The sequence below is a fragment of the Rhinolophus sinicus genome, linkage group LG07 (genome assembly GCF_036562045.2).
Source record: "Rhinolophus sinicus isolate RSC01 linkage group LG07, ASM3656204v1, whole genome shotgun sequence".
NCBI lineage: Eukaryota > Metazoa > Chordata > Mammalia > Chiroptera > Rhinolophidae > Rhinolophus > Rhinolophus sinicus.
In genome coordinates, this window is record NC_133757.1 from 69,938,396 (window position 1) to 70,943,005 (window position 1,004,610).

Below are 1,004,610 nucleotides of genomic sequence, written 5' to 3' on the forward strand. Positions count from 1 at the left end.
TCTCCTTGGTATGTGCATGGTGGCCTCCCCGTGTGCCCATCTCTGTCCAGATTTCCCCTTTTTACAAGGACACCAGTCATATCGGATCAGGGCCCACCCCGATGACCTCATTTTTAGCTTGCTCACCTCTGTAAAAATCCCATCTCCAAATACACTCACATTCTGAGGTCTTGGGGGTCAGGGCTTCACTATAGGAATTTGGCTCATGACACCCTATTATAAACGTAGATGGTTCTTTCTCGTTGCTGTATAATATTCCATCTTATGAATGTACCTCTTTTTTTTTCGTCTGTTCTGGTACTGATGGGAATTTAGGTTGTTTCTAGTTTGAGGTGTTTATAAATGAAGCTGCTGTAAACGTTCCTGTGCCTGCCTTCTGGTGGACAGATGTGGCCTTTCTGTTGGGTGTGTACCTATCTGTGTCAGCTAGTAGTGACAGACTGCACTCAGAGCAGCTGCCACAGTACCTCTCTTACACACAGACACACATACACACTCACACACGCTCCCAGGTCCTCACATCTCTGCACCCCTTGGCATCATCTGTCTTTCTCATTTTTGCCTCTCTGATAGGTATGCGGTGATACCTGACTGTTGTGCTAATTTGCAGTGCTTGGGGAGCCCAGCATTTCTTCTTGAGCTTGGTGGTCTGTAGGCTTCCATCCTGTGAAAGTTGCCTGTTCATTCACATTGTCCACTTTGCTCTAAGGGTGCCATCTTTTTGCAGTAGTTTTGAGGAGCAGGATCACCATACTGCACACCTCCAGGGAAAGCATTCTCAGCGGGACTTCATGAAACTCAGTTAGACTAGAGTGAGAATGACTCCCCTCTAATATGCAGTACAGCAACCCTGGATAAGAGTTCCTTGTATACTCCAGCTATCAGCCCTGCCATTTCTTCTCCTATCTTGTCATCTCTCTGTTCATAGCTCCCCTCACTGGGCAGAAATCTTTAATTTGAATGTCACCAAATTTACACATCTTTTGCCTTCTGGCTTGGGATTTGGGAGTTTTGTTTCGGAAGTCCTTATTTGCCCCCAGGTCATAAAGCTCTTCTCCTACATTTTCCTCTATTTTCATTCTCATTTGACCTTTCACATTTAGGTCTTTAATCCAGGTGGCAACCACCTGTACAGGCAGAGTCAGTCAGGGTACCAGTTTGGGTTTTCTCAGGTTGCGAGCCACTTGCCCCTAGGCTGTCGACTGAACCACCGGCTTTTCTCCATCTGTTTTGGTGTCGCCTGCATCATCCTCATTCAAGGATGCATCTCTGGGCTCTGGAATCTCTCCAGTTGATCTAGTTGATTATTGCAAACATATGGCCACATTGGATGCTGTGTGTGAGGTCAGGATTCTTATACTCTCCATTTGACAGGTGGAGGAACCGAGGCTCAGGGAAAGGAAGAGTGCTCCCAAGTCATACTGGGAGAAGTTGACATATGTTAAGTGGCTGGTTGGTGCCCGGCACACAGTAGGCCCACAGAGCGGCTAAAGGGTATGAGCAGTGGTGGGAATCGGGCAACTGCCTGTATGAGAAGATGGAGAAATAAAATGGAGGGAACAGAAGACTGATGGTTGAAAGGGCCCAGGAAGCCATGTCCTGCTTGGCAAGTCCCTGGGCGTAGAAACCCCTCTGGCCCACTCTCGTTTCCACTCTCCCTGGGACTGTGCCAGGCACGAGGGAAAGGAGTCCCCAGAAGAAGCTGCCAGGTGGATTCAGTTACTATCTGAGGGGGTGGGGTCTGAAGGCTGGGGACAGACAGGTGGCTAAAATGGGACCGACTGGGGTGGACCACACAGAGGCTACCTGTGGGACAGTCTGAGGCATCTCGGGCCAGGGAGCTTCCACTGCTTCCAGGGACACCAGACACCTGCAAGAGGCCATGGTGGCTAGGCCAGGGGGTGCAAGGGGGGGAATTCTAGCCACTCCCTTGTTCAGTCCAGCTGCTGTTGCTGGCTGAGGCCATGACCTTTCTCCAAGATCCTGGAGCTGAGTAATCGTTACCAGAAAAATAATTCAGCCAGCTGAGTGGCTTCATCCTCCTGTGTGGGGGAAGGGTCGGGCATGGTCCCCAGCCTGGCCACTGGAGAAGAGGGTGCCATGGCCACCAAAGTGTTACAAGGCCAAGGTTCCTCCTTGGCTGCCCCACATATTTCCTTGGGTATTGGTCCCGGAGAACCAAGTGTGTCCAGGACAAACAAAGTAGCAATTTGGTCAGGAGCCTTGACATCAAGGAGGGCTGGGTTGGAATCTCAGCTCTGCTTTTTTGTAGGGTGACCTTGAGAAGGTGACCCGCCCTTTCTGAGCCTCAGTTTCCTCCTCTGGGAAATGGGAGCGATGACCCCCCCCTTCCTGTTTTTGTGAGGCTCACATGTGATACTGACACTCCGAGCACAGAGCATGGTCCTGAACAGCTATGCAGTACACACAAACAGCTCATCCTCCTATTCCTAGAACACGTGCAGGGCACCTCCTGGGTGCCAGGTCCCGTTTTAGATGCCAGTGATCCAGTAGTCAACAAAACAAAGATACCCATCTTTGTAGAGCTGGCCTTCCAGGGAGAGAGACAGACAGCAAGTGAAAAACGTGTCGAGGAATGCTGAGTGCCATAAAGAAAACTGAAACGATCGTTAGATTTTATTATTGTTGTGGTTACTGTTGTTGACACACCACCCACAGTGTGGATAGCCCACTCTCCAGCTTCCGAAGCCTTCCAAGGTGTGCGACTATTTAATGCTGACTGTGTACCATGCTCCAAATGTATAACCTTGCCAGCCCATTTCCCAGAGGAAAAAGCGAGGTATCTAGTTTGTCCAAGGTTGAAAGCCGGTTGTGCAGGCAGGGCCTGGGAGCGGATCTGCCAGGTGGCATGCTTCCTGGACCCCACCCCCACCCCACCCCACCCCTGGGCAGAGCTGGCATCCTCCCAGCAACAACCGCCACTGCCCTTCACTCCAGCCTTCCACAAGCAGGGGTCGAGGAAAGCTGGGCCTCAGGAGGTAGGTGGCCAGGGTGGGCACTGGGGCAGGGCAGAGCGGGGTGCCCACTCCCCACCCCCAGGGCTGCCTGGGAAATGCCAGCGCCTAATCCTGGCTCTAGAGGACACGTTGTCCTGGAGATTATATAAACCATCCTCTCCCTGTGTTTGTTTAATTCTTGCAGGCTTCCCCCTCATCTGTCACTAGTTAATCGCTCCGTTAACAGAGCTGGAGGTGGGGGACTTGGGGACAGGCCTCTTCAAGGATGGGGTGTCTGTATCCTAACCCTCCCTAACCCCTGTGTCTCCACCACTTCTCCAGTGGGGCCTCTGCCCACCCCCCCAAATCCAGGTCCAGCTGATGGAAGGGGCGTGGGGCTGGGCACGGCTGATGGAGCGTATCTGAGAGATGGGAGTGTAAGTCCCAGAGCAAGGGCACCGAAGTCAGGCTCTGGTCCTGCTCTGACCCCAGGCATGTCACCTCTCCACTCTGCACCTCAGTTTCGTCCTCCAAAAAATGGGGGCCTTGATAATCCCAACTTCCAGATTATTTAGAAGTCCACACAAGGAATGAGCATGGCATATAGCAAGTACTCAGTTAACGTGGGTTGCTTGCTGGTAAGGTGACCCTCAGAGGTGGTGCCCACCATCCCCCCACACACACACGGGGCACCTGGGTGCAGGTTAACCCCAGGACTGGCCGTGGGACACCACATCCCTGGTGGCCCTCACTGAGACTCGGGAGGACAGCACACCTTCCCCTTTGTCTAAACCTTAGGGCAGCCCCCTCGGAGAGGCCTGGGTTCAAATCCCAGCTCCTCCTCTATCAACTATGTCTTCCCAGGCACTTTGCTGTTCTGTGCCTCAGTTGCCCTGTCTGTAAAGTGGGGATCATACTTGTGTCCCCTCCTTCTGCTGTGTCCCTGAAAAGGTTAAACACATTCATTCATATAAAGTGTTTAGAATGGGTGCTGGCACAGTGTCTGCTAAATAAGAGAAAGTTAGAGCTAAAAAAGAAGTAAATGAATAAACCAGGCCCACTGCCGAGATGGGCAAATTGAGGCTGGGCTTCATGTGGCGTGTCAGGGGCAGGGCTGGGAGTTGAGAAAACAAATCGGCTGCCTCCCACCCCTCCACCCCCATGTTGCCCAGTGGAGGGGAGTCAGGGACAGATGGAGAAATGAGGTAAGGGTGTCTAGTCCCAATGGGCCCAGATTCAAATCCCAGCCTGGTGGCCTCAAGTGAGTGGCCACCCTGCTCTGAACCTCCATTTCCCTCCTCAGTCAGGTAGGACCATGGTGGGCAGCAATGTCAGCGTGCCTGCTCTCCCCACCCTGCCACTCTGCCCCTTTGCATAACCCAGCAGCACAGCCGGAAATCACAGTGCCAACGACTCTCTCCCTCTGTAACCGACTTCCTGCCGTTACCCACCCACCTTGGGTGCCAGCCACCCGCTCCCTGCCCCCCACCCTGAGCCCACAGGGGCACAGGGGTCCAATCCCTCACCCTGAGGCTCTCACCCCAAGGAAGCCACCTCCCACCCATGGCACATCTTCCTGGCTGGGTCTGTGGGCTGCTGGTGGCCATGACCAGGCTCCCTTCTGCCACTTGGCTGGCAGATTGCTTGCTGCATGACCTCTGCTCACAGCTGGAGGTGAGAGTGCAAAGGGCAAAGGCCAACGAACCCCTTTTTCAGATGGAGAGAAGCAGTAGTTGCCCCCAAATGTGTGGAAGGGAAACAAACCTCCAATTTAGCAGGACTTTTCACAGCAGCTGGCAGGGGCAGGGGCTGTCCTCATGCAAAGAGATGACCCCAACCCTGGCCTGGAAGGGAATGTGGGGAAGGTCTCTAAGAACACTCCTCCAGCTGGCATCACAGTTGGCAAATAATTATAGCCACAGTCATCATAGGACTATGCCCATTTTATAGATGGGGAAACTGAGGTATAGAGCCAGGAGGCCACCTGCCCAAGGCCACATGGTCTGTAAGTGGCAGAGCTGGGGTTTGAATCTCCAACAGCCTGGCTGCCATAACCTTGGGGGCGTCAGTGAAGGAGGCCTGGGTGGGCTCTGTGGGGTGAAATCACAATGCTGACCATCCCCGGTTCTGTTTCTGCACTGAATTAGATTATCTACTCTTCCCTGCGGTGACCCCTGCCAGGCATGTTAGTGAGTTCGTGTGGGACAGATGGGGAAACTGAGGCCCAGACAACAGAAGCAATGTGTCCGAGTTCCTGCCCAACTCAGGTGCTTCCCAGACCGAGCAGGAAACACACCGTCTGGGAAGCACCTGCGTTGGACAGTAATGTGAGACATGTAGGCGATGTCCCCACATCCTGTATCTTTCAGCAGCTCTCAGTACCCTTGGGCCTCAGTTTCTCCATCTGAAGGGAGAGACTCCAGAGAGATGAGAGCGGGACTTGGGAGGCTGGGCCCGGGGCCCTGCGTGTGTGGACAGGCTCCTTAGTTCCAGGTGGGGCCCGAGACCACACCCAGATGCCCGTGCCAGGCCCGCCGGCAAGGGGCTGGGCGGAGGCCTCCCCAACACGCCCCCAAAGCCTGAGCTTGACTCTGGCCACCACACTCCATGGCTTCATTGTCCCCAGAGGTTCTAAGCTCCGTCTCACTTCCAGACCTCTGCCCAAAGTCACACAGCAAGTAACAAAACCAGGATTCCATCCAAGCTCAAGCCCAGCTCCAAAGTCATGACATCTGGAGAATTTCAAAGAATTCAAAGGCACCAGCTCCCGGGTCAACCTGGAGTCCTACTGCCCACGGGCAAGTGGTTAGAGCTACTCAAACTGCAGTCACCCTGTCTTCTCCAAAAGGGTCATCACTCACCTGCTCTTGGCTCAGGTTCACTTTTCAAGGTGTGAAATGTGTCTACAGGGGGAGAAAAACTGGGTACATTTCCTGTTCCACAGATCTCCAAACCCAGGAAGTGCTTCCAGGTGTCTAGCCCAAGTCTCTCTTGCTGCTTTGCTTCTCCTCTCAGCTGTTTGGAGGACCATGGGGAGGACCCCAGAGAAGCCCTGAGCATGTCAACAGTAGTACATCCCCCCTTCCAGGAGGGTTTGGGTGAGGGGCTAGGGAGGCCCAGCTCAGTGGAAACATAGGCAGTGGCCTCTAAGCGTGGAACTGGATCCCACGAAGGTGCTCGGATGCAAGTCTGAGGTGACCTGGCAATCTACAGGGCCACGGAACCCTGGAAGAGATGTGTACCTCTCTGTGCCTCAGTTTCCCCATCTGTAAAATGGGAGCAATATCCCCCTCAAAGGCAGCTTTGAGAGTCCATGCTAAGAGTGTGTAAAGGATTTAGCACAGGGTCTGGTGCCCAGCAGGCTCTTGTCGATATTATAATACCAGTGAGTCTGTCTGCACTGCATACAGGGGTGCTATCCAAAGCATTTAACCACCACCAGAGCTTGTGCTGACTATGAGAATAGATCCCTGTTGTGGATACTGGGAACAGCTTATGGGTGGGTGAACAGGTGCTCTCCGTCCTAGGCACATGTTGGGGGGCTGGACACCAGGAGCACCTACTATGCATTCTTGTCAAACCAGGGCAGACTATGGAGGTGGATACAGTGGTCAGTGGGCAGAGGACAGAGAGCCCGGGGCAGGGCCAGACATTGGCATGGAGGGAGCCTGAGTTGGCCTTGGGCTCAGAGTTTGACCAGGGGCAGGTGCCTCAGTTTGCACATCTGTGAAATGGGGCAAGGAGAGACGGCTACATGTGGGCGAGGGATGTGAGATGGACTCACATGCAGAAGAGGCGCAGGTGGTGCCTGGCATACAGTAGGTGCAAAATAAACTTGCTCTGCTTTCATTGTTGCCACCTCCCAAAGCTGTCATGAGGATAAATGAAGCTTACCCTAGAAGGGCCGGGCCCACGGCAGCGGGCCGATAAACGCTTGTTGAGTAAATAATCATAACCGGGTAGCCCCTTTCATACACATAGTCTTCTCCAGTTTCCAGAACATCTAGACCTCTATGCAGAGTCCCTCCCCCCTGGGCACTGCTGACATTGGGGCTGGGTTGTTCTCTGTGGGGTGTCCTGGACACTGTGGGGGCTTGAGCAGCATCCCTGGCCCCACCCACCCACTCCATGCCAGGAGCACCCCCAGTGTGAAAACCACAGATGTCCCCAGCTATCACCCATTGTGTCCCCTGGGGGGAAGAACCACCCCCCTCAGGACCCCTGATTTATGGCCTCATTAGCATATGGTCAAAGTTCTCCTTTAGCAGAGGAGAGAATTAAGGCTCAGAGGAGCACTGACTTGCCTCCTGTACACAGCACATTGGGTGGAGTGGGCCCCTGTGCCCTGGGCTCCTGCGCTGCTTATGACTTTAGGCCCACGTGGGGAGGGGTGGGCAGTCGATACCCCCGGCCATGCCAGGGTTCCAGGAACTGGCAGAAGGAGCCCAGGGCATTCCAAAGTTGCAACATCTGAGGGCGGCATACTGGCATGCCTGGGCAGTGCCACCACCTCAGCCCTGCAGGCACCGCCAGGAAAGAGAAAGCAACTCAGAACTGGGCACCAGGACAAATGGTGGAACCCCACGCCTCGGGGTGCCCCTGGAAGCAGGGCCCAGTTAGAGACAGTGTCTTACTGTGTGGCCTATCAGGACATGGCTGGGCATGTCCTGACCATTGAGAAGGCCCCAACTAGTCAGGCCACACCCCCAGGTGAAACCCATTGACCCAATAAAAGGGTTAGGGGCAGGTCCCTTAAAGTCTCCCAAATCCAACGCTCTTTGTCCCTTACAGAGGATCCCCTGTTAAGTGCTTCCTAATATGGGGGCTCCAAAGGTTAGTTTGATGGAGCTCCCCACTCAGATATGTGCTCCTGAGCTGTTACCACCTTATTGGAGCTAGAATTATGCTTAAAATTTCAGTAAGTCATTCACTAAACATTTATTGAGGATGTGAAGATGAGCAAGGCAGAGCTAAGGAAAAGCCACATTAGAGGGAGAGCATTCAGGCAACGGTGCAGCCTGTGCAAAAGCCCTGGGGCAGGACCATGCCTGGTTCATTAGAGGAACAGTAAGGAGAGGGCCATGTGGCTGGAGCAGAGTGACTGAGGGGGGGAGAGGGGAAGGTGAGGGCAGGCAGGGGAAACGGCAGGTCAAGCAGATTCCCTGCCAGGTCCTTGTGTGACTCATGGAGGAGAGTGGATTACATCAAAGGCAATGGGGAGCCCTGGAGGGCTTTAGACAGTGAGAAGATGTGATGTGCGTAAAGTTTGTAGGCTGTGAGGCAAGTTCCTTTTCCTCTCTGGGCTATAATCTCATCCATCAAAGGGGGGAGTGATAATACCTACTTGGGAAGCTGATGTGAAGGTAAAGAAAGGGTCCAGTGAAGTGGTTGGCATATAGTAGGTGCACAGCCTTCATTTGATCCAGGCCCTATTATCGCCAACCTGGACATATCACCCACCAGTACCCCCAGTCCTGGTCCCCCAGCTCATGCTTTTGTTCCTTACAGTCTGTCCCCTCCACAGTGGCCAGAGGGCACCTGTGAGCACCTGAGTCAGGTCCCACCCCTCCTCTGCCCACAGCCCTCCTGGGCTCCCACCTCCCTCAGGGTAAAAGCCCAAATCTTCCTCCAGGCCCACAAGACCCTGCACAACCTGCCCTGTCCCCTCCCTGCCCTCACCGCCTCCCGGTCTCCTCCTCGCTCACTCTGCTCCAGGCACATGGGTCTCCTCCCTCTTCCTCCAACATGCCAGGCCTGGTCCTGCCTCAAGGCCTTTGCACATGCTGGTTCCCTCTGGAACACTCTCCCCTCGGAGAACCACATGGGTCCTCCTTCACCTCCTTCAGGTCTCAGCTCCTTAAAATTGCACCCCTCCAAGCCTGACCCTCACTTCCGCTCCCCCTCTCTTCCTAACTTTATTTTTCTCAGTCATACTCACATCGAGCAGCCCTCAGCCTCCTCGTCATGCTGATAGCCACTTATATGTCCACTAGATTTGCATTCTGAGTTAGAAGCAGAGTAAACGAGCTGGTGGCTGTGTTTGTGTTCATGGGAAGCTTCCATGGCCTGGCCAGGCCTTGCTAAGCAGTTGGCCGGGCCTTAGTTCTGGCCTGCGTCTGAAGGTGTTCGCCTGGTTCCTTCGTGTGCAGATGTGTGTAGGGGTCTTCACCTCCCACCCAGCCCAGAAGCCCAGCTTGGACCATCACAGGGCACTGAGGCCCAGGCCAGCTCTTTCTTCCTCCATTTCAGGCCCAGGGGCCCGGCCGTTAGCTCCAGAATCTCTCTGCCAATGTAACCCCAGTGCTGAGGTTTTCCATGAGGAACAAACAGATGGTCTCAGGCTGGGGAGGGATGTGGGGTGCTGAACTGACCCCTGGAGCAGCCCTGCTGCCCTCCCAGAAGGGAAACTGAGGCAAGGAGCTCCTCCGTGCCTCTGTGCTCAGGGTGGGGGTGCCACCCTCACAAGGTCCCCCAGTTTGGCCACGTAGTGCTTGGCAGAGGACAACGTGGGGGAGGGCGGAGACCTGGGCCTTCTGCCATGTCAAATTCCTCCCAGCAGTGGTGGAAGCAGGGGGAGAGGTTTTTTGTTGTGTTTTTTTTTCTTTTCTTTTTTCCAACAGAATCAAAAGGAGAGAGAGAGAGAGAACTGTTGGCAGGACGAAGGTATTGGAGCCAAGCCTAGGCGGGCTCACTTCTGGCCTCGAGCTCGGCAGCTGGGGGTGGGGTGGGGTGTCAGGGAGGGACAATGGAGAGGTTCATCTTCCACCCGCATCCTCCTCGCATTTTGCAGAAAAGGGGTAGCCTCCTCAAAGGACACCAGATGCAGCCTTCAAGGGCCTCTGGGCAGCGGCTGCAGCCTCCTCTCCCACCAGCAGGCTTCACTGCTCTAGACATTTGCTTAGACTGTTCCCTCTGCCTGGGATGCCCTTCCCATCCATCTCAGGCCACCCTGGATCTGGTGGATTCTGTCTCCCTGGATCTACAGGGCTAATGGGCACCAGTGTGGAGCCTGAGGCAAAAAAAGAAAAATAGTAATACTGATCCTGTATTTATTTAAACATGATATTGCGTTCACTGTGGATTTTCTGCATTCATTTGGATTCATTTTAAAAGATGCGTTATGGGGATGTAAGGTACAGCACAGGGAATATAGTCAATAATATCGTAATAACTATGTAGGGAGCCAGGTGGGTACCACTTCGTAAATTATACAAATGTCTGACCACTACACTGTATACCTGAAGCTAATATAAAATAATATTGAATGTCAAATGTGATTGAAAAAAAAGATATGTTAAAAGATTAGTTATCTTGATGACTGAATTTTCGGCACCCCCCTCCCTCAAATGTTGTGCTCGCTACAATAAGTGCCTCACTTGCCTCATGCTCATTTTGGCCCTGGAGCTATAGTTTGTGCCAGGGCCCATCAAAAGCCCAGGGGAGGGGAGGGATATCAGGCAAGGAATAAGAAGATGGAAATCTGGCCCCCACTCCTGGAGACAGACCCGTGGGGACATGATTTCAGCAGACCTGGTCACACCAACTTATCCACTGTGTGACCCTGGGCGAGTCATTTCCACTTCTGGGCCTGAGCCGATTCCTCATCTATCAAGCGTTCCCCTGCCTGCCTCGAGGGCTGTGTGTCTGTCAAATGGGATAATAGCCCTAAACAGCTGCCGACACAATGTAAGCTGTCATTAGGGCTTCATGGCCACCCATGGGCCTCAATTTCCTCATCTATAAAATGGGTGTAATGATACCTGCTGCTGCTAACTTCCCAGAGCTCCAGAGAATTCAAGGGGTAGTGATGATGTTTTGCAGAAGGGACATCTGATGGCTGAGACAGTTCTACAAAGATAGGGACAGTGGCTTCTGTTGCGAAGTCTGGACCCCTCATCCCCTGCCCCAATTTATAATAACACCTCCTACAGAAACATTGAAAAGGCAAAAAAATCAGCCAACACCATTGTTGCAATTTTGACCTCTTTCCTCCTAGTCCATCCCTCCCCAACACCTTTTTTTTCCTTCCCCCTACCCCCGGCCCTTTTTTACAGCAAAGAGCTAGAAGGTTAGGAAGATGGGCCTTGTGAGCCAGGCTGCCCCAGTTCAAATCCCAGGATTACCATGTACTGGCTGTGTGACCTTGGGCAACTCCTTCAACCTCTCTGTGCCTCAGCTTCCTTGTCTGTAAATGGGAATGATGACAGTACTTTTCATGTGGAGCTGTGGCAATAATTTAACTCAGGGATCAGCAAACTAGAGACTGGATTTGTTTAGCACTTGAGCTAAGAATTGTTTTTACATTTTTAAATGGTTGGAAGAAATCAAAAGAATAATATTTTGTGGCATGTGAAAATTATGTGAAATTCACATTTCAGTGTTTGATAATAAAGTTTTATTGGCTCACGGCCCATTAGTTGACATGCCATCCTTGGTGGCTTTTGGCTCTCAAGTTATAAGGGAAGAGCTAAGTAGGTGTGACAGAGACCATCTGGCCGGCAAAGCTGAAAATATTTACTCTCTGGCTCTTTACAGAAAAAGTTTACGACCCCTGAGTTACTTTGAACAGCACTGGGCACAAAATGGGCTTGGTTTAGGCATGGTTGCTATTGTTAAATGTGAGGTTTGTACAAAAGTCACAGCTATTTCTTCCCCTGTAAATGTCGCATTTCTCCCACACCACTGACGATTCTTGGAAGCCTGCCTTACTCCATCCTGTGAAATCTTCACAATCCCCTACTGTTGGGCACTTTGGTTGTTCCTAGTGGCCAAGGCAGAGCTTCAGTGAACAACCTCATTTCTCCAGCTGGATTTGTTTTTTATGTAACAAACATATCTCTGTCATTCACTGGCTGCTAGGCCCTGTTCTAGGCACTGTGCAAATAATTTATTTAATCTTTGCTATGATTACCATGATCCCCCCATTTTACAGATGGGCAAACTGAGGCTCAGAGAATTAAGGTGACTTGCCCAGGGTCACACTGTCAGGATTTGAACCCAGGCTGGCTGGCTCCTGTCTGTGCCTTGAGCCACTCTCTTCATTCCTTGAGGTAGAGACCCAGAAACCAAATTCTTGTATCAAATGAGGACAAAGATTCAGGACTCCGACCATTGGCAAACTGCCCCCACTGGACATCTATGGAGATCACTTAGGGCCAACCTGGGGTTTGATGCTCTTGACCCAACTACGGTCTCCCAAGGGAAAGCCCTGGGCTCAGAGTTGCCAAGAGAATTGGCCATCCTGGTTAGAATCCAACAACTCCTGGTTAGAATCCAGGTGTGGTGGCCCTGTCCCAAACCTGTAGCTGCTCCTGTCCCCTGGGCCTGGGGAGTATGGCCAGCAAGGCTCTGCGTAATCCAGCCACTGCTGGATTTATCCCTCACCTGGCTCACTCCCTCACCGCCGCTGCCATCTGATTGGCACTCTTCCCATCACTCACCCAAACGGCACATCTGTGCCTGTGTTCCTTCTCTGCCATGAGATGTGGGGCAGCTGGAACTCCCAGTCTTTGTTGGTGGGCATGTCAAATAGTGCAACCACTTTGGAAAACAGTCTGGCAGGTTCTTAAAAAGTTAAACACACACACTAACCACCAGGGGATCCAGCCTTTCACTCCTAGGTCTTTACCCGAGAGGAATGAAAGGCTATGGCCATGCAAAGACTTGCACATCAATGTACTTAGTGTATGGCCTATTCCACTCTTGGACAGTCACCTGGGAGGAATAAAAGCAACTGTCTTATGAAGGCTTGTGCACAGAGGCTCAGAGACGCTTTGGCTGTAACAGTCCAGACCTGGAAACAACGCAGGTGTCCATTAGCAGGTGAATGGATAAACAAATGGTAACATATTCAGACAATGGCTTACTAGCATAAAAAGGCATGCACTATTGGTACACGTGACAATGTGTATGAACTGCAAAATAATTATGCCCAGTGTAAGAAGCCAGACCAGAAAGCATGTGATGGACACAGTCACACACATTACTTTACTGTCTATGTATGCTTTTGTGCTACAAAGGCAGAGTGGGATAGTAAGAAACTTCAGGTAGCTAGTAAGTAACCCTGGGCCTCAGTTCCTTCATCTGCAAAATGGGACTAGGTATCTGCCGCTTTGTACTGTGTGGCTTTGTTTGTGTTCTTCTTATACAAGTGTTGGAAGCATGTCTTTATCATTCAATGATTTGGGTTTTCTTTTTTCCCCTCCATAACAAGGCACCTTGAAGATTAGCTCATATCAGTGCTGTGTTTGAGGAAGCTGTGTGTGTGTGTGTGTGATTCTTTTAAATATGTGTATTTACATATTTAATAACAGGGGTGCCCCAAAATGTATGCTAGTGGACACTTTGGTCAACATTGCTCAAGCAGTAGTTTGCCGTAATCAGAAGTGTCTGGACGCTGATGGTCACCACTTTGAGCACCTCCTGTAATTGCAGAAGTCAAATGTGACTTGTATTCATCTTCTGTTATTGGTATTTATTGAGTATTACAACTTTAATACAGTTTTCCATTCGTAAAATGGGTATACATTTTGTTGGCACCCTCTGTATATTTAATATTCATATTAAATATATATACATATATTATATAATATATAATTACATATGTATATAGTGCATATTGAATATCTAATCTGTATACATATATACACAATACATATTTAATAATACACATTTTATATATAATACATTTTATATATGTAATATGTATTATACTTAATACATATACATTTTATATAATACATTTTTATATGTGTATACTATATAACACATAATACATATATTTAATACATGTATTAATACAGCATATATACCCTTTCTCAATATGCATATATATGATTCTTTTTTTATTAGTTCCAGGTGTACAAAATAATGCAATAGTTAGACAATTCACCCCTCACAAAGTGATAAAAAAAATATGGAACGCTTCACGAATTTGCGTGTCATCCTTGCAAGGGGTCATGCTAAACTTCTCTGTATCATTCCAATTTTAGTATATGTGCTGCCGAAGTGAGCACTATATGATTCTTTTTTTTTTTTAATTGGGGAAGGGGTACAGGGCTTTATTGGGGAACAGTGTGTACTTCCAGGACTTTTTTCCAAGTCAAGTTGTTGTCCTTTCAGTCTTAGTTGTGGAGGGTGCTGTTCAGCTCCAGGTCCAGTTGCCATTGCTAGTTGCAGGGGGCGCAGCCCACCATCCCTTGCGGGAGTTGAACTGGCAACCTTGTGGTTGAGAGGATGTGCTCCAACCAACTGAGCCATCCCGGAGCTAAGCTGCAGCTCAGCTCAAGGTGCTGTGTTCAATCTTAGTTACAGGGGGCGCTGCCCACTATCCCTTGTGGGAGTCGAGGAATTGAACTGGCAACCTTGTGGTTGAGAGCCCACTGGCCCATGTGGGAATTGAACCGGCAGCCTTCGGAGTTAGGAGCACGGAGCTCTAACCACCTGAGCCACCGGGCCTGCCCCTATATGATTCTTTTTAAAATGGAATTTAAAAGGCCTTCGGTCCCTCTGAGACTTTCATTCATTCCACAAATATTTATTGAGCATTTACTATGTGCCAAGCACTGTTTTCAGTGTCAGGGATTCAGCTGTGAACAAGACAGACTCTCCCCAACCCCCCAACATGGAGCTGACAGTCTATTCTCAGCACATTCTAATTTTGAGTTAGTGATTTAGCTATTTATCTGGGCTTTAGATGCTGGAATGCGTTTAATCCCGGTCTGACTCACAACTTGCTTTCATCATTGTTGCATTTATTAGTAAATGTAAAAGTTTGCTAATAGAGTAAATGCCTCAAAATTCAACAACACCAAGATAAGCAGAACTTTAGCACTAACCCACACCCCAAAATAATTCTCCTTCATCCATTCTCTCCCCAAAGTTAACTACACTTCTGAATCTGGAATTTATCCTTTTCTTGCTTGAAAATAATTGTATCTCAATTGTATTCCCCCCAAAATATTTCACTTTAGTTACTATAACATCATAAAGAGAGTATCATGCTGTGTATAATATTTGGGAGCATCTTGTTCCACTGGATGTTATGTTGCTAAATCTATCCATACTGTTTGTGTGTGGCTGGAACACCACTGTGGCTGCTGATTAGTAGACCTTGGGTGAATTTTCTCCATTCACTCAGCGATGGGCATTCAGGTTTTGTCTGGGTTTTCACCTTCTTCACATTGCAATGAGGAACATTCTGGGGCATGTTTCTGGGGCAACAAACAAAGGTTTCTTGTGGCAATGTATCTGGGAGAGGAAAGGCTATGTTATGTGGCACATGAATGTTCGGTGTTGTGATTAATGTTAGTTTGTTTTCCGAAGTGGTTGCAATGTGGAAGAGCCCTGTGTATTCATAGCCTCGCTGACATTTAGCGTTCTTGGACATTTTAAATTTGGGGCAATGATATAGGGGTAACATGGGGTTTCATTGTGGCCTTGTCATGCATTTCTTGATCCCTAAAGAGATTGGACATCTCTCCATGCACTGGTTGCCCACCCACATTTCATCATTCACAATATGCCTGTTCATGCTTTTTGCACATTTTCCTCTTGAGTAGTTGTCTTTTTCTTACTGCAACTTCATTCTTTTTAAAGGACTGTATCACATTGCATCAGAAGACTATGCCATTATTTATATTTATAGCATACATTATCAACTTGGGCAAAAATTGATTCTTGGGGTTGTGAAAAAAATCTTACTCTTTCAATGTACAAAACACACACACACACACATATATATATATATATATATATATATATATATATATATATATATATACACACACACACACACAGTACATAAACAAATATGCAGTATATCTATGGTATTAAAATTTCATTGGGGTGGATGATTAAGTAAAAATGTCTAAAACAGCTCTAGGGGGAGCAATAATGGAAAAAGGCTGAGAAACACTGAGTTATAGCAATTTTCACAAGTATATAGCAATGAACATTTTAAACAGCATATATACCCTTTCTCAAGTTCAGGATAGACTCCTGGAAGATGGACCATATGGTCTGAACTTGTCTTAGACCTCTGCCATACTTATCAAACTGCTTTCCCAATTCATACACAAATTTACCTCCAAGCAATTTATGAAAATGCCTGTTTCACCACATCCTTACCAGCACTGGGTTTTATCAATTTAAAAATCTTTACCCACTTTGATGAGTACCAGATCATGGTATGCTCTTATTTTTTGTTACCCTTTCTTTGGTCTCTGTAAAGCAGACATTTTTTAAATGTTTGCTTATCAAGGCCAATGTATATGGAGGAAAGGAGATCCTTATTATAGAGGGGCAGAAACATAGCTGAGTTGTGTCCTACAGTTAAACAGAAAGCAGAACTTGTAAGTAACTGATGAACTTGGATATTTAGCAGAGAGGGATTTCCTGGTTTCTTCTTGTTGCTCACAGTAAAACGTGAAAGGAAAGCGAAAGATGGAGGGAAGGACGGGTAAGCAAAAAGAAAGCAGGATTTGATGATTTGAGAGATTCTCAGTCTATTCAGATGGCAAAAGAAGCTAAAATTAGATCCATTGTCAGGAAAGCAGCCTATGGACCATCATCACTTACCAGCAGGGTGACCTTGGGCAAGTGTCTAACCTCTGTGAGCCTCAGTTTCCTCACCTGTGAAATGGGGTTGGAGGTAACAGCACCCATCTCATAGGGGTGTGAGGGGTAAATGAGTAGGCTCAGGTAAAGCACTTAACACTACCTCTGCAGGTCAAGGGGTGGCCTCCGGAAGAAAATGATGGGTGGGGAGCTGCTGCTGTGCCTCCGCTTAGTGCCCTCTGGACCCCAATCCCTGCTTGGCTGCTCTCAACTCACCCCTCCAGTCTTCCCCTCCCAGGTACCTAATTCCCTGAGGCCAGGGAGGGACTGAGGATTCCAGCTGGGGATTAACAGAGGCAGATTAGAGATGCACTGGGCAAGGAATGGGGGTGGGGGGGGTGTCTCTATCTTCTTAACCCTTTCCTCTCCAGAGTTAGAGTTCTCACCCTGCTTCCTTTGGCTTCAGGTTTGGGAGAGGGGAGGCACCTCCAGAACCTCCCTCACCCCCACCAGCGGAGGACCCTAAATAAGGAATTATGATCAGGTTCCTTGGGCTTCTGACATGCTGGTTGACCTGGGGAAGATGAGTTCCCTTCTCTGGGCCTCACTTTTCTCCTCTGAATAACCAGGAGAAAAAATGTGCAGACGAAACAGAAAACCTCAGCGTCCCAGAGTGAATGCTCTTGGGTGGTTGCGATTGGCTACACGGAGTGGATACTTGCTGAGCATCTACTGTGTAGGCAGGGCTGTTGTCACCACCATTTGCCCAAGATTTCCCAGGCCTCTCCCTCCGGGGGGGGGGGGGGGACAGCATCGCAAATAGAACCAGAGGATCAACTTCCAGAAGACCCCAGAGTCAGCCATAGCTCCAGAAGGGCGGTCCAGGGCCTGATTCTCTCCACTTGGGGTGCTGCCTGCCCCCACCCTAAACCCTGGCGTCCTCCCTGGGGGAGTAGGGAACCACTTCCCCAAAGGGGTCCCTGAATTCCTGAAGGGAACTGGGGTCGCAGGCTGGGGCAAACCCAAACAGAAGGATTGTAACGGAATCTTCACCCCACCAGGCTGGGAAAGCCCCCCTTTCATTGTCCCCAGCTAGGCTAGACGCAGAGCCTGGGAGGGGGAAAAAGGGGAGGTGCCTACTCTGCGGCTGCCAGAGGAGGGGGGACTGCGGGAGAGCGCTTGGGGGTGGGGAAGCGCTGCGGCACCGCATCCCAGCCCTCAGCTGCCGGCGCGGCAGGGGCGGGGGCGCTGACCCTCCTCGTCCCGGCCCCCACCCCCGCTGCAGGGACAGCGTCTTTAATCCTGACCCGGGGAGGGGCCGCCCGCTCCCCTCTCCACCTATGGAGCTGCCACGAGCTCCCCACCCCTGCCCCGCAGGAAGCCCCTGCGGGACCCCCAGGGGACCCCCACCCCCCAGGTCTGTCGCCCTCGGTGTCCAAGTCTCTTGTCTATTCCCATCTGTCCCATCTCCCCTCTGTGCGTGTTTGTGACTGTGTATCCGGGACACCTGCACTCACGGGCCAGGGTGGCTGGCAGGATGGCCTGGGACAGGGGTCCTGAGGATGGTGTGTGGGTCAGTCCTAGGTCTGGGGTGTCTTTCTATGACTGTCAATGTGCGTGTCTGGGTGACGTCCTGCAGGCTGTGAGTCCGTATGTGGCAGCGTGGAAGCTCTGGGTGCCTAGGTGACACCCCTCAGGCTGTGAGCATGTGGGTCCCCGTGTCTGTCTGGGTGACACCCGCAGGCTGTCTGTGTTGATGGCATCCTGCAGGAGGTGTGCGTCCACGACACCCTATCGGCTGTACGCGTGGGTCCCTGTGTGTCTGGGTGACACCCGCAGGCTACGTGTGTCTGTAACACGCTGCAGGAGCCCAGTGTGCGGGTCTGCGCGCGTCGGTGTATGTGGTGACTGTGTTGGAGCCGAGGCGGCCCGGGCCGCGAGTGTCCCCAGCCGTCTGCGTGCGTGTGTGTGTGAGCGCGCGCGCGCCGCGGCGAAGGTGGATCCGCTCAGTAAGCCGCGAGCCCGACCCGAGACCCACGACCCGTCGCCGCCGCCGCTCTCCTGGCCTCCCCTTGAGCGGGCCGGGCCGGGGATGGAGCTGCGGCAGCCTGGGCCGGGGCGCCCAGCGGCCTGAGGCGCGGGCGGAGAGCGGGGCCGGGGGAGGCGGGCCGAGGGGAGGGTCCTGCGGGCTGGGGGGGCGGGCGCGGCGCGCCCCCTCCCTCGCGCGTTCTCTCCCTCCCCCGCGCGCCCTCCCTCGCCGCCTCCTCCCGCCGCCTCCGGCCCCCCCTCTACGGGGACCGAGCGCGCTCGCTCCGGCGCCGGCCTCGCCTCCTCGCAGCAGCGCCATGGTACGTCGCCGCCCCCACTTTCGTTTTCGCCCGGGGAGTTTTTGGGGTGGTGCGTGGGCTCCCGGCGAAAGTTGCTAGGTCTGGGGGGACCGTCTGGGGGAGGGGCTCGATGCGTGGACACCCCCCCCCCGCCCGCCACATCAGGACCCCAGTCAGCCGATGCCCCCTCCCCGCGGCTGGGGGCGGAGTTGGCGGGCGGGGCGCAGCGGGGGACCCCAAGTGGGGGGCCCCTCGTGGGCTCCGCGGAGTTAGCGGGAAGGGCGGGGCTCCGGGAGAGGGTCCCCCCAACCAGGCCGGGCCCCCGCCCCCTCTCTGGCGGGGCTGGAGGCGGGTGGGCGCGGCCGGGGGCGAACGACCCCCGAGCGTGCAGCCCGCGAGGGAGCGGGAACCGGGAGTGGACACCCGGCGGTACGGGGTGGGGCGGAGGTCGCGGCGGCCGCCGGGGATACCCTGGCCCGGGCGAACGCGGCGCGCCAGCTAGCGGAAAATGGCCGCTGCGGAGAGGGGCGGAGAGCGCGCCGCGGCCGCCGCCGGGCGCCTTGAACTTGGAGCCAAGCGGTCGGCAGTGCTCGGCGCCGCGCCGGGACAGCCCCCGGGCCTGCCCTAGCGCCGCCTGAGGCCCGCCCCCAGGCCGACCCCGGCCCTGCCGTGGCGCACGCCGGGTCTCCGCCGGCGGGGGTGGTGGTGGGGGGGATCACCAGGTCTCGGTGCCGCGCGTCCCAGGCCCGCGAGCATCGGTGGCTGCACTTGAGGGTTCCGGTGTCCGGTCCGCTGGCGTCGGTGGCATCCGCATTCGAGGGGTGCGTTTGGGTGCTCCAGTGCTCCCAAACGGTCAGCATGGGAATTGGGGATGCGTTCGCGGGTCTGTGCGGCTGGGTCGTCCCGTTCCTGTCCGAGGGTCTGTGGGTCCCAAAGGCGTCGGGTCCTCTCCTTTATGCGTCTGTGTATGTCTGCGCATCCACGTGGCTGGGTGTGTTGTGTTGCGTATGTTAGAGCATTGTGCGGCCCTGGGACAGTGTATCTTTGGGTAACTGGGCAACTGTGCTGTGCGTCCCTGTGGAATGGTGTTGTGAAGCTGTGTGGCTGCGTTGTGTGTCCCCGGGGGCCGTGATGTCCCTCGGTGAGTGTGTGGGGTGGCCCGTGTGAGTGTGTGGCGGTTACGGGGTTGCCGGTGAATGGGAAATAGTGTCGTGTGGATGCGTCCCCGGGGACAGTTGGGTGTCTCTGTCTGACTGGCGCTGAGTGACTATCTTGGGGATGGGTCTACATTCTCCCTCTCCCCGTCCCCCGCGTCCCCCAGTTCTTGTTTTTCTTTTCTGCAACTGGGCTGCTAGGTGGGGGGTGGGTGCTTCCGCTACTATGCCAAAACCCTGTCTCCTCATCTCATCCCCCACCCTGTCCCCTCCCTCCACTTCGCCCTGCCTCGGGTCCCTAATGGGCGCGGCCCCAGGTAGTCTGGCCTGAGGTTCTGGCGCGTGGTGGCGCCGGGACCCGACCACTCGGTGGCGGCGATGTCTCCCTCCAGGGGCGGCGCGTGCACGCGCGGGGATCTGCCCCGAGGGAGGACGGAATCGGCGGGGTACCCCCCACCCGCTGCGGATGAGGTACTGAAGGAGGGGTGATTACAGAAGCCCAGGGGTTAGGTCGGGCCCAGCGGGGGTGGCCAAGGAGACCTCCTCACTCCACAGCCTGAGGGCAATCCCCCCAGTCCTGCCTCCTAGCACTTGTCCGAGACTAGGCCACACAGGGTGGGGGAACGGGGGCAACAAAGTGTTCTTTTCTGCCCTCGAGGGAATCCTTTTTGCGCCCACCCCCACCCCAGGGCCTTTATATAATTTTTAAAATATGAAAGCCTCAAGGCCAGGCCAAGTTTCTGCTTTCTACCTTAAACCTGCATCCCATTTTAAGGGGCTGTTTGGGAAGAGAAAAAGGGGTTCAGTGGCACAGGTACATACGCATCGATCAGGGTCCCATACTTTCATCAGTTCCCCCACCCTCAGACTCCTCCAGTCTTACCCTGCCTCACCTCCACCGCCTGACAGCACTCAGACAATCGTCTCCCACCACACTCCTGTGTAGTCACACACACCTGGCCTGCCCCACACCATGCTCGCTTCCATTCCCACTTGTCACCAGGTGCTCAGGGGGACACATTCATGTGTGCACCTTCATGAGCATACACCTATGACATACCCTTGCAGGGTGCCCAGGGTCCCAGCCACATGTGTACATAACTGCGCACACACAGGTGCGCACAACCACACAGATCTACACTGACATACAGGCACAAATACACACACACATTCACAGACAGGCACCTGCATTTGTGGGAGGCGGAGGACCCCAGCTGTGGGGGGAGTTGATAAGGATGCCAAGGGGAGGAGCAGGGATGTGGTGTGCCATGTGTCATTGCATGTGAGTGCACATGTGCCTGTGTGTGAATACTGGAAGGGGTTCTGTTGTGGGCGTGTGTGCTTATAAGATGTCATTGTGTTTGGGTGTGAGTGATTGTGGATGAGTGTATGTGTATTGTGTTTGAGGTTGTGTGTGCACTTGTGTGGGTCTGTGTGTGTGTCTGCAGGGCTGTCTTCATGTGAATCTCTGTGTCACTGTGTATGTGTCAGTGTGTTACTGTGTGTGGTCATGTTGGATCTGTCTGTATCTGAGTCTGTGTGTGTGAAAATCTGGGCCTGTGTAGCATGTTTGTGTATGTCTGTGTGAATCTGACTCTGTGGTGTGTTGTGTGTGTCTGTATCTGTGCCAGCCCTAGAGTCACATCCCACCTTTACTTCTCATGACCGAGGACCTGAACATGCCCTTCTAGAGCCTCAGTTTCTCATCTGCAAAATGGGAACACACAGGACCCCCTTTGAGGGCTGAGGAGAAATGGCACCATCAGGACCAAGTATTCACAAGGCCTGGCCCCAGGCCTGTCCTCTGTTCTCTGGGTGTGGCAGCTGTGGCGTTACCACGCAGGCTCCTGTCATCCCTACCTGAGCTGCTCCGTGAATTCCACTCTTTCAAAGTTTACTTTTTAACTACACAAGCCACCCCTACCCCGGTGGAACCCCAATCCAGAGAGGTCCTGTGTCCTGCAGCTTTGAACAACTGAAGGTGGAACAGATGCACATTCTTGTAAAGGATACATACATATTCTTGTAAAAGATACGTGTGTGTCTTTTTTTTTTTATTAAATTTATTGGGGTGACAATTGTTAGTAAAATTACATAGATTTCAGGTGTACAATTCTGTATTACATCATCTATAAATCCCATTGGTGTGTGTCTTTATAAAGGATATGTGTATATTCTTATAAAGGATACGCATATATTCTTGTAAAGGGTACATGTATATTTTTAAAAATTCCAAATGAGATCTTGTGCTACAGCAGGGTTTCTCAACTGGATGTGGTTCTGCCCCCAAGGGACACTGGGCGATGTCTGGGGACATTTGTGGTTGTCATGACGGGGGGGGGGGGTGTGTGCTCCTGGCATCAAGTGGGAGGAAGAATCTGGTCCAGACCTCGCTTTCCCCAGCATGTGTCTTGGAGACGTCTCCATGTGGGAGCCCCTTGTTCTTTTAAGAAACTGCGTAGTATTCCAACCTGTGCCCACGCTGGCACTACCAAACTGGCCTCCCACAGAGGGACATGATGGCTGGTTCCAAGTTGTTGGCATTAGTGTTACAGGGAGGCAGTCAACACTCCTGTGCATCTGTATCTGGGACAAGTCACAGAGAAGCCTAAGAGGGAATTCTAGGGAGTGTGCACTTCTACTTTTTAACGAATGAGCTAAACTGTGCTCCAAAATGCCAGGAACTATACCCCCTTCCTGGCCCTCACACATAGGTCTGCATCCACCGGTTGCTTTGCTAAGAAACCGCTGCATTCAGGCACTGTTCTAAGCTGGTTTATCCACAATCTGGTTCACAGAGGAGGAAGCTGAGGCACAGGGATGTTAAGCTGCTGGTTGGAGAAGATACAGACCTAGGCTACAACTGTGCACCACAACTGCCCTGCTGCGGACCTACTGTGTGCACTGCAGGGGTCTCTCCTGCCTGAACTGTGGGAGATTTTACACACACACACACACACACACACACACACACACACACACACCTGTTAGTGAACTTGCAGAAGGTCTGCCATGACTAATGATATTAACAGTCCTCACACACATTGTCTCAAGTTCTCCGATTTCCCCAGTCTTCCAAGATGCGTCCTAATGTTGCTGTTTCACAGATGTGGAAACTGAGGTTCCAAGAGGAGCAGTCTGTGGTCTCCAAACTTTACCTTGGAAAGGAACCTCAACTGCCCCGTGAAGGTTGCAGGCAGGGCGGGGATGGGGGGCCAGTCTGAGGGGGATTCTCGGAAATCCACTTTAATTTTTAAATGTCTGTGAATTGAGGATGTGCCCTCTGTGTTCATGGCATTTTAAAAATAAAATACTGCTTTATGTTGGTATTTGGGTTCCTAGCACTTGCCTCCCCGTTTATCCTGGGATTTGAAGTGCCCACTGCAGCCGCTCAATGGGGTTTTTTTAAACCATCTGTGAAGTGCGCATGATGTGCTAAGCGCTGTCTGAATAACCATCAGCCACATGCAGTGAGGAGCGCGAGGACCTGGGAGTACGTGCTGTGTATGAATCCTGCTCCCTCCTAGTCCGGCCCTGGGACCCTGGGCTAGTGGCCTCCATTCTCTGGGCTTCAGTTTCCTTCCCTGTAACACAGGAGAATATCAGCGTTGCTGGCATCTTCCATACCCCTGGACATGGGGCAGCTGCCCCAAGTTGCTAACAGGGTGTCATTGGCCTCAGGATACCCAGAGAGACTAGTCAAAATGGCCAAGTTTTCTAAGAATGCCTCCGTGTACATTTGGTAGAAAGTCAAGACCCTGCTAAGTGACTTTATCCTTATGCCAACTGACCCCACATGGGTGGGCACTTTACAGAGCAGGACACCAAGGGACAGAAGCGAGGGTCCAGGTCACCCTAGTTTGTGAGGTGGGAAGGAGAGCTGCGGCAGCCTCTGAGCCCGGATAGGAGGATTCAGGGAGTAAACCGGGTGAGGATTTATTTGGTCATGATCATCAGATGTCCTGGGGGCTCAGACTGGGGGAGGGCAGGTCTGTGTTTAGTTATTCTACACAGAGAACAATGGCGCTTGAATTTGTGCTGCAGGGGCTGATGGCCTGGCTCCTAGCTATTCACTGTGCCTGTTTCCAGATCTGTGAAATGGGCACAAGGCTGGGGTGGGTAGGAATCACTGGACACCTGGAAACAGGTTTATCTGGCCAGCCTGAGGTTCTGTCTGGTCATCTTCCTGCTGGGGTAAGGGGGAGACATAGGGGAGGCCAAAGCCACCCCTCAATTCCCTTTCGGTGCTGGTGGAGGAGGAAGGAGCCGATTCCTGGAGGTTCCTGGGTTAGCTGGGGTCCGTCTGGCCAACGGGGGTACAGTTATAGCCAAGCCCCTCAGCCCAGGCACTGCAGCCCCTATCTGACCCTCGGAGGAGCAGGGGAAAAGAGTGTGGGGGACCCTCCTCTCCTGCACCCCGGGATGTACATCTTTAAGGGGAAAGCCGCGCGCTCGGGCCGGGCCTCTGCACACGTCACTGCTTCATTCTTTCCCTCCCCCCCCCCCCATCCCCTTGGCTCGTTTCTCCAACTTCCCGGCCAGCTCGGGGTGGGTTGGGGGGGAGTCTTAAAAATCCACCTCCGGCCCCCAAATGTCCGCGCCTCCTCCCCACTTGACTTGGGCGGGAGGTCTTGGAGGAACCTCTGGGGTCCGGGCGCTCGAGGCCGCGGGCCCCTATCGGTTGGCCAGGACCTGGGCGGCTTAAAATTCGTAGTAATAGCAATAATGGGGTTCGTGAGGCCTGGCGGGGAGCGGCTCTCCTTCCTCGCTCGCGCTCTTTTTTTCCCTCGTTTCTTTGAAAGTTGGATGTTGTGAAGTGGGAGGTTCGAGTGGGAGGGGAGAGAAATTGGGGGGAGAGGGGGGAGGTTGCCAGAGGGAGGAGAGACAGAGACTCAGAGACGGAGGAGGGGAGAGGGAAAGAGGAGGTGGGGGGGACAGGAAAGGAAGGAAGGGAGAGGGGGAGAGAGAGAGAGAGAGAGAGAGAGAGAGAGAGAGAAGAGAGGGAGGGAGAGAGCGGGAGGGAGGAGGGAGGGAGACCAAGGGAGGAGGCGGCGAGGAGCGCGCGCCGGCCGCGGCCGCGGGGGGGGGGGGGGTTGGAAAAATGACTCAGTAAGTTCAGCGCGCCCGCTCCGGCCGGCCCTGCGCCTCCCGCCGCGCCCGGGATGTATTCGTCCCCGCTCTGCCTGACTCAGGTACGCCCCCCGTCTGCGCCCCCCACGCCACGGCCCCGCGCCCCCCGCATCCCGGCCGGGGAGTTTGGAAGCCCGAGGAGGCGGGACGAAAAAGGCGCGCGTCCCTCCCGCCCAGCTGGCCGGGATGCCCCAATACTGGCCAGGGGCGGGTAGGGGGTGGGCTGGGCCCGGAGACCCTCCCTTACACCTGGGACCCTCACCCGGGACTCCTGCTCAGCGGCCCCCGCCAAGGGACGCCCAGGACCTCTCCCCTTCCCGGACGTGGGGCTCTGACTGCAGGTTCGCCACCCCCATGCAGGACGCGCTCCCCCGCTCACCCAGGAAGGTCTGGGGGGTGCTCCCAAAGACAGGGCTCTGCGTGAACCGTGTGCCTGGACCCGGGCCTCCCTCTAAGAGTAATTGCGGGGGTCCTGGCTCCCTGGGCTCCCCAGCACTCTTGAGGAGGGCACCCCTCCGATGTAGTCCCCGGACCCCCCAAACCAAGGTTGCGTCCTACCATGCCAGCCCAGGCCGCCTTCCCCCCATTATTGGCCCACGTGTGCGTGGAGGGGGAGGGGGCGCGCGAACTTGGAGGCGCCAGCGGTGGGGGGAGGGGGTGCTCGACGTCCCGGCTTGGTCTCCCTCACCACGCCAACCCCCCACCGCCCCGATGTTTTCGCCGCATCGATTTGGGGATTATTGAGTCGCCGGCAGCCGGGAGGAGCCGGGAGGCCGGCGCTCCGGGGTCTGGCGGGCACTGCGGCGCTGCGCACGCCCTAGCCCGCCGGCACCTGCCCCTGCCCCCTCCCGTAGCCTCTCACCCCTGGCCGCGCTCCCAGGCTACCCCGCTGAGTTCTGATGCAATGACCTGAGAGGGGTGGGTGGACCCTCCCCCAGACTGCACGGCACTCCGGGGACTCTCCAGCTCCCTCCCGGACCACCCCCCAGGTCTTCTTGTTCTATCGTCCAGCCCTGCCCTCCCACCCCACGTCCTTGTGTGTCTAGGTCAGTGGAGTACCAGCCTCAGTCTGCTCTGAGATGATATGAGACTAAGGCAGGTTCTGGAGAGAGGGGCAGCATGGCCTACAAAGTACAGTCCTGGGTGTCCCGAGGAGCACTGAGTGGGGAGTATCAGGGACTGCCAGTCTCCGCTTTTTGTCATTGGCCTCCTCCGGCCCTGCTGGGGAGTTCCTGTCTTCCAGCAGACACAGTGAGGGCTGGTGCTTGGCGGGGTGTGTGTGTGTGTGTGTGTGTGTGTGTGTGTGTGTGTGTGTGTGTGTGTGTGTGTGTCTAAGGATTCTCCTACCCATGATCTCCTGGGTGACCTTGGACAAGTCCCTGCCCCTCTCCAGGCCTCCGTTTCCCCCTCTGAGCAACTTTTGGGGAGTCTCAAAGCATTATTGCTGGCCTACTTCTGTCTCCCAGTTGCCCTGAAGCTCCCCAATAACAACTAGGGTTCTAGTCCAGTTGCCGCGTGACCTTGGACCTCCCAGTCTCTGGGCTTAGGGGGGTGGGTGGCCTGGGTGGCTCTGGGTGCCCCCACCCCCTCCGCCCTTCCCGCGCTCTCTAGCTCCAAGAGCCACATGGGGGGTCAGGCAGAGGAAGGCTATTCCAGGCAAGCAGATTGGAAGGCCGCCTTTTGTCACTGCGCCCTGGAATTCCCCCATCAGGACGCCTCAGGAGACAGGCCTCCATCCACGTTGCCGAGAGGGGGTGGCAGGGAGAACCAGAGCCCTGGAGTTGCCAGTGAACTTGGACACTCACTGGGCCTGGCTTTCCCCATGAGCAGGGCAAGGATCAGCTGGGCGGCTCTCGGTGAGAAACATAAAATCACAAAAATCAGAGGTTGCTGGGTACAAGGGATGTGGGGACAAGGAGACAGAGACAAGCAGAGAGATCCAAGCACTCCTCCTGGGGTGGGAAGGGAGCGGCCCAAACGAAGGGGCTCCTCCTCCTCTGTTTATTCCACACATGGCCCCCACCATGGAGGAGAGCCCCTGAACCCCTCTCAGGCTGCCTCCCCCTGTAACCTCAGTGTAGTCCTCACAGCCCCAGCGTGGTCTGGGGTCTCCAGTGGGGGATCTGGGAGCACCCTGATTGCCCCTGCAGGACCCCCACCCCTGGCTGGCTGGCTCAGTCTCCCTAATCTGTCCCCACCCCATTTCTCTATCTTCATCTCTGTCTCTATCTCTTCATCTCTGTCTTTTCCTCTCTCTCTGCCTCTCTGTCACTTAGTCTATCCCTTCTGTCTCTGTTTCTCTCTTTCCAGATCTCTCCATCTCCGTTTCTCACTGTCTTTCCCCCCTCTCTTTGTCTCAGTGTGTCTCTCTCCTTACCCCACCTGTCTCTCCCTGTGTCTCTGTCTCTGGGCCTCCATCTCCCCCTTTGACCCGACTAATTTTACAACCTGAGTCCAGCCTAAAATAGCTCCCTTTTAGCTGATCTGACCCCGATCTTTCTAGGAGCTGAGACCAGCTAGGGGAAGAAGGGGCCCAGTGGCTCTGGTGCCAACCCACCCTGTACCCCCCCACCCACCCACCCCGGCCCTGTCCACCGAAGGGGGGCAGCAGCGGCTGGGGCAGCAGCGGCTGGGGCAGCCCTGGAGGATTCTGGGAGCCCTGTCCCTGTTTCAATGGTGGTGACTCAAGCGCTTTTTCACTTTTACTCTTAAGAGGAACTGTGTGGAGCAGCCGTTACTTCCATAAATCCTGCAGGCGGGAAGGCCAGCCTCCCTGCGCTTGCCCCGCTCTGGGCCTCCCTCCTTGTCTCCCTCCCGCCCGCCACCACCGCCACGTTAGTTATTCCGGGTTTGGGGCCAAATCCCTCTTGGCTGCAGTGCCCAGGATTCCCTGAGGCCATGGCCAGCCCTGCCGCCAGGGCCCCCTCCCTCATTCATTCATTCTTTCCTTCATTCCTTCATCTCGATCCTTCTCAGGGAGGCACTCTTTTTACTGCCATTTCTCCAGGGGGGAGACTAAGATTGGGAGAGGGCCCCCGACTTTTATTTAATAGATTTTATTAAGCACCTTCTATGGGCCAGGTGTAGGGGGGAGGCCAAAAGCAGTGAAGTCTAGGTCTGGTGTGGGTTCTGCGGGTCAGGGTTCCCCCAGCACCTCTGGGCTGGGAGAGGGGCCAGTACAGCATGACTAGTGAGGCTGAGGGTTGGGTCATTTCCCACCTGACTGGTTGGCCAGGCCTGGGCAGGTGGGCACTCCCTGTGTGCCCCTTACCTGGGGTCTGATTGCCTCCGATTGGATCTTGTAAAAGGCACAACCATGTCTCTCCCTGTCTCTCTCCGCGTCTGTGTCTCTCTGTCTCTTCCCCCCTCCCTTTTCTGCGGTGGAGGTGCCTCAGCGCCAGGACCCGGCGCCTTGTAAATCACGAAGCTGGGATTCTGGCCGAGTCAGCGTTCTCTCTCTCTCTCTCTCTCTCTCTCTCTCTCTCTCTCTCTCTCTCTTGCTCCCCCCCCTTCCCTCTCTCTCTGTCTCTCTCTCCCTCTTCTTATGTCTCTTTCTCTCGTTCTGCCTGAGCTTCCCTCCCTGTCTCACGAGAAATGGATGGGAAATACCGCCATGTCCAGTGCCTTCTGCCCCATGCAGCCCCTGCCCATTTTAATGCACCTGGGTGCCTGTGAACCAGAGGTCTGCAGTGCAGGGGCTCCCACAGGCCTGAACTGCACACCACCCGTGTATGTACGCTCCCTGACACCATACCTATGAGGACACAGCCCCACCCCGCCTTGGATGTGCCCTAAGGGGGAGGGGACACAGACCTGCATGCAAATCTTGTTTAGGAGGCGCAGAATGGAGTTCTCCTCTTTCCAGTTTTGTGACTCTGGGTGGGTGACCTAGGCCTCCCGTGCCCCTTTCTCATCCCGTGAAATGACGTAAATGGTAACCCTCAGCTCAGGCTGCCTGAGGATTCAGGGGGGCAGGCAGCTCCCAGGTGCAGGACGTAGGGCCTGGCACACAGTCAGTGCTCATAAATGTTTTTTGCATGAATGGACAGATGGGTGGTTCTGCCAGCTGAGAGAAGGCGCGGGAGTCTCTCTGAGCCTCAGTCTCTCCCCTTCGGTCCCGCAATGCAAATACAATTGTGCCTTCCTCTGATGCTTCACCTTTAGCACAGTACCTGGTATACAGTAGGTGCCAAGTAACAGTGGATAGCAGTGACCCCCACAGAAAATGGAGCTTTGACCCTCAAGGGTTTTTCTGTTGGCCTTTCCTTGAGGCCCATCCCTGTCGAGGGTCTCCCTGAGTTTGGCCAGACCCACGTGGCTACCAGCAGCCTTTGTCAGTTGGGGTGCATGAATGGGGGCAACAGGCAGAGGATGAGGTTGTTCCTTCATTGATCTGGATTCTGGGGACACAGTGGTGAACAAAACAGATCAAATCTGTCTCCTTAGGGGGCTGCAGTCCAGGCGAGGGGAGGGGCAGGCACAAGGTGACAGGGCAGGACCAGGCTGCTGGTTTGGCTGGCATGGACCTCTTCAGGAGAAGATGGTGTATTGCCTGGAACTGAGCAGAAGGAAGGAACCACACGGAATTCAGAGAGAGCATGCAGGGTGCAGAGTGGGCATAGTTGGGGAGCCCCAAGAATGGAGCCAGACCTTGTGCTCAAGGGGCCCAGCAGAGGGGTTAAGGAGTCAGGGCGTCCATGGTCATAGGGACCTGGGTTCAGGTCCCAGCTCTGCTCCTCCTGGCTGCATGGACGGTGGCTTCAACGCTCAGTGCCTCAGTGTCTTCCCTCTGGACAGTGAGCACAATAAATGCTCAGCCTCTAAAAGCATGATCTCCTCCTTGTCTCTCTCTAACACCGTGGCCCTCTGGCTCAGCCCCCATCCTCTTCCTGGGACACCAAGGCACAGAGAAGGAAGTCAGGAGATCCAGGGCTCAGACTCACTGGTCAGTTTAGCAGGGGTTTTTCACTCTCTGGCCTCAGTTTACCCAAATTCTTCCCCAAGGTCCATCAGGCTCTGCAGAACCAGCGTCCCCTCCCCTCCCTGCCTTCACCTCCACTCTCCCTCTCGTTCACTCTGCGGCAGCTCCACCAGCCTCCTCCCTGTTCCCATATAATATTAGGCACAGTCCTGCCTCCAAACCTCTGCACGTGTTGTTTTCTCTACTTGGAAAGCTCCTACTCCGATTATAATCTTTCAGGTCAAGAGAAATCTTCCCTGACCACTTGCCACTAAAAGACAACCCCCAAGGGATGTCCTACCCCCCTCAAAGTCCTTTAAATTTCTTCAAACCACTTTGTTCCGTCTGACGTTTTATTGCATCCTTGTTGGCTTGTTTAATGTCCATTGTGCCCCAGATCAGGATCCAGGTGAGGGCTGAGCCCAGGTCACTGCTGGGTCCCCAGGACTGTGCATGCACCTGGCACACGGTAGACAGTAAATGTTTATTGAACAACTGAACGACTCTTTCCCTTATTAGATAAGAGCTGTTCATAAGCTCTGATGCTCTGAGCTTGCGGGGGAGGAGTGACGCTAGGTTAGGACCCTAAGACTGGTACCAGATGGGTCTGTGTTCACATATGAGCTCTGCTGTTTGCCATTTAACCTGGAGGAGACGACATTGCAGCCAGGGCTTTGAAGGATGCGTAGGAGTTTTGGATAAGTTCTTGAGAGGTAGATAAGAAAGACCCGCAATGTTTGTTAAATCGGTTAGTGAAGGAAGGAGAGAGAATCCTTCCCAGAACACTTTTGGGGTGAGAAATGGAGTTTCATGTCCTGATTTGCTGTCCTGGACTGTCAGAGTGGGAGGGCCACAGGGAAGTCCAGTGCGGGGCACAGCCCAGTGCACAACTGTCCAATCCATAGGGCTCACCAAGGACTTGGACCCAACTGCTGCTGCCCTTTTTGGCTACAAAGTCTTAGTGAGCGAAGTGGGGTTTCTGGGAAAGGCCTGGCCTTGCTCCCCCTCCCACCACAATTTGTATCTCTGGTTACCAGGGCAATAGACAAGCCTGCAACCCCCAACAGGCTGCAATGTCACTTCCTGCCCATTATATAGAATGAGAAACTGTAGCCCAAAGTGGAGCAGTTATTTGTTCCTGGGTCATACAAAAGGTGAAAATGGAGGCTGATATCACCCAGCCTCATTCCCTCACAAGGTCTGCTTGGCAATGAGTACCTCAGCTCTGGGCCTCAGGGTTGGGGAAGGAGTGAGAGCTGCTGTGGTCCAGGCTAGGTCTAGGAGAACCCTGAGGCGAGCAGGAAAGGCTGCCTGAAGGAATACTGGTGATAGGGCTTTGAGGGATGTGTAGGAGTTCAGGAGGATTCTCTGCATCTGGCTTTCCTTGGCTGTCTCCTTTGCCCAGTCAACCAGTAAGGGCATTGGGCAGTGCCTGGGGAAGAGGCCTTGGTTGTTACAGGTCTTCTGGGACAAAGAGAGTGACAGACCTGCCTTTCACCTGGCCTGACCTCCCTGGGAGGATGAGGGAGGACAGAGCAGCAGGTCCATGACCCAGTTACGGACTGTTTGTCTTCCTTTCTCCAGGACCAGCTTGGGGTCACTGGTGACGTGGGCTCCCACCCCTGCCCGCCTCCCTGGCATCTTTCTCCAGAGAGGGCCCAGAGAAGGGGTAGAGATCAGAGGGGGAGGGGGGCTCAGATAGGGGAGGAGCTGGAAGAGGGGTGGAGGCTCACAGAGGAAGAGCCCAGACCAAGAAAAGGAATTGAGGGAGAGGAGCTCAGAAGTGGGGAGGTACTCAGAGAGGAAGGGGTTCAAGGAGAGGAGGAATCGGGGGGTGGTCGCCCGCCCCTGCTGGCTGACACCCCAGCTGCCCCTTCCTAATTTCCTCTTATCAAGGGCCCCAGTAATCACCAGAACTTGGGTGGCAGCCACGGCCCAACATCCACACCATTGTCCTGGCCTCTGGCCACTCTGGCATCCCCTCCATGGGGGCAGCAACCTGTGCCTCTATTGATTCCCTGACCCAGGCTTTTCCAGCCAGACTACCTGGGCTCTGGTCCCAATTCTGCTGACCGGCTGTGTGACCCTGGGCGAGTGGTTCTCCATCTCTGGGGCTGGCATGTCAAGTGCCACAGGACAGGCAACTCTGAGGTGGACAGGGACTGGCAGGGAATGGGCCCCCTCCGTTCTCCCTCTGCCTCAGCAGTTCACCGGGGTGGGGGGGGGGCAGCGGAAAAGGGCCCCAAGGTCCAGTGCGTGCCACAGCTGTTCCAGTGACTCACGCTTCGGGGGACATTGGAGTGAGGAGTTGGGCGCACAAGCTGAGCCCTGTCCCACCCCACCCTGGCGAGGACGGGAGGCTATTTTCAGAGCCTCAGTAATAGGTGAAATCTGAGGTCGTCCCCCTCCCCCCAGCACCCCATGGCCAGAGGTGGCCCAAGGGGAGATGGAGCACAGAGCAGGGAGGGTGCACGGGTGGTGGGTACTGTGAGTGTCCAGGCCTGGAGGTAGGATCCAGCCCAGCCACATCCATCTAGAAAGCAAACCAAGGGTCCAGAGCAGCTGTTTTATCTCTGTCCCAGAGACCTCAGCCTTGTGGAGAGCAGGCTGCTCTGAGAGAGGGGCTCAGTGGCCTTCGTGGAGGTGGCGTCCTGGGTTCTTATCCTTACACAGGCCCTTACACAGGCTTTGGGCCTTTTCCTGCCCCCTGGAAGATTGCAGGCAACCAAAATAATCATAACATCAGTAACAATAGTAATAGCGTAATCCAGCCTTTTGAGAGCTGGGCGGATAATGGGGTTCATAAGCCAGGAAGAGATGTCACCTTATTCAAGAAGTGCAGCCCAGCCCAGACAGGAGTGGGCCGATGGGACTGATGGTGTTCTTCTGGCTCCCTTTCTCCTTGAATGTCTTGCTCTTTGAGGTTGAGAAACCAGGTCCCAGATGTTCTGCAGTTTCCCTTGCTGGAAAATGGAGAGAATGACATAACCCTCCCACCCCCATGGAAGGGGATGGGGGTCTCCCATGTGGCTTGCCGAGGGGCCCGACTGGAGCTGCTGCTTTCATGAGGGAAGTCAGATGGGTGTGGGGTCCAGTTCCAGCCCCTCATGACTGGGTCCACTCTTGGGGCCTCAGTTTTCTTGTCTATAAAATGAATGTTGTGGGCCCAGCAATACCAATTAGGCCTGATGGGAGGGGGATGTTGAAGTCACAGCTCTAGCCAGGTCTCAATCTCCCCAGGCCTCAGTCTTCCACAGGCCAACTGTGGAATGGGTCTGTGAGGGACAGGATAGGGTGAACTGGCCCCCATGTACCAGCTCTGAACCTCCATGGTTGAACTCCCCTGTCTCTAGTGCATTCTGACCTCATGTCTCCTTGGGCCTCAGTTTTCCTGGCCCCTGCAGTGGGTCTGTGCAGGAGACTCCACCCTTCCATCAGCCCCTGACGTCCAGGTGTCCCTAGCCTTGGCCTGTGGGCCTCAGCCAGTCCTGTCTGTACATGTGGTCTTTAGTAATGGTCCCTTGTCCTCATTTTTTCCATCAATGTCAAGGGCCAGTAGAAGCAGCCCTGGATGCCCCCCCCCCCATCTGGTATCAGCTTCCTCTGTGGAGCAGTGGGTCTGAGGAAGGAGCCTGGTTTCTCCTGCAGTTATTGAGCATCCATTGTGTATTCAGCTCTGCTCTAAACGTTAGAGCTCACACTACAGCCAGGAGCCCAATGCCCACCATCTGTTTCTGTCAATAAAGTTTTATTGGAATACCGCCGTGCCTGTCCTTCGCATCTCAGCTATGGTGAATGTTGCACTACAGGATAGAGTGGCAACAGAGACTAAAGTATTCACTATCTGGTTCTTTATGGTACTTTCAAAGTGGGATTTGCTTCTAGAAGGCAAAGAATGGATCCAGGACATCCTATTATCCCAACTTCACTTTTCCCATCTGTGCGGTGGGTCCCCATCAGCCTCCACCTGGAACCCTCAGCTTGTCTTGTCTTTACATTGGGGTTCAAGATGGTCCTCAATGCTTGGACTAGTCCCACCTAGTTCAAGCCTGTTTCCCCATCTGGGCAATGGGTTCTTTACTGTTCTCTGTGAACTTCTGCTGGGTCCCTTCAGTTGTCCCCAGTAGGTGGAGGGGTCTGCAGTGGCTCCCTGCCCACATTTACTTGGCCCTCCCCGCTTAGTGGGTTTACCTGGAGATCCCCAGGTGTCAAGTCTTCTGGGCCGGACAGTGGGTTCCTGGCTCCCAGCGCCTCCTGACCTAGGGCCTCTCCCACCCACAGGATGAGTTCCACCCGTTCATCGAGGCGCTGCTGCCTCACGTGCGCGCCTTCGCCTACACCTGGTTCAACCTGCAGGCGCGGAAGCGTAAGTACTTCAAGAAGCACGAGAAGCGGATGTCCAAGGACGAGGAGCGGGCAGTGAAGGACGAGCTTCTGGGTGAGAAGGCTGAGGTGAAGCAGAAGTGGGCGTCGCGGCTGCTGGCCAAGCTGCGCAAGGACATCCGGCCCGAGTGCCGCGAGGACTTCGTGCTGGCCATCACCGGCAAGAAGGCGCCTGGCTGCGTGCTCTCCAACCCCGACCAGAAGGGCAAGATGCGCCGCATCGACTGCCTGCGCCAGGCCGACAAGGTGTGGAGGCTGGACCTGGTCATGGTCATCCTCTTCAAGGGCATCCCGCTGGAGAGCACCGATGGCGAGCGCCTGGTGAAGGCCGCGCAGTGCGGCCACCCTGTGCTCTGCGTGCAGCCGCACCACATTGGCGTGGCCGTCAAGGAGCTAGACCTCTACCTGGCCTACTTCGTGCGAGAACGAGGTGAGCTGGCTCTGCGTGGACCAGGGCCCAAGGGGGAGATGGGGGGGGGCGGCACTCGTCTCCGAAGGTGGGCGGGGACCCATGAGAGGTGCCGGGGGTTGGCGGGCTAACCCAGGCGAGGTCTGAAGGAGGAGGCAGCCCACACGCCCTAAAGAGGGAGGCAGATGCAATGGGAAGGTCTGAAGGGTGAATGAGCTTACACTGAGGTCCAAGTGGCCAGGCTCATGCTGTGTGAAGGTCTAAGGGAAAGAGATATGGTTCAAGGAGAGTCTGAGGGGGGAAGCAGGTGTGTTCTGGGGGTCTGAAGGTAGAGGCAGGCGCTGATCTTAATGTCTGAGGGGGGCTGGCAGGCTCTTGAGGTCTCAGGAGATGAGACCCTATCCCAGAAGGTCTGAGGGGCAAGATACAGCCTTGTCAGGAGCAGGGATGAAGACAAAAGAGTGACTGATGGGAGACAGACAGTCTGATGTTTTCAGAAAAAGTTGGGAGAGTGCTGGGGTTGTGTGCTGTGAACGCTGGTTGATTGACTCTCAGAGCTCCAGCAGAGTCCTGACGGGGCAAACATTTGTGCCACAAGTGGAAAGCTGGGGTGCTGTGTGACTTTGGTTAGGTCACCACCTTCTCTGATCCCCAGCGTCCCCCTGCTCTAGCCCTTCCAGCTGGGTGTTTCCTGGTTCTGTGGTCAAATGCCTAAGGTTGAAACTTGCAGGGTTTATGAGAGTGGGGAATTCTATGGCAGCTTCCTGGAAGAGGAGGTGTGGCTGAGCTAAGCTCTGCAGGATGGCTGGGTAGTGAGTGGAGTGGGGTATGCCAGGTGGTCAGAAGCTTAGGTGGAGATGTGGAGGCTGGATGAGTGGTCTAGCCTCTCGAGGTCACGGGTGCTGGTGGTCAAGGGGCCACTGCTTCCTGTCGGTGTGTCTGTGTTCCATATGCATCTCCTGTGTGACTTTGGACATATCACTGTTCTGTGCCTCAGTTTCCCCCTCTGTACAATAGGGATAACAACCGTGCGGACTCCTAGGTATGGGGTATAAGGATTAGATGAGGCCGTGGAGCTCCATGTCTTCAGGATGTGTGGGAAGGAAAGCCAGGCAGTTTCCCAGTCTTGACCTTGATTTTTTGACCTTGACCCAGTCTGCCCCTTCCCCTGCCCCCACCAATTAGCAACAAGGACACTGGGGCCTGCAGTGAAGCCGTGTTCAGGGGGCATGGAGTCAGAGGGGTGGACCAGGTGACAGTCTCAGGCAGGGGACAGGGGGCAGGGGCAGTCTTGGCTCATTACCATGCAGGTCCAGGTCTCCCCCTCCACAGCCATCCTCCATGCCCAACCCTGCCCCCACCTCCTCCGCACAGAGATGATAAAATTTTGAAGCGAGTTTTCTGCTGGCATCAGCACAATCTCCAGGCGCCTCCCCTCCCCCAGCCAGCCCCCTTCCCCCCTGGGCTCAGCAGGCAGGCCAGGCCTCCAGCCTCCCTAGACACCTTCAAGCCTGGCTGCTATGCCTTTGCCGGCCAGTCTGGTCAGCCTCCTTGAATGAGGGCCAGGGAAGGTCAACGCTGCACCCTCCCCTGCTTCTAGCCGGCTCCTTCATCCCAGGGGAATCCCTGCTCACACTGGCCGCAGCTGACCCAGCCCCAGCTGGCTGGGAGTGAGGGTCGGGTGTGGGGCGATTCCAGCCCCAGTTTAGCTGCCTGCTGCTGGGTGATCTGGGGCAAGTCACTTACCCTCTCTGCTTTGTTTCCTTGTCTATAAAATAGGAAGCTCAAAATTAGCTGCCTGTTGGAGCGTTGGGTACTCGTGGTCAGTGCTCAACAAACAACCTTTATGGGATTGAAGACAAGTGCCAAGCACAGGGTTAGGACTCCATGGATGGTTATGGTACATCCTCATTCTGATTATGATTTCCCACCTCCAGGCCTTTGCTCATGCTGTTCCCTCTGCCTGTGATGCCTTTCCTATATGGAAAACTCCTCCTTATACTTCAATTCCCCCAACTCCTAGCTCTGCTTTCTCTCTGACAGGCATTTTTTCCTGAGGGCTTAGCAGTTCCTTTCCATTCTTACAGCAGCCCTATGAGGCAGGAATCATTGTTGTAGCCATTTCACAGATGAGGAAACAGAGGCCCAAAGAAGGAACCTGTCCTGTGCAGCTAAGAGAGGGCAGAAATGGGATTTGGATGTAGGCAGCTTCTGTCACTAACATTGCCCCCTTCCCTAGCCTTCCATGCTCAATGGTGGAAAGGGATGGAGGGAAATCACGGTTTGCAATGTGGGCAGCCAGGCATCATGGCTTGACCACCTCCAGGCTGGGTCTGTGTTCTAGGCTTCCACCAGTCAAAGTCTCATCCAGGGTCCCAGGCCGAGGCCACCCTCCAGGATCCCCCTACTGAGCCCCAGTGCCCCGACATTTATCCCAGGACCTCATTCTGGGCCAGAGTTAAGTCTGTTCTTGGCCAGGCAGGTATCAGTTTAATGGCAGAGAACACTGGCCACCACTTCCCTGCTCCCACCCTGTGGGTCCCAGGGCTGGATGGGGTCCCAACCTAGGCCAGAGCACAGCATCCACTTTACTCAGCCCTGCAGGGAGGCCATGGAATTGATGGGTGGATGGGGATGGGCGTCAGCTGACCTCGAGGGGCACAGGGTAGGTATTGGGGGGCACCCACCATCCAGCTAAAAGGAAGTACCACCTCCAATGTCAGGAGTGGGGCCTCGTAGCAATGAAAGGACACACACACACACACACACACACACACACACACGCAGACAGAAACACAGAAAGACTCATAGGCACCGCACATGCCTGCCCTGTCTCACTCAGTCTTTCCTTGACCTTGGACAAGGCCTGCTCCCCCCTCTCCCCAGCCTCCCCACCTCTCCTAAGGGGTGTCAGGTGGACTGGTGGGGCTGTGCCCCAAAGGGGAATCCCAAGCCTCCTTGGGTTTATTTTGGGGAATGTAGGGGTGGGGACAAACCATGAGAATGTCTCTTCAGCACTGGGGCTGTTAGAGCCCAGAGCACCTCCTGGGGCCTAATCTGGCTGCCCCACGTGTCCATCTGGTGCCACTGTGGCCATAGGAGCCTGGTTCCTGCACTGAACGCAGTGTGTTCCCTGGGGCCAGGCTAGGGGACAGCTGGGGTGATTGTAATGAGGGGGTGATGTGAGCCTCCCCTTGGGACATTGAAGGCTGCCTGCTAAATGCATGTACTTTGGGGCGGGAAAATGGTGGCCATGTGTACCTGAGCAGGGGATGGGGAAGCTGACAATTCACAGTTAAATTAATAACATGATGTCAGGGCAACAAAGCAGGGGAGGGGTATGGAGAGGGGCAGGAGGCATTCTAGACAGGGAGGATGAGGCCTGCAGGAGATGGAGGAAGCCTGGAGGGATTGAATGAGAGTGCAGCAGGCAGGTCACATCCACTGCAAAGGCCCTGGGCATGGAATGGCCAAGAGGCTGTCGGAGAGGGAGGTGGTGAGGGTGATGGGGAGGCCAGGAGCCGGTGAATCTGGCATTCCTCAACCTGCCTTGCATTTGGGAAGGAGCAGGGTGGAAACAGGGCCCAGAGAGGGAAGCCGACTGCCCAGCCCCGGAGCCCAGCCAGACCTCCCCGCCCCCTCTGACGGCCTAAGAAACCTGAGGCTGGTGGGCTCAGTGCCAGGGGCAGGCGGGGGAGGGGCTATCAGGCCTGCCCGCTCCAGGCAGCTGCCAGCCCTCCCCAGCCGCCAGCCCAGCTGGTGCCCATTTGCTGATGCTGCCGTGGGCTGGCCTCCTGTTCCCGCCTTGCGCGGTGCCAACCTCCTGGGACAGCGCTGTGGACAGGGACCAGCTTGGGAAGCTTGCATCGGAGATGAGCTGCCCAGGGTGCCCCAGGGAAGGGGGCAGTTGAAAATGAGGGGTCCCTAACCCCTTCTGGATGAAACTGGGAAGCAATAATGACAGAGATACTAGTAATTGTCAACACATATTGAGTGCTTGCTGTGTGGCCAGTTCTGAGCCCATCCCACATCTCAAGTGGTTTAATTCTTTCCACCACCCTGGGAGGGAGGGACCGCCCATGTTTCTGATAAGGAAACAGAGGCCCAGAGACAGTCAGGCACTTGCCCAAGGTCACACAGCTCCTAAGAGGCAGAATAGATTTAGAACCCACGGATCCTGAGTCCTGAAAACCCCTGAAAGGAAAACAACTAAAAACCACTTTTGAGGTTATCAGGCGGGACCCCACACACTCCCAGTTGTACAGATGATAATAAGGGCAGGCCCTGAGTACACAGTGAATAAATGAATGAAGAGGGGTGAAACATACGAGGTCAGAAAATTAAGTTCCTGAACTCATCCTGGAAAAAGTGTTACGTACCTCATTGCTGAATATCACTACGGTCACCTTCCAAGTACTCCTCTTGGGAAGTTATGCACCAATGCCACCCTTCAGAGCAATTTTGGAACTCTTTTTCTGGAATGGCCACCAGAGCTGTCATCGTATTACCCTTGATGTCCTGAATGTCATCAAAATGTCTTCCTTTCAATATTGCCTTTATCTTCGGGTAAAGAAAGAAATCATTGGGGGCCAGATCAGATGAGTAGGGAGGGTGTTTCAATACAGTTACTTGTTTACAGGCTAAAAACTCCCTCACAGACGGTGCCGTGTGAACTGGTGCATTGTTGTGATGCAAGAGCCATGAATTGTCGGTGAAAAGTTCATGTTGTCTAACTTTTTCATGCAGCCTTTTCAGCACTTCCAAATAGTGAACTTGGTTAACTGTCCAGTTGGTACAAATTCATAATGAATAATCCCCCTGATACCAACAAAAGGTTAGCAACAAAGTTCACGCACTTAATTCCCAGACCTCGTATTAAAGTGCCTGCTGTGCCCAAGCCTGGGTGCCATGGTCTCCATAAAGGGCATCTTGGGCTCAGGTGACAGGGGAAGGGCCTCTGCCTGGAGCGAGAGGGCCTGGGTCAGCCACAGCTCTGCCCCTGACTTGCTGTGTGACTTAGGGCAAAGTCTTGCCCTCTCTGATCTAGGGTTGGGGGGAGGCTGAAGGCAGCAAGGTGGGGCCTTGTGGGCCACAGAAAGAAGCAGGTTGGGCCCTCACTGAGGGTCTTCTGGTCCCCCATTAATCTTCGTCCCAGCAGTGGGTGCTGTGCTGGGGAGACAAAGGGTAGACGGGAGGGTACATGAGGGTGCCTGTTTCTTTGTATAACGGGCACGATTCGTGTTCATGCTTGCTGCATACTATGTGAGGTACATCCCCCTTTCTGAGCTTCAGTTTTCCCGCCTGTAAATGTGGTGAATACGAACTGCGTCCACTGCACTGAGGGATCAGAGTCAGTGATCCCGAAAAAGCATATAGGAGGCACTGAATAAGTGCTCGGCCCCTTTCTGGAACCTCTGCCCAGCCGCCTGAGGCAATGGGGAGAACTCAGTTTTGCTCTGAGACCCTGAGCCTCATTCTGCCCACCCAGTGAACCCACAGGGGCACCTATGACCCAGGATGGGCTCCTGCTGGAAGCCGGACCACGTCTCCTCTCCAGATGTCTGCGTGGTGGAGGTGTGAGGGGCTCCTGGCAGCCTGGATTTTCCCAGGGCCAGGCATCCAGGTGTGCCAGCTGTCTGTCTGCAGGGAAGGTGGCTGCACAGTTTGAGGCCCAGATGCCAGCTGACGGTGTATTTATAGTGATGGTGGGAGGCCTCTGGGCTCACAGTTAGTGGCAAAGGAGGACTAACAGGTGAAGGTACTGCTAACACATCAGGCCCGGAGCCCATGAGGGGAGCGGTGCAGTGTCGGGAAGTTAGGGGCATAGGAGTGGGCTTATTGCCGCTGAACTGTGCACTTAAAAATGCTTAAAATGGTCAATTTTATGTTACTGTTATTGAACCACAATTTGAAATGTTATTTGTTGTTGTATATAATAATTAATAAGTAGTGATGCTTTCCATAGGCATAAATGTAATAATAAGTAATTAATAAATATAATATCAGTGATGGTAATATAATAGTAATTATTATCACGACCATTATCATCATCATTACTGTGGTTTTAGGCCCAGCTCTGCCCTCTGGCCCGCTGGGCAGCCTTTGACAAGTTAGTACCCATCTCTGTGCTTGTATTCTGCATTTGCAAAATCAGCATAGGGAGTCTCCAGCGATGGGAATTCAGATAGCATCTATGAGAAAGAAGGCTTGCAGCACATGGCGAGTGCTCAGACATGGGAGCTCTTGGTAAGCAAGTCCTCCCCTCTGCGGACGCCCCTGCATGTGCGTCTGGGTGACATGTCCGCACATGCCAGTGCCAGGGTGCCGAGGCAGCCCGTGAGGATGCCCTTCTCCACACAGGCATGGCCCAGCCCTCTGAGGAGCCCTCAGAAGTGGAAGGCATCACATTGCACCTGTGGTGGCCACCCTCTGTGGCAGGGCTACAGTTGGCACCCTGGCCCCTGGCCCAGGAGCTAAGGGGTGGCTGAGGGCAATTAGGGACATCTCTGGGCCCCCCTTCCCAGCCAGCTGTCAGGTCAGCCCCTCTCCCTTCAGCTGGGTGTGGGCAGGAAGTCACAGATGGTCAGAGATGGTGAGGGATGAGGGAGGGAGCACTTGGGGACACAGATGTCTTGTCCACATGGGAAACTGAGGCCCAGAGAGGGGTGTGGCACTGTCTGGGGTCGCCCAGTAAGGGCCCTTCCTCTGGTCCATTCTGACCCATCTTCTGTTCCAGGCCAATTTGTGGGTTGCCAGGGCAGGGAAAGCGAGGACCCTCATATCCTGGAGTAAAGGAGTTGCAAGTTGGGAAGGGGTTGCACAGGTCAAATGGGGGGCACTGTAGGATGCCAGAGCTGAGGTGGTTTTCAGGGCATCCAGGGGGCAAGTTCTGCAAGTCCCAGAGTTGGGGTCTTCACCTTCTAGGCGATTCTAGAATTTTTCTAGGTGAGTTCTAGAACAGCACAGTCCAAGAAATACAGTGTGAGCTACATAATTTAACATTTTTCCGGTATCCACACTTACAAATGGGAACCTACAGAGGAAATTAATTTTAGCAACCTATGCTATTTAACCCAAGATATCCAAAATAGTGTCATTTTGACACAATATCAACATGAAAAAGTTACTGAGACGTTTTACATTCTTTTTTTTTTTTTTTTGTCCTAAGTCTGTGAAATTCAGCATGTGTTTTACACTCAAATCTCGATTCCAACTGACGGCATTTCAGGTGCTCAGTGTCACGTGTGGCCCAGTTGGGCAGCTTAGCTCTAGAACATCTGAGTTCTAGAGTATTCTGAGGTAGGTCTCAAGTCTCCCAAAGCGGGTTATAAGAATGCAAGGAGTGGGTTCTAGAAGGTGTCAGCTTGGGGCTTTTGAATACAGAAAGACAGGGTCTCCCCTGCATTACAGCTGACACTGGAGCCAGGACATTTCTGTAGGGGGCCGTCCTGGGCACTGTGGGGTGTTAAGCAGCACACCTGGTCCCCACCCACTTGATGTCAGGAACACCCCCCAAATGTGACAACCAAAAATATCTCTAGATATCATCCAGCATCCTTAGGGAGCAGAATCACTCCCGTGAGAACCAGTGTATTAAGGGAAGCCTTACAATTTTTTGAAGTTAGGTTACTTGCCACCCAAGAAATGGTTCTAGAATCCCACAAGTGGGGCCTTGATCTAGAATTCCTCAAGTCTATTCTTTACCATCCAGGAGCAGGATCAAGAATTTCCTGAGTTGGGTTTCTGAGTGTCCAGAAGCAAGGCCCCAAATTTTTTTACATTGGGTGTTTGCTTACCCAAGGACAAGCTCCTGAATTCTGTGAGTTGGGTTCTAAAATACCCTGGGGTGGGTTCTAGCATTCTTCGAGGCGAGTTTTTACAGTCTGGAAACAGCTCTCAAATCTCCCAAGCAGGGTTCTCAAGAATGTGAGGCTAGATTCTAAATCCTCCAAATTTATCATCAATTATCTAATCTAGTATTGGTTTTACTGATATTCAAGAAACCCTTAAGTGTATTCTGGACCATTGATGGCAGGTTCCAGAATTCCTTATGCTAGGTTTTTCCATGCCCAATGACAGGCTTTTGAATTGTTTTGAGCTGGGTTCTAGAACATCCGGGGGTGGGGGGAGGCATGTTCTAGAAATCTCAGAGTCAAGGACCCAGAAAGTTCAGGTCAGAGTCCAGTAAGCCTGTCCTCAGACAACAGTGACTGAGAAGAATATTCCAGAAAAGATGCCTACAGAGGGGGAAAGAAGTACATTTTAGTTTCTCTGGGGCTCTGTCCACACTGGCTGCCGTTTTGGGGGCAACTGGCTGGATGAAGGTCCCCATGTGGAGTGAGGTGTTTGGGAGCAGCTGGTGGGGGTACATGGCTGTGAGAACCTGGGACCAGATAGTCCCAGGAATGAGTCAAAACTTTATTTAATCCCTATTTAATTTGTTTATTGGATGTGGGACATGGAACCCAGGCTGTGTTTGCAGAGGCTATTGTGAGGCCGTGGGTGCTTAGTATATCCTCAGTCGAAGGCAGCGGCTACAATAGGTGATGGTGACATCTGGCGGGAGGCAGGGTTTGCCTGCCTGTGTGTTTGGGGTACTGGGGGTGCTTACAGGAGAACTGCAGATGTATTGAGAGTTTACACAGTTAAACCTTCAGTATATGTCAGGAAGTATTAGTACTGTTTCATTTTACCATAAGCCCACTGAGGTAGGGATTATCATTAATTGCGTTTAACAGATGGGCAAATTGAGGCCCAGAGAGGCAAAGCCACTAGTTCAAGGTTGCACACCTAAGAGGCAGAGTCAGGATTCAGACCCTGGTCTGGTAGTTCACAGGGGCTCACAATAGTCCCCTGAGAAGGGGCTGTTTGGGGTGTGTCAGGGACTTCCCCAGAATGTCCCTGGAGGTCGGTCCCCTTTGGGCCCAGAGGACTTTGGCACTGGTGTGCCAGGTTCAGCTGGATCAAGAAGCAGCTTTGGAGGCTGCAGCCTGGCTGGGGGGATAGGCGAGCCTCAGACCCTCAAGGGCGGGGGAAGGGGGAACCAGGGAGGTAGAGGCGCAGCGGAGGCCAGCTGGTCCCTTTCTGTCTCTCTGTCTCTGGGTCTCTCTGTCTCTTTCTCTCTCTCCTAGTCCTTCTCTGCTTTGCCTACCCCTAGTCTCGGCCCTGCCTTTGCCAGTTTCCTCCCCACCTCCCACCCCAGGCCAACCTGTGGGCTGCCCGGAGGCAGCAGTGGCAGCAGCTGAATGGGCCCCTTGTTCCCGACCACACCCGCCCCTTGGGGTCACCCCAGGACAAGCCCTAGCAGCCTGCTGCCTTAAAGGGCCAGCATCCAGAGGGAAGGGGGAGGAGAGAGACTGCCTTCGCTCCCAAGCCACACCCCCCCCAAAGATGGAACTGATATGCATGGTGGGGCAGGAGGACACCATACTCAGACACCCCCAAATCCACGTGGTCAGAGGGGTGGACCCAGAGGCCTGCCTGCCTGGGGGAGGAGACAGTGCATGCCTGGTAGGGCTTGGGTTTGACCTTGGACATATCCCTTCTTTCTATGCCTTGGTTTCCCCATCTGTGTCTGGGGCTCTTTGTGCTCACCCCCAAGGGTTTTGGGGAAGATGGAATAGTACCTGGGCCAAGATTCAGTATAGTCGGCACTCTTCCTGTGCCTATTGTGCGATTATACAGCACCTGCCACCCGGGCATCTCATGAGTGGGCATTCACCCACCATGTGGACAGGGCAATTCTCTGTCTTTCTCCATGCCTCAGTTTCTTCAAATGTAGAATGAGTTCTACTGGTAAGTGTTAAGCCAGTTAATAGAATTAACAGGGGTTTGGAACAGGGCCCACCACCAAGTTTAAGGCTGCATTTATTGAGCACCGACTACACACCAGGCCTTGCAGAGAAAGGTCCTATTTTGCAATTCCATCTCGGAGGGAGGAACTGAGAGATTAAGGCTTGAGCTGAGGCTACACAGCCCAGATTTCACCCCAGTCTGCCACCTTCGCCCTCTGCTCCAGGCTGTACAGCTCCAGACTGCTTGCTTGCCTTCTCTGGGCCTCAGTTTCACCTTCAGAGCAATGGGAACAACCCTTGTTCACTTGTGCAGTAGAAGCCTTTCACTCCCCCCACCCCCACACTCAGAGGCTGCTGTGTCTGGGAGTTGGGGTGTCCCCTGGGCTGGAGCTGCACCTACTGGCCACTCTGGGCTGCCTCAGCGCTCCTGTGCCCCAGGCTGGCCCCATAGACAGCCTGGGACAGGTTGCTGCTGGATGGACAAGCCTGTTCCCTGCTTTCTTATGTAATCAGGTTATGCAAGGGCAGCTGGCCTGCTTACATAAGGGGAGGCGGGCCAGAGCCCAGCTGGGGAGGGGGAGGCTCTTAAAGGAGCCCATGTCCCCTAAGTCTCCCCTTCAGGGCCCTGCAGGAACCCATGGAGGGGCACCTTATGAACCCTGGTCAATTCTGCACTTATGGATACAATAACTGCCATCATTATTGTCATTGTCACTGATGTTGTTTATTGTCACCCTATTCTTTCCCAATGACAGTGGGTCAGTTGGGCAAGGCACAAAGCCCTGGCTTGGCCCATTGTGCTTCAGATACTCGGTTAGTCACGTGTCTCCCTGAGCCTCAGTTTTCCCATCTGGGCAATGGGGATGTCAGTGAAGGAAAGCAGTGGGGTATAATGGGGGTCTTGCCCCTGCCACCTGCTCACCATGTGACCTTAGGCAAGTGGTGTCCCTCTCTGGGCCTCAGTTTCCCCATCTATAAAATCTGCCTCCCTCAAGGGGCTGCTGAGGGAGACATGAGTGAAACCACAAAAAGGGTTAGAACAGCATTGCGCACACATGCTCAGCACTCAGCCAAAAGAACTACTTTGTTGTCAGTAAATATTTATTAAGCACTTACTGTGTGCCAAGCACTTGTCTAGGTCCTGGGGACACCACAGTGAACAAGACAGACAAAACCCAATCTTCGTGGGGCTCACAGTCTGTTGGGGGAAACGGACAAAGAGCAAGAAATTAACATCAGTTCATGATAAGGGCTATCGAGAAAAATTAAAAAAAAGGGAATACAGAGTGATGGACTATTTGGGGGAGGTCTATCTGAGGACTTGACATGTGAGCTGAGACCTGAGGGGTGAGGAGGAACCAGTTGTGTGAAGAACTAGGGGAAGGGCATTCTAGGCAGAGGGCACAGCCCGTGCAAAGGCCCTGGGGCAGGGCCAGGCTTGGCGTGTTAGAGGAACAGCGAGGAGGCCTGTGTGGCTGGAGCAGAGTGAGCGAGGGGTAAAGAGGGAGGAGGTGAGGGCAGGGAGGGGATGGAGCCTGGCAGGACTTGGGCTTTTACTCAGAGGGAGGTGGGAGTCCTGGAGGGCTATGGGCAGAGGAGGGATGGTACCTGACTTGGGCTCAGGAGCCTTGTGGCAATGGTGGAGAGGACAGACTGGGGGGCCAGGGTGGGAGTTGAGAGATCCAAGCTGAGGCCCCTGCACTGGTTCAGGTGAGCGATAATGGGAGCCCACCAGGCAGAGGCAGATTCCAGAAGTGTGAGAATTCGGTGGCGATTGTCAGCCTGGACAGTGCAGGTTGGTCACCAAGATCACATCGCTCCTTCTGAGGCTGGCAGTGGCCTTCTTGTGCCCTACCTGTAGCAGCACCTGCCTGGGAATATGCAAGGAAGGGAGGGGCAAGGTGAGGGCATGGCGCCTCAGACACACCCAGGGACACTCCTGAAATCAGGATGTTGTTAGCGGGCAAGCTGGGATGTGGCTCTAGTGCCCTGGCGGCCCGCAGGGCTCTGGGTGGGCCGGGCGGGTAACTGCCGGCTGCCCAGCCCCACTTTGGGTGTTCCACCTGCACAGTCAGTATTATTCCAGGTTTTATTCCCAGTCTCACCAGGTAAGCTTGGGCCAGCACCTGTGTGCCCACCCAGCCCCTGCTATAGCCAGACACATTTAGCGAGGTAGCAGGTGATGCAGCTGTCTCAGCATGGGTTCGAATCCTGACTGCGGGCACTCAGACCAGTTGCCTAACCTTCTGGGGCCTCATCTGCACCTCTCTCTAAGTCTATTTGTAGCTCCTGGGATTGTATCAAACTCCTGGCATATAAGCACTCAAAAAAATGCAAGTTGTAATTTCCCCCCCATACATTATTCTCTTTCCCCACAAGCCCATTATGTGCCTGGCAAACTCCTACTCATACATCAATGTGCCAGCTCAAATGTCCCCTCCTCCAGGAAGCCCTCCTGGCCCCCCAGGCCACTTTCCTGTTACTTCCTTGGGCTTCTTTTACCACAGGTCCTTCCCTCTGATATCCAGGACCTGGAGCAGTTGGTGGGGGGAACGAGCTTCTCGAAATAGATTTCTCCTGATCCTCAAAGGACCAAGGGGACCTAGATGGGCAGTGCTTGGGTGACATTTCACACCCTGCCCTGGGCCTATTGTCAGAAAACCCTTGTGTCACCATTGGTTGGAGTCTATATCCCCCTAAACATGTTCTTTCCCTCTGAATATCCCCCAGTTATCCCAGCATTCCTCAGATTCTTTTGTCTGACAAGCATTTATTTTGCACTTGTGTATGCCATCCCTATCAGGAGAATCCCAATTATTCATTCATTAAGCATGTATTGGATGCCTACTGTATGCCAGGCTCTGCTGGAATAATCACACTCACTTGTCTGCAAGCATCTATTGAGTGCCAACTATGTGCAAGAATTTATTAAGCACCAACTATATGCCAGGCTCCAGGAAGAGAGGCCACAGGAAGAAGGGGGTTGAGAAGGGACAAGAAACATCTCCTGTAACCACTCCCTTCAGGCTTGGGCCCTCTAGTTTCCAATCTCCTCCTGCGTTGGAAGTAGTGGGTTAAAAATGTGGGCGCTGGAACCACAGCAGCTGGGCTCCAATCCACTTATCCACGTACTGCCCATGAGACGTGGGGCAAGCCTCTTCTATCCCTGACCCTCAACTTCCCCCTCTCTAAAATGGAGCACCCAGCAATCTGACGTGTGTGCAGTTCAACGCCTATTTTCTGCAGAAAGGGAAACTGAGGCACGGAACGGGGCCACAACATATCTGTTAGTCTGACCTCCTCAAGCAAAACTGGATGGGACTCGTTCTACTGACCCCCACTCCAAGGTCAGGGTGCGCCCCACTGAGGCCCAGAGAGGGACAGGGTTTGCCTGAAGCCACACAGTCCGGGGCTGACTCTGCCCTGTTTCTTGAATGCTCTCCTTGGTGCCTGCCTCCCGCGGCCAGGCTGCCAGCCTCCAGCCTCCCGATTCCCCTGGGGCTGCTGGGTCAGTGATGCGGCCCCAGAAGCACCAGAAGGACTGGGAAGCGGGGAAGGGCCCCCCCCCATCCTTGGCAGATGGTGTGCTGTGGTGCGTCCTCCCAGCTCTGTCCACCATGTGGCCACAAATGGCTTCCAGGGCTGGCCCGTCCCCCTCCTGTGGGCCTGCACATGTGTGTTGAGTCCATGGGCACATGTGGCTCCGGGAGTCCCTCCATCCTCTCCACCCCCACCCCCCCTTGCCCCATCTCCCCACAGCAGCCGCTGAACCAGGCAGGCCTGCCAGGGAGGCGGGAGGAGGCCTTGACTTGGCTGCTGGAGAAGCCAAGAATTTGCTCCAAATGTAAACAGCGAGTTATTTTAAGTTGCCCCCCCCCCTTCCCGGGGGGTGTTGACACATTTGACATTGGAGGGGACCAGGAGAGGGGGGCGAGGGTGCGTGTGTGGGTATTTTTAACCTTGTTTTTCACATCCTTGGTGCCACCCGGAGTTTGGTTTGTGCCAATGGCAATGATGGGGGGCCACGGTGGCGCAGAGACCTGTGCAGAGGTGCCGGGAGCTCCAGGCTGGCAGCGGGCATGCGCCACCAGGCTGCCTGGCATGGCCACCGCCCTGTTGGCACATGTGTGTTTAACCCCCTGGAGGCTGCAGAGGAAGCCGGAGGAGGGGGAGGCAGGACAGAGTCCGGTGGTGTGCAGGGAGGTCCCCCCATTCACCCCACCCAGGAGGGGAGGGTCCGGCACTCCAATCCTGTGCCAGCCCGCTCCTTCTGCATGCACAAAATGGCCGCTGAGGCCAGGAGAAGCATCTGGAACCTGGGAGAGGGAGAGTTGAGAAAATGGCCGCCAGAGCGATGATGTCATAAGGTGGTGTGGTGGCCAAAAGCATCCCGGGATGGGATGAGTCCCTGCTTGCAGGCCTCAAAGTGAGCCCTGTGGCCTACCGGGGCCTCCCCACCGGATTCTCAGGCTGGACACCCCAAAACAATCCTTGCAAAGCTCCCTTTGGAGCCCTCCCCCACCTTCCAAGTCTAGCCCAAGGCCGCCAGCTGGCACAACACAGGCCCAGCACTTGGGGACTCTGGGGTGGTGGACAGCCATTACCCTGACCCACTGGCCCGAGGTGTCCACGAGCGCCTGGCGGGGCCCAGAGCCAGGCCATGGAGAAGGCGGGGGCGAGAGCGGCTGAGTGGGAAGAAAAAAGAAACTTCTTTGAAAGTGATTCTGAAGCAGGTTGGCTCTGGCCCAGGCGGCCAGCAGCGGGGGGAGAGGGAGATGGAAAGTGTGGTCCAGACTTGAGGAACGCAGTGGGTCAGGAAGGACAAGGCAGGGGAGGCCCTGGCGGAGGTCAGTGTCTAGGAGGTGACCGTGGCCATGCCCTTTTGCCTCTTGGGTCCCCCACTTCTTGTCCAGATTTCCCAGACCACTCCCTAGGGGCCGATTGGTACTATGAGCGTCTAGAATCTGGCTTCTTTCCTTTGATTTGTCCAAACAGCCCCTGGAAAAGGGCTGGGCCAGGGTTTGCGATCCTGTGTGCTAAAATGTTCAGGCTCAGAGAGGGAAAGGACTTTTGCTGGGGTCACACAGCATTGGCATTACTGATAGCCGTTTTTCACTGTTGTTGGTCTTGGGGACAGGAAGGGGTATCTCCAGGGAATTCCTTGAAGACCAGGGAAATTTTGGTTCTGGTCCTTCTGCCACACTACCAGGGAAGTCAAGTTCAGTTTAGCCCAAGGCCTTCAGGCAGTGGCTCAACTCCTGGCCCTCCTCAGGATGGTTGGGAGAAAGCCCATGACTGTGAACCTCACAGGGCAGGTCTTTGTCTGTTTTGTTCATTGTTGTGCCCCTGGAGCCTAGGACAGGGCCTGGTATACGATACACACTCAATACATATGTCAAGTGAAAGAATCACCGTTTCCCCTTATACTTGTGTTTGCGCAGTATGAGGTGGAGGTGGAGGCCAGGGACACAAAGCAGGTTGTAGCATAACTGCATACACATGGAACCTGTTGTCACACTTGGGAGGGTCACGAGGAGGTAAGTTCCCAAACTTCCCCAACATCAAGCCCAGATTCAGTGCCTGGTCCTGAGGACACATAAACCACATTTGAGCAGAGACCTGAATAAGTGAGGGAGTGAGCCAGGTAGGCATTTGCAGGAAAGGCATTCCAGGTAGCAGGAACAGCATGTACAAAGGCCCTGGGGCAGGATCATGCCTAGTATGTTCAAGGAGACCCGAGTGGCTGGAGCAGAGTAAGCGGAGGCGGAGGAAAAGGAGGTGAGGGCAGGGAAGGGACGGGGGCAGGTCATGCAGGGCCTTGTGGGCCATGGGGATGGGTTTGGACTTTTGTATATTTATAGACCCAGACTCAGTCCAGTGTGATGGAGGCTAGGACAAAGGTTTGGACAGAGAGCCAGGGGAGGGTGTTCCAGAAAAGAAGGTGTTAAAGCTGACCTGGGAAAGGTGGCTAGAGTTTGCCTGAGAGGGGGAGGGTCAGGGAAGGTGCCTGGCAGGAGTTGGTAGGGAATGAAGGCCGGGGTCGTGTGTTTGGCACAGCTTTCCAGGATAAAGAAGTCAAAACTTAGCTGCTAATATTTAAAAATGGCTGGTGACACGTGGAAGCTGGGGATTCCAGGGCCTGGCTTTGGTTCTCTCTCTAGCTGGCTGGTGTTGGGAGGCGGACGTGGCACCCGGCAAAGCCAGCTACATTTGGAAGGCCGCTAAGGTTGGAAATTAAACCAGGAGAGCTCACAGTGGCAGCCGATGCTGGCCCAGCAGACAAGCCACTGGGCCCTAGTGGGAATGCTAGGCTCTCCTATATCCTGCCAGGTTTTAAATAAGTGTAATTATGGTTTCAGCAAGTCCTGTCCTTTCTGCATCCCAAAGATTAATTAAATATGACCTGTCTGTCCATCCCTAGGCCACCACCCTGGGCCAGGCTGTTATGCCTGCCGGGACGCCTGCCCACACCTCCCACACCTCCACTCTGCCCTCCCAGCACCCAAGGTCCACAGTTCACTCAGCAGCCAGAGACTGTGTGTGTGTGTGTATGTAGGTAAAATATATATGACAAAAATTCACCCCCTTAACCACTTTTAAGCACACAGTTCAGTGGCATTAAGTACACTCACATTGTGCAGCCGTCCCCACCATCATCTCTAGACCTTCCCATCTTCCCAAACTGAAACTCTGTCCCCATTAAACACTCACTCCCCTCCCCTCCCCCATCCCCTGGCCCCCACTGTCTACTCTCTGTCTCTATGAATCTGACTCCTCTGGGGACCTCCTGTGAGTGGGATCATATAGTGTTTATCCTTTTGTGACTGGCTTATGTCACTGAACATAATCTCCTCAAGGTTCATTCATATGGCAACAGGTGTCAGAGTGTCCTTACTTTTTAAGGCTGAACAATATTCCATTGTTTGGATGGACCACTGTGTTTATCCATTCACCCGTCGATGAGCATGTCCATCCGTCGATGGGCCCCTGGGTTGTTTCCACTTCGGGCTGTTGTGAGTGCTGCTGTCAACATGGGGGTGCAAATATCTGTTTGAGTCCCTGCTCTCAATTCTTTCGGGTACGTATGTAGGAGCAGGATAGCTGGGTCATAGGGAAATTCTATGTTTAACTGTTTGAGCAACCTCCAAGCCGATTTCTACAGTGGCTGCACCATTTTACATTCCCACCAATGGTGCACGAGGATTCTAATTTCTCCACATCCTCGTAGCCGGGCATTTTTAAATATAACGTCAGTCGAGTCATCACTCCTTATCGTGCTTGAGAATAACACCCAAGCTTTTCACGGTGGCCCACATTGCCCTGAGTAGTCCAGCTTGTCTCCCTTTCAGTTCTCTTTGTTCACCATGTTTGAGCCACGTGGTCTGCCTCCATTCCTCAAACATCCCATGTTTATTCCCGCCCCAGAACCTTTGCACTTGCTGTGCCATCTGCCCCAGCTCTCCCAATGGCTGGCTCCTTTCCCTTCTTAGGTCCTCAATGCTGTTACCACCTCAGAGAGGTTCTGCTTCACTTCTCTGTCAAAATCACCCCCAAAGCCACTCTCTGTCCCCTCACCCAGTTTTATTGCCTTAGTGAAACTTAGAACCATGTGAAATGATCTCAGCCTTCTTCTGTTTGCTCGTTTCCTGTCTGTCTCTCCTCCCTTGGCTTTCTGCCATTTCTCCGATGCCTGGCAAGTAGTAGGTGATCAGTAAACATCTGTGACATGAGTGCCGGGTGATGCATTGATCTTCCAGTTATGAACACTAGAGGTTTTAGCCACCGGAATAGAGGGAGTTGTTGGGTGCAAAGGGAGTGGGTGCTCCGGGGCGGGAAGGGCGGCACCGGCCATGGCGGCGCCTTTGTCATGAGCTGGGACAGACCAAATTTGGGCTCATGGCCACGGATAGGAAAGAACAGTTTGTACACTCTGTCAACGGGATCCAGGTTACATTTCTGTTGTTGCTATGATCATGTGTTTGTTTGAGCAAAAGGCTGTAGGGGGTGATGACGTTCCAGCTGCACATGAACACCCGCGGACCTAGGAAGTCGAGAGAACTGGTCCCCAGCCCAACGAGGGTGTCACTTGAAATACAGCTGCTGTCAAGGGCCAGAGTCTCACTCATACTAGCATGAGTGTGGTTAGCTATGCTTCATGCATAGTTCTAAAGAGCCTTGTGTGTCTCTCTGAGAAGATCTTTGAGGAAGGCCCTGGAATAAGGGGACCGTGCCAGCCGTGTAGATTCTGAGGGAATAGAGCGCCACGCAGCGGGCACAGCCTATACAAAGGCCCTGGGGCAGCCCTGTGCCTAGCATGTTGGAGGAACAGCGAGGAGGCTGGAGCAGTGAGCGAGGAGGAGAGGGAGGAGGTGAAATCAGGTTGTGAAGGGCCTTGTGGGCCAAAGGGAGGACTTGGGCTTTTACCCTGAGGGAGGTGGGAGCCCTGGAGGCTGTGAGCAGAGAAGGGGCAAAGTTCATTTAACTTCTGAGTTTGGCAAAATGCTGTCACCAAAACAGTATTTATCCCCTTATCTGTGATTTGCTCTTTCCCGCCCTGAGCTCAAAAAACCTCACACCTGTAAAGTCAGGCAACAATTGAGAATTTCCACTTTACAGATGGGGAAAACCAAGGCTTGGAGGGGAGAGAGACAAGAGTAGTCCAAGGTCATACACCAGGTTGTGCCAGGGCTGGGAAAACGCAGGTTTTGGGGCATGGCTGTAGCTTCCAGAAGATGCCTCAAGTTCAGAGGAGTTTGGGACCCGCCACGAGTTTGGGACCCGCCACCTCTTCTTCAAGACCCCAGCACATTTTAAAGGCTCTCAAAGCCCCACACTTGCCCTGAGAACTCCAAAGCGATGCCTCTGATCACGGACCCCCATGCTCTGAGAAAGTGTATTCATATCTCGAGGCACACCGGGAGGACATCCCCAGCTTGGCCGCTGACAGCATAAACTCTGGTTCACTGGCTTCCACAGTTCTGCTTAGGTTTTACAGTGTGTCCATCCACGTTTTCCTTGTATGATTGAGAAGGTATACTGAGCATCACCAAGGGCCAAATTGAATACCTGGTCTGAGTTGGACGGCAGAAAATAGATTTGGGCCAAAGGGGCAGGGTTGATGAGGTCAGGAAAAAACGCACACAAGCAAACCTTTTAAAGCTGGTGATCTATATTATGTAAAATTCAATAAGATATTCATTTATATGTTTTCAAAGAGGACAAATAAAACCAGGTCAGTATATCCATTTTCTTTGCTGTGTGGCCTTGGGTAACTTATTTATCCTCTCTGGGTCACCTGGGGTTGTGAGCCTCAGTCAAGGACTGCTGCAGGGAGTTGGGTGAGAGGATATCAAATGCATCAGTTTCCCCATCTAGGAAATGGGTTTGATAATCAAATGTCTGTCCTGGGGGAGTTTCGAAGATTAAATGAGTCAATGGAAGTGAAACTTGCAGCCCCATATAGTCAAAAGAATGACTCACTAAGTGTTAACCATAGGATGTACTGTCCCAAATGGGAGAGACCTCGTCAACCCTCCCAAGAGTCCAGCCGCAACCCTCACTCACCAGGCACTGCTACTCACATCTCCAGGTTTGTGTGGCCTCGCCTGCACTTGGCATGGCCTGAAATTCTCCTCCTGATTTATTTGATTACTTATTCATTACCTGTTGCTCCCCTCATTAGGACGTCAGTGCCACAAGGGCAGGGATTTTTGTCTATCTTGGTCACCATTGTGTCCCCCAAGCCTTTGGCACCCAGTAGGATCTAAGTGATCAAAGGAAGTAAATGGCAGTGCAGTTCAGCTCCAGTTAATGGGTGAGGAAACGGAGCCTCAGAGGTGTCAAAGACCTTGCCCAGGAACACACAGTGAAGGGCCACATAGACAATATTTTAGACCTGGCAGGTCACATACGGTTTCTGTCATGTATTCTTTTCTCTTTTTACAACACTTTAAAAATGTACAAGACCCCTTGTTTTTTTATTATTGCCTCTCCCTAAATAACCTTTTTAGACATTTTCCCCCTAATCACTCCACCTGCATGAAATTTTAATTTCACAAGTATATCATATTTATATCTACATATCTATATTTTATACATAAAAAGAGGAAAACTCTAGCTCCTCCATGCCTCCTGCCCCAAGAACCAGTTTTCAAGAATGGATAGATCTAGACCAGGGTCTCTCCCCCTTGGCACTGCTGCTAGGAGCAGGGTCATTCTCTGGTGGGAGGGCCGTCCTTGGCACTGTGGGATGTTGAGCTTCATCCCTGGTCCCCCACCCCATCGATGCCAAGAGCACCTCCAGTGTGACAAACACAGATGACCGCAGACATCGTCCTTGGGGGCAGAATGGCACCAGTTAAGAACCCCTACGCTAGGCAGACGACTTCTAATTTACATCAACTTTGAGAAATAGACTGTCTGAGCTGGGCCTCGGTTTTCTAACCTCATCAATTGGGCGGATTTAATCAAATGGTTCCATGAAGCTCTTAACACAGTAAGCTCAGCAACTGAAAGCTGCCCCCTTGGGGGCTGGGACGTCTTGGGGCACTGGCCTTGAGGCATTAGCTGGCCTTTAGACATTACCTACCTGTGGGTACATCTGTTCAGACTGAAGGAAGGTCTGTTTTAGGGCTGGATGTATAAGTACAATGGAGGAGGAAGAGGAATTATCTGTGTTCTCTCTTTCTTTTCCTGATTTTTCACGGAACACCCAGAGCTGCTTGGCCCAGTAGAACTTTCCGTGTTGATGGCGATGTTTGGCACCGTCCAGTTTGGTCTCCACCAGCCACGTGTGTCTCTTGAGTACTGAAAGGTGACCAGTCCCACTGAAGTTCTGACCATTTAATTTAATTTCAATTTAGCTCATTTCAATGCAAAGTCACATGTGGCTAGTGGAGCCATACTAGACAGCTCTAGAAGCTGGGGAGTTTTCAGGAGCCACATGATAGGCAAGTGATCAGCAGGTGGATGAGAAATATTTTGAGGTTTCAGAGATGATTAAAAATAAGATGGCGTAATAAAAAGGAAGGACATCCTGACACCTGCTATAACATGGATTGAACTGAGGACATGATGCTCAGTGAAATAAGCCAGACACAGAAGGACAGGCATTGTGTGATTGCACTCACAGGAGATCCCCAGAGGAGTCAAATCGATAGAGACAGAGAGTAGATGGTGGGGGCCAGGGGCTGGGGGATGAGAGGGGAGGGAGTGTTTAATGGGGACAGAGTGTCAGTTTGGGGAGATGGAAAGTTTGGGAGATGGATGGTGGGGATGGCTGCACAACAGTGTGAAATGTGCTTAATGCCACCGAGCTGTGCACTTAAAAATGGTTCTGATGGTAAATTTTATGTTATGTATTCAACCACAATATAAAAATTAAATTTAAAAAATTTCAATGCAATGGCATATAAGTACAGCATCATATTATTTAGAAACTACACTTATTTAAATAAAGAAACAGACTTCCCTGAACTGTGGAAAAGGTTAAGAACTTCTCCAACACAACAAGGGATCTATAGAAACCCACAACTAACATCATAGTGGTGAGAGATGAATGACTTCCCCTAAGATCAGAAGCGAGACAAGGACACATGCTCTCCCCACTTTTACTTAACATGGCATTGGATGTCCCAACCAACGCAATAAGGCAAGAAAAGGAAATCAGAGGCGTACAGACTGGAAAGGAAGAAATAAAATTGTTCCTATTTGCAAATGACATGATGGTCTACATAGAAAATCCCAAGGAATCTAAACAAAAAAGGCTCTTAGAGCTCAAAAATGAGTTCAGCAAGGTTGCTGAATACAAGATTAACATACAAAACCCAATCGCATTTCTGAATGCTAGCTATGAACAATTAGAAACAAAAATTAAGTTAAAAACCCAGTATCATTTATAATCTCTCCCCAATGCTGCTGTGTATTATTGTCAAATTGATGGCAACCCTTTTACACTTACTAGCTGACTTGGCAACCCAACAAACCCTGGAGGGTGGGGTTTATTATCTCCCCCATTTTACAGAGGAAGAAAGTGAAGCTCAGAGAGGTGGGGAGCTGGCCTGAGGTCATCGAGTGAATGAACAGTGAGACAGAGGCTCCCACTGGAGCCAGCCATAGTCTAGCACCATAGCTTTTAATGGATACAGAGTAACTGAGGCACAGACAGCAACAGAAATGGTAATACTAGTAGTAAGGCCCCTCCAGTTGATGAAGCACTTCCTACTTCCTATGGATGGAGAACCACTGTTTGGAGCACTTTATTGCATGCATTGTCACCTTTTCCCTGACAAGCAGCCTCTGAGGGAGGTGTGGTGGTTGTGCCTGTTTCACAGATGAGAGTGAGGCACAGAGAGAGATGAGGCATTGCATCTGAGGCCCACAACTAGGTCTGCCTGGTGCCAAAGCACAAGCACAGAGGTGATGCTCAAGAAACATCTCCCCTTCTTGGGGGAGTGCCCAAGTGCCAACCAGGCACTGCTGCCTGCAGAGTCCATGTGGGCACAGTTCCTGAAGAGGGTCCTGTGCCCAAGGCCCGGAGCCCAACGGATGGCTGCCCGGGCTGGGCACTTCCCAACCGAGTGGCCACCTGTGACCAGCCTTGGGGCCATCCAAGCAGGACTGGCCAGCTCTGAGGGGCCGCTGGCTGCCCAGCCCAGCAGTGGCCACAGGGCTCAGGGCCGAGCCGGGCACACTCCCCTCGGCCGCTGCCCAGCCATGCTCAGCCCAGGCAGCCATGACTGGGGCTGCAAATACAGGTCAAGGAGGGGCTGCTCCTGGATGTGAAACTGAGACACGGCCTTGCACAAGCCCCGCTCCTGTGCTGTTTATGGCACCCTCAATCTTAGCAGCCAGTAGGTGTGCAAAACACAGTGTGTGCAAAGCCACTAGCACAGTGCCAGACAAACAGCAAGGGCTCATGACTGTTTTAGGAAGTATCATTATTATTATTATCCCCATGACAACCCTGAAGGAACTGAGGCCCCCAGAGAGGAAGTGACCTCCCCTTGACCACACCTCCTCTGAGGCTCCCAGACAGATGGGAACTCAGGCATCTGATCCCAGAAGCCAGCCGGCTCACGCACACACAGGGCATTGGAGGTCTGGCTGCCCACACAAACCAAGGAACGAAATACAGCTGACCCTTTAACAGCATGGATTTGAACTGTGTGGGTCCACTTACACGTGGGGTTTTTTTCAGTAAATACTGTAAATGTATTTTCTCTTATGATTTACCAAATAACCTTTTTTCCTCTTGTTTATTGTAAGAATACAGTATATAATTCGTGTAACATACAAAATATATATGAATTGACTATTTACATTATCAATAAGGCTTCCGGTCAAGGCTTCCAGTAAGCTATTAGTTAAGTTTTTGGGGAGTCAAATTATACAAGGATTTTTGACTGCACAGGGGATCGGTGCTGCTAATCCCCGTATTGTTCAAGAGTCACCTGTGACCTTCATAACAGAGCACAAGTGGCTTGGGGTGGGGAACATTTCATTTTCTAACTCGTTTTCCTTGCCTATAAAATAGGTACAATAATAATGCCAGCTTTGTAGCTATCTTAAGGATTTAAGGGAACATACAAAATGGGAACAATAAAGTGCCATATTTGCGATCTTCTTAGAGATCTAAAAAACTTAGTAATTGTCACAATAGGAATAATAATGTGACTGACGTTACCATGTATGCCCTGAACACTTCATATGGATTATGTCCTTACTGCCTCCTGCAGGGTCTGGGCAATGCTCACACCCATTTGAAAGGGGAGAAAACTGGCTCAGAACAGTTAAGTGACTTGCCTGAGGGGGCACACACACACACACACACACACACACACACACACACACACAGAGTTACTCCCAGCTTTGCGGTGTGGCAGGTGGAGCGCCCTGATTCTTTCTCTGGTATTTGATGGTGATTTCCACCACCTTCCTGTTTGACCTGAGAGACAGATGAGTGAGTCCGGGGATCCCTGTCTGGCTGGGCTCAGCCATGTGCCCCCTGCAGCCCCGGTCCTGAATGGATGTGGGGACTATGGAGCGAGCTGGCGTGATCACCTTCCATCCAGGCCACCGGAGCCGATAAAGCTGAGCTCAGCGTCTGTCTGCTATGCCCGTCTGCCAAGGAGCCTGATTATTTTTAGATAAGATGGAGGGGCAGACGCCGGGGCGGGAGGGAGCCCCCATGCCAGGCAGGTGGGTGGGGGCATTGCAGCTACAGAGGGACGCCCTTCTGTCCCATCTTTGGGGGCCCTGAGTGGCCCCCCAAGACCAAGGGCTGAACCCTTAGGACTTCAAGGCTGAGGGGAGGGAGCCCGAGGGCTCAAGGACTTCTTACTGGTCCTCAGTTTCCCCATGCCAGTAAGATAGGGATGATAGCTCCTACCTACTAGGTTTAAGGCTGGATTAAACGAACTACCCTATTTCACAGATGAGGAAACTGAGGCTCAGAGTGGGAAGAGTTCTAACCCACAGCAGAGCCAGCCCCTGCACATACATTCTTGTACTGTGCGTGAGGCCACATTCCAGCACGTGGGGACCTGCGCTGGGGTTTGCAGGTGCCCTGCCAGACATCCGTGATCTTCTGGGACAGCAGCCAAGGGAGGGGGCCAAGAAGAGACCCTGGATCCTCTCATGTTCAGGGGCCATCCTCTCCTCTTGCGGTGGGGGTCCCTGCAGTGTCACCAACTCCTCCTCCCTTTCTTTGCAGATGCAGAACAGAGTGGCAGTCCCCGGGCAGGGATGGGCTCTGACCAGGAAGACAGCAAGCCCATCACGCTGGGTGAGTCTGGGGAAGGCGAGGGGTGGAGAGCACAGCCCCATTCCCATCTTTTATTTGGGTATCATTTTCTGAGCATCCCCATGTACTCTGTGTGGCTCTGGGTGCATGCTTTACACATACGAGTATGAACGGTTCATTTCTCACAGCGATGCTGTGGGGTAGGTGCTGTGTTGTTCCATTTTGCAGATGAGGAAACTGAGGCTCAGAGAGGTTAAGGGGCCTGCCCAGGGCCACCCAGTGCTTTGAACCCACAACTCTGAGCTCCCAGTGCCTGGGATCCAAGGTACTCATCCCACTAGAGGGGCCCTGGAGGGCCCTGCAGTCCCATGGGACATTTAACAATGAGTAGGATAACTCAGTTCTGTGTTGGGGGATGGAAAGTGGGAGAGTTTGCCAGAGGCAGGGCTGGGAGCAGAGCCCCAAAGGACAGAAAGGATTCGGAAGCTGATTCTGCCCTGATCCCCCCAGGATCCCAACCTCCACAGTCTGTCCTCCCCGAAGTGGCCAGAAGGTGCCACAGGTCCCACCCCTCCTCTACCCACAGCCCTCCAGGGGTCCTGTCTCTTCTGGGTAAAAAGCTCAAGTCCTCCCTGCAGCCCCCAAGGCCCTGAACGAACGACCTGCCCTGTTCCCTCCCTGCCCTTGCCTCTGCCTTCTCTCCCCCTCGCTCACTCCGCTCCAGCCACAAGTACCTCTTTACTGTTCCTCCAGCATGCCAGGCACAGTTCTACCCCAGGACCTTTGCACATGTGCTGTCTGCTCTCCCTCTCCAGATTTCCCAGGTCTCAGCTCAGACGCCCCCCTCTTAGAGAGATCTTCCCTGAGTCCCTGAGCTCAAGCAGCCTAAGCCTCTCTTGATTGATCACCGCCCTCTATTTTATTTTTTCAGAGAAAGTTAGTAATTGCCTATGTATTTGCTTATCTGTCCTAATGGAACATCACCTCTTCAAGGGCAGAGGTTTTTGTCTGTCTTGATCGCTATTGTGCACTCAGTGCCTAGAACAGGACCTGGTACACAGTAGGTGCTCAATAAATATTTGTAGAGAAAGGAGGGAGGAATGAAGCAGAGAGAAAGAGAAACTAGAGAGATGGTGTATCAGGGACGAGTAAGAAGGAGAGATAAAAAGAAAGGAAGGAAGGAACAACCAGTGTGTGAGGGCATCCGGTTGGATGGACCGGCACAGCCATGCCCAGGGAAGCCAGCTGGTTCCAGGAGGTTCACAGCCCCCGCCCCAGACCGCTGCTCACTGGCCGTCTGTGACCCTGAGTCCTCCATGGCCTCCCGAAATCCCCAGGCACCTCCGTCCAAGCCAGATGTTCAAGGCCGGCTGGGGCAGCAGCGCTTGGCCTGGCCCCCTGGGGAGCTCCAGCGTCTGGCGGAGGAAATCACTTCCTCCCTGCTCGCCAGGGAGTCCCCTGGAGATGGAGCTGGGCAAGCGCTGCACAAACAGGAAACCCCGGTGGGGGAGGGCGGAGGGGCGTGCTGACACCAGCTGGGTCAGCAGGAAGCAGCCATGGCCACTTCCCCTGGACACTGGGGGACCACCGCCCTGTCCTCCCCAGGATGTTGTGGCCCTGAGCATGCCAGCATGAGCCTGGGAAGATAGTAAGTGCTCAATAAATGGTGTGCACAAAGCTTGTAACCAGGGAGGCTGGGGTTCCCGGACCATCCAGGGTCTCCGACAGCTTGGGAACTGAGCTCCGTGGTAAGCTCCCTGTGGCCCATGCTGCCCCCTGGGGGCCTGGAGAAGAACTGCTCCCAGCACATACTGCCCCCCATGCTGAGATGCCTGCCTGCCTGTCCTACCTTCTCTCTGACCACTCTCCCTGGTTCCTTCCGCGCCAGCCCTGTTAGCCTCCAGCTCACCAAGTGTGTTCCAACCCCAAGGTCTTTTGCACAGGCCGTTTGCACCACCAGGAACTTTATGGCCCCTGGGGAAGAGGCAAAACATCACATTTAAGATCACCCTATTAAGAATAGCCAATACTGCCAGGTGTTGTTCTTGGCAGTATCCAAATTTTAACTCATGTATTCCTATTATCCACCAGTACCCTGTGGTCTTGGTAAAATGTTACCTCTCAGCGAGGCCTTCTCTGAGTCCTTTGGGTAAGATAGGTCTCCTTCCCTGCAGGCTCCCCAACCCTGCCTGCCTTACCCCTACCTGACACACCTTATGTTGGACTTACTATTTATTTTTAAAAAAATTTATTGGGGAACAGTGTGTTTCTCCAGGGCCCATCAGCTCCAAGTCATTGTCCTTCAATCTAGTTGTGGAGAGCACAGCTCAGCTCCAAGTCCAGTCACCGTTTTCAATCTTAGTTGCAGGGTTGCAGGAGGCTGCCATGCGGGAACTGAACTGTGAGAGCTCTCTCTCCAACCAGCCGAGCCATCTGGTTGCCCCTTTGGAAGCTTAGCGGCAGCTCACTGTCTTCAATCTAGTTGTGGAAGGCGCAGCTCACTGACCCATGAGGGAATTGAACTGGCAACCCCATTGTTCAGAGCCTGTGCTCCAACCAACTGAGCCATCCGGCTGCCCCAGACTTAATGATATATTTTTTTTAATTTTGTATTATAGGGGGCAGCTGGTTAGCTCCGTTGGTTAGAGCAAGATGCTCATGACACCAGGGTTGCCGGTTCGATCCTCACATGGGCCAGTGTAAGCTGAGTCCTCCACTACTAGATTGAAACAACTACTTGACTTGGAGCTGGTGGGTCCTAGAAAAACGCACTTAAAATAAATAAAAGCTTTTTAAAAAATGTATTACAAAATACACATAAGATAAAATGTGTCATTTTAACCATATTACAATGTAAAATCCAGTGACATTTAGTACATTCACAATATTGTGCAACTACCACTACTAATTCCGGAACATTTCATCACCCCAAAAGAAACCCTGTTCCCATCCCCCTCCTCCAGCCCCTAGCAACCACTAACCACTTTCTGTCTCTGTGGATTTGCTTGTTCTGGACATTTCACATAAATGGAATCACACACTGTGTGGCCTTGAGTGTCCGGCTTCTCTCACTGAGTCCCGTGTGTTCAAGGTCCATCCACGTTGTAGCGAGTGTCAGCACCTCCCTCCTTTTCATGGCCGAGTAATATTCCAGTGTTGGGATGGGCCACGTTGTGTTGATCCATTCATCCACTGATGGACAGTTGGGTTGTTTCCAGTTTTGGTTAATGTGGTCATGCTGTTGTGATCATTCGTGTATAAACCACACCAAGCCCGGAGAGGAGGGTCCTCTTCCTTTGACATTGGGAAGGAGCAGTTCTGGGGACACAGGATTTTAACTGCTACCCGTGGGCCCTCCATTCAACTTGTCGTTCTGAGCCCATTTGAGAGGCTCTAGTCTAGGCACTGGGGACACGGCTGGGCCTGGGCAGAGACATCCCTGCCTTTGTGGAGCTCCCAGTCTGGAGGGAGAAGGATATGAAATGGCAGTGTTGCCTGGGATGATGAGTGATGCAAGGAGAGCAAGCCCACCCCTCCTATATAGTTTGCTTCATATGTCACAGCTGCCCTGATGACAGGGTGTGTGGACCCCATTTTCGTGATTAGGGATCATCAAGACTCAGGGAGGGGAAGGGATTTGCACCAGATCACAGCCAAGTGGGTAGCCGAGCCAAGATTTGAACCCAGGTCCAGCCTCTGCTTGCAGCCTAAAGACGAGGCTGGATATGAGGCCCACCTGGGGCCTCCCCAGAGAAGGGGAGACTGGCTGAGGATACTAAGAAAAGAATGTATGCTCCAGCTCTGTGAGAGCTGAGGCACTCAATCAAACCAGCGAGGCTTAGCTGGCTAGCTCCCCACTGCAGGACTGCAGGGGGTGACGGGGTGACCGCCCACACTGGGTCCAGCCCCTGGAGACTGGGCAGCCCCAAGGTGTCGAGGAGGGAAACAGACCTGCTGACCCCCTTTCTCTCCCTATTCCAGACACGACTGACTTCCAGGAGAGCTTCATCACTTCCGGTGTGTTCAGTGTCACCGAGCTCATCCAAGTGTCCCGGAGTGAGTGTTCCCACCCACCCTGCGCTGGGACCTAGTGAGGGGAGGGGCTCATACAGGGCAAGTGGTGTTGAAAGAGAAGTGACCTTGGGATGGAGACTAAGAGGATCTCAGGGAGAGGGGACGGGCTCAGGGAGCAGGAAGGAACCCACCCCTGCCTTACCCCTCGTCTTCTCCAGCCACCCCATCACCACCAAGCCAAGGTTCCTAGGAAGGGCAGTATCCTAGGAAGAGCCCAAGATCAAGGTGACACGCTCCTCCCCAAGAAATAGACTTCAGATGCTGGAAGAGCTAAAGAACCTTCTGCCCAGCATCCTTCCTTCCTGGGGCCTCCCCTACTCTGTCCCAGGAGGAGACCCCAGAAGGCTCTACCTCCCCTACCCGCTTTGCTTCCTGTCCTCGTCTTCCCTATGAAAACACTGGTGACCCATTCCACTCCCTCAGACACCCCCGTTTGAATCCCACCTCAACGTTCTGCTTAACTGTGACCATCACCCTCCCATCCAGATCAGCAGAGCCTGGCCTCTGGGAGTGCTGGGAAGCTTGGCCTCCAGCTCTGGCTATGCCTCTGCCTCACAATGCTACCTTAGCCTATCCTGATGGCCTTGGTCTTCTGATCCATAGAATAACTCCAGTTTCAGCCAAATTAGGAATCAGGCCAATTTGGGAAGGGGTTCTCATTCTGACCACCTGCCCCCAGATGGCTCTCCCCACTCCTCTAGGGCCAACTGCAGTCCTGGACCTTGTTCCCTCCCTCATTCACCTCTCTGTCACTTTCTGCAGCACCTGTGGTGACAGGAACAGGACCCAACTTCTCCCTGGGGGAGCTGCAGGGGCATCTGGCATACGACCTGAATCCAGCCAGCACTGGCATGAGAAGAACGCTACCCAGCACTTCCTCCAGTGGGTACGTGACCGGGTCCCCACCTCTGGGCATTTCACGACCTCTCACCCACCTCCATCTGGCCCCAGCTGACTCATTCCTGTCCCTGCAATGCCTGTTTTCATGGTCCACTTGGGAAACTCCTTCTCATCCTTCAAAACCCAGCCCTGAGTGCCTCTTTCCCCAGCCCTGACACCCCACTCTAGGCTTGAGTCCTATAGGCCCAGCCCTTGAGAGACTCCATGGGAATCAAGCCACTGGCTCTTGATGACATATGATGTGTGACCATGAGCTGGTCACATTGTGTTTGTTTTGGTTTCCTCATCTGTAAAATGGGATCATAATCCTAGTGGGTTGTTCTAGGGATTCCAGTAGACCAAGTGACTGGCCTTCAGTCTGCACCTTGCTAGCTTGCTGTGAGTCCCTCCCTGCCTCTGGCCCCGGGTGTGCCATCTAAGCAACCGCAGGTTGAAACAGGTGTTGATAAAACTGGCTGAAAGTCCGCGGTTCCATGATGTCTCGCGAGAGCACTCCTCTCGCCCCACCCCTGAGAACCGGAAGTTTGCAAAGCCCGCCGCCTCCGCCTGCGTCTCTGTGGTAACCAGCCTGCGCTCTGCTTCCCTCACCCTTTAGGAGCAAGCGGCACAAATCAGGCTCCATGGAGGAAGATGTGGACACGAGCCCCGGCGGTGATTACTACACCTCACCCAGCTCTCCAACGAGTAGCAGCCGAAACTGGACAGAGGACATGGAAGGAGGTGGGGCTGGCTGCGGGGGTGGAGCCGGCCTTCCGGTTGGGGTTACGGCGGCGGGGACAACGTATTCCGGCCGGCACTGCGTGGGCGCCAGGGAGCGAGTTGGTGCCTAGAACCGCTCGGCCTCCTGGGATTTGTAGTCACGCGAGCTGCGCTCTGTTAGAAGTGAAGTTCGGGCTCAGGTTCCCGGCGCCTTTTTGATTCGGCTCAGGCCGGGGAGGGCGAAGTCTTTTCCTTTCCCTACTTTCCTGCCCACACAGGGGCCCATCTCTGTGCGGTTCTTGATATACAGAATTGACTCAATAGGGATTCTGATCAACAGGGTGCTTCTTTCAGGGACTTGCCATAGACCTCATCTAGAAGGCCCCAGCTCCAGGGTCCTGAGATGTAGGAACCCTTATTGAGGTCCAACATGGATTTCCTATATTTACGATATTACCATGGGATCTTATCCTGTGTGATTCTAGTTTTGTAGGAGCCCCGTCTCTTTTCTCATAGGGTCCTTTTCTAGGGAGATTTTGTTCTGTTACTGTTTTGTCTTCACAGGGTTCTCTGCAGACTGTCGTGGGGTTCCTATTCCGTAGTGTCAGCAGTTCCATAGGGTCTCTTTTCTATTGAGCGCTAGCTCCTGGGGATTCTTTGTTTACATATCGTGTCCCCAATGGCTTTCTCCAAAGATTTCCCTTCTTTGGGGTTCCCATCTCTACCGCGGTTCTCATTTTCATCTCTTTCAAGGTTCTGCTTTCTATCTGGCCGCATCTGTGACTGTCCGGAAATGGTGTGCAAAGTGGCCCACAGGTTTGCGTTACACTGGAAGGGCGTCCCTGTCATTCCTCATGTTTTCTGTAGGGTCTTGCCCCCAAATTTCAGAAGCACCACCGCTGTATCTAATCCTTTGTGCCTTATTAAGGGTTCACCCCATGGGATAGCCTAGTGCTTACGAATGTGGACTGGAGTCCACCAGCCCTTACAGCTTCCTGGTGACCCCACCACTCTGAGCCTCAGTTTCCTCATCTCCAAAATGGGAGTGATGAGATCATTCATTTTTCAGAAAGTCAGAAGGAGGAAATGGTAAAATGTGCATAAAGCAACGGTCTGGCACCTGATGAGTGCCCAGGAAACAGGAGAGTTTATTGTTGCTCCTGTCTATAAAATTCCCATCTCTTTGAATCGGTCTCTAACACATCTGGTTTTGACAGTTGAGGTCCCAAGCGTCCTCCATCTTTCATGGTGTGAGCTCCCAGAGCAGGTACCTAACTCTGGGAGGACCTGTCCCTGTATTTGTTAGGCTCTAATTTGGGTCAAAGTGTCTCTTTGGTTCTATTTGTGGGTTCCCCGTCTCTGTCAGGTTTGTCTCTATAAAGATTCTGTATTCAATAAGCTTTAAGTTTGATTGTGAGAAACAGAAAACCCAAAAGAACAGTACATTTCTCTCACAAGTAAATGGCCAGCCATCAGCAGCCCTGGGCAAGTGTGATATAAGGGACTTAGGCTCCTGCCTTGTGCTCCACTGAAGGTGGTTTTCGTTCCCACCTCGTGGTCCAAGAAACTGCTGGAGCTCCAGCCATCATGTCTGCATTCTAGCTAGCAGGAAAAAAGAAGGATCAAGTCTGGGCATGTCATCTTCCTTTAAGAATAATTCTCAAAAGATGCACTTACCTCCTCTGCTTGTCTCTGTGCCCCTGAATTAGTCATGTGACCGTACTCTGCTACAGAGGGACACTGGGAACTGTAGTCTTATTTTGGGCAATTATGTGCCCATCCCAAATTTGAGGATTCTGTTACTACAGAAGAAGGGTAGAAGACATATTGGGAGACTTCTGCCCTATCATTTACTGACTGGGAACTCAAAAGCATTTCTCATGAACTCTGTGATTGAAGAGGCTGTCTGCATATAAAATGTCTACTGTTTAGAACTGAAAGACAGTCTCCGTGATGTAAGCAGCAGCATCCCTGAGAGGGAAAATTATAGCATAAGTCTATTGATTAGGAAAAGAGTAAGGTTGGAAATAAAGAATCTAGTTTTCTATTTAGGAAGTTCAAAAAAGAAAAAGTTTTAAAAAGAAGGAAATGTTAGAGTGAGTCACTGGGGCTTCGTCTGACCTTCCTGCCCCTTGAGAATGGCAGCAATGGGAGTGACAGCAATAAGAGAGGACAAGGAGGAAACCTGTACCAGCATCTGGTGTGTGATGAGGAATCATGGAGCTGGAAGGGAATGTCACAGGGGGCCTGTCCCCCTCTAGTTTCCATTGGTTGCCTCTGGTGATGGCAAACTTACTCCCTCCTTTGACAGCCTCAGTAAAATCCCCGACTGTATGTCTGTCCCTGCCCTGCAAGTGCTCACAGCCTAGTGGGGGAGATGGATTTGTGTCTCTTCCTCTCCCTCCTCCCCCGTACACCTCCTCTTTCTCCTCCTCCTGGCTTCCTCCAGCTTCCTGTCTAGACAGCCCCCAATTAGCTGCTCATTAAGGGGGTTAAACTAATTAGATCATTCTCCCTTCCTCTGCTGTGGCTACTGTGAGCAGCTAATGCCGCACCCCCAACAGCCACACTCTGGTTCTTGGGAGGGGCAGAGGTCTGGGGGGGTATCATGCCAGCCCCACCCAGGCAAGACCCTGGAGCCACATCGCTGAGGCCTGATGAGCCAGTCTCGAGGCCTTTGCCCCCTCCATGCCCTTTTCCTCCTGGCCACCACCTCTTGAGGCCTTCTCTGATTACCCATCCAAGCAAGGCAGAAAGAGGGCACCCTCTGCTCAGCTCCCAGGGTGCTTTGTTTTTGCTGCTTCTGCAGCCCAACTGCAGGGGGCGTAGGCCCCACAGATGGGCGGTTATTATATAGGTGAAGCAGGCAATCCCCCACCCCTCCCAGGGCTCTCCTATCTCTGTTTGAACTTGAAGGGCAAAAGGGGGTAGCAGATCATGGTCTGTGGAGTTAGAGTTAGGTTTGAATCTCAGCTCCACCACTTATTGACTCTGGCCTTGGGCAAGTGACTTCTCCCTTCAGGCCTCTGTCTCCACATCTGTGACACGGGGGTGACTCCTATAAGCCATGCATGGGTAGTTGTGAGGATGACATCAGAGCAGGCTCAGAGTGCTCTACGCAAGACCTTGAAAAGGGTCTTTACTGGGTTGGTTCTGCTCCCAGGGGACACTGGGAGGTGTCTGGGGACATCTGTTGGTGTGACTGAGGATGGTCCTGGCATCGAGTGGGAGGGGGCAGGGATACTGCTGAGCAGCCCGCAGGGCCCAGGACGGCCACACAGAGAGTCAGCCAGCCCCAATTCCTGCAGTGCCAGGGGAGAGAGGCGTTATACCTAGCAAACACTCACTGAATGGTGGCTTGTCTCACCAGAACTAAGCACTCCATCCATTTACCACACACTCTCACTGACCCTGTGTTCTGGGGCCCTGGAGACCCAGCGGTCAGCTAGAGTGGACCCCTTCCCCAGTAGAGCTGGTATTCTAGTGTGGATGGCCTGGTTTGTGATGCAAACGGATGGATACTGAGATGAGAGCCATACAGGCCTGCTTGTTCATTGCAGAGTGTGTGCTTCAGTGGGGACAGACAGGCATGCATGTTCATTAAGGCACATGTCTTCAATGGGGGCATACAGGAGGCTCAGATGGGGACCTATAGATGAGTGTGTTGAGAGAAAGATGGCCGCTCAGATGGGGGGAATATTACAGGTTAAATGGAGAGCCAGGGGCTTAGATGGGGGACATAAAGGCATTGTGTTACTGGACGGCAGTGTCTCAAATTTGGGCATTACAGGCCTTTTTGCTGAACAAACGGGATGCCCAGATGTGGGGGTGCACTCTCAGGGCCCTCTGGAGCCTGCCCAGGAGCAGGAAGGGTTATTCTTGCAGCGCCCGCCAGGTTCCCGCCTGCCCTGGCTCCTACAGGCTCCATCTCAGGAAACTCTTGGGGGCAGGGCTGCGCCAGACTATTTCCATCCAGGACAGGCTGTTCTAGGAAATCCTCCTAAGTGAGCATCTGACAGCCCTAACCTCGTTCTGCTGCAGCCCGCCACCCATCCTGCTTAGCGTGCGCATGCGTGAACACACACACACACACACACACACACACACACACACACACACACAGCCTACAGGACCAGCCTCCTCTCCTGCCCACAGCCCTGGGTCCCACCAGCTCCTCCTGTTTCCTGGGAAGGCATGGGCCCTGACTCCCTCCCCCCTGCCAACCCACGTGCCCGGACATGCGCACTCACACAGCATGGTGCGTCCTCAGGGCCATCAAGAACTGTGGGGTTTGTAACAGCAAAAGCAGTTAACTGCCTGAGTAGCCGTCAGGGCGCCTGGTTCTCAGATCTGGTTCACCCCAAGCTCTGCTGTCAGAAAGGACAGGAAGCTCCCTATTTGGAAACGCCGCCAGGGGAAGGGTGCAGCAGCACGCTGGGGGCCATGTGCAGAAGCCCACCCACAGAGCTGTCAGAGGAGACCCCAGAAACAATGACAACATGCCTCCGAGGAGGGCAAGGGGTTCTAACTGGGGTGACTCCTCCTGCAGGGGATACTGGACATCTGTGGTTGTCACATGGGGGCAGCTCCTGGCACCGAGTGGGTGGGGCCCAGAGGTTGCTCAGCACCCAGTGCCCAGGATGGCCGTGACGTCAGCAGTGCTGAGGGACAGACCCTGGAGCAGGGACCAGGTGCTGGGTGGCAGGAAAGTCAAACCCCTCACCATGGCCTCACCCTAAAAGAAATTTTAAAAATAGTTTCCAAACATATACTTTCTGGGCCCCACTTCCCTGAGAAACCAATTCCAGGAATGGGACCAGGCCCAGGCCCCTGCATTTTGGGGAGCACACCACCATCCTTAGCTCTCATATCCAGAGGATGGCAAAGGTGGGGTGCAGGGAGAAAGACAAGGGGCACTCATGTTTCTTCAGGGCTGACGTGTGCCTAGCACTGGTGTGGTACATCTTCTGTATCATGAGCCAGTGTTCGGTCTGTGCCGGGGTCTCCATGAGTGCCTATGTTATACCATTCATTCATTCATTCATTCATTCATTCATTCAGGAAGGTACAAGGGGCTGAGCTGTCAGGGTTCCCCAGGGCCAGGGCAGGGGAGGTAGTAAGGACCCCGTCTTCGGAGGAATGACAATTAGCAAGTAATTCCAGCGAGAGGGTGTGCTCCAGGCTCTGGTCTAATAGCTTCACATGTTGTATCTCAGTTAATCCTCGCAATGACCCTGAAAGGAAGGTTCTCTTCCTTCCCCTAGTAAGATTGAGGGAATGTGAGCACAGCTGCTCAGAGGCTTGTCTGTGTTCTCTCAGCTCGCCAGGGCCCTCCCCTCCCCTCTGCTCACCCTGCTGCCTTCTCCAGGGTTCTGGCATCCCCTGGGGGGACTTATCTCTGGAAGGAGAGGACGTGTGAAGCCAGGTTGTGACATCGGGGGCCCATGTTGGCATCAAGGCCATGGACCCCAGGCAGCTACCTTCACTGCTCTGAGCCTCAGTTTGCTCTGTCTGTAAAATGGGCCCCCATGCCCATGCCCACAGGCTGCTGGAATAAAGGGGCAGGGCCCCCGCAGGGAAGCTAGGGGTGCCCACAGCCCTGTGACCCTCAGGCCCTTTCCCACACAGGCATCTCATCCCCGGTGAAGAAAACAGAGATGGACAAGTCACCTTTCAACAGCCCATCTCCCCAGGACTCACCGCGCCTCTCCAGCTTCACCCAGCACCACCGGCCCGTCATCGCTGTGCACAGTGGTGAGCACCACGGGCCCAGGCAGGGAGGGGCAGCCCGGCCCTCTGATCAGGCCCCTCACGGCCAAGAAGTCCCATTGCTATAGCCACCCTGCTGGGCTAGGAAGCCTGGAAATGCCACGGTGGAGAGCACCCGGGCCTGACTTGTCTCTTTGGATCTCAGTTTCCCCTTTTGCATGAGGAGGAGGTGCACACGCCTGTGGCTCAGCCCTCAACCTGCTTCCCTATGTCACACTTGAGCAACCCTCAAACAGACAATGGTTTCAGGTGGTCCCAGAAGGAGGTAGGCCACGCAGGGGATACAGGGATGCTACAGGCACGTGGACAGGAAGCGTCACACTCACAGCAGAGGGAGACAGGCTCCAGCAACCACAGGGTGTGAGCTGAGCCAGTCACTCTGCACCTGGCCCTCCCTGTGCTCACCTGTCAGTTGGGGCCCCCCCTCCCAGGGCTGTCATTAGGACAGAATGAGAAGTCGTGGCAAGCTCTCGATTGCCTGTTACCCCATTGTTAACGATGATAATGATTTAGGTCCATACAGGGACCTAAATCAACATAGCACAGTAGTTTAGGCTAGTGGGTAGCCAACCATGGCCCATGGCGTGTGTTCTTATAAATAAAGTTTGATTGACCCATGGCCACACCCATTAATTTACATATAGTCTGTGGCTGCTTTCAGGCTATGATGGCAGAGTTGAGTAATTGCAACAGGGACCATATGGCCCAAAAAGCCAAAAATATTTCCTATCTGCCCAGAGGCTAGAGAGAGAGAGAGAGTGACTGCAAGTGGGCACAGGGCTCCTTTTTGGGGTGATGAGAATGTCCTGGAATTAGAGAATAAATATAATTTTTTAAAAAATCACTGAATTGTTCAGCAAAAGAAAAAAAGCAAATACCACAATGAAATGTTATTTGGTCATGAAAAGGAGGGAGGCGCTGACACTCACCACAACGTGGATGGACCTTGAACACACGGTGCTCATGAGAGAAGCCGGACACACAAGGCCACACAGTGTGTGATTCCACTTATGGGAAATGTCCAGAACAGGTGCATCCAGAGATAAGACGTGGGTTAGCGGTTGCCAGGGGCTGGGGTGGGGGGTGGGGGCTTGTTTTCGGGATGATGAAAATTTTCTAAAAGATTACAGTGATAGTTGAATGTGCTAAGAAAATTATATGCTTTAAAAAGGTGAATTTTATAGTATGCAAATTACATCTCAAGTTTCAAAAAGTACTGACCACTTGGCCCTTTACAGAACGAGCCATGGGGCCAGACAGCCTGGGCTTGAACCCTGGGTTGGCTACCTGCTTGCTGTGTGGCCTGGGGCAGGGATATAACCTCTGAAAGCCACCATGTCATTCTCTGTTTGAAAAAAAAAGCAGGGGTGACAGCAGAACCCAAAGGTTTTCCCTGAAAGTCAGCATGTTTGGGCGTGTGAATGACAACATGGCCTGGCCTGTGGCAGGCACTGCTAGGTCCCACAGCTGTCATTATTAAATGCACTGCGAAGTGGGCATGACCCACGAACATCACAGGGCAGAGGGAACTGGCCAGAGCCCCCATGACTGCCCCCTCCCTGTCTCTGCAGGGATCGCCCGGAGCCCTCATCCATCCTCAGCCCTGCACTTCCCCACGACCTCCATCCTGCCCCAGACGGCCTCCACCTACTTCCCACATACGGCTATCCGCTATCCACCTCACCTCAATCCCCAGGACCCGCTCAAAGATCTCGTCTCACTGGCTTGTGACCCAGCCAGCCAGCAACCTGGACCGGTGAGTTTGGGGGGCGCAGACCTCCCCTCTGCTCCACACTTGGCTCCAGGCGACCTCCCTGGGGCCTGGGGCTGCCTTGGGTGGCTCTCTGATGTGGAGCCCCTATTTCAAAGGGTTTTGTGCAAGGCGGGGATCCACTTAGGCTTTTTCAGATGTTAGAATTGACAGTATATATTTTATGAGATGCTTTGAAATCAAACACGGTCATATAGCTGCAGCTCAGGCTGGCTTTTGCCAAACTTCCACAAAAAACTTCCAGTGTTCAGAGCTTTGCGGATTTGGAAATGTGGATGCGGCGGTGGACGTAGATCCTGGTAATGCGGAAAAGCACAAAGACCACCCATGAGGTGGACTCATGTTGTTTAGGGTGAGGAGGCATCACGTGGAAGGAAAGTGTGGGGGTCTAAAGTGGCTTAAGGAGGAGACGAAGGCAGTGTGGTCCCAGGATGCTAAAGGCCTGCGGGGCCCACGGTACCCACCAAACTCGTCTGGACACGCCAGCCTTGTCCCCCAGGCAGGCCGAGGATGGCAGCCCGAGGTGAGGGGGCGCCACCGCCTTAACCACCTGTCTCTCTGTTCCCCCCAGTTAAATGGAAGTGGTCAGCTCAAAATGTCCAGTCACTGCCTTTCTGCTCAGATGCTGGCACCCCCGCCCCCCGGGCTGCCGCGGCTGGCGCTCCCCCCTGCCACCAAACCCACCTCCGAGGGAGGAAGCACGTCGCCGACCTCGCCCTGTAAGCACTCGGGAAGCGGTGCCCGTGGCAGGGCGGGCGTCCCTGAGGGGCCCCCTCCACTCCCTTCCCCGACTGCTGGGGTTGGGGGCTCAGGCCTGGCCTGGTGGGTACTGGCGAGTTTGGTGGGTCCCCAGATAGAGGCCTGGGTGGGGGCCGCAGGGTTGGGCCCACGTGGGGCCAGGGCAGACTTAGGAGATGGCAGGAGCAAGTCTGCAGTCTACCCTGATTGGCCAAGTGGCGCGGGGTCCCCATTGCCCACTCTGCGCCCCTGAGCCCTCCTCCATATCAAGAAGCAGCTGGCAGTAGATGAAGGTCTCCAACTGGTGGGCTGAGGGCCTCACCCAGCCCCCAGATGCCCTTCAGTTGTGAAAAATGAGACTCTGTTGTGTTCAAATCAGGACATTTCACATAAAAACGCGAGAATTCTAAATTCTTGAGGGAGGCACGGGAATGGCCACAGTAGGCCCTGTTCTTGCCAGTGACCTGGGCTGAGCCACACCTGTAGATGGGACATTCCCCACCTGCCTACTTGACCCTGGAAGACCCTGATTGAGCCACCTGGTCTTCTGGAATTTCCCACTCTCTTGGTGTGGTTTCAGGGGGTAGGTACCCTGGTTGAAAGCCCTAGGTTGGTATCCTCACCTTCTAGAACCTTCCACTCTCTAGTCATGGTTCCAGGTGGTAGCCTGCTGGAAGGCCCTGGGTTGGTCTCTTCACCTTCTAGAAGTTCCCACCCTTTGGATGTGGCTCCAGATTACAGCTCACCAGCCCACAGGGCACTCCCCCCATCCAGGGCTCCTCCAGGCTGAGAAGCTGCTCCCAGATTCCCCATACTGGGGTCTACCCTGTCAACGGGGGCTCTATACCCAGCCTCTTCCTGGACACCAGAGCAGGCTAGGGTGGGCCGCCCATGCTTTACCAGGCTGCTTCGCTTGGGGCCACCTACCTCAGCACCCAGAGCCTCATCCTGCCTCCTCTCAGGCCTATCCTCTCCAATCAGGGGCCCTGGGCAGACAGTCTCAGAGCCCCCAGACTTCTCCCACCATCTCATTCTACCCCTTACCTCCTTTTTGAGTGTCTCTCTCCCTCGTTCCCCAAATGAAATTCCTCACCCCACCTGAGCAGGAGGGGCCAGCAGTACCATCTGGGCCCCGTTGGCCCCCTTCCCTGCATGCGGCACCCCCTGCCCCCAGCATTCCTTCCCCTCCCCTCACCACATCTACTGCCTGCCAAGATCCAGGGCAGCTTCCGTTACAGAGGGGCTGTGTCTGAACATCAAATGCAGTGCTGGACATTGGGTTTGAATCCAGCCTCTGCAGCTCTTCCTGTGTGACCTTGGGCAAATGTCCTCCCCTCTCTGAGCCTCAGTTTCTCAGCCAAAAAATGGGACAGTCACAGTACCGGATTCAGAGAGGTGTGGTACAAGTCGGTGAAATAGATCAGGGAGAACATTTAGTGCGATGTCAGGTACAGAGTAGAGTCAATATGTGGTGCTGGTGACCACTGACTATCTACTTTCTCATCTGTGAAATGGGGATAATTATGTTGGCTTCATTGAGGCCCTTGAGTGTTAAATGGGATTAGGCCCAGTGTCTGGCATACAATAGATACTTAATAGATGCAGAATAAACAGATTCCCTCTCCTCCTCTACACTGGGTTCTTAACTGCAAGTCCAGCCTGCTTCTCCCCATAGCCCCGGATCCTCACTGCCTCCCACTTAACCCCACCCCGGCTGAGACTCTGTGGGGACCCTCTCACCATCCCAGTCCCAACCTGTCTGAGGCCCCTGAGCCCCAGTGGCACCTAACTGTGAATTCACTGGCCGACAAAATGTAATCGGTGAGACTAAAATATACATGTGTGTGTGTGGATGCAAGCACCCAGCCTTCCCCATACCTCTCCAGGAGGAAAATTAATAAATAAAGCGCCCTCAATAATTGATGGTGCCCTGCATGGGATTCAGGCCGCAGTCGCAGGGTGTGCCAGGTAGTGGAACACCCTGAATAATTGACAGGCGGTTTCTGAATTATGACTCTTTCATCCTGCACCTTTGCTTCCAGCAGGTGCCTCTCCCTTGTAACCCCAATCCCAGGGGCCTGTGACTGGGTTTTTCTGGGTGCCCGGATTGGCCTGGGGGGGCGGGGCGCTGGGTTCTTTGTGACCCTGGGCAGCGGCCACCCTCTCTGGGTGCTCCCGCGCAGCCCCCTTCTCTAACGGGCTCTCGGTCTCTCTCCTCCCCGCAGCCTACTCTACGCCCGGCACGTCCCCTGCAAACCGTTCCTTTGTGGGATTAGGACCAAGGGATCCAGCGGGCATTTATCAGGCACAGGTAGGGGCCGAGAGGCCGGCTGGTGGGGGGGAGGGAGGTCCAGGGCAGAGGGGTTGGCCTGGGCGCACAGGGAGAGGCCGGCCTGCTGGGTCCCGTGCCACCCCCTCCCCCCGCCAAGCCCCCAGCACAGTGGCCGTTAAATGTGGCAGGGGGACCAGCCTCCCATACCTTTCCAGAGCCTCAAGTATAGCCGTACCCCAAAACCCTGCCTACAACTTCCTACTGGGAGACCTTCATGGGCTATCGCCACCCCAGGCCCATTTGTACAGATGGGGAGACTGAGTCCCATAGAGGCAATGGGATTTGCCCAGGATCACACAGCACATCAGCCTAAGCTTTCAATCCCCCAGCCCTCATCCCTTTCCATGCCGCCGGCCAGCGGGACCATGGGGGAAGAGGGCCAGGGGTGGCAGAGGACTCCAGAATGCCAGGGGCAGGTGGGGAACCTAAGGCAGCCTGTGGCAGCAGGTGGCGGGGGGGTCACCCAGTAGAGCATGCGTACTCCCACCCCAGACTCCAGCCTGCGAGGTGGGGCGAGGCGGCAGAGGCCGAGTTGGTATTACTGCAGCTGAGTGTTTACCAGGGTTGGGGGAGGGGGGGGGAGGAAGGCCATCTGAAGACAAGACCAGGAGGCTCAGAGAGGAGGAGCAAGTTGCCTGAGGCTGCACAGCAGTGGAGGATAGCCCTGATGGGTCCAGAACTAAGACTGGCTCCCAGCTTCTGGTGGAGTGGGAGGTGGCCTCAACCTGCTGCCTGTGTGTCCTGACACCTGACCTCACGTCAGAGTCCGAATCTGTGCTCTGTGCAGGCCGGGAATATGTTGGCAATCAGTGTCCGAGGGTGATGGCTGGTCCCTAGAGTATCCACTTCTCAGTGTGTGTGGGGGTGGGGCTTGCAGAATATAAAATAGCCCAAGGGCCGCACCAGCCCCTACAGGCCGTCTGAGGCCCAGGCACAGAGAAAACCTGTGCGGGGCTCCCCAGCAGCCTCTAATCGCCAGAACCACAGAGCGTGGGGATTTGTGGGGCCCCAGGGGCCATATTTAGACCCTTTGGCCACTGTGGGAGGGTCCCTTGCATCAGAGTCCACAGGCAGGGGTGGGGAGGAGGTGAAGAGGTATCCATATCTCCCATCCTCAGCTAAGACCAAAATCAGCCATTCTGACCAGGCCCAAGGAACAGCCTGGCCTCCTGGGGACCCTCCAAGGCTGGCCTTGTTACAGCTCAAGATATATAAAGTGTGGGGAGAGGACCCAGCCATCCTCCTCCCTCCTTGCCCAGGTCTCAAACCCAGCCCTGCTTTAACTACTCTGAACCTCTGTCTCTTCTTCTGGCCTTGGGCACCTCCCAGGGATTCTTTGAAGGGTCTGGAGTGTTAGGGGACCAGTTTCGTCCAGAAAGGGCACTGAAAGGCCAGGACCACTCTACACACCCTCCCGTGTCCCAAATATTGAGCATCTTGCCTTTCAGAGCTCCAGCTGGAATCCAGAGATTTCACTTGGTCAGGGTCACCCAGCAAGCTGAGGCAGCCCTAGGACTCCCCACTTTGTGTTTTGGGCCACCCACAGCCACCCTTTTTAAGTCCTGGAGGTATGGACGCCTCCGCCCCTCCAGTGCTCAAGGAACCAGGCGTTTCCTTCCCCCCCACGGCCCCCACCCCACATGCCTCCCCATAGGAGGCTGGGAAGGTCCTGATTGTTTCAGAAACCAAAGCTAATAAAAACGACAGGGAGGGCCCTGCCTGCTTAACCCTTCCCCAGCCTCCTCTACCTCATCTCCATTCTCAACCTCTGCAAGGTTGATCAGCCCCAAGCAGACAACTTGGAAGGGGAGGGAAACTGAGGCAGGCAAGGACAGCGCCTTTGCTTCCACATGTTTCACGTCGCCCCTCTTGGACAGGGGGTTGGTTGCTGGGGACCCAGAGAGAGTGGGACAAGGCTAGTGAAGCTCCGAGGTGGGGAGCCTCCAGGGTGCTGCCTGGGTGGGGAGAGGTTGGATCTCAGTGGCAAAGGCTGGCCAGGCAGAGAAGGATGAGGGTGCCCAGGCATGGGCTTGGCACTGACAAAGGCTGGAGGTGATGGAGAAATAGCTGGAATGTGGAAAACCTCAAACTCAGGTTTTGGCCAGGGACCATGGGAGCCATGGAAGGGTTTAGAGTGAGGGATACAACCAGGTCTGAGAACGGGAAAGAACTTTCTGGGACTGGTGTTGGGAGGGGCATGGAAGGGAGGTGACAGATTAACGAGACTCCCAAGGGAGCCTGGGTTATGGGGGAGGAGAGGCCCCCAATATGGGTGAACAGGGAGGGCAGGTCTGGGGGGAACCCCATCGGCACTGTCTAGGCTGGACCCCGGGTCACTGGACTAAGGTCACCTTAGTCCCTGGGTCGGGTCAGCCCCCCACCCTGCAGAAGGGAGGAGGAGGAAGCCATGAGTGGGGCCCATCTCCCCCCTCTCAAAGCCCCTGCACACAGGCCTCAGAGCTTAGGGGCCTCTCATTTCTGGCCCAGTCAGCACTTCTGCCTCTGTCTTCACTATTCCTGGCAGGTTTGCTTTCCTCTGCCTCTCCTTGCCCCCACGTCTGCCCCCAGCCTGCAGGGGCTTCTCTCCGTCTCGTGCCTTCCCCCGTATCAGTATTCCCCTCCCCCTGGTTAATGTCCTTTGAGGTCCCCTGTTCAATTGCCCTTCTACGCCATAACCCCCCACTTTCCATCTTTCACCATCAATCCCACCAGTCCTGAGCCATCCATCACTTTGGCCCCCAGAGGGGGTTCCGGGGACTCTGACACCCTGCCCCTCTTATGTGTGACGGGATCTCCCTGGCTGAGCATTTTGCTACACCAGATGCTTTCTGCCCAAGAGCCCATCATGCCTGTTCAGCAGATGAGTAAACTGAGGGCCAGAAGGATTAAGTCACCATGTGCCCAAAACCACATTGGTGGCTCCATCCAGGCCAGGGGGTTGCCAGAGCCTGGGACTCACCCCTTGTACTGCGCTGATTCAGTTTCCCCCTCAGATGAGGGGGAAGATAATTGAGTTGAGGGTGCCCCCCACCAAACACGGGGGGCCAGAGCCTGGCAGCGGGCCTGGGAAGGGAGGAAGGAGGGAGGAAGGGCCGAGGGGAGGCCCGCCACCACTAGGGAGGGCCACGCCCAGTGTCTGTCTGGTTGCCAACGGAAACCAGACATGAGGTAATGGCCAACATGAACTTGAACTTGGCTGGAGATGGGGGGCTCGGAGCCAGAGCGCCAGTGCTATGTGATGGTCCAGCGACTGCAGGGCAACCTGGTTGGAGGGGGTACAGTTGATTTACAGCAGGGGTGGGGGGCATCACGTGGTCCCCGTGCCCACCCAAGACGAGCAGGTTGGATGCATTTCCAGGGGAAGGGTCTGTACAGCAGCTTCCCTGTGGAGACCAAGGCCTTCTGAGAGCTGTCCCGTGCAGTCCTGACCTCCCAACTGGGAGCTTCCATCTCCCCCTCTGCAAGGTGGGGGTCGTGACGCCCTGGAGGTCCAGGCTAAGGGGTCAGCCCTGGGCAGGGGGGAAAGCAAGGACCGGAGGCTCTCAGGCCTGAGTACACATTCTGGCTCTGCTTCGCCCATGATGGTGACCTCAGGCAAATTACTTGACTTCTCCGAGCCCAGTTTTCTCCACCACGAAACAGGGTGATCCCTCCTTCACAAGGGTGCTGGGGGGATCATTAAATGGGAGAATGTTTGTTTAACAAGGAAAGGAAACAGTCCTGGGCACAGTGCCTCCATAAGATTCACTTGGAGGCAGAGTGAGACTACATATGCCCCCAGCCCATTTTACACTCAAAGCAAGAGGCTCAGAGTTCACGTTGCCAGATTCAGCAAACAAAACTACAAGATGCTCAGATAGATTTGAATTCCAGATAAATAAAGGATTAATTTTTTTGTCTTTTTTAGTGTAAGTGTATCCCAAAAGTTGCACAGCATATACTTATACTAAAATGTTTATGGGAAATTCAGATTTCACTGGGCATCCTGTGTTTTATCTAGCAGCCCCGCTCAGGGGTGAAGTCACTTGCCTAGGGTCACCAAGCAGGTGATGACAGGTCTGGGATGCGGGAAACAGGTAACTAGGAGGTGGGTGGGGCTGATGTGGGTGTGGGCAGTGGCAGACCTGACCCTCGTTTCTCTCTTTCTCTCTTTCTCTGTGTATCCATGTTGGGCCGGCCAGTCCTGGTATCTGGGATAAGAAAGATTTCTTCCCACGCCTTGCTCCTTCGTCCCGGGGTGGGGGTCACACAGCCGGCCCCCGGCCCATGTTTTCGGTGGAAAGTTAGAGCAAGCAAGAACACCCCACCGACTCCCAGCCGAAAAGACAAAACACATAGACACATACACACAGGAAGAAAAAAAGAAAAAAAAAAAGGCCAAAAAAAAGACAAATGAGAAAAAAAATCATAAAAATAAACCCACCCAAGCAAGAAGACAAAAGGTAAAGACGGCAATGCTTCAGACTCTCGGGACGCCACGGCTGGACCTGCCACCCCTCGGGAGAGGGCCTGACAAAGTGACTACGTGGTGTGACAGTGCTGCGACAGGGGTCTCCCTAAGTTATTCATCTCGCTGCTGCTCTGGAAGGGCTGGCACCCGCTCCCGCCTCCACCCAGGACCAGGTGAGCGCAGCCTGGTGCCTGCGCCCAGGCCCCATGGGACAGGAAGGACACCCAGCAAGGCCACCTCTCCCTGCATCCCCACCGTCACCCACAGCCTGGATGTCGGCTGGGCTTTCCACGCTGGTGTTTCCAAGCCGGTAGGCAGGCCCTGGAGGCCAGGGCGGGCAGGGACGTGACAAGGGCAGAAGAGGGTTGTGGGAGACGCCAGGCATCACCAGGGCACAAGGACACGTGGCAGATTCTTTCTCAGGAGTGTCCTGCTGTCGGTTGTGGGACCTCCACACGCCCCAAAGTGTGCGGTGCTGGGCTGGTTCGGGACTCTGTCTTTCAGCCCCATGCCTGCCTGTTTGGGAGGAGAAGTCTCTATGCAATTGCCCCCCAGCCCCACCCTGCGGCATAGGAGGCCACCCCCCACTGCACCCTGCCTGCTGGCTCCACACCCCGGGGAGGGATCCATGTTGCACACACTGTAAGAAATGCACTTTTGGAGGAAGGGGCTGGGGGAGGCGGAGCGGAGAGACCCAGAGCTCCCCAAGAAAGGGTGTGGTCTGGGGTGTCCATCCACCGAACCCTAGGAGGGGAGGACTCCCCCCACCCCACTTAGCCAGTGGAGGTGGGAGGTGAGAGTGAGTGGATTAAAGTGCCTGATTCCCACCGCCTGCCCCCTTTGTCCAGCTGAGCCACAAGTGGCTGTGGGCATCCCCATCCCCTCCCCCACAGCCTGGCCACCTCCAGTCGCTGACCCCTCATTGCTGTGCTCCCCTCAGAGCTAGAGAGATGGGACCCCCCAGGGGCCCAAGGGGCAAAGCTGGGTGTCTCCCAAGCATCCTGCTGTGCTGGGGCACAGGGGCACGGTCTGGGGAAGCCGGTGTGCGCCCCACGCCTCCTCTGCCAGTGCCTTACATCCTGGAGCGACACCCCCTCCCTGGTGCCTCTCAGCCCAAAGGGGGACCATGGTTTGCACTTTTATCTCACCCCCCAAGTGGGGCGCAGCCAGGGAGGTGCATCACAGCTGGGCCTCCAGAAGGAGTAGAGTCCTCACGATCCCGGATCACCAGGTCGAGGGTTCTTTCTGGTGGGAGGGGGGTTCCAGCACCTTTGGGACCCTTGCGGCTGCGTGGGGGACCTCCCATCTGCTAAGCGTTTTCCGTTGAGCCGCTCCAAAAACACTAAGCTGGGGATACCGGGTGCCCCCCTACCCGGGCTCCCCAACCCCATCCCTGCCCTCCCCCCGGGATGGCCATCTTAGGTGGGGGGCCTGAGAAAGGGTGTTAGGTGTTCTAGGGTCACCAAGCCCAAACACAGGGACCCTTCCTGGCCCATACATCTGAGCCCCCACTGGCCGCCTCCATGCCTGGCACTGGGGAATATCTCCCCTACCACGACCCCACCGTGGGCCTCGGCCAAAGCCATTGCCCTGGGCAGGGCCTCCGCCTCATCTCCCAGCCTGGCCCTCTGCTCCCTCTTGGTACCCCTAGGCCTGGCCAGCCTCCCCCCACCTCCAGAAACCGGACTTTCCTCCCAAACCAGCCCAAGGGGCTTGGCAGACCCACTCAATCATAAACAGAAAGACCCAAGACCCTTCCCCACTGATCCCCCTCCCGTTGTCCAGAGGGGTTCAAGGACCCCTGGTCCTTCTGTCTGTCCCCAGGGTCCCTCCACCAGGTGTCCTTTGGGGACCAAAGCATGGGCCGCTCTCTGGGAGGGCAGGAGGGGTGGGTTGTGCAGCTGGGGTATCCAGAAGCTTCTCAGCCGGGAACCTTAGGGTACAGGTAGGCGGGGTAGGGGAGGGGGCTCCTGGCAGCCCCCAGCGACCTAACTTTGCATGGTGCTTAGTCGAGGACTCCTGTGACCTGGCTCCTGCTGTCAGCTCGCAGAGCCTGACACTGCATGGCAAATTATACCTGGCTCTAGCTCCCGTCCCCAGCCCCCACCACTCCCCCTCCTCTTTAAAAAAAAAAAAAAGATAAAAAAAAAACCTTTAAAAAAGTCCATGTTTCCTAATTTGCACGAAATTTTCTACCACATGATGTGCCTTGCCTTCCGAAAATAAGTATTACCTTTAAACAATATCAGCGCAAAGGTAGCTGCATGCCCTGCTCGTGTAGTTAAAAAGACAAAACAGTGACATGAAATAAAAAGTAAAAATGGAAAAGGGATGTATTTCTATTTGTAAAAAAAAAAAGTTTTTAAACAAAAATCCCATGCTAAAAAAAGCAATCCACAAAGCAATTGCCCCGTGACCTGCCCCCACGGCCTGCGCCCCACCCTCCCTGGGCTCTGTCGCCATGGCTCTGCTGCATTGGGGGTTTTCCCTGGTGCTCCACCACCCCCAGCCCCACCCCTGGGCTCCAAGGGGTCATTTCTGAAGCCCCCGCCCATAGCAGCAGACAGACCTCAGGGGTGTGCCCTGGCCCCTGGGCCACAGGTCAGCCCCCCCCCAGACGCCACACATGCATGCAAGACCCGGGGCAGCCCCCCCATGGGGTGGCCACCTTGCCGACAGCCAAACTCCCCCCATCTCATACAAGCTGGCGTCCCTCTGGCTCAGGGTCAAATTGCTTCCCCAGCCCCACCCTCAAAGATGTCAACTCTTCTGTGCAGCCCTCTCCTTCTTGCCAAAGGACCCACTTGTCCCCCATCCTCAGAGACCTGCCTTGGGTGGCAGTTCTCTCCTGCCCTCTCCTTGCCTCCAACACCCAGTTCTATGTCTTCCAGTTCTGACTATGGAGGGTATCGGGTATGAAACAAAAAGCCAAACTCGATATATGCAATATCTGTTTGTCTGAACCTGTAGGTGTAGCTCAGCCATCGGAGGCCTGGTTAGGGAGGCCAGCAAGGGGGCACCCTGTCATAGGCCTCTGCCCTGGTGGCTGGCCATGCTGTTGTCTTGTTTTTTGTTTTCTTTTTCCTGTTTTTTTTTTTTTTTAATTCTGATTTCCTCTGCCTTCAACTCAACCAAAGGTGAGATAATAGCAGACAGTGTGGTATCTGGGTGGGGAGGACCAAAGGGCTAGTGGGTTTTCCAACCTCAGGCCACTACCACCTCCGGCCCCCACCTTGACCCCCCCAGCATCTCCTGAGGGAACGCACCAGGCAGAGGATAGTCCCCATTCATTCGCCTGCCTGCTGTCCCCTCCCCAGACTTTAGAATTGTCTCCAGAGCAGGGTGGGGCTTTGCCAAAAGGTCCCAGCTTTCATCCACCATCTTATGCTCACCCATATTTTCTTCCCAAAAGACCTCAGCAAGCCCCAGGAGATAGACGGAGAGCCCAGGCCTCGGCCTCAGCTGGCCATGACGCGTAACTGTCCCTTGGCCAGAGAGCCCAAGGCCATGTGTGTCAGTTTTCATGTGGCTGATACTTGGTTCTTATTCTCCCTGCCCCCCAGGGAAGTGGGGAGCAGCAGGTAGCAGAGGGCTTCCCTACCGGGACCCCTTTCCAAGGGCTTTGCTGGGACCCTCTTGTCCCTCCATGACCTGTACCCCACCTTGCCACCCTCCCTTGCCCCAGCTGTGTGATCTCACTCATCAGTAGTGCTGTGTGCACATCCTTCCCAGCCAGTGCGTTATCCCTGGGTTCTTCCCATTTCTCAGAAAAGCAGCAGGAGCCCCGTTAGGCAAAATTCCCAGGCTCCTCACTACAGGCAGAATAAGGCAGAAAGACCAGGAACCAGATCCCTGACCCACCTCTGTAGTGGGGGTTCATGCCCCGAGGTGGGGATGGGGGACAGGGTGTTGGGTTTGTGTTTTTGTGTTTTGTTTTGTTTTTACATATATGAAACTGACATCTCAAACCCCATCCCCACCCAAGCCTGCCGTCACCCACCACTCATCGTCCATCCCCTCCCATACAAAGCCCCCCAGCCTGACCCTGGGGGCCAGCTCATGCTGTGGAAAAGAATAGAGAGGCCTCCCAAATATATACAGATTGCCCCCATCCCTTTCTTGGATGAGAGCACTAGATATCGACCAGGGTGAAGAGAGAGGTGCGAAGAGACCCAGCCCTATCTGACTGGGAACGGGTATCCGGGGTTCCCCATGCCCAAGTCTGGAATCCTTCTGGCCCAGTTCAGAGTTGCACCCTGAGCTAGACAATCAGACCCAAAAAGAACCCCAAAGGAGACTCGGGGGGCTGTGGCAGCTCCCCAAGCAGCAGACAATTCCAGCCTGAGCCCCATGCATCCCCCTCCCTGCTCCAGAACCTTCTGTCTGTCCCCAGAGACAGTAGTTCCAGGGGCAGGCAGACTTGACTGGACAGTGGCCAGTTAGGACCCCAGGGCCAGGAGCAACCATGCAGCCCCCCCCAAGAGACAGCACACGGACCCCCGCCCCACTCCGCTTCTCCAATGGTACTTTGACATCCAGTGTAGGGCTATACTATACATATATATATATATATATATATATATATATATATATATATATATATATAATTTTGGAATTTTTTTCCTTGTAATACAGATTATACAGTGGCTACTTTTTTATTTTGGCCTGGATTCTCTCTGAGACCCAGATTTTTACTTGCTTTCTGGAGGGTGTTGAGAGAGAGGTCCCAGAGATCCATCCTCAAATCCAGCTTCCTCCGCTCCTGTGTCTCCCCATTTCTGCGCCTTTGGACACTTCCTGAGAGTCCCACCTCCAAAAGACACAGCCTCCCCCATCCATCCATCCATCCCTAAACATTTCAGAATGTGTGGGGTCCGAGCTGGCCCCGAGGCCCCCCGCCCCCTGCCCCCAGGCAGGGACACAAACCCAAAGCGATACCAGCAGGACTTGTTGCCAGTGATACCAAAACAGACTTCCCAAGCAGTGCCTCACATGTCTGCTGGTGTGGTTTTGGGGTTCTCCTCCCCTGCTCCCCGGGGGGGCCCTAGGCCTCAGGAAAGAGAAGGTGGGATCCAACAGGAATAAGGGCTGGGGGAGGGGAAAGAAGTCATACCCCCCAAGCTATCACCCTCCCAACAGCCCTCTATTCACTGGCTAGAAGAGGACCCACTGGAAAAGGGAGGGGAGCTTCCCAGTCCCCCTCCAGTTGGGAATCCTCAAAGCCCACTCCCAAGATGCTTTGACACTTCTGTTGATCCTCCCATCTTGGGTGCCAGCCAGCCCCCCCCCCCCGAAACCAAAGCCCCATTCAAGTCCAGGGGTCCTGACCCCTGCCCCTAGATTTCTACCCTCCCCCTCCCCCGAGGACCCCACATTGGGGAAAGATAAGCAATGTCCACAGGACAGAGCACATAGTGTAGGGGGACAATGGAGGAGGGAGAGAGAACCATTTTCCTCTGAACTTCCTTCTTTCCTTCCTTTCTTCCTTCCTATTTTTGGTGGTGTTGCTGTTCATTTTCTTTTCCCTCTGAGATATTTTTTGAGGTTTTTCTCATTTTGTATTTTACTGATATTACCAGGATAGTTTACTCTATTTCTCGCTTTCTGCTTGCCTCACACACCGGGTAACACAGACACACACACCCCATGCTCATGAACCCAAGCCTGGAAAAGGTTCAGGCTGGGTCTGCCTCCCACCTCGTCCTTCTCCTCCTCCTCCTCCTCCCCGTGTGGGGACAGGATGGGGGTAAGGGGACATCTGGGTAGATCTGGACCCAACCTTCTCCCTTTCCAGCTCACCCACCCTGCTCCCGCACTTCATACTCCCATCATAACCTGTATATTACGCAGTCATTTCGGTTTCCGTGGACACGCCTAAGTACCATTTACAGAAAGTGACTCTGGCTGTTATTATTTTGTTTGTTTCCCTATGCAAAAAAAAAAAAAGAAAAAAAGAAAAAGGGGGGGGTTCCATAAAAGATTAATAAATAAAAGGCAAAAAAAAAAAGAAAATGTATAAAAATTAAACAAGCTATGCTTCGACTCTTTCTGGCTGTCTTGAGTCCTCCTCTTTGTGTTCAGTGCCGGCTGTTCTGTGTTCTGTGCCAAAGTGAAGGGAAGAAGCTGGAGGGGCAGGTGGCCACAGGAAACAGGCTGACCCCAATACTCTGGCTGAGCTGGCAGGTGTTCTGAGACCTTTAGCTCAAATGACCCCAGGGGACATTCCACAATGTCTGGGGACATCTGTGGTGGTTTTATGACTGGGGAAAGCTACTGGTACCGTGTGTGTGGGGGGGAATTGATGCTGCTCGTCAACCCCCAGTGCCCAGGACGGCCCCACACAGAGAACAAATGTCTAACCCCAAATGTCAGCAATGCTGAGCGGGAGACACCGGCTTTATTTTATTTTCTTATTGGGGAATATTGGGGAACAGTGTGTTTTTCCAGGACCCATAAGCTCCAAGTCGTTTTCAATCTAGTTGTGGAGGGTGCAGCTCACTGGCCCATGTGGGAATCGAACCCACAACCTGGGTGTTACGAGCACTGCGCTCTAACCAACTGAGCCAACTGGCCGCCAGAGACACGTGCTTTAGATGGTGACTTTGGGTGAGCTCTGGGTCCAGGCCCTTACCCCCTCCCGCCGCCCCCCCCCCCCAAGGCCCCTGATGATTCCAACCCTTCCCACTCCTAGGATGGGCCCTCGCTCTTTCCCGCAGCCTCTATGTTCTGGCGCCCCCTTGTGGGAAGACGGGGTACCTGGACCCAGAAACCAGGTTCTGGGCGGAGAGGTGAGCTGGTGGCCCCCACCCGCCTCCGCTCGCAAGCCCACGGTCCCGACCCTCACTGTAGCCAGAATGGGGGACACTCGTAGGAGCTGCCTTTGCGGAGTGAGGGGCTCAGCTGGGGTCAGGTGTTCAGCCGAAGAAGGCTTAGGAGTGGTTTGGGGGAGGGCTCAGTGGGGTCGGAGCTAAGTCCGGTTGGGGTAAGCAATCTGGCCTTTGATCTCAAGGAAAGCCTCAGTGTTTTTCAGCCATTGGCCCCTAGGATGAAGCAATTCTTTGCTTTGAGGTGCTGCCCCAGCACTGCAGGGTGTTTGCCATCCCTGGGTCCCCACTAAATGCCATAAAAGGGGGCTTGCTTGCGACAACCCAAAAGACGCCCCCCTAAATTTCCCAGACGCCCCCTAGCGGGGAAGTGCCGCCCGAACAGCCCCTTCTCCCTTCCCTCCTCTCCCCAGCACCCCACCCACCGGGAACCCCTAGACTGGGCACAGAAGAGAGGAGGCAGGAAATTCCTGCACTCCCAGAGCTGCGATCTAAGAACACACCCCCTAACCTTCAGAATCTCCCTAGTCTGAGGGGGGGAGGTTCATTCGCCCTGCCCAATCTTCATTTCAGCATAACAAAAAGCTGACACTTATTAATGCTTTTTGGGTTCTGTGCTCAGGATTTTTGTAGACATCATTGCATTTAATCCTCATGAAGACTTCTGAAAGAATAGTTATTTTCCTCCCTTTTTACAGAACAAGACACTTAAGCACAGAGAGGTTAAGTTATTTGTCCCAAGTCACACAGCAAGAAAGTTGGGATTCCAATTCATTCTCCGCGGAGCCACCACCAGGAATGGAGGACAGGAAGAGTGGGGTGATGATGCTGTGCACCCCACATCCAGCTCCTGGGTGTTATAACGTTCCAGGACAGGGCCCTGAAACTCAGCATATAGTGGGAGGGGCTCTCATCTCCCAGGGAACAGCCTGGTGCTGAGCCTGCTCAAAGTTCAAGTTCACGAGCAGCAAAAGGGAGATTGCACGAGGAGTGTTGGCTCTGCCCCGAGTCCTGCAGTCTGGCAGAACTATTTGCACGGTTTCTCCCCACCTTCCCTCTTGCCAGTGAAAAGGAGGGCTTGAGCAAGATGTGGTGGGGATTCCCCCAGCTTCCATGTGGCAGAGACACATACTGAGGCCAGGAAAGGGGCTGGCCTATGGACTCGTTGGAGCAGGACCTTGAAAGATTTTGGAGATAGGAGAGCAGGAGAAGAACTGGATTCTATGGTGAATTCCAAAGGACAGCAGAAAGGTGGGAAAAGAAATCAGGCAGTGGGTTAAGAAGATGGCTGCAGCGCAGATTGGGTAGAGATATAAGATGGTGGGGGTGTCGGGGATGTGATGAGCTCCTCATCCAGGGGTGCCTGCCCGCTGAGCTTGAGAATTACCAGATGGAGACCAAGCTTGGGAAGGGGGTGTGTAATGCCTAGGAAACATGCAAACAGCCCTCTAGGAGGGACTTGGGGTTTGTCCTGGGCCTTCTTCATTCAGGGACACTCCACCCTGGTGGAGTCATTTCACACCCCAGGATCAGGTCTTTGCTTCTAGGGTGCAGAGCAGGTATTGGTGCATCCCCTGGGTGCTGCCTGGAGAAGGTGAGCGGGAAGCCTTCATGAGGAGCTCATCACTCTTGCGTGGTTTGGAGGCTCCTCTTTCTCCTCCAGCTCCAGCCCCCAGTCACCCTCTCCTTCCTTTTCCTCCTTTCTCACAGTCTCTTCTTCCTTCTCTTTATTACTGTGGAGACAAGAAGGGCCCAGATAACCCAATTTAGTAAGGACTTAGAATGTTCCAGAACCTCTAAGTTCTGCACCCTTGTTGTTCCCATTGTTCAGAAAGGGATACTGAGACTCAGGTGAGGACACTTGCCCAATTTGAACAGGAAGGAAGTGCTGGAGCCCAGGTTTGAGTTACATGAGCCCAAACCATGCTCTTAACATCTGGTCTCTCTGGCTTCCCAGGTCTCAAAACTGGGGGCAAGTAGATGGGCAGAGAGATGGGTGCACAGGTAAATGAGTGGATGGGTGGACAGATGAACAGATGGACTGTGAATAAATGGTGGGAAGGTGGATGGATGGGTGGATGGACAGACAGAGGGATGGATGATGGAGGGATGGAGGAGGGAGAGAGGAAGAGAGGGACGATGGATGGCTGGAAGGAGAGAGGGTTGGATGGGTGGATGGATAAATGGATGGATAAGTGGATGTGAATGAAAGGGGAGGTGGTAAAGGCTACAGATCCCATATGAAGCACATACAAGTGTAGGGGTGGGGTTCTCTGTGAGAAAGCCACCTCATTTGGTAAGTAGGTAGTCAGGAGGGAGTCAGCAAGATTATGAGGCCCCCTTGATTCTGAATCAAAGAATGAATTACCCCCTCCTCACCTTACTCAGAGGACTCTGAGAGGACAGGGACTTACGAGAGGGTAGGGACCAGTGGAGAGAGGGCCTCTGAGAGGGGCGGAGCTCAGAGGGGAGAGGAAGAGGCTCAGAGAGAATGAGGCCCACCTGTGCCGAGACTCACTGCACCAGATGGCGTAGACCACCGTGAGGATGAAGATGAGGACGAGGAAAGCCAGAACGGCCCCCAGCCCCACCAGCCACTGCTTCCTCTGGACCACTGCAGGCGGGAGCAGAGCGGGGTCAGCAGCCTGGCCACCAGGTTGGGGATCCCCCCTCTTCCTGCCTCCCTGCCCCCTCCCCTAGGCCTTACAGGGGTGGGCCTGAACTGGCCACAGGACCAGAGCTGCCAGAAGGGAGAGTCGGCCAGGGGTCATCCAGAATCTGTCCATCCTAGTCCGTCTGTCCTAGCCCCTGCCCAATGGGTTCTGGGCTGCAGCCAGGCTGGAGGAGGAAGTGGACTGTACCCAGTGCAGGGTGTGGCCAGCGCCACCACAGGAAGTGGGGGGTGGGGTGGGGCTCCCTTCCGTGGGTTCCAGGCTCCCTGGGGAGGGGCCCAGGGTTCCAAGCATCCCAGCACCCTGTCTCCCTGAAGCTTACCCTGACCTCCTCACTCCTGACAGCCAGAGCCCTGAAAGGGGGAGGCTCAGGAAAGGTGGGGAACTCATGTCCTGAGTACGTACAATGTGCCAGGTCTTGCAATCGCTCTTGAGCCGCCATGCCTCCTTCAAGCCTCACACTAGTGGTTGGAACTCTTGTTTTCCCTTTGCAGAAGGGCCAGCTCAAGACTCAGAGGTCAGGTCACCTCCTGGGGTGGCCACACAGCACTGCAGAGAAGCACAGTTCTCCCGGGTGGGAACCATGCTAAGGAAAGAATACCCTTCACCTCAACCTCCCTCACCATCCTAGGACCTGAACCTCCAAATTTGACCATAGCCACAGCCTGCAAAGGCTCCCATATTTTGGGCAAATTGAACGTCCCTCCCAGCTCTGCCAACAACAGCCAGGGAGGCCTGGCCAGTGGCTTTCCTCTTTCTAACCCGCAGTATTTTCAGCCCGAAATTTGGACTAGGTAGGTGCTGATGGAGACTGAGAGGATAAACATGCGAGGTGTTCAGTGGGCGCATCTATTAGGGTGTTTATTGTGTGTGTTCTATGTGTATGTATGGTTTTTTCGTCCCCTGGTGGACGATCCTGGAAGTGTTCTCAGAAGGCTTTTGGGCAGGATCCTACCACCCCCACCCCCACCCCAGCTACGGGCCCCAGAACAACGCCCCAAATGCCATACTTTGTCAACGTCCTCATTAAGCATATTCAACTTGTTAAGAAATACGTAACGTCCAGGGCAAGGTCCAGGATCCAGAGAAAGTGAGGAAATGGGGGAGGCTGGAAACAGGAGAAAATGTTTGTTTCTTCCCAAGAAAATGCAGGGACCCTGGGCCCCCCACACTCCAAGACCCAGTTCTCAGAAACAGAGTCAAGTGACCCAAAACACCGGGGAGGAGGGAACAAGGATTTCCCAGGAGATGGCCCTTGGGGCTCAAAGTCCAGCAAAATCAAGATTGCAGGGGTTGCATTTACTCTGCCCAGAGCAGATCTTCCGTACCTGCCCGGGCATTGCCCCCCAAACCCAAAGCTGCTGCCCCCAGGGGGAAACAGTCCCAAGAGAAGACAGGAGCCCTTCTGAAGGGCTCTGGTCAATTTTTTAATGCAGATCCCCAAGAGGTAGCCCCTGGCTCATAGTGGTCCTGAGGCTTTGTTTCTGGTCAAGAGATACCAGGCAGAGGGAAAAGAAAGTAGGCAGTGGGTAGAAGCAGGGGGAGCCATGAGATTGTGGGGGCTTGGGAGTTTCTCCACAACCAAGGGCAAGAAGAATCACCAGGCAGGACAACTAGGGAAGGAGGGTACATAGAGACCATGTAAGGTGCAAAGAAGGGGCAGGGCAGGCTTGCCCTGTATTCCAACCCCAGGTGGAGTCACTCGGTGCCTTTAAGTCCCAGTCATTGAATCTAGAGTGTGGAAAGGGCATCTCTGGGGGGTCTGCCTGGAGGAGGTGGCAGACAGTGTTCACATGGCTGTGTCCTTGGCTTTCTCCTGGTCTGTGGGCTCCTCTTTCTCCTCGAGCTCCAGCCCCAAGTTGCTCTCTCCTTCCTTCTTGGCCTTTTCTTCCTTCTCTTCATTCTTCTCCCTCTTGCCTTCTTTACTGTAGGGACACAAAAGCCCCAGACCAGAATAAGAAACAGAGACACTCCCATTTAATGGACACTTACTGTGCCAGGCCTTGTGACAAGTGTTTTACAGAAAGTATCTTCATTGAATTCTCAAAACAGCCCTAACGAGGCAGCCTTGTTTCCATTTCACAAAGACAGAAACTGAAGTTCAATTGTCCCGTGCACAGACAGGTGGATGAGTAGGGGGGAAGGATGGATGGATAGATGGATGGAAATGTAAGTGGGTGGGTAAGTGGGTGGTAGGTGGATAGGTGGGTGGGTGGATGGATAGGTGGATAGATGAGTAGTTAGGTGAAGGGAAAGTTGCATGGACGAATGAATAGATAAATTAATGGGTAGGTGAACAGATTAATTGGAGGAAGGAGAGAGTGGTGGGTCAATGATGGATGGATGGGAATGTAGATGGGTAGAAGCATGGATAGATTGGTGGGCTGATGGGTGGGTGAGCAGGTGAATGTGTAGGTGACAGAATGGGTGAGTGGATGGATGGATGGATGATGGGTAGAAAAGTAGTTAGGTTAATGGATAGCTGCATGGAAGGATGAGTAAATGAATGGGAAGGTGAGTGAATGAACAGGAGGAAGAAGAGAATGATAGATCAATAGATGGCAGTGTAAATGGGTAGATGGACTAATAGGCAGGTGGATTGACGGATGAATGATGGATGTTGGAGGGTGAAGACTTGGTAGGCAGACGGAGGGCAGGAGGGAGGGATGAAAAGGGAAGAAACTACTAATGTAGAATCACGTGGGCCTTGGAACCCCCCGCACATCCTGGGAGTAGGAGCCACGTTTCACTGGGGCTGAGCTGGGCCTTGTACAAAGCAGCCAGGTCCACACCTCTCCATCAGGCACGTCTTGGGCTCAGCTGAGAATCTTTCAGCCAGGCTGGTCTCCTCCCAGCTCTGCACTCCTGCCCCCAAGCCTTTGCTCCCCCAATCCTGAGCACATGGCTGTGGGACACAGTGTCAGGAAGGCTGGTGGTCAGGGTGGAAACTGTGAGGAGGAAACTGAAATCCCTGTGAGCCAGGACTGAAGGAGAAGGAGCGAGCCAGAAGATACAGGAAAAGGTGTTCCAATCAGAGCCAGCAATAAGTGCAAAGGTCCTGGGGCAGGAATGTGCTTGAGGTGTTCAGGGACAGAAAGAGGTCACCTGTGCACATCCACCCAGCCCCCGTGACCTCCATACATGTCTACACATGCTCACACAGGCAGTACCTCAGGTCCCTGTCTTGGTATGGGCTGATCTCCATTCTGAACATGGATTCCTCACCCTCGGCTCTGTAGGAGAAATGGAGATGCGGTGAGGGTGGGTGAAAGGCCGGAGGTGGCATGATAGCCTCACTGCCTCTGGGGGTCATGAATTCTGAGAAGCAAGGAGGCTGTGATCTGCATAGCTGTCTTGGTCTGTGGGATGGGGGTCCAAAGAGCAGCAGGGAACTGGGGAGGGAGGAGACAGGACCAGAGAGGGTCAGGAAGTGGGAGGGGGTGCCCAGCACTTTGGGGAGGTGGAGGGATAGGGAAGGGGGCACAGGGATGGGCAGCCTCGGGGTGGGGAGAGGGGCTCCCACCTCCCTTTGGAGCACCAGATGCGGTTGGCCAGCATGAGGAGGAAGACTATGAACAGGAAGCCCACCACAGCAGCAAGGCCCACCAGCCACGGCTTCAGGCGCAGGTGTTCTGTGGCTGTTGAAAGGGGAGGGGAGGGGGGATTCAGAGAAGGGAGGGGAGGGCCCCCCAAAGTGAGAGGAAGAAGGGAGCCAGGGTTGCTCAGATAGATGGGGGGTCTTGGAAAGGGGCTGGGTTGTTTTTTTTTTTTTAATGATTTTATTGGGGAAGGGGAACAGGACTTTATTGGGGAACAGTGTGCACTTCCAGGACTTTTTTCTTTTCCAAATCAAGTTGTTGTCCTTTCAATCTTAATTGTGGAGGGTGCCATTCAGCTTCAAGTTGTTGTCCTTTCAGTTTTAGTTGTGGAGGGCACAGCTCAGCTCCAGGTCCAGTTACCGTTGCTAGTTGCAGGGGGCGCAGCCCACCATCCCTTGCGGGAATCAAACCGGCAACCTTGTGGTTGAGAGGACGCGCTCCAACCAACTGAGCCATCCGGGAGCTCAGTGGCAGCTCAGCTCAAGGTGCCGTGTTCAATCTTAGTTGCAGGAGGCGCTGCCCACCATCCCTTGCGGGACTCGAGGAATTGAACTGGGAACCTTGTGGTTGAGAGCCCACTGGCCCATGTGGGAATCGAACCGGCAGCCTTCGGAGTTAGGAGCACGGAGCTCTAACCACCTGAGCCACCGGGCCGGCCCCAAGGGGCTGGGTTTTAGTGCAGGAGAAGGAGCTCAGCTTGGGGTGCGGGGCTCCCTTTCCTCTTCTGCTTGCACCCTCTCTGAATCCTGGGTTTCTCATTATTGAAAATCAGGAGATGGTGAGCCCCTCCCCACCCCACCACCCCAGAGGTGGGAGCCCTACCTTGCTGGGCCTCGGCAGGCAAGAGGAACAGGGTGCTGAATACGAAAAGGGTCTCCACAGTCCCCATGGCTACGGAGGAGCCAGCAGCGGGAGAGCACAGTCCAGGCGGGTGCTGTCCTCTTTGGCTGGGCGAGGCCCTGCCCAGACCCTGATAAGGCGCAGGTGGGTCTGGGGCAGGGGCAGGCCCTCCCTTCACCCCACCTGGTTGGCAGCCCCTGCTTCCCCAAGGAGGGAAGACTCTGGACCTGGTATAATGATTAACCTGGGGAGTGCGGCCCCTGTGCCTGCCCAGGACCTCCTGCCCTGAGGTCACCCAGGCTCCCTGCCACAGGGCCTGGGCTGAGATGGCCCTGAACAGGTTACGTTTCTTCTCTGAATACCCCACAAAATTTGCCACCTCCATTTCACAGAAGCTCAGTGAGGCCAGAAGCCCCAAGGTCATACAGAAATAGGCAGAGCTGGGTTTGACGCTGGGTCTCCCTCACCACCAGCTTATGCTGCCTCTTCCTGGCTCCCCTACCCCTGGGGACCCACAGCTACTGAGGGGTAAACACAGAGATTGAAAGAAATAGATCACGTGCCCACCAGCTATCTCCAAACTCAGCCGCTCCCACACAGGACACCCCAGCAGCTGATGACTCAGGCTCCAGGCTCTCCTGCCCGTCTACCTTGGTCCCTGGGTTGATTAGATAGGGGGCCCTGCCCGGGCAAAGGTGGATCCCACCCCAGCTGCCACAGGACAGCCACGGCCCAGGCATATGGCAGGAAGTCCAGGATCGGAGAGCCTGGTCCTCCAGGCCTGTGAGACCTCCGCAGGGTCCCCTGGGGGCTGGGGAAATGCCAGCATCATTGAACACACATTTATGAAGTGCCTTCTGTATGCCCTGTCCTGTGCAAAGCTTGGAAGGGAAGGAAGCCTCAGGCGTTGTCCCCCCGGAATTCTCAAGCTACTTGGGAAGTCAGGACCCCCAGAGAGACAGATCCAGCAGCCAAGCAGCAGAGCTAGGAATAAGGTGGGAGGTGGGAGGTGGAGAAGCTTTGGAAGTGGGGAGCGCACTTACTTGGCACAATAGCAGGTACATACTAAGCATTAGGTAAAGGCTGGCTGTTATTTTTTTAAATCTTCTTGGTGTACTTCGTTTACAGACTGCCAACAGCTTGATGGAGGCTGAGTGGGGTTAGGCTCTGGGAGTTGGGGGAGCAGGAGTGCAGCAACAGCCAGTGTCCAACCACCAGAACCTGCCCGCCAAGAGAAACGTTCTCCAGCACGACAGGCACGTCAGTGGAGAAAGGGCTCTGAGCACAGGTCCAGTCTAGAGAACGCCAAAGGGGTTGGTGTCTGGCTCAGTGCAGCCTCCAGAAAGAGCTTCGGACGGGTGGGTCCTTGAAGGCAATGGAGGGGCGGTGGGGGTCCCCAGTGGGGGCTACTGCAAGGACGCCCTCACTCTCCGCACCAGCAGCCTCATCGCCCCACCATGCCAGGGCCAGCTGGAGGTCCAGCTGCTCCAGATCCTCGCCCTCCAGGTTCGGGCGCAGCTCCCTGGGCGTGTCCTCCTGGTCCGGCTTCAGGCCGAAGGCCCAGTCTGTGGCAGGAGACTGGTGAGGAGCCTCCCGGGGCCCTGTCCACCCTCTGTCCCCTGAACTGACCCCATAGAGGCCCTTGGCCTCCCCAGGTTCTCTGTCCACCCTCCTACCCTCCTGACTGGGAGGCGTCCTCGGACCCCCCCCAGTGGCCCTGCACGCTCCCAAGGCTCATGGTGGGTTGGGGCTCACCAGCCAGGTCATGGGCGAGGTCCTTGATGAGATGCCCGACAATGGCATAGGCCACGACCACCACTAGGAGAGCAGCCAGGAGCAGGTACAGCACGTATCTGGGCAGGCGGATGGTATCCAGTGGTGGTGGGCGGTACTCTTCATACAGTGGTGGGGTCTGGCTCCACACCTGGGTCCCCTCCGCGTCCACCAGCTCTGGCATTGCGGCCGCCTAGAGAAGGAGCGGCCCGGACATGACCCGTGCAGTGGAAGTATTAAGGGGCTTTGGATAAGAAGATTAGGGTTCCCCCATGACCACCATCTGCCTGCGTGAATCATATAGCAAATCACATTTGCCCACTGGCCCTGGCCCTGGCTTGACTCCAGGCACACCAGCTGCCCCCCTGCATGTCCATCCCCACCTCAGGGTCTTTGCACTGGCTGTTCCCTCTCCTGGGAAAATCCCTACCCTCATGTAGCTGACATTCAAAGTGGGGAGAGGGACTGAGTAAAACAGAACCTTAGAGTAAATGCCATATTGGGTTAGAAAGTGAAGAATGGTATGGGGCAAGAGGGGGTGGGCAGAGACATGGTCTAAGGCAGGGGTGTTAAAACTGTGGCCCATGGGCCAACTGCGGTCCGCAATCCATTGTTAATTGGCCTGCAGCAAATTCCAAAAATATATTTAGTTTATTTAAAGAAACCAGGTGAGGCAATACATACTTCACCTCGAGTGAGTGGCCCGGCTATTTGTGTATTTTACCGCATATGGCCCTTGGTAAAAAACGTTGAAAAACGTTTGGACACCCCTGGTCTAAGGGGATGGCACTGCTTGAAGGGGAGTTAAAGTTTAAAATGGGGTAGCCAAGTCCACACCAAACGACACTTGAGCAGAGACCCAGAGGAGGAAGGGAACCAGCTATGGCGGTACCAAGGGGAAGAGTGTTCCAAGCGGAGGAAACAAACAGGCTGTACAAAAGCCCTGAGGCAGGACCGTGCCTGGCATGTTGGAGAAACAGTGAGGAGGCCCGTGTGGCTGGAGCAGTGATAAGGGGGAGAGAGGGAGGAGGTGAGGGCAGGGCGGGCACGGGGCAGGTCGTGCAGGGCCCTGGGGGCCCCCCAGGAGGGCTTAGGCTTTTACCCCAGGGAGGTGGGTGGGAGCCCTGGAGGGCTGTGTGCAGAGGTGGGCTGGGACCTGATTTGGGTGCTCATGGGTGCCCTCTGGTGGCTGCTGGGGGAGGACAGACCATGGGGGACTAGGGCAGAGGGGACCTGAGCTGGTCAGGAAGGGAGAGAAGTGGGAGGATCTGGGGTAGATTTTAAACTGGTCATACCTGACTGTTTGTAAGCTGCACCTGGAATGATGGAGTTTCCATTTCCTGTGGGAGGAGCAACTTCGGAGGTAACAGGAGGAATTGTAAGGACATATTGGGTTTGGGGTGCCTTATCAATAACAAAATGGAGATGTTGAGAGGCGGCTGGACCCAGAGTGTGGAGCTCAGGGGAGAAGACAGGACTGTGGGTGTCATCATGGCGTAGGCGGGGTTGGAGCCCCGAGTGGAACAGGTCGCCTGGAGGGGTGCAGTTTGGGGAAAGAAGAGACCACAGGATCCAGCCCTGAGCAACGAGGGAGAGGGGAACTGAGGGGTCCCAGAAAGGTGGGAGGGAAGCCAGGCGAGCACTGGGTCCCTGAGGAGTTCCCAGGAGGAAGGGGGGCTAGCTGGGTCAGATGCTGGTGGGGGGGGGACAGAGACTGAAATGTGACCATCAGATTGGACACCGGGAGGTCACCTGCGGACAAAAACAATTCTGGGGACAGGAGAGACAGAGCCTGGTTGGGACCAGTCTCAGAGAGAGAAGGGAGTGACCTGGGAGCTGGTGTGGGTTCGACGGGTCTTCCTTCCCTGGGCTTTCACTGTCAAGAGCAGAGAAGAATGGGGGCGAGAGCTGAATGACAGTGGGGGAAGGAGGGGTTCTGGGTTTTTCCCCTTGTTTTTAAGATACGACTGCCTGTCTGTGCTGATGGGTGGAGAGGGAAAACAGATGAGAATGGAGAATGGCTGAAGCGATAGCTGAATTAGCAACAGGGACTGGGGGGTCTGGTGCATAAATGGAGGGGCTCAGGCAGCCGGCGCCAGAAGGATGCCTGTGACACTGAGATAAGACATATGTTTGGTCTTCGTCCAGCTTCCTGGAGCCAAGCTCCTAAAACCCTGTCATTTTCTGAGTGATGAGGGTGAAAGGGCCCCTTTGTGCTTCTTAATTCGCCTCTCACCACACCTGAGCAAATGCTAATGAGGATTGGGCTGTGGGCGGAGCGCCTACCGCGGGGGAGAGGGACCTTGCCGCTGCACCCGAGGCCGCCTGCAGGGCGGATCACCTACAAGTGGTGACTTAATCCACGTGCTTCCGTAAAATCCCTGAATGAAAAGGCTTGGGGAGCTTCGTGTGCTAGGAAGAAGGCTGCCCCAGTTCCATGGGGACAGATGCTCCTGCGCTGGGGACCTCTGCAGACCCTGCCTCATGTGCCTCTTCATCTGTGTTCTTGACAAGAAATAGGTAAGTGCTTTCCTGAGTCGTTAAGCCATTCTAACAAATCCTCAAATGTGGGGGTGGTGGAACCCCAGTCGGTCAAAAGTATGGGACGGCTAGCTGGGCTTGGGACCTGTCTGAAGTGGGGGTGGTCCTGGGGAGTTGCGCCCTGAACCTGTGGGGTCTGATAATTCCGGGTGTTAGTGTCAGGACTGATTTGCAGGACACCCAGCTGGTGTCTGCAGAGAAATGGGAGAACTGCTTGCTGTGGAAAACCCATGCATTTGGTGTCAGAAGGGTTGTGAGCAGAAGCGATTGTAGTAAAAACAGGTAGTCGTGGTGCCTGAGGACCCCCTGGCACCTGTGCCCTCATGGAATCCCCTCCATCTCCAGGAAGGTTGTTGTTGACTCATAGAAAGCAGCAGAAACGAGGATGTGCCACATGTGAAATTAGGCTGTTGTTAGGCTGGTTTCATAGAGCCATAAATGGTGTGGGGACAGAGCCAGGAGTGGTTTTCAGGCTCTTGGCCTCACATGGAAAGGTGCTGGCTCAGGTAGTAAATGGCCATCAACTGTGATTGGATGGCCATCAGCTGTGGCTAGTTGGCCGTCAGCGGTAACCAGTGAGCCACTGGCCACTAATATAACTGCTGTAGCTACGCTAGCAAAAAATGGGGGCTAGCAAGAAGATGGTGGCTGAGCTAGCAAGAGTGGATTGCCGCCAGCGAGAATATAATGGTATGACTCCCCTATCTATGGCTCCATGGGTGTTCCTGTTTGGACTCACCATGTCCTGCGTTCTTATTTGGGGAGCGGGAGCTGAGACCCTGTATGACAAATGGTGCAGCGAGCAGGTCTCCAGCACAAACGGGCTGCTCAAGGCTGCACCGGGAGGAAGGGGTGAGTTGGGATGGGAACGCATAGCCCAGGCTCTTAGCCATACCACCAAACCCTTTCCTCTATGCCCCCATGAGGGTCTGGGGAGGGCCAGGCTCGAGGGCCCCTGACCCCCTGGGAGGGGGTCTGACTGGACAGATATTCCCCCCGGGAAAGGTGGTGAAACAGGAACAGAGGCTTTTGTCGGTCACATGTTGTCTGGCACAGGGCAGGCAGATCACAGAGCTGAGCTCTGCAAACCACCCCCCTCACTCACTGAAGACACGTTCCTTGCGAGTAGCCAACCGCCGCCCTGCAGCCCCCACACACTGAGTCATCGCTTGGCAAACATAATTTAATGTTCCACGTAAGCAATGACCAGGGGCCTGCTCATCCCTCTCCAGGCTGAGTCCCTAGCCCAGCCCACCGAGGGACCACCTCGCCACCCTGCCCAGGCCCCCGGGACAGGTGCCCCCACAGTGCCTTTCCCTGCAGCCCCTCACTCCAGAAGCTCCCCAGAGCACAGCCCCTCCCCTGCATGCCCTCCCTCCCACACTGACATCCCGCCCCATGCACTGCAGCCCTCTGCTAGGCCCCTTGATGGAGGGACAGCAGAGACCTCAGCCTGGCCCCGGGGGGACTCAAGATGCAAAAGTGGCTGTGATCCCACCAAGCAGACAGGTCCAGTGAGCCGGGAAAGTGAGATCCGATTCACACCCACACGATTCATGGTTCATGTGCCCAGTCCCGCAGGGGAGAGGCCTGGGCTAGGCTGTCAGTGGCTCTAGGAGAGGGATGGCCGCAGCTGCTCCAGCCCATTGGCATACTGGAAGGCCGGCCCCGTCTCATACTCATACATGTCCAAGGCCACCTCGCAGCTCTCCCGCACCACGCGCTCAGGGTCGGCCACATGGGCCCGCAGGGCGGCCAGACAGGCGGGCCGGGCGATCGCTCCCAGGGCCTCGGCGCACTCATGTCGCACCATGGGGCTCTCGGTTCGCTGGGCCAGGGCAGCCACCAGCTGGGGCACTGCCGCCTCATGCTGCAGCTGGCCCAGGACATAGCCGATCTCATGGCGGAAGAGGGCGCTGCCACAGCGCAGGCCTGTAGGAGGGAGGGGGGAGAGCGGTCACTGGCTGGGCGGTACCATCAGGGCAGTTGGGATACTCAGGGACACGGGGCTGGGCATTCGAGGGGCAGAGACAAGTAATAACAGGAAGTGGGGCAAGGATGCTGGAGTCAGGCTGCCGAGGGTCAAATCCCAACTCTGCTGATTGTTGACAGGCTGTGTGACCTCAGGCAAGTCTCTGCCTCTCTGGGCTTCAGGTACCCCCATGGAGAATGGGAGGAATAAGAGTGCCCACACTGCTCTGCGGATGGCTTAATTTGCGCTCAGCCCGTGAGGAACTGCTAGAAGCTGAGCTCAGGGAGCATGTCCCCTGGGACGAGTTTCTCCATGTCACAGACATGGCCACTGAGCCTTGCCCAGGGGCCCCCTCCTCACCCTCAGCCAGCGCCAGGGCAGCCTCCTCACTACCCGCATCACGCAGGGCGAACATGGCTCGGTATCGGTCGAAAAGCGGCCGGGCCTCGTCCAGCAGTGCCTCCCTCAGCCGCCCCACATCGTGCTCCTCGGCTGGTGGGGCTGGGTCCACCGAGAGGTAGGGCCCAGCTGCTGCCGGCTCCCCACTGAGCTGCTGCAGCCACTCCAGCCGCCGGAGGGCCAGCTGGCACGTCTCAGCCACCTGCAGGGAGAGGGGTGACAGGCAACCACTGGGGACATGGTGGTGGGCCTGACAGGACCCCATCCCCATCCTCCAGGGGTGATTAGGGAGTGATGAGGGAGACAGAGGGCCAGGGAGGGGCTCGATGTGGAGGTGATGTTGGGACCAAGTGAGAGAATGAGTCAGGTGGCAACAGCCAGTGCAAAGCCAGAAGCAGGCCCTGCCGGACCCATCAGGGGAGAGCCAATAATAGGCTGAGGGGAAGCTAGGCACGGCTGGTCAGGCATTAGGACAGACTACTTAGGACCTATGGGCCACAGTGTGGACTTGGGATTTTGTCCTAAAGGTGGTAAGAAGCCATGAAAGGGATGGACAGAGAAGTTAGGATGGCTCCTCCGTGGTTCGAGGTGTGAGACAGGCTGGCCAAGCGGGGCAGATTTTGGTGGGACTGAAGTGTTCAGTTTTGCCCAGTGGGGCAGCGGCTTGTACCTCCTGATTGCCACCTCTCTCTTGAATCCCTGGCCAAGCAGTTGCCCTGGCAACCAGACCCAGGGTCAGAGGTTGGTACAGGCCGGGGCAGGGAAAGGAGGGCCTGGCCACGTTACCTCTACGACAGGGTCGGTGGAGTACTGCTTCAGGATCTCCAGAACTTCCAGGTCCCCGATAGCCCCCAGGGCCTCCCCTGAGAAGAACAAGACAGAGCTCTTGTTGATTGGTTGGCTGGAAAAGGCCCTGGCCACCTCAGGGGACGCACACAACAGGTGCTCAAAAAAAACATTTGCCCAATGAATGAAACGAATGGATGAAACAGACATCAGGGGTTCCATCAGGGGTTGTCAGTCTATAGCACACCACCTGTTTTTTTTATGAGTGAAGAATGGTTTTTATGGTTTAGAAAATATGTTTTTTAATCAAGGGGATAATATTTCACGACACGTGAAAATTGTATGAAACTCAAATCTCAGCGTCCATAAAGTTTTACTGGCACACGACCACACCCATCTTTTGACTGGTTTATGGTAGCTTTTCTGCTGTGATGGCAGAGTTGAGTTGTAGCAACAGACTGTCTGGCTGGCAGGACTGAAAATCTTGCCTACCTGCCCTTTACGGAGCCCATTTGCTGAGCCCTGGTTTGGGCCATGTGTGAGTGAACATGCCCTCACTCCTGCCACTCACCTGCCTCATGGCGCACCATGGGCTCCTGGCAGGTGTCACGCAGCACATCCACCAGCACAGGGATGGCCCGGCGATCCTGCATCTGGCCCAGGCAGTAGGCCAGCTCGTGCTTGAGCAGGGCGGAGTCATCACTGAAGGCCTGGCTGATCCAGGTGATGGCGGCTGGGCCACCCAGGCCTCTAAGTGTGAAGAGCGCCCGGAAGCGGGCCTGCAGGGGCTGCTGGGGGTCTACCAGCGTCTGCCCAATGGCCTCCACCTCCTGTTCCGTTACCATGGCACCTGCCTGTTTCCTTCCACAGCCTCTCTCCAGCACAAGAACCTAGGGCGGAAACCAAACGGCCAAGTTAGAGGCATCCTTCTCCTGCTCACTGACTTGTTCATTTAAGTTAGGACCTGGTGGGGTGGCTTCCTACCCGCTACCCAGCCTGGGCATCTAGGTTGACAGTCTGGCTCTAGCCCCGCCTACTTGCTGTATGGCCCTACCTAAGTTACTTTCCCTTTCTGGGCCTTTGGCCTATACATCAGCAATGACCTCCACTGTTCTGCTCTCCACACAGCAGCCAGAGGGACTGTGGTAACTGGTGCGCAAGATGGCCCCCAATGGCCCCCACCTCTTGGTATCAATGCTCTGTAAGGCCCCCTCCCACAATGAATAGGCTAACCTGTGTGAACAATAGGATATGGAAAAAATAACAGTGTGACTTCTGAGGGTAGATCACAAGAAACACTGTAATTTGTTACACAGCACAGGTAACTGATACAGGAATCCTTTAAGCATATAGACCAGACAATGTGACTCCCTTGCAAAATGCTATGGTACCTCATTACTCTAAAATCCTTGACAGTCTCAAAAGCCCTGTGTGACCTGCCCCTGTCCCCTCTACACCTTCACTTCCTCCCTCTCTCCCCCTTGTTCATTCCACTCCACCAAACAGGCCTCCTCAATATTCCTCCAACACACCAGGCACAGTCCTGCCCCAGGGCCTTTGCATGAGCTGTTGTCGCCTTCAGGAACACTCTCCCCCAAATGCCCCCATGCTCACTCTCTCACTTCTATGAGTCTCAAATGTCACCTCCTCAGGAAAGCCTTTCCTGATCACAATCTTCAGCGTTGCTCCTCCATCTCTTTTCTTTGTTCTGCTTTATCTTTCTTCAAAGTGCTTACCACCACTACATACCATAGTGGATATTTACAAGGACGATAACCCTAACAGTAACAGCAGCTGACATTTACCTACAGAGCATGTGCTATGTGCCAGGCACCTCTTCTTATCCCTTTACAGTCATGAATTCATTTAATCCTCACCACAACTTGATGAGACAGACACTAGGATTGTCACCATTTTACAGGAAAGGAAACACAAGCACAGAGATTAATGACTTGCTTAGAAACATTGTGAAGTTATGAATCCAGAAGGCTGGCCTCCAGAATCGAGCTCTAAACCACAGCCGCTGTGTTGAATGGATGAAATAAGATGAAATGACACAGCTGGGAGGAGGGTCCCCCTCTCCGTCTTCTAGACCAATGAGGACCCGGTGGCCGCTTCACAAACATGATAAGCAGGCTGCAGCATACCAGCAGCCCTCTGGCTCCCAGCAGCATCAGCAGGGTCACCCGGGGTTTAATGGGGTTTAATAAGGGAGGTGCAGCTGTTTGAGCACAGGCAACCATCAAAAGAGAGGTCACCTGAAAGAGGGATCCTCAGAATCCACAGAAGCCAGGAGTGAGCCACAGCTAGTCAAGGGCAGATGAGACTCAGGACTCCTGACAGGTCCTTGATAAGTATGTGTCGAGGAATCGAACATCTACTGCCTGCCAGGCACGCCTCTAAGCACTCCGTACACAGTATAAATCCGTATCATCCGTAAAATGGGCTGAAGGGGACACAGGGACCTCACAGAGTTACTGTGATGAAGTTATGGTCATACACAGAATGCCGAGCACAACCGGTGCCACCCAGTACCCACTTAATAAACCTGAGCTAGTATTTTTGCAGGGAGCCTGACACCTGCCTCTGTGCTCCCAAGACAACGGAGGGTACACCAACCACCTCAAAGCCCGCAGCTCACACCTGAGGCCCATTTTTCAGTGGGATGGGGGACCAGGGTGTGGGTGTGGGGTTGAGGGAGTCAGTCCTTAACCAACGCAGAATGTGGGAATCCGTTCATACCTGTGAAGGTCTCAGAGACAGACACGATGAATTAGTAAAGGATGGAAGAAGAGACCCAGATCCTGGAAATCCCTCCCCTTCCTAGAGACCTCTTAAACCAAGAATTTCCAACAAAAAGATCTCCGGTAACTAGACTCCCTACCCCCCAGAGGAGTTGCCCCACACGGGATCCTTTAGGGCTGCTCGCCGGATCCCTTTCCTTGGAAGACACTCCTAGGAACCGGATGCCTCAAGATCTACCTACGCAGATCTACCTACTGCCGGATCCCTCACAAATTGGTTCTCTCTAAACTCCGATAAAGGAGTTTTCCGACATGGGACCCCACAGACACATGAGCTGGGTCCCCAGCTAAGGGATTCCCGGAGAATGGTCCCAGAACCCGGGGAAGAGCTTGCCGGGACTCGAGACCCCTCAGGAGGAGACCCCTCAAACCGCCAGCGAATACATCCCAGAGCCAGGTTCCCCCAACGAGGCGTCTATCCTATGCCTGCCCTCCAGGTCCGGGTCCCGCACCGTGCTCCCCGCCGCCGGAACGCCTGAACGAACTCGCGAAACGCAGGACCGGCCAGGATATGTCGCCGCCGCCGCTTCACCAGCCGCGACGCTCGCGATGAACTCTGGGGGCTGCCATCTTGCTGACCACGTGAGCTGGCCGGACTGCACCAACGCAGCGCTCAGGGGGGAAGTGCCATCAAAGGTTCCTCAGCGGGAGGAGGCCCAGGAACGCCAGTCGGCACCGGTACCATAGCTCACACTTCCACACCAGGGTAAGTCTAAGGGCATTCCTCAGGAAAGGGAGAAGGCACTAGAACAGATTCTCTGCGGCCCCCCCCACTCGATACTACAGGTGGAAATGGTTTGTGCCGATTCAACCCCGAGAGGGCGGGGCTAGCGACGGAGGACGCGCAGCATCCCAGGAGCACGTCCAAACCTAGGGCGTGGCCAATTGGCGTAGCTTGACGCGAGACGGAAGGAAGGGGTTAAAAGAAAAAAAAGATACTGTTCATTTATTTATTCATTTACCGGGTGGTAAATGGGCGCTGAAGACGAGACAGCCTGCTGGCTTTACCTTTGAGAAGATGCTGGCGTGTCGTAATCGGGGAAACGACATGCCCGGACTTAGGTATTATGAAGATCATTCAGGCTGGTGGGTAGAAAACAGACAATAGGATTCTGGGTTAATTTTGAATGTGGAGAAACCAGGAATTGCGGATGGATTGGAAATGGAATTTGGGAGAAAGAGTCTTATCTTGTCAAGCATAAATACAAGGTTGTTGACATGAGTAAGTGGAGGGATGGAGTGGCCATTAAGCATCAGCCTCTCTATCCAGTCCATCCACAGTCCTGTTGATTCTACCTCTGAAAGAGTCGCAATCAGTCGCGTCGCTCATCTTTTACCGCCCCCGTGAGAGTCCAAGCCACCACTGTCTGTCACCAGGATGCTGTCCACACAAGAAAAAGGGAGTTTTTAAGTGACTATGTCAAATCAGTGTGGTGGTTCCTCAAAAAGTTAAACATAAAACTCCCATAGGTATACACCCAGGGGATGAAAGCAGGGACTCAAACAATTGTCCACCGATGTTCATAGCATTATTCACAGTGGCCACAGACCCTGTTAACTTCTATTATATTTCTTCTCTATGAATTTGATTTCTCTAGGGACCTCATAAAGTGGAACCGTTTGTCCTTTTGTGTCTGGCTTATTTTGTTGAGCATAATGACCTTAGGGCTCATCCACGTTGTAGCATGTATCAGAATTTCCTTCTTTTTCTAAGTTGAATAATATTCTATTGGTTTGAATGGACTACATTTTTGTTTATTCATCTGTTGATGGACATAGGTTTTTCTCACCTTTTGGCTACTGTGAATTGTGTTGTTGTGAACATGGGTGTGCAAGTATTTTTGATTCCCTATTTTCAAATTTGGGGGATGGATGCCTAGGAGTGGAATTATTAGATCATATGGTTACTCTATGTTTAACTTTTGAAAAAATCCCCATACTATTTTCCATAGTGGCTGCACCATTTTACATTCCCACCAACAGTGCACAAGTGTTCTAATTTCTGCATATTCTCGCCAACACTTGTTATTTTCCACTTTTTGATAGTAGACATCCTAATAAGTGTGCAACTTATTTTGAGATGCATAAAAAATTTGATGTATAGGGCCGGCCTGGTGGTTCAGGCGTTTGGAGCTCCATGCTCCTAACTCCTAAGGCTGCCGGTTCGATTCCCACATGGGCCAGTGGGCTCTCAACCATAAGGCTGCCCGTTCAACTCCTCGAGTCCCGCAAGGGATGGTGGGCTGCACACCCTGCAACTAAGATTGAACATGGCACCTTGAGCTGAGCTGCCGCTGAGCTCCCGGATGGCTCAGTTGGTTGGAGCGCATCATCTCAACAACAAAGGTTGCCGGTTAGACTCCCGCAAGGGATGGTGGGCTGCGCCCTCTGCAACTAGGAAAGGCAACTAACTGGACCTGGAGCTGAGCTGCGCTCCCCACAACTAAGACTGAAAGGACAACAACTTGACTTGGAAAAAAAAAAAGTCCTAGAAGTACACACTGTTCCCCAATAAAGTCCTGTTCCCTTTCCCCAATAAAAAAAAATATTTAAAAAAAAAATTGATGTATTGATTAGTGGATAGAAGGATGCATAGATCGATAATAGAGAAAATATAGCAAAATAGTAACTGGAGAAAGTGGACAGTGGGCATATGACAATTCACTGTAAAATTCTTTAAACTTTTCTATACATTTGAAAATTTTCATAATAAACCACTGGAAAAATAGGTGGCAGGAAAAGGAGGGCTACTTCTATTCTCAGTTTGAGTATTTCCAAGTTAAACATTTGAAAAGTGTTTTAACTTTTAAATGTGGAATCTTTGAGTCTACCAATCTATTGTGACGAATTTATCTGACAGCAGTGTAAAAAAAAATTGAAAATGAAGCACTCATTGCAACATTATTTGAAACGGCAAAAAGAAACAGGAAAAACACTAACAGCCCTGCCTCTGCCTCTGGGATCCAGCCCCCATGATCATTTACCTGGACCAGTGCAGTCCCCTCCACCCTGGACCACTGGATCTCACCCTCCTCCCCCTCAGTTTGTACACCCCACAGCAGTCGCGACAGGGTGCCCGTGAGCACCCAAGTCTGTCCTGTCTCTCCTCTGTCCACAGCCCTCCAGGGCTCCTACTTCCTTGGGGTAAAAGCCCAAGTCCTCCTCGCAGCCCACAAGGCCCTGCACGACCTGTCCTTGTTTCCTCCCCACACTCACCTCTTCCCTCTCTCCCCCTCACTCACTCTTCTCCAGTCACCAGGGCCTTTTCACTGTTCCTCAACACGCCAGGCACAGTCCTGCCCCAGGGCCTTTGCACACAGTGTTCACTCCACCTGGAACATTTTTTTCTTCCACATATCTCTGTTTACTCCCTTGCCGAAACGTTTGCTCTTTTGCTCAAATGTTACCTCCTCAATGAAGCCTTCCCTGAGCACATTAATTAAAATTATAACCTCACCCCCAGCATTCCTTTATCCAGCTCCCTGCTTTATTTTCCCCCATAGCATCTATATTTTACTGTATGCTTTTCTACTTTTTTTGTTTACTGCCTGTCTTCTGAACTAGAATATAAACACCATGAAAGCAGGGATTTTTGTTACTTTGTACTCCATGAGATTATACAGTCTGTCTGGAAAATAAAAATAGAGCCCTGATTTTTAGTGTTTGCCTGTTCCTGTGGTGGAAACAGTCCCAGCATAATCCACTTTCCTGACAGTGACTCTTGTGAGTCAATACACATGGGCCCCAGCACATCATTAATTGGACCCCCAGCACCTATTACATACCTGGCACAGTAGGTGCTGAATAAACATTTGAGGGAGTAATAAATGAACCATTCATCAATAGGGGGATTGATTAAATAAATAATGGATTAAAACTGCCATGCATAGCAACAAACTCACTTTGATAGGCTAAGTAAGGGTTTAAGATATTTGGTCATTCTTTCACAAATATTTGTTGAGCATCTACTATGTGGCAAGCACTGTCCCAGGCATGGAGGACATAAAATAAACAGTCTCTGGCCTCATGGAGCTCAAGTGATTAGTATTATTTTATTGTCTTCTTATATGTTCAAATGCTGACCCCGAATAACTGGCTTTGCCGCAGACCTTGGCTGGCTTGCAAGGACACCCTCTCGACCACGTTTTTGTTACTCAGGCTAATGTTCTGGGGGGGGAGGGGCTTCCTGTGGGCCAGGTGCTGTGTTTATTCTGGAAGGATACAGGGCAACAGGCCAGGTGTGATCAGTCCCAAGGCTGCTCTGGGGGAAAGAGATAGGCCCAGGGCTGCAGGAAGCAGATATGGAAGCCACACCCAAAAGCAAGGCTTGTGTCAGTCAGGGAACTTGGACTCCTCAACTGCAGACCTGTAAGAACCTCATAGCAGGAGAGAAGCCTGCACCTTCTGTTCTAGGCCTCCTCTATGCTTGAGCAAGGCCATGGAGGTGAGGAGTCCAAACTCAAGGAGCCATAGGGCTGCGCTCCCTCCGAAGGCTCTAGGGGAAGGCCTTTCCTGCTTGTAGTGGCCTGTAGTCCTTGGCTTGTAGACGCATCACTCCAGTGTCTGCCCTGCCTTCCCATGGCCGTCTGGGTGTGCATCAAGGTCTGTCTGAAATGAAAGGGGGAAGTATTACGGATTGTGACCGTTTTTCATCACCATCAGATGTTTTAAAAAAGATATAGTGCATCCGAATCATTTTGTTTAGTTCTATGTGTCATGTTTTAGCTGGAATGTTGATAATCCGAGTTTGGGGTGAGTCAGTAAATATTAGGTACATGTTTATTGAGTCAGGTACTGGGCCTAAGAAAAGAGATAAATCAGACCTAATCTGGAGGGGCAGATATTCAGGAAGTTTCTTCATTCGACATTTATTGATCTCCTAATCTGTGCTGGGCACAGCCCTGGACCTTCTTTGTCCAACAGAATTTTCTACGATAGACACATTCTGTATCTGCACCATCCAATCTGGTAGCTAATATCCAGGTGTGGCTATGGAGCATTTGAAATGTGGCCACTACAGAACTGAATTTTTAACTTGTAAAAATTTAAGTAATTTAAATGGAAAGGGAAAAATCTGATACTCAATTCACTTATTGGAAAACTCTTAAGCATGTTTGGAACTGCTGGCATCTCTGGATCTACTTTTTCCATTGTAAAATTTTATAAAATATAAACAGAAATGTGGGGCAGCTGGATGGCTTATTTGGTTAGAGCACGAGCTCTGAACAACAGGGTTGCCGGTTTGATTCCCACACGGGCCAGTGAGCTGCGCCTTCCACAACTAGATTGAAGGACAATGACTTGGAGCTGACGGGCCTTGGAGAAACACACTGTTCCCAATATTCCCCAATAAAATTAAAAAATAAACATAAATAAACTGAGGTGTGTTCAAGCTAGAGAATATTGTGTAGCAATTCCAAAATGTACAGGATCCCTTTGAAACAACCTGGAGAGATCTCTAAGAGATGTCATTGATTGATAACTGCAGAGCGATAAGTATAGTACATCATTTATAAAATATTTATATATATATATAAATATATATACACATATATATACACACACACACAGAAATCAAGTATTTCCAGTGAAAATTGGCACCCAAATCGAGATGGGCTGTAAGTATACCATTCACACTGGATTTTAAAACTTACTTATGAAAAGTAACATGAGGGCAGCCACTTGGCTCAGTTGGTTAGAGCGTAGTGCTCATAACACCAAGGTCGCTGGTTCAATTCCCACATGGGCCAGTGAGCTGTGCTCTCCACAACTAGACTGAAAACAACGACTTGTCTTGGAGCTGATGTGTCCTGGAAAAACACACTGTTCCCCAATATTCCCCAATAAAAATTTTTAAAAAAAATTTATTTAAAAAATTGAAAAAGTAACAAACTATCTCATTGGTAATTGTTGATTTTGATTACATGTTGAAATGTAAATAATTTTGACATATCGAGTTGATAAAATAGATGATTAAAATGAATTACATTGGTTTAGTTTTAATGTGGTGACTAGAAAATTTAAAATTACTTACATGTCTCATGTTTCTATTGGATAGTATTGCTATACATCCTATGGTCGTTGCAGAGTTCACTGAAATCAGATCAACGTGTATTTATATGCTATAATTTCATACCAAATGATTGAATGCGCAGAAGTCATGTACTGTTGCACGTTTTCTTTCATATCTTTGCCCAAATGTCATCCTTGCAGTGATACCTCTCCTGATCACTGTATTTGAGACTGTAGCCCCTTGCTTTCCACTTTCCTTTTTTTTTTTTTTTTTTTTTTTTTTGTTATTCTCCATAATTCAGCTCCAGGAAGACAGAAAAGTTTATAACCGCTACATTGAGATATAATTCACATGCTGTAAAATTCACTCATTTAAAATGTATACTTCAGTGGGGTTTCGTATATTTTGAGTTGCGCAACCATCACATCAATTTTAGAATATTTTCATCACATCAGTAAGTCCCTAGAAATTACTCCCCACTCCTTCCTTCTCTAAGCCCCTGGCAACCACGAACCCACTTCCTGTCTCTCTGGATGTGCGTGTTGTGGACATTTCACATACATGGAATCACACACTATATGGCATTGTGTGGCTGGCTTCTGTCACTGAGCGTTGTATTTTCAAGTTTCATCCACGTTGTTGTGTCAGTGCTTCACTCCTTTTTACTGCCAAACAGTATGCCATGATATGGATATAATACATTGTTTACCTATCCATCCACTGATGGGTTGTTTGCAGTTTGGGGCTATTATGTATAATGCTGCTATGAACATTCGTGTACAAATATTTATGTGGATACGTCTTTAATTCTCATGGGTATATACCTAAGAGTGGAATTGCTGGGTCATATGCTCACTCTATGTTTAACTTTTCCACAGTGGCTGCAACAACTTTCCATTCCAACCAGCTTGAGGGTTACAGTTGCTTCACATCTTGGCCAATACTTGTTATACACTGGGTTGGGGGAGGGTGTCCTTTGGTTTTTGTTTTTTATCATTTCCATCTTAGTATGCAGGGCTTGGTACCACACAGTGATTCTGATTTGCATTGCATTTCCCTAATGACTAATGATGGTGAGCATCTTTTCATGTACTTCTTGGCCATTCATTTATTTTCTTTGGAGAATTGTCTGTCAGGATCCTTTGCCCATTTTTGGAGAAAATGGCACCTGTTTTGTTCCATGCTCGGCGGGCAAGGAGGAGCACTCGGTAGGAGCATTAAATGTTTGAAGAATGAATGATGAATGAAAGTCAGCAAGCAGTGGTGTTTACATGTATTGCACATGCACCTATTATTTGGGTCCCATCCCCCGGGGTGGGGGGGCTCTCACTGCCTCACTGCTCTGTGGGTCCGGCTTCCGTCCACCCAATTGCGGGTCTGCCCTTAGGCGCCCCTTTCTGCGGCCGTCCTCTACTAAGAACCACACTCTAAACTGAGCAGCCGTTTTCCAATATTCCAGGGAGCTGCCTCCCCAGCCGCCAGTCCTCTTCCGGCCTTGGTTGCCCTTGGCAACGCGTGGCGGCGTGCCTCCTGTATTGATTCGAATAGCAAGCTACGTCAGGTTCTCCCGAGATGCCCCACTGCGCGCAGGCGCAGCCCTGTGGGATGGGCGGGGCTCGGGCATGAGGCCTGGCGCGCGGGGGCGTGGTGGCGGCACGCAGCGCGCCAGCGCGGGGGCGTGGCCGGCCGCGGGAGCGCGCGCGGTGGAGGAGGGCGCCGGAGGCCGTGTAGCCGCGATCGCCGCCATATTAAGGATCGCGGAGCCCGGAATCCCGTCAGCGGCGGCCCGGGTCGGACCCGGCGGGGCTGCGGGAAGCAGAGGCCGCGTAGTGCAGCGCCGGAAGAGGCGGGGCTGGCGGAACCAGCGGGTGACGAGAGCGAGCCAGGTGAGGTGGCTGGGGTCTGGGGACCCGCCCCCCGGGCCCGAGCCTCGACCCCTGAGTCGGGCCTGGAGGCGGTGCGGATCAACCCAAAGGCCCCTGGGACCGAGCCGACTGGCCGGGCTGCGATCCCCAAGCCAGAGCCCTTCCAGGAACCGGCCGGACCCCCGAACGCCGCCCCCGTAGCCGAGTGAGGCCCGGGGTGACCTCAGCATCCTATTACCATTTTAACCCCTAAATCCGAGTTATCCCCCAAACCCGGCTCTGCGTGACCTCCCCAACCTGGTCCACCTGCGTCCCGCGACCTCCTCTCTCAGTCATCGTCCCCAACCTGCTTTTAAGCGTGGAGCCGAGCTTTGTCCCCCCAAACCGGGGGACCGCCCCCCACTCCCAGAACACCCAGATCCAGGCGCTAACCTGTGCTGTTCATCTCTGTCTTGTCAAACCTGGGTCTTCCAAGTTCAGATCATCCCAGTGCAGGCCCTGCCCAAATTTAAACCGCCCTCCATAGTTGTCAAGACTCCCCCAGGCTCAAACCATCCCCTGCCCCAATAAAAGACAATCCGAGCCTTGTGGACCCTAAATCAAGTAGGCTGAGGTGTGGAGACCCTGTCTTTCTGGGCTCCCCATTGTATTCATGCCACACACACCGTACCCCTCCACCCCCAGCTCCAGACACACAACATTTAGGCAACTTGGTTTGAATGCATGAATGCTCTCATCTCCCCCAGCTCCTCTGCTTTTTGCTCCTCCACCCTCCCAGCTTGACCCATTCCAGCCACCAGCCACCCAGAATCAAGTTCTCCTATTTGGTGCTGACCCCTCCAAAATCTGAGACAGCCTGTGTGTGCTCTGAGATCCAGGACCTTTCTGTCTCTTCCTGAAAGCCCAAGCACCCCCAACCGGTACCTCCCCGGGGGCCCGTCTCCCCTTGTCAGAGCCTTTTTCTCCTACTATTAACAAAAACTGTGCCTCCTATCCCCACATTAGTCCTGCACAGCCTAGACCTACCCCTAACCCAAAGCCTGAGACCTGCCACTGAGCAGATGTCCAGCCTAAACCTGGTTTTCCCTGTTCGTTCGCCCCCAAAAATCATCCCCTTGTTCATCGTGCCTCTCAGGCTGGGAACTAGATACCCTCACTCCCACCCACCAAGCAATGACCTCATGTCTCACTGGTGAGGCTGTACCCACCTTCCACCTCCCCCCATCTTGTCATACTTTTTTTTTCCAATTATAGTTGACGCACAATATTAGTTTCAGGTGTACAACATAGTGTTTAGACATTTATATACCTTACAAAGTTATCACCCCCAAATCCAAGCCTCCCCCAAACCTGGCCCTGCGTGATCTTTCCAACCTGAGCCACCAGCAGCCAGCGACCCCTCCCCCCTCAGTCAACGTCCACAATCCTTTGTACGCAGCAGGCTGAACTCTGCCCTTCAAAACCAGGGGGCACCCCCCCATCCCTCCCCCAGAACAGCAGCATCAGGCCCTAATCTGTGCTTTTAGGAGCCAGCCAATTGTCGTACCCACGTGATGCCATCCATAGTTACAATATTACTGTGTTTCCCCGAAAATAAGACCTAGCCAGACAATCAGCTCTAATGCGTCTTTTGGAGCAAAAATTAATGTAAGACCTGGTCTTATGTTAGATAAGACCCAATCTTATAGTAAAATAAGACCGGGTCTTATATTAATTTTTGCTCCAAAAGACGCATTAGAGCCGATTGTCTGGCTAGGTCTTATTTTCAGGGAAACATGGTATTGACTATATTCCTTATTGTGTACAATTACATCCCCGTGACTATTTTTATAACTGGCAATTTGTACTTCTTAACTGCTTCGCCTTACCACACTTTAAATGAGGACCATTTACCCAAAGAAAAACCGTCCACCCACAGCTTGTATAGACTACCTCCTTGGATTGGAGACAGGTGGGAAGAACTTTGAAATGAAGGAGGTTGGGTGGTCTACCCTGGAGGTTGGGGGCGGGATTTGCACACCGGAAGCTGATGAGATCCTCTGGGGACAGTCCCCAGAGTGGTGCATTGTCCCATAGAACGCATCCTAGGCTGTTTTATTGGGCAGAATTCCTCGTGGGCCGGCTTGGCCTTTGATGTCGAGGGCCCCTTCTGTTTTGGCCATAATGGACTGGTGATTTCTTCTGAACTCAGAGCGGAAGCAGGTGTGCTGGCCGCCGCCCGGGCTTTGTGTAACAAGCAAGGTTGGACTGCTCCGGGAAGGTTTTGTTAGGGATGCAGGCCCTCCCTCTGCAAAAACCAGGGCTCTGATCCTTAGACAGCTCTTGGGTCAAAGGACTGTTGCTTTGCTGTGGTGGGGACAGTGTCTCTGGTGACTGCGCTGGCCAGCTTGCTCCATGACTGTTTCCCAGGAAAAATCTCAGAATCTGTGTGCTGGCTGGTGGTGGTGGCAGTTTGGGGCTGACAGGTGGAGGGGTGGGTATCTGGAAGCAAACAGGAAAACCTGATGAGTCTTCAGAAGTAAGTCTGCATTGATTTCTCACTGGCTCCTCTGGTTCAGCAGAAATCATCCACTGATGTTACTTACTGGGGCCTCTGGCCAGGCTTTTGTATACTTCGGACTCCTGAGTTTGGGGAGGTCTGGAATGGGGTTGGTTGTGGGATCTTTTGCTAGGTGTCACCAAGAGGGACAAGGACCCAAAGTCATTCTGTCTGGAGGGTCCATTCGGAGACTTGTGGTTGGCGTCGAGATCAAGAGACTTGGTCTTTTAGGAACTAGCCAAATTGTAGTCCCTTGTCATTTTCCTCTTCACGAGCAGAGGTTCTCAGCCGAGGACATCTGTGGTTGTCACAGTGGGGGTGCTCTTAGAATTGAGTGTGTGGGGGCCAGGGATGCTGCTCAGCACCCCACAGTGCCTGGGATGTCCCCCCCCCAGAGAATGACCCCACCTCAATGTCAGCAGTGCTGGGGGGGGGGGCGGGGGGTCCCTGGACTAGAGTCCAGATTGTGAGCCCTGTGAGGATGGACTCTGTCCCCAGAGCCTTCACAGTGCCCTGCCCAGGCTGGACCTGGAGCACGCTGGCTGGAGTAGGTGCTGAGGGTGCTTGGGGGTTGGCACAGGGAGCCCGTAGAGCTGGGAAAGGAGTGTGGCCAGCTCTCTCTGTCCTGACAGCTCCTTGTAGTCTGGTTTCTGCCCCATCACAAACCCCAAAGACCTCCTCCCTATCAACTCCATAGGTCACTGCCCCGCCTACCCATCACTCGGTCTCTCCGAGGCTTAGGCCACTGCGTGGCCTGCGCTTGCTTACAGACAGGAGCCCGGCGAGCCCCACAGCTGCTCCCCTCAGCGTACAGGTATCTGTTGAGCTCTGGGACTCAGAACACAACCAGAGGCCCCCTTATGTGGTACTCTGGCCGGGACATTCATGCCCCTGGCCACCATGCATCCTGTGTCCTTGGGGAGTGACTACTTTCTCTTGCCTCAGTTTCCTCACTTGTGAATAAAATGACAGAACACACTGGGCGTTCTACCCAGCCTAGCTTTATTTAGTCATTTGACCATTATGCATAATAAATGGTGCCCCTTCCCAAATAAAAAAGTAGAATGTAGAGTCCACCCTCTTCTGGCTTCCTGTGTGTTCCTGTCTCCTTCACTGGCCCTCCTTTTTATCTTAATTTTTGTTGGTAACAGCTTTATTCAGTTATAATTCTCATGCCGTACAATCCACCCATTTAAAGTGTACAATTCAGTGGTTTTCAGTATATTCACAAGCTTGTGCATCCATCACCACTATCCAGTTCCAGAACATTCTCATCACCCGAAAAAGAAACCCTGTCCCCATCAACAGTCAGTCCCCACCCCAGCCCCTGGCAACCATGAACCCACTTCCTGTCTCTGTGGACTTTCCTGTTCTAGACACTTCACATAAATGGAATCACACACTGTGTGGCCTTGTGTGTCTGGCTTCTTTCACTGAGCATCACGTTTTCAAGGTTGTAACGTGTGTCAGTGCTTTGTTCTTGTTCGTGGCAAAATAATACTCCAGTGTGTGGATGTGGCACATTTTGTTCGTCCGTTCGCCTCTTGGTGGACACTTGAGCTGTTTCTACCTCTTGCCTGTCATGAGTAGAGCTGCTTCGATCAGGTAGGAACAGGTTCTTGTGTGGTGGCCCTCCTTATCAATCCTGACTCGGATGCCTCTTCCATCCTGTGCATGTGCTCCTTGGTGGCCTGCCTGTGGCCCTTAACTTCCTGTCCTCGTTTGCTCCTGGTGCCCAAAGCTAACTCCTGAACTCCAGGCCCATTCAGCCAGCCACATCGTCTCTCCTGGGTGGCCTGTCCATGTCTCCTGTGCACCTCCGGTTGAGTGTGTCTAGAAGACGTCATTCTTTCCACAAACCCAACCCCACTCCCTTATCCCACCCCCGTTTCTGACTCTCACCTCTCGCACCACAGAGCACCCAGATTGTGAGCCCTGTGAGGGGCCCCTCCTCTCCATCCCCCACCCCCTTCTCAGGACCGCCTACTTTCTCACCTGGACAGGCGGGCCCCTTCTCCCTGCTCCCCACCTCTGCCTCCACTCTACACCCCTGTCAGCCTATAAACCTATATCTGATCGTGCCACTCTGCTCCCGGTCCCTTCCCCATCTCCCTGCCACCAGCCACAGGAGACTGCCCTTCTGGCCTTGCCACCTGTCCCTCTTCCTGCCCCCAGCATGCTCCTTCTACCGAGCCTCCCCAGACTGCTGCAGGCCGTTGCTTCTGGATCCCATGGATTTTTGCACATACTCCTCCCAGATCAGATTGGACCCAGGAACCACAGCTTTGTGATTCTCGGGGAAGATCTTGTCCCTACAGATCATGACAGCTGCTGCAGAAAGGGCCAGGCTGCACTTGTGCTGTCTCCCACAATAAGTAGAGGCCTGCTGGGTGGACGGTAGAAGGATGGTGGGAACAGGGAGGGGCAGACAGCTGGGTGGAGGGTATCTGTCTGTCTGTCTGTACTTTTGGAAGGGCTGAGCAAGTAAGAGGTTAGTGCTGGTCTGTGGAGCCTGGGGGAAGCAACTGTTTCCCTAAGGATTCCCCTAAATTGGGAGTCTCCACTGGGGGCAATGTCTGGGGACGTGTGCGGTTGTCACGATGGGGGAGGTACTCCTGGCATCGAGTGGGTGGGGGGCAGGGATGCTGCTCAACATCCCACAGTGCCCAGGATACCCCACAGAGAATGACCTGTCCCTGATGTCAGCAGTGCTGGGGGAGGGGGAGAAGAAGGGGAGATACCCTGCCCTAAACATACTAGGTTTTTCCTTCTACCCCCCCTCCACCTTGGATCCGTGGGTGAGAACAGCAGTGAGACAGACCGAGGAAGCACTTCCTGACGTTCAGGCTGTTAGGGGGTGAGCTCCCTGTCCCTGTAGGTATGCAAGCAGACGCAGAGTTGTGAGGGCTCCGGAAATCTGATGGGACTTAATGTGATCCCCTTTACGGTCCCTTGTAGCCTGGAGAGTCGGCTCTCTGGCATCAGTCACAGTAATCATGTAAGTGATTCTAAATCATTTGAGTGTGGTACCCAAGTTGACTTTCCTTCATGTTGGGTTTGTGTCCTTTGGGCTATCAGACCCCAATGGCCTTTTGGTCTGAACGGAGGAGTGGTGCTCTGTGGTGCGAGAGGTGAGAGACAGAAATGTTCACCGCCCTTTGGGCATTATTTCCGGGACTTAGAGCAGCAGTTCTCACTTGGGGTGGGTGCTGCCCCTGCGCCAGCTGTGTCACCTGGGGTCCCCAGAGTAGGTGTTGATGGAATTCTCAGTCTCTGACCTGTGAGCCCTAGGGGACAGCAACACCAAGTCTCTGCTTCCCAGCTCCTTGAGCAGCTCCTGGGCTGCGTGCACTGCTACATGGGACCAAGCGTCAGCTGAGTGAATGCATGCATGCATGCTGGGACGTGCTCTTCAGGGGCCCCCGCCAGAGGCCTCCCCGGAATAACTTGTCTTGTGGTGTTTCACATCAGCACCCAGGAAAGGTGTGCTGTCTTTCCGCTGCGTGCCGTTTGCTTTCGTTGGAGGTAAGGGACCACTAGCTGATGTTCCCCCTGCAGAGTGGGAACACTCCCCTCAAAGATCCCAGTCTGTGTCTTGTTTGTCATGAGGCCAAGCGAGGGATTCCGGTCCAGAGTCCACGTGTGTAAGACCACAGCCAGCCCTCCTGCCAGGCAGCCCTGTTCCTTCTATGTCTTTGACTGAGGAGAGACTCGGGGAAGTCTGTCCTTTTCACCTGCTTGGGCAGCATGGGAGGAGATGGAGCCCTGCCTGGCCGCCTGGTCTCTGCAGCTATGGCCAGCAGGTCGTTGGAGCAGCAGCCATGGCCGCCAAGTCACCTCCCATGCCACACAGCCCAGGCGTACTGTGTGATGAAGGAGCAGGAATCAGGCATGTCTGGGACCTGTAGTGCACCTGTCCCTGGGCCCTTGGGAACAACCACCACTTCTACGTGTCATCTTCTTTGAGTCAGACATTCTGCTAGCTGCCTCGAAGAAGCCATGCCCAGTTTCATAGCAACATAGGCAGCGTTAGCCCTTTATCCCCACTTTCTAGATGAACAGACAGAGGTTTAAAGAGGAGAAGTTGCTTGCCCCAAACTATGCAGCCATTAAGGCTTGGAGGCAGGACTCAAAGCCAGGTTTGTCCTGCAAAGCCCTCCTTTTCTCCGTTATATGCTGCATAACTGGCTGTATGGTATTTTGTTTGCTGTGGAAGGAGGAGGGAACCTTGAGGGCTGGTCACCGGCTTCCTGAGCTGAGGCAAAGAGCAAAGCCAGAGACTCCTCTCTTAGCCTCCCACACCCGACGTGAGTGGAAAATTGGACGACTCCCCCTATTTCTGGTTGGGTCTTCCTCATATGGGACTACTCCCCCAAAATGGCTGGGAATACATGAATGGCCCCTGGGCCCCTGGTGTGATACCCCCTGCACCTTTCCCAAGAGGATGGGGCTGGTTCAAGGCCCACAGGTAGTGTGGGGGCACCTAGTGCCACATCCGGTCCTCCTGCTTCCTCTGCCTGTATTCTGGAGGTTTCGGGGTCCTGTGAAAGGCTGTGGCCCGAAATGACAGTTCCCAGGGAGCCCCCAGCCCTCTAACTGGATGGTTCCCAGAAAGTGCTTGGTAGAGATTTACATGTGGTGTAAGGAGCCATCCATCCAGTGCAGGTCTTGGAAGTTTAGCCTGCTGGCTACCTCTCTGCTGAGCTTGGGGACCCTCACCTATGGGAATGTCGTGACCTGAGTGGTAGTGACAGGCAGAGTTCCAATCCCAGCTCCGCCACCCACCAGCTACCCGTGCGCCCAGTTCCTCATTTGTGAAATGGAGATAGATAGGATCGTGTCTGGGGACAAAATTAAATAAAGCATGTTGAGTGCTTTGAGTTGTGCTGGCTCTTGGAGAGGGGCAGATGCAATTTGCCACTGTCATTGTCATTTGTGTTCTCATTATTTCTCCACGGGGCCAGGAGCAGTGTCCCGTTCACCCAGGACCCCGGTGCCTACACAGGACACGGCCAGGTGGGTGATGACAGGCTCCTGCTAGCGGACTTTACCCCCACCCCCACCTTCTCCATACCCCTCATGGGTAGCAAGTGCCACCTGAGCCCTCTAACCGTTGGCTGGTGCGACTGCCCCCCTTCCCCCAGAGGCTGGAGTTGCCCCCACCTGGGGCATTTCTGCTCCCAGGGGACACTGCGATGTATGAGACATTTGTGGTTGTCACAGTGTTGGGGGAAGGTTACTCCTGGCATCAAGTGCTCAACCCCCCACAGTGTCCAGGATGGCCCCCCCGTGGAGAATGACTGGGCCCCCCCAGTACCAGCAGTGCCAAAGGGGAAACCCCAGTGTAAGCCATTTCGTAGATACTAGTACATTTAGACTAGTCAGTGTCAAAACACTGAGTCATGGAAGACATGTCGTGGGGATGTTTCATTTCCTTTGGCTCCTTTTAGAGCCTTACAAAATATAAAACCAGTGGGGGCCAGTTTTTCGAGATAAGCAAGGCCTTGAAACTTGGCTGCTGCAAGCAGAGTGCTGTGATCCTGGGGCGTCAGGCCAGCTGTGAACTCGAGGCCGTGTGCCTGATAGGAGGAGGCCCTGCGTGCGTGTGACTGCTCGCCGTGGCCGCGCCCCCACGGAGGAAGCCTGGAAAACAGTCTTGAGGAGCTGCATGCTCTGTCATCTGTGCTGCCCAAACAGGCTCCTCCACCTCATTTCCTCATATGTGAGGTGAGGTGGTTCCTGCCCACACTTGGGGGCCAGTGGGTGACTGGGCGGGGTTAAAGCTCGTTCACCGTTTTGTTCCTCACATGGAACCCTAGCCCACCGCTGGCTTCAGCTGCGAGAGGGAGTCACAGGGGTGGGCACAGGATTGTCTTCAGGCCCCTTTGGCCCTGCTAAGCCCAGGGCCAGCCCACATGTGTCATCATCTCACCCAGCTGGTGGCCTGGCCCTACACCAGGTCTCAGCACTGCTGACACCGGAGCTGGGTCACTCTCTGCAGGCCGTGCTGGGCGCTGCAGGGGGTTGAGCAGCCTCCCTGGCCCCACCCACTCGATGCCAGAGCACTCCCCGTCACTGCCCACAGGTGTCTCCAGATGTTCGCCAGTGTCCCATGGGGGCAGAGTCACCCCGCGAGAACTGCTGGGTTATCTGTCCTTCGAGCCATGTTTGCTCAGTGTCTGATGAGTGGGAACCATGTGAGCCCTACAGGACCTGTGAGGTGGGAGTTACCAGCAGAAGGGAAGCCTCCTCGAGGATGCAGTGGGCCGCTGGGCAGCCAGGCTGAAAGCAAGGGCCCTGCTCCCTGGGGCCGGAGTCTGCTCACTCTCAGAGAGGGCCTGGCTGGATTGTGCACACGGAGTGACGGGCAGTGCAGCCCCCACATGTCTGGGTGATACTGGCACGCTGGCGCTAGTAGTGTGGGGACCTCATCACTGTCCTTTCAAGTGACTGGCATTGTGCTCATTTCCCAGACAAGTAGGTTGAAGCTTATCTGAGGCAGTGGCAGAAGGTGGGCTTCCTCGTTTTTCATTCTGGGGGGTCACAGGGGAAAGACAACTGGCTTGGCAGATGAGTGAGCCCTTCAGTGACAGTTCCCTGCAGGACAGTGGCAGTGGGAAGCCGGGCAGCCAGGGCCCTGGCCACCTCAGCAGACCACAGACATCAGCCTGCAGGAGGTGCCCCTGGATGAGCAGGGCGAGCACCTCCCCAGGGCCAGAGTTCTCGCCCCCACCTCGCAAGGCCCGTGCATGGCTTCCTGCCCAGCTCTGCCGTCAGCATCAGCCCGATCTTAGAGCCTGGGGGAGCCTTTCCAGTAGGGCCTTGCAGATTGTCTGTGCTCAGTGACTACTCGTTAACAGAAATCACTGCTTTCTCTGACATTTTATTAGGAAACTTCAGACATACAGCAAAGGCGGCAGAATGTTCTGTTACACAGCCAGCTGTGTCCCCACCACCGAGACTCTTGCTGTCATGTCCAGGGTTTATGTGGTCCCATCTTTCCCTGGTCAGTTTATTCCTGTGAATAGCGAACATGTTCCTGATTCAGAATTCGAGAAGTACAAAATTATGTGTCAGGGGAAACAAGGCTTCCTCCCTCTCTTAATCCTTGTTCTCTAGTTCCTCTCCCCAGAGTGACCTCTGCTATGAGTTTCTTCAGCCTTCCAGAAATCACTCGTCTGCATGGTGCTGGTCTCATGGGCAGCAGGTCCCCAAGACCCTCCAGCCTGCCTTTTTTTTTTCAGTGTCTCCTGGAGGGGAAGAAGCCCCACCCGTTAGGTCATGTCCTGCTCTCATAAGCTGTCTGCACAGAATATCTTTGTACACAGGGTTTTACACACAGGCCCCCAGAGTTGCTAAGGCAAATTCTTAGAAGTAGAAACACGGTATGGAAAGGGATGTGCATTTTTGGATTTTGAAAGCAATTGCCAAATTGTCTTCCTTAGAAGTTGTACCAGTTTCAGTTCCTGCCAGCAGTGTGGGCGAGTGTCAGCTGGCAAGGGCGTGTCACCTGCTCAGAATCGTGCCAGGCTGGCAGGTAGAAGCCGCCTTCTCTGACTGCTAGTGAGGTCGGGCATCTTTTCCCAGGAGCAGTTGTTCATGTCCTGTGCCACTTTGGTTTATCTTCAGGGTGGCAGATATTTTTCTCCATCGTCATCTTTTAAAAAAAATGTGGTGTGTTTCAGACACTTTTCATTTCTCCGGTGGTGAATTGACCAGCCTTTTCTCTTATGGTGTTGGCATCTTTTGTTCTTCCTGCGGTGGAGCAAGCAGCGATCTTAGAGGAGGGGCGTGGGACTGAGGTACCAAGCTGGCACTGAGGTACGGGTGCTTCCTGAGGTCCCCATCCTGGGACCAAGAGCCTTTGCTCTGGAATGGGTCGGTCTGCAAGCTGGCCAAGCTCCAGGCCTCAGTTCTGAGTTTGGCTGGAGCAGGGTCTCCAGGCTGCTGAGCAGGCCTTGCCACGTGATTCTGTTCCCCAGGGTCATGCATTTGGGTGTGAGTTTGCAGCCGGTCAGACCTGCTAGTTGTCGCTCTCCTTCTGAGATCTTGGTCTCTGCACATAGAGTCTGTCTCCCTCCACCTCTGGTGGTGAGGGTGGGATTCCTGAGGGGTAAGGCTCACTCCTGTCGGGGCCATTACCTACTTTACCAGGTCAGAGTCTGGGAAGAGTTAGTTCTGGAGCCCATCTGCCATGGCTGCACCCCCATGGGTCCCTCTGAGGGTATCTGGTCTTAGAGAGACCATCTCAGCTTGGGTGCTAGGATCCAGTGGCCCCTCGGCCCATACCCCCTCCACCTTGCCCATACTCGAACAGCTAGGATGTTGAAGCCACTTTTTCAGTGTGCTTCCTGGTAGTAGATGTTGCCACCCAAAATGGTTCTACATCTAGTTCCATGTGTCTGGCCTGCCACCCCCGATAGGTAGGGAGCTTGGGAGGGGTGGACCGTGACCGTCTCCTTGCCTGCTCTACCCCAGTGCCTGCCCTGGGTCTGCAAGCAGGCACTCAGCAAAATGAGCGGAATGAAGTTGGCAGAATAAAGGCCCACTTCCGATAGACGCAAGGATCTCAGAAGTCGGGTGGGGGAGGGGTCATGGAGAGAGAAGTGAGAAGAAGGGTTGTTGGCCATCGACAGTGAGTCCCATGGGACTGGGCAGAGAGAAGGCCTCTGAGGCCCTGTGTTGAGCCAAGGATCTCAGGAAGCTGCCCAGCAGCCGCCGCCCCCAGAAAGACCAGTGAAGGAAGATTGCAGTGTGGTCACCACTGTCCTCTGTCCTGGTGTTTGTCCTGAAGCTGCTATAACAAGTCACCACAAATTCGATGGCCTAAAACAACAAATTCTCACAGTCCTGGAGGTCAGGAGTCCGACCCAGTCTCACAGGGCTAAACCTAGGTGTGAGCAGGGCCAGTCCTTCCAGAGGCCCCGGGAGAACCGTTTCCGGCTTCTAGAGGCACCGTGTCCCTGGCTCGTGGCCCCTCCTCCATCGTCACAGCCAGCAGTGCAGCCTCTTCCATGTCTCTGACTCTGAGCCTCCTGCCTCCCTCTTATGAGGACCCGGTGATGACACTGGGCCCCCTGGAATCCAGGGTCGTCCCCATCTCGGGGGCCCTGACTTAATCCCACCTACAGAGTCCCTTGGCCACATGAGGTGACAAATCCACAGGTCCCAGGAACGAGGACCCTATACACGTGGGCAGTTCAGAACCTGTGTCTCTCAGCAGCCATGTCTGTAAATGGTGAGACACCACCCCCTGCACGGGCTTCTTTCTAGAAGCGGCCTTGTCAGGATGCTTAGCCGGCAGAGGGCAGCTGACCTGGTAACAGGAGGGCGTGCTCTGCTGGATGCATTGTCTGGGCTCAAATTCAGCACACGGCCGGCTGTATGGCACTTAGCTTCATAACTCACCCTGGGAAAGCAGACTCCCACTCTGTCTGTGAGATGACCAGCGTTTTGGGCTCTGCTTACTGTATTTTGCCGTGTATAATGCGCTCCCATGTATAATGCACACCCATGTTTTTGGCCCACACTTTCAGGGGAAAAAATCTTTCATCTTAATTTTTTAATTCAAATTTTTATTTGTTTACATGTAGGTACTTGTTTTTTTGTATTATAAATAACTTTAGCATTTATTTTTCAACAATGGTACAAGAAATTTTATGTAACAAATAATTACGAAACACAAGAACAGATACAAGGTACAAGAAAGTTTAGCTTTTTCTGCAGGAGGCCTATATGCTGTCGCTGGGGCTGCTGTCATGTCTTTAGTGACCCCTGAGAAGTTCCAGCACATTTTGCGAGTACTCAGCACCAATATCAATGGGCAGCGGAAAACTGCCTTCGCCATCACTGCAGTTGAGGGTTTCGGGTGCAGATACACTCCTGTGGTGTCGAGGAAAGCAGACATTGACCTCGCTGAGAGGGCAGGAGGGCGCCCTGAGTGTGAGGTGGAACGTGTGATCACCGTTACGCAGAAGTTGCGCCACTGCAGGAGTCCAGACTGATTCTTGAACAGACAGAAGGACGTGACGGACAGAAAATACAGCCAGGTCCTGGCCAGGGTCTGGACAACAAGCTCCGTGAAGACCTGGAGCAACTGGAGGAAATTTGGGCCCACAGAGGGCTGCGCCACCTCTGGGGACTTGGTGCTCAAGGCCCACACACCGAGACCCTGGCCGCGGGCTGCACTGTGGGTGTGTCGAAGAAGAAGTAGATCCGTAGGCCTTGTCTGTTAATAAATAGTTTATATGCCTGGGAAAAAAAGAAATGTACTGGTAACAAATTTATGATATTTACCCATCATAGAAGGCCAAGAACTCTTCGTCATTGCAAGTTCGCTGTAAGTTCAACAAAACCGATTACCATATTCCAGGGTATTATTTTGCATACAGATATCGTTATTGATTTCTAGAGTTACACTTTTAACTCATAAGCATAAATAAAAGAATTGAAAACATTTATATAGATGCAGAATTAGTACTACCCATGTATAACGCGCATCCTTATTTTCCCCTCACAAATTTGGGCAAAAAATGTGCACATTATACCAGGCAAAATAACGGTAATTTCTGGAGCATGGAGGGAGTCACGTGGGGCCTGCTGTCATGAAACAGCCCAGCCCTGCCGGCCTCCCAGTGTGGTGGCATTGCCCTGTGAAGGAGGTGGTTTCCATAGGAAATGTGCACATCTGGCCCAGAGGTTTGGAGCACTGTCCACAGCGTGACCGGTCCCCACAATGAAGCCCCAGAGGGCCTTTCCTGTGGCGAGCTCTCCTTCCCCCAGAGCCTACCAGTCTTAAGTCTCCCAGCCTAGGGAGAGCGAGCTGCTGACTTGGTTTGGAAAAGTTCACTTGCAGCAGTGGTGCCCGGAGGGCCTGCAGTGCTTTTGGGAGCCGTGGAGAAGTGACCACTGAGCACAGGGAGCGGGCACGGCCTTCACCCCATCTCCCAAGGGCTCACTGCCCAGTGGCTGGCAAGCGAAGTCCCAGGCACTGGTACTGGCAGGAATAAGTTAGCCAGCCTTTCTGAGCCTTGTTTCCTTGTCTGCAAAGCAGGGGGACAACCAACTGACCCACTTCTGGTAAAGCACCCACGGACGGTCAGAACTTACTAGAATGAAGCCATTACTGCTTCTCTGTGTCCAGCTCCCTATGAACCCCACTTAGGATGCTTGCTCAAGGTCTGGTTTGCACGGAACCGGGCACTGTGTTCACTGAGATGATTGGGCCTGACTGTGGGAAACTATCCTTTGAACGGGTATCTCCACCTGGGACTGACGCTCAGACAGGCATCTTCATGTCCCAAGTATAGCCGTGCTGTCCCAGGAGTGGTTAGGTGTGGTGAGGGCACACAGAGGCTCTGGGCATGGCCTAGGCTTTTGGGGGGACCTGGCAGGGTGGAAGAAGGATGCAGATGAATCCTGGGGCAAGGCATGGGTGCACTTTGAGCAAGGTGGGGCCAGACTGGGCCGGCAGGGGAGGAGGAGGTTGGTGAAGTGACCCCGGCCCAAGAGAGGTGAGGAAGGAGACAGCGTCAGCCCCTTCAGCAACTGTCCTGTGGCCACAATGGACCGAAATGTGTCTGAGGACCTCTGCTGGGGCAGGGTAGGTGGAGGGGCAGGAAGCCTGTAGCCAGGAGGGGGGCGGCTGCTCCCAGAGATTTACCCAGGACGGAGGGGAGCTACGTATTGCAGCCCCACTTTTCTCACCAAAGCAGGAGGCCTGCTGTCTGCCAAGGTGGGGGATGGTGGGGCTTGGGGCTCCAGGCGGGCATGGGCTCAGAGGAGCCCTAGGCCATGGAGGGAGGCCAGTGGGCATGCTGGGGGTGTTGCTGCCACTTGGTCTTCACGCCTTCGTCTGCACAGGTGTGGGTGGGGTGGGTGGGGTGGGCTCCCAGCTCATGATGCCGTGCAGGGGGAACACGAGCTAAAACATGCAAGCCCGCTAACGTGGCATGTGGTGGGAGCACCATGGTGGCAGCTGGCTGCGTCCTGCTCTTTGGCCAGACGTCCAGCGTCTGGCCTGGGCCACATCAAAGCAGCCCCATGTGTCCCATAAGGCAGGTGAGGCTCAAGGACGTGGCAGGCTCACGCTCGTGCTTCAGCTGCACGGTGTGTGTGGTCTCCGTGATGGGCCAGGGATTTCTCAGAGGCCGTTGGGGGATGTGAACACAGAACTTAGGCAAACTTGCCTAATATGTCAGTGTGGTCTCACACGAAGGGACGTGCGTGATGTCAGCTCAGATTGGTTCCCTGCCTGGTGATGCTGAGCTAGGACTTTCCTCAGATGCCTTTTGTAAAAGGGGCAGTTGATCCTCTAGTCTGCTCTGTCTCTATGAATCTGACTCCCCTGGGGACCTCCTATGAATGGAATCACACAGTGTTTGTCCTTCTGTGTCTGGCTTATCTCACTGAGCATAATGTCCTCCAGGTTCATCCATGTTGTAGCAGGTGTCAGAACTTCCATGTTATGACTGAGTAATATTCCACTGTATGGATGGACCATAGTTTGTGTATTTATTCATCTTTCAATGGGCACTTGGGTTGTTTCTCTTTTTGGTGATTGTGAATATTGCTGATAAGAACATTCGAGTGCTAGTTTCCATGTGGGTCTGTTTCCTTTCTTCTGCATGCAAGCCTCGGTGTTGAATTGCTGGGCCATGTGGCTGTGTATGTGACTTCTGGAGGAGCTAATGGGGGTCGGGGCGGGATGGGGAGTTAGGGGTCAAAGTTTCAGTTTGGGAAGATGAGAAAGTTCTGGAGGTGGATGGTGGTGACAGTTGTAGAGCAGTGTGAGTCCACTTAATGCCACTGATCTGTGCACTTAAAATGGTTAGGATGGTGATTTTATGTTTATGTATTTTCCCATAGCTTTTTTCAGGCAAGTGCTGACTTCACCAGGGTGCTACACCCAGGAATTCATAAGCTTTGAGATTTTGGCCTTTACCTTAGGCTTCCTGATGCTTGGTCTGTTGTCGGTCCAGGCACCCACGTGGAGACTCGCGGAACTGTCACGGCGCTGCTGTGCATTGGGGGCTTTGACTCCAGCCAGACGAGCTGAGGGACAGTGACTGGGGGGTCGGGGGCAGGTGTAGAGCAGGCCCACAGCAAGGAGCTGCAGTCTGCTGAGCCCTCTGTGCCTGGCTCTGTCCTAGAAACTTGCTTCACCTTCCATACTCTGCGGTGCCTCCACCGGAGGCAGGACTGGCAAACGTTTTCTTCTGAGAGCAGCCAGAGATACAGCTGTGGGCCTGGTTTGTCCCTGGGCCCTGGTTGCCATCCCCGCTGGAAAGAGCATCCCTTCTCTCTGAGGCTGCCCTTCACATCTGCCCTTCGCTCTCTAGAATGTTCTTCTCCAGCCTTCTCACTGGCGTACTCTCCTCTTCCTCGGAGAGGCTTCCCCGTCATGGGTATGCACTGGACGCTGACATCCCTGGGCCACGACCTGGTCGGCCTGGCCCTGGAGCCTAAGTGCTGGCATGGGGTCTGGTGCCCGGTCAGCCCTGGCAGACTCCCATGGAGCATACTGATACCCCCCATGGTGTAACTCGGGACACACAGGCCGCCCTGCTGAGAAGAAGGAATCCTTGCTGGGACCACCCCAATCCTTGTCCAGCCCCCTGCTTCCCTTTTGGGGCCAAGGAGCAGGGACATGGTCTCGTGGATGGCTTGTGGTCTCATAGGGTCTAAAGCAGGAAGGCAATGAGTGGAGGGCCTGGGGCAAGCCCTGGGGTCAGGGATGGAGGGAATCTTGCCCTAGCCAAGACAGAGGCGAGGGGGCCTGGAGGAAGGTCCCCACAGTGGAGTTGGACGGGAGTCCCATTTGTCCCATCACATCTCCCTCTGACTTCCAGGGCCTGTGGGGTGCCACTGAGCCCATGCTCTGGGCTCCTGGGATGGAGGGCCCCATCATGTGGTGCGGGGACTTGCTGTTCCCTGTGGTCACCAGGTAGTGGTGGGGGCCGCTGCCCACTGGAGCTGACCTCTCCTGCCCTTCCTGCCCCAGGCTGACCTTGGCTGGCTGACCTTGGCCGGCAGGCCGTGCCTGCCCTGTGTCACCATGGACCAGGACTACGAGCGGCGCCTCCTCCGGCAGATTGTCATCCAAAATGAGAACACGATGCCATGTGTGAGTACCTGACGGCGCCCCTGCAGCACTGGCCGGGCGCGGTGGAGTTGGTCGGGAGATGGTGGGGTGCAGTTGGCCACTGGGCTTCAGCCCTCAGCAAACAAATGTGCTGGGCAGATGAGAAACACGTCCTCCCCATGGCTCTCCCTTGGCCATGTCACTGCCACACCCCAGGTGTGAGTCCCGACACATGCTTCCGTGCACCCCCCCTTCCAACTGCTGAGGCCCCTTATTCTCATAGGGCCTGGGGCCTGTGCTTCCCGGTCTGCAGGGCATGCCGGCCCTTCCCATGGGGACTTAGGACTGACTGGTGATGAGGGAATGAGAGCTGCCTTCCCATTGGGGTGGTGAAGGACCAAGCATAGCAGAGCTGGGGTTCAGCCCCAACCCCAAACCGTGCAGGGGAGCTGGCTTGTGGGGCTGGGCTGCCATGGGAGGGGGTCAGGGTGCTGGGACACGGGAGCCTATGATGCAGGGCTGACAGGACAGACAGGCCCCGGGAGGGTCCTTCCTGCCCTTCCAGCTTCTGATGCTACTGGCGGTCCTTGGCATATAGACCCATCACTCTGGTCTCCACCTCATGTTCACGTCCCCTTCTCTGTCAGTGTCTCTGTCTCTTATACGGACACCGGACATTCAATTTAGGGCTCAGTCTACTCCAGTGTGACCTCATCTTAACTTGATTCCATCTGCAGACCCTGTTTCCAAATAAGGTCACATTGCGGGTACCAAGGGTTAGGACTTCAGCCTATGCTTTTGGGGGACACAGTTCAACCCACAGCAGATCCCTTACAGGTTAAGGACATTCCCGGGACAGTCGAGTGGGGTTGGAGGTTCACTGGGAGTGACGCACTGCCTTCCTTCCCGTCCTGATTTGGGTGGGTAGGTCGTGGTTCCGTGGGAGAATATCCTCATGTGCGGGAAATGGGGATGATGGGGTAGCAGCCTCTGCGCTCAGGAAATAAACGTTTTCTTCCCATACTTACACCTTTCTGTCTGTCCTCATTGCTTAGAAGTAAAGCCACCTTGCAGGGTTCAAGTTTCTCGAGCTCTGTAGCTCCCTGGCCTCTTCCTGCCTCACGGAGCCCCCAGCAGGGTTTAGCACGTGAGGAACTTCCCCAAATGTTTTACTTCTACCCCTCGGGTTCCCAAGATCAGGCTCCTCTTTCAACGACCAGAGGCCAAATACAGCAGGCAAGGCGGGCTAGGCTGAGCTTGGCGTGCTCTCTGATGCACCCAGCCCCTCACTGCTTATCTTTCCAGGTCACGGAGATGCGGCGGACCCTGACACCTGCCAACTCCCCCGTGTCCTCCCCCAGCAAGCATGGGGACCGCTTCATCCCCTCAAGAGCCGGTGCCAACTGGAGTGTGAATTTCCACAGGATCAATGTGAGGGCCCCGGAGGGCAGAGGGCGGGGAGGGTTGGGGAGAAGGACCACTAACCGCGCAGCCGTGGGCCGGGCCAGGCCGCTCCAGCTCACTCCCATCCTCTCCCTCCCTCTGCCGCAGGAAAATGAGAAGTCTCCCAGCCAGAACCGGAAAGCCAAGGATGCCACCTCAGACAATGGCAAAGGTCGGGAGTCAGGGCCCCAGACACCCCTTTCATCCCCCACCCTGCCCCTCACCCCACCCCGGCCCAGCCTCTTACCGTGCTTGGTGCCCACAGATGGCCTGGCCTACTCAGCCCTGCTGAAGAATGAGCTGCTGGGAGCTGGCATCGAGAAGGTACAGGACCCGCAGACGGAGGACCGCAGGCTGCAGCCATCCACACCCGAGAAGAAGGGCCTCTTCACGGTGAGCCTGCCGGCCGTGCCCACACGGCTGCTCCCGCTGGGCAGACACTCCTGTCCCCAGGACTGTGCCAGGCTCGACCTCGGCTCCGCCTCCTGCACTGTGTGGCCGTTCCTCCAGGCCCCCAGCATCGGCCTTCCTGAGAGGCTCCCCCATGTCCCAGCCCTGCTGGGGCCCTGAACCCCAGAGAGAATGGGGGTACCTGCCTGAGGAAGGCAGGGCCAGGCTCCTTTACTCTGAAGTTTGCCCCGGGCCTGTCACCCTCCTGGGAACCTGCTGAGAAAAAGGTGACCCTGGGGCAGGTGCTCGGACAACTGACAGGCAGCCAGGTGCAGGGTGAAGGGGCAGCAACCTTGGCAGAGCCGCCCCACAGAGCATGTCCGTGCCATCCTGGGTCATGGGGGCCCCTGGCAGTGTCAGAAAGAGCCTGGCTTGGGTCCCACAGGGTGGCTGAGGGGCTGTTGGCCGCAAGGGGCGCGGGAGCATGTTGGCAGGCACTGCCGGGAGGGTGCAAGAGGAGGCCTGGTTTGCTTCTTTGAGTTCCCAGAACCCAAGATACCCCCATTCAGAGCTGCTCCTGGTTTGGGCCCCCACTCTCCCGCCCAATCGCCAGGAGCTCAGGGCACCCAAGCTTTGGGTCTGAGGTTCCCAAGCTCTGGGGCCACGGTGTCCATTCAGCCGGTGTGCATCCCCCCTTCCTAGTATTCCCTCAGCACCAAGCGCTCGAGCCCTGACGATGGCAACGACGTGTCTCCCTATTCCTTATCCCCCGTCAGCAACAAAAGGTGAGTCCGGGCCTGCAACAGCGGGACAGGGAAGGCGACAGCGGGGCAGAGAGCTCGGTGGGCGTTGGGACAGGGCAAAGCGGGTGTTGGGGCAGGGAAGGTGGGCGGCAGGGCAGGGATGGTGGGCGGCAGGACAGGGCAAGGTGGGCGGTGGGTCAGGGAAGGCAGGCGGCGGGACGGTGCATGGGAGGGGCAGTTAGTCCTAGGACAGTGCGCAATATGCAGAGGGTCTTGGGGACACCTCACCCAGGGCACTGTCGGCCTAAAGGCCTTGACCCCAAAATGGGGACGGGGAGTCAGGAAGGGCTCTCCGGAGGAGGTGCTGGGCAGAGGGGGCAGCATGGCACTTGAGCCTCAGGGTGCAAACACCCGAGAGCAAAGGGCCTCGTGTCCATGGGGTACCCACAGTTTGGGGTCATGTGGGCAGAGGGGAAGGACGAGTGGGAAGAGAGTCGCCAAGGCACCAGGAGGTAACGTTAGCCGAGGAGAACTGATAACTACGTGGCTGCTTGGCACCAAATCACCAACTCAGGCTCTCCCCACAGTCAGAAGTTACTGCGATCGCCACGGAAACCCACCCGCAAGATCTCCAAGATTCCCTTCAAGGTCCTGGATGCACCCGAGCTGCAGGACGACTTCTACCTGAACCTGGTGGACTGGTCCTCTCTCAATGTGCTCAGTGTTGGGCTGGGCACCTGTGTGTACCTGTGGAGTGCCTGCACCAGCCAGGTGGGTACCCCAGCACCTGCTCACGCACGTCTGCCTGTGTGTGTGCAATGGGGAGTGGGACGGCTTCTCCCAGTAGCTGAGCACAGTCGGGCCTGTATAAAGGGTGCTCCAGGGCCCGGGGCAGCACCCGGTTGCCTCTCTCAGCACTGGGGCCTACCCTCTGTGCAGACGAGGACCCAGCATCAGTCAGCAGGGGTGAGCAGAGGCCCAGTGCCCCTCCCGCTGTGAGCTGGCTCCCGTGACCAGGGGCATCCTTGCTGCCGACCTGAGTGTGGCCTTTGCCTGTGTCTGCAGAGGAGAGGTGACAGGTGTCTGGCCTGGCTGAGCCTGGGGGCTGCCCCACTCCTCCCCCAGCAGTACCTCTCTGAGCGGCTGCCAGGCCCATTGTGGACTCAGGCGCTGCCCCCGCCAGGGTAGGAGGTTTTCAGAGATAAAACCAAATGCAAATGGGTTCAGAAGAAGGTGAGCGAAGCCTCCCCAGAGAGGGCTATACCTGCTGGGAGTACCCCCTCTGTGTGATGCCCTCATCACCTGAGTGTCCCGCCTAGCTCTGCAGTCACTCATCCCTGTGCTGGCATGGGTCCCCTTGCAGCCTGCAGCCTCCAGGGCAGCCCAGCTTCATTCTCCTGGGTCCCAGCACTGACACCAGTGCCCAGAAGCCTGAGGTGTGACTTAGTGAGTGAATGAACAGATGGATGAAGGGATGGATGATCGGTTAGGCCTTGAATGACCAGCAGGCAGCATGTCACCTCACATCGATCACTCCCTCTTTCCTCCAGGTGACCCGACTCTGTGACCTCTCAGTGGAAGGGGACTCGGTGACCTCCGTGGGCTGGTCTGAGCGGGTCAGTACACAGGGCTTGTCCTCTGGTTGGGAGGTCTGACTGTGCCTCGCTGGCAGGAGCCCTCGTGGTGTTTGGGGGCCAGGGAGATCCAGAGGAGCAGAACCCAGCCTGTTGGTCTTGCCCAAGTCCCAGGGCGATGTCTGCACCCCACTTGTCCCCAGCCTGGTAGAGAGGGTTACAGTAACGGGCTCCTGACAGGGCTTCTCCCCAGGGACACAGGGTTGGTGGTGGCCCCCAGAGAGCCCTGCCCCCATGGAGCCTGGGCTCCACCCACCAAGTGGGTCCACATGTTGAAGTTCATGGCCTTAACTGCGTGTTGACTGGATTTTGACAAACCCGTGTGTTGTGTAACCATCCCCCCAGGAAGTTCCAAGGGTGGCTGTCACATTGATCCAAAGGGACATGCATTAAAGATTTGAGAGAAATGGCCCCAAGGTCCTGTAGTGAGGAGATGGAGGGGAGAGCCCAGGGAGGACGGGTCCCCACACCGGGGCCTGATGCCCGCTCTTGCCTGCATCCTTGATCCTAGGGGAACCTGGTGGCCGTGGGCACGCACAAAGGCTTCGTGCAGATCTGGGACGCAGCTGCGGGGAAGAAGCTGTCCATGCTAGAAGGGCACACGGCACGTGTCGGTGAGTGATCCAGGGTGCTGTTGGGTGGGGGTGATGCCCAGCACACACGCCCATTCCCGAGAGGCCAGGCCTTGGCCTCACCCCGCCCTCCACCTGGCCTCCAGGGGCGCTGGCCTGGAACGCCGACCAGCTCTCATCTGGGAGCCGGGACCGCATGATCCTACAGAGGGACATCCGCACCCCACCTCTGCAGTCGGAGCGGCGGCTGCAGGGCCACCGGCAGGAGGTGTGTGGGCTCAAGTGGTCCACGGACCACCAGCTCCTCGCCTCTGGGGGCAACGACAACAAGGTAGGCGCCTGGGCCCCTCGCCATCTCAGCCGAGGGATTCTCATTCCCACCTGTCTAGAGCAGGGGTGACGAGGCTGTCCCCCATGGAGGACATGGCAGGCTGGGGTGAGGCCATCCATCTTCCCTGGGGGAGCCAGCCGGCCTCGGCCGCAGCCCACCAGCTGGGAGCCTCACAGTTGCTGCTCCCACAGCTGCTGGTCTGGAACCACTCGAGCCTGAGCCCTGTGCAGCAGTACACAGAGCACTTGGCGGCCGTGAAGGCCATCGCCTGGTCCCCGCACCAGCATGGGCTGCTGGCATCCGGCGGTGGGACAGCTGACCGCTGCATCCGCTTCTGGAACACACTCACGGGGCAGCCACTGCAGTGCATCGACACGGGCTCCCAGGTGTGCAACCTGGCCTGGTCCAAGCACGCCAACGAGCTGGTGAGTGTAGCGCAGAGCTCAGGCGTGTGGGAGCCCTGGGCCCAGGGGCCTCCCCTGCAGTCTTGGGGGGAAGCCAGGCCCCTGCCGCCCAGGTCACACAAGCTCAGTCTGGAAGTGCCCATCCGTGCCCACTGACCACGAGTAGAGACTGGCAGAACTCTGGGTGTAATGTGGTTCCCTGCCACCCTCCAGTCATCTACCAGAGGTGGGGGTGGGCAGTGGCCGGGCGGGCCCAGGATGTGGGGGAATCGACAGCTTGTCTCTGAGCCCTGGGGCTGTCGGAGGGGAGCCCCAGGTTCCGACAGCATCCTCTCCACCCCCCAGGTGAGCACACATGGCTACTCGCAGAACCAGATCCTGGTCTGGAAGTACCCATCCCTGACCCAGGTGGCCAAGCTGACCGGACACTCCTACCGGGTCCTGTACCTGGTGAGTCTGCGCTGGCAGGTCCTGGACCTGGCGTCCACAACCCTGGGAAGGCAGGGTGCAGATCCGGAGCGCAGCCTCCCACCTGGGCCTGTGGAGGCTTCCCCCGGCCAGCCCCCTTCTCTGGCCTGAAGAGCAGGGAGGGTTGGTTCTGCTTTCAAATGTTACCTGTGTCATCACTTTGGATCTATTATACTTTCCTGAACTCCCCAGCGCTTGGGAAGCTCTGCCCTCCCAAGAACTTCCACACATTTATCTTTACCAAAAAATTACATATATGTATGTACGTGAAGAAGCCGAAACTAACCCACATCCAACCACTCAGAAAATCTCTGAGGACGGTTCACCAGATACCCGTTTGCATGTGCCTGGGGACAGGGGCCCTGCCCCAAACGCACTCCTTCTTCAAGCATTTTTGTTGCTTTCTAGAAATAATGTTTTGTGCTTGAACCATTGTATCCTTTGCTTCGAGTGCACAGAATACACCGACCCTCGTGGGTGGCGGTGGGATGTCCTGTGTTTTTGGCTTTCGTGGGGACCCCCCCCACCGCACCCTACGCCCATCATCAGCTCCATCCATGTGGCCAGCTGCGGGGCTACAAGGATAATGGGGCTCCTCCCTCCTGCAGGCCATGTCCCCTGATGGAGAGGCCATTGTTACTGGTGCTGGAGATGAAACCCTGAGGTTCTGGAATGTCTTTAGCAAAACCCGTTCAACAAAGGTAAAGTGGGTCGGTATCAGCACCAGATGTTCCCCATGTGCGTCCCCTCAGCCTGTCTTGGGGGCCGTCCTCCACTGCTGCCTGAGCAGCCCCCTTCACCAAACTGCTGTAACTTCACCCTGGGACCCCCGCAGCCCCGCTCTGCTCCTGTATCACAATACACCCCAGCCAGGGCGTTCAGGGTGCCGCAGCCTGTACACGTCAGGTCGCTGGGGACAAGCAGTGCCCACTCCGGCCCCCCTCCAGCCCGAAGCCTTGGCCCCCCTCCCCACTGTGGACTCAGCAGCCCTCTCATGTGCCCTGCAGGAGTCCGTGTCTGTCCTCAACCTCTTCACCAGGATCCGGTAAACCTCGGGCAGCGCCATCCAGGGCCGAGGAGCGCCGCCTGTCATCATGTGCATGGACCCGCCTTCCCCTCTCGTTCCCAGAAGCAGCAGCCGGGTGGGCGGGGAGCCGGGCCTGGAGAGACCCTGAAGATTCTCATTAAAGCCTGATTGCCAACCCTGTCAGCGATGTTTGGGGCGGGGACGTGGTCGGGCAGCCGCTGGCACGGGCTCCAGCTCCTTCCACACGGTGGCCCCGTGGCGCCAGCTCCGACTGTCTGCACTCTGAGCGGGACGGACGCGTCCCTGGACCCCCGCCTGCTTCCCTTGTGCTCATCTGCCTCACTGGGCTGCATGCTCTTCCCAGAAGCACATGCTCGCCGTTGTCACCGCCCGCGCCTGTGACCGGACACAGCTGGACACCAGGCCGCCCAGCCAGGGGAGCTCCCAACAGGAGGATGGTTCAGGTCAGCCCATGGATGTAAGGGACATTCCTGCCTGATAGGTCCCTTTTCGGCCATCTCTGCTGTCCCTGTGCCGGCAGCCATCCTGGGGACTTTTCCAGGGGCCAGGCGTTGGGAGCAGGCCCCAGGCAGTCTGTGCACCGGAGGAGGTCATCTCGAGATGGACTTGTGCAAGGAAAACTGAAGTTGGGTCCACTTGCTGTCATGTGCTTGCCCTGACCCTGCACTGTCCTTGTCACTGACTGTGTCACAGCCAAGCTCTGTCCCCAAGCGGGACTCTGGTTCTTGGGGCTTGCTGGGCCAATAGGTCCAGGTAACCTGAGGGTTGTGCCTCACCCTCCTCTCCAGCCCCTTCCCCACCAGGCTATCCCTGTGTCCTGTCCATCTGCACCTATGGCCACGGGGAAGCCAGGGAGGAGAACGAGTGGAGGGGTGCCCCTTGATCCCCCCAGTGGCTTCCTGAGCGTCCCTGGACCCTGGCCCTGAGCTGCATCTGGATACCACCCTCTCTGGCCTCATGTCAGTCAAGACCTGGAGAAGTCAGAGAGAGGGAGGTGGGCCCAGGTGTGGCCAGGGGCCCAAGCAGCCCTCAGCCTCTTCCCCCTCAGAACAGAGGTCAATGACAGGAAGTCGCCTGGGCTGAGCAGGCCTCCGTGGGGTGGAGGGTCACCCCAGCTCCTCCAGTGTCCCCACCACGGTCAGCCCCATGTATGCACGTGTATATATGTATTTGTGACTTTGAGTTTGTTTTGTGTTTTTGTAGATGGGTCCCAGAAATGTTTGAGGCTAGCTGGGGAGACGGGGCCATAGCTTTTAACGCCCTCATTTGAGAGGGGTGATGAGCTGAACGTGCTTGGACTTGGGGAAGGGTGGGGCCCTGCCTCCCCAGCCCCATCTCGGCATCTGCCTGCCGCAGGGACGGGCAAGGACAGTGTACATAGACGGATTTATTTTGATTGGTCAAGAACTTATTTTTGTTTGTTTGAGTTTTTAATAAGAAAACAATCCATTTCTACTGCACCCTCACCCTGTTCGGCTGCCAAAGACCCTAGGAGCTGGCTCTGGGCGTGTGGGACCCATGCCAGGGAGTCTGACAACAAAGGGGGTGCAAAATGTGTGCCCTAGCCTGCGAGTCTGGTGGGCTGGGTGCAGGGAGGGTACCCGATGCAGAGCCAGCCTGTTTCTCATGTAACACAATGTCATTGTCATTAAACCAGCTGTGGGTTCATGCACTGCTAGGGCTGGCTGTCCATCTGTCTGTCTGGTCCCCAGCTAGGGTGGCTGACAGCTGAAGTCGGCACATGCCCAGGGCCCCAGACCAGCCTGAATGTCACAAAAGGTGGTGAGCAGTCGTCTTTGAGGGACGACAGTGTCCCTGGATTCCTGGTCTACTGGGGGTGAGGACGACATGCATTACACCAGTTCTTGAGGCCCAGCTGGGGAAGAGGTGTCCACAGGACCAGGGAGCTGGGGGCAGGAGAGGTCCTCTCAGGGCAGGCGCTGCCGTCACCTCCACCTGACACGGGGTGACCGAGGCCAGCAGCAGGGTGAAGGCCCGGGTGGGCTGAGGCAAGGTCTGTTGGGTTTCTGGTGGTCATCAAGTGTAGCTTTTTCAGTAAAGGGGGAAAAAAGTGAAGGGTGAGGCAGAAGCCAGTACAGCAGTGAGGCCGGGAGAACCCAGGGGACCTCGCTGCTGCCCATGACAGGTGGAGCACCCTAGGCCCTTCCCTCCAGCTGAAGATCCGCAGTCTGGGCACTGGGGACAACAAAACAGACCAGCTCCCAAGACCTGCTCTCATGGAGCTTCTGTTGAATGGTATGTGAGAGGGACATACGTGCTATGTCATGGGTAGGAGGCTTTGGGAGTGGCCAGCTTTGAATCCGGGACTTGCTACAAACCCGACTTTTGAGCAAGGGCCCAAAGAAAAGCAGGAGACACCGGGGCCAAGGACTTTCCAGGCAGTGGGCACTGCCAGTGCAAAGGCCCTAAGGCAGGACAGTGCCTGGCGTGTTGGAGGAACAGCGAGGAGGCCCGTGTGGCTGGAGAAGAGTGAGCGAGGGGAAGACGGAAGGGACGGGGGCAGGTCATGCAGGGCCTGTGGCCACGGGAGGACTTGGGCTTCTGTCCCGAGGGAGGGAGGTGCCTAGTGTGTGCTGAATTGAGAAGGGACGAGACTGCTGTGTGGAGACCTGACAACAGTGGTGCAGAGGCCACCGAGGAGGGTCTGCCAGGCAGGTGAGGACGTGACTGGCCAGGACCAGGCAGAGGTGGTGAAAGGGGCAAATTCTGCATTTTATGTTACTTTTTAAAATTATGGTAAAATATACGTAACTTCCAGTTTATCACCTCAAAGTGAACAATTCAGTGGCATTTGGTACATTCACCATGTTGTGCAACCACCACCTATGTGTAACTCCAAAATATTTCCATCACCCCAAAAAGAAACCCCTCCCCATTAGCTGTCATCCCCAGCCCCTGGCAACCATGATCCCACATCCTGTTTGTGAACTTGCCTGTTCTGGATGTTTCACATACATGGAATCACACTGTGTAGCCGGCTTCTCATGAGCACCGTGTGTTCAAGGTCCATCCATGCTGTGCGAGTGGCAGCGCCTCCCTCCTTTTCACGGCCGACTAATAGTCCAGTGTGTGGACGGGTCACGCTTATCCAATTGATGGGCATTTGGGTTGTTTGCACTTTCTGATAGTTGTGAATCATGCTGCTTTGTGAACATGTGTGTGCAGGTTTTTGCTCTGATGTAAACAGATGAAGGGCTGGATGGGGGTGAGAAGGGAAGCATTGGGAAGGGGGGGCGGGGCGCGGTCCCAGCCTGAGCACCTGGAAAGGTGGAGCTGAGGATGCGGGAGTGAAATTCAGCTGTTTGGCACAGAGACCCTGGAGGGGGACCATGGGGAGGAGGCCAGAGAAGCGGTGGTGGGATCGCTGGGCCCGAGCCTCCCAGGCACGGCCCTACTTCCTTCAGCCCCTCTACTGGGGCAGGAGGGAATGGTCAGGACTGTTGCCAGGACACCACAGGACGGCCTTTGTTGCTGTCAACAATGGCCCCACAGGCCTTCTAGGCAGGAGCACCCAGCAACCAGAGGCAGACATGCAGACTCTGAGGCAGGAGGCTGCCAGGCCCTACGTCCCCCAGGGGAGCCTCGAAGTGGCCTTCCCGGCACCTTGCTACAGGTGAGTGCCCACCATGCTGGAGCATGGCCTGTCTGGTTCTTGGGTGTGATTGGATTTGGTTTGGCTTCTCCTGACTGTCACTACTTCATAAAAGGCACGTTGGCACTGCACCCTCCCCTGGCTGATCCCTGCGTCTTCCCACCCACCTGCACCGGGGTCCCCTCCTCCCCACCAGAGGTGAGAGCAGGGCAGGGGCATGTGTAGGTCACACCTGCTCACTCACTGTGTGCACAAGTCGCATGCCCACACAGAAACTGAGAAGACAGGTGTCTAGGACTTGCCTGGGACTGTGTAACAACACAGACGAGGCAGCTGACAAACCAGATTTATTCTCTTCCAGTCGGGAGGTCAGAAGTCCGAGATCAAGGTGTCGGCAGGGCTGGCTCCTTCTGAGGCTGAGGGAGTATCTGTTCCATGCTCTCCCAGCTTCTGGTGGTTTGCTGGCAGTCCTTGGCGCTCCTTGGCTTGTGGGCGCACCACCCCATCTGTGCCTCCGTCATCACGTGACCTTATCTGTCCAGATCCCCTCTCCTTACAAGGACACTGGGGCCCGCTCTAACCCACCATGACCTCATCTTAACGAATTCTGTTACAACCCTGTTTCCAAATAAGGTCACATTCTGAGGTTCTAGGTGGACGTGAATTTGGGGGGACACTCAACCCAGTAGAGTATCCATTAATAAGTGACTGTTTCAGTACATTACAATGATTACTCTGCAGCTATAAAATAAAAAGAACAGAGGAGTAAGCACCCTTTGTGCCACTCCATTGCCAAGAAAATTAAACATGATGTGAAACTGCAGCAGGTTCCCACATTTCTGTACTATAAGGGCCACACCCATACACTGCCCACTTCTGGAAGAAGGCAGAAGAAGGTAGAGCAGCAGCCCAGGTCCGGCCTGGGGTAAGTGAACAATCACTTGTCATTGCATGTTGCTTTAGAGTGCGAAGCACCATAGGTGGTCCTGAACCATCTCTGGGTGCAAACCCAGGCTGCGTCAGGCTCCTGAGGCTGATGTTCTAGAAACGACCAGGCTTGTCCCACCTTTTATGAGACCTGTGCGTTTCTAGTTTTGATGCTCTGATCGGATCCACTGGAGTAAGAACTCTGAGCTGGGCTCCGCACAGGGCAGAGATGAAAGCGTTTTGTCAGTGGCCTGCTGAGGCCATCTTGGGGTAGCCAGCCTCATTCTTCAGGTGATTTCCCAGGATCGAACTCACCAGGTCAGAGCACACGCACAGCTGTCTCTGGGGCAGTGGTGCTACTAGCATGTGTTCTGGAAGGAATTAGCATTTGAGGAGTCTGCTTAAGCAAGTTTCACTAGTTTGGGGTTTTTTCACTTTTCCTTAATTTTAGTTTTAATGGTACCTCATTGAGGTTTGATTTTTGCCATCATTAGCATAGTTCCACTAACCTCTCTGCACTGCAGCCTCTCTGTTCCTTAAACTGTCCTCTGCTGCCCTGGGGCCTTTGCACATGTCACTCCATCCACTTGGAGTGGGCCGCCTCCTCTGGGAAGCCCTCCTGCTGCTCTCAGCCTAGGACAGGCTCTGGCATTAGGGGCCCTCTGGAACAGGCACGAATATGTAGCTACAAAGCTTATCCTTTAACTGTGAACTTGTCTTCACTCAGTTGGTCCCTGATGACTAGGTGGATGACGATGACATAACTTCTCTGAGGGTTGTCTCAGGAATCTGGACGGCTCAGCCAAGACCACCTCCCCTGGTGTGCCTGCAGGCCGGGGGACTTCCTGGAGGAAGTGGACTGCGGGTCTGGGAGGCTGGAAAAGGACTTAGGACCCTGGGAGTGGCCAGAGCTTTTGTATCCTCCTCCCTGGTGTCCCTGGGGAGCATGTGGCAGAGAAGGGGGAAGCCTCCCTCTCCTCTGCCAGCCTGGGCGTGGGTGTCCAGTTCTGAAGGACACGTGGCCGAGTGGAGATGGAAAAAGAAGGCCACGCAGCATGGGCCAGGCCTTTGCACCCTTAATGCCACAACATGTGGCAGAGGATAAAAGGCCCATTCTAGAGACGGGCAAGATGTGGCTCAGGGAGGGGCAGGGGACAGCCGCAGGCTCAGCCTCTGTCCCCTCCCTGGCCCTTAGTGATGACTACCTGTCCCTGGAGGGGCCCCACTGGATGCCGGCCATCAAGCAGGCAACATGCTGGAAGTACACGCCCATGGGACGAGACACGGCCGGCCAGCTGTGGTATACTGGCCTAACCAACTCAGACTCCCGCGAAGCCTGGTACATGCTCCCACGGGCCCTGGACAACCCCTACCGCGAGGCTTACTCCCACTGGCACGGATGCTACAGCCACCGGGAGCGGGGCATGCCCTCGGGTGAGTGCCCAGCCTGCCTGCCCTGACCCAGGTCAGCCCCGAGGGGAGGGCGAGGGCCAGAGATGATTTCCCCCACTCACTGTCCCAGCAGCCTACACCCAGCACCTTCGGGAGACCGCCTGGTACGACCCCATCATGCCTGCCCAGCACAAGGCCCCCAGCACGCGGTGGGGGACCATGCTATGGAAAGACAGACCCATCTGGGGCAAGGAATACGGTGAGGCCAGGGTCACGGAGGCCACGGGATGGGGCGGGAACAAGGCCACCTAGGCCGGGGGTGACACTGCCTGGGGCCAGGAGGTAACCCAGGTTCTGCCCCACAGTGGTCGACAGGCACCGACGCGGGGTGGAGCCGCGGGGGCAGGTGTCCAACCACGTGCCCTACCTGTCGGCGCAGCAGCGTCCACGCTACACGGCCCAAAACTACCGGCAGTGGGACCTGGAACCCTACTGCCCATCCACTGGCCAGCAGCCCCCACCTGTCCACACTCCCACTCTCTGATAAAGACCGTCCCCCTGCGGGGACACTGCGCCTCTCCCCGAGCATCTGTCCACATCTGGGGATCAGGGCATTGGGCAGTCTGGTAAAGGGAGTTAGTTACTAGCCACATCCCCAGGCAGACAGCTGAGGCCACTCGTCACCGTGAATGGCTCTTTATTCACTGTCAACAGCGTTCTGGGTGCAGGGAGCTGGACATGGACCCCCAGGCTGGGGATCCAGGAAGGCTAAGTGACAACGCCATCCTTGGGGGGGCCTAGCAGCACCCATGAGATCCCAGCCAGGCCAGGGATGATGTGGAGCTCAGTGCAGCCCCAGGACCTTCACATCCTGCCCTCGTGCAACACACAGGGCACCCTGACTCATCCTTTAGAGTTAGACTCGGGCACCCCCAAACCCATGGGCCCCTGGATACCAGAGGGCCTAGCTAGTTGTCTCACCCCAGCTGGGGTACTGCCCTCACCACCCACTGACCCCACAGCCAGGCAAGGAAGGAGGGGTGGAACCCGGAAGAGCAGGGCATAGAATGTGCACAGTCGCAGCTCATTTGCATAGGACAGGAGGCCATGGGGGAATGTCAGGGCTGGGCTCCGGGGTCCCCTGCAAGAGAGGGGTGGGGTTAGTGAGCATGGGGCCTGTCTCTGCCCCGGGCTGCCCACTCATGGCCAGGTTGGGTGTTTAGGGGGATGGAGGGGGGTCCACAACTCACAGCTCCGCAGGTGGAGGGGCCAGATGAGAAGACTGCACAGAGACAGGGTGGCAGCCATGCCCACGCCACCTGTCACGGCCACCATCACCCAGTGGTAGAAGCCCACACAGGCCTTGCAGCAGAGCTCTGAGCTGGGGTAGGGGAGGACAGCGTAGGTGAGTGGACACTCGTGGGGACCCTCCAGCCTGGACCTCCCATTCCTCCCACCTCAGCCAGCAGTCAGGCTAGAACCTGGGGGTCGCCCTCCTCCCCCCACTCTCCTCCCACATCTGATACTTCAGCCAACACTGTTGGCTCTGCCTTCAGAATCTATCCCAGATCTGCCCACTTGCTCCCGCCCATCACCACCCACCTGGACCAATGCACACTTCTGCCCTGGTCCCCAGGTTCCAGCCCTCACCTTCCAGACTGTCCTCCCCACAGCAGGCACCAGAGAGCACCTGTGAGCACCCAAGTGAGGCCCCACACTCCTGCCCACCTCCCTCTGAGTGAAAGCCGAAGTCCTCCACACGGCCCTGCAACCTGCCCCCGCCCCCTCCCTGCCCTCCCCTCTCCCCTCCTCCCTCTCTTCCCCTCACTCTGCTCCAGCCACTTGGGTCGCCTCACTGTTTGTCCAAGTCAGGTACGGTCCTGCCCCAGGGTCTTTGCACTGGCTATTCTCCCCATTTGCCTAGAACTCCCTGGTTTCTACCGGGGCTCTGGACCATGTCACCTCCTCCAAGAAATCTTCCTTGACCTCCTGTCCCAATCAGGCCTCCTATGTGGTGTTCTTCACACCACTCGTCGACCACACGTTTATGTGTGTGGTTTACATGATTGCTGTTGCCCCCAGCTCCATAAGGACAGAGGACCAGGCCAGCTCTGCTTCCCAGATCCTGGGCTTCTGCAACGTGAGAACCATTGGGTCTGGAACCCCAGGTTCCGAATATCTGAGTGACACAGATTCTGGCTCTCCCGTAGTCCTGCCCACTCACATCCAATACCTCAGCACACACAGCAGACTCAGGGTTTGTTGAATGAATAAACAAAGTGCCCGAGCTCAGAAACAACCAGGTCTCCCAGGCCTATGAACCCCACTCCAAATCCCCTGACCTGGAGCAGTGCCTGGCACACAGCATACTCGGTAGACTCTGGTTAAATGACTGCATGAGTCGCACTCACGCGCAAGGGTACAGGCTCTGGATGACCATGACTGCCAGCCCATTGGCCACCTTATCCGAGAAGCTCATGGCGCCGTACACAAAGGCTCCACTGTGCTGGGGGGACATAGGCAGGAAGGCGGTCAGCACCCGTGGCCAGGCCCCGGGCCCCAAGACCCGCCTACCTGGCCCTGCCCACCAGCCCTACCGTGTGCGGGCCGATGAGGTCAGCTGTCATGGCCAGCGAGGTGACGAGGATGGTGGCACAGCCCGTGCCTAACAGCACAGCCGCTGCATACACAGCCACGCCCAGCTCCTCTGCCAGCGCCACCCAGGCTGCGAAGGCCAGGATAACCAGGAGGCCCACGAAATAGGTCATCTGCAGCAGAGACCAGTATCAGGCCTGCCTCACGGGCTTGCCCTCTCTGGTCTTCAATCCACCCCCCCCCAGCCCCCAGCCCCAAGCCCAGAGAGTGAGGGGGTCAAGTTGGACTGTCCCCAAAGAGCCCCCAGCTCTGACCAGAGAGCTGACATTCTAGAGACAGGTGGCTTTACATCTAAGTGCATATCAATTAAAATTAGGTAAAATGGAGCATTCAGTTCCTCAGTCATGCCAGCCACATTTCAGGTACTCATAGCCACCCTGGCTAGCACACCGGTCAGAAAGTTCTAGAGCTCTGTAGCTCCAAGAGTCTCAGAAGCCAGGGCCTAGAGACTCAGGTTCCAGACGAGGTGTGAATGCTGTGGTCTGAAATCACCCGGGCTGCACGCGTCTGAATTTCAGGGTCCTCATCGGGCATCTCCCCACTGCCCCCAACGGCCCTGGGCGCACTCACATTCCTTCCGATCCACTTGTTGACTGGCTTCATGAGGAAGGAGGAGAAGAAACCGCTGAGGTACATCACCAGTGGGATGGTGGCGATGAACTTCTGCGGGGCAGAGTGGGTGGGCATGGGTGTGTCAGGTGAGGCGGCTTGGGCTTGAGGCCCATGGCCCTGGCCCGCCCCCGCCCTGCCCAGCTCACCTTGGGCAGATTGAGGGAATAGGTGAGGTACATGGCCATGTACGTCTGGGACAAGTTCACAATGAGCCTCGTGCTCATGTATAGGAAGCCCACCTGTGGGCAGACGGAGGGTTCAGGGGTCAGGCAGGGCCCTTCTCCACTCCCATCTGCAGGGAGCGCCAGGGGCCTAGCTACAGCTAGCATCTGATCCACGAGTAGTGACTGCCTAGCTGGTCCGGGCAGAGAAGAGAGCAATGAGTGCCGAGCAATGTCTGCCCTGGGTGGGGAATGGACAGTGGATGTGTTTGCTCCTCTCTTGGCTATCCCTGACTGCAGCCCCGCAGAGGTCAGGGCCTAGGAGGAGAGCGGTAGCCACTGCAGCCCGCTCTGCTCCCCACAACATACCTGGTAAAAGGCCGGCTCCCGAAGCCAGTGTTTCCAGAGCAGCAAGGGCCGGGCAGTGGCAGGCGCCAACAGGGGGCTGTGTTCGTCCGGCTCCTCCACCTGTCGCCCCTCCCTGGTGCCCAGGTGGAACAGCAGTGAGAAGACAGCTCCAATGCCCACCACTAACAGGGAGAGGTTCTGGGGACCAGGCAGGAAACGGGTCAGCAGTAGCTCTCGAGGCCCGAGCCCCGTGATCAGGACCTGGGGGGTTGTCCTATTTGCCCAGGAGCAGCCTTGCCCCCATCCCCACTCCGGCCCCAGCTCACCCGAAACACTGGCACATCCTGGACCCCCAGCTGGTCACTGGCATCCTGCATGGGCCCTATGTGTGCAGAGGCCTGCAGGTGGAACATGAGCCAGGCAGTGCCGTAGACGGTGATGTTGGCCACCACTGTGAAGGCGTACCTGGCAGGGCAGGGAAGGCCTCAGCATGGCAGCCCAGGAAGCCACACAGCCACTTCTTCCCCAGGCAGCCGCAGTCAGAGCTACTTGTGGCGTCCGGGGAACCTTGTGACGGGTGATTTCAGCCGCCAAACCTTGGGTGGTCCCAAAGAAGCCCCTGCTGGCCTCAGTTACCCCAGTCTGTACCTTATCTGATGATTTACAACTCTGACCCACGACCACGGTGATGGGGGTGGGGGAGGAGCTGGGGTTCAGAGCAGGGCCCAGTCAGAGCTGCAACCCAAGTCTGAAAATCCGCGATGCTCAGAAGCCAGAATTCTGGAATTTTTGGTACCCTGATCCTGGGCTTCAACAGGGCAAGGTCTCCATAGTCTAGAATCATCGGGGTCTGCTCCTGCCTGTAGCCCTAGAGCAATGTCCCTTCAGGGGCTGGGTGGGCAGGGGAGGCGGGCCTCTGGATCTCAGCAGGACTCAGTCTCCCTTTATGAAAGTGAGATCAAGACTATCCCCGAGGTCACAGTGAAGATGACACAAGGATGGCAATAAAGCACTTGCAGGTGGAAAGTACCCCAGAATGTGGGCGTGGCCCAGCCCAGCCTGTCCCATCAGCTGGGGCCCTTGGGGGCCCAGTCATTGAGCATCCCCTGTTGCTAGCGCCTGTAGCTCTTGGTCATAATGAGGAACTCAAAGGCAGGGGTGGAGAGGAAGCCAGACTGGGCCAAACAGGCTGAGGTGGAGACAGACGGGACCCTCAACAAAGAGGCTATCCTAACAAGAATAACACACTTACCGAGCGCCAGCTGTGAGCCAGGCCTTTCTCTGAGCTCCAGCCATACTGGCCACCCTCACATGTGCTGTCCCTTCTGGCTGGAACTGTCATCTCCTGTACCTTTTTCCTACTGCACACGTCCCATAGGTACCTTGCTCTGTCTGGCCTTGGGCACATGATAGCCTGGGCTTGCCATGAGGATTAAAGAAGATAATTCATGTGAAGGGCCTAGAACTGTGTCTGGCATACAGCAAGCACTCCATAAATGCTCCTATGATCATGAAATCCAGAATAACCTCCTTTAGCACCTCAAGCAAGTGAACAAATAAGCCAGGCACTGACTATATCCACGTGCAGCAGGCAGGATACTAAGATGGCCCCAGAAATCCCCAAGCCCTGGCCCTGCCCTGTCGAACCCTTTCCCCTTGAGGATGGAACCTATGACTATGATGGGATGCCACTCCCATGTGGAGGTAACTTTCTGTGGCACAGGTGAAGGGATTTTGCAGATGTAATTAAAGGAGATTATCCTGGGTGGGCCTGACCTAATAAGGCGATTCTTAGAGAAGGGGCTGAAGCCGTCCCTGAGATCTGATGCATGTCTCCAAGCACCGCAAGCCACCATGAGCTCTACATCTGCAAGAAAATGAATTCTGCCACCAAGTACCTGAGCAGGGTAGAGGGACCCCAAGCCTCAGGTGAGAAACCAGCCCTAGACAACACCTTGATTGAAGCCTCAAGACGGATACTGAAGCAGAAAACCCAGCTAAGCCGAGAGAGACTCTTAACCCACAGAAACCATGACATTAACCGTGTGCTGTTTGAAGCTGCTTTGTGGCCATTTGTTCCGCAAGCAGCAGCAGCTGACTGATAACACCTTCCCAGATGTACAAGCGGCTGCTGAGAGTCCCGGAGCCGCACCACCAGGCAGCGCCCACACAAACAGGGTGGCCCTGGGTCCCCCGGCCTCACCTGCTCTGCGTGTGCCATCCCTGCCCTGCCCTGCGAGGTGATACCTGAGAGCTGTGAGCTCCACCTTCTCATGGTCATTGGTGACGAGCTCGGGGATGAGGCTGAGGTGGGCAATCTGTGTAGCAGCCCAGCCAAACTGGAAGATGACAATGAAGGGCCCGTAGTAGAAGAGGGCAACCCACTCGGGCGTGGTCTCCCCGCAGCCCAGGCAGGGACTGAAGATGAAGGGGAAGGAGAGCAGGACGCAGAAGGTGCCTGTGGATGGGGCAGAGCGGGAGGTCACATCACCTGGCCTTCCCACAGGGGCCCAGGGCTCCCTGGGGTGTGACCAGGTGGGGATCAAATAGACATAGAAAGGCGAGAGACCCTCCCAAAGACACACAGTGGGGTATGTGGCATCAGCAGGCCAGCGCGCCCCAGGCTTATGGCCCCTGAGACAAATGGGGAAACTGAGGCAGAGATCTGGGGTCCCCCAGAGGTCACATAGCAGGTTGAAAGAGCGCTGTGGGGAGCCCTGGAGAACTGCCCACCAGAGACGCACCCTTTACACCCACAACTTTCCCTTCCTGTCTCACCCAAGAAATGGGGCTTTTCCGCCCCCAGCTCCTATCAAGGATCCTGTGGGGCCATCAGGAGTCAGGAGATCAAGTGATGCTGAACTCCGCCCTCTCTGAGCCCCAGGGTCCCCATCAGCCCATAGGAGGATCTCTCCCTGGAAAACATTCCAGTAGCTCAGGACATTCAAGTCCTCCCCTGGCCCACCAGCCCTGCTCGACCTGCCCCGTCCCCTCCCCTGACCTCACCTCCCTCCCGCCCTCACTCACTGCTCCAGCCACACAGGGCTCCTTGCTGTTCCAATACACCAGCCCTAGAGGATGATCTTTGCATGTGCTGTGCCCTCTGCCTCAAATGCTCTTCCCCTAACATCTTAGCAAGGCTGGCTCCTATTCATCCCTCAGGATTCAACTCAAATGCTACCTCCTCAAAGAAGTCCTTCCTGACCAGCTCCGTCACCAGCAGTCCCCTACCCACCCCGACACACTCTATGTGGACTTTGCTTTCTTTTCTTCACATCCCTCAGCACATGCAGGAATTCTTTTGTCTGTCTCTTTGCTTGTTTCCTGCCTGCCTCTGCCACCAGACTATGGGCTCTGTGGGGGTGGGTACCTGATCGCTCTAAGTCACTTCTATGTCCCTGGCATCCAGCACAGAGCCTGGCACATCAATATCTTTTGACGGAGTGAATAACAGTGCCTCTATTTACAGCCCAAAGGGGTGAATGTGTGTTATACTGGTGTTATTATTATCATCCCCATTTTCCAGATGAGGAAACTGAGGTCCATTGAGTGAGCCACAGAGCTGAAAATCCAGCCTGCTGAACTCAGTCTTGCTCCTTCCCTCCAGTCCTGCAGCCTTCTCCCATCCCTGCACCTAGAAGGAGACTAGCAGCTGGACTTTCCTCCTCCCCCAGGCTCCAGATGTGACCTAATCCCCAGACTCTGGGCCTAACCAGCAGTCCTGGGATGAGGAAATGAAAACAAAACCAGCCTGGCTCTTTCTCTGGAACTGGGAGGGGCATCCTGGGCAGATGCCTGAGGACTTGAGGCCACCCGGGGGCCAGGGGCCAACTGCAGACTCTAGTCAGAAGAATGTGCTGCCCTGGATGGACTCTACCCTGCTGCTGCCCAGGCCAGGTTAACCATTGTTGGAGCTAGGCTGCCTGGCTGTGGGTCTCGGGCATGTGACTTTGCCTCTCTGGGCCTCAGTTTCCAGAAAATGGAGATAATGGAAATATCTGCTTCCTGAGGTAGATGTGAAAATTGAGAGTTAATGTGTGAAAGCAGGAGATCCAACTACTCTGAGCCACTTCTTGCCTCAGCAGCTTCAAAGCCATGATATTTCACACCTTTACACAAGCCCTTTCAACAACTTGGAATGTCCCCCACATACAAATACACATACTCCTATTCATCTTTCAAAACCCCAAAGCCAATGTTCCATCCTCCAGAGTTCTACTTCTTTCTTATGAAGCCCAGTCCACACCTGCCCCAGCCTGGACCCCACAGGAGTGTCCACGTTTGGCTCTGAAGGTCCTCTCTGGGCTCGATGGGGAAGCCACGAGGGCCTATTAAGGGGAAGAACAAGTTAATCACCACCCCCCAGACTCAGGGGCAAACAGAGAAGTGGGCACTGTTGCCAGGGTGACCTTTGCTCAAATCACCTTATCAGGCACCCAGCTTCCTTTCCCCACAGATCATCCACCCAGAAAATGGAAGGGGTGCAGGTAGAGGCCTTGGTGTCTCGTAAGAGCACCCATCTCCCAGGCCTGTTTTGCATAAACACAAAGCCTCAGTCCTTTATTTACAAAAATGCCTCCAGGCCCCTCCCCACCCCGCTTCTGCAAGGGGACTCAGGTTCTTCCTGAGGTCAGGTGGGACCCTCACTGAATCCCAGGCCCCCCACCTATGAAAGCAGAGTCAGGCTTGGAGTCTCTGAGATGGTAACAGGTCCCACCTCTGGGCCTTTGCACATGCACTGCCCACTGCCAGGGCTACCTTCTCATGCTGGCTCCATCTCCCTGGATGGGGTCTCCCCTGACCCTCCCCCAAAAAAATAGCCCTTCCCCCCCCCATTACCCCACTCATCTCTCTGGCATAAGAACTACCTGTACCTTGTTTGTGTGTCAATGAGTTGACACTATTATTATTTTTAAAAAGCCTGCCTTTGAGACCCGGGGGTCAGCTCTGCAAGCAAACCCAACATCAGCCCAAAGAGGGACACCTCGAATGCCCGCTTTCAGGTGATGCAGTCACTGGTCTGAGTCTCCTGCAGACTAAAGTGGCCCAAACACAGCCTAGGCATCCTCAGCACCTGACAAACCTGAAATCCAGTCCCAGGCTGAGGTGGCAGTGATGCTAGCTACCCTCAGGTCACGTGGCGATCTGCGGCACCTCACAAAAATGTCATCTATGAGGGCCGGAGGCCAATCACTGCCTCCCAGGTCACTGTTTCCAAGAGCAAGAATACACCAGTTAGCCCCTCCTGCCTTCTAGAAAGCTGCCGCCCAGAATTCCCCAAGTGGCAGGATTCCTGGCCTTGCTTCCTGAAATGCCCAGTGAGCCCCCATTGCTAGGATGCAGCAGACACCCCTGCCAGGGGAGGAACAGCAGGGAAAGTGGCCTGGGCTAATCTCAAAGCCCAGAACGCCGGTGGGCAGAGAAGGGATGCCCGGACACAGGCCTTATCATTGGTGTGCACAGGGCAGGGTGCCCAGCCCCCTGGGATCCGCCTCCTCCCCTCCCCAACAGCCCTCTGGGTCCGCAACATCCCCAGGCCAGAGGGCAACACCATTATCTGCCCTTCAGACCCCATCCCGGTCAGCCAATCACAGATCCCTGACCCTTCTAATTGACCCACCACCAACTCTCAGCTGCCAGGGCAGCTCCTCCCAAATGCCCAAGTGACAGTTCACCAGAGATGGGGGAGGAGATGGACAGAGAGCGCTGGGGGAAAGAACAGAGGGGTCTCTAGGCAGCTTGACCCTCACTCAGACCAAGCTGTCCTGGTGGTCACCCTGATAGACAGATGGGGAGATCAAGCCTGACCAGACAGATGGACAGAGGCAGCACTGGGCAGTCAGACCCAACCTAAAGCGAGTTCAGGGAGCCACCAGGGGTCAGACAGACGAAGGGAAGTGACACTGGAGGGTCACACCAACAGTCAAATAGAGGGGGCTTCACAGGTCAGACGGGAGCCATACAGCGGACAGAGGTGGGGGACTCAGGCCACGGGACAGACAAAGGGGGGGGTTCAGGACATGTGGCAGAGACAGAAGGGGGCCTGGGCAGTTAAGCAGACAGATAGGGAGGCCCCTGGGTCAGGCAGATAGAGGTGCTAAGTAGTCAGACAGAGGGCTCAGGCCCTGGGGCGGACAGAAGCGGGGGAGGCTCAGGCCAGTGAGGGCACTGGGCTGGCAAGTCGGATGGGGCGGCTCGGCTGCGACTTACCGACCAGGTGCCAGGACTTGCGCGGCCCACAGCGACCGCAGCGGCCCGCGGCGCGGTCGGCCTCGTAGCCCACCAGGGGCGTGCAGAGCCCGTCAGCCACCTGGCCGAGCAGCAGCAGCAGCCCGGCGCCGCGCGAGCTGTAGGCGCGCACCGAGTGCAGGTAAAGCAGCAGGTAGGTGAACCACATGGACGCGCACAGGTCGTTGAGGAAGTGGCCCACGGCGTAGCTCAGGCGCGCCGTCAGGGACAGCGGCCGCGGGGGCGCGCCCGCTCCAGCCGCGGGGGGTCCGGGGCCCATGGCGGCGCTCCGGGCTCGGGCGGGGACGTCCGGCGCTTCGCAAACTGGACCCTGGCTCTGGCCCTGCGCGTCCCGCACTCCCCGCCGCTGCTCGCGTCCGCCCTGCCCCCCCCGCCCGGCTCGGCGCGCCAGTGACCGCAAAGCCGCTGAGTCCAAGACAGCAGCCCGGGTGGGGCGGGGCATCGTGGGAGCAGCGGCTGCCTCCACCAATCGGGGCCGTGCGCCGGTGCCCGAGAGCCAGTAATCGGGGAGATAGGCGTGGCCTCTGGGTTAGCCCGGCGCCCACGGAGCCGCGTGGTCCTAGGGACCGACCGTAGCTTTGGTTTGTGGGACCCTCCGCACGGAAGTTGGGGGCGACGCAAGGAGATTTCCCCTCAGACTCCCGTCGCCAGGCCCGCGCCACCCTAGCCTGCCCGCTGCTTTACAAGGCCTAATGTGGCCCGGGGAGAACGGGGTGGGCTGGGGTGTGGGTTGGGGGGAGGTCTCGCCTCCTTTGGGGTCCGGTAACTTCCCGGCCTGGAGAGACACGGTCGGATGCGGAGAGGACGTATTACTTCTAATTAATTAGTTTTAAGGATAATAATGAGGATAATCATCATAATAACACCAGCTGGCATTTAATGAGCGCCAACTGTGCCAAGCGCCCCACGTGGATTTCCTCATCCCAGCTGGGAGAGGCGGAACAAGTCTCCCAATTCCAGGCCAGAAACACGCCCAAAGAGGGAGAAGGTGCTCTGAGCGCTCTGGGCGCACAGTGCTCACCTGACACAGTGAGTCAGGTGCATGCAGTTCGTAGGCCAGTGCTCTCGACCCCTCCCCAGCTTCCTCCAACCGCCCTCCCTCGACTGGGTCACCACACAAGCGGTTTCAAGTTCCTCCAAGCGTTGGTTGCGGTTCCTCCTTCCCCCACCCCGGCCTCCAGGCCTCTTCCAGGAATGGTTTTAAACCTGCGTGGCCAGAGTCACGGCGTCCAGACCAGCCCCACCCCTCTAGCTGTTCCAGCTGGGACAAGTCCCTTAACTTCGTGGGGCTCAGTCTCCCCAGTTCTAGAATGGGTATAATGTATGTTAAAAGTGATGGACGTGGTGGGGAGGGCGGTGGTAGATGAGGGTAAAGGGAATCAAATATATGGTGATGGAAGTGATGGAAATGTTAGTTCTTAATATTCTCAGCCAGAAAGCGTTCTCAGTGAGCCCTTGTCCCCTGTCAGTTATTACTCTGGGTTCCCACCGTGCCCTGGACTTCCCCCATCACAAGCCTGATATCTGCTTCCTACCCTTAGCTGTAACCATCTTGTCTGTCCTCACTGGACTATGATCCTGATGGAGGCCGGGACCAGGGCGGTCTCAGTCACTGCATTGTCCAGCAATGCCTGGCACATAGTAAGAGCTCAAGAAATATCTGTGGAGACAACAGAATGGTGGTTCCCGGGGGGTGGGGGGGGAGAGGGGGGAAGGAGGACGAAGAAGGTAAAGGGGTCAAATACATGGTGACAGAAGGAGACTAGACTTTGGATGGTGAACACACAATGGAGTACACATATGTTGCATTATAAATTGTACACCTGATATTTATATAATGTTACTAACTGATGTTACCCCTCCAATACATTTAATTAAAATAAAAAATAAATATGGCAAATAACTGAATGGTGGACATACAGGCAGAGAATCAGAAATGGCGATAGAAACTGGGAAATAGACAGGAACCCACTTATAAACTTGAGGCTCTGGCAGCCCAAAGGGTGTCCAGCCCAGCCCCCACCTAATGCAGACCACCACCACAACATATACTCTTTTATCAAAAGGAGCCTGAAAAACCGGTGTGAGTGGGATCGTGGATGCTCAAAGAGAACCTAGCAGGGGAAGAGGAGATATTAGGATAGACCGCTTTGGAGGAGATAAAGGGATAAGGAAAGATAAGAACCTCAATTCTTTCCTTCCTGCAGGCCAAGCTCTCTTTAGATTTCTCCAAGAAAAATTAAAGACTTTTAAAAATACTAGCCTAAACTTTTTATTTCCATTCCTTGCCTCCTTTCTTCCCATGATACCCCTAAGAGATTTTATACCACTTCACGTCCATTTTCCAGATAAGAAAACTAAGGTTCAGACTGACATCCCTTGTTGAGCAACATGTGACCTCTAATATCTTTGAGTTCTTTATTCCCTGACAGGGGAGGGTCCACCTGAATAGGACAAAGTGGCTCACTCTTCACTGTTCTATCAGCTTCCTGTGAGGAGGCAGGAACCCAGGGAATTATTCTGCAGACCCAGCACAGGCAGGAGGGGGACGCCCCAACACACCTCTGGGTTCCGATCCTATTGGAGCTGGCTATTTCCTGGCCTTAACTGTAGGGAAGGCAGGAAAAAGGCTGCCCTTGACCCTGGGGTCCAGCCAGGGAGCTGTCCCTGCGTCATGTCATTCATGAACTCATTCATTCAGTGATCTGGGCTCATGCTGGGCAATGCTGGAGCCCAGAAGATTTGAAGCCCCTAGTCTGAGGGAGGAGGACAGAGCTGGACCCTCCAAGCCCCCATGGTCAGGGCTGTCGCTGAAGAAATGAGACTCAGAGGGTGACTGAATGACAGATAAGGAGTAAGGACCCCCAGGTCAACGAGGAGTTAAGGTAGGGATCAGAGAAAGGGTGGGAGGGTTAGATAAAAAGTCCTATGGGGGTGGAGGTGGGGCGGTTTATTCCAACACAGACCTCAGCTGCAGGTTGGGCAACCAGTGGAGAGCACATGTGCCCTGAATAAGAAGGGGTCCGATTTGGGAACAGGACAGACTGATAGGCGTGGGGTCGGGAGTGATCCGGACAGCTTTTGATATCCCCAGAGCAGCGTCCTCAGCTGCCTGTCTGACGCCAAACCTGCGTCCCCCCTTCCCTGGCCAGAGATCGGATGTCCTGGTGGCCCCGGACCGGACCGGGGGAAGGGATGTGGGGGAGGAAGGGGAGTGGGGGTGTTTCCTTTCATCTTCTCTCTGACCCAGGCCCAGGATGACCAGGAGTGGAGGGTGGAGGAGGGGGTGGGGGAGGAAAGGGGAGGGATGGTTTCCAGGCTCCTTAGAAAGGCCCTTAGGTCACAAGGTGACTGGAGTCGGGGGCCTGTGGCACCAGATCATTCTTTGTGGTGGGCAGCTGTGCCTGTGCATTGCAACATCCCTGGCCTCCACCCACTCAATGCCCAGAGCATCCCTCCCACCCAGTCGTGACAACCAAAAAAAACATCTCTAGACATCACCCAGTGTCCCCTGGAGGGCTGAATGGCCCCTGGGTGGAACCCCAGCACTAGAAAATTCTCTGCAACAGGGGTTTCATTCTTGGTGGACAAGAGTAGTATTAGCTACTCTTGTGTAGCACAGACTGGCTAGGCCTGGTTCTGAGTGCCAAGCGTCAATTAAACTCAGTAAATCCTTTCAACGATAATTACTATCCCACTTCACAGAGGGGTAAACTAAGACACAGAGTTTTGGTGAGTTGCTCAAGTCACACAGCTGGGGTTCAGTGCCACCTCCCTGAGCATCTGAGGGTCTAGCAGTAGCGGGGGTTCCCTTCCTCAGAAGCCTGAGACCTCTGTCCCCACACCCCTTCATTCCAGCAGCTGCTACCCCTGTGCTTCCCTTTCACATTCTCAGCCTTTCAACACTGGTTAAAGTGATCCCTTTTGTTAAATTTGCTCTGTGAAAAAGCGCCTAGAGGGCTGGGATATCCTGGGAGTACCACCCGCACCCTGATTTCTCCTCGGGGTGGAGAAGAAAGAGTTGAACCACCCCATGTTGGCAAATAAGCATTAAAAATTTTAAATGGGAAGGGCCACAACCCATCAATTTCATGACTTCGTACCTACCCTAGAAAAGCAGTCCATGGGCCTCAGACAGTAGGTTGGGGATGTTTGTGGCCCGGGGCTGTGATACTGGGAAGGACCCTAAGTAGCATCAGCCAGGACTTGCTAAACAGGCGGTGGTCCAGTCCTACTGTACAATGTTACCCAGCATCAGAGAGCCTGAGGTACTGCTGTATGCCTAACATATAACGGCACTGGGAGAAATGTTACAGCATGAAAGCAGCAGATTGCAGATTGATGTTTACAGCAAGAGGGCAGTGTGATCACAATAGCAAGATCTGACTTCATATTTTTTATAGGAATACAAACACATATTTAAGTTACATGTGTATGCATGTGTTCTGCTTTGCATTGTGTCCCCCAAAAACTTAATAAGAGAAAGCCTGACCCCCAGGATCTCAGAATATGACCTTATTTGGAAACAGTGTGGTTGCAGATGTAATTAGTTGAGTCACCAGCACTATGACTGGTGTCCTTATACAAAGGGGAAATTTGGACACGGACTCACACACACAAGAAGAATATCATGTGACGACGGAGGGAGAAATGGGGTGACGCTTCTGTAAGCCAGGGGAGGCCAGGGGTTGCTAGCAAACCACTGGAAGCTGGGAGAGAGCATGGAACAATTTCTCCCTTACAACTCTCAGGAGGAACCAATCCTGGCCAAGTCATTGATCTTGGAATTCTGGCCCCCAGAACTGTGAGACAATAAATTTCTGTTGTTTAAGCCACCCACTTTGTGGTGCTTTGTTCATGCAGCCCGAGGACACTAACAGCCTCTGTGTGTGTGTGTGTGCGTGTGTGTGTGTGTGTGTGTAAAGTTTTAGTAAGAAATGTAACAAGTCAAATATATGATGATGGAAGAACTGACTCTGGGTGGTGAACACAAAATGTGATCTATAGATGATGTAATACAGAATTGTACACCTAAAATCTGTGTAATTTTACTAACAATGGTCACCTCAATAAATTTGAATTAAAAAAGAAATGTAACAAGCTGATAATGGGGAGTTATGGTGGCCTTAATACACTACTTTAATTTTGTACAAATGGATCTCCTGTTTCTAGGAGTACAAACTGGGATGCTCCTCCTGCCTTCATACTACAAACATTTCCAAATGAAGCACGAAAATGAATGCAAAGAAACTAACATGAAAGTACACCTTCAGACAGCCATGGTTAAATGGCTGTACTGAGAGCTGAGGATAGAGAGAGCTTCATGTTGCCAAGAAAAACTGGTTTATAATTTTGAGGCAAAAAGGATATGCTTTTAGATAAATGTGTGAAGTCAAATAGCATAAATGCTGCTTGGTGGTGGGGTGGGGTGTGTATATAGATCTCATAAATTGAACTGAATACCACCTTTATTTTTTCTAGAAAATATCCTTGTAGCAAGGCATTTTTCTTGATGCCAAAGAGCTACAAAGTACTTTCAAAATCAACCTGAAAATGCTTCATTTCTTTTTGATGTGCAGGAAAAGCCCTGAATTCCTTGGGTGGTACCTGGAATGGAAAAAACGGTTTTTAGGGCAACACCAGACCTGTCAATCAAATAAAAGAGGCGGGGCTCAGAGAGCGGATCGTCCCCTTTCTTGCAGCTTGCAAGGCTCCCCTTGATTGTTTTCAACCCAGCAGAGAGAGGCAAGGGAGACGTGGGAGATCACACAGCCCAAGAAGCAACAGAGCAGGATCTGGAATCTGGGTCTGTCAAGATTCCCGGACATGTTTATCCTCTTAGCCAGATTTAATTCGCACACCATATAACGCACCCATTTGAAGTGTGTAATTCCATAGTTTTTAGCATATTTACAGAGTTATGCAAGCATCACTGCAGTCTAATTTTAGAATATTTTGATCACCCAAAAAGAAACCTCACCCTGTTTACAGTCACTGCCCATCCTCCTCCCCACTAGTTATTTATGTCCAGGCAACCAGGAATCCACTTTCTGTCTGTGGATTTGCCTGTTCTGGATATTTTATATAAATGGAATCACACACTTATGTGGCCTTTTGTGACTGGCATCTTTTACTAAGCATCATGTTGCAAGGTTCAACTCTGTGGTAGCATGAATCAGCAATTTATTTCTTTTTATGGCCAATAATATTATATTGTTCTACATAATATTCTTTTGGACCACATTTTCTTTATTTGTTAATCGATTGGTGGACATCTGGGTTGTTTCTTCTTTTTGGCTATTGTGAATCCTGCTGCTGTGAACATTCTTGCACACGTTTCTGTGTGAATGAGTGTTTTCAATTATCTTGGGTGGATACTTAGAAGTGGAATTGTGGATCGCATGGTAACTCCATGTTTATTTAACCTTCTGAGGAGCTGTCACACTGTTTTACAAAGCCGCTGCATCTGCCTGTTTAGAAATGTACAGGATTCATTCATTCATTTGATGAATGAATGATACATACATTCTACATCATTCGATACATAATGAATATGTATCGAGCGTTCCTATGGGCACTATTCTAGGTGCTGGGAATACAGCAAGAAAACATAAGACGGGGTGTATGAGGTGGGGTACAAGCCTGGGAAAGCCTCACTCAGAGGTGATATTTGAGCAAGATTTAAAGGAGGTCAAGCAGTGAGCTAGAAAGATAATCTGGGGAAAGAACACACGGGGTGGAGGGAACAGAGAGTGCAAAGGCTCAGAGGTGGGAATGAATGAAATGAACATATTTTAGGAACACAGGGTGTGGAGTAAAGAGGGGGAGAGTGGAGGGAGATGAGGACAGAAAGTGATGTCGGCAGATTATTTAGGATCTAATGGGCTATCGTGAGCCCTTAATGACCGCTCCTGGCATTCTGGAAGTAGATGCAACCCCAGGCCAGGCAATGGAAAAACCAGGCTGCTGCCTGGGGCACCCAAGATCACACGGTAGAGCCTCCTGCCCCTCCAACTTCGTAAGGTCCTACCAGCCTTCCTGTCTCACCACCTTTTTCCAAATTATTCCAGTCTGGCTTCTGGTCTCAGCTTCACAGTATCCCAGCGTCCTGGTCCTGGACTACGTGCAATGCAATGTCCCCATTGCACAGGAGGGAGTACAGCTCCTGCGTCCAGAAGCCCCTGCTCAGAGCAGGGCCAGGCATAGCGGGGCGTCGGGGGTCGTAAGTCCCGTCAATAAACGGGAAACTTCCCCGCCAAATTTTCAGGAAGTTAAGAACCGGTTCCACCTTGCCCTGGTGCAGGGGGGTACCCCGAAGGTCCTTAACCCTTTCCGTAGCAACCTGCCGCCATCCCCATGGCAACTGGGGCGGGGCCAAACCAGCCCTACAGGTTCCGGACTCGCAGCAGCCGGAGTCTCGCCTTCGGAGGGAGTCCGCGCCGCGCCTACTGGCCCTTTAAGAGACTCCGCCTGTTTGGCTTCAAAACGCTTTGATTGGTTCCGAGAGCAGCCGAGCACAGCCGAACTTGACGCACCGCCCGCAGCCTTCCTTGTCCACCTCCCACGCGGCTCAGCGGCCGCACCAGCCAATCGCTGACCGGCGCGCCGACCCTCATCTACATGGTCAAGTCCCAGTGAACACGCGCACCCAATCCGACCGCTCGCTGAGGCCATCATTAGCATGCCGGGGGCGGAGTGGGGCGGGGCGGTCGGCAGGGGAGGGCTCGAGGCGGTTGGTTGGAGCGTCGCGGCACCGGAGAGGTCCGGGAAAGTTTCTTTGGAGGTGAAAACAACAGGGGAACTCGGGGCCCTGCGAGGGGGCGGGAGCACTGGGGTCCCGAGGCCGGGTGGGGGACCGTCCCAGGCCAGGGAGGCAGGACCAGGGCCTGCCGGCGCCCGCTCGCCCAACAAAGGATCCCTGAGGTGCCCGCCCTGGAGGCCCTCCCAGCCCCCGGATCCGGCCCCCCCGAAGCGCTCCGGGCCCGGCATTCCGAGGCTCCCCAGCCGGGCCCCGCGGTCGGCGGCTCGGGCGCCCCTCACTCGGCTACACGTCTGCGTTCCAGGTGCGGCCGGGAGCCGCCATGTCCCACGGCTCCAAGCAGCCCGGCGCGGCGGCCGCGTGAGTGCGACATCCCCTCCCCTCATCCCACTCGAGGCTGCAGCTAAGCCCCCGTCCACCCCATCGGAACTCCTCGACCCGTCCCCCAGGGTTTTGACTCCCCGCCACCCACCCGGGCAGGTCTTCCCCTAGAGCCCCCACGGGCTTCTAACCCCACCCTGGCTCAAGGCCTTCCCCGGGGTCCCTACTGGCCCTAGTAACGCTCCAGCCCCGACCCGTCCCCTCAGGACTCAGGCCCCCACGCTGCTGCCAGATCCGCCGTCAGAGTGGGGGGTGGAAGTGACCCTGGCGTCCCATGGCTCCAGGCCGGCGGGTGGCAAGGCTCCTGGACAGCATGGGGGCTTCGTGGTCTCTGTCAAGCAAGAGCGCGGCGAGGGCCCGCGGGCCGGCGAGAAGGGCTCCCAGGAAGAGGAGGTGAGAGTCCCCGCATTGTGGTGGGAGAGGCCCTGGGTCTCGCACCACAGCCTTGAAGCCCCGCCTTGAACTAGATTTGAATTTGCTGTGGCTCCGCCCACAGCCCAGATTTCTCTCTGGAAACTGAGACCCCACCTCTGCTAGGTGCCACGCCCCCAAAGGCCACTGCCACTCTAGTTCAGGCCCTGCTCTCTACCGAATACCAGTTCCTCCCACTGCTCGCCTTCCCGGGGAAGGCAACTTCCGCAGGTCCGGTGGGCCCTTTATACAGAGCAAGCCACGCCTATATTACAGAGGCCACACCCACAACAAGTCAGCCCCGAACCCGTGTCCCCAGTACCTCTGATCGTCTCACCCCCGTCCAGGGTACCTCTAAATCCCCTCATAATCCTAGCCACACCTTCAGGCCTTCCGGGTTCTACCTCCTAGCTAGGCCCCGCCCACGTCTTCCAAAGCCCCGCCCCAGACCCCTTCCAATGGGGCGGCCCGGTTCTGCAGCCGGTGAAGAAGCGTGGCTGGCCCAAGGGCAAGAAGCGGAAGAAGATCCTGCCGAACGGTCCCAAAGCACCGGTCACCGGCTACGTGCGCTTCCTGAATGAGCGGCGCGAGCAGATCCGCTCGCGCCACCCGGACCTGCCCTTTCCCGAGATCACCAAGATGCTGGGCGCCGAGTGGAGCAAACTGCAGCCGGCTGAGAAGCAGGTGGACGGCAGGGGGCGGCGGATGGGGCCGACACGGTATCACTGACCTCCCCCCATCCATTCGGACAAACCCCGCAGCCACAGCCCCCAAAGGGTGTGGAGGGTCCTTCCTTCCACCTAGAGAACTGACCACCCATGAAGCCTCCCCAGCTTGTTGTGGGAGGGTAGCAGTAGGTGAGAGTAGACGTGAAACTTCACCAGTGTGGTAACCCAGTGTCTAAAGACGTAGTGCTGGGGGCTGGATTTTTATGTAAAACCTTCTGATTTTCAAATCCTGGTAATTTAAAAATTGCAAAAACAGAAGGGAAAGGTAACAAAAACCACCACGTGTTTGCACCCTCATAATTGGGATTTTAACAGGCAAAATGGATGCAGGAGGGCAGCCTGGAGGTGGGGCGTGCAGTCACTCAAACCGGTGATTTATAAAGGCTGGTGTTGGGGTGAGGAGCTAGGAGGTGCCATGAGCAACAGGCTGAAGGGCGGGGTTTTGTCTGAAGGGTAGTAGGGAGTTCTGGGAAGGTGCAGCACAGTAAACTGAGTGATGGAGATGGGGGCCTGGCCTTGGAGGCCTCCCCTGCCCTTAGGCTGGGCCAAGCTTTCTCATGCTACCTGCCAGCGGTACCTGGACGAGGCTGAGCGGGAGAAGCAGCAGTACATGAAGGAGCTTCGGGCATACCAGCAGTCGGAAGCCTACAAGATGTGCACCGAGAAGATCCAGGAAAAGAAGATCAAGAAAGGTGGGAGGGCCCCAGCTCCCAAGCAGCTGAGTGCCTGCTCTGAGATAGATGACCCTGGCAGATCAACCTGTCCCCCTCCAAGGGGTTCATATGGGGGAGGGGAAAGAGGGTGTTCCAGGCAGGGGGAACAGCGCATGTAAAGCAAAGCAGGGTCAGAGGAGACCTGGGAGGCTGACCCTGCCCTCCTCCCTCCCCCCCACCAGAGGACTCTGGCTCCGGGCTCATGAATACTCTCTTGAATGGACACAAGGTAAGTGCCCCTCCTCCAAGGAGAGCACCTGGGTGAGAGGTCTGGAGGTTAGGCCCTCGGGATGAACCAGACCTACACTCATGGGAGGAAGTGAGCGCCCTTGTTCATACTGTGCAAGTAGAGGCCCTGGGAATGTTGAACGGACTTGAACCTAAGTGGTTCGAGGAGATACCCCCCCCCCCAAGCTTGGGGGCCGCCCCCTTAAAAATATATTGCCACCTGTCTTGTCCCAGGGTGGGGACTGCGATGGCTTCTCCACCTTCGACGTCCCCATTTTCACTGAAGAGTTCTTGGACCAAAACAAAGGTGAGCGCCAACTAGGGGTTCTTGGGGAAGCAGGTGTTAGGAGAGAGGATGGGCCAAAAGAGGGCTGGCTCCAAGGCCAGAGACAGTGGGTGGGGGGAACTTACCCCTAAAAGCCGAGCCCTCTTCCTCCCCCAGCCCCGAGGCAGAGCAGAGACAGTAGGCCTGGCAGGGGTCACAGCTAGGGCAAAGGCCCGGCAGAGGGAAGGGGAGGAAACCCCAGGCTGACCCAGCTCCTCGCTGCAGCGCGGGAGGCGGAGCTGCGGCGCTTGCGGAAGATGAACGTGGCCTTCGAGGAGCAGAATGCGGTGCTGCAGAGGCACACGCAGAACATGAGCAGCGCGCGCGAGCGCCTGGAGCAGGAGCTGGCGTTGGAAGAGCGGCGGATGCTGGCGCTGCAGCAGCAGCTCCAGGCCGTGCGCCAGGCGCTCACTGCCAGCTTCGCCTCGCTGCCAGTGCCGGGTGCGGAAGCCCCGCCCCCGCCCGCCGAGTCCCGCCCCCACTGCGCCCGTAACTACCTGGAGCTCGGCTCCGACTCACCGGGAGAATCTTGCCCTAGCTGACTCCGCCTACCCTGCCCTATGACCTAGCGAGTTATCTCTATGACCCTGCCCCACGAGTCCCTACCCACAGACCCGGCCTCCCTCCATAAACCCCTGCTTCTCCCCAGACCACCCCGCTAACCCCACCTCTGACCACCCGAGCCCAGTTCCCTATGACCCCTTAACGACCCAGAGTCTGGCTTGCGCCTACCTGGTGGTTGCCCCGCCCCCGGCCGCTCCCCTAACCCCTCCTAGCTCTAAGCGCGGCTGCCCCGCCCTCCTTGACCCCTGCCAGCGCCAGGCCCGCCCTCACTTTCGGGCCCCGCCTGCTGCAATCCCCTCCGACCCTGCCTTTCACAAGTGTCTAAAGTTGACCTTGGCTAACTCCTCCCCCAGTAAATCCCGTACCCCCCACCAGGACCTCGCCTCCGCCAACTAACACCTTACCCCCACCCACAGCTGACGTTCATTTTTTCCAGTTCAGATGCCCTGACCACCCGGCCCCCTCGACAAGTGCCAAGAGCCCCCTCCCCAGGACCCTGCCCTTACCCTCAGACCTCTGTTCCTGTAGAGTCCAAACCGCGGTGCCTCCCGCGCTGGGCTCGTCTGACCGGTCCCCTGCAATCTCCAGGCACGGGCGAGACGCCCACTCTCAGCACGGTGGATTTCTACATGGCCCGGCTGCACGGTGCCATCGAGCGTGACCCTGCCCAGCATGAGAAGCTCATCGTTCGTATCAAGGAGATCCTAGCCCAGGTCCCCAGGTGTGTGCACAGGCTGGTCTGCCCGGCCCACTCAGCCTAGGTGGGGTGACCCTGCATGGGGGACAGCCTCAGGTTAGACCTGCCTTGGCGGGCCTCTGCGGAAATGCCTGCATTTCGCCCTCCCGTGGGGTTCCCGGGTCTGTGGGCACAGCGGGGTGGGATCCAGCAGCTAGATCGTGTTTCAAGGGTCCTGCCCATGCGAGATTTACCAGGTGGGACTTATTTGACACATACGTGGGTGATGGTGGGACCACTGGGCGGGTGCTGATCAGGTCTTGAATTGTGTTAACACTACCAGTCCGCCTTAACCAGTGAGAGCCACTCCCTTTGACTAAAACTTCCCCAAAGCTTCTTGGTGGGTTATTCTGGGTAACTTCTGGCTGTCGAGGTTTGATGGGATCAACTTTGGTCCCCACATCGTCACATCTGTGTGAAGGAACTGAGGATGGGTGGCTCTCCCAGGATGGGAGTGGGGGCTGAGAGATGATGGGGTCCCCCATCAGAACTCCCCTTTGTCCTGTCGCAGTGAGCACCTATGAGGGCATTGGCCACCCTGAGGATCCAGAGAAGACCAAGCTCTGGTCATGGTCCCTCCCTCACCCCCACCCATTGGAGGAGGGGTGGGGGTCTACCCTTTGGGGCCAGGCCTGATCCTGCACCTTGGGGGCTCCAGCCCCCCTAAAATTAAATTTCTGTAGCATCCCTTTAGCTTTCAGCCTCCCCAGTACCTGGAACCCAGAGAAGTCACCCGCCATGCACCACGAACATAGAACCCCACGACCTCACAGGGTACATCACGGTCCAGGGACACGGGAACACCACCCGTGAGCAGCATAACCCAGGACACAGGGACTCAGCAGCTCACACACCTGGTGTGGGGAGGGTGACACAGGCTACACCAGCTCTCCAAGACCCGCCCCAGGACACAGGACAGCAAACCCACACTTGACACACTGGGCGGGACTCCCTGAAGGTGCTGACCACAAGTGCCCCACACAGGCAGGCACTCTGCGGGACACACTCTCAAACTTGGTCAGGGCCCTCTGCTTGTCACTCTCAAATTCCTGCACCCCAGGATGGGGGTGCTGGTACTGACCATCCTGTCCAGCCGAGGGACGCTTGTGGAGGCAGCCCCTTTGCCACCACTTAATCTGACGTTTTAAATTAAAAAAAAAAGTTGAATTTGAACTTAACGCTTGTGACTATGCTTTTTGTTGGGGAATGGACCAGAAGATGTGCCCAGGGCCCCCAAGATGCCCCTGCTGGGGATCCCAGACCTACCCTCTCCCAGCCCCAGGCAACTACGAATCCATTTCCTGTCTGTGTGGATATGCCTGTTCTGGACATTTCACATACATGGAATCACACACTGAGGCCTTGTGTGTCCAGCTTCTCTCATTGAGTACCCTGTGTTCAAAGTCCGTCCATGTTGTCCGTCCACTAGTGTCATGTTTTGCAGGGTTTTAACTTGACATAAGTTTTCTTACATCAGCCAAAGCCTGCAACTTGCCTTTTTCCATCAATGTCTGGTTTCTGAGATTCTTCCAAGGTTGGAGACCCCTCTTTTACACTGCTTTATGGCATTCCACTGTTGTTGATTGAGCCAACATTCCTGATGCCTAGTGTTGTATTCCAAGGGGATTCTTGCAGACGCCTCCTGATGCCAGAGCGTCTTTCTTCATTTGTAACCTGGGGATCTATTCCTTCACCAAAGATGTCCTGAGCACCCCCTGTGTGCCAGGCACTGAGCAGCGGGGGTCAGGGGGGAGACCAGAACCCCTGCCCTCCAGGAGCGGACATTCCAATTGGGGAGACAGATGGGACACGAAATTAGTAAAATACCTGATATGTCGGGTGATGCTCAATGCTAGGGAGAAAAAGAAAGCTGGGAAGAGAGACGAGGTGGTGAGAGGAGGTGACATTTGAACAAAGAGCTGAGGGAAGTGAGGGAAGGAACCACATAGAGAACTGAGAGGTGTTCCAGGCAAAGGACACAGCAGGTGCAAAGGCCCTGGGACAGGACCATGTCTGGCATGTTGGAACAGAGAGGAGCTCTCCTGTGGCTGGAGCAGAGTGAGCCAGGAAGAGACTGAGGAAGTGAGGGCAGGGAGGGGACAGGGTAGGTCCTGCAGGGTAGTGTAGGCTGTGGGGAGGATTTGAGCTTTCATTCTGAGGGAGGTGGGAGACTTGCAGCGCTGTGGGCAGAGATGGGACAGGATGTGGTTTAGGATATACTAGGATGACCCTCCTCCCACCTCCTTGGGCCGTTGCAGGATTAAATTAGCGCGCCTTGCAGAGAGTGAGCGCTCTGGCGCGCTCAGCTGTCCCAGTCCTTATTTGTGATCCGTGTTTTTCCTGGGCCGCTACTCAGGCCCCTGCGGACCGCCCGGCGTCCCCCGGGAGCGTGCAGCTGGCTCTGGCAGGGCCCGAACAGCTGGGGCCCAGCTCCCCCTCTACACCCCACGGTGTCGCCTTCCTGGGCGGCTCGTGTTCCCGGATCCCCTTACACCGGCGGCTCGGCTGTCGCGCCCTGGGCCGGGGGAGGGGAGGCTGCAGGAAACAGTGGATCCAGCGGCGGCGGAGGAGGTGGCCCTGGTGGCCGAGCTCCTCCGGCCATGGAGAGCGCGGCGGCCCGCGAGGCCCGGGGGGCCGAGGCCCCGCGCCCGCCTGCGCCCCCGCCCTCGCCCTCGGAGCCCCCGGCCGCGCCCCGCGCCCGGCCGCGCCTCGTCTTCCGCACGCAGCTGGCGCACGGCAGCCCCACCGGCAAGATCGAGGGCTTCACCAACGTCCGCGAGCTCTATGCCAAGATCGCTGAAGCATTTGGGATCGCGCCCACCGAGGTGAGGGCCCTGGACCCCCAGCGACCGACTGGGCTGACCAGGGGTAGGGGTGGAGCTTGGACCCCTGATCTGTGGGCCTCGGATCCCCCATTCCTGGATGGAGGGAACCCGATCTCCGGATCTCAGAGACCTGCTTCTCAGATCCAGAGGTGCCCATACCCTGGGGATGAACCCTTTGCACAAAAGATGAGCAGGTTTTAAGCTTAGTGGGTCCCTAAATGTTCTGGAACTCACTCCACCCACCCAGCTAGGGTGGATCCCAGCCCTCAGGTAAACGCCTCTGTGGTTCCTGGGCGCGGCTGGGGCCTAGTATTCCAGGCAGCCCCCCTCCAGACGAGACGCGGGAGGCTGTCGGGGTCAGGAGCTGGGCTGCAGAGCGGTGCGCTTCGCAGCCCCCAGGGGGCGCCAGCACATACAGAAAGGCCTGAAAAAAGATGGTCTGGGGGTCACCTCACCAAAGGGTTAAAATTGGAAACCTGCGGGGCTGGAGAGAGGGGGTCTCTTCCTGCCCAAAGACTCCTCACCCTGCTCCCCATTCTAGGGGCCCCAATCTCTTTCTCTCCCCTCATCCCATTCTGAGGGTCCCATGGGTGGGATCCTGGTGGCCAGGTGACTGGGCCAGTTTTATGCCTCTTTGTGTCTCGGTTTCCCTATCAGGACACTGAGCCCATTGGCTGGTGGTCCTGCGCAGACAGTGGGGGATGAGCGCTGTCATTAATACTAGACTCCCCCTCCCCTCGGGACAGATCTTATTCTGCACCCTAAATAGCCACAAAGTGGACATGCAGAAACTCCTGGGAGGCCAGATAGGGCTGGAGGACTTTATCTTTGCGCATGTGCGCGGTGAGACCAAGGAGGTGGAGGTAACGAAGACGGAGGACGCCCTGGGGCTGACCATCACGGACAACGGGGCCGGCTACGCCTTCATCAAGGTGCCTGCGGGGGTGGGAGGAGGGGACTCCCCGACTGCTCGGTGAACTGGTTTAAGTGGGCTCTGGAGACCAGGGAAGGGGTTGTCCCGCAAGTGACTTTGAGTCCCTGCAGAGGATCAAGGAGGGCAGCATCATCAACAGAATTGAGGCTGTGTGCGTGGGTGATAGCATCGAAGCCATCAACGACCACTCCATCGTCGGCTGCCGCCACTACGAAGTCGCCAAGATGCTCCGTGAGCTGCCCAAGTCCCAGCCCTTCACCCTGCGCCTGGTGCAGCCCAAGAGAGCCTTTGGTGAGGGCCACCTGTCTGGTGGGGGGCGCTCATCCGGGAATGGGTTATCTGCATGTCCAGGAAGGGTGAGGGTGGGAAGATGGGATGGGACAGAAGGTTCTAGATGCCTCTGATGAGCTTCTGGCACTGTGTCAGTGTGTCTGGGGTGGAGGGACATAGGGGGAAGTTTGGGAAGATCAGGAAAGAGGAGGTGTCCAGATCTATTTTGTCACCTGGCTGGGAGATCTTAAAGGACTGCTTTGAGGCTACAGTGAGTTCCAGAGAATGGTTTTCTTTTCTTTTTTTTCCTTCTTCCGCCTCCCCCACCCCCACCCCCACCCCCACCCCAACCCTCCCAACTCCGATTCAAGCTGTTGTTTCGCAGTCTAGTTGTATAGGACACAGCTCCCCGGCCCATGCTGGCGTTATGAGCCTTGCGCTCCCCCTGGCTGAGGCAGCTCACCGCAGCCCAGCTCCAGGGGGAGCTGTTGTTCACAATCTTAGCTGTAGGGGGCGCAGCTCATTGGCCCATGTGAGAATAAACCCGGCAACCTCGGCGTTGTTAGGAGACCGGCGCTCCAGCCACCTGAAGAATGGTTTCAAAGTGAGTTCTAGAATGGTGCTTTTCAAAGAGAAGTCTGCAGTTGGTCCATGGATGAGATAAGGAGCTTGCCCTAGAAGTGGGCTTCTTAACCTCAGTACTATTGACGTTGGGGGGCCAGATCACTGTGGTGGGCACATCTTGGGCACTGTAGGGTGTTAAGCAGCACCTCTGGCTTTGACCCAACAGATGTCAGTGGCTCCCCCAAGTTGTGACAACCAAAAATGCCTCAGATATTGTCAATGTCCCCTTAAGGACAATCACGCCTCTGCTACCACCGGCTTGAGAACCCCCGGTCTAGAGCGGTGATTACCCTGGTTTGTTGAGCAGACTTTTTTTCATGGCTAGACCTACTCAAGAAAGGATGGTGTATGTTCATTCCATTCTGGCACAGCCTTCTTCTCTCATCGTGGACTGACACTTTGAGCAGCACTGTTCTAGAACAAGAAGTTCTAGAAGTGCCCTGGTATATCTGGAGAAAGACCCCAAGGAGAGTGGGACAGGATGGGATTCTAGATATACTCTGTTTCATGGCAATGAACTCTGAAGGCCATTCCTAAAAGTTAGGAACAACCAGTCGTAGGGCAACCTTCTGGCCACAGGAGGGTCTCAAGTCCCTTCTAGAGAGTCACTTTAAGACGAGGAGGGAAATTTGGGGGAAGATAGGATTTCAAGCAAAGTCTCTAAAGATATACCCATAGACATAAGGAGGCCTTTGAAGGATAAGAAGGTTCTGGAAAGTCTCAGCTGGTGGCTTCCCAGTATTTACAAAGAGTGGATCCACCCAGAACACATGCCCCTCCCCCACACTGTCCCCTCCAGATATGATTGGCCAGAGGAGCCGGAGCAGCAAATGCCCCGTGGAAGCAAAAGTGACCAGCGGGCGGGAGACCCTACGACTTCGTTCTGGGGGGGCCGCCACAGTAGAGGAAGTGGTGAGTGAAGGGCAAGGGGGTCTTCAGGGGCTCTTGCACCTAGAGCTCTGCTGCTAAGTCACTGTGACCTTAGGTAAGACCTTCTCCTTCACCCAGCTTCAATTTCTCCATCTGCAAAATGGGTCTCCGTGGTGAGGCAGGGCAATAGTGGTTGTACAGAAGCATTGACACGTGAGGTCTCAGCCTGCTCTCACCCAGGGGGTGGGCCCAGGAAGGGGATGGGCTGGAGGACAGCCGAGATTCTGACCCTCTGCTTTGTCCCCCTACACACCCAGCCCAGTGAATTTGAGGAGGAGGCATCTCGGAGGGTGGATGACCTGCTAGAGAGTTACATGGGCATTCGGGACCCAGAGCTGGGTAAGGGGCCAGGGTAAGCCGGGTGGACCCTGGGGGGAGGCAAGCCCACAGGGAGGAGGTAGGGAGTCCCAAGGGGAAGATGGGGCCCCAAGAGCACCCTTACCCACTTCCCCTCCCGCTCTGGCAGCATCCACCATGGTGGAGACATCCAAGAAGACGACGAGCGTTCAGGAGTTTGCGCGCCACTTAGACTCCGTCTTGGGCGAGTTCGCCTTTCCGGACGAGTTTGTGGTGGAGGTGTGGGCCGCCATCGGCGAGGCCAGGGAGGCCTGTGGCTAGTCTGTCCTGGGGCCGAGCGCAGCCCCAGCCCGGAGGCCAGTCCCCTTCCCCAGCCCTGCCGGCCGGTTCCCGAAGCCCAGCCCTGCTCCAGAGCCCAGCCCAGATCTGAGACCCAGCCCTCCTCTAGAGCCCAGGCCGGCTCTGAGACCCAGGTCATCTCTAGAACCTATACCAGTTCTGAGACCAAGCCCAGCTCTGAGACCAAGCCCTACTCTAGACTCCAAGCCAGCTCTGAGGCCAAGTTCATCTCTAGAACCTCACCTGGTTCTGAGACCCAACCCAGCTCTAGAACCCAGGCTAGCTCTGAAACCAAATTCACCTCTAGAATCCATACCAGTTCCGAGACCAAGCCCAGCTCTGAGACAAAGCCCTGTTCTAGAACCAAGCTCAGTTCTGAGACCAAGCCCTGTTCTAGACCCCAGACCAGCTCTGAGACTAAGTTCATCTCTAGAACCTCGTCTGGTTCTGAGACCCAACCCAGCTCCAGAGCTCAGCCGAGTTCCAAAACCCAGCCCTCCTCTAGAACCCAGGACAGCTCTGAGGCCAAGCCAAGCTCTGGCACCAAGTTCAGTTCTGGAACCCAGACAAGTTTTAAGACCCAGCCCAGCTTAGAGATCAATCCCAGTTCTGGAAGCCAGCCCAGCTCTATGAACAAACCCGGCCATAAAACTCGACCTGACTCTGGAACTCAAGACAGCTCCATTGCACAGCCATACCTGGACACCCGGTCTAGCTCAGGAACACCAGTTAGTTGTGAAACCCAGGTGAGACTCAAGAAGCAGCCCAGCTACAAAAGCCATGTCAGCTCAGGATTCAAAGACGGCTCCCAAACTCAACCCTATTTACAAACCCAGACCAGCTCAGGAACCCAGATGTATGCAGCACCTCAGTCCAGATCCAGAACCCAACCGTACTCTAAATCCCCGCTGCACTCAAGTATCCACCCCCATTCTGGGGCCCAATCCAGCTCCAGTGAGGAGTCCAGCTCAGAGACTGACCCCAGATCTAGATCCCAGCCTTCTGCTACAACCAGACCCATCTCCAGAATCCAGACAAGCTCTGAAACACCACCCATCTCTGAGGCTAGGCCTGCCTCCAGAGCTCAGCTTGACACTGAGTCCCGCTCTCACTGCAGTAAGCAGACCAGCTTTACAATGCCATCTGACTCTAAGACCCAGACCAACTTCAAGGCTTGGCCAATTTCCAGACCTCAGTCCAGCTCAGGCACCCTACCCAGGCCCAGAATTCAGCTCAGTTCTGGAGCACAGACTGGCTCTGAAATCCCATCCAGCTCCAAAACCCAGTCAGTTGCTGAGACCCAGTTGAGTTCCAGAATCCAGTTAAACTCTGGAATCCAATCTAGTCCTGGGATCCAAACCAATGTAACAACAGACCTAAGCACCACAACACTGTCTCACTCCAAGAGCAGGCCCAGCTCCACAACCCATCCCTGCATAGCTCAATCAATCTCTGGGACTCAGCTCATCTCTGAAACCCTGCCAAGCTCTAGAGACCAGCTCCAGGCCACAACCCAAGGCAGCTCTGGTACTGAGCCAGACTTTGGGAAGCAGACTAGCTCTGGAACTCAGCTCACCTCTAGAGCCCAGCTCAGCTCCAGGATTCGGTTCAACTCTGAGACTCAACCCAACTCTGAAATCCAGACCAGTTCAAGAATACAGCCCAGCTCTGGAAACCACCTTAGTTCTAGAACCCAGCCTGTTTCTGGAACCCAACCCAACTTCAGAACCCAGTCCAGTTCTGGAACCCAGCTCCGTTCTGAGACCCAGCCCAGCTCTGGGATCCAGAACAGTGCAAGAATTCAACCCAGCTCTGGACCCCAGTTCAGCTCCAGAACCCTGTTTAGTACCAGGATTCAGTTCAGCTCTGAGACCCAGCCCAGCTCTGGGACTCAAGCCAGTTCAAGAATGCAGTCTAGTTCCAGAACCCAGCCTATTTCTAGAACCCAAACCAGTTTCAGAACCCAGACCAGTTTTGGAACCCAGTTTGTCTCTGAGACCCATCCCAGCTCTGGAGCCCAGCCCCCCTCTGAGACCCATCCCAGCTCTGGAGCCCAGCCCAGCTCTGAGATCCAGCCCAGCTCTGGAACCCAGGCCAGTTCAAGAATTCAGCCCAGCTCTGGAGCCCAACTCAGCTCTGAAACCCAGCCCAGTTCTGAATTCCAGAGCAGTTCAAGAACTCAGCCCAGCTCTGGAGTCCACTGTAGTTCCAGAACCCAGCCTGTTTCTGAACCCCAATCCAGCTCCAGAAACCAAACCAGCTCAAGAATCCAGCTTAGCTTTAGAAATGGGCTTCGCCCACAGACCCCCGGCCTTGATCCTAGAACCCGGCCTGATTCCACTCCCCAAGCCCGACCTCAGCCCCCAGGCCCACCACCCAGAGCCCTGACTCCAGTTCCTAGCAAAGTACCTCAGCCCCAGCCCCAGCCCCATGATCTGGTACATGGAACCCAGGCCAACATTGGCCTGGGCCGAGGCTCACCAACTTCCCACCTGGCCCCACAGCCACAGGTGCCTTCAGCTCCCCAGAAACCAGCCCTTTTCCCCAAGCCCCAGATGGGGCCCTGTAAGTCCACCCCACCCTCCATATCTGTCATCCCTAGTTCTGCCTCCAGGGTGGCCCTCCTGCAGCCCCAGCCCCCGGAACCTCCAGCTCAGGGGCCTGCCACCTCCCCCATGCTCAGGGAGTTGGGGACTGCTCCATGAGTATCAGAGCCCCTCCCCCATCATGGGGGGTTGTAGCTTGGGAGTGACATAGTTTTGGCCCCTGTGGACCCCATTCCCTTTCCTGCCCTGCTCAGCCCAGGTCCTCCAGAAGCAGCAGGTGACCTCATTCCCCTACAGGCAGGGGGAGGAAGAGTGGAAACAGGGGCTTCAGTTTCACTGGACCAGGCTCTGGGAGGTGTAAGCAGATCCCATGTCTGTGGAGGGGAAAGAGGGGGGTCAGGGGATGGTTTGTTCTTCATGTACCTCGAGGGCTCGTGGGGAATAAAGGCACCTCCCACCCCTGCAGCCAGGTGTGTTGTTTTGGGGGCAGTTTGGGGAAGAGCAGAGGAAGGGCCTGGGAGGCTATGACAACGCTGGCTTCTTAAGTCCCTACTGTGTGCCAGGTGCTTTGTAAGTACTCACTGTGCATGTGATCATGTACTTGAATATACATAGCGCGCCTCAAAAGCTCAGTCGTTCGTCCATTCAGTGGATCTTTATTGAGCACCGACTATTGGCCTGGTGCTGTTTGTTCAAGGCATTGGGAGTCTGACTGTTGAGCAGATGAATGGCTGAATAAGCTTATGAGAGAGTGACTCATCTGGAGCGGACGAAGCAGGTGTTACTCTGTGGTTTTGTGTGTGTCTCTCCTTCTTTTCCTCATCTGGGTTTAATACCAGAACACTCTGTAGGGGCTGTAGGGAGGATTCCAGGAGATCTGACCTGTAAAGTGCTTGGTAAAGACTCAGTAAAGGAGGTGGGGAGAGGAGCCAGAAGCCCGCCTTGTCCTCTCTGCCCTTCCCCCACAGCCCCACCTGCTCTCACTCTCAGCTGCCACACCATTGATAGCAATCTGATGCACCAAACTTCAATGACTGATGACGACGCCAAAGGAAAATAAAGCCAGGTGGAGATATGTCTTGGCAAGAGACGGGGTGTCCTTTGTGTTCACATTCAATCTTTTCTAGACAGAGCCTTCTCAGGTTAGGGTGTCAAAGGGGATCAACTGTACCCCAGAGAGTCAGTCATATTCAGGGGTCAGAATCCTCCATTTCCTGAGGACTTCTGGAAGGGAGGCTTACAAGTCTAATTGCTGTCAGACACTCTCCCTACATGCCCACTCCCCCTTCCTGGGGTTGGGAGGGGGGCTGAGAGAGGACAGGCCTTGGAAAGGGGATCAGGAAAGAGTTGGGGGTGGTCCCCAGGGTTGATGGAAGACAGATCATGGTTCTGCCACTCAAACTCTGTGTCTATCCGCCACTCCCGGCTCCTGGACTTCAGAATGGGTCGATATGACCATCAGGGAGGACCGAGGTTGAATGGGGGACACGCGGGCAGGATGTTCTGTCTGGCTGTCCTTTCAGAGCCACACCAATCAATGTCCACCTCTGGCCCTATGCCATGGTGGGCCTCCGGGTGAGCTGGGGCTGCAGGGAGAGCGACCTGGGCCGTGTGCTTAGGCGAGGGTGGAGACGCCGGATCACGGCTCGGCGGAACAAGATGTACACCCACGGGTCCAGGATCTGGTTCCATGTGGCCACGCGCAGGTAAATGAGCAGCTCTTGCTCGGTGGCTCGGGACAGCTGCCCAGAGGGGCTCATGGCTGGCGGGCTCCGCAGCACCGTCTGGGCGATGAAGACCTGCAGAGAGCCAGAGTGGTTAGCCAGGAGTCAGGCCGGCTGCCAGCCCAGCCCCTCTACCAACTCCCGGGGTCCCTGAGATCAAGTGCCAATTCTGTCACTGCTTTGCTGTGTGACCTTGGGAGAGCTGCCAGACCTTTCTGCGCTTTAGTTGATGTGGCTGCAAAACAGCAGACTTTTCCTGCTCCTCTCCTGAGTACGATTAAACATGGTGGAAAAGAATACTTGCAGGTGCAAACAGAATTACTGTTAAGGCCAGAGTTGTTATTCTATTAAGCATCTTATATCTTATAAACATTTTATAATATAATACAACTATAGTATAAATTGTATATGAAATAATTTTTATATTTCATTTTAAAGGATTGTATGTTGTATTAAAATTTATGTTATATAACATATTTATGACAAATAGTTGTATATTAAATAATTTTTCTATTAAATTCTAGAATAAATTATTTTCATATAGTTTACTAAGTATTGGATTCTATATTTAATATTACATAACATGTGATATAATATTTACAAAATGATTATATAACAGAATATAATTATCTAAAAATTAATATATTGTTAATTATAATAGTTATATATTATGTAGCATTTAACAGTTATATATAACATGTAATTATATATTACATAGTAATTGATAAAATTATTAATTATAATGCAACACAATTATAATATGTATTATATTTTATAATTAAAAACTATATTATGTAAAATATAATTATAACTCATATTGTAGTAAATGTATTAGATTAAAACAAATTATTATATTAAAATTCTATTAAAATGACTTCCTGAGTCCTACTGTGTGCTGGGCGAGGCTTTGGACCTGCAATGGACAAGGCAGACCCAGTCTCGCCCCCAGTTTCGGGGTTTTCTGCATCTTGCTCACGAGCTCCTCAAGGAAGAGAACACTTGAACAGTGGGATGTGTGCCCACATTTTCTTGGGTAGGTGAGACCTGAGGCTTTAAATCCATTCTGAATGAACCAAGGCCTGGTCACCAAGGGTGGCAGGAACCTCCGGCAGACCCTGTACCCGCCACTCACCAGCAGTGGCATCCAGCAGACGCTGGCCACCACCATGATGCCCATGAGCTGAGCCATCATCTCGACCTCGCAGTCCCGTGGGCGTTGCTGGGCGGCCTCCTGCCCGTGGTAGACATGGCACAGAGTGGCCACGCTGATCGTGTTGAGCAGGAAGGACAAACCCACCGAGAAGCTGCCGAGGAGCGAGAACAGCAGGCCAAAGGCCACGTCCCCGGGCTCGGGGCCCAGCGTGAGGAAGCACCAGGAGCCCGGGTACTGCATGGTGTAGCGGCCCACGCCCAGCAGAGGCAGCAGGCCCAGTGCCAGTGCGGTGGCCCATACCAGCCCCACGGTGGCCCAGGCACGGCGCTGTGAGGTGGACGCCGGGCGCGAGAAGGGCCGCGTGATGCCCAGGTAGCGTTCTGAGGCCATGGCGGCTCCCAGCAGCAGTGGGCACAGGCCGAAGAAGACCATGACGACGCCGAAGAAGCGGCAGAGACGGCAGCTGGGGTCCACGGCACGCCAGTCGAAGAGGACAGCGTGCTGGGACACCACAATGGCACCCGTGATCAGCAGCCCCATGAAGTCGGTGAGGACCAGGCCGCAGAGGAAGGTGAGGAAGGAAGAGCGCGAGTGCGAGCTGCCCTGCCTGGCCCTTGCCAGCACGCTCAGGGCCAGCAGGTTGGAGGCCAGGCCCACCAGGCAAAAGGAGGCCGCGAACCAGGGAGAGGCGATCAGGCGCCGATCCTCCAGCGTAATGTTTGTTGGCCGGAAACAGGGCCGCAGAGAGCTGCCATTGTGCCACATGGCGCTAGAGTGCGGTGGGAAGGGTCAGCACCTCATTGGGCTGAGACTGTAGGTGGGGTGGGCTGGCACTGGCTCAGGCACACCTGGCAGGAGTGAAGAGAAAAATTTTCTGATGATTAGTTCTGCATTTTAATCTGAATGGCCCTGGTGAACTCCTATACAACCTTCAATGCCCCAACTCAAATACTCCCTTCTTAAGGAAGCCTTTCCTGACTTATCTCACTCTGCAGTCATAAGTTTTACTATTATTACTGCCTCCAGCTCTGTCCTGCCCCAAACTCAGTGACCCTCACGGGTGAGGACCAGTGCTGTCTCCTATGGGACCCTTGGAGGACACCAGTTAGTATCTGCTGGGTCACAGAGATGGGCTGAGAAGCCCTAGCTTTGAACTCCAGCCCTGGCTTTGAACTCCAGCCCTGGCTCCCACTGCGCGACCCCAGACAAGCAATTTTTTCTTTCTGAGCTTCTGTTTCTGGGCTGGTCTCCTATTCAAGCCTTTGGCGGGACCACAGCATCCAGGACAGATTGCAGCTGCTGTAAGACAGGATGTGTCCAGGGTGGGGAGGACAGCTGGCTGTTGGCCAGAGGTCGTTGGCTTTTGCACTGGCCCTGAGGTCAGCCTCATAGGTCACAATTTCTCTTTAAAAGCATGAGGACAAGTCCCAGCCATTGGTGTTTTAGGGAGATTCTTCCTCACACATTTTAAAGTCATGTGGATTCTTTTCCCCCTCATTTTCATGGCATCGCTTTTATAATAAGAAATAAACCCAGAGATCCAGTCATTCTGGGAACAAAAAACAGCTCATTTGGAGCAACAGGTTCCCCCAGTACAGACTATAACCAGCACCAGGAGGACCCGTCACCCCACGTGGGGCTGGTGGAGAAAACCAGACAAACATCTGGGCCTGGGTGACACAAGTGTGGACAAATTGGCCAGATATGCGGATGTCAAATAGCAATAAAATGAGATCATTCAAAAAGCAGCTATCAGGGGTGGCCGGTTAGCTCAGCTGGTTAGAGCTCAGGTGCTTTTAGCAACAAGGTTGCCAGTTCGATCCCCACATGGGCCACTGTGAGCTGCGCCCTCCACAACTAAATTGAAACAACTGCTTGACTTGGAGCTGATGGGTCCTGGAAAAACACACTTAAAAATAAACAAAAGTTAAAAAATAAAATATAAAAAGCAGCTCTCAGATCTCAAAAAGGACACACCAGAGAGGACAAAAGATTGCCCGGGGAGACGGGGCTAGCACCTGGGTACCAGCCTTCTGCCCTGGGCACACACCACAAGTCATGCTTGTGTTGGCAGTGAGGGTGTACCTGGTGGAGGGATCAGAGTGGGCAAAGTTGGGGAGGCGGGACTGTGGGAGGGATGGAGGAACCAGGTGCAAACTGTGGCACAGAGAGGTTAACTAACTTGTCCAAGGTCATGCAGCCTGGCCAGAGCTGATCTGAGGTTTAAACTCCAGTCTCATTACATATACATGTGTGTAAGTGATTCAAAAGTCTGCTCATCAGACAGAAGCTGATGCCAGGTGGGTGTGGGCATTTGCAATCATTGGAATTTTCTTTAAGGAGGGATAGAATTTTCTTTTTTCTTTAAAAAAAAAAGTTTTTTATTGGGGAATATTGGGGAACAGTGCGTTTTTCTAGGACCTATTAGCTCTATGTCAAGTCGTTTTTTTTTTCAACCTAGTTGTGGGGGTGGTGGGCACAGCTCACTGGCCCATGTGGGAATTGAACCAGCGACCTTGGTGTTATGAGCACTGTACTCTAACCACTGAGCAAACTGGCCGCCTGGGATAGAATTTTCTAAAAAGTTGGTCAGACCAGATTCAAATACTGGATTTGCATGTATCCTCTCACTGCTATTGGGCTCCTCATATCCCCACTCCGAGCCTCAGTTTCCCTTCTTGTAAAATGGGGCTCATGGTGGGAATGAGTTCATCTGGGTACAGGACTTAGGACATTGTGGGTGCTCAGTTCGTGCAAATGTGTCCAGCGGGTAGCTGCCAGCCCTCATTCCCCATCTCCATAATTGGCGCCTTGGCCTGGCCCCTTGGCTCCACAACTCCTTATCTAGTCTCATAAATTATCCAGCTCCTGACAGCTGCCCTGAGCTTCCCTCCCAGGCTCAGGGCCAAAGCCACCACCACTTTGGTGGGAACGGGGCCTCCAGTGGAGAAACAGAGGCCCAGGAAGGTGGGGTGGGTGGACGGGCTGCTTTCCACAGTGACTGGTGACCTTAGACCTCCACTGCGGGCTAGGGGCGTCCTCCTTGCCATCTCAGATTTGGCCTGCACTTGAATTTCTCCTGAGAAATGGCGCTCCCTCCCTCGAGAGCTGGTATGCGCCGTTTCTGAACATTCTTGGGGACTTAGGCTGCGCCTGCAGCCACTGCCCTGGCCTCTGCATCGAGTGACCGTCAGCCCCTCCTGGGTCTTAGTTCCTTGGTCCCCACCCTCCTGCAGGAGCTCCTACACCACTCACGCACCCGGGTACACACATCCCTGAGACTACCTCACGCTCCCCAAGTCTGGGAACAAACTTGTGACCCCGAGCCTATGGTCTGGGGGAGGCTGGAAACTGGCACAACTCCCTCTGGCCACAGCCTGTGGTTTCCAGTACCTCCGCCCCACCCCCCACCCCACGGGTTCAGGTGATAGTGGCCATCTCAAGTTCCCCAGGCAAGCGGGCCAGTAGGGGCACCTGGCAAGTCCTCCCCTTCCCTTCCGACATTGGCCAGGGGGGCTGGCAGGCCTCCTACCCTGCAAGGAACCATTGAAGTGGTGCTGTGTGGCCACTGGGGGAATCCATCTCCCTCTCTGTTCCTCATGGGAGGCATGGACTCCAGGTTCTCACCCCAGATTTGCTGGACAAACCCAGGATTCCATGACCCAAGAGTGGAAGTTTTGGACTTTGAAGGTCCAGGCTTCTGGAATTTGAATGAGTTCCCAGTTCTGGAAACTGGAAAGCCTCCAGAGTCTAGAATTCCAAGGGGCTGAGGTTCCAGAACTTTGATAGGAGGTTGGCTGGGTCCTGGGTTCCAGAAATCTCTGTCTCAGCAACTGGCTCCTTATTGGAGCCTGGACAATTGGTTTTCTCTCATCTCACGTCGCTGAGGCTGGTGGGGTTTCCATCCATCCCTGTGTTTGGGGCCTGGGCACTGGCATCAGCCAGGCCCCCAGTGGAATGTGATTCTTTGGTTCCCAAGCTCCAGGCCCCTCCTCTGACTGATCGTCCATCATCGACTACCCCACTTTCCTCCTCCCCGCCCCAGCAAGCCATCCGCTTCTCAACTATTCCCTCTCCCACTCTACACCCCACCTCACCCCCTGGCCTGCCAAGCCTGCCTGTCCCCATGCCTGGGACCCACCCAGCCTTCCCCAGGGGTGATGCTGACCTCAGACAAGCTCCCTGATCTGCCACTGCCAAGCTGGGGGCTCAACCTTGCCGAGCCTCAGTTTCCCCACTCTGTGAAATGGCAGGAACACCGACTCTCCTGCTGGCATTCTGGCTAGTCTTCCCAGGCCTGACTTACTCCTGCCAGGAGCCTTTGCCTCAGCTGTGCCCCCTGCCTGGTATGCCCTTTCTGCTCCTGGCTGTGTTCACAGTGTATCTCGTGGCCAGGTGTGGGGGGGTAGGGGGCAGCCAGGCAGGAGCCCTGATATCCTGCCTGACCTAGCCCAGCCCTGCCTCTCAGCGTGTTTCCAACATTTCCTGTCCTCTAACTGCAGACAGTCCAGGAGTCCCAAGACGCCCTTTGGCATGCAAGTGCAGAGCCCAGGTCCATCCCTGCAGCAGTCAGTCCCGGTCAAGGCCTGATGTACGCTGGTACCTCCGTGGGGACCGCCTCTACTCTTGTGTGTGCACATTCATGCGTGCGCGACACACACAGACACACACAGACACACACAGACACACAGACACACACACACACACACACACACACACACACCACACACACACACACACACACACACCACATCAGCCCCAGCCCAGGCCTGATGTGTTCTCCCACATCCAAGGCGACTGCCTCCGCGCCCGTGCGCCCCCCCCACCCCCGTGCGCACGCGCACATGGACTCTCAGTCCCCAGGCCCGCCACGCCTCCCCTCACCACAATGCTCAGTTTCCGGGACCTTTTCCTGTTTGTGACACTAACCAGGCCCCCACCCCGGAGGGTGCAGAGCAGGGGCTCCACAGGCAGCCTGGTTAGGTTGGAGCCGAGCCTCATATGGTCCCTCTGAGCCTCAGTTTCCTTATCTGTTCAATGGGCGTCCTCCCAATGCTCTCCAGTTGAGGCTGCCAGGAGGGCCACACGAGAAGGTGGGTGTGAGGAGGGGCTGGGACCCAGGCCATGGCTGGTGGTTAATGATGGACACAAGAATTACAGTGATCATAAGGACCCACCCGTCATTGTGCACATACACATGTGCACGTGTGCATGTGCACGCGCACACACACACACTTGCCCCAGCCACACCCAGCGCTTTGGCACCCTACGAGCACCACAGCACCCTGAGTGGCCTCGCACAGACACAGGGAAACCCACATACAAACTTTCTCAGCTACACTGGGGTACCGCCACACATGACCACACACGACCCAGGCAGGCAGCAGAGCGCAATGCCACATCCTAGGCACAGACCCGGTCTCACCAATGTCCCAGGACACCCAGCACCTGGCTGCTGTCACTGCCCAGGGAGACATACCCACAGCAGGGCAGGTGACCGCAGGAAACACCCCAGCAACACCTGCCCACTCTCAGACCCCGCCCCTAACCTGGCCAGCTGTGTCTTCACCTGGCGATGATGAAGATGATGATGAATGGATGGGCTGTTCTAGTCCTGGCCGGAAAGCAGGCGGAGCAGGGCGACCCAGACTCCTGGACTCCTGGGTAAACTGAGTCACGGCGGGGGCGGGCCCACGGAGGACCCTGGGGCTGCCAAGTCGCCAGCGGCACAGGACACCCCAGTGTGCGGGGTCCTGGGCAGGAGGGTTGAGGTTACTTCCGGGCTTGGAGGATTCGCGGGGGCTAAAAATAGCTGGGGTAGGGGCACCGCCTTACAGCCCGCGCCCTGTTGGTCTCTATCCGCGTCTCGATGTCTTTCAGTGGGTCTCTCCCTCATAAGCCCCTCCCCCCTGCGCTGGCCACGCCTCAGTCCCTGGCCTGATTGATGGGGATCAGCGGTAGCCCCCCAGCCCGGTGCGGGCACCGCGTAGCCTCTGGGGCACTCGAGGGACCCCACGCCGCAGGGTCATGGATGCGGTAACTAGGGTGGCCAGAGCCTTCCGGGAGGCCCCCCTCCCCCAGCATTTGCCCGCTGTTCCAGCCAGCCCCACTCCAGGCGCTCCTGCCGCATTATTCACTGTCTGGGAAGCACCCGAGGCCGGGATGGGGCGGGGCAGGGTCTGGGCAAGGCAGGGTCAGCTCCCTGGGGTGCCCAGGGGCCCAGGGCTGTGAGCGAGTGAACCCAGTAGGGTTGGTTCTGGCACACAGTAGGTGCCTAATTACTGTAAGGTCGGGTTGAGGCTCCTGCTAGGGCTGGAGGGTTGGGGTGCAGGGTGTTTAGAAGGGAGGGGCGACCAGACTCTCCAGCCAGATGAGTGGGCAGCCTACTGAGAGGGGCCCTCCTGCAGCATGCGAGCTGAGAGGGCTGTGGGTGACCGGTGATGTGAAGGCACTTCCAGGGAGGATCTAGTGAGACAAAGGCTGGGAGTGGGCCTTGGGGCCAGGAGTGGGAAAGCCTCTAGCAGAGCTGCCTGAGTGGGGGTGGGGAGGTTGGTTCCCCCCCCCCCCCCCCCCGCCCCTCTACCCCCCAGTGTAGGGTGAGGAAGAAGGCCTGGAGCCTGTCACTGCAGGAATGATCAGAGGAGGCAGGCAGCAGGAACAGGACTCTGAAATGCGCTCCCCAGGCAGGGTCCGCTTCCTTGAAAGCCCCCAGACATAGTCGGGGCTCTTTGCCAGGGTCTCATCAGCCCAAAGCAGTGAACTCAGGGTGACCAGGCTAGAGCAAAGGCACAGAGGACGGAGGGTTCTACAGGAAAGTGAGAAACTTGAAAGCCCTTCCTGCCCACAGTCCTGGGACCTCAGGTAGGGAGAGGGTCCACAGGCCTGGGCATTGAGGGGTGAACTTGGGCCTTCTTGGCCCAGAATTAAGGCCTAGAGTGGGCTAGGACTAGCTTAGCTGGCTTGGCCTTGACTTCACCCTGCTCAGTCCTTGGGGCCTGGCAGGGGCACATGAGGGTAGGCTCTGAGTGAAGGACTCCAGCCCTGGACTCCCCTAGGCTGGTGGGAAAGCCTCTTCTCTGGCTTCCCCACCCACCATCCTTGGGGCCTCCAGGCCTTTGCTCACACCCACCAACCTTCCAGATGGACCCTCCCTGTTTCATCCTATTATCTGAGTCCTGAGCCATTTAACCCTAACTTTTCTTGGCAAGGAGTCTTCCTAACTCCTGAGCATCTGGCAGAGCTCTGGCTCCAAGGACCCCTCCTCTGTAAAGCCTTCATCTCCCATGCAGTCTTGCTCCCCTCTAACTCCTCCTCAAGGGCAACTCTGTGTACGGCCCATGTGGTGGGACAATTCTGAGCCTAGGTAGTACTGGAAACCAGACCTGCTTTCAAGGACACCCCAGGCTGCAGAAAGAGCTGGACACAGACAGTCCCAGCCCCCTGCAGTCAGAGGAAGTGACAGGGCATAGGGGGACCCAGAAGGGGAGTCAGGAAGGCATCCTGGGGGGAGAAGGCATGAGAACTGGGGCTTTGTGGGATGAGTAGGAGTTCCCCAGGTCAAAGAGACATGGCAGAAATCACATGTTCAAAACTTTGGAGGCAAGAGAGAGCATAAGACTTTGGGGAGGGGCCGGCCCAGTGGCTCAGGCAGTTGGAGCTCCGTGCTTCTAACGCTGATGCCGGTTCAATTCCCACATGGGCCAGTGGGCTCTCAACCACAAGGTTACCGGTTCGATTCCTAGACTCCTGCAAAGGATGGTGGGCTCTGGATGGCTCAGTTGGTTGGAGCGCGGGCTCTCAACCACAAGGTTGCCAGTTCGACTCCCTCAAGGGATGGTGGGCTGCGCCCCCTGCAACTAACAACAGCAACTGGACCTGGAGCTGAGCTGTGCCCTCCACAACTGAAAGGACAACAACTTGACTTGGAGAAAGTACTGGAAGTACACACTGTTCCCCAATAAAGTCCTTTCCCCTTCCCCAATAAAATCTTTAAAAAAAAAAAAAAAAAAAAAGACTTTGGGGACCTGCAGATGTGGTGGGAAGAGGATGTGGGGCTCCAGATGGCAGGGGAAGAGATGGAGGGAGATTGTTCTGTTCCTACTTCCTCTGTCCTGAGATAAGGAGGACACTGCTCCTTCTGGCAAACAGCCAGGGCAGGGGTCAGAGCAGCTCACTTGACTTGAATTTAGTCTGGGTGTCACCACAGCTCTGCAAGGCAGGGGGTAAAGATGTTCATTTTACAGATGGGGAAACTGAGGCCCAGAAGGAGGAAATGATATGGCCAAGGCCATGTGGATGGGATTTGAAGTTGAGCTCTGGGCTTCCTCCTACTCCTGGCATCTGTTGGCCCCTACTCAGTTCCATGGGCACACAAGAGGCTTGGGAGACTTTGAGATGGCCTGGGGGGGCCAGATGGTGGGAACAGAGGGACAGGCTCAGGACATGCCTCCCGTGGCTGTGGTTTCCGGTGGGGGCCAGGCAGGGAGCATCTATTCTTAGCTTTGGACACAGCTACCGGCAGGAAGAGGCTGGGGTGGGAGGTGGGGGCAGTTTAAGGGACACCCGGTGGACCTTGGGCCAGCGTGGGGGTGATTGGGCAGCTGGGTGGGTGCAGTACCTCCAGTCTGCCTGAGGGCTCTCCTTGACACCCAGCTCGTGGCCCTGCACAGCTCACTCACTCACGCTGTATGACTCCCCAGTGCCTCGGGTGGAGTCCAGCTCCTAGGCTTGCATTCAGCCCTGCTGAGCCCCCAGCACTGGGTGTACCATCTGCCTTTTCCCCTGCAAGGTAGGACCCACCCTCCTTTTCTGCCCAGCAGCCTTGCTGGAGGAAGCCTTCAGTGTCCCTTCTGGGGTCCTCTAGACCCAGTGCCTTCTCCCCACCCCAGCCTGATTTCTTGGGCTGCTGGTGTCTGAGCCTAACTCTCTCTCCTCCAGACTAAGGGCTCCTGGCTAAATACAACCAACAAGTTGTGGGGCATGATCACCTTGTAACCCCTGCCTAGTACAGCTGCCTCCCTGGAGCTGGGAGGATTCCTCTGGGGAAACAGGCTGGGACATAAGCGGTGGCCTGGGGGGTGGGGTCCTCCAAGTTGGAGAAACCAGGTTTGAACTCTTGACTGCCACTTTCTAGGTTTGAAAATGTGGGCCCCCGTTTCCCCAAATGGATATAAATCCTGTCTTGTAGGGTTGGTATGAGGTCCGGGGGTGTGGGAGGGGCTGCAACAGCCACACACAGCCCATGCTGAGAACAGAATGGGCCTTACCACCTCCTGTCCAAGCCCCATGCTGGACACAGAAGTGCCTCCTGAGTCTGCCCCAGACTCAACCTGCTCCCAGAGGCCTGCCCTGCACCAGGTGGCGGCTGCCAGCTGCTTGGAGGATGCCCAGAGGCTTCTAATGTTGCTCTGGCAATTAGTGATTGATTAGTTATGTCTGCCAAGGGTTCCGAGGGGGACCATGGGGGCGGCAATTGTCAGTGTGCTGCCATATGGGGTATTCTTCATCCTGGACCAGGTTGGCTGGGCGAGCCAGGGTCTGCAATGTGAGAGGGTGCCCCTTGGCCAGACATACTTCCCTGAGTCATCCCCTGACCTAGGTGAGCAGCTACTCACCTCCCGGCATCCATGGTCGAGTCGAATGTTTGTGATGGCACCCTCCTTGTGGGAGGAGAGGCTGTGGGCCGGAGGCAGAGACGGAAGAAGCCTGCCAACTACAAGAAACTTCCTAAGGAACAATTGTTGACTATTTTTAGGTGTCTGGTTGTTTTTTTGAAAGATTGTCTTAGTTGGGTTTCATGCCTTCATTGTGACAAATGTGCTATGCTTATGTGCGAAGGTAACAATGGGGGCAGCTGGGGGTGGGGGTGGGTGCAGACTCTCTGGACGATCTTTCTAGCGTTTCTGAAAATCTAAAATTATTCTAAAATAAAGTGTTTATTAAAAAAGCATGCACCCTCATGAGCAGACAAACTACATGAAAATAAGCAGGATTTCTCCCCCACCTAAAAAAGTCTTTTTAGAGAAACCACCTGAAATATTTCCACATGAAGTTGGTATTGGGCAGGACTGACCGAGGAGCTGGGTGGTGGCACTTCAAGGTCTGGTGTAGGTTCTTCCCACGTCAGGCTGCAAATGTCTCTGTAATAAATCGCTAAAAGAAATGTTTCTGGGGTCAGTCTGCCTGGTGCACTGTTGACAGTGACTGTGGGTGACTGTCCCTGTCGGACTCACAGGAACAAGGAGGATGGGCAGCTTTGCGATGGCGGGGACGTGGCCTGTGTCACTCCTGTCCCAAGGTGAGAGGAACACCCAGGCCAGACGGGGGCACTGCAGCTGCACCCACAGAGGCGGGGCTCCTGGGAGCGCCTGTCATCAGTGGCTGAGGAAGGACGTCTCAGTGACCTGTGGTTCCTGGACCTGATGGTGGACAATAACACGTCCTTCATGCCCACCTGGGGGGAAACTGACCCCACTGCCAGCATCGGGGGCAAGGTGGGGGGACTACAGAACGTGGCTGTCCCTCAGATGGTCTCTCCTGGAACACGCACAGCAAGGCTCCGGGATCCACTGCTACAGGCTCCGAGGGAGGCAGCTGGGAAAGGGCCCGGAGTGTGGGCCCTGCGGCTGCTGGCTGTGTCCGAGGGCCCATCAACGCTTTGGACTTGGGTTTCCTGCCCCTCAAAAGCCTGACACCCCAGGTCCTGGCTCCACGCAGCCCCCAGCTCAGGGCACACACTGCCAGGCTTGGGCCCGTCTGCCATGTGGACAGTGAGGTTGGTCGATACCAGCTGCGTTCCCTGGGCTCTGAGAACGCACCAGGGGCCCCTCCTGCGTGTCAGAATCCTGGGCCGACCTGGCCTGCTCATCCCCACCATTTTCCAAGGCAGTTCCTGTGACCTGCTGTTCACACAGGCAAAGTGAGGGAGGCAAGGGGAAGGACCAGCCTGAGGTGGGCTGTGAACCGGCTGGGGGTGGTGGCCAGCTTCACCACCGCCATCAAGTGGTCCTGGAGAAACGTGAGGCCGTCACCGCCGGTAGCGGTAGCGCTTGAAGTGGAACCAGAGCTGGAATATGCCATTGGCAAACTGGCAGCGGAAGCCATGGCGGTGCGAGTACTCCCACTCGCGGTTGACGATCTTGAAGGCGATGTCCTCGTAGGGCGGCCCGGCGTGGAAGCGCAGGGTGGCGAAGTCCTTGTTGTCGGGACAGGCCTCCAGGAAGTACTCGGGCGTGGAGCGCTTGTCGATGAGGTCAGGGTAGAAGATGTTGAACTTGTAGCCCTGCACGATCTTGGGCGGCGGGTTGTCGAAGTCATAGTGCGTCTGGTTGTACTTGTTCCACTCGAAGCCCGTGTGCACGCGGTTGAAGAAGCGTGGCTTGCGTGGCCGGTACTTGTCGGCCCACAGGTAGGCCTTGCCAGTCAGTGGCATCTCCACGCTGAACTGCGCCTCGTCCTGACCCATGCCCTCCTTGGCCCGCCGGAAGAAGATGTCCTCTGCGCTCTCACTCGCGTCACCTGTGAGTGGCACGGCTGTTACCCAGGACTGAGGAACCACTGAGCCTTGGTTTCCCCCCATTACCAGCCACCTCGCTCCCAGTGTGGTGTGGAGGGCAGCCTGGCCGCCCCATCCCACCAGGCCTCTCACAGAAGACCTGAGACTCAGGCTGAAGGCACAAGGAGTAGCAGGCCCAGGCCTGCAACGTGCCCCGCTGCCCTGTACCCCCATCCTTGGCCATCTCTGCCCCAGGGCAGACACCAAACACCATGTGTCCACTGCCAAGTGGCCAGAGAGCCTAGGGATTAGATCCACAGGGGGCACCCCAGGTAGGGGCCTTTTTGAGGCTGTTTCTCTTCTGTATGCAGGGCGATGGTGGCCCAGAGAGGCCAAGATGCTCCCCAGCGAAGAGCATAAGGAGCTCAAAGCAGAGCTGGGCACAGGAAGTAAAAAACACCATTCCTCTGTCCTTGGGGCCACCTGGTCACTGTGCCCCAATGAATGAATGAGCGAGTGATGAGTGGATATTCAGCCAGGGAGGAAGGGGGACAGACAGGTCTGCTATCAAGGCCCTGCTGGCTGGCCCCACCCCTCGCCCCGCCCCTCCGCCCAGCTCTGCGGCCGGGCCGCAGCGCGCACCTGTGACCTGCAGCTGCTGCCGAGACAGCTGCAGGCGCTGCAGGTCTTCGTCCGGCTCCAGCACGTGGGCGTCCAGCGGCAGCTCGTGGGCCGTGAGCAGCCGGGGGCTGTACTTGCCGGCGTCATAGTCGTCCAGGCTCTGCTGGATCAGGTCCTCCTCCATAAGCACGGCCTCCCCCTCCGGCTCCCCCTCCACCTGCGCAGCCCCCTCCGCCTCAGGCTCTGCGGAGCCGCCCTCTGAGGAGGGCCCAGGGGGTGTTGAGGCCGGGTTTTCAGGCTCCAGGCTGCGAGAAGAGAGGGCTGGGTGGGTAGGGGGTGGGTGAGGGGTGGGCGGGCCCCCGGATGGGGAAGGGGTACTTCCGGGCCCGGCCTACCTGTGACCGGGGGACTGGGGCTCCTGCTTGAGGATGGGGAACAGAGGCTCACTTTCCACGCCCTGCTCCTGCTTCAGCTTGTAGAGCTTCTGCCGCAGCACGTCCTGGTGCCGCTCCCGGAGCCTGGAACATGGGCTGGGTGGTCACCCCGACTGGGAGGAAAGGGGCCCTGCTCCCCCTCAGGCTTTCTCATGACCCCACCCCCTTTTTGCTGCAAGGACAGATGTTGACAGGGCACTAAGTGGGTACGATACAGTCTGGGACGCCAGCCCAGTGTGGTCAGTCTAAGGTCAAAGCTTTGGCCTCGACCTTGGAGTAAATGGAGAACTTGGGGCCACAGACCCTGGAGAACTGTCCCATGGCCAGGAGGGGTGGAACTGGTCGTGGAGCAGGCAGGGAGGAGGGCAAATTTAGAGGCGAGCACACAGCGGCAGACAGGCTGTGTTTACACAGCGGTGCCAAGCATGCTGAGAATTTGTACACAGGGTGCAGGGCCGGAGGAAGGTGGGGACAGGCAGCCTGGGGGCTTCCTGTGATGCCTGCTGACCCCGTGGGAAGCAAAGGCCAGCCAGGTGCTCAGTAAGGGCTGGAAGGCAGGTTGCTGCAGGAGGCCCTGCCTGACTCCAGGTGTGGGGCAGGAGAGCACTGTGGGGGCCTTGGCCCCCAAGGTTAGTTACTTAAGGGCCAGCCCCATCCACTGTGCCTGGTGGAGGTGGCTTCTGTCCCGCAGGCGAGATCCTGAGAAGAATGAGACCCACCTTGGGCAGCACCTAACTAAGGGGCCTGAGGCCCCACTGCCTGCTCACCTGGCACGTGCCATGTGGGCGCGCAGCTGCTGCAGCAGGCTCTCCCAATAGCCCATGTCCAGATTGGGGCCCCCAGCCCGGATCTTGCCCTCGATGCCTTGGAAGATGACCTGCAGCTGGCTGTACGTCTTCCCCTTGAAGACTGACTGCACATCGGAGCTGACTGACGCATTGACGCCCTCTCGCCTCTCACCTGCAGTGGGGGTGGGGGTGCTCAGAACAGGGCCAGGACCACCAACCTTGCCCACACTGCCTTTCCTGCACCATATGGAGGAGCCAAAAGGTCTGCCTGGCAGCCAGACTGTCTGGAACACATCCCAGCTGTGTGACCTTGGGCAGGTGTCTTACTCTCTCTGGGCCTGTTTTCCCCTCTGTGAAGCCCAACGAGACCATGCATGTGAACGCTGGCCTGTGCCTGGCCTGGACGCTCCACCACAACAAGGAGAGATGCTCGTTCGCCAAGTGCTGTGGGAAGTCCTGATACTACCCTGAGGTAAACAGGCCCCACTATCCTTCAGGGGAGTCTGTCCCAGCATCCTTCACAAGCTGGGGACCCAGGTACGTGCCCTTTCCCCTCTAAACTGAGAGGTCCCCAAGTTCAAGGCTGGTGCCTGACCCTATGTACGTGCTTTGGCATGCCAGTCTTGTTGCTCATCAAAGATGCCAAGCCCCGCCCCATCCTTTGCACATGTGCTACTTTCTGTCAGCAACAACCATCCTCAGCGCTCAGCGAGACCGTCCTTTCTATCAGGAAGCCTCCTCCAACGCCTGGCCTGCACACCTGCTATGTGGCTTCCTGAAGGCAGGGACCTCCCAGGGCTTCCGGCTGCTGTTTCCCCAGCCCTGGGCTGGGCCCACGGTGAGGTCCCAAGGTAGCTGCTGGGTGAATGAGGGGGTGGGCGACCAGCCCGTGCTCCCTGCTAGAAAACAGGCTTCAGGAACCCCTGCCACTGGACACACGGTCACAGATGACCAGACAGGCTCAAGAAGGACCTGAGTCCCTGTAGCCAACCAACCTGGGACCCTGGAATCAGCACCTAGAGCCTCAGACACTTTGCTGGGCACCCCAGCAGCCCCGGGCGGCACTGGACGCAGTGGCCAACCCACGGGCCAGCAGCCCTGTGACAGGCGCAGAAACATTGCGGGACCAAATTCAGCGACAACACCAGGCCTGTGCTCTCACTCAAATGGAAGGAGCCTCCGGTGAAAACTTATAACCCAAACAGAAGCCCCGCTGGCACCACTGCCACAGAAGCCAAGCGCTACTAAGTCATGTTTAAAGGAAGCCAGGTCCCAGGCCTGGACACCATCTGCATGTCCGGCAGGGCCTGCTACTCCCATGAGGGGGACGGGGGCTGTCACGTCGACTGGGACACTGAGGCAGAAGGCAGCACCTGGGGGTAGGGGAGGCTCCTCCTCAGAGACCCTCTCTGGGAGGACCCGCAGAAAATGGTAATGGGGGGGCCACTGGGGACCCACTTTCTATTGCACCTGCTACGTGCTTAGAATTTTCCAGTTATGGGGAGGGGGGGAGGGAAAAGAGCCCAACTGAATTTAAAGACAGCTCTGTGGGTGCCCAGGAATGGTGGAGTCAAGACCTCTCAGCTCCCTTCTTCTCTTGGAAATCACGCCAAAACTAAAGCTCATCTTTGAAAGCACCTATAGCCACCCGGGATGCCAGCTGTAACACGTGAGAAGGAAAAGCAGACAGAGGGGTGACTGAAGTAGTAGAGAGAGAAGGGACACGTCACAGAAGGGACCACCTGAGAAGCCTGTGGGGCTTTGGAAGCAGGCAGACATGTGGCGAAGGGTATTCTTATTCTGCATCCGAAGGAAACACGCAGCCCAGAGAGTGTAGCCAGCCTCGCTGCCACCAGCCAGAGGGAGAGAAGCATTTCCCAACACTCAGGATGTCAAAGAGTTTCCTGCCTTTCTCCGGAAGTTATGGCAGGACAGGCTCCACCAAGATGAGGGCACAAACCACAGAAGGGACATGCAAGGTCCCAGAAAGTGGGGCTCCCTTACTGGAGTCTAGGGAGCCCAGGAGGGTGGCAGGGGCCAACCTACCTGGGTGGGGTGGGGGTGGGGGTGGCAGAGAAAGGGCCCGGGAACAAGGAAAGGCGGCCTGATTGGCTCTCGAAGTATCTGAGCACCTCAGCTGGAAGGCTGGGGTGGTAGTGGACAGTCAGTGTCACGAGCAGATGCTGTTTCGAGTATCTGACACTATTTACTCTTCTCTTCATGCAGTCCTCCTGGAGGAGTTTTATCATCCCCATGTGATAAAAGGGACAACCAGCTTCCAGAAAACAGCCAGCCAGTCAAGGTCGCTGAGTTGTTTGGTGGCATGGATTTGTACTCAGAGCTACGCTCATAATTGTCACTCTGTAGCTGGGCCCTACATGCCCTTTCAAACAGTTCTATACCCAGCCCCACTGACCCCAAAGGAGACTTCCTGGACTCATTTCTGATGACAAAGAGTTTCCCTTCCTTTCTCCGGAAGTTACTACAGGATGTGACCTGCTAAGAGGACAAGAAAAACAAAACTCCATTTATAAAAATAAAGGATATTCGTCCTTTTCCTGAGAGAAAGGAAACCATCCCAACCCACATCTGAGCAGCAAATGATATTTACACACGCCAGGGGAAGGGGAGGGCAGGCGTCTCTGGCCACCAGAAGCAGGCGATGAAGGATGGAGCTTAGCGACAGGGACAGGAGGAGGCCCCAGGAACTGGAATTGTTACAGTCATTGGCTTTAGTGGGAGGGCCTGCTGGGGTTGGGCATGAGCTTTTAGAGCAGTGGTGATTCTGCCACCAGGACACTGGATTGTCTGGGGACACCTGCAGGTGTCACACTGGGTGTGCTCCTGACGCTGAATGGGCGGGGGCAGGGCACTGCTCAGCACCCCCAGTGCCCAGGACGGCCCCACAGTGACCCAGCCCGTGTCAGCAGTGCCAAGCAGAAATCCTGCTTCAGAGCTCATTTCCTTTGCGATTATTAGATGTCATCACTTTGAAAGGAAAATGCAAAGCGAGTTATAAAAGAACACCAGGTTGACCAGATCGGGGCTGCATTGGGTTCCCAGCCAAGTGGAGTCGGGTCCTGCTCTCACTTAAACTGACTGAGCCTCTGGAGAAAACTTGAAACCCAAACAAAAAGGCTCTGCGGGCGCAGCTCCCAGGAAAGCCCAGCGATGCAGAGTGATCATTTAAGGAAGGCCTGCTCCCAGGACGCCGGCTCCTGCTGCCCGGTGCTGCCCCCTGGTGGCTCATAGAGGCCTCCCCGATGGGGCCACAGGTCCGCAGAGCGCCTGAGGCTTCCCATGGAACCATAGGGCCCCCAGCAGCTCCCACCAACCCACATATGCATGGCCAAGAGCACACCCTGGCGCCTTCCTGGTCACCTGGCTTGGAGTCGGCGCTCGCCTATATTACCTGGGCCCTTGCCCGAGGCCTCCAGCTTGCGGAGCTTGGAGATCTCGTCCTCTGTGATGATGGTCATGTCCCGCCAGAAGTCCACGTTCTTGCCCTGCTCAAGTTCCATGTACACCTGGAGGCGGAGGCACAGAAGGGAGGGGTGAAGGCACGTCCTGGGGGGCCAGGGTGTAGGTGGCAGGGCCTGGCAGCGGGGCCGGGCCGTACTTGGATGTCCTCCAGCAGGTCCTCCATGTCGGCGACTGTGAGGCCGTTGAGGAAGGTGTAAGGCTCATGCATCTCCACAGCCAGGTCGTCGTCCTCCGCGCTGATGTACTTGGCCAACAGGTCAATGGGCTTGGCCCGCCCGTCCCGGATACGGATCTTGGAGCTGCAGGAAGTGTTGGGGGGGGGGGTGTCAGAACCAAGGGTGTGCATGCCCTCCCTCCTGAAGACCCTGCCCACAGGGGTGACAGTGTGGAAGCCAGGGGAGGAGCTGGCCTGCAGGGGGTGGTGGTAAGGGAAGGCTTTCTGCAAGAGGAGGCGTCAGGTGGAAGAGGAAGATGGGTCAGCCAGGATGCACAGAACAGGAAAGGGGCAGGGGCAGGAACGAGCATGGGGTCTGAAGAGAAGTGGGTGGGAGTGGACCAGAGGGGCAGAGAGGCCCGCCTCCCAGTGATGGGCTGCCCAAGCTGGGCGATCCAGAGCCTCGACGCTGTGCCCTCGGGGACACGTGCTAGAGAGTTCGTCTAACCTGAGGGAGCCCCTTGACCAGGCAGGTGTAAGACCCTGGCCATGGCTCGGCTGGTGGGCAGAGGGCGAGAAGGGGGCGGGAGGTGGCCAGAGCATACACGACAGGACTGGCACTGATACCCGTGTGGCCGTGAATTCATGACCCCCAGGAGCCTCGTTTTCCTTGTCTGTAAACAGAGCTGATAACCCTGTGGGCTGCGAGCGGAGGGACTAGCGCAGTCCCTGCGGCCCCGCATCCAGCACACTACTTCGCGCGTGTACCTCGGCCACATGGCACAGGTAGATTCAGGTGTCTCCTCCACACCCAGCCCAACGGGTGAGACAGGACACACCAGCAACAGGTGTGCACACAAAGCAGGGGCTGGTGCCAGAAAGGGGGCCGGGGAGGGCCTCCCAAGGAGGCAATAGGCAGAAACCCAAAGGGTGAAGGGGAGCAGCTCGGGCCATGGGTTCCAAGCAGCGTGAACGAGTGCACAGGCCCTGGGGCAAGCACGGGCTCCGTGTGTTTGGGCCCCGGAGCTGGGAATGAGGGAGAGGACACAGCATGGCGGGCAGACCCCGCGCCCCCCGCGCCCCCGCACCGCAGCTTGGCCTGCTGGAGGTGGAAATTATCCTCCTGTTCCTCCCAGGTCTTGAAGTGCTCTGCCTCCTTCTCCCGCTGCAGCATCTCCAGCTCTTGTTCCCGCATAGCCTTCTCCCGCTCTCGCTCCAGCCGTAGCTGCTTCACCTGAAGGCACATGGGGAGGATGAGGGTGGGACACCTGGACAATGGGAGTCTCGTGGGGCCTGCCTGTCCTGCGAGCTCTTAGGCCATGGGGTTCCCTGGGGTCAGGGGTAGGATTGTAACCCGGGCCTGGCTCTAACCCACCAGCCCTGGATAGAGATTGGTCCACGGACACCTGAGGTTTCAGACAGACCCTGGTGCAGAAGGGGCCCTCTTTCCACTGGAGACACAGCAGCTTGGAGCTAGTGGGGCCATTTTAGCCACCCTGAGGGGAGCATCTGAAAGTAAAGCCCAGAGGCCAGCAGAGCCAAGCTGGACAGAAACAGCTCATGGGAGACATTGCCTCAACCCCTGGATCCCGCTGTGCGTGAAGCCATGTTTCCCTGGACTTCTCATGTAAGCCAATCAGGTCTCATCTGACTTAAGACAGAGTGAACCAGCCTAGGCGCCCCAATGGTGGAAGGCCTCCTGACCCCATGTGGGCAGGCCAAGGGCACCCCGACCTTCTGTAGCTCTAGCCGATTGTCCTCCTGGATCCTTTTGTTCCGCTCCTTCAGCTCCTTCTCCTCCAGGTGGCTGATCCCCTTCTTCTCCAGGGCCTGGAAGGGTCAGTCACATGCCTGTTGAGCAGAGTTGCCTCCCCCCCACCCGGCACCCCCACCAGGGAGCTTCGATGCACTGGTGAACAGGCCGGGACGCCTGGGCCGCAGCATCTGCTCTGCAGGCGAGGACAGTGGGGCTGAGAAAAGTGAGCCGCCCCGGCCCCACCTTGCTGTGTCTGCTAGAAGACACGCCCCTCAATGCCTAGAGAACCGATTCCATATGGTCCAACCTTTCGGAGCCCCCTCTACTGTGAGGGAGACGTGTGCTAAGACACACAGGAGGCAGTCTGGCGCCCCATGGGGCTCGCGGAGTCTCACTTGGAATGGGACCTGCTGACTCCTCACACAGAAGCCTAGCTGCACCGGCCGTGTGGCGTCCTTACCCGCAGCAGCTCAGACCCCAGCTGCCTGTCGGGAGAGGCAGGAACAGCGACTGAATGAGAGGGAGACCCTGAAAGCAGGCTTGTCCAGGGTCACAGAACCTTAGGGCACCACGAACTCAGTCAGAGGTTCTTCCCTGTATCATCGCCTGGGCTTGGGACGGCTCAAACCCTCTGACATCACCCCACATTTCTGGCCTGAGCTGGGCACCGAGCCCCACACTTCCAGACAATCAGCCTCCCCACCACTGGCTCCGAGGTGCATTCAAGGATCCCCCTTTACCTGGAAAAACACACCTCCAGGGGACATAGGGCTGCCGGGCTCAGGGCCACTCACCCCTCGATGCCCGTGCCACTCCTTGGTTTCCCCAGCCACATGATTTCCCGTCTCTATGGCTACACAGAACAACAGGTACAGACCCAGATGGGGAGCCGGTTCAAATCCCAGCTCTGCCATTCCAGAGCGGGGTGACCTTGGGCAAGCAGCTCAGTGGCCTGACGCGGATGAGGCTGCAGCAAGACGAGCCCTTTGAACAACGCCTGGTGCACAGTGTGTGTGAATGTTCAGCATGACTGCCCAGCCTGCCAGCCCAGTGGCCCCAAGAACAGGGGGACAAGATGTGTGACACCGCCCAACTGCCGGCCTATCTGTCTAGCACCCTCCCTGGCCTAGACAGGCCTCAGTGGCTGAGCTGGGGTCAACCCTTCATGTGCTTATCACGGGGGGGCGGGGGGGCCGGGGGGGGGCAGGGGACTGATGAAGCCCTCCTGTGGGGTGAGCTCCCCGAGGCTGGGCAGGGATCCAAGAAAGCTCGTTGGGGAAATGCCTGAGCACGCATGTGCACACACCACACCGAGCTACAGCAAGCTTGTTCATTCACACTTATTGAGCGCGTACTGTGTGCCAGGCTCTGGGGACAGAGCTTGCCCTGTGGCGCTCAGTCTGGTAGGAAGTACACGTTATTAATTAGGATGTGTATTTAGATGTCACGTTTGCAGTGCGACCTTTCTGGACCAGCTTATGAAACGGCAGCCACCACCCCACCCTGCTCTCTCCTATTCATACTTTGCCAACTTACTCATTTACAGTCGCCTCCCACAAAGACTGCTGGCCCCACAGGGACAGGGATTTTTGTCTCGCTCATCGTGGATGTGTGCCCAGGACCTACATCGTCTCTACCACCCCCAGGCGCACGATACACATTTGTCAGTAAAGTGCTAGGAAGGGAGAGGCAGTGTCACAATAAAGAATACGGGGTGGGGGGTGGGGGGGGCAGGGGAGGACCTTAGGGACCAAGGGGGCAGGAGGGCCTCTCAGAAGAGGGACCATGTCAACCAAGGTCTGAAGGACGAGAAAGAACCAGCCAGGGGAAAAGGCGGGGAGTGTTCCAAGGCAGAGGAATGGCAAGAGCACGGGCCCTGAGGTGGAATGGGCTCGGTGTGTTCAAGACAATGGCAAGAAACCATTCCCTGGAGTGTGTGTGACGAGCGGGAGACACCCTGGCCTCTGGCTGTGCCCACCTGCTCACCTTCCCCACCACCGACGGGCACTGTCAGGTTGAACTATGTCTCCCAAAAGTTATGTCCATGTCCCAACACCCAGACCCTGTGACTGTGACCTTATTTGGAAATAGGGTCTCTGCAGGTGGAATTAGTTAGGATGAGGTCATACTGGATGAGGCTGGGCCCTAATCCAATGACTGGCGTCCTTATAGGGAAAGGGAAATTTAGACCCAGATACAGAGATGACGCCCCATGTGAAGACAGAGGGAAGATGGCCGTATGACAGCAGAGGCAGAGACTGGAGCGATGCGTCTACAAGCCACGGGTTGCCAGCAACCACCAGAAGCTGGACGAGGCAGGGAGGACCCTCCCCCAGGCCCTCCAGACGGAGCATGGCCCTACTGACACCCTGATTTCAGACTTCTGGCCTCCAGAACTGAGAGAAATTCTGTTATTTTCGACCATGTACCCAAGGCCATGGGTGTAGGGAAGAGATCGGGTGTAGTTTGCGACTCAAGAATCAGCGGACAGCAGTCTCTAACTGTGGAATCCCATCTTGGGCGCGTGACGCTAAGAACCAGTTCTCTAGTCACACTGAGGTCAGGCTGGTTTGGGGGGCAAAGTGCACCTGAAATGTTACCCTGCAATGGACAGTTAACGGAGTGAAGGCTGGCAGAACCGGTGTGTGTGCGCGCACGTGTGTGTGTAAGATAAACTCTGCAAGGCATAGTCTGGGAACATGTGCTACGAGCGCTACAAACGTCTCTTGAAACAGAAGTTGTAAAAAGTATGCAAAGCAGAAACAATCAGAAAGGCAGGAAGAATGTGCGATCGGTGCCAACAGAACCGCCTGCCAGGCGTGGCGTGCGGCTCAGACGGGCTCACCTTGTTCCAGATGAAGGTGCCCAGGAGGTTGTTGTCGCCGAAGGGGTTGTCGGTGTTGGTGTAGCCCATGTACTCCTCGCCCCAGCCCATCTTCTCCCGCTTCTTCCTCTCCTTGGCCTCCTTCTTGGCCAGGCGCCGGGCCCGCTTCTCCTCAGGCGTCTCGAAGGCCTTCATCAGCTCCTCCTGCTGCTTCCGCTCCTCACGCAGCCGCAGCCGCTCCTGCAGGCTCTGCTGCTGGCTCAGGGCCTCGGCTGCCTCCCGTGAGCTCTGGGACAGGTCTGGTGATGCTGAGCTGGACACGGAGGAGCCCGGAGACCAAGAGCGCGTCCACCGCCTGCGGGCCCAGTGGCCCCGCTGCCGCCGCCGCTCACTGCCTGAATCAGACTGAGAGGACCAGTCCTTTGAGCGCCATCGAGGGGTTCTGGGGCTCCGGCTCTGTCTCCCTCGCCGCTGCCACTGGTCCTCCTCTGAATCCGACCTGCAGACAGAATCACAAAGGTCTGCTTACTGCCCGCTGGTCACTCATTTGGTCGACAGATGTTTAGTGAGCGCCTGCTGTGCGTCAGGTGCTGTTCTAAGTTCTGGGGACCCAGCAGGGACCAAAACATTGATGGCCCCTGCCTTCATGGGGCTCACACTGACAAGTAAACACGGTGTGATACTGTGCTTTGAGCCACAAAGAATGATATAACATCAGGATAGAAGGTCACAGAGAGTCTCCCTGTGGAGGTTACTCTGGAAGCAGTGGGGGAGGGCGCTATGGGGAGATCTGGGGAGAGGATGATCCAGGCAGAAGGCAAAACAGAAGCAAAGGCCCTGGGGCAGGAATTTACTCGGCATATTCAAGGAATAGCGAGGAGGCCCCTGTGGCTGGAGCAGAGTAAGTGAGCGGGAGAGGAAGAGGGTGAGGGCAGGATGGTGTAGAAACTCTACGTGTATGGACCAGAGAATCTGATCTGTCCAAGGTATCAAGTGAGGGCTTCCAGGAGAAGGTGCGCTTAAACTGGTCCTACAGAATGGGCAGGAGTGAACTAGAATAAAACTGTCAGCAATAAAGAGCCAGGGAAGGGCACTGGGAGGAGGGAAGGGAATGGGCACACCCCTAAGGATAGATTCATTAGTGTTTCGAGGCCTTTGAACATGGAGAGTAACATCCAAGTGTGTATTTAGTTTGTTAAACAGTCCACCTAGTAAGCTCACTGAACTACGGAAACATAGTTCAGGAAAAATCCTGAACTATGAAAACCAATTATTTTGCAGTCCTTGAACATGGACTATAAAATTGATAAAAGTTTCATAAACATTAATTACATATTTAGGGTTGGCTGATTCTTGTGAACAATTCAAATACTAGAAAACAGTAGATGGAAAAATACAAAGATGGTAATAACAAGATTTATTGCTACATGTCAGGCAATGCTAAAATATCACCACCGGAGCCTTAATCCAGGGTCAGCAAACTTTTTCTGCAAAAAAGCAGCTCTGCCGTTGTAGTGCAAAAACAGTGTGGACAGAGGCAGCCGGATGGCTCAGTTGGTTGGAGCACGGGCTCTGAACAACAGGGTTGCTGGTTCAATTCCCACATGGGCCAGTGAGCTGCGCCCTCCACAACTAGATTGAAGGAAAATGACTTGGAGCTGATGAGCCTTAGAGAAACACACTATTCCCCAATATTCCCCAATAAAAAAAATTAAATAAAAAATGCAATAATTGCTACAGATTGAAATGTAAAAAACAAAAAAAAAACCCCAAAACAGTGTGGATGGTATGTAAACAAATGGGCATGGCTATATTCAAATAAAATTTTAGTCTGGACACCAAAATTTGAATTTCATATAATTCTCACATCTTCCTTTCTATTTCAAAATGTAAAAATTCTTCTTGGTCACAGACTACTGTTGGCCAAACCCCCGGTCAACCCACCTCTTCATTATTTCTGTTCTGCTATTTATATCTTCCTGGAATTCTTGGGTGGCAATGATCTTATGAGACTGAAAAGAAAAAGCCACCTCCTCAGCCTCGAGGACGATCACAGTGCCTGACTATAGCCACTCTGGCGATGGAGTGGGGAACAGGCTGGAAGGATGGGAGACAAGGCATTGTCTGGAGAGGCCCCCACGGAAATCTTGAAGACACAGTGCGGCAGAGACTGGCCTGGGTATCACAGCCTGTTAGGGGCTGAGTCAGCACTGGGACCCAGGTCTGGGAGTCAGTTCCCATCACTGGTTCCTTTGTGCTAGAACAGACTCAAGCCAAGACTGGCCAGTTGCCCCACTCCAGAAGAAAAGGACTGTGACCCATGGGGAAGCTGAGACCCAGGTCCTAGTAGGAATCACCTGAGTCCTGCCACCTGTCATCAACAGTTCTTCCCTCTTACACCCACCTCCATTAGCAAATGTCACCTCTACTTCTGAAATCCCACTCAAATCTACCCACTTTCCCACCGGTGCCTCCCACACCCTCCTTCTTATGAAGGCCACCATCCTCTGTTGCCTTGGTCACAGGCTGCAGTTGGCTAAACCCTGGCTTAAAGCATCTCTCCATTATTTCTGTTCTGTTACTTATATCTTCGTGGAATTCCTGGCTGGCAACGACCTTATAAGACTCAAAAGGAAAAGCCACCTTCTCAGCCTCGAGGGCAATCAGCTGTGCCTAATTACAGCCACTATGGCGATGGATGGTGACACCTGTATCATCCTCCTCTCCCCTGGTGTCACTCTTGCCTACCCCCTCAGCCAGTCCCTTTCCACGCGAAAACCACAGGGAGTTCTGCAATAGTAAGTCATACCACATGACTCCCTACTTCCCTCCAAATAATGGCTAAACCCTTTGCCACGGTACAGAAGATTCTGCACAGTCTGGTCTTGTAACCGCACATGAACTTCATTTCTTTAGTATGCATTCTGCTTGAATCCAAGCTGGCTTTGTTCAGCCTCACAGAACCACAACACCCTTCCATTCTTTCCGCCAGATCTTTCTACCTGTCCGTATACCGTATGCCTGCTCCATTTTTATCATTAAGCCCTTAGAACATTAGGTTCTGGTGAACATCAAATTCATTTAAGAATAAAGCTTCAGTTCTATCAACCATGACTAGGATATAATAATTAAACCTCAAGCTAGAATAATGTTTTAATAAAACAAGAATAAGAGCTTGGCCTCAGTTATGTTTCAGCTCGTCTTATGAAAGCCGAACGGCCCCACGGACGCATTCCTTGAAAACGTGACCGAATAGTACCGTGACACCAGGACCTGAAGCCATGATCAACTGCTCCTGGTCTCAGCCCTGACCAATCAGTAGAGCCCCCAGCCCCAACTCCCATAGCAACCACGATTAATGACTTTTTTCATATATAACCTGGCCACTAGAGGCCATCGGGGAGCCAGGTTTTTGAAAGCAATAGCTCACCTGAGTCTCCGGACGTGGCGCCAACTCCTCAAATAAACCTTTACTTTCTTTGCGGCAAATTCTTGCTCGTGTTTACTTTTGGCTTGGATGAGCACAGGCAAGCGGACCCTTTTGAGTCCATGGTAACAGTCTGCCGTTACCCTTCTCACCTCATCTCCTACTTCCCCCCGCCGCGCTCACTGCGCTCCTTGCTGTCCTTGTCACCACCAGGTGCCCTGCCTGGAATGCCACTCGCCTTCCTTTCGCTGTCTGACGTCTCGTTTTCCAGAAAGCCTCCCCAACTAACTCAGGGGGTCTTCTAGCTCCCCGAGGGCAGAAGCCTGATTCCCCTACGCTGCTCACGTAGCAACCCCACCTGCGCTCACGGCTCCGCCGCCTCCGCCTGCTCCGCCGCCTCCGCCTGTGCCGCCCCTCGTCGTCCCGGTGCCGCCGGTTTCGCCCATGGCTCCCGCTCCGACTTCGGCTCCGACTCCGCTGCCTTTGGCCTCTACGACCAGCCGACCGCGAGCGGGAGCGTGTGTCCCGACCCATCGGGGGGGACGGTAGCGGCAGCGCTGACACAAATATCCGGGGCCTGCGCCAGGGGCCTTCCTCGGCCGTGGCGCGCGCCGGTCTGTCCCGTCCGCGCCTGAGCCGGGAGATAAGAACCCATCCTGCCACCCCATCCCGCGGGGACTCGGACGCCCTGTAACCTCCCACCTCCTGCAAACATTGTACGCGTGATGGACTCCAGCCGGACTGTGGCTTCCAGAGTCGGGGTCTCGCCCTTCAGGTAGTGCTAGGGGCAGCCCCATGTGGGTCCTCGTGCTTTAGGATTACGCGAGGTGCTGTGGGCGGTGCAAGGACGAACCAGGAACTGAGTGGTGCGGGTCTAGGGGGGAGGTACCAAGAAGAGGCGGGTCCAGGGAAGAAGCAGAGCTGGTGTGGGCGGGGCCTAGGAGGAGGGCATCAAGAGAACGTAGCCTGGGGCAGAGCCAGGGAGGTGGGGCCAAGTAGAGGCCTGTTTGGGGAGTGAGGTCCCTTGGCCCTCAGAGCCCATGTATTTCAGGGGTTGTTTTATTTTTTTATTTTTATACTTGAATTTCAACTCCGAGTTCCCCATCAACCCATTTTATATATGGCGAAACTGAGGCTCAGAGAGTCATTTTAACACCTCCCCTCCCCTGACCCCAAAGAGGAAGCGTGGAGCTGCAATTTTAACTTGGTGGTCAGCTTCGTTCTGTGAGTGCTAGGGAGCCGAGGGAGGGATGAACGGGGTACTGGCTGTTGGAGGAGTCCCCGTGGGGCTAGTGGAGAAGATGGACCATAGGGAACAGAACTGGAGGCCAGGAAATGTGGAGGACCCAGAAGTCCTGCTCCTAGCTCCCCCAGCCCACCCCAGAGAATGGTACTTAATATTTTAAGGTAATTCTTTAAATGTTTATTTTAAAATATAGCTTCATAACACCACCCTAAATGCTGGCATTGCATGCTCTGCTTCTGTTTGGTACCCAGGTGTGGGGTGGGTGTGGTGGCACAGAGGGAGCCTTCTAAAGGAAACATTGAAGGCCATCTCCCACCACCCTGATAGTCATGGGATGTGGGTGGTCCCGGTGATGGGATGGCCCAAAATGGGAGGGGGCCTGGCCCCATGAGCTTCAAAATGCAGATGCGTCTGTGAGAGTATTTGCGTACTAATCTTTGAACATAAGGAAAGCACATCCCAGATCATCTGCGTGTCTGGTTTTCAAATGAGCTATGCCATTCTACATCTCCATCTATGATCACAACTGGGTTTCCCAGGGCTCACTCACAGACCAGACCTTTCAACGCAATGTTTCTTAAATTGGGAGTCTGGAGGAAATAGTTTCTCCTTAAAAGGGGTCCATGCATTACTCAATTTGACCCACTCTGGCAGAAGGAATACAAACTTTGGGGAGTGTTTGTTCCTTTGAGCTAGGCTGCACTGATATCAGAAGCTTTTAAGTTTTTCAAGCTGAACTGAAACCCAAAAGAGGCCACCCTTATTAAGGAATTTGCATTTTGTTATTTTAAATCTCACGAGGGTTTTCAAAGCCAGTCCTCAAACTCCCAACCAGACACCACGGGAACAAATGCACAGAGAAGCAAAGAGGCAAAGAGACGACAGAGCTTCTTACCCGATTTATTAGATCTCTTCAACGTAAAAAGGGGCAGGGATGGGGCCCAGGGCTGCATATGAGTGTTATGGGGCCAGCAGTGGCTGCACGGTCAGAGGCGCCCACAGGAGGCCGTGCTCTGGATTGTCGCACACCAGATCTTGGGCTGAGGACACAGGACCCCTGGTGAAAATTAAGACACACAAGGTTTGCAGTTTCGTTGTGTTTCAACATCAGGTCAGCCATAAAAACGAGGTTGGGGTGGAGACCGAGGGCCTGCAAGGAAGAGTACCATGGCAAGGGACCCCACCGGGGACGGGAGTATTGCACTGAGCCAGGTGGTAGGAGGGGATAGTGAGAGGAGGCTGGCAGGGGACTCACAGAAAGTTCCACTTGTCAGTCTCAAGAAATGCCTTTCCTTTTTACAGTACATCAAGTCAGATGCTGCCCACATTCTCAGCGACAGCAGCCATGGAGGGAGGGGCATGACTCAGGAGGGAAACTGGCCAATTTACAGATTTCCATCCTGGAGGGGGCGGGGCAACAGCTGGGTGGGTCCAGGAACTTCCTGGCAGGCGGTCTGGCGAAGGCCAGGAGTTCACTACATATTATAAATAAGGTCTTGCCTCCCCCCACCCCCAAAAAGAATAAAAAAATGCCTCACATTCGAACAGTCCTGGGACCACTTTAACATTGAGGTTACCAATCTCTGAAGTGGGACAAAGAATGCAACACAAAATGGGTCTCCTAAGGGATCTTCGTGACTTAACATGAAAATAGAAATGTCATGATATCCAGTTTTGCAAATTTCTCCTACAAGTCAGCATCTGACTATGCACTTGTTCCGTGATCCACTCAGGAGAACCTGAGGGGCCCAGCAGGGACCGGGGACCTGACGGCCACGCGGGTGGCTCCCCTCCTCACTCATAGCTCCAGGAGGCTGAGGTGGCCTTGGATACAGCGCCCACTGCTTAAGGACTGTGGCTGCTGCTCTGGGTATCCCCACCTGAACTCACGATGTCTCTGGGAGCCTGGGTGGGGATGCCCACGTCGGCATTTGGATGATACAGCTGTCCCGGTTCATCCTCGAGGTCCAAGATGTACCTTCAGAGCTCTGCCCGCTCAGCCTGCCTGCCCGCTTGGTGGGACGAGTCATGGACAGACTGAGGACTTGTGGCACGTGGCCTGCATGTCTGCACTGCTCTGAAATCCAGGTGAGGGCGCTCCCAGGATCTGGACAAATCCTCCATAGGTAGGAAGGAGAGGAGGCCGTTTTGCTTCTAGTCTGGGCCACCCACCAGCTTGTTCTGACAGGTCCTCTGGGTGGCACCTTCCCCAGGCTACGCAGTGTCCCTGGCAACCCTGCTCAGAGCCGGGTGCTGCCCCAGGGGCAACAAGGGGTGAACCCCCAGGGCACAGTCTGGTTCTCCGGGGAGGAGCTGACGGCAGCCAGGCCAACATGTTCCCTCCAGCAGGCTGTGCAAGGGGGACAAGAGGCAGTAGTGTATACAGCTTGCAACAGACTCAAAAAATCAGACTCCTAGATTGGTGGGTTCTCTAGCTGTCTCAGGCTCTCCCAGGGAGGCACGGACTGGTCACAAATTCTTCCAGGTGCAGCTTCCACTCTGAGCTGGCTCCCAGCTCCTCCCATGTGGAGCTGAGTGGGGGTCTGCAGAGCGGGCAGGAGGCAGCCATCACTGACATTCCACCTCTCAGGAGGTGGGAGTGAATCTGCTTAGCGGCAGGAGAGACCCTGCAAAGCTGTTGGCTCCAGCAGCCCCCTCCGCACACAGCAGGGTACCCTGGCAGCCACCCTATGGGACTCTGGGCCCAGGAGTGGCTGTCCTGAAGATGACAAACCAAAGAAAAAAATTATTTTTCATGAAGAATTTCTTCCCCTTTTAATTGTCACAGATGTCACTATCATTTAAAAATGAGAAAGCCTGCCCACCCAAGTCTGGGGGGAACTTTTGCTGGAGAGGGTCTGTCCCTCTAGGCCGTGTGGTCTGCCCATGGGGAGGGCCCCTGCTCCAGGACATAAGCTCTCCGGAAGTCCTGTGGCAGAGGGCCTGGCCGTATCCTCTCAGAGTTGGACGTGTGGGGGTAAATCCTGCTTTAAAAGGATGTCTCTCATCACTTGGGCCCTGTCCTCCCAACACTGAGCTGTGCATGTGAAGGAGAGAGACAGCCACAGCCCTGAGCTCCATTGAGAGGGGGCGGCCATGTGTCCGAATTTCAGTTGCTGCCCGGTGATTCCTGCTCCCAGGTCATCTGGGGTGGGGGTGGTGGTGGAGAAACAGACGCTGAGAGTTGGAGGGGTCAGTAGGATGGAGAGCCACCCCCAGGCCACCAGTCAGCCTCCCCCAAAGATGGATGTCCAGCCCGCAGCCCGCAAACCTGAGTTGAGAGTGGCTGCTGGGTGCGGGTGGGGGGCCTCGAGAGGTGCCCTGGGGACCAGTAGGGACCCGATGGCCCTTCCCTTCTAGGAGCTCCATCCAAGATGGAGAGAGGCGGAGCAGGGCGGCGCTGGCTGAGACTCAGAGCATAGATTTTCAGTCAGGGTGACCAGGCCACTGGGGTGCAGGTCCCCAAAGCCAATGGGCTTTGTTCCCTCAGCAAGACACATGCAAGCACAGCAAAGAACGAAAAAAGTGCATGGAATGGAGTCTCTTTTTCCGTTGTTTTTCTTCTTTCTTTTTTTTAAAAAAAGCACATATGTGCCGCCATCTCTGTGCAAAGAGTAAGGACCCAAAATAAATATGTGATTGGAAATTCAGAAAGGTTCACAGTATCAAAGGCATAGGTAGTTGACGGAGCCTGGGCCGTCACTCTGCAGCTTCGAGCATTGGCGACCGTCGCAGAGGGGAGGACGTGGGCGAGCAAAGTCCAGCGGTGGCCAGGAGGCATGTCCCGCGCTCTGGGCTGAACTGGGTGGGTAGCGCTTCCAGGAAGCAACCAGGGTGGCAGTGGGCGCTCTGCTCCGGGTCGGTGACTACATAGAGATTACTGTAGAAGGCAAGAGGGGAGGGTGAGGGCGCAATGGGCGGGGGCCAGACCCCCACCCGCCGGGCCTCCCACGGTGGTGCCTGGCCCCAGTGCTGACATATTGGGCATGAAGGCCAGACATAGGCCCAAATACTTACCCCATGGGCCAGCTCGCAGTAAGAGACCAGGCCTGCCCCTCCCACCCAAGACCTGTCTCCCCATCTGTTCTTAGGGTGTCTGGGGGGGTCATGGTGCCAAATGGGCAAGGCTGGTGGGTCGGGTGCACTTACTGTGTCGCTCTCGCCGTCGGAGGCTGGGTGGGCCTGCGTGCTATAGTGGAGTGGGGAGTAAACCCAGCTCCTGTCATCGGTGGGCTGGAGAGTGGGCGGGCGGCACGTGCAAGAAGGGCGCAGAAGAGCAGGGTGTGAGGAGGCACAAGAGAGGTGAGAGGGAGGAAGGAAGAAACAGAAATAAAAGAGGCGGACCCTCAATGCGGGACAAGTGGGTAGCTCAGCCCCCGGCTGCCCTCTCCCTTGGGACCTGCCCCCAACCTGGATGGCCCTTGGGCGACGCAGGATTGGGGGCCAGGCCTCTGGGGCTGAGTGGCTGGGGCAGGCAGGATGGGCAGCAGGAAGTGCTGAGTGCAGTCAGGGCAGGCCGGGCACAGCAGGAGGAGGAGGAAGGGTGGCGGGGCTTGGTGTGCTCTGCTGTCCTCTCCCCATGGCACTCCAACCTCAGATCCTGCCTGCCATGTGGGCTCCAGGGGCTGTTGGCCCACAGGGTGGTGGTGGTGGTGGGTGGCTGGTCTTCCAGCTGTGTCTAGGGAGGGTCCCCCATTCTGTGTCAGATGGGGTGGGTGCACGTCCTTGCCAGGTCTGCTCCCACCTAAAGAACCTCCCTAGGCCCTGGAGGCCTCCTCAGGGCTCCTGCAGTCTGCTTTCTCCTCCTTTCTCTCCTGTCTCCCAAAAGCTCCCACCCCTGGCTTTCAATGCCAAGAGACCCCTGCTTGGCCTCTGAGGGGAGCACCTGCCCTGACCATGTCCACCTGGGTGTCCCAGGGCCCCTATACCCACCACAGCCACACCAAGCAGCCCTCAGACCTGCCCCTTCTATCCCACCTGCTGCCTCTCTCCATCTGTGTGCCTGCTCTACCCCACCCTCCTGTAGTTTTTGCCTCAACACCTGCCCTCACAGGCCAGACTCCCAGGCTTGCGTGGGCCACGCAGGCCGATCACTGAGGACGCGGTGCCTGGCCCAGCACCCTGGGAGGCCCTGTGGACTGGCACAAAGGCACGGGGGGCAGCAGAGTGAGACCCCAGCATAGGCTCTACCTGTTCCTTTAGACAGTCACGGAACAATAAAAACCCCTGACCACTGGTGGCAGCTTGATCTGCCTCCCCCACCCACCTGGGAGCCTGGTGGCTGGGGCTGGGCCATCTGGGTGCCGACTGTGCCCAGTGCCCAACACAGGGTGGCTGCTGGGGCAGCTGCCCTGCTGGGGCTCAGAACGTGGGACAAGGTTCCCCACTGGAACCCTGTAGAGAGCTGAGCCTGGGGGAGGGAGGCATCTAGAAAGTGGTGGTGATCTCACTAAAATCAGGCCATGGGCATGTCCTCCCTGCTTGCCTGAGGGTTCCTCCCACCGCTCGTCCAGCTGTCCTCCCGTCCAGCCCGCACGCTTCTGTTTCTGCTTTGTCACCTGCCAAGACGCCCTTTCCTCTTCCTCTCCACACCCCAGGTATCTGTTTCAAAATCCGGGTCAACCCCCTCCAGGCAAAATGCTCCCCCGGGGAGCCCTTGAGGGCTGCTGTATGTCCTAAGCCATTGAATCACGGAGCATCACTGGGAGGGAGCATCCCATTTCAGGAGGACAGAGTGTAGCGAGAGGCACTGGGGAAGGGGTGGCTCGGCAGCACCCAACACCCAGGGACTTGCAGAGGAGTTTGCTTTGGGGCTGGGGTGTGAGCCTCTGAGGGTCTGCCTCTCGAGAACAGACATTCTTGCTTCAGTTCTTCACCCTGTTCTGCCAGTTCACGCTGTGCGGATCTAGGCCCCTCATTTATTGCTCATGACGACAATAACAAGACAAGGCCATCGCTGCATGACAACCACATAGCGTCCCAAGCATGCTGGGTAGACAAGCGTCTACTACACACAGGGGCTGCTTGGGGTCTGCACCCAGATTTTGACTAAACCGTGTGCTCTCATGGGCTTCCTGGGGAACCAAAGCCTCTGTTTTTCCATCTGTGAAACGGGTATGGAGATACCATCTCCACTCTCCTGCACCTAAGAAACCAGCTTTACAGTCCCTCACTGACCTATGTGATAGTCCCCATCAGAGGGGGACATGGCCCTTGGGGAGCTGTCAGCATCAAGGTCCAAACAAGTGAGACATGTCTGCCCCACACGTCCCTGGCTTGGGAGGCTGGGATGAGGGGCAGAGATGGCCTATGGCTGGGGGTCAGATGCAGACCCCTGGGCCCCCGCAGTGCACCTGCCAGTTGCTCATGCCCACTTCGCAGGGGATTAAGCAACATCACTGCGGGACGCACTCAGCACAGCGACCCGCACAACTGCCCTCGGCTGTGTGATTCTTTTCCCCAGGTCCCTTCTCAGAGGAAATGGGATGGCCAGGCCCTGAGGCTCCCGACTATTCCGGGCAGCGGGGCTCCCTGAAGGCCTGCTGTGGTCACTTACAGTCCCTGAGGAGCTCAGCGTCATGGCCCGCAGTCGGCGATGCCGGGGAGAGTAAATCCAGTACCTCCCATCCATGAACTGGGCGGGCAGGGTGGGCGGAGGAGGCAAAGAGAGGACAGGATGAGGTGACAGGAATCTGGTGGCAGTCAGGCAAAAGGTCAGGCAGAGCGGGTGCTGGGTGGGGGCAGGTGAGCTGAGGGCCAAGCAGGAGGAGGGTTTCAGGGTGGCGAGGTCACACTGGCCACTAACCTTCTCTGCTACACACAGGGCCCGGCCACCCACTCACAGGACATAGTCCAGCCACCTCACACACTGATCCAGAGAACAGGACACTGACCAACCCCCAGGGATGGGGAGACAATGCCGGGAGGCAGCACACATGGTTCGCCAGCTACTGCTCCAGGCCTGGCAGGCACCTCACGACCTGGCAGCACTGGCTCGGACAGCAGGATGGTGGTAGTTACGGAGCAGTGAAAGGAGGGCTGGGCTCACCCAAACTGTCCCAAGGCCCTGCGGCTTGGAGGCCGGGTACCAGGGCAGTGGGGAGTCCCCAGCTCACCTTCCATTGGGGGCAGAGATGAGAACGAAGGTCTGGGAAGACGGTGGGCACCTGGGCTGCAGTGTCTGGCCCTCCTGTTACAACTGGGGACATCTGATCCCTGACTCACTGTCAGGGGCTACTGGACTAGACTTGGGGCCTTAGTGGCCCAGCATCTACCTCACCCAGGCTCCTGGCTCATCTAACCTGTCTGCCTGTGGGAGATACAAGGGCAGGGGAGGTGACCCCGGCTCTGGGAGAGGGAGGCCCTGGTGCCCAGGACAGGGACCCTTCCCACTCTCAGGGACCTTGCCTTGTCCAGGAGCAGCCGCGTGTCCTTGGCCAGTGACGCTGACAGCGTGAGGCCCACCTGCCCCTCACCAGTCCCCCTTCAGGAGCCCACCTGGCCGCACCCACCATCCAGCAGGAGGAGATCCATGGCATTTCCAGTCCACCTCAGCTAGCCCGGCGCTGCCCAATGACCCAGGGGCCCGGCAGGGCTGAGAACATGAGGACTCTGATGTTTCCCAGGGGGGTGGGGGGGACACAGCCGGGGCCTTGGCTCGCACCAGGCAGATGGTCACAAGGTTGGGGAGGAGAGGAGGCGGCAGTTCCTGGACCTTGGAATGGCCCAGCCTGGGTGGCCGGGCGCAGTGGTCACACATATGCATGTGTTCGAGAGCATGCCAGTGTCTGTGAGCGTGCAAGCGCACACTGTGAGTGTGCCAATGGGTGTGCAAGAGCATGTGCATGTTGAGAGGCGAGCACGTGTGTGCCCGAGTGCGTGAGTGCATGTGCACGTGTGTGTGTACCTTTCAAGTGAGTGTGATGTGTCTGTGAGCACCTTGCGAGTATGTCCATGTCAGTGTGACCGTGTGCAAATGTGGGAGTGTGTGTACATGAGGACGTGTGTGTGCATGCATACAAGCTCATGTGTGCAGGTGTGGCTGCGTGTGCAACGTGTGCCAATATGGGTGCATGGGTAAGCATGTGTCTGGTTGAGAAGCTGGTGACAGGAGAGCCCCGGGGACTTACAAAGTAGATGTCAGTGGCAGGTGCGTCCTCCTCGTCCGAAGCCTGGCTGGCGGGCTCTGAGGCCTGGCTGGTGGTTTCTACTTCTACAACAGCAGCAGAGGCACAGGCTGGGGAAGCCTCCACCCTGGGGACAGGGAAAGACACCGGAGTCCTGAAGCGGGGCTCTCAACAACACCACATCCTCCTGCCCCCTCCCTCCCTCATCAGTGTGTCACCACAGAGACAAAAGTCTCAGGAAGCCAAATTAAACCAAACACCCACCAGTACTGCTGCGGCCCAGGTAATGACTGGCCTGCATAGACCGCTCCCCAGCTTGGGCACACGCACCGACCTTACCCCACCACTCTCTCGCTGTGCAATCCTGGAGCTTACTTTCCTTCTCTGAGCCTCAGTTTCCTCATCTGTAAAGTGGGGGCAAACGGCACTGAGCACTTGTTACTATGAGCCTGCTCAAGAGCCTTGTGTGAATGAACCTACTGACTCTCCCTCAGGGAGAGGGTGCTGCTGTCCCGTGTCACAGACGAGGAGACTGAGGCTCAGAGAGGTGAGGAGCGTGCCCAGGCCTGGCTGGTGGCTATGTGATCGCTCTGTGATTTTCGTCTCACGAAGAAAATGACAAGCTCTGAGGTGACAGAGTGTCTCTAACTGTGGAGAAGTTGTTCCCCGGTCATGTGTGAGGTCAAATTTTGTCTGGACAAAGGCTGAATGACACATTACACTGTAAGAATTCAGTTAACAGCAAAAAAGCAGACACTGTCAGAGACTGTGTGTGTGTGTGTGTGTGTGTGTGTGTAATAAACTCTTAATGGCAAAACGCAGCCTGGGACGATGTACTGTGAGCACTAAGTAAGGTCTCTTAAATTAGAACAGAAATGCTAAATTATAGTATTAAATAAACTAAACAGACGAGAAACAAGTAAGAGCATAAACTGAATGCCAGCAATCAATACGTTGGACGGAACAGGCTTACAGAGTACTTTCCACACCCCCAACAGAGAATACACATTTCTCCCATATGTCCATGGATATTAGAAAACAAAAACAAACAAACAAACAAACAAAAATGAATGTTGTACTTGACCATAAAGACTGTAATATGTAAAAAAAAAAAAATAGCACCGATTTTTTTTTTAAGGCCACTTTCTTCAATTCCAAATCTAGTAAAATTAGAAGTACTAAAAGGTTAAAAAAAAAATCCTGAAGTACCCAGAAGTGAAGAGACACTCCTAAATAAACCTTAGTTCAAGGTGTCTCCTCCTGGGCCCTGTTGACGTCAGCGCCAGGTCATTCTCTGTGGGAGGCCATCCTGAACACTGTGGGTGTTGAGAAACACCATGGCACCCACCCACTCAATGCCAGAAGCACCCCTAGTTGTGATAACCACAGATGTCCCCAGATATGACCCAGTGTCCCCTGGGGGCAGAACTACCCCAGGTGGTTGAAATTCACTGCCTTGGATCAAAGAGGATATTAAAAGAAAAATCACTATCCATATATGATCCAATGTAAAAAGAAACTGCTTCATGTCAAAACTCATGGGATATAGCAAAAGCAGTACTCAGAGGAAAATGTATAGCCTTAAGCACCTTGTTATTAAAGAGAAAAAGGGAACTTAAGTACTCAACCTATATTGGAGAAAAACAAACGAGAGAAAACAAACTAGAATTTAGAAGGAAGAAATTATCGATGAGTTAAAGTACATGAAATAAGAACAAAACAAGATGGGAGAAAGGGTGACTAAGTCCAAAAGTGGTTCTTTGAAGAAACTGGTCAGTTATCCTCTGGCAAGTGCAGGCAAGACTAAGAGCAAGGGCGGAAAGGGGAAAAGGAGCTGAAGATCATGATGAGGAACAATCTTAGGACTGAAGCATTACCTGCAGCTCTGCAAGTTAATCTGAGGTCCCCAACACCCCAGTGCCTGAACCCCATTCCCAGCCTCTGCTCCCTGGAACGCAGACTACATTTTCCAGCCTGCCTTGTTGCTGGTGGGTCACATGACCACACTCGGCCAATGAGATAGGAGCAAAAGTCGAGGAACCAGACAACTGGAAAACATGGATTGAGTGGCCACTTACCCCTCGTCCTCCTCCTTGGGGACCACGATCTCCACGCTGCAAGTGGGCTCCACCTGCACCGTAATCTGCTGCACATCCTCTTCCACATGCGCCTCCTCCTGTGGCCTGGAGGCAATGGGAAGCTAGGCCTCAATTGCCCTCCTCACCCTCCCTGGGCCTCAGGAGCATCCACCAAGCTCCTCTAGGCTGGTGCTGATTTCAGTCCCAGTGGGATGGTGAGGTGCCATCTCCAGGTGCCACGTGACCAGCGCCCTGAGCAGGTCCAGCCAATTCCTGGTCCCTCTGGCTGCCACACCCACCTGGCGGGTGCAAGGGGGCAGTGACTGACTGTCCACCTGGGGTCGTCCTGTTACTCTGGCACCAGCAGGTACATAATGAGTGGCGACCTGGATCCTTACTCCACTCCTGGGGTGGCTGGGCACCTGCCTGGGGCCTCGACTAGGGATGGGGAGAATTCTGGAGAACCCAGAAACCAAGGCCCCTGATGTAGGTGGGTCAGAACCTTCCGGGAACCAGGCACAAAGGCCAGTAATGTCAGAGCAGGCAGCTGGACAGGAGACACACTTTCCACCAAATGTGCTTTGTACCATGACTTCTTCTACCTCACAGGAATTATCCCCCAAAAAACTAATTGTGGAAAGGAACCCCTATTCACTGCAGTAGTGTGACAAGATCAAACAACTGAGAGCAACCCAAGTGTCCCCTGAGGACAAACAGCCCATCAAAGGTTCCAGATGCTCACAGGGACACCTTCATCTGGAAAAGTGACAAAGCAAGGGGTAGTGGGGGCAGAGCCACTGCTTGTGTCAAAAAAAAAAAAAAAAAAGGGAGAACAGGCATATTTGCTCGTATATTCTCCAGAAAGAGACAAAAATATCTCCAGAAAGAGACAAAAAGCCCTATCCAGGGGGTGCTCCCAGGGAGGGGACCTGCCTAGGGCAGGGGCAGGCCTTTCACATGCTCCCTTTCGTATCTCTCAAAAGAAAAAAGAAAAAACAAAGATCAACAGACGTGGGGGAGGGGGTGTCCTCTGGGCCCCCAGTTGGAAGAGAAACACAAAGTCACTCCAGATTCTGTGCAGTTCTAGGGTCTGACGATTGATCAATTGCCAACTTAAATCTGTTCCCAGGAAAGAGGGACTCTGGGTAGAACTGCAGAGGTAGAGCTATGCAGGGGGGAAGGGAAGGGAGGAAGAGTAGGGGGAGATGGGGGGCCGTGCAAGGGAGGAGCTGGGGAGACTGTTGGGAAAGGAGACGAGATGGGGGAAAGGGGCTAGGGTCTCATCTCACCGGCCATCCTGTCCGGAGGACTGTGTGCGCCGCCTGAAGAGAGAAGACGAACAGGTGCAACAGGTGTGGCAAGTCTCCCTACCTGGCCCGCCTCCCAGGATGCAGACCCAACAGAGACCCCAGAGGAAGATGCCCGCTTCCGCTCACCTGTACCGTGGCTGCTCTGATGTCTCCGAAGGGGACCGCTCTGGGATGGAGAGGGATGTGGAGGACAGGGTTGTGGCTATGGAGGCGGTGGTGGCCTCCTCAAAAGAAGGCGGCGTGCAAGGCAGGAGGTCGGGCCGGCCTGTGGGGATGAGGCAGTGGGCACCGTCAGGAGCTAGGCCCCCAGGGCTGCCCTGAGGGCCTCCGGGCTCTACCGTAGTTCCCACTGGTCACCCGCACTCTGTTCTCTTCACAACATGGGATTCAGTAGCTTTCTGCTGCTCTCAAACTAAAATCCAAACCGCCTCCCAGCGGTCGTGCCTGACCTGCTCTGTCACCTCCCTGCCCTCACCTCCTCCCTCTCTCCCCCTCGCTCACTCTGTCCCAGCCGCAAGGGCCTCTTTGTTGTTCCTCCAACACGCCAGGCACAGTCCTGCCCCAGGACCTTTCTACAGTCAGCACCTCCCTTCCTTAATGCTATTCCCCCAGCCCCTTCCTGCCTGAAATCTTTACCCCTGGATGCTGGGAGGGACCTTCCAAACACCTGGCCCAAACTCACTGAGTGCGTCATCCCTCTAGGTCTCTGTACACCTCTGGTGACGTGAAGGGAGGCTGTCATCTCCCTGGGTGGCGCCTTCTATCAGTTCTCCCTGCAGCTCTTCCCAAGGCCCAGTCCCAGGGGCTCCGCACTCCCCAGGGGGCTACAAATCTTGGACTGGAAGCTGGGGACTGTGACTTAGGGCCCTTCCATCCAGGTTTGGCTCAACTTCAGGGGATCCCTTCCTTGTACTGCGTTGCTGCTTTGCTCCCTGCGCCCCTCCAAACCTCCAGGGACAGTAACTTTCCTCAGCGGCCCCTTCATCTGTCCCGTCACAAATGCACCCACTCCCGCTGCCTGGTCACCTTCATCCTCCAGCGTGGGGTAGCTGCGGGCCCCCCGCAGGTCATACTGTGTGTCCTCCCGCTCGCTGGGGATCTGGCTGGCTGAGAAGGCGGCTGTAGGCCCCAGGGGCTTAACGGCCAGCAAGGCACTGCGGCCCTTCTTGGACGGTGACGACTTCAGGGCTGTGGAGGGAGGGCAGTTGGTGTGCTTGGGGCAGCAACACCGAGGCAGGGCCCCACAGACCCCCAGCCCTCTTTTGCACAGAAATGTGGTGGGCACCAAGAGGCCTGCCACCTGCACACATGACCCCTCCCCACCGCCTCCATCCAGCCTGCCCCTCAAGCCTGGGCAAAAGCAACGCCCTTCCCTGAGAATGCCCTGCCCTGTGTTCCGTCTGGCTCTGCCCACTGCCACAGATGGAACCCAGCACCCCCACCCTGGGGCCTCCGGAAACAGCAAACTGAATCAGCAGCTGCCAATGTTTATTGAGTCTCATCCCCTTTGTCGCAGCCCACTCCACCTGTGGCCCAACGTTCAGATAAGGACATGGAAGGCAGTGGGCAGTGCAGGGCTCGATACCCAGGGCCCGTGTCCCCGTCTGCAATACCAGGGTCAAGCGAGGCAGGTGAAGCCGTAACGCCCTCTGCTCCAGGTCCATCAGCACCCATCACCATCCTCTCCTTACTCCTTGTGACCTCTGCCCCAGGGTGGCCAGCACAGCTCCCGGCACACAGTAGGTGCTCAGTTTTCCCTGTGCACAGCCATCCAGTCCCCAGTGGCCAGCAGAATCCTCTGGACCACCTCAAGAAGGTTCCAGGAAGTGCTGTGCTAGTGAAGTTAACAACCAGCTCTCTGGAGACAAAGCTGGGCTGTGGTGTTTGCTGAATTCTATGGTATAACTGTTCCTGCCACAGTGAGTCTCAAGCTACTGACTAGATGTCACAGAATGTAGAGCAGTCTTGACTCTACGAGCCAGCGCTAGGCAACAAGGGCTGGCTAGCGGCCCACAAAGGGCTGGCTTGGGCTGGGAGAGAGGCCCTGCATGTGGAGCGCCCCATGGGGATGGAGGCCTGGGGAGTACAGTGCACACAGATACTTAATGAGCTCCTACTGTGTGCTAGGCCCCAGGCTGGACACTGGTGAAACAGTGACCAAGGCCAACAAGCACCTTGACTTTTGGGGGCAGAGGGCCAGGGGAGCAGATGACAGACAGACATGTGGGGAGAAAGACCATTTTAGTGGCACGTGGGACCCCAGCGTGGGGTGTGCACCAGAGTCCACGACTCTCAAGGCCCAGCACAGATGTGGGACCTCCTGAGACCACCCACCTGAGACAGGGCAGAAGCCGCCACTGCTCACCCTGTGCTCTCCCTCACAATGGCCTGTTAGGCCAATGACCAGCCACCTCGGTGCCCACCCAGGCCATGTGTCCTTGGTGATGGCACGAGGCTGTGGGTAGCCCCACTGAATGCTGGTGCTGGGCCAAGCCCATCTGTCAAGTGTGTAAAAACATGTCTCCCTCACAGCTCTGTACAGATAGGGAAACTGAAACCCTTGACTGCCACTGGCTCGGTCGGTCACACAGCAGGACAAGATGGAGCCAGGACTCAAACGAGGACAGCAGGCGCCAGGCCCTGTGCTGTCCTGCCAGGGGGCTGCCTGACTGCCGTTCTCAGGACCAAGTCCCTGACCGAGGCCCAAGGCTGACCAAATGGCAGGACGAGGCACCTGGGGTCTCCCTGCTCTCTCCACACCCCGGGTCCCTCCCTCCCAAAGGGCCAGGGCGACTCACAGGAGTTCTTCCGAAAGACCGTGTTGCTCATGAACTTGAAGAAGCGCTCAGCGTAGAAGCTGGGCCGGTGGACGGAGACGGTGTCCTGTGAAGAGAAGTGGGAGCTCGAGGGCCAGCAGGGGCGTGAGCGCCATCACTCCCCATGTCCCACAGGACAGACTGCTGTGGGGGCGGGGTGCCACCGTCTCTGTGGAGGGGGAGATGGGGCCACGGCATGGGGCTTGCTGGAGGGGACCCAGGGATCAGGTAACGGTGGCAGGGAGGGAGCACGAGGGAGATTTTTTACATTATATACCCATTTGTATTTTTAATTTTTTGAGCCACGTGAATAAGATAGGTATTCAAAGTAAACAAATAAATATCAAAATAAAGGAACCAGAGGAATTCTCTAAAGCCAGGGTTGGCAGAGCACGACCCAACACCTGTTTTATAAGGAAAGTTTTATTGGTACACGGCCATGCCCACTCCAAGGGCAGAGCTGATCAGCCGTGACAGGTGGAAGCTGGCGTTACTAGTGCTGGGCAGACCCGACTGTCCCAATGCTCCCCATCAGGGTGACCCTGCGCAGTGCACACTGCCCCTTGTGGATGCTGTTTCCTTTTTTGTGCAAAAGGGAGACTGGATACCCTACGCTCACCAGGATTTACATAAGGCAGGGAGCCCAGCACATAGTTGGTGCTCAGTACACGTCAGGCCCCTAAGGCAGAAACTCCTTATTGCTCCCCAGGATACAGTCTCTTCACCTTCTATGGTATGGCCCCCCCACCTTAACATGATTGACACTGGGGCCGGATCACTCTGCGGGGGCCGTCTTGGGCACCGTGGGGTGTTGAGCAGCATCCCTGGACCCCACCCACTTGATGCCAGGAGCACCCCCAGTGTGACAACCACAGATGTCCCCAGACATGGGCCAGTGTCCTCCCCCTGCTGTAACATAACAGAACCTGTCTAGACACGCAGACTCCCAGAATAAAAACTACATTACCCATCCCTTCCTGTGCTGAGGTGTGGCCATGTGACCATATTCTGGCCAATGGAGTGTGAGTCAAGACAGTGAGTCTCTCTGCTCTTAGAGGAAAGGGCGACCCGCCTATGCTCCTCTGCACCTCCTCTGGTTGGAGCGTGAGGTGGAGCCAGTCACCTGGGCCAGGGGCCAAGGGCAACACCAGGGGGTGTGCAGTGACACATGACGCCAACACCATAGGGTCACTCACCCTGCCAGACTGCTCACAGCTGGATGGTTACTGTGGTCAACTTTTGGGGCCTCTTTGGTCTGACCCAAAACCTATCTGAGAGGTTACAGCCAGCCTCATCAGGACAGCTCTCCTGTCCGCTGTGGGTTTGTGACACTGCGAAAGAGCCTCCTGCCAGCTGAACACCACCCGGACCTTCTTGATGCACATTCTGGAAACTCCCACCTGGACCCTCCAAACACTCTGAGGGGCGTGGGGGATTGCGGGGATCTTGGATTTTACAGACTACAGGCACATGGACGCCTTAGCACTTTAGTTAGAACTGGTCTGAAGGGAGCTGTGAGAGGAGGCTCCTGCCGGGCTGGCTGTTGGCACAGCTGGACCAGGGCTGCAAGGGCTGCCTGGAGCCCGCAGGTGGGTTCTGTTTGGCCCCCACTGGTTGGTCCTCACAGTCTGTCATGTTTAGAAATAATCCGCTGCCAGCGTTTATGTGTTGGCAGCACTCAGAAAAAAGTGCACTACAAGCTTTCCTCAACTAAGACGTCCTGCCCAAGTGGGCCACATGCCCACGTGGCAACAGGGGCCAGAGTTATGCGGCCTCCTGGCTAAGACCCCCTCCACAGTCATGTTTCCAGATTTTTCTTTGCCTTGCTGGGCCCTGACTTTCCCAGTCAGCCTGTCCTTCGGAAGCCTTCCAACTCAGCTTGCGAGTCCCCTCCTTCAGGAAGCCTTCCTGTGCCCCTCATGATGGCTCCCTGACCCCTTGGCCTGTGACTGTCTGGTCACAGGGATACCCCACGAGACAGCGACTCCAGGAAGGGGGACATGTCTCTTGGCTCTTTAGCACCTGTGCCCAGGAAGATGATCACTACATTTGTGGCCTGACAGACGGAACAAACGAATGAGTGAATGAATAAACGACGCTCACCCCATCGTGGACAAGAGCCTTCCAGGTGTGCTCCAGCTTCTTGATAAACCTGCAGAGAAAACACCCAGAACGTTAGCCAAACCTTCAGGTCCAGGGGTTCTCTACCAGGGCAATTTTGTCCCCAGGGGACACCAGGCGACATCTGGGGACACTGGTGGTCATCACAACTGCAGGTGCTCCTGGCATCGAACAGGTGGAGAAGTCCAGGTATAGAGAAAATAGGCTGTCTGTTGCATCAGCCAGGTGCCACCCCCCCACTTCCTGTCCCTCCTTGCCCCGTCCCTGAATGTTGGCGGCTCCCACTACTGCTGCTCTGGGGAAGAAAGTGAAAAGGCCCTGGAGAACAGCCAGCCAGCGTCTCCTGGAGCCTGCCCTTCCTCTCTGCTGGAGTTAGCGCCCTGTGCTGTGGCTCCCAGCAAGACCCCCACACCACACCTGGGCTGGGAATAATGTTGCCTCCCCCAGGCAGCCTTTCTGGATGCCCCGCCTCAGGTCTTCAGAGGAAAGGATCCCCTCTTTAGCACACAAGCCTTTACAACACCCCTATCCCTACTTGCCTGCCTGCCACGTGCCACCTGCCCTCTCAGACCCACCTGGGGCCTGGGCAGAGACTCTGGCTGGTTACTTGGAAAGCTGCCTAACTGCTCCAAACTGACTGGGAGATCCCTGTAGGAGACGAGGGAGGTCAGCCCCTCAGGTGGGGGAAAAACAGGCAGTGAAACATCAATGGGCAGGAGCCTGTTTTTATTAATATAGGGTAAGTCCTCACTTACTGTGGGCAGGTTCTGCAACTTTAAGTGAAACAATGTATGATGAAACCAGCTTCACCAGAAGCTGATACAAACTAGAGTCCTGTTCCTAGGCTTCTCAGCAACATTGTAACTAAACGACATTGAACAAAGCCACTTAGTCAAGGACCTGCTGTATTTAAAAAAGAGAAAAACACATAAAGAAATCACCCAATGCCAAGCAGGTTTTGGGGAACGGTGTGGAGGTATGGCTGGGAAACAGGGACTGCCACGTTCACAACCTGCCCTCTATGGTGTTTGGATTATGTGTAATGAATATGTTACTCTTACAATGAAAAACAATTAAATCAACAATTAAAAAAGTATTCACTGCAGAAGTCTCACAGAGGATAAGGCACAGATAACGGGGTTGCCTCTCATCCCCGCTTTAAGCTCTGGGTAAAGCTTCAGGTGCCCGTTTCTTCAGGTGTTGCCATGCACATGGCATGTGGCACTGGCACATGTATTTCTTCCTGTTGTAGGAACTTTTCAGAGACGCATGCTTCAGACATGTGGCATTTCTGTCTTGCTCTTGTTCGCTCAGCACTTGGCACACAGTTGGTGCTCGGCAGACAAGGCTGGATGGAAGATCGGCCGGCAATGCTCTACCCACCCTCATGTCTCATGCCAGCGTTGACCTGCCTGTGACATCACAGAGTCCCTAAGACGAATCCCGGAGGTGGAACTGCTGCGTCCAGGACCAAATGCCTCCCTTCAGGGCTTGGGAGGAGGGTGGCGAAGCCGGGGCCTTCCAGAAGGCACGGCGCCCAGCTTCTGTGGGCGAGTGTGTCGGGCGGCACCCACCTGTAGGACTGCAGGATGTCAATGATCCCGATGTGCAGCAGCAGACGCTCCCCGCGGCCGTTCACTGCAGGGATCCCGCCCATCCTGCAGAGAGAGGCCCAGAGTGCTGTCAGCGCCCCGCAGCTGACGGGGGACGGGGGCTGGACCCGCCTGCTACGAGCCTGCGCTGGAGGCGGCTGGGACTCGGCACTGGGGGATGGAGGGAGGAGCAGTCAGGATGGAAGGGCCCTGGGCTTGAGAGTCTGCCCGTGCCCTGTGGGAGGCAGCTTGGCTGGGCCTTCAGAGGCGGTCCCAGCACCTGCGAACCCATCCTGCTGTGGAATCCAGCAGCTCTCCCAGCCAGCTCACAAATTCAAAGTGGGAAGCCCGAGGCTACCCAGGGGTCCCAGCCATGAGACCCAGGTGCACACACATGCACACACTCACATTCGCATGCACACATGCAACCTATACACACACGCACACACAGGCACACTTGCAGTGCACTCATGCACGCACATGCACACACACTTGCACACACATCCATACATATGCACACGCATACTCCCAGACAGGGCCTCAAGGGCTCTTGGGTACAATCTGGGGGGTGGATCACCTCACACAGCCCCAGACCTGCACATGCCTGGCCCAAAGTGGTTAGTGAGGTCACACGAAGCAGCAGCTGTCCCAAAGCCACCATGACCCCAGACCCACCAGGCCCAGGCTCTGCTCCCTGCACTCCATGCACTGCTGAGCTCACCTGTGCGGCCTGCCATCCCTCCAGGCCCTGTGCAGACCCTACAAATACCAGGAGGGTCTGAGGTCAGGGCCAGCTGCGCAGGCCTTTGCATATGCCCCTGCCCTGCACCTCACTAGTCACAGTCCTGCACCTGGCTCCTTGTCTGTCCTCCGCAGCTGGTGACCTAGTGCAGTGGCCAGGCTGGGGTTAAGCCTTAGCCCCACCACCAGCTGGCTGTGCACTCAGGACAGCGGTCTCCACCCCATCTCTGAGCTTGTTTCCCCAGCTGAAGATGGGGGGACACCACCCTCCTCCTCCAGGGCCCACGTAACAACAGAACAGGGCAACAGAAGTGGGGAGTCCAGCTGGTTCCTGGTGTGGTCAGTGCGTGATGACAAGGGCAAATCTTGACCCGTCTATAGCAGTGGTTCTCACCCAGGGTGACTCCTCCCCCAGGGGACACTGGGACATGTCTGGGGACATCTGTGGTTGCTATGACTGGGGTGCTCCTGCATCGAGTTGGTGGGGGCCAGGGGTGCTGCTCAGCCCCCACAGTGCCCAGGATGGCCCTCCTCAGAGAACGCCAGCCCCAGTGTCTCCAGTGCCAACGAGGGGGGCATGCTATAAGTCTGTCTCCCCAACTAAAGCCTGAGACTCCAGGGCAGGACCAGGCTGGGCGGCGGAGGCTGAATGGGTGCGGTCGGGGGACAGACTCCTCTCTAAACTCTATGACCTTGTCATCTGGTGTGGCCGCCACTCATCTTTGGGGGGAGCCACGCTCTCAATCCTGCTCGTTGGCGGATTCTGGGTTAGGGATCTTGCTATAAATGGGCGCCTCATCCCCGGCTGTCTCCACCTTCTCCTGTGACGTCTTTCAACACCTGTCAGGTTGTGCTCAGACAGTGCGGTCCAGCAGGAGGGAGGAGACATCTGTGTTTCCCACGTGGCCTCAGTCCACTGATTACTCCGCAACACTGCGGTCTAAACACCTGGGCTGCAGCTATGGGTCATCTGTCTGCCCTCATGGGGCCTGGCAGACACGGCTATCCCTGTGTACAAGCCAGAAACTGGCCACAGACAGGCTTCCCTTGCTTTGTAATTTCTTGCCTTTCATGCCGACTCGTCCTGCCCATGATCACGCCTGGCAAGAGAGTATAGGCAGAGACAATAACTGGAAGCCCCACCACCTACGTGTCGTCCGTCTCGATAGCCTCCCCACGCGCAGCCCCGCCCTGGATGGATTCCATGGCCGTGGAGTAGAGCGCCTTCTGGCCCAGTGGCCGCTTCTCGTCGGCCGTGCTCTGGGCGCCCTCAGCCTGCCGCTCCCGCTCCTGCTGGTCGATGTTGTGCACACCCAGGAGCAGGCTGTAGTCCATGATCTTGAAGCTCTCCAGCACCTGCCAGGCGTGGGGGAGGGGTCAGGAGGGCACATGCCGCCCGTCCCCCTGCCCCCGACCCCGGTGGGGACCCCAAGCTGCACACCCTGCGTCTGTGTCCACTCAGTCCCCAGTCATGTGGGGAGATCTTGTCCCCATCCCCATTTCATAGAGCAGGAGGCTGAGCGAGGGGTGGAAGGACAGGCCATGCAGAGGGTAGATGGAGGCAGAGCCGGGACTGGCCAGAGCCAGAGCAGCCAGCTCTGCGCTCCCACTGCCCTGACACCGGATGAGGAGCCTGGGTGCTGCACACGTGACACCTGCTCCCGGCCCCACGGTGCAGCCCAGGCACGCGGACACCTAGGCTCTGGGGATGGGCTCCTAGAAGCGCCAGGCCTTGAGACATTGGGGCAATTTTCTGGTAACTTTGTGTCAAATTTTCAAAGGGGTTTGGGAGCAGGAGGCAGTGAGGTAAGGGGGTGGGTATGCAGAGCAGAGGACCACACAGGACCCAGCCCGGCCCTGATGGGCTGGGCCCCTCACCACGCCTGTTTCCGCATCTCTAGAGAGGTGAGTGGCCTGCCTTTTCAGGCTGGGAGGGGTGAGCTGAAACTGTAAAGGCTCATGAAGAGCCCAGTAGGGCATTCTTTTTCCCTAAAGAGCACCTAACTATGGAAGAGGGCCACAAGGAACCAGCGTGTGCTTCGTGGTGGGGTGTGTCTGGAAATGAGGCACCCTTTAAGGGACATGAGAACGTAGGGGCTGCTTCAAGGTGTGGGGACAGACAGAGGGAGCCTGGCATGGAGCTCACGCTGCACTAGCTTCCACCAGCATCCCGGAGGCTCAGAGAGGGGAGCAACACGCTCAAGGCCACATGGGGGCGTCCCCACCCTTAACCACCTGCACCACCAGGGCAAGAGCGCCTCTCTGGCCCCGGGCTCCTCCTCAGCAGGGGGGGTCAGGGACACAGGCTCACCAGGCAGTCCCGCTGCAGGGTCTTGACGAGTGCGGAGAAGGTGTCAGCATCAAGCAGGAGACCCTCGGGCATGTCCTGGATGAAGTCCAGGTCCTTGTAGGTGGGGATGCTCTTCTCCCTTTCCTTCTTGCTGGCCCGCCGCTTGTACGTGGAGCCCTTGAGGTCGAACTTGAGGTGCATCTTGACCACACGTGGCAGAATATTGTTCATGACCACCACGCGGATGTTCTTGCCCCCTGACTGCACACAATACAGCCCGTAGAACTTGGGCAGCAACGTCCGAGGGTTCTGGTTGAGGTTCTGGGGGGAGAAGGGAAAGGGTGGACGGATAGTGGCTGGGGTGCCACGCCATTCCTCAGAGCCACCCTGTATCCCATAGCCGCTCAGCAGGGAGCTGTCCCCACCCAGCCACCACTTGCCCCTCAGATCTCAGGCCAGAGATCCCTCCCCAGCATGCCAGCTTTACGCAGGTCACACCAGCCAGTTTAATTCTCCATCTCCCCACCCAACAAGAAGCACCAGGAGGGTGTTTCCACAGAGCCAGGCCCGGCGAGATGGCCTTCGATAAAGAACCCCATGGGACGACATCAAGGTGTCCAGGCACAGTTCCCACCAGGTGAGACCAGGTGTCCCTCTTCCCATCCCACCCTGGTGGGACATGGGGGGCACAGCCTCCAGGTATGTACAGGGCAGGGGTTGGCAAACTCTGGTCCAAGGGCCAAATCCTTCCAGCTGTTCTTTCTTGTAAGAATGGTTTTATATTAGGAAAGAGTTAGGAAAAAACAAACAAACAGGAAGAATAGCATTTTGTAACATGTGAAAATTACATAAAATTCACATTTCAATATCCATAAATCAAGTTTTATTAGCATTCGGCCCTCCCGCCCGCTCAGGTGCTGTCAATGGTGGCTTGGTCCCAATGGGATCAAGCATTACGGCCAGTCTCAGGATGTCCCCAGTATCCACTCTCCCTTCCTTGATTAGCAACAGAACCCGTAATGTTGGCTGGGCACATGGTCACCTGGAAGAAGACCACTGGCCAGCCTGTACTAATGGCAGAGCTGAGCTGTGGGGATAGGCTGTTGGCTCACAAAGCTGAGAACATTTACTGTCTGGCTCTTCAGAGAAAGTTTGCCAACCCCCGACCTAGGGGAGCCAGGAGTCCCACCAAGATCACACACAGTGATGAAGGACACTGTAAGGGGAGATGGTCACAACCTGTGCAGAGCACTCAGAGGGACCTGTCCCCACGCCTGCCAGGTTGGGCCCAGCAGGGTGGTCAGCACTCAGGTACAGCCCACTTGAGTATCAGGACCCCTGCTCCCACTCTATCCAGGGGCCTGATGTGCCATTTCGGGTCCTAAGCCACACCTGAGCAGCTGGTCCTTTATGAGGCGCCAGCTGGCAGCCTCTGAGTCACTGCATGCTGAGATTTGCAGCTCCTGAGCCACTATTTCTATACCCAAGATTAACGGTGTGAGTGGGGTAGGGCATGGGGAGACATGAGGGGCTGGTACCCACCCCCCACCCTTCTGGGGATGGCCACCAGGGCCTAAATGGCAATGCCTGCCCATAAATGTCAGGGGACCGCCTGAGGCATTCCCGAGGGTGAGGCTCAGTGACACAGGAAGGCCATCCATGGCCACCCAGAGGGTGTGTGGTGCCCTGGGGATATTAGGAACCCATCTGCCAGGGCGTTGAAGCCCTTTGCTCCTGCACTTCTGCGGAAAGGAGCTGGGGGCAGAGTGGAAGTGCTGCACATGCTGGAGGGAAGAGGAGCATGAGGCTGGGAGAGGCAGACAGGGGCTAGAGGGAAACCCAGCGCTCTGCCACCCTCCCTAAATCTTTCGGGAGCCCTACCATGTAGTAGCCAGGCAGCAGCTTCTGCAGGAACTCGGCCTCCTTATGCATCACCGTCTTGATGATGAACTCGTCATCACTGGTGACGTAGAAGAGGGAGCCACTGGCACCAGGGTTGGACAGCTCGATCAGCGGCTCGTTGCACAGCGAGTACTGGAAGGGGAGGTGGTGAGTGGGTGGGGAGTCCTGTGATGAGCTCACAGGAGATGGCTAACATCTGCTTTGCTGGCAGGCTCCCTCTCTCCCCTGTGGAAGGAACAGAAGCCCCCGCCCACTGCCAGCAAGGAACTTCCCAATGATGACATTGAACTTGGCAGCAGACCCCCAGGCTAGTCTTACATGAGACCCCAGCCTCTGCCCACCCCTTAATTACAACCCTGAGCAAAGAACCCAACTGAACTGCACCCAATTCTTAACCCACAAAAACTGTGAGGTAACAGCCCGGTGGTGTTTTCAGTCACTCAGTCGGTGCTAACTTATTACACTGCAACAGCTGATTAACACGCTTACCAAGTAATCATCTGGCCGGATCCCGAAGAGTTCCCGGAAGTAGCGGAAGGCAACGGGCGCATAGGTCTTGAACCTGAAGTCCTGGAAGTGGTGGGCGGGGGTGAGGTTGCTGCCTTCACTGCAGAGGAAGGAGGGAGGGAAGCCTGTGAAGAATAGTGCCTCTAGCTACTGAGCTCAATGGCCTCCCCTCAGTGGCCTATCCAAAAGGCAGCTCGGGGCTCCCAATGGGACCAAGCATTACGGCCCAGGATTCACTCTCCCTTCCTTGATTAGCAACAGAAGCCATAACGTTGGCTGGGCACATGGTCACCTGGAAGAAGACCACTGGCCAGCCTCTCATGCAGCTAGGCCTGGTTATATGACTGTGGTCAGCCAATGAGCTGAAGCAGAAATGATGTGTGTCATTTCCTAGTCGTGCCCTTAAAGGAAAGGGGCTTGTGCTCCCCTTCCCCTTCTCCTCCTTCCTGCTATTGGAATGGCAGACGTGACGGCAGGAGCTTGGGTAGCCACCGGGGACCGCTCATTAGGGAAGATGGATATTGAAGAAGGCAGAGCAACAAGAGGGAACCTGGGGCCCACCTGACCAGCCCTGGATTGTCTGTCAGTTCTGTTTGTGTGTGTGTGTGTGTGTGTGTGTGTGTGTGATGTGTATGTATGTGAGACAGACAGAGAACAAACTTCTATCTTTTTTGTCCCTATTTTTTTTTTATAAAAAACACTTATATTGGCTCCCTCCGATTCAAAAGCAAACTAATATCCTAATGGATTCCGAGCTGGACCTCAAAGCCAAGCAGATGCCAGGAGAGGCCAGTGCTATTTGCAGCAGAACAGGGAGCTCAGAGAATAGAGGCTGTTTCGTATGACAACAGTGTGTGTCTGCGGGGCGAGCTGTCAGAGGTGCAGGAGCCGGGCCTACCTGGGGAAGAAGATGCTCTCCACGACGTAGAAGTCCTGCATGAGCACGTCACGCTCTGGCTTAGAGCTCAGGTTGCCCACGGTGTAGCCGATGCCCAGCTGGATGGCCCCCTTCAGAGTGGAAGATGTGGTCTGCAGGGAAATGCAGCCACATCAAGACCCCAGGTCGGCCCTTGCCCCGCCCTTGGACCCCAGGGCACCTAAGGAGCACCCGTCACAGAGGCCCACCAGCCTCAGGCCAGTTACTCAGCCCACACAACCACCCAGCAAGGAAGTGCCCTGGCCGAGACTCCAACACTGCCTCATGTGGCCCTAAGGCCCATTTTTAATCAAGGTTCTAGAACATTCCCACATCTCAAAACTGCCCTGACTGAGCAAGGGTCTATCCACCATCAGGATTTTTTTTTTTTTTTTTTGGGGGGGGGAACACAATTTACAGAGTGACACCCAAACTTCACTGCCATAGACCTGGGTTCCTTCTATCCACTTTCAAGGTGATTTATGTTGTCATGACCAGGGAGAGACATTGCCTCTCCATGCCTTGGTTTTCCCACCCATAGTAGGGGATGGCGGTGACAGTGCGTTAGATCATGTGAGTGGCCTGGGCCAAAGGCTGCCCACAACTGAGAAGCATTCGCTGTCTGAACTTTTCTTATCAGCATGGTTTAAAGGATTGTCACTGTGTAGTCTAAGCAGCGTGTGTAACACTGAGGAAAGGTCCCCAGCACTCGTCTCAGGTACAAGTGGCAGGGAGGGCGGGCAGGAGTTAGTTTTTGCCTCTGAGCAAGCCCATCCTCCTGTGCGAGGACTACACGGCCTTCAGATGCCTCTCCTGACCCCGTCGCCGGGAGGGCCTGTCCTGCCCCCTGAGCTCACCTTCCTCGAGGTGCCATTGACTGAACATTTTCCTAGCAGAGATACACAAATGGCCAACACGCACAGGAGAAGGTCCTCAACACCATTAGCCATCAGGAAAATGCAAATCAAAACCACAGTGAGACACCCCTTCACACCCCCTAGGATATGTGTGAGCAGAAGGCAGGCAAGTACAGGTGAAGACGAGGAGAAACGGGAATCCCTGTGCACAGGTGCTGGGAATGGAGAATGGGGCAGCTGCTGTGGAAACAGTTCCTCAAATGGTTAAATAGTTTCCATATGACCCAGCAATTCCACTGCTAGGTATGTGCCTCAAAGACATGAAAGCACATGTCCATACAAAAATATGTCCATGAATGTTCACAGCAGCATGATTCCTAATAGCCCCAAAGTGGAAACAACCCAAATGTCCATTCATGGGTGGATGGATAAACACAACACACGGGATTATTACTCGGCCATGAAAAGGAGGACGCACTGACACTCCCTCCCTACAACATGGACAGACCTTGAAAACATGATGCTCAATGAGAAAAGCCAGACACACAAGGCCATACAGTGTGTGATTCCATCTATGTGAAATGTCCAGAACAGGCACATCCACAGACAGAAAAGTGGGGTCGTGGTTGTCAGGGGCTGGGGTGGGGGATGGGGGTGACTGCTGATGGGGACAGGGTGTCTTTTTGAGGAGATGGAAATGTTCTAAAATTGACTATGGTCATAGTTGCACAACTCTGAATACTCTAGAAACTAATTGTACACTTCAAAAGGGGGAAATCACATGGTGCGTGCACTCTCAGCAAAGCTATCCTATCTATTAGGAAGTGTAACTGAGGCACATGGAACTACTGGCAGTGGGGGCTGGGCCTGGCTCAGAGCTTCCCATCGCAGCCTCATCTCAGCCTCATTTTCTGAGGAAATAGGAGGGGAAGAGAGGGGAGCTGCAATTTCCTCCCTCTCTAGATGAGCCAGCAGAGCTGGGAGCTGAGGGTTCAACCAAGGTCAGGCGATTGCCAAGTCTGTACTGCCTGCCTGGCTGTTGGGACCTTGCCAGGACTGAGGGTCCTATAGGAGGGGCCTGGGCCAAGAGCTTGGCCATGGCACACACCCAAGCTTCAGTGGACCCTTTGTGTGCAATGGGGGCAGACGGGCCCTCAGAACCACTGGGAGCCCCCTTTTTACCCCATCCCAGCCAGCTAAGGGCAGAGGAGGAACCTTTTTGTAAGTGGTTTCACCGGATGCATCCACACCCCTATGGCCCAGCTTCCTCCCATGGCCAGGGCCTGGCTGTCCAGTCATTAACGGGGCCTAGAGAAGAGGAAACAGGAAGCATTAAAAGTCAGCAAGGAGGCAACGCCAGGGCCAGAATACTCTAGAAATCCTTGGGAGAGGGGGATTTATCATTGCGCCCAGCTGCAGCCCAAGACGGGGCCACGTGGGATGTGCATGGGGCAGGAAGCTGTGCAGGCGGAATGCACACCCCGTGGGTAACGTCTCGCATCCAGAAGGGCCCAGGCTCCTCAAAAAAAGCTGGAAGCCAGCAGTCCCGGCCACCCGGCTGTGGGGAAGAGGAGCCCTAATTGCAGGGTCTCCCCTCAGTGCTGCGGACACGGAGTCAGGTCGTTCTCTGTGGGGGGCCGTCCTGGGCACTGTGGGGGGCTGAGCAGCACCCTAGTCCCCATCCACTCAATGCCAGGAGCACCCCCAGTATGACCACAGATGCCACCAAATGTCACACAGCGTCCCTTATGCACAGACTTGCCCATGATGCGATATGCCCTCCCTAAGGGACAGGGTCCTGCTGGCCTAGGAGGAGGCCCAGCTCCTATGAGCTCTAGGCGACAGCTGTGGCAGGCATGACATGGCCATCCCAGCAAACTTGTGTGGAAGCCCTGGCCCTCATGTGTGACGTCATAGGGGGAGGATGGTGGAAGGGGCCACGGGGGCCTGGAGGGACACAAGCCAACTCAAAGCAGGGGTCTGAGGCCAGCCAGCAGACAGAACTGGGTGTCCCTTTGGTGGCTCTGTCACTGACATTTAGGAAGCACCACTGTGTACCTGCCATCATTAGAAGAGCCCACACAGCCCTCCTGGCCACCAGCCTGACCCGCACTGCCCCAACACCAGTTCCAGGGAGCCCTGGAATGCCCCCCACCTGCCACTGCTCTCAGCTTGGCTTCCGCATGTTCCACACACTGGCCACCAGGGGGCAGGCTCCCCTCAGAAATTGTTGCAGCCCCTACTCCACACCCCTCACTGGTTCCCCACTACCCTCAGAGCACTGGGCCTGCCCCCCTCCCTTCTACTGCCCTGTGGCAGGTGGACAAAGCCCTCCTTAGGACCCACATGGCAGCTGGCATCCTGGGAGAGACCTGGCTCCAAGGCAACACGGGACGCCCAGGCAGGACTCCTGCTATCGCAGACGTCAGCATGCCACAGCTGGGCTGCTCCTTCTGGAAAATTCAGGAGCGATGGGAAACCAGAGACAGTGCTGACCCTGCCTGTACCTGGCGGACAGGCAGCAGGGGAGCCAATGGGGTGGTAGAGGCATGTGTGCATGACAGCAATCATCATGAGGGAAAGCTCTCTAGGAACACAGCTGGAAGATGGTAAACGCGGGCGTGGAGAACCAAAGGGACCCTGTGCTCTTGTCTGGGTTGCCAGGGGACATTATGCTAAAGGCGCAGCTAGTCAGGCATCAGGCACCGCCCTCCTGGCAAGACCACGCCTCCACAGGGACCACGCCCCCACCCTGCCTCCTGCACTCCCAGGGCTGCCCAATCACTTCTCCTGTACCCTGCGGCCTCTCCGGCCTCCCCCACCCTCATTGGACCAGGGCTAGGTCCTCGAGCCTCGTCCTTCCCCCACGCGCACCCCTCCCTGAAACTCAAAAGGCTGGCAGCTGAGATGGGATTTTCACCCATCTGACACTGGCCAGTACTTGGAGCCCAGAGACAGGCAGTGAGTTGCCCGAGGCCACAGAGCAGGACTGGGTACTTCCTCATCTGTCTTCTGGGGGGAGGCAGGTCAGGGTGGGGCCGACAGGACACTCACCTCCATCGGGGCCATCTTTTTCTGGGCCAAACCTGAGGAAGAGAAGGGAGAGACTTCAGAATGGCAGCAGGGAGCCCAGGCTGCAGGACCCCGCCGCTGTCATCATGCTCCACCCAGGGCTCAGAGAGGTCAGTGGTGGGCCTGAAGCCTTCCCTCGGGGGCTGGCACCTACAACCTCACTCGGCACCCTGTGTCGCTGAGGAGGGTTGCACGGACCCCTCGTGGGACACGGGGGCATTGAGACAGGATGGGCCAAGATGGCAGGAGGACTGGACGCTGGGTGACCCCCAGGCGGGAGCAGCAGGGAGCGACCACACCCCGACTGTGACCCAAAATTTACCCACAATATATCAGGTACTTGGTAGCAAAGGACTGAGTAACTCTGAATTGAAAAAGTGCTATCTTCCTCTGCTGGTAGGAGCAGGGCTTAACCAGATGCTTGGGTCACAGAGAAATCAGGTGACCCAGAGGGGAGAGGTTGGGGTGGTGTCACGGGGAGGGCCTGGGCCTGGGGGGCTGTGGTCAGTGGGCAGTGGTCGGGGACCCAGGCTGAAGCAATGGCGCCAGCTCTCCCTGCCCTCTTTCCAGGGAGCCGGCCCTGGAAAGCCAGCCAAGGATGTGGCTCCAGGCACCAGCTCCTGGGAGAGCTTACCCTGCAGAAGGAAGCTCCCAGGAGGAAGGCACCATTCCCTCCAACCCTGGCCAGCCCCCGAGGGGAGGCTTCAGGCCCACCCACCACTGACCTCTCTGAGCCCTGGTAGCCTCACCCACAAAGTGGCTTCTGCTGAGGATTAGCTGTTCAATAAGGGCGGCCCGCAGATATGCTATGCTCCCCCCACCCAAAGATGTCCACGTCCTGATCCCAAAACAGGCTTTGCAGACGTAACTGAGTTAAGGCCCCTGAGAGGGGGGCATGACCCTGGATTCCCCGGGGGGGCCCAGTGTCATCACCGGGTCCTCATAAGAGGGAGGCAGGAGGCTCAGAGTCAGAGACATGGAAGAGGCTGCGCTGCTGGCTGTGATGATGGAGGAGGGGCCACGAGCCAGGCTCTGCGCCTCTAGAAGCTGGAAAACACTAGAAATGGAAATGATTCTCCCGTGGGGCCTATGGAAGGACAGCCCATCCACATTGAGGTTTAGCCCCGTGAGACCCGGGTTGGACTCCTGACCCCTGAACTGTTAGAGAATCAACGTGGGGTTTTACACCAAGTTTGCAGTGATTTGTTTCAGCTGCAACAGGAAGCTCATTCATTGGATGTCAATCAGGTATCAGCCTGAGAGGAAGCAAGTGGTGACCAGGACAAACCCGGCCCCTGCCCTCAAGGGCTCACAGTGGGAAGCAGAGAAGGGCCTGGACAGGCCGGTGAGTGCCATGAGGATGACTCAGGGTGACAGGGTATGGGGTGCAGATCAGCAATAGCGGTCTTCGGCTTTTACCTTGAGGAAGGTGGGAGCCCTGGAAGGTTGTGGGCAGAGAGGGGACAAGACCTGACTTGGGTGCTCACATGCGCCCTCTGGTGGCTGCTTCAGGGATGGCAGATTGTGGGGGGCTAAGGGCACAAACTGGGGACCAGGGAAAGAAGTCTGCCTGGTTCAGGTGGGCACTAATGGGGTGGGTGAGGTGGGGGTGGGGGTTCAGGAGCGGGGAGAAGTCTGGATTCTGGAAAGATCTAAAGTTAGGACAGACAGGCTGTGCTCATGGAGGTGAAGAACAGCAAGGAGTCAGGAATGACTAAGGATTTTGACTGGAGCAATTAACAGAAGTTCGGACAAAGCTGCTGCAGCTGAGGTGGAGACCAGGCAGTAGCAGGTTTGGGGGATGGTCTGGCACAGCACAGCATGTGGAGTGTGAGAGCCCCACGAGCCTTCTACATGGAGATGTCAAGGGGCAGCCGCACCCTGAGTCTGGAGCTCAGAAGTGGCCCCACTAGAGACAGGACTGTGGGCGTCATCAGGGCGCAGATGACGTTGGAGCCCCATGAGTGGACCAGGTTGCCTGGAAAGGGTGTAGGCTGGGGAGGGAGACAGAGCCCCTCCCCAGCAGAGTGGCAGGCCCAGGTGAAGGGTCAGAGGTCAATCTCACGCTTCCCCCATCACCCCCCCTGAAAAGGAGGGACCTGCTCTGTTCAAATCAGTGGTGACAGTTGCACATTGTGAAGATATGATAAATGCTGAACTGTATGCTTAAAAGTGTGAATTTTATGGTATACGAATTATCTCTCGATAAAAAAGTATAAAACAAACCCAAGACGCCATTGAGCCACAGGCATGGCCGGGCCAGCAGGGTGGGGACTCCTGTCCTCTTTGAGCTGTGACCACCAGCCCAGCCACCACATCAAGCGCCCACCTGTGCATGCGCCAGGTGCTGAGACCCCTAAGAGATGGTTCAGATAGGGAAACTGAGGCTGGGTGGGAGGCAGGTGGTCAAGACAAAGGTCACGGCTACAGGGCACACCAGAGGGGACCCTGGCTTCCAGGACAAAGCCAACAGAGTAAGGCTGAGTCTCCAGCCCAGGGTCCCAGAAGGCCGCTGACAACAGCCAGACCAGGACACACCATCCATGTGGGGGTCACACTGGGCCCAGTGAGACATGCAAGGACTCCCCTCCTGGGTGTCCTGGCCTCAAGGACAAACCTGGGCTTTGGCACATCCCAAGGCCCAGACGATGGCAAGCGGGGGCCAAAAGGTACTGGAAAGCTGACATAATATTTTTGTTGGCCGCCCAACAGCAGAACAATTCATGGTTTTGCGTTTGGGATGTGGGGGAAGGAAGAGGAGAGAGGGCAGGAAGCTGGCAGTGAACCAGGGTGGAATATTCTAGACCTTGTGTAGGGGCCCCTGAAGTCCCCCTTCTTAGCCTCCCTGGGGCCCCTGGGCCCAGAGCCCACCCAGAGGTGCCCACCTTTGTCCTCCACAGCTCCTGGCCCATTATCCCAGGGCTTCTGCCCGAGCAGGTCCAACACCAAGGTCCTGGCCGCCCTTCCTGTGTCCTCCTGCTCCCCCGTAAAGTGTCTGAATTCTTGTGGGACTGTGTGGGGCATCCTACTGCCCAGGCCAGTCCAACACCATCATCCAACAGGAAGTCCTGGCCAGGCTGCCCTGCCCAGGGAAACGGCTGTGACCTTCTCGACACTCAGCGGCACTGACCACACCAGACACCTCAGGAGGCCAGCAGGAAGGCCATTTGCTGGCCCAGGGTCACAGGGCAGGGGGTAGCAGGGGCAGGGTTTACTATGGGGTGTGTGGCTGGAGCAGAGCACATGGAAGGAGGTGAGGGCCAGGCAGGCTGGGGGCCACTGGGACGAGTTCACAGCAGAGCAGCGAATGGACACACGCACACCTCAGAGCCTTGGCACATGCCGCTGCCTCTGCTCAGAACACCCTCCCCCAGAGCTCCCCGTGGCCTTCAGGTGTCAGCCCAGCCTCTCCTCAGAGGGGCCTCCCTGGTCACCAACCTGTTCTGTCACTCAGGCCACATCCCCCACCCACTCTCTGAAATTCCTTTTTCTAACTTCGTCTTCTCCACCACAGCGTGATGCCTGTGAAGGCAGCGACCTGTCACTCTCACCAAACCTTGGTGCCTGGACCTCACAGGGTCTTCAGAGGAGGGGCAACCCGCTCAGGGCTGAGTCCGTTGTACGAGGTCACGCAGCTGCAGTGGGTGGCGGGCACCCGCAGGACCAGGCTGGGAAAGACAGAGACCACACCAACATATCGCCAAGATGTGGAGCTCCTCCCAGCCCAAGATGTGACCAATTATCTTCTGAATGAGCCACCCGGTTTTTGAGGAAATTCAGTTTTAAAAATAGCCGAGGGGAGGGGAAGAGCCTGACATGCAGTGGGGGGAGAGCAGGCCCCACTCAGCCCTCATCTCCAGGCCAAGACCCACCCAGGACACAGCTGTGCCTACCAGGCTGGCCCTGCTCTTGGCAGACACCTGGGAACATTTGTTGACTGACTGACCAATGGAAGGACAGACATAGTCCTCTCCCCTCTGCACACATACAAGTCTCAGCAGGAGCTGCTTGCTTCTCCACATTTGTTTGATGTGGAAACTGAGACAGGGAATGCTCCCAAAGGACTGGGGGTCCCCCAGGAACCAGGGAAGAGGCCTTAACATATGTCCTTCAGCAAAAGCACTGGGCTCTACCTTTAGTCTGTCCAGAATCTGTCACTGCTCCCCGCTCCTCAGCTGCGTCACTGCCCACCTGGACCAGCAGTCCCCTCTGCCCTAGCCACTCCCAGCTTGTCCTCCCCGCAGCAGCCACCAGAGAGCGCCAGTGAGCACCGAGCCAGGTCCTGTCCCTGACCTGCCCCATTGCCCTCCCAGGCGAGACCTCCCTCAGGATAAAACCCCAAGACCTCCCTCTGGACCAGCCCGTCCTCTCCCTGCCCTCACCTCTTCCCTCTCTCCCCCTCGCTCACTCTGCTCCAGCCACAAGGACCTCCTCACATGTCCAGCCTCCATGGTCCTGCCCCAGGGCCTCTGCAAAGGCTTTGTATCCTTAGGCTGCTGTGTCCCAAGGGCCTAGAATAAAACCTGGCCCATAGGAGACACTCAAGAAACCGGGGATGAATGAATGAACAAATGAATGATTAAACTGGCCCCAGATACGATGTCAGAGGGGCAACAGATTGAGGGAGGGGGTTATCACTTTGTGAGGGGTGAAATGTCTAACTTCTGCATTGTTTTGTACACCTGAAACTAATTTAAAAAAATAAAATACAAAGAAAAATAAACCCAATATATACACACACACACAAAAAGCCCCATTGCTTTTGGCCTCTTACAGTCTTTGGCAATTGTTTTCTTGAAAAAAAAAGGAAAAGAAATTAGCCCCAGCCACCCCAACTCCAGTGCACGACAGACCTCTGCTGAAGGCAAGGCCAGTGTGGACTCCACAATCAGGCCAAAAATAAGAATGAGGAAGAAAAGCTGTAGACTGACGAAAAAAATAAAGAAAAAAGTTTTTTAATGTAGCGAGGAAACAGAAAACTCTGGCTGGGTTGATGGGACTGGGGCTCTGCCTGTCAAAGGCCTAGTGAGGCAAAAATGGGGGTGTGTAAAGCTGGCACCGTGCCCCACCCTCAGGGAGAAAGCAGCCCCTCTCCTGCAGTGAGTGCCCACTGGGTGCCAAGACATCAGGTGGAGGGCTGGGTGGGACGGGGCCCCGCGGGGCCTTCTCACCTGCGACCCTGACAGGGTTTGGGGGCCTGACCCAGCATGGTGAGCACGGTCTGGATGGCTTCTCAAGGAAAAGAAAATAGCTGCCTCGGCTCAGAGTGCGAAAGGCCAAGTCCCGAGGGTTAGGGAGGAGGAAGTCACCGTGAAAGGCTGTTCTGAGAACAGCAATGAGCGCCCACAAGGCCCAGATGAGGCAGCACAGGAGCCTGCGGGGACCGGGAGCCTCGGCTGGCAAGGCCAAGTGGGAGGCACGCCCATCGGTGATAGGGTCTCACTCAGCCTCACTATGACCCTTCAGGGCAATAATCATGTCCTTTTACATCAGGAGACCCCATAGCGACTGTGTCACCTGCCCACCCACCCCGCTGCGCTTCCACCACCTCCCTCTCTCCCCCTCGCTCACTCTGCTCCAGCCACATGGGCCTCCTTGATGTTCCTCCAACAAGCCAGGCCCAGTCCTGACCCAGGACCTTTGCACTGGCTGTCCCCCCAAAACTGAATCCTTGCAGGGTTTGATCCCTTGCTTCATCTAAGACCTGGCTCAAATGTCATCCCCTGAGAGAGGTTATCCCCCAACCACCATGCCCAAAACAGTCCCTCCGAGGTCCCCCTACCCACCTCCCCAGCTTTCTCAGTCTTCCTGGCACTCAGGACCACAAGGTACTTGTGTATTGTGCCTCTCCCATGACAGGTGGACTGGGTCTGCTTTGTCACGCACAGCACAGAGAGGGGAGTCACCGCTGTAAAGGGGCGGCAGGGGAACATGAAGCCTGTTGGATCTGTGCAGGGACTGTGTCCCAGGGCGGATGGAGCCACAGTCCGGAGTCGACCACCTGGTGCCCAGGATGGAGCCTGCAACCCTGCAAAGCCAGGAGGCAGCCAGCTACGGGCCCACCTCCATGATTAGCTGGAACGATCTGCCTGACCTTTGAGCCTCCCACTGTGCAGGCCTCCCTAGGAGGACAGCCTAGGAGAGCCTAGGGGAGGCCACCACTCCCTGGGCACAGCAGGGAGCTGAGCTGGGAGCCCCAGAGTGCCTGAGCCAGACACCACCTGACTTAATGCTCTCATTTCACTATCGCATTTTACAGGCAGGGAAACAGTTTCCCAAAGTCAAAGGTGAAAAATCCTATGATCACACCTCAGAATCCAGAAAAGCATTCAGTAAAATTCAACATAAATTTTATGTCCAAAAACCTAGAAAGAAAGAAAAAAGCAGAGGTTGCAGGGAGAACTGCCTTTACTAGAAAGTAAGTACAAAGCAAAACCTCATGACAAACTGGTTAATATCCACCACAGGACAAGGAAGGCAGCAGAGATCTTCCACTGTGTGTGTGTGGGGGTGGTGGTGGTGGTGGTGGGGTGGAGTGTACTCACCAACACAATAAGGCAAGAAAAAAGAAAAACAATGAAGATTGGAAAGAAAAAGACAAAATTTTACAGAATCCAAGAGAACCAAATGACCAACCATTAGAACTAAATGGGGGGCAAGGTGGCCAGTGACTTACCCAAGTTCATGCTGCAGCTACACGAAGAGAGGAGGGAGGCAGGGGTTTCTGCCCTTTGTACCCACTGCCTGCTCTTTACTGGCTGCCTTTCCATGGTTTCGGGCTAGGGTTAATTTTTATCTGAGAAATGTAGATGCCCTCTGATTAAGACGCCTGTGCTAAGGCCCAAGCAGCTGCTAACCCTTCCTCACCAGGTTCACACCAGGTGTGACACTAAGTAGGTGTGACACCGAGTAGGTGTGAATCTCAGGGTCAACACTATGCCATAGCAGATACAAAGAACTTTCATATTCTGCAGTATCTCACACTTTTACCACCAGTACTAGGATGGGAAAGGCTAAGAATTCTAGAGTTAATATCTGATCAGAGTAGTTCACACTGTAAAAAAGAACATGTTGAAATACATCAAACTCTAATTAATGATACACACACTGACGTGTTTACAGGTGGAGAGTGCTGATGTCTGCAACTTTGAAGTGCATCCAAAACATTAGATGGAAGGGGGGTGGATGGATGAGGGAAAGAGGGGAGATGGGGAGGGATGGGTGAAGTAAACAGCCAAATGTCAGTTGTAGGCTCCAAGTGGTAAGTAGTGAGTTTCCATTGTCCAATTCCTTCAACTATTGAATACAGTTGAAAATTTACTCAATAAAATCATTTTAAAATTTGATCTTTGATGCCAGGTGTTTTCAAGCTTTGGAGAAACACATTTTTTTAGTGGATTCTGCCCAAGAAATGGGAGTGATCACACGGGTAGTAGTGGGCACTACTAAGCACCAGTGTGCCAGGTGCTGTGCCACAGGTGTCACACGCATGGGCTCATCACGTTCCTACCCAGGGCCTTTGCACTGGCCGTGCCCTCTGCCTAGAATGTGCTATTCCTACATCTCTGCATGGCTGGCTCCCGCCCTCCATCACTCAGATCTCAGACATTCATGTATCACCTCCTAGAGAGACCTTTCCTGACCACACACTCATTCATTTCTTTATTCCAAACGCAATGAGGGTCTCCTGGGTGCTGGGCCCTCTTTTGAGGATAAAATGTATGGCGGGGGACTGGCTCTCGGTCTAAATGTTTAAGAAGAAAAGATTTTAAGCATCCAGAAAAGCACAGAATACTCTAAAAGACACCAGTATATTGCTAGGTAGGTTAGACAAATCATTTTTGGGGTATCTCTTAAGTCAGGGGTGGGCAAACATTTCCTGTGAGGGCCAGAGTCCTGGCGGAGGGTAAGACAGGCATCCAGGTCGGAAAGGGGTGATCTGTAGGTGGTTCTCAACTGGTGTGATCCTGCCCCCAAGGGACACTGGGACATGTCTGGGGACGTCTGTGGTGGTCATGACTGGGGGTGCTCCTGGCACAGAGTGGGTGGGGGCCAGGGACGCTACTCAACACCCCACAGTGCCCAGTGACCGGCCTGGTGTCAGCAGTGCCCAGGGGGAGCCCTGGAGCAAATGCAGCAGCATAAAGATGCATAGGGAAAGGGAAAGGCAGTGTGTGGGTGTTCGTTACATTATTCTCTGGGTATCTAAAATATTTCACGACAAAAATATATTTAATTGTACTATCCTGTCTATGTTTGTCTTTTGTTTGAAGTTGCATGTAATAAAATGCCACAACACAACCACCCCGCACATAGGCTGGCGCCCTACAAGCCACATCTCCAACCCTCCCAATTCTCCCAGGAGTAATCGTCCTTGGACCCATGTTATGGCTGGGGAGACTGAGATGCAGACCTGGGCAAGTTCAAGGCTGCGGAGCTGCAGGGGGCCCGGAGCTCCCGTGTACACCCTGGGCCCCTACAGCCTGAGCTGGCCCATCCTCACTAGCGACCAGATGCTCCCTCCTGAAGCACTTCCACGGCTCGCTCTGAAACCCCAGGTGGAGCTGCAGCCCCCCAGTGTGCTCCCAGGCACCTGGCCTGGTGTCCTGCAGCCTGATCACCTGTCCCCATCTTAAGTGAGCTCAAGAACAGAGTCCCTGCCAGGCCCAGCACCGGCCTGGCACAGAGCGCCGACCCACCCATGCTTGTTGACAGACGTTTCCTCTGCCCTGGGCACAGACTCGCCTGGTTGTGCACTATCTCTGAGCCTGGGCAACCTTCTGAAGAGCACCTGCCATGCACCCCCAGCAGTCACTGACCTGCCCGATTGCCCCCAGGCGCTCACAACCTGCCCCCAGCACCACCTGCCCGCCCCCCACCCAGGCGCCCCCCTCCTGCTCACTGTACTCCAGTCTGATTCTCCCTCAGGTCCTCCACCGTCCAGGTTCCCTCACACCCCTGAACCCTGGGCGCTGTGCTGCCTGTACCGCCTCCTCCCCACCTCCCTCCCTCGCCTCCTCCCCACCTCCCTCCCTCGGCTTGATGAACGCTTCCCTGTGCCTGTCCTGGGGCCTAGGTGTTCTGGGTTCAACCCTTTCCTAGCCACCTGGGCATCTCCCTCTGACACACCACGCTGCCATCCTGCCTTCAGTGGTCTCCCTGCTCCCCTGAGAGCTCCGTGGGGCAGGCCCCCTCTCCTTGTCCCTCTCCGTGACTCCACAGTAGCCCAGTGTTGGGCACAGAGCAGACCTTAGTGAGCATCTGCTGAGTGAGACACCTGGAGGACTGCATGGAGGAAGCTACACATGAGCATCACCAGAGCAGTGGGAACGGAGCTCACGCACTCATCCAGCACATGTTCCCTTGAGCCAAACGTTCAACCAAGAGCTGAATGCCCAGCAAGGCCACAGCGGAGCTTCTGGCCTGTCCCGTCCCAAGCAATGCCCATCTCCACTCTTCTAGGGACAAGGGTGTGGGAAAAGGGGCGACTGAGGCTCAGAGAAGTGGTATTAGGATGTTTTGTTGAACAGAAGCTTAACTCACGCTGTTTGTAAAAAAAGGTGTATAGGGAAGGTATCTGTTAACATAATTCAGGCCAGCAAACTGCCCTGCGAATCAAACCTGCCCACACCTGTTTTTATAAATAAAGTTTTATTGGCACACAGCCACACCACTTGTGTACGAATCTCTACAAGGGCAGAATTGAATAGGTGCAATAGGTACCTGCTGGCCCTTCATGGAAAAGCTCACCAACCCCCAACATAACCTAAGATGTGATGGGCTTCAAGCCTGGCTGGACCGGGGGGCACCGAGGACTTGTCTCCCCACCTCTCCACACTGTGTCCTCCCTGCTGACACCACAGCCAGGTGCCTGACTGTCCCTCACAAGTCCCAGGGAAGGGCTCCACAGGTCACGTGCCAAGGCATATACACCTCTGACCGCCAGGCCTGGGTGCTCCCATCCCAGGAGCCAACCGCACTCTGCCTTGGTGTGGAGGACAGGCCCTCCCCACGGGGACCCCAGGTCCCATTGCTGGATATGCAGCCGCAGACCTCCAGTGGGGAAGGGCCCAGCAGCCTTGAGCTAGATCCCAGGACATCCGTACAGGGTGCACTGGGAGAAGGCTCCCCCCGCAGGTGCCTGGCGAGGGTCACGCGCTGTCTCAGGACCCACTTGTGAGGTTTCGTGGCCCAGTTTTCCTTCCAGATGTATTTTTACTCTTCAGCAGCCGAGCTGGGCCGCAGACACTTCACCTGGATTCTAGAATATAGAGAGCTGTTGCGGCCACTCAACTGGAGCCCCCCTGGGCTTGGCTCTTGTAGCTCAGGGGATGGATGCCCACAGGTCAGGCCAACGGTAGGAGCATGGAGCCGGGCATTCTCTCAACACTCCAGTCCTTCACACAATTTCCCAGTGGCAGTGGGTCTAGGCCTCTAGAATCCTAGGGGCAGGAGCTGGCTCTGTATTACATGGAGGCTAAGGGGTGGGGGTCGGGGGCAGCATTTGCCTGAAGCCCCACAGCAAGTTGGTGACTGAGCCAGGCTGGATCCAGGCTCCGAGCATGCGCCTAAGCTCTGGGCTTATTACAGGAGCTCCTGTATACATCAAGGGTCCCTCTGTGCCAGGCATGTGCTGACTACTCAACTCACTCCTCAATCCGTCCTATGAGGCGAGGGTACAACCACCCCATTTTACAGATGAAGAGAGGGAGGCTCTGGAGCCAAACAAGCTGCCTGATGTGCTGGCCAGCCTCCAGGATGGCCCCGGGATCCACATCGTCCCACAATGGCAGGGGGGCATGGACAACAGAATACGGTTGAAGTGACAGAACGTGACTCCTGACGCAGGGTCATAAAAAAACACCGCGGTGTCCACCTTGCTCTTGGATCGCTCACCGGGGGGAAGCCGCCACCATGCTGGGAGCACACTCAGTGACCTGTGTAACTGAGGCTGCTGCCCACAGCCATGTGGGGGCGCCAGCTCGGGAGCAGTTCCTCCAGCCCCAGATGAACCTTCGCATGAAGCAACCCAGGCCAACAGCTCAACTGCAACCTCGTGAGATACCCTGAGCCAGAACCACACAGCTCTGGTACCCTTGGATTTCTGACCCACAGAAACTGAGATAACAATTGTTTATTATTGCTTAAAGCCACTACCTTTGGGGGTAATCTGTTTTGCAGCAATCACTAACTGATATACCTGGGGTTTCAACTTGGCATCATCCATCTACATGCCACTCCATCTGCTGTCCTTTGTGCCCTCAGGGTGAAGCCCTGGGCCACCTAGTGCTGAATGACCACCACCCAGCCTCACCTGCGCTCCTTCCAGGCGCCACCACCTACACTCATCCCTCCAGGCCTGGCACACAGTAGGTGCTCAATAAAGAGCTGACGAGCAAACTAAATGCATGGCTGGCAGGCATACAATGGAATATTATACAGCTGTTTAAAAGGATATGGCGGCTCCAATCTACAGACCAAGAACCGAGCCAGACTTAATGTATTAAAAGGCAAAATGTACAACAGAGGTAGAAGACTCACATTTCCCATTTCAAAATTGACCACAAAGCTCCATGACTAAGACAGCATGGAAGGTACTGGCACAAAGACAGGCAGAGGTTGACGCAACAGCCCAGAATAGACCCACTGAGATTCCAGAACTGAGCCTGCACATTTAGTGGACTGATTTCGACAAGCGCACCACAACTCAGCAGGGAACAAACTAGTGTCCCAAAGTGGTGCTGGGACACCTGGATCTCCACACAGGGAATGGAGCTGGACCCCACCTCACGCCACACACAACACTGACTCAAAGCACATCGTGTGGAAACTAGACTTTTGGTGGTGAGCACGCTGGAGTGTATGTAAATATTCAGATGTAATTCTGTATGCCTGAAACATACATTAACCAACGTTACCTCACTTAAAAAAACACATCAAAAATTTCTAAACGAATATAAGAGCTGAAACTATAAAACTCTCGTAAGAGAACAGGGGTAATTCTTCATTACCTTGGGTCAAGCAGTGCTTTCTCAGATATGACAACTAACTCACAAGCAACCAGACAAATAAATAAGATAAGCTGGATGCCACTGAAATTAAAAACACTTGTGCATCAAAGGACATCATCAAAAAAGTAAAGAGACACCCACAGAATGGAAGAAAATATCTGTGAATCACATATCTGGTAAGAGTCTTGTATAAAGAATGTTACAATTCAATAATAAAAAGAAAAATAGTCCCAGTTGAAAAACAAGCAAAGGTCCTGAACAGACATTTCTCCAGAGAATCACACATGGCCAATACGCCCATGAAAAGGTGCTCCACACCTCTGATCGTCAAGACCACAGTGAGCTACCACCTCCCACTACCAGGACGGCTAGGATGAAAAAGATGGACGATACCCTGTTTCCCCAAAATAAGACCTAGCCAGACAATCAGCTCTAATGCGTGTTTTGGAGCAAAAATTAATGTAAGACTCGGTCTTATATCATGTAAGACGTGGCATTATATTATATTATTATTATATTATACCTGGTCTTATAGTAAAATAAAACTGGATCTTATATTAATTTTTGCTCCAAAAGACACAATAGAGTTGATTGTCCGGCAAGGTCTTATTTTTGGGAAACACGGTAAGAGAGCTAGCTAGGACATGGAGAAATCAGAGCCCTTACGCCTGGCTGGTGGGCATGTGCAACAGTGCAGCCACCATGAAAAAAGCTGGCAGGTCCTCAAAAGGTTAAACAGAGAGTTTCCATCTGACCCAGCAGTTCTGCTCCTGGGTATCCACCCAAGAGAAGTGAAAACATCAGTCCACACAAAAAGCTGCACTCATATGGTCATGGCAGCATATTCACAACAGCCCAAAGGTGGGAACAAACCAAGTGTCCATCCACAGATGATGGATAGACAGTGTGGCCCACCCACACTGGAATATTACCCGGCCATGAAAAGGAGGGAGGCACTGACGCCACAACCTGGACGGACCTTGAACACACGGTGCTCATGAGAGAAGCCAGACACACAGTGTGTGATTCCATTTACGTGAAATGTCCAGAACAGGCACATCCACAAAGACAGAAAGTGGTTAGTGGTTTCCAGGGATTGGAGTGGTGACTATTATGACTGCTGATGGGGACAGGGCGTATTTTGGGGGTGCTTAATAAGCCAGACACTAAAGGATAAATACTGTGTATTCCACTCATAGGAGGTCGCCCAGGAGTCAGATTCACAGAGACAGAGAGTAGATGGTGGGGTTGGGGACTGGGGGAGGGGACGGGAGTAACGCTAATAGGGACAGGACTTTCTTTTGGGTGGGTAGGAATGTCTTAAAACTGGTGATAGACGCACAACACTGAATGTAGTAAAAACCAATGCATTGTACGCTTTAGATGAAATGTGGTGTGTGAATTATACCTCAATAAAGTGTTACCCAAAAAAATGTTTACAAAAAATGTCAACATGCAGAATAAGGTATATTTTACAAACATGATGGGAAGAGGTGTATGACCAGGGTGCTTGTAGATGGCTGAGTGCCACACAAGGAGAGAGAGAAGCTGGCAACGGAGATGCCTGGGGGCAGGGCAAGGCCTGCATTTTGTCATGAACACCTGACATCTTTCCAAAGGAGGGAAAAGAAAAATCACAAGAGAGCACTGAATTCTACACGGGGGGCAGGGGAGCCCTGCACAAGCAAGAGCCCTGGCGTGACAAGACAGGACAGGACGCTTTCCAGTAACAGCAAAGAAAAGGCTTGGTATGACTGGAGGGGAGGGTGCAGCTGGGGGCCAGGGGGCAAGAACAGAGCAGGGGGCAGCTGGGCAGAGCTCTGACAGCTGCCCTTCTTCCCCCACATAGAAATCTGCCCTCATTCTTTCTGCCCCTCTGCTCCCCACCTCCCTTGATCTCTTCAACAGTGGATGCGTTTCCAGAGTGGTAAACAGGAAGCCCTGTAGAGGACGTGGGGGGGCGGCGGGGGGGTGAGGCGAGGAGGATTAACCCAGAACTCCACAAGCCCTAAGCCACTGGACAGCCCAGTATTCAAGAAAAAGAGAAAGAAGGTTCCAGAACCTTCACCTCTCATGCCACAAAGACAACCGCACATCTGTCTGCCCAGCACAGGCCCTGCCACCAAAGTCCGGGGCCGAGATGCTGGGCAAAGTCCCATGATGCTGCAGGAAGGGCTAAGTGAGGGGGCTTTGGCCGAGGGAATAAGGCTGGCTTCCTGGATGAGGAGGGAGAGGACCAGGGCTTTGCGGGATGGGGGGTGGAAGAAGGACGAGGTAGGGAGAGTGGCTCATTCTCAACGGGTCCACAGGTAGAAAGAAGGATTCTGACAGCCGGGGCAAGGTCCACGGAACCATCAGCCCGGGGAAGCAAGTTTGTCCAGTCTCAGGCCTCGGGTGACCCTGCTGTTCCCCGGTCTCCACGTGCTGTGTGATCCCGGACTGAATCCTAGAGAGGGAGCAGGCCCAACACAGGACAACTGTGGATCCATCGATGAAACTGTGAAGCCTGACTATGGACCATACCACGTTAAATCCCCTAAACTCCACCCCTGCCCCCAACTGAGAGAGTATCTTTGCTTATAAGGTACACACAGTCCGTGCTTGGTTTGGTATCCATAGCTGCAAATTCACCTACTGGCTAAAATTTATTTGTAATCCCACATCCATCCTCGTGGGGCTTTCACAGTAATTCGCAGACACACGCAGGGTAGTGAAAAATGTGAGTCACCCCCACACGTGCCCAGCTGGGGTCAAACCAGGCCACACTCTGCCTTCTCGTTTCAGCTCTTGCACTGTAGATGTAAGTGTCCTTTTCATGGCCTAGCAAGTGCCACTTCTTTTTGCATTTTTGTGCTTATTTTGGTGATTTTGCTGCTTAAAATGTCCCCCAAGCGAAGAGCTGAAATGCCATCTAGGGTTCTGAGCGCAAAAAGGCTGAGGTGTGTCTTTCAGGGAGGAGAGGAGAAGCTCGGTGCCGGCGTGAGGTACAGGCTGCAGCCTGGGAGCGCAGTGCTAATGAGGCAACAGTGTATATGAAATAGGCTGTCTTTAAACAGAACACGCACAACACAAGGTTGCTTACTGATCGGTTGACTAAAATGCTGTGAATAGAGGCTGGCAGGACTCTACCCCTGCATTTCCCCAGGAGCAGGGGCTCAGTGTTCCTGGCAACTTTACAGAACAGAACTGCTGCGAGTAACGAGAATCGACTGTACTTACGTATTAGGGACAAAGGGGCATCATGCCTGCAACTGACTCTCCAATGTCCCAGCAAAATAACACACACACACACACACACACACACACACCCCACTCCCCCCCCCCCCCGCAATGAAGCAAAATATGAATAACTGGGGAATCTCAGTAAAGGGCACATAGCTATTCACCTTAGTACTCTTGCAAGTTTTTCTGCAGGCTTGAAAGTTTTCAAAATGTTAAAAAAAAAATTAAAAAAAAAAAGAATCTATATGGAGACCGGTATGTACGGGCACAGAAACAACATCTGGAATGACTGGTCGTTATCTCCATAGAAACGGAGAGGGAGAGACAGAAATATTCATTTTCTACTGACTGTGGGTCTGGTCATTGCTTTTTCACAGGAATCGTGTTATTACTTGTAGTTTAAGACATGCCTGCTGTATGAGACACAGGCAGACAAATGGGACAAAATAGAAAGTCCAGAAATAGACCAGCCACATACAGGAATCTGGTATATAACCAAGGTGGCACCTCAAATGGGTGAGGAAAAGAGACTATCCAGAAAGTGTGGGCTGAGACAACTCTGAGCCACCTGGAAAAGCTTGGAGCAACTCAACCCTCATACACCTTATGCCAGGATAAATTCCAAATATGGTAAGAATTTAAATATTTTTTAAAAAAGTGAAATTACAGAAGTACTAGAAGAATTTAATTACAACCTCAGAACAAGAAAAGACTTTTCTGCCTATGACACCAAACTGGAAAACCATAAAAGGAGAGACTGATAAATCTGACCACATGAAAACAAAAATACCTGCCTGGCGTTAATAAGCATCGTAAGAGAAGATGGGGAAAAAACTACTTGCACTTGTGTAACAGATTCAAACAAAAAAACTTCCACAATATATAAAGAGTACCTACAAATCAGTAAGAAATGGAATATGAGAAAGACACAATTATATGGTTCCCAGAAAACGAAGTAAGAGTTTTCAGATGTGTGTGATTAAATGTAGGAACACGGGTGGGTGAGAAAAGAGTGGTCTGTGAGTGTGGAACCAAGACAGATGGGAAGAGGAGCCACAGAGCTCGCCTGAGCAAAGGCAACAAAGGGCCTCTGCGATGGCCCTGACGCCCTAGTGGGTGCCGCTCCATTTTCTAGCTCTGACAAAAATACGGGATACTGTTGGGGTGAGAGGGCAGGCGAGAGCCCCCCTACCAGTCCTGCCACCATCCCTGTGTGATCTGGATGGGCAAGTCACTGTATCTTAGGCTTGTCTCTGCTCCCTTTGCTTGAAAGTATTTTTAATAAAACAACGATGAAACATTAAAAGGAAAAGCTATACAAAGAGCTTTCACTCCTATTCATGAGATTAATCCAAATTGCAGCTATGCCGAGATGTCACTTTGTACCCATAAGATTGACAAAGAAAGGGACCAGACAGAGGTGCCCCCACCCACTGCCAGAGGGAACTCAGAATGGTCCATCTGGTCCTGGGTTAGTCATGTATTTTTCCTCTATTTTCTGATGCTCGGACACCTCAGGGGCCTTGCAGACCTGGGGGACTGTCCCTCCTAGTGTTGGCCAGCTCAGAGACCACAAACAACTGTGAGTGCACCCTTGATGTGCAAACCAAGCAACCCACGACCGGCACCCCCAACTTCTGTCTGCCTCACACCCAAGCCCACCTTTACCTGCCCTGGTCACCCCAGGGCCAGGTACTCACTACCCCTATCGTGCAGAGCCCACTGAAAATTTTCAAACTAGCCAATTGTAAGCTTACTCAGCGTAGTACCCCACTTCGTCCATTCTGTCCTAATGAAACCCCAGTAAAGGCCCACGCTTTCCCCTCACCCCCTCTGCATCCTGGTGCGAGCCCTGTGCCCCACGTGGCCCCTCCTCTTGGGACATGAGTAACAAACTCTCTTTCTGATGGCGATCATCTCCTGATCAGTGGGCCTCACCACACATCCCAGGTACATTTCAGTACAGGAAGCACCTTTCTAAATTACAGGCACAGAGCCTTTACCCCGGCAGTTCTGCCTCCAGGGATTCAGCCAATAGAGATGGCCCTGCAGGTGACGCTTTGCAGTATCATTAGAGCATGAGACTGGCCACCACCAAATGTCAACAGTTGCCTCAGAATTTATCATCCAAGACGGGGCTCCTCTGATCATGACATAGGAACCATGGCTGTGGGCTGGGATTTGCATATGCACCTCTGCCAGGTAACTGGGCACATTCAATGTGACAGCAGGCCTGTCTCCTGGGTCTCTGGGTGATTATAATGAGCACAACTTCCCTTTTGACCCGCCAGGGATACTAGGCACAAGAGAGAAATGAGCCTCTGGGACAGACCACTGAGATATGGGGATGTTTGTCACACAGCAGGTCCTAAACCGTGCTGACTGATACAGGCCAGGGTCTCCCCTGACAGAGACGTGGCCCGGCCACGCAGCTGGGACCAGGGCCACATGGGCTCACACTGGGCCAGCAGGCCAAGGGGCCCGGGAGGCAGCCTGCCCAGACTCTAAGCTGACTGCTGCCCTGCACAGCTTCCCAGCTGCCCTACCAAGTTTGGGGCACAAAGCCCTGTCCCAGGCTGCCCAGCCCAAGCTGCTTGCCTTTGCTCCCCATTTCCTGAGCATCTGCACATGCTGGGCCTTTCATGGGTGCTGACTCACCTAATCCTCACGTGAACCAGAGGAAAGCACGTCTGTGATCCTGCTGTGCAAATGAGGAAACTGAGGCATAGAGCCGCTGAACAACTTGCTCCCGTGGCTGCTGGGACCTCACTTCCCGCATCTCTTCTCTTCTCCATCTATGCCCACCCCCTTGGTTCCTTCACCTGGTCACACGCTGTAAGTACCATCTCCTGCCAAGAGCTCCCAAAGTGCCTCCAGCTAAGATGGCTCCCCAGACGGGGACACACGAAGGTCTGTTATAGCTCCACATGAGGGGATGCCGCCCACAGAACACGACCAAATCCACACTTCCCTGAAACCTTCAACAGAACCCCACATCTCCACCTAAGATAAAGGTCACAAAATGTGTGCATGACACATGTGCGAGAGGAGACGACTGTGACAAGATGTTGGGGCTCCTTTCTTCAATCAAGGCCAGAAGTCAGGTCCCCAAAATTTTTCCACAGGCTCAGGCACTTGGGGCCCCTCAGGTGGACCCCACACCCTCTGGTGCAGCCTGGTGGGTGAGGAGGCAAAGGGCCCCACAGCTAATCCCCTGTCAGTAATCTCCCCACAGGGATAGGCCCCCCCTCAGGCTGCGAGTCCAGCTGGCAGCAGCAGGGAAATCTCCAGCAGGGTCTCAACCTGCCTTGTCACGCATGGTGACACGTGTCTTGGTCACGGTGGCAGGATTTGGGAGCAGGAAGGCCTGGGGACCCAAGACCCCCTTAGAGCACACACATCAGTGCAAGCTTACCAAAGCTCAGCCCTCCCAGACCTGCTCCTTCTTGGGCCCTCCCCAACCAGCCACCAAATCCAGGGTGCAGGCCAAACCCTCCTGGGTTCCTGGTCTTCCTCACCTCCTTTCACCCCACCCCATCCTACCCCCATCCAAGGCCCCTGCAGCCCCTTTCCACCAAGCAGCCAGAGAGCGATCTGCAGAACAGACTCAGTACTCACTGCCCTATTTCAACCTGCCAGCTCCACCAACTGGACTCAGAACAAAACCAAGGCGAGGCCAGGGCCTCCTAGGCCCCACGCGGCTGGCCCTGCTTATCTTAGCCCCCCCCACACACACACACTAACACAGTCACCTCTGTGGCTCCAACAAATCAGCCTCAGAGCCTTTGCATGTTCCCTCTGCCTGAAAGCTCCATCTCACTCAGGTCACCTCCTTCCCTGACCACCTACATCAGGCCCTGGTCACTTGTATCGCCAGGATGCCTGTTTCATTCCCTCTGCATACTCATCACTGTTTTATTCAGGGGTCAGCTAACATTTTCTGCAAAGGACCAGACAGTGAATATTTTCCACTTTCCATGAGGTCTCTGTCCCAAGACTCAGCTCTGCCACTGTTGTGTGAAAACAGCCATGGACACCATGTGAGCGAGTGGGCGTCGCCATGTGCCAATAAAACTTTATTTACAAAAAACAGCGGTAGACAGCACTGGGAGGGGGGAGTACAGACTGCTGCCCCCTGGTGCTATCTATTGAGTTGTTCCCATCTGCTTCCTGACCTCCCACCAATCTGAGCACCATGAGGGCAGCAAGAGAGGCCCCCAGTCGCTGACGTGACCTGGGTACCCAGAACCCCACAGCTGGTGCTTGATGAATGGTCAATAAGCATTATCCAAGGACTAAGAGGCAACTGCACATCCTCATGTGTCCTGAGTCCCACGGCACCCACTTTGTGCCAGATTCTGCGGGAGTTCACGACAACGCGGGTGCAGACCCGACACGGAAAACCCCAGCGCTCGCATGGAGTCGGCTCTGTGCCAGGTGGCCTTAAGGGTTCTGCACGTCAACTAGCTCATTCCTGCCCTATGAGCGAGACACAGTCAACACGCCCATTTTACAGACAGAGACACTGAGGCAGTGTGTCCCCGGCTGGTAAAGGTGGTCCAGCTCCCAAGGCCTCTCCACGGAACGGATGGAGGCTGCCAGTCCAAGTGTCTGATGTTGCATCACTAGAAAGCGGCCAGGGCAGAATTCAAACTGGAAGTTTTCTGTCTCCTCAGGCGACTCGCAAAGAGGGGACAAGGGATATTACAGCACCCAATTACCATTCACCCACAGCTGTGATGACATCGTAGCCCAGCCACACTGACCCCTGCTGTGCTCTTAGCGTACCAGGCCTTTGCCTGGGCTGGGCTGTCTTCCGGCCCCTCTTTCAGGCCTCCCTCAATGTCAGGGGAAGCCTCACTGAGGACAGATTTCAGCAAAAACTCAGAAGAGCTAAGAAAGCAAACGACATAGATATGGACGAGTGTTCTAGGCAGAGGACACAGCCCGTGCAAAGGCCCTGGGACAGAATCAAGCGTGGCATGTTGGAGAAATAATGATGAGGCCTGGTGGTGGGAGCAGAGTAAGCAAGGGGTGAGGGCAAGGAGGGGACGGGGGCAGGTCACGCAGGGCCTTGTGGGCTGTAAGGAGCACTGGGGCTTTTATCCCAGGGAGGTGGGAGCCCTGGAGGGATGTGAGCAGAGGAGGGGTGGGATCTGAGTCAGTTTTTAATGGAGCTTTCTGGAATGAACTGTAGGAAGCATGGGAAGGGATGGGGGACCAGGCCAGCGATAAATGATGGGGCTGGACCAGGAGGAGGAAGAGGAGGGATAGAAGTGGGAAGGCTCTGGGTCCATTTAAAGGCAAAGCTGACACAATTTGCCCCTCAGATTAGATGTGGGAGGGGCTGGAGGGTCGCGGCAAAGGCCAGCTGCTCTGAGGTATCACAGAAGCAGGAAGGACAGGAGGGATATGGCTCAGAAACAGCAGACTACAGCTCAGGCCAGAAGCCCACAAGCAGCTCATGGGCCTCGCAGTTGTCCCCGTGAATGTGTCCAAGTCCCTGAGAATCAGACACCCCACACAGTCCCCAAAAGCCAACGGAGAACCCCATCAGGCCTTCTCTGGACTGGGCCTTGGGAGCTCAGGCTTTTAAAGTAACCAGATTCTAAACACCAACAAGATGCATTTCACCTCCCATCAGATTGGCCAAAATGACCGAGGCTGATAACATCAGGAGCTGGCAACACTATGAGGAGACAGATAGTCTCTTTCAGCCCCTGCCCGACCTTCCTGAAAAGCCATCAAGTGTCTGAGAGTCATTTTTCAATCTGCTTGCCCCTGACCCAGCCATCCCAAGGCGGGACTCCAAATGTTAGGAATCGAAGCACCCAGTTACAGGCCCATGTTCAAAGACAAGCTGTTTACTGTTTTAACAGCAAAAGGCGACTCCAGAAACAACTTGAATGTTCCTCAGCAGGAGGCTGGTGAATCAGCAATGGCTCGTGCCTCCAGCAGCTGTCGCTAATGTTTACTAAGCACTCTCACCTCATTTTACAGATGGAAACACTGAGATATCAGAGAGGTCAAGGCATTTGCCCTCCAAGGTCACACAGCAACTGAGTGGAACTCAGGCAGTGTAACTCTGGGGTTCCCACCCTCTTAACCATTGCACCGCTTTCTCTCTCTCTCTGAAAAAAAATAACTGATACCAACGTGAGGGGAAAAAATCCAGATTATTACAGATAAAAAGCAAGCAAGTTTCAGAATAACAGGTATAGTACAATGGCTTGCCCCCAGGGTGACTGTGTCTCCAGGGGATACTGGGCCATGTCTGGGACATCTGTAGTTGTCACAACTGGGGGGGAGATGTTCTGGCACTGAGTGGATGGGGGCCAGGGATGCTGCTCAACACCCCCTGGTGCCCAGTGCCCTCCAAAACAAAGAATTTTCTGGTCCAAAACATCAACAGTGCTGAGGGGGAGACCCTGTTGTAACAGGAATCATCCTGGAGAAGCAGGAACCAACCTGGAGCAGAACATGCAGAACCGTTTATGTGTTTACATATTTGTACAGGAATAGGAAAGCATGGGCAGCTATTACCCAAACTTCACAGACCTCAGGTCAAGAGAAGTGGGTTTGGAAGGGGAGAGGCAGGTCTTAACCTTAAAGTGAGTAAAATACATGATTAGCTGAAGGGCTGGAGGAGGTAGATTTCTGCAGATTTTGGTTACAAGCAGGGAGAACTGGCCTCTTATCTTCTAGGTCCCAGGCTCATACCCAGCTGGGGCCTGGGATTTTATGTCCCCATCAGCTCACCCAGCCGGATAAGACAAATGTTTGCTCTGCAGCTTTCCCGTGGTCACCGAATCTGGGGTTATTTTGTTTCTGACCACCCCAGACCAGAGGGCTGATGGCAGAGGTTAGGGGGCTGAGAAAGGACCTTGCTGGGGCTTTCAGCCATGTGTGGTGCTGGCCATATCAGGGCACCTACCACTGGCAAAGAACAAGGGCAGGCAACTGGATGGTCAGAAGGAACCGGGTCATCTACCAGGTGGTTCCAGATGGCAATGAGAAAGGAAGCAGTGGGAGTCTTTCAGAGCCCAGGGATGCTCGTTCTGGCTTGCATTTTCTCTCCAGACACTTCTCCCAACTCCCAGGCAGCAGAGCATCTCCCTGACTGCCAAGGAAGCTTCGGGAGGCCCGGGGGAGAAGGAGGGCGGATGCCCATGTGGGTGTCTACAGGGCTCTGCCTGCCAGGGCTGCCTGGGGGGAGCAGAGTGCCGCGGCTCAGGAAACTTCCTATTTGGGAGCTTGTGACCTCCTCGACCAGAGAAGGAACCGTTCCTCCAGGACAGTGGCTGGTCTCTGCACACCACCCCAGGGAAAGGCAGGCTGGGAGCCCACAGGCCTGGGCGAGGCTCCCTGTCCCCAACACCTACTCTGCTGGAGGGCAAGGGAGGTAGGCCAAGGAGAGGGGCTGGAGGAAGCAATTGCCGTCCATGGCTACAGCGGCCCCCCACAGTCCAGGGAGAAGGCTTGGGAGGGGGCTCCTCCTCCCCCCGTTTGCTTACAGAGACCTAGCACTAAAGGTGCCTGAAGATGTCAGGCCCTTAGCTCCCTCCTGTGATAGGGAGGTAAACTGAGGCCCACAAAGGGAAGAAATGGCCAGTGCACCGGAACCTGGGTCTGGTAACTTCCATGAAGAGAAATGAGCTAAGAGGTTGACCCTCCCTCCTCCACCCCCCAGCTACCCCTGCCTTCGGGACCAACAAGATGTGCCCATAGTGGTGACTGCTTGTTGGGGGAGGAATGAGGCCCAGATGCTGATACCAGCAAGGTGGACGGCCCAGAGGAGTAGGTCGAGGCAGGAGAGCATATGTGGGGCAGTGTCAACCTCCTGCCATGTCCCGCCTTGGAGACAGGGCCCCACCCTGAACGGGAGTACTCCACCATTCCACACAGGCAGAACAGCCCCCCAAGAAGACTGGGAGGATGTCGTTCCCGAGCATCCTCAGTAGGAGGCGGTGCACTCACCCACCACGCGTCCAACATGGGGGTCTCACCACCCCCAGAAATGAAGACCCGTCTTCTCCGCATGCCTCCAAAAAGGGCTACTCCACCCACGGCCTCTCAGAATAAAGCCCCGCACCCACCCCCGGCCCCAGCCCGGCGGCCCCCCTCATCCCCACGGGACCCCCGGAATGGGCGGCGCCACTCCGAGCCTTTCAGGCGGGGCGTTCCATCCTCCCTCGGGCCCGGCGGCGCGTCCCCGGGCCCGGGTGTGGGGCGTTCCATCCCCCCGCGAGCGCCCCCGAGTGGAACGTTCCAGCCTCCCCGCAGTGGGTCCCGGCGCCCCTCCGGCGCTCGGACGGGTCCACTAGGCTCCAGCGGGGGGGAGAGGGGGCCGGCGGGTCCATTCGGGCATCAGGGAGGAATGCGAGGTCCGGAACCGTTACCTGCCGCCGCGCCGCTCTCCGCGGCCCAGGCCGCCTCCGAGGTCACGGCCCCCGCCTCGGCGCTCTCCGCCTCGTCCGGCACCTCAAGCTCCATGGCCGCGCGCACGGACCAGCCGGCGGACGGACGAGCTGCCGGAGGCTGCGACCCGAGCGGCGGGCGCCGCCGCTGAACAACAACCGCCACCGGCTGGAGGGCGGAGGGAGGGGGCCAGGCCTGGGAAGCAGGGGGCGGGACCGAGGGCGGGGCTAGGCGCTGCGCCATCGCGCACCGCGCGCGCCGCCAATAGAGGTTCCGAGGAGGGGCCTGCGTGCGTCCCCGGCCCCGGGGGCGCCTCGAGCGCCCCCTCACGTCCACGGTGTGAAGGGCAGCGCCATTCCTGTCAATTTCGCAGCTAGTAGTAATGTTATATACCATAATAAACATAAATAAGGTTTATAATTAACAAATACTTATCACAACATTAACATAACACTTATGTTATATACTTTAACATAAGTAGTAATTATAATACAGTAAAGTTTGATTTTATGCACATTATACAAATTATATGTAACAGTACACATATTGTTATTACTAAATAAAAATTAATGCATTATAATATAAATAACATTAACATGTAATGTACAGACATAATATGTGACATTACTTATAATAGGATGATAAATAAGTTATGCATAATAATAATATTATTAAATTTTAGGCTTGATGCTAAAGCCTTTGTATGCAATATCTCAGGGGCCTGTTTTTTGTTTCCTTTTTTTTTATTGCTAATACGTATATTCCCAGTACCTAACAGAACCTTACACCTAGAAGTCAATAAATATTTGATAGTATTGATCAACCAATAGATGAAAACTATTATCAGCCCCATTTTACACATGAGAAAACGAGACCTCAGAGAGCTGAAGCCACTTGCTCTGAATCACAAAGAATCATGCTGTGAATCATTGTATTTCTGTATTAAGAATAACTGTATTAATATTCTTATTAAAGTCTAATGGTGAACTTATTCGTGATATGGCTAGATGGTAATTAATTGTGAAGTCATGATTTAGGAGTAATAAATGTTGTTATTGTTTTTATTCATTACTAATAATTTCTGCTGGGAGATGCAGGGGAGAGTCCGGGCGCCCCTCTAGTGAGGGACAGAGCTGGGATGTTATCCCCAGGCCTGTCTGACTCCAGAGACAAAGTCGTTCATCACTGTCTGGGGTGTTGGAGAGGCCAGCGGGAGGCCAACGAGCCTGGGTTTTGGGGTGCTTGGCAATGGGGTGATAGAAGATCAGGAAGATGGAGCAGGTCACAGTCGGACCTAGGGATTAGGAAACTGCTCACAAAATATTCTCCTTCAAAACAAGGAAGCAGATCAAGAAAAGGGAAGATGTAATGAACAGGACCCAGGATGCGGCGAAGGGAACCCCCAGGTTTGCTCTGTTAGAAATGAGCTGAGCCAGAGTGGAGGAGTTAAAAGGCTCCAGGTAATCGACAGATGATGGATGAACACAATTGGTCCACCCAGACAGTGAAATATTATTCAGCCTTAAAAAAGAAGGACATCCTGACACCTGCTACAAAGTGGATGAATCCTGAGGACATTATGCTCAGTGAAATACGCCAGACACACAGGACAAGTACTATATGATCCACTCACAGGAGGTCTCCAGAGGAGTCAGATTCATAGAGACAGGAAGTAGATGGGGGGTAGGGGAGGGGAGTGAGTGTTTAATGGGGACAGAGTGTCAGTTTGGAAAAGTGAGAAAGTTCTGGAGATGGATGTGGGGATTGTTGCTCAATAATGTACTTAATGTCACTGAACCATACACTTAAAAATGGTAGAGATGGAAATTTTGTCATGTGTATTTTACCACCATGGAAAGCAAAACATAAGGCTCCAAGAAGAGTTCTTTGGACGTGTGCCATAAATAGAACTGATTCATCTTGAATCTGTCTTGGGAGAAGATTTAGACCAGCAGTTCTCAAAGCGTGGTCCCTGGACCAGCAGGGTCACCCAGGCATTTGATAGAAATGCAGAATCTCAGGCTTCATCCTAGCCCTCCTGTAACAGAAACTCAGGGGTGTGACCCATAATCTGGGTTTCAATGAGCCCACTGAGGCGATCTGAATGCCCCAGAGTTTGAGAAGCATTGGCTCAGACAAGCGGAGAAGGGCTGGGGGTTGGATCAGTGATAAGGATCATGAAAACGAAGCAAATTTTTTAAAAAACCGGCAACTTCAGGGTTGATTCTGAACCTCTCCTGGCTGGAAGTCAATACTAAAACTGAAAAATCAGGAAGTGGCAAAACAGGCATTAGTTAGAGACGCGGAAGTGAATAGCAACATGAAAAGTTAAAAGAAGCTAAAGGGACAGCGCCTTTGGGAAGAGAGAAATTGTGGGGTGGCAATGTCACTCTGCTAATTTTAACAAACCTGAATGAGAATTCGACTCTTTAAAGTGCATGCATGTATAAACTTTAATTAAAAATGAAAACCAAACTGGTGCCTGAGTTGGGGGGCAGTGAGGATAGGTAGGGAATAAAGGGGAGGAGCCGGGACCCGGGTGGGGCAGCAGCTCCTGGTACTCTTGATTCATCCTTCCACATCCCTGCTCCCTCCATCCCATTTTACAGGCTGGAAAACTGAGGCTGCCCAGCTGGGGGCCGTTGTCTTGTTTCTGGCGCCCCCTTGCGACCATAATGGCTATTACCATCAGTACTACATACCGGGTAGGAGGGACCCATACATCATCTGTACCCCAACCCACATTCCCTTCCTCCTTTCCTTCCTTCCTTCCTTCCTTCCTTCCTTCCTAACTTCCTCATGCCTCAAATATTTATTGGGCACCTACTGTGTACCAGGCTCTGTTCTAGGCTACGGGGACACAGGAATGAGCAAGAAAAAACCTCTGACCTCAAATTAAGGAGACATTCTAGAATAGACAGACAAATAAGCACAAGACAGAAGGTAGTTTCTGCTGCTAACAAACACTTTGAAAGGCCGGCCCAGTGGCTCAGGTGGTTGGAGCGCGGGCTCCTACCGCCGAGGTCGCTGGTTCGATTCCCACATGGGTCAGTGAGCTGCTCCCTGTACAGCTAAGATTGTGAACAACAGCTTTCCCTGGAGCAGCCCGAGTTCAGCATGAACTGCTGTGGGCTGCTGTGGGCTGCTGAGGGCTGCCATGAGCAGCCTGTGGCCAGCGTGAGCGGCTGGCAGCCAGATAGAGCTGCCATGAGCTGCTGGGAGCCGCCGACCGACAGCCTCAGCTGCGGGAAGCACCAGCATGGGCCAGGGAGCTGTGTCCTACACAACTAGACTGAGAAACAAGGATTGAACCAAAACGGGTAGGGAAAGGCGGGGGAAGGGTGAAAAAAATGAGCACTTTGAAAATAACACAGGTGTGATGCAACAGCAATAGAATGTGATCAGAAAAGACAGGCTCAATAGTTAATATGCATAAAGTGCCCATGCCAGCACTGTCTAAGAGAATTACAAAGCAAGCTAATCTAAATTTAAAATCTTAAACGTTATTTAATTTTTTTTTGGTAACCACAATTGAAAAAGTAAAAAAGAAATAGGTGAGATTAATTTAAAAATATATTTTTCATTTAACAAAAACATCCAAAATATTAAGTTGGTGCAAAAGTAATTGTGGTTCTTGCAATTATTTTTAAGCTTTTAAACCGCAATTACTTTTGCACCAACCTAATATCATTTCAACATGGAATCAATATTAAAAATAATGAGATATTTTACATTCTTTTTTTTTTTGGGGGGGGGGTTACCACGTCTTCCAAATCCAGTGTGTATTTTACACTTAACGGTATCTCATTCATTCAGGCCAGCAACTGTATTTCCCGGAAAATACGACTTACCCCGAAAATAAACCCCAGTTAAGATCGTCAGCCAGATGGACACATTTCGTACATTATGACGATTTTCCAGTAGAAGACGACATGACTGTATTTGAATAAATGTAGATTGTTGTACATGAAAAAATGAGACAGCCCCGGAAAATATGCCCTAATGTGTCTTTTGGAGCAAAAATTAATATAAGAGCCAGTCTTATTTTCAGGGAAACACGGTACCTGTGGGTAGTGGCTAGAAGGTGCGAACCTACTGTGAGCTGATCCGGTTCTAAGCACTTTATAGACATTCATTCATTTAGTCACCCTTTGAAACTCCCCCAGGAAGTAGATACTGGTGTTTTTCCATTTTTTAGATAAGGAAACCAAGGAGATCCAAAGCTACCCAGCTGGGAAATAACTGAAGACTCTTGGCACAGGAAGCTGGCAGTCCCTCTGTAGTACAGAAGCTCTCAGATCTGTAGGGTGGGAAGGAGCCAGCCCTGCCACAATTTACAGGATGGCACACTTGGTGGAAGGTACACAAGTGCAAAAGCGAGGCAGTTCCAGCTGCAAAGGGAGTGGAGGGGAAAAGGGGGAGCCAGGAGGAGTTTCATTCATTCATTCCTTAATTTGGTCAACACACATTTCCTGAGGACCTGCCTGTCTGTACTGGTCCCAGTGCTGAGTGGTGTCAAGGGTTCAGCAGTGAAGCACATATGCAGGCAGGACTCAGCACCCCTGGGCTCTGGGCGAGCAGGGGTTAAGGCCAGCTGCTCCCACGTGAGAGCACCTTACGACAGAGCCACACACCCAACCAGCCTCCCAGTCTCTCTCACACTGCCGTCCGCCTGCCTGTGCATGTTGCATGTCACCGCGCTGGTTCCACTTGGCACAGGACCTGCTAGCCTGTTGCCGCCACAAGAGAAGAAAAGTTGGGCAAACAGGTGGGGAGACCAGAGCTCAAACCTCAGGTTCCCTCCCCACCCTCATGCCAGGCGGGCACTCAGGCCCTGGCTCCTGCTGCCTGCCCAGAGGCCACCAAGCCTCCTAGACAGGTAAGTCCCTGCTCTGTCCGCCATCCCGAGGCCATTGCCGGGACCAGAGTCCCCCACATGGGGTCCTGGGACCCCAGATCACCTCCCCCCAGCTACCCAGAAAGCAAGAAACTGACACTCCTGTGTGGGCATTTGACATAGTTTCTAAAGGATTATCTGGCTGGCAGTTACTGCTGCTGGCAGCCAGCCCAGGACGCCAGAGGCAGAGATCTAAAAGGGTCATTGTTGGTCCAGGTAGTGGCAGGGGGCCACAAGGGCACAGCTTGGTCTCTCTGACCCCCCAAACGGAGGCTGGGAGGCTGGGCCGGGAGATGGCAGGTGGGTCAGCCTGGCACCTGGTGAGTGTTGGAGCCTCCTGGAACTTCTGAAGCGGCCCCTGAGGTTTCTGATAATTGCATGGGCCTCCCCACACTGCAACCTGCAGGAGCTGGGGGAGCAGCTCCTGGGGTCGCCTTACCTCACGCCTCTTGATTCCTTCTCTGCGCAAAATCTCCTAGTGGAAAAATGCAGGAGGGGTGGGGGCAGGCAGACGGTTGTCACAACACTCTCCAGAGCCGACTGAGGGCAAGGATCTGGGCTGGTCTCTGGGCAAAGGAAACCTAGAACCTGGAGAGGAGAGGGGTCAGGTGGCAAGAGTTTTTTCTGGGTCATTTGCTCCCAAAAGTGCAGGACAAAAGGAGCTTCCTGGGGAGCCAAGTATCCAATTGCACCTCAAGTCTCTTTGTCTAAGACCAAGTGGGTCCCCTGAGGTTGAGGAGGCATGGGTGTCTGAGATTCAGAGCATATAGCAAGCCTGGCATTTGGGGTCACCCTGGGGTAGCGTGGCCACAGAGCTCTGAGGGAGCAGGGAGACTTGAGATTTGGGGGGCCATGCGGTTGGGGGTAAATGTCTCAACTGAGATGGCCTCCAGCTGCTTCTCCTGTCTGAATCTGTAAAGTGGGTATAAGAGTCACCATGTCGCAGAGCTGCTGTGAGCAGCACACACTAGGGCAGGTCATAGGCCTCGGTCATGCAGGGGTTGAAGGATAAGGTGTCCCACCCAAAATCAGATCTTGGAATGCTGAGCCAGTCACCATGTTCCATCTGTCTTCCTGTTTTACAGAGGTTGAATCCCTGCTCAGAGAGTGGCAGCCATTTTCCCAGGACTGCACAGTAAAGTAGGGCTGTTAGGCAGGACAGCCAGCTAGGAGTCAAAATGCAGAGAGCAGGGAGGTCTGGGAGCTGCCCACGTCCCCCTACCGATGCCCCAGGCTCAGCATCTTGTAAAAGTCCTGCCTCCCTGGTTCAGTTCTTCCGCGAGGCGCTGAGTTCTGGGGAAAGTCCACAGTAGGGAGTGTGGGTTCCTGTTCTTCCTCCTTGGCCTGGCCCAGCGCCAGGGAGCAGTGTTTGCTCAGGGTGGAGCCTGACACCCTTTGGAATGGGTTGAGGTTAGTGGGAGACATGACTGGGAGGAGGGACTGTTTAGGGAGTGAACCTGCATTTATGGAGCACCTACTGTGTGCCGGGTGCTGTTCTGGGCTTTGGGGATTCAGCAAAGGTTCCTGCTCTTGTGGGCTTGTATTTGATGGAGGAAGACAGAGAGAAAAAAGAGAGGTAATAAAGAAGTAAATTGTATCCTGGGTTAGAGGGTGGTCAGCCTCACAGGAAAAAAAGAAGTGAAAGTGGTACAAAAGACAGGAATGAAACAGGTGGGAAGGTGTTTAACAATCTTAAATAAAGATCAGACAGAGATCATTGAGAAGGCAACATTTGAGCAGACTTGAAGGAAGTGAGTACTTGAGGCATTCAGGCAGAGGAAACAGTATGTGCAAAGGCTCTGGGGCAGGATCATGCCTGCTGGGTGGAGGAATAGCGAGGTGGCTGAGTGGCTGGAGCAGAGTGAGTGAGGGGGGAAAGAGGAGGAGGTGAAGGCAGGGAAGTGCACGGCCGTGTGGTCTCAAGGAGGACTTGAGCTTTTACCCAGAAGGAGGTGGGAGCCCTGGAGGGCTGTGGGCCGAGGAGACACGGGACCTGACTCAGGAGCTCAGAGGCGCCCTCTCGTGGCTGCTGCAGGGAAGACAGACCGTGAGAGGAGAGGGCAAGACCCCGACGACCAGGGCTGAGTTGACTGCGCAGGTCCAGGTGGGCGATAATCGGACTGGACCAGGTGGAGGCAGAGTAGAGGGAAGAAGTGGGCAGATTCTGGAAAGATTTTGGTAGAACCAGCAGCATTTGCTCATGTATGACAGACAGATTGGGGTTCAGGATGATGAGGAAGAAAAGTGGGAAGAATGTTCTGGGGCTTGACGTTTGTAATAGGTGAGTGAGACAGGTAACTGGGAGGTAGGTAGAAATCTGAGGGAAGAGGCTTTGATGCTGGTTTGAAGCTTTTTTATATTATGGTGTTAAAGGATTTTTTTTTCAAATAGGTAAAAGCATGATTCATACTAATATAAAACAAATGGGTGCTTTATGAGTTTACTTAACTCATTAATTAATGTGGGAACCAGTAAGATTTTACAGTCTGTTCAAGGAAGAGTGTAAAGAAATAACACACACACACACACACACACACACACACACACACACACACACACGGGCATCAGGAATGCTGAAATGAATTTACAAATAAATGCAAAAGTGGTCAATAGCCATAGCGCGAGCGCCCACTTGCCAGGCTGCTTGGAGGGTTTGTCGCCGGGGGTGGGAGGGTCATCTGGAGCGGAGGGGTCCGCGGAGTCCGCGGGGTGGGCGGGGAATAAAAAAAAATAGCCAGAGGGCAATAATCTGTGGTCTCCACAGGACAAAATTCATTTGCATTTCTATGGACAAGAGTCATTTGCAATACCACCAGTTTCCAATCACTTACAGGGCTGTAAAATAGTTCAGAGGTGATGAGCAGCACAAGTGACTTGGGAGGGTGCGCCAGAGCCTGGCATTGATCAGATGCTCAATAAATGTGCCTTGAGCGAATGCTTGGGAGTTATTGAATGTTCTTGAGCTAAAGCCACAGCTCACTCCTTATATCGTCATTGGTCGGACTATTTATTGAATGTCTGCTCTCCTTGCTGGTCTGTAAGTTCTACCACAGCTAGTATCCCCAATATCTAGAGCAGTGCCTGGTATGTAGTAGGCACTAAATAAATGAATAAATAGCTCGTGGGCAGCAAGCTAAGATTCTGAAAGAGTAGAAAGGCCAGTGCTGTGTATTCTAGAAGGACAGGTTCCGGGTGTGGCAGGCTCAGCCACAAAGCAGACAGGGACTGTCAATGTGGGGGTCATGAGGGACCCCCATGGGAGTAGTTGGGGGGGGCTGGCCTGGGGCACAGGTTCGGAGGCCAGACTGAAAACAGGGACTGTAAGGAAGGCGTCAGGGGCCGGGTGGCAGGGCCCCTGCTGCTGCACAGGACAGAACATTGATATAGACAGTTTCAGGGGGAGGGGTCCTCCTCCAGCCTGGAGACACCATATACAGTTTTGTTTTTTCCCACTGGGGCTTGTCTCCCTGCTCTTGGCCCAGAGCGGAAAAGGAAGCAGAGGAGCACTCAGGCAAAACTTCCTGCGTGCCTGCTACGTGCCTGTCGCATAAACTTGTGAAACTTCTTAAGGCCACTCCTCAAAATAGTAACTGGGCCCCCAATTATACAGATGGGGAAACAGAGGTGAGATGGAATTCATGCCCCCCCACACACAGATTCCTTCTAGAGAGCCAGCTTCCTCCCACCTGGGTGGGAGCACCCTCCCTGAGCCCCCTCCCTCCAGCTGCATCCCACACTCCAAGCTTCTAGAAGGCTCTAACGCCCCTCACTTTCCCTTTCCATCTATATCAAAGTGCTGTCACTAAATTGCTCCAGGATCCCACGTTGCCAACCCCTGGGACATTCCTCAGTCCTCACGTGCTGTTGGGGAGCCTGCCACACCCAGAATATGCCGTTTCTCAACCCCCAGCGCCTTTCTTCTCTTCTACACCCTTTCCTCAAACCCATGACCCAGTCCAGTTATGAGGAAAGCATCAGACAAACCCAACTGGGGGCATTCTACAGTACCCCCGACTGGTCTCCAGAAGGCGAAGGTCATGGAACAGGGGAGTAGAACCTAAGGAGACATGCTATGCTGACCAAACGCACTGGGGGATCCTGGGGCAAAAAAGGGACATTAGTAGAATCTGATTACAACCTGGAGGTTACTTAATGGTGACGTAGCGATGTTGGTTTCTTAGTTTTGACAAATATACCAAAGTCATGTACAATGTTAATATTAGGGAAAACCAGGTGAGGAGCTTATGGGGACTCTCCGAATTCTGTCTACAACTTTTCTGTAAATTTTAAATGATTCCAAAATAAAACGTTTATTTTTTTTTAAAGGGACAACATCTTGCAAGGCCTCCAGTTTTCGCCTCCCTGGTCCACTTCCCATCCTCACCCCTCTCACTCTGTCCTCCCCCAGCAGCCACAAGAGGGCGCCTGTGAGCGCCTGAATGAGTTCCTACCTTGGCGCCCCACAATCTGTCTTCCCGGAAGCAGCCACCAGAGGGTGTCTGTGGTCACCTGAATCAGGTCCCTCTTCTGCCTGCAACCCTCGAGGACTCCCATCTTCCTCAGGGTAAAAGCCCAAGTCCTCCTCGCGGTCCGCACATCCCTGCAGGACCTGTCCCCGTCCCCTCCCTGCCATCCCTGCCCTCACCTCCAACCTCTCTCCTCCTTGCTCACTCTGCTCCAGCCCCACGGGCCTCTTCTCTGTTCCTCCAACACGCTAAGCACAGCCCTGCCCAAGGGCCTTTGCAAGTGCTGTTCACGCCACCTAGAACACTTTCTCATAGATCTCCCCTTGGCTCCTCCCTCACCTCCTTCAAGTCTAATTGTTTCTCTGCCCTGGTCCCTCTCACCTAGGTCACTCCTACTAAACTCAGTTTTCATTTCGAGTGCCACCTCCTCAGAGAAGCCCTGCTTGAGCCCCCAGCCCAGGTCATGTCTCCCTGGCGATTTTCTCAGAAGTCTACCGTGTTTCCCCGAAAATAAGACCTAGCTGGACAATCAGCTCTAATGCATCTTTTGGAGCAAAAAATAATATAAGACACGATCTTATTTTACTGTAAGACTGAGTCTTTAATACAATATAATATAATATAATTATAATATAATATAATATATAATATATAATATATAAGACCCGGTCTTATATTAATTTTTGCTCCAAAAGACGCGTTAGAGCTGATTGGCTAGGTCTTATTTTCAGGGAAACACGGTAGGTTGTACTTTTAAACTTGTTTTGTTATGATTCCATTATTGTCTATCTTCCCCTGAGGATTCTGGGCTTCCTTTAGTGCAGGGACCACGTCTCTCGTCAATCCTGTGTGTACATAGTGGGCGTCCAACAGATGCTGGTGATTGAGCCAGAGTCCCGACAGGCTGCAGAGCTGCTTCAGGACATTCTTGGGTTCCAGTTCAACCTGTTAGGCCACAGATGACCTCAGCCTCCTTAAGCACAGCAAAGCAACCTTCACCAGGGAGACCCCAACCCTGGGAGTGAAGCCCCCACACTTCCACCCATGCTGGCGCTGACACTCTGGGGGACCTCAGCCCAGTCTCTGACCTCTCTGGGCCTCAGTTTCCCCATAGGCGCTCAGAAGGTGCCAAACAGGTTCACCCTGCAAACTTCCAGGATGTCACTTTCCCCTGCATTCTTCCCCCACCCCTATGCCACACCAACACTGCCCTCTCCTGGTTGAAGTTGGCACTGCACTTTCAGGTGGGAAGTAGGTCCCCATTATTTCTCCTTCATGCACTTAGTGCGTAGTAGGGGCTTGAAACGTTTTTGTTGAATGAATGACTGAATGGGAAAATGAAGGCATGCATGAAGTGGAGTGATGAAAAGCAGATTTTTAATTCCTTAAAGTGATCTGGAAGTCAGAGGTGGGGAAAATGGGGGGCGCTCAAGGACAGTGCCCTTCTCCAAAGCCTGGGATTTGAGTACAGGGTCATCTTATGGGTGCTAGAAAGCCATTGAGTGTTTTGAGCAGAGCATAAAAATGTGGCGATCAGAGTGGTGGGTGGCTGGACAGAAGACCATGTGTCCTGGGCAGTTGCCCCCTTTCCAAGAGGGGTTTAGAGTGGGGTTTCTCTACCCCAGTGCTATTGACATTTGGGGTTGGTTCATTCTCTGTGTGGGGCTGTTCTTAGCACTGTACGGTGTGCAGCAGAATTCCTGGCCCCCACCCATTCAATGCCAGAAGCACCTCCAGTCGAAACAACCACAGATGTCCCCAGACATTGCCCTGTGTCCCCTGGAGGCAGAATCCCTCTACAGTGAGAAGTACTGATAGTGGAGGGTGTGGGGTCAAATAGCCAAATCCAGCTCTTTCTGGTTAGGTTTCCACTTGACCCATCTGGCCTCAATTTTCTCAGCTGCAAACTGGGCACCTGACTATCACGTGTAACAGTGGCTAGACTGAAGCAAACAATAAATGTGAGCCAGCAGCCTCATTACCACAGAGTCAACCCATTCATTCTATAGATAATGGTATTGAGATCAGGGGGTGTTGAGTGCAGAAATTCAGGATGTTCCCCCAGCTTCAGTCACCTGCAGGCCACCTGTTTGCCAAACTTGTGTCCCAATCAGTAGGTTCTCCCACAAACCCCTGTGTGTGTGCCAGTGGGGAACTTATGTTTTTCCTATGATCCATTAAAAGAAACATACAGCTATTTTTAAAATGTTGGACCTTGTTCTACCTAAAATCATTTTGTGTGTCACCTGCAGATAGCTGAACATCACATTGGGAAAGGCTGAGCTGTCCTCTCCAGCCCTGAGGTTCCAAGTAGGTCCTTAGAAGAGGCTCTTGCAAAGGTTTATTGCCTTGGTGGCCTTTGGGGACCCTTGAGGGGCCAATTCTGGCTGACTGGGGTCTCCAGATTAGTGTTTTGGGAAGGAGTGAGAAGTCAGCTTTGGGGGCCTCAAAGACTTTGATTATATTGTCTTTTTCATTTGTCAAATTCTTATCCAACCTTCAAAACCCCAGCTGCAATGCTGCAATGCCTCCTCTTCCAGGAAGCCTTCCCTGATCTCCCAGTTTCCTCTCTGCCTCCATTCTTCCCACAGCCTGGGGTTTCTCTCTGCATAGTCTTGACTGGATGAGACTGGGAAGGGGTGTCTATGTCCACATCTGCCACTTCAGCCTTGTGGTGAGGTGGAGCACAAAAACAGCTGGGTGTTAGGGAGCTTTTGTTTTCTCTTTCTTTCTTTCTTTCTTTCTTTCTTTCTTTCTTTCTTTCTTTCTTTCTTTCTTTCTTTCTTTCTTTCCTTCCTTCCTTCCTTCTTTCCTTTCTCTCTCTCTCTCTCTCTCTCTCTCTCTCTGAAAGGAATGTGGATGGAGCCACTGTCAGCTCCACCCATCCAGGTGATTTCCTCACTCACCCCCAGGTAGAGGGTTTCCTGCCCTGGTGTGTCTTTCCTAGGTCTTACCTTAGGAACCTGGGCTTCTGAGGTTGAGGCAAGGCTGGGTGATGACAAGGAAGCCTGACCTTTACTCCCAGGAACCTGAGGAATTTCCTCTTGCCCTGCCCTCCTCTGTTGGAGGCCCAGCCCAGCGCTGGGTGTGAAGTCAGAGCCAGGCCCCAGACAGCTGTGCATGTTCTGAAAGTCCATGCTGATGGCCTCCCTGGGCCTCAGTTTCTCCTATGTGAAATGGGATAAACCCTCCGGACATGGGGTGACTGGAGAACAACCTATGCTCCAGAGGTCTCTGGCTCTCAACTAACTTCTGATCTGTTAGGTCTCCCAACTGAACCTCAAAATGTGCTCGTTTCACGGGTAGAATATCTGCCGAATCGCAGCTCCGTTCCGAAAGCGGCCTCTATTCCTGCCGGGTCTTTCTTGCAGCCTTGCCTGGCCAGTCTCCAGCCTCGGCCGCTGGCTAGTGCTCGGCTAGATGGAAAACCCGTTTCGGAGTTCACACCCAGGGCCTGGATTTTGTGATGTTGGGGGCGAAGACGGCCTCTACCGCGTCCCGAAGGCGTGTCGGGGCGAGGGCGGGGCCGATAGGGGACGCGGAGGAGGAAGGCCAGCAGGTGCAGCCCGGAGCGGAGGAGCGGGAGGGAGGAGGACGAGAGCCGGGCGCTCACTCAGCCGCGACCCTCCCAGCCTCCTCCCTCACCCCAGGGTGGGGACCGATTGACTGTTTCCAGGTCCCCCTGAGTAGGGGCGCTGGGGAGCACCCGGGTGGACCATGGCGGTGAGATTCCAGGCGAGTAAACCCGCCGAAGGCGGAAGGGGGAGGGAATCGAGCTGGGGTGGGGCTGGGACCTGGACCCAGGACCCCTGATCGCTCTTTGCCCATATAACAGATGGGGAAACTGAGGCCCAGAGGAACCCGGTGGCTATCCTGAAGCTGTACTGCGACACGCGTCCGCGCCTCTTGGCCCCAAAAGCTGCCTCCTTTACCCGGTTGACCTGGGTTCAAATCCCGACTTTTCTGTGTAACTTCGGGCCAGTAAGCCAATTCCTCTCCGTACCTCATCAATAAAATGGGTGATCTTCATTTTAAAGAAGGGTGGAGGGAAGATTCTAAGAGGAAAATGTGTTTTAAGCGCCTGGCATGTAGTAGGTGCTCAGTAAAATGTTTACAGCTGGTTTCCAGGGCTATTCGGCCCAGTTAAACTTGAGCATTAATGGTGAAACTGTTGGCAGTGACTTCATGTGTGGGCTGGGTGGCTTTGGTAAACGCTGCGAGGCTGCTGGAAAGGAAACCACAATTTATTGGGTGTCCACTGTATATAGAGCCCTTAACTTGCGTGACCCGGCAGAGATAGGGTTCGAGAGCCCCTTTTACACTCGAATAAATTGGCCGGGTTGGGGTGACGGGATCCCAGTGTCTTTATTTGGGGGGACTTCATCCTCTGAGGTGGAGTTTGAACTGACTCACACGCACTGTAACTGGGTTTCTGGGTTTCAGATCGGGCCTGGAGGGGTAAACTGAGGCCGTAGGGTATACGTGACTCACACCAGGCTACACTGCCCAAGACTTTAGGGCCGGGCTGTTCAGGTTCCCGCCACCTTCTTCCAGGCTTCAGGAACAGCTGCCAGAATCCCTTCCCCAACTCGAGTATTTGTGCTACCAGCCTCCACCCCGCCATTGTTTCCGGAGATAGGGGCGGGAATGTGGAGACAGGACCACAACCTGGGAGCCACGTGCCTGGGGCTGTTTGACTGGGTACAACCTGTCCCTCTGGACTCCTCTCCAGTGTTTGCATACAGCGTGTGGCAGGGGGCGGGGCCAATGACCCGGCCCCGCCCCCTGGGAGCTCACCTTGGCGGGGGCGGGGCTGAGGGGGCTAAGAACTCTGGACACACCTGGTTGGGTTCCTGGCAGAACATGCGTTTTATTCCACCATTCACCCATTCCTCAAACTCTCCAGTGCCTGGACTTATGGGGACAAGGCTGGGGTCCCAGGGTCCCCATTTCTGCCCACCAAGAGTCCCCAGACTGGAGGGGTGTAGGGGAGACAGGTCGATTGGGACATCCCAAGTTCCAATAATCAGGGATGTATGTATGGGGGCATTGAGGACTCATTTTCTGGAGGAAGAGACAGTGGCACTTGGGCTGTGAAGGATGAATAGGAGTTTGCCAGGTAGCACAGCATGTGCAAAGGCCTGGAAAGTAGGGCCCAGGTGCTGTGGATGGCCATGACCAGAGTACCCAGAGAGACAGCCCAGGAGGAAAGATCAGACACTCTCAAACTGATGATTGAACAGGATAATTTAAGGTGTTTTGGGATGCTGTGATTAAAACATAATAAATAAAACAGGGAGGAGTGAAAGGGTATCAGGGAAGATCTGCTGACCAGGAAGGCCCCCTGAGGAGGTGGCATTTGATCTGAGACTCAAGTGGCAGGGACCAATCCTGGGAGTGTGTCCCAGGCATAAGGGATAGACAGGGCAAAGGTTTTGGAGGTGAACTGAGCTGAGGTGGGCTGGGGGGCTGGGTTTGACTCCAGGGCTGTGGGGGAGCCCTGAAGGCCTCCAGTATCCTTGAAAGTGAACCTACACAACCTGGGACAGGCCTGGGTCACGTGCACCTATTTCTCTGGGGGCTCTTGTTCCCTGGGGGCTGTTTCTTATAGTAAGGCCAAGAAATCAAAATTCTGGGGGGACATTTAACAACGCGAAGTATAAAATCAAAACATGGAAAAAGATCGGGGACTCGAAGCAACAGAGACTCTCTCAGAAGTTTGTCACCATGAGTTCCACAGCCACAGGACATGAATTCTGTCAACAACCATGTGAGCTTAGACGGGACCTGAGCCTCAGATGAGACCTCAGCCCCAAAAGATCCTTGGTTTTAGCCCGTGAGACCCTGAGCAGAGAATCCAGCTAAGCCATGCCTAGACCTCTGACACAAGGAAACTGGGAGATAATAAATGGGTGTTGTTTAAAAAAAAAAAAGTAAAAAGATTCTGTTTTGAAAAACAAGTTCAGAATTAAAAAAAAGAAGGATGCTGTGTCCCAGGAGTTAAGAGCTAGGGTGTGGGACAGGCTGCCCAGGTTACTGCTGTTCTCTGTGACCTCAGGCACGTTGCTGAACTCTGGGCCTCCCTTTCCTTCCTTGTCAGGTAGGAAGAATAGCGATACCACTTTCTAAGGTCACTCAGGATGAAATGAATGGTACACTGACGGCACTCGCTGGCACCCAGCACTGAATAGTATTGCTCATTAAAACGATGCAGAGAAAGGCCATTATTATGACTTCTCACAACACCTGCCACTTCATGAGGCCCGAGGCTCACTCTGACTCCATGCCCTATTCCCACACCTCAGCCCTGCGTGATGGAGGCAGGGGTGGGGGTACCCATTTTGCAGATAAGGAAGCTGAGGCTGGGAGAGCCAGCAGTACAGCTAGCAAAGGGCAAAATGGGGTTTGAGCCTTGTTGTGAGCACTGACCTGCTCCCTGCTAACTGCAGGGCCAGAGTGAGGCACTGCCCTGGCCCTGCCCTAGTCTTTGTTTCTCTCTCCTCCCCCCCCTCCCCCACCTGGGAGCCTGGAAGACTGATCTCCTGGGAACCTATAAGAAAAGGCACTGGAATGTGCCCGTGAAGGGGTCTTAGGCCAAGAAGATCATCCCTACTGCTCTTTGCCAATCTGGGGAAACAGGCTGGGGAGAGGAGCCATTTTTACAAGGCCCCAGGGAGCAGGCCAGCCTAGCAGAACGTAAGGGATGTGTGGAGGCTTGCTTCCGGGTGGACTCCATGACCCTCCTTCTCCCAGGGTGTCCTGGTCTGGGGCCTCGCACTCCTAGATCCGTGTTCTCATCTATAGCATATGCATGAAAATAACAGAATCCATACCCCGCATCCCCACCCTCCCTTAGCTCTGTTGTCTTGGCATGTGATTTTTTTTTTTTATTTAAGATTTTATTGGGGAAGGGGAACAGGGCTTTATTGGGGAACAGTGTGCACTTCCAGGACTTTTTTCCAAGTCAAGTTGTTGTCCTTTCAATCTTAATTGTGGAGGGTGCCATTCAGCTTCAAGTTGTTGTCCTTTCAGTCTGTGTTGTGGAGGGCACAGCTCAGCTCCAGGTCCAGTTGCCATTGCTAGTTGCAGGGGGCACAGCCCACCATCCCTTATGGGAGTCAAACCCGCAACCTTGTGGTTGAGTGGATGCGCTCCAACCAACTGAGCCATCCGGGAGGCAGCTCAGCTCAAGGTGCCGTGTTCAATCTTAGTTGCAGGGGGCGGAGCCCACCATCCCTTTCAGGACTCGAGGAATTGAACTGGCAACCTTGTGGTTGAGAGCCCACTGGCCCATGTGGAGATCGAACCGGCAGCCTTCGGAGTTAGGAGCACGGAGCTCTAACCGCCTGAGACACAGGGCCCACCCCTTGGCATGTGATTTTAACCTCTCTGTGACTCGGTTTCCCCATCTGTAATATAGGATAATAGAATGCTCCCTTCAATGAGTGGATTAAATGAGATGGTAAAGTGCCAGGCACAAAGGAAGCACTTCATTCATTCATTCCTTCATTCAGTAAATAGCTATTGAATTTCTGCTGTGATCCAGGCATTCAGGACTTCACTGTGAACAAGACAAAAATCTCTGCTCTCTGGAGCTGATATTCTCTAGACGGGGAGATGGGACAGTGAACAGATAAAAATAAATCTAGGGCCTGTCAAGGAGTTACAAGTTCTATGAAATAGGATAGTGTATCAGGGAAAGGCATAGAACGTCATCTTTTGTGGGGCAGTAGGAGTTACAGTTCTAAACAGAGTAGTTGGGAGGCCTCACCAAGGAGGTGACATTTAAGCTGAGATCTCAAGGAGATGAGGGAAGGAGTGAGGTGGACATTTGTAAGAAGACAGCTCTAGGTGGTGGGAACAGCATGTGCAATGGCTCTGGGACAGGACCGTGCCTGGAGTTGTTGGAAGAACCACAAAGAGGCCCCTGTGGCTGGAGCAGAGTGAGCTCCCTCTGCCTGGCATGCCTGGTTAGACACCCTTCACCCCCACCAGGGACTGAGCCAGACCTTCCAGAGGGAAAGGAACCAAGACCTCACCTTTACTCTACTCCCAATATAATTTGATTCACTTAACCGGGGGTTTCTCAGCTTTGGCGCTATCAACATTTGAGGCTGGACCATTCTCCATGGGGGGGCCATCCTGGGCTCTACAGGGGTGTTGAGCAGCATCCTTGGTCGTCATATATTCTATGCCAGGAGTATCCCCAGTTGTGACAACCACTAATGTCTCCAGACATTGCTGAATATTCTTTGAAGAGAAGAATCATTTCCAGTTGAAAACCAGACTTAAATCCATTTTGCAGATGAAAACACTGAGGTCTCAAGAGTGGCAGCAACTTGCCCACAGACTTAAACCATGAGAGTATCAGAATGGGGTTCCCCACCAGGGATGGGGATGCCCAAATTCTCCGATGGATGTGCCGTGATCTCACACCCACCTTTCCTGTTCCCCTCCTGCTAGGTGTTGGACATGGAGGAGCTGACCATCTGGGAACAGCACACAGCCACCCTCTGCAAGGTGAGGCCCCCCACCTTCTGAGTGGGTGCCGAAAGGAATGGCAGTTTGGTCCCATGGGAGAACCTGCATCCCGGAGGGAAGCAAAAGTTCATCCTGTCTCTGATCCCCCTTCAGGACCCCCGTCGGGGCTTCGGCATTGCAATCTCTGGCGGCCGAGACCGGCCCAGCGGTTCTGTGGTTGTGTCTGATGTGGTGCCTGGAGGGCCGGCTGAGGGCAGGTTGCAGTGAGTATCAAGGCAGCCATGGTTCGGAAACAGGGAGGGCACGTCAAGAGGAGGGATCTGTGTGGGCCAAAGCTAGGAGGCTGAAAAGTGCCTGGCGCCTCCCACTCTGTCAACACAAGCCTTGGAGCTGGCAGCAGGAGAGTCAGCGATTTGGCCCTCACTCTCCCTGAGGCACTTCCTGGTCCTGGCTGCAGTTCCGGGATCCTAGTGACCCCAGGGCACTCCTGGACTGAAAAGTCCTGGAAACCTCTTTTTGGCCAGAGGGAAGGAGGACCAGTGTTCTGAGTCCATGAGGGGTGGTGGGGAGGCTCCTGGGAGATATGTGGAAAAGTGGTTCCAGGATTCAAGTGGCTGATGGGGAATATGGCTTAGCCCAGGATAGAGGACCAGTTTCAGAGAGAGAAAGAGTATGAAACATGGATGGGGAGAGAGAGGGGGAGAAAAGCGTGAAGGGGTGGAGCTGAGAGAAAAAAGTAGGAGGTATAGACACGCCAGTTGTAATCACAGCTTCCCTTCTATGTTGCATTATGTTATTATAGTGGGTCCTACGAGCAGCCTCATTTTGCAGATGAGGAAACTGAGGCCCAGAAGGATAAATGTCTTCATGAGCCTGGGGTCACCAGTGAATTAGACCAGGGGGTGCCTGTCCCGAAGGTGGGTGCTGGGGAGGTGCCAGCGGTCCTCACGGCAGGCCTGAAGAGAGGGGCTCCCGGTCAAGGCCTCCCTGAGACCTGGCCTCCTGCCTCAGGACAGGGGACCAGATCGTCATGGTGAATGGGGTGTCCATGGAGAACGTCAATTCCACCTTCGCCATTCAGATCCTGAAGACCTGCGCCAAGATGGCCAACATTGTGAGTGGGGGCTGGGTGGGAGGGCAACTTCTGCCCCCGGCTGAGACCCACTGGTCCTGCGGCCCACAAGTGGTATGAGTGCAAGCAAGAGGGTTCTTGTTCCCATGTCACAGCTTGGACAGTTAGGCCACCGGAGGGACTGGGGTCCCCCAGGGCCACCCAGTGGATGGGAGAGAACCTTGAGCTGGTCGCCCCTCCATCCCCCAACAGACAGTGAAACGTCCCCGAAAAATCCAGCTGCCTGCCACCAAGGCCAGCCCCCATGGCCCAGGACACCAAGACTCAGATGAGGAGGATGGGCCCTGGAGGCTCGAGGAGGCTGACCACGGCCGGGGCTATGAGGGTGACACATCCAGTGGCTCCGGCCACTCCTTGAGCGAGCGCTCTCACCGGCCTAGGGCAGGCCGCCGGAGCTGGGCCAGCAGCCATGGGCGCAGGAGCCCGGGTGGCAGCTCCCAGGCCAACGGGCTGGCCCTGGTGTCCGGCTTCAAGCGGCTGCCACAGCAGGACGTGCACATGAGGCCAACTAAGTCGGTGCTGGTACGGAGGAGGGAGAGTGAAGGTGAGGCCGCCAGCGGGCGTGTGGTGGCCGCGGGACTTGGGGTCCCCACAAAGGGGCAGTGGTGGATGCCCTGACATGTGGTCCCATATGGTGTGTGGTCGGCAGGATAATGGCCCCAAAGACGTCCCCATCCTAGTCCCAGGACCTGTGGACATGTCAGATCATGTGGCAAAGGGGACTTTGCAGGTGGATTAAGTTAAAGAAATGAGATGGGGACGACCCTGGATTCCCCCGGGGGCCCAGTGTCATCACCGAGTCCTCATAAGAAGGAAGGAGGAGGCTCAGAGTCAGAGACGTGGAAGAGGCTGCGCTGCTGGCTCTGACGATGGAGGAGGGGCCACAAACCAGGGACGCGGTGCCTCTAGAAGCTGGAACAGGCCGGAAACGGTTCTCCCTGGAGCCTCCATGCACTGACATCAGAATCCCTTGGTGACAGTGTGTGTCCTATCAGGCTGTCAGTGTGACTGGGAGGGAGCCAAGCCTGACCCCTCCCTCTCTCTGTGGGGCAGTGACTCTGATAGCAGCAGGGGCAAGGGCAGGTGAGAAGGCTAAACTCCAAGAGGATCTGGCAGCCCAGACCCCAGGCCCTGCCTCAGTTTCACTCATCTTCCCGCAGAGTTCGGGGTCAAACTGGGCAGTCAGATCTTCATCAAGCACATCACAGATTCAGGCCTCGCTGCCCGGAACCGGGGGCTACAGGAAGGAGACCTCATCCTACAGGTGAGCTGAGACTTCCTGTCAGGGGCAGGACAGGAAGACTGAGGCCAAAGGAGGTCAGTGTGATCAAGTTATAGGTCAAAGTCAGCAGAGCTGGTGCTGAACCATTTGTCTTCTGCATGGTTGCCAATTCCCAAAAGTTTGGAAATAGCTTTCCCCTTTTTCCCTCCATCTGCTGCTAATTTACTGCCAAATGTCGGTTTCTAGTATCCCCTTTGGGTTGTCTGTTTCTAATGTCAGAATCACGCGGCCAGCTGGCTACAGCTCTGATTCCCAGACCTGCCCTAGGTGGTTGTGGTTGGTGCTAATGGGAGTCCAGGTTTAGAGGAGCAGGTCTGCCTTAAGAGCTGGTTTCTTTCTAGACTCCGCTGCGGAAAATCTGTTTCTAGTTATTCCTAGTGTTTGATTTCCAAACCATCTCCAGTTGACTGCTTCTAGAGTCTCCTCAGAGTTATCTGTTTCTAGTGACCCAGAGGAATTGTCTGTTTCTAGTGGCTTCGGGCCGACACTAGAAACATGGTTTGGTGAGGGACTAGAACTCACAATCCCCAGGTTTACTGAAAACAGACACTCCCGAGCGCGAATGTTAGAAAGGAAAAGGGATTCCTGGTGTGAGTGGAGATGACGTAAATTATTCCCAGGAATTGTTTCTAATCCACCTCTAGAGTCTGTTTCTAGTATCTTTAAGTATCTCTCCCTCTCTTCCAATCTCCCTCTCTTCCAATTAGACTCATTTCTTTTCTTTTCTTTTTTTTTTTTTTTTACAGGACTTTATTGGGGAACAGTGTGTACTTCCAGGCCTTTTTTTCCAAATCAAGTTGTTGTCCTTTCAATCTTAGTTGTGGAGGGTGCCATTCAGCTTCAAGTTGTTGTCCTTTCAGTCTGTGTTGTGGAGGGCACAGCTCAGCTCCAGGTCCAGTTGCCGTTGCTAGTTGCAGGGGGCACAGCCCACCATCCCTTATGGGAGTCAAACCCGCAACCTTGTGGTTGAGAGGACGCGCTCCAACCAACTGAGCCATCCGGGAGGCAGCTCAGCTCAAGGTGCCGTGTTCAATCTGAGTTGCAGGGGGCGGAGCCCACCATCCCTTGTGGGACTAGAGTTGAGCCGGCAACCTTGTGGTTGAGAGCCCAGTGGCCCATGTGGGAGTTGAACCGGCAGCCTTCGGAGTTAGGAGCACAGAGCTCCAACTGCCTGAGCCACCGGGCCGGCCTAATTAGACTCATTTCTAATACCATGTTTCCCCGAAAATAAGACCGGGTCTTATATGAATTTTTGCTCCAAAAGACGCATTAGGGCTTATGTTCAGGGGATGTCATCCTGAAAAATCATGCTAGGGCTTGTCTTCCGGTTAGGTCTTATTTTCGGGGAAACATGGTATTTGTTCCTAGTGTCTCATGAGAAATTTCTAGGAGATGTGCGAGTCAGCCTGTTTCTAATTTTCCCTTAGTGTTCCCTCCTTAGAAAATTGCCTATTTCTAGAATTCTTGTGGAAGTCAATTCTTAGTGTAGTTTCCTCTCCTAGCAGGAATCCAGTTCTATCATTTTCTCTTGGGAATGTCTGTTTTCAGTAACCCCTGGGGATTGTGTTTCTAGCCCCCAACCAAACTGTCCAGTATCCCCTATCTCTCATTAACGCACGTCCTCTCTTTCTTCTTGGTCTCTTAGATCAACGGGGTATCTAGCAAGGATCTGTCGCTGAGCGACACGCGGCAGCTGATCGAGAAGTCGGAAGGGAAGCTGACTCTGCTCGTGCTCAGGGACCGCAGGCAGTTCCTGGTGAACATCCCGCCGGCCGTCAGCGACAGCGACAGCTCCCTCCTGGAGGGTGAGGAGCGGCTGGCAGGCCCTGGGGGGTGGTGAGTGGAGAGCAGGGAGGCGGTGAGTACGAGGCAGGGCCAAGCAGGAATTGGTGAGCCGGTCCCTAAGAGGCTCAGAGAGGGACAGAAATGTGCTTGAGGCCACATAGCAAGTCAGGGCTAGAGTTACTTGTCTGAGCCTGAAGCTGTTCTAGGCCTCTTTGCTTAAAGGGGCCTTGATGTTCTCTGTGAAATGGGTCCAATCTGGAAGGTGTAACCATGGCTGATGGGATGCCCTCTCCCCTGCAGACATCTCAGACCTCGGCTCAGAGCTGTCTCAGGCACCACCATCCCATGTCCCACCACCACCCCGGCACAGGCAGCAGAGTCCTGATGACAGCCGCACCAACTCTCCTGCGTATGTAACCCTGTTGGCCAGAATGGTTGAGCAGAAGGGGAAAATGGGCATACCTTTTCTACTTGGGGGTAGGCTTGAGGGTGCAGTCCTGGCAGCCTGCCTGGAAGAGGCCAACCCTATCCACATAGTCTTTCTTGACCCCGGTATGTGGCTTTCAGTTCTGGGGTACTGGGAGAACCAGATATAGATCAACTTAAAGCAGAAGGGATGGAATTTTATAATGCATCCTATTAATAGAAGACTTCAAAATGCATAAACCCTTTGACTCAGCAAGGCCCTTTTAGGGACTTCTCTTGGGGGCAAAATAGCCATGGATGTATGTGGGGACTGGAAGATGTTGGTTCATTATAATGATGTTTATAAAAGGGAAAAATGGGCAACTACCTTGTATTGGTCTCTTGTGGCTGCTGTAACAAAGTGCCACAAACTGGGTGGCTTAGGACAACAGAAATTCATTCTCTCAGTTTTGGAGGCCGGAAATTCCAAATCAGGATGTGTGGCAGGACTGTGCTCCCTCTGAAAGCTCCAGAGAAGAATCTGTTCCATGCCTCTCTCCTAGCTTTCGGTGGCCTCCGGCATTCCTTGGCTCCTAGCCGGCTGTCTCTTCCCTATGTGTCTTCACACTGTGTGCGTCTGTGTGTCCCAAACTTCCTGTTTTATAAGGACACCAGTCATGTTGGGTTAGGGGCCCCAGTGTGACCTCTTCTTGACTAATTACATTTACAACAACCCTATTTCCAAACGCCAGCACATTCTGAAATACTGGAGGTTAGGACTTCAACAGATAAATTTTTGAGGGGACACAATTCAGTGCCTAAAAAACATAAACGTTTAATACTTGGGGTTTATTTAGATGATGGGCACCTCACTTCAGCTTTCAGCACCCTGTGAAGTGTGTGTGTGGGGGTTGTATCTATTACCTATATCTGCGTAACAAATCACACCCAAATCTGGAAGCTCAAAACAACAGTAAATACTTATTATCCCCCAACATTTCTGAGAGTCAGGAATCAGGGGGCGGCTTAGCTGAGTGGTTCTGATTCGCAATCTCATGAAGTCACAGTCAAGGTCACAGCCAGGACATTGTCTAGGGCTGTAGGCTTTGGGGGGTGGGTAATCCCGTTCCAAGCTCACCCCCCTGGCTTTGGCAGGAGGACTCAGCTCGTCAGCAGGTGGGCCTGTCCTTACGGCTCCCCAGAGTGAATGATCTAAGAGCACATGCAGGTGAGGGGTGATCTGAGATGGAAGCCACAGTCTTTTTCACCATCTAATCTCAGACGTGTCAAACTTTCAGGCCCACTGGATTCCTTTGGTCACACAGGCCAACCCTGGTTCATCGTGGAAGGGGTACTACAGAGGGCCATAACTACCAGGAGGTGGGGGTCACTGAGGGCCATCTCAGAGGCCAGAGGAGGGCCCACCCAGGGCCCCAACTCTTAGTCCACTGTTGCCTCATTAGGGTGCTAATTAACAAAGACAAAAGGAGACGATGCATGCGTGTGCTTAGCCCATCGCGAATGTTCACTAAGTGAGTTTCTCTTCTACTAATAACTATGATCGTTACACTATATCCTTGCTTGGGAATACTAGACAGCCACGAAAAAGGATGTCTTGGAGCGTATATTTGAAAGACCAGGGAAAAATGCATTTGGCATCATGTGGGGTGAATGAACCAGATGGTAGAATGACACAGGGTGGCATTTCTCAAAGGGTTTTGAGGGACTTTTGCACGATCTTACTGGGCATTGCATTTGCATAAAGAAGGGTCTCTGGACAGAGGGATCCAAGTAGCTTGCCGGGTTTCTCTGATGCGTATTCCTTACTCTGCTTATCTGTTCCAAGAGGCATGGGGTGGGGAATATGGTATTTTCCCATGTCTTTCCCCACCTCCCGCACACTCAGCACTGGGGTTTCACAGGATGAATGTCGGAAACGCTAACATATGGCCCATCTAGATTTAAGTACATATTTCCCTACACGTTTATTTGAAAGCACAGGCTGCTTTGCAGGGGGCTTTCTTTTCTTCATGTTGTTTACCTCTTAGCTTTGGCTGCTATAACAGTACCACAGACTGGGGAGCTGACACACAATTATTTCTCACAGTCTGCAGGCTGGGAGTCCACATCAGGGTGCCAGCATGGTCAGGTTCTGGTGAGGTTCTGTTTGGGAAACTGAGGCCCAGAGGAGGTGGCGGGGGGGTCTCCCAGGGACTCCCAGTTTCCTCTCTGCCCATTCTGGCCCGACCGTCCTCTGCGTCCCCTGCCAGGTTCTTCCTGGCCTGCAGATGCAGATGGCTCTCTTCTAGCTGTGCCCTCACCTGGTGGAGAGAGTGATCTCTGGTGTGTCCTTATGAGGACACTAAGCCCATCAGGGGACCCCACCCTCGTGACCTCATCTAAATCGAGTCACCTCCCAAAGGCCCCACCTCCTAACACTATTCCATTGTGGGTTAGGGCTTCTGCATATGAGTTTGCAGGGGACGTAAACATTCAGTCCATAGCAATCTCTAAAACTTTTCACTAATATTCAAACAATAAAATGACTATTTGTCCCAGGCTCATTTACTTCATCTTGACCTAGCCTTCACTGAAGCCTTGACTAGACTCAGCCACGCCCAGGGCGAAGAGGGGGAAACTGAGGCTTGGAGGGGGAGAGCAATGAGCTTGTGATCACACGGCTACAGAAGGACAGAACCAAGATTTGAATCTGAGTCCAGATAAATGAAAATTCTAAAAATCATACCTCAACATCCACCCCCCATCTCACCCCAAACCTGTCCCCTGGCAGGGAGAGCCCTCAGCTTCGGCGGGAAAGTTCAGTGGATTCCAGAACTGTCTCGGAACCAGGTGAGCAGAGGGTGGGTGGGTGGCGAGTCTGAGCACCCCTCCTCCGATTGTTCTGATTCCAGCTAGTGAGATTTTGCCAGGCAGAGTAGGAGAGGTTGAACTGGTCCTAAAAAGTCAGGGATGGTTCCCTGGGAGGGAATGAGGGCTGGGTGACGGCATTTCATGGGACAGGGACACTCTATAGCAAAGGTTTGCAGGCTGGACCAGCCAGTGTGCTTGGGAAATGGACTAGTTGTTCCCTTTCAGACACCCCCAGGCAAAGCAGCTATGACATCTACAGGGTACCCAGCAGTCAGAGCATGGAGGACCGTGGGTATGTGCCCCAGAAAAAATCCTACCAACTCGAGACTCCCACATCCCTTCCCAGTCACCATATTCCCTCCTTCCCGCACCAGTTTGTTGATGGGACAGCCACAGGTCCCATGGGGGTGTTTGGAAACCTGAGGCCCAGAGAGGGTGGGGCTCTCCCAAAGATACCCATTCCCCTCTCCACCCACTCCGACCTGAACTGCCTCCACCTCCCCTGCAGATACAGCCCTGACTCACGGGTTGTCCGCTTCTGTAAGAGCACCACCAGCATTGGGCTGCGGCTAGCCGGAGGCAATGACGTGGGCATCTTTGTGTCAGGGGTACAGGCGGGCAGCCCAGCTGAGGAACAGGGCATCCAGGAGGGAGATCAGATTCTGCAGGTGACACGGAGGTGTCTGTTGGTGGGCATGTTGGCGTGCTGGGTGACACTCAGTCTGTTACAGCTTGTGTAGTTCTCCCCTGGGTCCGCTGGGAGTGGGTGTGACCCACTGTCTGTGTCCATATATTGTTGTCCCTGTCATGACCCTGAGAGCAGGTGTCTGTGACCCACTGTCTGTATCTGTATATTGTTGACCTTGTCATGACCTTGAGAGCAAGTGTTGTCTGTGACCCACTGTCCATGTCTATATGTCATTGTCCTTGTCACAACCCTGTGACTACGTCTTGACTCTGGAGTGTGACAAAATTCGCACCAGTGTCATGATCTTGTCACTGCTGTGACCCCCATTTGCATGCCTTGATGCTGACAACCCACTGTGCCTTGGTTATTCGTGTACTGATCACAGTTCCCATGGCCCAGGTTCTGGATCAGGACCTTAATGTGTTTGTGATGCCCGGGCTGGTCCTCCAGTCAGAAAGCTGTCCCCAATTGCTGGGATCCTTGGCAGCAGCTCTGGCAGCAGTTGGGGGTGGGACGTCCAGAGGGAGAGCTGGGGTCTCATGCCCGGAACTTTGTCCATCTCACACACCCTTCCTTGCAGGTGAACAACATGCCCTTCCGGAACCTGACTCGCGAGGAGGCTGTGCAGGTCCTCCTGGGGCTGCCACTGGGCAAGGACGTGGAGCTGGTGACGCAGCGAAAGCAGGACAGTGAGTGTGGGGGGAGTGGGCTGTGTGTGGCCCGGTGCTGAGGCTCACTCCCAGCAGCCTCATGGAGCCTCCACCTGTCCACAGTCTTCCGGAAAATGGTGCAGTCCCGCGTGGGTGACTCCTTCTACATCCGCACACACTTTGAGCTGGAGCCCAGCCCACCCTACGGCCTGGGCTTCACCCGCGGCGACGTCTTCCATGTTCTGGACACGCTGTACCCAGGCCCAGGGCAGAGCCAAGCCCGTGAAGGCCACTGGCTGGCGGTGCGCATGGGTCGTGACCTCCGGAAGCAGGAGCGCGGCATCATTCCCAACCAGAGGAGGTGGGACCTCTCCCCACCCTCAGCCTCGCCGCCCCCCTCAGTATCAGTTTCCCCGCAATGTTACTTCCTAACAGTGTTGATGGTTCAACCCGAGAAGACATGTGAAAAGCTCGGGGCATTATAGTCAGCACTGGTATGGGTTTCCCGGGGCACCTTAAGTCACCACAAACTTAGTGGCTTCACACCACACACATTTATTTTCTCATATTCTGGAGGTCAGAAGTCCAAAATGAACCTTCTGGGGCTAAACCCAGATGTGGACAGAGCCAGTCCTTCCAGAGGCCCCGGGAGAACTGTTTCCGGCTTCTAGAGGTACCGCGTCCCTGGCTCGTGGCCCCTCCTCCATCGCCACAGCCAGCAGTGCAGCCTCTTCCATGTCTCTGACTCTGAGCCTCCTGCCTCCCTCTTATGAGGACCCTGTGATGACACTGGGCCCCCCGGGGAATCCAGGGTCATCCCCATCTCAGGGGCCTCGACTTAATCCCACCTGCAAAGCCCCTTTACCATGTGAAGTGACATGTCCACAGGTCCCGGGATGAGGACGGGATGCCTTTGGGGCTGTTATTGTGCTGATCCCAGCACTCAGTAATCTCCCTTCTCCCCAGGGCGGAGCAGCTGGCCAGTCTGGAGGCTGCCCAGCGGGCCGTGGGGGCTGGGCCTGGCGCCTCAGCGGGCTCCAGCCGGCGGGCTGAGTTCTGGCGGCTGCGGGGTCTTCGTCAGGGAGCCAAGAAGACCACTCATCGGAGCCGTGAGGACCTGTCGGATCTGACCAGGCAGGGTCACTACCCGCCGTATGAACGCGTGGTGCTGCGAGAAGGTGGGACCCAGGCTGGAGGGGCCGCGGAGCCTCAAATAAGAGTATTAGGAAATTGTAGTGCAGCCATCAGAAGCCACAATGCTCACCTCTCTCCTTCCACCAAAAATACGCACTTTTGGTTATTTTAGGGCACTGGAAAGGGCTTCATTCCTTAAAAACTAATTGCTATTTCCAATAGAAATAGATGAGCCACATATATACAATTTGTAAGAAGAAATGGTTGAAAATAATTTTAATAATTTAGTTTTAACATGCTATATCCAAAATATTATTTCAAGAAATAATCTATAAAAAAATTTTCATATAAAAATTATTAATGAGCTATTTCAAATCTTTTCTTTTGTACTAAGTCTTAGAGATCTGGTGTGCGTTTTGGCTCAGCACATCTCGGTTTAGACGAGCCACACGTGGCCAGCGGCTACCGCACTAGACAGCACAGCAATAGGGGTTACTCAGTTAGTGGGTGCTGCTGCTTTGAGGCTGTCTGCTTGAGGTAAACTGATGCTCTTAAAAATACATGCCTGCTGTGAACAGGTGTTCAGACCTAAACGTGTCCCTGTATGTTCACAGCAGCATATTTGTAACAGCCAAAAGGTGGGAACAACCCAAGTGTCCATCAGCTGGTGAATAGATAAACACAATGTGGTCCATCCATACAATGGGCTGTCACTCAGCCATAAAAGGAGGGAGGCGCTGACAGTCGCTACACGTGGATGGACCTTGAACACACGGTGCTCAGTGAGAGAAGCCGGACACACAAGGCCACACAGTGTGTGATTCCATTTACATAAAATGTCCAGAACAGGCACGTCCACAGAGACAGGCAGTGGGTTGGTTGTTGTTGGGGGCTGGGTGGGGAGTAACTACTCATGGGCATGGGGTTTATTTTTGGAGAGATGAGAATGTTCTGGAACTAGATGGCGGTGGAGGTTGTACAACATTGTGAATGTACCAAGTGCCACTGAATTATACACTTTACAATGTACAGGTTAAAGTAAATGTCATGTTACCTGTATTTTACCACAATTTGAATTTCACGTTATCTCTATTTTACCGCAATTAAAAAATACATACACACACACAAAACCAGCACATAGAGCCTTTCCCTACTTGAGAAGGGTGGTGGGGAAACAGCCTCATCCAGATTTCAGGAAGGGAAGAGATTAAGCTTCTGCCCACAGCCTCAGGTGTGAAGGGATTAAAACCAGGGGCAGAGGCCTTTAGAAAAAAATACTGCAGGAGGATGGGAAGAGCTAGTCACCCAGGATGCGGCAGGATTGAGCTGCTCTTCAGCTGCTGCACCAATGTCCAGAAGAAAAACTTAAAATCAAAGTCCATGTACTTAATTTCTACCCCCAGCCAATGAAAGTTTAGAAATCTGAATGAATTGAGCTTTTAAGAGAGATAGGTCTAGGAGAGGAGAAAAAGAGAATGTACAAGAGAGGGCTGGCTACTTTCTTCACAGCAAGATGATTTTTGCACCTGTTTCCTCATTGATGAAAATATGTCAAGTTAGTCTAGAGGTCGGCAAACTCTTCCTGCAAAGAGCCGGACAGTAACTGTTTTAGGCTTTGTGAGCCTGATGGTTTCTTTCAAAATTATTCTTCAGGAAGGCAGTCAGAGACAGAACATAAACAAATGGACATGACTGTGTGCCAATAAAACTTTATTTACACAAACAAGCACTAGGCCAGATGTGGCCCTCAAGTTGTAGTTTGCTGACCACTGAGTTGGCTAGGTTCAACTGCTGTAGTGACAGCTGCATTACAAAAGTTTCTTTTTCAAGTAACAGAACCAGTGTAAATAATTTAATGTGGTCTGGCTGCTTCACAGTTTCAGGGACCCAGGCTACTTGTCTTGTTTTTCTGCCTTACTGTGTGGTCCAAGATGGCATGTCCATACCCACATTCAAGCCAGCAGGAAGGGGAAAGAGGGCGGGGAGGGCCCACCCCTTTCCTTGAAGTATGCAACCCAAAATTGGACACAATTCTGCTTGTACCCCATTGGCCAGAACTTAGTTACATGGCCATCCCTAGCTGCAAGAGAGGCTGGGAGATGTAGTCTTCAGCTGGGCAGCCATGGGCCTGGCTCGATATACTACTACTGTAGAGGAAGTGGAGGGTAGTTGTGCAAGAACCTGCCTCAAATGGGATCCTGATTTCTATCATTTCTCTGCTCCTCAGCCAATTTCAAGCGCCCAGTGGTGATCCTGGGACCAGTGGCAGACATTGCTATGCAGAAGCTGAGTGCTGAGATGCCTGACCAGTTTGAAATTGCAGGTGAGAAACCAGGTCCCTTGGCAACCTTGTTGGTGAATTATGTCACAACCCTTTCCCAGCCCTTGAGGCTGAGGCAGCTTGAGAGGGGCTGCTAATGACACTGTTTGGGGGTAAGAGGTAGAACATGAACCACCAGCACCCCTTCCAATGCCTGGGCCAGACATCCTCAAGCAATCATGGCACTCTGGCTGGATAGAGCCTCAGAGTCCTTAAGACAGTTCACCAGGCAGCCACTGCCAATTGAGCCAATGTACCAGCTGTTCCTTGGTTCGAAATTTGTCTATTGAGCTATGGACACAGCATGGAACAAAATACACAAGGCCCAGCAAGGAGACCAAAAATTAACAACTACAGAAATAAACTAAAGTAGGGGTCAGCAAATTACAGCTCCCAGGCCAAATCTGGTCCACCAGCTATTTTTACACAGCTTGCTAACTAAGAATGCTATTTACATATTTTAAATGGTTGAAAGAAGTTAAAAATAATTTCCTTGTGACACATGAAAAGAACTGAAAGCTGCAATTTGAACATGAAGTTTCACAGCAGCCTTATTCACAACAGCCAAGAGGTGGAAACAACCCAAGTGTCCATGGACGGATGATGGTTAAACACAGTGTGGTCCATCCAGACAACGGAATATCATTCAGCCTTAAAAAGGAAGTTCTGAGGCCAGCCCGGTGGCTCCGTTGGGTGGAGCACCATGCTCCTAACGCTGAGGTCACTGGTTCGATTCTCACATGGGCCAGTGAGCTGCGCCCTCTACAGCTAAGATTGTGAACAACAGCTCTCCCTGGAGCTGGGCTGCTGTGAGCAGCCAGAGGCTGGCGTGAGCAGCCGGAGGTTGGGGAAAGCTGCCATGGGCTCCCATGTGCTGCTATGAATGGCCGGTGGCCAGCGTGAGTGGCCGGCAGCAGGCCAGCAGCTGGCTAGAGCTGCCGTGAGCTGCTGTGAGTGGCTGACCGGGGGGAGCGCAAGGCTCATAACACCAGCATGGGCCAGGGAGCTGTGTCCTACACAACTAGACTGAGAAACAACGGCTTGAACCCGAGTGGGGAGGTGGGAGGCAGAAGAAAGAGGGGAATGAAAAAAAAGGAAGTTCTGACACCTGCTATTACACAACATGGATGAACTCGGAGGACATGATGCTCAGTGATATAAGCCAGACACTGTGTGATCCCACTCACAGGAGGTCCCCAGAGGAGTCAGATTCATAGAGACGGAGAGTAGATGGTGGTGCCAGGGGATGGGGGAGGGGAGGACAGTGAGTGTTTAATGGGGACAGAGTGTCAGTTTGGGAAGATGGGAAGTTCTGGAGATGATGGTGGGGATGGCAGCACAATGTGAGTGTAATTAATGCCACTGAGCTGTATACTTAAAAGGAGCTTCTTTTGGGTCACAGCTCAAGCAAAGGCCTGGAGTTGGGACCAAGCCTGGGAGAATGAGTGTCTGGAGCACAGGCTCTGCATCAGGCTCCTGACTTTGCGACTCATTGGCTCTGTGACCGTGAGCTGGTGACCTTATGTTCCTGAGGCTGTTTCCCCATCTGCCAGATGGGCCAGTAACAGCCACCCCTTCTCAGGAGGAGTTGAGGACTGAGGTCAGAAGGGAAACAGATCAGCTGCTGCTGCTGTTAGGATTCCTCTAAAGGGCAGTGGGGAGCCGTGGTGGGTTCTTGAGCAGGGCAGAGGCCAGTAGACATGAATTTGAGGGGTTAGGGGACCACCCTCCTGAAGCTGCTGATTGCCTCTTCCCTCCACAGAGAGCGTGTTGAGGAATGACAGCCCCTCCAAGATCATCAAACTGGACACCGTGCGGGTGATCGCGGAGAAAGTAAGCACGGCTGTGTGTGAGTCCCATTTCATGTGTGGGGAAACTGAGGCCCAGGCATCCAACCTTTTCTCACCCCACAGCCCACAAGTATGTTGTCCCATGGATTCCCCCTTTTGGAGGCTTTGTGATGTGGGGGGCTTGAGGGGATAGAAGCTGCCCAGTCACACAGCAGCAAGTCCTGGAAAAAGGCAGAGAAACTCAAACTGGAGCTCTGGTGCTCAATTTGCTGTGGCCTGGGTTATCACCAACCCCCACCCACAACATGCTGGCCTGTGTATGCACTATGCTGGGGTCCATTCTGATCTCAGACTCTTCATCTCCGATTCTTCACCTGTCTTTTTGGCCTGTCTCTGGGTGTGTTTCTTTTTCCACTCTTTCCCTCCCCCACCATGGCCCCCGCCTAGGACAAGCACGCGCTCCTAGATGTGACACCCTCGGCAGTTGAGCGCCTCAACTACGTGCAGTACTACCCCATTGTAATCTTCTGCACTCCCGAGAGCCGCAAGAGCCTCAAGGCCCTGCGCCAATGGCTGGCTCCTGCCTCCCACCGCAGCACCCGCCGCCTCTATGCTCAAGCCCAGAAGCTGTGGAAGCACAGCGACCACCTTTTCACAGGTAGGGAGGGAGCAGGGGACCCAGGGTAGGCAGTGAGTCTCTTGGCCGCACTGATGCCCCCTCCCCACAGCCACCATCCATCTGCATGGCATGAATGACAGCTGGTACCAGGAGCTCAAGGCCATCATCCGTGAGCAGCAGACACGGCCCATCTGGACAGCTGAGGACCAGGTACCAGGCCAGGGTTTCGGGCCTCTGTCTTGATTTAGGGCAAGGTCAGGGGTTGGGTGTGGCCAAGGCCAAGATTTGACCTCAGATTAGGGTCTGGACCTGGTAACACTGGGGGTGAGATGGGATTAGAGGACTCAGTTTGGGGGCTGGGGCTGGTGTCAAGGGTTGGGGCTCAGCCTTGAGTCAAGCGAAAAGTCAGTGGTCAGAACTCACCCTGGGGTCAAGGGTTAAGCCTCAACTTGAAGATCAAGGGTCTTACCTGGAGTGTGAAGGTGGTGTCCTGGGTTGGGGTTTGGTCGGCGGTCCAGGAAGGCCTGGGCTAGGCGTCTCAGCTCAGTCAGGCCATGCCCACCCCACAGCTGGATGGTTCCTTGGAGGACAACCTGGACCTCCGTCACCACGGCCTGGCTGACAGCTCCGCTGAACTGAGCTGTGATAGCCGCGTCAACAGCGACTATGAGACGGACGGTGAGGGCTACACGGACGGTGAGGGTGGGGCCCACACAGAAGTGGACGAGGGGCCCCTGATGCCAGCCCTGGCCAGGTCCTCCGAGCCTGTGATGGCAGACGAGACCCAAAGCCAGAGGGATCATCATGGAAGATCCTCAGGTCACCAAGGGGCCCAGGTGAGCAGGGCGTGGGGGTGGCCCCAGCAAGGGTCTGGGGACAGGGCAGAGACACATGGGGACCCTATTTTCTGCCAGGAAGTAATCAGATCAGTATCTGGACCCAGACTTAGGCTATCTATAGACTTAGACACTGAGGCACTTATAGCAAATATTTTCATTTCTGTGCACGAAGCTTCCTCATCTGGGCCACGGGGACAGATGCGAAAAGTCTTGACATCACAGGTGGTTCTTTGAAGTCAACACACTTAGCCCAGTTCTGGCCACAGTAGCTGGATATTGAACAGTAACAAATACTTAGTTCTTGTGGGGCTGCCTCAGCCCCTATAGTGCCTGACTAGGTTAAATGTAAAAACGTACCAATCTGTGACGCCTCTGGTTAGAGTGGTCCTCCCAGGGGTTGTACAGTGCCTGACCTGCTCAACTGTCCATGGAGGCCGACTTATAGGGCAGGCACTGTGTAAGCGTTTTACATATGCAAACTCATTTATGAATTGCTGACAATATCGCTCTGAGAAATTTTACTGATGGAAAACCCAATTCCCCCTTTGTTGACAGGCTAAATCTCAGCCAAGGCCTTCCCCTGTCCCAGCCTGTTTTCTCATTTAAAATTGGAGATGAGATGCAGACTTGGGGGGTGCTGGCAAGGAGAAAGCCTGTGGGCAGCATTGCCTGGGTAAAGCTGGGAAAGGGAGGGATTTATCATACTTTTGGGGGAAGTGTTAACCTCCTTTCTCCCTTCAAGGAGGAGAGCCGCCACCCACAGGGTCAGTGGCGACAAGACAGCATGCGGTAAGAGTCCCTGTACTCCAGACTGGGCCCCTCAACCTTTTCCCTGGGACTCAGGGTTTGAGTAGAGGTGAAGAAGAAACCTAGAACCAAGCTATGCCTTCATGGTGCTCCTAGCCTGGTGGGCAGCACAGACAGACAGAGCCATTCTAAGCCCCATGTAGCCAGGGCCATGGATGTAGGAATCCTCTTCCTGGGAGCAGAGACTTCCTGAAGGAGGGGGCACTGGAGCCAGGGCTTTGAAGGCTGTGTAGGAGCTCATTAATAAGGCTCAACCCCCAAATGCCCAGCCTTGCTCATCTCTGCCCACACCCACTGTGCCTAGCAGTCAGCTTCAGGTGATGGTAGTTAAGTCCACGCCCTTCCCACCCACAGCCTCTATTCTATTTTCTGATGTCCAGGACATATGAGCGAGAAGCTCTGAGGAAAAAGTTTACACGAGCCAGAGACGTGGAGTCCTCTGATGAAGATGGCTATGACTGGGGCCCAGCAACTGACCTGTGATCCCCTCCCACGTGGCCAGCTGGGCCGTCCTCCCTTTTCTTCCTTGGAGCTGGGACTCAGTTTCCCATATAGAACCTCAAACCCTGCCTCCTTCCACCTGGTCTTTAATAAATATTTTCACAGTACTGGCTTCTAGTGGCTTCCAGGAAGGACATGGAGCCGGAGTCCTGTCTTTCCTCTCTCAACCCCACACACCCTAGTCCGAGACCTCACCCATTTGATAAGCTTTTAATTTTTTTACATCAGAAAATAATATAGAGCCAAGACTCCTCCGGGGCCCTGGCCAGCCAAGGAGGCGCTGCGGATGTAGTTCCAGGGCTGGTGGGGCTAAGGCACAGTGGTGGGGGTGGTGGCCAGTCACAGGTACACCGGCTGCTCCTGGCCCGTGAGCAGGCGGTAGGTGGCAGCTGGCATGGTCTTGATGTGGACCTGGGGGGAGAGGAGGTGGTGGCTGGAGGCAGGCCTGGGCTGGTGGAAGGGCACCCCGATCCCACCCACTGCCCGCACACCTCAGTGTGGGCCTCCGTGAGCAGCTCAATGACGCGGGCGTGCGGCGTGGCCACCACACTTTGCCCATTGATCTCAATGATACGGTGCCCCACACGGACGCCCCCGCGCTCGGCAATGCCCCCACGGAGCAGACTGCAAATCTGGCAGGGGACAGGAATGGGCCATGCTGCTCAGGGGGCCACGCTGGGGACTGCCCCCCAACCCGGTGCCCTGGGCTGGGGCCTCACGATGCCATCCTCCACGCAGAAGCCCAGCTGCTCTCGGGCATGGGGTCGGCGGATGATGGCCGTGGTTACTGGCGGGCAGTGGACGATGCTGAGGGTCACCAACGTCTGCGACTTCACCTCCTGTGCAGGACGGGGGACGTTGGCCCAGCTGGGCCGCTGGGGGCTAATGGACCTCTTGGCAAGCTGCAGCCCCCTCTGGGCCTCAGTTTACCCACCCATAAAATGGAGATCTGGAGTCAAGGCTCTAGGAGACCTTCTAGATCCTAGAAGAGCCCTTGAGAAGCAGTTAAGAACAGAGACGGGAGCTGGGTGGTGTCAGCATTGGAGCTGTGTGGCCTCTCACCTCCCTGACTCCCCAGACCTCAGTTTCTGCATAGTCAAAAGCAAGTTTCTAGCAGTGTCTACCACATAGTCAAAAGCAAGGTTCTAGCAGGGGGACATGCTATGTGAACCATGTCAGACATGCCCTTCTGACCTGAGGTCCTTCCAGACCTGACCAGAGAGGTCTTTCCTCTCTGGGCCTCAGTTTCCCCAAGTGGGCAACAAAGGTCAAGACTCAAGAACACACAGGCTGCCTCACAGAAGACAGGAAAAGCCGCTGGCTCTGCCACGAGCCGCCTACACTCCAATCCCATTCCCACACCGGTGAGGTCTCCCTGGATGGGCAACACCCCCTCTCCCAGCCTGTTTCCTTAAGTACACAGGAGCCAGTAGGACTTTTAAGTTCTACCTGATACCTCTGGGCTGACACCTGTCCAAAGAAGGTAACTCTGTGGCCTTGGGCATAGATACATGGCCCTTCCCAGATACATGGGGTGAGCCTGCCATCGGGGGACCCTTGGGCCAGACCCTCTGGCTCCTGCGACCCCAGGAGAACTCACACGGATGGCAGCCTGGACAGTGGCCAGGGGCAGCCCCACTAGGCTGGTCCCATTGATGGCAGTAAGGCGGTCCCCGATGCTAAGGGCCCCCGAGCGCTCAGCGGGGCCCCTGTGCAGCAGGTTGGCGATGACAGCTGTGGGCAGCAAGGAGCCCCAGCCCGACTCCACCAGGGCCACTCCCAGGCCCTCACCCTTGTGCTTCTCGATGACCACCTGGGAGGGGACACAGGTGGGTATGAGAGCCACTCAGTGGGGGACTGGTAGGAGGTCTCCCGCCCACTTGCTCACCTCCCTGCAGTTCTCGCTGTTGGAAAAGTGGTCGAGGTCCCCGTTGTGGAGGTGGCCAGGGCCCGTGGCCCCTTGGTTCTGCTGGGTGCCCACCTGGCTGGGGTCAATGCCGCTTTCTCGCAGGAACTGGCTGTAGGCCACAGCGAAGGCCTGGCCAATGGCCTGAGCAATGAGCTGGGCCTGTGGTGGATGGGCAGCGTCTCTCTGGGAGTGTCCTGCCCTCCCCCTCCTAGGCCCCCAAAACCTCTGACAAACTTAGGGCCCAGCCTTCCCGCCCTACCCGGGAAAAGATTCCCATGAGACAGCCTGGGCAGCTTTCAGGAAAATAGCTTCTGTCTTGGGGAATACATTGGGAATGGGAGGACAGACAAGCCTGGGGCAGGGAAGGTTTCGGGAGTCAGCCACCAGGCTGAAAGTCTTATGTACAAACTGGAACATGTGTAACCTATGGGAGGGGTGGAAGACAGCGGGCAGTGCTGAGGACCAATGAAAAGATGCGGGGGTGAGAGTATCACCAGATGGGCTCTGGAGGAGGGCGAGGGCTGCCTTGAGTCTTTCTCTCCCCCAGGATACCCAGAGCCCAGCTGCTCACGTCCTCTGAGTGGAAAACATGGCAGATCATCTTGTAGAGCTGGTGGCCATGGGCCTGGGGTGCCGGCCGCCGGGGCAGCCGCCGGCGAGCCATGATCACCAGCACGCTGCCGATGTCGGCGATATAGGAGATGGTCTGCAAGGTGTGGTCCATCAGGGCCTCCTGGGGAGGGGCAGGGCAGGCGTGGGTGGGCAGCAGGTGCCTCGGTGCAGCTCCCCACGCCCGAGGCCAGGCCTGGGCCCTGTACCTGGGAGTCAGCCATCAGAACCTTGACCCTCTTGGTGGAGATGAAGAGGTCCACCTCTGTCATGGGCTGGGTCTCCCCATCGGGGGCCTGTAGGGGGTGGGGTGGGAGGCAGAGGACCCCAAAGACCCAGCCTGCAGCCCCCCGACCCGCCCACTGGCCCTTGGCTTCACCTTGACGCGATCCATGGCCTCCTGGGCTTGTGCCATGCGCGTGCTAGGGGGCGGGTTCCGCTCGGACACCAGCTGGGTGGAGCCCAGGTATTTGGCCCCAAATATGACACCGTCAAGGAGATCTTCATGGTCACAGGGACCAGAAACTGAGGGCAAGAGCGGAGGCATCAGCCCTCAAGAGTCCCCCCAGGCTCGTGGACCCCCATGGGCTTGGCCCAGGGTCTCTGCTGCCTGAATAGTCTGAAAGCACAGATAAATCTACCCTCTTACAACGTAGTACTGTTGAGGTACACGGGTCCACCCGCGCGGACATCCCATCAGCCAGAGACAAAGCGCGGCAGCTCGGCCCTTGCAAATCTAGGGCTATTCAAGTAGTCCAGAGCCAGCTCTGTCCATGGCTCAAGGACTCCCAGTCAAAGGATTCAGTTTCTAGGGGCTTCTGTGAGTCCTGAACCACGGCTAATCCAAAACAGCACTAGTGCGCACAGATACCTCCACCCCGCATTTCTAGAATTCCATGATCTAGATGGTCCCACTCCATTCCTAAAACCTGAAACATCATAGAACGGTATCAACTCTACTCAATGGTTCAGGAATTCATCATCAATCTCAAGGCAGTTAACTCTGCCCATTGTTCTAGAATTCTCCCCTATCGCTCCAGGACCGTAGACAACTCTACTTCATGGTCGTAGAACTGCCCAGAGAGAAACTATCCACATGTCTAAAACTCTCAAGAGTGTCAAGAAACCCACATGGCTCTGATCTATGTCTCCAGAACTCCCCAAAAGGTTTCAAACCACAGAATTCTGTCAGGGATTCTAGAAACCTACACCACTCTAGAATCAGACTTTTCCACTTCATGATTCCATGATTTCTTAATTATGGTAGCATCTGGTAGCTCTTCCTACGGTTCTAGAATCCCCTCAATAATTCACGACTACAGAGAAACCCAGTGATCCTGAGAATTAGCTGAACACCCAGACACAAACAACTCTGCTCATGGTTCTAGAATTCCCCCAAACAAGCCCAGAACCATGTAACGCTTTGCCCCCATGGCTCCAGAATCCCAAGCAACATAGAACCAGACAGATCTGCCAGCAGCAGTTCTACAATGTTCTAGCCAACAGTTACTGCTTTTTGGTTTGGAATTATAGATATAGGTCCCAGTGAATTAAGGCACATTCCTATGAACTTAAACCACACGCAAGCTGTGCTCGCTCTCCATCATGATCTAAGCATTCTGGAACAATAGACAACTCTGCTCTGGGGTTCCAGGACTGTACCATCCAATATGGCAGCCACCAGCACATGCAAGTATTATGCACTTGAAATGTGGCTGGTCTAGATTGAGGTGTGTTATAAATACAAAATGCACACTGGATCTTGAAGCTCTAATACAAACAAAAAAATCAAATAATTGTGAAACGCTAATTACGTGTTGAAATATTATTTTAAATATATTTGGTTGTGTTATTAATATTACCTTTTTAAAAATGTGGATAACTAGAAAATTTTGAGTCACACACGGCTCACATTATATTCCTATTGTATGGCACCACTCTAGAACTTTCTGATGACTCTAGAATGATAGCTCTGCCCAGCTCTAGAACACCTCCTACTGGTCTAGAACCAGAGGTAAGTTCTATTCACTCTGTGGTTCTAAAACTCCCTCCCCAGTCTGAGTAGCCCCAGATAGCTCTGTTCGTCATTCCAGAACACTCTCATCAGCCCAGGTTCCTTCAATCTAGAAATACAGGCAAAATGCCAAGTTCTAGAACTGCCTAGGTGAGTCATAGCTCCACCTGTGACTCTAGAACCTTCTTAGAACTACAGGTCCAAACCAGCTCCTCTTCTCACAATCACAGACTTTGCTCTTTGATATGTAGCCTCAGATAATTTGGGGAGAAAGTCTAGAATATTCCAGGTGGCCATTGGTTCTTCCCATGATTTCAGGGCAGAGGTTGGTACTTTCCTGCAAAGTGCCAAACACTAAATATTTGTTATTTTGTGGGCCAAATGGTCTCTGTTGCAACTCAACCTGGCCATTGTAACACAAAAGCCACCGCAGATCATATGTAAATGAATGGGCACGACTGTGTCCCAATAAAATTTTATTTGTGGACACTGAAATTTGAATTGCATATTATTTTCATGTGTCAAGAAATATTATTCTTCTTTTGATTTTTTCCAACCATTTCCAAATGCAAAAACCATCATCATAGCTCACAAGACATACCCGAACAGGTGGTGGGCCGGAGTTGGTCCACAGATGGTAATTTGCCACCCCTGCTCTACAATGGAGTGCTACAAATATCCAAGCCTGCCCTATCAACCTCTATTCCTTTTAGAACATTTTCAAGTCTGTCTCTCTTCTCTCAGGCCGCCTGAAATCAAAACCAACCTCAGAGCCTCTCTAGAAGCACCTCCGTACTGGCAAACTTTGTGCCAGATTTCAGGAACCTGATTCAGGCTGTTCTGAAACCCCTAGGTCCCTGGGGCCAGGGTGGGCGGGACACTCACCCTCCTGGAGGGCAGGGTATGAAGCCGCAGTCTTGGGGCTCTAGAAGAAGACAGAAGAGGGGCAGGACTAAGTCCCCCCAGCTTGGCTCCTGGCAGCAGAGGAGGCCTGGGGGGTGGGGCAGGCACTACCTCAGTATTGGCAGGCTGCTCTTTAGGAGTAATCAGAGGGACCGTCTCCAACCAGGGTTCCGTGGAGCTGCTTGAACTTCTGCTGCCACGTCGCTCGGCAGAGGCTCCCTCTGCCCATTCCTGGGGGCCAGTATCCCCATCTGGGTCCTCAGGGGGCTGCAACAGGCGAGGAACAGGGTCTGGAGGCTCCTTGGGACAAGACTGGGAAGGAGGGGACTCCTCGAGGTGCAAAAGGTTCAGCAGGTCATCCCGGCCAGCCTCAGCAGACAAGAGCCCATGGGCATCAGCCTGGTCCTGGGGGGCCAGGCCGTGGCCGGTGGCAATGTGCAGGGGGCAAGGGGATCCATCTGGGGCCAGACCCACCAGATCACCTGGCAGAGCCTCAAACTGTTGTACAAGGTCCTGAATATTTGGCCCGTCGAGCTCCATCTGATTGAGGCTGCTGGGCCCTCCTGGCACCAGGTCCCACTGGGAGTCAGAGGTGAGGTCCTGTGAGGGCACAAGCGTGTCCCTGGGCTCCTCCAAGTCCATGGCTGGAGACCCTGGAGGGGGCCCGGGGGTTGTCAGGAATTCCATGCCCCAGGCTAGGGCCAGTATCTAAAAGAGATTCAAAGATTAGATTGTCTGAGTACCACCTTGGTGCCAGGCTCTAACCGTTTATACAGGACACATAATTTAATCTCCACCATACCCTGCAAGGAAGGGACGGCTACGCACCCCATTTTACAGTTGAGGAAACTGAAGCATAGAATGGGCTGTTGTAAAGCAGTGGCATCTTGGGCTCCAAACCCAGGGGGGATGGGGAGGAGTCCTCTATACCTGTTACCCAAGACCTCTGCCCACCCGGGGATCCTGTTCACCCAACCCTTACTCTTCCAAGTCTTCCTTCCCCGCGACGTGGAATCCAAGTTTGAAATACACCCTGACTATACAAACCCAACAGGGGCAGGTCCCCGAGACCCCGGACGTAAGACCCCAGCCCAAGACTTTAGACCCAGGACCCCAGACACAGACCCGGACCTCAAACCCAGTCTGAAGACACATCTCGAACCTAAAGCTACGAGTTAAGACCCCAGTCCTTATGCAGACCCCAGACTCAAGACTTCAGTCCCCGTGACCTCAGGCACTGGCCCCAGGCCCTGCTCTGCCCCGCCGGAACACTCACTTCCAAACCGAGGTGGCCTCACCCCGCGCGGCCCCCCAGTACCCCACATCCGGGGTCCATTCGGTGTGCCTAGCCCCCACCGCTCGCCATTCCCGGCCAGGGCGCCGGCCGATTAATCCGCGCAGGGCTCCCGGCCAACTGGGCATGCGCATCCTTTCGGGCATGCTGGGAAATGTAGTTCTCCCAGTCAGCATCGCCGCGCGGGGGTGCTAGTTTCGGACCCTCAGGTTCGAATCCCGGGTTTCCATTCATGCAGCGTGGGAACCCGGGTTGTCCTCTGGGCCTGTTTCCTCAACTGCAAAATGGGGTCAGTAACCACTGCCTGCCTCCTACGTTTGTGGTCATTATTCCAAGGGATGGTAGATGGGAAGATACGGGACTGGAAAATACTAAAGGAGAATGAAAGGTGGTCTCTTTCAACTACGGGGACAGGAAGCAGCGCGGGGAGCCTATTGCAAACAGACTTACGGTTGTTTGGCTCACAGTAGGGGGACAGACTGGCGCGTCTTGGCTTAGGAGAGAGGGAGAACTTTTTCTCCCTGAGTCTCGGTTTCCTCAATTATAAACTGGGGATAATACCTCGTAATTGTGAGGATTAAACGAGATCAAGCCGGTTAAGGACTTACCAATTGGTCCGAAATGTAGAGTCTAATAAGTGTTAGCTTTTTAATGACTTTTAGGCTTTAAGTAATTGCTCATTGGATAGAATCAGGAATATATAAGGCGCTATTTACAGTAAATAAGTAACCGAAGAAGGGCAATAAGTCAATGAAACATCCTTTGAAAAATTTCCTCATACAGTAACTGGGGTATCTATAAAAGTTTAAAGAAGTCAGTGAATGTATGCCTAAGGCTGGCATACATTTCCCAAGAATCTCTAGTAGGAGCTTCTCACTCCCAAGCACCCTTTGGCCGCTGACGTCTCCGGAAACACGCACTGACAGGCAGCCGGTATACGTCATGGCGGCTAGACGGGTATTCGGGGCTACCCGGACCTGGGCTGGCTTCCGGGCTCGGGAGCTCCCGGACCCTGCCGCTCCTGGAAGACTCCTTGTACGGGATTATGCCAAGAAACCGGGTAAATTGAGTTAAGAGGAACCAACATGGGGACGGTGGGGACATCGGGTAGAGTTAAGAGGAACCAACGTGGGACTGCGCAGGCGCTGTTTGGGGAGGTTCTTAGAATCCACACGCAAGCATAAAGAGCAGATGGCTAGGTTTTAGGCGCAAGCGCAGTTTGAGGGGTGTAGAGCGCGATAGGAGTCAGGATTCACTGCGCAGGCGCCAGCCTGAAGCTGAGCGGGCAGTGACCCGGCTGTTACTTGATCAAACGCGCTTCACTGCGCAAGCGTGGGTTTGGTTCTTTTTGGGTAGTGGGTGGTTGGGAGGAAGTTAGGAACTGGAGTCCCATTCCTGTTTCTGCCCCGAGGTCACTGTGACCTTTGGCAAGTCATTGCCAGAAATTCGAGGATGCCATGAGACCCATCTCAGTATTAACCACGTAAGCAAAAACAAAACAAGGTTGCAGTATTTGAATTTTAACTGGATATAGCCTTGCCTGATTTCCTTTTTGAGAGAAGGAAATTGGCAAGTTAATGTTAGGCCTTAAAGAGACATAGCAGCACTTTCTCCCTGAGATAAACAGTAAGGATCAAAATAGAATTTAAAAGGAATGACTTGGTCATTCTGAGCATCTGTTATTTAATGCAGTATCCGTGTCCAACTTAAAATCATTTTGAGTGCAGCAGACACGCTGCAGCCAAGGCCAGGGGTCACCCAGAGAGACAGGGAGCAGGAAAGGAAGGCTGACCCGAGCGCAGAGCTGGGCTGAACTGACTCCCCCCCACCCCAGTCATTAAGGGTGGCAAAGGCAGCAAAGCCGGTGTGGGCAGTGATAGCCTGAAGGACCCAGAGGTGTGCACAGACCCCAACCGCCTCACCACACACGCCATGGGTGTCAACATCTACAAGGAGGGCCAGGATGTGGTCCTGAAGCCCGATGCTGAGTACCCCGAGTGGTGAGTGGGCCAGGCTGGAGAGCGGGGAGAACGGGTGATAGGGTGAGGAGGAACCTGGCTGATCGTATCAGAGGTTTCTGGGAGGGCTTCCCTGGGGAGGTGATGCATGAGTCTAGACCTGAGTGGGTGGAAGGAGATTCAAAGGTGGAAGGAACAGCCAGTGCAAAGGCTCTGGGGCAGAACCACCAGGTTTACAAGTGGGACAGCAGGGACGTCACAGAGCCCAGTCCTGGCAGGGCCTGGGGGCTGCAGGGAGGATTTGGATTTTACTCTTGGCCCTGAGAACAGTGGCAGGACATGGAAGCCATTGACATGTGTTGATCCTTAAAGCTGGGGAAGGTTCAGAAAGATGGGTGGGAGGGAAGGCATTACAGGCAGGCAGGACCGCAGAAGGCTTGGCATATGCCTACCTCAGATAGTGCTTTTGGGATGGGGGTGCCCCCTTGTTCCACAGCCAGGAACCCAGTTCAGAGAGGGGGAGGAACCACCCTGAGATCATGCAGCCCCCAGACCCAATCCTGCCACTGCCTCTGCACTGCCTCTTTCCAAGGTGCCTGGGGCCTGGGAGTTGGGGGGGGTTTGCTGGGCAGCCCTGATTCCTGCCCATACTCCATCAGGCTGTTCCAGATGAATGTGGGTCCCCCCAAGAAGCTGGAGGAGCTGGACCCTGAGACCCGGGAGTACTGGCGGCTGCTGCGGAAACACAACATCTGGCGCCACAACCGGCTAAGCAAGAACCGAAAGTTCTAGAGGGGAAGGAACTGAGCACAGTGACCCACCAAAGGACCTTGATAGGCCCAAAAGGAGGACCCCAGAGGGGTACAACATCTTCCCCATCCTGCCTCACAGAAGAGTTTTTATTTTCCTGGAGAAAACAGACTTTTCCTTACTTGTGTTCCTGTGTGGCCCCCACTTCAAGGCTGGATCAGGGTCCTGGGGACCAATAAAGACCTCTTGGGGATGTCATTGGCAGACCCTGGATGCTGCCGAGTGTTGTCTGATGTGCCGGAGGGAAGTGGGGTGGGTGGGAGGGAGGTGGCACCTCCTCAGACACAGTGGTTCCATGGCCCCAGCCTCCACTCCTGGTGATCGGCTGGGTTTCTGCAGGTCCATCTTCACCTCCAGACCTCACCCCGATTCCTGGAATTCCTAGCACTGCCCAAGAGGCCCAAACCCCACTCCTCAAGCGGGAGGTTTTTCTAGCAAAGCCTCTCTTGGTTGCAAAGGACTCAAACCCGACTTAAGCCGCGTGAAGCAGAACAGAGTTTACAAGCTTCTGGAACTGAAATGTCCAGGGATAGGGTTCGCTTCAGGCATAGCTGGATCCAGATGCTTCAGTATTCAGCTTTGTGGCTCCCTCCATCTCTGGGTCCCTTTGACACCCACTTGGTAGTTTTGTAGGACAGGGTGGCTCCACGGCTTCTAGAGCCCACCCACCCACCCAGTTCAGTAAGCGCAGCCGGATGGAAAAGACTTCCCTTTACTTCCTGCCAGGATCACAGGTTATCTTTATGGGCCAACCACTTGAGCCTAGGAACATGGGCCTACCAACTGTCCTGTCCGCTCCAACTAGTGCCTAGCTCTCACTGTCACCCCCCTCACCAGGAAATGCGTCCTGGAGCATGTAGGAGGCACCCTGAACCTCATCCACAGCCCTAATGCGCATCCCAGCTCTGGGCAGTCCTAACTCGTGCCCTGTGTGGCTGTGAGGAAGGGGTCTCAAGGACAGTGGCCCAGGCACAAGGCCGGAACCCACCCGATTGGAGGAGGCTGGGGTGGGGACCCACCCCTTGCTATGGCCCCACTCTCTCCAACAGGCATCTGTGTGTGTGGGTGGGTGCCTTCCTCCATGCCCCAGAGTCCACACTGGAGGGGCAGGGCAGGGTTCCCACAGCTAATTCTGCCTGGTCCCAGGAAGATGAGAGCCCTTATCCGCTTAGGAGGACTTGAGGGGAGCACCAGGAACATCCTCTCCCTGGAGGCCTGCCCTGGGCAGATGGAGCATCCCAACTCTCCCAGGATCTCAGGGGAAAAACCAAGTTGTAATTGCAACATGGCCCTGCCTGACCTGCCCTGTCACCTCCTTGCCCTCACCTCTCCCCCCCTCACTCACTGCTCCATGTGACACATGGGCTCCTTGCTGTTCCTCCAACTCACGCGGCTGGGCTGTGCCCCAGGGCCTTTGCACCTATGAGCCGCCTGGGTTGCTTTTCTCCTGCGGTCCCCATGGCTCCCTCCTTCACTTCCTCCAGGTCTCTGCGCTCAGGTCACTGTGAAGCCTACCCTAACCACCATACTCAACTGCAGCACCTGCCATGCACTTCCATTCGCCCTTCCTAGCTTTATTTTTCTCCCTTGTATTTACCACCAGCTGGCGTTTTATGTTTTAGTTATTTTTTAATCATGCATCTTGTCTCTTCCACTGGAATGATAGCTCCATTAGGGTAGGGATTTTGTTTTGTTTACTGTTGTGTCCCCATCACTTATTGGACGGACGGACGGACGGACACATAGGGTTGAACAGAACAAATGCTGGCTTTGCCCCCAGGGCCCCCTCCCAGCCTGGCTGGGCTAGGAGATGTGATGGGATCTGTGGTCAGTGGGGACATAAGCCGCACATTGAAACATGGAGTGAGCAGGGATGGACAATATTCTCCCATCATCCCCCATTAGCCCTGGCCTGGGTCCCACCTGGGTGCCACTGCTTCCCACGCTAGTAAGGACCCAGTGTACACCTGGGGCAACAGAGTCAGGCATGAGTTTGAAAAACAGCTGCACCCCCTACTGGCTGTGTGGCTTCAGTAAACTGGCTTCCCAACTCTGGGCCTTAGTTACCACCCTGTACAATGGGGCTGAGGGCTGTGCCGCCTCATACAGAAGCACGCTGTGAAAGGAAGCCTCTGGACAGGAGCTGCTCTGCTGTTACTAGTTATTTCTCGGAGAGAGAGGCCCTGAGAGCCAGGCTGAAAGATTAGGAGGGATTTAGAGTCATCGACTCGCAGAATTAAGGTCCTGGTGGCTCCCGATTACAGCCTTACCGTCCCAGGGCCTCCAAATCCATCCACCACCCCCCATTTGACAGATGGGGGCACTGAAGCCCCAAGAGGGGTAGAGACTCCCCCCTCAGGCCACCCATGGCCCTACCCTGGAAACCCTGTGGCCACCTTCTTCCCAAGATGGTAGCAGTCTCCCTGAAAGGCAGGGTGAGGTCCGCATAGGTGGCCATGGACAGGGAGGGTAGGGATGGCAGGGGTCTCAAGTCTTGCTCTTCAGTGATGGCCTGGCCTGCTGGTTGGGTTGCTCTGTGACCTTGCCCAGATCTGTCACCCAGCACGTCCCAGGCCCTCGGGACAGGTGGAGGAGGGAGGGCTGGGTGGGCACCTGGCTAAGCCGATGGCCAGGCCCTGTCCAGAGCCTGTGCGTGCTCCTTGGCCAGCAGCCGCAAGGATGTCTCCTCCAGGGTGAAGCCATCCGCAAAGGCTGAACCAAAGGCATGGGGCCCGAAGGACGCCTGCAGCCCTGGGCCAGGGCCCAGGAGGCGAGGGAGGGCGGGCAATGTGGGGGGCCTGGGGCCCAGCCAGGGATCCAGGGGCAGTGGCATGGCCGGAGGGCGGGCAAACGGCAGTGCTGGGGCCTCAGGGAGCCTCGAGGCTGCCATGGCCCCTGAGCCCGACTCCAGACGCTCCTGGCGCCGCCACTTGGCCCGGCGGTTCTGGAACCACACCTGGAGGCAGCGAGAGGGTGCTCCCAGCCCAGAGCTGGTGGGAAGGACAGCCCACTCCCCCCCCCAATCCATAGCACCCCTCTCTGGACTTCCCAGTCTGCTGTGGTACCAACAGGTTTTGTTATTCTGCCTCAAGGCTGTACTGAGAGAAGGAGCCCTGCTTCGTGGCACCCATTGCATTGCCCCGAAATCTAATCCCTCCTCGCCATTCTCTTTGCCCAGGGCCTCAGGCTCCTCAGCCTCCTCCCTTATCTCTTCTGGCCCTTGATCATGAAGTCCAAGCCGCTCAGCTCAGCACTCAAGAACCTTCAAAGGTTTTTCTCAGCTCCATTTTCTGCTTCCCCTTCCACCTAACTGACACCTAGCTCAATGGAAACGCCTCTGACTTAACCCTTGCACATCCTCGTACACGCTGTTTGGATTTCTAGAAAAACGCCCTTTCTCCTTTCTATCTGGCAAACTCCTACTCAGATGTCACAGCCCCAGTCCCACACACCCCTCCTCCGGGAGGCCTTCCCAGTTTCTCTTCCACCCACGCACTGGGAGGGTGCCTATCTGGATACAGCTCCCTCCCTGGGTCCTTGGGGGTGCCCTCACCTGCACGCGCACCTCTGGCAGGTACACCTGGGCTGCCAGCTCCTCGCGGCTGTAAATGTCTGGGTAGTGGGAGTCCTCGAATGCCCGCTCCAGCTGGTGCAGCTGGTACGTGGTGAAGGTGGTGCGGTTCCTCCGGTGTTTCTTCTTGGGGGCCTCCTCGCAGGGTGCTGGCCCCCCCACCTCAGCCACTGGACCCTCACCAGGACTCAGGAACATGGCTCCTCCTTACCTCCACCTGGCGGGACAGCAGCAGGACAGTTAGCAGTGAGACTGCAGGCTGGGGAGGGCAGGGGAGCTCCCAGCACGGACTGGGTCTGGGATAAGATGTGGAGGGGCTTTTCCCTCCATGGGGTCCTGCATTCGTTCTGCCTTCCCAGTCTGTCTCTGTCAGTCTCAGATTATCTCACTCTGTCTCTGTTTCCACTTCCTTCTCTGATTCTTTTTCTGTGTGCGTTTCTCTGTCTCTGTCCCCCACCTTGATTTTCTCTTTCCCTCTCCAGCTCTCCCTGGCCACCTCTTTCTCCTTACATCTCTGTCTTTCTGTCTGGCTGTCTCTGTATCTAGGACTTCCCAGGAGGGAGGTTGGGACACTGCCCCCTGGAATGCTTCCTTACCCCCAAGTCCTCTGCCCTGGGGGACTCTGCACCTCTAGCTTCCCCCGCATGCCCACCTTGGCCCCCCTGCCCAGTGCTCACCACCCCCAACAGCCCTTGTCAGCCAGGTAGCCACAGGGCTTCTGCCCCAGCAGGCTCAGCGCCTTCTCTGCTGCTGGCCTGCCCCAGCCAGACCCGAGGGGGTGGGGTCGAGTGGGGGAGGATTAGCACAAGGTGATTAATTGAGATGGCCCCTCCTGCCCAGCACTAGCTGCCCTGAGCTACAAGGGAGAGCCCGGCAGGTGGAGGGCTGGGGGTAGAGGGGACTGCCCGCCTTGGTCCACCTCCCCTCGCAGCAGGACACCAAAGGTCTCCCTGTCTCTGGGCTTGTTTTCCTGGATGTAAAACGGGCGGCACCAGGACCTACCCCATAGGGCTCTCACGGGACTCAATGAGGTGATGAAAGAGCATCGCACAGTGATTGGCTTGCAGTGACTACTCAGTGAATGTCTGCTGTTACTGTTTTTATCAGCGAGGCCAGAAAAAGGCCCTCTTAGACTCATGGATGTCAACAGAGCTGGGGAAGCAGAGGTTCTGAGAGGTGAAGGCAATTTTAGTTTGCTCTTCTGGTTACTGAACAGGGCATGGCATAAGGGGCATTTTAGCTGGGTTTTGAAGTATGAATAGAAGTTCACTCTTCGCATACTCAAACATTTATTGAGCACTTGCTGTATACCAGTGAACAAAACAGACACAAGTCTTGGAGCTGACATCCTACCATGTTCCATGTTTCCCTGAAAATAAGACATAGCCGGACCATCAGCTCTAATATGTCTTTTGGAGCAAAAATTAATATAAGACACGGTCTTATTTTAATATAATATAAGACTAGATCTTGTATAATATAATATCATATATAATATAATAAAGTCTTATATTATGTTATATAAGACTGGGTCTTATATTAATTTTTGCTCCAAAAGATGCATTAGAGCTGATGGTCTGGCTACGTCTTATTTTCCGGGGAAACACAGTAGTTGAGACAATCAGCAACTATGTAAGTAAAATATAGTATGTCAGTTGGTCTGAGGTTTAGTGAGAAAACTCCAACAGGGAGGAAAGGGGGTAGGTTGGGTTGTTCTTTTAAGGAAAGTAATCAGAATGGAAGATGGAAGGCAAGGCTGCAAATTCTGGACAAGATTGGATGTGAAGGAGAGGGTACTGGGGAGCCATGGGAGGTGTAGAGCAGGGAAAGGACACAGTCAGATGGTAGTTGGGATGAGTATCTATTGTAGGCAAGATGGGAAGCCAGGAGGAGGCTAGAGGCAAGAGCAAAGGTCATGGGGATGGTGAGGAGTGGGGGGATGGGGAACAGGAGAGCAATTCTGTGGGGAGAAAGTTTGGGGAACAGAAAGGGAGGGAGACATTGGGGACAGGTGGATGATGGGATTGTCACAGAGACGACGGTCTGAGAGCTGGAGCAGGATCCAGGGGTAGCCCCTGAGACTGGTTTGACAACCCTCCCAATTCAAGAAGCCTGGGGCTGTGGGCTGGGGGTACCCTGAAAACCGAGAGGAAGGGGCTGGGGATGAGGGGCCAAGGTGAGGCCTGAAAACAGACTGCTGGATTTAATGGAGGGCGGTGGTCTCCCTGGAGGAGACCCAGGCACTTGGAAGGACCATGGAGTATGAGAGAAATTAGAGATAGATCCTTCTGGAATGTTGGCTTTGCAGGGAGAGAGACACACATGGAGAGATAGACACAGTAAGGCATAGGTACATGCACACCCAGAAAAGGGGTGACCAGGCCCTGGAGGAGTTAGGGCCAATTTCAGGGCCAAGCAGCCTTAGACAAGGAGCCAGCTGTGGCTCCCATTGTCCCAGGAGGGAGGGCTGACGTAGGGAGGCAAAGGGAGGCCCCAGGTGCCCTGAGCGCAGGCCAGAGGGGCAGCTAGTGCTTCCTGGGGCCCTTCCAGGCCTCAGCTGCCCCATCTGTAAGGTGAGATATGTGGCCAGGGAGGGCCAGGCCTGTGGGGTGGGCAGATGATTCCCTTAATTGCTCCATCACTTTAAAACACTAACGAGTGACTCTGGTCTCAGGCCCCAGTTAGCTCATCGGCAGGGTGGGTGAAGAGGCTGCAGCAGGGCTCCAGCATCAGGTGCAGGGGCTTTCGGAGAGTTAGCGGGATGTGGCTGACAGTGCAGACACTGAGTCAGCTTAGAGGCCGGATTGGGGGGGGGGGGGGGAGCAGGGACAGGTGGTGCCCTTTAGCTGAATTAGGCAGGGACAGGACAGGCCACTCTGCCCCCTGGCCTCCCACCCTTCACTTCTCCCCTAGGAAGAATCACTAAACCCCTTCAGGTGCTGGTGAGGAAACTGAGGCTAGGAGGTGGGCCGGGCTTCACTGGGCACCTCAGGAGGTCAGCATGACCTGGGAGTATTTCTTAGCCAGGCTCAACTCAGGAAGGGGTGGGTCGGCTGAGGTGGGAATGTATGCTCGGGCCTGGTGTCCCTTCCCCCACTTGGGGAGTCCTGGAGTAGGACGGAGCCCAGACTGGCCCAAGACCCCTTCCAGGCAGCCTAGAGGCTGTCTGGATGGGAACGTCAACTGAGATTGGGTGGTTGACACAGCAATAACAGCACCAACTGTGTATGCTCAGCCCTTCACTGATATGAGCCCTCAAGGTCCTTATACCCCCAAAAGATGCCAACCCTCCAGTTTGTCTGGGACTGCACTGGGGTTACACAGCTAGGGGTAAGTCGGGATTTGACCCAGGGAAGGAAGCCTGGAGATCGACCCCTCCCCAGAATGAACAAGAGGGGCAGGGCTTCGGGACAGGCTGCTCAGTCAGTTTTTCTTGAGTCTTCCCTGAAGTCACTGGGTTAGGCTGTTGGATTGTGACAGGTGGAGGATGTGGGTGGCCCCACAGGAGCATCCCCAGGTAGGGACACAGCCGCAGTGGCAGACCCTCCCTGGGCTCCTGTATGCCTGCTGCAGCTCTGAGGGGCAAGTCTCCCATGATCCCATGAGCCCAGAACTCAGAGGATTGGGCACCGACCCAAGGGTTGGGACTTCGAGGGTTGAATATGGCACCCACAGATGGACCACAGTGGGGACCTATGGGTGATGGCAAGTGGTTCCATGGAGTGGCTCCATCCCAGAGGTCTGTATTCCCACAGTGGCTGTCAGTGGGTCCCAGCTGGGCACACCCCTCAGTGGGCAGATGACTGGCAGGTGGATCACTCCAGGCTGAGTGATCGGGGGTGGGGGGTGGGGGGGGTGGTACGAATGCCCTGGGCTGAGGGGACGCCGGGGGACGCAGAGAGACTTAGACGGCCACAGTCCTTGGAACCAGTCTTTATCCAGGCACCAATCCTTCTCTTCCCTGGGTCCGTGGTATCCAGGGGCTGCCCCAAGCACCCATGTGGGCCTGCGTCTGTGCTCTGAGCCAGGTGGGCAGCTTGCTTGCCCTGACCTTCCACAGGCCTGGCCCATGCCCCACCCACCCGGAGCCCCCCCCCCTCGGTTCTCTGGGGCCTACAGCCCCGCTGGGTAGTGTCAGGGGTCCTGGCCACAGGGCAAGGTGGGGCCATCAGCGTCCTGTCCGTCAACAGGGCCAGTGGCTCCCACACTGCGCAGCTCCCGGGCCAGCTTCTCAGCCAGTTTTCGAAAGGGTGGCCGGCGGGCGGGCTCCGCCTCCCAGCAGCTGCCCATGAGGGTGTGGACAGGGCCTGGGCAGCCCTCAGGGGGCTCCATGCGGTACCCCTTCTCCACGGCCTCTGTCACCTCCTTCAGCGACTGTGGGAGAGGACACACCGATGTGGGCTGGAGGTCAGGGCCACAGCCCCAGACCTGCATGGAACCCAGTACCTCCGCACCCCCAGACCATGCTCACCATCTTGGGGTATGGAGCCCGGCCATATGAGAAGACCTCCCACAGCAGTACCCCGAAACTCCAGACATCGGACTTGCTGGAGAATTTCTGTGGGCCCAAGACTAGGGTGAGGGAGGACCCCTCAGGGTGTCTGCTCCAGCCCATGCTTCCTCAAAAAAGTCCCCCTAGATTGATTTTTACTCTCCGGTTTTTTCCTCCCTGAGTTCCCCCACCCTCAACCAAGTGGAGGTCAGAGTCAGTGCAGGAAGGAGGTTGACTATTCGTGCCCTCAGCACTGAGCCCAGAAATGGGGAAACTGAGGCCCAGACAGGGTCACACACAGGAGAGGCCACATAGGGGCTAAAAAAAACAACTAAGGGCAAGTGTTCACTGGGGAGGCAGAGCCATTTCCCTTGGAGGTTCAGAGAGATCAAGACACCTGCCCAGGGTCACACAGTGGAGCTGGGGCTCCAAGGGACCCGGAGACAGAGGAGCGCTCACCCCGTGTTTGAGTGCCTCAGGTGCCGTCCACTTGACGGGCAGCCGGCTGGAGTCCAGTCCCTTTCGCTCAGCTTTGGCCAGGCCGAAGTCACTGACCTTGGCCACGAGGTCTTCAGAGACAAGGATGTTGCGGGCGGCGAGGTCTCGGTGCACCAGCTTCTTGCTCTCCAGGTATTCCATGCCCTCGGCCACATGCCTGGGGAAGAGCAGGGGCACCGGGGCTGGGGCTCCTCCCTCTCTGTGCCTCGCTTTCCCCTTGACCTTGAAGAGCCTCCTCCCTGTCCCCCAGGGGTCCCCACTCACAGGGAAAACTGCAGGAGCTGAGGGGTGTTCACAAGGGCCCGGCCCCGAGTCCGTAGAAAGTTCACCAGGTTGCCCTGTGGGGAGGACGGGGGGTTGGGTTCCAGGCCTCTTGGCTCCCCCACCCCCCGCCCTGCTGCACCTGGGCCCCACTGCACCTTGCTCACGTGCTCCATGACGATATAGAGCCCCTGGTGCAGAATCACGCCCAGCAGACGCACTAGGTTCTTATGCTGCATTTTCCTGGGGGTAGGATGTGGTGGGGCGGTGGGCCTGGGGTGAGAGTGCAGCCAGAACCCCCAGCCCAGGTGCCTGAGCCCCAGCTGGGACTCACGTCATGACCGCCGTCTCATCCAGGAAGGCCTGGGCCGTCACGTCACACTTGATGTTCTTCACGGCCACTTTCTGGCCCAGGTACTCACCCTGCAGGACGGCTGGCAGGTGGGACAGAGATCAGGACCCACAGAGGTGGGGACAGACACGGGACACACCACTCCCATTGACCCCCACGTACACCCACAGAGCCTCGGGTCCCCAGGACTGGAAAACCCCTCCCCCTACAAGCTCCACACCTCCTGCTCAAGGAGAATCATCTAAGCCAGGAGTCAGCAAAACCCAAAATCCCTTGAGCCAAATCCAGTCCCGTCATGTTTTTGCAAGGCCCACAATCTCAGAGTGGTTTTTACATTCTTACAACGGTTTAAAAAAACCGAAAGAATGCTTTTTTGTGACATGTGAAAATTATACAAAATTCAAAATTCAGTGTCCATAAATAAAGTTTTATTGGCACATGGTCAGGCCCATCGGTTTACCTGTCATCTGGGGCTGCTTTCCTGCTACAAACGCAGAGCTGAGCAGATGTGACAGGGACCATCTGGCCCACAAAATATTTGCACTCTGGCCCTTTCCAGAGAAGGTCTGCAGACCCCTGACCTAAGCCACAGAGCCTTCCAGAATAATCATTTCAGGGAATGGCATTCCGAGTAGAGGGACGAGCGTGTGCAAGAGCCTAGAGGTGTGAGGGACTCATTTACGTTCCCTGGGTACCTGCCTGAGTTAATTTACTCCTCACGACAGCTGTTGTCAACCCCCTTTCATAGAGGGGGAAACTGAGGCATAGAGAGGTGTGGTTTGTCTTTAGACACCCAGCAAGTAGGTATTAAATATGGATGTGAATCATCTCTGTGACCCCAAAACCTGAACATGCCCCTCAGGCCACACCCCCACTCACCTCCAAACTCCCCCTCTCCAATCTGCGCTCCCAGAGTCAAATGCTGCAGGTTTAGTAACCAGCCGGCTGTGGGATGAAGACCTGGTCAGAGGGGTAACAAGCTCCCCAAGTCCCTCCCCTCGGGGGTACTACCTGGTGAGACACACCCGGGCACACATTCAGGTGGCCGCTTTTCCCAGCAATGGTCCAAGGGCATGTCTGATGTACCCACTCCTGGTACCATTTTATCATGTGGTTGAAGGCAACAGAGCCTCCGATTCAGGGCTGCCTATCTCTCTTCTACCTGGAGACTGTGTCCCTCCAAATACCCCAAATGCTCTTCACCTTATCGTCCTTTACCTCTGGCCACCCAGGAATATACACAGAGCAAAAAAACACAACAGACAGGGAGACCAGCAAAGCTTCTAGACCCTTCCAGTGCTGTACGTCATGGTCTGTGCTCGCCTCCCTGACCCTTGTCACAAGCAGGCCAGTGTCCTCCCCGCCTCCCCCCCTAGCAGCTTCTGTGGGCGTCCCCCCCGCACCCCGTCCAAACCAGGAGCCCCTTAGGTACATCAGGAATGGTGACACCGCCTCCACGCCGTGCCATCCCCAAGGCGGCCAGATCTCCCCAGGAGATACTCGTGTTTTCAAGGAGACAGCCACGGGTGTCAGGTTCCACAGACTGTAGGGGTGGCTGTGGTTGGGGGCATTTGCTTTGGGCCTTGAATATTGATGATTTCACTACACAGAGGCTGAAAAAGCATTTCGGATGAAGGTAACAGAACGCACAACAGCACAGAGGCATGAGAGGAAATGAGTCACAGCCGGGGGGGGGGGAGCTTGTGAATGGAGGAAGGGTCCTGTAGATGAGGCAGGAAAGAAGGCTCAGCCACAAGAGAATGTTCTAGAAGGCGGAAGAGCTGCAGGGCCTCCCTCCTTTAAGCAGGGGAGCAATGTGGGTGGGCTATCATGGTAGAAAGCTGCCTCTGGGGGTACAAACGTAAGAGTTGGGAGTAAGGGGGACTGCCCACCTGGAAGAATGTGGTCTGATGGAAAGGTGTGAGGTCAGGCAGGGTGTTAAGTGATGTTAGAACCTGACCATGAAGGGGATGTGGGAGGGTCGGTGGGTTGAGATTTCGGGCCAAGTTTCCAGCTCAGATGACAGAGCGTGATAAGGACATGGGTGTGGGAAGCAGCAGGTGTGGGAACCCGCTCAATCTTGAGATGATCAGTGTCTGTGAGTGCCCTTTGCCCAACCCCGGGGCAGCCCAGGCCTTCCACCCGCAGTGCCAGGCACGGCGCCATACTCAAGTGCTGTGGCATTGGCCCCATGCCAGGCCCCAGGGCCCTGACTCCCCAGGGGGGAGAATGTGGGTGGAGAGGGCGCAGACACCTACCCTTGGCCAGCTCCTCCTCCGCAGATTTGGCCCCCGGCTTCCTCTTGGGTTTCACGAGTTTTGTGCAAATGGCCCCCTTGTCCCTGCTGTAATGCTGCAGGGCAGGACAGGGCAGAGGTGGTCGTGAGTCCAACCCTGGGGTGTGGGGAACCCCTGCATCCTGTCCCCTTCCTGAGGGGTGGTCTGGATGGGGTGGGCAGGAGCTGATGAGAAGGAGAGGGGTTTGGGTCTCACAGGATGTGTTGGGCTGGTTTGCATGGAAACAGAAAAGGATGGAGGCTAGGGGGGAAACAGGGAAGATGGGGAGGTCTCTGGATTGGTGTCAACTTGGAGGTTCCTGAAGGTCCCCGAAGGAGCCACCCCAGTCCTTGGAGGTGGGACCTAGAGGACTTAGACCCCCTAGAGAGTTGGTGGTCCATGGGGACCAGCTGCTTCTCTGCACTGGGGAGCATGTGGCTCTGGGGTGTGGGGCGCACCTCCACCATATCCATGAGGTTGCAGAAGCAGACGGCCTCGTCAATGGTCAGGTGGCCATCGCGGTGCAGCACGCGATAGTGGATGACATCTCGGCCGAAGCTCACACATAGCACGTAGTCACCTGGATGTCGCACTGACTCACGCACCAGGAACAGCCCGTCCTCAGGCGGCTGCAGCAGCTGCACCGCCTCCTGGCCTGAGATCTTCCCATGGAACCACCTGTGGGGGCAGAAGGGCAGGCTGGACTGGGCTGGCCAGGCCCTCCTGGCCCCCCATGCCAGGACGCCCCACAACTCACGGCATGAGGCTGAGCTTGGGGTCAGTGGAGAGGGCCTCACGCTCCCGTAGTGCGCCGGCTGCCAGCAGCCCCTCCTGCCCGCTGCTGTGGTGCTTGGCGCGGTACCAGCTCTTGCTCTGCCAGGGAGGGAGCCAGGGGTCCGTATGTGTGTGTTTGTGGGTCCTGTCCCCAAACACACCCAGGCCCTCCAGCTACTGCTCACCTCACAAGCCTCCAGGATGGTGACCACGTCACCCTTGCGAAAGGCCAGCTCTCCAGGCTTGGGGCGCATGTGCTCACACTTGGTGATGCATTGGGTACCTGGGGCCCAGCGCCTCTGGGTGAGGGGGTGAGGGAGAGGGGCAAAGGGGAGATGAGGGAGATGCCCCGGAGAGAGAAAGATTGGATCGAGACAGAGAAAACAGAAAGAAAGAGCGAGAGGAGGAGAAAGGACAAGGGAGCTGCCAACAGAGATTTATTAGCGTCCCAAACACCAGGTGCTCAGCACAGGTCAGGAAGAAAAGCTGAAAGAAATGCAACACCAAACAACAGAAAGCCTGGGAGACAGCAGCTACAGGGACGCAGGTCAGAGTATAGTCCTCCTCCCTGTGGAGCTCAGGTCCTGTGGGCATGGACTGAGCTGAGGAAGGGCCGAGGCCACAGGCACCCAGGTCGAGGGTACTCACCGTGGGCATCCTGGCTAAGATGGGTAGAGGAGTGCTAGGCACAGAGGAAGCGAGGGCTCACCTGGGGAGGAAGCAAAGACCAGCTGGAGAGCCCAGATTCAACCCATCACTACCACTTCCAGCCCAAGCCAGGTCGGAAGGACAGCCGGGGGCAGGGGGCTCAGGTATGGGTTCCCGAAGGCCCTTTGGGAAGGTGGCCTTTACCCAGGGGAGTTCCTTAGCAGAGTCACAGCCATGAAACACCAGCAAGGAAACCGTGGCACCACGTCCCACCATGGTTCCCGAAGGGAAACAGGCACAAGGTGGGCACAGAGCTAGTGGCCACGGGCTGGGGAGGGGACAGGTGCCTAGCTCAGGCCCCAGCAGCCCACACAGCACATGGGGAGCTTGGTGCCACCTAATCGACCCTGGTTCTTCCTCTTTTCTTGTGAGTGGGCAGGAACAGGGCAGGCAAATACAGAATGATTCAAGGTCATTCCTAAGAAACTCTGACCCGGAGGTGGGGCGGAGGCTGTGCAGCCCTGCTGGGCTCCTCTGGCCACCAGCCGAACCTCTCTGACTGCCCCACCCCAACCCAGGACTGACACACACACTCCTTCATTGCTGCTTGGTTGGGGACTTTTCCACCCCTTGCCACCCCCATCTACCCTACCGCAACTGGCTGGACAGTGGGGCAAGTTGGGGGGTGAATCTTGGTTCCTCCAATGTGCACCCCCATAAATCTTCACCCTATGTGTACTCACACCTATACTGATCCATGTACACACGAGCATACACAGAAACACACAGGGCTTGGACACAGGTGGACACAGGTACCCACAGGCACCCAGGTGTGTAAGCAAAGGCATGCCCCCCAGAGACAGGTGTGCACACGCCTCTACATGTGTGTACACATGCACAGGTGCTGGGACATCTGGAAACGTGTGTATCTGCCCACCCACTAACACACACAGACCCACACTTGAACAGCTGGGCGCCAAACGCTGGGCCACCCAGGCACGCAGAGCCACACATAGGGCCGCGCACACGCATCTCCGCCACACGCGCACATGCCTCCACGTGGACGCGCTGATACACACACCTGGGGACTCGCAGACGCGCACACCCCCACCCAGAATACTCCCCACCCCACGCTTGATCGCCTCTAACCACCCCCACCTCAGCAGCGTACCCGTCGCGCGTCCCGGACGTGCACACTCGAGCGCACACCGGCCCCTCCCGCGAACGCCCGGGCCCCCATGGAGCCCTCTGGTTCGCTTCCACTGCCCTTGCGGTGTCTACCCCCAATCCCGTCGCCGCGCTCACCTGCTCAGGGGGCGTCCCCGGGACGCGCCCCGCCCCCGCCCCCAGGAGGGCCCCCGCGTGCCAGCTGCGCACCCCCAAGGCGGGCCCCGCTGCACAACTTGGAGCAAGTTCCTCCGTTTCCTCATTTTTGGGGTGGCGGAGAGGTAGGGTGGCGGCGAAGCGGGAGGTGCCGCGGCCAGGGAGGATCCCGCGGGTCCTAGCGCCGGCTGCACTGCGGTCTGCTCTGCGCGCCGCCGCGGGTCCCTCCCCGCCCTGCCTCCGCGGTCCCCGGCACCTCCCGCGCGACGCGGGGGGCGCTGGAGGCTCTCACCGGCTCCACGCCTCTCCCTGGCCTGGTGCTGCGGGGCGCGTACCCGAGCTCATCCGGAGAAGCGGAGGCCTTGGAGTGTGGAGCAGGTGCCACACCGCGCGCGCGCGCGCGGAGTGGAGTGAATGAGCTGCCGGTCGGGTAGATAAGCAGGCGGCAGAGCCCAGACGACAAAGTGGGCCCTTCGGACTCTGCCATTCCAACGTCCTGTCACCTCCTCTGCCAACGGGAGCTCATTTAATTACCTGTTGCTGTAGAGGGCTGTTGGTGCCTGGCACAAAGAAAACACCCCCAAAATGTCAACCGCTGCCAGTATCGTCATCATTATCATTAAGGGAAAATTGGGGCCACAAGGGAAAAAATCGTGTGGAACTGGAAGCCTCCTGGCGGAGCAGCCCTCCTTTGGAGAATAATGGTGGGTCCTGAGGCGGGAGCCAACCCAGCTGTGCCAGAATCAGTACTGCCCCACTCTTGACCTCCGTTTCCTCCTTTGAAGGGCTGGGCAACACGGGCCTCGCCACAGAGGACAGCTGGATGAGCACTGAATGGCCACGCACTGGGCCTGGACCCCAGCCATGACTCCACTGCTTCTAATGGCAGAGTCCGCGCAGACAAGGATGAAGTGACCTTGGAGGGCTATGAATCAAGATGCCCAGAGAGCCCTGCTTCCCAGCCACTGGGCACTGCTTTGGTCCTAGGGTTGGGACCCTGCAGCCAGCATTCAGACAGGGTGATGGGGGCCTACCATATATAGCAAACCATCATCACTTTACAGAAATAGAAACCCAGAGTGAAAATAGCCACAGAGGAAACCCACAGACAGCACCATTAAATGCTCAGCAGGGATTGCTATGGCCCCAGGCCCCACAGTGGAGACCTGTCTTCTCTTTGTTCAGCAAGGGCAGGAGCCCATGTCTAAGAGGTTGAGATGCCCTAGCACCCTGTGGAGACGTTCTCCTTGATGTAGTCAGAGAGAAGGGAAGAGGGTCAGAAGGGGCTGGCTTTCTCCCTCTGGGAATAGGTACTTAGGGTCTGAGTAACACCTACATCCTCCCCAGGACTCCTAGGGGTCCATGTCCCACACTCTGGAAGGCCCTACCTCTGAGTGATCAGAGGAAGCAAAGGTGTTGAGACTGAGGACTGACAGACTTAAGGAGAAGGTGTTAAGTGCCCGAATCTCCAAGGGTTGGCCTGGGGAACAGAGAGCCCTCCCCACATGGGTGTGGGCATTGGGCATTGAGCTGTGCATGATCTGAGTCCATGGTTTATTTGGGTCAGAGCTACAGAAGGGGTGAGCTCCCCATTCCTAGAGGCATCCAATAATTGGCCACTTTGTTGGTGTGTTTTTTTTGTTGTTGTTGTTTTGTTGTTGTTTTTTTTTGTTTTGTTTTCTAAGGGGAACAGGACTTTATTGGGGAACAGTGTGTACTTCCAGGACTTTTTTTCCAAGTCAAGTTGTTGTCCTTTCAATCTTAGTTGTGGAGGGTTTTGTTCAGCTTCAAGTTGTTGTCCTTTCAGTCTTAGTTGTGGAGGGCGCAGCTCAGCTCCAGGTCCAGTTGCTGTTGCTAGTTGCAGGGGGCACAGCCCACCATCCCTTGCGGGAGTCGAACCGGCAACCTTGTGGTTGAGAGGATGCGCTCCAACCAACTGAGCCATCCGGGAGCTCAGCGGCAGCTCAGCTCAAGGTGCCGTGTTCAATCTTAGTTGCAGGGGGCACTGCCCACCATCCCTTGCAGGACTCGAGGAATTGAACTGGGAACCTTGTGGTTGAGAGCCCACTGGCCCATGTGGGAATCGAACTGGCAGCCTTCGGAGTTAGGAGCATGGAGCTCTAACCGCCTGAGCCACCGGGCTGACCCTAATTGGCCACTTTGAATCACAAAGACTCAATGGGTCGTCCAGTCCCCAGCGGTGGCAGCACACATTTTCCTGCCTCCCGCTAGGAGCTGAAGGACTTGCCTCTCCCTTCTACCTGCCTGAAGCCAGTTGGTAGCCACACCATCTGGTCGGATACCAGAATTCCCCAGTCCTGGGCTCTTCACCCTCCACATTTCAGTCCTGTCAACTTGGTTCTGGAAATTCTTTGACCCACCCACCCCCAACCCCTGGACACCCGTCTGGCGCAGGCTGGTGACACAGCAGCCCCCTTTCTGGTCTCCCAACTGCCTCCAGTTTTTCTCCTTGTTACCATTCACCTTCCACTGCATCACCAAGGGATGAAAATGTGACTGTGGCCCTCTCCTGCTCTAAATCCTGCTATAGCTCCCACTGCCTGCAGGACAGAGCCTAAAACACTCAGTCTGGCATTCAGGGCTCTTCATGTCTGGCCTCCAACTACCTCCCTGGCTTAATTTGCTTCTGCTCCCACCAAGCACCCAATAGTTTGGCAACTCTGAACTGCAGGAGTTAGTTAGCATGCTTTCGCATGGGCTGTCCCCTCTGCCGGAATGCGCTTCTCCCATCCAGATGGCATCTCCAGCTCATCTTTCATGCCCAGCTCAACCGACATCATTTTTATGAAGCCTTCTTCAGACACCCTTACCCTTCTCAGAGCAAGTCTAACTTCTATGCCCTGAAAGGACCCCTCGCTAGAGACACTAGCCATCTCATTTCACTGATGGGCATGGATCTTGCCTTGGGAACTGAGACCATTAGCCTGCCTGAGAAAAAGCCAGCCCAGAGGAAGCAGAGCCAGGAAACAGAGAGACTGAATACCACAGGAAGAATTCAAATAGTTGGATTAGCCATGCCTGGAGGTCACGCTATGCCTAGCATTGGAAGCAGGTCTTTGCTTTTTGGTTGCTTTCAGGAGGTTACTGCCACTTGTAACCAAAAGAATTCCTAATACTGAAAATGGGACCAGAGTGGGGTGCTGAAATGAAATCACTATGATGTGGAATTGGTGAGTCAGATTAAGTTGCCCTAAACCCAGCTAAGAAGAGGGATCTCTTCCCTTTCATGCCCTGGATCAGGTGGTGCTGGCTTCTGTCACTTGCAACAGAGAAACCCTGATGAACCCACCTTGTCCCCTGCCTGAATGCCTTTCGTTTTTGTTCATCCGAATCTCACTGTTCTTCACATCTCACCGTTCTCCTATTTTGACTGTTGCGATTTACATAACCTTCTGTTCTTCAAACTCCTGGAGATTTTGGGGGCCCATCCTCTCATTTTAGAATTGGAGCAGCTGAGACCCAGAGAGGCAAGGCTACTTGCCCATGGTCACACTGGGGCTAGAAGTCAGGCCTGCAGACACACCCAATGGAGTTGTAGACTTTTCAAAGGCAGGATATATTTCTTATTCTTTACGAATATGGACAAAAATCATTATAGGCGATAAACAAAATAAGTCATGTGACAGGCACTTTATATAATGCATCAGTTAAAATTAGGATTGGCTGTGGGGGATGGAAGACCCCAAGTGTTAGAGGCTTGAATTACTAGGTAGAAATTAATGCTCTTCGAGGGAGGAAATCCTGTGTATGTCAGGGGCCCAGGCTCCTGCTATCTTGTTGCTCTGCCTTTGTCCACACTCAAACTTCCTTCTCTTGATCTAAGATGACTGCTTGAACTCGAGCCCTCTCACCTATTGCATTCCAGTCAATAGGAAGCAGGAAGTTGGCAGAAACGGGTACATTTCTTCATTTAAGGACTCTTCCAGTGAAACCTCAGGAGCAGAGGAAGCTGGGAAATGTAGTCTTTACCCCAGTTCATCCTCCATGTCCATCAAAACTGGCACCATTTTTATGAAACCTTCTCAGACATCCATAACCTCCTCAGAGCAAGACCCCACTCCTATGCCCTGAAAGGATCCAAAAGGGCCAAGAGGGGGAGGCAGGAGCACTGGCATCCTCTTTCTCAAAGCTCCCAGGCTTGCTCCCACCTCATGGCCTTTGCATTAGCTGTGCCTTCTGCCTGGGACACTTCCCTAGACATAACCAACATTATAGCAACCCTACAGAATATTTCAACCTTCTGACACATTACATTCTCATTCTCTCTCCTGTAGCTCTGTGGAGCTACCATGGTCTAACTGACCATATATTTTACTTGTTTATCTTGTTTACTGGCTGTGTCCTTTCTAGAACATCAACTCCCCAGGACAGGGACTTTGGACAGTGTCGTTCACAGCTGTGGTCAGTTCCTGGCACACAGTAGGTATTCAGAAAGTATTTTTGTAAGCCAGTGAATTTTGGGGAGGGGAGAGGGAATGAGTAGTGCCTGTCCCCTGTGAAGCAAATACTCTCATTGTACCCATTTCACAGATGGAAAAGCTGAGGCTCAGAAAGTGCTGAAGCCTACCCTATGACACAGGAAGTGGTGGGCTGGGCTTTGAACCCAGGCCCATCCAGCTCCAGGGCCCACATGCTGGTGCACGGCATAGTGGTGGGCACATGATAGACCACCAGAGAATGTGCCCATAATTGAAATTTCTGGATCTGGAGGGCAGGCAAGGCAGGGCAGCTGCAGCCAGATGTGGGGATGGCTGCGCTGGCACCATGGCCCCAGCGGATCCAGTGGCCAGATCAGACTGCCCCAATTAGCACACCTTTAAATTTAGCTTTCTCTTCCCTGCCAGGGGACTCAGGGATTCAGCGGAGGAACACTCTGCTCTTTCGAGGAAAAATGCTGCATCGCTCATCTTGCAACCAGAGCTGTGGTCAGCTGCATCATTCTTGACTTGGGGAACAAGGGCTCCTCCAAGCGACCTGCTTTGGGGTGCCAGGGGTGATCTGCCGTTAATGGGGGAGGCTGTCTGCTCTCCCCCCACATCCCTCGCCTGGTCTTTCTTGTACTGCAGGTAGAGCCAGGCATATCATTTCCCTGCCACGCTTGCAGGTTCACTGTGTGTAAACTGGGCCTGTGTCCCTTCCTAGCTTACAACCTTCCCATGGCGCTGGTTGTGCTGGGGTTGAAACCCAAGCTCCTCACTGTGGCCCACCACTGGCTTGTCCACTGTGGCTGCTGTCACCTCTCTACTCTCAGCTCTCTCCACTTCCCCTAGCGTGGCTCTCTCATGTTCCTCAAATGCTCCAGGCATGATCCAGCCTCAGGGCCTTTGCATGTGCTCTTTTCTCCTCTTATTACGTCCTTCCCTCAGCTCCTCTCAAAGATGACTCCTTCTCAGCATTTCTGGCTCCTTCAAGAGTCCCTTCCTGAACACCCATAGTGACCACCCACCATCCAAGCCCAAAACACTGCCTGTTACCCTGTCTTACTTGTCCTTGTCCATAGCCCTCCTGCCCCGCCTCGCTTGACAGAATGTATGCTCTGTTAGTGAGGGCAGGGACTGCTCTGGCTTGGGCAATCACTTGTCTCTGGAGCCTAGTGCACAGTAGGCCCTCACAGAACACATGAATAGAATCATATAAAGAGTGAAGACAGAAGGAGAGCGGGGGATCCACAAGGCAAAGCGTGTCTGTCAGAAGACTTGCCCCCAAGCCTCTGCTCCAGGGGTCCTCCCCATCCCGTCCTGTGGGGAGCCATGGTTACAGGAAACTCTGAGCTTTGCAGAATGGCTCGGTTTATGCTACCTGTTTCCTCCCCCTGAGGCAATTGTCTCTGCCTGCACCTGAGGGGAGCTTGAGCTTGTAAGCTGCTGAGGAATTTGGTGGGAGCAGCCAGTTCCCAGACACAGAAGGCTGATGCCTATCAGGGCAATTGATAAGATAATTACTTGTGAGTTTCGGTGAATTTTGTATCCTCTATGTGAAAGCTAAAGAGTTTACATTTGTTATGTTAATACATACTTGCACGTGCTCAAACTGCTTATATGGGAGCAGTAAAATAAACTTAGTGTCTTCAGGATCACTGAAGTCCGCGATCGCCATCATATGTGAGAGTGTCTTTTATTCATTCCCACTCCCCCATTCGGGAACCCACCGACTCGTGACGGCTGGCCCGTCACACCGTCCCCAGACCCTCATCCTCTAACTCAAGAGTTGGTCAACTTTCTCTGAAAAGGACCAGATGATCTCTGTCTAGATTACTCAACTCTGCTTTTGTAGTGCGAAAGCCACCATAGATGACATGAACGTGAACGGACATGGCTGCGTTCCAATAAAACTTTATTTATGGACACTGAAATCTGGACTTCATATACTTTTCACATGTCATGCCATAGTAAGACTTTTGATTTTTTCAGCCACTTAAAAATGTGAAGAGACATTTTTAGCTCGTGGGATGCATAAAAACAGACGGTGGGTAAGTGGGCTGTAGATTTCTGACCTCTGATCGCTTTCAGTTTTTAATTTCTTAAAATAGGCACATTTTAAAATCTATTTGACCTGTAGGTGCACTTTTCAATCTAAATGGGTTGATATTCATGATATGTAGCAAGCTCTCAAGTGCTCTCCTAACTATAAAAAGCTCCCCGACTCAGCAATGAGCCCCTCAAAGTTATATGTTTTCTTCTTATCAAAATTAATAGTAGCGGTGTTTTGTAGTGTTTTGCTGTGTGCTGAAGACTGTGCTAAGCTTAAGAAACGGCTGTAAACAAAGCAATGTACGTCCCACTCCCCAACGGTTGCCACTGCTCTTTCTATTGGCTTTTTCTCTGGTATTGGCTTTCATATTTCAAAATCATGTTTTCCACATCTCTTGATCACTGCCCATTGATTTCCTGCTCCTGAAGAGAGAGACTCAGCTCTCTTAGGCATACTGCTCTCCCAATAGTTTCATCACCATTTTTGGTTAAATGAATATTTGGTGCTTATGTTGCTGTATGTTAAGCATTGTTCAGTGGAGCGACGTACACCAAGGAACACTTTTATTTGCTCGGCCTGGTTTCATGATTCTCCCAGAGTTAGTGATCACCTTGGTGTGTGTCTGTGACTCTCTCCCCCAGCCTCTTCCAAGGAACTAACTTGTCGCCTCAGGGCGTGGCCACTGCCCCGCCGCGGTCCCGGCCCCTCCCTTCTTCAGTACTGGGGAGTCGTGGGCGCAGCCTCTGTTTCTTGGGTCCAGGTCTCCATTTCTTGGTTTGTGCACTTGTTTTGGGAATGTGCGCTCCCTGGGCATTGTCAGATAAAGCATTTCCTTCCAATCTCCTGTGAGATTGGTGGTTTGGCTGACGACAGCGTTCTGGGTGGTGGATAATTTCCTTCACTTCACAGCTTCCAGGTTCTGGTCTTGGGGAGTTGAAAAATCTGAACTGCCCTGCTTCCTCATGCTCTTGTCACATGTTTATGTGTTGTTGTTGTTTTCTCTCTCTCTCTGGAAACTTGTAGAATCTTCTCCTTATTCTCCACATGCTGCATGTCCACAGTGTGTGTTGGGTAGTGATCTATTTTCACGTGTTAGGCTGGACAGTCAATGGGCTCTGTCATGTCTTCCATTCCTGGTGAACTTTCTTGAAGGATATCACTGGTGATTTCTTCCACTTTGGTTTCTTTCTTCCCTCTTTGTGAAACTCTCCTTTGTCCTATATTGGAATTGATCTTATTTTCTTGCTTACATTTTTTTCTTTCTGTCTTCTCATTCTACTTTTTCTTCCAGCCCTTCTGTCAACATTTTGAATCTCAGGTTTTTAATTTCTAAGGCTATTTGAATGTTCCTTTTCAAAAGGCGACTTAAATTTTGTTCCCTGGCTTCTGTGTCTTCTATAAGCTCTCTGAGGATAATATACATAAGGGCTTTTCTAGAACTTTTTTCTGTTCTCTTTATCTCTTTCCTCCAAGTTATTTTCTCTCTCTCTCTTTGGGTTTTAGTCTCTTCATTGGCTAACATTTATAAGGGGAATGCTAGAGCAGACAGGGAGCGCCTAACCATGGTGGGGGGTGATGATGGGGGTGCCAGCCACTGTAGGGGAGCCCCAAACATCAGCGGCATCTACAAGGCTTTTCTCATAGCCAGGCAGCCTATGTTCTAGAAAGTGAGACGGGGAAGGCATCTGGGGTCACTGTTCCCTGTGTGATTTTCATTTTGATCACTGGTTTTCACCTTCTCACCTGCCTCCACTGTGCCCATTTCCCTGAGGCTGAACCTTTCTGTGTAGTGTTAAAAAATGCATTTTATTGCTGAGTTTTCCCCACAACTCTTCAAGGTTGGTGCTACTTGTTCTAATCCAATTTTACAGAGGCTCAGGGAGGTGACGTGAGCTGTCCTGACACCCCACAGCTAATATATGAAAGGGCCGAGCTGGGACTAGGGCCCAGAGTCGCCCTCACTGCATCACGTGACAACACCTGGTTCATCACTGGTTTCTCCCAAGGAAGGTGGTGAGTGTTTGCTGAGTGAATATTCAATAAATCTCAACATTCTCAGTGGTGGACATCAGGAAGACACGTGAGTGACAACCCATGGCAATTAATAGGTGTTCAATAAACAGGTGTAGAATGAGAAAATGAAAGAACAGCTGAGGAAATAAGATGTTGCAGAAGGAACCCTGTTAAGCTTATATCCATGTGCAGAAAAGTATTTTTTAAAATGAGATGGCACAGTCCTGACTTGGGGGTGGGGAATGGGGTTTCTTCGTTTACAACGAGAAGGAAACTGGCAAAGGTCTGAGGGAACATAACCTTTCACACGCAAGTTCAAATGCCTTACGATGTCATGCCCTTCAACCGAGAAATTCCATTCTTGGGCATCTATGGGACGAACAGAATCGCAACTGTTCAGGAACAATTCACTGTATTATAATTTGAAAACAATGTAAATGTCCAAGAGGGGAATGGTTAAGCAAACCAGGGTATGATTTTCGGTGGCATATTACGCAGCTATTAAAACTTACATCTCTTTATAATAGCCCAAATAAGTCTGGCTTATGTCACGGAACGTAATGTTCTCCAGGTTCATCCATGTTGTAGCAGGTGTCAGAGTGTCCTATTTGAAGGCTGAATAATATCCATTGTCTGGATGGACCACATTTTATTTATCCGTTCATCCATCCATGGACATGTGTTGTTTTCAGCTCTAAACTATTGTGAAGAGTGTTGCTTCCCTGTTTTCCCGAAAATAAGACCTACTCGGACCATCAGCTCGAATGCGTCTTTTGGAGCAAAAATTAATATAAGACCCGTCCAAAAGACGCATTCGAGCTGATGGTCCGAGTAGGTCTTATTTTCGGGGAAACAGGGTATGAACATGAGTGAACAAGTATCTATTTCCCAGCACATTTTATTTCTCTGAACTTGGGCAGACAAACAGGGTGCGACTCCCCCCAACCTGCACCCCACTGCCTTTTGCACCTTAAGGAGAAACGTGGGTCCTCTGGCTTGTCCGCTCAGCAGAGCCTTAATCTACTTACCGGAAACATCTCAGCCTCCAGAAGCCACAGTAACAGGGGACCAGGGAGAAGATGGAGCCAGCATTTCTCCAAAGAAGCTGGCCAATACTTGGAGATGCTCCCTCTACCCCTGGGTGTGACTTATTTCGGACAAGGGTTGCAGGGCATTTTCGTGGCTATATTTCTGTGTTATCAGTGGCTTTGCAGATGGAAGTGACGGATCTGCCCTTCCATTTTTGTCTTCCTTGGACTGCCTTACAGGTTCCGCTCCAGCCCTACTGACAGGCCCCACGTCATCTCTCCCACTCACCGCCGTCTCCTAGCAACCAGGCTCACAGGCCAGCATCCTGAAGCCTTAGGTCCCCAGCAGTAGCTGCCTCAGGGTGCTACTTCCCCTCACAGAAGTCAGGCTTCTCTAGTGCCTGGTCCTGTATCTTCCCATCAGCCTGCTCTGGGGTCCCCTGCCCAGTGGGAAGAAGGATGGAGAGGAAAGATCAGAATCAACTGCTCTTCTTCAGGCTTTGAGCGAGCTTGATCACCCAGACGGTTCATCCATCTGGACCGAGTGCATCGCTGACTGCTTCATTTTGCTGTCGCATTGCCTGAACTTGGTTTCTTGGAGTTGCCAGGGGAGCTGATTTAACTCTCTGTCAACAGGATTAGTTTTAAACCGCCTTGTGGCAAAGATAGTATCTGTCTTCCCCGGGGAACTGGGGATGGGGCCAGTGATTGTGAGTGATGTGGTTTCCAAGAGCTATGCCTGGCAGGACGTGAGGGTGGAAGTTGGTGTGCAAATACTGTGAGCGGTTCACAGCAGCAGGACACGGGGCTTTCCACACAGGTGCAGCTGTGACTGTCACACCTGCCTCATCCTGATCTTGAAGGCAGATCCATTCTCCCTTTCCTTCATCATGCTGCCACTGCCCTCGTAAAGCCTCTCGCCCCAGCTGTTACAATAATCTCCTGGGACAAGACAGAAACAAATGGTATCTTCCTAACTGCTAGGAGGCAAATTCCTCTTATGGAGACTCGTGTTGGGTATCAGAGTGTGGCTTCAAGCCTTTAACAGTTGTATTTAGCTACTACTATATGTACGTGGTCTGTTCTAGACCTTGGGATATCATGGTGAGTAAGGTAAACATATTTCCTATCCACGGAGAATTCACATCCTGGGGTGAAGGCAGGTAACAGGTGATCTGGCTAAGTGATGTGTGGTATAGAGAAAATTAATAGGGTTATGTGGCAAGTTGGGGTGATCAAGGAGGCCTCTCTGAGGAAGTGACATCTGAGCTGAGACCTGAAGGAGGGGCAGAGTCACTGGCCATACAGGTCAGGGGAAGAGCTTACTATACAGCAGAACAGCATGTGCAAAGGCCCTGGGGCAGCAACAAGATTGGTTGGTTTGACACAAGCAGGATCCAAAGTGGAATTATTGAGGGAGAGGGTGGCAGATGGGTTCTTGTGGGGCTTCACTGGGATTTGGGGTTTTATCTTGAGTGCAATCATGAGTTTTATCCAGAGCTCTTGCTGATAGAGTTGAAAAAGCAGAGTGCCAGTGTGGATAGAGAGCAGTAGGAGCGGGACTGACAGGATTTCTTGATGGGTTGGCCGCGATCACAGAGGAATCCAGGAGGACCCCCCCCCCCCAAAGGGGGTTGTCAGCCTGGGCAGCTGCGTGAATGGCAGAGTCGCCAGCCAAGATGCAGAGGGCGGGACAGTGTGTGTGGGGTGAAGCCCCCCGTGTGAGGTGGGGATTCTGGACCCAGCCCCTGTGCCCTGTCTGTGGCTGGGACCGGGACCAGCGGAGGGGCTGGCTCTGCTTCCCAGGTATTGACGGGGTGCCTGTAAGAGGCAGGGGGCCCCACTTCCTCAGGATGGGGCCTGAGGCAGAGGAGGCAAAAGCAAGTAGTAGCCTGCCCTCCCAGGGAGGCAGGGGAGGCAGGAGTAGCCAGACAACCGGCTGGCCGGCCACCTTCCTGTTTCTGGTAGGTAATGCGCCTGCTAGAACCAGGCTAGGCCCTGCCTACCCAAGGGACCAACACTCCCTTGTCCCGGCTCTGAGAACAGGGTCCTGGCTGTCTCCCAGCTTGTGCTCTGTGTACAGTGATAGGTGCCACTTCTGTGGGGGCCATCACCACCTTGCAACACTGTCTTGGGATGCCATGGGGGCTTGAAGCTGTCAGAAGCTAAGCTGCTGACCAGGTCTCTGCATCTGAGCTCCCCCTACACCCCATGAGGTTTGTCATGAGGATTTGGGGAAATTGCAGGGAACTCTTATTGGGGGGCCAGCAAGTGGAGAGTCACCCCCTCAACTTAGCTTGGCCAGATCCCTCCTCCAGGAAGCCTCCCAGGTTCCCCACTTCCTGTTGATGGCCCCACTGTGTGTCTCCTGCACCAGGCCAGGGTGGGCCCCTTGGTGGCCTGGGACATGTGTGAAATGAGCACTTCTTGAGCTGGGTCCTGTGAGTGGGTGGGATCTGCAGGGCCAGCTTTTTGGCACCCCCAGAGGACCCTGGTGTGGGGCCAGCCTGAGGGTGACCACACCTGAGAAGCAGCCCCTGGACAGCAGCAGCCCCTCCAATGTCTTCCCCATCCCTACCTGTCCTCCCCATCCACACTCGTGGCCTCAGTCTTGGGGAGAAATGCTAGCAAGTGTCCCCCTGAGAGGAGAGCGGGAGAGCCCACCGCGAAGAAGGGCTGGTGTGGTCCACACAAAAAGATAAGCATAGGTCGTTTATTCCCCCCACCAGACTTCCAGGTAGCTCTACAAAGAACTAGATATGAAGCCACGCAGAGGCTGTCCCTTAAACATAGACATGAAATCAAAGGAACCAAGTGACTGTAACTGCATTGGCACAAAGATGGACTTTCTCCTTCAAGGCCATTGGGCAGCCGGCCAAAAAATCTGGTTGCCGAAAAGGAAGGTTTGAACAATCAGGGCAGGGGCTGGTCAGGGAGTGCCCCTATGCCCGTCAGAACCAGGAGGAGCCCGGCCCTGAGTCCTGCAGCAGGGGGGGAGCCCTGGACCCAGGGAGGCCAGACCTCTGCAGGGGGGATGGGAGAAAGACACTGGGCAAACTCAGCCCTAAATGGGACGTTACAGAGCAGCCCCTCTGTAAGCAGAAGGCACTCAGTGGTTGGGGGGGTTGGGGGGCTCTGGGTCAGGGTGGACTGTAGGCTCATAGATGTTTGTGGGGGACCAGAGGAGCATGCTCACCACCCCTGGCCCTGTCGCCCTCCCCAAGGGAGGCTGGCGAGGGGGGGGCGGGGGGGGGAGCCCAGCTCAGGCCCTGCAGAGCTCTGGCTGAGGCGCCATCTCTAGGCTGTGTTTGGAGCAGGCTGAGCCCAGCTGCGCCCTTGGGCTTGGGCGACCCTCCAGCTCTCCCTGGCCTGCCTCCCAGACAAGGGTCCCCAGACGGGCCTGCCCCAGTGATTTCAAGTCCACACACAGCTGGGGTTTCTACAGGAAGCAATGTAGAGCCCACACCCTTAGTATCCACGGGTTGAGTTTAAAGCTAACAGAAGTGCCAGGGTTCCAAGCTGTTGTGCCACACTTTCCACCCAGCACTGGGGGCACGTCAGGGTGCAGGGTGCTGCCCCCCCCCCCACCGGCGGTTCTCATCCCTGGATCATGCAATTTCATTGGTGATGTAAGCACAAGTGTTTTTACGGACACACACAGGACGTTACTGGAAAGGAGAACACGACTGTCCGGTGTCAGGGATGAAGTGGCCACGGGATGTCAGGTCCTGGTGGGGAGGTAAGGCCACTCACACTGTCCCTCTCCAACCCACGAGCCTGCTTCCTCGGGCCCTTGCCGTCCTGGGCCTGGCCCGCCTCCCTGGACCTCTTCCGGAAGCGTGGCCCGGGCCTGCTGTTGGGCGGTGGCAGAGGGTCCACGCCCAGGATCTTGTGGATTTGCCGGAACGCCAACAAGCGCAGGGCGTGCTGGAGGCAGACAGCCCGTCAGCACCCCTCACCTGGCCCCCTGGCCTGGGGCAGACACAGGGGCTCACCAGCTCCCTGTCCTCGGCAGCACCCTTCTAGTAACTGCCACGCTCACCCACCCACAGGCATGAAGAACTATCCTGGGAGTCGCTCAGGCCGGCTGATGGCATGACTTTGCCAGGGCGCCCCTTGGAACAGCAGTGCTTCCCGCCTCACTACAGGCACCCCGAGTCCTGCATCTCCCACTTCGGCTCTGATCATGAGCAATTTGATTCTTTCCATTAAAGGCAGTTCCTAAATGTCAGGCCCAGTGTGATTTTTGTATCACGGGGAGACTTTCCTACAAACATACAAAGGGAAGCAAACCACACACAGGGAGTGTGCTTGGTGCTTGAGGCTGGGGGGGCCCCAAACTGGGTGTTCACAGAGCACGAGGCGGGTGGTGGGGGGAACCCAGGACGGTCTCAACCAGCAAGGTCTGCGCCTCCTCACGGTGGTGGTGGCTTCAGCTCTGAGCCAGGCTGGCTCTTTCCCCAGAAGCAGTCCTGCCACCCACAGGCCACCCATCTCTGCAGGGGGAGGGAAGGGGAACCCCACTCCACCTCCTGGGATGCTGCATAGCTGCAAACAGAGGCTGGACTGGGGTGCCACCCACAGCCGAGTTGAGCTGGCCCAGGCAGGGAGCTGCAGGGACCGGCTGTCCTACCTGGGCGCTGGCTGTGATGTCTTCCCGCTCCTGGAGGGTCATGGAACCAATCACATCCCTCTGGTCTTTCTCGCAGGGATCCTGGAGCCCGGGCCCATCTTTGTGAGGGGAGGTGGGGGTGGCAAAGAAGGAGAGAGCACCCTCGTGAAAGACTGCCACCGCGGGGGCCTGAGACGGTTGAGCACGGGGTCTGCAACTGCACCCCTCGGCGTCCATGGGCCACATGGGCCAGCACAGGGTCTCCTCTGGGGGCGTCTCTCCTGGGGCAGCCCTCCCTGCCCCCACACACACACTCAGCAGAGCTCCTTCCAGCTGCTGTGTGTGTGCACACGTGTGTGCATGAGAACATGATTACGTTACAGGCTCACACCACGGGCCCGGTGCATGCATTTCCTCTTCTTTCACTTAATGTATCATCCCGTGTCACTAAAATAACTGGAAAACCCCATTTTTGTATCTGACATGTCACGAATGCACGGGATGCTTCTTTTCCCGCCTGCTACTGTAAGCCACACCGTGGGGAGCATGGGACACAACCCGTTCTCTGAGTGTCTGGTTATTTCTTTGGGGAATATTCCCACCAAGGCCACCCCCAGGGGGGCGACAGGCAGAGCTCCCTCGCCTGCTCCATCTACGAGGCCCTTCGCCCGTGTTTGCAGGTGAGCGCATTCTGCACTTGCTCTCTGGGGGATGCATGCGCGTGTCTGGGTCCCTCCTCCTGTCTGGGATGAACGTTGTTTTCCAGTGTTAGTAGGAGGCTCCTTCTGTCCCCAGCTATGACCTGCAGTCTCGGCCACGTGCCCCAGTGTTCTAGGCCTCCCAGGTGACAGGAACTGACCTTCCAGGAGCGTCCCTGAGGCCACACACTCCAGGACCCTTCGTACGGCGGCCCCAGGGCTCAAGGGCCACTCCGCAGTGCTCAGAGCCTTCTCCACCAGCAGCTCCATGGCCTGGGCAGGGCAGCGACAGAAAAGGAGACACTGGCCTTTGAGGAGAGTGCCTGGGCCAGCTCACCTCCCCCTGGAGGAGCTCTGTGGGGCTTGGCTGGGGGATCTCCAGGGGACCCCAGGATAGGAGGCCCCTCCTAGCTCTTTCCCGCACTCCCACCCACCCTTCAATTTCTACGGAGGAGGGTGGTCACAGAGGCTTTGCCACTCCTGGCATGGCCATGGGCAGGTTTCTTCACTTTCTAATCCTCAGTTTCCCCATCAGCAAAATGCCATCAGTTGTAACATTGCAAACTAGCATTGCAAGTGTTAAAAGAAACTCGTTCTCAGTGGCCTGCAGTACATTTAGCCAGGGCCCGTGCTCCCTCCTCCAAGGAGCCACCCAGGGGAGGCAGGAAAGGGCAACAGCAGCAGGCGAGGTCCTCGCAGCCACCAGAACCGCTGGGTTCAGAGATGGCCCTCGTCAGTAAGGCCAGTGGTGGCCCAGGCCGGCGTGGGCAGGGCCTGTTTGTTGGGCGTGGGAGGAGATGAACTGGCCGCAGAAGGCTGCACATAGAACGCAAATGTCCCTCAGAGCTCAGGGGCCTTGGGCCCCTTCCCAAGAATAATATGAAAGACTTCAAAACCCATAGGTCATCCCACCCATCACTGGGGGTCGGTGAGAGAGGGACACTCAGAGACTGACCCATGGAGGGACAAGACACAATTCCACAGAAAAATGGGGTGGGGGACCCCAGAGAGAATGGGAGCTGGGGTCTCACAACTTGGCAGTTTGGGGATTTGGGGGTCATGCAGGCCCTTGCACTCTCTCTTCTCTGCTCTACCCCCACCATGGGCTCTGGTGCCTACTGGCCAGAGGTGTCAGAGCTGCAGGGGGATCCTCTCTGGAGGAGGTGGGAGTGCACCAGGCACCCCCAGAGGCCAGCATGGAGCCAGGATGGGCACCCAGGTCCCAGCCCTCGCCAGGCCCTCTGTGCTGATGCTGCACGTTCCCTGGTGCCCTTGCATTGGCATGCTACCTGGCGCTGCCTGTGAGGTCATGGGTTAAGAGAATACAGCCAAGTGAGGCTGTGCTCCAGAGCAGTCCTCTTCCTGGTGCCAAGGGACCCATGAGAAACCGCTGCTGTGATCTACCTCTCCCGGGTACTCAGGCTGACACCGACTTCTTCTGGGAAAAGCTGGGAGGGGCAACGTCTATCTAGGAGGAAGCAAGGCCTTTTGGGGCTGCGGAGGCCCTCGGTTGGCTTCCTAGAGCAGGGCCAGTCGCCTGGTGCTGCCTTACCCAGTCTGGCAGGGCCCCCCAGGTGGGCACACGCTGGCAGAGGTCCCGAAAAACCCTGATGACAATCACACAGTTCTGCAGGCCGCTGGCTCGTGCCTTTGGGGGAAGAAACACACTGTGAGCTCCGGAAGCCACATGCACGTGTCCGTAAGGGGGCGTGTGTGAAGCTGAGGGGACAATGGCTGACCCTGGGGGTGGCGAGCAGGTCCAAGGGTCCTGTCCTGGCATCGTGGCCGTGGAGGCCAGGGAGGGCCTCCAGGAGCATGGCTGGCTGGCCTGGAGGGTGGTGGCTCGGAGCAGAGCCCACTCCCAAATGGGTGCAGGACAACAGAACCAGCCCTGCTCTGGTCTGAACCATCAGGTTCGTGCTGGGCAAGGAGACATGGGCCGAGCTGCTAGCCAAGGAGATGGCTGAAGGCGCAGCTGGCAGGACAGACAGATTCTTCCCCCTCCCACCCCTGCCCCCTGACCTGGAACCACTTTGCATGGCGGAGGGCAGCCAGTGACTGGAGACACTTTTCTGGGCTCAAGATATCCTCTGGGTCGGGTGGAGGAGCTTCCATTCCTTCTAGAAGAAAAGAACTCATGGGCAAGGCGCCCCTTCCCACTCCACCCCCTCCCTGGGCCACATGGGGGCCCTGCCCCTCAATTATCTGGGTCTCATGTTATTTATCTTCTGGGCCTCGTTTTATTTGTCTGGAAGATCTGTACTCCCCCCGGATTGTCTTTTCTCCAGGACACTGCAGGGAGCAGAGAAATAATTTCGGTGAAATGCTATCTCCTCTGAGGTTCGTGCCCACAAGCGAAGAGTTTAATGCTCATTACTGAGCCATTTCAGGGCTGACTTCCTCAGTTAGCAAATCACAGGACAGATGGAAAACCATGAATACAGCCAGATTTCCAGAAACTTCCAAATGCATAATTAAAAGGGAGAAAGTGGGTCAGTTTGAACACATCCCACCATCTACGACAAAGGTTCCCGTGTCTGAGAAAAATTCAGGTCCATTTTTTCCTTTCTTATTATTACTGCTTCAAGAATATTATCTCATTCTAGGAGACCCTAGTTTATTTAGGTCACACGATGGAGTACAGGTTGCACGACTGCCCATAAATATCCCCAGGAGTCTTGTGCCTGTCGCCTGCCTGTCACAGGGCTGAGATGGAAGTGGCAGGGGTGTGTCTGCAAGGAGGGTTAGAAGCTACCCCCCCAGCAACAGGCAGACTGGTGTGGGTCCCTGCATGGGGAGAAGACTGACAGGCTGACAGGTTCCTGCTGCTCACAGAACGTCTGCCACAGAGGGGTTCCCGCTTCTCTTAATCCTTCCGGCCAGCCTCCATCGAGTGGCCACGGAGCTTTATACTTTCTAACATTCGCAATCTTCCCCTTGTACGTGTGTCTGAGCAAACCCTAGCAGGGCCTTCAGCTAGAATTCAATAGTGCTGCTCCCCCCACCCCTGTATTTATTTTTAGATGACTCTCCATTTATGACAACTGGTAATGGCTTTCCCCTCACTGTCAAAGGATCTCCTCTTTAAATATTTGAGTGTCGAAAATGAATTGATTTAAAGAAAAAAAACGTTAGCAGTTGGTGGCCCTCAGCTATGACAAAACAACAATCGCAAAGGGGGTTCAAGAATGACTGGATTGGAAAACGGTCCTGGGGCTGTTCCAGAAGGTTCCACAGCTGGATGAGCCAGGAGGTGCATCCCTGTGGGCCGGCCTCTGCCATGCAGTGGTGACTCTTGCTGCCCTCTGGCCTCGCCCGGCAACCCCCCACTCTCTCTCAGGCAATGCCCATCTACTTCAAGCTCCCCAGAGCCCCTGGGTCCCACATGCGTGGTGTGGGAGCAGGAGGACGCTGTGGCCTCTGCTATGGACAGATGGACAATCTGAGCTCCCAGCATCGCTGGTCTCCCCCGGGCTGGGTGCCGGTACCTGCACCAGCCTGGACGTCAGGGAGGAGTGTGCCCAGCCCCAGGCCGCTGCTGAGCCTCTGACAGCTGGTCACCAGCTCATTTCCTCCGCTGTCCCAAGGCCCAGTTCTTATCTGACCAGTGGCCTCCAGCACTGACAGAAGTGGCAGAAGGCTACACCCTCATCACCTCACCCCCGCCCAGAGCAGAGTCACACGCTGCCCTAGGCCACCTGGATGTGTGGGGCAGGGGGCTGGACAGAAGGCTCCCATCGAAGCTTTGTCTGTGGAGGGGTTCTCCCGCATCAGGGGCGAGGTGACACACACAGTGAGACGCATCCTGGGCTCCTCACAGGACGAGATGACGATGTCAGCTTCGGGGTCAGAGGAGACCTGGTACTTGTCCTCTGTCACCATCTACAAGGTGCAAACACAACACAAGGCTGCATCACTCCAGCTGAGAGGCAGGTGCAAACAGCAAGGATGTGGCCAGGTGGCAAGCCCCATACGGGGCCCCTGGAGCCTCCACAGGGCTGAGACACAGCCCTGCCCTCCAGGAGTGCACACATGTAGAAATGCATATAGACAACGGACACTGCATATAAGACCCTGCATATAAGGTGCCTTCATATGTAAAAAACTCCCTTAACTCAATAACAAGAAGAGCAATCCAAAACAAAAACAAAACAAAAACAAAAAACCTGACGAGTGATATAACAGATAGTTGGCAGAAAACAGAAGTTTCCCTTCTTACACAATGACACAGATTATCGCCATAGTAAGAGAGAACAAATTGAAACTATAATGAGGTGCCATCATCACCTGTGAGAAGGCAAAACTCCAAAAGTTGGAGGAGCAGCTGGGCTGGCAGATCTGTGCAGCTATAAATTGCTGGTGGAGGCTGACCTGGAAACACTTTCCAGGAGCACCAGGCTCATGCCTTTGACCCAGTGACTCTGCCCTAGGATGCCCTGCCATATGTGTGGAGCAGCGTGTGTACAAGGCTTTTTATTTTGTGCAGGCTCTCTGGTAATACAGAACACTGAAAACAACTGAAAGGTCCTCTGCCAGGACACACCTTCCACTGTCCTGTTGGACGTGGCCCCTGCCTCCCCAGGTGCACTCTACCTGGCATGAGGCTTTAATTTCCTCACAGGAAACAAAGCGAAGTTAGCCGGCTATTGTTTGTTTATCTGCTCCTGAGAGAGGGCTGGGGTCTGCGGGTCCCCACGCTCACGAAGCGCATCACAGGAGCCACGCCGAATCTCATAGGAACAGCACCAGACACATCAGGAAGACGCTGCCCTGGAACTGATTTTTTTTAACCTAAGATGATCAGTGTAAATCATGATGGGATCTCACTCTTCCCCCAGTTATCACTGCGGGTGAGCAATGTCCTATGGAACAACACAGGAAGTGCTCCAGCGGAGAAAATCCAGCCAGCCTCCCACAGGCCTCAAAACGGCTTCCATCTTGCCTCTGCCTTCCTGGTCCTGAGGCTGTGAAATCTCAGTCAACCTCACAGCCGTTTTCATCACCATGTAGCCTTTTATTTGAAGAGAAGGTAAAGGATTTTTAAAAGCGATGGTTAGATACCGTGAAGTAGGTGGTAATGCCTTAACCATATGCATGCTGTCAGGCCAAGGGTCTCCTCCACCCTTGTCAAGGGGAGGGCTAACTTCCCTCCTTTATGCAACACATTATACAACACACAATGTATCCTTTTAAATGGCTGCTTAAGGCTCTGTAGGAAGGATGTAACATAAGTTGCCATCCTCATGGGGGGACATTTACATGGTTTCCGAGTTTTACCAGGGACTCACTTTATAAAGGAACCCTCAAGTTGCCACCAATCTCTCTCCTTGCAACTGTTTATAAAAACAAACTGGTTTATATGTAATAACCACAACCTCTTGTTTCTTAAAATCCTGTGGAAGCAAAGTCACCCCCCCACCCCCCGCCACTGGGAGCCTGAGGGGCTCCTGAGAGAGGGCTGGCAGTGCCCTGCCAGGTGACCCACCCTTACCTGGAGCTGCTGGGGCAGCTGCTCGGCGACCCTGCGCAGCAGGGCACGGGTGGGCTTCTGGGAGCAGAGCAGGATCAGCTGCACGGTCCTGTCTCCCCGCAGGAGGAGGCCTTTCGCCAGGAGCCCAACCCGCATCACGCCCTTCAGGATCCGAGCAGAGGGGCTGATGCTGCAACGAAGACGAACCCGCAAAAGCACGTTCGTGGAGAAGAGGGGTCGGGGAGAAAGGGAGCATGTGGTCCCACCCCGGTCCCTTACGAGCTCCTGGGATGCCAACAGCTTGCTGAGCCCTCTGTGCCTCAGCTTTCTTATCTATGAAATGGGCACTTTCCGAGACCCACTTTTCAGAGTGCACTTGACGAAAAGGAGACATGAAAAGACGTATCTGAGAAAAGCGTTGGGAATGCGACTGGTAAATGATACGTGCTCACTAAGGGCTGGCAGTTGTCACTATCCCCTGATAAATTACATTCTGAAAAAGGCCAACGATGGCATCCCCAGTGGCCCCTGGTCCTCAGCCAGCTGGCGCCACCTTGGTCAGCCCCTGGGATTAGGCACCTTCTGAGCCGTTACTAGGATCACTTCACCCCCACCTGGACCCTCTGCGAGCAGGTCCATCCAGGTGCTCAGGCCAGCGTCCTAAGGGAGTCCCTGCTCCAGCCTCACCTCCCTGCAGCCCAGAGCCACCTTTCTGCAGTGTGTACCTGATCACTGCGTCTGCCCGACACCTACCCTCCCAGCGCTGGCCCTCGGTTGGCAGAAGAGCGACACCCAAGCTTCTTCCCTGGCCTGGCCCAGGCCCCCAGCCTGACCCCGGGCCTCCTTGCCGCCACCCTCTGCCCCCACTCTCCCCCGACTCCCTCTAGGCCTTATGCTCTAACCCAAGCCCCTTCCTATATCCCCCAGCCCCACAGGGCTTGCTCCTTTGCTCTGGTCCCCAGGACTGGTGCCTGCGGCGCCCTCACTTGCCAGATCTTTAAACAAATGTCGCCTGTTCCACTCCAGAAGCTGCCATCTCCTGCGACTTTCTAATCACCACTTTTACTTTGTGACACTTCTAGGGACAGAAGTTTTCTTTCTTAAGAAAACAAACAAACACATTTACGTATTCTTATCCATTTGGGGACCACAGAGCTCTGGGCCCAACAAGTCCTGATGGGACGTGGCGCAGGAGGCTGCCAGCAAAATCCAGACCAGGGACATCTGGATTAGGGGACAAGGCCCAGACTCTGCCACTGAAACTCCTAAGGGAAGAGAAAGCAGAAAGCAGGGGAGTGGGGACCTGCAGATACAGAGACTTAGAGGTTTGTCAACCAATTTGAACCCCAATTCACACAAGCTGTAAAACGAGAAAAAACACACACCCTAAAACACCAACAAAACACATTGTGATTGTCCATGGGACAGCTGGAAATTTCAGCACTGACTGGATGTTAAAGAATGATTGTTCATTTGAAAGAATGGTAATGGCGTCGTGGTTTTGTTAAATAGAGTCCTTACTCTTTAGAGATAGGTACTAAATACTGAAGGAACATATGACGCTATGCGTGAGATAGGCTCTCCTTTTAACCTGTACCAGAGGGGCAGGGAGGAGGGGCTGGGGAGCCCGTGAAATCGTGTGAGCTGGTCATGGCTCAGTAATAGTCACATGGTGTTTGTCACATTTTACTGTCCCTCAGCTTCTGTGTATGTTAGAGAATTTCAGTAATGAAAGTTGAAAGAATCCAACACTAACTTGCTCTTTGCAACAGATAAATAAATAATGGAACATCCACAGGATGGTTTATTATGTTCCCATTAGAAAACACATTTCTGCGCTTTTGAAAAATATGTAAGGACGTGTAATGTGATGTAAATGTTACAGGGAAGCTTTTAAAATGCAATCAGTTTTGTTTTCAAAGCACACAGCAGTTGCTGGTTGAGGGAGGGGAAGCACGGAGGTGTAAAGACTGCTTTTTTGTGTTGACAGAAGGTTCTGGGTCCTGACTGGTGGGTGACGGGTATTTATGCAGGTGAAGCGATGCCCTGAATTGTACAGGATGGCATCTGAGAAGCAGAGCGCGTGCTGACACAGGGAGATCCAAGGAAGGCCTGCAGCTCTCTGCCGAGCCCATGTTGACTTCCGGCCTTGCCTCGTGCTAAGCCTCCACACTGCGGGAGGCTGTGGGAAGCGTCCCAGGATCTCTCTGTACTATTTCGTTACAAGTCCATAATTATTTCAAAATAAAAAGTTTAAAGAACAAAAAGAAGACCAAAACAAGTGTATAGGGGGGGGAAAATTGCAAGTAACTTCAAAGCATTACGTGAGGGGTGATTTTTTGTTTTTGTTCAGCAAACAAGAGTGGAGATTTAGACGAGGAGACACCCTTTCTGTCTGCAGTAGCAGCCACCTCTGGGCAGCTTCCACGTTCCCTGCCTTCTCACCTCACATGCTCTGCATGTCTGCTGTGTCACGTCTCATGGCCAGACCATCGTTTCCTGACTGTGAGCAAGCTCCGAGCCCCAGGCAAACCTCAGAGCTGGGATGGCTGCATCCTTCAAAGACTTCCCCCATCAGGCTTTGCTGTCTTGTGTTTTGGTTTCACTAAGTCATGGAGTGGAGGGGGGAATGAAAGAAATGTCTTCTTTGCACCCTTGTTTTCCCTACCAGATGGGTGAAGAAGGTTCACTCTCCCAAGTAGATGCACCCTATCGGGGAAGTTCTCATGTTTAAACTGAGGGATGAGTTCATTTTATCTGATACTTTGTAACTCACAAGTGGCACATGTTCTTTTCTAGGAAACAAACACCAGGATGAAAAGAAACCTACGTGGCATTGGCCAAAGGACAAATACTGCATGTACAGGAAGTGAAATGGTGGTGCCTGGGGCTGGGATGGGGGTGGGGAATTTAACCAGGCAGATTTCTGTTTAGGATGATGAAAAAGTTCTGAAAATAGATAGTGGTGGGTGATGATGGTTGCACAACTTTGAGAATGTACTTAATGCCGTTGCAGTGTACCCGTAATAATGGCTACAATGGTAAATTTCATGCTATGAGTATTTTACAATAAAAAAACATTAAAATAGAAAAAGGAGATGAAGACACCAAGAGAGAAAGGACCTGGAAACACTAACTGCCTCTCGGATTGTTTAAATCGTGTAGCAACTCATTACAAGGCACAGGGATTTTTCTGTCTCCTGAAAATCACAGGGCCTGGAACGATGACTCAGGTGGGCGTGAAGTGGCTGCTGCCGCTCCGTGGGGTGGAGCGATCAGGGCAGAATCACACTTATCTCCATTTCGCAGATGAGCAAAGAGAGGTAGTTCATGTTTTGTGAACTATGTTTCTAGATGCCCCTTTGGTTGGAAAAGTAAATTCTGTTGTTAAAACAACAGCTCTCATCTATTGGGACTAAAACTCCATTTGAACCTTGGGGCTCTGGCCCTGAGACTCACCTAGTGAATTTTCCACCCACAGGCTGGAAAGCCCCCGCCACTGCAGAGACCCAACGCCAATCAGAGGAGGACGAGCCTCTGCCCCCACCCCAGCCACTTCCTGTGAGAACCTCCACAATCACCCCAGAGAGCAGACCCCCCACCTCCTCCAAGTCGCCTGGGCCTGAGCCTGGGGAAACCCATGGTGATCGCCCTTACCTGCACTCACCACCCTCTTGCTCTGGGCTTCCAGAGTTCTCCTCTGCCAGCGTGTCGGACACCAGCTTGAGGGCGCGTTCCGAGTGGGACACGGCCTTCTGGACAGCCAGGAGCTCCTCCTCTGTGGGGTAGATGGCACCATGCTTGCACATGACGTGCCGGTCATCACTGGACTCGGGCCGCCGTGAGAGCTGTGGAGAAAGGTGTGCACGTCACCGGTGGACTGAGAGGTCCCAGGTGGGCAGGGGACACGATGCATGTCAGCCTGGCAGAAGTATAGCACATGCAGCTGGAAGTTCTGGGGAGCGGAGGGGGAAGCCATGCTGAGGAATGATGGGGACTCATCGGGTGGTGACCCAGTGAGGACCCCAGAGCCTCCCAATGGCTGCGGGAAGTTCCGGGCTGAGGGGGGCCAGTGGGCTCCCCTGTGATGTTCTTCCATTTCCCAGACAGAGTCTTTTCAGCCAACTCAGTGGGCCTGCACCCTCAGCAAGGTGCAAATCTAAGGTTCCCATCCAACCACGGCCTGCTCAGACAGACAGACTCCTAAGGACCCCTGAGGGATGTGACAACTGAGGCCTTGGGAAGCTAAAAGGACCACTGTGGCGGGGGATGGGACCGGGGTGTGGAGCCCCGTTGGTGACCAGCGAGGGGAGTGGGCACCCCTACAGGGTTTGGTACAAAGTCCTGCTCCTCACTCCTGGAAGATTCAGGTCCTAGTGAGGATGTGGCAGGCATTTCTGCGCACGACCCCCACCCACCTGAGGTGTGGCCGTGGGCACACCCGGCCTGCTCGTGTGGGGCATGAGGGGCGGGGGGTGCTGGTCGGTCGGTGAGCCAGACAGGTGCTTGTCCTGGGCCTGCAGCTTCTCCTCCAGCCGCCTCTTGCACAGGTCGTAGCACCTGTTGGGAAGCAAGAAGGCAAGCCGCGGTCAGCAGCTGCAGGACCCCGGGCTTGTCATGTCGGAGCCGGCAGTGTATAGAAGCTATATGTCGCGGCTGCCCCGTCCTTGGTCCTCGGCTGAGCAAGTCTGGGGCTGCAGGACCACTAAGGAGATGCAGCAGCTAAACGGGACCCCGAAGGAGCCCATAAATGCCCACCATATGCCAGGAAGACTGAGGCCCCAAGGGCTAGGAGGACACAAACCACGGGAAACTGCTGTGGAGGAAGGAGCCGGCCTGAGCAGCTGCAGCCCCCGAGTCTATCCTGGACCTCATTCCCCAGCTCAGATGCTGCCACAGATCTTCTGTGAATTGGATATTGTGTCACGAAATGCTTTGGAATTGCTCTGGAGGGTGGAGGAGGATGGTGACAAATGTGAGGGTAGTCAGGAGACAACGGGTCAGGAGTCACAGGACACAAGATGTCAGGGGAATGGCAGGGGTCAGAGGGATCCTAAGGGTCAGGGGACACAGGGACACAGGAAGTCAGGGGGATACCTGGGTGACCTTATGAATCGGGCAATAGAGTGCCAGCCTCGTGGTTGCCAGGACCACGCCGTCCCTTGTTTGTTAGGTGACCCTTCGAGTGACCTGTCCACAGGGCGGGCTAGCTCCAAAACCCTCCACATCTGGATAAGTGCTGTGTCCCCTGCCCACCCCACAGGTCATGAGTATCTGGGTCCTCAGGCCTGGAAGCGACAGCAGATGTCCCCACAACTCAAGCAAGCGAGTAAATGGATGTTTGGCTCTCAAAGCTGCCCCGGGCCAAGGGGGAGAGGGGAGGACGCCATACCTCATCTCTGCGTGCCAGCGCCGCAGCTCTTCCAGCCGCTTCCTGGTCAGCTGCTTCTGCTGCTGCTGCTTCTCCTTCAGGAGCTTCCGGACTCTGTTGCTGGGCCTGATCGCGATGGGAAGGTCAGGGTTCACTTTTTTCTGGAAAGGAAAGGAAGGGCTGTAAGACCACAGACCATCACTTAGGTGAGAATGCTGGGATGTCTCGGGGACCCAGTGAGAGAACCCGTGACTGACACCCTTGTGCGGGATTCAGACAACAGCTGGGTTTCAAACCCCCCCAGTCTTAACACTCCTTTTCCCCAAAAGCACTGGCAGGAAAGAGAATTAGCGCAGGGGACAAACATGACTGACATGCAGCGTAACAGATACGACGTCTGCCAACAGTGAGAGCCAAACCACGTCTACGTATCTGATAGAGGAGCCAAAGGTGCTGCGACACCACTGGCAAGTAACCACCGGCAATCACTGAAGTCACTGAAAGTTCAACGGAAAAAGCTCACTTCCAGTCAAAATAATTCAGGGCAAACACCATTTGCGTGAAATCCCGCCATGTATATTTCACATAGCATTGCTAATTCATTCGCTGAACTTTGATTTTATCACTTGATTTCATCATTCAGAAGGTGTAGTGTTGTCTAGGATTACTCATTGGCGGAAACAACCCAACAGGTGAATGGATACACACGATGTGGTCCCTCCACACACTGGAATATTACTCGGCTGTGAAAAGGAGGGAGGCGCTGACACTCGCCACGTGGATGGACCCTGAACACACGGTGCTCATGAGAGAAGCCGGACACACAGTGTGTGATTCCACTTATGGGAAATGTCCGGAACAGGCACGTCCACAGACAGGACGTGGGTTAGTGGTTTTTAAAAAGGGCTTGGTGCAGAACTGGGGAGTGACTGCTAATGGGGGTGGGGCTCTTTGGAGTAATGAGGATGTTCTGGAATCAGAGAGAAGTGGTGGTTGCACAGCCTGAGGACGGTGACGGCCATCACACGGTGCCCTGTGTGTGGTGACCCGTGGTCTGTGAGTGACATGGCAATGCAGCTGCTACAAAAAGAGGAACTACCCGGAAAGCACTGTGCAGCCCCCCAGGAGAGGTATGTGTGTGCTGTGCACAAGCACACTCAAGCCTGACAGGCAGGCGTGCCCAGGGGCCCACAGGAGCTCCTGGCCGCACAAAGCCACCCGTGTGGGCTGCTGGCGCTGGGAGCCCTCGGCATGGAGGTGCCAGGCTCCCCGAGGATGGCTCAGCCTGGCCCACGCCGCTCTGCCGCAGTGCCCCCCCCCGTCGGTCCCCTCAGCACCAGGACCCCGGCATCTCCTGAGCTCACAGACTCAGCCTGCACTGTGCTGCGTGCTTTCCCGTGGGGACTCAGTTCAGACGGGCACAGCGCTCCCCATCTCAGCCAGCACACGCCAGCTTGGGACACGGGCGAGGCCCAAGAAAAGAAACACAGCACATGTCACGTAGGAATGAACCGACGCTGAGTCGGGAAAAGGAGGCGACATCTGAGTCCTGTTTTGTGGGCACAAGATGATCTGACCGTGAGCTTGAGGACTCCCCTGGGGAACAAGTGGGTACAGAGTTTTAAAAGTAAACATTCATCTGCAAGAGAGGAAATCAACTGGCAAATACAACGGCCTGCTTTCTGCTCTGGTCGGCCAGGCAGCGGGAAATGCAGGCCTGGCCTCTGCTGCAGAGGCCCTCCGGGCATGGAGCTACTGTCGAGGACGAATGCCACGTTTTGAGGCAGGGACGGAGATGTGGGAAGCATGGCCGGTCACCCCCTCCCCGCAGCTAAGCAGACCCCTGCAGGGCACACCTTGTACTGCAGCCGGTGGCGCCGCCCCCTCACGTGCAGCTCTCTGGCATTGTGGTCGTTGAAGCTGCACTCACACAGCTGGCAGTGGAACCGGATCACTTTGCCCTCGTCGTTGCACACCTGACACACAAAGCTCAGCTGAGGGGCACCTCCCTCCGCCCTCCGAGGGTGCTACGCCTTCCTGAGCTGCCCAGAGAAGTTGACAGTACAGCTTCCTATCTGCCGAGTTGTTTCAAAGAGTGACTTTCAGAGGAGCCAACACGCCCTCCTAGGGGGGCTTGCCGTTGCCACCGTCAGGTCCCACCTCCTCCCCTGGGCTCAGCCACCTCCCACCGATGGCCTGCCCTGTGCTGCTCCCATCTTTGCCCTGTCACAATTTCTGCCCATGAGGGCCAGAGTGCTCTTCTGTTTGCTGCAGCCTTTATGGATCTCATCTCCTTAACTATTAAATGACAGGGTCTCCGGCACAGGAGTCCTATCTAGTGTGATTGTTTGGCACGGGACAACACAGAAGATGCTGCACTGGCTGAACAAAACCACGAAAAAGAAAAAGGAGGGATGTTAGCACTCTCACTTGCCAGCCACACCGTCTTCAGCAGTACTCGGGGAGGATGGGAACTACGGAAGCATCCAGGAGGAGCTTCAGGATTTGACTTCTAGAAGGTTAAGACAAACCCGCGGGGCTACTGCTTGGGCTCTGGGCACGTCTGGGCAATGGTTGTGCAGGGCGCACGCTGTTCCTAATGCCCCTAGAATCATGTGTCTTGGGGTGATGCGGTCACCTCGGTTTCTAGGACATGGCTTCCTCTTCCCACCTTCCTCCCCACAGGAAAAGGGGCTGCCCAGCAAGAAATACCCCTGCCTGCCTCAGGCCTTCCTTCTAAGATCTGAAACCCAGTGCCCGGGCCTCCTAGCAAGTTCTGCACAACTCACTGAGGTCTGCCTGGGGATGGGTATGTAACTGTCAGAGGGAGAACTGGCTTGAGGGCCTGAAGCCCGACCCCAGCAAGGCCCTTCTTCACCAGAGCCCGGAAGTGGAGCAGGGCACACACTGATGGCCAAAGGGCGAGAGTCACAGGCAGAGTTACCTCCTCCACATAGCCTGGGCCCACTGGCTCTGAGTCATTGCAGTTTCCAGAAGATTCTGCAGAGCCTCCTCGGGTGGGCAGTTCTCCGGGCCCCTCTGATTTCCGGTGTGCCAGTTTCCATTCTGGGGGTCTGCGGCCCGCTGCCTTTGGCTCAGGAGGCCCTGGAAAGAAGAGCTGTGTCCCTTATAACTTGGTCCGGCCAGAAACCACGGCCAGCTTCTGATCCACTGGTGTGAGGGGCAGAGCACAGTGCAGCCCCTCTCACCCCCACAAGACCCCTCTCATGCCAGCTTGGGTCACAGCTGAGACAGCTGTGCTCTCTCAGCTGTGGCCCACACAGTGCTGAGTGCCAGTCTGAATCTGTCCAAAGCGTGGCCCTAACTGAGGAACCACCACGGCAGCCCCTGCAGCCCTTAGTTAATTGACGGTAAGACATCAAGTGGAAGGAGGGTCCTAGGCAAGCCAGCCCCACAAGACAAATCCACTGAGCCCCGGGAGGGAGCATTTCTTTGTTATCCAAAGCACCTTGTGATTTTATTTTCAATGTCATGTAATTATTCAAAAAACAGTGCTGCTGAGGCTAAAAATAAGCCCCTCCCCCTCCCACACAAAGCATGGAAGTGAAAAGCAGAGAGGGTGGGAGACCTGGGTCTAAATCCTGCCTTCACCGCTTATGGGGTGGCTGGGTTAGGAACTTTCCCTCCCCTCACCTCAGTTTTTCCATCTGCAAATTGGGACTAATGACAAAATCTAAAGACTTGTGGAGGGCACACCAGGCAATGCATGTGGAGCGATTGTGGATTGAGTGCCAGGCATCTAATCCTGGTTATGTGTCATGAGGCAGCCATTACTTCCCTGGGCTCTCTGCCAGATACGTCCCACCCCGGAAGGAAGGCAGGGCCGGAGGTGGGGCTCTGAGGAGCCCGCCTTAGTCTCCAGTGCCCACGTAATGGTCAGAGACCAGTGTGTCCACCGTGAGCATCAGGCTGTGAAGGGACTGTTCCCAGTGCCTGGGAGGTAGCACCAGGTTGGAGCTGCAGAGTAGTGCCAGCACCTGGGCAGTCCCCAAGCTCCATGGGAAGAAATGATGCTGCCATCCCATTCTGCCAAGGCTTCTGGGAAATGGTCTCACACAAAGGTTCATAGGGTGTGGACCAGAGCACGTCCTGCCTGGCAGAAACACGGGAGAGAGGCACGCCCCCTCCCCAGCCCCATTCATAGCTTAGTCCCTCCCCAGATGTGACGGCTTGCACACACACACAAGTTAACTGGGCAAGCACTTCTCTGAACCTCAGGCTCGTTGAGTCAGGAAGTGGGTGGGAAGGCTGTGAACTGTAGAGACACGTACTCACGCATGCGGCCTTCCAGGCCGCTGGTCTCTTGGCCAGCTCTGGCCTGCTTGGGGTGCGCACACCGTGGCCAGTGTGGGCACCAGGCTTGGCTGAGGCCACAGCGGGGCTCTCTGTGGTGAGGGGGACCAGCTTGCTGGTGCAGGTAGTCTGGGATGAGCTCGATTTCCTGGGTTCCGGTTCTATGGTGGGTATGGGTTTCCCCAATCTGGTGTGCAGCTTATAGACCTGGAACAGATGTCCCTGCTAAGGCCATCTGCTGGCCTGATCCACCTTCCTCAAGAGGAAGGAAGAGCAGCACGGTGGGCATGGCAGGCTGGCAACCTGTGAAAGTGAGGGAGGGTGGTCCCATCCCAGTCCCAGGGACCCTGCCTACTCCCCAGCTCTGGTTACATGCCTTCTGCTCTCGCGAGCATCACTCCCCCTGGAAGGGCCTTTCTGAACCATCTCCTGCTTCTAGGCCCCCAACAGTCATGCACATGTGGGCCCTATAATACTCGCCACCCAGTGCTGGCTAACACCGACTTCCTTCCTCCGAGTTTGGGCTGAAAGGCAGAGCCATTCTCTGCTTCCCAAGCACCAACCTGGTGCCCACCCCTGATGGGTACCCAGTATGTGTGGATGAAGGCGTGGATAGGGGCTGCCTGCTAAGAGGTATGCATGTACACATCCACGGACACACGTCTACATTCTGTGGGAACACATGTACACATCTGTGGACACACATCTACGTTCTGTGGGAACATGTGTACATGTCCTTGGATGCACATCTATGTTCTGTGGGAACACATGTACATGTCCGTGGACACGTCTATGTTCTGTGGGAACATGTGTACATGTCTGTGGATGCATGTCTACGTTCTGTGGGAAGACGTGTACATGTCTGTGGACACGTCTACGTTCTGTGGGAACATGTGTACATGTCTGTGGACACGTCTACGTTCTGTGGGAAGACGTGTACACGTCCTTGGATGTACATCTACGTTCTGTGGGAAGACGTGTACACATCCTTGGATGTACATCTACGTTCTGTGGGAAGACGTGTACACATCCTTGGATGTACATCTATGTTCTGTGGGAAGACGTGTACACGTCCGTGGATACACATCTACGTTCTGTGGGAACACGTGTACACGTCCGTGGACACACGTCTATGTTCTGTGGGAACATGTGTATATGTCTGTGGACACGTCTACGTTCTGTGGGAAGACGTGTACACATCCTTGGATGTACATCTACGTTCTGTGGGAAGACGTGTACACATCCTTGGATGTACATCTACGTTCTGTGGGAAGATGTGTACACGTCCTTGGATGTACATCTACGTTCTGTGGGAAGACGTGTCTACGTTCTGTGGGAAGACGTGTACACGTCCTTGGATGTACATCTACGTTCTGTGGGAAGACCTGTACACGTCCGTGGATACACGTCTACGTTCTGTGGGAACACGTGTACACGTCCGTGGACACACGTCTATGTTCTGTGGGAACATGTGTATATGTCTGTGGACACGTCTACGTTCTGTGGGAAGACGTGTACACATCCTTGGATGTACATCTACGTTCTGTGGGAAGACGTGTACACATCCTTGGATGTACATCTACGTTCTGTGGGAAGATGTGTACACGTCCTTGGATGTACATCTACGTTCTGTGGGAAGACGTGTACACATCCTTGGATGTATATCTACGTTCTGTGGAAAGACGTGTACACGTCCGTGGATGCACAAGCACCCAGGAATCAGTCACACCACATCCTTGATATCCTTAACATTAAAACTATTTTAATTTTATTTGTTTTTAAAAAGCAATACCCCAAATGGAATATACTGTTTGATCTCATCAATATTCAAACTCTCGTTCGTGTAAGCATGTAAACATGCCTAATACTGAGAACGGTTTCTCAGGGCCTGGATACGAGCCCTGCACTGCTTTATGCCTTTGTCTAGGAGCTGGTAGGACTTTTATAACTGAGAGAAGGTGTTTGGCCTCTGAGGAAGGAAGGCACATGTGCCCGACAGGGAAAGCTCCCTCTAATCAGTGGCTGCCCCTTCTGATGTCACTGGAACCCTCTGGGGCCCGAGTGTAGAGGCTGGGGCTGCTCCCAGGGAAGCCCTGCATGGGCCCGTGGGGGGCTCCTACCTTCTGGTGCTTGGCCCCCCGGAGGTGGGCGGTGTAGGCCTCTGCCCCGGTGCAGGACACGGCACACAGGTCACAGTGCAGCTTCGCCTGCACTCCATATGGGCTGCCGTTGGGCTGCACGCCCGTCTTCTGAGCCGCCTCTTTCTTTTTGTGCTTCTGCCCTCCCAGGTGCTCACGGTAGGTCTGTGGACAGTGAGCGACAGTGAGAGCAGCCTGAGGGGGTACGTGCCCACTGGGCACCGCACTGTCCCCTGCAGTTCACTGGCAGGACATGGGTGAACACGAGGGGCAAACACAGGCCTGCGGTCCCCACTCCTCCATTTGCTGGCCTTTGAGAGGCTCGGGCACTGCTTTATTAGGCTTGGTTCACAGACGCAGGTGCTTGGCCTGAAAGACATCAGCTTTCTTTCTTTTTCTTTTCCTTCTTTTTTTGTTTTCCTAAAAAAATCAATGAGTTTTGAATATGCATGTGCTTCAAGTGGGAAAACTTGAAAATTTCACAATCCTTACTTCCCTGTTTGAGAGGCTGGTTAAATAGGTTATGTGTGGATATGTGTGGATGTGTGTGTGTGTGTGTGTGTGTGTGTGTGTGTGTGTGTGAGAGAGAGAGAGAGAGAGAGAGAGAGAGAGAGATGTATTTATTACATTATTTTGAAAGAGTAATACTCTGTTATGTGCATATATTTTAGGTACAGCCAAACTGGATGTTTCCATTTAGCAAGGAAGGCAGGATTTCTGAAACTCAGGCCTTAACCAGTAGGTTGGAAGACAGGATCAATTGAAGCTTTATGAAATGTGTGTTTTTGTTGCTTCTGTTATTTGTCTTGGGTTATCTGTCTCATTGGTTAGTGATTTTAAAATTTTTGTGCTTGGGGCGGCTGGATGGCTCAGTTGGTTAGAGCGCAAGCTCTTAACAATAGGGTTGCCAGTTCAATTCCCGCATGGGCCAGTGAGAGACAATGACTTGACTTGGAGCTGAGCTGCAGCCCCCACAACTAGATTAAAAAAACAACGTTGGCCCAGTGGCTCAGGTGGTAGAGTGCTGAGCTCCTAACATTGAAAGCCGCAGTTTCAACTCCCACATGGACCAGTGAGCTGCGCCCTCTACAGCTAAGATTGTGAACAACGGCTCTCCCTGGAGCAGGGCTGCTGTGAGCAGCCAGAGGTTGGCGGGTGCTGCCGCGGGCAACCATGTGCCACCATGAGTGGCGGGTGGCCAGTGTGAGTGGCCTGCAGCCGGTGAGAGCTGCCGTGAGCTGTTGTGAGCGGCCGACCAATGACCGGTGACCGACTGCCCCAGCCGGGGGAGCGCAGGGTTCATAATAGCAGCATGGGCCAGGGAGCTGTGTCCTACACAACTAGACTGAGAAACAATGGCTTGAACCAGAGGGGAGGGGGAGGCAGAAGAAGGGGGGAAAAACACAACAACTTGACATCCTGGAAAAACACAGTTCCCCAATATTCCCCAATTTTAAAAAAAAAATTGTGCTTAAAAGTTTATTTTGCTTAATTATGAAGTAGTTGTGCATTTTACATTTATGTAAAATATTTGCTGTGTAAAGTGGTTTTTTTTTGGTTGTTTATTTATTCTCTTAAAAGATGACTGTACTTAAGGAAAAATGAAGGTCAGCAATAAAAATAAAAAAAATAAATCAATGAGTTTCTTAAGCCTGCATCCTTAAAGGATCACACACTTAATTTTGGGGGCTGCTGTGAAAGAAAATTTTGGATTTTCAGAATCAGACTTCAGAAACCAAGCAAGGACACATTATGCTTTCTTGTGAGAACACCGCTGATAAACCGAGCGGCTTGACACGAGAGGGGTTACTGTGGGTCATAGGCCTACACGTCCTGCGCCAATGGGGCCCCAAACGTCTGAATGCATCTGACAAATGACCAAGCTCTTATGTGGTTCCAGACTCCTCTCTGGAATCCTGAAGACAAGGCAAGCTACAGCAAACACACATAAAGGAGGCCTGCGAAACCAGTGCACTCTGACTGTGCCAAGAGTTAAATTTGTGGAATAAAAATACCTCTGGAAAATACACAAGGGACTGACAACACCAGCTGGTTCTGGGGGCGGATTGGAGGCAGGGGCAGGGGTGGAGGGCTATTCGTTGGGATGTGGGCATCTTATGAATGTTTTACCTAAGCAACGGAGTAATTAGAGGCAGTTCACGCCTGCTTCTTTGCACACGCGGTCGTAGTAACCACACAGCTTCTACAAACCTCAAAACATCTGCTTTCTATCTTCATCCCTAAAACTATTCTGAGTTCCTCAGGCTACTGACCCTCTCTGAGCCCCAGGCTTTCACCTGCCACATGGAGATGGTAACCATGCAGTTAGAGGCGTGAAATAAGCTACAGAAATGCTTTGCAGAGCGTTCAGAGTAAGAGCAAATGTTGCAATTTTTGTCATCTTCACACCTGGCTCCCAGGGTAAATACACGGCATTAAGTGTGTAGTGAGAGAACCAGGGAGGAGTGTTAGAAAGAGGCCACCTAGTGCTCCTGCATTGTCAAGGGCTCCCGCTGCAGCTCGAGGCCGCCCTCCTGCTTGTGGCCCCCATCCTGTCAGCTGTGCTGGCCTTGACTTGGAGAGCTGCTTAGATGGACACCCAGAGAAAATGCAGAGCATTGCCAGCCAGGCCACAGGGCGGCTGCGCTGACACAAATCCCTTCCAGATACAGACGGAGACCCCGTGTGGCTGTTTCAACATTCACAGGATGTGAGACGGCGTTGGGGGTGAGGTGGCCGGGTGGGGGACGGGTAGCAAAGGGCAGCAAGATCGACCCTGTGGTGCTGGAAACATTCAGGATCTTGGTGGTGGTAGCGGACTCACAAGCCTGCCAGATGGTAAGTTCACACAGAACACAACACACACGCACGCACACGTGTGTACCAATGAGCACACTAAAGCTGGGGACATCTGAATAAGGACACACCGTGTCAATGTCAATACCCTGGCTACAATTTGCAAAATGTTAGCATTGGGGGAAGCTGGGGGAAGGGTACACGGGACCTCTCTGTGTTGTTACCCGTGAACCGACAACTATCTCGATAAAAACGCCAACTTAGGAAGGTGAGGGGATTAGAAAACAGTCAGTAACCACAAGATGGCCATGGGGTTTTGAAAATTAATTTTGGGAACGTAATCAATAATGTTGTAAACACTTTGTAGGGTATCCGATGGACACGTGTCTCATTAGGGAGACCACCTCAGGGATGACGTAGATGCCTGATCTCTGCACTGTACACCTGAAGCTGAACAATAATGAATGCCAACTATAATTTTATGTATATATGTATATAGTTACAAGAAGCGGAGTACAGCATTAGGAATAGAAACAGTGGAAATGTAATGGCTCTGTGCGATGTCAGAGGGATAGTGGATGGGGAGAGGGGGGTTCACACAGTGTGAGGGATATAAATGATAAACGTCTAAGTATTACTTTGTCTTGTGCACCTGAAACTAATAAAAAACAAAACAAAAACAAAAAACATCAACTTAAAAAGTGCTATTGGGGCCGGCCTGGTGGCTCAGGCGGTTAGAGCTCCATGTTCCTAACTCCGAAGGCTGCCGGTTCAATTCCCATACGGACCAGTGGGCTCCCAACCACAAGGTTGCCAGTTCAATTCCTCGAGTCCCGGAAGGGATGGTGGGCTCTGCCCCCTGCAACTAAGATTGAACTCGGCACCTTGAGCTGAGCTGCCGCTGAGCTCCCGGATGGCTCAGTTGGTTGGAGCACATCCTCTCAACCACAAGGTTGCTGGTTCGACTCCCGCAAGGGATGGTGGGCTGTGCCCCCTGCAACTAGCAACGGCAACTGGACCTGGAGCTGAGCTGCGCCCTCCACAACTAAGACTGAAAGGACAACAACTTGAAGTTGAACAGAACCCTCCACAACTAAGATTGAAAGGACAACAACTTGACTTGGAAAAAAGTCCTGAAGAACACACTGTTCCCCCAATAAAGTCCTGTTCCCCTTCCCCAATAAAATCTTTAAAAAAAAAAAAAGTGCTATTAACGTTAGCAAAACTGGGAATAAGAGGAATTGATGTTTCTGAGGCACATCGAGTACGTGCCAGTTGCTATGCTGAGTGGTGACACGCGGCAAACCCTGTCCCACGGGAGGCTCAGAGAGGCTGTGACACCTGCTTGGGTGATAGCGTGGGGGGCGGGCTGCGAGCCCACACTCCATCCACTCAGACAACATGCAGACACGCTCACTCGTGCGCCCGGGCCTGCAAAGGCACATCACAACTAGCCACGTGTGCCTGGGCCCTCGCTGCTGGAGGAGGGGCACTGACTGCCTCTCCTACGCCTACTCAAGAGAATGCCCTTCAGCCTGGGTTCGAGGGCGCGCTTCTGCAGCCAACAGTCAGCACTGCGCTGAGCTCGTTCCTTCCTCTCAAACCCCAGCAGGTCACTCTTAAGGCAGTTCTGACGCACACCTGACATCGCAAGTTAACAGGCCTCTTTTGGGCAGGCCACGAGCCGAACCTCCGGTTGGCCACAGGGAACAAGGGGCTCTACCGGCCAGTGGGGGGCCTGCCCAACATAGGGCACGGGCACTGACCTGGGGACCAGCACAGCTGATCTTGCAGATGTCGCAGTAGTGAAATGGGGGCTGCCTGGGACCGCCCTTGGGTTTGGTGGGAACCGGTGGCTTCCTGGAGAAGCTGCCAGCAGAACTGGCACTGGGGCTGCTCCCTGAGCCATCCCACGGGGACGAGTCCACGGGCTTTGGGAGCGGCGGGGGCAGGGGCGGGGGCGGCATCTGTGGGGGGAGCAGTGGAGGATAGTGAGGACCGGCTCCTGAGTACAGCGACGCGTCATAGCTCGAGTACCTTGGTCCTAAGAAGCAGAGAGAATAAGACAGGGAGATGGGTTGGTTTTGAGGGCAATGTTTATTTCAGCTGCAGACAGCATAACAGGATTTGCCCACATGCCTGCTCAAGGAAACCGCCGGCTTACCTGTGTTCAAGGTGGAGGCGGAGCTGTAGGAAGATGAGGATGGGGTATAGGAAGGCAGGGTGGACAGGGAGGCTGCAGGCTGGATGCTGGTTGCTGGGACGTAGGTGTAACTGGAGGATGGGGCGCTGGCTGGCTGTACCACCCCTGTAGAGGGTGCCGGTTGTGAAGACTGCCCTTGGCTATACCCAACGCTGAGCTGACAGTAAGCTCTTTTCGTCCCTGGAAAGCAATCAGAGCCACAATTCACCACCATCCCTGGGGAGTGGAGAGCGAGAGCCACGCTGCCTGTGACCACAACCAGCGTCCCCGGCTGCCGGAGACAACTTGGGCCCCCACTTGTGGATAGGCCCCAGGCGTGACTGGCCATGGGCCCCCTGGATGTCTAAGCCTCAGCTGGAGGCCGGAGCCCCGGGCCGCTGGTCCAGAGCTCTGATCCCAGCCGGTGACCTATGCCCACCACTCCTTTCTAGGCTCTTCTTCCTCCTCTGTCATACGTGTAAAGGGGTGTATGTGTATCCAGTGTGTTCCTTCCTTACCTCTTTCATTTCTTTTTTTTTTTTTTAATTAAATTTATTGGGGTGACAATTGTTAGTAAAATTACATAGATTTCAGGTGTACAATTCTGTATTACATCATCTATAAATCCCATTGTGTGGTCATCACCCAGAGTTAGTTCTCCTTCCATCACCAAATATTTGATCCCCCTTACTTTCACCCCACCTCTTTCATTTCTAAGACCCAAGTCCTCAGCAGAACATATCCCCTTCCACCCTGGGAAAGCTTCCTCGGAAAACACTATCAGCTCCATTTTCGTTCTCTCTCTGTGTCTGTCTCTCTATGTGCGTCTGTCCGTCTCTCTCACACAGGCCCACCACCTAGCTGAGATGTCAGCCTGATCCGAGACGACAGCCCTGCCAGTTACATTACTCCCGGATCTCCCGGACTCTGGAATGTTTACATGTGCCTTTCACGCAGTGACTTCCATGCCCTTGCACCCGCCCTCTGACTCTGCAGAGACCTACCTGGCTGGCAGAGTGTGGCCATGGCAGGGAGCTGAGATTGGCCCACAGCAGGCGCGGGATACTCTTTGTTCTCGTAGGTACTGGCAGCTGTCGAGGGTCTGGGGCCATAACTGTCCTGCGACAGGGTTTCCGCAGGAGAGACACAGAGAGCAAGAGGGAGGGTGAGGTGCGTCCAGGGTGCTCCCAAGGGTCTGGCTTCTGTGCCAAGGGCAATGGGGAGCGTGGCTAGATTTCAGCTCACAGGGGGATTTGGGCTGTTGGGTGGATCAGGGGCTACCTGGAGCCCAAGACAAAAACACTGAGGCCAGGAGGTGGCCCTGGGAGAGGGCGGGGGGTGGGAGGACGGGTTTGGAGGGAGGAGTAGGAAGCCTTGGGGAAGCAATGGTGAGGAAGGGAGGGAGGGAGGGGGCGGAGCCAACTGGTGGAGCTTGGCAAACCCGGTGGCCTGTGGTGCCATTTACTGACCCACCCGGGGCCAACCTGTGGGTAGCAGAAGCTGGGGGAAGACCACATGCAGCGTGGGGTGCCTTGGCGATTCCAAGAGGAAATGCAGCGACAGATATGTGGCCCAGAGCTCCAAGGTGGGGAAAGTAGCATCATCCATACCAAAAGGGCCTATAAGGATGAGCCTGTCCCCAGTCACCAATAGGGGCAGGGACGAGAGCACGAGGAGGGTGGGGATGTGTCCTGGCCTGTGTGCTAGTACAGGCTGCCCACCACACTCTTCCACTCAACACCATCCATGTTTTCAAGGAGGGAAAGGTGCTGGCAGAGAAAGGCTGGCTGATACCTGGTAGGAGGGAGCAGTGGTAGGCGTGGGGGCGGGCTCCGGGGGTCCACTGCCATAATCAAAGTCCTGGATGGAGTGGGGCTGGTACTCGCCATACCCTGCTGGGCCGCTGGGCCTGGGTGGCTGGGTGGTCATGGGGGGAAACGGCGGGGTCACGGTGGGGATCATTCCAGGTGTAGTTTGTGCGGCAAAGCTGGCTCCAGCAGCAGGGAGGGGAAAAGCCATGGAAAGCTGGGTGCTAGAACCACAACAAACACAAAAGCCCGGCTGCATTAGATGGAGCTCTACGTAGAACCTGAGACAAGCACGTCAATCCCAGCAGACACCGCCGTCAGCTGCATCAGCTGCCTATTCATACAGTACTTCCTGTAACTGCTAACACTTGCTGAGACCTTCCGATGAGCACAGGCACAGTTCTAAGTGCTCTTCATGAATGAACGCAATCTCCCAACAACACTGTGAAGTAGGGACCATCCTTGTGCCCGTTTTATGGAAGAGGAAACTGAGGCACAGTGAGTGGCAAAGTCAGGCCTGAACCCATTCAAAGACTTCTTAGCTCACCCACATGGGTGGCACTCCTTTTCTTGACACCAAGATTCCACAAAGAAAGTTGGACTTTAATGGCATTTTTAAACCGAAGAACAAGTGGGCCCACCCGATTATTAAAATACGGAAGATTAGTTACCACTAAACTAAAAACTCTTTACTAACGAGAACCAGCTTCTACTGATGGCTCACTCTGTAGAAAGCACAGCTCTGAGGCCTCCATCTACATCCCCTCATTCATGCCTTACCCCCGTAGAGAAGATGCCAGTGCCATCCGTCCATCTACCCATCCATCTGTCCCCTGAGGATCAGTGACACGTCTGGTGCTTGGGAGCTTTCTGACCGCAGTGCCCCAACGCTCTGCTAAATATCAGCCACCCGCAGATAGTCCTCGAATTTAAAAGCCTATTTGTCGGGAAGGTATCATCAAAGATTTTAGCCCAATGCCAATAAGGATCATATAAGAAAGTTCTGGAACATATGCCTCTCGGATAAGAGGAGCCTACTGTTAAAATATTTAGACACGGGTTATTGCAGATTCTCATTTGTACTCTTGCCCTGAGCCTCCCAAACTTAAAGGCTGATTATTTACTTGCTTGAATGTATCACAAGTGATTCATCTGGTGCCTGTTGGTAGACATTTATATATTAGTTATCTACTGCTGAGTTAAAAATGATCCCCAATGATGTGGCTTCAATCAATAATAACCATTTATCATCTTCACAGCTTCTGTTGGTCAGAGATTCAGGAGCGGCGCAGCTGGGCTCTGGCTCAGGGCCTTTCTGAGGCTGCATCATCCGAAGGCTCAACTGGGGTGGTGGGATCTGCTTCCAGGACGTTCCCTCACTTGGTTGGCAAGTTGGTGCTGGCTGTTAGCGGGAGGCCCACTTCCTCCCCAAGTGGGCTGTCGTGTGGGAGACCCTGCTCGCTGCGCCATTTTTCAGGCGAGGCGGCCTGCGGGGGTCTCTGCTCCCGCTCCCCACACAAGAACGCAGGATATGGTGAGGCCAAAAAGGAACACCCACGGAGCCATAGGTAGGGGAGTCATACCACTATGGTCTCACTGGAGGCTGGGCCCACCGGACGCGTGACCTGCCGTCCGCCTTTTCACCAGCTGACCGACCGACGACTCTCCTCCACTCTCCTCGACTCTGTTCCTCTACTCTCTTCCATTCTGCTCGGCTCCTCGGCAGTCCTCAGCTCTCCTCCGTAGCCGCAGCAGTTATACCAGCGGCCAATCGGCTAACCGGCCACAGCCGACGGCCAATCAGCCACAGCCGACGGCCATCCACCACCCGAGCCAGCACCCCTCCACGTGAGGCCGAGAGCCTGTAAACTACTTTCTGGGGCTCTGTCCCCACACTCCACCCCTACAGGGTCTCGCCTCACAATCTACGCGACAAGCGTCTTCCGCGAGGGTCCCTGTGCCGTATTAGCCTACTGACACCTACAGACAAAAAGAAACGGTAGTCTTAGGAACCAACAATGGCAAATCCCTTCCATCTGGGAGGATACATGCTAGCTTTTTGTCCTGGGAAAGGAGGGTCGCTGCCACTGGCACCTTTCCCTGTTTGTGGTACCAGACCTTTATGGCAGTACTTGGGGTCCCTTGCATAGTTTCAACATGTAATAGAACAGGGGACCCCATAATAGGCCATAGTGAGAGCACATAGTTTCCTCGCAAAATCATCCCGGTATCGGGACCTCTGTATACTACAGTCACTTGCGGTGGCCACTCAGCCACCACCCCTGGCGTCACTTGCAAATCATGAGTCAAACCGGCCCCCCATGGGGCTATCAGACCCAACCACCGACAGTGGGGGCTTTTGACCTGCCAGGGCCAAGTCCACTACATAGTGATATGTCCCCAGGCGGACAGTCAGACGATCCATTAAATCATGAATTGAGGGCACTGCAGCGTGCAAGGGTGGCGTCACCTTATTTAACTCCCTATAGTCCACAGTCATTCGCCAGGTCCCATCTGGCTTCTTGACAGGCCATACTGGGGAGTTAAAGGGACTGTGCGTTGTCCTCACAATATGTGCCTTTTCCAATTCCAATATTGTACGACCAACCTCCTCCTGTCCTCCTGGCAGGCGGTACTGCCACACTGTAACCACGCGCCAGGGCTGTGGCAACACTTGAGGAGGGTGGTGAGCATGCCCGCATGTCACCGCTTTCACCACCCGGATCCGGAGACGGAACTCTCCTACCGACGTCTGTAAGCTGAGGCCATGTAGCACGTCTGCCCCTAGAATATACTCCAGAACGGGGGAGACATAAACCTTGTAGGTACGAGGAGGAAGCCTTCCTATACCCAGTGGTAAGGAAACGGCTTTCACAGTCACAGTTTTTCCCCCGTAGCCATCAATGCAGACTGCTGGTCCCAGGAACAGTTCTGGTTTCCCATAAACGAGACTGCAGTTGGCGCCAGTGTCAACTAGAGCCAAAACCCTCTGTACATTCGAAGGGGACCAATGTATGGACAGTCCCACGTGGGGCCTCCGGTCCCTGCTCGTCCCCTCTGACCGGGTACCTTGGCCCCATCCCTAATCAAGCTGCAAGGGGTCAGCCTCAAGCGGCTGCATGAAGTCCTGGAGGGACACGGGTCGCGCTTTCCCAGACTTCTCCTTTAGGCTTCTCCGGAATTGTTGTTCCGGACGCAACTGTTTCCAAAGTTCCAGCAGGAGTGCATTGGGTTGTCGGTCTATTTTCTTCCTATCGACCCCTGCTGCCACGAGATCACACCACATCTGTGCACGTGTTACTCTCTGAGGCCCGTGACCTCGCCCTATTACCTTTGGTTTGGGCTTCCAGGTCTCAACTGTGCGGACCTCCTGTCTTAACTTCCTTCGCCTCCGGCTTTCAACATCCCCTAGGGTGGCCATGGCAGTTGTAACTTCATGGATCCGTCGCCCTACATACGGTGTAAGAATAGCAACCAAGGATCCAAAAGCACTCGCAGGTGCAGTATCCAAAACCAGATCTCTCATGCTGGCAGTAAAAAGCTCGTCATCTGGGCCCTGCATGTTGAGGTTAAAAATAGCATGTCTCATACCCATTTCACGGATTATTTGCGTAAGTTCTGTATACGACTGCCATTGACTCACAGTGTCTGGCAGCTCGCCAGCCTGTCCCCATACTGTGCGTACCGCAGCCGTGAGCCACGCCATTAGAGAATGGTTGCCCTGGTTGTTGGCCAACCTATGGCAGTTTTGTAACCTTTGTCACAGGGATGGATGCACTGTCACGAAGGCTAGCTTTTCCATCTCACCTGGGGAGCAGAGAATGCTGTCTGCTCCCTCATCCCATAAACGTAATAGCCATGCCGAGACTGGCTCTCCAGGGCGCTGTCTGTACCGCTTCCCCAGGTCCTGCAGCTCAGTGGGAGTGTATGGGGTGTAGGTTGTGAACTCAGTCACAGCTGGGTTGCCGGCAGCAAGGCCCCTGGGGCCCAAAGATTGCTCACGTTTTACCCTTTGCTTCAAGATTGGCTGGGCTTGGGGGTTGGGAGCTACATTGTCTCCACTCGCTTCCTCCGCCTCTGCCTCAGAGTCTCCACGTTGGGGCCTCTGTTCTAACAGGCAGACCTGGGCTTCCAGTGCTTCCAACCGGGACACCTGGTCCTGTACCTGGGCCACTTCATTAAGCGCATTTTCCGAGTTGAGACTCAAGGCCGTGAGGAACATCCAGCCCACGCGGCCGGCTGTAGCCTTCTCCTCCTCCGGCAACTGCTCATCCAGAGCCTGCAGGGCCCTCTCCACACTGGCCGGAGAGCTGTCCATGTCCTCCCACCCCTCCTTGGGGGTCCAACTCCTAAGAACAGTGGCCACCGAACACCATACACTGCGTGGGGGCCACACGTCCTCCTGCCCAGAGTCAGACTCCATTCCTACCTGGTCGGAATCTTGCTCACCGTGCCAGGTGTCTGAGTGGGTGGAGGCCTCCTTGTAAGATGTCCACCACCCTCGGATCCTAAGGCCGCAGCAGATCAACAAAAGGAGGACAACGCCTTCTATGGCCAAGAAGGTGGTGTGCCAGCTGGAGGCTCGAGTCTCCCAGGCAGACCGCGCCTCCCGTTCCCGGTGTCGCTCCTCATGGGCCTCCTGAGACTGCGTTTTCACACGCACAAACTCCTCCACCATCCTTCGGAGAGTTTTGGCCGGCGCCATACCCTGCTCGCTGCGCCATTTGTCGTGCGCGGAGGCCTGCTCGCCGCGCCATTTTTCAGGCAGGGCGGCCTGCGGGGTCTCTGCTCCCATCCCCACACAAGAACGCAGGATATGGTGAGGCCAAAAAGGAACACCCACGGAGCCATAGGTAGGGGAGTCATACCACTATGGTCTCACTGGAGGCTGGGCCCACCGGACGCGCGACCTGCCGTCCGCCTTTCCGCCAACCGACCGACCGACGACTCTCCTCCACTCTCTCGACTCTGTTCCCCTCCTCTCTTCTGCTCTCCTCAGCTCTGCTCGGCTCCTCAGCAGTCCTCGGCTCTCCTCCGTAGCCGCAGCAGTTATACCAGCGGCCAATCGGCTAACTGGCCACAGCCAACAGCCAATCAGCCACAGCCGAGCCAGCACCCTTCCACGTGAGGCCGAGAGCCTGTAAACTACTCTCTGGGGCTCTGTCCCCACACTATGGCTCCGTGGGTGTTCCTTTTTGGCCTCACCACATCCTGCGTTCTTATGTGGGGAGCGGGACCAGAGACCCCACATGCCATCCCGCACAACATATGGCGCAGCGAGCAGGGTCTCCCTGCACGACAAATGGCGCAGCAAGCAGGGTATGGTGCCAGCCAAAGCTCCCCAAAAGGCGGTGAAGCAGTGTGTGTGTATGAACACTCAGTCTCAGGAAGACCAGGAGGAGCAGCTGCTGGAGAGCTGGATCCCCGTGGAGGGGTGGGAGGACGTGGACAGTTCTCCCACCAGCACAGGAAAAGCCATGCAGCTGCTGGAGAGATGGAGCCCCGTGGAGAGGTGGAAAGATGTGGACGGTTCCCCAACCAGCACAGGCCGGAGAAAGCAAAGGTCGTTGCAGCCCTGTGGGCCGGGAAGTTCCTGCTCAGGCAGCCCGGATGCGGGACTTGTCCCAGGAGGAAAGGCTTGCTGAGTCCTCCATGGGAGATGAGGGTGAGGTCAACGTTGTCCCTCACCCCCAGGACAGCCCTGGCGAATGACTATGGACTATGGGGAATTGCCTTCCATCCCTAATTTAATGGACCGCTTGACTGTTTGCTTGGGAACTGTTGTTAGTGGAACTGGGGGATATTTGCTTTTGTGTCTTGACTGGCCGCCATCGAGACTATGTTAAGCACCTTGATTGTGAGTCGCTGTTGTTCCAGCAGGGTACCCTGAGAGGCCCAGAGAGAGTGGCAGTGCCCTGAGAGCCCTGGCTGAGTCCAGGAAGTCTGGCTGTGCCCAGAGAGAGTGGCAGTGCCCTGAGAGCCCTGGATGATTCCAGAAAGTCTGGCTGAGCCCTGAGATGCCCTGGCTGTGCCCAGGAAGTCGGGCTGTTCCCAGAGAGAGTGGCAGTGCCCTGAGAGCCCTGGCTGAGTCCAGGAAGTCTGGCCGTGCCCAGAAGCACTGGTGGTGCCCTGAGAAACCCTGGCTGTGCCCAGAGAGCCTGGCTGTGTCCAGGATATTGCATTCACCTCCAGGCTCCTTGCACAGGGCCCCTCGCGGAAGATGCTTGTCGCGTAGATTGTGAGGCGAGAGTCTGTAGGGGTGGAGTGTGGGAGCAGAGCCCCAGAAAGTAGTTTCCAGGCTCTCGGCCTCACATAGACAGGTGCTGGCTCAGGTAGTAAATGGCCATCAACTGTGACTGCATGGCCATCAGCTGTGGCTAGTTGGCCGTCAGCTGTAACCAGTGAGCCATTGGCCACTAATATAACTGCTGTGGCTAGGCCAGCAGAAAAAATAGGGGCTACCAAGAAGATGGTGGCTGAGCTGGCAGTTAGGATGGCGGTTTGCAGACAGTGTGGATCCAGCCTCCAGTGAGACTATAGTGCCGCCAGCAAGAATATAACAGTATGACTCCCCTACCTGTGGCTCCGTGGGTGTTCCTTTTTGGCCTCACTACATCCTGCGTTCTTATGTGGGGAGCGGGACCAGAGACCCCACATGCCATCCCGCACGACAGATGGCTATTGGGAGGACAACAGGCCATGCCGTTGCAGCCACCTGGAAGGTTCGACAAGCGGGTCTGATGTGCCCAAATTGCAAAGGCAAGGTCACTCAGCCCAAGTGTAAGCGCAGACCTGGAGCTCTCTGGACTGAGACCTGCTGCTGCTGCTGCTGCTGTCAGAGGCTGCCAGCACCGCAATGACGCTGAGCAGCTCTGTGGGGGCCCCTCTCTGCCCTGGCTGCCTCACACGCTGACGGCCTCCACCTCCAGCAGGGTCTCCTCCCACTGGTCCTGAAGCCCTGGCCCATGGTACCAACTGAGGGCACAGAGGCGAGTGTCCCTCAGGGCGGAAGGGCGTCTCACCCTTCACCTGATGAGAGCCTGGAGGAAGTACAGATAACCTCGCAGCTTTCTCCACCTGCTCCTGCGGCGACCGACTCAGGTCAAAAGCATTGTCTCCATCTGGTGGGGGCCCCACCTACGGCAACCAGTGGAGGCAGATGGTTGTAGACCTTGTTCCACGCCAGGAGGGATGCACGTCGCCTATTTAGTCCAGGGCAGCGTTTCTTGGTGCAGGCACTGCTGACACTGTGCTGGATCACTCTCTGGGTGGCGACGTCCTGGGCACTGTGGGGTGTTGGGCCCCACCCACACGATTCCAGGAGCACCCCCATTCGTGACAACCACAGATGTCCCCACTGTCCATTTGAGAACGGCTGGCCTAGGACAACCTCAGGCCCAGGGCACCAGCTGGGCAGCGTCATAGGCGGGTCTATGCCTGGTCCAGACCCTAATCCAGAAGATCACCAGGATATTGTGGGGGGCCTCTGACAGAACATTTGCAAGTGTACATTTAAAAGGACATGTTGTATATGACCCTGAATGGTGATGTTACGCGCACTGACGTTTGAAGAACCACTGAGCCAGACTAAAAGGGAGGGACCAAAGGAGCCTATATGCAGATGGCTGGGCATCCAAGGCCGAAGCCTTGATGTAATTCAGAGGCTGCAGTGAAAGGTCTTGGGTGCGCTGCATGCCTGCAGGGCAGCTCCCCTGGGTGTTGTTATGAAATGTCACAGCTGTAAGCAGACTGGTTGGCTGTGAGGGTACGAGCTCAAGGTTAACATCGGCTTTCAGTTCAATGTGGGACAGTGAAACACCCCTGACCCCATCAGAGGTCACCCCCCCACACACCTGCAGGAGGGGAGAGCCTCTCCTATGCAAACAGCTGAGATGTTGGGAGAGGGGCAGGGGGGACCACGACAGGACAACTAAAGGAAGGATGGACGTGCTGACAACCCAGCAGGTAACAGGAGGAGCCATACGATCCAGGCTAGAAGGGTGACTAGAATTTCAGAGGGTAAGGGCTCGGACTAGGCCGACAGGAGGGCCTGGCACAGATGCTGGAATGGGAGACAGGCACGAGGCTGGCAGAAAAACAGCCTGTGCTGAGGGACACAGGACCTGTGGATGCCAGGAGGCGGGACAGTGGGCTTGGGGCTCTCGGATGCTGGGCAGAACCCGGGTTTTATCTAGCAAGCAACAGGGAGTCGCCAGGGCGTCTCTTGCCAAGATCTAACCTGTTTCAGGACGCTAAGGTGCTACGGGCTTAATCGTATCTTCCTCCTCCCAAATCATGCGGAAGCCCGAGTCCCCAACGTTACTGCATTTGAAGACAGGGCCTCTAAGGAGGTAATTACAGTGAAATGAGGTGATACGCGAGGGCCCTAATCCTGTGAGAGGGGTGCCCTTATTAGAGACACCAAGGATTGCACACAGAGAGACCATGTGAGGATGCAGGGAGAAGGCACCCACCTGCCGGCCAAGGAGAGAGGCCTCAAGAAAACCAACCCCTCCAGAACCTTCACTGCCAGCGTCCAGAACTAGGAGAAATAAAATTGTTTAAGCTGTCCAGTCTCTGGTATTGTTTTATGGTGGCCCAAACTGACCAATACAGTTGGTGATGGCTACAGAGGGGAGAATCAGGGGAAAGGACTGCTGGAAGACACAAGACGTGCAGGGGCCTCAACCAAAGCGGTAGAAATGGGATAAGAATGCCTGACACATCCTGTTACCTGTGAAGTTTGGCTAAAGCTTGCTCCTGGCAATCTGGGGCTTTACAAACACCTGAAACAGGGCTTTGCAGAGCAGTCAGGTGTAGTGAATGTTTGATGACAATGATCAAAGTGCTGGTCATGACCCAAAGGGGAACACTCGATCTCACTTACTCTAATTGCTCATGACGCCACAAAGCCACCGACATACAACTGTGTGTGGCTGGGAAGATAAAGTGTCACCTCACTATTATTTAGCTCAGCAAGCTGAGGAAGTGGAGCATGGAGTATTCCTCAGATCTGGGGAGTGTATGTCCTGTGGGTCTCTTCCTCAGCATGGAGGAGCCCAGGTGGAATGGATAAAGGGAGAAATTGTTCTGAAACAGGGCTCGGCAAAGTATGGCCACATACTTTGTCTTCTCTCATTGTGTCCTCATGTGGCAAAGGACAAGGGAGCTCTCTTAAAAGGGGACTACTCCCTTTCATGGGGGCGCCCCCCTCATAACCTAATCACCCCCAAGGTTCCACCTCCTAATACCATCGCATTGGGATTATACTTCAACATAGGAATTTTGTGGGACACAAACCTTTGATCTATGGTAGCGTCACTTCCACTGCAGTCTATCTGCTGAGGTGAGGCAGAAGGGAGCCCAGATTCAAGGGCCAGAGAAATCAACGCCAGTTTTAGCTGGGAAGACCTACAACGTCTCAGCAGTAAGGGGTGGACATAATGAATAAAGGACAGAGACATTTTGGGAACCAATCTACCACATCCGGATTTTAGGAGTGGAGGTAGCCACAAAAATGACTCATGGAAAAGACTTTCCACAGGCACAGCCCCCATGGTTGTCAAAACCTAGGTAATCTAGACCAGGGATTCTCACCGGAGGTGGTTCTGCCCCCCAGGGGACACTGGGAGGAGTCTGGGGACATCTGTGGTTGTCACTACGGGGGATGTTTCTGGCATGGAGTGGGTGGGGTCAGGGATGCTTTTCAACACCCGCCAGTGCCTAGGGCAGATGCCCACAGAGCTTGTCAGCAGTGCTGCCGGACCAGGACGGGTTTGGAGTGCCTGGGGCTGGGGATCTAGCTTCTGGGGGCAAAAGCAGCTGAGTGGGCAGCAGAAAGACTTGCTCCGGCCCAGGCTCCCTGCCCCAGGTCTGAAGGAAGAGTGCCTCACACAAGTCATATCACCTTCTCTCAACTTCTCCTTGCCTATTCTGAGTCCTTTCAAGAATCAGATGAAAGTTGTGACTTCCTGCCCTCTCTGTTTCCCACAAACAGTTTTGCTTGTAACCTTGGGCTTCACAGGCCCCCTGCAGGAATGGGGACATCAAGAAGTAATCACTGAGGTTAAATGGCAAATTTTGTGTGGCCTGGCCTGGCGTGGTGAGGCCTAGGCCCTTCTCTCGGGAAACGTAATAAATTCTTCTTCCAATGGCACTGACTTCTCCATGTCATCACTTAGGCGCTCCCACAGGTTAAAATCCCAGGGCCCACATGACACATTCCCTAAGAGCAAGAAGGTGGAGAACAGAAGTGGAGGATGTCAGGGTTCTGCATGAGAACTGGGTTCGAGTTCTCAGGGGTTTCAAGCTTAGTACCTGGGTAGGGAGCCACGGCCCATCTGGCTTCCAATCCTGGCTCTGCTCACTGTGAGGCCTTGGGTGAGTCACTTATTCTTTCCTTGCCTCAGTTTACTCACCTGTAAAATGGGAACACCTACCTCTTGGGATGGCGTGACAAACAAGAACTGACGTGCTGCTGTGCCTCGCACACGGCAGGAGCTCACAATGCGACCCACATCTTCTGACTTTCTAGCGATGCTAGAAATTAGGATTTTTGTAAAGTCTCCCAATTTTGAAATGCTGGTAACTCATTCAAATAAAGCGAGCAAAACACCCTCCGCATAGGCCAAAGAAAGCTGATGTAAGAATCAAACATGGTCTTCAGGCTGCCTATTTTCAACCTGTGACCAAGACCGAGCAGCTGGGAGTGGTGGTCGAGGAAGAGAAATCGAGTCACAGGTTTACTCTTGGTAAAGCCTCCCCTTAAGCAGTGAGCTCTTCACCTACTTGTCAGTCTTCTTCCTAACACTCCCTCCGGTGGTGTAAACTAAGCGAGACTGAGATCAAATCGGAGCGCTGATCAGTTACAAATCTCAACATCACAGATCCCCTATCCTGCCGCGCTGAGAGAAAAGCTCTGCTCCAGCATCCTGACCTGGGTTTTCCAGGAGCCTCTGAGACTCACAGGGTGGGGTAGCATCCAGAGCTTGGATGGTGCACTGTAAAGTGCAATACGCACTGCTAATAGGGTCACTAAAGACATCCATCAGGGAGGATGTTTTCAAATCCATTTTATTGGCAATAAGATCACATTTAATTACTTTATGTTACACACATACATACACACCCAGTGATCATTTCATTTGACACTTTGGTTCACAAGGGTTTTATAGTCAAAATATTTACATATTATACATTCAAACCCGTAACAATTCTGATTTTTTTTAAAGCAGAATTTTATTTTCTTAACCACGAAAGCCCATGTGCTTTCTCCACCATGAAATACCAATTTCAAATACAGATGTCCGGAAAACATCCCGATGTACTGGAAAGGTGTTCGATGACATAAATCCTTGGGCTCTTGAAAAGATGACAGGATTTGTGCCCCCGCCCCCATATGCAACCTTCTTTAAAATGTAGGCAGGAGTCCCTGGCCCCAAATCAGGGCTGCTTGGCTCCCAGAGATAGTCACTCGGCTGCTTGGCATTCCTGAGGCAGGGATTCCAGACTGGTGACAGGGGTTTCCCGAGCCTCAAGGGTGAGCCAGATTCTGCTTGGCAGGGGAACTCCTGGAATTCTCTTCCATCCTTCTGATCAGGAATATGGTACCCACACAGAGGACAGCTACATGGTTTGCCCCACCTGTCAGTTGCTTAAGAAGTCTGTCTTGATGACATTGTGCTGGTTAAGCTAAAGAGAAAGTATTATGTACAAGCACTCCTAGAAGCAGTGAAAGAATTTCCAACCACGAACAACACAGCCGTGGCTTTTTAATGCTGTGAAAAACTGGTGAGAGGCCAATGTTTCGGGAACAGTGAGGGGTAATCTATGGTTCCAGCCCTCTCCTGCTGCTTTAAAGGGCAGAAAAACCACCACAGCCACGTCTACACGGGTCTAGCATGTGCCTCTCTGGTGTCAACAAGGGGAAGCAGGGCTAGACAGCCAATCTGAGGTTCTCATGAGCAAATACAACAGACATCGAACCACCAACCATGGATTCAACCAATGACATTCAGTATGGTTTAAAAAGCCACCGCCTTTAATAACATTCATTTCAAGGGTCTTAGATGTTATAGCTTATTCTGCTCCCAGAGAGCAAACCTCATCAAGGAGTTATCCTCAGTCAATGGAACTGACTTTCCAAAATACAAAAATGCTACAGAATCAAAGTGAAGCAATTCTCGATTTTTAGTCAACAGTGACAAGTAAGTGACTTGGATTGTTAATTTAAAAAGGCAAATGGGGGGCCGGCTCGGTGGCTCAGGCGGTGGAGCTCCGTGTTCCTAATGCCGAAGGCTGCTGGTTCGATTCCCACATGGTCCAGTGGACTCTCAACCACAAGGTTGCCGGTTCGATTCTTCAACTCCCGCAAAGAATGGTGGGCTCCGTCCCCTGCAACTAAGATTGAACACAGCACCTCCCAGAGGGCTCAGTTGTTTGGAACGTGTCCTCTCAACCACAAGGTTGTCGGTTTGACTCCTACAAGGGATGGTAGGCTGTGCCCCCTGCAACTAGCAGCGGCAACTGGACCTGGAGCTAAGCTGCGCCCTCCACAACTAAGACTGAAAGGAAAACAACTTGACTTGGAAAAAGTCCTGGAAGTACACACTGTTTCCCAATAAAGTCCTGTTCCTCTTCCCCAATAATATCTTAAATAAATAAATAACACAAAGGCCAATGGACAGTGATGTACCACACATGTAACTTACCTTTAGGGGGAAAAAATCTGCCAAAGTAAAATATCTACCAAAAAAGATATCTCATTGCCCAAAATATTTACAAATGAACTTTCCAGCTAAAAGAAACTGGCAACCTTAAAATTATCATATAACACAAGTATAAGAGAAAAGAACAGACAGAGAATTTCAGTTTCAGTTTGTGGCAGATACCTTGGTACAAGGGACAGAAAAAGGGAACAATTACCAAAGAATTAGACGTTGGGTGGTGTCCAAACCACCCAACTACCAAGATTAGAAACTACCAAGATTCTAAAGAATATGAGTAAACAGCACACCTCAGATTTAAGGCAGGACAGACAGAGAAAACGACATGCAAAAAAAAAAAAGAAAGAAAGAAAGAATAAAAAAAGAAACAAGCAAAAACTCTCTGTGATTTGTCAAAGCCTCCTAATTTTGTTCGGAATTAAACAGCATTACTTGGCTTTGATGAATAAGCTATCTGAACAACTTAGAGCTGTGATGAAAACAAAAATTGGTACTGACACAATAAACCCCCACCCCGAATCGTCTTAGTTGACTAAAACCAGTCGAAATGGAGGGCTCCTCCAACTAGTTCAGAATGTACTGTACCTTTTTATTATGAACTGTAGCTACAATATCTTCTACAGTATCATGTTTAAACTTTTAAAAATATAAAGCAGATGTCATAAAGTGGAGGTAGGTATCATTTGTCCCACATAGCCTGAATTTGGTGCTGGTATTTAAAACTTGCATGATTTCACATAGAAAGGGACTGCAGGTTCTCTGGGGACATGGGAAGAAGACTCCCCACGCTGGGTTTGGTTGACAACAGGTGGTGTGTGTGTGTATGTGTGTGTATGGAGGGGTGCAAGCTCTGTCTTTGTTCCCCCCACCCCATACACTCTCTACCCTCTTAGACTCGATTCATTTATGTACATGTCTGGCCCATACAGGGCTGTCTGCAATCCCTGATCTGAAGTTACACAAACTTTCAATTACTAATATAAGATAAAAGGAGAATGAATACAGGTTTACAAATGATGCCTGCACATTTTCCTTATTTTTCCAGGACTACCAGTTATTCATCCAGATCAATGGTCTTTGTCCCCTTACCTCTATAACCACACAAAACGACACCAATTACACTCATGTGAAAAAAGTTTTTAAAAAGTCATTTGAAAATGCTTTTAAATTTGATGTATTGTTCTGATAATTCTCAATATACACAAATTAGATCCAGACAAAAGACAAAATGTAACAAAACTATTAAAAATTCAGAAACAGAATATGTTTAGGGGGGAAAAAACCTCTATTAGAATTTACTTATGCTCCATTGTTGATGAGTTGATTTTTGGTTCTAAAACAGAAAAAATGAAAATTCAAAATCCACACTTCAAAAATTTGAAATGTACCAAATGTGTTTGTAATAGGATCTAAGACATTATGGTTCTGTCATCTGAAAATTTTTCCTTAAAATACACTTAAGCCAACATTTTATTGGCAGTCCAGAGCTGACACTCAAAATTATATCCCAAGGAATTCCTTCAATCAATCCCTAACATGTATGTTAGTCTTACTGAGATGGACCTTTAAAAAAGACAACAGCAACTACATTCTAACAGGAAGACTCGTGTGACTTGCTATTCCAAGGTCGACTTCCTGTCAGTTCCACCGGGGAATAAATGGGTGTTGCGTAGGTGCTCACTTATCAGGACTGCTTCAAACTCAGCTAGAGGTTCCCACAGGCCCGACCTTCCTGGGTGTCTAAAGCAACGCTGCTTTTAGGTGAGGTGGTAGGAGTCCATTTAGAGGTGTGCACCCTGGCCGGCAAGGCAGGACCACCAGATTCTCCCGCGCAGCCTGTGCTCCTTGCACCTAAGCTTAGGGGACAGATGGGCCTTGGCAGGTAAGGTTCGCTCTGGAAGGGTCTGGAGACATGTGGGTGGGCAGGCAGTGGAGGCTGGCCTGGGTGCAGCCATACATGACAGAGCAGGGAGCTCCTAACCAGGGGTGTTAACAGGCAATCTTCTGTCTGCCGGCACTTCCCATGGTCAGTTTGGGCTCTAGCACCTTTCCCAAGGTATCCATTGCCTCTGGGAGAGATTTTTGATTTATGGATTATAATATAAGGAATATTACTATCAAGGGTGGCCAGTTAGTTCAGTTAGTTAGAGTGTGGTGCTAATAACACCAAGGCTGCTGGTTCGATCCCAGCATAGGCCACTGTGAGCTGCATCCACCTTATAAAAAAAAAAAAAAAATTCCAGTAAAAAAAAAGAAATATTCCTACCCAGTGCCACGGTGGTCAGTTTTAAAAGCCAAGAAAACCTACTCAAAATTCCTCTAAGAAACAAACTCTTGTCTTTGCTTTGGCAATTCATGAAACAGTCTTTGTAAATACTGTTGTCCAAATGCCACCATGAAGTTGGTACTCACAAAACCTGTTATCTAATCAGCTTTTCCATGGCACATTATATGAGAAATGTGTACTTTAAAAGCAGGTGAAGGTTCCAAGCAAAAACCATTTCCCCCAGAAGAGAATATCTGGTTAACTTAAAATCATTCTGATAATGCAGATTATCTTGTTTAAATATTTTGTGAGACTGAAATTTATTTTGGTGTGATTCATTTTAGTTTTAGTTAAAACTTCTCTTTTCTCAAAGAATAACGCATGCGCTCAGAGACAAGTCTTAAGCCAGACAGTTCTGACATTGGGTTCATGGTGGTTTCACACCCTTGGTTACATGTGTGTATGTTGTATCACCTACATCATCAGAATACAGACAACAGCTGTGCTAAAACATGGAAGCACAGTAAGTCAAACAAATGACAGAAACAGCTACCGGCAGCTATAGGCATACCTTTTATTGTGCTTCACATGTCACATTTTACAAACTGAAGGCTTGTCACCACCCTGCATCAAGCAAGTCTCAGTGCCATTTTAGCGTTTTTTAGCAACAAAGTATTTTTTAATTAAGGCATGTACATTTTTTAGACACAATGCTGCTGTATACTTGATAGGTTACAGCAGAGTGTAAATAACTTTTTTATGCACTGGGAAACCAAAAATTTCATGTGACTCGCTTTATTGTGCTCTTTGCTTTATTGTGGCAGTGTGAAACCAAACCCACAATATCTCCAAAGTATGCCTGTCTATCTATTTTAACAGTGTAAACACTCAATTTCTCCTCTGGAAGGTAATCTTAATACAAAGCATAATATTAAAGTGATTTTCCAGTTCTGACTGAAGAATGCATTGGAGAAAGAGAAAGAAAAGAGAAAAGCTAGCAAGCAGAGAAGAGTGGAGCGTTTCTAGAAATTCACGGTCTCAAACAGACTACAAGACTAGCAGAGTCCTGTTTCTTTAAACATTGGCCATCAATACTACCAAGGATGATGGAAACAAGGTGGGATAAAATAAAAACCTAACAGTCTGTTCCAGAAAACAGCAGGCTATGCATTCCTTCCCTGATAGAAAATCCATTACCAGCCAAACATTACACCTTAGAGACCACACCGAGTGCAGAAAACATTAAGAACGCTCCCAATGGCTACAACCTTTGTTTCCTTCCAAGCCTTGGTCTGGTTTCCCATGTCCCATAGGAAAGAACATGGCAGGATCACAACAACCAGGTTGAGGGGATGGCACTCACTTTCCACTGGCCTCATCTATTTGCAACGTATGAACAACATGTGCAGCAAAGGGCCCTAGTGCAGCAGAGACTTGTCTCTCAAGTTGCAAAAGGGGCGGCTGGCACCTGTGGTTGGCTCCTCAGACTCTGTGAGAAAACAGGCCCAAGAGGTTCTGCCAGGCTACCAGGTAGAAACTGACACAAGGGTGATAAATGAAAATGATGGGGGAGGGGGCACTTCCCCTCAGGGATGCCAGCCCTGCACCCCTACCTGGGATTTGATCTTGAAAGCTGAAGGAGACAGCAGAGATGCTCCAAGAAGAACTGGTGTGAGAGGGAGTGGGGGGAAGAAGGGGCAGGGGCCTGGTGGGAGTGTTTGTACATTTGAGGTACAAAAATACCCCATGTATCTACCCATAGAACCATCCTTCCCCTGGCTGCTTCCTATCCCTGCCACCACTCCCCCCACACACACACACACACCAATCTCTTCTCTAGGCTCCTTTGTCTCCCTCACGCCCAAACGCCTGGATTCTGGTCCTTTTCTAGATCTTACATATCCAAACGCCTACTCCACTGAGGTTCAAGATCCCAGGTCTCTCTACCCTCCTAACTGTCCCGGCTGTACCCTTCCTAACTGTTCTGCCTCCCCTGGAAGCCCCAGGTGCTCACCTTCCTATTGGGTCTCAGGACTTCCCCCATGTCAAGTCGGCTACCCCCTCCCCAAGTCTCTGCTCAGCCCCCCAAACAAGCCTCAACCCTCCTCCCCATGTCTCTGCATCTCCCTCTGGTACCCTCCCAGGTCTGGGTTTTCTCACACCCTACACCCCCACCTTCAGGGGTCAGCACCTCCAAACCCCACATCCCCCTGCCTGGCCAGGTACCCTCCCAGGTAGGTCATAACTCCCAATCGGGGGCCAGGTCAACACCCGCACTCCCCGCCCTACCACCCCAAGGTATCTGCCAGGCCAGGTAATCTCCCGGTCTCCTCCGCCTCCTTTCCAGAGGTCGTGGCGTTCCCGCCCTCCATCCTCTGCTCCTCCCCGCCCCGCCCGGCCAGATACCCTCCTCGGTCCGCCTTCCTCGCCCTCCTCCGGTGGCGGCTCCCTCCTCAAGACAGTCCCCTCCCCCGTCAGATCTCGGCGGCCCCCTCAGGTACGGGTCCCCTACGCAGCACGGCTCAGTGTCCATCCCCGCAACAGGCCCAGGGCCCCCTCCCACGTCAGGAACCCCTCCCCTTGACAGACACAACGCGGGGCTGCGGACGCCCAGGCTCCGCGGCCATCTTAACCAAAACGGGACCCATAGCACGTGTCCCACCCAATTCTGACCAAGACGCGGACCCGCGGGTACTCGCGGCGCGACTTCCCCGGGGCGGGCAGCGCGGGGCCGTTACCTGTACTGCGGGCCGGCGCCCTGCGCAAAGCCGTAATAGCTCCCCGCCGCCATCTTAGCGTCTCCACAGCGCGCGAGTCGACCCCCGGCGCGAAGGGGCGGGGTCCCCGGCGCGTGACGTCACCTGGGCCTCGTGCCGCTCGCGCCCCAGGCGCCGCCCCCCGCGCGGCTCCCTCCTCGCTTCCTGCTTCGCGACTAAGGCGTTGATTCTGCCTCGAGCCTCGCCCCCGCCACAAGCCCCGCCTCTTACCCGTAGCCCCGTCTGCCGTTTAACTACCCAAATGTGTGGGGGGGTGATCTGTGCCCAAGTCCCGCCCTTTGCTGCAAGTCCCGCCCCTTCTCCGAGCCCCGCTTTCTCTTTAACCACTCAGCTTTGCCGGAGCATCACGTCCCCGACTCCCGACCCCGTACCCCAAGCCCAGCCCTGGATGCGAACCTAGAAGTGTGTTTTACTTTACGTCCCACTTGAGTGGGTTTAAGAGCCCCACCGACCGCTTCTGGCTGAGTGGATGTGGCCCTTTTGATACAGCCAAGCCCTGGTTGTCCCTTCAGCAACATCCTGGATGCCAGCATTTTTGGGGGGCCTTCTAAGAGCCCATTCAGCACCTCAAATTCGGTAGCTCTAAATTAGTGGTTGTCAACTGGAGTGATTTGCCCCCAGGGGACACTGGGCAGTGTCTGGGGCCATCTATGGTTGTCATGACTGGGGGTGCTCCTGGCATGGTGCTCCTGGCATGGAGGGGGTGGGTGCCAGGGATGCTATTTAACACCCCACAGTGTCCAGAGCGGCCCCCTACAACGGAGAATGATCCAGTGTCAAATGTCACTAGTACTGAGGTGGAGAAACCCTACTCTAAGTGTAATTCATCTTGAGAAAGATAGCTTGACCCATCTATTACAGAGCCAGGCCATCTGGGGGGATGCAGCAGTAAGCAAAACTGACATTGTACCAGTCCTTGGGAACTTAGAATCAGGGAAGCAGATAATAACCAAACTATTAATTACAAGTATGGTACTTTTTTTGGTTAATAACAGCTTTATCGAGATAGAATTCACATACCATACAATTCACCCATTTAAGGTATGCGATTCAGTGGTTTTTAGTACCTTCACAGAGTTGTGCAGCCATCACCACTAACTCCAGAACACTTTCACCATCCCAGGGAGAAACCCTGTCCCCATTACCAATCACTCCCCAGCCACCCCCACCCCAACCCCTGGCAACCACTAGTTTGCTTTCTATTTCAATGGATCTGCCTGTTCTACACATTTTGTATCAGTGGAATAGTACTCAGCAATAAAAAGCAATAAACTCTTGATACATACAACCACTTGGATGAAGTTCTAGAGAATTATGCTGAGTGGGAAAAGCCAATGCCAAAGACGACATACTCTTACATAAAATTATTGAAAGGTCAAAACTATAAAAATGGAGAACATGTTTGTGGCTTCCTGGGGTTAAGGACATGGGGACGGGAGAATGAGAAGTGGAAGTGGCTAAAAAACGGCAACATGAGGGAACCTGGAGTGATAGAAATGTTTTGAATCTTTACTGTATCAAAAGCTATAGTAGTATTGTACTATAATTTTGTGAGATGTCACAATTGGGTAACACGGGGGAAAGGGTACATGGGATGTCTGTTATTTCTTACAACCTCATGTGATTCTAAAATTATTTCAAACTTTAAAAAATTAATTTAAAAAAGGTCCAAAAAAGTACATTTACTGACTGGTGGGGTGGTGTTATTTTGCCCCTTAATTTAAACAGAGGGCTAGTTAATTCTTGGACAGAAACCATGCGAGCCCAGGGTGCCAGGGAAAGCCATATGGGTGATTTAGTGAATGGCATGTTTCCATTTGTGTCTTTATGACCATGTGTGGCCTCGAGGAACGATCGACTGGGTCTGGAGAACACAGTTCTCCCACCATGCACTGGCTACAGTCCAGCATGGTAATTACACACAGCCTCCCTCCAATTCTCTGCAGCTCTAAATAATGAAGGCTGCATGCATTATACAAATGCAGGTCTGTTTTAATGGGATTTTTTTTCCAGATTACATAATATGTTTTTTCCTGTTATTGACTATAAGCATTGTGCTAAATGCTTTACATGAACAATCTTACCTAGTCCTCATAGTAGCCCTCGGAAGTAGATACAGTCAATTCTCATTATTAGCAGCAGTTCTGTTCTATAAAGTTGCTGCAAACACGGAACAGTGAACACTGAGCCCCTGCTCATGGGGAAATACAGGGTTAGGTTCCTGTGAGCAACATTGTCATCCACTGATCAATACATACCCTTATTTTATGTGTGTGTTTTGCTGAAAGACACCTTATTTAATATGCATGGTCAATTCCTCAACATTGAACTCACAGCACTACAACTCATGCTGGAATTAAGCTTATCTAATGTGCGTATCTTCTTCATAAGGCGTGTCCCAGCCTTCTTGTGCTTAGAAACACTAGATAGCACTTCAGTGCCATGCGTGGGAGCCATGATAAACAGCCAAATAACCAACAACGAGCACAAAAATGCAAAAGCATGGCACTAAATAGACCCCGAAAAAGAAAGGTGTTTACAGCCTGTGCTGGAATAAGAAGACAGAGCATCACCTTGCCCTACCGCAGGTGGGAACATGCACTCAAATTTTTCACAGTTCTGCACCGCCTGCAAACGACCCTTCAGGCACTGCAAGTATTGATTTGGGGGTTACAAATGTTACAAATAAATTTCAGCCAAATTCACAAATATGGAAACAAGAAATGAGGGTTGAATGTACTTTTATTAATCCCCTTTGCAAATCAGGAAAATGAGACTTGAGGAGGTTTAACAATTTCCATGTCTTAAACTACTGAGAACTGACTGTTTCAGGCATTCTTCTAGGGCAAGTTTCTCAGCCCTGGCCCCATTGATACTTGGGGCCAGATAATTCTCTATTGTGGAGGACTGTCCTGTGCATTGTATGGTGTTGAGCAGCATCTCTGATCTCTGGGCACTCGATGTCAATGTCATTCGCATGCCTGAGTCGTGATAACATACAATGTCTCCAGATATCACCAACTGTCCGCTGGGATGAGGGCGTCAGAATTGCTTTCCGGTGAGAACCACTGGTCTGGGGATTAGAGAGTCAACAATGAGCTTACATTATGAGGGACTGGAGAAATGGGATGGGGAGTTATTGTTTATCGGAGACAGTTTCAGTTTGGGCAGATGAAAAAGTTCTGGAGATGATAGAGGTGATGGTTGCACCTTGTGAATGTAATTAATGCCGCTGAACCTCACACTTGAAATTATCAGAATGGTAAATTTTATGTTATGCATATTTTAACCCCAATTAAAAATACACCAAACTCCTCCCCCCCAAAAAAAAACAAAAAACACACAAACACACACATAAAACAAACCACACACCAGAAAAGCGCCAAGCTTGGGTCACGCGCTTGGCTCCCCAGCGATGGCTGCAGCACCACGGACAGCTCCCCAGTGCACTCTTGTAGATAAGGGGATGCTGATTTTCAAACGGCCCTCTGTCCACGGTGACTTTTCTCTCCCTTCTCCATCCATTCTACTCATGAAGGAAGCAGCCACGTGAGTAGAATGTTGTCTGGTATCCACGATGGGAACCAGCATTCACACATTCTACCTGCGTTTCCTTTGTGCCAGGTGCACCCACCCTCTGTGGAAGACATTGCAGTGAACAAGACCAACAAAGTCTCATTTCTCTTGAAATTTATATTCAGATAAGGGGGTCAAGAGAATAAACCAAGAAACAAGTAAATCATTTCAAATAGTGGTAAATGCTGTGGGGGGAAAAACCATCAGGTTTCTCAGTAAGTCCGTGTACACCCATGTTGATAGCAGCATTATTCACAATACCCAAAAATAGTAGAAACAGCCCAAATGTCCATCCACTTGGATAAACAAAATGTGGCCCACACATACAATGGAATATACTACTCAGCATAAGAAGGAGTGAGGCGCTGACACACTACATTGGGATGATCCTTGTAAAACATACTCAGTGAGAGAAGCCAGACACAGACCACACAGTGTGTGATTCCATGTATGTGAAATGTCCAGAACAGGCACATCCCCACAGACAGGACGTGGGTTCATGGTGGCCAGGGGTTGAGGGAGGGGGATTGAGGGAGTGCTTAATGGGGGTGGGATTTCATTTAGGGAGATGAGGAAGTTCTGGAACTAGATAGTGGTGATGGTTGCACAACATCGTGAATGTCCTTAATGGCACTGAACTGTGCACTTGCAAATGGCTAAAATGGTAAATTTTATGTTATGCATATTTTACTACCATTTAAAAAATATATACTAAAAACATCAGATATGGGCTATGGGTTGCAGGGTGATGAGGGAAAGCCTTTCTGAGATTATGTCAGAGTTGACACCCGAGCAATGTGAACATCTGGGGGAGGAGCATTCCTGGCAGAGGCAACTGCACATGAACTTCATGTGCTCCCAGAACAAAAGCCACCGCAGTGACTGAGAGGGCCAGGAGATAAGAATAGGCGTCAGTTCCTACTTGGGCTCATGTATTGGTTTCTTGTGGTTGGCGTAACAAAGTACCACAAACTAGGTGGCTCAAAACCATAGAAATTTATTCTCTCACAATTCTGGAGCCTAGAAGTCTGAAATCAAATGTGTCAAAAGGTCTGGCTTCTTCTGGAGGCTGGGAGGGGGAATCCACTCCAGGCCTCTCTCCCAGCTTCTGGTGGTGGTCAGCACCTCTTGGCGTTCTTTGGCTTGTACCTGCATCACCCCTCAACCTCTGTTGTCACATGGTGTTCCCCTCTCATAGGTCTTCTCCCCTTCTCTTTTATAAAGACACCTGCCATCGGATTTAGGGCTTATCCTAAATCTAGGATGATCTCATCTGGAGATCCTTAATTCCATCTGCAATGACTTTTTCCAAATGAGGTCACATTCACAAGTTCCTGGGGTTAGGACATGGCCATATCTTTTTTTTTGGGGGGGGCACCATTCAACCTGCTGCAGGTCTAAAAATAAAAACAGTAAGCAAGAAACATGTACAGAGCCTTTCTCAAGCTCCGGCACCGTGCTAAGCGCTCTCGGTGCATTATCTCATTAAATGCAGAAACACCAGTACCATGTTTCCATTTCAAAGATGAGGAAACTGAGACCCAGAAAGTTAAGATCACTTACCCTGCCTGGTCCCCCAGCTAGTGACTGGCAGAGCCAGGGTTCAAACCCACTTCTGGTCTGATTTCAGAGGCCTCAGTGTTAACTATACCATTCTACTGTCCTGAAATCCTCCGGAGCAGGGCCACAGCAGCACACACTGCAGGGGGCGCCTTTTCCGCGGTGGTCTGCAGCAAGTGTGCCTGAGAAGATTCCGTCTCCGCATCCCGCTCCTTGGCACACGGCTCAATCAATAGTCAGTGGCCGCCTGAGGGACCCATGAAATGGGGTCCTGAGGATATCGCTCCCCTCCGTCCCTCTTAATTGGAGGAATGAGGCCATCGCCACCATTTATTTATTTTTATTTATTTATTTATTTATTTATTTATTTATTTATTTATTTATTCCTTGTTTTGTTTTTAAATCTGTAATGCGCCACCAGTAACTCATTTCCGCTTCTGCAGCTGGTGAGGCTCTTGGAAATGCTCCCCTCCCAGCCAATGGAGATCCCCGGATTCTGGCAGGGGGCTGTGCTTTCTGGCCAGCCCTGCCCCCACCCACCCACCCCGCACACAAAAGCACTGTAATTAACCATCTTAAGAAAGCCGAGCCTCTACCAGCTGCGAGCTGGAAAGAAGAAAAATACCTTAGAGGCACGAGCTGCGACGATGACAGGAGACGCAGCCGCCGCCGAGCGAGGGGGAGCCGACTGTTAGCTGCAAGCCGCTCCCCACCCTTGGACAAAAGCGCCCCTCTGCGCCGGCCACATTGCTCTGGGTGACCTTGCTTGGATGCAAAGTCCGCCCCTGCGCGCATCTTCCTTGGATACTCTGAAGGCCTGGGGACCGCGCTCGGAAGACCAGGGATGCCGGGCGGCACCCGCGCTGGGCTCGCCTTTGTCTGAGCATAACCAGAAGAAGCCGCGGAGGTAACCGGCATTCACCGCCGAGGTGAGTCCACCTTCCTTTTCCCCGGCCCTGCCCTGGAAGGTCGGCCCAGGCATCTGCTGCTGCAAACCCCCTTCTGGCCGATGGGGAGGGTGGGAGCAGAGAACCACGGTCCTGTGACTGTTTGGGTGGGAACCCATCCATTTTTCCATCCGCCGGCACACACCCCCAAGCCGCCTTCCATGCCCACCGCTCACCGGGGCAGAAGATCGCTCCATTTTCAGGACGTGTTTGTAAATTAGGCAGATAAAACCCTCAGCCGCTCTCTGGGACGCTTCCTAAGAGACCGAAATGCCCATGTCCCATCTCGGTGCCTTTCCTATTTATAACACTTTGAGCGGATCTGAGAAGAGGCTTTGAGAAATGTGTACATAAAGGGTTGCCTGTGGGATGGGGAGGAGGGCGATGGTTGAAGACAGATTCCTCCTTCTCCATCTGAACTTGAATGTGATGTGCTAATAATTCAGCACCACAGCGCAAAGGAACACTTCTCAGCTGTCACTCCCTTTGCGTCACCTCCCATCCTTAAATGTGAAGTCAGGATGGGAGAGCCAGAGTGGACCGGGCCCCTCATGGGCCCACCCACACCCACATTTAGAGGACTGTGGGGCCCACGACATGTATGGCTCCAGGGTCTCTGCTGTGTGTGGGGGGGGAGGGGTTCTTCCTGGGGGCTGAAATCACACACAGCTCAGGATAAGAAAAACTGATGCAAAGACCACTCCCTTTAGGTAGGCAATGAATTTCCATTGACGTGAACTTTCACTTGCAGTAAGGTTCTGGATTGTGGTGGTTGCCTATAACGTCAGAAAGATTTTTTTTTTTTTTTTTTGGTGTACTGCGTCTCACTGTCCCTCCTCCATGAATGAATGACGACATTGAGGACAATGACAAAAATCGAGTGAGAAACTCTCACCAAAGTGTGTGCAGGGGGGGGGCGTCTAACTGTAGCCAACCCCTCCCTCAGGGCCTGGCCCTCATCTGCCTCAGGCTCCTCCTCTCTGAGCCACATCCCAAATGCAGACCCACCCTCTCCAGGGGCTGAGACCCAGTGCGGGTCTTCGGATGCCACACTCGAACTGTTAGCCATGTACCAGCTCTACAGCGGGGCAGCGGGGCATCAGGGAAGGGGAGGGGCTGGAGGTGGGGGACCTTAGATGCTGGCAAGTGAGGATAACAACACGAGCTGTTTGGAGGATGAGAGGAGGTGATGTGATGACACAGGAGTCCCTCTATAATGACAGGCAAACCCATGCCTGAAGTCCTTTCACAAACCTGCCGATTAAAACAGCGTTCTCAATCTCAGGTCTCTGGACGTTTGGGGCCAGATCACGTCCTGGACAAGGGGCTGTTGAGCTGCATCCCTGGCCACCATCCTTTCAATGCCAGGAGCACTCCTCCCCCAGTTGTAACAACCACAGTTGCCTCCAAACATTGTCAAGTGTCCCTGAGGTCAGGGAGAGTAGAATCACCCTCAATGGAGAACCAGTGGTTTAAAAGCACAGAACCTGTGGTGTCAGTTGAGTCATAAGATCCTGGAATGTTACACCCAAAAGATATCATAGAGATGATTTCTAGCCAACTCTTTCATTTACAGATAGGGAAACTGAGGTTCAAAGAGGTGAATAGCCTGAGAGTCTGCATACTCCAGAATATACCCAAATTCAGTCTCACTCAGCAGCTGACTCTGCTCCCAGACAGCCCAGCACTTAAGCCACCATCCGAGTGCTGCATTGACCCAGCCCCTGCCCCCAGTCAGCTCCTAGAACAATAGAAATAAAACTGGCATTTGGTGGTTGATAATACTTATGATCCTGACTTCCAACCTCAGTCTCTGCACACTGCTATTGTTGGCCCTTGGGTCAGCAGGTTATCAGGACTTGCTTCTTTGTGGGGGGCACAGGAGCAGGGCAGGTGGCTTCGAGCAGATAGGGATGGGTTGGTGTTTACCAGGTCCTATATGAAAGTGTCAATCCCAGCAAAGAAGCTTAAGTATATCAGTCATCAACACTTTAGTATAAGTGACTTTAATTTGTTTATGGCTTCCCAGTTGAAGTCCAAGATAAGGGTGGATTTCCGAGCGTCAAAGGGAGGGGGGGCTTGTAGCTGAAGTCTCAGCCTCTCACTTGTGTTCAAACTCCAGATCCACGTGGGTGTTTTCAGTTCGCTATGCTTCTGTTTTCTCACCTGTGAAATGGGGAAGCCTCATAGAGCTGGGCAATGATTCAGTAAGATGATGGATACAAGAGCCCTTTGCAGATGGATGTGAGGTGCTGCACATGGGTGGGGGGTTGTTATTACGATGATTGTTCAGTAAAACCTCCACCCATGGCTCTCCTTCAGAAATCATCCCTGCTTCAAGCTAGTGCCTCTTCCCGGCTCCCATGGGGACCACAGAAGCCACACTCCGGATGGAAAACGTGGATGTGAAGGAAGAATGGCAGGATGAAGGTCTTCCCAGGTACAGCTCCCAGGTCTCCATGTCAGCTGTGGAGGGAGAGTGCCTGGTGCTTCTCCGAGGTGGGGTGCAGGAGGCATCGCCAGCTGACCAGGCCAGACCCATAATGGATATCTGCTGCATTATTTAAGATTGAGTCCCGCCCCACCTCCTCCCCCACCAAAGTGCCAAAAAAGCTCCTGCTTCCACGCTATTTTAAGAATTCTAAACATTCTTGTAAACCCATCTCATGGACTATTACAATAGTCTTACCTGGGCTTCCATGAATCCAGGTAATAGCGTATTTTTGCCTGAAGCAGCCAAAGGGACCGTATCACACCCCTGCTTAAACTCCTGGGGCAAATGCCCATCCCGGGAGAACCCAGCATTCAGCCTCCGCCTGCTTCTTTGCGCTCACTCCCATCACTCTCCATCCCCTTCATGCCCCTCTAGCCCCATAGCTTCCTTCCAGGTCCTTTACTGTGCCCAGCTGCCTCTGACTTTCAGACTTCACACTGACTGTTCCCTCTGCTTAGAATGCTCTTCCTCAGACACCTAGGCCTCCCTCACCTCCTTCAGGTCTCTGCCCACAGGCCACCTGCTCAGAGAGGACGTCTGGACCCCTTTATTACCCCCTCCAAGTTCCTGAATTACAGCCCCCAGAGATGTTCTTCCTCACCCCTGGAACCTGAGAACGTTCCTTGACATAGCAAAAGGCAATTTGCAAACCTGATTAAGTTAAAGATTTTAAAATGGGGAGATGATCTTGCATTTTCCAGGGGGTCCTCGTGTCATCACAGGGGTCCTCATAAGAGGGAGGTAGAGGGAGATTTGACTGCAGAAGTAGGAGCCACGATGATGGAAGTAACAGACTGGAGTCATAGGAAGAGGGGACCATGAGCCAAGGGATCCAGGCACCCCAACTTGAAAAAGCAGGAAACAGACTCTCCCCTGGAGCTTCCAGAAGGCACGAGCCCTGGTCACACCTCGCCTTTAGCCCAGTGAAACTGATTTCAGACTTACTTCTGGCCTCTAGAATCATAAGAGAATACATTTGTGTTGTTCCAAGCCACTGAGTTTGTGGTGATTTGTTACAGCAGCTGTAGGAGTCTCACACTATCTACTACGCTAAATATTTTACATATTTATCTTGTTTAGAGTCTATTTTCCCCCAAATAGAACCCCACGAGAGCAGAGGCCTTTGGTTTGATCATTGCTGTATGCCAGTACAAGGACAGAACCTAACACATACTCAGCACTCAATAGATATTGGGTGAATGGGTAACAGTCACCAGTAGGAATAAAAACTTACATAGGAGGGAAACCGTGTGCCTCCACTGCTGATATCCATGAGCCACCAGACCTCTGTCTCTCTGTCTCTGTCTCTCTGTCTCTGACTCTGTCTCTCTCTCTCTCTCTCTCTCTGTCTCTCTCTCTCTGTCTCTCTGTCTCTCTGTCTCTCTCTCTCTCTCTCATGAGGCATTGGATAAGAGAAAACATCCTTCAGCACAGGCTGCCTTCATTCGTTGGCTGGATACAACCACTCGTCTCTCTTCCCCTTTCATGCAAGGACTTTACCCCCAGGAGACGATAACCAAGAGTTAGTTACATAACCACCTGGGAAGGAATAGTCAAAGAGACTGAGTGTGTTCACACTGGAAAAGAGACTTCACAGAGCATCTCCAGCTGGCGAGGCTGCCAAGGTTCAGAACTAGGCTGGTGCACAACAGACATGAAAGGGACACAGGTTTGAGTCCAGTATAGGACATACTGGACTCAAATGGTCTGATATATACTGTTCAAAAGCGCATTGGGCTGGTGGGGGAGTTCTTGACTTCCCTGTGATTGTGTCCTAGTAGAAGCTGTGACGTGGAAGGTGTCACCTTTTATTTGAATTTGAACTTAGCCCTCTCCCAAATCTAGTAATTTTCAATCTCAACATTTTGCACATGTACTTCTGAGAGCACTTGTGGGAGTTGCCGGTTCTCAGAAGAGCTGAGAATCTCCTGTCTGCCCCGTACTGTGGTCTGTAGGCGTTTGTCTCCAGGAATACAAGTATTTGGGGAAAGATGGTGACCGTATTGGGGCCGACCTCCTGTTCTTTCACCTTTGGAATGTTCTTTCCTTTCCATATTCCCTCGTATAAGTCTTTCTCTTCAGCTCTGTAAGATGAGTGCTAATGCCTGGATATGTAGAAAGGGGTCTCATGACACCCAGACTTGGCAGTTTGGGCAAATGAAGGATCGATTTTTTTAAGCAAGGAACCCCTGGTGTAGTTAGGAATGCTCTGAAATGGACAAGAACTGGCTTTGAGAACAGTCACTTGCTCCTGACATGGGGGTCTGTTTCTTCCCATATAACAGGTGGAATCATGTGGGGTGATCTCGGTGGGCTGCTTCCAGCATCAAATACTCAGGTTTTGGAGGGGTCTCCAGCCACGCTTAGCACCATTTACCCTCCAGTCCCACCAACTCTGGCCCCTGCTGAGACCAAAGCATACCTGGGTCTGGACTTGGAGAACCTTCTCATTCAAACCCCAACAGGCTTGCTTGGCCACCTTGGGCAATTCTTCAAGCATCTTTGTGCCTCTGTTTTCCTATCTATAAAATAGGGATGATTATGCCTCGCTCACAAAGTTGTCGTGAGAATTCAGTGAGACATGTGGAACAGAACTGCTAAGATGGGCTGTCTAACTGAGGAAGGCTGCCCGAAGTAATTGTCACCCTCAGTATTGTTCCTACGAACTTGTATTTTGTTCACCCCAGTTCCTTTTTCCACACTCCCTTCCCCCATTTTTTAAAAGATAGCTCCTCTCCCAAGCCTTCTGGAGACAAAAATGGGGCTGACTGCAGCTGCAAATGTGAATTTCAAGTGAGTTTCCTCCAGCTGCAGAGAATCCCTCTCTCTATTCAGTAGGTCAGTGTTTGCAGGATAGTGGCCTCACTGTGCAGTCCCGGGTCGTGAGCCGTGCCTTTGCCAAGGCTTCTGTCTTCCTCGTTCTGGAAGAAATGAGTACAGCTTCTTGATGCTGTGTCCAGCTGCATCTCAACATAAGCATCTCTGTCTGGTGCCAGACAACCCAGAATTCTATTCCTTCCAGCTCAGTGAGCCCTTCTCTGTGGCGTCTTCGAGCTTCGCTGGGGGTGTCGGAAGCCTCACCCTGTGCCCACAAGCCCCTCCTGCTGCCATTATCTTGCAGTATCTTCCTTCACTTCCTGCCCTCCTGCAGATTCCTGTGGAGCCTGGGCTGAGGGCAACCTGGAGATTATTTATCTCACTGCCTCATTTTCTCCATTCATTCATTCTAATGATCGGCACCAACTGTATGCCAGGCCCTGGGCAAAATGCTGGGGACACATGGAGAACAAGACAGCCACCCTCATGGGGCGCTCACAGTCTGGGGCAGAGACAGGCCGTTTTCTTGAACCTCAGAACCCAATGTGAAATTGCAGGTGGGTTCTTGGCACTTGAAGAATGCCAGGGTGGGGTCTGACTGGGTTGGGGGAGGTACTGACCCTGGGCTGTGAAGGATGAAGAAGGATGAACAGGGGAAGGAGGCTTGTGGTAGGGGTTGAATATTCCATGCATAGAGAGCAGTATATGCAAAGGCCCTGAGGCCACCAGGAGCAGATTGAGGGACTGAAGGAAGATTGAGTGGGGAAACTGAGAACAATGACACAGAAGGGGTTGGCCAGGGTCTCATAACTATGAAAAGACAGGTGCAGGATTAGATGTCTAACTGATACATCAGGCAGCTCTTCCTTTCACAATTGAGTGGCTGTGGGTTTTGTCTCCTTGTTTGTAATTTTTTATTCTGCTATAGTCCCAAACTTAACAAAATATCTAAAAGCAGGAAGCAGTGTTCTAGGCAGAGGAGATGAAATGTGCACAGAAGACCTTGGCATGGTAGGGACTGCAGTACGAGAACCCAGCTAGATCACAGGTATGAGGTTGGAGGGTTCACAGATGCCACATCCTGAAGGATGCCCAGGCAAGAGTTTTGGATTTCACGCTGAAAGGATGTATGAGTTTCCAAGAGCTGCCATAGCAAAGTACCACAAACTGGGTGGCTTGAAACAACAGAAATGTATTCTTTCACAGTTCTGGAGGCTAGAAGTCCAAAATCAAGGTGTCACCAGGGCCATACCCTCTCCAGAGGCTCTAGGGGAAAATCCTACCCACCTCTTCTGGCTTGGCAATCTTTGGTGTCCCTCGGCTTATAGATGCATTACTGCAATTTCTGCCTCCATCTTCACATGGCCTTTTGTTCTAAGCATCTCTGTCCAAGTTGCCATCTTCTTATAAGCACACTACTCATTGGATTCAGTGTCTCATCTTAACTAATTATATCTGCAAAGACCCTGTTTTCAAATAGGTCCCATTCCCAGGCACTGGGGTTAGGATCTGAACTATCTTTTGGGGCAAACACAATTCAACCCACTACAAAAAGATAAAGCCACACTGTACGCTTTGCATATTAAGGGGAGCCCCACTTTTTCCATGGGTTGCACATTGCTGAGAGCAAGCTCTACAGAGAGCCACCTGGATCCACCTCAGGTCCATGAGGGGGTTCAGCTCTGCATAATTGGAAGTTTTCCTGGGACTTGGGGAAATAACAAGGTCTCGCCTGGCCTTGAAAGCTGCAGCCCTGCAGACTGACAGGGTGGGTATTTGCTTGGCCTTTTCAGGAAGCTGTGGGCTTTCCTCCAAGGAGCCTAGAGTCCTGCTGAGTCAGCTTCTCCAGTTCTCCAGCATAATATAAAACATTTATTGAACATCCATTGTATTCTGGGGGCTGTGCCAGGTGCCTCAGCTTCGTGACCTCCTCCCACCCCCACAATAGCACCTCCCCTGACCCTGCCACCTTCCCCACCCACATTCTCCATCCACACCCCCTCCCCCATTTCTGTCTTTGCTCCTAGCACCTTGGTCCGCTTTCTGACCTGTTCCTAGAACTCACCAAGCTTATTTGGCCTCAGGGCCTTTGTGCCTGCTGTGACTTCCATCTCTAATGCCCTTCCCCCAGTCTTCCCATGATGCTAACCTCTTACTTTCAAGTCTCCACTCAAAAGTCACCTCCTCAAAGAGGCCTTCCCTGACTACCCCGTAATTGCATCCTCACCCTCTTTCTCTTTTATCTTGCTTATTTTCTTTGTTTGCAAGTATCACCATCTGCCTTCTTCATCTATTTGTTTACTTGATTATTACTTTCCTTTCCTTATATAAGTCATGGTTCTTCAAAGACACAGAATTACTTGGTTTTCATTATAATAATACAAATATATACATATATAATACGTATATTATAATAATACAAATATATATATATATAATGAAAACCAAATAATTCTGTGTCTTTGAAGAACCCTGACATGAGGAAAGAAAGGTAATAATCAAGTAAACAAATAGAAAGAAGGCATTGTATTTCATTGTATATAATATTATTAATTAATATATAGCATTATATTTATTTATATTATGTGTATACAATTATACATACAATTGTGTACATTTTGTATATAATATAGATATGTTTTAATCTATAATTTTGTATATATGACTGTATATTTTAGGTATATTATATAGATATGATTTATCCCAAGGAATTGGCTTACCCAATTATAGGAACAGTCAAGTCTAAGATCCGTAGAGCAGGCTGGAAACTCAGGCTGGGGTTGATGCCGCAGTCTGGGGACAGAAGTCTTTCTTCCTCAGAAAAAACTTGAGGCCTTTCTGTTGCATGAGGTTCACCAGATTGGCGAAGATTATCTTTTTTATTTAATGTTCACGGCTTGTTATGTGAACTACATCTACCCCATATGTTCCCAGCAACACCTAGACTAGTGTTTGATTGAACAACAGGGTGCTAGAGCCTGGCCACTTTGGCAGAAAGCTGCCCAGAACCCCCTCCAAACTGTATGTAACCATCTGTCTCATTCAGCCCCAGACGTTTCCCAGAACCCAGACACCTAATGTATTAGTGAAATGAATGAAAAGTAGGTACTGGCTCTGTTCCCATTTTACTGATGAGGAAGACTGAGGCTCAGAGAAGGTAAGGCACCACCCAGACACCTAGAACTGGAGAGCGCAGAGTGATGTTTGCTCCCAGAGTCCCTCAGACACCACCCTGTTTTACTCACGTTCCTTGGTTTCCCAGTCTGTGCCGCTGAGCCATTAGATACTTTCCCCACCTCGACGTTTGGACAGCAGCGAGCAACAGTCTCTGGATTAGCAGCAGCCATTGTAGGATCTATATGGACCTTCCAAGATTGGGAGGCTGAATCACATCCTGATGAAAACCGAAGACAACTCTGGCTGCACAACTGCACAGTTTGCCTTCAGCAGGGGGAGCTGGTGGTGAGACAGGACACCCAGGGTGCTTCCCTGGGAAGCAAAGAGAGGTGCTTCCCAGGCCAGCGGGTTTCTTCCCTGTTGTCCTCACCAGGGTAGGTGTATGTGTACTAACGAGGCACAAGGGGGCAGTAGAGAGCAATGACGAATCAGCTCTGCCACCTTGGTCATTTCAACCCTGGGATGGTCCTCTAGCCCAGCCTCAGTTTCCTCTGTGAAATGGGCTTCTGCCTGCCTTATAGGCCTACTGTGAGGAGCAAATGAGGTCATGCTGTGGACATTCCAACCTGGCACACAGTGAGTGCCCCATCCCTGGGGTAAGTTATGATTCTAGTTGATTCTAGAACAGGAATTGCAGCCATTGAAGGGTGCCAAGCAGACAGGGTACATGAGAGAAGGAGCTAGAAGGAAATTCTGACACCCAGGTGAACAGAAGTGGTGGACAGTCAGTTCCTGGTGGTGGTTACCTCACGTGAAGGACCAATCTGATTCAAGAAGAGACAGAAAGCTAGACTTCTGATGTCACATCTCTGGCTTTAAAGCAAATTAAAAAAAAAATTTAATTGGGGAATATTGGGGAACGGTGTGTTTCTCCAGGGCCCATCAGCTCCAAGACTTTTCCTTTAATCTAGTTGTGGAGGGCGCAGCTCAGATCCAAGTCCAGTTGCCGTCATCAATCTTAGTTGCAGGGGGCACAGCCCACCATCCCATGCGGGAATTGAACCAGCAACCTTGTTGTTGAGAGCTCGCTCTAACCAACTGAGCCATCTGGACACCCCAAAAATGTTTTTAAGTGCTGTGTGGGCAGGACAGAAGTAGGGGTAGTGCCTCAGCCATCAGTCTATAATTTGGGATAACCTTGCACACAGGTGTTGTACCTCTTGTACTCTAGGACACTGGACTTAATATGAGTCATCAGCCTTGCCCCCCATGTTGGGAGCAGGGGTGGCAGCTATAGACAAGAGGGACAGAGCAGTGTAAATGTGAAATGGGCATGTGAGTTGACTCCTCAGCACCCTCTGCCTCTGTAAAACTTTCTTCTGATTTTATTTGAGGCTTACCTTTTTGTAAAAGCATTGAGGTGAAATTCACGTACCATAAAATTAACCATTTTAAATGCACGATTCAGTGGCATTTGGTGCACTCATGTGTGCAATCATCACCTCTATCTAATTCCAGAAGATTCCATCACACCAAAAAGAAACCCTGTCCCCCTTAACAGTCACCTCCCATCCTCCACCCCCAGCCTCTGGCAACCACTAACCCACTTCCTGTCTGTGGATGTGCCTGTTCTGGACATTTCACGTAAATGGAATCACACACTGTGTGGCCTGTGTGTCTGGCTTGTCTCCCTCAGCATCATTTTTTTTTTTTTTAAGATTTTATTGGGGATGGGGAACAGGACTTTATTGGGGAATAGTGTGTACTTCCAGGACTTTTTCTTTTTCCAAGTCAAGTTGTTGTCCTTTCAATCTTAGTTGTGGAGGGCGCAGCTCAGCTCCAGGTCCAGTTGCCCGTTGCTAGTTACAGGGGGCGCTACCCACCATCCCTTGCGGGAGTCGAGGAATCGAACTGGCAACCTTGTGGTTGAGAGGATGTGCTCCAACCAACTGAACCATCTGGGACCTCAGCGGCAGCTCAGCTCAAGGTGCCGTGTTCAATCTTAGTTGTAGGGGGCGGAGCCCACCACCCCTTGCAGGACTTGAGGAGTTGAACCGGCAACCTTGTGGTTGAGAGCCCACTGGCCCACGTGGGAATTGAACTGGCAGCCTTCGGAGTTAGGAGCACGGAGCTCTAACCGCCTGAGCCAAGGGGCCGGCCTCAGCATCGTGTTTTTGAGGTCCATCCACATTGTAGCGAGTGTCAGTGCCTCACTCCTTTTCGTGGCTGAGTAATATTCCATTGTGTGTGGGGGCCACACTTTGTTTATCCATTCATCCATTAATATATATCTGGATGTTCCCACTTTTTGGCTATTGTGAATCATGCTGCTGTGAACATTCAAGTATGAGTTCTTGTGTGGACATACGTCTTCATTTCCTTTAGGCCTCTGCTCTATTTTGGCCTCCATGAGAGCAAGGCAATATCCGATTCATCCTGTATCTTCAAGACCCACCAAAGCACCTGGAAGGGAGTGGTTACTCCAAGAATATTCAATTCCTGATGACTGGGAGAAAGGTGGGAGGGAGGCAAAGGAAGAAACATAGTAGGTTCCACCTTGCAAAGGGAGCCAGTGCGACCTCCATGAGGAACAGAGGTGAGGGAATAAAGCATTTTTGAAAAGAAAAGAACACATCCTACTGTCCTTCCCAGTCTAAACAGCTCCCCTTTCAGCTGAGCCTGCACTGTTGAGCTGCAGAAATGAATTAACCTGTAGCAAGCACTTCCCTGAGTCATCACCCCGCACAGCCCTGCAAAACCTTCCTCCGGGAATTGAGCATCTCCCTGGGGAGCAAAAGCAACCAGAGCATGTGGGTCAAACTCAGGCAGCGGGAGCTGTGGCTCCAAAAAGCGGGTCTTATTCTGCAAATTTGTGCTCAACCAACATTAAAGGGGCACAAATGCATAGTTGGCAGCATTAAAAAAAACACTATTTTTTAGAAGTTTTTGTATTTACAGAAAAGTTGCAAGAATATTACAGAAAGCTTCCATACACCACACACCCAGTTTCTCCTATGATTAACATCTTATATTAGGCTGGTACATTTGTTACAATTAATGGACCAATATTGATACCTTATCATTAACTAAAGTCCACAATTTATTCAGATTTCCATAGCCCTTTTCTCCTAATATAATTTTTCTGCCCCAGGACCCCATCCAGGATCCCATACGACATTTAGTCATCACGTCTCCTTAGGCTCCCCTGGGTTGTGACAGTTTCTCATACTTTCCTTGTTTGGGGTTACCTTGAAGTTTTCAGGAGGATTGGTCAGGGATTTTGTAGAATGTCCCTAAGTTGGCATTTGTCTAGTCTGTTTCTCGTGGTTAGACCAGGGTGATGGGTTCTGAGAGGAAGACCTCAGAGTGCAGCGCCCTTCTCATCGCATCATATCCAGGGTCATGTGTCACCGTGACCTGTCACCATTGATGTTGACCTTGATCCCCTGGCTGAGTGTGTTCGTCAGGTTTCTCCATTGTAAAGTCACTCTCTCCTCCTTTCCATGCTGTCCTATTTGGGAGGAAGTCACTCTGTCCAGCCCACATTGAGGAGTAGGGAGTTATTCTCCATCTCCTGAGTTCAGAGTATCTACATATGTGATTTGGAATTCTTCTGTGCAGGAAAGTGGTCTCCTCCTCTTTTATTTATTCAGTCATTTATTTACACCCATATGGACTCACGGACATTTTATTTTACACTTTGGCTTACAATCCAATACTCTTCATTTTTGTTGTTGTTGTTGCTCAAACTGTCCCAGTGATGGCTGGTTCAGATGACTGTGGTGGCCATGGGATAAATTCTTGCTGCATATAATAACCACAACTCATCAGAGACCAAATATGTCTAACTATTATATTGTTTTGTACACCTGAAACTAATAATAATAATTTTTAAAAAAGAATGCTGTTTATATCCCAGAATATGTGCAACTGTGTGACACTGGAGGAGACCCTCTCCCTCTCTCGGCTTCGGCTTTCCCCAACCATAAGCAAACAAACATAAAAGACAACATTCATTAGGTGATCTGCAGGGAGCCCTCCAGCACTGGTATTCTATGATTTTCTGTGCTAATGAACAGATATATTTTGTCCCAACGATTCCCCAGAACTAAAGGGGTTTTGTTGTTGTTGCTGTGTCTGAACTCCATGCTCCGGTGGCTGGATTTGCCGTGCCCCGTTGTTGATGTCCACCCCCGGCTGGATCCACAGGCCACTCCCGGAAGAGACTGGGATGGACTCGCTTGGCAGCCCCGCAGAAGATATGTCTTGTAAGTTTCCATGCGTGCAGAAACAGGCTCGCTGTTTTCAGGTCTGGGTTCTTCCTGGGACTGTCACCGTAGAAACGTCAGAGGCTGTGCCTCCTAGGTGGAATGTCAGGGAAGGGGGTTGGTCTGCTCTGAGGCCTGGAAGGAAAGTGGCCGTGGTAGGCAAGAGCTATGTGGGCACCTTCATGAAGTCAGGTGTTGCTGTGTGTCCTTGAGCTGGTTGCTCAGCCTCTCTGTGCCTCCAATTTCTCATCTAAATATAGTTAGTGAGGTGCAGCTCCCACCACGTTAGGAAGCAGAGAGGAAGGAAAGGAAAGAAAAAGCACCTGATTTTGTTTTGTTTTGTGGTTTTCCTGTTTCCCCACAGCCCCTCCCAACACGTTGAACTTCAATGGAGCTCACCGTAAACGAAAGACACTGATTGCTCCGGAGATCAACATTTCCCTGGATCAGAGTGAGGGCTCCCTGCTGTCCGATGACTTCTTGGACACACCTGATGACCTGGACATCAACGTGGACGACATCGAGACTCCCGATGAGACAGACTCTCTGGAGTTCCTGGGAAACGGCAACGAGCTGGAGTGGGAAGGTGAGCTCCAGGCTCGCTCCCAACACCTGCCCCGCCCCATGTCAGACTCAGGGCTCCAATTGGCTTCCCCAGCCAGCTTGCTGGAACCATCCCTCCATCCTCACAGGCTCAGGTGGGCAGGTGTCCTAACCCGGGGCTCACAGAACAGGCCCGGGAGGGTCCACCTGCTCCTGCAAGTCCGTGCACATTTTTCTTGTAAACTTGTGAATTTTTCGGGGGGAACATGGCTTCCGTCAGATTCTCGAAGGTGACTGAGAGCAAAAGGAAGCGCCTCCAACTGACTCCACAGTGTTTGTTGGGAACAGGTCTTGATCGAGATGTGGGGATATGGAAGGAAAATGTTAGGAATAGATGGTGCCCCCCCGCATGCATGGTGGTCAGAGACAAAGGCGACATAATGAAACACATCTCATCTGCCCGAGATCATTGCAGCTGGTCATTGTGCTGTGAGGTGATGACATAGGGCAGGGGGGTCTCACCTGAGGGGGGGTTCTGCCCCCCAGGAGATAGTTGGCCACGTCTAGGGACATCTGTGGTTATCACGACTGAAGGTAGAGGGCAGGCATGCTGCTCAACACCCCACGGTGTCCAGGACAGCCTCCCACAGAGAATGATCAGAAATGCTCAGAAATGCTCAGAGTGAAACACCTTGAATGGTGGTAACTGAGGGGCAGCGGGTTCCTTTCGAAGGGTGGTCAGGACAGGCTTCACTGAGTGGATATTATGTGAGCTGACTTCCTAAGGCAAGAACACAGGTCAGGAAGGTCATGATGGTGGTGGCCATGGGGATGAAAGCAGAGCCACAGCATCTGCTGGAAGGATGGGGAATGTAAAGGTAAGGAGTTGACGATGATGGCTGGGTTTGGGGTCTGAGCTGCTGGGAATACAGCCAAGCCATTTCTTGAGGCGGGAAGACTGCAGGATGAGAGGTGGAAAAGAGGTGGCTATTTTAAGAGAGGTTAAGAACCTTGAGAGGCCCAGAGAGGGAAGGAATTGGTGCAAGGTCACACAGTAAGTCATTCATAGAAAGGAGCTCTACCCAGGTTGAGCTTCCTGACATGCACCCCAAACACTTTCATCTGTTCCACGGCTTGAAAAAAGAAATTATTTGGGTGTGACTCCTTGACTCCTAGGTCCCCCATTTTCCCCAGCAGCCCCAAGCTAACACTGTCAGTCAATGAAGTGGTTTTGCCTGTGGCCTGGGGAGAGAGGTGCAGGCTCCATGGACACAGGCAGCAAAGGGAGTCGGGAGAGAGAGACTGGGACGAGATGTCTGGACTCAGGAGTCCTTCTGCTCACCCCTGGCCTGCTTCCAGATGACACCCCTGTGGCCGCCGCCAAGAACATGCCTGGGGACAGTGCGGATCTATTTGGGGATGGTGCAGCCGAGGATGGCAGTGCTGCCAACGGGCGCCTGTGGCGGACGGTGATCATTGGAGAACAAGAACACCGAATTGACCTGCACATGATCCGGCCTTACATGAGGGTGGTGACCCATGGAGGTGAGACCGTACTCCTCAGGCCTCATCAGTGGCCCTCTCTGAACCTCAGTCTCTTCATCTGAGCCACAAGGATGTTAAACCCTTGTCTCCCAGTGAAACTTGCAGGGGGGTGAGGTTAGGATGTGTGGGGTGCACACAGGGGGTGCCTGCCTACGAGGGTGGCTGGCGTTCCCTAGGAACATGGGGAGGCTCAGAGTTCAGAGCTCAGAGAGGGCTCTGCATCTCTGCCTGGGGCCACTCACTGGCTGCCTCTCCCAGGGTACTACGGCGAAGGTCTCAACGCCATCATTGTCTTTGCCGCCTGCTTCCTCCCGGACAGCAGCTCCCCCGACTACCACTACATCATGGAGCACCTCTTCCTGTAAGTGCCCCCCCTTTCCTCCCCCCTGCTGCTCCGTCCCAGCTGCTGACAGTTCCGAGAGTCCCCGCCAATGGGCTGGACCAGGCTGCAAGAACCACATTGGGTGGGGGCTCTGTCTGGCACCAAGGAGAGCCTTGGCTGCCAGCAGACCTGGGTCTGAGTTCCCTGCTTTCCATTGGTGCAATCATCTCCATCGTCACTATCATCTATGAGCATTTCTTATGTGGCAGCCATGAGGCTAAGTGCTTTGTAGATGATAACGCATTCCACCCTCACCACAATGAGAGGCACCCTCCCCTCTCATTCTACAGGTGCAGAGCTTAAGGCACAGGGAGGTTAAGTCACTTGCCCAAGGACATGCAGGTATCCACAGGACACAGATAATACATATAAAGCACCTAGCAGATGACAGTAAGATCTCAGTAAATCATGATTATTCATTATCATTATTATGTAGATTTCCTTCTTATACAGTGGGGCTTGGGTACTAGGTGGACTAGAGGAGGAGGAAGTACCCATGGAAGGTCACAACGGGGAGTGGCCTGAGATACCAGGGAGCCCAGTCTCCCCAATTACAGAGGGGTAGAGGCTGAGAGAGGAAAGGATTGTTCTGAAACCATTCAAGGAGAGATGGAGCCTGGATGGACCCCAGGTCCCTAACATCCAGTGCAGTATACCGTCTGCGGGTGCCTGTTCCCCAGCTATACCTGGGGCTCTTGAGACCCATCTCCCAGGATTAGTGGAGATATTAAATGAGGTCATGTGTTAAAATACTTGGCACATAGTAAGTGCTCAATTAAAGAGTAACTACTCTGATCACTATACTCACGGACAAAATTCAGGGTGGGCTGGGTCATTCATACCCACCTTACCTTGAGGGTGCCGGGACAGCCAATAACACCTGAAAAGGGATGGCTGGTAAAGCTGGGGCAGGAGAAAGCAAAGGGTGCAGGTGCCATAGGTGTTCAGTCCTAGGACCTGGGGCTTCCTAACTCGGGGCATCCTCTCACGGGATCCCCTGTCCTCTGTGCCCCGTGACCAGGTATGTCATCAGCAGTTTGGAACTCTTGGTGGCGGAGGATTACATGATCGTGTACCTGAATGGTGCCACCCCCCGGCGGAGGATGCCTGGCATCGGCTGGCTGAAGAAGTGCTACCAGATGATCGATAGGAGGTGAGTAGGCGTGGCTGAGCGCCGCCTCGGGCTGCAAGGGCCCGAGCTGAGGTGTCAGCGGGTCGGTTCCTTTTGAGGGAGAGTCTGTTCCACGTCTTCCCAGCTGGTGGTCACTGGCAGTGCTTGGCATCCCTTGGCTTGTAGATGCATTGCCCCAATCTCTGCCTTTATCACCACATGGCACCTCCCTGTGCGTATCTGTGTCCCAATTTCCGCTCTTTATAAGGACATCACTCATCTTGGATTACAGACCCACCCTGCTTCATTGTGACTTCACCTTAACTCACTACATCTGCAATGACCCTGTTTTCCAAATAATGTCCCATTCTGAGATCCTGGAGGTAGGACTTCAACATATGAATTTTGGGGGATGCAATTCAACATGACCACACAGGTGGTGAGAATCAGGGTGCCCCAGAAAATCTTTCAGGAATGGGAGATGGTGTAGCCACGCAGTCAAAAGCTCAGACTCCAGTTTAAGAGAGAGCCAGGACTAGACAGCTCTGATGCTGCAAACTCTGCCAAGCGGCTTAGCTTTACAGACTCCGCCTCCTCCCTTTAAAACCACGGCACCTACAGGGAGTACAAAGGTGGCGACACCTGCTAGGTCCTCCTTCGCCAGGGTGTTGCCCGGGAACCCATTTTGCTTCCTCTGTCTTCCCACGCAGACTGCGGAAGAACCTGAAATCCTTAATCATCGTCCACCCGTCCTGGTTCATTCGCACCGTCCTGGCCATCTCCCGCCCTTTCATCAGGTGAGATTGAAATCTGTGTCCGGATACCCACGTGGGTGGTTGTCAGGCTTTTTTCTTTTAATCTGCATTTTCTAGCTTCTCCGTGCTGAGACATATTATTGCTTCAAATAGTTTTCAATCATAGGGTCTGTTATTAAGTGACAAACATGCGAAAAATAATAACAATCATCTCTCCCATGTTGAATGTTGGATACCTTTTAACATTTATAACCACAACCCTGGGGTGGCTGGTGTGATTGCACCCATTTCGTGGATGAGGAAACTGAGGCTCAGAAAAGTCAAGGAAATCCTCACTCAGAGTCACACAGCAAGTTCACTAGCCCTCACACTCCCCCGGTAGGGAGCCCAGCCCCATTCACTCCTGAATCTGTGTGGCGGTGGGGATTAGGATGCCAAGAAAGTCTGATCTCCTCCCAGCCAATAATTCAATGATCCAACACATGAACTCACTCTCAGGTTCGATGATTCGCTAAAAAGAATTCACAGAACTCAGAAAAGCGGTTACGCTCATGGTAACAGTTTATTACAGTGAAAGGACGAAGATTACAATCGTCCAAAAGGAAAAGGCTCCTGGAGCCCGGAAGACACCACGAGAGAGCTTCCAGTTGTCCCCTTCCAAAAGCCCTAAATTCTCCCAGCAAGGACATGTGACATGTGCAAGTATTGCCAAGCAGGAAGGTCACCTTGGTGCAGGGTTTTCACTGGGGCTTAGCCACACCGGGATGGAGCACCGTGTAGCTGACCTTAGTTACTCAGTCTCCAGCCACTCGGGAGGTCAAACTGATAGGACATGGCCCAAGAACCCCACCATAAATGACATTGTTAGCATAGACTACGTGACCAGGCTCAAGGCCCCAGGTAACCCTAGACTCTCTCTTACTAGGCAAGACGATTCTCAGTTTCCAGGTGACCTCCCACGAGTATTCACAGCCAGTTCTTTCTTTGCCACATACAGGGTTTGGGCATCCAAGCCTGCTGAGCTCACCCTTTACTGCACAATATAGAAGCATCCGGAGAAACAGAGCAAGGAAAACAAAACCAGGCACTAACTGCCCTAGTCAATCACATAAAAATGGAATGTACATTTAATTTAAGGTCACTCCAAATATTGAATTGAATGGAGATCCCAGTTAAGAATCTGTGAGGAGTTTAAGAGACGGGGCCACACTTTGCTTTAAGAGACACTTACTCAAATATATGGTGATGGAAGGAGAACTGACTCTGGGTGGTGAACACACAATGGGATTTATAGATGATGTAATACAGAATTGTACACCTGAAATCTATGTAATTTTACTAACAATTGTCACCCCAACAAATTTAAAAAAAAAGAGAGACACAGTGTGAACGATTTGAAAGGAGGCAACTTCAGGTGATCTGTGCGCAAGGTTTCCTAAGACTAGCGAAATCAGGTAAATAATACACTAATTATGGCTCATTTGTCTAATGATGACCAGGCAAAACCGTGAGCGCGCGCGCAGGCCTCACAGAATTGCACTGTCTTCAATGTCCCATCATTCGAGGCAGATGCTTCTCTCACTTGTGGTTGCTTTTCACATGGCAAATTTTGAGGGTCTCGCTTTGAGCTTTCAAAGAAAAGGGGGAGAAGGGAGAGAAATGAGTGTCTCCATTTAAAAGCCAAGGAAAGTAGAGATGGATTCTGAGCTGCCATCCAGCCCTGAGAGTCTGTGATTGCAATTCCAGGGAAATCCCGGTGTGTCCCACGCTGATCTAAACGTTGGGAATGTGCCTCGCCCTGGACTGGAGTTCTCCCTCCGGACACCCCCACCCCCCAACAGGAAACAGAAAGCTGGGCCCACAGGCAGACAAAGCCTGGTCGCAGCAGAGATTCGGGGATCATTTCCAACAATGGGCGTGGAGGGTGTGATCACATCATCTGCATGATGTGACTTTCACCGGTATTTGTAGAGCAGTGCTCAGAGCAGAAGGTGTTGGCTCTGGGCACCACAGAAAACCTTCCTAACAAATCTGGTTGGTCCACCCAGAGTCCTCTGGACCCGGACATATTCAGGTACAGAGTGGACAACCAAGATGAGACAGGCGGGGTACAATTCCTGCCCGTTTGTCTGATATTCACACCCTGTCTGTTCTCCCTTTACCCTTCTGTCATGCCAACTGGAGGGAGACCCCGTGCTCTGAGAATAAATTTTTCATAAAAAAGTAAATTTGAACTGCATGAAAGCAATTGGAATTGTTTATTCCGGTCCACATGGCCACTTGGTGCCTCTCCTTGGGAAAAGTCTGTCATCCCCTAATCAGTTACCATTGGCCTCTGCTGAGTAACTGCTTTATTTTTCCATTTATAGACACTGTAAGCTGAGCATCATGTGTCTCCTTTTGCACTGGATGCCGGAAAGCTTGAGCCGAATTTTCATCTAATCTCTAAAAATAGATATAAAACTTCTTGACACACTCTTGTAGATGTTTTGCTCTATCTTACCTTTTTTTTACTGCTATGTGATTGTTTTCTTATTCATTGGACTATTATATTCTCTTGGCCTTACATTTTTCATTGTTAAGAAATTTTATTTTCCCTTGAAAAAAGCTTATTTTACATATCACCAAAATTAGGTTTGAGTTAATTTTTTTTTTTTTTTTAATAACCGTGAGTTCAAAGCAACATGCTGGTGACAAAGCACCATGTGTTATCAGACAACCTGAATACGGGTTTATACAGGAATAAGCCATTCATCCCAAAAGAATGGAGAGTGAATCAGAGTGCCACGTGTGCCTTTCTTGTGCCCAAATGACTGCTGGTGTTGTCCCAGGCAGTGACAAGAGTGCCAGGGAAGCATTCTAGGGGAAATTAATGCAGAGAGTGAGGATGGAGAGACGGCCTAGAGTCTAGCAGAATCTCTTACCTCTCTGTCTCCTTAAAACAAGTGCATCAGCTTAGCAGGGATCAGGGTCGGACCCCGGGCTCTGCTCTGTCCACCCCACTAGGGGCAGAGGGTGGAGGCTGGGATTGGGTGGGGAGGGAGCTTTGAGCAAAGGTGCTCGTGGCATCCTGGAATTGGGTTATGTGTGTGCAGCCCTATCTGCCATTGCTCCTTCTGGTCCTGGGCAACCTCCCCTCCTTCTCCTACCAGCGTCAAGTTCATCAACAAGATCCAGTATGTGCACAGCTTAGAAGATCTGGAGCAGCTCATCCCCATGGAACACGTGCAGATCCCAGACTGCGTGCTACAGTAAGTGTCCCGGGCCCTGCAAGCACGCCCACCTAATCCTCAAAGCCGCCAGGGCTCCTCAACTACACATTCAGCTGAACAAGGCCCAGGAACCAGACATTGAGTGGCAGAGCAGCAGAACAGAGGGAAACACAGTGAAACAAGCACAGGTGACATTAGAGAATACAGTCAGCTGGGCACCTACCGTAGTACAGGGCAGGGACCAGCAAGCCATGGCCCACGGCTTGTTTTTATAAATAAAGTTTTATTGGCACACAGCCACACCCATCTATGGGTGGGTCATCTACGGCTGCTTTCAAGCTACAACTGAATTGAGTTGGTGTGACCAACACCGGCCTGCAAAGCTGAAAATATTTCCTCTCTGGCCCTTTATAGAAACACTTTGCCCTGATGGAGGGATGTGTAGAACAACCCATGTCAATGAGCGTGTTGCTTCAAAATGGCACTGTTCAATCTCTGAATCAGACAAAAAATATCTAGTGAGTCACTGGAATACACCAACAGAACAGATATTTCCTGCCCTGGGCTGGGGGGCGGGGGTGGGGACTTGCAAAGCAGCAGGAGACATGAAAAGGCCAGCAGACTGTCAGCTCCGACTGTACTTTCTGCTCTAAAGCCTGGCATGTATTCAGAGATGACAGCGAGATTGTTTCTCTGTTCCCAAAAGGAAGGGAATTCCCAGGACAGTGTACCTACGGGGAAAGGAGGGCTGTGTCTGACATGCTCTTCCTTCTTGTTTCCAGGTACGAAGAGGAAAGGCTCAAGGTCAGAAGAGAAAGGTGGGTGCAGAGTGGCTGTGGGGTGGGGGACATACGTAGGGGGCAGCCGGGGACTTCGCCTCAGCAAGGACCAATGTCATGCTCACACATGGCTCAAGGGCTTGGAATCAGACCATGGTTCGAATCCAGGTTCCCCCACTTAGTCACAGAATGATATTAGGCAAATAGAAAGTTTACAATGACCTTGGGGGTTATTGTGAAAAATCAGAAACAGTGTAGCCCACTTGGCAAAAAGGTGGGCTCATGGTAATCATGATAATATTAAGTTCTCCCTTTACAGAGGGAACAAAAGCTCCATACTCGACTCGACACACCCAGACTCACCCCTCTAATACGTTCTTGGCTCATTTTTCATTAGTGTCGTAACCCCAAGCAGCACTCACAGACCTTCAGGACTATTCTTGTCCCACCTAGTTATGATGTCCTTATCCCAGTGCCTGGATACTTTCACATCCCCCACAAGAGCTAGGCAGGCCCAGGATCCCTAACAGCATCTCACAGCCCAGGAACCTGGGGCTCAGAGAGGGCAAGACACCTGCCCAAGGCCACACAGCAAATCTGTGAGAGAGTGGAGGCTTTCAGTGGGTTGAAAGCATGTATCATTGCCTGGCCCTGTGCTAGAACCAGGGACACAGAGGCGACTAAGAGTCCTGGTCCAGAGGGTTCTTTAAATGGTAAAGGAGAGGGACACCTACCCAGTGAGGAAAGCGGGTCTTGGGGATAGGGTGAGGTCATGTCAGCAGATGAAAAATATAATGAGCAAAAGTCCAGTGGCTTCACACACTGTCATTTAATGATGACAAAGGGCGGCATGGTGAGAGGTGAGGCTGGAGGGCAGGCAGGGTTCACCATCTGTGCCATTAGGGGATTTTTCCTCACTCCGCCTAGCTCTTCTCTCTGTCCTTTCTCCTTCTTTCCTTTCTCCCTCCCTCCCTATCCTCTTTCCTTCCATCCTATCTTTTTTTTTTTAAATTTTCACTTGTAGTAAAATTCTCATAATGTAATGTGTACCATCTTAACCACTTCTAAGTGCACAGCTCAGTGGCATTAAGCACATTCACACTGTCGTGCGACCATCCCACCATCATCTCCAGAACCTCTCATCTTCCCAAACTGACATTGTCCTCATTAATTAAACACTCACTGCCCTCCCCTCCCCCCAGCCCCTGGCCCCACCATCTACTTCCTGTCGTTATGAATCTGCCTCCTCTGGAGACCTCCTATGAGTAGGACCATTTTCCCACAGCGGCTGCACCATTTTCCATTCCCACCAGCAATGCACAAGAATTCTAATTGCTCCACAACCTTGTCATTATTTGTTACTTGCTGTTTAATGGTTATAGCCATCCCAATGAGTATGAAGAGCAGTGTCTGTCTTTCCTTTTCTGTCCCTCCTTCCTTCCTTCCCTCCATACCCGCTTTCTCACTCTCGTTATACTCCTTCCACCTCCCAAGTCTTAGCTATGAACAGGAATAGAGACATAAACAACACAAGCAGGGTGCCCACCTTCTGGAATCATAGCACAGAGGGCGACAGCGTCCACGGAGCATGTGCGAAAATGCCTCTCCAGTGATGAGCTGAGATAAATGCTCCCAAGGAATGGTTCAGGGTCTTTCCCCATCCCGTCACCATTCATGCCCCCTTTCTCACAGCGGCCTCATCTTCATGAACCCCTGGGGGATCATTTCTTCCCACTTCCGGGGCCCAGCACTTCCTGGGGGCAGCTAAAGCCTCTGCAAACTGCCCTCAGGCCACAGTGGAGCCAGACCAGGGAGCCCAGAGCCCCTTGGTCCACAGCAGCTTGTCATCCCTCATCACCTCTCTCTGTCCCCAGTGCGAGGCCGCAGCCGGAGTTCGTCCTGCCCAGGTCAGAAGAGAAGCCCGAGGCGGCACTGGTGGAGGACAGGTAAATACACAGGTGACCACAGGCGAGAGCTGACACCCACCGGGGGCTGCCGAGCCCACTGGAATGTCTCATAAAAGGGATCACAGCGTTATCGTGTTCTCATGATCCTGATGTGATCAGGATGAAATGCAAACACCAGTATGGACCAGCCAGCATGAAGACTACTCCATCACAAATGCTCGATATCGGGGTCCTTCTTCCCTCCACCCTGAGCTGTCCCACACGGGGTGCACTTGTAGAGGCCGCTGTTTAAACTTACATGGATGAACAGTAACGGTCGCACTTGCCACATTCCGGGGCTCAGTGCTGCTGTCCTGAATGATATGGACATAGAACCCGCCAATCATCGGTTAAAGGTCTGTGGACAGCGCGCCTCCAGGCCCTTCCCTTCTTCTGGGTTTTCCTCACTCATTTTTTTTTTTTTTAACTGAGGTGAAATTCACATACCATGCAATGAACCATCTTAAAGTGCATGATTCAGTGGCATTGAATGCATTCGCCATGTCAGCCCCTCTGTCTGGTTCTAGAACATCCCATTAGCCCAGAAGGAGCCCCCGTGCCCTTTAAGCAGTTACTCCCATTCCCTCCCTCCCCATCCTTTTTTTTTTCTTTTAAACCCAGCAAATATCTACTTAAAATCTTCTAGAGCTTCGCCCTGGGATGTGTGTAGACAAGCACAGTGTGGCTCTGGGCCTCTCCCTTACCTCTGGAAGGCCCTCCCAATTTTCCTGTCTGTCGGGTCTGCCTCCTGCATTTGACCTTTGTTGTACCCTCCTTCTCTACCCCTGAACTTCCAAGTGCAGTGGCTCCATCTCGGGACTGCCCCCTCTGCTTCCCTGTATGTAGCACAGGCCAAGCACAGGAACCACGGCAGCTAATGCCACTGAGAGACCAAAGTTTGCCCTCAGATGAAGGTCCTTGCTGGTGACCTTTGTGCAAGTCCCCAGGGGTGGGTTTGGCCTCCCGGACCTGGTAGACCCCAAGCAACATTAGTGGCTTCATTTTGCATTAGTGAAGGGCCTCAGCCTATCTCCTTATGACTGCCTGTCTGGCTCATTTGTTACGCAGCAGATACACACTGATACTTGCATTGTACCAGATGAAGATGAAGCTGTGTCAGCCCTCATGGGACTCAGAGCCAAATGCCAAGGCTCCCAACAATAGACAAATAATGCCAAGACCCCTTCTCTCTTCCATAGGTCTGCTCCAGTCACAGAAGATCAGGAAACAAGGTGGGTAGGAAACAGTGCGATCTTGGAGCCTTTACTTTGAGATGTTCTAAGTGGAGTCACCCTGAGACAAATGCCCCATGATTTATTGTTGTTGGTAGGGGTGTGGGGGGAACTGCACTAGGGAGTCTGGGAGTCAGCGGTTACCATGACAATAGGGTCTCTGCTGTGGCCAGGCATCCTGTCCTTGCACAACTCCAGGGATTGTCATTGGCATGAAGCCCCAGAGCTGAGCAACATGGTAGCTGTGACTCAGATGTCCACCTGGAGCCAGGCCCCCGGAAGCCCAGCATATAGCTCAGCCAAGGGCACACCGTCAGCCCACAGCCTGTCTCGGTGTTTCTGCCTGGTTCTGGATGCCAGGAAAAGCCTCATGTATTGGGGTTCAGTGGTTTGCTGTAAGGACTCACAGACTCAGCAAAGCTGCTATGGTCATGGTTATGGTTTATGATAGTGGAAGGATGGATACAGGTGAAAATCAGCAATAAGACAGCCCTTAATTCTCCCAGCAACAATGTGGGCAACACACAGGAAGTGTTGCCAACCAGGGACGCTCAGTTGAGACTTGGTGTCCAGGTATTTACTGGGGTCAGTCGCATGTGCACCACTGATTGCCTACATGGCTGACCTTAGTCTCCAGCCCCTCCAGAAGTCAAACTGATACCGCCTCACTCTAAATCACATTGTTAGCATAGACTATCTGACAGAATCCAAGGTCCCAGGGAAACAGAGACACTCGTACCAGGCAGTATATTCCCAGGGCTCAGAAGTGGCCGCCCAGGAGCTGGGCAAGAGCCAGACCTTTCTTTGGAATGTGCAAGGCTAACTTTTGACCACACACTCTCTTACAGATCCAGAACATGGCCTGGCCCCATGCCCTGATACTACCCATGTGACCTAGGAAGCCCCAAGCTGAGAAATAAACATCAGAAATGGTCTTATGGCCAGGCCTGCCCTGGGGACACTAAATGGAAGCAAGTTCTCGATGCATTTTTAAAAAGACCATTTCAATCCATGCTTTCTGCAGAAAGGTTCACATCCACAGACATAAAACACAAAAGGAAATCATCCACATGAGAAAAAGTCAGCAGATGCAACAATCAACAGAATTAGACCCCCTCCTGGAGATCCTCAGATAGAAATGATAAAATAACATGTTTAAAATGATTAAAGACACACAAAAAGGAATTGTACGGAGTGACAGATAGATGGATGGACAAATGGATGGTTAGATAGATGGGTATGTGGGTGGGTGGATGGATGGATGGAGAGATAGATAAATGGAGGGATTCATGGATGGATAGGGGCGTGGTGGGGTGGGTAGATGGAGAATGGATGGATTCATGGATGGGTTGGTGGGTGGGGGGATGAATGGATGGATGGATGGAGGGAGGGAGGGATTCATAGATAGATGGGGGGGTGGATGGGTTGGAGCTACCCTCCAGTCTGATTGAGGGCATCAGTGCCCAGGTCTGTTCTGCTGGGGCACCAAGAGAGAGGTCGCCTTCAGAACCACACCTGGAAGGTGGATAGCAAGGGGTAGACCTTAACAGGCAGGTGCTCCTCTTGCTACTGAGGGTGCACCAAAGCCGGATTCGATCATTCTTTTGGATACCACGCATAGGGAACATTTTCCACTTTCTATAAAAACAATACTAATAACTTGTCCTGTGTTTCTCCCTCTCCAGCATGTCCTAAAGTGATGAGAAGAAGTACAGAGAAGAACATGAAAGAAAATTCCACATGCCAAGAAACCTCTGTCAGATACCCGCTAGCCCTGGATCTCATCCCCACCTCATCCCAAACCCCAGTCTTCGGAGAGTGCCTGTTTTCTCCACCCATCTCTGAAACCCAGCATCCTTTTTAGCTGCTTGAAAACATTTTTTTAAACGATGCTGTAGTAGTGCATTCTGGAAAAGGACCCAGTTCTCAGCCCTGCACTCATGAGCTCACAGCCAAGAAGGGAGAGAAGCACAGGGCGTGGCCTATGTGTCCTTGGTGGCCTCAGAGGAGCCTCCCACTGCACAAAGTCCTGGTTCAAGACCCTTCTCTTGCTTGTCACCTGACCCAGGTTGGAGCCACAGATGCCCACTGGCTCGTTGGCTGGGTCTGGAATTCATTCTTGTGCCTTTCCTGCCAGAATGGCCCCCACAACCCTGGACACCTAGCCGGGAGGCTCGGCCCCCCCCCAGCGGGGCCATGCCCTGGGCATCTTCAACCTCATGGCTTTTCATTTGACTGGCCCCCTTCATCTCTTACGACACCCACCTCCTGTGGGAGCACTGGAGCCCACAGCACAAGTTGAGAGCCGCCACTAAACATCCTTGCCTCCAGTCCCCCTCAATCTAGAACATTCTCAAGCCCCTTGAACGCGGATGCCATGCCACAGGGCAATCTGATCAATACCTCCTACTAAGGGAGTGAGCTGCTCCCACTTTTCTGATCCCCCCATCGAAGGGTTGGGATGTGCCCCTCGGACTCCCACCAAGAGCAGAGACTGAGAAGGCAGCTCTGAAATAGGCTTATCCTGGAAATAGACAAGAAAAAGGAAGATACAGGGTACTGGGTATTCATTTTAGTGTTTCAAAGGTCACCTGGGAAAATACATCCCATAGACTGGACACAACAGCCACCTGCATTCAAAGGAGGCAAATTTCACTTGATAAAAGACAGACTTTTCTAATGTGGCCCAAACACCAGTCAGGTGGTCTCTAGAAGCAGTGAGTTCCCCGTCTCCAGAGGTATTTAAGAAAAGGCTGGATGGTGCTTGCAGAAAGTGGTCTCTGTGTCCCCTCCAATCCTAAGAGTTTCTATTTCTATGAAAATGAACAAAAGTTGAGTGGGTACATTCTCCAGGCCTCTCTTCCTGGCTCTGTGGCTGGCTTCTTCACAAGGTTCAGTTGACCCACGCTTCAATTTGCAAGTATGAGGTTCTTGGCCTCAGCGGAAATGTCAAATGATTCTTGATCTGGGATGGCAAGGGAGTGCATTTGGAGCTATCCCAACAACAGGAGGGAGCTAAGGTGTTTAGTGCTGAGAAAAGGGATGCCCATCGCTTTACCAAATGAGAGCGGGTCCTGCACCTGGAGGGAACGCCCCAGCCCCAGCGGCTCCCACCTTGAAACATGCCAGGCTTCTGAGTGGCTTTGGACCGGCATCTTCTGGGACTCAGCACTGCCCGTGAGGCCTGAACCTTCGGAGGCCTGCTGGGTTTTTTTTAATCTGTGGTTCTGGTGTTTCTCAAATGTCAAATAAGGGACAGGGATCTTGTTCCAGGCCAAGGGGAATCACCTAGAGCCTGAGGCAGCAGAGATTGGTGGGTGGGCTTCTCCAGGCTGCCTTCCAAAAGGCCCCTCCATCCCGGGCCCAAAATTCCAGGTGCAGGTGCCGGCGCTGCTCACCTGAGACCAACATGTGGTCCCAAAAGCCCCCAACTCTCCCCCCCACCAGGAAATGCAATAGCTTCTGGAAGGCTGGTGCCTCATTACAAGAAAAAGAGGAACCAGGCATAGGAACCGATTCATTCTACCCAATCAGACAATTACTGAGTGCCTGCATACAGAGGTGACAGACAAATGGGCAGACCCCATCCAGCTCTCAAGGACTTTGAAGACTAAAGATTCTGGGCACACAAGAAATTCCAGCAGGTTCACCGTGGCCCACCGCCACCCCTCTGGACCACCAGCACCACAGGCAATGGGCAAGCGGAGCCCAGGACCCCAACTCAGCCACAGCAGCCCTTCGAAAACAAAGAGAGACCCCTGTGGAGACTGTCTCCAGGCCGGCCACCTGTCACCGGTTTGTCGGTCCACTGCAAGTCTCCATCCAAACGGGGCCATGGTGTCCAGGACTGCTGCTACCCACACCCTCTGAAATAGGCTTTGTGAAAGAATTGTACCTGTGGGGCAGTTTTGGCCAAAATGGAAAGGACCCCCAACTTGGGGTTTTCTCTTGTGACACACGAGGAGTTATCAGTCCTGCCCCAAAGTCAGTTCACGGGCTCATCCTTCCGACAGCAAGTTTTGCGATTTTTAAAGACAAAAACAACTCATTATGATTACTGTTGTGATGTGAAGACATCATTTCCATAAACTTTGGGGGATTTTTATGTGAAATAAACTATAACTGAGAACAGAGGTTTGTTACTTTTGTCCATTTTCAAGGGCTGTAGTGCTCGCCAGTCTTGGGCACAGTTCAGAGGAAAGAGCTTTAACGGGGCGAGAGGGGGCACAGCTCAATGTCTTGGGTGACCTTGGGCCACCACCTGTCTTTTGCTTCCATCTCCCATCTGTAGAATGGGGGGCCCTCTGGGTTATTCCCAAGGCCCCTTTCGACTCTGCCTTTATGTGCCTCAAGTCCATTTCCTGCCCCAACCCTTTTTGGAATCAAACCCAGTCAGCAGTTAATAATAATATTATTAATTATTATATTATTATATATTTACATAATTGTATATTACTTTAATCATTATGGTATTGTTATAAAGTAATACTTTAAATATATTATCATCATTATTATTATTACTATTGAAAGAGAAAGTTCTATTTACTCTCTACACTCACACCAACACTTCTGACACCAAATGTGGGGGGCTTTGCCCCACACCAAGCAATTCTCCACTTCTCGGCAGACGCCAGCTGGTGTCCTACAATTTAACTCAATTCTGACACACTATCCCTGGAGTTAGCACAGACCCCACAGGTTAAGGGCTCAGCCCCACAAGATTATCCCCACATCAGACACCAGTTGAAAGTAGTGGTTCCCCAGGATACCCACAATTTTGTCCCACTTGGCAACACATCGGGGCTTCCTACATCCCCACACACACATTTCACTTTTGATAATTTGCTACCGCAGCTCACAGAACTCAGGAAAACAGTTTACTTACTAGATTACCAGTTTATCATAGACGTTGTAACTCAGGAACAGCCAGATGGAAGAGATGCAGAGGTGCGTAGGGCATGGTGTGGGGAAGGTGCCCAGAGCTTCCATGCCCCCTCCCCCCCGGCACCTCCCTCCCAGCATGTGGACACTCTCGCTCACCCAGAAGCAATCCAAACCCCTTCATTTAGGGATTGTTGGCCTTTGGTGACTGACCTAAGCCCCACTCATCTGAAAGCTCCGTCCTCTCACCCCACTCTGGTTCCCTTGGCCACCAGCGCCCATCCTGTGGTTAGAGGGACTTTCCAAAGTCACCCCACTAGTATAAATTCAAGTGTGGTTCAAAGGGCTTCTTATAAATAGCAAAAGACATTTATTTCATCTTAAGTGCTTTGGAGATTCCAGGAACCAAATATTATGACAAAAGATACTCCCTTGTACCACTTAGGAAATGGTTTTAGGAGGTGTGTGCTGGGAGCTAGGACTAAGACCAAATATATATTTGTTATAAATCACAATATCACAGTTATAATAACAATAATAACAGCCTGTGCCCAACCATACAGTCCCCATGTTACCGAGGGAAGACTGAGCACAGAGATGTCACATGACTCAGCCGAGGTCACACAGGACTGTCGAGGGGCTGTTCCCCTCGTATAGATGGGTGGAGCCTCCAGTCCAGATGTGTGTCCCAGCCCTGTCAGGAAGTGGCTATTTGAATTTGGGTGACTGCGTCCCTCACCTTCCCGGGGCACCAGACCAGGGGCCACCAGCATAGTCATACCCCACCCCAGGCCGCTGAGGGGCACGATGCCAAACCTGGTGACTCCTTCAGGCCTCACGTGGGCAGTCGGTGAACAGCCCCCGGTGTCACGCTGAGAGTTTCTGGCAGGGCCTAGGTCATCAGAGTACAGCTATCTTGGCACTCACCGTTCGGGACTTTAATTCCATCTTGGCTGCAGCCCCCTTGAAAAGGGAAGTTCCCCCGTGGTGGGTAGGGGCTGGTACTGCTACTCGTGTGTGATGGGGCAGGCAGTGAGTTCCGTTTCCTCAGCACCATCAGAACCAGTCTTAATGTCAGGGTCAGGCCAGGGGACACACTGGGCATGATATTTTTAGGGAGGGAAGATGTGTGGTGCCATCTGCCCTGTGGGCAGTCTGGATAGGAGAGGGGAGGAGGAGGAGGGAAGAGGCAGCTGGGGTGACATCTACCCGTACCCCCCCCCATCCTGCTGGCCCGTGACTAATTTAGGCAAAAGGCAACGTGGAGCTATTTCCATCTGATGGAAATGTGCCCCCACCCTGGGGGCTGCGCTGCCCATAGGCTGAGGGCCGCCTCCCCTGGGGTGGCCTCCGGGCTGCCAGGGTCTATAAAAGTGCCAGGTTTTCTCAATGAAGCTGGGACGCAGCTCACTGAGGGGTGAGACCCAGCGGGGTGCCTGGGAGTAGGCAGGCCCAGTGCAGCCCCTGCCAGCCCTCCACGCAGAGATGAAGTACATCGTGGGCATCGGAGGGTGAGTGGCCCCACGGGGACAAAGGCACAGGGGAGCATCCAGAAGAGGCCACGGAATGAATGGAGGGTTTCCTGGTGCCTGGGGTGGCAGGGCCCACCACCTACAGCTTGAGTCTGGGGAGGGGTCTCTGCTGGACTCCCGCAGCGGGGACAGCGGGCTGGGCGCGGGGGTCCAATTTTAAATTTCCAAATGGAAATCACTTTTCCCCACTATACTCCACGTAAAGCCAAAAATCAGTGGGGACGGAAGACTTTATAGAGCTCAGGCAGATTCTCCTAACAGGCTGGGGCCAGTCCTAGAGGGCAGGGAACACCCTACCCTGAGGCAGACACGTGGGTGGGTAGGGTGGCGACCCCCAGAATCGCATTCTGTGCGCCTGTGGTAGCACCTGCCCAACAGGGGCCTCCCTCCTCCCGGGATTCAATCTCCATTTTATTACCAATAGCCAGGTCTTTTAAGATAATGCTGGGAAATGTCTAACCATTACATTGTTTTGTGCACCTAAAACTAATATTTAAAAAAATGGAAAGAAAAAAAAAGAAAGGTAATGCTGGGGAAGCCTTTCACCTATGCAGGGCAGGCTTGGGAGCACGGATGTCCCACCCAGGCTGTTGCCCTAGACCCTTCCTGTGTTTGGTTTAATGCTCTGCTGGCACCCATTTGAAATTCTTAATAAATTTGAAGGAGGGCTCCAACCTTTCCTTATGTACAGGGCCCTGCAAATTCCATAGCCACGCTGAGCATAAGATGTGCCTTTTAGTGAAAACCCAAATTAATGTCAGGGTCTTCTAACCTGCTCCCCCTCAATGTAGGGGTGTCCCCTTTCCCGTGGGCCCTTTAAATCGGCTGCAGCTTTCCCCTGTTCCACACCCAGCTTTCTGCCCCGGGTTGCTGGAACAGGGACAAGGTCAAAGGGCACTCACTTCCAGAAAGGTCTGACCTGCTGTGTCCTTCCTCTGCTCCAGGAGTCCAGAGTGTTGTTCCCTCTGCCCCAGGCCAACCACCCGTCCTGGTTTTCTTGGCACTGAAGGGTCCCTGACATTTGGGACTTCTGGTGCTAAAAGCAGAGATATCCTCAGCAAACCAGGGCAAGTTGGTCAATTGCTTTTTGCCAGTTGCTTTTCTTTCCCGTTTCCTTTTTTTTTTTTCCGGTCTTTTCTTGGTGACAACCATTTCATAGACTCGAGTGCCTCTTTCAGTTTAAAAACCAACTGCTGGTTTCCCTATTGCAAAATTTTTTCTCCCCCAGTTTGCACTTGTTTTACCATTTTGGCCTTAAAAAAAAAAGCCCTACGACAGCTAAATCATGCTTGGGTCTCACTTTCCTGGTCTGTAAACCTGGGTTTTGCAGACGCAGCTCCTAGGTTTGCGGTGACAGTAAAATGATTCTAAGTCTAGGGTGGCCTGTGCAGCCCGAGAGCCTATGTGAGCCGCTTCTGTCTATTTTCATACTTTCTGCCCCTTGTCTCTGCTTAGAAAGCCTTCTCTGACCCTAGGCCAATAACAATATCCTCTTAGCTCTCTGGTTGATGGTTCTGTGTTTTGTATTTGAGTCTGATTCCAGGGGCCCCTTAGGCCCCTCAGGCCTAGCCAGGCAGCCTCACGCGTGCACTGTCTCCACAGCGTGACCAACGGTGGCAAGACCACACTGACCAATAGCCTGCTCCAGGTGCTGCCCAACTGCTGCGTGATCCACCAGGATGACTTTTTCAAGGTGACCACCCTCGCCTGGGGATGGGGGACCGGCCCAGGCCACCCTGCCCTCTGCTGCCCACAGCCCACACAGGCCAGGCAGCGGCCCCTCCCAGGTCGCCCTGGGCATTCTCATGTACTAAGCACCTGGCACATTCTCACTGGACACCTGTTCCCCATTGGGCTGATGGGGACACCGGTTCCCAGAGTGGGGGTGCCACCAGGCCAGCACCACTGTGGCCTCCTGGGCCCTTTCTCCCTCTGTACCTCCACTTTCCCATCTGCAAACTGGGCTCTGAGTCAGCCCTCCATGCTTTGTAGCGGGTAATGGGTGTGAAGTCCTGTGGCAAGAGTCACAGGGCAGGGGACAGGAGTGTTCCAGTGCCCACTTGAAGCCCCCACAGTGCCTGGCACCTTGGAACCTATAAGCATCAACTGCAGAGGGATGGGGCAGGACCCCAGGCCCCTCACTGTGGGGTCTCCAGCTACCTAGGGGTCCACCAAGGGTCTGTCACTCCAGGGTGGCAGTGAGGTGGGAAGGCGGGCACTGAGCCCAGGGTTCGGGCTCCTCTGTTTCAGCCCCAAGACCAAATCGCAGTCGGGGAGGACGGCTTCAAGCAATGGGATGGTAAGGACGGCCAGCGGCCCCACGCCCCCTGCCCACTCTGCCCCCCTCCCACGGCCTTGCTGATGCCCACTCTCCCCACCCCCAGTGCTGGAGTCCCTGGACATGGAGGCCATGCTGAGCACCGTGAAGGCCTGGGTGAGCAGCCCCCAGAAGTTCGCACATGCCCATGGGGTCAGCGTCCAGCTGGATACCTCAGACACCCACATCCTCCTTCTGGAAGGCTTCCTGCTATACAGCTACAAGTGAGCAGCTGTGGTTTGCATCCCAGACAATCTGGGCCCTCCCAGGGGTCACTGAGTCTCTATTTAGAAGTCAGGGGCAGAGCTGGACTCAGCTCAAGGGTCTGGGGCAAACACTCCTGCTTCTTGGGGAAACTGAGTCCTCCTTCCAGAACCTCATCCTCCCTCAGGCAAAGTAGGAGGCTGGACTGGACCCCTGACCCCACTGTGTGACCCTGGACAAGATATCCTACCCCTCTGGGCCCGTCCAAACTGGGGGCTGCTGTGGGGATGTTTGTGGGCATAGCGGAGACTGACCGACGCTGGTCCCCGCCCTGACCCTTAAACCAGCTGGCCCAGCCCCTCCCACTCCAGCCCTCACAGCCCTGGAACGAGGCTGGAGGCCAGGGCCGTGGGGCTGTGCCCTCTGACTAGTGAAAGCAGGCCCATGGCACTAACCTTGTCCCCCATCCCCGCCAGGCCCCTGGTGGATTTGTACAGCCGACGGTACTTCTTGACTGTTCCCTACGGAGAGTGCAAGTGGAGGAGGAGGTGAGCCTAGAGGCTTTGTCTGGATTACCAGATGGAAAGCGATGATGCCCATGGGACACAGGCCACACAGAAGCCACAGGCTGGCAGCCAGAAGACACTGTTCCAGAAGCCCCAACCTGGGGCCTAGAGGCATGGCCCACCCATGCCCTGCCCTGGGCATCTCCCAGGCCCATGGAGTGAAAATGCCAGAAGCTAGGGAGGGAACCCAGACCCCAGCCTGGAGGCCCTGACTCAGTGAGGTCCCCTTTCTCACTGGTGCTATCCCTGACTGAGTTCAGGTCCCCAAGGCTCTGCTCATGGCACCACCCGTGAGCGACATGGGTATCACTCATTCTTGTCTATCTCTCTCCCCAGTACTCGAAGCTATGAGGTGCCCGACCCACCAGGCCTCTTTGATGGTCACGTGTGGCCCATGTACCAGAAGTATAAGCAAGAGATGGAGGCCAATGGCGTGGAAGTGGGTAAGCCTCTGAGTAGGATGAGGCCTGGCCCAGGGGACTCTGAGCCCAGCCTCTCCACATCGGGACCATTTGGGGAACCCAGAAGTCCCTCCTCGAATCATACTACCATTCCCGCTTGCTTTTGGCCCCAGAGGCTGTTCTATTCCAGTAGCCTGACTCTGTAGGTCCATTTCCTCCTGACCCAGCAGTCTGCCTGTCTCCCTGTGACTTGGCTGGCTGCCTCCTGGTAGCCCAGCCATTTCACCCTTGACCATGGCCTTTCTGATTTCAGTGTACCTGGATGGCATGAAGTCCCGTGAGGAGATCTTCCACCAGGTCCTGGAAGACATTCAGAACTCGCTCCTGAACCGCTCCTAGGCGTGGCTGGGGGAGGAGGGGCCCAGCCCGGCACTGCAGGGACCCACATACGATTTTGGCCACAGTATGACCAGGCTGGTAGTGTGACCATTTCTCTTTGGAAACATCTGTACATGCAAAAGTGGGGGCCCCATTCACAGCTCAGCATCTCGGGGCCCCGGGATCCGCCCCAGGAAGCCTCTGTAACCTCACAGCAGCTTAAGTATTAAACTCAGTCCTGTTTTGTTTTTTTAACCACTGGCGTCCAGCCTGTTGTGTTTGAGGAGCTGAAAGGGACCCTTCTATCCCCTCTCCTTGGATCATTGGTGGCCTCAGGGTTTCACTAAGAGCTCTGGGCAGTTAGTCTCCACCTGTTGGACCCATGCAGACATGACCCCAGGGGCTGCTTGGGGGTCCTTGGGGTCTCAGTTTCTCCAGAGAGGAAATTTCCTGCTAACTTTCAACAGATGGCCCACAGCAGGGGCTGGGAAGTCAGCAGCCTGAGGGCACCCAGCTGTTGGCTGAGCCCTGATCCCAGCATGTCCCTTCTCTGTGGTTGGAGCTGATACCTACTTGGTGGGGTTATTGGGAAGTTTTCATGACCCAGTATGCTTGTAAAGGACACACTTCCTGTCCCAGGAACCACATTTCCCTGTTCCCTCCCCAAAGCATCCATAAAAAGTTTTTTCACACCCAGTTCGAAGAGAGGGAGACTCGGGCTCAGCAATGGCCGGTGGCTTAGCAGAGCTGGCACTAGAACCTGGGTCTCCCTAGACCCTGTTCTCTTTTCCCAAAGGAGTCTGGAAGGTCCGGTGAGACCAGATCCCTGGGAGTTGGGGGCAGGGCAGGTTCCCCTTGCCCTGAGGTAATGCCGCACGGCCAGCTGTGGAGCCGTTGCTCCCCACCCTGCTCAGGCCACAACAGAACGAAAGCCCGTAGTCCAGTCAGGTTTGGACAAAGACAGTGAGCATTCACAAGTCATGGAGAAAAAATAAAAGAAAGAACCAATTGCCATATAACCCAGCAATTCCACTCTTAGGAATATCCCCAACGAACTGAAAACGGGTGTCCACACAAAAACTTGTACAAGAACGTTCACAGCAGCAGGATTCACAACAGCCAAGATGTGGACACAGCCCCAGTGTCTATGGACGGATGATGGACACACACAGCGTGGCCCGTCCACACACGGGAGTGTCACTCGACTGTGAAAAGGAGGGAGGCGCTGCCACTCGCCACAACGTGGATGGACCTTGAACACACAGTGCTCATAAGAGAAACCGGGACACACAGGCCACACAGTGTGTGATTCCATGTATGTGAAATGTCCAGGACAGGCACATCCACAGACAGGAAGTGGGTTAGTGGTTGTCAGGGGCTGGAGGTGGGGGGAGTGATAGCTGATGGGGATGGGGCTTCTTCTTTTGGGGTGATGAGAATGTTCTAGAATTGGATAGAAGTGGTGGTTGCACAACATTGTGAATGCACTAAATGCTACTGAGCTGTTGACTTAAAAATGGTTAATTTTATGTTATGTGAAGTTCACCTCAAGAAAAAGAAAAGGAAGGAGTGGGGAGGGAGGGACGGAAAGAAGGAGGGAGGGAGAGGTCAGGTCTGGGCACTGGCATGATTCTGGGAAGGAGCCTCAGTCACAGGCCAGCATTTGCAGGGGACGCACAGGGCATAGGTGAAGTGAGGGCCCCACAGGCTTTCTTGCCGTATTTGCAGTCATCAGGAAAAGGCAATAGGGCAAGGAGTGTGGGTGTCCAGAGCCCTCACTCACCCCACAGTCCAGACAGCCCCCCTACCCTCTAAGTTTTCTGCAGGGGGGCCTATGGAGTGGGGCTCTGTGCTTGAAGGCCCCCAGCCCTCTGCCACAGAACAGGCTGGGCAATGAGTCCATCCTACAAGCTCTGCTGCACCCAGGTTTGGGGTACCAGTCTGCTGCTCACTTCTTATGCCCCAGCCCAGGAGCCTCCCGATTGGCCGGTCCACTGGGTAGCTGCCCTTTCTGAACACAGCCTCCCTGTGAGCAGAAAGCAACCAGCTGCAGTCACCGTGGCCCTTCTCCACTCCTGTGGCCTCAGGACCCAGCACAGAGCAAGACAGAGGGACGAGCGCTAAGCGGATGGACAGGTGGGTAGACGGGACAGACAGATGGATGGCAGCAGAGCCGGGAGGACCCACACGCTCTGGGCCTGGGGCTCATCCCGGGTATTTATTTCAGTAAGGGCCTCTCGCGCTCTTTCGACCGCCCTGAAGACCCCGTCTGGGCCACTAGTAGGGTGACCACCTTGTCCTGATGCGCAGGGGATGTTCCCAGCTTTAACACTGACAGTCCTGAATCTCTGGAAACCCTCAGAACCAGGCATCCCAGCAAGGTTTAAGCCAGGGTGACGTGCCTGGGAACCCGGGCTGTTCACTGTGCATCCCTCAGAGGTCCCTTCTGAAGCCATTCCTTCTGCCCTCATGAGGCGGTGGGGCGCCGGGTCCGAAGACGCCCCCCCCCCCATGATTGCATTTATTAGCTTTCCTTACAAATCTCACTTATTTTATTGATGTTAACTAAATTCGTTTGAAGAGAAAACTTTATGGCACTGGTGCCGAAAGGAAAACCTCAATTTCCTGATATGCATTGGAATGAAGCACATAGCTACTGAAGTTAGAATGCCTGCCCACTTATCACCTAAAACCGGCCCCAGGGACACCTAGCGCTCAGCACCCCACCTTCCCGAAAACTTCAAGGCCAAAAACAACCTCAGGGAAGGGGTTCTCAAGGGGGTGACCCTGCCACCGGGAACATCTGTGCTCGCCACCACTGGCAACACCACACAATGCATAGGATGGCCCCCCACAGAGAATGACCCGGCCCCAGTGTCCAACTGCAGAGGGGACACCCTGTCCTGAGGACAGAGAATTGGCTTGAACCCCCATCCCCTGGAGGAGCTCCGAGTGGGACTCACTGTGCAGGGAAGGCCCCGGGAAGGGGCTGAGGGCCCAGGACAGGGACAGACACTGACACACCCCCATGTGCCCGCCGTCCTGTGGCTGACACCCTCCTGGGCTAAGTCATCCCGCACCATGAGGAACTTGGCCAGGCCAGGCCTGCCCGAGGCCCCCCCCTTTCTTGGTCCCTGCAGGGCCCTGTTGTGCCAGGGATGCCACCCCATGGCGGAGGGGGTGTGGTGCCTCTGCCTCAGGGTTGCTGGGGGCTGAGGTGGGTGGACGGGACCCTGATGGGCCCCTCACTGGAACCTGGCCCCTCTGCGGTTCCCTCAGTGACAAAGCCAATCTGAAGCCCCAAACCTGCTGGGGAGAACTTACCCCCCCGCCCAGCACACCGCAAACAGACATACAGACAGGTGACCTTTTATGCAAAGGGCCCCACCAGCACTCCCTGGCCCCAGGACTCTCACCCCACCAGCACTCTGTCCTGGTCCCTGCCCCAAACGTCCTTACAGCCATGGGGGGAGAGACACTGAAATCTACAGCACCAATGGAGGTAGACGCCCTGTGGGGGTCAGGCTGTAGCACCCGTCTCCCCGCCTCCTCGTTTTTACTCTATTTCAGGACCAGCCCCCCCACACACACCCCAAGCATTTGCCACTCACATTAAGTAGCACTCAGCCAGCCCTCTTAATCAGCAGTTACTCTGCTGGCACCCCCACCCCCACACATGTCCCAATAGGGCCAGAGCGGTCACCGCTGAAGGCTGCCTGACCTCGGGCTCCCGTCCTCCCGGCCGCCAGGCCCCTGAGGGAATGTCCTTGGGGACACCTAGGGCAGTTGTCCCCAGTGCCTGGGGGAGGACTGGGCTGATGGCCTCAGTCTGCCATATGCCCTCCACTGCCACCCAGAAGCCCTCCCAAATTCACCCAGCACATTCTGGTGGGGATCTAGGGGGGACCCAAGAATGGTCCCATCTCCTCATTGTTCCCTTGAAGCTTCTCTGGCATTCAACAAAGTCACCAAACAACTGAGTTTCAGGGAGGGGAGGAAGCGGCAGGGGTCAGGCAGCTGCCAGAGCAGAGGTGTCTTAGAGTTTAGTCAGTGCAAACAGGACTCATTCCAGATAGGCCTATAAGTACCCCAGAAGAGGACTTTCAAAATCTAAAACCCCAGGGGGCAGAGGATACCAGGGGGTCTGGAGACAGGGGTGGGAGCAGGGTAGTGAGGTAGCCCCAACCTAATTCCCCACCGTTTACTCCCCAGGGAGCCAGCGCTATGGCCACATCACCGCAAAACACACATGCATTCTGGGGTAGCCTGGCCCAGGGCGGGGTGTCCCAGCTCTCTCCCCTCTAAGACAAAGAGAATTGAGGAAGACCCAGCTGCTTCCTGTTCCTCTTCCTCATTCTTCTTCTTCCTCCTCTCTGCCCTCTTCCCCGCTGGGACAGGCCCCCAAACCGCCTGGGACAGTTAAGTGCCACCAAGGCTGTGTTTCAGACGTCCTTTGCGTGGGGTATGTCATTTCACCACTGTTCTGTGTCTCACTTTTCAGGCCACCAAGTGGGGCCGGGCGGAGGGATGGGGGAGATGGTTTTGGTACTTACTTTTCTTTTTCTCTCACAACAGGGGGGCTAAAAGTCTCAGGGGCTGAAGGAGCCGTTGGGAGCTGGTGGGCCTGGCTTTATAGGAGCTGCGGGCCCTCCCTACCCCAGGACCTGGGCAGGCACAGCCTGGTTATTAATAGCGGCCGCAGCTTTTTGCCCAAGTATGGTCTGGAGTGCAGCAGCTGTGGGCTTGGCTGGCACCTGCTCTTGGCCACCAGGCCCAAGGAAGATGGCACAGGGACTGTCTTCTGACCTACAAGAGATGGGAACGCTCTGCTCCACCCAGAGTGTGATGGTGCTTCCCACACCGCAGCCTCCCAAATCTAACAAGACTCATGCTTGGGGGGTGCGCTGTATGTGCTGGACCCCGACACACCCTTTCCTTCCATCCTCTGTGCTACCCTAGGAGGCAGACGGAACCCTCCTCCCTGGGGGAGGGTAAGACTGGGCAGAGAGGGGGTGTGTTTGCCAAGAGCGCAGCCCAATCAGGCTGCGTTCAAACCCAGGACCCTCTGGCTCATCTCGAAGGTGCTATGTGACAACCCAAGCTGTGGTGTAAGGCCTAAAATTAGGGCTCCATCTTACGTGCTGGTAAAAGCAGGAGGCCCCCAGTGGCCTCCACACTGCACCTCCGCTGGCCCCACCCCCTCCTGACCTAGGGACTGACACAGCAGCTGCTGATCCTCGCGTAGCAGGTTTCACTTCAGTGCCACCTGGCCAACCATCCACACACGTGATCGCTGCGATCACTGCGCCCGCCCCTCCCACCATCGTCCCCTACAGCTGGTGTCCGTGTGGAGAGCTTGACCTCCCCGGAACACCTGCTTTGGTGTTCTCTGAGCCTTGTCCAGCTCTAAGACCCTGGTTTGATTAGTTGTACCACCAACATGTATGCAGCGTTGATGATTATAAACCCCTGTGCAGCAACTACTTAATCCTCCTGGTGTCACAGTCAGGGAAAGGAGCAATTACCTCCATTTTGCAGTTGGGACCATGGGGCCAGGAGAGGGCAATGTGCCTGAGGTCACGCTGCAATTTAGAAGCAGGACAAGCAGAAGCCCTGCCTCCCTTGGCCTCCCTCACTCGCCATGCTGTGTGTGAGTTCTCCTTCCATATAAACACAGGTTTTAACCCCCTTTCTTCCAAAGCGCAGCACACATGGCAGCCAAACCCTGAGCTGACCTACGGGCAGGTCTGACCTGACGCCCAACAGCTGGAGGGATGGAATTCATGGCTCCCATAGTTCCTGCCTCCCACCCATCTCAAGAAGCAGGCAGAAGACATTCCCACTTTGCATAAGGCAAAACCAGGCAGCAGAGAGTCCTGACTGCAAATTTGCTGAGTGGTCCATCTCCCCAGAAGAGAAGGACGACAATGGCCCAGCGCTAACACGCAACCCCAATCACACTCTCAGAAAGAAAAGAATGAAGGCACAGCAAATAGACAAGGTGCTAAAAGAGGGGAAACAGAAGTTGAATAGTTCAGTAAGCCGGCAAGTGGTTGCAGTGTGCCTGTATCAGTGTATTAGTCAGCTACTGCTGAACAAATCACCAGAAACTTACTAGCTTAAAACAACACAGGTGTCATCTGATAGTTTACATAGATCAGGAATCTGGGCATGGCTTACCTGGGCCTTCTGCCCAGTCTCTCAAGAGGCTGCAATCCAGGTGTCAGCCAGGACTGGGTTTTATCTGAAGGCTCGACTGGGGAAGGATCCGCCTCTAAGACTGCTCATGTGGTTGGCGGGCTTCATTCCTCGCTAGCTGTACCTTGCCATGTGGGACTCTGCAACATGGGAGCTGGCTTCATCAAAGCCAGCATCAAGGGAAAGGGGGTGCCAGGAAGATGGAAGTCACCATCGATGTAGCCTAATCATGGAAGTGACCTCCATCACCTCTGCTGTTCTGTTGGTTAGAACCCACCATGAGGCCAGGCCACTGTCAAGGGAGTGAACGGTAGGAGGCAGAGGTCCTTGGGAGCACCTCAGAGTCTGCCTGCTGCAGTCACAATGAATTACAGCACACTAGTCCAGCAGGCTCTATGAAAGGGCAGTGCTGTTTGCTAAGTGCTTGCGTGGGCCAGACATTCTGGAGAGGTGCTTTATGACCCCAGGGTGGTTCTCTGTGCCCTCAACTGACAGAATGAGTCAACTAAGTCTGCGCTGAGCTGAGCCACTGAAGATAACCCAGGTCAGGAGGCTGGGGCAGAGATCATCTCCAGAACAATGACGCTTGGCCGTTACCCTGAAAAACACTGAGGAGTTAGCCCTGCAGTGTGGCGGACCCTGCATACTGAAAGGGTAGGTGTGAATCCAAGTGCATTTAAGATTCTACGCAGCCTTAATTTGAAATGCAGGATAGCTAAGTACCCCTCACCCAACCCCATCAAGACAGACATAGTGTCAAACTCCCACTGATGTCTTTCAGCACCTGACATACTCAGAATGCAGTGGGACTTGGTAAACTGGCTGGGTGAACACTGCTCACCAGTCCCGTGGACACTGCCAGGCAGCCTCTGTGTAACCACCCCCCTTGGGATCTGGAGAACCTCTAGCACTGCATAAAAGTTCTTCCTTTTCCATAGGAGGCAGGTAGCACCAGCAGACAATGGCCTTATTGATTTTACAGAAATTACACACCCCTGGGCAGAAATTATACCCACCAGGAGCTGACTGCACTTTGCAACGTAAAATCTGGGAATTTGCTGCACAGAGCCCGGTCTGTAAGCCCTAAGGGTCCTAAAAGCCAGGTGCCATATGCAGGCCAGACCAGGACCTGGCCTGGACAAGGCGGCTGTAAAAGACAGTCATAGACTGACCGCAGAAACCTGAGTAGGTCTGAACATTCGATGAACTGAAATTTACTAGAATTTCAAAAGTGAAAGTTGTTTACCACACTCAATTTTAAAAAAAGTTAAAAAGGAAAAAAACAAGGAGAAACATGCCCGTTGGTGTATGGAAATGAAGCGACATTAGAATGACGGAGAGCTGCCAAAGGCTCAGAACTTCAGCTCCTGGGAAGGACTTGAGTCAGAAGGTCAATCGTTGGAGCCACATTCCAGACCCAGAGGCGGTGCTGAGCAGCAATGACGCCACCACCTTCCTGCTGTGCAGACAGGAGGGCTGGCCTGTGCTGGAGCCCATGCACCGGGGCGCAGAGCACGGCAGGGGAACCCTCAGGAGGTGCCAAGGGACCCCTCTGAGTCCGCTCTGGCTGCTTTTTCATTCCAACGTTGCAAGCTTCCATTTCATTGCAATAAAAATAACCAGAGTCCAGCTGAGCCCCAAGATTGAGGCAGCCCCCGATGTCACACCCCAGGTTTGCCCTCTTTGTCCTGAGGAGCACAGGGGCAGGCAGTGGACGGATGGAAAAAGACAGAGCCTGGCGACCATGGCGCCAAGTGACCCAAGGCTGGCTGCCCCGCCGGGCGCAGGTACAGACAACTGCTGGGTGTTGGAATCCAGGCTTTATTTCCTTTGGGCTCGCACATGCTTGCAGAGGCGTGCATACATGATGGCCTGGAGTTCATGGAGGCGCATACAAGGAGACCCACCACAGACCAGAGACGGGCATGACAGGACCCCACAGCCAGGTCCCAAGGCCCTGCCTGAGCCCCAGGCCAGTGGCCTCAGCAGGAATAGTCCCAGTCCTGCCTGCCTGGTTCCTGCCTCCATTCAGCTAGACTGGAGGGCGGGAGGAGTGTCTGCACAGGTGTCCCTCACTTAACCCAACCTGCAGCAGACAACTCCAGGTTCTGAGTGGCCACCAGCTAGAGACCTGTTTCATGAAGCACCAACCTTAGGGCACAGACCCTCCTCGAGGGCGGCACCTAGTGGCGCATGATGGCACTGCAACCCCCTTCTCAACCGCTCAGGTCCAGGGAAGTGCTCCTGGGAGGAGTTCTAGCCAGATGCTAGCAGAAAACACCAGCAGAAGCAGAGTCAAAGGGCTTCTCCCCACAGGGCAGCACAGAGCCTAGGGGCTGGGGTGGTAAGGAGCCCTGAAGCTCTCCAGGGAGGGGGATGCTGGGCCCACCAGCCTTTTGGGACTACTCCACCGGGTCCCCACCAAGGGGTGCGGAGCAGGGGCAGGTGGGGCAGGGGCAGAGCCAGGGACCGAGACGGGGTGGGGCCCCAACTGGGGCTTTGGCGCATCAGGGACTGTGTCATGGAAAGCCTGCACCTGGCATTATGAGGGGATGGCTCCACAGCCTGCCCCACTGGGGACGGCTGCCAGATGGATGATGGCTCTTTACTTCTGTCCCCAGGACCCTGGCCCAGGGACCTGCCTCACCCAGTGCCCAGGGAATCCCTGGGCCTCAGGGAGGGAACAGAGACAGCTTTTGCAGATGTTTCCTTTACTGTGTCCAGGTAACGTGCTTAGCAACATGCTCCCCCCAATACTACCTCCTTGAGGGCTGGGTCAACTCCTCAGCTCTGACCCTAGTCCGCGGTCCAGGGCCAGGGGTGCCCCAGCAAGGGGCTGGAGTATGGGGAGAGCCGGGGTCAGAGGCCGCCTCCATCCCTGACCATGGAGGGGTCACCTCCTATCTGGAGAAGAGGAGAGGATGGGTTGCCCAGCAGAGGCCCCTCCGATTCCGAATCTTGGGGCACACAAGGGCCCTCACAAACCATCCCCGAGGCTGCGTGCACTTGCATCAGCATAGAGGGCCTAAAGGTGCTGACCAGGCTCTGCTGTGTGACCCAACTGCCCTACAGCCCCCTGACCTGGGACCCAGACTGACCCCACCACCCAGCCAGGCTGAGGCATCTGGTCCACTGTGGCCACTTCTCCTGGAGGTATGACCTCGCAGAGACCACATTCCGGAGGTGATGCTGCCCCACAAACACCCCCACCCTGAGTCCCCAGTGTTGCAGGAGAGGGGCTAAGGCAGAGGGAGGCACGCTGTGCAGAGGAGGCCAGATCAGCCTTGGCTCCCTGGGACACAGCTGGCCGAGCCCCTCCCCTCAGCCTTCCATTCCTGGCCAGCCCAGGGACTCTCCAGGCCCAACACGGGTGACAGAGGGGCCTGGCCCAGGGCTACGGAGGGGACACCTGCCTCCCGTGGCCCTAGCGGAGGCCACACTCCACGCCCTGCAGCTTCTCCTGCTCCATGGCGCGCACCAGATCCTGCACAAAGCGCATCTCGGAGGCCACCTGCTTGGCCAGGGCCTCGTAGCGGTTCTCCAGGCGGCTGAAGCGGCGCTTGAGCCCGCTGGCCCCCAGCAGGGCGCCCTTGGCCTCCTCCTGGGCCTGCCGCTGGAGCGCCTCGGTCTTGTGCAGCTCCTGGCGCAGCCGCCGCAGGTCCTGGCCGATGCTCTCGTTCTCCTCCCTGTACCAGGCCTCCTTCTCCTCGTAGATGGCCGTCAGCGCCTCGATGTCCTCGTGGAAGAGCCGCCGGCTATGCTCCAGGCTGCGCAGGCCCTCCTCAGCTGCCGCCACCTCCTCCAGCACCTTGGAGAAGCGCTCAAAGTTGATGTAGGTGTTGTTGGGGGGCATGCTCGAGTGCGACTTAATGGTGTACTCCTTGAGGCGGGCGGTCTTCAGGCGTCTCCGCTCCGGCTTCCGGCCACTCTCCTCCCGCCGCACATTCCGCCGCCGGATGGCCTGAGGGGGAGGGAGAGTACAGTCTGGAGCAGGGGCCAGGTGGAGGACCACTGAGGGCCACATCTGGCCCTCTGCTTGCTTTCGTAAATCAAGTTTTATTGGCACACAGCTGTGCCCATGTGCATATGGTCCTGGCACGTTTTCTTGCTATGAAGACAGAGCTGAGTATTGATGGCACGCTATGCAGTCACGCCAGGGACCAGAGAGATGGAAAAACTGATGCTCTGGCCCTTTATGGAACAATGCTCTTTCGGGGAAGCTTCTGCAGGAGGGAGCCCTGCTCCCTGCACAGAGTGGCCCAGGACTCCAGGTGAGTGTCTCAGTGAGAAGGCTCCAACGCCATCTCAGAGCACCCCATCCCTCCACGGCCCGGGCCCACCGCTCTGGGGACCCTCCCTGGATTTTGAGGGCTTGTCATGCCCGCCATCCCTCAGTGGGAGCAGTCCCCCGCCTCACCTTGATCCAGGAATGCTCCAGGCTCTGGGCTATGGTCATTCTTCTCCTGGAAGAGCACCCCCAAGCCCTGTTTAGTCACACAAGTACCATCTGCACCATCCTCCCCACACCAAGCAGACAGCAGGGCAGGAGTTTTCCAGGCTCTCCCTGCTGCAGCCCTGCTCTCAGCACTCCGCCAAGGTCTGATGCTGACACCTGCCTCTGGAGGCCCCCAACCCCTAAAGTCACCCTCCAGCCCGGCAGCAAGTCCCTGAAATGACCTGAAGCTGCACAGTCCTGAGCTCCCACTCTGCTGGGCCAGCCACAAGGAGCCCATCGAGGGGCCCTTTGGGTTGCAGGCTCTGGGGCCTCCATGTGCCCTGAGGAGTTTCGTTAACAGATCACGACCTAATGCTGTGGTCAAACAACTCAGGCACCCACAGGAGGGACCAGGCGGGTGACAAGAATGGGCAGCACATATGCCAGGGGAGGGCTGCGGCCAAAAGGAGCACTTTCTCGTGAATGAGGGCTCTATGCTGCCAGAAGTTTTAGATATTTTTCTAGAAAAAGAAAAGACTCTGGAATTTTATGTGAAACCTTGATTTTTAAATTTGGCAATGAATTAAAAAGCTTCTTTTTTTTTTAAGGAGGCGCAGCTCACAGTGGCCCATGCGGGGATTGAACCGGCGGCCTTGGTGTTATCAGCACCACGCTCCAAACGAGCTAACCAGCCGCCCCTAAAAAGCTTCTTAAGACACAGTGTGGGCCACCCTACACCATGCATTACTATCCCCAGCCCAAGCGGAAGCCAGTTATGAGGAGGTGGTGGCTTGGAGGGGTGTCCTTGGCCACACCGGCCACAGGCGCTGAGCCTCCCCTGCCCCAATCCTCTGCCCGGCCTGTGCTCACTTGGGGTCCTTGACGAGCAGCCGGCGGATGAAGTCCTTGGCCAGCTCGCTGGTGTTGCTGAAATACTCCTCGTCGAAGTCGTAGTTCACGGCTGAGATGTTGGTCAGGGTCTCCTGCTTGGTCTCACCCAGGAACGGGGACGCGCCGCTCAAGCTAGAAGATGGACATGAGGCTCAGTGGCCCCTGCACTGGCTTCGTGACCAAGCCGCTGTCTGAGCTGCCACCAATCTGCGCGGTGTCCACGAAGGGGCCAGATGTGGAGGGAGAGGGACACTGGGCCCCGACCATCCCATGCACACATTCCTCCGGTACGTTCCCCCAGCCAGCCCCTGGCCACCAACCAGAAGGCAGTAAGAAGTCATTGCCCAGCCAGACGAGGCACGAAAACCCATGGGTAAAGGTCCCTGTGGAAACTCAAAGTACCTACACAGACACACAGTGTCAAAGCATCTGCCCCAGAATGTTTAGTGATTCCAGAGGAATCCTGGCTGATGCCACCCAGCATGCAGAGTGTGCCTCACTGGTGGTGACACACTGGTATTGCCTGCCTTCCTGATACGCTGCATTGAGGGGGCTCCGGGCACCTGATACTGTGACTCATGGTAAGAAATACATATGTGGTCTTTATCCCTGTCCTTGGGCACACGGCTCCCAAAACCCTGGGAATTTCCTAAAACTTAAGAGCTACGAAGGTGGGAGCATCTTTTGTTGTAATATTCAATCCTTGTCCTTAGTTCCTGAAATGGCTTGAGAATAAAGATGAAAAAAGTGTTTGTTATTCATAACAAGCCCCTTCCAACCTCTCAGTTTACACTAATGAGGTGACTTTTGGAAAGCCTGGGGAACCAGCAGTGGGACGGGAAGGTTGGAACCTTCACCCTCACCCTAGCTCCACATCTTTCTCTCCTGCACAAATTCATTCACTCACTCATTCATTCATCTATCCACCCACCCAGAGTTTGCTGGCACTTCGACAGGTCAGAGAGCTAGGCAGCCCACGCTTGAGGTCACTGTCCCCACACAAAAGTCCCCTGACCCTCCTCAGCCACGGCAGGGCCCCAAGAGGGGCAGAAGGATGCCAGCCAGGTACTCACAGGATGTAGGTGATGACGCCGATGCTCCTGGAAGAGAACACAAGAAAAACACAGCTCAGCTGTAGGGTCGCAAAACCTTGACTCCAGTTTCTACAGGGCCCCCAAGGGTAAGCCACAAGCCCAAGGCTCTCGGGCCAGGGGCCAGGAGGGCAGGTCTATCAGCTCCCAGGGCTTCAGGGGTCACGCCTGCCTGCCTCCTCCCCTCCTCCTGCCCTGGGGTCTAATGATTGGGCCACACTTTCCTATCAAAGCTCAAAGGGACTAGAGGTGGGGGTGGGGCAGACAGCACAATGGCCCCCACAGACCCCGTGGATATGGCACCATCTAGAGACCTGCTGAGGCCTAAAGGCAGGGCTGGCACTGCTTCTATAGAGGGTCAGACACCGAGTATTTCAGGCTTTGTGGGCCAATTAACAGTCTGTCACATAATTGTCTGCTTTGTTTTTAACACCTTTCTGAAAAACAAGAACAATGTTCCCAGTCCCTGAGCCTGCTCTGGCCCCAGGGCTGCAGTTTGCCGACCCTCATCCTAAGGCAAAGGTCTGTGCTGCCCACGCCCCCAGCACTGAGAGCACAGGATGGGCTCTGCCCCAGCCTGCAGCAGCTGGGGACAAGCAGGGGTCATTCCCCGAGGAGCGGTCCCATGTGTGCGCGCTGGGTTCAGCCCAGGGCAGCCCTGGGCCCCCAAAGCTCCCACTGACTCACCACATGTCCGCCTCCAGACCCAGGGGTTCGTAGTTGACGATCTCGGGAGCTTTGGGATAGGGAGACAGAAAGTGCAGGGTCAGGAGCTGGTTGCATCTAAGGCTGTAATGGGGACTTGGTCAAGGGCAACACAGCACCCCTGCAGGTGGCTGGTTGCTCAGGGGGGCACACATACGTGTGCACACACAGGCAGAGCCAGCTGTAGGGCAGAAAGGCTGGGATGGTGATGGCACCGGCCCGAGGCCGTAAGCTTCCCCATGCCTGATGCCAGGGCACCTGAGGGCAAAGGGCCAGGCATCCAAAGCACCCAAGGGCCGGGCCTACAGCTCCTTACACACCGGAAGTCTTCAAGTGCCCCCTCCCCGAGTCCCAGCCCGATGCACCAGGCGGGCCTCACCCACAAACTCCGGGGTGCCAAAGATGTTCTTGAACTCGTTCCCAGCTTCAATCTTGTGGGCGATGCCAAAGTCAATGAGCTTGATCCGCGGGTTGGGCACGTTCTTGTCCAGGAGCATGATGTTTTCCGGCTGGAGTGGGGGAGCGGGATGGTGGGGGGGGACCTGCTGCTTCTGCCGGCCTGGCGTCTCCGGGAACAGCACCTGGAATTTTCCTGGGCACCCCCACTCCCAGCCCACGGGGTATGGGCAGGCTGATGTCACCTCATGGATCCAGGGCTGCGCTGGCCTGTCTCCTTGACCCCTGGAGCACTGACAGACCCAGGGGTGTGCAGACCCGCTCTCGGGCTCCCACCCTCACCTGCCAGCCATGCTTGGCGGGTCCTGTTCCGTCCCGAGTTCCCAGCAGGGCTCACCTTGAGATCGAAGTGGGCGATGCGCTTGGAGTGCAGGTAGTGGACGCCATCCAGGATCTGCTTGAGGAACTGCGTGGCCTCGTCCTCCGTCAGCGACTCCTTCTCGGCCAGGAAGTCAAAGAGCTCCCCACCCGAGACCAGCTCCAGGATGAGCACCACGTCGGTCTTGTTCTCAAAGATGTCGTGCAGCGTGATGATGTTGGGGTGCCGGATCTCCCGCAGGATGTTCACCTCCCGCTCGATTTCCTCCCGGCTCACCCCCCGCCGGCTGGACGACAGGCGGCGCTTCTTGATGAACTTGGCTGCGTACTCCTTCCCAGTGCCCTTCTGCCGGCACTTCCGCACAATTGCAAACTGGCCACTGTGGGAGCGGAGGGGGAGAAGAGGGGAGGTGAGCGGGACACTGAGAGGGCCCAGGCTGCCACTACCTGCTCAGGCAGCACTGTCCCAGCCCCCGATGCCATGCGGATACACTGTCCCCACCACCTCCGAGATGCACCCGGTGGGTATGCTATGTGAGTGCAGGACAGCATGGCACACAACGGCTACCTGGCATTTTCGCAACAGAGAGAACAAGAACAGCTCAAAGTTTATCAGGAGGGAACTAGAATCCATGGTGGTAGTAAGTCCAGTGGAATCCTACACCATCATGTGAAAGAATGGAGGTGATTCTCTGAGTGCTGACAAGATATCCACAAGGACCTCACAGTGAAAAAAGCTGCAGAATGACACACAAAATGAGTTCTTTTGTTTAAAAAAGGCATACACTGTACTCACATGCACAGATATATTTATTGACGCATGTATACGTAGGAAGAAAGGTATGAAGGACACATGCCAACCTGTTAACAATAGCTATCTCTGAGGAGTGGCACTGAGGAAATGGGGGCAGCAAGTAGAGGTTCTTATTCTCTATTTGAAACAATTTTATACTGATTCAACTTTCTGCAGTGTATTTCATCATTTTCTAAAGAGCTAAGAAAAAAGAAAGGAAGCCACTGACTTCAAAAGAGCTTCTTATTTAATAGCAGAGTGAGAGAAAGGCGCCTATTTTTAAAACGAGAGGCGAGTGAGGACGTGGAGAAATCAGAAGCTGCACACATAGCTGGTGGGAATGCAAAATGGGGGAGCCACTGTGGAAAACAATCTGGTGGTTCCTTAAATGGTAAATACAGAATTACGACAAAATCCAGCAATTCCACTCCTAGATATATATCCAAGAGAAATGAAGATGTGTCCACACGGAAACCTGTACAAATGTTCACAGCAGCATGATTCCCAACAGCCGAAAGGTAGAAACAACCCAAGTGTCCATCCATCAACACATGAACAGACACACAAGATGTGGGCCATCCACATAGGGGAACATAATGTGACCATAAGGAGTGATACTGACACTCGCCACAACGTTAAACACATGGTGCTCATGAGAGAAGCCAGACACACGAGGCCACACAGTGTGTGATTCCATGTATGTGAAATGTCCAGAATAACCACATCCACAGACAGGAAGTGGGTTCATGGTTGTCAGGGGCCGGGGGGGAGAAGGGGGAATAAGGGTGACTGCTAATGGGGATGGGGTTTCTTTTGGGGTGCTGAGAATGCTCTGGAAATAGATGGTGGTGATGGCTGCAGACTGCTGTGGATACACTAAAGATCATGAAATTGTACACTTTAAGCGAGTGAACTGTATGTGAATTATATCTCAAGACAGTTGTTATTTAAAAGACAGAGAAATTCTACATACTGCACTCCAGGGAGCTGTCCAATGTCCAAAGTCTTCTGCTGTCTAGGAACTGTTATACTAATTTGCTTTGACTCAGAAGTTGACTGAAAAGGCCAGAAAAGGCCAGACGGTAAATATTTTAAGCTGTATAGGCCATGTGGTCTGTCACAATACTTGTGTGTTCTTGCAACCCTTTAAAAAAGTAAGAAACCATTCCAGGCTCGTGGACAGTCCACACTACACTGGGCTACTTCAAGAGATTATATGGATGTTGATAAGCGCAGCAGCTTGCCAGCGCGCCAGCTGCAGGTGGAAAGACAAAGTCCAAGACCGAAGGCACAAATGCCAGACAGGAAACTTCAATAAGGCCCTGCCAAGGGTCAAGAACACACAGCCATCTTGGTGACATGGCGGAAGAGTGCGTAGAGAAAGTGACTGCGGAGACAGGTCTTGGGGACAAGAGGGCTCTCTGCAGTCTATGGTGGCATAGGGATGGCAGGCCAGGCAGAACGAGGGACAGACAGACGAGTGAGGGTGTCTCTGCCAAGCCAGTGGGGCTTTTAGAAAAGCTGGGGGGGGGGGGGTGATAGAGCAGCCGGATGGATGGCTCAGTTGGTTAGAGCGCGAGCTCTCAACAAGGCTGCCGATTCAATTCCCGCAGGGGATGGTGGGCTGTGCCGCCTGCAACTAGATTGTAAAACGGTGACTGGACTTGCAGCTGATGGGTCCTGGAAAAACACACTGGTCCTCAGTATTCCCCGCTAAAAATTAAAAAAAAAAAAAAAAAAAAAGACAAGCTGGGGAAACCCACGTGGGTTTGCCCGAGTAGGTGGACCTACCTGTAGTACCCAGGACCACCTGCAGCTGACACGCTGGCAAGCTGCTGCCCTCATCAACATCAGGAAACGGAAGCACCCACAGCAGGCCATCACAGACATGCTCTGCACATACTCGGGTGGTCAGATGGTGGGTGAAAGTCCAGGTGGGCAGGTGGGGGCTGCAAAATTATTACTAATCATGGTAATCTAAATAATGGCCCCTCCAAAGACATCCACGTCTGAATCCCCAGAACCTGTGAATGTGTCCCTTCATATGGCAAAAGGGACTCTGCAGGTGGAGTTAAGTCGAGGCCCCTAAGATGGGGATGACCTTGGATTACAGGGGGCACCGTGTCATCACAGGGTCCTCATAAGAGGGAGGCAGGAGGCTCAGAGTCAGAGATGGAAGAGGCTGCGCTGCTGGCTGTGACGATGGAGGAGGGGCCACGAGCCCGGATGTGGCGCCTCTAGAAGCTGGAAAAGGCTGGAAAACCTTCTTTCCCAGGGCCCACTGAAGGACCAGCCCTGCAGATCCATTTCTACTCCCGATTCCCAGACCTTTAAGATAATTAACATGTGTTCTTATAAGCCACTCAATTATGGTAATTTGTTACAGCAGCAACAGGAAATTCAATCTAAAAGCTAAGGGCACAGGTCAGACAAAACAGGCAAAGCATCCCTGATTAGGTCCCTGAATCCAGCACAACAGTCCCCCGGGTACATGATGCTCCTGCCCCCCACCTGAAATGCCTCTCCCCCGCCCCTCTGCCCACATCCAAGCTAATTGTTCCAGGCCTACCTCCCATCCCATGACGACTCCCTGATGGAATGACAGCGAATGCCAAACATGCCAGAACACTGTGCTAAGTACTGAACATGTGGCCTCATTTTCATATACCAGGATTTTTCTCCTTTAGTTTTATTCCAAGCTGAACTAACTAATAAGGATAACTAACACAGAGGGAATAGGTAAAAACATGTTATGGGCTGACTGGTGACCCCCCAAAATCCATGTGTTGAAGCCCTAATACCCAGGACCTCAGAATATGACTTTTTGGAGATGGGTCCTTTAAAGAGGTAGTAAGTTAAAATGAGGTCATTGGGGTGGGTCCTAATCCAATATGGCTGGTGTCCTTATTAAGAAGAGATTAGGACACAGATACACAAAGGGACGACCATGTGAGGACACAGGGAGGAGACAGCATCTGCCAGACAGGATGACAGGCCTCAGAGGGAAACAACCCTGTGAGATGATAAATCTGTTGTTTCAGTTGCACAGTCTGTGGCACTTTGCAATGGCAGCCTGAGTGGACTAATAACAGATGCACATACAATTCCATGATGTGAAAGGTAGAGTAGAAGTCCACAGACTCATCAACCCATATATTAGCTTATTTCCCAAGATTGTCGATGTGAACTTGAATTGGGAAGAACCCCCGCCCCCGCCCCCGCCCCACCCCCACACACATACACACAAGAAACTCGCTCACAGTTCATTCAGCCCTGACTCGTAGGACAGGAAAACGTAGGCCTGCTTTACTTGAGGTCCCTGTCACCACAGTGATTCCTCACAGCTAATTCCCCAAAGACAGTCAATAACTAGACTCGGGAAAGACAGTTCTGCTTGAAACTAAATTCCAGTTCAATCTTGCCTGTGAAATGCAGAGCTTATCCTGGTGGCCAACTTCACAGGCGCAGTGAACTGAAATAAAATAGTGTTTGGGGCATAAGGACACACTAACTTCCCAACACGCAGGGCTTATCTTTGTCTGGACATCTAACGGGCCCGTTACCAGGATATGGGGGCAGAGCAGGCTGGCAGGCAGGTGGAAGCCAAATGCCTACCTCTGGTTCCAGCACGCCTGGGCTTTGGAGCCAGCAGGGTTTGGTCCCAAGATCTGAATCCTGCTTGGCCACTGACAGGCTGCGTGGCCTTGGGTAAGCCGCCGCCCTTCACTCAGCCTCAATTTCTTTATCTAAAATGAGGATAATGGCACCTGCCTTGTAGGTCCTTCGGTAGATGAATGGAAGTAACATAAAGACAGCCTAGAAGTCAGATGTCCAAACGACATCTACAATTTACACAAATTGCAACACAGTGTGCACAGTGTTCTAGGCCATTGATCCTTCACTTCATGTATCTCTGAGAATGTTTCCAACCATTACACAGAGCAGTGCTGTCCAAGGTAGCAGCCACTGGCCACAAGGCACTGTCAAGCCCGTCCAAATTGAGATGTTCTGTGCGCCAACAATACACACCGCATTTCAAAGGCTTCATATCAAAAAGAGGTGCTAGGGGCAGCCGGATGGCTCAGTTGGTTGAGTGCGAGCTCTGAACAACAAGGTTGCCGGTTCAATTCCCGCATGGGATGGTGGGCTGCGCCCCCTGCAACTAAGATTGAAAATAGCAACTGGACTTGGAGCTGAGCTGCGCCCTCCACAACTAGATTGAAGGACAATGACTTAGAGCTAATGGGCCCTGGAGAAACACACTATTCCCCAAAATCTCTCAATTAAAAAAAATAATAATTGTACTAAAAAAAAAATAACATCAAAAAAAAAAGAGGCGATAGGGGTGGCCAGTTAGCTCAGTTGGTTAGAGCGCAGTGCTCTTAACAAGGCTGCCGGTTCAATTCCCACATGGGATGGTGGGCTGCGCCCCCTGCAACTAAGATTGAAAATAGCAACTGGACTTGGAGCTGAGCTGCGCCCTCCACAACTAGATTGAAGGACAATGACTTAGAGCTAATGGGCCCTGGAGAAACACACTATTCCCCAAAATCTCTCAATTAAAAAAAATAATAATTGTACTAAAAAAAAAATAACATCAAAAAAAAAAGAGGCGATAGGGGTGGCCAGTTAGCTCAGTTGGTTAGAGCGCAGTGCTCTTAACAAGGCTGCCGGTTCAATTCCCACATGGGATGGTGGGCTGCGCCCCCTGCAACTAGATTGAGACTGGCGACTGGGCTTGGAGCTGAGCTGCGCCCTCCACAACTAGATTGAGGACAACTTGAGCAGAGCTGCCACTGAGTTGCCGAGGGGCAGCCGGATGGCTCAGTTGGTTAGTATGTACTCTTAACAAGGTTGCCGGTTCAATCCCCACATGGCCCACTGTGTACTACGCCCTCCACAACTAGATTGCAACAACTACTTGACTTGGAGCTGATGGGTCCTGAAAAAACACACTTAAAATTTAAAAAAAAAAAAAAAAAAGGCTAAAAAGAAAAAAATCTTCAAAGTGCATAAAATTAGGCAGTTCTTGCCACCTTTTTTTTTTTTTTTTAAGCAGGTCTTGATCCATCTGCAGTAACGGCCCCTGTACATTTCTAATATTCACCATTACTTTTGTTTTCTCTATTCTTTTTTTTTTTTAAAAGATTTTATTGGGGAAGGGGAACAGGACTTTATTGCGGAACAGTGTGTATTTCCAGGACTTTTTATTGGGGAACGAACAGTAGTGTGTTTTTCCCAGGACTCATCAGCTCCATCCAAGTCAAGTTGTTGTCCTTTCAATCTTAATTGTGGAAGACGCAGCTCAGCTCCAGGTCCAGTTGCCATTGTTAGTTGCAGAGGGCGCAGCCCACCATCCCTTGCGGGAGTCGAACCAGCAGCCTTGTGGTTGAGAGCCCATGCTCCAACCAACTGAGCCATCCGGGAGCTCAGCGGCAGTTCATTGACTTCATTCTAGTTGCAAAGGGCGCAGCGCGCTGGCCCATGTGGGTATCAAACCAGCAGTCCTGTTGCCCAAAGCTTGCGCTCTAACCAACTGAGCCACCCGTCCGCCCCCTTGCCACCCACTCTCGTATTCTCTCTTTCGCTAGCCAAATTGTCCTTGAATCTCGCTTTTCCACATTTTTGGAGGGTTATTTGAAATTTTTTGTTATATTTTTAAAATGTTTTTTGGAAGAGCTGATAATTTTATTTCAAAAAAACAAAGGTGTAAAAATATGCCTCCTTTTTAAGAAGAACCCCTCCCTCCAGGACATTTAATGCAGCATCACAGTGCACAGGCTCAGGCTTGAAGGGAGCGTTTCGGTACAGACGTGCTTTCTTTCCAGTGGCTGTAAAAAGTTTGTATTTATTATGTATAAAATGTTAATAAAAAAACGGAATAAAAAAAGGTGGTAACATATTTCACTAATAATTGTTATACTGATTACATGATGATTACAAAACGATAAGGGGGCGGCTGGTTAGCTCAGTTAGTGGGCCACTGTGAGCTGCGCCCTCCACAACTAGACTGAAAGAAACTCCTACTTGACTTGGAGCTGATGGGTCCTAGAAAAACACACTTAAATAAAAGTTTATAAAAAAGCAAAATGATAATAGTTTGATCAGGTTAAATAAAATATATCATTAAAATTATTAAAACTGACACAGCTTTTAAATTTTCAATTAAATTTCAATCAATTTCTTCTGTGGCTCACATTACACAAGGATCCTGGCTCTTTTAATGGCTGCATAATGTTCCATCTATGGATGCGGGGGTGCTGTGATGGCTGCTGAAGATGCTTCCCGTCTTTTGCTCATATAAAATCTTTATAGCAACTATCCCTGTTCCTAGGTCATTGGGTCCATGTATGTATATATTCACACTGAATTAATTCCTAGCAGTGGAATCTGTGAGTTAAAGGGAATACACATATGACATTTTGCTGAATTTTGCCAAACTATTCTCAGCAGGCTATCCTAATACATTTTCAACAATAAAGTATGAGATTTGGGGTGAGGGGTGCTGCATTCACTACCACTCTAAAGGGGAAATTCCTAAAGGAGAGACTTCAGAATCCCAAATGAGCCTGAAACACTCTCTCAGCAAAGGCCTGAAGCAGGGCTCAGTTATTTACATTCCCTTCTGGTGACATCATGGGACCAGCCAGCAGCAAACTCACCAAATAAGGTTTGAGGCTCCACCAAAAACAAAAAAGGATAGTGCCTGGCTGATCTGGGGTGGCGGGGGGTCAGCTCCCAGGGGAGGCTATAAGGCCCGGCCAGGCAGGAAATCAGCTGCCTGGCTGGCACAGAAAGCCTCCCCTGTCTCCCACAAGAATGCTACACAACTGGCAGGGTTGTGGGTCCAGACCAGAGGCCTTCCCTGGAAAGGTCAAGAGCTGGGAAGACTCAAGTACCACCCCTAAGAGAGGATTAAGAGAGGGACAGACCTTTATCTACAAAAGCTGCTAACACCTACTGCTCTCACGCCATACGCCAGGCACTGTGTCATACCATATGTGCTCAATTACGTTTCTCCCCAAAGGAAAATGCAGAGAGGATGTCAGAGTAAGAACTCTCAGCCAGGGTGTCTGGTTCCAAAGCCCAAACTTGTTTCACCGGCACATGACCCTGACTCATTCCTTTTAGGAGAGTAGGATAAAGGACAGGAGAGGAAAAACTATCCAGAAAACCCCTCAGTGCCTCTCCCACCCTGGAGCCTCGTCAAAGGGGTCACTCACCTGCCCAGCTCCTCCCCCATCTCATAGTGGTCTTCCACATCTTCCTGCCTGAATGTGGACATGGTGGTCGGTCTGCCTTCCAGCACCTTCTGTTCCAGTGAAAGCCCAGTCACCGCAGCCTGGGGACAGGACCTCGGGAAGTCCCCTAGCCGTGATTCTGGAGGAGACAGGGAAATAGGGAAGGAGTGAGATGTCAGCCATTACTCATAGTAAACGAAGCAACCTGCTCACCAAAAATAGGTTTCACATCACTCCACGCTGAAGTTCCACGCTCCCTGGGAAGGACACTTGCATTTGGCAGCCCAGGTACTTTCGTGTGTCATCTCACTTAAGACACTAAACCGGCCAAAAGGCCGCCATTAGCCCCACAGTGCCACCGTGCCCCCATAACTCCCACCAGGCACATACCTCTGGTTCCTCACACACTGCCCCAGCCTTTCTCTGCTTCTTCCCTCCTAGGCTTCTCCCACCTACTCATCCAGAGCCCCCACACATTCCTGCAAGTTCCCCCACTCTGCACACTCCCAAGCCCCAGAACTCCCTCACTCCCTGCCCAACTTCCCGGTTCTAGTCCCAACACTCCCATCTCCCTGCCCATCAGCAATCTCAAGTCCTCTTCATCCTCACCCATGCAATCCACATACTCCCCCTCCTCAGTCGTCTCTTAAGGCCCTCCTCAGCGGTATGCTCCCCCCAATACTGAATTCTCCAGGAACTGGACAATAGCTTCCAAGCTCCTGCAAGCTCCCTACCCATTCTGGCCTACCCTTGAACTCCACCATCCTATCAAGACTCCTCTTCCCTCTCCTCAAAGGCATCCCTCCAGGTAAAGGCCCCCACCTCCGTCTCCTTCACTCCAAATGCCCCCCGCAAAGAGCCACATCTGAGAGTCTCCTCCATTGTCCTTCGCCCCCAACCTTCCCTCAAACTCCATGGCAGACCCGGAAATCCCCCTTCATAAACCCTTCCAAGGGTCCCCAACCAGTAACGTCTCTGCTCACGCGCCCCCGAGGCCGCCACGCCACTCACAGGCTCCGGGCCTGACCCTTCTCCGGCTCGGTCATCCCAGGAGTCCACAAACGTGCCGCAGGTCCCCCAAGGGTTCACACACAGACACACACACACACACAGAGACAGACACACACACTCAACAGCCTCGAATAAAGCCCACTTCTCACCCTCCACAGCCCCGCTGCCGCAGCCCACCCCGCCGCGCTGGCCGCCTCTACGCGCTGACCTGCAGCTACGTCACCGCATTGGCCCGTGCTTTCCTCTGGGAGGCGGAGTCCCATTGGTCAGCGCCCCTGTCGATCGTGACGCCCCGCCCCATGCTTCCTGCTAGGCCCAGGTTCGGTCCTCCGCACCCGGATGCCGCATCGCCATTGGTCGACAGGCTGTCCTTTATGCAGCTGATTGGCTATAATGGAAGCCAGTCAAGCTTACGGAAGTCAGAAGATCGACTTTCGGCCCCTGGGTCGCCCCGCCCTCTCTTCTCTGACCTGGGTCCTGAAGCTGGAAGATGCATGCGGAAGTCCTGCATCCCTCTTCCTGCCTTTCTTAGTCACAAGATATAGGAACCCAGGGCCCAGCTCCGGCATGGCAGTTCCTGGGCTGCTTTAGTCCCTGAGTAGCTGTAAAATGTTACCCACATTCCAAATCCGTAAATAAAAATACACATGAGGAGTTGAGTTAGGTGTTGCCTTTCCCTCTTGAGGATCCTTCTATGACTCCTGTCTGTCTCAAGATACATGATAAAAAAATGAAACAAAACAAAAAAACCTTAGAAGGTAAATTATATTATTTCGCCCATTCTACAAATGGGAAACTGAGACACAGAGAGGTTAAATAACCCACCCAAAATCACACAGCCAGTAAATGACACAGCTGAGATTGATTCCCAGATAGGCCTGAACCCAAATTAATGCTTAACCACCTCAGACACTAGACTCTGTCTTTTGGCTTTTGCTGACCACCCTAACATCGTGCCATTCTCCTCTTGTTCACTCTACTTCAACCCCACTTGCCTTCCTTCTGACTTCAAACATTTCATTCCTAACCCAAGTGTTGGCACAAGCTGTTTCTTCTGCCTGGAGATCACCTTCTTCCAGTCTTGTCTAAGAACTATACACACATCAGTTCACAAATAAATCAGCACCTTCTTCCGTACCCAGTTTCACCCTATTGTTATGTCTTCCATTAGTATAGTACATGTCTTACAATTGAAGAAATCAGCGGTGATACATTTTTATTAACCAAAGTCCCTACTTTTGTTCAGATTCCTGAGTTTCCCGGTCCTTACTCTGTCCCAGGATCCCATCCAGGATCCCATATGACATTTAGTAATCATAGCTTAGGCTCCTCTTGGCTATGACAGTTTTCTCTTTCCTGTTTTTAGTGACTGACAGTTTTGAGGGTTGGTCAGGTATTGTGTATTATTGCAAAAACCGCAATTACTTTAGTACCAACCTAATAGAATTTCCCTCAATTGAGGTATCTAATGTTTTTCTCATGGTTAGACTGGGGTGATGGGTAATGTATTACATAGTAAAGTGCCATTTTCATCACATCATATCCAGGGTCCATACTATCAACATGACTTATCACTGTTGATGTTGACCTTGGTCACCTCACTCTAGGTTAGTTTGACAGGTTTCTCCACTATAAAGTTACTTCTTTTCTCTCCCCTTCCATACTGTTTGCTTTGGAATTACTTCTGCGCAGCCCACACTTAATGAGTTGAAACATCATTTTTACTTCCAAAAAAACTGACAAACTATAATAATTCAGACTTGTGTTTTTTCAGACAGGCATTTTCTCAAAAATGAACAAATTGAAACTGTCAATTCAAGGATAACAGTTGACAGTAATGGTTGCCAATGGCAAAATTTTAAGCAAAAAATTAAATTTTCAAAAACTGCTTGACAGTTTCCCAATACTTCCACACTTTCCTGATGAAATTGATATTGACAAATTTGATTTTTCAAGTGTTTAATGAAATATGTCAACATCTCAAATAGCTGCAAACTTGGTTTACCAATATTGCCAAACAACCACCACTTGATGTGATAAAATCATGCCTGGGAAAAAGACCCATTTAAAGTGCAAGACAGACCAATAGATTTTAATATAACGGTACAAAAAGTTCATTAATGTGGTTTCAGATGCATTGTAATTTCTATTTAAGAAACCAACACTTGGGACCAGCCCAGTGGCTCTGGTGGTTGGAGTGTCCAGCTCCTAATGCCGAGGTCGATTGGCATTAGGTCCGATTCCCACATGGGCCAGTGAGCTGCGCCCTCTGCAGCTAAGATTGTGAACAACAGCACTTCCCGGAGCTAGGCGGCCATGAGAACCCGGAGGTTGGCGTGAGTTGCCATGGGCAGCGTGCTGCTGAATGGTGCCGTGGGCGACCGTGTGCAGCCGGTGAGAGCTGCTGTGAATGGCCGACTGACGACCGGCTGCCTCAACCGGGGGGAGCGCAAGGCTCATAACACCAGCATGGGCCAGGGAGCTGTGTCCTACACAACTAGACTGAGAGACAACGGCTTGAACCGGAGTGGGGGGCGGGGAGTGGAAGAAAGGGGGGGGGGAATTTAAAACAAAAAACTACTTGTTGAGTTTTGATTTTGCATCAAATATCCACAATTATCTGAAAAAAGGTATTAAAATGCTTCTCTCTTTTCCAAGTTGGGATGAGTGAGGGTAGGTTCTCTCCCTATAATTCAACCAAAACAACGTATTGAAACATTTAATACAGAAGCAAACATGAGACTCCAACTGTCTTCTATTACGCCGGAGATTGCAGACTTGCAAAAATGTAGAATAATCCCACTCTCCTGTTTTGTTTCGGAAAAGAGAACTTTTCACCTAAAAATAGGTTATTTATGTTAAAATGTAATGGGTTTATTGCTATTTTAAAATCAGTAACTTTTTAAATTTTAATTTTAATTTTTAAATACGGTATATGTCAGTAGATATACCCATTTAAACTCTGGGACCCTCAGTGTTTGAGTGTACAGCGGTCCTGACACCAAAACAATTGAGAAAAATAACAAATCAAAAGGCAACAAATGTAAGTAGAGTAATACACGGGTACAAATATACACACACTTGTAACATACTAATAATGTTCAAGTCTCGTGACCTTAGGACTGAAGGTATCAGTCAGCCCCTATAAACGCAATCACTGTGAATGTGACAACTATAAAAGCACATACAAGTGGCACTACCACCAGTTAATTTAGAACTGGTGAAAAATTCTTGAAATTAAACCAAATGCAGTTCAATTTTCTCAGTTTATATACTCATCTCTGGCGCAATTAGTTGGTATTAAAATTGTGCAAAATCCTACTCGGCCATAAAAAATGAAATCTTACTTTTTGCAACGATATGGATGGACCTAGAGAACTTTAAGCTGAGTGAAATAAATCAGACAGAGAAAGACAAATACCATATGATCTCACATGTGGAATCTGAAGAATAGAATAAATGAGCAAACCAATCAGAAAGTCTCACAGATATAGGGAAAAACTGAGGGTTGCTAGATGGAAGGGTGGGGTGGGGTGAGGAAGGTGAGGTGATTAGAAAGCATAATGGGTAACCACAAGATTGCTACGGACATACGAGACAGTTTGGGGAATATAATCAATCATGTAAAGATTTTGTAGGGTATTTGATAGACACTTGTCTTATTAGGGAGACCAGTTCAGGGACAGTGTAGATGCCTGACCACTGCACTGTACACCCGAAGCTGAACCTGAGTAACAATGAACGTCAACTATAATTTAACATACATATATGGTCACACGATGTCGGAGTAGGGAATAGTCAATAGAATTGTGTAACAGCTATATACGACGTCAGAGGGGTAGTAGACTGGGGGAGGGGAGTTATCACTTGGTGAGGGGTGTAAATGTCCAACTAGTACATCGCTTTGTACACCTGAAACTAATTTTTAAAAAATGTGGAAAATGAAATGCAATGTGGTATCCTGGATTGGATCCTGAGAGAACAAGACATTAGTGGAAAACCAAATAAACTGTTAACAGTAATGTTGTTTCTGAGGTTTGACATAGTGGTTACATAGGATGTTAACATCTTTGTAATAACATCTTTGCAACTTTTCTGCATGAAATCAGTGGTGTCAAACATCGCAGATGACAAAAAATTACCAACACGAAACATTTGGTGGGACTGTTGGAGGGTGCTAGGGGTCTGGACAGACTGCACAGGACAATTCTTGGATGGGCAGGGATTCCACATATTTGGGACATCCAACCGCTTTTTTTTTTTTTAACTTTTGTTTTTCCAGGACCCATCTGCTTCAACTCTATAGTTGTTCCAGTGTAATTGTGGAGTGTGGAGAGTACAGGCCAGTGGCCCATGTGGGGATCGAACTGACAACCTTGTTAGAGAACTGTGCTCTAACCAACTGAGCTAACCGGCCACCTTGTTCCTACTTTCTAAATGCCGATGGGGACTCTCCTGAGAATTCAAAATGGCCCCCAAGGGGCACTGTCATTGTTTCAGCTGTCTCAGGGATGCATTTGTGATGCTTATCAAAGATGAAAAAAAAGATCTTGGTCCCACATTACTTGGTCTAGAATTTGTCAATAACCTCTCTGGTTTGGCAAGAGAACGTGTATGTGCGTGGTTATTTGTGGTTTGCCCTCATAATACCATGAACTTTGAGAGCAGGGACAATTTAGTTGCCCAAGCCTGCGCTGACCAATAAGGCAGCCCCAGTGCCATGAGACTATAGAAATTTATAGAGTCAAAGAATTCAGTTCCTTGGCTTTGCAGGTCTCATTTCAAGTGCTCTTGTAGCCACATGGGGCCAGTGGCTGACCCTCTGCACAGCACCTGTGTAGGTCAGTTCCATTGGATGGAAGGGCTGCTCAACTACCTTGGATCATGTATCTGAGCCCAGGCCTGACATTTAAAATGACAATTTGAGGTTACACTGAGTTTTCTGTATCAGTGTCACAGATGCCATGTGTGCTGGCATGGGGCAAACCCACCCCAGCCTGAGTGGACTGAAGAGGAAGTTGCGTGGACACACACGGTCACCACCATAATCAAATTTATTATTCCAATGGCACTAATACAGCTGGAGGTGCTCATGGTGACACTGCACAATTATCTCCTGCCTTCTAGCTTCTGTCCAAAGAGAAATGTCTACCGCTTGTTCCCTCCCCCTTTCTGGGGGAAAATCCACTAGGGGCCATTTTACCCAAATAAACCTCTTAATGCATTTACTTAAATTTTTTTGACATGAATTTCCCTCTGAAATGGAAAAAAAAAAAAAGTGTTGGGTTTCCCATCCCGCCTCCCCACCAGCCAAATAAGTCCCTGCGGCTAGGGCATGTCTGTTGCCTCTGAAATCTTGAAATAAATATCGAAAGAGACGGCATCAAGTGGTCATGTTGAACGATGGCACAGAGTGGCCCCAGAACCTGCCGGGCACGCGGCACTAGGTCTGGACAGTCTCGAGGTGTCATGAGAATGTGAGGGCTTGCTGTTGTGGTCGATCGTGGGCTGGTGAGGGGCTGTGCCCGGCTGGCAGCCTGCAGGAAGGGCAGTCTACAATTTGTCCAGGAAGTTGTCCAGGGCAGGGATGCCTTCCTTTAGGCCTTTGCGCTTGCGCGTCTCGGCCACCACCTGGCTGGGGCGACTGGTGCTGTCGAAAGGGTCTCCAGGCAGGATCTGCCAGTGGTCAAACACGCACTGTGGGAAGGCCTGGCCACCCGTGTTGGACCTCAGGTCAGCGGTGAAGCCTGCAGGAAGGGGCAGGGACAGGGCTCACTGGGCAGCCCAGACTTGGTGCCTGCCAGCTCCCTGGCCAAGCCCCAGAGGTGGGGACACTTGGGTACACATCAGAGATCACCAGGTCTAGATAACCCAGGTCGGGTCAGACATTAAACCCTTAAGCCTGCTCCTTCCCGGAGCCGTGCTCAAAGACCACTCCTTACTTCACAAGTGAGGCAGTGCTGGCTGACTGACCTGGGCCGCCATCTGCTTGTCCTCAGCATGAGGCTGAGCTACATACACAGCTGCTTTTGCTGGCCTTGACCTTAAGATCTTACTGAGTTACGCACCCAAGGGACTTCTGCACCCAATTCAGCAATTCAGGGGGCCCACAAGAGTGGGCTACCTCCTCCTTCACAACTATGCTGTCCCCACTTTCTCAAATTGACGAGGGAGAGCACAGCAGTCTGCAGATCACATGATAGCTCCCATCAAGCCCACTCTGGGTCTGTCCTGTACCAGGCTGGCTGCGGGCCCGTGGTGTCTGAAGGCCACCCTAGGCAGGCACTTACCAAAGGACTCATTGACGGGCAGGTAAGCCTTCACAACAAACATGGGGGTGCCGGCCACCTGGGACTCCTCGAAGACATGGCCCCGCTTCCTGTTCAGGACACCGTAGATGCCACCAACCACTTGTTCTGGACACTGTCAGGCAATGAAAGGCTATTAGCAACTATTGGACAGGACAGAATAGAGACAGACGAAGGACCAGGTCTCCCTACCTGAATCTCCACAAGGTAGATGGGCTCCATAAGCCGGGGCTGGGCGGTCAGCACGCTGGCATAGAGGCAGCGCCGGGCCGTGGGGATGATCTGGCCACCCCCGCGGTGGATGGCGTCAGCATGCAGCGTTACGTCATGGACATCGAAGCGCACAGCCCGCATGTTCTCCTCACACAGTGCCCCCTGCAAAGGGAGGGGCCAAGTGCACCGTCAAGCTCCTACAGGGACCTCGCAGCCTCACCCTGCTGGGGCCCTTCCCAGGAGAAAGCACCATTGGCTCTACCTCGCTAACACGGAACTGGACAGGTAACCCTGAGCTCTCCCACAGGGGTGCACAGGCGTGGCCGGTGGGCCTGCGCCAGGACCCACCTCTTTCGTGGCCCACTGGAAGCCGGCCACCACGCTGTCCTTGATCTCGTTGAGGTACTGCACACCCTTGGTGATGTCCGTGAGGATGTTGGGCCCGGTGCCATCGGGCCCAAAGCACCAGATCTTGCGGGCCTCGGCCACGTCCCACTCGTACTTCTCAGCCAGGTAACGGGCCCGCTGCTTGAGCTCCTGGCGGGCGGACACCTCGCCCTTGTCGATGTCCTCGGCCAGGCCATCGGGGAAGGGCCGTGCCTTCATGTACAGTCGGTTGTGCTTGTTGGGGGACTTGGACAGGCAGAGCACGTTTGACTCCTCACTGACTGTCTCTCGGTAGGAGACGACCGGGTCCGATTTCTGCAAAAGGAGCATGAGGGTCAGGCCTGCCCTCAGGAGGCAGTGACCGCACAGAAAAGGCATCTCCTAATAAGGCTCAGGAAACAGCCTGGCAGTGGGCACTGGTTTGGTGGCACAGAACCATGCACACCTCACTTCTGAGTAAGTAGAAAGCTGTGCAGCTCTCCCCCTGTAGGAGGCTGCCCGTGACAATAGCACTGGCTGTAAAAATCACTTGTCTTACGAAATTCTACACAGTATTAACCGGAAAAAAGCAACGTGCAAACGGTAGGCACTGGCCTGCTCCCATTTTAGTAATTATGCAAGATTTTTTTTACATGGGAGACGACATAGAAAAGCAGATTATTAACTAACTAAAAAAAGAACAAACTTGGGGCGGCCGGATGGCTCAGGTGATTAGAGCGCGAGCTCAGAACAGGGTTGCTGGTTCGATTCCCACATTGACCAGTGAGCTGCGCCCTCAACTAGACTGAAGACAATGAGCTGCTACTGCTGAGCTTCCGGAGGGGCAGCCAGGTGGCTCAACTGGTTAGAGTGTGAGGTCAACAACGAGGGAGCCAGTTCAATTCTGGCATGAGGTGGTAGGCTATGCCCCCTGCAGCTAAAGATTGAAAACGGCGACTAGATTTGGAGCTGAGCTGCGCCTTCCACAACTAGTTTGATAACAACTTGACTTGGAGCTGATGGGCCCTGGAAAAAACTACTCACTGTTCCCCAATATAAAAACTGAAAAAAACACAAAAAAAACATTGTGTTTCTATGAGAAAAATAAAAACCTTATGGGGCTTAACAAAGAGAAAAGCACATAATAAAGCCCCAAAGATCTAAGACCATTCAGATCTGAGCTCAGTTCTGTGAAACGGCAGAAAACGAAAGCCAGCACGCGGGCAGCAGGGCCTGAGGGGGCTGCTAGTCTGAGCTCTTCACAAGCTCGTATTTAGATGGGAAAGCAGACTCCTCCCGCTCCAACCTCCAAGCCTGAGGATGTATGAACAGTGAAATCACCTCATCTGGCAGAGGTGGATGGGAGGAAGGAGGGGATCCTCAGAGCCCTGCCTGGACCCAGGCCCTGCCATCTCCACACTGCCCTCCCTTTGCACTGGGGACAGCGGGCCTCACCTTAATGGGAATGCAGGCGTGGTCCTCCTCCAGGTCCTTCAGGCAGATCTCCAAGTGCAGCTCCCCAGCCCCAGCAATGATGTGCTCCCCCGACTCCTCAATGATGCACTGGAAAGGGGCAGCATGTTAGCCACTGGGGACCAAACCTGGACAACTGCTCAGGGAACCGAAGGGATTTGGGGGTGGTATTGGGGAGCAGGGCTCCAAGCTTCCCTCCAGCTGGAGGTCTGTAGGGAGTTGTCAGGGCCGATAAGAGGCAGCAAGGAGCCCCCTGAACCTTTGCTAGTTCTCAGCATTAACCTAAAGCCCTAGTCTACAACCGGCCTGTAGAGATCCAAGCCCTGGTTAAACGGCAGCAGCTCTGCCAGGGAAGGTGTGTATCCCACACACACCTGACTTTCCAAACTGGCAAGCCTGCTTTTATGAGAAGTCACCCCATCTTTCGAACTCAAGTACCAAAAAATGAGCCCACGGGGTGGTGCCTCCTGCCAGGATGCCTACCCACCTGCACCATGGGGTCCGACTTGGCCAGCCGCTTCAGACCCTCCACCAGCTTGGGCAGGTCGGCTGGATTCTTGGCCTCCACAGCGACCCTGACGACGGGGCTCACGCTGAACTTCATCACCCGCATGTTGTGGGCGTGCTCGAAGGTGGTGATGGTGCCAGTCTTCACCAGGAACTGGTCCACACCCACCAGTCCCACGATGTTCCCACAAGGCACGTCTTCGATGGGCTCCACGTAACGGCCCATCATCAGGATTGTTCTGGGAGGCACAAAAGGCGTCAATGCACTAACATTACAGCGCCAGGTCCTCAAATAACAAAACAAGCCTTCCTTCTAGAGCCTGTGGCCATTCCGCCTGCCTGGAGTGGCAGGGCCAAGCCTCCAAGGCCTCAAACCTTGGCTCTACTGTAACCCAGGTGACCTCAGTGACAACCCTGGCTACTATGGCCCAAGACAGAGCACCACTTGCCTTTCCCACACCCCCCATGCAGCACTCCACACCTGACCGAGGGCTGAGGTGTGGGTACCCAATAATCCCTGAACAGTTGGGACCCTGAGGAGCTGGAGGGGATGTGAGTTCCGTTTTCCCAGGACCCATGCCTAGAGCGGGGGTAAGGACTACCAGACACATCTCTGGGGTCAGTAGCTATTCTCTGGGTACTTGACAATAAATAAACTGTGCTGCCACCACCCTGAGATCACAAACATCTGCATCCAACTCAGAGCTGGGACTTTAGCCCGAGCATCACTATGTGGGAGACCATGCCCCCACTGCTTCCTCACGTGCCTCATCCCGAATAGCCCTTTACCTTTCCTATTGAGTCGACACATCCTACCCAAGTTGTCAGCACAAAGAGGTGGCCAAAAGGCTCAGCACTACATCCTGGTAGCACTTCACATGCTACCCTGAACTCCAACCCCTCCTACTATCTGGAGCAGGGAGGGAGGGCTGGGATCAGCCTTGGGTCACAGGTGACCAGCCAAGCACCTCACCTCTGGATGGGCTTCAGGTATAGGTCCTCCTTCTTCCCAGGTGTGTAGTTGGGCCCCATGATCCTGACCTTCAGGCCAGTGGATACCAGCCCCGAGAAGACCCGGCCGAAGGCGTAGAACCGACCTTTGTCAGAGGTCGGCACCATTTTGGAAATGTACATCATAAGGGGCCCTTTGGGATCACAGCTTTTAATGCCTGAGGGGTGAGAAGAATCCCCCAAAGGGGAAAGCGTGATGCCCTTGCAACTCAGCCTTCCAGAATCCTGCTCAGCAATAAGCAGCCTTCAACCACAGCCACTGGCTGCTCTGGGGCCCCCACCCAGCATCCAGGTGCACCCCATGTACCCATGGCTGCCTCATCATCAGGGGGCCCCTCATACAGGAGCTCGCAGCGGTACTTCTGGGCCGTCACGGGGGAGGGCAGGTGGATGGTGATCATCTGCAGCAGGGCATCCCCAGCGGGCAGCCAGCGACGCATCACAGCCTACAGGAGGGGACGTGAGGTTCAGGACAGAGTCCGGGGGAAGTCCACGACCCTCGGCATCCCATGCTCAGCAAGGTGATCGAGATGTGTGGTTCCTTGCAGAAGGGTCGTGCAAACGCCTGAGGTCTTCCAACTACCCCCACTGGTGAGGGCATTAAAGCAGGCATGGCTTCCAACAGCAGGGCCAGGGCCCCAAGCCTGCAGCCCTGACGGGGACTCGAGAAATACTGTGAGCTCACCTTCAGAAGCGGTTTGCCTTCTTTGTCCTTATCTTCACTGTCCAACTTAATGTCCAGTTTCTCAATCAGTTTTGCTGTCTCCTCTTTCTTGAAACTCATGATTGCGTCAAACACCTAACGTGGGGGAGAGAGGAATGCGTGGTAAAGTGGGTTTGGGAACGTACTGGGTAGCCTGTAGCTGCTTCCTGCTGAGAAAACTAATGCCACCGACAGAGAAGGGGCAGGGCTGCAAAAATCCTCGCCTTTCCACAGAAGACCTCACGCCGACTGAGCATATCTTGGGGAAACCCTCCAGTATTCGGGAGACCCATCACCCCCATTGTGTGGTCTTGCCTAGCTTGTCAGGGTGGAGCCCCGGGGACCAATCCCTCACTGTGGTGTTGCCTCACCCTCTTGTTGGCAGCCACCTTGAACCTGGCCCTGCACAGCCCCAATGCATCTTGCCACGGACCACAGTGAGTGAGATAATGGGTCTTCCAGGAGCCGCAGGACCAAGGGCAGCCACAGGGATGTACATCCATCACGCATACGCAGCAACTCACCTTGAAGATGGGGTCCAGGATAAGCTGGCAGAATGTCCGCGGCAGCTTCTTGCCATCAGGACTAGTGGCGGACTTGCTGAATTTGCCGTTGGCTGGATCAAAATACCTGGCAGGAAAGGCCCAACCAGGTTAGGGGGCTCCCGGGTAGAATCAGTTGGGCAGGATTCCAGGTATGTGGTCCCAAGCCCCATCACCACCACCGGCTCCCTGCCACCCTGCAGGTCTGTGGCCAAGCACCCTGCTCTCCCCCGACTGCACTCACCGGTCGCCCCACAGCTTCTTCATCATGTCCTCTACTTTCTTGGCCCGCTCAGCAGGCCCCAGCTGGCCCTCGCCCTTGGCTGCAAACTTGGCCACGTACATCTCTGCAAACTGCTTAAGGGTGAAGGCCCAGCCGTGGAGACCAGAACCAAAGCCGACAGTGCCAAGGACAGGATCAATCTGAGAGGACAAAAAAAAGCTGTGAATGGGGACAGATGAACAGAAACCACAGCTACCAAGTCCGTGGGCACCGTGGGCCTCAGACATCAGATTTTCTTCAGTAGCCATCAGGTCAAAGTGAAGAAATTTTAGTCATCATGTACTGGGTGCCCAACTCTGCTTCCCTTTCCTCCACCAGTGAGGCAGGAATGGTAAGCAGTAACCCGAAGGGCACTGCTCCACAAGCCTGTGCCAGCAGACAGGGTACCTCCACCCCCAGCCTCCCCAATTAATTGCGGCTCCTCCTTTGTCACCACAACATTCCTAGAAACTCCACTAAGGCCCAGGGAGCCAGACTCACAACAATGGTTCCTCCAGACAACCCTCAGTGGAGAGGATGTGGGTAATACAGCGGGGGAGACAACCTTGCCAAGGGACCCTGACTTTGGCAGGCAGGCAACCTACCATGATGTTGCCCATGGGGCCACTCTCGCCCTCCCCATAGGTGGAGATGATGACGTTGACATTCTCCACGATGCGCTGGAAGGTCTGATAGAGCTCCTCAGGCTCCAGCTGCAGCTCCAGCAGAGCCCGGTCCATCTTGTTCATCATGAGCACAGGCTTGATGCGCTCGGCGATGGCCTGCCTCAGCACGGTCTCTGTCTGCACGCACACACCTAGGGACAGGCGAGGAACAGGGTGTCTCAGTCAGCCAAGGGGGGGGGGGACGACAGCCCCGGGTTCCAAGCCATGAGGAAATCTGCTGCTTACCAGATACACAGTCCACTACCACCAAGGCACCATCGGTGACACGGAGGGCAGCTGTCACCTCTGAGGAGAAGTCCACATGCCCAGGGGAGTCAATGAGGTTGATAAGGAAACCGGAGCCATCCTTGCTTTGCTTGATGAAGTTCAAATCATTCTCTGAGAGCTCATAGAAGAGGGAGATGGCCCTAAGGAGATTGACACAGGTTGGCTGGATGGAAGGCGTATCTCAGCCTAGCTCTCAACTGTCTTCCCCAGGATACCCAGGCTTGGCCTGAGGCTCCTGCCCAAAGAGAGTCATGGCAGATGCCTTTAATCCCTCAGTGAGGCTGCGATGCAGTAAAAAGCCAAGCCCACAGCTGAGTGGACACTGCAGTGTCTTCTCTCCCGGCATTCCTCATCCCTAGGAACAGACCTCTGATTTCCCAAGAACCATCCCACCTAGGGGACTCTGCCCACCTCCCAAATACCAACTGCAAAGACCAGCTCCTCAGGGTCTACCCAACCAGCCTCCTAGGCTCAACACATCTGATTCCAAATAGCAACTCATGACCAGGCAAGACCCAGCATTCCCGAAGACTACTTTACACCCTTCCCTCCCTCCCCAGCCCTACTGAGTCAGAGCATATGACTGAAGAGCTCACAAATTCCCAACAAAGATAGTTAGCAATTTCCCTTTGCTTTGGTTTCCCACCCCACCGACATCTGGGATCGAGAAACTATAGTGGGGGTGGGAGAACCACGTGCAGGTTTAGTAGTAGCCTTAGATGCCAGTGGAATCCTCCCAGAGGCCTGGAAACATTGCCAAGAGCCCCTTTGCCCCAGGAAGGGGGAATCGCTGGGTTAAGCCTAATACCTCCCGTCACTGTGCCTCTCCCACTGGCTGCAGAGCTTCCTGTCTCACTAGGTTAAACCTTACTCTCTCTCACAGTTCAAAAATCCAGCCCTAGAGCACCGACTGTACCCCAGAAGCCTCTCAGGAAACTGATGGTGTCTGCTGTGTCTCCACACCCAGCCCCAGCAGAGCACCCCCTTCCCCAGTCCAGGGGGCACCCGAGCTTGCTCACGTTGACTTGATGGTGATGCAGCGCTCCTGCTCATCCTTCCGGGTGTCAGTGAAGCGGGTCTCTCCAGCACGAGCGGAGGCAATGATACCAGCCTTACACACCAGGGAGTCTGTCAGCGTGGACTTGCCATGGTCCACGTGGGCAATGACAGACATGTTCCGGATGTTGGCCTTCTTGTCCATGATGGCCCGGATCTGATCTACTGTGAAGTTCACCTGAGCCAGGGGAAGGGGGAGGCTTAGGCCGGTCCAGGATTCCAGGAACCCGGCTTGGCACCAGACGTCAATCAATAGACTGCCAGGCACACAGCCAGGGGTGGGCTAATCCTGGGCAGTCCCAACTCCCACCTATCGCCCACCCCCACTTTGCGGATACCCTTTTAGAAATGCCACTCACCCTATCTTAAAATACCCAGATTCTAGCTGTCATTTAGAAGTGACAACACAGAATTTAGAACTGGGGAGTATGCCTCCGAAAATGACAACCAATTTCCTTTAGCTTGTACGTGTCATGGGTATCCAATTCAAGGATGTTACTGTGAAGCTCCCCCCCCTCCATACTGCCACTGGGATACCCCACCCCCACCCCCGGCTTTTCCCAACCAGCCAGCCTCTTTAAAACCCAAGGTCATCTCTCTGCCCGAAGGGTCTGACAGGGCTACCCACTTTGAGATTCCTAAATATGCTACAACCGGTCTGATGGGGAGCTTGCGCACTACAAGCCTCCACACCTCGTGGTTCCAAAAATCGGCTTTTCACTCATAATCGGGAGGTACAGCAAAGATAAGAGGCCAGGCCAAGGTTGCACAGCATTAGAAACAGGTGGGGATGCTTTCTGGGTCTGGTTTTCCTCATTTTGCTATTTCCCTGCCGCCCACGGCCCCCGACAGAAAATCGAACCCAAAGTCCCGGGTCGCGGGTTACATAAGACAGCTCCCCGGCTCCCCGCTGCCATCGCGGCGCCCGCCATTACAGCATCTGCCACATCATCATACCCCCCCCCGCCCCTCCTTCGCTCAAGCCAGGCTCCGGGTTCCGCGAGGTGGCGGCGCCCCCGGAAGCGGAGAAGGAGCTCGGCAGGGCTGCACGGCGCAGACATGGCGGCCGCCGCTTTCCCAGGCCCGCCAGCCTCGCCGCCATAGTTCCTCCCTGTCCAGGTGGCCCCAACACTCCAGGTTCCGCAGCGCCGGCCGCGCAGAGGCCCCGCTACCGTTCCAGGCAGCCAGTCAGACGATGTTGCTCACCATGGTGGCGGATGGCGACGGATTCTCCCAAGCAGATCCGAGCGAAGCAGGTCGCGCCGAGGATGGCGGCGACAAGGGCGGAAGAGATCGCTGACGTCAACACCCAACTTTTTATAGGGCGACGCCGGTTGGGCGGATCAGCTGACCCAGTTGCAGAGGTGGGGCCAAGCAACACCGCGCGCAGGCGCGTGGACGCGCTCTCTCGGTTAACCCATTAGGTGCCGGCGCAACTGCTCTAGGATACAAGTTCTGCGCCTGATTTCCCAGGGGCGGTGGTCAGCCCGGAGCTGGGTGCACGCCTCCGAGATTCAATACTCGGGTGCACAAACCGAGGAGCGCCGTTTTAACCGAGAATATTAATCATAGCAACTATATTAGCTGGAAGAATGCCAAATACCTCCATTAAAGGAACATTACAAGGTGGATTGTACCAATTTTCTGGGTTTGATATTATGACGATACCACTGGGAGAAGCCGGGGGAAGAGTACTCGGGATCTCTCTTTACTATTTTTGAAACTACCTGTCTAGAATTACTCCAAATAAAAAGCGTTTTTAAAAGCAGGTATTCATCACTTATTTCCACAAAGACAGAGCGTCCACTGTGTACCAGGATATTGGTGCATACATACCTCTGTTGTAGGTGGATATATCAGTGAACAAAACATGTTAGTAGTTCCGCCACTTTATGTGTTCTTACACTAGTTACTCGGATTTACCTGTGCCTCAGTTTCCTCATCTGCACAATGGGGATACAGTAATCAGTACTACTTCACTCAGGGAGACTAAAATTAAATCCATATAAAGGGATTAGTGCCATGCCTGATACAGTGCTCAATACAGCTATTTTAATTAAGTATCATTGCTATTAATAAGACATTTATTTCAGAGGTTGGTTGGTTTACCATGTCTCAGGCACCGGGCTAAGCGCTTCTTTTCCGGCGCGACCTCACTTTCTATTTCATTTCCTCCCCAGGAGGAGGCGCAGGAAGACTATTTTGCATTTGTGTCCTAATCTGACCCTAAGAAACAGTTGTAGTTTAGATCTTTGGCTGCAGGGAACCAATTGGTGTTCAACTCAGTTGTCTATATTCTTTATAAAGAGCCCAGCTCAACTCCTGGTAGGCGCTCCTTAAGTATTTCTTACATTAATTAATGATATTCTCATTATCTCAAGTGAACCCCCTTGGGTGAATCTTACCCAAAATTCACCCTGTCAAAAGGAGAGGAATTGCAGTACTTTTCCTGAGCTGGGAAAAGTGAACACCTGCAACATACGATGTAAACTTGAGTATGGACCCTAAAATAAACCAGTGCATTCCTTCCACTCCCCCACCCTCCATAAATGTTTTGCGCATTTTGTAAAGTGCTGTTCTTACACTAGTTACTCGGATTTACCTGTGCCCTGATTTCGTTTAATCAGATTGCTATCACCATCCCGCGTTCAAACAAGGGGGAAACCAAAACAGGCAGGAGCTGCTCAATAAACATCTATTTTTTGAGGCTCAGAGAGGCAGAGGCATTGACAGGCAGCAGATGTCAGTTCCACAGTCTCAATGGGGGATGGGGGGAAGCGGTCTTCAAACACCTACACCTGTGTTAATTTTACAAGGCAAGCACATGCGCCATTTGAAAGACGATTTTTCAGCAGATAAATATCCAGTTTTCCATTCTTAATAAATTTCCCTTTAATCTTAATTTTTAAAAAGTCTCTGAATGCACTGAGCACCTACTGTGTGGTGGGCTCCGTACTGGGCACATCACAGCACTTCCTTGCAAAGGCGGGTATTTCAGAGAAGAAAATCAAAGGCTTCCATTAAGAATAGGTTGAATTTGCTCTCAAGTGAATAGATTGCTTATTCAGAAAATTTAATTTAGTGTTAGTTGAAGAAACGGGAGAAAGTTTAAGGGGAATAGGGAAATTTAAGTCCTGCGCGCCCTCCTTCCCCTTCCCCTTCATGGAGGGGTGTTCAGCCCCACAGCTGAAGGGATGTGGCAGGTGTTACCTGGGAATCTCTCCCCATCGCCATCCCCAGACATACATTTAGCAGAAGCCTGAGGAAAGAGCGGGGCTTCAGCCCAGAGCAAAAGCACACACAGCTAGGTTCAGGGTCTGCAGTAATAAATACAAGCAGAGAGGAAAACACCGGAAAGAACCAATAGAAAAAGTGACCTCTGCAGGGAGGCGCCGCTGCGCATGCGCCCGCTGCGGGCGCAGGGAGGGCGCAGAAACGGCTATAGCGGCCCCTGCTGACATACAGCCGCCACTGCAGCCCCTTGGATCTGCCGTTTGATGATTCTTTTTAAAAAAAAAGATTTTTTATTGGGGAAGGGGAACAGGACTTCACTGGGGAACAGCGTGTACTTCCAGGATTTTTTCCAAGTCAAGTTGTTGTTCTTTCAATCTTAGTTGTGGAAGGCGCAGCTCGGCTCCAGATCCAGTTGCCGTTGTTAGTTGCAGGGGGCGCAGCCCACCATCCCTTGCAGGAGTTGAGGAATCGAACCGGCAACCTTGTTGATGATTCTTGAGAGCTTTTTAGAAGCCGCCAAATGCTTTAAATTAATTAATTCACTTAATCCTTCCTACACAGTTGGCTTTGGGTGGGCTTGTTTATGCAGGAGCAAACTGAGGCTCAGAGAAGTTAAGTAATTTACCCAAGGTCACCCAGCTAATAAGAGGTGGAAACCAGTGACTCAAAAAGGCCTGGTTTAGAGGTATATACATACAATGGGATGTTATTAAGTCTTAAAAGGTAAGGAAAGTCTGACACATTATAACAGGGAATAACCTGGACATTGTGCTCAGTGAAATAAGCCAGTCACAGGAGGATGGATATTATATGATTCCATTTAGAGGTCCCTAGAAGAGCCAAATTCAGAGACAAAGTAGAATGGTGGGAGTCGGGGGAGGGGGAATGGAAAATTAGTCTTTAATGGGGACAAAGTTTCAGTTTGGGAAGATGAGAAAGTTCTGAAGATGAATAGTGGACATGGTTGCACAAAAATGTACTTAACACACTAAAATGTGAATGTACTTAACACACTAAAACTGTACACTTAAAAATGGAAAAGTTTATGTTATATATATTTTACCACAATTTTAAAAAGGTATGGTTTAATCAAGGAGCAACTCTTCCCCGCTATTTCCTAGGTTTATTTCTGATTTGGTTGACCCAAGCCAGACATCCTGAGTTTAAATTCTAGTTCTGCCCTCACTGGCTGTGTGTCTTTGGGCAAGTTATATAACATTTCTGAGCCTCAGATTCTATATGTCGAATGTTAAAGAGAAAATCACAGGCCCAAAATGACGTCACTCATACTAAAAGCCCATGATACCAAACCTAAATTTAACACTTGATCTGAGTTTCAACCTCTCCCAGAAATGTAATCTTAATCAACCAGTCTGGAACATTTTGGTCAAGCACCAGTAAGGTAATCTGCCATATGGGCCCTCTCCTCCCTCATAGAAAGAAGAGGCAATCTGTGGTTTAAAAAAAAAGAATGCTTTCCCTTCTGTTCCCAAAAGCAAAGATGTCCCAGGCCAAAAATAATCCTCTTTTCTTTGGTCAATATCCCTTGCTCCAACCTTCTTATCAAAACCTTCCATTTTGTACATCCCCTCAAAACACTCTTCTTCTTGCTCGATGGGATTCTACGTGATTCATGAATCGCTTGATAAAGCCAATTAGATCTTCAAATTTACTCAGTTGAACTTTTTAAACAAAAATATTGAATATTTCCCCCTGTGTATATGGGAGCATGTGACTAGAGACCCCAATGAGATGAACCCCTGATTCATCCTGCTGTAAGCCTTGCCCTACATCACTGGATCACAGCTGGGAGCAATTCTGCCCCCAGGGGACACTGGGTGATGTCTGGGGAAATCTGTGGTTGCCACCACCGGGGTGTTCCTGGCATGGAGTGGGTGGAGAAGACCAGGGACGCTGCTCAGCATCCCATGGTGCCCAGAACGACAACCCCCCCCAGAGAATGATCCTGCCCTGAATGTCCACAGTGCTGAGGTTGAGAAAAACCCCGTAGGTGATTCTCTTTAAAAATAATATGCTCTAAACTTTTAGAGTTCGGATGGTATTCATTCATCCATACATATTTGGTGAGCACCGCCTGTCTTCCAGACATTGACTGAGGCCCTGGGGACACAGGACAAGCATCTCTATCCTGGTGGGGCAGATAATAAGGAAATGAGTAAAATACATATGGTATGTCAGATGGTGAGGAGTGCTGTAGAGGGAAACGAAATAGCATTACGGGGATGAGACTACTGGGGTCAGATGGTAGTACATTTTATACATGTATAAGGAGATATCAGAGCAGAGACTTGAAGCTGGCCAGGGAGGAGCAATGTGGGCGTCCAGGGGAAGGCATTCCAGGTGGGAGGGACAGCATGGCATAGGGCCATGCCTGGAGTGTTAGAGGAACAGGAAGGAAGCCCCTGTGGTTGCAATAGAGTGTTGGGGGTGGGTGGCGGGCAGAAACGGGGACAGGTCTTGCAGGACCCTATGTGCCTCGGGGAGGACTTAGGCTTTTACCCAGAGGGAGGTGGGTGCCCTGGAGGGCTGTGGGCAGAGGGATGGGATCCGACTCAGGTGCTCACAGGCGCCCTCTGGTGGCCATTTATAGGAGGACAGCCTGCAGGGGGCAAGAGCAGAGGGGACTGTGCTAGTCCAGGCAGGAGAGATGATGGGGGCTGGACCCAGGTGGCCCTCATGGAGGGCGTGAGAAGTGGGCAGATTTAGACGACGGAGCTGTTTTGATTGACATTTTGAATGTGAAAGATGAGAGGAGACGAGTCCAGGCTGACTTCAGATTTTGGCCCAGCGAAGTGGCAGGATGGCGCTTCCATCAGCTGAGAAGGGAGGTGGCAAAAGGAGTAGATTGGGTGGGGAAATGGAAAGTTTAGCGTGGGCATGGTGTGTGTGAGACATCGTGAGATCCCACGTGCAGACTCAAGGGTAGCTGGTCACTGAGTCCAGAGCTCAGGGGTAGGCAGGAGGCTGGAAGTGTTGATTTCTCAGTCACATTAGGGTTGCAGGAGATAGAACACATGTTGCAAAATTCCATTTATATGAAATGTGCAGAACAGGCAAATCCGTAGAGAGAGTGGACTCATGGTTGCCAGGGGCTGGGGGAGGGGGTTAGTGAGTGACTGATAACGGGGAAAGGGGTTTCTTTCTGGGGTGAAATGTTTTAAAATTAAAATGTGGTGATATCAAAACTCTTTATGTATTGTACACTTAAACTTCTTGGTTCTGTCCATTTCTCTCCATTCCCTCTGCCCTCCACCCCTTCAACCAGGTCCAGGACCCTATCATCACTTGCCTGGGTTACACAAATCCTATCTTACCATGTGTGCTGGTTAATTATATGTTTTCACTTGGCTGGACCATGGTGCCAGATATTTAGTCAAACATCATACTGGATGTTTCTGCAAAGATTTTTTTTTTTCATGAGATTGATATTTAAATCAGTGGACTGTTAAGTAAAACAGATTGCTCTCCATAATGTGGGTGGGCCTCATCCAATCAGTTGAAGGCCTTGACAGAACAAAAAGCCTGACTGACTTCTTTGAGCAAGAAGGAATTCTGTCAGCGGATGGCCTTCGGACTTGAACTGCAACTTCAGCTCTTCTCTGGGTCTGCATATTCAAGTGCTTATCTGTTTATACACTTGTGTCCTTGTAAAGTCACTTAACCACTCAGACCTCACTTATCTCATTGGTAAATTGGAACGTATAATAGTACTTATTTCATGGGATTGGCTGGCATGAGGGTGAAATAGCACATTAAGTGCTTAAAACAGTGCTTGACACTTAGTATTAGCTAGTATTATCACCATTATTGTTATTTCCTAGGGAAGTGGAATTGGTGGGCTAAAGGTTAATTGACATTCTTTTTCTAGAAGGCAATCAACCCAGCCATTTTCCACAATGGCTCCTTTAAATGGTCTCAGCTTCTCCTTTTCATTATTTAAAAAAGGAAAACTAATCACCTGGAACGGGTAGAAAGTTTGAGTTTCGCTGCCGGCGGGCACTGGGGAGCCACGGAAAGCTCTAAAGCTGGGGGAGGTCCCAGTTAGTGCAGATTCCAAAGGTTTCTTGGGGATGAGGAGGCGGGACTAGCGGGGGGGGGGGTCACCCGCAGAAGTGAGGAATAGTGGAGTTCCAGGGACTGGGGGAGAGAGTCCAGCACTTCACCGCCCGAAGCCAGACAGTGGGTGCAGATCCCGCTCCCCCTATGTCGCGCCAGGACCCGGATGTGCAGAGCGCGGAGCTCTCGGGCCGCTGAGGCTGCACCGCGCTGCGCTACAAGGCGCCGCATTGCACGTACTGGCGGCCACTGCTCTGGGGTAATCGTCTCTTCCCCAACACCGCCCATGGACCGCGTCCTTGCACGCACCTGTAGGCCTCCTTACATGGGAGGCCTTGGCACCTGGCTGCGTTGTGCTCACCATCTCCTAACCTTTCCTCCCGAGACAGGACCCAGCAACCACCCCAACTTGTGCGGGGCTCGTGCCCCTTTAAGAAGCCAGACGCCGCCAGGGCTGGGAATGGTTGCCGCGAGCGGGGAGGAGGGACGGGGCGGGGACGGGGGGGGGGGGGAAGGAGAGGGGCGGTGCCGGGTCGCCGATTGGCCGAGGCCCGGGCGGCGGCCACGCGCGCCTGCGCAGCGCGCAGCAGCGCGCGACGTCTGGCGGGGTGGGCGCGTGGGTGCTAATTGGCCGCGGCGGCGGCCCCGCCTACGAGTGGCGGGCGGTCACGTGACGCGACGGCTGGGGGCTCCCGGCGCGGGGGACGCTGGTGGCCAAGATGGCGGCGGAGCTGGTGGAGGCCAAAGTGAGTGAGCCGCGGCGGCGCCGGCCGGGGCGGGCGGGCGAGGGGGCGGGGGCCAGGCGGCCGGTCGAGGTCTGCGCCTTCCGCCCGGGGACCCACAGCGCAGCCCGCCCGCGGTTCGCCGCCCGGTCCCCTCGCCTGCCCCCGGGGCTCCGAGTGCGGGCGGGGGGCGGGGGGCGGGGAGGCCGGGGGCGGGGTCCTCAAACCTCACCCCAGTCTTTGCTCCGGAGATCGGCTCATGGAGTTGAGGCGGGGTTCCCCCACCAGCCTGAGCAGTTAGGGTCTGGATCTCCCTAAACACGGGCCGAGCCTCCCAGCTTGAGGCATAGTCCTCTCGGACAGTATGATGGGCTGGACGGTCGTCTCCTCCTCCCGAGCCGGGGTCTGTGCTCTTTGACCCGGGGGAGTGTCTTCGCCTCCCTGCCCACCATGGCTCAGAGAGCTGGCATCTGAGTCTCAGCCTCTCCGCCAGCAGGCCAGGCTGGGGTTGGCGACTCCCTGCTCAGAAGGGTTCCCTAACCCTTCTGCCACCGCTTCCACAATCCGGGGTGATGAACCAGGATCCTGAACCGCCCCCAAACATAGCGTGTCCTGTTGGGGTGTGTACCTCAGGCTGGAGTTAGGGGCCCCAGTTGGGCTCCCACGTTGGTCCCAGAGCCCCGCCCCCCCAGACGCCCTCTCTCTCCCCGAGTGAGCGCGATGTTAATTGAGCTTGCTCTGCTCCCTAGGATGGCGCCCTGACCCCTGTTCTCGGTCCACAGCCTTCCTAACTCCTTTCTCTCCGTATTGACCCCCTCAGGACAGCATCTGTGAGGCTTTGGACTCTGCTACTGGGGGCTCTAAACTCTACCCTTGCAGTTATCAGCCCTATTTCCCAACCTTAGCGGCTCCCCTATACTTCCAGTATAGCATGAGAAATCTAATTCTCAGATAAGGTGCCTACCCACACAGCCCCCAGAACCCCTACTTTAGGTCCATTTATGCACCCAGTTCTGGCTACTGAACCCGCACGCCCCTTCTGCTCTTCTCCTTTGTTGATCTTGGGAGGGTCCCAAGTGGTTCCAGGGTAGGTCTCTTTTTGTAGGGTAGCTCCTGTTGCTTCTCCCTATATTCCAGTTTGGGGTCCAGGTTCCACATCCCATAGATGCCATCCCCTCTCTTAGCTTGGGGCCCCTTTAACTCTCTTGGGACTGAGCTGGAGCATTCCCATCCCAGGGAGGTACCTTCTCACAGATACCTCCCAGGTCAGACTCCAGAACCCTTGCTTAGGCTAGACTAGGGTTCCCCCCTTCCTGCCTAAGAGGTTTACTTAAAGCCGATGATCCCAGGGAAGTGGGGACGTGGTTCTTTACAGAACCGGGGCACTGTCCCCTTCCCCGCTTCTGGTCTCTGCTCCCCAAGGTTCTGACCTGTAAATGTTTTCTTTCTCTGGCTCCTCCCTCTTCTTATGTCTCCCTTCCCTTACCGCTGGGACCTAAAATGCAGCCTTCTAGGTTCTGTGGTTATAGGACATTACCCTCCCTTCGCTCCAGAGTGCTCCCCCTGCCCCATACCTATACAACACACACTCGTGCCTTTCTCCAGGGTTTGGAGAAATTGAGACTTGCCTTAGAGATGTGGAAGTCTGGATTCTGCAAGCCCAAGGTGGCAGCCTGCAGGCCTAAAGTCCCTGGAGCCCTGAAATTTAAGCTCTTCCTGGGGCCATCAATGTGATTCTGGGTCCCCACCCCCACCCCTGCCAGAGGGTAGGGTCTGAAGTTTTTTTTATACCTTCCAGGGCCTTGAAATATGATCTGATGAACTCTACTTGACCCTCCGTTGGCTGCCCCCCTTACCCCCATTAAATAAAATGGACCCTTTTTCTTTTTTCAAATTCTCTAAAACGGGAGCCAAACTTCCTTTTAGGAGAGCTTGAGACTTAGCACCACTTGCTCCATCCCAGGGAGCCTTCTTTTTCCTTCAGTCTCTTGCTGTCACCACGGAGTGCTTGCCATGTAATTGAAATGTTCCTCTCTTTTAGGCGCTTTCCCACCCTCTCATATTAACAGCTGGAGATTTTCCTTTTGGGGTGCAAAGTGGCCTGATCTGGGGGGAAAATGAGGGGGGCTTGTTGATAAACCTGGAAAACTGAGACCCTTCACCGGAGGCCCCTGAGAAGGGTTGGGGAGGAGGGGTTGGCCGGTCAACTCCTGAGACACTGTGTAGCATTTGTAGCATCTCCTATTTCCTGGAGAGAGGGGCCTTAACTTTTCTCTGTGCTCATGCTGGAGGGAGGTTAATTAAGCTAAACTAAGCTCAGCTTCTCTATCCAAGTTGCTGCTTCTCGATCCCGGCTGATGTCTCTCCACTGGGCTCCCCACAAGCCTGGAGTTGCAGACTGTGGAAGCCGTTGGGGCCTGGTGCTGTTTATAAACACAGATCTGAGGGGTAGGCGGGTCAGGATGAAGCCTCGCAGCAGGAAGTGATCTGCCGAGCAAGTGCTTGGGGTTTCTTCCTGAGTGCTTGTGCCCCCCTCACCCCCCTTCCCCAGTGTCAAGGGCAGGCTCCTCGGTGGTGGCAGCTGCTGAGAAATCTGAGTCGTGAGCATATGGCAGCTTGAGGGGTGTGCCCCAGGATGCGGGTGTAGCAGCTTGGGCTGTCCAGCCTGGTGGACAGGTCTGGGCCTGGCAGGAGCAGGAGGCTCCCAGGGAGAGGATGATGTGTCGTGGTCAGACTCGGAAAGGCCAAGCCCACCTGCCTGTGTCTCCATGGCATGTAGTCAGCTTCCACATGACAGCGCCTCTCCCCTCACAGGCCTTGGGCCTCTTCCAGAAGAAACATCTTGTCTGCAAGCTTTTTTTCTCTGCTCAAGGTGGGAAGTCAGGCCGAGGGAGGTGAAGACTCCCTGTTTTTAAAGCATTCCAGACTCTCTGAGGGCTAGCACACTGCTTAGGTCCCTAGGCAGGGGGTGTGCTGGGGAGTGAGAGCCCTCCGGGCTCCCAGGCAGCTGGATGTGAGTGGAAGGAAATGCCCTTAGGAGCCCGATGGACCTGGGTCCAAATGCCAGCCCTGCTACTGACACACAGGTCGGCCTTGAGCCAGCCATTTCCCTCTCAGAGCCTCAGTTTTCTCACCTGCATAATGGGCACGGGTGTTTGTGAGATTGGTGACTGTGAAATGCCCTTGTGGTACTTGGCACATGGTAGACACTGCATGTCTGTAGTGCAGGAGTGGGAGGAAGTCCCTGCAGCTGGAAAAGGCTCCCCCTTGGGGTTTTGCAGGCAGTACTGGACAGTCCCTTCTGCCATCTACAGGAGCCTGGTGTTGCACAGCTAGAAGGAATCGTAGAGAGTATCCACCTTGCTCCCAAAATGCAGAGAGGCCTCACAGCGGGCCCGGGGTCATCTGGGACACCAGGGCAGAATTTGGATTTGAACCCAGGTCCTCCTGAGTCACAGGGCCGCTGTCAGACTCCACACCTCACCCTTAAACAGCCAGGAAACGGGAAACACCAGAACCTCCTGGCATTAAGGCTGCTACGTAAACCCTGGCAGGGTTCCCACCCACCTCCGACTGTCAGACTTTCTCAAGCTGAGTTGAAGTGATTTATTGGTTTCGTTGGGTGCTGTCCTGACCCACACTCGCCAGCTTTCCATTGCCACTCTTGTCACTTGCACTGTTTGTCCCCCATTTCCCCTGGAAGTGTCTTTCCCACCACATTTCATTCATCCCAGGCCAGCTCAGGGCTCAGCGTGGGTGGCCCCGAAACCCTGCTGGCCCATCCTTCAAGGATAACTTTGCTTATGAAGCACATTGGGGAGCCCTCACTCCCCTTGGTGTCCCAGAGTTTCACGGAAGGCAGGCCACCGCCAGTCAGCCCCAAAGAAAACACCGGGATCAACTGAGCTCTTGTGTGTGGTTTGATTTAGGTGGAGGGACCCTGCCAGACCTCATTCATCACTTTGCCACAGCTCAATTAACAGCCTCTCCAGCTGTCGGATTCCCAGAGCCTTCCCTTCAGACCCATGGTTCTTAATTGGGGCTGATCCTGTCCCCAGGGGGCATGGGGGGATGTCTGGGTGATGTTTGTGATTTTCACGACTGCGGTTTTGGGGTGCTCCTGACATCAGTGGGTGGGGGCCAGGGATGCTGCTCAGCCCCCCACAGTGCCCCAGACAGCCGCACAAAGGCTAATCCAGCCCCCATGTCCACAGTGCCCAGGTAGAGAAAGTCTGCTGGAATGGTCAGCGGGCATTTTGATGGCCTCCACAGTGCACAGCTCTAGGTCGATGCCAAGGGCGGTGTAGTAAAGAGGAACCACCCGGCGTCAGATGCAGCCTGGGTTTAAACGTTGGCTGTAACGTGGAGCTCACACCACCCAGACAGGCGTGTTTTAAGGGTCAGTTAAGTATATAATCACACGTCCAGCTCAGTTCCCGGCAGGTGATTTGTATTAAGTAAGTTGTGGCTACCATCTAGACCAGGGGTGTCCAAACTGTGGCCCGCGGGCCAACTGCGGTCCGCAATCCATTGTTAATTGGCCCGCAGCAAATTCCAAAAATATATTAAGTTTACTTAAATAAACCAGGTGAGGCAATACGTACTTCACCTCGAGTGAGTGGCCCGGCTGTTTGTGTATTTTACTGCATATGGCTGTTGTTAAAAAACGTTGAAAAAAGTTTGGATACCCCTGCTCTAGACCGAAGGGAAAACATGTCTGTGGCTGGCGTTGGTTGAGCACTCACTCTGCTTTACATGAGTTACTTCATCTGGTTCTTCCCATGTCCCGATGAGGTAGATCCTGTTATCCTCCCCGATGAAGAGACTGAGGGTCAGAGAGGCCATCGGTGTCCTCTGTTAGGGAGTGGCTGAAGTTGTGCATGGGTAAAGCAAGATTTCCAGTTCCTGCTCTGGGGATGCTTTCAGGCTTGAAGATGGGAAAATAGAACCTAAAATAGAAGGTGGGTGTGGGGGGGAGGTAGTCAGAGGAACTTTTGCTACGTTGGCGATGCGGAGGAAGGTTGCAGAAGGAGGAGGAGGAGGGCAGCCTGGCTGAGCTGGGAGGGGATTTCACACAAAAGGCGAGCCGGAAGTGGAGGTGGCACCAATCCCGGGCCAATGGGACTGGTGCTGAAGCTACATTCTCCTGGATTCCCCCCCCACCCCCACCCGCCAGCCAGAATGAAGCGGGCTTCAGGGTGGGACTGGGTGGTGGCTGATGGGGCCTCATTTCACTGTCCCCCCAGTCTGGGTCCAGGAAGCTTTAGGAAAGCTCCACACCCCATTGGCCACCTCTCCCTCTGAGCCCATGTGTCTGCGGTTGCTCTTCACAGAACATGGTGATGAGTTTCCGAGTCTCCGATCTTCAGATGCTCTTGGGTTTCGTTGGCCGAAGTAAGAGCGGACTTAAACACGAACTTGTCACCCGGGCCCTCCAGCTGGTCCAATTTGACTGTAGCCCTGAGCTGTTCAAGAAGATCAAGGAGCTCTACGAGACGCGTTACGCCAAGAAGAGCTCGGAGCCTGTCCCCCAGCCCCACCGGCCCCTGGACCCCCTGACTATGCACTCGACCTATGACCGGGCCGGCACGGTGCCCAGGACTCCTCTCACTGGCCCCAACATTGATTACCCCGTGCTCTATGGAAAGTACTTAAATGGACTTGGACGGTTGCCCGCCAAGACCCTCAAGCCGGAAGTGCGCCTCGTGAAGCTGCCCTTCTTTAACATGCTGGATGAGCTGCTGAAGCCCACTGAGCTGGGTGAGTGCCGCCTTCCCCAGGGCCCCACCTTCCACGTTTTCCTCCTGCCTACGGCTGGCCATGCGACTGACCCGGAGCACTTTCTGGGGAGCAGCAAGGTCCCAGGGGTAGCAGAGGTCTTATCCCCCCCAGAAACGACAGGGGCTACCTTTGGGTCTTTAGCTTAATGACCTGGTGCCGTGTAATAAATTGCCCCCAATTCCAGCAGCTTAAAGCAACCGAGGGGCTCAGTTTCCAAGGATTACAACTCTGGAATGGCCTAGCTGGGTGGTTGTGACTCAGGCTCCTTCATAAGGTCATAGTCAAGGTGTCAGCCGGGGCTCATCTGAAGTCTGGACTGGGGCTGGAGGGGCTATTTACGCATGTGGTTGCTGGCTGTTGGCCAGAAACCCCAGTTCTTACCACGTGGGCCCCATAGACTACTTGAGTGTTCTCAGTGTGGCAGCCTGGCTCACTTCCCCTGGAACCAGTGACTCGGGTGGGGTGGAAGCCTTGGGCCTTTTTATAACCTGAGCTTGGAAGTGGCATATCTTTGCTTCCGCCATAATCCACTGGTTACACAGACCATCTTTGGCACAGTGTGGCTGGACCACCAGGAAAGGGGTTTACGGGGGGGCTACCTGAGAGGCTGGCTATTATGCTCACTCCCTGGGACAAAGGCCTAGAAGTTGGATCTCACCTTCCCTCATCCCCGCACCCCCCACCCTCCGCCAAAAGGCTCTCTTTCTAGTCGGCGGCCCTCAAGAGTAACCTTCGGCAGCGGGTTCCGGCCAGTCCACATGGGCCACTGGACAGGGCTGGAGGGGATAATGCCAGGGCCCTGTGGCTCCTCTCTGTGCTCGTTGTTCTGTCCCCCATGTTGAGGGAGTGCCTGCTGTGTGACGGGCCTGTGTAGTCCTTGGGTCCTCCCGGAAGCCTTGATGACGGGGCTGGGGGTGGGTGGCGGCCTGGTGGCAGCCTCAGATGGTGCCCAAGCTCAGGCTAGGGAAGGCTGAGCAGCCCCGGCTTCCTGGGCCTCCAGGGCTCTAAGTGGAAGGCCACAGGCCTCTTGTCCCTGAGCTCCTGGAGACCCCTCCCGTTGTCTCCCTGTCACTTAAATCTCCCTTCCGCCATTCATTCATTCAGTTTATTCTTTCACTCACTCACTCGCTCACTCATTTCACAGTATGTATTCGAGCACCTGCTGGGTGGGAGCCCCAGACCCCAGGACCCAGCAGAGAGCAGCCAAAGCCCCGCACCGCCCTGTGGAGGTTTCCTTCTCAGGGTGCCCAGCCACCTGCATCCCATCATCCGCATCTCCTGCTCAACGCCCCCCCAACCCCCCTCCCCCGACACACACACATTTTTACCCAGCCCCTGCTGCACACTGGGCTCAGGCCCTGGTCAGGAATTGGTCCCTGCGTGCTGTGGCAGATGTCACGGTCCCTCCACACCCCCGCCCATCATGCCCCTGGCTGCGCTGTTCACTCCCTCCCATCCTGCTGACCCGCGTCCTGCCTTGCTCAGCCAGGGGGCCCCTCTCTGCATGCAGACTTCAGCTTGTGCCTCGTGCCAGCCACCCCCCTTTGTCCTGCCTTAGGTGGGGGAAGAAGAGTGGGGATACAGCTGCCTCTCTCCTTCTACCTATAGCCCTTGGGCTTTGTGAAGTCGGGCCGGAGGGGCTGTGATTCTAGGGGAGGCTGCAGGAGATGAGGAAGGAGTCGCTAGCGCCAGGCCTGACTCCCCATGGCACGAGCAGTTGTTTCTTGCCGGCCCCCAGGTGGGGAGCGCGTTGGCCCAGCAGCAGTCGTGGGGTTGACCTGGCAGTACTGGAGACCCTAGGCCCCTTCCTGAGTTCCTCCAGGATGACTTCCTGTCTCTGCTCCCCCAACCTCTTTCCAGATACTGGAACCCATCTCCCCCCACACCACTGGGTTCTCCAGGAGGCTTTGGGTGGGAGGGGCCCCAGGACTGGCTGGCTCACTGGTTCTGAAGGTCAAGCTGATGTTTCAGAGTCCAGAATGATCTTCGTAATAGGGAGGCCAAGTTTTCACTGGGAAGCCACAGGGCAGGCTTGTCACTGGGCGGGGGACAGGGCTGGAGGTGACTTTGAACTCAGATCCGGCGGGTGGCCTCCCCTCCCCTGCCTGGACCATGGGTTTCCTTCCTGCATGGTGAGTGTGCAGTCGCTTCCACCCCACAATGCATCGCTTTGCCCAGAGCCCCCAGGGACCCCGGTCACCTGATCTCCGGGAGTCTGCTCCCCTGTCTACACCAGGAATTACTCTGCTGGCGGCTTAAAACAAAGAGGCCAACCCCGCCCTGCCCCCGCTCCCATCCACTTGTCACCCTTGTTCCAGGGTGTACCCCTTCTCTGGGACTCCTATTCTTTTGGGGACCCCTGAGGGCTGCCCGGCTTTCTAGGGAAAGGCCTTACCAAACACAGGCCCTGACCCTGAAGCTGTCTGGGCCGCTGTGTTCCAGGACCAGCAGTTCTGTCTGCCTACCTTGAACCCTGGGTGCCTTCTCATGTGAATTCTGTGAATTCTGCCACCCTGGCCTTGCCCAAGAGCCACGTCAGGAGGCTGTGGCTTGGCCAGCTTCCCTTTCCCCCTTGCCATGACCGGCCGACCATACCGAGGCCCAGACACTCTGGTCTGTTCCCCCAGAAGAGCTGCCGGCTGGCTCTGGGATGGAGCCTGCTCCAGGAGGACAGGAGACATAAATCACACGGAGTGGAGTGTCGGGTGGGGGAGGGGAGGGGAATAATAGAGCCACAGACCAGAGCTGGAAGGACCCTAGGAGACAGATGATCTGCTCTGGCGGCGTGGGGGCTGCCACCCAGAAAGGTCAGAAAACTGGCCCAAGGTCATACAGAATCCCGAGGAAGAGGCTCCGGGGCCCCATGCCCAGCCACCTTCCCAATGCTGAACTCTCCCTGCACCGTGGGTGCCTGTACCCCTGCGGGGAGACACCTGTTCTCAACCACACAAAGGTTCTGGGCCCCAGGCCTCCTTTCTGCGTGAGGAACCTGGCCATGCTTCCCTTCCCAGCCAGGATGGGGGCTGGCAGTCAGGCATGCCCGGACCAGGGGCACTGGCTTCCAGACTGCAGCAGAGTTCAGTGGGGCCAGGAATATGAGCCTGGGACAGGCTGCTTGAGCTTGGGGCTCACTGGGCATCTTATGGCCTGATGGTCCTCCAGCTCAGCCACGTGGGGTGTCAGTGGCCAGAGTCCGACTAGGGAGGCCCAGGCCTCCTCGTCAGTGTTGGAGGAGTGGCCATCATGAGACTTGTGGGCGGAAGGAAGGAAACAGGTTGACCTGGTGCAGGGCTGCTTCGAGAGGCTTCCCAGCATCCTGTGGTCAGTGCCTTGTGGTGTGGGGTCACTCAGCCTGCCCCCACTGCTGCCCTGGGTCTTGACAACTCCAGAAACCTCCCCCCCCACACACACTTCTCCACATGCTTCCTAGAGGTGGTCAGCTCCGAGGGGGTTGAGAGCTGCTGGTCTAGTGCCTGCCACGTTGTTCAGGGCACACAGATGTCCTTCATTCAGTCTCTGAACGCTTTGGCTGGCATTGCCTGAGCAACAAGCAAGGTAGTAGGATCCCTGGCCTGGCACATTTTGCCAGGAAGCTGCACTGGAGGTGATTAAACAGTGCCAGGTGAGGAATACTCTGATCGGAGAATGCAGGTTTTTAGGGAGGCTTGTCAGTACCAGGAACCCCTTATTATGCATTTGTGGGGAGGTTGCAGTCAGGAAAGCTTCTTGGAGGCGGCATTCCCATCCAGACCTGAGGGGTGAGAAGCAATAAACTGGACAAAGAAGAGGGAGAGAGGGAGTGTGTTCTAGCCAGAGGCTGAGCAGTGAGAGAGGACTTGTGAATGGAGGCCATTGTAACCAGAGTGTGGTGTGGCATGGGGGAGGGAGGGAGGGAGGGAGGGAGGGAGGGAGAGCAGAGGCCAGAAAATATGGGAAGATTGAGTGGGGACTGACTGGACTGTCCTGAGGCTTTGGAGCAGCTGAAGGTCCATGAGCTTTTCCAGGTCTTGTTTTCTCAAGTGTGTTCTGAGGCAGGTGTGATCCCTCAGGTACAGTAGCCTGCTGTTGCCCCGCCAGGTGTGGTACATACCCCGGCCCATCCCGTGCCCTGGGAGCCCAGATAGTCATAGGGCATCCCGAGTCTCAGGCTGCCAGCAGACAGGCTCAGGCCAGGGGGAAGGGAGAGCAGTCCCATCCAATGGACTTTTTCATAGTAACGTTTCTTTTCATTTAAACCGTTGTAAAATCACGTGTTCATCATAGAAGACATAGGGTAATAGCTGAGAAACCAGCTGTGCCCGCCTCTCCCCACGGCCCCGCCAGCAGTTTGGGCTTGTTGTTTCCGCCTTTGTTTTCTGGTGGTGCCATCCTACAGAGACGGGGCTGTACCTGACTGCTGTTTTATCATCCCCTCCTCCCCAGCTTCTTGTGAGCACCTGCTCAGGTCCTTAAACGTTCTTTGCTGGTGGCAGTTTGCAAGGTTGCCTGGCAGCTCGGGATGGAGATGGGTATGCAGGCCCTGTTTGTCGGGCAGTGTCTCTGATCTAGCTCGGACTGGTCCCCAGAATTCCCGCTCCCTGGAGGACCCTGGAGCAGGGGCTTCCCTGCCTTTAGTCCCGAGGGGCTTGGAGGCTCAGGTGTGGATGGGTGTACACGGGGGCTGGGAGAGCCGTGCATCCATGGGCCACCCAGCTTACAGCATTGCAGGTGACAACAGAAGTACTTTTTGGTTATGTTGGTGTCTGTAACAACCTAAAAACACCGGGACATTGCATTGATTCTTAGGAGGTAAAGTTTTGGAAAAGAAATGGAATAGGAAAAGAGGTGGGGAGCATCAGAATTGCTGGGGTGGGGGGAATAGTTTTTAAATAAAGATGCTCAGGGAAGGCTTATCATTTTGATGGCATTGGCACAGGCTTAAAAGATACCAGGGCGGTAGAGTTCCTTGGGGGAGGAATGTTCCGGAAGAGGGGGTGGCACATGCAAAGGCCCCAAAGCAGGATGCACTTGGTAGGTGGAGAGCATGATGTGGAGGCCAGGATGGCTGCTGTGGAATGAAGGCCACAGGAATGGGGACAGAGCGTCCCCTGAGGCTGGATTCGGCAGACGGTGAGCCCTGGGAGCCTAGAGACCAGCAGATCTGTGTACTGACCACATGGGCTGTGGGAGAGGGGACGGCATTAGGTGCCAACAGAATTGGCCAAGGGCAAATATACGGTGATAGAAGGAGAACTGGCTGGGTGGTGAGCACATAGTGTGAGATACAGATAACGTATTACAGAATTGTACACCTGAAACGTGTGTAACTTTACTAACAATTATCACCCCAATAAACTTTAATTAAAAAAAAAAAAAGAGTTGGCCTGTGGAGTGGATAGAGGTGGGTTCCACAAGAGTCATGGATGCTGCTCACGTCCCAGCCCTGAACAGCTGAAGGTGGAACTGGCGAAGGCCCAGGTGTAGGAGACCCCCACCCCCAATGGTATGGGTGTGCCTTTTCCCAGCTGAGGTGGCAGCTCGCCTCCCGGCCACCTGGCTTCCTGGAGGACCCGTCAGCTCCCCTGGGCCGATGCCAGCGGAGGATGGCAATGGGAAGTGCATCTCCTCCCCGCGGCTGCCTTGCCTAGAAAGAGGAGCCCTCCAGGGGACGGACCCTCGCTTTTGGGCCCACACCTGCTTGCCTGCCTTTCTAGCACTGTTTCTGCTGGCAGTGGGAAGCTCTGGAGCAACCTGCTGCAGTCCCTTCCCCTGCTGCCCGGAGGACAATGTGGGGTGGGGGGGCTGGTATCTTTGACCTCCCACCCAGCTGATACCGTGAGGCCCCTTCTCCCCATAAATAATTGTTCCCAGGCTCTTTGGGCAGGTCTGGGTGTGTCTGCAGGTGGCCTGTGAGCCTTCCTGTCCCCAGTTAGGTGGCCCTCCTCAGGGGCCCAGCCAGGACTCTGCAGGGACTGACGAGCTGGGTCCTCAGCAAACAAGCATGAATCGGCAGTAGCGAGGCGATCACAGCAGCCACCTTACTGAGCACCAGCAACAGACCTGGCTGCACACCCCAAAAAGTGGGTTCTGTGCACAGAAGGCACCCAGGCTTGGGCCAGGATGAGGGTACGTGGGCCCTCAAAGCTGGGGTACAAACCCAGGCAGTCTTGCTTCTGAGCCAGAAGTGGTTTTGAATTCAAGTCTCATTTTCTTATTAAATAGGTTAGCTGTTGTGGAGGTTTGAAATTCAGAAGGTTCTAAGGCAGGGGTTGGCCAACTTGGGTGGGGACCAACCCCCACTGACGGCCTGTTCTAAACTAAGTTTTACTGGTGTGTGGCCACACCCATCTGCGCACTTACCGTCTCTGATATAAGGCAGAGGTCCCATCAAGGCAGAGACCATGTCTCCCAACCACTCTGAGGCTGCGACTGTGGCCAATTCTCGCACCCCGTCCCGCAGAGTCCTTTGTACAGATAAGCAAAAGTGCACTTGCACAGACCCCCTCTCTCCACTTAGTTGCACAAGTAGCAGCGTGTTAAACACACTAGTCTGCACCTGCTGTTTTCACTTAACCAAAACAGCTTGCAAATCACTCCTTATCAGAACACAAGGAGCTTTTCGTTCTTAATGATCTGTTTCCACAGTTACATAGTATTCTTTTGTGCAGGGTCCTGGAGCATATCTTAACCAGACTACAGTGGTGGGCATTAGGTGGTAACGGTCTTTCTGCTGATCGAAAGCGTTCTGAGTAGAATATGCTCATGGGCGTTCGTCAGCCTGTATGTGTGCGCATGTCTGCACTGATGGGCACATACTCACCGGATGCCCCAGAACAGCTGTGCGAGGTGGGGACGGAGTTCTGGCTGGTGTGTTACAGACCTGGAGAAGGCAGGCTAGCCTGAGGGCATGCAGCCTCCCTGTGCTGCATCCTCCCCGCCCAGTACAGCTCCTCTCCCCTGGCTGAGCAGTTCTGTCTTCCTGAATCAACACCTGAACCACACAGGAATGAGAAGGCTACTGCTCTAAGAGTTGCCCTCAGTGCGGGGGCGGGGGGGTGGTATTGGGGGGGGGTGAGTGGTTAGTGTTCCCTGAACCACAGGCTCAGAAGGGGCGGTTCCTCTCTTACTCTCATCCCTGGTGGCTCCACCTGGGTGGCACTCAGCCTCCCATTTTCTGCTTCCCAACCTGTAGAGGGCTGGCTGGGCAGTTAAAATGACCATGACCATGGTCAGTGCCCTCGCCGGGAAGCAGACGTGACCCTGACCCCATGTTTGTCTTCAGTTCCACAGAATAACGAGAAGCTTCAGGAGAGCCCGTGCATCTTTGCGTTGACGCCCAGACAGGTGGAGCTGATCCGGAACTCCAGGTGCGCTGGGTGCCACCCTCTGCTGACCTCCATGGCCAGGCGGTGGGTGGGTGCGGGGCCAACCGCCTAGGAGAGCCTTCAGCCAGATCCAGTGCAGACCCCGCACTTGGCAGTGGCACCCCCACCTCTACCCCGCACAGTCTGAGCACTCACCACTTTTGACCTGCAGCCCCGAGAGGGGGCCGTGTTCCCCTTTAACAGGGTCTGTGCGCCTTAGCACTGTAGACATCAGGGCTGGGCCATTCTTTGTGGGAGGCTGTCCTGGGCACTGGGGGGTGTTGGGCAGTATTCCTGGTCCCCAACCTCTCAGTGCCAGGAGCACCCCTAGTTGTGACAAGTACAGATGTCCCCAGACGTGGCTAGTGTCCCCTGGGGCAGAGTCGCCAGGGTGGGGACACTGGGCTGTGCCCAGGTCTCTGACTCTACTCTCTGAGGCCCTCCATGTCTGGGTGAAACAGCAGTTAACCCCTGGAGCAGCCGCTTATTGTGGCACTTGGCACATGCCAGCCCTGCACCTATCAGCTCACTTAATGTCCACACCAAACCCCCACTGTCCGCAGAAGGGAGGTCATTGGCCCCAGCCACCAAGTAAATGGCAGGAGAGAATGTTCTTGGTGGCACCTAGTGGCCTTCGGTTGCCGAGCAAGGTAGCAGGTTCGGCTGGCTGGCCGGCCCCGGACCAGAGAGACGAGTGTCACCCTGGCTGAAGCGTCTGCGTGGCGTGCTGGGTGCGCTTTTTCCACCGCATTGATATCCCTTCCTTTCCTTCCCCGTGGTTCCCTTGGCGCACAGAGAACTGCAGCCTGGGGTGAAGGCCGTGCAGGTTGTGCTAAGGTAAGCCCAGGTGTGCCTGGACCCCATGGGGCTCTTTGGCTCCTCCTCCCACCCTGAGTGGCTATAGCCCTGCCATACCCCACCCCAAGGGCGTCACAGGCCCCTCCCTTCTGACAGCCCCTCTCAGGTTCCCAGCTATAGGTGGACTGCCCCCCCCCTTCTTTTTGCTGGCTGTCTTTGGCTGTGGACGTACTATGTCCATCCCCACTAGGGCCAGACACCAGGTCCCTGAGGCCCCCATGTACAGCCCAGCATTGGCCAGAAATGACCAGAAATGGCCTTGGTCTGTCCTCCCTGGCCCGCCCAGGGGCTCCTCTACTGCCTGTGGCCCACGGTCCCCATTGTCATTGCAGAATCTGCTACTCAGACACCAGCGGCCCTCAGGAGGACCAGTACCCACCCAACATCGCTGTGAAGGTCAACCACAGCTACTGTTCGGTCCCGGTGAGCAGGGTTCCCAGGCAGCTCTGGACCTGCTTTGGGGGGGGGTGCGGTTCCAGTGAGCAGGGTCCCCAGGCAGCTCTGCATCTGCTTGGGGGGTGCGGTCCCGGTGAGCAGGGTCCCTAGGCAGCTCTGCATCTGCTTGGGGGGTGCGGTCCCGGTGAGCAGGGTCCCTGGGCAGCTCTGCATCTGCTTGGGGGGTGCGGACCCGGTGAGCAGGGTCCCTGGGCAGCTCTGCATCTGCTTGGGGGGTGCGGACCCGGTGAGCAGGGTCCCTAGGCAGCTCTGCATCTGCTTGGGGGGTGCGGACCCGGTGAGCAGGGTCCCCGGGCAGCTCTGCATCTGCTTGGGGTGGTGTGGGACGTGGAGGGAGGAGCAGAGACACGGCTCAGCTGCAGTGGCTGAGCCGCTCTCTGCTCCCAGGGTTACTACCCCTCGAATAAGCCTGGAGTGGAGCCCAAGAGGCCCTGCCGCCCCATCAACCTCACCCACCTCATGTACCTGTCCTCGGCCACCAACCGCATCACTGTCACCTGGGGGAACTATGGCAAGGTGAGTGGGGCGGTGCTGCCTGCTTGCCCGCCGTGCTCGCCATGCTGCCCGCTCCCCAGCTCTGCTCACCCTGCCCAGCCCCTGCCGGGCCCTGACACCTCTCCGCCCCCTCTGCCCCCAGAGTTACTCGGTGGCCTTGTACTTGGTGCGGCAGCTGACCTCCTCAGAGCTGCTGCAGAGGTTGAAAACCATCGGGGTCAAGCATCCGGAGCTGTGCAAGGCGCTGGGTGAGCACTGTGGGGCCTTCCCTGGACTTCCAGGGTCGGTGCCGGTTCTCACTGCTGAGCCGCCTCTGCTGGGGGCTTGTCGCCTGTGGGGGGACACCCACACGGAGCCTGGCAGCTTGAGGCACTCTCTAGGGGATGCTAATGGAGCGGGGAGCCAGAGGCGGGGCGCTCGAGGTGCGCTCACAGACCTGAGCGTGCTGCGAGTCCGGCAGGGGGTGCTGAGCATGTGGGGCTTGTTTGGAGCCTCGTAGAGGCTGCTCGGAGGGGAAGACCCCAGGTGATGGATGAGTGTTCTAGGCAGAGGCTTCTGGCTGCTGTGCAGGGAATGGGACAGGGGCACGGAGTGTGGGAGCAGAGGGCAGATTCATGGTTGGAGGCTCGTGGGTGATGGATGACAACGGTCTGACCAGAAATGGTGAGGCGGTTCATTTTTTTTTATATATATACTTTTTAACAGTCAAAAAAGGGAGAGGGGGGACATAGAGCATTAAAACACACCACCAAGACTGGCAGGCAGAGCCAGTCGTCTCTTCCTGTGTCCTCGCACCAGGGCCATGCAGCTGTTGCTCAGGAATTCCTCTACTTGGCTGCTGTGTGGCCTTGGGCAAGTCGATGGCTCTCTCTGGTCATTGGGAGGCTCTCATGGGGTGACTGCTACCTCTGTGTGACTAGTGGGACACCGAGTGGCCGAGTTAGGGCTCTGGTGACCGAAGGGCCTCGGCCTGTGTGCCGCGCCCCACTGCCTCTCTTCTTCTTCAAAGAGCCCTTTCTTCACCACCACCACTCCCCCCCCGCCCCCCCGCCACCTGCCTGTCTCCCTGTAGAGACAATGGCCAACTTGACCAGAGTGTTTGTTGACCAGGGCCAGGGCTCATCCAGGCACCAGCAGCCCACAGGGTGGGGGCAGGGCACGTGGAGGCCTGGCCTGACCCCTCAGTGGTGAGCCAGGGGCCCTGCAGTACTGTGAGCTACAGGGGTGTATGTGCCAGCCAGGGCCCCTGCTGGGGCAGGTGGCCAGGTTTCCTCTCTGAAGGGAGCCCCTGCCTTCCTTTCCCCAGCCAGCCCCCGGTTGGGCAGCGTGACCACTGGGACTTCTGGTGACAACCTGAAAGTCCTGTTCTTTGTCTCACTGGAACCCCTCCTGTTGCACACGCCTTGTTTCTGTTGGGAGGAGCCAGGTCTTGCTTCAAAACCCAGTGCACACCACATCCATTCTTTTTGATGGGCCATGGCTTCTGAGTCCTTCATTAGCACTTGTTAGCTAGAGAGGGGAGCCATGGGGTGGAAATTCATACTAAGAAGTGAATGGCTAGGGTGGGGACAAACCTGCATGCTTACCCTCAACGCCAGCCCATTGGGAAAAGAAAGGAGGCTTCCTGGAGGAAGGGATGCAGGAGTCATGGGGGGGGCAGTTCCGGCTCCAAGCAGGGTGGCCTCCACTCTGCAGGGCCCAGGGTCAGTTTCTCCTGAGGGGTTTAACTGCCTGAACCCCTGAGCTGTGTCTGCCAGTCTCCCTGCCTTCAACAAAACAATGTATGGGAACCCGGAAGGAGGGAGAGTGAGCGCCCCCTGCAGGCCGTCCCAGGGCTGCGCTGGGTGCATTTCCTTCCAGACTTTCTTCCAGCGTTGCGTTCAGTTGAGAAGGAAGCCTTGCGTGTTGTGAGCAAGTTCCCATGTTGCAGGTGGCTTTGTGGTAGGCACCTGCCGCCTTATCTTTATTAAGAAGTAACACTTGATTGTGTAAGGGGAGCCATACTGGTGGGTTTGCTCCTTCCCTTGCAGGGTTTGTGGTGGGAGTGTTGGTGCTTCCTCGTGGGGACTGTCTCAGAGCAGGGCTTTGCCTCACTCCCCGCCGAAGCTTTGGGGTAGTTTTCATCAGAATTAACGGCACATTGACTAGCCCTGTTGGCAGCCGTGTGTTTCCTGGATGTTTCCAAAAAGTCCTGTGGGTTGGGAAAAGCCCCTGCAGGATGGGCTTTTTGGGGGGTTGGCCCGCCTACTGGGTGTGTCCAGGTTATTGTCAGAAATGCCTGTGGCCACTGCCCAGGGCTTTCTCCCAGGCGGGTGGTGAAGAAAACCCGCCTCAGTGCAGCCCTGCAGCACCTCTCTTCTCCCCACTTCTCCACAGTCAAAGAGAAGCTGCGCCTGGACCCCGACAGTGAGATTGCCACCACCGGCGTGCGGGTCTCCCTCATCTGCCCAGTGAGTTGGTGTGCCAGCCCCCCCTCACTTTCGCAGTAGTGGGGTCCCCCTGGGGTGGGCAGCACCGGGCCAGAGGCCTGCTCACACCCTCTCCCCCGCAGCTGGTGAAGATGCGGCTGTCGGTGCCCTGCCGGGCGGAGACCTGTGCCCACCTGCAGTGCTTCGACGCCGTCTTCTACCTCCAGATGAATGAGAAGAAGCCCACCTGGCTGTGCCCGGTGTGCGACAAGCCAGCCCCATACGACCAGCTGATCATTGATGGGTGAGTGGCCGGGACACGGGGACCGCACTGCCTTCCGGGCTGCGCTGGGCTCCGCCTCTCACCTCTCTTGGCCTCTGTGGGATGAGCAGCAGAGCCATGCAACTTCCAGGCCTCTGTGCCTGTGGCAGCTCTGAAAATCCAGGTGACAACCAGGCAGATGTCTCTGTAGGACTTCTCAGGGCCTTTGCTGTGTGGGCGGCCTAGGAAGGTCACTGCTCCTGTGTTACCTTATGTTCTTAGTCTGTTCTTTCCCACATAACACGGGGACCTGAGAACCCCCAGCCTCGAGGCCGTTGCACAATTCAGGGTGTTACTTCCTCAGTAGCATTCAGCACAACCTTAATGATGCCCTCCGTGTGGAAAGGTGAAAAGTACACAGGTGTCCCCCAAATTCTGCTCATGTCCCACTTCTCCCTTTCTAGGTGGCACTGATGTGTGGCCAGGCTGTCCTCTGGCCTAACCAGCAGGCCCTCCCCACGCCCCGGGACAAGGGGAAAAAGGCCGTTCTCCCCAAAAGGGAAACTTTGCTCAGGTCTTAGGTTTCCAGAAACCGAGCCCAGCACCTGACTGAGCAGCTCCTGCCAGGCGCCAGCCACACCCACTTGTGTCCCCAGAGCTGGGCGGGGGCAGGGAGAGGCAGTGGCCCAGGCAGGAGCTGGTGTGCAGGTGGCCACCTCTGGACCCCCCAGCCCTTGAAGGCCGAGTCGCGCAGCCTGGGGGGGGGGGTGCACGGTGAGGACAGGAACGGCCCCCGGCCTACAGGCTGGGTGCAGATTTGTTCCCACGCTCCAGTGAGCGTCTCTGGTCACCGTGCTCAGGGTCTTGCCAAGCCCTCCCTCCCCACTGTATCAGGAGGTGGGCCTTGATTGTCCCCACCTAACAGATGAGGAAACTGAGGCTCAGAGAGGACAGCTGCCTGCCCTGGGACCTTCCCTCCAATCCCTCAGGTAGCCAGGCCAGGACTTAAACCCAGGTCTGGCCAACTTTGAACCTGGGTGCCCTCCCTGGAGGGGCCGAGCCACAGCCCCCTACGCTTTCCAGCCTCGGGGTGGCGTGAAGAGGCCCCTGGGGCTGGGCATGAGGGCTGGGCCTGAATGGCCGCTCTGTTCCCAGCCTGGCAGCTGTGCTGCCCAGCGCCAGCCTCCCCTCACCCCTCCCCACCCCAATAGGCCTAGAGTGGGTCACTCAGTCTCAAGTGGTGGTAACTCTGAGAGCGCCAGGGACAAATGGGGATGGGGACGGGGACGGTGGCTCTACCCCACACAGACCACGATCCCAGCAAACCCATGGGGCCTGGATGTAGCGAGGCAGACTTGCTGGAGGAAGTGTGCTTTGATTTGTACATTTATTTCTCAAGGCTCTGCCACCTTGTCCCAGGCCCTGAGCTGGGTCATCCACAGATCTGTAAAAGGACTGTGTCCCAGACCATACCTTCAGGGAACTCCCACCTGAACATGATGGGGGAGGGGGACTGAGCCAGACCCATATATTCTATTGCTCAGGCTCCACCTGGAGGAGGAAGAGGAGCTGTAAAGTGGGGCTTTGGAGGGTGAGTAGGAGTTTCCAGATAGAGACATGCATTGCAGTCAAAGCTGTGTTCACACCAGGGTGACCCTGGGGTGGTGGGCTGTGAGCATGGCAATGGAGGGGAGGCCTTAGGGTGAGGGCCCATCAGCCCCAGAAGGTGTCTTGGGCAAGACAGCCTCCGTTCTGTGTGACTGTGACCAAAGTGGTCAAAGTGACCTGCAGGCAGGTCCAGCTTTGACACTGAACAAATGCTGAGGGCCATGGTGGCCCCATCGCTACTGCAGCATGTGTGTTCCCTATACCAGGCGTGGCCTGGCCTGGGCATTAGTTGTTCCTCAGGTCTTCCCAGCTGCTGGAGATGGTGGGTGCTGTGCCACCTCATCCTACAATGGGGAGACCGAGGCCCGTGGTCAGGAAGTGGCAGGGGGCAGGACTGGAACCCAGGCCTGCTACTGCCTGGCCTTGTGGCCTCAGGGAGCTCACTCCACCTCCCTGAGCTCAATTCTTCCATTTCTAAAATGGGCCTGGCTGGCAGTACCTCAGTAGAATGGTGCCAGGGCCAGAACACGCCTCATGGGGCCTGGCTTGCCACAGGCGTGCTCTGGGAGATGCTGTTGTCTGTATGGGAGTTAGCAGGCCCCACTTCTCCCTATTCTACCCCAGAGCCTTTTGGGGGCTTTGAGCAGCATGCACCTGCCCTTGAGCCTCAGTTTCCTCATCTGTAAAAATGGGGGCAGCACAGAATCGGGCTGGATAGGCAGGACTGTCTTTCGGCCCCCCAAGACCTGTGCTCTCGAGCCGTTGGAGGGAGGGCTGTCACTGTGCCATGAGTGGGCAAGTGCAGGTCCTCACAGCAACTTGGCAGACCCTCCTGGGGGCCATGTGTGCAGGCCGCATACAGCAGAGACCGGGCCACCCCCTTCCAGGTCCTCAGGTCACCAGGCCCTGGCTGGTGCTGTCCTGAAGCCACTTTTACCAAGAAGGGAGTGACTTAGTGATCATCCTGTTGGAGTCCAAGGGAGCAGGGAGGGGAGCTTGCCTAGGAATCAGCCCCCCTGCTCCCCCCACCCCAGGCTCCTCTCCAAGATCCTGAGTGAGTGTGAGGACGCCGATGAGATTGAGTACCTGGTGGATGGCTCGTGGTGCCCGATCCGTGCCGAGAAGGAGCGCAGCTGCAGCCCCCAGTGCCCTATCCTCGTGCTTGGTGAGTCCCCACCCAGGCCCCCAACTGCCCCATGGTTTGCCCCAATCCGTTCTGGCAGCTTGGCAATTTCTGAGTTTGACTCTGTCCTGCTGTGTGGCATTATTATCTGAAACACAGCCATCCCGGCGGAGCCGATCCGCCCCCCCCCCCCCCAGTGGGGTAGGCTGGGCCTCAAGACTGCGCTAGAGGCAGCATGTAGTTATTGAGTGCCTGCTGTGTGCAGGGCCCTGCATAGGATGCCCCCCAGCATCAGGGGGCCTATGCACTACCAGGCAGACGTGACGTCTCCGGGTTGCCCCTGCCACCTCGATTTACCCCCTCTGGGCCAGCAGCCTTCCTGAGCATCTGTCCCTGTCACCCTCAGGTACCTCAGACACCAATGGGCTCCTATCCACCCCTAATGTCAATGGCGGCAGTAGCAGTGTGCTTGGGGGCTCCGGCGGCGGGGGCGGCACGGTGGGCAGTGTTGAAAATGGGAAGCCAGGAGCTGACGTGGTGGACCTCACGCTGGACAGCTCTTCATCGTCGGAAGAAGAGGATGAGGAGGAGGAAGACGAAGAGGATGAGGATGACGAGGGCCCCCGGCCCAAGCGCCGCTGCCCCTTCCAAAAGGGCCTGGTGTCGGCCTGCTGACCACTTGCTGCCACCCACCGGCCAGACACTCGACTTTCCTGGTGCTCACCACGCGGAGGGGCGCAGGCGGGCCTAGGGGTGCAGAGGGAGGAGTGATTTTTCTTTTTGTTTTTATTGTTCATATGGTTTTTCCACCCCTTTTCCTGGCTCCTGGCACCTGTACCTCTGGACTCTCCTATCGGAGGATTAAAAAGTAAAATGACAAAAAAAAAAAAAAGGGTACAAAAAAAGAAAATTGAAACAAACAAAAAATCAGACTCAAAAAAAAGCGAGGCAAGCCACCCACCCACACAGCTGCTTCTCCCGCCAGAGTCGAAGCCCTGAAGAGGGGTGGGCGCGACCCAGGACACTGCCCCCTCCCCGACGCCCCGCCTCTTCCGATGACCATTCCAGCTGGTGCAGAGGGACCTGGGGTTGGTGGGGGTGGCAGGGAGGACTGACCCACAGGCTCCCTGGTGGCAGCCATGACTTGGACATTCGTCTGTTCTTTTGCTTTTCTTCTCTTTTGCGAACGTGTCCTCTCGCCCAGAGACCCTGGAGCGTGCCGCTGAGCAGCGAGCATTTTAGCCAAGAAGCCATGGAGTGGGTTGGGGCAGGGAGGGGGGCGGTGGGGGGGGGGCGCAGCAGTCGGTCTGGGTGTGGGCGGGCTGGGGCGGGTTTAGCCACAGATGTGTTGTATTTTTTGAAAGTGCAATAACTTGGTATTTTGAAGACCCAGCATGTGGCCAGGACCCCCAGCGGCAGGTGGGGTCCCAGGGTGCTGCACCGTGTGGCGTGGGGGCGTTCTCAGTTTTCTAGCCAGCTACCTCGGTAACTCCAATTCAGGTTAACTTCCCTACGGAACAGCGCAGATGTCCACAGGTGCCACCACCACTGGGAGGGCGGCCACCTCCGAGGGGCAGCAGGGATTTCACCCCCTCCTCTTGATTTGAGGTGGTTCCTTCTCCCTCTTCTTGCTCTTGGGTTTCCCGACGGGTACGAGGCCTGCCCGGCACCCCTCCCCTGGGAGCCTCACTCTCGTCTTCCAACAGGACTGGGCTGGGGACAGCCCTTAAGCTGCCCCCTTGGCCTCGGAGGTCCAGCAGCCATGGAGGCTCCACAGCCACCCCAGATGCCTCCAGGGACTCGCAGCTGGGTGCCCAGCCCTCCAGAGGCCACGCTTGCTTCTCCAGACCACCTCTGCCCGCCGTTCTGTCTTGCTTTTTTTCTTCCCCGTCCTTCCCCCCCCCCTCCCCACAGCTCCAGAATAATTTTCCTTTGTATAAACAGAACTCTCGTTAGTCAGGAAGCAATATCGTTTCAGGTCTAAAGACTAAAGGGACATAAATCTGGTTGAGGGCAAATTCAGTTTTACTGTATAAACTTGGTTGCGCAGTCCGGCACCCCTCCATCTGCACTGGCAGCTGAGGGCCGCTGTTTTCTAATATTTGTATTCTAATTTAATTGTTTTTAAAAAACGCAAATAAAATGGTCAAGGTGAAGCCACTAAGGCGTCAGCTTCTCTGTATGTCAGGGTGTCAGCTGGAGGTGAGGGGACCAAAGGACCAGTACTTTGCCCTATCCACAGTTCTCTTTCCCTTTTGTTGTGTGACATTCAGGATTCAAAAGTTGCTGCATTTAGTCAAATGAGGAAGATTTAACTTTAAACTGCCGGGCCCAGTGTCCATCTGCTGGGCTACACGAGGCCTTCATTTCCTAAAAAGATGCTCAATACCAGGTCACCATGGAAATGCAAATCACCACCACTAGGAGGGCTAGAATCCAAGACAGTGAGTGACAGGGGCTGGCAAGGGTGGGGAGAAGCTGGGACCCTCCTGCACACCGGGTGGGAATGGAAGATGGGCAGCTGCTGTGGAAGCAGTCTGGCAGTTTCAAACAGTTAAGCATGGAGTTACCACGTGACCCGCAATTCCACTCTAGGTATCTCCCCCGAGGGAAATGAAAACCTACGTTCACATGAAATATTCATGTACAAATATTCACAGCAGTGTTACAATAGCCAAAGTGGGAACAGGCCCAGTGTCCATCAACTGAAGAATGTATAGAACGAGGTTCATCCATGCACCGGAATATTACTCCACCGTGAAAAGGAATGAAGCACCGACACTCGCTACGTGGGTGGACCTTGAACTCAGTGAAAGAAGCCAGGCACACAAGGCCACACGGTGTGATTCCATTTATATGAAATATCCAGAACAGGCAAATCCACAGAGATACAAAGGGTATTTGTGGTGTCAGGCTAGGAGAGAGAGATGGGGAATGACTACTGATTGGGATGGGGCTTCTTTTTGGGGTGATGGAATATTCTGGAAATAGTGATGACAGCTGCACAGCTCTTCCAATATGCTAACACCATTGGTTTTGCAAAGGTGAATTCTGTATGAATGATAATCTGAAAAACCAAAGCCTCTCCCTCATTTGAGGACGTGGGTGCGTGAGCTGAGAGGCTGCCGAACCTGGTTCCATCGCTGTCCTGATCAGAAACCTCTGGTCTCCCTTGTGGCTGGTTCAGGTTCCCTTGGTGTCTGGCTGTGGAACTGCTGGCCCCCATCGTCCACCCAGCCTGAATTGGAGGCCTGGGTTCCCATGTCCGCAGCCATGTGACGACATGAGCACAGACAGGTGAGTGACCTTGCCGCTTAGGGAGGACGCCCAGAGCTGTCACCCCAAATCCCCCACTTGGTGGTGTTTTCTGCCAGGGGCTGGGCCAGGCCCAATTCCCTGTGGCTGCTAAGAGCCCACTTCACAGAGCCCGCCTGTCCTCTCCCAGGCTGTGACCATTGGCCATCCTTGGTGCCCCTCTATCACCCACCCCTATTCCGGGCCCTGCTGACTCGACTCCAAATGGAGGACCGGAGGGAGGACTCTCCCCAGGTTCCTGGAAGTGTTTGTTTGGTGACCAGAGATGGGGGCTGCAGCCCACGAGCCCCTCCCCAGTGAGTGGGCCCCAGCCTGACGTCCTGGGGATGAGGGGAGTAGCCAGCTCAGATCCTTGATCATGTCACTGGAGCCCAATGTCGGGCTGCACCTTAGGGGCCTCTGGCAGATTTGGGGTTCCCTGGCACAGGACACCCCACAGGGCCTCCAGAAACCTTGTAGTTGGAGGTGACCGAGGAGACCAAGGAGCCTGCCTGGCAGGTTCTGCCTGCCTGCCCCCACCATCGCTTGGGCCCCTTCCTGGAGCCACTGGCCCGAGCCTGGGGGTGTCACCTCCTCTTTAAGGGCCTAGGCCCTGGCACTGCCAGCGACACCCACCCCACCCTGGAGCCAAAGGCAGGGTCTCTGCGTCCAAGCCCCTGCCTCTCCTACTCCACCTCCCAGGCCTGGCAGGAAGGGTAAGGCTGAGCCTGGGGTCCTCTGGCTGGAACCCAAGTTGGGGACTCCTAAGTGGTGTGGGTGAGGGGCCCAACCCACGGGGAAGGGGCCCACCAAACCCTCCATCCCCACTTCCCAGCCTCCCCCAACAAAACACAAAGAACATCAAAATCAGGCAAATGAGGCGGCAGCGGTCGTAACAGGCTGCGTTTAGTGGTTTTTTTATGTACAAGAAAAATGATTTTTTTGTCCGGTTTTTCATCATCTTTTGTCTTTTTGCTTTTGTTTTTATTACTTTTAAAGCTTCTCCCCCCACCCCCAAAAAGTGCATTTTTATCAATTGACTTTTTTAAATCTCCCACATTTTATAAAGACTCTCAAATACAGTCTATGGAATGTCTGTGCTCTGTGCCCCCAGGGGCACCGCCCCTGACCCCCCATTCACCAGACCTGGCCCCCCAAAGTCCAAGGCACCTTGTGTCTGGGCCTGGGAGGAGTTGGGGGGCATCTGGGCATCAGGACCCCTGGCCGTGGCCTCCAGGCAACCCCGGCCGTGAGATGGGGGTCTCCCTAGCCCCCTCATCTCCTGGCCCTTCTCCCCAACCCCCATGTAAATCTATATATTTAGTGCGAGCTAGTCTTAACTCTGAGGTTATGACTCCTGGGCGCTCGAGCCCCCAGGCCCTGACCCGTCCTGCACCAGCCAACACCCCCATTTCAGGAAGGCTGCTTCCTCAGCTTAAATAACGTTTTAAAATAAAACTGCAAATATAAATATCTTTCTTTCTCAAAAAATAGGATTTTTGCTTTTTTTTGTTGGTTTTTAATTTTTTTTTTTTCCTTTCACTCTGTCTCGCCTCCTACAATCCTGGCTGCCTGGATGGCCTCGGTCCTAGGGGGGCCCTGGCCCATGTGCGACGTGGCCACTCCTGTCACGGCAGATGGGTCTCAGTAGTGCAGACTCCCCAGAAGACCCGGGAGGGGGCTGGGGGACACTCCCCTCCACCCAAGACCCCCCTCAAAAGGAAGCAAAGGGACAGCCCTGTATAAACAGGGTGACAAGACGGGATGGCCACATAGAGTCTCCTGGGTGGGCCACCCGAGGGGGCAGACTTTGGTATGGCCCACTGGAGCCCATCTGGGCACAGACCCACACCGTGCCAGGCTGGGCCTGGTCCGGCACTTTACATTCACTGGTTTTTAAATTTTTTTTTTTTGCCTTTTTTTTTTTTTTCTCTTAATCTCAAAAGGCAGGGTTGGGGTTGGGGTGGGGGGCTAGGCAGGGAGCAGCAGCAAGGGTGTTAATCTCTCTCTCCCAGTCCCCAAGGCTGGAGACCACTCCAGGTAGGGGCTCCAAGCCCCCCATCCCGCCAGGCCCACTGCCCCCGGCCCAGAGCCCCTGCCTGAAGTCCCCAGCCTGGACCTCACTCTCACACACACACACGCATACACACATCCACGCAACTTCACCAAGATGATGGAAATAACAATTTCGCTTTGTCTTTTTTCTTGTTTTTTTTTTTTTTTTTTTTTGTACCAGGCAGTTAAAAAAAAAAAAACACCCCAAAAAAAGAAAACACAAAAAAAACCCCAAACAACCAAACAAAAAAACTTTTTGCTGTGTCCTTTCCAACCAGTCAGCACGTTCCCCCTCAAATATTTTTTGTTTCCTGAAACGCGAGAATTCAGCAGTATCTTTGGCAACACTTTATCACGACCTTAATTTAAAGAATAAAAATAAAATTGATCCACGTCTATATACAGTATGTGACTGCGCGGAGTTGGGGGTGCTGGGCTGGGTGGGCAGGAGTCCCGGCTCTGGGCCCATGCAAACGCTGTGGCCCCCGGGAAAGGCTGGCGGGCAAAAGAGGGGTTAAGGCGGAGTAGGTGGGCAGGGCTGGCGAAAGCTGGGCGCAGAGCTGGGACAGGGGTTTAGTGCAATTCCCAAGGAGCTTTGTGTTAAAGTGTGCTCGGCGAGGTTCAGCCCTTACCCCCGCCGTAGTCCCAGAGGCCTCGATTCCCCCAAGTCCAGTCGCCCCTACTGGCCAGGACGACAGCTGTAATTTTTCAGTTGGTTTTATTGCAAGGAGGTGTGTGGGTAGAGGGAGAGGGTTGTCCCCTCAGGGAACCTCTCTGGGAGCTGGGGCAGGGTGAGGGGTGGGGGTCCCTGGCCTGGGTGCTCGAACTCTCTGCTCGGCCTCCACAGGTGGTTCTCTGAAAGAGCTCTCCACATGACTCGGGTGTGAATGAGGCCACCGGCCCTGGGCTCCCCTGCCACCCCCCCAGGAGGGGGTGTCCTGAGACATTTGGGGGGCTGACGGGCTGGGGGGGAACCAGGAGATGAAAACTATCCTATAGAAACAATGATGAAAGTTGCTTTCTGAAAAAGTTTCCCTTTAAAAAAAAGAAAATGAAAAAGATGAGAAGACGGGGTTTGTCACAGAGCAAAGGGGTACCAGGAGATGGGCCAGCAGCAGGATGGGGGAGCAGGGGCATCCCCTACCTTGGGCTATGACAAGGAAAGAACTCAGCTCAGCAGTGTTTATATACAGGGTCCCACACTAGGCATTGCATATGCAAGAGGGAGTTGGGGTGAGGGTGCCCTGGCCTCTGGCAACATGGTCTCCCCTGCCCTGGCCTGTCCGTGGCCTGTGGCTCGGTCAACACTGGGCCTTTGGGGAGCCAGAGGCTGGGGGAGGCTGGTGCCAGCCCCCAGATGACAGTCAGTGCCTTTGAGTAAAAAGAGGGGTGCCTGGGGGGTGTAAGGCCCTCAAGGTGGGGCCCCCTGTCACCCACCTCAACAGGGATGGCATATCCAAGATGGCAGCTCCTCAGTGGCCACAAGGAAGGGTGGCCATGTTGGAGGGCAGGAAGCCCTGAAATGGGCAAGGGTGGGGGTGACAGGATAGGGGATCAGGTTGGGGGGACTGGATTGCTCTGGCTGGTTGGAAGGCCAGCCCTCTCTTGGGCCCATCCCTGAGCTGGGGAGTCAGTAAAGAGGGTCCCCACAGACATGGGTGGCCATTGTATGGCTAGTGGGTGATGAGACATCTCTAAATCAGAATTAAAAAAGGGACAGAATGGGAGTGGGGGACATGGCAGAAACACAAAAATCCCACAGTCCTGTCTGCCAGGCAAAGCCCCAGTGGTGAAGCACAAATTCCCTCAGAAGACCCTGCCCTCACCCGTGGCCTTCCTGACCCCCTTCTCACCTCCGGGAACAGAAGTGGATTCTACGTCTGGTGGTGGGTTTTTTTTTTTATTATTTTGTACAAAAATAAATCGGCTTTTAGGAATTTCTTTTTGCTCTCTCTCTCTCTCGCTCGCTCTCGCTCGCTCTCTCGCTCTTTTATTTTTTTTTTGTCTTTTCGACTTTTCATAGAAGTTGCAACTTGTAAACATGTTTTTAAATTAAGATAAAGTATAGTACCCGTTCTGTTACAAAGTGCCAAGACTTCTATTTGTGGTTGGTTGTCTTTTTTTTCCTTTCCTTTTGTAAAATCTTGTTTTTATTGCTTTTGTGACACTGGAATTTCTGGACTCCTCTCCCCCTCATCCCTGCCACCATGAGACCCTGGGTTCCCTCTGCCCTTGGCCATTTCACCCCACACTATTGTCTGCTCCTCTGAGGAAAAATATTTTCTGTATATATATATATATTTTTGTTTTTAAGGAGGGAAAAACAATCTAAAAAGTGCTTTAAAAAATTGGGACAGGGCTAAGGGGAGAGGTGAAGAGAGAGGGTGAAGACAAGTTTTGAATCTCCAAATGTCTCATAGGGGTCTGGGTGGCCTGAGTCAACGGACACAGACTGGAGTGGCGGGGATGCTCTGAGCAGTGGCCCTTGGGTGCCCCGCCAGGTTGTTTAAGTGCCATGAAGGAAGGCAGAGGGAACCCCTGGGAGTCATCCTGGTCCCCCTCTTCCCCTGTCTTCTCCCCTTTCTCCACACCTGGAAATAAACAGATTTGTGTAGCAATGGCCAGGAGATACAGGGGACCACAGGCAGGGACGGGAGGCGGGAGGCCATTGGGGAGATCGAGTGGGGGGGAGACCCCCACTTAATAAGTGCCCTGAGGAAGGAGGGTGGGGGTGGGGATGGGGGCCATTTTAATGTCCACTCACGGTGGACAGAAATCATTTAAGGTCTTATCTAAAAGACTCATAGAAACCAGCGAGGGGAGGAAAACTAAAGCCCACCCCAGTCCCGAGTCCCCCTTAGCCGCCCTCACCCCTGCCTGGGGTCTGGGGCCCTAACCAGGCCTTGGATGGGACCCCAGACCCCATGCCGGGATCACCTGGGGGGGGCTCAGAATCCTTGTGTCCCGCAAAAATCCCAAACAAGGCCCCGAAACCCATCAACGGGGTGTGGGGAAGGGGAGCTGGACGGGGGCGTTGCGAGGGTCCCTGTGGAGGGAGAGAACATCATGAAAGAGAAAAATCTGAGAAAAGCACTATCCTAGATTCTGTGACACTTCATATATATATATATATATATATATATATATATATATATATCTGTATATATATATATCGATATAGATATCTGTATATAGATAGATTTTCTTTTTTTTGTGTTTTTTGGGGGGTGGTGGGTGATTTTTTCTCTCTCTTTCTCTCGGGTTTCTGTTTTCTCTGTTTGGTTTTCAGGCGAGTCCGGCCGCGAAGCTGCCGTCAGCGGGGGCCCCAGTGGCCCCATCGCCACCCCCTCCGCCAGCACCCGCTACATTCAACCTGCTCAGGCCATCGGGGCTGGTTTCCTCCTCGTCCTCATCCTCGTCCTTAAAGTGCTTCTCCTGGCCATTACGCCGGGCCTCAGGGGAGCCGGGCGGGGCAGGGGTGCAGGGCGGCGCAGTGGCCCCGGGGCCGGGGTCAGGTCCCCCGAGCCCCCCGCCCCGGACACGGGGTTTGCGGCCACGGCGCGAGGGGACGCCGTTGCAGCCGTCCTTCTTGAGGTGTCTGTGCAGGTGGTCAGAGCGGACGAAGGTCTTGCAGCAGCTGTCGCACTGGTAGGGCCGCAGGCCAGTATGCACACGCATGTGGTTTTTCAGGTCGTAGTTATGGGCGAAGGCCGCCCCGCACTGCTGGCACAGGTACGGCTTCTCACCTGTGTGCTTCCTCATGTGCACCTTGAGCTTGTCCTGCCTGTGGATGGGGCGAGGGTCAGTTGGCGCTGGGCCAGGCCCCCTCCTGGGACAGCCCTCAGACCCCTGCTGGCCTTAAGGTTGAAACCTTAACAATTTCAGAAAGGCGGGCTGTGGCTAGGCACGGTCCTAGGCAAAACGGGAAAAGGGGGTGCGCCAAGGGCTCCAAAAGTCTGAAAAGGGCCTTGGACCCCGCTTACGGTATGGCCTTGGGCAAACAGCTGAACCTCTCTGAATCCCCTTCTTATCCATAGAAGGAGGAGGATAACAGGCTCTGCCAAGTCTCCCAGTTGCCCTGCCCAGGTTCCTGCACAGGGCCGCGTCACAGATGGGATAGCAGGGACTCAGATTGTTCTAGCACTATATAAAGATTTCCCCAGCTGAGGCTCAGAGGCTCAGAGAGGGGAAGTGACTTGCACGGAGTTGCACAGTGGGTCGGGGGCTACGCTGAGGTGGGGTGGGGGTGGAGGCAGCTCCGGTTTCGTCACCCCAAGCCCAGGCCTGGGTAATTATAGCCCCAGCAGCCACAGGCCCCGCTTACTCAACTCTCTAGTGTGACTCAGAGGGGCCCCTGGGCTCCTGGGCCTGGAGGGAGGAGGTGGGGGCTGGGGCCCTGGGTCAGGGACAGAGAAGAGCCAGGTGGGCACGTGAAGGGAAGAGGGCCTGGCGTAGTGCCCCTCTCTGTGCCTCAATTTCCCTAACTAGCAAAGAGGATCAGCCCTGGGCTGGGATGGCTAAGAGAACTCCAGGACAGAATGAAACTGAGCCTCAGGCGTGTGGTTAGGGTCACAGGTCATCATGGCCAGACCCTGGCTTGCTGGGGCCTCACTAAGTTGCTCCCTCCCCGGGCCCAGAGAACCCTTAGGGCAGGGCCCACAGCCATCTCCACGCCGTCTGGAGGATGAGGGAGCCCCCAAGACTACCAGCACCACAATCACACCAAAGGTGGGGGGCAGGCCACCAATCAGACTGCCCGCCTCTCCCACAGTGTCCTTTGCCCCCTGCCTGGCACTCCTGGGCCCTGGAGTCCAGGCCACACCCGTCTCTCCTGGCCTGCTGGGGAGGGGACCAGGGGTTAGCCCCCAGGTCCTATCCCAATGGGACAGGTCTGGGAAGCTGGGACAATGGCTTCTTTCTTCAGCCTGGTGGGTGTGGCTGGGGGAACCCCAGGGCGGGTGGGGGTAGGGGCAGTGCTGAGTCACCCAGCCTGGCCAGGGCCCTGCACACCAGCCCCCTGCCTCCACCAGGCTGCCCCACAAAGCCCAGCCAGCTACCTCTGGACTCTTAAGACCGAATCACAAATTTCCCCCAGCCCAGTCTCAAACTCCTGTCCAGGGACTAAGCCCAGAGGCTCCCCTGCCAATATCCCTCCAACGACTGTAGTGATGTAGTGATCCTCCAAGCTGAACTGGCCTCAGGGCCTTTGCACTGGCTATTCCTTCTGCCTTTCCCTTTCCCCACTACTCCCTCCCTCACCTCCTTCAGGTCTCAGCTCTCTGTTTAATGCAGCACCAATAGCCATTCCCTACCTCACACCTTGTTCTCTGCTCTCTTTTCCTCCCTAGCGTGTTCCACCAACTAGTGTTATCAATTCTGTGGTTTTATCTCATACATGCTCCATGGCCCCCATGAGGATTTTGGCCACTTTTGCATCCCCAGTGCCTAGAACAGGGCCTGGCACCCAGCAGGAGCTCCATAAATGCTGGTGGAATTAATCAAGTTCCTCAGGCTCATGGGAGACTCAAAGTGGCTCATCAACCAGAGCTCCCTGCTCCCTGCAGGGCTGTTGGCCTCTCCCAAGGCAAAAATTCTCCTCCAGTCCAGAGAACCATCCCTGAGAAAAAGAAGAGCAACTCAGGGCACTCTTCCTGCCAGCCTCCCCGAGCACGCTTTATATTCTATGTCGTTATCTGGTTTAGTGCCTACACTCCCCACCCGAAGGCTGCTATCAAGGGGTACACGGGGGTACGCCAAAACAGAAAAGGCACCATTCCAAGCAGGGTAGCACTGCCACTGCCCATGGAGGCGGCGTGTGTGTGTGTGTGTGTGTGTGTGTGTGTGTGTGTAGGGGAGGGGGTCCGAGTGTGGCTGTTTGGGTATAGGCTCCAGGAAGCCCCCTGCCACAGCGGTGCTGGCTTACCTGGTGAATCGGACCTTGCAGATGTTGCATTCGTAGGGCTTCTCGCCAGTATGGGTCCGGATGTGCCGTGGTAGCTTGCCAGCGCCCTGAATGACTTTCTCACAGATGGGACACTTCTGGAAGGCCTTGGCCCGGATCTTCTTCTCCACCTTCTGTGACCAGGCTGGGTAGAAGTCGCCGTCATGGGTGCTGCTGAAGTACTTCAGGTAGTAGTCCACGACGCCCTTGTCGTCCGCCCGCGACTCCTCGTCGCTGTCCCCCGCTGCTGCCGCCCCTGCCCGGCCCACTGACGACATCATCTGTTGGAGCAGCGTGCTGGCTGCCAGTCCATCGGCATCAGTGCCGTCCGCGTCCTCACCCTCAGCTGTGCCTGACAGGAAGCCCGGAGAGTCGCCTGGCTCCGGGGCTGCCTCTGACAGTGAGGCCACCTCCTCCTCCCCACCCCGACCATAGTGGCCATTCTGTGTGGTGGCAGCCGATGAGGCCACAGGGGGTGGAAAGAGGCCCCCCGCAGGGGCATCCTCGTCCCGCTCTGGCCATAGGCCCGGGTTGCTGTCGCCCTCGTCCCCATCCCCAGCTGAGGGCCGCTCAGCTGGAGGGCCTGGCCCATAGAAGTCCAAGCCATTGCAGTCGCCTGCGGCCACGGCAGCCACAGCAGCAGCCACTGCCTCCTTGGTGGCGTCCAGGTCATCCTCAGATGTGCCAAAGGCGGACCACGGGAAATTGGCGGCAGCGGCAGCGGCGGCCGCAGGGGGCAAGCTATTCATGGGGTTGCTCTGGAAGAATTCGAGGTACTCCTTGGCGCGGAGAAGGTTTCGCTGATCAATTTGATCTACGAGGTCCAGCTGTCCGGCATCGGCGCCCGCGTCGGCTGCCAGGATCTGCCGGTCAAGGAGGTCGGCGCAGACATGGCTCACGGCGGGGATCTCAAGTAGACGGGCGGCACTGAGGATGTCGCCCACGTTGGCCGTGCTGACAGTGAGTGTGGCTGTGTAGGCGAAGTCCATGAGGGCCGTGAGCGCCTCAGCACTGACAAAGTCGATCTCGTACACGTTCTGCTGGTCCACCACGGCGCCCGACGTGAACAGCTTCTTGAAGTACTGGCTGCAGGCCGCCAGCACCGAGCGGTGCGTAGGGAACTCGCGGCCCTCCACCAGGATCACCACGTCGCACAGCAGGCCTTGCGTCCGCTGCTCATTGAGCCCGCTCAGGATGTCACTACTGTGGTCAGGGAATGGGATCCCGATGGGGCCGTCCACGCCGCCGGCCATCTTCCGCGCCGAGACCTGCAATGCCAGGGAGGAAGGCATGGTTGTGAGGATGGGGTGGAGCAGGCCCACCGACCAGGGCTTGAGACCCTCAAAAGGTAGTGCCGCACCCTGCCCTCCCAGACTCATTTTCCCCAGCTGTGTACCAGAGTGGTCCATGTCTGGTTCTACATTAGACTGCAGAACATGAGATTATGCTCGCAAAACCCACACTGGGTGCTTGAGAGACAAAAACTGGCACCTGCCCCTCCATTAGAGGGCTCACAGGAGTGCCCGGCCAAGGGATAATCTGAGATGGTATGGGAGCACACAGTAGGTGCTTAATAAATGCTCCCATACAAGGTGTTTCCCGATGAATGTGAGTACAAGCTTCTGCCCACACCCTCTCTAGGAGGCCACAGTGGTGACACTCATAAGGCTCCCACTATGCACTGCCTTGCCCAAGATCCTGGCAGTCCCACAGGCAGCACCGTCTCCACTGCAGAGGCCAGAAGACAGGGCTCAGGGAGAGGAGGCCATGTGCTCCAACTCAAACCTGGGGCATTGGACCCGAGAGCCAATATTCAACTGGCCTGGCCATCCGTCCCTGTTAGGCCCCTTGGCCTCCCCAACCCTAATTCCTGCCTCTTGGGAGGCCCAGTTCTTTTGGAGTGGGGGCTCTGAGTCACCAGGAAAGGGCAAGGCCGAGACCCAAGGACCCAGCCAAGGTCACTGGGGCCATGTGCATGCCCTGGTGGGGTAATGTGAGTCTGTAGGACAAACCCCTTCCTGCCCCATGGAGTCCACAGGACTCAGCTCGGCCCTAGCAATGAGTAATGGGGGAAACCGGGCCACTGCCTGACACTCTTTTCCCTGCTGCCCTGGGCAATCCCACCAAGGAGGAGTAAGGGGCCAGGGTCTCTTGTCCGCCTCCTGCCTGCCCAGGCCCTCTCCAACTTTCAGCTCCCCGTCTGCACTATGCAGCTGGGACAAGCCCTGCCACTTTCTAGGCCTCAACCTCCCCATCTGTCAAATGGGCAGAGGCCTTCGGGACAGCCAAGCCGTTGAGAGGACTCATCCCACCTCTCTTCCCACCCCTCCTTTTTTCCGCCCTCCCCTGGGCTGTGACTCATCCACCCACTCGGGCGCTTGTGCAACCCGCTGGCTCCTGTCCCCACCCCTCCACCCTCTCTGGGGAGCCCCCAGCTGCCCCAAGCCACCCAACACAATCCACATTCCTCCAGGCCTGGCCAGGCAGCTCTTGGGCCAGAGCCCCTGGACAGCAGGGAGAGGGCCAAGCTGGGCCTTCCTCAGCCTCCTAAGGACCCTGGGACACCCGGCCCCCACTGCTGTGCTGTGAGTGGGACACAGGCAGCTGGCCCGGCAAGGGTGCCCGGGGTTGGTCCGTCTGGACTCAAGGCCAGGATGGGACTGTCCCCACCCAGGGCCACACTGGGATCGGGGTTCAGGCCTCAAGACTGACACAGAGGCCTTTGTGTGGCACTCAGGCAGGCACTACACTTCCCAGGACGCCTCTCTCCGTGGCCCGCCCTCTTTCCCTCCAACTACACCAGCTGCTCAGCTACCTCCTCTGTTCTGTCAGCCCGTGGTGGTGGGGGAAGGCTCAGATGTGGCTGCTACGCGCAGGAGGATGGGTGGGGGACGACCCCATCTGAGGCTCAGCCATGGGAAGCTTCGGAGGAACCCCTGTGGCGGCTTCCACCATCTGCCGTCTGGCCCCGGGCCCCAGGGAGTGAGTGGGCAGATGGGGCTCAGGATCAGAATGGCCACGGCCCCTCCTCGTCTTTCCCCTTTCAGGCCACCAAAGCCTCAATGTGGCCACCCTGGCCCAGCTTGTTGTCCACCTGGTACCCTAGGGTCCCTTTGGACCTCGAGGTGTCTCCAGGGGCCTCTAGGTCGAGACCTGAAATAGGCCAGGTGACTCACCTTTACCCATGGTTGCTCCAACCCCGCTCCCAACAGGCACTGAGCCCGCCGGGTCAGGGGGCTGGCACAGCCCTACTTCAAGTGTTAAGATGCCCAGGCTCCCCTTTTGCTGGAAGCCACCTGGCTGGGAAGGAGCAAGCTTGGGCTGTGAACGTGGCCTAAAGAGCTGGTCTCTACTGCTGGATGAGTAGCGCCACATGCAAAGGGCCTGAGTGTCCATGTCCCTGTTTTCTCCTAGCTGGGGCCTCTATTTCCTCAGATAATCACCAGAGACCCTCCCCTCAAAGGTTGGGGTCTGGGGAGGTGCCAGCCAAGGAAAGCCCCCATGAGTAGCATGATCCCCATTTTACAGATGGGGAAACTAAGGCTCACAAACTTATAGAATCATGGCCAAGCGTGCCTAGTATGGCTGATCCATAGGGCCTGGAGTCTAGGAGCTGATGGAAGTGAGAGGCTGGCCTCTGACTTCCCAACCACCCCCCTACAAACACACACTCAACACTCTATTGCCTCCTCCCTCGCCCTGAAAACTAAACTGGCTCTGCAGACACCTGACCCACACCCTCTCTCCAGGAACACATGCCACCTGCCTGCCACGCCCAGGGCCACTGCCCCCACCTGGGCCTCTCAGGGCCCTTTCTCTAATAAAGAGGAGGAAGACCCTGTGAAATGGGAGAGGAAGACCGACCGAGACCCCCTCTGGGTCAGGTGGGGCCTGGCAGTAAAATACCCACTATGTGCCTCAGTATCTTCTCACCAGGAGCTTGTTTCCCTTTGATCTCAGAGGCCCGCCTGGCACCTGAAAACCTAGTAGGTAGCCCCCACATGTGGTGGCTTCCTCGGTGGTGGTAATGACCCAGTGAAACTTCTCTCCTCCAGGAAGCCCTACCCCCACGCTGGCCAGGTCCCCACCCTCAATGGCCAGGGCCAGGGTCCCCAGAGCTCAGGCCCACACCCACCCGGGGTGCCTTTCATCACAGCTCCACCCCCATGCTCGCCTGCCTCCATGGGATTTCCGGGCCTTGGTGCTGACTCGGCGGTGGAGGAGCAGGCCTCAGCAGGCTCCTCCTGGGCTGGAGGTGGGGTGCCCTCCTCCCTCTGGCTGCTCCCAGGCCCCTGTGCTGGGGCACTCCTTGGGGCGGCACACAGTAGGGACACAGCATTCAACTAGATGAACCAAAGGCCAAACAGCTATGGGCTCAAGAAAGCCCACACCCAGCCCCACCCACTCGGCAGTCGGGCACACCCAGGACCAGGGGATGGTGCTGGTCCCACCTCCCATCTAACCTAGGATCACTTGCTACAGCTTCTTTTGAAGGCAGCAGGACCCAGATCTGGTTTTAGCTGTCCTTAGGGGGCCGCCTCTGTGCCTCAGGACTTTCAGGAACTAACCAGGCACCTTCATTTCATCCTCTCCACTGTAAAGCCCTGGGCTTTACAGATGACGAGAGGCTCAGGGAGACAAGACCAGTGTGAGGTAGCACAGCAGATCAGCCACCACTCAACCGCTGAGACAAGCACGGGGTGAGGTCAGGAAAGTCCTGACCTGGTCCCAGGAGCAGCAGGTGTCACCCAGGAAGGACCCCAAGATTGTAGGAAGGGTGTTCTGGGCATGGGAAACAGCAGAGGCAAAGGCCTGGACATGGCTGCTTAGGAGAGGGGACCAGGGAAGGAGGTGGCTGGGTTACCAGGAGGCTTCCCAAGGTCAGGCACAATGTGAGGGTTGGGGTCAGGCCTCCTCCTCCGACCCACACTCCTCAGAAAGGAGAGGGGGTGGCCAGCAGAGGGGTGGGCAGGTAATCACCACCCAAGGCCTTCCTGTAGGAGTGTCTGGGGTGGGTGGCAGCTTCGTGAAGGATCAAGGTCCCTACACCCCCCATGGAGAATATGAAAGGAAACCAGAGAAAGGACATTTAATACCTACTATGTGCCACGCACGGTAGCCATGATCCAAATCCTAGCTCCTCCACTTTTAAGCTAGGTGACCTTGGGCAAGAGGCAGCACCCCTCTGTGCCTGTTTCCTCAGGGGTTGTGACAGTGGCAAGGGGACTGGGAGTCCTCTAGGTCCAGAGTCCCACCCTCGTCCATTCAGTTGCCCAAGGACCTACTGTGCGCCAGCACCAGTACCCAAAGGCCCAATGAAACTGTTCACTGCCATGTGGATGAGGAGCTTTTTGAACTTCAGTTCTGAATGTTATCCCAGCCCCCTCCACACCTACTATATGCCAAAGAAACAGGTCGTGGTGCCCAAGGAAGAAGCCAGGGGAGTGAAACCAGGCCCAGAGAGGGTAGGCGCCGGTCCAAGGTCACACAGCAAGTCTAGTGCCCAGGTGCGGCTGCCAGGCCCACGCCCAGGCACCCCACCCCCTCCCAGGCAGGCAGCTTGTGTTGCAAGGTTGGTCCCGACGGGTTACCCCGCCCTGACCTGGTGCCAATCCCTGCCTGGCCCAGCCCCTGGCTGGGGTTTAATGGGACAGGAATTTATTGTCCTGATGTGGTGGTGGGGGGCACCAAAGGCCCAGGGTGGCTGCCCACTGCCACCCCACCCCTGCTCTGACAGGCCTCCCTCCGGCTAGTCACCAGCAAACAGGCCCTCGGCCATTTTATGTGTCCATTTATTGCCCTAAATGGGGAGGGGCTTCCTGCCCGGGCCTTAAAGGGCCAGAGGCAGGAAGGCTGCAGGCCCAGTGGGAAATGTATGTGTGTGGGAGGGGTGAGAGTGGGGGGATGAAGAGGTCATGGGGATCCCATCTAACCCCCAGCTCATGGGTGGGGCTCAGGCCCACCCTGTTCCCACGCTCTGAGTGCTGTCATGGGCCAGGAAGTATAGCCCTGACACTAAGAGTGGGTTCCAAGAGGAAGCTCCGGGAAGACAACTATTCACAGTGATGTGGAAGGAATGAGCTTCCCGTCACCGGGGTAAGCAAAGCCAGGCTTTGCAGAATGGCATCACTGTCTACCCCACCCTCGCTCACGCTGCATCTGCTTATCCAAGATGCCCAGGAGAGGCAAGGTGACCTCTAGGAGCCCTGCTCTTCTCTGCCTCCAGACCTCTCCCTCCCTCCCCTGAGGGCCTGTTCGTCACCTGGAGGCACCTGCACAGGCACAACCCCCACCCCAACCTCCAGCCTGAGCAGGTGGACAGCTCAGACTGAAAGCTCCAGACAAAGGGACACTTACTTAGCCTGTTGGGGCCCTAGTGTTCTGTGCCCACAAATAAGGCCAGTTCCCTCCCACCAAACACATCCTAATAGGAGGTGGGACCGGCCTTGTTTTCCAGTTAAACCAGAAAGGCGTGGGTGGGAGCACTTCCACCAAGTGGCCGTCCACAGCCTGCTGGGGGGACAGATGGAGGGGCTGGCCCTTTGGCCACACTCCTCAGGTGTGCCAGATTCTCCACGGGGTACCTTCTGTGCTTTGGTGCTCCAAACTTGGGCCTCAGGACCCAAGGGCAGTGGCTGCCCCTCAATGGGGCTGAGAGGGAAGTCAGGCCTGGTCTTGATCATCTCAACATCCATTCGCAGCTCTGCAAACTGAAGCTCAGAGACAGAGCAACTTGCCCAGGTTCACACAGCAGAGCTGAATTTGAATACAGGCCACCTGGCTCCAGCCTGCCTAACTAGTCCTCCCAGGGCTTCTTTGCCCTCCCCACACACACTGCCCCAGGTACCAGCAGGTGACTTAATCCCCCACCCTGGGGGCCTTGGGGAGAAGGATGGCTTATTCTCACGCCTCCTCAGAGCTGCCTTATGATGGCCCAGAAAAAGGAGAGGCTTGCCAGAGGTCACACAGGGCAACTGGGGTAGGGCTGGAGTCCAGCTGACATCTGTGAACCTAGGGCAGGGGCCCTGACCCCACAGGTCATCAACAAAGGCATGCAGGAGGGGCTTCCCCAGTCCTTGATACTACATAGCAGTCGCTCAACAAATATTCCTGGGCAATCACTCAACAAATCCTCACGATGACACTTGGGCTGAAGGTAATCTCCCCATTGTACTGATGGGAAAAGTGAGGCTGGCAGATGGAAGTGACCTCCCTTAGTGGACCACAGGATTGGACCACACTAGCCCCCACTCAAGCCTGTTCCTCTGGTCCCCACTGTTCAGGGCTGTTGCAGAGCAGTTTATGGTCTCTCAGATGCCTGGAGCACAAGGTGACAGGTAGGGGTGTTGCTGAGTGTGTCAGTCTCAGGCATCCAGCTGGTGCAAACTCCAGTAGAATCCTTGCTATGCCCCAAGCTGACCCGGGTGCTTCCTCCAAGAGGGAGGGAAGAAAAGAAAACACAGGTCTGCAAGGACCACTTGGGGGGACCCTACAACAACTCTGTGTTACAGGGGGGGATGTTCAGGGTCTGAGAGGCCAAGAGTCATGTCCCAAGGTCACAGAACAAGTGCACTGGCACTGGAAGTCCCAGCAGAACCCCTCCTTGGGCAGGCTCTGCATCAGAGGGGCTGGCCCTGAGTCTTAGCTCTTGTGAGGTGACCGCCTCGGGTGTAATGGGTCGTAAAACCCAGAGCCCTGCCCATGTCCGGGGGCCAAGGTGCCAAGGTGCGGGCTGTGGCTCGGAAGGAGCAGGAAAGGGCCTTGCAAACCTTAAAATTGCCTACCAGGGAAGGCTGGGAAGCAGGAGGGCTGGGACTCATGCTGTGTAACCTTGGACACCTCAGGCCCTCTCTGAGCTTCACTAGCCTCTTTGGACAAAGAGTTTAATAAGCCCTGGGGAGGCTCCATTTGGCCAACAGGTACCTGCTGTCAACCTCCTGGCCCTCTGGAAGACAGGGGGGCAGATGCCCCTCAGCTGTGACACAGGGAAGACTTTGGATAAATCCCGAGCCGGAAGGCAGACTACAGGGGTCAGACTCAGCTTTGGCTGGGTGACCTTGGGCTGCTCTCTGCTTCCCTCTGGGCCTCAGTCTCCCCTACGCAACACAGCACCCGTTCTGAGACTTGCTCTAAGTCCCCGGGTTCCCACACTCATGTTTGGCTTCCCTTCTGGGCCTCAGTTTCCTCATATGTTGATGGGGACTGCCACCAGCCAGACCCAGCTGTGGGTCATAGGGCCCCAAGGAAAAGAAAGGAAGTAAAAAAGCAAACACGGGACTTGCTACTGCCCTAGAACCTTCCCTGCTGGGCAAAGGCTGAGCTCTGCCAAGCCTCAGTCTCCCTCACAGAGAAAGGGGCACGTCAGCTCCCTGTAGCCACCCAGGCAGCTTTTCCAAGGGCCTCTGCTGAGAGTTGCAGTGGCTCTAGGCCTGGCCAGGGTGCTGAATGGCCACCCCGCAGCCAATCAGAACTGAATAATAAATACCCCCCCAAAGCGACCCACGAATTAAAATTTCAGTGTCCCCGATGGCTCCTCTTTCTTCATTAGGCATGCGGATCCCAGGGCTTCGCTCTTCCAGCCACTGGCTCCTGTCCTCCCTCCCCCCCGCCCCAGGCTCTGGTCTCCACAGCAATGGCTGGCGGTAAACAGAGCCCCGAGCCCAGCTGATAAGTGCCAGGCCCAGCGTGATCTAGGGGCCCCACCAGGGGTGGTCCTAGGGGAAAATGTCCCCAACCTGGAGCCCTCCGGTCCAGGCAGCATCAGGGCCCAGTCTGGACTCCTCAGACCTCTCCCAAGACCAGCTCTGCCAATAGGAAGTGATCGCCTGGTCCTGGGGAGGGCCCCCTCAATGTGGGAGCGGCACACTCAGGGTTACGCCCTAGCCTTGTTGGGGGGGGGGTGACATGGAATCCCGGACGCCCTCTCCGGCCAGCCCTGCTCCCGGAGGCAGCTGGCATAAGGGGGGGAACAAACCAGGACTGCCACCCATGGGTGAGCCAGGTGGGCACGCCCGGGAAAGGGGCACCAACACCTCTCTCACTTCCGCTGCCTGGCTGGGGGAGAGGAGTTGCCTGCCCACCCCTGCCACTCTGCCAACTGCTGGCTGTGTTCCCCAAACATTTGGTGGGCGTCCACTGGGTGCCCCGGCCTGGCTGGACACCAGTCTATAGCTGCGGTGCACCGAGCTTCCCCCAGCCAGCACCGGCAGTGTCTCCCAGAACCCGCAAAGGCCTGAGCTCTGGGGTGCACAGGCACCAGAACTCCGCTCAGGCTCCTGCTTGGTTCCCAGGCCCCGCGGTGGGTGAGGAGGCCGGTTCCAGGCCCGGAAAGTAGGTAGAGCGAGGGAGGGAGCCGGATCCCACCAGCTCACCCCCTCCCCTCTGCCTGGCTCAGGGTTCGCACGTGGTGGTGGCGTCAAGGGGAAGGAGGGGGGTCCGGGCCAAAGGAGACGGGGTCACGCGCTTGGGGGCACGGGCGGGGGAGAGGGGTGCTCTCTGTCCCCTCCCCGGGAGAGGGGGCCGGCAGGCCGCGCGGCCAGAGCAAGGGGCCAGACGGGTCCCCCCACCCAGGGCTGAGTCAGGCCCGGGCGGGGGCAGGAAGCGGCCCCCTCCTCCGCACCAGCCGCAGCGCACAGCCCCCGCCCCGGCCCGCCGGGCCCCGCCGCACAACCCGCGCAAGGGGTTCCTACCTCCTTCCCGGGGCAGCGGCAAGGGGGCCCGGCCCCGGCGGCGGCGGTGGCGGCGGCGGCTGCGGCTGGGCAGGCTCCCTCCGAGGGGCCGGGAGGCGGCAGTGAGCCTGGCCCCGCGCCACCCCCCGCCGCCGGCGGCCAATCCCCACCCGGGCTGGGGGGAGGGCGATGCAAATTACCCCGGATCTGGGTCCGCCCGCCCGCCTCCCCCACGCCCGGGCCCGGCCTGCACTAGGCCGTGCATCCCCGGGCTCGCTTGTGCTGCTAGGCCGTCCCCGCCGCCGCCCTTCCCGGGGAGCACCCGGAGGGTGACCCCCCCCGGGCAGGGGGCCACGGAGAGGGGGGGCTGGGGACGGTTACACAACCAGGCGGGGAGGGGCCCCGGGGCGGGGAGGGGGCCGGCCCGCGGGCCGCACAGCCGGAAGCTGGGGACCGCCACCGGCCCCCGGCAAGGGGAGCCTAGCTTTAGGCTCCGCCTCTGGGCCGACTGGGCTCGCCCCCGCGCCGCGCCGCGCGATCATCCCGCGTCCATTGGCTCCCAGGCCCGCCGCTCACCGCCCCTCCTCCGCACCGCCCCTAACCGCGGGCCGCAGCGAACCGCTGGCGCGGAGCACTGTGGGACTTGTAGTTCGAACCGCCTGCCACCCGCCAGTCTCAAGCTGCGGGAGGACTACGAGACCCAGCGGCCCCAGCGGCCGCGGCCGCCCACCCGGACACTCCACCCCTTCCCCTCCTTTGCAAAGCCCCCCTCCCTGTTTTTTCAGCCCCCTCCCCCCCATCCCCCATGGAGCTCAATCCTGGCCAACTCCAACGTATACACGCAGCACCGAATAGGCCCCCGGGGGGCGAGAGCGCCCCCAGTACCCCGCTGCAAACTTAGCACGCGACGCGCCCCCCTAGCTCCCCACGCCGGCTCCCCCCACTCTCAATGCAGCCCCGCTTCCCCTCCCCCGCTACCCGCGCGCCTGGGAGCCCCGAAAAGCCATGCACCCGGGGGGTTGGGGGGGGCTGGCGCACAAGCCCCTGCACTTCGCCCCCAACCCCCCATCCCGAGCGGCGCCCCGTGCCCGCGCTCGGGATCCAGGGAGCCTCCAGCCTCCTGGCAGCTGCCAACCACCCCCTCCTCTGAAACTTGCGGAACGTCCCTGGCTCCCCGGATCTCCCCTTTCCGAGAGCGCAGGGGTGGATGCAGCACCCCCGGCCCGTCCCCGCCCTGCACCCTGTGCTGGGGGCCGCGCCGGGCGCTGACTTACCTCGTGGGGCCGGGCCAGAGCCGGGCCGGTCCGTGGCGCGCGGGGCCGGGGCCCGGAGTTGGAACTGGGCTCCTCGGCCGCTTGCCTCCGGGGTCCGCGTCTCGTTCACCCCCTCGCTCCCTCTCCCCTCGCAGCTCCCTCGCTCCGGCGGCGGCGGCGTCACTGCCCCTACAGTAACTGTACAGTACAGCCAAAGCCCCGTATGATGCTCGCGACTCCCTTCCTGGTTTCTCCGAGGGCAAGAGGGGTCCTCCCTTGTCTTAAAGGTGCCGCAGCCGCCGTCCCCCCCCACGCCCAGCCCGCCCCCCCCACCCCGGCCTCGGAGGCCAGAACAGGCTCGGCAGGTCCCCTCTTGCCACGTCTCTGCCCTCCCGTGGGGCTTCGCCCGCTGCGCCGGGGAGACCGGGCTGTTATTAGGTTTTGTCAAGTTGGGGGGGGTCCAGCCCGCCCCCGGCGCGCCCCCCCTCCTCTGACCTCTCCGCCCCGCTGCGCGGCGCCGTGCCAGCTTGCCAGCTTATCTGGCCCCAGAGCTCCCCGGGGCGCGGGGGGAGCGGGCCCCCCGGGGTGGAGGGGGGGTGGGGGCCTCCAGATAAACAGGCCCCCAGCCTCTGCGCAGGGGCGGGTGCGGGGGGGCGCGGGCTTTGCCCCCGACGCCTGGGGCGTGGCAGGATGGCAGCGGGGGCGGGGAGGGCTGTGCGCACTGCGAGGACCGACGCGGGCGTGGGTCGCGGCTGCCCGGGCAGCTAGAGGTGGGTGGGAGCCACGGGTTGGGGCCCCCGGGCCAGCCGTCGGTCCTCCCGGGGCCTCAGTTTGCCCAGCCGCAGAAGGGACTCGGGGGCGGGCTTTCGGGTGCCTGCGCGGGTCCGCTGGGCTTCTGGGTCCCTAAATGAAACAGCCAACCTGCCCGCCCGCGATTATATAAAGGAGTCGCCTCCGCCCGCAGCGCCAGGGGCGTAGCGGGGGAAGGGGTTGGCGAGGGGCGGGCTGGGCGGTTGTTTTCCCGGCTTTCCGAGTTCCCCCACCCAACTGCGGGCCTCTGGGCGGGACGGGGACCCGGCCCCGGACTCCTGGGTCCTGCGGGCCGCTCCTGCAAAGATCTGCGTGGCTGCAGAGGGGTGGAGGTGGGGAGTGGGGAGGCGTTGGCTCAGCCCAACTTTTTTTCCCCTGTCCATTTCTCCCACTTCCTCCCTGGTCGTGGGAGAGGTCCGGCGGGGGACGGGGGAGGGGAAGGAGGGGACAGCGGTGAGAACAGCCTGGCCCGGCCCGGTCCGCTGCCCGCTGCACACAGTAGGCGCCCAGGGAAGCGATGGCTGGTGCAGTCAGCTGCCTGGGGGGCTTCGGGCGTCAGTTTCCCCTTCCTCATTCCTTTGGACGAGGAGGGTTGGCACCTGCTTTATAGCTGCGGTTTACTGAGCGCTTCTCGAGTGTCTGGCTCTGTCCGGGGTCCTGTTTACCTCCATTCTAATATCTAACACAGTATTAGTATTAGGAGGAGGAGGAGGAGTAGTATCACCATTACTTTACAGGCAGGAAACTTCCACTGCCATAGGTGAAATGGACCCAGTCTGTCCTTCTCTGACTTCAAAGCTTTCCTCTCCGCCACCCCCGCACTTTATTGCCTTTTCACCCAAAATATTAAAAGTGCCTGCAACTCCCAAACAGATTGAATTGGCTTTGTAATAATAATTTGGCTTCAAGGGGAAACCTGGGAGGCCCCCAAAGGGGAAGTGACAGCCCAGGACTTGCAGCCTAAACCCAGCCCCAATTAAGTGGGAAGGGACTGAGGGAGGGGCCAGTGGGTACAAGGCAAGGGTGGAATTCGGGGACTTTGCTCTAACGACCCTGCCTGACATATAAATCCTGCTTCCTTCCTTAAACCACCCTCCTATCAGCCTTGGGACTACAAGTGCCAAGTAGAAACACCATTTGCAGGTCTCAGGATTGTGCTTGGACTCCTGCAGATAACCCAAGCTCAGGCCTTAGTCCCATGGTCTTACTCCTACCACCAAGCTCCCAGGGGTGACTGGGTTTCCCTACCACCACCATCCTGCCTCAAATGTCCTGCATTGTTTCTCCACAATTGATAACCTGACTCAGAAGTCTCAGGGAACTCCTATGTGAAATTGGCTTTGAATCAGATCCTGATTACACCGTGGGACAAAGCAGGGTTTCTGTGATTTCCACCTTACATTTGAGGAAACTGAGGCCCAGAAAGGGACCATGAGCAAGGATGTTGAATCCAGCATTCACCTGGCTCTGGACCCTGCCAGAGGGGCTATGGGTGGATCTTTCAGGGAATGCCAGGATGGCATACCCTTGCCCCATATGCACTTCTGACCCTGAAGTGAAGACAGAATGAGGGAGGGAGGGAGGCAAAGATTTGTCCTGACCCCCACACCTCAGCCCCTACTCCTTTCCCCTCCCCCACAAAAATACTCAAGTAGATATTATTTTAAAACCTACTGAAATAAATAATTTATTTACTATGTGACCTTGGGCAGGCTACTTAATCTCTCTGATTCTCAGAGTCCTTTGGAGAGAAAAATGGTAGAGACTCCCTAGGGTTGTGACAAGGAAGAAACAAGGTGGTACATGTAACATGCTTAAACAGCACAGTTCCTGCAGCCTGCGGGAGAGAAGTCCTCAATGCATAATAGATGTGATCATGTTGTTGTTATTGTATCATCATCATCATCTGTGCAGGGATAAAACCCACATTTCCACAGGTGAGAGAGAAATTCACACACACTCAAGACATTTTTTACCTTATCAGCAGACCCCATGAGATGCTTGGCTAAAGAGTTCTTGGACTGTATCAGGACCAGCTCCATCTTAGCCATAAAGTGATACAAAAAATGACAAATGCTTGACACTTGTCTCCAAACAGATTTTTTTCCAGGGTGAATAGTAACTCCAGCTCTTATGTGCAGAGTTCCACTTTTGTGTGTAATTTGAGTCCATCTGTGTAGCAGGGGTTATCATCCCTCATCCCTGATGTACGAAGACACAGAGACTCAGAAAGGATAAGTAACTTGCCAAAGACACATAACATGCAAGTGGAAGGACTTGAATTCGAGTTATGTTGGCTAGGCTGCAAAATTATATAATATTTTAAACAGGTAATTCTTGTCACCATAAACAGGCATTGCTTCTGGGTTAGGGAAAAGGACGTATGGGAGCAGGGAGAGAAAGAGTCTGTTCACCCTCTACTCTTTGAGCTTTTGAATTCTGTATTACGCATACATTACTTATGATAAATTTTTTAAAATCTTTAAAGTAGCATTCCTTAACTTTTGTGCTTCAAAGGACACCATTGAGAAAAATGAAAGAAAAACCTACAGAATGGAAGAAAATATTTGCAAATCATAGAACTGATGAGGGTCTACTACCTAGAATATACAAAGAAACGGTAAACTCAACAATAAAAACACGGCCACATTATTTAAATAGGCAAAGAATTTGAACAGACATTTCTTCCAAAAAAGATACACAAATGGCCAATAAAGCTCATGAAAAGTTGCCCAGCATTCCTAGTCATTAGGGAAATGCGAATCAAAACCACAAGGAAACACTTCAGCCCTGCTAAGACGGCAAGAATAAAAAAGATAGACACTACCAACTGTTGGTGAGAACAGCCCTAATGTACGGCTGGTGAGAGTGGAAAATAGTGCCGCTGCTGTGGAAAACAGTCTGGTGGTCCCTCCAAAGGTGAAAACACATAGAGTGACTATTTGACCCCACTATTCCATTACTAGGTATCTACCCAAGAGAAATGAAAACATCTGTCTGCACCGACACCTTGTATATGACGATGTATCCATAACAGCACTATTTACATAGCCAAAAATTAGAAACAGTGCAAATGTCTGTCTATGAATGGATGAATGGATAAACAAAATGTGATCCATCCACACAGTGGAATATTATGCAGATATAAAAAGGAGGGAGGTGCTGACACTCGCCACAACGTGGATGGACCTTGAACTCATGATGTTCACAAAGAGAAGCCAGACACACAGGCCACACTATGTGTGATTCCACTTATGGGAAATATCAGAATAGACACACCCATAGAGACAGAAAGTTGATTAATGGTTTCCTGAAAGCTGGGAGGTGTTGGGGTTGGGGGGGAAATGGGACTGACTGCTATTGGTCATAAAGTTTCTTTTTGGGGTGATGAAAATGTTCTGGAATTAGTGGTGATGGTTGCACAATCTTGTGAATACACTACACCACTAAATTATATACTTTTAAAGGGTGAATTGTATAGCACGTGAATACTATCTCAACTAAAATTTATATATAAATATTGTTACTTTTTTTTTTTTTAAGAAGGGTACAGCTCACAGTGGCACAGGTGGGGATCAAACCGGCAACCTTGGTGCTATTAGCACCACGCTCTAACCAACTGAGCTAACTGGCTACCCCCTAAACATCATTACTTTTTGATTGGGCAAGATTTTGCAACTTACAAAACTCTTCTATCTTCATTGCCTCATTTAATCTTCAAAATACCTAAGCTATTTTAAGAGGTTGTATCTCAGTTGCTACAGAATATCATATAGGTGCTCAGTGACGAAGGCAGGACTGGAACCCAGGTCTCCTGAGTTTGGTGTGTTCACTATGCATGATTCTCCCCACCCCACCCCACCCCCACATACCACAGAGTCCTGCCTCTATCACCTGCCCACCTCAGATCCCAGAGGATGGGGTGAATTTGAAAGGTTTCAAGCTTCTTGGAGGATCAGGTTGACTTCCTGAGAGTTCCCTCCCTCTCGGGATGAGCAGGGAAGAGAATCTCAGTAAGTTCTGGGCATGAGGGAACCCACATTTCTCCAGACCTGAGACTCCCAGCTGAGTTTGCAAGGGGTACCCTGCCACTCTCCATCCCAGACCCCAGCTCCCCCACAACCTGTAGGGGCAGCTTTCTGAACTCTGAATGCTCGCACGCATGAAGCTGGTGTTTCTTAAAACCAACCTTTTTGTTCTAATCCTGCAGCTCAGGTTACCCTCTGGTTCTAGGCCTCAGTTTACCAATGGCAGCGAGTGCCATATCTCTTTTGCATGCTTAAGAAGCAGTCACAGAACAAGGGTGAAGTGTCCTTGGGCGCTTGGATCCAATGTCTTTAGGTTTTTCAATGAGTATTGACTGTTCTCTCAACCACGACCAGAGAGGAGATAAGGGGTTTCTTCTGGCTGCTGTGGATCAATTTGGGACTGCAGGTCCAGGAGGTTCACAGCTCAAGGTGTTAAAAGCGCACACGGACGTTGGGAATTCTGGCTTATTGGTATTCCTGGAGGAAGTTTTGAGAAAGGTAGCTGGGGGGTAGGTGTTCCAGTTTTGAAAAAGGGAGGGATGCAGGCAGAGACACAGGTAAGTTCTAGAACCCAGGGGTCACTGAGCTTGATGTGGACCCCATGAACATTCTGTTCAGCAGTTGATCTGCCTAGAAATCCACATAACCAGCCCTGGATGCCTCCCATGGGCCATGTCCCTGATCTCCAGCTTACATTCTAGTGGAGGATAAAGATAATAAGCAAATAGACAAATAAATAAAAGAATTTCAGACAATTATCAGTTCCTCTGGCACTTAACCAGAGGAATTGAACAGACAGTGATCAGGACCTGGAGGCTTTTTTTTTTTTTTTAATGAAAATGTATCAACAGATTTCATTTCACTCATTGATTAACAAAGGAACCAGTAAGATATTACAAGGGGTTCAGAGGAAAATTCTAGGAACATTCATATATAGGCAAATAAGAAATGCTGAAATGAATTTACAAACAGAAGCAAAATGTGACTGTGCACAGTTAATTCGTATTTCTATGGACAAGAATCATGGCCATAGCAAAGGAAAGTCCAAGATGGTGGAATAGCAAATTTAGTAAATGCGTATCATGGCCAACTACTATTTTTAGGTTTTTATTTTTTCTGTTAACTTCACTGCACCTAAAATGGGAATAAGTATAACACTGACACCAAATAAATTATTATTCTTTGCTTGCCAAAAAAATAAAATAAAATAAAATAAATAATCATGCCCATTATTATCAGTTTTCTACAGGTTACACAGTTGTAAAATAGCTCAAAGACAGAAAAAGATTCAGGACCCCATATAATCAGACATCTAGTTTTGTCTGGGGGCTAGTTCTTTTTTTTTTAATGGTCATCAGGGAGAATTCTTCAAGAAGGTGGTATTTGAGCAGAGACCTGAATGGGAATCTGGAGACAGGTTCACAGGTGTGAGGAACTGGGAAGGTAAAGGCCTGGAGGTGGGACTGAGCTTAGTGATGGAAAATCAGCCCGGAGAGAGTGTGGCCGGAGCAGAGCACTTACAGGGCAGTGAATGGGCACCTGTAGGTCAGACAAGTCTTTTGGACTTTATTTGAAGTGTCATGGATTCAGCCATAAAAAGGACATTCTGACATCAGCTACAACATGGACGAACCTGGAGGACATGATGCTCAGTGACATCAGCCAGTCACAGAAGGACAAACACTGTGTGATCCCACTCACAGGAGGTCCCCAGAGGAGTCAGATTCATAGAGACAGGAAGTAGGTGATGGGGCCAGGGGCTGGGGGAGGAGGAAGGGAGTGAGTATTTAATGGAAACAGAGTTTCAGTTTGGGGAGATGGAAAGTTCTGGAGATGGATGGTGGGGACGGCTGCACAGCAGTGTGAATGTGCTTAGTGTGGTAACGTGCACTTAAAACTGGTTCAGATGGCCAATTTCATGCATGTTTTACCACAATAAAAAATAAATCAGGGTTCTGATTGTCTTTTTAAAAAGACTGAAAAAAAGAAAAGAAACTATATTGGGGTCTAATTTAAGAGGGGCCAGCCTTTTTTACTTGGCAAGTGAAGACTTTAGGAAGAAAGGAACATGCAAACTACCACCTGCAGTTACAGAAACAAGTGGCTATCAACTCGGCTTCGGGCATCAGACCCTTGAAATCCTGCTTTGACCACTTGTAGGCACATCGCTGATTTGTGGGCAGAGTCTATGCAGGCGGTAGGTGCCTAATAAACAAGGAATTCGTGCACAGGTACAAAGGAGGCCAGGTTAGTTGCCAGAAGCCCCTCTGATTTTCCTTTTCTTAGAAATCTCCTCCCATTCAGACCCCTCCCAGGTCCTGGGGCCCCTCCCAAACAGTGCTCGTAGGCAGAGCTAACATTTAACCAGCACACCCCAGGGTGGCCAAACCAGGTGTGCAAGTATTGAAATACTTCAGTACTCCTTGGCAAATCGCTGCCGCATAGAGCACTGGAGTGCCCCCCTGAGCCCTCTCCTGGGACAGCCCCTGAGTATCCCAGGAGAAATATTCTCTGAGCTGCAGACACTTCCTGCAGCCTCTGAACTCATAACATTGGGTAGATGGCTGGTCTATTTGCACTTGAGGGCTGGTGCACCTCACTTCAGGGGTTACTTAGACTGAGTCCCGAAGTGGAAGAAAGCGGAGTTACCCTGCTGCTGCTGCTGCTGCTGCTGCTGCTGCTGCTGCTGCTGCTGCTGCTGCTGCTGCTGCTGCTGCTGCTGCCGCTGCCCCTGACTCCACCCACAGTTCAGTATTCCCACCTGTGCAATGGGCCCTTCCAGCCTGAAGCTCCCAGTTTCCATCTATTTCCGATCCCTCTCTTCACCTTCAAGCTGGTCTCCTAGATGCCCCCTCACTTCCAGGCTGGACCACAGTTCCCAGGGGCCTTTCAGAACCTCGGTGGAGTGCTCCAAAGCTGGGGGACCAGCCTGCCTACCTTTGGGGCCTGGTCAGAGCTTTGTCTCTGCCACTTTCTTTATGGCCTGGCCCCACACTATGGGAATTTGTTTAGGGCAGAGGTTTTGTCACGACGGGGTGCTCCTGGCATTGAGTGGATGGAGGTCAGGGATGCTGCTCAATACCCCACAGTGTCCAGGATGCTCCCCCCGACCCCACCTCCCAGAGCATGAGCCGTTCCAAATGTCTACAGTGCTAAGAGGGAGAAACTCTGGTCTGGCCTGGGTCTATTTTTCTTTTTCTTTAAATTAAAGTTTATTGGGGTGACAATTGTTAGTAAAGTTGCATAGATTTCAGGTGTACAATTCTGTAATACATTATCTGTATCTCACATTGTGTGTTCACCACCCAGAGTCAGTTCTCTTTCCATCACCATATCTTAGTACCTGGGTCTAATTTTAATCCTGCCTGCTGCAATCCTTGCCTACTTGCTTCTCCCTGTCTGTGCTCCGCTGGCCTCCGGACAACTCAGCACTTGAGCCATCCCGCTGCCCTCCACTCCCACCCCTCAGTAGCCTGTCTCCACTCTCAGGGGGCCTTGGCTTTCCATCTGTGCAATGGGCCCTTCCAGCCTGAAGCTGGGTAACCAGCAGAGATGGCTCCTGGGTCAGCTTCACCCAGAGAGACCCCTAGTGAACAAGGCCAGTCCTGTCCCTGTCCCCCCATTGCCATACACAAGATGGCACCTCTCGGGGCACTCAGAGCAGTGGGTACCCACAACCAGGGAACGTGGTGGGTGGGAGTGGAAGGGAGAACGTGGCAGCATTTCTGGTCGGCCAGATCTCCCATCGGTTCTTTCTTTTTTTAAAATCACCGCAATTTATAAAACGACTCCTCCCTCCCTTCATCCCACTGTCTGCCACGTGGGCTGGCCAAAGGAATCCCCCCTCTCCTTCGCTCTCCCCCTCGTCAGGGGCAGGATTGGCTGCCAGGCAGTAGCTTCAGTTTCACTTTGGTGTCACTGGTTTCACTTTCGGAGAGGGAGAGGGAGAGGGAGAGGGAGAGGGAGAGGGAGAGGGAGAGGGAGAGGGAGAGGGAGAGGGAGAGGGAGAGGGAGAGAGGGAGAGGGAGAGGGAGAGGGAGAGGGAGAGGAGGGAGAGGGAGAGGGAGAGGGAGAGAGGGAGAGGGAGAGGGAGAGGGAGAGGGAGAGGGAGAGGGAGAGGGAGAGGGAGAGGGAGAGGGAGAGGGAGAGGGGGAGGGAGAGGGAGAGGGAGAGGGAGAGGGAGAGGGAGAGGGAGAGGGAGAGGGAGAGGGAGAGGGAGAGGGAGAGGGAGAGGGAGAGGGAGAGGGAGAGGGAGAGGGAGAGGGAGAGGGAGAGGGAGAGGGAGAGGGAGAGGGGGAGGGAGAGAGAGGGAGAGGGAGAGGGAGAGGGAGAGGGAGAGGGAGAGGGAGAGGGAGAGGGAGAGGGAGAGGGAGAGGGAGAGGGAGAGGGAGAGGGAGAGGGAGAGGGAGAGGGAGAGGAGAGGGAGAGGGAGAGGGAGGGAGAGGAGAGGGAGAGGGAGAGGGAGAGGAGAGGGAGAGGGAGAGGGAGAGGGAGAGGAGAGGGAGAGGGAGAGGGAGAGGGAGAGGGAGAGGAGAGGGAGAGGGAGAGGGAGAGGGAGAGGGAGAGGGAGAGGGAGAGGGAGAGGGAGAGGGAGAGGGAGAGGGAGAGGGAGAGGGAGAGGGAGAGGGAGAGGGAGAGGGAGAGGGAGAGGGAGAGGGAGAGGGAGAGGGAGAGGGAGAGAGGGAGAGGGAGAGGGAGAGGGAGAGGGAGAGGGAGAGGGAGAGGGAGAGGGAGAGGGAGAGGGAGAGGGAGAGGGAGAATCAGGTGCAGCCTCTGCCCCAGTCCCCTCAGGGCCACTCACTCCTTTACCTGACCTTCTTCTGGCCTGGGAATTCTTGGAGTCAAGGTCAAGGGGTCAAGGTCAATGTCAAGTTCTCTCAGTGTGCCCTTGGGCAGAGCAAGTAACTTCTTCGCTCTGGGCTCCTTTCCCTGAGCTCCCTGCCCCTTGTGAAAGTGGGGCTGAGAATCACATCCACCCCACAGAAATCCCACTGACCAGGGCCAGCTAATGTCAAGGACAGTCCCACAATGTCCCCAGTGGAAGGGGGTGGGGCAAGGTCCAAGGCAGAACAGGATGTCGGTTGCCTTTACCCAGGGAGGGACTCTTGGCCCAGAAACCACTAGGAAGGAGGCTTTGTGTAGCCTGAGTCTGGGGCCCAGGTGCTGGTGACAGTGTCCCCAGGGGCTGCCTGCGGTGGCTTGAGGCTCTGTGGTCTGGCAAACCAGGGCTGGAAGTCCAGTTGCTCTACTTGCTTTCCAGCTTGCCTGCCTGTCTCTGGCACTTGAGTGTTTTCATCTGTGAAACGGATGGGCCTTGTTCCTCTGTCCCACCCCACCCGGGTCCCTGGCAGACAGATCACCTCCCACCTAAGCTGCCTGAGAGCCACTTAAGGGCAGGAACCAGGCCCATTGACCTCTCTCCCCAGCACCCCACTCAGGGCCTGGTTAAGGACTCGCTAGACAGGACAGGGGAGTCACCCTGGGCATGTCAATAACATTGCTCCTGCAAGACAGTGGCTATGTGTACACACGCGAGAGGGCAGTTTGTTTTTTTTAATAACAGCTTTATTGAGATATCATTCACGTATCATACAGTTCACCCACTTAATTTCACTGCGCTGTTCGACTTTTGTGGATTTTTAACACATTTAGGAGAAAAAACTTGAAATCAATTAACGCATTGAAAGGGTTAAAGTGTGCAATTCAGTGGCATTTAGTACATTCACAATATTGTGTAACCTTCACCTCTAGTGCCAGAACATTCTCATCACCCCAAAAGAAGAAGCCCCATCCCCATCAGCTGTCACTCCTCATCCTCCTCCCCAGCCCCTGGCAACCTGCGAACCTACTTCCTGTCTCTGTGGATGTGCCTGTTCTGGACATTTCACATACATGGAATCACACACTGTGTGGCCTGTGTGTCCGGCTTCTCTCATGAGCCCCATGTGTTCAGGGTCCATCCACGTTGTGGCGAGTGGCAGCGCCTCCCTCCTTTTCACGGCTGAGTAATAATTCATTGTACATTTATCCATTCACCAGTTGGTGGACATTTGGGTTTCCACTTTTGGCTGCAGTGAATCATGCTGCCGTGGAGGCGGGTGTTAAGGCAACCAAAACAGGTGTAGATCAGCGCACGTGCACCCACAGTAAATAATGTATGGGGACCCTGCGTTTTCTGGGGGCAAGAAGCACACCCTAAAATGCACAAGAGAAGGAGCACCCAGCAGAGGCAGCTGGGCACCAGGCTCTCTGGGTCTCTACTGGGCTCTGGGGAAACCCTGTCCCCACTTCCACCCAGGTTGGCCCGATTGTGAACCCGGGACTTCCAAACATAAGGCTCTGAGAGGCTTCCAGAACCTCACAAGCGGAAGGGCCAGGCGGGCTGGGAAGTCAGCCCTGGAAAATGGCCCCTCCCCTTTAAAGAGGAGGATCGTTGGGTTGGGGGTGAACACGCCAAAGGGAGAGGAGGGGAGGGGAGAGGAAAGGGAAGGAGAAAGGAGCGGAGAGATGGAGAAATAGGGGAGGGGAGAAGAGAGGCAGGGAGGGGCTTCCGCAACGTCGCAGGTGGACAGGCGGCTTCTCCGCACCTGTGCCTCGCCTCCCCCCTCCCCTTGGGCAGGGGAAGAGGAGGGGGAGTCACACAGGATCCGATTCCTGTCACCCCAGAGCCACTTCCTGCTCTTTAATGTGGGGTGAAGACAAGAGACAGCGCACCTCCGGGTTTAGGCGTCCCCCCCCCCCCCCGCCCGTGGGAGGTGGGGCCACCCCAGCTCCACTCCACCCCGCCTCCAGCGCTTCTCCCACCCCCCCTAACCTGGGACCTCAGGTCACATCCTCGCTAACTCACCTCCCTGTCCCAGGGCGCTGAGCATCCCGGCGGAGTCCCCTCCTCTTTGGGGGCCTGCCAGGCCCCAGGACTTCTGATCCCAATCGCCCCATCCCCCAGCCAAGCTGCAGGTGCCGGTCCAGCCCTTGGGGAGACTAAGTCCGGTGACTCCCCCTGTGCTCACTGGCCACTTGTGCGTCGTCTTTTGGGAGATGTCCATTTACATCCATTGCCGGCTTTTTAATTAGGGAGATTGTCTCTTGATTGCCTGGTTCTAAGGATTCTTTATATATTCTGGCACCAGACTTGTCTCACATATAGGATTTCCAAGTATTTTTCTCCCACTCTGTGGGGTGTCTTTTCACTTTCTTGTTGCATCCAAGTTTTAAATTTTGACCAGTTCAAGTTCACCTATTTTTTCTTTCGCTGCCTGGGCGTATGTGTCATGTTGAAGAACCACTGCCAAGTCCAACGCCGGGAGACTAAGGCTGGGTGGCGGGTGGGGTTAAAGCAGCAGCTGTGCTGAGGTTTACTGTGGAGGTCTGGCAGAGCCCTTGGCAGTCCACGGGGAAGGATGTTTGTCCTAAGCCTGACGTTTGAGCAGGAGTTAGGGTTGGGGATGGAAGAGTGGAACTTCCAAAACGGGGAACAGCAGGTGCAAAGACAAGGACGAGGCAAGAGTAAGTGAAAGACATGTACCTCCCCTTCTCTCCTGCTCCGCTACAACTCCTGGGCAGCCCCTACCCAAGTACTTTGGGGTGGGGTGGGGTGGGGGGTACTGAGTAAGCGGGGAAGTCATTCCTGGGGGTACAGGGGTACGTGAGACAGCAGCCACCTCCTTTAGTCTGTGATGACCCCCTTTGCAGACAAGGGAACTAAGGCCCCCAGGGGCGTACTTTCCCTGAGGCTGCAGAGCCTGGGGTGGCTGCGATGACAGTCCAGGCAGTAAAGCTCCTGCTACGACAGGGTGGGTGATACCGGGGAGGAGACAGGACTCGTGGCCTGAGTCCCTCCTTCACCTGAGGCCTCTGATTCTCCAGGTGCTTCTCTGTGGGCCTCCCTCCGTCCCCTGGGAATCCGAAGCAGAAATCGGAGACTGGAGCCTCGGGCCTCACTTCAGGCTGCCGTGGGGCCCAGACCTCTCCCTCCCGCTCTCTTTCCCCCTGGAGAGCCACCCCATCGTTGCCAGGGGGCCTGCAGAATAGGCAGGTCCTCCACCCACCTGGCCTGCCGTTCAAGGTGCGGCCTCCAGCCTTGGGGCGGCCTGCCTAGGGCTCACACACCTGGTCAGCTCAGAGCCCCCAGAGGAGTGGGTGGGGCTTGGAGGCCCTGGTTGTTTCATTTTAAGCGAGGTCTCTTCCCCTTCCTCACCTCCACTTCACCTCGGACCCAGCTTTCTGGGAAACCCTACAGCAGCTTCCTCTGAACTCTGCTAACCCAGAGTCCATGGCAGGAGAGGGAGGCTTCCTGCCCTGTGAGGCACACCCTCTGTCCCTGGTGACTTCTCTAGATTGCCCACCTTCCAGAAAATTCTGGACCCTCCCTGCCACACTACATCCCAGGTTCTAGATACAGAAGCCTCATGGCTTCAAGAAGGGCAGCCCCAAGACATAGACAAGTCGGGGTCTGACCTCTGCTGCTGGGTGACAGCATCCAATTCGGGGAGGGGTATGGGCTACATCAGGCTTTCTCCCCTATGTGTCATGGACGTTGGGGCCAGGTCATTCTCTGTGGGGCCATCCTGGGCACTGTGGGATACTGAGCAGCATCCTGGCCCCCACCCACTCGATGCCAGGAGCACTCGCAGTTGTGACCATCACAGATGTCCCCAGACATCACCCAGAGTCCCTGGATTGAGGGTATGATAGGATTGTCCCCACTGAGACCTAGTGGGTTAATGACAGCTGGGAGAGGACAGAGTGCAGGAAGGATTTAGACGTGGCCACGTGTGTGTGCCATCCATCACCTGAGATATAGTGGGTCTGAATTGAAATGTGCTTTGAGGGCAAAAGATCCCATATTATGAAGATGTCATACAAAGGGGGGAAAAAAGAATGTAAAACACAATACTGATTTTTCATATTGATTACAAGGTGGAAATGGTAATATCTGGGCTCTACTGGGTTAAACAAAACATACCATCAAATTACCTTTACCTGTTTTTTTCCCTATTGTAAATGCAGCTGCTAGAAAATTGAAAATTTGGTGCATCCCTTTTCCTGCCATTTCCCCCACTGCCCCACCCTGGAACATTTGTTATGCTCACAGAAGGGAATGCGACCTAGTCTGAGGAGAATGCCACGGATGAAGGGGGCGGGCTTAATAAATTATTTGGACAGATCTGGCCCCATCACATCTGATGCAGTTGGGTGATCACTTTTTCTGTGGGTTACCCGCTGGGCTGTTGGGTGAGCTGCTCAGGGCTCCAAGGCACAAATGCCATGGAAAGGAAACAGGAGAGGACACAAGGGACAGCACACGTGGTCATGTAAAGTGCTGTTTATTATGATGAAACCATTGAGCTGAAAAAACTTGCACTGACAAGATGCTCAATATTTTCTTCTTGCAAACCAAGCACCAAAAAAAAAAAAAAAAAAGAAAGGAAAAAAAGGGCAAAGAAAACGCAAAAATAAAGATTACCCATCGTGCAAGATTCTAAAGATCTCCAATTTGTTTCCTGATTGATTTTTTGGACAGAGAGGTCAGAGGGGTGTTAGGGGTCACAGGCATTGCCATGTTCACGCCCCCCTCCCCCCAACACAGTGGCTGTGTCACCTCATGTACTTGGCCCTCTGGGGTATTTAAAGAACAGCCATGAGAAACCTTGACACACGAGTACAAAACCCTCGTTCTCTCCTCAGAACCAGGGGAGAGGCATGACATCACTTTCTGCCTGGACCTCCACATGTCTGGGGACCCCCAAACCAAGGGCTGTTATGTGTTTCACACAGAAGAGCCTGCTCCTTTGCAACAGAAAACCTATAACCAGGTCACTGGGATGGGAAGTAAGTCCCCAGGTCTGTGGCTACCTTAGGCCAGGCCTTGGGAGCAGCTAGGGACCTGCAGTGACTGGGGTGTCGGATCAGAGGGTGCCAAGGCTGGGGATGTTCGCAAGGAATGGGGAGCAGAGAAGGGAGCCACCAGGAAACAAGGCTGTCAGCAGTTCAGACCTTTCACCACCCATCTCCAAGGCTCTGGTGTGCTTCCCGTTTACTAGGAGCCTGGCTCTGACGCAGAGTGGGAAGAGAAAGAGCCAGTTTCTCTCTAGACCTTCCCAGATTTGAGGGACCCTGGCAAAAGCAACAGAGCAGAGCATGCAGAGGGGCCTGTGCTGACGGCCTTAGGGGCGGTACCTAGACCTCGCAAAACCTGTGGAGGCACCCAGCTTCCCAATCCTCCATCACCCCCTCACCAAGCCTAAATTCACCCCCAGCAGCCCCATCAATGTGCCCTTTTATTCCTTACAGATGATGGCTGGTTCCACACGAACAGTTGACTGGGGTCTGGGGCCCTGATGTGACTGCTAGCGCCAGGTATCCTCGAGCCAAGATGCTGAATCACCTTCCCCCTCTGAGGAAGCTGGGATACCCACATAGCAACACCTTCATAATTTTTGGTTATCTCTTTTATTCTTTTCTAAACCAGGGGAAACTATGGAGTGGCTGAAACCTGGCAAGCCGGTTGAAGGAGCCACCAACTTGTCTTCTCTTTGGTGTCCACAGGACAAAAAACAAAACAAAACAAAAAAACCACGGGAGACTAGAAGGGTCTCCCTAAGAAAAGAATTCAGCAGTTCCCACAGGGCCACAAGCCGCTACCTTCTACTGTACCTTCTCTGGAAACCCAGGGCCAGCTTGGCTTGCACCAGGCTGCATCCCTTTCAGAGAACCATTCCTCTGCAACTTGCCATAGATAAGTATCAGCTTGTTCAAACCATCAGGAAGTATTGAGGGGGGCAGCTGACAGCTTCATCTTCAAAGCTCAGAGGGGAACGTTAGAAGCAGTCCTGGCCTCCCCCACTTCCTACTGTCTGACGGCAGAGGCAGAACCTTCTCTGAACCTTGAAGGCAGACAGGCTGGCCTTGGGTCTCAGAGGGCCTGGCTGGACACCCCGACAGACACAGGAACTAGGACAAGCTCCCCGCCGATGTTTCATTTCCAACCAGCTGTGGCTGAATGGTTTGAGGGCCCAAAAGAGTGACATGCCAGGGCAGTCACTTCTGATTCGCTGGGCTAGCAGAGGTGACAGAGGGTGCCACCCGCCCACATCTGCAGGCGCCAGGGGAGTACAGGCCTTATCGAAGGGATCTGCTGGGGGTTTCAACCACACTGATGGTTTGGAAACCCAACACTTCCTTTCTGCTGAGTCGAGTGTCAGCACAGCTGCCATGAAGAGTCAGAAGTGTCTGCTCCTGAGGCACAGGCGAGAACTAGAAGGTCCCTCCAAGGGACAGGTCACGCTCTGCTGAGGACAGGCAGGGTTGACTGTCCCAGGCTGCATGACAAGAGGCAGCAGTGGCCAGGAAGAAGTGGACCCCATGACAAGCAACAGGTTGACTGCTTTTGGGACAGCTTGAGGGGTACCTCCAAGGGGGCAGGTGTCAGGTGAGGGGATGACACACAGAAACATATCTTTTGGAGAAAGATGCCAACGTCTACAATCTATGGGTTCCCTCTGAGGCTTCATCCCTTGAAAAAAGAGCGCAGCCAGTTCCTGATGCCACTCCCACCCCAATTTCTCTGTGGCCTAGTCCGCTAGGGGCCGGGGCTGCCCTCAAGGGACACTGACCTCCTGGGGTTGGACCAGAGGCTGACACCCAAAGAACAAATGGAACAAGAAGTACAATGGGCTCGGTTTGCTTTTTCTTTCCCTGTTTTGTTTTGGTTTTTTTAAAACCTAAGTAAGCAGATTCTCAGACGACAACATGAGCAGCATCACCCTTCCCCAGAGACTAGAGGACCCGCCGGCTGCAACAGGTGGGAGAGGAAGTGAATGTTCCGCCGTGTGCATGTCTTCTCCACGGCAGCGGCGCGGCAGGAGAGGGGGGAGGAACTGGTCTGTCCTGGGTGGGAAGGGCGGGTGGACAGGACGCAGACAAGTCACCAGCCGACCCGTCACACGGCGGTGCGTGTAGGCGTGCTGGGCTGGTTCAGACGCAGCGTTTTACACAACCAACCGGCAAAATCCACTTCTTCCACCTCGGACCGTTTGATGAAGGCGTGGTTCTGCAAGGGAATAAGAGGTGCCGTGAACAGCCAGGTATCTGCGGGGAAGAGGAAGGCACCAGCTTTCCACTCGGGTCCAGCAGGCCATCCGGAACGAAAACCCGAAAAACTGAAAGAGAACAGACCCCTAGCCACAGGAAGACACACTCGGGACGGGGAGAGAAACCAAACCCAGAGCAGGGAGGTGCCCCGCCTGGGGCCTTGAACACCTGGGGCAGGGTCTCAGGGGAGGGGGAGGCTGCTGTGAGCTCCCTGGAGCCCAGGTCTCCCCTTTAGCACTGGGGGCGCTGGGGCCAGGTCATTCCCTGCGGGGAGCCATCCTGGGCACCCCTGGCCCCCACCCACTCTACGCCAGGAGCACCCCCAGTTGTGACCACCACAGATGTCCCCAATATCCCCTGCAGGCAGAGTCGCCGTGGGTTAAGAATACCTGATCTGGAAGACAACACCCTGTGAGTCCTACCCAGTATGACAGCACAGGCTAAAGGAGGCTCCTGGGCCCTTGAAATAAGACGTGAGGCTAAAGAACAGACTTGTGCGTTCCTTCTCGTTTCAAGTAATTTAGAGAGACACCCATGGCTGGCGGCTCCCATAGGGACAGTAGAGTGCTAGAGCTTCCTGATTCTGGCCTAGGTGGGGTGAGCGGATGCCTTCCTGACCAGGGCACGCAGGGAGGGGCAGCCCAGGGCAGGAGGGCGGGGCCTGGAGTCCATGGAGTGTTCTAGTCTCCCCACATGACAGCAAGGGCCTGACTGCCGCCTCTTGTGCGAGCTGGGGGCAGGGGAGACCACCCTCATCTTGCTGAAGGTGAAGGCTTGGGTGACAAACCAAAGAAGGTAACAGGACTCCTGTGGCCCAGGGCGACAGGAGGGGAGGTTGCAACGTTAGCCCCAAACAGCAGACAGTTTTACTCGGGCAAAGAGAGACCTGGGAGTTTCTTGCACAGTGTGAATGGGAGAGCCGGGGCGGGGAGCACACCACAGGCGGTTTCAACGTAAATGTGTTTCTCTATTTCATGTATTTGTATATTTTACAATGAACACGTATTTTTTTCTTTTTTAAGGAGGGCGCAGCTCACAGTGGCCCATGTGGGGATCGAAGCAGCAACCTTGATGTTATTAGCACCGCGCTCTAACCAACTGAGCTGACTGGCCACCCCCAGAACACGTATTTTTTATGTCATGCATTTAGCACATGGTACTGGAAAACCTATGTCAGACACCAGAAGAAATTTCTAGAAAGAATCAAGCAGACGCAGATCCCCTTCCCATAGGGCGCTCAAAGCTAGGTTTTCTAGTGTGACCACAGCAAACGGTGACTACAACCGAGACACAGCCTGTCGCCACAACTGCTAGTGGGGTGGGATTAGACAAGGTGCCGGGGACTTTCTCAGAGGGAGTGCTGACGCTGAGACTCACATATGGGGAGTAGCCAGCCTTGAGAAGAACAGGACGTGTCCCCTAGGCAGAAGGACTGTCCTGTGCAAAGGTTCTGAGGGGAGGGCGAATTTTGGCGGCCACCTTGGTTTCCAAGGACATTAAATGGTGTGGGTTTACGAAAAGACACCAACCCTGTAGCCTCCCCGACGTGCGGGGGGGCTTGACAAGCCCGAGGCAGGCACAGCTCAGAAGCCTCAAGGCCCATCATTCTCCAGGAACACCCCCACCCGGGCCCTTCTGTTCCCCTACGAGCTGAGAGGCTGTTCTGGGTCATTTCTGCTCAAGGACCAGGAGACCCAAAGGAGTTCTCCAGCTCAACAGGCCCCCTCGACAAGAGCCAGCTTGGGGCAAGAAGGGCCTGATGGGGTCTCCCTCTCCCTGAGGAGGAAGAAGGGGCCCTGCGTGGCAGTCTGTACCCCGGTGACCCCAGAATCCCCAGCATCACTCACCATGAGCATCTTCAGATCCGCTCGCTCGGCTGGGTTCTTGATTAGGCTGAGGGTTCCGTGGGGCGGGCCAAGGACACAGGGTAGGGAGACAAGACAGGGCAGTTAGTCGGTGGCCGTGGGGACTTGTGTCTTGAGCTGTGGCTGGGCAGCCGGTGCTGACCCGTCCCCATGCCCACGAACCTGGCCAGGAAGAGAACCTGCTCTGCTGTCACTCTGCTGCCTGGTCCCAGTGGGTGAGGGCCCCAGCGCTACCCTGTGGTGTAAGGGCATGACACCCTAGGGAGGGAATGGTGAGGGTCTGAGCCCAGGACAATAGGGAAAAGGAGAGAAGGTGGGAACCCCCCAGCTGCTGCTCAATCAGAGGCCCACCAGCAACCGTAGCTCCGTTTCTAATAAAAACCCCAAGTTTGAGAGTTTGAGTGTCAAAACAGAACTTTTTCTTTCAGAAAAGCAGAACTGCCTAAAGGCAGCTACTCAAAGCAGCTTGGGGTTGAATGACAGTTCTTCAAACACAGAGAAAACTTTACATGGATATAAAAACATTTACACGGATAATGGACACATGGATTTGTGCCCCACCGCGCCGTCCAGAGGTTGTGCAAAGGGCCAGTGGCACCTTCACCACCAGGAGCAGGAATGCTGCTGTGAGTCATACAGTCACAAGGTGGCAGGGGGTTGGCAGTGTCTGCTCATCCTGACATGTATGATGGCTCTAAAGGTAAGTAGGGTGGCCCTGGCCCCTCCCCACTGGTCCCCAGCCCACTTGCCCCAGCCCATCTCCAGAGGGCAGGAGTGTCCAGAATAGCTGACCACCTCCCAGAATCCTGCTGGGAAGGCTTATTTGGAAACTGGGGGGTTGCAGGGCTCAAGGGATTAGGATACTGGGGGACCCGCTGGCAGAAGGCAAGGTGGCAACAGCATTATTTCCAATGTGCCTGAAAACCTGGTTTGTTGTGTTTTGGGGATAAACTGGGGATGGCAGCCAGACACTGTGACTCAGACGCCTTGGAAAGGGACTCTGGTTTCTAAGGTGAGCACAGGTGGCCCACTGGATACTGCAGACTGCCCAGTATTCCAGACCCGCAGGCTCGGCAGATGGGCCTGGGCAGGGGCGAAGAAGGAAGAACGCATCTAGGCTGATGGCTGGGAGCGATGGCGGCCCATCCCAGGAGGCAGGCAGGGCTTCTGAGGGCCTGGCACACAGCCCCGCCCACCCAAGACCGAGCTGGAGGCTGTGGCACCTTACCATTTATTCACAAACTCCTGGAAGTCCTGGGTGAAAACACCACTAGGCAGCTTGGGAGGAGGCTGTGGGAGAGAACAGAAGGGTGGGAGTCAGATGCTCACAGATGGTTCTGGAATCACAAAGGGGAAGGCGCTTTCCAGCCCTGCACACACAAGGATGCCCCTCTCCTGGCCTCACCCCTGCACCCTGCTGGAGGCCAGCAGCTACCCCTCTCCCTGCAGGCACTGCTGTCCACCCTGCCAGCCCAGTTGGGCTCTTCCAGGGTTTCCTTTCAAAAGCTATGGTTTGGGGATCACACTGGATCTACAAGGAAGGAGAGCAGGGCTCACCCTAATTATATGGACAAAGGTGGTCACTCTTGACTGTGGGTCAACCTGTCTGGGCCACCCACCTCTGTGGGTGTCTTGAATGAGCTGTGGGTCTAGACCATAGGAGGCAGCTAGTTCCAGGGTTTTGGGACTGAAAGAAGCCTGGGCTGGCACGCATGTCCCAGGGCGGGGACTGCCACGTGCAGGGCCGGGCCCCTGTCAGGGAAGCGGGGGGCAGGGCCTCCTCCTCGGCTCTCTCCACCTCCTCAGGCCTGGGACCCAGCCTTTCTGCTCAGAGTGGGAGGTGGTGGTGTCCTCACTGGGAGGACATGCTAGCTGGGCCTGGCGGCACTGCCAGGTGCAGGGAGAGCTGTGTACACCAGAGCCATCCCGCCCTGTTCTGTCGCCACCGACCGCTCACCTTGATGCTCAGCCCTGGGCCAAACCCCACACTGCAGGCAGCCCTGCCGCCCTGCCCTGGTTCTCTGACCTGCCTCCAAAGGGTCATCTAAAACACATCAGCCCCCAGAGGCCTTGTGTGAGTGTGTGTGTGTGTGTGTGTGTGTGTGTGTGTGTGTGAGAAACTGTACCAAGATGGAGGCTTCAGGGTCAGGTCCTGCTTCACCCCTCCCCAGCTTCAGGCCTCTACGGAGGTGGCTCCCATCCTTAGGCCTCAGTTTACTTGTCTGTAACTGGGAATATTCATGCTACCCTTCTAGGCACTCTGTGTCTCCTTCCAGAGAGGAGAGGACACCTGGACTTTCCCTGAGGAAGTGAGACGCTTTATGACTTCAAGCACATTAACTCCATGATGCTGAGAGAGAGAGAGAGAGAGAGAGAGAGAGAGAGAGAGGCTAGGTGACAGAGCTCTGAGAATGGCCTGGTTCCTTGGCCCAAGTACCTGGTTACTGGCCTTGGAGGGAGGCAACTGCGGTGGGAATTCTGGGTTCATCTTTATAAACACAAATAAAAAAAATGTCCCTTGGGGAGGGGTGGGCTTCTGCAGCATGGCTGGAAGTAAGGCCACAGTGATTTTATACTTGATAACCTCTGTCTCTTCCCCTCGCCCCCCAACAAAATCCAGTCTATGTGTTGAATTCCCTTCTTTTTGGTAATGTATTCCCATAGGAATAGCTTAATTCTGCAGGCATGAAGATGTGCCAAAGGGCCTTCAGGTATGTACCTCGTTGACAATGTAGTCCAGCAGCTCGAAGATAGCCATAGCTGGCCGGCTGTCCATCCCGTGACCTGCACGGGGAGAAAGCAAAACGAGTGAGATGGGAGGCAGCTGCTGCGTTTCTGTTGGGCATCAAAGTCTGAGTGTACTGCGTACAGCCCGGCACTTCTCCCCACACTGGCCGAGTGGCCTGGCTACTGAATTCACTTCCTAGGAACAGAACTTTACTCCCGAGTCTCCGGTGAATTAAAAAAACAAAATAAAACACCCAAATGAACAGAAGCACTTTTTGAGACGTCACAACCCCCTGCTTTGTGGGGTAGAGGCGGAGTGTGGTAGGAGAGGGTGTGGCTTGCAGACCACAATTAAGGACAGTAGCGTGACACTGCATGGAGCCACACGCAGAGACAGCAGCAGGACCCAAATACAGCTCAGGACAGGTGGCCGGCTGACCTGTCCTAGACCCAGCTGGCCAGGTCTGGGTTTGGCAGTTGGACTTTCCCCTTTTGTCCTGTCCTGAAATGGGCGCTCAGGCTGGGGCTGGGGGAGGTGCTAGAGGGCTGAAGTGGCCTGGCATGACCCACTGCTCCTCCCGGCTGGGAGGGGGTCACAGCAGCACATGTGGAGGCCATCTGGAAGTCGGACTGGGAGGGCAGGGCCAGGGCCTGAGGATACAGATGGGGGCAGGATTCTCCCCTTAGAGGAAACCAAGACACCCCAGCAGTCTGGGTGTGGTTCCAGGAAACAGGAAGGTCTAGGCTTGAAAACACCATGAAAATCACCATCTGACAGCCCAAGTGTCCATCCATGGTGAGCAGATACATAAAAACGTGGGCAACCCACACACTGGAATATTATTTGGCCACAAAAAGGAGTGAAGGAAGCACTGACACTCGCTACAACATGGAAGAGCTTTGAACACACGGTGCTCAGTGAGAGAAGCCAGACACACAAGGCCACAGTGTGTGATTCCATGTATGTGAAATGTCCAAACAGGCACGTCCACAGAGACAGGAAGTGAGTTTGTGGGTGTCAGGGGCTGAGGCTGGGGTTTCCTTTTGGGGTGATGGAATTAGGTAGAGGTGATGGTTGGATAACGTGAGAATACCAAAATCCACACTATTATATGCCTCAAATGAGTGAATCGTATGGTACTCAAATTCTATCTCAATAAAACTGTCATGAAACCAACCAACCACAGTCCACTGCATGTTCCCTTGGACTCTGATTTAACTCGACTCTCTTTCTGTTACTTGACTTTAAATAAAAAGAAATCACAGAGTCCTAAGTGCTGCTTCCAGGTTAGGCCACTTCAGCAGCAACCCTCCCTACCTCACCATCCCCCAAAGTGGTGGAAGTGTCAGCCCGAGCCTCTCTGGCATCGGGGAGCCCCCACCTCACAGGCGGCCACTCTAAGCACTAGGAATTGTCTGGGAGCCCAGCTGCATTCTGGCCTCCTGTCCCCTCCCACGCTGTGCTGCCTGTGTGTCCAACAAGCCACCCAAGGAAATTCTGAGTCAAGTTCGTTTCAATTTGGGGGCTTCCTGGAAGGCCTGGCCCAAACGCAGCACAATGTCCTGCGCCGCGTCTCAGTGGTGGGCATATGGGCATTCGTGGGCAAGCCTTTCCGCTTTTCTGTACATTTGGACATTTTCAGGATAAAGTGTTGGAAAAACTAACCAACTAACTAGTGGCTTGGCCGAGGGGTTGGTTTCTAGATCCCACCAGCTGGTGACACCAGGTGCAGCTGTCCTGAATGGGACAAGTCGGGGGAGCTTCTTCCAGCCCCATCCCCAGAAGGCTCAGGACCATCTGAGGACTGCTGACCGCAGTTAGCACAACCAGGGGGACAGGTGGTGCCGAGAGGGGCCAGAACGGAGGCAGCTGCCATCCCAGGCATGGCATTCGCCGTTTGGATCACTGCCCATCCAAACCAGAAGTGCCAGATGCAGGCCATACCACTTATGGGGCGTCCAGGGGGTCTTGGCCGCGGTGAGATGCTGTGAGGCTCTCCTTCCGCCCCATCGACCATGGGCCGGCCAAATATGGCCTCCAGCTCCTTAGCATCCGGTGGGGGGATGGGGTACCTTCCGATGGACAGTTCCACCAGGGACAGGCCCATGCTCCAGATGTCCGACTGCACCGAGTAGTGAGTGCCTTGCAATCGCTCTGGCTGTCGGGCGAGACAGAGGAAAGAAAGGCCCACAGGGAGACGGATGGATACTGGAATCCAGAGGAGCTCATGGGATTGGGGGTGGCATCTGAATGCCTCTCCATTGCCCCCCCACGGCCCCATCCTGACTGTTGCCACCCTCTATAGACCAAAGTGATTCTGTCTCCTTCCACCTGCCTCAGGAGAGAGAAGCTTCCAGCGAGTGCTGACAGCAGCTCTTTAAAGACCTAAATCCTTGGTGCTTTTGTAAAAGGATGAGTAGCCCAAGAAAGACAATGGAATGCTGCCTTTTTCACACAATCCCAAGACTAACTTCCCAGAATCTGCTCCATTTATCACCCACATCTTCCCTAAATACCTGAGGGCTAGTTTCTTGGCTCAGAAATTAACTGACTACTCTCCTTGATTGGGTTTTTACTACCAGTGGGAAGGAAACAGCAGGCATTCCCAGAGACAAACCTGAGCGAGAACATGATAGAAATTAGAATTTCGAAGGACAGGAGAAATCCAGCAAATAAAAAAGGCATTTAGAAAAGCTTCGGGAAAATGGGGAAGTGCTGATGGGGTGGTGGTGGCGGCAAGGGGTAGGCTATGGCACGTGATGTTAAAACGCCTCTTGAGGGACTTACAGACATGTAGGATCGAGTTCCCACGAAAGAGTTGGCCATGGAGTCAATGAGCTGCCCGCTCACCCCAAAGTCACACAGCTTGATCTCCCCTCTGGAGTTGACGAGGATGTTGGACGGTTTCACATCTGTGAGCAGAGCCGGTGGGTGAAGTGTGGTTCAGGCCCGCTCGCCAGCCCTGGTGGCCTGGGAGGGAGACCCCACGCGTCTTACCTCGGTGCATGATCTGGTGCTTCTCCCGGAGATATGCCAGGCCCCGGAGAACCTGCAGGCAGCCATGGGGAGGGGGGGGTCAACAGGGCAGCGCCATGTGGGGACTCTCCACTGGACAGGTCTTCGGGACAGAATGGAGTGGCCAGGGTGTGAGACCAGCTTGGGAACCAGCTTTCAGGTGGGGGTGAGGGAGAGGAGAAGTGACGGCAGTGACCCCCTGCACTGGTGGGTACAGATGCCTAACTCACTGATTCTCACACGACCGCCCACCTGCCCACCCAGCCCCCAGCAGCAGACACTGCCATCCCTTCTGTCTCAGAGGAGGAGCTGAGGCACATGGGAGCTGAGACAAGGCCCGAGGCCCTGCTATGCTAGCAGGGCTGTGAGTGCCTGGCTGGCTAGCCTGCCTCGGAGGTGGCATCATCCAACGGGCATCATCTGCTGAGTGCTTTGGTGCTGGGCTGTGCTAAGGAACCCGCCCCCCTTGACTGATGGAGGGATTGGTGCAGTGGCTATGTCACCAAGTCAGAGAGGAAACATCACAATATGGCACTGGGGGACCCTGTGTGCCTGGGACCATGCCACCAGGTCCCATGCAACCCCGACACCTGTGTGGGGCAGGAAAGCATTACCCCTATTATATGGGCAAAGGGACGCCACGGCTTTTCCTGCAGCAAGTGGAGACTGGCCTCGGCACTCTCCTTCCTGCAGGGGCTGCACTGACGCGACCACTGCACACGTGGAGGGGGCAGGAGTAAATGTAAACCGGGCTAGGAGCACGTGCATGCGCCCACTGCTGTGACGGCGGGGGGAGCAGTGCCTGCACACTCACCGCGATGCTGACCTTCCCCAGGATCTCTTCTGGAATTCTCTTGGCTTCTTTCAACACCTGGTCCAGAGAGCCACCGTCCTGGGGGCGGCACAGGAGAGAGAAAGCAAGCGCTCTGAGCAGGCAGCCAGATGGGGCTGCTGCAGACATGGACCTGAGGGACGCCGGAGTGGCAGGTATAAAAACGCAGCATTTCCCTGGTGCCCCATTTCCTCCACAGGAACCAGAGGCCAGCCACAGCCAAAGGCAAGCCTGGGCCTCAGGACGGCACATCCAGTGCAGAAGGGGAAGGGTGCCCATGCGCGCCTCATGACTCAGCCCTCCTGAGTTGCCAGGGCAGCAGCTGGCAGAACAGAGCCACAGAGGTGGGCCCTGCTTATGGCCAACTAGGCTCAGCCCCCAGGCTTGCAACCAGAGCAACCTCGGGTGCCCAGGCTAGACCTGTCCACTTCTGGGGCCTGAGAGCAGAGGCGATTCCCAGGAAGCGCCCAGTGCAGGCGACAGGCAGCCAAGCAGACTGGTCTCTCCACTGCCCTCGGCCTGAGCCCAATCGCCCTCAGCCTTGTTAGAAAGAGTCCTGCCGCCCGAGGGACAGAGGATGGCCAGGGTTGATGACAGCTCTGCCCTTTTCCTTAGGTCTTGTCATGTACTTGCCAGCATGTACACAGGAACATCCTGACAAAGGACCTGACACAGGTCACAGTGGATCCCCCACCCACCCTGGGCGTGGCCCCAAATCCACCTGACAATGAGGAAACAACAGAAATCAAGCGTCTTGTGCAAGGTCACCTGGCAACAAACCTGGAGACCAAAACCCAGGGTGTTGCCAGCTCTGGGGAGGGTGCCTCTTCAGGGGTGGGGCTCTGCTGACATGCCCAATGGGCCCCCTTAGATATTAGGTGGACACTGCCAAGTTCCAACCATGGGCCAGAGCCTGCCTGGGTCTCCTCTGCACTCCAAAGAGGAAAGCAGAACCGAGGCTGAGGGGTGAAATGGGGCCAGAATCTGAAGTGGCGGCCAGGTGGCCCCAGAGTCAGCAAATGTGCTACTGTACGAATCCCACAGGCGCCCCTTCCTAGGGACACTTTCTGCTTCACCTGGGGGGAGGGGTCAACCTCCGAGATGCCTAGGTCTCCCCTCTCTGGCCATGCTTGGTGAGAAAGGCCGTGCTGGAGAGTTCTAGAAAACCCAATGCATTTTGAAGCTTAGGGAACCTGTGCGTGACTGCGGCTAGAGAGGGACGGGCACACATGTAGAGGGTGGGTGTGGCCAAGGAGAAACCCGGCGTTCCGGCGAGCCTGGTCTGGCCAGGGCACCTTGCCTGCCCCACTCCGCCTGTAGGGTGAGATGGGAATCCCTCTATTCTTCTCGGTTTTTTGTTTTTATCAATCAACCTTAAAAGAATTAAAAAAAAAATTTTTTTTTTAACTGTAATCCCTGCTCCCTAACACAGGTCCTTTCACTCTGAACTCTTCATAGAGTTGCAAGTTAACTTAAAACACCTCCACGACAGATACTACTGCCCTCTCCATAGCAGGGTCTCCCCCTTGGCACTGGGGACACTAGGGCTGACATTCTCTGTGGGGGCCATCCTGGGGGGTGTTGAGCAGCCGCCCTGGGCCCCACCAGTATTTCCCTAGTTGTGATAATGTCCCCAGACATTGCCCAGTGTCTTCAGGGGACAGAACCACCTCTGGGTGAGATCCCCTGGCCCACAGCTAAGAAGAGGGTAAGTCATTTGTTCAAGTCACATGCACAGGATGTGGTGCAAATGTCACAACTAGGTCTTTTTGACCCCAAATCTCTCGTTATGCATGACCATACACTTTCATTTTGTGTGTATGTGTTCTAAATGTTCTTAAAAGCCTACTTTTATTAAGCAGGTAGTACACGAATACACGTACCTTATAAAAATTTCAATGCAGATAAATAACACTCTGATCCCCCAGCAATTCCACTTGCCGCCCCTGAAGTGTGACTTATGTTCTTCTAGATCCTTCTGTGCATTTGCATACACATCCATATGCATAGGGAACTACAGAATTTTAAAAATATATATAAGTGGGCTCCTATCATGTGTATCTTCCTCCTCAGGAATTTTCTCATTCGGGTCACAGGCTGATTTCATTCCTCACTGCAGAGTGGCATGGTGTTATTGCTTCTCTGTCCCTGACTGACAGGTGTGCCTGATTTTTCATTATCACACAACAAGGGAATACATTCTTCAGATTTGACTAGAGCCCAAGAAAGACCAAGAGGTGCCTCTGAGCAGTAAGTGGCTCCCCAGTCACTGCTGTCCTGAGATCCCCACTGTCCACTCGGTCCATGCCCGAGTTTTCCCCATCACAGGCTTAGGCCACTGGGAAACCGCCGGCCCCGCTGACCCGAAGCCCGGGACACCAACACGCTCTGGACAAGTAAGGTTTAACCTTCCATGCTGAAATAAGGGATTTGTCGTCAGTTAGGGGTCTTTTCTCGAAAGCTAGAGTTGGAACCTCCCCGATGGGAAAACAAGGGCCAATTTGCACATGACCCTATGTAGAGATGACAAATCGCCCTCCATCAGGGAACAGTTCTGCAGCGTGGGACATCGACTAGGTGGGATGTCACGATGATGAAAATAGAAATGAAGGTGACAGAGAAATACGGGGAACAGCCCGAGCAACAATAATGGCTGATATTCACTCAATGCCCTGCGTGTCCTGGGCCCTCCTCCACACATAGCATCCTTACCTGGGCCTGGAGGGCAGCCACTACCCCTCTTTGGCTTGACAGGCAAGAAGGGGTGAGAATCTCGTTCTGAGTCACGTGGTGAGAGGTAGGCAGTGGGGCTGAGGCCCAAATCCAGGGTGCCATCTCCACCGCCATGCAGGGCGCCCCCCAGTAATGGCACATGAACGAGCAAAGGAGAAGTGTCCCACAAACAGAAAAAAACCGGTGCACATGCGGATCAATTCTGGGGGACCATAAGGAGTGGTGACAGCAAAGCCCTTTGGTTGCTTCAATGTCATTTTGTTCTCCTCATGCCTTCCTCACTGAGTCCCCCTCCCAAACTTCTACCTCATGCTGGAAACCAATGCTTTACATTCATCAAGAACAGAAAGGGGAGTGAAGAGGGGGCAGACTGTGCCCCTCCCCCTTTTCTGCAAGGGAAAGAGGTGCCTTCACCCTCCCATGATGTTCAGGGAGAACAGGGAGGGTGGCTGCAAGCCCTAGAGAGGAGAGAGGAAGGAGGAGGGAGGAGGGAGGAGGGAGGAGGGAGGAGGGAGGAGGGAGGAGGCAGGAGGCAGGTCCTACAGTACAGAGGCTCCCCTCAGACCACAAAGTTCCTTCTGTCCTCCCGTGACCCTTTGATTCTTCTCTGCACTGTGACTGCCTGGCGGGAAGGCAGATATGATCTCCCTCTCCCAGGTGAGGAAAGGGGCTCCTCCAGTGCACGGCCTGGCGGGATCGCTTGGCTGGGTAGGGGCAAGGAGGGCAGGCAGCACCTTTTCTGGGGCACTGCCTCCGAGCTGTTACCCCACACAGCCGGCTCACGATGCATTCCTTGCAGGCGCTTGCTCAAATTTGTTTCCTGCCTTTGTTACAAAACGATCAGGGGAACAGCAAGTTTGCGAGCCATAACCGAAAGCCATGGTGCCTAAAGTCACGTCGCATCCTGGTTTTGCAAGGGCCCCGCCGGGCCTGAGCCCACGCGGCCTGGCGGCAGGCAGTCGGGTACCTGCCCAGCTGGACTCAGCAGAGGGTCGGCAGCATTTCCCCCCAGGGCCTTCAGCTCTGACCACTTCTGCTTTCGTTTCGCCCGATCCCACCCATTTCTGAGCTTCAAGACCAGAGTTTCTTAATCAGGGAGGCGGGGCACAGCCGATTCCACAGCGGTGGTTTAAAAAAAAGAAGGGTGCTCATGCTCCACCCCACAGCTTCTGATTCCACAGATCTGAGCTGGGTGCAGATGTGGGTCTGCCTTTAAAACAGCTCCGCAGACCGCTGCACTCTTTAGAAATATGCACCAAATTTTCAATCCCGTGTACCCCTAGGCCCTGCAATTTCACTGGCAGTACTTTACCCCTCAGGGATGCTTCCTTCCAGGCAAGGACATTCAAGGCAGCATCATTCAAAATGGGGCCTGGATCGGAAGCGACCTCAGTGCCCACCAACGAGAGAATTTACTGATTTACCTCACAGGTATATGTGGCCGCCGGGATACTAGACAGTAGGGAAAAAGATGGAGGCAGCTCTCTATATGGTGACAGGAAATGATTTCCACCTTGTACCAGTGAAAGAGCAAAGCTGGGAGGGAGGAGGTGTCTGGTGTTTACAAACAAAGGAGTCTATACACACATCCTTGCACAGGCATCAACTATTACCAGAAGGATCCCCTTGGAAACAGGTATATGTGGACTCAGAGGACGGGACCCTGAGGGGCGTAGGCAGGGGGAACCTCTTTTTCACCAGCCACCCTCTCATTCTATGTGAACCCTTTGTCCTGTCACATCTCCCCAGCTGCAAGCCTGGATGGCTCTGGGGACGCTGGCTCGGCGCCCCTCGGACCCCACGCACTCACCATGTGCTCCATGCAGATGCTGATCTCGCCGTCGCTGTAGAAGGCCCCATAGAAGCCCACGATGTACGGCGAGTTGCACTCGTGCAGCACTTGCAGCTCGCGGATGATCTGGTTCCGGATGGCTGGCTTGATCTCCAGGTGAATCAGCTGAAAGGGGACAGGGATCAAATTCAAGAGCAGTGCCAGGAAGGGGCGGGGCTTCAGTTGTCTGCCCTTGAGGTGCTCACAGCAGCGTTCGAGACCAGCAGCAATCCACTCCTGAATATACACATCCACGCACACACCTGCACCCACATAACCACAGCAGCATGATCCACAACTACTCATACGTAGAAGCAATCCGAGTATCCAACAACTGCCAAATGGGCAAACACAATGTGCCCATTCATACAAAGATGTATTACTCAGCCACGAAAAGGAGGGAGGCAGTGACATTTGCCACAGCGTGGATGGACCTTAAACACACGGTGTTCATGAGAGAAGCCGGACACACAAGGTCACATACTGTGTGATTCCATTTATGTGAAATGTCCAGAACAGGCTAATCTAGAGAGAAAGTGGATTCGTGGTTGTCAGAGGTTGGGGATGGGGCTTCTTTTTGGGATGATGAAAATGTTCTAAAATTGATGTTGGTGATGGACGTACAACTCTGTGAATATACTAAAAACCACTGAAGAGGTAAATTGTCTGGTTTGTGAATTACATCTCAATAAAGCTGTTAAAAAAACCCGAAAACCCATGAACACAGCTAACATTTTTCACTTGGTTACAGGGGGAGTTAAGAGCTTTTTTCACACCAAATCATACGAAGTGCCAGCCTTTCCCAGGACCCAGCCCAAGGAATGGCCAGGCAGAAGGGTCGCTTACATCACCTCTGCCCACCTCCTCAGTCAGGGCTGGGTTTCTCTGGAGCCCTTCTCACCTCCAGGCTACAAACGAGGCACAGAGAGCTTCTGGTCAGCACCCGAGGATCTCAGCCGCCCTTTCACTCCACTAGAGTTCAGGTCAGCAGCTGGGATTGTCACCAAACTTATTACAACATTTCAAAGCAAAAGATCGTCTAGAGACATGCAGAAAAGACAGCTGACAAAACACCAAAAGCAATGCGTAGCTACAAACCCTAAGCAAACCAGGAGCCATAGCCCAGCGAGAAAGAGCGAAGGTCATGGATCCACACCTTGGCTACTCAGAATCCTAGATGCTCTGGTCATTGTGATAAGACAAGAAATAGGTGTGGTTTCTATCCCTTTGGCAGAGAGGCAGAGCCAGATCACAGGTATCTAAAAATGACTGCCATCAACTCAACAGACATTTTTGTAGAGTCAGTTACAGCCGGGACCAGTGATGGGGAGAAAGGCAGGAAAGATGACCCTGCTCAAAGGAGACGTGTCATCGGGAGGAAAGAGAAGCAGGTAAAACCACCCTGGTATGGTAGAGGAACCCCAGTGGAGGAATCAGGGAGAGGGGATCCAGGGCTGATACGGACCAGCCTTGGAGGATGGGTAGGAGCTAGCCAGATGGACAGGTTGGGGAGGGCATTCCAGGAAGAGGGACAAAGAGCTGCCTTTTTGCGGGCACCAAGGCATGAAGGGTGTATGGAGTTAGGGGAGGGGGACACAGTGTAAGTGTGAAGAGCTCACAGGCCCATGTCGATGACCCTTGTGACCTTGAGAACTGGGGCAGGTCCCGGCAGCACAGCGCCATGCGCCTCTGAGTATGGCCCCTCAGGTACTCACATCTCCACCCATGCCAGCCTTCAGAGCCAAGCCCTGGCCATGCTCCCAAGACGCTGTATGCCCCTGTGGCCACCCCCAGGACGCTCTCTCGTTTGGTGGGACTGCACCTGTGAGGAGATGCCCAATACGTACATGTGTACGTGCTTTGAAGGCGTGAGATGCTGAGTCTGAAAGTGAAGCCCTGACCTTTGTGTGGAGGGTGGGAGGCCGAGGGCGGGCGGTGCAGGGTGATGGCGCCCAGGGCTGTCCAACAGAAATATACTGTGAGCCACATACGTTAAATTTAGAGTCCTTTACTGCCACATTATAAAGTAAAAAGGTGAAATGAGTTTTTCAGGTATTCTGTTTAATTCAATGTAACATATCAAAAAATTATCGTTCAACATGTGATCGATGTAAAAACATTAATGAGATTTTTTTTCACAAGGAGCTCTTAAAATGCGGCACGTGTTTTTTTGCACATATAGCACCCCTCAGTTTGGACTGACCTCATTTCAAGGGCTCTACAGCTGGGTATAACCAGGGGCAGCTCTCAACCAAGAACTTGAAAGGGACCACAGATGAATGAGTAGTGGGGGAGAGAGAGTCCACCAGGCTTTAGAGAAGAGGGAGGGGTGGACAAAACTGGGCAGAACTGGATGGAACCCAGAGGCCCTGGGAGCCTGGAGTCGGGTGAATGTGAAACAAGGCCCCAGGAAGCGAGAGGCTTTTGGGAAAGATGTGGTAAAGAGCGGACATAGGAGTTGCTGCTACGTGATCTCAGTTTTAACGGGTCCGTTATATGTGGAGCTTGTAAAGTGAGTCTTCCGGACTGACCAGTAGCCAGCACCAAGGGAGAGCAGAGAAAGCAGGAACTGGGAGGCGTGTGTGCTCACAATATGCCCTGATGACAACCCTGGGTGGGGGGGACGGGGTAACTGCCCCTACTGCACTCATCAGCAAGTGTAGCTCCTAGGGCGTTAAATCATGTTCCCAGGGGCACACAGCGGCTGTGAGAGCAGGTCAGGGTTGGGGCCGGGCTCACGGAACGCCAGAACCCATGCTATTTCATGTCTCTACTCTGGGGACGCATGAGCTACGATCACTGATTAAACCAGGAAGGTACTGGGAGTTCAAACCAAACACCAAGACTGTCTCGGTAGGAGTTTAAGGCCGTTTATACTGCAGCATGAGGGGTCTGAGCTAGGAACGGGCGTAGGGGGTCCAAACTAGGGAAAGAGGGGCATGGATTCTGGAGGCAAAGCCCTGACAGCTTCCACAGGGTCAGGGTCAACCACAAAGGTTCAAACCCAACTCAGACGAGACCTAACCTAGCCTCAGTTTTCTCATCTGTTAAAATGTAGCTGCCATTCCATTCAAATAAGAACACACATGAAGGTTTTAGAACTGGCTTTGACATAGGGCAATCACCTGAAAGATGGCAGCTAGTTATTTTGTGGCCTTCAACAGGTGACACGACCTCTATTCTCACTCAGAGTAGAAGGTCAAGGAAGTGCCGTGCGTATAACAAACACACTAAACTCTTCACAGGTCTCCCCTGGCCCGAGTCATGCAGAAGTTTTGTTCCTAGGACCTCCAGAAGGATGCAGGAGGAGAGTCATGCTGAGTCAAGAAAACATTTACGAACAAGCGTGACTGTACAACTCAAAACCGGTTTTCTGGGGCCTATGGAACCGGTCTTGCTGCTCCCTCAGCACGTCCTACTGGTTAGGATGCTCAGGGCCAATCCCAGGGACCCACAGAGCAGGAGCCTCACCCAGCCCTCACTCTCACACCTGCGGGCAGGCTGCCTTGGATAAGCTTACACACTGGGAATGCATGGAATTCACATTGAGCTTCCCGGGGAATTTTAAATTCCACCCAGGGTAATGGAGAAAGGACCGAGGCCACTGTTTCTTAAAAACCACTTTGTCTCATTAATTGTCCCATCTGTGCCCTCAGCTAAATAAAAGCAACAGGCCTCCAGGGTGGAATGGCATTCCAGATGGACTAAAAGAGGCTCCTGACCCCCACAAACCCCTGCAGGGTTTCTGGCCCTCAGGTCCCAGTACACGTGACCCCCAGGGGACAGACTTCTCATTCGGTGTGTTCGCCACATGTTTGTGGGCGCCTGCGCTGTTCCCACACTCTGCTGGGAAGAGGTTATCATCGACACCCCTATTTTCTGGAACTATTTTACAAAACACTTTTATTTTGAAAGAATTACAGAAGCACAGGGAAGTTGCAAAAACAGCAGCGAGTTCGGCATGCCCTTCACTAAGCTTCCCCCAACAGTGACATCGTCCATGAGTGAAGGACCGTATCAGGAAACTGACACGAGCACAGCACCACTAACTTGACTACAGAACTTAGCTGTCCCCCGTTTTAAACTGCTATGTCTTACTTCAGGTTTTCAAAAAGCTGTAGGCAAACTCTGGGATTCACGTTTATATAAGGCACGTTGGGACCACCCAGAAGATGCCTTGGTGGGCCCAAGAGAACCCAAATCTTTGACACAAACTCTGACCAGCTCTGTTCTCAAGTTCCCCAGTCGCTGTCTGAAGCTCACATCTACCTTTTCATTCCCAGTGCTTTGGGCAATGGCAGACCAGATATGGCTGTGGTCGCTCTGGTTTTGAAAAGGCTGCCTGCGGTAAGGGGACAGAAATAGGCTTCAGCAAAAAGGGCGCTGCTCTAGAGACAGGAGAACTAGCTACAGAGCCAAATCCCAAGGGAAATCAAGCCCATTGTTCCCAGCAAAGGCAGGATCTGCATCCATTCACTGGGCATGGGGTGGTCGGGTTTCCAAGAATACACTTTGGGAATGACACGATGGTGGGCTTTCAGAAAGAGGATGCTTTCTACGTCTGAAAGAGCATGATACCGTGTTTCCCTGAAAATAAGACCGGGTCTTACATTAATTTTTGTTCCAAAAGATGCATTAGGACTTATGTTCAGGGGATGTCATCCTGAAAAATCATGCTAGGGCTTATTTTCAGGTTAGGTCTTATTTTCGGGGAAACACGATAGTATGAGCTAAACAATTTGTCAACATGAAGTCCCCCCCCACCCCATGTTTAGGAGCCACTGTCCCCAGATGGTCACATAGCTCTCTTCCCCACTCCCTACATCTCCCAGGGGTTACCCTGCACGTTTAGCAGGAGGCTGCATTGTGACACAGGAGCCCAAATGAAGGAGGCTTGGGACTTCTCAGAGCCAGGGTTTGCATGGAAGGGGAGGTGATGGTTGATTTAATGTGTCCACTTGGCTAGGCTGTGGTACCCAGCTGTCTGATCAAACACCGGTCTAGATGTCACCGTGAAGGTACTTTTTAGATGTGATTTAACATGGAAATCATCCCACTTTCAGAAAAGCAGATGACCCTCCATGAGTTGAAAGCCCTAAAAGATGGAGGTCCCCCAAAGAGGGAATTCTAACTCCAGACACCCTTTGGACTTCAGCTACCACATCAACTTCCATGGGTCCCCAGCCTGCTGGCCTGCCTGCAAACCTCAGACTTCCCGTGAGTGCATGGGCCAATTGCTTAAATACCTCTATCTACCTGCCCGCCACCCTGCCCCTCCCCACACACACCCTAGTGGTTCTGCTTCTCTGGAAAACTTGGACTAATACAGCAAGTTTGTTTATCCCATTGCCAAGGGACCTCCCTCAGTGTGACCATCGCAGCGGAAGCCCTGTCTTGGGTCTGTAGTGCTTTCTCCTGGTTGTGAAGTCAGGGTGCTGCTGGCTCTAAGGGCACTCAAATCTCTTCCTTTCTTCCCCAAAGCTCCACTCACTTTCTGGGAATCTGAATTGAAGCCGTCCCCAAAGGCAGAACTTAGTAATGGAAGAAGCTGCATGAGGCAAGCCAGCCTTGCCACATTGTAACCAGAAGCCGGGCTCTTTCCCAGGACCAAGAACCCATGGCTGACAGAAGGGCGTCTGAGTCCCGGAGCCAGTCAGAAGGCAGAGGCCAGAACCTTTCAAACTTCTCTTCCGTTTCCAAGGGGACCTGCCCACACCACAGCACAGGGACAGAACTCCTACCCTGCACTACCCGCCGCTCACCTTTCTCGCCATGATGAGGCCCGAAGGTCTGTGCTGGACCTTGGTGACCACCCCGCCATTCCCGGCTCCCAGCTCCGAGATCCTTTCAAAGTCATCGTCCTTGAGCTCCCCAACCTTGGCTTTCTGGGTAAGGAAGGCTTCCAGCCGCTTCTTCTGCTGCTCGTCAAGCTCTAGCTCCTCTAGCTTCTTCTGGAGGTCCACCAAATTTGCTCTGCAGAGACCCCAAGGGCAAGGATTAGTGAAGAGTGTGCAAGCTGCTGAAATGACTCAACCTAAGCCAAGGGTACCCTGTGGCTACTACACACCAGGTCCCGGGTTTGCAGCCAGAAGGATGCAGAGAGGAATCAGACCTGATTCTTGGGTGGAGGGGCCTATGATCTAGCAGGAAAGAAAAGACTTCCTGCAGACACACAACTGACCAGAAGAGAAGGCCAGCTCCCTAAGAACTGAGGCCACTGCCTCTGCCCCCACTCACCAAGGTTAGGAGACCTCAGGACCCACAGGACCCGCTTTGGGTCAAGGGCCCTGGTCTCAGACCCAGGAGCCCTCCTTACTGATGCAAGGGCTCCAGACCACACGGGAACCAAGGCCAGGACTGGGGATCAGGCAAATGAAGGCCCAGGCCAGGGCACTTGTCTTCACAAGGACAGAGGAGCAAACTCATTTTGAGTGGCCTCAGAGCAAAGAGCAAGAACCAACAGGCAGAAGACAGAAGTTGTAATTTACATGAATTACACATGGGCTCTGGAGGGGAGAAGGAGTGGGGCCTAATTTAAATAGTGCAGACAATCCCAGGGCATTCCACTCAACCAGCATGCTTGTATTATATCCCGAGCACCACTATAAACATTAGGCATTTATACACACACGTTCCTGGACCCAGTTATTTAAAAGCCACTACGTACATTGCACTTTATTGGGCGATTCAAGGAATCTTCAAAGGAAATTGTGACAATCAGCTATTCTCACTAATGTCTTGACTTTGAGTCAAATCCTGGAGTAAAAGCAGCTCCCTGTGACAGGCCAGCAGACTCTAGCTTGATGCACACAAGAGCTAACCCAGGGCTGTCCAAGGCAGAATGTAAGCAACATGTGCAATTTAAACTTTTCTAGCCACGTTAAAAAAAATAAATAAATTAATTAATTAAATAAATAAATATATATATATATCAAGTGAAATTAATTTTAATGTATTGGTTTAACCCATCAAAAATGTAATTTTCAATGTGTAATCAATATAAACAAATTGACGAATATTTATTTTACTTTTTCAGATTAAGTCTTTGAAATCTGGAATGCATGTTGTACTTACAGTTCCCCTGAATTTGGCCAAGACACGTTTCAAGTGCTACTTGACAGTGAGGGCAGCTCTGAGAACTAAGTCTCTATAAGAGAATGGTCCATTTCGGGCGGTGCTCAGTCACCAGTTACTGAGGGCAGTTAAGCCAAGGTTCACTGCCCACCTGGGTGAGACCTCATAGAGGGGACCAGAATCCCCTGCTAGAGCAGGCGATGAAGGGGAGCCTGGATATTTTCTCAGGAACCTTCCAATCCCCAAGTGACCATGACTCGCCTACTACAATTTAAAGAGGTATAAGCAAAGGGGCACACAGGCCAGGAGTGAGATGGCCTGCCACTAGGCAATGTCACCTGAGATGGTACTGCAAAGAGGTAACTCGAAGGCAGGGGGTGGATGTCATTTCCTGAGCAAGTACCAGAGCTTTACAAACACCATCACACCATCTTGTTTAATTCTCACAATCCTCCTGGGAGGCAGGTACTTGTAGACCCAGCCCACAAAGGAGAGAACAGGTCCAGAGGTTAAGTAATTAGCCCAAGGGTCACAATGAAAGGAAGTGGCAGTGCCTGGAATCAAACCTGCGTCCTTCCTGATTGCACAGCCTGCGCTCATGGTCCCTGCTCTTCACAGTGTCCCCTTGAACCAGGATGGGGGCCTAGTAGGCGTTCACTGATTGCCTGGTGCACCAAGACCTGGATGAACAAGGAATGAGGACTCTGATGGATGGAAGAGGGAAGGCAGAGGAGTGAATGGATGTGACACGGTTCCTTCACTGTAGTTGAGAGGTAGCTTTTGAGGCCAGACTCTGGAGGTCTCCAGCACTGCCCTACGACATCTAAAATGCATTCTGGAGTCAGCTGATTAATCCATTTTAAATTTAATGGCAACTCAACTGTGGTTATAAAAAACTCTGGAATCTCAATGGCTGGCTTCCTCTACTGGGGGAATTTTTGAAGGGATGGAAATCAGATACCACATAAAAGAAAAGAAAGAGAATACGAAGAAAGAGCTGTCTTGTAAGAAAATGAGTGGATTTTTGAGTATAAGGAACACATATGTCCCCACATTGAGCTATGCACTTGGAGACAGAGAAAGATGTTAACTAGTACACATAAATATCAAGAGTCCTCCTTCATCTGGGTCGCAGAAGGCCAAGTCCCCTGAGAGGCACCAAATATGCAATTCATCCATTACACCTGGTTCTCATGGGGTCACACCACCAGTACAGGAAAGGGACCCCGGACAGAGGCCTCTGGGACTGTCCTGCTCTGCTGCACCATGCAGAACAGGAGTGGGGAGGCCATAGGAACTTCTGGGGCCAAGCAGTCAACCTGGCCTGACCTCACAAGCATGCTTTCCTTCACATAATAAGATTCTACCATTGAGTAACGCCACCACCCTGGACGCTCCTTTCTCTGTCCCCTTTCCCACAAGTCCGCCTGTCTCACTCAATCATCTCAAATCCTCAAACTGCCAGCATTTCTCCAGCTCCTGGAGGCTTTGCTAATACATTTGATTCAGAATCTCTGCTCATCTGCTGTCAGGGGTCCCAGCAGGCGCCCCCACTTCTTTCTTCTATGGCTCTTGTTTTCCCCCCACATCCACTGTTCCAAATCCTCCTCACTCCCAGCTTCCTCAGCCTCCTGCCTCCTCACCACTCTCCCCAGCTTCAGGGGCTCCACCTCACCCCCCCCACTAGCAGGATCTCCACAGGCTCCCTACCCCAAAATTCCCTCAGAGAGCCTCTATCCCACCACTCAGGGATCCCTCCCTCATCCTTATCTATCAGGTAACCCTTCCCCTTTTCCTGGTATTGCACAAAATTCCTCACCCCGTCCTCACCCCAGGGTTCACCCTGTTCTGGAAATGCAAGGACCCCTTCCCTCCACCTCATTACTCAGGGAATCCCCCACATTTGATTTCACTACCAGAGACCTCTCCTCTCCCCCCAGGAACCCTCCCTCCAACCATCACCCTGAATTCACTACTCAGGGACTCCCCCCTAATTTCCATCTCACTACTCAGTGGCCCCACACCCCATCTATTTCCTGCAGGGACCTCACTTCACTCTGATTCACTACTCGGGGACCCCCTTACCACAGTTTCACTATTTAGGGCTCCACACCTCGTTTTTCCAGGCAGGGACCTCCCCTAGCCCCGACCTCACTACTAGGACCCCCTCCCCACCGACTTCACTGGTCGAGGGACGGGGTCCCCATCCTCTCCTCTCAGGACCCCGTCCCCCGACCTTGCTACTCAAGTCCCTCTCACCCCATCCCCTCGTCGCAGGGACCCCTCCTCCCAATCTCCCTACTTAGGGACTCCCCCCGCCCCCGTCCTCACCCCAGCCCTGGGGGGGCCCACTCACTCGGAGGCGCCCTCGGTGGTGGGGGACGGACCCTCGGCGATGGCGGGGTTGATGGTGAGCGCCGGCAACACCGGCTTCCTCCGGGCCAGCATCGGGGCTCCGCGGGCCGGCGGCAACGGCGTCTCTAGCCGGGGCCCATAGGGGGCGGGCCGGGAGCGGACAGCGCCGACGCGATCCCGGAGCTGCGGCCGCGGCCTAGGCCAGCGCCGGGGCAGCAAGGGTGGGCGGTGCTGCGGGCCGGGGCCGATGGACGCCAAGGGGCGCCGGGGCTGAGGCCGTCGAGCCTCTGCAGCCACCGAGGCCCGAAGGAGGCTGACGCTGCAGCCGGAGCCAGGGAGGCAGAGGGCGGGGAAGGGAGCGAAAAGATCGCGGGCCGGCCTCTCGCGAGAGCCAGTTTTGGGAGCCCGCACAGCCCCGCCCCGCCCCTCGCCACGGCGCGTGTGCACCAGCGCGAGACCGCCTCCGTCGAGAAAAGGGGCGGAGACTAACCGAGGCGGTGTCCCGAGCGTGCGCATTCTCTCGGGTCCGGCCGCGCCTGTGCGGTTATGCCTGTGCGGTTATGCCTGGGTTGCTGGGCGGGGCGCAAGTGGAAGCAAGGTGAGGAGGAGGCAGCGGTGGGTGGGGGTAGAGAGACTGAGCAGGTGAGTGAGGGGAGAGATCCGACCCTCCGAGCCTTGTGGGGTACCAGACTGGGACAACCGGAGACACTAAAATCCCCAAAAGTGGTGGGAGACAGGCCAGAGTCAACGAAATCTTTTTGCCAGTTAGGGACACAGACACACAGACACACACACACACACACACACACACACACACACACACACACACACGCAGCCCCTAGCACCCACGATTATCCCCATTCGTTCATGAAAGAAAGGTGTTTTTATAACACTTTTTTTGTTGTAAATCTATGTAACAAAATTTACCATTTTTAAGTGTACAGTTTGGTGGCATTGAGTACATTCACATTGTTGTGCAACCATCATCACCATCCATTTCCAGAAGTTTTCCATCTTCCCAAACTGAAACTCTGTGCCAATTAAGCATTAACCTCCCACTCTTCTCCCCCAGCCCCCGACACCCACCGTGTACTTGTCTCTATGAATTTGACTCCCCTAGGGAACTCATATAACTAGAATCATATGGTATTTGTTCTTTTATGTCCAGCTTATTTCACTCAGCATAATGTCTTCATAGTTCATCCATGTTGTAGCAGGTGTCAGAATTTCCTTCCTTTTAAGGCATTTTATGGATGGACCACTTTCTGCCGATCCATTCATCCGTTGGTAGACATTTGGGTGTTTCCACCTTTTGGCTATTGTGAAGAATGCTGCTGTGCACATGGCTGTACAAATATCTGTTCAAGTCCTTGCTCTCAATTCCTTTAGGTAGCTACCCCGAAATGGAATTTCTGGATCCTATGGTAATTCTATGTTTCATTTTCTGAGGAACCACCATACTGTTTTTCCATAGTGGCTGCACCATTTTATGAGTAAGTTCATTTTAACACCAATTAAAAAAAAGAATGGAAGTACGTGGTGCAAAATAAAGGACTGTCATTTAAATGGGAATGAAAAATGAAAAATTCACCACATTGCGTTTCGTTTTGTCACATCTCCCAACAGCCATGTACATTTCATGGTGGAATTTACCTTTCAGAACCATGTGGGAAGAAACAGGGAAAGGCTCAGTCAACACTCTTTTCAGGGTTCAGCCCAGGTCCCTTTGTCTCCCTGACTCAGTCCAGCCCACCTCCTGTCCAGCTGCCCCTGTCATTCTTTTAAGGGTTAATTTGAAATGCCATTTATGTGCTAGATACTGTGCTGGGCACCAGAGATACAATGTTTAAAAAATAGATACACAATATACATATACATAGTTGCAAAATGTGACAATGCTTAAAAATGCAAAGATGTGACTATAGCCCATCTCTGATTAAAACTGCCCCCCAGACATGCCAGTTCCTCAGCTTCTACAATATGGGCCTTTTGAATGCTGCCTCTCACTGCTCACACTCACCCAGAATTCAGGAGAATGTTCAGCTGGCTTCAGATAATGCCATGACCTTTCCCATTCCTGGGCATTTGCCTCTTCCTTTTGTTTTGCAAGGGATCTCTCCGTCATGTTATTTTATTTTAGGCTATCTATACATATAGTCTTTTTATTGAACTATAACTTACATATAATAAACGCACAGTTCTTGAGTGCATTTAAAAGCTTAATTCCTTGAGCTTTCACAATTGTGTGCAGCCATGTGACCATCCAGAGGTTCCTCAGTGCCCTATTCAGTTAATGCCCCTTGCCCCGCCTAGCTGTGGCATGCTGGTAAATGTTTAACAGTGGGTTTTTGAAATTGGGGGGGGAGAGAGAGAGTTGTAATTTGTAGCATTTGCCCACTTTTGTGGTGTAAATATTTACACTATGGCTGATTTCCAGCTACCATGAAGTTGGAAAGAATGTTAACAACAGGCTGGTAGGAGCCAGGACAAGTGGCTGCACATCACTACTCAGAGGCACCCTAGATTCTGATTTCAACCCCCACAGATGTGTTTTGCATATTCTAGAGCCTCACAGAAATGGAATTATATGGTATGAGCTCATTTGTGTCCCCACTTTTTTTGCTCTGAACAGTATTTTTGAGATTTGCCCATGTGGTTGAATCTAATAGGAATTTGTTCTTTTTCCTTGCTATATGATAATCCATGGTGCATAGAGGGGGATGGCCCTTCCCAGAGAACAGTAAATTAGTTTATCTTGAGGAGGTTAAAGAGATCGAAGCTTTTCTAATAATCAGAATTTGCAGTTTTCCTCAGTTCTAATTTGGGGGGGGTCTCAGCTCACATTCTACCTTTTCTATAAAGTCTGATTCTCCTGCGTCCTGCTAGTTCCCTACTTTTTGGCATTCCCAGTGCACCCTATTTATTTCTGGTTGATGGCTCGTGCTGCATTCTGATTCACATCTCTGCTCTTTCATTATGCCTTCCCTACTCGTTATGAATGTTTTGTTTTGTTTTTAAAGATTTTATTGGGGAAGGGGAACAGGACTTTATTGGGGAAAAGTGTGTACTTCCAGGACTTTTTCCCAAGTCAAGTTGTCCTTTCAATCTTAGTTGTGGAGGGTGCCGTTCAGCTTCAAGTTGTCCTTTCAGCCTTAGTTGTGGAGGGCGCAGCTCAGCTCCAGGTCCAGTTGCCGTTGCTAGTTGCAGGGGGCGCTGCCCACCATCCCTTGTGGAACTTGAGGAATCGAACTGGCAACCTTGTAGTTGAGAGCCCGCACTCCAACCAACTGAGCCATCCGGGAGGCAGCTCACTCAAGGTGCCGTGTTCAATCTTAGTTGCAGGGGGCGGAGCCCACCATCCGTTGCGGGACTTTGAACCGGCAACCTGTGGTTGAGAGCCCACTGGCCCATGTGGGAATCGAACCGGCAGCCTTCGGAGTTAGGAGCACGGAGCTCCAACTGCCTGAGCCACCGGGCCGGCCCTCGTTATGAATGTTTTGAGGGCAGGAAGATGTTGGATTTGTCTCTTTCCCTCTCTATCCTTGGATACAGTTGAAGCTTCACCTATACGTGGTGTGATCAAAAAATATAGTGAGGGGCCGGCCCAGTGGCTCGGACGGTTGGAGCTCCGTGCTCCTAACTCCGAAGGCTGCCGGTTCGATTCCCACATGGGCCAGTGGGCTCTCAACCACAAGGTTGCCAGTTCGTTTGAGTCCCACAAGGGATGGTGGGCAGCGCCCCCTGCAACTAAGATTGAACATAGCACCTTGAGCTGAGCTGCCACTTAGCTCCCAGATGGCTCCGTTGGTTGGAATGCGTCCTCTCAACCAGAAGGTTGCCAGTTTGACTCCCGCAAGGGATGGTGGGCTGTGCCCCCTGCAACTAGCAACGGCAACTGGACCTGGAGCTGAACTGCGCCCTCCACAACTAAGACTGAAAGGACAACAACTTGAAGCTGAACAGCACCCTCCACAACTAAGATTGAAAGGACAATAACTTGACTTGGAAAAAAAAAAAAAGTCCTGGAATTACTCACTGTACCCCAATAAAGTCCTGTTCCCCTTCCCCAATAAAATATATATATATATATATATATATATATATATACATACACATATATATGTATATATATATGTGTGTGTGTATGTATATGTATTATGTATACATATTTTATATATATATATATATATATATATATATATATATATATATATATATATATATATATATATAGAGTGAATGCTGCTGCCAAGTGCCATCCAGTGGAAAGGCAGGAATCTTCAATATAGGAAGTGGCGTCGAACCTTAGTAACAGTGTGTGACAAGTTTCAACTTGTTTGGTAGAGTCATTCGGGTGTGAGCTACGGTTGAGAGAAGGTGTGTTTTAAAGTGTGCTGTAAATCATGGATCACCGACAATGCATTAACATGAAATGGGCTAACGGTTTCATCCTCCAGCATGACAATGCTCCATGTCACACATTGCTTCTGGTATGGCAATTACTGTCAAATAAAAACATTACAGTGTGTCCTCATCCACCTTATTCAGCAGCTTTCGCACCGTGTGACTTCTGGCTCTTCCCCAAAGTCAAAATGACCATGAAAGGTAAACGTGTTGAATCGATTTAGGGCATCGAGGCAGCTACGACAGCGCAACTAAAGACACTCATGAAAGAGGACTTCCAGAAATGCTTCAGAAAATGGCAAGAATGATGGGATAAGTATATTTGAAGCAAGGGGAAGTATTTTGAGGCAGATTAATGGCAATGGGTCTTTTACTGTAATAAATTTTTTATTTGACCATTCACCATATTTTTTTATCACACCTCATACAGTAGGACCTTGGTTTTCGAGCGTCTCCATTGACGAGCATTTCGGTTTACGAACGCCATAAATTTTATGGATTTGTGGTATCATTAGATAGTAAAATTCATGCTAAATTTTCAGTTTTAGGGTTTGATTTTAAAGGTCTGGAACAGATTAATCCATTTTGCATTACTTTCTATGGGGAAACCGTGCCTCGGTTTTCGAACGTTTCAGAACTCAAACGGACTTCCAGAGTAGATTACAATTGAAAACCGAAGTACCACTGTATATGCTACTTGAATGAATGAAATGGGTATTCCTATCCTTGGGGAGATGTGTTTCCTACTAGTCACCTGATTCTCAGTGCTTGTTATAGAGCATAAGGTTTTATTATTGAGGTTACAGTACAGACGCATGCCCTCTCACCCCTCCTCTATCTTTATTAGCGAGTGCATTTTGCTCTGCAACCTCTCCCTGTTACATATCTCTCAACTTATCATTGCTTCCAATCACATCTTTCTTAGTACATGTGTTCCCTGGTCCCAGAGACTCGGGTGTCTCTAAATCGCTCCCCAAAGCTAATAAATTTCTAATAGTTTTGTTGATAGATGCAATCCAAGATGACGTTTACCTTATTTAGGCACAATCTAGTGTTAATATCACATGTGTACATGCTTCCTATCTCGAAATGCACCCTGAGCTTTATCTCTCTCACCTTTGCTGTGGATTAACTAAAAGAACGACTGATCTGACCCCTTTGGGAAGCAATTTAACACTATCTTGAATACCCTATGACCTAGGAATTCTTTTTTTTTTTTTTTTAGAAGGTGTGGGTTTTTGTTTGTTTGTTTTTTTAAAGATTTTATTGGGGAAGGGGAACAGGACTTTATTGGGGAACAGTGTGTACTTCTAGGCCTTTTTTCCAGGTCAGGTTGTTGTCATTTCAGTCTTAGTTGTGGAGGGCACAGCTCAGCTCCAGGTCCAGTTGCCATTGCTAGTTGCAGGAGGCACAGCCCACCATCCCTTGCGGGAGTCGAACCAGCAACCTTGTGGTTGAGAGGACGCGCTCCAACCAACTGAGCCACCCGGCAGCTCAGAGGCAGCTCAGCTCAAGGTGCCGTGTTCAAGGTGCCGTGTTCAATCTTAGTCGCAGGGGGCGGAGCCCACCATCCCTTGCAGGACTCGAGGAGTTGAACCAGCAACCTTGTGGTTGAGAGCCCATGTGGGAATCGAACCGGCAGCCTTCGGAGTTAGGAGCATGGAGCTCTAACCGCCTGAGGCTCCGGGCCGGCCCTGACCCGGGAATTCTACTTCTAGGTATGTTACCTAAGAAACTCTTGCTCTTGTATGAGCAGGAGACATACTAATGTTCTCGATGGCAAAATCTGGAAACGATGCAAATGTCCATTGATGGAAGAATGGAAAAATATATTGGTATAGTCCCACAAACACATATTAAGCAGCAGAAACTCACAAATGACAACAACATAAAAAAGTCTTAGGAACATAAAGTGATAGAAGACTCTCACACCATTGGTATAAAATGAAAATGGCTCAGCATCATTAGCGAGTGGGGAAGTACAAATTAGAAAATGCTAAAATAAAGAAAGCTGACAATACCAAGTGCTAGTGAGGATGCTGAACAGCCAGACTCTCATATGTTGCTGGTGAGGGTACAAAAGTGGTACAGACCCTCTGGAAAATGGTTTGGCCGTTTCTCTGAAAATGAAACACACACTTACCATATGACCGAGCAATCCCACTCCTGTATGTTTGCCCAAGAGAAAGGAACACTTAGGTTCACCCAAAATCCTGAACATGAATGTGCATAAAAGCTTTATTTGTAATAGACCCCAAATTGGAAACAACCCAAATGTCCTTCAATGGGTGAATTGATATATTGTGGATTAATTCCATGCAGTGGAATACTACCGTGTTTCCCCGAAAATAAGACTGGGTCTTATATTAAGCTTTGCTCCAAAAGGCGCATTAGGACTTATGTTCAGGGGATGTCATCCTGAAAAATCATACTAGGGCTTATTTTCTGGTTAGGTCTTGTTTTGGGGGAAACACGGTACTAAGTAATAGAAAGGAACAAGCTATGGATAGATACATGCACCAACTTGGTGAAGTTCAAAGTCATCATGCTGACTGAAAGAAGGCCGTCTTAAAGACTTACATGGGGTGTGGTTCCATTGGCATGACTGACATTCTTTTAATGAGAAAATTATAGTGGCGGTGAACAGAGCAGGGATTGCTAGGGGTCAGGATTTGGGGAAGGTGATGACTATGAGGAACTGTGTGTGTGTGTGTGTGTGTGTGTGTGTGTGTGTGTGGTGACGGAAATATTCTGTATGCTGGTGGTGATGGTGGTGACATGAATCTCAACGTGGGACACATTTTCGTAGAGCCATACACATACTAAAAGAGTACATGCAAAAGCTGGTGAAATCAGAATAATGTCTATTGTAACAATGTGAATTCCCCAGTTTGGGTATTTTTCTGTGGTGATGTATTATAGAATGTTATCTTTAAGAAAAGCTACATGAAGGGTAGAGGGGAACTCTCTACTGTTTTTTATAACTTTTATATGAGCCTAGAACTATTTCAAAATAAACGAGTAAAACAAAACCAAAACCAAGGACAGTATAGAGGTTCCTCAAAGTTAAACAGAACTACCAGCAATTCCATTTCTGAGTAGATACCCAAGAGAACTGAAAGCAGGCCCTCTAACAGATACTTACATGCTCATATTCACAGCAGCATTATTCACAGTAGCCAAAGGTGGAAACAACCCGAGTGCCCATCAACTGATGATGGATAAACAATGTGGTCCATTCAGACAATGGAATAATTTTCAGCTTTAACACAGAAGGACATCCTGACACCTGCTGCAACATGGATGCACCTGGAGGACATGGTGGTCAGTGAAATAAGCCAGACACCGAAGTACCATTAGTATGATTCCCCTTATAGGCGGTCCCTAGAAGTGTGAAATCCATAGCAACACAAAGTAGATGGTGGTGCCACGGACCAGGAGATAGGGAACAGGGAACAATTTACTTAATGGGTCCTGGGTTTCCTTTTGGGGTCATGACAATGTTTGAAACCAGATAGAACTGATGGTCAAAAAACATTGCGAATGTAGTAAATGCAAGTGAAATTTTCATTTTGAAACCATTAATTTTGTGTTACGTGAATCTCACCTCAGTTTTTTAAAAAAAGTGTTAAATACTCAAAACATTACTTCCTAATTATCTTACATTTTGGCATTATGTATGCTTTTAATTTAATTTAATTTTCATTTATTTTTGTTACTGTATCTGTTTGATAGAAACAGTATATGATGGTGAGCTATTTACTGCGTATCTTTTCAACTTTGTGTCGACATCACAACATCAGGTTGGCAGCTTGAAATGGGCCACGGTGGAGGTATTTATACCATGGAAACTAGCAAATGCCACAAATGAGGGCTTGATTTATTGTGTTTTTGGTTGTCTAGATTAAGGGTCAAAAACATTTTTTGTTAAAAATTAGATAGTGAAGACTTTCTGCTTTGTGGGCCCTATAGTCTCTCTTGTGTCTACTCAACACTGAGGATGTAGTGAGAAAGCCACCCTAGACCATACTAACCAAATGGACATGGCCGTGTGCCAATAAAACTTTATTTTCATAAACAGGTGGAGGGCCATAGCATGCCAGCCCCTGGATTAGGCTTAAAAAGTGATGCAGAAAAGTTAATAATACAGATTAAACTTCAAAATGTGTCATATCTACAGTTGTTAGATCACGGACAGCACAGAAAAATGAGGAAATATTTTTTCTAGTACTCAAAAACTATGATCTGATTCATCAAAGAAGACATTCACATTATCCATGAACAAGTGAAATTCCAACATATCTTCACATTTATGTTACTTACTAACGTAAAGGAAAATATTACGAACATTCATGTCAGAACTACACTTGTGCTGTGTTTTGCAACCATAGGTTGGCTATAGATATAAGAATGTGACAAAAATCAACAAAACCATATTTTGAGATGCAAGTGCCTATGTGGAATTTACAATAGAGTATTGTATATTTTCTTATTATTTGTAAATTGCATGCTATGCATTCATGTCAGTAACATTTATAACAAATTTATATATAGGTTACATAATGCATATATTATATCATGCAATATATACAATGTAGTAGACATAGTCATGTAGAGAGCTATATAAATTCCCCTCCCCAGAGAGCCGGTTGTCAAATATGACCAGCATACCACAGCCTGTATATACTGGAGAGTTGAGATATTTATTTGTCAACATGGTGTGCATTCATTCAACTAAAATTTATTGAGTGCCTACTCTCTGCCAGGCAGAGACACAGCCTAGGAGCTATGGATATGGGTATGGATATCCTCTCCTGCCTCTACATAGGTCTGGGAGCTTAGCTAGACAGAGAGAGGAAGGGGTGTGGGATGGGGAGAGAATGTGCGAGAATGTGGGATGGGGGTGCCATTTAGAGTTTCTTTCTTCTTACCTGCTTTTATTTTTTATTGAGATCTAATTGACATCATTTTCAGGTGTACAGCATAATTTGATTTATGTACCGTGTTTCCCCCCAAAAAAAGACCTAGCCAGACAATCAGCTCTAATGCGTCTTTTGGAGCAAAAAATAATGTAAGACCCGGTCTTATTTTGCTATAATATAAAACCGGGTCTTATATAAGACCGGGTCCTATTTTACTATAAGACCAGGTCTTTAATATAATATAACATTATAATATAATATAATATAATATAATATAATATAATATAATATAATACCTGGTCTTATATTAATTTTTGCTCCAAAAGACGCATTAGAGCTGATTGTCTGGCTAGGTCTTATTTTCGGGGAAACATGGTATTATATTGCGAAATGACCACCACAATAAGTCTAGTTAACATCCATCACTCACATAGTTACAAAATATTTTTTTCTTGGGATGAAAACTTTTTAAACTTTTTAATTTATTTTAAATGTGTTTTTCCAGGACCCATCAGCTCCAAGTCAAGTAGTTTCAATCTGGTTGTGGAGGGTGCAGCTCACTGGCCCATGTGGGGATCGAACTGGCAACCTTGTTGTTAAGAGCACTGCGCTCTAACCAACTGAGCTAACTGGTCACTTCCATTGGGATGAAAACTTTTAAGATCCACTCTTTTAGCAATTTTCAAGTACACAGTGCACTATTATTACCTATAGTCACCATGCTGTACGTGACATCCCCACGACTTATTTATTTTATAACTTGAAGTTTATAGCGTTTGTCCCCCTTCACCCGTTTCTCCCACTCCCCACCCCTAGAGATTTTTTAAAATGATTTTGTGCCATTTCCTGACCAATGGATGGCCAAGATACTATCTGTTTTACAGCTGTGCGAAAAGGAGCCGTGCAGATGAACAAGAACCAGGAGAGAATGTGGAAAATGAAAGGAATGTGACTAGGGGAGGGGAGGGTAATAGGTGAAATTTATTTTTTTGCTTTCCCATTATTTATTTCACAGCATCATTATTTAGCAATAAACAGATAGGTGTTGTCTTGTTAAATTTATTTTTATTGAAACAAAGTGTACGTAATGTAAAATCCACCCTTTCAAAGTACACAATTCAGTAGTTTTTAGTGTATTCACTGGGTTGCGCAACCATCACCACTGTCTAGTTCCAGAACATTCCGTCACTCCAGAAAGAAGCCCCATCCCCATTAGCAGTCAGTCCCAATTCCCCCCACCCCTAACTCCTGGCAACCACGAATCTGCTTTTTGTCTCCATGGATGAGTGTTGGCTTTTGCCACCAACTTCTGACTGTGCCAATAAAATGCCTCCCAAAGGAATGAAGTCAAAATGGGGCCTCAATGCGATGTTGTAATCACTCCGATCAAAGTCCCAAACTCAAGGTTTAGAAAGAACATGACTTTCTCTTTTTTTTTTTTCCTTTTTACAGGGGCAATTAAAAATCTCCTGGGCTTGGCAAGATCAGATGGGTGTGTGCAGATTTCTTCCTCAAGGTCTATACCCCAGGTGACCTTTAGCATATGGAGGCCTTTGTCAGTGTGTTTGCTGCATTTCCTCTGAAGCACTGGAGATACTGTGTGAATAATTTGGCAAAGGAGGAGCCCCTCAGAAACGTGGAGCTTTAAAAACTTCATTTCGACCCTCTGGGCCTCAGTTTCCCCTTTGGCAAAGTGATTTTCTCTTCTGACATTAGAGCAGAGCTCGGCACACTTTTCTCTGTAAAAGACCAGATAGTAAATAGTTTTGGCTTTGAGGGCCAGACGGTCTCTGTCGTAACTACTCACCTCTGCCTTTGTAGCAGAAAAGCAGCCACAGTCACTGTATAGAGCAATGCGTGCTAACATGTGCCAATAAAACTGTATTTTTGGACATTGAAATTTGAATTTCATATCATATTCAATGTCAGAATATATTCTTAATTTTTTTTCAACCAGTTAAAAAATGTAAAATTCATTCTTAACTTGCCAGCTGTACAAAAACAGGTGTGAGCTGGGTTTGGCCAATGGGCTGTCTCTTGCCAACCCCTGATCTAGGGTATCCTTTATGCTGGGAGGTATTTGGGGTACAAAACATGCCCATGGAGAAATGCAAATCAAAACCACCATGAGATACCACCTCTCCTGTCATGAATAAATCAATAAACACCAGTGTTGGCGAGGATATGGAGAAAAGGGAACCCTCGTGCACTATTGGTGGGATTGTAAATTGGTGCAGCCACTATGGAAATCAGTATGGAGGTTCCTCAAAATACTAAACATAGAGTACCATGTGACCTAGCAATTCCACTTCTGGGTATTAATCCAAAGAAAACAAAAACGCTAATTCAAAAAGATGTCTGCACCCCTGTGTTCACGGCAGTGCTATTTACAACAGCCAAGATACGGAAGCAGCCTAAGTGGCCATCAGTAGATGATTGGATAAAAAGATGTGGTACATATTTATACAATGAAATATTAACCATAAAAAAGAATGAACCATTTGTGACAATGTGGATGGACCTAGAGGGTATCATGCTAAGCGAAATAAATCAGACAGAGAAAGACCAATACCATATGATTTCACTTATATGTGGAATCTAAAAAACAAATGAACAAGCAAAACAGAAACAGACTCATAGATACAGAGGACAAACTTGGTTGTCAGAGGGGAGGGATGCAGGGACAGGAGAAATAGGTGAGGGGGATTAAGAAGTACAAACTTCCACGTATAAAATAAGTAAGTCACGGGGATATAATGTACAGCATCGGGCCTTTAGTTAATATTGTAATAACTTTTTAGGGTGACAGATGGTAACTGGACTTATCGTGGTGATCATTTTGTAATATATAAAAATACCGAATTACTATGTTGTATGTTAATAAAATATTGTATGTCAATTACAATTTCATTGAAAAAAAAACATGCCCATGTATCAAACTAAGGTAAATACTTTCTCTCAAGATTCAGTCATTCAACAGATCGTTACTGAACCCCTATTGTACACCAAGCATTGATCTATTCACAAAGTGAATTAGACACAGTGCCTCCTCTCTTGGAGGCTATGGTCTGGTGGGGAGAAACAGGCCACAAACATGTAAAATAAACATATTTCCTATATTGGTAAGTGCCATGGAGAAAAAGCGTAGAAGAGGAGGAGCACAGAAGGTGGGAATAGGAGAAAGGTAAGGTTGCAGTTATAAATGGGATGTCAGGGACAGTCACTGAGAAGGTGACATTTGTGCAAAAGCATAATAAGTTGGGAGTGTGTCCCCTGGTGTCCGGGGGAAGGGTTTTGAGGCAGATGAAACAGCCCGTGCAAAGGCCCTGGGGCAGGACTGCAGCGGGGCTGTTGGATGAACAGTGAGGAGGCCCATGTGACTGGAGCATAGGGAATGAGCCAAAGTTGACAAGACGGCTGCTGGGTATAGGGTGGGAGAGAAAGAGAAAAGTCAAGGACAGTCCAACTTTTTTTTTTTTTTTTTTAAGATTTTTTTATTGGGGGAAGGGGAACAGGACTTTATTGGGGAACAGTGTGTACTTCCAGGACTTTTTTTTTTCCCCCAAGTCAAGTTGTTGTCCTTTCTTTTTTTTTTAAGATTTTTTTTTTTTTTTTATTGGGGAAGGGGAACAGGACTTTATTGGGGAACAGTGTGTACTTCCAGGCCTTTTTTCCAAGTCAAGTTGTTGTCCTTTCAATCTTAGATGTGGAGGGTGCCGTTCAGCTTCAAGTTGTTGTCCTTTCAGTCTTAGCTGTGTGGGGCGCAGCTCAGCTCCAGGTCCAGTTGCCATTTCTAGTTGCAGGGGGCATAGCCCACCATCCCTTGCGGGAGTCGAGGAGTTGAACTGGCAACCTTGTGGTTAAGAGCTGGTGCTCCAACCAACTGAGCTATTAGGGAGCTCAGCAGCAGCTCAGCTCAAGGTGCTGTGTTCAATCTTAGTCGCAGAGGGCGCTGACCACCATCCCTTGCGGAACTCGAGGAATTGAACTGACAACTTTGTGGTTGAGAGCTGGTGCTCCAACCAACTGAGCCATCCGGGAGGCAGCTCAGCTCAAGGTGCCGTGTTCAATCTTAGTTGCAGGGGGTGGAGCCCACCATCCCTTGCAGGACTCGAGGAGTTGAACCCGCAACCTTGTTGAGAGCCCACTGGCCCATGTGGGAATCGAACCGGCAGCCTTCGGAGTTAGGAGCATGGAGCTCTAACCGCCTGAGCCACCGGGTCGGCCCGACAGTCCAACTTTTTGACCTGAGCACCTGGGAGGACGAAGCTTCCATTTAGTAATACGGGAACAGCAGGCGGAGGAGCAGGTTTGGGGGAAGAGCAGGAGCTCCGTTGGCCGTGTTGAGTTTGAGATGCTTGTGAGACCCCCACATAGAGACATAGAAAAGGTAATAGGATATACAAGCCATGTTCCAACCATCAACAGTTAACTCTGAAAACAAGGTCAGACTTCTAGAAATGATGGATGTATCAGGAGAACTCGCATTTGCAGTAGGAACTGAGATAGTTCATTTTGAATCTAATTTCTCACATCTGATGTCTTGGAGAGGTAGTACTGGACTTACAAATCACCGCTTTTTTTTTTGCAGGGAGGAAGGTCTAAGCACTATTCTAATAACTGAGAAGGAATCAATAAAGACTTATTACATTAGGTGTTCAATAAATATTTGGTGGGGGAAGTGAATGAATGAATGATGAATGAGTGAACGAATGATTGAATGCCCTGAAGAGGAGTGATTTATCTTCCAATAAGTCCCTGGCAGAGCCAGTATGGTGGCTTCTCCCAGGAGAACTGCTGTGTTCTGGATGCTCTGCTAACATCCCATAAAGCAATGGCCACCCCCTCCATCATTTGATCCATACAGGATATATTGTTTCTGTTTTATAGACAAACAAACAACCCCAAAAAACAAAAACTGCGGCCACGAAAGGCCGCATGAAGTTATCCAGTGCTAGGCTTGATCCCAGCTCTGCTGATAGGGCCACACTGTTCTAACAAGAGAAACCCTGCTCAGATGCCGTGCAGAAGCCAGAGGGGTGGATGGAACCTGCAGAATCAGATTGGATCAAGGAAGCCTGAGTCGGCTGAGTGGGCTGGTTAATGTGTAACAAGAAGCACTCCCAAGGAGGGAAACCCCTAATTTACAGCATTTGCCAATTCCTGTGGTGTAAATACCCACGTTGTGGCCAATTTCAAGCTACCCACCTGCTGACTTTAGAGCTGTGCATCGTTGAATCTCACCAGCCAGAGCAGGCCAGCTCCAGCGTGTCACTGTACTTGAGTATTTTTCTTCCGTTCTGGGCCCCAATATTCTGTTAGCCCAAGCATACATATCACTTACCTTCTGTCTTATTTCTTTACTGTGAAATACCTGCCAGTCCCTGCAGGTGTCCAATGAAATGATGCGGGTTGAAACACTTTGAGGGAACATAGAGTGACATGCAATACAAATACAAGACATACATACAGATAAGAAGCACAAATTAAGAGGTCGTAGGTATATACTCGTATACAAAGCGGCTTTGGAGAGCAACAACGCTGTTCAAGTGTGTTGGCATCTTTGACACTAGCTGAGTGTGATTTAATTCATTGAGAACCCTTCAAGTGTGTAAAGCGTGTGGATAGTGGGAGCGTGGCCCCAGGATGGGGAAGCCCTGGAGGCACTGGCAGGGGGCAGGGGGCAGGGGGCAGAATCAGGGCAAGTAGCGGGCACAAAGATAACCTCCCGCTTTCTAGGAGACCATGGAGGGAGGTCGTCAGGGAAGCAGGTTGAGCAGGCAGTTGCTCATGGTGTCCACTGGAGGGCGCCAGGGACTAGGAAGCCGACCTCTGTCTCCCGCATCCACAAGCTAGGCGTGACTAGGAAGGGGAGGGGCCCACCGGCTAGCAGAGGGTGTGTGGGGGGGGTCTATGTCTTTGAACCTGAAACCCCCTTATTATGCTTCCAGAGTTGGAGGTGTGGAAGAGAGGGGTTGACAAATTAGGGCAGGTGTCTGCAAACGTTGTTTTTAAAGGGCCACTTAGTAAATAGTTTAACCACACTTTCTCTGTCACAGCAAGTCAACCCTGCCCTTCTAGTTCTAAAACAGCCACACGTCCGTCCACCAATGCCTCTGGCTATGTGCCCATGACATTTTATTTTCGGAGGCTGAAATTTGAATTTCATGTAAATTTCCTGTGTCCCAAAATAATTTTTCTGTATATTTTTAACCACTTAAAGAAATGCAAAAACTGTTCTTTGCTCTCAAACGTAGCTCGTCAATGGAGTATCAATGACAGTAAATATTAATATTTATTTGACACTTACTAGGTACCAGGTATTAAATCAAGTGCTTCAGTGTAGTGGCTTATATAGTGCATTTAATACACAGAGTAGCTCTTGTTTTAACACCCACTCCTCTGTAACACAAAAAGTTGAAGTAACAATTATGAAAAGCAATAAATAACATTGTTGCCAGAAAAGAAATAGAGTGAAAATTTTCTTTTATTGAACATCATATATATAATCATGACAGTAACATACATAAAATAAATCTCACAGTCCAATCAAGGGAAAAAGTAATGAATGAATACCATTTAATTCCATCAATTAATTTTTTAAAGGAAAACTTATCTTTACATACTGGCCTGTCACAGGAATGAATAAGAACATTACAGTTTAATAACAAGTAAATAATCAAATAATAACAGTTTAAAGAAAGAAGACATTTCCGTTGAAAATATGTGGCTCAAATTCAGCAAAGATATTCCGTGTTTGCATTAAGATTTGAGCTAACCAAACAAAAATAATATAATTTGCAGTTCGGCACGCTAATGTTTAAAATTTTGAATACAGATACAACCTTCAAGTGGTCAGATAGAATACAGGAAGTGAAGTTGCTCAAACTCGATTTCTTCGTGTTTAAAATCATGGGGTGATCGTTGTTTATTTAGAATCTCCTGCCTAAACACAAGGATGTGTGACCCCACAAGGGGTGACAACGTGAGCTGTGTCCAGAGAGAACGCCGAAAGATTTAGAATGGTCAAGAATTCACTCTCAACATGAACGTGTGTAGCCACTGTGTGTCCACATGGTTAACATGTAGCTCTTTCCACGTTCACTTCCTTGTAGAATATGGTGTTTATTAAAGGATAAATCATAAAAAGGTGTGAATTCAAAGCTTCCAATTGTTACTAAACATCAACAGTAACCAAGAGTTTATGACCCGTGACTTGCCAGCCAAATCCAGCTCAATGTCTATTTTTGTAGGAGCTAAGCATGGTTTTTTAACTGGTTAGGGAAAAATTCAAAAGTATATAGGATTTGAATTTCAGCATCCATAACTCAACGTTGCTGGCCGACAGCCACACTCTTTCATTTGTGAATTGTCTATGGTGGCTCTAGCGCTGGGATTGCAAGCTGCGTAGTCGCTATCTGGCCCACAGAGCTGAAAATATTTACTATCTGTCTCTTTACAGGAAGAGTTTGTTGACCCCTCGTTTAGACCAATAATAGATTTCTTAGGGGGAGAGTATTTTATCACTGACATGTTCAGAGTTGCCTATACATGGCAATAATGAAAAAGCAACTAATAAAATAAGGTTTATTATCATGTTTTGAATTTTCAAAAGACAATGCGCCCCTTCATCGACAGCACTTGGGGTGGGCTGCTCCCCTCACCCCATCCTTGGTATGCCACTGCTTGCATATAGGCGCTCACTGGAATTTTACCATTATCCCCATTTTGGAGGGGAGGAAGCTGAAGCACAGAGAGGCCAAGTAACTTGCCCAAGGTCACACAGCTGCAAGAGGAGGGACTGGGATTGAACCCAGAGAGCTGTAACTATGATGACCCCTCTGTGCTCAGCTCCGTGACATGGCAGGGCCCAGATCCTCCTTCCCGACATTGCCTGAGCACTGCCACCCAGGGGCAGCTCTGGCCTTGCATCACTGCCTGGAATTTCAGTACCACCGCTTACAACCTTGGGCAAGAGGTATCCCTTCCCTGAGCCTCAGTCTCCTCATCTGTAAAATGGTTATGACCAAATCCCCCACTCATTGGGGTTTTTGGAGGCTTGAGTTTATGTACGTATTTAGCACAGTGCCTGAGTGATCAATAAACACTAGCTGTGGTTTTGATTAGATTAGGTGCTTATACGTGGAGCTGGGCCTAGGCGCAGTGGCACTGTTCTTCTCAGAAAAGGACGGTCTAAGAGAAAGGAGTGTTAAGAGGATTCATTGTACGGAATGAATGCTTACATGCAAATTGCCTATAAAAAAAACTAATGAAAGGTGAGAAATGACTTTCTCATCAATTCTCTTTTAAGCCTTCTGATTAAATCAAGAAGGCCTCACTTGGGTGCTGCTGTGTCTTTCACACCTATTTGCTAATCTTCTTTTTAAGAGTCACCTAATCTAGAACCTTCCACAGGCAACAGTAGCTGCCTAGAATTTAATGACATTGTTTCCTTTCCTTTGCCTCTGTTTTGGGCCCCTGATACTGTTTTTATTTACCGTGGTGTTACAATGTTTCCTTTTAAGATAACTTTGTTGAAGAAAAAAAGTGTAGTATGATTTTTAGCATTATTGTCAACTTTGCCTTTTTCTTCCATAAATTTTAGAAAGTCACTTTATAACATGATGGTAAATTGACATTAGTATCCGATGCCCCAAAGGGAAGGTAACTACAAAAAAAGAAATGCAACGTAAAACTAAATGTTATTAAATTCTGCTGAAGGTTGTCCTACACCAGGCATCCTCTAACCTGCAGATTCTGTTGGAGATCTGCGAGTTCCAAGGTGTTCTGTCCAGAAGGACGGAAATTCTGGGCTTAGCCACATTCCCAGTGGGAAGAATCGAGACACAGAGCTTTCTTAGCTCATTCTCAGCTCGGCAGCCTCAGTCACGTGTGGCCGGGAGACCTCTTCACATACGTACATGACTTGGCTCACAACTCCGTCAGACATCATTCCTGATCAGGCTTCCCCTGGGGTCCAACATTAATCCGATGTTTGGCCTGTCAGGGCCTGTCTTAAACCTTTAGATCAAGTATCACATTTTACAGATTGGAAAACAGTTCCAGAGGGGCGACGTGACTTTGGGGTGTCACAGCCAGTTAGTTGCTGAGCTGGGGGTAAGACGTGGGTCTCTTGGCACCCAGTCCAGAGAATAATCCTACACAAGACGGGATTGATTAGAGACGAGGCTGATGTTTCAACTCTGCCGCAAGCAGGCCTATTTCTATTGGCATCCACGGTGCACACTGGGTATGGGGTTCATTTCACAAATATATTTCAACCACTTTGATGGTATGGGACCATTCTCGGGGCTGGGGACACATCAATGACTGAAATAGACAGGCCCCTGCTTCCTGGTGTAAATAGATAACATAGATAAATAAACAGAGCCCCCAAACAGTGTTATGCTAGAGTGATTGGGGTAGGGGTGACTTTGGTTGGGGTGATTAGGGCGGCTTTCTGGGGAAGTGACCACTGAGCTGAGACCACCAGGCTTGGGTTTCCTAACAGCTTTGAAAAGGTGTCATGGGTCGAATTGTGTCATTTCCCCCAACCCATTTCCCCCAAATTCATATGTTGAAGTCTTAACCCCCACGATCTCAGAATGTGACTGTATTTGGAGATAACGTCTCAACAGACATGATCAAGTTAAAATGAAGTTGTTAGGGTGGGACCTGACCCATGTGACTGCTGTCCTTATAAGCAGGGGAAGTTGGGACACAGAGAAACAGGGAGAAGACGGCTTCTACAAGCCAAGGAGAGAGGCCTCAGAGGGAACCAATACTGCCCACACTTTGATCCTTACGAGGAATCAACCCTGCCTACACCTTCATCTTGGACTTCCAGCCTCCAGAGCTAGGAGATAATAAATTTCTGTCACTTCAGCCCCTCAGTCTGTGGCACTCTGTTTCAGGAGCCAGGATGAATTCAGTACCTGGAGACTCAGAGAAGCCTCCCCACCTCCCTGTGGGCTCCTTCCCAGAACCCGCTATGTGGAGCTGGAGGAGACACCCCCTTGGTCTTCTCCCCCACAACAGGAAGGAAGCTGAGATGACCACACCCACAGCCAGTGGAGGCCTCCTTTTCCTGGTGAAAGGTCCACTGCAAACCTTGGACCCACCAGCCATAAAGCAATCTCCAGGATGCGATGGTGGCGAGACATGGAGGGAGGGGTGGGGATGGGCGATGAGATGGGGGCGGCCACATTTGCTGGTCGAAGCTCAAGCTCTTCATGGGGCACTGAGCCAGGGGCTGCCCATGCTCCTGAAGCTGGAGAACCACCTTCTGGGCAGCTAAGAGTGAGCCCCAGACACCAGACTTGGAGAACAGTGTCCATGACACCCAGGCCTCTTAGCCCTGTCCATGCACATGTCCTACCCAGCCCCTTCTAGAAGCTTCTAGAGCCATCACAGGACTGACCATCAGCCTTCTTACCCAGGAACAAGGCCGTTGGTCCCCTCCCTCCCTCGTCCCCCCGTTGCTGACTCTGCTCCAGCCCCAGGCACCTCCTTGCTGTTCCTCCTACCTCAGGCCCTTTACACTGGCTGTTCTCTCTGCTCCCAACACTCTTCCCACATTCCCACCTGACCAACTTATCCAAAATTACAAGTCACCCCCACACTCCCCATCTCTCCTTCCTGCTTTATTTCTCGATACACGGTCTCTTCATGTTATTTTCTCGCTTGTGCACAAATGATTCTATTTAGCATCTGTCTCCCCCTCCATCGGGTCAGGGAGTGGGGGACAATGTGTTATGTTCTCTGCTGTGTCCCCAATACCTGGCATATAGTAGGTGCTCAGTAAAGAGTGCTCAGAGGAATGAATGAATGAATGAATTCTCATCCTCGTTCTTTAGGAAGGGCAGAGGGAGCCCACCCCCCACCAGGCTCTCCTCCCTCATGGTTTTTGGAGCCCTTGGTTCAAACCTTGCCTTCATCCATCCCCAAGAGCCCAGAACTTCCTGGACGTACCACAGCGCATGAAGTAAGAGGACAGAAAGCTGGACGGCCTTGAGAATTAGGTGCTAATCAGCTGGCACTGCCCAAGAGGTGATCAGAGTCCCCGTGTCCCCCAGTTCCTGGCCTGCCCCTGCCACACCCATGTCACAAGGGTTTTACTCACCGCCTGGCCCGGCCATATCCCAAGGGAGGGTCCCAGATGAGGATGGGGGGAGGGGGGCAGGGGGGGAGTTGGTCAAGGACAGGCTGCTCCTGGAACCCCTCGCCTCTTCCTCCTAAAACTGACCTTAAAGGGAATTATAGAGAGAAGCCAAAAGAAATGGAGAGGTGACATGGTGACAAGAGGCAAGTCCCCATCTGGAGCAGGGGACCTGGGCGTTGTCTCAACTGTGGCTGACTCATGGAGTGTCCACGGTGAGTCATAATCCCTTATTAGACCCTCTGTCCTGTGCAAAATGGGGACTGTCATTACGACCAGACTTGTGCTGAGGCCAAAGGCTGAGGCCAGCAGAGAGTGGTGGGTGGGCATCTGCCAAGCGTCTCAGGATGAGCACAACATATTTCTTACAGAGACACATATTCATAATAATAGTAACAGCCATGAAGATGGCCAGATTTTCAGCCCTGAGCGTGTGGAGGTCCCTTCTAATTATTTGACATTTTAATTTATCGAATTTTCCCAACGACCCAGTGAAGCAGGTCCTTTATCCCCCATTTTGTAGCTAAAGAAACTGAGGCAGGAAGAAGCACAGTCACACAAGGGCCAGTGGCCGAGCTAGGATTCGAACTCAGGCCCTGCTCTACCCCAGCACTCTGAGAAGAATGTCATGTATCACTTTAAATTTTCTAGTAGCCACATTAAAAAAGCACAAAGTAAAATTGTTTCATTTTAACAATATATTTAATCTAAATGATTGGATTAAAAAATCCAAACTATTATCCTGTTAACTGTGGTCAGTATCAAAATTGTGAATATGACGTTTCACTTTTCTTCATGCTAATCTTGGATATCCAGTGTGTATTTCACATATACAACGTGTCTCAATTTGGACACTAAAATTTCATCGGGAAACCTTGATCTGCGCTTAAAGGGTTCAGAAAATTTACAGTAAAAAAATGTCGATTCACGGACCCATGTTGTTCCATGTGTACTCAAAACTTGCTCATTAACTGATTTGAGTATCGGATTTAAGATTTAAATTCATAAAAATGAAATAAAATTTGAAATCCAGTTCTTCAGTCACACTCTTTGTACTTCAAGTGCTCCGTAGCCACAGTGGCCTGTGGCTCCTGTATTGGGCAGAGCAGGTCTAATCCACTTACCGGTGGAAAACTTTTCCTAAAAAATGACCAGACAGTAAATATTTTCAGCTTTGTAGGCAACAGGGTCTCTGTTGCAACTGCTCAAGTCTGCCATTGTAGTGTGACAGCAACACATAAACAAATAGGCGTGGTTGTGTGCCAATAAAGCTTTATTTATAAAAACAAGCAAAGGGCTGGGATTGGCTTACAGGCTGTAGCTTGTCAATCATACAGTAAACTCAGTGATTATATATACTCTTATACATGTTTGGTTGTTCTTTCTACAAGTATTGATTGGGTAGCTACTGTGTACCAAGTACAGTGCCAGGCACTGAGGATATTGCTCACAGTAGGTCTTGTAATGACTGTCTCTGTTTTGCAGATGAATTTTAGCTGGAGATTTTCTAGCTCTGCATTTCACACACTTTCCTCTCTCCGACTAGCTAAGCTCCTGGACCAGTGTTGAGGTTGGGAAGGAACAAAAGACATTTTTGTTGAATAAAATAATGAATATTCATATCTCCTAGGATATGTCTCTGCCTGGCACAGAATAGAAACTCAATTAATGTTTGTTGAGTGAATGCACACCATGATAAAGAAATAAAATATATGGCGTGTCAATATGTTCAGTGTTGTCCCATATCAGTACATACAGATAATCCTCACTCATTTTTCACAGTTACATAATAGTCCATTAGGTGACTACATCAGACTCTATTAATCAATGACCTATTGATGGATATTTTGGTTGTTTCTAATGTTTTACAAAGTGTTTTATGTATGTGGTTGTTCATTATATATTTTGTAGACTGTTAAGTCCTATAGTAAATACATGTTTAACTTTATAAGAGATTGCCCAATTTTCCAAAGTTTCCCAAAGTGGCTGGACCATTTTGATTTTCGCCAATAGTAGGTGAGAGTTCCAGTTGCTCCATTCTTTCAATGTTTTCATATGTCAGAAATCGTTCAGAATAAATCAAGTAAAAATTAAAAACAAAACTCACACCTACACAATTATGTTTGGGAAATACTACAAACTGTTCCCTCTGAGAATGTTACAGAGCATTGTAAAGGCTCTGATAAGTTCTGCAAAGCTATTTATTACTTCAGTGTTCCTCAGTCTTGTGTGACCACAGCATCCTTTTGGGTCATGTTTCACACTTAAACACATTGGTGGAATGTATTATGGGAATTTTACTTTAGATTCCAATGTAGGATTGCTTTGAAGTATGTGGTCGTATTCAGTCAATGGGACAGTGTGATGTCAAGGGCATCAAACAGTCCTCCTATCCCTCACATGCTTATGTTTATCCTACGTGTTTATATATCTCTTCATGGGGCTGTAAAAGCCTTCTAAAGTCCATAATTATAAAAATTTAAAGAAATAAAACTATCCTGGGAAGGGGCACGAGGAGGGTCTTCCTCCACATGAAGGTGTGAGTGAGTAGCACCAGATCCTTCTTCGGGCAGGTTTTCATAAGGAGAGGAGGAAGAGTTCTATCTCAAGGGCACCGGGGCTCCTGAGAGTCATAAACGGGGGTGAGAGGGAGGCAGAGAGAAGTCCAGAAGTCAAACTTCACCTATTGGGTACGCCTGCCGTGACTGCCCTGGCGTAATGCCTCCACAGCAAAGGCTGAGTAAATATTATGACTGGATCACTAAAGACAAGCCAAATCAAACAAACCTCTAAAAAATCTACCCCAGCGGGGTTAATGAGGAAATAAGAAAGATCTGTGGGCCAAGGAGGAGATGATCCAGCATCCAGAGGGACAGTTACTGTAATGCAGGGTCTCCCCCCCGTGGGACTGCTGACATTGGAGCCACATGGTTCTCGGGGGGCCATCATGTGCACTCTGGGACGTGAACAGCATCCCCGATCCCCACCCACTCGATGTCAGGATCACTCCAGTTGTGACAACCACAGAAGTCTTCAGATATTGCCCAGCGACCCCCCCGGGAGGGCAACTGCTATAGTGTAAGCTATTGTTGGATAAAAGAAACACATCAGGCATGGCGTATAGTAGGTCCTCATCACATTTTGGTTGCATGGATAAATAATGACTGGTCCATTGAGAAGTATACACCAGGATGTGAATTTCTTGGGAACAAGAAGGGTGTTTTAGTTACTGCTATAAACCTAGCACTTAGCATCATGCCTGGCATCCAGAAGGCTTGATGTAGCCATTTATTCACTAAGCTCCCAGCAGCGTCTTGCTATATTTAGTACATGCCAAACTCCTTGCCACAGCTCACAGAGACGTGCACGACCTGCCCGTCCCTTCCTGCCCTCACCTCCTCCCTCGTTCATGCTCCTCCAGCACCACCAGCATCCTTGTTCTTCCCATTTGCCAGGCACAGTCCTACCCCAGGGCCTTTGCATGTGCTGTTTCTGTGGCCTGAAACATCCTTCCCCTAAACTTCCCCATGGCTGTACTTAAACAATCACCTTCTAAAAGGGGCCCTTTCCAGCCACAGTTGCCCTTCACCATGGTTACATTTAGTTTCTCAGTAGCACTAGTCCCTGTATCTGTTTACTGGTTTATACATTTGTGGTCTAGCTTGTTCACTGCCTTATCCCTAGTGCCTAAAACAGTGGGTGGCACATAGGAAGTGCTCAGTGAGTAAGAGTTGATTGAGCACCTACTTGTGCTAGGCTTTTCCTGGACACTGGAGACCCAGTAGAGAACAAAGAGACTCTATTCTAGCCCCTAAGGCTCTCCCATCCTGGGTGGAGCAGAGAGGGGAGAACTGAAGGAAGACAACGTATAATAGAAGTAAATAAATCACACTTTAAATAATGAGAGGTTCAGTGAAAGCAAGGATGTGATAAAGAAGTGGGGGGAGGGGGCTCCTCTCTGCTGGGATCAGACTCAGCCTCTCAGCCATTTGGGCTGATTCACAAATATTGAACATTTATGACTAAGTGGACACAGTGACAGAGTCAGGGGTAAAGAGAAGAGTTCCAGACAGAGAGAACAGCAAGTACAAAGGCCCTGATGGTGGGAACAACTTTGGTTCAACAGATAGTTGTTGAATACATGAAAGATAGAAAATTCTAGAAGGAATCGATTGCATGGGTTCAGCCATGGAGGGCTTGGAGGGTGGGTAGGTGGTTGCCAGCTCCAATTAGGGAAGGGAGCTCCTGGCAGAGGGAACAGCTTCAGCGAAGGCCTGGGGTGGTCCTTCTGGGTTTCTTCTGTCTTGGGAGTGGACAGAGCCCGGCCAGGGGCCCTGGGCTTCCGTGGATCCCGACGTCCAGGACTCTGATGAGAAACAGTCCACGAAAGTAGGGGAAAGTTGATGGCAGAGCAGAGGCACCCCAGACTTTGGCCTTTGCCCCCTGCCGGCTCGAAAGCACAAAATATCAAGATAACGGGTCTTCTCTCCCCTCCCCCAGCCTGCCCTGGTGTCACTGGCCCTAAATCCTGTCCATCTTGCCTGTCTCCCAATCAGCAGGCGGTGGTGGGCTGGGAGCTCCCCAGGACTATTTCAGCATCTTTTAGGGGTGGAGACAGAGCCACAGAGACGAACAAGCCTTGGGGTGAGCCTCCAGCTCGAAGCAGAGACACAGAAAGTGGCTGGAGGTACAGCTGGCAAGGCTCATGAATGGGGATTCAGCAGCTGGAAAGGTGAGCCCTGCCGGGGTCCATGGGGAGAGGGAGAGTCTATGCCAGGAAACCCTCTCCAAGCTCCCAGAGTTGGAAGGAACCCCCACCCCCACTGTACAAATGGGAAGATTGAGGCCCAGAGAGAATGCAGTGACCAAAAGCATGCCTCCATTCCAGGGCTGCTCGCATCCTTCTGCCAGGTCCCCCCACCCCCATCCTGCCTTGCTTCCCAGGAAGGGGAGTGTGGGCAGGCTAGGAATGAAAGAGCGGGCCAGTTCCATCAGCCTCAAGGGCGTAACAGGCTGGTTATCCCCACGCGTGCATCTGTCTAGCGTTTTTTAAAGAAATGGGCTCTCATGTCCCAGGCATCCTTGGGTCAGCCCCTCAGTACATATTTGGAGGTAGAGGCTGGACCTGGTGTCCGGGCGGGGATTGAACTTGATCTGGACAGACCTTGGGTTGTGTGCAGACGGGAGATGGGGAGGAGAGGGCCTGTGTGACCCTCACACCTGTCCCTTCCTCGCCCTAGATGGCTTCCTCCACCTATTCCATCGGCCCCATTGGCAGTCTGGAGCTCCTGGATCTCCTGTTCGACCAGCAAGAAGGAATCCTGAGACACGTAGATCTGGGCGAGGACTGGGGCCATGTCGGGGACCAGGTAAGGCCCCCCTGCAGACAGAAGTCCACTCAGCTCAGTAGCATTTGTGGCTCATGGTGTGTGACTTTCGCAAAGCACGTTGTTGTATTGAACCTCTCAGCTACGTCACGGGTCAGGCAGCATCGGCTCCTTAGAGGTGATGACACTGAAGCACCATGAGGGGGGTGATTTGTCCAGGGTCACACAGCAGTTTGGAGCTGGGTCCAAACGCAAACTCAGGGCTCGTGCCTTGATGCGGCTGGATGGTATTCGCATGCCACATGATGGCATTCAAGCCCCACAAACCTTTCATCTTGCAGAAAGGACAAGTAAGGTCCAGAGAGTGTCAGCGGCTTGCCCAGAGTCACACAGCAATCCAGAGCAAAGCACAGACCTCCTCATTCCCACCCTACTCTTCATGTCACCAGGCCCTGCCATGCCCAGACTCTGAGGATTTCCTCAACTGTATCTTGGGTTCCGGAGACTCAGTGCCCAGCTCTCCGCTCTGGTCTCCTGCAGCCAGTGACAGCGGCATCTCCGAAGATCTGCCCTCCGACCCGCAGGATACCCCTCCACACAGTGGTCCGGCTGCCACTCCAGCCAGCTGCCATACTGCAGAGTCTGGCAAGGGCCCCGGCCCCTGCTACTGTCCTGTCCCCCCTGGCCCCACCAGGCCTCCTGGCCCAGTGCCCCAAGTGCTCGAGGCCTCCGTAGCCATAGACCTGGGTGAGTACTGTGTCTTCTCTCACTGCCCTCACCTTGTTACGCACATACCCACCCTTTGAGATGGATGCTATTGTGGGCCTATTTTCCAGATGGTGAAACTGAGTCCCCATGAGGTTAAAGCCACAGAGCTGGGATGTACCCCTGACAGGCTGGCTGGGCACCAAGTGTCACACTGGCAACCTCATCTTTGTCCCTCCCATGCCTGGGTCATAGTAGATACTCCATGATAGTATGTGAGATCATGGATCCCAGCCCTCGGGGTGCTCCTCCTGGACCTGGGGAGAAGGCCTTATGCAGAAGACACCTCCAGCAGGGTGTCCTTTGTCCCTTTAGCCTTGTAGTGGGGTGGGAGCTCTTATGAGTCCCATCGGAGAATTGAAGCAACTGAGGCTCAGAGAAGTTAAGTCATTTACCCAAAGTCACACAGCTCTGCCCAGGCAGGATTAGAACCCAGAGCTATCTGATTTCGAAGTTTGTGCTCTGAAGAGCAGCTCACCTACAGAGGGCCAAGTACAAGGTGGGAGGGAACCAGAGGTGAATCAGACTTGGTCCCTGCCCCAAGGGGAGATAAGGGCCAGCTGGCTACAAATCTATAATCCTGGGCAATAAGAGCCGCTCCCTCCTGGGTTGGCAGTGGGTCCCTCGACATTGTCCTGATGAATTTGGGTTTCTATATTATAGCAGACGGTTTACTGAAGCACTAGCCAGGGCTGTCCCCTTCAACCCAGGCCTTGGGGTCCCAAGCTGTACCCAAAGTCCTTAGCATGTTGGGGTCAATCCTGAAAGCCTTGCTGGAAGAGGCAGGTAGAAGCTGGGAGGTCAGGGCCCCCGCCTGACACCCTCCTGTCTCTGCCCCCATCTGCCCTGGTCAGAAATGTGGAACCCGGGCCTCTATCCTGAGGAGCAGGCTGAGCTGACAGACTCGCCCCCACGCTGCAACCTCACGGTGAAAGACCTTCTCCTCTCTGGCAGTGGTGGGGACCTGGTGAGCAGCCCCCACCCCACCTCCAGAGCATCAGAACTGGGAGGGCCGCTGGGGTTCATGGAGCCCCAATACCCTCATTTCAGAGACTGGAAAATTGAGTCACAGACAAAGGCTAGGATTTGTCCAGGGTCACACCCAGAGCAAGTCTGTGGGTTCCAGTCCTGAGTTCTCTATCCCCTGAGCTGGGGCACCTTCTACTGTAGTGATGGTTTAAAAAAAAAAAAAAAAAAGCTAAAACTTACTAAGCACCTACTATGGTCCAGGCACTCTTCTAAATGCTTTAAATGTATCATCTTTTAATTCACAACAATCCTGAAGATTGGGGCTCTTATTATCTTAATTTTACATATGAAGAAATGGGCACAGAGAAAGAGGTTCGGTAATTTGCCCTAAACCCCAGAGCGGCTTCAGGCTCCATCCCTAGGCTGGCCAGTTGGGCCTATCTCACCCATTGCATTCTGATTGAGAGCTGTCTATCTTGCCAAAGGCTTTGAGTACTCAGCAACCAGAACTGACAACCCAGTTAATGCCCCCATTCCTCAGATGAAAAAGTCAAGGCTCAGGGAAGTTAAGCCACACACCCAAAGTCACACAGCAAGCAAGTGGTCCAATCAGAATTTGATCCCCAGTTTGTCTGATGCCAAAAGTCATCCTGACAACCTCTAGGCAAGGCCAGAATGCCCCTCCCAACTTGAGAGCTGAGCACCAGCTGTGTGCTCAGCCTCCAGGGACCTCATGGTCAAGATGGGGAAACTGACTGTTCATGGAAGTGTACTGATGAGGGAGAGAGGCTGGAGGATCATTGCAGGTCCCGGAGGGTTTCTTAGAGGAGGTAGAACTCTAGCAGGCCTTGACGGATGGGAAAGGAGAATGACTGTTTTGGAAATGCTAACTGGCTTTTGTAAATGCATCATGTTTGGTATCATTGTTCTACGTGTCAACAACCTTGGGATGTGGGAGACCTTATCCCCAGTTTATGGATGAACACACTGAGGCTTGGACCCTGGAGAGAAAATGGTTGGGCTGATCAATGACCTGGAATTCTAGGTAGTGGAGTTTGATACAAAGAATGACAGACTGCCCCAATCTCCACCTTTATTCCTGAGTCTCCTATTCCATGGTGTAGCATTTCTAAGACTGACATTCTGATGACAAGATTCTTTCATTTTTAATGTTTATCTTTCGAGTTTAAAATTAATTATAAAATTTTTTGAATAAGGAAATGCATCCACCACAAGGAAATGGGTCCACACAATCCAAGTCCCACTTGGTACTGAATAGATTGGGGAAACCACCCTCTCACCCCAGTTGCCCTAACACCCTGGTCCCCACATGGGTTCCAATATATATATTTTTAATTTTATTGGGTAACAGTGTGTTTTTTCCAGGACCCATCAGCTCCAAGTCAAGTCGTTGTCCTTCAGTCTAGTTGTGGAGGGCGCCGCCCACTATCCCATTGTGGGAATTGAACCAGCAACCTTGTTGTTAAGAGCTCACACTGTAACCAACTGAGCCATCCAGCCACCCCTCCTGCAGCTCAGCAGCAGCTTGTTGTCTTCAATCTGGTTGTGGAGGGGGAAGCTCACCGGCCCATGTGGGAATTGAACCGGCAACCCTGTTGTTAAGAGCTCACACTCTAACCAAGTGAGCCATCCAGCCGCCCCGGGGGTTCCAATATTTCCATCCAAAGAAATGCCTTCTTTTTATTTTTAAGTTTAACAGAAAAAGTAGCACAGCACATGTAACAATGTTTTGTCCTGTTATATATTTTTTAACTTGACAGTTTCTCACGGTGATTGCTCCGTATCATGATATGGAAAACAGCTTTTTCACCGCTATGTAGTCCTCCATTGTACCAACGGGGCATGCCTTATTTAACCTGTCTCCTCTTTGCTGCGTATTTTCATTGTTTCCAATCCTTTGCTATTTTAGTGCTGCAATGAATGTTCAGAGCCCAGAATGGTGCCTGGCATGTAGTAGGTGCTCAGTAAATACCTGTCAAATTACTGTTTGTGAGATGAATGAAAAACCTGTATGTCCATCCTTTTGCACATGTCTGAGGGTGTCTATAGGATCAGTTCCTGGAAGTGGAATTGCTGTGTCAAAGGGCTGCGTGCTGGACTCTTGAGCCCTAGTGCCAGTGGGGACTCTACAGCAGATGGATTGATAGTTTCTCAGATTTGATGATGCCTCTTTCATTTCCCAGAGGCTGCCACTCTCCCTGCCTCCAATGCAATTCTCCTTGTTTTTCCATAGCAACAGCATCACCTGGCAGCCCCCCACCTGCTGCGACCTGGGACTGGGCACTGCCAGGAGCTGGTGCTGACTGAGGACGAGAAGAAGCTGCTGGCCAAAGAAGGCATCACCCTGCCCACCCAGCTGCCCCTCACCAAGGTGAGTCGGTGGGACCTTTGGCTGAAAGTCTCTCCCCCTTCCTGCAAATACCTGCCCTTGAGTCTCACTTTTAGACTTCCTGCATCAGAATGTTAGGACGTGTCGGTCACAAGAGCCAAAAAAAAAAGAGAAATCTTCCAAAAGCCAACTCGGCGGGGCTCTCTAGCTCCCCGCATTCCCTCCCCACGTCCCGGCTTCAGCCTGTTCACCTAATATCAACACCTGAGTTTGCCATTCCAGTTGGAAGTCATTTCTGTGTTGAGATCAACTAGCCCCATGAAAAGCGCTGTTCCCAGAGACGCCAGCAGGTGGCGCAATTGCATCACGCACAAAGTTTGGCAGCCCATTACTAACGGGCCGTGGGAGCCGGGAAGATTACCGCGACCCAGGACACTCCTCGAATCTGCAGGAGTGTGGGGGCAAGAAAGTTGGTCTTCAAGTCATCAGGAGTCTACCCCAGGTTCCTGGGTCTGGGATGGTTCCCATGGGGACAGAATGGAGTGAAGCTATGGGGTCCAGACAACAGATTGGACCCTCCAGCCTGACTCAGCCTCCTCCCTATGTCACTTGGCAGTATGAGGAGAGAGTGCTGAAAAAAATCCGCCGGAAAATCCGGAACAAACAGTCAGCCCAAGAAAGCCGGAAAAAGAAGAAGGAATATATTGATGGCTTGGAAACTCGGTAAGGCTGGGTCCTGGGAATGCACACACTCAGGGAGGAAACTGAGGTGTGTGTGTGTGTGTGTGTGTGTGTGTGTGTGTGTGTGTGAGAGAGAGAGAGAGAGAGAGAGAGAGAGAGAGAGAGAGAGATACGCAGTGGGGCTAAGGTCACAGTTTTTAGGGCCTGACAAAATTAGAGTTGTCTTCTCTCTCTGGGAGAGTCCATTTTTCATGTGAACTGCAGGGATTCCCAAGGATGCCTAGGGATTGCACAGGGCAAGGGTTTTAGGGTCTGTTTAGCCCCTAGAATATGTGGTGCCAAGAAAGGAGACGGTATTACCCATCTTGCTCTTGCTCTCTGCCTGAGGATGGGAGGGGTGCTTACTTCCCTGTCTGAGATCACTAGTCCCCAGAGCTGTTGTGACTTTACCAAAAGTGACATTTATGGAATGTTACAGGTCTATTTGTGTTTTCTGTTTCTCCCTGAGTCAGTTTTGGATGTTATATTTTTCTGGGAAGTTGCCCATTTCAAATGTATTGACATGAAATAGTTCATAGTGCTCTCCTATTATTTTTTAAAGCTCTGAGCCATCTACATTATGCCCTTTTAATAATTCATGTTGTTTATTTGTGCCTCCTCTTTCTCTTTTATCTTCTTGATCAATCTTGCCAAAGGTTATTTTATTATTCTCTTCAAAGAATGGATTTCTGGCTTTTCCTCCCACCCAGTTGTACCAATTGTATTTTTTTCTAGTTCTTTCATTTCTACTCTCAGCTTTGTTATGTCCTTCCTAGATTTTTTTTTTTTTTTGGTGTGGGGGAGTTTATTCTATTGTTCTTTCGCTAGTTTTTAAATGTGCATGTTCAGCTCCTTGAGCTGAATTAAGGCTATAAATTTCCCTCTCAGCACCACCTTAGCTGCATCTCACACATTTTCACTTTCCCTATTGTCATCGCCACATGGTCCTCAGGTCTTCCCTAACTTAATTCTTCTTTATCTTATGAGTTATTTAGAAGGAGAGCCTTTCATTGAGGGAATTTCTTCTCTTCCCTGGTTGCAATATGAGAACCAACCCATCCTCATGCCATGGTTTGAGTATTTCAAATCCAGATCTGAGTCATCTATGTCAATACCACATTCCCAGATGGATGCAAATGGGAAAGGTGGGGTTCCCAGCCCGGACCCCAGGACTCTATAGGGGATGTTCCCCTACTGTCTTGTTCCTCAAATGCACTCTGCTAAGCCCCTAGTCACCTTTACTTCATGCCATTCTCCCAACCACTATCATGAGATAAATGTAACCCCATTTTACACATGAGGGGACTGAGTTCAGAGAGCTGAGTGGCTCAAAGTCACCGGGAGGGTGAGGATTGCAACCCAGGTCTCCTTGGACTTTCAGCCACCCTGACATTCCATCTTCTGGAAGTATCACTGCCTGAGTTTGGGGGCTCAGACTGGAATGAAGTCCCTGGGACCTCGGAGCCAAGAAGACTTGGGTTCAAATCCTGGCCCTGTCACAGACTTGCTAGGGTGACTGAGTGACTTCCCCTCTTTGGCCTTGGGTTCTCCACCTGTAAGTGGGGCCTCACAGGAAGATGTGATTGGGACAGGCATAATCTAGATGTCACTGTGACTTTGTCCTGCAGGATGTCAGCCTACACTGCCCAGAACCAGGAGCTTCAGAGGAAAGTCTTGCATCTTGAGAAGCAGAACCTGTAAGTCTTGGTCCAGCCAAGTCATAGGACATGGGGAGCTGGCTCCCAGAATCCCTTGCAGAAGAGGTGGACAAATGGGGGGCAGCCTCTGTGATGGCAGTGCAGAGGAGGAAGTAAGCGTTCCACCTAAAAAGGGGACAGGCTACACAGAGGAGGGGATTTGGATTTCGGGCCTTGAGGATGTATAAGAGCTCACTAGGGGGAAGCTGTCCCTGGTGGAGGAAATGACACACGAATGGTCAGAGGCTAGGAGCATGTTGGGGAACTACACGTAATTCCATCTAAGGGATGCATTCATTTACTCAATTTTTATTTAGCATCTACTCTGCATCAGGCATAGTTCTGGGTACTGGGATCACAACAGTGAACAAAACAGACACAGTCCCTCCACTTAAAGGACTCACGGTCTAGGGGGAGACATACTCAGGACGAACAAAAAAATCACTCACATAGTGATAACTGCTGGGAAGAAAAATGAAGCAGGGCGAAGGGTTGTTTTAGACAGGAAGGTCAGATAAAGTGACAAGTGAGATGAGACCTAATGGATGAGCAAGAACCAGCTACAAAAAGACCTTAGAGGGAACAGCCTGTGCAAAGGTTCTGTAGCAGGAATGTGTCTGATGTGTTGGAGGAACACTGAGGAGACCTATGTGGCTGGAGCAGAGTGAGCAAGGGGGAGAGAGGGAGGAGATGACAGCAGGGACTGGACAGGGGCAGGTCATGCAAGGCTTTGTGGGCCACAGGAGGACTTGGGCTTTTACTCTGAGGGAGGTGGGAGCCCTGAGAGTGTTGGGAGAAGACAGTTCACATGTGAAAAGTGCCCCCTGGCTGCGGTGTGAAGCATGAACCCTAAGGAGTGCAGGAGAGGTCAGTGGGGAGACCAGAGAGGAAACTGGGGCTGGTGTCCAGGTGAGCAATCATGGAAGCCTGGATGGGGGAGGGGAGGTGGCAGAGAAGTGAGTAGGATGTCAGTGGAGATTTATGGATGCAAAGGGGGAGGGTCTGGGACCCTGAGGGATGGACAGAATTCAGACATCAGAGAGGCTGGGGACCCCAGAAATGGATGGGGAGCCAGACTAAGGCCCTGTAGGGCTCAGCCAAGGCTGCCCATTTCCACTAAGGTCCCTCTTGGAGCAGCTGAAGAAACTCCAGGCCATTGTGGTCCAGTCCACCAGCAAGTCAGCCCAGGCCGGTACCTGTATAGCGGTGAGTCCTACCCCCGGCTCTGGTGGTCCCCAGGATAAAGGGGGTCCCCAGCCTTGGCAGAAAAGCCTGCGGGAGGTGGGAGAGGGTGAGTGTGAATAGCATGGCTGGCATGATCCAGTCTTCTGGGCCTCAGTTTCCCCACCTATGACATGGGTGTGCTCATAGGGACAGGGGAAGGATGGGGTGACCCCGCCCCCATCTCTGGCAGGTCCTGCTGCTCTCTTTTGCCCTCATCGTCCTCCCCTCCATCAGCCCTTTTGCCCCCAACAAAGCCGAGAGCCCCGGAGACTTCACACCTGTGCGAGGTAGGTGAGCCAGGGTCACTGGGACTTCAAAACCCCTCTGGGCTGTGCCATGAGCACAAGACCCATGGCTCCCCAAGTCCCAACACTGGACCTTTGGGGGAGGGGGAAGGGACCCCTGCAACTGCTCCCTGAGGTTGGGAGGGGAGGAAAGAAGGGACACGACCCCCCACCCCATCCCTCATGCACCCCCAACCCTCGTTTAGTTTTCTCCAGAACTTTGCACAACGACGCTGCTTCCCGTGTGGCCGCCGACGCTACGCCAGGTCCCGAGGCCCCAGGACCCCAGCCCGCGGCTGGCGCACCCCAGAAAGGGTCTCCAGGAAGCCCCAAGGTGGACTGGGAATCCCAGGACATGCTGGCTCTGGACAACTCGACAGAGGAGCTGGAGAACTCTCCCCTAGTTCCGGGCAGCTTGACGGAGGAGCTGAGCCGGGCTACCCTCTTGGACTGGGCCTCGCCTGAGCCCGCACGCAGCCCAGGGCGCCTGGGGCTGGAGGCTGTGGGGGAGGAGCTGTGAGCAGCACCCGGGTCTGCCCGCAGGCCCATCTGCTCAGGTGCTTCAGTGGTCAGCGACAGGTGCAGGATCCGAGGTGAGGCAGAACCTCTGCAGAGATGCCAGGATGGAGATGCACAAACTCACACCTCCACACACCCAGGGACCCAGACACACGTGCAGAAACTGACGCTCAGGCACAGAGCAACCATAGGGCCACAAAGCCTGAGAAATACACACACAGACCGCCACACAGAAGGAAACAGGCAGACATACAGAGTGATCCACAGACCTAGACAGACAGACACACAACATGCCTCAACTGCCCTGCCTGGGGTCTCCTCCCTGTTCCCTCATACACAAGGAGGGGGAAACGGCCAAGACCGCAGGGATCTTGGCCTCTGAGCACGCGTTGAGCTCCGAACTTCAGGGGGACCATGGCCCACAGCCACCACCACCCCTTTTCTAAGACTGCAGTGATCCTTAATAAAATATTTTGACAGAACACGGCTGGCACGGAGGTGGAGTAGCGTGGGGGCTAAATTTGAGTCTGGGGCTTCCCAACCCCCAGAAGGAGGGGCTGGGGTAGCCCGGGATGGGTGAGTGAAGTGGGGGGACCATGGACACCCAGGCTGGAAAACTGGTCAGCAAGGTACTAGGCGCATCTTCAGCACCTTGGAGAGCGGTGCGTGGGGTGCAGTGCTCAGCGCGCGCCTGGAGCGCGAGGTCCTGGCGGCTCTGGGATCCCTGGATGCAGAGGGATTGGGCAGCGGCTTCCTGGAGGGCTGGGCTGCCCACCCTGCTCCTTTACCTACGAGGAGACTGAGGAGTCGGAGGTGAAGCGACCCGCCCGAGGTCCCAGCTGGGGAGGGATCTTACCTTTACGCGTCCCACCACCCAGGGCAAATTTTTTAAAACCATGTGAACAAGTATATAATTACAAACTGAGGGCTTAAAGAATTTCAGCTACTTGTATGGCCGTCCTTCACCCCCAAGCCTGGACTGCATGGAAGCCCAGGCGTACCTCCCAGGAAACACGTACTCCTGCCCGCAGGCGCAATGCTTGTAGACGTTAAACACAGACTCAGATGTGAGAAATTCTGCTTTTATTGCATTGAAGACTTTTCCAGAAGCCTGGAGGGAGCCCGGTGGACCACCTTCTCCCTCCAGCCCCAAAGGCAGTGCAAGCCTCTTGCCTGTCCCTCCATGAAGTTTGGCTCCTCAATGGCGGCTCTGCCTCCCCTCCCTCCTGGAGGGACTGTGAAGGCAGTTGGGGGAGGCAGGGGTTGGGGGTGCAAGGGTCTAGGGGCAAAGGAAGTTAATTCCTCTTTAGGCCAGAAATTTAGGGAGGGTCTGGCCACCCCCACCCCCCAACCCCCTAAGTGGGGGGCTGGGGCCAGGGGGAGAAGCAGGTGCCTGCCGTGTCAGCTCTAAGCTCCAAGTCTAAGGTGGAAATACTCCTCCCCCGGTCACCACCAGAGGCCCCTAGAGCCAGAGGGAGCACCAACGGAGGGCGAGTGTGCCCCAGGACCTGGAGCACAGCTCTCAGCACCCTAGGTCTCCCTCCCAGGACAGAGACAAGTACTGGTAACAAAGAAAGACCCGTAAGAAACAAAACGAATCCACGGTTTCTACAGAAAGCCCCACCCTCCCCAGTTCCCCTGGTCAGCTGGGAATCACCTCCACCTTTACTCTTTTGGGGATCCTGCCGGGGACAGGACTGTCTAGCAGCTCCCTTTTGGGGCTGGCAGGCCTGGAGCCATTGTGCTGGGTGGGTGGCTCAGCTGTGGGCTCCTGCTTGGGGCTGATGGGCTCTGCGCCTTTGAGCTGGGCGGGAGGCTCTTCCTTGGGCTCCAGCTTGGGAACAGGCGGACGGGGCAGGGGTGGCAGCGCCTTCTCCAGCACGCGGGGGCCGTCCCAGGGGGGGATCTCCAGGCCCAGGTGCTTCATGAGCCGGGTCATGACCTCATCTACATAGCCGTGGATACGCAGGTTAGCGTGGCGGTCCTGTGGGGGCGGGCACAGGTCAGGCGGAGGCAAAAGGCTTCCAGGGGTCTGGGGTGGGGTGGGGTGTCGGGTGGGTTCCGCACATACGTGCTTGGTGGGCTGAAGGTTGATGATGACCAGCTGGCCCCCACGGCGCTTGGTGGCAAGGGGCAGGTTACCACTGGGCCGGATTTGCAGGGATGTGCCCAGCGTGATGGACAAGTCCGCGTTCCTGGGACCAGGAGTTGGGTTGGGCTGAGCACCTCAGCAAGGGTCTCTGCAGCCCTCCTCCTGCCTCCAACCCTCCCATCTGAAACCCTGGGAAGCCAAGCTGCCCTGAATCCTGTCCCTGCTGCTTCCCTTCTGCCAGAGCCACCTCTTCACCCTGCTGGGAGAAGTTGATGTGGGTGGTTAGACTCCTGGCTCTGCCACTTCCTGGCTGGGCAGCAGTGGACAGAGGAGTCACCTTGCTAAACCCTCAGTTTCCTTGCCTGTAAAACGGGCCCAGTGCAGCATCCATTGTGGGCCATGGTGAGAACCCCAGAGCCAAGGGTCTGAGAGTGCTCAGTACATGGCCACCACCATTACTACAGAGAAAGCAAGGCCCAGAGAGGGTGCAGGACACCTCCTCCAGGAAGCCTTTCCTGACTCAACCTCTGAGCTGGAGTCCTGCCCTGTGCTGGAACTGCCTGTGCTCCGTCCCTTTCCCCGCACACAACCCCCCCCCCCCCACTGGGATCATCTGGGGTTGAGACCTGCTGGCTTCGTCGGCGAGGGTGAGGTCCCGGTCGGGCAGGGCGTCCTCCCAATCCAGGATGGTGTCTCTCAGCTCCCCCCTGCATGGACGAGGACGGGGTCAGCATGGAGACCCGCTGCCTCCCCCAGGGTCCAGGGCACGGGGGGCTCACTCACCTGCAGGCCCGTAGCCCCCTTGCCTTGGCCACAGTGCAGAGCCGACCTGTGGCCTTGAGGCCCATGCTGCCCACGACGGTGTCCCGGACATACTGCCTGTGTCGGGCAGGAAGAGGGGAAGGGGTCAGCCCACCACCTGCCCCCCTATGGCCCCACCTGAGCGGGGAAGCTGTCTCCCCAGGGAAGTTCGGGCCACACAACTAGAATCTAAGCAGAAGAATACATCTGACAAACCCAGAATGGGGTGAAGGGGGTGGTGCTTTCATGAAAGAGCTGGCCTGGTTGCTTCACAATGTCAACAGCATAGAAAAGAGAGAAAGGCTGAGAACTGTTCCAGATATAGAACACTAAGGAGACGCGACAGTGACATGTGAAGCATGACCCTGGCTTGGATCCTGACCAGGGAAAAAATAGCAACAATGGGAGCACTGGGGACTGAATCATCGCGTTGTTTTGTTTTTACATTTCCTGGCTTCAATAACTGCACTGTGGCTGTGGAAGAAAACACTGAAGCTCCAAGATGGAGGGAGATAAAAGACTTAAGGGCTTCAGAGCAAAGGATGAAGTGCGCCCCTTACTCTTGCACATCACAGCACATACTGACAACACACAGAGAGAAGGGAAAACAAATTATGGCAAAATGGTAACATTACTGAATCTAGGTCAGGGGTCAACAAACTATGGCCCTGAGGATCAAATCCAACCCTCCACTTATGTTTTTGTAAATAAAGTTTTATTGGCGCACGGCCATGCCCATCCCTTTACCCATTGTCTATGATGGCAGAGCTGACCGATGGTCATGGCAGACAGTCTGGCCCACAAAGCTGAAAGTATCTACCATCGTGGCCCTTTACAGGAAAATCTGTTGACTGCTGGGCTAGGTTAAGTATGAGTTCATTGAACGGTTCTTGCAAGTTTTCCACAGGTTTGAATTTTTTCAAAATAAATTTGGAGAAAAAATTCTTTTATAACAAGTGAGGGTGGGGGCCCACTTGTGCTCTGATCTCAGAGATTCCACCTGCAGGGGAGGAGCCCTAACATCCCCCACCTTATTCACACCTGAGGCTGCTTGCTCCCCAGCAGGGGGAGACACACCGGGAGCAGGGGTCAACACCGCCACACCCTGTTAAGGGTTGAATTGCATGACCCAAAAAGATATGTTGGAATCCTAACACATGCCCTCCTGCTCCCAAGAACTTTAGAACTTGACCTTATTTGGAAAGAGGGTCGTTGCAGATGTAATGAGTTAAGATGAGGTCACACTGGAGTAGGGTGGCCCTGGTCCAACATAATTGGTGTCCTGATAAGAAAAGGAGATGCAGACAGAGGAGATGACCATGTGACAACAGAGGCAGGGGTTGAAGTGATGCGCCTACAGCCATGGGACACCAAGGAGCACTGGAAACCACCGGAAGCTGGAATTGGCAGGAGGGAGCCCCCCTCCAGTTTTTGGAGGGAGTGCGGCCCTGCCAACACCTTGCTTTTGGTCTTCTAGCTTCCAGAACTATGAGGCCATACATTCTGTTGTTTTAAGCCACTTGGTTTGTGGTGATTTGTTGCGGCTGCCACAAGAAATGAATGTACCTTCCCAGGAGGAAGTCGTACCCCCGGCCCCCCTGGAAGGGTCTCACCCTAATCCTGTCCCCCACCCTGGGTCTCTGGGAACACCAGATTCAACTCACAAGGCCCTTTTGCAGAGCCCGACCTGGGATGTGACAGAAAACAGGCTGGGGGCCTGGTCGCCACACCTCGTTCACTCCCACCCCCACATGGCACTCACGTCTTACACTTGACACATTCTTCTACAAACATGTTCCCGTGAAGCTCCGCCAACTTGTCCCTGTGGGAGGAGAAGAGGCTTGGTGGTGCAGTGGACTCCCTGGATCCTGAGACTTCAGACAGGACGCAAGCCTCCTCCTCCAGGAAGCCTTCCCTAACACCTTATCCACAGGATCCATGGACACTCTCTTTCTGGTTCCTCCAGCTGTGCAACCCTGAGCAGATGACTCAACCTCTCTGAGCCTGAGGGATCATTACACCCCCACAGTTGACCGCACTTTCACACACGGGCAGCCTATTCCATTCACAAAATCCACCTATAAGCACAGTAGACTCTCTTGATGTTGCCAGGTCTGCCAGAGAGGAATGCTAATCACCAGTTTGCAAAGGATGAAACTGAGGCCAAGGGTGGCTCTGGAGCATGGGCTATGGAGGCAGAGGAATGTGAGATCAACTCCTGGCACTGTCGCTTCCCTGCTGTGTGACCTTGGGCAGGTCATTTAACCTCTGTGCCTCAGTCCCCATCTGTGAAACGGGATACCAGTGTCCAACTCTTGAGATGTTTGGAAGAACAATTATCAAGTCTGGAAGGCTCTTCCCATGGCTCCGTCACCTCCTTCATGTCCCTGCTCAAATGTCACCCTCACCTCCATGTTAAAAGCTGCAACTCCCCACACGCCCTCCCTGCCCACCTCTCCCCTTTCCTTCCAATGAGCGCCATCTGACAAAATGTAATTTGCTTATTTATCTTGTTTTCTGCCTGTTTCCTACCCATTAGAGTGTATGCCAGGAGGGCAGGGCTTACTATCTGACTGGTGCGCTGTGTCCCACATATAGAACAGTGTGTGGCATGCAGTAGGCACTATAGAGTGTGGTCCATTTTGCTCCTGTCTGCCTTCAGGGGGTACTGGGCGTAGGCGGGGGAGCTGGCACGAAAACCAGCAGTCAGGAAATCGGAGGCACTGAAATCCTCAAATACACAGCTGCCTCCCACCCCCAGCGACTCCCCTCCATCCCTGGGGGGCTTTAGCCCACTCCTAGTCCTAGTCTGCCTACACACCCCGATGTGACCTGGTCCAGGTGTGTCGGGAAGCAGACTTCCCTGGGTTTCTCCGTGTTCCTATAAAAAGCCCTAACCTCCTGTGCCACGGAAACGCGTTCGCTATACAGTGAGAAAATGTTTGCTTTCATTTCTAGGAACATCCACACAGGCCATAAGGTCTTCAGTCAGCTGTCTAGTGAACTATTCTGATTGGAAGGATAATAGGTGCCCAGTGGGTACAGCCCAGAACAGGGCCCGAGGGTCACCCAGCCAGGGAGGCTGGGGTCTCACTTTCTCAGGTATTTACTTATTGAAAAGGATGAAGGCCCAGAACATGGTGACATCTCTAGGTCAGCAGAGCTGCCTGACTCCTGGAGAAATTTTATTTCTGTGCCAAAGGGCTGGAGTTAGGACTCAGGCTCATTTTAAAAGAGCACAGCCTCATTCTCCTTTATAAACAGAGACAAGTCCTTTCCCTCGTCCCTTGCCTGTGGAGGGTCCAGCTACTTGTACAAACAACTAGCTAGGCTCTCATCTGTCTCCAAGGATAAGATCGGAGGGCAGCACCCTTGGTATTAAGCACTCAGTCTTTCTGCCCAAATCCTGTGTTCACATTCAGTATAAAAGTTATAAAAAGTGGGCGGCCCGTTTGCTCAGTGGTTAGAGTGCAGTGCTCATAACACCAAAGTCACCGGTTCGATTCCCACATGGGCCAGTGAGAAACAACGGCTTGAGCTTGGAGCGGAGCCACCTGTGGGCTACTGGTTTGCTCAGTGGTTAGAGCGCAGTGCTCATAACACCAAGGTCGCCAGTTCAATTCCCACATGGGCCAATGAGCTGCACCCTCCACAACTGGACTGAAAGCAATGACTTGACTCGGAGCTGGTAGGTCCTGGAAAAACACACTGCTCCCCAATATTCCCCAATAAAATAAAATAAAATAAATATAAAAAGGAATACTAAAATGCGACTGCAAGTTCTAGACCCTGACCACCCTCCTCCTGCTCCCAATTTCTTCTCCTCCCCACCTCAAGAGAGATTTTGCAGCCACCCTGGGGCCAGAAAAAGAGGATCCCAATTCTTGAGAGGTGCCCAGGGGTCACTGATAATGACAGCTCTGGATTGAGAAGTCCTATTAAATGCCAAACACTTTTCCCAGCCACCTCACTGCATCATCATATTACTCTCTTAAGCTGCAATCGACTCCCATTTTATAAATGAGAAAAACAAGACCCAGAGAAAGGGGCGGCCCGCCTATGGCTGAGCAGGGCTGGCAGCTGGGTGTTACCTGGGGAAACCGGAGCGCACGTGCAGCCCGTCCACATTCTGGCTGACCAGGAAGTGCAGAAGGCCCACACGCTCCAGCTGGACCAGTGCCATGTGGGTCTGCGTGGGCCGTGCGCTCTCAAAGGTGGTGTCAAACTTGGGGGCCAGGCCCTGCTCCTCCATCGTCCAGACGCCATGGGGGCCCCTGAAGGCGGCAGGTAGGGAGAGATGCAGGGAGAGAGATTTTAGGGATTAGGGAGAGAGGGGGACAGAAAAAGAGACAGAGAAACAGAAACACAGGGAGAGAGAAATACCAGGGGGAAGAGAGAGAGAGCGAGAATGAAAACGATTGAGAGAGGCAGGGAGGGAAGGGAGGAGAGAGAACATGGTACACAAAGGCAAAAATTAATTATTCAGTTCAACCAGCACTGCTGCTGCACTGAGCCTGGCTCTGTGCCGGGTGTTGCTGGGCCCTAGTGGACCCAGGCCCTCCCTCCAGGAGTCCTTGTCTTGCCAGGGGAGACAGGTGGACACAGACCCTTCCGCCCTGTGGGCTGGGATGGCCCAATGGAGGCTGTGAGGGCTCTGTGTAGGGTCTGTGGGAAAGCTTCCTGGGAGGCTGAGCTGTCTCTTGAACTGTGAGAGGGAATGGCACGGAAGTTCAGGCATGAGGGGTAAGCAAAAGTCTGGGGGGCTAGCAATAGCCTGTCAGTTGGGGAAATGCAAGTCCGGGGGCTGCAGCAGGAGCAAGAGGGGCTGAGGTTGGAGAGATGACCCAGGGCTGGATCAGGTAAGGCTTGGAACTCTCCTGTGTGGCAATGGGGAGCCCTGGCAGGTTATGGAGGAGGGGTGGGGAGAGTCAAGCCTTAGAATTCTAACATTCCTCTAAGGAATCTGCTCTCTTTCTGTGGGAGCCTGGGCTGGGGGCCCAAGAGGCCTTGGAAAGAGAGTATAAATGCAACAGGTTTGTCCTTTGTGGCAGGGTTGCAAACTCAGCACCTGCAGGGGCCACCCAGGGGCCACCAGTTTGAAACCCCTGCTTTTCAGCTGTAAGACTCTTGTCACACAGGTTGCCTGAAGCAGAGAGGGGTTTAGATATTAACTGGTTTCATACCCTCATTTATGGGTGAGGAAACAGGTTCAGAGGATTAAGCCACCAGGTCTGATAGAAAAATATTTTCAAGTGAGTATGGGGCTAATGGTCCCTGATATTGATTCTCCCCATCTTCTAGGGTAATAGTACCCCAATATTTAGACATTCACAGTGTGCCTAGATGAAAACTACATTTTCCAGCATCCCTTGTAGCTAGGTATGATCAGGTGACCAAGTTTTGGCCAATGGGGTGAGTGGGATGTTGGCTGAGATTTAAAGGAACAAGTCTAAAAGGGAGGGGTCTTTCCTATTCTCAACACCCAGGGAAGGAAAGATTATTCAAGATTCACTGAGGGGAAGGCAGCAGGATGTGTTCTGATGCCCGGGCAACTGTGGCTCACAGGGAAGCCCTTGGAAGTTAACAGGTCCTGCTTCAACTTCCCCTCCACACTCACAGACCTGAAGTCGGGGATGCCCGCGGCGGTGCTGATGCCGGCACCCGTGTGGACCACCACGTTGGAGGACTGCCAGACCAGCTTTGCCAGCTCCCACACCTTCCGTTCCAGCTCCTCGGGGGGATCAAAGATCTGTTGTGTGAGAGAGCAGAGGGGAGCGGTCAAAACTTGTCCCTTAGTGGCAAGGCCACTGGCCACAGAAGAGCTGCCCCCACCTTGCCCAAGGGAGGAGAGTGGATCTGAAAAGGAGGTTTATTGTCATGTCCCTCCTCTGCCCACAGCCCTCCAGGGCTCCTACTTTCTCAGGGTAAAAGCCCAAATCCTCCCCGCAGCCTGCCTAAAACACTTTCCTCAGACTCCCTCCCCTCACCTCCTTTAGGTCTTGGCTCAAAAGTCACCTCATTCGTACACCCAGGTTCAGAGCAGCATTATTTACAATGGCTAAAACATGGAGGCAACCCAACTCCATCAATGGACGGATAAACACAATGTGGTCCATCCATACGTTGGGATATTACTCAACTTTAAGAAGGAAGGAAATCCTGACACCTGCTACAATGTGGATGAACCTTGAGAACATTATGCTGAGTGAAATAAGCCAGACACAAAAGGACAAATATTGTGTGATCCCACTTATATGAGGTCCCTAGAGTAGTCAGATCCATAAAGGCAGAAAGTAGAATGGGGGTGCCAGGGGCTGGGGAAGAGAGAATTAAAGTTTAAATGGGACAGAGTTTCAGTTTGGGAAGATGACAACGTTCTGGATGGTGGGGATGGTTGCACACTCTTATTAATATACTTGATACCACTGAATATACGCTTAAAAATGGTTACGAAGTTAAATTTCATGAAAGATGTATTTTACCACAATAGAAAACATTGAATAAAGCCATCTCAGTGATGTGTCCCTGGCCACCTGGTTTCAATGCAGCCCCCAACTCTCCTCATCGCTGCCAGCTTTACTTTTCTCCCTAGCTCCCATCTCACTTATATTTATTTGCTGCTGTCTGTCTCCCCACTGGAATGAGGGGTTTTTGCCTATTTTGTTTCCTGCTGTGGTCCCAGGATCTAGAAAGTGCCTGGTGGTACAGCAGGTGCTCAATAAATGTTTGTGGAATAATGCGAATACAGGCAAGAGAGTGCGTTTTCAGGAGGTTTCACACCATCTGAGAACTCCTCAACTTCCTGACTCAGGATGAACGGACTAACTTTTATGGGATGGGGGCAACCTTCCCCCAGCTTACAGAAGGGGAGAAGAGACGCAGAAGGGAAGTGACAAGCCCAAAGTCTCAGTGTATGGAGGGGACTTCCTCTCGGAATAGCTGGAAGGGTCTTTCTGACACATATTTACATCCATCCAAGTTCCTTCTCAGCTCAAAACCTGTTTCCATCACCCTCGGATAAAGTGTCAATTTCCCAGGCTGGCATTTGGGGCCGGTCCTGAACGGGACTCTGGAAACCTCTCTGGCCTAATCTGTTCCCCCAAGTGTGTTTATTCCCACCTATCTCCCTGCCTTTGCCCCTCCAGGGCCCCCTCCGCCTAGAACTACATCCCCTCCTTCCCTATCGGAACTTCAGGACTTCCTCACGACGGTCCTTCACTCTGTGCAAGCCTCGTGGACCCGGAGCCGGGCGTCTTCGCGTCCCCGGGTATGCTGGGGGCGTCACTTCCCGCCCCCTCCTCACTGGGAAGTCCCTCCCATTGTCTAGCCTCAGTGCCTCCTGATATTCCCACAATGCCCCGCTGCCGCCCGGCCCCGCCCGGTCCACCACCCTAGAGGGGGCGGCTTTCCGGTCCTCCCGCCGCGCTCACCTCGGGGAGGCCGCACTTGCCCTTGTCCGCATACGGCGACAACCCCGCTGCGTAATTCACCGACATTCTCACCGCTCCAACGGGAACAATAAAGTTTCCCTTGTTGAGGCCACTTCCGCCGGAAACAGGGCTTCACGGGGAGGAACTAGGAGTCGCCGGTTCTCTCCCACCAAGGCGCATGCGCCTCACGTTGACGCCGCAGGCGCCATCTTAAGTGCTGGTTAAAGAAGCCGGCTTACTTCTGAAAGTTCGCGTGAGACGGGGAAGGGGCTGTGACCCGGCCGAGAAGCTGGGGCAGCTGTGTACGTGAGAGTTCTTCAGTCGCCTCTGAAAGGAGGAACACAATCCATTTTCCCTTTTTACAAATTAGTAAAGTGATGCTCCACTTCCACTCCTCCATGAGGATAGAATCAGAGAGAAGGGACCCAGGACTGGCACTTCCAGTCCTAGGTTCTTTCCGTTGCACCTTTCAGAAATTTATAGTTACAAGATAAGTTATAAAGTTCAGGATACCTGTGGCACGGAGCAACTTGGGGCCTCATTAGGGAAGGTCTTGGACACCACTCTAAGTTATTTGAATATTATTCAGGTGGATGGTAATCTCCACTCAGTAGGACAGGTCCAGACCACCAAGAGACTAGAGAAACTGCTCAAGGTCATTGGGGCTGGTGGCCTTTAGGACTCATTTAGGAAACACGTGTTGAATACCTACTGTGTGCTGAGGAGGCACTGGAAAACAAAGGTGGCACCTTGTGGCTAATTATGGACACAACACAGTGACTGGGCTGTCGTGACTTAGTGTCATTGGGGTGCAGTGAGGGCGCCAGGGAAATGAGGGAGCTCAGAGGAGGCACCTGACCCAGCCTGGGGCAATTCGGAAAGGCTTTCTGGAGGAGAGGATGTAGCAAAGATCTGAAGAGTGAGTAGGAGTGAGATGCGGAGAATGAGCAAGTTGGGGGTGACATGGGGTCCAGAAAGAGTGTTCCTGGAAGAGGGAACAGCAAGTGCAAAGGCTGAGAGGAGAGAAAGACGGTGGCTCATTCCAGAAACTGAAATCAGTCCAGTGAGGATAGGGAAGAACCTGTGTCTTCCCGCCAGAGCCGGCTGGCCAACAGGCAGCCCCGCTGCCAACCTGTCTCCTCCCTCGGCTCATCCCCGGCCCCCTGGGGCAGCTGCCCGCTCAGAAGTGATCGGGTGTCGGAGCTGAGCGCACAGAGCTGCTGGTACGAGCTGGTGGCCCAGCTGGGAGCAGGTAACCGGAGCCAGCAGTGAACACGGTGGCCTGGTGCTGGAGTCACTGGAGCTGCAGGAGGTAGGAGAGGAAGGAAGGGAGGGAGGCCTGGGCTGGGGGCTCCCCTTAGGGTCTTGGGCTCCTTGTCCCTGAGCCCTGGTATGTGGGAGAAAGGAGAAGCCCGTGTGTGTCCCAGCCACGCTGAGGAGCCTCTTAGGCGCCCTGACACACACACATAGTGGTTCATGCACGCACTTCCCACTTCCCAGCCTTGGCCTTGCCTAGGGTATGGACCCTCTTTTCCTGCTGCTGCTCACTATCCTGCCTGGCCTTCAGGCCCTGCTTATATATCATCACCTCTTCCAGGAAGCAGCTCCCTGGATGAGGGCACTTCCCCCTCCCCCAAGCTCACAGATTCCCTCCTGCCCAGGCAACCTGTGGACTCCTCTCTTGGGTGTCTTATTACACTCTGCTCTGGGTGTGATTGAGTCCTTTAGACAGGGGCAAAGACAGGTGGGAAGGGTGGTGAGCAAAGCAGTACATTGAGTGAATGGAGTGAATTAAAGGGTGAATGAATGGATGGGGAGTAGATGGATGAGTGGGTAGATAGAGTGAATGGATGGATGGGAAGGTGAATGCATGGTAAGTCGATAAGTCAGTGGAGGGTGGATGAGGATGGATGAGTGAATAGATGAGTGGGTGGGTGTTAGATATGTGGGTGAGCATATAGGTGGATGTGTAGGTGGATGGATTGATGGGCAGGTAGATAGGTGGATGGATGGGTGGTTAGGGGGATGGATGGATGGATGGATGGATGGATGGATGGATGGATAGGTGGGTGGTGGGTGGATGGTGGGTGGTGAATGAAGCATAGTTGAAGGGTGCATGAAGGACCATGAGAAAAATGAGTTGGGCAGGTGAGTTGGTGGGTAGGGTATAAGTGCTTGGATAGGAAGGTGGATGTACAAATGAGTAGATAGGTAGGTAGAAAGAAGGAAGGATGGCTTGGAGAAGTCACGGGCAGGTGGACAGGTGAAATCCTGTTCAGACATAGGAAGGAATCCCTACCCACACACCTAACAAGACATCCCTTCAAGACATCCCTGCCTGATCTCCATACCCACATGTGCAGGGAACACAGAACAGGCCAAGGTCATAGACGTGCACGCACACACACACCTCATGCTTGTGTGTGTGCATGTACATGCATACATCCATCGCCCCAGACCTCCACCTGCCTTGGGTGACTTGTCTCTCACTCCCACAGAAGTCAGGCTGGTGTAAGGGACGTAGCTGCAAGGATGTTCTCTCTGACGATCCAAGGAACATACCTCTGTGCTAAGAGCCTCAGCTCTGGGCTTGGCCCCAAGGACCCCCTAAGTATTCAGAAAGACTGAACCAGCCCAGGTACTTTGAGCTTGTGGAGCTGTGACTGGGGCAGAAAAAGGGACCCAGCCAGGGCTGGGGGAACCCAATTTGGGGGGTTAGAGCTCTGCCTGCTGGTGAGAGACAAAGCTGATCAGAACACAGGGTTTTGGAACTAGGCTGTGTAGGATGAATAGGAGTTCACCAGAGAAGGAAAAAAGAAAGGCAGGTAGAAATTTCTAGGTAGAAATAACTGCACAGATGAAAGCTTGGAGACCAGAAAATGCTTGATCTGCTTGGGCCACAGGGAATACTAGTGAGGTAAATTATTGAGGACCTACTGTTTGCTGGGCCTGTGGTAGGGACCTTATGGAAAACTGACCACGAGATGGTCAAGAGGGGATTGCCTTCCTCATTTTAAGGATAAGGGATGTGAAACTTAGAGGTGGCAAGTGACCTGCTGAAGGGCACACAGCAGTTAGGAGATGCAGCAGGTAGGTCTCTGTCCTGCTGTAGGTGCCAGGATGGCCCAGCAAGGGGGTAGAGTCCTTTTGAGGAGGGGGAGGCAGCCGACCCTCCCGCTCACCAGCGCTGATGTCCCTCACCCCCTGCCCTTTCCCAGGTGGCCTGGGTTGCAGAGAAACACCAGACACTGGCCATGAAGACTCTCCGGGCACGATTTAAGAAGACAGAGGTGAGTCTGAGGCCACTGAGATGCCTGATGTCCCGCAACCTCAGGTTCCTGTCCTCCAGGGCCTGAATGAAGACCCACAGGCCCTGTGGGCTGTTGTCCCCCACCCATCAGATTCTTTTAGCAGCTTCCACATGACCCTCCCTGCTCAACACTCTTCCATAGTTTCTCACCACTCACAGGTTCAAGTTTACCCCTTTAGCCTCTGGCCACCTCTCCTTCCCTTTCTCTCTACTGCCCCCTGCTGCCCCAATGTCCCCACTGCTTCCTGTTCAAGCTTTCCGGCCAGCATACCTTTTCCCAGGCTGCTCCCTCTACCTGGAATGCCCTGTCCCCATATTGCTGCCTGTCATACCCTCCCCATCCCTACCAAGTTGGCTCCAATAACACTTCTTTCAGAAGATCTCTGCTCTCCCCAGCTACAGTGACCACTTGCATTTCTGAGGACTCACTTTTTGGGGGACTCTGATCTCTTGCTTTTTTCTATTTATTCAGCACACATTTGTATCAGGCACTGTTCTAGGTATAGAATAGACATCAATGAATAGGGCAGACAGAAATCTCTGCCCTCTAGAGCTGAAAGCCTGGTGGGGGAGATGGACGCTAAACAAGATGGATAAGAGAAAGTCATATTTCGTGTCACGGAGACAAAGAAAGCAAAGAAAGGAAATTGGAGTGTCCAGGGCAGGGGAGAGCATTGCAATTTCAAAGCGGCTTCTCAGCAGAGTCCTCACCAGGAAACTGATCTTATAGCAAAGATCGTAAGGGAAAGAGAGGGCTTCGTGTGCTTATTTGAAGGAGTTGAATTCCAGGGGTAGGGAACAGCCAGTGCGAAGGCCCTGAGGTGGGATCGAGCTGACTTCCCTTGCAGCTATATCTTGGAGTGTGCACCTCTGGAGGGAAATGCTTCTTCCTCAGGCACCCCTACTCCTTCCTGCCCACCTCCAGTCCCTGCCTGTGTAGGGGCTGGTTCAGGGCACAGATTAAGAGACCTAAGTGAGGATTTGCATCTAGAGTCAGGGTGGCCTTCTGTACTGGGCTTGGTCAGGCTTAACTTCACATTCACGGCACAAAGAAACCGAGGTCCAGAGAGGTTCACATACCATTCCCGGTCACAAAGCAAAGTGGCAACAGTGAGATGCAAACCTATGCATGCCTGACTTCAGAGCTCTTAGTCTCTCCACTGCGTGATAGGGCCTCCCATTCAGCAGGCATAGCCCAGAGCAATCACAGAGGTTACCTGGAGGATACAGCGCTGGAGAGGAGCCTGGAAGGACCAGGAAGATTTAGACAAGTGAAGACACGCAGAAGGAGCAAGGAGACCAGTGTGGTCAAAGGTTCGGAGTCTGGACCGGGCCTGGTTGATTCAGGGGCACTATAGGATAACGAGCGGCTTTTTCTGGCTGGAGCAAAGAACGTGAAAGGGAGTTGAGGGCAGAGAGATCCCAGCCCAAGGAGTCCTTGAAAGCCAGAAAGAAGGGGTAGGTCCACAGCCTGGTTTTAAACTCAGGTGGCTCTGGGTGCAAATCTTGTCCCCAACAAGCTGGGTGACGTTGGGTCTGATGCCACCTGTTCTGTGGCCTCTCTCAGTTTTCCCAGCTTACTATTCTATTTCTTTTTATTATTGATTTTAACATTCCTTTTCATTTTTAATTTGAGTTTTTAAATTTTAAAATTGAATGTCATTGAATTAATTTTTAAGTATTTCATTTTATTTTTGTTTTTATTTATTTGTATTCAGATACCATAAATAGCTTACCATGTGTTTTGCAGATGCTAGTATGATTAATTTTCTTAACAATCTGTGAGGTAATAGCTTTTATTAACCCCTACTTTATAGATGAGGAATGGAGGACCAGTGAGGTTAAGGAATTTGCCCAAGGTCACACAGCTTGGATGTTAGACACCAGACTTCCCCTGTTACTATGAACATGATTTGGGCTTTTGGAGCAGTGGGTGAGAAGTGCATTGAGTGAAGAGAAAAAAGGGAGAGAGAGAGAGAGAAGGGGAGAAAGAGGAGAAATGGAGAGAGAGAAAAGAATAAATGACTCATTAACCTCCTACAAAATGTGACATATGTTCAGCGTCATTCACTGTGGAATGACCACAGAATTTTTCCTCCAGTTTGGAATCAATTCCTAACTTAGATTTTTCCCATTAGTCCCAATAATTTCTGAAAAATTGTACCCAGTGGTAAACCAAACCAAGTTATTGTTGAATTTCAGGAAAAGAATTGTATTGAAGTCAAATCTTTCAAAAGGTTTTGTGCAACTGAAAAAAAAAAAAGGCACCTAATTCGGAGCGTGGGTGTTTTGATAGCTACAAGGCACAAAGTCAAGGGGGGAAGGAGGGGAGACTGACCAGTGTTAAAATGTCAAACTGGGTGTAGGGTCTCTGGGAATGCCGGGGTGGGGGTGGGGGTGGGGGTGGGGGACAGTGTTTCCTCTGAGTGAGAAGGAGATTGGGCTGGTCCAGCAGGACTGGAGCCTAGTAGCAGCTGGAAGGCCTGGAGGAGGAAGTGGGGGAGAGCTTGTCCTCTATCCCCTCCAACACACACTGGGCATCTGCCATTGTCCCTCCCTCTACCTGCCCGTCTCCAGTTTCTAGCAGGCTGCCGGAGTCAGGTTCAGCTTTTGTTCAGCTCCCCGAGGGAAGAAAGCAAACACCCGTGACTACAGAGGTCTCACCTCATGTCTCTGCAGAGCTTTTATTCCCCTCTTCTTAGCACACATGGTCCAGCCCCCACACTTTTGCTGCAGTCGCTCCCTGCTGCCTGCTGTGCCCTGCCCTCTCCATTCTGCTTCTCTAATACTGGCCTTGTCTTGTCTTCACGGCCCTAACAGATCTGATGCTTGCTCTGGGCCTTTCAGGGCCCTCTTTGACCCTCAGTGTTTCCATCCATCAAATGGGAGTTAACTGGAGCCGTGAGCCTAGACTCTCACCGACCTCCTGCCCTTATTTCAGGTTTTAGAAAAACACCACAAGAAAGAAGGTTGGGTTTTTTAGAAATTCGTAGACTCCCAGTGCCTCAACACTTCCTGGCAAAGCTCTTTCTCTCTCTTTCCCTCCCTCTCTCCTTCTCTCCCTGCCCCCCTCTCATATTTATTTTCCAGAGTGAACCATTTCTTTCATTCATTCAACAGACATTTATTGAGCACCTACTGTATGCCAGGCCCTGTTGTAGGTGCTTGTTTGGTTTAATGCTCTGTTCTTGTCGTCTTGAAATTTTTCTTCTTTTTTTTTTTTTAAAGATTTTATTGGGGAAGGGGAACAGGACTTTATTTGGGAACAGTGTGTACTTCCAGGACTTTATTTCCAAGTCAAGTTGTTGTCCTTTCAGTCTTAGTTATGGAGGGCGCAGCTCAGCTCCAGGTCCAGTTGCCATTGCTAGTTGCAGGGGGCACAGCCCACCATCCCTTGCGGGAGTCGAACCAACAACCTTGTGGTTGAGAGGACACGCTCCAACCAACTGAGCCATCTGGGAGCTCAGGGGCAGCTCAGCTCAAGGTGCCGTGTTCAATCTTAGTTGCAGGGGGCGGAGCCCACTATCCCTTGCGGGAGTCGAGGAGTTGAACCGGCAACCTTGTGGCTAGAGCCCACTGGCCCATGTGGGAATCGAACCAGCAGCCTTCGGAGTTAGGAGCCCAGAGCTCCAACCACCTGAGCCACCGGGCCAGCCCTCACATGATTTTCTTGTGTCACGAAATAGTATTCTTTGATTTTTTACCCCCAACCACTTCTAAGTGTAAAAATCATCCTGAGCTCTTGGGCCGGACAAAACCAGGCAGGGGTTTGGCCCGGGACCACAGTTTGCAGATCCTCAGCTATAGAACTTCCTGCATTTTATGCTGAATGAGGTCGCTGGAGGCTTTTGAGCAGGAGAGAGAGAGGATCTGATGCAGGCTTTAGGAAGCTGGTGGACAAGCGACAAAGGGGATGAGGACAGAAGCCAGGAGACCAGAGAAGAGGTGTCCCCCAGATGGAGCCCTCGGTGATGGGGCTGGACCATGGGCGAAAAGGGGTGAACCTGGACATAGTTTACAGTCGGTAGGGTTGGCTGGTGGATTGGGTTTGGGGTGAGAAAGAGGGGTCCGATGATGCCAGAACTTGGCTTTAGCCCCTGCGGGGATGGCAGTGTCCATGGCACACTGCGGCGGGCTTTTGTCTGAGGTTGTACAGCATCCAGGACAGGCCCAGAGCAGTTGGAAATCCGAGGCCTGAGCCCAGAGATCCATTTCAGTCTCCCCTCTGGACAAGCCAACCCCTTGGAGTTAGAGCCAAAGGCTGTGTCCTCTCCGTCTTTCAGTGATTTAACTAAGCACCTATTATGTCCTGCATCCCCAGGAGTCAGCATTAGATATGCACATGGGCCCAACCACATCTTTCTTTGATGAATGAATTCACATTTATGGCTCACTTGTGCCAGCCACTGTGCTGAGTTCTTCCTGTGTAGTATCTCCTGTGCTCCTTCAGTAACCCTCTGTGGGAGATACTGTTTATTTCCTGGATGGCGAAAGTGAAGTCCAGAGCAGGTAAGTGTCTTGGCTGAGTCACAGAGGTGGCACATGCAGGGGATACAGAGGGCAGGTGCCTGGATTCAAATTCAGGTTTGTCAGACTACAGAGCCCCACTGGCTGTTGAGTGAATGAATGAATGAGGGATGAATGAGTGAATGAACAAATGAGGGAGTTTATGAATGAATGGGTGAGTGAGAGGGATGGCAGAGCAGCAGTGGGAGGCTGTCTGTCCAGGGCGCAGGTCAGGAGTCACCTGTGATCCCCCCACCCCCACCTGCCAGCTAGGCCAGCTGGGAGGAGGTGGAGACCATGCAGGTAGGCGGGTCCTTAGAGATCCAGTGGGCAGCCTGCCGGGGTGAGTGAGTCAGGCCCTCCTCTTGCCACATCCTCCTCATAGCAACCAGGACGGTGCCCCTCCCCCAGAGCCCAGACCCCTCCCTGGCTCTCCCCCCAGGATGGGGGAGGGGCCACCGGGAGGGGGGCACGTGGTGGAGGGGGCAGTGCCGGGTTTGGCACACCGCGCCGGCCCCTCAGACCCTTCCGGCTCCTCTGGTCTGATCGCCTCCCAGAGCCCGGCTGACAGTGCCCTGGACGCCATGAAGCAGCTGTGTCTGTGCGCTGCCACCTCCTTCACGGTAGGGCCAGGGGAAGGGGCGCGGGAATGGGTGGGACTCAGGTTCTAACTTTCCTCTCCCCGCCCGCCCCTTCCCAACCCCTGACCACGCTGGGCCTAGACACCCCCTCCCCCAAACCCTGAAGGATGAGTGGGGAGGGGGCAGATGGGGGTGTATGGATGGGGCGTTTGGGGAGACAGATGGGGGGACTTTGAGGATAGATGGGGACACTTAGTAGGATTGAGAGGGCATTTGGAGGATAGTTTAGGGGAACAGTTTTGGGTAGAGTCATTTGGGGGGCAATTTTGATACTACTTTGGGGGACTGTTTTTGGTAAAATGTACTGACATTTGGAGAACAATTTCAGAGGACATTTGAGAAATTTTTGGGGAGGACATTTTTGGGACAGACGTTGGGGTCACTTAGGGGGATGATTTTGGAGAACACATCAAGAAGTTGGGGGAGACATTTTGGAGTGCATTTCAGGCTACAGTTTTGGGGGGAACATCTTTGAGGACATTTGGGGGACAGTTGTGGCATTTCAGAGGCTGTGGTAGAAGGATAGATGGCAGAGAATGGTTCTGAGGGACATTTAAAGGGACATTTGCAGGGGTTCCTATTGGAAGACTACTGAGGATAGTTTGGAAAGACGTGTGGATCAGTTTGATGGGGTGATGGAAAGGTGACTGTTCACTAAGAGATGGGCTGGGGGTCTAGGTGTGGGGAACAAGTTTTGGAAAGATGCTGAGGGCTGATCTGGGATGGTTTAATGGGAGGACGCTGGCATGGGGTGTTTGAGGCTATGGGCCTCGGGGCAGATGTTGAGGGACACAGGCTTGGGGGACACTCTCTTAGGCCCCCTCCCCCTACAGTTGCGGCTCAGCCCCACTGACCTCGGCTCCTGCCCGCCCTGCGGCCCCTGCCCCATCCCGAAGCCTGCAGCCAGAGGCAGGCGCCAGGCAAGTGCCCAGGGGCGGGGGTGAGAGCCCGGAGCCCCTGCCATGGGTAGTGGGGAGAGGTCAGCGGCTGCCCAGCCCCATGGTCTTCTGGGTGTGCCCCCGCAGAGCCAGGACTGGGGCAAAAGTGACGAGCGGCTGCTGCAGGCTGTGGAGAACAATGACGCCACACGGGTGGCCTCCCTCATCATTCGCAAGGGGCTGGTGCCCACAAAGCTGGACTCCGAGGGCAAGTCCGCGTGAGTGCCCACCGCCTGGGGGGTAATGGCTGAGGGGCGGCTACTCTGGGCTGACTCCTCACCTTTGACCTCTAGATTCCACCTGGCGGCCATGAGGGGTGCAGCCAGCTGTCTGGAGGTGATGCTGGCACACGGCGCCAACGTCATGAGCACAGACGGGGCAGGTACTGCCCACTGGGCCCCAGGGTAGGGAGGAGGAACTCAGACCAGGTGCCTAGCCTGAGGGTCCAGCCAGGCCCTGCTTCATGACCCCAGTTCCTGCTGAAAAAGAGGGTTCCCTTTAGTGCCCCCAGGGACTGTGGCTCGCCAAGCAAGGTGAGTCAACTTGTGGATGAGGAATAGCTGGGACTCAGGTAGTTTTTGAGTCAGAGGAAATAGTTGGAATGGAAGAGTATGTGAGTTTGGGAAGTAACTGGGGGCATGAGAATAAGTAGAGTTTGGGGGAAGTAGCTGAAGTATGTGGAGTTCAGAGGGAGCGGGAGCTCTGGGAGTAGCTGGGACAAAAGGTGAATGTGGGTCCATGACTTCACTAGATACCTGAGGGAATAGCTGAGATAGAATGCATGGCCAAAGGAAGTACGTAGTTGGGGCTCAGGGAGTAAGTAGGGATGGGGCATAGCCATGTCTGAAGCTTAGGCAACAGGCATAGTGGCCAGGATGGATGGAGTAGCTGGGGATTCCTAGAGTATAGAGACAGGGACAGCTGGCACATGGAATAGCAAGGTTACGTGGATTAGCTGGGACACATAGAACAACTGTGGATTCTGAGGGGCACAGCTGGTGCTTCAGTGTAGCTGAACACAGAGTAGCTAGGGATATGGGGAGTTGCTGGGGCGTAGGGCTCGAAGAGTGGGTGGGTGTGGAATGTAGCTGAGATTAGGTTGTCGGGGACACAGACTAGCGGGGGTTGGAGAGTCTCTAACCACACAGAGTGGCCTGGTTTTGAGAAGTCCCTGGGTTGGGGGACTTTCTAGACACAGGAAAACAGAGTCATCACAAATAGTTGACACAGGTTGGGGAGCAGCCGGAGACCCTTGAGCAGTGGGGCCCTAGTAAACTGTCTCTCCCTTTCAGGTTACAGTGCCCTCCATCTGGCGGCCAAGTACGGGCAACCACAGTGCTTAAAGCAACTGCTGCAGGTCATTTTCGTTACTGTCTCAGATACTCCCCTGCCCTAACTACTCCTGAAATCTAGCAATTCCCTGAACCCCCCGGATACTCCCTGGATCCTAGGTATTCCTTGGCCCCTTTTACTCCTGAGCAGCAGCTATTCCTTGGACAACCAGGTGTTCCCCGAGTGTGCAGATACTTCCCGCACACAAGACATACTCCCAATACCAGGTATTTCCTGAGCCCCAGCTTCTCCCAAACCCTAGGAACTCTCTAACCACAGGCACTCCCGGGGCTCCCATCTCCTCCCCAAACCCCCAGCTGCTTCTGAGCCCCTAGCTATTCCCTTTTCCTCACCAACTTTCATAAAAACAAAGTTACTTGGCCCTAGAGTGAGCTCCGCAGACAGGTAGGTGGGAAGGGAGGAAGGGGTGAGGCAAGGTGCCTGAAATATAGCAGAGCCAAGGAGGGGCAGTTCCTAGAGAAACCAGCAGTGAAGAGAGATGGCTGTGCTTCAAGTGACCTGTCGTCCTGTCCCCAGGCGTCCTGCGTGGTGGATACTGTGGACAGCAGTGGGTGGACGGCCCTGCATCACGCAGGTGGGTGCAGCCAGCCTCGCCCTGCCCACCATGGCCCAGAGGGTGTTAGACTTGGGGGTCAGTCTACCCGGGGCCCTGGGGACCTGCTGAGAACCTTCCGCCTTCCTTCGCCTTATTCCTCACTGAGCACCTACCGTGTGCCAGGCTTTGGGCCTCGGCGACCCTTTGAGCCACAGACGATCCCATTGGATAGACAAGGTCATTGAGGTTCACCCACGAGAAAGTAGGGAGGACCGAGGCCATTTAACCCCAAAGCACAGCCTACTGTATGCCAGGCCTGGGGGAGGACGATAGGGGTTGACCAGAGTGTAATCTCCTTGGAGGAACTCCTGGGGAATCTCAGGAGGGCCAAAGGTCCAGGCAGCCGCGACGTATGCTCATCAAATCCAAATTCCTCCCCCACTCACTTGAGCCAGAACCCAGCACATTGTCCACCATGCCTATGAGATTCTGGAATGGCTTTCACTGATGATTCCAGAGACATGTGTCCTCCTGGGAACACAGACTAAATTGGTGTCTGCTTTAGAGTTTTATTGTTTTCAAATTCCCTGCAGTTGGAGTACACTGCCACCTAGTGGTAGTAATGCCGTTGGTCACGCTGTGGAAGCTCATTGGTGTTTTCCATTCAGTACCTATTTCTTGAGAACCTGCCATGCGCCAGGCTCTGTTCTAAGCGTTGGGATTACAGCAGTAAACAAAATCTCATACTCCCTCGGGCACCCAGCAGCTGTCAAATAGAGTGTGTTGACTTTTCCAGCAACACCTCTCAGCACGAAGCCCTCCCTGCCCTTTTGGAGGCTGCGGACGTCTATACCACCTCCCCGTCCTTGACCTTACCAAGCTCTTTGCTCATGCAGTAACCTCTCCCTCCCCCTTCCCCTCCAAAACTCAGAGCTCAGAGAGTCCTGAGACGCCTGCCACACCCCGGCTGAGTTCTGATCCCGCTGGTAAATGTTAGCACTTTCTGTGTGAGGGTGTGGTACTCAGTGGGTGCACAATAAATGCTGGGCAAATCAACAAGGGAGATACGTGAACATCAGCCCAAAGTTCCACCTTAAGAGGGAACCAAGTGGAATGTGGAAAGTGCTCAGGACTCTCTCTGCCCCCGACCCCATTGGGTGACCATGGACCTGGTTGGGCCTTAATTTCCTCATCTGTAAAATGGGATTCATACTTTTGTTATTTATCTTCCAGGGGAGGTGGGGATTTCTCATGAAATAAAAGGTAAGAATCACACCCAGGCATAAGGCCCCCAGAAAATGTCTACCACCTACCCTTTTCTCTTTTCCCAGCGGCTGGTGGCTGCGTCTCCTGCTCGGAAATGCTCTGCTCCTTCAAGGCAACTCTGAATCCCCGAGATCGGGTGAGCTTCTGGCATTTTTGGGGAAAGATAATGTACTTGATGTTTGCTGCCACCAAGTGCCAACATCCCAGGCACAGTTTGAAAAGTGTAGAAAAGTTTGAGGCGAAGCCCAAGGGCAGTCATGTAGGCTTCCCCACCTCACAGGGTCTCACGTCTCATTTCATCCCTTTCCCAATCCCCACCAGTTGGGCACAACACCCCTCATCATAGCGGCTCAGATGTGTCACACAGACCTGTGCCGCCTCCTCCTGCAGCAGGGGGCTGCCGTGAATGACCAGGACCTGCAGGGCAGGTGAGCATTTCTCCTCCCAGCCAGTCCATCGTGTTCTGTGTGACCTCGTGCAAGCCTCTTAACCTCTCTGGTTGGGGGAATCTCCTTGGCCTCCTCCCCAACCCAGGCTGGGTGTTGAGGAGGGCATGGGGGTTTGAGGATGTCCTCACCCCCTCAGTAGCCCCCTCTTCTGGTAGGACGGCCCTGATGCTGGCCTGTGAGGGGGCCAGCCCCGAAACTGTGGAGGTGCTGCTGCAGGGCGGGGCCCAGACAGGGATCACCGATGCGCTGGGCCAGGATGCAGCTCACTACGGTTCCCTGGCGGGGGACAAACTCATCCTGCAACTCCTGCAGGAGGCAGCTCAGCGCCCCTCACCACCCAGCGGTATGCAAGCCCCACCTGTCAGCAGGCACCCTCCTCCATCTCCTTCCAGGCAGTTTTTGTTCCCCCTTTCCCTCTCTACTGTGGATAGTTTCAAGGTACCCCTGTTTACTGCCTTATGGGACGTTTCATGGCTACCCTGCTCCGACTCAGGACACTTTCAAGGAGACCCAGAGCTTTTAGAATAGTCTAGGAGTCCGCTCTACTTTGTTCGGTGATCCTTATTCTTAGATCTTTGACTTTCCTTAGAATTGACAGCCCACTCAACCCATCCTGGAGATGCCACTGTCCTCTTTCTTTTTAGAGTTTCAAGGGCCCTCCTATCAGCATTTTGCCAAAGTGGTTGATTCCTACCTTGAAAGTTTTGGTTCTTGGGGAATCAGGAAGCCCCCTGTAAGTTCCCTGGGCTCTCCAGTGCCCTTCCTAGGGCAGGGAATGGAGTCCCTAGAACATAGAGCCTGACCCTGCTTTCCTCTCTCCCCTGCCCTCCCAGAGGATGACTCAGGAGAGGCGTCTTCTCAGGTATGCATATCTAAGCAGCGAATGAGTCCTCTGCCAGTGCACACACTACCTTCTCCTTGCCGCAAGCCCTGCGGGAAGAGAAGGAAGAGAGTGACCCCTGCCCCATGGTTATGACTTGGGAGAACTTGTTTGGGAGGAATGTGACCTTCAGGGTACACTGCCACCAAGTAGCAGCATCACCCACTGCATAACTCCCAGAACTGGGTGAAAACACTGGGGGGATAGGGCCAAATCATGGGGTTCGGGTGGGGTGATGAGGGGTCTGAGATTAGTGAGGGCTGTTGTAGTCAGGGAAGGAGGCAAGTTTGGCCTCTCTCCCACTCCCAGCTTCATACCTTCTCAGCTCTACAAGGAAAGGAAACTTGTAGACATCTGGTCCGGTTGGGGAAAGTCCCAAGGCATGGAGAGGGGCAGAGAGTAAAGCATAAGATCTGGAACTCTCAGGGGATGTAGTCTCATCACCTTTTATGCTGGGGTAAGTGAGGACCAGAGAGAAGCAGGGCCTTGCTCAGGATCACGCAGGAAGTGAGGGCGGAATTGAGGCTGGAGACAGATAGGAGGCTGGCTGGGTTGATTCATTTGGGTGGGAGGCTGGCATGGCCTCCATGTGCCCCTTCACCCCCTCCCACCCAGAACTCTGTATCCAGCCATGAAAAGCAAGGGGCTCCTAAGAAGCGAAAGGCACCTCAGCCCCCAGCCAGTGTCCCTGTGCCGGTGAGAGATGCCCTGGCCATGGGGGCGGGGATGGGGAGGGAGAGGCACTGGCTCAGATGTGGGACGGGACAGCCCTTGAGCCTCCTGTAAAAGTGGTGGGTCGTGGGGTGGGTGCGACAGGATGATCACGAGGCCTATGAGGAGATTGTGCGGCTGCGACAGGAGAGGGGCCGCCTGCTTCAGAAGATCCGGGGCCTAGAGCAGCACCAGGAACGGAAAAAGCTGGAGGTGAGGGGTAGCAGGGACACAGGCCTGGGCTGGGAGCAGTTCTGGGGGGAAGACTCCTACCTCGCCATGCTCACCTCCTCCCTCTCGCCCCCTCGCTCACTCTGCTCCGGCCACACGGGCCTCCTCACTGTCCCTCCAACACCCCAGGCCCTGTCCTGCCTCAGGGCCTTTGCATGTGCTGTTCCTTCTGCCTGGAACACTTCCCCCAGATGTTCCTATAGCTCCCTCCGTCACCTCCTTCAGGTCTTTGCTCAAAGACACTTTCCCTGCCTACCTTATTTAAAATTGTAACACTGCTCACTCACTTCCCAGTTCCCTTTATTTTTATGCAAAGCACTTAGCTTTCAGAGTTACCACATATTTTATTCATGTTCACCCATTGACTGTAGGCCCACAGGGGCAGGCATGGTGGATGGTTGCCTGGCTCATGGTAGATGCTTGATAAGTACTTACAGGATGAACAAATATTTAAGTGAGTGCGTGGAGTCTGGCACAAAGTCAGCACCCCCTGTAGTAGGTGCACAGCAGACATCTGTGGTTGGGATGGAGGGTTACTAAACAGGAGGTGGGCTGGGGAGGCCCCCAGCCTAGGTCCAAGCCCTGTCCCCTCTTCTTTTATAAGCTGCCAGAGGCGGAGGCCAGCTCCCTTCACAGCCTGGAGAGACAGGTAGGGGGAAGGTGAGGGAGAGCCGCCCCCCAGTTGCCTAGCATTTCTTCCTGGAGACTGGCTGAGCGTCCACTGCCCTCCTCCAGGTGCAAGAGCTACAGCAGCTGCTGGCAGAGAAGCAGGAGGAGAAGGAGAGCCTGGGACGGGAGGTGGAAAGTTTGCAGAGCCGACTGTCCCTGCTGGAGGTGGGCTGGGTGGAGAGTGGGGGACCGGGCCTCCAGCGGGCGGGGCCTCAAAGCAGTTTCACAACAACCACACTAATATACATACAGTCTCACACATGCAAACACACCAGACGTACAATCACACACAGATAACACACATAATAGAGACTTCTCAAAACAGATCTCACACATACACACGAGACAGACAACCACCCTCATATACATGTGGTCTTACACATATAATAGGTAGACACACCAGTGAAAGCAGTCACACACAAACATCACAAATATATACACAAGCAAACACTTATCATTCAATCATACGCATAGATGACACACCCACAAATGCGTGTATACATATATTTCTCCAAATACACAATTACACAAGCACAAACACTCAGAATGCAACCATGCACACACAATGGACGAAAGCACAAGTGCAGAATCACACGCAGTCACAGGAACTCACACAGGAGAGGCGAGGGCCACTGCACAGAGGCACACACTCACGTATACACGTGCTCACTGCAGACCCACAAACCCCAAACCACACACATGCACCCCACCATCCGTCTCGCAGTCCTGTGCACCCAGGCTGCACACAGAACCTCAGTCACTGGGGTTATGTGACACACTCGGGCAGCGACTGAGCTGTTTACTGATCTTCCTCAGAGCCCCGCAGAGTCCTGGGCACGCAATATTTGTGGGCCAAACACAGCCAGTCCAATGCTTGTGGGGAGTCAAACAGACAGTGAAGACCTCTGTCTACTGTAGATTCCTGGGGGGAAGGGCCGTGGGGATGGAGGGGGACAGGACCCCAAGCTGGATGTTGCCCCCTCCCCCAGAACGAGCGGGAAAACACCAGCTATGACGTGGCCACCCTGCAGGATGAGGAGGGTGAGCTGCCTGACGTCCCAGGTGAGCCCTGCCCCTCCCACCCACGCCCCGACCCCATCCTCTCCCCACGCAGCCCCACTCGCCCAGTCCTTGGGGTCCCAGGAGACAGAGTCAACCCACAGGCATGGAGAGAGTCTGAAGCTGGGAGGAAGGTTGGCCCTCACTTGTAATTCACTCCCCGGGGGCCCCAACCCACCACTCCAGACTCCCAGCTGCGTGGGACCCCAGGGTCTGACTCTGCGCCCCTACCAGGGGCCGAGGTGCTGCTCTCCAAGCTGCTCTCCAAGCGGCTAAGCCCATCGGTCCAGGAGCTCTTGACCTCGCTGCAGGAACAGGTGGCCGCCCTTACCAGACAGAACGAGGAGCTGATAGAGAAGGTCCAGGTGGGGAAACTGAGGCCCGGGAGACTGGACTGCGGACTGATTTTAGGGATAATTCCCCGAGCGAGTTGGGGTGAACACATGGTTAAGTGTGGGCAGGGAAGGTGGCAAGACCAACCTGTGCCCCTATGGCCACTTCAACTCCCGGTGACTACTCCCTCCCCACCCCACCCCACCCCCAGATCCTAGAGAGCTTTGAGAAGGATGAGATGGAGGCAAATGGTGCAGCCGAGGTCATCCCTCTGGCCCTCTACAACTCTCTCCGGGCTGAGTTGAACCAGCTGCGCAGGCAGCACGCTGAGGCCATGCAGGGCCTGGAGCAGCAGGAGGTAGAGGGGACCCCTGGAGAAGAGAAGGCAGCCCCTGGGGAGTGCAACGACACAAGAGACATGACCACCAGAAATGGGCCAACAGAAATGGAGCTTGATGGCACCGTGGCTCCGGAAATCAAGATGAATGGAGTGGAGACCACAGACGATGAGGAGGCTGCAGGCGTTGAAACTGCAGAAGACAGGACTTCGGAAGTAGCTTTCCCGGGGGCCGAGGCCACGGAAACAAAACCCATGGACACCGAGGCCACAGAAACTGAGGGTGCAGGAGCTGGAGCCTTGGAAACTGAGGCCACAGATGCTCCAGAAGAAGAAGGAAGCCTGGAGACAGAGGCCTTGGGAGCAGAGGCCACAGATATGAAAGCAGAGGAACCAGAACTGAAGGTCAATGGACTGGGTGTTGTGGAGGGAGAACTCGCAGGCACAGAGACCACAAACGAGGAGGCCACCTCCCCGAGTATCCCCAATGGCCCTGTCCTATATCCTGGTGCTGCCGAGGCCTCGGAAAAACTGCAGACCGAGCTGGAGACCAGGATTCGTGGCTTGGAGGAGGTGCTCCGGCAGCGGGAGCAGGAGGCAGCCACGGAACTGGAGGCAGCCCGTGGCAAGTTCGAGGTGGAGGGCAGCAGGGCTGGTGGGGGAGGCAGCGGTGACACGGTCCAGCTGCGGGCTGCCCTGGAGCAGGCCCGGGAGGACCTGCGAGACCGGGACTCTCGCCTCCGGGAGTTGGAGGCCACCTCGGCCTGGCTGAATGAGGCCCGAGCCAGCCGGCTGCTGGCTGAGGAGGAGGCCCGGGGCCTGCGGGCAGAGCTGGCTCGGCGGGAGGAGGTGCGGTTGGAGCAGATTCGAGAGCTGGAGGTGCTACGGGAGCAGCTGGCCACCGCCATGGCCACCGGTGAACAGCAGCAGGCAGCAGCCGCTGAGCTGTGCCAAGCACGGGACAAGGCTGAGGCCCGAGCCGCTGAGCTGGCCGCGGCGTGCGAGGAAGCTCGACAGGGCCTGGCAGAGCTGCGCGAGGCCTCCGAGGCGCTCCGCCACTCGGCAGTACCGGCCTCCGAGCATCACCGGTTGCAGGAGGAAGCCCTTGAGTTGCGAGGCCGGGCAGCCAGCCTGGAACAGGAGGTGGTGGCCATAGGCAAGGAGGCGGCCCGACTGCGGGCAGAGCTGGAGCGAGAGCGTGTGGGCAGCGTGGCCCGCTTGGAGCACGAGCGTATAGTGGGTGTATTGAAGGCCGATGTGGCCCGGCTGGAGGGGCAGCTGGAGGAGCTAGGACGCCGCCATGAGAAGACCAGCGCTGAGGTCTTCCAGGTGAGCATGGCTGGGCCCCCAGCAGCCACGTGGTCATCTGTTTTGACCCTGCAACCTTGGGATATTTCCATCACATAGGTTTCAGTCCTACAGACACTTGAGCTTACCAGTGTTTCCTGGTGGACCTATGACCCTGCAGCCATTCTGACCTCCTGGATGTTTAAACTTGTGTTTTCTTTAAAACCTTTTGGCCATTTCGACCACATCATTTTTTGTAGTGGTTAGCACTTTTTGCGATCTGTTTGTAAAACCTGTGTATATCCGAAAGTCATGGAGAAATTCTCATATGTTTTCTTTATTGTTTTAGTTTCACAATCATTTTGATGCTTTGGCTCTAATTGTGTGTATGGTGTGAGGTAGGTATCAACATTCACTCAGTTATTTGCAAGCAGTTTTTTTTGGCCTGATGTTTTTACCTAATGTTCATTTTCTCTGCTGGTCAAAATGACTGTTTTTTCCCCAGCTGGCTCTTTTGAAATTGTCTTTTTATCTTATCATTTTGATGTTTTGTAGAATGACATTATGCATTCTCATAATTTTTTATCTCACTTTGAACCCAGTAGATTTTGATGCTGAGGTGTTTTTTTTTTTCAATCCAGGGAATATTTATTTTGTCCCTGATGGTGGACCTTTTGACTCCATCTTTTTCCTTAAATTAAAAAAAACAAAACAAAACAAAAAACTGGTAACTGTTTCAACAAATATAAGAATAAGAAACTACGTTCGTTACTCCTCAGGAAAGCATTTTTCGCTCTGAGTTTCTCTTTACTCACCCATACAATGGATATAATATATCCTAATCCTCACATGGAAATTAAGTGGTTCAATTTACATTAGTTACTTAGGAAAGTGATGGTATAAATGATTTTTAAAATGACAGCCAGAATTTTTTCCCGAAGAACACCCTCTTTTAAACCAGTTAAACCCTTGATCTTCTTCCTAGAATTCACAGCCCAACCTAAGTATGGCCGTCTTCCTGGATATCTTCTAAATTTTACCTGCCTCATGATCACTTCCTTCTCGGTTAAATTTTACAAGTCTGATTTGATTTATCAATTAGTTTAGTTTTCTTTTCATTGTTAATGTGTAGCCAATCTATACTAATTGGAACACCTAATTGTTATCCATTTTCCCCTGGATCTGTTATTTCTGTAAAGGCCAGTTTTCCTCCCAGGACCAATTTTTACAATTCTAACATTGCTCCAATCTTGATATTTCTGTGAAAATGCAGTCATCATTTTTTGGACATCTATTTGTTTTTCATCCAAATTCTTCTCTTTTTCTTTCATTTTGTAAGACATCTACAAGTCTTCAACCACTGACAGAGCAAAGGACATTAGCAATGATGATGATGATACCACCAACTCAAATATAGGACTTACTGTATGCCAGGCATTGCTATAAGCGTAATCCATGTATATGCTCATTTTATCCTCTCAACTACCCTATGAAGTTGGGGCTATGATTATCCTCATTTTACATAAGAGGAGACTGAGGCACAGAGAGGTTAAGTCATTTACCTGAGGCCACACAGCCAGCAGATCAGAGTTGCTTGGCTGGGTCAGAATGTTCATAGTGCCCAGGGGAATCCAGAACTTCTCTGAGTCAAACTCTTTGAGGTCAAAATGGGCTTGAATGTCCTCAGGCCAAAATAAAGGGTCAGAGGAACTCTGGGGTCCAGGCATATTTGGAGTCCAAGTGTCCTCAGGGTCATGTATGGGCTTGGGCCACAGGTGCAGCGGGAAGCACTGTTCATGAAGAGTGAACGACACGCAGCCGAGGCCCAGCTGGCCACAGCAGAGCAGCAGCTGCGGGGGCTACGTACCGAGGCCGAGCGGGCACGCCAGGCCCAGAGCCGCGCCCAGGAGGCCCTGGACAGGGCCAAAGAGAAGGACAGGAAGGTGAGTCCTCTTTTCCTGTGCTCAAACGGGGGCCTCCACTCAACAGAGATCGGAGGGAACCTAAGAATGGCCCAGCTAAAAGCGTTCTGGGAATCCGTTTTCCAGATGGGAGACTGAGGTGCAGAGAAGGAAAGGGACAGCTCCGACCCACAGGCTACTATTCCAACTACTAATTATAACCACAATAAAAATTACTGAGTGCTTATTGTATGGTAGGTTCTGTGCTGTGCATGTAACACAGATTAACGCAGTTAATCCTCTCATCAAGTTCCAAAAAGATTGGTGCTTTTATGATCCCCATTTGAGGAAACTGAAGCACAGAGAAATGAAGCCATTTGCCCAAGGTCACACATCCATGCATTGGCTTCACCAGGGTTCACACCCAAGTTCCCAAGTTCTTTTATTAAATAATAAGGATAATGATAACAGGCCTCTGGTGATTGAGTTTGGTGTTTTTCATACACCATCACTTTTAATCTTATAATCCTAAGAGCTAGAAAGCATTTTTTTTTTCAGGAAGCATTTTGTCTTCATTTTCCAGATAAGCAAACTGAGGCTGAGAGGCAAATTGAGTGGCTCAAAGTCACACAGCATGTCAGTGGACAATGGGTGTGACCTGCAGAGCCCCAGGTGCTTTAGCACAAAGAGTCACCCAGCCCCAACTTGCTGTGTGACCTTGGACAAGTCACTTGACCTCTCTGAGCCCGTTTCCACGTTTGCAAAATGATAAAATTGTAGTGGATTGTAGTAGATTGTGGTTTATTTGTAGCAGGGTTCCTCCCCCTCAGCACTAGTGACACTCAGGACCCAGTCACTTTCTGTGGGGGGGCCGTCCTGGGTACTGCGGCGTGTTGAGCAGCATCCCCAGCCCCACCCACTCAATGCCAGGAGTACCCCCAGATATTGCCCAGTGTCCCCTGAGAGCAGAATGGCCCCTGGTGCATTTATTGCATGTCTGCTGTTTGCCAGGCACAGTTTAAACTTAATCACTGTTTAGAAGCACATCACCGTAACTGGTGAAAATCATGATTCTCCTTATTTTACAGATGAGGAAATTGAGGCTCAGAGGGGTTAAGTCATCTTCCCAAGATCTCCTCTGAGAAAGGGGTAGAGAACAACCCAAACCCAGGGCTGTCTGACCCAGCCCCACCAGGCTTTCTGCCTTCCTAGTCTCTCAACCTCTCCTTTCTGGAGACTCCAAGAGGGGGTGTGACAGGATTGGCAAATGTTTGCTGTAAAGTGCCCAATAGGCAATGTTTTTGGCTCAGCTCTGCCATCGAAGCATAAGACTTAGGTGACATGAACACAAATGGGTGTGGCCGTGCACCAATAAAATTTTATGTATGAATATGGAAATGTGAATTTGTTCTAATTTTCACATGTCATAAAATACTTTCTTTTTTTGACTTTTTACCCCACCCCCAACAATTTAAAAATGTGCAAACCATTCTTAGCCTGATGGATGGAGTTTGGTAGCCTTTAGGATGTGACCTCCCCTTACATGCCTCTGTCCCACCTCTCATCACTGCTGCCCCCAGTTCTGGGCTCAGGGTGACCACTGACTCCCCCCCCCCCCCAGATCACAGAGCTCTCCAAGGAGGTCTTCAGCCTTAAGGAGGCGCTGAAGGACCAGCCGGCTGCCCCAGGCAGCCCTGAGGTGGAGGCCCTCCGTGGCCAGGTGAAGGCTCTCCAGGGGCAGCTGGAGGTAAGAGCTGCCCATGCAGGGACCCTGGGAGAGGGCTTCAGGGTGGGGTGCGTGGGGTGGTGGCAGGAGCCTGGGGTACACGTGCCAGGCAATGGAGGAAAACATTTCAATATTTCAGCAACCGGCACCATCACACTGGTGCATGCCATCAAAATAGGGGCTCGGGTGCAAAGGCGGTGGTTTGGCATGTCCTGGGGGGGGGGGTCTTGCTTGTCTGAGCACCCCTCCCCCATATTCACAGGAGGCTGCCAGGGAACACAGTGCAGTGGTGGCCTTGTATAGGAGCCACCTCCTATATGCCATTCAGGTGAGTCAGCCCTGGCTTTGGCCATGCCACTGGCTGCTCTCCGGGCCTCAGTTTCCACATCTGTACAGTGGCAGGGGCACCCAGGGCTCTCCCTGTGCTCCTCCCACCCCAGGGCCAGATGGATGAAGACGTGCAACGGATTCTGAGCCAGATCCTACAGATGCAAAGGCTGCAGGTTCAGGGCCGCTGAGCCTCAGGACATGGACCCTCTGCCCACCAGGCCCCGCACAGGGGTGCCAGGGCTCTCGACTGACTGACCGTCTACACTAGGAGAACAACCTGCCCACCCCCTTACTGTCTCTGGATGTCTGACCATCACTCTGGCCCTGACTGTGCCCCCCAGCCCCCACCGGAGAGTCTGTGAGTCCCTTTCTCCCATCTCATCGCCAGACACCACCCCAGGAATAAAAGCTCATGGAACAGAGGACAAAAGCGTGTGGCCTGATTGCTGGGCTCCCACTGCAAGGAGGGGAGGGGGTGGCCCAGAGCCAGGCTTAGGGATAAGGGGAAGGAGAGTGAGGCAGTCACCACTCACACCAAAATCTCAGTCCCCAAGATGGACACTATGTGAACGCAATATTTTAGAAAGTTAAAGTGGGCAAGCACCAAAAAGTTCATGATGAACAAAATATCCAAATGTTAAGTGAAGACAGGAGCTGGGCCTGCACTTACCTCACTTTCCTTACCCTAAACCCGGCCTCTGGGAAGGATTGTCCCACCCCCAACCTCCTGCCCCTGGGCAATTTGCCCGAAATCCCCTGGGGGTTCTCAGCTCTTTCCAGCTAAGGGAGGGGAGGTGAGTGTGGCTGTAAACCCCCCAGTGTCCAACCTGTCCCTGGGTGTCCCCATGGCTTGGAGAATGTTCGTGGGGGTGGGGAGCTGCGTCCCAGGGTCTGCATTTCTGTCTTTCTGTGGCCTGGGCCGTGGAGTGCGGCTGGTAGGTGTGGGACCCCATCCCTGGGTCTGAGTGAATGGGCATCTCCTGTGTGGGTACCTGGGCCTCCCTGTGTCCCTGTATTTCTCCCTAGGTCTTTGTCTCTGTCTCTGACTCTAATCCTGTTCCCTCCTCTCAGTCTCCTCGCTCATCTGTGTGTGTGTGTCTGTTTTCATCTTTCTCTGTCTCTGCTCTTGTCTGTCTCTCCCTCTGGGTCTCGCTCTCCCTGTCTGTCTCTGTCTCTGTCTTTCTCCATGTCATCATCCCCCTCCTGGGGTTTCCCCAACCCCTCCTCGCTGCAGCCGGAAGGAAGGGACTGACTGAGGCTGTGCTGGGAAAGGCCACGGAGGCTCCACTTCTCCCTTTCGTGGCCTCTGCTCCCTGCCCGCACCCTCAGAACCTTCCACACCCTCGTCTTGGACTGGGGGCTCCTCTGCCATCCCTGCTCAACTGTGTGGCCCCACAAACCAGCCAGTGAGCCAGACCCCGGGAAGGGGAAGTGGTTTCCCGCAGGGGGCTGGTTTCCCCCAGTGGATCTGAGTACCCTGCCTCCCTAAGGGTGTTCCCCACCCCAGCTCCGAAAGCAGGGCCCACCGGAACCATGATCCCAAGACTTATCCTGACCCTCGCCCTCTGGGCCAGCTGCTCACCCTGCAGTGGGAGAGAAGGTATGTGAGACCCCTGTGGGGTTCGGGGGCCAGGGCAGAGGGACATCATCTGGGGACTGGACTTTGCCGTGGAATATTCTGGGGTTGGGTGGGAGCTCACACACCTACTGCATGCCCCCTGGTGGGAGGGGGTTACCATCCCATTGCACAGATGGCAAAACTGAGGCACAAAGAGGCTGAGTCCTACCCCAAAGTGATACCAGGAAGTGGGAGCCACCACCTGGGGGTGGGGGGAGAGACGGGGGGGGGGGGGAGAGAAATTTTAACTGCATGCATTCATTTCATGTGCTTCAAAACACAACTGTTACGAAGAGGGGATACAGTTAAGATATCTCCCTCACACCAGGGTTCCCCGCCACCCGGGTCCCCTTTGTGGCTTATTAGACCTCAGTTTCCCCATCTGGGAAATTTGCCAATAGTTCCTGCCTTGGCAGGTTGTAGCGGGGGTGCGATGATGTCCACGTCTTTCACTCAAGTAGTCATTCATCCCACAAACCTTTATTAGCCACCTACTGTATGCCTGGCACTGGCTAGCAGTGAGGTAGGGAGAAGCCTATGGCAGGGCGTTTGCAGTGCTGGGGTGGATCGGAAGTTCACGCTCCTCCCTCTCCCTCCAGGGCCCCCAGCAGCCCCCACTCATCCCAGAGCGCAGTGCCGCGCCGTTAGGTACCCAATTGCCGTCGATTGCTTCTGGACCCTGCCACCTGCTGCCAACTCCACCAGGTCCACGTCCTTCATCGCCACGTACAGGTCAGAGAGCCTGGGATGGGGCAACTGCAGACTTAGTGCTAACCTGAAACCCTCTGCTGCATTCTAGGGCAGTACTGCCCCGTTGAAATATACTTCCCACAATACATTCTGTCAGTCACATGTGTAGTTTACAATTTTCTAGAAGGCACATTAAAAAAGTAAGAAGAAATAGGTAAAATTAATTTAAATATCTTATTTAAATAATATCTGTATATTCCAAATGTTTCTCACTTAATATGATTGAGTATAATGCAATTGAATGTGCTTATATACAAGGTATATTTTAAAATGTATAACGGAAATGAATATTTAATAGGAATCACTAAAATATTATCGCTTCAATATGTATTATTTTTTAAATTAATGAGTTACTTTACATTCTTTTTTTTACTGAATCTTCAAAATTCCACATGTATTTTATGCATATTGCACATTTCACTTCAGATGCTACACTTCCATTGGAAATTCTTAATCTCTGATTAGATTTCATAAAATTTGAGGCTGGAGTAGATTCATGCACTCAACGTGTCCCAAACAACTTTTCCAAGTTTTATGATAACTGGAAACTTTACATTTAGATTAGATCAAATAAATGTAAAAGTCACACTCATCCGTGCTAGCCGTGTTTCAAGGGCCATAGGTGGCTAAGGGCTACATCTGACAATGCAGAAACAGGACATTTCGAAGCTGTGGAAAGTGCTATGGACGGTGCTGAGCTCAAGTCTCTAAAGTCTGAAATCTTAGAGTCTCAAAAATGGAGAGAACCAGAATCTTACTATTTCAGATTCCAGAGTCTGTGATCTGTAGAGCTCAGAACGTTAGAATTCTAACGCTGCAAAGTTGACAGTCCAGAAACCTTTAGAATCTGGAACTCCAGCTTCTCCTGTGTTGTGTCAATGACCCCAACCCTGGGTCATTGCAGGCTTTGTGATGTTGGGGTGAGTGCCTCCCCCAGGGTCACAGAGCCAAAAGCAGGACCCCAAAAGCAGGACTCCTCACCTGCTGTCTCCACTTGGGGTCCAGGGCACGGGCCTGGCCAACAGGAAGTGCTGAGGCCCTCATAGTGCCCACCCCGTGTCTAGGCTTGGAGTGGCGGCCCATGGGGAGAGCTGGCCCTGCCTCCAGCAGACACCAGAAGCCACCAGCTGCACAATCCCAGACGTCCAGATGTTCTCCATGGTACCCTACATGCTCAATGTCACGGCTGTCCACTCCTGGGGCGTCAGCAGCAGCTTCGTGCCCTTTATCCCAGAGCACATCAGTGAGTGGGGGCAGTGGTCTCGGGTGTGGAGGGCCACTGGCTTGTTCCTGCTCCTCCCCCTCTCTCTCTACCTCCCCCCCACCCCTCACCCCCGTTTTCTACCTGTCACCCAGTCCTGTCCTCCATCATGGAGCCTGCGGGCTCCATCTTCATAATGAATCAAGAATCCGCCCACTTCTTACCCCCCTGCGCCTCCATCTGGTCCAGCCTCATTATCTCCCACGTGGACCAATGCAGTCCTCTTCACCCTCATTTCCGGCACCCACCCTCGTCCCCCATCGTCTGTTTTCCCCACAGCCGACACCAGAGGGCGACTGTGAGCACCAGACTCAGGCCCTGCATTGCCCTTCCCCAGTCGGTCCAACCTGCAGCGGCCACCAGAGGGCGCGTGTGAGCACCTGAGTCAGGTCCCGCCCCTCCTTGTCACAGCCCTCCGGGGCTCCCACCTCCCTCAGGGTAAAGGTCAAGTCCTCCCGGTGGTCCACAGGGCGCTGCATGATCTGCCTCATCCCCTCCCTGCGAGGAATTGGGGAGGACGGGAGCGGGGCGGGCGGTGACTGTTAATGGATGTGGGATTTCTTTTGGGGGTGATGGGAATGTTCGGTGGTGATGGTTGCACAATGTTGTCAATGTACTAAAAACCACTGAATTGTACACTTTGAAGGGGTGAGTTTTGTGGTATGTGAATTATGTCTCACAAAAACATTGCAAACCACTCCACTCCTTGCATTCCCGAACTCTCTTCCGTGCTCTTTATGATCAGTAGGTTTGCTTCTTGTGCTTTCTCTTGTGCCCTGATGAATTGAGCTCCAAGAGGATGGGTTGGGTTTTTACTGCTCAGTGCTATGATTCCAGTGTCAAGAACGTCGCCAGACACTCAGTAGATTCTCAATATTTGTTGGTTGTTTGAATGAACGAATGAATGAACCTGCCATCTGCTGACACTGCCGCCTGTTTGTCCATCAGTCAAACCAGACCCTCCAGAAGGTGTGCATCTGAGTCCCCTCCCTGGGCAGCAGCTGCGGGTGCAGTGGGAACCCCCCAAGTCCTGGCCCTTCCCAGAGATCTTCTCCCTCAAGTACCGGGTCCGCTACAAGCGTCACGGAGCTGCCCGCTTCCGCCAGGTAAGGAAGACGAGGGTGGCCGGGGAGGGTGGATCCCAGGCAGAGGGAACAGCGCGGTGCAAAGGTGCGCTGGGGCCTCCCAGGTAGCTCCAGGTTGCTAGTGTGCACAGTAAGCTTCACGCCTCAGGATCTGCCCCAAAGAATTGAAAACAGGGACGCGAACAAATCCGTGTACAGGAGTGTTCATAGCAGCGCTATTCACAACAGCTGAAAGGTGGACACACCCAAATGTCTGTCAGTGGGTGAATGGGTACACAAACGTGGCCCATCTGCACACTGGAGTGTCACTCCACCGAGGAAAGGAGGGAGGCGCTGACACTCGCCACAGCGTGGATGGACCTTGAACACATGGTGCTCATGAGAGAAGCCGGACACACAAGGCCACACCGTGTGTGATTCCACTTATGTGAAATGTCCACAACAGGCACATCAAGAGATGGAAAGTGGATTCGTAGTTGCCAGGGGCTGGGGCAGAGAGATGGGGAGTGACTGCTGATGGGATCAGGGTTTCATTTGGGGGTGATGGAATGTTCTAGAAGTAGAGGTGCAGGTTGCACAACATTGTGAATGTGCTACACTGAATTATCCACTTTAGAATGGTTCATTTTATGCCATGTGAGTTTCGTCTTGATTGAAAACAATATATATTGTTTTAAATCCTTGAAAAATAAACAATAAAGGCAGGGTCTGGTGAGCATCTTCTATATCTGTCTGCTCTTCCCAGAACAGTGGCCATGAGCCACGTGTGGCTGCCAAGCCATTCCAATGTGGTGAGTAGCCGCGGAACTGGCTTTTAAATTTCATTTGGTGATCATTAATTTTTTTTAAATCTTTGCAATTTTTAAATTGAGATAAAACTTACGTGCCATAAAACTCAGTTTTAAAGTGCCCAAGCCAGTCACTTGGAGTGTGTTTATGAAGTCGTGCTACCCTTACTTAATCTAAATTTAAAACTTACAGCACCACATCTGGTGACAATATGAGTCAGTTTGGATAAAGCAAGGATGGGAGATAGTCAAACCTGGGTTTGCAAAGCTCCCTGTGTGGCTGGAATGGGACATTTTTGTATAGGCTTAGAATACCCCTGGTTGTTTGTGAAAGAATTCATAAGACTCAGAAAAGTACGAAAGCAAGGAAAGTTTTATTAAAGGACAGACAGAGTGAATGCCCATGGCAGTGCAGTGTCTAAAGATGACAGCTGCCTTGGGTAGTAAGGAGAGAAACATTGGCATAGGAGTTGCCGAGGGCAAAGTCTAAACTAGACAACTGCCACCGGTTGCTGGTTAGCTGGGGTTTTATATTTTTCTCTGCAGGATGCAGGGGGCTAGTCATCTTGCAGTTGTTTACTGTTGCGGCGGGCCCTTCTGAGAACTGTTGTTGCACTTGGCCTCCTCCAGAAATTGTGCTTGTGTTTGTCAGCCTGCAAGTGTAGCGCTAGCCGGGCACTCAGAGCTGGGTGGTTAACCTATTCGTGTTAGCTCCCAGACTCGTTCTTATTAACTCTTTTTCTGACTCATCAATTCTGAGGATGAGAGGGGACCTGGAAGGAGGACAGGACCGGGTCAGAGAGGGACAGTGTGGAGTGGCGGGGACAGGGAAGAAAGGATGGGCAGGAGAGAGAGCGGGGAAGGCAGAGCTGAGTGTCTGAGGTGGAGGTTCCTGTGTGAGGAACGGACAGGTCAAGTCCATTGAAAGAAGAATGGATTATATTTCCTGAGAGAAGGGGACAGGCCGTGCCACGCACTGCAACATCAGGATGGCAGAGCAGGAGTGAGGGGAGAGCAGAGGCCAGTGCCTTTGCTGGGGTGTTTGTAGGAATGGCAGGGCGGGCTGAACCGCTTAGGGTTGGAGAGTGTGAATAACCCCTGCAGGCTATGGGCTGCATGGGGCAATACTGGCCTGTGTGGGAAACTAGAGAAAGGAGGTGGATGTGGGTACAGACGCATTGCTTTGTATATGAAAAGCGTGCTCCTGGGTGACCGTTTGTCATGTCTAAGAACTAGCGGAATCCAGGAGGGCAGTTTCTCCCCAGCAAGCAAGATGTTTGAGATGTCAAACCATGCTAAGAAACACAAAATGTTAAAACATGGGTAATATGGGGGGGGGGGGGTGGCTGGTGTGGGGGAGGCATGGAGGCAGATGTCAGAGGCTCTGGTTGGGGGCCAGGAGGAGTGGGGGGGGCGGGCGGATTCTGGTTAGCTGGGGCTCTTACCGCTGAGACAGCCCTAGGGACTAGTGTGGGCCACAAAGGATTCCTGAGCAAGGTGGCTCTGGGGAGCGTGGAAGTCTGCACAGGTGAGGAAGGACCACAGAGGCCGAAGACGGTGGCGGTAGGCGCATGCTGTGTGCGATGCAGCAGGGGGAGTGAAGGCTCAGTCACGCAGCTCTGTGCACGATGGCTCCTCCCCACTGACCTGCCCTCCTTTTGCTCTCAGGTGGGGCCCATTGAAGCCACATCCTTCACCCTCAGGGCTGTGAGGCCCCAAGCCAGGTACTGCATCCAGGTGGCTGCTCAGGACCTCACGGACTACGGGGAGTTGAGTGACTGGAGTCTCCCTGCCACTGTCTCAGTGACCCTGGGCAAGTAGCGGGGCTTCCCAGGACCACGGAGCAGGGTCTGGGTCTCAGACACCCTCCCCCACTGCCATCCACTCAAAGGTAGATGGGACCTGACTGGCCTGGTTTGGCTGCTGCTGCTGAGTTGCTGGGCGCCCTTGGACAAGTGACTTTACCTCTGAGCCTTAGTTTCCTAACCTGTGAAATGGATGTACTCCCTCCTTTGACTACAGAACTGTGAATATGAAATATTTTTTTATTGCTTAATTAGACAAGGACCGTTGTCACAAGAATTGGATTCTTTCTCTTCATTCAACAGACCCAGAAAGAAGTCATAGGGCAGGACCGAGCAGGACACACATCCTGGAAACCGCCACGCCATTGTATGGGGTCAGGGCTAGACCAGAGGAAGAGACCTGGGCTGGGGAGTTGGGGTAGGAGCGGCGGGGGTTCTACATGGATGGGATGGAGGGATCCTTTCAGTTCAGCAGTGTAATTCACCCACCATCTCAGTAGCTGCCCAGATGTGAGCGCCACTGTGGGTGGACACAAATGGGACATGAGTTTGTATGGGAAAATTTCTCTGAGGAAGAGGCAAACCAGCCAGGCTCTGAAGGATTTTCTCAATCCACGGGCTTGTCTGTGGATTTCACTTAGGCCTCATCTCAAAGGTCATGTCCTCTGAGAAGCCTTCTCTGACCACCTCATCTGTGGCAGGCAGAACAATGGCCCCCCAAAGATATCCACGCCCTAACCCCCAGAACCTGTGAATATGGCACTTTACATAAAAAAAGAGACTTTGCAGCTGTGATTAAATTAACAATTGTGAGGCTCCTTAATTTAAAATGTCATGATCTTTCCTTAATTAATGATTATCAAGGAAGGCCATCCTGGAATATCCAGATGGCTCCAAGAAAATCACGAGGATCCTTATGAGGGAGGCAGGGGTGTTAGGGAGCGATAGAAGGTGATGTGACAGCTGAAGCAGAGGTCAGAGTGATGCAGGGCCATGAGCCAAGTATTGCAGGCCCCTCTCGAAACTGGAAAAGTCAAGGAAATGGATTCTCCCTTGGAGCCTCCAGGAGGAACCAGCCCTGGCACCCACATTAGACTTCCGACCTCCCGAACTCCCGAACTCTAAGATAATAGGTGTGTGTTAAAACATCGAGTTTGTGGTAATTTATTACAGCAGCCGGAGTTAACTTGTACACCATCTCAAGTAACCCTTTCTCATCACTATCTACATGTTGCCCTGTTTCATCTTCAGATCATTTACCAAGACAGAATGAGTCCTTTCTGTGTGTTTATTGTCTGTCTGTCCCACAAGACAGACAGTGATCCCTGCGGCGGCAGGAATCTTATGTCTTGTTCTCTGATGTGTCCCCAACGACTAAGCATGTATCTGACACAGAACATTTAGAAAAGGAAGGGAGGAGACTAGGGAAAGAATGGGGTGGGACGTCCTCTTTAAATGGACAATGCAGGCAGGCAATGGGGGGACATTTGGAAGGGAGGGTGTGTGTAGGGGGGAGGTGCATTTGCAGCCTGGTCTTTGAGCCTATGACTCAAACTTGGGTTGGGCCGTCCCGGGTACTTCTTTGTCATGACCTGTGTAGCCCATGGGAACTGCCCCAGTCCCCATGTGAGCGCTACAGACACAGGAACAATGTGTAGGTTCCCAGAGACCAGAACACAGGGTAAGCACTCAACACTGAGCGTTTTATTTGCTGAACAAAAGCATGTACAGCAGTGTCATGACCATGGGCAGCCAGATGGCTCAGTTGGTTAGAGCGCGAGCTCTTAACAACAGGGTTGCCGGTTCGATTCCCACATGGGCCAGTGAGCTGTGCCCTCCACAACTAAATTAAAGAACAAGGACTTGGAGCTGATGGGTCCTGGAAAAACACACTGTTCCCCATTATTCTCCCCCAAAAAATTCACTTCCTATAAACATTTAAAAAAAAAAAAAAAAGAGTGCCACGTGGTGTCATGATGAAATTTTAACAAGCCTCTGCTGACCTCTAAAGCCACAGCGCCTTCCCGGAGCTTCTCCAAATGCAGCCGGTTCCCGAAACCTTTGTTGCGCGCCACCAAAGTTGCAACACGGGAGGGAAGACATCAGGATTGGGAATTTGACAAGCATGCGTCCGATCCAATGAGAAAGGCAAGTTGTGTATGCTGCAGCCAATAATGGAGGGAGTAACATAGCAGACGTACAAGGGGCAGCAGGAAGTACAAGAGACAGCCGGGGAAGTTCCGTAAACATCGACTCTAACCAATTTTCTTGTGCTTGTGAGAAGAGTAGGAAGCAAAGATGTCGGAACGAAAAGTTTTAAATGTAAGTGTTGGGCGTCTAGGGCTTTCTCCCCAGGGCGGGATATGTCGGAGCGCTGCCCGAAGTGGGCTTCCTATGCTCTCCTATTGGAATCCTCTCACCTAACGGCCTTCCGTGAGGCGGGACTTCTCAGTCACCTTCTGCAGGAGGTGTGCCTTCACTAAACCTTCCCCTCCATGCTGGGATGTACCCAACCACCTGTGGGGGCGGAGCTTGAGCTAGTTACCCAATCACTTCCCCTGATTGGGTTTTCTAGGCTTCCCTTAAAATACTGGTATTCCCTGTAATCATCCGCATTGTAAAGATCAGGTAAGGTGCCAGATGGGCACTGGACTTATCAGGGGCATCACTTCACAGACCGTGTCCAATGCGCTAGACACCTGAAACTGAAGTAGAATAATACTGAGTGTCAACTATAATTGAATATATAGGCATGTACCGTGTTTCCCTGAAAATAAGACCGGATCTTATATTAATTTTTGCTCCATTAGGGCTTGTTTTCAGGGGATGCCTTATTTTTTCATGTACAACAATCTACATTTATTCAGATATAGTCATGTCATCTTCTGGAACATCATCATGACGTACTAAATGCGTCCATCTGGCTAACGATCTTAACGGGATTATTTTCAGGGTAGGTTTTATTTTCCGGGTAACACAGTATAGTCACAGGGATGTGGAGTACAACACAGGGAAGATAGTCAATGGTATTGTAACAGCTATGTAAGTTGTCAGAGGGGTAGTAGCTTGGGATGTAGGTTATCACTATAAGGGGTTTAAATGTCTAACTAGTACGTTGCTTCATGCACCTGAAACTAATAAAAATATATACATATTAGTATTCCCACTGTACACCTTTGCCTGTACTAAGCCCCACCCTCTTGGGGTCTCTAGCCAATTGCGTTCCTTGGAGGGCTTAGGTTTTGCTAAATCAGCTCTTCTACTCTGTAGGCAGGGAACGCCTTCAGTTGCCTCAACTTCTTCTCCCAACTCTGAGCAAAACCAGGACTCTTGAGAGATGGTGGGGGTCTTGGGAGGCAATATTCGGCTTTTAGAGAAGAGAGCTGTGGAATTCAAGGTGCCTGTCCTCACCCGCCAGGGTGGTGTGTGCTTCCAGGGAGGGAGTGAGCTCCAGCCTGGGAGTGTGTAAGTTTAGGATGTCAGGACCAACAGGCAGGAGCCCAGGGTTCTGAGGTCGTGTTGACGTCCCTTTCTGTAGCTCAGTGCCCTCATCTTTTAAATACCTATGTTAGGAATCCAGCCCCAGCTGTTTACCTTCCAGTGCAGTGTGCAGGGCTTTGTGAAGATCCTTGAAGGTTTGTGAAGGTCCTTCCATCCTGAGCATCCAACTGGGAGCCATCTATTTCCATAATTTCCTGGTAGATATCTCTGTGTGCCAGGCACTGCACTAAGTGCCATGCTCATCAAATCCTCGCAAGTGGACAGGTAATATCCATTCAGATGAGGAAACTGTGGCCCAGAGAGGATATGCAGTAGCCTGGGAGTGGAAGAATCGTGCCCAGGCTCCTGGCTTCGTAACCCATTCTCCTAGTCACTGTATTACACTGTTTCCCGAGAGTTGTATCCCTGGGTCTGAATCCTGCCTCTGCTCTTCACACTGTGTGACTCCGAGTAGCTGAAACTGTCAGGACTCAGTTTCCTCCTCTGTGTAAAGGGTCCATCGCTCTTTGTCTCATAGAGTCTTTGAAAGGGGTAGAAAGTGCTCCATGTGGTACCTGGTGCTCAGTGGGTGCTCAGAACATAAAGTGCTTTATTTTCTGATTATCTGATAGAGTTATTTTTCATAATCCAAACTCACCTTCCCCATGTCTCCCATTTCAGGATTCTGTGCAGAAAGTTATAATACAGCAGGTCTGAGGCTGCTGACCTAGAAAGACTGGCTTGCAAGGTTGGACGTTGGCTGGCATATGGGAACGGGAATTTCAGGATGGTTCCCACTGTTCCCTGATGAGAATGGCTCCCTGGGCTTAAACTGTCTGTACTATGTGGTTTATGCTGAGCACCTACCCTCCTCTTGGAGTCTGGAATTTTGGTCCGTGCTGGACAGCGGTGCCTACATGACCAGCCCCCAGTGATAACCGTAGCCACTAGGTCTCCATGAGCTTCCCTGAGACAATATTTCACATGCGTTGCCACAACTCATCGCTGGTGGTATTTAGCATGTCCTGTGTGACTTCATTGGGAAAAGACTTCATTGGGAAGCTTGCGCCTGGTCTCCCCGGACCCGCCCCACATGCCTTTTCCATTTGCTGATTTTTCTCTAAGACTGTATGCTGAGCCCAGGAGCCCTCCCACCAAATCATTGAACCCGGGGGCGGTCTTGGAGACCCCGACACAGCTCCCAGAGGCCCTTCCCTCAGCCCCTAGTCTGCCCTTGCTTCAGAAAGCATCCCTTGACATTTGCTTCCTCCCCACAGAAACACTACCTGCCCGACCTTGACCCGTCAAAGATCCCAAGCTAAGGTCCCAAAACACCGGTAGTACGTGGTGCCTTTGATGGACCCTTCAACATGAGGTGAAGATAACAAACCTGGATCGCAGCTCCAGGCAGGAGGAGCCTGGGGCACCCGCCTCCCTCGGGGTCCTGGGAGGTGAGCGCAGCACCTCGGGCGGCCGCCAGGTGACAGCAGTGCCCCAGTGGTGTTGCGGAGCCTCCGTGGGTTGCGTGTGGGGCGTGAGGTGCAGGCGACCAGGGCCAGCCACAGTAGGATAAGGAAGAAAGGGATGGAAGTTCCCTTTTTTCTTTTAATTTCAAAAGGAGCAAGTGCTTGCTTTTAAAATCCAAGTGTCGTTCGGGAGACCCTGCTCGCTGCGCCATGTGTCGTGCTGGGAGGCCTGCGGGGTCTCTGCTCTCGCTCCCCACACAAGAACGCAGGATATGGTGAGGCCAAAAAGGAACACGCATGGAGCCATAGGTAGGGGAGTCATACCACTATATTCTCTCTGGCGGCACTATACTCTCACTGGAGGCTGGATCCACACTGTCCGCAAACCGCCATCCACACTTGCCAGCCCAGCCGCCATCTTCTTGCTAGGCCCCATTCTTTCTCTCTTCTCTCTCTCTCTCTCTGCTAGCGTAGCCACAGCAGTTATATTAGTGGCCAATGGCTCACTGGTTACAGCTGACGGCCAACTAGCCACAGCTGATGGCCATGCAATCACAGTTGATGGCCATTTACTACCTGAGCCAGCACCTGTCTATGTGAGGCCGAGAGCCTGGAAACTGCTTTCTGGGGCTCTGTCCCCACACCAAGTCAGATAGAAATGTATAAAATAAAATGTCAGCTCCCCTGGCTCCACCCCGGCCCACCCATTTTTCCGTTGTCGGTAGACACCGTGCTGCAAACTTCCAGAATGGTTTCCGGACGTCTTAGTCTCCGTTGTTGTGTAGCTGATGCTCTGTGTGTGTGACACCCCCTCCTCCCCACGCCACCCTCGGAAGATGGAGCATGAGGGTGGGGTCGGCCTGGTGAGGTGGTTAATAAGAGCAGGATTCTGGGGCAAGCAGTCTGGGTGTGGGTCTCTCAGCCTCCACGTGCTTGCTCTGTGGCCTTGATTGAGGGGCTTCACCCCGTCCCCCCCGCCCCACCCCAGGCCTCAGTTTCCTGTCCTGGTTGATGCAGGTAACAACAGGACCACCTGGTAGGGTTTTTGTGTTGATTCTTTGAGTTGCTCCATGTCAGGCGCCTGCAGTAAATCCGGGCACACAGCAAGCCTGTACACGTGAGCCACTGTCATTAGTACAGTTATCACCCCGTTTATCAGATAAGGGGATGGAGGCCCAGAGAGGTAAAGCCACTTGCCCAAAGCCACACAGCCTTGGGAAGGTGATGGAGCCAGGGCCAGCCCCTCTTAATCACCGTGATATGTGGCTGTGAGTTTGAAATTGGAGCCTGGCACAGGTGTCTTTGCCTGACTGGGCGGGGATTTCTCCACTTCCGTCATTTTTCAGAAGTGGAGTTGCTGAGTCAAGGAGCATGTGGGTTTAAAGTGTAATGGGTCCTGCCAGGAGCTTTCCAGAAAGGCCGGGCTGTTTCTATATCGTCCGACCCGTCTCCTGGCCTCATCCCAGGCTCAGCACTTCCGGAACTGTCCGGGGTGGGCTTCCTATGCTCTCCTATTGGAGCGGTTTTCTTCACTCCTAACTGGCCTTTTGCGAGGGGCATTTTAAGCCCAATCTCCTTCCGCGGGAGGTGTGCCTTTGCGAAACCTCCTCCTGGGAGCTGTGGGGGTGGAGCTTGAGATATTTTTACCCAATCACTTTCCCTGATTGGGTTTTCCGAAGGGAATTGTCCAATCACTTACCTTGGGGACGGGGGGGGGGGGGGGGAGCTTCTTTTAAAATATTGGTATTTCTGCTGTACACCTTCACCTCTACTAAGCCCCGCCCCCTGGGGGTCTCGAGCCAATTGCAGGGACTAGGTATGGTGGGCTAGCTCTCACCTCTCCTCTGGCTCCTGAAAGAACAGGAAGCTAGCTGACCGTGCACCGCTGGGCCAGCCAGGTGTGTATTCCAAAATCAAGGACAGCAACTGAGTGGCACACAGGTCAAAGGTATCACATGTAGCTCTAGCCGGTGGTCCGGGCAGGAGGCCTTGGCACCAACCAGGGTCGCAACCAGACAATCGTGAATGTCGTCCGAGGCCGGCAGGTACAGCGAGGTATTAAGTCAAGGGACTAGGTTTCTCTCCTGTTGCCCCACTCACCATCTCGCCAGACCTCGGGGTCCCCAGCTCACACACCTTCGTGGCACTAAGTTCAGGGCTGTGACATCCCTGAAGCACCTTCTGGCCAGCCTTTACAGTCTTCTCTTGAAGAGTCCTTGAGACGTTAGCCATGTTCGGGGCACATGAGTGAGCCTACCCATCCCAGAGTGGCTCCCTCCCTTCCTGTTACATAACCATCTGGGACCAGTAAAAGGAACCTGACCATCTGCCCTGGGCGCCTGCTCTCTGCCAGCATCTGAGGAGGGGGCGGTAGAACCATGCGACTCAACCAGTCCTGGATTCCTGCCTCAGAAACCATTAGATGACATATGTATGTTTAGCATGTGAAGTTTGGGGCTATTTCTTATACAGCAATTGATAGCTAATATGGTCACATGCCCAGTAAGTCTGGTTCCCAAGCTCATGTTCTTTCAGGGTTGCCAGATTTCAACTCTGGTGTAATCCTCTCCCATTCCAGTACGTTCTAGATGTAGGTCCTGTGCCACCGCCAGACTCCTTCACAGCCTGACCCACCCTTCTCTCCTCTCTCACTCCTCCCATGATGTCTGACATTAGTGCTCTCTCTCCCTCTCTCTTTCTCCCTCTCTCTCATTCATACAGACTTTCATTTGACATTTGATAATGAGGTTTTGTGTTTTCCACTGTCAGAGTTTGGGGAATGAAAAGCCCAGACTTCTGGGATCCACTTTCCTACCTGCTTAGATACAACAGATGAAGAGGCTACCTGGGATCCAGCCAGGGCTTCTGCTGAGGACTTGGGGGCACCTCACATCATCGCTCCATGGCTGCGAAGACAGGACCTGGGGCCCTGGTTTTGAAGCCGTGATAGGGGTGGGCTGAAGGCAGCTCGCAAAGGCAGCTGGTGAGAATGACATGTGGCATCAGGCCTGCAGGCAGTGGCATCCTATTTGTGGCTTCAGACTGGCCACAGCAGGAGTCGTTACAGCAGGGAGTCAACAAATGCTACAAGGCAGCCCCCCAGGCCAGACAGCCATCGTGACCCCCCCCCCCCCCAGCACACCGGGCTTGTCTTCTCCCAGGATCAGGCACCAAGCCCCGGCTGTGGTCCGGTCAGAGACTCTTGGTTAAAACAAATCGTCCAGCTTAATGAGTTGTGAAAAGTGACTGGGCGGTTGAGGCCTCACTGGTCATTTTTTTAAATTAAATTTATTGGGATGACAATGGTTAGTAAAATTACATAGGTTTCAAGGGTATAATTCTGTAATAATCATCTATATATCACATCGTGTGTTCACCATCCAGCGTTAGTTCTCCTTCCATCACCATGTATTTGACTCCCTTTATCGTCTTCTACCACCCACTTCCCCACTCGCTGGTGCATTTTGAGTCATTCTTCAGACTGTTTCCTGAACTTCTGTCATTCTTGACCTGCCACGATTCTTGCCGAGTGCATGCACTATGGGTTACTATTACTTAATAGCATTAAGTGTTATCCTAACTCCATTCTAAAACATGGCTTAGTAAACTACAGTCCATGGCCAAATCTGACCCATGGCCTGTTTTTGTAAATAAAGATTTATTGGCACACCAGCTCACCCATTTGCATGCATATCATGTATGTTTCTGCTGTACAGTGGCAGAGTTGAGTAGTTATGACAGAGACTCCATGGCCTGCGAATCCAACATGTTTATAGAGAAAGTTTGCCGGCCCCTACGTGGGTCACCCAGCTCTGCAGTTCCAGCTCTGCTCCCACAACCTCCAGGGGAAGGTGGCCAAGACACCCCCTTTCCCAATTTCTAGGCTCACACTGTCTCTCCAGCTCTGCTGGCTATGGTCACCCTGAAGAGCAGGGCCAGCTTCCCTCTGCTCAGTGTGACACAGTGGATGGAGTACACAGGGTCCATTTAACGAGTAATAATAACTATTAACTTTTGTGCAGCACTTGACCATTTGCCAAACCTTGTGCTGAGATCTTTATGCAAATTTGCTCATTTAAATTTCCCAGTGCCAGTGTATTAATCCATTTGCTCATTCAAAAAAAAAATTATTGAGCACCTACTATGTGCCTGGCTCTGTTTTAGGTGCTGGGGCTACAGCAGTGAAGAAAAACAGATGGTTGCCACTCATAAAGGTGACATTCTTATTAGAAGGTGGGGGATAAGACAGTAAACGTACCTAAATATAATAATGAAATATAAACAAAATAAGTGTATACTGGAGGTGATGATAACGATGATGACAACAAAGCAAGGTAAGACGTTTTGAGGGGGTGCCTTTAGGAGGTGTGTTTATTGCCCGTTTCTCCCTGTGAATTATCTAGAGCTAATTATCTAGATTACCCCCAAAATTAGCAGCTTACAGCAACAGGAATCTGACCTGATTTCACTGGGTTCTGTGCTTCAGGGTCTTTCACAGCTGCAATTAAGGTATCCTGCTAGATCCCCCAGCAAGTGAGCTTGGCAAGGATTGGTATTATATTGATGAGTGTGTCCCTAGCCCCTAAGGCCATCCAGGCACTTAGTAGGTGCTCATTAAATGTACCCTGACTGAGTGGATGTCTCCCCATTCACCATCTGACCCCGGGAAACCCACCTTTGCCACACCTCCCTGCTCCTCCACCCATCACTGGAAGTGTTTATTTAATTCCCATTTTCCCTGCAGGCTTTTATGCTTTGTTCTCCCACCCTGTGACCTGGGAGCAGTTTTGCTCTTGGCCCCCAATTCCTTTGTGGGGGTTCCAGGGCTGAGCGAGCAGAGAGACAATGCATTTGAGGTCTCATATGTGCAGAGCCTCTGCCTGCTCCCGCACCCCCACCCTTCCCTCTCCTCCCCTGAACCCCACCCCGCTCTCTGAAGCCTGCCCTTCCCCCATCACTGCTGACAGTCCCCTTTCCCCTTGAGCTCCATGTCTGTCATCTGGTCCTGGGAGCTGTCAGGCCTCATCCAGTATCTCCTCCATCAGCTCCCCTGGGGACTGCTGGCTGCTGGAGCACATCAGAGGGACTGGGATTGGGGGTGGCCTCCCCTCCTGCCGGAGCGCACTTTTGCCCGAGCCTGGGCTTCACAAAGAACATGAGGGGCCTGGCACTGCACCAGACTTCCTCCACACCAGAGCTCGCTGCCCACTCCCTCAGGCACATGCTCCATTTTACAGAAGAGGGAAGGCTCTTTGGCCAAGGGCTGGAGGCTGGAGAGTGAGTGAGGGGCAGGACGTGGGTTTGAATATGCAAGGCTCCAAGGCCAGCCACTCCTTTGATCACCACACTGTAAGCGGGAGCCTCCAGGGCTGGGCTGTGGCTCCCCCATCAGGCTGGGGACTCATGATGACAGGGCTATGCTTCCTCCATCAGACCAGGAACCTGTGAAGGTTGGGATATGCCTCCCCCATCAGACTGGGACCTCTGAAGTCAGATGCATGCCTCCTTCATCAGATTGGAACCCTGGAAGTCAGGGCCATGGCTCCCCCATTAGACTGGGAACCCCTGAAAGCAAGCACATATTTCTTCCATCAGACTGGGTACTCCAAAGGGCAGGATCATGCCTCCCGCATTAGACTGGGGTTCCTGAAGATAGGCTTAAGTCTCTTCCATCAGATTAGAAGCCCCTGAAGTCAGAACCATGCCTGCCCCTCACAGTGGGTGCTTCAGAGGGGAGGATCATGTGTCCCCTATCAGACTGGGAACCTAAGGCACGCGCGTGTCTCCTCCATCAGACTGGGTGCTTCTGAGGGCAAGACCACGTCGCCCATCAGCCTGTGAGTTAAGAAAGGCATGACTATGTCTAGGAGCTTCTGAGGGCAGAGATTCTCTCTCCTGTCAGACTAGGAGCTCCAGTCAGGGCCACGTCTCCATCAGATCAGCTATTTTTCGGTCCCACCATGAGCCACTCTCACCTGGTCCCTTCTATCCTGGTGCTGTCTCATCTCTCCAGACTTGATTCAGGGAGGCTGCTCCATGAGACAAGGGTGTGCGGACAGAGAGGCAAACACAGCCCCCAGTTAGGGTCCCCATCAGGCTCCTTCCTGGGGTCCAATCAGCCCTAAGCATATACTGAGCACCTACTGTGCTCCACATACTGGATCACCCGGCCGTGAAAAGGAGGGAGGCACTTACACTCACCACAACGTGGATGGACCTTGAACACACGGTGCTCAGTGAGAGAAGCCGGACACACAGGCCACAGTGTGTGATTCCACTTATGTGGAATGTCCAGAACAGGCGCGTCCACAGACAGGACGTGGGTTAATGGCTTCCAGGGGCTGGAGATTCGAGAGAATGGAAAGTGACTACTGATTGGATACAGGGCCTCTTTTCGGGGTGATGAAAATGTTCTGGAATTAGATAGTAGTGAGGGTTATACAAGCTTGTGAACATACTAAAATCCACTGAAATGCACGCTTTAAGTGGGTAAATTGTGGGCTATGTGAATTATACCTAAAAGAAGAAAAAAATGCCCCAAACACTGCCAGCCAGTAAATGCTCAACAGAGATTAGCTGTTAATTCTCCCGTTTCACAGATTGGAAACAGTCTGGGTCACACTACCCAAGGTCAGGCAGGCTGGGATTCCAGAGTCATTGAGTCCCCTCAACCCAGGACCACAGACCACTCACCTCCTCGTCTTTGTCCATGCTGTGCCCCCTCCTGGCATCGTGCCCTAGCTCCCTCCTCTCCGAGCAGAAAGCCAAAACCCAAGAGGTTGAGGCTCTTCAAGGTCACGCCCAGGTCACAGGACCCCCCCCAGCCAGGCTCTCCTCCGGTGGCCTCCTCCCGCCCCTCCCCACCCCGCACCCCCTCCCCATCCCCTCCTCGCGGTGGACGGGCAGCCCCAGGAGAAGCCAGCTCAAAAGCGCAGGAAAGTCAAACGCCGTTTGATTCCACCTCCGGGGTCTCTCATTGCTATTCCTGACACACACTGTAATTAGAAGGCCCCTTTCAAATATTTATGCCTCAGACGCCGGGTATTTATCCGACAGAGAGAGGACTCGGATTTGATGAGATCTGTCAACAGCTCATCCCAGAGCCCAGCCCGGAATTGCCTTGCGGCTGACAGAAAACAGGACAATTACCCGCCGTGCTCCCCGGCGTTCCCCAGGGACGCTGCCTTGTCACTGATAGGAGCGGGCAGGGGTGGGGTGGGGCTGGGCTGTATGACTGTTCTTCAGGAGGGAGGACCGAGTTCAACAGGTTCGCGTTGGGCGACACAGCCAAAGCCGCAAAGAGGACACAGGGAAGACCCTGCTGCGGTTAGAGGCTTTGCCTTGTCAGCTCTGGACCTCAGTTTTCCCACCTGGAAAATGGGGCTAGCAGTGGAGGGAGACGGAGAACCACTGATTCCATGAAAAGACTCTGATCGGTCTCAAATGCCACCCCAAGCCAGCCCATGTCATGGCGTCCAGAAGTGAGCTGCGGGGTGGCTCTGAGTAAGTCCTTCCTCCTGTCCGTGCCTCAGTTTCCCCATTGGAAAAAATAACTCACTCCCTCTGGCGATCCTTCCTCCAGCTCTTTGGAGGTTTCGCACTGGCAGACCCATTTTCCTAGCCGGGAAAGCAAGGTACAGACAGCATAGACATGGCCTATGCCCCACTGCTCTTCCCCGGAGCAGTTCACAGCACTGTCAGCTCCGACTTCGCCTGGTCCTCCCTCCCCCTCCAAGCCACAGGCACCCGCCCACCCCGGGGGTATGCGAGAAGAGAATCTGAGGTCCCATTCTTCCTGACCGCTCCTCTCTTACTCCAGTATTAGGGGAACTGAGCAAGCCCCTTATGGGGCTTCAAAAAAATGTGATTGCTCTGGAAGGTGCCAGCAGCTCCCTTTGCCTGTTTCACTCGCCCCCTGCCCCCCAAACCTCTTACTGTCCTTGCCCCCAGACAGCTGCAGCTGCCAATAGGCAGCCAGGCCAGGCGAGACCCCTCTCGTTTCTGTCCCCCTCCCTGCCTCCACCCCCGAAGCCACAAAGGGACAGATGCTGAGGACACGCGCCAGGCACAGATACCATCTCCCTTCCCCAGGCCAGCTGCCCCAAGCCCCTTCCCCCATGCTGCAATTAGTTCTCTGGGGGAGGGGGGATGCAGAGCACAGCCCTCTCGAGGGAGGAGAAGCGAGACCCCGTCCCTTCCGTTGCCTCCCACTTGTCTTCGGCTGCGTCAGCAATCGTATTAGCCGATGACCCCTGCAACAGTTTCCACACCCCCAATCTCCTGGTCAGTTTTGCCACCAGATCCTGGTTCAATTTCAATCCTCAACAGTGGTCACTCTCACCCCCTCTGCTGGTCAATTTCGCCCCATCTCGCGGTCAAGTCCAACCCCCATTTCCCGGCCAATTTCCACCTCCCTCCCTCTCCCCCTCCCGCCTCGGCACCTCTCGCTCTCCAGAGCAAGGTCAGCCCCTGTCGGCTCTCACCTCCCGCGCTCCTCGCTCGCTCCTGCCGGCCTCGGTCCTCTGGGTCAGTGTCCAGCAGCCGCGGCCTCGGTCCCCGCGACTCCCGTCCCGCATCCCCCCTCCCTCCGTGGGCACCGGTCCCCCTCCTTCCCCAGAACAGCTGAAGGTCTCAGTCACCTCCGAAGGGAGCGCTGGGGGAGGGGAGAGGGCGGGGGAAGCCGCGGGGGAGGGAGGCGGAGAGGCCTTGATGTCGCTGCCCGGGGGCTGGTAGGGGCTCGGGCGTCCGCCTGAGCGCCCCCTCCCCAAAGTCCCACCTATCTGCCGCGCGCCGGCGGCGGCGGGTCAAGTCTCTCCGAAAGCGTGAAGGGGGATTGCAGGAGGTTTTATTTCCCTTTGTGCGGGTGGCTGGGATTGGATTGAGGCGGTGGGGCTGGGGCCGCGGGATTGGGGCTCCCCCCGGAGGCGAGGGGAGCGCCACAAAGGATGCACCTTGTCGGGGTCCCCGTCCCCGTGGCCCAACTTTAAGCGCGGCGCCTGCGCCCTGGGGGAGCCCTCCCGCTGCGCTGAGAACCCAGGCGTCCGGGCTGAGCCTGGGCTGGGGGCGTCTGCAGGAGGCGTTTTCCTCGACTCCTGGACCCCAGGAAGGGATCCCGGGGCTTCCCGGCGGCGGCGGGAGGCCAGCCGCGAACGAGGACCGCGCTGCCCGCAGAAATTCCGCGCGCTTCCGCGGATGCCCCTCGCCCTGGCCGGACGACCCCGCTCTCCGCCCTCGGGGCCCTACGGGGCGCCCTCTTCCCCCGTGGTCTTTCCAGCGCCGGGCTAAGGTGGGCTTTGGCACCTCCTCCCTCCTCCTTCTTCCTTCTCTGTCTCCTCCTTTTTCTCCCCATTTACCGTCTTCTGAGCCCAAGCGAGGGGCTCGCCAGATCTTTCTCCTCTTTCACCTCTTCCTCCTCCCTGGGGGATCTGCGGAGGAAGGGAGCCCGGAAGGGGGCATGTGGGTCTCCTTCTGACAGTGCCCAGGTTTGGGGTGACTCTTGCCCAAATGGCCAAGTGGCTACGGGACTACCTGAGCTTTGGCGGTCGGAGGCCCCCTCCGCAGCCGCCCACCCCCGACTACACGGAAAGCGACATCCTGCGGGCCTACCGGGAACAGAAGAATCTGGACTTCGAGGACCCCTATGAGGATTCAGACAGCCGCCAGGAGCCAGACCCCGCGGGCCCCGGGGACTCGAAGTATGACTCTCCCAAGCACCGGCTCATCAAGGTGGAGGCAGCCGAGATGGCCAAAGCCAAGGTCTTGCTGGGCGCCGCTGGGGAAGAGGTGTGTGGCTGTGTCCGAATCTGAGTGGGGAGGTCTAGGCTGGACTTTGGGGAGCGTTTCATGTGTGACCCCAGGGGCAGACCAGGGCGCCCGCTAGACACTTCCCAGTCCTCCACCTGCTGGGCAGAGTTTGCGATCTTTCCCTTTTCAGTGCACAGTGCTGGTCGGTGCTCTCTGACCACCCTGCTTTGTCCCCTTCTCCTCCTGCTCCCCGGTGTGTCCGCACCCCCCCCCCCAGCCCCCTTCCCTCAGCTTCCCTTCCTCTTGGCAGCTGGAGGGATCTTCCTAAAACAGATCTGAGCAATTCACTTCCCTACTGGACACTAATACATCCTCACCACTACTCTTTGCACTTCCTCTGTTATTTATTCCCATTTTACAGAAGTGGAAACAGGCTTACAGAAGAGAAGTGACTTGTTCAAGGTCACATGGCTTAGCTCCAAGACCTGTCTCTAATGCACATGCTGTTTGCAGTATTTCTCATGGAGGATCACTGCAAGTCCTCAATGGAGACAGAGGTTTTGGGGAGGGTTAGGAGAGGCTGGTTTGAGTAGTGGTTGATGGCACAGAGAAAGGCAGGAGGAAGCTGGGACTCAGGAAGAAGACAACCTGGGGTCAAAACCTGCGTCTTACTAACGAGCTCTGTGACCTTGAGACTTACCCTCTGTGCCTTGGTTTCTTCACCTGTAAAATGGGGATAATGTGCTTACTGTGTGTTGGTATGAGGTCACAGAGGACTGGGTATGAGGACTTGGTATGACAAGTAAATATGGGTAAAGCATAGAACAACTCTGGCAGCTGGTAAACATGAACGTTATTGAAGGAGGGAGGTGGGGGTCTATATCAAAAGAGTCAGATTTGCACAGAGGAAGGGAGCAGGGGAAGCTGGCATCTGTCAGCAAACACTCCGGGGTGGTAGATGAGATTCCCCACCTCCCTGCCAAAAAAAGAACTGCTTGGAGGGGATGTGTCAGATGGCCCAAGAGGGCAGGCAGAGGGTATACCATCGCCCAGCAGAGGGTATCCAGAGCCGGGCTTGGTCCTGCTGAGCCTGTGCCCCCCCCACTTTTCCTCTCTCCCCAGTCAGAAGTTGACACTGAGTACTCAGACCCCTTTGATGCCCAGCCTCATCCGCCACCCCCAGATGACGGCTACATGGAGCCTTATGATGCCCAGCGGGTTGTGAGCGGTGAGTGAGCAGAGCTTGGGGGACGGCGACAGAGTCCCAGGTGGGAGTGGGAGCTGACCAGTATCCTCGGCTTCCCAGAACTGCCATGCAGGGCAGTGCAGCTGTATGACACTCCCTATGAGGAACAGGACGGGGAGCCCGGAGATGGGCCTCTTTCAGGGCAGAGGCCTCGACAGAGCCGGCTGCCCCAAGAGGATGAACGACCAGCGGATGAGTATGACCAGCCCTGGGAGTGGAAGAAAGATCACATATCCAAGGCATTTGCAGGTGCTTTCTGACCCAGTCCTTGACATTTGAATGTCCAAGTCCCTCTGTTTCCTGCTCTAATCACACCCCTTGCTTCAACATACAAAGTAGACTCCAATCATCTGCCACTTTGGTAATTTGTTAATTCTCACTAAAGTGTGAGTGACTGATAGATAACCATAAATTTCTCTTACCAGAAGAAACGTATTTTCCTTGGAAACTGAAGCACCTTTTAGAGTGCAATGGAACCTACTCATTCTACTCAGTATAGTGCAGGGAGGGACTTTGGTGTCAGATTAGAGCTGGGTTTGTGTCACTTACTTGGGCAAATCACTTATCTCCCTGAGCCTCAGTTCCCTTTCCTGTAAAATGGGAATCATTATAGTACCTAACTAATAGGGTGCTTGGAAATTGAGTGCTAGAACGTGCTCAATTACATAGGAGCTGTTGAGGGAGAGAGTAGCATTTCTTAGCTATTATCAGATAGACTTGGGTAAACTTGGACAACTTTCTGAACCTCAGTTTCCTCTTCTGTAAAAGGGGTAATAAGGTCAGCTTTAAGAAATTACTTGGATCAGAAAGAGTTGTGCAAACCTAACTTTGCCCCATAAGTTGTATGACTAGGAGGGGAATTTGGGCTCAGTGCCTCAGTTTACTTGTCTGTATAGTGGGGTTGGTTTTCTAGTTCTAGGACTTGCCCAGAATGGGGCAGAACTTCCAACCCACCCCTCTAGGCACGCCCCCCTGCTCTCTGATTTGTCACTCAAGGAACGGCCCCGCCCTTTCATGACAGCAGACTAATGAATGACCACACCACTTTCTTCTGAAGACCAATTGGTTGCTCCTGTACCAACCCAGCCTTAAACCCAGCTCCTCCTCTTCTGGATTCTGATATGTTGCCCCATTAGCATCCTTCCTACTGAGATTCCATTGGTTTACCCCTGCCCCGCCCCTCCCAGGTAGGTTGGATTTAACCCTTTCTTCTCTAACCCTATCCCTCCAGTGCAGTTTGACAGTCCTGAGTGGGAAAGGACCCCAGGCTCAGCCAAGGAGCTCCGAAAACCCCCTCCCAGAAGCCCCCAACCTGCAGAGCGTGTGGATCCGGACTTGCCCCTGGAGAAACAGCCGTGAGTGGGGAGACTGAGGATGGAAGAGCCAGGTTGAATCACTCCCCACCCCATACCAGCTACAGTCCCAGACAAGGGGGTGCTGGAGGAACCTTGATCCATTCATTCACTTCTTTCATTTCTTCAACTAATCACTGAGTGCCAGCGCCTGCTGTGTGCCAGACAACTAGCTAGGTGCAAAGCAGAATCAGATGGAATCTCAATTCCTTCTGGTATGAGAATCTGGGTTCAAATCCCAGCTGTGTATCTCGTGGTTGTGTGTGACCTTGGGCAAGTAATTTAACCTCTCTGAGCCTCAGGCTCAAAACCCTTAAGATAGTACCTAACTCAGAGTAAAATGGTATTTCCTCCCTTCACTTGGATGGGGCTTGTAAGCCTGAGAACAAAGAGACAGAAATTATTCTCACTTCCAGGAAATCTTGGGATGGGACTGGGAAGAGCAGGATTTTGAGCTTTGGGCTAGGTTGCGGCACACAAGCTGGGAGGGTCTGGGTCTTCTCTGTGTCCCTCCAGCCTAGGAGCTCCCCAAGGTACTCCCTGAATCCCCAGAGCCCAGCACTGTGGGTGTGTTTATCACAATCATTCCCAAACCTCTTAGGTGGGCGATACAGACCTGGCTAATTAACACTGAAGTACAGGGTGAGATATCCATTCTCTTGTCAATTTTCTTTCAGTGCAAACAACAGATGATGCTCATCTGTCTCTGACACCTTGCTTACAACTGCTACCTCTCTTTGAGCACGTAGAGAAAAATATTAAGTAAAGAATGGTACAGGTGGGCGGGGATACAGGATGTGGTAAATCTCATGAAAGTGACAGGCAAGTGATTCAAGTTGGGGGATTAAAGACGAGGTTGAAGACACCTGGTGATCCAGCCCAGGGAGGCTATTAAGATCAAGGTCAGATGTACAAGGTTGAATTGGAGAGAGCGGCTCCACATTGACCTGGGCTCAGCTGCCTCCCCAGGAAACCCAGGCTCCTCTTGAGAAACCCAAGGGAATTTTTCTATCTTGTTTGTCTGGACATCAAAAGTCCTTGAGCCGGCTGTGCCTGCACCAGACCCCAGGGTGTTTGAAGGGGGTGTCACCCTTCTTGAGACATATGCCCCCACACCCTAGGTGGTTTCACGGCCCCCTGAGCCGGGCGGATGCTGAGAACCTACTCTCACTCTGCAAGGAAGGCAGCTACCTCGTGCGGCTCAGCGAGACCAGCCCCCAAGACTGCTCCTTGTCCCTCAGGTGAGACCCTAGCCCCCTGGAGGGACAGAGGGTCACAGGACTGCATGCCTCAGGCTTTTTTTCCGGGTCAGTTGGTGGGAGCTGAGAGGTGTGGCTCCAGCAGTCAGTGGGTGGGACTTCCAGACAGACCACTGGCATGGTTCCAACTGAGAATGAACTCCCTGTCACTGGAGGTATGCAAGAAGATGGAGTGGAAGCCATACAGTAGATTTAGGACTTGGGAGAGATGGGGAACCAGCTATCAGAGTTTCCTTGGACTCCCCCAGTCCAAAAGTTAAAGTATATGCTTTTATGTCTGTCCAGGGCCAGAATCTGAGTGGCCCTGTAGGCATTTGAGTTTGAGACTCCAATTCTACGTGCTTCTCTGCCTAAGATTCTAAGTGTGTCTGATTATACAAGGCTCATAAGATTCTACTAGGCATCTGAGTATGAGAGTCCTAAAAAGACAAAATAAAGGCTTTGGAGGCAGGTTCAAATCCTGCCGCTGCCACTTTCTAGCTGTGTAACCTTAGCTAAATTACTCAACCTCCCTGGGCCTTGGTTTCCTCACTTGCAAAAGGAGGATAATAATAGCATCAACTTAATGGTAATACTGTGATGATTAAATGGAAACAAATACATGAAAAAATGTTGAGAATAGTGCCTCAGAAACAGGAAGTGCCTGACTCAGTGATGTTGAGAAAATGATCCCCAAGTTCTAATTCTACCCACTAGAGACGGAGAAAAAGGAGAGGGCCCTCAGACTGGGGGTTAACAAATGGGGAAGCCAGGAGGGGTAGCACCAGAGGTCAGGAGGTTTGGAGAGAAAGTGTGGGCCATGCTCCAGTGGAGGGATTGTCACCAGGCAGGACCTCCACCCTGCCTTGATAGGGGACAAGCCAGTGTGGAACAAGCCAACACCTTGGTACCAAATGGCTATTTGCCAGAAATATTTGGGGATGCCAGCCCCTGGCTCCTAGTGGTGAGGAGGTGGTTTCAGGGCTGGGGAGCATGTGGGTCTGGGGTGCTCACGGCCCCCTGTGACGCCATCCCCAGAAGCAGCCAGGGCTTCCTGCATCTGAAGTTCGCACGGATGCGAGACAACCAGTTGGTGCTGGGTCAGCACAGCGGCCCGTTCGCCAGCGTGCCTGAGCTGGTGCTGCATTACAGCGCACGTCCACTGCCCGTGCAGGGCGCTGAGCACCTGGCCCTGCTGTACCCAGTGGTCACACACAGTCCCTGCCCTGGAACCTCCGCCCCCTGCCCGGGGCCCTGAGGGCTGAGAGTCACTGGCTGCAAATGCTGGAGGTCTTTCCAGTCCTGGAGGAGGCCAAAGGGAGGGACTTCCTAGCCTTCCAGTTCCTGGGTCTTCATCAGGTCTGCCCTCTCAGCCCCCCTCTGGGTTCTAGGATCCAGGATTGTATGTGGAAGCCCTCCTCTGGCCTGGAAAATAAATAAATTATTGTGTATCTCAAGTGTCCTTTCTGGGAGGTCAGGATCCCTGCCCTTGGGAAGAAAGAGAAAGACAGACCCTTGGAGGGGGAAGGTCGTCCTCAACTCCTCCTTTAGGGAAGGATCTGGGGTTGAACCCTGAATTGCTCGCAGGGAGGGATCAAAACTCAGAAGGGTGGAGACAGTGGAGACCCGCAGATAATAAAGATGGAGAAACCAAGGGGTGAGGCTCTCAGGCCAGCTCCGGCCCCTCCTCCCCATTGGGGAGGGCAGCTGAAGTCTGATGCTTCTGCCGAAAGGACATCTGTCCCCATGGAAACAGCAGAAGTGGGGGAGGGGAGCCGGGCCCAGCTGGTGTCACTTCAAGGTGACAAGCAAGAGACCCAAGAGGCTGATAAATGCCAGGGAGCCCCAATCTCCCTCCTAGCCCCCCATCTGTGAGCCTGCCTGGGGGAAGATACCAGCTGGAGAGGGGGGACTTCCATCTCAGGGCACTGTTTGGAGGCTATCACTTCTTTGCTAATTGGACATGTCTCTCCAAGGAGAAGAGGGGGAGCTGAAGAGTCATCACAGGGTCACCTGGCCATAGTGCACCTCTCCAGCCATCCCTGGGGGCTCTGGGACATCCAGATGACCCCTCAAATCTCTAATACCCCCAAATGCCACAAAGTCTGGCTTTGCTTTCTTCATGAGCCTTTGTTGGGTGTTCTGGGGGGCAAAGGGAGAGGTCCACCATCATAGAAAATGGGGACAGGGGTCTCAGGATGGACTGGACTCCCTGACACCCCTGGAATCAGTTATATCTTTACCTAGACACGGGGCAGGGGGCCTCTCTGGGTCTTTGGGGTCCTGACTCCTCTTCACACCTCGAGGAACCCTCTTGGTCTTGGCTGCCCAGAGGAGCCTGCGCCAGAAGAGATTCTGACTGTGGAGATGGGGTGACGGACTGGGGCAAGGTTTGGGAGCCAAACGCTGCTGGGGGGCGGGGGGTGGGGAAAATATACCGAATAGAAGCGCTGATTCTTTTGGTCCTCCCTGGGGATGTCTAGCACCTTTCTCTCCATAGGCCATGCCTCAGTCTTCTTTGGGGCCCGCCTGAGCCGGGGTAGGACGTTGCTGTAGAAGGGGTTACCTGTTGGGAGGGGGTGACACAGACCACGAAGGAATAGTCACTTAAGAGAACCTGGCCCTTTCCAGCCCACCTCTGGGGGCTTTGTCGCTGCTTCTAAAAAGCATGCCTGTAGGAGCCAATCTTCTCGGTCTATTTCCTTCTTTCCACCCCCAACCCCTCCTCCCTCCTTCCAGAGGCGGCAGATGGGGACACAGCACAGCCTTCTCAAGCAGCTGCAGTTCCCGCCTCCGCCACGCGGGGGGAGGTATTGCCAGCGTAGGGCGGCGCCGCTGGAACCATCTGCCCTCCGTGCTACTATCTGCGCCGTGTCCTCGTGGTGGCGGCAGCCCCATAGCCAGGCGCCCGCGCTAAAGCGGCCACGGCCACGCCCCCGGCCACCAGCAACGCGAAGAGGAATCCCGGGCGGGGGAGGGGGAGTGGGCAGTCTGACGGGGGCGGGACACAGGGCGCAAGGGCGGGGCCGGAGGAGGGACGTGAGGGCGGGGCGCACTGGGAAGCCGGTTCTGGGACGGTAGCCGGCTCCCTGCAGAGAAGAAACCTGTATCTTGGGGAGATCGCCTTTGAGTCCAGCCTCCTGCACCCTTCAGGGTCAGAGCCCCCCCACCCCGTGTGGAATCTCAAGGTCTCTGTCGCTGCCATGCTGGGTGAGTTAGGGCAGCCGGTGCTTGCTCTGAACCTGCTTCCTCTTCAGAAAAACGAGGCTAACATTCCTGTCTTGCTGGGTTATTGTGGAACAACGGCCAACTGGAGTTTTTCCGTCACCCTCACCATGACCTCCATCACCTTGATCACCAAGGGTCAAGTTACTTGCCCAGATCACTTGAGTGGCAGAGTGGGGACGCGCTCCCAGGTTTGTACAATTGACATGAACCCTAGCAAAGGCTCCTGCTGTGACTAAGCTGAAGCCCAACACCCCCAACTCCTTCATCTTGCGGGTTCCAACGCAGGCAGCGGTCCCTGGGGGGCTACGGAGCAGCTACTCCCGGGTGGGAAAGCCAGCTGTGCAGAGCTGGACCCCCGCCTGCCTGCTCCCTCACAGCTGCCAACAACTCACCGCCTGGTGCCTCCGCTAATTGCACAGCCCCCTCTTCACTGGAAGGGTGGGGAAGCGTCAGGAAGGCCACAACACACCTCCCTGGAGGCAGGCAGTGGGCGGGTCCTGCCAGCTGGATAGCAAACGACAGGTCTTGGGGCTGGAAGCCAGGGTGGTGGCCCATTCTGCCTGATGGGGGCTGGCCGTCACAAGCCACTGAGAGAGCAGCCCTGCTTGGGTCGGCTTGGGTCTCCTGCCCCCGCTCAAGTTTTAGCCCATACAGGGGTATCATGCAGGGCCTCTAGTCCTGCTCCCCGCTCAAAATCACAGGACATGGTGAGGACAAAAAGGAACGCGAACGGAGCCATAGATAGGGGAGGCATACCACTATATTCTTGCTGGCGGCGGGGTTGGAGACACAGGAAGCAGGAGCCACACTATGTGCAATCAGCAGCCTGCCATCTACTTCTCTGCCAACCAACCACCAACATAGCCACGGCAGTTACATCAGTGGCTAATGGCTAACTGGTTACAGCTGATGGCCAACCAGTCACAGCTGATGGCCACCTACTACCCGGGCCAGCACCTTTCCACGTGAGGTCGAGAGCCTGGAAACTGCTCTCTGGGACTGTCCCCACAAGGGGTGTCATCCAGAGTGGGGGAAGTATGAGCCAGGCTTAAGAGAAAGCCGGCTGTATCACTGGCTTGTGTGTGTCACGTGTTGACCCTCTCTAGGCCTCAGTTTTCTCTTCTGTAAAATGAGGCAGTTAGCTTGGAACCATCTACCCTCCGTGCAGCTACCTGGAAAGTTCCTTCCAGCTTTGAGAGTCAATGGCTTTCAATTCTGGATTCTAGGATTCTCTGCTCTTACTCTGAGATTGCAAAATTCTAAGAGTCTATCTATTTAAAGTGTTTAAGATACTGCAGTTCTAAGATTCTAGAATCGTTCATTCCTTTATTTCAGTGTTTCGCAACCTTTTTTCATTGGCACCCCCTTTAGGAGACTTTACAAATCTTAATTTGTTCCCCCATGAAATTTTAATACCACAGATATACTGTAAATCTGTTTATATACTATATGCTTTACACATAGAAAGAGTAAGATTTTCTTTGCTCCCCAATAACCAGTTTTTACCTCCTTAGGATGACATTCCCCTTGAGAACAAATGCTATAGTTCTAAGAGCCAAGAATTTTATGGCCCTAGGATACTAGAACTACAACATTCTATTTTGTGGTTCAAACTCTGGAATTGTCCTAAGTACAACAGAAATGTGTACATGTTGACCAAAAGACACATTCTAGATTGTTCCCTGCCGCCTTGTTCACAATAGCCAAAAACCAGAAGCTGCCCAAATGCCCATCGATAGGAAGCTGGATGATAAAGGGCAGTGGAGTGACATGGTAGAATACTCTACAGCAAGGAAAGAGAACAAACCTCGGTTACGTGCACTTACATGGATGAATCTTCCAGACCTTGCATGCAACAAAAGAAGTCAGATGCAAAAGAGAATATACTCTATGATTCCATTTAAATAAAATTGGAAACCAGACCAAATGGATCTATGCTGCTAGAATTCAGGAGAGTGTGAGTGTGGGGGGGTGGTAGCTGTGAAGAGCCATGAGGATGGTCACCTGGCTGTCCTGCCTCAACTGCCTCAACTGAATGTGGGCCCCTGCTGCACACTCAGGCCTCTGGCTCTTTGCAGGCTAGAGGCAGAAGAGGTGAGTGAATCCTTTCTTAGAGTGTGTGGGTGGCGGGGAGGCTTACTCCTTGAGTGAGCCTGCAGGGGGAAGGCAGCAAGAGGTTAAAACTTTGCTGTCCGTATGAGCTTTACAAGGTCACTTTTTCTTGCTGAGGCTCAGTGACCTCATCTGTGAAATGGGTATAAGTCGGCACTTATGAAATTTCACGATGGAGTTTATGATATGTCCAGCTCTCAGCCACACAAATGTCACTTTGTGTGTGCCTTGTTCTGGACACCTCGGACACGGACATGGAGGTGGCCAAGACAGACAAATATCCCTGCCCTCCTAGAGCTAATGGTCCGGGGACAAAGAGAGACACAGGAAGTCATGAAATGAGAATCGTGATTGAGGAAAGGAACTGGGAGTGGTGATAGAGGATAAGGAAGGTGAGAGAGAATCTACTTATTGAGGGTAGTCAGGGAAGGCCTCTCAGGGGAGGTGACAGTAGAGCAAGGTTCTAAACCATAAGAAGTCGCCAGTCCTGGTAAGTAAGGAAGATATGGAGGAAGAGTATTGAAGGCAGAGGGAACAGCCTGTGAAAAGGTCCTGAGGCTGAACTGTGCCTGGTGTGTTGGAGAAACAGCAAGAAGGTCCATGTCGCTGGAGCAGGGAGATCAAGGGGGAGAGGGAGGAGGTGAGGACAGGGAGGTCAGCAGGAGACGCATTATATAAAGCATTGCAGGGCACAGGGTAGGGTTTGGTGGGGGTGGGGAGGTGGAGATGAGGGGATGGGGGCAGTTTGCTTTTTAATCTAAGTGTGATGAGATCCTAGCAGAGCAGGAAGGAAATGTGGTCCAATTTAAGTTTTAAAACGATTGTGACTGCATGGTGAGAACAGACTGTGGCGTGCAACAAGGAGCATCAAGGGCGACCAGGAGATGAGTGTCCATGTGATCAGTAATGGGGGACAGACCCTGGAGAGAAGTGATCAGAGTCTGAATAGATTTTGCAGGTAGCTCCCAGAAGAACTGCAAGAAGAACTGAATTGGGGGAGAGGAAAAGAGGAATGATGGTGGATTCCCAAGATTTAAGCCTAAGGGATTGTGTGAATGGCTTTGACTTTGGGGCAAGATGAGGGATGCTGAGGGAAGAAGAGGACTGAGTAGAAAGAAAGAGTTTGCTTTGGGGGCTGGCCCGGTGGCTCAGGCGGTTAGAGCTCCATGCTCCTAACTCCAAAGGCTGCTGGTTCGATTCCCACATGGGCCAGTGGGCTCTCAACCACAAGGTTGTCAGTTCAATTCCTCGAGTCCCACAAGGGATGGTGGGCTGTGCCCCCTGCAACTAAGACTGAAAGGACAACAACTTGACTTGGAAAAAGTCCTGGAAGTACACACTGTTCCCTAATAAAGTCCTGTTCCCCTTCCCCAATAAAATCTTAAAAAAAAAGAAAAGAAAAAAAAAAGAGTTTGCTTTTGGGCACCTGTTAGGTTCCCCAGAAGGGGTGAGTTTGTGTTAAGCTCCTGGCATTTGAGACACAATGGGATTGATGCTAGAGATGAGATCCAGGGAAGAGAATTTCAGGCAGATGGAACAGTATGTGCAAAGGCCCAGAGGTGAAATCAAGCTGACTGTGATGGAAAAAAGAAAAGAAAGACAAGCCAGCAGGCGGGCCAAAGGGGAGAGAGGGAATGTAGAGGCAGGTAGAGATGAGAAACCAGTCACACAAGGCTAGTATGTATGTCATGCTTTGAATTTTATCCTAGGGGCCTCCTCTGAGGAGCCTTGCTAGACTCCTTCAACCTTCCTAAGGTTCTGAGTGTCAGAGAGACAGGCCCTACTTGGCAGAGCAGAGATACAAGGTTTAGAGGGACTCTCAGTGAGAGGACAGGCAGCTGGGGTGATGCACAACAGGAGGGGGTGCAGAGGAGAGAGAGGCCCAAGTACTAACCCAAGAACTGCAACAGGAGGACCAGTGCTGTGCCCAGGGACCCCATTCCTGGTCCATCGGGACCCCTCTCCCGGCTGGTGTCCCGCCACCTCTTTCCCCCCCTCCCATTTAACAGACTTCCTGCTATAATCTCCTCCCTAGCCACAGAGGCATATATGACACCCAGGCCAGATGGGCAGACGTCTGGTGGCCAGCGCTACCTGGGGCTCCACTTTCTGCCACATTTTGCCTCAGTTTCCCCAAAGTTTTTTTTTTTAATCTGAAAGGCAGCATGCATATGTGAGTGTGGATAATGTGTCCCAGTGAATGGAAATCTTTCTGGAAGACTACATAAAAACCTGAGTTCTGGGGACCTTTTCACAGGCTGTTCCCTCTGCCTTCAATACCCTTCCTCCATGTCTTCCTTACTTACATTGGAAGGGCAGGTGATGCAGTATGGGGGTGGGGAGCAGTGGTGGACTGAATAGCAGAATCCAGCTTCAGTGATTTGCCCCCAAAATGTCTTCCTTTGAGGGTCAGAGGCATGGATTTCTGCTGTGGGCTTTGGGTCCCACGACAGATGTGGGGGTTTCTCTGACCCCACAGCCTAGAGAGAAGTTTAGGGGCTCAGTTGAGAGGGTTCATAGGCTCCCCCAAAACCTACAGCTGTCACCCCAGGGGCTCACAGTACCCCCTAGGAGGAGGGGGCAGACCCCTAGGCCTCAACCACACTGTGATGTCCTTTCCCATCTAGAAGGAAGAGCGCCTGTGTCCTTTGAAGAGTTTTTATCAACCACAGGGAGGCCTCTGAGATGGCTGTCTGCCCACATCTCCCCAGCAGACACACACAGCCTTCCAGCCTCCCCCTGCCTAGTCCTTCCCTCTCCTTTGGACTTCCCAGAGCTCCACCTTCCCCCACCCTCTGATGAGAGCCAATGCTAGAGAATTTGGATAGATTCAGTCCCAGGCTGACGCAGAAGATATTCCTAGCCCTGTGGATTCTGTGTGGTCAGGGAAGCTTGTGGAGGAGATGTGAGAGCCTGGGGCTTTGTGGGATGTATAGGAGTTCAGTTGTGACATGAGGAGGGACTTAAGGCATTGGAAGGCTGAACATCCACTTGGGAAAAAGGCCTTGGCTTTTCAGTAAATGCAAGGCTTGTTAATAAGTCAGGGGCCAGATCTCGGGGGCAGTGGGGTGGGTAGGATGGTAGAAATCCAGTTTGAGCAGCAGCGTGACAGATCAAGTGGGGAGATTAAGGCACCAGGAGGACTAGGGATGGGTTCTAGGTCACCGGCAGGGCCAGGAGGTCGAACCCAGGCATCCTGCCTCCCAGCTTCAGGCTCTCTGCTGCTCAGCCATCATTACCAATGTGGCTTGGTACATCCCAGGTCTGGGGGTGGGGGTTCTGTCTCTCGGCGACCCCAGCACAGGACTACATTTCCCAGCCTGCCGCGCGGCGGCGCGCCTGCGCGCTGCGGTCAGTGATGGAGCGCTGACTGGGGGCGCGGCTGCGGCGGCGAGGGCTCGGCGGGCTATTGGCTCCAGGCAGCGGCAAAGCAGCTCGGGGACTAGAAGAGAGAGCGGGTCCCGCGAGCAGGGCTGGGACGAGCTGGGCTGCAGCTATGGAGGACCAGAGGGTAGGACCGGGACGGGACGCGGCGAGGGTACCCAAGGGGAGGGGACCAGGTGATGCCGCAGCGCCCTCCCCACCCCCGCCCCCGCCTCTAGCTTCTCTGCGGTCGAGGCCCCACCCCCGCCACAACCCGGTCGTCTAGTCCCCCCCATTCGGGATGCAGCCCCTCAACTTCGCCCAGACACCCCATCATCTTAGCCTGGGTCCAAGCGCATCCCCTCCACTTCCCCCACCTCCACCTGGTATCCCGGACACAACCGTGACCCCATCCCCCACGCCTTTCGTCTGGACTGCGGACCAGGTGTCCCGGCCCCCGCCCCACCCTGCCCCCGAGACGCCCCATCAGCTCAGCACCGATGACCCCTCCGACCCTGCGCTCCCAGAAAAGAGACCCGTCCGAGGCTTGGGTCAAAGCTACAGGCCCCAGCAGGGTCCTTCCAGGCCGCCTCCTCCCCTCCAGGCATTTCCTCCCCCAGACCTCCCCTTCTCCCCACTTACCTGGGCTCTCTGGCACCCCTTTCTCCTCAGGTTCCTCCTTTCTCCTTGCTAATCCTTTCCCAGGTTAGCCCATTTTCTGCGGGCATCATCTTCCTCTGGGGTTTTCTTTCGCCTCATCCCGGATTATGCCCCGCCCTCAGGATATAGGTACCTGGTTGAAGGCTTTGTGCTCCGGCCCAGGGTCTGTCTCTTCCTGAGAGTCTTTCTCTGCGCCTCAGTTTCCTCTCCTGTAAAATGGGCATCCTCACGGTGCCCACCTGCCGGGTGAGGGAAGGTAGGGCCAGAGCTTTGCCCAGGGCCTGCCTCGTGGCGGGTGCCCAAACTCATTGGCACAGTGGCCCCACATCTCCTTGGATCCCTGGAGGGGGGAGGGGGAGAACCAGATGGGGGAGCTGGGCCAGCCTGGGGGGCTTACTGGCCCTGCTTGTGTGTGTGTGCGCTTCCTGTGGGGGCAGGAGGCTCTGCGGAAGATCATCACAACGCTGGCTGTGAAGAATGAAGAAATTCAGAGTTTTATCTACTCCCTCAAGCAGATGCTACTGAATGTGGAGGTGAGGACCACACCCCCCCAGGAGGGAGGGAGGAGGGCAGGGAGATCTTGGGCAGGTGGATGGAAAGGGAGGAAGAAGGGGTAGTCCTATGAGCTTACCTATTGCTGCTTATGCCCAGGGGATTCTGAGCCTGGCTGCCAAGTCCGGACCTCAGTTTCCCCATTTGAACATGGGCTTTGGCCAATCCTGGCCATTTCAACCCCAAAATGTCTCTCCAAGGCAAACTCAGCCAAGGTGCAGGAGGACCTGGAGGCGGAGTTCCAGTCCCTCTTCTCCCTCCTGGAGGAGTTGAAGGAGGGGATGCTCATGAAGATAAAGCAGGACCGCGCCAGCCGCACCTATGAGCTGCAGGTGTGTGTGGATTCTCCCAGGCCCCCGCCCAGTCGCCATCCCCCACTGCGCCCCTCAGACTCAACAGAGCCCAGCTGGTCTCATGTCTTCCTCCAAACCTCCTTTTCCTGCTCCCATTCTTGGAGATGCCCCCAAATGTCCCCAGTGTCCAGAGCCAGACACCCTGGTGTGGTTGGCCTCACCTCCTCTTTCCCTGGTCTCTTGCTTGTACCCTCCCTGGCCATGACCCATCAAACCCCCCATCCACCTGCTCTCCCTCTTAATCCCCTGTTCCATCCGCCCCCTCTTCTCCATCACCACAGCCACACCCCCACATCTGGCCGTTCCTCTTTCCTATCCTCACCCAGCGCCTCCAGTTTCTCAGCCCTTCCCACTGGTCCCCCAAATCTGATGGCCAAACACCCCCCATGGCTCTTGTGGGACCTCAGACTCCAAGCTGGGATCACTGGGGCTGCATTGAAACCTCCTGGGCAACTTCCTGATATCCCCTGATTCCTGTCCCAATGCCGAGGGAATGTGGAGCCCTGGGGCTCAGGTATAGCCTGAGCATGTGAGTTTTTCAGTAAAGGATCCCCAGGTGATTCTGATGCAGTGCCAGGAGCAATGCCTCGCCTCCCTCCAGCCTCCATCTCCCTCCTGGAGCTGGAGAAGGGCATGGTACCCTGGATCCTGAAGGTGGGAGGCCTGGGAGGCTTAGATGCACTGGGGTGAGGTGTGTCCTCCCTCAGTGCCATGCCGCCCGCAGAACCAGCTGGCTGCCTGCACGCGGGCCCTGGAGAGCTCTGAGGAGCTTCTGGAGATGGCCAACCAGACCCTGCAGGCCACGGACAGCGAGGACTTTCCTCAGGTGGGGACCTCGGAGGCCATCTTGGTAGGACTGCCAGATGAAATACAGGACACCTAGTTAAATCGGCATTTCAGATCTACCACAAAAAATTTTTTAGTGTAAGTTTGGCCCATGCAATATTTAGTATAAGTGTGTCCCAAAGATCGCATAAGACGTACTTATACTAAAAAAAATTATTTGTTGTTGATCTGAAATTCCAACTTAACAATTAATAATTTTTTTAGTATAAGTATATCCCATGCAAATGTTTAGTGTAAGTATTTCTGATATGTTGCATGGGACATATTTATACTCAAATATTTATTTGTATTTATCTGCAATTCAAATTTAGCAATGAACAATTTTTTAGTACAACATATCCTGTGCAATATTTAGTACAGCAGGTCCTCGAATAACCTTGTTTCGTTCAATGTCATTTCATTATAACGTTGATGAGAAAGAAAATGGATCCTTGGCATGGGCCACTGTGTGGACTGCACACTCTCCCCACGTCGGTGTGGGTTTTCTCCGGGGACTCCGGTTTCCTGTCATGTCCCAAAGCTGTGCAGATGAGGTGAATTGGCGTGTCTACATTGCCCCAGTGTGAGTGGGTGTGGGTGAGGGGCCCTGATGGAAGGGCGTCCTGTCCAGGGTGGGTTCCTGCCTGGCACCCTGAGCTGCCAGGAAAGGCTCCAGCCACTCACAACCCTAAGCTGGAATCAGCAGGTTGGAAAATCATTCTCTTACTTGTTTTTATTCATCTTTCTTACTCGTAAATGTCTGTAGAGCTCACATTTATTTCCTTTCTTTTTTTTTAAAGATTTTATTGGGGGAAAGGGAATAGTGTGTATTTCCAGGACTTTATTGGGAAACAGTGTGTTTTTTCGAGGGCCCATCAGCTCCAAGTCAAGTCGTTGCCCTTCAATTTACTTGTCGAGGGCGCAGCTCAGCTCCAAGTCCAATCACCATTTTCAATCTTAGTTGCAAGGGGCGCAGCCCAACATCCCATGCGGGAGTTGAACCTGCAAATTTGTTGTTAAGAGCACATGCTCTAACCAACTGAGTCATCCGGCCACCCCCTATTTCAATGCTTAATATTAGAAGTGTTTGTTTGGGGTCTTTATTTAGAAGTTTGATGATGTTTTTGTGATCACAGACATGCGTAGGAACTTAACTTTTGTTTATATCAATTAGCCTGTGGTAAAGTTGGTTTCATTACACGTCGTTTCACTTACAGTCATAGTTTCTAAGAATCTATAGGCAACGTTGAATGAGGACTCACTGTACAATGTATGTCCCAAATAAAGGATAGGACATACTTACGCATATACTAAAAAGATCATTCATTGTTGATCTGAAATGCAAACTAACTGAGTGTCCTATATTTTTATTTGCTAAGTCTGCCAACTATATGTTCTGGGCACTGTGCAGGGGGTGCGGATGGTGGGTGGAAGCCTGCCTTTGCCCCCCATCCTTTTGGGGCACAGCCAAGGGTTTCTGTCCCAGTGTTGGGGGAACTTTGGCAAATGGTTGCCATGCTGGGTGTCAGTCTTCCTGTCTGTACAGTGGTTTTCTTATTCAGTTGAGACAACTCTTTGAATTTTATTCTGTTCCTCTTTCTAGGCTGCCAAGCAAATCAAAGATGGGTAAGATACTGGATGTGGCCCCCACCCTAGTGCCCTGCCTCTGGTATGAAGGTGGGGACGCGCAGGTGAGGGTCCCTTGGCCCAGAGCACTGGACCAGAACAACGGGGAGGGGGTCCCACACACACCTTGGAGGATCAGGCCTGGGTTTACCCGAGATGCCTGCCAGCAGGCTGCCTCCACCTCCTTCCTTGTAGTGTAACAATGGCCCCCGCCTTCCGGCTGTCATTGAAAGCCAAGGTCAGCGACAACATGAGTCACCTCATGGTGGACTTTGCACAGGAGAGGAGGATGCTACAGGCACTCAAGTTCCTACCTGGTGAGAGGGGAACTCGCTGGAGGGCCCGGGTTTCAGGGAAACCACTTGGGAGTACGGGTTGGGGGTGCCCTGAGACAAGGCCTGGAGTAAGGCTGACAGCCAGGGTTGGAAACCCCAGAAGGCCCTGCCCCTGGGTGGAGCCATGAGAATGCCCCTCCCCTGTGGGTAGAGCCACGAGAATACCCCACCCCTGTGGGTGGAGCCATGAGAAAGACCCCTGGTGCCATGAGGAGGCCACACCTCTGGGTGGAGCCCTAAAAGGCCCCACCCATCAGGGGGTAATGTCCCGTGAAGGCCAGGCCCTCAATTGGCAACGAATTCTGGAAATGTTCTACTTGTAAATGGTGGAATCCTGAGAATGCTCAGCCTTTGTTGGTTGAACCCTGAAAAAGCTCTGCCCCCACCCCCCACCCTTTGGTGGACCGCTGAAGAGACTTCACCACCCAGGCTCCATGCCTGGGATCCAGAGGTAGCCCCAGCCCTTCGAAGGTCTGTCATGTGAGCTGGGCTCCAGCAAAGCCCCTATGCCTGTGGCTGCAGAACCCTGACCTCCCTCTCCCTTCTGTCCTGGGCAGTCCCCAGCGCCCCAGTGATCGACCTGGCCGAGTCCTTGGTGGCAGACAACTGTGTGACCCTAGTGTGGCGCATGCCAGATGAGGACAGCAAGATTGACCACTACGTGCTGGAGTACCGGCGCACGAACTTCGAGGGCCCGCCCCGTCTCAAGGAGGACCAGCCCTGGATGGTCGTCGAGGGCATCCGGCAGTCAGAGTACACCCTGACAGGTAAGGGCGGCTCAGCCCAGCTGCCAACCCACCCGATGCCCGTCAGCTCCCTGCTGGCTCCTGTTTTCCCATCAGCCAACTGGGGGTTTCAGGACAATCCCTAAAACTCATGGGGTGTGAGAAGAGCCTGGCTGCACTGATCAGGAGTAGCAGGAGGTAATAATAACGGAAGTGATACTGATGACAGCCGCTGCACCACTTATTGTGGGCTTACCGTGTGCTCAGTGTTTCACACGTCAATAGGCAGGCTTATCATCACCACTTTACAGATGAGGGACCTGAGGTACAGTGGGGAGAAGGCACCGTCCATCCATGTCTTATTTCTGCTCTCCAGCATTCGTTTGGTCATCCTAGTTTATTGAGCACCTACAGTGTACTAGGTGCTGTCCGTGTATTAGTAAGCAGAGTGAACAACCTCTTGGAGCTGGCGTTCTGGGGCCTTCCTGCTGGTATTTGGGCATTTCCTTATCAGTTACAAGAAAGCAGAAGGCCTGGGGGACTCCACCCGGCTGGTAGGCGGGGTCTGATAAAGGAAGAGGTGGCTGGTCCCTAATGAGTTTAAGAAGCCGTCCTGAGCCAGGGAAACCCTCTGGGGCAGGGAGGGCCTTGCTGACAACATAACTAGCATCACAGTTCTTGGGCTGTAATCAGCTTGTTCCTTGTATATAATTAGCATATATGGTTAATAATGAGCATGCTAATTGCAGGAAAGAAAAGCCACCAGCCTGCAAGAGCGCCTGAGAAGCTATTGGTTTACCCTTTTTACATGGGAATCAAAATAAACACACCCCATTTCCCCCCAATCATTTTTTTATTATGGTACAATACACATAAACATAACATTTACCATCTTCATTGTTTTTGCGTGTCCAGCTCAGTGACATTAAGCAATCACATCATTGTACAGCCGTCCCCACCATCATCTCCAGAACTTTCCATCTTGCAAAACTGACACTCTGTCAGCATTAAACACTCACTTCCCATTCCTCCTCTGGCAGCTGCTGGCACCCATCATTCAACTTCCCGTCTCTGTGATTTTTACTGCTCTAAGTACCTCCTATGAGTGGAATCACATAGTATCTGTCCTTTTGTCACTGGCTTCTTTCACTGAGCATAATGTCCTCAAAGTTCATCCGTGTTGTAGCAGGTCAGAATTTTCCTTCCTTTTTTTTTTTTATTTTTAAAGATTTTATTGGGGAAGGGGAACAGGATTTTTTGTTGGGGAACAGTGTGTACTTCCAGGACTTTTCCAAGTCAAGTTTCAATCTTAGTTGTGGAGGGTGCCATTCAGCTTCAAGTTGTTGTCCTTTCAGTCTTAGTTGTGGAGGGCGCAGCTCAGCTCCAGGTCCAGTTGCCGTTGCTAGTTGCAGGGGGCGCAGCCCACCATCCCTTGCGGGAGTCAAACCACCAACCTTGTGGTTGAGAGGACGCGCTCCAACCATCTGAGCCATCTGGGAGCTCAATGGCAGTTCAGCTCAAGGTGCTGTGTTCAATCTTAGTTGCAGGGGGCGCTGCCCACCATCCCTTGCGGGACTCGAGGAGTTGAACCAACAACCTTGTGGTTGAGAGCCCACTGGCCCATGTGGGAATCGAACCGGCAGCCTTCGGAGTTAGGAGCGTGGAGCTCTTACCACCTGAGCCATCAGGCCGGCCCCTTCCTTCCTTTTTTAAGGGTGAATAATAGACCATTGTGTGGCTATACTCCGCTTTCTCCAGTAGTGGCAGTTTACAGAGCTATAGTTCCATATCAAAACCCAGGAAACTGCCATGGCTGTATTCTGCAGTGTTGATTCACATTTCACCAGTGTCACATGCCTTCATGCACGTGTGCATGTGTATTCCCATATGCAGTTTTATCCCACCTGTAAATTCACGTCATCACTACCATAATCACGGTATAGATCTGCTCTGGCACAGGCTTCCTCATGCATCTCCTTTAGAGCCACGCTCTCTCACTTTTTACAGAATTACTAGTGAGTGAGTTCTTCAGGGCGGGAAGTTGAATCCATCAAAAGGTGTGCAGTATTGAGAATATATATGAATGTGTTCACCTATGCAAATAACCTGTGTGGCTATTTGCAATCCGCCTACTAGCTCATTGATTGCTTGGAAAGACTGGAGGGTGGAGTGTTTATGACCTCCATTCCTCGACTCATCTCATCCTCATGTGAACCCTGCTCGGCATGGGGAATATGATTTCCGGTTTGCAGAAAAGGAAATTGAGGCACACAGTGAGTGAGTCTAGACTGTAGTCAGATGTGTTCCATGTTTGAAACCCAGCCTTCTGGGTGGTAGTCTTAGCTCCAGGGCAGTAGATGGCGCTGCTGAACAAACCACTGAACTCAGGGAAGGGGATCCAAAGAAGGGTGAGACAGTCTGGGTGGGCACCTGGAGGAGGTGGCAGCCAGGCTGAGGCCCAAAAGAGAATAAGGGGGTTTGGAGGGAGCAGGCAGAGAAACAGCCTGATTGAGGGCTCAGAGGCCAGAATGCTGAGCCTTTGTGTCTGGAACTAGTTAAGTATGCAGAGAGCAATGTCTCTGGGGAGAGGTGAGAGGAGGAATGGGGACTTAGTCCTGAGGGCAAAGGATCTAAGGAGGGATTAGAGAAGGGCATACTGAGTGCTGCTTGGGATGCCCAGAGAATGGGCATCCTCTGGGGAACACTCAGGAGATGCCTAGACATGTGGTCAGGGCTAGAGGCTGGGCTGTGGGAGCCATGGGTGGACGGATGGTGTCTGAAGGGCGAGAAAGGGACAGTGAGCAGAGTAGGATGACCAGGGATCCTAGACTGAGCCACCCTGACATTTAAGGGTGTCAGGGAGGGAGGAGCCTGCAAAGAAGACTGAGAGGGAATAACCAGAGGGGGCAGCCAGGAGAGGGCAGTGCCATGGCCACCAAGGAAAGAGTATGTTCCAGAAGGGAAGGAGTAGTCAGCCAGAAAGTCTTGCAAAATGGAACTGACACGGCCAGAGGAGGGAGAGGGAGTGAGGCAGCAGAAAGGAGGGTGTTCCTAAGCTCTCCAAAGAGGTTTAACTTGAGGGGGAAGACAGCTTGATAGCTGCTTTTTATTTTTAAGATTGGAAGAAACTAATCAGAAAAGACCAGAAAGGGAGGGTGAATACATCCTCATCGTAGGGAAAATCTTTAATAAGTAACCAGGCATGGCTTGATCCAGGGATTCCAGCAAGTGACTTGGTCACCTTTGTTCCCTGCACTTATTGACTTGGGACTGCATTCTCAAGGAGGCTAGCCAAATGAGCTGGCAAATTTTCCCAAGAGGCACTTCCTCCTAGCTGGCCAGCCAAGAGACAACAGCGACTCTGCTCCCTATAATACCAGCTAAAGTCCCAGGGCAGATTCTGATTGGCCAGTTTGGGTCATGTGCCTATCCTTTAACTAATCTCTATGATTGGGTCATAAAGCATCCTGATTAGCCAGTCTGGGTTGGGGGCGAGTAATACATAGCTCCACAGGTGAATGTGGGCAAGGATGGTTTCTCAGGAATAAGATGTCATTTACAAGGTGCTCCTTAGAAGGAGGGGCAGTGGGATTACTGTGGGACACAGGGGCCTCTAACCTATTACTCAAAGTGTACACAATGTTGAGATCCTCTGTTGCCTCCTAGGTCTCAAGTTTGACATGAAATACATGAATTTCCGTGTGAAGGCCTGTAATAAGGCAGTTGCAGGCGAATTCTCTGAGCCAGTGACTCTGGAGACACCAGGTGACTGGCTCCTACTGCTATCCTGGCTGTGACTCTATAACCCTTCACTCCTGGGGCCCCCGGGGACTAGTGTGAAATGAGACTCTTCTAATCAGTGTTCTGTGGTCCTTTTTGCCCTGGCTTCCAGGAAGCTCAGAGTTCAGTCCACAGTAGAATTCCTCAGCCTGCATGCCTAGTATAAACCTGCTTTTATCCTATACTTTTGCAGTTGACCCCATTATACCTGGATGGTTTTTAGACACACACACACACACACACACACACACACACACTTTCGTGCACTCTCTCTCTTCCCCCCCCCCAAAAATATATATAAGTGCTCTATAGAGTTGGGGAGGGTATATCAGTAGTGAAGACAGATTTCTTAGCCTCCCACAGTGATACCTTTGCATGCCCTGATAGGAAGTCCTTCTGCAGTCTAGCTTAATTATGTCATGCTGTAGCCTAGCCCCTTTCCTGTGGTTAATCCCCAATGGAAACACAGGGCAGCATAAGTGGTTTGAAAATGGCTCCAGACCTGGGAAATCTTTAGGAAGCCCTTGGCCTTCACTCCCCTAGCTGCATGGTTTGCCCCCTCCATTCTTCCCCCTCTTGTCCCTTTCGGTGTCTTTCTGCCTGTCGTCTCTGTATCTGTCTCTGAGCCTTTGTCTGTTGTTCTCTTTCTCTATGTTTTGGTCTCTGTTTCTTTGTCTCTCTGTTCTCTGTCCCTGTCATGGTCTGTCTTGGTCACTGTCTGTCTCTCTCTGTCTCTGTGTCTCTCTGGGTTTCCCCATCTCTGTGACTCCCGCGTCTGCCCGGCCCCAGCGTTCATGTTCCGCCTGGATGCGTCCACATCCCACCAGAACCTGCGGGTGGATGACCTCTCCGTGGAATGGGACGCCATGGGTGGAAAGGTGCAAGATATCAAGGCTCGCGAGAAAGATGGCAAGGGGCGGACGGCATCTCCCGTCAACTCCCCAGCCAGGTAGCCTGCCCCCTCCCCTGCCTGAGTCTCTGCTGGAGGAGATCAAGATGGACATGGGCACACAACTCAGTGTGGTCAACGCTGGGATGGAGGGAGGGACATGGAGCTGGGGAGCCAAAATAGTGAATCCAGGGAGAGGAGACTTTGAACTGGCTATTGATGTTTGAATAGGAGTTTTCCAAATGCGGAAGCGAATAGGCATGTTCTGACATGAGGGGCCCAGTGTATGAAAAGAAACAAATACTGTCAGGGATTGAGGAAAAGTCCACAGAGGCTGGGGTGGACCAGGGGAGCCCTCTGTGGGGGAGGTGAGGACTGAAGTGAGCCCTCCCCTCCCTGCCACCCACAGAGGTACTCCGTCTCCCAAGAGGATGCCCTCCGGTCGCGGGGGACGGGATCGCTTCACAGCTGAGTCCTACACGGTGCTGGGTAAGGAACAAGGAAGATGTGAGGAGGTCAGGGCCCTGATGGTGGAGAGTGGGGGGAAACTCCTTTGGCGGGAAACTGAGGCAGCCATCAACAAAACTTTTCTGGGAATGGTCCCAGTAACATGTATTGTTGTTGTGCTGGGGGGATAGGAAGGTTTGGGGAGGAGGGATTGGGGAGTGACTGGTCAGGAGCTTGGGAGGGGGGGTTCCCTAGGGTCTGTCAAATAGCTGAGACTTGGGGCATAGCTGGGATCTGGGAGATAGCTGGAAAGAATACTTGCCTATAAAGCAGCTGGGTTTATGGAGAAGCTGAAGCAAGGCTAAGGGTGTGTGGACGAGCCAGATAGAGTAGCTGGTGTAGGAGACGTGGAGGGAATGGCTAGGATTAGAGAAGTGGTTAGCACCACGGGAGTGATTAAATCTTGTGAAAGATAAGCTGGAGTCCATGAAGAACTGGAGTTTAGGGAAATTGCCACTGTCCAGAAAAGGGCTTAGACAAGAGGTTGAGGTATTATGAGGTCAGTAGGGTCAGTAATATTGGGCCAGGGGTGGTGTGGGTGGATGAATGTAGGGAGTAGCTGGGTTCTGGGGATGAGCTCAGCTCTGAGAAGTGACGGTTCTAGGGAGGATTCAGATTTTCTGGGAAGCACCTGGGACGGTCAGAGTTGGGGTTTGGGGAGGAAGCAGGGGGCGATGTGGGGGTCTGTAGAGTAGCTGAGATTTGAGAGGGAGCTGTGTAGCTCCTGAGAGGGGCCTAGACCAGTTCTGGCTGGGAATCTAGATCCAGGGGTCTGGAAAGGATGTGGACTTAGGGATCGGCTGAGCTCTAGAGGGTGTCTGAACCCCAGGCAGGGCTAAGGCCTGGGAGAACCTGCTCTCCACCAGGAGCTGGGGGCCTGGGAAGAATCTAGACGCAGAAAGCAATAGGGAGGAGTCTGGAGTTCCAGGGAGTGTCTGGACTCCAGGACTTGAGACCTGTTGGAATACATGTAGTTCGCCATGAGCAAGGGTTCGGGGATTATCCAGGCTTTGGGAAGAACTGAGGAGTAGCTGAACGTGGGGAGTAACTGGAGGAATTTTCTAAGACCTGGAAGTTTCTGGAAGGAGTAGCTTGGACTTATAGGGAATCTGAAAGGACTAGTGGAAGCTTGGAGAACATCTGGACTTCGTATCTAGAGGGAATTGAAGCGTGGGGAATACCTGGAAGGAATAGCTGGGGACCAAGTAACTGTGATCTGGGGGGTACCTGAGTGGCTGACCCTTATGGAGAAGAGCGCCCGGGACCCTATTCTACCCAGTCCCCACTGCCCACCCCGCCCCACAGGGGACACGCTGATTGATGGCGGGGAACATTACTGGGAGGTGCGCTACGAGCCAGACAGCAAGGCATTCGGCGTGGGCGTGGCCTACCGCAGCCTGGGCCGCTTTGAGCAGCTGGGCAAGACGGCCGCGTCCTGGTGCCTGCACATCAACAACTGGCTGCAGGTCAGCTTCACCGCCAAGCATGCCAACAAGGCCAAGGTGCTGGATGCCCCTGTGCCTGACTGCCTGGGCGTGCACTGCGACTTCCAGCAAGGTGACTGAGCCCCAGCTGGCATCTCCAGCCACCTCTGTCTGTCTGTTTCTCTGCCGCAAACCCTCTTACTGGTCCCCTGTCGCTCTGCCCTCCACCCAGGCCTCCTGTCTTTCTACAACGCCCGCACAAAACAGCTGCTGCATACCTTCAAGGCCAAGTTCACACAGCCACTGCTGCCTGCTTTCACAGTGAGGCCCTTTCCATGGCCTGGGATAGGAGAGGGTGGCCCTGGGTGCTGGCTTCGCTGCCAAGCCTCTCCTTTCCCTTCCCTGTCCCCCAGGTATGGTGTGGCAGCTTCCAGGTGACGACAGGACTGCAGGTGCCCAGTTCCGTGCGATGCCTGCAGAAGCGAGGCAGTGCCACCAGCAGCTCCAACACCAGCCTCACCTAGGCCAGTGGAACGCCCACTCAGCCGGGCTGATTTTGGGGGCCGCTACCAGGCCTTGGCTATTTCAGCCGGGCACCCTCTAACTTGCTGCTTGGAGCCTTAACTCCTAATGGGGTCACCAACAGGGAGCGGGCACTGGGGCAGGCCCTCTTCCCCACCTCACTTCCTAATAAAGGTCAAACACTGGCCAGGCAGTGCTGCTGGTTCTTTGGGGCTGGGTGGCACTGGCTGTGCCCTGGCCCTCTCTGGACCTCAGCTCTCCCAGCTGTAAAATGGGCTTTTCTGGCAAAGTCAGGTGGCAATTTTTTCTGAGTGAGGATCTTTGGGACCAAATGGGGCCAGCTGTAGGCAGACATCCGACGGACCCCTCATAGCCCCCCAAAGCCAAGTCAAACACATAGGCCCTGGGGTCACTTGAGCTTTAATTCTGGGAGGAGGGATTTGCTTGACTGACGTGCCATGCTCTGAGATTGGCCTGCTGGTCCCCAGCAAGCCCAGCTGTATGCTCTAGTGCCCGCCGTCTCTGTAGTTTCTCTTCCAGCTCTGCTGTCACATTGGCCAATCCTGGGGGGCAGGGGTGGGTACCCGACACTTCAGCTGCACCAGGGATCCCCAGTCCATGCTGCACCCACCCCACATCCACCCAGGACTGGCTACAGAATGTGTGGGGCTCAGTGCATGAGGAGTTTTGAGATGGAGACAGCAGAACATTAAATCAAGTGCGGGCCCTTCGGAGTGTGAGGTCCTGTGTAACTGCACAGGTCACATGCCTGTGAAGCCCCTCCTGCATCGACTCCCCCCCCCCCTGCCCCGCCCCAGGCCCCTTACCTGTTGTGGGGAAGAAAGCCTGCGCCGAGCTGACAGCCAGCTTCCTGGCCAGGCAACCAGGAAGGCCTTTGGGCTCTGGAGAAGACAGATGAAAGCTGAGGCTGGCCCTCCACTGGATGAGGCAGGGGTTGGGGAGGAGGGTTCCCTACCTGGCTTCAACGCAGTGGGTGGTTTTGGAGGCTTTGCCTGAACCTTTGGTGCTGGGGGACACTTCTTGGGCTTTAGGACCACCAGCCGACCGGCGGAAAGCACTGCGTGGACAAAGGTATGGCGTGTCACGTCCAGCAGTGAGCCTGCTCCCCCTGCCCCTTTTCTCAGCCACCCCCAGTCCCCACCCACCGTCCCCATTCACGTAGTCAGCAGCTGGGGCGTCTTCGATGGGAATCACGTAGTTTTCATCTGGGTTCGATAGTGGGGGCAGCTTGTCCTGGCTGGACCCAGGCGTGATGGATGTGGGAGATGGCTGCGTGGGGCCACCGGTGGGGCATGCGGGACCTGGTGGGAAATAGTCGTCACTTTTGGGACCCACATAGTGCAGGAACAACTCAAGGTGGGTCTATGTGCTTCTGTGAGTGGGAATGTATGTGTGCATGCATGGATACGGCATGTGTGTGCATGTCTGTGCATGTGCCCATTTTTAAGTCTGTGTCCCTGTGTAGCATAAACATGTACAGTGGGTGAATTTGCATAAATTGATTATATGTAAATATGTATGTATGACTACATGGGTGTTAAGGTCTGGTTGGGTACTTGTCTCTATTCGTGTGTACATGCATGTGTCTATAAATGTCTGAATTTATGCTGTGAGTGGATATGTCTACATTTGTGTGCACACGTGATTGTGGCTTAAGGTATGTATATGTATGCTAAATGGGACTGGAATCATGTGACACATGTAGTCATGCATGTGTGGAGCCATTGTGTACATGGATGTCTACATATGGCCTTCTGATTATGCTGGGGGACATAGTTCATGTTGGTGATTGTGGCATGTGTGTATGTATGTGTACATACATGTCTGTTGTGAACAGGGAGCCCCAGCATCTGCCCAGCTCAAGGCAGATCATAATGCTTCCAGCCTCTTCTGCTCCAGAAGCTGGACTGCCTCGGGTCCCTGTCCCAACACCCACCCTGATTTCCTATCTCTGGGTAGTTCCCACTCCAGGTATACCCTGTGCCCCTCTCCATTGCCCATCACTACCTACTGAGCTCCCTGGAAACTCAGCAAACGTGCCCTCCTCAGTATATCTTCCCCCGACCCTGCCCCCTCTTCTCCCCGACTCTAGGCCCCGCCTCAGCCCGAGGCCCCATCACAGAGCGCTGGGAGTGTCTCTGTCCAGCTGCGTCTGCCCCCTCCACAACCTGGAAGTTCCCAGAGGGCAGGGTCTCGGTAATTTCTGGATCCCTGAACTCCGGGTACAAGCCTGGGCACAGGAGGCACCACGTGGGTCCTAGGTCTCTCCCCGTTCTGCCCCAGCAACGGCAAGGAGGGGGTGTCACCTGGGCCGGGCACAGCTGGGACCGAGGGCGCCACCCACAAACTCTCGCCATTCTCCTTATCCGCCTCCACGTAGCCTAGAACAGAGAGGGCTGCCTGGAGGAGGCGCGGCGGCGCTGACCCAAGGGTGTCCCCGTCGGGCGAAGGTGCTAGAGGCACGGACTGGGCCCCGGGAGTCCCCTGAAGCCTCACCCACCTAGCACCTTCTCGTAGTCCTCGTCCAGGAGGAAGGGCACCAGCGCCTTCTTGGTGTGCAACACGAAATAGTTGACCACTGCATCGAGTGAGGCGCAGGAGACCTGGGGTGGATAGGGGAACCGGTTAGGGCCGCTGCGGAAGGGGCGCGGGTCCCGCCAGTGTGCTTCCCCAAACCCTGGCCCATCGCTCACCGGCTCCTCCACGTCGAGCACGTACTTAGTGCCCTCGCGCTTCACCTTGTAGTGCCGAACCACCGGAGCCCTGCACAGGCAGTGGGCAAGTGGGTGGCCTGGCTTAGGCCAAGGAATAAATACCCCAATCCCTCGTCCTGTCTCCGTCCCCATGCAGAGCCTAACCTCCCTTCCCTCTTTCCAGCACACAGGAAAGACCCCGCTCCTAGCCCTGGAGCTGCCCCCAGGGGACCCCGCCCCGATGTACTCCACCCCCCAGGAACGCCCTGTCCTTCTTCCTGGATCCGCCCCTGGGTTCTGACCGCACCTTGGATGTGACCCCACCTATAACCCTACTCCGGGGCGGGGCCAACCTCAGGATCCCACCCCCGTGGCCTCTGGCCCACCCCCACGTCCTCCCTAGTCCCAGCTCCGACTCTGTCCCCAGGCAATCTCGCTCTAGGATCTGACTACGTTCTCACGTCTGACCTCGCCCCCATGCACAACCCTATTTGGGACCCCCCGGCTCCGGAGTTGCGCATGCGCACCCGTTGAGCGTCTGGCGCGTAGTGACCGACACAGCGCCCGTGCCATCCCCGCTGGGCCGCAGCAGCAAGTTCCCGCATTCTGGGTAGCGCTCCAGGAGCAGTTGCGCCTCCAGCCGGCTCACCTTCAGGAAGCACCTGGGACGGGCCGCGTCACTCACACAGGACAGGACCCGTTCCCCAGAGACCCAGAACGCCCTCCCGTACGGAAACCCGCCCCTGGACACTCAGCCTCGCCCCGCCCATAATCCCTCCCCTGGACACCCAGTTACACCCTACCTCTTATAAACCCCGCCCTGGGCCACGCCTTCTAGGCACCTAGATCTGCCCCTGGAGACCCAACCTCTTTACCCTAAGTCCAGGCCCTGCTCCCTGGGGCCCTGCTCTGCCCCACCCCCAGGCCCAGGTTTCGTCTCCGGAGGCTCTGTTCAGTACTCCAGGCACCTAGACCCTCCCCTGGAGGCCCAGACCCGCTCCCCAGGCACCTAGACCTGTACTCAAACACCAAGTCCAGCTCCCAGCACCGGACCTAACCCCGCCCCAGACCGGATGCACCCTGTACTCAAGACCCAACGGTGAGATCCCATTCACTGCCCAACCTCAGCCCCACGCCCCCCTTCCTGTAGCCCCTCAGGCCAGGAGGGACACTTACGAGGGAATCTCCAGAGAGCGGCGCACCTCCTCTTTGGCTAGGGCCTCCGCCATCATGTACAGGTGTCCAGGTAGCAGGGTCAAGTTGGATGGAACACGGAGCTGAGGGACAATCAGGGCGTCAGGGAACAGGCAGCTGTACCCATGTCACACGAGGGCAAACCGAGGCCAGAGTGCAGACGGGGCTGGAGGTGGGGGCAGGATGGGAACCTGGGTCTGGGAGCCTCCCTACACTTGCAGAGGCACAGAGGCTTTCAAGGCTGTAGAGAGAGACTTTGATGATGGGGAGGAGGACAGAGCAGATGCTAGATTGTAGTTTCAAACTCTACAGGCTGCAGGGGTCAGGCAGGGAACAAATGAGTAAAACAGAGATCAGGAATGCTGACTGAAACTCCTGGTTTTTAAGTGATGGCAGCTAATTTTAAAAGTTTTATCACTTTGTTGGCAAAACAAAAGATGTTTATGGGCTACATTTGGCTTGTAGATCACCAGTTTGAGACCAGTGTGCTATACTGTAGGGGCTTGTTTGGGTAATGAAGATGGAAAGAAAAAAGAGGATTTCTGAGAAGGCTTAGTGGGAATGGGAAAGAGAGAGACAGCAGGCAACCACTCTGACCTCCACCACCGTCAGGATGAAGCCTTTCCACATCTCCCGAGACTCCAGGCTCTCTACCTGGGGAAGGAAAGAAGTCCACGTTGATGAGCCTCATCCTATTCATCTGTGAAATGGGAGTGAGGAATAACAGTCCGTTGCCAAAGGCTATTTGGAACATTAAATGACTTAGGACAGATTAATTTAGGACGATGTCTGAATATAAGTCCTTAGAAATGTGGCATGTTATTCTTTAATGTTGTTACACCAACATTTAGAAAAACATAAATCAGATCATGTATCTCCTATGCTCTAAACCCTCCCAGGGCTCCCACCTCCCTCAAGGTAGAAGCCCAAGTCTTCTCCATGGCCCACAGGGCCCTCCCTACACGACCTGCTCCTGTCCCCTCCCCATCCTCACCTCCTCCCTCTCTCTCCCTCGCTCACTCTGCTCCAGCCACACCGGCCTCCTCACTGTTCCTCCAACAAACAAGGTACACCTGCCTCAGGATCTTTGCGGGTGCTGTTCCCTCTGCTGAAGGGCTGTTTCACAGAATCTGCACTGCTGGCTCCCTTACCTCCTTCCGTCCTCAGTAAGGCCTTCCCTGATCATACCTCTTAACATTACATTCCTTTTCCTTTAGCAATGTCTCCCTAGCATCTACTGCCATGTGACACTCCATATATTTTACACATTTATATTGTTGATTGTGTCTCCACCACTCCTGTAAACTCCACAAGGGCAGGGATTTTTAATTGTCTCTTCACTGCTGTGCAACTAGTAGAAGAGGGTCTGACACACAGTAGGTACTCACTAATGTTTGTTGAAAGATTGAATGATGGCAGTGATGAGCTTGTGGATCAGATCTTGTTCTGGGCACTTTACACATATTATCCCATTTTGCAGTTGAGGAAACAGGCCCAGAGAGGTCAAGTGACTTGCCCAGTGTCACAAACCCAGTGGTAAACTCTACATGACTCTGTGCCAGCATGTGTTAAGGATGGGTGCAGTGGAGAAGGAGGGTCTCTTACCCGCTCCCCCCTTGTTCAAGTTCAAGGACTTACCTTGAACTTGATCTTCTGGTTCCGGAGGACCAGGTTGAAATGGGTGCCAGGGTCATGGGAGGTCCCCCATGGAGCTTCATCTGTGAGTTTCACAAATGTTCCAAGGTCTAGCTTCTCCATGTGCTGGGGGCACAGAAGCGGAAGTCTGAGCATGAGGCCTGTGGTCCCGCAGGACCCCTGGCCTGACCACACCATCTACAACTTCTGCTTGGTCCCTGGGGTCAAGTATGGGCCAACTCATGAGCCCTCATTCCCATCCTTACCTGGAAGTCCCGATTGCTATTGTAGAAATAGAGAGTGAGGCCCTGGAGGCCGGCCCAGAACTTCTTATAATCCTGGGGACCAGAGGTGGAGAAAGAGAAGGATGTGAGGTGGCAAACTGGGTACCTCCAACACGCCCACTCCTGCCTCAGGACCTTTGCATTGGCTGTTCTCTCTGCCTGGACACTCCCCAGATCTCCACATAGTTTCCTTCATTACCTGCTTTGGGTCTTTCAACAAATATTGACTTTCAGGAAGACCCTCTCCAGCCATGGCCCAGACTCTGGGGATCTGTTATTCTCTGAGAAAGGATCAAAGGGAACTTTATTGGGACCCAGAGCAGTCCCCCAATTTATGGAGGGGGAAGTTATAGGAGTGAGTTGAGCTAACAGGATTTATGATGCTCCATCCATCTACTGGGCCATCCACCCATCCATCTACCCATAAATATTTACTGGCATATCTTAGGTGCCAGGCCCAGGGATAGGTGCCGAGTCTATAATCTCAAAATTTCACATGGTTGTGGACTCTACGAGGTTTGCAGATTCAGGATTTCCCCCAGGATTCTGAATTCCAAATGTCCTAACTCTCTGGAGGTCCAAGGGGCTGATACAGCTCAGACTTTAAGATTCTAGGGGATTTTTCACCAAATGTTCCCTGAGCACCTATTGTGCAACCAGTTCTCTTGTAGACAAAAAACAGTAAGTGGGACATGATTTCTGTTTCTAAATAGATCATTTGCCAGAGAATAGAGAAAGCACAGATACTAAAATCCTCCAGGAAAGAGAAACTAGGATCCCTGGGGAGGGCCAGACCCTGGACCATGAGATCACACAGGAGGAGAGTGGCCCTCCAACTAGAAAATCTGGGAAGGCTTCCTGAAGGAGGAGGCACTTTAATTAGTCTGTAATGATAATGAGGATAGTGCTTATATTGACAGCTACCATCCATTCATTAATCAATCCATTCATCCATCCACTTCTCTACCCACCCACACATCCACCCACTCGTCTACCCCCACCACTCATCCATCCATCTATCTCTTCATTTATCCATCCATCCATCCATCCATCCATCCATCCATCCATCCATCCATCCCTCTATGTATCTACCCATACACACATCCACCCATCCGTTCGTCCATCTATCCACCCACCTATCTGCCCATCCATAGATAGATACATCCATACATTTAACTAACACTTATTGAGTACCTACTATGTACCCAGCACTGTTCCAGGTACTCAGAACAGAGCAATAAGTGATTAAACTCAGTATAGTCAGAACTACTTTGTCATGCACTGGCTACGTGGCATTGGACAAGTTATTGAAGCTCTGTGCCTCAGTTTCCCCACCTATAAAATGGCAATACTACTGGTACCCACCTCAGAGACTGTTGTGAGAATTGGGTGAATTAATACATGTAAGGCACCACCAGTGCTTACCCTGAATCAGGCCCTCGGCCTGCTGAGGGCTACCTTCTGCTGCAACCATGACTATGGCCCTATTCTACCCATTTTATAATAGAGAAAACTGAGGCACAAAGATGGAGAGTCACTTGTATAAGGCCTGGGAGTCAGGAGGCGTGGAGTGAGGATGTGAACCTGAGTCTCATACTCTGGGGCCCACAGTCTTTCGTAACAACTGTGATCTGCTGCCTCTAGATACTTTCTAGACTGCGGTGGGGGGATTTGGGTGCATGGAAACACAAGGAAAGGAGATGGGAACTGCAATGACAAAAGCAGGGAAATGGGTAGGGAAAGCAGTAGGTGGATGGTTTGGATTACGGTAGAAGATGAATGAATATGGGCAGTGGTGGGGGCAGAGGGTGAGAGAGATAGGTCCTTAGTGGGAACCCAGGGGCTGGGCTGTATTCTGAGTAAGACACACACACACACACACACACACACACACACACACAAACACACAAACACATGCATTGGTCCTGTGGCCAGTATCTGGTCCTGCCAAATGTGGTCCCCAACAGCTCTTCCTGTCCCCACAAGCAACTGTCCTGATTTTGTCCCCTGCAGCTGAAGTTCACAAAGTTACTTCAGGGCTGGGGGAAGAGGAACTAATCAATTTAATTCCCCATTTCCTGGAGGAAGTCCCTGATCCTGCTTGTGTCCGACAGACAGAAAGAAAGAGAGACTGAGACCGAAAGACTGAGACCAAGAGAGAGGCAGGTGGAGACAGACAGGGAGAGACAAAGAGAAAAAGATCAAATAAGTCAGAGACACAGAGAGAGAGAGACAGAGGTAGACAGGTGGGCAGAACCCCTCCCAGCCCCCGGCCCATGCCCTACCCCATCCAGCACCCACCCCGCTCTCCTTGGCCAGGGGTGATGGAGGCTCAGAAAGGTGCCTCACCTGCCTGGCCGCCCAGCAGTGCCAGGCTCCCTGCTTCCCCTTACCCGGTCGCAGGGTCCCTTCTTCTCCAGAAAGCTCTCATAGTAATGTGAGGGTAGGGCACACTTGGGCTTGGGGACTCGGGGTGGGCTCAGGGCTGAGGCCATGGTGGGCCCGGGTCTTTGGCCCGACCTCTCCTTCCACTGGGCACCTCAGCTGGGCCAGGAAGCAGAGAAACAGGTTCCAGGGGAATTTCCTCTCTTCTGTCATCTCCCGAGGTCCCTCCCCTGTCATTGCTGGGCGGGAGCTGGGTTGGGCAGGTCCAAGGATCCTGGGGAAATCCCGGCCTCTCTGGTCTCCCCCAGAGATTCAGGAAGCTGTGCTGGAGTCATGGAATGGAGGAGGGAGCCACATGAGGCTTTCAGTGTGGAGCAAAGATTGGGTAGACGGTGTACCAGGGAGGACCAACAAAAGCATGGAAATGAGAAAGGAAGGAGTGTGGTGCCTGAGTGGCTAGGGCATGTGACAAAAGAGGACACAACAGGAAAATAACACGAAGGCCTGAAATGCTCATCAGGCTGCCTGGACATTCAAATTCTTGCCTGTATCTACCCCAAAATCTTGCTGGGATTCTGATAGGCATTGTACTAAACCTGTATATCAGTTAGGGGAGACGCGACATCTTTACTATGTCAAGTCTTCCAGTCCATGGACATGATCTGTTTCTTCATTTATTTAAATCTTTGATTTCTTTCATCAGTGTTGTGTAGTTTTCAGTACACAAGTCCTGTATCTGTTTTGTCAGATTTACATCGAAATTTTTTTTTTTTTTTTTTTTTTTAAGATTTTATTGGGGAAGGGGAACAGGACTTTATTGGGGAACAATGGTCAAATTGTTGTCCTTTCAATCTTAGTTGTGGAGGGTTCTGTTCAGCTTCAAGTTGTTCTTTCTGTCTTAGTTGTGGAGGGCACAGCTCAGCTCCAGGTCCAGTTGCTGTTGCTAGTTGCAGGGGGCACAGCCCACCATCCGTTGCGGGAGTCGAACCGGCAACCTTGTGGTTGAGAGGACAGGCTCCAACCAACTGAGCCATCCGGGAGCTCAGCAGCAGCTCAGCTCAAGGTGCCGTGTTCAATTTTAGTTGCAGGGGGCGCTGCCCACCATCCCTTGCGGGACTCGAGGAATTGAACTGGCAACCTTGTGGTTGAGAGCCCACTGGCCCATGTGGGAATCCAACCAGCAGCCTTCGGAGTTAGGAGCACGGAGCTCTAACCTCCTGAGCCACCAGGCCGGCCCCCGAAATTTTTTTTGAGCAACTATTAACAGCCTTGTATTTTTAATTCCAATTTTCACATATTCACTGCTATTATATAGACATGCAATAGATTTTTGTGTGTTGATCTTGTATCCTACAACCTTGCTGAACTAATTCATTTATTATTGCTGGGGGAGTTGTAGGTTTCTTGAGATTTTCTATGTAGACCATCATGTCATCTGCAAATCGGGCTAATTTTATTTCTTCTTTTCCAATCTGTCCACCTTTTATTTCCTTTTCTTGCCTTATTGCTCCGGCTAGAACTTCCAGTACTATGTTGAATAAGAGTGGTGAATGTGGACATCTTTACCTTGTTCCCAATGGTAAGAGGAAAGCATTCCATCTTTAACCTTTAAGTATTATGTTAACTGAAGGTGTGTAGATACTCTTCACCAAGCTGAGGTGGCTTCCCTCTGTCCTAGTTTGCTGAGAGTTTTTATCATGTGTGGGTGTTGAATTTTGTCAAATGCTTTTTCTGGATCCATTGATATGATTGTGCGACGTTTCTTCTTTAGCCAATGTATTTGTTTTCTACGGCTGCTGTAACAAGTTATCGTACATTTAAGGGGCTTAAAACAACACAAATGTATTATCTTACAGCTTTGTAGGTTAGAAGTCCTACATGGATCTTCCAAAGCTAAAATCAAGGTGTTGACAGGGCTTCGTTTCTTGCTGGAAGCTCAAAGGATGACGGTTTCCTTGACTTTTCCAGCTTCTAGAAGTTTCCCACATTCCTTGGTTCATGGTCTTGTTTCTCCATCTACAAAGCCAGCAACACAGGTAGAATCCTCACATTATATAACTCTGAACTTCTTCCACTATCACCTCTTCCTGACTCTCTTCCACTTTTAAGAACCCTGGTGATTACATTGGGACCGCCTGGGTAATCCAGGATCATTTCCCTATTTTAAAAACGGCTGATCAGCAACTTTAATTCCATCTGTAACCTTAAATTCCCTTGTCCAGCTAACCTGACATATTCACAGGTTCTGGGGCTTAGCACAGGGACATCTTCAGGGAACCGTTATTCTGCCCACCACAGCCTGCTAAATACGGTGGCTGGACCCACAGTGGATGTTTGGGGGACTCCTAAAGGAGGCCTGAGCTGGACAAAAAGAATAATCAATTCACATTTATCCAGATCTCACTGGACTGATTTTTGAATATGGAACCAGCCTTGCATCCAAGAATAAACTTCACTAGGTCATGGTGTATAATTCTTTTTATATATTGCCAAATTCTATTTCCTAATATTTTGTTAAGGATTTTTGCATCTCTATTTATGAGGGATATGGTTTGCAGTTTTCTTTCTTTGGAACATCTTTATCTGGTTTTGGTATCACGGTAATTAATGCTAGCTTGAGCAAATGAATTGGGAAGTATTCCCTCCTCTTCAATTTTCTGGAAGGGGTTATACAAAAGTTGTGTTAATTCTTCTTGGAGCCTTTGGTGGAATTCTTCACCTGGTCCTGGAGATTTCTTTTTTTGGAGTTTTTAAATTGCACATTCAATATCCTTAATGGTTATAGGGCGAGGCTGCGTGGCCTTTATACACGTAGCCAAAAATAGCCTTTGGAATCCAATGGAGAGCTGTGTGACTGGGCAATCTCTAATAAAATGATAACAATACCCACCATAAAGGGTGCTGTAAATGGTTAATAAGGCCACAGAGGTTAATTTTAATTTTATTTATAAAAGACAATGGGGAGCCATAGGATTTAGAGCAGGGAGGGAGGTGGTCATAGTTGCATCCCTCTGAGGCCAGGGCAGAAGACGGACAGTGTGAGGGATAAGTATGGAGGCCTGAGTCCAAGGACATAGCCAAGGCCTAGGGGGGAGAGGCTGGAGGTCTGGACGCGGATTTGGGAAGAGTCAAGTGAAAGTGGGCAAGAACATGGAGAATAAACAGAGTTTGGGGGCTGGGCGATGCCCAGTTGGTGGCTGGACCCGGGGTGGATGTTTGGGGAACTCCAAAAGGAGGCCTGAGTGGGACAAAACGGAATAATTAATTCACATTTATCCAAGATCATACTGGATGTCAAGCCCTGTTCCTTGAAGTGGAATAATCATCTCCACGGGGAAACAGAAGTGAAGCCACTTGGCCAAAGTCAAAGAGCTGGGAAGTGGTGGGGCAGGATTTCCAGTCAGGTCCAGTCTAATTTCAGACCACCCTGGCCGGACGCCCCTGCCCCCAATGTCCTGTCTCCTCTTCCTGGCTGGGGTCCTCGTAAACCCATCCGTGGCTGAGCCCAGCCAGTGGCTCTCCACAGCCTGGAGAAGCCCCCACCCCAGGCTTTTAGCTTAGTGGAGGATGGGGAGTCCCGGTGCTGGGAGGTGGCGCTGCGATACGAAGTAAAGGTCCCAGGTCAGGGTCTGGAACAAAGAGGAGGGCTGCAGCCAGGCGGAGTACCAGCAGCAGGGCTCCGCCCAAGCGTCCGCGAGTGCTGAGGGTGTGGCCGCACCCAAGAGGCAAGTTTTGACCCGGGAACTGATTGACTGGCTGGAGACCAAATACTGCAACTGATTGGTTATGTTTGGCACGAAGCTCCTGTTGATTGGCCGAGAGGGACGCCTGCCCATTGGCTTAGTCCGAGTTCTGCAGAAGCAGCATTTTAGTGGAATTAAACAGCTACTGCTTATTGGCTAAAGATTAAATGACCTTCCTATAATTGGTTAGCGTACTCTGCTCTAGACCAATCGCGAAATCAGCCGTGGCCGACGGAGGATGGAAATTAACTCTTTAGAGACTACCTACTGGCTGGCCGCTTTAGATTTTCGGCGCCTGGCGGCTTCCGAATTCTGGCCCGAAGCCCCAGGGCGCAGTGCCTAGTTCTCCCGGACCTCAGTTTCTCCCCCGGTCCCAACGGCCGAGACCTGCGTGTCCGTCCAGAACGGTGGCCGTGTACCTCAGTTTCCCCGCTCGTCCTAACGGGCCGAGACCCCCGCGACCCCCCAATCCCAGGTTTCAATCCTATTGGTGTTGGCATTGGGTGGAGCCACTAGTTCCCTGATAGCAGAAGTCCCCGGCCTCAATTTCCCCATGAGCTCTCGGTTACCACCTCCCTCCCATAAAGAGTGGCCTCAGACTTCAGTTTTCCGAATGTCCCCGGAGGGCTGAGCCCCCGATTCCCTTTCTCAAGTGCGCAGGCCCGGGCCTCAGTTTCCCCGCTCGCCCTACAAGGCCGAGCCCCCCACCCGCCCACCGGCGGCAGCCAATGGCTGGGGCGCTCCCCCCCCATGGGGGCGGAGCCGCGTCACACACCGGGAAGAAAGAGCTGGTGCGGCGCGGGGCGGAGCGGCCATGGCAGGTACCGTGGGCCTGGCGGGGTGGCTGGACAAACTGAGGGCGCGCGGCCCCTCTGCAGCCTCTCGCTGCCCACAGCTCCGGAGTCGCTGTCCCCGGTGGGTGGCGCGGGCGAGGAGGCGCCAGATGAGGACGAGGACGAGGTGGAGGCCGAGGACCCCGAGCGGCCGGCGGGAGTGAGTGGAGCGCGCAGCTGTGGCGGCGGCGGCAGCGGGGCCGGAGCGGGGGGCTGCGGCGCGCCGGGGGCCGCGCTCACCAGGCGCGCGGTCACGCTGCGCGTGCTCCTCAAAGACGCGCAGCTGGAGCCTGGCGCCGGGGTGCTGTCTATCTACTACTTGGTGAGCGCCCCCCAAATCCCATCCCATCCTGGCTGGGGCAAGAAGGGGAAACTGAGGCCTGGAGAGGACACCACTGCTTTATTGGTCGTGTGACCTCATTCAATCTCTCAGTATCCTAGTACCCTCCTCTGTAAAATGGGATTTTTTCTCTCTCATGGGGTTGTATGAGGATTAAATGAATAAAGAGCTCAGCAAGTTGCCTGCTACACAGTAAGTGCTTTGTGTTTGCTGTTATTACTATTACTGTTATTGTTGTTCAGTTTGTGAATGGTGCAATTTGTGAACTGAGCATCTGTTGTGTGCCAGGCTGTATGATGGGTGTTGGGGACACAGTAGTGATCAAGACAGACCCTATCCCCGCCCTTTGGAGGCTCACAGTCCAGTGAGGGGAGGGAGGGACAGACACATAACTGGGCAGTTTTGATTCAAGCTGATCAGGACTGTGACAGTGGACAAACAGGTACTGGGAGGCATCTAAGATGCAAAGCTTCCTGGAAGGGTGCTGTAGTGGGAAGTGGGTGCCAAGCTCTGGGAGCAGCATGGGATCAGGGAGGACTTTCCAGAGGAGGGGTCTTGGTAGGTACCAAGTCCTGGGCCCAGCCAGCCCACCTTTGATGCAGGGGAAGAAGTTCGTGGGGGACCTGCAGCCGGATGGGAGGATCGTGTGGCAGGAAACCGGGCAGGTGTTCAACTCCCCCAGCGCCTGGGCCACCCACTGCAAGAAGCTGGTGAACCCGGCCAAGAAGTCAGGCTGTGGCTGGGCCTCCGTCAAGTACAAAGGCCAGAAACTGGACAAGTACAAGGCTGCCTGGCTCCGGCGACACCAGCTCCATGTGCCTGCAGCTGCCGCTGATGAGGTGCGTCCTTCAGCCTCCTGGAGCAAGCCGTCCTTGACTCATTGTCAAATAGGAGTGCCCAGAGAGAGGACATTGGAGCTGGAGCCTAGAGGGATGAGCAGGAGTTTGTGAGAGCCAGATGAAGGGAAGAGCTTTCCAGAGAGAGGGAATGGCATATGCAAAGCCATGTAGGCACAAAGCAATACCTGCTGCTTAGACAACCACGTTTAGCTGATGCAGCCAGAGGTTTCTGTGTGTTATGTAGCTCAGGGGGCTGGAGACATTGGCAGGAACCAACCAGATCTGGAAAGTTCTTGAAAGCCATGATAATCATAGATGTTCCTTGAATGTTCACCAGCTGGGTGAACTTGGCCAAGGACCCTCCTTGGTCTTCATCATATGTAGAATGGAAATAATAACAGTACCATGTATATTAGACATATTTAGATGGAGTAGATATATGTGTATACATTTGGCTGATAAGTCTGAAATCTGTAGGGCTGCAGGCAGGCTGGAAACTCAGGCAGGAGTTGATACTGCAGTCGATGCAGAATTCCTTCTTTTCTGGGAAACTAGTTTTTGCTCTTAAGATCTTTCAACTGATTGGCTGAGGCCCACCCATTTTCACGGGTAATCTCCTTGACTGAAATTCAATTTATGGTAGATGTGAGCCACGTCTACCAAATGCCTTCACAGCAATACCTAGACTAGTATTTGATTAAATAAGTGGGTACTAGAGCCTAGCCAAGTTGACATACAAAACTAACCACACCAGGGTATAGGGCCATTCATTCTGCAAACACTTAGTAAATGCCAACTGTGTGTCAGGCCCTGTTCTAGGTGTTGTGGAGATAAAGCAGAGAGAAAAAGGAAAAATCTCCTCCCTCGTGGGGAGACAAAGAAACAAAATAAATAAGTCCATCTTATAGTATGTCTCAAGAAGGGATGGGAGGTGAGGGTGGAGAAATAGAGTGGTCAGGGAAAGCCTCACTGAGAAAGTGGCATTTGAGAAGAGAACTAAAGGAGGGGAAAGGGAGCCATCAGAGTATCTGGAAAACAGCACATGCAAAGGCAGTGGAGCTGGACTATGCCTGGCATGTGGGAGGAACAGTTGGGAGGCCAGTGTTGGAGCAGAGTGAGTGAGGGGGCGAGAGGGAGAAGGTGAGGGCCGGGAGGGGACGGGGCAGGTTGTGCAGGGTCTTGTGGGTCGTGGGGAGGATTTGGGCTTTTTACCAAAAAAGGTGGAAGGTGGGAGCCCTGGAGGGCTGTGGGCAGAGGAGGGACTGGACCTGACTCAGGTGCTCACATGTGCCACCTGGTGGCTACTTTGGGGAATACAGACTGACAGGACTAGGACGCAGGTGACTGTACTAGTCCAGGTGGGCCATTGAGGTGGGGAAGAAGTGGGCAGATTCTGACTAATTTTGAAAGTGGACCTGATGGGATTTGCTGATAGAGCAAATGTTGGTGTTAAGAGTTTTGTTCGAGCAAATGGGTGGACGGGGTTGCCCTCATCGGAGGTGTGGGATTTGGGAGGAAGAAATTTGGGGGGACATTCAGGCGCATCGTGGCTGTATTGAGTATGAGACCCTGTGAGCCCTCTGCGTGGAGACGTCGAGGGGCAGCTGTACCTCTCATCTGGAGCTCAGGGAAGCCCCGGGATGGAGACAGAACTGTAGGCATCGTCAGGGTTTGGCGGGGTTGGAGCATAGTGGAACAGGACTCCTGGAGGGGTGCGGGTTGGGAAGAGACCACAGGATCTAGCCCTGAGCAGCGATGGAGAGAGTGGGAGACCAAGGGTATCCTGGAGAGGTGGGAGGACAGCTGGCTGAGTTTGGGGTCCCTGATGAGTTCCCAGGGGCTGGGGGGACCTGCCAGGTTAGATGCTGCTAGGAGGGGGAGGAGGACGAAGGCTGAGATGTGACTATTGGATTTGGACACAGACAGGTCACCTTGGCAAGGGAAGTTTAGGAGAGCTCAGGCGGAGAGGTTATTGAGAGAATTTAGTAAAATAATCCATGCAAAGTACATGCTTCTTGCTCAATGGATGGAACAACAGGGCATATGGTCAGTTCTTTGCACACATTAACTCATTTCACCCTGATGCCAACCCTATTGGACTGGAAATCATTGTACCGTTTTACAGAGCTCAGAGAAGTTAGGGCGCTTGCCTTAAGTACACAGCTTGTTTAGGATTCGAAAGTAGGAATCGTCCACATGAAGGAGCTCAGGCCTGAGAGGTTGCCAGAGCCTGAGGCCGCCTTTACTCACTTTCTCCCTCTAGTGGACACCTGGAGCAACGGCAGGGAATTAAAGCTTAGGCCAGCCGGAGGTCTGTGTGGAACTTGGTGGGGGGGGGGGCACCCAGCTGAGGGTCCCACTGCTGTGTCTACCCCTACCCCGCCAGAGCCCGGCCAGCGAAGGGGAGGAGGAGGAGCTGCTGATGGAGGAAGAGGAGGAGGAGGTTCTGGCAGGGGTCTCAGCGGAGGACAAGAATCGGAGACCACCTGCCAAGGGCGCCTCCGAGCCTGCCCACACCGGTGAGAGGGGTGGGGGAGGACAGGCGGCAGGCAGAACTTGAATGCAGGAGGAGGCTGGGGTCAGGTTTAGCCTTTCTTATCCTCAGTGCCCCCAAGATGTCTTGCTGACTTCTTAGCCCCTCTGCGTAATTTCGCTCTCACTGCCTGACTTCTTAAGCTCTAATGCTGGATTTTCTTGCTCCCAGTGTCCAATTTCTTTATGTGCTGCCGATTTGTTGGCCATGCTGCCTGATTTCCTTGCTTCCCAATAGAATTTCTTTGTCCTTTGCCTGATTTCTTTGCCCCTCCCCCCAGACCTAGTTTTCTGAGGTCCTCACCTGATTTCCTGAGCCCTTCATCTGACTTTTAAATCTCTGTCCGATTTGTCAACCTGCCACCTGATTTCCTAGTCCCTCAGCCTGATTGTTAAGGCTGCTTCTGGAGTTTTTTCTTTCTTGGGTCGCCCCATCTTCCTTTTCCAGTTCCAGGCAGGGGAGGGACTGACGCTGCCTTTTTTCCTCCCTCCCAACCCTCCCTCCAGAGACCACGCCCCCGGGGAAGCGGGTGGAAAACAAGATGCGGGTGCCAGTGAGATACTGCATGTTGGGCAGTCGTGACTCTGCCAGGTCAGACACATCACATGCCAACCACACTAACCCCTCCCCCCACTGGTTTGTACTTGAGCTCTCACCAGCATGCGGGAGGGAGCAAGAACAGGGGTAGGATGGGGACAGGCCTCAGATCCTCAAGCTACCTGGAGTGGGGAGCCAGCTTGGGGGTTCCTAAAACCATGGAATCCTCCGGCTCCTATAGAAACCCCCACACCCTGGTGGAAGTAACATCCTTTGCAGCCATCAACAAGTTCCAGCCGTTCAACGTGGCCATCTCCAGCAACGTGCTGTTCCTGCTGGTGAGTGCCAGCTCCCACCTTGTCCTTTGGGGGCCAGGGACACCCAGGCCTTGGGCAAGAGGCTGGGGCACCCAGGAGGGAGGGGGTCCCTGGGATGTCAGCTTGCTGTGGGCAGGGACGTTGTTTGCTTTGTTCACTATTAGTAAACAGTAGGCGCTCAATTAGTGTTTGTATGGAGGCGGGTGGGCTTGCCCCTGTACATCGCAAAGGCCCTGGCCCCAAGGACGGCATGGGGGCCTGGTCCAGTCTGAGCATGTCTTCCGATGTCCTTCTTCCCCAGGACTTCCACAGCCACCTGACTCGCAGTGAGGTCGTGGGCTACCTGGGAGGCCGCTGGGACATCAACAGCCAGAGTGGGTATTAGGGGCCCGGTGGGCAAGGGGGTGTTTGGGGCTGGGGTCCATGTCCACATCTACTTCCCGCCTCTGTGCAGTGCTCACGGTGCTGAGAGCCTTCCCCTGTCGCAGCCGGCTGGGGGATGCGGATACTGCGGCCACCATGGAAGAGGAGGTGAGGGGGTGCACTGGAGGGGGCATTCTGGGGAGGGCTTGGGTGGACACAGCTGCCCTGGCAACATGTCCCCAGCAGCTAGCAGAGTCAGCGCTCAGCAAATGTGCAAATGAGTGTGTGTGAAGTGAGTCCTTGTCTCTGCCTGGCACTGAGTAAAGGCCAGGTAAGTATTAGCTGCCATTCTTAACGTTTTTGTGATGGGTCTTGGTACGTGCCTGGCACGGTGCTCAGCGCTCTACACCCACCTTCCTGGCAGCGCCGTGTGTCCCAGCGCACACCTTTCTCTTTCTGCCAGCTCTTGCCTCCACTTGCTGAAGGCATCGGGATTGCCTGCGCCTGCTCAAGTGCACGCACATCCACATCTCTCTTTACTTATTGAGCGCCAACTGTGTGCCAGGCATTGTTCCTTGAGCTGGGGACACAGCAGGGAACAAAACCTTTTGCCTTTGTTTCATGACAGGTGTATCTTTTAAAAATGTATTTATTGACTGTCCCCCCCACTGGACTCAGTGAGGGTGGAGGAAGTGACTGTACTGGTCACTGCTGTGTCCCCAGGCCTGGTACACAGCAAGTGCTCATTAAGTGTTTTGCACATGTGGGGCTGGATGTGTGCCAGGCGCACTGGCTGCAGGCGTGGTGGGAGCGCACCAGGCCTGGTCAGGCCCCTGCCTTCCCCAGCCGCGACTCTGCCCGCAGATCTACCAGAGCCTCCTCCTGCGGGGCCTGTCCCTGGTAGGCTGGTACCACAGCCACCCACACAGCCCGGCGCTACCATCGCTGCAAGACATTGATGTGCAGATGGACTACCAGCTTCGGCTCCAGGGCTCCAGCAATGGCTTCCAGCCCTGCCTCGCCCTGCTCTGCTGTAAGTCCTGGGCTGGGGGCGTGCGTGCATGTCTCCTGGGCCACCAAGTCCCCCAGGCCCAGCCCCCTCTTGCTGTTTTCCCACAGCCCCTTACTACTCTGGCAACCCAGGACTGGAGTCCAAGATATCACCCTTCTGGGTGATGCCTCCCCCTGAGGTAGGCGGTGCTGCTGGAGGCGGCCAAGGGCCTGGCATGTGGGGTGTGGGCATGGAGGCTTGCAGGGTGGAGCCAGGCATGTGGGGACCACTGGCCCCTGCCATCATGGGATGGGGGGGCTTAGGGTGCCTGGTGGTGACCAGCTGGTGTCCCTGCCAGCAAAGGCCCAGTGACTACGGCATCCCCATGGACGTGGAGATGGCCTACGTCCAGGACAGCTTCCTGACTAATGACATCCTTCACGAGATGGTGAGCTCACTCCTGGGTGGGGCAGGTGGGGGCTGCTCAGGACACGGCAGGACTCAATAAACCGGGGCCCCAGTCAGGCGCTTCTGCAGAAAATCACTTGTGGCTCTCAGGATCAAGTCCCGGGTCCTTGCCGCGGCCCCCCCTTGTTCCCTTGCTCACCCATCTGGCCTCCTAGTTGTTCTGGGCCAGGCTAGGGCCAGTGCACCTGGCGCTGCTTCTCCAAGTGGAGACACATGGAGGACTGCAGGTGCTACCACGATGGTTTTTAATACCCATGGGTCAACAGGCGTTTAAAAAATGGAGCTAGTTTGTTACACCTGTGGTTTCACAAGAACTATTGGGATGAGGCTAAGGCAGCAGGGGGTGATGTCAGGCCTGCGTGATTTGAAGCATCTCGTTCTGCATGTCTCCCTTGGCCTGTGTGTGTGTGGGGGGGCATCAGTCACCCTGACCAGGGCCCTCCTGTTGATTGCCTATGATGTGTCTAGGTATATTTTCCTTTGTGGGGCTCCCTAATTGCTCCTGGGTGGCACTACTCCCTGAGCGGTAGCCTGCAAAGCCCCGTGAGTAGTGGCAGCGCCTGTCCTGCTCACTGCTGTAACCCCAGTGCCGGTGTGGGGAGGGACGGAAGGAGGGGGTCCCAACCATGCCTGTCCTGTAGATGCTGCTGGTGGAGTTTTACAAGGGCGCCCCAGACCTTGTGCGGTTCCAGGAGTCCTGGAGCCAGGAGCACACCTACCTTGACAAGCTGAAGGTAAAACCAGCCCCAAGTCCCGTGAACCCCTCCTACAGGAAGCCCCCCAAGAATATATCCACTGGCAGCCTGAGAAACACTGATTTCCTAACTTGTTCTGTACAAAAGTATTTCAGCTGGAAATGAACGCTGCCTAAGAAAAGCCTTGTTTTATCACACAGGGGTCGGGGTGGGGGTGGGGAAATCACCATCCAAGTGTGCATGAAAATGGTAAAGCCCTGTAGACCTTGGACCCACGGAGCATGGGGAGGGGGTGCTGACCTTGTTTAGAGCGTGAAGAGCAGGGGCTGTAGTGAACTGCGCTCACAGGCCCCACATAGGGCGACCTTTAAATGAGGCTCATCTGATTTATTTCCTGCTTGAAAGGCATTCTCAGAAGACATCCTCAACTCTGCTTTGCACAGAAACGCAGTTTTGCACGCATGTTTTGTTCAAACTTAAAAAAAGACCAGGGTTCAAGTTGCCCCTGGTCACCTCCCACCCCAGCACTAGGTGGGGGTGGCCGGCAGCTGCCTTTGGAGGCCTGGAGCTGAGTGGGCCCTGGCATGCGGCGTTTGTGGGATCCAGGCTGGGCTGCGGGTAGGATTGGGAAAGTACAGATACACCCCCACCAATTAGTCAGCAGGGCCTTTGGTTACTCAAGGCTCCTCTCGTCAAAAACAGTATGGCTTTACAGACACTGTGTACCTCGGCCAGGCAGGGGCACTCGTGCCTCAGGGGCAGGAGTGGGATCCAGTCCTGCAGCATGGTCCTGCTTGTTTCAGGTCTCCCTGGCCAGCCGGATGCCCAAGGACCAGGGCCTGTGCCACGTCCTGGAGCAAGTTTACAGCATCCTGAAGCAAGGGAGCTGAGGGCACCGGCCTCTGAGGACCCGGGGGGCCTCCTGGTCAGACTGAGTCCCCGCCCCCAATGGCTCTGGGTGAGGGGGACGGGGTTAGGGGCTTTGTTTGCGGCTGCACTGCTCTGTTCCTATGTGACCGAGTTGTGCGATGGCTGGGACTCAGGTAATAAAGGAGAGAAACAAGCAGCCGAGGCATGTGTCGCACCCTGGGGTGGGGGTCCCCCTAGCACTCATCACCAGGTGCGTACGCTGCTGTCTGGACGGTGGTGCATTCATGGAGCTGTGTGTGTGGACTGTGCTGGGCTGACCCTAGCGCTGCTCCTTCCTGGGACTGTGGGAGGGGCGTCTTGGGGACATACCTCCCACACTGGTGGCTGGGTAAATGACAGCCACCCTTCATGGTCCCACTGTGGGAGCTGCGTGGGCCCAGCCCTGACCAGAGAACCCTCGGGAAGGCCATGAGTGTCTGGGTGAGCCTGGGAAAGGCCTGCCCTACACCATAACCAGTCAAGAGGCTATAGAAAGAGACATTTAATACTTTTTTAAAAAATCAGGAAGACATTTCCATCTGCCCTAGACGTGACCAAAGCTACGCTGCTTGGGTTGGTCAGGATGCCTGTGTGTCCCCCAAGTAATGGTGTCCAGGGGTCTGTGCAGGGTCACTGCAGGAAGGGAATGTGAACTAGGCCCAAGTCCCCCCATGGAGGCCATTTCAGACTAGGCCAGAGGGGAAGCAGCTGCAGGGCGGGGGCCCTACTGGTCTGGGCAGCTGCCTGCCTTGGTCTGGAGGAGATAGCCAGGGCCACTACGGTCAGGGTACGGCAGCCAGCCCAGGGGCGGGGGGAGGGAAGCGCCCCATGACCTTCCCCAGCATGACCCCAGGAGCCAGGCTTCTGGGAACATTGACTCATCAAAGCCTTTGTGCTTGACCTTCGGCGGAAAGGAAACTGGGGTGGGGGGGGTCCCATGGTCCCATGTATGATGTGTTGTGTGTGTGCTGTGTGCGCAGCTGGTACCAGAGAAACGCTCCATGTGCTTGGCTGGGGGTGGGGCACCGGCAGGCAGGGACTGAGGGAACATGGGGAGGGGGTGAGCACGGGTGTGTGGGGCTCAGTGCCCTGAAGCTGAGGACAGGGCCTGTCCTTAGAGACCTGGCCTCTGGGGACCCCTGGACGAGGCCCTCCCGGGGAGGTGGCATCTGTGGGTGAGCAGGCGCCTGGGAAAGTCTCAGGAGGATTTAAAAGCAAGGTGGCAAGTCTCAATCAGGGGTCCTGCTCGTACCACCCCATCACACAGACTTTCCATCCCCTCCCAGTGAGGGCAGGTCAGGGTGGGCCAGTGTGGAGGGTGGGGGGGGTGTGTGCACGCATGTGCGTGCACCCACCAGAGTTCCCAGTCCTGGAGGGGGCAGGAGGAAGTTAGTGTTTCTAAGAGCACCTTAGTGTGAGCCCCCTCAGGGCAGCCGCGTGGAGTGGGGAGGGGAGCCCCCCCCACTGCTGTGGGTGAGAACTAGTGTAAACAGGGGCCCTGGCCTCCCCGCTGGCGTTGCTGCCCTGAGAGCAGCGCCCCTGGCTGCGCTTTGGGGCAAGTGGAATGCAGGCGACCTGGACGGAAGAGCAGGCAGGCCCACGCCGTCACTGAGGCAGGGGCACCAGCACCTCCACGTAGCTGAGGGGGAAGAAGCCCGACTGGCCGTGGAGCATGCCCTCGTACCAGTTCTCGTCGATCTGGTTGGTCAGCGTGATGATGTCGCCCTCGTGGAAGCCCAGCTCCCCATCATTCTCGGGCTCAAAGTCGTACAGCGCCTTGCAGCTCGGCTGGTCCAGGGGCGCTGGGGGTGGGCAGGGCTGGGTGTAAGGTCTAGGCGTGCCGCTCGGACCCAAGGCTCCCTGGGCTCTTCCACTGTGCAGGGTGACACAGCCAGGCCCCCCGGGCCTGCTGCCTCGATGTGCCTCAGTTTCCCCCAAGGAGAGCCACTCTTTCCTCTTGCTCCCCAGGGTCATTGGGAAGGAGGAGCAAGTGACACGAGAGATGGAAAGGGTTCTATGAATGGTCATCACAATGCTCCTGGAAGGAGCTGGGGGTGCCCACTGCCCTCAGGGTGCCACTCAGAGAGCCTAGAGCTGGTGGGTGCCCTGGGTGTCACAGCAGTCCCTCTTGCACATGGCAAGGCGGGGATATGGTGCCTGGCACCCAGCTCCATCCCTGCTCGCAAGGGGCTGAGAGTACCGACCACAGTGGGAGCCCCCTTCTACCAGAGAAGCAGAATGAGAAAGACCCTTCCAGAACAGACTGGAAGGCAGTGTTATAAACTGAGGCAGGGGGACACTCACGCATGCTCCTGCTCGGGGTCCGGATGGGCTTGTCAGAAGAGCGGAAAGACGACGAAGCTGCTTGCACACAAAGCACAGAGGTAAGCTGAGAACAGTGGGTGAGGCCTGGTCCCATCCCTGGGGGCCCCTTCTGCAGGGTAATCAGGGGGCACCCGGCCCACAGTCTGGATGGAGCGGCCTTGCTCTGAGGCCCTGGGACAGCGTGGCCCTTTGCTCCTGTTACCTGTGATGGTGGGAGCCGGCGTGCAGGGGAAGCCCCCATTGGACTGCTCAGGCTCTCCCAGGTCGAAGGGTTCCCGGGCCTTGGGCTTGTATTCCCGCTTGGGGCGTGAAGAGGCTTCCCGCATCCTGACAGCGAAGGGACAGGTGTGAGCAGCCACAGGGGCTGGTCCTCAGCTCGCCCTGAGCCCGCTGTGTCAAGGCCAGGGAACCCCCTCAGCTGTTTATACTGCTGCCACGTGGGCGGAGGAGCGCTGGGGAGGCTATGAGGGGGACACAGCACACAGGGGAATCCCAGGGAACCCCCAGACCGGCTCCCCAGACTTGGCCGTTTCTCAGGTTGCCAATCAGCTGGGTCTTACTGAACCCTGAAGCACCCTCAGTCCCAGCAGGGAACCATTTTTCCACCCGAGCGCCTGCAGAACAGCAGAGGTGGAGGAGTCCCTGGGGTCAGCCCTGGGTAAGCCCACCTCCCTCAGGCTGCCTACGGTCCTCAGGTCACTCCAGCTCACTCCTTCGGAGACCAGAACAAGCCCAAGGAGGTCCTGCTCCCTCCTGGGACCCCCCACTCCCACCCTCCCAGCTCAGAGTGTTTGTGAAAAGCGAGCTCCCAGGCTGTGGGTCGTGCTCCCAGCAGGGCTAGGCTGTCGGGGGGAGGTGCACGGGGCATCACGGGCCAGCGCAGGAATCTGCAGTAGCCACTCTAGGTTTGCAGGGACCCCAAGGCCACTAGGCTTTTCCCGGCTAGCACAGAGGGGGCAGGGGCTCACCTCCGCTTGAGCTTGTTGGCCAGCTCGTCCAGGATCTGCACGGCCTGCCGGTGGTAGTCCAGCTGGGCGTCCACCAGGGCGGAGAGCTGGCTCACCTGCTCAATCTGCAAGCGACCAGCCAACAATGAAGAGGGGCCGCTCTCTGACCCCCATCTGCAGGCCACCTCCTGCAGGGAGCCATCCCAGACTGTTTCAGGCACAGGGGCCCGGATGACCCTCGAGCTGTAGCAGGACAAGGGTGAACGGCCCGAAAAAGAGACCCCAAAGCCTCAGGGGTTCCCCCACTCTGGTCCGCATTCCCCCTTCATGCTCTGAACAGCACGGAGGCCTGGAAAGCTGGCACCCTCACTGGGCTTGTTTCAGGGCCCCCCCAGGGTGGTCCCCGTGCCATGGACGCACGTCGGTCTCCAGGAGGTTGTGCATGCTGGTCTCGGCCACCTCCTTGGACTCCTCGAACTTCTCCAGGGCCTGGCGCAGCTCCTCGTCGGGGATCCTGCCCTGCCGCTTCTTCTTGTAGTCGAAGTCCAGGCGGCGGCCCTCCAGCTTCTTCAGGTGGTGCTGAGGGCGGGGACGAGGGTCACACGGGCAGCTGGCGCCCGGACCCCAGGCGGGCCGCCCCCGGGCCAGGATGGGAGGGAGCCCTGAGGGCTGTCCTGGGGGCAGGCAGGGACAGGCCGTCACACCGTACCTGGATCTCCTTCAGGTCTTTGTCGCACAGGTTCTGGAGGGGGTCAATGAAGTTCTGCTTGACCTCTATGTCCAGGGAGTCCTTCACCTCAGCCAGGCACTTCATGGACTCCCCCGCATCTAGCAAGGCGTCACCTGCGGAAGAGGCCAAGACACCTCCAACTACCAATACGCCCCCCTACCCCAAAGCCAAAACCATGGACCAGAATTCACAGAAAGGTACCCTAAAGTCTGAATCTGAGCTGCAGTGGCTGAGGGCTCGCAATGACAGGTGACAAACTATCCGCCCTCCCACGCTCTGAGGAGCCAGGTTTGCCCTGAACCAGCTGTGGGGTGGGGGGGGTCTTCCCTCAGCCTTTGCTGGGCTCCTCCTCACACCATGGGGGGCATAGAGGGACCCTCACCCAGGGACTAGCCAACACTAGAAGAGATTCTGGAGCTCTGGAGGGAAGTGCCCTGCTCGCCAGTGTGGGGAGGCTCTGGGCCCCTGGGCCCCTGGGCCTCTCAGCCTGGCCGCCTCCCGCCTCCCTGCTGAGGCCCGGCCTTCTCGCCGCCCTCACCGAAGTTGGACTCGCCGCCGAGCTCCTTCCCATGGCGGATCATGCACTCGCCCAGCAGGCCTTCTGACTGCGGGTAGCCGGGGTTCTTCACCTGCCCTCGGATCTTGGAAACGGTGTTGAGCATCGTCAGCTTGGCCCGCGAGGCTGGAATGTAATGGGAGGGGGCACACGGGTGGTTTCTCCAGGACTTGCCACGCCTGCGCTCAGCCAGCACTGCCAGCTGCCCCTCTCTGCCCTGGGTCCGCGTGTCCCCCCAAGGACCATTGATTTCCACTCCAAAGAGCTCTCTTGGCCCAAGACACCTCAGGTGCCATTCGTGCTGACAACCAGGCTATGAGGAGAACCCCCAAACAGACTTGCCCTCCTCTGCTCTCGTGGCCACAAAGGATCATGGGCAGCGGGCAGGAGAGGTGACCGGCTTCTTAGGACCCCCCCAGGGTTGCCTCATCCTGGAGCATGGCCCTGACCGAGACCCTCCCCTCCTTGGCCTGGAGAGTAGCACCCCACAAGTGGTGGTGAGCAGGTACAGGCACCCCGCACATGGGTCTCTGCTGGGGTGGGGGTGGGAGTGTGCTTGTGCCTCTGCTCACTCAGCTCTGTCCCTGGCACATGTCTCGAATGGACACGCCTGGGTTTGCTGCCTGTCCTATGTCCATCACCTCCCACTATGAGAACCAGCATTTGGACTTTCCTCTGTCTCATCCTAGGAGACCACCTCATGCTCCAAACGCAAGTGTGTGGCCTGGGCTGGACATACTAGGGATGGGAACCCAATTAAATTGGTTCAATTAATCAGTTGGGGTGGGGAGAAGATGCTCTTTTCTGCTGGGACTGTTGGCTTTAAGGAGATTTAAGGCTCGAATGACATAAGGAATGAAAGCTATCAGATGAAACAGAAAGGAAACACCTGACCCTTTAGACCCCTGGATCCAACCATGCCTGAAACCCGCCTACCCCTGGGCATTTCAGTTCTGTGAGTCTTTCCATGGCCTCTTCTTGCTCTGAAAGATTCCCGACTGACAGAGCCCTGAGGAGGCAGGGGCAGACCCCTCGCAGCTGACACCCTTACCTGGGTTGGGCTGCAGGTATTCAATGGTTCTGGCCAGGACTTCCGCCACGGCCTTGCTGGTAACATCCACCTTCTGTAAAGAGAGTTTGTGGGGTTTCAAAACCACCTGGACAGCTCTTGCCCTGCTCCCCGGCTCCTGCCTACCTCACGGCCCACTGCTCGGGACTGCCTGCCCCTCAGGGCTGGGGGAGCCCTGCTACCTGTTTAGTCCATCCTCATAAGCCTCCCCAGCCCCCAGCGGTCAGAGCTGGGCCCCAGGGAGGGCTGGGAGAACAGGGCCAGGACAGTCAGGCACCACCTCTCCCATTACCTTTTCCATCTCTTTGAAGTCATCATCAAGCTTGGTCCCTTCAGCCCCTCCGACCTTCTCACTGACCAGCTGTGGGGGGGGGGGGGGACAGAGCAAGAGAAAAGAGTCTGAGTCTCAGGAGAGGAAGCCGCAAGAGCCTTCCAAGCATGTCTGCTGCTGGTGGGAGAACACTGGGTCAGGATATGCTTGATGGCTTCCCAGGGATGCTGAACTTGGCCACTGACAGCAAGATGGGTGGCTGAGCAAGGCCCTGGCTCCAAATCCACACCCCCCTTCAACCAGGGCAGGGGCACATTCTGCTGGAAGTCCTCCATGCCCAGCCTGCCAGGCTGTGCCAATGGCTCCAGAGCACCTGAGAGTGCCCCCAACCAGGCAGGGCCATGTACACCATGCAGACCAACCACAGCTGAGTGAAGGCCCCTCCTGGGGCTGAGGTGCCCACACCCTGTGGCAGTGCCACAGTTCAGCTATAGGTGTGGTGACGAGGGTCACCGATCCTCTTCACTCAGGGAATCGCACGCTTCCCACTCCCCATCGAATTCCTGCCTCTCAGAAGCAAGCTCAGGGATCACTGGGTATGGCACTTCCCCCCATATGCAGAGGCGCCTGAGAGGCAAGCACGTCTGCAGTCCTGTGGTTGAGAGAACGTGGGAGCTGCTGTGTTTGACAAGAGCCAAGGGAGAGGGAACGACCTGCCCCACACAGGCCAACTGTCATGGTTCCTGGAAGTCACTTCTCATGCATATGCATTTGCACACACACACATCTGAACAGCACTCTGGCACGTTTTTCATGTTTAATCACACGCATACACGCATGCACACACACACGTCCTGATGGCCGGGCAGCAGTCTCTGCCCACCCATAAGGACCCCTCCTGGGGCTCCTGAGGACGCCCGGTGGCAACCAGCTTGGAGGGGTGCTCAGACCACTGGTGCACAGGACGGGTCCACTGCCCTCTGTGTGGTCTTGGGCAATTGGCTTTACTGGGCCTCAACTTTTCCCTCTGTAGAATGGGGCAACAGGTATGCACAAAGGGGCACACCTGGTAAGCACTGGCTATCCGTGCTGCCCATGCCTCTGACCACTGTTACTTTCCCTGCGCGTCTTGTCCCTCCAAGGGGACTGAGAAGTCCAGGGCAGGCCTAGACTGTCTTTATCTGCTGTGCCCCCCACCAGGGTCAAGAGGGAACCAGACAGTGTGTCCCTGAAAGTCAGTGATTCTCAACTTGGCCACACCCCAGGTGGGGACTGGGTACAGGTGAGAGGAGTGGAGGGACTGCCGTGGGGGGACAGGAAGGAAGTGGGGCTGGTGCAGGCACCAGCCAGGGACCGTGACCACCTGGAGCTGCTTGGCCATGCTCTGCTGTGCACCGTCCTCTAGGGGGTCTCAGAAGAGAGGCAGGGGCTGCCCTCCAGTATCTGCTAAGGACTTCGTAAGCAAAGACCTTGGATTCCCCTAAGCATTTTGGGGGGGGGGGGTTCCACTTTATTTCATGGGACAGTTTCATTTCTTTTGATTATGGTAAAACAGGATGTTCTCAAATTCGGTGGTTGCCAAAGAGGGAAGTGACTGAGCCGCCTGACGTGAGACTCTCTTCTGGTGAAAGGGAAGAGCAGCTGAAGCGCCAGTGCTCAAAACCACACCTTCCGGGCCGAGGGCACTGGGGCCAGGCAGCCTGCTTGGCGTGAGGCAGTGCCGGGAGCCGCTCCCCCAGGGAAGAGCCCCTTCCTCTGAGGGCAGAGGCTCAGGCAGGCCCTGCAGCCTTTTCCAGGCCCCACAGGAGTGTCACCTCCCTGTCTCCCCTGGAACCCGGGACTCCGCTCCAGATTTACCGGGCCGTCCTTGCACTCGGGCACTGGGGGGCCTTGAAGGAACCACTGGGCTCCTACCAGGGTTCCCACCCCACCCCTGCCTGGGAACTCTGGGCTCAAGTCCCATAGGAGGTGGCTGATCGTCCCCCCACATCCCTTCTCTCCAAGGCTGTTTTGCAACAGGAAGAAACAGATGGAAAGACGACAAGAGCTCAAAAGGAAACGGGAAAACCAAAGAAGCCACATATGAATCCAGCAAGGAAGGGACACAGTGGAGTGTGGGGCGCAGACTGTGGCCCAGTGGAGAGGGAACCCGAGTGGTATACGGGCAGAGCTGGGAACCATGTGTGGGTTACAAGGCAGCACCTTTGAGTGGAAGGAGCCGGCTTTCCTAGGGGCTGTGGAGGGGATAGTGGCCAACCCTGGATGCTCAGGGTCGGGACACTCGCTGTCTGGATGGAGGGGTCATGGGGCTGGGGGTACCCTGTCTATGAGGGGGGCCACCACCCCGACACTTCAGTCCTGCTCAGGTTTGTACGCGTCTGTGGGGCCGACAAGAGTGGCAGATGTTGCTGTGGAAATAACATGTCTACTGTGGAGTCTAGTCTGCACCCCAAATAACAGGCCGCCCCCCACATCCCCTCGCTGGGTGCTCCCTACATCCTGATTGTGTTCCCACACCAGGAGGAGGAAACTGAGGCACAGTGCCTGGTGGGGCCCAGCATGCTGTGGACTGAAGCCCCCTCTTCCTCTCACATCTAATGAACAGGCAGGGACCCCACGAGCTCACGGTGTGGATGGAAAGCCCCCCGCTGGCTGCAGCACCGCCGGGGGGCTGGCAGGGGAGAAGGGTGACTGCTGCCCAATCTCCCGCAGGGCTGTGACCTTGGTGGTGTGTGGAAAACAATGTCTCTTGGGCCCCGCCTGGCTGGGTCACAGCCTGAGGCAATAGCAGTAAGCCCCACAATGGCTGCTGCTGTGAAAGCCACACTGGTGCCAACACAGGGCCCAGCCCGAGCTGGAAGGTCCCCTGACGTGTCCCAGTTCAGGTACAACCAAGGGTGATAAGTCAATGTGGGAGAGGCCACCACAGTCCAACATGCAGTGGCCTCTTGCCTGCGGGGCGCTTCTTGGGCCTGTGAGGCTGGCTCTTGGTCTCACATCCCAACCCCAGCCCTGGCTCTGTGCTCTCCGGTGCCCATGGCCTGGCGCTGCCTGCACGGCATATTTCACTTTCCACCTGGAACTCCGTCTGTTTCGTCTGTCTAGCACTGATGTGAGCCCGTGAAGAGAGGCCATGCCTGCCTGGTTGGTGGCTGCATTCTTCCTACGCTGGCACAGCATGGGCCTTGGGCAGCACTCGTGGCTGTGTGCTCCACGGAGGGCCTGGAGCAGGGTGTGTTCCGGTGGGCAGGGTGAGGGGAGCTGGCCAGGTGATGCCGAGGGCTGCTCTGTGACACCTCTGGGTACCCACCTGCCTGTGTCTGTCTCTATTTAAACGGCTTTACCGAGGCATGGCTGGCCTAGCACACGACCCACCCACCATGAGCGCACACTTTGATGAGTTTCAGTGACAGCACCTCAATTCGGGGTCAGAGCCGCACCTCCAGGGCTGCAGGAAGTTCCCTCGGGCCATCCACCAGCCATCCTGCCCCCATCCCAGGCAACCCGGGTTCTGCCGTCTCTCACTCTAGAGGCACCTTTCCTGGAACTGGCATAGATGGACTCACACCATGCTAGTATTTTTAACCTTTGGGAATAGGGTGCCCTGCCCTCAGCCCAGGCTGCAGAGCGGGGTGCACAGCTCCGTGTTCCCCCGAGTTCAAATTGCGGCCTTGACTACAGAGGTGGTTACTGCCAGTGAGGGAGTAAAAGAAGCCCCCCCAGTCCTGTTCATGTGCCCCCATTCTGGGCCCACTCAGGCTACTCTCCTGGGAACCCCCAGACCCCATCCATCCTGGACTCTGCATGGTCCTACTTATGACATGCCCACAAGGGACTGCAACGGGCTGACCTATTCAGGCCGATCTCAGGGTTTTGAATTGTCTGACGACAGCTGTGACCGGGCACCGGGGAAGTGAAAAGGCCTGGAACGGAGAGGGGCTTCCTCCCACAGCACCTGTGATTTCTGTCCTCATGTGCTGGCCTGCGGGCACTAACAGTAAAGACTAGTCCGAGAAGGGAGCTGTTCTTTCAAAGGCTGGCGTTCTTCAGCACTCTAGACCTCTGCCTCTCTTTGGAGAGGAGCAAGGACTCTGACAGGCAGGAGAGAAAGAGAATGTTCCCTGGGACAGTGCACAAAAGGCGCTGAAAAGGTGCTGTGTGCCAAGGGATGGCAGGGCAGCCACTGGAGGAGCGAAGCAGGAAACAAAGGCAGGAGAAGCTTTCACCCAGAGATGCTGGACAATGGCTGCCCCTCACAGGGCAGGCACATCTGCAGCAGCCGCTTGATGGCAGTTGGAGGACCAATTTGAACCCTGCCAAGTGGGATGGCGGTGCCAACCACAGGCCTCGTAATTGAATCATCTCAGCAGAGAAACCGGATCAATATGACACGGAAAATAAACAGGCCAATCTGCAGGCTCTGTGACCCAAATAGACAATTTGCTCTGATGAATTAAGAGTTTCGGAAGAAAAAAAAGGAGGCGGCGGGAGGAGGGGAGATAAACGGCTGCGTGGAGCCTCGTTGTCTAGGATGGGTGCTCCACGTTTCTTGCTCAACGTCCTCGCACCACGTGCAGCCATCATGCTCTGGGTGGCCACGTGTAGCGCTCGATGACCAGATAACAGCCGGGCCTCCTGTCCTCTCCTGGCACGGGCCAGGGTCTGGGGGCAGCCTCCCCACCTGCCCTCTGCCTGGCTGACTTCTCCCTGCCTGTCTGGGAGTGCACTAGGGTGACACTTCCCACCAGGGCTAAGGAGCAGCCCGCTCCTCAGCGTTAAGGGCCCAGCCCAGGACCAGGCACAGAGAAGCGGGTCGTGGGCACTGGCTGGAGAGCCAGAGCCATCAGCATGGAGACAGAGGAGGGTTCAGGCCTTGAGGGTTCAGGCCCAGCCACCTATCTCTGTGCCCTGAAGGAGCCACCGTCAAGGTCTGGGTCAGTGGCTGGCCCTCCTGGCTGAGGCGCTGGGACGCTCGGCTCTCAGGCGTGAGCACTCTGGCTCCATCTAGCAACCCCTGTCGGGACGGGAGTCAGAGGCAGCACTAGCCGACTGCCATGTAATGGGATGAATCGTGTCTGGAGCGGGAGGGGTATGTAAGACCCGGGAGACGGGCCTGGCCTTGAGGAGCGCCCTCTAGTGAGGGAGACGAGAATGTCAGAAGTGATGGCAACACAGAGGAGAATGTGATGAGAGCCGCAGGGAGGTGTAAACATGCCAACATGGCAGCGGGATGCTCTCCTGGCTGGATGAGCGGCACAGCCCAAAACCCCCCCTGCACCTCAAAGGAAGGGCAGGGTCCCAACAGGCAGAGCCGGGTGTTTTGGGTGAGACAGGTTCAGGGGCACAAAGGCCGCCACGTACCAGGACCGTGTAGGCACGTTCCTGCATGAGGTCAATTGTCACATCTGCTTGACATCAATGCAGGGACTGGTGCACCCATTTACAGATGAGCAAACCGAGGGATGAGTCAGGAGAACTTAAAGCCCGGGGAGCTGAAAGTGGAGGCGCTTTGCCCAGGCCTGCCAGGCTGGCTGGTCCATCCCGTGCGGCACCCGGTACTGGAGGACTGGTCAGTGATGGGATGGGGTGAAGCCGGGGGGCCTGCGCAGGCCTGGCCCGAAGGGCGTGGGCTTCCGAGGGCCGTGGGGAGGCGTCCTGTGTACAGAGTGCTTGGACATGGGCAGCCCAAGAGGGACTGTGATGGCCCTGGGCAGGGCTGAGAAATTCCTGAGCTGGGATGAAGGCAAGGGGATGGGAAGGGAGGGAAGGAGCACCCTTTGCCTCTAAATCCAACTGCAACTCCCCTCCCTGCTGGCCTAACATCTGGAGAGATGTGTGCCAAACACCTCAAATCAACCCCTCTGGTTTCCATTATGGTCTCCTGTCTCGTGACTCAGCCCACGACACGGGCAGAGCCCCAGCTGGTTTGCTGCCTGGGCGACACATGAAGCTGCTGGCCTTCTCAACCTCCTTGCTCTGCTTGAGTTCCTGGGCCCCCAACTTGGAGATGCTGGCAGAGACAGGAGAGGGTGCATTCTTTGGCTAACAAGACTCTCTTTCTGGAAAGCTGGGCCAAGTGTGCTTCTGGGGAGGTAACGTGTGCAGTGCACTGGCTGCTCTCAACGTGTCTGTCCCTGCCCAGAAAACCTTCGGTGGCCCCCAGTGTTGCCAGGATACACAGGATGATTTCCAAAGCCTGGGCCCTTGTGAGTGGCCCGATTATGAAATGCTTGCTGACAGGGGCGGTGCTGATTCCAGGCAGCGCAGAGCTCCCACATGGCTCTGAGTGAAGGCCACAGGGCATGGGGCTGGGCAGTGACCCATAGGGGCCAGGGAGAGGTGCCACCGAAGCAGAGGCCACAGAAACATCATTTGTACCCAAATGAACCTTCATACCCCGACTGGGAGGAACCAGAGGATAGAAATCAACCCCTTAAGCCAAGGAGATGGTGAGCATAAGACTGAGTCTCTGGCAGCCAGGAAGAGACCTCGTCCATCACAGGTCCTTTGTAAATACTTGCGAACTGACTGAAAGAGTAAGTCATCAGCCTTTTGTTAACCCCACGGAGGGAGGAGTTCTGACACATCAGAGCTTCCTTCAGCATCCTGAGAACTCGGAAATATCCCTGGATTTGCTGGTACCCTTCATTTCCTCTCCACATGGTGATCAAACCTAAGTGTTGTTTTAAGCAGCAGCTTTGTGAACGGGAATGGTGGACATGATCAACCAGGGAAAAGCTTTTAAAGTTACTTTTCATGTGGAAATTCCAAACTGGGCACCAGATCAGGCCCCAAGGGGCAGAAACGGGCCCCGAGACACACCTCCGGGCCACTGTGTCACGCGTCCGTTGGAAACTGAGTTCTGGCAGCAGCAGGAGTGACTTTTGAAGCTCAAGGTGTTCTCTCAGCAGAAGGGAAGGTTGCTCGGGCCTGGGGCTGGTGGATCAGAAACCAGTTCAGAACCCTCGGGTCCCCCAGACTGCAGGGACAAGCCAGCTGTGGCGTCTCCCAGCCAGGGGGGCAGGCTGGCTGTTACTAGGGAAGGGAGCCTGGCACAGGGGCCTTGGTCAGACCTGGCCTCTTGCAGTCTAGGTAGTTTTCTGCGCCCAGCAGTGCCAGCTATTTAAGACACATCTTAGGGTGGCTTCAGCCCCACAGCCTCCCAACACACATGCATCGCAGGGCTGCCTGGCTCCCAGCTCCGTCAGCTAGAGAGCGGGACTCCTGGCCAGCACGAGATGATAAACGCTTTGCTCTCTGGAAGGCAGTGAGCTGACTGACAGGTGAAGCCTCAGCTGCCACTTCCCAGCCTGGTATATGCTGTTAAAATGAGGGGGGAACCCATACGCAAAAGAAAAAATCTTCTGTTAGTCACCTATCTGGCTTAATTCAACAGTCTGAGCTGGACACGGTACCGACACTGGGGGCAAAGTGGGAACTGGCCATTGGAAAGAACTGACTTTAGAGGAAGTGGCGACGACAGATGGGAAACAATCACAAAGTGACTGTCAAGACCGAATGGCAAGCCGGATGACAAAGCTCCTTGAGATATAACTGGGGTGCACCCGAGGCCTTGTCTTAAAGCCCCAGCCTCCTTTTGCAGGTGTCAGTACCCAAAGCCAGAGGTTCCTCCAGGACTGACACTCAGAGAGAGCTGCCCCTTCAGCTCTGGACTGAAAAGAATTTTTCTTCGCTGACATCAGTCACCAGACCTCCACGAGTGCCTGGCTTGCTCCTCATGCTGCTGTCACAGTGCTTTCCTGATGAGCCTCTGGAATCCTTCAGGAGGGAACTGTGAGCCCCCAAAAGCCCCCCTCCCCCAGCTTGGACTCATATCACTTTTCTCCCCAGGAGCCCTGGGCAGCCTCCCCGCTGGTCTCCCCTCCCAGGCCCTGTCCTAGCATCCTGTCCAGAACCCTCAGCACAGTGGGGCCTGTCACCCTCTCCAGGCACCTGCCCCATCTTTGCTCCTCAGCCTCTGGACTGCTCCCCCTCTTCCCACCACTTCTGTTCTGGCCTAATTCCTGCTTTGGCGTCACTTCCTGTTAGAGCCCCACCCTTCAGAGTGCTTTTGAGTTCTAACGGCACCCCACGTATCATCCCATGTTTGTCCCCAGTAGCTGAGGGCAAGCTCCTGGGGCACAGAGACCCTATGTACTGGTTTCTGCTGTCACCCAGCATATCACCTGGCATAGCACGTGGGTGGAGGAGATACCACCTGACTGATTAGTTGGGCCCACGCTCTACGCCCAAATCACCCTGAAGGCCAACTCTCACTGGCCCCGCTGCCCCCCACAAAAGGCTGCCCTGGACAGGGTGGGTCGGAGGGGAGTGGGGGCTGTGCCCAGGGCCCTCCCAGAGGAGCGGCTAACAAAACACAGGTGCAGGGGCCCAGGAGGACCTGAAGGCTGGAGGGCTCTGTGACCAGGGGCACCAAGGAAGAGGGCAGGCCTGGGCGGACACGGGTAGCTGCAAGGGGCTGTGACCTCAACCCTGTTGGAGGAAGGCACCTCCCTCCCTCCCCCCCCCCCCCCGGTGACTCAGCAGTCCCTGGAGGTTGGGTGACAAGGGACCCACCTGGCCTGGCCTGACCACCACGTGGATGGCAGGCGGAGAGGGCGGGCTGAGTGTTGGCCTGTGTGGGGCGGCAGAGTTTTCCCTCACAGCCAGTCTGCACAGAGGCCTGGCCCCGCCACACTGCAGCGGGCAGTGGCCTGGGGTCAGGACACCAGGACTCCGAGTCCTGGCTCCTCGGGGACCCTCCCAACTTCCTCATCTATGAACCAGAGCACTGGTCCAGCTTCAACTCTAATGATCGGCAGTCCTGGGATTTCCATTAAGAAGCCATAAAGTTTCCCCAAAAGAAAGCAGAAGCACTTAACAAAAACCGTTCCCCACCGTCTGTCACTCATGGTTAACCAGTTCCCTGGTTAATCTCAGAGTCCATAGGGGAGGAAGGGGCCCCACGGGTGCTGGGAGGGCTCCACATTCTGTCGGCTGAGGAAAGCGGCTTCTACAGCACTTACGGCTTGTAGTGGGGGCAGGCCTGCTGGAGCTGAGAAGGAATCACATAATTTGTATTTTTTAATGCTTCTATGAGATACAGCTGATACTACATAGCTCCTTGGGTTTGCTGCCTTGCTGGCCCTTTGTCATCCTTGAAAACCCCAAGGGGAAGGGACAGAGCCAGCTGAGATCTCTAGTGCCCACCTGGCCCAGCCACAGCCTCTGGGCAAGTGCCTCCACTTTATAAATGGGACAACTAAGGCCCCAGGAAGTGACGTGCCTTGCCCAAGGTCAGGCAGTATAGTGTGTGTGTTTGTGTGTATGTGTGTGACACCAGGAGGAATAACTGGGTCCCCAAAGTCTTATATCACCCACTCTGGATGCTGCCCCTGCACCTCTGATCTGTTTCCTCATTTTCAGGGACTGCCCAGGCCTGTCAGGATGCTGGGAGGACGAGGGAGCTGACTAATAACGAGCAGGAGTCTGCTGGAGACAGAGGCTCAGGACTGGGTCCCGCCTGGCCAGGAGAATCTCCCAGGCCCCTGGGAGCAGGTCCGATGCAAGCCAGCACCCCTGGCTGTGCCGAGGGGTTTTACCCCTGACTGAGATGCCAGCCATCCACTGAGGCTCACCTCCTAGGAACAAGTCGCACCGGGATCTCTTGCCAGATAAAAAATACCTGGATATACATCAGCCTCCTACATTTTAGTTTCTAATCTTGGGGACGGGGCAGGAAGGTTGCCATGTCACACAACTGGGAAAATCACGTTCAGACAAAAACTTATAAAAAGAAACACCCAACCCACAAACAAATGAAGCGATATATCCCCCGGGGCCTGCCTGGCAGGGCAGTGCCAGCTCTGTACCACTAACAGCGAGCTGGGCTCCCCATGCGGAACTGCTGGCCACCAGCCTCCAGTCCAGCTGGCAGAGCGTGATTCTGCTACACTCACGTGCAGAAATGATAAGGTGTTTTTGCAAACTCATCTGCTGTCAATGATGCAAAAGACCTTCAGGAAGGGCTGGGAAATAGGGCCTGGAAATCCTGTCAGGCACAGAGCTGCCAGGCCCCTGGAAAGCCCCGAGCAACCTCTGCATCAAACACTGTAACCACAGCCTACTGTGCAGGAGGCTGGAGGTACCCAGCACAAGTCTCAGTGAGGGGCCGCAGGAACCCCAATGATGACAAGCGAGGATGAACTGACCGACCTAAAAGCCCAGAGTCCCTGCCTTCTGGAACACAGATACCTTCTCCCTGTCTTGAAGATCGTTTCCATGTTTAAAGGCCTAATTAACAAGAAGCTCCCTCTTCCAGGAACCCCCCGATTCTCCATCACCCACCTCCGTATCCAGGCAGGAGTAACCTGGCTGCCTCTCCCATCACACCACTGGCACCTCCTCTCAAGCCCCTGCCTCCCTTGGACATCACCCGGGACCAGGCTGTCTTCTGTTCTGCAAGGCACCCACCTCACCCCTACCTCGTCACGGCCCTCCTCCCACTGAACTGAGAGCTCGAGGTGAGCGGCCTGTCACTGCCGTAAGCACGCTCAGAACGGCATCTGAGACCAGGAAGCGCTGGGTGGATCTGCCCTCACAGTGGTCTGCCTCATCCTAGCACCCCACGGGGGCTGGGCTAGGAGGGCAGGGGACTCGGGAGCAGGCTGGATGACAGCGTCTCCTCCCCTATTTTCCTTTATGCTGGTTGCTTATGGGAAGTTCAAGTTAGGCTGGTATTCTGGCCAGAGGCTGCCAGGCTAGTTCTCCACTCTCTGCCCAAGGTCTGCCCACAGCTGCCTCCTACCCCAGAGAGCAAACGTTCAGGAAAATTTGCAAAGACAAAAAATCTGAGCAAGCCAGGCCCAGGCTGGCTCGCATCCAGAGGACCCTGCTCCCAGAGTAGGCTGGTTTCCTATCAACAAGAACTTCCCTGAAAGCGACGGGGTCTGTGGTTTGGGGGGACAGGACACAGGAAAGGAAGGCAGAAAGGCAAACAGGCTTTGAAAGCCAAACAGAAATGGCCCCAAACACGCCAGCTAGAATGGAGAGGGATGCTGTTAGTCCCCCGCGGATCACTGGGGAGGGCAGAGTGTGCCCTGGAGCTCCTCCAGGAGACACCCCCAGGCAGAAGCTCTGAGTAAGCACTGAGGAATGTATCCTCACCTGGCTCCACTGTTCACCTGTCACACCAAGGTGGTGACAACAGGCTCAGCTGACAGGTGACTCCTGGCCATGGCGGCTCAGAGTCACCCACACCAGTTTTTTTCAGGTCACGATCCTGGGACAGCTCCTGGCACCAAGGGTTAGCGGACCCACAGACCCAGCCGTTGGTTAGTGATTGGACAGCGAACTGGGGCCACATGTTAGATGCAGGCATCCTGCCATCCTGCACAGCTGTACTGTCACCCTTTTTGTGCAGGGACCCCTGTCCTAAACTGCAATGTCGGTCTTGGAAACCTGGAGCTGGAAGGAATCTCAGAATTACTGTCCAGCCTCAGCACACAGAGCAGGAAACCAAGAGGGCTGAGAAGGCGGGAGCTGCCAGGGCCAGGCGGGTAGTTCTTGGCGGTCACCAGGGCAAACGGCTCCTGCCCCGGCTGCTAGCCACCTGACCTGCAGGGAACAGAGCGGTGGGCTTTTCCTTTCTCAGGATATGCATTCAGGCCTTGCTGACGCACGGTTTACTGCCATCACCACTCAGGCCCCAGTGATGGGTGAGCACTGGGATTTCGAGGTGCCCAGGACCCACCTCAGCCCACAGACAGAGAAGAGCAGGTCTCAGGGGCCCTTTCTCCTCCTGAGGCTCATCTTCATCCCAGCAATTCCACTGGGAGTTGGCAGCCTCGCCTCACCTTCCCACCCCACACACACCCCACCCCCAACCAGTAACTCCGTCATCAGCAATGCCAGCTACAGTGACCGAGTGAGAGCAGCACAGGCCTGCCGCCCAGGAGCTGTGGAGCCAGTCACTATTTGTTGAGATAATAAATACATACCTGTGTACAGACCCCACCCTCCACCAGCTCACTCTCAGGTGTGTCAGTAACAAGTCAAAACACAGGTGTGCCCAGTGTCCCGAGGAGATGCCAGGATGCATGCAGCAGACGGGGCCTGGATGGCAGAACGGACACTGGAGCTGGCTCTGTCCACCAGGCTGACTTTAAGCAAGAATGTGGACCTCTGAGCCTCAGTTTCCTCAACTGTAAAGTGGGGTGGTGCTGACGATGTGCTGTGGGACTTGGGTGTGAATATGATTTAAAAATCACAAACTGTCGGGGCCAGCCCGGTGGCTCAGACGGTTGGAGCTCCGTGCTCCTGACTCCGAAGGCTGCTGGTCCGATTCCTATATGGGCCAGTGGGCTCTCAGCCACAAGGTTGCCAGTTCGATTCCTCGACTCCCGCAAGGGATGGCGGGCAGTGCCCCCTGCAACTAAAATTGAACACAGCACCTTGAGCTGAGCTGCCATTGAGCTCCCAGATGGCTCAGTTGGTTGGAATGCGTCCTCTCAACCACAAGGTTGCTGGTTCGACTCCCGCAAGGGATGATGGGCTGTGCCCCCTGCAACTAAAATTGAACACAGCACCTTGAGCTGAGCTGCCATTGAGCTCCCAGATGGCTCAGTTGGTTGGAATGCGTCCTCTCAACCACAAGGTTGCTGGTTCGACTCCCGCAAGGGATGATGGGCTGTGCCCCCTGCAACTAGAAAACGGCAACTGGACCTGGAGCTGAGCTGCGCCCTCCACAACTAAGACTGGAAAGCACAACAACTTGAAGCTGAACAGCACCCTCCACAACTAAGATTGAAAAGACAACAACTTGACTTGGAAAAAAACAGTCCTGGAAGTACACACTGTTCCCCAAAGAAGTCCTGTTCCCCTTCCCCAATAAAATCTAAGAAAAAAAACAACACCACAAACTGTCCTACAAACACGAGCCTGCCATGGCCTGCATCATGCTGTCTGGAGGGAGGAATGAGGCGAGGAGGGCCATGCGCAGGTAGCTGGAGGGGGTCCGCGGAGTGGGCCACGCTCCGAAGCAGGGTCTGCTGAGTGGCCTGGATGATGGTGCAGTGAGAATGCTGGGTTTCTGGAGTGAAAGGTTTAGTGTGGACCCTTCTTTAAGAAAGAACAAGACGGGCTGGCCAGTGGCTCAGGTGGTTGGAGCGCCATGCTCCTAACGCTGAGGTCGTCAGTTCGATTCCCACATGGGCCAGTGAGCTGCACCCTCTACAGATAAGATTGTGAACAACAGCTCTCCCTGGAGCTGGGCTACTGTGTGCCGCCATGAGCAGCCAGTGGCCAGTGTGAGCTGCTATGTGCTGTCGTGAATGGCCAGCAGCCGGCAAGAGCTGCCGTGAGCCGACCAACAACTGACTGCCTCAGCTGGGGGGAGCGCAAGGCTCATAACACCAGCATGGGCCAGGGAGCTGTGTCCTACACAACTAGACTGAGAAACAACGGCTTGAACCGGAGTGGGGGGGGGGGCGGAAGAAAGGGGGAAAAAAGAAAGAAAAAAAGAGGGAACATGATATCCTGGGTGGCCCTCCTACAAGGGATTTGTACTTCTGCACACACATCACCCCTCACACCGAGACACATACAAACACTGTGCCAACAGCAGGCTGACTGCTCATGCTTCCGTTGTACCAAAGGCCCTAGAGATCCGTAACGGGGTCTAACCCGGACACCAGGAAACTCCTGGCACCAAGCAGAGTGGTACATCGGTTTTCTAATGTAATCCGTTCCGGAAGACCGTGCGAGTTCTGAAACGTTCAAAAACAGCCGACAGCCAGGCCTCAGGATCTTGCACTCAGCGGAAGCCGCAGGACATGTTCGACTTCCGAGGCGAGTTAGAAAAACGAAGCATTCACTTCCGGGCTTATGGCGTTTGTAAACCGAAATGTTCGTCAACGGAGACATTCAAAAACCGAAGCGCTACTGTGTATCTGTTGATGGGTGACCGCAATACACAATTGTGAAGCTTTATTTGGGGGGGAGGGAGGGAACAAAGCACCAGTAGATCAAACAACTTGGTTTGAAGGAAACTCCATGCTCCATCAAGAGCAGCAACTGGTGCACTAATGCCACCATGTGCGACCTGGGCAGCACGAGAGTCGCCTCCAGGCCACCCCACATCTTCCAAACAACACGGCCTGCTGGCCGTCCCTGAACACCCCAAGGGGCACGCTGCCCACGGTGCTGGCTAACATGATTCCTGCCCCTGGGATACCTGGCCCTCTCCCCTTCCAGATGGTGCACTTCACTCCAGGAAGCCACACTTACACTCTGGGCACCAGGGGCCCCCCACCATAAGTCAGAAGGTCTTGCTACATTTGCCACGATGGTGTGCAATGCCGACTCAAGGCACCCCTCAGCAGCCATGGCATTCATCATTTATTTATTTATTTTTGCAGGAGAAAAGCTGCCCCGCCCACCTCCCCAGGTCTTGTTTCTCTGTTGTCACAGTGTGGTGAGTGTCTGGTGTGCCCACTTCCTGAGCTAGGAACCGTAAAAATATTCAAATCTCTCTCCACCAGAGGATGATGGTTTAGCAGCCAGAGCCTCCTCCTGGCACCCAGCACCCGTGGCAGCTTCTGCTCCTCTGGAAGAACTGACCCCACAGACAGATGATGTCCGGGCTCCCCGATGAGGGATGAGAATACAACAGGGCAGCCCAGTGACGCGGAGGCCGCAGCATGGGGGCCTCATGCCAGTGCCTGCCTAGGAAACCCTTCGTCTTCCTTTCCTGTCTCATTCTGAGGCCCAAATTCAAGGCCAATGTCCCAGTCATCTCCCTTCAGGGCACTTGTCATAGGGCCCTGAGTCACCGTACTGGCCCTATTTCAATTACTTGGCCACCCTGCATGTTTGGGACACTTTCTTGCCCTGAGCTGAACATTCAGGGTCAAAGTCAAATGGCCAGATCCCCCCCTTTAGAGAAGGCTGGTCTTAATTTTTCAACAAATATTTACTGTTGATATGTGCCCTGTATAGTAGAGGAAAAACAGATTAATAAGATAAGCTCCCAAAGAAATGGTAACATAAGTGCCTCTGCTAAGGGACCTACAGGAAGAAGCCACTTCCTCCTGTGGGGAGGGAACCAGGAAGGGTTCACAAGGAGACGACCCTGGACTCGGCTTTGAAGGATAAGTTGAAACTGGACACAAGAAGGAGAAAGGGACATGATATGAGAAAAGGCAGAGACAGGGGACATGGGGGTTGTACCAAAACAGAGGACAGAGGAGCTAAGGGCTTGGAAACAAACGCCAAACATAATTCTGAAGTGTCCCGTTTGAAGATGTGGGGAGTCACTGGCAAAGGGTGTCTGGAGGGAGCCTCCGGGCTCTGTGATGGGGAGAAATGTGCCATCAGACTCGAGAACTGCCGACCTCTTTTTACAGACTTGGTGGGAATCAACAAAGGTCAAGATACTGCCGTGCTGTTTCCCAGGTGGTACCCCAAGGTTTAGACGGGCAATAACAACAGGGGTGGAGGATTTCCTGTTAGTCCACCAGCTTTTAAGTCACCGAGGTGAGGCAGGATTCCAGGAACCAGGAAAAGACTTCGGTGGAGTTTCAGATTTGCTCAACAGAGAGCTCTGTGACTGCATAAGGCTGGGGGGAGACCCACCCCACCCCCGCCTAGCACAGTACTCGTAAGTCAACTTTGCAAAGGGAACTGGTCTATTTTCTTGCTGACTTCAGCCATTAAGTTGCAGGCGAGAGCTAATGAAGGAATGAAGACACACACACACACACACACACACACACACACACACACTTTTAAAGGTTGAGCTGAAAACCTTTATCTGGACAAGGCTTTAAAACAGTGTGGACCTATACAAGTTCCCTATGGCTGCTGTAACAAATTATGATAAACTCAGTGATTAAAACACAAGTTTCCTAGAAGATACAAAAAAATGGAAGGATATACTGTGCTCATGAGTTGGAAGGATTAATAATGAAAATGTCCTTACTACCTAAAGCAATCTATAGATTCAGGGCAATTCCTATTAAACTACCAATGTCATTCTTCTCAAAATTAGAACTAATTCTAAAACGTATATGGAGCCACAAAAGACCCCAAATAAAGAAATTTTGAGAAAAAACAAAGTAGGAGGTATTACACTTCCTGATATCAAACTATACCACAAAGCTACAATAACCAAAGCAGTATGGTACTGGAATAAAGGCAGATATATAATGAATGTAATAGCATAAATCCTCACTTATATGGTCAACTAATCTGTGACACAGGAGGCAAGGATGTACAATGGGTACAGACAGTTTCTTCAATAAGTGGTGTTGGGAAAACTGGACAGATACATGCAAAAAAAAAAAAAAAGAAATTGGACCACTTTCTTATACCATATATAAAAATAAACTCAAAATGGATGAAAGACTTAAACGTTAGATCTGAAACTAAAATTCCTAGAAGAAAACACAGGCAGTAAACTCTCTGACATTGCTCTTAGCCGTATCTTTTTAGATATGTCTCCTAGGGCAAGGGAAACAAAAGAAAAAGTAAACAAATGAGACTGCATCAAACTAAAAAGCTTTTGCACAATGAAGGAAACCATCAATCAGAGGAAATTATAAACTACCGAATGGGAGGAGATATCTGCAAATGAAACATCTGATAAGGGGTTGATAACCAAAAAAATACAAGGAACTGATATAATTAACCAAAAAACCCCCAAACAATGGGCAGAGGACCTGAACAGACATTTCTCCAAAGAGGACATACAGATGACCCACAGACATATGAAAAGATGCTCACCATCACCAATCATCAGGGAAATGCAAATTAAAACCACAATGAGATCTCACCTCACACCTGTCAGAATGGCTATCATCAATAAATTAACAAACAAGTGCTTTCGAGGATGTGAACGAAAAGGAACCCTCATACACTGTTGGTAGGATTATAAATTAGTGCAGCCACTATGGAAAACAGTATGGAGGTTCCTTGAAAAATTCAAAAAAGAACTGCCATACGATCCAGCAATTCCTCTTTTGGGTATTTACCCGAAGGAAAAAGAAAACACGAATTCAGAAAGATATATGCACCCATATGTTCATTACACCATTACTAGTAAGAGCCAAGATATGGAAGCAACTGAGATGTCCATCCATAGATAAATGAATAAAGAAGATGTGGTACATATAGACAATTGAATATCATTTAGCAATAAAAAATGGAAGGAAATCTTGCCATTTGTGACAACATGGATGGACCTAGAGGATATTATGCTAAGTGAAGTTAGAGAAAAACAAATACCATATGATTTCACTTATTTCTGGAATCTAATATGAAACAAAACAAATGAATAAACAAAACAGAAACACCCACAGATACGGAGAACAAGCTGATGGTTGCCAAAGAAAAGGGGGGCAGGGGAGAAGAATAATTTTAAAAAACACAATACATCAAACAAAGTGACATTAAAACCATACAAAAAATCTTGACGTGGTCAGATGCCCAACTGGATCTCACCAGCTAAGACCAAGGTGATGGCAGGGTTGCATTCATTTCTGGGGATCCTAGGGGGATCCACGCCTTTTCTGGCTTCTAGGGGCTGCCCGCATTCCTTGGCTGGTGGCCCTTTCCTCCATCTTCAAAGCCAGCAAAGGCAGCTCTCGTGCTGCCTCCCTTCTGGTTCTCTCTTCCGTAGTCAGTCACATCTCCCTCTGACCACAGCAGGAAAAGGTTTGCATTTCTTTCTTTTTTAAACTTTTTAAAATTTTACTTTAAGTGTGTTTTTCCAGGACCAATCCGTTCCAAGTCAAGTAGTTGTTTCAATCTAGTTGTGGAGGGCGCAGCTCACAGTGGCCCATGTGGGGGTCGAACCAGCAACCTTGTTGTTAAAAGCACCGCGCTCTAACCAACTGAGCTAACTGGCAGCCCCCAAGATTTGCATTTTTAACCCTTATGATTAGAGCCAGGGCACTCCATCTCCAGGTCCATACCCTTCACCCCATCAGCAAAGTCCCTAGTGCCCAGTAAGGTAACATATCCATGGGCTCCAAGGATTAAGAGAGGGGCATCCTTGGGGGATGGAGGGGGAGTTATTCTACCTGCCACAGGAACTACAGTCCATTTTTGTTATTCATAATGTTCTGTTTAATAGTCACCACAAATACTGAATTAGCAAATACTGACCCACAACTCATGGAGAAAATACAGGGGTAGGTTTCTGGGATGTGTGTGTTTCTATTTCAAGACACCTTATTTAATATACTACACTGTTGCTTCATTAACATTGAACCCAGCCAATAGCACTGTAAATATCTGAATAGAGCTTCTCTAATACATGTACGTTCTCTGTAAGGAACATCACAGCTTTCTTGCATTTAGGAACCTTACACAGCACTTCAGCTCTACACTGGGGCCAAATGAAACAGAGAAAACACCCACAAAAATACAAAAAGAACCAAACAAACCACTAAATAAACAATGAAAAGGACACCGGTTTACAGTACAAGAGCTGAAACAAGAAGGCAGAGCGTGTCAGGAGACTCAGTGTCTTCTGCTCCGCACATGTCTGCAAAAGTGCCACAAGTATTGGTTTGGGGGTTACAAATACATTTTAGCCAGGAGGTGAAACTGCAAATACAGAATCTACAACCGAGGATCAACTATAGTTCCCAGCCTGAGTAGCAGATGCCAGGTGCTGTCTGCGAGCTCAGTCTCACTGTGGAGACCAAAACAGAAAACATGAGTTCTTGAGGAACCGCCATGCTGGCGAAGAAATTAATTCTGTGAGGACTCGGGACATGGGGCAGAAACATGGGGCAGCAGCTGTGGGCCTCCCTGGGTTGATCCACGGTCCATGCTCCCTCTGAACTAACACTGAGCCTCCGCCCCTCACACTGCTGCCTGGCCAACGCCCCTGGGCACGTGCAGCCTAGTGGAACACAGTTGAAATATCATCCTTTACAAAGGCTCAAACACATGACCCCCGCCAGCTTTGAGTCTAAGATTTTAGATCATGCAAATTGAATAGGTTGGTTTTTTCCAGGCTGGCACTGCTGAAAAGCTATATGGTTACATTAAACAAGGTGTGACTCTACAGAAACTCTCAGACACAGCCCAAGGGGACAACTAAAAGACCGCTCAGTGCCACAAAGAAAGAACAAAAACTTGGAAACATCCTAAACACCCACTGGCAGGGTGACAGACAAAAGTATTTTGGAATCGCCACACCGAGAGAGCTATACACCTGTGGAAATAAACTCGAGTCACAGCCATCAGTGTAAAGGAAACACACAAATAGTGTTGGGCCAAGAAAGCAGGACACACACAAACCTACCACGTGATACCATTTCTATGAGGTGTAAACTTGCAAAACAACACTGAGCTTTTAGTGATAAATCCACAGGAAGTGCAGGTATAAGGGAAGAGGCTTCGACTGGAACTATAGTGCTGTTGATTTCATCTCTGGTGAGCACCTGACTATGGCCTGGTCACTCTTTTATCTTTCTCTGTCTGAGACACTTTATAATGCAAATTTAAGGTGCCTGGAAAGGGAAGTTCCCCTTTACGACCTACTGGTGCTGACCAGCTCGCAGACTGGTGAATGGAAACTCCTGGGAGGAGTCCCCTCTCCTTCAGGCTCTCCTGTGAGCCAGCAGACTCCTGGGTTCAGACCGAGTGAAAGGCCCTAATCCCTACTCCCCTGAACGAGCAGACTCTCCAGGCCCCACACATGCGCCTGGCCCTGCACTTCCCACACTTCCCACGTCAGACTCCCAGGCCCGCCAGTTCAGAGATGGGGGAGGGAATCCACTAAACAGAAGAGCACGCCCAGTGCTGACCATGAGGGGCCCGGGGTGGCCCTGGGACAAAGTAGGAAGCCTGCTGTGAGATCTGGGGCTTGGAGAGAACCCTCAGCTGCCCTTGAGTCCCCTTGGGAGAAGGGAATTGATGAGGAACCTCCCAGAGAGAAACACATGAGACTTTTCCACTGTGAAGTAAATGTGTCAGAGCAGGGGAGAAAGACGATCTCTGTTTCGATGTCCCGGACCTCAAAGCCAACCTCTGTGAGGGTGTCACACACGTGTAGGGGCTCTGACCCAGATACCCACTCTGCAATCAAAGAGGGGCACGCTCTACTTCTGCGGAGATAGAGAACAATGCTAGGCCAGGCAGGTCAGGTAAGGGATGGAGAATCCCGTCCCCGTTCCCTCAGCTGCCCTCTTCTGAAACACAAAGGCTGCCCAAAGGCCAAGCTGCCCGCCTGCCCGCCTTCACACAATCACTTTACAGTTCCACTTTACAGAAGGTAGCACGCTGGACTGAGGGGTACTGGTGGCAGATATTTGACTAATTGGCCAAGGTGGTGTCTGAGGACTAAGAAAAACGACTGAGCTGTACCACTTACAGTCATGCCTCTCCCCAGACACTCGGGTGTGCGGACAGAGTCCCGAAGCCGTTTCCAGGCTCGCGGCCTCACATGGAAAGGTGCTGGCCCAGGTAGTAGATGGCCATCAGCTGTAACCAGTTAGCCTTTAGCCACTGATGTAACTGCTGTGGCTACACTGGGGGGTTGGCTGGTTGGCAGACTGCGGATCGTGTTGATCCTATTTCGTGCGTCTCGCCCGCCGCCAGTGAGACTGGGGTGCAGGAAGACCCCCTGTTGGGGTACTGGCGGATGTTTGCTTTTGTGTCAAAACCAGCCGCCAGCGAGAATATAGTGGTATGACTCCGCTATCTATGGCTCCGTGGGTGTTCCTTTTTGGCCACACCATGTCCTGCGTTCTTGTGTGGGGAGCAGGAGCTGAGACCCTGCATGACCTTTGAGGTCTGGGGCATGGCGCAGCGAGCAGGGTATGGTGGTTACTCCTTTTTGGCCTCCACGTCTCCTGCATTCACCTGCCGGGAGTGGGAGCCGAGTCCCTGCATTATATCAGAAGTCCATCCGCACCCCACATCTCTCTCTTCTAAGCCTTAGCTCAAGTCTGCAGGATTTCCTGATTCTACCTGAAGACTATAAGGGGCATGGTGCCAAGAGAAGGTAACGTTTACAGGGGATCGATCATGTTCTCTAAAGCATGGGAGGTAACACAGAGACAAGGAGAAAATTACTCCTGCAGCGATGCTCTTTCAAACTCCTTATTCTGGCGAGGCGACACGGTGAGGTGGGCACTGTCCTGGTTTCAACAACTCTTTAATTAACGAGGAAACAGACCCCAGGTTCAGAGGCTAGCTACCCAGGAAGAACTGATTATACCACTTTGTTTTGGGTGTATTTGGTGATCCAGTTACTATAATTTTATAGCAAGGAATAATATCAAGCTCCCATTAAAATAAATTTTAAAAAAGTGAGTCGATTTAAAATGGGAAAGATGCGGAGAAGGTGAGTGAGTCGGGGTTCTCGCATGGAGTCAGGGTGAGGACAGGGAAGGGTGGGGGTGGGTGGGTAGGGAGGCTGGCTTCCGGTGCACTGGGTAAGGAGCCTGCTGCATTCTGGGTACTGGCCGGATGGACAGGGACCACATCGAGGGGGCAGCTGGGCGTGACTGGGGATGTAGAGCTGGAGGACAGGCGCATGAGCAGTGGTGGGTGTCGGGAAGGTGAAAAGAGAGGAAGAAGGAAGAAGCAGGCCCAGGCGTGGAATGGAAAGGCCACAGAGAGAGCCAACTGGGACAAGCGAGGAAGGGGGGAGGGAGGGGACAAAGAGCTGGCAGGCTGACTGAGAAAATGAAAGAAGGGCAGGCAGGTATGGAAGCCAGGGCTGGCAAACAGGACCAAGGCTAATGCTGGGCAGGTCTGAGAAGCCCAGCGGGCCTGGGGCGCAGGCTTCTGGTGGTCTAGCCTTGAGGAGGTAGAGCCCAGCAGACTCCATTTCTGAGCAGGCTGGGCACCTCCAGGGAAGTTTCGTCTGGCCTCGGGCTCCGGGTAACAGACTGACTGCCCGAGACCCAGCCAGGGCAGCCCCGTCAGCCACAGCTCCTGGAGGCAGATCTTAAGCTAAAGGGACAACCTCTGAACTTTGATTCCTTATTTTTTAAACCAGTCAGACCTGTTCCTGAGCCCTCTAACGCCTCACCAGCCACCACACTTTCCGGGGGCTCTGCCAGGGCCTGAGCAGGAGCTAGGTGGGAGCTGGTGCTGACCCACCCCCAAGGACACTGTCGGAGGCCCCCATTTCTGATAACATGGTCAGCAAGCCATGACCCAGGGGGCCCAGGCCTGTAACCAACCACCAGGCAGCCCCGCTCTGACAAGATGAAAAGCACATTTGATGTGAGGATGTGCATGGCATGTGGCACGTGGGTCAGATGCCTGGAGGGTGGGGGGGTGTTTCCAGCGGGTGGTCAGGGAGATGGCAAGGATACGGGAAGATATACACAGGGTTTTAAAGGGCAAACAGGAAGTGGACAGAGAGACCCAGGGTGGGCTGGGGAAGGTGAGAGGAGCGCTGCATTCCAATGGAGAAGGCAGGAAGCTACAGGCAGCTGGGCGGCCCGCAGACTGGTCAGACCAGAGTGTGCCGCCCTAGAAGGCGATAGGTGGGAAATGAAGCTGGGACTAGGGTGTGGGCTCCAGAAGGTCCTGAATGCCAGGCTGGCACTCCAACTGCACCCAGGTCGGCCCGAAACGTCCTTCGTACGCTGCACCCCAGCCTCTGCTTTCCCGAGGCGTGCTGATGCAACTACTCCCACTTATGCATTCTCACAGCCCAGGCGGCAGCGGCGGCTCGCTCGTATGTGGAGCAAATGTCCCTCCAGTATTTCCTGCGCGTGTGGACAGGCCAGGGCCGGGCTCCACACCAGGCACACAGCAGTGGGCGGAAAATATGGTTCCTGCCTACAAAGAGCTTATGATAAAGCGAAAGGACAGAATAATCACCCAAGTCAACCTCAGTCCTTGACTGAGGTGCTATGCAGGAGTCCGTGAAACTGGGTGACAGGGCATCTGGGGATCAGAGCTCTGGGAAGACACCATGCAAAGAGGCAGGAGGGACACATGGAGGATGAACTCACTGACCTTCACAAGGCCACGGGCAGGAAGAGCTGCCCGGTATGGGGAGGGCATCTCACACCCTTTGCTATAACAGCATCTCCTGCAACAGCAAGCCCTGCTAAGACCACGGCCGCTGAGTGGGACTGGCTGTCTCACACACGGAGCATGATGCCCACTGGAGGATTTAAGGCCCAGGTGTGGAAATCTGAGCAGCCAGCCCTTTCCAAAGCAGGCAGGAGACAGATGCTGAGTCAGGGCCTCCGGAGGAAATCGCACTATTCGGAGGAAATCGCAGGCTATTTTCCTGCTGTGGCTGGGAGTGTCCGCGTGACCCCACTCTCTCAGGGCCCAGTCAGCAGGCTTTTCTAGGAGCTGAGCGGAAAGGAAGATGAAGCTGTCTTCTGGGAGGTGGCTGCCAAATCTAGCCCTGTGAAAGGCGAGGGGGCGGGGAGAAAAAGAGGGAGGGAAGGGAGAGGGGAGGAGGGAAGGGAGAGAAAAGAGAGAAGCCAGCTGCTGCCACATTCTGCCACATTCTTCCATCCAGCTTTCCAGGGAAAGCTTTGAAAAAGAACCCACACTCACACAGACTGCCCTAACACTTCACCAGGCACATTAAAAAGCCATTAGGGCTTGAGCACAGGGGGTAGAGACACCTAAATGGGCCTGTGAATTGAGTTTCAGCATCAAACCCTCCCTCTAAAGCTTAGAAACCTCACCCTGCCTTGGAACTCAGAAACAGAAACAATTTGACTTGCCTCGGGCTACTCCCCCGGCCGCCTAGGCGCCACAGTGCCAAAACCTGCAGTTGCCTCCGAAATCCTATGGAGGAAGTTGGCTGCAAGCCCCAAATTAAACTAAGTTTTTCCAGATTGGATCAGTTCCAAAATATTGCCAACACGGAAGAGGAGGAGAAAGGCTGAGATAGGGGCCAGGGCTGAGCTAACTGGCCTATGCCCCTGGACCAAAGGCTCAGGACACACAGGCCAGAGACAAATGGCAGGCCTGGTCACAACCCGCAAGCTCTTCTGCTGAGGCAAAATGCGAATAGACATGCCTGTGGATAGCTTAAGTGCAAAGGGGTGAGCTCAGGCTCCAAATGCACTACAGTGTGCCACGCACTCTGGTTCCACGCAGAGAAGGATGGGGGGTAGGTAGATGGGTGAACAGCATGATTTTCTCAGCTCATTGCCCAGTCTTTGATAGTTCTGGGGTCTCAAAAATGTGACAGCTCCCGATTTCCGAAACTAAACAGGGAGACTGTGAAACCCCTAACCTCACAGACTGTTAAGTGGCACATGGAGTATAATTAAGTGTCCCATGGCTTTGCCTTAAAACACATCTAGATAAGCAAGGTGATTAGAGTCCACAGTGTTTGAACTGGTCTCTAATACACACAGGATTGAGTCAGAGGTGAACTTGTGGCCACGGTGGCAGAATCGGAATGTGATGACCCCTTGGTTCTGGTCTGTTAATAACAAGAATACACAGGCTGCTTCGTGGTGCCAGTGCCTCCATGATTTTGAAGAGTGGGGCCTGTGAAGGAGCTCTGATTTTACAGACGGGCCTGGCAAGTTGGGGAGGGGGTTTAAGGAGGCGCTGGTTCCTTTAGGGAAGGACAATCACAAACCTCTTCTGTAGCTCCAGAGTCCAGCTTGAAACAAGGGCGGGTTACTCCACCCTGCCAGCCAGCTGGAGACAGAAGGCTGAGTGGGGGGAAGTGGTCCCGCCAATCCACTGACAGAGCAGGATGCGAACATTCCACTCAGGGTCCCATAGGGACAAGGTTAGTTCAAGGGTCTTCTTACAGAGCAAGTCAGCAGGGTGGCTTCCTGTAAGGATGGACTTAACCCCGTTCCCATCACACGTGGACATCAGGACAGCCGTGACGGCCAAAGCCCTTCCCACACCTGCTGTCCCAGGGAAGATGGTCTTCCTAGGTGAGCCTGCAGCTGCTGAGCTCAAGGGCCCAGGGCGGGACCCTGCTCTCCAGACATCGCCTGTCACCTGTCTTTCCCAGTGCACGGGTTCCATACTTTTATTCACGCTCAGGTGAAGGGGTTACAAATTCTAGATTTTTGTATCTTAAGATCATTCCATGTTTATTACTTAACAGGCCAAGCACTTTGCTAGGAAATCAAAAGCATGATTCCACAAACTGAGGTTTAAAAAACAGGTCAGTGCAGGCGGTATCTGCAGATGTTCCAAACACTAGCCACGTCCTCCAGAAAAATTCTAACAGGTTGGGGTCCTGGGTCCCTCAGCCCTCCTCCTACCCCACACCTCTCAAAGGAAGTTCGACCTTTCTTCCTAAGCCCAAACCCAGGGTCTATCGAGCACCCAACAAACTTCAAGGCTATGGGATATAGCGGTCATGAATTCTCCTCCTAGCTCAGACGGAACCAATCTTTCAGTTCAAACTCTCTCCCTCCTTTCAGGCCAAAAAAAAAAAAAAAGGTCAGGCCAGCATTCCAGCCAGCTGCCAGCTCTATCCCTAGTTACACTCTCAAATCTCCACACCGCCCAGCCACAAGAATTATCAGGAAACCAGTTAGCAGCTTAGGCCTGGAAATCAACGTCACCCAAACACACACAACAATGACAAGTGAACTTTTGAGTGTGGATCTCACTAGTAGGGTTCCTTTACCCTTCTTAGCTCCCCAGAAATAATCATATAAAAGCATCTTCCCCAATTCTAGCCATGCATAAGTATCAGATGGCTATTGAAGGAGTGGGCGTTACACAGGAAGCCAGAGGGGCCCCAAACAGCCCAAGACAGATGCCTATTTCTTTTACTGCTTTCCTCTATAAATTCAACTTTCCTCAGCCCAGGCCCTCAACCCAGCCAGTGGCCAATTCATAAGAAGTAAAAACTCACAAACCTCCCACTCAAAGCCCAAACTGATTTTATATACAAGACCTGAAAGAAAGTTTTCATCTGAGATCAAATGGTATGGAATTTGCCAGCATACTGCCAGATACAGGCAGACCTCGGAAATACTGCAGGTTTGGTTCCAGACCACTGCAATAAAGCCAGTACCATAATAAATCAAGTTGTAGTCTTTTTGCTGGTGTGTGTGTGGTGGGGGAGCGTGCCCTCAATAGTAATTAGTTTGTTACCAGCATCATCAATGAGAATAGAAACTTTTAATTAACATCATAGCCTCACCTGTTACAAACCAAGTTTCTGTTCCCAGCTCTCTCCCACATCCACCTGGCTTCTATTTCTTAATTTAGAAACGACACTGTTACAAGCCTTTGAAATCAAGAACCTGTTTCAAAGCAGGATTTCTCAACCTCCGCGCTACTGACATTCGGGGCCAGATAATTTTCTTGTTCTGGGAGGGCCGTCCTGCGCATTGTAGGCTGTTTAGCAACCCTCCCTGGCCTCCACACACTCAAAGCCGGGAGCACCTTCTCCCCAAGTCGTGACAACCCAAAACCGTCTCAGGTATTGCGAAATGTCCCCAGGAAGGTGCACAGGGGGAGAGCAGAGAGAGCAGAGGTAGTCAGCCCTGGTTGAGATGCACGGGTGCAAACTTACACCTTCTCAAAAATACCAGATGCCAAAGACACTCTGGGGTTCTCAGGATTTGGGAACTGGATGCTGAGTTTTCTGTACATGTCCATCTGTGTATATGTGGTTATCTGTGTTTTAACAACTGGGAAGAGCTGGCAGCTGCCACAAGAATGGCTCAGGTGGGATTTTTGTTGTTGTCTTTGTATAATTGTCCTCACTTTTCTCACACCTTAAAGCAGGATTTCTCAACCTCAGCACTGTTGACATCTGGGGCCGGGGAATTCTTGGTTGTGGGGGCGCCCAGTGCATTGTAGGGTGTGAACAGCATCCCTGGCCGCCACTCACTAGATACCAGTAGTAACCCAAGGTGTGACAACCAAAAGTGTCTCCCTATATTGCCCATGTCCCCTGGAGGGCGGAAGTGGCTCTGGTTGAAAAGCACTGTTCTAGAGGAAGATAAATGTCCCCAAATCTGTTTGTCTAAAAAGGGGAATACATTTACCCTTAGGCCAGATAAGTGAGGCCAGTTGAGACGGACTGGTTTAAAGCATTTACTGCCTGTTCACACTAAGAATTCAATAAATATTATTACTACATTAACAAGAGACGTTACTCTTCAACGGACAACCCTATTCTGAGGGCATAGAAGAGGATGAAACTTTTAATTAACATCATAGCCTCAGATTCCTAAGATCAAGAGAAAGAAACACACAATTAGATGAACACGGCCAGATCAACAATGGAGATGCTAGAGGACCGTGGAAACTATTGCAGAAGAGAATGGAACACAGCCAGGGTGATTTCCTGAGAGCACAATGCAGCCTGGAATTGATCAGGCGGCCAAGACGACCACTCAGGTTAGGACATGGCCATCGCAGCAGTTCTTTGAGCCTGGGCCTCAGATAATAAACTGAAACGAACCACCAGCTTACACTGCAACGTGCTTGTCAGGTTTCAAAGCACTCGTCACAGATATAAATGCAGGCCATCCTGTTTGGCCCTGACAGAAAAAGCTCTGGTGGCTGTCCTGAAAGGCCCAGCTAGTTCCTCTGGCATAGTGTGTTTGACTGGGATGGGCCACCAGCATGGGCCTTGATAGCTAGGGGTGGGACAGGGAGGGCTCCCACAGACCTGTCTGCGTGAAGGAACAAAGTGGCCCAGGAATTCTTCCAAGAACTATGGAAACATCAGTCCTGCAAGAGGGACTACATTGGGGTCCAAGACAGTGAGCAGCTTTCCCAGAAAAGAGACTGGAAAGAGACATCCAGTCAAGCACCAAGGGGTCTGATGTCTGCTGAGCAGGGTCTAACCCAGGCCCAGGTCACTTCATTCCATCCTGTTAGGTCAAAGGGCTGTACTCTCAGCAACAATCTCAGAATCCCTCAGGATTAAATCTCTCTTCCTCTAGGGTTTAGCCAACATCTGGGGTCTACAGACAGACTCCAAATATCTTTAGCTCTAGACAACCACTAGGGTTGTGACTTTTCCCCTTGGGGGGCAAAAGGTACTAGCATGTGTCACTGGAGATGCATTTCTCTTCCCTCCCACTGGCTCTCTTCAAATTGGGAGTATAGCCCAGTTTGCCAGCATGGCCTAGACAATTCTGAAGATTATCACTCATTCCTCTATGGAGTCTATTCATAAAAACTCCACACCTATGGTTCTTAACCTGGGATGCGATGCTGGGACTAGCAAGATTCAAGGAATCCAGGGCTTCTTGCCCCAGACTTCCCAAAAAACCTATACTACCCGTCACATATAAAACACCTATATTCTTGGATTCAGCATTCCACTTCTGGGAACTTATCCTGTAAATCCAAACCCCCCTGTGAGCAAAGGTATTTGCTAGCTATTCACTGCAATATTGTTCATAGCACAAAACTACTGGAAACAGTATAAACATCCATCAATAAATGACTGATAAAATTAATTATGGTACACTTCATGAAATGGAATACCAGAAACCCATTAAAAAGATCCAAGAAGCCCTAGGGGTATGTTCTACTGCAATAACTCTGGGCGAGAGGAAGGAAGGGGTTCCCCCAGGGACATCTGGCAGCGACCAGAGACATCTGTGGTTGTCACGACCAGGAGGCTGCTCCTATGAGTGAGTGGGGGCGAGGGATGCTGCTCAACACCCCACAGTGCCCAGGACAGCCCCCCAACCACAGAGTTACCCAAGGTGGAGAATTCCAGCTTTAGTGTGATCTCCAAGACAGATTTAACAAGAAACTAGAAGTACATAGGACTATGTAGACTATGATACACTACCTGTGTGTGTTTTTAAAGGGAAGACGTACACATACCTTGGAAAGAGACACACATAAGTCGTTGGTGACAGTCCTTGTCTCTGGGGAGATGGACTGAATGCCCGAGGGCCTGGAGTGAGAAATTGACTTTTCCCTCTACCCTTTCAACTTTGTACCGGGTCTATTGAAAGAGATTTTTTTGTTGCTGGTGTTTTTAAATAGTTGTTCTAGACACAAAATTTTCCTGCCCCTGCGATATCTGGCAAGAGTCGGGTGTCCACAGCCTTGGGACTGTTTCTTCCCTCTTCTCTCTCCCCCATCCCGGCCCTTTCCAGGGAAGGCGAGGAGGGGTCCACGTCCAGGACCAACCTCTGGGTGCCTCTCTCTGTCCCAGACAGGGGTCTGTCCATCCTTCTCGAGAAGACTGGAGCCCACATGGCAGGCAAGGCCTGGGCCACCTCGCACCAAGCCCCCGGCCTTCCTGGGCTCTCCCCACCCTGCGAGGGACACGTGCCCTCGGTGTCCCCGGCCACCTCCCAACTAAGGCCGGGCCTAACCCGGCCCCTAATTCCGGGAAGCCGGGGCTCCGGGGCTCCGGGGCTCGCCCTAGCTATGGCCTCCGCTCACCTGGCTCGCCTTGTAGAACTGCTTCTTCAGCCCCGCCACCGACATTCTGCCTTTCGCCGTCCGACCTCCCGCCGGGACCCAGCGAACCGGAGGGACAGCGCAAGCGACAGGCTCCCGGGCGCTGCCGACCCCCCGCGCGCCTCAGCGGGCCCCGTCGGCACCGCCTCCACCGCCCTCTCGCCAGCTCCGTTCCCGCCCCTGCGCCGCCTCAGCCCGTCGCGCGCCCGCGCGGCCAGGATATTACATGGCAACCGCACACTTCCGGCCCCGTCTGCGCACGCGCGCCCCCTGCTGTCCGGATAGCGCACGCGCACTTCGCTAGCTGCGGGAGCGGCCGCTCCTGCCAGCGAGTGGACACGGGCGAGCCTAGAGCGGCCCTGGCGGATGCAGCGTCCCCTGGAGTGCCGGAGGTGGCTCTAACGTCTTAGGAAATGCGCTTAAGCCTTTCTGGAGAGGTTGGGAGACTGGGTTTCAGTCTCCAGATACCTGTTTGCTAATCTCAGCTATACCGAATTCATCTACGCTTTCAGTCCCTCCTGTCTCATCCCCAACCCTGCCCCGTCTTCATCCATTCAGTTGCCCAAGTCAGACATCAGGGTGTTGCTTCTACCTCCTTTCCACGATCCCCACTGTCCTCTCTGCCCTGACCAGACCATTGCACCAGCCTCTTCTTTGGTGAGCCCACCTTCAGGTTTTCCCCTCCAGTTCATCCCCTACTAGGAAGGCAGAAATATGCCTCTGTAACATGATTCAGATCACAGTCCCCTGTTTAAAGTCTGCCTACTGCCCTTAGAATACATTCCCAACTTCCTAACACAGCCTACAAAGCTTGCATAATTTGGCCCAGTCAAGCCTCTGATTTCGGCTCTCTTCCTCTTCCATAGTCCATGATCCCTGTTGCCTGTGGGCCTTTGCTAAAGTTGTACCTCTCTTGCACATTTTTCTCTAATCTTTCCCTCCCCCCATCATTTGTGTATAAAAGAGGAATCTGCTTGGAATGTCTCCTGCTCCAGGAAGCCTTCCTGGATTGATACATATTTATCAACAGTGACTTTTAAAATTAATTCTTGTTGATGAAAACATATTGAATGAATTTGAAATTAATAATGAGTTGCAACAAGAACAGAATCCAAAAAGAGGAACAAGAAAGTGACTAGAACTAAAGTGCTTGCAACTTCAGTGCTGAAATCTCTGACACATTTTCTGAAGCAGAAGGTTACTGGAAGTTTCCAAATGCCTAACAGAAGGTACTGGACTACATCAGAGGATTTTTTTTCGGAATATGCATGCCCCAACCTCCCTCCCAAAGATTTTAATGGGGCCATTATGAATGATTAGAAAAAATAGCCCATGTGATTATGATGGACAACCTCAACGGTGATCCATGGTCTAAACATTGCATAATCCACTGGTCTAAATCATTGCATAATGCCAAAATATCAGAGAAGGGAGGGAAAACGTCCTGGGGTTCACATGGGGAAACTGAGGACTTCAGTAAGACATAAATTGTCCAAACTGATGTCCCCAAATTTTCAATTTCTCCAGATTGCTTCCAACTAATTCTATTGATTTAATTTTATTCAATCTATAGTACCAATAGAATTTCAAATTTGGGTTCCCTTTCAGTCCTCTGCTCTGCTTGAGAGATTAAATTTTTGCTGAAGTAAACCTACTTCTAAGGCTTGCAGGCTGACACCGAGTGTTGTGTGCGAGGCTTTTAACCTACATGGATCACACAGTCCAAATGATATTTATGCATTCACGCAAATATTTATTGAGTACCTTTTAATATATTAGTCATTGATAGGTCCTGGGGATACAGTGATACATGATTACTGCCCTCATGGAACTAATGACAAAAACAGAAATTAACTTATTAATCATATAACAATTATGATTATTAATCATAAACATAAGCTGTAATTGCTTCAAGAAAAAGAACGTTGTAGGCACCCTTTGTTGGGGGTAAAGGAAAAAAGGCTTCTCTGAGGTGTCAATCTAAGATCTGAAAGGTAGGTAGAAATTAGACAGGAAAGGAGTTGCGGAGTTTTCTTGTCGAGAAAACAGCGTGTGCAAAAATCCCGAGGGTTAAACCAGAAAAATCCATTTCGTTAATTCCCTCTGAATATATTTACTGCGTATCAAATGCTTCTGAAGTGTTGCCCAGATTTTACTTTATTTTTGTTTATATAAAAAGTAACTTACAGTTTTAATTGCTGTTGGTATGTTTAGCGGATGCCCTATCAGGACACACCCACAACTTCAGTCTTCATCTAAATCGCAGTTTCAGGTTGTGACGGCACTTCACGTCAAACGTTTCGTCATGACGTAAGCGCCTGGCCCGCCCTCCTATTGGCCTAGCCCACGCACTCGGCCAATCACAGTGTCGATCTCTCAGCCTGACACTCACCACCGCCAATTGAAGAACACCTCCTGCCCACCAATGACGAGACGCCGGGAGGAAGACCGCCCCTCCGCGGGAATATCAAAAGGGGAGCCAAGGGGGAGGAAGGGAAGCCACGGATCTCGCGAGGATGCTTCCAGCGCTCCCTTCTTCCCGAGGCGGGACGTCACGTGATGCGGCCTCGTCCAATCGGCTCGCGGACTGCGGGGGTCGCAGCGGTTCCCGCCAAATACGAGCGCGGCGGCCGCGGCAGCAGCGGCGCGGGCGGGAGGGCGAGCAGTCGCGGCCGCCGGAGTGGAGCCAGCGCCTCCACTACCCGAGGGGAGCTCGAGCCGCCGCCGGGGCGATGTTGGAACAGCTGGAGTGCGGGGCGCCGGCCGCCAGGGGAGCGGCCGCAGGTCAGTTCGCCCGCGCGGAGGGGAAGGGATGCGGTTATCGGCCTGTGCGGGCCGAGGAGGCGATTGGGGGCGGAAGGGCCTACTGATCCCGGGCCTCTTCTCTGCGCGGTGCGTTCGGTACGGGAGGTCGTTACAATCTCGAGGAAGGGCCTTGCGACCCTAATAGAGCCCTCCCTGAAGTTATTGTTGCAGCCGCGACCATTTTTTTCCTGTGCTTTGGCGTTAAGTTCGTTTTTCCAGGGCCCTTTGCGGTGATGGCCAGGAGGGGAAACTGAGGCCCAGGGAGGTGAAAGGACCGATTCTGAAGGTTGCATTAGTCTCCACTGAGCAAGTTGGACCCTGCAGCGACCCTCTGGCCGGGTAGGGAAACTGAGGCCCAGGGTTACAGCTGCGTCTGCGGGTCAGGGCAAGCCCCGGTAAGACGCCTGGATGGTGGGAATGTCAGGGAGCTGTGACTCCCTGATTCTTGATCCTGGTGGATATACAAGGTGAAGACCTGTCTTTCTCTTCCCTGTGTCTTGGAAGGGATTTTCTAGCACCTAACAGGCCCCCTCATACGTAGTGTGGTGTACCAAAGAAGACTAGACTGCCCTCCCCTCTGCTTGACTCCCAGCACTTGGCAAAATGCTTGGCACATAGTAGGTGCCGGATAGATATGTGTTGGTTGAATAAATTAAGAGTTGGCAGGGACATCAACTAGACTAATTCAGGGTTTCTCAACCTCAGCACTATTGACCTTTGGGGCCCTCCTGTGCACTTTAGGGTGCTGAGTGGCATCCCTGGCCTCCACCTAATAGATGCCAGTAGCAACCCCACCTCCCCAGTTGTGACAACCAAAAATGTATCCAGGCATTGCCAAGGGCCCCTGGGGGGCAGAACCACTGTTCTAATTGTTCCCAGATTTGGGGATTTCACAAAGACATAAAATTCATATAAATAAAGTTGGGACCGATTGTCATGGACAGTCATTTGACCCAGTAAGAATGTTTAAAAAGTAAAAAAAGCATCACCTGCTGTGACCGTACTATTATAAAAGGAAAGGATATTTTAACACCAAGTAAAATTAGGAGGAGTATAATATCAGGATAAAGAGCAGTGGTGAGTTTATACATGAATGTGTCTCAATTGTATGTGTACCTTTGAACAGTCTGGATGGGGTCCCTCTTGGTTTACCGGAGGTTGCTTCTGGGCCCAGCTCACGTCTGTTCTGCTTGCATCAAAGTTGGTGTTAGGACCATACCAATAAATGCATGGGAATCCATGTGTTTGGTAACTGAAAGCTTGAGAATGATAGTGTCTTGAAATGGGTAGGATGGAAATATGAGTCTTCTGGGTACCTTCCTTATATCTCCAGCTTGGAAGTGCGGAGGGCGGTTTCACCTATGGACAGCTGAGTTCTTTAGAAATCCCCGATCTTTACTTGTATATATGTTATATAAAACATATGTAGATTACCCAAAATAAACTGGATTTCTCCAAGACAGATTTCCTAGCAGGTGCAAGCTTCTAAACTTATTCTGACTATTTAAAGATATTTGTCCAAAGACTTGAACTATTTGCTCGTATGGTCATTCCTGTACCAGCTTTGATATTATGAGATGCTTCTCTTGAGAGTTTTTTGATGCAGGAAAACATTATCCCTTATTATTTTTTATTTTTTTATTTTTAAAGATTTTATTGGGGAAGGGGAACAGGACTTTATTGGGGAACAGTGTGTACTTCCAGGCCTTTTTTCCAAGTCAAGTTGCTGTCCCTTCAATCTTAGTTATGGAGGGTGCCGTTCAGCTTCAGGTTGTTGTCCTTTCAGTCTTAGTTGTGGAGGGTGCAGCTCAGCTCCAGGTCCAGTTGCCGTTGCTAGTTGCAGGGGGCACAGCCCACCATCCCTTGTGGCAGTCGAACCGGCAACCGAACCGGCAACTGGCAACCTTGTGGTTGAGAGGACGCACTCCAACCAACTGAGCCATCCGGGAGCTCAGCGGCAGCTCAGCTCAAGATGCCGTGTTCAATCTTAGTTGCAGGGGGCACTGCCCACCATCCCTTGTGGGACTCAAGGAATTGAACTGGCAACCTTGTGGTTGAGAGCCCACTGGCCCATGTGGGAACGGAACTGGCAGCCTTCGGAGTTAGGAGCATGGAGCTCTAACTGCTTGAGCCACCGGGCCGGCCCTCCCTTACTATTTTTTGACAGCACTTAAGCTCCTGCCTTAGCAAGCTCAAAATGCTTTAAGTTGCATTACTTTCATAAACTCTATTTAAAAAGAAAACCCTATTCTAATTTTACAGAACTAGTTGGATTGGAGAAGAGAATGTTTTGGGGTCATATTAATAGTGACATCATTGATACAGTGTTTTCTCTCATCTCTGTTTTTATTTATTACCCCCTTTTATTTATTACAGTAATGTTGCTGTTACTGTATTCATTGATTTCATACTGCCGTGTGTTTCCCCTAAAATAAGACCTAACCGGAAAATAAGCCCTTGTATGATTCTTCAGGATGACATCCCCTGAACATAAGCCCTAATGCATCCTTTGAAGCAAAAATTAATATAAGACCCGGTCTTATTTTTGGGGAAACACGGTATGTGCCAGATCCCAAGCTAGGTGGTCCAGGCAAGTCTCCCCACTGTCAGGGGGACGGGGAGGAGAGACATAATAAACAGTGTAAGTTTCAGAGCTATAAATGCCACAGGAAAATAAACAAAGAAGGTGTGACAGTGTCCAGGGCAGGATTTCTTAATCTATTGACATTCTGGGCCAGATAATTGTCAGTTGTAGGTGGCTGTCTTGTGCATTGTAGAATATTCAGCAGTATCCCTCTCTTCTACCCACTAGATGCGAGTACTCCCTTCTGCCTGTCAGGACAATCAAAAGCGCCCCTAGACATTGCCAAAGACCCCAGGGTGTGGGTGGCAAAGTCACCCCCCACTGGATAACCACTTCGTACAGAATAGGTGCTACGTATGTATTGTATGTATTTGCTCCTTCATTATTTCCAGCATGTAATAACTTACCTTTGACACTTTTATTCACAGCCATGGATTGCAGAGACCGACCAGTCAAGAAGTTAATACAAGGTAACTTTCCAGTAATGGGTTAAATATTTGTTCCAAATTTATATCGTTCATTGTCTCCTCAATTATATTTTTAATTCCCCTTGAGCAGTGTTCTCAGAGGTAGCATCAAGGGGGGAAAAACAGTTGCACCTCACTTTTGGAAGCTGGGGAACCCATTTTATTGCACTACTGTTTCCTTAGGTTCCCAGGAGCAAATCCAGAGGTCACTGCCTTTGCAGGAGGCTTTCTCTACTTCAGCACTATTGATACTTTGTAATGTTTTGGAGTGGAAGGTGCTGTCTTGTATATTGTAGAGAGTTTAGCAGCATTCCTGGCCTCCTCCCTCAAGTCATGACAACCAATGTCTCCAGACGCTGCTAGATGTTCGCTGGTGGGCACAGCTGCCCCAGATGAACCATTGTTGTATAGGAAGATAAATATCCCCGAACGCTTTTGTGTAAAAGGGGAGTGAATTTACACTGAGGCCAGATTAGTGGCTGGTTGATATTAAAAAACCATGGTTTTTGGTTTTTAAAACTTGGTATCTAGTTTTCCCCCCCAGCCCCACCCCCAATAGCAATTTGCCTTCTCCTGTGATAACTGATGGCAAGTTTGATGTTGGTGAGAATTATGTTGAGGGCAATAGTCTCCTGAGGTTAAAGGATTAAGGGCAAAACGTAGCACCCAAGAGCACAATTGTTTTATAAACTGATAAAGTATGAACCCTACCCCCAAGCCCAGCAAGGTCGATCATTTTTGAGCATATGGAATAAAGTATTGATTGAAGTTACTCTTCACACTTTCACTGTAAAGATGGCCTCCTTCTTTGTTTCAGCTCGTCTGCCCTTCAAGCGCCTGACTCTTGCCCCAAAGGAGAAAACAGAGGACGGGTTGGATGACACAAGAAGCTCTCCGAGTGCTCCTGCACAAAGTCAAGTCCCCAATGTCGAAACCTCTTTTGACAACTTGGAGAACAGCTTTCATATGGGTTCTAACATAGATTTTAGGCCAAAACTTGTCAATGGGAAGGGTCCCTTAGATAACTTTTTAAGAAATAGAGTCAAAACCAATATTGGCCAGACCACGGTCATCATTGATTTGGTGGAGGACTCGAGTGACCAACGAGACGCCACGATGGCCCACAGTAAACTAAATTCTGCAGCCTCTCCCTCCATGGAGGCTGTAAATGGGCTCAGAGAAGAAGCTGGATATGCAGAGGGGCTGCCACAGGCCAGTCAGGATGAGCTGGCATTTCCTGGAGAGACCCTTTCAGACATTCGGTGCGAAACAGAGGAAGAGGGTGTTGCCGGCTCAGGGGGTGCAGAGAGGAGCACAGATGCACAGAAAGGCTCACCCCAAAGCTGCCCCCAGCTGACACACAGTATGAGAATGTGCTCCGAGATGGACCAGGACGGTTGGAGCAAAGCCGGGGGCATCCTGTTCAAAGGGAAGGTGCCCGTGGTGGTCTTGCAGGATATCCTGGCTGCGAAACCTCCTGGAGCCAAGTCTTCTCCCACAGCCCCTCCAGACCAGGGCGTGCCCTCTGAGAGTGAGGTGCTGGAGTCCGGCCCCGAAGAAGACTCTGTCCTCAGCCCTTCATCCCTGAGCTCTTCTACTAGCTCACCCGAGGGGCGGTCTGCTTCCAAAAAGCAGCATGGCAGCCCCAGTCCCTTCCCCACGTCCACACCTGTCCGCAGAGTGAGTATCTCCCCGCGTCCCAGGGTGTCAGTGCTGACGGCACTTCTGGTTCAGCCCCTGTTCACCTGGAGACAGTATCCCCGAGGCGGTTAGTGGGCAAGTGAGAGAGGCCACAGACTAGGCCCTTGGCTTCCGAGGTAGAATTTTGATTCTTTCCAATATCAGAAACCATGAGGGGTATTCAGTGACACGGACAGTTAGTGGCTGGGTTAGTCACCGGTGTGTCTGTGACATTCTGGTAGCCTTTGTTCACCCCTAGTTAGTGGTGCTGGTCAACTTAGCCATTGCAGGGAACCTTGGAGGTCAGCAGGGAACTGTGAACCACTCATGTCAGGCTTGAGCTTCTGCTCCCTCCTTTGCTTCTTCCTGTTACAACACAGACTTGTAGGGGTGTCGGTGGGAAAGAATCTGTCAGTGTTGGCAATGAGACCCCAAGATGGCAGGAAGACTGAAATGGGTGATTCTGTAGTCAGCTCTTGCTGGCATGGCCACCCACTTAAAAACCTTACCCAGAGCAATAGGAACAAAGAGAAAGCTGGCATCATTTTTAAGGACCCCAGAAGGATGACTTGAAAGTTTTGGTCAAAAATTTTGGTTTCTGATCAGCACAATGGCAAATGTTTCTGTTCTTGCCTGTCCTTAAAATCTTATGGGTAAAACTGGTAAAGTCAATCAAGAGTCCTGAAATGTGTTTAATGGTGTTTTTTGGTTGTTTGTTTTGGTTGGTTTTTTAGTTTTGTGGAACTTTTGTTCATCTTAGGTTTTTTTTTTTAACTATAAGATTCGATCAGGGTGGGTCATTCAATCTCTACCTGCTTAATTTGATCGTAAACCACCAACCTTGGTCGTTTTCTGAAATTTGACCTCTCAACTAATTATTTTCTAGGTTATTCCACTTCTTGTTTTTCACCTCCCGAGGAGTATAGGAGAAAGAAAATTACTTCTCTTTAGGTTCACAAAATATCAAGAGTGGAGCAATCTTTTTTTCTTCTAAGTTTCTACATGTGGCAGACAGATACACATTTTCCAACTTCCACCTAAGTCATTATTCAGACTGAGTCGGAGCCTTTTTTACTGTCAGTCATCGTGTTTTGTACATCCAGTTGGTGGAAATCTTTCCAGACTGCTGTTAATCCTTTGCAGAATTTTGTCACATGACATGTCATAGCCAGTTTCCATTCTTCCTTTTTTTAATTGGGGAAGGGGAACAGGACTTTATTGGGGAACAGTGTGTACTTCCAGGACTTTTTTCCAAGTCAAGTTGTTGTCCTTTCAGTCTTAGTTGGGGGCGCAGCTCAGCTCCAGGTCCAGTTGCCGTTACTAGTTGCAGGGGGCGCAGCCCACCATCCCTTATGGGAGTCGAACCGGCAACCTTGTGGTTGAGAGGATGCGCTCCAACCAACTGAGCCATCCGGGAGCTCAGCGGCAGCTCAGCTCAAGGTGCCGTGTTCAATCTTAGTTGCAGGGGATGCAGCCCACCATCCCTTGCGGGACTCAAAGAGTTGAACCAGCAACCTTGTGGCTGAGAGCCCACTGGCCCATGTGGGAATCGAACCGGCAGCCTTCGGCGTTATGAGCGCCGAGCTCCAACAGCCTGAGCCACCAGGCCGGCCCTCCATTCTTCTTAATAACTTCATTTCTTTAAGTTTTTATGCCCATAGCCAAGCCTGATAATTGGGAGGTCACATAGTTGGGCATTTTCATAAAATAATTTTACTTATATCCATTGGTCCAAATGGCCTAAAACAGCTGAGCGTGGGAACCACGTGTGCTGAGTTTAGGAAATCCTGCATCTGAGGTGCTAGGTTTTGAAATGCTTTAGAAGGCAGTGTTATCACACAGCTTTGCAAATAATTCACACTGCAAGTGGTGAAGGTTCAGGCTAGCCTACTGTCTGTAGCAGAAAATTGTCCGTGCGACCCACGGGTGGGCCCGGCCATCACAAGAGTGGAAGTAAGGCATCCGGATGTTGGGTAGCACCAGAGGTATGAAAGTGAAGTGAAGTGATCCTCAGGAGTCTGGGGGCTGTGATGGCAAGACCCCCTGAGAGAAGGGCTGGAGACGGACCATCTCCAAGCGCACATACCGCTTCCTCGTTTATCCTTACCTTTTGGGAGTACTGGATTTCCTGATTTATTTGTCTGTTCATGGTTGGTACCTAACTCGAACAGCTTTCCCTGCCTTGGCATCTGAGATTTTCCCCATCCCTGTTACTGTGGGGAACACTTATTCCTTTTTCCTTCTCCACCTCCTTTCCAGATTGTAGGCAGAAACTTGCTGGAAGCTTACAGATTGTTTCCTGTTACCGTGTAATGTGTGTGATTTTTATTTGGTTTCTCCGAAAATAAGACCTAGCCAGACAATCAGCTCTAATGTGTCTTTTGGAGCAAAAGTTAATATAAGACCCGGTCTTATTTTACTATAAGATTGGGTCTTATATAATATATAATATAATATAATACTGGGTCTTATATTAATTTTTGCTCCAAAAGACACATTAGAGCTGATTGTCCAGCTAGATCTTATTTTCGGAGAAACTGGGTAGTGCTGGAGTTGGTACTGTAAAATCTCTATGTTTTGGAGCCACTGGGCACTCATTTTGTGTGTTACTGTTTTGTGTGTCCTCTATTTTGTGTGTTACTGTTTTGGGATTTTTTTTTCTTCCAGGGAGCTTGTTAAAATGCAGATCCTGCGGTCGGAGACTAGCTTTGGAAAACAATAGTTCAGGAATACCTTTTGTAGATAATCCTGGGGCCTTTAGAGTAGCCTAAGTTTCTATTTAGCATCAGAGCTTTTTACCACTTGGGGTAAAACTGTTTCACAAGCTTGTTTGCAATGAGACATGCAGTTCAGCCTACTTTATTGATGATTCCAGAATGCTATTCCACAAATGATAATGTGGACACAGGTGTGTTACTGAAATCTCTGCCTTGCTTCTGTACAAATGAGCCCAGATCACTGGAACTTTTTCTCATATAATTTTAACTTTACAAGTGTTAAATTCTCCATGTTTTAAAAAATCATTGAAACATGACAGCCCCCTTTGGCCTCCTTTCTCTGCCCCAGGTTGCCATTGTGATCTTCTGTTTTTCCCCCCCCTTTCTTCTCCCTTCCCCCTCTGCTTCAGGCCTTTGTTTCTGTCTAGTTGTGCAGGACACAGCTCCCTGGCCCATGCTGGTGTTAGGAGCCTTGCGCTCCCCCAGCTGAGGCAGTCAGTCGGCTCAGGGCAGCTGGCAGCACTCCGTAGCCCACAGCAGGGCACACCAACCTCCACTGCTCGCGGCAGCCCAGCTCCAGGGAGAGCTGTTGTTCACCATCTTAGCTGTAGAGGGTGCAGCCCACTGGCCCATGTGGGAATCGAACCAGCGACCTCAGCTTTAGGAGCACGGGCGCTCCAACCACCTGAGCCACTGGGAGGTCCCTTATCTTCTATTTCTCTGTGTTGTGTATATATGGGAGATTCCTTAGCAATACACAGTATCAATTTGTTTCCTCACATAAGGGTATACTGGAAATCTGTTTCTTTTTGAGTGTATACTGGAAAATAAACTGTCATCTGGTATGGTTTTGGGGAGGGGGCACGGGAAGAATCTTTCTTTTTCATTGGAGAATGTCTGAGATATTTTTTATATTGGGAGGGGAAGAGGTATCTCTTTTTAACTGCTGTATTGTACACCTGTGGTGTGGATATACTGTACTTTACCGAGTCATTCTCACTGATGCATTTTTCAGTTGTCTAATTCTCAGCCCTGACAGAACAGTAATGGTAATGAGCTTCCTTCTACATGTTTCCTGGGGCTGTTGTTAAGTAGCATCGCAGGCTCACAAGAACGCACATGTTCATCTTTGCCTGCTTGCACTGTGATACGGGGGACCAGTTTGGGTTGCCCTTCCCCCTCTGCCTTCTCTCCCTGCTGTTAGAGTTTTAGCAGCCATACCACCCTCTACGCGCCTCATTTGCTGCTGCGTATCTGCTCAGAGCTTAGAAATTAGATCTCCTTCTGTATAAAATCAGAGTAATCGGGCTGAGAGGATTCTCCTGAATAAAATGCAGGAATTTGAATGCACAGACACAGTTAAATCTGCCTTAACTAGAGGTAGCTGATGTGTGTGTCTTAGCCTCCTGGGATCCTCCTGGGTCTTGTTTTTGGCAGATGTGTTCCAGATAGGTGAAATGTGTCACATAGGATTTTGAGAGAGAGTTCTGTCAATACTTGAGCCAAATGTCAATTAGATAAAATGATGTCAGCCCAAGAAGGTCCACCCAAGTGTCTAGTAAAGCAGTAGAGATACTGGTTTTAAATTAGATCAGAATTGCTGTGGCTGTCACATGTCGTTAACGTGGATCCTGATTGTCATGTTCCCAGACTCGCAGCACAGAGGGGCGATGTGAAAGGCACTAGATTCTGCAGCTGAAATTCCACATGTACAGGCGAGACTAAATAAGTATGTTCCCCCCCAAAATGCTCTCATATAGGAGTCTGGCAATCACATTCACTACTATAATCTTTGAACACAAAGGACAATGACATAAATAGAGCAACTCACAAATTCTGCTGCTAAATCCTTTGGTGTTGGGAGTGAAGGTCACAGACTTGAGAGGTAGAATGGAATATGGAGAGTGAGATGCTTTTCTTAAGCTCTTGGTAAGATGGCTTTGGTAATTGTCATTTCTGTTGGCGCATGCTCTCTCGGACACAGTCTCGGTGGAGTTTGAACTGCCAACACGTGGCTTTCTTAAGATGGCTCGGCCCTTTCCTAAGGGAAGGCAGAGTCCAGAAAGAACTCAGTGTGCCAAGTAAGAAGAGCGTCTTCTTGAGTTTATTAATCTGTGAGTTTTATTCTGTAAGAGGTCTTAGGGCTGAGGCTTCTCCAGATAGAGAAATCGTTACATAGTTTTGTCGATATGTCAGGCTGTTTGAAGAGAAATGGACCTTTGGTTTTTCAGCTCCACTTCAGGCTCACTTTTTTAGCTGCCTGTCCAAGACTAAAATGAGCCTGGGGAGTTTCGCTTTTCCAGCCTGAACTCTCTCTCCACTGTTCTTTGACCTAATGATTTGGTGGTCAGGACACCCACTCTGGAGAGAATTTAGGCCAGTCATCTAAATCTTTGTTCATATTCCGGCCTGGGACCATTGGCCAGCATGCGTCCAACCGTGCGTCTTGGGAAGCCCTTGTCACTCATGCCTGGTTTGAAGCAGGTGATAGAGAATGTTGTGCTCCATCCAGGACATCGGGGTTCTAGACCAGATTGCCCCCTCTGGCAAGTTGACCTTTTTCCCCTGAGCACTCACTCCACATTGTAAAAAGCAGAGTTACGCCAGGCAGAGAGGAATCCAGCCCACAGATAGGTTTTATTTGATTCACATAGTGTAGTTTTTAGACATTTCCTACAAAATTCACATGAAGTTGACAGTTCTCTCTTGGGAACACTGGAAGGGGCGGCAGTGCTGGCCTACAGCCCTGTAAGAGCCGTGGTCCCTTTGGCCACGTTGTGTCCTTTCTAGTTGGCTGCAGGTCCTAGCACTTCGTCTCGTCTGCATTGCTTTTATTTTCCGAGCTTGCCTTGTTTTTTTTTGTGCTTGGCCCCTGTCATTCATTTGTGTCAGCTGCCTCCCCCATGTCCCCTCTCATCCCCAGAATCACACGTGTGCACCTTCATTGGAGCTTATGACCCCACTAAGACAATTTGGTTCTATGTGGTGGAAACTGGTCACCTAGAAAGGTTTTCATTTTTCTCAGTTTGCAGAGAGGTTCTTAACAGTGTGGGCCGCTTGTTCCCGCCTTCCTCCTCCTCCGACTGCACTGTGTTAAATGTGTTAAAGGGACTGAAACAACCCATGTTTAAAGATACATGTCTTTCATTTCAGATAACTAAGAAATTGGTCAAAGGTTCTGCCGAGAAGGACAAGATGAAACTGCAAAGAGTAAGACATTTTCCCTGAAATAGAAAATTAGCCCGCTGTGCTTTTGGCGATAAATAGTAAGCTAAGCCCTTTGTACTTCCCTTGGCCCGGTTTTGAGCCCTCCCCCTGGCAGGCTTATCCTGATCCTCGTGAGTCTTGCTTCATTTTGCCTAAGGAGGCCTCGTGGATGGTACATTGTATCATTTGTAGCTTTGCTGAAGCCTAAGGCTTTGCATGTAGCCTTTTCTAAGCTTTTATTGTTACTGTTGTTGTTACTGTTTAATAGTTGGGCATCCTATTGTATTTTTAAATCTCCTTCCCAAAAACTTAGTCTCTTTCCTTGCGTCCCAGGCTCCTACGGATAGATTTAAGTTCACTCCTTCCCAGGTGCTGTAGCATTTTGGTGGCCCGTATGCTCCATGCGGGATTATTGCTTAGCGATCCCCTGCTGAGTTGTGGGTTCTGTTATCTGGAAGTCAACACATTTTGCATATAGCTGTGCGAGGGCCCCTTTCTTACTGTCATGAAGAACAGAGAAGGCCAGTGGGCTTCTCCCCTCCCCTGCCAGCCTACAGAAGGGTGCTGATGACAGTTGGCTGTGTGTTCACGGTGCTTCCTGTGCCATCCGTCTTATGGTTGTGTTGGATTTTTGTGGGTCCGATTTTGATGGCTTCTGAAGAGTTTATCTCATTCTTCATTGGGATTTCAGAGATGGCCACATGTGGGGTGGGAATGGAGATGCAAGTATGGCTGAAGAGACCTGATTTATGTGATCGGCCCATGATTTCCACAGCCTTCTGTCGTGGACCGCTCCCCACCACCCTGCGCTTCCACTGCTGGGCGCGTTACTCCATCCAGACCAGGCACCTTCTTAAGTATCCAATGTGTCAGATGGAGATGCTGAGCACACTTGGCGAGAAGCAAACATTCAGACATCTCTAACGGCCTCCATGGCTTTTGTTCAAGCAACCAAAGGTTATCAGGGCAGAAGGTGGACTCTTCTTGAGATACAAGGCATAATCTTACACCCAGACCGAAAACTGAGTTGTCGGGCTCCTCACCTTGGGAAGACCATCTTTGGGGGTAATGGTCTTTGAAAGTTACCCCATGCTGTGTTACAGGCTCAGGGCGCCTGGCCACAGACCAGTTCTTTGGAATGAGGGGCTGGTGTGCTAAAACCAGGCGTTCCACTTTAAAGAATATCAAAGAATCTAGCGATTTCCTCCTTAGTAATACAGATTACACTTCGTCCTTTCTTAATATCTACCCTTCTTTGCAGACCTTGAGAAATGGTTTTAAAGATTAAAAAATAATTATTTTTTTCTTTTATATGATATGCCTTCTCATCTGTCCCCCACTCTTTTAAGGCTTTACCGAGCAGGTTCCCCATCCATACCTCATCCAATCTTCCATTTCAAGAGATGTAAAATAAACTGTCATCTGGGATGGTTTTGGGGAGGGGGCACGGGAAGAAAAATACTTTTGTTTTAAAGGCAGGGAGGCAAAACCTATAGACGTCTCTGTTTTTATTTTACCACAGCTTTCTGATTAAATAAATGCAGCTCCAACCAACGGTGGGTGCCCTGCATAGGTAGCCCAGGGGTACTTACTTAATCTTTTTTAATTAAGTGAAAAGGTAAAGTCTGCCCCATGTTTAAAGAAGGTATTTTAAATGAATCTTATTGTGAATGAGCCACAAGGTTCTGTGACAATTCTCGCCACTTTCCTCACAACAGAAGGAAATGTGACAGATTGAAGACTCACTTCCGTGTAAGGATGTTGACCGTCCAGCTTTTCCTGGGACCGGTTCCTTCATTCTTTCCCCTTCTGTTTGAACTCATCCGTCCCCACAATGCTGGCCTGACCCTTCCCAGGAGTTCTGCGGGGGACACAGCTGTCACCTTGTCTCTTGGCTGCAGGATAAGGAGCGTTTGGGCAAGCAGCTGAAGTTACGGGCCAAAAAAGAGGAAAAGGAGAAGCTGAAGGAGGAGGCCAAGCGGGCCAAGGAAGAAGCCAGGAAGAAGAAGGAGGAAGAGAAGGAGCTGAAGGAGAAGGAGAGGCGTGAGAAGAGGGAGAAGGACGAGAAGGAGAAGGCGGAGAAGCAGCGACGCAAGGAGGAGCGGCGCAAGGAGCGCCAGGAGGCCCTGGAGTGAGTGCTGCCTCCCCGCGTCCTGACTCAGAAGCCTCTGCTCTGTCGCCCTCATCCCCTCGCCTCCTGTCTCTGTCCCCTGGGGACACCTCTGCAGACCCCTAACGGACCCGCGGGTCTGCACTGGGGAGCACAGGCTTTGTGCATCGCACGCTGGTTGGCTGAAATCAAATTTCATGTCCCACAGGGCTAAGCTGGAGGAGAAGAGGAAGAAGGAAGAGGAGAAACGGTTGAGAGAAGAAGAAAAGGTAGACATTACCTCCCTCCCTCCACATTCTGGTCTGTCTGAGAAATGTTGGTCCAGGAGATGTCACAAAGGGATTTTTGCCTGATGGCCGCCCAGTGTTTAGTGTGTGGGAAGCCCAGTGGCCTCCCTGACAGGCATGTGTGTAGATGCGTTCCTATAGCCCATTGTCCTCTTGGCCTGTCACATGCCTGCTGGCTCGACGTCCTGGTCCTTCTGCCAGCAAGAGCAGCTTTGCCACTTCGATATTGCCTGGTACCCACGGGGGGTTGATGGGTTTTGAGAGTTAACATCAAAATAATGCTTTCAACTTTAAAATGTGTGGGGTTCAGTTCTAGGAGCTTTTGCATGTTTGGAAAAACACACCATTTCTCTTCATTGCCTCGTCTTCTATTAAATTGCAGCGCATTAAAGCAGAGAAAGCCGAAATCACAAGGTTCTTCCAGAAACCAAAGACTCCACAGGCCCCCAAGGTGAGCAGTGGCTTCCTTCGGCTTTGTCTTTTGTCTCTGTCAGCCTCTTCCTTTTGAAAACTAAAAGGGGATCTTCTGACCAGCCAGCCTCCCTTTTAAACAGGGAGCTTCTGTTTCTGGTAGAGCCTGGAGGTTCTCGTGTCCTTGAAAAGGCAAAATGTGGCACATTCGCTAAAACCCCCCAGTGTTGAGAGATGGCTTCGTGAACGGTTTTGTGTGAGGAGCTGTGTGGGAAGGTGTGAGAGAAAATCTGGTCCTTACCCTCAGGACTCCATGATCAAGATGGGAGGCGAGATTAAGCCTAGAACCGTAGCCCAGAATTCCGCTTCCCCGGTCCGCCCTCCATCACCCTCTGAACCAGCGTCTGCTTGTGGAGACCCCAGACCCCACCCCCACCCCCGGGGTAACCCGTCTCTCCCGATCCAAGGGTGTCCTTCAGGCTCTTTCTGCATTTAGGTCCCTTTGTATATTTGCATTTGTATACATCTAAGTCAGGATCGCTCTGAATTTATGATGTTAGTGCTTTGTTTACATTTCTGTATCTTGGATTCTTGCCACATTGGTGCATTTGGGTTTACTTCATTCTTTTTCATTGCTACATAATGTTTCATGGTGTGGATGGCATCACAGTGCATGCAACCATTCACCTCTTGATCCCTCCATCAATCTTGCCCTGAATGTCCCTGAAACGCCTCTCTGCATGGGTGCCTTCCTTTAGGACGGCCACCTGGAGGCGGTCTTCCTGTTACAAGGGCGAGATTGTATTAGGTATTGTCCACGTGCCCTCCCCAGGGGAAATGCTGGTGGATGTTCTCCGGAACACATGAAAATACGCTCTTCCCCACCTGCCACCAGCACTGGATCTTACGAGTTTTATTTTAACTTAGCCAACCTGATGGATAAAAAAATTGATATCCTGTTTCCCTTTACATTTTTCCTTAATGCCTAGTGTAGTTGAATATCTTTCTGTGTTTGCCGTTTTATTTCTTTACAAGCTTGGCTTTTTGTCCTGATCTCTGTAGCCAGGATTTTCATCCTTGGTGACGTACACCACAAATACGTTCAGTCTGGTAATTCGCCTTTTAACTTGTTTATGGTGTCTTTTGTTGTAATTTTTCATTTTAATGTCAACATTTTTGTTCAACGTTTTTGTTCTTTTATGGCAGTGGGCTTTTGATTGGAAAGCCTTACGTATCCTATGGCTATAAATACATTCAGGGTTGGTTTTTTTTTTAGTGTTTTTTTCCAGGACCCATCAGCTCCAAGTCAAGTAATTTCAATGTAGTTGTGGACGGTGCAGTTCACAGTGGCCCATGCAGGAATCGAACCAGCAACCTTGTTGTAAGAGCATCGTGCTCTAACCAACTGAGCTAACCAGCCACCCCCAATTTGTTTTGTTTTTTAGCTTAGGTTTTGTTTCTTATGTTTAGTTCCTTAGCCTAGCTGGAATTCTCGATGCCCATGGTGTGGGGCATGGCCCTTTTCCCAGATGGATGGCTGATGGTCCCAGCGCCTCTTCGTTAATGAGGAGAACAGTCAGCTGGCTCTTGGCCTCAGCTTCGTGTTGGCGTCACCAGGGAGCTTTAAAGAGCACTCGGGCCTGGATCCCATCCCAGCGTTTCTTCCTCTCTCTCTCTCTCTCTTTCTCTCTCTCTCTCTCTCTCTCTCTCTCTCTCTCTCTCTCTCTCTTGCTGTCGCTCTTTCTAGAGTAAAAGTAGTTCGTTGTGAGGTAGTCCACTCCACAGGCAGAGTAGAAGCTGCCCTCAGGCAAGAGACAGCCCCGACCCCTGTAGGGCTATGCTGTTCCTGAAGCTTGTGAATCGGCACTGGGGTGTCTGACAGTCCCCAGATGACTCTGCCCTGAGGGATGCAGCCTCAGCCTTCTTTCCTTGCTGAGGGGAAAGGCTGGCTTTCTGACATCAAACTTGATAGATGTAGGCTCTCCTCCCAACTCCCCACACCGTCCTCATGTGCTGTCAGCTTTGGGATCCACTGACAGACATTAAGGGTGATGGAGGAGCCTGAGCAGGGAAATCAAGCCTTCCAGAATTTACAGCAGGTGGTTCTTAGGACACAGACAGTGTTTCCGGTTCCCGTCAGCCTGCAGTGTTGAAATCGGCCCTGTGTCAGAAGTCATCTTGTATCATAATAGTGTGTCTGTTGGTAAATTGTTCGCTCTCCGGGTCTCAGTTTCTTCACCTGGGAGCTCAGGTCTTGTTATTTTCTTCTTTTTTCTTCTTCTTCTAAAGAAAAGTCGGGTTTATTGAGGTACAATTTACAGTAAAACTTGCCCTTTTCAGGAGTACCGTTGAATGAGTTTTGACAATGTATGAGGCCACATAACCACTGCCGTAATCAAGATCTAGAGAGATTCTGTCACCCCAAATGGCTTGCTCGTAGCCAGTCCCCGCCTTCCCCCTCCAGCCCCTGGCCACCACTGCTGTCGCTAGTTTTGCCTTTTCCGGAAAGCCGTATTAATGGCAGTACAGCACGTCTCTCCTTTGACTTACCCAATGGGATGAAACTGAAAAGCAGCCTGCTGGCGCCTGTGCTTGCCTCTGCAGAGGGGTGGTCTGTCGTGTGTCTGTGCCATCACATCTCCTCCATTTCAGACCCTGGCCGGCTCCTGCGGGAAGTTTGCCCCTTTTGAAATTAAAGAGAACATGGTCCTCGCCCCTCGTTATCGGACCCCCTTCGACCAAGATCTCTGTGATCAGTTAGACCAGCTTCTGCAGCAACAGAGTGGCGACTTCTCCTTCCTGAAAGATCTGAAAAGCCGGCAGCCCCTCAGGTCCGGACCCACTGTGGTTTCTAACCCCAACACGGACATTTGTAACAGGTTAGTGCCCGGGGACACTGTCCTTTGCCCTTTGGGGAAGTCAGCATGGTTGGCCGAGCTCTGGGTTCTGGCCCATTGCCAATTCCCTGTGGCCTGGGCCCAGTCGTCTGCCTCCCAGGTCTCAGGCCTTGGCTTCAGTACTTCATCCGACATCTCTCTTCTGGCTTCTGCGAGCCTCCGAAATCTCTCGGGTGGGCTGTTTGAGCACAGATTGCCTGTCCCGGCGTCCCGGTCTCCCAGGAGGGGTCCGTTCCGTGAAGCCTCCGTGGAGAGGCACTTCTCTGTTCTCGCTGGTGCTGACTCTCCACGGCCCTGCTTACAGACGTGCCATCGGGCAGCCACACGGCGGCAATCTTGTGTCTCCCTTCTCCTTGTTTTGTGTCCCTGCAGTAAATGTTCCTGAGCCTTCTTCAGGAGCAGGTGCTGCCACTGCTTAACGTTTACCTGCCTTTGTAGCAAGTTTGTGGCCTGCATCCCAGGAAGGCTACGTGGTGAATGAACACGTTGCCACGGAGGCGTGTTACTGAGCGCAGTGTCTTATCCTCAGTGACGTGGTGATCGTGGACAGCAGCAAAGTAGATGGCGTTCCTGAAAGGAAGAAGTTTGGCAGGATGAAGCTCCTGCAGTTCTCTGAGAATCACCGACCAGCGTACTGGGGGACGTGGAATAAGAAGACGATGGTCATCCATCCAAGGCACCCCTGGGCCCAAGATAGGGTGAGCGTGCGGGCAGAAGGGCCGGTGGTGTAGGTGCGCCTGTCTTTCTGCCTTTCCTCGGTTTGCCTGTGTTTACACTGGTTTCTGGGATTCCGTAAGTATTCTGGCTTTTCTGCTCTGCCTTTTCCTCCTAACCCTGAGAGGTGGCCATGATGCAGTGTGTGCCTGTTTTCGCAGAAACTCCTGGACTATGAGGTGGACAGTGACGACGAGTGGGAAGAGGAGGAGCCTGGAGAGTCTCTCTCCCACAGTGAAGGGGTGAGCGCAGACCCCGCATGGTCGCAGCTTCCACTGGAGGACTGCGTCAGCGCTCTGCTGGATCCACTCGCATAGCTTCTGTGTCACCTGCAGAGTTGTCTGAAAACGTCAGCCAAGGGTTCACAGCTGGCTTTCCAGCTTCTCTTGGAAAGTCGTATTGGGCAACACTAACCTGCCTGGCAGGGGTGGGTTGTAAACAAGCAGTGTCACCCCTTGTAGATGGGGTGCACCCGTGTCCTAGTTTGTCCAGGTCCCCGCCACTCCGTCTTGCCTTACTGGGTGGCCTCGCTCATTTGTGTTCTGCCTGGTCCCCACCTCCACTGCAGTATAATGGGATTAATTATTGGGATTTTGGCTGATCCTGCTGGTGTCCCTAGGAACAGCAGAGCTGTAGATGGCTTTTTTCCTTCCTTAGACTTTCAAGTTTACATTTTTAATGAAGCATGTATTCTGTTTCCACATGTGAGCATGCTTTTTTCTTCCTTTTTTGAGGATGATGATGATGAAGTAGGAGACGATGAAGACGAGGATGATGGTTTTTTCGTGCCCCATGGGTACCTGTCTGAGGATGAGGGAGTAACTGAGGTGAGCGGGGAAGTAAGTGGCTCGGAGAAGAGCTCCGTCAGGGGCTGGAACTTGGTAGCGGCTGACCTGGGGAGGGTGCCGATGGGTCCCAGCTGCCACGGCCGATCCTTAGAGCCATGAAGGAAGGCAGTCCCCAGCGTGTGGTCGTTTGTGGGAATGCTAGACCCTGAGCGGAAGGTTTAGCTGGGAGGGGGGGAGAATTTCCAGTGAGGGGAGGTCTGAGAGAGGCTGTGGTTCTGGGTTAGATCGCAGCATTTTTTTCTTACATTTGTTTAGCTGAAGTGGAATTAACATACAACAAAACATACAGATGTTAATTATTCCATTTGATGAGTTTTAACAGTTGACAACAGTTGTGAAACCACCACCCGAAATAAAATCTAGAACTTTTCATCTCTCCAGAAGGTTCCCCCATGTCCCTTTGAGTTTATCCCACCACCAACAATAACTTTCTAAATTCTGCCAGACGGTGAAACTTTTGAGTAAGTCATTTTTAGGGCTCCAAAATCTTGTCGGTTGTGTGTAGGTAGTGGGGAAACAGACAGGTATGACACTGGGGGAATGATTTTGTCTCGAAGTCAGACTTGAAGGGCCTGTGTTCCTTATATGGACGTTTCTGACTGATGATGCAGGCTGGTGTCTCGTTGCGCCCTTGAGCATGTCTGTATGAGAGGAGTATCCCTTGGCGTGGGAGAGGCCCAGCCCTGTGGCTGTACTGGGCATGTGATTTTGGGTTGATTTGACAGCTCCAGGATCCCACGTGAACCTGAAAATTGAGAGTGGCATTAAGAGGCCTCTATTTGTACCCGTGACATGCCAGTCACAGGCAGAGAGGGTAGATGCATCTAAAACACCAACAGTGCCGAGTACTATTCAATCCAGAAAAGCTCTCTGTGTGTTTCATTGCCTGTAATGTTAGAAAGGGGACGACTAGGCCCCGGTGGGAGCCTGAAGGTTTCCACGCTGGCCCTGACTGAATCCTTCTGTCACTGTGCTCTCTCTTTCTCCGTCCCTGAGGCTGGCACTGACCGTGCCTGGGCAACAGGGGAGTGGGGACCCTGAGTTAAGCGGCTGCTCTCTTACCTACAAGGAGTGTGCTGACCCCGAGAACCACAAGGTTCGCCAAAAACTGAAGGCCAAGGAGTGGGATGAGTTTTTAGCCAAAGGGAAGAGGTTCCATGTGCTACAGCCCGTGAAGATCGGCTGCGTCTGGGTGACAGACACGGACAGTGGCGCCGAGCTGAAGGTGCTGCAGCAGTTCACGGCGTGCCTTTTGGAGATGGTCCCCTCCGAGGAGGAGCAGACGCCCAAGACCTCCAGGAGAGAGAGGAGGGACCAGCACAGTGAGTACTGGCCTGGGGCAGGGACGGGCGGGGGGCAGGCTCCGGCCCGTGGCGAGGCCCGGCAGTCCAGGGCCGAGGGTAGGAGACTTTTTCGGCTAGTGGGTTAGTAATTTCCAAGTTCAACAAGTCACAAAAGCCAGCACTTGCGGGGCACATCTGTTCCTTCTCAGACATGCACAGCAGCAGTCGGGGCAGCTAGTTTAATCAGCCCATTTCACCCACAGGGCTCAGGCCCAGAATGCCCGGCCCAGGGTCACTCACATCCCAGCGCCTGTGTCTCCGCTTCAAAGCTGGGAGAACCAGGGACTCAGAATGAAAGCATGGAGGCCATTACTAAAGAAAAACATGCAGAGTCAGACGTGATAGTTTATCTGAACAAATCGCCTTGTGAGGCTTGGGCTTCACAGAATCTCTTCTGGAGCAAGTTCCTGTGTCTTAAATTGACCCTAAAAGGCCAGCTGAAGCTGACTGTGTCCCTCGACCTTGGTGACAGGTTGAGGAACCATGTGCAGTGTTGCTTGCATTCCTCCCCGTGTCTTGACACCCACCATGTCCCCTCCTCTCTCCGTCAGTCTTGGCCCAGCTGCTCCCGCTGCTGCACGGGAACGTGAACGGAAGCAAAGTGATTATCCGGGAGTTCCAGGAGTGCTGCCGCCAGGGGCTGCTCGGCAAGGACAGCGGCAGTCCTGAGAGCAGCTCCGCCAGCCCGCCGAGCCCCGGCGCTTCCCGCCCGCAGACCCCCACCGCTAGCGAGGACACTGCCATCCCCTCCAAGGCCAGGCTCAAGCGGATCATTTCCGAGAACTCAGTGTACGAGAAGAGGCCTGATTTCAGGATGTGCTGGTACGTCCACCCACACGTGCTGAAGAGCTTTGAGCAGGAGCACCTGCCTGTGCCGTGCCAGTGGAGTTACGTCACCATGGTGCCCTCGGCCGCCAGGGAGGACAGTGGCAGCATCCCTGCTGCGGGGCCTGGCCAGGGGACGCCCGTGTCGCTGAAGAGGAAGTCGGCAGGCAGCATGTGCATCACCCAGTACATGAAGAAGCGCAGGCACGACGGGCAGGTGAGTGGCAGGGCTGAGGGTGCCCCCGCAGTGGCTTTTGAGTTTTAATAAAGTTTGGTTTTTAGAGCAGTTTTAGATTCACAGCAAAACTGAGGTGGCAGTTGTCCAGAAGTGAGGGGAAAGCGCAGCTATTTCCCACGTTGTCCCCCCCAAATATACACTCATGCACAGCCTCCCCCCCATCAACGCCCCCACCAGCATGGTGTGCCCGTTACAAGTCAGGGAACCTATGTTAACACGTTATCGCCCAACGTCCATAGTTGACACTCAGGGTCACTGTTGGTGTCATATATTTGGTGGGTTTGGACACATGTACAATGACATGTAGCCACCATTACAGAACCACATAGAGCATTTTCACTGCCCTAAAAACCCTCTGTGCCCCACCTGTTCATCTCCTCCTCCCCCAGCCCCTGGGACCCACTGATCCTTTTACTGTCACCGTAGTTTTCCCTTTTCCAGAATGTCATATTGTTGGAATCACACAGTATGTAGGCTTTTCAGATTGGGTTCTTTCACTTCATGTATACATTTAAGTTTCCATGTCTTTTCGTGGCTTCAAAGCTCCTCAATTTAGGGTCCTCCCTTTAGGCCAGTATCTCACAGTTACAGATTTGGATGAAACATGGTAAGAGCTGGGTCTCTCACTCAGGTCCCCTCTTCAGGAAGGGGCTGCTGCTCTGGGAGCCGTGCACTGAAGGCTGGGTGGTGATGGAGGAGTCAGTGTACGCCCCCACCCCCACTCCCGCCCTCTGCTGCCCTGACCCAAGTAACTATGTGCCTTAGAAAATAAGTCCTGGTCAGGGCGAGGAGGCAAGGGAAATTGCTCCTGGAATGATGTCCAGCCTTCATAAACCTTCTTAAACTGTCACAGCAAGAAGGGCTGTCAGAATGGCCTGATGTCAACTGTTGCTGTTACTCCCCAGACCCCCTGTCCGCGTGCGCCTGTGCGCACAGCTCTGCCTGCGGATGCGGCATGGTGCCGTCAGTTGGCCATGGGGTGAGGAGACGGGCCCCAGACCCACAAACCCTTCCCTCCCTGGGTCTCAGCCCGAAACGATGGCTTCATTATATCATTAAGTGTTTGAGCCACAGACCCTTTCACGGTCAATCTCATTGTTCCCAGTCCTAGATGGGACCCCCAATTTGAAAATGGCTGGTGCTGGAAAACACCCTGAGTTGTGAACACATAAGGAGCGTTTGCAGGCCTCTGCCCCATGAGCCCTCCCTCGGGTCACTTCTGTGCCCGCTGTGTGTGTTGTTGGGGTGATGTGGAGTCCCACATGGTCTCCTGTGGGGACAGCTGCATTCCTGAGCTCCGCGTCCATCGTGCTCCGCATTTGCGTCTATAATCAGTGTTTCTACCTGGAGGATGGCAGTTTCACCCATTGCTCTAGGCACTTCATATGACTCCCTGCATTTCCCTGGGAGAAGCTTCATTTTCTAATTGGGCCTCCAGGAAAGAGAAAATGCTGCAGATTAAGCTAGGGCGCACCTCCTGGGTGAAGCGGGAGAAAGTGTGTGCCTGAGACCAACGTGGCCGCCACTCCCCATCGCAGAAGCGCTGCCCAGGGAGGGTTTGAAACCTTCAACGATTCTGACTGAGTAGGTGGGTGGCACAGGGGGACCAAAGTCTATTTCAGAATCCCTTCTCGGGGCATCCCGTGGGAAGGGTCCAGGAGCGCAGTGTGGGCCAGCACAGCGGTCGTCGGCCCTTTGGGGTGTTCTGAGAGCAGTTCTGTGGGCAGTCAGTTCCCCCCTGCTCCTTGGAACACTTGATAGCACGGGGTCCAATCAAAGGTAACAGCCCCCGTGCTGTGGTTTAAATGCATGGACCTTTGTCTCCAGCAAGAAGTCCTGAGTTCAATAGTCACGTCCTATTGTCTCCCTGTCCTCCTGTCTCCCGCTCCCTCCTTCCTCAGCCTGTGGATCGGCCAGCAGGATGAGGGCGGCCAAGCCGTCCCTGGGGCCGAGCCCATTTAGCTGGAAAGAGATGGCCACACCAGCTGACTCAACTCCCACCTGTATCTTTCTGGCCAAAACGCTTTGGCACAGCCACCGTGAGCTGCAAGAGAGGTGGGGAAGTGAGATCTGACCACCCCCCCACCCCCAACAAAATTCCCATTCTCTCTTGGAGAGGGGGGAATCCATGAGCAGGGCCTGTCACTGCACAGCACCCATGCAAAGTGGGCGACACTCCCCCCCCCACATATTTTAGTAAAGCCACTAACTGATCTCTGCACCCTCATGAGTAGTTGCAGCTAAACTATAAACATGTGAATGTTTTAGAGTGGGTCAGGCTTCGTTCGTTTTTGAGAATTTTAAAATCTTCATTTCAAGTTCAAAACCAAAACCTTCCAGGTTTACAAGGTGTTTATAACCAGTGAGGTGAGCGCCAGCTCTGTCACCAAGTATCTGTGGCCCCAGGATGACTCAGGTCTTTGGGCCTCGGTTTTATTTTAAAATGGGGAGATTCTGTTTCTCCTTTCCACTCAAATATAGTCTGTGATCAACACAAAACTGAAAGAACAACAGGTGTTCCACAGCCGTTAATTCTTTACAGTTGCCAATGTCTTCGTAACTCCTGTGTTTCCATAGTCTCCCTTTTCCATTTCTGCACTGACCACGTGCAGCAGTGACCATGGGAAGGATGGCAAGCTTTCCCATTGCAGCAAGCTGCTGGCACGTTGTGGGGACTCCGGTGTTGTCCTAAATTCCCTCTGGAATGTTTGATAGCCTGTTCTGTGCCTGGAGGGTTAGGGATGGTGGTTCCTCTGCAGGAAACTTGCATTTGCTGTCTGGAAGGCCCAGTGACCAGGGGAGGCTGTAAAGAAACCTTTCTGTTCCTTTTGCTTAACAGACCCAAACACCCCCAAAGCTGTATAGTTGAGAGCTGGACTGTCTGCTTTTCTCGGCCGATCACTTCTTTAGAACAGCTAGTTAGACATTTCCCTCAGTGTCCTTCAGTGGCGGCTCCTGCGTGTGCTCTGGGGACCGTTCCTGTCTGATGCTCCAGTCATCAAGGGATCCGGGCATAGAGCGAGCACATCAGGAACTGACGAGGCCACGACGTTGACCCCCGTCTGCCGACCAGGGCAGACACCCGTATGCAAATTGAACAGTCTTGCTGCTGTGGCATCCCTTTTTCCAGGCAAATGGAGATTTTTGTAGCAGAAGAATTTCAAAGTTTCTTGAGAGGTAGCCTCCCTGTTGAAATGTCTGTCCCTGCCTCCTCTGCCGGTTCCCTTTGTTCATTTACAGAGTGAGAACCCGGATGGATGACTCATGTTTAAAATCAGTCCTGCTATATTCCAAGTTGTCTTTCTGTCCCTCCTGCTGAATGCCAGTGAAAATGGCCCAGGAGTCTTGTTGGAAATTCTGACCCCAGTAGAGGCCTTGCCCACCCCACCCCGCCCCCTCCTGACCTCTGTCCAGTTGCCTGGGTGGTATCCTCACTGGCAAAACTGGTCTAAGCGGAAATTGAGAGTTGCTGAGTCAAGTGTCCAGTAGAGGGGACAGAGAAATCACCGATTGACTGAGCTGTCAGCCATTTATTTCAAATAATAAATTCAGAGAAACTACATCCTTTATCACTTTCTCTTTCAAACTAAACCAGGAACCCAGAATTCTAATTCCAAAACATTTCAAATTGTTTCTGTAATAAAATAAATACGATGGTGGTAGTTTAGAGAGTTCTGAATTTAATTCGTTCATTGGAGAGAACTTCCCAAGGTTTCCTGTGGCCATCGGCTAAACACCAGACTGTTTGTTACTGACCCAGGGAGAGGTCAGGAGTGGGTGCATGTGGTGGGAGGGGCCCACTGCCCCACCTCCCCCGCAGTGCCCATGCTGAAGGCCTGTGCCCCTGTCTGTCCAGGTCACAGCGGGGGACCTGGATGGCTTCCAGGCAGACACGGAGGAGGAGGAGGAGGAAGATGGCGACTGTGTGATGATGGACATCTCGGACGTTACGGGTGAGATGACCAGACCCTCCTTCCCTCAGGCAGACAGGCAGGGAGAAGGGAGCTCCCCCTTCCCGCCTGGCCTCCTTTGTACGTAATGGGGGTTGGGTTAAAAGACCTACAAAGGGGTGGGCGGGCCGACCTACTGGGGTGGGCAGTCAGTTCCGGTCTGAAAGCCACACTTGGGAAACCAAAGAACCGAAGGTTGGTTCCTGCCAGGGCAGAGGTGGGGTCGTAGGTGTCAGGGATAGAGCCTGGCGGGCGGGGTCCTGGCACCAATGGGGGCGGGGGGGTGGGGCAGCTTCTGAACTGCGCTTCTCCAGGGGAAAGGAGGGCAGCAGCGGTGCTGGGCTCGGGGATGGAGCGTCCTTGATGGAGCCTCTTGGCATCAGTGTCCCGGTTTCCTCACCTTTGCCAACGGAGCTTCCTCCCTCCCCGGAGGCTGAGATGTGGCTCTTCCTCTCTGAGCTGAGGAGGGGACGGTCTGGCTGAGGGCTATGAGGATGTAAGTCTGACGGGTCTGGGGGCGACAGCCGTGCCCCTCTAACCACGATCAGATTGCGGCTCCCACTCCAAGGCTCCCAGAAGTTTCAGGCCCCAGTGACACAGGTGCAGCTGGCTAGAGCCCCTCCCTCTCACCCTGCAGAGGTCCAGGACACATGTGAAACCACTTCCGGAGCTGGGGGCCCTGTGGGAATGGACAACAGCGAGAGCCCTGCGCCCTCCAGCTCGCTCAGCCCCTCCTAAGAGCCCTACTGGCTGGTGTGTGTATGTAGAATGGTTAGGGTTTTCTCAGATGCCTCTCAGATACTTGAAAGTCCTACGATTCCTGTGTAAAGAGCACTTTGTCTTGCTTCGCATACCCACCCCCCAAGGGTTGGAAAGTATATAGGATGCTTGACTCATTCATTTGGATATTTGTAAAAATTTCCCCCCTGAAGCTGCATATTGATCTACCCTTTACTAAAGCATTATCGCGATGTGTGGGCCTGCACGGGGAAGCTGGGGTACGCGTGCCCTCGTACCCTGAGCAAGTGTGTGCTGAAATGCTTGTAAATGAATTGGAGCCCTGCCTGTGTGGCATGCTGCCGGGACCTGCCGTGGACGTGTATAAACTTATTGTCTAGCCCACTTGGTGTGTCTGTCGTCTTTTCACCACATCACTTCTGAGCAGGTGTGTGCCTTCCCCTGTGGCCTGACCCGGCGCCTGTGCTCTGCTGTCAGGTGTGCACACCTCGTACTCACACTTGGTAGGTGCTGTGGTGTCTGTGTGAAGCTTTCCGCTTTGCAAAAGTGCTGGCCCATCTCTGTGACGTCCTGGGCCTCCCAGCTGACCTAGTTCAGGATGGGGCGTGGCCGGTGCTCATGCTGGTCAGTCCCTCCTGCCCCTTGGGACGTGAGCAGGGTGTATTCGGGCCTCCGGGACCTGAATGCTGCCTTTCAGATGGACCCTAGGTCGGGCCACATCTCGGGAGGCTGAACCAGTGTGGCGCCAGCTGCAGGCGCTGGAGCCCTGGTCCCGAGGCCCTGGGGGGGGGGGGGCCATGTTGGGGCAGTGCGAGCCCGAGGCATCTGAGCACAGGCAGGAGGCCTCAGGGAACTGAGATTTTGGCTGAGTTCACGGACTCCATGCAACCTGGACTCCTATCCTGCTGACCGCTCAGGTCGAAGTGTTTTTGTTCCCACTGCCCCCACGGGAGACCAGCAGGCATGTCAGCGTGCACAACAGCTCACATCTGGACCCAGCCAGGGCGCCTCGACCCCATTGCTGTGTGGTGGCCAGGACTACACCAGGCTTGCCGCTCTCACCAACACCCTGATTCTTCTGCAGGGGCGCCATATGGGTGGGGCTGACAAACACCGCAGTTGCAGGGTGAGGGCATGAGCCCTGGACGGGACCTCCTGCTGGAGACTGGGTGCAGCTGTCTGGATACAGGCGTGTGTAGAGGACAGGCCCACGTTAGCCCTGTGGACATATTCCCTGTAACAGTCAAGTCCCCTAAGCACCTTGGAGCTGGGCATCTGACAACTAGCAGTTGGGGATAGGGAGGGGATGTAGGACCAGAGTGATGGGCCAAGGCGGTGCTGGGTCCCCGAGTGAACAGACCCCACCCCCATGTGGAGGACGGTTACTGGTGGCCCAGGAGTGAGCCAAGGCCATGCATGGGGACAACTTGCTGGCTGGAGGTGACAAGGGATTTTTACTTTTAAAGTCACATTTGGGGCCTTGAAGCTTCAAATCTGTCACACAGCTGGCAGTGGCCAGAGTATCAGCCTCCAGGCCTCCGTGCAGGGGATCTAAAAGGAACTGGAGCCAGGTGTCTACCTGGGAGTCAAGGTGGGGACTGGGGGAGAGCGATGAGGACCCAGGCTCGGGCATCTCCCAGGCAGGTGTGACGAGAGGTGACGCCTTGGATGCCCCAGGCCTGTCTTCCCTTAGCTCCTTGTGACTGCTGTACCGTCACCACGAACCGATGGCTTAAAACAACACGAATTTACAGTTCTGGGTGTCAGATCTGACATGGGCCTCACTGCGTTAAAATGCAGGTGTGAGCAGGGCTGGTTCCTTCTAGAAGCTCCAGGGAGTCCCTGTCAGTGCCTTTTCCAGCATCTAGAGGCCACTGCATTCCTTGGCTCGTGGCACCTTCCTCCATCTTTGAAACCTGTAGCGCAGCGTCTTCCCTTCTCTCCTGCCTCCCTCCATAGATAAGAACCCCTGGTAATACTGGGCCCATCTGGAAAACCCAGGACAGTCTCCCACCTCAGGATTCTTGGCATGTGATTACATGCCAACTCCCTTTTGTCAAAGTAACATTCACAGGTTCCAGGGGTGAGACATGGCCACCTGTGGGAACTTGTTCTGAGGGGCCTAAGAGGCTCGCCCCACAGCCCCGGGGCCCCCTCCCTCAGCAGGGTGGGCTCGTTCCCTGGGTGACGCAGCTGCTGACCCTGCTTTGCACCGTATGCTGGAATTCACCACAGGAGACTAGTCAAACAGCCTGTTTATTTGGGTTCAGAATTTAATGTTACAGAACTCCGTCTCCCTCATGTGCTAGTGTTACTGGCAACCCCACAGGGAAGCTTCAGGGCCAGATGTGACGTGTGGGCCCGTGCTGCAGGCTCGCTCTCCTGCCCAGGGAGGTGCCCATCTATAGTGCCTGGGGTTCCATTAAACAGCTTAATAGCAGCAAAATGCTTAGACCCAGTGCTACCAAGGAAGCCAGGACAGCAGCTGTCCCCTGAAAGCCCTCTGGGTGGTGTTACAGGCCAACCAGCGGCCCTCTCCTGCCCATGCCACTCTGGGCTGTGCAAACGGTCCCAGAGGAGGCTGGGAGGCCCTGAAGTGGAGGAGGAACCGGGACAGGAGCAGGGGTGGGGGGAGGCAGGAGAGCATAAGACAGACCCATGGGGGCTGAAGCCAACCCTGCTTTTATTTCACGAGAGCTTCTCGATGGCCGACATGAGCTCAGGTTTCAGGAGAGATGAGTCTGGCTCAGCTCCCGCAGCCCTGATGTCCTCCAGCACTGCAGCGTCCCATGAGAAGGTCAGGAGGGCTGAGGGCACCTGTGTGGGGTGAGAAGCCTCAGCCTCGTTCTGGCCTTCATGTGGAAGAGCTCACTTCCTTATGTTCACATCTTCACGTTGATGCCAGGCCACTCACCCAGGGCTGCTCCCCACTGGCACAGTCACACAGCCCATTCCCCCATGGATGACCTGGACTCCAGGATGCCCCCTGGCCTGGCTGAGGCGGTCCCAGCACTGGGCAGCTGCCTTCCTTCCTAGTCTCCTTGCATCAGGAGCTGGCTGCCCTCCCGCTCCTCTTACTTCCTCCCCAGTAAATCCCCACATTTCCAATCCCATCTGGGTTCTGCTCCTCAGAGGACTCGAATTAACACACTTGCCACCTTCCTTCCCATTTTATAGGTGGGGAACTGAGAGCACAGAGAAGTCACTCAAGGCCACACTGAGCAGAAAGGTAGGACTGAAACCGCGGGAACCCAGCCCTGGGGACCCTGCTCCTAGCACCACCCCATACTGAAGAGCGCCGCCCTTGTGGGGAGTGTGTACGCCTTCCACAAGAACCCGGAGATCCAGCATGTGGGGAGCTTGCCACTCACCAGCCCACACTCATTGAAAGCCAGGTTCTCGTCCTCCGACAACTTCTGCCCACCAGAGGCCAGCAGCTCGAAGGGCAGCCAGTCGCTCTGCAAAGCTTCCCGGACAAACGTATACAGTGCGGCCACCCGCTCCCGGGCATAGAAGGTCCCTAGCGGGGCAGGACAGTCAGATCAGGGCTGGAGATCATGGGAACCCCCTCAAAGCCCTCCTCAGAGCAGAGGCACAGCAAACCCGCAGCCAGTTACAGCGCCCCCAGCCGGGCCGCGCACGGACGCCCCTCCCAGGCCTCCCAGGGCGGGCGTGCAACACGCACCCTGGAGGAGGCAGCCGTCGGGGAGGCGGACGCGCAGCAGCGTGTAGCTGTATTTGCGCATCTCTCTCTGCTCCTCCTTCTCCCGCATGGCCTTGGTCCGCAGCACACTCAGCCGCTCCACCGCCTCGGCCCTGAGCCGCTGCTCCCGCTTCACCTCCTCAGCCGTGAGGTTGAAGAAGTCGGCCGGCAGGTCGAACTGGGAGGCCAGGGGCGAGGGCCGGAAGACGCGGCGCTGGCGGGCGAGCGTGGCCCGCACGGGCTCGGCGCACAGCAGCTGCTCCTTGTGCCTCTCCAGGCTCTGGGGCTGGGCCAGGGCGGTCTCGCTCAGCACGTAGAACTCTTCGGGGCCCTCTGGGGCGCAGGGATACTGTTTGCTGCGGCAGGAAGACCCCGGAGACAGGCCCCTCCCACTCCACCTCCCGGCTCAGCCAAGGCCCTTCTCTACTCAGCTTACCCTGATCCGGCACTGGCAACAATGCCTTCTGGAAGCCAATGGCCTCGAAAAACTCGTGGGTCCCTTCCAGGCAGTTAATGCGCTCCTGGGAACAGAGCCGGAGGTCACGCAGGGCCCTTGGGCCTCCATGGGTCCCAGCAGCCTCACTGCCCGCCCTGCCCCACCCAGCCCAGCATCTCTCTCTCTCTGTGACTAAGGCGGCCCAGTCACACTGGCCACTGTCACCTGGGCTGTCACTCGACACAGCCCTCACCTGGAACACCTTGTTCTGCAGCTTGATCTTCTGGTACTTCTCTTCCTCGGGATGCAGGTGGATGTTGTCCAAGTACCTGGGGCAGAAAAGCGGGACAGGGACAGGTCCAGGTTGGCCGCCTGGCTCTCTGTATCTCCCACCCCCAGGCAGATAACAGATCAGAGCCACCCCCGGCTTTGTGGTAAGTGACCCAGGAGGCTGCCATCATACTTCAGACACCCCATGGAGCCCAACCCCTGGTGCCAACAGCCTGGGCCACCGCCAGGGGCCTGTGGCTATGCCTGCTCCTGGGCCCTGCCTCCCCTGGAGGGCACTGACAAAGCACAGTATCAGGGTGTAGACAGAGCATACTAATGGGCCACCAGTGTGTTTAGGAGCTTGGGAGGAAAACAGACTCCCAGCATCCCCGGACCTACTCAGTCACAGAGTAGGGTGGGACCCTGCCTCCCTCACATTCCTCTGATGATCTCAAAGGGAAGCCAGGGTTGGGATCCCCCAACTCGATAAACCCCTTAGTTTTACGGACAGATAAACTGAGGCCAAGAGAGGCCACATGCCTTCCCCACAGGTTCAGGGGGTGAAGAGTGGGGCCTGGCCTCCCTCCCAGGGCCAGGCCCCTCCTGTGCCCCCTCAGCAGCAAGTCACTCTGGAGGCCCAAGGAGCTGGCACCCGGATGGGGGAGCGGGTGCCCACTCACTTGGCGATGGTGTCCACGCCCAGCTTCACCCTGTCCCGGTCTTTGTTGAATGTGTGGATCTTCATGATGGAGGCAGCTACCGGGTCAGTGGAGAAGTGCTGGGAGGAAGGAAGGAAGCGCATCCAGCCGCACTCACCTCACGGCCTGGAGGCCTCACTCCCAGGTGGCAGCAGTAACAACAGTGATAATACTAATAACCGCCTCATGGCGGGCCGACCAGTAGCTTTTAATGGAAGCAAATGCAAGTGCACACGCTCGGCAGAAAAAGAGGACAAAAGCCCTTTCGAAGATGCCATCCTGTGCCTCAGCCCCTCTAAGGAAGAAGGGGTGTCAGCAGCCCAGATTATGCACTAAAATTACAGCTGCTGACCAGCAGACCTCAAATGGGACAGTGGCCTGCGTGATCCAGGTGGGCTCGGGTAACTGCAAGGGCGCATCAGGAGGAAACCAGAGATGGCAGCTGGAGAAAGACTCGGCTGCCACCCCTGGCTGTGAAGATGGAGGAAGGAGCCACAAGACAGGTGGCCTGGAAGCTGGAAAAGGACAGGAAATGGACTCTCCCAGAGCTTCCAGAAGGAACACAGCCCTGCTGCCACCAGTGAGAGCCACGTCAGATTCTGACTTTCAGAACTGGAAGAAACTAAACGTGTGTTTGAAGTCCTGAAGTTTACCGTGATCCATTGTGACAGAAATGGGAAACTCAGGGCAAAGATAGGTGGGTGTTCTTTTCGTTTTTAAGTTTGAAATTATTTCCAAACAGAGTTTTAAGGGGGAAAAAATAACATTGGAGTTCTTTTTACACTGATTTAACAGCTGGCAGTTTCTATGTTGCGCATGAGTGCTACGTTAGCTTTTATACAAAACAAAAAGCAAACAAGTGACGGGGAGATCCACGGGCATCAGTAGTCTGTACGCATTTGGAATATCTCTGAAAAGGGACCTCAACTACCCATAGAGGCTGGGTGGTAGGAAGGCAGGCAGGAGGCCGATTTTCTCTGCCTACCCTTTTGTGTGTGAATTCTATACCACATGTAAGCAGTACCTCTGACAAAGTGAAAACTGTGTCACAAAATACGCAGGTGGGGACATTATGAGGGATCTGTGCCTCCTGTGCTTACTGAAGGAACCTCTAGGTGGCGGGTGGGGGCCTGGGGCCACCACTCACAGAGAGAATGGCCTCTTTGATGTGGGTATCCCGCTGGTCCTTCCTCAGGATGGCCCCCGTGAGTGGGCAGGTAAAGTACACGCCAGGCACCAGCAGGTGGGTTGAGCCTTCCTCTTTGGCCTCGGGTACCTGGGGGGATGGGGATGAAAGTGTCGGAGGCTGGACTGTGGACAGAGGCCACCCCAAGCCACTGAGTGCCACAGCCCTGAAAGCATGGCCCTGGGAGCCAGACATGTCTGGTCCCAACGCTGTCCCCTCTGCCATCGGACACCTTGGCTCAGTGCCCGAGCCCATTCGAGGCTATTTTCTGGTCTGTGAAATGTCTCTGCAGGACCAGCTCAGAATTCAGTGTAGCAACTTCAGACACAGTGTTCAATCAATGACTCCTGCTGTTCCTGTCCCCATATCTGGTGGCAAAGGGGCTTTGTGTGTGGGGGGGAAGGGAATCAAAAGTCACGACGCCCTGGATGAGTTCTGGCCTCGATCTGCGCCTCAATTCCTAGACAATGTCTAGGGTCTCCTCCATGCTAAAGTCCAGTGAGAACTTGAGGGTCAAGCCGCTGGGAAGACCCTTTCCGCAGAGCTCTCCTTTCAGGCCACCTCCTCCAGGCCTCCAGTACACTGGTCTCTGCAGAACCCGCCTACCTCCCAAGAAGGCTGCAGAGGCTAGTGCTAAGGGCTTTGGAGTCCCACAAACTGGGGCTCCCATCCTGCCCCTGCCAGATTTGAGGTGCATGACCAAGGTCAGCTGGCTTCACCTCCCTGAACCTGTCTTCTATTCTGAGAAGTGGGAATTGTAACAGCACCTACCCTCATGGGGTTACGGAGTTGGGGGGAGGGACGAGTTAATGGGGTCCGGTTCTCCTCTCCGCGCCTAGGCCTGGCATCACCAGGTGCTGAGCTTGGAGGTCCAGTTAACCCCACACTCATACAACCTGCCTCCATCTTTCAAAGCGGGTTCCCCACCCCGACCTCTCTTCCGTGTCCCCCGACCCCCAGCACCAGGTGCTTACGACCCAGGGCTGGGTACTGGTGTTGATCAGGAAATGGCCAATGAGACAAACGTAGGCGAGAACCTGGCAGGAGGTCCCAGCTCCCCTGCCCCAGGACTCCCCTTGGGGTGTCATGCTACCATGTGGATGCTTTTACCATGTTTCTCCCGGGGGCCTCCGGGCTCCCACCGACAGTCGCCTCAGCTTGAAGTTCCTTTCTCACTGGAGGGAGAGGCAGAGATGGGTCAGTGTATGTGTCCTGCCTATCCCCAGGGCCAGCCTTGCCCAGAGCCCCCCATCCTCCTGTTGTGAGTGGGTCAAGTTCTAGTCCCTCTAGCCTGAGGTCCTCGCTGGCCCTTCTTCCCAGAACACCACTCCATGCACCCAGGCTTCACCTGACCCACTGGTGACCTTCGACCTTCTGCCTCCTCCTCCCTCTCTTCTACGTCCCCTTCCTCCTCCTCACTCGGTGACATCTGTGCCACCCAGACCACATATCAGACCCATGTTCCTTTTCATCCTGCATTTCTCCACTCTCAAAATTGTGACTTTGAAGTCCTCCAAAGTTGTTGGTTATGTAATTATTTTCATCCCTGGCCAAGCACAGGACCTGGGACCTGTCAACACCCATGGACTGGCCTCGAGGACAGAAGACCAGAGTCCTTGCTCCACCCCCATGCCGGCTCCTATTGCGGCTTGAGGACGGGCGCAGCTCACCCTGGTTCCGGATGGAGTCCTGTGACACGGGGCCCCGGGCCCTGGGTTGCCTCTGCTCGAGCCGGGCCAGGGCTGCTGCCGCTGCCATCTGCGCCTCATCGGTGGGTCCCTGGCGGGGGTGCTGGAGTGTCAGCTGGTTGGGCTTTCCTTTGGGGGCCTTCTCCCTGGGGAGAGACAGCGAGGTGACGCAGGGTCAGACAGAAGGGCTGCCCTCTCCCACTTCTATTCCCTTCAGGGTTAAATGGGGGTAACCACCCCCCGCACACATGCTGATATCTTCAGGTACTAATGAGACTCAGAGGTATCATTCCTCTCCTCACTCTCTCCCAAGTAAGAGTCTCAACCCTTACTGTCTACGACAGCGACCATTGCCATCTGAGCACCTACTGTGTGCCAGGCAGCACCCAATTCCTCATAGCAACACCCCCTCTGAGGGAGATCTTAAGATCCCCTTTCCCAAGTCCTAGAGGATCACCTAAGCTCAGACAGCTGCAGGCCCTGGGTAAGCGTGTTATAAAGATCCGGTTTAATCTCGCCTGCACCCTGGGAAATAAGCACTGTGATGACCCTAGGGGATGATGGCTTCTGAATCTGCTTAGCAGGGAAATGAGTGGGCTTTGAATGTCCCAGCAGAGAAGTCCTTCCTCCTGCCCTGGTCTGCCTCACCTGCCTCGCCCACCTTCTTCCCTCAGGACCCTCTCCCGGCCCCAGTAGTTGGGGGCCTGTGTTAAGTCTGTAAAACCTTCTCCAGAGCCAAGGCTCTCAGTTCACAGCCTCACTCCTCCCGCCCCGCTCCGACATGCAGGCAGCCCTCTCTCCTTACTCCAAGTCCTCTGGGGCCTGCTTCCTGCCCATTCCTACCCCTCTTGCCAGCCCTCCCCAATGCTGAGAACCTCGTGTCAAAGAAAAAATTAGTCACGTAGACTTGCCCTAGCCCCATGTGATATTGAGATATGGAAAATGCCACTCTCCAAGACACCTCAACCAGCCCCTTCAATGGCTCCACTGGGCAGCCACAGGGATCCCTCTGAAACCTAAGCCAGCACTTATCACACCTCTGTACCAAGTCTTCCCACTGGCATAACAGAATCCTAAAGCCACCCGTGGCCCTGAGGGCCCGGCACAACCTGCCCGTCTCCCTGGTTCACTCCTCTGTCTACATTGATCTTCCAGCTGTTGTTCACACAGGCTCAGCTGGGTCCTGCCACAGGGCCTTTGCACTTCTTGTGCCTTCTGCCCCAATGTTCTGCCTGGGAATGGGGTTAGGAAAGGAGGTCTGGGAGGGGGTAAAACTGCTTCCTGCCAGCACATGTGAGGGAGGAAGAGGGAGAGAAGGAGAGTAGGAGAGGGAAAGGGGTTGTTTTCCACATGGCTGAGTCTCACCTCCTCCAGCTCTTAGCTCAAATGTCACCTTCTCAAAGAGGCATTCCTGGACCATCTATGGGTCCCCTCACCACTCACTATCCCATGCCTTTTTTTTTTTTCATGGCCCGAGGCACCACGTGATCTTTCATCACGTGTGTATTGATTTATTTGTCCATCTTCCCCCACTAGAAGACCCGCCCTGAGAGAAAGGGAATTTTATCTCACTCATGCTGAAATGGTGCTTGACACACACCCTCCTGCCCACCTTGAGTCTCCCATCTTGCTCCTGGCGTGTCACAGAAGCCTGTGTCTCCACCCCACTTCCTTCCCCTCTCCTCCCAGGCCTCCACTACGGTACAACCATCACCCTCAGGGCCCCCACCTCCTTCTTGTCACACAGTCCCAGCTGCCCCAGCCCCCACCTCCACCCACCACTTATGGAACAAATGAATGGACCCCCTTGTCTGATCCATCACTCCCGCTGGCCCCCTCTTAAGCTGTCCTCCTCTCCCTCCTCAGGCTCCCAGGACATGGTTTTGTCCACTCTGCTTCCCTCCCTTACTCACAGGGGTGGCCCTCATAGGCCTCCCTCGTCCCACTCAGCACTCCCCTCCCAAGAACCCCCAATCCTCGTGACAGAGGCGCTGAGGTCCTCACCCTGCACCCACTCTCCCTCACCCTCCACCCCTTCCTGCCTCTCCTCCTACCCTCTCCCTCCCAGCCCCCACCTCTTCACGATTCCTTCCATTGTTCCTCACAGGCCCCTGCCCAGGCTGCCATCTTTCCGCAGCCTCTCCTCTTCCTACGACCACCTCCTCAGTCCCCACAGCCCCCTCTGCAGCCCCTTTGCTCGTCCCACCACCCAGCGGAGCTTCCTTCTCAGCCCACAGCCCTGACGTTTGGCATCCTCACCTGCTCCCCGTCTTCACTGCCCCCTCTGCAGCACTGGCCCTCCACACACCTCTCCACTGCATTTCCAGTCTTGCCCCTGGCCCTTCCCTCCTCCAAGTCCTCCCCAGACAACCCACAGAGGCCTAAGGGTGTGCGCACCCTCTCCCTACCCTCCCAGTCTCCCAAGGGCCTCCCTTTCACTCAACCACACCCACAAGGCCCCCATCACAACCCTTGCTCTTCGCCCCCACCCACCCGCCTCCATTCTCCTCCCAGACCTTCCTCAGCCCCTCGCAGCACCACCACCCCCACTCACCCAGACCTCCCAAATCCCTGCTGACCCTTCCCAACAATGCCTCAGGCTCCCTGGCCTTCCAGACTCTCATCTATTCCTCCGGCACTCTCCAGAACCAGGGCCCAGACCCCGATCACCACGGACGCTAAGCCTCTCGCCTCTTTGCTTCTCCGGGCTCAGCCCCCAATTCCCATCACCTTGAGTCTCCCAAATCTATAAGCCTCTTCGGGGCTTCCCCTTTCGCCCCCAAGCCTCTCCCTTATACCCCCCGGTTCCGCTCCCCCTGCCCCGCCCCCTCGGGCCTCATCCGTCCCGCCCCGAACCCGGAGGCTTCCCCTCCCTTCTTACTCCCACCCCTGCCCCCACGCCCCGCCCCCCGAGGTCTCGCCCCAACCCCCGAACCTCGGCCTCCCCTCCCCGCCCCTCGCCCTCTCTGGCATCCCTTATCCATCCCCGCCCCCGGCCTCATGCCCAAGTGCCCGTCACGCACCCCACCGACTCCGTGAGCTTCTGTCCAGGCCCCGCGCCCTTAAACTTGATGTCAGCTTTGATTTCCTGAAAGAATTTCTTCATGGTGGCGGCGGGCCCGGCGGCAGGGTGCCGCGGGGGGCGAGGGGCTGAGGGCCCAAGGGCCCAGTCTGGGAGGGGTCGGCAGGAGCCAACAACCGGAAAAAAAATACGGCGCCACCAGAAGTCCCGCCTTTGCGCGTCCGCCCACGTGACAATCGGCCCGGCGCGCCTTTCTAGCTCTCTGCGCCTCGCTGGCCCTCGGCGACCGCTCTGTACTCTCGGGCCGCGTCTCGGTGGTTCTTCCGGACTCCGTTGCCAGGGGCGACGTGCGCGCTTCTAACTGGTGGCTGAGCTTGGACGCCTTCCACCGCTTTCCGTGAGGGGTGACAAGAGAGGGAGGGATAGGCCATCTGACCTCACGGGGAGAACTCTGGCCATGCTCGCAAACCATCCCTGGTTCCCCAGCTCTTATGTGATAAAGTCCAAATTGTGGGCGTTCAGGGTCCCCACAACCCAGCCCCGTGGTCAGCCCCAGTTTCCCGCCACCCCCCAACCTTCCTGAGCTTCAGTTTCCTATCTGTGAAGTGGGGATAAGAATAGCACCCTCTTCCTAGGAGGATTGTGATCACGATGAAACCATCGGAAGGCTCAGTAAATGGCACACGTTATAATATGTTACTCCTTTTAATATTTCTTGAGTCGGATCTGTACCAGCAGTGAGGAAATCAAGACAACAATTCCCTGCCCTCGCAGAGCTCATGAGTTTTTTGGTGAGGTTGGGGAGGGACAGACTATGAAAAATAAAATCTATGGTAGGGTAGATGGTGTTAGGCTCCATGGGGAAAATAAAGTGGAAAACAAGAATAGGGGAGGGCAGAGTGGGGGCAGTTTGCAACATCAAATAAGAGAGGATCAGGCACAAAAAAATGACATTTTTTTAGACCACCAGGGACATTTGAATGTGTCTAGGCATTAAATGATATAGAAGAGCTATTGTTAATTTTGTTAAGGGTGCTAATGGCGTGGTAGTTAAGTTTAAATAGGTTAAGTTACGTCTTTTTTTTGGAGATGCATTCTGAGGTATTTACGGGTGAAATTACATCTGAGATGTGCTTTAAAATACTCCAGCAAAAGAAAAAATTATACACACGTACACACACACACACACTTTAGGAAGAATTCTCATGGTTGCGTTTCCTCCATGCAGTAGAGTGTGAGAGCAGTCATTCCCCAATCATTTACTGAGCATCTACTATGTGTAAGGTCAGTGGAGTCATAGCAGGGAACAAGACAGACAGGCTTCTGCTTCTGAGGGGCTCACAGTGAAATAGTGATACAGCTGTTAAACAAGGAAATAATGCCAGGTCGTGATCACTTCTATGAAGAAAAATACTGTAGGAGAAAAGAATCGAGTGATGTGCGTTCTCTTTTAGATAGGCTAGTAAGGTCTGACATTTGAATAGAGACCTCTGAAGGAGACAAGGGACCAAACCACGGGGATAGCTGGGAGAAGAGTGTTCCAGGCAGAGGAAATAGCAAAGGGAAGGGTCCTGAAGTGATAGCTTATTCACCAAACATGGTGCCAGGAGCAGGGTGAGTGAAAAGAGAAGATTCTCAGCTAAGAGCAAGTAATGTGTGGTCTGATCATCCCCTCTATGGAATATTCTGTAACCATCAGAAAGTGTGATCATGAGAATTAAAAAGTAGCAAGGGAAAAATCCTTGAGAAGATGTGTTAGTAATTAATTATTATGTAACATATTATCCCCCAATTTAGCAGCTTACAATAACAAACATCTCATAATTTCTGTGCATCAGGACTCAGGAAAGGCTTAGCTGAGTGATTCTGGCTCAAGGCTTTCATGTTCTTGCACTCAAGCTGTTGGCTGGGGCTAAGGTCTCACCTGAAGTCTTGACAAGGAGGGTCTACGTCAAAGCTCGCTCAAATGGTTGTTGGCAGGCCCCAGTTCCTTACTGGCTCTTGACTAGAGTCCTGAGGTACTTTCTATATGAACCTTTCTACAGACTGCTTGAGTGTCCTCACTACATGGCAGCTGGATTCCACCAGAGAGAGAGAGGGAGGGAGAGAGAGAGAGAGAGAGAGAGAGAGAGAGAGAGAGAGAGAGAGATGCCCAAGAAGGAAGCTGCAGTCTTTTTTTTAATGACCTAATATTAAACTTGCTATACCATCACTTCTGCCATTCTTATTAGTAACAGAGACCATCCATGGTACAATGTGGGAGCTGACTTCACAGTGATGTGAATACGAGGAGGCTGAGGTCACTGGGGTCCACCTTGGAGGCTGTCTACCACACTACAGCACTGAGTAAAAATGCAATAGATGACAGTGTCTGCCCACCTGTTTATAGGATGTAAACATACCGCTATGGAAAAACATGGCAAAGAAGGGAAAAAGTCTAACATTGGTTATTTGGATTGGGGAGATCATAAGGGATTTTTCTTCCTTTTTTCTTAGTTTCCAAATTTTATGTAATGGAGCATTATGACTTTTACAATAGAAAATAATACTTAAAAATACAAGGTGATTGAATTCAACCTCTAGGCCTAACTTACAGGAACAAGGGGTGGAGAAACAAATGGAACAAACCATCGTGTGACACATTCTTTAAGCCAACTGGCCTGGTCACTCCAAAAAGTCAATGATGTGGGGTGGCCAGATGGCTCAGTGAGAGTGTAAGCTCTGAACAACAGGGTTGCCAGTTCGATTCCTACATGGGCCAGTGAGCTGTGCCCTCCACAACTAGATTGAAGACAATGAGCTGCCATTGAGCTGCCACTGAGCTGCTGGAGGGGTAGCCGAATGGATCACTTGGTTAGAGCGTGAGCTCTTAACAACAAGCAAGGTTGCCGGTTCAATTCCCCATGGGATGGTGGGCTGCACCCCCTGCAACTAAGATTGAAAATGGCAACTGGACTTGGAGCTGAGCTGCACCCTCCACGACTAGATTGAAGGACAACAAGTTGGAGCTGATGGGCCCTGGAGAAACATACTGTTCCCCAATAAAAAAAATTTTAAAAGGCAGGAAAAGGGGGCCATTAAAGGTATTACAATAGTAAGCTTTAAAAAAAAAAAGTCAATGCTGTGAAAAATAAAAGATTCTAATTAAAAAGGATTAAAGAAACATAATCTTTAATGCAGTGCATGAATCTTGATGTGGTCCTGGTTAAAAAAAAAGCTAAAAGAAACTTCTTAGAATAATGAAAACAATTGAAAATGGATTGGATATTAAACAGTATCGTGGAATAAATATGCATTTTCTTTGGTGCCATAAAAGTATCTTGCCTATTTAATAAAAAGTCCTTATTCTTAGGAAATGCTGAAGTATTTAGGGGGTGAAGTGTCATGAAGTATGAAACTTTCAAATGTTTAAAAACAGATATATATTCAGTTGACCCTTGAACAAAATGGGTCTGAACTGTATAGGTCCACTTATACACACTTAAAAAAAATAAATACTGTAAATGTATTTTCTCTTCCTTGTGGTTTTCTTAATATCCTTTTCTTTTCTCTAGCTCACTTTATTGTAAGAATACAGTCTATAATACACATAACAAACAAAATATGTGTTCATTGACTCCTTACGGCTTCCAGTCAACAGGAGAGTATTAGTAGTTAGGTTTTGGGGGGAGACAAAGGTATACACAGAATTTCGACTGTGCAGAAGGTTGGTGCCCCAAGCCCCCCCATTGTTCAAGGGTCAATTGTACATATATTTACATACACATTATATATATAATATATATATATATATATATATATATATATATATATATATATATATATATATTCACCTACACACACATATGAAACATAGATGGGAAAATGTTAACAATCATTGAACATAGGTGTATGGTTGTAGTGGTTTTAAAATACGTCTATAAATTATTTGACACTCCTCATTGCAAAGGTGGAGCCTAATTCCCCTCCCCTTGAGTGTGGGCTGGACTTAGTGACTTGCTTGTAACAAATGGAAAAGGACGGAAATAATAGTCTACAGCTTTGAAACTACTGGTAGATATGAAAGGCACAGTGGCTCTTCCTGGGTTTCTCTCTGTGGCTCTTCCTGGGGTCACTCACTGTGGGGAAGCCAGCCGCCATGTTGTGACGATGCTCAAGCAGCACTGTAGAGAGGTCCACGTGGTGAGTAGCTGAGGCCTCCTGCCAATAGCCATGTGAGGGAACTTGCTACACCATCACCTTGGAAGGGGCTCTTTCAGCCCCAGTTGAGCTTTCAGATGAGGCAGCCCTGGCTGGTATCTTGATTACAGTCTCATGAGAGACCCTGAGCTGGAACACCCCAGATTCCTGACCCTCAGAATCTGCATGAGATAACAAATGTTTGTTATTTCAGTGATTAAGTTCTGGGGTAATTTGTTATACAGCAATAGCTAACTCACAGAAGGACACACCACGTTCATTGTGCTACTGTGTTCATCTTTTTTTCTTTGTTTCTTTCTTTTTTTTTTTTTTAAGGAGGGCACAGCTCACAGTGGCCCATGCGGGGATCATACCGGCAACCTTGGTGTTATTAGCACCACGCTCTAACTAACTGAGCTAACTGGCCACCCCTGTGTTCATCTTTTTTAAATGTTTGACATATTGAAAATTACAATTTAGCACTGTGAAATAAAGGATCATATCCCTTATAATCTCAAATAAAAGGTAAAGAAAATGGCTCGAAGTCACATAGTCAAATAGTGGTAGGGACCCTACCTTTTCCCTGAGAGTGAAGTTCTATAGGGCTCCTCAGCCTGGCATTCAAGATCCTAGATCCATGAGGTGTCCAAGAAGCTTCATCTCCTGTTACCACCCACATTTCCCTCTCTGTCTCTACCTGGAACTAGTCACAGATCACCTCAAGTCCTTTGTCCAGGCAGTTTCCTCAGGTGCAAGAGACCTCCCCTCCATCTAACTCAATCCTCTTCTTCCAGGAAGCCTTCCCTGACTACCTTCCTTATGCTGGATGAAGTTTATTCTAACCCTCCAAAGCACCTCCCTCTGACAATAATCACTGGTAATATTCACTGCATGCACAGTATAGGAGTATGCTAAGCACTTTGCTGAGGGTTTGGCCCATATTCTACATGTAATCTTCACAGCAGCTCTGTTTATAAATCAAGCACTGTTATGACTCCCGTTTTCAGATGAGTAAACTGAGGCACCGAGAAATAAAGTCACTTACTCAAGGTCACCCAGCTTTTAAGCAGTGGACCTAGGACTTTAACCCTATTGGGGCCATACCCTTAATCTCTGTGGTCAGCAGAATAATGGCCCCTAAAGATGACCAGGTCCTAATCCTGAGAAACGGTGAATATGGTAACATTTGTGGCAAAATAGATGCTGCAGATGTGATTAAATTAAGGGCTTTGAGATGATCCTGGATTATTTGGTTGGGCCCCATGTAATCACGGCATCCTCATAAGAAGGTAGAAGGAAATGTGATGACGGAAAAAATATGAGAAGGACTCCACTATTGTGGCTTTGAAGGTGGAAGAAGGAACCATGAGCTCAGGAATGCGTGCAGCTTCTAGAAGCTGGAAAAGTCAAGAAAACAGATTCTCCCCTACAGTCTCCAGAAGCAGTGCAATTCTACCAACACCTGCATTTCAGCCCATTGAGACCCATTTTGGACTTGTGGCCTCCACAGTGGTAAAAATAAATGTGCATTGTTTGAAGCCATTAAGTTTATGGTAATTAGCTACAGAAGCAATAAGAAATGAATACAACACCTAGGCCAAACAACCCTAGCAAATCAGTACTGATATTTCTCACCAATTTATAGGGAAGGTTGCAAAGTCAGACAGACTTGTCCATATCTCCACAGTTTACAGAGGTAGAAATTCAACCCAAGACCATCAGACCGCAATCACACTTCAGTGAGGTGCTTCTCAAAGCACAATGCACACTTGGATCCTACGGAGAGCTTGTTTAAATGCAGGTTCTAATGTGTCCTAGAGGAGGCTGTGATTCTGCATTTCTGACAAGCTTCCGGGAAAAATAAATGAGGCCGGAACTTCCTCTGGCTCTGAGCAAGCCTGCAATAGATAAGTATGTTACCCCCATAGCTGGGGGGAGGGGAAGGGAGAAGCTCTTGGGCAAATGGAGCCTGACACTTAGGCATTCCAGCTCCCACTGGTGTCCCTCTGCCTCAGTTTCCCATCTGGAAAGCAGGGATGAAAAAAATAAGAACTGTGTTAAATGCATACTATGTAGCGTAGCCTGAAACATAGTAGCTGCTCAATAAATGTTAGTTATTATTCCACTTGGGTAAGTACCCAGTAAATATTTGTTAATGATAGGATTGAAGGCTGTGTCCAGGACTTAAGCTGGAAACCAAGCCCGCAGCGCACAGTAGGTATTCAGGTCACTTGCTGATTAGAGGGGATCTTTAGTTCTGAGAGGCATGGGCAGCACCTTTCCTGCCTTGTTTCCACTGGCCAGATGTGAGGCCCCACCTCTCAGGGAACAGGAAGTAACATCACCTACCAGGTGAAGACTAATGGACCAAACTTTGGTTTTACTGGCCTCTGATTTGGCTGGAAGGTGTGGATTCCCCTCCCCCACCCCCACTCCCTGACCCCTGCCTTTTGGCCCATCAATTTGGGGGGCCCTCCCCACCCTCTTGGAGAACTCTGCCCCCAGGTTCTACTATAGCCTGACCTTTTCCCAGCTGCTAACATAGCTAGTTCACCCAGGTCTGGGTAGGAAGTCTCTGGCAGGCTGGTTTTCTACACTGGCTCAAGGCCTGGGGGAGAAGTTTGCACGTTAGATCCCCGCAGAAGTGGCATCCTTGTACTCAAACCTCAGGCAAGGCGTACCCTTCTCTGGGCCTCAGTCTCCCCATCTGTACCGTGTCCTAGTACAGATCGCTCTGTACCACTTTCCTCATTTATCACATGACTTCCACCCCTGTGAGAGGGTGACCAGATTTAGCAAATAAAAATACAGGATGCCCAGTTAGATCTGAATTCCAGATAAACAACAAGTACTTTAATGTTTTATATATATGGGCACATATACATACATATATGTATGTATATATACAATAAAATTTACCATTTTAACCATTTTAAAATATACACTTCAGTGGCATTAAGTACATTCCCATAGTTGTACGGCCACCACCACCAACCGTCTCCAGCACTTCTATCTTCGGAAAATGATCTCTGACCCGATTAAACTCCCCATATCCCCCTCCCCTCCTCCAGCCCCTGGCTCCCACCATCTATTCTGTCTCTGAATCTGACTCCTCTGTAGACTGCCTATGAGTGTGATTACACAGTATTTATCACTTTGTGTTGGGCTTATTTCACTCAGCATAATGTCCTTAAAGTTCATCCCTGTCATAGGATGTAAAACAAATAACTTTTTAGTGTAGACATGTCACAAATATTGTACAAGACAAATAATGCATGGAACATACTCATCCTAAAAAAAGTATTTGTTGTGTATCTATCTGCAATTCAGATTTAACTGGGCATACTGAATTTTATCTAGCAACTCTCCCTACATATAGCCCTTTTCCACAAAGCAGCCAAAGGGATCTTTTAAAAAACACACATACACAAAAACCCAGCTTTATTGATATATAACGTACATACCATAAAATTTACCTGTTTTAAATGTACAATTGAATGGATTTTACTGTATATTTACAGAGTTGTATGACCATCACCACAATCTAATTTTAAAACATTTCCATCACCCTAAAAAGAAACCTCAGACTCATTTGCAGTCACTTCGGATTCCTACTCCCAGCCCAAGACAACCACTGATATACTTTCTGTCTTGAAAGATGTGCCTTTTGGGGACATTCTATCAAATGCCATATGATATTGGATCGTAGACTATGTGGTCTTTTGTGACTGGCTTCTTTTGCTTAGCATATTGGTTTTGTGGTTTACTCACATTGCACTGTGTATCAGTGCTCTGTTTCTTTTTACTGCTTACTAGTATTCATCGTAAGGATATATCACATTTGACTCATCCATTCACTCACCGATGGATAATTTCCTCCTTTGGGCTGCTGTGAAAAATGCTGCGGTGACTATGAGTGTAGAAGTTTTTGTGTGGATGTCATTTTTATTTCTCTTGGGTAATACCTAGGGATACAATTGCTGAGTCAGATGGTGAGTCTGTTTAATTTTGTAAAAAAAAGTATTTTTGAGCAATATTTCACATGCATAAGAATATGGGGGTGGAGTGGGGAAAAAGAACCACAACTTTATTATAAGGAAAATACACAGCAAGACAGCAGGAAGGTGGTTGGGGTGGAAGATATGGAAAAACTCAATCACCAAACAAGCTGCCCAGACATAGCTTTCTGTTGTGGAGGAGACTGATTTGGCACTTATCTCACTTGCCTTTCTTGATTCAAAGAAACCTGCTCTTTCCAGGGTTAGGCCCCATTTTATAATCTATTTCTTCCTGGGCATTTGAGAAACGTGGTGTAGTTCTCAGGCTTTCAAGATATAGACGATATGAGAAGGGAAGGATGTAACAGCCCTTTCTTCCAATGTCATCCCCATCCCCATCCCTCAGTATTTGTTGATGTCAGAGATGAACCCTACAGAAATGGGGCAACTTAGGCAGCAGTGTGCTGAGCAATGAGGCTGTGTTGACGAGGGAGTGAGCTGCATCAAGCTGGCTAAGAGGTAAGCGTACAAAAGGAAAGCTTCTGAGGGATTTGCAGGCAGAGGTATATTGGAGCCCACAGTCCATCTGTTCCCAATGCGTCGGCAGCAGAGCCTGTCCTTGGTCAGGGATCTCAAAGGTTGTCCCTTTCACCGTATGTAGCAAGACACACATAGCCTGCCAGCTTCAGAAACCCGTTTTGCTTGGGGTGAGACGCTTGCTTTCACCCATAAGGATGTTTCTTTCTTTCTCTCTCTTTTTTTATTTAAGATTTTATTGGGGAAGGGGAACAGAACTTTATTGGGGAACAGTGTGTACTTCCAGTTGTGGAGGGTGCCGTTCAGCTTCAAGTAGTTGTCCTTTTCAGTCTTAGTTGTGGAAGGCGCAGCTCAGCTCCAGGTCCAGTTGCCGTTGCTAGTTGCAGGGGGCACAGCCCACCATCCCTTGCGGGACTCAAAGAGTTGAACCAGCAACCTTGTGGCTGAGAGCCCACTGGCCCATGTGGGAATCGAACGGGCAGCCTTCGGAGTTAGGAGCACGGAGCTCCAACCGCCTGAGCCACCAGGCCGGCCCCCATAAGGATGTTTCTTGAGACTGAGTTCTTTGTATCCTATGATCAATCCCTCCAGTTTTCCCAACAAGTTAAAGCAAAACCTAAATTTCTCACCAATGGTCACAAGGCACGATGATAGGTTCTCAATGGACGGCTCCAGCCTTATCTTCCTCCCTTACCCCACTCACTCACTCCTTCATCTCAAACTCGAATGCTTGCAATCTCTATCCCCCCTCTGCCCCAAAGCCCTCCCAGCACCCACATCACTGTATCAGTCAGTTTCCATTTATCTCAAGTCTCTAAAGCACCTCCTCCAGAAAGCTCTCCTGGTCCCCAGGATACACGAAGTGCCCCCCAGTACTCAGCTTTTTCTTAAACACTTTGGCTCTTCTACTCTGAGTTCCTAGCAGTTGACAAGGAGAAAATTCTGAGATGTCCTAAATTAAATTACAGCAGGACAGAGGGAGGAAGGAAGAGACAAAAAGAGGTTAATCAGTTAACAACTGCAGTGCAACACCAACAAAAAACTGCTCACATCCCATAGTGTACGTTGGAATTATAAATGAACTTCCAGGTGGTTAAAAAGAAAGAAGAGCTAGGTACCCTCCAACCCCAGGAGCCTCCGCTTCTTGTTTACACATGAGCTTTACGGACTCTGCTGCTTCTTTCTATCCCAGAACTAGGCCCATTTCACTTCACTTTCTCCCACCCCTTTGCCTATAGCTAATGTAATTCTTTCAGACAGAGTACATCTCCTCCCCACCTTCCCTGACTTGATGCATCAAAAGATCTGCAAACTCTGAGGTGATGGTCATGTTGTCTTTCCTACCTAGCCATGCTGCTGGTGGTTTCGACTCCTTGCCCCAAGAACGGTCTCTTTTTTCCTGGCAGTGGCCTAATAAACCCTTTCTTTTACAAAGACTTTCAGCCCTGGAAATTAAATTTTTTTGTTTATCACAGTTAATTACAAAGAAATCAACATGTCTTTGCTCATGTCTTTGAGGGCAGGGTACCAGGATCTAGTGCTCCCAGTATTTCCTAATGCCAGGCACAGTTTCCAGCGTCTTAGGCGAGGTGAAGTCATTTAATCCTCATGCCCCTGTAACATTATGAGTCCCATTTTTCAGGCGGGGAGACTGAGGCACAGAGACATTAAGTAACTCGGTCACGCATTGCTCAAAACATTTTTCTTGAATGAATTAAAATCTATACTGGATATTTTGTGGCTTTGGCACATGGTGCTCAATAAATTTTTCCTAAGTGTTTTGTATTTTTCGTGGCTGTTTATTCTAAGACGCTCCACGGCCGCTCTTTCCCCTGAGCCCCGCCCCCTCAGTCAGGCAATGGCGCGTCCCTACTTTGCGTTAACCTCGCTTATAATATCCAATGGCGGATAGCTGCTTAAGCCCCTCCTCCTGTGGTAGCCAATGGCCGCTCCCTACCTTGAGGCGCTTGTCTTGTGGTATAGAATGGCCTGCAGTTTATTTTAAGCCCCGCCTCCCGGAGCGGAGGCTATCAAATGACCCGCCGCCTACATTGATTGGGCCTTCTTTTCTGTGGTAGCCAATGGCCTACCTCCTACATAAAGTCCCTCCTACTGTGGCGGTCCATGGCCCGCCCCTCTAACGTAGGCCCCGCCCAGAAGGAGCCTTGCCGCTCGCCTCTTCTCTCTCTGAGCGCCAGTTTCCCTCCTTCCCCCTTTCCCCTTTTACCTCCCTTAACCTCCTCCTCCTGCCATTAGGCCTCTGGGTCACGCCCCTTGGCTCTACCCGTTATCCAATCCCGTTAATTTGCTTTTCTCCAACCCCTCTTCTCATTGGTCTCCGCGCTCCTCTATCCCCGCACGTGTCCCTGAGCGACGGCATTCCCCGCCCGTGACAGTCGGAGGGCGGGACATCCGGAGGCGCGCAGCCCAATAAGACCTCTCCGGTCGGCTGTCCGAGCGGTCGTTCCCGCCCTCTCCGCTCCCCGCTCCCGCCCCCAGCTTCGCCTCCCGCTGCCGCCGCCGCCGCCGCCGCCGCCACAGCCGCTGCCGCCGGAGCCACCAGAGCCGCCGTCGCTAGCGCCGCCGCCGCCGCTTACCGCGGCCTGGGCTTCCTGCCGCCAGCATGCCGCACGCCTTCAAGCCCGGGGACTTGGTGTTCGCTAAGATGAAGGGCTACCCGCACTGGCCGGCCCGGGTGAGGCCGCGCGGGAGATGTGCCAGGCAGGGGGGGTGGGGCAGTAGGGGACCCAGGCCTGAGGGACCCGCGCGTCGAGGGTCTGTGGGGCCTCTGGCCTGAGGGACCCACGTGCCTGGAGGTCTGGGGGTCTGGGGCCTGAAGTACCCGCACTCCGGGTGTCTGGGAGTCCCGGGCCTGGAGACCTGGGAGGGGGGAGCGGTTCTGGGGGCCTTGGGGCGGTCTGAGGGACCCTGGGCTTGGGGCACCCGCAACGCCGACGGTCTGGGGGGCCCCGGGCCTGGACCCGCGTACTTGAGGTCTGGAAGTCTCTGGCCTGGGGGACCTGCGCGCTGAGGAGCCCAGAACTGAGGGACGTGGGGTTTGAGGGACCTGGGGCCTGAGGGGGCAGGGTTCAAGTTTGAGGGCGGTCCGTGAGTGTGAGCTGAGGCACGTGGAATTGGAGGAGAGGGATCAAATTGATGGGAAAGGGGTGCCCCAGACTGAAGGAATGTATTGGGGAAGCCATGAGAAGCCAAGTTTTGAGGGGCTGGGGCACGGGGGCCATGTGTGAGAGTGGCAAGGGATTAGAAGAGTAAGGGAGAAAGGTTGAAAGTCAAGGCTGAGAGAGGCCAGGGCTGGAAATGTAGCTGGAGGTCTCTGTTCAAAAGGTCACTGCATCTGAGAGGACTTGATTTGATAATGCTAGGGGCATCAGGGACCAGAGGTTGGAATAAAACTTGTTTGTGGAACCTTGTGCCCCACCCAGAGCCTGGTGGAGGAGGTTGGTTGGGACATGGGGTGGAGGGAGAGCTTGGGGTCGGATGGATTTCCCAGATGCTTGAATGAGACAGACCAGATCCTCACCCTGGGAGGCTCAAACCCCAAAGAGAGAGCATATAAGGGAAAGGAGCTAGGCCAAGGGAACTTTCGGGATCCCCTTTGGAGGAAGTTGGGATCCAGAGGACCCAGGTGATCCAAGGGGTTCAGGTCTGAAGGGTAGTCCTGAGCCAGATCTGCAGAGTGGAGTTCTAGACACTATTTGGGGCAGTGTGGAAGAGGGATATGGAAGTTATTGTCAACGCCAGGTCTTGGGGCTAAAGTCACCCCAGGGCTGAGGTCGGTGGAATATGCATGGTAAGACAGAAGGAATTTGGGGGGTGGGGTGCGAGGCCCGTGCAGCATCAGGGGCAGTGGAAGGAGAAAGCGGAAGGTTTGACTTGAATAGGAGGGCAGTGGGCAGTCCTGTGGGTTGGCTAGAGATTTCAACCTGAATCCTCCCTCCCTCTGGATGGAAGTAAGCAGAAGGGCATCAAGCAGAGTTGAGGGTTTGGGTGCAGGGAGGCTGCCACAGCATGCCAGCAAGCTCAGGGACCACAGACCAGGCAGCCCTGAAAAAGCAGTCTGGAGCTGGTGCTGCCACTAGGGTGTCTGGGCCTCAGGCTCAGAGGTGGGTCCTAGCTGAGTCCAGAGCAAACAATGGCCTGGAAGTCATGCTGAGCTGGGCCTCAGGGTGATGGAGTTTGGGGATGCTTCTGTGTGGGAGTGGAATGCTTGGGATGGATGTGGGAGGCTCACAGCCCAGGGCCAAAGACTTCAAAAAGTAGCCCAGAGGGGAACTGAGGAAGGAAGGTGGTGGTGAGGGGGGTGGAGCAGGGGAGATCCTAGCAGCCACCAGATCCCATGCGTTGAAGAGGATGGTAAGGAACTAATGGGGACCAGAGAACCCACTCTAACCTGATTTGCTCACTCTTATTTTCTTGGGGGATACCAGAGCGATGAAACTTTATGGGCACTTCCCTTCTTTCCAGAGTACCAGCTTCTCCCTCTTCTCCGCCCCTTCTCCAGTCGGCTTTCTTAAGCCCTGAACATTTCCAAGCACCTGATTGGAAGTGAAGGGGCTGCTGTCCTCCTGTGGGGAGGTGACTGACAGCTGCCGGAGCCCATGGGCCTGTAGGGAGAGGGTGGGACTTCCTGGATGCTCAGGGCCTGTCTCCTGCAGCCCACCCCCCAGCCTCTGCATCTTTGGAGCTGCCAGCTGCAGCCTCTGGGAAACCCAACCACCTGATGACCTCTTAGGAAGGGAGTCTGGTGGGAAGGTCCTTGGGAGTTCATAGAAGCTAAGCTTGACCCCACCCCCTTGCTGCTCAGAGGACCATTTTTGGCTTTGCTCAGGTGAAGCACCTACCTTGGGGGTAGAGAGCACCCTGGTAGGGGGAGAGGGGGTGAATAGAAGAATGCAGATGCCTCACTGGAAGGTGATACATCTTCCTAAGTTGAAAACCCCTCCTCCTGGCATGCTTTCCCCCAAGTAACTTGGCTGATTTCTGGGTGATTTCCTGGGTTAGTGAGTGAAGCTGCCCCGCCCTGCAGCTGCCCCCTTACTGGCCTCTCACTGCAGATTGATGACATCGCTGACGGTGCCGTGAAGCCCCCGCCCAACAAGTACCCCATCTTCTTCTTTGGAACACATGAAACGTAAGTGTCCCCTGCTGGGCTTGATTTTTCCCTACTGGTGCCTCCCGGGGTGACCTGGCTCACCTGGGACCGGCCATGGTTCTCTCCAGAGCCTTCCTGGGACCCAAGGACCTATTTCCCTACGACAAGTGGAAAGATAAGTACGGGAAACCCAACAAGAGGAAAGGCTTCAATGAAGGACTGTGGGAGATCCAGAACAACCCCCACGCCAGCTACAGCGCCCCTCTGGTGAGTTTCTGGGGGTGGGGGCCGGCTGGCGCAGGTTCTGCCGAGTCCAGGCGGCTAGGTGGTCTTTGCGTGCGCTGGGGACCAGCGGTAGCCTTAGCGTATCTCATAGAAAAAGGAAAGGCCTCTGGGGCAGGGCTCTTGCCCTCGGTAGTGCTGACAATTGGGACGCTGTGGAGTGTTGAGCAGCATTTCTGGCCCCAACCCACTTGATGCCAGGAGCACCCTCCCCACCCCAGTTGTGACAACCAAGCATGTCCTAGTGTCCCCTGGGTGAGGTGGAGGGGTATAGGCTCACTCCTGGTGAGACCAACTGCACTGAGATTAGCCTGAATTTATAACAGTATTGTTGGAGCTTTTACAAAACCTTATGTTTTCTGAGGAAAACATTTTTTTTTTTTTCTTTCAGTAACAACCCCCACTTCTGCCATTACTGCCAGAGTTTAGACTCGGAAATAGGCAGCAGTTAGTAGATATGAGAGTTCTTGCTTAGGTGGAAAAAAAATGCCAAGAACCCCAGAAATGACATCTCAGTGACAGATCGATGTCTGGAAACATTCGGGGAAAGGAAAGCATCTAGAAAAGTTGAAGTTAAATTCATAAAAACTTACGGAAGATGGTGGAAGGATGGCATAGGGGTGCCTTCCTCTGAGTAGTTTGGGGTGAGGTGCAGATAAAGGGAGGTTGGTCCAGATATCTCTGCTCTGTTAGCCACCGCTTTTGGGGTTTCTGCTGGTGGTACGGGGAGGTGGAGCCACCTGGCCTCAAGAGCAGTGGGCTTGAGATAGGCTGGGAGTGAACCGACCGAAGGGGCCAGAGCTTGGCTGGTAGGGAGGAAAAGCACCTCCGGCACAGTCTGCGGGGCGGGAAGCAGGAGTCCAAGAGGGTCCGGTTTGTGTGTGCAAAGGACAGTAGTTCTGTGGGACCTGGTCCTGCTTGAAAACGTCCAGTCTTGAGATGACCTGGGTGTGCTTCTCCCGTGGCTCTGTCCACCCACTGATCCAGCATACACTCTAATATCGACACCTACCGTGTGCCACATGCTGTACTGGGGACCAGGATCCAAGGTGACTCAGATGTACTTCTTGCCCCCCAGGTGCTCATGGCCCAGAATTTGGGATTCACTCAACAGATGAAACAGGCTCACGTTTAGTAAATGTTGGGGGCATTAGACTTTTACCTCCCGTGATGGGTCTGGGAGGCGGAGGTCCCTGCTTTGATACCTGCCCTTTCCCTGTGCTTTGCATGTCCCTGACTTGGGTAAAAGGATCGGAAGGTCTTTAAGGTGGTTGAGTTTTCATGAGATCCTTTTCTGTCCCCAGCTCAAGTTCCGCTTGGTTATACCCTACGCTTATTGACTCCTGGTGAATCGTCACACCATTTCATATGTATTGCACACACACAGCTTGCTAAGTACCACATAGATACCTACCTTTGAGGACACAAAACTCAAAAATGGTGTGACCTTAACATTAAAGCAGCCCCGTACAGACTCCCTAAGTTGAGAAGTAGCTCTGAGTGTGAGAGCTTAGCACTGCTGTTTGGTTCTCTAACCAGTCTGTGCCTCCAAATGGAGCATCGGTTTAAAATGTAGCTCCCTGGCCCCACTCCTAGATGGTTCGGGGTAGTAGTTTATGGCTGAGGCCTGGGAACTGGGGGGTGTTTCTTCCCACGCATTGTACTTCTGATGGAGCCAGTCCATGGGCAGGCTTTTAGAAGCATCGCTTTATAGGTACCTGAGCAGTCTCTTCTTGCATCCTTGAAGTTTGTAGTTTATTTTTACATTTCGAGTGGGACTGCAGACTTGTGGTACAGAATTGAAAAAGTACGAAAGGAGCGTGCAGTGAAAAGTCGGTCCTGCCTTCCAGTCACTCTGTTTCTATTTCCTCTTAAGACAGCCACAGCCACCAGTTCCTTATATATCTTTCCAAGATCTTTTATTCTAAAACTCTGTATTGCTTATTTTTCCCAGCATATAATTCTTTATTTTGCTTAATTCTCTAAATGATATATCTTGACAGTGGTCCATGTCAGCACGCAGAGAACAGCCTCATGCGTTTGGCAGCCTTAGCTCACTGGTGATCCCATCGGGAGTGTCCGGCAAGGCCTGTTCCCGCATCCCCTGCCAGGCCAGGAGGTGGAAAGTGGTCGACTGGTGTGGTTCCAACTTCCTGTCCTTTGCTTCACACAGTAATCTTGAGAGTGGAGTGGGTCAGTAGCATCTTCACCATTTTGCAGATGAGCGAGCTAAGGTCCAGCAAGTTTGCTTGATTGCCCAGAGGGACCCAGCTAGAATCTGAGACCTCTTAGACCCAGACCAGGGTTTGTCAACATTGGGGGCTGGACCATTCTCTGTGTGTGTGTGGGGGGGCGTCCTGGGCACTGTGGGGCATTGAGCAGCATCCCTGGCCCTATGTACTTAATGCCACAAGTACCCCACGTTGATAACCAGAATGTTAGACATTGTCAAATGCCCCCTGGGGAACAAAATCACCCCTGGTTGAGAACCACTGACCTAGAAGGATCCCAGTTAATATATCCTGGTCACCGCTAGAGGAAGAGGTAAGGGGACCTGTCCAAGGTTCTCAAACTGGTTATAGCTGAGCTGGGACTAAAACCCAGGCCTTCCTCTTCCCAGACTGAATTCTTTTCCCTCCAGCCAATACAAGCCGTGGTGGGAGCCTGGGGGAGGAGGGCCCAGAAGAGAGTAACCTCTACCCAATGGCACCTGGGGTTAAGAGCCCTGCTCTGTGGGCGCCTGGACCTGAGTTCAAGTCCTGGCTCTATCACTTGCTCATCATGTACCCTGGGAGTTGCCATCACCCCTCTGAGCATCAGTTTCCTCATCTAAAACAGGACCATCGTCGTACCAGCCTCATAGGGTTGTTGGCAGAATCCAGTGGCAGGTACAAAATCACCCCTGGTTGAGAACCACTGACCTAGAAGGATCCCAGTTAATATATCCTGGTCACCGCTAGAGGAAGAGGTAAGGGGACCTGTCCAAGGTTCTCAAACTGGTTATAGCTGAGCTGGGACTAAAACCCAGGCCTTCCTCTTCCCAGACTGAATTCTTTTCCTGGTCACCGCTAGAGGAAGAGGTAAGGGGACCTGTGTACAGTCTCACAGTAAGTGCAAGGTGGTAGTTGGGAATGAGGTCAGGCTGGACTTGACCTTCCCTTTCTATCTCAGTCACCTGATCCGTTAAAACGGTGGCAGAAATGAGCGCTCATCTCACTCACTCAGCCACGGGGTGTCAGGATGGTTGGGCTTGGACGTTGGATGGCTCTCGGCTTTTATTTCCTGGTTCCTCTCGGTGCTGCCAGCATTCCCGTCCCCCAGACTTCACGTGGATCAGATTTCCCAAAACTTTGCCTGCAGACAATCAGGTCCCATGGGCCAACCCAGATCAGAGTTTCTGCTTTACCCATAATCACAGTGTAGGGTGAGTCACTTACCTTCCCAGAGACTCGGTTTCCCCAGTCGAGGACCATGCCCATTGGTCCCAATTACCTGACCAGGCTGTAGAGGCACAAATCAGATAACAGTTGGTCAAGAGCTTGACAGAGAAGCGAGAAGGGATTTAATAAGCACCAGCTGTGTGCAGGGCCCAGGCTTAGCAGCCAAGGCAGACCTGCGTTGCACCCCGGCTCTGTCACTTCTTTCCTATGTGATCTTGAGTTGTCACACCTCCTTTTCCCTCTTCTGCAAAATGAGAATGACAGCTCCCACCCGATGCACAGAGGACGATGAGCTTGGTGTGTGCTGGTTTGCGCCTGACTGACTAACGCTGGCTCCTAGCTGCGGTGATGCTCACCCTTTCCCCTACCAAACATCTCTGGACCAGCCAGTCTGCCACTTGCTCTCCAAGTGACAAATGAGGGAGAGCGTCTGCCTCCTCTACTCACCAGTGGTGCTCCGCCCTTGAGGAACGAGTGATAGAAACCCACCGTGAAGGGGGAAGGCGTGATTCTTCTAGCATTTTTGGTTTGGGTCTTGGCCTACTTTAAGTTCCACTTTTTAATCTTGTCAAACAGCCAAGGCCCTGCACTCTGCCTAAGGGCCCTTGGTCACAGTGACTCAAGGGCGACAAAAGGGGATTGGCGCTGATCTGCCAGGTCCTGTCTACACCTGGTTCTCATTTTTTTTTCTTGCCTGTTAAATAGGGATTGTGGTGAAGGCTGGGCGGGCTCAGGACTCCCCTCCCCTCCCATCCCCTCCCCTCTTTTCCCTTCCCCTCCCCTCCCCTTCCTTCATTTCTGGAACATGGCTTAATACATGTGTGAGCAAGGAATAGAGAGGAATGACTGACCACGTCCCTTCCTGGCCTCTCCCTTTCCTCCCCCCGCCCCAGTCTCTCCCCTGGTGTTGCTGTCCCCAGTCCAGTGGCACCCATCTTTCTCCTCCCACATTTCCATTCTCTTCTGTGCATTTCCACTTTGACGTGCTGCCGAGACCTGGCCTCAGCCTCTGTTCATGTCCCCTCCTCCCTCCTCCTGGCCACCCAGCCACTTCCCTGTGCTCCTCATGCTGGTCTCACTTCATGCGTTCGGTCCCGTCGGCGCAGCCCTGGCGACTCCTCTTGAGCCCCCTCATGTCCCTTTGGTCCTCCTTGCTTTTCTCTTGGCCATTGTGCATACTCTGCTCCCACCCACTGAACCCTGACTACCATCACAGCAGGAGAATGTGGCTTTGTTTTTTTCGTAATGTCTTTTTTTTTAATTGGGGTGAAATTCATATAACAAAATTCATCATTTTAAAGTATGCACTAGGGCGGCTTTTAGTACGTTCACTATGTTGTGCGACCATCACTACTATCTAATTCCAGAACATTCCCATCACCTCACAAAGAAACCCCTCCGCATTAGCAGTCACCCTCAATTCTCTCCTCCCCCCAGTCCTAGGGACTACTAATCAACTTTCTTTTTCGATGAATTCACGTATTCTGGACATTGCATAGAAATGGAATCATATATTTGGTCCTTTGTGTCCGGCTTCTCTCACTGAGCATGTGTTCAAGTCCATCCACGTTGCAGCCTGTCAGCGTCACTCCTTTCTATGACAGTAGTATTCCATTCCATAGCTATCCCACATTTTATTTATTCATGAGTAGATAGACATTTGGGCTGTTTCCAGAGAATGTGGCTTTTTAGAATCTTAATCTCTTTCTTTCTTAAAAAAACACAACACAACAAAACAAAAAACAGTTATTTAGAAAAGAAGAACGTATCATGAAATAACCATTTCAGATTTTACACCTGAACTTGGCTGGGTGCCCAGGAGCGGTAGCGGTGCCTCCCTGCCCCCATGCTGTGTAGTAACTGCGTTTACTTGTCTGTCTCCCCATTAGACTGTGAGCTCCCCGAGGGCAGGGACCCTGTCTAACTCGTCTCTAGCCCCAGCACCCAGCACAGGGCCTGGCACAGAGTAGGTATTCCGTGACATTCATTGGATGAGTGAATGATGGCTGAATACAACCGGGGCCCATCCATTTTCCTCCCACAAACATAAAACATCCAGAACAAGTTCAGAAAGGGACCTGAGAAAGCCCTATGGCCTGACTGTCATTATGCCATCTGCCTGATCTCCTCGAGCCTGGAGAACTGCATGATATGGCCCAGTCTAACCCCGCAGGTTCTCTCCTGCCGCTTGCTTCTCCCTTGCTGTGCCCCGCCACAGCGCCCTCTCCAGGTTCCGTCGGGGACCTTCACTCATGCCAGTCCTGCTTTTCCGAATGTGTCTAGCCCCTCTCCCTTTGCATGCTTGGAACGACCCCGCAACTAAACTGCCACACCCTCTGTGGGCCCCTGACCGCACTGTACTCCCACTGCTTTGCACCCACCTCTCGCTAATTCCTTCCCACCCACGTACTGATGTTTTTCTTTCTGCCCATCACCACGATGTGACATTGATTGGTGTAAGTGGCTATGGTCAGTCTCGCCCACTAGACTGTAAGCTCCCCAGGGGCAGGGACCATGCCCTGTTCACATCTGTTCTGTGCGCTCACCACCTACCTAGCACAGTGCCTGGCACCCAGCACCTGCCCACAGACAGTGACTGAGTGTGTCAGTGAGCCTGGCATGTGGCTCGCATAGAAGCAGCACCACATAAGTGTTTGCTGTCTTTGTGGCTTTCACTGCCTGAGCGGGCAATTTGGGTAAAACAGAAATTATCATGCCTTGAAGTTCAAGCCCATAGGTTGGCTTTCTCCTCATAATTATGAGAATACTACTACTACTACTACTAATAATAATAATAAAGCCTTGAGGACCTCTTGCCAGTCTGGGCACTGTCCTACGTACGTCATATACCACTTGTGTCTCATCCTTGCCGTCGCCCTGTAAGGCCAAAGTGGTGGCATTCCCATTGCTCCAATGTGGAAACTGAGGCACAGAAACTTGCCCAGGGTTTGGCGTTGAATCCCACAGTGCTTGAATCCTAGTGCTCACCACACACCTGTCCATTTCAACCTCCCACCTCAGTTCCCTGGGCTTTCTGGGCCTCAGTTCCCCCATTGGGAAAGCGAGGAGGCTGGACCCTGACATTGGAGAGCCCGCCGCCAGGGGCGCTGTCCTCTGGGTCGCTGTCCTGGTTGAGAGATGCACCCAAGCCTGGGGTGACGCTCGGTCTCTGCCCCCCGCTCTCTAGCCGGTGAGTTCCTCCGACAGCGAAGCCCCCGAAGCTGACCCGGCGGGCGAGAGTGAGGATGACGAGGACCGAGGGGTCATGGCTGTCACAGCTGTAACTGCCACAGCGACGAGCGACAGGATGGAGAGTGAGTCAGACTCGGACAAGAGCAGTGAGAACAGTGGCCTGAAACGAAAGGCAGCAGCCGTGAAGGTAGGAGTGGGGGGGGGGCAGCCCAGTGATACCCCAGCTCTTCCTCCTCCCACCCTGAGCTTGCATCCTGCAGCCTCCTCTCCCTTTCCTGACTTTATTTTTTCAACATGCATTTTTTAAAAAATTGAGATATCATTCACATACCATGAAATTTAGCCTTTCAAAGTATACAATTAAGTGGTATTACGTATAGTCACTACATTTCCGTGGCATTAAGTATACTCAGTACATAAACAGACATCACCACTGTCTAATTCCGGAATATCCCATCACACCAAGAAAGAAGCCCCGTCCCCATCAGCAGTCACTTCCCATCCCCCTCCCCAGCCCCTAATGACTACGAACCCACGTCCTGTCTGTGGATGTGCCTGTTCTGGACATGTCCCATAAGTGGGACCACACACTGTGAGGCCTTGTGTGTCCGGCTTCTCTCATGAGCACCGTGTGTTCAAGGTCCATCCACGTTGTGGCGAGTGTCAGCGCCTCCCTCCTTTTCACCGCCGAGTAATACATCTTTGTATGGATGGACCACATTTTGTCTATTCATCTGTTGATGGCCATTTGGATTGTCTTCACTTTTTGGGTATTATAAATAATGTTGCTGTGAACATTCATATACACGTTTTTATGTGGATGTATATTTTCAATTTTCTTGGATCTGTTCTCTTTCCTGCCTTTATTTTTCCTCCGTTGCCTTTTGACTGCTTCTAAATATTTGGGTACAGAATGAAAAGACCAGGATCTTGCAGCAAATTCTTTTGACTAGAGTAAGGCATTCTTTTTATTATTTTTAAAAATAATTTTGTTTTTGGTTCCAATGACAATAAGCCATACTCATTGTAAATAAGCTAGAAGAGGCAAAAATCATAAAGGAGCTAGTAGAAAATACCCACACTATCTGAGGGGTTTCTGCACCAAGGACTGGAAATATCCTTATATATTTCTCTCTGATTTGTGTGCCTCACATGGTGTGTGAATGTGTGTAGTACAGAATTGGCAATATGTACAAACAATATGTGTCTTGCTTTTTTCCCCCACCTAATATTTTAAGCGTTTCCTTGTCATGAAATACTATTTTAAGGTGCAGGTGTCAGTGGTTGAGAAGTCTGTGATGTGGATGAATTCTAACCAATATATTAAGATTGTTGGGCATTTAGTTTTCCTCGCAGGTTTTTATGATTTATACCTTGTGGTTTTTTTTTTGTGTTTTTTTTTTTAAAGAGGGCGCAGCTCACAGTGGCCCATGTGGAGATTGAACCAGCAGCCTTGGTGTGATTAGCACCGCGCTCTAACCAGCTGAGCTGACCCACCACCCCTCCTTGTATTGTTTTTAAAAATTCCCTGTTACTTCTGTTGTTAGAAAAGTTAAATAGAAATATATAGAAAATGAATGCCCTCCCCCCCAAACCCCCTTAGAAATCACTGTTTATAGGTCAGCATACGTTCAAATGCTTCTCGCTAACTTTGCATTAAATAACTAAGTTATTATTATTATAACACGTTTTAAGAATTTAAAAGATCTTTTTACTTGTAACCCTACCACACTGGCATCCTCCATGCTTCATTTCCCAATCCGTCAGGGGCTGTGGTCTTCAAAACCATCTTGTGTTTAGTGACCCCATAGAGGACCTCCTTTTCTCAGGGTTTGATAGCAGAGCCCTGCCATCAGCCCTCGTGGAGTGGGGTCCTCCTGCTCCTGCCCAGGGCCCTGGTGGGAGGGGAGCTGAGCTGGGCATTCTGACTCAGCACTGCTTGCCAGCCCCCCCAACCTCCTTTCACATCTTTGAAAATGCCAAGCTTCCTTCCACCCCAGGGGCTTTGCACTTACTGTTTCTTGGCCCTGGAAACTCCTCCCTTCATTGGTCGTGCCCTCATCCTGCAGGCCTCTCAGCGGCTTTCTCCCACCACCCCTGTAAGGCGCTCCCCGTTGCTCTCCACAGGACTTACTCTTCTCTCAGATCCTTACTTAATGTTTCTGTGTCTCCTGACAAGTTAAGTGGCATGAGAATAGGGGCCTCATCGCTCATTGACATGTCACCAGGCATCGGATTTGCTCGGGCCGTCATAACAAAGTATCTCAGACTGGGTGGTTTACACAATGGGCATTTATTTTCTCATAATTCTGAAGGCCAGAAGTCTGAGACCAAGGTGTGGGCAGGGCTGGTTTCTCCTGAGGCCTCGCTCCTTGGCGTGTAGATGCCATCTTCTCCCCGTGTCCTCACGCGCTCTTCCATCTACGAGTCTGTCCTGATCGCCTCCTATAAGGACGCCAGTCAGATTGGATCAGGACCCACCCTAGTGACCTTGTTTTAACTTATTCCCTCTGTAAAGACCCCCATCTCCAAATACAGTCACATCCTGAGGTACCAGGGGTTAGGCTACAACATAGGACTTTTAGGGGGACACAGTTCACCCTGGCCTTGGAAAGGGCATGGAGCAGGGACATGCTCCAGAAGCAGTTTTTAAGAGAAGAATCGAGTCTGTCAGTTGTGACAAAATAGAGGCAAAGTGCTTTATAAGTAAACAGATGCCCCAATAGGAAAGACTGGTTGTCACTGGGCAGAGACCTATTTCTGAAGCTCAGGTTTCTATGCTTCCTCTCTTCTGTATAAGAACTCTTCAGTTGGCTTCTTTGGGTGGGCGTCAGTCCATGAATCGCTGAAACTGAATTCAGAATTGTGTGCATGTGTATGTGTATAGAATTTTTTTTATTGAGGTGAGATTGATATACCAGTTAACCATTCTACAATGTGCAGCTCAGTGGCACTTAGTACATTCAAAATAGCTACCACCATCTCTTTTTCCACAATATGTGCATACATGTTTTTCTAAGGAAAGGATCTCTGGTTTGTTGTTTCCCTTTTTTCTTTTCTTCTTTTTATCTTAATAAAATACATGTAACATAAAATGTATCATTTTAACCGTTTTTAAGTGCACAGCTCAGTGGCATTAAGCACATTCACATTTTTGTGCAACCATCCCCACCATCATCTCCAGAACATTCCCATCTTCCCAAACTGACACTCTGTCCCCATTAAACACTCACTCCCCTCCCCTCCCGCAGCCCCTGGCACCACCATCCACTCTCTGTCTATGAATCTGACTCCTCTGGGGACCTCCTGTGAGTGGAATCATATAGTATTTGTCCTTCAGTGACTGGCTTATTTCACTCAGCATCATGTCCTCAAGGTTCAAGATCCCTGGTTTTTATCAGATTGTCAAAGGGTCCCTGCTGTCCCCGCAAAGATTCCTGAACCTCAGCTCTTTCCTGGGCTGAGAGGGGTCAGGTGGGAAATGGCCCTGCCAAGCACACCGGCTGATCAGTTTGGACTGCTCCCCCTGCAGATGTCGGTTTCAAAACGAGCCCGGAAGACCTCCAGCGACCTGGATCAGGCCAGCATGTCCCCATCTGAGGAGGAGAACTCAGAAAGCTCCTCTGAGTCAGAGAAGACCAGTGACCAGGTGAGCAGGTGGTTGGCTCCTTGCGTGGGTGGGGGACGGATGCACAGGTGGGAGCCTAGTCGTGGGCCTGTCAATGGGCCCTGTTCAGCTCCCTTCTTTCTGCCCAGGACTTCACCCCTGAGAAGAAAGCCGTGGTCCGGGCGCCCCGGCGGGGCCCCCTGGCAGGACGGAAGAAAAAGGTAGAGAGGTGTTTTGTTTTTTTGTTTTTCATGCCCACCTGGAAGAAGCTGCTAGAGCTTCTCTCCAAGGTCACCAATAACTGTCCACGATTAGAGTATGGTCCTTTTTGGAGGAGGATAGGGCGTTGGCCACAAGGAGACCCCAGGGTCGCCACCTTCTGCCTCTGGCTTCACTGATGGCCTCAGCCCATAGTTTCTGAGTGTTATGAGTGCAAAGCACCTTCCCGAGCAGGAGACGATCTGGCTGCCGCTGCTCCTGACCGGAACTTAGAGGCTGGTCTGGAAAATGGGATGCTGGGCTGCTGGCATCGAAAGGGCGTGAAGCACTTTTAGGTGCCCCATGTGAGAGAGCAAGAGAATATGTGTGTGATGTGTATGCATGTATAAGCGTGTTGTGTGCATGTGCAAGTGTGTTCTGTGTGTGCACATGTGTATGAGTGTTGTGTGTTTGTATAAGTGTGTGTTGTATGCGCTTGTATGTGTATGAGCATGTGTATGGGTGTAAGTGTGTGGCATGTGAGTTGTATGCATAAGTTGTGCATATGTGTGTTTGCATGTGTGAGTATGTACAGGCATGCCTGTGTGCATGTGTATAAGCTGGTGTTGTAGGGACATGTGTGTATGTGTATGATGTGTGCATGCATGTGTGTGTGTGTGTGCGCGCCGTGGGCCCAGGACAACTTGGGCTCGTAGACAGTGCAAGAGGGCAGCTTATCTGGTTGCTCATCCAGGCAAGATTTTGTGGTATTTAAAAAGCTCTTGCCTCTGGGAAAAAACTGTATGTCATCTGCACCCCGCACTTCACCAAGGAGGGAGGTCTGGGGTGATTACGTATTGTGACTGCAGGCACATCCAGGGGTGCCTGTGATTTCAGGCCTAGAGGAAGTATTTCTAATTTGGGGGGAAGATTTTTGCGAGTTAAAGGGCTGCAGGGGTCACTGGGGCCTGCCCTCACCTCTGCACCCGGGCCTCTCCCAGAAGCCTCCCTCGGCCTCTGACTCAGACTCCAAACCAGACTCCGAAGGGGTCAAGGGTCAGCCAGTGGCCGTGGCCAGGTCGGCCTCGTCGTCCTCCTCCTCGGCCTCTTCGTCATCCTCCTCTGACTCAGACGTGTCGGCAAAGAAACCTCTGCGGGGCAGGAAGCCAGGTAGGACCGCTGACACTGGTCCTGACCCGGTCGGTACCCAGGGGCCCCGCCCGGAGGACGGTGCGGGAGCAGGCCACCCTCTCCTTTTCCGTAGCTGAGAAGCCTCCCCCAAAACCCCGTGGGCGTAAACCGAAACCTGAAAGGCCACCGAGCACTTCGAGCAGTGACAGGTGGGTGATGGGCGGGGTCGCCTCTGGCAGGGTCCTCAGCCACGCCTCGGCCAGGTCCCAGGATAGGCCCCTCCTAACTGGCCCGCACCCTCAGTGACAGTGACGAGGTAGACCGCATCAGCGAGTGGAAGCGCCGGGACGAGGAGCGCCGCCGGGAGCTAGAGGCCCGGAGGCGCCGGGAGCAGGAGGAGGAGCTGCGGAGGCTGCGGGAGCAGGAGAAGGAGGAGAAAGAGCGGAGGCGCGAGCGGGTCGATCCTGGGGAGGCCCCGCACGGAGGCAGCGGGGGCAGCAGCGGCGACGAGCTCAGGGATGAGGATGAGCCTGTTCGGAAGCAGCGTGTTCGGAAGGGCCGGGGCCGGGGGCCGCAGTCCTCGTCTGACTCAGAGCCCGAGGCCGAGCTGGAGAGAGAGGTGCGTCCAGCCGGGTGGGGTCTCAGGGCCCGAGAAGCAGGATGGGGAGAGACGAGGGACCAAAGAGGCTTCTCCCTAACGCCCAGCCCTTCCAGCAGGTCCATTCCTTTATCCAGCATGTTTATTGAGCACCTGCTGTGTACGAGACACTGCTCTGGGTGCCAGAGACGTGGCAGGAAAGCAGTGGGTGACACACGGAAACCTCTGCTGTTACATTGCGCACGAATCACGAGAATCTTCACGAGGGATTTAAATCCTGCCTTACGCAACGTGTTAATGAGCTGACGTCTGAGGGAGGGAAGGAGTGGACATTAGGATGCTGCGTGGGGCGTTGCAGAACATTCAGTGCTAAGGAGAAAAAGAAAGCAAAGGGAGGGGCGTGAAGTGTTCCATTTTAATGGGGAAAACCCTAAAAGCATCAGTTTATAAGGTGACACTTAAGTAGGGATCTGAATGAAGAAAGAGGGCATCTGGGAAGATAACCTGGGAGAAAGGCATCCTAGGCTGAGAACACAGCCAGTGCAAAGGCACCAGAGCCAGGACTGTGCCTGACGTATTAGAGGAACAGCGAGGAGTCCCATGTGGCTTGAGCAGTGACAAGGGGGGGAGAGGGAGGCGGTGAGGGCAGGGTGGGGACAGGGGCAGGTTGTGCAGGGCCGTGTGGTCTCTGGGAGGACTTGGGCTGTAAAATCCCAAGGGAGGTGGGAGCCCTGGAGGGCTGTGGGCAGAGGAGGGGTAGACTTGACTCAGATGTCTACACATGTCCTCTGGCTGCTGGGGGGGACCAGCTTGTGGGGTGAGCATGGAAGCAGTTAGGAGGACGCATGCCAACGGGGCAGTGGTGGCCATCAGGCTCCATGTGGTCTGCGGGCCTGTCAGCTCCCCACCCTCACGGCACTCACAGTCCAGCTTGAACCCGAGAGTCTGCCTTCTCAGGCCATCAAGTTCTAGACTGAGGCCAGGATCCCACTCAGTGGGATGGGGGAAGCCAGACAACATCCTGTTCTCTCCTAGCACTCTCCCTTTTGTCCCAAAGGGGGAACCAAGTCCCCTGCCACAGGAAGCCGCCTCCTCCACGGGAGGAATTCGGTGGGGCTGCCCCACTGTTGGGCAGTCCTGTCAGGGCCTGAGAAGTGGCTGCTCAGGGGCTGACTGGGCACAGGGATCCTTCTCAGCCCATCCTGTCTGTTCCCCCTCCTCCCAATAAGGCAAAGGTAGCGGCAGGAAGTGTTGTGCGGTGTCTCCAGCAGGGACAGTTCAGGGGCCTGGGGTAAAACCCTGCCACTCCAGCCCCTCTGTTTTGCTGCTGCAGGCGAAGAAATCAGCTAAGAAGTTGCAGCCACAAAGCATGGAGCCTGTGAGGAGACCCAGCCAGAAGGAGAAGAGAGGGCGCCCCGAGGAGAAGCCCCGAGCCAGGTCAGTACCCACTTGGCCTGTCCTCCCTCAGCTCCCTGGAGGGCCCCACCTGCCCATCCTGGTCCCCAGGTTCTCAGCCTTCTGGGGACCTCTCACCCCTCATGGTAGGGGCTCGCTTCCGAATGCAGTCTGGTAGACAGATCCAGTTGAAGTATCCCCTGCTCCAGTACTGGGGTCCTCAACTGGGTGCTCCTGGCATCGAGTGGGTGGGGCCAGTGATGCTGCTTAACACCCCACAGTGCCCAGGACGCCCCACAGAGAGTGACCCCAGTGTCATCAGTGCTGAGGGGGCAACTAACCCCCAGACCAGTGGTTCTGAAACTTTTTAAGTCCAGGGCCCACCGAGGTGGGGAGACAGCTCATCTCCCTGCCATTTGTAAGTGGTGTTCCAGCCATTGGTTGGAATCTGCCCACTGGGCACTTGGCAGCCAGACTGCAGAGTGGAGCATAGAACTGGAGCTGCCGTAACAAGCATTCTGTCGTCTAAGTGTCCAGTTGCAGTGCTTTTTAATAACTCATTCACTAGGTTTTACGTACTAGCCTCTAATCCTCAGCCACATACCAAAAAAAATAAATGAATTCTGGGATTTTACACGGTTTGCTCACTGGAGCCAGAGGAAGGGCTGCCATCTGTATGGCCCCCTTGGGTGCCTGCCCTAGACTGGATCATGACAGCCCTGAACCCCCCAGCTTCCAGGGCCTCCTGAAGCCCCTGGCCCTCCTCAGTGGGGAGGACAGCGGTGGCCAGAGCACAGTGGACTCGGATGTTGGTCAAAGTCCTAAGGGGGGTGTCTCTTCACAGGCCCATAAAGGTGGAACGAACCCGGAAGCGATCAGAAGGGTTCCCACCGGACAGGAAGGTTGAGAAGAAGAAAGGTGAGGGCCCAGCTGCCCCAGTCGCTGCCCAAGTCTTGTACCCTGAGGCCGCTGAGGTCGGGATGGGGGAATGTTGCTTCACTCAGGCAGATCCTCGGCCAGGTCTGGGTGTGGGAGCCTCCACATCCCGCTCAGGCCCAGGCAGTGTGTTCTCTCCTGGCCATAGAACCTTCCGTGGAGGAGAAGCTTCAGAAGCTGCACAGTGAGATCAAATTCGCCCTGAAGGTCGATAACCCGGTGAGACCCTCCTCGGAGCTGTGGGAAGCCACCTCCCCTGAGCCAAGCAATCCCCAGACCCCCTCACTGTCTAGAGTTCCCTTAGAAGTCTCTGGAAACAGGCAAATCCTGGGTCCCTCTAGGTGGGCGGGGTAGGGGTGCTTGTTTCCATTCTGTGTCCCCCGGCTGGGCCATCCTGAGTTGCAGTGCTTGGCCTTCCCACCAGGTGGCGCTGTGGGTTGGCCCCGAGGCTCCTCCAACTTCTGGGTTTTTTCCACCATCCCTAGGGTTCTCCATCACTCAGCCATCCCCGAAGGGAAAGCCCCAGGGTGTCCTTCTTTAACCTGTTGGGCCTCTTAGGTGCTGCCCCTTCTTACTCCTTCCCTCCCTTCCTGTAGGATGTGAAGAGGTGTCTGAATGCACTAGAAGAGCTAGGGACCCTGCAGGTGACCTCACATATCCTCCAGAAGAACACAGATGTGGTGGCCACGTTAAAAAAGGTACGGCGGAGGCCCATGGTAGGAATAGGTTGGGGGCAGGTGGGTCCACGCAGGTTAGGGTCTGCTCAGGGAGCCGGGTTCCTGGCCACAGCCACCCTGGGTTGGCAAGGAGAAAGCCAGGCTTGGGGGAGTGCCAGTCTGCAGAGGAAGTGTCGTGGGGGTGGTCGCATAGGGAGGGTTTCGGGTGGGGCTGAGGCCAGCTGCACTCCCTTGGCGGGCAGATCCGCCGTTACAAAGCCAACAAGGACGTGATGGAGAAAGCCGCGGAAGTCTACACCCGGCTCAAGTCGAGGGTCCTGGGACCAAAGAGTGAGGCCATCCAGAAGGCAGCCAGAACCGGGGTGGAGAAGGAGCGGGCCGAGGCGGAGAAGGGCGAGGAGGCACTGGCTGGAGAGGCGGCTCCCCTGGAGAGGGCAGAGGATGAGGCCGAGGCCGGTGAGGAGCTGGGTGTGGCAGGCTGGGCTCCTCCCCTGCCTGGACGTGGGATGGCACGTCCTGTCGTTGCTCTCTGTGCTGGCCTGGCTGGATCCCCAGGGCAGCTGGTGCCTGGTACGCGCACACATCCATGCTGCTCACGGGCTCTGTGCCCTCAGGAGCTGGGTCGTGAAGGAGGCTGGTGTGTGCAGGCTGGGTGTGTGTGAGTGCTCCTGGGAGGCAGACCTCGGGCCGGACCTGGAGGGCCATGGGGGGGCTGAGAGGAGGAAGACGATGGCTCCCGCAGGAACCGTGGCCTCTGGGAGTGGGAGGGTGTTCCTTCCTGCTGGAGTCACCTGGTCCTGATGACAGATATGGGGAGCAGCCCTTCAGACTGGCGTCACATTGGTTCAGCTGAAACCTCAGCAGCCTGAGTGATAGCCCAGAGAGGGCGTCTTCCTGTTTCTGTCCCTGCCGTAGCCACTTGTTTACTGGCCCCCCCGCTTCAGGGGCCCGTGCTGGCTGCAGAGACCCCCGCAGCCAGCCCCGGCCTGATGGAGCCGACAGACCCCATGTGACTGGGACACGGAGGTGACTGGGCACATGGGACAAAGGCCCTTGAAGAGGGTCGGCTACCCTGTCCGCTCAGCGGGGAGGGGTCGGGGCCTGGATGGCGGCCTCACAGTGGCCCACGGTGCCCTGTCCCCTCCAGATCTAGGTCTCTCAGCCTCAGTGAATGGTGAGGCCACATCCCAGAAGGGTGGGAGCCTGGAGGACAAGGAAGAGGAAAAAGGACAGATTGTGGAAGAGGGGCTGGTGGGGGGCTTCTCCGAAGACCAGCTGCACAACGAGTAAGTGTTGCCAAGGGCCGCAATGGTGGGGTGACTTTCCGAGAAGGGAGGTGACTTGCTGAGAAGGCGCCCTGATGTCTCAGTTGCTCTCAGTTGGCGGCTTGTCCTGGTCAGGGTCTCAGGGACCTGGCCCCCATGTGGTGGCCTGCCACCCCCCACCTTAGCAGCAGACCCACAGGACCGCCCGCTGAAGGTGCTCTGAGAATCTGAGCTGCCCCGGGGGACAGTGGCTTCCTCCTGACTCTCCAGGAGTGGGTACAGGCAGGCTGTTTCACAAGTCTGCTGTGTGGCCATGCTGAGAAGCCCGGACCATTCACTGCGGACCCACGGTGCTGGGCACGGCGGGGGGAGAGCCGGGCGTTCAGTGTCAGTGGTAGATGGAGCTAGACAGGCAGAGGAAGGCCGCCTGCTCACCCCCACCGTGCTGTGCTCCACCAGCAGCGCGCGGGAGGGCCCCGACCTGGACGGGCCTGGGAAGGACCGGCAGGAGCGCGAGAGGGTGCGTGTGGACTCTGAGTCCCTGGACGATGAGGACAGCTGAGCCCCGGGCAGCCCATCACGTAGATGCCCATAGGCCTGCCCCACTCCTTCCCGGCCGCCCAGGGAGCAAAGAACTGTTGGGGGAGACGCTGTGCTCTTCATTTGTATTCGTCCCTCTGGGTTTTTTTTCTGCCTAATTTCTGTGATTTCCAACCGACACAAAATGACTATAAAGGGTTTTTTTAATGAAAAAAAAATCACTTTTATTGGTTGGTTTTCTAGCATTACTGGTACAGCTGGGCTGAAGCTGGGGAGAGGTCTGTTGTGGTCCAGGGCTCGCGTGGAGACAAAGCATTTTAAGCCATAGTGTCACCGTATACAATGAATGTGACGGTTCTAACGGTGCTCCTGGTGGTCCAGCAGGGCTGACAATGAAGGAGGGGAGTGGGAGCAAGGCCTTTCCAAAAATAAAAATGGAGAACTAAAACCCTCTGGATTTTGCGGCTCCAACAGAGGCTGTGGTTTGATCGTCCTGGGTTTGGCTGCCGGTGCTGAAGCAGGAGGAGCAGAGGCTGGGAGGGCAGGGCCGGGCCTGGAGCCGCCATGTCTCCCTGGAAGCTGCTGCCTTGCTCCACTGAGTCAACCATTTCCCGTCCTGCTCAGGTTGCAGGTGGCCCTGGGACCCCCAAGGCAAGACCAAGGGTCCTCAGCACCGCCCGTTTGGGGCATTCAGGCCAGGAAGTGTGCTGTGGGCCATCTGCTGTCTTTACGTGGTTAGCGTAAGCATTGGGGGCAGGCTGTGTGACTTTGGGCAAGTGGCACTCCCACTCTTGGCTTCTCTTTCGTCACCTGTTTAGGGGATGACCCCTGCCTCATAAGGCTGTCACGTAGGTTCAGGTGGGGGACGTGTGTGCGGCTCCCAGCCAGGCGCCTGTATATGGCAGCTGCTGGTTAAACACTGGCCTCTCCTGTGTGTCGCCCTACCCTGGCAAGTCTACCCATCCCAGCTGATAGGAGACCGTGGGGTGGCAGGGGCCTGCCTGAACCCTGGCGCACCACGTTTCCTTTGACTGGACTTGAAGTCAAGTCACTGGCCCGGGTTTCCGCAAGTAGCTGTTTCCTAGTGTCACCACTTCTGATAACCTTACTTAATGGAGGCCGAGGAAGGAGCAGCTCCGAAGTTCTCCTAACGTGTTCCCAGGTTGCTCCAGGTGCCAGCACCCCGGTGCAGGTCCTGGCAGCTGTGGTGACCTTTGGGGAGAGCCGGCCCATCTGTCTGAGCTGGGAGCACCCTGTCATTTCTGAGAAGAGGGTGCAGTGGGGGGGCCTGTCGGCATGGTGCGGGCTCTGGGAAGCTGGGGGCTTGGGCTTGGGCTGCTGGTCTTCTGATGTGCGGCTCCCCGCTGGAAAAAGGGCGAGGCCAGCAGGGGCGTTTCTTAGATGAACATCCTGGAGTGGGGTGCAGGAGGGGAGGCGTGGACCTCTAACCAGGAAGGCCGGGGCACCCCAAAATCATGGTCTCCAGTGTGGAGTGCACGACCAAGACCTGAACGACCGATGGCTGAGCACATTTTGTCACATTCGCTCTAGGGCCTTGTTCCCTGTGGGGAAGCCCTTTTGTTCCGCCATTGGCAGCCTCTGGGCCCAGGTGCCTCAGGGACCGCAGAACCTCAGCTCTGGGATTCTCTCTAGGATCAGCCCTGCTGGGGGCAGGCAGGGAAGTGAGCAGAAAAGGCAGGAAGCAGCTTATTTTATAACCCACCCCCCTCACCCCCGAACAGTGCAGTTCTCAAGGCAGGCCCCTGCAGAGCCTTGGGGTTGGGGTGGGGGGGGGTTGGCTGCTGGCAGCATTGTCCTCACAAAGCCCCTTCTCTTGGCCACACAGAGGTCAACAGAGGAGGTGGGAGCCTGCATCAGGTTGACCATGGCGTTCTGGTACATGCTGGTGCAAGGTGTTTGCTAAGGGTGGGGGTGGGTGCTTTCGGAATGAGGGTGGAGGAGCAGGACCATCTGCTAAGCTGGTAGCTAAAGGCCCCAACTGTGGGGTTGGAAGACTTCCCCCGCCCCCAAAGATAGGGGCTCCTAGTGGAGTTGCTGAATGGAGAACCTTCTAGACTTAGGCACGTTTCACTTCTCTTTCCTGACTGGGGTGCTTGCTCAGGATCTTCAAGCGAAGGCCCACTGTCAACGCTCTTAGCAACTCGGGGCTCCCAGGCCAGGAGCAGGGCCAGGCTTGCTGGGCAAGAAAGGTGGACGGTAGAGCACTGGAGAAAGTCCTTGGTGCCCTGTCCAGCGCCCGCCAGCAGGGTCCAGAGCTCCAGGGAGCTGGGGCTGCGGAGGCTCCAAGGGGGACCTACAGCTGCTGCCCACCGGGCTGCAGGGCGAAGGGCCCCACCAGCCAGCTGAGTGGGGGGCTGTGCTGCACACTCTCCAGCAGCTGTTCCAGCCCTTGCCAGGCCTGGCCTACGCCACCGCGGCTCTGGGCCAGGCGCTCGGCCGGCAGCTCCGAGATGGAGCTGGCAGAGGACATGAGGCTGTAGAGCTCACAGAGGCTGTGCCGTGCCCGCCTGACCCGCTGCTGGAGCTCGGCAGGGAGACCCTGGAGGCCGGAGGCCAGGTTGCTGTAGGCCACGTGGAGCTGCTGGATGAGGCCGCAGGCCCTGGACAAAGCCCCTGCATCAGGCACCTGCGGGAGGAGGGAAGGAGGTGAACGGGGGTCGGAGGGGAGAAGACCCTGGGAGCCTTGGCCCCTTGTACGCACCTCGTGGGTACTGGCTTTCTCTCCTCCACTGTTCAGGCCCAGATTCGGCGGCTGCTGCTCTTCTGGAGCCTGCTTGGCCTTTTCCATCTGGAAAGAGCCCAGCAGAGAAAAGACGGCTCTTGGCAGGGACCTTTCACACACTGTCTCCCTGGGGAGGTGAGGGGTTGGGGCAGGCCCTCCTCGGCCTGGCCCAGAGCCTCACGTCTACACCTTGTTGTGGAGTTGTAGAAATGCCTCAAGTTTACATCCAGCTATGCCACAGTGGGCTTCTCTTGTAAAGAGGCAAGAATCCAAATTCCCCATGAGCTCTTCAGGGAGATCAAATAACAGTATCCATGGGATTGTGTCACCCCGCCCCCCCCCACACACACACACAGCTTAAATCTCTCCCATGGCTCCTCAGTGCCTGTGGGATAAAACCAACTCTCCGTGGTCTGCACAGTCTGCCCCCAGGATGTCTCAGACCTCACCTCCTGCTGACACCCCATCGCACTTTGCAAATCACCGAACCCCAGATCCCTGGGCTCCCCCTACCCTGTTTCCACCTTCACTTCACCTGCACCCTGGCTGCCTTCCTCTTCCTGAACACGCCCAGCTTGTTCTCAGGCACTCTGTTCTCGTGCTCCCCCCTTCTCCCCAACTCTGCACTCCCCAACTCTGCACAGCTCTCCTTGGTATCCACGCTCTCCTGCCCGGCCCAGGGCCTCTCTGCACGGTTGTCCTTTGCTTCCCCATTGCCTGTAAGTACAGCTGTCCCCCTTATCCACAGTTTTACATTCCATGATTTCAGTTCTCATGGTCAGAAAATAGTAAGTGGAAAATACCAGAAATAAACTGTGTTTTAAATGGCATACCATTCTAAATAGTGTGATGAAATCTCCCATCATCCTGCTGTCCCACCTGGGCCGAGACTCATCTCTCTGTCCAGCATTTCCACACTGTATGCTCCTCACCCATCAGTCACATACGAATAGTCACCGTCTCGGTTAGCAGATCGGCTCTCAGGGTATCAGCACTTGTGTTCAAGTCACCCTTATTTTACTTGATGCCACATTCACATCATTTTTATTATAGTATGTTAAAATTGTCCTATTTTATTATTAGTTATTGTTAATCTCTTATGTGCCTCAACTATAAACTAAAGTTTCTCATAGGTATGTACGTCCAGGAAAAAACAGCATATTGGGCTCAGTGCTATGGGGCTCTCGGAATGTACCTCTTGCAGATAAGGTGAGACGAGTGTATTTGGTCTGCTTGTCCACCTCCCTCTCTGGGACACCAGCCCCGTGAGAGCAGTCCGTGGCCATCTTAGTGACCCATAGACATTGTCACCGAGGTGCCCAGTCAATACCTGTCAGATCACTCCACGCAGGTGGGGAAGCCATGGGGAGATCCTCAGAAGAAGGCGCCCCAGGGAGAGGAAGACTTACCAGCCTGAAGGAGTCCTCAAGCTGGGCCAGAGCGTCCCTGGCCTGGAACTGGCTGTGCTGCAGGTGGCTCAGGGCGTGCTCAAAAGCCCGCTGGCGGAAGCCAGGGGCAACGTCTCCCAGACGCACGAAATAGCTGCTCTGGTCGGCTGCGGACACCTTGGGCCCGGGCTGAGAGGCCGCCAGCTGAGCTGCAAGGGAAGACGGGATCACTCAATCAGAGGGGACCCTAGGGGCGTCCAGGGCCGGGGTACAGGGACAGCAAGCCCTCACTGGGAGCTGGGGCCCGGCCCATCCTGTTCTCACCTTGCTCCTCGGCAGTCATGGGGTGGAAGATCTCTCCCAGCTCCTCCTGCTCGTCCCCGACTGTCGCCAAGCCCATGGCTCCTCCTTGGCTGCATGTGGTGGCCATGGGCCCTGTGTCGTCCTTGCCCAGGGCAGCCCCTTGCGTGAATGGTGCCACAGCAGAAACAAGGTCCAGGCCTGCACAGAGAGTGTCTGGGGGACTGGAGACCCCGCAGCGTGGGGCTTCCTGGGGGTTCTGGAGAGTTTGTTCCCCACATTTGTCTGAAGCCCTGTCATTGATGAGTCCACCCCAGAAAGTGTCCTTGGCACCAGGTAACCAATTCTGGATGGTGCCCAGACTAGACTGCATAGCCCCTTTGGCCACACCCAGTGCCCCGGTGAGCCCAGTGGACACTGTATCTTTGTTGCCAGTCAGAACGACGTTGGTGGTGTCCACACCTAACTGGACAGCACTCTTAGCCACACCCATGGCCCCGGTGAGCCCGGTGGACACGGTGTCTTTGGTGCCAGTCAGAACCGTCTTGGTGGTGTCCATGCCAGTCTGGACGGCGCCCTTGGCCACACCCATGGCTCCGGTGAGCCCAGTGGACACCGTGTCTTTGGTGCCACTCAGAACCGTCTTAGTGGTGTCCATGCCAGTCTGGACGGCGCCCTTGGCCACACCCATGGCTCCGGTGAGCCCCGCGGACACAATGTTTTTGGTGCTAGTCAAAGCAACTTTGGTGGTATCCATGCCAGTCTGGACTGTTCCTTTGGCCACACCCAGTGCCCCGGTGAGCCCAGTGGACACAGTGTCTTTTGTGCCACTCAGAACCATCTTGGAGGTGTCCATGCCAGTCTGGATGGCGCCCTTGGCCACACCCAGTGCCCCGGTGAGCCCAGTGGACACGGTGTCTTTGGTGCCAGTCAGAACAGTCTTGGTGGTGTCCATGCCAGTCTGGACGGCGCCCTTGGCCACGCCCATGGCTCCGGTGAGCCCTGTGGACACAATGTTTTTGGTGCTAGTCAAAGCAACTTTGGTGGTATCCATGCCAGTCTGGACTGTTCCCTTGGCTACACCCAATGCCCCGGTGAGCCCGGTGGACACTACATCGTTGGTGCCAGTCAGAACCGTCTTGGTGGTGTCCATGCCAGTCTGGATGGCGCCCTTGGCCACGCCCATGGCCCCGGTGAGCCCAGTGGACATGGTGTCTTTGGTGCCAGTCAGAACCGTCTTGGTGGTGTCCATGCCAGTCTGGACGGCACCCTTGGCCACACCCATGGCCCCGGTGAGCCCAGTGGACACCGTGTCTTTGGTGCCACTCAGAACCGCCTTGGTGGTATCCATGCCAGTCTGGACGGTGCCCTTGGCCACACCCAGTGCCCCGGTGAGCCCAGTGGATACGGTGTCTTTTGTGCCACTCAGAACTGTCTTGGAGGTGTCCATGCCAGTCTGGATGGCACCCTTGGCCACACCCAGTGCCCCGGTGAGCCCAGTGGACACGGTGTCTTTGGTGCCAGTCAGAACAGTCTTGGTGGTGTCCATGCCAGTCTGGACGGCGCCCTTGGCCACACCCATGGCTCCAGTGAGCCCAGTGGACACGGTGTCTTTGGTGCCAGTCAGAACCATCTTGGTGGTGTCCATGCCAGTCTGAACGGCGCCCTTGGCCACACCCAGTGCTCCGGTGAGCCCAGTGGACATGGTGTCTTTTGTGCCACTCAGAACCGTCTTGGAGGTGTCCATGCCAGTCTGGATGGCACCCTTGGCCACACCCAGTGCCCCGGTGAGCCCAGTGGACACGGTGTCTTTGGTGCCAGTCAGAACCGTCTTGGTGGTGTCCATGCCAGTCTGGACGGTGCCCTTGGCCACACCCATGGCTCCGGTGAGCCCAGTGGACACGGTGTCTTTGGTGCCAGTCAGAACCGTCTTGGTGGTGTCCATGCCAGTCTGGACGGTGCCCTTGGCCACACCCATGGCTCCAGTGAGCCCAATGGACACGGTATCTTTGGTGCCAGTCAGAACCGTCTTGGTGGTGTCCATGCCAGTCTGAATGGCGCCCTTGGCCACGCCCATGGCCCCGGTGAACCCAGTGGACATGGTGTCTTTGGTGCCAGACAGAACCGTCTTGGTGGTGTCCATGCCAGTCTGGACGGCACCCTTGGCCACGCCCATGGCCCCAGTGAGCCCAGTGGACATGGTGTCTTTGGTGCCAGTCAGAACCGTCTTGGTGGTGTCCATGCCAGTCTGGACAGCGCCCTTGGCCACACCCATGGCTCCGGTGAGCCCAGTGGATACGGTGTCTTTTGTGCCACTCAGAACTGTCTTGGAGGTGTCCATGCCAGTCTGGATGGCACCCTTGGCCACACCCAGTGCCCCGGTGAGCCCAGTGGACACGGTGTCTTTGGTGCCAGTCAGAACAGTCTTGGTGGTGTCCATGCCAGTCTGGACGGCGCCCTTGGCCACACCCATGGCTCCAGTGAGCCCAGTGGACACAATGTTTTTGGTGCTAGTCAGAAGCAACTTGGTGGTGTCCATGCCAGTCTGGACTGTTCCTTTGGCCACACCCAGTGCCCGGTGAGCCCAGTGGACACAGTGTCTTTTGTGCCACTCAGAACTGTCTTGGAGGTGTCCATGCCAGTCTGGATGGCACCCTTGGCCACACCCAGTGCCCCGGTGAGCCCAGTGGACACGGTGTCTTTGGTGCCAGTCAGAACAGTCTTGGTGGTGTCCATGCCAGTCTGGACGGCGCCCTTGGCCACACCCATGGCTCCAGTGAGCCCAGTGGACACGGTGTCTTTGGTGCCAGTCAGAACCATCTTGGTGGTGTCCATGCCAGTCTGAACGGCGCCCTTGGCCACACCCAGTGCTCCGGTGAGCCCAGTGGACATGGTGTCTTTGGTGCCAGTCAGAACCGTCTTGGTGGTGTCCATGCCAGCCTGTACAGCACTCTTGGCCACACCCATGGCTCCGGAGAGCCCCGCGGACACAATGTTTTTGGTGCCAGTCAAAGCAACTTTGGTGGTATCCATGCCAGTCTGGACTGTTCCCTTGGCCACACCCAATGCCCCAGTGAGACCAGTGGATACTACATCTTTGGTACCACTTATTACAGTCTTGGAAGTGTCCATGCCAGCCTGTGCAGCACTCTTGGCCACACCCAGTGCCCCGGTGAGCCCTGTGGACACAATGTTTTTGGTGCTAGTCAAAGCAACTTTGGTGGTATCCATGCCAGTCTGGACTGTTCCCTTGGCCACACCCAATGCCCCGGTGAGCCCAGTGGACACTACATCTTTGGTGCCAGTCAGAACCATCTTGGTGGTGTCCATGCCAGTCTGGACGGCATCCTTGGCCACGCCCATGGCCCCGGTGAGCCCAGTGGACATGGTGTCTTTGGTGCCAGACAGAACCGTCTTGGTGGTGTCCATGCCAGTCTGGACGGCACCCTTGGCCACACCCATGGCCCCGGTGAGCCCAGTGGACACCGTGTCTTTGGTGCCACTCAGAACCGCCTTGGTGGTATCCATGCCAGTCTGGACGGTGCCCTTGGCCACACCCAGTGCCCCGGTGAGCCCAGTGGATACGGTGTCTTTTGTGCCACTCAGAACTGTCTTGGAGGTGTCCATGCCAGTCTGGATGGCACCCTTGGCCACACCCAGTGCCCCGGTGAGCCCAGTGGACACGGTGTCTTTGGTGCCAGTCAGAACAGTCTTGGTGGTGTCCATGCCAGTCTGGACGGCGCCCTTGGCCACACCCATGGCTCCAGTGAGCCCAGTGGACACGGTGTCTTTGGTGCCAGTCAGAACCATCTTGGTGGTGTCCATGCCAGTCTGAACGGCGCCCTTGGCCACACCCAGTGCTCCGGTGAGCCCAGTGGACATGGTGTCTTTTGTGCCACTCAGAACCGTCTTGGAGGTGTCCATGCCAGTCTGGATGGCACCCTTGGCCACACCCAGTGCCCCAGTGAGCCCAGTGGACACGGTGTCTTTGGTGCCAGTCAGAACAGTCTTGGTGGTGTCCATGCCAGTCTGGACGGCGCCCTTGGCCACACCCATGGCTCCAGTGAGCCCAGTGGACACGGTGTCTTTGGTGCCAGTCAGAACCATCTTGGTGGTGTCCATGCCAGTCTGAACGGCGCCCTTGGCCACACCCAGTGCTCCGGTGAGCCCAGTGGACATGGTGTCTTTTGTGCCACTCAGAACCGTCTTGGAGGTGTCCATGCCAGTCTGGATGGCACCCTTGGCCACACCCAGTGCCCCAGTGAGCCCAGTGGACACGGTGTCTTTGGTGCCAGTCAAAGCAACTTTGGTGGTATCCATGCCAGTCTGGACTGTTCCCTTGGCCACACCCAATGCCCCAGTGAGACCAGTGGATACTACATCTTTGGTACCACTTATTACAGTCTTGGAAGTGTCCATGCCAGCCTGTGCAGCACTCTTGGCCACACCCAGTGCCCCGGTGAGCCCTGTGGACACGGTGTCTTTGGTGCCAGTCAGAACCGTCTTGGTGGTGTCCATGCCAGCCTGTGCAGCACTCTTGGCCACACCCAGTGCCCCGGTGAGCCCAGTGGACACTGTGTCTTTGGTGCCACTCAGAGCCGTCTTGGTGGTGTCCATGCCAGTCTGGACTGTTCCCTTGGCCACACCCATGGCTCCGGTGAGCCCAGTGGACACAATGTTTTTGGTGCTAGTCAAAGCAACTTTGGTGGTATCCATGCCAGTCTGGACGGCACCCTTGGCCACACCCAGTGCCCCAGTGAGCCCAGTGGACATGGTGTCTTTGGTGCCTGTGAGAATAGCCTTTGACGTGTCCAAGCCCCCCTGAACAGCCCCTGTGGCCATGTTCACAGCACCAGTCACTCCACTGCAGATGGTGTCTTTGGTGCCAGTCAGCGCGGTCTGGGTGGTGTCCACACCGGTCTGAACAGCCCCTTTGGCCACGCCCACTGTCCCCATGACCCCACTGGCCACAGTCTCCTTGGTTCCTGTGAGCGCAGATCGGGTAATGCTGAGACCTCCCTGGACCACGCCTTTAGCTGAGTCTACCACGTTGACCACCCCGGAGGAGATAGCATCCTTGGTCCTGGTCATGGTAGAGCTCACCAGGTCCTTTGCCCCAGAGATCATCTGATGAGAAAGGACACATGGTGTCAGATTATTCCTTCGACTCAATAGATGTTTCTTATTGCAACCATGGGTCCCTAACACCTCTGGAAGCCTTGACAAGGTGCCTTGACCTTGGGCTCAGCAAGCCATTGAATTACATGTGTTTACTTATGGCAGAATTTAAGCCCGTTTCCCTGTTACAGTGGAGAGACCAAATTGCTTATTAAAATGAATATTCAACTAAGAGAAGGCAACGAATATTTAGAAAAATAACAATGGAAAAATTACAGGGATAAGTATTGGGTTCAAGCCATAGGACATTGTCGATAATTTTCATCATTTTTGACCTATCCAAGGGCAGTTGTCTCTATTTCAACCAAACTACCAAAGGGTTGCCACCACTCAGGTTCAGCCATGAGGGTGCTATTTTTAATTCAGTGATTCTCACCCAAGGCAATCCTGCCCCCCAGAGGACACTGGGTGATGTCTGGGGGCATCTGTGGCTGTCACAACTTGGGGGAGAAGGTGCGGCTTGCATCGAGTGGGTGGGGCCTGGGATGCTGTGCCCCATACAGCCCCAACCAGGAGTAATCCAGCCCTAAATGACCACAGTACTGAGGTTGAGAAGCCCTGAAATTTTATCCTCACCACCTGCCTCCACCCCAGCACTGAATCAAGTGAGCACCTTGGTCTCTGCCTGCAGAGACATGGGTTCAAATCCCAGCTCTTTCCCGCACTTGCTGTGTGACCTCAGGCAAGCCACATCCCCTCTCTGAGCCTATTTCTAAAAAATAGTGATTAAAACAGCTCCTCCTTCGAGGATTGTGGAGGAAATGAATCAAGGTGCCTGAAGCTCTTTGCAGGTAGTTAGGTGCTCAATTAACATGAGTGAAGAGGAGCAGAGGCGTGCATAAATGGGGAAGGAGTGAGGGCTTTAATTTGGGCCAGAGGGCCTGCTGAGGTTGAACCCAGTGGTTTTTCACCCTCTTGAGATGCTCACATCTGGCTGAGCTGAGACCAGAGGGAGAATAGGAAGACCAGAGTAGGGGCGTGAGCTGGCAGAGGAGTTCCTATCAGGAGATCCACCCTGCTGTGGCCTCAGCTGGCTTACATCATCTCCTCCATTTGGCCTGGCCTTGGGGACAGGATAACGTGGGCGGTTCCCACTTATCCAGGACCAAGGGTGGATGCAGCCTCTGCCCATGGATCCTGCTGTGTGATCTTTGGCAGGTGGCTCAGCTTCTCTGTGCCTCAGCTACTATGTGCTCCCTTCCTCACAGGGTGGTTGGGAGGATTAACTATTAAGCAGAACATAAAAAGCATGTCACCCAGAGCCTGACACATGGTGAGTTGCTGTTGTTTGAGTCACATTGTGCTAGACACAGAGTGAGGGACTGTCTGTAGACTGGAGCCTGACCATGCTGGCCGGTGAGGCAGTACTGCACCCACTTCACAGATGTGGAAATGGAGGTTCAGAGGGGAAGGAGCCACCCAGAATCCCCGCAGCAGGACGCATGGTGTCTGCCCTCTCCTTGGGCAGGAACCAAAACATCCCGGGAGGGGGTCCCAAAACATCCCCAAGGGAGGTAGAGCCCATCAGACCAAGTTCTGACAGTCAGTCCCTCTCACCTTGTCTGAAGGCAGCGGCAGCTTCTCCAGCCCCCTGGCCATCTGCTCCGGGTCAGTGGCTGCTGTGGGGACAGGAGCTGGTCAGGCACCCGGGGAGGATGAGGGAAGCAGGCTGGCATCAGCCACCCTGATGCCCATTGCGCAATTGGTGGGCACAGCCCAAAAGGTTAGGAATGTCCCAGCCACCCTGCCAGGGACAGCAGGAGGTGACATCTACAGCCATAGGCCTGAGTCCCTCCGGCCCTCCAGGGCCTCAGTCCCCTGGAGCAAGGGCTCCCTGGTGTTTTCTCTGCCTGGGTCCTGGATGCCCACCCACAGGAAGCCGGAGGGAGAGGAGTCAAGGCCCTGGCCCGCCTCTGCCACAGCCGGCAGCTGCCTGTCAGACCTGGGTATGTGGAGCAGAAGTCAGCTGCCTGGGGCTCTGGGCCCAGAGCAAGACCCACCTTGGGCAGCCACCCAACCCCGGGCCCTGCTGCATCAGCCCTTCTGCGTGCCCCGAGCACCCCGCCTGAGCAACTAGAGGGTGCGGAGACTCCCAGGATGTGTCACTCCAGGGAAGCTGCTGTCCTCTGGGAACCAGGGTCACCATCCCCAGTGAGTTCAGGCATGCAGAACACCCAGTTCCTGGTCCATGGGTATAGGAAACAGGGTGATGGGAGGTGGTGGGATGGAGAGCGTGAGGAACACTGCAGGGAGACAGGCTGCGTTCACATCCCCACTCTTGCTGGTAATGCCACTCACCCATCATATATGTATACCTCAGTTTCCCCATCTGGCACTAAATGAGTGTTGCCTACCTATTGAGATGACACTGGCACAGATGAAATGCCCCCAAAGTGGCCAGAGCGCCATGCGATGGGATTTCTTAGTGTTCGGCTCCCCCTCCAGTCCCCCACCCCCACCCCGTGGAGCTGTGTACTCACCCTGGGTTGGGGGCTGGGCAGCCTGGGGGATGGGAACACCTGCGGGATCAGTGACCGGCCGGGCCCCTCTCGCTGAGCTGTGGGTGTTGGCTACCAGGTTCCGGGCAGAACTGAAGCCAGGCAGGGACCCCAAGAAGCTGCCCAGGGTCTAAGTGGGGAGGGGACAGCATAAGCAGGGTCAGGCTGCGGTGGAGTGAGCTGGGAAAACATTGGACAGCCCTGGGCTCGCACATCTCCTCAGTCCTGGGTGACCTTGTGTTCACACCTCAGTTTCCTCACCTGGACAATGGGCAGATGCAGCCAGCCTCTCATGGACAGAGGAAAAGGTCATCCTCTGGGTTTCCAAGACCTTCCACAGCCCCCGTTTCAGAGATGGGGAAACTGAGGCTCAGGGAAGGGCTGAGGCTGTCCCAAAGTCACACAGCAGGGAAGGAGCTGAGGTCTGCACGAGCCAATCCCCACCCTCAGCTCGGGACAATTGGGAAGAGTTGGCACTATGGCTCTCAGAGCCCTTCCACCCCACCCAGAAACCCCCTTCAGACTCTAAGACAGTGGAGGTCACCTCCCCAAGGTTCTGGGGGTCTCCAAGCCTCGGCAGGGATCTTCCCTCCCGGGTTTCCCCTCACCTTGCCCTTGGGTTTGGGGGGCTCCTGGCCTCCTTCCTCTGGAGCAGACATGGCAGTACTCTAAGCAGCTGGAAGCGGGCAGAGAGGGTGCGTGAATAGGAGCTCCCAGGCCTCCTGCCCCACACCCACAACCCTCAGCAGACCCCAGCACCCACCTGGAGACCCGGCCTCACCCTGGCATTGCTCACCTGGACTGCGTGAGGGTCCTTCGGAGTGACTGGTGCCGCAGCTGGCAGCTGGCTCAGCTTTCAGCTCCCAGGCCTTATAGGGTCAGGGGCGGTCGTGGGCCGGGCCAGTAGAGGCAGGCGGCCAGCGGGCTGGGGGAGGGCCCTGGGCGGTCACGTGCCTGCCTGCCCGGCCCAGCGTGGGCCCTGAGCCCAGCACCTTTCCCCTGCTCTCAGTGCTAGGCCGCCTCTGCTCACGGCACCTGCCCCCAGCAGGCTGGGTGATTCGTGGGCCGTTCTGTGCTCGGAGACATGGCCTATATGCCCTCGTGGCCTCCTCTATCCATCCACGAGATGGTCACAGTTCAAATCTCTGCTCTACTGGGATGCCTTGGCCTCAATTTCCTCTCCAGACTTCTCACCATGGCCCATGATATTCTGCTTCCCCTCTGCCTTCATCTCCCCTGGTTCTCTCCCCCTTGATCACTCCAGCCACGTGGGCCTCCTTGCTGTTCCTCCAAATTTCCAATAACTGTCCTGCCTCAGGGCCTTTGCATGAACTGTGCCCTCTACCTATAGCACTCTTCCCCAGACACCCACACAATTCCCTCCCTCCCTGTGTCCCCTGCAATAGGCAGTACCTGGCACACAGTCAGCACTTAATAAATGTTTGGCTAAATGGGCCAACTCATAGGGTAGTTGTGAGCGTGAAATGAGGTCACGTATGACCTGTTTACCCCAGTGCCTAGTACCCAGCAGGTGCTCCACAGATGCTAGCTTAGCATTGTCCAGGCAGAGAGGAGCAGGGTCTGTCTTGAGCAGGGAGGGGACATGTCACTCTCCAGAAGGGACTTCCTTTGTGTAAGGGCCAAAATGCAAACCAAGACAAAGCACCAACATAGCTGGGGGCACCCTAGGAGTGAGATCCAGGCCCAGTGGGTTCGGGCCAACCTAAGGTGGCTTCCTGGAGGAGGCATCCCATGCTGGATGCCGCAGAGATAGATTTTGAGCTGGGACCCGGAGCCTGTGTGCAGAGCAGGCTGTGTGGGTAGGTGCATATATGAGCAGAGGCGTGACCGCCACAGCCTCCCTGGGCTGTTTTCCCTTTACCTGCCCCTGAAACAGGGATCACAGTTGCATGCTGGTGGGGGTTGGACAAAGACCCATCTGGTGGCTCTGGGCTCTGAGCTGGAAGAAGGAAGAGTCTAGCCTCTGGGCCTGATGACCCCCAGGTCATCTCCTTGGAGCTGTTACCATGTTTGCCAAACAGATGTGGAACAAAAGGGGGGGGGCCCAACCTCTGTCCTCCAGCCAATACTTCCTAAAGGTGGCAGTGGGAGGTGGACCCTGGGTGTGTCTCTTCTCTCCCTGCAGAGCTGCCACAATCCAGTGAGGGGGAGGGGAATCAAGCAAAAATAAAAATGATCTGAAACAGTGAGTCAGGTCTTGTTCCCCCTCTGCCCACAGCCCTCCAGGGTACCCACCTCCCATGGGGTAAAGGCCCAAGTCTTTCCTGTGGCCCATGGGGCCCTGCACGACCTGCCCCCATCTGCTCCCTGCCTGCCGTCCCCTCCTCCCTCTCTCCCCATCCCGTACTCTGCTCCAGCCACATGGATCTGCTTGCTATTCTTCCACATGCCAGGCAAAGGTCCTACCCCAGGATCTTGGCACATGCTGTGCCCTCTGCCTGCAATGCTCTTCACTCTTTGCTCATATGTCACCTCCTCAGAGAGGCCCTCTTGGACTCCCTCGCTTATTTAAAAATATACACCCCTCCTTGTACCCCCCCACATAAACTCCCCATCATCCCTCCCTTTGATTTTTCTCATCATTCTACTAACACTAAGAAAAGTAATTTATTTTTCTTGTGTATTGTCTGTCTCCTACTGTATTGTCACGTCGTAGAGGACAGGATTTTTGTTTTGCTCACTGCCATGTCCCCAAAGCAGAGAACTGCATGGCACACAGCAGGTGCTCTTTAGATATTTGTTGAATGAACAAATTCATGAGTGAATAATAGCTTCTGTGAATGAGGAGTTTACTAGGATTGGCACAACTGCCTTATGACTTTCATACCCATTTTGCAGAGGAGAAAACAGGTTTGGAGAGGGGAAGTCGCTTGCCCACCCACTTGTAGGCAAGGCTGAGACTCAACTGCAGGGTGTCAGGAAGCCAGGGAGGTTCCTGAATCTGGCGGGAGGGAAGTGGTCAGGGCTCCCAGAGTTGCCCCTGGGCCAAGTCCCAGGAAAGCCAGGGGCCACCCTGACCTCACCACATCAGACTGTGGTTTCCCAACACCCCTCCTGGCCACTAGGGAGTCTGGAGGGCGGCTAAGAATGTGGTCAGAGGACAGAAGGGCCCCCATGGGATGGCCGTTGGACCTTGCCCTACCTCTGTCTCCTCCATCCTGACCAGTGGAGAAACCACAGCAAGATCAGCTCCTGTGGGTCCAGAGAGGTGGGCATAGGAGGGGCTGACCCATCTGACTTCTTCCCCTGTATGATCCTGCTCCCCGCTGTTTCCAAGAAATCCGTTTATACTAATGTGTGAACTTCCACTCCAGAAAGCTACATCTGAAGGGGCAATACTTAATCCAGGTGGGCTGGGCACTAATGGTGGAACTACAGACAGGATGGCAAGCTGGTCAGGGGGCATCACTCCTTTCAAATCTTGAACCCTGGCTTGTGCCATGCAGTCACATACCTCTGAGGCCCCCAGCACCCTGCAACTGAGACTCACCCCAGCCAGAGTAGAGGCCATGGGCCTTTGGACAACACGAAGCACCTTTATTCTGGACAGCAAACCCCAAACGGCAAAGCAAGTGGGTCTGGCAGGCCCAGCTGGTGCAGCCCAGCATCTCTGAGGACCCTTCAGTCCAGGATGTACAAGCTGGGGGTTAAGGAGGTGCTCACTTTTCAAAGCCCCAAATAGAAACCAATGGGCAAAATGTGTTTCTTTGAGGAATTTTGATCGGCTTCTTGGGGTGTGGCAATAGGTGAACCCAGGTGAACCCAGCTCCGCCTAGTTGGACCTGAATTAGGTTCGTGTCTCCATATGTGCAAGGGAAAGATTGGGGAGGGTCTGATATCAGTGAAGCTGGTCTACATTCTGAATGAGGCCCCTAACCAACCAACTCCGTGCCTGGGCCAAGGTTAAGGCATCGGCTGTTAGTGTTTCCGCATGGCCACTAGAGGGCAGAAGGGATCTCAGGGTGTGGGCCACGGCCCTGAGGCCCTGTGCGGTCAGAAGTCCAGCTCTGGCATCAGGGTGTGCTTGGGGCGGCTGGGGGGCTCCGGCTCTTCCTCGGGAATGTCCTCCGGGAAGCCTGTCCCGTTCCGGTGGTGGGCCTCCCAGGCTCTCTGCTGGGCTGGCCAGTCCAGGTGCGCCCAGCGGGGGTCAGGGCCCCCCACGATTTCGTCCACCAGGGCTTCCAGGTCCGGAGGGGGTTCGGACCGCTCCAAGAGAATGGGCGCGAAGGGCCCCACGAGCCAGGGCAGCGGCATGGCCTGCATCACCAGCTCCAGCAGCTCGTCCACACAGGCATGGGCCCGGGCCATGCTGCCCCGGCCTTCGGCCAGCGCGGCTGCCGGCACATCCCTGAAACAGCGCGCATTGGCGAAGGTGGCCTGCAGGGCGTCCACGCTGCGCCGCACCTCGGCCACCTTTTCCTGGGCGCTGGCAGGGAGGCCCCGCACGCTTGTCTCCAGTGCATCCACCGAGCTCTGTAGTTCCTGCATCAGGCTGCGGGACAGCATGAGGGTCTCCATCTCCGCCTGCGGGGAGGGACAGGGAGGAGCGAGGCCTCAAAGTCCCGGATGGACACATGCCAGGATTGCCGCCCTGCCTTATTTTCCCATAGACACATAATGGGACTGTTGCCCTGCCTTAGTTTCCCCCATGGACACAGAACAAGACCGAGCCCTCCCTCAGTTTCCCTAAAGGACCCACAGTAAGACTTGCCCTGTCTCAGTTTCCCCAATGGATACCCAATAGGACTGCATCACCCTGCCTCAATTTCCCCATGGACACTTCAACCAGCTGACTTCAGCAGTTGGTTAGAGACAGCTCCAGCCTGGCCCCAGCAACCCTGGGTGGATCCAGAACCACTCCCTTCCACCACCCGCCCTCTCCCTGTCATCCTACCTGGCTGCTGCGGCGGCCATTCTCCAGCGGGTATAGACTCCACAGTTCGTGTACCTTCCCGGGCTGGGCTGGGGTGATGGGGGTTGCCCCACACTGCACGAGGTCAATCTGTGGGGATGGGAGCAGTGGTAGTCAGAACTGGAGGATTTGGGGTGTCAGGGGAGCCAGGACCAACTCTGGCCTAGGTTTGGCCTCAATAAATATTTAGGGAACACCACCTGTGTGTACTATTTCTCACCTTCTGATCCAGCCTGCCCATTGTCTCCTCTGCCCTCCGCCAAACCCTGCGACCTGTAGTTCCCCTGAAGCTCTGTCAGGCCTTTACTGGTGCTGTTCCTCTTGCCCCCACCCCACCTCCCGGCCTGGTTCATTGCAGTTCAAGTCTCAATGTAGACATCACCGCCTCCAGGAAGGCTTCCATCTTCCCCTCCTGGCTGGGTGGATCCCGTCTCTGGGTTCTACAGCACCTGCTGTGTTCCCCATCATGACCCTGATCCCCCACTGGACTGTGAGTGTCCTGACGGCGCCACTGTGCCTTCCAGTACCCAGGACAGGATAGGTATTAGATGATGAATACAAATACAGTGCAACCCATCCAAACAATGGAATGCTACTGAGTCGTAAAAAGGAAGGAAATTCTGACACACACTACATGGATGAAACTTGAGGACATTATGCTCAGCGATAAAGGGACTCAGGTGCTCACAGGCGACCTCTGGTGGCTGCGGCGGGGAGGACAGACTGGGATGGGAGTCTGGGGGACCAGGTGAGCAATCATGGGGGCTGGACCCAGGTGGAGAAAGAGGAGGGAGGAGATGTGGGTGGATTCAGGATAGACTGAGGGCAGAGCAGACAGTATGGCAGGTGTATCAGATGTGGGAGGGAGGAGAAGACGGATCTGCTGCAGTTGAGATGGAGAGAGGGAATGTAAGATAAGCAGGTTGGGGCGTCTGAACTTATCAAGCCCAGTAAGCATGAGCTGTCATGTTCCTTTGACACAAGGAAGAATGGATAATGGGAGAAGAAGATGGATGTGAGCTGGAACCTGAAGGATGGAAAGGATTGGGATTGGTGACAGGAGAGCGAGGAAAGAGGTACCTTCTCCCTCTCCTGATCTGCCTTAACTGCCTATAAATTCCAGCTCCCACTTCCCTTCCTTCACCAAACCCTTCCTTGCTCCCCAGGCAGAGACTTGGCACCCCCTGAACTCCCCCAGCCCCAGGTCCCCCTTCTTCCCCAGCCCTGAACACACATGGCTGGAAGTAGCTGAGACCAATTCTACCTCCCCCTTGAGACTAGCAGGGGACCAGGTACTCATCTGGCGTATAATCCATGCCTACTGGCCAGCATCATAGGGCAGGGGCAGGCAGAGGGCTCTCACCAGCTCCAGTGTCTCCTGCAGCTGAGCCAGTGTGTCCTGTGCATGGTGTTTCTTCTGCCTCAGTTTCCCCAGAGAATGCTCATATGCCAGGTGACGGAGCCGTGCTGACAGAGAGCCCAGGCGCACAAAGTAGCCCTGATGTTTCCTCTGCTCCTCCACGGAGCCCACTTCTGGGCCCTCAGCCTCGGCTGCCAGTGTCGCTAGAGCATGGGATGCGGGAGGGGGGTCAGTGTGGATACCACCTCCATGTCTGCTCACCCTCCTTCTGAGTGGACGAGGCCGTGGGCTCCCAAATACGTAGTTTCCCTTTACCAATATCGACTCATTCAATCTTTCCTAAACCCTATGATTTAGGTACTATTATTAGCCATTTCACAGATGGGGAAAACTGAGACAGAGAGGTGACGTCTCACAGGTGCAAGAGGCAGACTTGGGATTCGAACCCAGGCACTCTGACTCTAGACTATTCTTAACCACTCTACTAAACTGCCTCTTAAAGAATATATGGCAGGTGCCGGGCACCACCTTTCTGCCAAGGAGGGAACACGTCAACATGTTGTTCTAGTGCCATAAAGCAGGGGTTGAGAAGTCAGATTGTCTTCAGGGCCAGCAGACAGATTAGAATGTTGCAAAAAGGTAGGGTTTAAGGGAACTGTATAAAGGGGCAGGTGCTATTCAACCCAGGTGTCTAGTTTTTTAAGGCAAGACAGAAATTGAGATTTATAGGGGCAAAATCTGATTGTTAAATGCATGTGATGAATTAAAACATTTAAAAGGCATTGTACAAGCCAGATAATACAATTTGGAGGGACACCAGTTTGAGACCACAGCCCTCAAGTTTATAAGTCACTTACACTCTTGGGGTCTGGGAGGTCTGGTTTCTAGTAGGATGTAAGTTGGGGGTGCTATGGAAGCAGAGTGGGAGGTCAGGGCTGGGCCCCAGCTCCATGTTTCCTGCTGATCTGCTTTGTGGCCTTGAGCAGGTCCCAAACCTCTTTGATCTGTAACCTCCAGGGATGGGGACTGGACAGGAGGATTCAAGTGTGGGGGGGAGAGGAGGGCACCAGCCTCACCGAGCTCCTCCTCGGTCATGGGCAGGAAATGGTCCACCAGCTCCTCTGACTTGCCCAGCACAACGTCCACAGCGTGGCTCATGGAACGCTTCAGCTCCACGCTCCAGCGCCGGCCCTGCCGTGCCAGGCCCACCACGCCTGTCATACCGCTGGCCACGGCCCCCTTGGCTGAGGTCACCACCTGGTGGGAGAGGCCCCGATCCAGGCGCTGTTGGTCTCCAACTCCCTTCTGAGGCCCCTCCATTCCCTGGGGCTGGGAGTCAAGGACCTTCCCAGCTCCAGGCCTCAATATCCCTCTATAACCTGGGGGACATTAAAATTCTTCACAGGATGGTTAAAGGGGTCACCAGAACTTACTGGCACATATTAAATGCTCCATAATGTGGGTGCCAATTATTTTAATGTGCTGGTGTTTTTTAGTTGACCAAAGCCTGATTCAGTCCCCGAGGCTAGCTGGCATTGGCATTGGCATGGAAGCCGGGTTTGGGGGAAAGCAGCCCTCCTCCCTCCCACCTCCACCCCCGTGCAGCTCTCCACGTCCAATGGTGCCAGTACCATCTCCGAAGGCTGCTGGAGAAAGGGCAGCTTCTCTTCCAACTTGTCCAGGCCTCTGCAGGCCAGGTCATTCACTGTGGCCACTGCAGAGAGAGGGAGAATATTAGGGGAACAACTGGGGAGACAGGGACACAGAGAGGGCTGGAGAGGCAGGGAGTGCTGCAGGGAGAGGCAGGGAGAGCTGCAGGGAGAGGCAGGGAGAGCTGCAGGGAGAGGCAGGGAGTGCTGCAGGGAGAGGCAGGGAGTGCTGCAGGGAGAGGCAGGGAGAGCTGCAGGGAGAGACAGGGAATGCTGCAGGGAGAGGCAGGGAGAGCTGCAGGGAGAGGCAGGGAGTGCTGCAGGGAGAGGCAGGGAGAGCTGCAGGAGAGGCAGGGAGAGCTGCAGGAGAGGCAGGGAGAGCTGCAGGAGAGGCAGGGAGAGCTGCAGGGAGAGGCAGGGAGAGCTGCAGGGAGAGGCAGGGAGTGCTGCAGGGAGAGCTGCAGGGAGAGGCAGGGAGTGCTGCAGGGAGAGGCAGGCAGAGCTGCAGGGAGAGGCAGGGAGAGCTGCAGGGAGAGGCAGGGAGAGCTGCAGGGAGAGGCAGGGAGTGCTGCAGGGAGAGCTGCAGGGAGAGGCAGGGAGTGCTGCAGGGAGAGGCAGGCAGAGCTGCAGGGAGAGGCAGGGAGAGCTGCAGGGAGAGGCAGGGAGAGCTGCAGGGAGAGGCAGGGAGAGCTGCAGGGAGAAAAAGAGAGATGGGGAGAAACGGAGATAGGGAGAGATCAAGGAAGGCCTCTATGGCAGGGGGAACCTGGTTGGACCCTGGGGAGGGGCTGGGGACCCTGAGGGTTTGAGTGGGCCAGTAGGCTGGGCCCCGCCTCCTCTGCCCTCTCTGCCTCTGCCTGGCAATTGGCTTCTGCCAGCACCAAGGTGACTCTACACCCATGCCCGGCTCAGCCCCAGCAAGCGGGCTCAAGGTCATACAAGCTGGCTGAGAAGGAGGCGGGGAAGCCCTGGGCTGGGACCCTCAGGTGACCCCCTTCCTCAGTCAGATGTGAGGCCAAGAATCTCTGCCTCCCCTCCCCAATCAGGTTGGACCCTGAGCTGGTCTAGGAAGATGGGGTCTTCAGTATAACTGGAAGCAGGGACGGAAGGGCAGACAGGGCAGGAAGGGTGGACAGGCAAAGGGGACCCAAGGCACAACATGCCAGCCAACAAGGGAGGACATGGAGACAGATGGAAGAGGGACAGAAGAAGGGACAACTGAACTGCTAAAGGCAGATGGCCAGGCGATCAGACATAGTAAGCCAACAGGTCGAGGGAGGCGGGACAGGCAGAGCGGCATTGGGAGATGGCACAGGCAGCAGGACTGTGAGGATGACACAGATGGTTGGGGTGCGGAGAGGCAAGGTGGGCAGGCTAAGGGCACACAAGACAGGTAAGACTGAGGAGGGACACCCAGCTCAGGGCCCACCCCAGACAATGCCATGCCGCTGGCACACGAGAGGGGGACGGTGGGGCGACCACAGGACCCTCGGGCCAGGGGACTCACACTGAGGCTGCAGGTGGCTGAGCAGTGGCTGGGCATGGTCCAGGGCGCTGGTGGTTATGCTGCATACGCAGTGCTCGGCCAGGCGGCAGGCGGAGCCCAGCAGCGGGTGCCGGTCCTTGGCTGCGCTGTAGGCATCGGAGACGGCGGTACACGTGGTCCTGACCAGGGGCAGGGCCACCACGCGCTGTACCACGTTCTGTGAGGAGGGCTGGTGTCAGAGGGACCCCCAGGGGCCAGAATGCGTATTGAGCATCTGGCTGTGTGCAGGCGGTGGAAACCCATATGAAGGTGCTCACAGGCTCACACACAGTGTGACAAGTTCTGAAAGAATCTGACAGCTAAGGGCACAGCCTCTGCGGCGACACTGCCTGCATTCAGTTCTGGTTCAGCCACCTCCAAGCTGTGTGAGCTTGGGCAAGTGAGTGAACTGCCTGGTGCCTCGGTCTGCCCATCTGTAAAATGGGTTTCTAGGGCTGTGATAGGGATTCTGGGAGCCAATGTTTGTGAAGTGGAAAAGTGACTGATGCATAGTAGATGCTGTGATTGCTGCTATTATCATTGTTGTTAAGAATGCCATCATGATGGACACAAAAACAGAGAGATATGGGTGGAGACTCAGAGGTGGGAGAGAGAGAGTTGGATGGATAGAGGCCAGGAAGGCTGGATGTGCTTGGAGAGACGCTCCCCTCCTCGGGCATCACTGTGCCCCTCTGGTAAGTGGGTAGGAAGTACAGAGATGCCAATCCCCTCCATGGTCCAAAAGGCCCTCAGAGTGAGGGGCTCACAGCAAAGATAGAGGTGGGAGGGGGTGTACCTGGCCTGTAGCTGTCCCAGGAGGGACTGTCTCCCACCCTTCCCCAGGCCCTGCTCCATAGGAGGCACAGCCCCTCACCTGCTGGTCCTGCTCCCACAAGCTGGGTCTGGGGGCCTGAGCTGCTTCATCTTCTGACATGCCTTCTGCGGACAGGGTCACCCTGGGGGGCAGGACAGAGTGAGGCAGGCACTTGCATGTCAGCCCTCCCAGGCCTTGGGTTCTATCTGGCTGGGTTCTGCGACTCTGGCAAGTCTTGTTCCTTCTTGGGGCCTCATCCTAAAAATTGGGTAATGATAATACCCACCTCAGTGTCATGAGGGACACGGACAGTGTATGCACAGGGCTCTGCACACAGTAGGTGCACACTGGAGAGCCTCTGGCAAGGTGGGGGCACTGTAGTGATTCAAAGCATGGGCTCGGGAGAAAGACCTGGTTTTGAATCGTGCCGTTACCTGCTGTGTGACTTTGGGCAAGTGCCTTCACCTCTCTGGGCTGTTTCCTCTTCTGAAAGTAGGGGAGATCCCTGCTGCCCCTGCCCCTGACAGAACCGCACAAGCAGCCCCCTGCAGGTATGCAGATGGTAATTGCGGAATCCCAATAAACACACAGTCCTTTTGACAGTTAGGGAAACTGAGGCATACAGCGGATCCGTGCTGGGTCCAAGGTCACTCAGCTTAAGCCAACTCAGAGCCGGCAGTTCGACCTCAGACTCCCCGCCTGCAGTTCACTCGCTGTCCCCACCACCCGCCTTCAGAGCCGTAGTCCCTGTCCAACTGGGTCCTGAGCTTCAGCCAACTGGGCCAAGGGTCTCAGCCACCTGCTATGGCCCGTCACTCCTCTCTCCTCCCCACGCCGCTGGACCCTCGCCCGCCCACCCGATCCGGAGACCCCGGGCCTACGGGGTGCTCCTGAACTTCGCCCGCGTGACACTCACCTGGGAGCGCGCAACCTCAGCCTCCAGGTGCCGCCACGGACCCCAGATTCTGGCTCCAGTCTTCGCTTACTGTGGGCCCCGCCTGCCTTATAGCGGTTCGGGAGGCGGAGCCTCCGGGGACCTACCAATGGGGAGAGGCGGTGCGGGGGCGTGCCCCGGGGGCGGGGCTCGGGCGTGCCCCGGGGGCGGGGCTCCAGGCCCTTCTCGCACTTCCCTGGTGCTCCCAGAACGCTCAGCGGTTGCCATAGCAACTTGTGGACGCTGGATGCCCAAGGTTGAGATTTTTGTTGGCCAAGTCTGGCCACTTGTCACCCTCGCTGCTGTTGCGGTGGAGGCAGTGGAGGGCGATCACAGCCCCACCTCCTTGCTCAGTGACCTTGAGCAAGTCCGCAAGATCTTTCTATTTTTTTAACCTGCAACTTCAGTAAACTAGGAACCATGCGGCCCATTCCCTTGGATTCCCCATTTTACAGAAGAGCAAACTGAGGCTCAGAATGCCTGGGTCCCACAGCGATTGAGGGATTTGATTCAAACCCAGCTCTGCCAGGCTCCAGACTCCTGGCTTCCATTAAAATGCCTGTAATGACCACCAACCTGGGCATTACACTTCTTCCAGGGGCCTGAAAAAAACTGAGCATGACTCAAACACCCTGGGGTCCCCCAATCTGATCCTGTCCCCTACCATGCCCAGCATTGTGTCAGCAGGTGGCCTCAGGTTCTGTGTTGTGAGAACACAGCCTTCCAGGCCTCTCTCCATTTGTTCAAGCCCATTCAGCCTGCCCACGCTTACCCTGGGTGGCTGCCCCCTGGGGTATCACGGGCCAGCATGACAAATTGTTTGGAGACCTGAAGCAATCAGGTTTAATTTAAACCTTCCCCAGGACACAAGCTCTGGCAGGAACCCACCAGTAAAATGACACCCTGGGCAATAGTCAGGGTTTTATTTCCAGTAAAGCCTCAGGATGGCGTGGGGGAGGGGCAGCCACAGGCCTTTGGATCCCTATTGGGTCCATTTGGGGTTTCACATCCAGCACCCCACGACCCAGGTCACGCCTCTCCTTTCGTCCTTCATCCTAGAGACTTAGGAAGTCGACTTAGGAGATGCAGGAACACAAAGAATTCCAATTTGTTCAATTCCGTTTGCCAATTATTTATTAAACCCCTTGGGCCTGCCCTCTAACTGAGTGATGAGTAAGAGGCAACTCAGCCACAGGCCTTGCACTCAGACAGCCCCCCAAACTGTTCTGTCCAAACTGGGGGAGACAGAACCAGAGAGAGACAGCCGCTGTGTGGCCAGGGCCTGGCCAGAGGGTGGGTGAGAGAGCTGAGGGAGCAGGAAGTCTGAGACTTGGGAAATGGGGAAGGCATTCCTGGAAAAGGGTACAGCTTAAGCAAAGGCAAGGAGGCCGGAGAACCTACCGGTGTTTCGGGAAGCTTGGGCAAAGCGGGTCTGGCAACTAGGGAAAGCCTTCCTTATCCTTAAAAGGGGGGATTCATTGCCTAGTGGGGTACAGTGTTCTTCGGAGCAGTCACCCCTGTCTCCACCCCAACCTTAGGCTTCAAATGGGACGTGGCCACAGCCAGGAGTGTCTGTCCCTTCATGGCTTTAGGCTCAGCGCAGCGTGTGTCATTCGGGGAGAACATCTTGTCTTTATTGGCCACAAGCCACTGATAGAGGTCGTCCAGGTTCTGATTGCAGGTCCAGGGGTTACCAGAGATGTCGAAGCCGTCCTTCATGTTCTGGGCTGCCCCAGGCTGCCCCAGGTATGCCCAGAGTCCTTTGGGCACGCCTGTCAGTAAATTGTTGGAGAGATCCAGCATGTCCAGCTGCTTCAGACCTCGGAAGGCGCCGGCTGCCACCGTGGCCAGCTGGTTGTCTTGCAGGAAAAGGTAGTGCAGGTTTGGCTGGGGTGCCAGTAGGCCCTCTTCGAGTGCCTGCAACCTGTTGCCCTCCAGGTGTAGCCGTTCCAACTTCAGAGGACCCCTCAGAAGATCAGGGGGCAAAGTCTCCAACTGGTTATTGCCAAGGTCAAGAATGCGCAGGTCGGTGAAGTTGGCCAGCAGCCCCGGGGGCAGCGTCCGGAGGCAGTTCCCAGACAGGTCTAGGTGCACCAAGGCTTTCAGGCCGTGCAGCCATGAGGCCTCCAGGACTTCCAGCTGGTTTTCCTTCAGCACCAAGGTATGGAGGGCAGCCGAGGCCTGGAAGAGGCCCGAAGACAGATGAGTCAGAGCGTTGCGAGTTAGATCGAGCACTTTTAGCTGAGGCACAGGCAACAGAAACTTCACCGAGAGCTTCTCCAGGCGGTTGCTAGAAAGGTGCAGTTCCTGGAGGTTAGAGATGCCCTGGAGGGTGTTGGGCGGCAGCTGGGTGAGGTTCAAGAACTCTGCGGAAAGGTAGGTGGTGTCGGCCGGGAGGGATGAGGGGAGTTTGGCGGGTGGGTAGCAGTTGACAGAGCTGCCATTGTCTGACTGGAACACTTGACAGGCGTCAGGGTTTTGGATGACTCCCTGGGCTGAGGGGGCCACAATTAGTAGCAGCAGGAACAAGATTCTAGAAAGATGGGTGTCCAGGCCCCCTGGGCTACAGGAAATGACAAAAGGTGCTTAATGAGCCACAGTGAAAATATACGCAGCTCAGTGAAAATATACGCAGAAGCTGCCCACTTCTTCCCATCTCCACTTCACCACCCTGGACCTGCCACTTCATTGCTCCCCTAGACTAGTGCACTCACCTTCCTCTCCATGTTTTGAAGGCTGAGCCAGTGAACCCATCCTGCAAACCCCCCAGCTCCAATGTCCCCTTTCCATGAAGCTTTCTCTGACTATCCAAAGCAGAACTCTGTTTTCCCTTCTGGCCTCCTCCTCTTTCTGTCCAGCTCTGACCAAACCAGGTTAGGTTGTTTTCTGTGTCTAGCTCCATCTTGCTCCAATCATTCAGACGCAACCCAGGGCTCCAAAAGGGGACTCTGAACATGAAAAGTGCCCTAAGCCTGTCTGGGGGAGGTCATATGGTCTTAAGTTGGGGTGGTTTACAGTTGGCACCGTAACCCTTGGAGGGCTGGGTCTTCTGCTCCTTCCCGTCCCTCCAGCAGGCCTCTGCTTGGAGTAAGCCTGTCCTAGTTAGAGCCTGAGTGCTGGTCTGTTCCAACCTGTAGGCCTAAGTCTGGCCCTGACTTCAGTGGGTCAGACAGGATGTTCATTCATTGCCTGTTTTCCAAACCTGCCTAGGAATGGTGGGGTAGAGACCTACCTCTGGTTTTGCTCTGGGCTCCAAAAGGACATGGTGGCCTCTCTCTATCCACCTAGGTTCCTTTGGTCTGGTGAGGTGGCTTATACCTGCCTGGGCTGGAGGCAGGGGCACCAACCACAGGGAAGTCCCCACCTACATCCTGTTCCTCCGGATAGGAGCTGAACCTGAGCCAGGCAGGGGAAAGGGAGAGGTCAGGATTGCAAAATTGTTTCCTGGCAGAGAGGGAGGACAGCAGAGGGGCTTGGCTTGCTGTTTTCCCCTTGCTGAAAACTTCTGCGCAGTTTTCCTTTCCCTGATTCTGCTTTTGGGGAGAGAGCACCCAAGGGTCACTGGGGCTGAGTCTCCCCTCCCCCATCCCAGGAATCAAGGGTCAAGGTTGCAAGGTGCCAGTCCTGGGGGATGAGGACAGCTCTTTGAGCAAGAAGTACTATTTATGACACATTTGAGCAACCAGGAAGTGCAGTGAAGAGGACAAAAAGAACTTGTTTTGAATTCACGACAGATTTGTTGTTGGATATATTTTTATTGAGAAGACTTTTTTTTTTATTGAGATGACTTTTTTCAAAAGCAAGCGATGCCGGAAGTCTCCACAGTCTTTGAACAATGTCCTGGTTCTGAATCTCAGCTGTGCTAAGACTGCTTTGTTTTGTGACCGTGGGCAAGTGGCTTAACTTTTCTTGGCCTCCGTTTCCTCATCTGTGAAATTGAACTCAATCTCCCAGGGCCCCATCTACTCTTTCTTTCTTCATCTGAAGCTGATTTGTTTTGGATCATCCTCATTTCCTAATAAATGCATTCGAAGGCTACCCATTTCCCTTTGAGAATGGCTTTGGCTGCATCTCATGGGTTTGACTATTCAGTGCTTTCATTCTTGTTGGGTTCTAAACATTCAGGTGTGCTGTTATCTTCACCTGTAGCCAGGACTTCTGTCATGCCTGGCCATGGCTTCTTCTCCCTAGACCCATATCTGAAGGGTTTTGTCCCTACTGATCTGTAAGGATGACTGAGTTTTGTCTTAGTGGACACACAGGCTCAGAGACAAACATGCAGGCTGACACTGACAGGCACAGATAAAGAATGACAGATAGACACATGCATGAATACACAAACATAGATATTGACACAGAAACAGGTGAAAATACATAGACAGAACCTAACAGGGACACAGACAGAGCAGGACACACAGGCCAGATGGGCAGATCTGCAGAGACGGACACACAAAACAGACACACACAAAAAGTGGCAAAGGACCTGAATAGATATTTTTCCAAAGAAGACGTACAAATGGCCAACAGGTACGTGAAAAGATGCTCCACATCACACATCAGCAGGGAAATGCAAATCAAAACCATGAGATATCACCTCACCCCTGTTAGAATGGCTATTATCAATAAGTCAAGAAATAACAAGTATGGTGAGGATGTGGAGAAAAGGGAATCCTCCTGAACTGTTGGTGGGATTGCAAATTGGTGCAGCCACTGTGGAAAACAGTATGGAGGTTCCCCCCCAAATTAAAAATAGAGCTGCCATGTGATCCAATAATGCCACTTCTGGGTATTTATCCAAAGTAAATGAGATTACTATCTTGAGATATCTGCATCCCTGTGTTTATTGCAGCATTATTCACACACACACACACACACACACACACACAGAGGAATTATTACTCAGCCAGAAAAAAGAAGCAAATCCTGTGATTTGCAACAACATGGATGAACTTTGAAGGTATTATGTTAAATGAAATAAGTCAGACAAAGAAAGACAAATATCATATGATCTCACTTGTATGTGGAATGTAAAAAAACACAAACTCATACAAACAAACTCATAAAAACCGAGAGTAGAATGGCTGTGGGGGGTGCAGGGGAAATGAGGAGATACTGGTCTAAGAGCACAAACTTGCAGTTATGAGATGAATAACTTCTGGGGACTTAATATACAGCACGACTGTAGTTAACAACTATATTGTATACTTGAAAGTTGCCAAGAGAGGTTTTAAATGTTCCCACAACTCATACAAAAAGGTAACTGTGTGAGGTAATGGGTGTGTTAACCTTACATGGCGATCACTTTGTAATATGTACATATATCAAGTCATCAAACTGTGCACTTGAAACTTACACAACGTTACATCTCAGTTATATCTCAAGGTGAAAAAACAGACACAGGTTCAGGAGGAGCTGTTAGATGCCGTTACAGTGTTTTGTGTTTATTATCAGTTCTTTATTATCTCTTGTTCACTGCTCCATCCCCAGATCCCAGCACACAGTAGGTGCTTAATCAACACGGGCTGGGAGAAGGGTTGTGAACTGTAGTGACACGCTAAAGCGATCTCTTAAAATGAAACCAGATTATGTCCCCTGCTTAAAACCCTCCAATGGCTTCCTACCCCACTTAAAATTCATAAGGCTGGGAGAGTGGAGGGATGGGGAGTTAATATTTAATGAGGACAGAGTTTCAGTTTGGGAAGATGAGAAAGTTCTGGAGGGTGGGGATGTGACGTCCAACAAGGTGAATGGACTTCATGTCACCAAACCAAACGCTTAAAAATGGTTCAAATGGTACATCTGAATTTATGTGTATTTATGCGTATTTTACAATTTAAAAAAATGTGTACTCCTCATCTGTGAGGCTCTGCCTACCTGGGGCCCTGCCCTCCTCTCCTTCCCCATCTCTACCTGCTCCCCCCTCACCCTCTGATCCAGCCACTCTGGCTGCTGCTGTGCTCCTCCTCTAGGAGTGTTCCCACCTCAGGCTGTTCCCTCTGCCAGAAATGCTCTCTACACATCTCCCTCGGGCTGCCCCGTCTCACCCAGACTGTCTCACCTCAAATGTCACCTCCTCCAGCAGGTCCTCCTTGACCACCACCCCAATCACACCTACCTAGCACATTATCTGGGTTTTTCTTCATTACACATATCACTACCTCAAATCAAGTTCTAATTTGCTTGTAGTGGCCAGTCTCCCCACTCTTCTGTGAATTCCATGGGATAGGGGTCTTTGTCCTCACACAGTGCCTGGCACACAGTAGGTACACAATAAATATTTGCTGAAGGATCAATCAGAAACGGGCCCCCATCCAGATGCAGACAGGGACCCCAGAATTCTGTTTGCTTCTGTGACACAGCTGTGATTCTCGAAGGTGTTCCCAACTCCCTGGGCCTAAGCCACAGACCAGGTCCCACCCCCTGGAGACAGAGCAGACCCAAAGCCCTGGGGGCCGGTGGTTGTAAACAGTTTTATTGATGGGGAGGGGGTTGGGGAGGCAAACTCCAGAGAGGGTCCAGGTCTCAGCTGGCCACTCAGCTGGCATGCATGGTCAGCTGGAGGTCGAGGGGGAGATCACAAGGAGATGGGTGGCATGGGACCGACCCTCTGACCACCCTGGGGCCGTATTTACAGGGGGGCCCAACCTCCTTCGGCACCCCCAGCCCTTTACACAGCTACTGCCAATACAACTTCTGGGCAGGCTCTCCCAGCCCCCCTGTCTGAAACCCCCCTCTGTCTCCCCTCAAATTCCTAACCGGCACCGTGGAGGCCCCCCCGGCCCTCTGGAAGACCCTGCATCGGCTCAGCCAACGCCCAGGCCACTGGGGCCACCGTGCTCACACAGACACGCACCCTGCACGCGTGGCCCATCCCCACGCACACGCTGGCAGCAGCCTGGCAGGCATACACACGCATACCTCCCTCCCGGCCCCTCGCACACAAACACGGCACACACACACACACACACACACACATACACACTCACACATGCCAGGAGCCTGGGTCAAGGAGGGACCTTGGGGGAGGGCTTGGGTCTGCAGCTGTGGCCCCCTCCCCAGCCGGTCACCTCCAAGCCCCTGGCCACCACCCCGAGAACGGAGTTGTGCAACTGGGTAGAAAACTGCAAAAGAAATGCAAATTGGAAACAAACCCAAACCCACGCAGGTTAACCTCAAACCCATAGCACATCCTTCTCTCCCCCCCAAACCGCCTCACGTCCCATGACCCCAATCGGGATGGGGGGCTGAGCCCGTTGTGCTTCCCTGTGGCGGAGGGGCACCCCCACACTGGGGTGGGGGGTCTTGAGCACCCACTCGGAGCTCGGCCGGGTCTCTCGCTCCTGGTTCCCATGGCTGGCACCACCGAGGCGTCGGGGAGCCCCGGCCTAGGGCACGGGGGGCGCAGTCCTGTCCGTCCCCCCATAGGAGAGGAGGTGGGCCAAGTCTGTGCTGGGCCGAGCGTGGCGGCCGCGGTGACGGTCACCTGGCCTGCCCTCGCCGCTGTTGAACGTGTGCGTGCGGCGCAGGGTGACTGCTGCTGGGGCGTGGGGGCCTGGCCTCCGGAGGCTGCCCGTGGGTGGCGGGCTCCAAGGCCGAGGGAGGCTGTCGGAGGCTGAAGTTGGGTCCAAGGGGCCCGTGGGTGCCGACACCACCCGCCGGCGATCCGGGCTGGCGTGGGGGGTGAGCGGGAAGTCGCCGTGGGAGGCCCGGCTGGGCACTGGGGGCTGCTCAGGGGCCCGGGAGGGGGCCAGCAAGAGCAGGGAGGAGGAGGCTGAGGCCGGCAGCAGGGGGTGGCCGTGCTCCCAGGCTCGGGGGCCCAGGGCGTGGGGGTGCGGGGTGGGCAGGCGCTTCTGGGGCAGTGGCGTCTGCTCGGGCGTGGGCAACAGCCCCGAGTCCAGGTCATGGGGGCCACCCTGTAGCAGCGTGGCCTTGGCCCACCCGTTCTGCATCAGGGGGGCCAACAGGGCCTCAGGGGTTCCCCCAGCTCCACCACCGCCTGCGCCCCGGCCCCCAGGGCCGGCCCCCCGGCGCTCGCCCAGCCGGCTCACGCTCAGCACGGCCTCGCCGCCCCCGTGGGCCAGGATGGCCTCCTTGTCCTTGCGGCGGGCCAGCTCGCGGCGCTCGCGGAGGCCCACGTACCAACCCACGCTGAAGCCGGACACCACAGCGCCCACCACGAAGGCCGCCACTGACGACGTCACCAGCAGGTTCACCGACACCAGCCCAGCGCGCTCCTCTGAGAGACTGGCCCGCAGGAGTCCTGGACAGGAGGGCCAAGTGAGAGGGGTGGGCGAGGGGACAGTCCTGGCCACACCTCCCACAACCTTGGGCTTATGTGCCCATTCATCTGTCCTCTGGAAGTCTGTCTGTCTGCCTTGTGATGTCTCTTTGTCCCTTTCAAAGCCCGTCTGTCTGTCTCTCTTCCCTCGGGGTCCATCCATCTTCTCAAAATCTGTCCATCTGTCTGTCTGTGATGTCCCTGTCACTCTAGAGCCTGTCCGTCCATTTGTCTCTTGGCATCTGTACCCAGCATGTCTGTCTCTCATTATCTTTTTGTCTCTTTCAAAGCCTGTACATACATCTGTCTGTCCCCTGGCGTCTGTCCCTCACCTATCCAGAAATGGGACCTCCTGCCCTTCCAAAGCCCTGATGGAAACCAGTCTCCCCAGCCATCTGGACATGGGTGGCAAAGGGCATGAGAACCCTGGGGACCAGAATTGAGGGTGCCCAGGCCTCCTCCCCTTCCCCTACTTACCTGTGCAGTCCCCTAAGGCTGAGGTGCTGGCCCCGGACACATCCTGCTCAAAGGTGGCCCTAACGGGGGGAAGACAGACACACTCAGCAAAAACCCCTCTCACACAGCCCAAGTTGGAGGGAGAGGGAGCCCCGATAATCAGGCAGGTCAGACATCCTCCCCCCATGTTCCCTTCCCCTAATACCTGGTGCCTGGACTGAGGAAGATGCAGGAACCGTCGGGGGCCCACCCGCAGTAGGGGTCCTGACTGCCAATGCAGTTCCTAGACAGACAAAGGACCCCGCAGGTCTGTCAGAGTCCTTTCTTTGCACAGGGCTTCCTACTGTGAACCCGGGAGTACTGGCCACAGATATCTGCAGTGGGGACTATTTAGTCTCCATTTTACAGACAGGAAAATGGAGGCTCAGGAAAGTTCACTTCTGCCCAGGCAACAGAGCTAGAACTGGAGCCCAGCGGTCTTGCCCAAGAGTCTGTGCCTTGGCTCTGTGCAATGGTGTCGGCATTGCCATGATGGTGCGCGTGGGGCAGGGGCTTCTCAGTGTGGAGGGCTCACAGAATCCAGGGGGTGCCAACACTTTGCATCTGATATTTCCAACCATTTTAGAGTCAGGGAAAGAGCCACCTACCTGGTCCCCAGCTTCTGCTCCTGCTGCTCTTAAAAATGTCATTCAGGTCCCTTCCCTCCTCCGCCCACAGCCCTCCAGGACTCCCACCTCCCTTGGGGTAAAGGCTCAAGTCCCCCTGTGGCCCACGCAGCCCTGCATGACCTGCCCCATCCCCTCCCTGCCCTCACCTTCTCCTCTACTCACTCTGCTCCAGCCACACAGGCCTCCTCGCTGTTCCTCTAACACCCCAGGCACGATCCTGTGCCCTCTGCCCCACTCATCTTTCAACAGGTCAAGATGCTGTTGGGCCCTTGGCTCAAACTCAGCTCTCCCATGCTCATCTCCCTTCAATTCCCCCCACACACCTCAAGCAGTGATCCCAGGGGCCACTCACTTCATGCATCCCGAGTACTGCTGGCAGCGGGCTACGGGCACGCGGACCACACAGTGGGGGAAGGCTGCCAGCAGGCCTCCTGAGGCCACGTCCAGCTCCAGGCTTAGCAGCCGCTGCCCGGTCTCGCCTCCACCTGGCCGTCCACACCTGGAGGTGAGCAAATTGTTAGCCTCAAGGGTTGTGCCCCATCTCCTTGCCTGCTGGCCCCCCCCCCCCCCGCCTCTGCCTGGCCCCACCTGTCTGGCCGGAAGGTCTCAAACTCCTCCAGTAAGACACTGGGTCCGGTGGTGCCTAAGGCACTGGCGTTGGGCCAGATGAGAAACTTGAGGACCGTGCCCGCCTCAGAGCCCAGGAAGACGATGGTCTGGTTGCCCCAGGGTCCGGCGCCCACGTCCACAGCCACTCGTGTCAGCTGGTGCCTGGGGCCAGGGCAGGAGGGGTCAGGTTAGCCCCACCGCCCCTGTGGTCCCCTCCCACCCCCACTGAGCAGATGCAGAGACACCACCCACAATGGGCAAGATGGGCACAGGCGTGGTTACATGTGTACACATTATACTCCCCCAAAACAGACCCCTAAACTGGGTTACCACCTGGGCCCTTCTTTCCCTGAAGTTCTCTGTCTCTCTGTGTCTTTCTCTCTGTGTCGCTGTCTCTTTCACTCTTTATTTCTCTGTCTCCCTCTCTCCATGTGTCTCTCTGTGTGTCTCTGGGCAGCCCCCAGAGCTGCACGCTGTCTCAGCAAGACTGCTCTCCATCCTCTCCTCATGTCCGCAGTTGGCTCAGTCCTCCCTCCCCACCCACAACTCTGGCCTGGGCTTTCGTCACCACCCTCTGCCTCATTGGGACCCCCGCCACACACAGGGACTGACCGTGTCAGAGTCCGTACTATCCAGGGCGCGTGGCCCAGCGAGGGCACCGCCTCGTCCATCAGGGGATGGGTCTTGACAAAGTTGAGGATCTCGTCAGGGAAGGCGCTAGAGGCGTTGTACTGCATGCCGGGAGCTGCACAGCACCCAGGCCTGGATGGGGATGGGGGGTGGTCAGGGCAGATGTGGGGGTCCCCGTATAGGGGCTCTGATTCTCCAGGGGACGCGCTGCCCTACCCCAAGGGCCTCAGTGTTCCCCATCTGTGTAATGGGTACAGCTGAACTTAGCAACAGCCAAATAACCACCTGGGAGTACAGGCCCTCAGTCGTGGGGACAGAACCGCACCCAGGCACCTGGCTCAGGATGGAGGGGGCTCTCACCGGGGCCTTGGCACCTGATCCTCTGGCACAGGCGTCCAGATGGACTCAGGGGACTTCTGCTCGCGGAAGCGGCCTTCAAACACGGCAGCCACCTGTGTCATGTCAAAGGCGCAGACTGCCGAGCCAGGGATGCTGGGGGATTAGATGAAAAAGAGTGGTGAGCACTGCCTCGGGCAAGTGTGTGGAGGAATCCTCCTTGTCGTCCGGAGCTGTCAGCTGTTCTGCCCCCTGGGCCAGAGATGTCACCCACCTGCCCCATGCAGTCACTCTGCCTCCTGCACAGTGCTCAGACTAGACCATATTTCAGCTCCTCGATGGCCACCCATGTCCAGGGCCACCTTGTCACTTGCCTGAATGTCCAGTCTCCCAGATGCCACTCTTGCCCCCTTACACCCCATTCTAAAAACACATCAGCTTTCTAAAAACACATCGGACCTTGTTCCTCTTCTGCTCCTCAGTCTCCCATGGCTCCCTAGTGCTCTCAGGATAAAATCCAGGCTCCTCTCTGCAGCCCCTCACCTCCCTGCTCTCATATCGTCCACTCTGCCCTTCGTTCCCTCTACTCCAGCCACGTGGGCTCCTCCCCATGTGTTTAAACACACCAAGTTCACTGCAGCCTCATGGGCTTTGCACGCGCTATTCCTCCACCTTGGAATGCTCTTCCCTCTTCTTTCATCTCACACTCACTGAAGCCTAGGTCCCATGTCCCCTCCTCCAGGCAGCTCTCTCTGATTCCCTCCTCCAAAAGTAGACGATGCTGATGCCTCCCATCTGCTTCGTTCTGACCAAAAGGCCTTGGAGGGTCAGTGTCTGGCTTTGTTCTACCACGGCTGGGGCTGAGGCCTCTTGTGGGTCCAATCTTGCCCAGCGCAGGGCCCAGGGAATATGCAATGAGTGAATGTGGGACCTCTCCATTCATGCCAACCCAGTGCCCCCAGTTCGCTTCCATTAGCACCCACTGACCTGTTGCTGGGGGTGGAGAAGACGGCCAGGACCACGGGCCGGCCTCCCAGGCTGACCACGCCCGTGACGGCCTGCAGCACGTTGAAGTAGAAATGGGAGTCCCCGGGCACAGAGCAGTTGAGCCGCGCCTTCAGGAAGGACGTCCACTGCTTCTCCAGCACGCGAGGGGAGCCCCCCACGTCATTCTTGCACACTCGTGCCACACGGGACACCACCACCTGGAGTGACAGTGGACAGACGCCCCCTGAGCCCTGTGTCCCAGGAGGCCTGCCCACAGGCCGTGCTGCCTCCCACCCAGGCAAGAATGGAGGAACCTGGCCTTGGCTCAGTGTGGGACCCCAGCTGGTCACTGTACCCCGCTGGGCACCAGATTCCCCAGTGGGCATGTGGGGATGACAGTGAGGACCGCGACAGCCATGACAATCACAATCATAATCACTTCCACTTACGGCTCATTCGCTATGGACCCTGCACTTTGTTCTCATTGTCTCTAACTCTCCTCCCAAAGCTCTACAGAGGAGGGCCCACTGATAGCCCAGTGTACAGATGGGGAAACAGCAAGCTCTGAGGCACAGGGCAAGCGAAGTGACCAGCCCAAGGTCACACTAGTGGTAAATGGTAGTCTATGCACAAACTGTCTGGCTGCTGGAGTAGGTGGGTAGGTAGAGGGATAGAGGAATGAATGGATGGATGAGTTAGTGGATGGATGGAGGGATGGGTAAATGAATGATTTTGAAAGAAATAGTGAAGGAGATCATCAATGGAGGCATGTGTGGGTGCATTGGGCTCCATGCTGCACTGCCAGGGCCTCTGTGGGAGGGAAGGGGGGCCTTACCTTCTCCAGGTAGTTAAACTCCATCGCAATCTCCCGGAAGAAGAAGTAGATGTGGCTGTCCCACTCCACCGCGTGCACAAAGTAGGGCTCTGCAGGAGAGGAGGGGTCAGAACCCAGCCCCTGACATGAGAAAGGGTGTTTCTGGAGGTGGGAACACATCAGCCTGGGTGGCTGCTTTTATGGTGAAAGGGGACATTGACTGATTATCCAGGCAAAAGAAATTAGACTCAAAGTTTTGGGGTTTTCGGAGGGGGAAATCCTAAAATTACTGTCTACCTTCCACAAACAGCAACATCTATTATTTTTGTCACCTTCCTCCCTCATGTGTTAAAGAGATGAGTTCCCTCTATACCCTTCTTGTGGTTGCATTTGGGGCTTCTAAGCCACCCATTTCCAGCAAGTTCTACTTTAGATTCCACTTCAATCTTTCCTCTAGTTTTGTCTTTAAAGAGACCAATAGGTTCCACAGATGACATGGGAGTCCTCCTCCCCCTATCTCCTCTGGGACTCTTACTGTGGTGGGGTGATTTGCTGAATGTCTAGCCCACCTTTGAACCACTTGGAGTCATGTTTCACGGTGCGCAGAGTGGGCCGGTTTCCAAGGCTGCGATAGATGACGGCATCAATGGCTAGGAAGTCGGTGACAGTGGCTGTGAAGAGCATTCCTTCTGGATGGGGGTGACGGGGGGGGGGGAGCAGGTGAGAGATTGGATGGTCGAGGCCAGGGACTGCGGGTCAATACTTGATCTTCCAAGACTGAGCTCTGAACCTCAGTGAGCCACTGTCTCTAGGCAGAGCCCTGACCTCATATAAGCCCTGAGCCCAGGCTGAGCCCCAACTTCCACTGAGCCCTAACCCCAGCTGAGATTCTGCCTGTTTCACAGCTGGACAGATGGTCTCCAGACACCTGCTAAATGACCCTGACTCCAAGAGTGGAAAATGACACGACTTGCTCCAGGTTGGGGCCCCATCAGATGGTCAGAGTTGGGGGACACTCACCAGAGAAGAGGGCAATGTTGGCGTGTTTAGGATCATACGGGCAGCGGGCCATGCCACTGATGTTGTCCCCGAGCGGCTGCAGTGTGTCTATCTGCAGGGGGACAAAGCCTGAGTGACAGAGCTTCTGGCCACACCTGGCAGTCCTCAGCTCCCCCACCCCCCACTCCAAGGGGAATCCTGGCTCCACCTTGGAGGCTGTGTGACTTGACCAGTCACTTAACCTCTCTGGGGCTCAGTTTGCTGATCTATAAATGGGTCTGAGTCGATCATAGTTAATTATATAATTGGTTAAATATGATCTTCGAATCTTGCGCTCTGGGTGAGGAGGCAAGGAGGGCATATCCAGTAAGGCTTATCTGCAGGAGGCGATATGGCCTGGGGAAAGGGGACGGCCAGTAGAGGGCAGGTGAGCAAAGGCTTGGAGGTTGGACCTGAGCCGGCCAAGGCTTCGAATGCTGGAAACTCACACTGTAGTTGGCGCACACAGGGTTGAAGGCATTGGAACCGCACACAAAGAGGGTGGATTCATCCCGAAGTAGCAGCACCTTTACAAAGTTTCGACACTCGCCCTGGGGTGGAGAGGGAATAAAGAAGCCAAGGTAGGTGTGGACAAGGCTGTGGGCCGTGAGAGGGCGTGGCTCAGGCAGTGGGAGAGCTAGGGCTACTGTGAGGCCTTACCGGGAGGGCCCAGGGATATGGGCGTGGCCATGACGTGTCACACTTAAAATAGGACTGGGGTGGGGGCGTGGCCATGACAAGGGACAGGGGCCAAGACAGGGAAATCCGTACTTTGTATCATGGCCAGCCACCAGCCAGGGAAAGACAAGGTCTATGGGCGTGGCCATGGCTGAGGATCATTAGGGGGCGTGGCTAAGCCCAGGCGTAGCCATGGCATCACCAGGGTCCAAGAGGGCTAGGGATGAAGGGGAAAAAGGATATGCCATGGGCTTGACCAGGATGAACTGGGGCGTGGCTGTGGGAGTGGGAGTGGCTGGTTGGGGGCGTGACCAGGTCTCACTCACCTCCTGCTTGCCCTTCATCCGACACACGTTGATGTCGCTGGGGTTGGAGCGCCAGGTCAGCTTCTGGGGGCACAGAGAACCGATGAGGGGAGCGCGGTACACTACAGCCCTAGGAACCCCCGCTGGGCAGGCCCGAATCTACCTGGTGAGAGCCCCAAGTGCTGCCCCTTCCCCTCCCGTTTGCAGCCCATCCTCACCCGCTGGTACCGCAGCTCCGTGGAGGTGAACGGCTCCAGCTCTATCCGGTACAGATTGTCCCTAGGGGAGGGGTGCAGTTAGTGAGATTGTGGGGGGCCTCCACCCCCCACATTCCATCCTCCTGATGGCAGAAGTGGTGTCCCACATGTAACACGCAGGGGCATGCTAACTAACACCTCTGCCACCAGCCACTCCAACACTGAACATAACTTCACATGCTTGCGGATGAGTATGCCCTTACAATCTCTTCATACCCTACAGGTTGATCTATAGTGGGTCTAAGAGTCGATCTAGCACATACATACGTCTCAACATAACCACCAGCAGGCTTACACACCGGACGGCCTACAGGCTACACCCAGGGTCTTTATATTATATCAGGTACCCCACTCAGCACCTCAGTCTATTCCAGGCTCTCACCCCTCTCCCCATGCCAGGGAAACTGCCCTGGTCAAGGTCATTGGTACTGTCGTGTTAAGTACAGCAGTCACTTGTCTGTTCTCCTCCCCCTCTCCACACATCCCGCTTCCTCCTGGGAACTCCATCCTCAGGAGGGCCCCTGCCCCCCAAACTTCCCTAGTTTCCCTCCTACCTCTCAGACTCTGTCTGGTCTCTTCCCTTCTCCACCCATACCCCTCGTGGGTGGGCTCATCCACTCTAATCCTGACTACCCCTCATAGCAATGCCCACAGTCCTATCTCCAGCCTGGGGCTCCTCTGAGCTCCAGACTTGGAGTCGGTTGCCCCTCAACAGCTCCAGCGGAGGGCTCACAGGCCTTTCACATTCAGTGCATCCATGCTGAACCCGATGGTCCCCTCAAATCTGTTCCTCCCCGCTCTTCCATCTCTGACCTTCCTCTGTCCAACTCTGTCCTTCCAGGGGCGTAGGCCACTACTTAGAAGTCACCCTCAACTCCCCTCTTCTACCCGCCCACATCCAACACATCAGACGACACCGTCAGCTCTGCCTTTAATGTCTACTGAGAATTCACCTACTTCTCACCCCCTCTGTGGTCACCACCATATTCCAGACAAGATCATCTCCCACCTGGAACAGCTCAGTCCCCTCCAAACTCAGCCCCCACAGTCTGTCCTCCCCAAAGAAGCCACCAGAGGGCGCCTGTGAGCACCTGAATCAGGTGCCCTCCCTTCTCTACACACAACCCTCCAGGGTTCCCACCCACCTCCCTGAGATAAAGGCCGAAGTCCTACCCTTGGGCCAGAGGCCCAGCAAGACCTTCCTCAGTCCCCTCCCTGCCCTCACCTCCTCCCGCTCTCCCCCTCACTATGCTCCAGCCACATGGACCTCCTTGCCGCTCCTCTAAGACACCAGGCACTATCTGGCCCCAGGGCCTTTGCATAGGCGGTGCCCTCTGCCTGGACTTCTGCCTGTCCCCCAGATGTCCTCATCACTGACTCCTCATCATTTAGGTTTCAACTCAAATGTCACCTCCTCAGAGAAGCCCTGAGGCACCACTTCAGCACTCTCTGTAGGTACCCAGTGAATTTTGACCAAACAGTTGTCCCCACCTGCTCTGTAGCAAGCTCCGGACTCCAGTCATACCCAGAGTTCAGCACCCTTTAAAGTCCCACCCCAGGGACACACATTCACTTTCCAGACAAATAACAGGCCCCATCATGCAAAACCTCCAAAAGGCCCCCAGCTGCTCCCCACACTGTGCATACTCTGCCCCACAGTCCCCATACCTGTCCCCAATGAACAGGGTCCTGTTGACCCGCAGGACTCGCTGGATGTTGAGGTCGTCAGCGCCCTCTGAGGGGGTCAGGCGTCCTGGCCCGTTTCCCACGAACACGGGATAGTGGTTCAGGTCTGGGGAAGGGAGTGGAGAGGGGTGTAATCAAGGGCCGGGTGAGCCTGGCCTGGTGAGCCCTTGGGTAGGAGGGGGAAAGCAGGCTCAACTGGGGACCAAGACCATACCTTGGGACGCCCCCTCCCCCAGAACCCCCACTCACAGTCCCTGGGGGCCACGCTGAGCGGCGGCGGCTCCTCAGGGAAGAGTCCGTGGGCGCCCCCCAATAGCAGCAGCAGGAGCAGTAGGGCCGGGAGGGGAGGGGACACTCGCGGGGTCCGCATGGCGAGGTCCGGGAGACGAGAGGTGACACCTGCGGGCGAGGGGTGGGGCGGTGAGCGGCGTCGCCTGCAGGCCCGACATCCGCCGCCAGATGGGGCACGTGAGCCGCGGCGGCCTAGACCAATTCCCTGAAAAATTCCAGGTTGGCATAATTTAAAATAACGGCAATCGTGGCACTAACAATAATAATACCAGCACTTATTTAATTACCAGAATAACGTTCTTACCACATTTTAGTGAAAGCTCAGGAAACGGTTTCTAATGAAAAATTAATAATGAGAATATTTAAATAATTTTAAAATTAAATGATTTTAAATAATTAAAAGTGAATAATGATAATAGATACATTTCAAAACATATATTTAAAAAGTCAATCTCAAAAGATACATTAAGAAGTCTTAGAATTAAAACGTAGACATCTTAAAATGAAAAGCTCAAAAAAATTTCAAAGGTTCTTGGAAGTTTTTAAACCACAACCTAGGAATTGCAGTACTTGAGAATCTCTGAATACTCCAGCTGGCCAGGGACTTCAGAAGCCCCGGTAAGTCTGACTTCCTTCCCAAGTCCAGTCTTTCTGTCCTCTGCACCAATACTCCTGTGACAGGGCCTCACTACCTCTCCAGGGGGCCTGTTTCCCACTCCCATTCAAGGGAATTTAAAGAACCTTCCAGGTGTGTGGAGAAGAGACCCCCCCTCCCCCCAAAATGATGGTCTGGTTGGTGAGAGTGTGTGTAGAACTCACCCTCCGGAACCCAGCCTTCCACGCCCCTTCCAGAAGGGGTGCTGTCCGGAGGCCCTGAATAAGAAACCCACAGCTTTGTCCTTTTGAGACATCCCGGGCAAGCCACTTGCCTCAGTTTCCCTGTCTCAGCAGCAGGGACACCCCCAAGTCCTGCCATGTTCCCATAGCTTGAGAATTCTGAGCCCCTGGAGGTGGAAGTAACTCGGGAACTTGAGCCTGGAGTGCCTGCCTCCTGGTCTTCAGGGCCCAAAAACAGGAAAGCCTTGCGTAGACCAACAGGGTTTCCTCTCCATGACCCTGAACTTCCAGGATTTGTGACTCAGAGGACGCCGAGATCCCATGTGTGCACAGACACGGCCTGCTTCCTTAAGAGTTTCCTTCCCCGGCTCCTCCCCTGCTCTGCAGCCTCTCATGGCTCCCAAAGATCCTGGATCCAGGCCCCAGCTGCTGCCTGGCATTCAGGGCCTCCAACTTGACTGCCGGCCCCACTCTTGCCTACCCCACTCTTCAAGCTTCCTCCCTCACAACACTAGCCCGGAGAACCCTGGCCTCTCAGGTGCTCTGTCTGCTCTGTGCCTTGGTTTTTATTTATTTTTTAACATTTTGTTTTACATTGTGATAATATACATATAACATAAAGTTGACCATGTTAACCATTTTTAAGGGTACCATTCAGTGACCTAAGTCCATTCACAATGTTATACAACCATCTCCACCATCCATCTCCAGAACTTTCCATCTTCCCAAACTGACACTCTGTCCCCACCAAACACTCACTCCTATCCCCTCCCCCAGCCCCCGGCACCACCATCTACTTCCTGTCTCTATGAATCTGACTCTTCTGGGGACCTCACATAAGGGGAATCACAAGGTTTGTCCTTCAATGTCTGACTTATTTCACTGAACATGTCCTCAGGGTTCATCCATGTTGTAGCAGGTGTCAGAATGTCCTTCCTTTTTAAGGCTGAATAATATCCCATTGACTGGACGGACCACACTGTGTTTATCCATCATCCATGGAGGGACACTAGAGTTGCTTCCACCTCTTGGCTACTGTGAATAATGTTGATATGAACATAGGCAAGCAAATATCTCTTTGAGACTCTGCTACAATTATTTTGGGTATATACCCAAAAGTGGAATTGCTGGATCATGTGATAATTCCATTTATTCTTTTTAGGAACTGCCATACAGTTTTCCACAGCGGCGGCACAATTTTCCATTCCCACCAGCAGTGTACAGGATTTCAATTTCTCCTCCGTGCCATCACTTATTAATATGTTATCTGATTGTACCATCCTAATGGGTATGAAGTGATGCCCGGTGCCGTTTAACATTAGTCATTTTGGTGATAATACAGAAGTGAACCCCACATGCTCTTTTTGGGGAGTCTGGGCCACTTTGAGGCCAACCCCCTCTACCTGGCCTCAGTTTACTCCCCCGACCTTGGGTTACCAGAGGCCTCAGCAACCCCCTCACTCCCCCCCAAGACCATCTGTTTCTCTCCATGAAACTTGAGGCGCCTCTGCTAGCAGCCGCCTGGCGCCCGCCTGTCCGGAAGCGGCCCCACCACCTGCCCCAGCACCTGGCCACCAGGAGCTGCCACAAGGCAGGGAAGCCGTGTGGCTGGCGTGTATGCCCCATCGAGTGCAGGGCACCCAGGCATCCATGTGTCTGTGTGCCTGCAGAGGGAGCATGCTGCCTGCCTGCAGTCCTGGGACATGCATTCATGCCCATGGAGTGGGGGGGGGGGGGGGCGCAACATAAAGCAATAAGGTGACAACTCCCACACAGGAGGGCTCAAGCTGTGGCTGGGCCTCTCTGCTTGATCCCTCAACCGTTACTCCAACTCTTGACAGGCAATCCCATTGTGCAGATGAGGAAACTGAGGCAGGGATGGAACTTCCTCAAGGTCACCCTACTTCATCTCCTCCCATCATCACACTTCCCCCAGGTACCACTGACTTCCCAGGTACCACACAGCCTTGTTACTGTGTTCGTCATAGGTTTGAATTTCCTTCTGGAACATTTCTCCCACCTGGCACTTCTTTGGGCCTGGGTGTCTGGGCTACTCCTGGAACCTGAGACTTGAGTATAAATTTTAAGGATCAGCTGGTAAGTTCTAAAACAAACAACAGATAAAACATAAACCCTGGAGAGATTTTCACTGGAAGGTGCTGAACATATAGATCAAATTGAACTATTGACTAACCCTGATGTTCCCCCACCCCAACTAGAGCCTTCTAGCTCCTTCCTGTTTCAGCTGAGGGCTCAAGCCACACCTGGGAATCACCTCCCAACTCCCTCCGACACCCCTCCGCTCTACCCAGCCTCATTCTCTCAACCTGTCAGCCAATGCCAGCAACCCCTCTGGGCTCTGCCTTCATATTTATCCAGAATTCTCATGCTTTCCCAGTCCATTCGCTGGTTAGCCCCCATCATCTCCCACGTGGGCCCTCCACCTGGGTCCCCTCTGGCTCCCTCCTTTGCATTCCCAGTCTGTCTCCTCTGCAGCAGCCACCAGAGAGAGCCTGTGAACACCTAAGTCAGGGCTTTGTCACCCCTCTCCCCATAGCCCTCCAGGGCTCCCACCTCCCTCAGGTAAAAGCTCAAGTCTTCTCCAGGCCCACACGGCCCTGCACTACCTGTCCCCATGCCCCTGCAGCCCTCCCCTCCTCTCTCTCCCCCTCGCTCACTCTGCTCCAGCCACACGGGCCTCCTCACAGTTCCTCCAACAGGCCAGGCACGGTCCTGCCCCAGGGGCCTTTGCACAGGCTGTTCCCCCACACTTGAAACCCTCTTCTCTCAGATAGCCACTTGGCTCCCTCCTTATTTCAGGTCTCTGCTGAAACGTTCCCTCCTCAGAGAGACAATCCCCCCCCATCCCCATCACCCTGGACTCCAGCAGCCTCGCCCCTCCCCATGTACCTCCCACCCCCACTTGATGTCACATGCTCAAAGGGTCCTTTAGATATTTGTGGTCCAAATGTGGTCCTCGGGCCAGCAGCCTCAGCCTCATTTGGGAGCTATTAGAATGCAGAGTCCCGTGCCAACCAGACTGGCATTTTAGCAAGATCTCCAGAGACCTAACTCAGTGAAGCTGGGTTTATGCTTCATTTGGATCCCCAAATGAAATAACCACCCACATAACAGCCCGTTCAGAGCCCTTCTGCACCCTTGAACTGTGAGCCCCATGAGGGTAGGCCTGGGTGTGTCCAAGACATGGCCCCATAGTGTCTGGCACACCATAGGTGCTCAATAATGGCTTGTTGTACGTTGAACTAAGTGCCAGCACCAGGAGTTGAACCCAGATCAGACCTCCTTTATGGCTCAACTTTGCTCATCACCTCTGCAGCATACACGGGTGTCCGCAGGAGGGTGGGCCCCCCACGCATGTCCACGGGCTCTGATAGCCACTGCATGTCATGGTATCTGTGTGTTCACACATATCCACAGATGCCACCACAGAACACACATGTGCCCCAGCAGTGGTGGGTGGTTCACATGTGTGTGTGCACGTGCCTGTATGTCCAAGTACACACACACACACACACACACACCCAGGAAGCTGCTGGCTGCATGATGGCTTTCTGGTCGTCAGTTAACAAGGAGCCCAATTAAGTGTGAGCACCAGGCTGGTCAACCCCTGTGTCGCCCTACCTTCCCGCCCTGCCCACCAGTGTAATCTCACTGGCAGGGTGGGACAACTGAGGCCCAGAATGAGGGCTGGACAGACAACAGTGTCGAAGAGCCCCAGCTTAGCAGCCCAGTCTCTGGAATGCACATTCTAGGTTCAAATCCCAGCTCTGCCTCTTATCAGCTGCGAGAACTCCGACAGTCACTTCCCCTCTCTGGGCCTCAGTTTCCCCATCTATAAATGGTGGGTGACTATAAATCCAATCCTAATACGTTGCTATGAGGATGAAAGGACATAATTGAGACCAGCACCATCCAACAGAAAACCACTCATGCACATTTGTTGTTTTAAATTTCCTAGTGGCCACATTGGTGATTCAACAGCCACACATGGCCAGTGGCTGCCATTTTGGGCTGAGCATGGTGACTAGCCCACAGTAACTAGAACTATTGAAAGAATAGCAAGAAGGTCCCAGCAGGCAGCGGAAGGACCCTTGGGATTCTCCTCCTTTTCCAGAAAAGACACTGAGCCTTGATTTCCCATCTGTAAAATAAGGCACTAGAACAGGGCCTGGTCCACTTTACATGAAGTGTACTTGCTGGGTGACCTTGAGCCAGAAGCTCACCCTGTCCGGGCCTCTCTGTATCATGGCAGGAACTCAGTGACCTCGGGCCAAGCTTGGAGCCCCTATTTCTTCATCTGCCATGGCAAAGATGGGGCGGGGGGTGGGATGCCCATCTCCAGTTCCATAGAAGGAGCTCCTGTCAGCCCGGCCTCCCCAGGATTCCAGCCCTGGGGCCCGGTGTCCCTGGGGAGATCGAGTAACGAGGCCCGACAGCCAAGCCCCTGTGCTGTCCAGGTCTAGTTACCGGCTCTGCTTACAGCTGCCTCCTCCAGCTGCCTCAGTCACACTCATGACAGGCCAGCCAGGCTCCAGAGCTGTCTAGGAACTTGGCTGAGCAGCCAGAGGGTGTCCCTGGGGCCCTAGGCATGGGGGGCTGGGGAGAGGTCCCCTTGTCCCCCAATGCTCTCCCAATGCCAGTTAACTCATAGCCCCCCAGCCTGGGAGGCGGCCAGTGCATCCCTCTCCATCCTCGACCTTCCTTCCTGTTTCCCCATCAGTGCACCAAGCATGATAACCATCACCATTGGGTTATCACGAGGAGTAAATGAGCTATGCATAGTAGGTACTTAATAAACTGTATTGACTGCTGTGCAGCCTTGGCTTACATGCGCTCCCCCTCTGGGCTTGCTTCTTCTCCTGTGAATCAGGGATGAAAATGTCAGCTCCATGAGGGCAGGGGATCTGGCACACAGTAGGTGCTGAACAAATGTCCTACAGTCCCTACTTATAAAAGAGCTGCAAGGATATGTTTATTCCTATGCATCGACTATGTGCCAACACAGCCGGGGGTTCAGTCATGAATAGGATTGTGTGTCTTGGTGCAGAGCCAGGCATGCAGTCAGCACTCCATTAATGCTTAGTGTCTCCTTTGAAGAGGATGGTACTCCGAATACCTGAGTCATGTCCATCCCATAGCAGCCCAGCAGAGCAGAGATTTAAATTAAGATTTTATGAAGGCCCTACTCTGTGTGTGCCAGGTGCTGGGCAGAGGCCTTCACACATATAAACTCATTTCCTGCCCACACCAACTGGATGAGGCAGAGATCAGCACCATCACCCCATTTCATAGATGGAAAAACTGAGTCTCAGAGAGGTTAAATCACTTGGCCAAGGTCAACTTAGCATGGAAGGATACAGCCAGTATTTGAACCCAGCCATGTGGTTATATTGCCTCTTGCTGACATTTATTGAGCACCCATGATGTGCCATCTGTCTACGAGGCTGCACAGTCTGAATGAACATTTTGAGGCTAAGCGAGTGGAGACCCAGGCTGTCCTGTCCCCAGGCCACTCAGGGAACCAGGGAAGAGACCAGGTGGCAGAGGCAGGACCTCGAGTGGGGGACATGGGCAGGTCCCCGGGGTTCCCGATCCAGACGGGGAGGGGGTGCTCCCAGGTAATTAATTTTAATCACTGTTTGGAAATTGGGCCGCCAGGAGGCAAATCGGAAGCAGCAACTTGTAATTAGGAATGGGAAAGGGAGGGCTGCTTTGTCGGTGATGCAGGGACCATTCCGAGGAAATTAAAGTGTCATTTATACTCAGCGGGTAATTAGGGGGCCCGGAGACAGGCCACCTGAGGGGGCTGGGGCTGGGGCTGAGCACTGATAGATTCCCAAATGGAGGGCCCTGGGCAGGTCTGGGGGCAGATGGGTCCTCAGCGCCAATTTGGAGGAAATACAGTCAGGCTCTGCTTTTGGGATCCAGTTTTGGGGGCACAGGGAAGTAAGGTTCGGCTCTCGGAAGCTCCACTTTAGGGAGGACTAAGAGATCTGGTCCTTGCCCTTTGTGTCCTCCATCTAAGAGCAGAAGATGGAGAGCCTGGCCCCTCTCACTTGGGGTTCTGGGAGCCTTCCTTTCCCCCAGGCTGAACCCCTGCCCTGGAATTCCTCCAGTCACTGCCCCTCTCCAGAAGCCCAGCCTGGGAGGACACAGGGATCCCCAAGTGGGACAGGGCGAATAAGAGGTCTGCAGGGGGACACTACTGAGAGATACTGAGCTGGAGGCAGGCAGGGCTGTGCCAAGTGCTGCTGGGAACGGAAGACCTGGCGAATGAACTTGAAGAAGACAAAGGCGGGAAATAGGTCCCGTGGGAAGGCCCTGGGGTCAGAGTGGACCACAAGTCCTAGTGAGTCAGGGCTCAGGAATGGCAGAGACGCTGGCAGAGCAACATGGGCTCTGGGGGATGGGGCCTGAGAAATGTGCATCAATGGAGAAAAACAGCGAGGGGCAGGGTCCCTGGTTTGCTGGGTGACCTCAGGGAATTTGCCACTTCAATCTGGGCCTCATTCCTCTCTCCTAAGCCTGGGAATCAGATCTTTAAAGAGAAGTCACAGCAAATACTTATGGAAAATCTATTATGCAAATATATGGTGATGGAAGGAGAACTGACTCTGGGTGGTGAACACACAGTGGGATTTATAGATGATGTAATACAGAATTGAACACCTGAAATCTATATACTTTTACTAACAATTGTCACCCCAATAAATTAAAAAAAAAAAGAAATTCTTAAAACAAAAAGAAAATGATGAAAGAAGGAATCTTGGAATATTAGGAATGAAGAAAGAACAACAGAAAGAGGAAAAATATGAGTAAATGGACTTTCATTTCTTGAGTTTTCTGAATTATGTTTGACACTTAAAGGGAAAAAATATAACAACAACAACAAAAAATCTATTATGTCCCAAGCCCTGTGATATGGGGCTTTACAGAAAGTACTGGTGGGGTAAGTGGTAGGGATTCTTCTCACCATTTTACAAGTGAGAAAATTGAGGCCCAGAGTGGGTGAGTGATTGCACAGCTAGGAAATGGCCAAGCTGGGATTTGAACCTAGGCTGTCTGGTCCAGACACCACATTCTTAACCATAGCACTACCTGCCCCGAGAGAAAGAAGTTCTCAGCCCCTCCCTGCAACAGCAAGTCCAAAATCTATCCTATCCACCCACTTGTTTTCCCCTCTGTTGCGTCGGCCTGACCAGCCCTCATCATTGCTTGCCTGGACCAGTGGAGTTGTCCCACCCCCATCCCCAGCACTGGCCCTTGCTGTCCACCATCCATCCTCCCTGCAGCATCCAGGAGGCACCTGTGGTTACCTGAGTCAGGTCCCACCTTCCTCTGCCCACAGCCCTCCAGGGCTCCTACCTCCCTCTGGGTAAAAGCCTGAGTCCTTCCTGTGGCCCACAAGGCCCTGCATGATCTGCCCTCACCCCCTCCCCACCCTCACTTCCTCCCTCTCTCCCCCTCACTCACTCTGCTCCAGCCACACAGGCCTCCTCCGTGTTCCTCCAATGCACCAGGCACAGTCCTGCCCCAGGCCCTTTGCACAGGCTGTGCCCTCTTCCTGGAATGCTGTTCCTCCAGATGTCTGAACAACTGGTTCTTTCTCGTTTTCCAACTGTCAGTTCAAATGCCACCTCCTCAGAGACACACTTCCTGATCATCAGACACTCTCTCTGACTCCATCAGCTCCACCCTTCTCCACTACATCATCCAGTATTATTGCCTTCAGGGCACTCATTATACTTGATTTACTTTACCTCTCTAGTTAGTGTCCAATCCCCACCTGGCTGTGAGCATGACAAGGGTGGGGCCCAGTCGACCTTGGTCACTCCTGGGTCACTGGCAGCCAGCACATAGTAGGTGTTCATTAAATATTTGTCAATTTATCAAATGAGAGCAAAGACCCCACCACTCCTACTGAGACACAGGGCCAGAGGCCACAAATTTCTGCTTTTCAAAGTTATTCCTTTTTCTGGAGTAAGAAAAACAACAGGACTATGCATTTTGTCTGCATCCTATTTTTTAAATGTTCAACCATAGGAAAGGGAGAACAGCATCTATGTTTTACTGATGGGAAAACTGAGGCTCAGAGAAGGTTGCATGAATGAAGAAATGGACTCAAACCTACGATGTAAGTCTGATCCCACTGTTGTGGCAATGTCTAAGGGCAATAATTCAGAGTGGCTGTCCACTACTCATGGGGCTCTGACTACAGGGAAGGGAGAAGTTTCCTCTGATACTACCAGAGAACATGTGGTCTCCCTTGGTGAACTCCTACATATTCATCACTGTCCTAGCTGCAATGCCCCTCCTCAATGCATCTTCTCTGATTCACTAGGCAGAGCCCAGCTTTCCCCAGCTCCATTTGCTTGTTCTGACCATGAAGCAGAGGGCCAGTGCCTACCTCTGTTTCCTCTCCCCACTGAGGGCCAACCAGAGCTAAAGCATCCCTCTCTGGGATCCCAGTGTCACCCAGCATGGGGCACAGCACCGAAAGCATTTGTTGAGTGACAGATTTCCCCAGCTGCCCTGGACCAGGTCTCCCCTAGGGCCCCTCTGGGAAACCACAATGCTCCCTTTGGAGTACAGGTTCAGCCTGGACCAAGGCGCACCCTGGGAAATGTAGTCCTCACTAGACTGAGCCTTACCTTTGGACCCTGGGGCCATACAGTGAAGAGTCATTGAGGGTGGCTGGTGCCCTTCTCCCCCAACCCCATATCCCTGTCAGAAGGGACGGAAAAAGGTCTGAAGGTCTCTGTCTCCCAAGTCACCTCCTTAGTGTTCTGTCACTTTATCTGGACATCCCCGAAGGGCAGGTGATGAATGACTGTGATAATAAAAGATAATTTTGTGGCTCAGGCCCAGACCCATTAGGTCACACACCGAACCCTGGCAAGCCAAGGCTGCACCATTCACAATCATGGGGCTATCTAGCGTGGGGCTCTGTCCCCTGAGCTCCCCAACCCTGCAGCCACCTGCCAGAGAATTCAACAACAGGATGTAGAGCAGGTGGCTGGGGCCTATGTCCATGGGGGGGGGGGGGGCGGCTGCCTGGAGCCTCAGTTTCCCTATTTTTGCTCAATGAGGCTCTACCCACAGTCAACCCCAATCACTGCTGGGTCTTGGACTTATCAGTCTGAGAATCAGCAGCCTCTTAAATGACAGGATTTTAGAAGCACGGTATCTTAAACATTCCAGTTCAGAAAAGTCAGAGCACCTGGAAACTTAGAAGAAATCTGGAAGGTCCTCTGTACCAGACCACTATTAAAATTATTTTTCCAGGATTCTGTAAACATGGCTGTCCAACTCCACTTGCTTGCCTCCCAGGACAGGTAACTCACCATCCCTCCAAGCAGCTAATTTGGTTTCCAGTAGCCTGTCTCCTGGTAGCTACCCTTCCTCACTGCTGCTCAAGGTCTGAAATGTTGCCCATTCACTGTCCTACTCTAACACCTTCCATGGCTCCCTCTTGCCCTTGGGATAAAGTCCTCTCCTCAGCTTGGCATTCACAGACCCTGCCACCTCACAAGCCTCATTATTCATTGTCTCCTATTCTTAAAATAGTCCAGCCACTCAGGACTCACACAAGACACCCCACAGTGGCTCTCTTTGCCATTCCTTCCACCTGGAATCCCTGTCCCTCTCCTCCTGGCAACATCCTTCTCATCCTTCAAGCCCAGCGCCAGCATCCCCTCCTCCAGGCAACCTTCCCAGCTTCTACCTGTCCTGCCCCTGGCTGAGGCCTCTCTGGGCCCCCAGCATCACCCAGCAAAGGGCCAGGCATCCAGACAGTGCCACACCCAGGGTCAGCTAGGGACACTCTCCTTCCCAGGAGATGGGCAGTGACTGGCATGTCCTTCAGCCTCTGGGGACCCAGCTCACCTGTCCCGCAGGCTGACGTCAGGGTCACCTTTACAAGGACAGTTTGATTTCTATCTTCCAGGTCCAGCCCCAGGTAACCCCAGCAACTCCTGTCACAAGCCCTGGGCAGCCACTGCAGATGCCAAACACTCCTACAGGGCAAATCTCCAGCATCTTCTTTGCCCAAGAAGAGGCAAAAAACCAAAGCCTAGCCACTCCCAGGTGACTCAATACCTCCACTTGGAGACACCTTCTCACCTAAAAGCAGAGGAGGCTCACCTAAAACCTGCGGGCCTGTGGGTGCTCAGCTCTGGCAGAAGGCAGGGGGGAGTGGAGGGATTGTGGAGAGGTTACAGACCCACGGCATTCTTGTGTGACCTCTCTCTGCTTCATCTCCCTCCACTCAGCTCCTAAAACCAAAGAGTACCTCTTGGGGAGACCACAGCCCAGAGAGGGCTAAGATCTGTCTGAGGTCACACCACTGTGCTCTTCCTCTCAGTCCCCTGCCTTTTCCTCTATGTTGATTTTTTTTTTTTTTTTTTTTTGAGAGGGGTGGGGTGTTGGAAGCTCCAGGTCTAACTTCTGCACAGCCCAGGGTAGACAGTGGAGTGAATTCCAGGGGAACGTTTGGGAGGGCACTTGGGTCTTTTCATATGAGGGTACCTTTCCCCTGACCCCATCTAGCAGCCCCAGGAGTGGAGAGGCCTGGCTTCCCTCTTCACCCACTCTGCTGCCTCCCTGGTCCTCAGTTTTCTCATTTGCTCTTGGGAATGAGCTGGTACAGGGTGGATGCATTACAGTCTCATGAGGCTCTGGCAGGCTGCCACCTGCCCGATATCCAAGGGGTCTCCTATGGGCTACAGCAACCTCCAGCCACCTTCCTGGAGAGCTTTGGAACCCCCTCCAGAGCCCTGACCCCACCTATAACCCCTATCCATCTCCTTACATACTGTACTCTCTTGAAATAGAGTTTCAGCAACTGCCCAGATACGTCTGAAATTTTCATCCTTGGAAGAAATTGTCTACTAGGATATGGGAAATGGGCTGGGGTGTGGGCAGCCCACGGGGGAGGGAAATGCCCCACCTGTAATGAACTTTGATTTTGGAAAGGGAATTTGGACCCCTTGAGAAGCTGAGGGAATCCAGAGAAATACGAAGAAATGCAATTTTGCAAATTAGGTGGGGGTCCCCACTCCTTCCTCCTTAAATTCAGACCCCCAAAGCTTGAGGGCTCCTCTCCTAACCCGGTACCCCAGTACCCTTCGGGTCTGGGGGTCAAAGATGACAACCTGGGGGTAAGATGCCAAAGACCTCAGCTAGAGAGTGGCTAATCCGGGCTGAGGGTATGTGAATTGCCCCCAGTCGCAGAACTCTTGCAAACACTTCCAGCTCCAGCGTCTACCCGTCCCGGGCAGGGGCAGGGACGGGGGTTCCCTACCGCAGCGCCCCCTCTGGGAGGTGCCCCAAACTCGGAGGACGCCCGGAGGCAGAGAGCAGGACAGGGGGGCACGTGACCCCCTCCCCGGGGACCAATCAGCGCCTGCAGGAGGGGGGCCCACAGTCGGCGCCCCCACCCCGCCCAGCGGCGCGCTTGGAGAGAAATGCTTTCTTTGTCCCTTTGTCAGCTCTTGGGGCGCCCCGAACCCCTGGGGCTCCCACTGCCGCGGTGGGTATCCGGAACGGTCGGCTCTCTCCCCTCATCGCGGCCCCTCCCCCGCGACCGGGGCCCTGGACTCGATTTGGGCCAGGCAGGAGGCTGGAGAAGGCTCGGGGGCCCAAGGTGCGGCGGCTAGACCGTGGAGTGGGGCGGAGGGGCCTCACTGCGCGGAGACCACCACCCCAGCCCCCAGTGGCCCTCGACTTAGCCCTCAGGGCCCCGCCCCCCAACACCAGCCCACATCCCCTTGCAGCAAGCCCCCTGCATACCCTGAACCCCCCACCTGGGCCCAAATCCAGCTCCCCAGCGGCGCAGCCGCGAGCCCCCATTATTGTGCCTCCTACGGCCCCCCCCCCGGACAAAATCTCCACCCGCTGCGGTACCGACAGAACCCCCATTATAGCTCCACATCCAAGCCCCCAGCTGCGGTGCCATTGGACACCCCCATTATGGGGCCTCATTCAGCGCCCCAGGCCCAAATCCAGCCTCTTCAAAGCGTTGCTACTGGACCCCATTATAACGCTCCACACAGTGACCCCTCTAAAATCCAGCCCCCTCCCCAGTTGCGTTGCTGACAGATCCTCCCGTCATAGCACCCCACAAACCCTTTCACGGCCCCAAATCCATTCCCTTCCCAGTGGCGGGGTCCTCAGCACCCCTTCCATTATAGCTCCCGACCTGGCTGCCCCAGCCAACAATTCAGCCCCCATCTGCGTGCCGACAGACAACCCCAGGGCAGCACCTCCCCAGGCCCCTCTCGCAGACGCCCCGGAGCGCTCACCTCCAAGCCGCGGCCGCCGCGAGTGCGCGGGAGGGAGCGCGAGGGCGGGAGGGCGCGGATGGGGGGGTCGGTGCGCGCACCTGTCCCGGCCCGGCCGGCTCAGCCGGGCATCCCGGGTGGGGAGGGGGGCTGGGGGCGCGCGCAATTCCGCCCCCGGGCCGCGGAGCTGCGCTGGGGGAGGGGGCTCAGCCCCGGCCCCCCGCGCGCTGGCGTTGGCTCCGGGGGGGGCGCTGCGCGGCGGCCGGACCAGGGGCGCGCCGCGGCCGCATCTCCTCAGCCAGCCGCGGCGGCCGCTGCGACTCGCGCCTCGGCCACCTCTGTCCCCCGCCCCTCAGCCAACCCCCCCTCCAGCGGGGCCGGAGTCGCACAAAACGCGGCCCGGAGTCCTAGCGGCGCGGAACGGAGGGCTGAGCCGGGTGGGCGGCTGGAGGCGCTTGGGGGCGGGGGCAGTGGCGGGGGTGGGGGAACGACCCAAGAGAAGGCACCGTGTTTTGTCCAGGTAGGGGGCCTAACTGTGCGTTCCCCACACACTTCCTGCTCCCGTCCACTCTGCCCAGACTTGCATCCCCAGGATACATCCATAATCAGACCACTGTGGATGACGGGCTTGTGTCACAAACCCCCCTTCCTGTGGTCTACATGGCCCCGTTCATATGAGGTCATTTATTCGACCCACAAGCATTACATTTAACGTTCAGCAGACATGAAAGGAAACTGAGGTACAGGGAGGAGTCTTGTCCAAGGTCACCCAGTAAGAAAGTGGCAGACCAGGATTTGAACCCGAGCCAGCTCATGGTACACAGGTTGTCCTCTGTCCCAGCGCCCTGTGGGGCCTGGCCTGGAAAGGGGCTCCTAGGGGGCTGCAGCTTCCCAGAGTCTATGGAGAGAACTCCTGTCCCCAGTGTTTGGGACTCCAGGACAAATTGGTTTTTGGGTTTCAGAGACCTCCCTGTAAGTTCCGTGAACCTCTATGACCTGAGGACAGCGGGAGCCCCACAGGGCCTCAGTGTCTCTCCCTGTTCATAACACCTCACTCTGTGGATGTGACCATGTATGTCTCCCCCACTGGGCTGCTTGCTGTGCGGGTCTCTCCAGCATCTCCAGTACATGGTAAGCACACAATACACATTTTATTATTATGTATCTAGTAACATGTCTTGTACATTTACTGTATGCTTGGGCCACTTCTGAGCACTTGATGCATTAAGTCACCTCATTCATTCCATGAGGCTCCCATATATGGCAAACTGAGGCAAAAGAGGCCAAGGAGCTGGTCTGAGGTCACAGGCAGATGGGGGAGAACATTAGTCCTCTTGTCGAGAGTTATAAAGTGCTTTCCATGTGTACCTTACCCACTGTATCCCATCCATGGCTCCCAGCAGTCCGGAAGCTCAGACAGGCTGTGCGGCTTCCCAGTGGCCACGCACAAAGTGGAGACATGGGTGTCAGAACTTGAACTCTGCTCTTTGGGATTCACTGGGTCCTGGGCAACCCGGATCTTCCAGGGCCCCAGCATCTGCCATCGCCGAAGGCCTTCTCAGAGACTGACCACAAACCTCCCCTGGCAGCCAGGCCTTCCTGCCAGTGGTTCTGCCCTGACCCACTTTCCTGCTGAGCCAGAGTCCCAGGCAAATCAGCCAGCACCTGCCTGTGTCCAGCTCTACTCACTGGGTCCTGTCCACCTGGGGAGACAAGGCCTGCCAACAAGGGAGTGGGCAGCCAGGCTCTGCACCTTCCTCCCTCCTCCACACCATTACCGGTGGTGTGCTAAACCCCTGGCATGCCCTCCCTGATCTGCAACCTATTTCTTAAACAGACATTTATCGAGCACCTACTGTGTGCCGGTACAGGGCTGAGCAGTCAACCAGACAAACCAGCTCCTTGCCTTCAGTCTGGCAGGGCAGATAGAGGAATGAAGGGCGGGATGGAGAAGGGCCCTGTGGCTGGGTGAGAGCCCAGGAGGACCATGAGAAGGTGATTTGGGGACCATAGAAGGATCATAGATGGATTTGGCAAAGCACATGCTGTGCTGGGTGTGGGGTGGGAAGGGTATACTAGGCAGAGGGACCTGCCTGAACAAGGCCCTGAGGGAGGCCCCACCCCCGCGACCAGCTCAGCTGCCACCCAGGCAGGCTTCAGAGGCCATGAATGGGTCTTTCATGCCCTGGACCAGGGCAAGGTCAGGCCCGGCTGCTCCCTCCCCCGCCCTGGGCTCCTGACTGTCTGAGCCCTGACCTGGAGCAGGGTGGCAGGAAGTTCACAGCTCGCCCTCAGGGTGAGCCACTGAGGCCCGAGGAGGGGCAGGGCCTTTCCCGAGGTCACCAGAGCCAGTAGCACCCTCCTAGTTGTGTGACTCTGAGCAAAGTACCGCTCCTCTGGGCCTTAGTTTCCCCGCCTGGACAACCGGGTTGGGCAGCACTGCACTCCCGTCCTGCTCCGTCCCGGAAGGGATCCAGTGCGGGTTTTGCGGGCGCCCGCAGCCACTGACACCTTCTGCCCTGCGCGGACCGGCTGCGGCCCGGGATCGGAGGGGGCCCGGGGAGACCCGGAGGGGGCCAAGCGGCTTTTGGGGGCCCCAAGATAGGCAGAGGCTGAGCCCAGCCCTAGTGCCTGGCGCCTGCGAGGAAGGAAAACTCCGCCTCCCTGCCTGTGCGCCCCCATCAGTGCTCTCCACCTCGCCACCCCGCTGTGTGACTCCCGGTGATCCCTGCCCCTCTCTGGGCCGTGTTGGAGCCCGGCCAGTGAGCAAAGGCTCGCCTGGGTCTCGCCTCCTCCCTGACGGGTACCAGCCTCGGTTTCCCCGGATAGGTGCGGGCCCTCTTTTAAGCTCAGGTTGGGGGTCGGTCACTGCTGGGTCGCGCCCCGGGTCCCTGCTTTGGCCCGGGAATCCCCTCGGGGCTCGGAAAGGGCAGCTCCGATTGGCTGAGGGCGCGTGTGACGTCAGGGCCTTCCCTAAGCCCCCTCCCCCAGAGGCACGTGGGGGCAGCAGCCGCAGGGGAGGGGCCCGGGGTCCTCGCGGATTCTGGGTGTCCCCCCATCCTGAGGCGGCAGCTGGGCGGCGCAGACGCAATTCTCCTCGGACAGATTTTTCCCTCGTCCCAAATCCCCCTCCAGCAACCCCCCCCCACACACACACACAAACGGCAGCTGCTCTGGTGGCAGATGCGCCGGCTAAATCCGCCCAGCTGGTCCCTCCGCAGAGCTAACCGCTTGGAGCTCATGGAGTATGTGTGTGTGTGTGTGTGTGGGGGTGCGTCATGGTCCTGAACCTTCCCTACCCCTGCCCTTTGACCCTTCTTCTTCACAAGGGAGAGGGAGTGTTCTCTTACGGACCCTTCCCCAAGTTCAAATACTCTCGTGGAGTTCCTGGAGGATTTGGGGGTAACTGGTGCCCAGAGAGGCTGGGGACCTTTCCAGAGACTACACAGCACTTTTGGGCCTGCTTCCCAGAAAATGCCCCATATTGTGCATATATTAATCATTATAATGATGATCTAACAATTATTGAGCACCTACTGTATGCAATGATTCTAGAACAAATGTACTGTTATTCCATTTCAGATGTGGAAACTGAGGCCCAGAGAGAAATGGCTTGGCCACTCACGTAGCCAGGAAATGGAGCTGGAATTGGAACCCCACACTTTTAATAATTTCCAGGGGGCTCAAGGACCCCCTAGCTTGGAAAGCTCTTAAGGCAAGTGACTTGGGACCTGGGCTGAGTGAGTAGGGTCTTGGCAACCTCCTTCCTGCCCCTGTCTGGGCACCTCTGAGCCTTGCACGGACCCTCCCTTCCTTGTTTTTTCAGCTCCCCATGGGTGCCACTCTCATCTGGTATCACTGAGGAATTAGGGGGGCTTCCTGGAGGAGGAGAGGTGCAGCTGTTAAGGGCTTGATGATGTCTCTGAATGTATAATTTTGTCCTGCCCCAGGGCCTTTGCACTTGCTGTTCTCTCTACCTGGAATGCTCTCCACACAGATTTCCATATAGCCCCTTCCCTCCTCCAACTCTCAGCTCAAATGTCACCTCCTCAGGGAGACCACCTTGACCTCCACACCTTCAGCAACAACCCACCCCTCTCTATCCTCTTATCCTGCTTTGTTTTTCTTCATTTTTTTTTCACAACCAAACATTGTATATCGTCTTTCCCATAGCACCATTTTGTACCGTGCTGGATCCCCATTGCCTAGAACTGTGCCTGGATGACAATAAATGTTTGTTATCCAGAAATCTCAGGAACATGAGTGCAAATGGGAGCTGGAGGGCAGAGGCAGCCATGGGGAAGGCCATATGGTAGTTCTATTTTGGTGTGTGTGTCTAGTAACCTAGGCCATGGCCCTGTGCTTTTCCCCCTTCATCCAGAAGCCCACCTCCTCCTGCCCTCCCCACATCACTCTGCTTCAGCCACACCAAACTCCACCTTCTTGTTGTTCCTCCAATAAGTCAGACATAGTCCAGCCTCAGGGCCTTTGCACTGGCTGTTCCCTCTGCTTGGGAAGATCCTCATTGTGTTTGGCCAATGTCTCTTTCTCCAAGAGGCCTTCCCTGACCATCGCAAGTGGAAGGGAGGGCAACACTTTGTCACCCTATTTTGTTCCCTCTTATTCATTCATCTTATTCATTCATTTTTTGAATCAGTGAATGAAGTTGTGTGCTGCCTCTCATCAGAGGCGAGCAGGCTGGTGGTGGCACTGGGTGTGCCCCCTGCAGGCTTATAGGCTGGGGTCCAAACCCCTGCTTTACCACTTCCCAGCTGTGAGCAAGCTGTGTCACGTGTTTCAAAAGATGCCAGGGCCTGACACACAGTAGGTGCTTAATAAAAACGGGTTCCCTTCTCCTTTCAAGGTTCTGAAATTCCATGTTTTTCCTCTTAATGCTTCTTCCCCCACCATCCTCATCCTCCCTTAAAAGTTGTGAGAAGGAGCTTTGATGCCCTTGACATTATTCAAGGATTTGTCAACAGAGAAATAAAAACAGACAGCTAGACCAGATACTTGTATGTCAGGAACAGATCTTTGCACACCCATGTTCATACCAGCATTAACCACAATGACCAAAAGGTAGAAACAACCCAAATGTCCATGGATGGATGAATGGATAAACACAGTGGTCCATCCAGACAATGGAATATTACTCAGCCTTAAAGAGGAAGGACATTCTGACACCTGCTACAATGTGGATGAACCCTGAGGACATGATGCTCAGTGAGATAAGCCAGACACAGAGGGACAAACACTGTGTGATTCCCTTATAGGAGGTCCCCAGAGGAATCAGATTCATAGAGACAGGAAGTAGATGGTGAGCACCAGGGGCTGGGGGAGGGGAGGGGAGTGAGTGTTTCATGGGGACAGAGTGTCAGTTTGGGAAGATCAAATTCAGGAGACGATGGTGGGGATGGTTGTATGACAATGTGAATGTGCTTAATGCCCCTGAACTGTACATTACAAATAGCTAAAACAATAAATATGTATAGTTTACCACAATTTATTTAAAAAGGAAAATCAAAACTTATGGAGAAAAAGACAGCAACAGTGGAGGGTGTGTGTGAATGACCTCAGCTGGTGGCGATTCCGTCATTGTCGCCAGGGTTAGCGACTCAAGTCACACTGACGTCTGTGTGTGGAGGTGCCATTGCCAGGCACTGAGCTTACACTCCACATCCATGCTCCTTGTACCCTTCTTGCGCTGCCTGGGACAAGCTCAGCTCTGGCTCTCAAACCTCCCATGTCTTCAGGAAGCAGAGCTGAGCCCATGGGTCTTGTCCCTCATTGACCTATTTAGTCAGCTGACATTATAGAGCACCTACCATGTACCAGATTCTGGGAGGTGCTGGGGACACAGCAGTGACCAAGACAGAGCCAGGCCCTGTCCAGGCAGAGCTTAGAGCTCAAGGTAGGAGCAGATTAAGTTACTTAACAAGTAATTATTGAGCACCTACTGGATGCCTGTTCATTAGGGACATAGCAGTGAACAGAATAGATAAAAGTCTCTGGCCTCCTCGTGGAGCTGATGTTTCAGTGGTGGAGACAGACAAGAAGTAACATGAGTGAAATCTGTTCTGATGCTAAGGGAAAAAATTAAGCAAAGAAGATAAGGAGTGCCTGGGTATGGGAAGATTTTAAACAAGTGGTCAGGGGAGGCCTCACAGAGGAGATGAAATCTGAGTGGAGACCTGAAGGTGGTGAGGGGAAAATCATGCAGGTATATGAGGGAAGAGAGCTGCAGGTGAGTAGGAACAGCCAGTGCAAAGGTCCTGGGGCAGGACTGTACCTGGTGTGTTGGAGGAACAGCAATGAGGCCCATAGCTGGAGCAGAGTGATTGAGGCAGAGAGAGGGAGGAGGTGAGAGCAGGGAGGGGATGGGGTCAGGTGCAAAAGTTTGAATTTTATTTCAAGGGCACTAGGGAGCCATGGGAGAGTTTATAGTGGAGCACGTGAGATAATCTAATTTAACTTTTGTAAAGGTTCCTCGCTGCCTTGCAGAGAATGATGCACACTGGACAGGAATGGCCCCAGGAGCACCAGTGGGTAGGTGACTGCACTATACTAAGGGAGTGATATGGAGTCCTGCACCAGGGCAGGGGCTGAAGAGGTGGAGAGCAATAGGCAGATTTGAGAGGCACTTTGGATGCAAAGACACGAGACTTGGGGAGTGAAGAAGAGGGAAGAACCCAGGAGGACTCAGAACCCCTTCCCCTGTAGCCCTCTCCCCAACCTGGCTCTTCAGTCCCCATCTCTCCCATCCTCCTTTGGGCTCAGCTAATATCACCTCCTCCAGGAAGTCCTCCTGACTGCCCTGGCCAAGTCTGAACTGTCTCCCTTGGTCCTGCTAGCTTTCCAGTGCCCAACACAGTACATGTTCCCTAAGAGAAGAAAGGAAGATTCCAGGGTTTGGGGATCAGAAGATTTCGACAAACAAGTAATCCTCACCTCTGGGCTTAAAATCTCATTTGCACCTCACAGGCCCAGCAATGCCCCCCTTTTCTCAAACACCTGGTGGGGGGAGGGAAGGGCAGAAGTTGAGTTCCTTAGGGGAAACTGAGGCTCTGTTAGTTGCTTCCCTTCACTGCTTTCTAGTAGGGGTCCCTGGGGTTGGGGGCTTCGGCCCAGCAACTGTTGGGGTGGGAGCTTAGCCAGGAAAGATTCGGAGTGGGAGAGAGGCAAGGCTGGGAGGGGCTAGAAAAGTGTCTATTTTTCCTCCTGCAGCTGTATTTATAGATTCCCTTTGATGTCCCAGCGGTTGGTTGACCTGGTTCTCTGCCACCGCGGGAGAAAGACAGATTCTCAGAGCTGCTTCTCAGAGCTGGGCGGGAGGTGCCTGGATGTGCACAGCCCGGTGTGCGATGATGACTGGGTCCTTGAGCTAGGGAGAAGGAAGCCAGGGAGCTAGCCTCAGTTTCCCCATTTGCAAAATGGGGTTGTCACTGTACAGTTCTCAGAAAGTTGAAAACGTGACTTTTCCCAGCAGAGTAAATATGTGTCAGTGGTTAATTAACTCATTATTCAGGGAACCAGTTAAATGGTCAAGCTGGTTCTAAGAGCATTTGCAGCACTGGGTATTTATCAAGATTTTTCTAAGAATGTTAGAATAAGATTAGGCTAGATATGCATTTGCAATGTGTCCTACAGGTAACAAACTAATAGGGCTTCTCTTTTGTACCAGACAGAAATCTACAAGGTAATGTAACTTTCCAGGCTCTAGGCTCTAACCTGAAGATAAAAAAAGCAAAGTCAAGTAGAAGTGTGTTGTCTTAGAGAAACCAGGTCCAATAGAACTTTCTGTGATGATAGACATGTTTGAAACCTGCACTTTTTGATGCAGCAGCCACCGAACGATTACATTGTGGCTAGTGCAGGTGAAGAATTGGATTTTTAATTTTATTTCCTTTTAACTGATTTAAATTTAAACTGACAACTCGCAGGTGGCTAGTGGTCCTCTGTTGAATGGTGCCATGAAAATGAAATAATCTGTGATGGTCATGTTAGAGATCACCCCAGTGGAACTTCAAAATCGTATGCTGCAGTCTCTTTTCCTTCATTTCCAAGTTTTAAATAAGTTTTCTTAACAGGTCGGACAATAGTAACGTAACAGCAACAGCAATAATAATAACAGCCCTATTCATAGAGTGCTCCCAATGGGTCCCAGTTACACAGCTTTGTGACTTGGGGCAGATTGCTTAACCTCTCTGGGCCTCAGTTTCCTCATCCATAAAAAGGGACCTCTGTTAATGGTTCCCATGACCTCATTTGGTTTTGGGGAGAATTAAATGAGCCAATCCATATAAAGGCATACAATGAGCACAAAATACCTGTTCTTTTGGTTATTACTGATTGGATTATTTCACTCTGTGAGTTATACAACCTTGCTCTGTGTCTCAGTTTCCACTTCTTGTGAAATGGGGTCAACAGTACTTGAGAACTCAGAATCGTGCTATAAGATAGAGTTCATTCATAGAAAAGCTCTGAATATGGCCCCAGGCACATAATGCACACTGAGGATGTGTTGGCTGTTATTGTTATTGGTGATGGTGGTGACCAGAGAGGTTGACTAACTTTCCCCAGGCCACACAGCCAGGCAATGCCAGACCTAGCAGTTGAAGTGGGGTCTTTCCAGCTAAGGTTGGGAGCAGTGCCAGGGCTCTCTACAGGGTCAAGAGGGATGGCGTCGGGCCTCTGAGGACCAGGCGCCGAGGCTCCAGGGTTAAGCCCATGTGGCAGCTGAACTTCCGTGCATCTACTCTTCTGAAATCCCTGGGAAGCAAGGCATCAGGTGGTCCGGAACAGGCGCCTGCTCTTGACAAGCCAGTGCACACATGGACGGACAGCTGGTGGAGGACTGGTGGGTTGGGGTGGGGCGGGGCCCAGGGGAAGGGGGCACCTTAGCCAGTAAAACGTCACAACCTGCTCCAACCCGCTCACCCCAGGCAGGGACCACGAGCCTTGTGTTTCATGACAGTCCTTTAGAACCTCAATTCTTTCCTCAGCATCTGGCAAATACTTATGCAGTGCCTGTTGTATACCAGATGCCCTCCTGAGCCCTCAACTTGAGTATTGTGAAACTGAGGCTCAGAAAGAGGTGATCACTTGTCCAGATCACACAGCAAGTAAACGGCACAGCTGGGACCAAAGCCGGGGCTCCTGCCTCAGGGTCTTTGAACTTGCTGTTCTCTGTGCTGGGAAACCCCTCCCTTAGCCCCCAATGCCTTTAGCCCTCAGTTTAGATGACACCTCCCAGACCCACCAGCTCTCTGACCCCCATAGCTGCCTGTGTGCCACCATCACAGCCCTCTGACCCCCATCACCCTGCTGGACTGTGAGGCTGTATCCTGGGCCCCCAGCACAGGCTCACAGACAGTAGGTGCTCATGAAATGTTTGTTGGATAATATGTAATGATGTAAGAATTTCTACCTATCCCCCATTTCAAAATTGGCTCCTAGGCGGGAAGTGAAATGGAGAGGGCAATGCTGGGATCTGCTGGGTAATCCGGCCACAGGGAGCCCGAGGAGGACTGAACCTCAAAAGTTCTGGATGTTCTTCCTATCACAAAATGTGAGGGTGCTGCCACAGATAAGGAAGCGCCAGGGAAGCCCCACTAGCCAAGGGGTCACATTTCTACCTGGACTGTCTTGGAAGGGGCTGTCCTAGGCCACCTCCTCTGAAGGGGCTGAAAGATGGGAGGGGTGCTTAGAAAGGGGCGGGGCTCAGGGAGGGGAGGGGGCACAGAAGGGAGTGGGGGCTTAAAGAGTGAGAGGGGGCTGATAAAGGGCAGAAGTTGAGAAAGTGGAGGGAGCTCCGAAGAGAAGGGGCGGGGCTCAGGGAAGGGTGGGGTCTCGGCGAGGGGCGGAGCTCAGAGAGGTCGAGGACACCCAGAGACCCGCCTTCATTCTGCCGTCCCCTGGGGCCCCAGGACGCCAGTGTCAGGAGTGTATCGTGTCACTGGGTTTCGAGTCCATCCAGAAACCTGACCGCATCCCCACGTCAGGGTCGCCGCCCCATCCCTCTTCCTACCCGCCTCTTCTTGGGTCCTCCAGGTTCTCTCCGATCTCCCTCCCACCCCCACCCCCAAGTCAGCTGTGTCCGTATTTATAGCGGTGCGGCCGACGTCTCTTCACTTCCGAAAGAGATTGTGCCCCTTATCCTGCCTTCAGAAACCCCCTCACCTGTTCCTGGCACGAGCGCGGGGCCAGGGGGAGGGGGCAGCCACTCTCTCTGGAGCCATAGTTGGGAAAGAGGGCTAATAAGGTGCCTCGCTCCCCGAGATCGCTCCTCCTTTGGGCGCCTTCCTCCCCTGTCTAAGGCCCTGCCCCTCTCCGAGGCCCCGCCCCTCTTGGAACGCCCTTATCCGTCTCCTCTTTCTCAGTGCTACCCCTCTTGGAGCTCCCATCTGATTTCAGGACCCCTCCCTGCACACCAGCCCAAGTCGCAGTATTCCCAGGCCCCGAAGGCCTCATTCCCGCCTGCCTCCTCCTCCCCTGAACGGCCCATTGTCCTGGATCTGGGGTCCTGGGGGCTGGGCGGGCAGGGGTCTGCGTGCAGGGGTGGGAGCGGGCCTGCTTGCCCACCCGTCTCTGGGCAACGCTGGCAAACCTCGAGCCCGGACACAGAGGCAGTGCTGTTCCCTGGGAGGTTCTGGGGGCATTAGGTGAACCCCTGGGAAGGGGGGCTCAGGCAGGGGACAGGTCTGACTGTTCCAGGTTGGAGAGAGGTTAGTGGGTGATGGCCACCGGGCCCAGGCTTGGAGTCCCAGATTGAGATAGATGTGTCTGGGCCTGGCCCCCCTGCCTGTTGAGTGACATAGCAGGTTTCCCCACCCATCCTCCATCTCCTCTGCCTGGGCTGTGTAGACTACCCAGAGCTCCTGAAGTTGGGAGACCCCCAAACTCTAACCTTGTCTGGATAGTCTCTAGAGAGTGGGAAGCAAAGCCCCCACTAGCCACTCCTGGGGCTGCAGGCAGGTTCCCCAAGTCGCTCCCTCTAAGCAGAGGTGGTGGCTGCTTTCCCCTGTGCAGAGAAAGGGCCCAGCTGACCCAGAGGTCAGCAAGGTGGGTACTCCTGCCGGTGGCAGCCTTCCCAGAGTGTGGTCCTGGTGTGTGTGTGTGCAGGGCGGGTAGAGAGAGCCCCACTGGAGCAGATTCTGGAGGGAACTCAAGAAGGAGAAGTGGGGACAGTGAGCGTGGATAGAGAAACCGGAGAGGAATGTGGGATCAACAAAAAGGTGTTAAACAGCGCCTTGAACGGTGTAAATGCTCAGCACATGGGTGCCGCTAAGTACACTTTTATTAGACAATAATTAAAACCATTATCCTAATGACAGTTATTACCAGTTCCCAGTGCTTTGGGCAAATCCCAAATGGCTCCAAAGTCTGTCATTTCTTCAACTCCCGAAGGAAGGGTTCAAAGTGACAGCATGCGGCCAGGGGCTTGTATTGTAGCCCAAGGTCTAGGCCCAAGGGTATCCATCCATTTTAATTTTAATGTGTTGGTTTCAAAGCCCAGGAGGAGGCTGCAGCTTCCTGCCTTTCCTGCTGTCAGAGCAGTAATGAAGCCTCTCCAGGTAGGATGAAAAGCTGGAAACAGTTTTCAGACGTGTGGGGGCTGAGGTGGGGACAGCCCAGATAAAGGCCAGGAGGTGGGAGGCCCCCAGCCTAGCCTCCCCCAGCTACCAGAGTACAGGTTGACTGAAAGGAGGCTGCATCCCAGAGCTGGGCCTGAATGCTGGTGCTTTCAGCGAATATGCATTTATTGAGCACCCACTGTGTTCCAGACTCTGGGAACTCAGTGGCATATGTGACAGATCATAAGAAAGAGGCTCCCAGAGAGTTTCAAGGAATCAGACTGCAAGGGAGTGAATGAGCAGGTCTATTCTGAGGAAGTGATGCTTAGTCTGAGAACAGAAGGATGAGGAGAGGGAAGGGAACCTGCTATAGAACAGCAGGAACAAAGGCCTTGGGGCTACATAGAGCACACAGTATTGCAGGAACTGTGTGGCCATGAACAAGCCCATTTTCTTCTGTCTCAGAGCCTCATTTACCCCATCTATGAAATGGGAATAATTAGAGAACCTTGTAGAACCTACTTCTCCTGGGGGTGTGTCTATTATTAGGTTTACTCTGTCCCTCCTCATTCAGATATCAGCTCACCAGGACAGGGATTTATACATATCTTGTTCACTGCTGTAACAGCTAGACCTGGCATGCAGTAGGTGCTCAATCAATAATTGCCAAATGCAGGAATTATAAGCATTAGAGAGCACTGAGTATACCCCAGACCTCGTGTTAACCATTTTCTAACTATTAACTCATTTAATTCTCCCAGAAGTCTGATGGGTGGTGAGAGGGGGATACTGTTACAATCCTTTTTTGCAGGTGGGAAGACTGAGACACATAGCCATTATGTGCTCAGACATCTCACCACCACGCTGCACCACCTCTGTCTGATCTGTGGGATCTTCTGGTGTGTTCACGTTCCTGCAGGTTGGTGGCAACCCAGTTCTGGCTGCAGGAGAGGTGAGAGCAGGCAGAGTTCAGCCTTCGGGCCTTGTTTCCCTCTCTTGGAGCGCCCCTCCCACCTGTGTGGCCTGCTCCCCCCCCCCCCGCCCCCCCAGCTGCCAACCTCCTCAAGAACTTGAGTCGCCTTGGGGATACAGGCAATCAACTAGGATTAGCAGCACCCGCCTAAGTAAAAGGCCTGCTATGATGAGGGCGACAGAAGGAGCTGCTGAGGATAGCAGGCTGAGCCAGGCTGGGCAAGGCTGGGCCAGGGCTATGGGATCCCCAGGCCACCCGTGCCCACCCGCCTGCCTAGTCTGTTAGTTCCTGTGTCTGCTCTTATTATGTTTATCATCATTAGGCCAGAGCTATTTACGGACCCGAGTGGAGTAGCGTTCAATTCCAGCGTGCCACAAGCATTTATTGTGCACCAACTGTGTGCTAGGCCCAGTGCTGGGTGTGAGGACACAGCGTGGACCAGACACACTTCCCAGGGCCTAGCAATCAAGCAAGGGTGACAAACAGGTAACCCACACAGGGTGGTAAGCGCTGTGATGGGGATACACAGACAGCAGTGGGGACCAAAGAGGGCATCAGGGTGGGCTTCCTGGAGGCGGTGATACACAAGGTGGGATCTGAAGGATGAATAGAAGAAGTCAGTTCAGAAGGAGGGAAGGGAGGCGGACTATCGTGGCATAGTGATGAATTTTTCCACGTGTTCTGGTTGTCTAAAGGTTGCTAATCAGTTGACATTAAGCTAAATTGATTATCTTGGATATCCAGGTGAGTCCAGTGTCCTTGTGAAAAAGGGGGCAAAGAATTGGAGTGAAGCAAAGTGAGAAAGACCTGACCTGACATGGCCTGCTGTGAAGATGAAGAGGCCACCAGCCAAGAGCCAAGGATGCAGTGCCTTGAGAAGCTGAAAAAGGCACTGATTCTGTCCTAGAATCGCCAGAAGGACCAGCCCTGCCCCCACCTGGATTGTAGGCCTGTGAGACCTATGTCAAACTCCTGCCCTCCAGAACTTTAAAATAATAAATTTGTGTTGTTTTAAGCCAGAGAGAGACTGAAAGATGGAGAGAGAGAGAGAGAGAGAGAGAGAGAGAGAGAGAGAGAGAGATAAAGAGAAAGGTAGACTCAGAGAGACCCAAAGAAAAAGAGGGGGTGGGGGAAACAGAGAGAGGTGTGAATGTGAGAGGTTCCCAGACCATCCCCCCACTGTGTCCTCTGCCCAGGCCCTATGGCTCTGGCCCGGCCTCCTCCCTATTCCCCTAACCTATAGTTGAGACCTCTCCCCAAGGGGCCCTAAAGTGGAGTCTCCCATAGCAGAGGTCCTGGGCTCATCTGTGAGACCCTCTGGGGGTGAGGGTCCTGAACCAACTCAGCCAGAGACAGCGGTACCATTCCTCCTGAAATGTGAGTGTCTAGGTGTCTACACCCAGGCCTGAACTGAGGCGGGGAGGCTGCCTTCATGATGTCCCTACTGTGTGTGACAGTTGTCACACACAGCAGCAGTTTCCCCACCTCCTCTCACATGCTTCTGGGTGGGAGGGTTTCACCCCATTTTACAGAGGAGGGAACCGAGGCCCAAAGACAGGGAGAGATTTTCAAAGTGCATCGGTTTACTCACCCAGAAAACAGGGAGTGAGTACTTACTGGGTCCTGGGTTCACTGCGGTGGCCAAGGCTGGTTGGGGTCCCATCTTCTTGGGGCTTACAGTCCCATGGGAGTGACAGATTCAAAACCAGGCCTTACAACTTAGAGTGATGATGGTCATGATGGGAGATGTCTGGGCATTTTGTGGGTGCAGACAAGGCACCTGGCTGAGTCTGGGGATCAGGGAAGGCTTCTCGGAGAAGAGGAATTGAAGTTGAGACTTGAAGGCTGAGTAACAGTAATAAGGGGAGAGAATGTGGTCCAGGCAGGGGATGTAGCATGTGCAAAGGACCTGGGGTGAGAACCAGAGAAAGGATTCTTTTTAAGAAGTGAAGAAGGGAATATGTAGATGAGGGTGGTAAATGTTGACTCATGCAAGAACCAGTTGGGTCTGGTTTATTATTTTGAGGGTTCATATTTTCCAGGTAAGTCTTTTTATATTCTTTGACTTTTAAGCTTATCTGCATCATTTTTAACATTTTATTGTGAGAAATTTCAAATGTATAAAATTAGAGAAAATAATACAATGAACCCCCATGCAACCATCATCTATGTCAACATTTATCAATTTATGACTAATCTTGTTTCATCTTTTTTGGTATTATTTTGAAGAAAATTCCAGAACCACATAATTTATCCATACATAGATCATTTTGTATCTCTAAAAAATAAGAACTCATAATTACAAAATTAAAAATACTTTCATAACATTATTAAATATTATCATTCTTTACATTATTTTATTTTTTTATTTAGGTGTACTTGGTATACAATGTTATATTAGTTATATTAGTTTCAGATGTACATATAGTGATTTGACATTTTTCTTTTTCTTTTTTTTCTTTAAAGTTTACTGGGGCAACAATTGTTAGTAAAGTTACATAGATTTCAGGTGCACAATTCTGTAATACATTATCTATAGCTCACATTGTGTGGACATTTTTCAATATGATCACCACGCTAATTCTAGCAATCATCTGTCACCAAGCAGACTTATCACAATATTACTAACTATATTCCCCTTCCCCCCCTTTTTTTTCCCTTTCTTCCACCTCCCCCCACATTCCGGTTCAAGCCGTTGTCTCTCAGTCTAGTTGTGTAGGACACAGCTCTCTGGCCCATGCTGGCGTTATGAGCCTTGCGCTCCCCCGGCTGAGGCAGTTGGTCGCCGGTTGTCAGTCGGCTGCTCACGGCAGCTCACGGCAGCTCACGGCGGTTGCCGGCCGCAGCTCACACTAACCTCTGGCTGCTCACAGCAGCCCAGCTCCAGGGAGAGCTGTTCTTCACAATCTTAGCTGTAGAGGGAGCAGCTCACTGGGCCATGTGGGAATCAAACAGGCGACCCTGTAGTTCAGAGCTCTTGCTCTAACCAACTGAGCCATCTGGCCATCCCTTGTCTAACTTTTTCACGCAGAGTTTTCAGTACTTCCGAATAATAAACTTGGTTAACTGTTTGTCCAGTTATTTTGTGGAACCTCCATACTGTTTTCCACAGTGGCTGCACCAATTTGCAATCCCAACAATGGTGCACAAAGGTTTCCTTTTCTCCACATCCTCTCCAACTTATTGATGACAGTCATTCTGACAAGTGTGGGGTGATATCTTGTTGTAGTTTTGCTTTGCATTTCCCTGGTTATTAATGATGTGGAGCATCTTTTCATGTCTTTCGGTCATCTGTATGTCCTCTTGGAAGAAATGTCTATTCATGTCCTCTGCCCATTTTTTGATCAGATTGTTTATTTTTTGTTGTTATTGAGTTGTATGAGTCCCTTATATATTTTGGATATCAACCCCTTATCAGATGTATCATTTGCAAATATATTCTCCCATTGAGTAGGTTGTCTTTTTGTTTTGTTGATGGTTCTCTTCGCTGTGCAAAAGCTTTTTAGTTTGATGCAGTCCCATTTGTTTGTTTTTGCTTTTGTTTCCTTTGCCCGAGGAGACATATCCAAAAAGATATTTGTCAGAGTGATGTCAAATAGTTCACTACCTATGTTTTCTTCTAGGAGTTTTATGGTTTCAGGTCTAACATTTAAGTCTTTTCATTCATTTTGAGTTTATTTTTATATATGGTATAAGAAAGTGGTCCAATTTCTTTCTTTCTTTCTTTTTTTTTTTTTTTTTTTTGCATGTATCTATCCAGTTTTCCCAACACCACTTATTGAAGAAACCGTCTGTACCCCATTGTACATCCTTGCCTCCTTTGTCACAGATTAGTTGATCATATAAGAGTGAGTTTACTTCTGGGATCCCTATTTTATTCCATTGATCTATGTGTCTGTTTTTGTGCTAATACTATACTGTTTTGAGTATTATAGCTTTGTAGTATAGTTTGAAATCAGGGAGTGCGTTACTTACAACTTTCTTTGCTTTGGCTATTTGTGGTCTTGTATATATATTTTAGGATTATTCTAGTTCTGAGAAGAATGTCATTGGTATTTTGATAAGGATTACACGAATCTATAGATTGCTTTGTGTAGTATGGTCATTTCAACAACATTAATCCTGCCAATCCATGAGCACAGTATGTTTCCATTTATTTGTGTCCTCTTCAATTTCTTTCTTCAATGTCTTATAGTTTTCTGAGTACAGGTCTTTCACCTCCTTGATTAAATGTATTCCTAGGTATTTTATTCTTTTTGATGCATTTGTAAATGGGATTGTTTTCTTAATTTCTCCTTCTGATTGTTCCTAATTATTCGTATATAACACGAATACTTTCTGTATATTAATTTTGTATCCTGCAACTTTACTGAAATCTTTTATTAATTGTATTCATTTTTTGTGTGGATTCTTTAGGGTTTTCTATATGTCATATCATATTCATCTACAAATAGTGATACTTTTACTTCTTGTTTTCCAATTCGGATGTGTTTTATTTCTTTTTCTTGTCTGATTGCTGTGGCAAGGACTTTTGAATAATAGTGGTGAGAATGGGCATCCTTGTCTTGTTCTTGATTTTAGAGAAAAAAAGCTTTCAGCTTTTCACTGTTGAGTATGATGTTAGCTGGGGGCTTGTCATATATGGCCTTTATCATGTTGAGGTAAGTTACTTCTGTACCCACTTTTTTGGGAATTGTTATCATGAATGGATGTTGAATTTTGTCAAATGCTTTTTCTGCATCTATTGAGAGAATCATATGATTTTTATCTTTGGTTTTGTTAATGTCATGAATCACATTGTTTTGTGGACATTAAACAACGCTTACATCCCTTCTACAGTTTCAGGATCCAAATGACATCCACACATATAAATGGTAATACATCTTTAAGTCTCTTTTAATTTATAGGTTCCCATCAATCTCTCTTTTCCTTGCAATTTATTTGTTGATGATGAGCATTCTTTTTCAGGTGTGTGTCCTCAAAAGAACATAGAGGTGGGTTTTGTTTGCTTGTTATTGTTTCTATGCATCTAATCGGTGCTTCTGTGTCTTACAAGTGGGAGTTTAATCCATTTATGTATATTGTATTTACAGACATATTTGGGTAGATTTCTATCACCCCCTTTTATCGCGCTTTCTGTTTAACATGATTTTTTCCCCATTGCTTCCCTTTTACATTCTCTTCAACCTTTTGTTGGATTTGTTGGATTTTCTTTATTTCCTTTCTTATTCCCGCTAGTGATTATTCATTCAATTTCTGTCCTCTGAGTAGTTACCCTTATACTTTGTAACATACAAATCAGTGTCTCTTTGCATCTCCTAACAAGACAAGATGCTAGATCCCCCACCCACACCACTCTGCTGTCACTCTTGTCTGGTATTTGAGTCTTGCCTTGGTGTACCCAAAGATGGGGATGGGAGGGGTTGCCCAAGAGGGTCATCATTTGCCTGCAGGAATGGCAAAAGAGGTACAGATGGATTCCAGAGGCCCTAGCTCTCTGTGTGGCTTCAGGCAGGTCCTGCTTTGTGCCTCAGTTTCCCCATCTGTAGGAAAGCATACAAAGCCCCTCCCACACTAACATGTGAGGATTTTCAGGCCCTCCCTCTCTCTGTTCCCACCACTCAGGCAAAAGACCCTGCAGATAAGTAGAGTACAGGACTGAAATGAGGGAGGGGCTGCAGGAGCTCAAAGGAGAATGCTAATGTCATTATTTACTTCACTGAATTAATAATCCCAGAAATTGCTCATTGGGGCCTGATAATTCGATTGGATTTCATGCACAATTAGTTGTTCAGTGCTGAGGCATTCGTTGATGAGTTTAGGGAAGAAGCCAGTCTCCCAGCCAGAGAGGCTCAAAGTGAGTGAGGGGGGCAGTCATCGGGTCCCCAGACCCAGAAAAGGATCAAATCTGCCTGACAGAGAGAAGCCTGGATGTCCCAAAGTCAATGGGTCCAGCTGGGGATGGAGTTGGTGACACACCAATCAGATTCAGCTTGTCATTGTTCAGTTATTAGTTGATATTTGGAGAATTTTTTTAATAACATAAAGTCCTGAGAATAATATCACATAAAGACGAACTTCAGTGAATGGACACAGTTAATGTTTTGTCATTTTTGTCTGAGATTTTTGTGTGTTTTTCTTATGTGAAAGAATTCAGAATGATCAATTTAAAATCTAAGTCAGATCCATCTCTTTTCTACCTACAGCCCTCCAGGGCTCCCTCCTCCCTTTGGGTAAAAGCTCAAGCCCTTGCCATCAGACTCACAAGACCCTACTCAAACTACCCTGTCCCCTCCCTGTCCTCATCTCTTCCCTCTCTCCCCCTTGCTCACTCTGTTCCAGATGCAAGGGCCTCCTTGCTGTTCCTTCCACTTGCCAGGCACAGTCCTGCCCCAGGGCCTTTGCACAGGCTGTGCCCTCTGCTAGGAATGCCTTTTCCCCCAAATCCTTCCTTCCCAGTGATTGGTCACCTATTCATCCTTTAATGTTCCAACTCCCCTCTTCTGTGCGGCTTTAATTCTCCTACCCAGACCAGAGCCTCCCCTCCCCATTCCCTTCTGGACAATTAACTCACTGACTCCAGCTTCTTTCTACCCAAGCCCAACCATGAGGGATGGAGGGTGGGCTATGTGGGACCTCCTGGGCTCCAGCACTGACCAGGACCTGCCTAGGTACCCAAAGAACTGCTGAAAGAACATAAAACAGCAGTTCAAACATTTATGATCTGATCATACTCTGAGTCTGTATGGCCAACCAGGTCTCTCTCTGTGATCTGTGATTGTCTCTCCATCTTTCCTTATCTGTGCATATATCTGATCTCTTGTGTGTATCTCTGTGTTTGCACCTCTCTGCCTCTCTCTGCCTGGGTCTCCTTTGGTCTCTGTTCCTCCCTTAGAGCACCTGCTTCATTTACTACCTCTCTTTCCCTCCCTCAACTTCCCTCTCCTCGCCTCTCCCATCTCCCCCGAATTCCTCTTGTCCTGTACCTCCTTCATTCCTCCTCCCCTCCTTTCTTTTCTGTCCTCTCCCAGGACACTGTGGACTCATATCCCCCTCCATGATAGGTCACAGAATTGGGGAGATTGTCTGGCCTCCCTCCCTCCCTTCTATCCCCTCCCTCTATCAGCTCCCCCCCTTCCTGCCTTCTCCCTCCATCAGCTCCCATCCCATCACCCCCTCCCTCCTTTCTTTTTCCTCCCCCCCCTTCCTCTGACTTTCTATTTCCATCTTTGTTAGCAGGGATTTCAGATGTGCCAGTTGCCCTCCCGCCCAGTGCTGCCCTTCTCTGAGCTCCACATTCCCCTTCTATACCAGGGTGGGCCCCCGGTGGGCCCCCCCCTCCATTTCTGGGCCCTCCATCTGCTCCCTACTTCCCCAGGTACTCAACTTAGAAATGGGAGAGGGAATTGAAATGTATCCTATGGCCTCACCTTTTCCTTGCCTGGCTGGAAGTGCAGATGGCTTGGTGGGACCAGAGATGGAAAGGGGCCTCCCCAAGGTCACACAGCACCTGGCCTGGGACCCCCTGCAGCCTCAGATGAGAGTCCCATAGGGCCCCCACTTGCTGTATGACCTGGGCAGTTCAGCCTCACCTGTATGGGGACAATGAGAATGCCACTTCACTGGGTGACAAGCAAACTAGCACAGGGAAGGTAATTAGAACGTGGGAAAGATGGAATCACGGAGACCACTGTAGACACGGCTATTCCCAGGAGGTGGAGGGGGAACTGGGGAGGGCCTGGCTTGCTTTGGGACCCTCATCCAGAGGCCAGTTTGTTCAAAAAGAGTAGCCAGGAGGGTGCAAGGGGGGAGAGGTGGGAAGAGCTTATCTGTTCTACTCAAGAAAGGAATGTGAGTTGGGGGTTGGGGGAGTCAAGAGCATTGGGTTGCCTAGCAACCAGCATGAAGTTGACAGACAGGGTCAAGACCACTGATTTCCCAGGGGTCAGGGGAACATTTAAGAAGAGGGGGCTGACATTCAAGATTTTGCTTGGGGGGGGGGGGGTTGCAGGCAGACATTAATCAAAGAATCTGTGTGTGTGTGTGTGTGTGTGTGTGTGTGTAAATTCATTTGTTCAGCCCATCTTTATTGAGCATCTACTATGTGCTAGGCAAAGGAAATACAGCAGTGAACAAAACAGACAAAAATCTCACACTCATTGAGCTGATATTCTAGTACAGGAGAAGGAGGGTTAACAAGATAAATATACAGAGGGTGCCAAAAAATGTATACACGTTTTAAGAAAGAAAAACTGTATTACTATTGTAATACTCAATATATACCAATAACAAAAGATGAATACAAGTCACGTTTGACGTCTGCAATTACAAGAGGTGCTCAAAGTGGTTACCATTAGCATCCAGACATTTCTGATGACGGTGAACTACTGCTTGAGCAACAGTTGACCAAAGTGTCCACTTGTATACATTTTTTTGGCACCCCTGATATATATATGTATATAATGTATATATAATGTATATATATATATATATACATTTTTTCAATAGTAACAGGATAATACATATTATAAAATAAAATTCCCCTATCACGTTTAACAACTGCGTAGTATTCCAGGCACAAGCATAAACTGATATCCTTAATGAAGTCTCAATTCCATACCCTTGTGTAATCCCCTCCAACTGGGTATGGGTGGGGCCTATGACTCATTTCTAACCAATAGAATTTAGCAAGTGATGGAATGTTACTTCTGAGAGTAATTAGGTTGTTACATAAGATAGTAACTTCCATTTTGCCTGTTCTCTCTCTCTCTCTCCCCCTCCTCTCCACCCTGTCTCTCCCCCTCGTCCCCCCTTTCCCTCTCTCTCTCCCTCCCTCTCTCTCTCTGGCTCTCCTTGCATGCTTGCCCTGATAAAGAAAGCCAGCTGGCAAGGAACTGAGGGCAGCCTCTGGCTAACAGCCATGAAGAACTGAATGACACCAACACTCACTGGAGTAGACTTGGAAGCCCAGCCAGCCCCAGTCCAGCCTTTAGATGAGACCACCATCTACTGTCTCCCTGAATGTGGTCTTATAAGACCCTGAAGCAGGGCACCCAGCTAAGCTGACCCCCAGGAACTGTAAGTAGTAATGTGCGTTGCTTGAAGCCTCCGTTCAGGGTCATTTCTTACAAAGCCAGAGATGACTAAAACAACATGTGTGACTTTTTCCTTCGGGTTTGTTTCTAGAAAGGGTAGGGGAGATGCAGAAGCAACAGCACAGGCAAAGGCTTAGAGGTGAGACAGGCTGAAAGCAGTTTTCTCTAGCTGGGGCACTGAGTGAGATGGGGCCAGTAGAGTTTGGGCTTTGCTTGCAGGGTAGTGGGGAACCAAGGGAGGTCTGGGGCAAGTGGGATGGGATGAATCTGGATTTTAGATCAACCATTCCGGTCACGGCTGTGTGGGGAAGAGCTGTCAGGGAGAAGGCCTGTAGGAGGTGGGGGGCCTGGGTCTATGACCCCAGAAGTCTCCTGTCCCAGCAGCCCTGTGAGTTGTCCATTTTCTCCACCCTGTAAATCCCCCATTTCTCTCTGCTCTGCTCCCTCTGCTGCCTGAGACAGAGAATGGAATTTTATTTTTATAACTTGGTGTTTTTCCTGAACTGAGTTCCCTGTGCACTGGGCTAAATTTAAAATTGGGTAGATGAAAGGTGATCATGTTCACTCACCTCACTTGGAAGAAAATAAAAGCCTCGATTCAGGTGCTATTTCCCTAAGGGATACAGGGGAAGAGAGGGCATTTTTGCTGACAAGTGAGAGGGCTGAATTGGGACATTTCATATCTGGATCCCCGTTTCCTCCTCCTCAAAATCAAAACCTCCCCTGACAACTCTCCCCCCAATCTGCACCACCTCTGGGGTCCCCTGTCACAGCCCTGGTCACCCTGTGCTGGAACCATCTGTTTGTATGTTTGTTGCCTCCTCAGGGCCTTTGTTCTTGCTGTTCCCTCTACGTGGCACACCTTTCCCACAGATTTCTAGGGCCAGCTCACCTTTCAGGTCTTAGCTCAAATGTCACCTCCTCCACAGAATAGACCCAGCTCAAAAAGCTGCCGCGTGGTTTTCCATGCCATCATCTTCTGACATTTTCTTTATAGTACCTGTCATCCCCTGGAATTCTCTTAGGCTCATGATGGCAATTCATTAAGTACAATTATGGGAACTTGTCTGTGACTGCCCAGCTTCTCCTAAGTCCAAACGACAGGCTGGCAGACGCCTGCCCCTACCCCTCACCTTCTCGATGAGTCTCCCTGAATAAATCACTTACAACTCAGCAAACATGTTTTTAGTGGCTACTGAGCAGAACCCTGTACCCAAGAGTTCCTTCCCTACCCTGTGTGCCTATTAGAACCACCTGAGGGCTTTTAACTCCTACCACCACCTACTACCCCGACTCTGCCCCTCTCTGAGATTCTGAATTAACTGGTCTGGAGTTGGGCGCTGGATACATGATTTGAACGTGCCACCAGGGTGTAGCACGACTTCCCTAGTTTTCCTCACTTCCCAAAAAGACCAGGCTCCCCACTGCCTCTATGTCTTTGTGAAGCTGGTGCCTCTGCCTGGAATGCCCTCCCAATTCCACTCCACCTATTTAAATCCTCCACAACTTTCTCTCTTGATTAGAATCATTTATTTTTAATGTTGAGAAAAGGAAAAAGGAAAGAAAAGTGCAAAGATTAATATAGAAAACACCTGTGCATCTTCTACCCCGGACTGACAGTGAATGGTTAACACCTGCCAGATTTGCTCCAGGCCTTTTTCATTTTTTAAGAAACACAAAACATTAGAACTAAAGATGAAATCTCATTTGATCCCCACCTTCATTCACACATTTTTATATGTCTATATACAGACATACTCTCACACACATATCCATGAACAGTGATAGGATAAAATATACATTAATGTACTCATATGATATCTATCCATCTATATCTATCTATTTATGTCTATGTCTATCTCTATCTATCTATGTATATATTATAATTCTGAAACTTGTTTTTCTTTCACTCAATATTTAATTTTCACTGCCTGGGTTCAAATTTAAGCTCTGCCATGTACAGGCTTTGTGACTTTGGGAACATTACTTAACCTCTCTGTGCCTCATTGCCTCATCTAGTCTAGTAAGTTAGTATTGCTGAATAACAAAATACTCTGACACTTAATAGTTTAAAACAACAAATATTTATTATCTCATAAGATTTCTCAGAATCAGAAATCTGAGAGTGGTTTATCTGGATGGTTCTGGCTTAGAATCCCTCATGAGGTGGTTGTTTGGGGGGTGCAGCTGGGGCTGGAGGAACCACTTCCACGGTGGTCCACTGTCATGCAAGGTGCCATCCGGGGTCTCTAGTCCCGCTCCCCTCATAAGTACGCAGGGTATAGTGAGGCCAAAAAGGAACACCCAGGGACCCATAGATAGGGGAGTTGTCGTGCGGGAGACCCTGCTCGGTGCACCATTTGTCGTGCGGGACGGCCTGCGGGGTCTCTGCTCCCACTCCCCATACAAGAACGCAGGATATGGTGAGGCCAAAAAAGAACACCCACGGAGCCATAGGTAGGGGAGTCATACCACTATATTCTCTCTGGCGGCACTATACTCTCACTGGGGGCTGGATCCACACTGTCCGCAAACCGCCATCCACACTTGCCAGCCCAGCCGCCATCTTCTTGCTAGCCCCCATGCTTTCTCTTCTCTTCTCTTTCTCTTCTTCCTCTCTTGCTGGCGTAGCCACAGCAGTTATATTAGTGGCCAATGGCTCACTGGTTACAGCTGACGGCCAACTAGCCACAGCTGATGGCCATGCAATCACAGTTGGCCATTTACTACCTGAGCCAGCACCTGTCTATGTGAGGCTGAGAGCCTGGAAACTACTTTCTGGGGCTCTGCCCCCACAGGAGTCATACCACTATAGTCTCGCTGGCGGCTGGGTTAGAGACACAGGAAGCAGGAGCCACACTATCCGCAACCCGCCGTCCTCTTTTCTCTGCCAAACAACCTCACTTGTTAACTGCAATCCGCCTTTCTGTAATCCGCAATCCACACTCCACTGCCTGCCAGCGTAGCCACCAGTTATATTAGTGGCCAATGGCTCCCTGGTTATAGCTGTCGGCCAACTAGCCACAGCTGATGGCCATCCAATCACAGTTGACAGCCATTTACTACCTGAGCCAGCACCTTTCCATGTGAGGCCGAGAGCCTGGAAACTGCACTCCTGGCTTTGTCCCCACATCCACACACACGGCTGTTGGTGGGAGGCCTCAGTTTCTGTTGGCATGGACTTCGCCATAGTGAGGCTTGAGCATCCTCCCAATATGGCGGCTGGTGCACACACCCCACCCCCAATTGAATGAACAAGAAGGAAGCCAGAGTGCCTTTTATGCCCTAGTCTTAGGAGGCACACATTGTCACTTCTGCCTCACTCTGGGCATGAAAAGCAAATCGCTAAGGAGAGAGGGATTAGGCTCCACCTCTTGAAGACATTGTCAAAGAATTCATGAACATATTCCTCTCTCTCTCTCTCTCTTTTAAGGAGGGCGTAGCTCACATTGGCCCATGTGGGGATCGAACCAGCAACCTTGGTCTTATTGGCACCACGTTCTAAACAACTGGGTTAACCGGCCTCCCCCATGAACATATTTTAAAGCTGCCACATTTAAAAATGTAGATTCTAAGACTCCCTACTTTTTAGGGTGGTTTTCCAAAGGATGCTATATGTTATCACATAAAGTCCTTAGTGCAGTGCCTGGCATGTAGTAGGTGCTCAGTAAATGACAGAAATCATTACTGTATTAATCTAACTAATTCCTATATTAGTCCATCCTTTAATATGCCTTCATTCATTTACCTGTTTGCCTGTCAAACTTTTAGGTTACTTCTTGGTTTTTAATACTATGAACACGGCTGCTGCGAACAGCTTTTACACAGCTCTTTATACACTTGGCAAAGTATTTCTCTAAGGAGTATAGCTAAAAATGGAATCTCTGAGAGCACTGAATATGTGCATTCAGTAAGCATCAATCCTCCTCCATCATCTCTCTATCAGTCCCCAAAACAACAGCTCACAGAGTTAATGCCTCAGGGCCTTTGCCTATGCTGTTATCTCTTCCTGGAATACTCTTCCCACAGACATCCACATGGCTCCCTCCTCACCTCCTTCAGGTCTCAAATGTCACCTCCTCAGAGATCCTTTATGGACACTCTGTTTCCCTGATAACCTGCTTCATTTTTGGTGAGAGAATTTACCCTTTATATTATGTATTGTATTCGATTGTTTATTGTCTTCCCCACTGGAATGTCAGCCCCACAAGAGCAGGGATTTTGTCTGTTTTTCTCACTGCTGCATCCCCAGAGCCCAGAACAGTGCCGGGCATTCAGTAAATATTGGTTGAGTGGGCATCAGGCTGAGCGGGGCTCTCCGGGGTCCTGATACCTCCTCTCTCCTCTTCAGGTTCCCTCCGGAGCTCCCCGGCCTAAAATCAAGGTGTCAGCAGGATTGAGTTCCTTCTGGATGCTGTAGGGGAGACGCATGTCCTTGCCTTTTCCAGCTTCTAGAGACTGCTGCATTCTTTGGCCCACAGCCTCTTTCTCCATTTCAAAGTCAGCAATGGCTGGTCAAGTCTTTCTCAAACAGCATCACTCTGGTCCTTTGCTTCTGTTGTCACGTCTCCTCTGGTGCTTCTGCCTCCCTCTTGTAACAACCTTGTGATGACATTGAGCTCACCCAGGTAATCCAGGACCACTTCCCCGTCTCAAGGTCCTGAACTTAATTACTTCTGTACTTTTGCCATGTAAGGTGACATATGCACAGGTTCTGGCAACTAGGACGTGACATCTTTTTGGGGGAATCATTATTTGACCAAACCACAAGTAGATTAGGACATGGGTATATTCACTGATTCCATAAACACTTATTGAGCACCTATTGTATGTCAAGCTATTCTAGGTTCTGGAGACACAGCAAGGAACTAGGTAGACAATATTCTGGCCTTCATGGAGCACAATGAGATGGACAGGAAACACGACCGATGAAGCAGACACAATATCTGATGTTGGCTGTCAGGGAGGGTCTGCCTGCGGTAGGGGATGAAAGTCTCAGCACCTGATCCTAGGACCTGTGGCCAGCGTGGCCCAAAGTGCTGCGGGTTTCTAGTTCACAAATAACATGACTTGTGGGAGTGCGTGGTAGGAAATAACCTCAAACTCCAGTTGCAGAGACTCCTCTTAAATGTCATTTCCATCTTTCTCAAGTCACAGTTGGGCCCTGGGAGGTCTGTAACACTTCTTCCATCTGCTAGTCCCACCACGTGCCAGACAGCGGTAGCCAGTGAGATTCAGAATAAGTTGTATTTTCAGTTGCCTTCTACCTATGACAAGAGACGCTGATTTTTTCACCTTTGTGATTTAAAAAAAGACTTTTAAAAACTACTACATTTACTGATGTTCCAAATGGGAACAGGTTTAGAGGGAAATATTCAACAATATGAATATGGGGGAAATGGAAAATGTAAGAAACCATTGGCACAGATTTGGGAAATACTACCTGTCCATTTTACAGATGGTGAACAGAGGCCCAGGTAAAGAGAACAACTGACTTCCCAGTGACCACAACCCACTGGGAGGGTTGAAGGTCTTTCTCCAACAGGGGAGGGGTAAAGGGAGCAGAAGGCATTCCAGCATCTCCACCCCCTCACCCATTTCTTAGCAGGAGTCTCCTCCACCTTCTTCACCCTCAGCTGATGTGTAGGAGATGTTCTGTGAAGATCTTCAGGAAACAGCATCCCAGGCAGAAGGAACAGCCCATGCAAAGGCTCTGGGGCAGGACTGTGCCTGGTGTATTGAAGGAACATCAAGGATGCCCATGTGTCTAGCGGAGAGTGAGCAAGGGGGAGAGAGGGAGGAGGTAAGGGCAGGGAGGCAACAGGGGCAGGTCGTGCAGGGCCTTGTGGGCCATGGGGAGGACTTGGGCTTTAATAGCAAGGGAGGTGGGAGCCCTGGAGGGCTGTGGACAAAGGGGGGACAGGACCTGACTCACAGGTACCCTCCAGCTGCCACAGGGAGAATGCAGTGGCCCAGGGGAGACCAATCCCAGCTATCTCTCACTTACTGTGTGTCCTCAGGCAAGTGAATTCCCTCTCTATGTTAAGTTTCTTTATCTGCTTAAGGGAGACTATAACAATGCCTTCCTCAAGGGGCCTAGGCAGGAACTCTGAGATAATGCATAGAAGGTGCTTGTTGCCCCAGATTCCAGGGCATGGGGCTGGGATTGGGCTGCCGAGTTATCATTTTATCATGTCAGGTTTCTGCCCACACACCTCCCAGAGGTGGGAGGTTGAGGTCAGAGGCAGGCCCCTAGCAGAGGAAATAGATTTCCCACCTAAGCCCTGAGCCTCCCAGAGAAGTAAGGGTGAGCAAACCAATGGGAACATCACAGGCCATCGGGCGCAATCCTCAGTACACCTTGCTGCCCAGGAGCTCCCTCCTGCAGGAAGCCCTCCTGTATTGCCTTGACCCTCTGGGGGCTTGCAGGAAGCTGTTGCAGGGAGGGCCTTAGGAAAATAGTTAGAGACCTCAGAGAGGCTGGCCAGACTGAGCTATGGGAAGGAAAGACAGTCGGAAAAGACAGCAGAAGTGCTCCAAGGGTGAAGGAAAGCACTGGACTGGACAGGGATGCAGGCAGGTATGGGTTCAAAGCACAATTCTGGATTTCTCCTGCTTTTCTACTAATACCTTTTTGTTTTGTTCCAGGTCCAACCAGGACTCCAAGTTCTCTCTGAGTGTCTGTTGTCTTTTAGAATTGCACGATTGTAATTTTTAAATAAACTGCATCATTTCAGTTTCAGGATTCACTGAAAAATCATCTCCATGAAGGTGGCATATTTTGTCTATTTTCCTCCCCAATGGGACCCTCAGTGCCTGGAACAGTACCTGCTATAAAGCAAGTGCTCACTAAATATTTGTGGGAGGCATGAATGCATGGGAAGGTGCCTCGGGTGGGACAGGCCAGAACCCTGACTTCCTTGCCAGCTGAGTTGGGGAGTGCAAGGAGGGAAGAGCTAAGCAAAGGTGTGGCCCTGTGTCCTCTAGAAACTAGGAGAACACTGTCAGAAGTGAGGATGATGGGGGCAGCCAGTGGGGTGAGGGTGAGGGTGAGGTGATGCATGGGGCTGTTAGAGCCACTGAAGGTTTTAGAGCAGGCGTTGATCTGAGCAAAGGCCAGGGACCTTGAGAGTTTCTCAGCCTTCCCTGAGCGGGGCCAGTCTCGGCCCTAAAGGAAGGCAGCTCCTTTGGCAGCACAGCCCTGGAGGGAAGCAGGAAGCCTGAGGGGACCAAGGAGAGATAGGTCCACCTGGAGAAACTAGGGGACGTGGAATCCCCAGAGCCCAGGTCTAAGAGGGCGGTGGGGAAGTCACAGCCAAAACAGTGGCTCAGCACCAACTCTGACCTTCACCCTCTCTTTGCACTTCCCTGTCCTCAACTCTGGTCATGTCCCCAAACAGGTGGATTCTGCATCTTGCCAATGGCCCCCCAACTGTCACCACTGCAACTGTCTTCCCTAGGGAAAGGCAGCTCAGCCAGGTCCCCCACATCTCCCCTGCTCAGGATCCCCAACAGGTTCTCTACCCCTGGGGTACAATTAAGGCAGGCATTCCCTGTCCTTCCCCACACCCTCTCCTCCCAGACCTCTCAACTCCATCCTGCCCATTGCTGTCCACCCCACGCTGGCCCTTAGAGGGATTTCCCAATACACTAGCCTCTTCCTGGCTCTAACACACTCCATGGCTCCCCACTGCACCCAGGATGGAGTCTGGAATTTCATATCCAGTGTTTGCTGTCCTGAGGGTCCCTGTGGTCTGATCAGAAGACACACTATTCCCTGTGAGCCCCAGAGCCTCCTAACCTCTGCACCTTTGCTCCTGCCAGAGTGCCTTTCATCCACTTCAGCCCTTCATGTGTCTTTATCCTCCTTCCTACAGCCTGGGAGCTCCTGAGGGCAGGGAACAACAACAACAACAACAACAACAACAACAACAAAATCACAAAATAATATTAACCAGTCCTCATTCTGGGCACTCCTGCTGTGTTAACACTCTCCTGCAGCTCCTCAGACAGTCTTTGCAACTGCCCCTTAAGGTGGGTATCATGAGTCTGATTTAAAGATGAAGAAACACAGGTTCAGAGTGGACCTGTGATTTGCCCAAGGTCAGCAAACCAAGAATAAAAAGGACCCTCCTTCCTGCTTCTTCCCATGGTTGACTCCTGCTCTTTCTTAAAGTCTTAGTTCAGTTGTCACCTCCCCTGGAAGCTTCCCTGGGCCCCCAGGTGTGGTCACATGCCTAGTCTGAGCTCCCACAACTGCCTGCGTGTACCCCATCATGGCCCTAACTCGGTTGCTGGTGCATGTGTGCCAGGCCTCTGCTGAGCCCACTGTGTCCTCAGAGTTGGACAAATCTCTGAATCTGGTGCTGTTACTGCACCCATCTTATAGATGAAGCAACTGAGGCTCCAGAAAGTGGAGATTCCTTCTGCCAGGAATGACATGGAGCTCCTTACCCTCAGGGCAGCAGCAGATAAGGCTAACACCCTCCCCAGCCACACACCCCCACATACACGTGTGCACAGAGGTTCTCACCAGGAGTTTATGTGCGCAGATGCCCACCTCTCCCATGCAGGCAGCCAGTCAGCCGGCGTCTGCAGGGCTGACCCTTGTAAATACATCCTCCCGCTGGGGCCAACTTGCTCCTTCCCTCAGCGGGAAGGGAGGTGTGTGTGTGTGTGTGTGTGTGTGTGTGTGTGTGTGTGTGTGTGTAACGGAGGCAGAGGACTGAATTTGTTTTAGGACCTTCCCGCCCACCTTCCTTCTGCCTCCCTGTTTGGGGAGGTGTCGCCCACCAGGGCCCTGTGACCCTAACTTCAAGTCAAGGCCATTACCCTGAGATGATGCCAGTCCCCCACCCTCGGGGCCCTTGGGATAGTTACGAGAGCCCTCCAGCTTGGCCTGCAGTGGGGGCGCCAGCAAGTTTCGTCCCTTCATCCTGTCCCCATCTGGGCCCGCCCACCCACTCCCTTTCTTAAATGGCCTTGGGAGTATCTCGCCTGATAGACAAGATGGGCTGGGGACAGGTGGATCACGGGTACGTGGGAGTTACGCCTGAGCTTGAGGCATGGGAGGCGGGTGTTCTGGTCACCGCCACTACCAGTCCCGCAAACCGCCTGGGCAGTGGGTAAGCCGGCAAGCGAGGGGTTCGCGGAGGCTCCTGGAGAAAAGGCTTTCTCTTTCCTCATCTTCCTCCCCACCACCGAAATCCCATTGCGCAAGGCAGAGGCCCAGAGAAGGGGGGTCATTTGCTCTGTGTCACACAGCTCGGTGGGGTGTAAGGTCTGTAATCAGGGATGCAGGTGACGCTTGGTGGTTCTGGGGTGACTTGGACCTGGCACCCTAAACCGCACTCAGATCGCGCCCGCCGGGGCGACACATTCAGGAAATAGTACGCCCGCCCGCCTGTGAGCAGAGTCTGCCCCCTGCCGGGCACGGTCGGAATCGGAGTAGCCACGACCCCGGGGACCAGGACCCAGCCTCCACACCTGCTGAGCTCCCACTCGGGATAGAGCCACCGGCTCCAGGCTGTGCCCCAATTCCGAGCTGAGCCTCTGTTTCTCATTGGGCTCAGGAGCCCCTCAGCTCCCTGGACAGCTGGGGCAACCCCACTCAGACTGTCCCAGGTTCTAATATCACCTCTGTTGCAACCTATCTGTGAAGTGGAACACTTGTAGTCCCGGGGTTACACTGTGAGGATTCAGTAAGTTAATTTATGTAAAAACTGCCAGCTGGTCAAGTCTTTCTCAAACGGCATCACTAAGAAAGTGTAAAAATGCTAACAGAGGATTCAATGAGCCAATTTATGTAAAATGCTAACGGTGACTGCCACGTATTAGGCACTCAATAAATACTAGTTATGATATTGTTGTTATTATCACCAGATGTGCTGCTGGGCAATTAAAAAACACACAAACAGGTTTATTGAGACATAATTCACCCATTCAATCCACTCAGTTAAAGTATACAACTCAGTGTTTTGGTATATTAAATGACTCATTTCTAAAATTGCGGTAAATATGTAACATGAAGTCTACCACTTTAACCATTTTTAAGCACACAATTCAGTGGCATTAAGCACATTCACACTGCTGTACAACCATCACCACCATCAATCTCTGGAACTTTCTCATCTTCCCAAACTGAACCTCTGCCCCCATTAAACACTAAGTCCCCACTTACCCCTCCCCCAGGCCTTGGCTCCCACCATCTACTTCCTGTCCCTATGAATCTGACTCCTCTAGGGACCTTATATAAGTAGAATCGCACAGTATTTGTCCTTTTGTGTCTGGTTTATTTCACTGAGCATAATGTCCTCAAGGTTAATCCATGTTGTACCATGTGTGTCAGAATTTCCTTCCTTCTTAGGTCTGAATAATAATATTCCATTGTCTGGATGGACCGCATTGTGTTCACCCATCATCTGTGGATGGCACTTGGGTTGCTTCCACCTCCTAGCTGTTGTAACGCTGCTATCAACATTGTTGTACAAATATCTGTTTGAGTCCCTGCTTTCAACTCCATTGGGTGGATAGATACCTAGGAGTGGAATTGCTGGGTTCTGTGGTAATTCTATGATCAACTTTCTGAGGAACCCCTGAACTTTTCCACAGAAGTTGAACCAATTTATATTTCCACCATCAATGTTCAAAGGTTCTAATTTCTTCACATCCTCCTGGGCACTTTTTATTCGTTGCCTTATTTGTGGATCTGTAGGGTTTATTATTCCTATGTCTCAGGTGTGGAAAACAGGCTCAGAGAGATGAACACATGCAGGCAGATACAGACAACGCCAGGATGGAACCCACCTGGGTCACACTCCACGCCTGCCCATGCCCATTCCCATGCCCACCAGGCACTCACTGGAACAATCCGCTCTGGTTTGATGAGGTGTTAAAAACAGCTTCCTCGGCCTCTGTGACCCTCATTAGCTACCATCATCCAAATAAGAGGTCTTCATAATTTGGGGCTGGGGGCAGGAAGAAATGGATCTATAACAGGAGGTCTCAACCGGGGTGATTCTGCTCCCCAGGGAATACTTGGCAATGACTGGATACATTTTTGGTTGTTCTGACTTGGGGTGGGGGTGGCTACTCTGGCATTGAGTGGGTGGAGGCCAGGGACGCTGCTCAAAACCCCGCAGTGCACAGGATGCCCCTCTTACCCCCACAAGCAGGAATTACCAGCCCCAAGGGTCAACAGTGCTGAGGATGAGAAACCCTGGACTAGAGAGAGTAGGACCCAGCTGTGGGTGGAAGGAGGTGGGCCAAGCAGTCCTGCGTTTGAATCCTGACCCTGCCATTTGTGCCTGCATATACCCAGGCAATTCGCTTCTCCTCTCTGGGCCTCAGTTTCCCCCTCCAAAATGGGATAAAGAGACATTTCATTTATTTTTGCCTCATGAGGTCTGTGCCAGGGTTGTGTGTCCCCCACACGCAGGACAGGACTAGGCATTGACCAAACATTTGTTGTCTAGCCTGCTCGGGCCTTCCCTGGCTCTAGCTGCAACTGGGACCCCCAGGTTGGGGTTGCGGGGAGGAAACGGAGCGGCAGGGGGGCTGGGAGCCGCTCCTGGGCCCGGTTCCCAGGACTCACAGCTGCATCCTCTGGGGGGAGGGGGTGCCCAGCTGGCCCCGCGGCCCCACCCGTTGGCGGCCAGGAGGCTTATTCCCACGGAAATTGAGGATGGATCTGGGATTCCCCTGGTGGGGTCTCCAGGCCTGTCCACTTAACGACTGCCTCAAACCTCATCCCAAGAATTTAGCAGCAGCCAAGAAAGATTGATCTTCAACTCTGGGTCAGATTCAGCGCGTCTGGGGGGAACGGAATCTGCATTTTTTAAGAGGCTTCTGATATAAAGGGTTCCCAGGCGTACTTTAAGAAACAAGCTCTGCGCAAATTCCTTTTGCTCAGGTGGGTAAACTGAGTCCCAGAGGGAGGAAGGGGCCGGTCCAGAACCGCAAGGTTGGTCTGTTTTTCTTTTAGGCTCAGTCTTCCTCGCTTCTCCCGGGTCTCTGTTTTCGACTCTGTCTCCTTCCTCCCCTTTTCTCAGCGGGGCCACCAAAGCAGCCGCGCCCCCAGCATCCGGCCCCTTTCGAGATTCCGGAGGAATCCCCCGAGCCGCCTGCCCGTCCCAGGCCCCGCCCCCTCCCGTGGCAATGAGCTCCTCCCATTGGCTTCTTCGTACACCGCCCGCCCTACCATTGGCTGAGACCATGTCTTCGGCCCACCTCCTCACCATCCGGTTTCTCTTAGGTCCTTTCTTCGTGGGAGGGGGCAGAGCGGGGGCGTGGCCCTGATGGGGCGGGGCGATGTGGGGCGGGGTTGAGTTTCCCTCTCCGCCCCGCGCGGTTATTAGGCGCAAGTCAGGAGGCTGGCTCAACGGCCCCTCGGAGGCGGCGGGACGGAGCCCCGGAGGTCGGATCTACTACGGGCCTCAGAGTGCAGGTGACAGAGCGATGCCTGGTGCATCTCGGGTGCCACCTAGCCGCCCACTGACTCTCTCTCCTGCCCCCCCATTTCTCTGCAAACCCCACTCCCTCCCCACCCCTGTCTGAATTCCTGCCTGAATTTCCTTCTCCCTCTTCCTGGCCCTCGCCCTCTGTTTCTCCCTTTCCCTCTGTCTCTATGGCACTCTCTTGCTGTATGGGTTATGGGGAGGCACAGTGAGTCTGAAATACCCTCACCCGGCTTGGGGCGGTTTTCTGGGACCAGCGCCCCCACCCCACCATGAGGACTCTGATGGACTCTGCTCCTTCCATCGTGCAGGGCGCCAAGTGCTAGGGCAGATTTGAGTCAGGAGGGCATTTCAGGTGGTGGGCAGCCTGGCCAAAGGTGTGGAGGTGGAAATGAGTGTGGCTTCCTGCTGGTCCAGGCTGTTGGCAGAGCCAAGGTCGAGCCCACCCAGACTGGCCATCTGGGAGTTTCCCAGTGGCCTGAAGCCTTGGCCTCAATTTTTCCAGCTGTGAACTGGGACTGTCACCCGCTAAGGTCATTGGCAGGTGAGCTGTCCCATATCTGCAAGCATCACTACCTCTTCTATTCTGGGGGCCCTCCTGGAGGAGGTGCAGCCCCATATGTAAACAGGCCTCTTGAATATGTCTGAGCCCAGCTGAGGAAGGTGAAGGCCCTGAGGGGCTGTGGCTGAATGAGGGTAGTTGGGCAAGTGGTTGGGAGTTCAGATTTTGGAATTAGACAAACCTGGGTGCCCGCTCTGCCACTCACCATGGTACCTTGAACAGATGATTGGATTCTCCCAGCCTCAGCTTCCAATCTGTATAATGGGGTGGGACATAACTCCCTGGGGATAAGGGCTGCTTCCAGGGTTAAATGCAGGTATGTGGGTCCTGCTTGTCTCCTCCTGGCCCTCAACTCCTCCTACTCTCCCCCTTACTCACTCTGCTCTAGCTGCAGCAGCCTCCACATTGACACACCAGGCATGGTCTTGCCTCAGGGCCTTTGCACAGGCTGTTTCCTCCTTTGCCATGCCAGGCCCACGGCGCCAACTTTAAAACATAACAACTTGCCTAGATGGGCCGGGCCAAGGGAATGCCAAGCAAGGGCTGGGTGGCTGGGAGGGGCGGAGGAGGGACCAGCCCAGGGACGCTGTACCTATGGAAACCGGAACAAAGAGCTGTGCCTCAGCCACACAAACACCTGGGCTGTGCTTCTATCACTTAGCAGTTCTGGTGGCCTGGGACACCAGTGGTGGGTGAGTCCCCAGATCCCTGGGGGGCAGGTGTGGGACTCTACCCTGCTCTGATGGGGGTGGGGTGGGGTCGGGTGGGGGGACAGGGCAGTAGGTCCCTAAGCTAAGAGATTAGTCAGGTAGCTACAGATTTGAAGCCTGTGGTGTCCCCTACTGCTGTGTGGCCTTGAGTGTGTCAGGTGTTCCCTGAGCCTCCGTTTTCTCAACTGAGGCCTGGGCAGGTGAGGGGCCTTTTGGTTGCTTGGCATTCTGAGGACTTGGGTTCAGGAGTCTTCAGTGTCCTTGTCTGTCAAATGGGGTCACGAGAAGATGCCTAGGACAAAACTCCAGCTGTTGTCATGGAAACAGCCTTCTCCCAAAGTCAGATGCTGAATAATGAGTCATGCTTGTCTGGGTGCAGCCCCAGGTGTTAAGGACGGAGAGGTGGGGGCCTAGAGCTGACAGGACTTGGCCCAGGTGCACAGTATGCACACCTCCCTTGGGATCCTCTACACCCCTCCACAAGACAACTTCCTCTGGAATCCCACCCTCCTGAGCTTCCACAGAGGCACCTCTGGCTGAGTTCTTGAGATCTTCTGAAGTCCTGTCTTCCAGGCTTCAGTTTCCCCTTCTGTCCAGTGGGGTGGTAGAGGTTGGGGAATGTCCACTTGGGGGAGCCCCACCCCCAGAGGGTCTCGTGCTGCTGTGCTAGCTACTATGTTACCTTGGGATATCTCTGTCTCTCTCTGGGCCTGTTTCCCTGACTAAACAGTGGCGTCCTTGAGGGAGATCTCTCTGCCCCTCTGGTACTGAGAGATCGTTTATTCATTCAACAAACAAGTTCTGAGTACCTACTGTGAGCCAAGATTGGGGGTTGGGAGAGAGCCATTCATCCAGAAAAATCATTATACTTAATTGCAACTGCATGAAGATGATGGAGAGTCAGATGGATGGGGTGTTCTGGGAGGGCCTCCTGAGCAGACTTCTGAGCTGAGGCCTGAACGAGAGCAAAGAAACAGCCATGTGGATACCTGGGGGGACGGGCATTCATGCAAAGGGCGCGCAAGGCGGGGAGCGCGCGGGTGAAGCAGAGTGAGCAAGTGCGACAGGGAGGAATTGAGGGCAGGCAGGGGACGGGGACAGGGCAGGTCGTGCAGGATTTGGGCTTTAACCCAGAGGGAGGTGGAGACACTGGAGGGCTGTGGGCAAAGGAGGGGTGGGACCTGACTCAGATGCTCAGAGGCGCCCTCTCGTGGCTGCTGCGGAGAGGACAGACATGAGGGACCAGGGGACTAGGGCGGAGGCAGTGGAGAGGTGAGAAGTGGGTGCAGCCAGGACTCATTTAGGGGTGCACCCCTATTCCTGCCCTGTGACCCTGAAGCCTCCACTTGCTGTTAAACATCTTTTGCTCAGCCTGTGTCCCAATCTATCCTGTCCTGCCCTCCATGGGGTTGGGCAGTTTTCTCCCAACGTTCATGTTTGGCCCCCAAACTCTCTTCGGTGGAAATCTCACCACAGTTAAAAGTGTCCTGCCTTCCACTGCAGCCTGCAGGTGGTCAGACCCTGCCCGTCCTTGGGGTGGCCCCCAAGGGCTCTGGGAAACCCACTTTGAGAACCGCTGGTGTCTCCCCCTCCTTTGGCAAGTAGATTCCCCTCTCCCTTTGGCCATATCTAAAATGGGCACTGACTGAGCCATCTGAGTGGTGGTTAATAAAGGGCTCGATGCAGTGGTGCCCTGATGTTGGGGTTGCGTGGGAATAGGAACTGGGGGGTCATTTGCCACGATGGGCATTTGCTCTCTGAAGCCACCCTGGGCCGTTGCAGCCAGGGCCAAGAGAGGAGAGACCGGGTGGCTGGCTTGGCTCTGCTGAGCGGATCCATCAATTATTGACACGCTTTGTGTGAGACATGAAGAATTCATGTGGGGGCGGGCTGCCCGTGGACCAGTGGCATGCTGGAGCCAGCTCACAAGAGCCACTTGTTGTATTTTCAGGAATTTTGCCATTGAATAATTTTGTCATTATTCAAAATGGCAGACTATGAATTTACTGTTAAATACATTATATTTAAAACAAAGGTATGGACTATTATTCAGCCAAAAAAAGGAGTGAAACACTGACACTCACTATAATGTGGATGAATCTTGAAAACATGATGCTTAGTGAGAAAAGCCAGACATAAAAGGTCATGTAGTGTGTGATTCCATCTACGTGAAATGTCCAGAACAGGCACATCCACAGAGACAGAGTGGATTTGTGGTTGCCAGGGGGTAGGGGTAGGGGAATGGAGAGTGACCTCCAGCTAATAGAGCTGGAGTGTCCAGAATGGGGACGGGGACAGAGATTGGAGTCCAAAGGATGAAATAGGGTTGACAGAGGGTGAAAGTGGGAGCAGGAGTAGACAGCCACTTGGCGTCTGGACACCCATTCACAGATGGGAAAGCTGCCCCTAGGGGTGTGGGGCTTGTCTGGAGTCACTTTGCAGGGGCTGTGGACAGGACTGCGGGCCTCCTGCTGCTCCTCCAACATGCCAGGCACAATCCTGCCCCAGGGCCTTTGCACAGACTTCAGTCGGCCTGGCTCAATCTTCCCCAGACCTTGTCCTTTCAGTTCCAGCTTTAGGGGCTCCACCTCAGAGAGGCCTTCCTGACCACCCCAGCCCAGGTCACCTGCCTTTTCCTGGCTGTCACTCCCCACTCCTATCTCTCCCTGAAATTATCCTGTTTATTTCGATTTCACCGGTTTCTGACACCTCCTCCTTCCAGCGTGGGTGACAACATCTCTTAGGGGTCCGTTTTGGAAATTTGGAGGGCTTTTTTTTGCTTGTGAGAATAGCAGGATATTCTGTCATTTGGGGGCAGGATCCAGGGACACGAGGCATCCAGCCATGCTCAGGGCAGCCCCACAACTTCTTAACATCCTGCCAGAAACATAAGCCGACGAGTGGGGTTTGCAGTTTTAATATTCAGTGAATATTCCTGAATCGAGTGGAGATGAACCCCTCTTTTGATAGGAATTTATAGCTATATGTTCACTGTGATGCCCCATATGGGGCGAACCCCTCATAGATTTGTTCCATCCCCAAGTGCAGTGAGTCTGAGCTTTTCAGGAGGGAAATCCTTGGTAATCAAACATGTTGAGAACCTACGAGTGCCTGGCAATGTGGATGTGATTTACAAATCTCAACTATGGAATCCTTTTACTTTCTGTTTGTATTATAGTTTTGGGAAAATCCTGTTTAAAAACTTTTTAAATTCATTTAACATAAAAATGAAGTATAAGAAATATATATAGTAAGGGCCACAGAGATATAAAGTATATACACTTAATATGTATAGTAAGTGTTCCATTTGATGAGATATAAATTCACCGTTTTAAAGTGTTCAAATTCTAGAACATTCCACCACTCCAAAAAGAAGCTCTGTCCCCATCAGCAGTCACTCCCCAGCCCCCTCCCCCAACCCCTAGCAACCACTAATCTACTTCCTGTCTCTGTGGATTTACCTGTTCTGGACACTTCACATAAATAGAATCACACACTGTGTGACCTTGTGTGTCCGGCTTCTCTCATGAGCACTGTGTGTTCAAGGTCCATCCACGTTGTGGCGAGTGTCAGCGCCTCCCTCCTTTTCATGGCCGAGTAATATTCCAGCATGTGGAAGAACCACATTTTGTTTATCCATTTGTTGATGGCCATTGGAGTTGTTTCCACTTTTGGCCACATGAATCGTGTTGCTGTGAACATGTGCGTACACGTTTTTCTGTGGACGTACATTTTCATTTCTTTGGGGTAGATGCTTAGGAGCAGAATTGCCAATAATTATGTTTGTTTGAAGAACTGCCAAAAAAACCCTGTTTTCACAGTGCTGCCCCGTTTTCCATTCCCATCAGCCGTGTGTGAGGGTTCCAGTTTCTCCACTTCCTCACCAGCACTTGTCTGTCTGTCTGATGAGAGCCATCCTAGTGAGGGGGTGGTGGTGGTATTATCGTTATGATTTTGACTTGCGTTTCGCTAGTGGCCAATGATGTTGACCACCTTTTCAGTTGCTTATTGGCCATTTGCATATCTTCTTTGGAGAAATGTTAGATGTTCCTTTATTTAGATATAATTCACATACCATAAAATTCACCTTTTAAAGTATACACTTTGCTGGGTTTTTGTATGTTCACAGAGATTTACAACTATCTAGCTTGATGATATTTTACATTCGTATGGATCCAGACTGAACAGAACATGGAACATTCCAGACCCAACTCTTCCACCTCCTCAGATGGTGGCCTTTATCACCATCTATTAATTTTACTTTTAAGCTGGCAGGTAGAGGTAGATGAGAGTGCCTATGGATTCCATTTCAGGGTAGTACGGGAACACCCCAGTTCCTTTGTAATAAGGAGGTGGCTTGGGTAGGGGTCCTCAGTAAGGCAGGGACGGATCTCTCCTGGTCATTGCTATATTCCCAGCACCAGGTACAAAGTTGGTGCTCCATAAATGCTCATTGAGCAACTGAGTGAATGTTCTGGCAGAGCCCCTGAAGCTTTAGCAGGCTTTTCTGGCTTGTAACAACAGTGGGGTGTTCTGGCATTTGGTGGGCAGGGGCCAGGGACACTGGGTGTCTGGCCCCGAGCCCCGGGGCAGTTCCTGCCTCAGAAGGGCTGATGTGGCCATCTCCTGGCTTGCCCGCCCTCGGACCTGGGTGAGCGCAGCAAGCAGGAAGGAAGGCTGGAGTTTATTTTGGGCCACGGCCTGATCCCCCGGGAGAGCAGTCATTTCTCTGGCTACTTGAATGGGGATGTTTCTGGCAGAACAATGGGTCAGGGAGGAGGAAAGGACATGCAGCTGTGCTGGCTCAGGTGTGACAGGTCTGGGGGCTGGCCAGAGGGGCTAGGAGTGTGGAGGCTGGGAAGGGAGGTTGTAGCTGCCTCCACCCCCGCCCCTTTTCCTACTGGGTTCGGGGAGGGGGGGGTGCTGCTAGGGGCCCAGGCCCTTCCCAAAGCCTATACACAGGCCCAGCTCCCCTCCAGAACCAACACACCCAATGTCAGGACTTGCAGATGGGAAAGTGAAGGCCCAGAGGGGGCTCACATAGCGACTGAGGTAGGCAGAAGAACCTGGGCCTCAGTTTGTCCATCTGTAAACTGAGGAGACTGCACCCAGGGTCTTGGGAGTCCCCTCTTGTTTCCCATGTTTGTAGACATCCTTTCCCTCATGCATTCAACAAACACCTCTGGGGGACCGTTGAGTAGCAGGCCCTGGACTGGCCATCGGAGACGTGGTGTGAACAAGGGAGGCGCAGCCCTGACACGTGCCACTGGTCGAGGGAGTTGGACATGGAAACCAAGGTGCTCAGGGCCACGATGGAGGACACCCAGGACGCATGGGAGCCAAGGGGCACCCGGCCCAGCCTGGGACATCTGGGAAGGATTCCAGGAGTAAGTGACAGTGATACCAAGACTTGAAGGATACACAGTTTACAGGATGAGTTGGGAGAAGGGCTTCAGTTAGAGGGAATGGAATAGAATGTTCTAGAGAAACTGGTGGGAGGGCACCCAGGAGGCATAGGTGCTTGTGATGCGGTGGCTGCTCACAGAGAGGGTCTGCACCTCCAGGTTGCTGAATGTCTTAGAGCTTGAATGGTGGGGTCCCAGGCGGTGGCGTCCAGCCCCTTGCCCAGGGGATTTTGGGGTTGGCCACGAGCTTCTGCCCCAGGACCAAGTTAGTTCTGATCGTCCTCATTTTACACATGGGGAAACTGAGGCACAGGGCAGTTATGTTGCTTGATTGAATGATCAGAGCTGGGAGCAGGCCCTGAATGTTGGTGCTGGTCCTGTCATGGGGGACAGCTCCCAGCCCTCCAAGACTCAGGGCGGCTTACAGGCGTCACTTGGGAAAGGTAGAGGGGGTGAGATGTGCAGAGGTATTGGGGGAAGGCAGTCACTGTGTTGCTATGTGGCCTTAGGGAAGTGGTTCAGCCTCTCTGAGCCTTTGTGTTTTCTTTTGCAAAATGGGCCACCACCACCACCCCCACTACCAGGTGGAAATATCAAGACAAGCACATGCTGCCAGCTCACGGCCTGCTGCGCCGCCCTGAGTCAGTGACACCTCTGCTCTGGCCTTGGTCTGTGTGGCCCTGAGGTCTGGTGGCTGGTGGGGGGGGCAAGGAAGCCTGGGTCAGTAATCCCCATGTCTGCCCTGACCTCCAAGTGCAGGCGAGAGGGTAGCCGAGTGTTGAGACTTCTCCCAGGGTCCGAGCTCGCACAAAGACAGGCTTTGTGGGGGTCCCTGGGTGTGAGTGGGCGCCCATGTGGCATTCCTGGTCTGGGTGGCTTGGGGCTGGGATGGGGTGGATTCTGACCACTGCCTGGGGCAGTGGGTGAGGACTCGGGGCAGGTCCTCGTTCATTTGGCAGATGTTTCTGGAGTCTCCAAGGACGTAGCAGTAAGGAGTCATGCCCATTGCCTCCACCAGGGCCTGGGGTGAGGCAGGCCAGTGGGGAATCAAAGCCAGGGGGAGTAGAGCAGAGATGGACTCCTGGGGTGTTGTGTGGCCCAAATTGTCAGTTTAGCTGTTCAGGGATAGCTTACTGGAGGAGGTGGTGTCCAGGCTGTGAGGGAAGAGGCAGGGCCTTGGGTGCCATATAGGAGTCTACCAGGGAAGAGGTAGGGGCGTGGGGGCCAAGGCTTTGGGGGATGTATAGAAGTTCACCAGGGAGGAGCATGGGAAAACAGGAACAAACAAAAGTGGTCCCCAGGCAGCCACTTGAGGCCCTGGGGCTATGGGGGCTGATGTTGGGTGTCTTTACCCCCGCAGGGCTGATGGACACGTTCAGCACCAAGAGCCTGGCCCTGCAGGCCCAGAAGAAGCTCCTGAGCAAGGTGGCGTCCAAGGCGACAGTGGCTGTGTTTGTGGACGACACGAGCAGTGAGGTGCTGGACGAGCTGTACCGCGCCACTAAGGAGTTCACCCGCAGCCGCAAGGAGGCTCAGAAAGTGGTCAAGAACCTGATCAAGGTGGCGGTGAAGCTGGGCATTCTGCTCCGTGGCGGCCAGCTGGGCGGCGAGGAGCTGGCGCTCCTGCAGCGCTTCCGCCAGAGGGCGCGCCGCCTGGCCATGACGGCGGTCAGCTTCTACCAGGTGGACTTCACCTTTGACCGGCGCGTGCTGGCCGCTGCCCTGCTCGAGTGCCGGGACCTGCTGCACCAGGCTGTGGGCGCGCACCTGACCGCCAAGTCCCACGGTCGCATCAACCACGTGTTTGGCCACTTTGCCGACTGCGACTTCCTGGCCGCGCTCTACAGCCCCGCGGAGCCGTACCGCTCGCACCTGCGCCGGATCTGCGACGGGCTCACCAGGATGCTGGACGAGGACAGCATATGACCCTTCTGTGGTCCTGCTGCTGGGGGCTGGTGACTTGTGGGATTTGGGGTTTTTATGACCTCTTTTTTCCCAGTCTGGCCCAACTCCACAGACAGATGACCTGTCCCCTCTCAGAGGATGCGAAACCGTTTAAAGCAGCAGTTTGATGGACCCATGTCGCCTCTCCCGCCCAGTCCCACTAGGAGAGGACTTCAGCGTAGAGACCAGCATAGCCGGCCAGCCCAGCAGCCTCCCCACCCTCCTCGAGGCTGCTCCCTGCCCGGTCCACCTGTCCTGAATCTCCATAACCCTTAGGGGGGGCTGGTTTACACCCCTCAAATAACCTGACATCATCTGAAAACTGGCATTGCCCACTTAGTGATGCCACCTGGGTTTTTCATTCCTTCAGACAGGGGTCATGCTGAACTGGAAGGGAATGTTATAGGGTGAGCTGTGTCCCCGCCGCCCGATTCCTTTGTTGAAGTCTTAACCCCCAGGACATACGAGTATGACCCAAATGTGGAACTAGGGTTGTTGCTGATGTAATTAAGATGAGATCACAGTGGAGCATGGTGGGCTCCTAGTCCAGTGTGACGGGGGTCCTTACAAAAGGGGGAAATTGGAACACAGAGAAGGCCACATGAAGATGGAGGCAGAAATTGGAGGGATGTGTCTACAAGCCGAGGGATGCCAAAAATTGCCAGCAGCCCCCAGAAGCTGGGAGAGTCTTAGAGAACGGCACTCGCAAGGAACCTGCCTGGCCGACAACTTGATCTGGGGATTCAGGCTTCCATAACCACGAGCAAACAAGTCTCTGTTGGTTGCTTCAGCTGCCCGCCCAGTCTGGACGTTTTGTTCCGGCCACCTGGTGAACGAGCTCAGGGAAGCCAGAGAGGGCTGTGCTGGGTGCAGGCGTGGGGGCGAGGACGCTTCGATTTGGTTGGAATTATAGCTTTCACACTCACGTGGAAGGGGAGGGAGCGCCTCCCCAAGCAGGGGGCGAGGGTAAAGCCATCTGAGATGCAGGCACATTTTTAAATGACCATTTCATGTGTGGAAAACAAACACACCAACAAACATTTTTATCAGAAAGCAAAGCTCAACAAATCTTGGCTTTGGGGACACCTGGAAGATACAGCGATTCTCACCTCGGGACGTCGATGGACACGTGTATTTGTGATTTTTGTCAGAAGGGGGCATGGGTTGCAAAACACGGCTGCAGGTCTGACTATGTCAGGGTCAAAAATGTTATTCTGGGCGCCCTTGGGGGAGGGGAACAGTGTCCCGTGACTGTTTTGCAGAACTGGGTCAGGTATGTTCAGGGTAAAGGTTGCAGACAGGAGGCCTGCAGGCCTTATTAGGTGAGAAGGTGGGTTTGCATGGCCCCACCAGTGTTTGAGACATCTGGAATCAGTAGCTAACACTTAAAACTGGGGAAATTGTGCATATCAATCTGAATTTGGGCGTTTCTCTCAAAAACTCACCTAAGCCTGCACTGCTCACTGGTTAAGCTGCATAGAGGTGGCTCCTCTCTGCTTTGCCACAGTCCCCACGACTCCTTTTTGCCTCTCTCTGGCCTGTTGGACCGGCTGTCAAGATTATGACCCCAGGTATGACCTCTTTCTGTGGTTTGGTTTCTGCTTCCCTGAAGCCAAAGTCTTTCAACCGAGAGCCCTACCTCCTACTCCACCGTTCTACAACCAACTTCCCCTCTTATCTCCTCTAGTCAAGAGACGGATCTTCAAATTCAAGAGCAAATGTGCATTTTGAGTGCCCAAAGAAGCCCCAGATGAAATCCTTTGCCCTAGTCTCTGCTGACTGAATTTATCAATGTGCATAAGGCTTTGTACTTTTCTGCTGGGCTGTCCAGCCTCTCGACTCCTCATCAACTTGAGATTTAATTTTGAAAAACCAAAGAGCACTGCAGAACGATTTAAATAAAAGCACACGTCTTCCATTGGCATGATGTGGAACTGGCAACTTAATTGCTTGGTGCCATCTGAGTTTTCTGCTCTCCCAGGTTTTTGCCTTACATTTTTTGTCAATTACAGCTGACATTCACTATTATGTTAGTTTCAGGTGTGCAGTGTAGTAGTTCAGCATGTATATGATTTAAGAAGTGATCCCCCTGATAAGTCTAGTACCCACCTGGCACCATACGTAGTTATTACCGTATTACTGACTATATTCTCTATGCTGTACTTTACATGCCTGTGATTATTTTATAACTGACAATTTGTACTGCTTAATTCATTCACCTTTTTCACACACATCCCCACTCACCCAATTTGGCAACCACCAGTTTGTTCTCTGTATCTATGAGTTTCTCTTTTGTATGTACATTTTATTTTTTTAGATTCCACATATACGAGTGTGTGACATCATATGGTAGTTGTCTTTCTCTGTCTGACTTATTTCACTTAGTGTAATACCCTATAGGTCCATCCATGTTGTCGCAAATGGCAAGATTTCATTCTTTTTTTATGGCTGAGTAAGATCCCATTGTATGTATGTCCCACATCTGCTTTATTTGTCTACCAATGGACACAGGTTGCTTCTACATCTTGGCTATTGTAAATAATGCTTCAGTGAACAAAGGGGCACATGTATCTTTTCCAATTAGTGTTTTGGATTTCTTCAGTTAAATACCCAGAAGGGTAACTGCTGGATTGTATGACTGCTCTATTTTTAATTTTTTGAGGAACCTCCATACTGTTTTCCATAGTGGCTGCACCAGTTTGCAATCCAACAGTGCACAGATTCCCTTTTCTCTTCACCCTCGCCAACACTTGTTATTTGTTGATTTATTGATGGCCCTTCTGACAGGTGTGAGGTGAGATTTCATTGTGGTTTTGTGTTTCTCTGATGATTAGTGACGATGACCATCTTTTCATATGTCTATTGGCCATGTGTATGTCCTCTGTGGAGACATGTCTATTCAGGTCTTCTAACCATTTTTTAATCAGATATTTTTGTTGTTAAGTTCTATACCACTGTGATTGGTGAAAATGCTTAAATAGGTCAATGTGATTTCAATCTTAAAATTACTAAAGCTTGTTTTGTGACCTAACATGTGGTCTATCCTGGAAAATGTTCCGTTTGCACTTGAAAAAAAATGTATACTCTGCTGCTTTTGCGGGAAATGTCCTCAGAATATCAAGTATGTCTGGTCTAATGTATCATTGAAGGCCGCTGTTTCCTGTTGATTTTGTGTCTCAGTGATGTGTCCAGTCAATGGGGTGTGCAAGTCCCCTACAATTACTGTCAGTCTCTCTCGTTACGTCCATCAGTATTTGTTTTATATATATAGGTGCTTCTATGTTGGGTGTGCGAATGTCCGCTTGTTGGACTGATTGCTTTATGATTATGAAATGCCCTTGTCTCTCATTACAGCCCTTCTTTTACAGTCTATTTTGTCTGATGTAAGTATTAATACCCCAGCTTTTGTTTTCATTTGCATGAAATATCTTTTTCCATCCCTTTACTTTCAGTCTTGTGTGTGTCTTTCAATCTAAAGTGAGTCTCTTATAGGCAGCATACGTGTGGGTCTTGTTTTCTTATCCATTCAACCACCCTGTGTCTTTTGATTGGAGCATTTAATCCATTTACATTTAAAGTGATTATTGATAGGTATGTCGTTATTGCCATTTTGTTTTCCGATTTTTATAGTTCTGTTCCTTTCTTATTCTTTTGCTGTCTTGAATTTTGATGACTTTCTATAGTGTGGTTTGAATTCCTTTATTTCTTGTAGATTATTGGTTTGTGGTTACCATGTGCTTTATATATACCAAGCTATGTTTATAGCAGTCTATTTTAAGTTGATGGTTACTTAAGTTTGAACACATTCTAAAATCACTACCGTTTTTAATCAACCCCCTCTGTTTTGGCATTTTTGGCATATTTGTGTGTGTGTGTGTATGCTTATGTGGGACCTTTAATTTGTTATAATTATATCTAATCTTCATACTTTTGTCTTTTAATCTTTGTAACTTTGGTTGATCCACTGATTTTACTCGTTGCTTTTGTCAGTGAGATTTTTTTCTTTCCTGTATTTTCTTACTCTTATTTTTTATCTTTTCTACTTAAACAAGACCCTTTAACACTTCTAATACTACTGGTTTGGTGGTGAACTCCTTTAGCTTTTTCTTGTCTAGGAAGCTCTTGATCTGTCCTTCGATTCTAAATGATAGTCTTGCTGGGTAATCTTGGTTGTAGGTCCTTACTTTTCATCACTTTGAATATTTCCTGCCACTCCCTTCTGGCCTGCAAAGTTTCTGTTGAGAAATCAGCTGCCAGTCTTATGGGGCCTCCCTTGTAGGTAACTAACTGCTTTTCTCTTGCTGCTGTAAAGATCCTCTTTGTCTTTAGCCTTTGGCATTTTAATTATGACGTGTCTTGGTGTGGGCCATGAGGTGCTTCTATGGGTTCATCTTGCTTGGGACTCTGTGCTCCTGGACTTGTCTATTTCCTTCACCAGGTTCAGGAAGTTTTCCATCATTACTTCTTCAAATAGGTTTTCAATCCCTTGCTCCCCCTCTTCTTCTGAGACCCCTCTGATGTGAATATTGATACACTTAATGTTGTTTAAGAGGTCCCTTAAACTATCCTCAATTTTTAAAATTCTGTTTTCCTTTTCTGTTCCGATTAGGGAATTTCCTGCTTTTTCTTCCCGACTGCTCATTCAGTCTTCTGCTTCATCTAATCTGGTGTTCATTCCCTCTAGTGTATTCTTCATTTCGGTTATTGTATTCTTCAGTTGTGACTGGCTCGTTTTCAATCCCTTTTAATGTTTTTTATCTCTGTCGAAGATCTCACTGATCTCACCTATTCTTCCGCTAAGTTCATTGAGCATCCTTATAACCAATGTTTTGAACCCTGTATCTGGTAAATTGCTTGTTTCCATTTCATTTACCATGTTTCTCCAAAAATAAGACCTAACTGGAAAATAAGCCCTAGCATGATTTTTCAGGATGCTTGTAATATAAAATAAGCCCAACTGTATTTCCCCGTAAATAAGACCGAGTCTTATATTAATTTTTGCTCCAGAAGACGCATTAGGGCTTATTTTATATTACGAGCATCCTGAAAAATCATGCTACGGCTTATTTTCTGGTTAGGTCTTATTTTCGGGGAAACATGGTATTTTGTTTTTCAGTTTGTCCTGTTCTTTCATTTTGGACATGTCTCCTCATTATGGCTGCTTCCCTGTGTTTGTTTCAATGTCTGAGGTAGATATGCTGTCTCCCATTCTAGACAGAGTGGCCTTACATAGGAGGTGTCCTGTGGGCAGACTGGCACAGTCTCCTTGGTCACCTGAAGCAAGTGCACCAGGGGTGTCTGCTGTGTGGGTTGTGTGCCCTCCTGTAGTAGGCTTGGTGCCACCTGATAGGAGTTAAAATTCAAGTTGCCACCAGTCACTGCTTGTGCTGGGCTTAGAGCCACTTGGCAAGAGCTATAATGCACGCTGAGGCCGGCCACTGCTTGTTTGGGGTTTGTGGACCTTTGAGAGTCTGTAGTGTGAGTCAAGGGCAGCTGCCACTTGTGTGGGATTTGTGGAACTTTGAGAAGTCTCCCCACAATCCTAGGACAGCCACCACTCATGTGAGGTTTGTGGATTTGGGTGGAAGTCTGCAGTGTGAGCCAAGGCAGGCTGCTTATGTGGAGAAGCTGCTGGAAGCGGCCTGGGTTGGGTAAGTGAATTCGGTGGGGTGGGGTCTCAGAGAATCACCAGGGCGGGGCAGAGGCTGTTGGCCAGGTTAAAGGAGAGCTCGGATTTAGTGCCTGCCAGCTGGGTGGGTGTGTGGGAGCTCAACAAAGGAGCAATGGCTTCTGCCAGGACTTCTGTCCCTGGAGAGTTGCCCCAGTTCCTGCCCCTCCAGCCCTTGCCCTGAAGTTTGTCAATTTAGTTGCTCCTTGCATGTCCCTGGTGCTTTTTGAACTGCTGCCCCTGCTCTGGGGCTCAGTGAGTGAGTTTGTGAGGGAGTGATTCTGTGCACGGGCCCTGTAAGAGCGGTGCCTCAGTCTCTACTGGACACAATCCCTACTGGTTTTCACAGCCAGATGTGATGGGGACTCCTCTTCCTGGCATGAGAGCCTGGTGTGGGGCTGGGACCCCTCACTCCTCAGGGGGGACCTCCATAGCCATGATATCCCTCCCGATTCTTCACCATCACAGATGGGCATAGGACCAGCCTGCTCCACATCTCTGCCCCTCCTACCGCTCTCAATATGGCTTCTTCCTTCTGTCCTTAGTTGTAGGACTTCTATTCAGCTAGCCTTCAGATGGTTCTCAAAGGAGGTGGTTATGTAATTTAGTGGTAATTTTGATGTGGCCGTGGGAGGAGGTGAGGACAGCATTTACCTACCCGCCATCCTGACTGGAAGTCCGATCAGTTTTCACCTTTTAAATCAAGGCTGGAGGCGAATGTCACACATCTGTGGCCCTTGCTGACAGCATCGATTTCTGCTGTACTGGGCGCTGGGATGAGGCTAACGGAGTGGCTGCACACCCAAATGAGGGTTTACTTCAGCTCTTCCTCATGACAGAAGGTCCTGGGCCAGGGTGGCTTTGTTCTTGAAAGAACCTGAGAGCTCCACAAAGACGCACATACATGTCACATGGGGACAAGGGGAACTTGTGTGTGTCCAGAGATGCCCTTCTGTGTCCCGTGCATCACACCCCCTGCTCTGCATCCTTGCTGATACCCAGGGATTTGGAAGTGGTGACTCTGGGCTGAGCATGGAAAAGTCCCCTTCCCTTGGCCGACACCTCAGGGCTCAGTGTCCAACTGCCTGGTTTAGCAGGACACCCTGGGTGATTGTCTCTTGGGCCCTGTTGCAATCTGCAGATGGCTGTGCTCACCTTGTGACCTTGAAGCCTGGCCGTTCTTGGTCAAGTGACCCTCCTTGTTCACGTAGATCCTTCAGAACTTCTCTCGCGAGGGGGCAGAATGTGTGTGCTTGAAAGTCATTGCCAGGGCCCGAGGTCCCTTTTCAATTGTTGTTTGTTCTGAGAACTGTTATTCTTCACACTCACATGCCAGTCTGAAACTGGACAGATTGGAGCCTCGCTCCGCTTCCCACAGGTGGGCAACTTTGGGCAGGAACCCTAACGCCCTTGGCCCACTGCTGCTCTGGCAAGGGGGGCCCAGCAGTGCCCGAGTCCTCAGGTTGGCACAAGGTGAGTGAAAGGTACAGAGAGGCCTGCACTGATCTGATGAGCGAGGACCCACTTCACAGCCTGTGGACAGAAGGCAAGAGCCACACCATTTCTTTTCCCCTTGTTTGCTCACAAAGACAGGGTCAGAGGTCAGACTCACGGTCAAGCCGGGGTCAGGCTCCCCACTGCTGGGAGACCAGGGCCCCTATGAGTGGTGGGGACGTTTTTGGGTTTCATTTATTTATGTTTTCCTGCAGGTGTTTTTTAAAAAAAATCAGGGTGCTGCAATCCCGCTTTAAAAAACAGCAAAATCACCAGTCTGATCAGAGAACAGGTCTGCCCTGGAGCACTCACTCTACCAGGACGGCCTCTGTGACCTGCTGGGGGCGGCGGGGTCTGCCCTGCATGTTCAGGGAAGGGTCCTCAGAGCAGGCTAACAGTCGCCCTCCCCTGGACCTGCTGCTTTTGTACCTGAGGAAAACTTGGGTCCAGAGATTCCATGTGTCCTGGGGGACACAGCCCACCTGTTGCCAACAGGGAAGGGAAGTGGGAACAGCCAGCCTCCTGCCGTCGAATGGCCCCTGGCTCCTCACACCCAGCCAGGTGGACACCAGTGCCAGACACCCAGTCTATACAATTGCTTTTTAACTCTTATTTATTTAAATACAAAAGAACATTTCATTTTTTCCCAGTTAGTCTGAAAGGTGTCCCCTGGGTAAAATTGTAAGAAAACAGTCAGTGTGGGCACAGACAGCAGGACCACTGTTCCCCAGAGCAGCCGGAGCCTGATCTGATCCCACGGGGAGGTGATGGCTTCAGAAAAGCTGTACCCCCACCTCATGCCGATGCCTTTCCTGGTTACAACAAGCTGCGGGGTTCAGACCCACACTCTGTTCAGAACAGCGAGAGGGGAGTGGGGCCAGGGGTGCTGGGGGGCTGGGGAAATGGTCCAGCACAACCTCAACCTCCTGGCCCTCCAGACTCTGTCCCAGAGCCTCAGCCGCCCTGCAAACCCCTCCGAGCAGGGCAGTATCAGCCTGAGCAGAAAACCAACAGTCCCCCTAGAAAGCCTATAAGCGCTGGCCCTCACGGGGCTCAGCCCCCTCAGAGGGAAAGCCGCCCTCCATGGAGGTGCTGGTCACAGCTCACTGTGAGATGCTTTGGCGACTATCACCAGCTTGGACAGCTCGGCCTTGAATGCTCCGGGCCTATGCGATACTGCAAAAGAAGAAACACATGGCAGGGCCCTCACCACTCCACAAACACTCCGGGTCCTGGGCCAAGGTGGGGCCTAGTGGGGCCTGGCAGGGCAGGAAAGCAGTCCCCAAAGAGAGCTGCACATGGAAAGGATCACTGCCCTGAAAGTCTTACAGGTGAAGGACAGAAGAAAGGTAGAGAGATTGGTGGGCCTGCCCTGAGGGAACTGGGAGGCTGCAGGAAAGTTCAAGGTAGGAAAAACGGGGTAATTTTTGCCATGTTGAGACTGGATGGGGGTTGGGCCCGGGCTGCATCACCTGCTCACACTGGCAAATTGGTTCGAGGCCCATACAATGCTTTTACAGCAGCGTCAGGGGCTCTGTACCCCTTCACCCCCACCCTGCACCCCTAGCCATACCGATTCCCTGTGCACCTTCTACTGTGTGCCCTGGAGCTCAGGGTGTGCCCGTAACCCAAATTCCTCTGTCCTTGACCTCGATTCTGAGTGGTCCTTAGAGGACCTGCAGGTAGGGCTCCTTCCAGATCCAGGCCACCCCTTTGTAGCCCCCTCCCTTCCACAGCCACATGGGTTCCCTCCTCTCCTCTCTCCCCTGAAGCCAGGGCCCTCAGGGCTTCTCCCTGACTTGTCCCACTATCCTGCCCACTTGTTTGTGCCCTCTTGCTCTGGCATGCCAAGCCCCAACTCTAGGGCTCCCAACCCCTTTCTGTGTAGCATCTGCCTGTCGTGGCTGAACGAGGCTCAGAGCAGGGGCTCCTGGGACCTCAGGAGGTAACCCCCACCTCCTCCACCACGCTCTGTTCCTGGTCACAGAGCCCAGGATAGCCAGGTGGTGTGAAGGTCACTGCCCTCCCACCTTTCACGGAGCACAGGGAAAAGTTCTCATGCTCTCAGCTCTTTAGTGGGGATTGGCACAGTGGCCTGCTGCCCGTGGGCGAAAATGTGCTTTTCATATTTTAAAACAGCTTTAACAAAAATCTAAAGAAAAATGGTATTGTGATATGAGCAAGTGATATGAAATTCACATTTCCACATTCATAGTTTTCTTAGAACGCGGCCATACCTGTTCACTGACTCGTGGCGTGGCCTTTGTCCTATGGGGGCAGGTGAAGCAGTTTCAACAGAGGCTGCCTGCCCCACAAAACTGAAAGTATTTACTATGGGGCCCTTAACAGAACAGCTTGTGGACACCTGGGCAGCCAGCTGGGCTAGTCAGGAGGTGCCCTGGGCAGTACCCTCTCACCACTCGGCCCTGATGGCGCTCTGTTGTCACCTCTCACCCACCTTCCCTGAGTACCTGGGTTCCGTGTCCTGAATCCATTGTTACGCACCTGCTGTTTTGGTCACTTCAAATTCCTCGTTTTTCAGGGGAACGTCACTCTCTCTCTCAAACGCAGCTTTAGACTGAAAGGGAAAAAGTGGAAACTCTCCTAATCAGCAAAGGACACGATTTGGATTGCTTTTCCGAGAGGCACAGACTAGAGCCTCGTGTTTTGACTAAAGAGCCAGGTGACACTTCTGAGCACACACAAGAGGGATCCAGGAGAAGTGGCTGCTTAATCCACTCAAGAGACTGTCAACCTGCTTAAAACTTCATGCCTTCACTCCAAATCCTGGGAAGAAGGCACTTAATTCATTTTTTCTCTCTTTAGTTAATTTACGGCAATGAGACAAGTACAACAATCGCTTGAATGTACTTTTTAAAAATCAGAATTGTATGTCTCTCAAATCAGCTAAATGAATAATTTTAAAGTAAGAAGGGATGCTGGGGAGTAATTAGTTCAATGGCGTGACAGTGTGTCTGACTTGTCACCCTGGGGCAGCCACGCCCAGGACGACAGCGCAGTTCTGTCATCCACTGCCCACCAGGTGCTGCTGTGAAGGTATCCATTCTGTACGTGTGACAGAAGTCCGTCCTGAGCTGACTGCACGGGCATTTACCTCCATGACCGGGGAATGCCCTCAGGGCACAGCTGAGGCTTCCCTGAGGAAGACGAAATCACACCTAGGGACAGCAGCAGCTGCCATGCTCAAGTGCCAGCCCTTCCTGCCAGCCTGGCCTGGACTCCAGACCTGCTTGGCCAGTGCCCCATGGCAGAAACCAATTCCTGGCACTAAGTCTCCTGATGCCCATCGCCTCCTCATTCTGCTGCTTGGTTGAACCTGGACCGATACAAGTGTTTTTCAACCTTGCTGCCCCCAGTCCAGGAACAGGACAGGCTCTGCGGTGTGGCCGGCCTCTGGAGCAGGCCCCAGGGGTGAGGAGCGCGTGAGGAGGCGCTGCTCAGGCCATGAGCCTCATGTCCCTGGAGCCAAAGGCCGTGAGCCCCCACATACACACCAGCACACCAGTGAGCCACAGCGCCTGCCCCTCTAGAGGCACTGCCACCCTTGTTGTCCCCATTCTTGTCCCAGGGCTCAGCATCCAGGCCATCCTGCCCTCTAGCTTCCTGTTGGCTTTTCCAGCAGGGGGCGCCAGCAGAAGACTGGCAGGTGGTAGGAAAGGGACGCCAGGGTGTCCATGTCCTGCCCCGCCTACCCACCCCGCCTCTAGGGTCAGCAGGGTCCCTCTCCAGGTGCCACCACTCCCTCTGCCCCTGCGCCTCCAGGCCGGGGGTCTGCACAGTGTCCCGTGTTCTTCTACATTACAAAATCTCCCTCCAACGGCTCGGTGTCCCTCTCCTCGTCTTGCCTGTCCCCCCAAGGGGCTGAAAGGCACTGCCCATGGTGGGAGACTTGGGCAGCCACCCCACTGTGCGCAGCCGATACTCACATAGGCCATGCCGTACTCGATCTCGGCACCCCGCACCTCCGCCTTGAACTGTGTGAAATACAGGTAGGACTTGCCCTGGGGCCTGCAGAGAAAGATGGGCAAGGGGTCAGCCCAGGGCTGCGGGTCCCAGCTCATCAAGGTGGAAACTGTATCCAAGGGTTGCTGATTCTGGGAAGGATGTACAGGGCCCCTCTTTCCTCTTTGTCAGGATGTTCTTCGGGCTTGTTTACTGGGAAGCCTGTTTGCCCAGTAGGACCGGGACCCTCACGTTAGTTCACTGAATCCTTTTTATCAGGTGTCAATGACATCCCAGGTATTGCAATGGGGGCCACAGCAACATTTTGGAGGGTGAGAAATACAGGAATTAACCAGGAAGGAGAGGGGGAGGGCTGTCCAGGGCAGAGGAAATGATGGCTGCGAAGGTCCCTCAGAGGGTGCAAGTCGGGCAAACCCGAGGTCAGCGTGGCCAGAGCAGAGAGAAAGCCGAGAAGGGAGGACTGTGACAGCAAGGGGACAATGATGCCTGCAGTGTGAAGAGCTCCATCTGGCCACGTGTGGAAAGCAGACAGTTATGGGGGTGGGAGTAGAGAAGGCAGCAGCGAGGTCAGGGAGGAAGGAGGTGGGATGGTGGTGTCCAGGGAACCTCCCACATTCTCTAAGTCCGTGCAGAAGGAGGGGCGGTCCATGTCTGAAATCTGGAGGCCAGGCCCATTCAGGCTGAAGCCCCATGGTCAGCAGGTGTCTGCGGCTGAGCAAGTCCTTGCGCCTGTGTGGCCTAGCTCTGTGCCCACTGGCGGGCTGCTGCTCACATGCCCCTTGAGAGGCAGCGATCTGCAGGAGGAATGCAGCCCCATAATGGGCCTTCCCCAGAATGAGGGCTCCCCCGGCTCCTTGCCTCTGTGATGCTTCCCTCTGAGGCCAGGGGCAGGGCACAGACAGGGCACAGCCTGGTGAGCACGCTAGGATCCTGGGCCCCGGGGCAGTCCGGCAGAACAGGCAAAAATCTCCCCAACAGCACTTAGTAAACAGCGGCTGTTTGTAAAGCACCGAGCAGGAGACTGTGGGACGACACCTACAGGTATGCCTAAAATGTGCCATGTCCTTTAATTAATGTCACCACTCTCATTGTGTCCCATTTGTTGGTCTGTCCCCTGTGCACCCCCGTCCTGAGGGCAGAGCCATAGCTCGGACTTCTGTCAGGTACATAATAAATGCTTTTGGAATCGCTTCTGCTTGTGGTGACGCATTCCAGGCTGAGGTGCCGAGGGACACGATTCCATGCAGTCCCGTCCGCCTCCTCCCCACCCAGGGCCGCGCACTCCCCGTCCTTCACCCCTTCCCCGGCTCACCACTCCCTCATCAAGCGGGGCGCCAACAGTGGGCTTACGAGAAGGGTGGACAAGGAATGAGCCCATGGCAGGGAGACTGAGCCCATGAACCATGAATGTGACTGAGGGTGACAATGAAAGGGGAGCATCTGGGGAGTCGGACCACTCTCCCTGGACTGTACTCCACCAGCCCCCGACCTCCTCCTGGCCTCAGGGTCAGTGTGCTTCCCTAAGGAGCCCTCCCGCCCCTGCCAACTCCCAACGGTATGGCACCCCCTCGGTGCACCCCTCCAGGGGTGCAGGACCCTGTCAGTCTGTCTGCCCCACTGTCCCTGCTGCCCGGAGCAGCAGTGCACTTGCCCCCAGCAGCCTGAGCCAGGGCACCTCTTCTCAGGAGACCCCACTGCTGGGACCCACAGCTCACCTCCAGATGGTGCAGGTGAAGTGCTGGTGGTCTTCACTGGTCCCCAGACTCATCTGCCACTTCTGGGGAGAGGAGAAAGACAGGGCTCAGTCCGGGCCACGCACGGGCCGTGCTTGCACGGAGAGCTTCAGGTTTATTTCCAGTTCTGCAGAGTGAACCTTTCCTGGGCCTTCTGGCTACAGCCTGGCCCCCAGGTGCCCCCACTCTGCTCAGGGGCAGTGAAACTACTCTGTGTAACACTACAATTGTGACCACACGTCATAACGTGTTACACATTTGACCAAACCCACAGAATGCACAACACCAAGAGTGAACTGTAACGTCTACTATGAACTTGGGGTGACAATGATGTGTCAATGTCATTTCATCGATTATAACAAATGTCCCACCAGAGTGCATGGTCAGAGCTGCTGACTATGGGGGCAGCTGGCAGGGGGCTGTAACAAAACTTCTGTGCCTTCTGCTCAGTTTTGCTGTGAACCTAAGACTACTCTAAAACAGTCTATTAAGAAAAATAAAAACAAAAAAAAAAAGAAGGGAAGACAATATATTCATGCCTGCTTGCGTAAGCATAAAGTCCTGGGAAAAGACACAAGATTTCAATCATCGTGGTTACCTGTAGGATGTGGGTGGGGACTGGACAAGTAAAAGGCACTGTCAATGTTTTACGTGTTTTTCTTTTTGGATGATGTGAATGTGTTAGCTTTTTAAAAATTAAAATTTTAAAAATGAAAATGTTAGCCTGGTTCCCAAACACCACTGCCAGTATATTCTAATACCCATGGCCTCCAAAAACCTGGCCACATGGAAATGGAAAACCTACTGTTGCCTTTGGGTTGCCTAAGACACTTTCATGGTTTACTAGTAGTAAAATGAGTCTATAGGCCCCTCCCAGGAGTAATGACGGACTCCGATTACTGGTACTCCTGGCTTAATGACACAGCTTTTTCATTAATGGGAACAAGGGCAATTTTTCATTAATTATAATAGTAGGAAATGGTCACTTAGATGCTTTTTGCCTGGAGCACAAATGTGGGAACCAATTACTAGTTTACATACTGTACAATTCACCCTTTCTAAATGTATAATTCAGAAGGCGGGTCCGAGATGGAAGCTCGCGCCTCCGAAGAACACCTCGAATGTACACCTATATTTAGAGCACTCCCTCCTCAGAGACAACTGTGAGCCAACTGAACAGCTTCTGCATAATCAGGAGAGGAACAGCTCAGAGAAGGTTGGGAACCAAGAGAGCTCTCTGGGAGTTGAGAAACCCAGGACTGGAGGAGCCCGTGAGCGCCACTGTTTATGTTTCCCCTGCATGTGGATGCAGGCAGGAGCTCCGTCCAGGTTCTCTGGCCCACCTGCAGGGCACTGCAGCGCCCCCAGCCACCCCGCCTGGAGCTAGATCCGGCAGAAACACAAAGGCACCAAAGCGTGTATACAAGGGGCCCTCCACCTGGAGAATGACCCAGCGGGTATAGCAGGGTGCTGCTTCATGCACCCACTGGGCTGGGTGTGCTCCCCGGCCAGGGAAGTGTGAAGCGAGCAAAACACTGCGGTCCCCGCCTGCAGGGCTACCCTGTCTAGAGAAAGTGCAGAGATAATGAAGTGCTACTGTGTGCTCACATGGGGCTTCCCTGCCCAAAGAAAGTGCAGAGTTAGCAAAATGTTGAGGTACCCTCATGCAGGATTGAGTGGAGTGGGTGGGCACTGCTGGGTGTGTGGGTCTGCCCCGCCTGGAGGAGGTGCAGAACTAACAGTGTGCAGCTGATGCACACACAAGGCTGCCCCACGAGGAGAAACAGCAGAGCTAGTAGGGCGTTGAGATGCAAGCACACAGCAGCTCCACTCACACCCCGCTCTCAGACAATCAGAGCAACAGGAAACGCCAAGCATGCACCGAGCAGCCCTGGCCACACCAGGCTGCCCAAGGGGAATCCGCTCCTCCAGGCCAGGCAACACACCAGGCACTGCATACATTCACCCCAACGACAACCGGCCTGCCAAAACTACTCGACACACACTACAGAGTCCACTCTTTCAAGACTGGGAGAGACAGCTATTCCATCCAACTCACAGGAACAAAAAACCTAGAAAGTAAAACAAAATGGGGAGACAGAATATGCCTCAAATGAAGGAACAAGAAGAAAAACCCTAATAAAACGGAGATACGTAATTTTCCTGCAAAAGAATTCAAAGAAGGGGCAGCCGGATGGCTCAGTTGGTTGGAAAGCGAGCTCTTAACAACAAGGCTGCTGGCTGGATTCCCACATAGGCCATTGAGCCACACCCTCCACAACTAGATTAGAAAAACAATGACTTGACATCCTGGAAAGACACACTGTTCCCCAATATTCCCCAATAATAATAGTAATTTTTTAAAAAAAGAATTCAAAGAAAGAGTCATAAGGATGCACAACAAACTTGAGAGTAGAAAAGAGGAACTCAGAGAGCACTTCAACAAAGAGATAGAAAATTAATAACAAAGAACCAATCAGAGATGAAAATATAGTAACTGAAGTGAAGAACACATTAGAAGGAATCCACAACAAATTACTTAATACACAAAAACAGATTAGTGACCTGGAAGACATAATACTAAAAATTACACAATCAGAACAGCAAAATGAAAAAAGAATTAAAGAAAATGAGGACAGTATAAGAGATCTCTGGGATAACATAAAGCCCCCTAACATTTGCATTACAGGGATTACAGAAGGAGGAGAGAGAGAAAGAAGCAAAAAAAGTATTGGAAGAAATAAAGGCTGAAAACTTTCCTAATCTGGGGAAGAAAACAGACATCCAGGTCCAAAAAGTACAATGAGTTCCAAACAAGATGAACTCAAAGAGACCCACAATGAGACATATTGTAATTAAAATGGGAAAAGTGAAGGATAAAGAGACAATCTTGAAGGCAACAAGAAGGAAACAAGAAGTCACATCCAGGAGAAACCCTGTAAGTCTATGAACTTATTTCTCAGAAGCAATTTTACAGTCCAGAAAGGAGAAGCAGGAAATATTTAAGTGCTGAAAGAAAGGAATACAGATACAACCAAGAATACTGTACCTGGCAACTTTATCATTCAGAACTGAAGGAGAGGTAAAGAGTTTCCCAGAGAGCAAAAACTAAAGGAACACACCACCACTAAACAGGCCTTACAAGAAACGTTAAAGGGTCTTCTTTATGCAGAAAAGGCCATGACCAGAAATAGGAAAATATAAGAAAGAAAAAAAACTCACTGGTAAAGGCAAATATACAATAATCACAGTGAATCAACCACTTAAAAAGCTAATATGAAGGTTAAAAGACAATAGAAGCATAATTAGCTATAACTATAGTAAATAGTCAGGAGATACATAAAACATGACATCAAAAACATAAAGAGTAGAGGAGGGAGTAAAAATGTAGTGCTTTCAGAATGAGACTGAACTTAAATGGTTATCAGCTTAATATAAACTGCTATAGATATAAATGGATATATATGAACCCCATAGTAACTGTAAACTAAAACCATACAAAAAATACACACAAAAACATAAAGAAAAAGGAACCCAATGAAAACACTAAAGAAAACCAGGAAGTTAAAAAGAAAGAGATCAAGAAAGGAAGAAAGGAACAGAGAAGAACAATAAAAACAACCAAAAACAATTAACTAAATGGCAATAAGGACATATCTCTCAATAATTACTTTAAACTGACTAAATCCTCCAGTCAAAAAACATAGCATGGGGCCGGCCCAGTGGCTCAGGCGGTTAAAGCTCCATGCTCCTAACTCCAAAGGCTGCCGGTTCGATTCCCACACGGGCCAGTGGGCTCTCAACCACAAGGTTGCCGGTTCAACTCCTCAAGTCCCGCAAGGGATGGTGGGCTCCGCCCCCTGCAACTAAGATTGAACACGACACCTTTAGCTGAGCTGCCTCCCGGATGGCTCAGTTGGTTGGAGTGCATCCTCTCAACCACAAGGTTGACGGTTCAATTCCTTGAGTCCCGCAAGGGATGGTGGGCAGCGCCCCTGCAACTAAGATTGAACACGGCACCTTGAGCTGAGCTGCCGCTGAGCTCCCGGATGGCTCAGTTGGTTGGAGTGCATCCTCTCAACACCAAGGTTGCCGGTTCGACTCCTGCAAGGTATGGTGGGCTGTGCCCCCTGCAACTAGCAATGGCAACTGGACCTGGAGCTGAGCTGCGCCCTCCACAACTACGATTGAAAGGACAACAACTTGAAGCTGAACGGCACCCTCCACAACTAAGATTGAAAGGAAAAAAGTCCTGAAAGTACACATTGTTCCCCAATAAAGTCCTGTTCCCCTTCCCCAATAAAATCTTAAAAAAAAAAAAAAAATAGGATGAAAGAATGGATGAAAACAAGTCCCATCTACATGCTGCTTACAAGACTCACTTTAGATCAAAAGACACACACAGACTGAAAGTAAAGGGATGGAAAATGATATTCTATGCAAATAGAAACAAAAAGAAAGCTGGAGTAGCAATACTTATGTCAGACAAAATAGATTTCAAAACAGAAGCTGTAAAAAGAGACAAAGAAGGACATTACATAATTTTAAAGGGGTCAATCCAAGAACAGGATATAAAAATTGTAAATGTCTATGTATCCAACATCGGAGCACTGAAATGTACAAACCAAATATTAATGAACATAAAGGCAGAAACTAACAGTAATTCAGTAATAGTTGGGGACTTTAATACTCCACATTTTTGGTCCAAAGGACACATTAGAGCTGATGGTCCAGCTAGGTCTCATTTTCGGGGAAACACGGTAGAGATCAATAAAACAGAATAGAGAGCCCAGAAATAAATCCTCGCTCATATGGTCAACTAATCTGTGACAAAGGAGGGAAGGATGTACAATGGAGTACAGACAATTTCTTCAATAAGTGGTGTTGGGAAAACTGGACAGATACATGCAAAAAAAAAAAAAAAAAGAAATTGGACCACTTTCTTACACATATACAAAAATAAAATAAACGCAAAATGGATGAAAGACTTAAGTGTTAGACACGAAACCAGAAAACTCCTAGAAGAAAACACTGGCAGTAAACTCTCTGACATTGCTCTTAGCAGTATCTTTTTGGCTATGTCTCCTCTGGCAAGGGAAACAAAAGAAAAAATAAACAAATGGGACTGCACCAAACTAAAAAGTTTTGCACAGTGAAGGAAACGATAAGACAAAAGAATCTACTGAATAGAACACATTTGCCAATGATACATTTGATAAGGGGTTAATATCCAAAATCTATAAAGAACTCTTAAAAAAAAAAAAAGACAAGCAATCCGATCAAAAAATGGGCAGAGGACCTGAATAGACATTTCTCCAAAGAGGACATACAGGTGACCCACAGACATATGAAAAGATGCTCCACATCACTAATCATCAGGGAAATGCAAATCAAAACCACAATGAGATCTCACCTCACTCCTGTCAGAATGGCTATCATCAATTAATCAACAAATAACTGGTGCTGGTGAGGATGAGGAGAAAAGGGAACCCTCATGCACTGTTGGCAGAATTGTAAATTGGTATAGCCACTATGGAAGGGCCTCAAAAAATTAAAAACAGAGCCGTCATACAATTCAGCAATTGCCCTTCTGGGTATTTATCCAAAGAAAACAAAAACACTAATTCAAAACGATAGGTGCACCCTTACGTTCAATGCAGCACTACTAGTAATAGTCAAGAAGCTACCTAGGTGTCCATCCATAAATGAATGGATAAAGAAGATGTGGTACATATATGTATACAATGGAATATTACTCAGCGCTAAAAAAGAATGAAATCTTGCCATTTACAACAATATGGATGGAGTATATTACGCTAAGTGAAATAAATCAGACAGAGAAAGATGAATACTGCATGATTTCACTTATATGTGGAATCTAAAAAAACAAATGAATATACAAAACAGAAACAGACTAATATATGTAGAACAAGCTGATGATTACCAAAGGGGAAGGAGGTTGGGGTGGATGGAAGAAAAAAAAAGTCTGGCGTGGTGGGACTGGGTCCTTTGATGTCTCACAAGCAAAATCGAGGTGTTCCTACTGGAGCTTGGGGTCTCCTTCCAACTCAAGTGGTGGTGGCCAAATCAGTTCTTTGTGGTAAAAGGACTGAAGCCCCATTTCCTTGCTGCCAGCAGAGGCCATTCTCATCCTCTAGTGGCGACTTGCACTCCTTGCTACATATGCCATTCTTGTGCTTGGAATCTTACTTCCTCTTCTGCCGCCAGCTAGAGAAAAAGCAAGGATATGGGGAACTCAGCCCTACACTGCAAAGAACTGAATTCCGCTAACAAACTGACTGAGCCTGGAAGCTGAGAGCCCAGCCTGGCTCACACCTTGATTTTATGATAGCTTATGAAGCATCCACCTGAACCACCAGGACTCCAGAACTAAGATAATAAATGGGTGTTGGTTTAAACTGCTAAGTTTGTGGAGATTTGTTAGGCAGCACAGAAAACAAATATGAAACTCTTAATAGAGGCTCACAGGAATGGCAGTCACATCTCACGTCCCTTCTTCTGTCCAGACATTTGTTCACTCTGTGGAATGATGAGTGGAATCTACGGTCACTATTTAACTTGAGCACTCTCGCTTTTATTGGTTAAGCAAGAATAGTTCAATGCGTGTAAGTTAACACATGCATGACCCAACCCCACCGGCCCTGGAGAGTATCTCAGTAAGACAAAACAGACATTGTCACACTAAATTACATGGAATTTTGTACAACTCACCTCATTGGTCCCTCCTTGAGAAGCATAAGTGAACACACAAGTATATTTGTCCTAGAAAATGGAAGAGAAAAAAAAGGCTTGGTAGGAAGTAATCTTTCGTGCTTAAGGTGCAAGGTCTCAGGGCTTTCTTCTGAGATCCAGAATCAAGACTTGTGAGCATCTGCGCTAAGGGGAAGGAGATAGAACCAGCCCTGCAGGTTTGCCAGTGTCTGCAGACGTGGAATTCCCCTGCCTGCCTCCCTACTAGTGAGCTCCTAGGTCTGGTCAAACAACCCAAGTGGCTTCTAGGGGATGAAGAACAGGAAGGGGGTCACACCCCCTCTAGCACCTACCCCTCCCTCTAGGAGCCCAGACTTTGGGACACCTGGAGGCCCACTCCGGAAGCAAAGACAGGTGGGGGCCCATCTCTGGTCTGCTGTGGGCCTTGGACAGGTGCAAATCTTTCTAAGCCTGTTTACTGATCTGCAAAATGGGTCTAACTTATAAAGCATTTAGCGCAATTCCAAGCTGTACGGAAGTAGCAACAAATAGGTACTATAGATATGGTTGTTCGACACAAAAGAGGACGGGAGAGGCAGCGACTTCTCTAACAAGCTGGAGACAAGACAGGACTAGACCCAGGCCCGCTGCCTCAGGTAAAGAGAACCTGGCCTCACACTTCAATGAAAAAGATGGGGGACCTTGTGCAATGGAAGAGCAACGTCTGTCCATTTCCTCCCTAGTCGGACCTGCAGCGGGACTGATCTTCTACCGGGCCTGGCGGCACCTACCCCTTCAGGCTCCAATGCCCACTCTCCACCTGTGTCCGCTCTGCCCTCCACTGGTCGGGGACTCACCTGGGTCTGGGGAATAGGGCTGCTTGGGCACGCTGGGCATGTGAGAGACAGGGACTGAGGCTAGTGACCTAGCCCCCTCAAAGTCTCCAGCCCCCAAGTTTGCACCCCCTCTCCAGGCCCCGTCCCCGCGGGCACTTCGCTCAAGCCTCCGGCTCAGCAGTGGCACCTACCCCCGGGCCCACGCTCTGGGTAAAGGAGTGCACGACGCCGCCCGGTCGCACGTCAAAAGCGACCGTCGTGGGCTCGGACACTGCCTTCGCCGGCCTCAGAGCCACGGCTGCCAAGAGCAGAACGGGCCATAAGCTCGCGGCGCCGCTGCTGTTCCTCCTTCCGCTGGGCGCCGCCATCTTGGGATCAGGTCTGCCGAGCAGGGGCGGTGGGCGGGGCGCAGCGAGAGACACGTGAAGCGTCCGCCGGAGGCCACGTCGGCGTCACCGTGGTCACGTGACCTGGCGCCCCGCCCCTCCGTCCCCGCAGCTCGGGACTCCAACTTGGAGGCGGGGTTTCGCTATGTTACTGACCCTTCAGCTGTTCCAATTAGTGAATGTATAAGGAATGAGGGTAAAGGTCATCACTAAAATTCAAATTATAAATATAGACGGTAGGAGCGAAATGGAAGATGACCATTGGGCAAACACCTCATAATTGTTGCAGCCAAGATCCATGGATGGGATGCTAAAAATTGGTGGTGGAAAAAGTATGATGAGAAACAGGATATTTGCATAGTTTCAAAGTATTTTCCCGAAGATACTTATTAATTACAAAGCGTAAAAGAGTAATTTTACAATGGAGACACCATCCTAGCTCACTGATCAAAGTTAATGTCACCAAAAGTGATACTGCGACATCATGGAACTGCCCACAGAATGCACTGAGGACACACCTTATCGGTGGCAACTCTGTAGAATTTTTGCCCAAAGTGCTCGACCTCGATCTAATTATAAGCAAACATCAGACAAACTCAGGTTGAGGGACGTTTTGTAAGATAGGTGGCAGTACTCTTTAAAAATATAATGAAAGACAAAAGCTGAGGAACCATCACAGAATAAGGAGACCAAAACAACTAAACGCAACATGGGGTCCTGGATGGAATCCTTGTCTTAGTTCCAGCTGCTATAACACAAGTACCATAATGGCTAAGACATGGAAACAACCGAAATGCCCATCGGTGGAAAACTGGATTAAGAAACTGTGGTACGTTTATACAATGGAGTATTACTCAGCCAAAAAGAATGAAATCTTACCGTTTGCAACGATATGGATGGCTCTAGAGAACATTATGCTACGTGAAATAAGTCAGACAGAGAAAGACAAATACCATATGATCTCACTTATACGTGGAATCTAAAGAACTGAATAAACGAGCAAACGAAACAGAAATAGTCTCAGAGATGTATAGGAAAACTGATGGTTGCTGGTTGGGAGGGGGTGGGAATGAGGGGGAAGGTGAGGGGATTAGAAAGTACAAATTGGTATTCAAAATATTGCCACAGGGATATGAAAGACAGTTTGGGGAATATAATCAATAATGTTGTAAAGATTTTGTAGGGTGTCAGATGTGCACTTGTCTTATTAGTGAGACCACTTCATGGACGGTGTAGATGCCTGACCACTGCGCTGTACATCTGAAGCTGAAGCTGAATAATAATGACCGTCAACTATAATTATATAATTATATATATGATATGTATATGTATATATATATGGTCACAGTATATGGAGTACAGCATAAGGAATAGTCAGCGGAACTGTAACAGCTATATACGATGTCAGAGGGGTAGTAGATTGGAGGAGGGGGGATATCACTTTATGAGGGGTGAAATGTCTATTACATTGTTTTTAAAAAATTTAGATCTTAATCTACTAGTAATTTTTATATAGTGTGAGGTAGCTATTGAAATAAAAATTTGTTTAAAAGAAAAAAGTACCATAGACTGGGGGGCTTCAATAACACAGGTGTACTTCTGACATTTCTGGAGGCTGGGAAGTACAAGAGCAAGGCTCTGGCTGTTGAAAGCCCACTTCCTGGTTCATAGACTGCTTTCTTCTGCCTGTGTCCTCACGTGGTGGAAGAGGTGAGGGGTCTCTTTTATAAGGGCACTGATCCCATTCATGGGGCTTTACTCTCATGACCTAATTATCTCCCAAAGACCCCACCTCCTAATACCATTACATTGGGGGGTAGGTTTCAGCATGAATTTGGGGGGACAGAAATATTTAGTCTATAACAATCATGTACCAGAAAAAAAATGACATTATAGGAAGAAACGCTGAAATCCAAACAAGGTCTGCATAGGTAGATAATAGGATTGTATTGATGTTAATTTCCTGACTTCAATAATCTGGCTTGTACCATACGATGTTAACATTAGGGGAAGCTGGGCAAGGGGCATTAGAGAACTGTGTCAGATCTGCAGCTTTTCTGTAAGCCTAAAATTATTTCAAAATCAAAAGTCAAAAATAACTAACCTCAAGGGATTGTCAGGAGGATTCACTGAGGGAATGCAGGTTAAGAACTCAAAATTCTAGCTGTTAACTAGCATCAGATGCCAATGAAGAAATCCCAGGTTTTCGACTGAATTTTTTTTTGTGTGTGTGGGGGTCCTCAACAAATTGCTTAGAGTTTCAAGAAAACACTAATGGCCAGATCTGGAGTATCCAGAATTAAGCTGCTTTTCCTAGCTCTTTCTGACTTGAAACAACAGACTACAGAGAGAAAATGTCACAAGCAACCCCTAAGCTGGGAAGTAGTCCACTCTTTGAGGAACTCTACCCCCAGACACAGAGGATGAAGGTCAGTTTCAGGGAGGTGAGGTGGCTCCTGTAGGAGGCTGATTACTCCACAGAGAAACTCCAGATGTCATGCTTTTCAGTAGTGTCTGCCTGTCCTAAATTGGGATACCTGCTTCTGTTAAGAAATTTCCTCTTTGCAACTGTCTGGTCTGGATCCATTAGAAATTGGCTCCATAAACTTGATGAACTCTGTCCTGTTCCTTCAGTGTTTTACACAGCATGATTCCGTTCATGTCTTTCCTATCCTCACCGCTGTCTGACCTTCAGCTTGTTCCTATTAAGGATTCAGTGTCCAAGAGCTGTCAGTAACGACACTTATTTCAATTGTGAGCTGTTCAAGTCTCCTACTAAAGAGGGGTAGATGTGTGGTGTGTGTGTGTGTGTTTTCTTTTTAGAAAGACTGAGCCCCAGTGCCTCTTGTTCCGTTTCCCCCTTTTTGCCATACACACCACACGCGCACACACTCCCAAACCAAAAGGCACGCACTGAAAGGATTAAAAGAAAAAGCCATCATTCCAAAGATCCTGCTTTCTTGACATGGTATCTAGCAGTCCTAAAGGAAACCACTGATACAAATACCACAGACCTCTGTGGTCAGGACACCATAAACAGGGTGGGTGTGGATATAAACGGATCACATGAAGGAGCTCCGTGGTGAATAGACAGTTCATATTTTGATTGTGGTGTACAGGAATCTGTACAGGTGACAAAGTGGAAAAGAACTACACACCCAACCCAGAAATGAGCACATGTGAAAGCTGATAAAATGCAAATAAGATTTAAAGTCTAGTTAATTGCATTGTACTGTCAGTTTCCTGGTTTGACAATGTACTATGGTTAGTAAGATATAAGCTGGGTGAAAGGTACACAGGACTCTATTATTATTATTATTATTTTTTTTTAATCTTTTTTTTGGGGGGGTGGGGGTGGGGGAAGGGGAACAGGACTTTATTGGGGAACAGTGTGCACTTCCAGGACTTTTCTCGAAGTTGTTGTCCTTTCTATCTTAGTTGTGGGGGGTTCTGTTCAGCTTCAAGTTGTTCTTTCAGTCTTAGTTGTGGAGGGCGCAGCTCAGCTCCAGGTCCAGTTGCTGTTGCTAGTTGCAGGGGGCACAGCCCACCATCCCTTGCGGGAGTCGAAGCGGCAACCTTGTGGTTGAGAGGACATACTCCAACCAACTGAGCCATCCAGGAGCTCAGCAGCAGCTCAGCTCAAGATGCCGTGTTCAATTTTAGTTGCAGGGGGCGCAGCCCACCATCCCTTGCGGGAGTCGAGGAATTGAACTGGCAACCTTGTGGTTGAGAGCCCGCACTCCAACCAACAACTGAGCCATCCGGGAGGCAGCTCAGCTCAAGGTGCCGTGTTCAATTTTAGTTGTAGGGGGCAGAGCCCACCATCCCTTGCGGGACTCGAGGAATTGAACTGGCAACCTTGTGGTTGAGAGCCCACTGGCCCATGTGGGAATCGAACCGGCAGCCTTCAGAGTTAGGAGCACGGAGCTCTAACCGCCTGAGACACCGGGCCGGCCAGGACTCTATTATTTTTGCAACTTCCTTTGTGTGTATACGCATAGTTATTTTTTAAAGTACCATAAACATATTTGAAAGGCAAATGAAAAATCAGGAAAATATCTGCAACAGATATGATATAACACAGGGTTTCATGTCTACTGCATATGGGTTCCGGCCAATTAGGGGAGATGAGCACCTCCACCAAGAAAGGAATCAAGCACGTGCACAGGGAACCTTAAACAGCATCAGGGACCCTCCTGCTGACAGTAACCCACCAGTGTGAGAAAAACAAGTGGCCATGTATCAACCTAGAAGAAACAGAAACTTCTCACCTGCCACCTCGGAGAGACAAAGACCTGTCAGCAGACACTTGTCCCATTGTAGCTGCCCATCATCCATTCCCCCTTCCTGTTGGCACCCCACTTCCCTTTCTGGACCTGTCAGGGCAGGAATACGGCTGACGTTTGGCCAATGGATGCCGTCTCATGATGATCTGAGTGCTGACTGCACGAGGTAGGGATAGAAGGTGCTGATGAAGGGGCAGTTCCTGCTTTGAGATGATTGAGGGGTGCCAGTTGCCAAGTCTCCTGGGGCGACCCCGGTGTCCCCTTTGTCACCAGTTTCTATCATTCTGTGATTTTGACTAGGTCCCTCCCCACTTTATTTCACAGTGGATTAAGTGAGAGACATCTTGTCCCTGAGAGTTTAAAAATTCATTGGCTGTTTCCTACCCATGCAACATCTTAAAATCGGTAACATAGTTCAATTTGCAAAACATGTATGGCAATGAACTGGTTTCCTTCATATATAAAGAGTGTCTACAAATCAATGAGGCCAATAGATCAAAAGAAAGGTAGACAAATGATTACTATGAAGTGTCTTGAAACGTGAAAATATTCCTACACATAGAAATTTGAGTTCAAATTACAGTGAGATGCCATGTTTCACCTCTAAGATTGGCGAAGATAAAAGTGTTTGACAACACATAGTATGGGTGAAGGAATGAAGAAACAGGCACAATTATCCCCTTAGCACAGTGTACACTGGAAGGCAATTTGACAATATTCTTGAAAATTAAAACTGAATATGCCTTCTGATACTTCTAGGAATTTACCCAATGAACTCAAACATATGCCCAAAATATGTACAAAGCTATTGGTTGCAGTATCATTTCTACCAGAGGTTGTCCAATTACAGCTTGTGGGTCAAATCTAGCCAGGCGTCTGTTTTTGTAAATAAAGTTTTATTGGCACACAGCCACATCTACTCATTTACATATAGTCAGTGGCTGCTTTTGAACTACAAAGGCAGAGCTGAGTAGTTGCAACAAACTACAAAGCCCAAAATATTTACTATCTGGCCCTTTACAGACAAAGCCTGCTGACCTGATTGAGACAAAAAGCCCAGAATAACTTGTTATCCCTTGATAAGTGCCTAGTAAAATAAATTATGGCACATTCACAAAGCTGAATAGAATGCAGCTATTAAAAAGAGAGGCAACCCAGGGGTTACCTCTTGGGAAGGAGGGCATCCTTCCTCTCTATAGCCTTCTGCACTACGTTTACTTTTTTAGACCATTAAAAATAAAAGTTGAGCCTCCCAAAGGACGGAGAGGGGGATCGTGCTTGGTGAGACCATCCTGCTGTTAGATACTCAAATACCACGAAGGATGTCTACACAGTTTCCAGTCTTTAGGTCTCTCAGCTATTGGGACAAACATGAAGAGGGGGTTTCCTGACCCCCAAATACCAAATCAAGCCTCTAGACAAGCATACCTGCAAAACGAAGGAATGGGGGCCCACAGAGCAACCAGCCAGGGTGCTCCCCTCAGGTCGTGCTGTGGCCCTGGCCACATCCTATGCTGGGTCCCTAAGTGACTCATCAGGACCTCTGGACTGTCCTCACTGGGCCACTCTGATGAGGGATGGGGCATCTTCCAGTCTGGGCACGGTGCCCCTGCCCCCTTTTGTACCAGACCACCCCAGGCTGACTGCAAAGACCACCAGGCCTTTGGCTCAGTTGCCTCCCGGACCCCACGCACTCAGAAAGGCCCCCATCACCAGCGGAGGGCTAAGAAGGAACCTCAGGAAAGTGGCAACGCTTCCATCTGGAATCGTTTAATGAGCCTACTTCTTACACGCATAATTATAAAAGAATAAGTAAGAATTGACAAAAATATTTTCTTTCCATAATATGTAGAGGTGGTTTGTTTCTGTTTTTTTTTTTTTTTTTTTGCCCGCCCCTGGCAGAACTCTTGGCAGGGAGGGAAAAGAAGGAGTAAGGATAACCCTGAGGTGGGGATGGTTCCACTCCCAACCCTGGAACCTGGTCTGTGCGGGCCAGGCAGACGTGTAGCCACAGGGCTGAGGAGCGGGCAGCAGCCACTGGCCAGCAGACCGGAGCTGACCGCGTTCAGAGCCTGCCTGAAAGCTGGGGAGAGGCGGGCGCAGGAGGGCTGCCCTCCCTTGTTCCCGCTGCTGCATCACCCCCCACTCCCGCCTTCGGAAGAGGTGGCTCACCGGGCGCTGGCTGGGCTGAACCCCATTGCCCAGCAACAGACCCCAATTCTAGATTTAGGCACCCCTTGCTTTCTGTCTTTTAAATAATTATGAAAAACGTCCCCCCAAACAAAACACAAATAGGAAGTGGGGCAGGTAGGGAGAAAAGGCAATTGCATGCTTCCGTGCTGGGCGCGGCAGCCGGGTCAGGGCCCAGGCGGCAGACCTGGTGTCTCCAGCGCCCGGTGGAGTTCAGGCCTCCCACTCCCGACAATGGGGACGGGAGTGGATGGCTTTAGGAAGTGCCTCGTGGGTGGCGGCCTCATCTCTCCATCCTGACAACCAAGAAGCAGCAGGCAAAGAAACCAGGAGCATTTTAAAAAATGATAAAAGGCGTTGGGGTGTGAAGGCGGCAGCTTGGGCCTGGGGCGGGGCTGTCCAGTGGGGTCCGCGGAGACGGCACCTCAAGGGGGCCTGTGGGTCCACTCGGTCTTTTCCGCCTGGTCCCCCTGGCGGTGGTGGCAGCGGTGAAGCCACTTGTGCTCTAAGTGTGCGCCGCGGTGGGCGCAGGCCCTCAGAGGTGTTCTTGTAGAAAGTGCAGCAGCGTGACTTCATAGTGCTCGCCGGACTCGGGGCAGCGGATGCTGTGTCTCTCGTTGGGGTAGATCTGGGTGGACAGAGAAGGCAGGAGTGGTGGCACCGGGACTCTGCACCCTGGAATCCCCCCTCCCCCTCCAAAGACAGAACACAAGCTCTGGAGCTGAAAAACCTGGGTTTGAATCCTTCCCTCCCACTGGCTGACCTGCTGTGGAACTCTGGGTAAGTAACCACCTCCCTGACTACAGCCAGCCCGCTCAAAAACGGGGTATTCAAACTTTGCAGGGTCTTTGCGGGGTTCTCTTAAAACGCAGAGCACTTACATGTATGAAAGATTAAGAAACGGTACTGCCACTCTGTCCCCCAAAACCCAGGGAGGTGCAATGAACCCATCCCGGTGGAGGTGGTGGGACTGCAGACCTCAGGAGCCATGTCCACTTTACCAAAAGGCCACCTGTGGGCTGCACACGTCAAGGCCCCCAGCACGGCCTCCTCCCAAGCTTTGCCAAGTGTTTCCTGGGTCTGCTCACCACTGCAAAGGGATCATTCCCACAGAGGGGCAGCGACACGTTGGTTCCAAGGGCCACACCCTAAAAATCACCCAGTGCCTGAGACCTGGCTGAGGAGATGCCCAGGTAGACAGCAACAGCAGGACAGGTCCTGCCTCTCTCTGGCCATGAAGCGAGGACTCCCACACTCTAAGAGCTTCCGGATGGGCCCTGGAGGCTTATGGGACAGGCATAAAACCTGCTCCAGACTTTCCCAAAGAACTTGATTGGTACCAGGACGAGGAAGCCCACTCCTCGCCTCTTCCTGCCGGTGAGATGGGTTTCTGAACTATACTACTCCTTCCTCTCTGGGCCCATGTCACTGCCCTAGCCCATTACCAGGGAAATGCATCAAATTGCCCAGAGTTCTCCCCTCCTCCACACCTGCCTTCTTTAATCCATCCCTGGATGAATCACAAGACTGACCCCAGCTCAGAGCTCTGCAAGGACTTGCCAGCCTCACATCAGACCTGGTCTCCTGGTCCCTGCTGTTCCTGCATCCTCACAGGCCCCAAGCCTTCCCCACCTGGGGCACTGGCACTGCCTGAGAGACCCCAATGCACCCACTCCTTCATGCCACGTTGGCTCCTAGTTACTTCCTCCTCCTCCTCCTCCTCCTGGGCTGTGAGGGTAGGGAGAAGGTCTGCCTGGCTCCTCACTGTGCTCCTAGCCCTCAGCCCAGGCCTGGCCTATGACAAATATGGGTGAACAAACTGTCTGAACCATAAAGTGGGGTGCCATCCATCTCCCTCAAACAGTGCCCTGTTCCCCCCTCCAACAGTGTCTCATCTCTCTTTCAGCTTCCCCCAGGGAGGTGGGGGCTCTGGACTTTGGGCCCACCCCGAGTGCTAAATGCTTTCCCTGAGAACTCAATTGGCCCTCACAGCCTATTGTGCCCATTTCAAAGATGAGGAAGCAAGGCCTGAGGTTAACAGACCTGCCACCTAAGGCCCCACGGGAGGGAGCGGCTACCCCAGGCACCCAGCTCAGGGTTTCAGGCTCCAGACACCCGAGGCTCCATCCTGAGCCCCCTGACCTTCACCCTGCTCTGCTGCTGCCTCTGGCCTATTTGTGAGGGGCATGTGCGGTTGGGGGTGGGGGCTGCCAAGAGGCACTCCAACAGCTCTGCACGCCCCCGGAGCTCTGCCTCCCTCCTGCTACTTGTATGTCCAGCAAGGAGGTGTCCAGTCACAGATCCCTGAAGCCTGTGCCGCCATCCTGTGACCCTCAGTGATGGGGCTCCCCTGACAGGAGAGAGCACGGAGGCATCTGGGAAGCACAGATATGGTGGTGGCAGCATGTGATCGACTCTGTCCCTCCGACCTCCAGAATCCACCAGGCCACTTTCCTGCCAGGACAATTGACTATGGCTTATGTCTCACTGGCCCCTGTCTATAGCGCAGCCAGAGGGATGCTGGTCACATGACAAATAGAGCGGTCACAGTCCGTTCCCAGGTCTGTACATGTCTCCTCATCCTTAGAACAAAATCCAGTCGAGGCTCTGCCCCTCATCCAAGACCCACCCCCTTAATGCCAAAGTCTAGCGGCCCACCAAGGCTCTGCCCCTTGTCGAACGCCCCATCTGTCACCTGAGGCCCCAGCCAGTGGCCCTGCCTTGGTCTTCAACTCGTCCCCAGGTTACTTCACCAGCTACCCTGGTCTTTTGTCCCCAGGCTCCTTCCTCCGACTCGTTACCTGTGTCTGGTATCCTCCACTCACACATCCCTTCTCGGCCTGACTGACTCCCCACTCACTCTTGAGCACCCTTAAATATCACCTCTTCTGTGAATTTTCTGACACCTCTATTAAGGTAACCCTCCACCTGGATGCTTTCAGCACTCTGGACAGTTCCTCCAAACCCAGTTTCTTCGTTTAAAATAAAACGTATGCCTGCGGGATTTGGCAGCACCGACCTCCCTCTAGCAGGCCCTGGGCTGGGGTGGGTTTGGCCGTGTTCCCTCGCTGTTCCCCGCACTGAGGGCAGCACAGACCGGGATGCATGATTGCTGAATAAAGGATGAAAGAATGTCAGGACCCAGGGGGCCCAGGGTGGGGGTGGAGGCTGGCGGTGCAGGGTGACCACAGATGCTCTGGGAGAGGCAGCAAATGCAATGGGAGGTGACGCCGCCCTGATCGTGCTGCCCACCCTGCCGGCTTCTGGGAGGGACCCGGAAGCGTCCAGGAGCCACCCACCTGGAGCTGGTAAGGTTTTCCTGCTCGGATCAGTTGGGAAACAAGGAAGTTTGTGTGGAAAAAGTGCACGTTCTCATCCAGGAAGCCATGAAGGATGAGCAGGCGGTTGGGCCTGGAAGACAAAGCGGGGGAGGGTCTGAAGTGGGGGCCCTCTCCTCCCACCCCGGGGCAGTTCGTCCCAGAGGCCCTCCCCAGCCCTGGGTCAGTGGTGGAATGGAAAGCCAGGGCGCGTGACTGGTGGGTCAGGGAGGCCCCCTCGTTTCCTTCTAGGCAAGGAGGGGAGAAGGGTGTGTGTGGCCATGTGTGAAAAGCCCTAAGCTACAGGGAAAGTTCTAGAGCAGTGCCACCCCGAGGCACTCAGGGATGATGGAATATTCTAGACCTGCCCAATCCAATGTAGTCCTAGCATCACCACCATCACCACACATGGCTACTAAGCACTTGAAATATGGCAAGAGTGGCCAAAGAACTATATTTTTTAATGTTTTGGTTATAAAAAAAAATACTTTATTGAAGTGAAATTCACACAGTCTAAAATCATCTCGTTTTAAAGTGAATGGTTCATGGGTATTTGGTACGTTCACAAGGTTGTGCAACCATTGCCTCTATCTAGGTCCAGAACATTCCATCACCCCAAAGGAACAACCCTGTGCCCAGCAGCAGTCACTCCCATCCCCTGGCAACTAACCCTCTGTATCTGTCTCGATGGGTTTATTACTTCAGTGGATGTGAGTGAATGTGCACTTAAATTTAAGTGGCCACGTGTGGCCGGTGGCTTCCGCACTGGATGGCACAGGTCTAGAGCTGGGGGTTCCAAACTTGGCTGCACATAAGCGTCCCCAGGAAGCCCAGGCCACACTCCAAACCACACAGAGTAGCCTTGCTGAAAGAGGGACCCAGGTGGGGTCAGCCTATGATGGGCACCCCCACAAGTCATGGGACCTGGGCATACTTGTGTACTCGGAGAGCCACAGCAGAAAGTGGCAACACTGTTTTCTTTCAATCAGAGAATCAGTTGCCAATGCTGAAAGTGTGACAAGGGACATTGAGCTGGTCTCATGGACACGGATATTACAACCATGTAAATCCAAACTGTCAAAACCCACAGGACAGGGCTGTTCAGGTTCAAGACTGACTGATGAGCCCAGGTAGGCCGTGTGCTCGGGAGGTGAGGGTAGCCCTCGCACACAGTGGTGCAAATCTAGAACCTGCCTTCCATCTTTTTGAAAGCAGGGCTGGGGTGCCCACTTCCTGTGAGGAACAGAGAGGAGAGGGCTGCGGGAGGGGATTGAAGGCTCAAGCAGAGAGAGGGAGGAGTGGAAGCCACAGGAGCAGTGTCAGGGGTGAGGGGACCTCAGTGACAGGCACTCCCAGGGAAGGTGGAGCCTTACTCATTGGGCAGCTTCTCCACATGCAGGGCCACGGAACCCGCATCGTAGCCGAGCTGGTTGTTCTCCGGGACGTCCATGTAACGTTCCGTGTACCCTGTGTCGTAGGCCATCCAGACGGTGACGGGGGCGCCTGCAATAGCCACCTGAGGGCCACAGGAGACGGACAGGGCAGAGAGAGAGAGAGGAGAGAAATACACGCACATGGGTCAGCTCCCAGGTGTCTGCGCTCAGCTGGCTGTCCTGGGGCCTCCCGGAGGACATGAGGAGCGGGCATGCACACGGGGGCTGGCAGGGAGGGGCCCTCAGACCGTGTGTCCCCATGGACTGTGCGCTGTTGAGGGAGGGCGGGTGAGCTGAACGGGTGCATTGAGGCCGGGATCGGCCCCTCCCTGGTCCCACTGCCTTCCTGCCTCCTCCTCCTCATCGCCGCCCCGCGGTGCCCGGACAGTGCCGCCGGCCTGGGGGCCCCTCCCCCGACGCTCTTCACACCATGCCCCACCTCTGCCCATCCGAGGCCGGGGTCCCGGGCTCAGCCTCCCACAGAGAGCTGCTGGCGGGGTTTTGTGCAGCCGGATGCCGTCCTGGGGTCAGCAGTGGCGGGCAATGAGGAGGGGGGCTCGGCCCCGTGGGGCTGCTGCGGGGAGAAACAGCCACGTGGCAAGGCCCCTGCCGAGATGCCTCCCCTAGGGGGGCGGGCTCCGAGGGGCACGGGCGGGCGACGGCAGAGAGGAGGGCGGGGGCGGGGGCGGGACCCACCTTGAACACTTGGGGCTTGTGGATCAGCCCCATGAGCGAGAGGAAGCCTCCATAGGACCAGCCGTGGATGGCCACCCGGCTCAGGTCGACGAAGCCATACTTCTCGGCCACAAACTGCAGGCCCTCCACCTGGTCCTCGATCTCCACCTGGCCCTGGGGGACGAGGCCAGGTACCTCTCAGTGGCCTCCTCCCGGGGTTGGGCACTGCTATCTCACTTCTGTCCCTTTTGGGGAGCCCTCTTCCTCTTGGATCAAAGCAGCTTTCTGGAAGATACTACTTTCTCCAGGCCCTGTTCACACCTTCCCTGCTCTCTGGGGTGGTGGTTAGACAGGCGGCCTGGCACCAACCCTACCCTGCTACCTCCTAGCTGAGTGACTCTGAGAAAGTCATATCCCCTCTCTGGGCCCCAAAAATGAGCATATTAACCCGAATAGGACCCATTTTACAGCGGGTGTGAGGGTGACACGAAATGGTGTGTGCATTCCAAGGCCCAGAACATACTAAGGCCCAATAAACAGCTGGTACCATCACCATCACCATCCCCACCGCCATCATGGCCACAGTCACCACCACCACAACTACCACCATCGTCACCATCAGTAGCAGCAGCATTACCATCCCCTGTCTCACTACCATCACATCTCCATCACCACCATCACCATCACCACCGTTACCACCACCACCACCACCATCACCACCATCACCATCACCACCGTTACCACCACCACCACCACCATCACCACCGCTACCACCACCACCGTTACCACCACCACCACCACCACCGCCGCCATCACCATTAGCACCACTTCTACAGCTACCAATCCCTGTCTGGGCCAGCCCTTGGCACTTCCTGCCAACTGGGCCTATGCCATGTCTGGCTGTGTCTGGGTCTCAGGCACCAGTGGGATGGGTGTATACTTGTCTCCCCATAGGGCAAAGCTCAGAGCTGAGCAACAAAGCAGATGTTTCTTGTGGTTCCAAAAGGCCACCCCACTTGCACCTGGCATCTTGGCCAGAATGTTCCTTGAGGGAGGTACCCTAGGGCCAACAACAAACCACCAATCAACACACCCCAGATCTTCCTTCACCACACAGGAAGGGCGCGGAGACTGGGAAGAGAAGTTACCATTTGGTTTTTCAGGGCCCCTTCGAACCGAAGTCCTCGCTGACATGAGCCCCTGCCATCAATCACAACCACAGCATAGCCCAGGGATGCCAGCGTGTTGAGCCGCAAATACTTGATTCCTTTGAAAGAGTTATTCACCAACTGCACCTGCGGGGGAAAGGTGAAGAGAGGATGTGGGCTTTGGGTGAACGGTGAGAAATCTAGCACGACATGCCAGGCAGGATGGGCTAGGCGGGCCAGAGGCCAGCGGGACAGAGCCAGGGTGTCTTACAGCCTAACCAAAGAGCCTGTACTTTATTGTGAAGGCTATGGAGGGCCCGGAAGGGTTCTGGATCGGGGCCCATGCTGCACCAGGTCTTGTGCCTGGAACATGTTACAGAGAGGAAGGCCCCACTCACACTACACTCCCTTCTCAGCTGGGCCCTGCCTGGAATCCGCCTGTATTTCTTCAGCCATGTTTTGCCTCTTTTCTATTCAATTATCTCTAAAGAGACATAAAACCTGGTGGGGGAGGGAGGTGGGTTAGTGGCAGCGGCAGTTACTCTCTAACTTGACCTGAAGCAGCTCCTCACTTTGGTACTGTTAATATCTGAGGCCTCATTATTCTGTGTGTGTGTGTGTGGGGGGGGCTCCTGGACACTGGAGGGTGTTGACAGCATACCTGGCCTCCACCCACTCAACGCCAGGAGCACCCCCCACCCCAGCTGTGACAACCACAGATGTCTCCAGACATCACCTAGTTTCCCGAGGGAGAGAACACCACAAGTGAGAACTATTGTCTTAGCTGGACCCACCTGCCAATCTGCCAGCCAAATCTGCAAATCTGCTGGCCTGTACCCTTCTCAGAGAACTGGGCCTAGGGCCCATGGCTACCTCTGTCGCCATGCTGGTGACGAGGGGTGAGAGTGGGTCACTGCTGAGCTGGTGGCCCAAATGAACACATGGGGGTCAGCGGGGCTTCCCAAAGGGACAAGGGAGCACGAGCAGGGAAAGGGGGAGGGGGAGGTCATCCAGGAGAATATGGTACGTAGAGACCTAAAGGCAGAAGTGCGAAGGGCCCGGGAGCCCTGTGTGGTCAGTGCAGATGGAGTGAGCCACCCGAATCCTGGCATGGAAGGAGGGGCTCACATGGGGAGCAGGGCCGGCACCCACCTGGGGGCCTCCATACACAAAGAGGACCGTGGGGTGCTTCTTCCCTGGCTGCACGGCGTGCGGCTTGTAGATCATGCCGTAGAGGCGTACGTCTGCCCGCGTGTGGAAGTGAAAGATTTCCGGGGGCACGTAATCCGAGGGACAGCCTGCAGAGACAGTGGCTATTTGAGTGGGAGCCCACAGCTGGCCGATACCCACACTCCACTGCGTGGCCCCCAGCCGCAGAGGGCGGCCTGGAGGCACCCCATCCTGTACTTCCTGAGTTTAAATCAGAATCTGAGGGCAGGAAGTGACTGCTCCCTGTGGGTAAGCGCTGGCCAGGCCACAGCCTGGCTGGAACCAGCTCCTGCAGCTCCATGCTGGCTAAGCACCCATGGAGGTGACAACAGTCCTGGCATTTGTCTAACAGCCATTTTCATGGTCTGCATCTCTCTGATTTTTATGGTTACCTTCGTTTTTGCAAAACAACACTGGTGTTCCAATGATGCTGGTGAGGAGAAGTTTTGTCTAAGATAAAATTATTCAGACAAACAGTGTGGATTTAAAAGTTAAATAAGTACGTGGTAACGTCAGTCAGGGGCTGTCAAATGTTTTCTAGAAAGGGCTGGAGAGTATTTTCGGCTTTAAGTGCCAAGGAGACATCTGTGTCTCTGTAGTAACAACTCAGCTTTGGGGTTGGGGCCCTAAGGCAGCCACAGATGATGCATAAATACAGGGCACGTGGGGATATGGCCCGAGGCTGTAGTTTGCTAACTGTTCATAGAGGTGATCTATAAACACAGTACAATCGGCATGTTCAGGAAATGGTGCCCGAGTCTATCTGCCTGCAAACGCAGGGCTGGGCGTCAGGAGCATTCCTCGTCTATAAAACCAGGGCCGAGGGTCCAACTCCGACACGTCCCAAGTGATGCGGGGAGAGTCAGGGCCTGAGCTATTGGGTGGAGAGGCCTTTTATCTACTTAGGTTCCAAGGGGTGATGATGTAACAAGATGCTTGTTAGCCCGTGAAACACTCTACAAATGCCAAGGCCTATTTCCTAGAATGTCTGGAAATCTAGCAAGTGGCAGGGCTGGGCTCAGGGAAGGGCTTCCTTTACAGGGATCGACTCCTGTGTGCATTGGACTGAGGGTTTGATTTTCATTCATTCTACGAATGCCGCTGCACCGTTTTGTAGATAAAGGAACATTTTAGGTGACTTGCCCATGGTTCTGAATTGGAACCTGGGGTCACCTCCAGGCTCCTGAACAAACCAACAATCCGCCTCCTGTTCCCCGAGGCCCTACTTGTGACTGAGCCCGGCTCCTTCCACAAAGGCTCCTGAGCATCTGTTCTGTGCCCCTGGAGACAGCAGCGCTGAGGACAGGATGCCCCTACAGGGACCGCTGTGCCTGGCAGACTTGGCTCCTGAACAGTCGGCTTTGTGCGGTGCAGTCCTTAACTGCAGCGTGGAAATGAGACAGTCCCAGGTGGCAGGGCCCACAGGACAATTGGGGCCAGTGGCCATGTTCCATGATGGACTCTCGGGGCTCCCAGGAGGGGCTGGGTGCTGGGGCGGCTGAGCAGGCAGGGCTCTGGGCTGCGCCCTGCCTTGCACGCACCAGGTCAGCTCTACTCACAAGCATTTCTTAATAGGGCCACATTTCATTTTACAGACGCACAAGCTATGGCTCCCACGGGGAAGGACTCGGCCAAGGTACTGGGGGGTCTGGGGGTACTCACTTGCCGACTCCATCATGCTGGCCCAGAACCGGGGCTGCTTGTGCAGAGGGTCATCATCGGGGCCGCTCAGCTTGTAGACGTGCACGCAGGGCGGTGTGCTCACGCTGCTGTAGTGGCTGATGAACATGTCGAAATTCTGTGGGAAGATGGGGACACTGAGCACCTCTCCTCTCCCCTCCACTTCTGCACCCTTCGCCTCATCACACACCAACCTTCACTGAATGTTTACCATCTTTACCCTGTGGGCTTGCTCATTTAAACCTCAAAACTCCACCCACGTGGTGTGGCTATTATTAACATCACCCCCATTTTGTAGATAAGCAAACTGAGGCCCAGAGGAATCTGTCCCCAGGCCAAGGGCCCCAGGTACTCAAAACCAGAACCTTCTGATACCACAGCCCACTCATCTCACTGGTTCTACAGTCAGCAAACTGCTACCAAGTGCTTTCCCTAGATGGGTAGCTGCTGCCCGATGTTCTAGAATGTTCTGCGAGGCTAAAGGCAGGTGCAGGGACAATGGCGCCGGGCACATCAGGGCTTGGGGGAGTGCACACCTGGCTCATGGAGCAGCTGTGGGAGAAGCCGGGCGTGGTGAGGCGCACGATCTCGCCGGCTGACTCATAGCTGACCACGTACAGATGGTGTTCCAGGGGCGTATCCTTCGTGCCTTGGAAGTACACCAGCTTTGTCTCCTCATTGACCCAGATCTGTGGAAGCAGAGGAGCTCCTGGTGAGATGTCTGCCTTCCCACGGCCCCACCCCTCTCCCTGCCCCACAGGGAAGGCCCAGCATTCTGCGGTCAAGGGAACCATTCTCCCCCTAGGTGGCTGGAGAAGTGTCTGGGGGGTCTGGGGGAGACACACTTCTCAGACCCTGTGGGGCGGGAGCCGCCCCTCATCTAGCTGGGCTAACCGCACGTCCTGAGGCGACTTGGAATCGGAACACTGGACAGCTCCTCCAGGTGTGCCAGAGCGGTTGGTGGGAGCTCAGGGCCCAACACGTACCTTGGACAGAGGCTGAGGGAGGGGCTGTGCTGGGCCCAAGGGCCTGCCACCCCAGGCTCTGGTCCCAAGTGGGGTCAGCCCACCCCTCTGAGCCAGATGCGTGGGGTTAAGAGGTGGCGCTCTCTGCCCCACCAGTTTGTTAGGGGAACCCTCATTAGATCCCTGTGTGGTTCTTAGGTGATGCCCTCAGCAGGAGAGGAAAGCACCCTGCTCTGGGGCTGGAATAGGCACTGCCTTTCTGTGGCAAACTGGGCAACATGGGTGCAAAACACTGAAATATGTGTCCTCTGCACTGGCAATTGTGCCCCTTAGGAATTGTGCCCGGGAACTTTACCTGGGGAGGGATTTCAAAATGGAAGGAGAAAGACGAGCAAAGATGAATGGAAGGCGACAACGTGAAGGTCAGAACGGGGGGACTGGTCCCATAACTGGGGCACAATTCTGTGACCATGGAAAACTCTGTTTTGTAAAACCCTTTACAAACCTCCTAAAATGACACGTGCAAATAGGAAAGGTCTGCAGTGATTTCCCTCTGTGGTCATCTCAGAGGAGGGGACGAGACTATGGCGCTTCGAGGTGAGGATTAAAGGGGATTCTGAGCTGAGTCTTATCTGGAATGACTCAGTTATTACAACAAGCACTGATGTACTCCTTGTTACTGTACTTTTTCAATAAATGCAAGTTTTCCAGAAATAGAGGATGTCGTTGGAAAACCCCAAACGACATGGAGTTATGAGAACAACGTGAGAAGGTGCAGAAACGGGAAAGGAGGCACTCTCCAGGCATTGGGACCCACCGAGGCCATGGCCTTCTAGAGGGGGCGCCGAAACAGGCCGGGAGCACACGGTCTCAGGCGGGGACGTCAGAGGATCACTCTTTTCCTTTTTTAATTTTTAAAATGCTGCTGCTGCTGTTTTTCTAATTTCTGGGTAAAAAGGCACGTTAACAGTAAAATGGTCACAGTAATAGAGGAAGGTGGTAACACGGGCTTGTCTGCCACACGCTATGCGTGCCAAGGGCTTCAAATTACGTTAAAGCGGGATCCTTACTCGAGGAGATTCTGCCCCAGGGGACACCTGGCCATGTCTTATATCTGTGCTTGTCCCGACTGGGGGTGCTCCTGGTGTAGAGTGGGTGGGGCCGAGGAGTGCTGATCAACACCCCCCAGTGCCCAGGACACCTCCACAGAGAGTGACCTGGCCCAGATGTCAGCAGTGCTGAGGGAGAGACTGGCCGTCAAGATGAAAGAATCAGAGCTACTGGATGTTCTCATTTCACAGATGAGGAAATGGAGTCTCCGTTTCCCAGCCTAGTGAGGGGAAGGGCTAGACTATGGGCCGGGGGAGCCCTCCAGCAAGACCAGCTGCAACCACAGCAGAGCCACTGAGAGCAGGCAACCGCCCTTCTATTCTCGATGCCTAAGCTTCTGCACCCTCACCTCACACATCAAACTGCAAATGTGAAAGCAGACAGAATCGGGACTGCGCTCCCTGCTTTTACAACTTGCTTCTCTCCCGACAATTTGTAGTGATGTCCTTACAAGTGGGTGACAGAGCATTCCAGCAGGTGTGGCTACACCGTCAGCAGCACGCTATCCACGGAGCCTGTCCTACTGGCATCACTCCTCGAGGTTTACTGACCGCTACATTTCTCACCGTAGGAACGGCGCTTGATGCACGCATGCGTGCTCACATCTCTAACGTCTGCCTCTGGTCCAGGAGGCACTTACGCTGGTGTGACACTGGGAGCCAGGAAGTCGGATTAAGGGGGCCCTCTGTAAAATCTGGAGTTGTGTACATCTGGTGTGTTTGGGGCAGTGGCAGGTACGCTTCATCCTCCCTGCGGCTGCTGCCTTTGTTCCCAAACCTCCTGGGGCAGGCGTGGGGGGGTGGGCCCTGGGCGGAAGCTGCCAGACAATCCCACAGTAGGCCCACAAACCACTCTCCCAGGGACAAGTGGTTTTATGGAGCAGGAAGAGGTTAACTGATGAAAGCTCCAGGCAGTGCTGAGAATGGGCCAGGCCCCACCCATCGGCATCCAACAATGCGTACTCAGAACAGCCCCTGTATCCTGCCTGGACCCAGAGTGTGTCCAGACGGTCAACACCGCAGTCCCTGCAGCCCTGGGCATGCTGGAGCTGTGGATGGAGCAGAGCCGGAGGGAGCACGGGCCAGGCAGGGACGGCACTCCAGGCAGGAGGGAACAGGAGCACACACGTACGCATACAAGCATCTATGGAGTCTCTGGTACCTTGGAACCATGCCTGGCCAAAACCTCCCATTCACCGCTGGTCAACGCAATCTCCTCCTTGATGGGGCACTTGAATTCATCTGGAAGGAAGGAAAGGAAAAGAGGTGAAAGGGACCCCGCGAAGCTGATGGGTCTCAAAGCACTGAGACCGAATTCCACCACAGCAAACTCACCCGAGCCCACGCACTCCAGGTTGGTGCCAACAACTTGCCAAGTGCCAGTTTATATCCGCTCAGTCCTAGGCTGGCCCTGCCCCTCCTCCATTCTCCTGCCACCACGGCCCCCTCCCCCAGGCCTGGGCGATGGCTCTACTGGCCGGTCCCCCTGCCTTACTCCACCCCTCTCTGAACCCTGCTCTCCCTTTCACTCTCAAGTCTCCGTGGCCACCCAGATTCAAGCCCATGATTCTCCTGGCTGAGCGCCCCACCGACCACACCTGTAGGGGCCTCTCTAGCAGGACTGTCCTCTGCAAAAGCCACCTTGTCACATGGGCACACTCCTCTTGCCAGTGCCATAAACGGCCGTTCTCCTATCTCACCGGGACACTGTGATATTGCCTTTCAGGAACCAATTCCTTCTAATCCAAAGTGAATGGCGTCCTGCCTTCTCATCTGTTCAATTGCCATCAAGCAGGCATGAGGTGTGTGACAGGAAGCGCAAGCTGGGGATGCAGTTGGGGATCCCCGCAAAGGGCAGATGAGAAACCAGGTGCATCCATCTCAAAAGCAGGAGGCTCTACTCAACAACCACCAGGTGAAATGCTAGCTCAGCCGGCCCATTTCAAGAGGCAGAAATGAGGACTTTCCAAGTGACATCTCCCAACGCTAGGTGTGGGTGGCGGTGAAGTTAGCAGACAAATCGTAAAGCAAAACACCAATAAGCCAAAGAAAATGCTCCTTGGAGACAGTTCAGCCGGCCTGTGACAGCTGCATTTTGAGTGACAATGCTGAGACAGTAGTCACTCCTCAGTCCCTGTCTTACTCGACCCCTTGTAGCTTGTGGCTTCATTTGTTGACGCTCAGGCTCCCCTTGGCTCCTGGCACCCTGGACACACCCTCACTCAGGTCTCTGCCCCGTGCTGGTGGCTGCCTCAGGCTCATTTGTGGGCTCTACCTCTCAACTATAGGGTGGTCCTGGGGCGACTGTTTCCCAGGGGACACTGGATAACGTCTGGGGACATCCATGATTGTCAAGACTGGGGAAGGGTTCTCCTGGCATTGAGTGGGTGGGCCAGGGATGCTGCTAACCCCTCCCAGTGTCGATGACCCCACCTCAGAGAATGACCCGGCCCTGATGGCAGCAGTGCCCATGGGGACCCTGCTCCAAGCCTGAAGGGCCCCAGCATGGCACTCAGACCACACCGCTTCCCTACCCAGGCTCGGCCCTTCGGTGCTCTGTCCTGTCCTGAGGCTGAGACGCCATCCACATGCAAGACGGCCACACTCCCAGTACGCATCCATTTTGCTCCTGAACATGGGAACCTGCCCACACAGCATTCCCACTTCTGGGCACTTCACCTTGAACGTGTCCAAAACCCAGCTCAGGATTCTTCACTCTTCAAACTGTTCCTTTCAGAGTCTTTCCATCTCAGACTGGACCTCCAGAAACCATCCAGATATCCGTGCCTTCCTCTCTCTTTTTCAGACCCCAAATCCAAAATCCACCAACAAACTGTGTTGGCTCGGCAGTGGAAGTGCATCCAGAATCCAATCATGTGGGTCAGCCTGATGCACTGCCTGAACCCAGTCCCTGGTCCCTCTCCTCGTCCCTCAGGCTATGATCCATACCGCGACCCAGGAATCACTTTGAACTGGTGCAGATCAATGATAAAAGCCCAAGTCCCCCCGTGGCCCACACGGCCCTGCACGACCTGCCCCCGTCCCCTCCCTGCCCTCACCTCCTCCCTCTCGCCCCCTCGCTCACTCCTCCAGCCCCGCAAGTGCCTCCTCGCTGTTCCTCCAACACGTCAGGGACAGTCCTGCCCCAGGACCTTTGCACAGGCTGCTCCCATGGCCTGGAATACTCTTGTGTGGCTGCCTCTGCCTCCTCCACCATGTCCTCAAGCTCTCTGCTCCATGGCACATGACCCAGAGACATCCTCCTGACCTCCCGTTCTAGAAAGAAAGCCCCTCACTCTCTAACCTTTTATTCCATTGCATTTCCTTTCTCATGCTCATGACTCCCAGGACAGCATCTTTCATGGTTTTTGAATTACTACTCAACTCTGCCATCGTGACATGAAAGCAGCCACAGATGACAGGTACATGAATGGGCCTGACCATGTGCCAATAAAACTTTATTTACAGAAATAGGCAGTTAGCCAGATTTGACCTGCAGCTATAGTCTGCTGACGCCTGGTATAAGAAGGGCCTGGCACATAGTAGATGCGCAATGACTATGCTGATTGAATGAACACATAGCTGGCTATGTACACCCTCGCCAGGCTGTGAATGTGTGGGGAAGGCTGGCTTCTTCCTTATCTGCCCCCTCCCTCGGAGCCGGCTCCAATACAGGGCGGGGTCAGAGAACAAACTGCATCAAACCACAGACGGCTGCCTCAAAGCGCAATGGCACTTGTCAGGCTTTGCTCACCTTCACTGGGGCTGAAGGGCTCGTCCCAGTTGTAGCCGCTGGGCTTTAGCAGGGCAGTGACCTTGTACAAGTGGCAGAAGCCAGTCTTGCACTCGTTGGCGCGGATGAAGCAGAGCTCGTCCTCCCCCTCTGACTGGGGGAAGGGATAGAAGATGTCATGAACCTGTCCAGAGAGAGAAGGCGTGTCAGGAGGTGGGCTGTGCCCTGCGAAGGAAGGTGAGGCCCTGACAGCTCGGGCTCCGTGAGGCCACCCCCCCCCAGTCCCCGCTGACTCTCCCTCCTTGGCAGGGGGAGGCCTGAGTTCACTTCTCTACGTGGGGCTGACTCAGGCTGTCGTGGAACCCCGGGTGCACCCGGGACGCCCCCACCCTTACGTTGATCCACACGTCGGTGACCTCTTCATACACCACGTATGGCTGGATGTTCCTGGGCACGGCTCTAGCGAAGGCCTCCCGCTGCTCCTCATTCTCAGTGGTGGGGATGAACAGGGCCGGGGGCAGGAAGACGAGCTGCAGTCGCTGCTGGGGCCGGTCCAGGAGCATGGCCCAGGCACTGAGAGGGCGCGAGAAGCGGGGCTCAGGGCCAGCACAGGACCGCTGCTGACACCCCCCTTTGCTGACCCCACCGACACCTGACCAAGCAACCCCGCCACACACAAAGGTTTCCTGGTTGGTATGCATGTTCAGGGTAACACAGGAGGGCTCCGTAACCCGACTTCTGGAAACGTCTCACATCATTAAATCTTAGAGCAGCGTCAGAAGATTAAAGTGAAAACAAAAAAATCTTAGAGCAGAATTTCAAAAACTCTGGAATTTCTTTTTAACTTAAACGTATTTTAAATGGGGATCTGTCAGGACTGTAAGTGGAAAGGCAACATGTCACCATAAACAGGGAGTAACTAAACCCAAATCGCAGAGAACCGTCGCAGGGATATGCGATTCTGGTGAGAGCCTGTGGCTCCCCCAACAGCTGTCTCTGTTAGGAAGGGGGGCCTGGAAAGTGTTTTGAGCAGGGGAAGCACATCCTTTGTGTAAAGGGGCCAATGAGACAATATTTCAGCTCTGTGGGCCACACAGTGTCCTTCACGACGATTCAACCCTGTCATTGTAATACAAACACAGCCACAGTCTGTAAATGAGCGTGTCCCTGTGCCAATAAAACTTTATTTGCACATCCTGAAATGTGGATTTCGTACTGTTTTCCAGTGTGATGAGCTATTATTGTTCTTCAGGTTTTTCCCCCCTTACTCACTGAAAACTGTGAAAACCATTCTTGGCCTCACGAAAACAGGTGGTGGTAAGAATTTAGCCCTCGGGCTGTGGTCTAGGGCCCTCGTTTAGACATCTTTGTCCCTGACCCGAGCAGAAGGGCTAGGAAGTGAGTGAAAAGGGAATGCTTCTTTTGGTGACTCTACCCAGTGGCCCACCCAGGGTCCCGAATGTGAGTGACCTGGATCCCGTCAGACACACTCACTACTTGCCGTCCCGGGTCCACCCGGCCCTGGCGATGTATTCCACCTTCGGGAAGAGTGTGCTGAAGGGCTGCACCAGCTCCTTCTCTTGGGTCAAGATGATCTAAAGGGAAGACAGACTCGGGTCACACTCCTGCCTGACCACATGCTACCCAGGAGCAGAAGGCCACTGTTCGGGGTACACTGAGTCCCTCCAAATCCGTATGTTGAAGTCCTCGCCTCTTAATACCTCAGAATGGGGACTTATTTGGAAATAGAGCGGCTGCAGGTGTCATGAGTTAAGATGAGGTCATATAGGAGTAGGGTGGCCCCAATTCAACAGGACTGGTGTCCTTATAAAAGGGGGAAACGTGGACACGTGCATCACACAGGCAGAGCGCGTTGTGACGAGACACAGGGAGGAGGCGGCCATCTACAGGCCCAGGACAGAGGCCTGGGACACACCCTTCTTCATGGCCTCAGCAGGAACCAGCCCTTCCGCACCTTGACTTTGGACTTTTAGCCTCCAGAACTGGGAGACAATAAACTTCTGTTGTTTAAGCCGCCCAGTGTGTAGTGCTTTGTTATGACAGCCTGTTGGCTGAAAACCAAGGGTCCTGGTGCGGGTTGTCACTGTAGAGTGAGGTGGCCTTCGGCAAGACAGCCTCTGGATGCCACAGCTTCCTGGAGCCTAAACGAAGCTGGCACGGCATCTCCCAGGAGGGTCATGGGGAGAGAGGCAGGCATGGCCTTAGCATATCCACACCCCAGTGGGCCATCACCCCATCCCTGAGCTGCCGGCTCTGCTGGCATAACCCACACCCCCGCAGGACCCTGCTCATCTGACAGGGCCAGGGACTGTTTAAAACAAAGCCACTTAGGGCAGATCCATGTCACGTCTGCTAGAATATTCTGGTCAAGAATGGAGAAGGGATCTGGTTAGGGCCTAAATGTGCCCCAAACAAAAGCCGACCACTAAATTACAAAACGAAGCGTATTTTATCTCATACTTTTCTGTGAAACATTCCACAAGAAGGCGTTTTGGCAAAAATATGCAAGGGCTTTCTCGGCTTGTCTGAACTCTAACCTCTGACATGTGGGGTGTTTCCTTTCGACGCCTGGTGTCTCCGTCCCTACAGCCCCTTGGCCACAGCCTCTCTTGCCCCCCTGGCTATGGGGACCTGAGCAACAACTCCCTGTGTGATGGGGACCTCTTATCATTTCAGAGTGAGGCGAAGAGTGCCGGGGGGCTGGGAGGGGGGTTGGGGGGAAGATGCAGGGCCTGGCCTGGAAACTAGGACTCTGGGAAATGCTTTTCAGGTTCAGTTGGCCAAGGGAGCACCCGCCCCTGGGAAGGGGATGAGCAGCTTGCTGGTATTGCCCAACTATCTACTCGCTTCCAACACATACCCCAGCCACTCTTCTCATCTGGAAGCTTCTCCGTGATACACTGGCCCCTCTTACCTTGCCCTGACTGTCGGTCTGAAACTCGGCCAGCTTCAAGGCGATCTTGGGATTCTTGCTGCCTGCAGAAATGAAAGCAAGGTGAGCCCAGCAGGTGTCGCTCCCGTGGGCTGAGAGCAGGTGTGGGGGTGGAGGGTGCAGGGTGATGCCCACAGAAAGGTGACACAGGCAGTGGGGGGGCAAGGGGAGGAAGAGTGTCCAATGGTCTCCCTGTGGGCACGTCACCCTCTCTGGTCTCGCACAGAGTCCTCAGGCAGAACTTTCTCACACTGGGCCCGGAACTCGTTCCAGACAGTGACGTGACAACCTCTTTACAGTTTAAGGACATAGATCAGACTCTGTGCTGCTGGGAGGGTCGGGGGGACACATACACGAGGAAGACAACTGCCTGCCTTTGCAGAGCTTAAAATCTGGCTGAGAAGACGGGACACACCCGTAATAAAGCCACCTGCGAAGAAAGGTGGCACATAGCCCATGTGACACAGCCATGGCCCTGAGCTACTAGGAGGCGTACAGACAACCAAGACAAGCTTCCAGGGGTGGGGTTTGGTTCAGGCTCCAGTTATTTCAATGAATTTCAATTCTGCCGTCATGGCTCTAACACCCCAGGCAGGGAACGTCTGAGCCTCAGTTTTCTCAGGTATCAAATGGGGAGGTGGGGAGACTGACTTTTCCCATTTGCATGGGTGGGGGGGCTAGAAATACCTTGTAGGAAGGCTCTATCTAGCAAGGCACACAGTAGGTGCTCACTGCAGGTGACAATGACTCTTTTATATGTTTCCATGCCAGTTGCAAACAAGGGGACTGCAGGCTGTATCTGGTCTGCATGTGTATTTTGTTCAGTTCACTAAGTATTTTTAAATAATTTGAGTGATGTTTAAGAATTGGGAGATTTCTCGGATGAGTTTGGATTTCCAGTTTCTCTTGAGAAATGGGACAAACTCAAGTCTGTATTCTCACAAGATGGTAAGTGTCTGGCACGTCCCAGGATGGGGCCCGCACCCCTCACCATCTCCCCCCAGCTCCTACTGCCTCCTGGGCCCCGAGGCAGGGAGCCGGTCACCACCGAGCGTGGTGCTGGCTCTGCTGTTGTTCCCGAGCTTGGCCTGCTTCTCTGGGTCCTCTGGGCGCATCCTGGTTGGTGTGTCACCTTGCTCTAAGGACTCAGGCCACTGACCAGCCACCTCACCTGTCCTGGGAACTCACCTGTCCGGGGGTACCGGTATGAGTCTGTCTTCCTTTCTTCTAGGGCAGGAGAGGGCACGTGAATGACCTCCACCTCGGACTCATCGACCTCCTCGTAGAGGATTCGCAATGTCTTGTGGCCTTCTGAACCTGGGAGGGGCAGGGGATACCGCTGAGGGTGCCGGGAGTCCAAATGCCTCCTGTACACATGGGGGACCCTGCTCTGTCACAGCAGGGTCCAGACAAGAGCGGTAGCCTTACAGTTAGAACCCCAGCTCTTCCCTTTACTAGACCTTCAGCCAGTCATGTCTCCTCTTGGGGCTTCGGTTTCCTTCCCTGTGCAATAGGGACAAGAACTAAGCTATTCCCAGCACAAAACGGCATGGGAGGTGGCGAGGTAGGGTTTTTATGAGCTGAATTATGTTATGTCCCCACCAAATTCCTATGGTGAAGTCCTGACCCCCAGGACCTCTGAATGTGACTTTATTTGGAGATGGGGGTCTTTAAAGAGGTGACGAAGGTCAAATGAGCTCATTGGGGTGGGCCCTGATCCAATAGGACCGGTGTCCTTATAAGAAGAGATGAGGACACAGACACACACAGAGGGAAGAGCACGTGAGGACACAGGGAGAAGACGGCATCTACACACCCAGGAGCGAGGCCTCAGGAGAAACCAGCCCTGCCCACACCTTGGTCTTGGACTTCCAGCCTCAGCACTATGAGAAGAGAAGTGTCCACTGTTTAAGCCAACCAGTCTGTGGGACGTGGTACAGCAGCCCAAGCTGATTAACACAGGTTCGAGAAGGATTACAACAAAGTTCGCTAATGAGAAGTAAGTGAATCACCAGGTGGTGACAGCTCAGAAAGGAGCACGTGACTGGCAGTGTGGATGTCATAGGGACGAAGCCCATAGCCATTCTTCCTCGACCAGCCCTTTCCTTCCTCAGCTGCTGAGAAGGTTCCCCATCTGCTGTTTCCTGTACCCTCACCTATGACTCACTGTGGACAAACCAAAGATGTCTGCAGAAACATGGCTGCAGGTGGGGCCCCTCCACACCTGCTTTACAGGCGGAGCTCCGGAGGTCCGAGAGGCAGAGTGGCTGGCCTGAGGCCACATGGTTTGGGAGTGGCAGTGCCTCAGCTCAAAATCAGTTATGACAACCCCCGATGTGCCCACACATTGTGGACTGTTCCCTGGAGGCAGAAAGGGCCCTGGCTGAGAACCACTGACAGACTCTCAGAAGCTCACCCCCCAGGACATGTGTAAGATGTCCTGGTTCACCAGACCATTGTTTAGGACACCAAGTTAAAACCAAAACCCAAGAGCAGAAACAGCCACTGTCTGTCAGCGTGGAACTAGTTCAATAAACCGTGGCTCATTCATGCCGCCAGGTCGTCTGTAGTCATTAAAGCATTCTCTGTGTGCTGATTGCAAGGGCTGAATGTGTGTGTCCCCCCGAATTCAAATGTTAAATGCTACCACCCCGATATAATGGCATAGAGGCCCCAGACAGCTCCCGTGCTCCTTCTGCCATGTGAGGACACAGCGAGCAGCACGGGCTATGAACCAGGAAGAGGCTCCCACCAGGTACCAAATCTGCTGGCACTTTGACCTTGGACTTCCAGCCTCCAGAGCCTGAGCAATAAATGTCTGCAGGGCAGAAGCCCCCAGTCTGTGGTGCCGTTACAGCAGCCGGATGGACTGACACACTGATGTCGACAGAAAGGTTGTCAGGGATTTTTTAAGTGAAAAGAGCAAAGAGCAGAAAAGCACACAGACTGGGACTCTCTTACTAAAAGAAGTGTGTTTAGGGCGTTTTAAAGACTGGAACGGGGCCTACCCTCCCAGGAGGCTGTGGGGCACCACCAGTAACCGGTGAAGCGGTCGAATTCTTCCTGGATGACAAAGGTGGCCACGCCTGCAGACCTGGGGTCCTCGAGGACACTGGATAAGCCTGGACGGGGAGAGAGGCAGGCAAGAGATGAGGAGTCTCGTTTAGCGCAGGTTTCCCCCCTCGGCGCTGCTGATGTCGGGCCCGGTCTCTCTGTGGAGCCGTCCTGGGCCCTGCGAGCTGTGGAGTGGCATCCCACCCAGCTGTGACAACTAGAAGTGTCCCTGGACATGGCCAGTGCCTGAGTTGCTCCTGGGTGAGCCACTCAGCTTTAGAGCAGGGACACTGGAGCTGTGGGGCAGGACGGGGAGCCAGGGACCCACGATCTGCGGCCACGACCTGCAGACATCTGCAGATGAGGGAGGTCACTTCTGGTGTGCAGGGGCGTGAGGGAAACTCGGGAAGCAGGTGAGAGATCTGAGCTGGAGCCATAGAGCTGGACAGGAGAGCGGAAGTAGGAGGGGCCGAGCGAGCAGAGGCCCACAGTAAGTGCCTGGCAGGGAAGGCCACGGAGGGCCACATGGGAGGGTGGCACGTGACAGCAGGATCCAGGTGAGCGGAGTGGGGGCAGGGTGCTTTTTAGAAGCTGGACTGCTGGCTACCATGGCCGTCCCCAGGGAGTGCTGGCCCAGCCCTGGCCCCACAGGCCACACCCCTGGGTGCAGGTTCCTGTTTGCCCCGGCCAGGACCTGGTACCCTCCACCCAGCTCACCCCTGTGGCAGAAGGTCAGCCGCCGCTCCTCGCCTGTCTCGATGTTGGCCACCCACAGGTCACTGTTGTTGATGAAGGAGAAGAAGGCGGGGTCGGCAGGGCAGATTTTAGGGTCCATCCGGGGCCCAGAACATTGGGTCTTGATTTCGAGTGGCTTCATGGGGGACACCTGGGGACAGAGAGGCCCGGCTTAGGGGGGCAGGACCCCGGCCACCCGGCCACCCGCCCCCAGCCAGGGATCAGGTCTCACCATGAAGCCGTTCTTGCCCCCGTCCCGACAGTGGAAGAGGCTGTTGCTGGCCTGGAAGAGGAAGAGGCCGCTCTCGCTGTGGAAGTCGTAGGAGGTGATGCCGAACACGCCTAGTCGCTTCCGCTCCCGCAGGAGCTCCTCCTCCCGAGAGTAGACCCCATGGTGGGGCGTGGCCTGGGACACACGGGGACAGATGCCAGTGTCAGACAGGTGCCAGGTCCGGCACCCTGGGCACTCCTGGTAGGGCCCTGACTACCTTATTTGGGTCCGCACCACAGAGAATGTTCTGCTGAGTAGAACGGGAACACAGCCCTTGACCAGGTTGCCAGAGTCCACACCTGGAGGCCTGAGAGTGCCCAGCGGCCCTGGGACAATGGGGGCTAGCTGACAGGTTTCCAGGGCTCACTGGGAGCAACTCCCCTCTCGGCCCATCTTTGGGCTTCCCTGTGCCCCTTTCCCCACCGAATCTCTACAAGGCAGACAGGCTGTCCTCTGTGCCACAGCAGGGAAGGACCCTGCTGGAATGCTCTTCCCTGATCCCCGATTCCAATCCTATAGACACCCTCCCACCCTCTTCACCACCCCTTCCTGCTAAAAGCATTGAGCTGAACCTACTCAACACCAAACATTCATACTTTCTGCACAGGTGGGGGCAGGGCAAATTTGGGAGACCACCTAAACGACTAATGCTGGGGGCATCCAGGCAGGGAAACCATTGTGGACACTACGCAGTTGTCCTGAGAATTCGGAAGATGATGTGGAGATGAGCAAGAATAATGACAAGAAACACATTTTTAAAAAGCAGAACCCTGGGGTGGCCGTACGGCTCAGGTGGTTAGAGCGCGAGCTCTGAATAATAGGGTTGCTGGTTCGATTCCCACATGGGCCAGTGAGTTGTGCCCTCCACAACTAGACTGAAGGACAATGACATGGAGCTGATGGGCCCTGGAGAAACATACTGTTCCCCAATAAAATTTATATTAAAAAGAAAGAAAAAAAAGGTCTTCAAAAGCAAAAAATAAATAAATAAGTAAATAAAAAAGCAGAACCCAGAGCAAGACTCTCCTTACCCTGTGACAACAGCTACCTGAATACAAGTTCGTGGGCTTGGGGACTTAAAGGGACAGACAAAAGGGAGAGCTGTTGTGTTGGCATGGAGAAATTCAGAGTGTGTCACTCATCTCACACACACACACACACACACACACACACACACACACACCTTGGTACTGTCATTATTCTATAATCGAAAAAACTAAGCAAACATAAACAAACGAAAAAGGCACTCTAGTCCCTCACCCACCATCTTCTCCCTAGAATCGAGCCAATGCTACATGACATTATTAGCCAAGTCTCCATAAAACAGGCCTGGCCCAAGTTAGTTCAAGTCTTTGGTGAGGCATTTAAAAGGAAGAGATGATTTGATAAGGGTTCTTATCTGAAGCCTAGACTCTGTGGCTGGAGCACAGCCTGGGGGAGGGGGAGGGCAGTGGCACGCAGGTGCCTGAGCTGGACGCTCTTCTCTGCAGGGTCTGCGCGAATTGTGTGGTGGGCTGGGCCCTCAGGGGTTGAGGGGAATGGTGTGCAGCCTAATGATGAGGCCGGTGCCTGTTTCCCTCACCCATGGGCAGTGCCCAACAGGTATAGCTCACCTGGAAATGGTCCAGCATTTGCTTCCAGGACAGGAGCAGCAGAGCCTCTTTCCGGACCTTCCTGGGGATCTCGGAGTAGAGGAGGGAGTTCTCTCGGCTGCCGTAAGGCATCCCTTTGGGGAAGAGGGAAAAAACCAGAATGGGTGACCTGGCCCAGGATAGGAGGGGGTCTCAGGTGGGGGCTGGCCTCAGGCTCTGCATGGCTGGGCCCAGCTAGTTCCTTTTGCTTCTGCGTCATCCTGCCGGCACATCCTGGCTGCACACCCACCCAGACAAGCTACAACCACAGGTTTCAGCACATCAGCAGTAGTGACAGGGTCTTCCATCACTGAGATGTTTGAGCTGAGTATCTTGGCCTAATTACTGAAGAAACAACACGAGAGAACAAAAATGGGTGGTCAAGTAGCTTCTTGATATGGCAAGTGACATGGGTTTTGCACTTATGATAAAGTTTGCTCGTGACGTATAGCTAGTAAAAGAACATACTTGGAGAAAATTATTAGGTTCATAAGGGTTCCTTTTAAAGCGGATTGAACGCAAATGGAAAGTTAACTTAGGTGTGTGGCTGGGAAACAGTCACGTTTTGATCTCTAAGGGCGCTTTCAGCTGCTTTGACCTGCCTCGTTCCCAGCTAGGCAGACATGACGCTGCTGGGCTGGGCCGCCCATGGCGTGTGCTCTGCACAGCCTGTCTGCAGGCCTCTCTGCGAGAGCCGGAACTTTCCAAACAGGAAGTCAACAGCGTGGCCTTGCCAAGGACATCGGGGTTGCCTCCCTACCCAGCTGATGAGTAAGCGATGACACCTAATGGCCTAAGCCAGCACATTCCCTGGATGACGGTCCTTGGCACCTCGGACAGTGCCGACCCGCGCACTACGCGGGGTTCTGACATGACCGATGACAGCCGCTGATTTCTGCCCCTCTTCTGCCTTCTCTTACCAGCTCTGCCCCATCTTTAGGACCAGCACACTGCCCCCACCTCCAACCCTCACCTGTGTGGCAGGTGGCCAAGGCCTGCGCAAGTACCAACTCCAGCCCTGTGGTCTAGGCGACCAGCCTGGGGGGCGGGGGGCATGTGGCACTGGGCCTGACACAGGACACGAGGACACAGTGGTCTTGCATGTCCCCTCTAAGGGCTCCCAGAGCTGTCTGGGGCCCTGTGCCCTCCCTGTCTGACATGAGCTGCCTGTGTGCAGTAGGGAGGAGCCGAGCCACGTGGAGCAGGAGAGCCAGAAGGGAGGGTTCCCTGACACTGCAGTTTGAGCCCTGGGAACCTGAGCCGCCCAAATCCCATCCTCCTGGCAGCAGCCGGCAGCATCCAGCAAAGTCTCTTTTCTGCTCCATTTCGAGTGCATCGGACTTCATCAGGCATGTTGGAAAGAGCCTGCCCTGAGGACCTGGTGACTGGCTCCACATGCCCCACACAGCAAAACCTTGTGCCCACCAAGGAGGCAGGGGTCCCGGGGGATCGCAGGGGGCAGGTGGAGCTTAGAGCGGCCGGCTGCACATTGCCCTTGGAGGCCCTTTTTGCTCTACCCACAAAGTCTGCTGGCTGCCAGCATTGTCCCGGGTGGTGGGCTGGGGCAAAGCCATATCACAAATACTTAGGAGTTCTCGGAAGGCCTGCCCCAGGAACTAGGACATGAAGAGAGACCAAGGGTACCCCCACGGGTGTTAGTGATACAGACTGAAATCAGCTCAAGGCTGAGCAATGTAACCTAAAAAAGGCAGCACAGCTCTGTGCTGTCCCGGGCGTGCTTTGGGGTCTTTGCTGTATCCACAGCCCTTGTCTGGAGCTGCCCCGACACACTGGGGTGGGCACTCAGAGCCTCCTGTGGACCTCGGGCACACACCCACCCCAGCCACGGACATGCACACGGGCCGCTGCCTACTGGACATGTAGGCGTCTGACCCATGCCGAGCCAACCCGAGTCCTTCCCCCAGCCACGTGGAGAAAGCTCGCCATTTCTTCTGGTGGCAGGAACCTAGAGGTGTAAACCTGGGAGTGGAAGGCAGGTGGGCATTGAGGGTGGACCCATGGAGAAGAATACACGCAGGGCAGATGCCTGGGCTCCATGTAGCTTGGGGTGCCACGTCATGAGTCCTGGAGTGGGGAGTGGGGGTTCCCTGAGACGCCCCTGCATTCTTACTACAAGGCACACTTAATGGCTCAAAGGAGCTCGGAGGATTTCTGTCCCTTAAAGCAGCTCTGTGGCCGGCTGAACAATGGCTCCCGAAATGTCCGCGTCCTAATCCCAGAACCTGTGAATATGTTACCTTCTGTAGAGAAAGGGACTTTGCAGATGGGATTAAGTTATAGATCTTGATCTGGGGAGATTAGCCTGGATTATCTAGCTGGGCGCCACATGTAATCACACGCCTTATGAGGAGGAGGCAGAGGGGGCGGCCAGTTTGCTCTGTGGTTAGAGCACGGTGCTCATAACACCAAGGTTACCGGTTCGAGTTCCACATGGGCCAGTGAGCTGCGCCCTCCACAACTAGATTGAAAAAACAACGACTTGACATCCTGGAAAAACACACTATTTCCCAATATTCCCCAATAATAACAATAAAGGAGGAGGCAGAGAGAGATTTCAGACACAGAAGAGGAGGCAGAGATGTGACGATGTGACCACAGAGGCAAAGATTACAGTGGTGTAGCTACAAGCGGCGGAGTGGCAGCAGCCACCAGAAGCTGGAAGAGGCCAGAAACGGATTCTCCCTTAGAGCCTCCGAGGGAGTGTAACGCGGCCCTGCCAACACTGATTTCGGCCCAGAGAAACTGAGTTCAGAATCCTGGTCTCCAGAACTGTGAGCGAATACATTTTGGTTGTTTTAAGCCATCATGTCGGTAGTGATTTAGAACAATAGTGCCCCAGGAAACGCATACAAGTACCCTGAGCAGGACAGAAACCTGAACTTGAGTGAGTGAGTGGCTAACGAAAGTGAGAGAAAAGGGTCAGGGGGCCACGGAACTGCATGAACAAAGAGGCAACAGCCCAGCAGAGTCCATGAGTCTTGGCCACTTTCAGTCCTAACAGCCAGGCTCCCTCTTGTCTAAACAAAATGCGAAGCACATCCAGCCCCAATCTCTCCTAGGCCAGAGCTGGCAAACTGTTTCCCGTAAAGGGCCAGATAGTAAATCTTTTCAGCTTCATGGGCCACATGACCTCTGTTGGAAAGCAGCCACAGACGGAATGTAAACGCGTGGGCATGCTGGGCACCAGGAAAACTAGATTTCCAAAAGCAGCCAGCCATCACTTGATGACCCCCGTTCTAGACCCTTCTTCTTTCTAACCCAGTGCTTGCCAAACCATCATCTGGTTTCCACGTGGGTCTCTATGAGGAGGGCCTGCACTGACTGGAGAAAGGGGAGAGCCATCTGGTATCCAGCTTGGTCACAGTCATAGCCGGGGGTCAGCCTTGGGCAGAAGATGACCTTCATTTGTTCATTCCATCGTTCCCTCCAATATTGACCGAGGGCCTGCCCAAGAGCAGGCATTGTCCCAGGGACTGAGGATATAGAGACTGACCCTACCAGGAGAGTGCTGAGGTTAAAAACCTGCCCTGGGTCAACAATCATGTGGCATGCTGCTTTCAAACCTGCTTGGAACTGCCCTGTGGGACCTTTAGGCAAAGTAGGGCAACATTCATTCGCTCAGCAGATACTGAGTGCCCACCTACCAGGAGGCCACAGGTGCGGGAGGCCTGCTCCATGCCCTGAAGGCTCTCACATGGCCCAGCAGGGAACACAAATATGTGAACAACTACAGATGTGTAGAAAGTGCTGCTCGGGAGGCAACACTCAGAGGAGGAAGTAATTAGCAATTAACATGCTTATCCAGGTATCTAGGGCAGGGACAATAAAAATGTGGCAGGCCACCTTCGGTCGTTACCCCACAGGGCATATGGCAGCTTTCCATGAGCCTCAGGAGCCTTGTAACACATCCCTCCACAGCCACCCCTACTGTAGTTACGTGTGACTCCCACTGCGTAAGCCCAGCCCAGCCCAGCGCAGGAGCTGGGAAGTGACTCAGGAGGAGGCCCCGCTGACTGGTACTGGAAACAATCTCAATGGCTCCGGCCCACGTACCAGGCCCAAACCACGGAACCATGCAACACAGATGGCATGGGACGGCCATCTTCTCCCCTCACACGCACAGCTGACCTATTTGGAGGACCCTTGGGCCAGACCTTCATTGCAAACACATGTCACCGTGGGTGGCAGTTTGTTCAGGGCCAGGCTCATCTATTTGGACCTTCTACCTAGGAGGACCTCTGGAAACTAGAGGACTCAGCAACAGCTGTCCCTGAAGCTGCCTGAGGGCGCCGGGAGGGCTCACCCAGGTAGTAGAGGCGGTGGGAGTGGGGGCTTGACTCGTCCGTCTTCTGCACAAACTGGAAGTCATGAGGGGCCTTGCTGACGATCAGGCCTGAGTTCTTGCGGCTGCCGTGGATAATATTCCGGAGCCCTTCCCACGAGTGCTTCTGCACCTGGAAGCAGGATGCCGGCTCCTCCATCTCCACCGCGTCGCCCCGGTCGGATGTCGCAGCCCCAGTGGCCATCCTCTCCGCCCCCTCGGAATTCAGCGAGAAGCTATGAGGAAGAAGGGGCAGGCAGGAAGACAAGGAGAAAGGGAGTGGTCCCTGAGTTCTGTATATAAGCTGCCTTCTCAGCAGACACCCCAATTCCCCCAGCTAAGCGCCATACCGTGCAGCTTTCCCTGTCCCCCCGAATATTTCTCAAATTGTTCCATTTCTCTCCAACACCATGAATGCTAAGATCTAAGCCACTGTCACCTCTCGACTGAATGACTGTAACCTTCTACAGCTCAAGTCTGCACATCTAGTGCAAATCTGATCCCATCACTCAGAACTCTTCCTTGGTTTTCCACAGCAACTAGTATAAAAAACAGTCCTCACCTTGGCCTTCAAAGCTCTTTCCTCTGACCTCCACCAGACTCTTGAACCTCATCCCGTCATCACTAGGGCCCAGGCAAACTGGCCTTCTCCCGGCTCCTCAAACAGGCCAAATTCCTCCCCACTGCAGGCCCTTTGCTCATGCTGGCCCTTCTGCCTGGAACACCTTTTCCCTCTCTTTACTCAACGAACTTCTAATCTGATCTCAGCTGAAACACCTGTCAGCTCCTCAGAAACCTACGACTATGCATAAGGAAGCTGGTCTCTCCAGCAATCTTAAACATGCCATCTGGTTATCCAGCCCTCAGAGCAGCAGTCACAACAGCTGTCTGTCAATCGCCTGTCTCCATGTCTGCATAGCTGTGTCCCCAGAACCTGACGTGGCCCTTGGCACAGTGGGCATTCCACAGAGAGCTATGAGAGACACACTCGCCCATGCAGACGCCTGAGCACAGAGAATTAATCACCAAACCTCGTCACAGTGCTGTCAGCTTGCTGTCCAGCAGGGGAAACTCTTGTGCCTCATTGGTGGCACTCAGAGAAGCAGGCAGATATTTGCTGGGGACGTGAGAACTTCAGGTGAGAGGATGATGGGCACACCTCCCCTCAGAGGCCGTCCCACTCTCCTCCCACTCCAGGAGCAGCTGCGGCCCTCCCCCAACCCTCTCTGCTAAGCACACTTCTTGACCACACTGGACTGGCCAGGCAAATATTTGTTTTAGGGAAATCTAAACACAGCATGGGGACTTGGTTGTGGAAGAGCCAGGGTCGTCCCATGAGGCCAGCCAAAGGAAGCAGGCTGGCCCTGGTTTCCTCTGGGGCCCCAAATGGCCGAGGGCCTTGCTGGGCGCCAGGAATGGGTGCTCCGGGATTAGCAGCTTTGTGAGCAGAAGTCCACGTTCCCTTGTCGGAAGTGGGACTTGAAGCTATTGCTATCCCTGCGGCTGGGACAGCACAGGGCAAGGGCTTTAGAGAAGTGACAGGCAGAGCTGTGCCCCCCTTCACTCAGGCGCCCTCTGATTCCTGGAAGGCTTTGTTCCCTGCTAGCAGGAGACCCCACAGAGTGGCTACTGGAAGACAAAGGACCTCTGCCTGCTTCAAGAGGCGGGGCCAGAAAGAGACCCAAGAAGGGTACCTATGGCTTCTGAGCATCCATTGCAGGCTGATTTTCCGAGTTCCTTTTCTAACTAAATTCTGTAACAGACGGGAGGAGAAATGTCCCCCCTTGATCAGTGCTACATGACTTGGTCAGAGCTTGCAGGGTACAGCGAGCTGATGTGTCCTGCACCCTGTAAGAAGGAGCAGTCAGTTGAGCTCCTCCTACAGTGGCTTTGAAGACATAGACCACAGGCCAGCAGAACCTCCAGGGCCCTCGGGTCAAATAAACAAAACCCAGAGAGGGCGGGAGATTCACTGAGGGGTGTCAGGCGGAGGCTGGGGTGGGGCCACCATGGCGCTCCAGAACCCACATGGCCCCAAGAGCTGCCAGCAAGCCCAGGACACCAAGCCAGGGGAACTCCTCTCACTGCCTAACCCTCCCAAACTCTTGCCATTGCAATTCAAGCCTCGCTCATGCAGAAAAACAGATTGTGACCTCCACGGCCCCCAAAGGGGAAGCTAAGAGCCTGGCTGAAGCACTCACAAAATCACGTGGCTTATTTCCACAGCAAAGAGTGGTAAAAATGATCTTGCCTCCAATCACTGCAGAGAGCCCAAGGAGCAACCACGCAATCCAGGAGATGAGATACGAAATGAAACATCACGAAAAACTTCTAGGAATCTTCTAGATGCGGCCAGGCAGCCTGAACTCCCAGGCAGGCTAAGGCTTAGTGCTACCGCCTGGCCCTTGCTCACCTCTGTCCTCCCCAGAGGCAAAGCCCCAGCTGCAGGGAGAGACTGGGGGAAGAGGAACAGGTGGACGAAATGGGGCCCTGACGAAGCAAGTCTGTGCCGCCCTCTCCCATCCAGTGCCAGCCTGGGCTGGGCTTCTCTAGTCAAGAGTTTACACAGCTGGGAAATGAAATTGGATTGTAAGCCACTTAGGTCAGGTCCACCTACACTCTCCTTCTGCGAATTGATAGGGTGCCTCACAGCCCGTGGTGCCACCAGCAACTACAAGGGACCTCCCGGTTCAGTCATTGTCACGGCCCAATGGGAGTTCTGTGATCTCTGTCTGAGCTGGTGCTCCAAGGGCTGGGGCCACTGCCCACTGGGGCGTCTGCCAGAGACGCACACGGGGCCTGTGATGAGGGCAACAGGAGCAAGGCAGAAAGGAACTGTGGAGTCTCAGCACTGGCCGCAGGTCTGGGAAGCTCAGGCTGACCACAGTGATGTCAGGGAAGGTGAGCTAGGCAGGTGCCAGGCAAAGGGGAGCCGGAAGGAAGGGATCGAGGCTCCAGAGGGAGTGGCCCTCAGGACACTCGCTGTGTGCCTGCAGCTGAGGGTTTCCAGGAAACAACAGGCCACCCTCTGCCTGCACAGCCGGGGCCTCCAGTTTTTACGACCAGCCATACAGTTAGCGTGCAGCCCGGCCTGTGCCCACCCATGAGAAGGGAGGTACGGGTCCCTGTCACTAACCGACCCCCTGCCGCATTTACCCATCAGCCATGGGGACTGCCTGTTTTCAGAGCCTGCGTCTGGGGAACGAATCACCATGCTTAACATCATGCCTACCTTCCAGAACCATCTTCAGTTCCCTTCCAACCTCCCCAATCGCTTGCGCTCGATAAAAGCAAATGAGCCTGAGAGTCAGAAAACTCATACTGACATAGGTCAACTCGGTCAAGGAATTCCTGTGGTCTCTTCGTCTTGTGCCAGGCCCCAGATGTGGAATTTAACAAATGCCCGCACCTGTGTAATTACCTTTAATCCTCACTGTAACCTTGGCAGGTGCGTTCCGGGGTCAGCTCCATTTGGGAGACTGGCAAGTGGGCTCAGAGAAGTCAAATGGCCCGACCAAAGTCACGACAATGAAGGGGGCGGGGGAAGCCCAAGTCTGTTGGGTTCAAAACCCGTGTTCTAACCACCAGGCTAGTGGTTCTCTATTGGGGGCTGATCTGTCCCCAGGGGACACTGGGCAATGAGTGGGGTGCTCTGACATCAAGTGGGTGGGGGCCAGGGACACTGCTCAACACTCCACGGAGTGACCTGGCCCCGATGTCAGCAGTGCCAGGCCTGAGAAACCCTGCACTAGCCCACGCTGCCACTTCACGCAAAAGAACCAAAACTGCACTTTGGGGAAATGCAGAAATGTAGGGGAGTGGGGGGGGCAAAGGCATCTTCCCAGACCTAAGACTGCAATGCCCCCAGCAATCAGGGCTCCCGCAGCTGTGCCCCTTACCTCCTCCAACTTCCTGTGTTCGCGTTGTCCAGACGTAGCTTCTTAACCGTCCGCATTAACTACTCAGCTGACCTCAGGAGGGTGGGGGCACCTGGGAGGGGAGAGACCACAGGGTTGTAACTCCCAGCAGGCAGCCCAGGGGTGCACACTCTCCCCCCCCTTCTTCCCTCTACTTCCCCAGGCCGCCCTCCATGCCTCCGGGGAATACCCATAGCCAAGGGCATTCTGATGAGGCAGACGATTTGGGCACTGCCCTGAAATTTGAGAGGTTGTCTGGCATTTGCCAACTACCAGCATCTCTTTGCCGAGGGGTTCTCCCAAGGTGAAGTCCCTGAGAAGATGCGAGTATCAAATGCCCCTGAGGATGCCATCCACGGACACTTGCCAGAAACGAAATAAACCCAAATTCTCCATTGGGGCTGCTCCCTGGTGGCCTCCGTGACCTCACCTGCTCCCGCCCTTGACCATGACCTCCAGCACACTGGCCTTACTCTCCCCTAAACACACCACTCATTCCCACCTCAGGGCCTTTGAACTTGGCCGCCCCTCTGCATAGGACACCCTTGCCCTGCTTTTTGTCTGACCTGCTCCCTTGAGCCTTCGGGTTCCAATATCACCTCCCCAGAGGTCTTTCCTGGCCCCTGAAGCAAAGTTGCTACTGTGTCACCCCCATCACAACACCTGGTCTTTCTGCACAGCACTCACTCTAGGAGAGTGGTTCTCAGTGGGGGCGATGCTGCCCCCCAGGGGACCCTTGGCGATGCCTGCAGATATTTGTGGTTGTCCCCACCGATGGGGGTTGGTGAAGGTCAGGAATGCTGCCAAGCACCTCACATAGCCCAGGACAGTCTCCCACAACACAGACCGATCTGACCCCAGTATCAGCAGCGCTGAGGAGGAGAAACTCTGCATTCATTATTTGGGGAAAAAATTGAGTTAAATTCTTAGGCTCACACTGCACCAGGATAAATCCCCAATGGTCATGTGGGGTTTTATAAACCAGAATGATCCCCAGCATCTGTGAGTCACTTCCTCTCCCTCTCCCTACTCAGTTCATGTATTTAAATGTATGCAGTATCCCAGGACCTCAGTAGGTCAAATGAGTATAGAGCACACAGGACCTCCTGGGGAGTCAGTGGAATCCCCTAACCCCAGGGGTCTCAACCAGGGACGATTCTGCCCCCCAGAGGACATTTTTGGTTGTCACGACTGGGGGGGGCATGTTACAGGTAATCTGATTGGAGACACGGTCTCACAATGCACAGGATGGCCCCCGCCCCACACACTGCAAAGAATGACCCGGTTCCAAATGTCACTAGTTCTGAGGCTGAGAACCCCTGCTCTGAGTGAGTGAGCACTCCTTACTGAAGTGCCAGCTCCACAGGCTCAGGCCCGTATCTGTCCTGTTTCTGATGTATCTTGAGCCCAGACCCGTGCCCGGTACATAGGAAGCACACAAACATTTTAGGTTGAGGGAAAGTCACCGTCCTCACCTGAATGCTATCTAAAGTGAACTGGCCTCCTGGTGTGATCAGCACCCAACCACCTTCTCGACAAGCTAGGTCCCAGGATGACAGGCAGATGCCCAAATGCTTAAGAAAGCAGGATGGAGATCATAGGGAAGAGGTGAAGCAACATGTCACCATAAAGAATCAATGGCTCACTCTCAGTGCAGCGGTGAAAAGAGTGGGGTCTGGTGTCAAAGATATGGGTTAGGATCCTGACTCTGCCACTATGGGCTGTGTAACCTTGGGGAAGTCACTTAACCGCCCTGTGCCTCAATTTCCCCAGCTATAAAATGGGACTGCAGGAGGGCTACTGTGAAGATTAAATGAGACTGTGCAGGTAAAGCACCTGACATAGCAGAAACTACATGACAGCTAATATTGTCAACTAAACAAGTTATTTAATATCACACCAAGGGGCGAATTGGAGGAGACTTGGACTAACATCTGTTTCAGGACCAGAATGCACACCATTTGCTGACCAAATGCCAGGCACTGGGTTAGGTGTGGGAGGGTGCAGCCACACCGCTGCCAAACCTAGGTGGAATCAGCACCCTCCCTTTTTCTCCCTCAGTCTTTGAGGGGGTTCTTACCAAGGCAGCTGGAGGGGGATGCCAGATGGAAAGAAAAGTCTTCAGCAAGAGCACACAAAGCTATAGCCACTGGCCTGGGTTCCAGCCAATGGTCCCATTGGGCAGTCACCCCAGGGTTATAGAAAACCACTTCCTGCTGACTTCTATATCCTGGAGCAGGCAAATGAATCTCACCAGCCCACACCCAGCCTTCCTGGCCGCCCCACCCCAGCACAACTGACCTTCTAAAGGGTCCAGAAAGTTTCCATTCCAGCTGCAGGCATGGGACACAGACCTTGACAGAGTAAATGTGTCATTAATGAGGTGGGTTAATGGAGGGACTGGCTAACCACTTGCTCTCCTTCCACTGGGGAGTCTCAATTGTTGGGCTTGATTCTCTCTACCTGGACTGATTCTAGCCAGGCCTCCCGCCTCACAGCCCTGAGGTGCTGTCTGCATGCGCTGAACCACACCTAGGAGAAAGGTCCTCCCACGGAGCCCAGTTCCCTCGGGACTCTGCCAGGGACGGCAGGGGTTGGTGACCACAGTGCAAGTCTGGGCTTTAGTCCCAGCTCCTCGAAAGCAGGTTCGTTCTTGCCGCTCAGGCAAGTGACTTCCTCACAGTGGGGGATGGGAGGGTTGACAGGAGTAGTGGGAACAGGCCGCTTCCGATGGCTCAGCGGCAGCATGGATGGGGAAGTGTCAAGGTTGGTCTCAAACTGTGCGAAGAAGGTGGGCGGCTGGACAGGCCTGGGAGGAGGGGAAGCTGAGAGGAGCTGGACCCTGTGGGGATGTGTGTGGGGGGAGACCAAGCACTGGTGAAGAGGCAAGAGGAAGGTCTGAGAGATGGCCTCTACGTTCATATAGGGAACGTGTGTTTGTATGGGGAGGGGGAGAGGTGGGGGCCTCCAGAGCCTGAAAGGAAAAGAGGGCGTTCTTGGGCGCGGCCACCCCAGAAGGGGCCAGAGCCAGGTGGCTTGGGCAGCGACAGGATGTGTAGAGGCGAGGCCGGGCCGGGGAGAGGCTGAGCGGTAGCCCGGGCAGAGGAGGGGGCGGGGCGGAGAGGAAACCGAGGTAGAGACTGGCAGGACCAGGAGTGGGACACGGCGGGGGCGGTGTGCGGGGAGGCAGGGGCGGAGAGCCCTGGGAAGGCCTGTCAATGGCGGGTCCAGGGTCGGGAGTAAGGCGGGGCGGGTCAATGGAGGGTTCAAGTTCCAGGCCGAGGAGGGACGGGGCGCGCGGGTGCTGCTCACCGGGGCTCGGAGCTGGCGCGGGGAGGCGGCCAGGCAGAGCAGGGTGTCCCGGAGCCGGAGGAGCCTCAGGTTCGCGACTCCATGCCCGGGATTGCGGCCCCGGAAGTGGCGGGCGCGGGGGACAGCGGAGACAGCGTACACAGGGGACCAGGCGGCTCAGGCCCCTTTGACCCGGAAGTCGAGCGGCCCAGGCGGTGGCCAGTGATTGGCCACCTCCCGGCCGGCACCAAGGCTGCCTCGGCACTGGGGGGAGACGTACAGGTACAGCCGTCGAGGGCCGTGGCGTGGAACGTCCCATGGGCGGTGTCTTCTGGTGCTCACCGGGACGACAGGGAGAAACACCCCCATGTAACTTGGTATCATCCAACCAATCCAGTGATTTTTTTTTTTTTTTTTTTTGGCTAAGGATGCCTGGAAAAAGTATTGCCCGCCGTCGCGTTGGTGGTATAGTGGTTAGCATAGCTGCCTTCCAAGCAGTTGACCCGGGTTCGATTCCCGGCCAACGCAGGCTATCCATAGAGCTTTTCTGTCTCTAAAATACCCTTACCCATTTAAAATTTTCTGATAAAATTATAGAACTAGAATTGCTATTAGTTTGAAGTAACTTTTAAATTTACTGTTACTTTGAAATAAAACTTAAAACTGTATAGCAAGCAAGAAAGACCTTTTTGTTTCCGCCCGGGATCGAACCGGGGACCTTTCGCGTGTGAAGCGAACGTGATAACCGCTACACTACGGAAACACGTGGAGACGAGACTTCTTGAGATTACTATATAAAGACAATATTATAACAATTGTTACATCGTAGTTCCTAAAATGGAATTTCATTTGGTTGCGGTAGTCGGAGATGATTTCCGCTTTTCCTAAGTACCCACCACTCTGCTTGATGTAGTGGAATCTGAAAGGAGGAAAACATCCAATAAACATACGTCTTTATTTATCGTCAACACACGTCCTATTTAAAACAAACACAAAAATTGCTCACAAACCCATTTGGAAGCCAATGTTTCATTAATTCATCTCATAGCACTTTTATTGAAAATATCACCTAAGTGTCTACAGGTATTTACAATGTTGATTGAGTCCAAATCACTTTCTAAAACAACTTTCTGTAAAGTATTTTTAGTGTCTGCACGCTAGGGGCAGGAAATTTGGAAGAAGGGGAAAAAAGCAAAAAAAGAAACAAACAAAAAAAAGCCCGAAATGAAAAATAATTTTCATCTCATAACCCAGAGCTAACTTTTTGCATTTTAAAGAAGTCTTTTTTTTTTTTTAATTAAGAGAAGGGAAGGGTGGTTGTGGCAAGAATGTAGGATCAGACTGTTGTAAAATGTGTTTCCCCACCACCACTGGACCAGGATTTGGTGAGAAGAGTAAGGCACTGGCCTCAGCTGCAAAAATTACCGGGTCTCCAAAAAACTGAATAATCGAGACAAATAATATTTTGCACGATTCTAAAGTATCATATTAATGACAGATTAACTCCATAATGAACAAATACCAAAATTTTAAATCAGGACAGGTTTTGTCAGTGCCTTTGCAAACCATATTGGAGTCTGAGGCAAGTGCAAAAACGTGTGCCCCTCTGTACTTGTTTTTATGTATTTCTAATGGCTATTTTTCCCCAGAGCATTAAAGCATATTGAAACTTAAAAGTAGGTATACTAAAGCAATGTTAAGAACTTACTATAATTTTACTTTCCTGCATTTAATGGATGCAAAAACTTTATGCAAACATTTTCAACATCTACTTCTCAGGGGGGAGGGAAATTAGCCATTAAAAAATACATAAAACATATACTGAGAGACACATAGTTTTCCTTTTGCCTCAGAGCCCAATTGTCACACAGTAATATATACTGATACTTCTGTATTAGTTTCCTACCGCTGCCGTGACAAATTACCACAGGCACTGGCTGAAAACAACACAAGTTTATTATCTTACAGTACTGGAGGTCAGAAGTCCAAAAATTGATTTTAGGGGGCTAAAATCAAGGTGAGGGAGGACAGGTTACTTCTGGAGGCTCCAGGGAAGAATCCGTCCCCTTGCCTTTTCCAGCTTCTAGGGGCCACTGCATTCCTTGGCTACAACATTCCAACTTCTGGTTCCATTGTCACATCTCATTGAGTTTGAATCTCTAGCCTCCCTTTAACAAGGACCCCTGTGATTACATCAGTCCGACACAGCTAATGCAAACTACCCTCAAGATCTTTCAGTTAATCTATCTGCAAAGTCCCTTTTGCCAGGTAAGGGAGCGTAGTCACAGGTTCTTGAGATTAGGATGTGGACCTGGGGAGGGGGGCATTATTCTGCTGACCACATCTTCGCTCCTCACTAAACATTCTTCTGTAACATTACTTTTTACGGCTGCATAATATTCTATCCATTTGTTCATTGAACAAGTATTTATGACCACCTGCTTTGCAAATTGGGGTGGGGTGGGGTTGGGGAGGTGCCAGGGCAGAAGTCCAAGCTGGACTGGGGCTGGTGACGAGGAGGCTGATCTGAGGGATAGTTAGAACCTAATATTGACCAGACTTACTACTTCACACCCACCAGGATGCGTATAATCAAGAAGACAGACAATAACAAGTGTTGGCGAGGACGTGGAGAAATTAGAATGCTTGCACATTGCTGGTGGGACTGGAAAATGGTGCAGCTGCTATAGAAAACAGTCTGGCAGCTCCTCAAAAGGTTAGGTATAGAATGACCATCAGATCCAGCAAGTCCACACCTAGGTATCTACCCAAGAGAACTGAAGACATACATCCACAAGACATACATCTGCAAAAACTTGTCCACAGATATTCACAGCAACAGGATGCACGATAGCCAAAAGATGGAAATAGTGGTGGGGGACTTGTGAGGTCAGGTAGGTATTCTGGGGGTGCCTACACACTCAGAGAGCCACCTTGGTTGAAAAGGGTGATAATTCGTCTTTCCACTAGGTGTCAGCAGGGGCACGGCAGGCAGAGTATCACATAGTCTCCCTTAACCCCAGCATCACCCCCTCCCCGCTGCCCACGCCATCCTCCCATCCAGCTGCACGCTGAGCCCCACACCTCCGCATCTCAAAATCCGACCCTCCCCTGCCCCAACACACACCCCAGAGTTTGCAGAAGTGTCTCTGTCTCCAAGCAGGCTGCCTCAGCAGTCAGGGGTGCTGGCCTGTCCTAGCAGGGGTCTAGCCGCTCTAGGAGCACTTCAGCAAATGTAGAAGGAAGAGGAAAGAGAAAGGAAAGGTCAGTGCATAGAGATTCAATGTTTCCAGCGTGGAAAACATTTCTTGCAAAAGCTCGCTGCATCAGACCCTGTGTATGTCTGAAACTAACATGCATGAAATAGTGGAAACGCATGCTGGGAACTGTTCTAAGAAAATGTCACATTTTAAACTCATGGAGTCCTCCTATCAACCTCATGACACCAACACTATCAGCATTATCAACCGTCTTCTAATGGGAGAGAAGACCAAGGCACGGAGAGGTTAGTAACATGCTCAAGGAAACAGAGAGAAGTTAAGTAACTTGCCCAAGGTCACACAGCTTCTAAGTAACAGAATGGAGAGTCAGAGCCAGGGGGGTCTGGCTCCCAAGTGCATGGCACGAAACTAGACTGCCTACTACATAAAGTTCAAAGTAATCAAGATACCTAAAAATAAAATCAAATAAAAGGCCATCAATCTGAAACAGTCATTAGAACATCAGCCTTCTCACTGTCATGAATATAAGACACCGTAGCCTCATAGGTTTCTGGGCAAAAGAACATAAACAGCCCAAATGTCCACTCACAGTTTGTGGGAACCATAAAATGAGAACACTTTGTGTTCAGAGCTAGGGCAATGTGGGGAGGTGTATGTCATACGCAGTCAATTATAGAAATCTCGATCCATAAAGGCGATATAGATATAGATATAGATATAGATATAGATATAGATATAGATATAGATATAGATATAGATATAGATATAGATATAGATATAGATATAGATATAGATATAGATATAGATAGATATAGATATAGATAGATATAGATATAGATATAGATATAGATATAGATATAGATATAGATATAGATATAGATATAGATATAGATATAGTTATAGATATAGATATAGATATAGATATAGATATAGATATATACACTGGTGGTGCCAAAAAATGTATACAAGTGGACAACGTTTGGTCAATGTTGCTCAAGCAGTAGTTCGCTGTAATCAGAAGTGTCTGGACGCTGATGGTAACCACTTTGAGCCCCTCCTGTAATTGCAGAAGTCAAACGTGACTTGTATTCATCTTTTGTTATCGGTAAATATTGAGGATTGCAATTTCAATACAGTTTTCTTAAACTGTGTATACATTTTTTTGGACATATATATATTTGGGTATATGCATGAAATATCTCTGGAAGGAATCCGTGAAATGGGCAGCAAGGGTGGCTGGCTATGACCTTTGGGTGAGGTACCTGGGGCTGGCGCATGGGCACTTGGATGGAGGGGGACTGGCTTTCCACTCATCCACTTTTATACAGGTTGAGTTTCTATTTTCTAAACTATCCCAAACATACAGAAAAGCACAGGAGACAAGAGAATCATGGCTTTAATATAAAAACCTCTTTTCATTTACAACTCATTTAGATAAAAAATGGCACACCCCCCCCCAATACAGTGGAGTTAAGAAGGGAGCCGGGGGATGTGCTGATGTAGAAAGACCCCTCTCCAGCACCCCCCCCCCCAGACATTTGAAATTAAAAAAAAGGCAAACAACAGATGGGGCTGGCTGTTCTTTGCACAGGCAGACATGTGAAAATAGATACGCTTGGGAAATTGCTCCAATCAACTAGGAGACACCGTGAGGAAGGTAATTTCTAGCAGTAACTAGATTAGACTGCCTTCTACACAGATGAAGTTCAAGGTAATCAAGATAACTAAAAATAAAAGGCCATGGAACCTTTTTCAAACAGGTGGGAGAGAGCCTTGCTTTTCATGGTACACCCTTTTGTCATGTTGAATTTGGATGAGCCAAGCATTCGCTTCGTAATTAAAACCCACTAAAATGGTAAGAATATAGAATATTTATTTGGAGTCTTTTTAAAACAATAAAGAAGGCATTTCTGAAACAGTTGACGTTCTCTGTGAACTGGTTTCACTTTTTCAATGAAAAATTAATTAAGAAAATAATGAAAATTAGCGAATTAGTTAACCAGTAGTTAGATAATGATGGCTAAGGTGCTGGGTCCTGAACTGGGTGTTTTAATCCCATCTTTATTATAACTGTCCTTATGGGGGTTTGGACACTCATTATGCTCATTTTGCTGTTGGGGAAACTAAGGCTCAGAGTTAAGTTACTCCAGGAGCTGTGTACTGGAGAGAGAGAAACGGGGTGAGAAAGAGGGAAAGAGGTATTAATTTCATAAACAATCTTGCTCCCTTCATCCTCACGCTGGCCCCTGCAACAGCTAAGAGGAATTTTGGCTATTGCAAATACTTTTAAATTATTTGTTCCCTCGGTGTCATAAGAACAATAATCACGTTTATTCTCAATACCATGGTGGTAATTCTTTGATTATCAGGCAAGATTTGCAGTAGCTGGGAACTCCCCACTCCACCATATCTGCCATTTTCATCGATGTATGAAATGATGCCTTTTGTCTGAGTCCATGCTGGAGGCCCTCTCCCAATTCCTGCCACTTGGAGTTTCTTAAATTCTATTTCACACACCTCAATCACCACATCCACGATAATAGACGACATTTATTACAGACCTCCTGGGCACTGGACACTCTTCTAATATATTTCATTCTCTCAGCTACCCTGTGAGGTCTGATTGTTAATTCCATTATGCAGATGGTGAAGCTGAGGCCCAAAGAGGTGAAGCCACAAGTTGGCCAGCCAGGGAGTGGGGATTTTAAGTCTGGCATTCTCACTCCAGACCACACGTTTCTATACCCTGCCACAGTTAACCCAGTGCTTATACATACAGAAGTGGCTTTCTTCATCAAGAGACGGTGGCAAAGGAGTCTTGTTATTTTTGCCATGGGGATGCAGGAATGGTAGATAAAGGATATAGAAGAACTGGGAGGTTGGCAGAAGCCACAAAAGGGGGAAGCCTGGGGGCTGGGGGCAGTCGTGCATGCAGGGTGAGACTCTCCTCCCTCCCTGCCTCCTTCTTTCTCTCTCTGCCACTCATTTCTCTGTCTCTCGAGGCCACTTTGCATTGTTCAGGAGTATTCTTAGCTCTGCACAATCAACCGTCCCTCATCTGAAGGCTAAATGTAAGGAGAGATGGGACATTGGAAGGAGAGTGACAAAGGGACATGAGAAAACTCTTATTCCCCTGTCTGTCTCTCCAACCCCCAACCTCACCCACACAAAGAACCTACTGGAATTTCCCCAGGACCCAGTTTCTCTCTCATTTTCTCTGTGTGGCCTGGTAAACTCAGCCTTGCTGTGTGACACTGGGCAGGTGGCTTTCCCTTTCTGAGCCTCAATTTCTTCATCTGTGAAATGGGGATAATAACAGTGCTATCTCATGGAGGGTAATGGGAGGATTAAATAAAATAAGGCATAACCATGGGGCTTGGCACATAATATATGCCCAATACAGAACATCCATGGTGATTTTTAATTGGCTTCAGGGCCCCTCTGGGTACAGGCACTGGTGTGGGTTCTGCCATTGACTGGAAGAATCATTCCATGGACACTCCTCTGTGCCTCAGATCCAACATGGGGATTCTCATCCCTGATACCCTCCAGGAGTCCACAATAAAAAAGACTGACATCCAACCGCTGACCAGGCTGAGCCATCATGTGACAACGCACAATAAATTGTCAGCCAAGTTTTCCAGTTCCTTTGCTGCATGCTGTCTGTGCATCAGGCCTGCTTCTCACTCCTCACCCACTCACATCGCTGGGGAGGTCATATAACAAATAACGAGCACAGACACTCCAACAATCACAGACTGTACTTGTTGGGTGCCACCTATGATACTGGGCAAGCAGTGTCCAGCGCTGACCTCAGTTTTCTCATCTGTAAAATGGGGGTTATGACAGCACCTGCCTCCTGGGGTTGTTGTGAGCACTAAATGGGTAATGATGCACAGGGAGGGCTTCCCAGGCCAGGCACCTGGCACCTAGCAAGTCACTGGTGCCCTTTCACCTGTTACTCAGCCTGGCCCTCTCCCTAGTTGCCCCTTGACCTGTTCCCACTCAAGCAGAAAAACATTGATGTCAACAGATCATCCCTTCAGAAATCTTCTTGCTGTTTCTGCTTTTCCCCACACCAGGCCCACGTGTCTTAGCCATTGGTCTGTCCACAGCAGACAACCTGTGGTGTTGACATTAATTGTATGAATGAATGAATGAATGAATGAATGAATGAATGTTTCTCAACTCCCTTCTAGAAATCTCTTCCTGTGTTTGAGGAAGTATGGCCGACTTGCCCAAGAGTCTACGACATTTGCTCGGTATTCACACCGTAAGGCACTATAGCCTCCGGGTTAGGAACTCAGGCATTGGCACCTGGGTACAAATCTCAGGCTTGCTACTTAATTGCTATATGACATCAGATAAACTACTAGCCTTCTCTGTGCTTCAGGTTCTCACTTGCGAAGTCTGGATGTTGTGAAGGGTTGCATGAGCTTGTCCTCATAAAGAATGGTTTTATGCGAAGGTTAATCCTATGTGTCAATTTGACTGGGCCATGGGGTGCCCAGATATCTGGTGGCATGCAGCGCTTTCCCAGGATTCTCAGGAGATTCATTGTCTGCTCCCTCCCCTCACCCTATGAACCCCCATATATTGTTGGTCCTGACTGTTGCCCCCTTGTTGGTTCCCCTAAGCCCTGCCCACACCGCTAAGCCAACAAACTCTGTGCAGAATTCTCTTTCGGTCCCTATTTAAAAGCCAACTCCAGCCTGCCAGGACCATGAGCCCCTGGTCCCAACCTTGACCTTGGATATGGCGCAGAGTAGAGAGATGGGGAGAAAAGGCAGGGTGATCAGAGGGAGGAATGGGGCCAGTTGGTGTCTCTAGGACAAGGGGAGGGGGCTGCTTCGAACAGCAGGCTGCCCAGCCCAGTGGTGCAGGGGAGACAGGTCCCCACCAGTTCCTGGGGACCAACTGTATAACCATTTCCTAAATCGGAAAACTGAGATGTAGAGGGCCTTTCTGTTCTTTCTGCCCTCCCCTGACTGGGAGGAGGGAGAGGAGCTAGACAGCAGTGGGGGGACGGGAGTTAGGGAGGGTGGGCAGGAGATAGAAGCAGGGTTGGGGATTGTGTGAGACAAAGCGGGGTAGGGGTCTGTTTATTAGCTCTAATCGCTATCTCCCGGGCTGAATTAGACCAAATTACAGCAGTTCTGAAGGACGGTGGGCTCCAGGCATTGTCTGCGGGAGTGAGCTGGCAGCGGCAGGGAGGGGCCAGGGGGCTGGGGGAGCCGCCTCTAGAGAATGGAGCACCCCAATTAGCCAGGCAGGACGGAGGGGCTGTGGCCCGGCCCCACCTTGCAGGGCTGTGCAAAATCCCAGTGAATTCAGTAGGTCAAGAAGGAGGTAGGAGAAAAGAGGGGGGAGGAGGGAAGAGGGAGGGGATAGGGTGGAAGGGGACGTGACGACCCTGCCTCATAGCGACTATTCTCCCTACTTTACAGATGAGGAAACTGAGGCTCTGAGAGGGCTCCAAAGTCACAGAACAAGTCCAAGCTAGGACTGAAAGCCAGGTCGGTGTGAGCCTAGAGCACAGGAGGGGGGGTAGGGGCTCCTGGATGGGGGCTCCCCGGAAGAGGGATGGAGGGGCCCCTATCCAACTTAGTACAACAGGCCCTTCAGAGAAATGAAGAGCTCAGTTCCCTGGGGAGGTGGAGGCTGGTCTCAAACCCAGACCCCTCGCGAGAACGCATCCCGCCATTCCATCCACCCAATGCCCACACACAGGCACACGCAAACATGCCCGGACACACACATGCATACACACCACTTCTGATTCTTCAAAATCAAAGCAGCTGTGAGAGTTCAGCTCAGCCAAGAGCAGAATTCACCTGCCTCCTCCTGGCTGGTGTGTGTGCATGTGTGTGACAGAAGGACCAAGGTGGGGTAAGACTGTAGCAGAAAAGGACAGAGAGATCAAGGGAGAGAGGCAGGCAGACACAGGGAGATGGAGAGGGCAGGAGCCCTCCCTCTGTTCCCTGGTTGAGCTGGCATCTCACCGTGATCCTCCAAGTAGGCCCTTGGGAAGAGGACTGTTATGACAGAATTTTCTAGAAGAGAAGGTGGAGGCTCAGACAGGCCAAGGGGTTGCCCAACTATTGATGGTGTGACGGGTTCCTGTGCGAATTGGAGGCTGGCTCTAGATCATCAGTTTTGCTGGTCTGGGCCACACCTCTTTATATCCTTTTTCTTTTCAAGTGATTTCATATAAAAATCTGGATGGCCATTTTCTCTGGGAAAGATTGGCGGCTCAGGCCAGGCTGGGCTTGCTTTCCAGCCTGGCGCCAGGGGGCCATGAACGGAGCCTGGGGACGACATAAGCTGGCTGGCTGCAGTTGCGTGTGTCATTTGTAATTGTGGTGTCTGTTTCCACATGGTTTGCGCCTAACCATGGGTTTGAGGGAGTGTGAAGTTGAATTCGCAACCCACGTGTATGTGTTTGGTTGCGAGGTGCTCTCGGTGCCTATGCAGCCTGTAAGTGTGTGCGTGACCGTTCATTCACTTGTCAGTGCGTGTCCTTGGAGTTCTCCGTGCCTCTCGGTGCTGTGTGCGCAAAGCACTGTTTGCTTAACCTCTGTGTGTGTCAGTGTGAGTGTGACCTCTCCGTCTGTGACCAAAGGTAAGGGTTCTGGGCCTCAGTCTCACCCGGGGTGTGGTTGGGTTGATGACATCTGTGATCATGTGTGTGTACATGTGACCATGTATAACTATGAGTGCATGAATGTGGACACGTGGTGTCTCTGAGCATGTGTGTGGTTGTATTTGTGATGTGTGTCTGTGACCGCAAGTGAGTGGCATATGTCCCTCTGTGTATTTGTGACGTGTCTCTGTGATCATATGTGTGTGGGTATATGTGCATGTGCATGACCACATGTGTGGGAACATGAGTGTGGACACAAGAACGTGTCTGTGTCCTTGGAAACGTGTATTCATGTGTAATGTGCCTGTGGCCAAGTGTGCGTGGAACATGTGTATGGACTCATGTCTGTGTGCCTGTGACGTTGTGTTCATGCGTGGACATGTATTCGTGTGTCTGTGACTGCGTGAGTGTGTGCACATGTGTGTGGACATATGTCCGTGTGTGTGAGCTTGGCCGAGCTGTGTCTTGTGTGTGTTGCTTCTCTATGTTGGGTCCTGTGCAAAGACCTTTGCACGTGGTCTCAGGCACTTCTCCTGGCGTGACTGTGCTCATGGCCTCGGCATGTCTGCGGCTCTGTGGGTCCCAGGGGCCTTGGGGGTGTGGTCTCAAGAACTGCCCGAGCAGCATGGGGGTGCCTGTGACCAAGGGTGTGTGTGGCTCTGGGGTACCGCCATGTGGGAATGTGCGGGGGTGGCGGTGCAAGTGTTTGTCCAGCCTCCCCGCCCCTCCCAGCCTGCCCAATGCATTTCCCAGGACACCCCAGGCTGAAATGGAGATATAACCCTCCCACCTTACCTTCCCTCCTTCTTCTCCCTGTCACTTCACTTCCCCTATCTCCCCTCTTCCTCCCTTCCCTCTGCCCTCTCCCAGCCCAGCCATGAAAGCAGCAGGCAGAAATGGCCACAGGCTGCCATTAGCTCGAAAAGGCTTAAGTGGCCCATTTCCTGGGCGGCTGGGCACCTGCCCTCCACAGACACCATTAGGGTAATGAGCCTGCAGCCCCTCCTGGGCCCCAGCACTCTGGCAACCAAGGAAGGAGGGTCCCCAGACCTGCTGGCTGCAGCTCCCTCCTGTTTGCACTTACAGGGCATGGAGGTGGGCAGGGAAGCCAGAGGGGCAGAGACAACAGCAGAAAGCAGACAGAAACATACATACAAAGGGACAGAGACACAGAAGGACAGAGATGGAGACAGAAGGAGGACGAGGGAACAAGATGGAGCTCAGGACAGACCAAAAGTCAGGAAAAAGGGAAAGAGGGAAATGAGGCAGTAAAGGAGAAGATACTGACGGACAATGGACAGGCACAGTCTCCAAGGGGGAGAGTGGGGAGGATCGAGAGTGACAGGACAGAGAAAGGGAGGTGGCAGGGGGCGGAGAGAACAATAAGAAAGACCAACAGACGGAGACTGACTGATGAAAGAATTGTATGCGCTTGGCAGTAAGAGGGGAGAGATACGAGAAAGAGAAATGGAGAAAGAGACAGAGACAGAAGGACCCACACAACCAAGCATGAAAAGAGAGGAGGTCCAGGCCCAGGCCTACCCCCCGCCCCCAGGGCATTTGGCAGTGAAATCAGTAGTTACAGGTATGGACGCTGTGCACAGCTGTCCATGAGCTTCACTTCCTTTCTGTAAACTAACAAAAAGTTATCCAGCACCTACTGCATGCCAGGCACTGGGCTAGATCCTGGGGGCACAGCAATGAAAAAACAGAAGGAAGTTCCTGTCCTCTGGGGACTGACTTTCCGGTGGGAAAGGCAAACCAGCAATTCTATAAGAAACAGGTCATCAGAGACAGTGGTTATAACTGGGACTCAGAGCATTTCCTTCCTCAAAGTTAAATGTGGATTTGCCATGGGATCTAGCAATTCCATTCCTGTCTATACTCCAGACAAATGAAAATGTACGTCTACCCGAAAATGTGTACCCAATGTTCATAGTGGTACATTCATAATAGCCAAAAAGTGCAAGTAATCCAAGTGTCCATCAATGGGTGAACGTGGTCCATCCACACACTGGACTGTCACTCAGCCATGAAAAGGAGGGAGGCACTGACACTCGCCACAACGTGGACGGACCTTGAACACACGGTGCTCATAAGAGAAGCCGGACACACAAGTCCACACACTGTGTGGTTCCACTTATGTGAAATGTCCAGAACAGACAAATCCAGAGACAGGAAGTGGGTTAGTGGCCTGGGGGTGTGGGGGACAGGGAGGGACTGCTAATGGGGACGGGGTATTTTACAGGGGGACAAAAATGTTCTAAATTAGATTGTGGCGACAGTTGCACATTTCTGTGGATTAAAAAAAAAGCATGAATTGTACACTAGAAAGAGGAGAATTACATGGTATGTGAATTATATCTCAGTAAAGCTGTTTAAAAAAAAATCCCCAAATCCAAGCTGGAACTCATGAGAGTACCCTGAACACCAGTTCTTTGCCGCAGCCCCTGAGACAGGGATCAGGGATTTGGGGACAAATAGTTGGTGTGGGAGCAGAGTTGGTGTGGGAGCGAGAGGATGGGGAATGAGACTGGGCGGGGAGGGTGAGACGTAGGAGGTGATGGATCACCTTGAGCTACAGGGACTCATGCCTGCTGGGGACTCAGGAAGACGACGTCGTGTGTTCTCAGAGTTGCCCCTCCCTTTATCCATCAATTGCTGTGTCCCAGTGGTTGAGGGGCTCTCCTGGGGCATTGGCTCCCCCACCCTGCATGTTGGCCAGGCTCAGTGCCCTGACCAGAGGACACCCTCGATTTGTAAGATTCAGGAGCTGACAGCAGGTGACTCTGGGATGGGTTGAGGGGACCTGGGTGGGGCACCCACAGTGCCTAACTTAGAAACTCGAGGATCGTTCTGTTGGCTTGGCCTTCCAAATCTATCCATATGCTAAAATCAGTGGGCAAAAGTTTGAGCATTCACATACATGCACGGTCTCAAAGTGTCTCCCCCAAGATACGTATGAATTACAAAGATAAAAGTGGTCACTTCCGGTGGAGACGCCTGGCCCCCATCACGGTAACCAAGGGGTCAAGGTTAACATCTTCGATGACTGGACATATTGACATCGTGTATCTCCTGATCCGATGCCCTAAGAACACATCACTTCTGTAGTTTCCTTCCACAAAATAACCTCAATCTAATGATGAGCAAGCATCAGACAAACCTAAGTTTAGGGACGGTCTACAAAATATGTCACCAGTCCTCTTCAAAAGCGTCAAGGTCATGAAAGACAAAGACTGTGAAACTGTCTCAAACTGGAAGAGACTAAATGTTATGTGGGATTCTAGATCAGAATCCTATTAATATTCAATAGGATTGATTTTATAATTTTACATTAATTTAATTTTAATAACAGGATTAATAATTTAATAATAGGAACCCCATTAAGAGGAGAAACTGGTGACATTTGAATAAGATCTATAGTTCAGTTAAATAGCATTGTACCAGACATCAATAGGACAATTAGTGAAATTTAAATAACGTCTTTAAAAAAAATTTTTTTACAGGACTTTATTGTGGAACAGTGTGTACTTCCAGGACTTTTTTTTCCAAGTCAAGTTGTTGTCCTTTCAATCTTAGTTGTGAAGGGCGCAGCTCAGCTCCAGGTCCAGTTGCTGTTGCTAGTTGCAGGGAGCGCTGCCCACCATCCCTAGCGGGACTTGAGGAGCTGAACCGGCAACCTTGTGGTTGAGAGCCCACTGGCCCATGTGAGAATCGAACTGGCAGCCTTTGGAGTTAGGAGCACGGAGCTCTAATCTCCTGAACCACTGAGCCGACCCCTTTAAAAAATTTTTTTATTGCAATACTCTTATAATTGACAGTAACATTGTGTAAGTTTAAGTTGTACGTGTTGATTTGACACCTTTCTATATTGCAATATGGTGACCACCATAGTTAGCTAACACCTCCATCACCTCACATAATGACCATTTCTTTGTTGTGCTGAGAACAATGGAGATCTATTCTCTGAGACACTTTGCAGTTTGTAATACGGTGTTGATGGCTGCAGTCACTCTGCTGGGCGTTAGAGCTCCAGGGTCTACTTATCTGTGAGTTCCACGTTTGTGACCTTCAACAGCCTCTGCCCAATTCCTCCGCCCCCAGCCCTGGTACCCACCATTCTACTCAGTTTCTGTTTTGTTTTTTGTTTCTTTTTATGGGTCACTAAAGCCTTTTTATTTCGCACACAAAACCACTGGGGATCTTACCTGTAAACACTTGGAGATTACAGTAGAGATACCACAGATATACTTGGCTCCAGTCACTTAGGAAGTGAGGTGAGAAAAAGAGTGATTTGGGCCAATCACAGGACTACAGAGCTAGGGTTTCCAGCAGGGGTCCAGATGGGCAGGTTTGGCTTTTGTAGCAGGTCTAAGGAAGCAGTGAGAACGTCACAGGGATGGGAGAGGCAGGGAACAAGCAGAAGCCCCTGCAGTACCGGCTGGGGGCCTTGAGCTGCCTGTGTGGACATCAGGAGCAGAGGCCGACGAGCGACCAGGCCTCGGGGACTCGCCTGCCCGGAGCTTACCTGGCTAGTGGGTTTCTGCAATTCCTGCCGGCAAACGTGGACTTGCTGCCCAGTTCCTCTTCCGTTCTGAGGATCTGACTGTACTTGGCCAAGCGCTCAGGTTGGTAAGGAGCACACGTCTTGATCTGCCCAGTGCAGCTCCTCACCAGCAGGTGGGCGATGAAGGTATTGTCAGTCTCCCCAGATCGATGAGACACCATGACACACCATCCACTGGACTAGGTCGACTCTGGGTTTTTTTTGTTTTGTTTTGTTTTGTTTTTAATTAAAATTTATTGGGGTGACAATTGTTAGTAAAGTTACATAGATTTCAGGTGTACAATTCTGTAATACATTATCTATAAATCCCATTGTGTGTTCAACACCCGACTCTGTATTATGAGGTCAGCTTTTTTAGATTCCACCTACAAGTGAGATCCTACAGTATATTGGTCTTTCTCTGTCTGACTTACCTCACAAGGTCCATCCATGTTGTCGCAAATGAAAGGCTTTTCCTTCTTTCTCATGGCTAAATTATATACATGGTATTCACTCACTCATTTAACCAACATTTACTGAGTGCCTACTGTACACCAGATACGGGTATATGCGGTCTGACAACTAAGTTCGCGAACTTGCCACCGTGCGCTTACATTGGCAGCCCTGTACAAACAGCTCATAACCTTGGTATATCAGTGTCTCACAGCTGTGTTTGTGTGGACATGTGGCGGTGTCTTGCTGAGTGGTGCTCATTATTGTGGTTGATGTTTTTGTGTGTTGTCGTGAGAATGTCTGAGCTTGAATTAGAGCAACGAACAAACATTAAATTTCTTGTTAAACTTGGCAAGAGTGGAGGTAAAATCAGAGACATGTTAGTCCAAGTTTATGGGGATAATGCCAAGAATAAAATGGCAGTGTACCAATGGATTAAATGTTTTTCTGAGGGGAGAGAACGTGTCACTGATGAAGAGAGGTCAGGGTGGCCAGTAACGAGCAGAACTGATGAAAACATTGCAAGATTCATTGGATTGTATGTCAAAATCGTCGGCTGACTGTGAGAAGCACAACAGACCAAATAAACATCAATACAGAAACAGTTAGGGAAATCGTAACTGAAAATCTTGGCATGAGAAAGGTGTGAGCAAAAATGGTCGCAAAGGAGCTCACCGATGAACAAAAGCAAAGGAGAGTCGAAGTTTGCCAAGACCTTTTGGGCCATGTTATCACTGGTGACGAAACACGGGTGTACCAATACGATCCCGAAACAAAGCGTCAAAGTGCACAATGAAAGTCAACCAATTCTCCACGACCAAAAAAGTTCCGTCCAAATCAAGAGTCAAAATGATGTTGCTAAACTTTTTTGATATTGGAGGGATTATTCATTATGAATTTGTACCAATTGGACAAATAGGTAACCAAGGTTACTATTTGGAAGTGCTGAAAAAGCTGCGTGAAAAAGTTAGACCTGAACTTTTCGCCAACAATTCATGGCTCTTGCATCACGACAATGCACCAGCTCACACGGCACTGTCTGTGAGGGAGTTTTTAGCCAGTAAACAAATAACTGTATTGGAACTCCCTCCCTACTCACCTGATCTGGCCCCCAGTAACTTCTTTCTTTACCCGAAGATAAAGGATATATCAAAAGGAAGACATTTTGATGACATGCAGGACATCAAGGGTAATATGATGACAGCTCTGATGGCCATTCCAGAAAAAGAGTTCCAAAATTGCTCTGAAGAGTGGACTAGGCACTGGCGTCGGTTGGTGCATAACTTCCCAAGGGCAGTACTTCAAAGGTGACTGTAGTGATATTCAGCAATGAGGTATGTAGCACGTTTTCTAGGATGAGTTCGTGAACTTAATTGTCAGACCTCGTAGAAGCTGGGACACAGCAGCACACAAAAGAATGAAAAATCACTGTTCTGGTGGACACTGTAGTTGGGGAGCGGGGGTAGGTAGGGAAGAGTATCAGTACATAAACTATGTCATTAGATGGTATTAAATGCTAAGGAGAAAAAAAGGAGGGAAAAGGGATGGTGGATATAGGATGCAGTTGTGTGAAAAATCCTAAGGTGCCCAAAGACGCCTCACAGAGAAGCCACCGTTTGAGCAGAGGTCATTTTTGTGCCCAGGACCCTGACAACACGAGCCACTTTGTGTTCTCCACCTGGAAACTGACTGAGTTGAGGGTTTTGAAGAAAACATCACCCAGGCCACAGTCTTCCCTGATGTGTGCACATCCCTCCATCCTGTCTCAGAGCTGGTCCTTTTCAGACCAGTGACAACTGAGGGCTCTGCCTCTCAACCATCTTGCTGATGACTCATTTTTTATTCCTTTTCTAGTGGCAATCCTGCACACTGAGAAATTTTCTCTCATTCCCTCCGACACCGCCCCCCACCCCCCACCTACCTGGGAGGAAAAGAGCTGCATCTGGCACCACTGTGTGATCCTGGGCAAGCTTTTCAGTCCCTGCTGGACTCAGTTTACTTCATTGTGGTTCAAGTAACGTTTTCCCGAGGGCTATTCATGGCTCCAACGTTATAACTTTTTATGCTTTGGTTGAGCTGGGAACCTGACCTCACTGAAATTATTTTCCTTAAACTAATTTTCTGTTTTCTTCTGTGTAAAACATCCATCCATCCATAGTTCATCTTTCTGGTTAGGATTCTTTGGGTTGTAAGGGACAGAAAACCAATCTCAAACAGGTTTAACTGGTCGACAACCGCCAAGGACAGCAACAAAAATGGATATGCCCTGCCTTTTAATGCCAACAAGAGAATGGTACCTGAACCCTCGCAATCTATTTATACCATATCCCCACCATGCTTGCCAAGAAATACAGCATAGATGTGATAGAAACACAGCCTCTGCATCGAGCATTGCATCACTATATTTCATTAACAGAATTTAACTGCATCCGGAGCTTAGCTGCAAGGGATTCTGGAAAATGTAGTTTCTAGGTTTCCAGTCCCAGATGCACAGCATGTAGAGAGAGATCCCTGCCTTCCAGCCACCCCGCCAGGCCCCAGACATGTGCATGTGACAATCTTAAATCTTTCAGCCCAGCTCAGTTGCCCTTTGTATGCAACTCCAGGAATGTACCCAGGCAAGAACTGCCCAACTAAACTACAGAACCATGAAAATTAATAAGTTGTTTAAGCCTTTTAGTTTGGGGATGTTTTGTTACACAGCAATAGATAATCGATACATTACTGGCCTGTTGAGAGAAGGCTATTCAATGGACCAATGCATTGGACCAATCCTTTTTTTCTTAATAAAAAACAACTATTTATTTTATTTTTTGTTCTAGACCAGGTTAACCTGATTATAGGGGGTGGTTGCTTAAGCTAGCAAATCACCAAGTTTTTCATTCCTAGAAAAAACATATTCCTCACTTTTCCTGACAACCAGGGAATCCCTGCTCAATATTGCTGCACTACTTCAGAGAGCTCATCCAGTAATTCAAGAGTCTCTCTCTCTTTTTTTTAACTTTTATTTATTTTAAGTGTGTTTTTCCAGGACCCATCAGCTCCAAGTCAAGTAGTTGTTTCAATCTAGTTGTGGAGGGCGCCGCTCACAGTGGCCCATATGGGGATTGAACTGGCAACCTTGCTGTTAAGAGCATCGTGCTCTAATCCACTGAGCTAACCAGCCGCCCCAATTCAAGATTCTGTTTTAAAACCCAGGGATTTTTTTTAATTTTTATTAAATTTATTAGAGTGACGTTGGTTAGTAAAATTATATAGGTTTCAAGTGTACATTTCTATACTACATCATCTATATATTGCATTACTGAGTTCACTACCCAGAGTCAGTTCTCCTTCCAGCACATATATTTGACCCCTTTTTCCCTCCTCTACCACCCCCCTGGACGAGTCCTTTTAAGCAAGCAGACAATGGCTCAATAGAGGCAGCAAATGTTTAAATAGTTTCTTTGTGTATCTCCGTCTCTGTCTGTCTGTCTGTCTCTCTGCCTCCCTCTGCCTCCCTCCCCGCCTCATTCTCTCTCTGCATCTCAGTGTCTCTGTCTTCCTCCCCACCCCCACACTGCTTCAACTCCAGACCCTGGGATTTGGGGAGGACCCCCACAGAGGCAGGTGGTCAGACAACCTGACACCCCGGTGGATTAGCTGCTCTACCCCTCCCTCCCCCCAAGAGATTTGATGCCCTGACTTTTCCACTCCGCCTTGATTAAATTTCCTCATTTTCACCTGTGAAGTCCCATGCATTCGCCAATTCGGCTGAAACTGCACGTCACTCTGTGCGTCCCCAGGCCCTCCAACGTCCTCCTGGAGTCACCAGATGGCCACATGCCTGCACCTGCCCAGGTCCGCCTGAGCCTCCTCACCCCCCAGCCCCTCCCCCTGCCCCCCAATACTCATGGCTCCTGGATCACCATCCCCCACCTATGAGATTTAAGGCATCAACCATGTTCTCAGTTAAAAATCTTACTTTAAAAAAATCATAGGTTGGCTGCCAAGATTTTTTGCATTTTCTCCTGCTTATTTTGAGGAGACACAAAAATGTGTGAAATTCGTGTTTCTCAGCCCCAGATTCTTTAAACTTTTTATTTTTAAATAATTATAGGCTCTATGGGAAGTTGCAGATATAGCACAGAAGGTCCCTTGTACCCTCTTCCCAGCTTCCCCCAATAGAAACATCTTACATAACTCCAGAACATTCTCAAAATCAGGAACTTGACATTTGTTACCGTACTGTTAACTAGACTATAGGTCTTCATTTCTGATTTTTACTCTAAGCTCCCCTCATGCACATGCACCTAAATGTGTGCATACACACTTCTGGAGTCGCACACACATGACCCACGTACACAGGCATGAAAACACTCAGTTACATCCAAGTGCATGAGTCGTTCACACACAGCATTGCACGCACATGTGTACAAGCAGACTCAAATGTCTACACAAATGTGCACGCGGCACAGGCACAGATGCACAGGTGCACAGAGCTGATTACACAAATGCATGTAGAGGAACACTTGGACACACATGGGACTCATCACCTAACCACAGGCAGCTCTGAACACCTATGGAAAAGAGCACACGCTTCCCAGTAACACCCACACACAGCACATCCACACACAGAATCACACGCCTACAATCCATGCGTGCCCACATGCAGACAGCTATGCAAATATGCACACACAGCCTCACCCATGCATGCACACACACGCACACACACACACACACACACACACACATGCCTATATGCTGCCTTGCTCTTATAATAACTCATGCTGGAAAAATCCACACAGAGAATTATTATTAATATCATCAGCATCCACCTCCTGTCATACTGGTCACCATGGTTTCAGGAGGACATGTTTTGCACTTGACAGTTTCTCTCTCTCTCTCTCTCTCTCTCTCTCTCTCTCTCTCAATTGCTCCTACTCTTGCTCAATCTCTCTCTAAAGAAAATACTTGCTACCTTGGTATAAATTTTTCTGGCTTTGGATTTAATGGGCATAGAAATATGTTCTAAGTTCTAGACGGAGAGAGAAAGGAGGCTGTACCACGGTCTGCAGTTGCAACCCTCACAGACCCCTCCCCAGGCCCTGTTCTTATTCTAATATTGGAGAAGGGGGTCCCAGTGGTGGTGGTGTGGTGGGCAACTTGGGGCTGGTTTACCAGGCCCCAAAGCAGGTGCTTGGGCCATTATGCCACCTTACCCCTTACCTTTGCCTGTCCTCCAGCAGCATTTTTGATACTCTAGCTCCTCCCCCAGCCTCTCACTCACTTCCCACCTACCTCTTGGATGCCCTCACCCCACAGCCCCCCAACACTAACAGATACCTTGAATAATCCAAACCTGAATTCATGATCTATTCCCTATAAACCTGGTCCTCATCAAGCCTCACCATCTATCTTCCCTCACAGGCCAGAATCTTGGGAGTCCCTTTGACACTTCGCCTTCTCCCAACCCAAATCCCACCTCCTCACACCCATTTTAGTCCCAGCCAGCATCAGAAACAGGACCTTTCCAGTGACATCTCCAATTGGGATCCCCCCTCTCTCACTTTGTTCCACACTGGCCTGGTTGCAGTGCCTAGAATGGATCGTGCCCCCTCACACCTCAGGGCCTTTGCACATGCAATGCCCACTTCCTGGAATACTCTTTCCTCTCTGCATCTCTTAGTTGTGCCAATGCATCCTTCAGTCTCAGCTCACATGTCGCTTCCATAGGGAAGCCTGCCCTGGTCACCTGTTACATGTTCACTCATGTAACCCTATACTTTTCTCTAATGCTGTATGTTATGTAGGGTGCTTCCTTGCTTAGTGTCTGTCTCCCTTTCTTTCAAGGTTATAAACTTCATGAAGGTAGGGATGTTTGTCTGTCTTATTCATCACTCATCTAGAACAATGTCTGGCACACAGAAGGTGTTCATTAAATACGTACTGAATGAACAAATGAATGAGGACATTTCCAACCCTCAGGTCACACCACCGAGAGAAAAATGAGAGTAAGATGGGCCCAGGCTTTTGATGTCATTAAAACGGAAACAAAGAGGGAACAAAGATGGTCTTACTTATTTTAAAGGGGATTTTATGGTTAAGAACAGAGTAACCTCATGTTTTTTAGAAGTGAAATTCATGAACATAGGTTTGTGTCCATTTAGAAAAAGCTCTGGCAGGGTGTGCTCCAAACTGTCAAGAGAGATTGTGGGACTAACTGCAACATTTACTTTTTCTCTTCATGTCCTTCTTTAAACTTTTCACAAATTGCATTTTCAAACTGTGTTGTAGTTGATAATACAATTATCAACTGCCTTGTGGTTGGAGGTGGTAGATAAGTTGTCATTGAAAACCTTTAAAATAAGCCCATTTACTAATACGGCAATTCGGCTTCCAACCACTTATCTTAAGGAAATAAATGTGAATGTGTACAAAGATTTAGTCCCAAAGAGCTCTGTTACAAAGTTCCTTTAACCCTAAACTGTGAACAACCAGGAAGCTCAATGATGGGGCACTTGGTACTTAAACTGTGGGGCAGCCACATCAAGAAATATAACATGGGAGAGAGTTTCAAGACACAAAAAGATGTTTCCCATCTATTAAGTGAAATAATGTGCTGGATGATTCCATTTTTGTAAATGGATGAGAACACAGATATAGTGGGGAAAAGTCAGGGGAGGATATTAAAAACTGTTAGCAGCAATTTCCTCTCATGGGGTTGTCATGGATGACTTTCATTTTCATTGGTGATTTTCTCTAATTTTAAATGATCTACAGGGAATACGCACTCATGTAATAAGAAACAGACAACAAATAAAATTCTTTTTGAAAAGGTGAAATGAATGCAGTGGTAAATGGTTGTGTGTGTATGCACTTGGCTGAAGCTGGGTATGTGTGCGGAGTGTAGTCCTGAAACAAGCCAAGGTTTCTCCACCTCGGCACGATTGACCTTTGGGGCAATGAGTCTTGCTTGTGGGTGGGCCATCCTGTGCATTTTAGGATGTTTAGCAGCATCTCTGGCCTCTATCCATTATATGCCAGTGGCACCTCCAATCAAAAATAGCTCTAATCAATGCCAAATGTCCCATGGGGGACAAAACCCCCTACCCTTTGACTGCCACTGCTGTAGATACACAGAACATTGCTCTGTATGACCAGTTAACCACACAGACTCACCCTGTTTCCTGGGCCCCCGATCTGGCTGTCACAGGTGAACTGGGACAGTCTGCAGGGGACAAGAGAGACACAGGGATTATCAGGCTCAGTCTTCTCAGAGCGGCCTCACTCCCAAGCCCCTCACCTGCTGGTCAGGGCCTCTCAGCAGCTGCCCTGAGCCGAAACCTGAGCCCCTGGCTGGCGACAGACGCTGAGCCGGCAGGCACATTCAGACCAGTGGGGACACCGCAGATGAGCTCAGGGTGGTGCCCGGGGGCCCCAGGCTGGGAAGCCAACGGAGTGTCTGACCACAGCTTGGGAAATCTTACCCTGTGAAACCAGAGACCCTAAGCTCAAAGATGCTTAGAAAGTGACGTTAGACTCATGAGCATCTCTCAGTCCTTACTTGTACAGATATGGAGTGTCTGATCTCCTAATTATAGATTGCTTCAATCAGCATCATTCTTTAAAATCACATATCATAAATCAGTGGTCCTCATCCAGGGGTGATTCTCCTCACTAGGGCACACTGGGTAATGTCGGGGGACATCTGTGGTTGTCACAACTTTGGGGAGGGTGCTCCTGGCATCAAGTGGGTGGGGACTAGGGATACTTAGCTCAACATCCTACAGTACAGAGGACGGATGGCCCCCTCACAGAGAACAATTCGGGCTGATGTCAGCAGAGCCGAGAAGGAAAAACCCTGAACTAGATTCACAGAATAATAAAAATCACAAGTAACTTTGTTTATTCTCCATTCGGGATTTACCACTCTCACCATGTGTGTTCCCATTGAATTCTCAGAACCCCTATGGGTGGTAAAGACTAGCATCAGCCACATTTTCCAGAAGGTGAAACTAAAGCCCAGAGAGGGAGAGTGTCCAGTGCAAGGGCACATGGGGAATGAACAGAAGAGCTGGATGTTAGGATTAGGAAGGGCTGGAAATCTCAAAGCATCTCTACCACCCATCCACCTGCTTTCATTACAGCAAGTCCTGTTTGCTGCTGGGACCCCAGTGCCTGGCATGCAGTAGGAACTCAATAAGTGTTTATTGACTAAATGAAATGAATTAGAGAGACTATAGGACACATCCAAACCAAAAGCATCTATGAAACAACTCTGTTTTCTTTAAATGTCATGGAAGACGAAGATAGTCAATTCAGACAGGAACACAAAATGCAACATAGGATTCTGATTACATCCCAGGTCAAAAAAGAAATTAAAAAGTGCTATAAACAGCATGATGTGGGCAGTTGGCAAAATTTGAATATGGATTATATATTGGATAATAACATCAAATTAATGTTAAATTTCATGCATTTGTTGTATCCTGATTATGTAAGAGAACAGCGTTTTCCTTAGAGGTGCCAAGTCTCTTAACGGGTTTGGTGACAATGACAAGATGTATGTATTAAAATGTTAAATATTGTTGTTTTAAGCCACTAAGTTTTGGAATAATTTGTTATGCAGCAGTAGCTAACTAATGCTACTATCATTACCATCATCCTTATTATTAAAGTTTTATACAGTGAGTAAGTATGTGGGCTTTAACAGACAGTCTTGCAGGGTGGGTGGTGTCCCTGCATCCTAGCTAGGTGCTGGTACCATTCTGAGCCTGTTTCCTCATCTGTAAAATGGGTTTTATGTAGGGTATGATGAAGATGAAATGCAGGTAAAGTGCGTGGCTGAGGCCCTGCACGTGGGAGCGGTCAGGTGCAGGGGCGACAGTGATGAAGATAATGATTGCAGGGACACAAACTGTCTCGTCTGTGTCTTGTCTAGTGTCATCCCCCTCTGAGCACAGGCTCTGAGCCTGGTGGGCTTTTCAGCAACTATTTGTTAATGCAAGATCTGTGTGTCTGTGTGCTTTCTGTCTGTACACCCCTTTTGAGCCTAGGGGAGTCCCCAGCATAGGTCCTGTCTGTGTTGGCGGGCAGCGTGATCCCTGGCCTAGTCTGTGACCTTGAACCTGCTGTGTCCACCCACCTGGATGTCAGGTCCATGGGGGGCCCAGGGCAAGTGGGCTGGGGGTCTGGGACCTAGGGAGAGCTGAGGGAGGGAGGCAGCTTGTCTCCCCCTCCAGATCACCCCGCCTCTTTCTCCTGCGGAGTCTGGAGAACCTCAGCACAGCCACTTCTCCCCTGCACTTGGCGGAGAGGACTCGCGGCAGGCGTTGCCCTGGCAACGCAGGGATACCCAGCAACAAGTCCAAAGCGTGCATCATGTGCCCGCAGTGGACCAATCCGAGGGCCCGCCCAGAAGCGGGTCAGCCTCGGCCAAAGTCCTCCTTCTTTCCTCCTCCCGCCGGAGCCTGAGGCTCAGAGCTAATTACCGTAATTGCGGTGGGAGAGCTCCGAGTGCGCGGGGGCTGTAGCTGGGGGCTGGGTAGGCCCCGAGGAGCTGAGAGGGGAGGGAAGGGAAGCAGAACCCTCGCTCTCTAGCAGTCTCGCCGTTGCTTCCATAACCTCCATCAAAGAACTCATTAAGCGACTGTAACAGTGAAATGCTGGGTCTCACTGACCCGGTGTTGTTTGGGCCTGCCTTGTTCCCATGGCCTTCAGGCTAATAGGTAGCTCCTGCTTTAGACACGCTAATCATTGGAGGAATTCTGCTTGGGGGTTGAGTTTTTACAAAAACAGTCCCTTCCATCCCTTCCCTTGATTTAAACGATGCCTGAACTTTGGGCTTGCTTAAAATGGATTTGAGGAAACTCTGACGCCCCCATCTTCTCAATTAGGTGACTTCTTGATCAGTAAACCTTTCCTTACTCCAAACTCGGATGATTTGAACATTGGCCTTTTTGAAGCGTGTGGCACACGAACTTTTGGATCAGTAACATGCCTACTGTGTACACCTGCTATAGGGGAGGAGGATTGGAGCACTTGCTGTGTGTGTGGGAAACCGCAGCCTCTGGCTTGGGTAAATCCGGATTTGGGGGCAGGAATCAGATCAATGAGTTTGAGTTTTGAGATCTGGGATCTCAAAGGAATGGCTCAATCAATTGCTGTTGGCTATATTGAATTACACACACTCCACTGGGTCTTGGTTTCCTCCTGTACAAAAATATGAAAAATATACTCTTGAAGGAAGTATATAGAAAGACTTAGCTCTGGGCAGACTGTGTTCCAATCCAGTCTCTGCCATTTACCGCTCTGTGACTCTAGATGAGTCCCTTAACCTCTCTGAACCTCTGTTTCTTCGTCAGTCAAAAAAACAAACATATAGAGGATCCCAAAATTTATTCGTGGGAGTTGTAAGTATTTATTGAGAGAATGTGCGTGAAGTATATACTAGGCATTTAATGCACAGAAGCTCATTATCATCATGGTTTCCGCTCATAGTTACTGTGAGTTGTGACAACTTCTAGTGTCATTTAAGGGCTCTCAATTCAGTTTTGTCCGTAGATAAAATGAAGGCATTAGATAGGAGGCCTCATGTCGAACTGGGGTTTGTCTCCCCACGTGATTTTTTTTTTTTTTTAAAAACAGGTTTGATTCACTTTATTTTTCTTGTATAAAATTATGGGGTGGGGCCGGCCCGGTGGCTCAGGTGGTTGGAGCTCCATGCTCCTAACTCCGAAGGCTGCCGGTTTGATTCCCACATGGGCCAGTGGGCTCTCAACCACAAGGTTGCCGGTTCAACTCTTCGAGTCCCACAAGGGATCGTGGGCTCCACCCCCTGCAACTAAGATTGAACACGGCACCTTGAGCTGAGCTGCCGCTGAGCTCCCGGATGGCTCAGTTGGTTGGAGCGTGTCCTCTCAACCACAAGGCTGCTGGTTGGACTCCCGCAAGGGATGGTGGGCGGCACCCCCTGCAACTAGCAACAGCAACTGGACCTGGAGCTGAGCTGCGCCCTCCACAACTAAGACTGAAAGGACAACAACTTGAAGCTGAACGGCACCCTCCACAACTAAGATTGAAAGGACAACAACTTGACTTGGAAAAAAAAAGTCCTGGAAGTACACACTGTTCCCCAATAAAGTCCTGTTCCCCTTCCCCAATAAAATCTTAAAAAATAATAATAATAAAATAAAGTAAAATAAAATTATGGGGTGGCCACAGTTGGAGCCTGGGTCCTCTGCACAGAAACTGGTTTTTACACGATGGGTCTTTACAAGATGGTCAGTGAATTCCTGATAGGGAGACTTGGTGAACATGGTTGTCTTTCCAGAGTTCGGGGGTGAGATAGCTGTAGGTCTTAGAGATGGCATCAAAGGTGGCCTTGGCAAAGTTGCCCAGGGTGGCAGTGCAGCCCCTGGCCGAGGTATAGCAGTCATGGGTACCAGCCATCAGCAGCAGCTTCTTGGGCACAGGAGCTGAGACAATGCCAGTGCCCCTGGGGGCCAGGGGAGGCATCTCAGCACAGAGCCACAGGGGTCCATCACCCTGCAAGGGACGGTGTGGGGCTTGCAGACCTTGTTTCCCCAGTAGCCTCACCCCCGCACAGGCATGATGGAGAGCTTGGCCAGGATGACGGCCCGCCCTGTGGATGGCAGCAGCTACCTCCTTGGAGCGCTTAACACTCAAACCCACGTGTCCATGTGGTCCCCAAAGGCGACAAATGCCTTGAACCTGGTCTGGGGTCTGGGTCTGCTTCCGCACAGGCATTATCTTCAAAGCTACCTCTGTGAGGAATGCCCCCAGGAAAAAAAATCAATGGTCTCAAATTCCTTGATGGGCAGGGGGAAGAGACGGCTCTCCTACAGGGTCTTGATTTCATGTCCTCGACCAAGCAGCCCAGCTTTGCCTCCATGAGCTCTGCGACCTTGGCTGGATGATGACCATGACCGCGACCTCAGCTCCATGCCGCTGCAGAATCCTCCCCAGAAGCCAGAAGCTACAGCGGGCCTCCCATTCCAGGGCCCCGGGGGCCTCTGGGACCTCCCACAGCACCTGTGTCATCTGGAGAAGGTGAGTTTTGGTGTTAATCTCTGAGAAGGTGATTTTTTTTCAAATAGCCCAAATTGGGTGCTTTCACATGAAATGCCCCAGTAGGCATTTGAGTTTTTGATTCCTGGACTGGCTGAGCTCTTAAATCCCTTTCAGTTCTTTCCTTTGTTCATTCTTTCGTCAACAAACATTAACCGAGCACCTACTGGGTACTGTGACTCTGAGTCCTCAGCCTCATTGCAGAGAACGCAGACTCCAAGGACCAACTTTATCACTGACCACAGGCGGTGGCCCAGGATCTCAGTGGACATGAGGGAGGATCTGTCCTTCCTTCAGATTCTCCAGTGCTGGCTCCCACCTCTAGGCCTCTGCAACTGCTGTTCCCTTTGCACCAACTGTTCTCTCTGCCTGAAAGGCTCTATTCACTAATTGGCTTTTTCTCACCTTTCTTGTTTCTACACAAATGGCGTAGCATCAGAGGGGCTTCCCTGACACATGTAGGTCTTATTCTCTGCTCCCTTCACCCCACCGCTAGGATGGTTAGTCAGAGGAAGGATGATTGCGAGGAGGATTGTACTAGGTATTTTATCTATGCATGTTTCTGAAGCACCTCCAAAAGCTGAGAAGGGGAAATGTGTTCAATGTTCATTCGAGGTCCTTTCAGGCCTCAGGGCTGGCAAGTCTCTCAACCTCTCTGTGCCTCCTTCTGCTACTAGCACTGAACTTGGGACTATGAGGATGAGACGAAGTGAAGCCCTCACCTAGGAGGTGCTCAGTAGATGGCAGCTGATGTTATTATATAAACAGAAAAGGAGTTTATTGAAAGGATGTTGTGAGCGTCATAGAACCAACAGGAAAGCTAGAAAATTGGTTTTGGAAACTGGCAGGTATGAGAGAAGAGTCATTTAGGGAAGCAGCAGGGCAGCGTGGGGGGACACATCCAGCCACCCTTTCTTGGTGTGACCATAAGCTAGCAATCTGACCACTATGTGCTTCCCTTCCCCCTCATCTTTCAAACAGGGACAAAACTCCATGTCCTGGCCTCCTGGACAGATGTGAGCTCAGAGCAGACGACAGCCTGGGAAGGGTTCCAGAACGTTCTGGAAGGCTCGAGCTTGGTCCCTATAGCATCATCCATAAATATCTACTGTTGGGGCCCATTGTTTGTGGGACAGTGTGGTTATGCGAGGGCTGCAAGGGAATAGGGGAGAGCCCCCACCAGGGAGCGGGGAGGGGAGGCAGATTCCAGTCCTTGCTCAGTCCCTTATGTGCTTGGTGAGCTGGAGAAAGTCGCCTTCCCTGTCTGGGCCTCATCCAAATGAGGGGTAGGGGGTTCTGTAATAGGAAGACCTCTCCTTTCAGACCCCTCCTCTGTCCCCCACTTGCTGGTGTCCTTGGGGGAATGCCTCAACTTCTCTGAGCCTCAGTTTCCACATCTGAAAAATGGGATTCAGTAATTATGCTACAAGGTGGCTGTGAGAAGTAAATTAGATCATTCACTCATTCATTCAATGACTATCAATTCCAGGCATTGGGATTAAAATGAACAAGATCCTTGCCTTTGTTTGATGCACAAAGCTCTAGACGAATAAATGATCATCAGTTTTATAATAATTATTATACATGGTGTTTCATATGCACTTACTATACATCAAGCGTGCAGTGCTTGGCACAAAATAGATGGTCAGGAAACACTGGCTGCTATTACTGCAATAATTCCAGGACAAACACTACAAAATTCTCTCCTTTCTCACCGGCTCTGAAGTGTTAAAGTGCCTGGCTGCCTCGCACTGTGGGCGGGAGGCCGGAAACCTTCATTAGGGATTCCCTGGAGGCCTCAGGTGAGGAGGGTGGCCTGTGTGTGGTCCTGTTTGTGTGTTCTGTCCCTTCTGGGTAAATGCCTCCAATTATGTCCCCCTGCCTGGGCCTGAGGGTCAGGTTTCCCAGCCCAGGCAGGTGTTGTCCAGAGTCGCCCTGTTTCCTTAATCCTCAGGGCTCCAGAAACTGTCCTTAGAAGAAAGAACAACAGGCTTGCTGAGGCCACCATCTGTGCAGTCTCGATTTATAAATGCTCATGAGGGTGGCAGGAACAAGGTCTCTATAGTAACGGCTGAGGAAGGGGCTGTGCGTGTGTGTGTGTGTGGCAGGGGACAGGGAGGAAGAATCACCCAAGACCCTTATTCCTAAACCCTTCTTTCTACTGTGATGAACTATTAATTAGTACTCATTGCTGGATTATTATCCCTGGAGATAATTAGCTACTGTTCCTAACTGAAGTCTCGTGGGGGACATTCTCTAATGAGATTCATTCATTTCTGCCTACCTGCACCTGCCTTTCTCCTGGGATGCAGGAGATTGTGGTAGATCCTAGGGACCCAGAGGGGAGAAAACAGAGCAAAAGGACCCTCTATGAAGCTGAGTTTCTGAATGAGACAATAAGGGCAGAGCCTGAATTAGCAAGAGCACAATGATTTAAAAAAATACGCCAGTTATGATTATTCTGGAAGATGGAATGGAGCCTCCTAAGGTGCCAGTGTTTGCAAGGGCAAGTCACCGCCCCTGTTTAAATGGACCTGTTAGACCCAAAGATAGGCAGAAAGAGGAGAGAGGAGGAAGGACTCTGCAAATGTTCCAAGTCCAGAGTCTCCTCCTGGCCTTTGCACATGCTCTTTCTCCTCTTAGGAACACACTTCCTGCAACTTCACCCAGCTCATTACTCCTCAGTCTTAGGTCTCAGTTCATACAGTGACGCTTCCTCCAGGAAGCCCTCCTTGATTTGCCTCTCTCCCTTCCTCCAACTGGACTGGGGCAGGTGACTCCCCTAGGTTCCCACAGTGCCCCGAGTCTCTGCCATGCCAGTTTTGCTCACTCTGAGCTGTAAGAGCCTGAGAGTGTCTGTTCAACTAGATTTTTTTGTTGAGGATTATATTCTCTTCCTGATACTGTTAAGTGAAAAAGAGCATGTTTTGCAAGGTGTGTATAGAATGCTACCTTATGTATGAAAATGGAGAGAGGACACTGCACATTTATTAGGTGGCTAAAAAAGGAGCTGAAAATACCAAGTGCTGATGAAGAAGACACGGAAGAACGGGACTCTCATCCACTGTTCGCGGGAATGCAAAATAGTATGGCCACTTTGGAGAACGAGTTTGGCAGTTTCTTAAAAATCAAATGTACCCTTACCATATGGCCCAGGCATCCCACTTCTAAGTATTTACCCAAGAGAAATGAAAACATATTGTCCACATAAACACCTGTAAGTGAATATTTCCAGCAGCTTTATTCAAAATCTCCCAAACCTAGAGATGTCCCTGAACCCAATGTCCCCTGCACTGGTGAATGGCTAAACAAACTGTACTCCACCCACATAAGGGAACGCTGCCCAGTAATAAGGAGAAGCTCACTCCCGATACACACAGCAACGTGGATGAATCTCCAATGCATTATGAAGACTGAGAGGAGCCAGATACAAAAAAGTTGCACACCGTATAATTCCATTTAAATGACTTTTGGAAAAGGCCAAACTATAATGATGGAGATCAGATCAGTAGTTTTCAGGGATTCAGGGCGGGAGAGGAGATAGACTGTACAGGGGTACGAGGGAAATTTTTGGAGTAAGGGAATTATTTTGTATCTTGATTATGGCATAAGATATGTAACCGTGCATTTGTCAGAATTTATAAAATGGTACACTTAAAATGGATAGAACTGTACACCTAAAAGTATGAATGTTACTGTATATAAATTATACCTCAATATACCTGTCTTTAAAAATGAATTCCTAAAAAGGTGGGCGGGGGGAGATTGTGTGTGGGGAGAATGATATATGTATGAAGGCTTATATATGTATGAAGACTTCTGGAAAGGAGCAGGGAAAGGAATGGACAATTGACAAGAATTTTGACCTTGGAGGTGGCAGATGGGGGTCCCCATCCCAGCTCCAGTCCCTGATTACGGTGGTCTGTGGGGAAGTGCCTTGCTTCTGCCACATCTGTAAAATGGGGCATTTCACATCTACTCTTTAGCTTAGAAGAACTGACAGCAGAATCGCAGAATCCTAGGTGTAAAGTTGTCCTCTGCTCTCCTGGAGGTATGAGGGGGACCCCAAATGAAGGCAACGTTGGGGGTTCGTGGGGAGGAGCACGAGCTTTGGAGCCAAGAGACAGAGCTGATTAAATCCTAGCTCTGCTGCTCACTTTTCAGGTAGCCAAGGATTTGTTCCTTAGCTTCTCTGAGCCTCAGTTTCATCATCTGCAAAATGGGGACAACAATGATAGCTATCTTATGGTGTTGCCCTGAAGCCTTAGGAATATTTGGCATGTGGAGTGCTTGGCATGGAGCCCAGCACAAAGTGAAAGCTCAAGGAGAGAGAGACAGAAAAGGGGAAAGCTTTTCCTGTGTGACCTGCTCCTGGCCTGAATGACCAGACCCCTGGCCACCTCGCTCTGATTATATCTCCTACAAGTCCTCTCCACCCCACCCTTGATCATCCTCCAACACACACATCAGATCCTCTTCTCTCTCTCTCTCTCTCTCTCTCTCTCTCTCTCTCTCTCTCTCTCTCTCTCTCTCTCTCACACACACACACACACACACACACACACACAGGTTCTAGGAACTAACTGTTCCTACAAACAGTAACCCAAGGAACTATTTGTATTTTAAATTTTCCCATGGCCATCTTCTTCTCACCTTTCAGGTCTCAGCTTAGAAGGCCTCACCCCAGAGAGACCTTCCCCAACCACCCAGCCAAAGCCATGTGTCTCTCACCAGCCAGTCACATTCTACCTCAGGGGCCAGAAAACTATGGCCCTCGAGCCAAACGAACTGCTGCTGTTTTTATAAATAAAGTTTTATCAGCACACAGTCACATCCATTCATTTATATATTCTCCAAGGCTGCCTTTGAGCTACAATAGCAGAGTGGAGTAGCCAGGTGAGAAACCAGCTGACTTGCAAAGCAGAAAATATTTACTTTCTGGCCCTTTACAGAAAAAATTTGCAGACTCCTGCTCTATTACATCCCCTAGTCTGTTTTCTTCATAGCTGTCATCACTGTGTGAGATTATATTATTCCTTTATTTACTTGTTTATTGTCTGTCTTCCGTACTAAATGGAGGACAAAAATCATTTCAATCCCTGCTATACAGCCAGTGCCTAGCACATAGCAAGCATTCAAAAATATTTTTGTTGTGGAGTGAATGAATACCAAAACATAGGCTTGGGGTGTGCATATCTGGCCATGTCTTTCTAGAATGTTGGAGGAGGAAATGCCTTAAGAAATCCTCTAAACAAGCTCTTGTATTAAAAGGGGGGGAAGGCATTGTGTGTAGAGCACACCCACATTGAAGACAGTGAGCGAACCAGATCTCTGGGTTGGGAGGAAAATTCTGGGGTTTAAGAGTTATCTTGCTACTATCAAGCCCACATCTCTGCAAAAGAGGTGGGAAACACAGGACAATGAAATGCACTGCACAATCCTCAATTGGACGCCAACTTGGTAAGAAATGCATAAAGGACAACTAGTGAAGCTGGGGGTGGACTAGGGATTAGACAGTAGTGTCACAACTCTCGCTTCAGGTTGTGATTACTTCATGGGTATGTGGGAAACTGTCCTTGATCTTGGGGGATGCATGCTGAAGTATTCGGGAATGAAGGGGCAGTTCTGTCTGCCATTTATATGATTGAGACAGACACAGACAAAGATAAATGTAGAGAAAAAGACAAAGAAAAAGTGAGCGTGGCAGAACGTTAGCAATGGGTTGGTGAATCTAGGTGAAGATGACATGGAAGCTCATGGCACTAATCTTGCAACTTTCCTGTGGGTTTGAATTTTTTTTCCAGAATGAAAAAAGGAAAAGGAGGGAACAATAAACAAACAAAGCAGCCATTTCCAGGCTACATGCCCATTTCTTATTCTTCCTTTTGTAGCAAGTTCCCTGCTCCTCCTTGGGAACTGGAAAGCCAGAACTAGCCTCTCCGTGTGAGGCGAAATGGAGGAGTTAATGTGTTTCAGATGAGCTCACTCAAGTCATGCACTTGACAGCGAATTTGTTGAGTAGTTACTATGTGTCAGAATCCCACATAGCTTCTGTACCCACTCCCTATGGGTTTCACTAGACTTTGCCCCAGTGTCTTGATGGAGTTAACCTTTAGTTTGGGCACCTTTGTTGATAAACACTAGGTGCTTTATCTGACATTCCTCTATCCATGGGTGATCAGCAGGGAGCTCATTTGTGAGCTCAAATTCCACAGAATAATCAGCCCTCTTAGGGGACTGTCACAGTTGGGAAAACACAAGCTAGGACACAGATCCTTCTATTATCATACAAATGTTTGAATAGAGTTACTTTTTCATGTCTTCACCCTCCCTAAAGGAAGGTTCGTTGCTGAATTCATGTATGTGCCCCCAGTGCCTAATACAATAAAAGTTTTTGAGTAAATAAATGGATGAAATGTCTCAAAAAATAACAATAGCTACATTATTGGAAAATGTACCATGTCCAGACATTATTTCTAATGTCATGCCAAGCTGAGGCAACACGAAAAATCAGTAATATGGATCCTGTCTTTATTTAAAATGTTGATGTTTTGTTCATCGTGGATTTTTTGCATTGATTTTGATTTCTTCAAATATTGCGTTGAAATAATATTTATTTTGATTATTGAGTTTTTTTGGTGCCCCTTTAAATTTTGCACCTGAGGCAGGTATCTTCCTCACCCTAGTCCGGGTCCTGATGATTTATTTCCAACATTCAATCCATGCCATATCATTAACTTCTCATCACGACGCTGTGAGACGATACTACCATTATCACCATTTTACAGTTGAGGAAAGTGAGCCCAGCAAGGTTTGACTGCATCCACAGTCCCACAGCAAGGAGGAAAAAAAATCTGGACTTGAACCCAAGTTTGTGTGTTTTCTGGCTCAGAGACTGCTCAGTAACGCAAAACTATAAAATAAGTTATGAGTCAGGTTTTGAGTCAGGAAATCAGAATACCTAGGCTTGAGCCCCATCTCTGCTCCAAGCTCCTCTGAGCCCTACATTCCCACAGACCTCAGTTTCTGGATCTGGATCTTAAATATTCTGAACCTGACCTGTTTTCCCTCCAACACAGTTTACCAGCTTTTCCTCTCCTGATCCAGCAATAGCACAAACTGGAGATGGGGAGAAGCAGGTGCCAGCAAGAGCTCCTGAGCCAAAGGGGAGCTCAAAGACCCAGGAGGGGGTTGGGCCAAGTGGGGAGATTCTGGGGACCACAATAAGTGTCTGCCCCCTCCCCCTCCAGAAAAACCCCTACTCAGTTTTTGGGCAGATGCCAGACTTTTATTCTGAAGCCGAGGCCACAACCTATGAGGTAATCTTTGGGGCTGTATTCGAGGCGGAGTCCCATTGGCCGGCTGGCAAAGCCCCACCCCGGGATACCGGCTCCCCGCCTTCCCGGGAGCCCATAAAAGCGCACGTCCCGGCATCGGCAGCCACTGGACACCTGCATCAGCCCACAAAACTGGAAGCAGGTGAGGCACACAGGAGAAGGGCTTCAGCTACATTGGGGGAGGGGTGGTCTGGGGTACTCCGTACCCTGGAGATGGGGCTGATTTACAGGTCAGCTCATGGACATCTTCCCAGAAAGCGACAAAGACGGTGAAGTTTGACGGTCTGGAAAGCGAAGACCAACCAGGCTGACTACCTGGGCGGTAAATTCTGGGAACATGCCACGAGGTGAGGAGCGGGTAAGTGTCCTAGTTGCGACCTTTCCGTGCCTTCCCTCCTTGCCATTCTCAAGGGCCCCAGGAAGAGTATGGGAGGGTGAAGAAATTTGGGGGAGGAGGGTTCCCAAGAGTCAGAGGAACAGAGACTAGAGGGGCGTGGGGTGTGCCGGGGAAGAGAGGGAAGCAAGTCAAGTTTCTTCAGCACCGAGGCCGAGAACAGCTCTTCGACGACCAAAAAAATAAATTGCTATTTATTTCAGCACCGAGGCTCCGGACAGCGCCTCTCGGGGCCCAGAAAGGGAACCGCTTCAGCACCAAGGCTGAGGACAGCTCCTAGCGGGTTTCCCGGGCCGACTTCATTTCAGCACGAGGACCCAGGACAGCTTCCCAGGTAACGGGGAGCTCCTGTACCCTAATGGGAACAGAGGATGGTTTGAGGTGTCTGACACTTCTGGAGGCTTGTCCCTCATTTAATGGATTTTTCAACGCATTATTTTCCAGATGAGTAGATAACATGAAACCATACACAGAAATCTGTAATTCCCAACAGATGAGACGGCCAATCTGTAGAACTGGGGGGGAACGGAGCCTGCCAACATTACATTATTGTGCTCTTTCTAGACTTCTCTGAGAAGCACTGTGGAAGAATTTTACATACAGTATGTCATGCCATCTCTAACCTTAGGACATGGGTGTTATTACACACCCCAGGTGACAGTTGAGGAAGCTGAGAACCAGAGAGGAGCAGGTATATAATAATAGCCCAAGGGATCTCAGGCCAAGGGTGAACCTGCAAATCAACCCCACGTTCTTCCAACTCCAAATTCCATGTTTCATGGGTAAGAGTTGGGCCCTTGGAGATCAGACCCTGCCTCTCTCCAGGGGGACCAGGAACAGAAGACAGGAGGCAGTGGGGAAGCAAGAAGCCCAGATGTTACAAGCTGGGAAAGAGCAGTGAGAGGGGGATGGTCTGAGACATGGGGCAAAGGGTGGCAAAGGCTGGAGAAGTTATGGTCCAGTGCTGTGTGGAAGACTAGTGATTTTGTTGTTCTGATGTACGATGACAACAAGTCACAGCTTCCCCATAGCGTGGATTCCCATCGACCTCTGCCCAAGATGGACAAGCTAGTGTGGGGGAAGGAGGATCAGGGAGGAATCACTTCTACCCAGGGGGTGAGCTGGCTAAGTCGATGGGCTAATTCCAAGGAATAAAACAGGGGCATGCACCCCGTGAACATGCCAGTGATGGCCATGCATGGTGTTGGCCATGTCACTCATATGCCTCCACAGTCCTGGAAATACAAAACATCTGACCCTGAACCCAGGGCCTTAACCACCTCACCACACTTTCCTGGGGAATCAGTGAAGGGATGGTAATCGAATCCCCCCCTAGACCAGGATTCTATGGAGACTTTTCAATAAACATTTCAGGAATGATTTTTTCTCCCCCACCCCCTATCAGTTTCATGGACCAACTACAGGACAAGTGCAAACTTGTGCCTGGTAAGTGAATTATGGCACCATCGAGGCTCACCCCCAGTTCTCTGAGACATCCTAGTCCAGTCACAGACACCACGTCGAGGTCATTCCGGCCTCAGAGCCTCTGCCTTTGCTGTCCCTCAGCTCGGAATGCTCTGCCTCCCAAAGCATCCTACAGCAACCTCTGTTTTCTTATCCAAGCCTCATTTCATCAAGGGAAACTTCCCTTGTTCTCTCACCACCCCTCATGTCAAGTCTGTATTATACACTCTCATGGACCTGGGATATCATCTCTCTGGTACTTATTCCAATTATTGTTGTGTGAACTGTTTGCAGGATTGTCTGCCACCTCCAATTACACTGTGAGCTCCATGAGGGCAGAGATTGTATTTTCACTGCTGTGTTCCCAGCACCCAATCCAGGGACTGGCACACAGCAGGTGCTCAATAAACATTTGTTGAATCAATAAAGGCATCCGAGAATAAACCAATACATTAATCAATAAATGAATTGATGGTTTCAGCATATACATGACGATCATGCTTCTCCAAGGTCTCCCCCAGAGAGATCATAGGATGATGGTTGCTGCAGGTGCTTATTGGGTAGTATAATTAAATTTGTGGACACTCAAGGGTCAGCCAGCCTACTAATAGCCCCAGGAGAGAATCAGGCTCTAATTAGCAATTATGAGGCATTGATTCCTCATTAGTTCTGGCAACCCTGTCTCCCTTCTCAGCCCCAGACTAATGAAATCTTTCTCTCGGGAGTACTGCCTCAGTGGGTCCATTAACAAGCAGAGAAAATACAATTACAAGACACCTACATGCCAGAGGCTCTTTGAGAATGGGGTGGGGAGAGGGGTTCAATGTCTGGGTTAAGGCTAATTCTGAGAGATTTTCCTGTATATTTAGAATCATCCTTTGGGAATGGAAGAGCTTTCAGATTGGAAAAAAAAAAAAAAGTCTTCCAAGATACTGCCCTTTAGGGACCCCTATGAAAGAGGAGATTCTGCCCTGGTATTTCTATGAATGTTTCCCCCTGGGTCTCACAATCACTCCAAATTAATCATCTCAACCTGAACACCCAATCCACCCAACTCCCAGTTCGCCCCTCCCTCCATGTCCCCACCAATGCGGCAGCGTCTTCACATCCCAGACTCCCTTCCTTCCTCATCCACCCCCGTATTCACCAACGCAAGTCATTCTGGGTAAATCCATCTTCTTCTCCATCCCTCTGCCTCCATCACTGCCTGGTCATCTCACGGTCTCTTCCCTTCACCACCACCCCCAAACACACACACACACACACACACACACACACACACACACCGAGAGAGAGAGAGAGAGAGAGAGAGAGAGAGAGAGAGAGAGAGAGAGCCAATTCTTTCTCCACATACAGCAAGGAGTCTTTCTAGAACACAAGTCTGATCAAGTCCCACCCTTGCCTTTAACCTTCCCAAGACTCCCATTGCCTGTAGGATAAAATTCAAATGACCTCACACAGCCTGCGTGATCTGGCCCCTTCCTGCTGAGAGTAATTGCCTATCATTTTCCCACCAGCTACACTCAACAACTAGCCCAACCAGGACATCTCTCGCTGGGATACCCTTGGGAAGCTCACAGAGAATGCAGATCCCTAGGACCCTCCCAGTTTCAATAAGTGAGAGGTGGAGCAGGCCCCAGAATCTGCATTTTAACCACTGATTCTTATTTAAGGGACTCTTTCCTTTGGTTAAAAAAATGATTTTAAAAACCCCACCAACCTTTCATTTCTCCCAAACACCTCTGGGAGAGGGTACCTCAGTTAATTTCACTAGTTTCATCTTTATACCTTCACCCACCCCCACCCCCCGCCCAGTTCAGTGCTAGCACCCAATAACTAGTAGAGATGGAAATGCTGGTGTCTGAGCCCTGTTGTCAGACGTGCAAACATGGAGGGCCACACCTGGTAAAGATGAGCCATCATCCACAGTGGTGCTGTGGGCATCTGAACTGAAGGTACAAGTCATTGAGCTACGTTATTACACTTGGTCAGTGTCCAATGATCTTAATTTGGAATTCCAGGCAAGTGGAGCCTGAGACAAGGACCCAAGTGTGTGGTTTATTTGGAAGGTGATTCCAGAAAGCAGGAGCAAAGGGACCGGAGAGTGAGGCAACGAAGCTGGGAATGCCAATATAAGGAATGTAGTCCAGTTACTCTAACAGACTTGAAATAACAGTGGCTTAACCAAAAGGGAAGTTTATTTTCTTCCCTTTGACTCAGCAATCCCATGCCTCGATTTACACAGATGAGAAATGAATATCTGTTTCTACAGAAGGAAGGAAGGCATGAAGAGAGGGAGGGAGGGACCCACTTCAGAGGCGAATCCCTTCCTCTAGAGCAGGGGTGTCCAAACTGCGGCCCACGGGCCAACTGAGGCCCGCAATCCATTTTTTATTGGCCCGCAGCAAATTCCAAAAATATATTTAGTTTACTTAAATAAACCAGGTGAGGCAATATGTACTTCACCTCAAGTGAGTGGCCAGCTGTTTGTATATTTTACCGCATATGGCCCTTGGTGAAAAACTTTGAAAAAGTTTGGACCCCCCTGGTCTGGAGCAATTGAGTAAGTCCACAGCTGGACCACTTTCCTTATCAGCCCTCATCCTCCAGGTCTACCAGACACCTGCTTTGATTGCCCAGGGCCGGGCACCAGGCAGCAGGAACAGCCCTATTGTTCAGGAGCTTAGGAAATGACTCAAACCCAGCTAACCCCAGCCGCTTGTCAGACAGAAGCGGCTCCCTACAGCTTCCACTTACTGTCACCCGGTCCCTGGTGCACGCCTTGTATCCTCTTGTTTGGAGCTCCAAGTAACAAAGGGCTCTGCCTTTCTTCTATGCGAGTGTCGCTATATGTCCCGTCATCAAAAAACCTTTAAATCTTATAAAATACACAGCACATAAAATTTGCATTGTAACCAATTCAGGGGCATTTAGTGCCTTCCCAAAGTTCTGCAGGCATCACCACTACCTACTTCCAGAACATTCCATCACCCCAAGAGGAACCCTGTTTCTATTAAGCAGTCACTCCCCATCCCCCTCCCTGCAGCCACTGTGTCTTCTGTCTCTGTGGATGTGTGTGTTCTGGACGTTTCACGTACATGGAACCACACACTGTGTGGCCTTGTGTGTCCGGCTTCTCTCATGAGCACCATGTGTTCAAGGTCCATCCACTCTGTGGCGAGTGTCAGTGCCTCCCTCCTTTTCACGGCTGAGTAATATTCCAGAGTGTGGATATATTCATTTTTTCCCCAGACACTGTTTTAATAGCTTTAGATACATCACTTCCTATGGGTAGGTACCATTATTATACCTCATTTCATAGGAGAGGAAACCAAGGCTCAGGGAAGTAAGCGAGTTGCTCAAGGTTTTGCAGATAGTGGGTGGCAGAGCCAGAATTTCACATGGGCAGTTTGCATCCAGTGTCTGCATTGTGAAGCATGATTTTACACCCTTCTCATAGTTTGGTACACACAACGTGGCAATTGTGACATGTTCCTCTCTCATTTCCACAGGGGAGTTGGCCAAGGCACAGACAGGAGTGGAGACTTGGGGTCACACAGAAAGTCATCTCCAGCCATGGCTGCAGAGGGCTGGTGAGGGCAGAACTCAGGCGCTGATTGTCCCGGGGCTGCTTCTCCTGGGCTCCAGGGGCAGTCACCTCCCACCGGGGAGGTGGGCTCTGCCAGAGAAAGCCAGAGCGTTGATTAGATCCTGCATCTTAATGGGTCCTTCAAAGAGAGTGGCTTGGGTTTCCATGACAACAGGCAGGCGGCATCATAAGGAGATAGCTGAGGTTCCTCCCCAGACCCACATCAGGCTCTGGAATCTGTCCCCTTCCAACCCTGCCTTTCTGGATCCAAGAAGCCCAGACAAGAGGCAGCTGTGTGGATGGTCAGCGCTCTCCATGGCTGCTTTGCTCAGATACCCCTCTTTGGCCCTGCCCCAGCCTGGTGAGGGAGGGATGGACAGAAACAGCAAAACAGGCACATGAGCAACATAAGGCAGAAGGGACAGAGCATGGGGAGGGGGGTTCCAGGGGCCCCTACGTCAACTCAAGTTTTCCCAGTAACATGACCAGCCAGTCAAGGGGTTAGAGACAGCTCAGAGATGGAAATTAACAGGACTGGACAGGGTGAGACTTTTTTTAAAATTAAAGTTTATTGGGGTGACAATGGTTAGCAAAGTTACATAGATTTCAGGCGTATAATTCTGTAATACGTCATCTATATATCACATTGCGTGTTCACCACCCAGAGTCAGTTTTTCCATCACCATGTATTAGGGTAAGACTTTTTAACCGACAGCGACCAGGTGGGTTTCAGAATGTGCTCCTCAGGGCAGAACAGGGAGATTTGACAGACAGCAGGGGAGGCAATAATTGGAGAAAAATTCATTCTTGTTTTATCCCACCTGGCTCAGACTCAGTGATAAACCAGTTGTCAACAAAAGGAAAGTACGAGAGGCTTGTGAATGTCTCTGACTTCCAGGGAGAGTAGTTATAAAGGATGTTATTAGAACCTTGGAAAGCATTGGAATTTGGATGGAGGATTAGATGATAGGCCTTATCAGTATTAAAGTTCCCAATTTTGATCGTTGAACTGTGGGTCTGTGAGAGAATGTCCTTGTTCTTAGGAAATGCCCACTGAAATATTTAAGAGTAAAAGTTTTACTCCAACCTACTTCCTCAAATGGTTCAGAAAACATTACATATACATTGTATGTATCTATATGTAGATACATTTTGTACATTATATGAATTTATAATGTTTTATACATTATATATTATTTTACATATTTTCTACATATTATGCAACATTATTATATTTTGTTATAAATTATAGGTGTGTATTATTATATAATATAAACATATATCATATACTTACATTATGTAACACATTCATTATATATGTTATGTAATAAATATATGGATTGGGGGTGATTGCTAATGGGGAGAGGGTTTCCTTCTGGTGTGACAAACAATTCTGGAAACAGAGGTGGTGGTTGCACGACATAGGAAATGTACTAAATGCACTGAGTTGTACACTTAACGTGGGTAATTTTATTTCCATTTTAAAAATTACAGACCCTAAGAAAAGTTTCTTTCTTGCTTGTTGTTATAGGGAACCATGAACTCAATAGCATTTCTGTTAGGCTAGTGAAGAGAGTCACCTCTTCAGGCCCTCAATAAGAAAGAAAACAATATATATCTGTCATGCCGGGTGTCATGCAGGGTGTCAGCTCCTGCTCCCTGCATAAGAACGCAGGACATGGTGAGGCCAAAAAGGAACACCCACGGAGCCATGGATAGGGGAGTCATACCACTATATTCTCGCTGGCGGCTGGGTTGGAGACACAGGAAGCAGGAGCCACACTACCCGCAACCTGCCGTCCACTTCTCTGCCAACCGACCTCACTTGTTAGCTGCAATCCACCATGTTAACTGCAAACCGTGCCTCTCTGCAATCTGCAATCTGCTACTAGCGTAGCCACGGCAGTTATATTAGTGGCCAATGGCTCACTGGTTACTGCTGACGGCCAACTAGCCACAGCTGATGGCCATCTGATCACAGTTGATGGCCATTTACTACCTGAGCCAGCACCTTTCCACGTGAGGCTGAGAACCTGGATACTGCACTCCTGGCTCTGTCCCCAAAAATATCATTGGATGCCACTGATGTCAGTCACCTCTGCTTGGAGAAGCTGTGACCAAAATGCCTCCACATAGCTCTCCCACGGCAGAGTCTTCTCTCCTTCCCCAAAATTCAAGCGTGTGTGTTTCCTCACAATTCAGAGGACTGCTATAAAAAAAAAAAAATTAAAAAAAAAGGAGACTTCACCACAGACAGCTAAGAAAGTAGTGTGGACAATGTCTGTTTATGTTTTATCTTGATGGAAAAAATCAAGAGGACGTTATTGAAATGTCCTTTTGATAGATGTGTTTAGCTCTGAATCTCTCACTGATGTTATAAAAAGAACCAACTGTGCAATAAATGTTGGGACTTTTAAAGAGAAGGGAGTGTCCCTTCATCTTTGGCGGAGAATTCCCCTAAAATGCTGTTGTCATGCGGGAGCCCCTGCTCGTTGCCCCATTTGTCATGCGAGACGGCCTGCGGGGTCTCAGCTCCTGCTCCCCACACAAGAACGCAGGATATGGTGAGGCCACAAAGGAACACCCACGGAGCCATAGATAGGGGAGTCATACCACTATAGTCTCACTGGAGGCTGGATCCACACGACCTGCAACCTGCTGTCTGCTTCTCTGCCTGCCACCCACGACTGACCAACCAGTGCAGCCACGGCAGTAATATCAGTGGCTAATTGGCTAACTGGTTACAACTGACGGCCAACTAGCCACAGCTGATGGCCAACTACTACCCGGGCCAGCACCTTTCCACATGAGGCCGAGAGCCTGGAAACTACTCTCTGGGACTCTGTCCCCACAGCTGTCTTGTAGGCGTGGAGTGATTCACTGAGGTACTGAACGTGCCTATGGTCCATCCCCTGGGTCTTTGCTCCTGTGTGTGCTTTTAAAACCACATACGTACAAACTTACTGACATCCCTCCCACTTCTAACTCCCTTCCCCTGAAAGAGTGGCGTCTGATTCTCTCCCTTTTAGCGGGCCAGACTTATCAAGTTTCTTCCAGCAAATAGCATGGAACTGAAGTGACACTGAGTGACTTTCAGGGCTACATGACACCTCCGAAAGACTATCTGCAAATATAGTCGCATTGGGGGTTAGGGTTCAACACATGAATTTTGAGAGGACACAATTCAGTCCACAGCAGTCACTAAGCTTGGGGTACTTTGTTAAGCCAATATAGATAACTAGAATAATCTGGAATGCTCTATTCATCCCCTGGACTCCCACATCCCTGACCACACACACTGACTTAAGTTATCTCCCTTGATCAGATTCTGGGTTCTTGAGAAGATGTCTGTCTGCTCACTGATACATTCCCAGCTTCCAGCATGTGACCCAAAACATAGTAAGTGTTTAGAGTATCAATAAGTATGGCTGAATGAATGAAACAAAGACATACACGAATACCTCAGGCCGAGCTAAACAACACAGATCTATCTATTCCCTTCAAGGACACATTAAGACTGTTTCTTAAAAACTAAACCATGGCACATTTTCCCAATGAAGAGGCAGTTTCTCTGGAGAGGAAACAGACATAGTAAACAAACTCGTGGGGAACCACGTGATTTGGTTAGTAATTATAGACATGCAAATTAAAGCCACAAGCTTCACTTAACAGGTTCCAGTTACTAGTGCTGTATCACAATCTAGTTGAAAACGTACAGGCTTAAAACAATCATTTTCTTATACGTCACGGATTCTGTAGGTCAGGAATCTGGGCAGGGCTCAGTTGGGGGGCGGGGTGCTTCTTGTTACCTGTGGGTGGTGTCAGCTGGTGGATAGCTGGTCTGGAAGGTCCAAAACAGCTTCATTCACAGGGGGACACCCCAGAAGGTAGGTTGGAAGACTGGGCTCACCTGGGATGGTGGAGCAGAAGGTCTACACGTGGTCTGTCCCACCTGATGGTCTTGACTTCTTTCATGGTGGCTGGCTTCCCCAGAGTGGGCACCTCGAGAGACTGGGAAGCTGGTGGCCTTTCACGCCCTAACCTCAAAAATCTCAGCACCACTTCTGTCTTACCCTACAGGTCAAAGCAGCCACGTGTCCACCCACATTCAAGGGGAAGGGACACAGTCCTCACCTCTCATGGGAGGAGGATCAGGGACCAATCAAACTGTGAGGGTTTGGAATCCTTATTTGCATAGAAATGGACCTATCAGGGACAGGGATGGGCACTCCTCTCTATATAAGCCATTCACCTCTGCTTCAACGGAGTGCGCTTGCAGTTTTCCTCCAAGACTGAATTTCTCTAGCAGGAGCTGTAACACCGCAAGAGTCTCCTCGCTGGAGACCCTGGACTGAGATGTCTCACACCTAAGCTGTCTTAGATCCAATTGAGCTGTTTTCACGAAATAGCCTTCCCTCTTCACCCCACACCAAGGATTTCTGCTGGCATTGAACTGGTGGTGACCACCTTTAGGTGTCAGTACTGATGAGTGAGGAATAAATGAAATGGAACTAAATGAACGAGAAGTGAGTGAGAACGGGAGATTGACACGTAGGGTCACCTGCACTGACTGCACCCCTAACATCCTTGCCCCGCAGGCTTTCCCGCTTCTCCCGAGCGCCCCCCGTCGGTCAGCTGTTCCGCCATGCCTAGCCCGAATCAGATCGCTTGGCCGGTTTAGCCTTCGTTCTCTCTCCTAATTGGCTCCGAGTTGCTCCCCATGCTTTTTGGGCAATGCAGTGCTTTGGCACTCGCGGGCGTCTCCTGTTGGCTACGGCATTCAGCCAGCCACAGGAAATGCTTAACCAAACTTCCCCGGGTCCCACAAGCTATCGCGATGACATTGAATCACGGGAATTATAGTCCTCCGGTTGACAATTTCCGCCAGATTCCGCTGCAAATAGAACGACAATTCCCACCATGCACCGTGCTAAAAGTTCGCTGGGGATGGCCCATGGCCTTCTGGGAGATGTAGTTTTCAAACTTCACAGTTCTTTCGCTATCCTAAGAAGTAGGCCAGCTCAGAGGACTACATTTCCCTGCGCGCTCCCATTACCCAACGGCACCAGGCCGCAGCAGCCATTTTGTTCCACCCTAAGAGCCTCTAAGATGGCGGCGGGGGAGACGGTGAAGGTTGCAGCCTGCCTCTCCAGGCTCTAATCCATCGCCTCCCCGTCCCCCGGCGGCCATCCCATGGCCTGGTGGAGGCCCGGACCATGGACCTCCGCACCGTCGTGTACAATGCCGCCCGCGACGGCAAACTTCAGCTGCTACAAAAGCTGCTCAGCGGCCGGACCCGGGAAGAACTGGATGAGTTGACGGGCGAGGTGGCTGGCGGGGGGACGCCGCTGCTCATTGCCGCCCGCTATGGCCACCTGGACGTGGTCGAGTACCTGGTGGACCGGTGTGGCGCGAGCGTGGAAGCGGGCGGCTCAGTGCACTTCGATGGCGAGACCATCGAGGGCGCACCGCCACTGTGGGCCGCCTCGGCCGCCGGCCACCTGGACGTAGTGCGGAGCTTGCTGCGCCGCGGGGCTTCGGTGAACCGCACCACGCGCACCAACTCCACGCCCCTGCGCGCCGCCTGCTTCGATGGGCATCTGGAGGTGGTGCGCTACTTGGTGGGCGAGCACCAGGCCGACCTGGAGGTGGCCAACCGGCACGGGCACACGTGCCTCATGATCTCCTGTTACAAGGGCCACCGTGAGATCGCCCGCTACCTGCTGGAGCAGGGCGCCCAGGTGAACCGGCGCAGCGCCAAGGGCAACACAGCCCTGCACGACTGCGCTGAGTCCGGTAGCCTAGAGATCCTGCAGCTGCTGCTCGGGTGCAACGCCCGCATGGAACGCGACGGCTACGGCATGACCCCGCTGCTGGCGGCCAGCGTGACGGGCCACACCAACATCGTGGAGTACCTCATCCAGGAGCAGCCTGCCGAGGAGGAGGCGCAGCCAGGGCTGACCCGAGAAGGCCCCTCCACCAGCGCAGGATGCGTGCAGCCCCAGGGGTCTCACTGCTGCACTTCCTTGGCAGAAGAACCGCTCAGTGGTGATTCTTACGAGAGCTGCTGCCCCACCAGCCGGGAAGCGGCAGTGGAAGCCTTGGAATTGTTGGGAGCCACGTACGTGGATAAGAAGCGGGATCTGCTTGGGGCTCTGAAACACTGGAGACGAGCCATGGAGCTGCGTCACCAGGGCGGTGCGTATCTGCCCAAACCAGAACCCCCTCAGCTGGTCCTGGCCTATGACTATTCCAGGGAGGTGAACACCGCGGAGGAATTGGAAGCACTTATAACCGACCCGGACGAGATGCGCATGCAGGCCCTGTTGATCCGAGAGCGGATCCTGGGTCCCTCTCATCCAGACACTTCCTATTATATCCGTTACAGGGGCGCGGTGTACGCCGACTCAGGCAATTTCGAGCGCTGCATCCGCCTGTGGAAGTATGCCCTGGACATGCAACAGAACAACCTGGAGCCTCTGAGCCCCATGACCGCCAGCAGCTTCCTCTCCTTTGCCGAATTCTTTTCGTATGTGCTTCAGGACCGCGCGGCCAAGGGCAGTCTGGGCACGCAAATAGGCTTTGCAGACCTCATGGGGGTGCTCTGCAAAGGGGTCCGGGAAGTGGAACGGGCCCTGCAGCTGCCCAAGGAGCCTGGAGACTCGGCCCAGTTCACCAAGGCCCTGGCCATCATCCTCCACCTGCTCTACCTGTTGGAGAAGGTGGAGTGCACGGCTGAGCAGGAGCATCTGAAGCACCAGACCGTCTACCGGCTGCTGAAGTGTGCCCCCCGGGGCAAGAACGGCTTCACCCCTCTGCACATGGCCGTGGATAGTGAGAGCACGAACGTGGGCCGCTACCTGGTGGGGAGATTCCCCTCCCTGCAGGTGGTCAGGGTGCTGCTGGACTGCGGGGCCGACCCAGACAGCCGGGACTTTGACAACAACACCCCGTTGCACATAGCAGCCCAGAACAATTGCCCAGGGATCATGAATGCCCTGATTGAGGCGGGGGCCCACATGGACGCCACCAATGCCTTCAAGAAAACAGCTTATGAGCTGCTGGATGAGAAGCTGCTGGCCAAGAGCACCATTCAGCCCTTCAACTACATCACCTTGCAGTGCCTTGCGGCCCGCGCCCTGGACAAGAACAAGATCCCCTACAAAGGCTTCATCCCGGAGGAGTTGGAGGCTTTCATCGAGCTGCACTGACAGAGTTCTGAGAGGGGGAAACCGGACAGGTACAGCCCACATGCGTCCTTGCTCTCTCGCTGAGCGCTTCCGGTGGCACGGAACAGGAGAAGGGCTCTCCCGCCTGCACGGCCCTTCACCACTGCAGAGAGTGGGAGAAGCAGTTAGCGAGCTGTTGGTGCTAGAAGCCTTCAGGATCACGTGCTCGGACATTGTCTTTCTCCGGAAGGACACACACCCGTCCTTAATTGGGAGAAGACACGTGACCTACCGCATGTCCCACCTGCCTGGGTCTCAGAAGATTTTGCCTTCTTACCAAGAGGCAGAGGGATTGAAGCCATTGCCTTCCTCCCCTACTAGAAACAGGAAGAAGCTGAGAATCTGTCGCTGTCCTCTGCCCCTTGCATGGCTGGATAAACCCAGCCGCGGAATGCAGTGTTAGGACTGGGGGCTCCCAAGGTGGAGACTCAAGAAGCAAGACCGCCTGTCACTTTTTCCAGCACAGTCACACCCGGCTCTCTCCCACGTTGCCACAGTCAGGGCCGGGCGGGCAGGGCTGTGCCCAGGGGAGCCTGCCACTTACATAGCTTTCGGCTGGTTTGGTGTTCTGTTTATTTGTAGGTGGGCAGGTTACAGGCATTACACAGGAGTCCTGAGGTTTTGCTGCCTTTTTTTTTTTTTTTTTTAAGAATTTGAAATTTTGTTTAAGACTTGATAAGTTAATTTCCTGCAGCAGTGGTTTTGTTGTGCAGGGGGGCCAAGGCCCTCAGGAACGAGCTTTGTTGTGTGAAGAATGTGGTAAAGGATGGTAGACCATGATATTGGTCCCTAAAACGGAGGTGGCGGTACGTTTCTTAAAACTTCACTCGTTTGCCTTTTCCTTGGGTCTCCCACCTTCCCATTCTCATCAGAGAAGAATTTTTTTTCTAAATAAGAATCAGGCAAAACGCCCAAGGTGCTGAGCTTAGCATGAGTTTCCCTCCAGCGAGAACTAGTAAGGTTGGTTTGAGGTTTGGGTTTCATAGTTTCTGACTTCCGGCCGCTTCAGCCCCATGAATCACATCCGAGTGCAGTTTCGTTGTGGGCATGGCCAGCCCCTCTTACAGCTGCTCAAGGACCCGAGTCCAGGTCTTCCTGAAAAAGTCTGAAGTGCAGCGTGAAGTCAGTAAGTCAACGGAGGAGATGCTGAATGCTGAGAGCTGAGGTGGTACAAAATCTTGGTATCCCATCACTTGGGGCATAAAGTGCTCATGCTAGAGAACCTGCTTCAGGGAGATTTTTCTCCAGCGATACTGCGTATGCCCTGGGGGCAGAAGGAAACTGTTCTTGGCCTGTTTAGAGGGCAGTGAATGGCAGAAGGGGACAGAAGCTCAGGAGAAGGGCCACATTCGGGACAGTGGCATCCTCACCCCACGCCTTCCCGCAGCCTTGTCCAGTGGCAGCTACATGGAGGCCTTCGGAAGCCACAGCAGGTGCCTGGATGTCCCGCCCTCCGAGAAAACTCGGTCTCGTGTGGATTTGCAGTGTTAGTTAGGATGTTATTTATTTACAAGACCAGGTTTTACCTTCCATCGAGGCGGTAAACGCAGCTACTGTCCCAAAGCACGGAATAAAGAAATGAGGCCATTTAAATGTGAGTGCTGGCGGTGTTGTTTAAGTCATTAAAAAGACAACGCTCCAAGACAACCGCCTGACAGTTCCTTGCGGGGTAGGCCAGGGAGAAGGCGGGAAGAGGGTGCCACTAAGAGTAAAAGGCCATGGTGCCAGCCCACATAAAGGACCAGCCCTCGGGCCACCATCTCCAGCTGGAAGAGTTTCTGTTTATGTGCTGGGGTTCTGTGTAAGGTTTCATTCAGAAATAGCGTGTCACTGCGTAAAAAGAAAAAGTGAAAACCACTGACTTAGTTCAAGCCCCACATTACGGTAGGGTTGCCACCGAAGCGAGGACGGCTTGATCTTCCTGAAAGTCCTGCTGTGTGCCTGGCATGTTCCCGGTCCCCTTAGGGGTACAGATTGAGCCATTGTTCCCCAGGGTGATCTCCCCATGTTCTCACCTCATGGCAATGGCGAAGGCCATGCCATGGTGACATTTCACCTCCAGTAGCACATTGGGCTGGAGGGTTCTCTGTCTTCTGGCTTCACTGGGGACCCAACAACTCTGAACAGCTAACACCCACTCAGCTACAGTGTGAATATATCCTTGCCTTAAAGGAGTGGGTTTCAAATTGGCAGATGCTCTCAGACCCATGCCCTCCCTGCAGACACAAGACTAGCAAAAGTAATTCCTGAGCCCTGACTATATGCCGGCCCCCTTCTAAGTGCGGAGGGGCCACCTAATTAACTGCTCACCACAGCCCTGTCCAGCAGGTGTCATCATTCCCACTGTGCAGGTGGGGGAAACGAAGGCTATTAGGTTTTATGAGGGTCACCAAAGAGGAAAACTGATCTGTGCCAACTGCTTGCTTTACAAGCTCAGACCAGAGAATCATACTGTTGGCCTCAGACTTTGCAATGAAAGCCACTCTGAAACAACCCAGGCAGGTTTCAGATGAGGTGGTGTCATAGGCTCAAAACGCGTAGGTGTGACCTGGTCCTGCAGGGCCCCAGACAGCGGCAGCCAGCAGAACGGAAGTCATCTTTCTGCCAGCCCAAGTCCTGGGGTTCCCTCAAATTGCACCAACCAGTAGCCCAGGAGTAGGGGATGGAAGAGCCCACCTCCCCAAACATCTGTACTCCAAATGTAATGGGGGTTACTGTAAAACGAGGGACAGATGCCATTGCCTGCCATTTATCAGTGAAGAAACAAGCTCAGAGACCAGCTGGCCTGCCCAAGGACAGCCAGGATGATGGCGCACAGACGGGAGGGGGCTTGCCCAAGCTCACTCAGCCACCCCACCCGTGAGGTCCACTGCCCCCTACTCACTGTCGCTTCCCACCCTACTTCCTGCCTCCACAGAACTGAATCAGGGCCTGAAGTTCTCCTTTGCTTATATACTTGCTTACTGCCTTTCTCAGACCTTCCAGAGCCCTGTGAGAGCCGCCTTGGTCCCTGCCACGTCCTCAGCACCCGTGAGTGAGTGGGCTCAGGGATAAATGCCTCGCCTCCCAGAGCGCCCGTCCTCCTGGGACTACTTGGGGCCGCAGCAGAGGGCACGGAGCAGGCCCTGATGGCTTGGCCTTGCACAGAGCCTGCTGCCCCATGGGATTCCAGCACTGTCATCTGAGCAGTGTTTACAGGGAGAGGAGCGGAGTGTCCCGGCCCAAGGTTAAAGATAGCACAGCTCCGAGTCACATCACAGGCCAGAAAAGTGACACAACCAGCCCCTGGCACTGCTGGCCCAGTGAGGCACTGACCACGTCCCCGGAGAAAGATGGCTGGGGGCGTGGACTCCTGTAGAAGACTGTTAGGACTGGGCAAAGAAGGTGGTGCCACTGTTTGCTGCAACAGATGTTGGCAAGACCCAGCCTAAATGCGGGCAGCGCCACCCCTCCTGCAGGGCCGGGGAAGTGTTCCCTCCCTGACCCCGGCACCTGTGTTTCTCATAGGTTACAGAAGAGACAGTGAACCTAGGCACTGAAGAAGACATTTGAGATTCCCAGTGCAACCCCCTCCCCCTGCCCTGATGTCCCCTACTAAAAACTCATGGGGCAATGAGCTTGATAAAATGCCACCTCCTCTGTGAAGCCTTCCCAGATCATCCAAAGCACAGGCCCAGCCGTCCTACACCACATGTCCCTTGTGTATTTCTTAACCTTTATAACCTTCACCTCTACAATTATCTTTATGGCTTCTTTTGTTCATGGTGTCCCTTCCCTAGAATGTCAACTACGCAAGCTCATTCCCTGCCATGTGCCCAGTACCTGAAAGGCCTGACGCACAGTAGCTCTCTGAAGTGTTTGTTGAATGAATAAGTGAACTCATGTGGCTCCTCCTAAGAGCGAGGAGGCCTGTGTGGCCAGATCAGAGTGAGCAAAGGTGAGCAGGAGGAGGAGGGGGACTAGGCCCTAGTGAGCTGTTTGGGTTTTATCCTTCCTCTTTTTTTTTTAAGGAGGGTGCAGCTCAAAGTGCTCCATGCAGGGATCGAACCAGCAACGTTGGTGTTAGCAGCAATGCTCTTTAACCAACTGAGCAAACTAGCCACCCTGGGTTTTATCCTTGGGGAGATGGGCAGCTGTGGCAGTTTCAAGCCAACAAGAGGAGTGATCTGGTTTAAGCTTTGAGGTCAACCTGGCTGAGGCTGGAGGGAGGGATTAGAGGGGTGAATCTGGAGGGGGGGACAGGCAGTGCAGGTGAGTGCTGGAGGGGAGGGGGCACAGGTGGAGAAGCAGACATTCCTGATCTACTTTGGAGTTGGGCTGGCAAGAGCTGTTGATCTGGGTTGGGGAATGGGGACCGAGAGCAGGTTTGGAGCCAGAGCCCATAGGTGGGTGGATGGTAAGGCCGTTTAATGGGCTGGAGAGAAATGGAGCCGAGTTCTGGACTCGAGGGGGCCCTAGGGCCTCGTTCACGACTGTATACGTGGTGCCCAGGAAAATGCGTGGCTCGTAGTAGGCGCTCAATTAGTATTTGTTGACTCTCAGTCCCGGGGAAGGTAGGCCTTTGAGTTGCTGAAGCAGCTTAGCATTGACTTCCAAAGGACCTCAAATTCAGATGGCACTCGGGGCTGGCAGGTAACAGGCAGGTGGGTATCTGTGACCAAGCTTCAGTCAAAGAAGAGATCACAAAACTAGAAAATATTTTGAACTGAGCATAAAACAGCATATGAAAATGTGTAGAATGCAGGTAAAGCAGTGCTCGAGAGAAATGCATAGCTTTCAACATTTAGAAGAGAAAAAATAGAGAATTGATGATCTAAGGCATGAGTCTGCAAACTACGGCCTGTGTGCCAAATCCAGCTTCATTTTTGTATTTATTTACCAAAATAAATATTGTCTTACTAAAACAAAAAGCTGTTCTTCTTTTAAAAGTTTAAGTAGTATGAAACACAGTTTGGGGGTGGGGGGTGTCTGGATTCAGTCCTCAGGCCACCAACTGGCCATCAATCCTCTGATTTAGTCCAGTTTCCTCTTTCAGAGAACGAACATGTTTATTGGGCAGTGCAGAGTAGTGATTAGGGCCCAGGCCACCTGACTTTGGGAACAGTACTTCCCCTCCGTAAGCCTCAGTCTCCTCATCTGTAAACTGAGGTAACGGTAACTGCTGCTTCAGCATCGTATGGTTTAGATGAGGTGACCCATGCAAACGTCCCAGCACATAATAGGGCGCCTACTAGCTGCATGCCCATTCATACATAGAATACATGGACGAACTAAAATTTTTAAATAACCGTGTATTTATTTGAATGTGTCCTAAAGAACAAAGCGTAGCTAGCCCACCCCAACATGTGAGTTCACAGATGTTAATACTGCAAATGATCCAAGTTTAAAAATAAAGACGAGTTCATATTTTATACACTTTTTTTCCCACTGAGATAAGATTCACCATTGTAAAGTGTACAGTCAGTGGCTTTTAGTATAGTTGCAATGTCTATTGTGTAACCATCACCGCTATCTAATTCCAGGAGGGAAAAAAAGTTAATTTTAAAGTCTGCTTAAAAAAATTATCAAATGACCCAAGGAATAGAGATTATTAAGAGGGCAGATGGCCGGCAAAGATCATGAGGATGGTAGCCAGATAAGCACAATTTGGGAATTGGTGGGAGGATGCCACAGAGCGTCACAACCCTTTATGCTAAAAGGGGACTCTGAGACCCAGCAAAAGATAGGTCTGGCACACCTCAGCCCCTCCCCCCCCAGCCTGACGGCCTCCAGGGCCCGGGTGCCATCAGAGAAGGGCGATGGGGTTTACAGGACAGGGATGGGCACAGAGCCGGGTGAGGGGTCAGAGGGACCCCAGGTGAGCCTTGGGGAAGAGAGAAGATTGGGCCAGGCTCCCCTGAGAGGGCTCAAGCAGCTCCTTTTCTTGGGAAGAAAAGTTTTTGTTTTTTAAAAATTTCCCTTGGAAATTGGAAACCCGGGGCTCCTCCCAAGGCTATAAAAAGGCTGTGTCCACTGACCAGGTTAAAAATAAAAGATCCCCACCCGGGGGCACTCTGTATGGGCAGAGGTGCTATGGAGGCTGGGCAGCAGCGGTAGAATTTGTTTTGTGACCTACGGCATGTGTCTGCCTTCTCAGTTAATGGAGAGATTTATATGGCCCCTGTTATTTATGGAGGCTGTAAGTGGGGAGAGATGGTTTGTTGGCATGGCTTGGAACTTGGCACTCTGGGGTTCCCTGTCCCAGGGGCTCTCTTGGCAGGGGGAGAGGCTGGAAACACTGTCCAGCAGCGCCCCTTGGTGGCGCTGAATGCTCATCGCAGCACCAGAGTCCACAAATAAAAGAAATCTTGTTCTCCTGGCCAGGGGACACCGGTCAATCGCACTGGCTGCTCACCGTCCTTCGGGGACGCCAAGCTTCCTCCTACCACGGGGTCTTTGCCTGGGCTGTACCTTCCATCTGGAGTACCCTTTCCTCCCTGGAGTGCCCCCTCCAGGAAGCCTCCCTGATACCACCCCCAGCACCCTCTGCTTCCCCCATCACACCTGGGACCACCCAGATTTTAACCACCTAGTCTTGTGTCTGTCTCCACCACAGAGCTGTGAGCCCCAGGAGGGCAGGAACAGAGTCTGCTTTAGTCAACACTGTGTCCCCCAAATCTGAAACCATCCCCGGCACACAGTAAGTGCTCAGTATATACTGTTCAATGGATGGATGGATGTTGGAATGAATGAACTGCCTGCCAACACGCAGGAAGGCAATATGGCATCAAGGGGCTGTTTTACAGATAAAAACAGACTTAAGCAGTAATTCGAATTCATTTATTGAGTGCCTGCTATGTGCCAGGCACTGGGATCCAGCAGTTAAGTCAACAGTCAAAATGCACATTCTCATGCAGAAGGTGGACGACAATGTACGCAATGAATAAGTGACTTATTTTGTCCAAAAATCCTTAGTGTTATGGAAAAATAGAGCAGAGTTGGGGTGATCTGGAGGGTGTGTTGTAAATGAATTGCAAACGGGGTGTACAGAGAAACCCCCATTGAAAGGATGACATTTAAGCAAAGATCTCGAACAGGGAGCTATGTAGGTGTCTGGCGGAAGGGCATTCCGAGCAGAGGGAACAGCCTGTGCAAAGGCCCTGGGGGCACAAGGAGGCCTGGTGTGTTGGAGGATCAGAGAGAAGGCCCCTGTGGCTGGAGCAGAATGAATGAGGGGGGAGAGTGGGAGGAGGAGAGGGTAAGGAGGGGACATGTAAGTTGTGGGGAGGACTTGGGCTTTTATCCTGAGGGAGGTGGGAGCCCTGGAGGGCTGTAGGCAGAAGGAGGGGCAGGACCTGATTTGGGTGCTCACATGCGCCCTCTGGCTACTGCAGAAAGAACACTGTGGGGGTCAGGGGCAGGGACCGGATACAAATCAGTCCCACGAGGGTCTCTGGGGAGGAGAATTGGGTGACTGGGGACTGGGAAGGGAAGGCAACTTTACCCCAGTTCCTCTTTGGTTACGTTTGAATTTTGAACCATGGAAATGTATTCCCTGTTGAACAGAAAATAATTTTAAATATGCATCTATCAATTGTGTCGTGTGCAGTGCCACACTGGCTCTTGGGGAGGATGGGGGGTGGGGGAAGGTGTCACCTCCTCCGTGTCTCGCCAGGCAGTGAGACAACCAGATTGCGCTAGAGATGTATATTTGTAAGATTCAAACGCAGCCCCCACTACGCACCGTGGACCGGTTCTGCCCAAGCCAGGCCTCAGCAGCAGTCGCAGCCGCGCACGTGCTATGTGACATGGGGCAAAGCCGTATCCTCTCTGAACCCAGAGGGTGGGAGACCTTTTGTAAAATAACTATCTCAGAAAGCAGGAACACAGCTATTGACCTCCGAAAAGAAATCATGTTATTTATTCACATTTCACAGTTTATCTTTAAGCTGTTTGACCCAGAGGGGACATGGGACGTCCCCGGGAAATACCCAGGCCCACGTGGGCACGTGGCGCGGGCTGGCTTCGGAGCTGGTTGTGGCCACCAGGGGGCGCTGGGGCAACAGGAATTGTGGCTGAGCCCCCAACGCTAGGAAATTGTTCTCCGCCTGGGATGGACTTGTCCTATCCTACACAGTCTCTTCTGCAGGCTTTTGCCATGCTCCGACCACCTCCAGGAACACTTTTCACAGCCCATGGCTCATTGCTCAGGTCTCAGCTTACTTCCTCCTTGCAGAAGCGTCTCAAACCCCCGCAGGCTGGCCAAGCATCTCCTTTGGGCTCCAGCAGTCTCCTACACTTCCCCATCATAGCCTTGGTCACCTCATTACTGTCCGTCTCTGGCATTGGACCATGCACTTCGAGAGGACAGAATGGGGTTGTCCTGGGTCCCCTCCGGGGGTGCCACTCGGTCATCACGGTGCCCACACAGTAGAAGCTCAATAAATGTGGGTTGGGTACATGGATGGATGCATCCAAATTCTCCCCAGTCACTGCCCAGCGAACTCCATGGGGGCAGGGAACAGGTCTGTGTCTCCAGAGCCCACCACAGGCCCGCATACAGCAGGTGCACAGTAATTGTCTATCAAAAAGATTAAATTACCAAGCACTTACTGTGTGCTATGCCCAGGACAAGCTTCTGAAAACACCACAGTGACCAAGACAGATCTGCCCAACCCTCGCAGGGTGGGCCGGGTGTGGTGGAGAAACAAGGAATTAACAAATAATGAAACGAACAAGAATAGTTCAAAGAATTTAAAACGTGAGGCAATGAATTAACAGGTTGCTCAGTCCCCACATGGGCTAGAATCCAGTACAGCGAAGCCTGGCTCCTTCTCCTGCCCCTGAGGGCTACTTGTGTGCTGTGTCACCCTGGCTAAATGACTTCACCTCTCTGGGCCTCAGTTTTCTCATCTGTAAACTGAGGACAATGATAGTCTCCAGCTCCTGGGGCTGTTGGGAGGATGACATAAGCTAGTCTGTCCTAGTTCCCTAGCTCCCACCCAAACCCCAGTTTGTCTTCCCCAAATAAGCCACCAGAGGGCGCCCGTGAGCACCTGAGTCAGGTCACATCCCTTCTCTGCCTCCAGCCAGCCCTGCAGGGCTCCCACCATCTTGGGTGGGTGGGTGGGTGGGGAAGCCCAAGTCCTCCATGTGGCCCACAAGGCCTGTCCCCTGCCCTGTGCCCTCCCTGCCCTCAAGTCCTCCTTCACTCCCTTCCAGCTGCATGGGAGGAGCTGTTCCTCCAATAGGCTAAACATGATCTTACCCCAGGACCTTTGCACTGGCTGTTTCCCCTGCCCAGATCATCCCCACCCCATCCCACCCAATTCTTTCCATAGCCAGCTCCTTCTCTTCTTCCAGGTCTTGGCTCCAACACCACCTCCTCAGAGAGGCCCTCCTTGGCACCTGGGCCAAAGTTCTCCCTCCTGAGACACTCCCATCACCTCACCCTGTTGATTTCTTTCAGTCTCTTCACTTTCTGAAATTATCTTGCTTCCTCATTTGATGACTCATTCACTGCTCCCTCTCCTCACCTCCAACTGCAAAGAAAGTAAGGGACAATCACAACAATCCCTACTGTACCCCAGTGCCTGGGAAAATCCTAGCACACTGCAAGGATTCAATAAATGTTGGTCAGATGAGCAAATGGCCTGTTTACTACCACCGTCCAGTTATTTGCAGCTGGCTCTTGTCGCCGAAACCCTCTGGGTTAGGACGCTACCCTACCCACCCCATCCCGGAATCTAATCTCAGGCTTCACTTCAGCATGGCTGGAACCTCATCTCAGGCTTTCCTCCCCAGGTTTCACTTCATTGTAACTGAGAGGCTGGGAGCAGAGCCTTGACAAAATCTGAGTCAGCCACTAAAATAGCAAGTGGTGAGTGATAGCCTGGGTGACTCATACCAGGCCCGCCCTTTGGGCAGTAGGCACTGGAGGAAAGGGCATGCAAAGTCAGTGTTCAAGTCTGGCTGTTAGTTGGAGGGGGGCTACAGCTATTTGGCTTGGCCTGCCCAAATTCACCCTTTTTGGGCCTTCTGTCATTTCCTCCCTTGGAAGTTTGGCTTCTTCAATTGTAATCTCCCACTTCCGATCCCTGTGACTTTCAGGACCAGAAGTCACCTCTTTGGGCCTCAGTTTTCCCCATCTATACAATGGGTCCAACCATTGAAGCTTCTACCTGGAGGGGGGACACATTTTGGGAGATTAAAATATGTTTAGATATTTAAAGCCTCCAGAATTGATAAGTGGTGAGTGCTCAACAAACATTAATTCTATTCTTCTCAAAAAAAAGATGAATCCCCTCCCTGCTGGGCATACTCAGTTAATGAGCCCTTACACTGCCCCTGGTGTTTCAGTGTTATCCTGTAAGATCTGCTGATGACCTTGAAACATTGGAATCATAAACCCACTGCTCAGATGAGAAAGCAGAGGCTCAGAGGGGCGAAGACACTTGCCCCAAATCGCATAGTGGGATCTGAGCCCAGCCTTGGTGGGGGCATCAAGGCAGACCTGCCCCACTCACCACCCCCCCACCACCACCCCACCCTCCGTGTGTTTTCTCTCCATTTCCTCTAGTATCAGAACCACTCTTAGCAAAGCACATGGCCATTGGAAGACTACATTTCCCAGTTTCCCTTGCGGCTGGAGAGGAGCTATGTGACTCTGTCCTGGCCAATGAATGAGTACAACTTCTGGTTCATGCTATTCAAGGGCAGAAGAGAGCTTGTCCCTTCCAGTTCCCCTTTTTGGGAATAGCAGCCACATTTTTATCTTAACAAATTGCTAAGCAGAGGTCTCCGAGAGGAGAACGGCATTAGAGAAGCATTCAATAAATATTTATTATAATTAAAATACCATACTAATATCCCCCAGCCCATTCCCTACCACCACCATCCAGGGAGAGAGAGAGAGATTGTAAACACCACGTCCAATTCTGGCCTCCAGAGGACTGGACAGTAGTCGGGGCCCATTTTGCATGATTTTCTAAGACATGAAGGTGTCCCCAGCCATGCCCTGAAAATAACAGGTGACCCCATGTTCTACTGCTTCCCTTGGAGATGGGGGCTCTCCAAGGCCCAGACCAAAGGGGGTCAAGGTCATTAGGCTGCATCGTTTGGTCATTCTGCTTCCTGTGTCTTGTCCTCGGGCGCCTGGGTCCCTCTCTGGTTCCACATATGGTTGTTGAGCCCCAGCTGCACCATTTGTGCATGGTGGATAATGAGGGGCTGCAGCCCAGGGCTCTGAGGGGTCACAGGTGAGACTGGCTGCGGGAAGGCCGATGGCTGCGGGAAGGCCGATGGCTGCGGGAAGGCCAGTGGGTGGCTGCCAGCCAGCCATGGAGGCAGGTGCGGTGGCTGATGGCCAGGCCAGGTAGGAAAGGGTGGCTGGGCACTCGGGGGCCCTTGGCTCCCATAAGGCACCTGAGCCCCAAGTGTCACGTGGCTCCTGAAAGCTGTCTGGAGGTTCTCCATCTGCTCCTGCCAGGACAAGCAGCTCTGGACGTAGGCTGAGTACGCGGCACTCCACGTGGCTGCCTGCTGCCGCTCAGCCTCCAGCTGTTGGCGCTGGTCCCGAAGGGCCCGAGCATCCTGTTCCTTCCTCCAGTTGGCCTTGTAGGCCCGCAGCATCCGGGGCTTGAAAGTGTTGGCCACCTTCCTTGAGAAGATCGGGGAGTGCTCGTCCAGCCACACCAGGCTGCTGAGCAGGCTGGACGCGTCGGGGCTGAGCTGAGCCCGCGAACTCTCCAGGGGCAGGAAAGGGACCACGCAGTCCTGCCGCCCGTGCTGCGTGAGGCTGTGCATGAGTGACTGGTTCACTTGGTGCAGGCTCAGGCGACAGTCAAAGTTGGCCGTGAGCAGCAGGATGGTGAAGGCCGAGTGATCTATGGCGTCTTGCAGGCAGCGCAGCTCGCCGCGCCCGGGCACCTGGAAATCCTCGCAGAAGGTGGCCCCGTCGGGCACTCCCAGGGCTTGGAGCTTCTTCCGGACACGCAGGGCAATGTGCTCGTCCTCCTTAGCGTGCAGCACCACAAAGTTATAGAAGTTCTGCTCCGATGAGTCTGACATGGGAGGAGGGGGACACGGGCTCGAGGAGGCTGGGGGAGCCGAAGACGGAGGCGGTGGAGAAGGACTGGAAGGGGACGTCTTCGGGTCTGAGGGAGTCGGTGGGCATGGCTGGGCTGTAGAGGAAGTGATGTCTTCTATGGGACGTTGTAGTGGCATCTGCTCCTTGACAGGGCAGGGACTTCTGGAAGGCGAGGGTAGAGATTTGGGGGCTGGTGACACTTCTGTGCATTCCACTGGGTAGTGGGTGCTGGTGTCTGGAGCTTCTGACAGGCCAGCAGGGCTTGCATCTAGGGCCACCTCTGGAAGCCTGGGGCCTGGGCTGTTTGGTGGCACTGGGGTGTCAGCCATCTCCCCCGATGGGGGCCAGCTCATCTCCTCGGGCTCCTGGCCGCCCGTGGGGACAGGCTCAGGCACTGGGCTGGCCGGGGGCTCATCACACAGCCTGCTGGGCCCATGGGAGCTGCGTTGCAGGCTGAGGAGGGCCATGGTGGGCGACTGGCTAATTTCCAAGTTGCTGGCCAGGGAAGCTGGGCTGCCGGTGGATCTCAGGGAGCAGCCTCTGCTCCAGCCCAAGGGGGCCTCAATAGGCTGAGGAAGGCTGTGGGTCCCAGAGGAGGGCGGGAGGCAGCCCAGATTAGAGTGGAGGGGCTGGAAGGCCCCTGGGTCGCCAACGATGTCCCACCCGCACCGGTCCCGGGCCTCCTCTTGGAGCTCCCCAAGCTGGGGGTCCTCCCTCGAGCTGAAAGCCTGGAGGGCTGCCCGGTAGGCTACGTCCCGCATTGGGGCGGGGCACAGCTTCTCCTCAGCAAGCAGGTGGTACACCCGGGCAACAGTCCAGGACACATCTGGGGTCTCCTCCGGGGCACTGGCACTGCTGTCCATGCCGGCCCACTGGCGGGCCACAAGCCGGGCCACTGCATCTGCCTTCAGGGCCTCCAGGGAGATCCTGGCCTCGGTCTCCTGGCCCAGCGTCAGAAGCACCATGACATGTAGGAGGTCTGCGCCCTGGCAGCCCAGGCGCAGGGTCTTCAGCTTGTGCTTAAGATACAGGAGCTTGTCCTGGCCGGCCGCACCTAGAATGTCAAAGGCGCTGGAGAGAGACGGGTCCATGCAGGCCATGGGCACGGGTGGGTGTGGCCTCCGATGGAGGTGGGACAAGCGCTGGCTGGTGGAGGCATGTTCCACACCAGCTGCCTTCCTGCACACGCGGTGTCCCCTACCGACTCACTGTACCGGGTCTCATGGGGACTACCGGAGCAGACCTGCAGAAAGCAGGAACACACAGTTACCACCGGAAAGTGGGCAGCCCTGGGAGGCATCCCAGACACCCCCACCTGCCTGCCTTCTAAGGTCACCATGACGTATCATATAAGAGGGATCTTGGGCAAGATGTGTCACCTCCCTTGACCTCTTTCCTCCTCTGTACAAGGACAGCAGCCAACACTTGTTTGCAGACAAAGAAAGTGAATCAGAAAGGTGAAGTTACTTTTGCCCAAAGTCACACAGCCAATGAGTGACTGATTTGGGATTTGAACCCAAGCAGTCTGGCGCCAAAGGTTGTGTGCCTCACCACAAGACTATACTGCCTTTTAGGATAATAATAAGCCCACTTTTGGGATTGTTTCAGGGGACTGAGTTGTGTTCAGGTATGGAAAGTTCTGAGTCCATTGACTGGAAGTCAGTAGGTGCTCAATACATGTTTGAAAGGGAAGTAGTGAGCCTCCTAGATGACCCAATGACCCCCACACCCTGGCATTCACAGCCTCGGGGAGTTCTTCCAACGTTGTGGCAGAGTTGACCTCAGTGAGTGACAGAATATAGCAGAAGTGATGGGGTGTCACTCGTGATATTAGGTTATGAAACACACTGGCTGTTCCATTCTAGTATCCACCCGTGGTGAGACCTTATAGCCTAGAGCAGTGCTTCTCAACTGGAAACAACTCTGTCCCCCCAGGGAACACTGGGTAATATCTGGGGACATTTTTGGTTGTCGTAACTGCAGGGAAAGGTGCCCCTGGCATTGAGTGGGTGGGGCCAGGGATGCTGCTCAACACGCACGCCACAGAGCCCCCCACAGACGATGATCCCGCCCCAAATGTTGCTGGTGCTGAGGTTGAGGGACCCCGGTCTAGACCAAGAGCTGAGTCGCTGATCCACTCCCCTTTGCTGATAAATCACAGACTTCATTGTATAAATGATTCAGGATTTTTAACAATTTCATTTTGAGCAGAGGTCATGTGGTCCCCTGGGGCTCCATGTCCAAGGTCGGTGATTCCAGGAAAGTCAGACACAGGGCAGAGAGAGCATTGGGGGGGGCTGGTGTTAGCAAGGGGGTGTGACTGAGCAGACGACGGGAGTGGGAACACGTGGCGCGGGGGGGCAGGGGGCGTGTGCGGAAGGATGTAAGGAGGTCAGTGGCTGTCTGGCTGTTTCAAAAATGGAAGCAGCATGACATGATGAAATGCTGATCAAGGGAGGGCGGACACCCAAACGATGGAGGTGACTTCCTAGTGCAGGGCACAGATAACAACAAATAAATGAGTGAAACTCTCAGTATGTCAGCTGGTGATGAATGCCACGGAGAAACGTAACGGGGAGAAGAAGGGTCAGAAACACTCAGAATTGGGGGTGAGTGTTTGCAGTTTTAAACACCGTGCATGGTTGAGGAAGGCCTCAATGAGAAGAGAGATTGCAACAAGACATAACAACGGGGAGAGAGTGACCCATGGGGTCATCTGAGGGAAGAGAGTTCCAGGCAGAGGGAACAGCCCATGCAAAGGTCCTGGGGCCAGGTGTGTTGGAGGAAAAGCGAGAGGCCCCTGTGGGTGGAGCAGAGCAAATGAGGGGGAGAGAGGGAAGAGAGAAGGGCAGTGAGAGGAAGGGGACAGGTAGTGCAGGGCCGTGTGGGCCTCGGGGGGACTTGAGCTTTTACCCCAAGTGAGTGGGGCCTCAAAAACAAAATCACCTTGGACCTATCTGAATGCAGTGGTCTTGACTTGTGGGTGTTGCTGTGAGACAAAGCCGGCTCAGTGGAACCATATTTGCTAATATTTGAATAGAAGCCAGAAATACAGATTTTCAGGAAGTTGCTGTGTTTTGCCAAGTTGGCGATCAACTCAAATACTTTTAAGAGACCTTGTGAGCTTAAAAACAAAAGTGGGCCAGTGTGCCATACATGGAGGAAAACCTCTAAACCTTGTTACATAATAAATACATGAAGTGTGTGAGGAAAAGGAAAGGATTTATACATAGTATTCATTCAAGAAGTAATTTTTCAGCTCTGTCATGTAATGGGCACCATTGAACATATCAGGACAAAAAGAAGAAAAACACTAATAGATTCTTCCCTCTTGGAGCTGACAGTGTAGAGGGTATGACATATATATGATATGTAATATATTATACAGAATTCAGAGGAAACAGCCTGTGCAAAGGCCCTGAGGCCGGACCGTGCCTGGTGTGCTGGAGGAACAGAAAGGAGCTACCTTGTGGCTGAAGCAGAGTGAGCGACTGGGAGAGAGGGAAGAGGGGAGGGCAGGGAGGTGACTGAGCAGGTTGTGCAGGGCTTTGTGAGTTGTAGGGAGGATTCGGGTTTCTACCGAGGGGCGGGACCTGACTCGGGCTCACAGGCCAGAGACTACTGCAGGGAGTATAGACTGTTGAGGGCAAGGACTGGAGCACGGGTGCTGGGGACCAAGGTGGAGGTGACCCTGGTTCAGGCAATGATGGGGGCTGGACCAGGTGGTGATCTCAAACGATGGAAATGGTTGGGTTTGTGGATAATTTGGAGACAAAGGGAGCAGGAGAAGGCAAGGAGGACACTTGGGCTTTTGGCATGAATGCCTGAGACTGGGACGATGTGGGAGGAGCTGGTTTGGGGTGGGGAGGGAATAATGAAGGGTTGTTTTAGGCATGATTCCTTTGACCAAGTCTTCCCTGTGCTCCCATCACCTCCCTGCCCTCACCTCCTGCCATTTTCCCCCTCATTCCCTCTGATCCAGCCACAGTTCCTTAAACACCACTTTCCTAGATACACACTCTGTGCTGGATCCTGCCTCAGTGCCTTTGCACCAGCTGTTCCCTCAGCCTAAAACACCCCCAGATATGCAAACAGCTGGCTCCTTCACCTCCTTCGGCTCTCAGCTCAAATGTCACCTCCTCATCAAGGTCAGACCTTGGCTACCCTGCTTAACACTGAACTCTATTCCCCTACACTCCCTGCTTTTTCTTTTCTCCTTTGAAATTCTTGCCACCTGACACTATCAATTTTATTTGCTTATTTGGTTGAATATGCATTATTTCCTACTGGAGTAAGCACCACTAAATCAGGGATTTTCGTCTGTTGTTCACAGCTGTATCTCTGGTGACTGGTCCACAGTAGGTACTTAATAAATACTTATTGACTGACTACATCAATGATTGGACAGAACAGCACCTGGCACACAGTAAGACCTCAAAGAATGTTTTCTGCTTGAATCCTCTCTCCCCAGCAAGACAATAAGGCTAATATGCTCTCACCAGGACTGATACATAGGAGAGCGCAATTCACTCCTTTTGGCTAATAAAGAAATGTTACTTGGAATAGTATTCTGCTGTAAGAAAAGATGAAACAGTGCCATTTGCGACAACACGGGTGGTCTTGAGATTATTATGCTAAGCGAAATAAGTCAGAAAAAGTCGAGAACCATATGATTTCACTGGTATATGGGATATAAAACTGAAAACAAAGGAACAAAACAAAGAAAGAAACAAAAACTCATAGACGCAGACAAGTGGTTACCAGAGGGTAAGGGGGGTGGGGGGTGGTAGATGAGGGTAAACAGGGTCAAATATATGATGGAAGAAGTGACTCTGGGTGGTGAATACACAATGTGATATATAGATGATGTATTACGGAATTTTACACCTGAAACTCATGTAACTTTACTAACCATTGTCACCCCAATAAACTAATTAAAAAAAAAAAAGAAATGTTACAACAAGACCTGGAAAGCAAACATAGCCAGACTGCCTCTGAAAAATGTATAGGAAACTGAAGGGGCATTTATTCAACAAGTATTTATTGAGCACCTACTATGTGTAGGCCTCCTCCCAAGCCTGGATCTAAGGAATCTTCCCTCCAAGCCAGTGGGGAAGGTACTGGATACCTGCCCCCTGCATTTTGCACACACTGCTGTAACCGTTCACAAGTTTTGCTTATTGTCTTGAAAGGGGGCTCCATTGAAGGCATGGTCCCTACTGTATGCCCAGCATACTGAACAGGGTCTCCTGGCATACAGCAGTTGCTCTATAAACATTTGTTGAAGAATGAATGAATGCCCCTTAAGCAGAGAAGGAAACAGAGGCTCAGGCAGTTTCGGTAGCCTGCTGCACCCACACCCCACACCTCCAGCCTGCCCTTGGACACTGTGATGCCCCCTCCCCTAAGCCCTTGCCTTAACCACAGGGAGAGGGTAGAAATGGGCAGAGGGGGGAAGGGTGTACCCTGCTGATCGCCTGGAACCACCAGGGCTCTGAGTGATGCCAGTGCCAGTACTGGGCAGGTCCTGGTGCCAACCCCATACTCCACGGAAAGGGATGGGGGTGGGGCACTGGAGATTCCCGGAGGCCCCGGATCTCAGCCGATCCTGGACAGACTGAGGAAAATGCGCTCCTACCTTGGGAGAGGTTCCCAGGAGCCTCTGGGAAAGGTGGGAATTCCGGGCCGGAAGGGGTTGAGGGGCAGCGGGGGCAGAGGGGCGGCGTTCCTGGGGCAGAGAAAGCTCCCAGATTTGGGAAGGAATCAGAAACATGAGGGAGAAATGCGGGGCGCGGGGCTGAGGAGAAATTGGGAAGATTAGGGGAGATCTGGGAGATGGGGAATACGGAATATTGAAGCGGAATTTGGGGTGCAGGAAAGCAATGCGAGGTATGGGAGGTAACGGAGGTGGGGTGTTGGGAAGACCTGGGTCACCGGGGAGAGGAGCTGGAGCCCTGAGAGGGGCACCGAAAACGCGGCGCACGGACGCCACAAGCTGTGGCGGCGGAGGCAACTGGCCTGGAACCCTGGCGAGGAGTCGCGGGCGCCCGGCTACCTGCAGGCGCCCCGGCCACACCCCGCGCCCCTCCTCAGCCGGCCCTGGACGCTTCCACAGTTACCTGGACTCCGAGGTTGGCCCCCCGAATCTCTCGCGTCCTCGGGTCGGGGGTTTGTGGCCAGATGGCCTAGCGGCGGTGCCCGCAGAGCACCGAGCGCGGAAGGCGCGCGAGCGGACCCGCCCCCGGGGCCTCTGCCTGCCTCTTCCGCGGCCTGGCGGGGAGGAGAGAAGGAAGGTGAGGTCACGCTTTCCCAGCGGAACCGGGAAAGTCCCCGAGACGCCCCCAGCGCCACACTCCTCCGCTCCGCAGGCAGCAAGTGTGGGCACCTCCCGTGCGCGCTCTGGGGACCACAACGGGACAGGAGGTTCAAAGCTCTGCCCTTGGGGGAGGGGAGAGTCGGGGGGCACAGTCTAGTGAGAAAGGAACCAATTTAAAATTAGATCATCTCCATTAGTAATCAGTGCTGTTCAGGAACTAGAGCAAGGCTGGGATAATGGGGGAAACAACTGAAATTGGGAGGAAGAGGAATCGTCGCTACCCAGGGAGAGTTGGGGAAACCCATGCGGTTGGAAGAGGGGCAGCAAGATGGCATATCTTGAAGCTGCAAACACGACGTTTTAGAATTCAGAGGGGTCCTAACCTTTTGGGGGTCCTGGACCCAGAGTGGACATATCCATGGGGCATAGTTAAGACAGTACCCAGCGCCCGTTATACTTTCAGGAGCCCACGAAAATGTTTCATATCTTTTAAAATCAGAAAAAGAAAAATGAGTAGAATCCAGCCGGGATGATATTCGTCTTTATAACAATGCAGTTGTAAATGTAATTTTTATTTATTTTTTAATGGAGGAAGGGGCCTATGAAATTATGAATGCCTTTGGGCCCTTTTGTCAACCTGGAGAATAGAGGAGCCTTTTCTCAAAAGACCACTTGTAGATAGATGAATAAAACAAAATACAAGGAGGTTACAAGGCTATGTTGAAATGCATTTATTAAAATATATTATTGGGTGAATGAAAAGCAAAATGTGGTATATCGAGTCGATGGACTATGTATTGTTCAGCCTTAAAAAGGAAGGAAATTCTGACATCTGCTACCACATAGATGAGCCTGGAGGACATGATAGGGAAATAAGCCAGTCACAAGAAGACAAACACTGTGTGATTCCCCTTATGTGAGGCCCCCAGAGGAGTCAGATTCATAGAGACAGGAAGTAGATGGTGGTGCCAGGGGCTGGGGGAGGGGAGGGGAGTGAGTGTTTAATGGCGACAGAGTGTCAGTTTGGGAAGATGGAAAGTTCTGGAGATGGATGGTGGGGATGGCTGCACAATAGAGTGAGTGCACTTAATACCACTGAGCTGTGCCCCTAAAAATGGTTGAGATGGTAAATTTTATGTTAAGTATGTTTTACCACAATTTTAAAAACAAAAACAAAAAATACTTGTAAGACAATCACTTTAAAAGTACTCGTAAAATAGGTGTATACTGAAAGAAACAAACACCATGTAGGGATGTACCTTTATCACTATACTAAGTAACAAGAGCTAATAGCTACAGCGGTTTTATAGTCGTGGTGTCAGCTGTATTTTGAGCCATCTGCAGCTATGTGATTTGATATGAAAACCTGTAGTTTCATTGGGGACAAAGTCACAAGTCCTGCTGTTGCCTTCGTTCATAATTAAGGAAATGACAAATATCAGAGTTCGTGAAAGTAAAGATATGCATGTTTATCCCATCAGTTAATAGACACCCTGAATTACATCATCAGGTGCCCCAAGAGTTTCATGGATCATAGGCCAAAGTTCACTTAAAGGTTCATGGGAGAGAGATGCAAATAGAAATTATATGGATGCATCCCCCTCTTCCCCTATGGGGGCCCTTACTTACTTAGTGCCTGTCGCTGGTGAGGCAGAAATTGTATTGCGCACCTACGGTGTGCCAGGCATATCTTGGCTCTGGGGATACATCAGGGAGGAAGAAAGAGGTGGTCCCTGCTTTTTCGGCCTCCGGAGCTGGAGGGAGAAAGGGCACTAAACCCACCTTCCCATGCCTCTCTTCCTTCCCTCTGTCCCACCATCACCAATTTTTGGTGCCTCTGCCCACACAGAACTCACCTTGGGGGGGTCATCTGATCTATGTCTTAACCTTTCCAGGTAAGTTTGAATGTGTCCATTTTATTGGTGAGTAAATTGAGACTCAGAGGAAGTAATAGGGCTGGAGCATCCCGGCTTCCAGGGGAATCCCTAGGCTGCAGACTGATAAATCTAACCACCTGCAGACAGGTGTGCTTGCCCACCTCCCTTCTTCAATGAAAGAAAGCATTCCAGTTGAGGTCCACGTTCCTATCCAACTTCTCTCCCTCTTGCTCCAGGGAGGGGGCCCTCCACTTGGGTGTCCATTCCTTCAGTTCTGCACACATATACATGTATCCATGAATGTGATATTTAGTATTCTTCAGTCTGGTTTGGCTTTTTAATTCACATCCACCAGAAGTCAGCAAACATTTTTCTGTAAAGGACGAGACAGTAAATACTGTCGCGTTACTGGCTAGACCATCTATGTTAAACTACTCCACGCTACCATTGTAGCTTGAAAACAGTCACAGGTGATACATCAATAGATGAGGGTGGCTGTGTGTCAATAAAACTTTATTTACAAAACCAGGCAGTGGGCCAGACAGTGGCTGTACTTCACTGACTCTAGACATAGATGGAATCATTTATTCCGTCATCGCTAACATTTTTCTATTCCAATATGTGTAGCCCAACCTTGTTCTTTCTAAGTGTGTTATGGTTTCACTAAGCATGGTTGTATCACAATTTATTGAGTCCCCTGTCATTGGACAGGCTGGTTGCTTCCACTATTCCCCCAAAACAGGCATCACTACATTACAAGGCAATGGTTATGAACACAGTGAAGGGGGGAAAGTTTGAGTGCTGGGTTGAAATACTTACTCTGACACTCACTAGCTGTGAGGTGGGGCTGAGTGCGAGCCCTGTGAGTTGTGCCTCAGTTTCCCTTTGTAACATGGAGATAATAGCACCTGTTGATAGGGTTTCTGTAGGGAAGCTGTTAAGAAGGGGAACTTCTGGGACTTCTCCTCCCTTGTGGAGAAGATACGTTCTCACTCTTACTAAATACTGCCGATTGTTCTCCAAATCAGTGCTCCCTGTTTGCACTCCCACCAGAAGTGAAAAAGGATCATTTCCCCTACCCACAAGCAAATGTTACTTTCACTTTGTTAATTTGTGTTTGAAATATAATTCATAGGCGCTAAAGTATATAAATCTTAAATGGACAGTTAGTGGACTTTTGCATATGCACACACTTCCTGTAGCGAACACCCAAATCAAGACATAGGTCATTTTCATCCCCCAGAATTCCCTGTCGGCCCCTTCATCATTATTCACTGGGCAATGACTATTCATAGTTTCTCTCATCATAGTTTAGTTTCACCTATCTTGAAACTTCATTGAAATGGAACCAGAGTATGGATTCTTTTGTGTCTGGCTTCTTTCACTCAGTATCATATACCTGTGAGTTTCATCCACGTGGTTATGAATATTGGTAATTTATCCTTGTTCTTTGCTGCATTATATTCCACCGTGAATCTGCCCCAACTTGCTTATCTGTTCTCTTCTGAATGCACACTTGGCTTGTGCTCCAGTTGAGGTCATTGCAGCTCTCCAGTGGGTTTGGGGGGTGAACCAAAGTCCTCCTCTCACTTCTGTGCCTCAGTTGGGGACAGACATCGTGCTGGTCCGTCCCATCACTCCAGCATCAAGCATTTGCTTCCTTGTCACCCAACATTGTCGTTAATATCCACTGCTGGAGATGTGCCCACACCCTTAGCCCTAGTATCATGTGTGGCTCAATGATGTTTATAGTTACTGTGGAAAAACACACTGCAGCTTTTAAATACTGGGACAAATATTTATGTCTAAGCAGTAAGATGTAACAGGAAGTACAGAACAGTGGTCTCAAGCAGAGGCTGGCGTTTCTCCTGTAAAGGATCACATAGTAAAAATTTTAGGCTTTGTGAGCCATGGACTTCACACAAGAGAAGACCCTTCCTCTTCTCATCCCATCCTTTAAGATAGAAGGGAATTACTCTGGGCCACTGACATATTCTTTTTACTAAGAAAAGCCTGCACTCTCATCCACCAGAACAGAAGAACGCGGAAGAGCAGAATGGATGCTGCCCTCTAATTACATCACAATTGACTTCATGAAATAACGTGGGAAAATGTGTTTAAAATCAGTAAATTAGTGTTAACTTGTTACGCAGCAATCGCTAACTAATACACTGTTTTGCAGAGGGGAGCAATGATGGGCAGAGAGGGGAAGCCAGCCAGTCAAGCTCCTCCAGTGAGTCGGGGTCATGCAGAGAGACAAGAACCCCCACTTGCTTGCCAGGCCCTCGCAGGCTCCAGGCCCAGCCCTCCCGAGTGTGAGGCCCAGGTCCCTCTCTTATTGATCGGGAGGCTTTGAGCAAATTATTTGATTTTTTACCTGCCTCAGTTTCCCCATGCATAAGATGGGAAGAGTAGTAGCAGCTACCCCAAAGGGTTGAGAAGAGGATGGGATGATATCCACCAAATGCTCAGAACAGCACCTGACTCAGGGCACTGCCCAGCGTCATTAGGTACAAAAAGAGATTTGCTCCCCACCACATGATCGGCTTCGTTTGGGGAACCTCAGTGATTCATTTAAGCAAAAGGCAGGAAAACAAGTATTTGGGATGAAACCAGCTAACTCGGTGGTTCTTCCCCGGAGGTGATTCTGCCCCCAGAGGATACTGGGGACATCTGTGGTTGTCACCACTGGGGAGGGGTTCTCCTGGCATTGAGTGGAGGCCAGAGATGCTGCTCAACACCCCACAATAACCAGGACGGCCCCTCACAGAGAGTGATCTGGCTCCAAATGTCTCCTGTGCCGAGGGGGACAGACCCTGACGTAACCTAAATACCAGGCTCTTTGAATGTACAATCCCATGCAATCTTTGCACGAGAAATATGCTGAAGCTGGACCTCAGATGACAATACTGAGGGGTAGAGGCAAAGGCCCAGGGTCCCACACCAGAGAGCTGGCCAATAGACCCACGTCCCATCACTG

At 53.1% G+C, this 1,004,610-nt stretch overlaps 47 protein-coding genes, 9 long non-coding RNA genes, 6 other non-coding genes and 2 pseudogenes across 155 annotated transcripts; 28 read left to right on the top strand and 36 right to left on the bottom strand.

The window, feature by feature from the left end:
• Nucleotides 1–13,866: 13,866 nt before the first annotated feature.
• LOC141573016 (U6 spliceosomal RNA) lies at nt 13,867–13,972 on the bottom strand. Its single transcript, XR_012498601.1, has one exon. It is a non-coding gene; the product is annotated as a U6 spliceosomal RNA (small nuclear RNA).
• Nucleotides 13,973–18,402: 4,430 nt separating this feature from the next.
• NFIC (nuclear factor I C) lies at nt 18,403–86,194 on the top strand. 8 transcript variants are annotated; one of them, XM_074337566.1, is made up of 11 exons: nt 18,403–18,862; nt 34,367–34,898; nt 59,385–59,456; nt 63,396–63,470; nt 64,251–64,374; nt 64,984–65,108; nt 70,716–70,841; nt 72,428–72,612; nt 73,199–73,346; nt 75,591–75,676; nt 79,879–80,102. In XM_074337566.1, exons 1-11 carry the CDS (start codon nt 18,860–18,862, stop codon nt 79,894–79,896), a joined length of 1,494 nt encoding a protein of 497 aa, XP_074193667.1. In that variant the 5' UTR covers nt 18,403–18,859; the 3' UTR covers nt 79,897–80,102. The 8 variants fall into 8 exon arrangements, with proteins under 8 accessions (XP_074193667.1, XP_074193669.1, XP_074193668.1 ...); XM_074337564.1 differs by lacking the exon at nt 18,403–18,862 and adding an exon at nt 25,029–25,187; XM_074337568.1 differs by lacking the exon at nt 73,199–73,346 and having other exon boundaries at nt 18,411–18,862.
• A 452-nt stretch (nt 86,195–86,646) lies between these two features.
• Nucleotides 86,647–86,720, bottom strand: TRNAT-CGU (transfer RNA threonine (anticodon CGU)). Its single transcript has one exon. It is a non-coding gene; the product is annotated as a tRNA-Thr (tRNA).
• A 131-nt stretch (nt 86,721–86,851) lies between these two features.
• On the bottom strand, nt 86,852–89,834 carry LOC109453924 (small integral membrane protein 24). Its single transcript, XM_019744053.2, has 3 exons — nt 89,679–89,834; nt 89,474–89,585; nt 86,852–88,704 (listed from the first exon to the last, which is right to left on the bottom strand). The coding sequence occupies exons 1-3, from the start codon at nt 89,755–89,757 to the stop codon at nt 88,581–88,583; spliced, it is 315 nt and encodes a 104-aa protein (XP_019599612.2). The 5' UTR covers nt 89,758–89,834; the 3' UTR covers nt 86,852–88,580.
• A 1,223-nt stretch (nt 89,835–91,057) lies between these two features.
• Nucleotides 91,058–94,198, bottom strand: LOC109453922 (small integral membrane protein 24). Its single transcript, XM_019744051.2, has 4 exons — nt 94,065–94,198; nt 93,167–93,281; nt 92,814–92,876; nt 91,058–91,568 (listed from the first exon to the last, which is right to left on the bottom strand). The coding sequence occupies exons 1-4, from the start codon at nt 94,129–94,131 to the stop codon at nt 91,433–91,435; spliced, it is 381 nt and encodes a 126-aa protein (XP_019599610.2). The 5' UTR covers nt 94,132–94,198; the 3' UTR covers nt 91,058–91,432.
• Nucleotides 94,199–94,607: 409 nt separating this feature from the next.
• SMIM44 (small integral membrane protein 44) lies at nt 94,608–97,513 on the bottom strand. Its single transcript, XM_074337571.1, has 3 exons — nt 97,151–97,513; nt 95,838–96,048; nt 94,608–95,647 (listed from the first exon to the last, which is right to left on the bottom strand). The coding sequence occupies exons 1-3, from the start codon at nt 97,346–97,348 to the stop codon at nt 95,409–95,411; spliced, it is 648 nt and encodes a 215-aa protein (XP_074193672.1). The 5' UTR covers nt 97,349–97,513; the 3' UTR covers nt 94,608–95,408.
• A 126-nt stretch (nt 97,514–97,639) lies between these two features.
• Nucleotides 97,640–137,562, top strand: FZR1 (fizzy and cell division cycle 20 related 1). 5 transcript variants are annotated; one of them, XM_074337562.1, is made up of 14 exons: nt 97,640–98,375; nt 128,777–128,899; nt 130,163–130,288; nt 130,409–130,472; nt 130,566–130,693; nt 131,393–131,475; nt 132,021–132,204; nt 132,984–133,049; nt 133,579–133,681; nt 133,786–133,970; nt 134,162–134,395; nt 134,720–134,824; nt 135,451–135,543; nt 135,850–137,562. In XM_074337562.1, the coding sequence occupies exons 2-14, from the start codon at nt 128,831–128,833 to the stop codon at nt 135,889–135,891; spliced, it is 1,482 nt and encodes a 493-aa protein (XP_074193663.1). In that variant the 5' UTR covers nt 97,640–98,375; nt 128,777–128,830; the 3' UTR covers nt 135,892–137,562. The 5 variants fall into 5 exon arrangements, with proteins under 5 accessions (XP_074193663.1, XP_019599679.1, XP_074193662.1 ...); XM_019744120.2 differs by having other exon boundaries at nt 97,702–98,375; nt 135,451–135,552; XM_074337561.1 differs by lacking the exon at nt 97,640–98,375 and adding an exon at nt 104,926–105,063 and having other exon boundaries at nt 135,451–135,552.
• On the bottom strand, nt 99,565–104,941 carry DOHH (deoxyhypusine hydroxylase). The gene is made up of 5 exons (XM_019744129.2): nt 104,810–104,941; nt 102,125–102,443; nt 101,554–101,630; nt 100,729–100,969; nt 99,565–100,328 (listed from the first exon to the last, which is right to left on the bottom strand). Exons 2-5 carry the CDS (start codon nt 102,396–102,398, stop codon nt 100,009–100,011), a joined length of 912 nt encoding a protein of 303 aa, XP_019599688.1. The 5' UTR covers nt 102,399–102,443; nt 104,810–104,941; the 3' UTR covers nt 99,565–100,008.
• On the top strand, nt 113,975–126,490 carry LOC141572668 (small ribosomal subunit protein uS13-like; annotated as a pseudogene).
• A 1,604-nt stretch (nt 137,563–139,166) lies between the features above and the next one.
• On the top strand, nt 139,167–142,400 carry TEKTIP1 (tektin bundle interacting protein 1). Of its 2 annotated transcripts, none has more exons than XM_019744127.2 (4): nt 139,167–139,524; nt 141,626–141,864; nt 141,953–142,081; nt 142,188–142,400. In XM_019744127.2, the coding sequence occupies exons 1-4, from the start codon at nt 139,241–139,243 to the stop codon at nt 142,364–142,366; spliced, it is 831 nt and encodes a 276-aa protein (XP_019599686.2). In that variant the 5' UTR covers nt 139,167–139,240; the 3' UTR covers nt 142,367–142,400. The 2 variants fall into 2 exon arrangements, with proteins under 2 accessions (XP_019599686.2, XP_019599687.2); XM_019744128.2 differs by having other exon boundaries at nt 141,956–142,081.
• Nucleotides 142,401–142,502: 102 nt separating this feature from the next.
• On the bottom strand, nt 142,503–152,266 carry MFSD12 (major facilitator superfamily domain containing 12). Its single transcript, XM_019744122.2, has 10 exons — nt 151,809–152,266; nt 147,846–148,056; nt 145,925–146,063; nt 145,620–145,796; nt 145,236–145,328; nt 145,048–145,140; nt 144,420–144,590; nt 144,234–144,328; nt 143,073–143,203; nt 142,503–142,963 (listed from the first exon to the last, which is right to left on the bottom strand). Exons 1-10 carry the CDS (start codon nt 152,104–152,106, stop codon nt 142,941–142,943), a joined length of 1,431 nt encoding a protein of 476 aa, XP_019599681.1. The 5' UTR covers nt 152,107–152,266; the 3' UTR covers nt 142,503–142,940.
• Nucleotides 152,267–159,528: 7,262 nt separating this feature from the next.
• HMG20B (high mobility group 20B) lies at nt 159,529–164,865 on the top strand. 9 transcript variants are annotated; one of them, XM_074337572.1, is made up of 10 exons: nt 159,529–159,630; nt 159,911–159,966; nt 160,194–160,380; nt 160,810–161,117; nt 161,649–161,818; nt 162,022–162,068; nt 162,302–162,374; nt 162,618–162,833; nt 163,545–163,677; nt 164,204–164,865. In XM_074337572.1, the coding sequence occupies exons 1-10, from the start codon at nt 159,529–159,531 to the stop codon at nt 164,214–164,216; spliced, it is 1,305 nt and encodes a 434-aa protein (XP_074193673.1). In that variant the 3' UTR covers nt 164,217–164,865. The 9 variants fall into 9 exon arrangements, with proteins under 9 accessions (XP_074193673.1, XP_074193676.1, XP_019599839.2 ...); XM_074337575.1 differs by having other exon boundaries at nt 159,530–159,630; nt 160,272–160,380; XM_019744280.2 differs by having other exon boundaries at nt 159,531–159,630; nt 160,810–161,082; nt 161,698–161,818.
• Nucleotides 164,866–165,819: 954 nt separating this feature from the next.
• Nucleotides 165,820–172,922, top strand: GIPC3 (GIPC PDZ domain containing family member 3). 3 transcript variants are annotated; one of them, XM_019743932.2, is made up of 6 exons: nt 165,822–166,517; nt 167,264–167,449; nt 167,562–167,742; nt 169,145–169,257; nt 169,533–169,614; nt 169,742–170,042. In XM_019743932.2, the coding sequence occupies exons 1-6, from the start codon at nt 166,293–166,295 to the stop codon at nt 169,891–169,893; spliced, it is 939 nt and encodes a 312-aa protein (XP_019599491.2). In that variant the 5' UTR covers nt 165,822–166,292; the 3' UTR covers nt 169,894–170,042. The 3 variants fall into 3 exon arrangements, with proteins under 3 accessions (XP_074193683.1, XP_019599491.2, XP_074193681.1); XM_074337580.1 differs by having other exon boundaries at nt 165,828–166,517; nt 169,533–169,627; nt 169,742–172,922; XM_074337582.1 differs by lacking the exon at nt 169,533–169,614 and having other exon boundaries at nt 165,820–166,517; nt 169,742–169,933.
• A 175-nt stretch (nt 172,923–173,097) lies between these two features.
• Nucleotides 173,098–181,510, bottom strand: TBXA2R (thromboxane A2 receptor). Of its 2 annotated transcripts, none has more exons than XM_019744276.2 (3): nt 180,884–181,510; nt 175,314–176,182; nt 173,098–174,256 (listed from the first exon to the last, which is right to left on the bottom strand). In XM_019744276.2, exons 2-3 carry the CDS (start codon nt 176,097–176,099, stop codon nt 174,011–174,013), a joined length of 1,032 nt encoding a protein of 343 aa, XP_019599835.1. In that variant the 5' UTR covers nt 176,100–176,182; nt 180,884–181,510; the 3' UTR covers nt 173,098–174,010. The 2 variants fall into 2 exon arrangements, with proteins under 2 accessions (XP_019599835.1, XP_019599834.1); XM_019744275.2 differs by having other exon boundaries at nt 180,904–181,509.
• A 3,740-nt stretch (nt 181,511–185,250) lies between these two features.
• CACTIN (cactin, spliceosome C complex subunit) lies at nt 185,251–200,902 on the bottom strand. Its single transcript, XM_019744257.2, has 10 exons — nt 200,674–200,902; nt 196,910–197,387; nt 194,043–194,138; nt 193,397–193,542; nt 192,291–192,453; nt 192,084–192,198; nt 188,651–188,843; nt 187,845–187,967; nt 187,471–187,754; nt 185,251–186,851 (listed from the first exon to the last, which is right to left on the bottom strand). The coding sequence occupies exons 1-10, from the start codon at nt 200,847–200,849 to the stop codon at nt 186,361–186,363; spliced, it is 2,265 nt and encodes a 754-aa protein (XP_019599816.1). The 5' UTR covers nt 200,850–200,902; the 3' UTR covers nt 185,251–186,360.
• Nucleotides 200,903–202,445: 1,543 nt separating this feature from the next.
• Nucleotides 202,446–253,739, bottom strand: PIP5K1C (phosphatidylinositol-4-phosphate 5-kinase type 1 gamma). Of its 11 annotated transcripts, none has more exons than XR_012498011.1 (20): nt 253,522–253,739; nt 229,872–229,903; nt 228,033–228,125; nt 225,943–226,073; nt 225,027–225,144; nt 224,517–224,669; nt 222,657–222,956; nt 221,496–221,701; nt 219,587–219,670; nt 217,995–218,043; nt 215,874–215,958; nt 214,102–214,263; nt 213,202–213,340; nt 213,055–213,087; nt 211,766–211,870; nt 209,691–209,814; nt 208,118–208,310; nt 205,711–205,794; nt 203,442–205,441; nt 202,446–202,618 (listed from the first exon to the last, which is right to left on the bottom strand). XR_012498011.1 is itself a non-coding variant. In XM_019744133.2 (19 exons), the coding sequence occupies exons 1-19, from the start codon at nt 253,613–253,615 to the stop codon at nt 205,439–205,441; spliced, it is 2,073 nt and encodes a 690-aa protein (XP_019599692.1). In that variant the 5' UTR covers nt 253,616–253,739; the 3' UTR covers nt 202,446–205,438. The 11 variants fall into 11 exon arrangements, 3 of the variants coding, with proteins under 3 accessions (XP_019599692.1, XP_019599693.1, XP_019599697.1); XR_012498010.1 differs by having other exon boundaries at nt 202,817–205,441; XR_012498009.1 differs by having other exon boundaries at nt 202,446–205,441.
• Nucleotides 229,867–233,541, top strand: LOC141572670 (uncharacterized). Its single transcript, XR_012498017.1, has 3 exons — nt 229,867–229,999; nt 231,138–231,234; nt 233,404–233,541. It is a non-coding gene; the product is annotated as an uncharacterized LOC141572670 (long non-coding RNA).
• A 4,461-nt stretch (nt 253,740–258,200) lies between the features above and the next one.
• TJP3 (tight junction protein 3) lies at nt 258,201–288,314 on the top strand. Of its 4 annotated transcripts, none has more exons than XM_074337583.1 (21): nt 258,201–258,419; nt 271,367–271,423; nt 271,538–271,647; nt 272,396–272,498; nt 272,709–273,060; nt 273,677–273,780; nt 275,444–275,603; nt 275,884–275,992; nt 278,780–278,838; nt 279,085–279,151; nt 279,368–279,527; nt 280,128–280,236; nt 280,321–280,558; nt 281,164–281,375; nt 283,559–283,654; nt 285,414–285,484; nt 285,889–286,099; nt 286,170–286,270; nt 286,630–286,896; nt 287,642–287,688; nt 288,087–288,314. In XM_074337583.1, the coding sequence occupies exons 2-21, from the start codon at nt 271,376–271,378 to the stop codon at nt 288,187–288,189; spliced, it is 2,727 nt and encodes a 908-aa protein (XP_074193684.1). In that variant the 5' UTR covers nt 258,201–258,419; nt 271,367–271,375; the 3' UTR covers nt 288,190–288,314. The 4 variants fall into 4 exon arrangements, with proteins under 4 accessions (XP_074193684.1, XP_019599774.2, XP_019599775.2 ...); XM_019744216.2 differs by lacking the exon at nt 258,201–258,419 and adding an exon at nt 266,426–266,638; XM_019744215.2 differs by lacking the exons at nt 287,642–287,688; nt 288,087–288,314 and having other exon boundaries at nt 258,271–258,419; nt 286,630–287,274.
• An 87-nt stretch (nt 288,315–288,401) lies between these two features.
• On the bottom strand, nt 288,402–295,058 carry APBA3 (amyloid beta precursor protein binding family A member 3). Of its 3 annotated transcripts, XM_019744217.2 has the most exons (11): nt 294,919–295,058; nt 293,754–294,350; nt 293,625–293,664; nt 291,105–291,250; nt 290,935–291,021; nt 290,688–290,849; nt 290,096–290,275; nt 289,808–290,020; nt 288,927–289,046; nt 288,699–288,839; nt 288,402–288,618 (listed from the first exon to the last, which is right to left on the bottom strand). In XM_019744217.2, exons 2-11 carry the CDS (start codon nt 294,327–294,329, stop codon nt 288,547–288,549), a joined length of 1,737 nt encoding a protein of 578 aa, XP_019599776.1. In that variant the 5' UTR covers nt 294,330–294,350; nt 294,919–295,058; the 3' UTR covers nt 288,402–288,546. The 3 variants fall into 3 exon arrangements, with proteins under 3 accessions (XP_019599776.1, XP_074193687.1, XP_074193686.1); XM_074337586.1 differs by lacking the exon at nt 290,096–290,275 and having other exon boundaries at nt 294,919–295,057; XM_074337585.1 differs by lacking the exon at nt 288,699–288,839 and having other exon boundaries at nt 294,919–295,057.
• A 777-nt stretch (nt 295,059–295,835) lies between these two features.
• Nucleotides 295,836–297,917, top strand: MRPL54 (mitochondrial ribosomal protein L54). Its single transcript, XM_019743927.2, has 3 exons — nt 295,836–295,996; nt 296,771–296,936; nt 297,554–297,917. The coding sequence occupies exons 1-3, from the start codon at nt 295,879–295,881 to the stop codon at nt 297,684–297,686; spliced, it is 417 nt and encodes a 138-aa protein (XP_019599486.2). The 5' UTR covers nt 295,836–295,878; the 3' UTR covers nt 297,687–297,917.
• A 1,350-nt stretch (nt 297,918–299,267) lies between these two features.
• On the bottom strand, nt 299,268–301,947 carry RAX2 (retina and anterior neural fold homeobox 2). Its single transcript, XM_019744054.2, has 2 exons — nt 301,258–301,947; nt 299,268–300,660 (listed from the first exon to the last, which is right to left on the bottom strand). Exons 1-2 carry the CDS (start codon nt 301,471–301,473, stop codon nt 300,322–300,324), a joined length of 555 nt encoding a protein of 184 aa, XP_019599613.2. The 5' UTR covers nt 301,474–301,947; the 3' UTR covers nt 299,268–300,321.
• A 3,245-nt stretch (nt 301,948–305,192) lies between these two features.
• MATK (megakaryocyte-associated tyrosine kinase) lies at nt 305,193–312,330 on the bottom strand. 4 transcript variants are annotated; one of them, XM_074337589.1, is made up of 13 exons: nt 312,192–312,330; nt 310,577–310,637; nt 310,114–310,227; nt 309,912–310,027; nt 309,613–309,832; nt 309,137–309,230; nt 307,758–307,823; nt 306,861–306,960; nt 306,685–306,769; nt 306,530–306,603; nt 306,227–306,422; nt 305,747–305,833; nt 305,193–305,649 (listed from the first exon to the last, which is right to left on the bottom strand). In XM_074337589.1, the coding sequence occupies exons 2-13, from the start codon at nt 310,583–310,585 to the stop codon at nt 305,410–305,412; spliced, it is 1,401 nt and encodes a 466-aa protein (XP_074193690.1). In that variant the 5' UTR covers nt 310,586–310,637; nt 312,192–312,330; the 3' UTR covers nt 305,193–305,409. The 4 variants fall into 4 exon arrangements, with proteins under 4 accessions (XP_074193690.1, XP_074193688.1, XP_074193689.1 ...); XM_074337587.1 differs by lacking the exon at nt 312,192–312,330 and adding an exon at nt 311,882–312,138; XM_074337588.1 differs by lacking the exon at nt 312,192–312,330 and adding an exon at nt 311,748–311,886.
• An 11,801-nt stretch (nt 312,331–324,131) lies between these two features.
• On the bottom strand, nt 324,132–368,792 carry ZFR2 (zinc finger RNA binding protein 2). Of its 5 annotated transcripts, none has more exons than XM_019744209.2 (19): nt 368,551–368,791; nt 350,808–351,045; nt 350,018–350,132; nt 348,996–349,214; nt 348,598–348,875; nt 344,018–344,200; nt 341,876–342,104; nt 340,528–340,688; nt 339,440–339,559; nt 337,605–337,744; nt 336,631–336,772; nt 335,870–336,060; nt 332,234–332,402; nt 330,441–330,624; nt 328,765–328,862; nt 328,295–328,390; nt 326,904–327,015; nt 326,066–326,163; nt 324,132–325,359 (listed from the first exon to the last, which is right to left on the bottom strand). In XM_019744209.2, the coding sequence occupies exons 1-19, from the start codon at nt 368,601–368,603 to the stop codon at nt 325,129–325,131; spliced, it is 3,057 nt and encodes a 1,018-aa protein (XP_019599768.2). In that variant the 5' UTR covers nt 368,604–368,791; the 3' UTR covers nt 324,132–325,128. The 5 variants fall into 5 exon arrangements, with proteins under 5 accessions (XP_019599768.2, XP_019599769.2, XP_074193692.1 ...); XM_019744210.2 differs by having other exon boundaries at nt 328,765–328,859; nt 368,551–368,790; XM_019744212.2 differs by having other exon boundaries at nt 325,217–325,699.
• On the bottom strand, nt 331,784–331,906 carry LOC141572982 (U6atac minor spliceosomal RNA). Its single transcript, XR_012498570.1, has one exon. It is a non-coding gene; the product is annotated as a U6atac minor spliceosomal RNA (small nuclear RNA).
• Nucleotides 368,793–371,319: 2,527 nt separating the features above from the next.
• On the bottom strand, nt 371,320–374,460 carry LOC109453980 (uncharacterized). Its single transcript, XR_002138411.2, has 3 exons — nt 374,351–374,460; nt 371,962–372,226; nt 371,320–371,662 (listed from the first exon to the last, which is right to left on the bottom strand). It is a non-coding gene; the product is annotated as an uncharacterized LOC109453980 (long non-coding RNA).
• ATCAY (ATCAY kinesin light chain interacting caytaxin) lies at nt 374,251–403,006 on the top strand. Its single transcript, XM_019744219.2, has 13 exons — nt 374,251–374,654; nt 376,995–377,112; nt 387,310–387,368; nt 387,733–387,954; nt 389,271–389,456; nt 389,715–389,817; nt 390,860–390,991; nt 391,660–391,746; nt 394,857–394,955; nt 395,699–395,734; nt 397,570–397,641; nt 398,841–398,873; nt 400,559–403,006. The coding sequence occupies exons 2-13, from the start codon at nt 377,036–377,038 to the stop codon at nt 400,566–400,568; spliced, it is 1,116 nt and encodes a 371-aa protein (XP_019599778.2). The 5' UTR covers nt 374,251–374,654; nt 376,995–377,035; the 3' UTR covers nt 400,569–403,006.
• On the bottom strand, nt 392,973–404,820 carry LOC141572671 (uncharacterized). The gene is made up of 2 exons (XR_012498018.1): nt 404,682–404,820; nt 392,973–393,332 (listed from the first exon to the last, which is right to left on the bottom strand). It is a non-coding gene; the product is annotated as an uncharacterized LOC141572671 (long non-coding RNA).
• A 175-nt stretch (nt 404,821–404,995) lies between these two features.
• On the top strand, nt 404,996–409,407 carry NMRK2 (nicotinamide riboside kinase 2). The gene is made up of 7 exons (XM_019744220.2): nt 404,996–405,265; nt 406,889–406,979; nt 407,537–407,585; nt 407,671–407,827; nt 408,284–408,355; nt 408,710–408,816; nt 409,088–409,407. The coding sequence occupies exons 1-7, from the start codon at nt 405,240–405,242 to the stop codon at nt 409,171–409,173; spliced, it is 588 nt and encodes a 195-aa protein (XP_019599779.1). The 5' UTR covers nt 404,996–405,239; the 3' UTR covers nt 409,174–409,407.
• A 7,744-nt stretch (nt 409,408–417,151) lies between these two features.
• DAPK3 (death associated protein kinase 3) lies at nt 417,152–432,508 on the bottom strand. Of its 2 annotated transcripts, none has more exons than XM_019744241.2 (9): nt 432,441–432,508; nt 431,263–431,419; nt 423,266–423,626; nt 422,852–422,981; nt 422,455–422,503; nt 421,750–421,776; nt 420,656–420,808; nt 419,768–419,813; nt 417,152–419,311 (listed from the first exon to the last, which is right to left on the bottom strand). In XM_019744241.2, the coding sequence occupies exons 2-9, from the start codon at nt 431,322–431,324 to the stop codon at nt 418,775–418,777; spliced, it is 1,365 nt and encodes a 454-aa protein (XP_019599800.1). In that variant the 5' UTR covers nt 431,325–431,419; nt 432,441–432,508; the 3' UTR covers nt 417,152–418,774. The 2 variants fall into 2 exon arrangements, with proteins under 2 accessions (XP_019599800.1, XP_019599801.1); XM_019744242.2 differs by lacking the exon at nt 432,441–432,508 and adding an exon at nt 432,292–432,434.
• A 4,819-nt stretch (nt 432,509–437,327) lies between these two features.
• On the bottom strand, nt 437,328–447,014 carry EEF2 (eukaryotic translation elongation factor 2). The gene is made up of 15 exons (XM_019744232.2): nt 446,892–447,014; nt 445,649–445,863; nt 444,588–444,769; nt 444,282–444,493; nt 443,659–443,837; nt 443,397–443,502; nt 442,855–442,968; nt 442,477–442,615; nt 442,132–442,327; nt 441,139–441,397; nt 440,634–440,741; nt 439,161–439,514; nt 438,792–438,974; nt 438,582–438,714; nt 437,328–438,038 (listed from the first exon to the last, which is right to left on the bottom strand). Exons 1-15 carry the CDS (start codon nt 446,892–446,894, stop codon nt 437,845–437,847), a joined length of 2,577 nt encoding a protein of 858 aa, XP_019599791.1. The 5' UTR covers nt 446,895–447,014; the 3' UTR covers nt 437,328–437,844.
• LOC141572971 (small nucleolar RNA SNORD37) lies at nt 443,915–443,980 on the bottom strand. The gene has a single exon (XR_012498560.1). It is a non-coding gene; the product is annotated as a small nucleolar RNA SNORD37 (small nucleolar RNA).
• A 6,601-nt stretch (nt 447,015–453,615) lies between the features above and the next one.
• Nucleotides 453,616–476,212, top strand: PIAS4 (protein inhibitor of activated STAT 4). Its single transcript, XM_074337594.1, has 11 exons — nt 453,616–453,742; nt 459,052–459,478; nt 466,761–466,845; nt 467,638–467,679; nt 468,033–468,123; nt 468,544–468,672; nt 468,794–468,899; nt 471,028–471,101; nt 471,203–471,363; nt 473,964–474,094; nt 474,459–476,212. Exons 1-11 carry the CDS (start codon nt 453,716–453,718, stop codon nt 474,725–474,727), a joined length of 1,542 nt encoding a protein of 513 aa, XP_074193695.1. The 5' UTR covers nt 453,616–453,715; the 3' UTR covers nt 474,728–476,212.
• Nucleotides 476,213–478,234: 2,022 nt separating this feature from the next.
• Nucleotides 478,235–497,208, bottom strand: ZBTB7A (zinc finger and BTB domain containing 7A). Of its 3 annotated transcripts, none has more exons than XM_019744117.2 (3): nt 496,285–497,208; nt 485,325–486,610; nt 478,235–483,185 (listed from the first exon to the last, which is right to left on the bottom strand). In XM_019744117.2, the coding sequence occupies exons 2-3, from the start codon at nt 486,593–486,595 to the stop codon at nt 482,687–482,689; spliced, it is 1,770 nt and encodes a 589-aa protein (XP_019599676.1). In that variant the 5' UTR covers nt 486,596–486,610; nt 496,285–497,208; the 3' UTR covers nt 478,235–482,686. The 3 variants fall into 3 exon arrangements, with proteins under 3 accessions (XP_019599676.1, XP_074193693.1, XP_074193694.1); XM_074337592.1 differs by lacking the exon at nt 496,285–497,208 and adding an exon at nt 495,032–495,494; XM_074337593.1 differs by lacking the exon at nt 478,235–483,185 and adding an exon at nt 483,196–485,018 and having other exon boundaries at nt 496,285–497,179.
• A 15,570-nt stretch (nt 497,209–512,778) lies between these two features.
• Nucleotides 512,779–536,066, bottom strand: MAP2K2 (mitogen-activated protein kinase kinase 2). 2 transcript variants are annotated; one of them, XM_019744218.2, is made up of 11 exons: nt 535,629–536,034; nt 531,961–532,171; nt 526,178–526,324; nt 521,617–521,694; nt 520,785–520,836; nt 520,575–520,699; nt 519,732–519,945; nt 517,779–517,843; nt 516,288–516,349; nt 515,042–515,087; nt 512,779–513,153 (listed from the first exon to the last, which is right to left on the bottom strand). In XM_019744218.2, exons 1-11 carry the CDS (start codon nt 535,718–535,720, stop codon nt 513,043–513,045), a joined length of 1,203 nt encoding a protein of 400 aa, XP_019599777.1. In that variant the 5' UTR covers nt 535,721–536,034; the 3' UTR covers nt 512,779–513,042. The 2 variants fall into 2 exon arrangements, with proteins under 2 accessions (XP_019599777.1, XP_074193696.1); XM_074337595.1 differs by lacking the exon at nt 531,961–532,171 and having other exon boundaries at nt 535,629–536,066.
• LOC141572673 (uncharacterized) lies at nt 513,052–514,532 on the top strand. Its single transcript, XR_012498022.1, has 3 exons — nt 513,052–513,187; nt 513,558–513,688; nt 514,217–514,532. It is a non-coding gene; the product is annotated as an uncharacterized LOC141572673 (long non-coding RNA).
• A 64-nt stretch (nt 536,067–536,130) lies between the features above and the next one.
• LOC141572672 (uncharacterized) lies at nt 536,131–546,871 on the top strand. Of its 3 annotated transcripts, none has more exons than XR_012498019.1 (3): nt 536,131–536,225; nt 537,017–537,120; nt 540,176–543,752. It is a non-coding gene; the product is annotated as an uncharacterized LOC141572672 (long non-coding RNA). The 3 variants fall into 3 exon arrangements; XR_012498021.1 differs by having other exon boundaries at nt 540,179–543,752; XR_012498020.1 differs by lacking the exon at nt 537,017–537,120 and adding an exon at nt 546,406–546,871 and having other exon boundaries at nt 536,162–536,225; nt 540,176–543,355.
• Nucleotides 546,872–560,701: 13,830 nt separating this feature from the next.
• Nucleotides 560,702–570,448, top strand: CREB3L3 (cAMP responsive element binding protein 3 like 3). 3 transcript variants are annotated; one of them, XM_074337597.1, is made up of 10 exons: nt 560,702–560,843; nt 561,352–561,480; nt 561,780–562,185; nt 563,058–563,170; nt 565,427–565,564; nt 566,139–566,245; nt 567,871–567,939; nt 569,061–569,145; nt 569,354–569,450; nt 569,654–570,448. In XM_074337597.1, exons 1-10 carry the CDS (start codon nt 560,817–560,819, stop codon nt 569,965–569,967), a joined length of 1,485 nt encoding a protein of 494 aa, XP_074193698.1. In that variant the 5' UTR covers nt 560,702–560,816; the 3' UTR covers nt 569,968–570,448. The 3 variants fall into 3 exon arrangements, with proteins under 3 accessions (XP_074193698.1, XP_019599836.2, XP_019599837.2); XM_019744277.2 differs by having other exon boundaries at nt 561,888–562,185; XM_019744278.2 differs by lacking the exons at nt 561,780–562,185; nt 563,058–563,170 and having other exon boundaries at nt 569,654–570,104.
• A 586-nt stretch (nt 570,449–571,034) lies between these two features.
• SIRT6 (sirtuin 6) lies at nt 571,035–580,427 on the bottom strand. 2 transcript variants are annotated; one of them, XM_019744286.2, is made up of 8 exons: nt 580,290–580,427; nt 578,481–578,608; nt 576,951–577,133; nt 574,622–574,681; nt 572,842–572,937; nt 572,685–572,765; nt 572,038–572,161; nt 571,035–571,950 (listed from the first exon to the last, which is right to left on the bottom strand). In XM_019744286.2, exons 1-8 carry the CDS (start codon nt 580,353–580,355, stop codon nt 571,609–571,611), a joined length of 1,080 nt encoding a protein of 359 aa, XP_019599845.1. In that variant the 5' UTR covers nt 580,356–580,427; the 3' UTR covers nt 571,035–571,608. The 2 variants fall into 2 exon arrangements, with proteins under 2 accessions (XP_019599845.1, XP_074193711.1); XM_074337610.1 differs by lacking the exon at nt 580,290–580,427 and adding an exon at nt 579,342–579,941.
• A 117-nt stretch (nt 580,428–580,544) lies between these two features.
• ANKRD24 (ankyrin repeat domain 24) lies at nt 580,545–603,181 on the top strand. 12 transcript variants are annotated; one of them, XM_074337608.1, is made up of 22 exons: nt 580,549–581,601; nt 583,508–583,579; nt 589,580–589,666; nt 589,772–589,902; nt 589,978–590,066; nt 590,977–591,041; nt 591,554–591,611; nt 592,904–592,974; nt 593,160–593,266; nt 593,443–593,630; nt 594,121–594,149; nt 594,783–594,863; nt 594,984–595,091; nt 595,714–595,758; nt 595,845–595,943; nt 596,768–596,840; nt 597,072–597,202; nt 597,382–598,836; nt 600,570–600,737; nt 602,317–602,442; nt 602,684–602,749; nt 602,862–603,181. In XM_074337608.1, the coding sequence occupies exons 2-22, from the start codon at nt 583,544–583,546 to the stop codon at nt 602,937–602,939; spliced, it is 3,291 nt and encodes a 1,096-aa protein (XP_074193709.1). In that variant the 5' UTR covers nt 580,549–581,601; nt 583,508–583,543; the 3' UTR covers nt 602,940–603,181. The 12 variants fall into 12 exon arrangements, with proteins under 12 accessions (XP_074193705.1, XP_074193709.1, XP_074193699.1 ...); XM_074337604.1 differs by having other exon boundaries at nt 580,545–581,601; nt 597,024–597,202; nt 602,684–603,181; XM_074337600.1 differs by lacking the exons at nt 580,549–581,601; nt 583,508–583,579 and adding an exon at nt 586,038–588,728 and having other exon boundaries at nt 597,024–597,202.
• A 135-nt stretch (nt 603,182–603,316) lies between these two features.
• Nucleotides 603,317–610,838, top strand: EBI3 (Epstein-Barr virus induced 3). Its single transcript, XM_019744052.2, has 5 exons — nt 603,317–604,351; nt 604,969–605,101; nt 606,184–606,362; nt 607,329–607,486; nt 609,922–610,838. Exons 1-5 carry the CDS (start codon nt 604,285–604,287, stop codon nt 610,072–610,074), a joined length of 690 nt encoding a protein of 229 aa, XP_019599611.2. The 5' UTR covers nt 603,317–604,284; the 3' UTR covers nt 610,075–610,838.
• Nucleotides 610,839–611,779: 941 nt separating this feature from the next.
• LOC109453920 (uncharacterized) lies at nt 611,780–618,681 on the top strand. 3 transcript variants are annotated; one of them, XR_012498023.1, is made up of 3 exons: nt 611,780–612,380; nt 614,816–615,313; nt 617,774–618,681. It is a non-coding gene; the product is annotated as an uncharacterized LOC109453920 (long non-coding RNA). The 3 variants fall into 3 exon arrangements; XR_002138403.2 differs by having other exon boundaries at nt 611,786–612,380; nt 614,816–614,989; nt 617,726–618,307; XR_012498024.1 differs by having other exon boundaries at nt 611,787–612,380; nt 614,816–615,018; nt 617,726–618,307.
• Nucleotides 618,644–624,083, bottom strand: LOC141572674 (uncharacterized). 2 transcript variants are annotated; one of them, XR_012498026.1, is made up of 3 exons: nt 623,488–624,083; nt 621,200–621,345; nt 618,644–620,569 (listed from the first exon to the last, which is right to left on the bottom strand). It is a non-coding gene; the product is annotated as an uncharacterized LOC141572674 (long non-coding RNA). The 2 variants fall into 2 exon arrangements; XR_012498025.1 differs by having other exon boundaries at nt 621,200–621,417.
• On the top strand, nt 622,241–630,035 carry SHD (Src homology 2 domain containing transforming protein D). The gene is given in 8 exon segments (XM_074337615.1): nt 622,241–623,530; nt 624,078–624,787; nt 625,871–625,976; nt 626,055–626,243; nt 627,226–627,349; nt 628,468–628,587; nt 629,623–629,803; nt 629,805–630,035. Coding segments are annotated over 7 exon segments (1,044 nt in total). The 5' UTR covers nt 622,241–623,530; nt 624,078–624,508; the 3' UTR covers nt 629,850–630,035.
• Nucleotides 630,036–637,273: 7,238 nt separating this feature from the next.
• On the top strand, nt 637,274–649,670 carry FSD1 (fibronectin type III and SPRY domain containing 1). 4 transcript variants are annotated; one of them, XM_074337611.1, is made up of 14 exons: nt 637,280–637,435; nt 637,993–638,076; nt 638,385–638,480; nt 638,700–638,831; nt 639,577–639,678; nt 641,281–641,303; nt 641,499–641,620; nt 642,196–642,405; nt 646,030–646,128; nt 646,933–647,092; nt 647,442–647,521; nt 648,845–649,096; nt 649,196–649,284; nt 649,377–649,670. In XM_074337611.1, the coding sequence occupies exons 3-14, from the start codon at nt 638,463–638,465 to the stop codon at nt 649,485–649,487; spliced, it is 1,398 nt and encodes a 465-aa protein (XP_074193712.1). In that variant the 5' UTR covers nt 637,280–637,435; nt 637,993–638,076; nt 638,385–638,462; the 3' UTR covers nt 649,488–649,670. The 4 variants fall into 4 exon arrangements, with proteins under 4 accessions (XP_019599588.1, XP_019599583.1, XP_074193712.1 ...); XM_019744029.2 differs by lacking the exon at nt 637,993–638,076 and having other exon boundaries at nt 637,274–637,435; nt 648,845–649,005; XM_019744024.2 differs by lacking the exon at nt 637,993–638,076 and having other exon boundaries at nt 637,276–637,435.
• Nucleotides 649,671–649,887: 217 nt separating this feature from the next.
• STAP2 (signal transducing adaptor family member 2) lies at nt 649,888–657,880 on the bottom strand. The gene is made up of 13 exons (XM_019744039.2): nt 657,706–657,880; nt 655,295–655,366; nt 655,032–655,154; nt 653,991–654,047; nt 653,376–653,476; nt 652,727–652,861; nt 652,200–652,269; nt 652,007–652,109; nt 651,813–651,887; nt 650,652–650,807; nt 650,462–650,563; nt 650,313–650,387; nt 649,888–650,048 (listed from the first exon to the last, which is right to left on the bottom strand). The coding sequence occupies exons 1-13, from the start codon at nt 657,805–657,807 to the stop codon at nt 649,906–649,908; spliced, it is 1,314 nt and encodes a 437-aa protein (XP_019599598.2). The 5' UTR covers nt 657,808–657,880; the 3' UTR covers nt 649,888–649,905.
• A 4,235-nt stretch (nt 657,881–662,115) lies between these two features.
• MPND (MPN domain containing) lies at nt 662,116–670,422 on the top strand. 2 transcript variants are annotated; one of them, XM_019744022.2, is made up of 14 exons: nt 662,116–662,261; nt 662,336–662,595; nt 663,216–663,452; nt 665,839–665,971; nt 666,492–666,576; nt 666,764–666,860; nt 667,141–667,213; nt 667,294–667,370; nt 668,067–668,235; nt 668,322–668,392; nt 668,552–668,641; nt 669,130–669,204; nt 669,303–669,395; nt 670,160–670,422. In XM_019744022.2, the coding sequence occupies exons 1-14, from the start codon at nt 662,255–662,257 to the stop codon at nt 670,244–670,246; spliced, it is 1,554 nt and encodes a 517-aa protein (XP_019599581.1). In that variant the 5' UTR covers nt 662,116–662,254; the 3' UTR covers nt 670,247–670,422. The 2 variants fall into 2 exon arrangements, with proteins under 2 accessions (XP_019599581.1, XP_019599582.1); XM_019744023.2 differs by lacking the exon at nt 669,130–669,204.
• Nucleotides 670,423–670,752: 330 nt separating this feature from the next.
• On the bottom strand, nt 670,753–705,767 carry SH3GL1 (SH3 domain containing GRB2 like 1, endophilin A2). Of its 3 annotated transcripts, none has more exons than XM_074337613.1 (11): nt 705,528–705,767; nt 699,159–699,561; nt 676,185–676,253; nt 675,875–675,947; nt 674,806–674,949; nt 674,247–674,380; nt 673,958–674,116; nt 673,559–673,662; nt 672,793–672,917; nt 672,570–672,626; nt 670,753–672,067 (listed from the first exon to the last, which is right to left on the bottom strand). In XM_074337613.1, the coding sequence occupies exons 2-11, from the start codon at nt 699,204–699,206 to the stop codon at nt 671,871–671,873; spliced, it is 1,110 nt and encodes a 369-aa protein (XP_074193714.1). In that variant the 5' UTR covers nt 699,207–699,561; nt 705,528–705,767; the 3' UTR covers nt 670,753–671,870. The 3 variants fall into 3 exon arrangements, with proteins under 3 accessions (XP_074193714.1, XP_074193715.1, XP_019599603.1); XM_074337614.1 differs by lacking the exon at nt 699,159–699,561 and adding an exon at nt 688,163–688,596 and having other exon boundaries at nt 705,528–705,766; XM_019744044.2 differs by lacking the exon at nt 699,159–699,561 and having other exon boundaries at nt 705,528–705,766.
• A 2,262-nt stretch (nt 705,768–708,029) lies between these two features.
• On the top strand, nt 708,030–736,731 carry CHAF1A (chromatin assembly factor 1 subunit A). Of its 4 annotated transcripts, none has more exons than XM_074337617.1 (15): nt 708,030–708,329; nt 711,363–711,404; nt 712,219–713,081; nt 718,952–719,008; nt 720,907–721,136; nt 721,324–721,384; nt 721,785–721,853; nt 724,466–724,692; nt 725,240–725,408; nt 725,586–725,666; nt 726,159–726,251; nt 727,342–727,594; nt 728,167–728,657; nt 732,535–732,631; nt 736,544–736,731. In XM_074337617.1, exons 1-15 carry the CDS (start codon nt 708,062–708,064, stop codon nt 736,585–736,587), a joined length of 3,045 nt encoding a protein of 1,014 aa, XP_074193718.1. In that variant the 5' UTR covers nt 708,030–708,061; the 3' UTR covers nt 736,588–736,731. The 4 variants fall into 4 exon arrangements, with proteins under 4 accessions (XP_074193718.1, XP_074193717.1, XP_074193719.1 ...); XM_074337616.1 differs by lacking the exon at nt 736,544–736,731 and adding an exon at nt 732,943–733,750; XM_019744009.2 differs by lacking the exon at nt 736,544–736,731 and adding an exon at nt 733,266–733,750 and having other exon boundaries at nt 708,031–708,329.
• UBXN6 (UBX domain protein 6) lies at nt 735,604–744,595 on the bottom strand. 2 transcript variants are annotated; one of them, XM_019744035.2, is made up of 10 exons: nt 744,371–744,595; nt 741,330–741,493; nt 740,770–740,834; nt 739,621–739,749; nt 738,456–738,553; nt 737,759–737,834; nt 737,506–737,590; nt 737,052–737,402; nt 736,738–736,886; nt 735,604–736,183 (listed from the first exon to the last, which is right to left on the bottom strand). In XM_019744035.2, the coding sequence occupies exons 1-10, from the start codon at nt 744,451–744,453 to the stop codon at nt 736,055–736,057; spliced, it is 1,329 nt and encodes a 442-aa protein (XP_019599594.2). In that variant the 5' UTR covers nt 744,454–744,595; the 3' UTR covers nt 735,604–736,054. The 2 variants fall into 2 exon arrangements, with proteins under 2 accessions (XP_019599594.2, XP_019599596.2); XM_019744037.2 differs by lacking the exon at nt 744,371–744,595 and adding an exon at nt 743,607–743,729.
• Nucleotides 744,596–755,540: 10,945 nt separating this feature from the next.
• Nucleotides 755,541–775,914, top strand: HDGFL2 (HDGF like 2). 2 transcript variants are annotated; one of them, XM_019744018.2, is made up of 16 exons: nt 755,541–755,778; nt 758,159–758,235; nt 758,325–758,463; nt 765,106–765,297; nt 768,643–768,759; nt 768,867–768,938; nt 769,917–770,085; nt 770,180–770,255; nt 770,350–770,665; nt 771,978–772,081; nt 772,884–772,957; nt 773,124–773,194; nt 773,572–773,673; nt 773,895–774,108; nt 774,800–774,938; nt 775,377–775,914. In XM_019744018.2, exons 1-16 carry the CDS (start codon nt 755,707–755,709, stop codon nt 775,477–775,479), a joined length of 2,037 nt encoding a protein of 678 aa, XP_019599577.2. In that variant the 5' UTR covers nt 755,541–755,706; the 3' UTR covers nt 775,480–775,914. The 2 variants fall into 2 exon arrangements, with proteins under 2 accessions (XP_019599577.2, XP_019599578.2); XM_019744019.2 differs by having other exon boundaries at nt 755,569–755,778; nt 775,380–775,678.
• A 1,450-nt stretch (nt 775,915–777,364) lies between these two features.
• PLIN4 (perilipin 4) lies at nt 777,365–788,481 on the bottom strand. The gene is made up of 9 exons (XM_074337619.1): nt 788,361–788,481; nt 788,173–788,240; nt 787,547–787,694; nt 786,624–786,685; nt 782,482–785,015; nt 779,913–782,398; nt 779,610–779,797; nt 778,180–778,266; nt 777,365–778,104 (listed from the first exon to the last, which is right to left on the bottom strand). Exons 2-9 carry the CDS (start codon nt 788,221–788,223, stop codon nt 777,772–777,774), a joined length of 5,889 nt encoding a protein of 1,962 aa, XP_074193720.1. The 5' UTR covers nt 788,224–788,240; nt 788,361–788,481; the 3' UTR covers nt 777,365–777,771.
• A 2,605-nt stretch (nt 788,482–791,086) lies between these two features.
• Nucleotides 791,087–798,877, bottom strand: PLIN5 (perilipin 5). Of its 3 annotated transcripts, XM_019744034.2 has the most exons (9): nt 798,762–798,820; nt 798,280–798,390; nt 797,906–798,103; nt 797,014–797,209; nt 795,489–795,571; nt 794,934–795,114; nt 793,861–794,060; nt 792,480–792,587; nt 791,087–792,109 (listed from the first exon to the last, which is right to left on the bottom strand). In XM_019744034.2, the coding sequence occupies exons 3-9, from the start codon at nt 797,963–797,965 to the stop codon at nt 791,579–791,581; spliced, it is 1,359 nt and encodes a 452-aa protein (XP_019599593.1). In that variant the 5' UTR covers nt 797,966–798,103; nt 798,280–798,390; nt 798,762–798,820; the 3' UTR covers nt 791,087–791,578. The 3 variants fall into 3 exon arrangements, with proteins under 3 accessions (XP_019599593.1, XP_019599591.1, XP_019599592.1); XM_019744032.2 differs by lacking the exon at nt 798,280–798,390 and having other exon boundaries at nt 797,906–797,987; nt 798,762–798,877; XM_019744033.2 differs by lacking the exon at nt 798,280–798,390 and having other exon boundaries at nt 798,762–798,861.
• Nucleotides 798,878–799,895: 1,018 nt separating this feature from the next.
• Nucleotides 799,896–802,168, bottom strand: LRG1 (leucine rich alpha-2-glycoprotein 1). Its single transcript, XM_019744043.2, has 2 exons — nt 802,012–802,168; nt 799,896–801,342 (listed from the first exon to the last, which is right to left on the bottom strand). Exons 1-2 carry the CDS (start codon nt 802,041–802,043, stop codon nt 800,262–800,264), a joined length of 1,113 nt encoding a protein of 370 aa, XP_019599602.2. The 5' UTR covers nt 802,044–802,168; the 3' UTR covers nt 799,896–800,261.
• Nucleotides 802,169–805,230: 3,062 nt separating this feature from the next.
• On the bottom strand, nt 805,231–829,299 carry SEMA6B (semaphorin 6B). 3 transcript variants are annotated; one of them, XM_074337620.1, is made up of 17 exons: nt 828,973–829,299; nt 815,771–815,920; nt 815,504–815,627; nt 813,797–813,857; nt 813,600–813,662; nt 813,045–813,146; nt 812,578–812,668; nt 812,127–812,246; nt 811,579–811,667; nt 810,744–810,961; nt 809,781–809,912; nt 809,403–809,552; nt 808,770–808,952; nt 808,534–808,680; nt 807,719–807,796; nt 807,535–807,593; nt 805,231–807,039 (listed from the first exon to the last, which is right to left on the bottom strand). In XM_074337620.1, the coding sequence occupies exons 2-17, from the start codon at nt 815,889–815,891 to the stop codon at nt 806,165–806,167; spliced, it is 2,613 nt and encodes an 870-aa protein (XP_074193721.1). In that variant the 5' UTR covers nt 815,892–815,920; nt 828,973–829,299; the 3' UTR covers nt 805,231–806,164. The 3 variants fall into 3 exon arrangements, with proteins under 3 accessions (XP_074193721.1, XP_019599571.2, XP_019599569.2); XM_019744012.2 differs by lacking the exon at nt 828,973–829,299 and adding an exon at nt 816,742–816,872; XM_019744010.2 differs by lacking the exon at nt 828,973–829,299 and adding an exon at nt 816,632–816,780.
• A 20,715-nt stretch (nt 829,300–850,014) lies between these two features.
• On the top strand, nt 850,015–857,346 carry LOC109453921 (uncharacterized). Of its 2 annotated transcripts, none has more exons than XR_012498301.1 (4): nt 850,015–850,575; nt 854,944–855,220; nt 856,198–856,395; nt 857,241–857,346. It is a non-coding gene; the product is annotated as an uncharacterized LOC109453921 (long non-coding RNA). The 2 variants fall into 2 exon arrangements; XR_012498300.1 differs by having other exon boundaries at nt 850,017–850,575; nt 856,201–856,395.
• Nucleotides 857,347–862,363: 5,017 nt separating this feature from the next.
• On the top strand, nt 862,364–874,012 carry TNFAIP8L1 (TNF alpha induced protein 8 like 1). Of its 4 annotated transcripts, XM_074337622.1 has the most exons (3): nt 862,950–863,037; nt 869,521–869,706; nt 871,085–874,012. In XM_074337622.1, exons 2-3 carry the CDS (start codon nt 869,652–869,654, stop codon nt 871,648–871,650), a joined length of 621 nt encoding a protein of 206 aa, XP_074193723.1. In that variant the 5' UTR covers nt 862,950–863,037; nt 869,521–869,651; the 3' UTR covers nt 871,651–874,012. The 4 variants fall into 4 exon arrangements, with proteins under 4 accessions (XP_074193724.1, XP_019599606.1, XP_074193723.1 ...); XM_074337623.1 differs by lacking the exons at nt 862,950–863,037; nt 869,521–869,706 and adding an exon at nt 862,364–862,503; XM_019744047.2 differs by lacking the exon at nt 869,521–869,706 and having other exon boundaries at nt 862,916–863,037.
• Nucleotides 874,013–879,425: 5,413 nt separating this feature from the next.
• On the bottom strand, nt 879,426–892,503 carry MYDGF (myeloid derived growth factor). The gene is made up of 6 exons (XM_019744049.2): nt 892,286–892,503; nt 891,280–891,330; nt 884,530–884,591; nt 882,778–882,859; nt 881,336–881,408; nt 879,426–880,006 (listed from the first exon to the last, which is right to left on the bottom strand). Exons 1-6 carry the CDS (start codon nt 892,460–892,462, stop codon nt 879,927–879,929), a joined length of 525 nt encoding a protein of 174 aa, XP_019599608.1. The 5' UTR covers nt 892,463–892,503; the 3' UTR covers nt 879,426–879,926.
• Nucleotides 892,504–898,511: 6,008 nt separating this feature from the next.
• On the bottom strand, nt 898,512–934,592 carry DPP9 (dipeptidyl peptidase 9). Of its 5 annotated transcripts, XR_012498027.1 has the most exons (23): nt 934,441–934,591; nt 933,430–933,482; nt 931,111–931,201; nt 927,194–927,447; nt 922,852–922,964; nt 921,200–921,373; nt 920,950–921,118; nt 920,187–920,300; nt 918,367–918,495; nt 917,161–917,222; nt 915,720–915,820; nt 914,621–914,798; nt 914,247–914,409; nt 911,655–911,734; nt 908,955–909,107; nt 908,401–908,536; nt 906,682–906,827; nt 905,530–905,676; nt 904,403–904,555; nt 904,146–904,280; nt 903,647–903,789; nt 902,256–902,367; nt 898,512–899,584 (listed from the first exon to the last, which is right to left on the bottom strand). XR_012498027.1 is itself a non-coding variant. In XM_019744013.2 (22 exons), the coding sequence occupies exons 3-22, from the start codon at nt 931,164–931,166 to the stop codon at nt 899,492–899,494; spliced, it is 2,676 nt and encodes an 891-aa protein (XP_019599572.2). In that variant the 5' UTR covers nt 931,167–931,201; nt 933,430–933,482; nt 934,441–934,588; the 3' UTR covers nt 898,512–899,491. The 5 variants fall into 5 exon arrangements, 4 of the variants coding, with proteins under 4 accessions (XP_019599572.2, XP_019599573.2, XP_019599574.2 ...); XM_019744013.2 differs by lacking the exon at nt 904,146–904,280 and having other exon boundaries at nt 934,441–934,588; XM_019744014.2 differs by lacking the exons at nt 904,146–904,280; nt 933,430–933,482 and having other exon boundaries at nt 934,441–934,592.
• A 283-nt stretch (nt 934,593–934,875) lies between these two features.
• TRNAG-UCC (transfer RNA glycine (anticodon UCC)) lies at nt 934,876–934,947 on the top strand. The gene has a single exon. It is a non-coding gene; the product is annotated as a tRNA-Gly (tRNA).
• Nucleotides 934,948–935,109: 162 nt separating this feature from the next.
• Nucleotides 935,110–935,182, bottom strand: TRNAV-CAC (transfer RNA valine (anticodon CAC)). Its single transcript has one exon. It is a non-coding gene; the product is annotated as a tRNA-Val (tRNA).
• Nucleotides 935,183–960,473: 25,291 nt separating this feature from the next.
• On the bottom strand, nt 960,474–961,233 carry LOC109453861 (small ribosomal subunit protein uS5; annotated as a pseudogene).
• Nucleotides 961,234–968,743: 7,510 nt separating this feature from the next.
• Nucleotides 968,744–976,564, top strand: LOC109453858 (uncharacterized). Of its 3 annotated transcripts, none has more exons than XR_012498029.1 (4): nt 968,744–968,836; nt 968,925–969,052; nt 969,292–969,422; nt 974,065–976,564. It is a non-coding gene; the product is annotated as an uncharacterized LOC109453858 (long non-coding RNA). The 3 variants fall into 3 exon arrangements; XR_012498030.1 differs by having other exon boundaries at nt 968,790–969,052; nt 974,065–974,145; nt 975,673–976,564; XR_012498028.1 differs by having other exon boundaries at nt 968,792–969,052.
• A 2,659-nt stretch (nt 976,565–979,223) lies between these two features.
• On the top strand, nt 979,224–983,017 carry FEM1A (fem-1 homolog A). Its single transcript, XM_019744243.2, has one exon. It carries the CDS (start codon nt 979,358–979,360, stop codon nt 981,350–981,352), a length of 1,995 nt encoding a protein of 664 aa, XP_019599802.2. The 5' UTR covers nt 979,224–979,357; the 3' UTR covers nt 981,353–983,017.
• A 9,149-nt stretch (nt 983,018–992,166) lies between these two features.
• On the bottom strand, nt 992,167–999,922 carry TICAM1 (TIR domain containing adaptor molecule 1). Its single transcript, XM_019744289.2, has 2 exons — nt 999,557–999,922; nt 992,167–994,680 (listed from the first exon to the last, which is right to left on the bottom strand). Exon 2 carries the CDS (start codon nt 994,535–994,537, stop codon nt 992,471–992,473), a length of 2,067 nt encoding a protein of 688 aa, XP_019599848.2. The 5' UTR covers nt 994,538–994,680; nt 999,557–999,922; the 3' UTR covers nt 992,167–992,470.
• Nucleotides 999,923–1,004,610: the final 4,688 nt, after the last annotated feature.

Excerpts from the sequence above, each read along its gene's own strand:
- NFIC (XM_074337563.1), top strand. The coding sequence starts at position 25,158 with ATGTATTCGTCCCCGCTCTGCCTGACTCAG. Across the intron at positions 59,457-63,395 it reads CAGCAAGCCCATCACGCTGG|ACACGACTGACTTCCAGGAG; the intron begins GTGAGTCTGGGG and ends TCCCTATTCCAG. Across the intron at positions 73,347-79,878 it reads CACGTCGCCGACCTCGCCCT|TCCTGGTATCTGGGATAAGA; the intron begins GTAAGCACTCGG and ends TGGGCCGGCCAG.
- LOC109453924 (XM_019744053.2), bottom strand. The coding sequence starts at position 89,757 with ATGGACAGATTCTGGATGACCCCTGGCCGACTCTCCCTTCTGGCAGCT. Across the intron at positions 89,586-89,678 it reads GCCAGTTCAGGCCCACCCCT|TGGTCCAGAGGAAGCAGTGG; the intron begins GTAAGGCCTAGG and ends TCCCGCCTGCAG. Across the intron at positions 88,705-89,473 it reads TGCAGTGAGTCTCGGCACAG|TAATAAAGAGAAGGAAGAAG; the intron begins GTGGGCCTCATT and ends TTGTCTCCACAG.
- LOC109453922 (XM_019744051.2), bottom strand. The coding sequence starts at position 94,131 with ATGGGGACTGTGGAGACCCTTTTCGTATTCAGCACCCTGTTCCTCTTG. Across the intron at positions 93,282-94,064 it reads GCCTGCCGAGGCCCAGCAAG|CCACAGAACACCTGCGCCTG; the intron begins GTAGGGCTCCCA and ends CCCTTTCAACAG. Across the intron at positions 91,569-92,813 it reads TACCAAGACAGGGACCTGAG|TAAAGAAGGCAAGAGGGAGA; the intron begins GTACTGCCTGTG and ends GTGTCCCTACAG.
- SMIM44 (XM_074337571.1), bottom strand. The coding sequence starts at position 97,348 with ATGATGACACCCACAGTCCTGTCTTCTCCCCTGAGCTCCACACTCTGG. Across the intron at positions 96,049-97,150 it reads TGCAGCTTACAAACAGTCAG|GCGGCCGCAATGCCAGAGCT; the intron begins GTATGACCAGTT and ends CTCCTTCTCTAG. Across the intron at positions 95,648-95,837 it reads CCTCGCCCATGACCTGGCTG|ACTGGGCCTTCGGCCTGAAG; the intron begins GTGAGCCCCAAC and ends CTCCTGCCACAG.
- DOHH (XM_019744129.2), bottom strand. The coding sequence starts at position 102,398 with ATGGTAACGGAACAGGAGGTGGAGGCCATTGGGCAGACGCTGGTAGAC. Across the intron at positions 101,631-102,124 it reads CATGGTGCGCCATGAGGCAG|GGGAGGCCCTGGGGGCTATC; the intron begins GTGAGTGGCAGG and ends TGTTCTTCTCAG. Across the intron at positions 100,329-100,728 it reads TGCCCTGGCGCTGGCTGAGG|GCCTGCGCTGTGGCAGCGCC; the intron begins GTGAGGAGGGGG and ends TCCCTCCTACAG.
- FZR1 (XM_019744120.2), top strand. The coding sequence starts at position 128,831 with ATGGACCAGGACTACGAGCGGCGCCTCCTCCGGCAGATTGTCATCCAA. Across the intron at positions 130,289-130,408 it reads TGAATTTCCACAGGATCAAT|GAAAATGAGAAGTCTCCCAG; the intron begins GTGAGGGCCCCG and ends CCTCTGCCGCAG. Across the intron at positions 134,825-135,450 it reads CCTACCGGGTCCTGTACCTG|GCCATGTCCCCTGATGGAGA; the intron begins GTGAGTCTGCGC and ends TCCCTCCTGCAG.
- TEKTIP1 (XM_019744127.2), top strand. The coding sequence starts at position 139,241 with ATGGGGAGGAGGCCAGAGAAGCGGTGGTGGGATCGCTGGGCCCGAGCC. Across the intron at positions 139,525-141,625 it reads TTCCCGGCACCTTGCTACAG|TGATGACTACCTGTCCCTGG; the intron begins GTGAGTGCCCAC and ends CCTGGCCCTTAG. Across the intron at positions 142,082-142,187 it reads CATCTGGGGCAAGGAATACG|TGGTCGACAGGCACCGACGC; the intron begins GTGAGGCCAGGG and ends TCTGCCCCACAG.
- MFSD12 (XM_019744122.2), bottom strand. The coding sequence starts at position 152,106 with ATGGGCCCCGGACCCCCCGCGGCTGGAGCGGGCGCGCCCCCGCGGCCG. Across the intron at positions 148,057-151,808 it reads CAAGTCCTGGCACCTGGTCG|GCACCTTCTGCGTCCTGCTC; the intron begins GTAAGTCGCAGC and ends CCCCATCCACAG. Across the intron at positions 144,329-144,419 it reads ACCTCATCGGCCCGCACACG|CACAGTGGAGCCTTTGTGTA; the intron begins GTAGGGCTGGTG and ends ATGTCCCCCCAG.
- HMG20B (XM_074337572.1), top strand. The coding sequence starts at position 159,529 with ATGCCGGGGGCGGAGTGGGGCGGGGCGGTCGGCAGGGGAGGGCTCGAG. Across the intron at positions 159,631-159,910 it reads CCGGGAAAGTTTCTTTGGAG|GTGCGGCCGGGAGCCGCCAT; the intron begins GTGAAAACAACA and ends TCTGCGTTCCAG. Across the intron at positions 160,381-160,809 it reads AGGGCTCCCAGGAAGAGGAG|CTAGGCCCCGCCCACGTCTT; the intron begins GTGAGAGTCCCC and ends TCTACCTCCTAG.
- GIPC3 (XM_074337580.1), top strand. The coding sequence starts at position 166,293 with ATGGAGAGCGCGGCGGCCCGCGAGGCCCGGGGGGCCGAGGCCCCGCGC. Across the intron at positions 166,518-167,263 it reads TTGGGATCGCGCCCACCGAG|ATCTTATTCTGCACCCTAAA; the intron begins GTGAGGGCCCTG and ends CCCTCGGGACAG. Across the intron at positions 167,450-167,561 it reads CCGGCTACGCCTTCATCAAG|AGGATCAAGGAGGGCAGCAT; the intron begins GTGCCTGCGGGG and ends GAGTCCCTGCAG.
- TBXA2R (XM_019744276.2), bottom strand. The coding sequence starts at position 176,099 with ATGTGGCACAATGGCAGCTCTCTGCGGCCCTGTTTCCGGCCAACAAAC. Across the intron at positions 174,257-175,313 it reads TCTGCTGGATGCCACTGCTG|GTCTTCATCGCCCAGACGGT; the intron begins GTGAGTGGCGGG and ends GGCTCTCTGCAG.
- CACTIN (XM_019744257.2), bottom strand. The coding sequence starts at position 200,849 with ATGGGTCGGGACACACGCTCCCGCTCGCGGTCGGCTGGTCGTAGAGGC. Across the intron at positions 192,454-193,396 it reads CTCCAGCAGGCCAAGCTGCG|CTCCAAGATCCGTATCCGGG; the intron begins GTGCGGGGGCGC and ends CACTTCCTGCAG. Across the intron at positions 188,844-192,083 it reads GGCCTCGGGCAAGGGCCCAG|GTGAGAGGCGAGAGGGCGTC; the intron begins GTAATATAGGCG and ends CCCCCACTGCAG.
- PIP5K1C (XM_019744133.2), bottom strand. The coding sequence starts at position 253,615 with ATGGAGCTTGAGGTGCCGGACGAGGCGGAGAGCGCCGAGGCGGGGGCC. Across the intron at positions 214,264-215,873 it reads GGTCTTTCGGAAGAACTCCT|CCCTGAAGTCGTCACCGTCC; the intron begins GTGAGTCGCCCT and ends CTCCCTCCACAG. Across the intron at positions 208,196-209,690 it reads CTGCCACTGACATCTACTTT|TTCATGGATGGGAGGTACTG; the intron begins GTAAGTCCCCGG and ends CTGCCCGCCCAG.
- TJP3 (XM_019744215.2), top strand. The coding sequence starts at position 271,376 with ATGGAGGAGCTGACCATCTGGGAACAGCACACAGCCACCCTCTGCAAG. Across the intron at positions 275,993-278,779 it reads AGCCGCACCAACTCTCCTGC|GGAGAGCCCTCAGCTTCGGC; the intron begins GTATGTAACCCT and ends GTCCCCTGGCAG. Across the intron at positions 278,839-279,084 it reads CAGAACTGTCTCGGAACCAG|ACACCCCCAGGCAAAGCAGC; the intron begins GTGAGCAGAGGG and ends GTTCCCTTTCAG.
- APBA3 (XM_019744217.2), bottom strand. The coding sequence starts at position 294,329 with ATGGAATTCCTGACAACCCCCGGGCCCCCTCCAGGGTCTCCAGCCATG. Across the intron at positions 291,022-291,104 it reads AGGCCATGGATCGCGTCAAG|GCCCCCGATGGGGAGACCCA; the intron begins GTGAAGCCAAGG and ends CACCCCCTACAG. Across the intron at positions 290,850-290,934 it reads TTCTGATGGCTGACTCCCAG|GAGGCCCTGATGGACCACAC; the intron begins GTACAGGGCCCA and ends GCCCCTCCCCAG.
- MRPL54 (XM_019743927.2), top strand. The coding sequence starts at position 295,879 with ATGGCGGCTAGACGGGTATTCGGGGCTACCCGGACCTGGGCTGGCTTC. Across the intron at positions 295,997-296,770 it reads GGATTATGCCAAGAAACCGG|TCATTAAGGGTGGCAAAGGC; the intron begins GTAAATTGAGTT and ends CCCCCACCCCAG. Across the intron at positions 296,937-297,553 it reads GATGCTGAGTACCCCGAGTG|GCTGTTCCAGATGAATGTGG; the intron begins GTGAGTGGGCCA and ends ATACTCCATCAG.
- RAX2 (XM_019744054.2), bottom strand. The coding sequence starts at position 301,473 with ATGTTCCTGAGTCCTGGTGAGGGTCCAGTGGCTGAGGTGGGGGGGCCA. Across the intron at positions 300,661-301,257 it reads TGCCAGAGGTGCGCGTGCAG|GTGTGGTTCCAGAACCGCCG; the intron begins GTGAGGGCACCC and ends CGCTGCCTCCAG.
- MATK (XM_074337589.1), bottom strand. Across the intron at positions 309,231-309,612 it reads ACCTCATGGATATGGTGGAG|CATTACAGCAGGGACAAGGG; the intron begins GTGCGCCCCACA and ends CCTGCCCTGCAG. Across the intron at positions 306,961-307,757 it reads TGGAGAGGGGGAGTTTGGAG|CCGTCCTGCAGGGTGAGTAC; the intron begins GTGAGTGGGGGT and ends CCCACCTGCCAG.
- ZFR2 (XM_019744209.2), bottom strand. The coding sequence starts at position 368,603 with ATGGCGGCGGGGAGCTATTACGGCTTTGCGCAGGGCGCCGGCCCGCAG. Across the intron at positions 339,560-340,527 it reads GCCCAGGCTATGTGGAGGAG|GTGTGCAACGACGAGGGCAA; the intron begins GTAACTCTGCCT and ends TTTGTGTGTCAG. Across the intron at positions 336,061-336,630 it reads TGCCCACGGCCACACCTCAG|CTCTCACGGCGGCCCGAGTC; the intron begins GTGGGTGGGGGT and ends CTTTCTCCACAG.
- ATCAY (XM_019744219.2), top strand. The coding sequence starts at position 377,036 with ATGGGGACCACAGAAGCCACACTCCGGATGGAAAACGTGGATGTGAAG. Across the intron at positions 387,369-387,732 it reads CCCCGCAGAAGATATGTCTT|CCCCTCCCAACACGTTGAAC; the intron begins GTAAGTTTCCAT and ends GTTTCCCCACAG. Across the intron at positions 391,747-394,856 it reads ATCTCCCGCCCTTTCATCAG|CGTCAAGTTCATCAACAAGA; the intron begins GTGAGATTGAAA and ends TTCTCCTACCAG.
- NMRK2 (XM_019744220.2), top strand. The coding sequence starts at position 405,240 with ATGAAGTACATCGTGGGCATCGGAGG. Across the intron at positions 406,980-407,536 it reads ACCAGGATGACTTTTTCAAG|CCCCAAGACCAAATCGCAGT; the intron begins GTGACCACCCTC and ends CCTCTGTTTCAG. Across the intron at positions 407,828-408,283 it reads TTCCTGCTATACAGCTACAA|GCCCCTGGTGGATTTGTACA; the intron begins GTGAGCAGCTGT and ends CATCCCCGCCAG.
- DAPK3 (XM_019744241.2), bottom strand. The coding sequence starts at position 431,324 with ATGTCCACATTCAGGCAGGAAGATGTGGAAGACCACTATGAGATGGGG. Across the intron at positions 423,627-431,262 it reads ATGGGGGAGGAGCTGGGCAG|TGGCCAGTTTGCAATTGTGC; the intron begins GTGAGTGACCCC and ends CCGCTCCCACAG. Across the intron at positions 419,814-420,655 it reads CTGCTCGTCAAGGACCCCAA|GAGAAGAATGACCATAGCCC; the intron begins GTGAGCACAGGC and ends GTGCTCTTCCAG.
- EEF2 (XM_019744232.2), bottom strand. Across the intron at positions 440,742-441,138 it reads AGTCGGACCCCATGGTGCAG|TGCATCATTGAGGAGTCGGG; the intron begins GTGGGTAGGCAT and ends GCCCCTTTCCAG. Across the intron at positions 438,715-438,791 it reads TCTACCTTGTGGAGATTCAG|TGTCCAGAACAAGTGGTTGG; the intron begins GTAGGGAGACCT and ends ATTGCCTGACAG.
- PIAS4 (XM_074337594.1), top strand. The coding sequence starts at position 453,716 with ATGGCGGCGGAGCTGGTGGAGGCCAAA. Across the intron at positions 468,673-468,793 it reads CCTGGGGGAACTATGGCAAG|AGTTACTCGGTGGCCTTGTA; the intron begins GTGAGTGGGGCG and ends CTCTGCCCCCAG. Across the intron at positions 468,900-471,027 it reads GGAGCTGTGCAAGGCGCTGG|TCAAAGAGAAGCTGCGCCTG; the intron begins GTGAGCACTGTG and ends ACTTCTCCACAG.
- ZBTB7A (XM_019744117.2), bottom strand. The coding sequence starts at position 486,595 with ATGGCCGGCGGCGTGGACGGCCCCATCGGGATCCCATTCCCTGACCAC. Across the intron at positions 483,186-485,324 it reads TGCAAGGTCCGATTCACCAG|GCAGGACAAGCTCAAGGTGC; the intron begins GTAAGCCAGCAC and ends CCCCATCCACAG.
- MAP2K2 (XM_019744218.2), bottom strand. The coding sequence starts at position 535,720 with ATGCTGGCCCGGAGGAAGCCGGTGTTGCCGGCGCTCACCATCAACCCC. Across the intron at positions 516,350-517,778 it reads TGGACTACATTGTCAACGAG|CCTCCTCCCAAGCTGCCTAG; the intron begins GTACATACCTGA and ends TCTCTCCCACAG. Across the intron at positions 515,088-516,287 it reads CAGGAGTTTGTGAATAAATG|CCTAATCAAGAACCCAGCCG; the intron begins GTAAGGTGCCAC and ends CGGAACCCTCAG.
- CREB3L3 (XM_074337597.1), top strand. The coding sequence starts at position 560,817 with ATGAATGGGGATTCAGCAGCTGGAAAG. Across the intron at positions 563,171-565,426 it reads CTGGCAGTGGTGGGGACCTG|CAACAGCATCACCTGGCAGC; the intron begins GTGAGCAGCCCC and ends GTTTTTCCATAG. Across the intron at positions 567,940-569,060 it reads CATCTTGAGAAGCAGAACCT|GTCCCTCTTGGAGCAGCTGA; the intron begins GTAAGTCTTGGT and ends ATTTCCACTAAG.
- SIRT6 (XM_019744286.2), bottom strand. The coding sequence starts at position 580,355 with ATGTCGGTGAATTACGCAGCGGGGTTGTCGCCGTATGCGGACAAGGGC. Across the intron at positions 572,162-572,684 it reads CTCGCCGACGAAGCCAGCAG|GAACGCGGACTTGTCCATCA; the intron begins GTCTCAACCCCA and ends TCCTGGTCCCAG. Across the intron at positions 571,951-572,037 it reads ACCTTCAGCCCACCAAGCAC|GACCGCCACGCTAACCTGCG; the intron begins GTATGTGCGGAA and ends CCGCCCCCACAG.
- ANKRD24 (XM_074337598.1), top strand. The coding sequence starts at position 588,549 with ATGGGGGAGGGGCCACCGGGAGGGGGGCACGTGGTGGAGGGGGCAGTG. Across the intron at positions 594,150-594,782 it reads CAGGAGAGGCGTCTTCTCAG|AACTCTGTATCCAGCCATGA; the intron begins GTATGCATATCT and ends CCTCCCACCCAG. Across the intron at positions 598,837-600,569 it reads CCAGCGCTGAGGTCTTCCAG|GTGCAGCGGGAAGCACTGTT; the intron begins GTGAGCATGGCT and ends CTTGGGCCACAG.
- EBI3 (XM_019744052.2), top strand. The coding sequence starts at position 604,285 with ATGATCCCAAGACTTATCCTGACCCTCGCCCTCTGGGCCAGCTGCTCA. Across the intron at positions 604,352-604,968 it reads ACCCTGCAGTGGGAGAGAAG|GGCCCCCAGCAGCCCCCACT; the intron begins GTATGTGAGACC and ends CTCTCCCTCCAG. Across the intron at positions 605,102-606,183 it reads TCCTTCATCGCCACGTACAG|GCTTGGAGTGGCGGCCCATG; the intron begins GTCAGAGAGCCT and ends CCCCGTGTCTAG.
- FSD1 (XM_019744024.2), top strand. Across the intron at positions 638,832-639,576 it reads GCCGCACCTATGAGCTGCAG|AACCAGCTGGCTGCCTGCAC; the intron begins GTGTGTGTGGAT and ends TGCCGCCCGCAG. Across the intron at positions 647,093-647,441 it reads CCCGTCAACTCCCCAGCCAG|AGGTACTCCGTCTCCCAAGA; the intron begins GTAGCCTGCCCC and ends TGCCACCCACAG.
- STAP2 (XM_019744039.2), bottom strand. The coding sequence starts at position 657,807 with ATGGCCTCAGCCCTGAGCCCACCCCGAGTCCCCAAGCCCAAGTGTGCC. Across the intron at positions 652,110-652,199 it reads TGCTCGACGTGGAGGAGCCG|GTCTCCTGCGCCTCACTCGA; the intron begins GTGAGCGATGGG and ends TATCCACCCCAG. Across the intron at positions 650,049-650,312 it reads GGCTTTCTTCCCCACAACAG|GATTGGCCAATGTGACAGCA; the intron begins GTAAGGGGCCTG and ends CCTGCCCCCCAG.
- MPND (XM_019744022.2), top strand. Across the intron at positions 666,861-667,140 it reads GCAACGTGCTGTTCCTGCTG|GACTTCCACAGCCACCTGAC; the intron begins GTGAGTGCCAGC and ends CTTCTTCCCCAG. Across the intron at positions 669,396-670,159 it reads CCTACCTTGACAAGCTGAAG|GTCTCCCTGGCCAGCCGGAT; the intron begins GTAAAACCAGCC and ends TGCTTGTTTCAG.
- SH3GL1 (XM_074337613.1), bottom strand. The coding sequence starts at position 699,206 with ATGCCCTCCCCATACCGGGCAGCTCTTCCTGCCCGTGGCCTTGTGAAG. Across the intron at positions 672,627-672,792 it reads GCCGGCTCCCACCATCACAG|CTTCGTCGTCTTTCCGCTCT; the intron begins GTAACAGGAGCA and ends GTGTGCAAGCAG. Across the intron at positions 672,068-672,569 it reads GACCCCGAGCAGGAGCATGC|CGCCCCTGGACCAGCCGAGC; the intron begins GTGAGTGTCCCC and ends GCCCACCCCCAG.
- CHAF1A (XM_019744009.2), top strand. The coding sequence starts at position 708,062 with ATGCTTCCAGCGCTCCCTTCTTCCCGAGGCGGGACGTCACGTGATGCG. Across the intron at positions 721,137-721,323 it reads GAGCGCCAGGAGGCCCTGGA|GGCTAAGCTGGAGGAGAAGA; the intron begins GTGAGTGCTGCC and ends CATGTCCCACAG. Across the intron at positions 725,409-725,585 it reads ACCCCTGGGCCCAAGATAGG|AAACTCCTGGACTATGAGGT; the intron begins GTGAGCGTGCGG and ends CTGTTTTCGCAG.
- UBXN6 (XM_019744035.2), bottom strand. The coding sequence starts at position 744,453 with ATGAAGAAATTCTTTCAGGAAATCAAAGCTGACATCAAGTTTAAGGGC. Across the intron at positions 737,591-737,758 it reads TGCAGAACAAGGTGTTCCAG|GAGCGCATTAACTGCCTGGA; the intron begins GTGAGGGCTGTG and ends CTCTGTTCCCAG. Across the intron at positions 736,887-737,051 it reads CGACGGCTGCCTCCTCCAGG|GGACCTTCTATGCCCGGGAG; the intron begins GTGCGTGTTGCA and ends CTGCCCCGCTAG.
- HDGFL2 (XM_019744018.2), top strand. The coding sequence starts at position 755,707 with ATGCCGCACGCCTTCAAGCCCGGGGACTTGGTGTTCGCTAAGATGAAG. Across the intron at positions 768,760-768,866 it reads CAGAGAAGACCAGTGACCAG|GACTTCACCCCTGAGAAGAA; the intron begins GTGAGCAGGTGG and ends CTTTCTGCCCAG. Across the intron at positions 768,939-769,916 it reads TGGCAGGACGGAAGAAAAAG|AAGCCTCCCTCGGCCTCTGA; the intron begins GTAGAGAGGTGT and ends GGCCTCTCCCAG.
- PLIN4 (XM_074337619.1), bottom strand. The coding sequence starts at position 788,223 with ATGTCTGCTCCAGAGGAAGGAGGCCAGGAGCCCCCCAAACCCAAGGGC. Across the intron at positions 782,399-782,481 it reads AGTGGCACAAAAGACACTGT|CACCAAAAACATTGTGTCCA; the intron begins GTCCACTGGGCT and ends GCTTCTGACTAG. Across the intron at positions 778,105-778,179 it reads AGAAAGCCAGTACCCACGAG|GTGCCTGATGCAGGGGCTTT; the intron begins GTGCGTACAAGG and ends CTCCTCCCGCAG.
- PLIN5 (XM_019744032.2), bottom strand. The coding sequence starts at position 797,965 with ATGTCAGAAGATGAAGCAGCTCAGGCCCCCAGACCCAGCTTGTGGGAG. Across the intron at positions 797,210-797,905 it reads TGTGGGAGCAGGACCAGCAG|AACGTGGTACAGCGCGTGGT; the intron begins GTGAGGGGCTGT and ends CCCTCCTCACAG. Across the intron at positions 794,061-794,933 it reads CATGACCGAGGAGGAGCTCG|CGACACTGGCAGCCGAGGCT; the intron begins GTGAGGCTGGTG and ends CCCATGCTCTAG.
- LRG1 (XM_019744043.2), bottom strand. The coding sequence starts at position 802,043 with ATGTCCTTTTGGAGCCCAGAGCAAAACCAGAG. Across the intron at positions 801,343-802,011 it reads AGCCCAGAGCAAAACCAGAG|CCCAGGGGGCCTGGACACCC; the intron begins GTAGGTCTCTAC and ends CATTTCCTGTAG.
- SEMA6B (XM_074337620.1), bottom strand. The coding sequence starts at position 815,891 with ATGCGGACCCCGCGAGTGTCCCCTCCCCTCCCGGCCCTACTGCTCCTG. Across the intron at positions 815,628-815,770 it reads CAGCGTGGCCCCCAGGGACT|ACCTGAACCACTATCCCGTG; the intron begins GTGAGTGGGGGT and ends TCCCTTCCCCAG. Across the intron at positions 808,681-808,769 it reads GAGACCTTCCGGCCAGACAG|GTGTGGACGGCCAGGTGGAG; the intron begins GTGGGGCCAGGC and ends GCTCACCTCCAG.
- TNFAIP8L1 (XM_074337622.1), top strand. The coding sequence starts at position 869,652 with ATGGGAGCCAAGGGGCACCCGGCCCAGCCTGGGACATCTGGGAAGGAT. Across the intron at positions 869,707-871,084 it reads ATCTGGGAAGGATTCCAGGA|GGCTGATGGACACGTTCAGC; the intron begins GTAAGTGACAGT and ends TTACCCCCGCAG.
- MYDGF (XM_019744049.2), bottom strand. The coding sequence starts at position 892,462 with ATGGCGGCGCCCAGCGGAAGGAGGAACAGCAGCGGCGCCGCGAGCTTA. Across the intron at positions 881,409-882,777 it reads TCGAGTACGGCATGGCCTAT|TCTAAAGCTGCGTTTGAGAG; the intron begins GTGAGTATCGGC and ends TTTCCCTTTCAG. Across the intron at positions 880,007-881,335 it reads TGAAGTGACCAAAACAGCAG|TATCGCATAGGCCCGGAGCA; the intron begins GTGCGTAACAAT and ends CTTCTTTTGCAG.
- DPP9 (XM_019744014.2), bottom strand. The coding sequence starts at position 931,166 with ATGCGGACGGTTAAGAAGCTACGTCTGGACAACGCGAACACAGGAAGT. Across the intron at positions 904,556-905,529 it reads GGGCCCTGAAAAACCAAATG|GGCCAGGTGGAGATCGAGGA; the intron begins GTAACTTCTCTT and ends CTCGTCCCCCAG. Across the intron at positions 903,790-904,402 it reads ACAAGCCCCAAGTGTTCAAG|GTGGCTATTGCAGGCGCCCC; the intron begins GTGGGTCCCGCC and ends TGTGGCCCTCAG.
- FEM1A (XM_019744243.2), top strand. The coding sequence starts at position 979,358 with ATGGACCTCCGCACCGTCGTGTACAATGCCGCCCGCGACGGCAAACTT.
- TICAM1 (XM_019744289.2), bottom strand. The coding sequence starts at position 994,537 with ATGGCCTGCATGGACCCGTCTCTCTCCAGCGCCTTTGACATTCTAGGT.